At 38.5% G+C, this 1,084,755-nt stretch overlaps 2 protein-coding genes and 4 pseudogenes across 8 annotated transcripts; 2 read left to right on the forward strand and 4 right to left on the reverse strand.

Moving 5' to 3' along the window:
* Positions 1 to 6,505: 6,505 nt before the first annotated feature.
* On the reverse strand, positions 6,506 to 9,275 carry LOC132430522 (serine/arginine-rich splicing factor 3 pseudogene; annotated as a pseudogene).
* Positions 9,276 to 9,283: 8 nt separating this feature from the next.
* LOC132430616 (thimet oligopeptidase-like) lies at positions 9,284 to 10,639 on the forward strand (annotated as a pseudogene).
* A 110,860-nt stretch (positions 10,640 to 121,499) lies between these two features.
* LOC132424678 (UDP-N-acetylglucosamine--peptide N-acetylglucosaminyltransferase 110 kDa subunit pseudogene) lies at positions 121,500 to 124,791 on the forward strand (annotated as a pseudogene).
* A 4,584-nt stretch (positions 124,792 to 129,375) lies between these two features.
* Positions 129,376 to 130,656, reverse strand: LOC132430866 (ferritin light chain pseudogene; annotated as a pseudogene).
* Positions 130,657 to 254,915: 124,259 nt separating this feature from the next.
* LOC132414158 (centrosomal protein of 78 kDa-like) lies at positions 254,916 to 277,259 on the reverse strand. 5 transcript variants are annotated; one of them, XM_059996534.1, is made up of 5 exons: positions 277,102 to 277,259; positions 269,330 to 269,468; positions 258,477 to 258,652; positions 257,481 to 257,652; positions 254,916 to 256,572 (listed from the first exon to the last, which is right to left on the reverse strand). In XM_059996534.1, the coding sequence occupies exons 3-5, from the start codon at positions 258,572 to 258,574 to the stop codon at positions 256,309 to 256,311; spliced, it is 534 nt and encodes a 177-aa protein (XP_059852517.1). In that variant the 5' UTR covers positions 258,575 to 258,652; positions 269,330 to 269,468; positions 277,102 to 277,259; the 3' UTR covers positions 254,916 to 256,308. The 5 variants fall into 5 exon arrangements, 4 of the variants coding, with proteins under 4 accessions (XP_059852517.1, XP_059852500.1, XP_059852526.1 ...); XM_059996517.1 differs by having other exon boundaries at positions 276,748 to 277,259; XM_059996543.1 differs by lacking the exon at positions 269,330 to 269,468.
* Positions 277,260 to 332,643: 55,384 nt separating this feature from the next.
* Positions 332,644 to 936,356, reverse strand: RGS7 (regulator of G protein signaling 7). Of its 3 annotated transcripts, none has more exons than XM_059996714.1 (18): positions 936,102 to 936,355; positions 934,798 to 934,924; positions 639,394 to 639,490; positions 509,285 to 509,335; positions 466,673 to 466,779; positions 461,942 to 461,993; positions 417,748 to 417,812; positions 416,810 to 416,886; positions 416,622 to 416,703; positions 368,867 to 368,941; positions 363,523 to 363,621; positions 362,262 to 362,323; positions 361,156 to 361,266; positions 359,790 to 359,915; positions 354,519 to 354,705; positions 352,504 to 352,593; positions 350,098 to 350,178; positions 332,644 to 333,331 (listed from the first exon to the last, which is right to left on the reverse strand). In XM_059996714.1, the coding sequence occupies exons 2-17, from the start codon at positions 934,873 to 934,875 to the stop codon at positions 350,104 to 350,106; spliced, it is 1,434 nt and encodes a 477-aa protein (XP_059852697.1). In that variant the 5' UTR covers positions 934,876 to 934,924; positions 936,102 to 936,355; the 3' UTR covers positions 332,644 to 333,331; positions 350,098 to 350,103. The 3 variants fall into 3 exon arrangements, with proteins under 3 accessions (XP_059852697.1, XP_059852688.1, XP_059852704.1); XM_059996705.1 differs by lacking the exon at positions 350,098 to 350,178 and adding an exon at positions 931,456 to 931,533; XM_059996721.1 differs by lacking the exon at positions 509,285 to 509,335 and having other exon boundaries at positions 936,102 to 936,356.
* Between the last annotated feature and the right edge of the window lie 148,399 nt (positions 936,357 to 1,084,755).

The raw sequence follows: 1,084,755 nt of genomic DNA on the forward strand, positions 1-1,084,755 counted from the left end.
ACATACAGTGACACACACCCTTCCCCCTAATAAAACTATAATTCCTCATTAAATATGACAGCTGGAATCCCGGCTTCTGTTCACAAAAATGCTGTGTATTTAGCCTATGCTAGGCACCAGACCACAGACGCTCAGTACTGGCAAAAAAGGAAATGCCCTGCCCTCATAGCACTGCCATTTTAATTGGAATAGTAGTGACAATGGTCAAGGGAGAAAATAAAGTGTCATCATCGTCACGGGGGTGGTTAATCTCATGTGCGCACTGCGTGGGGTCCTGGTAACCACAAACAATATTCCAGATGTGGCCAGGAAGGTATTTTTCAGAAGAGATTAACACTGAATTTGGTTCACTTTGCGTAAAGGAGATTGTCAATGCTGTGGCATGGGTGGGCCTCATCCATCAGTTGAAGGACTGGAGAGAAAAATGAGGTTCCCTAGAAAGAGGGAACTGTTCCTCCAATGGCCTTGGGACATCAGCTCTTCCCTGTGTCTCCTGCCCAGAGTCCTGCCCTGACTTGCCTGCCTCATGGTCACATGAGTCAACTCCTTAAAACAAAATTATATATGTAAAAATATTGAATATATACAAACCTATTAATTTGTATATGTGTGTATACATATTACATATATGTATACACATATGTTTATATGCGTTTGTAGTATATGTGTAAGTTTGTAGTAAGTTTGTAGCGTTTGTAGTATATGTGTAAGTACTATATACAGTATACATACAAGCCTATATATTTGTGTGTATATATTGTATACATGTATGTATGTGTATATAAATAGTATACATATTATAAATGTGAACATGCTGTATATATACACACACCCATGTATTGATATATGGGTGTGTATATATACAGTATATGTACACTGTATGTATGTATGTATACAGTGTATATTTATATATAGGTGTGTATATATGTTGTATACCTGTATGTGTATATGTTGTATAGGTATTATATGTAAATATGTATATACTATATATTACACACTTGCATATGTATTTATATGTGTATGTACATGCACATATTCACATATAGGTGTGTATGTGTACATTGCATATATGTATGTGTATATATCACATATATGATATGTGTATGTATATATATGATGAATTTATATATACAGTACATATATTTTTTATGGTACATGCTTTTATATGTAGGTTTATATGTGTGTCTATATGTATGTACGTGTATGTATTGCATATATTATATGTGTATGTATTATACTGTATATATACACATCTAAATATCTTTGTATGTGTGTATATATGTATGATATAGACGTACCTAGGTGTGTATATTGCATATGTTATACGTATGTGTACATACTATGTGTACATACGAACTATGCATTTCATATGTGTGTATGTATAGTGTATATGTATGTGTCTATTGTATATATTATGTGTATATGTGTGTATACATACTGTATATATACAAACCATGCATTTTATATATATGTGTGTATATGTGTGTGTATTGTATATACTATATGTGTATATGTCTGTATGCATAGTGCATATATACACAGCTGTATATTTTTGTATGCGTGTACATATGTACGTGTGTGTGTATATACACACACACTCTATGGATTCTGTTTGTCTGGAGAATGCTCACTGATACGGACACTTATGACAATTGAGCACCTGCTCTTTGCCAGCCAGGGAGCCAAACTCTTGTCCTTTCTGTGTCTCCCTTAAGTGTCACAAGTCCCGGGAGGGAAGGTGATGCCACTCCTACCAGTTGAGGTGCCTCAGGGTCAGAGAGGTGCACAGGGCGGGGGGCTGGAACCTGGTGGAGCCCAGGTGGAGTTGTAGCAGCAGTACAGCCTAGCAGTCCCACTTCCCTGGGTGCTTCTCACAAAGATGCTGAGGGAGAGATGGGGTCTGAAGGAGGGGATGAGGAAGCTTCTGTGGGTCCACAAGCCCAGACCAAGGCTGACTCGTCAAGGGTGTTAGAGGTCAGGACTGTGGTTACCCTGGGGGTGGGGTTACACAGAGACATTCCCATTCTGAAAATGTATCCATTCTGCTCGTTTGTATGTTTACCCCCCTCCCCCAAATCTTTTAAAAACTGATTCTCTTGGTTTCTGGGAGCACACAACAGGAAGTTGTGTGTGAGGGGGTGTGATCCAGGGGACAGGGAGGATAAGCCCCCCCACTCATAGGGCCAGGAGTGGCTCAGCTTTGTGAGCTAAGGATGGCCCGCGAGGTCCCAGAGAGAAGGGTCCCTGCTCCATCCCTTCTCCGTGCACCCCATTCCCAGCCTGAGAAGTCCAGAGCCCCCCCACCCAACCACACACACCAGGGAGGAGAGCCAGTCACCCTGGCTCCCAGGCTCTGGCTCCAAGGCTCCCGGCACTAGGAGCTATTTTCAGCTTTCTTGCCCTAGGACACAGCCAGAGCTATTGTCTCCGGAAACTCTCTGTCTGTCTCTCACCCACCCACCATCCCTCCCTCCCTCATCCACCTCTTCCCCTCCGGCTCCAGCTGTCCTGCCCACCACCCTGCATTTCTACACAGGATGGCTCACAGACAGCTGCTCCCTGTGCCCACCCGCCACCATTCGATGGATGTCAAAGCAAGCCCTGGGGACTTCCCTGGAGGTCCAGCGATTAAAACTCCAAGCTTCTACTGCAAGGGGTGTGGGTTCGATCCCTGGTCAGGGAAATAAGATCCCGCATGCTGCCTGGCATGGCCAAAGAAATAAGTCAATAAAAAATAAAGTTATAGTGATGAAACAGCCCTAGTGGTGCAGGGATGGGACGTACAGCTCTATGATAGAGAATAAAGGTCCAGAAACAGATATATGAGAACTTGATATGACAGAAAGTGGGGAAATTAAGGAGTTTTCAGTAAATGACATTAGGACAATTGCATATCCATGTGGGAAAAAGTAAATTAGAAAAAAAGAAAAAAGCAAGCCCTGGTCAGGTGTGACCTTGGGCCCAGGGCCACTGGCACACGTTGTCATGTGGGATGTTCTTCCTTAGACTCCTCCCTCCCTCCTGTGTCACTGTCATTTCCTCCAGAACCTTCCTGGACTCCCCTACACAAGCCCGGGTTGTGCCCTCACCTGCCCACCCTGGATAGCCGGAATTCCAATCCCGGCCCACCCTTCCCTGCCAGGTAAAGAACTGCCTGGTCAATAAGACCGTAGAGGTCCTTGGCCATTGCTATTGCAGTTGGAATTGTTACTGTGTTTACATAGGGTGACCAACACCTGCCCCCAGTTTGCCCAGGACTGCTCAGGTTTGAGCGCTGGAACTGTGGGGAAACCCTCATTTCCGGGGAACCCCAGAAGGCTGGTCAGCCTATTTAGGATGGATCTTTCACTTGATATCCCAACCACTGAGAGCCAGAAAGGGAATCTCCCCCTCCTTCCATGGTAACCTTCATTCATTCATCCACTCATCCCTTTATTCAACTCCTTTAATCAGCAAGTATTTATGAAGTGTCTACTACACAGCAGACACTCTTCTAGGTGCTGGGGACAGTAAACTGAGAAGGTGTGATTTATTACATGGGGATGATGTCTCGGAGACCACTGCAGGGCAGGGGAGGTGGGAGAGGGAACGGGCAGTTCTAAATTCAGGCTCTGACGGGATTAGGGCAGACCTTGCCCTAAGCCAGGTTGGTTGCTTCAACACAGCTGTCCTCACCCAGGGCCATCCTATCCCTGCCTCACCCAGTTCTTCGGTAATGTCTGGGGAAAATCTGTGGTTGTCACACCTGGGGGGGAGGGGCCCCTGGAATCAAATGGGTGGGGCCAGGGATGCTGCTGGACCCCACACAGTGCCCAGGAGGGGCCCCCAGCAGAGGATGACCCACCCCAAATAACCCCGTGCCATGCCGTGGGGGAGACCCTGCACTAATATTATTCAGACCCGCTGGTGCCCCTAGATTCCTGCACAGGCAGGGACTCTAACCGGGTCACCTCTGTATCCCGAGGTGACCTAGAGTGGGGCAGCCAGGAGGGCTGAGTATTGGGAATGAAATAACAAATCTCTGTGCCCACTCTCCCTGCCGCACCCCAGGGTCGATGGCCTCTATCTCCTCCCTGTGCAGGTAGCTTTTCCCTGAGCCATTTCTTCTTGTCAAGGTCCCTGTTGCAGGTTGGGTTCCCCAAAGATGACATTGAGAGCAAGGACTGGAGTGCAGGTGGTTGATGTGAGATGTGCAGAGAACAGATACAGCTGCCATAGGGTCCCGCAATTCCACTCCTGGGCATAGATCCGGAGGAAACTCTAATTCAAAAATATACATACACCCCTGGGATTTCCCTGATGGTCTAGTGGTTAAGACTCTGTGCTTCCAGTGCAGGGAGCATGGGTTCCATTTCTGGCCAGGGAACTAAGATCCCACATGCTGTGTGACAAAAAAATAAAGAAAGAAAGAGAGAAAGAAAGAAAAAGAAAGAAAGAAGAAAGAAAAAAGAAAGAAAGAAAGAAAGAAAAGATACACGCACCCCAATGTTCATTGCAGCAGTATTTATAATAGACAAGATGTGGAAGCTACCTAAATATCGACTGATGGATGAATGGATAAAGAAGATGTGGTACATATATACAATGGAATATTATTCAGCCATAAAAAGAATGAAATAATGCTATTTGCAGCAACATCGTGGATGGACCTAGAGATTATCATACTAAGTGAAGTAAGTCAGAAGAGAAAGAGAAATATATGATCTCACTTATATGTGAAATCTAAATATGACACAAATGAACTTGTCTACGAAATAAAAACAGACTCACAGACATAGAGAACAGACTTGTGGTTGCCAAGGGGGAGAAAGAGTGAGGGAGGGTTGGATTGGGAGTTTGGGGTTAGCAGACACAAACTATTAAATATAGGATGGATAAACTACAAGGTCCTACTGTCTAGCACAGGGGACTATATTCAATATCCTGTGATAAGCCATAATGGAAAAGAAAAAGAGTTTTATTTATAGGTTCCATCCCTAACTGAGCTGGCCCATCCCCTCCCATGGCTCTAAGTGCAGCCCGAGGCTGCAGACTTCCCACCATGTTCTTCAGCTCCAGAGCAAGCCACCTGCAAATCAGCTGCATCTTCCCAGGGGCTGGCAACTCTCCTTTGCTACTGATTCCAAGACAAATCCAGATAGCACAAATGTGACCATGAAAACAAACTCAGGCATGTTCAAATCAGGGAAATAACATTCTTATCTCTGTTTAGTAGTCGCTTAATTTTAGAATAGCTTAGAGTTACAAAAAAGTTGCAAAGATCTGTACAGAGTGCCGTGGACCCCCGACCCAGTACCCCTATTTCCAACACGTTAGTACGACATGTTTATCCAACTAAGGAACCAAGATGGATACATTATTATTAACTAAAGTCCACACTTTATTAGAATTTCCCTAGTTTTCCCCTAACATCCTTTTTCTGTCCCAGTCTCCTCTGGGCTGTGACATTTCTCAGATGTCCCTGGGCTTTGATACCTTGAAAGTTTTGAAGAGGACTGGTCAGGTATTTTGTCCCTCAATTTGTTTTTCTGTTGGTTTTCTGATGTTTTTCTTATGGTTGGTCTGGAGTTATGGGGTTTGGGACGGAAGATCTAGACAGAGATAAAAATGCCATTCTCCTCAGGTCACATCAAGGATACACACCATCAACGGGACTTGTGACAAACAATTTTACCCTTGATCACCTGGCCAGTATCGTCTTTTTTTTTTTTTGCTGTGTTGGGTCTTCGTTGCTGCACACGGGCTTTCTCTAGTTGCAGTGAGCAGGGACTCCTCTTCGTTGTGGGTACATGCTTCTCATTACGGTGACTTCTTTTGTTTCAGAGCACGGGCTCTAGATGTGCGGGTTTCTGTAGTTGTGGCATGGGGGCTCAGTAGTTGTGGCTCCCAGGATCTAGAGCGCAGGCTCAGTAGTTGTGGCCCATGGGCTTAGTTGATCTGCAGCACATGGGATCTTCCCGGACCAGGGCTCGAACCGGTGTCCCCTGCATTGGCAGGTGGATCCTTTTTTTCTTTTTTCCTTTTGGAACCAGAACTTTAATCCCAAGGATTCTCACAAAACATATTACAAATGACAGCATGAAAAAAAAATTGCACAGTAACTCAAAGTTCAGCTCTACAATATACTCTTAATATGGCAGGACATTGGTATCTTGATAATCTCAACTTCCAAAAAACATTACAAAGAGTTATGTATTCATGTACAGCAACCACAGAGGGGACTTATGACCTAACTCAAAGGTAAACTAACTTCCTTGAAACTTCTTAGATTCTAAACTCACTGGACCACCTCTTGTCCAGTGTGAAGACTAGTGGAATTCTTAAACCTCTAATCTAGGGTAAGGGTGCGGCTTTCATTTCTACCTGCTGGCTTGTGTTCACAGCACCTTTTAAAGACTGCTTGCTTAACTACAGCTGCATACCATATCCCAGCTACAGAAAGTCTTTTCAACGTTTGCCAGTGTTGTTTCCATAATAATAAACATCACACTTTAGGTGGGCAGGAGTTAGAGTTTTATTATCAGTCTAGGCAAGACCAAAAATTCAAAGCAAATTCAATTTTGCTTAAGGGAACATTGTAAAGTAACAATTCTTCATATTACATGCCTCATATGACCCATTTCAAACCATAGAGAATGACACCTTTATGTGTCACTGTCCCAAGAGACAAACAAATTTGAACAGCTAAAACATTTAAAAAGTGCATCAAGCTTCAGAAGTCTCAAACAAAACTTGAATTTTCTGTACATACTCCTGTCAAATGAAGTTATTTCCTGTGCACCACTCCTCTTGCAAAGTGGTCTTCTACTTCCTTTCATTTGACCTGGATCGGCTAGGAGACATAGAGAAAGATCGGGACGGCTTGTGATTTCTCTCCTGGGACAGTGATCTCTCTCTTCTCCTATATCTAGAAAGGGACCTGCTCCAGCTGCGGGAGAAGCTTCTCCATCTTGGAGATCTGTGACAAGGGGGAGGACTCCTCCTCCAATAATCGTCTTGAGGGCAACGAGCCCAAGAAGGAGCTGGCCATGATTTCGACTTCTCTTTTCCCCATTCGAAAGGTCCACTCTTACTCGGCAGCCACAGAGTGTTCTCCCGTCTAGTTCTCAGACAGCATCCACTGCATCTCGGGGATCTTCATTTTCAACAAGAGCGAAGCCGGGAGGGTTTTTAGCAACCCACACACTTTGGAGTGGTCCATAATAGCCTAAAGCTCGTTCGAATTCAGTCTTGTTACCACTGTTTCCAGGATTCCCTACATAAACGTTACAATCCAACGGACAGGAATCCCGATGCAAGACCCTCGTGGCTCCTGGGTTTCACGGGCCACAGGGTGATCCCGGGCCTCTAGAATCTGGCAGCTGAATCTGCTCGCACAAGCTGTCCTGTGGGGATTCTTTTCCCCCTATGTGCCCAGCCCAGGGCCCTGCTGTCTAGGCCCAACCTCCAGGGTGACAGGGTGAACCCCAGGTCCCTGGAGCAAACACTCAGAGCCCTGGTGACCGGGCTAATGGGGCTGGGGCGGCAGGTGGACATGTGTGGCAACCCTGGTGGTGTTTGGCCCCATCTGCAGTTCCAGTTCCAGCTGAGAAAGAGCCTCGCTGTGTTATTTTCTCCTGGTTGTGTAAGGATCCCTGGTGTCATTTGACAGAAATGTAGATGGTGTGTTCTTTCTCTCTTTTCTCCCTGCTTCCTCTCGTCCCTCTCTCCCTCCCTCTCTCCCTCTTTCCCTCTCTCTCCCCTTCCTCTCCCTCCTCCCTCTCCCCCTCCCTCTCTGCAGAGGGAAGGAGGTATAGGGAGGAGGGAGAGAGAGCAGGAGAGGGAGAGAGGGATAGAGGGAGTGAAAGACGTCTCTCCCTCCCTCCCTCTATCCCTCTCTCTCTCTCCCCTCTCCCTCTCCTGCTCTCTCTCTCTCTCCCTCTACTTCCTTCCCCCTCTGGAGAGGGAAGGAGGTGGAGGGAGAGGGAGAGAGGAATATGGAAACAGGGACAGGGAGAGAGGAAGGGAGAGAAGGAGAGGGAGAGAGGGAGGAGGAAAGGGGGAGAGGGGGAGGGATAGAGGGAGAGGGAAAGAGGGAGAGAGAGAGAGGGACAGGGAAAGAGGGACAGAGAGAGAGGGAGGGAGAGAGGCAGAGGGAGAGATGGAGGGAGAGGGAGAGGGAGAGGCAGTGAGGTAGAGGGAGGGAGGGAGAGAGGTAGAAGTGCTGAGGAGGGGGGTTCCCTACCCCTCCCACTCCCATCCTGTCCCCACTGCTTTCTCTTTTTTCTGCTTCAACAAACTCCAGGCGTCTTTTAGATCAGCCCTGAAGTCAACGTTGATGCTAGGACAGCCTGACCTCCCCGCTGACTTCCAGCCCAGGACCACCACTGGGAGATGAAGTCTGCAGGGCCCTGGGCAGCGGGCTGCACAGGCACCTCTTCTGATGCCCAATCTCTCCTCGTTTATGAGGCAGCCGCCAACTCCCCTCCCTGACTCCCCAAGATTTGGGGCCTTTTTAATATGTGTCAATAATGCCATGAGCTACTACTTAACTTTTCCATGAGGACCCATCTCCCAAAATGCAGTGGTTTTCAGCCTTGGCTGCACTAGAGAACCCCCAGGGAAGGGAGAGACGTCTCTCCCTCCCTCTCTCTCCCTCTCCCTCTGTACTTCTGTCTACCTCTCTCCCTCACCCTCTCCCTCTGGGGTGATGCCCAATGAGCTCAGAATCGCAGATGGCCCCCCATCCCCTCTCTGTGGCTTGCATGGGGGATGGGCCTTCTCACTGTGGCCTGGGCACAGCCTTGACATTCAGACATCGGGTCCTGCATGGACACTTGTGCTTGTTGCATACCGCATGTGGCTGCAGTCTGTGCTTCTGTAGATGGGGGCTGTGCATGAGCCCTTCATCTTCCCCACAGACAACACTGGTGGTCGCTTGGCCTCGCGGGCGATGCAGGGGGCATGGGGGACAGTCCTGTGTCCCCACCTTCTTGGGCTACAGACAGGCCACACTGGTTCTGTGGTGACTGGGGGCTCCCAGGAGAAACCCCCGCAGACCGGAGAGGTGGCCCCAGAGAAGGTGTCGTACGCCTGGGGCCGGGCCTCATTAGCAAGCCACGGGCCACCTGCAGCAACAGGCGTCTCACCGTCCAGGCGCTGGGTGTTCGGGCGCCGTGGGGATGAGCTGCTGTCTGCACGGCAGCCGTGTTTGCCTTGTTGAGCCCGGGGAGGCCCCTTGGTGGCTCCTGGAGATCCTGGCCACATTTCTTCCTGCCCTTGTCCTTAGAGCCCATCACGGTTCATGCCATTTCTGGTTCCAAAAGGACCTGTGTTAATAAAGACCATGTGTTAGGACAGCACCAATGTGTCTAGAAATCCGGGCCAGGAGGAGGAGGGAGGGGGATTGGCTGTGCCTGCCAGTGGCCTGAGAGCCCTGCCCGCCTGCAGAGACCTGGCCCGGGGCCCGCGGGGAGGGCATGGCCTATGGTCCCCAGCACCTTCCATCTCTGGGTTCCAGGAGAACTGCGTGATCCTCAGGGAGCTGGTGAGGCTGCAGGCCCAGAAGTCCCGCCTGCTGGAGTTCCGCACACATGCTGACTCTGTGCTGGAGATGAACTTGGACAAAACCAGGCAGGTGGTGGCCACTGTCCTAGGTAACCCCGCCTCCCCCTGAGTTCCAGTGGGGACGGGGTCAGGCAGACCTTGACTGGACGTGGTGCTGCCTGAGACCCCACTATGTCAGCCCTTGGGGGTCAGCTTCCTGGACCCTTCATTCTGCCTCGAGGGGCACGGGAATGGGGGCGGCTGGGGGCCACCCCAGGGACGTAGCCGAGCCTCTCCCTTCCACCCGCAGGTGAGCTGGCCAAGAAGCTGAAGCCCCTTGGGGAGCAGGAGCGGCCGTGATCCTGGAGCTAAAGAAGGCTGAGTGCCAGAGGTGGGGCCTGCACTTTGATGGCCCCATCAACACCTTGATCCTGCATTACTACATGAACCAGGGAGAGGAGACGCGCTACCATGTGGACCAGTACCTGCTTAATGAGTCCTTCCCCATGCAGTTGGTCACGCATGGGCTGCTGGGCATCTCCCAGGAGATGCTGGGGCTGACCTTTGACCTGGAAGAGGGCACCAACATGTGTCACGAAGACATGAGGCTCTACATGGTCCGGGATGCGGCCTCAAGCAAGGTCGTCCATCGGCAAGTTCTACCTGGACTTCTATCCTCGGTGCCTGCGTGGGGGAACCTGTTGGCCGTGGGCCGGGGCTCCTCTGTGGAAGCGGAGCCTCACCTGCATCCCTCCCCAGGGAGGGGAAGTCCAGGCATGTGGCCTGCTTCAGCCTGCAGCCGGGCTGCCTGCAGCACGATGGGAGCTGTCAGTTTGCCATTGCGGCATGGTGGCCAACTTCACCAAGGCTACGCACAACCTGCCTTCCCTGCTGCAGCATGATAAGCAGGAGACCTACTTCCATGACTTCAGGCACGTGATGCACCAGCTCCGCTCCCAGGTGCAGGGCTGCAGGCAGGGGGCAGGGAGGTCCCAGGTGCACGTGGTCCTCAGGCAGTCCCTCGCCATGGGATTTTTTCCCTGACGTCACCCCACACATGGTGATGCCCTCGGTGTCAGTTTCCATCATCAAACCCCAGGCACTGGGTGCAAAAACAAAGGATATGGATGCCTTCGAGGCTCTAAAGGCTAGAAGACACAGACCAAGGAGTCAGGGCTGGTTCCCTGCATATTAAATACACGTACGCAAGAGTTGCCTTTAAAAAACACAAAAGAAAAGAAAAGAACGTGACCTGCAAATCTGCGGACAGCTGATTATGAGAACAGAGGGAAGGCTCTGGTGCCGGGGGCGCAGTGCCCTGTGAGATTCTGGGGCTGCTGCCCGTCTCCGTGGAGGCTCAGCAAGTCCCAGTGACTTCACCACATGGGGGACGCCAGCTGAGCATCTGGGTCCAGGACCCACTGCACGTTCAGTCTTCCTGCAGTCAGCCCTTCGTCCTAAGTGCGATGCTCTCACAGGCTGCACCAGGCAGCAAGGGGATAGTTTACTGAGCTGTGCATCCATCACTACTGCCGTGCTTTGGACCACTCCCATCACCCCCAAAATGTCACTCACACACATAGCTATCACTCCGCCCCCTCGTCAGCCCCTGAGAACAAGGAACCCACTCTGTGACTCTGTGGATCTACCTGCTCTGGACGTTTCTCCTCAGTGGGGTCACACCCTGTGCATCCTTCTGTGCCTGACTTCTCTCGCTGAACATCGTGCTCTCAGGGTGCATCCACATGACAGCGAGTGTCAGGGATTCACCCCCTTGCATGGCTGAGGGACTGAAAAAACAAAAAAGAAAACAAAGGAAAGTTGAATGCACCTCTGGTGACAGCCGGTGATGAGAAACAGAGGTGAGGCTCTGGGGCCGGGGGCACCATGCCCTGCGAGGCCCTGGGGTTGGTGCCAGTCTCCGTGGAGGCTCAGCAAGTCCCACTAACTTACCCAAGTCGGGGGCTGCCAGCTAAGTGTCTGGGCCCAGGATCCACGGCTCGTTCAGTCCTCCTAAGGTCAGCCCTTCGTCCTGAGAGCAATGCTCGCAGAGGCTGCAATGTGAAGCATGGGGACAGTTTACTGAGCTGTGCAGCCGTCACTACTGCCGTGCTTTGGACCACTGCAATCAACCCCAAAATGTCCCTCATGCCCTTAGCTATCACTCCGTCCCCTCACCAGCTCCTGACCACCAGGAACTGACTCTCTGACTATGTGGATCTACCTGTTCTGGACATTTCTCCTCAGTGGTGTCACACCCTGTGTGTCCTTCTGTGTCTGAATTCTCTCACTGAGCATCGTGTTTTCAGAGTGCATCCACGTGGCAGCGAGTGTCAGGGGTTCACCACTTTGTGTGCTGAGGGACTGAGAAAAGAAAAAAGAAAAGAAAGGAATGTTGCAAGAAGTCTGGTGACAGCTGGTGATGAGAACCAGAGGGAAGGCTCTGGGCCCGGGAGCGCCGTGACCTGTGAGGCCCTGGGGCTGCTTCCAGGCTCCATGGAGGCTCAGGAATTCCCAGTTACTTCCCCAAGTAGGGGACAGGCAACTTACCATCTGGGCCCAGGACCCACTGCTCATTCAGTCTTCCTGCGGTCAGCCCTTCGTACTGAGAGCGATGCTCTCACAGGCTGCAACAGTGAGCATGGGGACAGTTTAGTGAGCTGTGTAGCCGTCCCTACTGCTGTGCTTTGGACCACTTCCATCACACCAAAAATGTCCCTCACAATCTAAGCTACCACTCCTTCACCTCGCCACACCCTGAAAAGCAGGAACCCACTCTGACTATGTGGATATACTTGTTCTGGACGTTTCTCCTCAGTGGTGTCACACCATGTGTGTCCTTCTGTGTCTGACTTCTCTCACTGAGCATCGTGCTCTCAGGGTGCATGCACAAGGCAGCAAGTGTCAGGACTTCACCGCTTTGCATGCAGAGGGACTGAGAAAAGAAAAAGAAAAGAAAGGAACATTGCATGCAAGTCTGGTAAGAGCCGGTGATTACAACTAGAGGGAAGGTTATAGGGGTGGGGGCTCCATGCCGTGTGAGGCCTTGGGGCTGCTGCCAATCTCCGTGGAGGCTCGGAAACTCCCAGTCACTTCCCTAAGTGGGGGACCGCCAACCGAGCGTCTCCGCCCAGGACCCACTGTTCGTTCAGTCTTCCTGCAGTCAGCCCTTCGTCCTAAGTGCGATGCTCTCACAGGCTGCACCAGGAAGCAAGGGGATAGTTTACTGAGCTGTGCATCCATCACTACTGCCGTGCTTTGGACCACTTCCATCACCCCCAAAATGTCACTCACACACATAGCTATCACTCCGCCCCCTCGTCAGCCCCTGAGAACAAGGAACCCACTCTGTGACTCTGTGGATCTACCTGTTCTGAAATGTTTCTCCTCAGTGGGGTCACACCCTGTGTGTCCTTCTTTGTCTGACTTCTCTCCTGTAGCGTAGAGATCTCAGGGGGCATCCATGTGGCAGCGAGTGTCACGGCTTCAATCCTTTGCATGCTGAGAGACGGAAAAAAGATAAAAGAAAAGAATGGAACATTGCATGAAAGTCTGGTGACAGCTGGTGATGAGAATCAGATGCAAGGCTCTGGGGCGCCGTGCCCTCTGAGGCCCTGGGGCTGCTGCAAGTCTCCGTGGAAGCTCAGCAACTCCCAGTCAGTACTCCAAGTAGGGGGGCCGCCAACTGAGTGTCTGGGTCCAGGACCCACTGCTCGTTCTGTCTTCCTGCAGTCAGCCCTTCGTCCTGAGAGTGATGTTCTCACAGGCTACAACGGGGAGCATGTGGACAGTTTACTGAGCTGTTCAGCCGTCCCTACTGCCATGCTTTGAACCACTTCCATCACCCGAAAAATGTCCCTCATCCACTTAGCTATCACTCCGTCCCCTCCTCAGCCCCTGATAACCAGGAACCTAATCTCTGACTCTGTGAATCTGCCTGTTCTGGACGTTTCTCCTCAGTGGTGTCACACCCTGTATGTCCTTCGGTGTCTGACTTCTTTTGCTGAGCATCGTGTCCTCAGGGTGCATCCACATGGCAGCGAGTGTCACGTATTCACCCCTTTGCATGCTGAGGGACTGAGAAAAGAAAAGAAAGGAATATTGCATGCAAGTCTGTTGACAGCCATTGATGAGAACCAGAGGGAAGGCTCTGGGGCCAGGGGTGCCGTGCCCTGTGAGTCCCTGGGGCTGATGCCAGTCACCGTGGAGGCTCAGGAACTCCCAGTGACTTCCGCTTGTGGGGGGCGCCAGCTGAGCGTCTGGGCACAGGACACACTGTTGTTCAGTCTTCCTGCGGTCAGCCGTTCGTCCTGAGAGCAATGCTCTCACAGGCTGCACAGGAGCACGGGGGACAGTTTAGTAAGCTGTGTAGCCGTCACTACTGCCATGTTCTGGACCATTTCCATCACCGCACCCTTCAGGCTAAAATGGGGAGCATGGGGACAGTTTACAGAGCTGTGCAGCCGTCCCTACTTCCGTGCTTTGGACCACCTCCATCAACCCAAAATTGTCCCTCACGCCCTTACCAATCACTCCGTCCCTCACCAGCCCCTGACAACCAGGAACCCACTCTCTGACTATGTGGATCTAGCTGTTCTGGACGTTTCTCCTCAGTGCGGTCACACCCTGTGTGTCCTTCTGTGTCTGACTTCTCTCGCTGAGCATCATGTTCTCAGGGTGCATCCACATGGCAGCGAGTGTCAGGGCTTCACCGCTTTGTGTGGCCTAGTGACGTAAAGAAGAGAAGATAAAAGCAAGGAACATTGAATGCAAATCTGGTCACAGCTGGTGATGAGAAACAGAGGGGAGGCCCTGGGGCCCAGGGCACTGTTCCCTGTGTGGCCCTGGGGCTGCTGTCATTCTCTGTGGAGGCTCAGTACCTCCCAGTCACTACCCCAAGTGGGGGGCCGCCAAATGAGCATCTTTGCCAAGGACCCACTGCTCGTTCAGTCTTCCTGCGGTCAGCACTTAGTCCTGCTGGCTATGCTCTCACAGGATGCACCAGAGCACAGGGGACAGTTTACTAAGCTGTGAAGCCATCACTACTGCCATTTGTTGGATCATTTCCGTCACCTGAAAAATGTCCCTCACGCCCTTTGCTATCACTCCGTCTCCTAGGCAGCCCGTGACAAACAGGGAGTTACTCTCTGCATCTGTGGATCTACCTGTTCTGGACGTTTCTCCTCAGTGGTGTCACACCCTTTGTGTCCCTCTGTGTCTGACTTCTCTCACTGTGCATCGTGTTCTCATGGTGCATCCACATGGCAGCGAGTGTCAGGGCTTCACCGCTTTGCATGCTGAGGGACTGAGAAAAAAAAAGAAAGGAAAGGAAAATTGCATGCAACTCTGGCGACAGCCGGTGATGAGAACAAGAGGGAAAGCTCTGGGTCAGGGGTGCCGTGCCCTGTGAGGCACTGGGGCTGCTGCCAGTCTCCGTGGAGGCTCAGCAACTCCCAGTCACTTCCCAAAGTGGGGGTCGCCAACTGAGCCTCTGGCCCAAGACCCAATGCACGTTCAGTCTTTCTGCGGTCAGCCCTCTGTCCTAAGAGCAATGATCTCACAGGTGGCACCACGGAGCATGAAGACAGTTTACTGAGCTGTGCAGCCATCACTAGTGCCGTGTTTTGAACCACTTCCGTCACCCAAAAAATGTCCCTCAAACACTTAGCTATCACTCCGCAACCTTGTCAGCCCCTGAAAACTAGGACCTCACTCTCTGACTCTGTGGATCTACCTGTTCTGGAAGTATCTCCTCAGTGGCGTCATATCCTGTGTGTCCTTCTTTGTCTGATTTCTCTCACATAGTGTAGTGGTCTCAGGGTGCATCCACGTGGCAGCGACTGCCAGGGTTTCACCTGTTTGTGTGGCCTAGTGAAGTAAAGAAGACAAGAGAAAAGAAAGGATCATGACATGTAGGTATGGTGACAGCTGGTGATGAGAAACAGAGGGGAGGCTCTGGGGCCACGGGCACCATGACTTGTGAGGCCCTGGGGCTGCTGACAGTGTCTGTGGAGGCTCAGGAAGTCCAAGTGACTTCTTCACGTTCGGGGTACCAGCTCACTGTCTGGGGCCAGGACCCACTGCTCGTTCAGTCTTCCTGCGATCAGCCCTTTGCCCTGAGAGCGATGCTCTCACAGCCTGCACAGGATCACGGGGGAGTTTAGTTAGCTGTGAATCTACCACTACTGCCATGTTTTGGACCATTTCCGTCACCCCAAAAATGTCCCTCACACCCTAAGCTATCACTCTGTCCACTCGGCAGCCCCTGTCAACCAGGGACTTCCTCTCTGATTCTGTGGATCTACCTGTGCTTGACGTTTCACCTCAGTGGGGTCAGACCCTGTATGTCCTGTGCCTGACTTCTCCCGCTGAGCATCGTGTCCTCAGGGTGCATCCAGGTGGCAGCGAGTGTCAGGGATTCACCCTTTGTGCGCTGATGGACGGAAAAAAGATAAAAGAAAAGAATGGAACATTTCATGTAAGTCTGGTGACAGCTGGTGATGAGAACCAGAGGGAAGGCTCTGGGGCAGGGGGCGCCATGCCCTGTGAGGCCCTGGGGCTGCTGCGAGACTCTGTGGAGGCTCAGCAACTCCCAGTCACTACCCCATGTGGGGAGCCATCAACTGAGAGACTGGGCCCAGGACCCACTGCTCGTTCAGTCTTCCTGCAGTCAGCCCTTCGTTCTGAGAGCGATGTTCTCACAGGCTACAACGGGGAACATATGCACAGTTTACTAAGCTGTGCAGCCCTCACTACTGCCGTGTTTCGAACCACTTCCGTCACCCAAAAAATGTCCCTCACGCCCTTATCAATCACTCCATCCCCTCGCCAGCCTCTGACATCCAGGAACCCAATCTCTGACTCTGTGGTTCTACCTGTTCTGGACGTTTCTCCTCAGTGGGGTCACACCCTGTGTGTCCTTCTGTGTCTGACTTCTCTCGCTGAGCATCATGTTCTCAGGATTCATCCATGTGGCAGCGCGTGTCAGGGTTTCACACCTTTGCATGCAGAGGGAATGAGAAAAGACAAAAGAAAAGAAAGGAATATTGCATGCAAGTATGGTAACAGCCAGTGATGAGAACCAGAGGGAAGGCTCTGGGACTGGTGGCACCGTGACCTGTGAGGGCCTGGGACAGCTGCCAGTCTCCGTGAAGGATCAGCAACTCCCAGTCACTTCCCCAAGTGGGGGGCCGCCAACTGATTGTCTGCGCCCAGGACCCACTGCTCGTTCAGTCTTCCTTCAGTCAGCCCTTTGTACTGAGAGAGGTGTTCTCACAGGCTACAATGGGGATCAAGGGGACAGTTTACTGAGCTGTTAAGCCGTCCCTACTGCCGTGCTTTGGACCACTTCCATCACCCCAAAAATGTCCCTCATGCCATTACCTGTCACTCCGTCACCTTGCGAGACCCTGACAACCAGGAACCCACTCTCAGACTATGTGGATCTACCTGTTCTGGACGTTTCTCTTCAGTGGGGTCAGATGCAGGGTGTCCTTCTGTGTCTGAGTTGTCTCACCGACCATCGTGTCAGGGTGCATCCACGTGGCGTCGAGTGTCAGGGGTTCACCTCTTTGCATGCAGAAGGACTGATAAAAGAAAAAAAAGAAAAGACAGGAACATTGCGTGCAAGTCTGCTGACAACTGGTGATGAGAATCCGAGGGAAGCCACTGTGACTGGGGGCGCCAGGCCCTGTGAGGCCCTGGGGTTGCTGCCAGTCTCCTTGGAGGCTCACCAACTCCCAGTCACTACCCCAAGTGGGGGGCCGCCAAATGAGCGTCTTTGCCAGGGACCCACTGCTCGTTCAGTCTTCCTGTGGTCAGCCCTTCGTCCTGAGAGCGATGCTCTCACGGGCCGCATGGGAGCGCGGGGGACAGTTTACTAAGCTGTGAAGCCATCACAACTGCCACTTGTTCGACCATTTCCGTCACCCCAAAAATATCCCTCACGCCCTTGGCTATTAATCCGTCTCCTCGGCAGCCGCTGACAACCAGGAACTTACTCTCTGCCTCTGTGAATCTACCTTTTCTGGACGTTTCTCCTCAGTGTGGTCAGACCCTGTGTGTCCTTCTGTGTCTGACTGGTCTCGCCAACCATCGTGTCCTCAGGGTGCATCCAGGTGGCAGCGAGTGTCAGGGGTTCACCCTTTTCATGCTTAGGAAAGGAAAAAAGATAAAAGAAACGAATGGAACATTGCATGTAAGTCTGGTGACAGCTGGTGATGAGAACCAGAGGGAAGGCTCTGGGGCAGGGGGCGCCATGCCCTGTGAGGCCCTGGGGCTGCTGCGAGTCTCTGAGGAGGCTCAGCAACTCCCAGTCACTACCGCAAGTGGGGAGCCATCAACTGAGAGTCTGGGCCCAGGACCCACTGCACGTTCAGTCTTCCTGCAGTCAGCCCTTCGTTCTGAGAGCGATGTTCTCACAGGCTACAACGGGAAGCATGGGGACAGTTTACTGAGCTGTGCAGCCCTCCCTACTGCCGTGCTTTGGATCATTTCCATCACCCCCAAAATATCCCTCAGGCCCTTAGCTATCACTGCATCCTGTCGCCAGCCCCTGACAACCAGGAAACCACTCTCTGCCTATGTGGATCTACCTGTTCTGGACGTTTCTCCTCAGTGGGGTCACACCCTGTGTGTCCTTCTGTGTCTGACTTCTCTCCCATAGCGTAGAAGTCTCAGGGTGCATCCAAGTGGCAGCGAGTGTCAGGGCTTCACCACTTTGCATGGCCTAGTGACGTAAAGCAGAGAAGATAAAAGAAAAGAACGTTGCATGCAAGTCTGTTGACAGCCGGTGATGAGAAACAGAGGGGAGGCTCTGGGGATGGGTGCACCGTGCTCTGTGAGGTCCTGGGGCTGCTGCCAGTCTCCGGGGAGGCTCAGAAAGCCCCAGTGACTTCCCCACGTGGGGGGTGCCAGCTGAGTGTCTGGGCCCAGGAGCCACTGCTCATTCAGTCTTCGTGTGGTCAGCCCTTCTTCCTGAGAGCGATGCTCTCAAAGGCTGCACCGGTGTGTGGGGGACAGTTTACCAAGCTGTGCAGCCATCACTACTGCCATGTTTTGGACCATTTACGTCACCCCAAAAATGTCCCTCACGCCCTTAGCTATCACCCCACCCCCACGGCAGCCCCTGACAACGAGGAACTTACTCTCTGACTCTGTGGATCTACCTGCTCTGTACGTTTCTCCTCAGTGGAGTCAGACCCTGCATGTCCTTTTGTTTCTGACGGCTCTCGCTGAGCATCGTGTCCTCAGGGTGCATACACGTGGCAGCAAGTGTCAGGGCATCACCCCTTTGCGTGCTGAGGGACAGAGAAAAGATAAAAAAAAAGAATGGAACATTGCATGCGAGTCTGGTGACAGCTGGTGATGACAACCAGTGGGAAGGCCCTTGGGCCGGGTGCGCCATGAACTGTGAGGCCCTGGGGGTGCTGCCGGTCTCTGTGGAGGCTCTGCAAGTACCAGTGACTTCCCCAAATGGGCAGCACCAGCTCAGGGTCTGGGCCCAGGACTCACTGCGCGTTCAGTTTTCCTGCAGTCAGCCTTCATTCTGAGAGCGATGCTATCACAGGCTGCAATGGGGAGCATGGGGACAGTTTACTGAGCTGTGCAGCCATCTTTACTGCCGTGCTTTGGATCACTTCTGTCACCCAAAAATGTACCTCACACCCTTAGCTATCACTCCGTCCTCTCGGCAGCCCCTGACAACCAGGAACCCACTGACTATGTGCATCTACCTGTTCTTGACGTTTCTCCTCAGTGGTGTCACACCCAGTGTGCCCTTGTGTGTCTGACGTCTCTCGCTCAGCATCATGTTCGCAGGGTACATCCACGTGGCAGCGAGTGTCAGGGCTTCACCCATTTGCATGGCCCAGTGGCGAAAGGAAGAAAAGAGAAAAGAAAGGAACACTGCATGCAAGTCTGCTGACAGCCGATGATGACGATAGGTGCCACGGACGGATTGGAAGAGGGCAATGGCATAACCCAAGAGCCTTGGGAGGTGTAAGAGAGGTTGCAGGGATGAAGATAGAAAGACATGCTATTCTCCGAAGCAATCCTCGTAATCCAGGTGTAAAATAATAAATGGTAGACCCGGAGTAATGGCAATACAGATGGAAGAGAGGAGTATGAGAGACACTAGAAAGAAAAACTGTCAGGGCTTCACCATTGACTGGATACATTCATTTCTCCATTTAACAAAGGTTATCAGTAACTGTGCTAGTCGCTGGGAACTAAGAGTAAGCAAAACAGTCATGATCTCTTTCTCACGAACCATATGGTAAACACCTATCTAAAACTGGATGTGAAATGTGATGAAGGCTATAAGCGAGAGGTACATGGTGTTATGTGAGCTACGGTAGGGGGATGTGATGAGTTGAGTAGGTAAGGGGATACTTTCTTGACAAAGTGACACCTGAGAAAACATGACAAGGATGAGGAGGCATCAATCAGTTGCAAACTAAACGAAGGATATTTCATGCAGAGGGGCAGCATGGGCAAGGTGCCATTGTAAGTATGTAGGCCTGAAAGGAGGCCTCTGTGGGCTGGAAGACTGAGAATGAAAGGAAGGAGGAGAAAGACGAGGCTGCAGAGATCACGCTCCACCCTGCCAGGGGATGCCCTGCCCTGCGGACTAGCACACCCAGAGAGAGAGTTCCAGTGCACAGCCACATGAGAAGCCTGCTCGAGGACGCAAGCCAACGCTGCTTCTTTCACCAAGAAAGTCTTGCCTGGTAAACTAAACAGCGTATCGATAGCGCGGACACGTGATTTACATTCTGAAGCAGGCGCCCCGCCTTACGGAACGGCGACGGTTCTCAGGGGGGCCGGGCAGGAGCCGCTGCGCGCGTCTGTCCCAGGGACCCACCCGCCTGCGGGACCTCCGGCCGCCTCGCAGGAAGCTACGACGCCCAGTCCCACGGCTACCTGTGCAGCGAGGTGTACTCCGCGGACGCGTGCCACACACACTTCAAGTGGGAGGGCGGCCTGAGTGGCAAGGCGAGAGGCCGGCCTGCCGCGCAGACCAGGAAGGCGCTCTTCGGCCCGGGCCTAGGTGCTTGCGCCACCCCCCTGGGCCTACCGGGCTCTGAGGGCCCTGCCCTGGACCCCCTGCCCCCCTGCCCCCCTGCCCTTGGTTCAGTCACAGAAGAGGTGGCCACACCCACACCCTCTGTGACCTCGGCGTTCCACCCTCCTGCAGCCCCGCCCGCCCCCCTCCGCCGGTTGCCCTGGGCTACGGAAGCTGCATCCTGGGGCCAGGGGGTTCCCGGGAGGCCAAGGGAAGACACGATGGCCTTAAATGAGTCGCAGAGGCCTTACGTGGCCTTGTGTGGTTGGGCTCACCTCTTAGGTTTCAGTGAACTCTGCGAGAAGACAGGGACCTGCAGCCTCACAGTTGGGCTCCACGGTAAGTTGTGCGGGACAGACCTCAAGCTGGCCCGCGGCATGGAGCGACACCCGCCATCGAGAGGTCTGCAAGAGAGCCGCTGCAGCTAGCCCACAGGTCCGAGAAAACTAGACTCTTCTTCACGTAAGTGAGTTTGGGGAGATTTGTTGCAAAGCATGATCACAGCAAGAGCCGACTAGTACAACATTCTCCAAATCACTGCCATGTCCACGGCTGCCACCGTGCCTACGTGTAAGGCAACTGTGATCTCGAACTTTGAGAACTCCTGAATGAATTCTCGGAGCCTCTCCAACACAGTGTACGTGGCGAAGGTGTCCCCAGATAACTTCACTAACGTACCACCGAGACCGCCCTAAGCTTTTCTTAAACGCAATGCAACGCTCTTTCTATTCGTTTTCTGTTTCTACGTAGGTCAAATGCTCTCCGTCAATCTAAAAGGATGGAAAATTGGCACAAAACACTCTGTGCATAGTTGTTTTTCACAAAGGAAAATCACAAACGAAACAGGCATTTCACCGGGTGTAGAGCACTAACGCCCCCTAGTGCCTCTAAATGCCAAGTGAACAGAGGCACTTCATTAAATATCCAATCCCAGCTCTCTCCGCTTGAGAGGGAGAGCAAGCCATTCTCAAGTGGAGGAGGGATGTTTTCAGCAGCTATCTGCAACATTCTGTGGACCTGGCCACTGTGTAGCTACAGAGAAACCTTTTGTCTGAGGAAACTAACTAAAGAAACTTGAAAGTGGAAAAAGAGAGAAAGAATGAGACAATACCCTTATCTTGGTGACTCATTCACTTATTCGTTCACTTACCAAATCAAATACCCACTACGAGTAGAGAGTACTGTGCTGAAAACCGCACAGAACACGGAGACGTACCCCCATTCGCAGGGAGGTTAGATACCAGAGAGGGAGACAAGATGTAGATTACCTTACGGCAGTTCCGCACATGTCCTGTTCAACTGTTTACAGCTTCAGGGGAGAGAAGGGATCCAGAAATCGCTCGGATTCTCAGTGAAGTCTTCGCAGAGAAGGAGGTGCAAAATAGGTGGACTGGAAGAAACAAAAAAATTAACCTCGTGGGTAGATATGAAACGGAGCAGAGGTGCACAGATATTTAGACCCCGTTCTTCCTTGAAACGTCTAGAAAGTGAAACTGAAGCCAAATTACGGAGGGCCTTGAGTGTCAGTCTTAGGAGCCTGGCCGTATGGGGTTGACAGCGGGTGCCACGGACGGCTCGGAAGAGGGCAAGGGCATAACCCAAGAGCCCTGGGAGGTGTAGGAGAGGTCGCAGCGAGGGAGGTAGAAAGGCATGCGATTCTCCGAAGCAGTCACCGTAACCCAGGTGTAAACTCATAAACGGTAGACGCGGAGTAAGGGCGACACAGATGGCAGGGAGGAGTACGAGGGACACTAGAAAGGAAAACGGTCAGGGCTTCACCAGGGATTGGGTGCATTCCTTTCTCCCTCTAACAGAGGTTATCAGTAACCGGGCTAGTCGCTGGGAATCAAGAGCAAGCAAAACAGGCGTGATCTCTTCTTCCTCACGGACCACGGGGTAAACTTACCTACCTGAGACTGGATGGGAAAGGCGATGACGGCCATAAGCGAGAGGTGCGTGGTGTCACGTGAGCTACGGTAGGGGGACGTGATGAGTTGAGTAGGTAAGGGGACGCTTTCTTGACCAAGTGACCCCTGAGAAGAGATGAGAAGGGCGAGGCGGCATCAGTCAGCTGCAAACTAAACAGAGGGACACTTCCTGCAGAGGGGCAGCACGGGCAATGCGCCGTTGTAAGTATGCAGGCCTGAGAGGAGGCCACTGTGGGCAGGATGATCGAGAATGAAAGGAAGGAGCTGCAAGACGAGGCCGCAGAGATCACGCTCCACCCTGCCCAGGGGATGCCCTGCCCTGCGGACTAGCACACCCAGAGAGAGAGTTCCAGTGCACAGCCACATGAGAAGCCTGCTCAAGGACGCAAGCCAACGCTGCTTCTTTCACCAAGAAAGTCTTGCCTGGTAAACTAAACAGCGTATCGATAGTGCGGACACGTGATTTACATTCTGAAGCAGGCGCCCCGCCTTACGGAACGGCGACGGTTCTCAGGGGGGCCGGGCAGGAGCCGCTGCGCGCGTCTGTCCCAGGGACCCACCCGCCTGCGGGACCTCCGGCCGCCTCGCAGGAAGCTACGACGCCCAGTCCCACGGCTACCTGTGCAGCGAGGTGTACTCCGCGGACGCGTGCCACACACACTTCGAGTGGGAGGGCGGCCTGAGTGGCAAGGCGAGAGGCCGGCCTGCCGCGCAGACCAAGGAGGCGCTCTTCGGCCCGGGCCTAGGTGCTTGCGCCACCCCCCTGGGCCTACCGGGCTCTGAGGGCCCTGCCCTGGACCCCCTGCCCCCCTGCCCCCCTGCCCTTGGTTCAGTCACAGAAGAGGTGGCCACACCCACACCCTCTGTGACCTCGGCGTTCCACCCTCCTGCAGCCCCGCCCGCCCCCCTCCGCCGGTTGCCCTGGGCTACGGAAGCTGCATCCTGGGGCCAGGGGGTTCCCGGGAGGCCAAGGGAAGACACGATGGCCTTAAATGAGTCGCAGAGGCCTTACGTGGCCTTGTGTGGTTGGGCTCACCTCTTAGGTTTCAGTGAACTCTGCGAGAAGACAGGGACCTGCAGCCTCACAGTTGGGCTCCACGGTAAGGTGTGCGGGACAGACCTCAAGCTGGCCCGCGGCATGGAGCGACACCCGCCATCGAGAGGTCTGCAAGAGAGCCGCTGCAGCTAGCCCACAGGTCCGAGAAAACTAGACTCTTCTTCACGTAAGTGAGTTTGGGGAGATTTGTTGCAAAGCATGATCACAGCAAGAGCCGACTAGTACAACATTCTCCAAATCACTGCCATGTCCATGGCTGCCACCGTGCCTACGTGTAAGGCAACTGTGATCTCGAACTTTGAGAACTCCTGAATGAATTCTCGGAGCCTCTCCAACACAATGTACGTGGCGAAGGTGTCCCCAGATAACTTCACTAACGTACCACCGAGACCGCCCTAAGCTTTTCTTAAACGCAATGCAACGCTCTTTCTATTCGTTTTCTGTTTCTACGTAGGTCAAATGCTCTCCGTCAATCTAAAAGGATGGAAAATTGGCACAAAACACTCTGTGCATAGTTGTTTTTCACAAAGGAAAATCACAAACGAAACAGGCATTTCACCGGGTGTAGAGCACTAACGCCCCCTAGTGCCTCTAAATGCCAAGTGAACAGAGGCACTTCATTAAATATCCAATCCCAGCTCTCTCCGCTTGAGAGGGAGAGCAAGCCATTCTCAAGTGGAGGAGGGATGTTTTCAGCAGCTATCTGCAACATTCTGTGGACCTGGCCACTGTGTAGCTACAGAGAAACCTTTTGTCTGAGGAAACTAACTAAAGAAACTTGAAAGTGGAAAAAGAGAGAAAGAATGAGACAATACCCTTATCTTGGTGACTCATTCACTTATTCGTTCACTTACCAAATCAAATACCCACTACGAGTAGAGAGTACTGTGCTGAAAACCGCACAGAACACGGAGACGTACCCCCATTCGCAGGGAGGTTAGATACCAGAGAGGGAGACAAGATGTAGATTACCTTACGGCAGTTCCGCACATGTCCTGTTCAACTGTTTACAGCTTCAGGGGAGAGAAGGGATCCAGAAATCGCTCGGATTCTCAGTGAAGTCTTCGCAGAGAAGGAGGTGCAAAATAGGTGGACTGGAAGAAACAAAAAAATTAACCTCGTGGGTAGATATGAAACGGAGCAGAGGTGCACAGATATTTAGACCCCGTTCTTCCTTGAAACGTCTAGAAAGTGAAACTGAAGCCAAATTACGGAGGGCCTTGTGTGTCAGTCTTGGGAGCCTGGCCGTATGGGGTTGACAGCGGGTGCCACGGACGGCTCGGAAGAGGGCAAGGGCATAACCCAAGAGCCCTGGGAGGTGTAGGAGAGGTCGCAGCGAGGGAGGTAGAAAGGCATGCGATTCTCCGAAGCAGTCACCGTAACCCAGGTGTAAACTCATAAACGGTAGACGCGGAGTAAGGGCGACACAGATGGCAGGGAGGAGTACGAGGGACACTAGAAAGGAAAACGGTCAGGGCTTCACCAGGGATTGGGTGCATTCCTTTCTCCCTCTAACAGAGGTTATCAGTAACCGGGCTAGTCGCTGGGAATCAAGAGCAAGCAAAACAGGCGTGATCTCTTCTTCCTCACGGACCACGGGGTAAACTTACCTACCTGAGACTGGATGGGAAAGGCGATGACGGCCATAAGCGAGAGGTGCGTGGTGTCACGTGAGCTACGGTAGGGGGACGTGATGAGTTGAGTAGGTAAGGGGACGCTTTCTTGACCAAGTGACCCCTGAGAAGAGATGAGAAGGGTGAGGCGGCATCAGTCAGCTGCAAACTAAACAGAGGGACACTTCCTGCAGAGGGGCAGCACGGGCAATGCGCCGTTGTAAGTATGCAGGCCTGGGAGGAGGCCACTGTGGGCAGGATGATCGAGAATGAAAGGAAGGAGCTGCAAGACGAGGCCGCAGAGATCACGCTCCACCCTGCCCAGGGGATGCCCTGCCCTGCGGACTAGCACACCCAGAGAGAGAGTTCCAGTGCACAGCCACATGAGAAGCCTGCTCGAGGACGCAAGCCAACGCTGCTTCTTTCACCAAGAAAGTCTTGCCTGGTAAACTAAACAGCGTATCGATAGAGCGGACACGTGATTTACATTCTGAAGCAGGTGCCCCGCCTTACGGAACGGCGACGGTTCTCAGGGGGGCCGGCAGGAGCCGCTCCGCGCGTCTGTCCCAGGGACCCACCCGCCTGCGGGACCTCCGGCCGCCTCGCAGGAAGCTACGACGCCCAGTCCCACGGCTACCTGTGCAGCGAGGTGTACTCCGCGGACGCGTGCCACACACACTTCAAGTGGGAGGGCGGCCTGAGTGGCAAGGCGAGAGGCCGGCCTGCCGCGCAGACCAGGAAGGCGCTCTTCGGCCCAGGCCTAGGTGCTTGCGCCACCCCCCTGGGCCTACCGGGCTCTGAGGGCCCTGCCCTGGACCCCCTGCCCCCCTGCCCCCCTGCCCTTGGTTCAGTCACAGAAGAGGTGGCCACACCCACACCCTCTGTGACCTCGGCGTTCCACCCTCCTGCAGCCCCGCCCGCCCCCCTCCGCCGGTTGCCCTGGGCTACGGAAGCTGCATCCTGGGGCCAGGGGGTTCCCGGGAGGCCAAGGGAAGACACGATGGCCTTAAATGAGTCGCAGAGGCCTTACGTGGCCTTGTGTGGTTGGGCTCACCTCTTAGGTTTCAGTGAACTCTGTGAGAAGACAGGGACCTGCAGCCTCACAGTTGGGCTCCACGGTAAGGTGTGCGGGACAGACCTCAAGCTGGCCCGCGGCATGGAGCGACACCCGCCATCGAGAGGTCTGCAAGAGAGCCGCTGCAGCTAGCCCACAGGTCCGAGAAAACTAGACTCTTCTTCACGTAAGTGAGTTTGGGGAGATTTGTTGCAAAGCATGATCACAGCAAGAGCCGACTAGTACAACATTCTCCAAATCACTGCCATGTCCACGGCTGCCACCGTGCCTACGTGTAAGGCAACTGTGATCTCGAACTTTGAGAACTCCTGAATGAATTCTCGGAGCCTCTCCAACACAATGTACGTGGCGAAGGTGTCCCCAGATAACCTCACTAACGTACCACCGAGACCGCCCTAAGCTTTTCTTAAACGCAATGCAACGCTCTTTCTATTCGTTTTCTGTTTCTACGTAGGTCAAATGGTCTCCGTCAATCTAAAAGGATGGAAAATTGGCACAAAACACTCTGTGCATAGTTGTTTTTCACAAAGGAAAATCACAAACGAAACAGGCATTTCACCGGGTGTAGAGCACTAACGCCCCCTAGTGCCTCTAAATGCCAAGTGAACAGAGGCACTTCATTAAATATCCAATCCCAGCTCTCTCCGCTTGAGAGGGAGAGCAAGCCATTCTCAAGTGGAGGAGGGATGTTTTCAGCAGCTATCTGCAACATTCTGTGGACCTGGCCACTGTGTAGCTACAGAGAAACCTTTTGTCTGAGGAAACTAACTAAAGAAACTTGAAAGTGGAAAAAGAGAGAAAGAATGAGACAATACCCTTATCTTGGTGACTCATTCACTTATTCGTTCACTTACCAAATCAAATACCCACTACGAGTAGAGAGTACTGTGCTGAAAACCGCACAGAACACGGAGACGTACCCCCATTCGCAGGGAGGTTAGATACCAGAGAGGGAGACAAGATGTAGATTACCTTACGGCAGTTCCGCACATGTCCTGTTCAACTGTTTACAGCTTCAGGGGAGAGAAGGGATCCAGAAATCGCTCGGATTCTCAGTGAAGTCTTCGCAGAGAAGGAGGTGCAAAATAGGTGGACTGGAAGAAACAAAAAAATTAACCTCGTGGGTAGATATGAAACGGAGCAGAGGTGCACAGATATTTAGACCCCGTTCTTCCTTGAAACGTCTAGAAAGTGAAACTGAAGCCAAATTACGGAGGGCCTTGAGTGTCAGTCTTAGGAGCCTGGCCGTATGGGGTTGACAGCGGGTGCCACGGACGGCTCGGAAGAGGGCAAGGGCATAACCCAAGAGCCCTGGGAGGTGTAGGAGAGGTCGCAGCGAGGGAGGTAGAAAGGCATGCGATTCTCCGAAGCAGTCACCGTAACCCAGGTGTAAACTCATAAACGGTAGACGCGGAGTAAGGGCGACACAGATGGCAGGGAGGAGTACGAGGGACACTAGAAAGGAAAACGGTCAGGGCTTCACCAGGGATTGGGTGCATTCCTTTCTCCCTCTAACAGAGGTTATCAGTAACCGGGCTAGTCGCTGGGAATCAAGAGCAAGCAAAACAGGCGTGATCTCTTCTTCCTCACGGACCACGGGGTAAACTTACCTACCTGAGACTGGATGGGAAAGGCGATGACGGCCATAAGCGAGAGGTGCGTGGTGTCACGTGAGCTACGGTAGGGGGACGTGATGAGTTGAGTAGGTAAGGGGACGCTTTCTTGACCAAGTGACCCCTGAGAAGAGATGAGAAGGGTGTGGCGGCATCAGTCAGCTGCAAACTAAACAGAGGGACACTTCCTGCAGAGGGGCAGCACGGGCAATGCGCCGTTGTAAGTATGCAGGCCTGGGAGGAGGCCACTGTGGGCAGGATGATCGAGAATGAAAGGAAGGAGCTGCAAGACGAGGCCGCAGAGATCACGCTCCACCCTGCCCAGGGGATGCCCTGCCCTGCGGACTAGCACACCCAGAGAGAGAGTTCCAGTGCACAGCCACATGAGAAGCCTGCTCGAGGACGCAAGCCAACGCTGCTTCTTTCACCAAGAAAGTCTTGCCTGGTAAACTAAACAGCGTATCGATAGTGCGGACACGTGATTTACATTCTGAAGCAGGCGCCCCGCCTTACGGAACGGCGACGGTTCTCAGGGGGGCCGGGCAGGAGCCGCTGCGCGCGTCTGTCCCAGGGACCCACCCGCCTGCGGGACCTCCGGCCGCCTCGCAGGAAGCTACGACGCCCAGTCCCACGGCTACCTGTGCAGCGAGGTGTACTCCGCGGACGCGTGCCACACACACTTCAAGTGGGAGGGCGGCCTGAGTGGCAAGGCGAGAGGCCGGCCTGCCGCGCAGACCAGGAAGGCGCTCTTCGGCCCGGGCCTAGGTGCTTGCGCCACCCCCCTGGGCCTACCGGGCTCTGAGGGCCCTGCCCTGGACCCCCTGCCCCCCTGCCCCCCTGCCCTTGGTTCAGTCACAGAAGAGGTGGCCACACCCACACCCTCTGTGACCTCGGCGTTCCACCCTCCTGCAGCCCCGCCCGCCCCCCTCCGCCGGTTGCCCTGGGCTACGGAAGCTGCATCCTGGGGCCAGGGGGTTCCCGGGAGGCCAAGGGAAGACACGATGGCCTTAAATGAGTCGCAGAGGCCTTACGTGGCCTTGTGTGGTTGGGCTCACCTCTTAGGTTTCAGTGAACTCTGCGAGAAGACAGGGACCTGCAGCCTCACAGTTGGGCTCCACGGTAAGGTGTGCGGGACAGACCTCAAGCTGGCCCGCGGCATGGAGCGACACCCGCCATCGAGAGGTCTGCAAGAGAGCCGCTGCAGCTAGCCCACAGGTCCGAGAAAACTAGACTCTTCTTCACGTAAGTGAGTTTTGGGGAGATTTGTTGCAAAGCATGATCACAGCAAGAGCCGACTAGTACAACATTCTCCAAATCACTGCCATGTCCACGGCTGCCACCGTGCCTACGTGTAAGGCAACTGTGATCTCGAACTTTGAGAACTCCTGAATGAATTCTCGGAGCCTCTCCAACACAATGTACGTGGCGAAGGTGTCCCCAGATAACCTCACTAACGTACCACCGAGACCGCCCTAAGCTTTTCTTAAACGCAATGCAACGCTCTTTCTATTCGTTTTCTGTTTCTACGTAGGTCAAATGCTCTCCGTCAATCTAAAAGGATGGAAAATTGGCACAAAACACTCTGTGCATAGTTGTTTTTCACAAAGGAAAATCACAAACGAAACAGGCATTTCACCGGGTGTAGAGCACTAACGCCCCCTAGTGCCTCTAAATGCCAAGTGAACAGAGGCACTTCATTAAATATCCAATCCCAGCTCTCTCCGCTTGAGAGGGAGAGCAAGCCATTCTCAAGTGGAGGAGGGATGTTTTCAGCAGCTATCTGCAACATTCTGTGGACCTGGCCACTGTGTAGCTACAGAGAAACCTTTTGTCTGAGGAAACTAACTAAAGAAACTTGAAAGTGGAAAAAGAGAGAAAGAATGAGACAATACCCTTATCTTGGTGACTCATTCACTTATTCGTTCACTTACCAAATCAAATACCCACTACGAGTAGAGAGTACTGTGCTGAAAACCGCACAGAACACGGAGACGTACCCCCATTCGCAGGGAGGTTAGATACCAGAGAGGGAGACAAGATGTAGATTACCTTACGGCAGTTCCGCACATGTCCTGTTCAACTGTTTACAGCTTCAGGGGAGAGAAGGGATCCAGAAATCGCTCGGATTCTCAGTGAAGTCTTCGCAGAGAAGGAGGTGCAAAATAGGTGGACTGGAAGAAACAAAAAAATTAACCTCGTGGGTAGATATGAAACGGAGCAGAGGTGCACAGATATTTAGACCCCGTTCTTCCTTGAAACGTCTAGAAAGTGAAACTGAAGCCAAATTACGGAGGGCCTTGAGTGTCAGTCTTAGGAGCCTGGCCGTATGGGGTTGACAGCGGGTGCCACGGACGGCTCGGAAGAGGGCAAGGGCATAACCCAAGAGCCCTGGGAGGTGTAGGAGAGGTCGCAGCGAGGGAGGTAGAAAGGCATGCGATTCTCCGAAGCAGTCACCGTAACCCAGGTGTAAACTCATAAACGGTAGACGCGGAGTAAGGGCGACACAGATGGCAGGGAGGAGTACGAGGGACACTAGAAAGGAAAACGGTCAGGGCTTCACCAGGGATTGGGTGCATTCCATTCTCCCTCTAACAGAGGTTATCAGTAACCGGGCTAGTCGCTGGGAATCAAGAGTAAGCAAAACAGGCGTGATCTCTTCTTCCTCACGGACCACGGGGTAAACTTACCTACCTGAGACTGGATGGGAAGGGCGATGACGGCCATAAGCGAGAGGTGCGTGGTGTCACGTGAGCTACGGTAGGGGGACGTGATGAGTTGAGTAGGTAAGGGGACGCTTTCTTGACCAAGTGACCCCTGAGAAGAGATGAGAAGGGCGAGGCGGCATCAGTCAGCTGCAAACTAAACAGAGGGACACTTCCTGCAGAGGGGCAGCACGGGCAATGCGCCGTTGTAAGTATGCAGGCCTGAGAGGAGGCCACTGTGGGCAGGATGATCGAGAATGAAAGGAAGGAGCTGCAAGACGAGGCCGCAGAGATCACGCTCCACCCTGCCCAGGGGATGCCCTGCCCTGCGGACTAGCACACCCAGAGAGAGAGTTCCAGTGCACAGCCACATGAGAAGCCTGCTCGAGGACGCAAGCCAACGCTGCTTCTTTCACCAAGAAAGTCTTGCCTGGTAAACTAAACAGCGTATCGATAGCGCGGACACGTGATTTACATTCTGAAGCAGGCGCCCCGCCTTACGGAACGGCGACGGTTCTCAGGGGGGCCGGGCAGGAGCCGCTGCGCGCGTCTGTCCCAGGGACCCACCCGCCTGCGGGACCTCCGGCCGCCTCGCAGGAAGCTACGACGCCCAGTCCCACGGCTACCTGTGCAGCGAGGTGTACTCCGCGGACGCGTGCCACACACACTTCAAGTGGGAGGGCGGCCTGAGTGGCAAGGCGAGAGGCCGGCCTGCCGCGCAGACCAAGGAGGCGCTCTTCGGCCCAGGCCTAGGTGCTTGCGCCACCCCCCTGGGCCTACCGGGCTCTGAGGGCCCTGCCCTGGACCCCCTGCCCCCCTGCCCTTGGTTCAGTCACAGAAGAGGTGGCCACACCCACACCCTCTGTGACCTCGGCCTTCCACCCTCCTGCAGCCCCGCCCGCCCCCCTCCGCCGGTTGCCCTGGGCTACGGAAGCTGCATCCTGGGGCCAGGGGGTTCCCGGGAGGCCAAGGGAAGACACGATGGCCTTAAATGAGTCGCAGAGGCCTTACGTGGCCTTGTGTGGTTGGGCTCACCTCTTAGGTTTCAGTGAACTCTGCGAGAAGACAGGGACCTGCAGCCTCACAGTTGGGCTCCACGGTAAGGTGTGCGGGACAGACCTCAAGCTGGCCCGCGGCATGGAGCGACACCCGCCATCGAGAGGTCTGCAAGAGAGCCGCTGCAGCTAGCCCACAGGTCCGAGAAAACTAGACTCTTCTTCACGTAAGTGAGTTTGGGGAGATTTGTTGCAAAGCATGATCACAGCAAGAGCCGACTAGTACAACATTCTCCAAATCACTGCCATGTCCATGGCTGCCACCGTGCCTACGTGTAAGGCAACTGTGATCTCGAACTTTGAGAACTCCTGAATGAATTCTCGGAGCCTCTCCAACACAATGTACGTGGCGAAGGTGTCCCCAGATAACTTCACTAACGTACCACCGAGACCGCCCTAAGCTTTTCTTAAACGCAATGCAACGCTCTTTCTATTCGTTTTCTGTTTCTACGTAGGTCAAATGCTCTCCGTCAATCTAAAAGGATGGAAAATTGGCACAAAACACTCTGTGCATAGTTGTTTTTCACAAAGGAAAATCACAAACGAAACAGGCATTTCACCGGGTGTAGAGCACTAACGCCCCCTAGTGCCTCTAAATGCCAAGTGAACAGAGGCACTTCATTAAATATCCAATCCCAGCTCTCTCCGCTTGAGAGGGAGAGCACGCCATTCTCAAGTGGAGGAGGGATGTTTTCAGCAGCTATCTGCAACATTCTGTGGACCTGGCCACTGTGTAGCTACAGAGAAACCTTTTGTCTGAGGAAACTAACTAAAGAAACTTGAAAGTGGAAAAAGAGAGAAAGAATGAGACAATACCCTTATCTTGGTGACTCATTCACTTATTCGTTCACTTACCAAATCAAATACCCACTACGAGTAGAGAGTACTGTGCTGAAAACCGCACAGAACACGGAGACGTACCCCCATTCGCAGGGAGGTTAGATACCAGAGAGGCAGACAAGAGGTAGATTACCTTACGGCAGATCCGCACATGTCCTGTTCAACTGTTTACAGCTTCAGGGGAGAGAAGGGATCCAGAAATCGCTCGGATTCTCAGTGAAGTCTTCGCAGAGAAGGAGGTGCAAAATAGGTGGACTGGAAGAAACAAAAAAATTAACCTCGTGGGTAGATATGAAACGGAGCAGAGGTGCACAGATATTTAGACCCCGTTCTTCCTTGAAACGTCTAGAAAGTGAAACTGAAGCCAAATTACGGAGGGCCTCGAGTGTCAGTCTTAGGAGCCTGGCCGTATGGGGTTGACAGCGGGTGCCACGGACGGCTCGGAAGAGGGCAAGGGCATAACCCAAGAGCCCTGGGAGGTGTAGGAGAGGTCGCAGCGAGGGAGGTAGAAAGGCATGCGATTCTCCGAAGCAGTCACCGTAACCCAGGTGTAAACTCATAAACGGTAGACGCGGAGTAAGGGCGACACAGATGGCAGGGAGGAGTACGAGGGACACTAGAAAGGAAAACGGTCAGGGCTTCACCAGGGATTGGGTGCATTCCTTTCTCCCTCTAACAGAGGTTATCAGTAACCGGGCTAGTCGCTGGGAATCAAGAGCAAGCAAAACAGGCGTGATCTCTTCTTCCTCACGGACCACGGGGTAAACTTACCTACCTGAGACTGGATGGGAAAGGCGATGACGGCCATAAGCGAGAGGTGCGTGGTGTCACGTGAGCTACGGTAGGGGGACGTGATGAGTTGAGTAGGTAAGGGGACGCTTTCTTGACCAAGTGACCCCTGAGAAGAGATGAGAAGGGTGAGGCGGCATCAGTCAGCTGCAAACTAAACAGAGGGACACTTCCTGCAGAGGGGCAGCACGGGCAATGCGCCGTTGTAAGTATGCAGGCCTGGGAGGAGGCCACTGTGGGCAGGATGATCGAGAATGAAAGGAAGGAGCTGCAAGACGAGGCCGCAGAGATCACGCTCCACCCTGCCCAGGGGATGCCCTGCCCTGCGGACTAGCACACCCAGAGAGAGAGTTCCAGTGCACAGCCACATGAGAAGCCTGCTCGAGGACGCAAGCCAACGCTGCTTCTTTCACCAAGAAAGTCTTGCCTGGTAAACTAAACAGCGTATCGATAGCGCGGACACGTGATTTACATTCTGAAGCAGGCGCCCCGCCTTACGGAACGGCGACGGTTCTCAGGGGGGCCGGGCAGGAGCCGCTGCGCGCGTCTGTCCCAGGGACCCACCCGCCTGCGGGACCTCCGGCCGCCTCGCAGGAAGCTACCACGCCCAGTCCCACGGCTACCTGTGCAGCGAGGTGTACTCCGCGGACGCGTGCCACACACACTTCAAGTGGGAGGGCGGCCTGAGTGGCAAGGCGAGAGGCCGGCCTGCCGCGCAGACCAGGAAGGCGCTCTTCGGCCCGGGCCTAGGTGCTTGCGCCACCCCCCTGGGCCTACCGGGCTCTGAGGGCCCTGCCCTGGACCCCCTGCCCCCCCTGCCCCCCTGCCCTTGGTTCAGTCACAGAAGAGGTGGCCACACCCACACCCTCTGTGACCTCGGCGTTCCACCCTCCTGCAGCCCCGCCCGCCCCCCTCCGCCGGTTGCCCTGGGCTACGGAAGCTGCATCCTGGGGCCAGGGGGTTCCCGGGAGGCCAAGGGAAGACACGATGGCCTTAAATGAGTCGCAGAGGCCTTACGTGGCCTTGTGTGGTTGGGCTCACCTCTTAGGTTTCAGTGAACTCTGCGAGAAGACAGGGACCTGCAGCCTCACAGTTGGGCTCCACGGTAAGGTGTGCGGGACAGACCTCAAGCTGGCCCGCGGCATGGAGCGACACCCGCCATCGAGAGGTCTGCAAGAGAGCCGCTGCAGCTAGCCCACAGGTCCGAGAAAACTAGACTCTTCTTCACGTAAGTGAGTTTGGGGAGATTTGTTGCAAAGCATGATCACAGCAAGAGCCGACTAGTACAACATTCTCCAAATCACTGCCATGTCCATGGCTGCCACCGTGCCTACGTGTAAGGCAACTGTGATCTCGAACTTTGAGAACTCCTGAATGAATTCTCGGAGCCTCTCCAACACAATGTACGTGGCGAAGGTGTCCCCAGATAACTTCACTAACGTACCACCGAGACCGCCCTAAGCTTTTCTTAAACGCAATGCAACGCTCTTTCTATTCGTTTTCTGTTTCTACGTAGGTCAAATGCTCTCCGTCAATCTAAAAGGATGGAAAATTGGCACAAAACACTCTGTGCATAGTTGTTTTTCACAAAGGAAAATCACAAACGAAACAGGCATTTCACCGGGTGTAGAGCACTAACGCCCCCTAGTGCCTCTAAATGCCAAGTGAACAGAGGCACTTCATTAAATATCCAATCCCAGCTCTCTCCGCTTGAGAGGGAGAGCAAGCCATTCTCAAGTGGAGGAGGGATGTTTTCAGCAGCTATCTGCAACATTCTGTGGACCTGGCCACTGTGTAGCTACAGAGAAACCTTTTGTCTGAGGAAACTAACTAAAGAAACTTGAAAGTGGAAAAAGAGAGAAAGAATGAGACAATACCCTTATCTTGGTGACTCATTCACTTATTCGTTCACTTACCAAATCAAATACCCACTACGAGTAGAGAGTACTGTGCTGAAAACCGCACAGAACACGGAGACATACCCCCATTCGCAGGGAGGTTAGATACCAGAGAGGCAGACAAGATGTAGATTACCTTACGGCAGTTCCACACATGTCCTGTTCAACTGTTTACAGCTTCAGGGGAGAGAAGGGATCCAGAAATCGCTCGGATTCTCAGTGAAGTCTTCGCAGAGAAGGAGGTGCAAAATAGGTGGACTGGAAGAAACAAAAAAATTAACCTCGTGGGTAGATATGAAACGGAGCAGAGGTGCACAGATATTTAGACCCCGTTCTTCCTTGAAACGTCTAGAAAGTGAAACTGAAGCCAAATTACGGAGGGCCTTGAGTGTCAGTCTTAGGAGCCTGGCCGTATGGGGTTGACAGCGGGTGCCACGGACGGCTCGGAAGAGGGCAAGGGCATAACCCAAGAGCCCTGGGAGGTGTAGGAGAGGTCGCAGCGAGGGAGGTAGAAAGGCATGCGATTCTCCGAAGCAGTCACCGTAACCCAGGTGTAAACTCATAAACGGTAGACGCGGAGTAAGGGCGACACAGATGGCAGGGAGGAGTACGAGGGACACTAGAAAGGAAAACGGTCAGGGCTTCACCAGGGATTGGGTGCATTCCTTTCTCCCTCTAACAGAGGTTATCAGTAACCGGGCTAGTCGCTGGGAATCAAGAGCAAGCAAAACAGGCGTGATCTCTTCTTCCTCACGGACCACGGGGTAAACTTACCTACCTGAGACTGGATGGGAAAGGCGATGACGGCCATAAGCGAGAGGTGCGTGGTGTCACGTGAGCTACGGTAGGGGGACGTGATGAGTTGAGTAGGTAAGGGGACGCTTTCTTGACCAAGTGACCCCTGAGAAGAGATGAGAAGGGCGACGCGGCATCAGTCAGCTGCAAACTAAACAGAGGGACACTTCCTGCAGAGGGGCAGCACGGGCAATGCGCCGTTGTAAGTATGCAGGCCTGGGAGGAGGCCACTGTGGGCAGGATGATCGAGAATGAAAGGAAGGAGCTGCAAGACGAGGCCGCAGAGATCACGCTCCACCCTGCCCAGGGGATGCCCTGCCCTGCGGACTAGCACACCCAGAGAGAGAGTTCCAGTGCACAGCCACATGAGAAGCCTGCTCGAGGACGCAAGCCAACGCTGCTTCTTTCACCAAGAAAATCTTGCCTGGTAAACTAAACAGCGTATCGATAGCGCGGACACGTGATTTACATTCTGAAGCAGGCGCCCCGCCTTACGGAACGGCGACGGTTCTCAGGGGGGCCGGGCAGGAGCTGCTGCGCGCGTCTGTCCCAGGGACCCACCCGCCTGCGGGACCTCCGGCCGCCTCGCAGGAAGCTACGACGCCCAGTCCCACGGCTACCTGTGCAGCGAGGTGTACTCCGCGGACGCGTGCCACACACACTTCAAGTGGGAGGGCGGCCTGAGTGGCAAGGCGAGAGGCCGGCCTGCCGCGCAGACCAAGGAGGCGCTCTTCGGCCCGGGCCTAGGTGCTTGCGCCACCCCCCTGGGCCTACCGGGCTCTGAGGGCCCTGCCCTGGACCCCCTGCCCCCCTGCCCCCCTGCCCTTGGTTCAGTCACAGAAGAGGTGGCCACACCCACACCCTCTGTGACCTCGGCGTTCCACCCTCCTGCAGCCCCGCCCGCCCCCCTCCGCCGGTTGCCCTGGGCTACGGAAGCTGCATCCTGGGGCCAGGGGGTTCCCGGGAGGCCAAGGGAAGACACGATGGCCTTAAATGAGTCGCAGAGGCCTTACGTGGCCTTGTGTGGTTGGGCTCACCTCTTAGGTTTCAGTGAACTCTGCGAGAAGACAGGGACCTGCAGCCTCACAGTTGGGCTCCACGGTAAGGTGTGCGGGACAGACCTCAAGCTGGCCCGCGGCATGGAGCGACACCCGCCATCGAGAGGTCTGCAAGAGAGCCGCTGCAGCTAGCCCACAGGTCCGAGAAAACTAGACTCTTCTTCACGTAAGTGAGTTTGGGGAGATTTGTTGCAAAGCATGATCACAGCAAGAGCCGACTAGTACAACATTCTCCAAATCACTGCCATGTCCATGGCTGCCACCGTGCCTACGTGTAAGGCAACTGTGATCTCGAACTTTGAGAACTCCTGAATGAATTCTCGGAGCCTCTCCAACACAATGTACGTGGCGAAGGTGTCCCCAGATAACTTCACTAACGTACCACCGAGACCGCCCTAAGCTTTTCTTAAACGCAATGCAACGCTCTTTCTATTCGTTTTCTGTTTCTACGTAGGTCAAATGCTCTCCGTCAATCTAAAAGGATGGAAAATTGGCACAAAACACTCTGTGCATAGTTGTTTTTCACAAAGGAAAATCACAAACGAAACAGGCATTTCACCGGGTGTAGAGCACTAACGCCCCCTAGTGCCTCTAAATGCCAAGTGAACAGAGGCACTTCATTAAATATCCAATCCCAGCTCTCTCCGCTTGAGAGGGAGAGCACGCCATTCTCAAGTGGAGGAGGGATGTTTTCAGCAGCTATCTGCAACATTCTGTGGACCTGGCCACTGTGTAGCTACAGAGAAACCTTTTGTCTGAGGAAACTAACTAAAGAAACTTGAAAGTGGAAAAAGAGAGAAAGAATGAGACAATACCCTTATCTTGGTGACTCATTCACTTATTCGTTCACTTACCAAATCAAATACCCACTACGAGTAGAGAGTACTGTGCTGAAAACCGCACAGAACACGGAGACATACCCCCATTCGCAGGGAGGTTAGATACCAGAGAGGCAGACAAGATGTAGATTACCTTACGGCAGTTCCACACATGTCCTGTTCAACTGTTTACAGCTTCAGGGGAGAGAAGGGATCCAGAAATCGCTCGGATTCTCAGCGAAGTCTTCGCAGAGAAGGAGGTGCAAAATAGGTGGACTGGAAGAAACAAAAAAATTAACCTCGTTGGGTAGATATGAAACGGAGCAGAGGTGCACAGATATTTAGACCCCGTTCTTCCTTGAAACGTCTAGAAAGTGAAACTGAAGCCAAATTACGGAGGGCCTTGAGTGTCAGTCTTAGGAGCCTGGCCGTATGGGGTTGACAGCGGGTGCCACGGACGGCTCGGAAGAGGGCAAGGGCATAACCCAAGAGCCCTGGGAGGTGTAGGAGAGGTCGCAGCGAGGGAGGTAGAAAGGCATGCGATTCTCCGAAGCAGTCACCGTAACCCAGGTGTAAACTCATAAACGGTAGACGCGGAGTAAGGGCGACACAGATGGCAGGGAGGAGTACGAGGGACACTAGAAAGGAAAACGGTCAGGGCTTCACCAGGGATTGGGTGCATTCCTTTCTCCCTCTAACAGAGGTTATCAGTAACCGGGCTAGTCGCTGGGAATCAAGAGCAAGCAAAACAGGCGAGATCTCTTCTTCCTCACGGACCACGGGGTAAACTTACCTACCTGAGACTGGATGGGAAAGGCGATGACGGCCATAAGCGAGAGGTCCGTGGTGTCACGTGAGCTACGGTAGGGGGACGTGATGAGTTGAGTAGGTAAGGGGACGCTTTCTTGACCAAGTGACCCCTGAGAAGAGATGAGAAGGGCGAGGCGGCATCAGTCAGCTGCAAACTAAACAGAGGGACACTTCCTGCAGAGGGGCAGCACGGGCAATGCGCCGTTGTAAGTATGCAGGCCTGGGAGGAGGCCACTGTGGGCAGGATGATCGAGAATGAAAGGAAGGAGCTGCAAGACGAGGCTGCAGAGATCACGCTCCACCCTGCCCAGGGGATGCCCTGCCCTGCGGACTAGCACACCCAGAGAGAGAGTTCCAGTGCACAGCCACATGAGAAGCCTGCTCGAGGACGCAAGCCAACGCTGCTTCTTTCACCAAGAAAGTCTTGCCTGGTAAACTAAACAGCGTATCGATAGCGCGGACACGTGATTTACATTCTGAAGCAGGCGCCCCGCCTTACGGAACGGCGACGGTTCTCAGGGGGGCCGGGCAGGAGCTGCTGCGCGCGTCTGTCCCAGGGACCCACCCGCCTGCGGGACCTCCGGCCGCCTCGCAGGAAGCTACGACGCCCAGTCCCACGGCTACCTGTGCAGCGAGGTGTACTCCGCGGACGCGTGCCACACACACTTCAAGTGGGAGGGCGGCCTGAGTGGCAAGGCGAGAGGCCGGCCTGCCGCGCAGACCAAGGAGGCGCTCTTCGGCCCGGGCCTAGGTGCTTGCGCCACCCCCCTGGGCCTACCGGGCTCTGAGGGCCCTGCCCTGGACCCCCTGCCCCCCTGCCCCCCTGCCCTTGGTTCAGTCACAGAAGAGGTGGCCACACCCACACCCTCTGTGACCTCGGCGTTCCACCCTCCTGCAGCCCCGCCCGCCCCCCTCCGCCGGTTGCCCTGGGCTACGGAAGCTGCATCCTGGGGCCAGGGGGTTCCCGGGAGGCCAAGGGAAGACACGATGGCCTTAAATGAGTCGCAGAGGCCTTACGTGGCCTTGTGTGGTTGGGCTCACCTCTTAGGTTTCAGTGAACTCTGCGAGAAGACAGGGACCTGCAGCCTCACAGTTGGGCTCCACGGTAAGGTGTGCGGGACAGACCTCAAGCTGGCCCGCGGCATGGAGCGACACCCGCCATCGAGAGGTCTACAAGAGAGCCGCTGCAGCTAGCCCACAGGTCCGAGAAAACTAGACTCTTCTTCACGTAAGTGAGTTTTGGGGAGATTTGTTGCAAAGCATTATCACAGCAAGAGCCGACTAGTACAACATTCTCCAAATCACTGCCATGTCCACGGCTGCCACCGTGCCTACGTGTAAGGCAACTGTGATCTCGAACTTTGAGAACTCCTGAATGAATTCTCGGAGCCTCTCCAACACAATGTACGTGGCGAAGGTGTCCCCAGATAACTTCACTAACGTACCACCGAGACCGCCCTAAGCTTTTCTTAAACGCAATGCAACGCTCTTTCTATTCGTTTTCTGTTTCTACGTAGGTCAAATGCTCTCCGTCAATCTAAAAGGATGGAAAATTGGCACAAAACACTCTGTGCATAGTTGTTTTTCACAAAGGAAAATCACAAACGAAACAGGCATTTCACCGGGTGTAGAGCACTAACGCCCCCTAGTGCCTCTAAATGCCAAGTGAACAGAGGCACTTCATTAAATATCCAATCCCAGCTCTCTCTGCTTGAGAGGGAGAGCAAGCCATTCTCAAGTGGAGGAGGGATGTTTTCAGCAGCTATCTGCAACATTCTGTGGACCTGGCCACTGTGTAGCTACAGAGAAACCTTTTGTCTGAGGAAACTAACTAAAGAAACTTGAAAGTGGAAAAAGAGAGAAAGAATGAGACAATACCCTTATCTTGGTGACTCATTCACTTATTCGTTCACTTACCAAATCAAATACCCACTACGAGTAGAGAGTACTGTGCTGAAAACCGCACAGAACACGGAGACGTACCCCCATTCGCAGGGAGGTTAGATACCAGAGAGGGAGACAAGATGTAGATTACCTTACGGCAGTTCCGCACATGTCCTGTTCAACTGTTTACAGCTTCAGGGGAGAGAAGGGATCCAGAAATCGCTTGGATTCTCAGTGAAGTCCTCCCAGAGAAGGAGGTGTAAAGTAATTTGACCAAAAAAAAAATTAACGTTATAGATAGATATGAAACAGAGCAAAGATGCACAGATATTTACACCCAGTTCCTTTTTAAAAGTCTTGAAGTGAAATTAAAGCCAAATTATGGAGTGTCTTGAATGTCTCTCTTAAGAGTTTGGCTGTATTGGGTTGACAATGGGTGCCATGGATGGATTAGAAGAGGGCACTGGCATAACCCAAGAGCCTTGGGAGGTGTAAGAGAGGTTGTAGTGAGGAAGATAGAAAGACATGCTATTCTCCGAAGCAATCGTCGTAATCCAGGTGTAAAATAATAAATGATAGAAGCAGAGTAACGGCAACACAGATGAAAGGGGGGAGTATGAGAGACACTAGAAAGAAAAACGGTCAGGGCTTCACCATTGATTGGATACATTCATTTCTCCATTTAACACAGGTTATCAGTAACTGTGCTAGTCGCTGGGAACTAAGAGTACGCAAAACAGTCATGATCTCCTACTCACGGACCATATGGTAAACACCTATCTAAAACTGGATGTGAAATGTGATGAAGGCTATAAGCGAGAGGTACATGGTGTTATGTGAGCTACGGTAGGGGTATGTGATGAGTTGAGTAGGTAAGGGGAAACTCTCTTGACAAAGTGACACCTGCGAGGACATAAGAAGGATGAGGAGGCATCAATCAGTTGCAAACTAAACAGAAGGACATTTCCTGCAGAGGGGCAGCATGGGCAATGTGCCGTTGTAAGTATGCAGGCCTGAAAGGAGGCCACTGTGGGCTGGAAGATTGAGAATGAAAGGAAGGAGGGGCAAGACGAGGCTGCAGAAATCATGCTCCACCCTGCCCAGGGGATGCCCTGCCCTGCGGACTAGCACACCCAGAGTTCCAGTGCACAGCCAGATGAGAAGCCTGCTCTAGAATGCAAGTCAACACTGCTTCTTTCACCAAGAAAGTATTGCCTGTTAAACTAAACAGCATATCTAGTGGACATATCATTTACATTCTGAAACAAGCTCCTTAACTTACGGAACGGCAACAGTTCTCAGGGGCCGGTCAGGAGCCTCCCGGCGTGTGTCCCAGGGACCCACCTGCCTGCGACCTTCAGCTGCCTGGCAGGAAGCTACACGCCGACTCCTATGGCTATCTGTGCAGCGAGGTGTATTCCGCAGACACGTTCCGCACACACTTCAATTCGGAGGGCGGACTCAGTGGCAAGGTGAGAGGCCGGCCTGCCATGCAGACCAAGAAGGCGCTCTTTGTCCTGGGCCGAGATGCTCGTGCCACCTCCCTGGGCCTGCCGGGCTCTGAGGGCCCTGCCCTGGACCCCCTGCTCCCCTGCACTTTGTTCAGTCACAGCAGAGGTGGCCACACCCACACCCTCTGTGAGGTCAGTGTTCCACCCTCCTGCAGCCCCGCCCCCTCTCCGCAGTTTGCCATGAACTACAGAAGCTGCATCCTGAGGCCAGGGGGTTCCCAGGATGCCAAGGGCAGACATATGGCCTTAAATGAGTCGCAGAGGCCTTAAGTGGGCTTGTGTGGTTGGGCTCACCTCTTATGTTTCAGTGAACTTTGTGAGAAGACAGGGCCTGGGAGCTGCATCCTCACAGTTGGGCTCCACAGTAAGATGTGTGCGACACACCTCAAACTGACCCAAAACATGGAGCAATACCAGCCATCTAGAGGTCTAAAAGAGAGCCGCTGCAGCTAGCCCACAGGTCCAAGAAAAATAAATTCTTATTTATGTAACTGAGTTTTGGGGAGATTTGTTCCAAAGCATTATCACAGCAAGAGCTGACTAATAGAACATCCTCCAAATCACTGCTATGTACATGGCTGCCACCATGCCTACATATAAGGCAATTGTGTCCTCAAACTTTGAGAATTCTTGAATTCTTGGTGCCTCTCCAACACAATGTACATGACTAAACTTTCCCCAAATAACTTCACTAATGTACCACAAAGATCTCCCTAAACTTTTATTAAATGTAATGCAAAGTTCTTTCTATTCATTTTTTGTTTCTACGTAGTTAAAATGACTTTTATCAATCTAAAAGGATGGAAAATTGGAACAAAACATTTTGTGGATAGTTGTTATCCACAAAGGAAAATCACAAACAAAACAGGCATTACACTGAGTGTAGAACACTAATGCCCCTGGTGTCTGTAAATGCCAAGTGAACAAAGGTTTGATCGCAGAAAGACTGAACGAACAGTGAGTCCTGTGCGCAGATGCTCAGCTGGCACCCCGTACGTGGGGAAGTCACTGGGGCTTCCAGAGCCTCCATGGAGACTGGCAGCAGCCCCAGGTCCTCACAGTGAACGGCATCATAGGCCCCAAAGCCTCCCCTCTGGATCTACCTGTTCTTGACGTTTCTCCTCAGTGGGGTGAGACCGTATATGCCCTTCTGTGTCTGACTTGTCTCGCCGACCGTCGTGTCCTCGGTGCATCCACGTGGCATCAAGTGTCAGGGGTTCACCTCTTTGCATGCAGAAGGACTGAGAAAAGAATAAAGAAAAGAGAGGAACGTTGCGTGCAAGTCTGGTGACAACTGGTGATGAGAACCCGAGGGAAGGCACTGTGACCAGGGGCGCCGGGCCCTGTGAGGCCCTGGGGTTGCTGCCAGTCTCCTTGGAGGCTCACCAACTCCCAGTCACTACCCCAAGTGGGGGGCCGCCAAATGGGCGTCTTTGCCAGGGACCCACTGCTCGTTCAGTCTTCCTGTGGCCAGCCCTTCGTCCTGAGAGCGATGCTCTCACAGGCCGCACGGGAGCGCGGGCAACAGTTTACTAAGCTGTGAAGCCATCACAACTGCCATTTGTTCGACCATTTCCGTCACCCCGAAAATGTCCCTCATGCCCTTGGCTATTAATCCGTCTCCTCGGCAGCCCCTGACAACCAGGGACTTACTCTCTGCCTCTGTGGATCTACCTTTTCTGGACGTTTCTCCTCAGTGTGGTCAGACCCTGTGTGTCCTTCTGTGTCTGACTTGTCTCGCCGACCATCGTGTCCTCAGGGTGCATCCAGGTGGCAGCGAGTGTCAGGGGTTCACCCTTTTCATGCTGAGGAACAGAAAAAAGATAAAAGAAAAGAATGGAACATTGCATGTAAGTCTGGTGACAGCTGGTGATGAGAACCAGAGGGAAGGCTCTGGGGCAGGGGGCGCCGTGCCCTGTGAGGCCCTGGGGCTGCTGCGAGTCTCTGAGGAGGCTCAGCAACTCCCAGTCACTACCTCAAGTGGGGAGCCATCAACTGAGAGTCTGGGCCCAGGACCCACTGCACGTTCAGTCTTCCTGCAGTCAGCCCTTCGTTCTGAGAGCGATGTTCTCACAGGCTACAACGGGAAGCATGGGGACAGTTTACTGAGTTGTGCAGCCCTCCCTACTGCCGTGCTTTGGATCATTTCCATCACCCCCAAAATATCCCTCAGGCCCTTACCAATCACTGCATCCTCTCGCCAGCCCCTGACAACCAGGAAACCACTCTCTGCCTATGTGGATCTACCTGTTCTGGACGTTTCTCCTCAGTGGGGTCACACCCTGTGTGTCCTTCTGTGTCTGACTTCTCTCCCATAGCATAGAAGTCTCAGGGTGCATCCAAGTGGCAGCGAGTGTCAGGGCTTCACCACTTTGCATGGCCTAGTGACGTAAAGCAGAGAAGATAAAAGAAAAGAACGTTGCATGCAAGTCTGTTGACAGCCGGTGATGAGAAACAGAGGGGAGGCTCTGGGGACGGGCACGCCGTGCTCTGTGAGGCCCTGGGCCTGCTGCCAGTCTCCGGGGAGGCTCAGAAAGCCCCAGTGACTTCCCCACGTGGGGGGTGCCAGCTGAGTGTCTGGGCCCAGGAGCCACTGTTCAATCAGTCTTCGTGTGGTCAGCCCTTCTTCCTGAGAGCGATGCTCTCAAAGGCTGCACCGGTGTGTGGGGGACAGTTTACCAAGCTGTGCAGCCATCACTACTGCCATGTTTTGGACCATTTACGTCACCCCAAAAACGTCCCTCACGCCCTTAGCTATCACTCCGCCCCCACGGCAGCCCCTGACAACGAGGGACTTACTCTCTGACTCTGTGGATCTACCTGCTCTGTACGTTTCTCCTCAGTGGAGTCAGACCCTGCGTGTTCTTTTGTTTCTGACGGCTCTCGCTGAGCATCGTGTCCTCAGGGTGCATACACATGGCAGCAAGTGTCAGAGCATCACCCCTTTGCGTGCTGAGGGACAGAGAAAAGATAAAAAAAAAGAATGGAACATTGCATGCGAGTCTGGTGACAGCCGGTGATGACAACCAGTGGGAAGGCCCTTGGGCCGGGTGCGCCATGAACTGCGAGGCCCTGGGGGTGCTGCCGGTCTCTGTGGAGGCTCCGCAAGTACCAGTGACTTCCCCATGTGGGCAGCACCAGCTCAGGGTCTGGGTCCAGGACTCACTGTGCATTCAGTCTTCCTGTAGTCAGCCCTTCATCCTGAGAGCGATGCTATTACAGGCTGCAACGGGGAGCATGGGGACAGTTTACTGAGCTGTGCAGCCATCTTTACTGCCGTGCTTTGGATCACTTCTGTCACCCCAAAATGTACCTCACACCCTTAGCTATCACTCCGTCCCCTCGCCAGCCCCTGACAACCAGGAACCCACTGACTATGTGGATCTACCTGTTCTTGAAGTTTCTCCTCAGTGGTGTCACATCCTGTGTGTCCTTTTGTGTCTGACTTCTCTCGCTCAGCATCGTGTTCGCAGGGCACATCCACGTGGCAGCGAGTGTCAGTGCTTCACGCCTTTCCACGGCCCAGTGACGTAAGGAAAAAAAGAGAAAAGAAAGGAACATTGCATGCAAGTCTGCTGACAGCCGATGATGCCACGGACGGATTGGAAGCGGGCAATGGCAAAACCCAAGAGCCTTGGGACGTGTAAGAGAGGTTGTAGGGTGGAAGATAGAAAGACATGCTATTCTCCGAAGCAATCATCGTAATCCAGGTGTAAAATAATAAATGGTAGACCCAGAGTAATGGCAACACAGATGGAAGGGAGGAGTATGAGAGACACTAGAAAGAAAAACGGTCAGGGCTTCACCATTGATTGGATACATTCATTTCTCCATTTAACACAGGTTATCAGTAACTGTGCTAGTCGCTGGGAACCAAGGGTAAGCAAAACAGTCATGATCCCTTCCTGACGGACCATATGGTAAACACCTATCTAAAACTGGATGTGAAATGTGATGAAGTCTATAAGCGAGAGGTACATGGTGTTATGTGAGCTATGGTAGGGGGATGTGATGAGTTGAGTAGGTAAGGGGATACTTTCTTGACAAAGTGACACCTGAGAAGACATGAGAAGGAGGAGGAGGCATCAATCAGTTGCAAACTAAACAGAAGGACATTTCCTGCAGAGGGGCAGCATGGGCAATGTGCTGTTGTAAGTATGTAGGCCTGAAAGGAGGCCACTGTGGGCTGGAAGATTGAGAATGAAAGGAAGGAGGGGCAAGACGAGGCTGCAGATATCATGCTCCATCCTGCCCAGGGGATGCCCTGCCCTGCACACTAGCACACCCAGAGTGCCAGTGCACAGCCAGATGAGCTCTAGAATGCAAGTCAATGCTGCTTCTTTCACCAAGAAAGTCTTGCCTGGTAAACTAAACAGCATATCTAGTGGACATATGATTTACATTCTGAAGCAAGCTCCCCATCTTACGGAACGGCGACGGTTCTCAGGGGGCCGGTCAAGAGCCTCTCCGCGTGTATCCCAGGGACCCACCCGCCTGCGACCTTCGGCCGCCTCGCAGGAAGCTACGACGCCCAGTCCTATGGCTACCTGTGCAGCGAGGTGTACTCTGCGGACGCGTTCCACACACACTTCAAGTAGGAGGGTGGCCTGAGTGGCAAGGTGAGAGGCCGGCCTGCCGCGAAGACCAAGAAGGTGCTCTTTGGCCTGGGCCTAGATGCTTGTGCCGCCCCCCTGGGCCTACCGGGCTCTGAGGGCCCTGCCTGGACCCCCTGCCCCCCTGCCCTTGGTTCAGTCACAGCAGAGGTGGCCACACGCACACCCTCTGTGACCTCAGCGTTCCACGCTCCTGCAGCCCCGCCCCCTCTCCACCGGTTGCCATGGACTACAGAAGCTGCATCCTGAGGCCAGGGGGTTCCCAGGATGCCAAGGGAAGACACCATGGCCTTAAATGAGTTGCAGAGGCCTTAAGTGGGCTTGTGTGGTTGGGCTCACCTCTTATGTTTCAGTGAACTTGTGAGAAGACAGGGACCTGCAGCCTCACAATTGGGCTCCACAGTATGATGTGTGGGACAGACCTCAAACTGACCCACAACATGGAGCAATACCAGCCATCGAGAGGTCTACAAGAGAGTCGCTGCAGCTAGCCCACAGGTCCAAGAAAAATAAATTCTTATTTATGTAACTGAGTTTTGGGGAGATTTGTTCCAAAGCATTATCACAGCAAGAGCTGACTAATACAACATTCTCCAAATCACTGCTATGTCCATGGCTGCCACCATGCCTACATGTAAGGCAACTGTGTCCTCGAACTTTGAGAATTCTTGAATTCTCGGTGCCTCTCCAACACAATGTACGTAGCTAAGGTTTCCCCAGATAACTTCACTAATGTACCACAAAGATCCCCCTAAGCTTTTTTAAATGTAATGCAAAGTTCTTTCTATTCGTTTTCTGTTTCTACGTAGTTAAAATTATTTTCATCAATCTAAAAGGATGGAAAATTGGAACAAAACACTTTGTGGATAGTTGTTTTTCACAAAGGAAAATCACAAACAAAACAGGCATTTCACTGAGTGTAGAACACTAATGCCCCTAGTGCCTCTAAATGCCAAGTGAACAGAGGCACTTAATTAAATATCGAATCCCAGCTCTCTCCGCTTGAGAGGGAGAGCAAGCCATTCTCAAGTGGAGGAGGGATGTTTTTAGCAGCTATCTGCAACATTCTGTGGACCTGGCCACTGTGTAGCTACAAAGAAACCTTTTGTCTGAGGAAACTAACTAAAGAAACTTGAAAGTGGAAAAAGAGAGAAAGAATGAGACAATACCCTTATCTTGGTGGCTCATTCACTTATTCGTTCATTTACCAAATATTCACTACGTGTAGAGTACTGTGCTGAAAACTGCACAGAACACAGAGATGTACCCCCATTCTCAGGGAGGTTAGATACCAGAGAGGGAGATAAGATGTAGATTACCTTACGGCAGTTCCGCATATGTCTTGTTAAACTCTTTACAAGTTCAGGGGAGAGAAGGGATCCAGAAATTGCTTGGATTCTCAGTGAAGTTTTCCCAGAGAAGGAGGTGTAAAATAGCTGGACTAGAAAAAAAAAAAATTAACGTCATGGGTAGATTTGAAACGGAGCAGAGATGCACAGATAATTAGACCCAGTTCTTTCTTAAAAAGTCTAGAAAGTGAAATTGAAGCCAAAATATGGAGGGTCTTGAGTGTCAATCTTAAGAGTTTGGCTGTATTGGGTTGACAGTGGGTGCCACGGATGGCTCGGAAGAGGGCAATGGCATAACCCAAGAGCCTTGGGAGGTGTAGGAGAGGTTGCAGGGAGGAAGATAGAAAGACATGCGAATCTCCGAAGCAGTCATCGTAACCCAGGTGTAAACTCATAAACGGTAGACGCGGAGTAACAGTGACACAGATGGCAGGGAGGAGTACGAGAGACACTAGAAAGAAAAACGGTCAGGGCTTCACCAGGGATTGGATAGATTCATTTCTCCATCTAACAAAGATTATCAGTAACTGTGCTAGTCGCTGGGAATCAAGAGTAAGCAAAAACAGGCATGATCTCTTCCTCACGGACCATATGGTAAACACCTACCTAAAACTGGATGTGAAATGTGATTAAGGCTGTAAGCAAGAGGTACGTGGTGTTATGTGAGCTACGGTAGGGGGATGTGATGAGTTGAGTACGTAAGGGGACACTTTCTTAGCAAAGTGACACATGAGAAGAGATGCGAACGGTGAGGAGGCATCAATCAGCTGCAAACTAAACAGAAGGACATTTCCTGCAGAGGGGCAGCATGGGCAATGCGCCCTTGTAAGTATGCAGGCCTGAAAGGAGGCCACTGTGGGCTGGATGACTGAGAATGAAAGGAAGGAGCTGCAAGACGAGGCCGCAGAGATCGCGCTCCATCCTGCCCAGGGGATGCCCTGCCCTGCAGACTAGCACCCCCAGAGAGAGAGTACCAGTGCACAGCCAGATGAGAAGCCTGCTCTAGAATGCAAGTCAACGCTGCTTCTTTCACCAAGAAAGTCTTGCCTGGTAAACTAAACAGTATATGTAGTGGACATATGATTTACCTTCTGAAGCAAGCTCCTTATCTTACAGAACGGCACCAGTTGTCCACCGGAAGCCATCCTTTGACTCCACATTTTAGACCATGGTGAGGAGGTTAGTCTTTATCCTAAGAGCAATGGAAAGTCACAGACGGATTTGAAGTGGAGATGGTGGTGTCTGCATCATGGAACATGTATTGGAAGGCAGCCAGAGTCAGCAGAAAGAAGATGAGGAAGTTTGTGTCTGAAACACTTACTTTCTTGTTGAAGTAAGAGGTATCCCCTTCAGGTGAGAGAGCAAGGACACACAACAGAGTCTAGTGGGACATGAAAAGAGTGGAGAAAGAGTCATTGTTAACGGCCATAAGTAAGGGAGTAGAAAAAAGAAATGGGGACCACATGTCAGTTAAAATAAGACAGCCTATGTTGTTTCCATAGCTCTGTGACTGGATCTAACAAAACACATTGCTCTGAAAGCAGGTCCAGAGAAGATAAATGTTAGAGATGCGCAGAATGCATCTGCAGTGAGGTTCCATGGGACGGTAAAATGGCTTGGCAGTCTGGGTATAATGTTCTCATGATGGACCAGCAGTCAACTACAGGGAATCAGCGGTAAAATGATAAACTGTATTCTAGTCAAACTTACACTCACCAGAGCCCGGAAGGAGGAGAGCCCGTGTCTTGTGCTGCCCAGTATCCATGTCCCTCCCAGCTCAGGTATTGGCAGGGAAGCCCAGGCATCTTGTCTTGGGCCAGGCACGCACCTGGCTTGTCAGAGGGTCCCAGAGGTGCTGTGGGGAGGCAGCTTTTGCTCACCATGTTCAGGGAAGCTACAACACACCAGATACTGAAAGGAGAACCAAAGCCACTATTAAGACATAATTCAACTGTCTCCCAGTCCAGCAAGGCGTCCTGTTAGCACCGTATCAGTGCAACTGGCGTCACCCCACCCCAGGACCAAGCCAAACGAACGCCTCTCCAGGGGCCTCGAGACCCCACGACCTGGGCCACACACACGGGAGCATCACTCAGCTATGCAAAGGGGTGAAGCCCTGACACTCACAACAACGTGGACGGACCCTGAGAACACGATGCTCAGTGAGAGAAGCCAGACACAGAAGGACACACAGTGTGTGATTCCATTGATGGGAAACGTCCAGAACAGGCAGATCCACAGACACAGAGTGTCAGGGGCTGGAGCAGGGGACTGCCGGCCCTTTGCGCTGATGGAATGTTCTGGAATTAGAGGTGAAGGCTGCACAGCTCTGTGAATATAGTAAAAGCCATTAAATTGTACACTTCATATGGGTGAGTTCAGTGGTGTGTGAATGCTATCTCGGCAAAGCTGTCATTTAAAAAGACACAAAACCCACAACACCCAGCGTGGCTCCTTCTCCCCTTGTCCCACCCCTTCACCTGGTGTCTGTCCCAGACCAGGTGTGGGCCCAGCGTGTCCTGTGGCCCCAGCACCTGCTCTCCGGTGGGACCCTCACTCAGCCTGCAGGTGAGCACAGAGCAGACGCCAGGGAGGCACCTGCACACCAGGGGAAACGTGAGCCACCACCACCATGGGACATGCAAATCCTTCCCTAGAGCTCCCCGCCCCAAGCCCCATGACTCCTGCCATCCCCGTGGGCACCACCCCGTGGCGGTCCCCCCCCCCCCCCAGGGACACAGCCTGCAAAAACCCCTTCCCCACCCAGGAAAAGACGTGTCAGGTTTTTAAAGGACCAGCGTTCTCAGAGGTAACCTCTCTCACACCGGCTGCCCGTGCACCTGGTGTGAGCCTGACGTGCTTTCCCGACATCGGCCGCGTACCCCATGACTAACTGAGGGGATTCAAACGGAAGCCCCTCAGAGATGAGGAGGCGTCGTCATCCAAGGTCAATACTCAGTGAAGCACGCAGCCTCCGACCTCCCAACTGCAGCTCACGGGAACCTGTGACTCGGGAGCCCTGCCAGGCGCCCTGGACAGGAAGAGGGCCCGGTCCGACACAGGGGCGCTGAGGAACAGAGCCCCGGGCTAGGCACCGCGACAGCGGCCGTGGGTGGGGAGAGAGAGTCTGGGAAGGAACAAGAAAGGCAGGCAGTGAGGGAGGCACTACAGAGCCACGCATGAGCTGCGGAGGACCATGGACAGGCACCCGGCATGTCCTCTGTTAACACCCTTGGGACCGCTTGACGCCATGGGCGTGACAGGAGACCCGGCTGGTGGGAACGGCAGGGACAGCTTGAGGGGACAGAGAAGACGTCAAAGAGGCCTCCAGGCAGCACCCTGAGTGGGAGGAAGGAAACAGGACTGTCACCCCACAGCCAGGGAGAGAAGGCGCACGCACTGGGGAAGAGTGCCAGGACCACGAGAGGAGGACACAGCAGAAAGAAAGAGGGAGGAGAGGGGTTTCCTGGGAGACATGCGCCGGGCCCGGGGCCCAGGGATGCGCAGACACAGTCAGTCACACCCTACAGGTCCCCAAATCCAAAAGGGACACCAAACACTCTGTATCTTGATTGTATCAATGACAATGAAATCATTACATCGGTGCATAGCTTTGTAAGATGCCACCATCGGGAGAAACTGAGTAAAGAGAACGTGGGATGTGTCCGACCTATTTCTGACAGCTGTGCAAGAATCTACGATAATCCCAAAATAAAAAGTTTAATTTAATTAAGGAAAAAAGGACGCAGCTCTTAGAGGTAGACTGGGGGCCGGTCCCCTGCAGCTCCCAGCCGCCTCCTGCCTAGTGAATATCCAAAGGGCCGGCTGGCTGCCTCTGGCCCCTCCCACCAGGAACAGAGTATACAGGCAGCATTTGGATGTTAGGGACCAAAGTATGAAAGCTAACAGGCACGTACATACGGAATACCAGGCATTTCCCGGTGATCCCTTCCTCTTCAAAGGGGCTACTTCACCCACGGAAAGTCCTCAAAGGGTTAACCTGCCTTCCACCTGAGCTCAGATTAGGCAGGACTCACACCAGCAGAGGTCAGATCAGAAAATGTTTTCTGAGTCACAGGGAGGGATGGCTCACTCACCCTCCCACTTCAGCTACTACCCACTGTGGAGTGAAGGGTGTGACTGCTCAGCAGGCATTCATCAGGGCTCGTGGGCTCTCAGGAGGAAGCCAGAAGCAGGCGGGGACACTCACGCTGGGGCCGCTCCACGCCCACAGCCTCAGTGAGTCACGGAGGGGAAGGACCACTGCACGCCCTTGCTGGCTCCTGCCCTGCCATCAGGCAGCCGAAGATACCACCTGCTTCCTCCTGAGCTGAGACCCGGTTTTCCCACCAAAAGAAGGACCATCCTGCTTTAGAAATGCCACCGTGAGCTATAAGTAGATATCTGGGAACTCTCAGTCACAGAAGGAACAAAACTCGCCCTGCACCCCACCCTCCTATTTGTCAATTGCGCAAAAGCCCATCTTGGAGGCTGGACATTTCGGAGTACAGGCGGTTGTGGCTGTTTACACTTCCTCCTGTGGGTGCCCCCACCTCAGAGAAACCACCCACACCTCCCCCAGGGCAAATCTGGCAGCCCCACTCTCTGGGACCTCAGTTGATCCCATATACGGGGCACTACACTTCAGCTAACTTCTGTGTTTATAGATCACCTACCGTCCTTAGTTCATAAGTTTTGAGAATAAGAATACTGTCACCCTCAGAATGGGAGAAAATATTTGCAAACGAACTAACGGACAAAGAATTAATCTCCAAAATATATAAACAGATCATGCAGCTCAATACTAAAGAAACAAACAACCCAATCCAAAAATGGACAGATGACCTAAATAACCATTTCTCCAAAGAAGACATACAGATGGCCAAGAAGCACGTGAAAAGCTGCTCAACATCACTAATTATTAGAGAAATGCAAATCAAAACTACAATGAGGTATCACCTCACACCAGTTAGAATGGGCACCATCAGAAAATCTACAAACAACAAATGCTGGAGAGGGTGTGGAGAAAAGGGAACTCTTTTGCACTGCTGGTGGGAATGTTAATTGATACAGCCACTATGGAGAACAGTATGGAGGTTCCTCAAAAAACTAAAAATAGAATTACCATTTGATCCAGCAATCCCACTACTGGGCATATACCCAGAGAAAACCATAATTTAAAAAGACACATGCACCCCAATGTTCACTGCAGCACTATTTACAACAGCCAGGTCATGGAAGCAACCTAAATGCCCATCGACAGATGAACAGATAAAGAAGTTGTGGTACATATACACAATGGAATATTACTCAGCCATAAAAAGGAAAGAAATTGAGTCATTTGTTGAGACGTGGATGGATCTAGAGACTGTCATACAGAGTGAAGTCAGAAAGAGAAAAACAAATATCGTATGTAAACGCATGTATGTGGAACTTAGAAAAATGGTACAGATGAACTGGTCTGCAGGGCAGAAGTTGAGACACAGATGTAGAGAACAAACGTATGGATACCAAGGGGGGAAAGCCACGGGGGGGTGGGGATGGTGGTGTGTTGAACTGGGCGAGTCGGATTGACATGTATACACTGATGTGTATAAAACTGATGACTAATAAGAACGTGCTATATAAAAAAATAAATTAAATAAAATTCAAAAATCAAAAAAAAAAAGAATACTGTCTACTGTCCTCCGCGCCCCCTGGAACACTCACTCTAAATATCCAGGAGGTGCTTGCAGAATGAATGAATCAATGAACAAACAAGCTCACTCATTTCAAACGTGCGGTCACGTGAATAACCTGACCTTCTAAGAAGTTAAGCTTCTGGAAGGAGCCCATTTTCTTAATGTATTCAGCATCGAGTCATCACAAAATATGAACTCTTATAAAGTACTGCCCCCTCACTTCCCATGAGAAAGCAAAATTCCTCAGCAGTGAAATGGGAGGGTAGCAGACATTACCCGCAAAGCTTTAGGAAGGCTGCAGCTCGCTGAGCACTTCACTAGGGCCCCTGACCGCCTGCCTGATAGTAGGACAGACACACCAGGAATGGCTGCTGACCGGCAGAAAGAGCACCCGGCCAGGCAGGCAGCACACCCTGCACCCTGCCAAGCGAGGTCCAGCCAGCAAGGGAAAGATGCTCTCTCCACTTCAGAACCGCCCACCACTAGAAAGCCAGGTCCTGCCAGGGCCTGGACACACAAGGCCTTCCTTACAAGGGTTATAAATCTGTGGCCTTGCTCTGCCTCGAATAAAAGACAGAGACGGGGACAACATGACCATCTCCAGATGAACCTTCAACTTCGTTTCAAGTGCCTGGGTGCTGGGTCACAGTGCATTTCTAAACTCTTCCAATACTCAAAAATACCAATTTCTAAGATGCAGAAGGGTTGTTAAACATACACTTAGCACAGATCCCAGTCCCACTCCTGAGTATTTTCTCAAGTGAGGTAAAAACCCAAGTTCACATGGAAACCTGCCCTGGGATGTTTACAGCAGCTTTATTCCTGATCCCCTCAAAACTGGAAACATCCCACAAGTCCTGCCACCCGCAGGCGAATGGACAAACGCATCATGGAATACAACACAGCCAGAAAAAGGAGTGGCTTCTCATACCCGCAACAACAGGGATGACGGACTTCCCTGGTGGTCCAGTGGCTAAGACTCCGCACTCCCAATGCAGGGGGCCCGGGGTCCATCTCTGCTCAGGGAACTAGATCCCGCACGCTGCAACTAAAACATACTGCATGCGCCAATGAAGATCCCATGTGCCGCAACTAAGACCCAGCACAGCCAAGTAAATAACTAACTAAATCAATGTTTAAAACAACAACAACAACAAAAAACAAACCTGGGATGAATCTCGCATAGGTTTTGCTGAGCCAAAGCAGCCAGAATCGAAAAGCTACATGCTGTTGTTCCGTTCATCTGGCTTTCTGGAAAAGCCAAAACCTTAGGGACAGAGAGGAGATTAGTGGCCAAGAGGCTAGAGGCGCGCTGGCGCCAAAGGGCAGCAAGTGGGATGACAGGATTGCTCTGCCGCCTGACGGCGATCATCTGTCAAAACTCCTACAACTGTGCACTACAAGTGAACTATGCTTCACGGCTACTAAGGATAAACAAATTAATACATTTTGAAAAATGCGCCGGCCAGCCAACCGGTGCATGACAAGTGCAGTAAGAGGGGCGGGGAGGCGAGGCAAGTGGATCAGCTGGAGTTCTGAAGGCTCTCCCCACTTTCAGTTTCCCTCCCCTGGGATGTCTCCCCGCCCTGCCCACTGCTCAGGCCGCCCACCCGGGCCACCCGGAGTTACCCAACCGGAAAAGCCAGAGCCCAGGCTCAGCCGCGCCTCCGGGCACAGGAAGGGCAAAAATAGAAAGCGCCAGTGCGCGGTGGCGGGCTGGAAACCCTCGGACCTCAGATAACTGCGGAGAACCGGGGCCCGGGAGTCAACATCGGCTCCCAGGCGGTCCCAGCGTCCCGACCCCGACCCCGGCCGCGACACACTTTCCACGAACTGACACACACGGAGCCCGCGCGAGGGCCGGGTCGCCTGGAGGCCGGTCCCCCGCAAGCCGAGCGCACGAAAGAGCGCCCCAAAGGCGCCGGTCCAAGGCGCCCGCTGCGCTTTCCCTCCGGAAGGTGGGCTGCAGGGCCCAAGCGTAAACCCTGAGACAAGGAACACGCGCACCACGCCGCCACGGGGTACAAGAGGCCGGGCGTCCACCTAGCCGGACACCCTGCATTTCTGGACTCACCGGACGCCTGTGTAAATTTACGTCTGGCGTGTCATTTTCCAAAGGCCACTCAAGATCAGGGGACAGAATGCCTCCTCTCCAAGTGTCCTGCCAGCCCACCCACTCAAGATCAGAGGGACAAACTGCCTAACTAAAACAAAACAGAAACGCAAAAAAACTGGAGTGAGGGAGGAAAGGGTGCCCTGAAAAATAAAAAAAGAACTAAGCACGTTGACAGCGCTAAGAATAAACTACCAGGAAAAAGAAACCCTACATGTCAGATCCTAAAGTACAGAAGGGCAAGCCCCGGCATTCCAGGCCCGGGGGGACCGGGGTCCCCAGCCCTGCAAAGCCAACCGCAGACCGGCTCAGGCGCTCCTCGGAAGCACGGGGTCCCCGCGGCTGAGTCTGCGCCCCCGGCCGGCGCCGGCTCCCCTCTGCCCACCCTGCGCGCGGGGGCTAGAAACTGCCGCGGAGAACCACGGCGGGGCGGGAAGGGGGCCTCCAAACAGGGTCTGGCGACTCGAGTCGCTCCGTTTCTCGGTGGGCTCAGCGCGCGCCGTGGGGGAAGAGGGGCGGGGGCCCGGGAGGAGGAGACGGGCGGCACTTACGTAGACCGGCAGCGGCCACGGGTAGACGGCGGGCTCGGCCCCCACGAACGACTCCAGCCTCAGCTCCAGCTTCTCCCCCATGTCTTCGCGCGCGGCCCCCGCACCGTGCTAGTTTGGCGGTTGGCGGAGGGGCGCGGCGCCGCCGGCGGGGGCGGGGCAGACGGGCAGACCGGAGGCTGAGCGGAGGGTGCCTGGCCTGGGCCTCAGCTGCCGCCGCCGCGCTCCCATCCGGCCCCCGGCTCCCTCTTTGCGGTCACAGGCGCGGGGCCTCCAGCGCTGTCGCCAACCCGGGCCGGCGTGAGGCGAGCACAACAGCCGGGGCCCGGGCTGAACCACTCGCGGCACGCGCGGACCGCCCCGTGGACTCGCACGCTCTCACGCACGGACGCACGCACGCACAGACGCACGTCTTCGGCTGCCCCTGGCCACCCCCACCGGCCCGAAGCGGGGACCCGGGAAGACTCCTCAGGGCCAGTGGTGGCGGGTTCGACTCCCGCACTTGACACACCGTGACACACACCCTCCCCCCCAATAATAAGACTATAATTCCTATTAAATATGACAGCCAGAATCCCGGCTTCTGTTCACAAAAATGCCGTGTATTTAGCCTATGCTAGGCACCAGACCACAGACGCTCAGTACTGGCAAAAAAGGAAATGCCCTGCCCTCATAGCGCTGCCATTTTAATTGGAATAGTAGTGACAATGGTCAAGGGAGAAAATAAAGTGTCATCATCGCCACGGGGATGGTTAATCTCATGTGCGCACTGCGTGGGGCCCCGGCAACCACAAACATTATTCCAGATGTGGCCAGGAAGGTATTTTTCAAGAGAGGTTAACACTGAAATGGGTCCACTTTGCATAAAGGAGATTGTCAATGCCACGGTGTGGGTGGGCCTCGTCCATCACTTGAAGGACTGGAGAGAAAAATGAGGTTCCCTAGAAAGAGGGAACTGTTCCTCCAATGGCCTTGGGACATCAGCTCTTCCCTGTGTCTCCAGCCCAGAGTCCTGCCCTGACTTGCCTGCCTCACGGTCACATGAGTCAACTCCTTAAAACAAAACTATATATGTAAAAATACTGAATATATACAAGCCTATTAATTTGTATATGTGTGTATACATATTATATATATGTATACACGTTTATATGTGCGTGCGTTTGTAGTATATGTGTAAGTACTATATACAGTATACATACAAGCCTATATATTTGTGTGTACATATTGTATACATGTATGTATGTGTATATATATAGTATACATATTATAAACGTGAACATGCTGTATATATATATTGATATACGGGTGTGTATATATATAGTATATGTACACTGTATGTATGTATACAGTGTATATTTATATATAGGTGTGTCTCGGTTTTTTTTTAACTATGGACATCCAGTTGTTTCAGTACTATTTGATGAAAAGACTATATTTGCTCCATTGTATTGTCTTTGTTCTTTTGCCAAAGACCAGTTGATTGTATTTATGTGGGTCTATTTTGGGGCTCTTTATTGTTCCATTGATCTACTTCTTGTTTCACCAATACCACCCTGTCTTGATTACTGTACCTTCATAATAAGTCTTCAAGCTGGGTAGTGTCATTCCTTCAACTGTGTCCTTCAATGAGGTGATAGCTATTCTGGGTCTCTTGCCTCTTCATATGGACTTTAGAATCAGTTTGCCAATATCCATAAAATAACTTGCTGGGATTTTGATTGGGATCACACTGAATTTCTATAGATTAACTTAGAAAGAACTGATATTTTGAGAATACCGAGTCTTCCTATTCATGAACATGCAATATCTCTCCATTTATTTAGTTATTCTTTGACTTCATTCATCACGGTTTTGTAGTTTTCCTCCTATAGATGTTGTACATATTTTATTAGATTTATATAGAAGTATTACAGTTTTGGCAATGCTAATGTAAATAGTGTCAGGTTTTTTTTAAATCTATTCCACTTGTTCATTTTTGGGATATAGGAAAGCAATTGCCTTTTGTATATTAACCCTGGATCCTGCAACCTTGCTATAATCACTTACTCATTACAGGAGTTTTGGGTCAACACTTTAAGATTTTCTACATAGATGATCATGTCACCTGTGAACAAAGACAGGTTTATGTCTTCATTCTCAATCTGTACACCTTTTATTTCCTTTTCTTGCCTTATTGCATTAGCAAGGACTCGCAGCACAATATTGAAAAGTTATAATAAAGGAGGACATCCTTGCCTTGTGCTTAATCTTAGTGGGAAAGCATTGAGTTTCTCTCCAGTAAGTATGTCAGCTATTGGTTTTTTTGTAGATCGTATTTATCAAGTTAAGAAAGTCCCTCTCTATTCCTAGTTTACTGAGAGTTTTTCTCATGAGTGCACACTGGATTTTGTCAAATGCTTCTTCCGCATGTATTTATATGGTTTTTTTCCTTTATTTGTCTTGGTTGGATTATATTAATTAATTTTCAAATGTTGAACCAGCCTTATGTACCTGACACAAATCCCGTTTGGTCATGGTATATAATTGTTTTTATACTTTTTTGGCTTCAATTCGCTAACATTTTGTTGAGAATCTCTGACACAATTTTTATCACATTTCTACTATAAAAGGTTTGGGATTCTAACGAATTTAAGCTATTAATTAGTCTTATCAAATTGTGCTCAAAGATACACCATAGCAGAACCCTGAGGGAATGGATAGTGAATGGTAAGGCCTGAATTTACACTTCTTTTAATCCTGAATCCTGAATCCGTCTCTCAACAAGAGTTCACGGTTGATGTTTATTTTTTTGGAAATTAGACATAGCTCACTCCATTCATTCATTCAACAGATTCTACAGCAGAAGGGAGGCTCCTAAGGAGGTAGGGTGTATTAGTGGGGCTTCAGGTTATTACAGGGAATGCAAGCAAGGACTCATAATGGAGACGGTGATATTTGAGGAAAGACCTAAAAAAGTGAGTGGATGAGTACTGTAGATAGTAAAGACAACAGCAATTCAGGTAAAGGGAACAGCAAGTGAAAATGTCTTCCTACTATACTTGTTGAACATCAAGGACTAAAGAGTATAAGGTGTTTGGAAAAGAGTGAGCAAGGAGTAGAGGTGGAGGAGATGAGATCAAACATATAATGTGGAGGATAATCATGGTGCAACTTTCCAGCATTTTAAGAACTTCAGCTTCAACTATGATGAAGGGGAAGACACTGAAGTCACGTAATTCTTCTGACTTAGATTCTCAAAGTGTTCTCCAGCCACTGTGTTAAGGACACAGTTCAGAGGGATAATAATTAAGATGACAGACAACGAAATCTTAATCCTGAGTGGTAACAGTGGAAAAATCGAGAAACTGTCAAATTCTGGTTCTATCTCAAAGATAGGGCTGACACATTTTGCTTGTGTATTGGATGTGAAAGGAGAGAGAAAGAAAAACATTAAAGATGAATCACATTTTGTAACTGAGCACCAGGAAGAATGGAGCTGCGCTTTTCTGTTTTGGAAAGTCTACAGAAAAAGCATGAGTGACTATGTGTGTATTTGATTGCAAGGTATATTAAGTTTGGGATGTCAATTAAATGACAAAACAGAGATATTCTGTTAGTAACCAGTCTTGTTAGGTGGACCCAGTCCGTAAATGACAACCATCAACCTACCTAATCTGCTCAGTTTGAAGCCCCATAAAGGATTTGGGGGCATTAGTGTGAAGAGGGCTTCCTTTTGCGTTTGTGTGTATGTGTGTCATTTGCTTTGACACTGTGGTTAGGCTAAAGTAGCACTATTCTGGGCTTTCATCTTTGGCAACTTTTTTCTCACCAAGAAGATTTTTTATTGGGTTGACGCCAAATGAGTATTTGCCTGATTCTTTAACTATTTTCCTAGTTTGGACAGCCACAAATTTGGTTAGTATTTGTTAATTTCACCCTTCAACTTGGACACACTTGAAGCGAAGTGAAGTCCCACCACACTGATGGTAGACTCCATCTGAGCATGCTCAAAAGAGCACAGAAGGTTGTCCACGGGGAGGGTACTATCAGAGGCTGATTGACAGCATGTGTGTTGTAGACCAACTTAAGGGCAAACACATACGGTTCTTACGCTTTCCTGCTCCTAATAATAGGCAATGGCAGGCTCTGGATCACAATGTTTGAACCCAGCAGGAATAGTGTTGCATTATATGTGGCATGACTAAGATAAGGGGTATATATGTTATCTAGCATATATCTTCTTTTTTATGCTACACAAATACAAGGCTGTCACTTTCTGAGACATTAAACTTTCTCTGGCTGTGACAGATTAAAAGCAGATGCCAAGTTAGAAACATTTCTGAATTAGGTGATTTGGGTTCCTTGACCAGGTTAAAAAAAACAAAACAAAACTGGTTTTCTTCTTGGTTTCACATTTAAACAATATGAGTTAGTCTAAACTATATGACCAAAAAATCGAACTACTAAAGTAACAGGCTCTTATCATTATTATTTTGATATAATAAATAATAGAGGGATATTGTTTTACTAATAATTACCAGCATTTAGTAACGACAAGCCAAACATTAAGCCTTTAGGAAATTTGTGAACTCCTTCATTTCTTACAATAACTCTGTCAGATTGGTACCAGTATTTATCCCCATTGATGAAGAAACTCAGTTTCAGAGGAAGACACTGGGGCACAGAGAGGTTAAATGTAACTTGTCTATAATTGCCCTAGCTGCTATGCTAGTCGGCTTCATCAACCACTATCACCACTATCACATTTTTTTAATTGGACTTCAGATTCAGATAAACAATTTTTCCTGGTTGCAAGGAAATCATTTAACAGGCCCACATTGCAATGCTTGAAATGCAAGTCTGAGCCCAAATCTGAGAACCCTAAACCATGTGATCACTAAAAATACTGAGTATCAATTCTGAGCCTTATAATACGAGTTTGCATTTAAAATAACAGGCCCTATTAGGAATAAGTGTACAAATGGCATTCTAGGAGGGAATATATCCAACAGGTGTTTTAAATTCCTTTAGTGGCAGTGAAAAAGTATGAAGGCATTTCCTGCAACACTAAATGAGCTGATTTGCTTTTGGTGGGTAAACACTGAACTTAGTTTACAAAACTTAACCTGAAAGTATTTTCTAAGTATCCTGCTATTACTCAAAGTTAGCCTTGTTATCTCCTTTAACAAACAAGAATGGTAAGACACAGTCTCAGTTAGTATAGTATGGATAAATCATTTGCAGTCTTGGGTAAACTTGTACCTTAACGAATGTTTTCAATTTGGGGAAGACATGATTTCACAATTGCCATTCTCTATGCGTATTATTGCCATATAAACTAATTCCAGCAAAAGAATGCTATAGTTAGGTAGAACCTTTCATAAAGTGATGCAGTCATTCAGGAATACTTTATAACCTAAACCGACTGGACAGTCAGTAACCAATGAATTATCCTAATGCTGATTCATCTCAGAGGTCCTTTATTCCAATGACTTTCGCTGCTATCCTTCTCTTTTCCTTTTGGGATTAAGAACTACGCATAAAGTCTTAGTTACTAAGGTTCACCTTGTACCTCTCCTGTCATACAACTCGTCACTTTCCCCATCATCTGCCGCCAAATGCCAAAAAGAAATCTGAGTACTCTGCGGTCATGGCACAGGTATTTCTAAAGAGAGAAACACCTGTTCAAAAATCACTAATCCGAGAATAAATATATGGGGAAATGAACTGGGGACATGAGTGGAATCAACTGAAACCGTGAGAGGCCAGCAGGGCAGATATGTGTGTCTCTATGTGCCTTAAAGAATAATGCTCTCTATGAGAAAAAATGCTTTAATGCCCCAAACTTTAATCCAATTAATATCTGGGAATATATTTCAAGACCACTTGTATATATGTGTATGTACATAATGTTAGCATTGTATATTATTTGTGTTATGTTCTCCCTTATATTCATGGGAATATGTTGCCTTTAAAGTTTAAACTTTCTTGTTGATTTTTTACATGGATGAAGGTTCACACAGTAAGATAAGTTCAAGGATTTCTTTCTCCAATACCATTGATATGAATTCCTATTACTTAATTTCTTTTTGATAGATTTTCAGATGACAGTCCAAGATAGTTCTGCCAATGGAAATCACAGGACTACCAAATATGGAAAAGACTTTGGAACACTTACAGTGTGTTTTCATGGTCTGCATCAGAATTCTACAGAAGGCGTTTGGCTGAATTGGCAGTGAAATGAGAATGGAAAGTTAGTGTGTCGGTTACTTTTCAGTGCGGTATGTTTTCTTTTCTACTATTCTACTATGTATTAGAAATTACGTAAAAATCAGGAGAAGAGAAATGGTTAAGAAAAAACATAATCTGTCATGTTAAAGACATTCGGCACTTACCTAGACTCACAGGTAACATGAGAGAACATGAGAGCTGGCTTGTGAGAGCTAACCTTGTTCCATTTCCCTCAGTGTCTTCATGAAAAGCTTTGAGGCTCAAAGAAGGAAGTGACCCTGCCAGGTGCATACCATGAATCAGTGATGAAAGGGAGACTCCTTGGCTTCTGTAGAGCCATGCCTCTGTGCACACGGTATTAAAGAAGCATTAATTAAATGCCCCTTTATCTAACAACGTGGAGCTTAATCATAGGGTTTGGGCTTCTTGTCTCTTCTTTTCTTTTGCTTTCTCTTTTACATCCTTGGAGGCCTTAGGTTTTAGTTGCTCTCTTGAACTGGATTTACAAGACATTTATTTTCACTAGCCCTTATTTTTTTGGATTGTAGGCTGAATTTTTAAGAAGTTGGGGAAGGATACTGAACTGCCAAAAGTTAACAGATTATTGGCAAAGATATAAAAATAATTAGAATGCCAATTTCCCTGGGTATTCCCTGTGTACTTTAGGGGTAAAAATAGTATTTGTAAAGTGATTTCAAAATGTGCAAATATTACCTGTGGGATATAACCTACGGGTGAAGAGCACTAACTCTAAAATTAATTTGCCTGGATCTTTTTTCCCCAGCTCCACCACTTATTAGTGGTGGGAGTTCAGGAGTGGTACTTCTTTGTGTTTCACTTCCTCTTTGAAAATCAAGGGCTTAATAACCTCACCCATTTTACAGGGCTGTGGCGTGGAGTTAATACATGTAGAGTGGTTCAGAATCCATGCCACTCTTAAGTCTTTTAAAATCAATCTTACTATTGTTGTTACTACTATTATTAATTTGTTAGCTGTCCTTGAAAAAGTTTGCCAGCAGTACTCACTTGCTTTTCTTTTTGCTGTATATTCTCTACATCCCACTTAAGCGTTCTACCAAACCTTAAGAGGCTCTTTTCAGATATTTTACACCTCTTTACTTGTTTGTCACAGCAAAAGTAAAAGGAGTGTGGCTCCCCTTGATCAAACAAACCAGAACTTTGGTTTTCTCCCATTCATACACATTGGTGAACAGATGTGAAAAAACGACTCCTTGGGGCTTTCAGTCTGGAGCCAAACATCCAGGCTCTGTGTAACTCGACACTATTATGCACACATGTTGGTCCCTTAGGACTCAAAAGAATCTCAACTAAGCCCATCATTATTTCAGGAATATGACGAATGCTTTTTGTGAAGTAGTTGAATGTAACAGAAATACAAGAAAAAGCAGAGGTGTTTTGTATCACAACTTTTTGAGAAATGCTCAGAGCTCTAAGATGCAGCTGACAATTCCCCCATCAGCTAATGCTTTCAAAGTGACCATAAATTTCACTATAAATACATTTTTTCAGCAATGGCACTAACGCAGTGACTATACTGCTCAATTCCTCACAGTGTCAGCATTAAATACATTAAAAGGGTAAGTTAAAATATCTGTCTGATTGCTTCTGACATAACCCCGAGATCTCTTTTATTTCTGTACTCCATCAATTATAATGTGGAACATTAAGACAAATTATTTCTAAACACTAACGAGGAATGTAGCAACAAGTGGCAGACAATCAAGGGGAATTTTGCCATTGCGTGGTGTTTATTTTGTTACAAGCAGGAGTGCAAACCCAAAGGATGTAATTTAGAGGAAACTCTGTCCCGTCTATTCTCTAGGAACTAGAACAAGGAGACTGAGAGAAGATGATTCTGGGTAAATCAAACCGTTTTCTCCGAATTACAGCTGACTAATAGGGAGCAAACTCCCATGGAAGGCTGTGATCTGCTTGAAGAAAGCTACGAGGTTGCCCTGGTTAGGGTCTTTCATATACGGTTATTCAAGCTCAGACTTGATCATCTGTCAGGGATGCTACAGTAGGGAGAGTTTTGCCATAGTTCTGAGACTCAGCAAGATCACTTCCAACTCTAAAACCTACAATGTTAATTTAATCACCAACACCAGCCATCATTAAGAGCGACCTTAAATAACTCCAAATCTGTTCATCTACTCACATATTCTTTACACAGTCAACAGACCTCGAGTGATTACTACATGCCAGACACAGTTCTAAGACACAGAATAAGGGATAAGAAAGGTAACAACCTCTGTCACTGTGGGGCTTGAGTTCTTTGGGAAGAAGTTCATCTAACTACAAAGAGACACCAAAGATAATATTTGTTTTTATTATTATTCTGTGAAAGAAGTAAGGTAATATGATAAATTGGGACTAAGTTAGGCTGGTAGGACAATCACGGAAAAATATCTTTAAAAGATGAGTGCCAAAGAATAGAAAGGAATCATTTATGGATAATTTTTCTGGAAATAATATTTCCAAAACATGGTAAAAGCAAATACAAAGGCGCTGAGGCAAGATGAAGCTTAACTACAATCAAGAAACAAAAAGAAGCTAAAAGGTTAGGTCAGGAGATAACCACACAAATTTACACCAGCTGGTCCCTAACTTCAAGTCTACGTGGATATATTCTTGAGGTGAGTTAGACATATATATCATCCAAAAAACAAAAAGAAGTTGACTCCACAATTACTCTGGAAATTCTGAGACTCTTTACAAAGGCACCACCGTATTAAAGTTCACAGACATCATTCTCCAAACTCCACTCTGGCCATCACTTGCAGGCATTTAACAGGGGTGTTTAATATCCTCTCTAAAATATTGGGCAGGAAGAACAAACATCCTAGCATGTCTGCACCGTGCACCTAGTGTCCCACAATTGAAAAGTAGCTGGAGCTCACCCTGCTGATGGCTTTGCCGGGTTTTTTTTTTTTTTTTTTTTTACCTTTTATTAAGAATCCCATCTCTTTTAAGAACTGGGATATATTTTTTGAGGGAAATAAACTATAGGAAAATTCAACTGACAGAGATCATACTGTACTTAACTTTTCTGTTCTTTGCTACATTTATTTGTTGAGACAAACATCTGTTCTTAGCCTTTTTTTAATGGCTCTGTTAAATAGAACAAACACACAGTACACTGCACATACTTAAAGAACACAATTTAAGTTCTGAAATATGCGTATACCCATGGACCTGCCAACACAATCAAGAGAAGGAACATATCCTCACTTGCAAGTGTTTTTATGCCTCATTCATAAAGCCCCTTTTTCCCCTCACATTCCACCCCTCCACATCCCCAAGTGACCACTGATACGCTATCATATCACTCTATCATTAGACACGTGTTTGCAATTTTCTAGAAATTTACATAAATGGATTCACACAGTGAGGACTCTTTTATCTGGCTTCTTTCACACAATGTAATGATTTTGAGAGTAATTCATATTTTTGTAGGTATCAATAGTCAATCACTTTGCTTTGCTGAGTAGTGTTTCACTGTATGAGTATACCACGGTATGTTTATTCATTCGCCTGTTGATGGGTGCTCGAGGTTGTTACAATTCTATTAAAAATAAAGATGCTGTGATGATCCATGTACAAGTCTTTGTATGAACATATGCTTTGATTTTCCTTGCATAAATATCTAGGTGCAGAAAGCCTGGATCATACGGTAGGTGTATGTTCGACTTATAAGGAAACAGCCAAACTGTTGACTGAAGTGACTGTACCATTTTCCTTCCCACTAGCAGTGTAAAAGACTTGCAGTTCCTACACTGCCTCACCAATACTTGGTGTGGTTGGACTTTTCTAATTTTAGCCATTCAATATGTGTGTAGTGGTATCTCCTGGGGCTTTCATTTTCATATAGCTAATAATTGATTACATTGAGCAACTTCATGTGCTTATTTGCATCCGTATACCTCCTTGGCAGGATCTCTTTTTAAATATTTTTACCCATGTTGTTAATTAAAACAATTTTTTCTAATTACTGAGTTTTGAGAGTTCTATACGTGTTAGAGACACAAGTCTTTTCAGGTATATAATTTGTAAATATTTTCTTCCAACCTGTGGCTTTTCTTTTATTAATAATGGCTTCCAAAGATGAAACCCAATTTATCACTTTTTTTCTTTTATGGATCTTGTTTTTGGTGTCATCTCTAGGAAATCTTTGCTTAACCCAAGGTCAAAAAGATTTTGTCCACGTTTTAGAGATTTATGTTTTGATCTACATTTAGTTAATTCTTCATGTGGTGTGAAGTAGGGATCAAAGGTCATACTTTTGCATATGGCTATCCATGCACAGTATCCGTGTGCTATATGCTTCTGGCACCATTGGTCAAGAAGACTATCCTTTCTCCTCAAAATTCGCTTTGCAGCTCTGTTGAATAATCAATTGTCCTTATATGTGTGGATATGTTTCTGGGATCTACATTCTATTTGATTGATGTATTATATGTGACCCTTGGTTGTAATATATTCTTTCACGGATGTCTTTCCACTTGCTCATGTAAATAGTCTCCCAGTAATATAGCCTTACCATTTTACTGGACATACCTAGGTATACCTGAGATGCATTTGATAAATCGACGGAACTTGCACTCAAACTAGGGTTACTTTCCAAAAACACTTAAAATGTTCAGGTGTAAAAACTATGTACTCTACAGCCTTCCTGCCTCAACCCAGAGTATGTTAACGCAGACCCACAAGCTATTTTGCACGTGTATGGGGCTGTAGAGTCTGGGGAGTATGAGAGTGGTGTGTGCTGTCTATCCCAAAAGATCATCATAGGACGCAAAGGAAACATTAAGGAAATAGACAGGAATAGTCAAATGCCAAACGTTAAAATATTTCTCATGTGTTTTTAATATTTACATTGAGATAAATAAGCAAATTATTATAAAATACAAACATTTAGAGAATATTTCAAAATGCTCTTTTTTGCCAGATGCAACCAGATACTAGGAATAAATAGAGGAATTTTCTGGAACCAGCTTGTCTTTCCTTTTTTTATCACCACTGAGTGATGGGGTTGTATTTTATTCAGTCTATTGTACATGTGGGTGTGAATAAGATGGAACTTCTCTCAAAAAGAGATATGAGCAAAGAATATATGTTGTCAACTTGTCTAAAACATTTTTTCATGTTCTGACTCATTTTTCTTTGTATTGGCATTTCAAGAGATTTTGTTTTTTAATTTGACTATTAAGAAACCTTGATAACTTCAGTGATATCCCATGAAGATAATATAAACAACTGTAATGGAAAATGAAAAGATGATAATAGCAACCAGCACTGTGACATTTCTTGCCATTGTTCTTTACTATTTAGAATAGTAACAAACCCCATATTAATCTGACTTTTTGAACTTTGGCCTTTATTTTTGTGGAAGAAGTTCCTTTCACTTTGCTTATTATCTGTTTGCAATTAAAAACAATGAATGGGAGCTTCCCTGGTGGTGCAGTGGTTGAGAGTCTGCCTGCCGATGCAGGGGACACGGGTTCGTGCCCCGGTCCGGGAAGATCCCACACACCGCGGAGCTGCTGGGCCCGTGAGCCATGGCCACTGAGCCTGAGCGTCCGGAGCCTGTGCTCCACAACGGGAGAGGCCACAACAGTGAGAGGCCCGCGTACCGCAAAAACAAACAAAAAAAACAATTAATGACCATACTTTGATATGATCATCTTAGAGTTGTATAGAGGGAGGATAGTTATGCAACTATTTATATATCTGTGGGTTCAAGAAAGTTTAAAGGCTTGATATTTGAATCCTGTGGAATGTAGCCTCCTTTCCCAGAGGGAAATGAACATATACATGTACTAACTGTAGTTTATAGTAAAGCAACACCTGTTCTTAGTGCCACCTTCTATTCCAGGCATGTTTAGGTATAGGGAAGGGGAACAAGAGCTATAAAACATAAGTCTTGTCTATAAGGAGTTTACAGTTTAGGGGGGTTGAGGGCACTCAATGACTCAACGAGGATGAGCCTGATGCAGGTGGCTACAAGGTCACTCTTGGATAAAGTCTGCTTTAGGAAAGACCAGCTTACTCTTATTCTGTTAAACTCTTTAATGCGGTGTCCAATAAACCTGAATATCAAGCTCAAATGCCACTTTTTCCAGGGGGGTAACAGCCAACAAGTTAATATGATTCCTACACACTTGACACAACTCACCAGAGGTCTTGAATTCGGTGAGCACATTGACCTCCTTTAAGAAAGATCACCATTTAAACTTCGAATGCTAAGTTCTAAGAGAATGAAGTAAGGAATAAGTGATATTCAGGTTCAGAGATGGAAGAGAAAAGAGGGCTCCCCTTGAGTAGAACATTTTGTTGGATTCTCCAAAGTGGCAAACAATAAGGAGAACACTAACCAGCTAAGACTCTGAAGAAGTTGAGAATTAAGATGAAAGCCTAAGATGAAGGTCAAAATGTCCCCTAGATTTAAGGATACACTTAGGCTGAAAGGGAAACTATTGAAAAAAGATGTAGAAAATGCTAAATATTTCACAAAAAATTTATTAGAACTAATAAAACAACTTAGCAAAGTTTGTTTGCAGAATATGAAATCAACATATACACATCACTTGCATTTCTGCACATTAACAATAAACAATCCGGAAAAGAAATTAGGAGAACAATTCCATTTACAATAGCATCAAAAAGAATAAAATACTTAGGAATAAGCTTAACCAAAGACATGACAGACTTGTACACTAAAAACTACAGCATTATTGAAAGAAACTAAGGAAAACATAAATAAATGGGAAGACATCCCACGCTCATAAACTATTGTTAAAATGTCCATATTACACAAAGCTACCTACAGATTTAAAGCAATGCCTATCAAAATCCACTATTTTTGCAGAAATAGAAGAAACGACTCCAAAATTGATATGTAACCACAAAGGACGCTCAACAACCAAAGCAAACATGAAGACCTCACACTCTCTTTTGAAATGAAGTTTTCTTGTTATTGTGGGTTATAAATCCAAAGTCCTAAAAGTCCATAAATTATCCTCCTAAATTTACATTTTGGTTAATTCTCAGTGACAGGCCTTTCCGTGCCTGAGTGGCAGTGAGGGCTGCTTCAATATCTGTAGCTTGGACTTCTGTCACTGACATGGTGTGGGTATCTCAGAGCCTGGCTCTTTTATCAGTCGATCAAATCCTGCATGAACCATGCTCAGAAGGGCCCCATGCTTGCTTGGTTTCATGCTGTGCTATTGCTGTCTTGAAATTCTTAATGATTTTATCTTTGAACTTACGTTCTGTAAGTAAAATTTATAGGACAATAAAATATACACATGAGCAGAGGAGACATGTGCAATATGTGTGTCTCCACCATTCCTGCTGCCCCATTCACATCTAGTTTTCACCCTGCTTATGGTGTGCTTTCCATGACACACTTATTTGGTACCCATTTGGAGTCTTACTGAGTTCCACCAGAATTCTGTGCTACTGCTCACATCCAAGACTAAGTGAAGGTGTTAACAGCTCCAGGAGGCCATGCTTTCCATTTGAATCTGAACTTACTTCTAACACAGAAAGAAAGCAGTTGTTTTTTAAAAAACAAGAATGTCCAAGGAATCTTATCATATCCTTTCTTACTCGTGTTACTTCCCAATATTAGCCAAACACTTCTGCTGAAAAAGATGACATATATGAAAAAGAGAAGAGAGAACAACCCATAGAACCCATTTAGGGCTCACCCTAATCTAGTGTGATGTCATCTTATCTCGATTCTATCTGAAAAAAGAATTTACTTGGGCACATTCACAGGTTCCAGGTGAACGTGAATTTGGGGAGGACACTATGCACCCCAGTGCAAATACTTTCAACAACACTTTTTCTTTGCAGTTTGAACAAGAGGCACTATATTTTCATTTTGCACTGGAGCCCACACATTATGTCACTTTTTACTTTTAGAGCCCATGTTGGAAAATGGGGTTTCATGAGACAGCCAAGTGAGTCTGTCAAGTGAATTCTAGAATTATCCAGACTTACCCACTTTGTTGCAGCAAGTTGGTTCCAGGCAAACCCATGTGAAAGGGGCATGTCCACGATGGAGCAGAGAACTTTTGTCTCTCTATCACCAGACTCACTCCCAAGATGAAGGAAAGAAGAGCTTAGCAAAGCATGGCCAGTTATTCTTCCCAACTTTGCCAGTCAAGTAGGTCACCTCACCTAGCCAGTGTCAGTGAATATAAGAGCAGGGAGGTTAAAAGTTATACTACTCAAATTCCCTTCACATGCTGGTACCATTAGGAACGAGAAGGGAAATTGTCACTAATGCTTTCCTGTTTCACTAATGTTTCCCTGTTTTTTTCAATCTCTTAACACACTCAACTATGCCTTTAAGCCTGTAATTAACGGAATATGGCTCTCCCTTCAGGACAAAGAAAAGACCTTTATCAGGACAGTCCTGCTCGCACTTTTATGGGGCTACTCATTTGAGTGGCCTCTGGGAACTGCTGGTGGACAACTTAGAGTTTCATCCCAGAAGTCTCTGATATGGGTGAGAAATTGCTTTAATTTAAATTAACTCCAGGGCTACTCATATCCAATGATCAGAAACAACTTTTTGTTTACCAGCCATCCACAGCACAGCTAACCATAGAAAGTTGATGAGGTTAAATGACAAACTAAGATTAAATACATAAAAGCATCCAGTAATACAATTCAGAAATCATAGAAATGTTGCAAATTTGAAAGTACACCTCCGCCAGTATCAAATTCTTCACAGAGAAATTAAAAGGGTACACATTAAACGCTCTTATGAATTAAGGTCCCAAAGTATTAAAGCCCAATTTTGAAATCAAGTTTCCTTGTTACTGTGGGTTAAAAATCCAAAGTCCTAAATGTCCATAAACCATCCTCCCAGCTGTACATTTGGTTCATTCTCAGTCACAGGGCTTTCATTTCCTGAATGCGACTGAGGGCTCCTTCAGTATCTGTAGCTTGGACTTCTGTCACTGACACGGGTGTGGGTCTCTCAGGGCCTTGGCTGTTTTATCAGTTTATCAAGTTTCTCATGAACCGTGTTTTAAAGAGTCTAAAGAGTTACTAAGATACAATTTGATTTTACAGCACTATCCCCACAATTTAAAAACAATCTCAAAAGCAAGCCAATGCCCAACTCCTAGAAGACAGAAACTAGGCACATTTTTGTGCCCAGAATCCAGTACAGAATTTGACCAAAGAACAAAGCAGAAACTCAATGGCATTTGAGAGAAAGATAAAGTCTCTTTTGTTTTAGCCTCACTAGGATGTCCATTAGTCTATGCCATTTCACTGAAATTTCTGACCTGCAAACTTCGAACCAGGAGGAATCTTTGAAGCCTGATGTTGATTTGTCACTATGAATTTGCGACGTGCAGTGCACAGCCCTGAGCATCTGTCACACATGGACTCTTGAGTTATCCTTCCTCTTTGATGACCTTGTGGTTCACACTGCAGTACTGAACTGATTACGGGTTCTGTCAAGTGACATTACACCTCCAGTTCTGATGCGTAGATTTGACAGTCCTATGCCGTCATGGCCATTTTCACTGCCTCCTGCTATGGAACTGCACAGACCAAAGGCGGCTGCCTTTAAGAGAACATTTCTTTCTCCAGCATAATTGACAAATCCAGTGTCAGCTTGGGTCCACATGTAAAGGGAGTCACTTCAGCCTATGGTAGACCATATGTGTCAATGCCGACAAGTTCTACAAGACATGTTTTCCTTACAACTGAGTCTTTTTCTCAGTCAAGCCTGCTTGGGAAAAACTGTACCTGAAGAGTAAGGCAAGGTGGACGGCTGCCTGAGACTTTCCTGCCCTGTAAACTCCTGCACACTCTCAAGTCAAGTGCCAGGTAAAGGTCTCTGTATACTAAAGACCGTTCAGGTGCCTTATTCATTCCGCTCCAGGTATTGCTCAGTCACCTGCAACTCCCTAATGCCCCTTTTCTTTATGTCAGACCTTTACTTAAGTGGCTCGAAAGAAACAGCCACTCTCCCACACCATAAGCTGCAGCCATCAGCCAAAATCAAAGTGTCTTACAGCTGGTTGGATGGTGGCCCCCAAAAGGATATATCCATGTCCTAATCCTTGACTGTTACCTCATTTGAAAAAAAAAAAGTTTTGCAAATGTCATTAAGGATCTTGAGATGGGATTTCCATCCTATATTATGTGGATGGGTCCTAAATATAATGACAATTGTCCTTATTATACAAGAAGGGCAGAGGGACATTTGAGACAGACAAAAGAGAAGATACAGACACAGAAAGGGGGTGATGTGAAGACAGAGACAAAAACTGAGTGATGTGGCTTCAAGCCAAGGAAGAGGGCGACCACCAGAAGCTGAGAGAGGCAAGGGATAGAATCTCCCCTAGAGCATCTGTAGGGAGAGCAGCCTTGCTGACACCTTGATATCACACTTCTGGCCTCTACAACTGTGAGATAGCAAATTTCTCTTGTGTTAAGCCTCCAAGTTTATTAGTCTCCCAGCAAGCACGGGACACTTATACAGCATGCACTAAACCTTTTCTAGGCTTCAGCAGTTTACTGCACAAACCTAAATATTTTCAAACAGTCAAAGGTCTCAACATCCCACCATACATTAAAAACCAAGGCACTAGACTACCTTCCTTGGCAGTAACAAAATATCTTCCACAAGGACAGTTTGCTCTCTAAGATGTCTGCTCCTTTCTTTTTATTTCTCAGTGTTCCCAGGTAATGCACCAAGTGTTAGGGTCTTTTAATTACCTTCCAGCAAGTACAATGCCTTAATTCCATTTGGTTTGGAATAAATTAGGAAACAAGATAAAAGCAAAAAGATGGAGGGCCGAATATTCCTGTTACTGAACAGTCACGTGAAGAAACAGTAAGGGAATTTAACACAGATTTTTAGTTTAACAGCATAACTGAAAAACAAAAACAAAAACCAACCAACCAACCAACTGTTCTTCTACCCACTGAAAGGAAAGTAAAAGTGATTCAGGGAGCTTCCAAATCTTGTGAAGCAGCTTAAAAAGGGAGAGGGGAGGCACACAACTGTTGAGAACGTAACACTCTAATGCACAAGGTCAGGGATCCTAACAAATTCTCAAAGTCTCAACATATACCAACAAGAACCGTATTATTGGAAATATAAAGGCACAGAGATATAAATGCATAGAGATATAAACTATTTGGTATTAAAAACAGACCTTGCTATATAAACATATAGTATGTCACTTTTATCGCTTTATGAGAATAACCATATAAAGAAAGTCCAGAAGACCCCACTGCTGTCATCTTGCAAAGGATCAAAATTCAGCACCTACAGGGCCCCACCCACCCTCCACGCTGTGTGTCTGTGTGTCTCTAAAAACAACAACCTGCAATTGGCATATAATTAAACCCATAGGCAGCTTTGAATATGAGATCTAGGCAGAAAAAGTAGCAGCAAAGACAACAGTAGCTGGAATTTGGTAGAAAAGCAAGAGAAGACTTTTTAAAAGCTTCCAGTTCAAGTCAGAATTAAGGTTAAGTTTCAGCAGCTTGGGATAGCTGTGGATGTTTTGCTGTTCTCTGAAAAAAGAAGAAAATCTATCATAAGTATGTTCATTCGAGAAAAATACTGTGTTTGTTTAGTTTTTTTAGCCATGCCCAAACGACTCTCAATTTTGTACACTGTTCAAGGGCAGAATGTATATTGGTTAGGATGTGCTCATGGCTGGTGCATCTCCAAAAAATGCTTCATGAAGACTGCCAGCTTCTGACATCTTCGATGGTGACAGCATTATGCAGAGAGGCCCGAATGCCTCCCACGGACCCAGAAGAACCACCGATGCAGCCGTTAAGAACAGGAGCATCTGGTTGAGCATCAGGACGACCCTCCTTCCCGTCACCAGCTCCTGCGAGAGTCACGGCACCTGAAGCCATCGTGTCCAACCTCCCACCTGAAAGCCCCCGCAGGTGGCCAGGAGCATCACACATCTCAGTCATTAGAAAATTCCTTTCAAACGCAGTGAAGGACCATCACGCTCACAGGTAACCTAGGTTAGCTCAACTCTTCGATGAGCCTGCCGTGCAGGGGGCAGGCAGCTATTCTCATGCGTGAGAACATAGGTTTTTCATGGAGCTGACAGAATTAACTACTCTCTCTGACGTTCAGGGGAGCAGCAGTGTCTGTTCTTACACTGAACAGGCTGTGCAAGCTGCACCAGAGATGGGATGGCACCCTCTGTGCTGTCAGAGCAGAGATTGTCAAAGGAAATTTTGACCAAAGCTCCTAGAAGGTGTGGCCCCCGCCATGCTCCCGGCCATGGAATCATGCTAAGGGGCCTGTAAGCAGCAGCAGGAGCACCCCCGTAACAAACGGTCTTTCCCAACTAGTTACAATAACTGCTACTCCAGGATGGGCAGGCTCCTAGATGTGTCTCCTTCAGCGTCTGAAAACTAAACCAATTCTCTGACAAGCTTCTGAATGGGACATGTACTCACCTATGCCTTTTCGGGGAGATCATATTGAGTTCAAGAGCTTTGTCGAGAAATCTTTTTTCTAAAGCATCATCTTCTTTGGTGTTGCCAATGTGGAATTGAATATTCATCTTGCTTTTATTCTGGGGCTCCACTGGACATCTGAAAAACATGTTTTTTGTTCCAGCTATTTTTCTACAATGTGCAACTACCATTAACAAAGCAACAGAAAAGTTTTAAAAACCATTTTCCAGATGCAAACAAGAGATTAAAAAAAAGATCTGTGCCAGGACATTTATAATTTACTTAGGGAGACCACTCTTGCATATGGAACAGTGAGTTAACATTCTCTTATACGACTCATACTTAATTTCCAAGAGCCTCAGTTTCCTCATCTGAATATTAGGAATGATAGTAATATCTCCATTTCATACTAGTTATGACAGTTCAGTGGTACAACATATATGAGGCTTCCAACCCATGGCAGCCACACAGCAATGTGAACGACCCTTTCTCTACAAGGCTGCAGAGAAAAAAAATGAGTTGGTCTGAATAGTGGCGGTAAGATTTAAAAATAATGAGCAGCAGCTTTCAAAGCACTTAAAACACTGTATTGTCCCAAGCTGTGTGATCTTGAACAAGTTACTAAATCTCTCTGTTGTGCCTCTCTGATGTGAGGACTAAATGGCCACAAATTCTCTGCAGCCCTCCCAGCAAGAGGTGGGGTCTTGTGCTCCACACCTTTTGAATCTGGGCTGGCCTTGTGGACTTGCTTTGACCAAGAGACTGCAACAGGAGTGACGCTGTGCAACTTCCAAGCTGAGGCCTCAAGGGGCATGCGGCTTCTATACCTGCCCTCTTAAAACATCACTGCCATGTAAGCAAGCCCGAGCTAGCCTGCTGGAAATAACAGGCCCAGCCAACAGCCAGCCAGCAACAGCTGCCAGACAGATGAGGGGGGCCATTTAGACTCTAGGTGGATCACCAGATGACTTTGGTTGAATAAGTGATCTCAGATGAGACCAGAAGAAATCACCCCACTGAGCCCGGCCCCACCTGCTGACTGAAAAGAATCCTGAGCAAAAGAAATGGCTGTGGTTTTAAGTCACTGTCTTGAAGTGTTCTATGATGCAAAAGTAGATAACTGATAGAATTCAGAACAGCATCTGGAACACATTCAATGCTATGTAAATATCTATTGAAGTCAATAAATTTGTCTTTTCATTCTCTGCACCTTGCACAGGGCTCATACAGACTCTCAAAAATGAATGAGTCAAGTTTCATCTAGGATACGTTAGTTAGTATTGGACTTCAGTTTCTGATTTGGAAAGTAAGCAAGCCAAAATTATCTTCCACTGACAAACAAAGGAGACAAACAGAAGAAGAGCTGACATGTTATTCTGGATTACAAGGAAAATATGTAATAACTCTCTCCATTTTCTCAAGCACATCCTGTCTTATTATTCCACTTCTACTGGATGGGATTCATTAAAAGTAATCAGCAAAGAAAAGCAGGGTGAGGAAGCCCCCATTAAAAGCTATGCTCGCCTCTCAGGGCACACACATAATTCCTGTTAAAGTTAATAGGAGTCAAGTGCACGTCGACAGACAGAAGAGACACAAGCAGGGAAACCAAGTATCTGGTAATAGGCTTTGAGCCTGAATTCTGGGACCCCCTTTTCACAGCTAGTAGGTATCCTGGTTGACATTTACATTAAAAACTTAATGTCTACCCTCTTTGATATTCTGCTGCCTCAGGTTCCCCAGGCGACAGTCCAATTATACAGCTGGAAGCAGCAAAAAGGACATGTGATTTAAGGGGAAAAATATTAAAAGGGGGAAGAATTAGAAACCTGGATTTACAAAGAATCTGTATTTACAGTCGTCCCCCACACATTCATCCATCCTACTGTGAACGTAGGTGATATCATCACAGCAACAATGTCATAACAACTAGAAACTGAAGATTAAATTTGCACGGTGCCCAAGAGTGTCCCTGCTGTGGGGCTGAGGGAAGAAAGAAAAAGATGAAGGGGAATCAGCTGCTCCCAACCTAGCAAGACAGCTGTGGAGGGAATTCAAATTCCACAGGACAAGGGCTGTGGAAGCACAGAGCTGAGCAAGTAACTCTGCCCGAGGGAAGGTTGAAGGTTTCAGAAGAAGGGAGGTGGGAGGGGTCAGGACAGGGGGAGACGAAGGAAGGGCATCTGGCAGAGAGCTGTCTCTGCCAAGGCACAGGGGACCCCAGCAAGTTCTCTGCAGCACCTGGGGTGCTGGGTGCCTGGTTGGGGGCAGGACTGCAGATCGCAGAGGGCCCTGCAGACACGCTCTCCCAGGAACTGGATCGATCGGATCCTGGAGCAACGAGGAGCAATCAGGTCTGCACAACAAGGAGTTCTGCATTGTAAAAGAAGCACTAGGACATAGGGGCTTGAGGGTAGGGACACTGCGGGAGAGCCCTGATAGAAAGCTCCCACAAAGAACTTTCTAGGTCAACAGAATTAGGGCTCGTGACCAAGACAGGGACACTGGGGTGTTTCAAGCATGGGCAGTAAATGCAAATGCCAATAGGGACCCAATGGTCATATAAATGAGTATAACAGGCCCAACGTGGCAGACTCAGCACAAACTCCCTACGTTACCTGTTAACTGTGAGGGCCTGTTCTTTACTTCCACAGAGAAACAGTCTCCCTTTTGCTTGAAACATACGGCCCTCCCAGTCTGTTTCTCCCATTTTCAGAGACACGGGGATTATGAAATAAGACATCTGGCTTTAAATCATCTTCCCATGCTCCAGTAAGGGCTCAAATTGCGTGTTTTAAACCCTGTGAGCCACACTGAGCACTGCCGTGGGCTGTGCTGGGCCACCGCTCCCAGGCGTTATCACTGAATCCCACAGCGAGGGCAGGACCTGTGGCCTGAATGAGTTGGGGGGCAGGGAGAAGGTGCCAGGCTGACAGAGTGCTAGCAGGGGGCCGGGAGGGTGTGGAAGCAGCGGGTAATCCTGGGACTGCAAAGCTTCCAGGACAGAGTCTGAGCAGCGCTCCCCAGGGAGTCTATGACAGAAGCTGATAAGGATGGTTGTGACTGGAAAAGCGGTGCCACAGTCAGTCATAGAAATTTAGGAAATCCTGAATTAACAGGGCTACAAGGGTTTCTTGACTCAACTTCCTAGAGCGTCTCAAGAGCTCCGGTGAATCGTGAACTCCCAAGAAGATAATTCATACAGGAACAGAGTTTTCCCCAAATGCATGTGGCTGAAAAACAAACCCACTGCATCTCTGGGATGAGTATTCTAGAACGCCCACTGAGAAACCCCGGGACTTCCCAAGGTATAAGAGGGGTGTGTGTGAGGGGAAAGGCACCACCTCAGCGCGAAACAGCATCTCACAAAGGTGGTGAGGGTTAGGAGGGCGCAAGAAAACCGCAGGCAGTTGGCAAGCGATGACAAGATGCTCGTTTCAGTGGTGTCTGCTCCAAAAGACAAACCAGAAACAACAAGGGCGCGACGAGTGCATCCTGAGGTGAGAGAAGCCCACAAAAGAGTCACTAGGCCTCTCCTGACTGCCTAACTTTTAAATAAAAAATTAACTCTAAATTTGCACATGATTAGGAAAACTAGAGTAAAAATATAAAGATCTATTCCCTTCCATACAGGTGGTTGCCATTAACGTTTTTTTGTGCATTTTCAGGATCAGATACACAAATGTGTATAAGTGTATATATGCGTGTTTCCATATGTACATATATACATATATACTATTTACAAGTACAAACACTGTGGGTTTCTAAGTGCAATAACAGAAATGTCCTTTTCTACACCTGCTCTTTTTCCTTTTGACCTGATGATGTATCAGGTCATCTTCCCAGTTTGCTCACAGACCTTCCCCGTTCTCCACACACACGTTACTCCATACCACGGATGGATCCTAATTTCCTTCATCAGACCCCTCCTGAAGGATATCCGGGTTGTCTCTAGATTTTCTCCATTACGTAAGTATCCCTCATTGGACTTGGGGGTGCCTGATTTTATGCACACTTCTGTGCAAGGCAGAGTACTGGCAGAGGGCAGGTGCCTAGAAGTAAAAGTCTTTGGTCAAAGAGCAAGAGAGTTTTGAACTTTGATGGACGCTGCAAACCTCGCTCCATGATTGAACACATTTATTATACTTAACATAGGCAAAGTGTGCTTGTTCCCTCGTCTACACCAGATGTTATCAGTCTTAAGAATTTCTGCCCATCAGAGGGGAAGAAAATCCCATGGTTTTCATCTGCATTTCCTAAAGAAGTTGGCCCCTCTTCATTTGTCTAGTAGCCAGCTGTGTTTCTTCTGAGTTGTTTGCTCATACGGGTAGAAACCATCCCCTGCCTTTTTAAAATTTGGTTATCTTGTTTCATTTATTTGTGGGTTCTCCTCTATATCAACAGTAACCTTTATATGTTAATACACTACCAAACTTTTGTGTCTGTCATTTTGTTTTGTTTATGTCTTGAACTGTAGAAAAGTTTTAAATTTTCATGTAATTAAATATCTTTTACTTTATGGCTTCTGAGTTTTATGGCTTACTTAGGAAGGCTTCTGTACTCCCTACACTTACACAGAAATTCTGTCCTGTATTTTATATTTGCTTCTTGCATTTTAGTTGCATTTGCATCTTTTCGACTGACTAGAATTTGTGTATGCTGTGATGCAAATATATAACTTCTGTTTAAATGAATTATCAATGCTTCAATCAGTCAATTAGACAAAAAGTCAAGTTAGACTTTAAAATTGTCTAAGTTAAAATACAATTCTCAAGTAAACAGGGACCAGTTTCTGGACTTTTCCACCAATCTGTGTTTCCCTCTGCCAGTGGCTTTACATGTTAATAGATCATATGTTAACATTACATTTTATTAATGTTAACATATATGTTTAATATGTTTCACCTATCCTTTTGCACTAACTTTTTCAGGTGAACACTGAACTGACTTCTAGATATTTACTAATTTTTGTGACTATTGCAAATGGGATCTTTCCTTGTTTTTTATTGTTATTTCTGGCTTACGGGAAAGTAACTGACTTTTACATACTTGGACATAACTGATCACAATTCTGAACATGATCATTTCTAGTTTTTCCACTGATTCCTGCATTTTGAAAAAACAGTCATTATCATCTGTGATTTTTGTTGTTTCCTTAGTAAAGACTCTGGAACCAGCCCCCCTCCCCGACTCTCCCCATGTCCTTCTCCTGCCTGATCCCACTTCCCCGCTGCACCTGACCCTAACCTGTCTGCGCTGCTGTAAAACACTGTTCACAGGGTGGTGATGACAATAAAAGGTATTCATATCTGTAAAGCGCCAAGGGCTCTGCCTACTTTATTTTATCTTGGGGTTGTCACTAGACACATCACATGCTTCCCTCTCTTTCCTAAGGCATGGACCCCACATGAAAGGGAGAAAAGGTGACCTCATATCTGGATATGGATTTTGTCACTTCAAGAGCTTTATCACATTAAAATTAATATCTAATACATATTAAACACTATGTGTCAGGAACATCCTAGGTGCGTTCCATAAGAACCACAAATAATATTGACAGCTAACCGTTAAGGAAGTAATTAACCATTAAGGAATAACCATTAATGCTGTTTTAATTTTAGCACACCGGAAAATATAAGGGGTATAAATTCTAGTAGCATTAAAAAAAAGAAAGAGTTACCAATTCTAATAGTAGCTTTTGCTTTTCAACCACTTTCCAAAATTATAGTTCTCCTTTTCTGTCTAGCAGCTTTGTATGGTTCCTTCACCGATGGAGAAGTTATCCACTGGTACTGAGAGAGAAATGATAAATATGCCATTTAAGTTACAGGTAATTTAGGAGGGTTTGATCTTCATTGGAAATTAAGATATTTTAAGTTAATACAAGGTCTTCAATCTGCATTTCTGGGAAGCTAAATTAAAGCATCACACAACATTTTCAAAAACAGAAAAGCCATTTCATTTGACTAAAAACTTAGTTTTAAGATGGCAGAAAGTACCTTGATAATTTTCTTTTAAAAAGGAAAGAAAAACAAGCCATTAAAGAGAAATTCTTCCGAGAGAATTAAAACATGTTATACGCCTCTAACTTGGCACTCTTTCCATTCTGGAGACTTTTGGTAACTGCTTTCATCACAGAATGATTTAAAGTAAAATAAATTGAAATTAGAGTAATTATTTCCCAATGAGTGGCTATTTCCATTTAAAACCAAAAGCCAACTAATTATTGCTTTTCCCATAAAATTAAATATGAAGTCTACATTATGTAATTATACACTTATTTCCCCCTTTGTGTATTCTAATTTCTTCCTCAAAAACCTAAGATGCCATCTTGCAGACTGCCCCCAGTGGCTACTATTTTGGCAGCAGCAAAGGTCAGCTTTAAACAGTTTGCATCTAAAGTGGCTTTAGATACCTTTGGATAGAAAGTACAGTCTAAGCACCGTCCAGACACTTAGATACCTAAAGGGCATCCAAGATAAGAAACCAAAGTCCTGATATTCCCTCAAAAGCTGCTCCTCCCATCAGCCCCCTTCTAAGTGATACCACCCAGTTGCACACATAATCATCAACAACTTGTCTCCTTGTTACTGTCTCCTTCATACCCCACATCTAATCTATCGGCAAGCCTTGTTAGCTACACCCTCAAAACACAACCTGAATTCAACCACTTTTCACTTGCTGCAAACTTCCAACCTAACCTAGGCCATAAACATCTCTTATTTGGAACCCTGTGATAGTCTCCTAACTGGCCTCCCTGTTTCTCTTCTTTATCCCCCCAAGTCTATTCTCTATACCAGGTCATCTTATTCAGATACTATTTGGATCATGCCTTGTCCCACTTCAAAACCCTCTACTCGTTTAGAAGAATCCACATCTTTACTCTGGCCTTCAAGACTTTACAAGAGCAGACCCCTGGCTAGCTCCTTGACCTCATGTCATACCACACTCTTCTTCACTCAGTACTCTGGCCATGTTGGCCTCCTTGCTTTTCCTTAAATACTCCACCCACCTACATACCTGCATACTCATTGCCTCCTTGTCCTGGAATGTGCTTACTCCAGTTCTTCCATGGCTTGCTCCTCTCTTCATTCAGGTGCCACTTCTCCAGTAAAGCCATCCCCTAACAAACCTGTCCAATGGAGTCCTACCCGCCCCCCCCTCACTCTCCTTACATTAAGATATTTTTGCACTTCCTACTACCTAAAATTATATGACTTATCTGTTTACTCATTTCTATCTGAACTCCTTCACTAGACTGTAAGCTCCATGAGGGCAAGACTTTTGTCTGTCTGGTTCACTGCTTTATCCCTAGTGCCTAAACCCATATCTGGCACACAGAAGATAGTAAAAAAATTACTTGTGAATCTGACAAATGAATAAAGTACTGCTGGCAAGAATTCAGAGGTTGCACAGGAAAGAAATAATGCTCTTCGTGGAAGCAGGCTTAGTATCTAGGTTCACCTCTATTTAGAGTAGAGATAAGAACAATTTACAAGTATAATTCACTTTAATTAGTACATTATCTGCTAAAGACATAAGGGAAGTGCAACACTAGAAAAGTACAGTTGCAGCTTGAACAACATGGGTTTGAACCTCGCGGGTCCATTGACACACGGATATTTTTCAATAAATATGTACTATCATCCTACACGATCCAAGGTTGGTTGAATCCACAGATGCGGAACCACTGACTATAAACTTATACCCAGATTTTCAACTGCGTAGGGGTCGGCACCCCTAGCCCCACATTGTTCAAGGGCCAGCTGTATATGATGAGGAAAGTTAAACACATTAAGTTTTAAAAACTGTCAATACGTGAACAAATTCTTTTTGTTTTCCTATGTGTTTATCAATTAAAAAAAAGTGAGCACATACCAATAAGGGATTTTTTCTTATATCCAGAACGAGCAGAGTTCTGTTGGTTTCAAGGGCCTTTAGTAAAGCCTTTGCTCCCTCACTGGTGAGGCCACACTGTTGCAGGTTCAGTGTTTTCGATGAAAGACAAAAGGTCATTTGCGAAGTCTATACAGATTTAACATATAGACAGCTCCCATTTTCTCACGTGTGGAAGAGTCCTGCACAAGAGAAGTCATGGCAGGTCTGTAATTTTGGATATGGAAAAAAACAGAAATGTATACGCACACACATAATGCATAATCCAATTTAAAAACCTCTTCTTGGATGTGCAATGATAACCCTGCCTTTAGTCCCAATAAATCATCCAACATATTTTACAATTACAGAACTGAAGAATAACTGTATATAACCTATGAGCAAAAAGCATCACAAAATGAATCTCAGTTCATAATTAGCAAGGGCGGCAGTGGCATGTAAACCTCACAAGCAAAACCTGGTGGAGCTCAGAAATGCACTGCATTCTTTTGATCATGATCTTCAGCTCCAAATCACACATGAAACTAGTTAAAAGGGGAAAACAAAATAGAAGAAATGTAATAACTGTTAGTTTTAGAGGGAAAAAAGACAAGTCTAAGAGGTTACAAATAATAACAAATTCAAACAATGTGTGAATAGAGAATACATACTAAAAACCTATCATGAAATATGATGGTCAAGAACTCTCTCCATAAAAAGTCAGACAAAAACCAGAAAAACTGATCATGAATTCTAGTAGTTGTGGGGCTGAACAACCTACTCATTTAAACCAAAGGGATCATCACCAAAGCACAGGTATTAAAAAATATAACTATCATGAGTCATTTATTTAAGTGTTGAGTGGACCATCACATTAAAATAAGTGGAGTCTTTCAACACCCCCATGACACATAGAAATAGCAAGTCAGACATATGGATCTGACAGGATATCATACAACCCTTACAAACTCTCACTACAGAAGAATGGACACAGGGTATAATTAACCAAATAGCCAAATTAATACAAACAGCCAGTAAACCTCACCAGTAAATCAAATGAATACAAAATAAAACAAAATGTGGTTATTCTCCTATCAGATTCAGGCAAGATTCTGTAAGAAAAGCCTTTAAATAATGTCTATACCCTTTTGATCCAACAACTCTCTTTCTAAGAATTTAACCAAAATAGTCAGAGATATAGGTAAGGATATATATCAGAGGACTATTTGTAACTGAAAAACTGGACAAAGCTTATACACAAGAATGGATAAGCTATGTGCACTGTGGCATATTCATATAATGGAATACTGAACAATTCCAAAAAATGATGCAGGAGATGGAAATTTACTGACTTGCTAAAATGCTCATACTAAATTAATTGAAAAATGTTATAGAATTTGGAGTAATCCCACTTGCATAGAAAATGGAGAGGTACTCATTTTTGTAGTTTTACATTTTTTTACAAGTGCTACAAGCCAGTGTTTGTGAGAGGCAGGCTTCACATCTACTGTTGGGGTGGACTACAAACTGGCATAGCATTTCTGGGTGGTAATTTGGCCATGTGTATCAAAAGTCTTAAAAATATGTCACACTTAGTCATTCCACTTGTAGTACCTTATTCTACAGAAGTAAGCCCGATGGACACAGAGATGTATATATAACGTATTCACATTGTTTGTGACAGGGAAAAGCAAACTGTCTAAATCTAATGGCAAAGAATTGATTAAACTATGGGACATCAATACGATGCAATACTACATGATACATCATTAAGTGAAAAAAGCAGGAATATGAAATAGCAAGTATACTACAATTCTACTTTTGTAATCCCTAAGTGTACAAATATATTTATAGAAAAAAAAAGACTGAAAGTATATACACCAAAATGAACAGTGATTATATCTGGGTATTAAAATTATAGGTAATTGTTCTCTTGTTACTCTGTATTTTCTATAAAGGATATATGCAACACTTAGAGAAAGTTTAAAAGCAAAATAAAAGCTATCAGTAAAATGAGGCTTTAAAAAACATCCTATCACAACAGTATCATGCCAAAAGCTAAGCATATATCATATTAAAAATTCAGTATTTTCAATTTTAGAATTTACCTCTAAGACATAAATCCTCACTAAGAGATTCTGCCAAAGCACTTGCACCCAGGTCACCAATGAGCGTGTTGCAGTTCAGAGTGATGCGCCTCAAACCAGCCATACAGTCAAGATCAGGTCTCCTGGAACGAAGACTCTCAGCCCAGGTTTCTTCATGCCTTCTGATAGTCTGATACTTCAAAGATTTAATGGGATGAAATTAAGATGCTTGAATAAGGAAACAGTGTGTGCCTACTGAGTACGGCTTATTATGTCAGAGATTTACACACACACATATCAAGTATATATGCCAGGAGCATCAACCTGAGAAATGAAACAGTCACTTCTGGTTTATGAGTCCAGTGACCCAGATTCTAGTCAGTCAGTGATTAGATTCTAGCCACTGGATTTCCTGTTTCTGAACACTTATGTAAAGTTGGACAACTCAATTACAGTCTATGAATTATTTTCCTTATCTTCTAAGTCAGGGAATTGGTTCTAAATTCTATCTTTGCTGAGGCTCTATATTTCATCATTCTGTCCTCCAATGGCCTCCAAACACCTGACTGGGAAAACCATAAGAAAACTTTTTAACAAGCATCTTATTTATTAACAAATTATATACACAAAGTTCCATACATATAATTTAGGTACATGATAAACTACACAGATTTTTTAAAATAATACAAAGGTAAAAACGTTCTAATATTTTCTTTTCCTAACTCCTAAGGCATTATTTTGTTTTACTTATTTTTAAAAAATATTTATTTATTTATTTGTTTGTTTGGCTGTGCCGGGTCTTAAGTTGCAACATGCCAGATCTTTTAGTTGTGGCATGTGGGCTCTTAGTTACGGCAGGCACGTGGGATCTAGTTCCTTGAGCAGGGATCGAATCCAAGCCCCCTGCATTGGGAGCGCATAGTCTTAACTGCTGGACCGCCAGGGAAGTTCCAAGCATTATTTTAAAAACTATATTTACAAAATGGATCTCACATGCTACCTAGGGTGTGCACACAAACTTCAGAGGCCTGGACTATGCAGAGCCAGTTGGATGTGCCTTGGGAAGATAATGGTTTGACATCTAAGCACAAGTACTGTCTTAAAGACATTCAATTCTTTATATTCATAAAGTAAATTTTGGTAACAGGGAACACTGACTGTAAATGAAAAAAGTCATATTACATTCTTGAAAAAATAAAAGACTCAAAGTGCCTTTGATACTCTAAAAGGAAAATCATTAGTGTCATTTTTCTATTAACAATAACTTATAAAAGCTCCAAGCAGAAACAACAGCAATCACTTGCACAGTGCTTAGTATGCGCCAGGCACTATTTATACAAATGAGTTCAGTTAAACCTCATAATGAGGCATAGAGGTTAAGTGATTTGCCCATGGTCACTAGCTATGAAATGGGAGAAAGGGAATTTGAACCTAGGCCATTTGGCTTTGGCACCAAAGTTCTTGGCTGTTTTCTACCTCAGGGGTCAATGGACTTGCCCTGTATAGGTTCAAAGAATTTTTCAATTTTTAAAACCTAAATTTAAACATTTCCAGATTTGTGGGATATACAGTTTCTGTTGCAACTACTCTGCCCCACTGGCGTAGGGTGAAAGTAGCCATAATTACCATGTAAACAATGGGTGCGATTATGTTCCAAAAAAACTTCCTTTACAAAACCAGGCGACGGGCTGGATCTGGCCCACCAGCCATAGATTACCTATCCCTGATCTGCACCATCAAACTATTAAAAAGGCTTCATGTCAAATTATTAAATAACTTTAGGCCTAAATACAGTCATTATAACCACTGTAAAGTTGTTAAGGCATTATTTTAAAAACTGTATTTACAAATTGCTGATGTACTGATTTTTATTAGTTTAAAAACTACAGCAGCTAATAAACACTTGATTCATTTAAGTCTTGAAGACTATAACGGCATAGTTTCTTCACAGTATTACAATAAATATTTTCAGTAACTAAAATACATAAAAGTATTATTAGGTATTATATATTAAATCTCTTATTTCTAAAATTAAGTGGAGTATCTTTACTAAATGGTAGAATCCCAAACTGAAAACTGGTCATATTCTTTCAGCAAAATGAAAGCTGCACTCACATGTATCAAAAAGACAAAATTAAAAGACAAAAATTAGGGTTTCCCTGGTGGCGCAGTGGTTGAGAGTCCACCTGCCGATGCAGAGGACACGGGTTCGTGCCCCGGTCCAGGAAGATCCCACATGCCGCGGAGCGGCTAGGCCCGTGAGCCATGGCCGCTGAGCCTGCGCATCTGGAGCCTGTGCTCCGCAACGGGAGAGAGGCCACAAGAGTCGGAGGGAACCGTACCGCAAAAAAAAAAAAAGACAAAAATGAACTGCCATCTGTATCAATATATTAATGTGCTTCAATCACATATGTTTTCATGAAAGTTTAAACATAAAATCACCTTTAAGATCTAGGCCATGTGATCTGCTCCCTGCCATGTCAGATTACACCCCATGAAGTTTACTTAACTTGTCTTAAGTGTGATAGAATTCTTTATACCTTGAAAAATAACTAAAAGGAAAAAAACACACACACACAATAAGATGAAGAGCCTATACATTTGTCAATCTTGACTTATTTGCTTTTCTTGAGTCAATTGGAGGTTTATAGCCACATTCTCAAAATCATTAACTACAATCTTCCCAAACAGGTAATTGACAAACAGATGCATTCTAAAACTTGTCAGTAACAAAGTGTTATTCCAGTTTATTGCAACAGTTTAATTCTATTTAGATACTAAAACTGAATACACTGAATACTGCAAACTTTATTCCCAACCACTCAGCAAAGTACTACATATCTTTTCAGATATAGGAAAAAAAGGAAAAAAATAAAAAGCATAAGATTCTTCCTATTTTCATTTCCAAAGATACATCCCAATGTTTATCAATCAGTGACTTAAAAGTCAACTATAAACCCAGTATTTTATTAGGTGCTATGCAGTATACTAGAGCAATATAAGAGAGAGGACCTCAAACTCTCTGTTCCCTCAAATTGAAAGGCAGGCTTCCTGACCCCTCCAGACCACTACTGGACACAGGGAACACACACTAATGTTTCAGGACACCAACCAACAGTCACGTGCTTTTTGATTACTTCCATGACACACCCCCACTAACACCACTGAGTTTGCTGCTCCTATGGGACATTACATGTATTTCCTCTTTTAACACATACCACAGTGCATCATAATTATGATTGCAGCTAGATGTTCTAACAATTTAAAGAGAATGATGACTTTTTTGCTCTTTACATCTTGCTATTTCCCTTCCCATAATATTTCTTGACGAAAACCATAAAAATATAGACAAACAAAAAAAAACAGAAAATATACAAAATGTGTGGTTTGTGGCTTAACACAAAGTAAAATTAGTTCTGACAGTATCCAGCATGACAAAATTTCATGGTACAAATGAGAACGGACCAAGGTTTGAGCAGGTACAGGAGACAATCCAGGCATGAACAACACCAAGAAAAGGTAGACAGGAAGTAACATGGTGTGTAGGAAATCACAAAACCAGTCTGATGGGAAGAGACTTAAACAAGACTGAAACTCACTTTCTAAACCTCCATCTCTAATTGGACAATTCGCAGGACACAGGTGCACCAAAGTGGCCAATTTATTCAATCCCTTTAAAATGGAGGAAGAGTTTAAAATTTTACTGGTTTAGTTTGCCCCAACAGCAACTATCAAATGTCGGCAGGACACAATGAAGGCTTACCATTGTTAACACAGTTAAGTCTCTCTCTCTCACAACTAGCCCACTTAGCTTCAGGTTCCTTAGCGCACCCGATGCACTTACACAGCATTTAAGAGCTTTACACAGCTGGAGGTCACATCTTTATTTCTTATCGCAGGAACACGACTTCTGTAAACTTTATTTCTGCCAGAATCTAAAGCAAAATTATTGTAAAATAAGTGGTTTAAACCATACATTTTATCATCATTAAAAAGCATTAAAAAAAAAAGCACCTGCTCTGTGCTAAGGATTAGAAACGACTCCTGCCCTTAAAGCCTTCATTAAGGAGGGAGATGTGTAAACTCAAAATTTCAATCACATGAGATAAAGAACCATAACCTTTATGCACAGAGGTTCCTTTGGAGGCAGAATGTTATATCCAAGTGATGGCTTCATGATAACCCCGAAGCAGAATCTAGAAAGATGAGGCTATGCAGAGTTGGAGGAGGAGGTGCATTAACTGCAGAGGGAGCACCTGTGCAATGACACTCAAGGCTGACACCGGCTGGGCACAGTAAATACTGCATGTGGCGATGACTAAAGGGCAGGGGTCCAAGTGTGAGAAGAGACAGAAATGAAAATAGAGATGTTGGCCCAAGCAAGCCTGGGAGAGAGCATGGCTTGTATCCCACAGGTGATGAGGCCTGGGGCTACCACTGGCTGAGTAAGGGTGCCTCCGCTGATTAGAAAAAGGAGCCACGCTGCTGAAGGACCAATTAGATAAAGGGAGTGACCACAGAAAGCTCCGCTTCCTCAGGGCCAAAGAGCCCCATGAGGCTTGGCCAAGCACAGTTCAGACCACACGCCTCTGTGCAGAGCACAGGCTGGGCGGCTAGTATGCACTAACTCTGTGTGGGCAAGCCATTAGCAGCATTATTTTAGGCATATGTTTTTATGGTAGAAGATCATTCGATCCATGCAGGCAGAGGAACTTAGAGGAACTGAGCCTAGCGGCCGCGAAATCACCCAAAAACTTCTGCCATAGTCCAGGCAAAATGTAATATGGATGAAGAAGCAAATTTAGGAGGAGGCCAAAATCTACAAGCTGGACCCACTGGATTGAAGACATAAAGAAAGTTCAGTGAAGAAACTCTGAAGAGAATGGGCTCTGCAATAAATTTTTCTTAAATTCAATGTAAAATATTCGGCAAAATTAAGTACAGTAGCCTTTAAGTCCCTTCCAGCTCTAATTTCTTTTGATTTCTACATTATTACTTTGGTTAAGTAAAGTCCCATCAGAGGTACAGAACAGTTCCTACACCTCAATGGGATGCAAAGAATAATCTGACTTCTCTTCACCAGGGGATGAGTTGAACTGTCCTTGCAGGAGAGATAACAGATGGTGTGAACCCCAGATCCTAAAAAAGGGGCCAGGCACACAATAAGTATTCAGCTTTTTGAAAACAAATGAACAATCATTTCCTCTCCTAGATCTTCACACCCTTTCTCTGTTGCCTACTTTCTCTCAGCTTATTAACGCCCTCAAATATACCCACATAAAAAACTCTCAGACCTATGATTCTCTGTATCATCTTGTGGGTAACCTAAGTATCTCCCATGCCTTCAAACACCTGTCCTCCCACAAAGCCCAGATCTGTACCTTAGGCCCAGACCCATCTACCAGGCCCCTCCAAAGCACTGAAGATGAAGTAAGATCCTCTCACCACCCCCAATCCCTTCCTACTGTGCTCTGTATCTCACAAAAAGATGCAGCTGTAAACTGTCACCCACGCTTGCTGCCCTCCCTTTTCTAACTGGTCACCAGGCCCCACCAATTCTGTCTCTGATCTCCAAAACCCAGTCCAACCTTTTATAACTTAAGTGGGACCCTTAGATTACAATTCACCCTGCACCCAATCAACTGCCTTCCACATGGAGGTCCGAGAGAGCCTCAAAACCAGAAGTGCATCTCACTGTTCTTCAGTGTTTCCCACAGCCTTCAGGATAAACATCTAAACTTCTGACAGGACAAACAAGGCCCCGTTCTGTCGGGCCCCTTCCTACGTAGGAAACCAGTAGGTTTCCAATATCAACTCTCATTTCTTGCCCAAACCCTGAGTTCCAGTCCTGTACTTTAGTTTTTCCATATTTTCTTATATTTCTCAAACTCTGACACACACTGCTCCCTCCTGCTACCCCAGGAGTTTCTACATATCCTTAGAAAGGATGGCACCTCCTCCAAGAAGCCTACCTTGAACTTTCCCTTCCAAGTTTCTGTGCTCTGCAAAGGGGAAAGATGGGGGTGGGGAGGGATAAATTTGGAATTTGGGATTAACATATACACACAACTATATATAAAATAGGTAATCAACAAGGACCTACTGCATCGCACAGGGAACTCTACTCCATATCCTATAACAAACTGTATGGGAAAAGAATCTGAAAAGGAATGGATATATGTAAAACTGAATCAATTTGCTGTATACCTGAAACTAACACAATGTTGTAAATCAACTATCCTCCAATATAAAATAATAATTAAATTTAAAAAAAAAGATTTTGCGCTCTGTAGCACCAGAACTCACTTCTTCCAGAGCACTGACTACTGTGCTTGTGTTTACCTGCCGCCCAGCAGAAGAGAAGATTACCTAGGGCAGAAGCATCGTCTCCAGCAGCCCTTGGTTCTGACAACTCATTCAAGTGCCAGGATACTTTACACACATAACCTGCTTAATTAATTCTACGAACCCACAGAAAGAGTGGTTTTTAAAGTCATTTTACAAGTGTGGGGATTGCAGTTCAAAAGTAACCTGCCCAGGCCACAGAGAGCATAAACCCTGGAATTCAAACCCTAAGCTGCCTTCACACCGGTGCTCTTTCCACTACATGATACGACTATTGAAAAAAGATTTTTTTTTTCCTGAGCCCTGTTTTAATGGAAAGGAAATGAAGTGGGGATATACGCATTTCCTAATCGCTTTGGTGTGTACCAGGCAAAGTCATTCAACAGACCAGGTAACATCTGTGCAACAATTAACGATGCTCCAAACTGTGCTCAGTGTACTATATTGTAGAACCTACAAGCATGAACACAGTACATCCTTGTAACCGCCACAGAGACTGGGTCCTATTAAGCCCATGCTACAGATGAGAACACTGAGACCTTGAAGCCTTAAGGCACTCGGCCGGGGTCACCGAGCTGGCAGGAGTCCTAGGCCGCACGCCCCGCCTACTGCACGCACACCCGGGCACTGGGCACCGGTTCTAGTGCCCACCCTCCACCTTGTACCATCTAAAACTCCACTTCGTAGCGCCCACACGACAGCCCCTGGAAGCGGGAAGTACAAACCTGTCTCGCCAAGCCGTGGCTGGAAGCAGCTTTGGATACAGATTAGGGGCAGAGGGTGCTCAGGAGCGGCGCCCAGTCCACCCCGTGGAGGCTGCCGGCATTAACTCCAGCAGGCCCTCCTGCAGGGAAGCGGCAAGGCGGGCAGAGGCACCGAACCCTGCAGCGCGCACAGGTCCTCAGAGCGCGAGAAGAAGTCGGCCGCGCTCTCCCGGCACAGCTTCACCGAGTGATCATGGCCTGAGCGCGGCCTCGGGGACGCTGGCTGCGGACACGATGCCCACACCCGCCTGGGGCCCCGGCTCGCCTCCCGGCCCCTCGGGCGCTCACCGCCCGGCGGCTGCGGCCCCGCAGCGTGCGCAGGACCGGAGTCGCAGCCAGAAGACATAGGGCCACGGGCTCCAGTTAGGCCGGCCCCTCCATGCCGCGCTCCGGAGCTCACGCACGGCCTGGTGTTGGCGCGGGCATCAACGCCCTCCAGAGCCGCGGGGTTGCGGTTTAAGCCTCCGGGCGGGCCCGTGGGGGCGGGGCTCGAGGACTTCTGCGCGCTCGCCGTGCGTCCGCACGCAGACCCGCCTCCCATGACGACGCGGCTTGAGGAGCAGCACGCAGCCCCGCCTCCCATGACGACGCGGCCTGAGGAACAGTCGCGGGAGCTTTGAGACTAGGGCGGCGCGAAAGGTAGGAGCTGTGGAGGATTTGGGGTTTACAAAAAACGTTTGCTGACTGATCCAAACAAAAGTGAGACATGGTTGTATCAAGGAATTTTAAAAGTAGTTAAACTCCGGCTGTCTGTGCTCGCCCCGCCCAGGAGAGAGCGGGCACTCTGTGAGGGACACAGGAAAGGCTGAATGAACGTCCGCCTGTGGTCCGTTACATGGTGCACGGGTGGGTGAATTTCTGCGGAGAGCTCTTAATTTCTGTAGTTTCTGCTGACTTGACACGGTGGTTGGCAAATGCTGACGTGTTCCATGCATTCAGGACCTGATCGTGGTTACTAATAATCACTTTGTTTTGCACTGACACCTCCACAGAGAATTTCCTACTGAATATCCACTTTACAGAAGAGAAACTGAGGCGTAGGAAGTGAAGTGACTGAGTGAGAGGAAGGATTCAGACAATTGGTGTTAGTCAATTAACCTTGCAAGGAGGCCGTTAGACGGCGGTGGCTCTAGTGATGCGGCTGCCTATGTAAACCAACCAAAATCTAAGCCTGTCAATGCCTCAGGGTGACGAAAACCGCTGAGGACAACCAGTTACAAACCACCAACTAGGCGTTAAAGCCATAGCAAATCAGTCGTTTCCTTGCTTTGCTTCTGCCCTTTTAAAATAAACATCTCTGCAGCTCCTGTGGCTGGAGTGCTCCTCACCTCTTCCGCTTTGTGGTGCCTGAATTAAATCTATTTTTGCTCACATAAAGTGTTAAAATTTTAAATATGCCTCAGTTTGTCTTCTAAGATTGGCCGTAGAAGTTGGATTTGTGTCCAGTTTCTAGAACAGTGGTCGTCCTCTGGTCAGGCCTTAGGCGTTACGTGTACAACGTTCCTCTTCTACCACCACCTTCTGGATGCCTCCACCCACTACCAGCTACCGCGCATCAGATCCCCTAGATGTGGTCAGCAATGGCTTTCACATGCAGCGTGCTCACATTATAACATCGCAGACACTCCTCCGTCCTCCAGCCAGTGTGTGAAGTGAAACATTACCATTCCTGTTAAAGAGTCTGGTGTGACCACTTTCCCAAACACAGCCACTCCCCAGCTGACCCTGGGTAACCACTCTTCTGAACTTGGTCTCCATCACTGGCATGGATGTCTTTCTATGTAGGCTACATTTTTAAGTATTCTTAAACTGCATATAGTATTCTGTTTTGTTTTCTCTTGTTACTTGCTTTATTTAGTGTTATCTTTTCTAGATTCATCCATGCTGACACGTAAAGATCTGTCTAGTTCATGTACTTTCCTTGCTATGTAGGATTCCCATGTAGGGAAATACAATAATTTATATGTGCATTTTCCTGTTGATGGACATTTAAATTGTTTCGGATTTTAAGTATGATTTCTTTTTTAAAAAAGTTTTATATACTTTTTAAAGGTTACTTTACATTTACAGTTGTTACAAAATATTGGCTATATTCCCTGTGTTGTACAATACATCCTTGAGCCTGTCGTACACCCAGTAGTTTAGATCTCTCACTTCCCCACCCCTGTATTGCCCCCTCCTCCCCCTCCGCACTGGCAACCATTAGTTTGTTCTCTATATTGGTGACTCTCCTTCTTTTTTGTTATATTCGGTCGATTGTTGTATGTTTTAGATTCCATATATAGGTGATATCCTACAGTGTTTCAGAGTTCAAAAGACTCTCACGACAGAAGCCAAAAGGCAAGAGCCGTTTTACATTGATAAAAAGCATTTTAACTATGTAGAAGCAGAAAATGAAAAGAAAGAACTTTGCATTAAATTTAATAAAAGTTCAGGGAGATCTTTGTGGTATATTAGTGAACTTATTTGTGGAAATTTAGCCATGTACCTTGTGTTGAAGAGGTACCAAGAGTTCAAGAACTCTCACAATTTGAGTACACTATTGCCTTACATGTAGGTATGGTGGCAGCCATTCACATAACAATGATTTGGAGGATGTTGTGTTAGTCAGCTCTTGCTCTGATAATGCTTTGGAACAAATCAACCCAAAACTCAGTTACATAAACAAGAATTTATTTTTCTTGGACCTATGGGCTAGCTGCAGTGGCTCTCTTTTAGACCTCTAGATGGCTGGTTTTGCTCCGTGTTTTGGATCAGTTTGAGGTCTGTAACACACATCTTCCTCTGGAGCCCAACTGTAAGGCCGCAGCTCCCAGGCCTGTCTTCTCACAAAGTTCACTGAAACATAAGAGGTGAGCCCAACTGCACAAGCCCATTTAAGCCCTCTGCTGCTCATTGAAGGCCATCATGTCTGCTCACACTTCATTGGCCAAAACATGTCACAGATCTAAGCTGTATTTAGAATATGTGTATTTGTTTGAATTTGGGTGCCCTCACAGAAGAATATTGCATTTTGGACAGTGTTACCTTAGCATTTTCATTGGCATTTGCAAACGTGATAAACGCCATGTGCACTTTTTCACCTTTGAGAACTTTTTGAAATTATGGGACCATTTCTATTGGAAAAGAGGAAGGTACACTTTAGAACTCAACTCTAGTTATGGCATTGCTGGGAGAAGAATTAATGAGATAAAGTCAGTACAAGTGAAAGATTTGGGATTCACATATTCATCATTAACATAAGCATTCTACAGAACATTCCTGAAGAATTGTGATGCTTGCTTTATGTGATTTCTATCATAAATCATTAGAATTTGACCAAGACACTTCAGTAAAACATACATCATACAGCACATCACATTTTAGTTTTTCCTACCACTCCACAACTTATCATCAATACTTTACCATAACTCAGAAACAGAAACAGAAACTGAGTGAATTCATTGTTAGCAGATGGGCTTCACAAGCAATACTAGTGGAAGTTCTTCAAATGATAGCAGACAGTAACTCAAGCCATAAAAACAAAACAAAGAATGCTGACTAGAGCTGTTGTGTAGGGAATTATAAAAGATACTGTAATTTCAAATTTCTTCTCCTTTCTTCTATTAACTAATTTAAAAAGTAAGTGCCTAAAAATATGACTATATTTGGATTTTTCTCTATATAACATAAAGAAATATATTTGATGATATGGCACAAAGAAGGCAGTGAGAGCAAAGCTGTATTAGAATAAAAATTACAGTAGATCATAAGCTGAATCCGCAGGAAGAAAGGAAGAGAACCAGAAATGGTAAATAGATTAACCCAACAAACTCAAAAATATTTATTTGCTTTACTTTCTTCTCTAAGCTCCTTGAAAAGATAAGCTTGTGAGAAGTAATAATTATAATAATATGTTGTTATGTATGTAACATATATAAATGTAATAAAAACAAAAAAGAGGGGAAGGAATACAGCTCTATAAAAGTACAGTTTCTCTTTCTCACTGGAATGAAGCTAGTAAAAATCTGAAGAGATTCTGAGAAGATGTATTACATAAGCCCTAGTGCAGCCATTACTCAAACAATGTGGTTAAAAATCATTAAAGGAATTACATGTTACAGTAGAAAATATCTACTTACTATAAAAGGAAAATGGAGGAACAACAACAATAACAATAAAACAAAAATATGAGACATGTAGAAAACCAAAGGTAAAATGATAGACATAAATTAATCCTACCATATCAATAATAAAAACTAAATGTAAATGAATTAAACAATACAATCAAAAGGCAGATATTGTCAAACTGGGTTTTAAAAAATGTTTTCTATAGGAGACACTCCTTGGATTCAAAAGTCTAATGTGTACAAAGTAAAAGGATGAAAAAATATACATCATGCAGATAGCAACCGTAAGCATTGCTGAAGTGGCTATACTAATACCAGAAAAAATAGACTTTAAAACAAAGAAAAAAGTTACTAGATATGAAAAGGGACATTTTATGATAAAGAAAGGGAAGATACAAAAATTTTTAACATATTTGCCCTGAATAAGGTAAAACCAAAATACATGAAGAAGAAAATACCAAAATCCATGAAGAATTGAAGGAAGAAATAGATAATTGCACAACATTACATACGGGCTTCAGTACTCCACAGTCAATAATGGATAGAACAGTTAGGTAGAAGATCAACAACGATATAGAAGACTTGGACAAGACTATGAATTAACAAGACCTAATAATGTTTACAGAACACTCAACCAAACAGTAAAATACTCATCCTGCTCAACTACATGTGAAACGTTTTCCAGCATAGATGACATGTTAGGCTGTAAGAGAAGAGATTGAAACCCATGTACATTGCTGGTGGGAATGTAAAATGGTGCGGCCATTTTACAAAACAGCTTGAGAGTTCCTGTAAGTGTTAAATATAGAGTTACCCTATGACCCAGCAGTTCCACTACTAAATATATACCTAAGAGAAATAAAAACTTATGTCTGCACAAAAGCTTGTATGTGAATGTTCATAGAAGCATATTTCTAAAAACAAAAGGTAGAAATAATTCAAATGTCAATCAGATAAATGAATAAACAAAATGTGGAATATCCGTACAATAGAATAGCATTAAGCTATAGAAAGGAATAATATATTGATCCATGTTACAACATGGATGAACCATGAAAGCATTATGTAAAGTAAAAGCAGCCACTCACAGAAGATCACATATTGTATGGTCCCATTTATATGAAATGCCCAGAATAGCAAATCTGTGGAGACAGGAAGTAGATGAGTGGTTGCCTAGGGCTGAGAAGGTTGAGGAGATTGAAAAAAGCTTGTTAATGTGTAATGGATTTTTTGTGGGGGGACAGAAATCTACAATTGGATTGTTGTGATGGTTACACAAGTCTTTTAGTGGTTACACTGAGAACCACTGAATTGTATACATTAAAGTGTTAAAATTATGCTATGTAAATTACATCCCAATAAAGCTGTTAAAATTATGATAATTTTATATTTATAAGTTTTAAAATTCATCCAATGACAAATTCTTTAAAAATGCAAGCTAACAAGAGTAACCCAAGAAAGAAAAAATATCTAAAAAACCTATATCTACTGCAAAAGTTGTTTGTATAATTAAGTACCTTTACAGAAAATGATTTCCAGGGATAAATGGCTTTCCAAGTAAATTCTTCCAAATATTTAGGGAAGAAATGTTGGTAACCTTACATAAAAATCTTCCAGGAAACAGAAAAGTATATATTGCTTAAAATATTTATAAGGCCAACATAAGCTTCAGATCAAAACTAAAAAGAATATTACAAGAATAGAATCACAGGCCAGTTTCTCTTTTAAACATGCATGCAAAATGTGTAAACAGAAGCACAAACTGTATCCATGGTATGTAAAACAATCATATATCACAGTCAAAGTAGCTTTATTCTAGTAATGCAAGGTTGGTTTAATGTTCAAACATGAAACTGATCCCAGGAATGAATTAGAGTGGGAAAAAAAGTCATTTAAAGCAGAAGTCTTGGGACTTCCCTGGTGGTCCAGTGGTTAGAACTTGGCGCTTTCACTGCTGGGGCCCTGGGGTCCAATTCCCGGTCAGGGAACTAAGATCCTGCAAGCCATGAGGCAGGGCCCCCCCCCCCAAAAAAAAGGAAAAAAAGAAGACTTAACCAGGAGAAGCACAAGATCGAATAAACATAACAGATAACACCTTATGAGAAGTAGGTGAAGATTATGGAATATTCTAAAATTTTAAAACAAAATGAAAAATTTAAAGATTCAAGAGGATGTGACAAATATTGTACATAGGCAAAAAATAAAATAAAATATACAGATGATGGGAGCCCAAAAATCCAGATGCCCATGTCCTGTTTCTGAAGATTCTCATTCAATGGGTTATGGATTTCCTCTATGTTTAGAAACCTACAGGTGTTCTAAAACAGAAACTAACACACCATTGTAAAGCAATTATACTCCAATAAAGATGTTAAAAAAACACACCCAAACAAACCTACAGGTGATTCTGATGCGATTCACAGACAATGTAAAGATCCTGCTTTACAGGAAATAATACCAGATTATTTTGTTATTTTATAGTTATATTAATAGGTTGTACTATTGACCGATAAGTCTGATGTCAAAATGCACTCCCCACTAGGGATACAAAAGGACTAATAGTCTCTATTGCTACTTGGTGGCAGCATGCATGTATTGCAACGGCAATTATTGTAGGAATCCAAATGAGTGGAACATTTTAGAATTGGAAGACTACATACAGATCATCTAGTCAAGCTTCCAACTATTATAGTTGTGAAAACTAAGGCCCATATAAAAGAAATGATTTATCTCCAAAGAGCGTTAGTGAAAGAGTATGAAATTAAAAATATCTCTAAACTTTTAATTTAGTGCTGTTTTTATTAATCTCAAGTATTAGCTTAAACTTAAGTGTGACAGATTTGGGATTGAATTCTTGCTCAAATTTACTGATTGTGTGCCTTTTAGTAAGTTACTAAAACACTTTTTAAATTTTTTAAAAATAGATTTATTTATTTATTTTTGGCTGCATTGGCTCTTCCTTGCTATGCACGGGCTTTCTCTAGTTGCAGTGAGCGGGGGCTACTCTTTGTTACAGTGCGTGGGCTTCTCATTGTGGTGGCTTCTCTTTGTTGCTGAGCGCGGGGTCTAGGTGTGTGGGCTTCAGTGGTTGTGGTTCACGGGCTCTGGAGTGCAGACTCAGTAGTTGTTGCGCATGGTCTTAGTTGCTCCGTGGCATGTGGGAGCTTCGCGGACCAGGGCTCAAACCCGCGTCCCCTGCACTGGCCACCAGGGAAGCCCTACTAAAACACTTTTAACTTCCCTTTTCACATATGTAAAATGGTGAGCCTTGGCTGATATAGAATATGAGATAATCTAGCACTGTTCTTAACACATACACATAGTTAATATTTTTTGGCTTCTCATCCCTCTTAAACAGCCTCTATCCTCTTAACAATGAAAGTGTCTTTCAGCTAGCAAAGCACCCCAGAGCTGACCACATTCTGGCAAAAGATATAGGATTCTTTTTCTTACTGGGCATTCTTTATACCTGATACTTGAACTGCACTGAAACATGAACATCTCTTCTTTATACTGTATTAATGGATTTGATAGATGAATTTTAAAAAGTAATATGCAGAAAAAAAAGTAATATGCAGGAATTGAGCTGCCTTACTCTCAAGAAATATAATTCTATAGTGGTGCCTAAAACGATAAACAGTGTTTGGACAGGGAGTCCATATTGGATGTGAACTACCTGTACTCCCATTCGTCTATTAAGAATAAATAGAATCCTTTCAAAATCTGTTTTAAAGGGCAGTTATTTCCTTCTGACTCATTTAAGTTACCTGCAAGAAAAAGGCAGTCTCCTGAATCCTTGCTTAAAAGGCTTTAAATATAAAGCAGATAATTTTTTGCAACATTTCCCAAACTTTTCATTATCAAATTGGCTGAGGCTTCTCAATGATTATCATTTCACAACAATATCTCCATTTTCACCTGCTTTAAAAGAATTGGCCTCGTAGATGTGCCATTAAAACAGAGCTTCACTCTCAACATACTTTAAATTTTGTATTCAAACAGTATGAAGAAAACAGGATCAGGGAATTCAGCCATAAAAGTGAATGGATTACTGATACATGCTACATCATGGATGCAACTAAGTGAAAGAAGTCAGGCACAAAAGGCTACATATTGTATGGTTCCATTTATATGAAATGTCCAGCAGTGGCAAATCCATACACATGGAAAATATTATACATTAGTGGTTTCCAGGGGTTTGGAAGCGAGGGAAATAGGGAATGACTCCTCAGAATGGGTGTATGTTTCCTCTTGGGGTGATGAAAATGTTTTGTAGCTGGACAGTGGTGATAGTGTGTCACAATGCACAACATTGTGACAGTAGTAAATTCCACTGAATGGTACAGTGAATTGTAAAATGATCAAAATGGTGAATTTTGTGTTATGTTCATTTTACTACAATACAAAGGAGTAAGAATTAGGGAAAGACTTAGAGTTTGGGAAACTAAGGTGAACTGGTCAAGAAAAAGACAGCTCTACTGTTCAGTGTTCTCTCAGCTCTCCCAGTGCATTAATCCTCAGCAAAAAGTAGCCTGAACTTGAAGATGATAGTCATTCAACGCAGTCCAGGGAAAAGTAAATAAAATAAAACCCAACTCTTCTTTAGCACATCTATGAAAGGTTAACTTGCTGCTCAGCCACATGGACATTCATGAAGACGTTTCACTTTAGGTGTCCTCTACTTCAGTACTTTACTCACAGCTCATTCACACATGTAGGCAACAGCATTCCTTAATTCGATGGACTCTGCAGTGCCGGTTGTGATCGGTCTCATGAAAAGAAAAGGGAAGGAGGAAAAAGCTTCCACATTGACTTGGTGGTCTTGACGAAATGGATGCAGAAGACAGCTTGAGTGTCAAACTGGAAACTGTTGTTTTCCTTTTCCTTTTCTTTTTATCTTTCCTATCAGGTCTTCTGCCCACTTCCCACCCCCTTCTTTCAAACAGGAAAGACACTAATTAGCTGCTTTTTTTTGTTTTTGGTTAAACAAATATTGTTTTGGGTTTCTTGTTGTTTGGTGAACATTATTGTTTCTACTGCCAAATGAGCTTCGGTGGTTGATGTAGGGGGTCTGTTGGGAACTTAACTTTTTCCAGTTTAAGTGGAAAAGCTTTTTCGTTTGAATTGGCTTTTACTGGGTGCTTCAAGGCTTGCTCTTGGCTCTTTGAAGGGGAACTGAATAGCACTGTGTTTCCTTTGAGGTTCCAATGAATAAAGGATCCTATGTCCTTCTGGGCACTTTTTGTTGATTTTGCTGTGTGTCCTCTCTAATAGCCGGATGCAGATTCCAGGAAAATGACATATAAATGAATATAAGTAATCTAATATTTTTACAATTTGCTTTGGCCATACTCCTGGTCTTATTTTACTTGTAGCAGATGGCTTTAAAGTGCATTAGCTATGTATATATTAAATATAACATAAATATACCAATGTTAAATATTATATTGATGTATAAGTGTAATATACTAATATTTATATTAATGTATAACAATTATGTATTATATTAATATATATTTTTGCCTAGCATATATTATATACAACATATATGAGTAATGAAATGTATTTATATGGTTAATATGTTCATAATATTAATATGATATATCCTGTAATATTGATTATAAAACAATTATATCATAATATATAAATATATAATTATTATTATCTGATATAATACACTATAGTTAATATATTTATATAACACAATATATAATGTATTAGTATAACACAATTGTATTATATAATATAAATATAATACATATCTAAAACTATATATCTTTTAATTATACATTACACATACGAGTATGTATAGCTATTTATAATTTTATTTACATAGGAATCTGGTCATCATAACAATTGATGTAAAAATATGCAATATTTTCAATCAAATGGGCCTTAACCTCACTACCTACACATAACTACTTTTAAAATCTTGAACCCTGTCTAACTCATGCTTCCATATCTCTCAACCTGCTTTTCTACAAATGCACGTAGACACACATTTATACATGATATATATGTATACTACCAGTTTTCAGTTCAATGCATATAAATATATAATATATATAATTATATTCCTGTGTATGTATACAAATATAAATCAAAGGTATGTGTATAGGTATGTATTTCATGTTTATATAAATATATCATACAAATAATGTATGTGTATATAAATACATGATTATATACATACATACACAGAAGTATACTTATTTAAACAAAAGGGACCTAAATAAACACAGTTCTCTAAGAATAAAACTAGCTATGTCTCACTGTTTCAATAACAGTTTATAGTTTTCTACTGTATGTGCTTCTATAATTGTTATGAACAATTCCCATTTTTGTTGAATATTAAGTTGTTTTAATTTTTTGCCATTATTAATGAAGTTCTGAAGAATACAGTGGGCAAGATTACTTGAAAAACTCTCCTAAAAGAAAAGGGTTAGGTATGCTAGGTTAAATGTACACAACTTATTTTTAAGTGCGTGGTTGATTTTGGAAGTGTGCCGTCGAAATTTCCAGGACCCATGAAGGAAGGGTGGTACATGTGTGAGAGTTATAGCTATATTCAGAGTGGATTGAAGATCTTGATAGCTTAGAACAGAAGCTGGAAATCCTGTTTTTATGGAGCCAAATGGCAAATATTTTAGGCTTTGTAGACCAAAGAGGCAAAATTGAGGATATTATTTAGGTACTTAGGTAACTATTTAAAATGTTACCAGTTAAAATGTGAAAATTATTCATAGCTCATAGGCCATAAAAAATAGGCAGCTGTCTGGATTTGGAATACAGGCCGTAGTTGAATGACACACCTGGTATAGAGACTTGTTTTTAAATGGCCATGACCACATGGGAGGCGGGAGGTAAGACTCCATCCCTACTAGATGGGAAGTTAGAACTAAACCTATCTATCCCTAGCTTCACCTTTTTTTTTTTTTTTTTTGTGCAGTATGCGGGCCTATCACTGTTGTGGCCTCTCCCGTTACAGAGCACAGGCTCCGGACGCACAGGTTCAGCGGCCATGGCTCAAGGGCCCAGACGCTCCGCGGCACGTGGGATCCTCCCGGACCGGGGCACGAACCCATGTCCCCCGCATCGGCAGGCAGACTCTCAACCACTGCGCCACCAGGGAAGCCCTAGCTTCACCTTTAATGAAAGGGTGTGTCAGGAGAAAAAATATCTGCTGGCAAAGGGAGACTAAGACCAAATTCTCTTGGTCTCTGCTCTGGGTAGGAAACAGGTAGGAAATCTTGAGAATTCCGAACCGCAGATCTGTGTTCACAGTGTTTGGGTTGCAAATTTATTTGTGGTCTTGCAAACAGAAGGTAAGAAATTACCTTAAAATGCTCCCAAATCGGTGGTATTCCAAACACAAAACTAAACCCTTTCTGGAGAGGTAGACCTTCAACCCAGGCCTATAGCGTTCCCACAGATAAAGTTTAGCTAAACGTGAGCTCATGATCTAAATTTACACAATAATGAAGAAATCAGCTACAAGTGGAGAGAATCAGCAAAAACAATCAATACCAGAATTAGATTCCCAAGGCCATCCATCAGATGTTGGAATAATCAGGTGCCAGGCAGAAAATATACATAAAACTAGAACTGAAACAAGGAGCAAGGATGTTTTAAAAGACTGGGTAGGATTTTTAAAACATTTTTAAAGTACATGTCATTGATAAAGCTAAAAACTCGAAGGTCGTGTAATACAGCAGATTAATCGTGGAGAAGAGTGAAATTATGCTGTTTTTAAAAATATGACAGATCAGATTTCCTGCCTAATTATATAAGTTGTTTTATCTTTAAAAAATACACAGTATTTTAAAGACTTATTGGCTGTAAAATAAGTTAAGGGTATTTCAAAAGGCTTCTCTGCAAAGAAAAGTGAGAAGTGGCAAAACACAGAAAGTCGAGGGGAAAAAATATCAATATATACATTGCTATAGGGTGAACTAAGCCTTAGGCCAGCAACTATGAGGAGGAGCTGACCCTTAGATACTTACAACTAAGCTGGAATCTTAAAAAGTTCAACTATTTATAACTAAAAAGATTTATTAAAATTAATAACCAAGAGTTTTAATTGACATCAGAAGAGTAAAACAATAAACCCTGAGAACATAGAAAAATAGATAATAAAGATATGAGCAGACCTTAATAAAACAGAAAAAAGTATAAAATTGAGGTAATCTAGTAAGTCAAAAGAATATTCTTTGAAAAGATTTAAAAAACACACTTTGATTAAGCAAAACGAAAACCTAAGTAAATAATATATAGAAAGAATCAGGACAATGTTATAGCAGAGAGTACAAACAGAGAGTATATGAAATGCCAGTAAATTTGAACATTTCTGTAAAGTGGACAATTTCCTAGCTCCTAAAGTTTACCAAAACTGACACAAGAGGAAATTTGTAGCTGGAGTTCTTGCACCAGTAAAGGAATGAAGTCAATAGTTTACAAGCTTTCACCAAGAAAATACCAGACCCGGCCAGATCATTTGGGAGGTGAATTCTATCCAACTTCTATTAAACAGATAACATCAATATTAACAAAGAAAAATTTCTAGAGAGTAGCAAAGGAAGAATGCTCCTTTATTCATCTTATGAAGTCTATATAATCCTAATACTGAAAATACATTAGGACTGTAAGGAAAAAGAAATTTACAGGTCAAATTTACTTGTAAATATAAAAGGAAAAATTTTCAACTATGATATTAGCTACCCAAGTTCACTAGAGTAAGAAAAAGCATGAGCAAGTTAGGTCATCCAATGAATGAAAAGGTAGTTTAATGTCAAGAATATATATCAATAGATTGAAATCACCACATTTTATTTCTTTCATCTGTCTCTTTAAAAAATGGATAAGTACTTATATTGATCTCTCTTGTACTAGGCACTGTGCTAGGTCACTTACATATTTACTCCTTTAAACCGTCTATCATCCCTGGGGGAAAGTTCTATTTTGCTTCCATTTCTTAGCTAAGACTCTAACCCCCAGGAAAGTAAAGCAACATTTGTAAGTTTTTGTGGATGGTCAGTGATGGGACCAGTACAGGAACATCCAAAGTCTGTGCTTGGAAACAGTGCCCCATGTTGACACTCACATTACAGATGAAAGGAAAGGAACTATGCACTTATATTACAGATTAATACCCACATAACAGGTTAAAGGAAAAAGAAACATGTGCTTCTCTCAAAAGTTGTAAAGAAAGCATATCCATTTCTAAATATATTTCCCAATTTCTTTTGCTTGTTTTCTGACCTTTGTAGTGCATTTTGCCGTGAGGAAAATTTTAATTCTTATATAATTAAATGTATCCTTTTTTTTTGTATCTTAGAAAGGTATTCCTCACGAATAATTTATTTCAAGTCTCCCAGGTTTCTGATATTTTTACAGTTTAATTATTTTTTAACTTTTAACTAGTTGCTGTATCTACAATTTAGTAATGATAGCCATATTTTCCTACTTTTGTTGAATAATTTTTGCTACTGATCCAAAACGTGAATTTTATTTTAATCTCAATTCCCTTATGCTCTTGCATCTAATTTTAAGATGCTTCCTATTCCACTGCTTGTTTTGTCTATCTAAAACAAAATGCTACCTTAAAAATAATGTAATAATAATATAATAAATGTAATTAGTAAACATAATACAATATATAATAAATAGCATAATATAAAATAACAAAATACAATTTACCATATAACAAGGTCAAAGGAGAGCAAAACTATACAATCACTTGAAATATCCCCCAAAAGATATTTTATAAAATTCAATATTCATTTGTAATTTAAAAGAAAGAATAAAATAGGGATTGATGAATGCTTCCAAAATAAGAAGAAATTATATGTCTGAAAGAGAAAGAGGTAAGTGATAGACTTTAGTAACACTGGCAATAAATGCAGGACAAGAGGAGGATGCCTGATATAATGTTAAAGAAAAAGTATTATGTAACATTGTTTTTGCAGCACTGATGAGTTCAGCGAAAAGAGAATCTCATAGAAAAGAGAGTCTCGTTCTTCTTAATGTATGTACACTTGTCCACTGCATGAACATAACAGCTTATTTAACCAATATGTTACTGATCTGCATCTGGATTTCTAGGTTTTCATGGAATTTTATTATGCACAATTGTTTCTAACACTAGGACTTCCTCTTATGTTTATATCTTTTGAAAGAAACAATATCTCCACAGATGATTTATCTATACTGGCTGCTAGCTGATTTTGGGTACTTCTCAGTTCTTCCCTTTACCTTCCTAGTCAATATGAAAACGGAAGGCAAGAAGGTCTTCTGTTTGGAGACTGTAAAGATAGATCTTGGTGATAAAGTCTTGGTCGTAAAAGCTAAAAGTATTAACCCAGAACAAAAGATTTTCCAGCTGTAACTGTGTGTGATTCCCTTGGCTTGATTCCGTAGAGGATGTAAGACAAGACTGTAGAATCTGCCCTCAAAGTGCTTCCAGTAGGATGAGCTAAGTCAAGTACGGTGGCATATCTAATTCAAGACAAAATATAATGTCTCCTTTTCTCTCCTGGCAAAACTTGGTGGAGTGAATGTAGAAGTCACTGTATGCTTTAAATTAAAGCAACACACTAAATCTTGTATTGGAAGCTGATTATTCTGGTCTCTTTGTGGAGATGAATTGGAAATTGTCTAGAAGAAGGAAAATTAGGTTAACCAAAGTTAAACTCATAAATAATTGAGCATTAATTAAATATCTGTGGTCTATGTTTCTCTTTGATCATAATTCTCCCAATTTATAGACCTCTTTGATACCTGATTAATCCTTGTCAAAGATGCAGTTAACAATGATTATTACTGTGTATTAGGTTTTGCCTGGGCCCTGAAGAAACTATCCTAAATCACTAGCTATGATTGTCACTTGATTTCCTCACAGAGAACAATCAGAACTCCTTGTCTTAAGTGGCTTGGAATGTGAAACTAGTTAGTCTCTTAGATACTGTTAGAGGACCCTACAGAGCCCATTGGTGAAAGTTTGGAAAACATTGGGCTTCTTAAAATTGATTCTTGTAGTGCTTCAGGAAAGATCACTGAACCAAAAGGATAACGGTATTTCTGGTTCTGTTGTTAGCGTTCTCCATGGAAACATTGCTGAAGCTTCTGGACTCAATTTCCTTCCCCATGTGTGAATGTCACTGGAAATATCCAACTCCATTCTATCCCCATATAACTTCAGAAACTAAGTAAAATGAAGACTCAAAATTCATTTCAAATAATGAAATGAATATATAACGTACAATGGAACTGGGAAAATACCTGGTTAAAATTCTGGAAAGTACCAACTATGCAATTCTGGAAAAGTTGCTTAATCTTTCTTAGTCTAATTTAATGCCCATCTCACAGGATGTTATGATGATTAATTTAATATCTTTGTATAATGTACAGTGTTATGTAATTTCTTCTTGTTTTTTCTTGAGTAAATTCAAATCCTTAAGCAACTCACTGTAAACAATAGTTACTTACTTGCTTAAATTACTCTTATCTTCTATTATCAGCTGAATTGTGTCCTGCTCAAGTTAATATGTGGAAGTCTTAACCCCCAATACCTCATAATATGACTGTATTTGGAGATAAGGCCCTTAAATAGGTAACTGAGGTCAAATGAGGTCAAATGGGTGGGCTCTAATCCAATATGACTGGTGTCCTTATAAAAAGAAAATATTAGGACACAGACATGCACAGAGAGAAGACCATGTGAAGACAAAAGGAAAACATGGCACCTACAAACCAAGAAGAGATACTTGAGAAGAAATCAATCCTGCTGACACCTTACCTCAGATTTCTATCCTCTAGACCTGTGAATGAGTAAATTTCTGTTGTTTAACCTCCTCAGTCTCTGGTACTTTGTCATGGCAGCTCTAGGAAACTAATACAACTTTTTATGGCCTCCTTGTCTCAAGTTGAAAGTTCAATATTTGGCATCACAGCTAGGAAACAAAAATATCATCTACATTCCTTGTTGTAGTCTTTCTTCCCCATTCTCATTGCTAGTAATTTCCATATTTGGGTCTGTTTTCTGTGCCTTGTAAACAGAGCATTACGCTCAGTTCTAGTCTTACTGCTAACATACAATAAATGTGTAGATACTGAATAGATTTTGGAGAAGTGCAACATATAGGTGGTACATGTGTGTATGTGTGTGTATTCATATAATTTATACTTTTTCTCTATTTTCTTCCTTTGTTGTGAGCTAAGATTCTCTGCTTTTGTGACTAGTACTCCTGAATACCAATCCCTGAATTTAATTCACCAAAAATTGCCAAAAATAATAATAATATGGGGAAAGAGAGCGTGATAGAGGGAGAAGAACAAACAATCAGGCAAGGGCAGTACTGTGAATTATTAGGGTCTTACTAATAAGATTATGTTAGTCTAGAGGAAATGACCGTAAATATCATCCGTGAGCCCAGTTGGTCTTTACTGACTGCTAGACACATCCCTGAGTTCTGTTCTTAGTCTTAGTATGATTACTACTGTCTGGAAGTATTATCTGAACAACTAAAGTCACTTAATGGAAAAGGAATATGTCTTTAGAGAATCAACAGTAATTTTTCTATCTGATTACAAAGGACTGTTGACTGGAAACCTCAGTCATATTTGTAAGCAGGAAGGCATTGGCTATTAAAAGTGGATGATGTAAAGAGACAAGCAGAAACTTTGGCGATAGGTATACCTGGATTTAATTCTCACTTCTACTGCTTTACAGCTGGATAGCCTTAGGCAAGTTTCATACCTCCCTGAAATTCACTTAATTCAGTCTGTAAAATGGCATAATAACTTATTATAGCATCCTTTTAGGAATTTTAAATCAGTTATTGAAATAAAAGTACACAATATATAGACAAGTATGGATTCCTCAATAGGTGTTTGACCTTTCATTTCTCCAGTATCCCACCCCCATCAAATAAAGAAAAATACTTTTTAAAATTTACGAATATTTCATTGTTCTAAAGCTAAAGCCATAAAAATAGAAATAATCAAATGGCCTACTATCATACCATTAGAAGAAAAAAAACATAGGTGTTCATGAGAGTTCCAAATTAGAATACAAGTTTTCCCTAGGCATCTGTTTATGTATGCTATTCTGCTCTTTACAATAAATAATTAAATTTTAAAAGACTTAATTCCTCACTTTTAAGACTTTATTAGTTTACAAATTACATATCGACCTATGCTAAATTTTATACCGACCCATGCTAATGAATTCAGTACAGAAAACAAAAAACACTGCATTCAAGCAAACGACACACACACACACACACACACACACACACACACATATATATATATATTACTTAAATGCATTTATATCCTACCATGTCTCATAAAGCATTGTGGTAACTCACCGGAATACAGACAATCAAATATAATGGCAAAAGCACTTAATATAAACAGGGCCAAGGAAACATAGACGGAAGGTGAAGAAAAGATGAGGGAAATGTGAACAGGAGGAAGTGTAGTTAATCGAGTTGTATGTTTTGACCTTAAGATTCTCTGTGGGGGAATTCCCTGGTGGCACAGTGGTTGGGAATCTGCCTGCCAGTGCAGGGGACATGGGTTCGAGCCCTGGTCTGGGAAGATCCCACGTGCTGCGGAGCAACTAAGCCTGTGTGCCACAACTACTGAGCCTGTGCTCTAGGGCCCATGGGCCACAACTACTGAAGCCCACGAGCCACAACTACTGAAGCCCCAGCGCCTAGAGCCCGTGCTCCATAACGAGAGAAGCCACAGCAATGAGGAGCCCACACACCACAATGTAGAGTAGTACCTGCTCGCCCCAACTAGAGAAAGCCCACGTGCAGCAACAAAGACCCAACACAGCCAAAAATAAATAATAAATAAATTTATTTAAAAAAAAGATTCTCTGTGGATAAAACAACATGTAAATAATTGGTTACAAAGCCACATTATTTGAAGGTGCCAGACTGCACATTAACAGTCTGACACAAAGGGACAGCACAGGAAAACTATTCAAAGATAAAGATGTTTAAATCTTTGCAGTTTGAAACCTTTTAGAGCAAGTATAATGAGCTCGACACACATTTCAACACTCAACATGTTAATCACATGTTCAAAGCATGTCTCAAAGTCATAGGAAATAGTTGCTGTCTCTGTCTCTGATATGTAAAACAGATCTGTGATGTGTAAAACTCAGGAGGTATTGATATCCACTTTTTGGCATCTGAACAGGAAACAAAGTTGTTTCGCAATGATAATAAAGAATGAAGTAAATGCAACAGTGAAATAAAAGACAAAGTACTGAGGGAATGTATTAACAAAACGAATCCAACTAAATTCTGGTGACCTGGGTCCTACGATTGTACACACTGCATGGAAATACCCCAGCCTAAATACTGGCGTAGGAGGAAGGGTACTGCTAAGCCCATCACAGTATAATCCTTTTAAATGTCCCTTTCAAGGTTGTCTCCACTCAACACTGAGTATAGGAAATCTTCCCATCAGGCAGAAACACTGGCTGCCCAATGATTGACCAAGAAATTAACACACTAATGAATAAATGATGCTAATTTATTTCTATCCCTGACAACGGGAAACAGCACACACTCTGTGTCAATGGTATGTCCTCTTTCCCACTTTTCTAAATGGTCAATTATGTTTTTCCCTTCATTGCTTTATATCATGTTTGGCAGGCATGATGGGAAATGGCTACCAATGGTTCTGTTATTGATTTCTACCTTCATTTCACTGTGGCTAAAGAAGATACTTTGTATGATTTCAGTTTCTTAAAAATGTATCGGTACTTGTATTGTGGTGTAACATATGGTCTTTCCTGGAGAATGTTCCATGTGTACTTGAGAAAAATGTGTATTCTGCTGTTGTTGAGTGGAGTGATCTATATATGGCTGTTAGGTTTAGTTGGTTAAATGTGTTATTCAGTCCCCCTACCTCTCTACTGATCTTCTGTCTAGATGTGTTATCCATTATTGAAAGCAAGGTATTGATCTCCAACTATTATTTTAGAACTATCTATTTCTTCCTTCAATTCTGTCAATGTCTGCTTCACATATTTGGGGGATGTTTGGTACATATATGTTTATAGTTGTTATATCTTCTTGATAGATTGAACTTGTTATCAACATATAGTGGCCTCCTTTTCCTCTTGTGATAGGTATTGATTTAAAGTTTATTTTGTGTGATATTAATGTAGCCATCCCAGATCTATCTTCCTTCATTCCTTCCTTCCTTCCTTCCTTCCTTTCTTTTTCTCTCTCTCTCTTTCTTTCTTTTTGTTACTATTTGCATGGGATATTTTATTCTGTGCTTTAACTTTCAACCAACTTGTGTCTCTTGAAATCAAGTGAGTTTTTTGCGGACAGCATATACTTGGATTATGGATGTTTTTAAAGTCCATTCTGCCAATATTTATCTTTTTATTGGAGAGCTTAATCCACTTACTTTTTCAAAAATTACTGATGAGGAAGAACTTAATTCTGTCTGTTTCCTGGTTGTTTTCTGTATGTCTTATGCATTTTTTCCCCTCATTTACTCCATTACTGACTTCTTCTGTGCTTAGCCGATCTTGTTGTAGTGAACTCTTGATTCCTTTTTCATTTCTTTTTGCATATAGTCTATTGATATTTTCTTTGTGGTTATCAAGAAGATTACATTTACCCTTCTAAAGTTCAACCAATATCATTTGAATTGAAACCAACTTCAATAGCACACAGAAACTCTGTTCCTCTACAGTTCCATTCCTCCTCCTTACATTATTGTTGTCACAAATTACACCTTTATACTTTGTGAGCCCAATAACATGGATTTATGATTATTTTATGCATTTGTTTTTTCAATCATGTAAGAAGTACAAAGTAGAGTTACAAGCCAGTAGCACAATACTGGCTTTAGTATCTGCCCATGTATTTACTGGAGATTTCTATTTCTTTATACAGCTTTGAGTTGCTGTCTAGTGTCCTTTCATTTCAACCTGAAGGTTCAATTTAGCATTTGTCATAGGGCAGTGTTAGGAAGTTGTAAAACAAACGCCCTCAGCCTTTGTTCATCTGGGAATGTGTTAATTTCTCCCTAAGTTTTGAAGCCAGTTTGGCCAAATATAGAATTCTTGGTGGACAATTTTTTTCTTTCAGCACTTTAAATATGTCTGGCCTCTTGCTTCCGTGGTTTCAGATAGGAAATTAGCTATGAATCTTTTTGAGGATCCCTGCTTTGTAACAAATTTGTTTTTTCTTTCTCCTTTGGGAGAAAAGATTCTTTCTCTGTCTTTTGGCATCTGAGAGTTTGAGTATACTGTTTCTTGTTGTGGCGTTCCTTGAGTTTCTCTTAGTCCTGAAATCAGGCAAAGATTTACAGCAACCAAACACATACTGAACCAGGGAAGAGGCAATTTGAAAATGGCAGGAAAGCTTTGTGGCATTTTTACTTGTCCTTGCCCCACCTATTGTTAGTGTAGTGATGGTCTTAAAGTGGTGGGGTCTTAATGCAGTGATAGTCTTAAAATAGCAGACCATTCCTAGTATGGGACCCTCAATCCTGCTTCAGGAGGGAGGAAAAGAAACCATACTCTCGGATTATTATGTGTATCTGTTCTAACCTGTCTGGGAGCTACCTGAAGGACTGACACAAGATGCTTATCTCTGTCTTAGCTAACCTGGAACACAATCTGGAAAAGCAGTGGTCATTGCTCAAAAAAAGTGCAAGGTGAACTAACAAAGCACAGATGGCTGGGGCAGAAGACTGTGCATTGAAATACAATAGACCACATAAGATGCAGGAGCAAAAGTTGGAGGAGATTCTTTGGGAACTTAGAACATACAAAAAGTACATATGTGTCCAGAGAAATTAAGAAAACCACATGCATACTCAAGATAAGATGCATGTTCTGAAAACACCAGAGGAGTCTCTAAGCTTTTACCATGGGCTGAGCCCTGAACTCAGTGCAGATCAGCTAAATGTTGAAGGAGTGATCCAGCAATCTGCACAATGGGGAGAGGTGTGTGGTTTTGAGTGTGCATGTGGATGTGCTTGTGTATATTTGTTTTTGTTTGTCTTAGGTGCAGGAATTCAAGGACATCTCTGTCAAAACATTAGCTAAACATGAACTAAAGGAACAGAGACTTCAGTGCCTACATACAATAAGGAGTACAGTCATTGCAAAACTAGTTTGGAAAGGTCCCTAAACAGACTACTACAGCCTTCAACAATCAAAAGCCCAGAAAACCCTGGGGAAGTGGGAGAATCTGATTTCCATAGACACCACATTATAATATTTGAAAGCCCAATGTTCAACCAAAAAACTCACAAGGTATACAAACACATGGAAAAGTATGGTCCATTTAAGAAAACAAATTAATTGATGAAACCATCCCTAAGGAAGCCCAGACTTTTCTCCATTGCATATTCTTGCCTCCTTTGTCATAGATTCATTGACCATAAGTGCATGGGTTTCTTTCTGGGCTCTCTATTCTGTTCCAGTGATGGATGTTTTTGTGCCGGTACCATACTGTTTTGATTACTGTAGGTTTGTAGCACAGTCTGAAGCCAGGGAGCATGATTCCTCCAGTTGTGTTCTTCTTTCTCAAGACTGTTTTAGCTATTCAGGATCTTTTGTGTTTCCATACAAACTTTAAAATTATTTGTTCTAGGTCTGTGGAAAATGCCCTTGATATGTTGATACGGACTGCATTGAATCTGTAGATTTCCTTGGGTATGATGGTCATTTTAACAATATTAATTCTTCCAATCTGTGACCATGGTATATCTTTCCAGCTGTTTGTGTCATCTTTCTTTTATGAGTGTCATATAGTTTCCTGGGTACAGGTCTTTTACCTCCTTAGGCAGGTTTATTCTTATGTATTTTATTCTTTTTTATGCGATTGTAAATGGGATTGTTTCCTTAATTTCTCTTTCTGATAGTTCACTGTTAGTGTATAGAAATACAAATTTTATATATAGAAATCTATTGTATCCTTCAAATTTACCAAGTTCATGTTTGAGCTCGAATAGTTTTTTGATGGTGTCTTTCAGATTTTCTATGTATCATGCCATCTGCAAACAGTGACAGTTTTACTTTTTCCTTTCCATTTTGGAGTCCTTTTATTTATTTATTTTTTATTGTCTGATTGCTGTGGCTAGGAATTCCAAAACTCTGTTCAATAAAAGTGGTGAGAGTGGACATCCTTGTCTTGTTCCTGATCTTAGGGAAAATGCTTTCAGCTTTTCACCATTGAGTATGTTAGCTATGGGCTTGTCATATATGGCCTTTATTATGTTGAGGTATGTTACCTCTATGCCCACTTCCTGGAGAGTTTTTACCATGAATGGATATTGAATTTTTTCAAAAGCTTTTTCTGCATCTATTGAGATGATCGTATGGTTTTTAGTCTTCAATTTGTTACTGTGATGATAAGAGACCTAAGACAGCTACAGAGGCTAAGTGACCTTTCCTTCCCTGAATGGGTAGGTATCCTTGTTCTGCCTTCTAATTGAGTTAGTATCTGAGTAAAGAACTGCCAGGTGTCATTTAGTTCACAATACACTGCTGTGGCAATATAGAAATGAATTTGCCTAAGTCATTTGGCTTTTCTCAATTATAGTAAATGAATATACTGAATGAATACTTCAACTTAAGGAAATGTTCTTAAAAATATATTAATGTAGGCAACTTCAGTGGAGAACTGAAAACAAAACAAAACATTCAGGTAAAGGGTTGAAATAAAAGTACACTCAGTTGTATCCAGTTTCCTCTTGTAAATCTCTCTTTTTAATTTAAGTGGACAGTCACTTGAGAATATCTGACTTGGGGCTAAGGAAATCTAAGCCTTCTTGGCCACACTGTATTCTCTTATGTCATTTAATAAAGACACCAGTTGGGTTGCTGAAAACAGAGTGGGAAAAATCAGTCCCTCACATCCAAAGTGCGGCTCTTGAAAATATGTGGGTTGTTGTAGTTATTTTGCTCTTCTGGCCTCAGAAGTTCTAATCTTAACCTTAGCCCCTCATGGAGAGAGACTTTGTAAACCAATTCCCACATTACTCATTATGTGACTGTTGAAAAAGAGAAACCCAGCTCTTTTCCTGTGCTTTCAACCAGTTGTCGTCTTCAAAAATCTGTTTGGATTGTTATACCGTAATCTTGCCTGGCAAGGGACTTATGGGAAGTTTCTTATTGTTTGAAAGTTTGGTGCCAGTATCTGCAAAGAAAGAAGAAAGATGTGTTTATCAAACATCCCAATAGTGAAGGTGTGTGAAAGCAACTTTTGAAAAAGTTAATCTGTCAGAGTTTAGCCGTATTATTACATTTTATTTTATTCATTGAAAATAAATAATTATCAATGAATCCTTTCTAGATTTTCTAGTTTCCCAAAGTTCCCTGTATTCACATTCTAAGAGGAAAAATGGTATTTTAAGTCACTGCTCTCCACCTTATAGTATTTATAATCACTCCTCGTTACCTCTTCCTTCCAAGAAACGTGATCCTGAGAAGTGTCCTTTGTCTGTCTTTGTGGAATAAGTGATGAGGATGCATCCTGGAGACCTGTGAGATGTTTAACTTGTGGCATAATGAAACTAGGATGGAGAGTTCTGGAAAGATCTGGAAAGGTGGCTGGTAGAGTGTGGCCAGATGTGGGAGAAGAGAGACGTACAGAGAGAGGGAGAGGAAATTTTCAGAGGGAGAAAATGAAACAAATAATTAAATAAGTTTTGTTGTGTGGTGTGGGATGCAAGCCTTTCTCTCCCCCTTTCCTTCACAATGTCTTTGTTAAAGACTGTGTTTTTCATTAGTTTTACTAAGATAGGATTTGCCATTTTGTTTGGATACTGAGAATGGACCCATGGAAACAGTTACATTTGGGTTATCTCTGACTATCTTTAAGGAAGAACATAAATATTGGCCACACTATCTATGCACATGCTATCACCATGCCTTTTTTGTTCTCTGTTCATATATCTAAGTCCTCTTCTTTCTTTAAGGTCAATCTCAAATCTCATCTGAAATGTACATTTATTGATAGATTCAACCCATAATGAACTGTCCCTTCTTTGTCCTCCTTAGGCTCTGATTATTTATAAAAACTCATTTTTGAACTTAGAAACTGTCCAATATGATATATTAGTTATTTCACCAGCATATGTTATATCCTCAACACAATTATATGCTTTTGTGGGGCTGGGATCATACATTCTGTAATTTTTCTCAGCACTTACACTTACTTTGATAAAAAGCAAATTCATTCATCTAAACATCATTTATTGGGTGTTAATTAAATATCTCAACTCAGTAAATATTGTTTGAATGAATGCATGCATGAATGAGGAAGTATGCAATAGGTAGCCTAATGTACCGCCCAATGTGAGAAAACCAAAAACATAAACAAAAAAGCAAGCCAAAAAGTGGACCAGGACTTTCTGTAAAATATCCTGCTTTTTGTTGGACGATGCCATGAAAATCAAGATGCTCCTGAAAGGTCTTAATAGCTGACCAAGAATAGTAAACAATTGAAATTCTCTCAGGCTTCTTCAACCCTATCACTGGACACATTTATACCTCTCAGGAATGGTATTAAAAGAAGAGATTAATAAAGCTTTTATAGATGAGTTGATAAATCTCTAAAGATTTAAGTCTTCATTGCCTCCTAGGTTTTCTCTATTTTGGGTTTCCAAAAGATTTCAATAAACCACAGGATAATTAAAAATTAGACATTATCTTTCTTACCTTCACGTTTTTTGATGGTAAACACCTTTTTATTGTCTCCATAGTGCTGCCCAGTTTCCACCAGTACAGTACTTAAGTGAATTTTGCTCTGGATGGTGGGATATATAAGATGTAAACGAATTGTTTGTATATGTTTTAGAATTCTTCAAAAGGGCCTGGCCATTGCATTGAATATTACTTAAATAAAGTAACTTCCTCAGAATTATTATTCTATTCTGGTTAGGATACTATCTGCTCTGGTTTGTTAAAATTTCCCTTTAGAGTGGTTTTAATTTTGTTTCTGATAGGGTCCTAGGATTTATTGCCAAACCCATCCTGCATCTGTTTTTCTTTGAATTACTCTCCTTGCAGTTTCTGATTCATACAGGGCCTTAAAGGTTAGTGACAACCTGGCCATCACAACGCTGGGAAGGACAGGCCTACTTTTCAGAGGTGCTGATGTTTTCTGTACCTGAAGGTTTTCAAGAGATATCAATCTTCCTCACCACCGCCCTTGGCCCTCTTAATGGACTAAGCAGTTCCTCATGAAATTTCTGTAGGATATCTGTACCAACTTCTCAATATTGTTCCATCCTGGGTCTAAATTCCTGGCCTCAAGGTAATGTTAGATTTCTAGCTCCAGCTCCTATTTACATAAGGCCTATACTAAGGAACGGAACCCACAGACATCAGTGCACTCTTCTTTCTCTGGATTTAATTTCTCTGTTACTTTCTGAAACATGCAGGCGTTCCTTTCTTTCTTTTAATCTCAGCTATGTGCTTTTAACTTTTTCAAAATTGACCCAGAATTTACATGTGTCTCCAGTAAGAGTACATTAAATTGAGCTTAGTCTGCTATTCTACTGGCATATTTGAGATCCAGATAATTTGCTACTTAACTGGATTCAATGACCTGTATATTTCAGGCATCTAAAACTCACCATGTTCCAAATTTCCCTCCTTATAGTTAGTAATTTTCTTGGGAATCTGGATGACATTAAATGGAATAAAGTTAGTGAGTGGCCCAGGAATGCCTGAAAGTTCGTTTGTCAGAGTGGCCAGGGAAAGTTAATCAAGGAAGAAAAGCAAATGAAAAACAGAATCACATTATTATGGCTGAGTTTACTCCCAGGATTCCATGCAGAGCTCTCTGTAGAGTTGGGCTGGGTTATAACTTATGCCAGAGCTCTATGTGGGGCTGACACCATCTCATGCCAAGCTCTCAGTTCTAGGCTAATGTCATCTCTGGTCCACTCTGTGGAGTGGAAACTTTGGAGGAATGGCCAATGTGTTCTGCGGGGTAGGAAGAGGGAAATTGTGAATGTGACTTTCTAAATTGTGGAGGAACTAACCACTGTAAATGTGCCTTGAACTATGTTGTTTAATTTGACCAGTCAGATCAATGACTTTCCCCTTGAATGAAATGCTGCTACGTATATGAGCAGAAAAACAAAACTGGTATGAGGAATAGATAGCTAGTGGGAAGCAGCTGCATAGCACAGGGAGATGTGCTTGGTGCTTTGTGACCACCTAGAGGGGTGGGATAGGGAGGGTGGGAGGGAGGGAGATGCAAGAGGGAAGAGATATGGGGACATATGTATAACTGATTTACTTTGTTATAAAGCAGGAACTAACACACCATTGTAAAGCAATTATACTCCAATAAAGATGTTAAAAAAAAAAACTGGTATAAGGAGATGGAGAGACTGGGAGTCTTATTTTCCCACCAATTAACTTTGCCTCTGACCATGACCTTCCCTTTGAGTCTCCTAGATCTTGGGGATGATCGCAGCCCCTTGGGTTGGGTGACGGCAACCCCATCTTTACTAGAACCTCCATAGTTAACTTTGATTTTTCCCACTCCGTCTATCCATCCCATGTATGCAGTCAGACATTTGATCTTGAACTTTTCCTGACAAAATATGCTTGAATATAACCATTTCTTTTCGCTCCCACTGCTACTGCTATTGTCACTGCCTTAACTAGGGCTTTATCTTTAAGTTCTTTATATAAATATATAAATATCTATATATAAATATAATACACAAATAAATAAAATATAATATTAATTCTGATGATTTTAAAGTCTTTTCTTGATAAAGACTTTTCCTGATAAAGATACACAATATCTTATATAAATATTTTTGTATTATCTGTTCTTTTCTTAGAATTTTAGTCATATGATTCTATCTCTTGGTTTGTCTAGAACTTTTTGATTGAATGCTGGCTATTTTATTTGGCTTTTTTTGTTTTTCTCAGTGTAAACATTGTTTTGCTTCAAAATATTTTATTCTACCTGGAAGTAGCAAATCTTCAAATTACAATTTTTTAAATGCTTTCAAATATCAATACTATAGGTGTTACAAAATCTAGAAAAATGACATTTAAAAATTAACTACTGCCACATGTGTCTCTATAAAACTTTTCCCCCACTCTTTTAGCTATATATTCTTTAACTGCCTCCTCATACGACAGTTTATGTATTTTCGAAATAAAATTTTAAGAAATAAACTTTGTAGTTTTTAGACATAGATTTCTTGTAACATTGATTAGAATTTGCTTCTAGTTATTAATAGTTTAGAAAAGTTTATTTCAGCTTCACAATTTATTATTGATAATGTCACATTAATTTTCATTGTTAACTTTGAGAAAACCTCTATGGATTACTTCCTCATAAATATTTACTATTATAAATGCATTACTGATTTCAGTACTGCTATAGGTTTGTGCATTACAGGAATTCTGATAAAATACTCATTCACACCATTCCATTACACACATTGTTGATGGAGTATATTCTTTTATTTATTTATTTATTTATTTATTTTTGGCTGTGTTGGGTCTTCGTTGCTGTGCGCAGGCTCTCTCTACTTGTAGGGAGTGGGGGCTACTCTTCGTTGCGGTGCACAGGCTTCTCATTGCGGTGGCTTCTCTTTTTGCAGAGCACGGGCACTAGGCATGCAGGCTTCAGTAGTTGTGGCTCGCAGGCTCAGTAGTCGTGGCTCACGGGCTCTAGAGCGCAGGTTCCGTAGTTGTGGCACACCGGCTTAGTTGCTCCGTGGCATGTGGGATCTTCCTGGACCAGGGCTCAAACCCTTGTCCCCTGCATTGGCAGGTGGCTTCTTAACCACTGTGCCATCAGGGAAGCCCCTGGAGTATATTCTTGACAGAAGAAAATTTCCGTTTTGACTAAGCATTGATGAGAACTGAATCTTTGACTTATCTTTCACATGCCTGATGATTGAAATAATTTTCCACAGAATAGCTTCTGGTTTTGTACTTTTCAGTTCTTTTTATCTTCTTCAAACACACATGCTTTGAGAGCTGTGAAGTGCAAGACATGGCAATATTGTAAGGTGGTTTTTGTCCTTATGCTTCTGTGTCTTGTGCTAGTTAAGTCAGTAGAGTAGTCAGTATGAGTACTGGAAGTTATTCCTGTAATGGGATAGTATATAGTCAATTACATATGGCGTTGTCTGAAAATCACATAATAGCCTCACTTAAAACATCTCCTTAGGGCTTCCCTAGTGACACAGTGCTTGAGAGTCCACCTGCCGACGCAGGGGACACAGGTTCATGTCCCGGTCCGGGAAGATCCCACATGCCGCGGAGCGGCTAGCCCCGTGAGCCACGGCCGCTGAGCCTGTGCGTCCAGAGCCTGTGCTCCACAACGGGAGAGGCCACAACAGTGAGGGGCCCGCGTACCACAGAAAAAATAAAACCTCCTTAGCCAGATTTCAAAAAAGCCTGTGGTCATTCCAGTATGATCCAACATAGCGGAATATGATAGAAGGAAAATTGGCAAAGAAAGAGATGCTGGTCTTACCTGATGGAAGTTAAAATATCTCACTTTTGACAATTTTGCAAAAACCCATAATTCCATGAACTAATTTCTAGGGTTCTTCATAGGACCTAAAAAGGAACCCATAGAGTTGTGGAACAACAATAGAAGCTGCTGTGATGAGAAGCCCGGGCACCGCAACAGAGTAGCCCCCGCTCGCCGCAACTAGAGAAAGTCTGCACGCAGCATTGAAGACCCAACGCAGCCAAAATAAAAATAAATAAATAAAGATAAATAAATTTATTTTAAAAAAAGTAATACTCAGGTTTGAGGCATGAGAAATATGATGAGGAGAAATTAGCTAATCCTTTCAGAACTTTTAAAATATCAAACTCAGTCTCTAAGATTTTAGCATTATATACAACATCGGTTACTTATTAGTGGTTTGGGAAGGCCAATTTAAAATTTTCTGATCTTACTGTATTGAAATTCACAGCCCTGTTTTCCACATTGACTATATGAATGATGAAGTAAAGTCAATCATGTATTTCCTTTCCAACTGGACAGAAAACAAAATTTTAAAAAGTGTTTGGACTACTGACTTTTGATTTCTTCTAAGGCAAGTATATAGGTAATTTTTATTCCCTGATTAGGAGAAAAATGGTGGAAGAGGGCAGGGTTAAGAATTAAGATTTCAAGAGCATGAGAGGTAGATGGCCAACCAGAGTTCCTAAGTTTCGGTGCCTGTAACTGTTGCCGCTGCTTAAGCCTGCCAAAGCAGTGGTACGTCTGCTGCCCTCATATTTCCTACCTCTAGAAACATTCTTGCCAGTAGTGGCGGCAGGGGGACTCAATTACCCCCTTTTCTCACTCTCTCCAGAAGCTCCAGATGGCGTCTTCTGTGGGCAATGTGGCCGACAGCACAGAACCAACGAAACGTATGCTTTCCTTCCAAGGGTTAGCTGAGTTGGCACATCGAGAATATCAGGCAGGAGATTTTGAGGCAGCTGAGAGACACTGCATGCAGCTGTGGAGACAAGAGCCAGACAATACTGGAGTACTTTTATTACTTTCATCTCTACACTTCCAGTGTCGAAGGCTGGACAAATCTGCCCACTTTAGTACTCTGGCAATTAAACAGAACCCTCTTCTGGCAGAAGCCTATTCGAATTTGGGGAATGTGTACAAGGAAAGAGGGCAGTTGCAGGAAGCAACTGAGCATTACCGGCATGCATTGCATCTCAAACCAGATTTCATCAGTGGTTATATTAACCTGGCAGCTGCTTTGGTAGCAGCAGGCGACATGGAAGGGGCAGTACAAGCTTATGTCTCTGCTATTCAGTGCAATCCTGATTTGTACTGTGTTCGCAGTGACCTGGGGAACCTGCTCAAAGCCCTGGGTCGCTTGGAAGGAGCCAAGGCATGTTATTTGAAAGCAATGGAGATGCAACCAAACTTTGCGGTAGCTTGGAGTAATCTTGGCTGTGTTTTCAATGCACAAGGGGAGATTTGCCTTGCAATTCATCACTTTGAAAAGGCTGTCACCCTTGACCCCAATTTTCTGGATGCTTATATCAACTTAGGAAATGTCTTGAAAGAGGCACGGATTTTTCACAGAGCTGTGGCAGCTTACCTTTGTGCCCTAAGCTTGAGCCCAAATCATGCAGTGGTACATGCCAACCTGGCTTGTGTATACTATGAGCATAGGCCTGATAGATCTGGCAATAGACACCTACAGGCGAGCTATTGAATTGCAACCACATTTCCCTGATGCTTACTGCAACCTAGCCAACGCTCTGGAAGAGAAGGGCAGTGTTGCCGAAGCAGAAGATTGTTATAATACAGCTCTGCGGCTGTGTCCCACCCATGCAGACTCTCTGAATAACCTAGCCAATACCAAAGGAGACCAGGGAAACATTGAAGAGGCAGTTCGCTTGTATTGTAAAGCATTAGAAGTCTTCCCAGAGTTTGCTGTTGCCCATTCAAATTTAGCAAGTGTATTGCAGAAGCAGGGAAAACTGCAGGAAGTTCTGATGCATTATTAGGAGGCTGTTCGAATCAGTCCTACCTTTGCTGATGCCTACTGTAACGTGGGAAACACTCTAAAGGAGATGCAAGATGTTCAGGGAGCCTTGCAGTGTTATACTCGTGCCATTCAGATTAACCCTGCATTTGCAGATGCCCACAGCAATCTGGCTTCCATTCACAAGTATTCAGGGAATATTCCAGAAGCAATTGCTTCTTATCACACTGCTCTGAAGCTTGAACCTGATTTTCCCGACGCTTATTGTGATTTGGCTCATTGCCTGCAGATTGTCTGTGATTGGACAGACTATGATGAGCGAATGAAGAAGTTGGTCAGCATTGTGGCTGACCAGCTGGAGAAGAATAGGTTGCCTTCTGTGCAGCCTCATCATAGTATGCTGTATCCTCTTTCTCATGGCTTCAGGAAGGCTATTGCTGAGAGCCATGGGAACCTCTGCTTGGATGAGATCAGTGTCCTTCATAAACCACCGTATGAACATCCAAAAGACTTGAAGCTCAGTGATGGTCGACTGCGTGTAGGATACGTGAGTTCTGACTTTGGGAATCATCCTACTTCTCATCTTATGCAGTCTATTCCAGGCATGCACAATCCTGATAAATTTGAGGTATTCTGTTATGCCCTGAGCCCAGATGATGGCACAAACTTCCGAGCGAAGGTGATGGCAGAAGCCCATCATTTCATTGATCTTTCTCAGATTCCATGCAATGGGAAAGCAGCTGATCGCATCCATCAAGATGGTATACACATCCTTGTAAATATGAATGGTTATACCAGGGGTGCTCGAAATGAACTCTTTGCTCTCAGGCCAGCTCCTATTCAGGCAATGTGGCTGGGCTACCCTGGGACCAGTGGCGTGCTTTTCATGGATTATATCATCACTGATCAGGAAACTTCACCTGCTGAAGTTGCTGAGCAGTATTCTGAGAAACTGGCTTATATGCCCCATACTTTCTTTATTGGTGATCATGCTAATATGTTCCCTCACCTGAAGAAGAAAGCAGTCATCGATTTTAAGTCCAATGGGCACATTTATGACAATCGGATTGTGCTGAATGGCATCGACCTCAAAGCATTTCTTGATAGTCTCCCAGATGTGCAAATTGTCAAGATGAAATGTCCTGATGGAGGAGACAATGCAGACAGCAGTAATACAGCTCTTAATATGCCTGTCATTCCTATGAATACTATTGCAGAGGCAGTTATTGAAATGATTAACAGAGGACAAATTCAGATAACAATTAATGGATTCAGTCTTAGCAATGGACTGGCAACTACCCAGATCAACATTAAGGCTGCCACTGGAGAGGAGGTTCCCTGTACCATTATTGTAACCACACGTTCTCAGTATGGGTTACCGGAAGATGCCATTGTGTACTGTAACATCAATCAGTTATATAAAATTGACCCATCTACTTTGCAGATGTGGGCAAATATTCTGAAGCGTGTTCCCAATAGTGTACTGTGGCTGTTGCGTTTTCCAGCAGTAGGAGAACCTAATATTCAACAGTACGCACAAAATATGGGCCTTCCCCAGAACCGTATCATTTTTTCACCTGTTGCTCCTAAAGGGGAACATGTTCGGAGAGGCCAGCTGGCTGATGTCTGCTTGGACACTCCACTCTGTAATGGACACACCACAGGGATGGATGTCCTTTGGTCAGGGACACCCATGGTGACTATGCCAGGAGAGACTCTTGCTTCCCGAGTTGCAGCTTCCCAGCTCACTTGTTTAGGCTGTCTTGAGCTTATTGCTAAAAATAGACAAGAATATGAAGACATAGCTGTGAAACTGGGAACTGATCTAGAATACCTGAAGAAAATTCGTGGCAAAGTCTGGAAGCAGAGAACATCTAGCCCTCTATTCAACACCAAACAATACACAATGGAACTAGAGCAGCTCTATCTACAGATGTGGGAGCATTATGCAGCTGGCAACAAACCTGATCACATGATTAAGCCTGTTGAAGTCACTGAGTCGGCCTAAATAATGACTGTGTGCACAGGAGAATTACCCCTGTACCTGAGCCTCAACCTTCTGGGGGAAAGGGAACTACTTTTTCCCTATCTGTACAATACCATGCTGCAGATGGGTGACAGACAATGATAAGAAATAGCACAGCCAGACTTGCTTCCTGCATGATCATGATAGGGAGAGACACAAGAGATGGGAAACTGCTGCTCCACAAGGAGTCTCCATAGAATTTTGCAGCAGCCAGGTGTCTGGAAGGTCTGGAAGGTAAGTCTGGAAGGTCTGATCTCCCTTGGTCTTCCATGGGGTGGATGGTTAGTGAGGAAGGGAGATAGAGATTGCCCAGCCGTTCTGTGATGGATTGATTGAGTCTTCTGAATTAATATTTTTCTTTATATTTTGGGTATTGGAGCTTTTTAAAACGTTTGGTTTCAGGTATTTTTATTCATGTGAAGTGTATATGATTCTCTTGAGATAAGGTTTTAAGCTAAAATATTCCCTGTTTTAGTTTCTGAACTCTACAGATAAATGGGGACTTTGCTGGTGTAGTCTTTTTATAGGTTTTATAAACCACTTGAGCCTATATCAGTCATTTTAGTGTCTGACATAATGTTTGGAACTATTATTGCTTTGTTGGTTTATAGATGATGGCTTAAATTCTTTTCCTGGTCCATTTCCTTCTTCCCTTCCCCCCACTTTAAAAATTCTCCTGTAACTTGGCTAACAAAAAACCAAGTCTGATTCAAAACCTCCCAGACTGTTTCTCTTAAACACATCATCTGGTGCCAAATGAAGATTCTTAGGAGTGATTATTAATTACGAAGGGCACAGTTGTGGTACTGTCACTGATGATAATAATAATGGATTTTTGGCCTAGAGTTTTGACCTATTTCACCAGTGTTTTACCGTTGACTGCCCCTCTATGCTGCTTCCAAAAGTGATAGTGTGGGGTAAGATTTTTACTTTCATTTCTAAAGTTTTTTTTTTAAGTGAGTCCTGTTCTTCCTTTTTCTTTCAGCAGAAATAAAATCCCAGGTAAGTATAAGTATTCAAATATTTGATCAGTAAGTCACAGTTATCTCCAGTACATTAAATAAAATTCATCAAAAAACATGCTATAGGTAAAAAGCTCTGAAGGACCAGCTATGTATATGATAATTATGTTTCAGACCTTCTAGGGTGTTATATATAATAACTTGTCTTCTGGACGTGGTCTTGAAGTCTTTATGGATTCAGCCTCAGTAGTAGCGAACTGCACTGCTACTTGGTTTGGAGTACAAATTAGACTTTAGCCCTCCTGGAAGTTGAGTTTCTGGTATTGAAAACCATAGGAATGAAATTATTGTATTTCAACAAAGGATCGAGGGCTTGAGGCTTAAACAAGGCAACATATGTGTGGGAAGCAGTCAGCCTTGAGAGCAGGCTACGGACATGCCAGGCATGCGGCCGCTGCTCGAAGAGACTGTCCCTACTTGTTCCCCTCCTTGTTCCATTCCATGGGAGATAAATCACCAGGGCCCAGAAATCAGAAAGAATGTAAAATGAGACAAGCAAAGCTGTCTACCCCCTGCACATGCAGGTTATTTTTGATGATTCTGGGTTTATGGGTTTCCTCCCAGGGAAGTTAACCTTGAGCCGAGACAGTCTGTAGATAATGTAAACCACCATCTGGCAACCTTCCTTTTTCTAGTCTATATAATCTGCCACTGTAGCATAATAAAATTTGCCTTGCAACCCTCAGTTGTCTTGGTCCTTCTGACCCCATTCATCGGTGCTACTTCAGTTCCTTACCCCTTCCCTTCTGACCCTGGGCGGTGAAATCCTGTTTCTCCGGCTGGTCTGCGGCACACATGAATATATGTTTTTGTCTTGCTGTACTGCACATATGCTGTCTAGTAACAGATATATTGTCTGCTAGTAGTGTTCTAGATTATGTCTTTCCAAAGCGCTGAGGCAGTGCACCTATTCTGTAGTTGCAGCTGATGCCTGAATGTATCCTAGCTGACAAATTATTGATTAATAAGAACTTGAATTTCTGAAAGATTTGTACTGTTAACCAAAATCTGAGCAAGGAGTCTCAAATGTAATTCTTAGCCAGAATTACATGTTAATGAACCATTTAACAGTGTAAATCAAGGAACATCAGTGTAAGGATTTCTTTTAATTTATTTTTTACCTGCTTGAAATATCAGTTAAAGTTTGCCAGCTTGGTTGCAGATGAACGGACGTTTGAAGTTCACCAAACTACTTAATGTGGAATAGGATAATAGACTTCCAGCGCCCTCAAGGCTGTGACCTTGCAGCCATTTTACATAGCACATCCTCCTCCTATAGGGATGAACCTTTCCCTGGCCCGAAAAGTAGCAGCTCTGTTGAAGCTTTGCTTATTGTAACAGGCTTTTGTTTCCAGGTTACAAAAGCCTTAAGAAGACTTAATTCTAGAATTAAGACTTAATTCTGAATAGAGATATAGATATTACTGGAAACTAATTGTTTTTTCTATTATACTCTGCTTTATCAAAGAAGTAAAACATTTAAATTGTGCTACAGAAATTAAAATGTTGTCTTGCAATCTTTAAACAATAAATGAATGAATTGCCCTTAAAAAAAAAGAATTAAGCAGTTAAGCTGTTGGTCCCACATCAGACAAATTATCCTTATACCTCCTGTCAATATTGTTAAGAGAGACTGTTATTTTATTAATCCTTATGATCCCGTGATTCTTTCTTTCATGTTTCAGGGCACAGCAGGTGAGAGAGTGGATTTGTTAAGCTGGGTGGGTTTATCCTTCTTTTATGCGTTCATTCAATTTTATGTACACTTACTTATTGTACACACAGGGCAATAGAAGCCGCTAAAGCAATCATTGCTATTCTGCAAAACAACAAGGCACAGAAGCAGATGTCTTATTTCTGAGATTTCTCCCCCCAGGATTATTATGATTAGCTCAAATATCCCCCCATTATAGTAATCCACCCCAGGGGCAAACCACACAAGAATATTATGTATTTTATTTTTCTATCCTTGCAAAGGTAATACTCAGCTCATTAGAATATGAAAACTATACTGTCAAATTTCAGAATTACATGGATGAAGAAAATCACCAAAGTGGCATCATATCATGTGTGTTATAGTTGTATTTACTATATTGACTATATTAACTATGTTGTGTTAACAATATATTGTATAACTATATATTGAAAAGGCAAAATGCTGTAACTTATTTCAGAGAAAATAATTATGTTGGCAAACCCCAAATTGTACATTGTAGACAGGTCCTAGGAAAAGAAGATTTAATTCATAGTGGACAAGAGGTTAGCTTCTGTTTTCAGCCATGTGCTATTTCAAGAATTAAACGTCATGAATAATACAGGATATAAGAGGAATAGTCTAAAGACGGAAAAGCACATTTTGATTAGGAAAGAGAATTTAAGGCTTAAGTCATTTTTTTTAAGGAAAACTGCCTTATTACTATGAGATAAGAAAATTGTTTCCTTCTTTTCTTCCTTGCTTTCTTCTTCTTTTTTTTAACCTTTTTAATTTTGGATATTTGACCTCTAAGCTGAGATGACTGAAAATGCCTCCTCTGGGCGTCAACCTTTTTGAAAGACTTTTTCCCCCTCCCTAAGGGCTGTTTGTCTCTTGGAGGCATTGTCTACATTACTCACCAAGAGGCAAGCATTGGTCCTTGCGCTAAATGCTGACATCTCCTGATAAGAGGGAAGCTGCAAAGTAGAAGAAGGTCAATATGTTGATATTGGTCTCAAGCACATTGATGTACATTTGTGTATTGGGGAAGGGGAGTGAAGCTTGACAGTGGGCCAGTGGGGAGGGGTAAATATTTTGTGATGCTGTCTACCTATGGGCTTATAAAGTTTACAGCTGCATTAGGAGGACAAGCATTACCATTAGCATGAAAAGTAGGGCAGACCTCAGTTGCAAAAGCTTCTAGCCATACACATAGGGCAATACGTAAATGATACACCTTATTGCATTCACCTATTCACCCTCCCCTGTTCACACTAATTGGAAATTTCAATCCATTTCAGAGAAGTAACACAACTATCAGTCATTTTCCCTGGCACGAATCTTCCAGGAGGAAGAAAATGGAATACACCTAGCAACAGAGCTCACGCACTAGTCCATGTGTCTTAGATTTAATATCTCATCACTAGCTGGATTGAAGCCAAGAGGTGGTTCACAAAGTTGCTGCACATTAGAATCACCTGGGGAACTCTGCGACCTCCCCGTGCCCAGGCTCCTCCCTAGACCTACTGAATCAAAATCTCTGGGGCTGGGACCCAGACAACAATGTTTCTCTTAAAAGCTCTTTAGGTAATTCAAATGAGCAGCAAAGCTTGAGAACCAGCCCAATAACGGGAACAAACTTATTTCACACAGATAAAGTGGGGCAATTCATATGTTAAAAGAACATGAATATATATATATATGTATGTATATATATACATATATATATATTTCTTTTTTTCTTTTTATTCTGTTTGTGTTTCAAATAGGCTTTTTGTTTTTCTTCTGCAAAAAGCGTTATTGTTTCCATTTGGTCCAAGGCTTGGGAGAGGGTTCCAGGGCAGTTACAAAGCTGCCTAGTGGCTGCAGAGCGGGGCATCAGGCAGAAGCTCTGACGCCAGAGGGGCTCCTCAGAGGCCGCTGGACTTCAGAGACTCCTGTTTGTGCTCGAGGGTGAGCCTTTCAAAGAGATACTCGCCCAGCACAGCCTGCGGACCAGCCAGCCTGCAGAGGTTGGTCAGGTGGTCACCCATCTTCTTGATGAGTTTTACCTGCTCCTCCAGGAAGTGGCTCTCCAGGAAGTCACAGAGGTGGGAGTCTCCGCGGGCGGAACCCAGGGTGCGCAGATCCGGTAGTGCCTGGTTCAGGTCTTTCTCCCTAAGAATGGCGGCTTCCACAGCGTCCTGGGTTTTTACCCCACTCATCTTGAGAAGGCTTCCGCGCATCCTGGAAGAGGGCGCGGCCACAGCACTGGTTTTGCATTTTCAAGAGACGCTGGGCGCCCTCACACTTCTCCTCAGCCAGTTGGCGAAAAATGTGGCCCACACTGTCCAGAGTCCCATTGTTGCTGTCGAAATAGAAGCTCAGAGAGAGTTAAGTGTCCCCAGATGCATGTTAAACAGGCGGTGGATGGCGGCCTCCACCTCGATGGAATAATTCTGAAGAACCTGGGAACTCGTGGTTGATCAGTGATAAGGAACTAAGCTCAAAAACCGGTGTTGGCCTGTCCTGGAGGCTGAGGATAGCTGAGTGGCTGATTCCAAAGGTTGCGACAGGAAGAAAGGTTGGAGGGTGGTCGGGGGCTGGAGCAAGGAGTGTCCCTGGGTCTGTTCATTCCAAACACTGTTGAAGCAAAGACAGAACTGCAGGACTGCTGAGCGCACTGCCTCAAATAGGCTTTGATATAAATGAACAAGAAGTCCAAGCAAGGACAAAACTTACCCTTCCCCCCACCAAAATAGCTGGCGATACTAGAATCTAGACCTGGGAAGGGATTCTTCCATTACTTTCTTAACATTCCAAGCCACTAGAGCAGTGGTTCTCAACGTATGGTCACCTTGTAACCGAACCCTATGGGGCCTTCCTAGGACAGACCCATCGCCCATATCCTCTGCTGTAGTTCCTCTCTGAAGTACTCAGATAATAGTATCTCAGGGATGTTTCTTGAGTTTTAAGATGCTAAAAACCACCACCCAATGGAAGAAATTAACTCCTTGATGATCGTGAGCACATAGCGCCCAGACCTTCTGGCACCTAAGGATGGATAATGTTACCTGCCCTGTGGCCTCAACATCAACCAATCAGAGGATTGTGCATGAGCTGATCACATTCCCTGGGACGTCCCTCCCTCACCTGGCCTTTAAAAATGCTTTGCTGAAATCCTTTGGAGATTTCAGGGTGTTTTGGAACATGGGCCACCCCTCTCCTTGCTCGATCCTGCAATAAACCTTTCTCTGCTCCAGACTCCAACCTTTAGGTTTGTTTGGCCTCACTGTGCTTCAGACACATGAACCTGCATTCGGTAACAACCTGACCAGCTTTACCAGCATCCCCTGATAATGTGTCAGATATTCAAGTTTTAGGGCCCTGTCCCAGCCCTATGGAATCAGCAACTCTGGTGGGGCTCAGTGATCTCTGTTATAACAGGCCCTCCAGATGATTTTTATTCACCTTAAAGTTTGAAAATATCTGCATTGTCAGCTGGCCAAAGCATCCACCAGCAGGTGAAGGGGAGTGGCGCCTGGAAAAGATAGGGACCAGCCAAGGCAAGTACAGCAGCATTTGCCGTGGTAGTAATGGAGAATGCCTTTTCTCCACTGGTTGGCACAGACTAGGATCTGGGAGCAGTGGCAGGGTTATTTAGGATGCTTTACATTTCAATGTAGACTGACCGCTGTCCTGGTTTGCCAGGGGCTTCCCCTGTGTGAGCACTTAAAATCTCATCCTGGCAAACCCCTTAGCCCTGGGTTTGAAAAACTTAGGGAATAACATGAAATGTAGGGGAAACATGATCTAGGTTTTGGGCAAGTCACAAGTGCTAATTAAAGCTAAGCAAGTATGGACAACATCTAGCGTTCTTTAGCCCTTTGCGGGGAGGTAAATCTGATTGGGTGAAAGGACTTATTGTTAAGAGATCTTTGTAGAAACATCCCCTTCTGCTTAGTCCACTGGTTCTCAGTTCTGGCTAGACATTGGCATCGTCTGAGGAGATTTAAAATGATTTTATTGGTCTAGGATGACCAACCGTCAGTGTGAGGGTTTTTTAAAAGTGCTTCAGATGATTCTAATGCGCAACCAAATTTAGGTGCCACTGCTTAAGCTTTTGAACCGCTGCTACATATTTTCACCTCATCTTCCTATGAGAATATCCAACTGTAGTTGAGGTTTGTTTTTTTTTCTTTTTCTTTTTTTAACTGTCTTATTATAAGATTAACTGTCTTAAATAAGGTTGAAGGTACAGAAAATCTTGCTAGTCCATCTGGTATAGCTGGATACTTAGAATAATATCGTTAAGATATATACCATTTAAATATTGTGACTGGCCTTTTTTTTTGAAATTAACATATGCATTGAATTAGTATGATCTCTTTTGAGGTCGTCATGTTGGGGAGCTATACCTCTAATCTGCTGCCATTGCTAAATATCTGGACACCTCTTATTAGGAATTGCTTTTAAAAATCTTTAGGGATTAAAACCAAGATTGCTGTATTATTTTTACTGGGACCACAAAAACCTCACAGAGTTCCCCCGCTGTACCTTCTACCCCCCTCTAACCCTTGCAACTTCTAATCTGTTCTCCATCTCCACAGTTTTGTTATTTTAAGAATAATATGTAAACATAATCATGAATTACTTAATCTTCGGAGATTGGCTTTTCAAAATTTTTCCCTCGGCATCATTCCCCTGAAGTTCATTTCAATTTTTGCATATATTAATAATTTGTTCCTTTTTGTTGCTCGGTAGTATTCTATCATAAGATTTTATCACAATTTGTTTCAACATTCATCCACTGAAAGACATTTGGGTAGTTGCCAGTTTTTGGCTATTATAAATAAAACTGCTATGAACATTTATGTGTAAGTTTCTGTGGGAACTTAATTAAGTTTTTGTTTCTTTTGGATAAATGCTCAAGAGTACAATTACTGCATTGTAGGGTGAATCTACTTTTAGGATTAAAAGAGACTGTCAAGCTGTTTCTCAGAGTGGCTAAACCATTTTATTTTCCCACCAGTGATGTGATATAATTTTTCTACGTACTCACCAGCATTTGATGTTGTCACTATACTTTAATTTTAGTTGTTCTCTGACATCTCATTATGGTCTTAATTTGCATTTCCCTAATGGCTAATGATGTTGAGCATCTTTTCATGTGCTTCTTTGCCATGTGTATATTCTCTTCCATGAAATGTCTGTTCCTGTCTTCTGCCTATTTTCTAGTTGGATTTTTTTAAGTTGTTTGGAGAGTTCTTTGTATATTATAGATACAAGTCATTTGTCTCATATGGGATTTTCAAATATGTTTTCTCACTGTGTAATTTGAGTTTTCATCCACTTAAAAGGATCTTCTATGAAGCATTTTTGACTCATTTTGATGAGATCCAATTTATCAGTTTTTGCTTTTATTGATCATACTTTTGGTGTCAAGTCTAAGAATTATTCCCCTAGTTCTAGATGCCAAACATTTTCTCCTATTTGTTTTTCTAAAAATGTCCTGCTTTTATATTTAAGATTATGATCCACTTTGATTTAATTTTTGTGTAAGGTGTGGAGGTTAAGGTTCATTTTTTGTTTGTTTTTGTCGAGGGATGTCCAACTGTTTCAGTACCATTTTTTGAAAAGTCTATTCTTCCTTGATAGCTTTTGCACTGCTGTCAAAAACAAGTTAAATGTATTTATGTCAGTCTATTTCTGGGTTCTCTATTCCATTCCATTGATCTATGTATCTACCCTCCGTCATTACTGCAAAATCTTGAAGGGTAGATTAATTCCTCCCATTTTAATCTTCCTTTACAAATTGTTTTAGCTATTCTTCAGCCTCTTCTTACCACATAAATCTTAGAATAAGCTTGTCTATATCCACAAAAACCTTGAGGGCATTTTAAGAGTAATTGTGTTAAGCTTCTTGTCTTGGGGAGAATTGACATCTTTATTATGTTGTGTTTTCTAATCCATGAACAAGGTATGTCTCCCTATTTGTTTGGGACTTTTTAATTTTTCTTCATCAGCATTTTGTAATTTTCAGTATAGAGGTCCTATAAATGTCTTATTGGGCTTATATTTAAGTATTTATTTAAGTCAGTTGTAAATGGCATCACATATTTTTATTTAAGCTTCTACACATTTGTTATTAATATATAATTTGATAAAATTGTGTTGATCTTGTACTCTAAATCATTTACAAACTAATATTATTTCTCAAGCTTTTTGTGGATTCCTTGGTATTTTCTCCATTTAGATTATCATCTCATCTTCAGATACAACTTTACTTCTCCTTATGCAATATAATAGGATATATTACTATTCAACATTCAGTAGGATATGTTCCTTCCTATTCAACATAGTAGGAATAGTCCTTTTATCTTTTAAATAAACTTTTTAAAACTTTAACTTTTAAATTTATGTATTTATTTATTTTTGCTTTATTTTCTTACTAGAACCTCCAGTAATATATTTAATAAAAGTGGTGAGAGCAGATATCGGTGCCTTGTTTCTGATCTTACAGAGAAAGCATCCAGTCTTTCACAGTTAAATATAATGTCGGTATAGGTTGTTTGTAGATCATCTTTATGAGTTTCAGTATGTTCCTTTTCTATTCCTAGTTTGCTTGAAGTTTTTTTTCTTCTTTTTTTAAAATCATGAATGGGATTGGATTTGGTCAAATGCTTTCTCTGCATTAATGGATAGGATCACATGACTTTTCCCCCTTAATCTATTAGATATGGTGGATTACATTGTTTAATTTTCAAATATTTAACCAACTTTGCATAACTGGAATAAATACCACTTGGTCATGGTATACTATTCTTTTTATATATTTCTGGATTTAATTTGCTAATATCTGGCTGAGGATTTTTACAGCCAATTTCATAAAAAATATTGGTCTGTAGTTTTCTTCTTTCTATACTATCCCTGTCTGGTTTTGGTATCAAGGTAATACTGGCTTCATAAAATTAATTAGGAACTGTTCCCTCTACTTCTGTTTTTTATCAAATCATGTAAAGTTGGTGTTAATTCTTTAAGTCTTGGGTAAAAGTGAAACATCTAAGCCTGAATATTTCTTTTGGGAGTTTTTAAATGAAAAATCCGTGTTTCTAATAGTTACAGGAAAATTGAGATTATCTATTTCATCTTGGCTGAGTTTTGGTAGTTTTGGGTGTAGAAGCATTGGCCCATTTCATCTACATTTTTGAATTTGTAGTGTAGACTTGTTCATAATAACTTGTCCCTCATTAACCTGCAGGATATGTCATGGTATCCCTGGTTGCATTTCTGATATCTGTGATTTGTACCATCTCTCTTTTTATCTTTATCAGTCTTGCTAGATCTTTATTGATTAGATTGTTTATTTCAAAGAACCAGCCTTTTGTTTCATTGATTTCCCCCCCATTTTCCTGTTTTCAGTTTCATGGATTTCTGTTTCATCTTTATTATTTCCTTCTTTCTGCTTGTTTAGTGTTTTTCCCTCTTCCTTTTTTACTATTTTAATATAGAAAATTAGATTATTGCTTTGAATTATTTTCTTTCCCAATTTAGTGCTATAAACTTCCCTTTCAGCATTGCTTTCACTTCATTCTGCAAACTTTGATCTGTTATATCTCCATTTTCTTTTATTATATGCATTTAAAAATATTTCCTTGATGCTGTCTTTTTTACCCATGAGTTATTTGGAATTGTGATGTTTAGTTTTCATGTGATTGAAGATTTTCCTGTTGTCTTTCTCTTATTGATTTCTAGTCTGATTCCATTATGGCTAGAGAACATACTCTCTATGATTTTAATTCTTTTAAATCTGCTAATGTTTTTTTATCACCCAGTATATGGTATATGAGTGAATGTTCCATGGACACTTGAATATGTATTCTGTTCTTATTGAGGGTGTTCTTTAAATGTCAGTTATATCCTGCTGATTGATGATGTTTTCAGTTCTTGCATATCCTTGCTGATTTTTCTCTCTGGTAGTTCTATAAATTGCTGTGTTGAAGTCTCAAATAATAATTGTGGATTTAAAGCTTTCTCCTTTAACCTTTTTCAGTGTTTGCTTCATGTATTTTGAAGTTCTGTTGTTTGGTGCACACACATTTACTATCACTAGGTCATCTAGGTGGATTATTCCTGTTATCTTTATGTAATGACCCTCTTTGCCCCTAATTATTTCCTTTGCTCTGAATTCTACTTTATCTGATGTTAATATAGCCATTCCTGCTTTTTCTGATTAATGTTCACATGATATATCATTTTCATCCTTTTACGTTGAACTACCTATATCATGATGTTTAAAGTAAGCTTCTTATAGACAGTATATAGTTGGACCATGCTTGCGATTTTTTAATCTACTCTTCCAATCTCTGTCTTTGACTTGGTTATTTAGATCATTTACAGTTAATGTAATTATTGCCATGTCAAAGATTTGGTCTACCATGTTATTTTTTGTTTTGTCTTTTACCTTAGTTTCTCAATCCTGTGTTTCTCTTATTTTGCCTTCTTGTGGGTTTTACTTAAACATTTTTTAATAAGTCCATTTTAATTTAATTTATTTAGAATCATTTGTGTATACTGTTTGTATAGTTTTCTTAGTGGTTGCTTTTGGCATTACACTATACATATGTAACTTATCATAGCCTACTGGAATCAGTGTTTTATTACTTCAAGTGAAGTTTCAAAATTTTACTTCCATTTAGGTCTCTTAATATTTCCCAGTTTTAAAGTATGATTTTTTGTAGTATTTCCTTTCTCTACATTGAGAACCACATCAGGTGGTGTCATCATTTTTGCTTTGACAATCATATAGAATTTAAGAAACTCATGAGGCTAATGATAGTCTCTTATATTTACCCCATTTGTTTTCACCCATCCCATTGTTCCCCTTTTCTTTCTGAAGTTCCCAGTCTTCTGTTATTGTTTATGTTTTCATAACAGTAGGTGATACCTTGGATTTCCAGTGCCATTGGATATGAGTTTCAGGAAACACTGAGCCTGGCTCACTTAATGCTACTGAGTTGGAGGGTTTGTATATGTTGGGCCTGTTGGCACAGCACATGCTAGCAGATTAGACTAATGTTGATGGGACTAGTGCCACAGGAGGATGGGTTCCCATTCAGGCTATGCTGCTGCTATAGTAGATCAAGTCCCACTCTACCCCAAGTGTGGGGCAGTGACCTGCTGCTGTCACTGCTTTGTATTAGGCTGCTTTTGCCTCTGGTGTGTGGTGGATCCCTTGGAAGCTACTGCTGCTGCTGTCAATCACAAGGTTAAATTCATTTCAGAAATACTTAAGTATAAATATATAGCCTGGCTCTTGTAGGACCTCTGTATTTTTTTTATGGCTTTCATACAAATTACCCCAAATTTAGTGACTCAAAACAATGTAAATTTATTACAAGTCTGACATTGGTCTCAATTGAGTAAAGTAAAAGTGTTGGCAGGATCGACAGATGAATGGATAAAGATGTGGCACATATATACAAAGGAATATTACTCAGCCATAAAAAGAAATGAAATTGAGTTATTTGTAGTGAGGTGGATTGACCTAGAGACTGTCATACAGAGTGAAGTAAGTCAGGAAAAGAAAAACAAATACCGTATGCTAACACATATATATGGAATCTAAAAAAAAAGAAAAATTGGTTATGAAGAACCTAGGGGCAGGGCAGGAATAAAGACACAGCCATAGAGAGTGGACTTGAGGACACAGGGAGGGGGAAGGGTAATCTGGGATGAAGTGAGAGAGTGGCATGGACATATATACACTACCAAATGTAAAATAGATAGCTAGTGAGAAGCAGCCACAAAGCACAGGGAGATCAGCTCTGTGCTTTGTGTCCACCTAGAGGGGTGGGATAGGGAAGGGAGGGTGGTAGGGAGATGCAAGAGGGAGGAGATATGGGGATATATGTATATGTATAGCTGATTCACTTTGTTATGAAGCAGAAACTAACACACCATTGTAAGGCAATTATACTCCAATAAAGATGGTTAAAAAAGAAAAAAGAAGTGTTGGCAGAGCTACATTCTTTTCTGGAGCTCTTATGGGTGTTTCTGTTCCCTGGACTTTATCTGCTTCCAGTGGTCACTTGTAGTCCTTGACTCAGAGTCCCCTTTCTCCACCTACAAAACCCAAAATGCTGCATCTCTCTGATTCTGCTTCTATTAGGACATCTCTCTCTTTCTCTTTCTACAGTTGGGAATGGTTTTCTGCTTTTAAGGACTCATGCAAATAGATTTGTTCCATGAGGTAATCCAGGATAATCTTTCTATCTCAAGGTCTATAACTTCAGTCATATCTGCAAAGTCCTCTTTACCATGTAAGGTAAGATATTAATAGGTTCTAGGGATTAGGGTGAAGGCATTTTTAGGAGCCATTATGCTGCCTCCCACACCCTTAACAAGTGACCTTGAGAAAATTACTGAGATTTTTAAAGCCTTACTTTCCTCAAACATAAAATGAAAAGAAAGATAACTAGTTAATACCATGAAAGTGAAATAGTATATATGAAATGAACTAATTCAAAAATAAGATTTCTTCTTTTTCTTTATGATTTACATTATTCTCAGAGTTCAGTTACTTGAAGAGTTACTTTTTTTTAAACAGAACTAAGGACTTTCAGGGTTCAGTGCTGTAAGATTGTCTGAATTATCTGAGTAGCAATTAGCTAAGCACAGGTGTAAAGCATCTGATTTACTCCCTGGTGTTCTTTATCTTCTCATCCCACTAAATCCATATCCCTTGTCTAGCTCCAGCCAGTAGAGTCGGAGCTTGTTTTACTGTTTAACTAAAGTTCAATTTAAATTCTCTCTACATCTCCAGTTTCTCAGCCCTGGTTGCATATTATAATCACCTGGGGAGACTTCAAGCCCTACTGATGCCAAAGTTTTACCCATCATGGATATTTGAGGAGGGACCTGGAATGAAATGCCCTAGCTTATGGTTTTTGGAGCCAAATCATAGTCTACATTGAGCCAAATCATTTGCGAGATCACCTCTAAAAAGGAATTTATCTGTGGTGACTAATGCTCTTCCTTTGTCAGTATGCTTGTCCCTCTTTGGGGGAAAAAAGAAGGGGAAAAAAACCCCAGGAGTTGGGCTCCTTGAATTACAACCTGATGCTGTGGAATTAGTGTTGGCTCAGAGCGCACATCTTCGGATACCCATTCTCTCTCCTGCTTCCTTGCATGAGCTTATATCCTTGGGCAGTTTTTCATCCACCACCCTGTTTTGATTCTAATCTTAGCAAGTAAAGTCTCCCCTTAATGAAACAGCATTTCATGAGACTTACTGGGAGCATAGGTCTGTTCCAGACCTATCCTATGTTAGCTAAAGCAGATATAAGTGATGTATTTTTGGCATTCATCCTTGTGGGTTGGAGAGAAAAGACAGAATTTTATCCTTTAGGTGTCATCTGACTGGGCAAATGGACTCTTTCCCTCTACTGCCTACCGTGTAAAAAACTGAGGGTGTTACCTCTAGAAGGTATCTTCTAGGTATCAAAATAGTTCAGATAAGTCATATTTCTCAGTAAAAGGTGACAAAACTATGGCTTAGGTGGTGAATTTTCCATGTCAATTTGTCTGGGCCACCATGCCCAGTTATTTGGTCAAATATTATTCTGGATATTTCTGTGATGGTGTTTTTGTGTTTTTTTAAATTTTTATGTTTTATTTATATTTTTGGCTGCATTGGGTCTTCGTTGCTGCACGTGGGCTTTCTCTATTTGCAGCAAGCGAGGACTACTCTTTGTTGTGGTGCACGGGCTTCTCATTGCGGTGGCTTCTCGTTGCAGAGCATGGGCTCTAGGTGCACGGGCTCAGCAGCTGTGGTGCACAGGCTTAGTTGCTCCATGGCGTGTGAGATCTTCCCAGACTAGGGCTCAAACCTGTGTCCCCTGCATTGACAGGCGGATTCTTAACCACTGTGCCACCAGGGTAGTCCCTGTGATGGTGTTTTTGGATGAAATTCATATTTAAATTGGTGGCGGACTTTGAGTAAAGCAGATTATCCTCCATAATATGCATGGGCCTCATCCAATCAGTTGAAGCTCTTAATAAAACAAAGACTGACCTCCCTGTCGCAAAAAGGAATTCTGCCAGAAGACTTACAGAAATTGAACTGCAAGTCTTCCTAGAGTCTCTAGACAGGCTAACCTGCAGATTTTGAATTTACCAAGCCTCTATTATTGTGTGAACCAATTGTTTAAAATCTCTCTCTCTCTTTCTCTATCTTTATATAGATATGGATATAAATCTAGGCATCAATATCGATATCTATATCTATATCTATCAGTATATATGGGCACATTGTATACACATGCTGTTGGTTCTGTTTTTCTGGAGAACCTTGACTAATACAGTGGCCCATATAAATAAAAGGATGAACCCAAGTTCACCCAGGTAGAAAGTAGTACAATGAGAACTGGAACTTAAGGCCTCATGACTCATTCAGCTGTGAACACTGACCCAGAACTGGAGTCCACACACTCTGGCCCACTGATCAGATCTCGCTTGACTCCTGGTTTTGTACATAACGTTTTGCTTGAACACAGCCGCACTCATTCATTAACGTATTGTGCATGGCTGTTTCTGTGCTACAGCAGCAGATGGGCAGTTGCAACGGAGACGTATGGTACAGAAAATCCAAAATATTTACTATCTGACCCTATCTGACCCTGATCTGCTGACGCTTGCTCTAGGATGCCATCTGATTTCTGATAGCACCGAGGAGAATAATTCATGCACATTGGGATAGATTGTTAATCTCATGTCCTCCTTAGGTCAAAGATCTCTTAAATGCTCACCCTTGCAATAGCCAGCTTGGGGAGCACTGTCTGAGGATGCAGAAATATTTCTTGCCAGATCTTTCCAATCCACACTGCTCCCTGACTATGGTTCTTAAATCCTAATTTTTAAAAAATTTTTTATTGGAGTATAGTTGATTTACAGTGTTGTGTTAGTTTCAGGTGTACAGCAAAGTGAATCAGTTATACATATACATATATCCACTTTTTTTTTTCTTTTTTCGGTACGCGGGCCTCTCACTGTTGTGGCCTCTCCTGTTGTGGAGCACAGGCTCTGGACGCGCAGGCTCAGTGGCCATGGCTCACGGGCCCAGCCGCTCCGCGGCATGTGGGATCTTCCCAGACCAGGGCACAAACCCGTGTCCCCTGCATCGGCAGGCAGACTCTCAACCACTGCACCACCAGGGAAGCCCCAATTTTATTTTTTTTAGAGTCTTTTCCAAATAGCCCATTACAGAGTATTGAGTGGAGTTCCCTGTGCTAATAAGAAGAGCAGGTTCTTATTAGTTATCTGTTTTATGTGTAGTAGTGTGTATATTTCAGTCCCAATCTCCCAAGTTAGCCTCCCCGCCACAATCTCCTGGTAACCCTAAATTTGTTTTCTACGTCCGTGCCTCTACTTCTAAAACCTGTCTATTTTAACCAACTACCACTCATTGCTTACTGTCTCTGGCTTCATGTACTTGATAATAAATCTACTTCTTTTTCTGTCCTGGATGACATGGTCCAAGGACTGAGATAATATCTTATTCTACATAATTTGTCCTTGATATTGTCTATCTTGGGGTCTTCATCTATGTCCCAAAGAAGACAGTCACTCTGTCTTCTAGTACTACTACTAATACCACATTTTATGGCATGAATTTGACCCAATGCACTGAACTATATCCCTTTAGAAGCTGTATGCAACCTGTCACTGGGTTTTAGCACAGGGGTAGAACTCCGATTAGTGTTCATATTTAAACAAATCTACTTGACCAGAAACTTTTTGTCTCACCATTTATTACACAAGTAACTTCTGTCTTTGCATCTATGATGTAAATATTTTTAATTTCCTAAATTATCTGAAAAATTATTTAGAGGGCTTCCCTGGTGGCGCAGTGGTTGAGAGTCCGCCCGCCGATGCAGGGGACGCGGGTTTGTGCCCCGGTCCAGGAGGATCCCACGTGCCGCGGAGCGGCTGGGCCCGTGAGCCATGGCCGCTGGGCCTGTGAGTCCGGAGCCTGTGCTCCGCAACGGGAGAGGCCACAACAGCGAGAGGCCCGTGTACCGCAAAAAAAAAAAAAAAAAAAAAAAAAAAAACTTTAAAAAAAAATTATTTAGAGCTTCCGTTTCAGTACGCATTGGAATTGCTGTGTTATGACTATTTCATTATTTTATTTCCAAGTGTTAAATTAGGCTTCAAGCTTTGGCCAAGAGTAGACAGGAAAGGGTTTCAAAAGAAAAGAATAGTGGGAAAGACTTCTGATGCAAGGGAGACTTAATAAAGATTTGATTTTGAATCAACAATTTATAATAATGGTTTGATTTTGAATCAATAATTTATGTCGGGCTTCCCTGGTGGCGCAGTGGTTGAGAGTCCGCCTGTCGATGCAGGGAACACGGGTTCGTGCCCCAGTCCGGGAAGATCCCACATGCCGCGGAGCAGCTGGGTCCATGAGCCGTGGCCGCTGAGCCTGCGCGTCCGGAGCCTGTGCTCCGCAACGGGAGAGGCCACAACAGCGAGAGGCCCGCATACCGCAAAAACAAAAACAAAAACAAACCAAAAAAATAAAATAGTTTATGTCATTGCAAAATAGCTCCCTGGTGAAATTCCATTCTTTGGTAATCATTAAGTACAGAAATTAACAATCAAAATATGCAGTGATCTTCTTCATTTTCTAAAAACAAACCTATATCTAGATGAGAGGAGAATTCATCTCATAACTCAGGCTCTGGACTTATGACTCCAAGTCCTGTCTTCTTTCAAATATACCTGTTAAGTTTCTGTTTAACTTCTTGAGCATGAGGTAATGGCTTCAGCTTTCATCCTCTTCCTCAGTATATAGCTTGGTGAGTATGAGTAAGGGATCTAAAACTTGAGAACTTGGGTTCAAATCTTGACTCTAAAATTTACTTGCTGAGTACTCTTGAGCATGTTATCTGTTTTACCTCAGTTTTCTCACCTATAAAATAGAGATAACATTACTTCTCTTAGGGAGTTGCTATGACGGTTAAAAGAGAAGATTCATACAATGCAAGAATTTATCAGTTCTTGGAACACAATAAATACCGAAAAATAATGTTAGCCATTATCAAGGCCCCCTCATTTTATGGATAATATAGATTAGTTTATATAGGTCTAATATTTACATATACATAAACAGTTTGTACCTATGTGTGTGTATACGTTCTTCTTAGAAATTGAGCAGTCAACATTCACATCTAAAAGTATGTGCTCTGTGAAATGTAGATCTGTGTACAGACACAGTGCTATAGTTATCTATTGCTACATAATAAAGAAGTCCAAACTTAGTGGTGAAATAAACAAAAATTTTAATATGTGCCCAGATTCTGTGGGTCAGCAATTCAAACAGTACACAGAGGAGATGGCTTGTCTCTACTCCATGACTGATGTCTGAAACCTCAGCTCATGAGGATTCAGATGGCTGGGGCTGGAATCATCTAGATAATTTTAATTCACATGTCTGGCCCTTGAAGACTGGGCCCAACAAGGACTGTTGACTGGAGTGCCTATAGATGGCTGCCCATGTGGCTTGGACTTCTCATAACGTGGTAGTTAGGATTCAAGATAGAGTATCCCAAGAGAATGAGTGTCCAGGGTTGAAGCATTCCACGAGAATCATGCAAAAGCTGCATGACCTTTTATGACCTAGTCTTAGATGTTACATAAGATGTACATCACTTTCATTATATACTATTGCAGGCTTTGGAGACCTTTTTCCATAAAGTGTCAGACAGTCAATATTTTAGGCTTTACAAGCCATACAGTCTCTTTTGCAACTACTTAGCTCTGCTTCTGTGATGTGAAAACAGACACAAACAATACATATACTAAGGAACATGGCTGTGTTCCAATAAAGCTTCATTTATAAAAGCCGGTAGAGGCCTAGACTTGGCCCACCAGCCATAATTTACTGACCCCTGCTCTATTGTTTGAAGCCATGGAAAGCCTGCCCAAATTCAAGGGAAAATGCCCACATCTGGATGCAAAGAATGGCAATGAATCTGAGACCCTGTATTAAAACCACTACATATGGGATATTTATAAGAGGATCTGTCTGCATACCTTGTTTCTCCCATGTATGGTGGATATGAGGTATTGGGACATCTTACATCTCTGTAAGCCTGGGTCAGGGTCAAAGTTGGAATCTGAACTCAATGACCTTGATTTCTGGAATAATTGGTAACTCTAATTATGATATGCTTACACTCCTTACCCCAATAAATATACCACAAAAGATAGATTTCAAGTAAACAATTGCTTTATGGCAGATTTTTATTAAGTCTCCATTGACTGAATTATTCCATTTTGGTTGGAAAGCATGAGTTTTGTTTCTTTCCTAAAGAGATCTGCAACTTTTCAGATGTGGCATTTCATTCTACTGAGAGGATGATGTAGGTTTTTATAAACAGAAAAAGCAAGGCAGGCTGAGTTCACTCAGATCATACTAATGCTTACAGGAAAAACCGAAACTGGAACACAGGCTTCCAGGTTTTCCTGTCCTGTGCTCCTTCCGGTAGGTGCCATTGTCTGCTGGGTCTGGCAGTAATAATTTCTGACCTTTACCTCTCTACGCTGTTGTGAAGTGGTTTGGGGCTTTGTTAGCTTTCTTATGAGTTTGTACTAAATTGTGTCCATAAAGTAGGCTGAATTCCTCAGGGAAGGATGATAGCTGTTACTGTGTTATTACTGCTAATGTTGTGTTGGTTACCTTTTTTTCTTTTCTTTTGTCCAGTTGTATTCTGAACTTAAAAGTTATATTATCTGAAATGAAAATGTGCATTTGGTGGAAAACACTAATTTAAGGGATGAAAATTCCTGATGATTGCTTCAGTCAACCCTTAATACACACTGAGCTTCATTAGTACATAGACAACTCTCAGACCATTCCCTTGGAAGAGGTCACATAATAAGGCTTTGTGTTGATTTCACATTCTGTTCGGTAGAGACAGAACAAATTAGAATAATTAGCTGGTACAGGAAAGCACAAAGAACTTTCTTCTGTTTTTGTGATGCATCCCGTTATAAGGGTTGAAAATGAGACTGGAGGTAAGAACGTGAAACTCAGAAGAGCAAAGGAGAGAGGATATTGTTTCTTTGAAAATATTCTTTCAGTGTTGGCCCAGAAGAAATATGAAGCTGAGGATATTTTTTTTAAATGATGATTTTTGTGTTGATGATGTGAGTGTGGAATTAGTAAGAATCAGGAAGCAAGTATCCTTTTCCACAAAGGACTTGGGAGCAAATGAAACCGTAAATACTCCCTGCTCTTGGAAACCCTTTTGGAGCTATAATCAGAGAAGGGTAAAGGCAAAGCCTCAGGGCAGAGGTGTTCAGAGCAAAGGGATAGGAGGAAAACAAAAGGAGAGTGGATATGTTTAGAGCTGTCATTTTGAAATTTACCTGTTTCTGACTCAGTGCTGCTTTGCTGCTGTGTTGGTCCAGTAGAAATCCTCAAAGCAGGAGCAGCCGTATTTTAAAATAATAAGGTTAGAGCAAGTGACTTTAATCCAGGACTCTTTAGCTCAAGAGCACAGAGGAGAGTGTGAGGAAAGAGTGAGGCCACAAGGAAATGTTCACTGGGTACATTTTCCCCAAACCTCACTAACTGGGAGAAATTGACCACTGGATTATGTGCTTGAAGGAAAGCAAAAATGTTGAAAGCAAAGAGTGTGGAACTTGTTTAGAAAGCAAGCTGTATCATTTGGTCACACACTGATGATAATAGCATTGGCTGAGACCTGAGACATTTACAATGAAGGCACTTCTGTAGGTAATAAGTTCCAGGAGGGCCAGAACTATGTCTCTTTCAGCATTTAGCATGGTTTAGCGTCTGAGAGGCCGGTACATTATTGGCATATAGTAGACTTAAAAATGAATATTTGTGGGTTGTCTGAATGAGTGGATGTGTGTGATTCATATCCTATTTGCAGGTCCTATGCCCTACAGTGGATTTTCAGTGTCAGGTTGTGAAAGTATTTATGACGGGGATTGGCATTGTTCCCTATCTAATGGATAAAGATTACACATGAAAGGACTTTACATTAACATCCCAAAAGCCTCATAGGAATTACTTAACAAAAAAATAAAATTGGATTCTGTATAATTTCTAATTTGTAAGGTGGCCACAAAACTGGTATTTCAGCCAGTCCTCTGGTAGTTCCGATGACGTCCCCATGATCACCCAGGCATAATCAGAATGGCTTTAGGATTTGGGAGCCAAAGTGTCCCTCAGTATTTACTGCTTTGCTCATCCATTTAAGAAAATGGACTATTGAAAAAATAGCTTCAGACACAATACGGCATTTTATGATTTAGCATGAAATCTGAGAAATATAGAGGTTATCTGAAGCCTGCAATGGTAAAGTTCCCTCTGCTATTGAAGTTATTGTCTTTAAACAAAGATTCTACATCAGTAATGCTATATATATATATATATATATATATATATATATATATATATATATATAATGATATTCAGGTTAATTTCCTGTTCTCTCTAAGGAAGTAATTGGTTGGTTGGTATGAGAGATGCTGTGGCTTCCAAGGGTGAAAAGTATTATTTTGTTGTAATTTCCATCTACCTAAGGATGGGAGAGGCCCAGTACACTGCAGTCAGTATATTATGTGGAGCAGGTTATATTGTGGTTTCTTTATGAACTTTTACATGTTTATTTTCTATGCAAGTTTGTGTGCTCCTTTTTGAGTTTTGGTAGATAAGTGTTTTGTAACTTTGGAATACTTGGAGTTATATATATATATATAACTTATATATATATATATATATTTTAACGTAATAGTTAAAGCCGTGGAGAATGTACTAGTCTACCTAGGTTCAAATTCTGGCTTTACCCTATGACTTCCCTGTGGCTTCCTCTGCTCACCTATTAAAAAGGAGGATAATAAGACTGCTGTGGTGAGTTATATACTAAGTGCTATTTAAGCATTTGCTATAATGATTATGTATACTCGAAGGCAAGGAACTTGCCCCTTGATCGTCTCTGTATTCCTAGTGCTTAAGAAGTCCTAGTGCTTTTCTAGTGCATTGTCTTAGGATAGAGATAGCTCAGTATAGTTCTTCTCACTATAAAGTACTGTTACGTTGAAAGTCTTTGCTTGTGTACTAATAATCTATGACATATCTGCTGAGGACAAGGAAAGGAATAGTTTTAAAACTGCAATGGATAACAAAAGATTGTATGATGTAATGCCTTTACTAATTAATTATAAAACTAACAAATGATCATGGTAGAAAATTTGAAAAACTCCTAGACAAAAGAGAGATCAACAAAATTTGGAGTAATTTTCAGAGTGTAGAGTTGTTCATGAATATTAGTGCTTTCATATTTTCCAGGACTTTAAGTAGACTCTGCTTCTTAAGAGTCTATTCATGATATTTTACTTTAATGATGTTTTCATCATGGGGACACACAGACACAGAAATCTGTTTAAAAAAAAGAAAGAAAGAAAGACATGTAAATCACTGATGTTTCAGATAGCCACATGAAATAAAGTGAGAAGGGTCAACAAGCTGAAAGAATGTGGAGTAGCATCTCCTTAATTGCTTACATAACTCTGATAATTACCTCTTTGTGGATAAAGTAATCAATGGAGAATCTAATTCAAGAAAAATGTATGAACTTCAAGCCTTCTCGAGGCCAAGTATTTCTTTCCACAAATGGTTACTTTCCACGGCCATTCTTCCCTATTATCAGACAGGGAAAGAGTATTGTATGGCAAAGGATCTTCCCGAAGGAGGGTGTTTCCCACACTGATTGTCATAAATGACTTCGGAATTACTGTTGCTGTATTACCAAAATCTTAAACTAGGATATTTTTGACAAATGCGGTCCTTAGTTAATTTTTAGAGCTACAAACTGTCAGATGGCTCTGAAATAACAATTGTCTGAGTATTCTTCAGGGTGATCATAATATGGTAATGACGTTCAAGTATCACTAAAAAGGAGGAAGGTGTGAGTCTTCCTTTGGTTCCAGAGTGAAATGCGAGTTGGAGTTGGAGTTGGAAAAGAGGTCCACAACCAAGTGTTAGAGAAGGAAATGTGAGGTCATTAGTGAAAAACCAGGTTTAAGTTAAGGTGAAGAGGCATGAGGAAATGGTCAACTGTTACAGTATTACAAAGATCATCAAAAAGCATATCCATGAATGTGGTTCGTATTGCAATCTGCTGAAAAAGAGACAAATATCCTGGCCTGGCCTTCATGGAGATTATATTTTATTGATTCTGATAATAGATTATTGTTGAAAAGGGCCTCCTATAAATTATAACCATGCAAAGGCAGCAAGATAATTTTTTTTCTTTATGTATGTGTTTCTCATTCCTACTCCTCTTTTAGGGGAAGAGAAAATCACAAAAAACAAAAATGTCAAGTCTCAGCTATTCATTTTCAAAATAATTTTTTTATAAATTCCAGTGGAGGCAATAGGTTAACTGTTAAGATTTGTAAGTCTCAAAAAGCTAGATTTTTACAAAGTGTAGCCAAATTTTATTCCATAAATAATAGCTTTGGAAAGAATATGCGATGATGCAAAGTTGGAAAAAGCTGGTTTTTCTTCCGTGAATGGCTTCACTGTGTTGGGAGAAGAGGCAGAGAAGAAATCAAAATAATTAAACATGGGGTGAGTTTTCCTGAGAGGGGACTCTAGTGCTTTAAAATAGACTAGATAATCCTAGGGATAATCTGAGGGTAGAACAGACCAATGCCTCATTTCCAGTCTGGTACCCTGGAAGAAAACAGTGTATTTCCTTTGAGGTCTTGAGAGCTTTTTCTTCTGCTTTGTTTTGGTTTTGGTTCATTTTGTAATCAACCTTATTAAGGTATCATTTACATACAATAAAATGCAGACATTTTTAGTCAACGGTTCAGTGACTTGTAATTAATGTATACATTTGTATAACTACCACCCCCATAAAGATAGATAACAATTCTAAAACCCTAGAAAGTTTCCTCCTAGGCTTTTGCAAAAGTATCCCCATCTCCCACCCGAAGGCAACCATGGATCTGTTTTTTATCTTTAGAGATGACTTTTGCCCAGTTCAGAATTTCATGTAAGTTGAATAATACAGTAGGTGCCCTTTTGATCTGGCTTCACTTGCTCAGCACATGGTTTTTGAGATTCATTCATGTTGGGATGTTTTAAACCAGAACTTTAGCCTGGGTGGCTGATGTTGTCTGAAGGCACCTATAGGTACATCTGAGTCTCTGGCATTGTCACTGTCTGTTCTTGGCTCAGTATTTTCAACTTTACTAAGAAGCACAAGGTTGAAGTAACGAAGATCATTGTCAGTATAATGGAGGTGAAGTGGGTTCTGTTATATAATATTCTCAGCATAAATTGACCTGCTTGGAATCATTGTGTTGATAATCGACAAGGATACTCTTCCTCCAAAAACCTTGATACTATAAAACTTCTAAAGGACGCTGTCCTAGGACTCTTTTAATTTTCATGTTTTGGGAAACATTTCTGGAAAATTCAAATGCTCACAACCTGAGAGAAGCAATTATTAATCTGAAGGCTAACTCTGCTAAAGTTGAGTTGTCCAACCTTTACATGCTGATAGAACCCAAATAGCCTTGCGAAACAATGCTCTTTTATTGGATATAAGCGTATAGATTGTTTAAGATGGACGTGTATATGCAGTAAAGTGAAAAAACAAAGAATCTTTGAGTTTCCCTTGCTGGGTTTTTTATTTTTTCATTTAAGTTTCTATAGCGTATGCTAATAGCTCAGGGTAACCTCAGGTTAGTTTTAGGTCCACTCTTTACATAAATCTTGAAGTATTCCATACCCACCTTTTTTCTACCTTCCTTCTTCTCTTCCATCTTTCCTTTCTAAATTCTTATAATCCATTATACTTAATCCTGCATTTGCTGAGGTGGCAATTAGTGTAGGAAAATTGAAAGCACTGTGAAATTTTGCTGTTCAGAATGCATGTTGACCAAATTCTATATTGAGAAAAGGTCTGAATTTACCCAGAGTAACCCTTTCTCAGCGTCTTTGAATAAAGGCCATAGAAACTGGTCTATATATAATATCCTGACAGGTATGTAGAATTCATAGCACTTGCCCTCAAAGAGCTTACCTAGCATAGATGCATATGAATGCATTTAATAATTGCTTAATTGGCAGCAGTGCCAACATACACAGTCTGTTTGGTTTTATATCATTCTCATTACCTGCTGATTACCACTGTATACATCGCTAATGGCGTGGTTTCTATGGCTTGTGAATTTCACGGCCAAATAATATGTAATTTATTGCACACTTTAGTGTAGAAGATGGAGACTCCATAACTTTTCGTGTGCTCTTTGCCACTTTGGAATGCATTACACTGAGATCAGGCAAAGTAACAAATTTATTTCAAATGTGCGTGATAGCTAAACATCAATTAGGACTGATGGGCAATATTTCTTCTTCCAGTAACATAACAGTTTTTAAAGACTAAGCCATTGAACGTGGAGTTACTGAACATGGGACTCAGTTCACTGGGATCCCTTCTTAGAAAAATAAAGGACAACTTGAATTGGATTTGTGTGGCTTATTCAAGTAGTAACTAATCAACTACATCTTGGTGAACTTAATTTGTCACAATCGTTTGGTATTTTATTAACTCTCTTCCCCTTCTTCCCCCAACTCTCACGAGAATGGATCATGAGTATCTTAAAACATACTAAGTCGTCTTCCATCCCTGTTAATCTAAATACAAAAGCACACTTTCCTTATCCAATGTAACTTACTGTCTTTTAGAGTAGCTGGGGTTTTAATTCTCTACAAAATTAAAACCAGCAAAGAGAAACATTTTCAAGGAGCCATCACATTGTAGAGCTTTAGAAATAAGACTTTAGAATTAAGGGCAACTATATCATTTTGTAGCTAAAGCACCTGAGGCCTAAAGTAGGAAGGTAACCAACGAGGTCAGGGAAAGGGGTGGAAGATCAGGTTTCAAGCTAAGGAAGAGTCTACAGGGACTCAATCTGAGCAGGTCAAAAACTGAAAGGAGACCACGAATGTTCTGGGAAGGCTGGCATTGGGCCTCCAGTGTGGGATTCAGACAGGGAGTGGGCCTGGGGGGAAACTGAGCTTCTGCAGTAGGCAGAGAAGTCCACCTCACCTCCAGAAAGTGCCACTGACATCAGGGAGTTGAGGGGAAAGAGCAATGAGTTCCAGTCCACCTGAGAAAGCAGGCCAGTCTGATTAACTGTGAATTTAGGCTTATTTCAGATACTTCTTGAGAAAGAACTTGGACAAGAGCAAGTCCCACGCAGCCTCTTTTAAATCCATGCCCAGTATTTTCTGGTGGAGCTGCTAAACCCTCCAAGTGACTCCAGTATTTTAATTTCACTCTATATTTAATTCCGACAGTTCTATGATTGATTATTTAATGGGCAAATAAGTAGGGTCACAAAGGAGTATGAATGTATTTTACAGAATGAGGATGGGCGGAGTGGAGCAGTCTGGAATGGGACACCAATGAAAAGGGATCTTGGTAAATAAGAACGTCTATTAGAAATGGAGAGGAAATCGCAAGGAAATTAGTGCCTGACACCACGCCCTTCTCTCTGCATGTTTAGAAGCTAGTCTCTAATTTTATTTTCATAGGAGATGTCCCTGTGATGAATTGTCTTTTACCTACACACCATTTATCACATGGACATATTGTGAAGTTTGTGTGAGAGAAAGCAAGTATTAGAATTTGTCTTGCAAGGAGCTATAAACACTTCCTGGAACAATCTAGGATAGAAGGAAAAGGAAAGGAAGGTGGAACAAAGGAGAAAGACAGCTAATGATGCTGGAGTCTCTCGCTGGGATTTGTGGTATTTCGTTTTGAAACTAAGTACAGAAAGTCAGAACTTGACTGATTGTTTCTTGATCACAGTTTGTTTTCATTTTTGTTTTTTTTCTTGCTCTCTCATTAGTTACTCCAGCCAGTGCCGTGTCATTTTCAGTTTCAGTAAGCATGCCTGTCTTGTTTCCATTCACATTATTCATGCAAACGTTGATGGAACTGATGACCCCGAGTTATCAAGGAAACATTAGATACACCAGTAGATACATTTCTTAATTTTAGAAAAAAATTACCGAGTGAAGGTTAAAATAACTCCTCTTAAATTTGTCATTTAAAAAAAACTTCTCCTAACATACAATACCTCATTGCCTAATAATGCCAGATAAATGAAGAATTCCTATGTATTCATGAATGCAGGCTAGTCTGTATATTTCTTGGCAGGTATGACCGTTACCGAGGGTAATGGCCTAGTTTGCTGGCCATGTCCTGTCTCCTACAAAGTTGTAGTTTCTGTTGTCTTTCAGTTGGTCCATTGGATATCAGAGGTGAATTTATAAAACTATACTTCCCTTTACACTTACTTTTTTGTTTTGTTTTGTTTTACTTGAAGTCTAGTTGATTGACAATGTTGTGTTTCAGGTGTACAGCCAAGTGATTCAGATATATATATATTTTTCAGATCCTTTTCCATTATAGGTTATTACAAGGTATTGAATATAGTTGCCTGTGCTATACAGTAGGACCTCGTAATTTATCTACTTTATATATAGTATACACTTACTTTGTGTGATCCACGCTGGTCAGACCACATGACTATTTTCACTTCTGATATCTTTTCAGGTCCAACCTCAAATCTTTGATAAGAAGATATTTTAAAATAAGTTTAGCATGTGTGTGCTCTAAATCCAACAGTAGTTATTAGAGATATGGTTTTGCACTAGGTATTCTTCGCTTTTCTGTTCTTGGCCAACCAACTGAAAATTAGCTTTTATTTTCTGGTTGGTTTGCTAAATGTTTATGACTACAGTAAAAGTCTTAAATTTTGTCTCATATCTTAAAACACAATCTGAATTAGCAATGGATATTGTGCTTTACATAGGCGCTGTGATATAAATATTGTTTCTCACTTCAAAAACATATAAACAAGAAGGGAACACAGACACATATGCAGCAATTATGGCAACTGCATTTGTTTACTAAGTGAAATAGTACTGAGATGGATAAAGTGCTAGCAAGCCTTGAACAGCCAAATCAGCTTCAAAAATAGATGTGCAGTTCTTTAAAAATCTTTTTAACATTTTTCCAGCTACATGTAGAATATAACTTAGCATAAAAACGGTACGGGTTTTATTTTAAGTAATTTAGCATTTTGACATCCTCATAATGAAATTAAACCCAGAAGGAGGTTTCTCTCCATGATCTCTTGAAATGGTCCTTGATCATCCACAATATTTCCCATCATCACAAAGGCGGTACCAAGGGCAGGAAACTCCAACATTATTAAAGTTTCATAAAGCAAAGTCAATTTTAAGAATATAATGTCCCCAAACTGACAAAGGTCTTGAGAGATAATTTCAAGGGAAGCATAAATTATTTTCTGTTTGTCAGAGGGCAAAAATATTTAGGTTGAGTTAATGAATGGTAGAGTTTTTGAGTGGAGAGTGTCCTTAAAATATTATGTAGATCTGTACTGTCAACAGATGCTAGCCACATGGCATTATTTATATTTAAACAAATTTAAAAATAAGATTAAAATATCAGTTCCTCAGTTGCATTTGCCATATTTCAAAGATGTTTATTAGCTCCATGTAGCTACTGAATTCTGCAATGCATGGTACAGATATAGAATATTTTCATTATCACCAAAAATTCTATTGAGCAATACTAAAATTATACCCAGATATTCACAGAGAAGGCAACCAAGTCTCAAGGAAATAATATAACTTCCCCAAGATCACACAGCTATGTGTTTAAAGAAAAACAAAATGACACAAAGGAAATAGTAACAGAGGCATTAAAGAAACCCAGTAAATTTCTGGAGCAGTCAAAGTAAGGTTTGAGCATACTTAATTGTTAGCCGGGTTGAAGCTCTTGATGGTTGGTAAGATCTACCTGCCTGAATTTGGACATTAGCATTTTATGCAATGAATTAAAAGCAAAAAATCACTTCAGCGAATGGCTGCCAGCTCCATATTTTTAGCCACTGCCGTGCTTCCAGGTTATGTTTATCACTTTCATATACAGGGCACCACTGTGAAATGTGATGGTTTATCTGACCCAGAGAAATCAAGAAATCTTGTGGGGGTTATGGCTATATTTGAAAAGGTTGATTTTTAAATGCATCATGCAGACTGGCCCTGTTTTAAAAGGGATTCCTGCCATCAAATAATCAAAATGTAAACTCCCTTCTCACCTTGCAAAAGTCAAAGATAGTCCCTGCATCTTTATTATTTCGTTGAAATCCAAATATTATTTTTCCATTCTCTAACTTGTTTTCCTCACAGTGTGATCAACTATTGCCAAGGAAGGAAAGGATTTATCAATCAAAGTTTGTTAAAGGCCCCCTAGGTAACTGAACCCTCAGGAGAAACAATCGTCATGTATTCATTTTCTGTTGTTTCAGTATCTTCGTAAAGAATCATTTCAATATGTTTGGTTCTGTAGCAGAGGTTCTGTGAAGTGCTTATCTTCCTCAGAGGTGCAGAAAGCCTGCGAGTCTGTGGGTAAAGATGGGTAAGGAGAGAGAGGGAAGGAGGCTAGAGAGAGGTTCAGTGCTGAGATAAGGACAGTGTTCTAAAGCCTCCTGGGGGTGAGGCTGGGGTGCACAAACAACCACGACTAATCTAGACAGAAACTGAATAATCAACGGGACGACCACTGTGAAGTCATGTGGCCACCTCTCCCTCTAGAAATAAACATTGCCCTCAGTAAGTCTCCTCCCGCCCCATTAGGAAGGTCTGGAGAGGGGGATTATTGGCAGAAATGGAAAAAGCAGGTTGAAGGGATTAGCCTGGAGCAGAGAGACCAAGAAACCCAAGCCAGTAGATGGAAGGCAGACATTTCATGGAAGTCTCCAAGCCCACGTCAAGTTCTGGGACCACCAAGTACAAGTCCCCCACAGGAGTGGAGAAAGACCGGACAGAGAGGGAGAAGGGGCCATTGAAGGTACAGTATTTACTATGGGATTTAACTCCTCAAAAGCCTCCCAGTAGCTTCAGATCTGATCAAGAATCCTTCATGTCCTGCTGGTTTGCAGTGAGTGGCTCACAGCTTCAAGGCCTCCTCTGCCAGATGGAGAACTATTTCAAACATCCTACCTCTATTTTGTACTGTAGCAATACAGACAGGAAAGCTGACCCCATTTTCAGGTTCTAAAGAGAAATTCTAAGTACCTGAAAGACTGAGGAACACGGTGGCTTTTATTTAAGATGTGGAGATAGAGAGCACATACCTGGACTTGGGCCTGCAGCAGCACCAAATTGCACCAAGAGTTCCATTTATTTTCTCTCGCATCTCTGTTTCTCCTTTTCTCTCTACTGGATTAGCCATGGGGACTCCAAGTTCTTCATTGTGTGGTCCTGGTACCAAGATTCTCCTGAGAATTATAAAGCTATTCACCTTCTACATCGAGCACTTCTTATTTTTTCCCCAGCAACGTAAGTCATCCTTAAGAGGGGTCAGGGTGCTAGCTCTTAAATATATTTTAGTCATCCCTTTGTACATTAAATTCTCTTTCTTGGAGACTGCTCCTGACATGGTGTTCACCGTGCTCTCAGCTGGCCTCCTGAAGTTCTGCCCTGCCTTCCCCACCAGGTACAGTTCAGGAGTTGCCTACCTCAGGGTGACAGGTTATCTTCTAGCTGCTTTATTCCTTTCTGTTTTACATTTAGAGAGTATAATTGGAATACATAAACTTCTCTGTGACCACAGCTTTATTTGCAACCCACAGGTTTTGTTATGGCATATTTTCATTATCACTGAATTAATAAAATTCTAATTCCCATTGCAACTTTATCTTTGACCTACATAATGATCAGAAGTATGTTTTTAATATCCAAGTATTTGGTAAAATATTGGTTATATATTTTTAAATTTCTTGCTTATTCAGAGTCTTGTTTTATAACCAGAATATAGTCAATTTTATAAATGTGCCATGTGCACCTAAAAATTTCTGCGTAATATATATATTCCATCATTGTTGGTGCAGTGTTTTATGTAAATTTAGGCCAAAGTTTTTGGTGATGGTATTCAGATCTTCTATAATCTGCTGATTTGTTGTTGTGATTCTATGTTACTGATCTAGGTAATTTAGATTTTTCTATTTCTACTTAGATTTTTGGAATTTCCCTTCATATATTGCATTGAAGTTTAGATTTATAATGTATTCCTTGTAAAGTAACAGTGGGTTTTATTATCCTGCCTTATCAACAGTGATACTTTTTGCTTTCAAATCTATGTTAACCTTAAAAAATCTTCTTCAATTTTACTTATTGTTGTTATGACATAATTTTTGAATCCTTTCATTTTCAATCTGACTCTTGTCTCTTGTAGGTGGCATAGAATTAGGTTTTTTGTTTGTTTCAATAATCCTTGTCCTTTAATTTGAGTATTTAGTTAATGTATTTTCTTATAGACCGGTTACTCCTTGTTTACTATTTGTCCCACCTTGTATGTTCCTTTTGCTCTTCTTTCTTCCTTTGAGATTTCTTCAAATTCCATTTTCCCTTGTATTAGCTTGTTATTTTTACTTAAGTAGCAGTTACACATGTACCATGACTTATTAGGTCTTTTACTGCTTCTCAAGCAATGCTGAGATCTTAAATTTCTTTTACTACTTTTTCCTCTTCCATTTGTTTTAATGCATTCTAATTTTTGATATATTTTATTATTACCCTTCTGTGTTGTTAGATTTTATTTAGGTTTATCCACTTATTTATCCTTTCTGTTATACATAATTCTTTATAAAGTCCTTATTTTCATCTGTGATAATCTTCCTTCTGCCTGCAGGTCTCCCTTTAGAATTTAATTCAGTCAGTTCTGATGAGAAAATATTTTCTAAATTTTGTTTGTCTGCAAATTTCCTTATTTCATCTTTCCTTCCAAACATTTTCTCTGCCTCTAGAATTCCCAATGGGCAGTTATTTTCTTTAGCACTTAAAAATGTTATTCCATTATTTTCTAGTATCCAGTCAGTTTCGCTGAGAAGTAAGCTGTAATCTTAATCCTATTGTTCCATTGAAAGTAATCTCTCTCTTTTTCCGCTGCTTTTAAGATGTCATGTTTTTCTTTGCTATTCATGAATTGTACTGTGGTGATCTTAGGTGTGGTTTTCTTTGTATTTGTTGCATTTTTTTAGTGCTTATTGAATTTATGGCTCCATATATTCTTTTTAGTTTTAGAGAACTCTCAGCTGTTAATATTTCTGAAATATTGTTTTCATCCCAATCTCTCTCTCTTTTTTTCTTTGGATTCCAGTTTACACATATGATAAAAATGTTTACTGTGGCCCATATGTCTCAAATGCGCTTTTGTGTACTTTTTATTCTTTTTGTTTCCCGTGCTTTAGTCTTAATATTGTTACTACTCTATCTTCCAGTTCACTTACCTCTCTTTACCTGTGTCCAATCCACTACCGAGTTTTAAATTTCGTATAATTTTTAATTCTATCAGTTCAACTTCAATCAGTTTATAGTTTCTAGTTGTCAAGTTAATTTCTTCACCTTGTCATCTATTTTCTTGAACTTGATAATATTTACCAAAATATGTATGAACTTTAATGTTTAGGTCATCTATGACTCTGATTCTGTTTTGTTTTTTATTCTAATTCTCCTTTTCTTGGTAATTCTTCAGTGAATACCAGACTTGGGATATGACAAGTTGTAGAGAATCTGAATGACATTACAGTTGCCCTTTGAACAACCTGGGTTTGAACTGCACAGATCCACTTATACATGGATTTTTTTTTCAATAAGTAATACAGTACTACATGATCTGTTGTTGGTTGAAACCTCAGATTCAGAACCACAGAAAAGAAGGGCCGACCATAAAGTTATATGTAGATTTTTGACTGCACAGGGAGTCAGCATCTCTAACCCCTACATTGTTCCAGGGTCAACTGTATTTTCTTGAGGAGAGAATTTCCTATTCTTAGGTAGGGAGCAGAGGGGAAGATCACCTCAGTCACTGGACCAACTTCATACTCATTTTCCTTCTTTATAAGGTTCAGTGTAGATGTTGCATCAACCTTCCTAACTCACAGACAGACACAGACACACACACACACAGACACACAGACACACAGACACACAGACACACAGACACACACACACACACGTAGAGACTTCCAATGTCCTAATTCATATCATTAGTTTTCCATTGGGCCACAAATCTTTCATAGGTTCTGAACCCCAATTTTGTCTCTTCAGCATTATGAGCCAACTAAGTCTTTGCTTTGACTTCAGTTAGCTTTTGTTTGACTTCTTAGCATCTTGTCTTGTCTACCTTTTATACATGGAAAATACTGCAAGGGAACACTGTTGCTGAATCCAGCTCCGTTCTCTGAATCTTTACTCTCTCTCTGATTTTGGTCCTTAAAATTCTAGCTGCCTTGTTATTTCTCAATTCCAACTCTGGTTTCCTTAGTCCTATGACATTGTCCTAAGATCTACTGGCTTTTCTACCTCTTAGGAGCCACATTTGGTTTCTCAGACTTTTGCTCTTCATCAGTAGTTTCTAAATGACTGGGCTAGAAACGCATGTGCAGAATATTGTTCTCACTTCAGTGAGTCTCTTTCTCTATTTTACTTTTCTAGGTCATGGCTACCTCAGCAGCTTTCTAACGCTCACAGTCAAATGTTGCTTATGATTTATCTGGCCTTTCTAGTATGTTTTCCTAAGGTAAACTGATAGAGTTGGAAATAGAAGTTCGTACCCACCATTTAAAAAATTCTGTTTTGTCTTTCTATGAATTCTCTTTTTGTCCCATCTTCTGTCACTTTTTCCTACCCAAAATTCCCATTCTCACAGATAGATTATTTTAAGATTAAAAATTATTATTAAGCTAATATGTTAATTTTGAAAGGAAGTAATTTTGCCTTGAACAAGAACACAGATTGGTGAATGGAATACGGAAGATTCCTTAAGACCTTTTTCATCTCTAAGAGTAGTATCCAACCATCGGTACCATCATAAGTTTGTCAACTATGGAAGAAAGCAGTCTTTATAAAATCAGCATTGTTCAGTAATCTCAAAAACTGCTTCACTTTCCTGCTCATGCCACCAATTTCCAAATGTTCAGTAGGAGCAGAGAATCATGGGATGGGACATGGAGAAATGGCCTCTCATAGTAACTATAAATATTGGAAGAATGAAATTATAAATAAAGAGGGTTTTCTATGAATATATTTGAAGTGTTTGTTCCTAAAGAACTTCTAGAAAAAGACTTAAAAGTTTAACATATAAACAAGTATGAAACTTGTTTTGATAAGTATGAAACTCAGTAAAATTTATCTCATAATAGTTTTTTCTTTTGTGTTATGTGATTGTCAGAGTCACATAAAACTATGTTTTTCTGGACTTCACAGATCTTCTTATTTTTACTATGGGATCAGTGACCCTACATTTTTGAAACGTGGCAAAATAGTTGAAATTGGAACATTTCCCCCAAATCCAGGGCATATGACTTACATTTCTGTAGAAGGAAATATTATATTTCTGTCTAGTTCTGGGGTAAACATATTCATACCTTCCAATCCAATTTGACTAATGTATTGTTTTTACAGTGCATTAAGTGGAAATTAAATGGTAAATTCAGTCAAACAGTCATTTCATACATCAAAAAGGAAAATCAGTCAACACAACTGTCTGACAGAAATGAATGAAGAAAACAATTCAAGGCAAACAACTGTCCCAGTAGACTTGTATAAATACAGTAATGGTGTCATGTGCAGAATTAATCTTTCCTCACCTTTAACTGGAGAACATTCTGCCAGCCAATTCAGTCACTCAAATGATACTGAATTATAATATTCCAGTTTTATTTGCTCTCAGTTACTGGTGACTGCCCTTTCTTCTCCTTCATCTGTCCATCAGTGGAGAATGTCAGAGCAGGAGAATAGTAATATTGGCATATTGTAATGTACTGTCTTGAATTCTACAGTTTCAAAATTCTTAGGCTAACTCAATAATCTTAAAGAGCCTGGTGCAGAAAGGATATGTGAATTAAATCGCAGACCACTGGCTGACCCTTCCAGCACTAACATCCCTTATTCCTGGTTCTAATATATCACAGAATACTCAAGAGGAAGGTTTTGAGTGGTCAGCAGAAATATGGCTCCAAAGCAGGCACATGGAAAAGAAATGTTGTCATCTGTGAACCACTTTAAAGTTGACTTTTCTTTTACTCATAAACCAGATTCAGTGTGAATTCTGTTCTGCTAAATGTTACAGAGTCTGTTGGAGGAGTGTGGGCAATTCTTTTGAATTTTTTACTCTCTAACTTTTTGGCTTTTTTAACATCTTTATTAGAGTATAATTGCTTTACAATGCTGTGTTAGCTTCTGCTTATAACAAAGTGAATCAGCTATACATATACATATATCCCCATATCTCTTCCCTCTTGCGTCTCCCTCCCTCCCACCCACCCTACCCCACCCCTCTAGGTGGTCACAGAGCACGGAGCTGATCACCCTGTGCTATGTGGCTGCTTCCAACTAGTATCTATTTTACACTTGGTAGTGTATATATGTCCAAGCCACTCTGTCACTTCATCCCAGCTTACCCTTCCCCCACCCCATGTCCTCAAGTCCATTCTCTACGTCTTTATTCCTGTCCTGCCCCTAGGTTCTTCAGAACAAATTTTTTTTTTTTAGATTCCATATATCTGTGTTAGCATACGGTATTTGTTTTTCTCTTTCTGACTTATTTCACTCTGTATGACAGTCTCTAGGTCCATCCACCTCACTGCAAATAACTCAATTTCATTTCTTTTTATGGCTGAGTAATATTCCATTGTATATATGTGCCACATCTTCTTTATCATTAATCTGTCGATGGACACTTAGGTTGCTTCCATGTCCTGGCGATTGTAAATAGTGCTGCAATGAACATGGTGGTACATGTCTCTTTTTGAATTATGGTTTTTTTAGGGTATATGCCCAGTAGTGGGATTGCTGGGTCATACGGTAGTTTTATTTTTAGTTTTTTAGGGAACCTCCATACTGTACTCCATAGTGGCTGTATCAATGTACATTCCCACCAACAGTGCAAGAGGGTTCCCTTTTCTCCACACCCTCTCCAGCATTTATTGTTTGTAGATTTTTTTAATGATGGCCATTCTGACTGGTCACACAAAGAACTTTGGCATGGTATTCATCATCTAGCTAATCCTAACATGCAGACATTTATGAGAGTAAAGTCAGGTCTTTGCCAGAGTGGGTTGCTTATTTGGGCAACTGGGTTAAATCAAGAAGGGCAAATGTAGGCTGCCAGAGTAAATAAGGAGAGGAAAAACAAAAAGAGCGAGACATATCATTCATCAGTGATTTTCCCCCCAATATTCTTAGCCTCCACCTATCTCCATCTTACTGGTAACACAGGAACTAGACTGAAGAATCAGGTAAAAGGTCTCTACAGAAACTGAGGTAATATAGAAAATAAAATAATAAAACATAAAATTGTAAATTTTCTTCCTAGGGATAAATGAGATGATACTTCAATAATAACATAAGATCAGGTGAAGTCTAAAGAAATTTTAGAAAACCCGGATAAAGTAAGAAAACATCTCTTCGCCAGCATCCGAATGTTAGAGAGACACCGAGACATGTGGGCCAAGTTCTGGAGAGAAGGGAAACACAGACGCAAGCTTGACATTTGGTGCAGCTTTTCTCCTTGGGGCATTTGCTGATTCAACTCCTACAGCCTAGGAGCTGAAAAGCCAAGGAGTTCAGAAGACTCTAACCACAGAAGCCAAACGGCAAGAGCTCAAGCTAAAGGCAACAACTAATGGAATGACAAGCTACACGTATCCTTAGTCTCACAGGGCTGGGGGAACCATTACATTTAAAGCCTAACAAATACAAGGGTAGTTGGGAATAGGGAGAATCTAAACGTTCACATGGTAATCCCAAAGGGCAACACCCGTAGAGGAAGGTCAAGACAGACATAGAGCAACCTTCACACAGAGTGAAAAACGGCTTTGAATGAGCTCAAACTGAGAATGGACTAAGGTTTCCAGTCCCTATAGTAACTGTCTGCCATGGGCAAAAGGAAATCTTTTCAAGGGAACGATAACAACATCCTGAATGTGGATATCTTTATAGTTTCCTAAAATAAGTTAAGCCCAATTTTAAAATAAAAATAATTGGACATACCAGGAAAAAGACTAAATGATCAAAAGCTCAAAAAAAAAAAAAAAAAAGAAGGAAAAAGGACAATATAAATAGACACAGGAGGACAAGAGTTAGTAGGCTTTGGTTAAAAAACAACTATGATTAAACAAAGAAAATAGACACACGGCAAATAAGCGTATGAAAAGATGCTACACATTCCATGTCATCAGGGAATTTTAAATTAGAACAATGAGATACCACTACACACCTATTCAAATGTCTAAAATCCAAATACTGAAATACCAAAGTTGTTGATGATGCAGAACAACTGGGATTCTCATTTGTTACTAGGAGGATACTTGGCAGTTTCTTACAAAACTAAACATACTTTTACCATACAGTGATCTAGTAATCATGCTATTTGGTATTTACCCATTGGAACTGAAAAGTTACATCCACATAAAAACCTGCACATGGATGTTTATAACATTTTCTTTCATAATTGCCAAAACTTGAAATCAACCAAGATGTTTTTCAATAGGTGAATGGATAAACAAACTATGGTATATTGGTACAAAGGAATAGCATTCAGCAATAAAGAGAAAAGGCTATGTAGCCATGAAAAGACATGGAAGAAGCTTAAATGCATATTGCTAAGTGAAAAAAAGCCAATCTGCAAAGGCTACATGCACATTATATGATTGCAGCTATATGAAATTTAGGAAAAGGCAAAAGTGTGGAGACAGTCAAAAGATCAGTGGTTGCCAGAGGTTGTGGGGAGGGAGAAAAGGATGGGTGAAGCCGGAATTTTAAAGGCAGAGAAACTCCTGTGTATGGTTCTGTAATGGTGGATACAGGTTATTGCACATTTGTCAAAAATCATATAATGTACAAAACAAAGAGTGAAGTCTAAAGTAAACCATGGACATTAGTTAGTAATAATGTATCAATATTGGTTCATTAACTATAACAAATGTATTACGTTAATGTAAGATGTTAATAATAGGGGAAACTGGGTAGAGAGGTAAGGAGGTATGAGAATTCTGTCCTTTCTACTTAATTTTTCTGTAAACCACAAACTGCTCTGAAATAGTCTGTCAATTTAAAAAAACGAATCTAGACCTGCATACAAAACTTGCACGTAAATCCAACCACAGCAGCATTATTCATAAGAGCCCCAAAGTGGAAATACCCCAAATGGCTATTTACTGTGAATGGATAAATGAAACCTAGTAATATCTACACCATGGAATATTATTCAGCCATAAAAAGAAATCAAGTACTGATGCATGCTACAACATGGATGAACCTTGAAAACATGCTAAGTAATTGTATGATTCCATTTGTATGCAATGTCCAGTCTAGACAAATCTGTAGAGACAAAGTATATTAGTGGCTGCCTAGGGTTTGGAGAAATGGGGGAGTGAGTGACCTATAATAGATTCTTTTTCTTTTGGGGGGTGGATGAAAGTTCTAAAATTGATTGTGGTGGTAGATGCATAACACATTAAATTGTACACGTTAAATAATATGGAAAGCAAATTATATCTCAATGAAACTATTATTTAAAATTATGATTAATGTATTAAAAAAAGGACAACATGTACAATTTAAGCAAAAATTATCTGTGAAATGCAACCAAAAGAAACTTCTAGAATTAAAAATGCTTAAATTAAGCACTCAGAAGATCGGTTGAACAGTACCTTAGTCAAACAAAAAAAAGGATTACAAATGTCAATTAAAAAATAACTACACTAAAATTTGGAGGGAAAAGGATGGAAAACAGAGAAATAAGTACTTAAGACATATAGAGTATATATAAAACAATGTGTCTAGCCAGCCCCAAGTCACACAGCCTAGGGAGGAGACACACAGCCTACCTGAATCACAAGGACTTCTCCAAAGGAAAAATGAGGTTCTGATGCCAGAAGTGGATGGAATGAATTGCAAAGAAAAAGAACAATGGTAAACTATAATCTAGATATACATTGGTAAATACATAGGTTCCCTGGGGTTGTGATCTGGTACAAACAATAAAAAAAAAAGATAAGACTCATAGTAGAGGCTGCTAGATTCTACTGAGGAAAATGTACAGGGAGGGAAGAGTTGATTTATTTCATTATTTTTTTAGAGTCCACATTATAAGTGACATCATGCACTATTTGTCTTTGTCTTATTTCACTTAGCATAGTGTCCTCCAGTTTTATCCATGTTGACTTAAATGATAGGATTTTCTTCTTTTTTAAGGTTGAATAATATTCCATTGTATATATATACCATATTTCCTTTATCCATTAATCTACTATGGACACTTAGGTTGTTTCCATACTCTGGCTCTTGTGAATAATGCTACAATGAACATGGGAGTACAGATATCTTCAAATAATGATAAGTTTCCTTTGGATATATACTCAGAAGTGGGAGTGAGGAAGAACTTATGACACAAATCAACCATGTGTAAAAGATGTTGTAGGAATGAAAATGTCTGAACACCTAGGAAGAGTGTGGAGTATTTGGAAAGGTCATTGTTCAAGGTCATACACAGTTTGAAATTATGACATTTCAATGAGCCTGTGTGCATGAAGGCTTGCTTATATTTTGGGATTTGAATATAGTGCAAAGAAGTGTTGCTAAATTTTCGATCAACATCAAAAACAGTGTGGAAATTTTTCTTTTATTATGAAACTGCAGGAAAGGCAAGACTAGAATTCTAGGCCCACTAGAATTTTCCATGATGATAGTGCTAATTTAGGAGAAGAAGAAGAATCCAAGGCCATAGAACAATTGTGAAAGCAAAATAAGATTGCTGAGTCTTCACCCAGTGTATGAGATTAAGTTTTAATGGCATATGACGAAGTGGCCATGACACAGCCGGCAGAGCTCGTTGAGTTGTTGAAAATGGCTCTTGAAGCTACAGGAAATGGACAGTAGACATAGAAAAAGAACAAGGTAAATCCCAAAGAGTGGAAGGACAAAATTAATCAAGAGAAAAGTCAAAAATCGAGAAGAAAAGCAGTAAACTTGACAAATAAAACCAAAAGCTTTTTCTTTAGAAAGACCAATAAAATAAGCAATACTTGGCAAATATGATAGTGATGGGACTAGCTATAAAACAGAGAGAATTGTTTTTTAATTACAAAAGAATACTGTGGTAGCTTTATACCAACACATTTGAAAATATGGACAAAATGGCTGATTATTGATTAGTTATGTGCAGCCATTATTTACTTCACAGATGGTGGTACAATTTACTGAACAAAGGAATACTGACAAAGGACCACATTTGAAAAAGAAGGTCGAGAATTGAGACTCAAAACTTGGCAAATTTAAGGTACCTTTGAACTATATACTCATCTCCTGGGAAGGGACCAAAAGGTGCCCCAACTCTCTTCCTTCAAAGATTCATTACTGTGTGTATTCCAACCTCTTATGCTGTTCCATCAGTCAGAAGTCCTGATAGTATGTCCCAGCAAGGCCACTTCTAAATTTTTACCAAGAGGAAATGAAAGTATATCATCCACACAAAGACTTGTAGACAAATATTCCTAACAGATTTAGTTATAAAAGACAAGACGGGAAACAACCCAAATGCCCATCAGGAAGTGCAAAGTTAAATTGTGGTATATTCTTGTAGTGGAATACTATTCATCCATAAATAAGTAAATGAATAAATGGAGTAAGCTATTGATATGTTCAATGACATGAATGAATCTCAAAATTATTATGCTGAGTAAAATAACCCAGACCAAGAAAAAAAAAGCATAATGCCATTTTTGTAAAATTCTAGAAAATGTAAACTAATATATAGTGAGAAGAAAGCATTGCAAAGCTGCACAAGAAAACACTGGGAATTATAACATATTTGGTATTTTGATTGGGATGCTGGGTTTGTGGGTCTATGCATATATTAAAACTCACAGTATTTAGTATACTTTAAATATGAACAATGTATTGTGTGTAAATTGTACCTCAATAAAGTTATTAAAAAGTCAAACCCCTGATCACCTTCTTCCAACCAGGTGAGCTCTCATTCCCTGTTCTGTGTCTCATCATAACAACCTATTTTATAATTAGCAGCATACCTGTTTGCTCCTTCTCTCCCTATGGATTTCCAGCTGGGCGCCAAAAGAGATTAAGTGTCTCTTACAAACCTAACACAGTGAATGAAAGGATGAAGCATTGGTAGTCTCACTCATGCTGGTAAATATCTGAGAATGAACATCTTTTCCTATCAAATCAAGTCCTATGAGGACAGGGCAATAGGGGATGGATCAATGGTGGATACTAGGAAAGGTGTCTGCTTACTGTGCTCTGGTATGCAAGTGAGGGACAGGAGGGTAAACAGGAGAGGGAGTGAGATAGTTAGGAAACAGTGCTTTAACTTGAGACACATGTAGAAACCAGTAAAGAAAAATCTACATGGAGGTGGAACACAATATAAAGAATATCCCATTTAATTTATGCTACCTATGAGACACCAAAGAACAATGCTTACATTTTAGGAATGGTGTTGGAAGTGCAAATCGAGAGGGAGATTTTGTGCATATGTTAGATGCAGCCGTCAGGGAACACCCATTCTGGAATGAAGCGATGTCACATCACTTTGGGGTTTCACTGTCATTCAGCTTCACTCTGAGCTCATTGCCCTCAGGAAGCTAGCAGGTTAGATGCTTTAATTGAGACGGGAAAGCTTTGAGTCCTGGGAGATATTCCTGTAGCTGAGAGTTTAATTTTAACTAAATGGAAACGGCTTATGAAATAAAAGCAAGATTGAGCCTTTATGGAACATTTTAGGATTGTACATGGCGGCAGTCCCAAGATGAAAAACCAGGGTCCAAAGGTAATCTTAAAAAGATGCCTGTAGGGTCACTTAAAGCATCTGAAATGACCTACCATGGAAAATAAAATCCTAATGGGCAAATCCTTGTGCTTTATCTATACATACAATTGGAAAGTTAAATAGTTATCTAGCTGTTTTTAGATATTCAGTTTTATGCAAACGATGTTATTCTTAACGGCATTTTTGTATGGCCCTCATTGCATACCATTTTAATTAAACTTTTATTTATTTAGCCACTGTATTCACTGCCACGGAGCTGTAAATTATAATTTAAGATATAATTATTTCCTGATTTCAAGGATTAGCCTCTCCCTGTGCTACTTAAATAATACTTAAATAATATGATAGAAATTCTGTGATTCAACACTCAACTGAAAGATAAGAACAGTGTTTCAAGGGGGTTGGAAGAGAGAGATCTATGTAAGCAATATGGAACAAGTAACTTTGCAAAGAAGAGATGGGCTTTGAGGCTACTCTTGAAGGATTCTTGAACTGGGGAAGTGATATAAGATAGAGAAGGGCATCCACATAGGAGAACAGGAGGAGTACAAGAGAGATACCACAGAAAGCTCTCAGGTTTCCCTCCTTGTTAAAAAAAAACAATCTTATGGTGTCTGAGTTTGTTCAAAGTCTAAGAAAAATATTAGCATAGCAGGGCTTCTCTATAATGCTGTAATGATCGAACCTGAATTAGAAACCACCTCAGGACAGAGGGAGGGTAAAAAGGCGTCAATTTCTCATTGTTTCCCATCAACACCCACTGTAGACATAGTTCATAGATTAAAATCTTTTTTGACTGTGGACCTCAGATTGGACTGCCTGGGAATATGGTGTTCCGCAGCACAGGCTAGTTTTATCTGTTTCTGGATTTATTTTTATGCTTATTTTAAACTTCTGTAGTGAGAGATACTCTAGCAGGGTACTAAATATCAAAATGGAATTCGTCTTTACTAATGGCTTTAAAGTTAATCTGGGTTAGGGATTATAAAATTATAGATATTAGTATTTCCCTACTGTGTGATGAAAGCAACCCATGCTATACCATGCATTTAAGAAATTGTCACCACACAAATCCCAAGATGGTCTTCCTCCACAATTCCAATGGCCAAATCCTTCAGGAACAGAATGCCATCCTCTTCTTAAATAATAATGTTAGATATAGTACTATTTTTAGAGTTGCTTGAGGGTTTGTTTTCTTGTTTTTTTTTTTTTTTTTTTTTTTTGCGGTACGCAGGCCTCTCACTGTCGTGGCCTCTCCCGTTGTGGAGCACAGGCTCCGGATGCACAGGCTCAGCGGCCATGGCTCACGGGCCCAGCCGCTCCACGGCATGTGGGATCTTCCTGGACCGGGGCACGAACCCGTGTCCCCTGCATTGGCAGGCAGACTCTCAACCACTGCGCCACCAGGGAAACCCTGTTTTTTTTTTTTTTGATGTTAACTATAACAGGCCAAGTAGGAGGCATAACCAATATGAGAGGCAGATCAACTTGCCTAGGGCCACAGATACCGCAAATAAAAGAAAATAATTTTAACACGTATTTAATATTTTACAGGTTCTAGGCAAGATTCTATGAACTTTCACATACGTTAAAATCACCATAACAACCGTGTGAAGAGAATATTATTAGCCCCATTTTATGGATGAGGAGACTGAGGCTCAGTAAGATTAAAAGCAACAGAACACAGATACAAACTCAGGTCATCTGACCCCAATCCCAATATTCTGTGTAATCATCATGATTAAAGTAACATGTATTAGGTACTTGCTCTATGCCATCTTCTCTGCTAAGTGTTTTATATAAGTCATCTCATTCCCAGCATAATGTCCCTAGAAAGGAATATCACTGGCTAACATTCACAGATTCAGAAACAGGTTGATCAAGGTCACACAGCTGATAAGTAACCCAGCTAGAACTTGAAATCTGAGTTTAGAACTAACACTCTTTATTAATATATTTTGCTGCCTCTTAAAGGATAGTGCAATCCTAAAAGTGAATTCAGTTACAGGTATTAGGACCTTATTCAGGCAATATCTATGTGATAAGGTGAGGGAGAAAATCCATTCTCTTGGGGAATCAGACAGCAAGCACACATTGAAATCTCATTAGAAATTAGTTACAGGAAATAATACGTTTAAATGTTTCAGTATATCATCCTCCTCCACAAAAAGGACATTTCCATTTTCGCTTAATATCCTATCCTTAATTAGCAATGACAAGAGCCTCAATTATGGATTGCTTTCTATATGTGCCTAAAGCCATGCTTAGCAATTTATATAAAATATCTCATTTAATCCTCACAACCAGACTATTAAGTCTATGATTTCTTCCTGTGAATCAAGGGAACAGTATACAAAGCTCAAAGAACTGGAACAGGTACTAACCTACCTAGTTAAGGGAAGCAGAGCAATTCTGGCCCACAAACACCTTGGAAGCTAATCATCTCTGCCTTTCACATGGAAGCCACAGTTGTGAGATTATTCAGCAGTCACCTGGTGAGATGTAATGCATTTTATCTGATACGACTGTGGGAAATGTGCTATAAAAATAAACCCAGCGTGCCTTGCTTGTTGTGCCGAAGAAACCTCCCTGGACAGTGTGAGTGGATAAAATATTGAAGAAATATTGCTGCTCATGATTAGAGTTAGAGAGATGGAAAAAAATGAAGCATATATTTGAGAAGGGGATAAACAGCCACAGACTTCCTTACTTTTGTCCAGAGAATGTGAGCAATTCAGCAAAGAGCTCCTAGCCTTCCTCTGTGTAAAACTTTTGCTAGATGTTAACTTGCCGGGGCTGCAGGACCCAGCACCTCCTGCATGTATACCCTGTCAATGGAATGTGAGCAAAGGTAATGAATGTCACTTCTGGGATGGAGTGATTAAGAGCAGAGCCTCTACACCCTTTTCTCCTCTGTCTTCCAACTACATTCCAAAGGCTTTGAGGCCCTAGGAAATAGAGTCAGGACATAGAAGAAGCCTGGGCTCCTAATTCACTTCATGGAGAAAAGGTCTCAGCAAATAAAAAATATCATGTTGGATTATGTCCTTAAAAGCACAAACTCTATTAGATAGATTTCTGTCTTGGGCAGGTGAATACTCAAATACATAATAAGACTAAATAAAATATTTTTCTCCTGATATTCTGTTCATAAGACTATAATGATACTTGTCCAACTGTACAATAATTATGTGTTAACCTCTATGACTCCCCTCAAGACTGGGAGACCCTCCAAGGTAATAATAATGACTTTTTCACCTTTCCAGCTCGGCACCTAGATCAATACCAGGTATAGTATCCACAGTAACAAATATTTTGTGAATATATGAATGATGTTTAACTAGATGAATACAAGTATGAATAAATGAGTGGAGAGACTGGAGTATACAGAGAATAAAACAATTATTTTCATAACAAGACCACACAAATTACTTTCCATTTGATTTTAGAATGCATTTTTGAACTTATATTTAAATGTGGGTGTGTCCAAATCAATTCAAAATCATTCAAATAATAGAATTAAGTCAAACCGTCAGAGGTTAAAAAAAAGAAAAGAAAAAAGCTTGTCTCTTTTGTTCTTCATCCTCAATTTCGCTCCCTAAACCTTTCTGGCTTAGGCAAAGCACCAACCTAACTTGAATTGTCCTTTTTCATTCAAAGTGTGTTACCTTCCTGCTGAGTGTCTTAAGTAAAAGATAAAGAATAAATATGTTCTCAGCTCCTGTGAGGCTGCACGTTTAGTCTAGGTAAAGAAAGGGTAAAATAGAGAAGTTTGCCATTTTTTATATTACTTTCAAAGTTCTTCAAGGCTGTTTTAAGTCACATACCTGAATCAGAGGGTACCAAGCAGTCTGCTTAGGTATACAGTTCTGAATCTAATGTTTGTAAGTGGGACATGAGATAATGATCCCCTCAACCCTTGGGGCTGCCTGGTACAGCCTGGGTTACCCGGAACCCTGGAACTATTCACATTCAGCCACAAATAGCCTCTCTAGGGTCTCCCAGGAAGGTTACCCGAGAGAGTGAGTCAGACAAAAGGTCAAAAGTGGTCTCGGATGGCAGACACAGTGAGAAATGCCACACCCATGGGTGCATCAAAGTTCTCTCGCCATTCAACCAGTGGGCATCAACTTGTGCAACAGCCAGCGGCAAGTATGCCAATGCTCATGGTGAACAAGAGATTGCTAGGATTGCTACAAGAACTAATGATCCAGAGCAAAGATACAGCAGGTCAGGGGCGGGAGTCCCAGGAGACCTTGTCAGTGTGCGTTTAGGTGGTTACCCGCCCATCTCTGTCTTCATGTAAAGATGATATGACCGCCTAGTGGATGTGAAGGCTCTACCACAGTCTATGCCTTCTACCATCATTATTGGGACATACCTTATAAAAGCAACCACCAACTTGGAACGAAATCAGTCTCATACGCATCATCAGATGATACTGCAATGAGTTTTTGTGTGCCAAAGAAAGAAGAAACTAGATTCTTTTAAAAACACTGGCTTGAAAAATTTTGAATGATCGTAAAAATGATTAAAATTTTCTTGTCTAATGTGATGATCAAAAATAGAGAGATGTTATTAAAACATTGATTAGAATTACAGTCACAACTTCAAGAGTAAGATCTGGTAAATGAAACAAAACAAACAAACAAAAAAACCAAAAAACACTTATGTTTGTGGAAGCAACTACAAGTTTCTCATTAAAAATCCTGAAAAGCATTACTTGAAAATTATGTAAATTAAGTATTTGATATCTTCCCCAATACTTTATACTTTATTATGGCTTGTTATTTTAAATTTTTATTTATATTAGTTGTTTTACTTTATCATTGTTTAATATAAAGGCTATACAATTTTTACCAAGCTCCATTTAGATCCCTTCTAGTTTATTCTAGTATAGCATACAAGTATCATTTAATAAGTGTGCCATGAAGTGAAAACAGTAAGCAGTAGTACCCAACTATATAAGCAGCATATTAATATTCACAACTAGACAATGTGTTCTAGAGTTGAAGGGGGCAGAACCCAGAAGATACCCTTAGCCTATTGATTAGGTAAATATTCAATTTAAGATTATATATTCCCTAGACCACACAAAAAATAGATACCAGTGTAATAATAAGATTTGAGGTCTGTAATTTTATCTAGCAATGTAGCCCTTAAGGCAGCAATCACTGGTGTTTCATGAATTAATTGCCTACCGTGGAGCTTTTCAACATAGAATACAAATTAATCCCACACACCTTACTATTATAAAATTTACTTACATTTTTCATGACACATGCGGAATCTAAAGATTTATAAATATGGAGTAGATAATGCTTTCCATTTAAATTTGGCATCAAGCTATCGCTCTGAGCCCAAAATAACAATGCAGACAACGCTGGTTTAAAAAAAAATCCCAGATTTACTTAATTTTGGCTGTTTGTTCCTTTGCCTAAGTGTTTGGTTTTTTCTTTTTTTTTAATCTTACTCTATAAAGCCAAGCCAAAGTTCTTTATTCGAAGAATCAGATTTTTTGACTGATGGTGAAGCAGATGGATCACAAAATTAGGAGGTAGGACAACTGGATATTTCTGATTACAACTCTTTTACAGATTTGTTTGCTTGAGTATGGTTTTTTGCTTCTTATTTGAGCTAGAGTTTCCTCATCACTAGAATGAAGGTTTTCATTAAATATTTCTGAGTGTTCTTTTGAGCATCATGTGAATTTGTGATCCTGTCTAACTTGTTGCAGAAAAAATTTAAATGTATATAATCTTAGAAGTATTTATACTAGTTATAAATTCAAACAAAGGGATTTTAAACGCTGAATTATCCTGATTTTATGCCATGCTGCCACTAATAAACAAACAGCAAGTTCCCTGATAGTGATTCTCTATTATGGGATATTGACATATTTTGGGATTTGGAGGTTGGATTGACCTCCCCCTGTTTACAAGACACAACTTTCTGATTTGCCACCTGCTATGTCTCCCATTCATCTTTGTGTAAGACTTTTAAACATTAAGAAAAACCCTCATGGTACAGAATTTCCCACAAGTGGCCCACATTTGAACAGTAGAATTCAACTGAGACTTGAAGATGGGCCACGCGCAGCACACCCTGCTGACATGTTCCTCTACCCACGGCCCTCCTTTTCTCACTGCCTGGTAATTGAAGTGTTTTTTTGTCAGTGGTGTCAAAGCCTGTCTCCTAGGCTGTCTTATTATTTTTAAATCCCCGACAAGTCCACCACAGTGATCCAGCTCCTTGCACTTTATAGGTGCTCAAGATCTATTGGCCAAGCCAACACGTCTCTCTCAGTTTCTCTAGACTTGCAAGTCCTTAACTGCAGACCCTAGGGTGACTGGGAGACACAGCAGCTGGCCTGGAAGAAACTGTGCATAAACCAGATTTTTACTTATGCAGCTTTGTGCATTAATTCTGGATAAGCACATGATAGAATGTCATATGTGTGAATTTTATTTGTCAGGTGTAGTAATGGTGGGAAAGAGGCTGGTAATAGCTATTGTAGACCCCACTGCATTATAAAAAATCTGATAAATCCAAGCAATTCAGTTCAAAATGGTCAATTAAGGGGAAAAATGCAGTCATTTAACTTGATAATTCTACATGATACATTAAGTCTCTCACAGACTCCACCAAAATGAAAGCGAAAAGAGTTGAACGAAGGTAGAGGAAGATTTTCTTTAAGGTCCACTACTTGATTTCTTTTAGCTCCTAAATATTTGGGAAGCAGTAAAGCATGGTGCTCAGGCCATTGTACTCACCTGATCTTGGAGTTGGGCAGTGTAATTTGTGCACTGGCTGAACAGATGGATAACTGATCATAGGCAAATTCTTAACTTTTCTCTTCCTCAGTGTCTTCATCTGTAAAATGGGGATATTATTGGTACTTACTTCTTAAGAGCTTTGTGAGGATTAACTACACTAATCCATGGACAAGAGACATGTTGTCTGCATAACAGATGCCCAATAAGTTACAGTGATTGTGTTGTGTTGTTGATAATGCCCATGACAATAATGATGGCATGTGTCTATTTTTATCATTATAGTGTGATTACACGTCATATATGTTGTATCTCCTTGTTCTGAGATTAACATAGCCTCTTTTAGAGACCACCAAAAGGCTCAACAGTGTTGGTGAGAAACATCTGTGAGCAACAAACATTCAGAAACAAACATTCAATTAAGATGACTGCTTCCAGAAGCAGTCTCTGAAGCATGTCTGATCTAGAAGGGATGCCCCCATGCACTTCCTGCTGGGAGAGAATCTTCTATTGTTGCCAGTCAGGATCATTCCCTGTTGGTTTAAATTAACCTGAAAGATCCTCAGCAGTTTAGATATGTTTAGCTCAACATCGCAGATTGTTTATACCTGTGATGCAGGCACGTCAAAAAAACAACCACTGAGCCACTGGCTTAGGGTTTCCAGCTGAAGCTACAGCGGTTCTTTTCTGTAAGCACAGGAAATCAGCCAAGCTCAGTTTGCTTAAGACATTCAGGTAAACCGTTTGCTTTGTCAGAGCGCTCTCCCAGGAACGACCAAGATATTCCGAATCATTTACTTCTTTCCCATTTGCCATTCTTTTCATGAGGTGGATTCCCCAATCGTAAACACAAAGAAAGTGTTTAATCAGAAGCAGCCAGAAGTGATTGGTGATAACTGGGATTTAATGGCTCAATCTCAAATCTAGTTTCAGTTGTGTTTCACCAGAGATTTTTCAGATTCTTGCTATGAGAGTTTGGCAGAAGACAATAAAAATCATGATTTCCTCACTTTTTTCTGATGTTTTGCTATGGCACTAAATAATATGTTCAGTATTCCCCTGAAAATATATAAAGCACTTTACGTGGTGTGTTCATCATTTGCCTCTGACTAAAATGTCCAAATGACTGAGAATTAATGAAAATCATTACGGATAGGAGCAAAGGATGTGTACCAAGATGTTCACTAAAGCATTGTCTACAATTGTGAAAATGAAAACATATATTATAAACTATATAACAATAGGCATGAAGTATTTACTACTACATGGACTACTATGAAACCATTAAAATAATGATGTAGAAACAAAAAAATGTGAAAAACGGGTTTTAAAATAAAACAATAACACACTAATATTAGATTATTTAGTTATTATTCTGGGTCCAACCAGAAGAAAAACAAACAGTAATTTGAGCATGGAAAGTGTAATGAAAAAACTATTAATTATGAAAGAGGATTAGAGTAAGGAAGGAATGGCCAGCGACAAGTAAAGAGAACGCCAAAACACACAGCAGAAATAAGGAGAGCCGCTAACCGTCCAGTTGAAAAGAAGACTTCCTCCTCCCTGCCCACAGGACTGAGGTCCAGACCCGGTTGAAAAGGGCATGACTGTGGCTCACTGGATGGTAAAGAAGCTGCTGTGGTGTCTCACGGTGGAACTTTCTGGAAATATGCCCTCTGTAAGTTGCTGGAAATCCACATTCTAGGGTTCCAGTAAAGCTATGCACGGGGAGATTTCTCACCTGAGGCGCTACTCCAAAACTGCTTGATAGAAGATGCTGACGGAAGCTGTCGTCCACTGCTCTCTCTGCGCACTGCTGAAGCCGACTACTGGAGAAGTTGTGAGCCCCGGGAGCAGGGCTGAGGACGCCCTCGGTGCTGCAGGAGTGAGTGGGTGCTGAAGATGCCACCAAGAGCCTTCCCAGCAAGCACCGGGGCATCACGAAGCAACACCTTCCTCAGGTGCCATCAATTAGGAAAGCCTAACATCACACGAGCTGGCCAAGCAAAAACTATTTAAAGGACCCATAGCACTTTTCACAGAGCAAGTAACAAAAGAGTGAATTTCGAGCTGAGAGGCGGTAACCAATGTTACCTCAAGAAAAATTAAATTAAAACGGAGGTTTTTTTTTTGTTTTTTTTTTGCGGTACGCGGGCCTCTCACTGCTGTGGCCTCTCCCGTTGCGGAGCACAGGCTCCGGACGTGCAGGCTCAGCGGCCATGGCTCACGGGCCCAGCCGCTCCGCGGCATGTGGCATGTGGGATCTTCCCGGACCGGGGCACGAACCCGCGTCCCCTGCATCGGCAAGCAGACTCTCAACCACTGCGCCACTAGGGAAGCCCTAAAAAGGAGTTTTTATCACATAATCAGTGAAATGCAAATTCAAGCAATAAGATGACATTTTTGACTAAAAAACAAACTGACACACAGAGTATATAATATTAAAACGTTAACAATGGCTCTCTTTGGGTGGGAAATTCTCAGTGAATTTCTCATTTTTCTTGGAGCATTGCCATATTCCTACAATATAAATGTACATAGATTTCCAATGCACAAAAATAAAATACAATTATCAGCTACCCAATAAACTTAATATTCACTCAATAACTTTTACTCTATTTAATTACAGCATAAAATGTAAGAACAAATGCAATATGGATGCTGCATATTAAAGGGGCTCGATCAGTCTTACTCATTTTGTGGAATCAAGGAAAGGATCATTCAAGCATTTCCATGAGTTTCTCTTCCATTCTACCTAAAACTCCCTCTTGCTGGAGGAATTCTGTCGATCAAATTCTAGTTATCCAAATCAACACATTTAATATATCTTACAGGGGTATTAGTGCTTTGTGTGTGTGTGTGTGGGGGGGTGGTGGGTACAGGTGAAATAAGTTTAGGAAATGATCAATGTACCAAAGGGGAACAGGTTTACATATTATTGTTTCTATCTGTACATACCACACAGGTTTGTACAGAACTGCAATAGTGTTTGGATCCAGCTAGAGCCTGGATATGATTCTGCTTTACCAACCCAACAAGGAACTTCTTCTGTGCATCTGATTGAATCAAGGTGAATTAACATGTTTGGGGGAAGTTTTAAAGGCCTACACAAAGCACTACAGCTCTGTCAAGTGATGTAATATAATTATAAAAGCTCTTTAAAAAAAATTTACTGTTGCCTTCCAGTCTACCTTCCTGTATTTTACTACACTCTACCTTATTTTAAATGTGATTTAAGGAAATGTTTTGCTCCATACTTCCTTAGTCTATCCCTGTCTTTCTTCCTCTCTGCCTTATAAAAGAATAAATATATAATCGAGCCAAAAAAAAACCCCCCAGCTTATTTGTAAAAAAAGCTTCAACTAGCAACCTAAGTGTCCATCGACGGATGAATGGATAAAGATATGGCACATATATGCAATGGAATATTACTCAGCCATAAAAAGAAATGAAATTGCGTTACTTGTAGTGAGGTGGATGGACCTAGAGTCTGTCATACAGAGTGAAGTAAGTCAGAGAGAGAAAAACAAATACTGTATGCTAACACATATATATGGAATCTAAAAAAAAAAGAAAAAAGGCTCTGAAGAACCTAGGGGCAGGACAGGAATAAAGATGCAGGTGTAGAGAATGGACTTGAGGACATGGGAAGGGGGAAGGGTAAGCTGGGACGTAGTGAGAGAGTGGCGTGGACATATATACACTACCAAATGTAAAATAGATAGCTAGTGGGAAGCAGCTGCATAGCACAAGGAGATCAGCTCGGTGCTTTGTGACCACTTAGAGGAGTGGGATAGGGAGGGTGGGAGGGAGGAAGATGCAAGAGGGAAGAGATATGGGGATATATGTATGTGTATAGCTGATTCACTTTGTTATAAAGCAGAAACTAACACACCATTGTAAAGCAATTATACTCCAATAAAGATGTTAAAAAATAAAAATAAGCTTTAAAAAAAGCTTCAACTACAAAGGGACATGTTACCGCCTGCTACCATCAATATAATACCTAACAATTTATCATTGACGCTGTAAGAAAGTTAGTGGTGTACCTAAAACCATCTTTTATTTTAAATATCCCTTGTTGTGCTAGTAATGATTTTCCTTTATTATCCCCAAGTCATATATTTAAACCTAAAGAGACAAACCCAATTTCACTTCTCTAAATTATTCTACTGTAACCACATGTACCCTAACTGTAGGAGATGCGTGAGCCATTTTCTACTTAAAATTCTGAAAGACCCGTGCTCACATAATCCCCACTGACACTTTTGCAAATGACGAAAAATTTCATCAAGGCCACTGGATCAGAACAATTAGTGGGTACATCAAGTAAAAAGCAATAAAAAGGGTTAACACTAAGAATACCTTGAGGGAAAAGCCTAATTGTGTGCCTCTGTAGGTAAGACATCCATATTTCTTTTAAAATGCTTTTAGGGCAATACTACAGTTGCATGTTAATATACCCTGCTTGATTTAAAAAAAAACTTTAATGATGGAACATATCAAATTCAAATCGCACAAGTTGCAGCACTTGATTTTTCTTAAAAGGTCCATTTTTACTCCTTACTCTTCAATCTTGACATCACTTTTAGAATGCGTCCCCAACACCTGTCCCCTGATCCAGGCAGGCAGTGATATTTCCTTACATCTATGTTTCTTTTATCACATTGCATCATAATCATTTACTTAATCAACTTTCTGCTTCACGACAATATGAGTTCTGTGAAGCCAGGATCCATGTTTTATTAAGTTTGAATCTCCAAAGTTTAGTGGATTTGCTGTTTCAACAAATATTTATTAAATGTCTACTCTTTCCCAGATGTGTGTGCTGGGTATAAATAAGGTGGCTTGTCAAAAAGAGAGATGCGGTTCTTGGGCTCATGGAATTTAGAGTTCAGTGAGGGAAACAGTAAATTAACAAGAAAACATTCTAACAAATAATTACAAATTCATACAAGTTCTATAGAATAAAAGAGAAAGACATTGAGACACATATTAACCTGGGGGAGTTTCTCGGGATAAACAGGACAAGGCCACCCTTGGAGGCCACTTGGAAGCCACTTGTAAGTATGTGAGGCTCAACATAAGGGAATAGAGTGTGTGAAGTTTCTGAGTCCAGGAGAACTCAGCAGGAATAAATGGAGGAGTGAAGAAATAAATGATTTGGAAATGAACACTGTGGCAACATGATGGAAAGTTGAAACATTACCTGTGTCTCTAAGAAGCTTATAAACAGAAAGGAAATTGAGCCCAAGAATCCCCATCCTTTCCGTCCTGCAAGTCACTCAACCTATTTCTATTCTTTTTTCTTTTAACCAAGGCAGACACTGCTAATCAATCACGGCTTTCTTCCCCCCTAAGGCTGGACAGAGCTTAAATTTTTTTCTTAATTCAGTACTTCTGCCAACCATTACCACTCATTCAAAATGGGCACTCAAGATGATACCCTTTTGCCCTTCCTGATGTAAGTGGTTAATACCATTTTTACCTAATTAATAAACATTTGATATTGGCTTGAGGGGGACAAGAGGTAGCAAACTGAGCTAATATATATAAAGCAGTGAAGGTTGTAAATGGATCAGCAGCCTGGCTCATTACCGGTGTTGAATTGATAGGAGTGATTATAATGATGCTGGGAAAATATGGGGCATCCAGTAATTGATGGAAGCTAGCATTTGAGGCTACTCCTGAGGGTGAGAGAAATTACCAAGTGGGAAGCACTGAGTCACTGAAGTCACTCTTTCATAACGTCATAGTTTTTAGCTAACATAACGTCATATGTTATCTTGGGACAGCCAAGCTAATATTTTCTCAAAAATACAGAGAAAAGAATATCTTTACACTCAAGCAAGAAAAAACAAAAAAAAAAAAGATCATCATCAGAAAGGATATATGCAGTTGGAAACTAGCATCTTGACCTAGTCCTAGTACATTTAGGAATGAAACCTCATCAGCTTTACTGACTTCACCACTTAGTCCGTGTACCAGAACTTCAGCAGCCCAGAGTTAGCCAGTCTAAAACATTCAGTTTTCCCCCACCTGCACTGAGTGAACCATGCATCTTAGGTATAAAATGATAGCATTTATAATTTAGTAAGAGCTAAACCCAGAAATACTCTAACGTATTATTAAGGTTGAACATTTCTTAGAAACCAAAGAAATACAAAGGTTTAGTTCTTATGATGACATTAATTGGAAATACGTTGCATCTACTACATGTTGAGAATCTCCTTGGATATGAATTGATGCACTGAGACCTAGCCATAGGATATAGCTACCCAATCCACTGCCTACTTGTAAGTTCTTCTGAATAAGATTTTATTATATATTGTTTCACTTTAGAACTGCCTACGTTGGGCAGAGTAGTTTTCCTGAGTTATAGTAATAGTTACCACTTCGAGTGTCTGTTTTATGTCAGTGCCGTGCTAGGCCTTTTATATATATTATTTATAATGCATACAATAACCCAGTAAAGACTGACATGATTTCTACCTCACAGACAAGGCAACTGCAGTTCAGAGAATTTAAGGAACTTGTTCAATTTACGTAACTAAATCAAGGATAGGGATGGGATTTGGATGCAGTTCTGTCTCACTCCAGAGCTCATGTCATTTTCACTACCCTTTGTTGCACTTTGTTTGCACGTTACCCATTCCACAGCCACACACAGATTAGGGAAAATTAGAGGACCACCCCAGACACCACATTTGTAAGGGCCTGCCTTTAGGAAGGGGGAAAGCGGGCTAGCTTGTGGGGGAGAGAGTTGTTCCCATCTGATGCTAGGGCTTGTATAGCCTCCATCAGCCCCGGAATCTCTCTGACAGCACCTGAGCAATGTATGTGATCAACACTTTCCACCTTCCTTATGGTTACATATGCTGATTAATTTTTCCTGGTGTAGATGCTCATTTTAACAAGTCACTCGTAAACAGGGCCAGGTGTAGGGCCCATTTCCTGCTCCACCCACCTTATTGAAGCCAAATACTCCATCTATATCCTTCCCGAGTTGTATCTCACAGTTATAGACAGTAGGCACTGCGAGTCTTAAGCATGAATAGATTGACATAAAAGCATTCTCTCTTCACTAAAAGGAAAAAAAAAGTACACTTACTGGGTGATAATATGGCAGGAAGCCTGCTATATATCTTTATAAACAGGGTACCGAGGTATAATTATTCCACTTTAGCTCACAGATGCTTTCACTCGTTTCCTGATTTTCGTTTTGTTTTGTGCGGCTCATGACAGACCAATCCATTTTTGCAGAGATCAGGCCCTGCAGCTCAGGGCCGACTCTCATAGATACTCTGAATCAAGTACAGATATGAGCAGCTGGGAAGATGAGGGAGGCGGTCAGGGAGGCAGGGAAACCTGAACAGATGAGTAACGGGGACCAGGAAGGAGGACAGAGGCTCCATACATGATTAAACATGAATATGGGCCCTCTTGCCAACCAGATGCATCATCTTTATGCAACTGGAATGACCCCTCTTCCCACACCTCCCTAGGCTACATAGAATGCTTTGACTGATTTTTAATGACAGCTCAGCATGTGCTATAACAGCAGTAGCACACCGAGTAGAACAGGTTGACAGTGTGGCAGATATCGCCATCCCTTTCCAATGTTTGTAGGCTTTCTGAGCAGGCCGTGGGCATCCTGTGCACCTCACTCCTTTTCTAGCAGAGGCCAAGCGATGCAGACATTAACTATGCACCTAAATGAGACTCCTAATGAGACAGAGCAGGACCCTATGATCCTTTCCCCTAACCATGTCCTCTGCCTGCTTTTTGTCTGTGGAAAAACTTTAGCCAAAAATTAAGTTTAACCAGAGAAGTGAGAAAATGCAGAAGCAAAAAATAAAAGCAGTCAAACAGGACAAAACAATAATAATTTATCAGTAAGCAAAGTTAAGGACCTTTAGTTCCTCCTCAGTGGCTATAGATAATATTCTGAGCCATATCCTGTGAGCTGTGTGAAACCCCACTAGGTGAAGAAGTTAAGTACCTGATGACCAGACTGTAGGCATGACATAAGCTGCCACAATTCACAATTCTGAGAACTGGCCTCAAAGAAATGAGAACCAACCGACCCTGGAACTGAAGACTAACTGTACTTAAAACAATCAAGATGACACTGGTCAGACCACCGATGACCAATTTCAAGATGACGGTCAGAGCTGACTGTGCTGTTTCTGCATGTAGCCCCCCTCCCTCCGCCTATAAAAGCTCTTGCCCCCTGATTGGGTGGGTGTGGGGAGTTGGCCTTCGGACAGGCGTCCTCCCTCCCACACCCCCTGGTCGCTGGCACCCAAAACAAAGTAAACTTTCCTTTCCACCAACCTTGCCTCTTTACTTGCTTTTGAGCGGCGAGCAGCTAGACCCCACTTCCGGTTACACTAACAGGAAAGGCAGAGAGAAAAAATCATTTAAAAACATGATGTAGAGAACAAATGTATGGACACCGAGGGGGGAAAGTGGCGAGGGGAGGGTGGTGGTGGGATGAATTGGGAGATTGGGATTGACGTATATACACTACTATGTATAAAATGGATAACTAATGAGAACCTGCTGTATAAAATAATAAATTAAATAAATTTTAAAAAATTAAAAAAAAACCGTAAGTGGCATTTTATGCACCAGTTCAAATAAGGGGGAACCTAATCATTGTGAATGATAAACAAGTTTGTGAAAAACCCACTGCTTATTAGAACAGCACGCTCCATGTAAAATGAAATTTTCTAATGGTAAATATAGCAGAAGGCTACAATTAAAACCTTTCAAAGATTGCAATCCATAGAAAAGCCATTTAGTGATAAATTGGAGAGCAAGAGGAGACTATCACCTGTTTAAGCTTCCACTGATTCTATCAAGTTGTTTGCCTGGCAGTATCTAGGCTATGATGGAAAAGCTGAGAAAAACTCATTTTTCCCCTATCTAAATATTATTAATTGCAAGCATTCATTTTGAAAGATTTGTGGCTCTTTGGGAGAAAAGGATCTGCTTGACAACTACTAATTATACTTAATAATAAATAATATTTATCATTTACATAATTATTTTCATATTTAAATCCTTTCACAGATTTTGTTTCCTCATATGGAATATCAGTGCAACTTGACTGCATATAATGTTATGATATTTCTGTGAAACCAGCCCCAAGTAGTAAGCTTTCATAAGAAAATTGGGGCCTTAATCTTATCTATATTTACAAGTGTTAACAAATCATTAGAATTTCCTTTTTCAGCACCTGAGGAGGCGGGCAGTATTGAACAACTATCTGAGGAGCACTGAACTGACTTTTTGGCAAAACACCCAGTTAACGCCAAAACTGTGCAAAAATATTTAGAAGAGGCAGAGACATGAGGCAACAAGGTCAATGAGAGACGTATTAAATTAAAAGAAATGCCTATCTCTCTCTCTCTATCTGCCTACCTATCAATCAACAGGGTGAAAACAAAAGAGCAAAACAAATGAAATCAATATACTTAATAGAGTTGTGAATGTAAAGGTCTGAATATAGTTTTAAAAAATTGTCTGTACGAGTTGGATATTTGACCTAGCGAGTACATGTGTAGAGATTTATTCTAAGGATTTCACAGAAATCTAGGTACCATGGCATTAATTGGAATACTATTTGTAAAAAAGAAAAACTTGGAAATAATTTGTTTCCAACAATAGGGCATTGTTTAAATAAGTGATATCATATGTTGAAATATTAAATAATTTTTAAATTTTCTAAATGAGGAATATTAGATCATGTGGGAAATTGTCATAACATTAGGTGAAAAGGTACTAGAAATGAAAATTATATAAACAGTATATCTTAGCCTTATTAAATAATGTATGTATAAAATATATGTAAATATATATGTTTATATAAATATATATGCATATATAAGTGGGAAAATGCAAAAATGGAAAAGATAATATTTATCTCAAAGTTCTGCAAGTGTATTTATATTTTTCCTTTACATTTTTCTGTATTTTATAATTTTTCTACCCTAAAATATTAATTTAATTACTATATATTTTTGAACAACTCTATTTTTTAAAATTGTTTTTACATATAGAGTGGTCACGTGTTTGCTTAACAGAGTGCAGGTGAAAAATAAAGGCTGTTTTTGTGGTTCTCATGATGTTTAAAAGACTAAAACAAGTTCTGAGACCTCGAAGTCTACTTTGGCCACACAATTCCACATCTAGTCTGGGAGCTCATCATAAGACTATCAAGCAACTGGGTGAAAAAGATATTTGCTGCAACACTATTTATAATAGGAGAAACATGGAACCAACATTAAGGTCTACCGAAAGGGGGTTTATGAAATGAATGGTGGTACAGCCACTGCCTAGAGCTACAGCTATTAAAATGATCATGTTCCGGGAACACAAATTCACCCAGGAGGGGCTGTTCTTGAAGGCTGTTTGCATGGAACAGGAAACGCTGATGATGAAGCTCTCGTTGGAGAACACCTCCCAGGGCATCAGATGTACCTGAGCTTCAACTTCCCCCACACCCAGGTAAGGCTGCACACCAAGTATCACCAGACTGTCCACTTTTCAGGAGAAGCTGCAACATGCGTAGGCTTTTCAGATGTTGTGCAGGCCCAGGGGTGGGACTGGGGGGTGGGAAATAAAATGTCTACGGGCTGAATTTAACTAGTCAGCCAAGAGTTTGCAAACTTTGATGCAGAATTAAATTTATAACTATGTAATAATGTCCAATGCTTACATTAAATTTTAAAATGGGTTTAAAACATTATGTTTTTATTTAGGTTAAACTACGTGTATATGTTAGTATGTTTGTGTGATGTTCACACAAACGAACATACACACAATATAGTGAGAGAAAAAGCAGAGATGAATGGATCTGAAAGTACTTTTCTTTGGGTAATGGGTTATTTTGAATGACTTCAGGGCTTTTTTTCCATACTACTCTATATCTATATTCTATTATATAAAATATTGTATATTTATACTATTCTGTATTTTTATTTTTGAAACAAACACATGCAGATTTTATGATATAAGAATTAGACAATTATACTTAGTAGAAATATAGATTTCCTTTTTTGCATATGTTGTCTCATTCTGTCTCAAAAGGACAATGTCAGAAGCACTAGATCCAGTTCTGAGCATTGCCTTTTTGGGAGTATTTTAGAAAACAAAAGCAAGTACAAACATCAATAAACAAGATGGGAAAGGGCCTAGACATACTTTCACAGGATTTTTAGGAAAAACATTAGATGTTTTCCTGAAGAAAAGTAGACTTCCGTTGTGTGATAATGGACTACAAAGATGTGAAGTGCAAACATGGGTATTCGAAACTCAAATATTTTTCTCTGTAGTTCCATCAGGTCAAGCTAAGACCAATGGGTGACATGCTTCAGGAAGGCAACTATAAGAAAGTACTTTGTAGAAATTATAGCTGTTCGTATGCTGCATGACTTAACTCACCAAGTAGAGCATTCCAGATACGAGGAGTGCTCAAACAGAGGCCAGATTACCAGTACTTTTATAGCATGAATTCTTACATTGGATGAGGTGATAAAACAGATGACATCAACTTCTAAAATCGAGATCATATTTCCCTTTGAGTCCTAACACTATGATAATATAATCTCAGTTATGGTATAAAGCAGGTAACTGATTTGAGAAGGATACTGAGTTTGAGGACATATTGACTGATTCATTCCACAAATACTTTACTAAGGGACTAGGCTAAGGGCCTGGGATCCCATGAAACAAAATGCCAGCAGAAGTGGATCTCTTTAATGAAACAAAGTATGTGGAGGACAAATCATTAAATGCTTACTTACAGTAAAGCATGCAATGTATCCTGAAATAGGATATATAAATGACTATATGTCCAGGGCTTGCCCCAAGAGCAAGTCTTCTCTAAGTGGATTATTTTCTTTTCTCTTTCTTTACCTTGTCTTCCTCACTTACACCTCTACTCTCTGCTTCAGTGAAAGATATTTCTCCTTTCCACTTCTAGCTGAAAAAAAAACAAGTCTCAGGTGTCAATTTACTATGTAACTGTGGGTCCCTCTCTGTATTACAAAAAAAGACTCAGGGGCCACTGAGTCCTGATATCATGACCCGCAAAAGGGTCACAAGGGATCTCTGCAAATTTCAATAGTTTTAGAGTCTTTTCTACATCTTTTCCAATGATTCAGGTATGGAGGTTTCTATATCTTGGGCCTAGAATTCCTTCTGAGTGGCGAGTCGATGTAGTTTTAGTGCTTATATCCTATAAGTTCTTTTAATTAGTGTCTTATAGCCTCCCAAAGTGTTTATATATATATGACTGGCCACTGTTTAAAATGAAAAAAATAATTTACCTTGCTACTTATCCTCACTGAGTTGCCCATTTAAGAAGCAGAACTACACTGTCAGACCATCCACTTTTGTAATACCTTAGCCATAGTATTTTAACATATATAGTAGTTCTCAATATTTACAGTGTATTGGAAGCACCATATTAGTCAGGATACTCCAGAGAAACAGAACCAATAGGAGATATATAATAAATATAATGTAATATATGTAATTGATGTAACATATGTAATTGATATTAAACATATTAAATATATTGTATATTAAATATAAGCTGGAAACTAGGAAATCCAGGGGTGTAGTTTTCAGAACTGACGTAAGCCACAGTCAGAGGGCAGGGGATCAGATCAAACACTCAGGCAGAGAGAGCAAATTCTCCTTTCCTCTGACTTTTTATTCTTTTGGGGCCCTCAAGAGATTGGATGAGGCCCACCTACACTGGAGAGGAAAATCTGCTTTACTCCATCTACCAATTCAAATGCTAATCTCATCTGGGAACACCCTCACAGACCCATCCAGAAATAATGTTTAGCAAAATATCTGTGTATTTCAGGATATAGTTGAGTTGACAGTTAAAATTAACCATTACATTCTGCATACCTTAAAATATACCAATGCCTCAGTCCAACCCCCAGAAATTTATATTTAATTGGTATAAATTACAGGCTGGGCTTTAAGATTATCAAAAGCTCCCCAGGAGATTTTAATGAATCACCAAAAGTTAAGAACCATTAACATCATAGAACATTTCTTTCCTGATGAGAAATCAAAATGCTTCTCACTTTTAGTGTTGATGCCCTGGGAGAGATATTATCTACCTCTGTAAGATGCCTTCAGAGTATCACACTGTACCCCATGTAGTCAGTATTTTCAAACAGGCCACTGCAAACATATGCCTCCAAGTCTGGTAAAAGTCAATCCAAATATTTTTCCCCAGTATGGTAGTAGACGGGTAGAATTTCTTTTATGATCACCACGTTGTATGGTAGGCATAATTATTCCCATGTAGAGGGTGAACTGAGATTCAGAGAAAAATAGGGGTGCATATTGCCAAAAAGCTAGCAAATGTAAAAAATTAGGAAAAGGTCAAGTTTTCTGATCCGATTTAAATAAGTAGTAGGTATCATTATTTTATTTATTCCACAGATACTACTGTCAGGGGTGAGTAGAAAAAAAGCAAATGAATAAAAATGTAGTCAGCCTATGAACGGGAAGATTAGCTAGCATCCTTCACACAAAAGACCTGATATGTATTCGGCCACTAGAGAGGTTTAGTCAGCTGTATTTACAGTCCCATAAATGGAAAGAAGCATCATGACAAAAGGAAATTCTATGAATCCAGGAAAAAACACATCAAATTAAATAAATAATTCACAGGCAGAGCAAAGATTACAGAGTTGGCTCTGATAACAAAGTATCTAAAATAAGTGGTGATGTGTTTCTCCAACCACACAGGCTGCCAGTCCAGGTGCAAAGGAAAATAAATAAAACTATTATAGATCTAGTAAAAGTTAAACAGACAATAAAAACCAACAATGGAGATGAATTTTAAGTTGGTGATTCTTTGAGCAATCCTTAAAAGATTTCATTTGCTCTGTTAACGCAATGTCAAGTCCATTTTAGAAATAAAAGAACATTTTTCTGCTTGCTAGAGTTTTAGACATAAATCGTCAAACTGTATTAAATCAAGATGCTTCTAGAATCATAGAGCTAAAGATCATCAAGGATTATTAAATAACTATAGTCACTCCCTCCTTTTACAGGTGAGAAAACCAAGGTGGTAAATGACTGTGTGATGGGCTTAAAGTCCACATGATTCCCATCAGTGGCCAAAACAAGATTAGAATGCAGGTCTCCCATTTCCTCTTCACTTAATTATTCATCATTCTTTAGTCATTTTGAGCACAACTAGTGCACTGCTGTTTGAAACCTGACCTTTCCAATGGCAGTCAAAAAGCAATAGTGCTTCCATTGTCTTTGACCAGAATATTAAATAACTGGCAATCATGTTCTGAGCTTCTTTCCAGATGAATTATATGTTAAGCTCTATTTCAATATTGATTTGTAATATACTTTAAAGCATGTTGATCTTCCTCTGGTCTCTTCTTACAGTTCTGAGCTACATGAATGCTAGAGTTCCTAAAATGTGTGATTTTCTGAATGGCCATCTCTACTATGTCCACCAACCCAACAACAGTCACTGCTTGTTGCTAGACAGAAAAAAGAAGTTAATAAATTTACAAGTGAAATCCTGTGTTCATTTTTTTTAATGAAAAACAGAAACATATTTGATTTAGAATCTAAACCCTAGAAGCATACATAGGGCTTAAAGAAATGTGTGATTCTTCTATGGAATATTGGAGAATTCTTGTTTAATCAATGGAAGCACATCGTTAGTTTACTCAGGTCCCTAAAAAGGTGGAGGACCTCACTTAAAAGAAACAAGTGACTATCTTAGTTAATGTAAATAGAAATGCATTTCCAGCTTATTTATGGTTGTTCATTTCTATACCATACAGTGGTCTCTCTCAGGACATCAGTATAAAAGGCAAATTGATAGGTGAGAAGGATAAGTGGTATAATAAAAAAGTTAAAAGCATGGGCTACATGACATGGACAAGTTACTCAGCCTTTCTAATCTTCCATATGCACATCTATAAAACAGGGAATAAAACATATTACAAAGAGATATGCTTCTCCTCCCACCATGCTTTGGCCTTCACATGTTTGGGAGGCATAGGAGATCCAGTGCCTTTCCCCTCCATCCTATTCTTGGAAGAGGAATTGTTAATGTTATTGGTCAGTAACCAGAACACCTATGGAGCAATGGGTAGAATTATTACATTTGAAAGTGACAAACATGTCACAAGGTTCTGTCCCAGTAGCTCAGCTTATGATTCACAGAACAAGGCATGTTAGCTTAAGCTTGTCCCATGACCTAGTCATCTGTGATTTGGGGGCAAGAGAGAGAGAGAAGGAAAGCCTCAATTAGAAATCCAAAATGAAGTAACAGCGGCTAGCTCACTAGTAATAAATAATACTTTGGTCTTTTCTGATTATTGTTTCTTGTGTATGGATCCCTTGGCAGGAAACTTAACCACCCACTTCAGAGGTCTGTTATGAAGTCTGATATGGTATAAAAAGTGCACAGTGCAGTGCCTCATATGCAATAAGCTGTCAAAGAATGTTATCTAGATGACCTTGGATTTGCACTTAAATGTTTGTTATTAAATCAGTTTGCATGGGACTAGTATCCAGAGCCTCAGGATAAAGTAGATTCATGTGAGTTAATAAATGAAAAGCTCTCTGAAATTCTAGATGGCAGGTCATGGTAACTCAGGTAAGTGGAAGCTGGTGGCTGGGCGTTCCCTCAGGACACGTGTTTTGATGGAATGAGGACTCAGGGTGTAGAAACCAGCTTGGCAATGGATGGTAAACCATTGCCCAGCACATGCTGCCTCCTGTTAAGCAGAAGGCTCTCATGCAAATTGCTTTCTGAGTCGTTAGCTGTCGGCAACCCTCATCTCTCCTCCTGCAGCTGTTCTTTCTGATTTTGCCTGCAAACTTTTCATATTGGGCAGGCTCCCAAGCCAAACAAGTTGCCCCTCTGCAGGCTTTGTTCCTGGGGGCGAGAAGTGAACCTCACAGATAAGTCAAAGTAAGGATGCACCATGGACTAATACACACTGAAGGAACAGACTCCTTTAAGCTAAGGTGAATGCCTTTGAAAGTAATTTTCATGCGGCTTCCTATGAGAATGTCAGCCAGGCTCCAGAAGTTATATGCTGCAATTTTAAAATTATCTGCCTCTGTAGACTTCTAAAGCTTCTATCAGCTAAGAAGTATCTTTTTTTTAAAAAAAATATTTTTATACAATTTTAAAGACTACTTTCCATTTATTACAAAATATTGGCTATATTCCCCCTGTTGTATAATACATCCTGGAGCCTACTTTACACCCAATAGTTTGTACTTCCCACTCCCCAATTCCAACTCTTAAATTGCCTTTCCCCCCTCCCCCACTGGCAATTACTAGTTTGTTCTCTATATCTGTGAGTCTGCTTCTTTTATGTTATATTCACTAGTTTATTTCTTAGATTCCACATATAAGTGATATCATACAGTATTTATCTTTCTCTGTCTGACTTGTTTCTCTTAGAATAATGCCCTCCAAGTCCATCCATGTTGCTGCAAATGGCAAAATTAATTTCATTCTTTTTTATGGCTGAGTAGTATTTATATATATATGTATGTAAATATATATATATAAATTTAAATTATATATATATATATATATAATCTTCTTTATCCATTGATCTGTTGATGGACACTCAGGTTGTTTCCACGTCTTGGCAATAGTAAATAACGCCGCTATGATGCTACAAACATTGGGGTGCATGTATCTTTTTGAATTATAGTTTTGTCTGGATATATGCCCAGGAGTGGGATTACAGGATCATATGGTAATTCTATTTTTAGCTTTTGAGGGACCTCCGTACTGTTTTCCACAGTGGCTGTACCAATTTATTGCATTCCCACAAGAGGAATATGTGGGAAATCTCTGTACCTTGTGCTCAATTTTACTGTGAACCTAAAACTTAGTTAATTAATTAATTCCCAGCAGCATCAGCAAATAAGACCATGCATTTTTTTAAAAATCTTTTTTTAAGGCATAGTAAATATTTGCTGAATAAAATGAGAAACTCTATCTCGATTGGGTGGATTAAATCAGCAGAAGCTAAGCTTCACCTGTGATTTTAGCAGCTGAAGTGGTTGAGAAATTTAAAGCAGAACAGGCACAAGTCCTCTCTGAACAAGGTAAGGTACAAGAAAAGGAAGGATGGATGTTGTAGGCAAATCATAACACTCTATCATGGCTAAATATAATATCAGGAATTAAATAATTTGAAATCATATAAAAATTTCCTTTATTCGTATGCCCCCCTCCCACATAAAGTGGAAGGTGAGCACAAATGTAAATCAAGCAGGCAGAGGCTCCCACTATCTTATATATGAAATCAAAATTTTAAAGTGTTTTCTTCAGAATCCCTTTTGCCTGAGTGCAGAAGAAAAAGTAGCTGGTCCAAAGGTAAAATGAAAAATAAAGAAAAAAGAATAAAAAGAATTGAGGACAGTCTCAGAGACCTCTGGGACAACATTAAACACACCAACATTCGAATTATAGGGGTCGCAGAAGACGAAGAGAAAAAGAAAGGGGCTGAGAAAATATTTGAGGAGAATACAGTTGAAAACTTCCCTTATATGGGAAAGGAAATAGGCAATCAAGTCCAGGAAGTGCAGACAGTGCCATACAGGAAATATCCAAGGAGAAACATGCCAAGACACATATTAATCAAACTATCAAAAATTAAATACAAAGAAAAAATATTAAAAGCAGCAACGGAAAACAACAAATAACATACAAGGGAATCCCCATAAGGTTAACAACTGACCTTTCAGCAGAAACTCTGCAAACCAGAAGGGAGTGGCAAGACATATTTAAAATGATGAAAGGGAAAAACCTACAACCAAGATAATTCTACCCAGCAAGGATCTCATTCAGATTTGACAGAGTAATTAAAACCTTTACAGACATGCCAAACTTACGAGAATTCAGCACCACAAAAACAGCTTTACTACAAATGCTAAAGGAAATTCTCTAGATAGGAAACACAAGAGAAGGAAAAAACCTCCAATAACAAACCCAAAAGAATTAAGAAAATGGGAATAGGAACATACATATCAATAACTACCTTAAATGTAAATGAATTAAATACTCCAACCAAAGGACATAGACTGGCTGAATGGATACAAAAACAAGACCCCTATATATGCTGTCTACAAAGGAACCACTTCAGACACATACTAGGGACACATACAGACTGAAAGTGAGGGGATGGAAAAAGATATTCCATGCAAATGGATATCAAAAGAAAGCTGGAACAGCAATTCTCATATCAGACAAAATAGACTTTAAAATAAAGACTATTACAAGAGACAAAGAAGGACACTACATAATGATCAAGGGATCGATCCAAGAAGAGATATAACAATTGTAAATATTTATGCACCTAAAATAGGAGCACCTCAATACATAAGGCAAATGCTAACAGCCATAGAAGGGGAAATCAACAGTAACACAATCATAGGAGGGGACTTTAACACCCCACTTTCACCAAAGGACAGATCATCCAGAATGAAAATAAATAAGGAAACACAAGCTTTAAATGACACATTAAACAAGATGGACTTAATTCATATTTATAGAACATTCCACCCATAAAGAATAGAATACACTTTCTTCTCAAGTGCTCATGGAACATTCTCCAGGACAGGTCATATATTGACCTGTCACAAGTCAAGCCTTGGGAAATGTAAGAAAATTAAAATCGCATCAAGTATCTATTCTGACCATAATGCTACAAGACTAGATATCAATTACAGGAAAAAAAACTGTAAAAAATACAAAAACATGGAGGCTAAACAATATGTTACTAGATAACCAAGAGATCACTGAAGGAATCAAAGAGGAAATCAAAAAATACCTAGAAACGAATGACAATGAAAACACGATGACGCAAAACCTACGGGATGCTGCAAAAGCAGTTGTAAGAGGGAAGTTTATAGCAATACAAGCCTACCTCAAGAAGGAAGAAACAACTCAAATAAACAATCTAACCTTACACTTGAAGCGAATAGGGAAAGAAGAACCAAAAAAACCCCAAAGTTAGCAGAAGGAAAGAAATCATAAAAATCAGATCAGAAATAAATGAAAAACAAATGAAGGAAATGAGAGCAAAAATCAATAAAACTAAAAGCTGGTTCTTTGAGAAGATAAACAAAATTGATAAACCATTAGCCAGACTCATCAACAAAAAAAGGAAGAAGACTCAAATCAATACAATTAGGAATGAAAAAGGAGAAGTAACAACAGACACTGCAGAAATACAATGGATCATGAGAGATCACTACAAGCAACTCTATGCCAATAAAATGGACAACCTGGAAGAAACACACAAATTCTTAGAAATGCACAACCTTCTGAGACTGAACCAGGAAGAAATATAAAATATAAAGGCACCAATCAGAAGCACTGAAATAGAGACCGTGATTAAAAATCTTCCAACAAACAAAAGCCCAGGACCAGATGGTTTCACAGGCGAGTTCTATCAAACATTTAGAGAAGAGATAACACCTATCCTGCTCAAACTCTTCCAAAATATAGCAGAGGGAGAAACATTCCCAAACATTCTACGAGGCCACCATCACCCTGATACCAAAACCAGACAAAGATGTCACAAAGAAAGAAAACTACAGGCCAATATCACTGATGAACATAGATGAGAAAATCCTCAACAAAATACTAGCAAACAGAATCCAACAGCACATTAAAAGGATCATACACCATAATCAAGTGGGGTTTATCCCAGGAATGAAAGCATTCTTCAATATATGCAAATCAATCAATGTGATAAACCATATTAACAAATAGAAGGAGAAAAACCATATGATCATCTCAATAGATGCAGGAAAAGCTTTCCACAAAACTCAACGCCCATTTACGATAAAAACCCTCCAGAAAGTAGGCTTAGAGGGAACTTGCCTCAACATAATAAAGGCCATATATGACAAACCCACAGCCAACACCGTTTTCAATGGTGAAAAACTGAAACCATTTCCTCTAAGATGAGGAACAAGACAAGGTTGTTCACTCTCACCACTATTATTCAACATAGTTTTGGAAATTCTAACCACAGAAATCAGAGAAGAAAAAGAAATAAAAGGAATCCGAATTGGAAAAGAAGAAGTAAAGCTGTCACTATTTGCAGATGACATGATACTATACATAGAGAATCCTAAAGATGCTACCAGAACACTACTAGAGCTAATCAATGAATTTGGTTATATAGCAGGACACAAAATAAATGAACAGAAATCTCTTGCATTCCTATACACTAATAATGAAAAATCTGAAACACAAATTAAGGAAACACTCCCATTTACCACTGCAACAAAAAGAACAAAATACCTAGGAAAAAATCTACCTAAGGAGACAAAAGACCTTTATGCAGAAAACTGTAAGACACTGATGAAAGAAATTAAACATGAGACAAACAGATGGAGACATATACCATGTTCTTGGATTGGAAGAATCAACATTGTGAAAATGACACTACTACCCACAGCAATCTACAGACTCAATGCAATACCTATCCAACTACCAACGGCATTTTTCACAGAATTAGAACAAAAAATTTCACAATTTGTATGGAAACACATAAGACCCTGAATAGCCAAAGCAATCTTGAGAAAGAAAAACAGAGCTAGAGGAATTACGCTCCCAGGCCTCAGACTATATTACAAAGGTACAGTAACCAAGACAGTATGGTACTGGCACAAAAACAGAAATATACATCAATGGAACAGGATAGAAAGCCCAGAGAGAAACCCACACACATATGGTCACCTTATTTTTCATAAAGGAGGCAAGAATATACAATGGAGAAAAGACAGCCTCTTCAATAATGGTGCTGGGAAAACTAGACAGCTACATTTAAAAGAATGAAATTAGAATACTCCCTAACACCATACACAAAAATAAACTCAAAATCGATTAAAGACCTAAATGTAAGACCAGATGCTATAAAACTCTTAGAGGAAAACATAGGCAGAATACTCTATGACATACATCACAGCAATATCCTTTTTGACCCACCTCCTAGAGAAATGGAAATAAAAACAAAAATAAACAAATGGGACTTAATGAAACTTAACAGCTTTTGCACAGCAAAGGAAACCATAAACAAGATGAAAAGACAATCCTGAGAATGGGGGAAAATATTTGCAAATGAAGAAACTGACAAAGGATTAATCTCAAAATATACAAGCAGCTCATGCAGCTCAATATCAAAAAAACAAACAAGCCAATCCCAAAATGGGCAGAAGCCCTAAATAGACATTTCTCCAAAGAAAATATACAGATTGACCACAAACCCATGAAAGAATGCTCAACATCACTAATCATTAGAGAAATGTAAATCAAAAGTGCAATGAGGTATCACCTCACATGGGTCAGAATGTCCATCATCAAAAAAATCTACAAACAATAAATGCTGGAGAGGGTGTGGAGAAAAGGGAACACTCTTGTACTGTTGGTGGGAATGTAAATTGATACAGTCACTATGGAGAACAGTATGTAGGGTCCTTAAAAAACTAAAAATAGAACTACCATACGACCCAGCAATCCCACTGCTGGGCATATACCCTGAGAAAATCACCATTCAAAAAGAGACATGTACCACAATGTTCTTTGAAGCTCTATTTACAATAGCCAGGACATGGAAGCATCCTAAGTGTCCAGCGACAGATGAATGGGTAATGAAGATGTGACACATATACACAATGGAATATTACTCAGCTGTAAAGAGAAACGAAATTGAGTTATTCATAGTGAGGTGGATGGACCTAGAGTCTGTCATACAAAGTGAAGTAAGTCAGAAAGAGAAAAACAAATCCCATATACTAACACATATATATGGAATCTAAAAAAAAAAAAAAAGAAAGAAAGAAAAAATGGTTCTGAAGAACCTGGGGCAGGACAGGAATAAATACGCAGACATAGAGAATGGACTTGAGGACACGCGGAGGGGGAAGGGTAAGCTGAGACAAAGAGAGAGTGGCATGGACATATATACACTACCAAATGTAAAATACACAGCTAGTGGGAAGTAGCCACATAGCACAGGGAGATCAGCTCAGTGTTTTGTGACCACCTAGAGGGGTGGGATAGGGAGGGTGGGAGGGAGATGCAAGAGAGAGGAGATATAGGGATATATGTATATGTATAGCTGATTCACTTTGTTATAAAGCAGAAACTAACACACCATTGTAAAGCAATTATACTCCAATAAAGATATTTAAAAATAATAAAAAATAAATAAATAAAATGTGAATGACTGTTTTACATGTGATTCATCACAAAATCATAAAAGTGCAATTCTCCATTTTATATGTTTAAGAATATATTCATGATGCTGACTAAGGTCCTCATATGACCGTGGCTTTGGTCTTGAAACACGTAGAAATTTTTTCTTGAATTTCTATCAAACACAACTACCCAGCTGCCATTAACAAGTGATGTGCAAAGTCAGACAGGGTCAACGCTTGTAGGATTAGGGAAAATTTTCTCCATTCTGTGAAGTGTCGAAGTCATTTATTGAACACCCACTAAGTGTAAAACAGGGCAGGATATTAAAATACTGGAAAAATGGACAACATATACTTTAAGTCTTCAAAGAGGTGATACTGACATTAGAACATGTGAAAATAACCAACAAAATGAAGAGTGCTATACTATCATTTTAGATAACAAATATGTGAGTTAAAATACATTTCTATGTGATCAAATATAAGCTGTTATTATTAAGGATTGACAACTATATTTGTATTGAGGAGAACTGTATTGAAGCAGCCTATGAACTTATTAATGGTTTATTGATTGATTGACTTATAGATCTTGGAAAGCAAAAATTTTCTTAAGGTCAAGTTGTAAAGGTAGGAAAGTAAAGACCATGTAGGATTTAGGATTGTGAAGAATTTGAAAGACTTCCTAGGCAGATGAAATAGGGATATATTGGAATATAAGGAAAAGAACTTGTACTCCAGATAAGTGAATGCAGTTGGGTGAATGGATATTTGCTGTATGAAAGAAGTGGGGAGAACTACTGGAAGTGGATTTTGGTGGATTAGAGTATGAGTATCTTGAATGCCAAGCTAGGGGATTGAGATTCCATCTGGCAGGCTGTTTTTGAAGGATGGCATGCCCAGGAAGCCAGGGCTGAGTAGTTCATTGCTAGTCATGGTCAGGGACTCAATCATTCAGCCTGGTTGTCTAATTTTTCTACTGCAGGAAATTCATCTGAAGAAAGGTTGGGTGGAAGACTGTGATGGGCTGAAGACCACTTATCCTTACCCTTACTACTAAAATCACTAAAATGCTAAACCTTTAATGGAACAGCCTTCTGGCTTGACTAGGAACACTACTTCACAAAGAAAGGATGAAACCAAAAGGTTTATCAAACTCAGACCTAGAAGTGGGGAGAATGGTGCGAAGCCTGCAAATAGTCAATACTTTATTACTGAATGGAGAACTAAGGACTCTAGAACTAACCTTTGGAGAAAAGTAAGAGCAGAAAAGATAAGATTTGGAACACTCATTATTATTCCTGTTTTCATATAACAGGGTTTCTTGTCATCCAACTATTCGTTATCTACATCCTAATTTTAAGGTGTCTATAGATTCCAGCCCTTCTAAGTCAGCAAACTGCTCATCCTGTTTCAGAAAACTACTCACTGATGGATTCATAACATAAACATAATACCGTATAATAGAAATAAAATTCAAATCAACTTTAAAGTGAAATTCTGAATTTTAAAGATATAATATCATGAAGCCATTGTAAATAATACCAGAGATCTGCTGGGTTAAACATACAAAGCCACTGATAAATGAGGATGTGTAGTTAACAATGTAAAAAAGAGATACAATAGAAGTAAAAGAAAAAACAGTTGAGTATCAAATAATTAAGAGAAGGCCTTGGAAAACTGTTGAATTTTTACCAGAATTAGCCTGTTTGAGCTGCTAACATTGCACATGCAGTGAAGGACAGTTTACTGTCCCATAAACCAGTTTTGCTGAAATAATCACTCGAAACAGAATGTAATTCTTTTTTTTAATTGTAGCACTTGTGCTTAATTAAAATTTAACCTAAATTTTACTGGCTATAAGAGAAAATATACTGGATTCGTTTATATAATAACATATTTTGACATAAATTTCAAATGAAAATTATTTTCAAACGTATTTTCAATTACTCTTCAGTCACTATTTACAGATGATTTTAAGTATATGGATTTTTTTTTTTCATGTACAAATCATCCTTGAAAAATAAGGATTCTTTTACTTGAGTAGGACGTATCTTAATCCAGAGATCAGATCTAGGTCCAATAAACAAAATTTTAAAACTTAAAATTTTCTAATAGTAAAAGGCACTTAAAAAGTTAAAACCTCCTAACAGACCAGCATTCTGACTATAGAATCAGCCGATTTATGGGTAGTGAGCATTTTATTATCAAAATACTCATCCACAGCTGAGTGAGCCTATAGCATGGATACATGGTAGATTTCTGTACCAGAAATTGGATGAGCTTCCAAATGCTAAGATTTCAAGGGCTTAACTGAGACCAGAACAGCATTTTCCAAAGTTGCTAGAAACAGAGAGTCCTTTAAAATGTTCCACTGACAAAGGGTTGTAGAGCCAAATAAAGTTGAAAAACACTTCAGACCAAACTCTACTTAACAGTGAAATTCACAGAGCACATTATAGCTCATTCCACATCTCAAAAGTCCTGCAGTCACGAAACATGTTTAAATTTACTGAACCCAGGATTTCTCAAGTTTATTTTACTACAAAATCCTTTTTCTTACTTTTTTTTCTTTTTTGTTGACTTCACATTCACTAATGTCCCATGGGAGCATAGGTGATATTCAAAATATTTAACAAACTTCAAGTGAAGGCACTAAACAATCAGAAGGCTGTCTGACTAATTAGACTGACCCTAAAACTAGTGTTCTTTGGATCACTATTTAGAGGAAAAATCTGGTTTAAAACTGAGATTTTAATTGATAATCTAATGCCATCAATCTGCAAAGTTGCCTTAATTAGTAGGGGTTTTTTTTTCTTTTTTTTTGGTTACAGTTGCTGGACTTAAAATGTAGCTGATATAATGTAAATCATTTCAAAAAGGTCAAATGTATGATGTCACATGTTCTCTAGCATCAAATCCATTTCACTAAGTCTAAAATAATCTCTTTCAAGAGACACAATATTTTTTTAACCCTGGAAGGTTCGGCTCTAACCTTAAAATAACTTAAAGACACTTTTCAAAACTAAACTAAAAATTAAAAAAGTAAATAATAAGTAGAAAAAGGCAAGAGCTAAAGTAAGAGACATTTTCACTGGCCATTAAAAAAATTCTCTTCTTAAATCTGATTTTTAAAAATTAATAGAAAAGACTGGCAATTAACTTATTTTCCCTGGTGACTACTGCCTGTTTGGGGTGATACAAACATTCACCTAGATAACTGTGATTTAGGAGTAATAAGAATTATATTTTTGGTCTCTGTCCCAGTTTCTGCCACAGAGTTTCTAAAACCCTTGGGATTTCCTAAGTGATGAGATGATAATGGTGTCTTTTGTTATGTTAACAAGGTGATCTTTGGAAAGCACCTAAGGATGGGAGCAGGCAGCCTGTGGAGCCAACCTTGTGATTAGAGGTTGGAACTTTCAGTCCCACCCCCTTGCCCTCAGGGCAGGGAAGAGCCACTCAAGATTGAGCTCAATCGCCCATGGCCAATGAGTTATTCAGTCACACGTGTGTACTGAAGCCTCCATAAACCCCCAAGGACAGGGTTCAGGGAGCCTCCCAGTTGGTGAGCACATGGAGATTTGGGGAGAGTGGGCTCCATGCTTTCTCCCCATACCTCGTCCTATACATGTTCTCTATCTGGCTGTTGCTTTTATCATTTTATAATACACCGGTTAATCTAGTTAATAGAATATTTCTGTGAGTTCTATGAGTCACTTGGACAAATTAATTAAAGCTAAGAAGGGGGTTGTTGGAACCTCTGACCTGTGGTACAAGGGTCAGAAGCACAGGTGACAACATATACTTGGTGACTGGCACCTGAAGTGTATGTGTGCATTCCTGCTGGACTGAGCCCTCAACATGTGAGATCTGATGCTATCTACAGGTAGATAGTGCCAGAATTGAGTTGAATTATAGGACACCCAGCCGTTTGAGCACTGCTACGCTCTCTCATTGGAAATGGGGTGCTCAGGACCACTTAATGCTTTCCAGGCTCTGGCTTCTGTGAATTCATGACAACAGTAACCTCTGAAACATACACATGTACCTTTGCCACAAAACACTTCTGATAGACACATAAGAAATTAATAAAAGTTGCTAAAAAGGGGGGTAAGGGACCTAACGTTGTTTGGATGAGGGGCAAAAATATTCCAGAAGGAATTACTACTACTATTTATCTTTTGATAGTATGTGATTTTTAAATATGTGATCTCATTAGATTTTCCAAATACAAATAAACAAGATAATTATCATTTTTTAAAAAAAGGCTGAAGAAAATGTAGTTTTATATACTTCAGGAAAAAGAAAATCGAGGGAGGATTTGATTATAGTGTTCAGTAGGCCAAGAAATGTGAATAAATAAAGAATTACCATAAAGGGGCCAGAAAAATGATTTAGGAGACAAGACTTTAGGAGACACTTTCTGATAAGCAGAGCAGTAACTCTTCCCATTTCCTTTGTTTTTGGCCACGAATGGTTAAAGGCTCCTGTGAGAGGGCTACAAGGGGACTAGTGTCCACATCAAGTGGATAGCTTAGATCCTGACACCAACTACTGGAAATTATCCAGGGCCCAGGAAAGAAGTACTGGTAAGCTGCAGTTGCCAGCACGGTGCTTGGTAGATGTAAATATTTGTGGGTCTGCTAAATTAACGGTAAGACTATAATTCATAATATCTTGCACACTAACTAGATTGGTAAGTTTTCAGTGGATGACTTTATTACCATTCCGAACTCAGTTAGATGGAACAGTACTCCTCAATGATTGAGAAATCAATCTTCCTCAATCTTCATGTGTCACCATCTGCAAACATTGCTCTCTCTCACAGATTACCTGCCTTCAGCTATGGATGAGACAGTGAGATGCATTTCATTCTCCTCTTCCTGGACACACAGAACAATGACCTTTTCTAACATCCCTTGGAGGATTTCAACATATGAATTTTGGGGGAGGCAAATGTTAAATCTATAACAGAGGTACTTTCCCCATAGGATGGGGGAGAGGGAAAGTATGTAAGCACCTGTCATAGGGCCTGGTGTGGAGCAGGTGCCCCATACAGATGTTATTACAAAATATTGAGTATAGTTCCCTGTGCCATAGAGGAGATCCTTCTATCTATTCTATGCCTTCTTTGAATGACCGCAGCACTTGTTGTCTGTATCATTTTTATGTCTGTTGTTGCTTTGTGACTGAAAATGAAAAATTTCTATTTGTCCATTTCCTGGCCCTTACATAAAAATGTGTTCATTTATCTATTTCATATTTATTGACTACATCTTAGACACCGTGTTAACTGCTGGTTCTAGATGTTAGTAAAATATAGACCTTCCTGCTCAAAGGGTCACAGTATTTGTGGGAAAACAAAAAAATGAACAACCTATGTCTCTAAGAGCTTTGTACTTCCCAAAGAGAACACACCTCGTAGGTACAATAAATCCATGTATCGTACATAAATGTATAAATAGTTAATAGGATTATACACCTGAGATAACTGCTTTTCGATTCTGAGGAAATGATGATTATATTTCACCAGGAGCTCAATACCACTCTGAGAATGAGGGCTTAACCCCCGACTTGACTCACTGCATCGCTTTCCTATATAAAAATACACAAGTCTGTACATACGCTCTAGAAAAAGGCTTACCTGGCATGAATTTCAGAGAGCAAGAAGAAAACTTCAAGAGGTTCAGAGAAGCATCCAGAAGCTCAGATGACTCTCTGGCACTAATACAACTTGCTTGACAGGAAAATAGAGCTGTAAATCTCACAAAATCAGATGATCTTTTAAGCATTTCAAAACCTCCTGCTATTAATTGGAAATCCTAGAAGAATAGCTTCTTTTAAAATGTACTGATAATATGCTTTACAGCTTAATATTCAGAAGCCTATGTTTTGGCTAAGTGAGCTTCAGGAAGGAAGGAAATTTGTGGTTTACCTCCACTTACTTTGGAACCGCTGGTTCCAAACATCTACTTCTATGCACAGTCATCTTATCATCTGTAAAATGGAGGCAACTCTAAGACAACAGAGTAACAGAGATGTTGCACAGCTCCATGTGTCACTGTCTTCATTTGTTTCAGAATACCAATAACATCTAAGCTACTACTGAAAGAGTGCTATATTATTTGGGGTCATCTAGTGCAGCTCTGTCAAAGTAAAGAAAAGGGACCTAGAATGACTATAATTTTCCCAAGAGGACACAATTATTTTATGGTAAATCTGGGACAAGAACCCTGATCTCTTTGATCCCATTCCACTGTTCTTTCATTGGGTTCTGAACAACCCAGAGAAATAAAGAGAAATAAAACTCCTGTGTGCTGTGTCACTGGTACAGGACATGGCAAGATTGGAATTGGAGCACTACATATTAAGAGGTATCTGAGAAATTCTTCAAACTAATTGAGATATATACTAGGTACATAGAAAACAGTATGTTTTATGAAGATGATTCTGTGCAATGAACAGAACTGGTAACACACACTGCAAGGTGAATTCTCATTTTCTGGCACCTTGAAAACTCCACCTCAACATACACGTTAAAATAAACATTTGAACTGGGTCATATTTAATTCTGCATGCTCTTGTAAGTCAGCAAAATATTCCATATATCATTTAAGTTGTCACTCACTTTTTAACTTGACTTTCAATTTCTAAAAGTCTTTCCAAACATAAAACAGAGGTGGGAAAATGGTACATGGGAAGCTGCAGAGATGAAATAAGCTTATTTCATTAGGCATAAAGATGAATATCCAAACAACTTCTTCATGGCTGAAAGTGTCCAAATCTACTGTCTTCATTTTGTAGTCAAGGCTTCCAGAAAAATATGCTAATGGATTCCTTATTACCCAAATGCCCCATATCAGTTTCAGTAGGTATCATTATATATTATGGAAATTTTTCTCAGTGACAGTGAAAGACATCCTGACTGAACATCCCCCTGCCCATGACACAGAGATGATGGTCTCAAGCTATCTTGAAGGCATTGGAGCCCACACTATCCGTTACTAATATTAATGGAGGATAAAACTTCATATTCTGTTTGCTCTATATTTGTTCAATCACTTCTTCCCTTCATTAAACTGGGTCGCCCATAATTGAGTCTGTAGTGTGTCTATCATTAGAAACTGAACAAAGTTTTGTTGGTTTTATTAATGTCATACGTTTCTAGGGAGGGTCTATTCAATAACTAAGTCTAGTTTCACAGTTACAAATAAATTATGATGTAACTTTGAATAAATTAAGCTCATCATAAAGGAAGGATACTGAGAGTTGCTACTACCCCTTCCTTGAGGGGCTCTCATAAAGCACTAAGTAAAGTAACAGAGGTGTATATGTATGCATATATTTTCAATGATATTTGTACAGACTTAAAAAGAACTCTATGGAATGCATTATAAAAACCTTAATGCTGTGTGTCCCTAGTTCCCAGCTCTCTCATTAAAACTACTTAAATGAACACAATCTTATCTGTTAGGATAGCTATCAGAGTACTCCAAATACGACTTCTTGCAGTACCCTGTCCCAACCATTTGCCATCCTCTTCCCATTAGTCCTCAAGTCAGAAGCCCCGAAGATCTGTTCATTAATTTATGAACACATTTCTTCATCCAGCCAAGAAAATTGATTGATCCCTTACCAAATTTCAGGCACCATTCTTCAGTATGATTTATAGGCATGTTCAGGAAACACAGCAGTGATTAACACAGATGAATATAGTCTCTCTTGAGCTGAGGGGGGAGACAAAAGTAAATAAGCAAATATAAAATCATAAGTATAGGGCTTCCCTGGTGGCGCAGTGGTTGAAAGTCCCCCTGCCGATGCAGGGGACACCGGTTCGTGTCCCAGTCCGGGAAGATGCCACATGCCGCGGAGCGGCTGGGCCTGTGAGCCATGGCCGGCCGCTGAGCCTGCGCGTCCAGAGCCTGTGCTCCGCGTCGGGAGAGGCCACAACAGTGAGAGGCCCGCATATCGCCAAAAAAAAAAAAGCTATGAAAACAAAACCTATGGATGGAGACCTACATGAAAGATGGAAGAGTATAATAATGGCCAGAGTACATTATTGTGGCAGAAGCAGCAGCCCTTAAGGAGGACAACTTTACAAATTACAAATTGCATTTAAATAGACAGGGAATTGAAAGTGGAGACATTATTTTCTGCAGAAGATGATGGACAGGGGAGAACAAAGAAAATAAAACTGAGGTGGTTAACAAAATACAATGCTAAGCATATAAGTTAGGACTGAGTCCTTAACTTTCATTTTTATTAATGACAGGGTGAGTATAGATTACTGACTACACAGAACCAAGGCTGGGAACACATTTTATATTTATGATCTTTGTGCCTAAAACTAGATTCTCCTGCAATTTAATATGACACTAGGACAATGACTGGCCAAGTTTTAGATTAATCACTCTTACACAAAGATTTTTCATTCATATAATCTCAAACAAATACTGCGTCACCAATTAAGTTCCAGATCCTATGCACTCTGGCTGAAGATATAAATATCTTGCAAGCCCAGCATCACTTTCCTCTTTCTCTGGTAACAAATCACACTTTCTATTATGACAATGGCCCCAGTTATTGGCCCAGGAATAAACACTTGACTCAGGAAGAGCCAATTAAAGCCCTCCTTTAGAGTTGATCGAGAGCTTTAAGGTTAGAGTATTTCAATCTTATGAAATTTTTGTAAAACAAAATTATTTCAAAATCTACTAATTATTCTTTAAGTTCTAGAAACTGCATTCTGTGACTAAGAGGACAATTTATTTGCCGTCGTTTCTGCTCTGCCCACTTTATGTTTCTGTTATTGTGAGATAAAGGCAGTGGGGAATGGCAAACCAATTCTGATTCATTCAACACATGAGTGCTTCTTAGGTACAAAACACCATTCTGAACATTGTCCAAGGTAAAAAGATAAATAATACCTAGCCCCTTATAATACCTAGCCCCTTACCCTCAAGGATCTTCCAGCTTAGCAAGGGAAATAAAACATGCACACAGATGACTGCAACAAAAAGAAGATAATGATTGCTGCCAGATGTTTGGGGAGAATGAGTAGAGCAAAGAGAGAACACAGAATAAGGCAACATTCAACAGTCAGCCAAGAACTATTTGTTGAGCAATTGCAAGATGTGACCTGGAAATGGAAGAGGAGAACATAGATCTTCACATGGGCAGGTGAAAAATCAAGTGTTATTACTTGTAACACAGCTCTTCAAATATATTTTTTGGCACCAAGTGCCTACTAAATAGCCTTAAATTAAAAACTAAATAAGGATACAGTCTCTATCAAATATAGCCTGAGGTACTGATGCCTAAATACTAGGATCACAGTATTTGTGTTCCCAAGGATGCCTTTCTATTGCTTTGCTTCTTTCCCCCTTTCCAAATTAGCTAATGCTGCCTTAACAGGATATCTATTTCACTTGTTCCAGCCTTTTTGATCCAATGTATTGAATAGCAGAATAGGTGAGTTACAAGAGGATATTTTGACTTCAAACAACAGAAATAAAATACTATATAATTGAAAAAAAAGAGGCACTCTTTCAGGCACATGTGGATCCAGGAGTTCACATGTTTTAACCAGGTCCCTTTCTCTCTTCCCCACCCCTTCTCTCTGCCTTTTCTCCTCTCTGGTATCTCTCATTAAGGGATTCAAATATTTCCCTGTTTATGTGGGAGTTTCTGGCACAGCTGCGGGCTATACGCTCGCAGCTCCAGGGCTGGCTGGAAGGGGCGGGCGCATCACAGCATAAGGTTGCACAAGGTGTGCACTTATATAGCAGGGCATCACATCTATGAGTGACGGATGATCACATTGTATACAGGGGTAGCTTCGCATAGTTTTTACATCACTTTTCTTGAACATGGCAGTAAAATGGTATGTTTTTACAAAATCAAATAGTGTAACATTGTCCAAAAGATATACATAAAGCATTTAGAGGAAGGAGGCTCCTTTTTCTTTTAACTCCGGCACGGATTGTCTATTGGACAGTGGTAACCCTATGTCATCACCCTCGTTACTCCAGCAGAAGTCCAGGGATTAGCCCGGCATAACTCTTGTTAGCCTCTATTCCCTTCCCTGAACACTGTAGCCAGAAGGTTTTTTTCCTCCTCAAACCTCAAGTATTGAAACCTGGAGGAGGGGCATGTCTGAAAAGAAAATGATGGACTGGACTCTCCCTAGAAGGAAGATAAATGGGTGGTCAACAAGAAAAAAAATAAAATCCTCTGTACCAGGAAATGTTTGAAGTGTTGTTTGGGTATCAAAAAACGGGTGCCCTACACATAAAGCAACAAAGGATATTGGTCTAAAAAGAACACCATGGCCAAAGGTGCATGGCCTATTTCAACAGAGGATTTGAAAGTTAAAAGTTAACCTGTAAAACATTCAATTCAATGTCATCATTTTACAGATGGGCAAAGTAAAACTCAGGCACAGGAACAGAAGTGCCAAGGTCATACAGGTGGTTGGTGGAAGAGACAACCAACTTCCCAACTTCTGACTTTTTAGGTGTGTGTGTGTGTGTGTTGTTTTGTTTATGTGCAAGGACATTTTTCTTTAGTACACTAACATTACAACAGAAAGTATAGTCTTGTTTTGGTTTTCTCTGCGCCCTCAATTCTGTATAAGACAGTTTTGCTGCACTCCAACAGAAAGGCTCAGCAAGAGTAGAGACCGCCATAAGCAGTACACGTGGGCACCAAGGGCAGATACATTGCCCTTCCTTGTGTAGGAACTAGGGCCACTTGTTGCTTTAATGGGCCAAGTTTGGGCTGGACCTGCAGGAGGGGACACCTTTGAAAAACAGCTTCCTAACTGCACTACAACCTGCTCTGGCATCCTGATTCCACTCTCCAAACCCCCCAAATCTTCAGCCAGAAAAAAACAAAAAAGAATGGATCACTGGATCACTGGATCGATGGGGAGATTTCTGTCTGCTCCTCCTACTGTCACCTCTTTCTTGCTATTTCCTGCCCGAGGAAACCTGACATCAGCCCAAAAGCATCTCTGGAAATGGGTAGGAGGGAGCCTTACACGTGTCAGCGCCAGAGAAGAAAGTGCGCTCTGCAGAGTTCTCAGTTGTTTCATCTCTTGCGATGAAAGGAAGAAAAGGAGCGAATCCGCCACAGATTTACTGGAGACCAGGGTTACTTCATCCGGCTCCGCCCACAGTAACCCCTGAAGACCAAAGATGCATTTCCATTCCCAGCATTTCTTGTTGGCGTCTTTCCCTACAGGCTAGCCCAGTGCCTGGCCCCGGAGAAGTCTCTGCGTAAAGGTTCTTTAGGTCATAAATCAGGCCCCTGTGTGTATGTGTGTTTTTCTTAGGAAAAACTGGCACAGACGAATTAGCAGTAGAGACTGGAGTCTCCCTACTACCCTTCATGCTTGGCGGCATCACCTTCGACTACCTCGCATTCTCCCGGCGCTGACAGCCCCGGCTCCGGACCTCAGGGTTGGAAGCAGTCAGCCCCAGCTAGAACCGCCCTGTCCGGGGCTGATGCCACCCTGTGCCTAGAATGTGCGTGTGGGTGCAGGCGGGCGAGCGAGCGGCTTCTACAGTGAGACCGAAGCAGGAGCTCAGCCTTCGCCTGCGACCTGCAATCCCCAGATTCCCTGGGGACCTCGAAACTCCCAATCGGAGGTACTCCCCCCCCACAGCCGCCCACCCATTCCCTCCCCCCTTACCTCAGCACGCAGCCCCTCCCTGCGTGATGATGCAAAACCGTGGGGAGGGTGGGCGCTGGGAAGGGTGGGGAGAGCCTGAGAGCGAGCGAGGGTGGGAGGGAGTGGGCGGAGGAGGAGAGGGAGCCGAACGCGCATTTAAAGCGATAGCCATCCTCGCTCTCTCCCCAGTGCTGGGCTGTTGGAGAGCTCGAGCTGCAAGCCACCGAGCGCGAGCTCGAGCGCGGCGCGCTGGCCGGGGAACCCAAGAGCGCACTGCGCCCCAAGCTGGCAGGCGCCGCGGGACCCCCCACCCTCGCCGGCTGCCCTTCCCCGGGCGCCCCTACCCTCCTCGCCCGCAGGAGACCCTGGGCTTCCCCGGAGGAGCTCACCCCAAGGGGCCAGGACTCCGGCGAGCCCGCCACCGTCCCCTCGAGTGCCGCCGCCACCACCGCAGCCGCGGGAGCAGCATGGTCCAGTTGGGGAAGCTGCTCCGCGCCCTGACTTTGATGAAGTTTCCCTGCTGCGTGCTGGAGGTGCTCCTGTGCGTGCTGGCGGCGGCGGCGCGCGGCCAGGAGATGTACGCCCCGCACTCCATTCGGATCGAGGGGGACGTCACCCTCGGGGGGCTGTTCCCGGTGCACGCGAAGGGTCCCAGCGGAGTGCCCTGCGGCGACATCAAGAGGGAGAACGGGATCCACAGGCTGGAAGCGATGCTCTACGCCCTGGACCAGATCAACAGCGATCCCAACCCGCTGCCCAACGTGACGCTGGGAGCGCGGATCCTGGACACTTGTTCCAGGGACACTTATGCGCTCGAACAGTCGCTCACTTTCGTCCAGGCGCTCATCCAGAAGGACACCTCCGAAGTGCGCTGCACCAACGGCGAGCCTCCGGTTTTCGTCAAGCCCGAGAAAGTAGTTGGAGTGATTGGGGCTTCGGGGAGTTCGGTCTCCATCATGGTAGCCAACATCCTGAGGCTTTTCCAGGTAGGGGGCGCTCCCTCCGGGGCAGAGCGCGCCGTAGCTCCCCGCGCTCTTTATCCTGAAGGCTGGCTTGGACTCCAGGGGTGCGGGGTCTGGTCGGCCTTCGCTCATTTCCACCCTGGAGATCCTGCCGAATCCCTCCCACCTCACCCGAGGAGGTACTTTCCCTGCTTGATTCATTTCCCTTCCATCTCTCGCCTGTCCGCGCTCCACTCCATCCGGCTTGACATTCTGGATTTATGGCCCCATTGACAAGAAACAGTCTCCGAAAAACAAGGCGATGATTTAAATGGGTTTGCATTCGAGTGAAATATGGTTCCAAAACAGGCTTGTAAAAGTGCCGGGCTCCTGTGAGAGCCACTTAGGCGCAAGGAATATGAAAGATGAGAAGACGCCTAGAAACTAGGCATTTCTCAACTCCCCAGCTTCCCTGCCCCAAGCCGCCCGACAAGCTGCAGCTCCCTTGGAAAATTTCGAGAAGAGCTTAGGGAGGCAGTTCTTAAACCGAAGGCTAGGTCTTCACCTACATTTGGACGTGAATTGCCCATTTCGCTCGGGTTGGATTTCCCGACCTGTAACCTGTCTCTGCGAGGGCATGGGGCGGAAGGCGTGGGGACTGTCCTCAAGCGGGGAGAAGCCACCGGCAGACGTGCCCCCAGGTGATTTGCTCTGGGCAGTTGTTTGCACCGTCTAAACTGCCTTTGCGATCCGGCCACTGGCAGGAGCCGGGCGATCAGCTTTCTACTCCTGCCAGCTCAGAGCCCGGAGGTGAGCTCATGCTAACTGCGAAACAGAGTCGCTTTTTCTGCACCCACCCTGTGCCCATCCTTTCCCACGACCTCCCTAACGCAGCCCCCAACCCCAGTCCTGGGTTTTGAGGACGATTCTCAGAGCCAGACAAGAAGGCGCCTGGAGGGAGGCAGTAGGGTGCGCTGAGCAAGGCCGGGCGGTCCTCTAGCTCCGGGTGCAGGCGGGCAACGGCGGAAGATGCGAGGACGGCGGATCGGGCCCGCTGAGCGGTGGGCGGTGCTGCAGTGCTCTCTCACAGCCTGCTCCCGCAGCCTCGGCGCCACGGCTCCCGTGCCGCCCTGGGTATAGATGGATGGCTTCTGGATGAAGAAATTGAGTTTCAGGGTCTGCGTGACTATGGGTTCTCTTGTTTCTCTGTCTTTCTTCCTGTGTGTCTCTCTCCTTGTGTCTTTCTCCCTGCTTTTTTTTTTTTTGTCTCTCTGTTTTTATGTTCTCCCTTTCAATTTCTGCCTCTCTTTTCCTTCTCTACTCCTATCTCCAAGTTTTTTGTTCATCTCTGTCTTGAAGTGATCCTTTCCTAATGCACAGCTCTCTCCCTGCCTGGTAGGACCCAAGCTCAGTTAGTCCCTTCTCCAGATGTTCTGGCTGACCCTTATGCTCCCCGTAGCTAAAAAGTTGGCTCCCTCTCAAGTGCCTTTCCTGAAGCATGTTGGGTTTCTGGAGGGGACTCCTTGTGAGATTCAAGCTGTCACTACATCAGCACCCAGGGGTATGAAGTTTGTGTTTGTGCCAGAAGGAGGGGTGCCTGTCTAAAGCTGCAGCCTGGTATGGCCCCTCTGAGCCTCTGAGCGTCCCTAGCACCTGTTGAGTATGCCACCTCTAGATGTTTGCAAGGCCAAAAGTGCTTCTGGGCAGCCTTCACTTTGAGGTAATGCTTTCAGGAAGAGCCTGGGTTGTTGTAAGCAAAACCCAGAAGCACTTCCTTTACCTCTGAGCTTAAACTAGAGAACCTGAGGAGGCAGCGCTGCAGGGAGGATGAGGCCAGAGGTCACCTGAGAACCACAGGGGCAACTCACAGTATTTTTACTGGACCTCTGGGGGTTGAAGGCACATTTGCCGTTTGACATTTTTAAAATTATTTTGGTGCCTTCACTTGGAGCTTGGGAGCTTGCAGATGGGCCTGCCTGTCGAAAAAAGAGTGAAATCTTAAAGTCAAGAGAGAGCTTGCAGACTAGGCTGAAGGTTGTGTTTGCTGAAAAAGATTCCAGGGGGAGCTGATTCCTTCTCTGGTGTGTGGATCTGAGGCACTTGCAAGAAAAGAGAACGCTTGCCTTATGCTTAGTTCCCCCGTTCCCTGGGCTGGGAAGGAAAGGAACTGAATGCCAGCATTAGCAGTGTGCGTTGGGACCAAAACCATTCAGAGAAAACACTGTCATTTTCCTCTAATTTGCAAATTGCCGCTATTAATGTTGGATTGAACAGCTGAGGGAAAAGAGTCCCCAGTTTTCACCTGCATTTATTGAGAAGAGGCTGGTAGTAGGAGGGATGCACCAACTTGTAGCTTGTGCTGCAAGCTGGATATAAGCTTGGTGTGAGCATCCTGGTTAACCACTGCCCATGTTCAAATATACAGAGATAGATTCCCACAATCTCTTCCAGTAGCCTTATTTTTGCGTGTGATCTTAGAAGCTCCTGGCATGTAAGTCCAGTCCCCAGTTTCCCAGCCTCTGTAAACCTGCAAAATGAATAGAGAGAATAGTGGGACACAGACCCATTGTTCAAAGACACAGTCACTTTAGGGAAAGAGGAAAAGAACGGGTAGGTGAATCTTCTCTGGGATTGCAGGGTTCAGCTCAATGAAGACTGTCTTGTATAAAAGAAACTCCTCTAAATGGTTGAATTCTTAGCTCTCCAGAGATTTGAGTTTTCTTTTCCCCAGTCCCTGTGGGTTGCTGTGGGGAATGTGCCAAACCTATCATTTGAGATAAAAATTTATGGTGAGGTAAGCTTCTAGGCTGGGGGAAGGAAGACTTAGTGACTGAAATGGGGGATGCTAAGCACTGGGGGGCAGGAAGGAACAAGGAGCTAGTAATGGATGTAACAAATGTTGCAGCTGCCAGCAAAGCCTGGATTGAACTTCCTTCCTGAAAATGAGGACCCGGGCAAGAATGACCACTCAGATGTAAACAGTGTCTCTGACTGGGAATTCTCATCTGCCTGCCGGTGGGCCAGAGCTGAGCAAGTCCTTTCTCTCCTCTGTATGCACACTGAATTGGTTAGTAAGTGACATGTCAGAGGGCAGGAATCATATTCAGTGGATCTTTCAAATCCAGGAGTTTGAGGCTAATGAAATTAGTGTGTGGCCAGGGCTCTGCCAACTAGAATTAAGTCACTGCAGCCACCCTGCAATGCATTTTCAGCCTGAAGGGAGCATCAGGGAGGAATTTCGGGAGATTTGTTTCTGAGCCTGTACAAAATAATACTCTCCTAATGCTAAGAAAGATTAAATGTAAATTAATATTGACTACGAGTAACATATTTAAAAAATAATCGCCGAGTGGGGGATGGCTTAAAGTGGAGAGATTATATAATATGGTGTCCAAAGAATAAATCTCCTCTGACCACTGTTTCATCGGCTATAAGTAAGATATATTACAATGGAAAGTAATGGGAACGTTTTTATTCAAGGCTTCTCTGCTATTGACTTGAGAGCAAACACTCTGAGAGTATAAATTACTCTTGCTATGTACTGACTCTGAATGAACAATATTTCATGTGCAGTGACATGGTCTAAGCTATAGACTTGGAATTGAATGGCATCTGTTTCAATTGTTTTGTTCTCTCAAGAGCAACTAGATAGAAAAAAGTGGTCAATTTGACCCTTGTGGGAGTGTGTTGCAAATCTAAACCTGTGTCCCTCATACCATAAATGAAATACATTTGTAAATTTGTAAGTGTTTTCCTTCTGTTCATTGATGCTTGAGTATAATCTCAAACTTTGGGAGCAACATTTTATACCTAAGTACTTGGTTTTCTTCCTTTCTTCTTTCTCTTTCTCCTCTCTCTCTCTCTCTCTCTCTCTCTCTGTTTCTATCTCTCGCTCTCTCTCTCTTTCTCCATCTTATGTAATTGGATAGAACTGGGCACCTAGGATGATGTGGTGTTACTATAGTGGGATATTTTTTTAAAAAAAAACAACTCTAACTTACCCTTTTAAAAATTTCATAAATACAGGTGTCAGTGCCATTTGGAATAGTCTCTATAACAATTTCTGTCTCCACATTTACTGTGTTTCAGCAAATTTACCTAACAGATGGTGAGTGGGCAATTTTTAAAGGGGCATTTTTTAAAAGAGCGGAGAGGGAAGGAATAGAGACAGGCACATACTATATTTGAAGTTACCTCCACGTGTATTTTATGTATGTATACCCATACAATTAAGAAGTCTTTGGATGTTTTATCTTCAAGAATAATTCAGATAATGGATTACTTGAATATCATAAACATTTAGGGTTTAACAGATTTGTTACATATAGACGTTGTATCATGGATTTAAAAGACCATAGCCAGCGGGCAGCGGCGGGCGGAGCGACCGAGGGGCGGCGCGGGCTGGGCGGCAGGTGCGGGGGGTCGGTGCTTCCTCGTGGTGGAGCGCTGGGGTTCGCCGGAGACGCCGGGTTGCTCCGCGTTGCCAGGTTACCGAGCGCGTGCCCCGCGCCCGCTCTTCCGCCCGGGCCGCCCTCGGCGCCGCCTGAGCCGCGGTGCGGGCTGCGCGGGGCGCCGGTTCCGCGGAAGCCTGGGTCGGGCGCTGCGTGCGGGACTCTCGTCGCTCGTGGACGGGGCGCGAGCGCGCGGGGGACGTAGGGCGCCGACCTGGGCCTACCCGGCGCTCCGGCTCCGCTCAGGGCGCCCGCTCAGGGGCCTCCGGCGCGAGGCCCCCTTTGTGGTCAAGATGGCGGCGCCCCGGCGGGCCGCGCCGAGGTGAGCTGGAGCCGGGCCCGGAGAGGGGCGAGTCTGCCACGCCCAGGACTTGGACCCCGGGCTGGTCTCCCGTCTCCCGGGGAGCGGCGGGTGAGTGGGCGCGGCCGCGCGTAGGTCCCTCTCGTGGGGTTGTCAGCTCTCCGTGCGTCCGCAGACTTCTGTCGTCTGATAGTCAGATCTGGGGTGGCCCAGGTTGGAGGCGAGGGTGCTTGACTGGGGAAACCTGAGGGGTTTAAGGACTCCATTGGGATCGTTTCAGACCCCAGCAAGAAGCTAAGCAAGTTTTCTCCTCTCTTCCCAGCTAAGTTTTCTCCCTTCTCTGAAGGCGCTAGCTTTTCTGAATCACCTTGTTACCCGGGGGGATACAGTTGGTGGTTCTGACCGTGGAACGTAGGACCCGGCGCGGGGAAGCCTGAGCTGGTTCTAGTTACTTTGTTGGCAAAGCACTTGCCTTGTCTTTGGAATCTTTGTGTATGTAACCGACGTTGGGAAGAGCCAGCGTTTTCTCCTCCAAAACACTGCGAAGGGTAACTTTATACGTAAGAAACAAGTGGGCGTTCACATCCATCTCTTTTCCAACCACTGAGTTTTGGTTGTGTTTCCTTTCTTTAAGTTTGTCTCGTTCTGAAGTGATAACAAAAACAAAACAAAACAAAAAAAAGACTATAGCCAATTACACAAAGTATACTCTAGTCTCAGTCCTGCCATTAATTAGCTTAAGTCATTTAATTTTTCTAGGCCTCATTTTTCTCATGTGATGTTTTTTCTTTGAAAAAGTATAGTTTCTAGAAGTCTCTAATCTCTGTGTCATAGTTCAGCTTGGAGAAAACCTGTTCTTACCCAAACTCCATGACATTGTATTTCCAGCTCCAACTTTGGACTTTGAGTGAGTTGGGGGCAACTTTTTAAGGATATTTTCACACAGCTTTTTTAGTTAATATCAGTCTAGCTGACTTGTCATACTCAGACTTTCTCCCATATTCTTTTACCAGTGTGTTCCTTAGTCATATATATAAAGACTGTTGTGGGAAAAATGACCTCCTGGGTCAGCTTACTGCATGGTCATCGACACAGGGCAGGGAGTAAGATTCTGTGGATTTTACAGAAGCAGATACAGGTTTCATTATCCATGTCCTCTCCTCTTTCATCTTACAAAAACAGCAGGCTTTTCTTGGAGAACTGCCAGATAATGCCATCCTGCCTCCTCACGGGCCCGGGGATGAGTCGCCCAGGGACTGAACTCCAGTAAAGCAGGTGATTGGCTCATGGGTAGGCATCTGACCTCGGCTAAGGCTATCAGACTCCTCCCCAGGACTTTTGTCTCAGAGAAAAATGGAAGAATTGTCTTTTCTCTCTGGAATTTCTAAGCTGGGGAGATATGACTCTGGGACTCCCAGTGACCATCCAGCACAAGAAGAGACTTTCTGTAAAATAAAGTCTTGCAGAGGTAAGCAGGGCTGAGCGATGGAGAGAGAGCTGGAACCCTGCTGATACTCTGGAACTTCCAGATCCAACTGTATCTGAATATGGCTGCATCCCTGAATTTCTAGTACTTGTTTGTTGAGGTTGTTGTTGTTTGGTTTTTGTTTTTAAATTTCCTTTGACTATTTTGAATTTGTTTTCAGTAATGTGCATTTGAAAGCATCATAGCTGAAAGAGCTAATTTCCTACATTAATGTCAGGTTTGCTGACTGGCATTCCTTAAGTGAAAAGTAATATCCTCTATTTTCTTTAAATAAAATCCTTCTAGCTCAGGTTTGAGATATTCAAAACTCTGCCTCCTACCCGCCTCTTTCCAACATTTACTGTATCACCTTGAAGCATTTGTGACCGCATCTTTCCCATCTAGACGCAGTTGAGAGAGAGAGCAAATACTTCTGATATAAACTGCAACCTCTACGCCTCCTACCTGGACGCTTTAGAACATACTTGATTCTTGTCATTAAAGCAAATCTTGTGTTGTTGTCTCCAGGGCACAGAAGCATTTTCATGGCATAATGGAGTACAAAGTACATTAAGCCTAACTCTACTTCTCACCCTCTTTTACTTTAAATAGGCAGAAAAGAACAATCTCAAACACATTTTCCCAACAAATAAAATACATATACGATTATGTTTAGAAGACATTTATGCAACATATAGTTAGACTGATTAATTAATGGACCTCTCGCCAATTGGCACAGTAAATATATATGTTCAATGTGCTTAATTAAAAAGAAGACAATAACATATTTTTACAGGTTAATTATCTGAGAAGAGTATTGTGCCAGCACACTTGATACTACAGTATTTCATGTTTGACAGGTAATCTTCTTTCAATTATATTTACTGCTAAATGTTTCTTGGATCAAGCTATTAAATTATAAGGTCAAAAGTAAAATGATATGAAATTACAATGATAAAGGGACACATATCCCACTTTATGAGAATAGAAGTTATAATTTCTTTTCAATACTACTAGTAGTGACCACAGTACTAATTTGAGCCCTTACTATGAGCCACTGTGCCCATATACATTTAGTTCTTACAGTAGTTCTGCAAAGGGCATATAATAATCCACACTGTAAAGCTGAAGAAAGTGCTTCTCATAGCTGAAAGTCACATAGCTGGTGAGTGGCAAAGTCTAGATTCAAACTTAGAGTCGTCTGACAATGCCCAGGTTGTTGACCACTATGTACACTGCTCAATTGTTGCACCAGTAAAGAAGTGCTTGAAATAATTATAGATTTGCCTACCCTGAAACTGCAGTGATTTAAAGACATCAAAGTTGCCAGTTGCTTAACCACATCTACTTACTGTAAGAAATTACATTTTATTTCATTTCTAAAACAAGATTAATTCTGCAGGCCCATCGAAACTTGAGCACACAAATCCTACCTGCAAATGAAAGATGCTTGTTTTCCATTATTCAACAGATGGCCCTGTACAGAGGCAATAAATATATAGTAGAATTTTCATTCAAATAAATGAGAAGAGAGGTTTCTTCTTGTCCTGATTCAGTGCCCATCATTATGGATTATGATGGCTCTTCCCAAACTTTACTTCAGTCACTCCACTCTTTCTACAAAACTCCAGTAATGGAATCCATCATTCAGATATATGTGCAAAGCGAAAGGACTGTATTAATACAGTTGCTGAAAGTCAAGTTGATAGAGCACAGGAAATACATCCTAATAAATGCAGCATTAATGTGTGTGGGCCTTGGAGTGAGGGGTAGAAGAATTTTCAGTTTAATGGAATATTTTGCCTCTTGCTATGAAAGTGTGGCTTAATAGTCTTGTAATTGGTCATTTACAGAATCCTCCATCTCTGGGTTTCATGCTTTCTTTACTCTGCAGCTGTTGATTCCTTCTCTTGTTCTGGATGGAGGATAGCAACGAAGCCACTTCAAAGGGCTCAGCCTGCCTTTTTGTGTTATTGTTTAGATGAAGATATTTCCATTTATTAAAGCACACTATTTAAACATTTTTATCATGTTTCAAACTTGACTGTGTTCTGAAGGTATGAGCACAGGCAGACATAATGGGGGATGTTTTCCAGGAGAGAACATACCCTTATCAAAGGAATTATCAGAATTTTCATGTATGGATTGAGAATCAAATTCTGGAGTTAGACCTGAATTTAAATTCATACTCACAACTTATTACCAGTCTCATCTTGATCAAATGGTTACCACACTTCTCATCAATTTCCTTATCTTTGAAAGCGGAATAAGAGAAGTATGCCTGGTGGAGTTACACATAAAGCTCATCTGATAGAATATTCATAAGGATTTTGCACAAACTATACATGGAAATATTTTAGCACCGAGTTTAGCATGCGATTCGTCTTCAATACATTTAAGAGCTATTATTTTATTATTATTATGCTATCATTAAATATCACTATTACCTAAATGTCATTATTGCTAAAATTGCTGTAAAACTACCGCAATAACCCATGATGAATTCCCCTCTTCTGTTTCCTTTGTTTAAATGGAGAATATATATATAAATCTAGACAGAGAACAGAGTGAGAATTTCCATGGCACTGATTAAAACAAATCCTGAATTGCATGGACTTAAGATAGCAGAGAAGGGCTTCCCTAGTGGCGCAGTGGTTGAGAGTCCACCTGCCGATGCAGGGGACATGGGTTCGTGACCCAGTCCGGGAAGATCCCATATGCCGCGGAGCGGCTGGGCCTGTGAGCCATGGCTGCTGAGTCTGCGCGTCCGGAGCCTGTGCTCCGCAACGGGAGAGGCCGCAGCAGTGAGAGACCCGCGTACCGCAAAGAAAAAAAAAAAAAAAAAAAGATAGCAGAGAGGCTAAGAGATTTGAAGTTAGACATCCCCAAGTGTGAATTCTACTGTGACCCTCTTCTAGCTCTAGAACCTTGAAGAAGTTGCTTAAACTTTCTGAGCTTTACTACTAGTTTCCTCATCTGTATCTTTTTCAGGATTGTTTATCAAGCATCTTCCTGTTCTCTATGCTTGGACGTATCAATGAATAAATTAGACAAGAGCCTTTGCCTGCGTGCTCCTTCTTGCATGCTTTCTCCCTCCTTACACTCTCGTGTGGAAACGGATGTTATAAATAAATTCTATGCTTTGTCACAGGTTGATGGGCGCTACGGGATAAGGAAAAGGATGTGAAGCTCACTGAAGAGGCTTGGGTTGGGAGTGCTGGAGGAGTGTACAGGTAGGTTCTGATTTTAAATAGGGTAGTCAGGGTGGATTTTATAAGTTGACATTTGAGCAAAGACTTGAAGTGAGGGAGTTGTCAGAATGTATGATGGGGAGACCACTCCCTGGGAGCAAGAATAACCAGTCCCAAAACTCTAAGGCAGAAATATGCCGGGCAGCTTGGAGGAATATCAAGGAGGCCACCCTGGCTGACTTAGTCAGTGGAGAGGAAGAGACAGCAGGAGGGCTGGAGATCAGATATGTGATGGGATGGATTGTGTAAGTCCTGGGAGGCCATCACATGCATTGTGTCTTTTACTCTAAATGTAGGCAGCCAGGGGCAGGATTTTAGCCGAGGTGTGGCATGAACTGTCTCTTGTTTGAAAAGCATAACTCTATCTGTGGTCTTGAGGATGTGGGGAGAGAGTGGAGTCAGGGAGAATCTTGGGAGGCGACTACAGGATCCTCGAGGTCTATGTTGGTGGCCTGCACCAGGCTGCTAGCGGCTGGTAATTCTCAGAAGTGGCACATTGGGAAGGTTGTGACAGCATTTCGTGGTAGATTGAAAGCAAGAATGGAAAGGAAGAGGGGGTCAAGGGTGAATTCGAGATTTAGGGCCTGGGGAATGGGAAAGGTGTGGTTACTGTCACCTAAGATGGAAAAAGTTTGGGGTAGAGCATGTTTGCGGGATTAAAGACCAGTTTTGGAGGTATAAGATTTGAGATGTTTTCGTGATGTCCAAGTAGAGATGCTGAGTACACAGTTGGATACACAAGTCTGCAGTTCTGAAGAAAGGTCTAAACTAGAGATACACTTTAATACAATGGAGATATTAAGAATAATTACATGGAAGCGCTGTTTTAAAGATAAAATGAAGTAATGCAGTTAGCACTCTGTCTTCTCAAAACATTTAATAACTGTTAGCTAAAATAATTACCTGAAATGAAAAAATACCTATAGTTTGTTTTGTTGTTTGCAGTAAAAGTGAATAAAATGTCACAATTATTTTAATAGTATTTGTGACACAGTAGTTTTAGTTAAGACACCATGACTACAAACATTTACAATAAACATTTCAGTCTCCTACTTTTCACTCTGATAGGGTACTTGGAACCATATTTTGTAAGGTTTAAGTTAGTTGTCATAGGGTACCTCTTTAATTAGAAGTAATTCTGAACTGTCTAGTTCCATGCAGTTTTATATACATATATGTATAATTATTATTTTATGATTTATCAAACTCAGTTGAAAATTTGCATCACTGATATACATTAGAATTTAAGCGTTTACCCAGGTATTCAAGGAAAAAAATGTACTTGTCTTGTAATTTCCATAGGGGTACTTACTTTCACATCTTCCCTTCACTTTGCAATTGAAAACATGGCAGGGGAAATATTATCTTACTGGTCTTTGAGTTCCCCTTAGCTATCTGCAAGTCCTTAAACAGCCTTTGTGGCTTAACCAAAATTCTCTTCCATCTTCATTCCGCTAACAGATATTGGTCTAAGCATGTACTTATACTAAAAAATGCATGACCACGTTGTCTCTACACATCTGTAATTTTATGTTAACACTATCATTATGTAAGCTATACTTTAATTGTAATTATAACAGATTTTATGTCAACACACATCCATTTCTAGTGTTCATCTGGTGTTCAAGGGGAGAGCAGCATGTCGTAAATTTTATCAAAATATAACATCTGAAGAATAGAACAGAGGGTAATTGTGTAATTCTGTATTCACTCTAATTAAGTTCAGTGGAGTTGGCATAATAGAATTAAGATGAAAAAAAAAAAGACTTTGAGGTACCTTGGCTCCCTCTCCTAACACACCCTTTTCGTATCCGAGAGCAGAGACTCAGCACCTTTCTGTACAGAAATGGAGACAGGAAGAGGCCAGAGGATGAATGACAGGCACGAATGAGGTGGAACTTTGAAGAGCAACATGGAAATGAAATACTTCTTTTGTATTTGGTAGGTGGGGAAAATGTACCAGCGTGTATGCCTACTGGGACCATGTTTTCCAGAACAGTTAAGCCCAGTGTCAACTATGCTGTCCCACCTTCCTCGTAAGTAGGAACATACTGTTACTTGAATCTTTGCTGCCTGTTTCTTGATACCTGGTTGAGAAGATTATCACAGGAACTGCATCTTGTTAGCAAATACACTGTTTTGAAATGATTGACACTCACTGAAGTGTGGCAACTCCAAGCTTGCTCCCTCTTGATCTTGGACTATTTAAGTCTGGAGTGCAGGAGTGGGTTATGGGGAAAGACCATTGGAATTCTTATGTCTTCAGCATAATGGTTATAGCATAATGGTTAGGAGTGTAGGTGCTGGTTCAAATCTCTGCTTTCCACTTGCTAACCATATGAGCTTGGGCAATTTACCTGATTACCTGAACCTCAATACTCCTGCCTATAAAATGATGTTAATAATATTTCATCCCCATAGACTTGTTTTCAATGTTAAAATGAAGTCACTTACACCAAGCACTTAATACAATGCCTAGAGCATAGTAAAGTCTATTATTATTACTATTACTACTACTACTACTATTATTATTATTACTGTCACGATGCCAGGTGCTATTTTTCCTATGCCTTATTCCATTATCTTCTGCCCTGTCCCCCCATTTCTGTCTTGTTTCTGTACAAGGGTAGGTTTGTCACAGAGCATTTTCTTTCCCTAGTGTCTGACTCTTAGTCATCAAGGTGACTGGTCCACGACCCGGCATTCATTGCTACTCGTTGAAGCAACCCATTTTGAGAAGGGGAGTTGGATATTGATGCCAAGTTGGGTCAAGGAGAGAGAATTTTCTCTCTTCTGCACTCAGCTAAGTGAAATATTCAGGCCTCAGAAGGAGAATCAGGCAAAGGGCAACATGCTTAATTTCATACCTTAGTGATTAAGAACAAGTCAGACAGGCTAGATTTGAACTCATTTCCGTCATGTACTGACAACGGGATCTTAGGTGCTTTTGTAACCCGTCCTGTTACATACAGGAATTCCATAATTCCTGTTATGGAATGGGGCTTGGTGATAGAAGCCTGGTTTGTCCTCCACTGATAAAACTAAGACATACTCATATGAGTTTATAGGCATCTTGAAGCCGTGGGATAGTAACACACATGAATCTTACCATTTTTGCCTGGGATTAATGATATAAAGGCTTTGGATTTGGGTATGGAAAATGGGTACAATTATGGGTGTGTTGGTTCTACATATATATGGACATCATGTGTCATCAGCCTGCAGCTACCTGCCATTCCTCACTACTCCTTCTTTTCACAAACCAAACAAGTACCTTCTTATCTCTCCTGTGGATAAGCTCTTGACAGTGGCACTAGGGCCTCCCTCAATAAGTACATCATTGGCTAAACCAGTGGTTTCTCAGATATGCTCATTGAACAACCCTTAAGGTGGATTGACATTCCACTGCCTAGAATAGAATATGGTGTTCTTTAGGAATCGGGGGGAAAAAATAGGCCACCAGATGTACTTTCTTTAATTTAAATTGTATATCTATCTATCTATCTATCTGTCTATCTATCTATATATATATGAACAATTGTTATATATGTGTATGTATACTTGTTCATATATATGAATGATTTAAAATTGAAGAGATATATATATATATACACACATATATATATATATATGTATATTTAAATTTTGGCTTCTGTTAGCAAGTAGTAAATTAAATTATTAGCAGATCCATACTGCAGGGAAATAACCAATCAGATTTCGTTCAGTTGCTCGCTTTTTTGTAGATTTATGGTTGTGATTTTATATCTGCAGGTATGTTTGCTGAAGAAAATATTTCTACCACTTTACACAAAATTAAATTCATTTAATACCAATGCGGCATGTCTCAAATGTCTTAATACAGTTTTAATCTTTAATCGCATCAGAAGTATGAAATTAGAAACATACCCCAAAATCATTTGAAGATATAATTACTTTCATTTCCCTTATACTTTTGAGACTTTTGAAAAATAAGTATTTAGTTGTACTTATCTGTTTCTGTCTCTCTAAGGATAGCAAACACTGAAACACAATTCTTTTTAAAAGTCAGTATTAAAAATATATTGTCCAAGATGATCAAAACTAAGGAAGTGGCAAAGAAATTCAAAAATTTAAACTTTCAAAGGGTGCTTTTTTTGTGAATGTGTAGTACTTGTTCTTCTGAAGGAATTAATCTTTTTAAAAATTTAATTAACTTATTTTTTATTGAAGTATACTTGGTTTACAGCGTTGTGTTAATTACTGCTGTACAGCAAAGTGACTCTGTTATACATATGTATATACATTCTTTTTCATATTCTTTTCCATTATGGTTTATCACAGGATATTGAATATAGTTCCCTGTGCTATATAGTAGGACCTTGTTGTTGAGCCAATCTATATATACCAGTTTGCATCTGCTAATCCCAAACTCCCAGTTCATCCCTCTCCCACCTGCTTCCCCCTTGGCAGCCACCAGTCTATTCTCTATGTCTCTGATTCTGTTTCATAGATAGGTTCATTTGTGTCATATTTTAGATTCCACATATAAGTGGTATCATGGTATTTGTCTTTCTCTTTCTGACTTACTTTGCTTAGTATGATAATCTCTAGTTGCATCCATGTTGCTGCTGCAAATGGCATTATTTCATTCTTTTTTTATGGCTGAGTAGTATTTCATTGTATATACGTACCACATCGTCTTTATCCATTCATCTGTTGATGGACATTTAGGTTGTTTCCATATCTTGGCTATTGTGAATATTGCTGCTGTGAAGATCAGGGTGAATGTGTCTTTTTGAATTATAGTTTGGTCTGGATATACGCCCAGGAGTGGGATTGCTGGATCATATGGTAGGTCTATTTTTAGTTTTCTGAGGAACCTCCATACTGTTTTCCACAGTGGCTGCACCAACTTACATTCCCACCAACAGTGTTGTAGGAGGGTTCCCTTTTCTGCACACCCTCTCCAGCATATGTTATTTGTAGACTTTTTAATGATGGCCATTCTGACTGGTGTGAGGTGGTACCTCATGGTAGTTTTGATTTGCATTTCTTTTAATAATTGGCAGTGTTGAGCATCTTTTCATGTGCCTATTGGCCATCTGTATTTCTTCTTTGGAGAAATGTCTCTTTAAGTCTTCTGCCTATTTTTTTGATTGGGTTGTTTGCTTTTATTGTCATCAAGTTGTATGAGCTGTTTGTATATTTTGGAAATTAAGCCCTTGCTGGTCGCATCATTTGCAAATATTTTCTCCCATTCTGTAGGTTGTCTTTTCATTTTGTTTATGGTTTCCTTTGCTGTGCAAAAGCTTGTAAGTTTGATTCGGTCCCCTTTGTTTATTTTCATTTTTATTTCTATTGTCTTGGGAGACTGACCTAAGAAAACATTGGTATGATTTATGTCAGAGAATATTTTGCCTGTGTTCTCTTCTAGGAGTTTTATGGTGTCATGTCTTATGTTTAAGTCTTTAAGACATTTTGAGTTTATTTTCGTGTATGGTGAAAGGATGTGTTCTAACTTCACTGGTTTATATAAGGCTGTCCAACTTTACCAACACCACTTGCGGAAGAGACTGTCTCTTTCCTATTATATATTCTTGCCTCCTTTGTCAAAGATTAATTGTCAAAGATTAACTGAGGTGTGTGGGTTTATTTCTGGGCTCTGTATTCTGTTCCATTGATCCATATGTCTGTTTTTGTGCCAATACCACGCTGTTTTGATTACTGTGACTTTGGAGTACTGTCTGAGTCTGGGGTGGCTATGCCTCCAACGTTGTTCTTTTTCTTCAGGATTGCTTTGGCAATTCTGGGTCTTTTATGGTTCTGTATGAATTTTAGGATTATTTGTTCTAATTGCGTGAAAAATGTCATGGGTAATTTGATAGGGATCGCATTAAATCTGTAGATTGCTTTGGGTGGTATGAGCATTTTAACAATACTAATTCCTCCAACCCAAGAACATGAGATGTCTTTCCATTTCTTTGAATCATCTTCACTTTCCTTTATTAATGTCTTACAGTTCTCAGCGTATAAGTCTTTTGCCTTCTTGGTGAGGTTTATTCCTAAGTATTTTATTTTGAGGGTTGTGATTTTAAAAGGCATTGTTTTTTTACATTCCCTTTCCGATATTTCATTGTTGGTATAAAGAAATGCAACCAATTTCTGTATGTTAATCTTGTATTCTGCTACCTTGCTGAATTCGTTTATCAGTTGTAGTAGTTTTCATGTAGAGTCTTTAGGGTTTTCTGTGTATAGTATCATATCATCTGCATCTAATGACAATTTTACCTCTTCCTGAAGGAATTAATCTTGAAGTTCTACTAGGACTTTTGGGATACCTGTTTTAATGAGCCACTACTTCCTGCCTGAGAGTGCACTATGCACCAGAGATTCTAGAATTAGCATAATAAAACTAATAATGCAAACAACAGCAACAAATCTTCACAAACCTTCCTTGCAAGGAAGTAAAGTCCACTGGAAAAACAGACAAGTGAAACACACATTCAAAATGGCAGTGATTCTCAAACATTTATGTGCTGAAAAATCATGACAAGCATGATAACCAGGGCAATTACTAGAGCCCTTCTCCAGCTGGTCAGGTGTAAGGTCCTGTAACTCTATTTTTGGTGAATGCCTCCAGGAGAGTCTGAGACAGATGTTCTCAGTTGTCGTCAACCTTTAGTGTGCATCAGATTTGCCTGGGAATATTGTTAAAACACAGATTGCTGGGCTCCAGTGCCAGAGTTCTAACCAGTTCCCAGGTGTGGCTGATATTGCTGGCCCAGGGACCACATTTTGAGAACCACCTTTCAAAACTCTGCAGTATGCGGTTGTGTGTGTTGTGAATGAGATGGGCCCAGAGAACCAAAGGAGGGCAAAGGGACTCTGCCCTAAATTAGTCAAAGGTAACAATAGCAGCTAGAATTGATTGACCCAAGAAAAAATTATAAGAACTTTACCTGCATTTGCTCATTTAATCCTTTCAGTAAGGTACATAGGCGCTACTTAGTGTTTCTCTTTTACAGGGGTGTCCAGAGAAGGTAACTACTTTGCCCACGTCCTAAACTGGTAAGTAACAGATTAAGAATTCAAGTCTAGGAAGTCTGATTCCAGAGCCCACACCTCTACCCTTTCTGCATGTAGAGAGGAGTAAAGGGTTGTCAGTGAAGCCGTCCTGGGGGCCCTGGCCTCTGAGTGTAGATAGAAGGATGAGTGAACATAAAGATCATTATTTGTGTGTGGTGGGGGTAGGGGAGGAACTATCAGGGCTTCCAGAAGAACCCGCCCTCCCCATACATCTGCTATAAGCAAGTCTGATGATCAGGAGTCCGGAACATGAGTATGACTATGGGATACTGAGAAGGGTTCTAGAACCCTGAGGTTAGAGTTCTGGATCAGTTAGTAGGTAACAGAAAGTGAATGAGTGATTTACCTTACTTTCCACGGGTAGCAGGAAGTTTGGAGATAGTCCCTCTAGCGTTAGTCCAGCTGCTGAAGGGCATCACCAGGGGACTGGGTTGCTTCGCTCTTCCAGCTTCCACATCTCTAGCATGTCCACATAGCTTCAAAGTGACCCCAGAATCTCCAATAGTGTTCCAACAATTTGGGCAGGAAGAAAGAAGAGGAAAAAAAAAAAGAAATTAAGTAAGAAAAAAAAGGCAGTGTCTAACTCAGAGAGCAAATTTTTTACCACAGATGGTCAGCAGACTTGCACTTAGATCTCATCAGCTCGGATTTTAAACTGGCCACCTTAGCCTTAAGGATAATGGGGTCTCCTAAACCAGGGCTCTGATAGTAAGGAATAAGGAGAGAGTGGTACTGATTAGCAGTGCCTGCTGTCCCAAACAAATATTATCCCCAAACTATTTTTTTTATCCTATATTTTACTTTAAAGAATGGAGGGGAAACATTATGTATCTGTAAATAGCCTTTTAGAAAGGGTACAATTATATAGTTATACAACCCCCTAGAGGGCTCCTTTCTTCTAAAATCTCTTTAAAAACTGTTCAAGGTTAAGGACATTTTTATCTTAATTTAGTAACTTGCAGTCGATTATCTTGGAATGACATCCTCTCTCTGCAGATGTTCTGTCAGGCTTTAGAAAATTCTAGAAGTGGACAGAGAAGTGTTATGGTACATGTATTTGCAATATGCACGTCTTTGAAATGAAATCCATTTAGGGACCAAAAGGCATTTCATGTCTTTGCTATACATTTTCACATATTTGCCTTTCCAGAATTCCTTTGAGCAAATCTGTTAGATGTAACCCATCCGTTTCTCCCATCTGAATTCTTTATTACTAAACATTCTTCAGTAAGCTCTCACTCCCCTCTGTCAAAGGCGTTTCTCTGGGTCCTCACCCTTCTCATCTCATATGTGAATGCGTATCTTAAACTGAAGCAACAGTCTGCTATGACTTCTCCATAACTTGAAGAACCCGTCTTTGTGGGAAAAAAAGTAGACTTACTAACTTAAAAGGTAAAATGCGCGCAATGTTTCTGAGAATTAAAAACTAAGATAAAAACATAAGCAATGGAAAAAACTTACAGTGGATCCTTTTCAAAGACTATTTTACAGAGAAGGCAACTGAGGTTTAAAGAAAAAATGCGTTAGTTAAACACTAAATAATAAACCTTAAACCTCAGTGGAGCAACACATGGACAGTTCATTTCTCACTCACTCAGGAGTGTAGTATGGACTTTGGTGGTCTGAGGGTCAGTTTTCTGCTCAGTTATTCAGGGACCCACTACCTTCATCAAGTGGCTCTACGTTTGTCCTAAAAAGGAAAGGAGAGAGGAAGCTGCAAGCTACAATTATCAACTCGTTATCCTTCAGACGTAAACTCTTCAGGTCACCTCTGGTCACATTCTTTGGGATAGAACCATACCCAGATGCAAGCGGAGATGGAGAATGTTGTTCCTATCTTGGTCCTAGTGATGCCTCTACAGGCTGGAGGAGCTAATTAAAGTGTAGTCAACAGCTCGTTGTTTCTGCCACAATGAGTGATTAGCCTAAGACTGTGGATTAATTATGTGTGTGTGTCACATATACATATAATACACACAAACATATATATGTGTGTCTATATATACATTTTTTAGCATGAGTTGACACATGGGGCTTCTGCCGTATCAAAAGAGTACAAACTGCCTCTTGTTGCTTTTTCTTAATTGAAGTTGACTACTACTATCTATTTCCCTTCACTTTGCTACCTCCCCCCCCGCCTTTCAGTATTATATGAAAATTCTGAAAGAAATAATTTCCAAGTTTCCAGTGCTTTTAAAGGTAATAGAATACTCAGACCTTAACAATTTTCCTGTGTGAAACTTTTGCCAGACTAAAATAGTTAACTTATGAAAAGTAAATTTAGATTGATACAAAAGAGAAAATAAGCTGATTTTTTTGTTTTTTTTTTTTTACAGAAATACCCTGAGCCAAGGTGGAAAATAAATGGAAAACTGGAGAAATTTAGATTCCTTTGTTGTAAATTTAAATATTTTTAATTGTAAAAATAATACAGGTTCATTGCAGAAACTCCAAAATTGAAAGAATTTAAAGAAAAAAGGAAAAATAACTCAAAATCCCATTTCTGATAAGTCATCTCTGTAACATTTTTGAGGGTGTCTTTTGAAACTTTTTTGTGATGAGGTGCATATAAATACAATGCAAGTATAAAATACCTTTAATTATTATATCAAACTACAAAACAGTTCTATAACATTTTTATTTAGTAATATAAGTATGATTACTCATCACCTAATAAAAATCTGCAGCATCATTTTTAATGGTTGAACAGCATTCTATTATTTATTTAACCAGTCCCTACTGTTCAACATTTAGATTATTCCTGTTTTGCTTTGCTAAACAATGAGACAAGCATCCTTGTTCATATGTCTTTGAGCATTTGTTTATTTCCTTAGAATGGACTTCTAGAACTTGAATGGCTGGTTGTCAGTTCTGGTACACACTGACATATTGTCTTCCAGAAAGGTTACCGTGCTTTTTATTTCTACCAAGAATTTAACATCCAGTGTGGTTTCTTACACACACTCATCAGTACCAGCATTATCAATATCAATACCAGTATTACTAAGTTTTTTAGAACTTTGTCATTCTAGTCAGTAAAATATGACACCTGAATTATTTTATTTGTATTTCTTTGATAATAATAGCAAGGTTGAACATATTTTCATATCTTTATTGGCTGTTAATACTTTTTAGTTTGTGACTTTATGACATCCATTTTTCATCGATGTATAACAACCTTTTATATATCAGTGTGTTTATTTTGTTTGTTGTCAATGCAATTTTTTTCTCTTCATTTATTAATTTTTATTTTGTGTGTGTTGAACTTCTTTAATACTGTCAAGTCTATTCAAAAACCCTTTAATGAACACAACAAATGTGGAAAATCAGTCATTCTCCTGCATTTTGTAATCAATTTATTTCCTTTTGGGCAGTATGGAAATGTAAGTTCTTATTTCATCTTATGGTTGGAAAGAATCTATTCCCTCGGAAAGGGATCATAGTCTCCATGATGCAGTAATGGGAGATTTTATAGGGTAGGCAGGGTCTACAGAAGAAAAAACCCTAAATCACACTCCATTGGTGGTTGCCTTATTTATTAAAATGGCATTTGAGGTTGTGTGACTGCCATCAGGTAAGCAAAATTGATTTTTAGCATGAAGTACTCCTATCAGCAAGAACAGCCTAGGATAGGCTAGCAGTAAGAAGTGAGGGGTTATGGGATTGGGGCATAGCCTCTGTTTCCTCCAATGCAGCTGGAAATTTAAACTCTGGGGCTCCTGCTTGATCCAATCAGCCCAGCTAGTATGTGTTGCCAGGTAGGGTGAATAGACTCAGAAGTACAAGAGCTCATCCTTGGTCCCCTCTGGAAATGAGCAGAGAATACTGTGTCAAGCAGAGGTGATCAGTCCATGGTCTGGAGACTTGGATCTCCTCACATAGTCCTTAAAGTCAGGGTGAGACAAAATGCCAATACAAATTATATTGATGACAGTATCAATGAGGTGACATTCAATCCTTTGACCCAGCGTGTGTCTGCAGTGTGCCTGCCATCCATTAGTAAATGGGCAAAGCCATTTGACAGATCTATCTGATACAATGAATGAATCTGACAGTCACATTTTGAAAAACTGAAACTGTATCCATTTGTCAAGAACAGTGGCTACTTGTTTTGCTTTATTCCCCCTGGTAGAACTAGGTAACATTGCAGGCAGTAAGACGTTCCGGCATTTCACCCTGGAGTAGCCCCAAAACTGAAGAAGCTGTCTTATCAGTAGTTAGCTCCTTGTCACCAAGAATATTAAAGTAGATTTGTATGATTAGCAAATTAAAGAGACTGTAGTGCCTACCACTACTGTATTCACTAAGGCACCCAAGTTATTCTGAAGAAATCCTAATAATACATTAGGACCGTTTTGAATATTTTTATTTGATTAGCCGTACTCTTCTAGTTATAACATCCATCACCATTTTGACCACTGAAACTTGGCCTTCTTTTCTTACAGCCTAGCCCTGTGGTCTTGGGCTAATCAGTAACCTGCTTAGATACAATTTTCTTCTCTATGAAATAGAAACAATATTATATGCTTTGAAGGACTGCAGGAAGATGAGCTGTAATGTTTATCAAGTGCCTAGTAAGTAGCCTGGCCCATAATAAATACTTGGCTAATTGTAGATGTTAGTTTCATTTTTAGTTTTATTTCCAAACATTGCTCTTTACTTTTGGAACTCTAAAATTTGTTTTGAGAGTGGAGGACTTGTTGTTTGGATTCCTCCAACACTCTCTGTATATTCTGTACTTCTATCCCTACATCATTTATATTAATGGAATAAATGATCTTTGGTCTGGTGATTCCAAGGTGACAAGGAGCTAAGTGGAGGTTCAGTATACACCTGGAAGTATGGATTTTCATGCCCAGTGCAAATGTGGGAGGGGCATTATTCCCACATTATAAAGGGGGTAAAGACCTCCAACTTGAGGAGACTCTGGGTTGAGAGATTTACAGGTACTGTGTTTATCCTACAGGGTACCACAGGGGCTTTTATGTTCTGTAGCAAGAATTTGCACCTTATACCCTTGTAGTTAGAAGTAAAGCATACCACATAACTAATATCTAGTAAGCATTAGAGTTAGAATAAATACCATTTATTTAACGTTTCCTTTGTGTTAAGCATTTTACAGTTACAACATATGGATGGATACTATATTGTAATGGTTAAGAGTGTAGTTTTTTGAGCTGGATAATCCTGTATTGGAGTCTCTTTATTACCTCTTTTTTTTTCTGTTTTATTGAGGTATAATTGACAAAATTGTAAGATAGTCAAAGAGTATATCATGATGATTTGACATACATATGCGTTGTAAAAGGATCCTTCCCATCACGTTAATTAATACATCTAACAGCTCATGACACCTTTTTCCTTTTTTTCTTTTTGTGGTGAGAACACTTAAGTTCTATTCTCTCAGAAAATGTTTGTTATACAATAGAGTATTATTGACTGTAGTAACTATGTTATACAGTAGATCCTCAGACCTTATTCATCCTGCAGCTGAAAGTTTGTACCCTTTTACCAGTCTTCCCCTCTTTTCCCCACCCACACCCCAGCCCCTGGCAACCAGTTTTCTACTCTGTTTCTATGAGTGTGGCTTTTTTTCTTTTTAGATTCCATATATAAATGATATCATTCGTATTTATCCTGTCTGGCTTATTTCATCAGCATAATGCACTCCTGTTTCATCTATATTGTCACAAATGAAAGGATCTCCTTCATTTTTTAAGGCTGAATAATATTCCATTACCTCTTAAATGAGTGACTTTTGGTACATTGTTTACACTTTCTAAGCCTCAGGGTTTCTTTTCTTCTGTAAAAAAAAATATATATATATATATATATATATATATGTATATACTAACAGGTTATTTTCTGATATGTGGAATGTTTGTTGAATCAACAGATAATTAGTTGAGATCATAAATGTGACACTTAGCACTGTATTAACATTTATTAATACTCTCCCTGTTAATTTCTACAATAAATTGTATAATAAGTAACAATAGTAATAGTACTACTAGTAGTTTTAGAAAATGCATAGGATGTGCCCGGCATCATATACTGTACTACCCTCCTTCATGTGTACCACAAGTTACATGTGGATATCATCTTCCACGTTGTTTCCTTTAAAGAAAATTGAAGCTCAGCAAGATTGAGTAGCTTGCTCCAGATGTGAACTCAGGTCTGAATCACTCCATATATAGGTTCTTAATGACTCCATGTCTTTAATTCCACATCTGCATTTGTTTGTTGTTGTTGTTTTTAACTTTCCAAGCATCTGATCTGAAATTCCTTTCTCTTTGGGGAATTTTCCACTTTGTGGGTCTTGGTGAGAAACAGAGCCTTCCTCTCATTATACAAGCTGAACATGTCAGATACACTGTTTACTCACATGCTCAGTCTCCCTTACAGATGGAAAACAGTCGGGCGACCTTGGGTTGGCCAACTGCACCCCTCTCTTGGATTTTGAATGACAAATAAACGATGTAAAGAAGCAAGGCCAGCAGTGCTGGGTCAACCTCCTGTTTCCTGTTCCTGCTTGGTAGCAAGGCCAACTAGGACTTATAACATCACTTTGGCCTGATCCTATAATTGCAATAGCATAGCCTTGGCTTTCGGTTGTTTAGTCTGCTTCTAGTTACTGAGACCTAACCATAAACTTCCAAAAGTTTCCTTTTCTGCTCAAATTAGCCGTATCTGGTTCCTGATGATTACAAATAAGACCTTTCCTGATATACAATGGTGACCTACTTATCCAGGCAGATGTAACATCGTCCTGGCAGGGACAGAGGGCAGGCAAGTTCCTTGAACAGCTGAACAAGAAGAAAAAGACCTAAGAAGGAAGAATTGAAGCCAGTTCTGCTTGTGTTATAATTCTACCCGCAGCTGCCTCTGTTTCACAGACCACATGCTAAGGACCGTGTCCCTTCCGCTGTAACAGACGAGCAAAGTAGACCCAGGCCTTCCAACCCAGAGACCAGCTGAGCTGTACCGTGGACAATCTAGGATGTGAAAGACTTCACTCAATGTCTTTGTCACTTGACACATTGTTCCTCTCTTTGGGAAGTAGCTTCTTTGTGTGACAAGAATATGGTAAACCAACACTTAAGTGGACAGAGGTGAAAGATGCCAAAATTAGCTACAGAAAAAAAGGCCTAAAGACTTGTATTTTCTGTTATTTGAAGGCGTTAAGACCCCACATAGAATATGAGTCCTTTAAAGGAAAGTTGTGAATGGCCCAGGGAATGTTGAATTTCCATGTGGCAATATGTTCTTGATCGGTCATGATGATGATGATGGTAGCTTTTATCAGGAATTTACCCTAGATCACAGTTGGGTGGTAGGACGACCAGAACTGGACACTAGCCTTTCCTGAATTCCCAGAGTGTGATCTTAGCAGTTGTATTGCCTGATGCAGAGCCATGTAAATGTTGCCAAAGCAATGAAACGTGTACCTATTTCTAACAGATTCTAACTCAGAAGCTCTGGGGTTAAGTGCAGAGCAGTTGAGTGTGATTGTCTTTACAGACAGTAGATAACTTAAGAGAAGTTGTTTAAAAGTATATTTGCATATTGCACTACACTGTCATATCTGTGATTGGTTAGCTATTGAGTAACTAACACAAATCCCAATCCCATCTCTAATCTCATTCATCTCTTGTATGATATTTGACCTAATTGAGGCAGTTTTTTTTTGTTCTTTCCCACAAACACGCATCGAACATCCAAAACATGCTTACCATTTGTGAGCATATTCTCTTAGTTATTTAGGAGTTGAGTAAGAGTGAGAGAGAAGGGCTTCCCTGGTGGCGCAGTGGTTGAGTGTTCTGCCTGCTGATGCAGGGGGCGCGGGTTCGTGCCCCGGTCCGGGAAGATCCCACATGCCGCGGAGTGGCTGGGCCTGTGAGCCATGGCCGCTGAGCTTGCGCGTCCGGAGCCTGTGCTCCGCAACGGGAGAGTCCACAACAGTGAGAGGCCCGCGTACCGCAAAAAAAAAAAAAAAAAAAAGAGTGAGAGAGAAAAAGACACATAAATATGAAATACGGTCATCATTTTTTTAATATCCTTTATGTTGTTAATCCCTCTTAGCAATTACTGCCATTCACTCATTTGTATTATTTGGGGTATAGCAGTTTATTCACACAGCATTTTTACATATGGCTTATCATTTGTATTCTATTTTAATAACACTAATAATTATAGACTATTGGCAGACTCATCAGACCCTACATATTCATTTCAAAATCATGAAAATAAGGTGGAAAATGAGGTGTAAAGTGGAAAATCTATGTGTATGTTTTCATTGGTGGAATGAGGAGCTACCTGAATATCACTCCTTTAGCTTTTCCTTCAAATGGTGCACTTTTTCCTGCATGCATAGGAGTCACTTCCATTAGGTAAACAGTAGTCTTGAGGGCAAACCTCAGAAGTAGAAACAGGAGAACTTTTCAGTTACGGTAAAATCAAACATATTTTTCTTCAGTAGTGAAAAAAAAAATTCGTCATGAGAAGTTCAACCACCATGAGTTCCACTTTCCACTTATAGATGCAACTTCTCCCAGAATTCTGAGAAATGTCGGTAGTAGAGAGGGGTGTTGCATACACCTGTTTCATTTCCCTCTGACTTTTCCTTCTCCTTTCTCTATTGACATTAAAATCTATAGTGAAAGCACATAGTAAGCAGTCTAGGACAATTGATATGACATTTGATCTAAATCTCCAAAGTCTATTTTAGATGGGGATGCTGTGAGAGTCACAGGAGGGGAAAAAATCTAGAATTATTCTTATGTGATCAAATGTGCTGAAATAACAAAAGCAAATCTTATTTCTAGCTAATAAAATAGCATTCCTTATATGATGTCATATTATGGCAGAAAAGAAATATATGCGTCTATTTTCTTCTATATTAAAACTGCTAAGGAGTGGGGACCGATGAACTAAATCAATTGTTTTGGGTTCAAGTTGTAGTTTTTAGTAGCCATCCTTCTTAGCAAGTTTTCAGAAGCAAATGTAGTTCGTTTACTATCACCACTAAATGTGCAATTGTGTAGATTTGTGGAAAAAAGTATTATCAAATATATATACTTTAAAATGACTTGTGTAAATTTATCTATTCATATTATTATTCTCCCCAAGTAAATCAAAATCTACTATATACTGTGTTTTTCTTCTATAGCTTAAAAGGGGAATGTATGTTGAAACTTATTCAAATATTTATTAGGTGTCTACTAAGTGCCAGGCACTCTACTAGTCAGTAGAGATGTTGTATTAGAGGTGGAAAATGTCCTTGACCTCCAGAACTGATACTCTTGTAAGAGAAATACTGGGTCAAACTAAGTCAACAGTTTCTTTGCTACAGAGCTTTTTACGAGTCTTGTGAATTATGAGTCTCTGATAAGGAGATGTAGTGGACAACAGATCCCAAATTTATTTGAAATCTTTTCCTTCATGGACTGTCTCATAGGATTTATGATCCACTGAACACACCTTGAGAGACACTAGTATTCTGCAGTGGTTAGTTAATTGTTTTCTATTAAACAACTATATACTGAATCCATGATATTATTATCTGGATTTTTTGGAGGATACAATGATGTACATGGCCACTGTGATGATAAGGGGGTCCAGTTTAGTTAAGAAGAGAAACCACAGAAGTTATAACTTAATGTAACAAAGAAACACACACACATATACATATATTTATATGTAAATTACTATTTATATAGTATACAATGTCTTCTGAAGAAGATAGAGTTGTTTGTAACTTGGGATCTCGCAGGAGGTTTCACAGAGAAGGTAGACCCTGAGCTGGGCAGAATTTCAGTAAGTTAATTTGGTTCTGACCGTACGATAAAATCAGTATTTGCACTGGTCAATCTGACCTTGATGGAACAGCATTCCATTTGCAGGGAACAGTGTGATCAAACATGCAGTGGTGGAGATGGCCAGATTGTAATATTCCAGTACCTGGAAAGTGTTGGAACATCTGCTTTCTCCACGGTCTAGAAAAGTGAATCTCAAGTGAAATGCACGTATAATGGAGGCCAGTGCTCTTTGCTTTGTACACTGCTTTGATTCTACAACATGCAACAATGTAGTGATCTGTTTCAGATTGTCATTATTCGAGAGGGTTCTTAGTAACAGGAGTGGAAAAGGAAGACCTCTCTTCATGTGTTTCTGCCCTATGCTCTTAAGCCAGAAAAGGTACCAACACCACTGACCTGACCTTGTCTCAGGTATCTATCAGGATCTACTAGAATCATTCTAGTAAAAGATAACTAGACGTCCAAAGGACTTAAAAGATATACTATAACCTTTGTATACTTTATATACCTGGTGAAACAAAAATGTCACCTGAGTGGTCCCCGTCCCGAGAAATACCAGTATGTTTTTCCAGTGCATGGCAGAACTTTGCAGGTAAAACTGGGATAAAGGTGAAGAACAGTCTTAAAATTCTAGTCCTTGAACAGCACCTAACACACAACAGGTTTTCAATAATCTTAGCAACAGTATTCACAAATAATGACCATCAGCGTAACTGCTCTTTTGTGCCAAAATACATTACCATATTACTTTTTTTCCTTCAGCTTTACAACTTGGGTTCTATTATTGTTTCCATTTTACAGATTAGGAAAGTGAGGCTCAGAAATGCTAAGTCACTTGGGCAAGGTCACAGAGCTTGTAGGAGATAAACCTGCACCCTTACTGTTGGATCCTACAAACCAGACCATAATTTAAGTCCTTCAAAATATACCTCAGAACATTTGAGTAAATTAATGAATAAATCCTCCAATCAGACTGACCAGATCATTATATTAGGTTCAGCTATAAGTGGAGGAAAGTCATAATCATAGTTGGACAGTTAATACAGTAATTTACTTGCTTTGAATTTTCTAAATGATGTTTAGCTGGTAGTTTCATGATGATAACCATTGAATAAAAACAGGCATATTTTGGTATTTGGAATAAGATCTCATATTGAGTAAAATACATATTGATTCCTAGACCTATATGATGTAACAGATGACATTGAGATGTCATCTCGAAGTACTCCTGTGTAGTTCATCATGTCAACCCAGCTAATAATTTTAGAATGTTCAGAGTGAATAATATATGCGGCCATAAAGCATATTTCTAATCAATGCAAATAATATTTTTCCTATGCTAAACCCAGAGTTAAGTTATAACACGCATCATAAGATTAATGGGCCATTTTTTCTTCATCACTTTGCTAAATTACTTAGTCTGGAAACCATTCAGAAGGTTGCGAATTGGAGCTGAGCAGTAGTAGTGAGACTGTGCCTCTGATGATGAAACTATTTCCACCCCGACCCCTACTGCTCCCTTCTTCGGAAAGAAGGCAACATTTCTCCTAGAAAAAGTCACAGGTTTATAAGCTGGCTTGTATAATACGTTTGGAGGAATAGTGTGTCTTTTAAGCAGAGCCTATCTCGGCATATAAAATAATTTTTACCTGCCATTTAATGAAATTAACACTCACTTTGAGGCTAGGTCTTTTGCCATTTGACTCCTGGATCACGTCTATGGATATATTTTTTTCTTGAGACGAAGTGTGAACCCAATATAGTATCCATCATTCGGTGTATCTAGCTGATGTACATCATCTGAAGCACAAGCTCCCTGAGGCCAGGCACTTTATCTGCTCTATCAGTGTAGCCCTGATGCCTAGTGTCTAGCTTTTGGAGATTCTTAATAAACATTTGTACTGAATAAGGTATGTATATGGTGAGCAAAAGTTGGCTTCCCATTTTACAGTCAAGAGTATCCCACTCATGTTCTGTGAACACTGGATAGCAGAATCTTACTATGTTATTTTTCTGTTCCCTTTGCAAGTTTCCTGAAAGGGCATTCCTGTCCTTAGAATGTCCATCTCCTCCCATCTTCCTGGAGAATAACTCTTCTTTCTTAAATACTTAGCCCCATTATTGACTCTTTAAGATTGAATGTATTACCTCCTTACAAACAGGAAAATGCAGTGCTTTTTTTTTTTTTTTTTCCGACAATCTATCACCAGAAAATTATTCTAACACCTGAAATTCTGGACCTAAAATGCCTGGACTAGTGGTTCTCAAAGTCTGGTACCCAGATCAGCACATCAGCTGCACGTAGGAATTTTTAGAAGTGAAAGTCTTGGGCCCTGCTCCAGACCTACAGACTCGGACACTCTGGGGGTGGGGCCCACTACCTGTTTCAGCAAGCTGTCTTGGTGATGCTGATGCATACTCAAGTTTGCGACCCACTGCTTAGACCTAGAACTTAAGGTTTAGGCTTTGGACAGATCTGAGTCCTAAACACTACTGAGACACTGGAGTGACCATGAGCAAGTTACTTCTGGGAACCTCTTAGCATCTGTGTGCCTTGCTTAGCTAATAGTGATTTTAATTAATTAGAATAATGCACACAGTGTACTCAAGAGAGTAACCAAAGCATACTTTATGTTCCATAAATTCTAGCTGTTTACCATTATCATCAATCAGAGCTTACTGCCACATCCTGAAGACATTCTTCTAATAAGTGTAATAATGTGGTTTGTAAAATTAACAGCTTAGAAGAGCATATTACGAAGTTCATCAGACAGGGTCTCAGCAGGAAATCAGGGGTACATCAATATGGATAAGTTGAGCCCAAGGTAGAGAACCAAGAGATAGTGTAGTGCCCTGGGTTCAGTAAAAGTGTGGCTATTTTATAGGAGATGAAAGAGAAAGGAAGCCTTGCTGGAGAGAGAGTCCTCCCCAAAGATGCTGTGATGCCCCACAGAGAAGCACTATACGTTAGTTGGGGGATGCAGCCAACTCCCAGCAATTTGGCAAGAATTAATACCCTAACTTCACTCCCCTCCTTCGTTCCCTACAATCTTCTATTGGTACTCTTCATTGGTGAGCCAAACAGAAGCCAGAGCAAGGACACTTACTAAGATAGGCCATGCAAGCCATCCATATAGAGTTGGGTGGAGAAAGGATGTGGAAGGGCAAATAGGACATATTTCCCGCAGGTGGTGAGCGAGCTGTAAAATCACTCACCCTTCTAACATCATTGCCATTGCAGGAGCACGGAGGAGCAAGTGGTTAGTTCTGACTTGGCAGATCCAGGAGACTGCAGGACAGAACTGGTATATGAGTTGGGCTTTAAAGGTAGATTTGAATTTTAATGGAGAGTATGGAGTAAGAAATGGTGAAGAACCAAGGGAAAGGGAGATTCATTGCAAATGGAGAAAAGAAAAGTGGCATAAAGACAAGAAAAGTCAAGACTTATGGAAGAGATAGCAAATACTCTGCGTGTGACTGGAGCAGAGAATGGGTAGACGAAGGCTGGAAGTTAAGATGAAGTCATCCTTGAATAACATTAAAGTTTCCTCCTTTAACCTCAATTTCCACCTTCTACTCCCTTCACTAACATTGGAAAATTAAAAGTGAATTTGACTGGGTTGGTGACAATGGCAGTATGAAGCAAAGAGAGGAGAATAAGAGTGAAAAATTTAGTAGTACCTTGGTGAAGCTGGGTAAATGATGGGTGATGGTGTCACGTCAAAGCATGGGCAAGTGATTGTGACAAATATAGGCTTATTTCTTGACTATATGAATTCACTTAAGGTACTTAAGCCCTCTAGGCTGCAGTCTCCCAACCTGTAAAATGGGGATAAAACCTCGCTTCCTCCAGGGTTTCTGTGAGGATCTAATGAGAAATGGAAGTAAGAGTTGAGTCCAGTAATCAGTTTTTAATACATATAAACTAATGTGAGGATAAGGGTAAGAATACTTGCTATCATTTATTGAATACTTATTATGTGTCCAATATTGTGCTAGTCTATTTACATATCTTTTCTCACTTAGCTTTCTTTTCTCTTATCTGCCTTTCTATAGGCAAGAGATAACTGATGGTTCAGTTATGAGGAAACCCAGTTGTGAGGAAAATGTCAGAGGGAAAATGTACCAGAAAGTTAATTCCTAATGGATCTGTCAGCCTTAAACAGAGCATGTCTGTGCTAAAATGTGTAAAATATCTGTGCTAAAACTACTCAGTTGGACAAGTTTTGATAAAGTATTAACTTAATGAATAGGCATAAACAGCTTGGAGCTTTTTGGAGGGTATGTGGTAATATTAGTATTGGTGTGATGACTTTGGAAAGTTCTATGGCGTATAGAAGTCAAAAAGAAGACCCGGAAAGGGGGAAAACGCTCTCTGAAAGTTATTGGGGAAGTCTGACTAGTAAGACTCCAAAAGGGAGAATCAGTAAGAGGCCAGGTTATTCATAGGCCTTCTAAGAATGTGTCCACGAGAAATATTTACAATGATTGGATGCCGGAATAAAGGAGAACACTGGCTCCATAAATGGTAACTTATTTTACACAAACAGGCTAATGATAAAAATAATGAAAATCTGATGGATTTTTGAGAGTTTCATTGACCAAACTGAGACAGAAGTGCATAACAGCTAGATGCTCATAGTTTTAATCAGTTCCCTTTGGAGTCAAGCAAAGATAGCACCTGAAATGGTAAGGGACGTTTATGCAAGGTCACAAAGATTTTTGGTGGTGCATTTGGGATATAAACCCATTTCCATAACAATTCTTTCAGAAGTCAAATGTTTGCTTGTCAAAAATAGCATGAACTTACTTCCAGGAAAAGTTCTTAAGAAAAAATAATTTGAGTAATGAAGAACACTGATGTAACAGTTAATTTAAGAACCCAGAAATAGAGGTAAAGAGTAAAGCAATTATGGGTTAAGAGTCTGCATAAATTCCCCTGGAAGGGGGATATGGTCAGAGATGGCAATTTGAAAACAGTGAGTCACCAAGAGTAAAAGTTTAAATTACAAGCTGTTTTGGGGGTCTTCAAGAGAGATTTTATAGATTGAACAACAACAGCAGCAAGGATAAGGTATAACGCTGTCATGTAGACTGCAGCCTGAAAAGAAAGCATTGCAGAAAAGCCACATCATCCTGAATTTATATTTCCGTGCATTTGAACAGATTGGAGAGCAGTAAAGTTGCTTTAAGAGAGAGTGATTTAAGTCAGCCAGCTTGTGAATAATACGAGATATTTTTGCATTTACATTAACTTATGTCCATAAATAACAAACTTTAACAATGAACAAAATCCATAATCCTGATAATGCTAAGAAAACTGGAAAGATACCTTTACCTTGAAAAGACAGGATAAAGAAGACAGCATAGAAATTTAGGGAGACGGCAGTTTTGGAAAAATTATATTAACATTTATTAGCTGCTACAGCTTTGAAATGTGATGATTTAAAGAAAGAAGTAGACTGTTGATTTCTAAAAGGTAATGTGTTGGCTGAAAGAGAAGAGAATCTTGTTGAGACCTAAAGTGTTCTTTTAAGGATATATTTCAATGTCATTTCAAAAAATAAACACATTTCCCATAACAAAACAGTGAGGTTAATGGAATAATGCAGGTGAAAGCTTTTTGGCCCGAAGGAGTTCCATTCTTTGGAACAAAGTTTTATTGTTGAACACACCATGACCCAGGCCTGTGAGTGCCAGCACAGTGGCTGTTTTTACAAGATCTGGTACAATATTCACAGTAGTTCTGGCCTTAGCACTAGGCAAGGATCATTCTTTTTGTATCTTCCTGATTGCTTCCTCTACAGAAATGGGATAATCCCTCCTCTTCTAAACTGGAAAGTAGTTTCTTCCCTCAATAAAACTAGTTTCTTCTCCAGGTTGAGCTTTTCCAACTCTTAGAGGTCTAAAATGAATGATATGAAACATACTATATTTGCATCTATTTTTATTTAAGAGTTATCTAAGGAGATTTATCTAATTAAATAGGAATTTCCTAACAGATGCCAAAATAAACAATCAACAAGTTTTCTTTAAAGATCATATATATTATATAACAAGATCCACCTAAGAGTTAAAATGTAAGTAGGTATACAATTTAACTATTTGAAGATAATTTTTCTTCTTACCACTGAAGCAATAAGCAGGTAGTAGTACAATTTGGGGAAAACAATATTTCTGGCTTTTGTTTGTTTTATTTTAATTTGTGATATTCATGAGATCTTTTGTGAAGCCTTTGGGTATATAGTAAAATTCATGGGTTTTTAACTTTGTATTGACTCGTATTTTTGTAGGTTTTAAATTTTTCTTCTGGCTTTAATTTATTCTATCTCCTTTTACTTTTTCATTTAGAAATAATGTATTTTTCTCAGGATTGCAATCTCAGTGCAGTCCTCTACTTTTCTATTTGTTGGACGTTCTCTTAGACGTCTACATTTTTGTCTAGTTAGTACATTTCTAGTTTTTTATACAATTGATAAGAACTCTTTAATCTTATGAATTCTTTATATTTTCTCTTTGGAGACAAGATTTATGGGGATTTCCTTGGGCTTAAACTAGAAAGAAAAACGAATTTGCATATGAAATGTTGAAGACTTTGTTACAAAGTGGGTTAACATTATATGTATGTTTGAAATAAACTACTTCAACCAGAGCACCTAGCTGTTAACCTCCAGATTAATATCTATCATAAAATATGTGCGTGCTTCCAACACATGGCATTGCCTCCTATTACTGTATGTCCAGGAGAAATTGTTTTGTCTTGTAGCAAAAGGCATTAGCTCTTTGCACATTTTTTTTTTTTTTTAATGACAGCTATCCAAAAATCAAGCTGAACCCTTGTATGTGAGGACAGAAAAGGACAATTTTTAGACAGGTCTAATATCCAGTTGTACCTTTCAGTCACTTAGAGAGAAGGCTTAGACCCCAGAAGCCCAAAGTCACAGGTTTTTTAGGATTATGGTGGTATATACCTCCAGTTTATAGAAAAAAAAATGCGTTGTAGAAAATCCAAGTTAAATTAGGACTAAAATCCAAGTTAAATCTAGAACTAAAGTTTTACTGCCCCAAATACTTGTAAACTCTAGGTTACTGCTCTGTTGTCCATTTCATCAGTTGCAGAATATTCAAGTTAGTCTTTCAATGCTAACAAGAACTTAAAAATGCATTATGTCTAAAAGCAGAACGTGATTGCCAAGCCAGATCTGCGCATTACCTGAGAGTTTGGGGGGCCACCCAAGCGGCATCTACTTGTTTGCTACTGACCTTCAGTTAGACTTGCTCAAGAATTGTTACAATGTAATAACATACACCCTTAATGTACTCTTGAGTTTATTGAAAACACACAGCAAATGTGCACACACACACACATACACACCAGCACACCTGCACGCACCTACTCTAGAATTTTAAGAGTCAGAACTTTTTATTTGCTTCTTCATTAAGATGGACCCTGTATTTCCTCAGCATGCTAATTAGAAACTCTATAAACAATTCAAAACCAGCTTCTTAAAATTCTGTTTTACAAAAATTGATGTTAAATATTGTCCTCAGAGAGTTCTACTCTGACTTTTCAAATTGTTTTTTTCTCCCTTCATGGGATAAACAGTTAGGGTTTCTTTTTGTTTGTTTTTTATCTCTCATTGTAAAAAATTCTATCTTAAAAGCTGATTTATTATTTCTTCCTTAGCATGGATGACATGGGAACAAAGATGATATTTCATCAGTCTTGTTTTTATTTAAGTTGAAAGGTTATATATTTCTACTATCTACTGCAATAATGCTAAATATTTTTATAGTGCTTGTAAATCTTATGACATTATTTTTTTAGTTTGTATTTAAGGCATTTACTCAAAAGGGACCATATGCCTCAGTTCATGTCACTCTATCATCAGTGTGTATGGTCACTCTATTTTCTAATACTTTTAAGATTGGTTTTGACCCCGACGTTCCTCTGCCAGATTTATTTCCTTTATTTTCCCCTATATAGCACCATTTGGGCCATTTAATATGTAATTTCCCAACTCACCTTTCATAGTTATTTTAAACATATGTATATATTTGAAATACTGAATTGTTTTGTATTTTCTAATTTTTGCAAAAGTAGTATCGACTAAAAATCACATCCTATTCTTTTATTTTTTCTACACAAAAGTATTGTTTTAAAATGTGTCTGTGTTGCTCCATAGAAATTATTGCTTCTGGCCACTGTCTAATAGTCCACCATATGTTAATACCATGTTTTGCTTATCCATTACCCTGGTGATACATACTTAGGCTATTTTCAACACTTTATGTCCGCCATAAAGCATTAATACACTCTTTCCACATGTCCCCTTGAGTAACAGTGCAGAGTAACAGTGCAGCCGTGGAATGGCTGAGGTAGAAGTCATATATATGCCTTATTTCACAGATTCCTCCCCAGAATAGCTGTACCATTTTCCCCTCACCAGCAATATTTGGAATTTCTCTCTTGCCATATCCTTTGTCACCACATGCTGTTAATCTGCATTTTTAAAAATTAAGTTATTTATTTTTGGCTGCATTGGGTCTTCGTTGCTACACTCAGGCTCTCTCTAGTTGCAGCGAGCGGGGTCTACTCTTCGTTGCGGTGCGCAGGCTTCTCATTGCAGTGGCTTCTCTTGTTGCGGAGCACAGGCTCTAGGCGCGCGGGCTCAGTAGTTGTGGCTCCCAGGCTCTAGAGCGCAGGCTCAGTAGTTGTGGTGCGCAGGCGTAGTTGCTCCACAGCATAATTTGCATTTTAACTTCTGGAAATTTGACATGTGTGGATTCATATGAAGTAAGGTGTTTTAATTCTGCATTGCTCTGATTCTAGAAAAGTTAGGTCTTCATATACTTTCTTGCTATTCATGTTTTCCATTCTATGAATTGCCTATCATGACCTTCGCTCATTTTTCTATTGAGTATTCTGTGTCTTTAGAGATGTAGAAGTTTTTGTATTCAGATGTTGAGTCCTTTATTGGGTTTTAGATAATGTATATGTCTTCTACCCATCAACTGTTTTTCAGTCTGACTTTGGTATCCTTTATTGTACATAAAATTCTAATTTTTTATTAAAGTATAATTGATTTACAATATTATGTTAATTTCAGGTGTACAACATGGTGATTCAATATTTTTATGGATTATGCTCCATTGAAAGTTATTATAAAATATTGGCTATATTCCCCATGCCCTACAATATATCCTTGTATCTCATTTATTTTATACATAAGTTGTCTGCACTTCCTAATTCCCAGTCTGTCTCTTGCCCCTCTCGCTTCCCTCTCCCCACTGGTAACCACTAGATTGTTTTCTATATCTGTGAATCTGTTTCTGTTTTGTTATATCCATTCATTTGTCTTATTTTTTAGATTCTACTTATAAGTGATATCATTACAGTATTTGTCTTTGTCTGACTTATTTCACTAAGCATAATACCCTCCAGGTCCACCTATGTTGTTGCAAATGGCACAATTTAATCATTTTTTATGGCTGAGCAGTGTTCCATTGTGTATATATGGCACGTATTCTTTATTCATTCATCTGTTGATGGACACTTAGGTTGCTTCCATATCTTGGCTATTGTAACCAATGCTGTTATAAACACTGGATGTGGGTGCATGCATCTTTTCAAATCAGTGTTTCTGTTTTCTTCAGATATATATGCAGGAGTGGAATTACTGGATTATATGGTTGTTCTGTTTTGTTTTTGTTTTTATTAACATCTTTATTGGAGTATAGTTGCTTTACAATGGTGTGTTAGTTTCTGCTTTATAACAAAGTGAGTCAGCTATACATATACATATGTCCCCATATCTTCTTCCTCTTGTGTCTCCCTCCCACCCTCCCTATCCCACCCCTCTAGTGGCTACATCAGTTAACATTCCCACCAACAGTGTACCAGGGTTCCCTTTTCTCCACATCCTCGCCAAGGCTTGTTTGTTTTGTTCTTTTTTATGATAGCCATTCTGACATGTGTGAGGTGATCTCTCATTGTGGTTTTGATTTGCATTTCCCTGATGGCTAGTGATGTTGAGCATCTTTTCATGTGCCTGTTGGCCATCTGTATGTTTTCTTTGGAAAAATGTCTATTCAGCTCTTCTGCCCATTTTTTTAAATCAGATTTTTTATATTAATAAATTTATAATTTTAATATAGTTAAATTCATCACTTTTGCTTCATACAATGTATGCTTCTTTATTTTTCAAAGATCTATTTCATCTCTTACCCTGAAATCACAAATATATTACCTTGCAATTTCTTTTATTCTCTCTAGATTTTATTTTTCACATTTAGATATTAAAACTATTGTATTTTAGTTTTGTACATTAGGTGGAATTATATAACATAATGGTTAATAGAATGATTTCTGTGGGGTTTAAGTTCCAGCTCCACCATGTACTTCTTAGGCTAGTCATTTTATCTCTCATACCTCAGTTTTTCCACCTGTAAAATGAGGATAATAGTTTATGCCTTGTGGATTTTTTTGTGAAGATTAGGTGAGCTATATAGGACTGGGTACAACATAAGTGATATCACTAGGTTAAGATCCAGTCTCATATCTCTTTTTAAAATGAGACTGTTTCCCCAAGACCTGTAATTCAACTTCCTCCATTGGACTATGATTCCATCTCTTTCATGTGCCAACTTCCTATCTGTATATAGCTCTATTTCTAGGCCACCTGTTTGATTTGTTTTCTTGTTTGCCGTTTCTTCCAAGGGCATCACACAGTTCTTATCTATCATGACTTCCCAATATATCTTAATGTATAGGGCACATTCTCCATTTTGAGCTTAATTTTTCAAAACTACCTTAGCTGTATGGAGAACTTTATTCTTCCAGATACATTTATTTTATTTTAATGTTTTTATAGGAGATAGAGCAATCTGCTCTTTTTTTTTCTTTTCGTTTTTTTTTGGCTGCGTTGGGTCTTCATTGCTGCGTGTGAGCTTTGTCTAGTTGCAGCGAGGCGTGGCGCAGGAGGCTACTCTTTGTTGTGGTGCACAGGCTTCTCATTGCAGTGGCTTCCCTTGTTGCGGAGCACAGGCTCCAGGCTCGTGGGCTTCAGTAGTTGTGGCTCGTGGGCTCTAGAGTGCAGGCTCAGCAGTTGTGGTGCACCAGCTTAGTTGCTCCGTGGCATGTGGGATCTTCCTGGACCAGGGATTGAACCCATGTTCCCTCCATTGGCAGGTGGATTTTCAACCACTGCACCACCAGGGAATTCCCCCAGATACATTTTAGAATCACTTTTTTATGCTGTCCCTCAAAAAAAAAGAGCTTGGCCTTTTATTACAGTTGCATTTAATTTTATAGATTAATATAAGAACATTTATATTATTATAGTAAGTCATCTCATCCATACCTGTGATATATATTTCTTTTACTCATGTGTCCTCTAGTAAAGTTTTCATTATGAAGATTTTCTGCATAATTTATTAGGTGAAACCCCATACTCTCTATAGGTTTTGTTACTATGGTAAATTCATCTTGTATTGTATCTAGATATTGATGCTATGGAGGAACACAATTGATTTTGGTGTATTAATTTTTTTCCAGCCCCTATGTTGAGCTCTTTTCTTAGATTTAATAGCTTATTGATTTCCCTTTGTTTCCAATGAAATACATAATCAAAACAATCTATAAATATGACATTTTTATCTATATTCTTCTAAACCTTCTCTCTCTTTCTATTTCTCTCAATACACAGCTCCAAAAAGGTTGGTTCCAATAGACCAGTAATGTTAGAAATCTTTATCTCAATTCTCTCCTTAAAGGAAATGCTAATTTTTAAAAAAAATTAGTAGTATAATAATTTTTGTTAGTATATACATGTGCCATGTATTTTTGGTATATAGCCTTTATCAAGGAAAGATAGTTATTATTTGGATCTAGTTTTATAAAATTTACCCTACCCAATAGATTTTGAACCTCATGGGATGCTTTTTATCTCTTCTATCTAAAAAGAATGATGATATGATTTTCTCCTTTTATGTAACTAATACAGTGAATCACATTATTTGACTGGCTGATACTGAACCAACCTTGCATTCTCAAGGATAAACCCACTTGACCAAATTGTATTATAGTATAGATTAGCTTTTGCTGTATTACAAACCACCTCAAAACTTAGTGGCTTAGGGAGATCAGCTTGGTGCTTTGTGACCACCTAGAGGGGTGGGATAGGGAGGGTGGGAGGGAGGGAGACACAAGAGGGAAGAGATATGGGAACATATGTATATGTATAACTGATTCACTTTGTTATAAAGCAGAAACTAACACACCATTGTAAAGAAATTATACTCCAATAAAGATATAAAAAACAAAACAACAACAACAAAAAACTTAGTGGCTTAAAATAGCAATTACTTGGCCATTTGGGACTGGATTCATCTGGGTAGTGTTTTACTTTTGGTTTTATCTGGGCTCCTTCATGCAGTTTTAGTCAACTGATGGATCAGCTGAGTGAGAGCTGGTCTGAGACAGCCTCACTCACAGGTTTGGTGGTTGGCATGGACAGTGGGAGCACCTGGTCCACTTGTCTTCAGAACCTAGTGGGCTAGTCCTCGGCAACTGAGCCATCAAGCTCTTTTGCTATTGTCTCATCATGTGGGTTGAGTATGCCAAACCCAGTCCTGCTGAAGTGGTGACTCAGGAATGAGGGTGTCAGAAGGGGATTGTACCATAATTTTTGAAACATCCTATCACAATGTTTTTAATATACCTTAAAACTCTGTGGAATAATATTGTATTTAGGTTTTTGACTTATATTTTTAATAAGGAAAATTTGATTGTAATGTTTTTTTATATTGCCCCTGTTTGGTATAATATTCTTCTTGCACCTGTAGCCCCATTATTCTAGCTTGGGGTACTTAAAATGTATTGAAGGGGATAGAAATGAGTATTGCATCTTAAATAAAATAGTCTTGGACAAGTGGTTCCCACTTATCACTGAGGTTGTTCAAAAGGCTGCACTCTCGCAGTGGACTATTGAACCCTTATGCACACCAAGCATTACATCTCACTTATATCTTACTAGCATTCTTGTGCTGGTTCCTTGATTTTAATTTAAAAAGTAATAAGTCCTTGAAAAAATAGAAAGTAAGAAGCAAAAACCCTCCATCACCCTAGTCTCTTTCCCTCACAGGGGAAGCAACTATAAAGTTAAGATGTCAATTAAAAAATATTTACAAGATGAAAATGATTCTTAAAAGGCATTTAATCATTGAAGGGTATGCTGAAGAAGGTAAGTAACAGTTTGACCTCCAATCCAGAGACTATTGGCAATAAGTGTAAACAGTGCTCTAACAACATGGCCTGATAGAACTATAGAACTAAAGGAAAAGCTAGGATTAGGATTATTGGGCCCAAATTCACATTTTTCATAATGAAGAACCTTAAAATCATGAAATATTGACTGATCTCTAATTCTAAGTCATTCCAGAATGCTATTTTCTATGTCGAGGAGTGGAGTTTGAGAGAGAAATAAGAAGGAATAAAGTCCAATTTGGTTTTAAAGAATCATGGAGAAATGAAGATTATTTCTTTCATAATTTCCCTGTAGATAGAGCTCTTCTATGACTGACTGTTTCACTAAAGCAGGGAAATACAGGGTGTTATCCAGAAAATCTTATCAGTTTACTTCAAGTCAGTCCTCTTCTGGGCAAACACATCTTTAACTTCATTTGTATTATATAGTATTTTAAATTATGAATTGTTTTGTCTTCTCAGGTCAGTTTCTTTTAGCCACGTGGGTTTGTTCTCTGTTTATTCCTTCCTCCTTCCCTCTCTTCCTTCTTCTCTCCTGTACTCCCTTTTTTATTAGTGAATTGGAAAGACGATTTCCTTATATATGCTAAACTATGCAATAGCAAAACCCCAAAATATAACTAACGTTTTATGAAGAAGACAATAACGAAAAAAAATTATAGTGGAAAAATCTTAGGAAACTGGAAGGAATTTGGGGGTCTTTCTGTCTCAAAGTAGATTTGGAATGTGAATTTCAGGTTCTCTTTTTTAATGCAGGGTTGCTAGTTGAGCCTTTATTTTGTTTCCAGAAAAACAGTCAGCTTACATATTTTTTTAACAAGGTTTTCTTCACCTTTGGAAATTAGTAATGATTAAAAAGAATATTATACAGTTAAGTGATGTCTAATTTTTTTCCTCATGAGTTCACCGTACTTCAGGTTATAGCCCTGATCTGTTTAATCCTCCAACAATCCTGAGAGGGAGCAAAGGGGCAGACGTTCTTTCCTCATTTCACAGATGAGAAAACTGAGGTTCAAAGATTCAAAGTGAGGTTAAGTGCTTCTGCCAAGGTCATTCTCTGAGGTGAAGCCGGAGCCGAGAATAGCACCTCATCCTCTTGTTTTCTCTCATGTGATTCTCCATCCACTGACCCACTCTGACTATAAAAACGCACTGTACCAGGCCTCACACAGTCCCTGAAATGTCCTTTTAGTAGGACACAATGGTAGTGACAAGATTGAACAGATATAAAGAATGCTGTAAAAAAGGACCTGTCTTTTTTGTTGACTCCATCCCATAAAATTCCACAGCCACGCTGCATGAGAAACATGAGACATCCATTAAGATCATGTTCCCATTAGTTCCCAAAATCTAACTAGAACTAGATTTTGCAGAAATTGAAGACACATCTTGTGGCCTGACTGCTGAAAATGAGTGTCTCAGGAATCAGAGAGGCATTGCTGCTCAACGAAGTCAAGAATGCCCTTTGCTAATTGTTTCTCCTCCATTTCTGAGGGAATTTAAATTCATGATCGGCACCATATATTATACTTCAATACTATTCACCATCCATCTTGTACGTATTTGCAGGAAAGAATGTTGCCCAAGTCATTATATCCCGCCATGATTCACAGTCGTATGACCTTAGGTGGCAGCTCAGCAGGAGCTTACCGGTGCCTTAAATCATCCCTGTTGTGGACATACAAGAGCGTGACCTCTGACTTCCCAAGCTGTCTCTTCATGAAATGAAAATGGAACTGAGAGTTTAGGGGAAAGTTTTGAAAGTGTCTGGCTCTTGTAGTCATCTAATGAGGTCCTCATTTCTAGCTGCTAAGCATGCCCTTTAATTGGTGGTCACTCGAAAATCAATGATAATATAACTGTCCAACTCTTTGGAGCTATTTTTCTCTCTGCTTTCTATCCTGCAAGTACACGATAAAAGACACCACCCATTCAGCCATTATCTTGTGTTACTTACTATTCAGAGATCAGTCTTCCTTTATGTGCTCCTTCAGGAAAGACCTGGGTTGTATTTTTCACTTGCCTTTCAGGCAGAGCGTAGAGTCCTTGGCACAGATTAAGTCCTCAGAAATGTTAGATGGGTGGATGGGTGGGCAGTGGATTGCAGCACATGAGCAACTACAGTAGCATTGTGATTTTTTACTGTACATGACAAGGAAATGACCTCAGTTGGGGAAATAAATGCCTAGCACATATGCCACCACTTTCCCCTTCCATCTTCATTACAGTCCTTACTAATCTATTATGACATTTTTTCCCATTGGGTCTAGACATGACCTCAGGATCCTTGTAGAATATAAACAGTCCTGTGCAATGTAAACCTTGTATAATGTAAACAATGCTTTACTGTTTGATTTGAGTTGGGACACGAGAATAGTCCTATTTTCCGTCCATAACATAGACGTTGGGAATAATAGCTAATGCTCATGTAAACATACAGATTCATAGGATAGAAAAAATAATTTTTAAGAAATGACCTAGTACAGACTCAGGGGGAAAATATATGATAACTTGATTATAGAAATTTGGTTCAGCCACTCAGCTTCAACCTTCAAAAATCATGTCACTTTTTATTTTAAACCAACATATGAATCCAAGGTATAGCAAAATAAACCATTAACCTTGCAGAACAGGGCCCTTCTAGATACGATCTCGTTAGGACCTGATCCTCCATGGTTGTATCTACACAGAGGGGTAATGCCAGGTCCCCTACTGGGAAGTTGAATTGGAGGAAGAGATAGACATAGAGGTACTATGGATAATTCTAGACTGACATGGTCATCAAGAAGTCCTATGAAAAATAATTTCTGGTGAGTATAGAGTAAATCAGCAATGAGAAATGGAGAGGATTGGAATTAAGTAGACTCATCACTAGTCCATGGTTATTACCAGTGTACCAGTTTAGCAATGAATTACTCAAGGTAATTGATGCTAGGTAGTCTAACAAACACTCCTGAAAGCCAAGTGTCTTAACTTAATAAATGTTTATTTCTCTTGTCAGAGACCAGTGTGAATTAGGTGGTTCATTCTTAGCAGATTGCTTTCAAGTAGTGAATCAGGAACCCATGCCCCCTCCACCTTGAGGTGTTGTCTTAAATGCATGACTACCTAAACTACAGCAGAAGGGAACATGGGCAATCATGCATAATATCTCCTGGCCAGGCCTGAAAGTGGTAGACCCATACCCTTTCAACAAGAATGCAAAAACTTGACCTCTGCCTGGCTCCAAGGGAGGTGAGAAAAGGTCATTGTTCTGTGTGTCCAGGAAGAGGAGAATGAAATGCATCTCACTGTGTCATCCATAGCTGAAGGCAGGTAATCTGTGACAGAGAGCAATGTTTGCAGATGGTGATACATGAAGTTTGAGGAAGATTGATTTCTCAATCATTGAGGAGTACTGTTCCATCTAACTGAGTTCGGAATGGTAATAAAGTCATCCACTGAAAACTTACCAATCTAGTTTGTGTGCAAGATATTATGAATTATAGTCTTACCATTAATTTAGCGGACCCACAAATATTTACATCTACCAAGCACCGTGCTGGCAACTGCAGCTTACCAGTACTTCTTTCCTGGGCCCTGGATAATTTCCAGTAGTTGGTATCAGGATCTAAGCTATCCACTTGATGTGGACACTAGTCCCCTTGTAGCCCTCTCACAGGAGCCTTTAACCATTCGTGGCCAAAAACAAAGGAAATGGGAAGAGTTACTGCTCTGCTTATCAGAAAGTGTCTCCTAAAGTCTTGTCTCCTAAATCATTTTTCTGGCCCTTTATAGTAATTCTTTATTTATTCACATTTCTTGGCCTACTGAACACTATAATCAAATCCTCCCTCGATTTTCTTTTTCCTGAAGTATATAAAACTACATTTTCTTCAGCCTTTTTTTTTAAAAATGATAATTATCTTGTTTATTTGTATTTGGAAAATCTAATGAGATCACATATTTAAAAATCACATACTATCAAAAGATAGGTAGTAGTAGTAATTCCTTCTGGAATATTTTTCCCCCTCATCCAACCAATGTTAGGTCCCTTACCCCCTTTCTTAGCAACTTTTATTAATTTCTTATGTGTCTATCAGAAGTGTTTTGTGGCAAAGGTACATGTGTATGTTTCAGAGGTTACTGTTGTCATGAATTCACAGAAGCCAGAGCCTGGAAAGCATTAAGTGGTCCTGAGCACCCCATTTCCAATGAGAGAGCGTAGCAGTGCTCAAACGGCTGGGTGTCCTATAATTCAACTCAATTCTGGCACTATCTACCTGTAGATAGCATCAGATCTCACATGTTAAGGGCTCAGTCCAGCAGGAATGCACACACACACTTCAGGTGCCAGTCACCAAGTATATGTTGTTATCTGTGCTTCTGACCCTTGTACCACAGATCAGAGGCTCCAACGACCCCCTTCTTAGCTTTAATTAATTTGTCCAAGTGACTCATAGAACTCACAGAAATATTCTATTAACTAGATTAACCGGTGTATTATAAAATGATAAAAGCAACAGCCAGATAGAGAACATGTATAGGACGAGGTATGGGGAGAAAGCATGGAGCCCACTCTCCCCAAATCTCCATGTGCTCACCAACTGGGAGGCTCCCTGAACCCTGTCCTTGGGGGTTTATGGAGGCTTCAGTACACACGTGTGACTGAATAACTCATTGGCCATGGGCGATTGAGCTCAATCTTGAGTGGCTCTTCCCTGCCCTGAGGGCAAGGGGGTGGGACTGAAAGTTCCAACCTCTAATCACAAGGTTGGCTCCACAGGCTGCCTGCTCCCATCCTTAGGTGCTTTCCAAAGATCACCTTGTTAACATAACAAAAGACACCATTATCATCTCATCACTTAGGAAATCCCACTTAGGGTTTTAGAAACTCTGTGGCAGAAACTGGGACAGAGACCAAAAATATAATTCTTATTACTCCTAAATCACAGTTATCTAGGTGAATGTTTGTATCACCCCAAACAGGCAGTAGTCACCAGGGAAAATAAGTTAATTGCCAGTCTTTTCTATTAATTTTTAAAAATCAGATTTAAGAAGAGAATTTTTTTAATGGCCAGTGAAAATGTCTCTTACTTTAGCTCTTGCCTTTTTCTACTTATTATTTACTTTTTTAATTTTTAGTTTAGTTTTGAAAAGTGTCTTTAAGTTATTTTAAGGTTAGAGCCGAACCTTCCAGGGTTAAAAAAATATTGTGTCTCTTGAAAGAGATTATTTTAGACTTAGTGAAATGGATTTGATGCTAGAGAACATGTGACATCATACATTTGACCTTTTTGAAATGATTTACATTATATCAGCTACATTTTAAGTCCAGCAACTGTAACCAAAAAAAAAGAAAAAAAAACCCCTACTAATTAAGGCAACTTTGCAGATTGATGGCATTAGATTATCAATTAAAATCTCAGTTTTAAACCAGATTTTTCCTCTAAATAGTGATCCAAAGAACACTAGTTTTAGGGTCAGTCTAATTAGTCAGACAGCCTTCTGATTGTTTAGTGCCTTCACTTGAAGTTTGTTAAATATTTTGAATATCACCTATGCTCCCATGGGACATTAGTGAATGTGAAGTCAACAAAAAAGAAAAAAAAGTAAGAAAAAGGATTTTGTAGTAAAATAAACTTGAGAAATCCTGGGTTCAGTAAATTTAAACATGTTTCGTGACTGCAGGACTTTTGAGATGTGGAATGAGCTATAATGTGCTCTGTGAATTTCACTGTTAAGTAGAGTTTGGTCTGAAGTGTTTTTCAACTTTATTTGGCTCTACAACCCTTTGTCAGTGGAACATTTTAAAGGACTCTCTGTTTCTAGCAACTTTGGAAAATGCTGTTCTGGTCTCAGTTAAGCCCTTGAAATCTTAGCATTTGGAAGCTCATCCAATTTCTGGTACAGAAATCTACCATGTATCCATGCTATAGGCTCACTCAGCTGTGGGTGAGTATTTTGATAACAAAATGTTCACTACCCATAAATCGGCTGATTCTATAGTCGGAATGCTGGTCTGTTAGGAGGTTTTAACCTTTTAAGTGCCTTTTACTATTAGAAAATTTTAAGTTTTAAAATTTTGTCTATTGGACCTAGATCTGATCTCCGGATTAAGATACGTCCTACTCAAGTAAAAGAATCCTTATTTTTCAAGGATGATTTGTACATGAAAAAAAAAATCCATATACTTAAAATCATCTGTAAATAGTGACTGAAGAGTAATTGAAAATACGTTTGAAAATAATTTTCATTTGAAATTTATGTCAAAATATGTTATTATATAAACGAATCCAGTATATTTTCTCTTATAGCCAGTAAAATTTAGGTTAAATTTTAATTAAGCACAAGTGCCACAATTAAAAAAAAGAATTACATTTTGTTTTGAGTGATTATTTCAGCAAAACTGGTTTATGGGACAGTAAACTGTCCTTCACTGCATGTTCAATGTTAGCAGCTCAAACAGGCTAATTCTGGTAAAAATTCAACTATTTTCCAAGGCCTTCTCTTAATTATTTGATACTCAATTGTTTTTTCTTTTACTTCTATTGTATCTTTTTAAATTGTTAACTACACATCCTCATTTATCAATGGCTTTGTATGTTTAACCAAGCAGATCTCTGGTATTATTTACAATGGCTTCATGATATTATATCTTTAAAATTCAGAATTTCACTTTAAAGTTGAATTTTATTTCTATTATACGGTATTATGTTTATGTTATGAATCCATCAGTGAGCAATTTGCTGAAACAGGATGAGCAATTTGCTGACTTAGAAGGGCTGGAATCTATAGACACCTTAGGATGTAGATAACGAATAGTTGGATGACAAGAAACCCTGTTATATGAAAACAGGAATAATGAGTGTTCCAAATCTTATCTTTTCGGTTCTTACTTTTCTCCAAAGGTTAGCTCTAGAGTCCTTAATTCTCCATTCAGTATTAAATTATTGACTATTTTGCCACAACTACTGAGCCTGCGCTCTAGAGCCTGCAAGTCACAACTACTGAAGCCTGTGTGCCACAACTACTGAACTCCATGCACCTAGAGCCTGTGCTCTGCAACGAGAAGCCACCACAATGAGAAGCCTGCACACCGCATAGAAGAGTAGCCCCCGCTCACCGCAACTACAGAAAGCCCGCGTGTAGCAATGAAGACCCAACACAGCCAAAAATAAAATAAATACATTTATTTTTTTAAAAAGTGGATGTATTTAAAAAAACCCAAAAAGGTCCTACTGTATAGCACAGGGAACTATATTCAATATCCTGTGATAAACCATAATGGAAAAGAATATGAAAAAGAATGTATATAAATGTATAACTGAGTCACTTTTCTGTGCAGCAGTAATTAACACAACACTGTAATTCTACTATACGTCAATAAAAAATAAAATTTTAAAAAACTGCCATAAAAATCACCACAGAAGGGGGACTTCCCTAGTGGTCCGGTGGTTAAGACTTTGCCTTCCAATGGAGGGGGTGAGGGTTTGATCCCTGGTTGGGGAGCTAAGATCCCACATGCCTTGTGGCCAAAAAACCAAAACATAAAACAGAAGCAATACTGTAACAAATTCCATAAAGACTTTAAAAATAGTCGACATCAAAAAAAATCTTTAAAAAAATCACATAAATCAGAAACAAATGAAACATAATAAAGTCCATACATAAAAAAAAAGAGCATGGGTTCTGGTCACATCCCAGCTTCCCACTTACTTACAGCTGTGTAATTCTGGGCAACTCACAAAATGTCTCCTCAGACTCCTCATCTATAAGTGGGGATGGTAATAGTTCCCTACCTCATAGTGTTGCTGTAATCCATAAACACGGTTAAGCGCCTTGGTAAATTGTTTGATGCTCTCTGGTTATTGTGAATTAAAATATGTCAATGGCTTCTGGCCATACGATTTATAATAGTTTGACAGTTAACCAAATGGTAAAACTATTCCATTTATTATTCCCATCTCTTTTTACCCCTTACCCTGTTTTGTTGTTTATGTTTTCTCCCACCACAGAGTGTTAGTTCCAGGAGAGTAAAAGCTTTATTTTGTTCACTGCTGAAAGCAATAGCACCCAGAAAAGGACTGTACATATGAAGCCCTCAGTAAACACTAGCTGAATGAATGGTGCAAACTGTCACAAGGAAAAATACACCAAAACTTCCATTATAATAAAAAAGTATAGACAAATCTTTCTCTAATGGCTTCCAGTCAAGTATTTTAAAACACCATATGCTATAATAAAAACATAAGTAATTTATTAAAATTTGAAGGCAAAAACATAATTTTAAAAGATTTTAAAAGATTTAGACCTATGTTAGGCGTGATGGAATATGGATGCTTTCTGGAAATTCACAATCAGATCCAAGAGTATCACTTTCAGAATGTTCTAGTAGACTGAGTTTACTTTTAGTTGTCTTTGAAGAAACAGTCACTATTGTACTCTCTTTCTTAACAGAAATGTGTTTTTTCGAAGACTCACTTCTAATTGGTTCATTAAGCAAAGAATTATTTTGCCCAATTCCTTTGCTTTTCTGCTTTACAGGTGAGTCAGAGCAAGAATGCAGGTCCTTCCCAGGTTGTTTCTTAGCAGAGTAGTTTTTGGTATATTATGCTCTGGTCATTTTCTCTGAAGAAGACCTGCTATTTCTAAGTAATTCCTCTTCTTTTCTTTGACTTCCAGTTCCAGAAATGACATCTGCTGAAGGAGAATATGTTCTAGCAATGAAATCTTCAAAAGACTCCTGCCGCTGCTCTGTGACTGCGACCCCCAGGTTGTCTTTGGAAGTTTCTAAGGCCTCCTGAGTAGAGACTGGGACATGGAAGGAGTCGACAGGCAAAGGAATCCCAGCATCACCTGTAATTTTCTGAAACTGGAGGGAAAAACAAAAGACAAGACAAAAATTCGGTGATGAACAAAGCCAACCATTAAAAAGTAGAGTTCAAAACTTCAATGTTACTCTGTGATCTTATTATTAACACAGTCAATTGATTATTCAGAAGATTTCAGAGCCAGTTTTTCTCTAATTATATCCTGCCAAGTGATTCTCAGCTTAACCTAGCTATATCCAAGGCTATGTCCGCTACATTTTCAGACTTTGGTGACTGGGGTAGTTATTATCCATTTCCTTTCCCTCACTAAAAATAAAACCCTACTCTGTAAGAAAATTAATTTCTTTGCTATCCTCCAGGCACATGTAAACAGTATATAATATAGTTTGTGACCAGACTGTCAGTTCCCAAGACCAGTCTGAGATTGGCTGAGCTGGGCGAAGGGGGCTCCAAGTGAGGCTGGAGGAAAAGCTGACAGGTTTCCCCTCCCATTCCCATGACCAGGTGAGTCACTGTAATATCTTACGTATCAGCTATGTCAAGATTACTTACTTTAAAAATTGTATCAGTACGTGTACCTCCATTAGTGTTCCTTCATTGTTAAGCTGACTGCATACAAATAGAAACCTAGATAAAATATGAATAGAACAGACATTTATACAATTTAAAATTTGGGATATTTTCTGTAATGTTTTCTTTCTTCATTAAGGAGAGTTTGCTTTAACTCATACATTTTCTAAAGAACTTCCAGTTTTCTTATGTACAACAATACAGTATCATGAAACGGGTCCACATTTACTAATCTCAGATTTGGAGAGGACTCCAGAGTCTTCTAGCTCCCGAGCATGTGAACTATTAGAGACTGACCATTATTATTTTCTCTCTGACTTGGTCATTTCCTTTTTGCTAATCACTCTTAGAATCCTTAAGTGCTGTCCTCTCCACTTACTTGGAGATTTTGCGTTGGTCCTGGGGCACTCTGCTTTGATTCTGATTTTTCTTCTTCAAGTGCCTTCTTTTCTTCTTTAGGTGGGCTACTAACAGTAGAATTCATCTGGGGACGACCTAGTAAATGAAAATCTGACTGATCTATACCAGCCATTGTGGCCAGCTGCCCAAGCCTGGACCAGAGGAGGAAAGGAGAAAAGACAAAGGTTATTATAATTACAGAAGAGCAGTTTAGATTTCCCCAGACCTACAATCATGAAATACTTCTAAAATCTTAAAAGCCAACATCCTACTCCAGACTACAAGCCTCTGTCTCCCCCAAATTCTCAGCCCTTTCCAGATTCATCCTCTAGGAGACATCCCACTGTCTCACTAGCAGCTTCAACATGTACCATGCACCCCGTCCACTGCCAGTCACACCTCCATTCCCACACTTCTTTACCACCTTTCCTCCAGTTTCCAAGAATGTGTTTGTTCCTTCCTTTCCCAACACCAACTCATTCACTGACAAAACACCACTCCATCAACTATCAATCTCCACTCCCCTCTTTCAGCAAAATTGCTCACGGTTGAGAACCACTGACCTATATCTTCCCTGCAGATTAATAATAATTTTTATGTCTAAGACAAAAATAACTTTAATTCAAACTTATCAAACAAGCAAAGTAAATGAAAGATAGGAAAATTCTTATCCATTCCCGAATATTTTCAATGAAAACTGCCTTCAATTTAGTCTGTACAAAAAACTGTACCTACTAATTACTCTGTCTACAGGTTACTCTTTTATAATAGGCTCCCCACTCTACCAAAGCAGGCTCCCCTATTTGCATTTCTTAAAAAATTTAATTCCTCCTTTTAAAACGTCAACTATATTACCTATAATTACACTAAATTTGGCTAAATAAGGCCATGTAAGTGATGAAAATTGCTCCAGTTCCTCAGCAAACTACCATTATAGTTGGAAAGAGAAGAACGCCATGAAGAGAAATGAACTAACCCAGCATATTTAAGGAGATCCAAGAAATTCTTCTGAAAAGAATTCTTCTGAAAAGAATTCTCAATGCTGCCCAAAACACCTTCATCATCCAGGATCATGCTTGTCAATGAGTGGACATGAAGGGCTTCAGACAAAGAGAAATTTATATTTCTTAACTGGGCATTTTCATGTTCCAGCTATAAAAGAAGACGGAAAATGTCTGACATGATTTTTTCTCATTGTCATCAAAAGTAGTCTTGCCTAGTTTCAAGGAACAAAACTAAAACACTCAAAATGTAATTAATCTGTAATTAAGCTAACTCTCCACCAGTAAAGACAGAGACCATATCACATAATAACCAAAACCCCCAGGCACCCAACAAAGTTTCCTATATAACGCTTAGGTGGTATATAAATAAACCAAAGTTATCGTTTTATTAACGATCTTTCACAAAAGATCACATTTCTAACTGGTTCAATTCATAATGGAGCCTCATTCCACATTAGAAAATTACCTGCTTTAAGTTTCCCTTAAATTAGAAAGTAAATTATAGAATCTGATCTGAACAAAACATATTACAACTCTGCTGGATGTTAAGAATTAACTTTAGCGAGCAAAATATCTAATGCTTACGTTTAAAAGTCCTAAATCATACCAAACCCAATTTATTAAATGTACGATCACCAATGTTTTCTTTGGCTCCTTCAAAATGTTCACTCCCGTGCACTCTTCCCCTTCCGCTCATCACCTATGCACTTAAAGCCCCCTATAAGCTCAACTCCAGTACTTCTCAGAAAGGCTGTTATGTTCATGATGCCCCTTTTGCCTTATATAAGCAGGTGCTCACCATTTATTGAATGAGTGTCCGCCAATCCAGTGGATGCACTTTGAAAAATTCCTCCCTACGCTCAACCTCTGATAAAGTATATTTAGATAGAACTTTTTAGATTATGCCCTGCTTTCATGCACATTACCTGATGTAATTCTTATAGTATATAATTTTATCTTTCATTACATTCTTAGAAGTTTTCCAATATCTTAAATTTATTTAAATGATTCACTTTCCTAATTCATTGCCAGGAGAGTCTCATTATGTCTTTTATGCTACTGTATATATAGTATATGCACAAAAAGTGCTTTCTTGAATCAAAGAATCATGAACATAAGCTAATGTCATAAGAAAGCGCGCGCGCACTTAAGCTAATGTCATAAGAAACATAAGCTAATGTCATAAGAAAGCGCGCGCGCACACACACACACACACACACACACACAAAACGAGATTTTCACATTTTTAAAAACATGCTTTCTGGAATATAGATCATATGATCACTAAATACCAGTAAATGCAAAAGTCCATATGATACAACCAATTTGCAACATATTACAGTTTTAAAGTTTACAAACTATGTGTATATGGATTAAAATCAAATCGAAATAAAACCAAAACACTCCCAAAAGTATAAGAAATTGTTTACTTTATTGACTCATTTATCAGCCTTAAGTCTTATTAGTCTTTCCTCCTTTAACTGCTTTAGGCACTCCTCCAGTTTTTCCTAAACAAACAGAGTAAATGTTATAACTAATTCGTAGTATAATATCCAAAAGCCTTTCCAGCTATAGGACTCATCAGGATTTAGGGGCAGAACCAGAAGTGAACTCAGATTTTAGTCTGCTACTGGTAATATCATACCATGCTAGTGAAATGAATTATCAAAATCTATCAAATTAACATAGTAAAGATTTATTTAAATTCCACTTTTTCCAACATAAATTTGTGGCAGCCCATCATAAAAGGCATATATGTGTATAACATAGCAAGTCAGAAATAAATAGTTAAGGACAAGAAAGAAAACTTCTATTTTTATTTGTGGGTCTCTTTATAGTAGGAAGTCCTATTAATGAACATGCTTAACACACCTGAATTGCATTAACTGCAGATTCAAAAGAATTTTTTTAAAAAGTAATCACTTTTTTTTTTTTTTATTGCGGTACACGGGCCTCTCACTGTTGTGGCCTCTCCCGTTGCGGAGCACAGGCTCCGGACGCGCAAGCTCAGCGGCCATGGCTGACGGGCCCAGCCACTCCACGGCAAGTGGGATCTTCCCCAGATCGGGCATGAACCCGTGTCCCCTGCATCGGCAGGCAGGCGGACTGTCAACCACTGCACCACCAGGGAAGCTCCAAAAGTAATCACTTTTAAAGCAATTTACAGTCAAGCACTGTTCCTGGAGTTCCCTGGGCATTAAATCTAATTATCAAAACCCTAAGAGGGGGCTTCCCTGATGGAGCAGTGGTTAAGAATCCGCCTGCCAGTGCAGAGGACACGGGTTTGAGCCCTGGTCCGGAGAGATCCCACGTGCCTCGGAGCAACTAAGCCCATGTGCCACGACTACTGAACCTACGCTCTAGAGCCCCCGAGTCACAACTACTGAGCCCGCGTGCCACAACTACTGAAGCCTGCGCGCCTAGAGCCCGTGCTCCGCAACAAGAGAAACCACCGCGATGAGAAGCCCGCACACCACTACGAAGAGTAGCCCCCACTCGACGCAAGTAGAGAAAGCCCGACAGCAGTATCAAACACCCAGCGCAGCCAAAAATAGATAAATAAAATTAATTTATTTAAAAAAAAAACAAACCGTACGAGGAAAGAACAATCACTAACTCCATGTTATTTTACAGATGAGGGAAACAGAGGCAGAGAAGTAGAGTAAGTAGAGCAGCACAGCCAAGGTCACACCACTAAGTAGCAGAGCCACACTGTGGACTCAGGACGCTGGGTGCCATTCCTGCTCACGGAGGTGGTAGTCTTCCCATTCACCAAGGTCACTGAAATAAAATGAACACTGATAAACTCCCTTAGGAGTTTCAGGAAATAAGACACTTCGGTCCGTGAAGTGGGGACACTGCTTGCAATAGGCAGAATTCTAACAGAGCCCCTAAGACTCCTACTTACTGAAGTACACAAACCTTCCACTTATCCAATCAACCTCTAAATCTAGGTGCTGCAGTGAAGGGATTTTGCAGACGGAATTAAGGTTCAAAATCAGTTGATTTTTTTAAGATAGGGAGATTATTCTAGGTGGATATGGCCTACTCAGGCACCCCATGAAAAGGACCTGAACTCTTCCTGAATTGAAGTACAAAAGGGACAAGAGGGAGACTCTCCATTGCTGGCTCTGAAGAAGTCTAATGCTGCAGCAGGGAAGGCAAGCGAGAGGCCTCTAGGAGCTGAGGCTGTCCCCCGACTGACAGCCAGCAAGGAAATGGGGACCTCTGTCCTGCAACTGCAGAATCTGAATTATGCCAACAAGCCGAAGAAGCCTGGAGGCATTCTTTCCCAGAGACTCTGGATGCTAACACAGCCTGACTGACATCTTGATTTCAGCTCTGTGACCCACACAAACTATGGTGAACATCCAACGTTTGGGGCTCAATGTCTTACACTTAAATTTCACGTGCTTTAACACTCTCAGGAGGGAACCCACATGTTCCCGTGTGTATCTGAGCAGGAAACCCAGTCACGCTGTGCCTGGACTTCTGACCTGCAGAACTGTGAGCTAGTCAAATAGGTATTGTTTTCAGTCAGTAAGAGTGTAGTAAAAGAATCAATATCCTACTCAACCTCCAGGTTCGTGAACAAAATAAATGACTAGTCATTGTTTTAGGCCACTGTTTCGGGGTGGTTTCTTATGCAGCGATAAACAACCAGAATTCCTATACTTATGAAAACAGTACGGTATATTTATACCTTTTAACTGCTTTGAACAATCACTTAAAGAATGAGGAACTCTATTATATGCCATCATTGGGAGAGGAACTGGTATCACTTTCTGGAGAGTAGCTCTTGGTACCTAACAACAATCCTACATCAGGAGTTTACCCTAAGGAAATCAGAGATGTGGGCAAAGATTTATCTACCAACATGATATCATAAGATTGTTTATAACCAAACCCTAGAAGAAAGCTAAGAGCCTCCAAATTGGGACTGGCTTAAAGAAAAACAGCTCACCGTCTGAAGGAATGTGCTATGAAGCCACTAAGAAAAGAATGACAAGAGGTCTCAACCAGAGTTAATGAATGGGCTTCAGGAGTTCTACATTCGTAATATATCTGTGCGTTTTTCCTGGGAGATGATGCATAAGCTTAATCAAATTCTCTGATGTAGAAGAGTATTTAGTGACATGGCAAAATATTTTTGATACTTTTTTAAGACAAAAGAGCAGATTAGGTGTGTGTACATGCAGAGGTGGCTTCTATTTCCTTCAAGAAGCTGTTCATTGTTTACAAACATTTGCTCAATGAACATATATTTTTATATTCAGAACATGTTTAAAAAATTGAGAGTCTAAGAACTTCAAATTCTTTAATGTTTCATTACTAAAGCCAGTAAAGTTTTCAATGGGGAAAAAGGAAAAAAAATTGCAAAATTCCTCTACTTTTAATATGATGGTTTAATCAATCTTCTAAAACTGATTTCAAAGAAATCCTAAACAAATAAGCAAACAAACAAAAAACCCTCACCACAGTCAGAGAAAAGTAGACTAAAATTCCTGACTGGTTCTAAATAGCACATCAAAGTGCAATTACATGCAACAGTTTCTCCCTCTAATGGAGGGAATTAGAACACAGTGTTAAATTTTTGTGAAAAAGTGTACCGTCCTCCTACAAAGTATTCATAATTCATGTCCCTTACATGGAAATTTGGAATGAAAAAGTTAGAAAGTAAAATTGCTTGATATTCTATTACTTAAGTAAGACTAATGATAAGGCTTTGGAATAATTTTCCTTCCTGTCATCTGCTCTCCTTCCTCCCTTCTGTACAACGGCTAGGGTGATTTTTCTGGGACAAAGCTCCCATCATATTGGATATCAAATTTTATGTTCAACTTTTCTCCATTTAACATTGAAATCAATCATTTCTCATATAATCAGGAGATTCATAACCTTGATTTTTTTTGTGTGGGCTACAAAATATTCCACTGAGTGGGTTTACTGGTTAACCATTTTACACATTTAAATTCTTTCCAACTTTTCAATATTATCAGACAATAACCGTTTTTATGCATGAAAGCTTTTTTCCGTATTGAGAATACGTTCTTACAATAAATCCATAAAAATGAGTTTGAGATCAAAGCAAATGAACATTTTTAAGGCTCTGAGGTAGCTATCTCCAAACTTCTTTCCAAAAGATTTGAGATTTTATACTGCCATCAGCGATGTATCACTTGGTATATAACCTCTACTACAACTGTTGGCTTACTTCCTCACGTAGAGTGCAAGTTATTTGAAGATAGGGGGTGTATTTTATTAAGTGTTTATCCCCAGCACCTGTGCCTAGCACAACGTAGACGGTCAATAAATAATTGCTTAATAAGGAAAATCCCTGCCAATACAAGATGTACGTGTGTGAAAGACAGACTGTGTGTTTTTCTCTAACTGGATAGATGAAAACTTGTCATCTTCTTTAATGTGCAATTTTTTTTCTTATAATTAGCAATTAAATTTCTCTTTTAGATTATATTGTAAAAATTCAGATTCTCTGAGGCAAATGGGCCTGGCACTACCCATTAGCTATATAACCTTGGACAAGTTCTATAACTCTAGGTCTCAACTTCCTTATCTATAAAATGGAGATAAGCTCCCATATCACAGAGCTCTTGTGAGGATTACATGAGTTAAAACACATATAAAATTAGAAGAGTGCTTGGTACACAGCATATGTTCAATTAATGCTGAATGAATAACATGTGAACGCAAACAGTAGTGAAGGGCTTAAAATGAAATAGTCTCATCCCACTCCCACATCCAGCACTCAAGAAGCGACCAATTCTTTACTCAGGTTTTTAATTATAAAATAAGATATGCGTACTGAGAAGTGCACAGAACAAAACTGTCAATGTGACAAATAAAAAGAGAATACTTACATAAACACTACTCGAATCTGAAAGTATTGATACTTGTCAGCATCTCAAACCCCCCCCCATATCCTTTTCCCATCACAATCTCCTTCTCTCTTCCCAGTTAAACACCATCCTCATTTCTTGACAATCCTTTCCTTTAACCTGCATGCATCCCTAACAAAAGAGTTTAGTTTCGTCAACATCTAACTTTATGTAGATGATCATAGTATATGAAATCTTTTCTATCTTATTTCTTTCACTCAACATTGGTTTAAAAAATTCATCCACATTGCAGCCTGTAGCTCTAGTTCATTCAATTTTATTGCTTGATAGTTTTCCCACTGTACGAATACACATAATTTATTAAATTTTTGACTCTTAATGGACATTTGGTTTGTTTTCAGTTTGTGCTAATGCAAATCATGGACAGGAATCCTGCTGTACCGGTTACTCTGGTGCATTTACACAGGGCGGGGGTGAGGGCTGCTGGCTCACAGGCTATTTATATACCTTCAGTTAATGGAGAGTGCTAAATGCTTTCCAAAGTAGTTGTGTTGATTTATACTCCAGTGTAAGCAGGGTAGAGGATTCCCATAGTACTCCAGGTCTACAATACCTGATAGTACCACACTTTATTTATGTATTTGTCAAACTGATTGGCATGTAGTTTCATTGGTTTTGACTCACTTTTCTCTTATTACTTAATGAAGTCGTACACTTTTCTGTGTTTACTGGCTGTTTGGATTTCCTTTTTTATGAGGTTTACATCAACTATTGTTATTTTATTATTATTTATTTTTTTTTGGCTGAGTTGGGTCTTCGTTGCTGCGTGCTGGCTTTCCCTAGTTGCGGTGAGCGGGGGCTACTCTTCATTGCAGTGGCTTCTCTTGTCGTGAAGCACAGGATCTAGGCGGGCGGGCTTCAGTAGTTGTGGCACGTGGGCTCAGTAGTTCTGGCTTACAGGCTCTAGAGCGCAGGCTCCGTAGTTGTGGCACACAGGCTTCGTTGCTCTGCGGCCTGTGGGATCTTCCCGGACCAGGGCTCAAACCCGTGTCCCCTGCCTTGGAAGGCAGATTATTAACCACTGCGACACCAGGGAGGTCCAACTGTTGTTATTTTGAATTCTTCTCCATTTCCAAGTAATACTCTTACATGACCATTTTCTGACTAAATTGGTGGCATTATCTGTTCACTTTCTATTTTACTAAGTAAGGGTTTAGTTCCTCTACACTCTTCCTATGTCCACACTGCTCAGTAAAGTTATGTCATCATTAGTTATTCCACTGTTCATGATCTCTTTGACTTGTAGTGATATACTTAAAAACCTACATTGTTGATCAACTATAAACTCTCTCAACGTCACGCTTTGTAAAATGAGGACATTCATACCATCTTCCCTTTTTTCTACCTCCTGTCTACCTTCCAAACCTAGCTTTTACGTTGTCAAAGTTGAAATTTATATTCTGTTCTATGTGCAGTTAAGTCTTCTGTTATTTGAGAGCCAGTAGGCAGTAAGGTTTAAGACAACAGGCAGAGAACCTAAACTCAAAGCCTCGATCCAACCCTAATTTAGGTACAGCCTGGGCAAGTTCCTACCCTGTCTTAGCTTCCTTTTCACAAAAGTGGGAATGATATTAGCATCAACATCATAAGGCTATACAGCGGATTAAATGAGTTAATATATGCAAAAACACTTAGAGCCTAATATATACTAAGTACATACTAGTACATTTCAGTACATACCAAGTTAATGCAAATACATACTAAGTATAATTTAGGTTAGTTATTTGTTATTACATGCAAGTTGACAATAAAAGCTGCAAGCCAAGACAGTATTGCCATTATTACAATGAAATTAATATTGCCCACTGCAGATGTACTGTCTCTGTGTACAGACTACACCTCGTTCCATACTGTGTCAGTGTCACTGCCCTTGTGCAGGGTGACCACATACCCCAAGCCTCCTTGGGCTGTTCCAGTTTATACCTGTTGTCCTGATGTTACAATATGTTACAATATTAGAGCGCCTCCTTACACTATTGAAGTGTAAGGAGTTTGGACAAGTTCTGGTTTGGACAACAAATTAGATAGGTGGTCATTACCCCTGTGTGTCACTGAAAAGGGGGACATCTATAGTGTCAAGTTTAAGTGGATTCTTCTCTTCCTCACCAATAGTACGTTAAAAATCAACCATAGCTTATTTTGCTTCATGTTTACGTCAGTATAGCCTTTTGTCCTCTGGAGTTCAAGTTCCTTCTCCTCTTCCTCTCCCTCCTCCCTTCCAACAGTGCCTAATACCTAGTAAGTACAATATGCCTCAAGGTGTTTCTAAGCTCTCAATCACACAATCAATAGAAGCCTATCCAATCTAGACTAGTTGCTCTCTGCGCTGAATCGCCTATTACCTTCCTTCTTGGTTTATTGCCTCATTTTGCTGGATTATTTCTATAAATAGCTTAAGATGTAGCACAGGAGGTCAATTTTTCAAATTTCTTTGTGTACAAAATATCTTCTTCAGTCTCCACTTATGACTGATAGTTTGGCTGGATACAAACCCCTAGGGTGAAAATTATGTGTCTGAGAAACTTTGGAGGTATCTTTCTAATGCTTTCCAGGATCCATGGTGCTGAGGACAAGTATGATAAAGTCAGATTTTTACTTTTTTTTTTTTAGGTGACCAGTATTTTTCTCTCTGGAATGGATGTATCCTGTCAGTATTTTATTCTATGTTAATTTATTTTTTCAGTATTTTAAAGTTTCACAATGAAGGGTGCCTAGGTGTGAGTCTATTCTTGTTCATCTCGCTCAAAACATGAGTAACTATTTTCAATCTGAGGTCTGATGTCTACTTTCAGCTGTGGGGAATTTTGTTGCCCTTTGACAGCTTTCCTCCATTTTTTTTCTGGGTCTGGAGTTTCTAATAGTAACATGTTGCATCTCCCAGATGCAGCCTCTCTAACTTATTGCTATTACATTTTCCATTGTGTCTTTCTTTTTTATATAATGAGAAATTTTTTAGATTCCTACTGAATTTATTTCAGCAACCATATTTTCATTTCCAAGAGACCTCTCTTGCTTTCTGACCATTCTCTTTTTAATTAACACCCTAATCTTATTTTATAGTTGCTAGCTCTTTTTAAACCTCTCTCAGGATACTAATTAGGGTTTTTTCTTAAATTATTTTGTTCCCTAAATTGTCCCTGGTCCTACTAGGATATGTTTTCACTCTTTTTCCCCCTCTCATGTTGGAAGCTTTACTCAACTATCAGGCAAATGACAGTTATTTTCTATTTAAGAATGAGTGCAGAAAGCTCCCTGAAGTCAACGATTGATTGGTTTCTTGTGCAGGAAAAAGCGGGGAGTAACTGTAATAGGATCCCCCCCAAACACAATTTTCTAGGGTGTAAAAACTCACACTAGCTGCCCTAGTTCTCGCCAGTTTCACTGTTTTCAAAATGAAAGCATCTCATTTCAGGAGCGTGAGGGCGGGGCTGGGAGTCTGCTCCTCCAAACACAACCCTTCAATGAGCTCCCCTATTTCAGTCACACTTTTAACTAACTCCACCCTCTCTCCTACATGCGCATCTGAGCATGGGGCTACTTCTGCAGGTGGGGTCAGAATCCTCCTCAGTTGCAGGTGGTCCCTGTGCATATTCTAGATGATGCTTTTCCTCTGTTCTACTGCTTCGGTTTCACACTCTTCCACTTGTCTTCTGTCTTTCAAAACTATGTTGAAATCTCTTGATTGTTGTGGGCTTATATAATTAAACACTTTGATACCATCCTTGTAGTGTCTTGTCAAAACGGAGAAGAGCTGAAAGGGTTCTCAGTGCATTCTGAATCTGCTATTCTGTGGTCCCAGTGTGTAAACTTCTTGGTCTTCCCCAGTATCTATCATTGCTATTAGAAATACAATCTCCTGGTCGACTCGTGAAGGAAATGAATACAACACATCTAAAATGACAAGGAATGCGGGTTAGATGCTCTAGGGTCTTGTCGTACTCTGCCATTTACTAATAAACCACTTACGTGCTACAAATTGTAGGTGCTCATTTATAAAATGAAAGGGGGTAACTCTACATGAACTATAAATTTCTCCTACTCTAACATTTCATAATTTTCTAAGTTTTTTTCTTAAAATTTCTCTATATTATCATTAATTTTAATTAAAAAAATAAAATCTAACTTTCTCTTTTGAAAATCAAAGAGTTAATTCCCATAGTCCTACAATAATGGGATAATTAGTTCTGAAACCGGACAAGTTCCATACGAAAAGAAAATCATATTAAATAATTTAAAAAAATTAAACATGGGACTTTGTAGCACAAAGACAAGGTCCCCCCCAAATGGTGTTCCTTTATTTACTAGAAATGTTCAGCTCTTCATTAAAGTTGAAATAAAATAAATGTATTATTTTTTAGGTGCAAAAATTTCTTATGAAAATCCATTTTTCTTTTCTGTCCATACAAACAATAGTATGGAATGACATTAGAGGTCAGGTTTGTTTGGTAATGGAATGTAGCTTCTTGATATTTTTTTAGTTTAGGAAAGGAGAATATCAACATCAAAACTTTTTTCAACTTTACTTTTATTTAAAATGAGGCCATATTTTCCTCTTGTAAAAAGAGAGTTCAACTAGAACTGTCAATTTTCTCATCTGTAAAACAAGAGCACTGAATCAGCTGACTATATTCATTCAGAACTCAATTTCTTTATCGTATGATTACTAAGGTTCTCCCTAAATCTAATATACTAAGGTTCTAAGGAAAGAAAAATATATTGCTAACGACATGTTTTGATTTTTATTTCTTAGAGTTCAAATGTCCACCATTCACCTTGGTCTAAGCTTAACCATTCAAGGGGATACAATGCAGATGGGAGGAGAAAACAGAACCCTCACACAAGCTGTGCCGTGTTGCAATTAGCCTTCCGTTTGAAAAATAATCTTCTCTATAGCTTTAAAGTGATACCTTTGTACCGGCAATGCTTCTTGTTTCAAACAAATTTTCTCTGGCTCTTCCTAAACACTTTCTGAGGAATCATCGACCTCTTCAGTTTCTGAGGAGGAAGGACTCTCTACTGTCACAGTCACAGGAAATTCTGATGAACCTGAGTGTCACAAGAAGAAGATAGGAAACCACAGAGTTGTTAAACTACAGTGCAAAGAAAGAAGACAAGATTGTGTAAAAGACAACACAAGCCAGATACCAAATATGCAAATATTAGAGGACATTTAACAAAAGTGATCTGAGGTATCATTATTTATAAACGTCTCTCACTGCTCCTTAGTCTAAAACAGGCAATGACTAAGTAAAAGTACAGTAACTTATTTTTGCTATGTTACTGTACAGACCTCTGTTGTACATGGTTAAGATAAGTAATGGGAATTGCCCATATTATTTTATTAAGTTTCTTTCACAGAAGCCAAGGGAAGATCCAAGGTAACCATTTTTTCTCAGATCAACTTTAGACTGCAAATGAAAAATTTATTTTTCACTATCAGACAAAAACAGTCTGGAAGAAAATGTAGTTTTTTGGAGGAAAATACATCAGTAAAGGGACTGATAAACAATCAGAAGAATAATCAGAAAGTCAACATATCTAAGCTGTGTACAATAGATGTTAGAATTTTAAAAAGTAAATCACATACACATACATAACTAAAACTGACCCATCAAAATTTCATCTTCTCATCACCCTTAAGCCAAAACTAGGGTAACAGTAATACAATTCTCCCGTCAAGCTTCACTGCCACTGCAATGTTGTTCAATTGGACATTTCCAAACATTTAAAACCTGACTTGGCCACAACCCCACAAAATTCTACAGATCATAAAGAAGTGTGCTGGGATTATGTAACTATGCAGAAGACAAGTCACTAGGACATCATTTTGACAACAAGCAGCAAACCTGCAGCATAGGAAAACCCTAACAGGAGAACGAGGTGCACACCTCTCTCTCTGGGCATGCAAGGGCAGCACTGACACCCAAGATGCTCTTCTCTCAACCTCAGCAGTGATGTCTTTCACAGAGCAACTATGCAGTCTCCTAGAACCACTGGGAAGGAGAATCTGATACTGACAGTATTAGCTTGCCATGAGGCCAGAAGCGAGGGAATGTGTGTGGCCTTGGTGAGAGAGCAGAGGTTTGGGAGATGTTGCTTTATATTGGCTTTTCGATCAGGAATTTGTACATATAGCCCTCAAACAACGTTTCTTGAAAACATATGAACATTCTTGAGTATGACAGCTCCATGTGAGGGGTCAGAAATGGCAGTCAAGTTCATTTCACTGGGTAACAGCTGATGTGCGGACTGGAGAACAGGCTTCCTTGTTTACAGACAACCACAAGGCTGCCAGTTGTGTGCCAAATCCACACAACTACACAGTTGCATTGGGAGAGCGACCAAACATGTTTTACATGGATTTATTTCAGAGAGGGAAATGCTTCTTGTAAGGCTCTGTCAGTTTAAAAAGCAATAAGAATGACCATCCACCTCTCCCAATTCAAGCCCTACATATCATAAATATGATAGCTACACACCAGCAACTGATTACATACATCACGAGCTTTGATGAATGGCAAGCCCCTAAAAAGATATCAACAAAACGAAGTTAGATCTTGATGTAAATACATCACCAGTTAAACCCAGTTAATACAACTATTTAGTATTATGTACAGTAACCACACAGAATTGTGTATAAAAATAAATAAGCTCAAAAGAAGGACCTGGAAGGCTCTGCTACAGAGAAAACTGAGCAGAATTCAGCCGACTGGCTTGGTAATAACTCTCTGAACTGCTGAGAGGCCCCTTCAGTTCCTATGTTCAGGATGCTTGAGATTTCAGTCTCACTTCTGTAAATGGTGATATTAATCGTTCTCTAATTTACCACTCTGTGTGACAAGGATGGACCTGAGATAGTGTCTCAGGAAGAAGATAGAAAACCACAGAGTTGTTAAACTCAAGTGCAAAGACTGGGGATTCAACACTATACTTTATGCAACAGCAATTCACATTACCATTTGGTCAGATTCTTTCAACAAAACAGAAGCTGCACTCACATGTATTAAAAGACAAAAATTAACTGCCATCTGTATTAATATGTTAATCTGCTTCAATCACATGTTTTCATGAAAGTTTAAACATAAAATCACCTTTAAGATCTAGGCCATGTGATCTGCTCCCTGCCATGTCAGATTATACCCCGTGAAGTTTACTGTCTTAAGAGTGATAGAGTTCTTTATACCTTGACAAATAACTAAAAGGAAAATAAAAACACACACACACAATAAGATGAAGAGCCTATACATTTGTCAATCTTGATTTATTTGCTTTTCTTGAGTCAACTGGAAGTTTATAGCCACATTCTTTTTTTTTTTTTTTTTTTTCTTTGGTACACGTGCCTCTCCCGTTGCGGAGCACAGGCTCCGGACGCGCAGGCTCAGCAGCCATGGCTCACAGGCCCAGCTGCTCCGTGGCATGTGGGATCTTCCCAGACCGGGGCACGAACCCACATCCCCTGCATTGGCAGGCGGACTCTCAACCACTGCGCCACAAGGGAAGCCCTATAGCCACATTCTTAAAATCATTAACTGCAATCTTCCCAAACAGGTAATTGATGAACTGATGCATTCTAAAACTTGTCAGTAACAAAGTGTTATTCCAGTTTACAGCAACAGTTTAATTCTATTTAGGTACTAAAACTGAATACACTGCATACTGCAAACTTTCTTCCCAACCACTCAGTAAAGTACTACATACTTTTGAGACAAAGGAAAAAAAAGAAAAACCTAAAGAGCATAAGACTCTTCCGATTTTCATTTCCAATGATACATGCCAATCTTGATGATCAATCAGCGATTTAAATGTCAACTATAAACCCAGTATTTTATTAGCTGCTATGCAGTATACTAGAGCAATAGAAGAGGGAGGACCTCAAACCCTCTGTTCCCCCAAATTGAAAGGCAGGCTTCCTGACCCCTCCAGACCACTACTGGACACAGGGAACACACACTAATGTTTCAGGACCCCAACCAACAGTCACCTGCTTTGTGATTACTTCCATGACACACCCTCACCAACACCACTGAGTTTGCTGCTCCTACGGGACGTTACATATATTTCCTATTTGAACACATACCACAGTGCATTATAATTATGATTGCAGATACATATTCTAACAATTTAAAGATCATGATGACTTTTTTGCTCTTTACATCTTGCTATTTCCCTTCCCATAATATTTCTTGAAGAGAAACCATAAAAATATAGACAAACACAAAAAACAGAAAATATACAAAACATGTGGTTTGTGGCTTAACACAAACTTAAGTAAGATTAATTCTGACAGTATCCAGCATGACAAACTTCCATGGTACATGTGATCCAGGCATGAACAACACCAAGAAAAGGCAGACAGGAAGTAACATGGTGTGTAGGAAATCACGAGACCAGTCTGATGGGAAGAGACTTAAACAAGACTGAAACTCACTTTCTAAACCACCATCTCCAATTGGACAATTCGCAAGACACTGGTGCCCCAAAGTGGCCGATTTATTCAATCCCTTTAATGGGGAGGAACAGTTTAAAATTTTACCCCTTTAGTTTGCCCCAAAAGCAACTATCAAATGTTGGCAGGACACAATGAAGGCTTACCACCTTTGTTAACATAGTTACGTCTCTCTCTCTCACAACTAGCCCACTTAGCTCCAGGTTCCTTAGCACACCTGACGCACTTACACAGCATCTAAGAGCTTTACACAACTGGAAGGTCACATCTTTATTTCTTATTGCAGGAACACAACTTCTGGAAACTATTTCTGTCAAAACCTAAAGCAAAATTATTGTAAAATGAGTGATTTAAACCATACATTTTATCACCGTTAAAAAGCAGCTAAAAAGAAAAAACACATCTGCTCTGTGCTAAGGATTAGAAACGACTCCTGCCCTTAACGCCTCATTAAGGAGGGACATGTATAAACTCAAAATTTCAATCACATGATATAAAGAACCATAACCTTTATGAACAGAGGTTCCTATGGAGGCAAAAAGTTATGTCTAAGTGACGGCTTCATGATAAACCTGAAGTACAATCAAGAAAGATGAGGCTATGCAGAGTTGCAGGAGGAGGTGCATTAACTGCAGAGGGAGCACCTGTGCAAAGACACTCAAGCCTGACTCCTGCTGGTCACTGTAAATACTGCAGGTGGCGATGACTAAAGGCCAGGGGTCCAAGTGTGAGAAGGGACAGAAAATAGAGATGTCGGTCGAATCAAGCCTGGGAGAGAGCATGGCTTGTATCCCACAGGTGATGAGGCCCGGGGCTACCACTGGCTGAGTAAGGGTGCCTCCGCTGATTAGAGAAAGGCACCCTGCTGCTGAAGGACCAATTAGATAAAGGGAGTGATCACAAAAAGCTCCCCTTCCTCAGGGCCAAAGAGCCCCAGGAGGCTCGGTAGAGCACAGTTCAGACTACACGCCTCTGGGCAGAGCACAGACTGGGCGGCTAGTATGCACTAACTCTGTGTGGGCAAGCCATTAGCAGCATTATTTTAGGCGTATCTTTTCATGTTAGAAGATCACTCAACCCCAGTAGGCAGATGAACTTAGAGGAACTGAGTCCAGGGGCCGCGAAACCACCCAGGAGCTTCTGCCATAGTCCGGGCAAAATGCAATGTGGATGAAGAAGCAAATTTAGGAAGAGGCCAAAATCTACAAGCTGGACCCACTGGATGCAAGACATAAAGAAAGTTCAGTGAAGGAACTCTGAAGAGAATGGGCTCTGCAATAAATTTTTCTTACAATCAATGTAAAATATTAGGCAAAATTAAGTACTGTGGTCTTTAAGGTCCCTTCCAGCTCTAATTTCTTTTGATTTCTAACTTATTACTCTGGTTAAGTAAAGTCCCTTCAGAGATATGGAACAGTTCCTACACCTGAATGGGATGCAAAGAAAAATCTGATTTCTCTTCACTAGGGGATGAGTTGAACTGTCCTTGCAGAAGAGATAACACATGGTGTGAACCCCAGATCCTAGAAAAAGGCCAGGCACACGATAAGTATTCAGCTTTTTGAAAACAAATGAACAATCATTTCCTCTCCTAAATCTTCACACCCTTCCTCTGCTGGCTACTTTCTCTCAGCTTATAAACATCCTTAAATATACTCACTTAAGAGAGGCCCGCGCACTGCGATAAAGAGTGGCCCACACTTGCCACAACTAGAGAAAGCCGTCGCATAGAAATGAAGACCCAACACAGCCATAAATAAATAAATAAAATTTAAAAATGTATATATATATATATATATATACTCACTTAAAAAACTCTCAGACCTATGATTCTTTGTATCGTCTTGTGGGTAACCTAAGTATCTCACATGCCTTCAAACACCTGTCCTCCCAAAAAGCCCAGATCTGAACCTTGGGCCCAGACCCGTCTACCAGGCTCCTCTAAAGCACTGAAGATGAAGTAAGATCCTCTCGCCACCCCCAATCCCTTCCTACTGTGCTCTGTATCTCACAAAAAGATGCAGCTGTAAACTGTCACCCACGCTTGCTGCCCTCCCTTTTCTAACTGGTCACCAGGCCCCACCCATTCTCTCTCGGATCTCCAAAATGCAGTCCAACCTTTTATAACTTAAGTGGAACCTTTAGATTACAATTCACGCTGCACCCAATCAACTGCCTTCCACATGGAGGTCCGAGTGAGCCTCTAAACCAGAAGTCCATCTTATTGTTTATTAGGGTTTCCCACAGCCTTCAGGATAAACATCCAATCTTCTGACAGGACAAACAAGGCGCCTTTCTGTTGGGCCCCACTAAGTTCTCAGTATCAACTCTCATTTCTTTCCCAAACCCTGAGTTCCAGTCCTGTACATTAGTTTTGCCATATTTTCTTATATTTCTCAAACTTTAACACACTGCTTTCTCCTGCCACCCCAGGAGCTTCTACATATCCTTAGAAAGGATGGCACTTCCTCCAAGAAGCCTACCGTGAACTTTCCCTTCCAAGTTTCTGTGTTCTGCAAAGGGGAAAGATGGCGGGGAGGGATACATTAGGAGTTTGGCATTAACATATACACACGACTATATATAAAATAATCAACAAGGACCTACTGCATAGCACAGGGACCTCTACTCCATATCCCGTAACAAACTGTATGGGAAAAGAATCTGAAAAGGAATGGATATATGTATAACTGAATCACTTTACTGTACACCTGAAACTAACACAATATTGTAAATCAACTATCCTCCAATATAGAATAAAAATTAAATTAAAAAACAAAAAGATTTTGCACTCTGTAGCACCAGAACTCACTTCTTCCAGAGCACTGACTACTGTGCTTGTGTTTACCTGCTGCCCAGTAGAAGGGGAGATTACCTAGGGCAGAAGCATCGTCTCCAGCAGCCCCTGGTTCTGACAACTCATTCAAGTGCCAGGATACTTTACACACATAAGGTGCTTAATTAATTGTAAGAACCCTCAGAAAGAGTGGTTTTTAATGTCATTTTACAAGTGTGGGGATTGCAGTTCAAAAGTAACCGGCGCAGGCCACAGACAGCATAAGCCCTGGAATTCAAACCCTAAGCTGCCTTCACACCGGTGCTCTTTCCACTATATGATACGACTATTGAAAAAAAGACTTTTTTGGGCTTCCCGGGTGGTGCAGTGGTTGAGAATCTGCCTGCCAATGCAGGGGACACCGGTTCGAGCCCTGGTCTGGGAAGATCCCACATGCCGCGGAGCAACTGGGCCCATTGAGCCTGCGCATCTGGAGCCTGTGCTCCGCAACAGGAGAGGCCGCGACAGTGAGAGGCCCGCGCACCGCGATGAAGAGTGGCCCCTGCTCGCCGCAACCAGAGAAAGCCCTCGCACAGAAACGAAGACCCAACACAGCCAAATAAATAAATTAATTAATTAAACGAATTTATTTTTTAAAAAAATATTTTTTTATCCTGAGCCCTGTTTTAATGGAAAGGAAATGAAGCTGGGATATATCAATTTCCTAATCGCTTTGGTCTGTACCAGGCAAAGTCATTCAACAGACCAGGTTACATCTGTGGAACAATTAACGATGCTCCAAACTGTGCTAAGTGTTCTACATTGCAGAGTCTACAAGCATTAACAGAGTGAGTCCTTGTAACCGCCACAGAGAGTGGGTCCTGTTAAGCCCATGCTACAGATGAGAACACTGAGACCTAGAAGCCTTAAGGCACTCGGCCGGGGTCACCGAGCTGGCAGGAGTCCTAAGCCGCACGCCCTGTCTAGTGCACGCACACCCGGGCACTGGGCACCGATTCTACTGCCCACCCTCCACCTTGCACCATCTAAAACCCCGCTTCGCAGCGCCCACACGAGAGCCCCTGGAAGCGGGAACTACAAACCTGTCTCACCCAGCCGTGGCTGGAAGAAGCTCTGGATACAGATCAGGGGCAGAGGGTGCTCAGGAGCGGCGCCCAGTCCACCCTGCGGAGGCGGTCGGCGTTAAGTCCAGCAGGCCCTCCCGCAGGGAAGGGCGCAAGGCGGGCAGAGGCACTGAGTCCTGCAGCGCGCACAGGTCCTCACAGCGCGGGAAGAAGTCGGCTGCGGTGTCGCCGCGCAGCTTCACCGAGTGATCATGGCCCGAGCGCGGCTTAGGGGACGCAAGCTGTGGACACGATGCCCACACCCGCCTGGGGGTCCACGGCTCGCCATGAGGTTAGCCTCATGGCTCGCCTCCCGGCCCCTCGGGCGCTCACCGCCCTGCAGCGTGCGCAGGATCCGCGTCGCAGCTAGACGACGTAGGGCCACGGGCCCCAGCTAGGCCAGCACCTCCATGCCGCGCTCCCGCGCCACCTCCCACGGCGAATCGCCGGCCCTTGGCGCCAGCCCCATCGTTCTCCGCGCGCGGGGATGCGGTTCAAACCGGCAGGCGACTCCGTGGGGGCGGGGCTCGAGGACGACTGCGCGCTCGCCGTGCGTCCGCACGCAGCCTCGCCTCACATGGGGGCGCGGCCTGAGGAGCAGGGGCGGGAGCTTTGAGACTAGGGCCGCGCCAAAGGTAGGAGGTGTGGAGAATTTGGGGTTTACAAAAAGCGTTTGCTGACTCATCCAGTGAGACATGGTTGTATCAATGCATTTTAAAAGTAGTACAACTCCCGATAAGTGTCTGTGCTCGCCCTGCCCAAGAGAGAGCGTGTACTCCCTGAGGGACTCCCTGAAAGGCTGAGTGAACTTCTGCCTGTGGTCCCTTACCTGGTGCACGGGTGTGTGAATTTCTGCGGTGAGCTCTTAATTTCTGTAGTTTCTGCTGACTTGACACGGTGGTTGGCAAATGGTGACGTATTCCATGCATTCACGACATGATCGTGGTTACTAATAATTACTTTGTTCTCTCTGCATGTCTGTGTCCTAATATTTTCTTTTTATAAGGACACCAGTCATATTGGAATAGAGCCCACCCATCTGACCTCATTTTACGTCAATTACCTATTTAAGGGCCTTATCTCTAAATACAGTCATATTACGAGGTATTGGGGGTTAAGACTTCCACATATTAACTTGAGCAGGACACAATTCAGCTGATAATAGAAGGTAAGAGTAATTTAAGCAAGTAAGTAACTATTTCTAAAGTGAGTTGCTTAAAGATATGAATTTACTCAAGAAGAACAGGAAGAAATTACATAACACTGTATGTTATACAAAGATATTAAATTAATCATCATAACATCCTGTGAGATGGGCATTAAATTAGACTAAGCAAGATTAAGCAACTTATCCAGAATTGCATAGTTGGTACTTTTCAGAATTTAAACCAGGTTTTTTCCCAGTTACATTCTACATTATATCTTCATTTCATTATTTGAAATGAATTTTGAGTCTTCATTTTGCTTAGTTTCTGAAGTTATATGGGGATAGAATGGAGTTGGATATTTTCAGTGACATTCACACATGGGGAAGGAAATTGAGTCCAGAAGCTTCAGCAATGTTTCCATGGAGAACGCTAACAACAGAACCAGAAACACTGTTATCCTTTTGGTTCAGTCATCTTTCGTAACACACTACAAGAATCAATTTTAAGAAGCCCAATGTTTTCCAAACTTTCACCAATGGGTTCTGTGGGGTCCTCTAATAATATCTAAGAGACTTCTTAGTTTCACATTCCAAGCCAGTTAAGACCAGGAGTTCTGATTGTTCTTTGTGAGAAAATCAAGTGACAATCATAGCTCGTAATTTAGGATGGTTTCTTCAGGGCCCAGGCAAAACCTAATACACAGTAATAATCATTGTTAATTGCATCTTTGACAATGATTAATCGGGTATCAAAGAGGTGTATAAATTGGGAGAAATTATGATCAAAGAGAAACATAGGCCACAGATGCTCAATTATTTATGAGTTTAACTTTGGTTAAGCTAATTTTCCTTCTTCTAGACAATTTCCAATTCATCTCTGCAAAGAGACCAGAATAACCACCTTCCAATACAAGATTTATTGTGTTCCTTTAATTAAGAGCCTACAGTGACTTCGATATCACTCCACGAAGTTTTGCTATGAGAGAAAAGGAGCCATTATATTTTGTCTTGAATTAGATATGCCACCATACTTGGCTTACCTCATCTTACTGGAAGCACTTTGAGGGCAGACCCTACAGTCTTGTCTTATTACATCCTCTACAGTAATAAAGCCAAGGGAATCACACATAGTTACAGCTGGAAAAACACTTGTTCTGGGTTGATATTTTTAGACTTTACCACCAAGACTTTATCACCAAGACCTGTATTTAGAGTCTCTAAACAGAAGACCTTCTTGCCTTCCGTTTTCATATTGACTAGGAATGTAAAGGGAAGAACTGAGAAGTAGCCATAGTCTGCTAGCAGCCAGCACAGATAAATCATCTGCGGAGGTATTGTTTCTTTCAAAAGATATAAACATAAGAGGAAGTCCTAGAGTTTGTAACAATTGTGCATAATAAAATTCCATGGAAACCTAGAAATCCAGTTGCAGATCAGTAACATATTGGTTAAATAAGCTATTATGTTCATGCAGTGGACAAGTGTACATACATTAAGAAGAACGAGATACTCTTTTCTATGAGATTCTCTTTTCACTGAACTCATCAGTGCTGCAAAGACAATGTTACATAATTCTTTTTCTTTAACATTATATCAGGCATCTTCATCTTGTCCTGTATTTATTGCCAGTGTTACTAAAGTTTATCATTTACCTCTTTCTCTTTTAGATATATAATTTCGTCTTACTGTAGAAGCATTCATCAATCCCTATTTTACTCTTTCTTTTAAATTAGAAATGAATATTTAATTTTATAAAATATCTTTGGAGGATATTTCAAGTGATTGTATAGTTTTGTTCTCTTTTGACCTTGTTATATGGTAAATTATATTTTGTTATTTTATATTATGCTATTTATTATATATGGTATTATGTTTACTAATTACATTTATTATATTATAATTACATTATAATTAAGGTAGCATTTTGTTTCAGATAGACAAAACAACCAGTGGGATAGGAAACATCTTAAAATTAGATGCAAGAGCATAAGAGATTTGAGATTAAAATAAAATTCACATTTTGGGTCAGTAGCAAAACTTATTCAACAAAAGTGGGAGAATATGGCTATCATTACTAAATTCTAGATACAGCAACTAGTTAAAAGTAAAAAAATAATGAAACTGTAAAAGTATCAGAAACCTGGGAGACTTGAAATAAATTATTCATGAGGAACACCTTTCTAAGATTCAAAGAAAAAAAAGATACATTTAATTATATAAGAATTAAAATTTTCCTCATGGCAGAATGCACTACAAAGGTCAGAAAACAAGCAAAAGAAATTGGGAAATGTATTTAGAAATGGATATGCTTTCTTTACAACTTTTGAGAGAAGCACATGTTTCTTTTTCCTTTAACCTGTTATGTGGGTATTAATCTATAATGTAAGTGCGTGGTTCCCTTCCTTTAACGTGTAATGTGACATTTAATCTATATGGTAAGTGCATGGTTCCTTTCCTTTCATCTGTAATGTGAGTGTCAACATGGGGCACTGTTTCCAAGCACAGACTTTGGATGTTCCTGTACTGGTTCCATCACTTACCATCCACAAAAACTTACAAATGTTGCTTTACTTTCCTGGGGGTTAGAGTCTTAGCTAAGAAATGGAAGCAAAATAGAACTTTCCCCCAGGGATGATAGAAGGTTTAAAGGAGTAAATATGTAAGTGACTTAGCACAGTGCCTAGTACAAGAGAGATCAATATAAGTACTTATCCATTTTTTAAAGAGACAGATGAAAGAAATAAAATGTGGTGACTTCAATCTATTGATATATATTCTTGACATTAAACTACCTTTTCATTCATTGGATGACCTAACTTACTCATGCTTTTTCTTACTCTAGTGAACTTGGGTAGCTAATATCGTAGATCAAAATTTTTGCTTTTATACTTACAAGTAAATTTGATGTGTAAATTTCTTTTTCCTTACAGTCCTAATGTATTTTCAGTATTAGGATTATATAGACTTCATAAGATGAATAAAGGAGCATTCTTCCTTTGCTACTCTCTAGAAGTTTTTCTTTATTAATACTGATGTTATCTGTTTAATAGAAGTTTGATAGAATTCCCCACCCAAAAGATCTGGGTGGGTCTGGTATTTTCTTGGTGAAAGATTGTAAACTATTGACTTAATTCCTTTACTGGTGCAAGAACTCCAGCTGCAAATTTCCTCTTGTGTCAGTTTTGGTAAACTCTAGGAGCTAGGAAACTGTCCACTTTACATAAATGTTCAAATTTACTGGCATTTCATATATTCTCTGTTTTTACTCTCTACTATGACATTGTCCTGATTCTTTCTGTGTATTATTTACTTTTGTTTTTGTTTTGCTTAATCAAAGTGTGTTTTTAAAATATTTTCAAAGAATATTTTTTGACTTACTAAATCACCTCAATTTTATACTTTTTTCTGTTTTATTAAGTTCTGCTCATATCTTTATTATCTAATTTTTCTATGTTCTGAGGGTTTATTGTTTTGCTCTTCTGATGTCAATTAAAACACTTGGTTATTAATTTTAAGAAATCTTTTTAGTTATAAATAGTTGAACTTTTTGAAGATTCCAGCTTAGTTGTAAGTATCTAAGGGTCAGCTCCTCCTCATAGTTGCTGGCCTAAGGCTTAGTTCACCCTATAGCAATGTATATATTGACATTTTTTCCCCTCCACTTTCTGTGTTTTGCTACTTCACACTTTTCTTTGGCGAGAAGCCCTCTGAAATATCCTTTGGTTATTTTACAGCCAATAAGTCTTTAAAATATGTGTATTTTTTAAGAGAAATCTACTTATATAATTAGGCAGAAAATCTGATTTGCCATATTTTTAAAAACAGCATAATTTCACTCTTCTCCATGATTAATCTGCTGTTTACACAACCTTTGAGTTTTTAGCTTTATCAATGACATGTACTTTAAAAATGTTTTAAAGATCCTACCCAGTCTTTTAAAACATCCTTGCTCCTTGTTTCAGTTCTAGTTTTATGTATATTTTCTGCCTTGCACCTGATCATTCCAACATTCAATGGATGGCCTTGGGAATCTAATTCTGGTATTGATTGTTTTTGCTGATTCTCTCCCATTGTAGCTGATTTCTTCATTATTGTGTAAATTTAGATCATGAGCTCATGTTTAGCTAAACTTTATCTGTGGGAACGCTATAGGCCTGGGTTGAAGGTCTACCTCTCCAGAGAGTGTTTAGTTCTGTGTTTGGAATACCACCAATCTGGGAGCATTTTAAGGTAATTTCTTACCTTCTATTTGCAAGACCACAAATAAATTTGCAACCCAAACACTGTGAACACAGATCTGGGGTTCAGAATTCTCAAGATTTCCTACCTGTTTCCTACCCAGAGCAGAGGCCAAGAGAATTTGGTCTTAGTCTCCCTTTGCCAGCAGATATTTTTTTTTACTGACACACCCTTTCATTAAAGGTGAAGCTAGGGATAGATAGGTTTAGTTCTAACTTCCCATCTAGTAGGGATGGAGTCTTACCTCCTGCCTCCCATGTGGTCATGGCCATTTAAAAACAAGTCTCTATACCAGGTGTGTCATTCAACTACGGCCTGTATTCCAAATCCAGAGAGCTGCCTACTTTTTATGGCCTATGAGCTATGAATAATTTTCACATTTTAACTGGTAATATTTTAAATGGTTACCTAAGTACCTAAATAATATCCTCAATTTTGCCTCTTTGGTCCACAAAGCCTAAAATATTTGCTATTTCGCTCCATAAAAACAGGATTGCCAGCTTCTGTTCTAAGCTATCAAGATCTTCAATCCACTCTGAATATAGCTATAACTCTCACACATGTACCACCCTTCCTTCATGGGTCCTGGAAATTTCGACTGCACACTTCAAAAATCAGACTTGCACTTAAAAATAAGTTGTTTACATTTAACCTAGCATACCTAACTCTTTTCTTTCAGGAGAGTTTTTCAAGTAATCTTGCCCACCATATTCTTCAGAGCTTCATTAATAATGGCAAAAAATTAAAACAACTTAACATTCAACAAATGGGAATTGTTCATAACAATTACAGAAGCACATACAGTAGAAAACTATAATCTGTTATTGAAACAGTGAGGCATAACTAGTTTTATTTTTCGAGAACTATGTTTATTTAGGTCTCTTTTGTTTAAATAAGTCTATTTGTGTGTGTGTATGTATATAATCATGTATTTATATACACATACATTATTTATATGATATATTTATATAAATATGTGAAATACATATCTATACACATACTTTTTTTTTTTTTTTTTTGCTGTACACGGGCCTCTCACTGTTGTGGCCTCTCCCGTTGCGGAGCACAGACTCCAGACGCGCAGGCTCAGTGGCCATGTCTCACGGGCCCAGCCGCTCCGTGGCATGTGGGATCTTCTGGACCGGCGCACGATCCTGTGTCCCCTGCATCGGCAGGCGGACTTTCAACCACTGCGCCACCAGGGAAGCCCTTTGATTTATATTTGTATACATACACAGGAATATAATTATATATATCATATATTTATATACATTGAACTGAAAACTGGTAGTATACATATATATTGTGTATAAATGTGTGTATATGTGCATGTGTAGAAAAACAGGTTGAGAGATATGTAAGCATGATTTAGACAGGGTTCAAGATTTTAAAAGTAGTTATGTGTAGGTAGTGAGATTATGGCCCACTTGATTTAAAATATTGCATATTTTTACATCAATTGTTATGAACAGATTCCTACACAAATAAAATGATAGTTATACATACTTGTATGTGTAATATATAATTTAAAAATATATACTATTTATATTGTATAATATACTTGTCTTATAATAATACATTATGTATTGTGTTATATAGAATACTTTAAATATAATGTATTATATCAGATAATAATAATTATATATTTATATATTATGATGTAATTGTTTTATAATCAATATTAATGATATATTAGTATTGTGAACATATTAAAAATATAAATACATTGCATTAGTCATATATTTTGTGTACAATATATGCTATGCAAAAATACATGTTAATATAAAACATAATTGTTATACATTAATTTAAACAGTAATATATTACATTTATACACCAATATAATATTTAATATTGGTTATATGTATATTATATTTAATATATACATAGCTAATGCTCTTTAAAGCCAACTGCTACAAGAAGTAGAATGAGACCAGGAGTATGGCCAAAGCAAATTCTAAAACTATTAGATTATTTATATTCATTTATATGTCATTTTCCTGGAATCTGCATCTGGCTATTAGAGAGCACACACAGCAAAATCACGATAAAGTGCCCAGGAGGACATGGGATAAAAAGAAGAGGAAAAGGAAAATAAAAGTTTCCAGTTTGACACTCAAGCTGTCTTCTGCATCCATTTCATTCCAAGACCACCAAGCCAATGTGGAGGCTTTTTCCTCCTTCCCTTTTCTTTTCATGAGACTGATCACAACCAGCACTGCAGAGTCCATTAAATTAAGAAATACTGTTGTATACATGTGTGAATGAGCTGTGAGTAAAGTGCTGAACTAGAGGACACCTAAAGTGAAACGTCCTCATGAATGTCCATGTGGCTGAGCAGGAAGTTAACCTGTCATAGATGTGCTAAATAAGAATAGTTGGGTTTTATTTTATTACTTTTCCCTGGACTGTGTTGAATGACTGTCATCTACAAGTTCAGGCTACTTTTTGCTGAGGATTAATGCACTGGGAGACCTGAGAGAAAACTGAACAGTAGAGCTGTCTTTTCCTTGACCAGTTCACCTTACTTTCTCAAACTCAAAGTCTTTCCCTATTTCTTTCTCCTTTTTTATTGTAATAAAATGAACATAACATAAAATTCACCATTTTGATCATTTTACAATTCACTGTACCATTCAGTGGAAATTAGTACTGTCACAGTGCTGTGAAACTGTCACCACTGCCTAGTTGCAAAACATTTTCATAACCTCAAAAGGAAACCTACACCCATTTTAAGCAGTCATTCCCTATTTCCGTCTCATCCAAATCCCTGGCAACCACAAATGTATAATATTTTCCGTGTGTATGGATTTGCCATTGCTGGACATTTCGTATAAATGGAACCATACAATATGTGGCCTTTCGTGTCTGATTTCTTTCACTTAGTTGCATCCATGATGTAGCATGTATCAGTAATCCATTCACTTTTATGGCTGAATTCCCTGATCCTGTTTTCTTCATACTGTTTGAATACAAACTTTAAAATATGTTGAGGGTGCAGCTCTGTTTTAATGGCACATCTATGAGGCCAATTCATTTAAAGAAGGTGAAAATAGAGATATTGTGAAATGATCATCGTTGAGAAGCCTCAGCTAATTTGATAATGAAAAGTTTGGGAAATGTTGCAAAACATTATTTGCTTTATATTAAAAGCCTTTTAAACAAGGATTCAGGAGATTGTCTTTTTCTTGAGGTAACTTAAATGAGGCAGAAGAAAATAACTGCCCTTTAAAACAGGTTTTGAAAGGATTCTATTTATTCTTAATAGACGAATGGGAGTACAGGTAGTTCACATCCAATATGGACTCCAAACACTGTTTATCATTCTAGCCACCACTATCGAATAATATTTCTTGAGAGTAATGCAGCTTAATTCCTGCATATTACTTTTTAAAATTCATCTATCAAGTCCATTAATACAGTATAAACAAGAGAAGTTCATGTTTCAGTGCAGTTCAAATATCACATATAAAGAACCACCAGTAAGAAAAATAATCCTATATCTCTTGCCAGAATGTGGTCAGATCTGGGGTGCTTTGCTAGCTGAAAGACACTTTTATTGTTAAGAGAATAGAGGTTGTCCAAGAGGGATGAGAGGCAAAAAATTTTAAGTACTTGTTTGTGTTGAAAACAGTGCTAGGCTATCTCATACTCTATATCAGTCAAGGCTCACCATTTTACATATGTGAGAAGCGAAGTTAAAAGTGTTTTAGTAACTTACTAAAAGGCACGCAACCACTAAATTCAAGCAAGACTTCAATCCCAGATGTGTCACACTGAAGTTTGAGCTAATATTGAGATTAATAAAAATAGCACTAAATTAAAAGTTCTGAGGTATATTTTATTTTGTACTCTTTCACTAACCCTCTTTGGAGATAAATCATTTCATTTATATGGGCTTTAGTTTTCACAACTATAATAGTTGGAAGTTTGACTAGGTGACCTCTATGTAGCCTTCCAATTCTAAAATCTTCCATTAATTTGGATTCCTACAATAATTGCCCTTGCAATACATGCATGCTGCCACCAAGTAGCAGTAGAGAGCACTAGTTCCTTTTTTAACCCTAGTGGGGAGTGCATTTTGACATCAGACTTATCTGTGAATAGTACAGCCTGTTAATATAACTATAAAATAACAAAATAATATGGTATTATTCCCTGTAAAGCAGAAGCTTTACATTGTGTCTGTGAATCCTATCAGAATCACCTGTAGATTTTGAAACATAGAGGAAATCCGGAACCCATTGAATGAGGATTTTCAGAGATGGGATTTGGGTATCTGGATTTTTGGGCTCCCATCATTTGTATATTTTATTTTATTTTATTTTATTTTTTGCCTATGTACAACATTTGTCACATCCTCTTGAATCTTTAGCAATTTCTGTTTGTTTTAAAAGTTTCAAGTATTCCATAATCTTCACCCACTTTTCATAAGGTGTTATCTGTTATTTTTATTCACTCTTGTGCTTCTCCTGGTTGAAACTTCTTTTTTTCTTTTGTTTTTGGGGGGGCCCTGCCTCATGCCTTGCAGAATCTTAGTTCCCTGACCAGGGATTGAATCCCAGGCCCCCAGCAGTGAAAGCTCCAAGTCCTAACCACTGGGCCACCAGGGAATTCCCAAGACTTCTTTTTTAAATGACTTTTTTTCCCACTCTAATTCATTTCTGGGATCAGTTTCATGTGGGAACATTAAACCAACCTTGCATTACTAGAATAAAGCCACTTTGATTGTGATATATTACTGTTTTACATACCATGGATACAGTTTGTGCTTTTGTTTACAAATTTTGCATACATGTTCAAAAGAGAAACTGGCCTATGATTCTATTCTTGTAATATTCTTTTTAGTTTTGATCTGAAGCTTATGTTGGCCTTATAAAATTTTTGAGCAATATATTATTTTCTGTTTCCTGGAAGGATTTATGTAAGATTACCAATATTTCTTCCCTGAGTATTTGGAAGAATTTACTTGGAAAGCCATTTATCCCTGGAAATCATTTTCTGTAAAGGTACTTCATTATACAAACAACTTTTTAAGTAGATATAGATTTTTTAGATATTTCTTTTCTTGGGTTATTCTTGTTAGGTTGCATGTTTTAAGAATTTGTCATTTTGGATGAATTTTCAAATTTATAAATATAAAATTATAATTTTAACAGCTTTATTAGGATGTAATTTACATACCATAATTTAACCCTTTAATGTATACAATTCAATGGTTCTTAGTGTAACCGCTAAAAGACGTGTGTAACCATCACAACAATCCAACTTTAGATTTCTGTCCCCCCACAAAGAAACCCATTACACATTAACAATGTTTTTTGATTCTCTCAACACTCTCAGCTCTAGGCAACCACTAATCTCCTTTCTGTCTCTACAGATTTGCTATTATGGGCATTTCATATAAATGGGACCATGCAATATGTGATCTTTTGAGAGTGGCTGCTTTTCTTTATATAATGCTTTCATGGTTCATCCATGTTGTAACATGGATCAATAGATCATTCCTTTCTATAGCTGAATGCTATTCTATTGTACGGATATTCCACATTTTGTTTATTCATTTGTCAGATTGACATTTGAATTTTTTCTACCTTTTGTTTTCAGAAATATACTTCTATGAACATTCACGTGCAAGCTTTTGTGCAGACATAAGTTTTTATTTCCCTTAGGTATATATTTAGTAGTGGAACTGCTGGGTCATAGGGTAACTCTATGTTTAACACTTGCAGGAACTGTCAAGCTGTTTTGTAAAATGGCCACACATTTTGTAAAATGGCTCAGACTGTACTTTCTATCCAAAGGTATCCAAAGCCACTTTAGATGCAAAATGTTTAAAGTTGCCCTTTGCTGCTGCCAAAATCGTAGCCACTGTGGGCAGTCTGCAAGATGGCATCTTAGGTTTCTGAGGAAGAAATTAGAATACACAAAGGGGGAAATAAGTGTACAATTACATAATGTAGATTTCATATTTAATTTTATGGGAAAAGCAATAATTAGTTGGCTTTTGGTTTTAAATGGAAATAGCCACTCATTGGGAAATAATTACTCTAATTTCAATTTATTTTACTTTAAATCATTCTGTGATGAAAGCAGTTATCAAAAAAGGTCTCCAGAATGGAAAGAGTGCCAAGTCAGAGGTATATAACATGTTTTAATTCTCTCGGAAGAATTTCTCTTTAATGGCTTTTCTTTCCTTCTTAAAAGAAAATTATCAAGGTACTTTCTGCCATCTTAAAACTAAGTTTTTAGTCAAATGAAATGGCTTTTCTGTTTTTGAAAATGTTGTGTGATGCTTTAATTTAGTTTCCCAGAAATGCAGATTGAAGACCTTTTATTAACTTAAAATATCTTAATTTCCAATGAAGATCAAACCCTCCTAAATTACCTGTAACTTAAATGGCATATTTATCATTTCTCTCTCAGTACCAGTGGATAACTTCTCCATCGGTGAAGGAACCATACAAAGCTGCTAGACAGAAAAGGAGAACTATAATTTTGGAAAGTGGTTGAAAAGGAAAAGCTACTATTAGAATTGGTAACTCTTTCTTTTTTTTAATGCTACTAGAACTTATACCCCTTATATATCCGGTGTGCTAAAATTAAAACAGCATTAATGGTTATTCCTTAACGGTTAGCTGTCAATATTATTTGTGGTTCTTATGGAACACACCTAGGATGTTCCTAACACATAGTGTTTAATATGTATTAGATATTAATTTTAATATGATAAAGCTCTTGAAGTGACAAAATCCATATCCAGATACAAGGACACCCTTTCATGTGGGGTCCATGCCTTAGGAAAGAGAGGGACGCATGTGATGTGTCTAGTGACAACCCCAAGATAAAATAAAGTAGGCAGAGCCCTTGGCACTTTACAGATATGAATACATTTTATTGTCATCACAATCCTGTGAACAGACAGTGTTTTACAGCAGCGCAGACAGGTTAGAGTCAGGTGCAGCGGGGAAGTGGGATCAGGCAGGAGAAGAACATGGGGAGAGTCGGGGGGGTGGTGGGCCGGTTCTGGAGCCTTTACTAAGGAAAGAACAAAAATCACAGATGATAATGACTGCTTTTTCCAAATGCAGGAATCAGTGGAAAAACTAGAAATGATCATGTTCAGAATTGTGATCAGGTATGTCTAAGTATGTAAAAGTCAGTTACTTTCCCATAAGGCAGATATAACACTAAAAAACAAGGAAAGATCCCATTCGCAACAGTCACAAAAATTAGTAAATATCTAGATGTCAGTTCATTGTTCACCTGAAAAAGTTATTGCAAAAGGATAGATGAAACGTTTTGAACATATATGTTAACATTAATAAAATGTAATGTTAACATATGATCTATTAACATATAAAGCTACTGACAGAGGGAATGACAGATCGGTGGAAAAGTCCAGAAACTGGTCCCTGTTTACTTGAGAATTGTATTTTAACTTAGACAATTTTAAAGTCTAACTTGACTTTTTGTCTAATTGACTGATTGAAGCATTGATAATTCATTTAAACAGAAATTATATATTTGCATCACAGCATACACAAATTCTAGTCAGTCGAAAAGATGTAAATGCAACTAAATGCAAGAAGCAGATATAAAATACAGGAAAGAATTTCTGTGTAAATGTAGGGAGTACAGAAGCCTTCCTAAGTAAGCCATAAAACTCAGAAGCCATAAAGTAAAAGATATTTAATTACATGAAAATTTAAAACTTTCCTACAGTTCAAGACATAAAGAAAACAAAATGACAGACACAAAAGTTTGGTAGTGTATTAACATATAAAGGTTACTGTTGATATAGAGAATAACCCACAAATAAATGAAACAGGATAACCAAATTTTAAAAAGGCAGGGGATGGTTTCTACCTGTATGAGCAAACAACTCAGAAGAAACACAGCTGGCTACTAGACAAATGAAGAGGGGCCAACTTCTTTAGGAAATGCAGATGAAAACCATGGGATTTTCTTCCCCTCTGATGAGCAGAAATTCTTAAGACTGATAACATCTGGTGTAGATGAGGGAACAAGCACACTTTGCCTATGTTAAGTATAATAAATGTGTTCAATCATGGAGCGAGGTTTGCAGCGTCCATCAAAGTTCAAAACTCTCTTGCTCTTTGACCAAAGACTTTTACTTCTAGGCACCTGCCCTCTGCCAGTACTCTGCCTTGCACAGAAGTGTGCATAAAGTCAGGCACCCGCAAGTCCAATGAGGGATACTTACGTAATGGGGAAAATCTAGAGACAACCCGGATATCCTTCAGGAGGGGTCTGATGAAGGAAATTAGGATCCATCTGTGGTATGGAGTAACGTGTGTGGAGAACGGGGAAGGTCTGTGAGCAAACTGGGAAGATGACCTGATACGTCATCAGGTCAAAAGGAAAAAGAGCAGGTGTAGAAAAGGACATGTCTATTATTCCACTTAGAAACCCACAGTGTTTGTATTTGTAAATACTATATATGTATATATGTACATATGGAAACACGCATATATACACTTATACACATTTGTGTGTCTGATCCTGAAAATGCACAAAAGACTGTTAATGGCAACCACCTGTATGGAAGGGAATAGATCTTTATATTTTTACTCTAGTTTTCCTAATCATGTGCAAATTTAGAGTTAATTTTTTATTTAAAAGTTAGGCAGTCAGGAGAGGCCTAGTGACTCTTTTGTGGGCTTCTCTCACCTCAGGATGCACTCGTCGCGCCCTTGTTGTTTCTGGTTTGTCTTTTGGAGCAGACACCACTGAAACGAGCGTCTTGTCATCGCTTGCCAACTGCCTGCGGTTTTCTTGTGCCCTCCTAACCCTCACCACCTTTGTGAGATGCTGTTTCGCGCTGAGGTGGTGCCTTTCCCCTCACACACACCCCTCTTATACCTTGGGAAGTCCCGGGGTTTCTCAGTGGGCATTCTAGAATACTCATCCCAGAGATGCAGTGGGTTTTTCAGCCACATGCATTTGGGGAAAACTCTGTTCCTGTATGAATTATCCTCTTGGGAGTTCACGATTCACCAGAGCTCTTGAGACGCTCTAGGAAGTTGAGTCAAGAAACCCTTGTAGCCCTGTTAATTCAGGATTTCCTAAATTTCTATGACTGACTGTGGCACCGCTTTTCCAGTCACAACCATCCTTATCAGCTTCTGTCATAGACTCCCTGGGGAGCGCTGCTCAGACTCTGTCCTGGAAGCTTTGCAGTCCCAGGATTACCCGCTGCTTCCACACCCTCCCGGCCCCCTGCTAGCGCTCTGTCAGCCTGGCACCTTCTCCCTGCCCCCCAACTCATTCAGGCCACAGGCCCTGCCCTCGCTGTGGGATTTAGTGATAACGCCTGGGAGCGGTGGCCCAGCACAGCCCACGGCAGTGCTCGGTGTGGCTCACAGGGTTTAAAACACACAATTTGAGCCCTTACTGGAGCATGGGAAGATGATTTAAAGCCAGATGTCTTATTTCATAATCCCCGTGTCTCTGAAAGTGGGAGAAACAGACTGGGAGGGCCGTATGTTTCAAGCAAAAGGGAGACTGTTTCTCTGTGGAAGTAAAGAACAGGCCCTCACAGTTAACAGGTAACGTAGGGAGTTTGTGCTGAGTCTGTCATGTTGGGCCTGTTATACTCATTTATATGACCATTGGGTCCCTATTGGCATTTGCATTTACTGCCCATGCTTGTAACTCCCCAGTGTCCCTGTCTTGGTCACGAGCCCTAATTCTGTTGACCTAGAAAGTTCTTTGTGGGAGCTTTCTAGCAGGGCTCTCCCGCAGTGTCCCCACCCTCCAGCCCCTATGTCCTAGTGCTTCTTTTACAATGCAGAACTCCTTGTTGTGCAGACCTGATTGCTCCTCGTTGCTCCAGGATCCGATCGATCCAGTTCCCAGGAGAGCGTATCTGCAGGGCCCTCTGCGGTCTGCAGTCCTGCCCCCAACCAGGCACCCAGCATCCCAGGTGCTGCCCACAAACACATGGAAGAATTCTCAACATCACTAATCATTAGAGAAATGCAAATCAAAACTACAATGAGGTATCACCTCACACTAGTCAGAATGGCCATCACCAAAAAGTCTACAAACAATAAATGCTGGAGAGGGTGTGGAGAATAGGGAACCCTCTTGTACTGTTGTTGGGAATGTAAACTGATACAACCACTATGGAGAACAGTAAGGAGGTTCCTTAAAAAACCAAAAATAGAACTACCACACGACACAGGTGTTCCACTACTGGGCATATACCCTGAAAAAACCATAATTCAAAAAGAGTCATGTACCACAATGTTCATTGCAGCTCTATTTACAATAGCCAGGACATGGAGGCAACCTAAGTGTCCATCGACAGATGAATGAGTAAAGAAGATGTGGCACATATATACAATCAAATATTACTCAGCCATAAAAAGAAATGAAACTGAGTTATTTGTAGTGAGGTGGATGGACCTAGAGTCTGTCATACAGAGTGAAGTAAGTCAGAAAGAGAAAAACAAATATCATATGCCAACACATATATATGGAATCTTAAAAAAAAATGGTTATGAAGAACCTAGGGACAGGACAGGAATAATGATGCAGACGTAGAGAATGGACTTGGGGATGGGGGAAGGGGAAGGGGAAGTTGGGACGAAGTGAGGGAGTGGCATGGACATATATACACTACGAAATGTAAAATAGATAGCTAGTGGGAAGCAGCCGCATAGCACAGGGAGATCAGCTCAGGGCTTTCTGACCACCTAGAGGGGTGGGATAGAGCGGGTGGGAGGGAGATGCAAGAGAGAGGAGATATAGGGATATATGTATATGTATAGCTGATTCACTTTGTTATAAAGCAGAAACTAACACACCATTGTAAAGCAATTATACTCCAATAAAGTTGTTAAAAAAAAGTTTCACACAGATAATTTCATATAATCCCATAATAACCCCTTTTCTTCCCCTACCCCTTATATTGACCCTCCCCTTTCCCTCTCCCCACTTGTAACCACTATTTTTTTCTCTGTATCTGTGAGTCTGCTTCATTTTTGTTGTATTAACTAGTTTGTTGGCAACAGGCTGGCTTCGACACTCATGGTTTCAGATCACACACCTCTTTGAACATACAGCCTTCACAGTCAGCCACAAGGAACCACCCCAAGTCAGGTAGTTGACCAGAGCCCAGAGTCAGCCTCTCTCATGAAGAAACACCTTGGCTTGAGATGAGAGAAAATTTTTCCTTCTCCTGATCCCAGGCCTGCCAGTTTCCTGCCTTGACATTTCTTTCCACAGCAAGCAGCCCACCATTAAACAACAAATAACTTGTGAGCAGTGGCAGTGCCAGCTTAATGAGTCTGGGCATCCACCCCCAGCCCCTTTCTGCACATCACCACCTACCCCTCCTTTGTTACACACTTATGAACATGTTCTAAGTTATTTGCTCGGTGTCTTTTTGAATCACGTTGCCCCTAGAAGCCTCACTCTAGCTCATTTAGACTAGGGTTTTCTGACTCAGACAAGGGCTCTATGCCATGGTTAGGGTTCTTAGATGTCATGGGATTCAGAGGAGTTCTTCTAGAAATTATGAGCTGGAAACTGAATAATGTCATAAGTCTTTTAGAATGACTAAAAAATCAGCCTGCAAAGCAATTTAAGGCCCAACCATACTTACTGACTAGGCCTCGTAATTTTTTAATTTAAACCTTCGGGGTTCACTGAGCTTCCTGAGTGCTGGGCTTAGGTCAGAAAAATATCTAGAGTACCGTCCTATTTGGCAACCGTATTGCATGGCAAGAAGCCACCCAAGTCTTCTAAAAGGGTGAAGCGTTGGTGATACTCAAAGGCCAAGCAGTCATGTCATGTTGAAAGTTGCTCTCTGGTCAGAAAACTGGAGATGTGGAGCGAGTAAGGATTTCTTTGCTTGTCTTTTCTCTTCTAACATAGTCTCCAGCTGCAAATTATGACACCCTAAAGGAAAACACATGTGGTGATTATTTCGCTGTATATTTACATCAAAGCATCATGTTGTACAACTAAAACTAATCCAATGTTATACGTCATTCATATCTCACAAAAAATAAAACTGGGGAAAAAAGGTTCAAATCTTAAAAATAATTCACACAAATGTGCTAATTGATTATAAATAAAATTTAAAACTCTGTATTAAGGCAGAGGTTTATTTTTTCTTTTACTTGTCTTCAACTTATGGATAATAATAGTTTATTATTATTTATTTTAACAATATTAATTAACAGTATTATTTATATTTAGTAATAGTATGATAGTATTACCCCATAATTACCCCTTAATCTCCTCTGCCTGTTATGTTGTGCTGGGCTATTATAGCCTAGCTGGAAATCCTAGAGATAAATTCTAGACAAAGGATTTATCTCTACTAACTTTTGTTATAAGAATTTGGGCAACTCAGCAAGTCACTGAACCTCTCAATTTCATCTGCCATAAGTATCATATTACTTATTTTTCAAGGTTTCCGGGAAGACAGTGATGTTTGCAGCAGTTTGTATAAGACTTGTCATATGGTATCATGTAAAGTAGTTATTATTTTTATCAATAAACACATACAATCCCATGCACATTTTCCTTTCTCTGTCCCTCTTTTCCTTGTGAAGTGATTGCCTGGACTCATGTCTCTGAGTCCATAGTCACTTAAGTTATCTGATCATAGACAGGTATAACAAATATCTGAGTAACCTTCATAATTTTCCATTCCTTACCTTTTAACTTTATTGCACTGACTCCATCAGTCTGTAGGCTTACCATATCTGTACAACAGTTCCATCACAATTCACTTGAACAGAGCTGGCTCCTTTAGCTAGCTTAGAAATATCAATTGACCACTAGGTGTCAGACTTGCTCAGAAACCACATTTATTTCTTCACAACCGGTTCTTCACAAACGGTTCTTAACAACCGTTTCATGAAGGTCACATTTCCATCAGGAATCAATTTTATTTGAGTTTGCAAGTCTATGTTTCTTGCCAGTATAATTTGTTTTCTTCAAAGATAAAACTTAAGCACAGATTCTGCTATCTTTGCACCCCACGTGATGGAGTGGCTGACACACACTTGTCCATGGACCCAAGTTACACTGAGGAATAAAGACAACTGCAAAGCCCTAAATAAATCAAATGGCAATGAAAGACCAGATTCAGAGAGCGGTCTGATGACAGTGACAGTTAGAACCTACATCTAAAAGAAAATATCTATTATGATACGAAAGAAAACAGTCATCAAAAAACGTCATCAAAAGACATCAAGCCTTTTGGAATAAAAGGTCTCTTCTTTTTCTTTAATTGCACTGGGATCCTGAACCAGAGCAGTGGGCATGTGAGTTTGCAATCTTGGAGGGGCTGTTTAAAGAACTGGCTCACAGGATAGCCTACATAAGTGCTTAGCGACATTAGTGCTTAGTTCAAAAAGTCATCTAAATGTGGTCTGAACATAACAATAGACATAAGCTATAACAAGACTGATGAGAGAGAAAAAGGAGAGTGAACTATAGAGGAGAGACCTCTGTGGCAAGAATAAATGTACCAAGGCACACAGAACATTATTTTTTATAAATTAAGTTCCTAGGGTCTAAAAGAGTATATAGCAAGACAAAAAAAATAAATTTGATGTGAAATTTATTCATTTTACTTCATTTTCTTCCCTACATAGGTTTATAATCTGTGAATTAAAAATATAACTTACTTTTATTTTTGGACAGTCATACCCAAATTAATAGTCCAGAGCTAACCATTACGCTATGAACCCTCCATAGTACATTTCAAAGCAGCTATACTGTTGTCTCTTAAAAGGCAATATTATTCTGATGATTCTATCTTCATATTTGACCCTTGTTCTCAAAACTCCAGAAAGTAATCCTAGGAAACACTTTTCTTGTGTTCTGATGAAAGAATCTTAAAAAGTATCTATTTCAATTACCTACATTTTCAGGAGAAGGAAATACATACTTGTAGGTAATTAACTGCGCAAGATCCTATGTCTAGTCAGGGCAAGATAATTTTGGGGGTCCCTTTATGTCTTATGAACAGTTTGATCAGACAAGACAAGCATTCTTCAATGTTTTGCAAAGCAGGCAGGAGAGGGAGACTTTCCTGGTATGATATAGCACAATATATCTTAATCACAATGGCCATGGGGACATCCTCAGAATTTGAAGACAGTTGGCAGACTCAGTTCCCCAAGACCATGCTCTCACTCAAAGGTTAATACCTTCACTGGTGACAAAGGAGGCTCTTAACTTTATACCTTCTCAAAGTCACTCAAGCAAAACTTTGTAGGTTAGTGGAATAAACACAGGGCTTGGGATAGATGGCTTGGGTTAAAATCCTACCTGACTTGTCAATTAGCCTTGAGCTAATTCTCTGAGTGTCAGGCAAGTCAATTGTTAAGGTCAAAACTGCCCATTTAACCTCCTATTATAATGGTCAGAATTAAAGGTAGTTTCCTGAGAATCTGGAAGGGAAAAATAGACCTGAACACAACTCATGCAGTATAAAACGTGGCAGCATAGATAATTTGGGGAATCACGTTCTGTTTTTTCCAGGACAGTCTCACATTTCACGTAACAAAATGTATTAAATGAGTAACTTTATGTAAAGTATTATTACACCTCTGTAAGATTTCTTTTGTATGTAGATTAATTTTTATTTATACAAACCTCATTTCCTAAGGGATTTGAAATGGCTTATAGGAGCAAGTCAGTCACAAGTAAAATAAAATTAACTGTATTAGTCAGCATGTATTTGCATATAAACACATTTATATGCTGGAAAAATTTCTGGGTTATGTTTTATTTCTAAAAATATACTCATGATATGTCTAAGAGTAGAAGAACAAAAATGTGCTTTAGTGTTCTGAGGAGGAAATGATTATTTCAGTGAAGATAATCAAGAAGGGCTCCATGGAGCCAGCAGAGCTGGGCCTGCACTAAAAGATGTCAATGGGTGAGTCTTTCAGGGAGCCTGGAGGCATCCTCATAAACACCTGTGGGCCACTTCCTACCACCACCCGCCCCCGCCAGATGGCTCCCTATGGAAAAGGTCTGGGAGCTGCCCTATGTGGATACTATTGTGATTCTTGCTTGTCCTACTTAGATTCTTCCTTAGGGGAGCAGCAATATTAGGATTCCTACATGGCATCTTCATAATGTCAGTGATATAAATGCAGTTATATAAATCCCCCTGCTCTCCTGCCCTTCCTGCCTTTTCCTCCTCTCCCCTTTCCACTTCTCTCTTTCCCTCTCCTCCCCTGCTCTTTCCTTTCATTTTCTTATTTGCTTTTCAGTTTTCAATTTTTTCTTTTCCTTCTTTTACCCCCATACCTACCTCCCCCACACTTTGAGGTTTGATTTGCTAATGACCAACGAAAACAGCAAATACCGGAGAAAGTATAAATGGATCAAAAGTCCTCAAACTAATTATCCATTACTTGAACTAATTACCCTAATGATATATTGAAACATAAAGTGTGTTCAACTCAGCCACTCATAACCTCTTCCCCAAATCTCTGTAAAAGGCTTGTGGAAGATCTGTTTTGCCCATTGGTGGATAAAAATATCATCTCTGATGAGCTTCAAACTGATGCTAAAATGCAAGTTCTCTCCTTGTTTCTTGTTGGAAATGAAGTTACACAGATTTTTACTTTTTTGTGCACTAAGCACTGTTACTGAAAATCCACTAGATTTAGATAATCATATTGGTAGAGTTGAGAGTTTTGTTTATATTTACCTCTTGGCAATCCTACAAACCTCTGCTTCACTATGCACCATTTCCTATGAGACCCTGCAATATTCAGGACAAAGATATGGTTTATCAGTGTCCCAGTCACTTTTGGCTTTTTGTTATTCTTTTATTAATTTCATAATTATTAATTTAGTTAATTTCATCATTACTAATTTAGTTTGGAATGTGCTCTTCATTAACCCTATGCATAATAATGCACATTTAGATCTACAAGATTTCTGACCCTAATTGTCTAATAAATAAACTTTAAACTGGTATACATTGCAGCTCAAAGAGACACCAACCATGATATACCCAAATACTAGGTTGTTGATACAGCTAGTATTTTTAATTCCATTCCCCTACCCATTTACTTAAACAATGACATTTCAATGCTTATATGCTGCTTATGAATTTGAGTTATATAAATAAATTTCAATATTCTGTTAAAGTAACTATAGTCAAATCACGGTATTTTTATTTATTGATTTGCCATCTGTGATGGTTAATTTTAGGTGTCAATTTGATTGGACCACGGAGTGCCCAGATATTTGGTCAAACATTATTTGGGGTGTTTCTGAAAGGATGTTTTTGGATGAGATTAACATTTTAATTGGTAGACTAAGTAAATCAGAAGACCACTCCCTAATATGCCCTCAACCAATCTGTTGAAGGCCTGAATAGAACAAAAAATCTGACCCTTCCCCAAGTAAGAGAATTCTTTCCTGACTGAATACCAGCCACCAGCACACCATATTCCCCCTGTCTTCAAACTTGAACTGAAACATCAACTGAAACATTTGTTATTCTTGAGTCTCGAGCCTGCTGGCCTTCACACTGGAACTAAACCATCACCTCTTCTGGGTCTCCAGCTTGCTGATGTACCCTGTAGGTCTTGGGATTAGCTACTACCCTCCACCAATTCCTTATAATCTCTCTCTCTCTCTCTTCCCATATATATGTGTATATATATATATATGTACACATAAGATGATAGATAGATAGATAGATGATAGATAGATAGATAGATCTCCTATTGGTTCTATTTCTCTGGAGAACTAATACACCATCCAACATTTAGTTTTCCTTCTTAACAGCATCCCAGTCTCCCTCCTTGGGAATTATTTCCCTCACAATGCATACACATTACATACACAATGTTTCACAGTGGGACTTTAGGTGCCTGCAATTCTATTAACAAGAATAAGCTGGATACCTTATTCACTAGACAATAATAAAGATAAAAATTGACAAGATGATAAAGATAATATTGACAAGATTAATAATCATGCCTACAAAGCCCTTACTCTGTGCCAGATCCTGCTCTGATTGTATTATGTGTATAAACTCTTTTAATCACACAGCAACTCTTATGTCCATTTCACAGACAATGAAAGTGAGGTACAGAAATTGAGATGGAAACTGGTGGAACCTGGATTTGAACCATAGACATTCCGACTCCAGAGACTATGAAGAGCCAGATAAAAGGTTTGGATTTTTACTCAGGAGGCAACTAAAAGCCAGCAAGAGGTTTTTCTTAGTAAAGTCATATAGTCAGATCAGGTGTTTCAAGTCTCCCATCCACACTTATTCGGCTATGTCAATCAGAGGAGATGACCCAGAAGCAGTATGGGGAGCCCAGCTGGGGAAGAGTTGGGGAAGCCTTGACTGATTGGTACAAGAGCTTCAACTGCGCCACTCACTCCAGGGGATTTATCTCTTTATTTCCAAAAAACACTAATCCGAGCCTATTATACCAAATAAGTACTTCTTCTCAGTAGCCCCCAAATTGTCACCCAGAAATCTTGTGACTTCCACTCAAGTAATTGGAAATTTTCCACCAGGATCATGACTCAGAGAGGCAGAGATTTGGAAAATGCCTAGAGTTCTCTCCTTGTCCTGTGGGCCCAAGCAGCATGGCCAATGTTCCCACTTCCAGGTATTTCATTTCCAAGCCTGATGCTCCAGCTTCCAACCAGCTTGTGTAAGTCCCAACAGGCCTCCAGAACCTCCTTTTTTAGCTAGTTAACTAAACTGGCTTTCTGTTGTTTGCAAATGAAGAATCTGAACTGATGTTCTAAGTTACTTGAAATTTTAGGACATTGTTTAAATATAACAATGAATGTTAGTTCATATTATTTCATGCACATTACTAAGTGATTCATATATATATATATATATATATATATATATATATTGCTGTGTTTTATCTGTTTTAGACAGAAAATTACTCTATCAACCTCGATTTCAGCTAGCATAATGGGGAAGATGTTCCCTCCCAATACTCCCCAATATTCCAAAATTCCTGTCTACTGAAGTGAACAGAAATTAAATTTTATTGTCAAAGTATATTTAAATTGTGTTTCCTCCATCAGTTTAGAAAGTAAAACTCTCAAAAGTCTGGATCATCTAATGAAGAGATATATCATTAACATGGGTAAGTAATGATAATAATATAACTACCCATTCCTTACAGCATTTTAATGTGTCCTGATATTCTAACACTAGTATAGTGTAAAAAGGGACAGAAAGAATTTCCATATTCTAACTTTTCAATATTCCATAATAGGCTGTATTTTAACATTCAAGTGGATGAGATTAAGATGTACTTTTTTTTTTTTTTTTTTGCGATACGCGGGCCTCTCACTGCTGTGGCCTCTCCCGTTGCGGAGCACAGGCTCCGGACGCACAGGCTCAGCGGCCATGGCTCACGGGCCCAGCCGCTCCGCGGCATGTGGGATCTTCCCGGACCGGGATACGAACCCGTGTCCCTCGCATCGGCAGGCGGACTCTCAACCACTGCACCACCAGGGAAGCCCTAGGATGTACTTTTAAAGATGAAACTGTTCTAGTACAATGTTTTGCTAAGAACACTCAAAATCCTGGGCTCTAAACATTTTTCCTGTTGCCCAAGATGCCACAAATAGCAAGTGACAGATCCAAAGACTCTAAGACATACTTTTTTTTGCACATTTTACTTCTCTGAAACTGGGATATATCTTATAATCAACAGCATCCCGCAGTCACTGTCTCATGTCTTAGCTCTTACTACCTATGTATGCAGCCCTTGGTTGCTATTTCTGGTGCAGGACTGGGCAACTATAGCCTTCAATACTTTCGCCAACAGACCATTTAAGGACCATTTGAGGAAGGAATAATCGATTTGGTTGTTGTCTGAAAAAACTTCCACTGACATCTTCTGGTAAGATCAAGAAAAGGCCAGCATCAAAATGTACGGCAGGTTGCTCCTGATGTAGTCCTCTCCTAAGAAGTCCTACACCACTGTTCTCTTGATGACACAGATGAAAATACTTTGTGGAAGGATGAGGGTATCAATAACTGGGATGCAAAGTCATTCTGAATAACCAGATTCTGAATGAGAAGAAACTTTTGGAATCCTTTAACAATATATTTATCTCATATTTTTTCTCTTTATGGATATACAAGAGTGATATATGACTGAATGTTTGAATAAGTTCTTAAAAAACTCTTTCAATAAGTTTAAAATAAAATTCTTAGTGGTACAAAAGCATTGTGTTGGTTTAATTGACAGTGGTTTGTGGGCTATTTTTTCCCCTTTTATAGTGATACATAATATAATTGTTCATTTTATAATTGGTGAATCTTTAAAGTAATGAAATATAGTAGTGTTCCAACAAGTCAATCTATTCTTCATCATACCAAACTGCTGCACCCTATTTTTATATTTTACATTTTATATGTATGTATTTTTATTTTATATATTTTTTGCCTTAAAAGAAAACTGGGGATCAGAATACAAGATCCAGATTAGCATATTAAACAAATGACTAAAGTATATATTATGAACCCATGAACAATTAATCTTACACATTTAAATGCAGATCAAGATTACTTAGAGATTTTTTTACTTATTAGCCAGGGCCAGGTTTCAGCAAGCCACTGAGTCTGGCAGACATGAATGAGTATGTAGGATTGCTTTCAATGGATGTAAAGAAGGCTTGTATACTTGGAAGTTACAGTTCGCTTTAGATCCTAAGAAGAAGGGAGCACAGACATACTCTCAACACTTGACTGTTTCATTTTAAAGGCATATAGGACTTCTGCAGCTCATCAGTAGGTTTAAGATACTTCCATCCAACTTTTCTATATTCCAGGTACTCTGCTTATTGTTGGATGGATAAGGGCAGTTTATAAGCACTCCAAATAGAGAGACAGGTACTCAAAATAAATAACACTGATATAATCTGTCTCTGGTGCTAAGATGAAAGAATGCACAGGATTCATGGGGAAGGATCCCCAAGGGCAAAAATATGTGGGAACTTGCTTAGTTTAAAACAAACAAGAAAAACCAGTTTGGGAAGGCTTATATTATTCTCTGCTTCCCCTTAATGGGTCTTACAGATTCTAACAAAAACATTGGAATAATTAATGTTAACTAAGTTGATTAACAGGAAAAAAACTGTGAGGAAAGTCTAGAGATTTTTCCCAACAAGGTAGAAATTTTAAAGGGACTTATCCCAAATGGATAAAGAAATCTTTAGATGGTTATTTAAAATGGGATAAGCAAAACAGACATTTATGAGATTAAAACACAAGGTTTTGATATAACACTACCTAAGGTTAAATGGACCAGAAGGGATCCCCTACTGGTCCCCAACATTAAAGGTCGAACAAATCCACTCTATTTACCCCAGTTTAAAACCTATATATCTATCTATCTATTTATTTATCTATATCAATTGATCAATAGATAGATAGATAGATAGATAGATTTAAAGGGCTGAAAAAATTACACTGAGATACTTGACCAATAATTACTAATTACTAATAAAAAAATAACTAATAAAAAACAACAGGCCAATTAATCAAGATTGACAAAAGGACCTGAGTTCCTTGGCTCAGCCCCTCTCTGGGGATCCCAGAGCCTTTTATTTAAAAATAGATAAACTGGACAGGGAATAAAAAGAAAAACTTCTAGGACTCCTCCTGTAAGATCAAAACTTGTTGACTGAGTCCTAATGAAAACTAAAGTCAAAGGTATAAAAGTTGATAGGATCAAGATAAAGTTTACAAAAATTTATGTGTGTGTGTGTGTGTGTGTGTGTGTATATATGTATATGGGCTTTTTATGAGATGGTTACATCTCTTTTGATTATTTATATTGTGAGATAAGCATGTTTCATGGGGAAATGCTTGCCTTACATGGTATTATAAGATAAGGCATATAAATATGTCCCTCAGAAAATATTAATTACCCATACCAAAGAAAACCAATAGGGTTACCTGAACCGTGACAATATAAAGTAAAACTGGAAACTAATATTCAGGGGTTAATAACAATAAAATTAGTGATTTTGCTTCAGGTTTAACTTGTGAACTCAGAAAGAGGTTCTTTGTTGAATGCCTTATACAAATTTTGAAGGCATGATAAGTTAAACCCTGAAGTTCTAGAACACTTAAATTTCAGTTTAGTTAGAAATATTCTCACCAATATAGAAAATATAGTTGGGCAAATCAATCTTTTAATATCATTTAGGTGACAGACCAGTTCTTTGGGAGAGCTAAAAACAACTGTTTTTGTCTTGCATATCTCTACAAATCAGAAATACAAACTAGTTACAAGGATCTGAGACTGAGCCTAATTTCTTAATCAGGTAAAACCTGAAACCAAGGGGGGAAAAAGTGGCAGCTTTAAACTCAAACTGCTGGGAAGCCTCCCTCAGCTGAAAATCTAGTGTCCTTAGAATTTTATCAAGGACAAATACAAATCTTAAAAGTCTTTTCCACAAATACTAAAGCCTTAGTCAGCTTTAATTTATCCCAACGGTTATATATAAACTAGTAAGTTTATATTGTAATACCTGATTCATAACTTTTTTTTTAAGAGAAGCCTTGAGATCTCTAGTTTTCTCTGTTTATATGTCTGTGTATACTTTATACATATGAGATGTCTCTATCTCTGGAAAATATTATCAAAATTAAATTTATAAAAGAGCTCTATTTAATTGACTTAACAGTAAGTGCTTACAAACTGAATATTTCTAAATATAAAAAAACCCAACCCAAATGACTTTCAGGTTCACTTGAACTGGGAAATATTCAATATTAAATTGACATCTGGTATTAAGGTTAGTTCAAGTTTGTTGAACTAATTTATACACGTCTTTAGAGTCATCAACATTAAGTATAATACTTTTATTGTACCTCAGTTTAATAGAAGTCAAATAAGATCTTGTTACATCTGTTGCAAATTTGTCAGCAAGAAAAATAAATAACTTGGTATGATGAAATTCTTATAAGTAAATGGAATGCAAATGAGATAAGAGCTTTTGGGTGAACTCCTTAAAAACAATTATATTTTTTAAAATGTCTACTTAAAATTACCTCTCCAGTTATGTTAACTGGAAATTCTAGAGTTGTGCTAAATTAAGTTAAATGATGGAAGTTTATTGAATAGCTAGGTCATTTCCAAAGAAAATAAGATGCTAGAACATTAAATTGCTAAACAGGTCTAAATTTACTTACTTATGAGAGGGAAACTAAAGATGTTTCCGTTTATTAGACCTGTCTTGTACCACATTGAATCAATTGTTATATGTTTCATGAGGCTATGGGATATTCCAATCAGGAAATTCTGGTATGACAGACAGTTCACAATCACTTACTGATTGTCAGTTTTTGCTAGGGATTAAGTTGTTTTCTTTTTTAATAATTTTATTTATTTTTGGCTGTGTTGGGTCTTCGTTGCTGGGCACAGGCTTTCTCTAGTTGCAGTGAGCAGGGGCTACTCTTCATTGTGGTACATGAGCTTTTCATTGCGGTGGCTTCTCTTGTTGCTGAGCAGGGGCTCTAGGCACACGGGCTTCAGCAGTTGCAGCACACAGGCTCAGTAGTTGTGGTGCATGGGCTTAGTTGCTCCACAGCATGTGGGATCCTCCTAGACCAGGGATCGAACCCATGTCCCCTGCATTGGCAGGCAGATTCTTAACCACTGCGCACCATGGAAGTCCCGGGATTAAGTTTTTTAAAGGTTAAATTTGTAATATGTAATTAAAGCTACTAGGAATAATAAAGGAAATCTTTCAGTACGCAAGAAAAGTAGAATGTGTGTTTTCAGCAAAAGAACGTATGAGGAGTAGCAATATATTTTGTTAAGGGGAAAAGATTAATTTTGTCTTAGAGCTGGTTGTTTTTGGATGGAAACATAAGGCACAAACTAATATGGAGACATATTATGAGAGGTTGCAGAAAAGGATGAGATGAGATGAGAGGTTGCAGAAAAGGAACCCCAAGAAAAGAGTTTGATGCATGATCAGGATTAGCTAAATTTAGATTGAATTTAATTAAGTAAATGAATTTTGTTGTTAAAAGTAAGCTAGTACAAGACTGGAGTTTGATTTTCTCTCTGTTAAGAGAACAAATTTTCTTGGAGGTCTGCTTTTTTTTTGTTTTGTTTTTGTGGTACGCGGGCCTCTCACTGTTGTGGCCTCTCCCGTTGCAGAGCACAGGCTCTGGACATGCAGGCTCAGCGGCCATGGCTCACGGGCCTAGCCACTCCACAGCATGTAGGATCTTCCCGGACCGGGCCATGAACCCGCGTCCCCTGCATCGGCAGGCGGACTCTCAACCACTGCGCCACCAGGGAAGCCCTCAGAGAGTAATATTAAACCAAGTAGGCTTATTTGGTAGGTTAAATTACTAAAGAAACATTATTAAGCGGTTGGACATAAACCTTAGGTCGTATTGTATGAATAAATGTCATGAATATAGATATTCCAAACTTTATATAGAATTCCTGAAAGTCTGATATGTCCTGGTATAATGTTATTGGTTCTAATTCTAGTTATTATCTTAAAGTGTTATATGTCACAGAAAAGTCCAAGTTTCTTGCCAACTGCATTGTAATCAAATCTTTAACCATGCCATTTTAAGTTTTGTCCTTTATAGACAATCATTATTTTGCACTGATGCTTTTATAAAATGGAGATCTTCAACAAAATTCATAAAAGGACTTTTTTGACAGATACAAGTTTCTGATAATTTTTAGATCATATCACTTAAATAGGGAAAGTGATGACTTCATCCAAATCAACAGGAATTAATTAATTATGTGGAATGAGGAACTGATAAATATGATTTATAACTTTATGACTTCTTTTGAAATATACTGGCTTTTAATCTTTGTTTTCCAGAAACCTTTCTTCTTATGCTATGAACTGCAACAAGTTGATAAAGTATACCTTTGTAAACAAAGATGAAACATGCATCTTTTCTCTCTATCTGATCCTTTCAGAATTTGGCTTCTCCAGCTGGCTGTCTGGTGTACTTGATGATTTATTGCAACTAGATTACAACTAGTTATACTAATCATTGTTTTAATTTGTTCTTTATTTCCAAATTACTTATACTTTGTGTCTCCCTGCTACACTGTGACTTTGTCAATGTTATTAGTTGTATTACTTATATCCTGTCTATTTTATAGGATCCTTTTTTTTTTTTTTTTTTTTTTGCGGTACATGGGCCTCTCATTGTTGTGGCCTCTCCCGTTGTGGAGCACAGGCTCCGGACGCGCAGGCTCAGCAGCCATGGCTCACGGGCCCAGCCGCTCCGTGGCATGTGGGATCTTCCCGGACCGGGGCACAAACCTGTGTCCCCTGCATCAGCAGGCAGACTCTCAACCACTGTGCCACCAAGGAAGCCCTATTTTATAGGATTCTTGTCTCTTACATTACCCAAAGTGTAACCTGGCCTCCAACAAAATTAATGATAGCTAAACATCTTGAGGAAATAGATTAAATTCATAACTACACATAGAATAATTGTAATAGTGTGATAGGTATGGGAAGAAGCAACAAGGGAAAACATTTTCTGGATCATAAAAAAGTAGTAAGACAGGGGATTCACAGAATTTTAAATTATCAACAGGGCTTATCCAGAAATTAGCATGCTGAGTGGCATATCAACAGAATCTTTGCCTGATTTAGGAATGAGCCTTCCTAGCAACATGGTACAAAATTGGTCATGAAATGTCTCCCAAACGTTGGTTGAATTTATGACCAAAGGGAGGGACTATCAATGAAAAAAAATGTTGCCTGCCATATCAGTAAACAAAGGATGTTGCAGCCATCAAGTCATCACATTACAGCTGCCCTGACAATAAGACTTGAGGGAACTCAGGATAGAAACAGGATGCCAGCTATCTAGCAGTCAACCACTGCAGCCACCCCCAACAGTGCACCCTGAGGAGCCTCACCATGAGAAAGCATAGGATACTGGCCTCAGATAGCTGAGGTACATATCAAAGGAATGATTCCAGTGAGCCCAGACTCTTGCATCTTCCCATATACAGAAAGTGCTAAATTCCTTAACTTGAGATATCTGATTTTCTTTAATTAACAGTAATCTTTTAAAGTCCTGACTACCTGGTCTTCGTTGCAAAAACTCCTATGTATCCTGGCTCCTCTACCTCTTCAGAGCCATCTCTCAGAGTTATCTGAGATGCTGTGTCTTGGGCTTAAGTCCTCAGTTTTGTTCACCGAATAAAAACATAGTTCTCAGCTTATAGGTTGTGAATTTTTTTCATTTAACAATACACATACAAGTGAGTTCCCACCTACTTAATTGGTATCATTCATGCAACAATTATCTACTAAGCGTATACCATGGGCCAGATACAGTGTTACTGCTGTAGGAGGAGACCTATCTGATTTGGTGAAGAACATGGGCTTTGCAGTCAGACACTCTTGACTTTGAATTCCAGATTCTACCAACTGCTAGCTGTGAAGATGGATTTACCAAGTAGCTAATAAAACTAACAATATTTTCTCCCAATCTGTGACTTTTCATTCTCTTAACAGTTTCTTCTGAAGAACAAAACTTTAAAATTTTGATGAGATCTAATTTATTAATTAATTTCTCTTTTTATGGATCATGTTTTTGGTGTCATATCTTAGAAATCTTTGACTAACTCAAAGTCACAAAAATTTTCCCATATGTTTAGTTATAGAAGTTTTATTGTGTTAGTTTTATATTTAGGTTTATGACCACTTTGAGTTAATTTTTGTGTATGGAATGAAGTTCAATTTTTTCCCTATGGATATCTAATTGTACCAGCATCATTTGTTGAAAAGATGATCTTTTCTCCACTGAATTATCTTGTTACCTTTGTCAAAAATCACTTGTCAATATATGTGAGTTGATTTTTTCCAATCCATGGACAGAATGTACTTCATCATTAAATTAGGTCTTCCTTAACTTCCCTCAGTAATGCTTGAAGTTTCAATGTACTGATCTTTCAAACATCTTGTTAAATTTATCCCTAAGTATTTCATGTTTATGATACCATTGCAAATAGTATTTTTTAAGTTTAATTTCTGATTGTTTGTTGCTACTATATAGAAACACAATTGATTTATTATTACATCTTTATTGAGATATAATTCACACATCATAACATTTATCCTTTTAAATTGTACAAATTAGTGGTTTTTAGAATATTAACAGAGTTGTACACCCATTACTACTATCTAATTTTAAAACATTTCATCACTCAGAAAAGAAACAAATTACTGGTCACTCAATATTCCCCCTTTCCTCTAGCCCATGGCAACCAGTAATCTAATTTCTGTCTCTATGTATTTTTTAATTTTGGATATTTCTTCCTCTATTTGGTGAGATAATATCTCATATTCTCCTCTAATTGTTTAGACCTGATCTCCTTTCATTGTTGGCCATATTTATAATAGCTGATTTAAAATCTTTGTTCAGTAAATTCAACATCTGGGCTTCTGCAGGAACAGTTTTTATTGATTGCTTTTTTCCCCCTGAGTATGGGCCATACTTTCCTGCCTGGGTGCACTTCTTGTAATTTGTTGGTGAAAACTGTACATTTTAGATAATACAATGTGGTAATTCTAGAAATTAGATTGGTGCCACCCTCCCTTCCCCAAATGTTTGTTATTGTTTGTTCTTGTCATTGTTTCTGCTCTTTGTTTCAAGACTTCCCTGGACTAATCCTGTTAAGTCTAATTTTTGTCATGTGCAGTCACTTAATTGTCTGCTCAGGTACATTAGTGGTCAGCTAAAAATTAGACAGATTTCTTTAAATACCTTGAATCAATAAACTTCCAAACATTCACTGAGAGGCTCTGTATGTAAATTGCTCATATTTTCAATACTCCAGCAGGGAGTTTACAATTCTTCCTTAGCCTTCACTTCCTGTTTTCACAGAGGCTTAAGATTAGTCAAAGGTGAAAGAGTAGGGCCTTCTCAGGGTTTTCTTGGTCATATGTCCAGAACTGTACCTGTGTGTGACCTTCTAGATTCCTTGGAATATATCATAGCTTTATCATTCCTCAGTTTTTCCTTTTATGTTTTTAAGTCAGCCTCCTATAATCCCCAACTGGTATCATTGCCTCAGGTAGCTGTGATGTTAAATAATTGCTACTGATTGTTTTTTCAGCCAACACCCTAGTGATAGGGCTCTTCTCACAGTGCAAGTTCTAAGTCAGGTCAAATGAAGAGAAGACCTGAGAATAGAGCTTTTCAGGAAGCTGCCAGACAGATCCAAGAGTGATGAATCTTTTGGGGTGGGGCTGTTGTGGAGATCTAAACACACTTTCTTCTGTCTGCTGGCTGTAAGGTTGATAGCTTTCACTGTAGTTGTGAGGCTTTTGGCTTTCAAAGTGACCATGAAGCTAGGGAAAGGGGGATGGGAAAAAGATGAGTTAAAACACCAAAGACTCACTGTTCTTACCAAAATTCATCTGGCTTTCTTGAATAAATGCTTTTCCAATTATTACAAGCCTTTAGTTAATTTCTAGATTTCTGAAAAAAATTGATTTTGATGATTTTTGCTCGCATTCTCATTGCTTTTATGGAGGATCAGACTTCTGGAAGTCTTTACCATTCTGAAAATGCTTTCAATTCAATTGGTTTTTATGTATAGATCTTTTATCTATAAATTCACTTACCAGTACCAGTCAATTTTTTTGTAGATTCAATTGCTCCAAAAGGACCAATTAATTTCAGCTTCTGACAGATCTTGTTAGCTTCTTCTTGTCCTCTGGGAAGAAAAGTTTCAGGGTAATGAGAGAGACTGGAAGTCTTGGCAGACATTACTTTGGCTCAAAAACAAGGACCAGGGCTCCTCCTCTCCTTTCTATATACCTGTGATAAGCTCATATGGGCATATCCTCTTCTCAGGAAATAAGAGCTTCGTTGTTTCTGTTTTATCTACTGTGGGAAGTAATCTGAGGTCTTAGAGCCTGGCTAGAGAAGAAATCCCAGAGTCTGCTTTGCAGACCCAACTCTCCCTATAGCCATGTGGAGTATGTAAGTCCCATGGTTTGGGTTTGGACTTAGATTGTCTGTACTCTAACTTGGGACTTTAGCCATTTTCTCTACTCTATCATTCTTCTGAAAACTGTGATTCTAGAGAGTTGATAGGAGCTTCTTCTTGTATTAGTCATTAATTCTTAACAGAAAGCTTTCCATTTGCATATATGCAATCTATGTTTTTCAAAGCTCTGGAGGGGAGAATGAGTCTTGTGATGAAACTTCTTTGGGAGCTTAGGAAGCTAAGGTGAAAAAAATCCAGTTATTAATATTTCTCTGAATCAATTGTGTCACATTTAATCTTACAGTGGCCTGAATGATAGAGAGGCATGTAGTCAGGTTTTAAATTTGCGATACCCTCATGTGTGGTCACAGAAGAAAATTTTGGACCTAGGAGTTAAAGGCTGAACTTCCACTTCATCTTTAAATAGTTGAGCCTTTCCACTTGTACTTGCTTCAGGTCAGAACCTCAAAAGAACCTATGTAATGAAAACAGTCAGTGAACTTGAGATGGGAATAAGCCTCTCTGAGACAGACAAGACCAAGTAAGCCACAGATTGGTTAGTATGGATGATGCAGCTTGTCTTTCTCCTTGAGGCATCTTTGATAGTGGAGACTATGGATCAGAGCTTTGAATCTTGAAGTCATCTTAAAGTCAGCAAATTGATAAAGTTCTGTTCATGCCGAGGGCATGCAGCAATTCATGTGCATCAGGCGATTTAATGGTCTTCATTTTCTGACAAGATTAGAAACCTGTTCTTAAATAAATGGTGGGTGTTAATGATAGATACAAGGGGAAAATGAAGTCTTTCTAAATACAGTATAGAAAGAATATGTATTTTTTCTCCCTTGTAGATTTCACATTAGTAAGACCTAAGAAGCCCATAAGATAATTTCCAGCACATATTCTCCCAGCAAGCATCACACCTTCTAGTCTCTGTTCAATTTATTTTGTTGCCTGGATATCATATATTATATACACTTCTGGCCTTTATTTTTCTCAAGTTTTGAAAAAGTACACAAGTTATATATGAACATATGATCATTTCTTTAAAAATTACAATGTTATGTTTAGAAATAAACTTCCATTTTGACCTTGACCTCTATCATGACCCATATTGACTAAATCTCCAAGAAGACAATTATTTTTATCGGAGTTCTCTTACGTACATTTAGACACACGCACACACACAAATATTATTGTTCTGAGCATTTTTTTTGTTTTTTTTTTTTTTGCGGTACGCGAGCCTCTCACCGCCGCAGCCTCTCCCGCTGTGGAGCACAAGCTCCGGATGCGCAGGCTCAGCGGTCATGGCTCATGGGCTCAGCCGCTCCGTGACACACGGGACCCTCCAGGACCGGGGCACGAACCTGCGTCCCCCGCATCGGCAGGCGGACCCCCAACCACTGCGCCACCAGGGAAGCCCCTGAGTTTTTAAAACATTAAATAGTTGTACATATTATTTAAGAGCTTACTTGTTTATTCAACCATATTTTTGAGAGCTATCTATATTGATAAATACAAATATAATTCATGCTCATAACAACTAAATAATAATCCATGATATTTCATTTCACTTCATTTCATTCCCCTATTGCATCATGTGCATACTTTTTTTTTTTTTAACATCTTTATTGGAGTATAATTGCTTTACAATGGTATGTTAGTTTCAGCTTCACAACAAAATGATTCAGTTATATATATACATATATTCCCATATCTCTTCCCGCTTGCGTCTCCCTCCCTCCCACCCTCCCTATCCCACCCCTCCAGGCGGTCACAAAGCACCGAGCTGATCTCCCTGTGCTATGCGGCTGCTTCCCACTAGCTATCTACCTTACATTTGGTAGTGTATATATGTCCATGCCTCTTTATCGCTTTGTCACCGTTTACCCTTCCCCCTCCCCATAGCCTCAAGTCCATTCTCTAGTACGTCTGTGTCTTTATTCCTGTTTCACCCCTAGGTTTTTCATGACATTTTTTTTTTTAATTCCATATATATGTGTTAGCATACGGTATTTGTCTCTCTCTTTCTGACTTACTTCACTCTGTATGACAGACTCTAGGTCTATCCACCTCATTACAAATAGCATACTTTCTTTTACTTTTCTATAACTAAGCGGGTGCAGTACTTACCTTTGTATCTATCTCCTTGTCCATATATATTTATTTAACCCAGAGACCTGAAAGTAGAATTGTGGAGAAATTGGGTATGTACATTTTCATATTTAATAGATGCATCAAATTCCCTTCCAGAATGGTTGTAATTATTTTTACTCTCATCAGTGATGTGTCTGAGAACTTGTTTTTCATACAGTCATCAATATGCAATACTGTTAGATCCTAAAATTTTGGCCTGATAGATGAAAAATAATGTCATGATTTTAATTTACACTTTCCTAATAATGGGTGATTTTTACCATCTTTTCATATGTTTGTTGTCTATTTGGATTCCACAAATTGTCTATTGATGCATTTTGCACACATTTTCTGTTGTCTTCTTAAATTTTGGAGTTCTCTTGGTTACATAGCTTTAAAAATAATTCTTGGTTTTATGTGTTCTACTTATATGTTGTTTGTCTTATCCTTGTAAATGTTATTTCTCATTAAGAAGAAGTTTAAAATTCTGATTATAGCCACATTTGTTAATGTTTTTCTGTTCTATGTGTGTTATTGGGATAATTTAATTAATATCTTTCTAACCTAAGGTCATAAAGTTAGTCTTCTTTTTGACTCAAATAGTTCAGTTTTAAAAATATTTATGTTTCTGATCCAACTGGACTTTATTTTGTATTTCACGATTTTATTATTTACACAGAGATATGTAATTGTTTCAGCAAGATGTGTTAAATAGTCCAAATTCTCCCCCACTGATTCATGATGCCTCCCCATCATACAATTATTCTGTGTATGCTTCTAAGGGGGCTCTTTTCTATTGCATTTATCTATAGATTTATTCCTGGGCCAATTTCACTATTCTAAAATTACTATAACTTTATAGAATTTCTTGCTAAATTGTAGATTAAGTGGTCTTACCTTGTTCATTTTATTTTTTGCCTCATTTATTCTTGCTCATTTATGCTTCTGTATAAATTTATAATTAATTTGAAAAGTTCCACAAATAGTTCTATTTACATTTGATTGAGACTGCACTGAAATTCTAAATTATTTGAAAAAATCGATATGTGTGTAATATTATTGAAAATTCTCATTCTCCATTTTTTAGATGTTTTATGTTCTTCAACAAAATGTATTATTTTCTTTATGAGGTTCATTCACTTTGTTAAAATTATTCTTAACTGCTTTTTATTTAAAAATCATTTTGAATGGAGTATTTCACCTAATTTTTTCTTATTAGTCATTACTCTTATTTAGAATATGTTGTGTTTCACATGTGGATCCTTCCATCAGCAATGTATCTAACATACATATGAGAAACTTGCTGAAATCTATTATGATAGTTTGTTCATCGACATTTTTGAATGTTCTTATGCTTACAATCTTATGCTAACCCTATATTGTATTTCTACTTTCTTTTTTCTCTGAGGATAATCCACCTTCTTGTGAACTTAGTTATGCATTTAAAATAATTTTTTAAAATGTTGTCCAGTATTTTTAGGTGCTCCATTATAGGAGAGTTTGGTATTATATGGCCTACCTGAATGCTCTAAATTATATTCTAGAAATTTATCCACTTCATCCAGGTATTAGAGTAAAGTTACTCAGGCATTTCCCATATTTTTCTAAAAGTGAAATAAAACATTTATCTCTATTTGAAACAATTATCTTTAAACTTTTTCTTTTTGAAGCAAACTTCAAACTGTTGCAAATAAGTACAAAATATTTTCCCCCACAAGAATAATTTGATAGTAAGGTACTGACATAAGGCCCCAACACCGCCAAATCCTTATTTATTTATTTTTTATTGGAGTTAATAATTTCTGCTGTACAACGAAGTGAATCAGTTATATGTATACCTATATCCCCTCCCTCTTGGACCTCCCTTCCATGCCCTGCCCCCATCCCATGCATCTAGGTCATCACAGAGCACCGAGCTGTGCTTCCTGTGCTTTATAACATGTTCCCTCTAGCTGTTTTATGCGTGGTAGTGTATATATGTCAGTCTTAATCTCCCAATTCGTCCGACCCTCCCCTTCCCCCACTGTGTCCACACGTCCATTGTCTACATCTACGTCTCTATTCCTGCCCTGCAAATAGGTTCATCTGTATCATTTTTCTAGATTCCACATATATACATTAATATACGATATTTGTTTTTCTCTTTCTGGCTTCACTCAGTATGACAGACTCTAGGTCCACCCACATCTCTACAAATGACCCAATTTCATTCTTTTTATGGCTGAGTAATATTCCATTGTATATATGTACCACATCTTCTTTATCCATTCATCTGTCAATGGACATTTAGGTTGTTTCCATGTCCTGGCTATTGTAAATAGTGCTGCAATGAACATTGGGGTACATGTGTCCTTTTGAATTATGCTTTTCTCAGGGTATATGCCCAGCAGTGGGATTGCTAGGTCATACGGTAGTTCTAATTTTAGTTTTTCAAGGAACCTCCATACTATTCTCCACAGTGGCTGTAGCAATTTACATTCCCACCAACAGTGCAAGAGGGTTTCCTTTTCTCCAAACCCTCTCCAGCATTTACTGTTTGTAGATTTTTTGATGATGGCCATTCTAACCAGTGCGAGGTAATAGCTCACTGTAGTTTTGATTTGCATTTCTCTAATAATTAGTGATGTTGAGCATCTTTTCATGTGCCTCTTGACCATCTGTATGTCTTCTTTGGTGAAATGTCTATTTAGGTCTTCTGCCCATTTTTAATTCGGTTGTTTGTTTTTTTGATATTGAGCTCCATGAGCTGTTTGCATATTTTGGAGATTAATACTTTGTTGCTTCATTTGCAAATATTTTCTCCCATTCTGAGGGTTGTCTTTTCATATTGTTTATGGTTTCCTTTGCTGTGTAAAAGCTTTTAAGTTTCATTAGGTGCCATTTGTTTATTTTTGTTTTTATTTTCATTACTCTAGCAGGTGGGTCAAAAAACGTCTTGCTGTGATTTATGTCGAAAAATGTTCTGCCTATGTTTTTCTCTAAAAGTTTTATAGTGTCTGGCCTTACATTTAGGTCTTTAATCCATTTTGACTGTATTTTTATTTATGGTGTCAGGGAGTGTTCTAATTGCATTCTTTTACATGTAGCTGTCCAGTTTTCCCAGCACCACTTATTGAAGGAAGAGGCTGTCTTTGCTCCACTGTGTGTTCTTGTCTCCTTGTCATAAATTAGGTGACCATATGTGCATGGGTTTATCTCTGCGCTTTCTAACCTCTACCATTTATCTATATTGCTGTTTTTGTGCCAGTACCATACTGTTTTGATTACTGTAGCTTTGTAATATAGTTTGAAGTCAGGGAGCCTGATTCCACCAGCTCTATTTTTCTTTCTCACGATATCTTTAGCTATTCAGGGCCCTTTGTGTTTCCATACAAATTGTAAAATTTTTTGTTCTAATTCTGTGAAGAATGTCACTGGTAATTTGATAGGGATTGCATTGAATCTGTAGATTGCTTTGGGTAGTAGAGTCATTTTCACAATATTGATTCTTCCAGTCCAAGAACATGGGATATCTTTCCATCTGTTTTTGTCACCTTTGATTTCTTTCATCAGTATCTTATAGTTTTCTGGGTTCAGGTCTTTTGCCTCCTTGCGTAGGTTTATTTCTAGGTATTTTATTCTTTTTGATGGGATGATAAATGGGATTGTTTCCTTAATTTCTGTTTCTGATCTTTTTTTTTAGTGAATAGGAATGCAAGAGATTTCTGTGTGTTAATTTTGTATCTTGCAACTTTACCAAATTAATTGATGAGCTCTAGTAGTTTCTGGTAATATCTTTACGATTTTCTTTTTATAGAATCATGTAATCTGCAAACAGTGACAGTTTTATATCTTCTTTTCCAATTTGGATTCCATTTATTTCTTTTCTTCACTGATTGCCTTGGCTAGGACTTCCAAATCCATGTTAAATAAAACTGGTGAGAGTGGACCTCCTTGTTTTGTTCCTGATCTTAGAGGAAATGCTTTCAGTTTTTCACCATTGAGAATGATGTTAGCTGTGGGTTTGTCATATATGGCCTTTATTATGTTGAAGTATGTTTCCTCTACACTCACTTTCTGAAGAGTTTTTATCATAAATTGGTGTTGAATTTTGTCAAAAGCTTTTTCTGCATCTATTGAGATGATCATATGGTTTTTATTCCTTAATTCTTTTGTTAATATAGTGTATCACATTGATTGATTTGCATATATTGAAGAATCCTGGGACTTCCCTAGTGGTGCAGTTGTTAAGAATCCACCTGCTAATGCACAGGACACAGGTTCAAGCCCTGGTTCAGGAAGATCCCACATGCTGTGAAGCAACTACCCCATGTGCCACAACTACTGAGCCTGTACTCTAGAGCCTGTGAGCCACAACTACTGAGCCTGCGTGCCACAACTACTGAGGCCCATGCACCTAGAGCCCATGCTCCACAACAAGAGAAGCCACTACAGTGAGAAGCCTGCACACTGCAATGAAGAGTAACTCCCTCTCGCCTCAACTAGAGAAAGCCCGTGCACAGCAACAAATGCCCAATGCAGCCATAAATAAATAAATAAACTTAAAAAAAAAAGAATCCTTGCATAAATCTCACTTCATCATGGTGTATGATCCTTTTAATGTGTTATTGGATTCTGTTTGCTAGTATTTTGTTGAGGTTTTTTGCTTCTATGTTCATCAGTGATATTGGTCTGTAATTTTCCTTTTTGGTGATATATTTGTCTGGTTTTCATATCAGGGTGATGGTGGCCTTGTAGAACGAATTTGGGAGAGTTCCTCCCTCTGCAATTTTTGGGAAGAGTTTGAAAAGGATAATTATTAGCTCTTTTCTAAATGTTTGATAGAATTCACCTGTGAAGCCATCTGGTCCTGGACTTTTGTTTGTTGGAAGATTTATAATTACAGTTTCAATTTCATTATTTATGATTGGTCTGTTTATATTTTCTAATTCTTCTTGGTTCAGTCTTGGAAAGTTGTAACTTTCCAAGAATTTGTCCCTTTCTTCCAGGTTGTCCATTTTGTTGGCATATAGTTGCTTGTAGTCGTCACTTATGATCCTATGTATTTCTGTGGAGTCAGTTGTAATTTCTCCATTTTCATTCCTAATTTTAGTGATTTGAGTTCTCTGCCTTTTTTTCTTCATGAGTCTTTCTAAAGGTTTATCAGTTTTGTTTATCTTCTCAGAGAACCAGCTTTTAGTTGTATTGATGTTTGCTACTGTTGTTTTCATTTCTATTTCATTTATTTTTGCTCTGATCTTTATGATTTCTTTCCTTCTACTAACTTTGGGTTCTGTTTGTTTTTCTCTCTCTAGTTGCTTTACACGTAAGGTTAGATTGTTTATTTGATATTTTTCTTGTTTCTTGAGGTGAGATTGAATTGCTATAAACTTCCCTCATGAAACTGCTGTTGCTGCATCCCATAGGTTTTGTGTCATTTTGTTTTCATTGTCATTTGTTTCTATGTATTTCTTTTTCCTCTTTGATATCTTCAGTGATCTCTTGTTTATTTAGTAGCACACTGTTTAGCCTCCATGTATTTGTGTTTTTTATAGTTTTTTTCCTGTAATTGATTTCTAATCTCATAACATTGTGGTGAGAAAAGATGCTTGATATGATTTCAATTTTCTTTAATTTTCTGAGGCTTGATTTGCGACCCAAGATGTGATCTGCCCTGGAGAATGTTCTGTGTGCACTTGAAAAGAAAGTGTATTCTGCCACTTTCAGGTGGCATGTCCTATAAATATCAATTAAATACATCTGGTTTATTGTGTCATTTAAAGATTGTGTTTATTTATTTTCTGTTTGGATGATCTGTCCATTGGTGTAAGTGTGGTGTTAAATTCCCCCACTTTTACTGTGTTACTGTCAATTTCCCCTTTTATGGTTGTTAGCATTTTTCTTATGTATTGAGGTGCTCCTATGTTGGATGCATAAATATTTATAATTGTTATATCTTCTTCTTGGATTGATCCCTTGATCATTATGTAGTGTCCTTCTTTGTCTCTTGTAACAGTCTTTATTTTAAAGCCTCTTTTATCTGATACAAGTATTGCTACTTCAGCTTTCTTTTGATTTCTGTTCTCACGGAATATCTTTTTCCATCCCTTCACTTTCAGTCTGTATGTATCCCTAGGTCTGAAGTGGGTCTCTTGTAAGTGGGTCTCTTGTCGACAGCACATATATGGGTCTTGTTTTTGTATCCATTCAGCCAGTCTGTGTCATTTGGTTGGAACATTTAATCCATTTATATTCAAGGTAATTATCAATATGCATGTTCCTATTACCATTTTCTTAATTGTTTTGGTTTTGTGGGTCTTTTTCTTCTGTTGTGTTTCCTGCCTAGAGAAGTTCCTTTAGCATTTGTTGTCAAGTTGGTTTGGTGGTCCTGAATTCTGTTAGCTTTTGCTTGTCTATAAAGCTTTTGATTTCTCTGTTAAATATGGATGAGATCCTTGCGGGGTAATCTTGGTTGTAGTTTTTTCCCTTTCATCACTTTAAGTATGTCCTGCAAGAGGAATCAACTTCCCTTGTATGTTATTTTTTGTTTTTCTCTTGCTGCTTTTATTTTTTTTCTCTGAATTTAATTTTTGTTAGTTTGATTAATATGTGTCTTGGTGTGTTTCTCCTAGGGTTTATCCTGTATGGGACTTTCTGTGCTTCCTGGGCTTGGGTGGCTATTTCCTGTCCCATGTTAGGGAAGTTTTTTACTCTAATCTCTTTGAATATTTTCTCATACCCTTTCTTTTTCTCATCTTCTTCTGGGACCCCTATAATTCGAATGTGGGTGCATTTAGTGTTGTCCCAGAGGTCTCTGAAATTGTCTTCAATTCTTTTCATTCTTCTTTCTTTATTCTGCTCTTTGACAGTTATTTCCACCATTCTGTCTAGCTCACTTATTCATTCTTCTGCCTCAGTTATTCTGTTATTGATTCCTTCTAGTGTATTATTCATTCCAGTTATTGTGTAGTTCATCTCTGTTTGTTCTTTACTTCTTCGAGATCTTTGTTAAACATTTCTTGTAATTTTGCAATCCATGTCTCCATTCTATTTCCAAGATTTTAGATCAACTTTACTATCATTACTCTTAGTTCCTTTTTAGGTAGATTGCCTATTTCCTCTTCATTTATTTGGTCTTGTAGGTTTTTACCCCATATCCCTTCCCTCTTGCGCCTCCCTTCCACACTCCCTATCATACCCCTTTAGGTGGTCAAAAAGCACCAAACTGATTTCCCTGTGCTATGCAGCTGCTTCCCACTACCTATGTATTTTACATTTAGTAGTGTATATATGTCAGTGTTATTCTCTCACTTTGTCCCAGCTTACCCTTCCCCCTCCCCGTCTCCTCAAGTCCATTCTCTACATCTGCGTCTTTACTCTTGTCCTGCCCTTACTTCATCAGAACCATATATTTTTAGATTCCATATATATGTGTTAGCATACGGTTGTGTTCCTATCTTCCTGTCTGGCCTGAGGCTTCTAGCACTGGAGTTTGTAGGCTATTAGGTAGAGCCGGTTCTTGGTGCTGAGATGAGCACCTCCGGGAGACCTCACACCGATGAATATTCCCTGGTGTCTGAGGTTCTCTGTTAGTCCAGTGGTTCGGTCTTGGATCTCCCATCAAAGGAACTCAGGCCCAACCTCTGGTTCATGAACCAAAATCCCACAAGCTGCATGGGGCGGCAAAAAAACAAAAAAGAAAGAAAAAGAAAAAAAGGAGCAGGACAATAAGATAGAGTAAAAAGTAAAATAAGATTAGAAAACTAACAGATATATTAGAAAAAATAAAATATATAAGTGAAACTATAACTGTAAGGTATAACAGAACTACAATAGCAAAAAAGAGGAAAAAAAAAACTGGAAAAGGCCTTGGCTGTAGGAAGTGGGGCTTAGGCAGGGACATGGTTTGGGTGGGGTCCAGGACCTAGGCTTAGGACCCATGCAGCTGGAAAGGGCCCACAGTCGGGGGTGGGCAGCGGGGGGCTTAGACTCAGTGCAGCTGGTGGGGCCCAGGAGTGCCTGTGGCCTCAGAGGTTGGAGGACCAGGCCCGGGACCCCAGCAGGCTCCCCAGGGCCTGAGTTGTCAGGAGAAATATTAGGGGCATTCTTCCTGAACCCCTGATCCTAGAGGTTCCTTCCCTGTTCACCTCTCCTCTTCTTCCCCCCCACTAGGCCCCTAGGACCCATATGGACAGAGGGGGCCCCAGAAGGCAGGGGACAAGGCCTGGAAGCCCAGCAGGCTTCCTGGGGCTTGAGCAGGTGGGAAACTAGCCATATCTCCCCTGATACGCCGATCCCGGAGTCTCCTCCCGCCATTGTCTGCCTCTCCTCCTCTTCCCCTCTCCTCCCTCCTTCCCATGCCTTTAGTACCCATGCGTCTGGAGGGGGCCTTGGAGGGTGGAGGCCCCAGCCTGGGACTCACCATGCTTCCCAGAGCCTGAGTAGGTGGTGGAAACCCCAGTCGCACCTCCCCTTATCCTCTGGCCTCAGAGGGTCCCCCCCTCTGTCTGTCTCTCCTACTCTTCCCCCTCCTCCCACCCTCCTATGCCCCTATGACCTATGCAGCCAGAGGGGGCCTTGGAGGGCAGAAGACCAGGCCTGGGAGCCCAGCAGGCTCCCTGGGGCCCAGGTGGGCAGGGGAAATGGTAGGCACATTCCCCCGATCCTCCGATCCCAGAGGGCCCCTCCCCATCCACTTCTCCTCTTCTCCCCCTCATCCCTCCCTCCTACGCCCCTAGGACCCACACGACCAGAGGAGGCCTTGGAAGGTGGAGGACCTGGTCTGGAAGTCCAACAGGCTTCCCAGGGCTCAAGTGGGTGGGGGAAATGCCAGCTGCACTTCTCCTGATCTTCTGGTCCTGGAAGGTCACCCTGTCTGCCTCTCCTCCTCTTCCTCTCTCCTTCCTATACCCCTAGGACCCATGCAGCCGTAGGGGCCCTCAGAGGGCAGAGGACCAGCCCCTGGGAGCCCAACAGGCTCTCCAGGGCTGAGTGGGCAGTGGAAACACTAGGCACGCTCCCCCCTGATCCTCTGATCCTGGAGGGCCCTTCCTCATCCACCTCTCCTCTTCTTGCTCCCCTTCCCTCCTAAGCCCCTAGGACCAATGTGGTCAAAGCGGGTCTTGGGAGGCCAAGGATCCAGCCTGGGACCCCAGCAGGCTCCTCAGGGCCAAGTGGGGAGGGGAAACACTAGGCGTGTTCCCCCTTGATCCTCTAAGCCCCCGAGGGTCCCTCCAGGTGTGGAAACCCCTCCGCTCTCCCAGCCACCCCTTAGGGGCACTGGTCCTGTCTGGCCTCCACTTCTTTTCCCCGCTCACTCCCTACCATGTCCTACCTGGTTGCTCGGGGGTTCCTCCCGTCTCCTTGGGTGTCGAGGTCTCCCACCAGCATCTGGTAGGTACCCTAGTCATGGGGAGACATGAACTCCGTGTCCTCCCACTCCACCATCTTGACACCCCCCAAATCCTTAGTGTGTATTTCCTACAAACAAGGACATTCTTCTATATATCAACAATCCAACTATCAACATTAGGAAATTATCACTGACTTATTACTGCAGTCTATTCAACAAAGCCAGTTCAAGCTTTGCCCATTGCCCATAAATATGCTTTATAGCAAAAGGATCCAGTCCAGAGCCATGCATTGCGTTTAGTTGCTATGTTGCTTTAGTCTTCTTCCATTTGGAATACTTTCTCAGTCCCAACTTGACTTTTTTTTTTTTTTGCGGTACGCGGGCCTCTCACTGTTGTGGCCTCTCCTGTTGCGGAGCACAGGCTCCGGACGCGCAGGCTCAGCGGCCATGGCCCACGGGCCCAGCCACTCCGCGGCATGTGGGATCTTCCCTGACTGGGGCACGAACCCGTGTCCCCTGCATCGGCAGGCGGACTCCCAACCACTGCGCCACCAGGGAAGCCCCCACCTTGACTTATTTTTTGATGCTGACAGTTTCGAACATTGTCAGTAATTTGCAGAGTGTTCCTCAATTTGAGTTTGATGTTTCCACATGGTTAAAGTTGTGCATCTTTGGCAGGAATATCACTGAAATGATGCTTATTCTTCTCATTGCATCCTTGAAAGTGGGTGCTTAATTTGGATTTGTCCCGTTACTGGGACTTGATTAACGTGGTGCCTTCCAGGCTTCTCCCTTGTAAAGTTACTCATTCCTCTTTTGTAATTGATATGATTTATGGGGAGCTACTCTGAAACTGTGTAAATACCCCATCCTAATCAAATATTCAGTTCATTCATTCATTCATTTGTATTAATAATTTAGATTCAGTGATTACTATTTTATTCACTAGATTATTATTTAATCATTAGATAATCTGTTAATTTCATTACTTATTTTGATACTCAAACTGGCCAGTGAGAGCTCCTTCAAGTTGACTTCTATGTCCTTTAGACATTTCCCCATCAGTCTCTGTGTACTTCCTTAGTTTCGGGTGTTTTATCTAGACATTTTATCCTCATATATTGCCATCCCTGCCCCAGTCCTGGAATTTTCTGTTTTCTCCAAGAAGCTATAGTTCCTTTTTCCCAGGAGCATCACTTAGAAGCTGTGATCTGGGAGCTTGGATTGCTTCTAGTCATTGAGATGCAGCTGCTCCTAGGCTCTCTCAGTGGACACAGGGAATTTGTTTGACCTATGTGTATGTATGTACACATTACATCTATTTATTTGACCTATGTGTATGTATGTATGTACACATTATATCTATATCCATTGCTATATAATAAAAACAAGTTCACAGTGGCATCTCTAATGCTAATCAAACATCTTAGGGTTCTTTCTAGTTGTTTCCCTTTTCATATTTCTAAACCCCTTCTCCAACAGTTAGAAGGCTGGCTGCCATTATTCCTCTCTTGACTGCCATTGCCTTTTTCCTCCTTACCTCCTCTCCCATACTTGGTACTGTGTAAGAATGCCTTCTTTACCTCTTTTGGGCTCCAACATTGCACCTACCTCTCCCCATTCCAATTGAATGCCCTATTCATCCTCCTTGGGCTGAGTCACTCCCCGCATGGTAGCCTTCTTCTATCCTTTTGGGCTCTGACATGCTGTACCAGTCCACTCACCATGTGGACTATAATATGCTTAAGCCTCTGGATGCTGTGCTGAGCCTTCCTTCTAGATAGACACATTCTCAACTTTTTCTGGCTCTGACATCTTGTGCTGGCCTCCTGTGAACATCCTCCTTACCCTGCTCAGGTTCCAATGCCCTGCTCTTAGCTGCTGCTGCCACTGCCCTCTCTATGCAAGGATTCCTTCCTCAGCATATGGCAGATCTAACATCCCATGCTGCTGGGCCAACTACCCTCTACCCCCCCAGGTGGATGCCCTCTGGCCTCCTGTGGGCCCCACTCTGGATAGCCCCTATATAGAGGTCCTCTTCCCTCTTCTCAATCTCCAAAAACCTATACCCTCAGGCCTGGGGATGCCCCCCTCACTTTGCTTGGTTTCTGATACCCTGGTTGTCCCTGGGCTGTTGCTTTGTGTGCTTTCTTATGAACACTCTCTTCACCCTGCCCAGTCTTTCATAGGCCATATTAGGTTGCCTTCCCTGTGAGGACCACCTCATCTCCCTGCTTGGTCTCTGTCGCCTTATGTTGAGCCTCTATGACTCTCCCCAAGCACCCACATTGCATAGCCACTCACCTTGCTAAGCCCCACCTAATGATGTGGGCTTTGAATAGTTGGAGAAGGAAAGGAAAAAGAAGAGGGAGAAGAAAAGAATATTGAAGACGTTAATTTGAATATTATTAATTTTGCTACATCTTTTATTTTCATGGTTAATCTGGAGATCTTACCATTTTATTTGTTTTTTTAGAGTGAGTAACAGCTTTAGTTTCTTGATCAGATAGATCTATTTTCCCAGTATTATTTAGATTTCCTTTTTAATTCAAGAATATTGTAGTTTGCTTTTTATATTCTACTTGTATTAAAGAAAGTTTATCATTTTATTGTTGATTTCTATTTTTATTGTATCTTAGCAAATAATACAAATCATTTATTTAGCCTATTTCAATAATTTATTGAGCCTATTTTGCACATAATATCTGGTCAGTATTTCTAAATGTTTTGAGAGTGTTGGAAAACCAAGTCAGTACCCTCTCTGTTGTGTGTGTTTGTCTGTGTGTGCAAATGCATGTGTGTTAGTTATATTACTCAAATATTCTATATCTTTAATAACTGTTACACTTAGTTTTTGCAAGCAGTATTTTAGTTTCCCACTGTGATTATGTATTTGTCCAATTTGGCAGTTCTGTTTAAAGTTTGAGGCTGTATTATTAGGTGAATGTAGGTTTATGATTGTTTTAAATTCTTTATGGATTATTGATTATTTATCCATATGAATGTGCCTCTTGATTTCAGTTAATGCTTTTCACATTGAATTGTTTTTTTGGATAGATATATATTCTCAAAATTTTTATGTTCCATTTTTTGGGGTAGTATTTTTTTCACTGACACATAATTGACATAATATATTAGTTTCAGATGTACAACATAGTGATTTGATATTTTTATACATTAGTTATCACCACAAAAAGTCTAGTAATCATACAAAGTTATTAAAATATTATTGACTATATTCCCTATGCTACACATTACATCCCCATGACATATATTTTACAATTGGAAGTTTGCAACTCTTAAAGCCCTTCACCTATTTTAACCATCCCTCCTTGAAGGGGACCATACTCCTCCCCTCTGGTAAACACTAGTTTGTTCTCTGTATCTATTGGTCTGTTTCTGTTTTGTTTGTTCATTTGTTTTGTTTTTTAGATTTCACACATATAAGTGAAATCACATGGTATTTGTCTTTCTCTGACTTGCTGCACTTAGTATAATATCCTTTAGATCTATCTATGTTGTTACAGATGGCAATATTTAATTCTTTGTATCACTGAGTAATATTCCATTATAAATATATACCACATCTTCTCTATCCATTCATATATTGATAGACAGGTTGCTTCCATTTCTTGGCTATTTTAAATAATGCTGCAATAAACATTGGGGTGCATATATCTTTTCAAATTAGTGTTTTCATTTTCTTCAGGTAAATACCCAGTGTGGAACTGCTGGATCATATAGTAGTTCTATTATTAATTTTTTGAGGAAACTCCATACTATTTTTCATAGTGGCTGTAACAGTTCCCACAGCAGTGCACAGGGGTTCCCTTTTCTCTACATCCTTGTCAACACTTGATATTTGTTATCTTTTTGATATAGCCTGACAGATGTGAGGTGATATCTCACTGTTGTTTTAATTTGCATTTCCCTGGTGATTAGAGATGTTGAGTATCTTTTCATGTGCCTGTTGGCCATCTCTACGTCTTCTTTGGAAAAATGTCTATTCAGGTTCTCTATTTTTAAAAGATCAGTTTGTTTTTGTTTTGTTTTTTTGATACAGTTGTGTGAGCTGTTTAAATGTTTTGGATATTAACCCATTATTTGTCGTACCATTTGCAAATAGTTTCTGTATATATCTATTAATTCTATCTGATCTAATATGTTGTTTAAGGCCAATATTTCCTTATTGACTTTCTGTCTGGATGATCTGTCCCTTGATGTAAGTGGGTGTTAGTCCCCTCCTATTTTATATTGCTGTCAATTTCTCCCTTTATGTCTGTTTATATTTGCTTTATATATTTATGTGTTTCTATTGTTGGGTGCTAAATATTTATGAATGTTATGTCCTCTTCTTGCATTATGTAATGGCCAACTTTTTCTTTTGTTAGAGTTTTTATTTTAAAGTCTATTTTGTCTAATATACACATTGCTACCCTTGCTTTCTGTTTCCATTTGCATATAATATCTTTTTTCCATCCCTTTACTTTCAGTCTGTGTGTCTTTAGATATGTCTTTTTATTGGAGCATTTAGTCCATTCACATTTAGAGCAAATATTAATAAGTATGTACTTATTGCCATTTTGTTACTTGTTTTCTGTTTTTTTTTTTTTTTGGTAGTTCTTTTCTGTTCCTTTCTTCTTTTCTTGAACCCTTCTCTTGTGGTTTGATGATTTTCTTTATTGCCATGCTTGAGTGCTTTCTCCTTTTTTCCTGTATCTAATGTAGGTTTTTGGTTTGTGATTACCATAAGGTTCATATATATTGTCCTATATGTATAGTGGCTTATTTAAAGCTAATAGTTGCTTAGGTTCAAGCACATTTTAAAAGCACTACAGTTTCAATCCCTTACTGTCTACAATTTATGTTTTTGATGTCATATTTTACATTTAAAAATTTTGTGTATCCCTTACCTACTTTTTGTAGCTATAGTTATTTTTGCCTTTTAGCCTTCCTACTAGCCTTTAAAGTGGCTTATCGACTGCCTTTACCAATGAGACTTTTCTCCTATATATTTTCTTATCTCTAGTCATGGCCTTTTCTTTTCTCCTTAGAGAAGACACTTTAACTTTTATTATAAGGCTGGTTTAGTGGTGATGAAGTCCTTTAGCTTTTGCTTGTCTGAGAAACTATCTCTCCTTCAATTCTAAATAACCTTACTGGGTAGAGTATTCTTGGGTGTAAGTTTTTTATTTTTCGTACTTTAAATATATCATGCCACTCTCTTCTGGCCTGCAAAGTTTCTGCTGAAAACTTAGCTGATAGTCTTATGGAGGTTTCCTTGTATGTGACTAATTGTTTTTCTCTTGCTTACTTTAAGATTTTCTTTTTATCTTTCACTTTTTCCATTTTAATTATGATATGTCTTTGTGTGGATCTCTTTGGGTTCATCTTGTGTGGGACTCTTTGTGTTTCCTGGACCTAGATATGTTTCCTTTTCCAGGTTGGGGAATTTTTCAGCTATTATTTCTTCAAATATTTTTTCTGCCTCCTTTTATCTCTCTTCTCCTTCTGGGACTGCTATAATGCAAATGTTAGTATGTTTAGTGTTGTCCTAAAGATTCCTTAAACTGTTTTCATTTTTTAAATTTGTTTTTCTTTTTGCTGTTCTGATTTCATGATTTCCACTATTCTGTCCTCCAGATCACTGGTTTTCTGCTGTATCATCTAATCCACTGTTTATTCCCTCTAGTATATTTTTCATCTTAGTTCTTGTGTTCTTCAGCTCTGATTGTTCTTCTCATATTTTCTCTTTGTTGACGTTCTCACTCTCACTGTGATTCTGCATTCTTCTCCTGAGTTCAGTGAGCATCTTCATGACTATTACTTTTCACTCTTTATGTGGTAAATTGCCTATTTTGTTCCATTAGGTTTTTTTTTTTTTCCCCTGGGGTTTTATCTTGTTCTTTTGTTTGGAACATATTCCTCTGGATCTCCTGTGTAGACTTCATGTACTGAGTGGCTTTGGCAGGCCATCTGCAGCTGAAGTGGGCATGGGCCAGGGGGGTGGAGGCACTGGGGCATGCCATGCAGGAGCTGCCTTGGCAGACAACTGGAGCAGGCATGGGCCAGGGGGGTTCCTGGGGCTGCACCAAGACCACTTTGGTGGGACAGCTGGAGCTGGAGTGCATACAGTCAGGGGAACCTGAGATGCAGTGCACCAGCACTGCCTTGGGGGGATGGCTTGAGATAGTGTGGACTGGGATCTGAGGCACACTGAGCTGGCCTTGGCAGGCTGACTTAGAGCCCTGGATCACATTCCCACCTGTGATATCAAGGTAAAAAGGGAATACAAAAAATCTTGCTGTCTTGCACCTCTGACCTTGGAGAGAGTTTCAGCAGTGTCCTTCCCGTTTGGCAGAAGTTCTAGGGTTGGTAAGTGAATTTCCCTCACATATAGTCTAGGTGCCCTTTAAACCAGTGTTTCTCCATTGTGCCCCAGGGCAAGCAAGTCTATGCGCCTGCCCTTCAGTGATATGCTTCCCTACTGCATGTCACAGTGTTGGGGGTGGGGATCCTGTCAATACTGTGTTAGGAGGTTTGAAATGGAAGCAGACTTGTTCAGGCTTCAGAGGCAACATTAGGCCTCTAACTGATTAGTGACCTTGCCTGGACTATGTGCCTGCTTGTGAGCTGCCGCCAGCAAGTCCAGAGGCACTTAAGATAAAGAAGGGGGACTTCCCTGGTGGTGCAGTGGTTGGGAATCTGCCTGCCAATGCAGGAGACATGAGTTCAATCCCTTGTTTGGGAATATCCCACATGCCTCAGAGCAACTGAGCCCATGTGCCTCAACTACTGAGCCTGCGTGCCACAACTACTGAAGCCCGCATGCCTAGAGCCCATGCTCTGCAACAAGAGAAGCCACCACAATGAGAAGCACACACTCTGCAATGAAGAGTAGCCCCAACTCTCCACAACTAGAGAAAGCCCGCACAGCAATGAAGACCCAAAGCAGCCAAAAATAAATAAAAATAAATAAAATTAAAAAAAAAAAAAGATGGGAGTGGATCATGGAATTTCTTGAGCCTTGGGGACCTGGCAAGTTCCCGGGGGTCTAGAACTTCTTATAATACACAAAATGAGATAAACAGCATTGCTGAAGAAACTCAGAGCTGCATATTTGCATGCAAACTGATGATATCACTTTGCAGCCTGGTATTATAAGCGGGACTCCTCTAAACTGCAATTTGAAGTCTCACCTGCAGAGTGGACACACTGCCTGGGACTTTTCCCAGCTGGGACTCCAGATTACTCTTTTTGGGACTTCCCAGCTCTGTTGGAGTCTGGGTGTAGGTGTTGGCCCAATTTGGTGGTGTACATGCTTTTACTTTTCTTTCCCTTTTCATTTCTGTTTCTTTATTTTTAATGATTTTCTATTAAAATTAAGTTGAAATTGTCATTTGTGTGACGAGTGGTGTCTTCTTGTAAACGAATCCTTCGAACCTAAAACGAAAGTAAAACTTTTGGCAAAACATACTGTGTCTCCATTTCTCTTACCCATCTCTATGGGTACACCCCTCCTACAAACGTCTCTATCATTTTTGTTGTACAGATGCTGTTCAATTAGCTGTCAGTTCTTCTTCAGGAGGAATTTCTTTACATGCAGATGTTGATATGTTGCATCCATGAGAAAAGGTGAGTTCAGAATCTTCCCACACTGCCACCTTGGATTAGAACTTTGGGTAGTATTGTTTTAGGTGTCTCTTATAAACTATGCCCAGATGCACTTTTAGTCTAATCTGAGAATTTCTAAAAGATGATTTTAAATCATCTCCTGCATTTTAATTACTAAAATATTTGAATTTATTTCTTCCACGTTATTTTGTGTTTGCCATTTAATACGCTCTTACTTCCCTTCCCCTTTTGTATTTCCAACTGTATAGATCTAATATTCTTTTTTCATCATTTCCCTATCATATATTTTAGAAGTGGTATTTTTCATTTCAATATTCATATTGTATATTGTATAAGTACATAGTTAAAATTTTAAATGTATTTTTTCTAGCTAAATATAAAGCTATTCTGTACTTCAGTTCTCAAAAATAAGACAAAGTTAAAATATTTTGTTTCCTTCTACTCCCTTCTACTTTTCAACTTCCAAGTTTACTTCTTGATAGAGAATGGTCTCTGTCAAGAGAAAAAGAAGAAGTGTGAAGAATATATGCAAAAAAGAAGAATGGTAAGCAAAGAAATTATTAAAAATTAGTTAACTAAATGTGTATTTTCTATAAAATAATAATAACAAAACTGAATATTTTAGTTACTAAATACCCACTTCCTTGTGTTATCCCAGGAGACCTCTGGAAATTTAGAGTGTGAGAGAGGGAGAAGTTTTTATTCTTGTACTTTGGGGCCAAAGATTCCTTTGAATACCCTGAACTGGGAAAGATAGGTAATTTCATCTCTGCTACATTATAATAACCATCAACCACCTCTAGCTCATACTGGCTAGGTTCCCGCAAAAGTTTCTTTTCTATACACAGGTGAGGCTATTGATGCTCTCTGAAAAGTCCCATTTCTATATTGCAGAGCTATAATTTCCAGAATCCACTTGTTCAAGACATAGTTTCCTTGACTTATCAATTTCAGTTTTTGGTCACCCATTTGGTCCTAATTCTTCATTGACTTTATCTGGTTGGTTCTCAACCCACCATCACACCTCACTGTTCTCTATACCTTTCCCTTGGTCTCTGGTATCCTGATTCAGCACCTGGCTTTGGTCTCCTGTCCAGCTAGGAGAGATAGTGATGGGGAATAGTAAAACCATGGAATATTTCAATGTGCTCTTTCAAGTATGTATCTAAGAACACAAAAATCATATGTGAGATGATCAGTGCATGTAGCTGGACTAAATTCATGCTGGTAGCCAAGAGTTGCCTTTCCCCATAGACCAAAATTATTAATAAACCATCGTATATCTACAAAGAGAATTGAGAACTTTACTCCTAAGTCGCAAGATCAACTCACACACTTGCAATAATGAAGAGGGAAGGTTTCTGCCTTCATTTATTTTCCTGGCATCTGACAGGAGACGGCTTAGTTAAGGTTGCTGACTACCTTTCTATTACTCTGATTCAAGCAGAAATTCCTTTGGAGATCCACCAAAAACATTACTGTAACATACACAGCAAAGGAAAGAAGCAGTTGATGCGATTTAGAGGCTATATTACATAGTTTTGCGGTGTAAGTGTAGGAACTCTGGGTCACTGCTTTGGTGAATAACTTTTTAAATTGCTTTAAGGTAGAAAAAGACTTCTTAGAAACCATTTTATTCATTAGAAACTAGAGAGATTTTTATTCTATGCCTTATAGATAAAATTGTCCCAAGGTGGGGTGGGAGACAGTTGCCCCATGCTTATTTGAGTTAGGTGCAAGGAATTCCATAACTTTTCCAAGTGCTTTTCCTGAAATACCACTGTTTTGTAACCTGAGTCTTGTCTAAACCACAGTAAAATGAGTCATTAGGCCACTTAAAACTTTTATGTACTTGAACCTAGAAACTGACTCACAATTTTACTGGGAGCTCCTGACTTAGAGATACTTGCCTGAGGGTTTCACTTCTTTGCCCTCTATTGTCATTCATATGCCTTTCATTTCTGTATAAATCCAATTCTATGATTTGGAATTAGTAAGAATGGTTTTTGAAAAATAGTCTCCAAAATGACCAATCATATTTGTGCAAGGCTTATTGTTTATGCATCATGTTCTTCTAAAAGGATTACTGTTTTCTTTCAAACAATGTTTCCTTTAGATAGGGTTTCAATTTAGCTTCAGTGCTCAAAGCTGTCCTGACTTAAGTGTTTTTAAGGGAGAACATCTATAAACTTAGGTTTATTTGCATTTTATGTATTGTTCTTAAAAAGCCATATGGGCATATAATTAAATCTTTCTTAAATTATTCACAGTGTTCAGATTATAGCCTATATATAAGTCTCTTCCATCTTGCGGCAGTTTATAAAGTAGCCAACAAGCTCCACTATTGATTTTGCATCAATATTGGTAAACTTTTTGGAATTTAAATTTACTCACAGTAATTAATAGCCATTAATAACTCGATCTCTTTTGCTTTTTTAAATAACCAGATTCTGCAATCCTTTGGTGGACGCAAAAGCAAACAGATTAGGCCTGTCTCTTGGCTGGGTGACCTTCTGTGTCACTGATCCAACCCTTAAAGGCAGTCAGGTTTCTTACCTGGGGTCCTTGGATGAATTTCAGAGGGTATTCTATGAATGTCTTAAAATTCAGTGCAAATATTTCCTATGTGAGAGTGTGTATGGATTTTCACTTAACTTTTACCAAAAGAATTTGTGTGGTATAGTGGATCAGCGTAGTACAGTGGGCTCTAGAGTCCTTCATCTGGATTTGTATCCCAACCCACCACTAGGCTGTGTGACTCTGAACAAGTTACTTAACCTTTCTCTGCTTCAATATTCTCAAAATTGCAGAAATAATCTTATAGGCCTGCTGTGTGGATTAAATGTGAGGATTTTATGGGCATGTGAAGCCCATAATACAGTGGTAGGTACTTAGTAAGCACTCACTAAATGTTAGCAATTACCATCATGTTCTCAAAGGAATTTGTAAGCACCAGAGTTAAGAGCCACCAATCTAGGCAGTTTAGAATTATACTTAAAGAAAAGAATCTGTTCCTGAGTTGAAAAGTTACACTAAAACATAATTCTAATAAAATATGCATTTGTAAAACACAGAGATGCATATTCATAATTAGAAAGACCTCATAAATAGCTCTGAAAATGTGGAAGGCCAATTTGTGTTGTTTTCCAGGGGAGCAAAAGCATCTACCTGATCCTGGGTGAGCTCCCAGATGAATCACTTTCAGTCTGCTCCTGGCTGCTGCACCATCCAAGCTTGTCTTGAAACCCTGAAATAAACTTCCAGGGTGAGAGCTTACATTGTGACTACATTTGTTGATGCTTTCTCAGCATTTTCATTTTCAATTAGCACAGAAGTCAAAAGTTACAAAAGCAACGAGATTATGCATCTTTTAATGAAAGATAAAACAACAATATAAACATTCACAAATTTACAGAGAAGGGATCAACTTTAATACATTTCGAGTAAAAGGTGTTTCATTTAAATATGGTATAAAAATAAATGCGAGAAACATTAACCAAGAATATACAGACAACAGACAAAGACATAAGCTTGTTTCTGACTGTGATATATTGGTGAAATGAAACTTTCTGTGCTAATTTATTTAATAAATGTGAAGCTGTATGTATACTTATTGATATATGCTTTTTTTCCTTTTACAATTCTTCCAGTTTGTGACTGAATTTTTAGTGAACTGTGTGTCTAGAAGAAGCTTTAAGATAGAGAGAAAGGGGGGGTGGAAAGATTTACTTCACTTGAATCGTTAAAAAAGGAAAAGACACAGATCCAGCTTAGTACAAGGAGGAAGTTAGCAGACATTTTGAAATGGAGGCATTGAGATGGTAGAGTCCCTTGGAGATGGCAGTGCCTTAATGTACACAAAGAAAGAACAATTCAGGTCCTTTGCTCATGCAACATCTTGGTCTAATGTCCTCTGCTGCAGGTAACAACAAAGAACTACAAAGTATATGCAGTGACTCCAGTTCACTTTCATGCTACAAGATGATCCTTTTAATAAGACTGAACGAGGCTTGTTAACCTCTTTGACGTGAGAGATTTCCCCTGAGAAAAAAATATAAACAAGAAAAAAAAACAATATGATCACTGAAAACCTGCTTATGAGTAGCATCTATTTATTGCAGCTGATTTTGTGCAAGGGTCAAAATGGAACCTTTTAGGTGCATCTTAGTTCAAACTTCATGACCAAGTTCCCTCCCTCCCTCCACCAACACATCAAACAAAATGATCCTCCCTTCTTCCATCCTCCCACCCCTCCCACCCACTTCCTCCCCACTGCAAACAGACTGATGGGTTCACAGCACAAATCAGCAAATCATAAAACATGTCCAAAATGTTCCACTGAGGCTTAGCGATGATGCAACACCTAGGTTTGCAACTGGTTATAAACATGTTACAACAAACCTTAGGAAGCTGCTCTGCAATGTGAATGCATTCTTGTTCCACTGCTGAAATTAGTGTTGCATTTATAAATATCTAGGTATGCAGAGGGTATGATTTAATTAAATAAAATGATTTTTGAGGGTGAGATTGCTGGAAACTCAAGATTGAGTCTATCTCCTAACCTATATGGTAATGGAAAAACAAACAACCAGTGCCAATTATACATCTAAAGATAAAAGTCTATTTGTTCTGTACTTCAAACTGTATACACCTTCCTTTTCCACTTGATTTCTTCCAACCCCAATCCCAGAAAAATCCCATATATTCTGATTCTACATTTTATGTTAATACCTACTATACATATTCGTTTTCTGAAAACCTTGATAATCAAAACTGTCCCTGTAAATTACAAATACTCTAGAGAGGTAAGAAATTTTAAATTTCTGATCAGAATAGCAGATCATTAATTGGTTATTTCTGTTTTATCCCTCATTGTATGTTCTAGTATAAAAATAGATGGAATTTGTACTTCTCAGAGGATAAAATAATAATGGAAAAATCAAAAGATTTTTTAAGAAATATAATATTTAGTAATAACTTAGTCATAGCAATAGTCTTGATTTACCACCTAATGTGGCTCAGAGTTTGATAAATGGGTGGTATGGTTTGGGGAGAGGAATCAGCATTCATGACGATATTTTGGGAAAAGAATGATATATTTAAGAAATTGTTAATAATTCCAAAATCAAGCTTTCTTTACATACTGTACAGTAACTGAAAAGGCCTTTTTGTATACTTGAACAGCAGTGATGAAAACGAAACATCATCTCTTTTAATTGGAGAAAGGGTTCAAAACTTAGTTTTTAGCAACTGATAGTAAAAGAGCCAAAGTTTGGCAAAGATCTTTCCCACTTAGCTATGCTCTAATCACTCTATGGGAAGAAAAATATGAAAGAAAGCAAAGATTTTTAATAGGACACCCTACTTTACATTGGCCTTATAAACAAAATATGCTTTGTTTCTTCTTGCCACCACTTCTGTGCCTGTTTCCTCATTCATATAATGGGGATAATAGTAGTACCTATTTTTAAAGCTTGTTGTGAAGAATAATACAAGTAAATTACTTAAAACTGTTCTCAGAACATTCTGTATACTCAGTTTATGTTACCTATTACCTTATTATATTATTACTATTATTATTATTCTTTCTCATTAGGACACTGAGACCCAAAGTCACAATTCTGACTCTGAGAAGAGCAGAAAATTTCTCATGCATTGGAAGCTGAAATTATACTACTTTTAACACTCCAAACCTGAGCAATAGGTTAATCAAATAATGTTGGAATAGAAAAACTACTTTTCTATACTTGGAGACTATATTATTTCATATATTTACTACTGTTTTATGTTATTAACATGTGTGCATATATATTCATTCTGAGGCTAACGTATTTTTAAAAAGTGCTTACTGTTTCTAGTGCCATTTGTGAGATGGCGAGAACCATATACTGGTTGAAGCATAAGAGTGAATTCTTATACAGTTGAGGAGGAGGATAAAGATGTTAATATAAAACTATTTATTTTAAAACTACAGATTAATGTAATTTGGTTCAAACTATTGAGAAGATGAATAGCATAGTTACATTGAAATAGGAAGCCATTTGCAACTCAGAGTCATTTTTCATTTGGATGGGTGGAAACTGTGTCATCTTTGTAAATGTAACAAATAGTAACATTGTTCTCTTTCTACTTTTTCCCCCCAAATATCCTTGAAGCTATTAGTATTTGTCCTGGTATAGGCTTCATTAAAAGGGGGGGAGGTAAAAGTTTAGCTTGATAAGCTGTTGTCCCAGGAGATAATTTAAAAACACTCATTCATGGAATGAGGCCTACAGTAAACCTCGGGTTTGTGATAATAGGAAAACAGATGAACAGAAATGGGAGAACACATGTATACATCTTAACATAGCCACATAATGAAACACTTGTGAGATATGGACTCACCAAATATGTAATAAGGGTATTTGTTCTGTGTATTGAGACAATTAAAAGGCAAATTTGGGTGTAACTAATAGTAAAAAGAACTTAAGTGCCCCACTCAGGGGTCAAAGTAAATAGCATGGACACCCAAGTGAGTCATCTAGATTTGAAGACCTAGATTACTTGGATCTATCTGTAAGCCCTGTGCAAATCTTGCCTTTTTCACATACTGGAAAGAAAAATACCTAGGTGCTCTCTAGTGCACAAAGAAATACCAGTTGCTCACTCTACTGGAAAATCTTAAAAAGAACACTAATCCTTTCTTGAGGGTAGGAAATAATATAATTGCACATCAGACATTTTGTAACAATCTTTTTCAGTGAGGTTCCTTGGAGGCTGTATGAAATCACCTTAAAAGATAATTCTGCTAATTATCTTTTCATAATTTTTCTAAGTTGAAGAATCTGGGAAATTTTCTGGTTTGTTTTTTTTTTTTTTGGAAATTTTCATAGTTAAGTTCTAAAATCTTAATTCTAGAAACTAAAAGGGCTAAAAATCCCTTACCAATAGCAGCTTTTACCAAATTGCTTACAACTGAATTCCATATGAATAATAATTATTTTTAACCAAATGACTACATTTGTGTTATATGATTTATACCCTTTTTTTTCTAAAGGAAAAGAATTTGAAAAAGAATAGATACATATAATGTATAACTGAATCACTTTGCTGTACACCTGAGACTAACAGAACATTGTTAATCAACTATACTCCAATATAAAATAAAAATTAAAAAAAAAAGGAAATAGATTATATTGTAAATGGAAATCCATAGAGAAAGACAAAGACAGAAACTCAAAACAAAACAAAATAAAAACTCAAGATCCTATGAGATTTTGTAATATCTAGTTAATGGACAGTATGCTAGCAAAAGAAGCACATGATCAATTTCAGGACAAAATTAACCTGACTTTAACTGGCACTTAAGTGAAGACAGAGCCTCTGGCTAATCTACAATACAGCTACCACATAAACAAAGAAGGTTTTCTAGTGTCTCAATAAAATTTCATCTCCACCAAACCAATTCCTTCCTATCTTAAATGTTGCATAGAGATTTTGTTATAATTAGGAAAATAAAACTCCCCCAAACAAAACTACCTATTGCTGGTTCTTCGCCTTCTCAAGTTAACTATCAAAAGTTATGAATTTCACCTGATTTTTAACATCTTTCTTGGTCTTAAAGTGATAACATAAAGTTGACAAAGAGCTGTGAGCCAGTAGAAATGGACATAAAGGTCAGGCTCTTAGCTCCAGTCTGAGAGCCTTGAGATGGAGGCAAATCTCCACACTCCTTTCCTGCAGACACTAATCCATAAAGGAAGTAGAGAGAAGCTATATTTGCTTGAGTGACCAACTATTTGTTTTATTACTGTCATAAAGACATACAGCAGTCTTTCTGAGTCTACAGGACACTAAACAAACCAACGATAAATGAAGGGATGGATTTTTAGAAGATAGGCATGAAAGAGCTTAAAGAGAAGAATAGGAAATTATCAGCATCTTTTGGATTAAAAAAGATGTTAACATCTTAACTCTTATAATTCCTACTTGTGTGTTTCTTATCATTGCCTCCTAGTCTTTCCCACATGTTGCTGTAGACTTAGAAGTATATTCTAGAATGCCATGTAGGCTCCAGAGGCCACAGTGAGAGGCTGAGACCAAGAGAGGGCAAATCTTGTCATTGACTTTCTACTGGTGTATATGACCCAGTTGTCTAACCTGTGCTCAGCCCCACAGCTGTGTAATAAAAAGAGCTGACTGTTTGGTGGTAATGAGATGCTGTTGGACTAGAGATAGGACATGTATGCTCTTAAAACAGGTTGAACTAACGGATGTTACCTGTTTACTCTTTTACTCTCATACTGAAAATTGCCCTGGTTTCACTTAAAAAATATAAATGTCTTTGCCTGGGTTTCAAAATCCTTCATAACCTGGTTTCCCTGGCCTTTCAAACTACCTACTGTCACTTCACAGAATGGTTCTTTGGCTGGCTTTTGCACTTGTTACTCTCTCAGCTCAGGTTCTACTCAGTCTTCAGTGAAACTTCTTACTCAGGTTTTGGCTGAAGTCTTCTAATTGCCCCTTAAGTTCTTCTGCAGTTTCCCTCTCTGGACTCTTTGCCAGTACTTGTACATTTTTTGTACATGCTATTTTGTACAATTCTCTAAGTTACCTGGCTTGGTGAAGCAATTGATACCTGTTAAACAATATTAATATTATAGAAGTCCCCAAATATGTGCTTGCTTTGCATGAGCTGAGTTCCTTGGCTGGAAATCACATTTTAAGAATAAGCTTCTAGAAACCAGGGCAACGAGACTCAAATGTATTGGGACAAGTAACTTTTATCTTGGGGGAGGAGAGGCAAGGTAGGATGAGAAATGGGAGCACTTGGTCACACCCTATTAAATAATTAAGTGGCGGAATTTGGGTCTTTTCAACTCTTATTTTGCCCTGGTTGTTCATATCAATGAAACTAACTGGGAATGTGTTAAGAAGGAAATGAACTAGGCTAGGGGTTTGGAAAGACCTTCACTGCTTTAAATGAAACCAAGCCTCCTAGGTTAATTTGCAGGTGAGTTTACTGAATCACCGTGAATAATTTTAGCAAAACTGAAAAGTGTGAGTTTCAATACAATTAAAGAAAGCTCAATTATTGAGATTTAAGAAAGAAAGGAAGGAAAGGAGGAAGAAAGAAAGGAAGGGGATTCTGTAGCTAGTTTGGAGGCTGGTATATTTAATGTTGAACGCTGGAAAAAATTCTGTTATTATGTACTTAAAAGAGATGATTTATGAATACATTTATATGTAAGCACTTATTACTAGCTCCCTGTGTGGTTTGAGATAGAAAAAGTAAAGCCAAATACTTTCATTTCCTTAGTTAAGAATAGTTTCCTGGAATAAAAAGTGTATATCCATTAGAGAAAATGAGGAAAACATAGAAAAATAGAAAGAGAAATAAACTTTACCCAAAATACAGTTATTTACATGCTAATATATCATTTTACTTTTTATACAAAAATGTTATTTTATTTTATTTTTTTTACAAAACTGATATTATATTGTGCATAGTATTATGGCTTATTATGAGTAACATGCTTATTAAAATGATCTTATTTTGATCAATTACCCATGTAACATATATTTCTTCTAAAACAATGTTTTGTTGAAATTCATGACATTAGTGGAAAAGGAAATCAATTTAGAAAGATGCTACCAACATTAAGGAAAAAATTACATACCATAGAATAAATCAAAATATATCAGGGTGCGTTGCACATAATAAGGGAATGTATTGTTTCTGAAATGTTATTTTAGTCCTACACACATATAAATGTACACAAGTACAGTTTGTATAGGGTTTCCCTGGTGGTGCAGTGGTTGAGAGTCTGCCTGCCAATGCAGGGGACGCGGGTTCGAGCCCCAGTTGGGGAAGATCCCACATGCCGCGGAGCGGCTGGGCCCGTGAGCCATGGCCGCTGAGCCTGCACGTCTGGAGCCTGTGCTCCGCAGCGGGAGAGGCCACAACAGTGAGAGGACCGCATACCGAAAAAAGAAAAAAAAACTGTTGAAGACCTTTGCTCATTTTTCTAATGACGTAGTGCTCTTCTGATTATTTTTTGGATAAGAACTCCCCATATAAACCATATTAGATCTTTGTCATGTACACGCTCGTTTACTCATTTTTAAAAAGAGTTTACCAGACTTGAGGACAGGAAGTTGCTTTAAACAAAGGTTCTTGGACTAAGGAAGGCATTTAGCAGTCTTTCATGGTATCTCTGTGGATGACACAGAAAAAGGTGAGGTTCATAACTAAATAAACAACTACCTTCAAGGTGTGCTAAGTTTTGGAGTAGTGGAACTCTGTCTTCCTCTCTGTACTTTATGGCATTTTAATCAATAATTTGCATTATTAAACTGATGGAATTCTGCTAAAATGAATGTATGATGCCAATTTGCTAATCTTAGTTAAAAGACAGGGTAACAAAGAGATACTCCAAAAAATTATGTAAGGCTATAACTTACAAGATAAAACCTAATGGAAAGAAGGATAAAGAACCAAACTTACATGACAACTAATAAACAAACAATAAACCAATCTAGCAGTAAAAGAGAAGATTGGGGAGACGTAATCTGAGCTCACAAGAAAAAAAATTCTAGATTAAAGAAAAATTTTAAGCCCCAAATGACACTACAATTTGATATGGCTGCTGTGACTGGGAGCTGGGGTGGGGAAGCTGATACAATGCTCGGACTGGATTGTAAAAGTTATATATGTTCTTTCTTTCCTGTTGGGCAGATAATATTTCCAATCTATGCTGGTTCGGTTACTTCTCAAGTATTGTGTTCAGTTATCAGTTTTGGAGGACTACTGATGAACTGGGGTGGACATAGGAGGTGAGCAATTAAGGTGGTAAAAGAACATGAGATTATTGAATGAGAAAACATTAGAAGCCCACTTTCCCAATGCAAGGCTCACTCAGATTTAATTTGATTGCAATTTTAAGGCAAGTTTATTAAGTCTTGTTAAGTGTTCAGCTTAGTTTTCATTGAAATATCTTTTTCTTTTCATACTCAAATTTCAGCAGCTTATATGACATTTACATAAATTATGTAATTACTATAAGTTCAATTATGGTAAACAGCTATGGGAACAAACACAATTGACTCATCCATGTAATTCAAATGCTGCTTGCAAAAATGTGTCAGCATAACTGGAGAGTAGCCTCTCAGATGTGACACTAGATGTGGCCTTGGCACCTATCAGTGGGGAGAGTGGAGGGAATCTGTTAGACTAGGGCAGTGGTTTTCAAAGTGTGGTCTCCAAAATGGTAGTATCAGTATCACTTGAGAATTATTAAAAAATTAAAATTCTTGGATCTTACCAGAAAACTACTTAATTAGCCTTTCTGAGAGGTGAGGTCTAGCTGTCTGTGTTATGAGAAGTTCTCCAAATGATTCTGCTGCAGCTAAAGTGAAGAAGTGAGAACCACTGATCTTTGGTAAGGAGAAGTCCGGCTGCTACCTAGATCATGGTTCTTAAACTGAATTCTGAAACAGCTTGTCAACAGTGAGAGAGAGAGAGAGATTCTAACACAGTTTATCTGGGATAAGGTCAAGGAATCTGCATTTTCCAAGCCCCTGGTTATTTTGAGATATGGGATATGGATAGTTGAACCATACAGAAAAACGGTGAACTAGATTTTAACTAATGGAAATAAAAACAAAACTTGAGAGGAGATATAATTACACCTTCAAGTAATTCAACAGATGTCTAGATCTACTGGAATGTTTGTATTATTCTGCCTAGCTCCAGGAGACAGAACTAGGATCAACTCCGAAGTTACCAAAAAGTAGATTATTCTAAAAACAAGGAATGAAATTCTAAAAAATGGAATTGACTACCCCTGCGTTCTAAAGGTACCACGTCTCTGGAACCTACAGGCCAGCAAATGCTGGAGGCATACTTGTCATTGAGTCTACAGAGGAGATTCATGCAATGGCTGGGGATTGGACCTGGGGAAATTGATGCCTCTAAATCCCTTTTCAATTTTGAGACTCCAAAAATTCATCATTTTCAATGTCTCCCAAAAGTCCTTTGAAGACTTCTAGAATTAGAAAAGATAAAGACTTCCCAATAGTCTTTTCTTCCTGGTGTTGGAAGTATGTTCCTCCTAGATATTAATATGTATATTTCAAGTGAACAGTCTTGAAAACGGGTGCTTGCTATCCCTGTTTACATCAGCCGTGTCTATCGAGTAATTTTTCTATTGCTGATGAAATAGAAAGAAAAATCTTTAACACCAAAATAAGTAAATAGGAATGAATTGATGAACCAAAAAAATGACGGCTGATCTTTTATTCTCCAGAAATAATACTCAGTGCAATTTAGAAATGGTGTTTTAAACTTCCAGTAATGACCACAAGCTTATTTTAATAATGGTAACTTCTGGACGTTGGAAAACAACAGTGACAAAAACAGCAATCAAAATGTGATGCACAATGCAGAGGATATGGGATTTTGCCCAGTCTGGGCTTGCCTTATGGTACCTGCCAAACACTTAAGAAAACACAGCAGGGTGTTTGTTTATAAACAAAATATATCTAAGTCTATAAACATGTATGCAATTCAGATAAAGATGTCTATTGTCTAGCTATTTTAAATCACTCATTTTAGAGTTATTGCCTCCAAGTACTAGCATAAATTATGGAAAAGTAAAATTCACACCCATGGCTGGTCATAAATATAAAAATGGCTTTCTTTTCTGAAAAGTGTTTCATAAAGGAATGCTAATGAACACATACAATGGGACATGTGGCTTTAGAATGGATAACAGCGAATGAGATGGCTTGATGATGATATGGGGCTGCTTAGTAAGTGATTTCATATCTAGATATAATTAAACATATGAATGTATTTTTAGTGGAAATTAAATTTAGACATAATCCCAATCTTTATCAATTTAAGTTCCATTTATATTTTTCCTAGCTATGTAAAACATATTTATAAAAAGAATATGCAAACGTATTGTCCTCAGGCTATTGATGAAATTCTATTTAACTGTATGTAATACTATTAAATTCTATTTAACTCAGGGAGGTAATTAAGATCAATACTGAGATTGATAGTTGACTGTCTTCAAGTACTTGACAAGTACTTGTATTGTAACGTAACTTGTAACTTTGACAAGTATTGTAACGTACACAAGCATACACAAATATTCCCCATCTTCTTGCTTTACTCAGCAACAATTTTTTGTCATAGTTGAGTAAAACTTCCATTTCATATACTGTCAAATAAAATAGAAGTGATAATGTAAAATAATTTATTAACTATTATATAACTTTCAATTCCTAATTGAGACAGTCTGAAGTTTATTTTTCTACTATCAACTCTTCCAGTAAACTTAGCTCAAAAATACTGTAGCCTATATGTAAATATACTGGTGCTAAAAGTTGTACTCTTCCTCCTTTACTTCCTCTATCTCATTAACCAAGTTCTTGGCATTATCATCAAATATGAATTAATATAGTAGCTACTGATCCTATCATGTCCTCTTATCTTTAGGTTCTCTTAGCTTGCCTTCCACCTTCATCTTCTGCATATATAAAATGGCCCATTGTTTGGATCCAGATTATGAGCTATCTTTTTGATTACCTTATTCTGTACTATATTCCTCTAACTGGAAATCTCCATGGCAGTCTTGCCTGGAACACAACTTGTCAAGTCCTTAGACCCTCTTTCTGGTTCTACCTTTGTTCTCTCCCTCCTTTAGGGCTGTTTACCCCAACTATTTAATAAGCAGATCTCTTGCTTAAGCTTAACTCTTCTTCCTGCCTACTCTGTGTTGCTTTAAGGAAAACTTTCATGATGTACGTGAAGTAAGCTAATGGGAAGCTGGTAGGAAACTAGTTCTGTTCGTTGAACAGTTAACTTTCATGAGAAGAATGAACCGACTAAGGTATACATGTTAGTGACTATTATTTCTTCTTATTATTAACTATTATTATTATTTATATTTGTCATTACTACTATTATTAGCTTATTATTATTACCTACTAGCTTCCTATTTTTATTATGTATGTATTCTTAACTAGGAAGAAGGTGCCTGACCCACAATAGGTGCTCAATAAGTATTTTTTTTGTTGTTGGATAAAAGAATCCAATAATCCTTGGACACATGGGTACTACTGGGTTATAAAATTGTTAAACAGAGCCCCCAGGGTGGTCTCCAATTATGCAGGTAGCTGGGGCCTCATGATCACTGGCTTCAACCCAAGTCCTTAGGTATATGAGAGCAGTGCTTTGGGAAATACTATTGAAACTTCTGCCTCTGGCACATATAGCAGCGAAGGGGGAAGTTTACCACTGGGGGTTGTCCACTCAGCAGCCTCAAAACATTCCTTAGGAGCCTCCAGAGTTGTACTGGATGCTCTTTGGCCAAAAACCACTATACAATTTATAGTTTATAGAACTTGAGTGGCAACTTAAGAACTAATGATGCCACTAGGGGAAAATAAAGATATATTGGCCAAACTAAACAGCCTACATAGTTTGATACATTTCACACCAATCAATTTACATCATGCTGCAGGGAACCTAAAACTGCTTTCTCAGGCAAGTTATCACCATAAAACAGTTTCAATAAAAGAAGATGGATAGCCATATATGTCAACTACAAAATGATAAATGAGATGAGTTTCAGGTCCACTAGAGAAGAAAGAGGAGAATGTAGTTCATTCTTGACCAGACTCACTTTATGTGTTTAATATCTATGGTAGGGAAACCCAATGCCAAGTTTATAAATTATATTTACTTAGGGTGCTCTAGGAGTTTTCTAACATAGTTTTCTATATGAATATACCTATAACCTCAAGCAATAACTATAGCACTCAATCAGAAAAGAATATGCACAAAGTTCTCCTTAGGGTAAATTCACAGGTGCACAAATATAAAATCAAAACCTTCCCTCTCACAGTTTCTAAACTGCTTTTATATCATGATGGATATTTATGTGAAGCAGATGATCTGCTTCATTATGAGGGATGTTTATGTGAATCGAGGATCTCATTAACTCCATGGAGGTCTAACTATAGTGTAACTTCATTAGTATAAATACAATCTAGAGAATGCCCTTTCTGACTTCATTGTGGTAGAAATTGGTATCAAGGGAAGTGAAAGTAAGAACAGGATGTCTTTTTTTGCGGTATGCGGGCCTCTCACTGTTGTGGACTCTCGCGCTGGGGAGCACAGGATCCAGACGCGCAGGCTCAGCGGCCATGGCTCACGGGCCCAGCTGCTCCGCGGCATGTGGGATCTTCCCGGATCGGGGCACAAACCCGCGTCCCCTGCATCGGTAGGCGGACTCTCAACCACTGCGTAGCACATAACCTGTGTATGGAGCACATAACCTGCGTAGCACATAACCTGTGTATGGGAGCAAGATTTGCCACCCCAAAATGTCTCTTTGGCATGTGGATTATTTCAAACTGAAAATAACCAAGGCCCAAAACACTCAGGAAGAAATTTTGACCTTCCCCCTGACTGCCTAAAGAATGTAGATAGAGAACCTGTTCCAGGAAGGGAGTAATCACCATAGATAACTATAATATGAACTAGGCAAGGAGATCGGGAGAAACCTAGGAAAGTCTGTTAAAATTCCTCTTTGTGTCCCATTGTTTCTGCATGTCCTACCAAACATTTGCTTTCCCCTCTCCATGTCAGTTGCCTTCTTCACATTTGAGGTCCCAAACCACTACCCCCAACATCCTCTTTTGTCTTTAGCTGAAGATATTTAAGTTAAAAGTTTCAGACGTTTTGATGAGTTAGTTTTCCTGGGTCTCTCCCATGTATACATATTATTAAACTTTTGATTTTTCTCTTATTAATCTGTCTCATGTCAATTTAATTCTTAGACCAGCCAGAAGAACCTAGAAGGGTAGAAGAAAGTTTCTTCTTCCCTGACACCTGTCATATAGTCAAAACTCAATATATGTTGAATTAATGAATAATCTAGGAACTAGTAACATAATATATGAAAACAATGATAAAAATGTAGCATATGAGTGGAACATAGATCACCAGGTCAATCAATTTTCTATATTGGTATTATTCATGGTGAGCAAACCCAGTGACAAGTTTATAAATTTTATTTTTAGGGGCTCTAGGATCCTTTTCCAACAGCTTATCTACACTAATGTGCCCATACAGCAAAGTCTAGAGCACTCAACCAGGAATGCCATGTTTCAATCTTAAGGAGAACCAATGTCCAGCTCAACTGCACAGTTGAGGGGTCTGCATGAGTAGATTTGACACGGCATTGCACTCTTGCAGTATTGCTCCATAGCTGGTGTGAGGCTGTATTTCCAAAACTTGGAATCTGTATTATTCATAGGGTTATACTGGGTGGAGAGGGCAGTCTCAGTGTACAATCACAGTGATTGTTAAGGTATGCAGAGGAAGTTTCATGCTAGATTTCACATTTAATAAAACCAAGTTAAAAATCATTTGACCAGGGACTAGAAATAATCCATAGTGTTTTTGACAGCGTCTTGAAAAAAAGTGTAAGGCTCCCAGAAAACACTATAATTCTTCAGAGATTGAGGACCAGTTGATAAGGAAGCCCGTTATTAATGTGTAACACAAGTGGTTTTGGAAATCAAGAATATGAACTCTGATTTCTGTCTTCTGTGATAAGTTATTTTTCCCTCTAGTGTATCTCTTGCATTAGGGCAAAAGTAAAGATAAGAGAGAAAAAAATAAATAGACATCTCTTCTTTCATAATTTTGCATTCCATTTAACCAAGCAACTCAATTTTTTATGAGTATGAGAAAAAAAATCAATATTTAACTTGAAGAATGTTTACCACACTTTGAGCTGCAATGACAATGAATAAAGAAATAAATAAATAAGGAACAACATAAATGTCCACCAATAGAGGAATGGAAAAATGCATTATAGGTATATCCATTCAGAAGAATTTCATGCAGTCAATAAATATAATCATGTAGAAGAATATGAAATGACCTGGAAGATATTTCTGATGCAATTTAAGTAAATAAAGCATGTTTCAAAAGCATAATTAAAGTATTTCTTAAATTTATTTTATTTATTTATTTATTTATCTATCTATCTATTTATTTATTTATTTTGCACAAGTACTGATTAGAGCTATTTCTGGCTAGAGAAATTGTAGATGAAGAAATTAAGGTTCAGCAGTTTAACTGATTTCTAAAAATTCATACAGCAAGAGAAGTGTAAGACTGGGTTTCAAACCTAACATTAACATGTCAGGCTTCCAGGTCTGGGCTTTTTTTTAAACCACATTTTGCTGCTTGTATAAAATCTGCATAAGGTGTATTAACTAGGAACTCCATGATGGGCTTAGAAAAATAGTTTACCTAGATTTAAACAAAAAGAACATTCTAAAAGAACTAAGCATATTGTATCTTTCTCACTTTTAACACTCCAAACAAGTTATAGGATTTATATTTACATTTGTTCTTATCAATACATATACTAATGATTTATAGAGTTAAATACAGATTTGATTGCAAAAAATCAACTGATTTCAGCGCCAACTCAGTCCTTTTGTTGAAATTCTCTCACACAGTTTCCAAAACTTCTGGTAATTTCAGTCTTGAGAGGGTACCTTACAAGCCCAATGCACTAGCATCAGTACACTGGAGGAGAGGGGGTGGGAGAGCAAAGTGGTCATTATATCTTGTATGTTGATTCTTTTAAGGCTCTGCAGTAAATTGTCTTCATTGAGATAGGGTAAAATTTTTCTCCAAAAGAGGTTAGATTAGGTGAGTTTCTGGAAGTTCAACATTAACATTCTTTAATTCTCATTTCTACTTCTGTAGCCCAAAGGCAAATTAAGGAGAAGAGGTAATAAGTAATACAGTTGGCATTTGGCACTTGATTTATGAATTTTGATTGAAGGTGTAGATGATCAATCCTCCTACTTTGTTTCTCCCCTTATTTCCTATCTGTTCTCCCTTAAGGTTTATATGGCAGACAGATACTTTGATAATTTAATGGTTGGAAAGAAAACAACCGTTACATGAACTTTGTCAAAAGAGAATGAAATCAACTTAATAACATTTAAAGGCATGAGAGGACACAGCAACCCTTGAAAGACCTGAAGAAAATTCTCTGATGGCAAGGAAAATAATAAAAAAGTAAATGATAAGAAATGAGATTTCTTGGACAACAAGCCAAGGTGAAGGTATTACACAAATGTGAGTTATTTTTATCCCTCCAGTGTTGGGTATAATGAGAAGAAAAGGAGTAGTCTATAAAGTAATGAATTTAAAGTCAGAAAACATTGCTTCTAGGTCTGGCCCTAACACTCAACAATTGATTAATATTGGTGAAATGACTTCACCCCATTAGTCCTCAGTTTGCTTATCTGTGAAATGATGGTAACACCTGACCACCTCCCACGATAGTTGTGTTTGTAAAGAACAACAACAAAAATACAAACAAAAAGTAATGAGTGTCCTTGGAACACTGTAAAATGCTATGCAGCTGTTAGCTGTTTACTATAATTATTCTCTAAAGTGCCTGCAAGAATTTATTAACCTCAGTAACCAATGGGATTTCCAATGGTATTAGGAAGAGCTGTCAAGCAAAACGTTTTTGACTCTTGTGTGAAACAAAACAGTGATGCCATTTTTATAAGCCAGGTTATAAAAATAACTGTGCTGAAGTGTAAATAAACTTCTACAAATAAACACTAATGGAAATGGACTCAGATTCCAGAGGAGGTTATCATCAAGTGGATTTATCTGTCTTCTACCGTTGGAAGAGCAAGGTGATCCGTGTAGAAAGAAAGAATTTGGGAACAAAATAAATTTGGGGTTAGTGCTAGCTCCTTAACTAACTGTATGATTCTGGGAAAATTAAGTAACTCCTCTGACCTTTCAGTGTTCTCACCTGTAAAATGGGTAAAATAATGAGTATTATATTACCTAACTTGTAGGTTCAGATTAAATTAAATTAGATAATATAAAGTGCCTAGTACAGAGCCTGGCACATGGCAGGCACTCAGTGAATGTGAGTTATTATCATTATCTCACTTTTCCTAGTTCCCTTTAAAGTCTACACACTTATTTACCTGTAATTCCCCAAGTCCATTTCTTTCTTGGATACTCTATGTTGTAGCCTCCCCGTATTTACTGGAGCAACCTGCACATAGAACTCTTTTAAAATGTTTATTTAAACTGTGTCCTTCCTCCATTATGTCTATCTGATAATAAAATCACTCATTCTTTATCTTGTGTTAAAATCATTTTATTGATCCTATAAAGGTATTCCATAAAATGTATTATGTTAAGTACTTAGGATGGCTAACACAACTTCTGACCCTAAAAGTAATCATATTATGGAGGAACACTGAACCAAGGGGAAATAAAAAAATAAATGAAAATAGAAAGTTAAAGGGAACTTTAAATAGAAATTAACCATCATAAGACAATGATATACAGTTAATATTTAAAATTTTTGTATATAAATAATTTTCAGGATGGAAATTTATTTCTCATAACTAATTAAATAAATGTTATCATTCATAATCTACTGAGGAAATCAGAGAGTCTTTCTAATTTTCTTACTCCATTTCTTTAGAGTACTACCAAAATAAAATATTCAATAAAAACATTACTTTTTATTTTCCTGGATGGAAAAGGATTAACCCTAAACAATTGTGTCTGAAGGTTATCTGAAATTTATCAGTATGTTGTGTGTATATATGTGTTATGGTATGAATGTTACTCAACTTCTCTTTTCAGTAATCCCAGCCTTTTTTCCCCTTCTTCTTAAAAGGATGGTTGCCTTTCTTGGCCTAATGAAATCCTATTTATCCAGTTAAATGTAACTTCTTCTGGGAATTCTCACATTACCCATGGACCCTCCCTATCCACCCTAATACAAGTTGAAATAGTTTATCTTTCTCCTGCACAACATAACATTTTGTCTATATCATTATGTACCTTAGCAATTGAGGTCTTTTTCCTAAGACATAGCAATGTCTGCAGTATAGTTGGCACTTGGCATATAAATTTTGGTTGAAGGTGTAGATGATTAATTCTCTCTTTCCTTATTTCCTACTTATCCTTTCTTAAAGTTTGCAATGAGTTACAATGTGGTACTACTTTAAGAATTGGGGAAGTTGGTGAGATTTGGGGATGGTGTTGGAGGAAAGACAACCATTTTGCTTCCCCTGTCCATATTCCTTAATTTGCATTATATGTTTTTAATTATATTACAGAAATTTCCAATCCAATCTCAAGAACAATATTCTGTCAGCGTTATGTTAGAAAAGAATGAATTTGAAACAATTCTTAAACAATACACAGAACACTGTGCAACATCCTGTGGCGACTTCCTCCAGCAAAATCTTGAGGCATTTCTTTAGCATTGTCTTTATCTTCCCATGGTGACTTATGAGGCATGCTTAAGAAAATTTTATATTAAAGGTCAGAGACTCCAAAAGATCCAGCCAAAATTTTGGGAAGTTTATAGTGTGATTAATTCCTGGAGTCCTTCATTTTCCAGCCCTTTAATTTGTGCAATCACATTGAGTGTTCAAAGTATACACTGCTTTTTAAAATCTTTCAAATACTCTGGGCACAGCCACAACTAGGAATTCATAAAAAGAACTGATTAACATTCCCCACCGAAAGGATCCTTGAAGGAAACTAAAAACAAAAAACATATTTTTGCTGAATCCAATTTGCTTACATTTCAACACACATAACTCCACTTAACTGGCCATCACAGCAAAAGCCACAACACACACCCACAGCAGCAGCAGCATGGAGCTGACCACACAACTCAACAGACAATGCAGACAAACTTGAGTATAAACCAAGATTTTTCTACCTCTTTTCATAACAGGTTAGTGCTGGCCCTCAGTGTTGGTGTACAGTTTTTATGGCATGGGAAAATAGGGATGTTTCTGCCCTATAAAAATAAATGTGTTGAAGGCTTTAGTTTGAGCTTACACAATGTTAGAAAGTTCCAAAGGCACTGGCACAATATCAAAAAAAGAAAAAAAAAAAAGAATCCCACAAACAAATATATCACTTATGCACATGGAAAGATGCTAAGAAAACACTGGTAGGGAAACTACTGGTTTCCTGGATGATTTATGCAATAGTTTTCAATACCTTCCTGAAAAATAAAGAATAAGAAAGGCATGCTAGTGGGTCTTTGGTGGGGCATATATTGTTGCCGACCCCCATTCATACTGAGTCTGGCTTTAAACTGTTCAATAAGTCATTTTCTCCCTGCAAAAGTAGAAAGCACAGAACCCTCATTGTTCTTAACCTTTTAAGCCTTAGGAAGAGCTAAGGGAAAGAGTATAGAAATGCATGCACTATCTTTAATGAAGAAAGAGATACATAGAATAAAAATTAAAATATAAAGAACAGTTTCTTCATTTTATGTATCATAATACACATTTCTTTCCAAGCCTTAGTTTGATACATATAGATTTTCACGTGTGATATCTTATCTACTCCAGAAAGTGCTGGGACAGAAAGATAAGTAGGAAGCAGGAAATTCTGAATTTGAATAAAGGCAATAAATACCTTTGCTGTTACATCAAAGGATGCAAGGTGGAAGATGGGGCTTGAAACTGGGAATGTTTCCCAATTGGACTTAATGATTTGTAATTCCTTAAAAATTAAAACTTACCACATTCTGTGCAAAGTTTTCAAAAGATGTTCTGCGATCCATTGAGTATTCCGACTTACATGTGTGGGGTTGGGTGGGGCAAAGGAACAAAGAGAGAGAGAGAAGAAAGAAAGGAAAGAAAGAAAGAAAGAAAGAAGGAAAGAAAGGAAGGAAGGAAGGAAGGAAGGAAGAAAGAAAAGAACAAAAGAAATAATGAGAAGAAGGAAGGAAGGAAGAAAGAAAGAAAGAAATAAAGAAAGAAAAAGAAAGAAAGAAAAACAGCAGAAAAAGACAGGATGATGAAATGATGCAACACCAAATTCATGTTCTAAATCATAGGGATCAGGAAGACAGGAGAGTTGCCGCAGAAGGCCATGTCACAGGACATGGGCTCTGTTTGCATTAGTGCTTTTAATTTTAACACCAAAATTCTTCTTGTGCAAACAAAATAGTGTGATTTCAAGCAAAATCAAATTACACTAAAATGAAGTAGATATGTTAAGGTTTTATGCCAACATTTTCAAAGCCTAAATGTTTGAAAATCTAGTGGCTTAACTTCAGAATTTCCTCATAATTTTCTACTGGAACTAAATTTCTGTTGATAACATCATTAATTCTGTAGAGCATTGCTGTCCAGTAGAACTTTCTGAAAGCATGGAAATTTCATTCTATACTAACTAATATTTCAGAAGTCTTTAGCTGTGGCCGTTGAGTATTAGAAATTTGAGTAGAATTTTATGTAACCTTAACTAATTTAAATTTAAACAGCTCCATGTGGCTAGTGGTTGCTGTACTGGACAGTGCAACTACAGAGTATCTATTTCCCATTGCAAAGTCAATGGACTCTGAAAAATACCATTAGCTTAAATGATGATCATGAATTACACAATTATAATTTCATCTCAGAATTTCAAGAAGCTATGGACTATTTTAACATTACAAAATAATGAATGATGTTGATGTTTACATCCAGATTTTCCATTCCCTGTTATACTGGTTATAGAAGGTGTTATTTACAGTGAGACTTTGATTATAAACATTAATTGAACAATGTAGCCTATTGCAGCTCTTCGAAAATGTGCTTGGCTATCATCTTAGGTATGAAACCTCATCGTAGGGATACTAAGTGACTCAGAATAAATGCCAAATGAAAATATGTGGAAGCAAACATTACTGCATTTTGGCAAGTATCATTGAAAACAATGAGTTATGGAGCATATGGCCCAAAACATACATTCTAGCTTACTGGACAAGGAAAACCCTCTTTAAAAGTTTTTGATCTGATGACATTGTTCTTTTCCTTTCTTTATTGTAATTTTTTATTTCCTTAAACTGGCATACAGAAGACTAACATGAAACATGAAAACGGTGTCTAAACAACTTTGTAAAGCATGAACATCTGCAGAAACAAACAAACAAAGAAGAAAATAAGCAATCAACAAACAGAAACCCATACAACTTAAATGGCCCTTATAAAATGCGAAGGTTTGGGGGAGGGTCTTGGAGTATATTCACTTACCATTTGTCCAATACTGTGGGCCCAGCAGAGGTAACTACTCCAAATAACTACAACTGAGAACTAGGTCAAAAGAATTCACAAAGAACCAATACCTTTTTCTTTGCCTGTAGAAGCTCTTGATAGGCACTGGATCTTATAAAACGTGGGTATGAATCACTTTTCATCAGTTTGTAAATGTGCTCCTAAAAAGAAATAATGGTTGAGGTGCTTCCTTATTATTTCTCAGGAAAAATCAAGTACTGTGATAAGAATACAACATTTGGTTCAAAAACAAATCTGGAAGCAGCTAAAAATAATAATGATAATGCTGATGAGAATACCTTATATGCTTATAGAACATTTAGACTTTCAAATTTATTATTTTATTCAAGGATCAATGTTTAAACTGGTTTGGGAGCTAAACCACAACCAGTCCTTAAAAAAAAAATGGAATTTAGTTAGCAGATTGTCATGAAGTAATTTCAAATCAAGTTTTTGATTTACATAGATCATTTAAGAATATAAATAAATCTGCTGTCTCTTAAGATTACTCCAGGCCAAAAGACAATGATGTGAAGTCAAGATTCAATAATCATTCTAGAAGCCTTTGGCATTTATATGTAGTTGGAGGGTGCAGACTTCCCAAATGAATCATTTGTTTGGTGAAAACTGTCATCTACATCCACTTTAGGCCAGAGCACAAGTCCAAAAATAAATTTTGTGATATTTAATTGCTAAACCTCCCAATTTGTGTGCATGTTTTGACTTATTCATAGATAGATTAGGTAAATATTTGATAATCCTAATCAGTCTGCAATGTTCTGTTTTGATGATGAATATTGGTAGATAAAGAAGAAAAAAATGTATCCATCCAATTCAGTGTTGGCCCAATCTAGGGAGATTCTGCTTTGGCTAATTGCACTCTAGGGGAGCATAAATGCTCCTTGTTCATTCCAGTCTGTTAGACACGGAGTTTTGAACAACTTGAGAGTATCCGGAATGTCCCAGTCTCTTCTTGTTTGGAGAAAATATATATTTTAAGAAATGACTCAGTTTCCCTGGTCTTAAACACACCAGCGATAATTTGTAGTTACTGTGAATCCACTTAAAGACGTTCTGGATTAAGTCTCAATATCTAGTCTAAGGTTCATCTCCAAAAATATGGTACATTTGGAACTGCATCAGAATTTGTTGTTGGAAAAGTGAGGCAATGTCTTATTTAGAAGTCAATCATTTTGGGATTCAGATGTTATGTTGCTCAAGATCTACCACTTATAAAATGTAAATTTTGACCACTTTATTCATTTCTCATAAATAAAATGAATTTATTCATTCATTTTATTTCATTTCTCTCAAGCTAACATTCTTCTCTAAAAGAGGTTTTAAGAAATTATGAAGCATGCATGTTCTGGTTTAAAAGCTAATTTCAACATATCATTAGGAAATAATATCCTCTCATTTCATGTTTATTTTTCCTATTGAGCACAATACTTTTTTAGAAAAAGTAGAAATTCAAATTGCTTCTAAGGAGGCAATTACACCCAGTTTGAGAAAAAAAGAAAAAACACATAAAAATTTGTCTTAGGATGTTAATAGTAATATCAATTTCCTTTTCTCTTCTTTTTGCAGACTAAAAAAGTAACTTGGAAAAATAATAAATGCCTAAATTTACTATTTCATTTTATCATCAGAGACAAAAGTGGTTTGAATTTTACATAACTTCAAGCTAATTTAGTTTAGTTCTGACTATCCATAATAATAAATTATTTAGGAATGTCAGAATCTTAGAATCTCCTCATTGGAAGACAAGTTAAAGAGTTCAAATACATGTTACTGAGGTGACAAAGTAGAAAATAAAGTAAAAAGTTTTCAAATATTTAAAGTATTTCCCTTCAAGAAATTTTCTTGTAAAAACATTCAAATTTACAAAAATTCCCAGGCTTTAAAAACTCATTTTAAAGCATCTCTGTTTTCTTTTAGATCAATTAGTTATTTTACATACAGTTACCTAAATTGAAAATATTAGATATAGCCACCAATTATAATGAAAATAAAACAAAAGTATTCCAACTTTCAACTTCTCAGGAGAACATTTGTGACGCAATGTGAGGCCCATCCATGTACCAACCTGAGCATCTTCGAATGTGTATCGCCCGGGCTCCTTCACATTCTGTGTGGTTTTGTCATAGCTCTTAGAATCCAAGTTAATAGCACTGGGGGCTCCTGGAGCCAGAAATTCTTGCCATATTTCCTGAACTCGAGAGGGGACTTCTCTAATAGGCCTTTTCTTCAAGTCCTCCACTGCTAGCCAGAATCTATGCAAAATGTGACACCAAGCATTTACTCCAATGCCTCATAATCCGAAAATTCTTAAATTATTGACCTATCATTCAATTCACAATGAAGCATAATAATGAACTCATTTTCTCTGAAGGCTTCCAGAAACAGGTCTTTACCGATTTTTTTAATTAGTCGTATTCAAAGATATAACATTTGGGGAAAGGAAATCTTGAAAACGATCTCTTTTAGATGATCTCTGTTAGAAACAGATCTGCCAGGGTCCTGATTCTGTACAACCTTAAATTTTACTGAAACAAAGGAGCATTGCTAAAGAACCATTTATTAGAAAGGAAGAGGAGTTTGAAGGGCATTAAGGGGAGTGACGTGGATCATCTGATTGCGGGGGATAAAGTATGCCACATATTCTATCTTTTGGATCTTTTGTCCATTTGAGCAATGAGGGTTAGTATGGAGAGGATTTTCTGCTCTACCAGGTAAGGGAATTACAGTGAAGCTTTACTGGGATTAAAAGAGGCCTGGACACAGATTAGAAAATGCCCTAGCTGGAGAAATCAGGGCAAATAACTAATTTTAGGCGATTTAATTCAGGGAGTTATGAAATGACAGAAGCAGCAAGCTTTCACATGTAATTGTTCAAAAGGCTTAAATTTGCAGAGACATTATAACAATTCAGAAGTTCTGGAAAAAATAATACTGACTCACTGCTAAATATAAAAATATATTTGATATGCTTCTGTATAGAATATAGTATATTCTGAAAGGAAAGAACACCAGAACATGTTTTGCTTGATAAAAGCAAATAGCAAAGTCTAATAAGAAGTCACATTCTATTAATGGGTTTCATTTTTTAAAATTTTGCTCTATATTATGTCTTTTTGGTTAGACCTAGAAATGATGACAAAATGAATATGTATATAACACATCATATAGTGTTTTTAAATTAAAAAAAGATACCTGAAAAAGGAAGTACTAGATCTATGTTATCCTCAACAGGGGCCAGATGTGATCATGAAATGGAAAAGATGACAACAGAGGTGAAGGTCACTACAGGCTACAGAGTCTTAAGAAAGGTAGAAGGGGATAAGCAGTACCTTCATAACTATTACGTTTTAACTTGCGGATTAATGAAAGTTCAAAAATAAGTAATAAAGTAGTTGAGCTACAATTAGAATATCAAATATTACTCAACCTAGTAATTTTCCAGTTTCTAGATACCATTTTCCTGTAGATAGATAACAGTAGATAATCCAACATGAACAATGCTTTAAACATAAAACTACCATGGGTTGCTTTCAGAAGTGAAAGGTCAAGACCATTTCCTTTTAAAATACAGGTTCTGACACTGTGCAATCTAATAGGAAGGCTAGGTGCAATCTGAGGGAGCATAAGTGTTATAATTCATGCTCATTCAGGTTCATTTCAGCACTCTTTGAACACACAGATAAAAAGAATGTCTTTGTCCTTGAACTAGCAAAGATACACCATTCAAATGGCCATAATACAAGGAAGCACATGAGAGATTCTCAAGGAATAGCACAAACCAGATAGTCTGGGAATGCAGAGCAGGAAGGAGCCCCTCTGCTGGGGCAAGTACTGGGTTGGAAAAGGGAGTTCTAGGAAGGCTGTACAGGTGCAGTGACATCTTAAATAGACTTGAAATTACGGGTGAAATATCAAAGGGTAGAGGAGTAATACTAAGAGCATCTACACTGACAAGTAAGTGCAGGCAATATTCTAAGTGATTTAGCTATATTAATTCATGCAATCCCTACAACTTTATAGAGTATGTGTTAATATTTCCCCCACTTTAGAGAAAACTGAAGATATGAAGGATAAGTCACTTATTTAAGTTACCCACTGTGAGTGCCACAGCTATGGTTTGCCCCCAGATCTGCAGCAGATGACATGCTCAAAACCACTCTCTTGAATGCCTCCTTAAAAGTATCACTGCCTTTCTTATCCTCAGCATAGTCATTGTAATAATTTAGTAGAATGTAAAGGGCACTGGCTATTTATTATAGCCCCTTATTATATGGTAGCTGGACTATGAGGAATTATCTTAATGTCTTCGAGCCTTGATTTTGTCATCAGTAAAATGGAATGCTAATGCCTATCTCACTGGGTTTCCATTAGATTAAATGAGATAAATTATGTAAAGGGCACTTTTGAAGTGCTTGACATATTTTTAGGCACTCATATAACATTCATATTATTACATTTACTTAGTACTTACTCTGCTTTACCTGAAAAAGGAATGAGCAAAAATACACCAAGCGAGAGCAGAAGTTATATTTGAGGAATAAGTACTTATCAATAAGCAGTTTTTCTTGACTATTGTTTCTGTCTCAATACTAGAAGAAAATGCTCATATGAGTGTCACACTTCCCTAAATAGCAGATGCTAAATAAGATGCATTGAGACTTAGTTAGGTGTAATTAGCCCTGCTGGCTAACTTGACTGTTTTGTCTCCCTCGGTCTGTGACACCAGATACCTAGGCAGAAGCAGGGGGTTCAGGTTGGGGGAGCAGTGGACAGTAGCTTGGTATTGGATTATAGAAAGCCTAGGATGCCAATGATTGTAATCTGATTCTGAAAGATGCTTAACTTCTTCCAGTCATATTTTGCTTGCCTGTAAAATGGGGCAAGAATATTTACATTTCATTTCTGAAGTTATGATTAGATGAATGATAATCAGAAATAATAAATACAAAATACAGCATGGCATACTTATAAAAGTAGTGAATATGAAGCATATTATGGCATATAGAAGGTATTCAAGAATTATATCTATATTTATCAATCCTTAGTATGGAAACATATAACAAGCTTATGGTATATACTCAAGAAATATATATGTGACTATATATGAAATATATAATATTTCATTTTTAATTTTACTTTGTTTTTATTTCAACATAACATGCAGTAAAAAAAATTAACAGGATTTATTAGCATTTACAATGCTTACAAAGAAAAAGGACTCTAAAAGCAATTTAGTTCAGATTTAAGAAATTGCTCTAATTAAACACTTATAATAAATCTATTTCCAAATGATCAGTTTAGCCCAAAATTTAAGATAGCATTTGGTAGATATTTATGTCTGCTATGTGCAATATTTTTATATAACCTCTGATTCTTGGGATATCCAGCCCCTGTTTTCCTAACACAGCAGGAAAAGACATATACATGTGGCCATTTAAATTGAAGAAATGGAGTAAGGGAGATCCTAGACTGCAAAAACATATGCAAGCATTTACCTTTTCCAGAACTAAACGCTTCTTCCATAAAAATATTAAATATCTAAGCCCTATAGAACTAGGGCCGGGACTGCTTCAAATTAACTATTCTGTATTTTTAAAATTTAGGACAGAAAGCCTTTTGGATGATATTTATACATTTTCACACAATGAAATATGTAATCTTTCTTATATGCAATTACTTATCAGGCAATCTAGTGTGGCATAGAATTACTGAGATAAGAAATAGTTAAGGCACGGATTAAGAAAACAGCAGTGATTCAATTTCATTCATGAAACAGAGTTTGCACACGCTATTCCTTTTGCCCCAAACTTCTTCCCTCTTCCTTTTTTGCCTGGTTATCTCCTTATCATCCAAGCCTAGAAGCTGTTTCTCTCAGGATGCCTTTACTGATCTCTACCTCTGGGTTTGCCATTCCTCTGTATTTCTCTGATCTAATACCCATGATTTTGTGTTGTGATCTGTTTTCTTCTCTGTATTCACCACTAGGCTGTACTTTTATTAAGAGCAGGAAGGATGTTTATTTGATTAGGTGATACTGGTGGGGCACTGCTTATTTATTTCTTCATCATGAAACCCATGATGTCAGCATTTTTTCAAAAACTTAGAGAATTAAAGGAAACTCCACCTCCCCATCCACTAAAAGGCTAAAAATAGACTTTATCTCTGCTTTATTTTTATTCATTCTTGTACTCAATAATTGATAATGTGACCTCAGGATAGAAAATATTATTTAGTAGGTCCAATAAAAATCCTTAGCAACTGAAGACCTTGTGAAAGCCCTGTCAAACAAGTGTTCTCATAAACTTGAAAGAGAATAGGAAGCTGCATCCCAACCATCCATGACAGGCATGCACATATAATTAAATTCCTCCAGACTCTGTCTGTGGTCAACTTGCTTAATCCATGGGACATCTGTCAAAATTTTATGTATTTCTGAATGGTTTGGTATTGGTATCTGTTAAATCTCCTGTAAAGAATGTGACATTTCTGGAGCTGCTTAGTTCCAGTGAAAACAAATGAATGCTGATGCCTTTCTGTAAATGAATTTCCCAGGACTGCACAAGTCATGAGAAAGTAAATTAGGATGTTAAGTTTCAAAAGAATAATGAATGAAAGAGCTTGTAGAAAAACCATTTTATGTAGTGGAAAGTTATCACTCACTTCAGTGATCTTAGAGCCATTAAAATCTATTCCAATGTCTCACATTTAAAATTTCAATTTCCAGGTGCCTCAAGTCAGAAAAGTTTCAAAAATATGTAAGGATGCTGTTTACAACAGATGGGAAGGATGCACACCCCTCCAGCAGGGCTCAGTGAGGTGCTGCTCTCAACTGCCCTGAGGCTGTATTTAAGTGACAAAGTAAATGCACTCCATAGTCTTGTTTCAAGTTTTACAGAAGCACTCAATCTCTTTTTCTAGATCTTACTTGAGATGCAATCTACAAAGAAGACCAATATTGATAAATAGGTGATATTTTAATTAAACTGCATAAATATTATCAATGATTCCACACTTTGCCAAATACTAGTCTAAGTGTTACACTTCTTTATGCAGGCCATTTCAAATGCATCAGATTTACATAGGTAAAAGATCAGGAGACAGTGTAAAATAAACCTTTATGAGGAAGTGATAATGTTGGACAAAGTGCTTTGCCTTCATTACTTCTTCCATTACTTCTTCATTTTCTTCTTCCATCAGGAGGCAGAAATTCAATGGGCCCGTATCATCATCATGATGTTGGTGGGATAGTAACTGGTCTATCAAGTGCAAAATAACCAGACTCATCACAGGTAGGTCTCTCTTGCATATAGTATAAGAGTCAAACAACATTGTTTACCTTAAGTTTTCTGAGCTGAATTCTGACTCTAGAAATTTAAGGAACTGTTCTCTCCCAACTGGATCTTTCAATGCTTCATCCATGCCAAAACCCCATCGTTTTACCCTCTGCTGGCTTGGTTCTTTGCTATAGGAGATAAAACAAAGCCAAATATATTCCCTTTCATTACAAATTCTATCTTCTGCTATATTTCCCCTCAAAATCATATATGATTTTAATTTCCCATCTTTAGCATATTTTTCAGAAAAAAAAATCTGATTGATGGATCTGCATGAAATTATCATGAGATGAAATTTAGGCATTAATAATAAAGTTTAATGTTTATTAAGCATTAGATATAAAGAGATGGATTTTCTCTTCTAGATTTTTTCAGCAACTTTATGAGACAGATCCTATTATAATTCTTATTTTAGAAATGAAGAAATTGAGGCAGGAAGAGGGTTATAACTTGCCAATGTTGAACAGGTAATATTCCAGACATTCTGACCCCAGAGCTCAATTTCTTAACCACTACACAATGAAGTCTCATGGTGGCAGGTTGTATTGGAGGAAAATACATTGAGACTCTAAAGACTTAAATCCTGGTTTATGACTCTGCTGTTGATTAAATGTGTGACCTAGTCCTGGTTGAGTCACAACATTTTGGGGTTCCAACTTTCACATGTATAAAATCTAGAATTCAACGGATGAAGAAATCTGTACTTGTCAAGCATTTAAGAACCACTGGATGGAAGAGAAGGTCCATAAATGCATTCTAGAGGAGTACTACAGAATACTAAATCCTCACTCTGTAAAGGGGTATGCAATGATCTTTTTATGACTCCATCAAGGTTGATGATATAATTCTTCCCTTATATAGCTGATGAAAGAAACCAGGGAGTCTTAAACTGTGCTTTGGTTTTCTTAAGAAGTCAGTCTCTTGTCAGTTTCTCTTAGAGTGTTTATGGTAAATTCATTTTGTTTTAAAATTGAATTTATAAAGGCATACTTGTATTGGGCTTAAGTAACTATGGATGTAGCATTCATTTTACTTGAGTAGATGGGCTTTTGTGGCTATGCAGATTTTCAAGGAAGCTAAAAACAATGAGCTAAATTTTAAGAACTAAAGACCCTAACTCTGACTAGTCTTCCTTGAAGCGCTTGCACCTCTAATTTTTTGTGCCATTCTTTCTGGAAATGCAAATCTAATATAAATGCAAATATCTAATGTTCAAAAACCATTACCTTGAACAAGAGCTTTATATCATGGCTAATGTAGGCACAGAGTAAAATTACTTTTACAATTAGTCAGCCATAAGATTCTTCCTATTTCAATCAAACCCTGAAATAAGTGAAATATTTGGAAGGAAGAGAAAATGTCACTTACCTTGCTTCAAGTTCCCAGAAGGTAGTATCATCAGACAACCATGGGTTAGAAGGGTCAGGTGGCACAAGAAATGGGTCATATTCTACATACTGTTCCGTGTAACTTAGCAGACTCGAGAGAAAGAAACATTTTCATTTTCCTTAGTTTTCTGTCTGAGGTTTTATCTGATCTTTGTAAGGGACACAATACAAAAACATCTGGCCAAGGAATCCTTGCTTGCTTATAGAATGAAATCCAATAGCAGTTTTCATGTTTCAATAACTTTAATGCATCAACTTATTGTGCTTCTTGGAAGACAAATATGGCTAAGGATTCCATCTCTCCCCATGCCTAAGCAATATGAATTAATATCCCTCCATTAAAATGAGGCAAAATGGAAGAGGTCACTGTGTAAAAGGAAGTGCTAAAGGTCAGTTCCAATCCTTGGTCAACTAGCCCACCCACAGCACAACAGAGAAGTTTAGCTCAACTTGGAGAAGGGGTTAAATGGAAATTTTTTGTCAAAAGTATTTACAGGAATTAGGTAAAGGGGGAATCACTGACAACAAGTTTTTGAAAAAAAATCTGTATCTAAAAAAAACCTAAAGGGAAAAAGGAGAGGAAAAAAGTTGGAGAGGTAAGATCTGGCAATGCCCCAAAGTGAAGAACATGAATGCCTTAAAAACAGACTTAAATGAAAAATAGGAAAATATATAAAATCTGAGTTTCATTCAAATTCTGAAGTCATAAAATAACTGAGTAGTGTGAATGTTAAGATGAATTTACAAAGAGCTTCTAAGTTGCCAAAAGGTAACTTAATAAATTGAAAGTTTCATTTCTCCTAGCAGGAGTGAAAAGATTCAACTCCTTGGAATTATCTTCTGTATTTGATTCTGGTTGCACAAAGACTGGACCTCTAGAGACCTAAGATAATAATGATTATTCTGCCATTCGAAGTACAACAAAAGAGCTCTTTGAAAGTTTTCCATGTTCAAAAAGGAAAAGGAAAATAATATTTCTTACAGGGCTCCAATTATTTATAACTTCTCCTCCCACCAGTTCTCTTACCATATTGAGCACATTTAATTGTCATATGAAAATTTTTTTATTTATATTGCAATACTTACCTATCAGCAACTTTTGACATTTTTAACCGATGTCTATCTAACTGTATTTGCCAATACTTTATCTGAAAAAAGAGATAAAGAAGTAGTTACATTCTCACAATTTTCAGCTCTAAATTCTGATAGACTGAGCAATTCTTAACATGAATGTGTTCTCAACCAGTAAAATTTCAAAGTCTGTAGAAAAAATCAGACATGAGGGCTTTAAAAGAGTTAACAAAAAATTAAACTCTGAATGTAAACATAACCAGTATTGCTTTGGAACAGCAGTGAATTTGAACATTCTGCCTGCTTTAACAAAATGTGACTTTATTTTAAAAGTGTTGTAGAAATTTTAGCATTTATCCAAATCAGAATCATTTCTCCCTCAAACATTAAATTCAGAAAATAAATGTGTTTGTTATTCGTTACTATAATTTCAAAATAAACCCTACTTCCTAATACTAACCCAACAAAAGCATCAGTTATATTTGTTTTAAGAATAATTGTATCAACATTTCAGGACAAATTCTCACATGGACATAATAACACGTGGAAAATTTAAAACTCTCTGAATTACTTTTCCTTCATGGTGACTATAAATATAGTAGAAAAAGTATGTATTACACAACTGATAAACCATGTTACAATAAAATATTAGGGGAAAATAAGCAAAAGGAGAAAAAGTCCCATGACTTAACTAACCAAGATATTTAACTATGATTTGATATGAGACCCTTGGTGTTCGCTTTGAAATATTACTTGGAGCCAACGCTATTGATCAATGTGTGAAACAAGAAACAATACATACCATGACTGTTCGTCAGTGCTAATGAGGGAAAACTTCAAGAGGCTTATAGATATCAGTACTGCAGAAACAAGATTAAGCACTCTTTTGTGAAGATCATGCCACATGACTGGAGGTGGAAAACACATGACCTAATGTCACCAACCTCTTGTCTTCTCATTCTTTAAGACAGAGTTCTGGAGTATAAAATAACTCTTAATAATGGAGGCACCGATAAATCAGTGTGTGTAATTTTAAAAATTGGTTAGAGGAAAAAGGATTTGGGGAATTAAAGAGTAATGAGTTTTGAAAACTATCTCCATATACTGATACATTTTCAAGTGACTACGTATCTTAAAATCACCTTTTCACTACAAATCTATATGAAACAGTCAATCCTAAAAATCAGTTTTAAAAATACCTACTATTAACATCAACATCTGGTCTTCATACCTGCTACTCTGTAACCCTGTAAACCATTACTATAGGTTGACTCACCTGTTGTTGTAACTCATCTTCTGTTGGAGGTTTAGTTTCTGGTGTGGGTGTGTGGGTAGGACTGTGACTTCTAATATCATTTTGAAGACCATAGACAGACTATATTAAAATAAAAACAAAATATGTTAGGACAAAATACCATTTATAGTCACAGACTTTCTAAAAGGTAGTTTCGTGTTATATATCCAGTAAGATAACTCAAAGCTTTGCTGCATATTGGATTAAGCTTCTTATCAAAATTCAAAAGGCACTGCTATCGTAAATGCTATCACAAATATGGATGTAAAATAGAAGCACAGCTTTTTGGAAAAAATACGTGGTTAGATTAACTGACAGAATAATTGATTATATGAAAAATAACTAGCTTAGTGTGATAAAGTGTGGGGGTGGGCTGAGAGTACTAAGTTGGGGAATGACAACACAACACAACACAACATCTAATACATATTGATTTCAGAATAAAATAGAGGTGGATATAGAATAGAATAAAAATGTAATAAGCCAGCGTAAAAATAATCTGAGTTGTTTTACATAGGAAAGGAATGGAGTACTAAGGAGAGAAACTAAGTTAAGAATTCCATTGCTGATTTGGTCTCTGATGGTATGATAAAGACACTCCAGGGTGCTCCTACTTTCCCATCTCAAAACTGGGTTATTTACCTTACAATACTGGCCTTGTCACTTGGTTCCATTGGATGCCATTTTCAAACATCAGTGACCCCTAAGGTTTTGCACATCTTTGAAATTCTTAATGTCCCAGTGCTTCTTTACTATTTTGTCAAAAGATCAAACCCACTATTTAGGAATGCTCTATTTTGAGAAAGACCCATAGTATATATAAATAAAGATCTGGGGACTTAAAGGGACAAAAATTCATTCCCAGCTGAAGGTGAGACATCTCACATGTCAACTCAAGGGAGAGGCCAAATTAATTTTTGTTTAAATTCAAAGTATTATTACTTTAAAATAAAGAACTTAATGTAGCTACTGAGCACTTTTTCTTTGGACATGAGGATGAAGGATGAGGACAAGATAAAGTTTCATGAGGCCCACAGAATTAAAGTTACCAAATAGTGGAAAGAAACTGTTGAAATCAGCAGAGGGTAGATGCTTAACCAAGCCAGTTTTCAGGCACATCACCAACCTTACCAGTAACTCTAAATTCAAATGTGTTTTGTTAACTGACCTGTTTTCACTTGGACTCCACCTCTTCTTAATGTTAACCTTTTGGCTCTATACCTGGGCCCCTTTTCCTTGTGACTCCCTGTTATTTGGCTCTTAGCCCATCTTTAACATATTTGACTTGGTTTTCAGACTATCTTTGGTAGGTCCTTCAATCTTCCCTCCTTTGCCATAGCCCCAGTCTATTGAAACTCAATTCTTGTTACTGGGCATACATTTCAACCCAAGGAGTAGCATATACGCTGTGAATTAATTATTAACAGGACTGAACTAAATGGATTGGACTGTTTCTTTTTCTTTCCTTTTGGCATTTATTCAACGTTTATTGAACACCTACTATATGCTGGATATAATGCTAAGCATTAGGGATATAGAGATAAACAAAAATAGGTATGCTTCCTCTTTCATTGGAACTCACAACCTAAAGGTTACACAAGAATCACACAAATAAACATGATTAAAACTGTGATAAGTATCATGAAAGAAAAGAATGACAAAAGCATAGTGCCTAGAGCAAAAGGAGACTTAATTTCCACTGAAGAAACAGAAAAGCCCTGCATGAACTACTACTACTTGCTTTTGAGGGTGATTAAATACCATAACCCTCTGAACTCTGAAATAACGGCTGACGTGGCTATTTAAAAATTAGGCAAGTGGGGCTTCCCTGGTGGCGCAGTGGTTGAGAGTCCACCTGCCGATGCAGGGGACGCGGGTTTGTGTCCTGGTCCAGGAGGATCCCACATGCCGCAGAGCGGCTGGGCCCGTGAGCCATGCCCGCTGAGCCTGTGCGTCCGGAGCCTGTGCTCCGCAATGGGAGAAGCCACAGCAGTGAGAGGCCCGCATACCGCAAACAAACAAACAAACAAACAAAATTAGGCAAGTGAAAGATCACTAATAATGAAACAATCGTACTTTCCAATGTCTGCTATTTTTTCAGTTGTCTCACGCTAATTTTTGATAAAGAAAATAAAAAAGATTCTAAGGTGTGACCTTTCCATTCTTGCTTACATTGGTTTAACTACTTAAAGTTCTTTAATAAGAATCTCTAGTTCATGTAAAAAAATGTTTTTAAGACAAGATAGCTGACAGTTCTAACAGTAAGTTTTTTGGTTAAGATTTAAAATAATGTAAAAGATTTCTAGGGCTTCCCTGGTGGCGCAGTGGTTCAGAGTCCGCCTGCCAATGCAGGGGACACGGGTTCATGCCCCAGTCCGGGAAGATCCCACATGCCACGGAGCGGCTAGGCCCGTGAGCCACGGCCGCTGAGCCTGCGCGTCCGGAGCCTGTGCTCCGCAACAGGAGAGGCCAAGATTTATAGAAAAATTCTAGAAAATTTCTAGAAAAAAACACAATTTATGGTGTCATAGAAGTAAAATGATCCATAAATTATCTTCTAGCTCTACATTTCTAAGATTATTTCAATATGCATGCATTTCATGTCGTCTTCATGCAGTTCTATATAAGACCCAAGCCATTGGGCAGTGTTGTTTCAAGTAGTCTTCCAGCAGCCTGGCCACTGGCTCTGAGGTTACTGGGAAGTTTCCTTTTTAGCCTTACATGTAAGTAAACATCATGAATTCTCCCTTTCATGATTCAGGGACCAGTGATAGCTGGACCCAGATAGCTTCATTTTCTGGGGATCAGTGATAGCTTTTAACTTTGATTCTTGGCTAGAGTGAAAATAGCCACGAATAATGCAATTTTATGTTCAGGGCTTAATTTATGGGTAAAGGAGGTAAGAAAATTGATCCTATTTTGGCTGACAAGTTATGAGGATCATTTACAATGTAAAAGGATTTGCATTTTTTAGAAAAATTAAATGTATTAGAAATCTTGGCACAGGGTGGGTAAGGCTAGAGAGAAAGATAAATAAAATTTTCTCAGTGTCTTAATATTTGCAGATGCGGGGAAATCAAATTAACTAATTGGGATCCATTTTGAATTTTAATAGCAAAGATAATTACTAAACCAAGATGCTTTGACTTGATTAACACAGCTTTTATTCCCCAGGGTGCCTGGATGAGCACTTTTCATATGTAGTATCATCCAAATGAATACTGAATAGGTTATTCATTAAATGAAACAGATTTGACTTTCTACTTAAATCTGTTCATATGTGATTTCACTTTACATTTCAGAAGAGATCTAAGAAAATTCTCTCCTACTTTTTTTTTTTTTGTCAAGGGGAGGGGACTTTAAAATAAGAACTAAAGTGTGCAGGAAGCTTCTATGCCTTTCTATGTGGAGTGGAATTTCTGGGATTTTTCTAACTGGTGATGAGGGAGGGAATACTTCTCTTTCCTTTGGATTCTCAGCTCAACTGGAGAATGATTGTGACCATGTCTGATGCCATGTGGAGGAAGCCAGTGCAGACGGAGGGCAGAGAAAGGAGACTGGAGAAGAATGAGAGAGAGAGCTCTGCCTGTGTCTGAGTCCCTGCGTCCAGTAATATCCAGGGCTAACTCTGCCCTGGCCTACTCCCAAGGTTTTAGACTATTCCACTCTTTTATCTATTTTGAGCAGAGTTTCTCTTGCCTGCAAGTTTATTGTACTTCTTACTTAAAACACTTTTGTGCTGCTCTAAGATATGAATAATTTATCCCATTTTATAACACATTAAAATTTAAATTTCCACATTTTGCATATGGAAGTAAAGAAATACCAATATTTTCATGTATAAACAGCTATAAACACTGCAAACTAATGCTTCCCAAATTTTCAAAAAGAATGATGCAATGTGATGCACTGGTAAGATATCATCACTGAGTATAGTGCTAAAGGGAGAGTGTAAACAATTACTTTATTAATCTTTAAGTTCTAGCTCATCAATCCATATACTTTTTCTTCTGAATCAGAGCATAGCTCACTTGGTGTCTGTTGGGGGAAACTTGACACAACGTAATGTATTCTGAACTCTTCAAAATTCATAAAGTGGAGAGAAGTGGCTTAATGTACTTTGGGAGAGCTGATAGATTTTTGAATTTGGTTCCACAAAGCTCGTCCCGGTACACTCAGGCCATGCTGTGAGCAGAGGATGAGAGGAACTGAGTAGGGCTGATCATAAGAGAGAGGGGCCAATAGGCTTGCTTTGGTCTGGCTTTGCCTCTTTTTCTGAGATATGCTAGGGGCAAAAGCTTTTGAGCACCTCATCTGAATGGATTTTATGGCACTTTTCCTGTGGCTTCTTTATCCTAACACCAAGATAAACTGTCTTACAAGAAAGAAAAGGTACTTGGACGGTACTGGGGCCTTTGAACATAATGCTATGTTTATAGGGATGGAAGAAGAAGACATTAAGAAATAAGACTACAAAAAAAATGTTTAGTACCTGCTGCTGGGACACATATCCTGGAAAATGCTGCATAAGTAAAAAGCTACAGAAGAGAAGGTCTTGAAGTTTGTGGGATGTTTGATCTAGTGGCACTGACCTTTGGCTGTGTCCTCAGAGTGATTGCTCTAGGCCAGACATTCTTATGTGCATCAACCATCTTTTAATGGAATAAATAAAAATGTCTTCTACATGTATGTGTTACTTTAAAAAAATGTAGATACTTCTGCTATGTGTTTTCAAGCAATTATATTAAATGTCATTGAATTCAGAATAGCACTTTGTTTTTGTTACATACTTCCTCACATAAGAGATCCTGAACCTATAACCACTATTCTATAGTTGTGTCACTATAAATTAAATTCTGATGTTAAAACATGGTCCTCATACGATATCTATAATTAAACATCTTTATGATGATGTCTTTTTTTCTTCATGTTTTTCTCTAACAAGGCCCTTCTCTCATGAGTACCACTTTTTCTCAGATAATCTCTACCTACTTTTCCTCATTTCCTGGGCTCCAAAAGAGATACCTTTTTCTGTTAATGGCTCTTCTCTCAGCATCCTTTTCCTTTCACAGCCACCCCCCAACACACACTTTGGGACCTTGACACACTTGAGAATCAGGACGGGGGCTATTTCCTGGGGACAGAGGAACCGACAGAAGTCCAGGGCTTGAATTTCCAGATTTTCTTCCAGTCAAGCAACAAGGAAGAGCAGGGAAGATACTAGAAGGTACTCATGAAATGGAATAAAAGGGTTTTTTTGTGTGTTTGACATCCTCTAAACAGTCCAACACATTACCAAGATCAGCCCAACAAACGTCAATTTTACCTTTCGTGTTTTGTGTGGATTTCTCATTCTGGATGACTTCTTAATGTCCACTTCAGTGGTATTTACGCATCCAGGCTAGAAATGGAAAACAGAGACAAAGGAATCTTTGGGTGTAAAGTTTTTGATCAGTGCACTCACTCTCCAGAACCTGAGCAAATGCTGTGATGACACAAGTCCCTGGCCGCCCTTTTCAAATGGCCACAGCCACTTCTCTCAGCAGTAGCCAGTGATGAAATGCTTTGCACTCTTTTACTCCTCAAGTTTAAAAGCCTTCAGATACCATTCTAGAATAACTCCCAGAGAAACAGGAAAAAGAAATACAAGAGATTTGCATGTGAAAGTGGGTGTTAGTATTATTAGTAGCTGCTAACCCAACAGATTTAGAGCAAGGGTGTCCAGAGACTAAATGGGGTGATACCCCCAGCTGATACCTGCATTCAACTTCACTCAGAGTGTACCCTCTCTGATGACAAAGACACTGATAGTTGCTTGCTTCTCCTAAGTTAGAAATCCAATGGCATTCAGTTGAACCAGCTCATATCCCAGAGTAATTTTTCTACAATGATTCATGAAATCCAGTGACTTGGAATATTTGTTTTCTATAGACAGAATGTGCAATGGAGTTAATGGTTAAAATGAGGAAGATGAAGAAAGCAACTGGGAATAAATATACCATGCTTCTTCTCAGGAATTCCTGACTTTCTTTTTTGTTTCCCACAGGCAGGTGAACCCCTTTAAAACAGGGTGGATTGGAGGAAAAGGGTGGACAGCCTGCTCCTTGTTTTTTGACAACCACAGAAGTGTCATTTTGCCAGATTTATCATTCTGTTGCAAAGAAACAAAGAGCTGTAGCTCTTCTTTTTTATTTGGAGAAGAAGAGAGGAAGAGGGAGGGAGGAAGAAAAGAGAAAGAGAGAGAAAAAGGAAGAGGGAGGAGGAGAAAGGGAAGAGGAATAGAAAGAGAGAGGAGGTAGGGGAGAGAAAATATGAATCAGGAAACAGAAGAAAGGAGACTTAAAAATACTTGGGATCTTAAATCTAGAAAGGTCCTCAAACATCACTTATCCTTTAGAAGTGATTGGAAGTTATCAGTTATATGGTTGTGTTTCCTTTACTTTCAAGTTTTGATACAAGATGTAGGGATCTCCGGTACTAGTAAAACTTATTACATTGCACATCTCTGCTCAATTTCTCTATTTTCCCCCCACAGATTGAAAGATCATTAGAACATCAGTTATCCTTGAAAGTGACTCCAGAGAAAATATGAACGTGGAAACAATCCTTTTGAGGAGTTGGGATGGGGTGGTGGGAAAGGCAAAAGGCAGCACTGATGTGATTAGGGAAATAAGAAGTTCTCCACAAGTGCTGGTAAGCAATAGGGATTAGCTCTTTGTATAATGAGGACATAGGACATTTTCCTTAAAGAACCCTCCCCTGATAGTACAACTATTGTGACAAAACTCCACCATAATGTTGTAAGTGATAAAGAAGTAAATCATTTTTTTCTTTGTAGGTTATATGTGAAATATATATATATATACTGTAATACACTGCCCTATAAACATTAAATAAACTATAAGTTTTGTTTGCATATCTATTTAAGAATAGAAATAGCTGGTTTAGCACCGTGTTCTGCTTGGAAGTGTAGGAGGAAGGAAGAGCACCCTCCTGGGTGAGACTTATTACTAACTGACACTGAGCATTCACTTAAACTTTATCAGCATGAGGCTGATCAATATATGATATTCTGATTTAATTTTCTGTGGCTGGTCTAGGCATAAGTATGTTTTAGCCTCCCCACCAACTGCTCCCCACCTGGTGATTTTAATATGCAGCCAGGAGTCATAACCATTGATCTAGAAGTAACAAAGATAATGTTTTAAAACATGAACAATGTGTGTTCAATTCCTATACAATTTCCATTTCCTTGCAGCCTTCCACCCCTAAGCTCATTAGGGAAGTGTAGGCAGTGAAATTCTTTAAGCTTTCATCGATATATCAAGAGCCAAGCATGGCAAGATAGATCATAGGAGATTTTCTTCTATATGTTAAGGAGTGGGATAAATGAGGATATGATATACAGGAAAAGGAAGGCATGTCCCTCTTTGACCAGGGGAAAAAGAAAAATAAAGGTAAGAGGCAGCACTCAACAGGTGTCCTCGTTTTCCTCCTCTAGAGAAGAAACCCTAGGGGGAAAGAAAAGAGTGATAGAAATGGTCAGACAATTATGAGGGAGCCTGTAATGTGTGGGTGGTATAGCTAGTCCCATTTATATACCTAGAAGAATCACCACATGCCATCACAGCCAACATGAATCTTTACAATTGGAGTTGGCAAGAGAGATGAGCCTGAAATAGTGTTTCCCGAGGCTTGTATACAGCAAGCAAGAGACCCAGAGTTTGTTGCATGCCTCAGTAGTAAAGGAGGTAGAAGTTCTGACAAGATTAACAGATGGATGGGAGCCTAAGGTTGAGACCAAGGCCGAGGTGTGCAGGGGTTTTACACTGGGAGCAAATGTCTGGAACACAAACTCCAGCAGTGAGTGCCCAGATATGAGATGGTACCCCCATGATAGCAGTCCTAGGAATAGACTCCACTGACCTAGCTAAAGCAGAAATCAGAAAGAAGCCAGAAGATCATATAAAAATAAAACATTTGTACTCCAAACTGCTATCAAAAACAACCTTGCATAGCAGCAGGGAGAGGTGGAAAAAAAATTCAAAGTGTGATCACTTATCCAAAAGTTTCCTAGCAGATGATTTAAATGATTGTATCATGCAGAGCACACACATTGAAAACTATCTTTCAAATGGGTTTCTGAGAAAAATTGGCCAATTATAAAAAATACAGAAAATATATTTTCTTTATGCACATGAGAAGTCTGAACTAATAGAACTTGAAAACTCCTTCTGTTATAAGCTAGAATTCTAAATCAATCATACTTCATACCAAGTCATACCATATGGGTATTGACAAATGGCCCCAGAAATTGTGTCAACCACTGAAGGCAAGAAGAGGAAAGATTTTTTTCCCTTGCATAAGAATGTATCTGACTGCAGTCTCAAAATGAATTAGAATTTTCATTTTCAGAGTTAAAAGAGCATGGCCTTTCAAATTTAGTTAATGAGCCATTAGCAGACATCTAAAATTCTATTTGAACCAATTCTTAACACCATTAATCAGCAAATTAATAAGAAGGCATTGATCCTAAAAGTAAACATTATTAGAAGACTGAACCCTGAGGTAATGTCCCATAACTCTGCTCCCATTCCAGGCTAATGAAATATGCCAGTTCAAAATTTTTTGCTAATGGCAAAATGGTTAAAATAATAAACTGGACCTGGGATGCATGTCTCAGTGAACTTCCAGCTTCCTTTCATTTCTAAAGAGCCTCTTAGGACAGCTAATGCTTAGACAGATCTCTGGTACCTAAGTTAAATAGGGGATTCTTGAATATTAAAAAAGCTTAGATGCCCAAAGTCATCTAGTACATTTCTGAATAATTAAGGTCATGACCTAGTGTTGATACTTGCAAAATAACTGCTTTCAGACATCAGGCACTGTGGTGAATGAAACACAGCAATACATTTTTTGGGGGAATTTTAAAATAATTTTAAGAAAATTTATTTCTGTATCTAATTGTCAGATCTAGTGATAAATGGTAAGATATAAAAATGAAGGTATGAGGCTTCCCTGCTGGCGCAGTGGTTGGGAGTCTGCCTGCCGATGCAGGGGACACGGGTTCGTGCCCCGGTCCGGGAAGATCCCACATGCTGTGGAGTGGCTGGGCCCGTGAGCCATGGCCGCTAAGCCTGCGCGTCCGGAGCCTGTGCTCCACAGCGGGAGAGGCCACAACAGTGAGAGGCCCGCGTACAGCAAAAAAAAATTAAAAATAAAAAAAAAGGAAGGTATGGCCATACTTCAATATTCTGTTAATATAATAAGGATGCCAGACAGATGAATCATTGCAATGTAGGAGCATAAGGACTGGACAGAAGTTGGCAGAGGGCATTACACAACAACAGAACATTTCAGACATCCATTCTTATGTACATTCTGTTTCTCCTCACCAATATGGCAGACAAATATTTTTTAAAATTTTGCTTTTAAGCAATTTTAATCCCAATAAGACCTTGTTGGCCTTGGTATTTTAAAAAGGCAGTTATCTTTTTGAAGCATATATAATATATACCACTAGCCGCCAGCAGATCTGCTTGAAATGTTATGCATAAATTGTTTTTCTGAACTACAAAACATATCTTCCCAATAAGGTATAAATAACGTTACCATTATCAAGTAGGCACTCAGTAAAAATGTTCAAATATGTACTATTTTACATATATAATATTAAGTACACAGTATTATTGGATTTAAGGAATAATAAAGTTGTATTTACATTGGCCTAGAAAAGAAGCATACATTATTTCTAGTAATTCAAGGATGAATTTATTTTAAACAGAACTAAGCTGTGCTGTAATATTACTATACTACTATTTATTAAAAGTAGAATTTAATGTCTTGGAATCCATTCTTGAAGGGGCAAAATGATCATAATATTGAGAAATATTACTGCCATAGCATTCATTTAAGTGTCTTAATGAGTTGCAAAACAGAAGCTGGGATTCTTGCTTTCATTATTATAATTATTATTTATTTTTTACATCTTTATTGGAGTATAATTGCTTTACAATGGTATGTTAGTTTCTGCTTCATAACAAAGTGGATCAGTTATACATATACATATGTCCCCATATCTCTTCCCTCTTGCGTCTCCCTCCCTCCCACCCTCCCTTGCTTTCATTATTGATATTTTATTTAAAAGCATCTAAAAATCATTTATTTCCTCTCATGACATAATGCATTTTTATTAGTTGTAGTGGAAGGCACACTTGTTTTCAGGATAACTTAGGATATCTTCAGGATCCTTGGTGAAGAGCAGCACTATTAATAGTAATGGAGAACAACTATCTTTAAATTCAATCAACTGTAGCTGATGTGTAACTGGGCAAAACAATGTCCTAAGTGACAAATAAGCGGAGATTTAAGAATGAGGTGGCATATAGAGCTGACAGTAAGGGATACACATATTCCTGGAAATTTAAAAATCAGACATGACTCTGGGAAGATTAAAATTTTGAATATATTTAATTATTGGTTCAAACACAATTAAATTATTGAAAATGATTTGTCCTTCTGTAACACTGTACCAGTTTTAAAAACACAATTTGCAGTATATTGTACCTCAATTAAAATGATCCCTTACTCTTATACAAAGTAATTCTAGATTTTTGAAGTGTTCAACCTCAGGATATTTTTTTAAAGAGCCAATTCAAGCTTTTCTTTCTGTTTTGGCACTTGCCAATTGATTTAGCTTCTGATTCTTTCAGCCTTGCTGACCCACCAATTTACTAAACGTTAAACACAGACTGAAAGAAGTTGTTTGTGGCAATTACCCTGGAATTCCTTCCATTCACATTCCTCTATAATACTTACTCATTTGATTCCTACTCAATCTTATTTGTTGGCTATAGATTCTTAATTAAGTAATCCTACTTCAATGTATTTTATGAATGAATTCCACATGTCAAGAGGCACGAGGAAGTCTGCTGTAGCAGAGGGGAGGGAAATGTACCATGACACTTTGGAGTCGTGGAAAGTGGCTAAGTTAGGTAGAAATTATAGACCATGGTAAAATCTTTGGTTCAGTTCTAAACACAAGTGGAAGTCATTGGAGGGTTTTAAACATGAAAGTGACTTGGTATGCTTTAGATTTTTAAAAGCTCACTCAAGCTTTATGTCTTTCACAAAAATGGACCTAAATGTAAAATGCTAAACTATAAAACTCCTAGAAGATAACATAGAAGAAAATCTAGGTGACGTTGGGTTTGGTGATGACTTTATAAATACAACAGCAAAGGCACAATCCATGAAAGAAATAATTGATCAATTGAACTTCAATAAAATTAAAAATTTCTGGGGGTGCAGTTAAGATGGCAGAGTAGGAGTACGTGGAGTTTGCATCTCCTCACCACTAGGGCACATAACAGGCACTGGTTGGGGACCTCAGACACCTAAGAGAACACGAGGAACCCCCAAGTGACCAGGTAGGACATGGGGGAGAGCAAGGGGGAAGGAGAAGTGGAGGAGGAATGGGACCGGTACCCTGAGGGGTGGCTGGGGAAGGGGAGGGGTTTCCACACTTGGAGGGGCCCACTCACCATGAGGGAATCAACAGGGATGGGGAGAAAACCTTGGGGGATCAGAGGATTGGAAGGGAACATGGCCAGTGTTTCCCCTGCCCAATCGGGCCCCATGGAGCCTGCTTGGGTACTGGGCCTGATCCTCCACACTCTGAGGCCCTTCTGGCCAAGCAGAGCCTAAAATTTACCACCCAACACCCCCAGGGCATTTTCGGGATCCTGAGCCTAGGCCTGCCGCCTCCCCCAGACTAAGCCCCTCCCTGCCCCAGCCCCACCCCCAGGGCATTTTCCAACTGTGAGTGTCCTGAGCCTAGGCCCCTCCCCTGCCTAAGCCCCATCCCCACAGCCAAGGCCTTTTCTGGTTTCTTTTTTTCTATTGTGGTTCTGTTTTACCTTGCTGTTGTTTCATTTATATATTTTTTTCTAATATATTTTTTACTTATTAATTTTATTTTTTATTCTTTGTTACTGTTATGCTCCTTTTTTTTTTTGGCTGCACCATGTGGCTTGTGGGATCGTGGTTCAGAAGCTGGGGGTCAAGCCTGAGCTCCTGTGGTGGGAGCACCAAGTCCAAACCACTGGATTAACAAAGAACCTCAGACCCCAGGGAATATTAATCAAAGTGAGGTCTCTTGGAAGTCACCATCTCAGCACCAAGACCTGGCTCTACCCAACTGCCGGTAAACTCCAGTGCTGGAAGCCTCAGGCCAAGCAACCAGTAAGACAGGAACACAGCCCCACCCAGAAAAGAAAATGAGATGACAAAAACATATGTTACAGATGAAGGAGCAAGGTAAAAACCCAAAAGACCAAATAAATGAAGAGGAAATAGACAAGCTACCTGAAAAAGAATTCAGAGTAATGATAGTAAAGATGATCCAAAATCGTGGAAATAGAATGCAGGCACGGATCGAGAAAATATAAGAAATGTTGACAAAGATCTAGAAGAACTAAATAACAAACAAACAGAGATGAACAACACAATAACTGAAATGAAAAGTACACTAGAAGGAATCAATAGTAGAATAACTGAGGCAGAAGAACGAATAAGTGAGCCAGAAGATACATTGCTGAAATAACTGCTGAGGAACAGAATAAAGAAAAAAGAATGAAAAGAATTGAGGACAGCCTCAGAGACATGTGGGACAACATAAAACATCAACATTCAAATTATAGGGGTCCCAGAAGAAGAGAAAGAGAATGGGCATGAAAAAAATTTGAAGAAGTCATAGTTGAAAAATTCCCTAACTTGGGAAAGGAAATAGCCACCCAAGTCCAAGGAGTGCAGAGAGTCCCATATAGGATAAACCCGAGGAGAACCACACCAAGACACACAGTAATCAAACTAACAAAAATTAAATTCAAAGAAAAAATATTAAAAGCAGCAAGGGAAAAGCAACAAATAACAAACAAGGGAAATCCCCATAAGGTTATCAGCCGATCTTTCAGCAGAAACTCTGCAGGCCAGAGGGAGTGGCAGGGTATATTTAAAGTGTTGAAAGGGAAAAACCTACAACAAAGATTACCCAGCAAGGGTCTCATTCATATACAACAGAAAGATCAAAAGCTTCACAGAGAAGCAAAAGCTAAGAGAATTCAGCACCAACAAACCAGCTTTACAACAAATGCTAAAGGAACTTCTCTAGGCAGGAAACACAGGAGAAGGGAAAAGACCTACAATAACAAACACAAAACAATTAAGAAAATGGTAATAGGAACATACATATTGATAATTACCCTGAATGTAAATGGATTAAATGCTCCAACCAAAAGACACAGACTAGCTGAATGGATACAAAAACAAGGCCCATATATATGCTGTCTACAAGAGACCCACTTCAGACCTAGGGACACATAAGACTGAAAGTAAAGGGATATAAAAAGATATTTCATGAAAATGGAAATCAAAAGAAAGCTGGAGTAGCAATACTCATATCAGATAAAGTACACTTTAAAATAAAATCTGTTACAAGATATAAGGAAGGACACTATGTAATGATCAAGGGATCAATCCCAGAAGAAGATATAACAGTTATAAATGTTTATGCACCCAAAATAGGAGCACCTCAATACATAAGGCAAATGCTAACAACCATAAAAGGGAAAATCAACAGTAACACAATAATAGTGGGGGACTTTAATACCCCAATTACACCAATGGACAGTTCATCTAGATGGTAAATAAATAAGGAAACACAAGCTTTAAATGACACAATAGAGACTTCCCTCATGGCACAGTGGTTAAGAATCCACAGGTTTGAGCCCTGGTCTGGGAAGATCCCACATGCCACGGAGCAACTAAGCTTGTGCGCCACAACTACTGAGCCTCCACTCTAGATCCCACGAGCCACAACTACTGAGACCATATGCCACAACTACTGAAGTATGTGTGGCTAGAGCCCATGCTCTGCCACAAGAGAAGCCACCTAGAGCCTGTGTACCGCATGAAGAGTAGCCCCAACTTGCCGCAACTAGAGAAAGCCCACACGCAGCAATGCAGCCAAAAAAATAAATAAATAAATTTATTAAAACAAATAAATAAATGATGAAATAAACCAGACAGATTTAATTGATAGTCATAGGACATAGCACCGGAAAGCAGAAGAATACACTTTCCTCTCAAATGCATACAGAACATTCTCCAGGACAGATCACATCTTGGGTCACAAATCAAGCCTCAGAAAATTTAAGAAATTTGAAATCATATCAAGCATCTTTTCTGAACACATGCTATGGAATTAGAAATCAATTACAGGAAAAAAAAACTATAAAAAACACAAACACATGGAGGTTAAACAGTGCACTGCTAAATAACCAAGAGATCACTGAAGAAATCAAAGAGGAAATTAAAATATACATAGAAACAAATAATAATAAAATATTGTGACCCAAAACCTATGGGATGCAGCAAGAGCAGTTCTAAGAGGGAAGTTTACAGCAATACAATATCACCTCAAGAAAAATCTCAAACAATCTAACCTTACATGTAAAGCAACTAGAGAAAGAAGAAAGAAAACACAAAGTTAGTAAAAGGAAAGAAACAATAAAGATCAGAGCAGAAATAAATGAGATAGAAATGAAGAAAACAGTAGCAAAGATCAATAAAACTAAAAGTTGGTTCTTTGAGAAGAAAAACAAAATTGATAAACCTTTTGCCAGACTCATCAAGAAAAAAAAGGGAGAGGACTCAAATCGATAAAATTAGAAATGAAAAAGGAGAAATTACAACTGACTTCACAGAAATACAAAGGATCAAAAGAGACTACTACAAGCAACTATATGCCAATAAAATGCACAACCTGGTAGAAATGGACAAATTCTTGGAAAGGTACAACATTCCAAGACTGAACCAGGAAGAATTAGAAATATAAACAGACCAATCATAAGTAGTTAAATTGAAACTGTAATTAAAAATCTTCCAACAAACAAAAGTCCAGGACCAGATGGCTTCACAGGTGAATTCTATCAAACATTTAGAGAAGAGCTAATACCTATCCTTCTCAAATTCTTCCAAAAACTTGCAGATGGAGGAATGCTCCCAAACTCGTTCTACAAGGCCACCATCACCCTGATATGAAAACCAAAGATATCACACAAAAAAATTACAGACCAATATCCCTGATGAACATAGAAGCAAATATCCTCAACAAAATACTAGCAAACTGAATCCAACAACACATTAAAAGGATCATACAACATGATCAAGTGGGATTTGTCCCAGGAATGCAAGGATTCTTCAATATATGCAAATCCATCAATGTAATACACCATATTAACAAATTAAAGAATAAAAACCATATGATCATCTAAATAGATGCAGAAAAAGCTTTTGACAAAATTCAACACCGATTTATGATAATAACTCTCCAGAAAGTGGGCATAAAGGGAACCTACATCAACATAAGAAAGTCTGTAAATGACAAACCCACAGCAAACATCATACTCAATGGTGAAAAACTGAAAGCATTTCCTCTAAGATCAGGAACAAGACAAGGATGTCCACTCTCACCACTGTTATGCAACATAGTTTTGGAAGTCCTAGTCATGGCAATCAGAGAAGAAACAGAAATAAAAGGAATCCAAATTGGAAAAGAAGAAGTAAAACTGTCACTATTTGCAGATGACATGATACTATACATAGAAAATTCTAAAGATGCCACCAGAAAAATACTAGAGCTAATCAATGAATTTGGAAAGTTGCAGGATACTAAATTAATGCTGAGAAATCTCTTGCATTCCCATTCACTAACAACAAAAGATCAGAAACAGAAATTAAGGAAACAGCCCCATTTCCTATTGCAACAATAATAACAAAAAGACATAGGAATAAACCTACCTAATGGAGAAAAGACAGCCTCTTCAATAAGTGGTGCTGGAAGATCTGGACAGCTACATGTAAAAGAATGAAATTAGAACACTTCCTAACACCATACACAAAAATAAACTCAAAATGGATTAAAGACCTAAATGTAAGGCCAGACATTATAAAACTCTTAGAGGAAAACAGGCAGAATGCTCTTTGCCGTAAACCACAGCATAAGATCTTTCTTGACCCATTTCCTAGAGTAATGAGACTAAAACCAAAAATATACAAATGGGACCTAATTAAACTTAAAAGCTTTTGCACAGCAAAGGAAACCATAAACAAGATGAAAAGACAACCCTCAGAATGGGAGAAAATATATGCAAATGAATCAACGGAGAAAGAATTAATCTCCAAAATATACAAACAGCTCATGCAGCTCAATATCAAAAAAACAAACAACCCAATCAAAAAAATGGGCAGAAGACTTAAATAGACATTTCTCCAAAGAAGACATACAGATGGCCCAAAAGCACATGAAAAGATGCTCAACATCACTAATTATTAGAGAAATACAAATCAAAACTACAATGAGGTATCACCTTACACAGGTCAGAATGGCCATCATCACAAAATCTACAAATAATAAATGCTGGAGGGGGTGTGGAGAAAAGGGAACCTTCTTGCACTGTTGGTGGGAATTTAGATTGATACAGCCACTATGGAGAACAGTATGAAGGCTCCTTAAAAAACTAAAAGTAGAACTACCATGTGACCCAGCAATCCCACTACCTAGAGAAAACCATAATTCAAAAATACACATGCACCCCAGTGTTCATTGCAGCAATGTTTACAATAGCCAGGACACGGAAACAACCTAAATGTCCATCAACAGAGGAATGGATAAAGAAGATGTGGTACATATATACAATGGAATATTAGTCAGCCATAAAAGGGAATGAAATTGGGTCATTTGTAGAGACGTGGATGGACCCAGAGACTGTCATACAGAGTGAAGTAAGTCAGAAAGAGAAAAACAAATATCATATATTAATGTATATATGTGGAATCTGAAAAAAATTGGTATAGATGATCTTAGTTACAAAGCAGAAATAGAGACACAGACGTAGAGAACAAACATGTGGATGCCAAGGAGGGGGGTGGCATAAATTGGGAGATTGGGACTGATATATATATATATATATATATATATATATACACTATTGATACTAAGTATAAAATAGATAACTAATGAGAAACTACTGTATAGCACAGGGAACTCTACTCAGTGCTCTGTGGTGACCTAAGTGGGAAGGAAATCCAAAAAAAGAGGGGATATATGTATATGTATATCTGATTCACTTTGCTGTACAGTAGAAACTAACACAATATTGTAAAGCAACTATACTCCAATAAAAATTTTAAAAACAAGATGTCCTTCAGTAGCTGAATGTGGTACAGGTATGCAATGGAATATTTTTTAGCACTAAAAAGAAATGAGCTATTAAACATAAAAAGCCATGAAGAAACTGATATGCATCTTACTTAGTGAAAGAAGCCAATCTGAAAAGTCTACATATTGTACGATTCCAACTATATGACATTCTGGAAAAGGCATAACTAAGGAGAGAATAAAAAAATCAGTGGTTGCCAGGGGTTGGGGAGAGGGAGGGAAGAATTGGTGGAGCACAGAGGATTTTGGGGAGCAGTGAAACTACTCTGTATCATACTATAATGGTGGATACATGTCATTATACATTTATTCAAACCCATAAAATGTACAATACCAAGAGTGAACCCTAGTGTAAACTATGGATTCTGGGTGACAATGATATTTCAATGTAGGTTCATCAATTATAACAAATGTACCACTCTGGTGATGTTGATAATGGGGGTGGCTGTGTGTGTGGGGAGCAGGGGGGATATGGGAACTATCTATACTTTCTGCTCAATTTTTCTGTGGACGTAGAACTGCTCTAAGAAACAAAGTTTATTTAAAAAAAAAACTCACTCAGGAGTCGTGATTAGTTTGGGAATGGTTTATTGGGATGAGGTCAGGGCAAATAAAGAAAAACATAAAACCCCCAAAATAATTGAAATCAGAATCTCAAAGAGATATTAACAATCCTATGTTCACTGTAGCAATGTTCATAATAGCCAAAGTGTGAAAACAACCTAAGTATCCATTGACAAAAGAATACATAAATAAATTGTGGTGTCCACTGGCAGAAGAAGAGATAAATAAAACATGGTATACTCATACAATGGAATATTATTCAGCTTAAAAAAAGAAGGGAATCCTGCAACATGTGACAACCCAGATGAACCCTGAGAACATTACGCTATGTGAAGTAAACCTGTCACAGGGAGACAAATACTACATGATTCCACTTTTATGAGGTATCTAAAAATTGTCCAATTCACGGAATCAAAAGGTTGTTTCCAGGAGCTGGGGGGAAGGAGAAATAGGAAGTTGCTAATCAACGAACATAACACTTGAGTTAAGGAAGATGAATAAGCTCTAGAAAGCTGCTGTACAACATTATACCTGTGGTCAACAATAACGTATTGTACACTTAAATATTTTTATGAGGCTAGATCTCAGGTTAAGGGTTTTTTACTACAATAAAAAATACATAAAAAGTGAGTTGTAGACCTAGAGTAAAAGAGCTAAATTTCCAAAAGACTCACTGTGGTATCATTGTTCCCCATTGCTCTTTATTAAGAAATTAAAGATTAAGACCCCCAATGAAAAGAATCATTCATTGTAGAATGTAGAAAATCTTTGAATAAGTCACTTATTTAAAGGGTTATGCCACTTTTAAAAATGATACTAATATATAAAAAGAACAAAACAACACAACTACAAAAGAGTTAACATCATGGGGTATATAGTCTCAAAAGAGTTAAGCAACTGCTCCAAGTCTTGGAGTCTCCACCTACACAGAGAGGGCAATAGTAACAGCACCAAATTCAATGCTGCATGAAATAGTGTGGAACGGGTTCATCATGGCTCCTGACACAGAGCACAGGAAACACATTAGCTGTTATTATTATTAGCAGTATATCTTGACATAAAGAAAACAATCATATAGCAAAGGATTGAGTCCTTCTCCCATGCTTTCAGATGGTTTATTAGGATCTGAGAAAACTGCTAATTAAAAACAAACCAGTTGAACTCTACTGAAAAGCAACAAACTTTAGCAAATTTAAGGCCAGATATCATATTTAATAAATAGATGAGTAAGTACTATTGGGGGACTTATTATATGGTGGGGATGGAGACAAGGGTGTAGAACTACGTTCAGTTCAAAATTCTTCAGATACATCAAGTCAGGCACCAGATTAATATCTTTGAATTTCATTTCATTAATGGTAGCTTCAATTTTTCATTTCCCAAGGGCTAACTGCTACATTTGAAAATATGCAATGATAAATGTCTTTATGTTGGAGTTTCTGATAATGAAATTTAATTGGTTTTGAAAATCCAGTTTTTGACTGTGAGGAAGCATATACAATTGTAAAAAGGGAAAACAGCAGAGTAGAGGAGAAATTTTCTAGAACTTTCTGGGTTTTAAAGGGGATTTACTTTTTTTCCTATGAATTTAGATTGTTTTAAATTTTAATTTAATTATTTTTCTCAAGAAAAAGTTCATTTGAAACAGATACTTGGTGTCAGTTTAAGAGAACACAGCCTTTCTTTTCTTTTTTTTCAGTACAATTTGTGTATCTGGGGAAAAGTAAATGAAAAGAACAAAACAGAGCCTAAATAATAACTTCTCTCTCTGACATCAGAACTCATACTGGCTCTGTCAGGATACTGGCAGGTTGAGCCCATTTGTTTGCCCAGTCATCCCCTTACAGACTGTGTACACGCGTGTGTGTGTGTATGTGTGTGTGTCTGTATGCACATTTTAACTTTCATATGATTTTAAACCTACTGAAAGAATTTCAAGAGTGGTTCAAAGGACTATATCGACTCTTTTTTTTTTATATTCTTCAGTTGTTAACATCTTGCCTGATTTATTGTCTTTCTCGCTATATACTTAAAAGATTACCTATTGACCTTTTCCCACTGGCAAACTGAATTTTAGTTCAGCTATAGTAGGAATAGTCCAAGAGGCTGGCTTCCCAGTAGCTCATTGGAGCTAGAGGTTGTCCTTCCCTCCTGACACTTGCCAAGGATACATACTATCAGTACTTGAGATCAATACTATACTCTTCCCACCTCTTTGAGTGTTGGCTGTTGGTCCACAGGGCTTTGCTCTAAGCGTCACCCCAACAATTATCCACATTCTCACCATTTCAGAAGACATAGGTCAGAAATCTAGGCACAATATTTTGAAGAGTTGTCAACCCACTGGCTATAGAAGGACTGACTTAATAATAGGGAAAGCAGTTTTTATTCTATACTTGGCTCATGTAAAAAGCATCAGATATTACATAATAATAGGACACTGTATCTCCAAGTCTATTTAAGGATGGAAAGAGCAAACAGAGGATAAAAGATATAACCAGGGAGCAAAAAAGAGTAATTTCATTCATAGAGGCTCATGATAGCCACATTGTCAAAATATTTTTCAATCCAAAGATACAGGTTAGAGTAAGAGAGAGAAACACTATTATTTTTTCATAGCACAAAGTAAGAGTTAAATTTGGATTAACACAATTTGGATTTTCTAAAACAGTTAAAAGAATCAGTAACAAGATCACAGACTATTGATAGAGAAGGCAGCATCAGGAACATGGGCTGATTTGAGGATTAAGGACAGAAAATTGCATCATTCTTACTGACTCTGATATAATTTGTTTCTCATGGACACCACAAAACTGACAATGCCAAAAGTTGCAATAGGATTATCACTGATACCTTTCAAGGGAGATATTAGGAAATATATTAAAGTTCTGCTACTGTTTAAGTATCAAATGAACACATTAAATTATGCATGTAAATTATATGTGGTACAAAATTAAAAGTCATCTCCCTTACAATCTATAGAATACTATACCTGCTGGTTCCAGCCCAGAATCAGACCTGGGGGGTTCTAGGTTTTATACCTGTTGTACTTATAAGGCACATTCCATGTTGTGGCTTTTTCCCCAGCAGCATAGCATGGCTGATAATATTTATCTTCCTCTCAGAGATGCTGTGACAATGGACATATACTGTCCTATGCCTTCCTCAGAGAGCAAGCAGACATGCAAGACACATTAGACCACCAAACGAATGAACAGCTCAATTAATCATTTCAGTAATATAAAATAAAAACTAGTTAATGTGCACAAAGCTGACCCTCATGCAATAAAATATCCTGATATACACTATGAATTGACAAAGAAAGATTACATACTATTTAATAGTGATTACATGGAGTTTTGGAGCAAATGCCCATCTTTTAGTCATAAGTAAAGATTGAGACTTAGCTGTATGATCGTCAACAAAACTCCTCAGAGTTTTGCTTCTCTTGTTTGTAAATTAAGGACAATAATTACCCACCCTACAAGGTCCCTGTAAAGTATGAGTGACATAATGAATGCAAAAAGCTTTTGTAATCAGATACTTCCATAAAGGTACTACTCAATATTCTTATCATCATCAACAGAAATCCACATGTATTATTATACTCTTATGTCCATGTGGTACACATTAAACATGTGTTTCAGTTGAAAAACGTACATCTGAACAGAGGCACAGCTTGAACAGCTAAGTACCTTTAGTGCATGGCCAATGCCAGAAATCATTGAGGTTTGTGATAGCTGATAAAGTTCTATTGATTTGAACCTGACCATCGATCCCTTGATTGGCTCAAATAGAGCCCAGTGACAGAAAAAACCTGTGTGCCTTTTAAACTACGCCAATGAGTTGTCATTCAAAAGATGTGTGCAGGGGAGAGAGCAGGTATTATTAATTCACTGGTGAATCCAAAATACATCTATGATACAACATTAGGTTGCTATATGCCTGGCACTGGCTGAATATAGTTAGGGGCAAGCAGACTATATGTGTTAGGACTCTATCTTCTTATAAGGGGATGATTACCACCTCATGCCTGTCACTCGACTTTCAAAGCTTGCTTTGCTCAATATTGTGAGAGAGATTATAGCTCTGCTTAGAGAATGTGGAAATTAAAGTTGAGAACATATACATAACTTGCCTAAAGGTTAATATGGGTAGCAAGAGGCATTCTTTAGTTTAGGAATTACTCTTTCATGTTCTTCCTCTGGTGGTTTGGCAAGGAAATCACCTTGTTCAACTGGGAGAAGTGTGTAGGGTTAGCCCTTCTCCATTGATCCAGGGCTCTGTTGTCTCCACCTCCTGCTTAGAGGTTACCATAAGATAGCTCCATCAGCATCTGCATGGGTCACCCATGTCAAGGACAGGGATGTTCATGCTAGGGTCTGACCTAGTTTTCTCTTTTCCTCCCAGTTTTGTTTCTTTCCATTGCCCAAATTCTACTGTGATACTCACCCTCCAAGATGGTTCCTAATGACCTCCTCCTCCTGGTATCTACACCCTGTATAGTCCCCATGTTGTACCAGAGTTAGTCTGTGTGAACAAATAGACCATTGTGCAAGTGACGGTATGATACTTCTGAGATTAGTTCAGATGAAGTTTCTGACTTTGGGCTCTTTCTATCTTGGGGTGTCATGGGGAAGCCATGTCTTGAGTATCCTTATGTAGAGGTCTATGTTGTAAGGAACTGAAGCATCTCCTCCCGCCCACCATTTGAGTGAAGCAGATTCTCCAGTCCCTTCAGATGACTGCAGCCCAGGCCGACACCTTGATTGCAATCTCATGAGACACCCTAAGTCAGAACTACCCAGGAAAACAACTCCCAGATTCCTGACCCTCAGAACAAACAAAAAAACAAACAATTTGTTATTTTATGCTGTGAAGTTTGGGGGCAATTTGTTATGCGACAATAGATACTAATACATTTACTCAAGCTTCAAACCTTAATTCAAGCTTTTCTGATCCCCAAAAGTCTTCCCTGATTAAACCAGGTCAAAGGTATAATGCCAACTATTCTACACTCATTTACTCCTGCATTTTTTGTCTCCCTTTAAAAGCATGGTTACTAAAAAAACTTCAACCACCAATTATTAAACAATGACTATGTGCCAGGTACATAAAAGCAATTTACACATATTATTTCAATGTGTTCTCACTGGACCTATGAGGTAGGTATTATTATCCACATTTAACAAATGAGGACCCTGAGACTTGAAGACATTTAGTAAAATCACACACTTAAGCAGTAAGCTGGTATTTGAGCTACGTCTTTTTTAGCTGCTGTTACTCTTTTGATGCACTACATCGAACTTTGTGGCTGCATTAGCTTCCCCCTAGTCCTTAGCATTTGAGAGAGGGGAAAATATAAATGAAGAGAAGCCACAGTGTGTAGAGCTTATGCATGGTTGGAGGATTGGGAATAGAAGTGAGCAAAATGTTTCTCTCTGTCAAGCTTTGTGTAATCCATCATTTGGGCTCATGATAAAATGTTGCTTTACCCTACCTCACATCATAGATATCTACATTAGAGAAATTACATAATTATGTATTAGGCTTTTCTGAAACATGGAAATATTAATGCCAAAATTAATACCATTGTGATACTTTACAGTAAATATTTCATTACAGAAATAAAAAATAAATCTAATACTAGCCAATTTTACTTTTGAATGTCCATGAAAAAGTCCTAAATAGATAAAAACAAAAAAATTCAATATCACATTAAGAAAACAACACATTAAGAAAATTCACATATTATTAATAGATATAAGGAGAAAAAAGAATCCGCCTGCCAATGCAGGGGACACGGGTTTGAGCCCTGGCCCGGAAAGATCCCACATGCCGCAGAGCACCTAAGCCCATGCGCCACAACTACTGAGCCGGCGCCCTAGAGCCCACCAGCCACAGCTACTGAGCTCATGTGCCACAACTGCTGAAGCCCACATGCCTAGAGCCTGTGCTCTGCAACAAAAGAAGCCACTGCAATGAGAAGCCCGTGCACCGCAATGAAGAGTAGACCCCACTCACCACAAACAGAGAAAAGCTCACGCTCAGCAACGAAGACCCAACACAGCCAAAAATTTTAAAAAATAAATAAATTTATAAAAAAACAAAAACAACAACACTCTACACCAGCAGTCTTCTTTCAAGGGTGTTGCAAGGTCAAAATTATTATCATAAAAATACTATGACATTATGTGGTTTTCTCACTGTCATTCTCTCAATAGTGTACAGTAGAGTGTCCCAGAGATTATATGATATGTGACATAGCAATGGATTGACTGAAGAAGCAGACATGAGAATACAGCTGTCTTCTATTTAGCTAAAGATGAAAATGATTTGCAAAAGTGTAAAATAGTGCCACTCTTCTCACTAATTTTCCCTTTGGTATTTAAAATATGCCAATTTTTTTCATTAAAATTGTGCTAATAGTTTATTATGCAATTGGCTTCTTCTTTTTTAAATGAGTCAACAAATACATATTTTAAAAATTCCTCAGTTTTAATTTTTAATGTAGTAAATACCAATAGATAAAAATCATATAAACAAAAACTCTTTGGGATACACAATAGTTTTTAGGAGTGAAAAGGAGTAATAAGACAAAAATGTTTGAAAATCTCACCTATATAAGATACCAGTTAATGCACACTTTCTTAATTATATACATAGTTTTTTTTTAAAAAAAGAACAATAGAAAAGAAAACTCCATTTATAACAACAACAAAAAAATTTAAAAAAATAAAAAGCTCATTTTGGTGATATCAGCATCATGGTGGCATGAAATGTTCCCTTTGACTCTCCCCTTCAATCTACAACCAGCAAAACATGCATAGCACAACAAATGTTCCTCTGCCCAACATATCAAGACACCAGAGAATTCATACATCTGTACATCAAAAGGTGGGTAGACTGGAACACATAGAGGAGGCAGAACGTGAGGAAGAGCAGAAGAGGTGCTGATCCAGGCCCCCTGACCACAGAGGCTGACCTGCAACTCCAGAGAACCTAATAGTAGCAGGGGAGATGGTGCACAGCTTCCTGCACAACCTAGCCACAGCTGCACAGGTAATCAAGAAGCAGCAGCAGGAGGGCCTGAGACCCCATCCCTCTAGCCGTGGAGGTGCCTGTGACTCTGACCCCCACCCTCCCTGCAGCAGCAGAGCTGACAACCCAGGCGACACTGGACATGGTGGAGGTGCCTGCCATTCGAAAGCCCCAGGCAGCAACACCAGTGACAGTAGCAACAACAGCAGCAGCAAGGTGCCAGTGACCCTGGAGGCACAAGCAGTGACAACAAGGCCACCAGAGAACACTTCTGGCAGAGACTGTATAGGGTGGAAAGTGCCTACTCCATAACCAGAGGTAGTTCAGGCAACAGAAACTTAAACTTTGTTCTATAGTGCCACCTACTGAAAAACCAAAGAAAGGCCTCCAATTACTGACCTGTTAAGTTAAAATCATGTTTAAAAAAAAAAAAGCTTTACCTAAAGAAGAAAGGTTTCACTAGTTCAAATATGCTAACAGAGGAACAACTCATTGAGCACCATGAAGAACCATGGTAACACAGTATCATAAAAAGAAAATGACAATTCTCCAGAAACCAAACTTAAAGTAACTGATAGAGAATTCAACTAGCTGTCATGCTCCATGCTCTCACTGCCGGGAGCCCAGGTTCAGTCCCTGGTCGGGAACTAAGATCCTACAAGCTGCACAGTGTGGTCAAAAAAAAAATAGCTGTCATGAAGAAACTCAGTGAGCTACAAGAACACTCAGAAAGGCAGGGCAATGTGCTCATGAATAAAATGAATGAACTGAAGCAACACTTTACCAAAGAGATTGAAACTCTAAAAAAGAACCAAACAGAAATTCTGTAGCTGAAGAAATCAATAAATGAGATAAAAATGCATTAGAAAGCATTGGAAACAGAACAAAACATATGTAAGAGAGAATTAGTAAGCTCTAAGAAAGAAATCTACAAAAGATACAGGTAGAAAAGAAGAGAGAACTACGATCTAAAAAAAAAATGAAGAAATTCTATGAGAGCTATCCGATTCCATTAGGAAGGGCAACATAAGGATAATGGGTACCCCAGAAGGAGAAGGGAGGAGTAGGGAATGGGGAGTTTATTTAAAGAAATAATAGCTGAGAACTTCCCAAATGTGGGAAAGGAACTGGATATACAAGTCCATAAAGCTAAGAGAATACCTAACTACCTCACCACAAAAAGACGTTCTCCAATACTAAATTGCCAAGTCAATGACAAAAAAGAATTTTAAAGGCAACCAGGGAAAAAGGACAGTAACCTACAAAGGAACCCTGAATAGGTTATTAGCAGATTTCTCAGCAGAAACTCTACAGGTCAGGAGACAGTGAAATAACATACTCAAAATATTGAAAGATTAGGGCTTCCCTGGTGGTGCAGTGGTTGAGAGTCCGACTGCCGATGCAGGGGACACGGGTTCATGCCCTGGTCTGGGAAGATCCCACATGCCGCGGAGCAGCTGGGCCCATGAGCCATGGCCACTGAGCCTGCACGTCCAGAGCCTGTGCTCCGCAACGGGAGAGGCCACAACAGTGAGAGGCCCGCATACAGCAAAAAAAAAAAAAAAAAAAAAAAAAAAAAAATTGAAAGATTAAAAGCTGTCATCCAAAAATCTGGCAAATTCACCCTTCAGATATGAAGCAAAACTAAAAGCTTTCCCAGATAAACAAAAGCTGAGGGAGTTAACTACCACTAGACCTGGCTTACAAGAAATGCTGAAAACAGCTGCAGTCTACCTGAAATGAAAGGTAAAAGTACACAAAACATTGAGTAAGGTGAAAAATAAAATCAGAAAATTGCAACTCTATACAGGAATAGAGTTTATGCTTAATTAAAGCATAAATGTTAAAGGGAAAAAAAGCAGTAAAAATAACTATAACTACTTCAATTTGGTAATGAACTTGCAACATAAAAAGGGATAATTTGAGACAACAAAAACATAAAAGAGGAAGGTGAAAAGAATGGAACCCATATAGGCAAATGAAGATAAGATGTTATCAGCAGAGAAAGGGTTATTTTATTTATGAGATGTTTTATACAAACATCATGACAACCACAAAACATAAATCCAGAGCAGAAACATGACACATAAAAAAAGAGGAAACTGAGAAAAATATCATAGAAAACTACCAAACCAAAATGACAGATAGAAACACAAGGAAAAAGAAATAATGGAGATATAGAGCAACCAGAAAACAAAAGCTAAAATAGCAGTCCTAAGTCCTCATATATCAATAATCACCCAAAATGTAAACAGATTGAATTCACCAATCAAAAAATAGAGTGGCTGGATGGATTAAAAAATAAGACTCAACTATATGCTGCCTCCAGGAGACTCATCTCAGCTCTACAGGCAAATATAGGCTCAAAGTGAAGGATGGATAATAAGACAAGCAAATGGCAGCCAAAAGAAAGTGGGTGTAGCCATACTCATATCAGACAAAATAGGTTTCAAGTCAGAAAAGGTAACAAGAGACAAAACTGAACGGTATATAATAATAAAGGAGACAATTCATCAAGAAGACATAATAGTTATTAATATATATGAACCTATCAAAAGAACACCAAAATATATAAAGCACTTATTAACAGACCTCACGGGGGAAACTGACAGCAACACAATAATATTAGGGGACTTTTAAACCTCACTTATACCAGTGGATAGGTCATCCAGACAGAAAGTCAACAAAGAAACAGCAGCTTTAAATGGAACGTTAGATCAAAAGAACTTTTATAGATTTATACAGAGGATTCCATCCAAGTGTAGCAGAATACACATTCTTCTCAAATGCACATGGATATTCTCAAGGATAGACCATATGTTGGGACATAAAACAAATCTCGATAAATTTAAGAAGACTGAAATCCTATCAAGCCTCTTTTCTGACCACAGTGGTATGAAACTAGAAATCAACCAAAAGAAGAAAGCTGGGAAAGTCACAAATATGTGGAGACAAAACAACATACTACTGAATAACTATTGGGTCAATGAAGAAATCAAAAAAGAAATTTAAAAAATATGTGAAGACAAATGAAAATGAAAATACAACATACCAATATGTATGTGATGCAGCAAAAGCAATACTAAGAGGGAAGTGTATAGCAATACATGCCAACCTCAAGAAAAAAGAAAGATCTCAAACAATCTAATTTTATATCTAAAGAAGCTGTTAAAAAGAAGAATAAATGAAGCCCAAATGAAGCCTCAGTAGGATGAAGGAAATAAAAAAAGAATCAGAGTAGAAATAAATTTAAAAGAGACTAAAAAGACAATAGAAAAAGATCAATGAAACAAAGCTGGTTCTTTGAAAAGATAAACTGACCAACTTTTAGTTAGACTCACTAAAAAGAGAGAGAGAGAGAGAGAGAAAGTTCAGATGAATAAAATCAGAAATGAAAGAGGAGGGACTTCCCTGGTGCACAGTGGTTAAGAATCCACCTGCCAATACAGGGGACATGGGTTCGATCCCTGATCCTAGAAGATACCATGGATCTACTAATAAGCCTGCATGCCACAGCTGCTGAGCCTGCATTCTAGAGCCATACACCATGACTACTGAGCCCATGTGCCACAACTACTGAAGACCACGCACCTGGAGCCCGTGCTCTGCAACAAGAAGCCCACGTACTGCAATGAAGAGTAGCTCCCACTTGCCACAACTAGAGAAAGCCCACACACAGCAATGAAGACCCAATACAGCCAAAAAAAAAAAAAAAAAAAAAAAGAAATGAAAGAGGAGAATTAACAGATACCAAAGAAATACACAGGATTATAAGAAACTATTAGATTAGCCAAAAAGTTCGTTCAGGTAAGATGTTATGGAAAAACCCAAATGAATTTTTTGGCCAACACAATACTATGGACAGCTATATGTCAACAAATTAGACAACCTAGAAGAAATAGAAAATTTTAGCCTCATACAACCTTCCAAGACTGAATCATGAGGAAAGAGAAAATCTGAGTAAACTGATCACTAGTAAGGAGATTGAATCAGTAATCAAAGATCTCCCAAAAAACAAAAGCCCAGGACCAGATGGCTTCACAGGTGAATTCTAGCAAATATTCAAAGATTTAATGCCTATCCTTCTAAAATTCTTCCAAAAAAACTGAAGAGGAAGGAATACTTCATAATATTTTACAAGGCCAATATTACCCTGATACCAAACCCAGGCAAAGGACAACACAAAGAAAGAAAATTACAGGCCAATATGTCTGATGAACACAGATGCAAAAGTCCTCAATATATTAGCAAAGAAATACAACAGTAAATTAAAAAGATCACATACCATGATCAAGTGGGATTTATCCCAGCAATGAAAGAATGAATCAATATCTGCAAATCAATCAATGTTAAACACCACATTAACAAAATGAAAGATAAAAAAAAATTTGATCATCTCAATAGATGTAGAAAAATCATTTGACAACCATTTATGATAAAAACTCTCAAAAAAATGGGGATAGAAGGAACTTTCCTAGACATAATAAAGACCGTATATGATGAACCCACAGCTAACTTTATACTCAGTGGTGAAAAACTGAAAACTATCCCTCTAAGATCAGGAAAAAGACAAGGATGCCCACTCCTACCACTCTTATTCAACACAGTAATATAAGTCCTAGCCAGAGCACTTAGGCACAAAAATAAATAAATCAATTGATGATAGATAGATAGATAGATAGATAGATAGCATCCAAACTGGAAAGGAAGAAGTAAACTGTCACTATTTGTGGATGACATGATTTTAGATACAGAAAACCCTAGAGACTCTACCACAAGCCTATTAGAAACAATAAACAAGTATTTCTGGGTACAAAATCAATATACAAAGTCTGCTGCACTTCTATACACTAACAACTAACAAGCAGAAAAAGAAATTAAGAAAACAATCTTATTCACAGTAGCAGCAAAAAGAACAAAATACCTAGGAATAAATTTAATCAAGGAGACCTCTACACTGAAAACAATAAAACCATTGCTGAAAGAAATTTAAGACACAAAGAAATGGAAAAATATTCCATGCTTATGGGTTAGAAGAATTAGCATTGTTAAAATGTCCATATTACCTAAAGCAATCTACAGATTCAATGTAAATGCTATCAAAATCTCAATGACAATTTTTCACAGAAAAAGAACCAAAAAGTTATTTAAATTTACATGGAATTTCAAAAGCTTCCCAATAGCCAGAGCAATCCTGAGTAAAGCTACAAGTATCACACACCTTGATTTCAAATTATACTGCAAAGCCATAGTGATCAAAACAGCATTGTATTGGCAGAAAAATGGACACACAAATCAATGAGACAGAATCAAGAACCCAGAAATAAACCCACACATATATGAACAGTTAATTCATATATGAAGGAGCAAAGAACATACAATGGAGAAAGGCCAGCCTCTTTAGTAATGGTGTTGGGAAAACTGGACAGCCACAGGCAAGAGAATGAAAGTAGACTATTCTCTTACACTATACACAAAACTCAACTGAAAATTGATGAAATACTTGAAAGTGAGACATGAAAGTATAAAACTCCTGGAAGAAAACATTTGACTTAGAAACTTTCTACATATGTCCCCTCAGGTAAAGTAAACAATAGCAAAAATAAAAAATGAAACTACATCAAATTAAAAAGTTTCTGTACAGCAAAGTAAACCATCAACCAAACAAGAAGACAACCTACCAAATGGGAGATATTTGCAAATTATATATCCAATAAGAAGTTAATATTCAAAATATACAGAGTTCATACAATTCAACATCAAAAAAAAAAACCTAACAACTTGATTAAAAAATGGACAGAGGATTTGAATAGACATTTTTTCCAAAGAAGACATACAGATGGCCAACAGGTTCATGAAAGGATATTCAACATAACTCATTATTAGGGAAATGCAAATCAAAACCACAATAGGATATCACCTCACACTCATTAGAATATTTATTATAGAGAACGCAAAAAATAACAAGTGTTGAAGAGCATGTGGAGAAAATAGAACCCTCATACATTATTGGTGGGAATGTAAATTGGTGCAGCCACTATGGAAACCATCATGGAGATTCCTCAAAAAATTCAGAATAGAACTGCCATATGGTCTAGTTATTCTACCTCTGTGTATTTACCCAAAGAACACGAAAACAGTAATTCGAAAAGAAATTTGCCCCCCAGTGCTTATTGCAGCATTATTTAAAATAGCTAAGATATGGAAATAAGCCAAGTACCCATGAATGAATGAATGAAGAAGCCATGAAAAAGATTAAAAATCTTGCCGTTAGAGACAACATGGATTGACCTTGAAAGTATTATGCTAAGTGAAATAAGTCCAACAGAGAAAAACAAATACCATATGACTTCATTCATATGTAGAATCTAAAACACAAAACAGAAAAAAACAAAATAAATGAACAAACCAAACCAAATAAAAACAAACATGTAGCTACAGTGAACAGAATAGCAGGTATTAGAGGGGAAGGGGCGGGGGGAGGGCAAAATTGTAAAGGGGGTCAACTGTACAGTGACAGATGAAAACTAAACTTTGGGGGGTGGTGAGTACTATAATGTATACAGAAGTTGAAATATAATGTACACATGAAACATATAATGTTATAATAATGTTACATCAATAAAAAATTAAAAACAAAATAAAAAGAAACCTAACAAGAAATGTGTAAAAGGTTGCATGAGGAAAATTAAAGATGTTCCTGAAAGACACAAAAGTAAATATGTCAAATGGATAGGATAACTTAACTTCATAAAGAAGTCAGTTCTCCCAAGTTTTACATAAATTTAGCAAATCCAATTAAAACGCCAAAAAGTTTTTTGTTTTTCTGATGTTAGAAAATTGGTTCCAAAATTCAAATGGAAAAATAACTAGGAAAAACCTAAAATGAAGAGCATTGAGTGAGGAGCACAATGGGGATTGGGGAGATGAGACTTACTAGATATTAAAACATACTAAAGTCAAAACATCCTGGTGTAGAAGGTGAGATCTCCAACCTGGATGATGCCTTCGTCCCATTTTTAAAATCTGTGTTATCTCATCATCCATTTTCTTGCTGTGCTGGGACTCTCTAGTATCCAAAGATAATACTCCTTCTTTTCTCTCCTCTCCTTCACTCTAAATTTTGCCAGTATAATTATACTCGGTGGTGTGAGATTTCTAGACAGGCATGTCTGTTTAAAAAATTTAATCTACTTTGCCTTTAATTAAGATTGTTTCATTGAAAAGGTTATACCTTTCCTTTTCCTTGGTTTATTATAAGTCCTAACTCACCCTAATTGCTTTCCTTCAGGAACTGTCATGTTAGCCTCAGGGCCTGGCTTTGACAGGCAGCCGAGTTAGGGGAAGAAGCAATGGAATGTAATTCAGAAGACCAAGGTTCATTCCTGGCTCCTCCTAAAGGAGAACATGTCCCAGGGGAAAACAAAAGAAAACTCAGTATCTGAACTTCAGTTGCCTTATCTATGAAATGGGGCTAAAAATTAATGCAAACCTAAAGGAGTGAAGGATAGTAGAACAGCCCACCCCAAAATATCTTGCTTTGGCATATTGATTATTTTGAGATATAGCATTTAAAGCAGCTTTCTCTCAACTCGCCTTATTTGTCTAAAGACAGATCCTCCAAAAGAAACTCAATTGCCGCTAATCCCCTCCCTGGGATTCAACTGAGGAAGACTGATTCTTATGAGAGAAGAGACTAGAAGTCAACATCAAAGCCAGACAAACTCTGTCATACCTCCCCCAACTGTTCTTCTAAGGGACCAGTCATCTTTCCTAAAAACCATTGATTCTTCTCTCACAGGCCTACATCCCTCTCCCCTTTCCCTATTAAGATGGTATTTAACCCTGAATTCTAAGCCACCGCTGTGTAACTCATGGGAGCTACACATTTTTCCTGGGTATCTTCCACGTATATATGAGGTACACATGTTAATAGATTTCTCTTTGTTTTTTTCTTCTTGTTAATCCGTCTTTTATCAGAGGGTTCAGCTAGGAACTCAGAGAGTAGGGAGAAAATTATTCTTCCTCCCGTACAAGAGTAATATAAGGATTAAAAAGAAAATTTATAAGCAATCATATTACATGCCAATACTAGCTTTGTAGAGGGGCCCTTTGTAAGGTGTCGTGATGAAGAGGATGAGCCCTGGAGCAAATCACCTGTTCAATACTGGCTCCCCACTTACCACTTGTGGGACTTTGTGCAACTTAAGCGTTTTGTGCCTGAGAGTCCTCATTGGCAAAGAGAAAATAACAATGCTTCCTGTGGTTGTTGTGAAGGCTGGGTGAACAAATTTATATAAAGTACTGAGAACAGTGCCTGACACCCAGTGAATGCTCTCTGGGTGCTGTTGTTATCTATAGCCATCTTCTTTCCCAACATTGGAAGACTGAGGTATTTGTTCTCCCAGTGCTGCCTGTGTGTGTGTTGGGTGGTGACGGGGACGGTGCCTAAGTACGCAGGACCTCACTCTCCTTCCTCACAATCAAAGGAAGCTAAAGAACCAACCAAGACAAAAAAGGGTATCATCAATGTAAACATCACCATCCCCTGTCTCTAAGGCACACAAAAAATCATTCGGTCTTAGGGATCTCTGGGGGTTTTTATTGCTTTCAGTGACACTTTTCAGGAACTTGAGATTTGATGAAGAAAAAAAGACCAATTTTAGGTTACCTAGATTATAAGTAGTTACCCTTGTAAGTGTGCTTAAATATCGAACATTAATGAAGGTTGCTGAGAGTAACCTCACAATCACATAATTTTTTTTCTAGCACGTTTTTAGGTATTTTAAAAAGAAGAGATAAAATGTAAGACATCATATGAATAAATAAGATAATATAACAACTTGTATGTTTTAAGAGGTTTCTAGACCAGGATTTCTCAGAAAAATGATACTAAATATATTTTCTCTGGAGAAAATATTGTCTGCCTTGGAGAATGTATCTGTATCGAATTTGCCATCACTTCTCTTAATGTAGCAAATAAAAAATAGTCTCATCAGAAATTATCATGGTGGAATAGAGACACTTTTAGAGGATTGTTTTCCTCAAGATAGCCAAACATGAAATAATTATAACAAAAACTGTATTATTTTTATGATGAAAACACTCTCTCAAACACAAGATGCAACTTCTTGGTCCACATTAATACTAAAACTATCAACATCCCCACTATCTAAGTTAATGAAGCCAATGATGGGAATTATTTGAAAATTTAACAGCACTCCTCACAGCCAGAAAACAGTATGTTTGCAAAAATCAATTCCATTTTTAAACTGATAGGAAAAGGGAGCAGTCTCTTAATGTACAACAAATTTCAAAGCACTTTATCTATTTTAGAAATGGAAAATATGTGACAATCCATGCTCATTATGGAGCATATTAAAAAATTCAATCATATTCTCTGTGGGAATGCATCTAACCTTCTTTCTGGAGTTACTTCAGAGAAACATCACATCTCTGTCTTTGAGGTTAAACAGAATAGAGACATTTTAGATGACTGCTTTCACAAGGGTGAAAACCACACCCTGGTCTTACTAAACTCCAAATCATTGGCTAAAAGAATATCAGATACTAATTTCACATGCAAAATAACAGCCTTTGGTCATGGGCGAAATGTGCAATCAATTGTCAATCACTGTTGATAATACAACAACAAGAATTTAAACCTCAAGCTCTTTTCCTCTCTCCTGCTCCTTTATTCTTAGTGAGCTTACTATCATATATAATCTAATATATGCCAAATTTAAAATCTGAATTGATGAAAGGACTTTATGTTCTGTCTCTTTTCATTAAGTTTGTTGGAATGTGACGCTTTCCAATTTCAGTCTGAAGTCCTTTCATCAATAACTCTCCCATTGCACCTTCTTCTAATGAGGAGCACTGAATCTTAGGCATGGAGGCCCAAGCAGTGACCCAGGAGGGGTGACCCTTATGCCACAACCCTGGACTATTCAAAAGACAGAGACCTCTCTGCTCTGTGATGTCATCATGGGACAATTAAATGGATGGGAACATTCTTCATTCCGACAAAATCTGCCTCCTTTATCCAAATCACAGTAAGACAATGCCACACATTTTTCTGATAACAGCTGCTCAAACACTTGAAAACAGATGAGTAATAGCATTTAGCTTCTCTGTCCTAAGCTAAAGTTCTCAGATCCTCTCACTTATTCTCATACAGCTTATCACCGCGCCTTACCCCCACCCTCATTTTTCTGCTCACCCTGTTCAAAAGATAGCCAGCATTTCTACACATTACCCTTGAGAATGCAGTATCTGGGACGGGATACCATACTCCAGGTGTGTCTTGGCCATTTCAGAGCATGGCAGAAACATGCCTTCCTTTCACCTGGATGATAGGGGTCAGTTAACAGGGTCTAAGAATATTTTATCTTTTATAATTTTTCAGAGTATAAATGTGACACACTCCCTGTAGAAATTAAAATTACCTATGATATCAAATATCCCAGAATAACTACAATCAATATTTGGAATATTCTTTCTCTACCTGTTTCTCTAGGTGTCTATTTTTTAACAAAATTGGGATCATATTACATATAATTTTATATACAGAGAATTTCATTTCATATTTCAGCATAGGCTTTTCCCACATCTTTAAAACTCTTTGAAACTCTCATTGTGAACAGTTATGTATCTCACCTTGTGGGCACATCTTATTTAACCATCCCTTCTTGTTAAATATTTATTATAACATAAGTGTAATATTTATAGTTTTGATTTTTATCTATCCTTGTATGTTTAACCACTCCACTTTCTCTGCATGACTTCAGATAACTTACTTGTGCAAAATATTTTAACTTTGTATTCATATTGTTGAATTATTTTCAGAAGGTAATACCAATGCACCCATCTACCACAGCTTTAGGAGCACTTATCTCACTACTACTTTTGCCAGGATTACATATGATTTATTTTAAAAATTTTAAATGAAATGGATTGAAGACAAGTGGCACCTCTTTGTTTTAATTTGCATTTTTATGACTAGAAAGGTTAAACTTAAAAAAAAATTTTTTTTAATAGCCAGTTATATATTTTCTATTGTAAATTGTCAAGTTAAGCCTGAATTGTATAGTTATTTTATACATTGCTAATACTGATAGTTTTCAAAGATTGTCTATTTTCCTTTTAATTATATTTTTAAACATAAAAACTAATTTTTAAGTTAAATTTATTTGACATTTATCTTCATGATTTCTTCTGCTGTCTTTAGGCATGAAAAGTTTCCCCTATCCTAACATTAGCTAAATGTAAACCTCTATTTTTGCTCTTTCTTTTGTTTGTTTGTTTGTTTTGGCTGTGTTGGGTCTTCATTGCTGTGCACGGGCTTTCTCTCTAGTTGCGGTGAGCGGGGGCTACTCTTCATTGTGGTGCGTGGGCTTCTCATTGTGGTGGCTTCTCTTGTGGTGGAGCATGGGCTCTAGGCATGTGGGCTTCAGTAGTTTCAGCGCAAGGGCTTAGTAGTTGTGGCACATGGGCTCTAGAGCACAAGGGCTCAGTAGTTGTGGTGCACAGGCTTAGGTGCACAGCGGTATGTGGGATCTTCCTGTACCAGGGATTGAACTGGCATCTCCTGCAGTGGCAGGCAGGTTCTCAACCACTGTGCCACCATGGAAGTCCCTAAACCTCTATTTTTGAATAGGATTTTTTCTTTTTTTCTATAGATTTCTTTCTTTGCTTCTTTTTCCTTTCTAAAAAAGAATTGCTTTTAAATCAATTTTCAATGTGTTTTCATGTGGAGAATAGGGCAAGAAATTGTTTTTTCCTCAGAATAACTTCTTTTGAGAGCATTTGTTGACTAATCTATCTCATCCTCACTAATGTGTGATGTTTTCTACCAAAAGCTTTTATTATATACCAAGAACATAAATATATCTCTATTCATTTCAGAGCTATCTATTCTACCACTATCATGAGGTTTTATTTATTGCATACTTAATAAAAATGTAAATGATTTCCATTATTTACCACCAGTCTTTTGGATTATGACTTTCACATATTTTAATTATTTATTGGATTTACCTTTGGTCAGTTGGAGGAAGTTCTCAAGTAAGATTCTTTTTCCTTAATAAAATGATTTGGGTAATAGAGTAATAGTTTAAATTATACCTGAGAGTTTCTATATTTCCACTGTACATGGAAGACAAGTTGCCTAAGTACATTCTCTACTTCCTTAAATTATATACATGCTGTTTCACTGTCTTGTGGCATAGACTAAATTTTGATTGCATGTAGCTAACCTTTTTTTTCCTGCCTGGATAATACACATGATATACTTTTTTTGTATTTATAGAATATAGCTATAGTTTACTTTTTTAATTTGCAGAATTAATGAAAGCAAAATTTTAACTTGATCTAAATAGATAGATATGCTGTCAGTAACTTCCAAATGTAGTAGGATTTTGAAAGTGGAAGTTTCAGCTAAGTCACATTTTATGCAAGTGATAGAAAATTCAAATAGAAGGCCAAGAAGCAGACAATCCTTAACCCTCTCACTGATCTGTGAAAATCCTTCTGCCAGCATCATAGTTGATGGTAGAACAGTAAATAAACCCTTTACTCTTGAGAATAAGAATAAGGCAAGCTTGTCTGTTCTCATCAGTTCTATCAACATTGGACTGGAGGTACTAAGTAGTGCAATAGATGATTCTTAAATCCCTTGCTGACTCTGGGGTTGAGTGGGCAGAATCAGGAGTCAGAGATGAGGAGGGGACTCTAGGAGAGAAGTCTTCTGTAAGTTTTGCTTCCTCTCTGTCCAAGCCAGGAGAGGGCTTTTAATGATGTGTCTCCTTCACTGTGAGGGACACAGTTGATTGGTGATGGCACCATATCAAGACAACGAACGCAAGCGGCTGATGAATGAGCCTGTAGCAGCAAAATAGAGAGCGAAGTTTGGGAAGTGAATTACTCCTAGGGTTCGCTGGGACAACGAATATAGGCTTCTAGAGGGCCAGTTGTAATCCAGATGAGAGTTAGCTGGCATGGGTCTTCTCAGGTTCCTTTCCAAGAGGGCTTCCTGGAGGGGTGAAGCGACAGCAAAGAAAAGCAATAGATATTACTGGATCCCTAGGGGATGAGGAAAAATTATGTAACTAGCCAAACTAGAGATCCATTCTCCCTAATCAAAGACAGCTGCAAGGGAGATATTCCCAGAGACAGGGATGTGGTCAGCCAAGGGCCTACAAAAGCAACCACAAGAGAATGGTGGCTTCCACTTCTGCCCAACCCAGGGAGCACCAAAGTTCAATTATCATAGCAGGCAAGAAGACTGCTGGTCCCAACTTCTCCAGCCCCTTCCATTCTATCTCTGGACATATCAGAAACCATGGTTAGTGAGATGGGAACAAGGAGTAAATATGCTAGATGGGAAAAGACAGAAGAAACCAACAACTGCCCACTTTTCCATGTGTGGAACCTTGGAAAAAAGAAGCCTCACTCTTAAATTAGGTGTGCAGTTTGATTATGCCTTGCAACTGCATATTTAATCAATACTATGTTTGGGGATTTACTGTCATTATAGAATGTTTCACAGGAGAGTGACCAAAGAAATCATGGGCCCATAGAGGTTTGTGACCAGGTCCGTGGGAAGAACTAGCATCATAGAGTGAATTTGAAGCAGAAAATGGGAGCCTAAAATAAAGTTACTTTATAATCACTGGCATATACCATACCGTTTTCATTCAGCATATTTAGGTCACCCCCGCCCCCTGTATTTGACAGCGTTTCATATATAAGAAAAAGATTCCTGTTCCCTTAAGTCTTTTTTTTTTCTAGGGATAATCATAACTAATTACTCCAGTCATTCCTGTACTTTCCAGGCCACTGTATTCATAGCTCTATTATAAATCTCATCATAGTATCTACATGATAATTGTCCATCTAAGTCTCCATTCATTCATCCCCAGGCTAGAGTTCCTCAATCACACTGACAGTGTTTTATTCATCTTTGTGTTTTTAGCTTTTAGTGCAGCACACTTCTATAAATGTTGATTGAAAGATATACTAAATTAATGAGTCAATAAAGAAACGCATATATTTTTTCAATGAAAATCAAAGAAATTTAATGCTTTTATTTTATTACATTTTTTCTTGCTAAACAACTCTCCTATTACTAGTATATTTAGAAAAATGTATTCCACAGGGGCAATGAAATCTTATGGTGTACTTGTTTGTTTAAGGTGCACACTTAATGTATGGTCATGCCTCAAAATAACATGTGAGGTGTACCTATTACAGTAGTACATCTAATCCTTGAGAAACAGAATTCTGAATTTTTCTCAGTCTCTGAAGTAGTATTTTGAATGTATTTATTCCCATCCAGGAGAAACCATGGGCAGAATTTCCCAACAAATAGTATTGGGAGAAAAATATGTCTCATATGCAGCATTAGCTTGACACTTCAAAGAGATTAAAAAAAATGTCTGCAAGTCATTTTTGGGGACTCTGTTTTTTACCACTCTGTGTCAATAATGTATCTACCACAAAAGGAAAATAAAAACCAAGCACACTGAATAGAACAGAAGACCAATAAGTAGGCTTCATTATATTCTATTTCAAGGTCATGACTATAGAATGCACAAAGACACACAGTGAAAGGACCCACAAATTTTCTGCAAGGATGGACCTGGTTGATATTATGCAAATAAAATTTATTTTTGTCTGCTGATACCGTACGACACTGGTGTGTCCTTGTGGTCAGAGATTTTGTTGGGCTCATTACTCCTCCTGTGATATGCTCTCTGTTTCACTTTTTAAAAAATCTAAACTTTTTAAAAAAATAGACTTCTTTGAGCCATTTTAGGTTTACAGAAAAATTGGACAGAAAGTACAGAGAATTGCCCCATCTCTAGTTTCCCCTATTAGTAACATCTTACATCAGTGTAGCACATTTGTTATAATTGATGAGCCATTATTGATACATTATTATTAACTAAAGTACATAGCTAACATTAGGGTTCACTTTTTGTGTTGTAAATTCTATGAGCTTTGACATATATATAATGATATGTATCTACCATTACAGTATCCTATAGAATAGTTTCACTGCCCCTAAAATGTCCTATGCTCTACCTTGCCTCTCTCAAAATCTAAAAACCACTGATATTTTTTTCCTGTCTCTATAATTTTGCCTTTTCTGGGATGTCATAGAGTTGGAATTGTATAGCCTTTTCAGATTGGCTTCTTTAGCTTTGCACTATGAATTTAAGGTTCCTCCACGTCTTTTTGTGGCTTGATAGCTCATTTCTTTTTATTGCTGAAAAAATATTTAACTGTATAAATGTAGCGCAGTTTCCTATTGAAGAACATCTTGGTTGCTTCTAAGTCTTGACAATTATGAATGAAGATTCTATAAGCATTAATGTGCAGGTTTGTGTATAGACAATAGTTTTCAACTCATTTGGGTAAATATCATGGAGTATGAATGCTGTATCACATGGTAAGAGTATGTTTAGTTTTGTAGGAAACTGCTAAACTGTCTTCCAAAGTGGCTGTACCATTTTGCATTCCCACCAGCAATGAATGAGAGTTCCTTTTGCTCCACATTCTCACCAGCATTTGGTGTTGTCTGTGTTTTGGATTTTGACTGTTCTAATAGGCGGTTGTGGTGTCTTCATTGTTTTACTTTGAAATGTCCTAATGATATATGATGTTGAACATCTTTTCATATACTTATTTGTCATCTGTATATCTTATTTGGTGAGGTGTCTATTCAGATCTTTTGTCCATTCTTAATTGGTTGTTTCTCATTTTTGAGCTTTAAGAATTCTTTGTGTATTCTGGATACTAGTCCATTTTCAGTTATTTGTTTGTTTTGATATTATGCTCCCAGTCTGTGGTTTGTCTTCTCATTTTCTTAACAGTGTCTTTCACAGAGCCAAAAGTTTTAATTTTAATAAACTGACATCACTTTTTTCTTTCATGCCTGTGGTGTTGAATCTAAAAACATATCACCAAACCAAAAGTCATCTAGATTTTCTCCTATGTTATTTTCTAAGAATTTTTAGTTTAACATTTTACATTTGGGTGAATGATCCATTTTGAGGTAATATTTTTAAAAGGTATAAGGTCTGTGTCTAGGTTCATTTTCTTCCTCTTTTTTTGAATGTGGATCTTCAGTTGTTCCAGCACTATTTGTTGGGAAGACTATCCTTTCTCCATTGAGCTGTTTTGCTCCTTTGTCAAATATAAGTTGACTATATTTGTGTGGGTCTATTTCTGGGCTCTCTATTCTATTCAACTGATGTATTTGCCTATTTTCTTAACAGTACTATACTGTTTTGATTACAGTAGCTTTTATAGTAAGTCTTGAAGTCAGATGGTATTAGTCCTCTTTGTTATTCTGTTTCAGTATTGTGTTATTCTGTGTCATTTGTCCTTTCCATAAACTTTAGAATAAGTTTGTCAATATCCACAAAATAATTTGCTGGGATTTTGATTTGGATTGTGTTAAATCTATAGATCTAATATTGAAGAACTAACATCTTGACAATATTAAGTCTTCCTATCTCCATTCATGGAATATCCCTCCGTTTATTTTGATTTAAAAAATTTTTTTCAGCAAATATTGAAATTCTTTCAGTATTTTCCCCCATATAAATCTTGTGCATATTTTGTTAGCCTTATATCTATATCTAACAGCATTTAACATTTTTGTTAAACACTAATGAAATGGTATTGTGTTTTAAAATTCAAATTCCAATTGTTCATTGCTAATATATAAGAAATCAGTTGACTTTTGTGTATTAACCTTATATCCTGCAACTTTATTATTATTACTTATTAATTCTAGGAGTTTTGTTGCTGTGGTTGTTGATTCCTTGGGATTTTCTACATAGACCATCATGTCATCTGTGAACAAAGACAGTTTTATTTCTTCCTTCGCAATCTATGTATGTTCAGTTTCCTTTTCTTGTCATTATATTAGCTAGGACCTTCAGTAAGATGTTGAATAGGAGTGGTGAGAGGGAACATCTTGCCTTGTTCCTAAACTCAGAGGGAAATCATCTAGTATTTCACAATTAAGTATGATGTTAGCTGTAGGGTTTTGGTAAATGTGCTTTATCAAGTTGAGGAAGTTCCCCTCTATTGCTAATTTGCTGAAAATTTTAATCATTGAATGGGTGTTGGATTTTGTCAAATTGATATGAGCATATGATTTTTAGCCTGTTGCCTATGGAATGTTGAACTAGCCTTGTGTATCTGGAATAAATCCCACTTGGTTGTGGCATATACTTCTTTTTATACATTGTTGGATGTGATATACTCATACTTCATTGAAAAATTTTGCACCTATGTTCATGAAAGAAATTGTTTGCCTTTCTTGCAATGACTTTGTTAGGTTTGAGTATTAAGGTAATGCTGGATTCCTAGATTGAGTTAGGAAGTAGCCCCTCTGCTATTTTCACGAAAAATTGTAAAGAATTGGTATAATTTCTCCTGTAAATGTTTGCTAGAATTCATCAGTGAACTAATCTGGGCTGTTGCTTTCTATTTTGGAAGGTTATTTCTTATAGATTCAATTTATTTAGTTGAATAGACTGCTATCTTTAATAATAGATACAGGCTTATTCATTTATACATGTAGGCATATTTATATTAACTGTTTTCTTGGTGAGTTTTGGTAGATTGTGCCTTTCAAAGAGTTTGTCCATTTCATGTAGGTTTTCATATTTGTGGGCATAGAGTTGTTTACAATATTCCTTTCTTATTTTAATGTCCATGGGATCAGTAGTAATTGTCCCTCTTTTTTTTCTGATATTAGTAACTTGTGTCCGCTCTCTGACTAGAGGCTCATCAACTTTACTGATTTTTTCCAACAACCAGCTCTCTATCAGATTGTATTTCTCTATCAGTTTTCTGTTTTCAATTTCATTAATGTCTGCTCTAATTCTTATTTCTTTTCTTCTGCTTAATTGGATTTAATTTGCCCTTGTTTATCTAGTTTTCTAACGTAAAAGTTTAGATTATTGATTTTAGAGTTTTCTAACATATGCATCAATGCATATATGTATAAATTTCCAAGCACAGCTTTCACTGCATCCACAAATTTATATAACATGTATTTTTATTTAGTTTGAAATATTTTAAAATTATTCTTGAAACTTCTTTTTGACCCATACGTTATTTAGAAGTGTGTTGCTTAACTCTAAGTATTTTGTGGTTTTCCATCTATGTTTCTGTTATTGATATCTAGTTTAATTCCACTGTGGTCTGGGAATACCTCATAAAATTTCTATTAAAACCTTTTAAATTTAGTAAGGTGTGTTTTGTGGCCCAGAATGTGGTCTCTCTTAGTGTGTTCCATGGGAATTTGAGGAGAAGGTGTATTCTGCTGTATTGGATGAAGTATTTTATGATATCAATTAAATCCAGTTGATTGATGGTGCTCTTCAGTTCAATTATGTCCTTACTGATTTTCTGCTTGCTAGACTGGTCAACTGCTGACAGAGGTGTGTTGAAGACTACAGCTATAATGGTGTATTCATCTATGTCTCCTTGCAGTTCTTATCAGTTTTTGTCTCATATTTTGATGTTCTGTTGTGCACACACATTACGTCATAATTTGACACATTATGTCTTCATGAATAATTGATCTCTTTATCATTACATAATGTTGCTCCTCATCTCTGATAATTCTCCTTGCTCTGGAGCTGGCTTCATCTGAAATTAATATAGCTACTCCACCTATCTTTTGACTAGTGTTAGCATCCCTTTACTTTCTCCATTGCTTTACTTTACTTTTAGTTCTTATCTCTGTCTTTATATTTAAGGTGAGTTTCTTAATATACAATTAGGTCTTTTTTATTCACTCTGACAATCTCTGCCTTTTAATTGGTATATTTAGGCCACTGCTGTTTAAAGTGATAGTTTTTATAGCTGGATTAATATCTACCATATTTTTTATTGTTTTCTATTGATATTTGTCACCATTGCTCAGTTTCTTTTTCTTTTCTTTATTTTTCTGCCCTCTATGTTTTCAACTGAGAATTTTTACAATTCCATTTTTTTCCTCCTCTCTTAACATACCAATTCTACTTCATTTTAAACTTTTCTAAGTGGTTGCCCTTGGGTTTGCAATATACATTTACATCTAATCCAACTACTCTTTCAAATCACACAATACTACTCCATTCAAGAACCTTATAATAGATTATTCCCAATTCCTTCTCCCTTCTGTACCTTATAACACTGCTTTCATTCATTCCACTTACCCTTAATCTATAATCACAGAATACACTGTTGCTATTGTTATTTGAACTATTTTAAATTAAGAATAAAAACTAGATCTGAGTTTCTGACCTATGCCATTTCTTTCTTTCTGAAGACATTCTTTCTGCATTTCTTGCAAGATAAGTCTCCTGATGACAAATTCCCTCATTTTTTGTTTGTCTGAGAAAGACTTCATTTCTCTTGCACTTACAGAGAATAATTTTGCTGGATATAGAATTCTAAGGTGTTTTTTTTTTCTTTCTTTCAACACAAAATATTTCACTCTTCTCTCTTGCTTGCATGATTTCTAAAGAGAAGTCTGATGCAATTGTTAATCTTGCTCCTCTGGCTTCTTTCAAGATTTTCACTCTGTCTTCATCTTCTGCAGTTTGAATGTGATATGCTTAGGTTTAGATTTTTTGATATTTACTCTGGTTGATATTCTCTGAGCTTCCGGTTCTCAGTTTGGTATTAATTTTTGGAAACTATTGGTCATCACTGCTTCAGATATTTCTTCTCTTCCTTTCTCTTTCTGGTATTCCTATTACATGTATGTTACACCTTTAGTAATTATTTCACAGCTCTTGGATATTCTGTCTTTTTCAATCTCTTTTTCCTCTTTGCACTTGAGTTTTTGAAATTTCTATTGACATTTCTTCAAGCTCACTGACCATCTGCTTGGCCATGTCCAGTCTATTGATGAGCACATCAAAAGCATTCTTCATTTATGTTATGGTATTTTTTTATTCTAACATTTCCTTTTGATTCTTTCTTAGAGTTTCTGTGCTTCTGCTTATATTGTACCTCTATTCTTTATTCTTTTATGCTGTTCACTTCTTCCATTAGCACATTCATCATACTTACTTGTTTCAAGTCCTTGGTTTGATAATTTCAACATTTCTTCCATATTTGAGTCTGATTCTGATGCTTAATGTGTCTCTGAGCTGTTTTTATTTTCGTTTACTGTATGTGCAGTTTTTAATTGAAAGCCAGACATGACGTACTGGGTAAAAGAAACTGAGATAAATAGGTGTTTATTGTGTGGTTTTATGTATATCTGGCTAGGGGTAGGCTGTATTTATTGTTTTCTTTTGCTGTATCAGAGGCTAAACTTTCATCTGGTTTCCTTGTTTTTGTCTTCCCAGTTGTCTTTGGGTTTCCCTGAGGCTTCTTAAATAAGGCCTGAGATGTGCAGTTCTTTCCTTTGCAATTCCCTCTTGCTATTTAGGCTCTGTTAATGTTGTGGTAAGGTGTAGGGAGAGGGGAAGCATCCTATAGTCCTGTGATTAGGTCTCAATCTTTTAGAAAGCGTGTGCCCCAGGGCTGTGACCTTTACAAATTCCTCTCAGATTTTTTTCCCCTCATTTTGGTAAGACCAGGGTTGAAGTTGGGTATTTCCCTTCCTTCATGTTGTGGCTTTGGTACAACCCTGATCAGTTTCTCTTAAAGACAGGTCTTGTTAAGAAGAAGAGAATATCCTGAGTGTATTTCAAAATAGTTTCTCTTCCCCTTCCCCTGAGAGATGTACAAAGGGATTTTTCTTCAAACTTCACTGTGAGAATCTGGTAGGGTTCCTGGAGGTAAAACTCACAAAACTGTGTGGTGTCCCCTTAAGACTCAGCTCAAGTCTGTCTACTCTGAACTTCCAGCAATTTGTCGATTACAGTTTAGGATTTCTTACCCCAGCATTGATTCCTCAGAGGTTTCTGCTCTTGGGCTTCTGTTCTGGTAAGTTGTATTTGCCTGTCTGTCTCTCCAGTTTTGGGGACTAAGTATTTTGCCCAGTGACCTCATTCTGAGACGAATCTAAGAAAAATTGTTGATTTTCAGCTTATTCAGCTTTTTTTCTTATTGTGAGAATGGGAGTGACAACTTCCAAGTTCTTTATATGCTGGACTGGAAGTCCTTATTCACTTTTTAAAACTATTATTGATTTTTCTTGCTGTATATCTAAACATTCATTAAATTTTAATTTTAAAACAGATTAGCAAAAGGAAGAAAATCAACAGAATTTCAACATTCATAAATAACTATTGTTGATATTTGTGTATATATCTTTTCAGTCTTTTTTCTACACATGTCTGCCTGTTCCTCTTTCTATCATCTATCTATCTATCTATCTATCATCTAACATCTATCTATCTTCCTATCTATCCAGCTACCTACCTATCTACTTACTTATGCCTCTCCCAACAAACAAAGAATTAAAATGGGCCTTTGGACCTAAGATGGTAAGATTGTATGCAAATATATGGTTATGATATTACCTTTTAAAAATTCTTTGCAAACTTAATAGGTAAAAATATAAATGTTTTCCATTACATTTTTTACTTCTTTGACATTTTCTCATTGATGTATGAGTTCTATATATAACAAAAGATTACTCTTTTATTATATATAATACCATATGATACACTATCATTCACCTTGTTTTTCTATTTTATTTTGAGGTCTGCTTTGCTTTTGAACCTAAATTAAAGAGATTGAGTTGATGGTTTTGTGTGATAAACAAAAGTCTGGAGTAACTTAAGTTGAATCATGAACATAACAAGTTAGTGAAAATAATAAATTGAATATCAAAATTATGGATAAAATAATGGAGTAGTAACATTGTAGAAGTTAATTTAACATCAGTATATAATAAAATCCTCTACTCTCACATAATAGAATACTAATACAGTAATGAGAATAAACAAACTACAACTACATGCAATAATATGAAAGAATCTCAAAAGATGTTGAATATAAAAAGAGTGATATTAATAATTCCATTTATATAAAGATTAAAAGTAGGCAAATTTATCTATGGTATGAGAAGTTACCATTGACCTAGGGAGTAGTGACTGGAATGGTCACTAGTAGGGCTCTGGGATCCTGGTGATTTGGCTGTGTTCATTTCATGAAAATTCATTGTGCACTTATGCTTTGTGTAGTTTTCTGTATGTATGTTATACTTTAAAAAATTATTGTTGAGCAGGACTTCCCTGGTGGTGCAGTGGTTAAGAATCCACCTGCCAGTGCAGGGGACACAGGTTTGATCCCTGGTCCGGGAAGATCCCATATACCTGTGAGTAACTAAGCCCATGTGCCACAACTACTGAAGCCCGTGTGCCACAACTACTGAAGCCTGTGTGCTGCAACTATTGAAGCCCGCATGCCTAGATCCTGTGCTCTGCAACAAGAGAAGCCACTGCAATGAGAAGCCCATGCACCACAATGACAAGTAGTCCCCGCTCACCACAACTAGAGAGAAAAAGCCCGTGCACAGCAACAAAGACCCAAAATAAAATCTAAAAATTAAAAAAATTATTATTGAGATATAATTGACATATAACATTATATTCATTTCAGGTGTACAATATAATGATTCAATATTTGTATATATTGTAAAATGATCACCACAATAAGTCTAGATAACATCCATCACCACACAGTTATAAATTTTTTTCCTTGTGATGCATATTTTTTAAATCGACTGTCTTAGCAACTTTCCAATATACACTTCAGTATTATTAACTATAGTCAACATGCTGTACATTACATCCCCAGGACTTACTTCTTTTATAACTGGAAGTCTGTACCTTTTCACCCCTTTCACACCATTTCTCCCACCCTCCCAACCCCGTGGCTCTCTATAAGTGACCTCATATGGTATTTGTCATCCTCTGTCTAACTTATTTCACTTAGCATAATGTCCTCAAGTTCCACCTACATTGTCACAAATGGCAAGATTTCATTCACTTTATAGCTGAATAATATTCCATTATATATGTGTATATGTATGTACAAATATATACACAAACACACACATACATACATACAGGCACACCTCATTTTATCGCACTTCTCTTTATTGTGCTTTGCAGATATTGCATCATTTTACAAATCGAAGGGATTTGTGGCAACCCAAGTAAATCTGTCAGCGCCATTCTTCCAGCAGCATTTGCTCCCTCTGTGTCTCTGAGTCACAGTTTGGTAATTCTCACAATATTTCAAACTTTTTCGTTATTATTATATTTGTTATGGTGAACTGTGATCTTTGATGTTATTACTATGACTTGCTGAAGGTTCTAATGATGGTTAGCATTTTTTAGCAACAAAGTATTTTAAAATTAAGGCATTGTTTTTTAGATGTAATGCTACTGAACACTTAATAGACTACAGTATCATGTAAACACAACTTTTATATACACCACCAAAATTTTGTAGGTGGTTGGGAACTGAACCTACAATATCGCTGAGGTATGCCTGTGTCCCACATTTTTTTAATTCACTCATCCATCAATGGACACTTAGGTCACATCTATGTCTTGGCTATTGTAAATAATGCTGCATTGAACATGAGGGTGCATATATCTTTTGAAGTTTGTGTTTTTATTTACTTCGGATAAATACCCAGAAGTGGAATTCTATTTTTAATTTTTTGAGAAACCTCCATACTGTTTCCATAGTGGTTGTACCAATTTACATTCCCACCAAGAATTCCCAGTGCACAAGAATTACTTTTGCTTCACATCCTCACCAACACTTGTTACTTCTTCTCTTTTTAGAACAGCCATTCTAACCAGTGTGAGGTGTTATTTCATTGTGATTTTGGTTTGCATTTCTAGTATGTATGTTATACTTCAATAAAAAATTTAAAAAGACCTGTACCTTGACCAAATACCAGGTTCCTTCCAACCCCCAATAAAAATGTGTCAAGGCCTTCCCTGGTGGCGCAGTGGTTGAGAATCTGCCTGCTAATGCAGGGGACACGGGTTCCAGCCCTGGTCTGGGAGGATCCCACATGCCGCGGAGCAACTAGGCCTGTGAGCCACAACTACTGAGCCTGTGCATCTGGAACCTGTGCTCCGCAACAAGAGAGGCCGTGATAGTGAGAGGCCCGTGCACCGCGATGAAGAGTGGCCCCCGCTTGTCACAACTAGAGAAAGCCCTCGCACAGAAACAAAGACCCAACCCAGCAAAAATAAATAAATTAATTAATAAACTCCTACCCCCAACATCTTCCTTGAAAAAAAAAAATGTGTCAAGGTGGTGCCTGTCATAGTGTATCTGCAAGAATATTTATAATTGTGGTCTTATACTTTATAGTTTGTGGTATAAATAATGTACCCCCACAGTACTCTCTCAAAGTACTGTCTCAGTGCTCCCACCAGGTCACTGTGGATTTCCAAGGTAAGAGGAAAGGTGATTCATTCTATATTGACTCCACCTTGCAATGCACACATCTGAATGTGCCCAGAATTAAATTGGCCTAAATTCCCTACACTACATCTCTTTAGATCAACTCTCAGTCAGTGTTAACTCAATGGTGGGAAACCTTTCACAATGAATATGTATAAAAAATCACCATATTGTACAATTTAAATATCTTACAATTTAGTTTGTCAATTACACCTCAATAAAGCCAAAAAAAAAAATGTAACAGACAAACAAAACAAAAACGAAGTCTGTGCAAAGGATATAAACTGGCTCCACAGCAGGGCTGTGTGGAACAAGTTTGGTTGCTCTTCACCCCTCGGACCCAGAGCATCAGCACCATTATATTTTGAAAGGCCAGTCCACTGGACTTCTTTATTTTGCTCCATGATGATTGTATTTTAAGAATCTCACTGCTTCTTTCTGTTATTGGGCCTCAGAATCACTCTGATATAACTCAATAGGTTACAAAAACTTTGAATCTTATGGAACTCCTTAAACTTCTTATGCAAATCTATAACCTCTTCTTCAGAAACTTTTAAACTCCAAATTTTAATGTATTTTTGTGTGCATGTGCACACACACAACACACACACACACTTCACCAGACTGCTCCAAACTAATTTATTCAAAGAAAAATTTACAAAAATGTATATAAAATTTCAGACAAACTCCTGCTCTTCAAAAGACCATGATCTGATAATATTAAAACAAGTACTAGGAAGTTAGTATCAATGAAACCCTTCAGCAGTGTGGCAAACAGAATTTTTATTTCAATTTAACTAGTTGCTCAAATTCAATTAATATAGACTAAGAATTCATTAGCCCTTGAAGAGGCTTCATAAAAGTATCAAAACACTAAATACACAAGTTAACCCAAATCCCAAATTATCTTTGACATTTGCTACAATTTGGTGTATTTCCCCTACTATCATCTTGAGTAGTTAGTGTGTGGCAATTCCGTCTGGAGTCCTTGATAACTGAAGAGTCCTTTTCAGTGTTAAGACCTTAATTTTTTTTCTGGAGTAAACACGGACATGCTTAAAGAAGCTAAATTTATTTCATAAAGGTATTAAATGCAATAAAATGAGTATACTGCGTTAAGTGACGGCATTTAAAAAAACTAAATCACACTGCATATATTTTCTACATCTCTAAGTTCATGTAATATAATATTTTACATTAAATTTAAGTATACTTTAAAGATTCTGAGCTTCTTTTTGAGATTTCCTCTTCCCTACTACACTTTTGGCTAATGGTTTCCAACCTATTTTAACTAAATAAATGGCAGCATCAAGCCAGATCAAATCAAAGCAAACCAAACAAAATGCAATGTAGCACATCACCTTTACTTGAATTAGTAAAAGCTTTATAAGGATTAATTGCTCTCTGCTACATTTTTTGGAAAGGTTTAACAGTAGGATTATGCAAGAAGAAATAAAATGAAAAAAATTCAACAAATAGTACTGATAGGATAACTTCATTTCTGTTTTTTGAAAATAAAGATACTTTATATAGTAATAAAGCTAAAGCAGTTCAGGAAAATATAAATTGTGTTATGAATCTATTAAATCTGAGTAGAGATTTTTATTCTAATGAGAATACTAATTTCTACAGTTTAAAAACTTGTAGTAGTGTGTTCATATTTTCGTAATAAGACTTTTTCAAAACTAAAATAAAAATAAGGACACTTTTTGGAGGTATGGTTATCTTAGAAAGCTCTTCTTATCATTGTTTAGTTAACACTACAGCCAATGAATAGAGATATAGCTTATGCATTGTGCTGGGGAAATAGCCATTAAAAGCTCTTATAGGAGCGTCTTGCTGCTAATGTCCCTGCCAGCAGCATCTCTGTATTAACTCTCACTAAGGACCCAGAACTCTAAAAACCAGATACGAGGCAGGACCTGTGTGTCTGACATGGCCTCCAGACAAGTGTCATCACTTCACATGCACCTGGGACCACTGCAAAAAAATTTTTTTCTTTTTAAATGGGATACAGAGTTGTAATGTAAAAAATAAATAGTTGAAGGTAGGGTTGGATTAGGTGCATTCCATTCTCAGAGGCATACAGATAACCCAAAACTCTATTTTTTTCCCTCTAGAAAATAAACAATAACCAAGTATTGCATAACATGTTCATTTTAAGTGTTATAAAGCCCCTCATAAGCATCCACAAATTGAATAAGGGACATGGAACGAATGGCTTCAGGGTGGTTTCTGCCTCCAGGTGCTCCTTTGGATGACTTTCTAATTGAAAGCCTAATGAGGGGTATAGCAGGTGACCCCTTGGAGAGCACTCATATGTGCTTCTTGCTCTGTGGAGCCACAGAGGACTGGAGCCTGACTTACACTGGTTAGAGCAAAGAACAACTGTGAACAGGTTCTGCTTCCAACAGGGCACGTAGAAGGCAAGGGATTGGCTGAGTAATTCTTGGGGGATGGAGCAGGGGAGTGTGTTGAGGTGAGATCAATCGACATGCTGGGAGAACATGAGTTTTTGCTATAGAATGGATGTGGGCAGTGTAGGGGAACCGGCATGGAGTGAGTCCTCTTGGGTTGCCAGGAGGATATAGGCCATCAAAGTTAAACTAGGCTAGAGATGGGCCACCAGATGTCCAGGGGTATAAAGTGGAGAAACATGAGAACATAATGTATTAACCAGTTTCTAGAGATGGCTTAAAACAAACAAACAAGCGAGGAAAAATCCTACTTCATATCCTTGCAATACTTATGCATGTGGCCTCACAATCCTTTATAGCATGAGTAATAAAACTCAAGCTGAATTTTGAGTAGGAAAGACAGTTAAAGCTCAGTTCTAATTTTTTTGAATTCAAAAAATTCCATACGAAATTTAACAACTGCATTACTATCTAAAATTTAAATATATATCAATATATATCCATAACTATATGTATATAGGTATAGATACAGATATATATACAAACCTTTGGAAAACAGACCTATTTTGGTCAGTTTCTAAAGGTAGTTGAGAAGAAAATTTTAAGATATTCTCAAAGAATCTTGATTTGTCTCATGCTGTGATCCTGTTATTTAATAATAGTATGTAAATATTATTCTCTAGGTCTGTGCTTAAAGAAATATATAGAAAACAAAGACCTAGCATCAAAATATGCTATATGAGAGTAGACATGCTTTCTTATGAATACTCATAACCACTGTTTAATTCCTTACACAAAGTTTTCTGGTATTAATCAAGGACATTTGTTATTTGTTACTCTGACTCACATGGTTTAACATTACTATTTAAGAAAACCAGCTAAGTTACTGTATGTAGATTCAATGACCAGTTACATCATTAGAAGTATGAGCTGAACTGAAACTGAGCCACCTAAAATGTTTCCATGAAAGTTGACATTCAAAGCATGTTGTTAGTAAGTTTTAAAAAGAAAAATTAGTGGAGGAACAACATTTTGACTAATACTTTTACTATCAATCCAGAAAAATGTAGATCATAAGCCATGCAAAACTGCTTTGTTGCAGTCTTCTTTCTTTCAAGTGTATGAAAGTATCAAGCACCTCAAAAGCAAAGAATGAGCAAGCAAGTAATGTCATGTTAGAAAAATGCATAGTTTTAAAAAATATTATACTATTGAACTCTAGTCATCTTACACAAAAGTGGCAATCTTTTCTTAAATAATTCACCAAGACTTTGGGACAAGTGATGGAGTTACTGCATTCTGCATTCTTCCTTTACTTTCCAAAGGCTGAGATTATGAAGTTAGACAACGTTGGTGCGCTTGCTTACCACGGGTCTGTGTACGTCCCAGAATGCTCTCTCCTGACTATCAAGGATCTTTCTTTCAATCTTGTCTCTCTTCTTGTCCACTCTGTTAATATCATAATAATGAATAATAAGTAGTGTTAATTATAGTGCCTCTCTGGACAAAAGGCCACAACTTGGACAAATCTTCCAAAAGACTCACAAGGACTCACTTTGCTTGTGCTTCTGCTTGCATAAAAATGAACTCCCACTTCCGAGCAAATGCCCTCTGCAGCCTGGCCAAGCTCTCCTGAAAAATATACCACAGTGAAGACATTCTGGTCCTCAGCTTTACGACTCCCTTCTAGTTTATCTACCATATGTACTTACCAAAAAAACAAATCAGAATTTCTAAAGGAGTAAGTGTACTTGGAATGATAAGTCATGCTCACTGAACGCAGCTAATACTCATATTAACAGTCATAGAGGACACAGGAAAACCTATTATGAATATTAATGTTGGAGAATATAACTAAAAATCAAAAATACTAAACTTACCTTATATAAAAAAAGTGCTCAAGACTAATCCATTGGATTTTCCTGTGCTCATTTTACTGAGGAACAGGAAAGCAATACTCTCTACTACTGATTCAACCAGTCTATCCAGTTCCTGAGAAAAATTTAAACCTTCAGCCCCCTACTACCCAGTTGTAGACAGTGCTTCAAGTTTAGTAAATCAGAACATAGCAACCATCTGAACAAACTACATGAGATTAATTTAATCTGCGGATGGTGACCAACATAAAGGTTTTGCAAAAACCATTTTCCCAGTGTAAATGCTCTATAATTCTCTAAGTTTGGATATCTTCATTATATATAGTATATATATATACATATATATAAGTTTTTACATTTAAGTCAATTTTAGCAAATAAGATATGCTTCCTCCTTCTTCTCTGAGTTTGTGTATTTAGAATTTCACCATCCTCATTGTGAATGATGAGAGGAAATAAGCAAGTAAGGGATATGTTAAATCATTATGCTGCCCTTCCCTGGAAATCTGATCCCTAAGATCCATGAATGTAGAAAGTTAAGAGTGCCCAGAAATGACCGTAGGCCTTATTCTTGCTCATTTTATACCTTTCTTTGTCAGGAAGTCCTTGGTACTTACAGCTTCATAGTCAGCTAGTTCCAGCCTTGCTTTGTTTTGCATTGTTCTTTTGCAGAGGTAAACCGCTGTAAAGGAAAAAAAATCAATCATCTCTCACCTGCTTATTTACATTGAGACACTAAAAATAAAAATAGAGCATTATAAACGAAGACATGTTGGTCTTTGTCATTTTTCCCCAAGTTGTAATTTTCTCTTTTTATCTTTTTTTGGACAAAATAAGTAATCTGTAACATCATTACTGAAATTCAAACATAGCGGTAATATAAAAAGGTGTTATAAGAAAATAGATATGTTTGGAAACTTGGTAACCATTTACTTTATTTCATTAAATAGTTGTCACAATTTTAGCTTCCTCAAAATATAAGGGGAAAAAAATAAAGCCTTTTCAATAAAAGATCAAATGAATGTTAAAATCTGGATATACAAATAAAACGATTTTTAAAAAAAGAATTGCATGAAGAGGGAATCACTATTTGCACATTTAATTATTTCCGTATTCTACTGTCAACTGAAATAATTTATTAATGTAAACCGAAGGCTTCTTAGAATCTTCTTTGCTGCAATCCACAAGGATCAATCATCAATCAGTCATTTTGTCACTAGGAGAGAGGAGAGTATACATCTGACCTAACTATAATCAAATAACCTTTTAATTCTATTTTCCTTGAGGACTCTGTCTTCTCCATTACCAGGCAAAGTCCATCTGGGCAGAAGATTTACAGGATAAATGACAGATAGAAAGAGGATGTTGACAGCAGCATTGCCATCGAACAATCAAATTTCTTCAGTGATTTCAGGAATATTAGTGACTCTCATGTTAATATCAAGACATTCAGAAGGGAGGAGACAGGATGTTGAAGTAGAAGGAATGGAGCTCTCTCACAAAATACCAAAATCACAACTATCTTCAGAACAACCACTGACAAAAAAGACTGTAACCTACCAAAGAAGATATTCTACATCCAAAGACAAACAGGAAGCCACAATGAGAAGGGGCATTTTCACAATATAATCAAATCTCATACCCACCAGGTGGGCAACCCACAAACTGGAAAACAATTATATCTCAGAAGTTCTCCCACAGTAGTGAGACTTCTGAGCCAGACGTCAGGCTCCCCAGTCTGAGGGTCTGGCATCGGGAGGAGGAACCACCAGAGAATTGGGCTTTGAAGGCCAGGGGACTTGAGTGCAGGAGTTCCACAGGACTGGGGGAAACAGACACGCCACTCTTGAAGTGTGCACACAAGGTTTCACGTGCCCTGGCATCCAGGACAAAGCAGTGACTCCACAGGAGCCTGGGCCAGATCTACCTGCAAGTCTTAGAGGGTCTCCTGGGGAGGCACGGGTGGGCTGTGGCACATGGTGAGGGCAAGGACACTGGTAGTAGAGGGCCAGGGAATATTCATCAGTGTGAGCTCTCCAGGAGGCTGCCATTTTGGCACTGAGACCCAACCCCACCCAACAGCCTGCAGACTCCAGTACTGGGATGCCTCAGGCCAAACAACCAACAAGGTGAGAACACAGCCCCACCCATCAGCAGACAGGCTGCCAAAAGTTGTCCTGAGCTCACAGCCTCCTCTGAACACACCTGTTGACATGGCCCTGCCCACCAGAGGGACAACATCCAGCTCCCCCCACCAGTGGGCAGGCACCAGTCTCTCCTACCAGGAAGCCTGCACAAGTTCCTGGAAGAACCTAACGACCAGGGGGCAAACACCAGGAGCAAGAGGAAGTACGATCCTGCAGCCTACAGAACAGAGACCACAAACAGAAAGTTAGACAAAATGAGATGGCAGAGAAATATGTTCCAGATGGAGGAACAAGATAAAACCCCAGAAGAACAAGTAGGTGAAGTGTAGAGAGGCAATCTACCTGAAAAAGAATTTGGAGTAATGATCATAAAGATGATCCAAGATCTCAGAAAAAGAATGAAGGCACAGACCAAGAAGATAAAAGAAATGTTTAACAAAGCGGTAGATAATTCAAAGAACAAAAAACAGAGATGAACAATAAAATAACTGAAATGAAAAATATACTAGAAGGAATAATTTTCAGAATAAATGAGGCATAAGAACAGACAAGTGAGCTGGAAGGCAGATTGGTGGAAATCACTGCCATGGAAAAGAATAAAGAAAAAAGAATGAAAATGAATGAAGACAGTCACAGAGAGCTCTGGGACAACATTAAATGTACCAACATTTGCATTATAGGGGTCTCAGAAGGAGAAGAGAGAGAGGAAAGGACCTGGGAAAATATTTGAACAGATAATAGGAGAAAACTTCCTTAACATGGAAAAGGAAACACTCACTCAAGTCCAGGAAGCACAGAGAGTCCCATACAGGATAAAACCAAGGAGGAATATGCAGAGACACATATTAACCAAACTAACAAAAATTAAAAGCAACGAGAAAATACTAAAAGCAACAAGGGAAAAGCAACAAATAACATACAATGGAATCCCAATAAGGCTATCAGCTGATTTTTCAGCAGAAACTCTGCAGGTCAGAAGGGAATGACATGATATATTTAAATGATGAAAGGAAAAAAAATATAACTAAGAATACTCTACTTAGCAAGGCGCTCATTCAGACTTGAGGAGAAATGAAAAGCTTTACTGACAAGCAAAAGCTAAGAGAATTCAGCACCACCAAACCAGCTTTACAACAAATGCTAAAGGAATTTCTCTAGGCAGAAAAGAAGAGGCAACAACTAGAAAGAAAGAAACAAACAAAATTACGAATGGGAAAGTTCACCAGTAAAGGCAAACATACAGTAAAGGTTGTAAATCATCCACATGCAAATATGATATTAAAACCAGCAATCATGAGGAGAGCACAAATCCAGGATGTTGGAAATGCATTTGAAGAGACCAGCAACTTGAAAAAAATCATATATATATATATATATATATATACACACATATACACATATATATGTGTATATATATATGAATATATATATATATATAGCTAAATAAAAACCACATGGGAACCTCACATAAAAATCTACAATAGATACATACACAAAAGAAAAAACATAATAAAACACAACACTAAAGATACTCATCAAATCACAAGAGAAGAGAATAAAATAGGAAGGGAAGAAAAAAACCTACCTAAAGAAATCAAAACCAATTAACAAAATGCCAATAAGAACATACATATTGATAATTACCTTAAATGTAAATGGATTAAATACTACAAAGAAAGGCATAGACTGGCTGAATGGATACAAAAACAAGACCTGTATATATGCTGTGTAAAAGTGACCCACTTCAGATCTAGGGACACATACAGACTGAAAGTGAGGGGATGGAAAAAGATATTCCATGCAAATGGAATTAAAAAAAAAAAGCTGGAGTAGCAATACTCATATCAGACAAAATAGATGTAAAAATAAAGACTGTTACAAGAGGCAAAGAAGGACACCACATAATGATCAAGAGATGAATCCAAGAAGGTGACAAAACAATTGCAAATTTATGTTCACCCAACATAGGAGGATCTCAATATGGAAGGCAAATGCTAACAGCATTAAAGAAAAAATCAACAGTAACAGAATAACAGTGGGGGACTTTAACACCTCACTTACATCAATGGAGAGAACACGCAGACAGAAAATCAATAAGGAAACACAATAAGGCCTTAAATGACACATTAGACTAGATGGCCTTAATTGATATTTATAAAACATTCCATCCAAAAGCAGCAGAATACACATTCTTCTCAAGTACACATGGAACATTCTCTAAGATAGAACACATGCTGGACCACAAAGCAAGCCTCTATAAATTTAAGAAAATTGAAATCATATCAAATATCTTTTCTGACCACATGGCTATGACATTAGAAATCAACCACAAGAAAAAAAACAGAAACACGTGGAGGTGAAATATTATGTCACTAAACAATCAATGGATCACTGAAGAAATCAAAGAGAAAATTAAAAAATACCTAGAGACAAATGACAAGGAAAACATGACGATCAAAATCCTATGGGGTGCAGCAAAAGCAGTTCTAAAAGGGAAGTTTATAACAATACAATCTTACCTCAGGAAACAAGGGAAATCTTAAATAAACAACCTAAACCTATACCAAATCAACTAGAGAAAGAAGAACTAAAAAATCCCAAAGTTAGTAGAAGAAAGAAAACAAAAAGATGAGAGCAGAAATAAATTAAATACAGACTAAGAAAACATCTATGAAACTAAAAGATGGTTCTTTGAAAAGATAAACAAAACTGATAAACCTTTAGCCAGACTCATCAAGAAAAAATGGGAGAGGACTGAAATCAGTAACATTAGAAATGAAAAAGGAGAAGTTACAACAGACACCACAGAAATACAAAGGACCATAAGACACTACTACAAGCAACTATACACCAATAAAATGGACAACCTAGAAGAAAAGGACAATTTTGTAGAAAGTACAATCTCCCAAGACTGAATCAGGAAGAAATAGAAAATACGAATAGACAAATCACAAGCACTGAAATTGAAACTGTGAATCACAACAAACAAAAGGCCAGGAACAAATGGCTTCACAGGCAAATTCTATCAAACATTTAGAGAGGGGTTAACATCTATCCTTCTGAAACTATTCCAAAAAATTGCAGAGGAAGGAAAACACCCAAACTCATTCTATGAGGCCACCATCACCCTGATACCAACACCAGAAAACGATATCACAAAAAAAGAAAACTACAGGTCAATATCACTGATGAACATATACACAAAAATCCTCAACAAAATACTAGCCATCTGAATCCAACAATACCTTATAAGGATCAAAATGGGATTTTGATCAAATGGGATTTATTTCAGGCGTGCAAGTGTTTTTTAATATCCACAAATCAATCAGTGTGATACAGTACATTAACAATTTGAAGAACAAAAACCATATGATCATCTCAATAGATGCAGAAAAAGCTTTTGACAAAATTCAACAGCCATTTATGATAAAAACTCTCCAGAAAGTGGGCATAGAGGGAACATACCTCAACATAATAAAGGCCATATATGACAAACCTACAGGTAACATCATATTCAATGGTGAAAAGCTGAAAGCATTTCCTCTAAGATCAGGAACAAGACAAGGATTTCCACTCTCACCACTTTTCTTCAACATAGTTTTGGAAGTCCTAGCCATGGCAATCAGAGAAGAAAAAGAAATGAAAGTAATCCAAATTGGAAAAGAAAAAGGAAAATTGTCACTGTTTGCAGGTGACATGATACTATACATAGAAAATCCTAAAGATGCTACCAGAAAACTGCTAGAGGTAATCAATGAATTCAGTAAAGTTGCAGGGTACAAAATTAATACACAGAAATCTGTTCCACTTTTATACAACAACAACAAAAGATCAGAAAGAGAAATTAAAGAAACAATCACATTTACTATTGCATGAAAAATAATCAAATACTTAGGAATAAACCTACCTAAGAAGACAAAATACCTGTACTCCCCAAACTATGAGATGCTGATGAAAGAAACTGAAGATGACACAAACAGATGTAAAGATATACCATGTTCTTGAATTAGAAGAATCAGTATTGTCAAAATGACTGTACTACACAAGGCAATCTACAGATTCAATCAATCCCTGTCAAATTACCAATGGCATTTTCCACAGAACTAGAACAAAAATCTTAAAATTTGTATTGAAACACAAAAGACCCTGAATAGCCAAAGCAATCTTGAGAAAGAAAAGTGGAGCTGGAGGAATCAGGCTCCCTGACTTCCGACTATACTGCAAAGCTACAGCAATCAAAACAGTATGGTACTGGCACAAAAACAGAAATATAGATCAATGAAACATGACAGCAAGCCCAGAAATAAACCCATGCACCTATGGTCAATTAATCTATGACAAAGGAAGCAAGAACATACAATGGAGAAAAGACAGTCTCTTCAATAAGTGGTGCTGGGAAAACTAGACGGCTACATGTAAAAAAAGAAATTAGAAATTTCTTTAACACCATACAAAAAACAAACTCAAAATGGATTAAAGACCTAAATGTAAGACTGAATGCTATAAAACTATTAGAGGAAAACATAGGTAGAACACTCTTTGATATAAATCACAGCAATATCTTTTTCGAGCCATATCCTAGAGTAATGGCAATAAAACCAAAAATAAACAAATGATCATCTCAATAGATGCAGAAAATTCTTTTGACAAAATTCAACACCCATTTATGATTAAAAACTCTCCAGAAAGTGGGCATAGAGGGAATGTACCTCAACATAATAAAGGCCATATATGACAAACCAACAGGTAACATCATAGTCAATGGTGAAAAACTGAAAGCATTTCCTCTAAGATCAGGAACAAGACAAAGATTTCCACACTTTTATTCAACATAGTTTTGGAAGCCTGAGCCACAGCAATCAGAGAAGAAAAAGAAATAAAAGGAATCCAAGACACCAATCCATTAGAGATCTAAATGGAATACTGAATACTATAAAACTCCTAGAGGAAGTAATAGGTAGGACAATTTTTGACATAAATCACAGCAATATCTTTTTGGATTCACCTCTTAAAGTAATGAAAATAAAAACAAAAATAAACAAATGAGACCTAATAATCTTACAAGCTTTTGCACAGCACAGGAAACCACAAACAAAACAAAAAGACAACCCAGAGGATGGGAAACAATATTTGCAAATGAAGTGACTGACAATGGGTTAATCTCCAAAATATACAAACAGCTCACGCAGCTCAACATCAAAAAAACAAAGAACCCAATCAAAAAATGGGCAGAAGACCTAAATAGACATTTCTCCAAAGAAGACATACAGATGGCCAAAAAACACATGAAAAAATGCTCAACATCACTAATTATTAGAGAAGTGCAAATCAAAACTATAACAAGGTATCACCTCACACTATTCAGAATAGCCATCATCAAAAAATCTACAAAGAATAAATGCTGGAGATGGTGTAGAGTAAAGGGAACCCTCTTGCACTGTTGGTGGTAATGTAAATTGATACAGCCACTATGTAGAACAGTATGAAGGTTCCTTAAAAAACTAAAAATAGAACTACCATATGACCCAGCAATCCCACTACTGGCATATACCCTGAAAAAATCATAATTCAAAAAGACACATGCTCCTCAATATTCACTGCAGCACTATTTACAATAGCCAGGACATGGAAGCAACATAAATGTCCATCAACAGAGGAATGGATATAGAAGATGTGGTACATATATACAATGGAATATTAGCCATAAAAAGGAACAAAACTGTGTCATTTGCAGAGACATTAATGGACCTAGAGACTGTCATACAGAGTGAAGTCAGAAAGAGAAAAACAAATATCATATATTAACACATATATGTGGTATCAAGAAAAATGGTAATGATGATCTTACTTGCAAAGCAGAAATTAGAGACACAAACATATGGATACCAAGGGTGAAGGGGGGGGGATGAATTGGGAGATTAGGATTGACATATATACACTACTAAGTATAAAATAGGTGACTAATGAGAACCTATGGTGTAGCACAAGGAACTCTACTTGGTGCTCTGTGGTGACCTAAATGGGAAGGAAATCCAAACAATAGGGGATATATGTATATGTATGGCTGAGTCGCTTTGCTGTACAGCAGAAACTGACACAGCAGTGTAAAAAAAGTATACTCCAATTAAAAAAACAACAAACAAACAAACAAAATGGGCAGAAGACCTAAATAGACATTTCTCCAAAGAAGACATACAGATGGCCAAAAAGCACATGAAAAGATGCTCCACATAGCTAATTATTAAAGAAATGCAAATCAAAACTACAATGTGGTAATATCTCACAACAGTCAGAATGGCCATCATCAAAAAGTCTAAAAACAATAAATGCTGGAGAGGGTATGAAGAAAACAGAACCTTCCTACACTGTTGGCAGGAATGTAAATTGGGACACTCCCTATGGAGAACAGTATGGTGGTTCCTTAAAAAACTAAAAATTGAACTACCATATGATCCAGCAATCCCACTTCTGGGCATATACCCAGAGAAAACCATAATTCGAAAAGATACATGCACCCCAATGTTCACTGCAGCACTATTTACAATAGTCAAGACATGCAAGCAACCTAAATGCCCATCGAAGGCAGAATGGATAAAAAAGATTTTGTACATATATACAATGGAATACTACTCAGCCATAATAAAGAATGAAATAATGCCATCTGCATCAACATGGATGGACCTAGAGATTATCATACTAAGTGAAATAAGTCATACAGAGGAAGACAAATATCACATGATACCACTTATATGTGGAATCAAAAAAAATGATACAAATGAACTTATTTACAAAACAGACTCACAGACTTTGAAAACAAACTTATGGTTACCAGGGGGAAAGGTGGTGGGGAGGGATAAATTAGGAGTTTGGGATTAACATACACACACTACTATATATAAAATAGATAATCAACAAGGGCCTACTGTATAGCCAGGGAACTCTACTCAATATTCTGTAATAACCTATATGGAAAAGAATCTGAAAAAGAATGGATATTTGTATGTGTATAACTGAATCACTTTGCTGTACATCTGAAACTAAGACAATATTGTAAATCAACTGTACTCCAATATACAATAAAAATTAAATTAAAATAAACAAAATATGACCAACCAAAAACAAAAAAGTTATTCAGAGCCCTCTGGAAAGTCTCATTTTCAGAATATTTTTGTAATTTTCCATAACATATGGTATTTGAGTCTCATAAAATTCAAGATAAACTCTATCAATTCTAGATGCCAAATAAATCCATTGGATAAAGAGTGTCAAATATCACTTTTTGTAAGGCTAGCCCTGGGGGATCTCTTATAAATACAACTTTTGCACTAATCTGTACCACCTTCAGTTTTTGATAATGAAATCCAGCTGATATCAGTGAGGAAATAACTTATACAAAAAATCTGAGGCCACTGAAAACACTGATGCTATTTATTCAATTTCTGCCCTCTAAGATTTCCTGTATGAAAGTCATGGGAAAGGAGAGACCAACCTTGGAATGATGCTAATATTACTACAAACACTAAAAACCTAGGATAGATTTTAGAACACTTCTCTCTATAATCTACTATGGTAATTTTATTTTTCTATTAATATTAGTAATTTTCATATGTAGATTACAAAATAACTGATTTTAAAAATTATTAATTTTCAAAATTTACAAAATTGAAAATTGAAAAACAAAATTGATATGATGTAATTTCCTAATTGGATATAATTTACACTCTCTCCTGAAGAAACTCTTAATGTACAGGCCACCGTGATTTTAACAAAATATCTAAAATGTTTTCAGCAGTTGGTGAAAGAGATTGTAATGTATATGCAACATTCCTGAGGGTATCTCTTCATGAGAGAAAGATTGAATTTTCTTAAATACCTAATTAAATAATTTCAGATTTCCTATGGAATCACCTTTAATCAAATTTCAAGCCCCATCAGTCAGCCCTCCTCTATATATATGCAGAAGGCTGCATCAGCCTCTACTTGTTTTATTGATTGTGGTCATCTAAACTTTGTTCTTTTCAAAATAAGACCCCTTTTGGGAAACATATTTATAACCTCATTAGGTAAACTAATGAATAAAGCAGGAGCAGAGTGATATTTTTAAGATGAATGTTCACTAAGAATTTATGCATCCTTTATTATAGGTAAATGCAATTTTCTTTAACTGTCTAGGAAACAAAATGAAGGTATGGACAGGCAGTGCCAGTTATAGAGCAGATGTTTCATATGTATTTGTTGAATGAGTGAATGAATGAATAAATGAATGTACAGGATATTTTCAGAAGAAGCTACTGAGAAGTTGAATTAATTCAAGTAATTTCTACTAGACTCTTTGGTAAAGAGAAAGAAGGGAAAAGGTGAAGGCTGTATTAGCAGAGTAGGGAACACTCTGAAATTCTGTTGAAAATAGACCAAATACGGTCATGACTGGAATGGCCCAAACCTCACCAATCTAGTCTAGACATGGTACAGCATGTTGACAGGAACAGATGATACTTTTATTCTTCATCAGCAGAGAGTATCAGCATTGGGCTGATATGGATGAGGGAGGAGGATCAAGCAGATGAAAAAGAGTTTCAAATTAATTCAATTTATCAAAGATTGAAAAAATGGGAGTACTTGGGCATAGTCAAAACTATGGCTCAGTTCAATTCTTTTTGTACTGATCTCTAATTATTTAGGCACTAAAAGTGCCCTATGATGTTGTGTATGGACCTAGGCCCTGGTACAAAGTATGAATACTTTTTAATATAATGCTTGAATTTTTTTCTGTACTGCCAAATTATTGAAAATACAATGAAAAAACCCATTTCTGTAGTTCTATTTAAGATATTTCCCATTATCAAGGTTTAACTTCAATTTAAAATGTAAATATATCTCTTTGCAGTAGTTTTCTGGGAGACTATAATGAGATAGTTTTGAGGACTTAAAGGGTCAACAAACAAGTAGTTTAATAGGAAGCTCTGCCACTAAGTGGAAGAAAGTTTGAGAAACCCTGAAGTGTTACTCTGGCTTAAATAGTTGTGCAGTAAAGGCATAGAATTTGGCTTAAATACAACTTAGAATTTAGATGGAAAAGTCGAAGTTTCTGGATCACATGTCTAATTGAGTAGAAAGTAAAATCTGACATCAGTTTTTCCATTTAATTTCATAAAGCTCTAAATGTAGAGTAGCCTGTTGAGCAAACACTGATACTCATGACAAAAAGGTACAGAATTGTATCACAGAGGTCGGTGAGAAAATCACTGAGATCCTAATATCTAAATATGGACAGGACATAAATATAATTCATAAAGACTAGAAATACAATTGCCAAGTAAATACTGGAAAAATATCCAACTTTCAACCAAAGTAATACAAATGTAACACAGAGTCATAATGCAACTCTTTTTTATCTTTTAAAGTTTACTTTGTGGTATAATAATAAAAATTCAGGCAAGTTTCACAGTCTTGTTTGTCACTCTTGGGTAATTCAAAAAGTCCCAGTTTATGAATAAGAATGTGCATCCAAGTAATAGTCGAAACTCCAAGCTTGGTTTAAGGTCTTGAAGGCTTCCCTTTTCCCCCAGCTTCTGTGAAATAAGTGTGAGTGCCTTCTTTCTCCACCTTGTTTTTCTGTGTCCGCCTCAAAGTATTGTAACCAAGGCTTCTCGTCTTCTGGGATTGGAGTACAGCAAGGAAAGAGCGGAAAGGTGAGTGCTGATATTCTTACCCTACTGGTACCACCGTGATGATCTAGTGTTGCCATTATCTGGACTTGGCAGGGGTTTAAAGTTTACTGTATTTCTCAGGTACTTTTGTGGATGCTTTGGAGAATCTCTCCCCTGCGAGATCTCCTGTGGGGATCTCTCACCTGCAGCACCCTTTTGCTGGGGCTGGCAAATGCCATAGCCCTTGATTTGTACCTTTAGCTTCTCTTTGCAATGCTGTTTGTCCCTCCAGGCTGCCTTCTAAGACAGGACTACCTCTCACACATGGCTTAGAAACATTCATGCACTCTTTGCCCTGAAAGTAGGCCACAGAACATAGCCACCTCCCTTTCAATGCCCCATCCATAGCTAGACGGCCTGTCTCTTGCCCTTTGTAATTCTGAGGCCTGGAAGTTCATGGTCCAGTGTGTCCCCCGGGGTAGGTGACTGCTGTCAAGCACTCTCAGAAGCCCATTGAACTGTCTCTGGGCTTGAAGTGGAGGCACTCCCCATCCACTCCTCCCACTTGGGCTGGTGGGGGCAATGACTCCCAGCACCTAACAGCCACGAAATGAGCCTCAAGCCAATGTCTTAGCCTTAAATAATCTCAATGTGAGTTGATGGCAACTACTATGGTACTCTGTGTGTCAGTGTTGCATGGTGCGTTCATGTCTACTCTTTTTTTTTTTTTTTTTTTTTTTTGGTACGCGGGCCTCTCACTGCTGTGGCCTTTCCCATTGCGGAGCACAGGCTCCGGATGCGCAAGCTCAGCGGCCATGCCCAGCCTCTCCGCGGCATGTGGGATCTTCCCGGACCGGGGCACCAACCCGTGTCCCCTGCATTGGCAGGCGGACTCTCAACCACTGCACCACCAGGGAAGCCCTTGGAAAGGGTTTTGACAATGAGTAATAAAGCCTTAAAACATTCATGGCCATTGTTCCAGTACTTGCTCTTCTGAGACCATAACCCAAGGAAATAACACAAGAGGCACCAGAGACTTAAGCATCCACGATGTGGATACAGGAATGACAATGGGGAACAGGCAAAGAAAGCATGCATATTTGTTCAATGAGATATTATATTGCCATTCAAAGTGTGTGCAAATTGTTTTACCTCAAAGTTGAAGTAGTTTAAAATTTAAAATCCTTAATCCCTCATTGTAAAAGTTCAGACAATGTAGAAAATATATAAATATTAAAGTAAAAAATCATTGTCAAGTATAATCTCACTGCCACTATTTTGGTATATATTCTGGGTTTTCTCCTTCTATATACATCCACTACTATACACATGAATATGTATATTTATATAAAAATCTAACTGCATATATTTATTTACAATGTACTCAAACTGTACTACAAATGCTGTCTTTGAAACTTTTTTCTTTAATATTATATTGTGGCTAAATTTTCATATCAATAAGTGTTGCTCTTTATATTTAAAAAATTATTTCACGACAGTCCTGTGTTGAGATGTACTATAATTTTTTTTAAAGATTGTTTTGATGTGGACCATTTTTAAAGTCTTTATTGAATTCGTTACAATAATGCTTCTGTTTTATGTTTTGGTTTTTTGGCCTTGAGGCATGTGGGATCTTAGCTCCCCAACCAGGGATTGAACCCACACCCCCTGCACTGAAAGGCGAAGTCTTAACCACTGCACCACCAGGGAAGTCCCAAGATGTACTATAATTTATTTAAATGATCCCTTATTGCTGGGCACTTGGGTTATATCCATAGTTTTGCTATTATATACTAATATTTCTGCATGTATGTATACATGCATGTGTTTTACTTTTTAGAAATTGTTTATTTCCTGAAAGTGTTATTGCTGATTAGGGACTAAGCACCTTTCAAACATTTTGATCCTTAAAAACAAATTCTGTAAAGTTTAGACATGAGTGTGACTCATACCCTCTCCAACTCTGGAGAGTCTATTTTCAGCAAAGCAATCAGAATTATTCTGTTAAAATAAATCAGATTGCCACTGTGTTGAAACTCTCCATTTTTCCAACTGCTTCCCATCTCATCTCACTCTAAAAGCCAAAGTCCTTGCTTCCCCATTAAGTTGTCCTCTGACCTCCTTTCCTGCTGCTCTCTGGCTGTGCTTGAGCTGCATAACAGACGTTCTGCTTCTGGCCTTTGCTCCTTTACCTATTTCTGGAAAGCTTGGGCTCTGCCCTCAGGGCTGAACTGGTATTCTCTCAGCAACATCTCCCCTCCCCACCCCTTACTAGCCCCTTTCCCATTGCCTTCCTCCGTTCAACATTTTACCTCCTAATATACAATTTATGTATTCATTTATGTAGTTTGCTTATTAGCTTAATTTCCCCCCCTACTGCCCTCACTAGAATGTCAGCTCCAAGAGGACAGAGATTTTTGCTTGTTTTGTTTTCCCAAGTATCCCCCTGCCTACAATAGTACTTGGCACATAGTAGATGTTCAAAACAGATTTGTTGAGTGAAAACATCAATGAATGTTTACTGACTATTTGAGTACTTTTTCCTTCTGTGAGTTAGCTATTCATGACTTTGCTAGTTTTTCTATTGGGGGATTTGAAGTTTTATTTATTAGACCTATGACATATATATATATATATATATATATATATATATATATATATATATATATATATATATTCCACCCCCGCCCCAGGCTTTTGGAGAGAAATTTAATAATGATACAGACATATGGCATCTGCAGTACACGTTCAGAAACCTGCTTTTTTTTTTTAACTCAGCATAACATCATTGCGATTTACTCAGGCTGTTTTCTATAGATATAGCTTGTTTCTCTTGACTGCTGTAGTCTATCCTATGACTGAATCACATATTATTTAGCCATATCCGTATATTTAAATACTTAGATGTTTTCTAGTTTTTTTCTTTCTTTCTTTTTTCTAAAGCTATTACAGGGGACTTCCCTGGTGGTCCAGTGGTTAAGACTTTGCCTTCCAATGCAGCAGGTGAGGTTTCAATCCCTGGTTGGGGATCTAAGATCCTACATGCCTCATGGCCAAAAAACCAAAACAGAAGCAATATAGTAACAAATTCAATAAAGACTTTAAAATTGGTCCACATCATAAAAAATCTTTTAAAAAATAAAGCTATTATAAATAATTATCCAGTGAATTATTATAGCATATACTCCTGGAATTGGTATCAGGGGTTTGAGGGACAGGCACATTCTGAATTTTATAAGACACTGCCAAATTTCTACTCATTATACCTTTTCAGCAATATGCTAATATCCTCTCCTAAATGCCAGACTTGAATTTTTGCCATTGTGGCTTGAAAGAGGTATGTTAAGTGCAACATTTTCATCATGTTTCTTTATGTGTTTTCTTATATTTCCAATAGTTTTCATATCATAGATTTTAATATAAAAATTTTTATGGATTGTTTTCTTCACTGATTTGGCTCCATTTAATACTTTGTACCTTGAACTATTTTTCATCTGGTGTATATTGCAACCCCTAATTTCATTTTCCACTGTTATTTTCACCATTTATGCTAACTGAAAGAGTCAGTTTGTTTCACTTGTCTTCCTTGTAGAAAGATATTGTTGAATTTTATTCATGACCTAACATAAAGATATTGTTCTTTTAATAGACAGATATTTATATTCATTTGTGTAAGTTAATGTTTGTTATTCCTTTTCTTATGTCATCATGTCCCTCTCTCTCTCTCTGATTGAAATTCTGTTTTCTGCCTTTTGTTACATGGAGTGTTCTCTAACTCCTACTTTAATAATTTAGAAGTAATAAAACTTGTTACTGTTCCTTTAGTGGCACTCATATATTTAAATAAATGCTTAAATACATATTTCTTGAAAGTTAACCTCAGAAATTAAACACTGTCTAATGCTTACCTTCATAAATGATGAATAACTTAACCTATCTTCACTTCCTCCTATCTTCCTAATTCTTTTAGTGACCAGAATTTATCCTATGCTCTGTCATAGTTTTTAAAAATTACTTACAGTATTCACATTCCATTTGTAAACTATTTTTAATCACAGTTATTGAATCCTGGAGGCCAGGAAGAGAAAGTTATTGTCTTGGATAATTAAAGAAAGGAAGTTTTGTTTTTGCACAACTTTTAAAAAATCTAAATTTGATGGGATGTATATTTACCCAGGAAAGGAGAGATATCACCCGTTATGGTGACCCTTCTTATTTCTGGTTTCTTTTGGTGTTTGCTCACTCATTTTGGAGTGAGGCCACTACACTGATGAAGGTGAGCTGGAAAAGATGTTGATAATCCTGGGTTCTCTGTGGTAGCTGTTGGCCAGCAGCAACTACCCTTCTAGGTACTTCATTGCTCTTCTCTCAGTCTCTCCCCTCTACTCTTAAGCTTGCTTCCCAAATGTCTGAGAGAACCTGAGATGCTTTATGAAATCTAGGTCAGGGACAAAACATTAGGCAATGCTGTCTTTTCCAATGCTGTGTTTAAGCCTAAGAAACCTTGATCCAAGATGGAGCAAGTCTTTCTCTGCCATCCAAGACTTACATCTCTAGCTCTCATGTATAGATATTGGAAATCATTAATGGGTTGGTCAGAATTTCATCCAATTTCATTCTATAAAGCTGCCCTAATTTCTTGAGAAAAGAAATGATATCACCATCTTCCTGTCTTGACTAAATTCCATTGATTCCAGAAAAGAGATACATCTTTCAAGTGAGTGATGTGTGGCATCACTCTCGAATTTTCACTGTTCTAATGATACATTCTAGTCTAGATTTTCTATCTTTGTTTTTTATTCCATTCAGTGGTGAGGGGGAGCAATATGGGAAAATTTCTGGGAAGTATGCTGTGTCAGTCAGTTCTTCTTACACCTACCCAAAGATGCAAATATATTTTGTAATTATATCTATGCTGAATGGACATATATTTAAAACCTCAATAATTTTTGGACCTTTTAAAAACAAAGTGAAATTAATCTTAATTTCACTCTGAAAAAAGAGATAATTATCTTCTTTAAAAACATAGTTTCCAAAGTAATTCCTTGGAAGTACTTTAAATTTGCTGTTAATACAGTACTATAAAATCTAAGAATCATTTAACTATTTAGTCATTAGGAATGCACTTAGAGGAATGAAAAGGTAAGAAATAACAGTAATTAAGGTAATTTTATTTTTTTAAATTTATGACTCTACAGCAACTCAAACATTAACAGCAAGATAAATTAAATCTTAAAAGAAAACTAACTAGGAGAATATATTATACAAATTATTTTTAAATTATTTAATTTTCTGACTATGTTAATAATGAAGACTATGTTATTATAAAATAGGAGTATGAATTTGTTACTGTATGGGATCAAATGCCTTTATTAGAGAAGATTTATCAAGATAAAAACCCAGAAGAAAAACTAAGTGAAGTGAAGATAGGCAGTCTACTTGAGAAAGAGTTCAGAATAATGATCTTAAAGATGATCAAAAACTCAGGAAAATAATGGATGCACAAAACACAGGAAAATAATGGATGCACAGAGCGAGAAGTTAGAAGTTTTTAACAAAGAGTTAGAAAATTTAAAGAACAACCAAACAGAGATGAAGAATACACTAGAAGGAATCAATAGTAGACTAAATGATTCAGAAGAAGAGATCAGTGAGCTGGAAGACAGGGTAATGGAAATCACCACTGCTACAGAAAAAAGAAAAAAGAATTAAAAGAAATGAGGACAGTTTAAGAGACCTCTGGGACAACATCAGTTGCACTAATACTCACATTATAGGGGTCCTAGAAGGAGATGAGAGAGAGAAAGGGACCTGGAAAATATTTGAAGAATAATAGCTGAAAACCTCCTTAACTAGGGAAACGAGACAGTCACCCAAGTCCAGGAAGCCCAGAGAGTCCCATATAGGATTGACCCAAAGAGGAACACACCAAAACACATTGTAATCAAAATGACAAAAATTAAAGATAGAGAATATTAAAAGCAGCAAGGGGAAAGCAGCAAATAACATAAAAAGGAGCTCCCATGAGGCTGTCAGGTGATTTTCAGCAGAAACTCTGCAGGCCAGAAAGGAGTGGTATGATACATTTAAAGTGATGAAAGGGAAAAACTTACAACCAAGATACTCTACTCAACATGGTTCTCATTCAGATTTGATGGAAAAATCAAAAGCTTTACAAACAAGCAGAAGATAAAATAATTCAGCACCACAAAACCAGCTTTACAGCAATCTTAAAGGAACTTCTCTAGGCAAAAAAGAAAAGGCCAGAACTAGAAACAAACAAACAAAAAAATATGGCATGAAAAAGCTCACTGGTAAAGGCAAACATAGATTAAAGGTATGAAATCATCCACAAACAAAGCTAGTAGGGAGGTTAAAAGACAAAAGTAATGAAATCATCCACCTCAGCAATAAGCAGTTAAGGGGTACACAAAACAATTAGATATAAAATATGCTATCAAAAACTAATTGTGGGGGGCTTCCCTGGTGGCTCAGTGGTTAAGAGTCCTCCTGCTGATGCAGGGGACATGGGTTCGTGCCCTGGTCCGGAAGGATCCCACATGCCATGGAGTGGCTAGGCCCGTGAGCCATGGCCACTGAGCCTGCACGTCCGGAGCCTGTGCTCCACAACCGGGAGAGGCGACAACAGTGAGAGGCCCGCGTACCGCAAAAAGAAAAAAAAAATTGTAGGGGAGAAGCAATCAAGGTCGTGGAGGAGTAGGATGTGAAGCTCACTTCCTCCCACAAATACATCAAAAATACGTCCACAGGTGGAACGATTCTCACAGAGTATCTGAACTCTGTCAGAAGAACTCAGACTTCTGAAAGGGCAAGAAAATCTCCATGTAACTGGGTAGGACAAAAGAAAAAAAAAAAGAAAATGAGAAAGGAATCTGGACAGGACCTGTGCCCCTGGGAGGAAGCAACCTGGGAAGTCCCCTCACTGGCAGGGAAATCAGGCAGGACAGAAGGGGGAGCTTCATAGCCTTGGAGGAGATTGCAGTAACCGGTTTGCAGCAGGTAGAACAGAGAGAGACCTGCACAGATGGTCAGTGCCACTGCCCTGCACTCCACAGACTGAGATCAGTGTCTGCTGGTGTGGGCATGGGCTGGGTGCTGGAGCTGGGCTTTGGAGATCAAACCCAGGGAGAAGACTGGTATGGGATTAGTGGAAACAGACTGAAGAGGCTGGAGTCTGGTGCAACTGCCACTGAGGGTGTATGCAGGGGAAGCCTGGCCCACCTTAGAGGCCAGGTGCCATTGTTTGGGGTGTGCATGAGGGCAGTGGGGAGACCTGCCATTGCAGGCTTTTCCCTTGCATGTACTCTCAGGTGGCAGGACACCACCTACATGAGGTACAAATCGCTAGCCACTGCTGCCACACCCCCTCAGGCTACAGCAGTGGTTGCAAGCCAGCACTGCCACCCTTACAGAATCCAGGAGCAGTTGCAAGCTGCCACCACCACCCCATCACCCCCCACTCTGGGCTTAAGGAACAGTCACAAGCCCCTACCACCACACCCCTGGGCTTCAGGATCAGTCAGAAGCCATCACCAGTGCCCTTTAGGGCTCTGGGAATGGTCGTGAGCCATCTCTGCTCCCATCGTGTGCTCCAGGGGTGCACATGAGCTGCCACCACCGCTGAGAATCCCAGGACTGGGCTCCAGCCACTGCATCTGCACATCCCCTTACAAGGGGATAATGGCCAGCATACAGTGAGGAAAGAGGTGACAGGCATCCATTCTAAAAACATCCCTTGCACCAAAAATATTAAACCCACACCAAGCTACACAGGGATGCTCCCACATCTAAATAGCCCTCCAAGACAACAGTAGATAATTGTTTCTCCTAAACTCACAGAATAAGAGAAATATGAGTAAAATGAAGAAGCAGAGGAACCACTCCCAATTAAAAGACCAAGAGAATTCTCCCGAAAGAACAAACAATGAAATAGACCTCTTCAATCTAATAGACACCAGTTTCAAAAAGGAGACAATGAAAATACTGAAGGAATTAAGAAAGGCTATTGAAAGAAATGCAGAGTAATGTAAAACTGAATTAGAAACTATAAAGAGGAACCAAGAAAAAATAGAAAACTCATTTGCTGAGATGAAAGCTGAGCAATGAATAGCAGAATGAATAATGCAGAAGAGTGAATAAGTGATCTGGAAGATAGAATAATGGAAATTACCCAATCAGGACAGCAGACAGAAAGCCAAATGAAAAAATTGAAAGCAATATAAGAGACCTATGGGATAATATAAAGCATGCCAATCTATGCATAATAGAGATTCCAGAAGGGGAAGAAAGAGAGAAGGGGATCAAAAACGTATTTGAAGAAATTATGGCTGAAAATTTCCCAAACCTAAAGAAGTAAAAAGATATCCAGGTACAGGAAGCACAGAGAGTCCCAAACAAGATAAACCCAACAGACCTATACCAAGATGTATTATAATAAAAATGGCAAAAGTTAAAGGTAAAGAGAGGATTCTAAAGGCAGCAAGCGAAAAACAAAGAGTAAATAACAAGGGAACCCCCATAAGGCTATCATCTGGTTTCTCTACAGAAATGTTGCAGCTAGAAGGGGTGGTGAGATATATTCAAAGTCCTGAAAGGGAAAAATCTGCAACCTAGGATATTCTACCCAGCAAGATCATCATTTAGAATAGAGGGAGAGGTAAAGAATACCTCAGACAAGCAAAAATTAAAAGAATACAGCAATACTAAACCTATCCTAAAGGAAATATTGAAAGGTCTTCTCTAAATAGAAAAGAGGTAAGAATCTATAGGAAAGAGAAAATCACAATTGGAAAGGAAGTCACCTAAATAAGCCAGTACGCATATTAAAAAAAATTTTTTTTTTGATAACCACAATGAAGAGCAGAAGGATGAACATGAAGCTGTAAAAGAGGACATAAAAATCATAAAATGTGGGGAACCAGAGTAAGAAAATGTAGATTTTTTTTCATTTCCTAGAATGTGTTTGAGCTTATATGACTACCAGTCTAAGGCAAGTAGATATAGGAAGGGGTTAACATACTTGAAAAACAGGGTAACCACAGATCAAAAATATACAATAGTTTCACCAAAAATAAAAAGAAGAGAACATAAGGATAATACAAAAGAAAATCATCAAACCACAGAAGGAAAAACAGAAAGAAAAAGAAAGGGACAAAGAAGGAATATAAAATCAAGAGGAAAACAAGGCTTAAAATGGCAATAAATACATACCTATCAATAATTACCTTAAATGTCAATGGACTAAATGCACCAGTCAAAAGACAGAGTGGTAGATTGGATAGAAAAACAAGAGCCTACAATATGCTGCCTACAAGGGACCCATTTTAGGGCAAAGGACACACATAGATTAAAAGTGAGGGGATGGAAAAAGATGTTTCATACAAATAGAAATGATAGGAAAACAGGGGTCGAAATACTCCTATCAGGCAAAACAGACTTTAGAACAAAGGCCATAAAGAAAGATAAAGGACACTGTACGATGGTAAAAGTAACAATACAAGAAGAGGGTTTCACACTCATCAACATATAAGCACCTAATATACAGCACCCAAATACATAAAACAAATACTAACAGACATAAAAGGAGAAACTGACAGAAAAACAATAATAGTAGGAGACTTTAACACCCCACTCACATCAATGGACGGATCATACAAATAGAAAATTAATAAGGCAACAGTGATTTTAAATGATACAGTAGACCAGTTGGACTTAATAGATATCTAAAGGACACTCCATCCAAAAACAGCAAAATACACATTCTTTTCAAGTGAACAAGGAAGATTCTCCAGAATAGATCACATGTTTGGTCACAAAACAAGTCTCAACACATTTAAGAGATAGGCATTATATCAAGCACTTTTATCCAACCACAACAGTATGAAACTAGAAATTAATTACAGGGAAAAAAATGGGAAAAGCAGAAAGATGTGTACACTAAACAACATTCTACTAAAAAAACAAATGGGTCAACAATGAAATCAAAGAGGAAATTTAAAAATACCTTAAGACAAATGACAATAAAAACACAACTATACAAAATCTGTGGGATACAGTGAAAGCTGTTCTCAGAGGGAAGTTCATAGCAATACAGATTTCCTCAAAAAAACAAGAAAAGCCTTAAATAAACAACCTAACCTATCACCAAAAAGAATTAGGAAAAGAATAAGCAAAACTTAAAGTCAGCAGAAGGAAGGAAATAATAAAGATCAGAGAGGAATTAATAAAAGAGAACTTAAAAAACAATAGAAAAGATCAATAAAACCAAGAGCTGGTTCTTTGAAAGGGTAAAGAAGATTGACAAACCTCTGGTCAGGCTTACCAAAAAGAAAACAGAGAGAACCCAAATAAACAAAATAAGAGATGAAAAAGGAGACGTAACAACTGATACCACAGAAATCCCAAAAAAAACCCCAACAAGGGAATACTATGAAAAATTATATGCCAACAAATTCAACAACCTTGAAGGAATGGACAAGTTTTTAGAAACATACAGCCCACCAAAATGAATCAAGAAGAAATAGATAATTTGAACAAACCAATCACTAAAAGTGAAATAGAATCTGTAATTTAAAAACTCCCTACAAACAAAAGTCTAGGACCACATGGCTTCACAGGCAAAACATATAAAGAAGAACTTATACTGATCCTTCTCAAACTCTTCCAAAAAACTGAATAGGAGGCAACACTCCCAAATACATTCTATTAAGCCAATATCACTGATGAACATAGACACAAAAATCTTCAAACATAATAACCAACAATATATTAAAAGGATCATACACCATGATCAAGTGGGATCTGTCCCAGGGATACAAAGATTTTTCAATATCTACAAATCAATCAGTGTGATACACCACATTACCAATCGAAGAATAAAAACCATATGATCATCTTAACAGATGCATAAATCTTTTGAAAAAATTCAACACACATTTATGATAAAACTCTCCAAAATGTGGGCTTAGAGGAAACTTACATCAACATGATAAAGGCTATATATAACAAACCTACAGCTAACATTATACTCTATGGTGAAAAGCTGAAAGCATTTCCTCTAAGATCAGGAAGAAGACAAGGAGGCCCACTCTTGCCACTTTTTTTTTTTTTTTTTGTGGTACGCGGGCCTCTCACAGTTGTGGCCTCTCCCGTTGCAGAGCACAGGCTCCGGATACGCAGGCTTAGCAGCCATGGCTCACGGGCCCAGCTGCTCCGCGGCATGTGGGATCTTCCCGGACCGGGGCACAAACCCGTGTCCCCTGCATCGGCAGGCGGACTCTCAGCCACTGCACCACCAGGGAAGCCCTCTTGCCACTTTTATTCAACATAGTTCTGGAGGTCTTAGCCACAGCAATCAGGCAAGAAAAAGAAATAAAAGGAATCCAAATTGGATAGGAAGAACTAAAACTGTCACTGTTTGCAGATGACATGATACTATACAGAGAAAATCCTAAAGATGTCACCAAAAGCTACTAGAGTTCATCAATGAATTCGGCAAAGTTTCAGGGTACAAGATTAATATGCAGAAATCTGTTGCATTTCTATACACTAACATATCAGAAAGAGAAATTAGGGAAACAATCCCATTTACCATTGCATCAAAAAGAATAAAATACCTAGGTTAAACTTACCTAAGGAGGCAAAAGACCTCTACTCGGAAAACTTTAAGATCTGATGAAAGAAATTGAAGATGACATAAACTGATTGAAAGATATACCATGTTCTTGGATTGGAAGAATCAATATTGACAAAATGACTATACTACCCAAGGCAAGCTACAGAATCAATGCAATCCCTATTAAATTACCCATGACATTTTTCACAGAACTAAACAATTAATCCAAAAATTTAAATGGAACCATGAAAGACCCAGAATTGCCAAAGCAATCCTGAGGAAAAAGAACAAAGCTGGAGGCATAACCCTCCCTGCCTTCAGACTAAACTACAAAGCTACAGTCATCAAAACAGTATTGTACTGGAAGAAAAACAGAAATATAGATCAATGGAACAGAATAGAAAGCCCAGAAATAAACCCGCGCACCTATGGTCAATTTATCTATGACAAAGGAGGCAAGAATATACAATGGCGAATAGACAGTTTCTTCAATAAGTGCTGCTGGGAAAACTGGAAAGTCCCATGTAAAAGAATAAAATTAGAACATTCTCAAAATGGATCAAAGACCTAAATGGAAGACCGGATACTATAAAAATCCTAGAGGAAAACATAGGCAGGACACTCTTTGACATAAATTGCAGCAATATCTTTTTGGATCCATCTCCTAGAATAATGGAAATAAAAACAAAAATAAACAAATGGGACCTAATTAAACTTAAAAGTTTTTGCATAGCAAAGGAACCATCAACAAAACTTAAAGAAAACCCACAGAATGGGAGAAAACATTTGCAAACGAAGCGACTGACAAGGGATTAATCTCCAAAGTACACAAACAGCTCATGCAGCTCAATATCAAAAAAACAAACAATCCAATTAAAAAATGGGTGGAAGCCCTAAACAGACATTTCTCCAAAGAAGACATACAGATGGCCAAGAGGCACATGAAAAGAAGCTCAACATCACTCATTATTAGAGAAATGCAAATCAAAACTACAATGAGATATCACCTCTCACCAGTCAGAATGGCCATCATCAAAAAGTCTACAAGCAATAAATGCTGGAGAGGGTGTGAGGAAAAGGGAAACCGCCTACACTGTTGGTGGGAATGTAAACTGGTACAGCCACTATGGAGAACAATATGGAGGTTCCTCAAAAAAACTGAAAATACAGCTACCATATGATCCTGCAGTCCCACTCCTGGGCTTATACCTGGAGAAAACCATAATTCGAAAGGACACATGCACCCCCATGTTCTTTGTAGCACTATTTACAGTAGCTAGGACATGGAAGCAACCTAAATGTCCATTGTCAGGTGAGTGTATAAAAAAGATGTGGTGTATATATATATATATATATATATATATATATATATATATATACAGACAATGGAATGTTAGCCATAAAAAGAATGAAATAATGTCAATAATATCAACATGGATGGACCTAGAGATTACCATACTAAGTGAAGTAAGTCAGACAGAGAAAGACAAATATCATATGATATCACTTATATGCAGAGTCTAAAAAAATGATGCAAATGAACTTATTTACAAAACAGAAACAGACTCACCGACATAGATAACAACTTATGGTTACCAAAGGGGAAAGGAGGGGGTAGATAAATTAGGCATTTGAGATGAAAAGATACACACTACCATATGTAAAATAGGTAAATAACAAGGACCTACTGTATAGCACATGTAACTATATTCAATATCTTGTAATAACCTATAATGGAAAAGAATGTGAAAAAGAATATATATATATATATATATATATATTTGAATCACTTTGCCATACACATGAAACACTGTAAATCAACTATACTTCTATTTAAAATAGGGAGATCTGCTATGGTAATTGAACACTTGGACTTTTAAAATCTTCAAATACTTACCTTGAAGGTCTAGTTTTAAGGAGACAGAATTCCTTTAGGACATCTCTGGAATAAAAGCCAAGAACTATAAATATGAAAATAATTAAAGCTGTGGACTTCTGTCTCCTCCTTAAGGAAAAGGAAATGTCATCTGATCATGCTTCCATGAGCCTTGCTCTATCTTAAGGCATTTACATGTATTATCTTATCCAGACCCTTAAATCAACTGTCTCAGAAAGGAGGTACTGATGCTGATAGTGAAACCCAAAGAGCTTAAGTCCACTCCCAGGGCCATACAAATTATAAGTAGGTGAGTCAGAGTGTTCTTGGGCCATCTGACACTTAGTAACCAGAGAGTATGCTCTGGTTACTCATATTGTGACACAGGTTTCAGTAGGGAAGTCATCTATGTCTATGTTAACTACAGTGGCCTAAGGCATAGAAGTGCTAGATGGAGACCAGGATCTCTAAGCAAATTTTTATAAAGTTCACCCAAGGCTGTGCCAGTCACTTTGGAAAGAGGCTGTGGAACTATTCACTTTGATAACTTCTCATGTAACTGTGCCCTAGACAGGCTGCCAGGTATAACATTAAAAGTCCTCTCAGGGTACTGCACCGCCTTTGGACAGGATTTAACCTTCAAAAAGCACTCAGCAATTGCTAAGTCATGTCCCAATGATTCCATTTTGTGAAGTCACTCTTGACACATTTTAACTCCAAGGTATTTCATTTGGTGGTTTGAATTGAATAGTCAGTCAGCTGGGCAGAAGAATTCTAGTTCCTTCCTATAAATTAAGCAGAGATATTGTTTTTCCCCAGCTCGTAAACTATATCTAAAACGGAAATATGTTTAAGATGGCTTTGCAGTTCTTGCCCTTTGCCTCTCCCTCCAGGAAATCAGCCTGATGAATAGTACAAGAACTTGACAAATAGCACGGTAATCTGGGAGTACAGTGTGTTATCACTGTTACTTTTATTATAATAGCTGGAAGCTGGCCAACAATTTACAAAGAAACCAGGAAGCAACAGTAGGAGACTGGGCAGCCTTAGGATAATATTTCTAGGCTTGCAGAGAAACTTAACAAGAACCTGACACCTCAAACTTAGCATGAAAGCATAGCCCAGGTCAGTCACAGAAAACTTATCTTGCCAGAATTTGTTCCATAACAATGATAGAAATGCAAAGGCATAGCACATTTGGTATATGTCCTTAATAGCCTGAGAAAAGTAGCAACTATTCAATAAGTTATTGAAAGTCTTTATTGAATGCTCTGCTAAGTAAGAATTCAGCAGTCTTCTACTTATCTAACTTTTAGTGTGTTCTAAACTCGGCCAATAACTTGTGACCTTGGCTTGGCAAATCCTATCACTCTCTGGAACTCAGCTGCCTCCTCTTTAGCTGAAATGGTCGAATTGGATGATCTCAGGTTCCCTGCAGCTCTGAAATTCCATTACTGGGGAAAGTCATGTTTTAACCCTGACATTGACATTCTGAGGCAAGAAGAGTTGTAGCACATGCAATTGCTATGCCAACAGAAAATTCAGAACCTAGCCAGGTGCTCAAGTTTACTCTCTTGCTTCACTTTCTCCATGGTTCCCATGAGGACCTTTTTCTAGTGTGATTTAAAATAATCTAAATCTCCCTTCTATTAAGAGAATGTAGAAACAAAATATTAAGTCCCCTACCCTCTCCTTGCTCAAGGAAAATATGAAATCAGATATGCAAATTTCCCTTTAAGCAGGTTTTAATTAAAGAAAACAAAAATTATTTTTTGAAAATCACTTGGATTTAGAAGTAGTCTTATTTCAGCTTTATGCCACAAAAATTTCTGTTACCTAACCAGAGAGTCATAGGATATAGAATATTTACCATCCAGGGTGTGAAGGTTCTACCTCTAACTTCCCAGGCTGAGAAAATTTCAAGGACCAAAAACTGAGTGAACAGTAGTCTGCACGCCCCCAGCCACTCTATATTAAAACAATGAAAAAATAATGCCGCTTTAATTGCTAGACTTGAGAAAACTGAGTCTTCATAAAATAGTATTGCTAATTTGTAAAATGCATTGCCTATTAGTATTTACTTAAATTATAAATGATCTTACCAATGATCTTTGTTATTTTTAAATTTTCCCTTCCATTCTTTGATCTTCAAAAAAGTCTCCATAAGGAGTGTGAATGTGTTTTTTTTTTCTCATGGTTACCATGATTAACTATTTTTCTTTAGTAAAACTTTAAATGAAATAATGTGCTTCCTGTAATTATTAAGCCTAAGCAAAATGGGAAGTTTTGCTTGTACACTGATACTGTCAAAGCCCCTTACCCCCTTTTTATTCCAACCCCACCAGGTAAAAAAAAAAGCTCCACCTAAGCCAGAATATTTCTATCCTGATCCAGGTCCCAAATAAACCACAGTTACAATTTTTAATACATGAAATTGTAATTACAAAATTGTAATTACAAAATTGTAATGAAAATAGCCAAATAACAAGTGAATAACCACAACTACAGTTTTCTAAGTACTTCTACTGTATTGTCACTTGAAGAAAGGCACCTGATTATGTGATTCAATTAATTCACAACAAAGCTAGAAGGCGTACTTGGTATATCCAAGGAATTGGTACTGGGAGAGCTTGTTAATCCAAACAAATACCCAAATCCATGATTCTCAGAACTAGGCCCACAGCCCACTGCTCTAAGGCTCTTTCTGCAGGGCTGTGAAATGACCCAATGCTGCAAGTGTTTCCTTCAGTCTGCATCAGGATATGACAACCAAAAAGGTTACACTAAAATTTGAAATTCATAAACTTAAATTAGTCCGTTAATAGAATTTACTGTGGTCTCTAAGTAAGATTTTCCTGGGAAGTCTTACTGTCACATGACACTTGGCAATGTCACAGTTTTGAACACATGTATCCATGGATCATTGGGATTCCAGTAATTTTTGAAGAGGATATTATAGCATCTGCAGTGTTGTTCTGAGTTGGTCATAATTTTCAATGACTTTAAATTGAAAATTAATGCTTATTTTATATTATCACCACTATTCAGATTGCTATAAATTATTTAGTTAATCCCACAGTGTGTCATGATGCATATTTACATCAAGGCATTCCAAGACAATAGGTTTCCAATAATTTCACAAAAAACATGCATACATTACAGTTCACATATGAGTTATCCATATTCCTTTGTTTGAAACAAACATATCTATTCCACAGTTTTTCCTATACAGTGCCACTTTATTGTTATTGAGGTTTTTTTTTCTACCTAAAACTTACTTAGGGTAAGATAATGGAGCCATACAGTCTTTTACCCTACTAAAATGTGCCATAATCAGTTTGAAATTCAGTTCTAAATGATAGCACGGATGGATGGGAAATTATTATTCCAAAGGGTATTGCCTGTTAAGAATCAGCACACTAGAGAGAGAAAGAAGTGCTAGATTCTGGACTGAATTAGGAATCCTCTGCTCTTTCTTACTGTATCCTGGGCAAACATCTGTAGAAGATGCATTGTTCATCCTACTTTTTCTAGTCTCTATCCCTTCATTAAAACGTCCCTTTATTTTCCAAATAAATCCATCTTTCTTCCATATTGAACGACATACCACTAACCCTGCATCATCGTTTCCATCTACTGAGCAAGCTTGCTTTTTCCATTTTTTTCTTTCTATCCCATTCATTCATTCATCCATCCACCCATCCATCCTTTTCTATCTTCTCACTTCATTGTCAAATAGTTGGGAAAACAGTCTGAGCTTATCAGCTTATTACTGCCTTTGTTTCCTAACTTCCCATCCCTTCACTGAAATCTGATCTCCACATCTCTTACTCATTCTCTTTTGCTGGTTCCTCTTCTGGTAATTTGTCTGTAAATGTTGATATAATCTAGGTTTCAACCTGGGTCCTCTATTTGACTCACTGTGCAGGTCCTTCCTGAATTATCTTGTGCATAACAATGCCTTTAACTATAATATCATTGCATAGGCAGCTGCATATTGGCCACATGTAGCTAAACACCCAGCTAGCTATGTCTTATAAATGCCACCATGGTATGGCGTAACTGAGAAACACCCATGCCCAGTGGACCATGAAAGAAAGGCAAGTATAGTAGAATGGGAATAGCATAAAACTCAGTCAGAAGTCCTGAGTTCCAATCCTGGCTCTGTCATTTTTAGCAGCAGGGTAGATCCTTTACCTCTCTAGTCCTTTGTTTTTTCTTGGTTTTGTTTTTTTTTTTTTCATCTGTAGAGTATGGCTAATAATACTCTGAAGACTTCCTGAGAGGGATTAAAGCAAATAATGTATGTAAAGTTATAATATAAGCTGTTAAGTGTTATTCAAATTTCTGATATACCATTATTTAAAATGTAGTTGAACAAACAGGAATGATCATTCAAAATGAGAGAAAATGTAGAGACACCAGAAATACAAATATCAAGTTAATCAGACTTGGTAAACTAAATAAATAATGACTGCCTGTTTTTCAAACTATAGTGTACATCTGGAAGAGTTAATTAATAATGCTAATTCTCAGGTTGAAGTCTCAGATTCAATTGGTCAGGAAAGAGACCAGGAATCTGCATTTTAAAATCATCAGAGCTGATGCAGACAAATCAGGGCCTCACTTCAAGAAACAGTGAAATATAAAGCACTTGAGAGATAGCAGGTCCTAAAAATTCCATTCTCGTGACTTGCAAAGACACAGAATTAGTTCCTTGTTGGGAAGCATGTTGCTGATTTTGCTTATTTAAAATTGTAATGTATTTCAATCCTTCCAAAATTGGTCTTTCCATACAAAAAAATCATCCCTCATCCACCTCCAATACACATACACAAACATGAACACAATATATTTACATATGTATATCATACATAGCACAGTTAATGGAAAACTTTTCCCTGCTTAATATATGAATAAATAATAATGTAAAGATACAAAATAACAATGCTGACATTAGGCAGTTAAGAATTGAATATCTTTGGCTATAAAATATCAAATATGTCAAATATGTTTCTCTTTTTTCATATCATTATTGGTAGCTGACAGGAAGAAAAGACTCATAAGGAAATGTAAGGATGGAGCCAAACCAGAAACCAATAAGTAGCACAAATCATTAGGTATGAATCTTCTCAATAGGCTTGTTTCACCACTTGGAGAGATAAGCGACATGATACTTCCAAGCTGGTGGCTTGGTTAACTGCAGTTATTTTCAGTATAACAGACAGCATTTCTAGAGACTGAGGTTATAAACTAGGCTGGTATTTCAAAAATATTAATATAGCCTTAATTTTATTTTGTAGATACTATGTTTAGGACTTATTTTAATTTTCTATCTGGATAACTATATGTGTATTTTATGTAGGCGTGATGCAAGTATACATTTGTAAACAAAAAGAACAAAGAGTGTCATTCATTATCCCCTTACACAAAGGGTTAAGTGGCAACCCACTGCAGTTGCCCACAGACAGTGTGCCCTGAGGGGAATTCAAGATGGAAAAATAGGATGAAGCATTCTGTGCTTTGAACATACAGGCTCCTGGATGGTTAAGATGCATGTCTAAGGAAGAATTTCAATGACCCCAGATTCTTGCATCTTCCTATACATAAAAAAGCACTAAAATAATTAACTTGAGATATCTGCTCTTTGTGATTAGCAGTAATCATTTTATGCTTGACTACATGCATTTCCCAGCCAGAAATTCATATATATATTGGCTCCTCCCCTACCTCAGAGTAGTTTCTCAGAGCTATCTGAGAGGCTGTCTCCTGGGCTCTAGTCCTCAGTAAGGTCCCTGGATAAAACTGAAACTCACTGCTCTTACATTGTGTGTTTTTTATTTCAGTCGACACACACAATACATTTAAATGTTTGTGCAGGATAGAAAGCCCAGAGATAAACCCACAAACATATGGTCACCTTACCTTTGATAAAGGAGGCAAGAATATACAATGGAGAAAAGACAGCCTCTTCAATAAGTGGTGCTGGGGAAACTGGACAGCTACATGTAAAAGAATGAAATTAGAACACTTCCTAACACCATACACAAAAATAAACTCAAAATGGATTAAAGACCTAAATGTAAGACCAGACACTATAAAACTCTTAGAGGAAAACATAGGAAGAACACTCTGACATAAAACACAGCAAGATCCTTTTTGATCTACCTCCTAGAGATATGGAAATAAAAACAAAAATACACAAATGGGACCTAATGAAACTTCAAGGCTTTTGCACAGCAAAGGAAACCATAAACAATACAAAAAGACAACCTTCAGAATGGGAGAAATATTTGCAAAAGAAGCAACTGACAAAGGATTAATCTCCAAAATATACAAGCAGCTCAATATCAAAAAACAAACAACCCAATCCAAAAGTTAGCAGAAGATCTAAATAGACATTTCTCCAAAGAAGATATACAGATTGCCAACAAACACATGAAAGGATGCTCAACATCACTAATCATTAGAGAAATGCAAATCAAAACTACAATGAGGTATCACCTCATACCTGTCAGAATGGCGATCATCAAAAAATCTACAAACAATAAATGCTGGAGAGGGTGCGGAGAAAAGGGAGCTCTCTTGCACTGTTGGTGGGAATGTAAATTGATACAGCCACTATGGAGAACAGTATGGAGGTTCCTTAAAAAACTAAAAATAGAACTACCATACGACCCAAAACCTAAAAAAAAAAAAAAAAAAAATCGTTCTGATGAACCCAGGGGCAGGACAGGAATAAAGATGCAGGCGTAGAGAATGGACTTGAGGACACCAGTAGGGGGAAGAGTAAGCTGCGACGAAGTGAGAGAATAGCATTGACATATATACACAACCAAATGTAAAATAGATAGCTAGTGGGAAGCAGCTGTATCACATGGGGAGATCAGCTCTGTGCTTTGTGATCACCTAGAGGGGTGGGATAGGGAGAGTGGGAGGGAGAAGCAAGGAGGAGATATGGGTATATATGTATAGCTGATTCACTTTGTTATAAAGCAGAAACTAACACAACATTGTAAAACAATTATACTCCAATGAAGATGTTAAAAAAAAAAGTTCAAATTTAGAGAGGGATGTAACAAGTCATAACTAAATCATTGCAATATTATATTTTCTAACTCACTAAAATATGTATCATCCTTAAATAAAAATTCTAAGTTTATGTGTAAAGTCCATGGAATGATGTTAGCAAACTCTCAAACCAAAGTGCATTATTAATATGTATTTACAAATGGCATTTGAAGAAAGCACTGCTTCAATCAATCACACATAACTATGGATACTGGAACTATTTAACTATTAGAGATGATCTATTTATCTTAAATAAATAAATAAATGTGTGTGCAATATTCATATGCATATGTAAAAGCATATAATATTTGGGAAAGAGAGTAAATAAGGTGTCTTAATCTTTGCATAAGTCAGGTAAAAACCAAGCCATTTAATGGTTTATTCCTTTTGTAAGCAGCTCTTGCAGAAAACTGCCCTCAGGAGGAAGCCTCTTTTCTTGTCACTTTAGGAAAGCTATATTTTAATTAACTTTTAAACCAGGCACCCCCATGCTCTACTCATCTCTGGCACAAGCACACCTTTCAAATCTTTTTTTTTTAATTGGAATATAGTTGATTAACAGTGTGTTAGTTTCTGCTGTATGGCAAAGTGAGTCAGTTATACATACACATATATCCACTCATTTTTTAGGTTCTATTCCCATATAGGTCATTACAGAGTATTGAATATAGTTCCCTGTGCTACTCAGTAGGTACTTAATTAGTTATTTATTCTATATATAGTAGTGTGTATATGTCAACAACAATCTCCCAATTTATCCCTCCCTCCCCTTTCCCCTGGTAAAATTTTCTTTTCTACATCTGTGACTAAACTTCTGTTTTATAAATAGGTTCATTTGTACCATTTCTTTAGATTCCACATACAAGTGATACCATACGACATTTGTCTTTCTCTGTCTGACTTACTTCACTTAGTATGATCATCTCTAGGTCCATCAATCTATGTTGCTGTGAATGACATTATTTCATTCATTTTAATGGCTGAGTAATATTCCACTGTATATATGTATCACATATTCTTTATCCATTCCTCTTTTGATGGCCATTTAGGTTGCTTCCATGTCCTGGCTGTTGTAAATAGTACTGCAATGAACATTGGGGTGCATGTATCCTTTCAAATATGGTTTTCTCCAGATACATGCCCAGAAGTGGGATTGCAGGATCATATGGCAGCTCTATTTTTAGTTTTTTAAGGAATCTCCATACTGTTCTTCATAGTGGCTGTACCAATTTACATTCCCACAAACAGTATAGGAGGGTTCCCTTTTCCCCATGCCCTCTCCAGCATTTATTGCTTGTAGATTTTTTGATGATGGCCATTCTGACCAGTGTGAGGTGATTTCTCTAATAATTAGTGATGTTGAGCATCTTTTCATGTGACACTTGGCCATCTGTATGTCTTCTTTGGAGAATGTCTATTTAGATCTTCTGCCCATTTTTTGATTGGGTTGTTTGTTTCTTTTGATATTGAGCTGCATGAGCTATGTGTATATTTTGGAGATTAATCCCTTGTTGGTTGCTTTGTTTGCAAATATTTTCTCCCATTCTGTAGGTCTTCTTTTCATTTTGTTGCTGGTTTCCTTTGCTGTGCAAAAATTTTTAAGATTAATTAGGTCTCATTTGTTTATTTATTTATTTATTTTCATTATGCTCAGAGGTGGATCAAAAAGGTTCTTGATGTGATTTATGTCAGAGAGCCTATGTTTTCCTCTAAGAGTTTTATAGCATCCGATGTTACATTTAGGTCTTTAATCCATTTTGAGTTTATTTTTGTTTATGGGGTTAGGGAGTGTTCTAATTTCATTCTTTTACATGTAGCTGTTCAGTTTCCCCAGCACCACTTATTGAAGAGACTGTGTTTTCTCCATTGTACATTCTTGCCTCCTTTGTCATAGATTAGGTGACCATAAGTGTGTGGGTTTATCTCTGAATTTTCTATCTTGTTCCATTGATCTACATGTGTTTTGTGCCAGTACCATACTGTTTTGATGACTGTAGCTTTGTAGGATAGACGGAAGTCAGGGATCCTGACCCCTCCAAGTCATTTTTTCTTTTTCAAGATTGCCTTGGCTATTTGGTGTCTTCTGTGTTTCCATACAAGTTGTAAATTCTTTTGTTCTAATTCTGTGAAAAATGCTATTGGTAATTTGATAGAGATTGCATTGAATCTGTATATTACTTTGGGTAGTATAGTCATTTTGACAATATTGATTCTCCCAATCAAAGAACATGGTATATCTCTCCATCTGTTTATGTCGTTTTTGATTTCTTTCATCAGTATGTTATAGTTTTCTGAGTATAGGTCTTTTGCTTCCTTAGTTAGGTTTATTTCTAGGTATTTAATTAATTAATTAATTAAATTGATGTGATGGTAAATGGGATTGTTTCTTTAATTTCTCTTTCTGATCTTTTGTTGTTAGTGTATAGAAGTGAAACAGATTTCTGTGTATTAATTTTGTATCCTGCAACTTTAATCACACAATACCTTGCCTAACTTGTCAGTTCCATAGATCAAAGAAGTAGAAGTGAAGAATACATAATTAACAGATGACCATATCTCTTCCCTGAAATGCTTTAGCTCTAAAATTAAAAAGTCTTAAACAATAAAGTAGTTCTGTTTATTGAGTAAATGCATTTTGTTTTTAAGACATAATTTGTTGTTGTTTTTGCTAAAACATGGTGAATATTTAGTTTATAAAATAGATTATATTACCAATACTACCCTTTATAACTACAGTAATAAAATATTAAATATAGATTTTCATTTTTATTAAAAGAGATGTATGGGAGTCCATCATTTCCACAAATTAGATTACTGCAAAGTGGCTGGATCAGTGAAGATTTTCATTTTATTCATTTTGTGGTTTAAACTTTTAACTATTCCAGATAATCTGTAATTTTGAATCATGATGGGACATTTCTGGTAAGATGTGACATTTTATTCTTCTTTCTGAATCCACCTCTGATTTTGATCCAGGGCACATCAATTTAGAAATGACCACTGATCATGATAGCTTTTGGGAAAAAATGTTGGAACATAACATGTAAATTATGTTCTTTACAGGTTTATAGTAGAACATATATAAAATTTAAGAACATGAAAGGCTTACTAGAATTCTGCTTAAACACACTTTTATCTTGTTTCTCTGCCCTTATATCATGCTTTTCCAATCGAGAGTGCCACATTTCTCTCCCTTTCCATTCTAGAGCAGCTCCAAAGCTGCCTACAGGGAAATCAAGGGGAAAACAACAACCTCAAAAGACACTAATGGTTGCTTTTCAGATACTCTCCAAAGCCCAGTGGGAAGGGAGAACACATAGAGCAGAAAGAGGCAACTTTATGTTTTCCATTTCTCTTAGATGTTGGCTCAGAGACCATCCCAGGATTCAATACTGAAGAAAAAAAAAATGAAAGAAAAGCAGATACAAAGTAAACAAAAACAACAAGCTTGGTCATGATCTGTTCATTTTTCCCCCTATAAAAATATGCTCTCTGGGGGCTTCCCTGGTGGCGCAGTGGTTGAGAATCTGCCTACCAATGCAGGGGACACGGGTTCGAGCCCTGGCCTGGGAAGATCTTACATGCCACGAAGCAACTAGGCCCGTGAGCCACAATTACTGAGCCTGCACGTCTGGAGCCTGTGCTCTGCAACAAGAGAGGCCATGATAGTGAGAGGCCTGCGCACTGCGATGAAGAGTGGTCCCCGCTTGCCGCAACTAGAGAAAGTCCTTGCATAGAAACAAAGACGCAACACAGCCAAAAATAAATAAATAAAATATAAAAATAAAGGAGTTCCCTTAAAAAAAATGCTCTCTGACTGTTGGTCCATCCTATAAGTAGCTTGGAAATTGTTACTGCTGAACAAAATAAAAACCAACAATTCTTCCAGAACTGTGAGAAAAAAAAATTTTTGTTGTTGTTTAAGCCACGTAGTCAGTGGTATTTTGTTATGGCAGCCCTAGGAAACCAATAGACATTAAAACCACAGATCCAGGAAACTCATATATAACACCAAGCATGATTAATACCAAAAATACTATACCTATATATATCATATTCTAAATGCAGAAAACCAAAGACAAAGTGAAAACCTTGAACAAAGCTGGGGTGGGAGTAGGAGGGAACACCTTACATATAGAGGACAAAGGCTAAGAATTACATCAAATTTTCATTTAAAACTCTAGGGCAATCTTAAAAATTTAAAAAGAAGTATAATTGATATACTTAGATACAAGAGAAAATTGAATCATATAAAATGCTCAATTAAAATCAGGGAAGGCAGAAAAAGGGTGGAAGAAAAAAGAAAAATAAAGCAAGACAAAGAAAAAGGGAAATGAATAGAAAACAGTTACAAATATGATATATATTAATCCAACAATACTAATAATCACTTCTAGTGGGAATGGTCTAAATATAATAATTAAAAGACAAAGATTGTCAGAGTGTACTAAAAACTGGATCTAATTATGTGCTGTCTATAATAAACCCACTTTAAATATAAAGACACAGATAGATTACAAATAAAGGGGAGGAAAGACATGCCATGTTAACACTAATAAAGAGAAAACAAGAGTAGATAAATTAATTTCAGACAAAGTAGACTGCAGAAAAAAATTATTAGGAATAAATAGGGGCATTACATGATAAAGGAGTTAATTCTCATGAAGACATAAAAATCCTTAATGTTTATGCTCTTAACAACAGAGCATTAAAATACTGGAGGCAAAAACTGAGAGACTTAAGGAAAAATAGACAAGTATTATAACTGAAGACTTCAACACACATCTATCTGTAGTTGACAGATCCACTGGGCAGAAAAATCAGTGAAGACATAGTTGAACAGAATAGCACCATCAATCAACTGGATCTAATTGAAATTTATAAAATACTTCATCCAACAAAAGCTGAATATACAACTTTCTCAAGTTCCCAGGTAATGCACCAAAATGGACCACATTCTAGGCCATAAAACACACTTTAACAAATTATTAAAAGTAGAAATCATACAAAGGGTACTCTCAGACATCAATGGAATTAAGTCAGAAATTAATAACAGAAACACAGCTAGAAAGCCCTCAAATGCCTGTTATTAAACAACACACTTGTAAATAACACATAGTCAAAGAAATCCCAAGAGAAATTGAAAAATAGTTTTGACTAAATGAAAATAAAAATACAACTTAATCAAAATCTGTGATGTAGTGAAAGCTGTGCTTAGAGGGAAACTTATAGCATTGAATACATATATTAGAAAACAATAAAGATCTAAAATCAATAACCTAAGCTTCCAGCATAGAAAACAAAAAAAGGAAAAGAAAATATTAAATCCAAGGTAAGCTGAAGAAAAGAAATACTAAAATTTTAGAGCAGAAATCAATGAACTAAAAAAAAAAAGAAGTCATGAACTTGAAAACAGGAAACCAATAAAGTAATTCAACAAAACCAAAAGCTGGTTCTTTGAAGAGATCAATATTAATAAACCTCTAGCCAAACTAAAAGAAACAAGATAAGACACAAATTACTGACATAAGAAATAAAAGAGGGGCTCTCACTACCGATTCCATTGATTTAAAAAAGATAATAAAGGGATATTATAAACAACTCTAGCTCACAGGTTTGATAAACAGATAAACCTAGATAAAACAGACCAATTTTTTGAAAGACAAAATCTACCGATACTGACACAAGGAGAAAAAGATAATATGAATAGGCTTACATCAGTTAAAGAAATTTAATCAGTAATTGATAACCTACCAAAACAGAAAGCACAAAGCTAATATGGTTTCACTGGTGAATTCTACCAAACATTAAAATGGAAGAAATAATACCAGTTCTCCACAATTGCTCCCAGAAAATAGAAGGAGAAGGAATACTTCCTAACTTACTCTTTGAGGCCAGTATTATCCTAATACCAAAACCTAAAAAGGCATTACAAGAATGGAAAACTACAGGGCTTCCCTGGTGGCGCAGTGGTTGAGAGTCTGCCTGCCGATGCAGGGGACACGGGTTCGTGCCCCGGTCTGGGAAGATCCCACATGCCGCGGAGCGGCTAGGCCTGTGAGCCACGGCCGCTGAGCCTGTGCGTCCGGAGCCTGTGCTCCGCAACGGGAGAGGCCACAACAGTGAGAGGCCCGCGTACCGAAAAAAAAAAAAAAAAGAATGGAAAACTACATATCAATGTTCTCATGAACATAAATGCAAATATCTCCAATGGGGGGGGGGATAAATTAGGAATTGAGGATTAACAGATGCACACTACTATATATAAAACAGATAAACAACAAGTGTTACTGTATAGTACTGGGAACCACATTCAATATCTTATAATAACCTAATATGGAAAACAATCTGAAAAAGAATATATGTGTATATATTTATGTGTATGTAATTGAATCACTTTGCTGTACACATGAAAACACTGTAAATCATCTATACTTCAATTTTAAAAAGACCCCCAATAAAATATTAGCAAATCACATCCAACAATGTATAAAAAGAATTATACATCATAGCCAAGTGAGATTTATTCTTGTTATGAAAGACTGGCTGACTAAAAGTCAATTAAGGTAATCTGTCATATCAACAGAATAAAGAAGAAAAATCATATGAACATGTCAATAAATGCAAAGAAAGTATTTGATGAAATATAGTACTGATTATAAACAAACAAAAACAAATAAGTAAATAAAACTCTTGAAAAACTAGGATTGGACAGGAAACTTCCTCAACTTGATAAAGAACATCTACAAAAAACCTAGAGCTAACATGATAACAAATGGTTAGAAACTAGATGCATTACTGTTAAGGTGAGGAAAAAAGCAAGGATGTCCCCTTGCACCACTCCTATTCAACATCTTACAAGACATGCTAGCTAATACCATAAGACAAGAAAAAAGGAATTAAAAGTATATAGTTTGAAAAGGAAAATAGAAAACTGTCTTTGTTCACAGATGACAGATATTTGTCTGTATAGAAAATCCAAAGAAACAACTAAAAAACTCTTAGAACTAAAAAGTGATTATAGCAAGTTAATGTTATAAAATTTGCTTTTCTATAAATCAGTAATGAGTAATTGGAAATTTGAAATTAAAAATATGATGCCATTTACATTAGCACACAACTGTAAATAGTGTGCTAAATAAAAAGTACTTAGGTATAAATTTAACAAAATGAGTACTAGAGCTTTATTAAAAGTCCAAATTCTGATGAAAAATATCAAAGAAGAAATAAATGGAAAGATAATCCATGTTCTATGGATAGGAAGACTCAATATTGTCAAGATATCAGTTATTTCTAATTTGATCTGCAATCCCAAATTCCAGCAGGTTATTTTGTGGGTATTGAAAAACTGATCCTACAGTTTTTGGAAAGCAAAATACCCAGAATATATAACATAATACTGAAGGAGAAGTACAAATTTAGAGGACTGACAGTATCCAATTTCAAGACACTGTATAAATCTATAGTAATCAGGAAAGTGCTATATTAGAGAAAGAACAGACAAATAGATCAATGGAACAGAACAGAAATAGCACCACATAAATATAGTCAACCAATATTTGACAAAGGATCAAAGGCAATTCAATGGAGAAAGGATAGTGCTTTCAACAAATGGTGCTGGAACAAATGGACATCCAAGATGTTCTTCAACTTCATTCAAAGACTCAGAAGGAACTAAAGTGAATAAAGCTAATCTGAAAAGGCTCCATTCTGTGTGATTCCAACTATATAACATTCTGAAAAAGGGAAAGCTAAGGAGATAGTAAAAATAGCAGTGGTTGACAGGGGTTCAGGAGGAGAGAGGGAGAGATGAACAGGTAGAACTCTGGGAAATTTTAGGGCAGTGGTAGATACATGTCATTATACATTTGTCAAAACCCACAGAATGCACAATACAAAGAGTGAACTCTCATGTAAACTATGAACTTTAGTTAATAATAATGTTTCAATATTAGATCATCAATTGTAGCAAATTTACTACACTAATGTGACATATTAATAATAGGAAAGAGTGTGGGTGGTATTGAGGTGGTTTAGGGGAATTCTCCTACTTTCTGTTCAATTTTTTGTATACTTAAAACTGTACCAAAAATAGAAATTTAAAAAATTCTTCTCTAAAACATGGTTTTAGGAACCACTAACATGTAGTTCAAAAATAGACATAGCAGGGACAGAGTCATCAAAAGTGAACGGCAAAGGTTTTAGGTGTTCTATGTAGGACTATTACATAGAACTGTAGAGGCTCTATTAAAGGTCTTATGAAACAAACAATTTAAAACTTAAGTGCCAAAGAGAATGAAGTAGGAACCGCACTACACCACACAATTTTATTAACGGGATGAATATTTTGGAAAGCATTTCAGTGTCTTAGGTCAAGAAACAAACTAATTTTTAGAAAAGTGAAGTTCTTCTATTTTCCCCCAAATCTTGAATTCTAAGTTTTTCAATATTATATATCATGGAATTATTAATATACAAAGATTTAAGGCATTGGTATTTTGTCAACTAAGATTTAAGACACAGACATGAAGTTATATATGCTATTAATTTGATTTTGCTCATGCATTTATTTTAAAGTTCACTGATTTATTGTGTATTCAATCTCTCTAATCATAAATTCCTTGTCATCCATCCCCAAAATGCAGTATTTGGTTATAGCAATCTTTATACCAATGTTAACTAACCAACTTAAAATCTGTCCCTGAAGGAAAAAATTACTATTTATCTCAAAGCTGCTGTGATTATTTTATGTCAGCATACAATTGCTATGATTGGCCAACCAGAACTCTAATATTATTTCAGCATGGTTTTCACAGGTGGAACTTAGTGATGTCTAGTTCTTAGGGTCAGTAAGTGGAGTCTCTCTCCCTAGGCCTGAAAGACCTCACAACATCCTGGAGAAAATACATGCCTTTGGTTGAATGTTTTCTGAGGCACAACCATCATCCTACAAGATAATGCAAGTTCCGGACAATTTTCATTGTTAAAAGGTCCTTATGTTGAGAACACCTCTGCCTTTCTGCAATTGTCATATGTTGGTCTCAGTTGGCCCTAGGATGAGATGAGTATGGCACTTGCCTAGGGGGCGAAAGTCAAGGGAGTGCCAAAAAACTCACTAATCAAGAAAAATAATACTTTAATGTAATATATGAAAAAATAAAACTGCAAAAAAATCTACAATGAACAAAATATAAAAGTATTCAATAAAGATATGCTCCAACAGGGCTAGGATTTGGGTGAAGTGAGTGACGTAAGTCATACAAGTATAGGGTCAGCTCCTGTCTTTATTGGAAATTTTGATTTCTTGGGGTTCAAGTCCTATATGAACATTGGAGATTTAACCCTCAAAAGGAGCCAGACGAAAGATATTGGTCAATGTGTGATCATCTGTAGGAACTGCAATGTGCAATGTGTGTGCTTAGAGATATCAGTGAACTTCCTGTCTCTCGCTTCTGTTTTAGTTTGCTACCACCACTACTGTCTCTACTTCTTATCACAGTTCTCTTAAACTTCCTGGTGTCTTGGCCTCCAGCCCTCATTGCAATCCTTTTATACTAGATGATTCTTATGCAAATACACCTGGGAAGTCCATTCCAGACTCCATTTTAATTGGCTTGGATTGGAATAATTTTGTACTTGGGTGAAAAAATACCAGAAATCTTACACAACTTGATTTTCAAAGTACTGTGTTTTTTCATAGCCCTTTAGTCCATATTGCCTTGTCTTAGCCATTAAACATGATCAACATATTCTATTTTTCTACAAAACCAAGGTAACCATGGAAAAGTGTTTCTCCACATAAACTGACCTAAGAGGTTTATGTTTTGCAGAGGCTTCCTAGTAAGTTTGAATTGGTGATGGAAATAGACATTAGATACTAATAGAATATAAGAAACCATTCTTTAAACCTGCTTTAAGCAATAAACTCCTGTCTGCCCCAAGCTGTCTCAGAATAAACAGCCTAACTAATCACTATTATTTCTATTGGGCCTCACACCCAACTACATCACAGTATCAACATCCTCTTTATAAGCAAGTGTTCATACTTTATAAATGTTCTTTAAATAAATGGTGGTAGAAAATTCGAAGTTGGATAATTTGAATTGCTTCTATACTTGTACCTAAAAAGAAAAATCATAGAAGACAAAGCATCATTGCCTGTAGGAGTGGAACAGTGTCTGAGATCATTATCATCTCACTTCCTCTAATTTTTTCTATAACTTTTTATTGAATAATTATTTTATTCTTCACTTGTATATAATCCAAGCAAATGAGACTTAAACAGGTATATGTTTATTCAGGGGGGGAAACAAATAGAATAATAAAGACTATGCTTATTTTTAGTTAAAAATTGCAGGCTCTCCAGGTTTCGGGAGAAAGTTTAGAAGATGATTCCCTTTGAAATGGACACCAATAAGAGCTAATGTTAAACTGAATGACATTAATAATTTTGAGATGACTGACTTTGAGGAATGTTCTGTAAATGATTTTCTGTGTAAGCCATGCCATTTCCTTGGCCTTACCACAGAAACATTAATCTACTGTGAAGTGCTGAAACACGAACTGCAATTGGGAACACTAACATATTTATGAAAAACACAAAATATGGACTGAGAGAACATTAAGAATAAGAATTTGCTTTTCTGTAAGGAACAGAGGCAGTTTATCTGTCAGGCAATAACGATGACGACAGAAAACAATTTTGATTTATTAAGTATCATAGGAGCAATACCAGTTTTTTAGGCATATTAATTTGGGTTATTTCAACAACTTTAGAAAGTCAATATTATTATTTCTGCTTGAATAGTGAGCAGACTGAGGCTCAAAGATGTTACATGCTTGCCCAAGTCACACAGTTAGTATGTGGTACATCGTTGTGGCAGTATCTGTGGTCAGGTCTGTCTGCCTCCAACACCTGGGTTTTTCTCCATGACCTCCTTCTCAGGTGTGCAGGTATTTTCTCCACTAGAACTTCATACTCTTTGGTGAAATAATTCCCAGGTATCATCCCAGGTTGGAGAAAATACATCACAAAGTTCTCCAACTCAGATCCACAAATCGGCAGGTTTTTTTTTTTGTTTGTTTTTTGTTTTTTTTAATTAACTTCTTTCTCCAAGTGCGTCAGTTTTGAAGAATGTGTACCCTGGATGAAAAAAAATCAACATTCCCACTACTGGAAAGGAATCATCTATTCTCTCTATTAATGGTTCAGTATTCTGGTTTTCAGATTGTCTTCCATAAATTATGTTAGTTTGAATCTTTGGTTGGCACCTGACCACCCTTGGATGAACTATGAAATTCAACTTTCTGAAATGACAAAAATGAGGGATGACTCCATGGGCTTTCCTATGGTTTTCTTACAAAACGTCTCTCCAGGAGCCAACAAAAGCCAGATTGCTGTGAAGTTTCTGTCTTTGAACATGCTGGCACTCTGCCTCAAATGCCTTCTCTGCCTTGTTTCCTGAAAAATCTCCCCTCCTTTAAAATCCAACTCAGATGCCCTCAGTTCTTTTGTGAAATCACTCTAGAAACCCTCAAAGTCACTCTCTTATTCTTTTAAACTTCCATATATTTTACACATACCACTATTATATTCCCTCAGCACTTCCCAGCAACTCCTTCTGTATAATTCCCTTTTCTCGTCTAGCCTATGAGTTACTCAACAGTGTAGATAAAGTCAGAGTCTCCTTGTTACCCTAGCACCTACTATAACACTTTGCATTGGAACAAATCCTCAATGAATACTTGTAGAAATGACATTTAAAAACCATACATACAATATTATTTTTGAAAACTGTAGCCTTCAGGAAGATGTAAGAAGATGAGCACTTATTAGGGGCCTATTTCCTTGAAGAGCTTAACTAAGATCATGGTTGTTGAACTGAGTTCATTCTAAGTTGACTGAAGTTGATTCACTATGATTAAATTTCCTATTGTATCTTTTCTTTTGCTTGCATTTGGCCTTTCATGTTTAACAAAACCTTCTGCTTGTAGAATCATAGGATGCCTCAAATAATAGTGAGAAAAATGGAGTCTGGGAAAGGCAAGGGATTTACCACAAATCATAGCTAAATAGGAGACGTGAACTAAAACTCTGGCTCTCTGAGCCCCTTTGTTACTCTTTCTAGTAGACCAAGGTGGTACAGAAAAAAAAAAACAAAAAACCCTTTTAAGCTTGTTTATAGCTCTTTCATCTATTCAGAAGAAAGTATTTTTTTTTAATAGTCACAGGGGGCACTATAACATGGAATAAGCTGCCACCAGGTTTGGTGACTTTCCAAACAAGGCCATTCATAAATTCAATGTTAGAAATATTAGTCCCATACTGAAAACTGTGCTTTTCTTTTCTCAGTGACAAATAATAAAATGCAAGCATGGGTTCATCCATACACACTAGTTGTCAATAATAAAATGAGGAGATATTGCACTGACCATAGTCTGTGTTTTCTGGCTCCCAACAATTTGATGGCCAAAAATAGGGTGTCTGTGGAATGAAAAGAAGTGGAACTTAGGTTAGGCACATAAAGAATTAGTGGGGTTCCTGGTTTATGAGCTGTGTTTATCTTCAGCAATTACCTAGAATTTTGCTAACAATGTATGTTTTATTACCCAGAAAAAGTACTCAGAGAGGCATTGTAAGGTTTTTCTTTTACATTTACTTTGCTAAGCAATTGTTCAGCTTCCAAATAGGTGCAGCACCAGCAGGTATTTAAGACAGTGTTCATTTGCTACAATTGTATGTCATCTGACAAAAAGGTAAAAGGACTGATTGCATTATTCAAATAAAAAGTGTTAATACACAAAGACTGAAAGCAAAGTATTATATTCAGGAAGACTCATGATGAGCTATGTTTAAATTTAGCAAATTGTTTTTTATGATTTATGTATTTCATCATTGCCCTCAGTAGATCCAAAAGTTCAACCGTCAGAATCTTTCCTTAAGATCTGGCAATCATTTGCTTGGTTCTATTAATTATATAATGCAGCTCTCAACATTATCCAGCTAGATTAAAACAACTTTTCCCCCTCACTTTAAAAAATATTTCTGGATAGAGACACTTATTACTCTAAATTTTTAAACTGCACAAGTCAGAGATGATTTTTTTTAACTAATAACTTAGTTGATTGCTTAACAATAGACAGATACATGATTCTGTGAAATTCTGGAAACTGATGAAACTACAAAGAAAATATCTGATTGAGAAAACCCAATTATTATCATCAGCATGTTATATTTTCTGATAGGGCTTTTCTAGCCCTCATGGCTGGACATGCTTGGCTCCAGACCCCGAGGATACTCCATCACCACCAGTCTACTCTTTCAAACTGTTTCCTTGGATGATGATGGCTCTGGAATTCAATGGAACAGTGACTACAGACGTCAGCCTTGTGGGCTTAATTATATTTATTAGTCAATTATATTAACAATCTGTGTGTAACAAGCATATTTAGGGTAATCTCTGATTACCTGTTTGATAATTCTGCCTTCTAGAAGAGGGACTCTCAAGGGGGGAAAAGGGTAATTGGGAGAACTGTTTGAATCTCTGGGAGAGAGCCCTTCCAAACAGTTTAGGACTCCCAGGGGATTTGATTTACCCTCTATGCTTTCTTGGGAATTGCTCCAGTATCATAAAGAAGGATACTAATACTAATTTTGTATATATATGAACAAAGTGACAGAATACATTTAGAGGGTAAAAAAGCTGAAGCACTAGATAAAGGGGGATATCAAGGCTTTATACAGCACCCCCTCCTTGGCAAATGAATCCACTTAACCTAGTCTGAGAGTAAAACTGGGTCACTACTCTAGGAGAACCATAGAGAAACAAAGTAGTTAAAAAATCTTCCTTTCATGTGGGCTGCTAGCTTTTGAGATACTTCTCATAGAATGCATTATTCCCTTTGGGTTGCTTCTTTATTTTGGGAGGGGTGTGTGTGTGTGTGTGTGTGTGTGTGTATGTGTGTGTGTGTGTGTGTGTACGTGCACGCATGCGTATGCATACCTATTTATCTAACTAAAAATATATACTCTAGTCAGACTGGTCAGACACATACTTTTTTTCTCAAAACCACAAGGAATGTTTTCAATAGCATTCTTATAATTTTTCTTTATTTTTCTATCATTTACTTTAGTGAAAATTTCCTGACTGTAAAAATAAATGAATGAAGCTATTTTATCCTGTGATATTATGTGGAAAAGGCACAAAACCAACACTCTTCACTAATATTGCAAGATTTTTTTTCTAGGAAAAATATTTTGATTTGTAGTAAAAGAAAATTTAAATAACAAACTCCTATAGTTTGTTGGAATTTAAAAATTTACTTTCACAGTCAAACTAGGCTTTAGGACATTTTAATGTATGAGTTTCTCTGCTTTTCAGAGTTTGCTTCTTTAGCCATAATAAAACAGATCCAAAACTGTCTAGCCATTGCTCAGTAATCTTTGGCACCTATACTAATGTGATGAAAGTCATGAAAGTGACCTGGATAATCATGTCAGAACTCAATTTCAGTTAGCTAAGGAGGATAAATTAGACAATTGCAAGTTTACAGTAAATACAAAAATCATATGATTGAAAAATTGAGACACATTTACTGCGGCATACCAGTGAAATTAAAGTAAGAGTTCTGTTTGCCTCAAACTCATGCCCCAAAGCTTTTTCATATTCCTAATGATGGTTAGAATCTCAATCATTCACTGGAGTAATTGTAAACACAATATTGCAAGTTTCCTATTTTAACCCATGATTTTTAAAATCCTTCCATGGAGTTGAATTTCAATTCAATGTAATAAAGAACTTAATGCTGCTTGGAACCAACACAAAAATGGAAGTAAACACTTTGAACAATAATGTATTTTCTGTTATTAGAGCTGTTCAAATATAAACTAATTAATGCCTTGGTAGACACTGTAGCAGGAATTAAATAATCCCTGATTTTTCTGGGGTTTCTTTTGTTTGTTTTTAAACCCTTGGTTTTTAGATTGTATGGTTATTAGATTTACAAATATGTCATGTTTCTATCCTATTTTGAATGTGGATGTGTCATTAAAATCTTTAACATTTAATATTTAACATTAATTCATGTAATTTAAAAGATTATCTATCATCTATTTAGGCATATTGAACTTGATAATCTTCTGCCTATACCTAGTAGTGATGTAATTAGTTTATCATTTGTACTCATTCCCTTGCTTTGTTGTAAAGTTCTTTAAAAACAGTCTCTCCTTTTCTGCAGAATGCAGGGTGATCCATTCCCAGCTTTGCTCATCTTTGACCCATGAGCATGACAATAAAACCTTGTCTGGGGCCTCCCTGGTGGCGCAGTGGTTGAGAGTCCGCCTGCCGATGCAGGGGACACGGGTTCATGCTTGGTCTGGGAGGATCCCACATGCCGTGGAGCGGCTAGGCCCGTGAGCCATGGCCGCTGAGCCTGCGCGTCCGGAGCCTGCGCTCCGCGACGGGAGAGGCCACAGCAGTGAGAGGCCCGCATACCGCAAAAAAGAAAAGAACACCTTGTCTGCCTACTAACTTCAGTCTGGAAATGACAACAGCAGAGTTAAAGGTTGTAAATTATACTAATTCAAGACATCACCACTAATTTTAGGCCATGTCTCAGCTAGTTTGTTTTGAGGGAAATTTTTGAATTAGATAATTGTTAACAGATAGACTATATTCAATGTTTCCCTTATAAATATATTATATTATACACAGATGATTTTACTTGTAATATTGATAGCGAAGATGGATAAAAGTTGGTATTTTTGTTAAAAAAATACATTTCATTTAGAATTTGTAAGAAATTTTTAGGCCTAATGTTTACTTAGAGTCTGCATATGAAAAACTTGTATAAGAAAATAAAATTTTATGGAAAATGTGATCCTGCAATAGCAAAGTAACTCCTTTTAAAAAATCAAAAAGTGTTAGTAACACATACATAATTTGTTTGCTAATCACTAATAATTTCTATTTATTAAATTGCTAACTTTAGGACCACAAGTTACTCTAACTTAATAATAAGCTGTTTTAAGCTACCATTACCTTAAATTTAACTCTATAAAGGATAAAGCTTCATTATTTTAAAGCCTTTTAAAATTAAGTGATTCAACTAATTTAAACTGCTTGAATACTTAGGTCAGTATCACAGTTTCAGGAGACTGCTTTATTTACTAGCCATTCAGTGCAGAAAGTCCTATGATTATTTGCCTTCGATAGACGTGCCCTAAGGAAGTGGTAGTGAGAGTTTTCTAGGAGGACAATGATCTTTGAGAACAATTTTTTAAAACATATTCCCTCTGTTTTCAACTGCAAAGTCCAAGCAAGTCCTTAGGCATCCAAGTCACTTTATTTAGATATAGAACATCTAATCATTCAGAGCTAGTGAGAAGAATGCTCCAATGTCTAAAAGTTGGACGATGGGGAGAATCCTCTGAAAATACCTAGAGCTAGAGTTTGAACTCTGGCATATATGCCTTAATTTTTTTAGGCTGGAATCTTCCAGTCAGTTACTAATGAACCATAATGTCTAATGAAATGTAGAATACACTTCAGGTAAACCACTGTAAACTCAAGTGTCAACTGAATGCTCAATAACTGAAATTAGAGTCCACAATCATTTCCTGAAAGATTATTCTTTATAGGTATCTCATTTGAAAAATGACCTAGAACGACTCTTGTCAGTTTATAAGTTATCTAAGGTGGCTTCCTGTCTCAGATAAGTATATGCACGCAAAGCATCATGCATGTCAGTCTTCATAGACTTGTAGGTCTCAGACATGCAGAAGATATGTATTTATTAGCTAAATTCTATCCTGGAGCTTCAAGCATTCCCATGACTATTTGCTTGGACTGTAGATGGCTCTGGATCACGCAGGGTCTAGAGTATAACAAATTTAGTTAATCTCTCAACTTCCTTCCTAGCAAATAAATGTTACTTACAGATGAACTCTCTCATCTTCGTGAATTCCATTGTCACTCTCTGAATTTTTCTCAAACATTTTATATAAAATATAATTTAAATCATCACACAATTTAGCTTTCACAAATCATTAGATTCTAACTAGCTTAAGTCAAAGTAAAATAAGTCATAATTTTCAAAATTTTTATAAAACAATGAAAATGCAGACTTGTTTTTACTGTTAAAGAATATTTTTATTAAACTTACTTGGAACCGGTAAAAGGTGCCATCATCCTTGAGTGTGAGGACATGATCCGAGATTGGAAAGAAGTAGCCATGGGCAGCCATTAGTGTTCCCAAATGGAGTGCCTCAACTGTTTCATGAAAATAAACAAACCAAAAAACACATATAAAAGCTCTCTTTAAAACTGTTGACTTATAGCCATGTAGAATTTTATCTTGTTCCATTTGAACACATTCTTGCATTGGAATTCTCAGCATTCTGAAAAGCCTGTCTTTGTACTTCTTCTTTCAGCTCTTCCACATAAGGTACTAAGATGGCTCTGCTTCCTGGTAGTGACTGTGCAATGACCAACACTGCATGGCGACCAGTCCATGAGAACATAAAGTTATGGAACATTGAAACTGAAGGTTTTTCCTGAAATCACAGAATCTGGTTCCTTCATTTTATAGATGGGACATATTTTGCTATATGTTAATAACCTTCCACAAACAATTCTATTTGGCATTTATATAGCACTTTAAACTTTAAAAAGTGTTCTTGCTTGCATCACACCCTGCCCTGTAATATGAATTTCCAATACTATCAGCAATTTTTCTAATGATATGGACCATTACTAGAGGCAATGTTAACAGGCAATGTTAAGGCATCTAGAAAAATTTATGCTGCACTAAGTGAGCCTGCAGTCTGTGGTTGGCCAGACTGTTCTAGCTTTTACTACTCTGTATACAGTATTCTACATACGAACTATGTAGAGGTTTATATGACAATGAAAACATTATATTTTCCCAGTAGTCTGGGAAATAGTTGGAACATAATACTTTAATTTATGCAGTAAATTACTCTCCTCACTTCCATGCCTATATTGGCTAATAATAAGATAATTGTTAAATTTTACCTGTAATGGGCTACTACAGTGCCCCTTTTAATTATTATCTAACATCTTGCAAATATTTTAATTGGTAACTTCTTCTACCTCTGGCCTCCACTCCACTGATTTTGTCAATAATAAAGAACAACTGCCAATCATCCTCTTTGTCATGTGTCCAGAGACTGTTATTAAGTGTCCCAGTCATCTTGTTCACACTACCAATCAAGTCTCTCCCTGCATAGAATGTTCTTTTTCTACAAAGGAGGATTTTTTCATCACTTACGCATCCCTTTAGTTCAAAGTCAAGGTCTTCTCAAAGTCTAAGCTGCTTGTCAGTATATACCCACATATTCTGTGATTCTTATTAAAGCTCAGGAGGTAGTGTGATATTGTGGGAAGAACAAAACCTTTGGAGATACTCACTAGCTTTCGTTACTTAAATTCTCTGTAACTCTCCTTAATAGAGGTAATAATAGAGGTAATAAACCCACCTTGCAGAGCTGGTATGAAAATCAAATAAGAATATATATAAAGAAGAAGATGGAATAGTACCCTGTGCATAGTAGATACTCAACAGGTGGTAGCTATTGTGCTTCATTATTTACACACTGAATGATTTTTACTTTTCTTTAAAGTACTTTCAGGAAATCCACTTCCATAAATTTGCCTTCAACTCGGCTGAGTGGGGGAGCTGGCAGTCCTAAATAGCATCAGCCAGTTATGTCTTCTTTTTGTGGATTATTTATAAAATTAAAATGGCAAGAGGATCTGTGAAGAATGCTGGCCTATAATAATGAGCAGGTGCTTACAGCCTTGGTCATGTTCAGAATCCCTGGGTGTTCCTGTCTGGTAGCCCTGGGCAGAGCAATATATTACATCTGTTTGGGGATTTCAAAGTCAGGTGGTCCACCTATCTTGTTACAATCATCTTATTCATTTTATTCCAGGAGTCTGTGGCCTAGGAAAATATTATTAGCACTGCTTTCCAGAAAGGTAAATTGAATTATGGCACATGGGGAAATTTTCAGAGTATAGATACAAGAAAGGAGAACAGATGCCCAGAAAGATTAATAGTAAAGTTTCTAAACTCTAAGCACAGGGAAGAGTGTGACTAAAATAAAACAAAGAAACATCAAAAAACAGGTGCTAATGTGTTGATGAGGATTAGAAAAACATAGTGTAAGTAAATATAGGGACGCTGCAGAAAAGAAAATCAGAAGCAAATGAACATAAGCAAGTTCTTACATTTCTGTATTCAATAGATACTAATTATATGATAAATCATACATTTCTAGAGGGCAAGATGAATGTCTGCAGGTTTTCTTCACATAACACTACCATAATTAGGCCTGCATAAATGTTTGCTGAAGAGAATAATAGTGAATTAGCAAGTAATCTCAACCTCTTTTTTCAAGGTACAATACTCCGTTTTTGTTTGGTTTAATGATATATATTCTCATTTTGCAACCCTCCAACAGATTCTCATGCTCCATAATTTTATTAATAAGGAAAATTGGTTTTGATAGGTTTTTTAAATGCCTTGAATTCAATAGATGTACATTTGTGGCGGTATCAATAAGATCAAAATTTAGTTTCTGCATGGCCCACACATAGTTCTATGTAGAGGTCAAATCAAACTATTTAACTTAATATATAAGAGGACTGAACTTCTAACAAACCTTATAAAATGATTTCAAGGTCATTGGTCAAACAGTAACCTAGAGAGATTGAGATTGGACAAGTTACATGCTCTATCACAGGACCTCCAGAGAACATGACCAAGACAGGATGAATGGTTAGATGAAAATCAGGGCAGCGGGGTGAATTTTCTGTCTCATTTAAGGCTATAAGCTTGACATGTAGCATAGCAATAGCAAAAGTAGCTATTGAATCAGTATTTACTGAATGAGTGAATAAGTAAATTTATGAATAAATGACATATGGAATATGAAAAACATATACTGCACAAAAAATACTAGTTATCTTGTGTCGTGATGATGAGCATCTTACGCTTTGCCAAGATAATTTAGATGTTCATAATATCTTTTCAAAATACTTTTAAAGCTTTTGAGGTGGGACTGTTCTAAGTGTTTTATATGGGAAAAGATAATAGTGATATAAATGGCATAAACACCACTAAGAGATCTTAGGGTGGGCTTGGGATAGTTTATTGTGAGTAATAAGCATGGAGCTACATTTCCCCATGATCCAGCTGCCCCTGAATCTCAGCACAGCCTTAATCTAATAAGAAGCTGGAGGACCACTGGCAGTCTTGGAACTAAGTGTTGAAAGAATCTAATGGGTAGTCTATCAAGATCACCCTCCCAATAATGGCGCACCAGATAGGCCCACAACATTATGCTTCTTAGCAAAATAATTACTAATAAATCGTCTTGCACATGTGTTATCCACGTCACCCACACAACTGGATAAACTTCAACAATAAACTTACCATTAAGATTCCAGTTTATTTTCCATTTGGATGTTCAAGCCACGAACAAACCGAGAAGTAAAAATGCATCTCTAAACAACTGTTACTATGTGAACAACGTAGTGTAGCTTTGTTAAGCCTGATGCTCTCATTGCATTACTTCGCCTTAAATGCTTAAACAACAGAATTATCAAAATCCTTTAAAAGTAAAAGGAATTCTGCATGATGTAATTTGCTTTTGAATCACAACGACTTCAGAAAGTTAATAGGATAAAAAGCATACTATAAAAGAGACTTGTGTGTTCAGTTCTATATTTCCATATGTAGAAATACATATTTCTATATTCAGTTCTGTATTTATAACATATTTTCAGAACTCAGTAATATCTTCTTTATCCAGGGATCCCACAGCGGGTGATCTCAGCATCTCCCAAATATATCCTATAATTTCACAGCGATGGAACAATGCCTCTGAGTGAAGAAATAATAATACAAAATTTCACTAAATCTTCTATTTTTATTCCTGTCATGCATTTTTACTTTTATGTGTATATATTAGCAAATGTGATCGTTTCATTATCAACACAGCATACGTGATGTAGCAAATATGATTAGTGTTATGGGGAGTAGTATTTTAGAAGGAAATCCACTCAAAATAGAAAAAAAATGACAGCCGATGATACGACATCAAGGAAAGAAAAACTAAAAAGTAGACAGAGGTAAGTTATTAAATAGTAAAATAACAGACATTTATCATGATGATTCTGAGTCATAAAGGAAAGATTTTGTTAAACTTGTTATTCTCTAAGAAGACAGGGAAGTGGTCATTAGAGAAATATTTCAAAATATTATACTTTTTTTAGAATAGGCATTTGCAAGGTAAGATTAATCATGTAGAAAAATCACATACGCAGAAGATTTTTTTTCTCCGACAAGGCCAAATAAAAGTGAACTATTACTACAGTTAGGGATTTCTGAGGTAGGTCTATCTTCTCGATAGTAAGAGTTAGTGAAAGAAGTAAGTATTAGGGCTTTTCTCCTTTTTTTTAAAAAAAAAAAAATCATTTCTACATAGAAAAATGAAGTGCCACTTGCCTTTTAGCAATCAAAAATCAGGATTTAGAAGCGTACAATATGGTAAAATAGATTAAATAAGATAAAATAGATTCTATTTGGGAGAAATAAAAACAGAAGCATAATTTATACCAACTTTGAAGCTTACACTAGGTAATTAATGCAAGCGAATAATATTTCCAAACAAAGGAGCACAGTGTTGGGTGAAGCAGCTAGGATGTACAAGCCAGCCACTTGGGTTCAAACTCTGACTCCCTCATGTGCTAGCTGTATGACTGGGGCAGAAGGCTCACATTCTCTGGGCCTGTGTCCTCATCTGTAAAACAAAGATAATAAAATGCTGATGTTAAAAGTCTGTTGTGAGGAACAATTGAGATAAATGTGCAAGGCACGTAAAATAAGGCCAGCCACATAGAAGTGCTCCAAAAATGTGTTATTATCGGTTAGTTGATATTATGAAAGGACACATTCAGTAGCACTTAGTCTAGTGCAAAAGGCAGTGGGGAAACTAGTAGCTGGTATTGATCCAGGCTTCAAGATCATGTTAAACACTTCCAACTGAACACTATTTAAAGTCTTCCAGGTGATCAGACTGGGATCTTTAGTGTACAGATGATGAATCTGCTCTGGAATACACTTACACTTATTCCTAGGCAGCAAAGAACACTACCCAAATCCCAAAGATTTGGTATCATAGTTATAGGAAGAGATTTCCAAAGGTAACATATTCTGCACACCAGGTTTACAATCTGAAACACGAAAATGCAACAGATCAGTGAGAACTCCCACAGTTCAGGAGCTGGGGGCGGGGAAGAATGATATGAGGACACACCAAGAATGGCAATGCTGAAAAACAACAGTGACAGAGGAAGCACAGGAACAGCAGTCAGAATGGAGAGGATTTCTTAAGGAAGCATAATATTTTCCCAGGACTCAAAAAAATTAACTTATTAAAAAATTGGTACTGAAAGTAACAGGATCAAACATCAATGGCCCTTATCACACACTTAGGGTAGAAAAGTCTAGTTGCCTAGTATCAGTAAGTATGACACCTTAAGAGATTATTTCAATATGAAGAATAATGCTGAAATTTTTAAAAAGAGAGAGAAAGACCTATGTGATATTGGTGTGGAGAATTGGTTTAAGATCTATGTTATCTGGTAACTATAGGATATCAGCACGTTCATTTCACTGATATAGTATATCCTTCTGTATAAATGGTAGTTCCATCATTGTGTAAAATCAGCTGCACTTCAACAAGATTCTATTTTATTTATATGCGTGATTAGGTGCTAGAATAGTATTCAGATGAGAGAAAACTCACACTGAGTTTATTCAAGAATATTGTAAGCAATCTACAACAATCACAAAAGCAAGGCAATAATAAATGACAGTGGAAAGCAACATTCCCTCTAAAATTCAGTACATATTCTGCAAAGTTTCCACCAGTTAGTCTGGTTGAATCAGTTGGAAGGAAAGTAAGACACAGGGACTACTATATATAAAAAAAGATAACCAGAAAGGACCTACTGTATAGCACAGAAAACTATACTCAATACTTTGTGATAACCTATAAGGGAAAAGAATCTGAAAAAGTATATATATAAAATGGAATCACCTTGCTGTACACCTGAAACTAATAAAACATTGTAAATCCACTACAGTTCAATTTTTAAAAAGACAGGGAGCTTCTGCAGCTTATGTTGCTTCAAATCAAAGACAGCACATGCTACTTAACAAGAATGCGTGCATATCATGGAAAAACACGCTCAACTGCAAGTCATGGGATTTGAATTCCAATCATAGTCTAGTTTCTGTGACTGCGTACCTTAAGTTATCTCATTTCTCTGGACCTTAAAGTAGGCATCTGGAAATGCAGGGGTGGATCACTAAACTGTTTCCAACTCTGATTCTATGACGTGGTGTGCAATCAACACCCATGCTGGAAGTTGTGGCAGAGATGCTGCCACATTTATTTTGCCTCATTGTATCAAATGGAAATAGATATTTTTCTTTCTTCCTCAGATACTCTTGCCATTGTGCCTGCCCCAATAAAACAAACAATAAATTTAAATGTACAATATGAAATACAATAGCAGATTTGAATTTCAGTTGCTTAAAACTCAATCCTATGGTAAATTAAGAGTGATTTGTGCACAGAGCAAATGTAATACTTATTCCAAATAGATAAAAACTGGATTGATGTATGTTCTATTTATATATTTTCAAAAGCTAGTTGTAAAAATGCACACAAATACCCAGTAACTCATGCCATGTGACAGAATGCCCTAAATGCATTTGGTTTGAAAATCACATGTCACTCCTAAAGAATAAGCCACATAGTGGGATTGCTGGGTGGTATGGTAGGTCTATTTTTAGTTTTTTAAGGAATCTCCATACTGTTCTCCATAGTGGCTGTATCAGTTTACATTCCCACCAACCCTGAGAAAACCATACTTCAAAAAGAGTCATGTACCACAATGTTCGTTGCAGCTCTATTTACAATAGCCAGGACATGGAAGCAACCTAAGTGTCCATCAACAGATGAATGGATAAAGAAGATGTGGCACATATATACAACGGAATATTACTCAGCCATAAAAAGAAATGAAATTGAGTTATTTGTAGTGTGGTGGATGGACCTAGAGCCTGTCATACAGAGTGAAGTAAGTCAGAAAGAGAAAAACAAATACTGTATGCTAACACATATATATGGAATCTTAAAAAAAAAAAAAGGTCTGAAGAACCTAAGGGCAGGACATGAATAAAGATGCAGATGTAGAGAATGGACTTGAGGACACGGGGAGGGAGAAGGGTAAGCTGGGACAAAGTGAGAGAGTGGAATGGACATACATATACTACCAAATGTAAAATAGATAGCTAGTGGGAAGCAGCCGCATAGCACAGGGAGATCAGCTTGGTGCTTTGTGTCCACCTAAAGGGGTGGGATAGGGAGGGTGGGAGGGAGATGCAAGAGGGAGGAAATATGGGGATATATGTATATGTATAGACAATTCACTTTGTTATCAAGCAGAAACTAACACACACACACATACAAAAAGAATAAGCCACATAGTCTTCTGATATTACCTGCTCATGGTACTACGTTTTTTTTTTTTTGTTTGTTTGTTTTTTTGCGGTACGTGGGCCTCTCACTGTTGCGGCCCCTCCCGCTGCGGAGCACAGGCTCCAGACGCGCAGGCCCAGCGGCCACGGCTCCCGGGCCCAGCCGCTCTGCGGCACGTGGGATCTTCCCGGACCGGGGCACGAACCCGCGCCCCCTGCATCAGCAGGCGGACTCCCAACCACTGCGCCACCAGGGAAGCCCGGTACTACGTTTTTAAAATCACTATTCCTTAATGATATTTAAACCATAATGAAGTATAAAGCTAATTTCAAAGCTATACCCTTGGATCATGGAAATAGTCAGTTTTTATGAAATTTCTAAGCAAAACAAGATAAAATTTCCTTTTATCTCTATTTTGCAGAAATCATTGCTTCAACTGGGGGTGTAGTGTGGGATATCAGGACTGATGTCAGCAACTGTTTAAATAATCATTACAACATTCAAAGTGAAAAAATTCCAGTTTGCATAAGTACATGTACTTATCAGTTTTCTTTTCTTCTCTCTGTGTTTATATACTGGCTTATGTGTGTGTTGGAAATCTGCAAACAAGTGACGTCTAGAATTCTAATACACAATATATCCCATGGATCTAATCAATAGAGATACTCTTTTGCAAAGAAAAAGTTTGGAGACTAGAGGAAGTAAATTTATTAAAATGAGATGTATTAAAATAATTTTTATTTTTGCTGTTTTAAAATCAGCACAAACTTCCATCAACAATTTTCATTTTAAATATTGAAACTATGATTATTGTATAATACTACAATAAGGCAGGTTCAGAAACCTAAAGAAGAAATATGGATGAGCTAATAAAAGGATTAACACCCCTCCACAAAATTATTTTCTATTTTTGCACAATAAGCCAGAATTTATAAACACCAGATATTTTTAAAGGATTAAAATCAATCAGCCTCTAAAAAGTATATGGTTTCATAAGATTCTTCTAATAAAATACATAGAGTAGAAGACTCTATTGCCAGAATTCAAATCAAGAAATTCTAGAGGAGTGGCCAAGATGGTAGGAGTAGAAGGACCCTGAGCTCACGTCCTCCCATTACAATTACAACTATTTACAGAGAAACTACAACTATTTACAGAGAAACTAATTACAACTATTTACAGAGAAATTACAACTATTTACAGAGAAACTATTGATGAGAAAAAACTGGAAGCTAGCAGAAAACATCTTTTATAACTAAAGATATAAAGAAGGAACAACAACAGATGGGTAGGAGGGGCAGAGACCTAGTGTAGTCAAGACCCACACCCCTGGGTGGGCTACTCACAAATGGCATGATAATTACAGTTGCAGAGGTTCTCCCCAAGGAGCTAGTGGTCTGAGTCCCACATTGGGTTCCCCAGTGCAGGGGTTCTGCACCAGGAAGACAAGCCCCCAGAGCATTTGGCTTTGAAGGCCAGTGGGGCTTAATTTTGGGAGAGCCAGAGGACTGTGGGAAATAGGGAATCACTCTTAAAGGGTACACACAAAATCTCACATGCTCTAGACCCAGGGCAGAAGCAGTAATTTGACAGGAGCCTGGGGCAGACCCACCTGCTGATCTTGGAGAGCTTCCTGGAGAGGCAGGAGGCAACTAGAACTCACCCTGGGGACACAGACAATGGTGGCAGCCATTGTGGGGAACTTGTTTTATCATATGGACACTGGTGCTGGTAAGCCCCATTTTAGAATCTTCCCTCTAGCTAATTAGTACCAGCCCCAACCCCTCCCACCAGCCTGTCTGCACCAGAACTGGGACAACTCAGTCCAAGCAACTAGCTAGGCAGAGACACAGCCCCATCAAACAAGCAGGCTTGCTTCCTTAAGACCTCCGAAGTCCACAACTGCCCTGAGACCCAGCAATGTTGACCAGAGGTCCCAGGACCAGGCCTCTCACACCAATGCACTAGCACTAGCCCCGGAACCCCCAGGGCCCTGCAGCCAGAGACCTTGGGACCTGGCTCTGTCCACCAGTGGGCTGGCACTAGTCCTAGGACCACCATCATTCACAGTGGGTAGGCACCAGACCCAGGACCCCCTGGGGCCCAGCCCCACCAACCAGTGGGCCCAAAATCTCCAGGACCCCAGCGTCCTACAGTCCAAGACCCCAGGACCCAGCATCACCCCCTAGTGGGCTGGCACTATCCCAAGGACCTGATTTTACCTACCAGTGGGAGGGCATCAGCCTCGAGACTCCTTGGGTCCTGGCTGTGGTCAACAGCAGGCCAAGACCAGTTCCAAGACATCTTGGAACCCCAGCCATATTGGGATCCAGACCCTCTCACCAATGGGCCAACACCAGCTTTGGGACACCCTGAACCCCACAGCCAGCTGTATCAGGAACTGGCCCCACCCTCAAGCAGATCAGCACTAGATCCAGGACCCCCAGCCATGCAACTATCAACTCTAGAACCTGGTTCCACCTACCAGTTGGCCAACACTAGCCCTGGTACACAACTGGGGCCCCAGAGCCAGCAGCCTTGTGACCTCTCCCCTCCAACCAGTGGCTGGCAGCCTGTGCACAAGGCAGGCCCTGGCAACCAACCAGACCAGTGCCAGCCATGCTCACCAACAACAGTAGTCAGCCCATTACAACAGAAGAACCCATGCAGCCCAAATAGGGGGCACCCCTAGAGCATATAGAGCTGGTGATAAGAGAGGAGTGCATTGCTGGGATGCACAGGATGTCTCCTACAAAACGTGACTTCTATGAGGTTGGCAAATGTAACCAACCTACCAAATACACAAAAATAATAAATTAGGCAAAATGAGGTGACAGAGGAATATGCTCCAAATGAAGGAACAAGATAAAACCCCAGAAGAACTAAGTGACGTGGAAATAGGCAATCTACCAGATAAAAAGTTCAAGGTAGTGATTGTAAAGACTTTCAAAGAACTTGAGAAAAGATTAAATGAATAGAGTGAGAAGTCAAAACTTTTTAACAGAGTTAGAAAATATGAAGAAGAACCAGAGATGAAGAATACAATAACTGCAATGCAAAATACACTAGAAGGAATCAACAGTAGATAAATAACATGGAAGAACGGATCAGCAAGCTGGAAGACAGATATTCAAGCTGAACAGAAAAAAGAAAAAAAAAATAGAAATGAGGTCAGTTTAAAAGACCTCTGAGAACATCTAGCATACTGACATTCTCATTATAGGGGTCTCAAGGGGGAGAAGAGAGAGAGAAAGGAGCAGAGAATAGATTTAAAGTCATAATAGCTGAAAACTTCCCTAACCTGTAAAAGGAAACAGACATCCATGTCCAGAAGCACAGAGACTCCCAATAGGATCAAGCCAAAGAGGATCACACTAAGGCACACTGTAATTAAAATGGCAAAAATTAAAGATAAAGAGAGAATAATTAAAAGTAGCAAGGGAAAAACAACAAGTTACATACAAGGGAACTCCCACAAGGGGAATTCCTGCAAGGCTATCAGCTGAATTTGTAGCAGAAATTCTGCAGGCCAGAAGGGAATGGCACCCCCAACATCAAAACAATGAACAAAATGGCAATAAAAACATACATATCAATAATTACTTTAAATGTAAGTGGACTAAATGCTGTAATCAAAAGACACAGAGTGGCTGAATGAATACATGTGCATATATATGCTATCTACAAGCAAACTCACTTCAGATCTAAACTCACTTCAGACACACAGTCAGAAAGTGAAGGGATGGAAAAAGTTACCCCATGCAAATGCGTATCAAAAGCTAGGGTAGCAATAGTTATTTCAGACAAAATAGTCTTTAAAATAAAGACTGTAACAAGAGACAAAGAAGGATGTTACATAATGATCAAGGGAGTGATCCAAGAAAATGTAACAATTGGAAATATATATGTACCCAACGTAGGAGAACCTAAATACATAAAACAAATATTAACAGACACAAAAGGAGAAATTAACAGGAGCACAATAAAATTAGGGGACTTTAACACCCCACGCACATCAATGGACAGATAATCCAGACAGAACATCAATAAGGCCTAAAATGACACATTAGAATAAAAGGAATTAATAGATCTATATAGAACATTCCATGCAAAAGCAGCAGAATACACACTCTTTTCAAGTGCACATGGAACATTCTCCAAGGTAGATAACATGCTAGGCCATCAAACAAGTCTCAGTAAATTTAAGAAAATTGAAATCATATCAAGCATCTTTTGCGACCATAACACTATGAGAGTAGAAGTCAGCTATAAGAGAAAAACTGCATAAAACAGAAACATGGATGCTAAAAAATATGCTATTTAACAACCAATGGATCACTGAAGAAATCAAAGAAGAAATAAGAAAAATACCTGGAGATAAATGAAATAAAAAACACAATGATCCAAAATCTATGGAACACAGCAAAAGCAGTTATAAGAGGGAAGTGTATAGTAATACAAACCTACCTCATGAAACAAGAAAAATTTCAAACAACCTAACCTTACACCTAAAGAACTAGAAAAAACAAACAAAAAACCCCCTACATTAGTAGAAGGAAATAACTCATAAAGATCAGAGCAGAAATAAATGAAATAGAGACCACAACAATAGAAAAGTTTAATGATTCTTTGAAAAGATAAACAAAATTGATAAACATTTAGCAGACTCATCAAGAAAAAAAGAGGGCCCGAATCAATAAAATCAGAAATGGTGAAAAAGAAGTTACACTCAACACCACAAAAATACAAAACATCCTCAAAATGTAAAATCTCCCAAGACTTATCAGGAAGAAACAGAACATATGAACAGACTAATTACCAGTAATGAAATTAAATCAGGAAAACAAAACAAAACGAACAAACAAAAACTCCCCCAAAACAAAAGTTCCAGACCAGACAGCTTTACAGGTGAATTCTACCAAACACGTAGAGAAGAGTTAACCCCTATCCTTCTCAAACTATTTCCAAAAATTTCAGAGGCAGGAATGCTTCAAAACTCATCCTATAAGGCAAGCACCATCCTGATACCAAAACCAGACAAAGACATCACAATGGAATAAAAGAACAAACTTAACAAAACAGAAACAGAGTTACAGATACAGAGAACAAACAGGTGATTGCCAGAGGGGAGGTGGGCAGAGAAGGAGAGAAATAGGTGAGGGAGATTTTTTCATCTCTCTTCATCAATGATATTGGCCTGTAATTTTCAGTATTTGATACCTGTCTTTCTCCCATTCATCACATCCAGTCCGTGAGAACATTCTTATGATTCTACCTGATGAGCTCAGAATCTACCTATTTAATACCCACTTCTGCCATCACCACCTCAGTCCAATCTGGTATCATCTTTTGGCTGAATCACTGAAACAACATTGCAATGAGTTTCCATTCATGCCCTACTCTTTTCCACAGTGATTATTTAAAAATGTAAATCTGGTCATGTCACTCTTACTAAAATCCTCCAATAATTTTTCATATTTCTCAGGATAGAGTTCAAAGTGCTTGCTTTGACCTTAAAAAGAATCCTACATGATCTAGCCACTAGTTACTTCTCTGTCTTCCTCCCCTTCACATATCCTGCTCTAGCACACAGAGCTCCTCACTCTTCCTCAAACTTACCACGCATATTCATGCCTTGAGGTTTTGCAATTGCTGCTCTCTCTGCCTGAGACGCTCAGCACTCTTCCTCCAGAGAGCTGAACATCCTCCTTTCTTCCCCCAGTTGATGTCTGGTGAAATCTACCACATCAGGGTACTATAACCTGACTACACAGAATAACATAGGATTTACTCACTACATACCATTTTACTTTGCTTTAATTATATGCATATCACTCATTACCACTTATAATTTTACATGTTTATCTATTTGTTACTTAGTATTAACCTTTTCCAATAAACATTTAAGTTCTATGTGAGTTGGAACTTTTTTATTTTTGGTTTATTTTTTTGGCCTGCTCTCTTATTAGTGCCTTAACTTTCCAGAATATTACAAACAACTAAAAGGTATACTAGTAAAAACAGATAAATGAATCCTACATTATTTCATAGAACAAATTCTTAGAAATAAGTAATGAAGTCAAAAGTTACACACATTTTTTTTTTTTCTTTTCAGTACGCGGGCCTCTCACTGTTGTGGCCTCTCCCGTTGCAAAGCACAGGCTCCGGATGCGCAGGCTCAGCGGTCATGGCTCACGGGCCTAGCCGCTCTGTGGCATGTGGGATCCTCCCGGACGGGGGCACGAACCCGTGTCTCCTGCCTCGGCAGGCAGACTCTCAACCACTGCGCCACCAGGGAAGCCCATTTTTTCTTTTTTAGTTACACATATTTTTAAAGTGTTTCTGTACACTACAAAATTAATCTCCAGAAATGCATACAATTTAAATTCTCACCAGGAGGTTGTAAATGTGTTGGTGTCCCTGCAAACTTGTGAACCACTTGGCATTACTATTTATTTCCTCATTCTTCATTTGATGGAATAAATGGTGTCTTGCTTTAATTTGCATCAATTTGAGTTGTGCTGCATTATATTGAATTTTAGATAAAATGAATAGTCTTATTATATAGAGCATGAGTGAAAAAAAAAAGACATCCACCAGTTTCCAATGAAAGCTTTGAGAAAGCCTGGTGTAGACTAGACATGGAATGATATTAGACTCATGGTGAAGAGAAAGGTCCTTTAATTTATCTCCAATTCGCCTAAATGTGCTCTCCCTTCTAATTCTTGTCACTATTCATTCTGGATTTGTTTCCTAGGCTTATCTTATATAATTAATTAATAAAATTATATCTCCTTCTTATTTCCTTTAAACTTTTTCTCCATTATTGATTCATACCAGGTTTTAGCAATTTATGAGTCTTCATTTCTTCACCCATCTATACGTCCATATATCCATCCTGTTATCCATACAATTATTCACTGTATGCTTAGTTTCATCCCATGGATACAAAAGTGAATATGATGTTGTCTCTAGGTCCATCCTCAAGAGACTCACAATGCAGTGGAATATGCTGTGCTTAAAAATTCAAACAGTGACTTCTGGTTTCAGCTGAGACAAGTAAAGTGCTTAGAAGTTGTTACTCTCATCCTTACAACAAGGAAAAGCTGGACAAGCTGAAAATCAACTAATTTTTTTGGACCAATCAAAGAACTGAAGTTGAAGGACAAACCTCCACCCCAAAGTCTGCAGAGACAGACTCATCCAGGGACACAGCCAAGATTTACTTACTTTGAGGAGAGTTGTTAGATCCATTAGCTAGTAAAACACTAAAATAACAATTTTGACAAAGACCTTGGGGCTAAGTATAGACTAGCAGAAGAGTGAGAAACACCAGGGCCTTGTCCTGGGGAGGCACCACACTTTCATGGGCTATAATTCTAGGATCCCACTAGATCCCTATAATGAAGACCCAAGAAAGACCCCTCATGGCTCTCAAAGGAGGAGAGAAAGAATAGTCATTGTGAAATATGCTCAGAGCTTTCTCCACAACACAGGACTATACTGCAGGGGAAAAAACTTTTCCAGACCTATTCCCACTGGAGAAAGGGCATTTCTTCCATGCCAGCCCTCCCTAGACTTCCTATCTCACCTACCCAAGAGGAATGAAAACATAGCTGATAGGAAAGTATTTCAAGAAAATAGTTTAGGAAAGCTACAGCCAGGGAATAAAGGTAGTTGTAAACAGATGGAAGATCTATACAACTGGAGAATATTTGTGAAGGTTACAGCTCCAAGACACAGGCATATAAACACACTGGGATTTAGTTGGAGATTATAGAATTCCCCCACTCCTCAATACCTAACCATAACACCTGAAGGATCCAGTATAATATCAGGACATTACACCTCAAAGCTGAAATAAACAGATGTTCTCTGAGGTGGAGTGCTTAGAGAAGCCCAAAGTCAAGCGCAGGGACAAAAATGAAAGCATTAGAGGAATTTGAAGCCTCTGTCATTGATCACTATAGCAAACATTAAACACAGCCCAACTACTTGCCAGATTACTAAAAATCAGTACATTAAAGGCCTTAGTTCCTATTATAAGGAAGAGGATGCCCAGCTTTCAATGAAATTACAAGGCGTGCAAAATGCAAGACAAATACAGTGTAAAGAAACAAAACAATCATCAGAACCAAATCAGATATGACATAGAAGTTGAAATTATCAGAGAGGAAATTAAAAATAACTATGATTATTCTGGTAAGGGCTCTAATGGAAAAAGTGGAAAATATGCAAAAATAGATGGGCAATGTAAGCAGAGAGATGCTAAGAAAGAGTCAAAAGGAAATGCTAGAAATCAAAAACATTGTAACAGAAATGAAAAATGTCTTACTGGACTCATTAGTAGACTTCATAAGACTGAGAAAAGAATCAGTGAGCTCGGAGATAGAAATCCACCAAACTGAAATTCAGAGAAAAAAAAATAATAAAAAAGAACAAAACAGAGTATCCAAGAATTGTGAGACAATATAAAAAGGTTTAGTATGTGTATATGTATGTTTAGTATGTGTATATGTGTTTAGTATGTGTATATAGAAAATACCAGGAGAAAATAATTCAGCAGAAGAAATATTGAAATAATAATGGTGAGGAACTTCGCAAAATTAATGTCAGACACCAAATCTAAACCCAGGAAGCTCAGAGAACACCAAAAAGAATAAATACCAAATAATCTAAACCTCTGTTAGTAAATTAGGCATATTTACTAAATTTAGGCGGCCAGTTGGGAGCTAGAAGGCATTAATAAAACTAAGGGTGCATGTTTGTAAAAAAGTGAGGTGATGGGAATTTGCCTATTGTACAGGGACAAGATGTTCTCCTTCCTTAATAGCTGTTCACTACACACCAGATCGAGTAGAAAGTTCCCAGAAGAGTAATTCAGTAGTCGTGTGATCCAACCCACAATATCATCTTATCTCCTGATACTTGTTGGTATAAATGTGTCATTCCAGAAGTGCTGTTCTACTTACTCACTCTCCTGAACTGTATGAAAAGAAATGTCTACAACTGCTACTTTTCTAAGCTGGAAGCAAGTGGAGAGCCCTTGAATCATGTTTAAAAAAGAATTCCTGCTGGGTTTCAGGATACTTTCTAATAGCTTTATATTTTTTGAAAAATTCTCAAAAAAATAATCAAAGTATAACCTAAAGCAGCAATTTCACTTAATATGATATTATTTGAGGACTAAAGATAAACTTCCAAACTATGTTGTCTTTTTATGATTTTTATGAGACTCTCATTATGTCATTGCTATGCCTTTGCTTGGGTTTTCAGAGTGCTGCAATATTTCAACACGTAAATCATGTTTTATTTCTAACAGGAGCTACTATTTTCTCATAAAACTCATTTTCCATGCAATAAAAACTACTTCCTTAGCCTGTTTCAGAAAAGTTTCCTGCAGTTGGATAACATTTATCCTTGCCTTTACTTAGAGAAAAATAGATTATATGAAACCTATGGATTGATAACCCCAGGATGTTTCATTTTCTGTTCTATAACTAAACGCTTTCTGTGTGATGTAGGGTAATGGGAACCTAGGGCTTTTCACTTCGAGATAAACCTCTATCTAGAGCTTGAGCCATAAATATGAAAATGCCCTCAATATAACGTTAAGTGAAATATGAAAGATAAAAAACAGTCTATTTTTTATGTTAATATTCTCTTTGTTAAAAATATTCAATTAAATAATATTTAAATGCCCAATAGGTATGCCAGGCATAGTAAAGATGCTAGATATGGAGCAAAGAACAAAACAAAGTCCTTCTACTTACAAAGTTCACAGTCTAGTGAATATCTGCCCCAGACTTTGGAAAATGTCCTGAAATCAGACCATCATGTGACAACAGAAGGACAATCCAGGCCTGTCAACAGGGGTGGTGTTATGTCAACAAGCCCTTGGAAGAGGTCAATCCAAAAACATATCCTTAGAAAAGGTCAGCCCTCAGATGTCCTTGGAAAAGTCCAATCCTAGAGTCAGCTATGAGAATTTAGAAACTGTGGCTAAGAGTAGGATGAAGGCAAATTTCATCTTTTCTCATTGGCTAGGAGTTAATTTAGCCCAGATGCTGGGCCTGAATATGCCTGGAAGATTGTCAGTGTTGGGGATGTTGGCCACTGTCACTAGACATGAGGAGGGCAAGAGGCAATCTGCTTCTAAAGGACTCAAAGACAGATCTGGACTGTGAAGGGGTAATAGTTACGCTTCCTGATGTATTTTCCTTCTACTCTCCATAAGGCTCAAACAAATCTTGTGTAGAGTCAGAGTCTGGGAGATGAAGGTAGAAGTCTGGGAAGAAGCGCAGGCTTCGTAGCTTCCAGGAAGGAATGGTGCCTGCAGCTGGGGTCAAGTGATGGTGGCAGGGCGTCATCATGCTGGGACACAGCAAACTTATAAGGGCAATTGAAGCTGTGGCAAGGATGTGGGTATCACAAACAGATGAGGGCAAAGGAACATGAGATACTGGTTCCTGAGTGGCCCAGGAAAACTCCCAGATGTGGGGAGGGAAAGACACTGAGTGAGACAAATTCCAATGAAAAAACTCAGGCCTTCAAAGAAGACTAAAAAAATATGCCAGAATTTTAGTGGTTATCTGACTGCTTTTTATGAGAACTTTTTATTCTCCTCTTTATATTTTTCCACATTTCCCAAATTACATATGGTGGACTTATATTGCTTTTTAATAATCCAAAATGTTTTAAGAATAATGTGCGCATTATAGGGTACTATGTGTGACATCTGACATCTATCCCCCCAAAAGATATATTGAACCACCTACCAAGCAGAAGGCGCACTTGAGGAAATACCCAAGGAAAACCTGGCAGATCATTAAATGAAGGCCAAGGCTTCACTGGTGAAATAGTCAGAAGAAGATTAAAGAAGTGGTATGTTTATCATTGCTTACACAGCAGCTCCCAATTACCCAAACCACAGATATTTTAATGGATGAAACTCAGCAAAGGAAGAATCAAATGTCAGGTTTGCTGAAACAGACAAGTAACCCTCCAGAGTCTGAAAATCTGACACTTCCTTTTGGCCATTCAAAAGGATCAAAGTGCTAGTGACACCCGGAAGATCCCCTTCCAAAAATTTAGATTAAATCAAAAGAGCCGTTATTTATAGAAAAATGACACAAACCATATTCTGAGTGTGTGCCTCAGGTGAAATGTAGTTAACCAGAATTCTACAGTATGTATTCTAATGGGCCTTGGTGCCCAGGTATTAGGAAGGAGGAATTCTGGATAATTCAAGAGGTCCAATCACTTACATTTAAATATAACTGCAAAATTTAAAAAAGTATTTTAGTTTTATTAGACCCACGACTTTCTCATTTACATGGGAATTTTCAAAATTTAAAAATCATATTATATGTTACATTGAATTTCTGAGACTCATTATTTTATAAAGCATAATCTTTTTACTGTGAAAGAAGTAATCTTTATGTATGGTTTGTGACCAAGTGATAGTGAACAGACCAGTATATTCATGCCATAGTAGGATCGTATTTAGGTTACAAAGCTTCTATCAGCACTCATCATGTTTTCTGTACTACTGTAGCTAGCATTTCCTAGCATTCTTAGTTGTAATAAAAGGAAAAGCTTCACAATTATGACATAGGAATAGAGCAAGTAGTATTGCCCTCAACTCAAATACAGAGGGGGAAAAAACCTAACTCATTCTTCAGCTAGGAGATAAAAAATACTGTTATATTTAATAAAAGATAAAGGAGCCTGACTTTTTAGATAGCTTTTACACAACTGTCTATGGCTCCTTCTGGATAACAGATATAATCACTTACATTTCCCTTCTTTTTCTGAGTAGCCTACCTTGATGAATAGATATATTTTCAATATCTTGTGCTCTAGGCCTTATTAGCTTTACCAATTCTTTCTACTTTTCTTTCCTTCTTTCTAATTTTTTTCTATTTTCCTTAATTTTTCCTACTTTCCTTCCTTTCTTTAATTTAATTTAATTTATTTATTTATTTTTGCGGTACGTGGGCCTCTCACTGCTGTGGCCTCTCCCGCTGGGGAGCACAGGCTCCGGACGTGCAGGCTCAGCGGCCATGGCTCACAGGCCTAGCCGCTCTGTGGCATGTGGGATCTTCCCGGACCGGGGCACAAACCTGTGTCCCCTGCATCCACAGGCGGACTCTCAACCACTGCGCCACCAGGGAAGCCCTCCTTTTTTTTTTAAAAGGTTGTACATGCCCTATTTCTTCTTCAAAACAAAAATATTCAACTTGGCTTATAAAAGGAACATGTGTACATAAAAAGGTTAATAATAAATAAAGTGAAGACCTAAAAAGAAGAAGACAGCAAATAGGCCAACCAGCTCCTAGAAGAATTTAGACAACACCACAGGGCAGTTTGGTCTGTGGAGTAATCTTTATTTTTGGTTATTCTAGTGGATAAGATAGAAATATCAAGCTCTGCTGAGACAGAAAATGCTCCTAAGTGGAATTAATAACCTAGTTAAAAGCACACTGAATGATGCTATCATTATGCTTGTTCAAGTTTTACAAACGAAAAGACTGCAATTCTGATTACATTCCCAGCTACTTTTAGTATATTTCTTAATAAATAGTTGGCAACTATAAATAAAATACAGAAAATCATCCACTCAGGTAAACTTGAGAGAGGTTACAAGACTCTGGGACTGACATTTATAGATGCATGTGCTAGCCAGTACAAATCAAATGATGGAACTAGCATAGCTAGAGGGTACCTGCTGAATCTCTGACAAATGCATTGTGTTGGCATCATGTCTGACACAGCAGGTGTGAATCCCAGCTCCACATCTCAGGTCTGTTCTGAGTCTTAGGAACCTCATCTGTAAAGTGAAATTGATATTCCTTGTCTGGACCTGAAAGAGTTCATTTTTTGATATCAAATGTATCTGGATTTGAATACTGGTTCTCTCTCTCTTAGTTTCATGATCTGAGACTTAGTATTCTGGTCTACCACCTACTTTATGAAGTTTCTCTCTCTTTTTTCTTTAAGATTGAATAACATACAGTTGACCCTTGCACAGTGCCGACCCTCTACACAGTTGAAAATCTGAGTATAATTTTACAGTCAGTCCCCTCCATATCCAGGGTTCTGCATGTTCAGATTCAAAAACTTCAGATTGTGTAGTACTGTAGTATTTACAATTGAAAAAATCTGCAAATAAGTGGGCCTGTGCAGTTCAAACCTGTGTTTTTCAAGGGTCAACTGTATACCAAGTTTTCAACAGGTGCTTGGCATACAGTTGGTGTTCAATACATGTGAACTTTTTTGTCTCCTTCCTATTTATAATGATTTAAATAGGAAGAAAACATACAGTATGGTACCTGGGGACACCCAATTCATTAATGCTAATGTATTATAATTTTTTTCTACTGTTATTGCAATATAGTAATCAAGGTGGGAGATGAAGACAGCCAGAGCCCAAACCAGAAAAAGCATCTATCAGCAGGAAAAATGGCCTGTCTGTGGCTAAAACCATGGCAGACAAGCTGGGAGTAATAGCCTCCATTCTGGAAATCAAAACTTTGATTTATGGACTTCATGAACATTTTGCAGTACATTCTGGGTTTTGAGTTTTAATTATGTACAGCAACTGCATTATTATATTAATAAAATGACAATAGCACTCATTTTCTCCATTATGAAATATGGTATTTAAATGCAAATGCAAAACATAAATAAATAGATAGAAAAATGGGGGAGAGGAGGAGAAGGAAGTGTGGCTAGGATATAAGTTAAATGAAAGAGTTGATGCCAATAGGCTAGATATGACTGGGCTTTACTTGTTGGTATGGATTACTTTGATTGGAAGATATCATAGAGTAAACATTTGCAGACTTTTTTACTTTCTGCCTTGCTAGAGTATTCCCAAGGGGCAAAGGCCACCAAAAGACAGGCTCCTGATTATATTCCATATAAAGATACCGTGATTTGTATTTTAAAGAACTGGGATACCAATAGAATATATGCAAAAAGGAATTACTGCTCTCTTCTCAGGAGAAGCTAATAAGTCACTAAAATGAATACATATAGGAAACTATGGCTCTTGCTCATCTCACATGAAAATAATTAGAACAACGTATAGTATTCCCTATGTACATATGAATAACTATGAAGCTCTGGCTGCAGTAGCAGGGACATGGGTTGGGAGCAGGTACTCAAAGATATGAGGAATTTATTAGTGTTTTCTTTAAGCATTATTTAAAACAAAAAATGCACATTTGCAAGATGTATGCGTGGGTAATATCTATCATTCTGAACACGGTCAAAGTAATCAATCTTGTTAGAGGTGTGTGTGATGGCTCCAATCTATGATTTCTTGCATATTATCACCAGAATTTAAAATTATGCCATAGAAAGAAAGAATATTTTCCTCTACTGGTTCATTAGCACTGGAACAATAAATAATAAAGGGGTCACTTTTATCTATTTAATATTGACATGATAACTTGTAGACTGGACAATAAAATATGTATTTTTATAGGTACAGAGTGTTTTAAATTCTTCTTTCCTCCCACTACCCAAGTAAGACTATTGTTTGAAACAAGAGCATACAGAAAAGATCTCTTTTTATTTTGCCTATAATACATATGAGTTGAAATATATAGGAAATAGCTCTAACAAAGGGTTTGGCCAGGATGCAATAGGTAAGTACAACAACAAATCTGAGAAAATCAATTTCTTTATTCCAAAAGACACTATATAATGAAACATCTGGTCAGGTGGATCTATGCACCTCTCATGGTTGCCAACCATTTAAGGAAAAGTAGAATCTAGGTCTGAAATAATTGTGCAAAAAGGAGCATACACACAGGGTAGAGATTGGAAGACATGTTTCTATGTATTTAAACAGGTTTTTGTCATAATTTCCTCTCAGTTGATTCTCCAATTGTAAAATTGGAGATTCTCCAATTGGACTCTCCAATTGTAAAATAACTATGTCTGAATGACTACTTCTTGATATTTTTGTGGTATTCAAATGAAATGATCTATTTAAAAACTATATGGAAAAAGTGTGAAATGCTTTGCAAGTAAACGTTATCAAGGATAACAGAGATACTATATACTTTCTCAATTCTGATACATTCTGATTTCACTGGCAAGCTAACCAAATCCATAGAATACTAAGGCCACTTGTAACAGAGTTTTATTATATTTAACAGAATTTATATCACTTTTTCTAGAGAACTTGTGGCAGGATTTAGAGGCAGATGACAGACTCTGTATAATGGTGAACATAATAGGTTGATTCAATTAATTCAGTGACAAGATATTCAATCCAGTTTGATAATATGTAAGCAAAACATCTGGTTGAATATCAATTTTGTCTGAATCTCAATCTTCACAGGTTTTTTTTTTTTTTTTTACAACAGATGATACTTCTAAAGGAAGAAATTTTGCAACTATTCAAAATTAAGTTTTTATCCTGGATAAATCTATATTTATCCTTAAACTTATTCTTCTGTCTGCATTTTAAACCATTTCTTTTTTTTTTTTTTTTGGCGGTACGCGGGCCTCTCACCATTGTGGCCTCTCCCGCTGCAGAGCACAGGCTCTGGAGGCACAGGCTCAGTGGCCATGGCCCACGGGCCCAGCCACTCCGCAGCATGTGGGATCCTCCCAGACCGGGGCATGAACCCGTGTCCCCTGCATCGGCAGGTGGACTCTCAACCACCGTGCCACCAGGGAAGCCCCCAAACCATTTCTTTTACATTGGGTTTGGTTTAGATGAAGAAAAGTTCATTTGAAATTTCTTCCTCCTCACTTCTCATCTATTTAGGAGATCACAAACTAAATCAGTAGTTACCATGAACTTGATATCACTTCAGTGGATTCCCATTAGTAAAAAAATATCAAGTGATAATTGGGAACTGATTGATCTTGGCATTTCAGTCAATGATTGGAGGGGATATATGTTCTCTGCCATTATGTTCTCTAGATTTGAATGAAGCGACAAGACCAACATGTAAAATAAAAAATAAAAGCTAATAAAATTAAGCAAAAAATTGAGTGCTATCAAATGTAAATATGCTCAGAAAATATTCATTGTAAAGGAAAGCCAATGGGAGCTGAATGATGATGAGAAGGAATAGGTTGTGTTTGAAGGCTAGTATAAAAATTGCATACGTTTTTAAAGAATTCAATTTAGTTAAATGTGCTTGCAAATGTTCAGAGTTTAAAAGAATCTGGCCTATTTAAAAATAAAATCAGAATTTTGGCACACTTGTATGTTGACTCATTTGAGCTTCACAAAACATTGTAATAAAAGCATCTTACTGAAGAAGAAAATAAAAAAATAAAGACAGAAATTAAGTAACTTGACCAATGCTCCATAGACAGTAAGTACAGATACAGATTCAAGCTCAAGCATGTCTGCAAAGCCCATTACCCATCTTCATTTCTAGGACGCCTCTCAAGGAATACTGGGATCTCAAGAAGCATGGGCTGACAAAGAGAAGGAGAAAGGTAGAGCAAGCAGGTTGCCACTCAGGGAACATAGAAATATTTAATGTTCTTTGATATCCACGGGTCAGAGTGAGACTCATGTCAAATCCTAGCTACTCATTAGTCTGAAGTACTACTCACCTTGGTCATTATCACTTCAAGAGTTTGGTAAGAGTGACCCTTCCAGGGAGAGGCAGCAAGGATCACAAATGAGCAAGGTGATATCAAGAAGTTATTGATGTCTGTCAATCATTTTGTGAAGGATGCAAACTTCACCAAAGCTTTGTTTTTGATAAATTCACTCAAATCACATCTATAATTAGTATGATATGATATTGGACATAAAGCATATTTACTAAGAAAAAATGAACAGGTTCTAGAGGATGAATTTTGCAACTCCAAGTCAAAAGCTAGTAGGACATACCATAGGAGGGCAGACCTGAAAGGCAGAAGAAATACAGATGTGGAAGATTTTTGTAGTAATTGCCCCAATTTGCTTGCACCCTTCTGCATCCATGTTTTTGAATGTACCTTCCTACACTGGCTCTGTTCTTGGCCATGGCACTTGCTTGGCAAATGAGCAATAGAAAATGTGACACTAGCAGAAGCTTGTGTTGTATCTGGAACCCAGAAAACACCATGGCAAAAAGCCAGTGCTAGCAGGTTAAAGGATGAGAGAATGAGATGCACCTGGCTGACAGCCTACCAAGTACCAAATATGCCCCAAATCCTAGATCATCCATCCACCAGCTAGCTACAGTCCATCAGAAAGTCCAGCAGGAATCAACCAAGTAAACTCTGGTCCAGCCAATCCACAGAATCATGAGCTAAATAAAATAGCTGTTTGTTCTAAGCCACTAAATTTTGGGGTGGTTTGATACACAGCAAAACCTAATTGATATGACAGAATACTATTTCAAACAATGGGGAAAAGAACAAGCACAAGGTTAATACCTTTAGCCAAGAGCAGGGACCACCTGTTTCTTTTCCTAAATAGAGACCTGGTGACCCAGAAGGATCATAGTGCAAGGACTGTATGGTTTGTCCAGGCAGAGAGGACCTCAGACAACTCAAAGAACCCCATACTTCAGAATGGTAGGAGAGCAGCAGAATTATTCTCATGCAGCTGGCAGTAAAACAGAAATATGCCACAGGGCCTTAGGAAGCACAACACACTTTCCCAGTTTGAGGCAGGATCACTTCTTGTGATCCCGAACTAAGCCTGGTAAAGCAAATATTGTCAAAGAAAGGAAGAGACCTTGTCAATGGGAATAAGAAACAACATGCAAGCCACTGACTGAATCACCAACTGAAGACATTGGTAGTGTACAACATGCTTTCCAGTGGATGCCAGTGAGAAAAGATGTTCACCAAGGGCTAAATTCTTCCTCTCACACTCCTACCCTATCAATTTCTCTTTCTATGAAACCAAAGTACCATTTCATTTAGTCTATCAGCTAAGCTCTAACTCTAAGGCTAATGCAATTTATTCTGTGCTTTGCATTTGCATATATATTCTATGTTCTAAGAAATAGAGTTGAAAAGTATTAATAAAATCATTAACTTCCAGCACCATGGCAACATAAGCAAAGTTTATAACTATCAACTCAGCAGCAACAAACTACAAAAATAGAAACCTGCATCAGCATTAAAAATTAGGGAAGCGTGGCAAAACATACACCCCCAAAGTCTAAGAATATAATATATATTGGACCAGATTGCAACACCTCCTAAGAAAGCACCACAGCACTGAGAAGACTTTGGAAGACTTTGGAATAAAACCCCAAAATCTGCATGGGAAGGGCAGAACACAGAAGAGAACAGAGCACACTATTTTGGATCCTGTTCATTCAAGTAGATCAACAGCACCCAAAAGCAGCCGAAGGAGGGCTATAACAACAGTAAAATGTTTGGACTGCTTTTCTCTACCACAGTGGAGAATAAATACCACAGAAATCTGGAAAGGCCACAGCTTGCAGGCAGCTGGGCAATTGACAAAGCAGGATATAGGGAGAGAATGTAACCCCATGAAATGGGTTCATCACACTCAGAGACAGTTATAATATCATGATGAAGTCCTGATATAAGGGTTTCCACAGTTCCAGCTCCTTCACCACATGACTCAGTCTATCAAAAGAAAGCTAACCTATTAAGGCAAATTAATATTACCAGCACTGAAGCTCCAGCTGAAAAAAAGGGAAACTATGGCACTGAGTTTTCTAAGGACAATCCATCCACCCTATCAATAACTAAATGTCAGTCCTATGTAGAATATTTTATGTTTGAGGAGAATAAATGGGAAAACAATTCAAAAAACAAACCCACAAACACTTCTAAGACATAAAATGACAAGAAGTAAAATTATGACAGTATTTTCTATGTGCAATTATAATGTAAAAAGTGAACAGCACTGATGTAATATAAGAAGAGATAAAAGATAACTAATAAGACAGCACACTGTGATTAGTAGGGAACTTGCAAAAGGGCAGGTAAAAATAAATAAAGAACTGGAGAAAATAAGAAAAATAATAAAAATTTAAAGTACCATAATATATTTATTTTCTATTAGCAGCAATAAAGAGCTGAATTGCCAATGAAGAAAATTAAAAGAAATCGTGTAATGTACAAAATAAGTTAAGCTAGATGGAGAAGAAAGGTGAAAAGCTAGGAAAATAATGAAAAAAATTGCAGTATAGAATGGAGTGAAATATACCAGTAAATGTTTCAAAAGAATAAACCAGGGCAAATAAACAGGAAAATAATTAGATATAACAACAACAATGAATATAAAACTAACTATAATTGTTAACATGTTCTGAGCAACTAGATGCAGTATTAACTGCTTAATTTATTTATATGTATATATTTCAATTCTCAGAAAAGCACAAAATAGTAGTCACATTTTAAAAATGAAAAATATGAAGTTCAATAACAGAAAAGGAAAAAACAATTTTCTTCATTTAAGAAAACCTAAATCAACTTAAATGATTCAGCACATAATATAAATACACCAAAAAAAAAAAAAAACAAAGAAAAGTATAAACAACTAGGAACTGTGTACCTATATTTTGAATTTCAAAGAGAGGGAAGACATTATGGTAAGAATACTGGCAGGGGAAAAACAGCATATTGAATGCATAACAGCAATGAATTAATATCTACAATGTTTTAAAAATGAAAGTTTATCTCGTGTACTCTATATCTAGCCATGTTGTCAGCATACACACAGGCAACAAAAGTTACTGACACATATGCAAGGGCTCAGGTACTCAACTGTAACCACATATAATCCGGAAAACCTGCTGGAAGAAGTATTCTAGTTTTAAAATAAATGACAAATACAAAAATATTAACAAAAGTAAAAGTTAGTAATGTACTGATATATACAATTATCATATATAAATTAATAATTTTCATATGTACAAACAATAATCAGTTAGTAAATATAATGGAAGGGAGAACCCACATATAATAGTTACACAAATAAAATAACTAGGAATATGCCTAATATGAAGCATTCAGAGAAATGTGGGTTCAAGATGGCAGTACTGAAGACCCTGAACTCACATCCTCCCATGGACACAACAAAACTACAACTACATATGAAATAATTCTTTTGGAAAAGGACCTGAAAACTGAATGAACAGAACCTCCTCAACAAAGGAAAAGGAGAGCTTCAAGACAGGAAGAAAAGGCAGAGATACTGGCTTGTCAAGGAAAAACCCACATCTCAGCCACAGCAATCCACAATTAGGAGGGATCACAAAGGTATGGAATTCTCTCTGAGGAGAAAGGGATTCAAGTTACACATCAGGCACTCTAACCCTTTGATCCTGAACAGAAGAGACAAGTCCCCAAAATGCTTAGCTTTGAAAACCAATGGGAAATATGCCCAGGAAAACTACATAACTGCAGGGGGCATAAAACCTGTTCTTAAACATCTTATGTACAGACTCATTCAACCCAAAACCAGCACAAAAAGAACAGAACAAAAAGTACACAGGGAGACTGGCCAAGACAGCAGACTAGAAAGACCCTGAGCTCACTCCTCTCATGAGCACAACAAAATCACAACTATCTGTAGAACAGCCATCAATGAAGAACACTGGAACCTACCAGAAAAGATCTTCTACAACTAAGACATAAAGAAGGAACCACAATGATACAGGTAGGAGGGGTGGACTCACAATATAATTAAATCCCATATCCCCCAGGGAGGGGGGAGACCCACAAACTGTAGAATAATTATATTGCTGAGGCTCTCCCACAGGAGTGAGAGTACTAAACCTCACATGAGACTCCCCAGCCTGGGGTTCCAGAACCAAGAAGAAGAGACCACACAGTATTTGGCTCTGAAGGCCAGCAGGGCTTAATTACAGAGCCCCACATGACTAGGGGAAATAGAGTCTTCACTCTTAAAAGGGAGCACACAAAACCCTACCCACACCGGGACCAAGGGCAAAAGCAGTAATTTGGTAGGAGCCTGGGCCAGACTTACCTTCTGGACTCGGAGAGTCTCTTGGAGAGGTGGGGAATCTTGGGAACAAAGACACTAGTGGCAGGCATATTGAGAAACATCCAAATATGTGAACACTGCTGGATCATTAGCACGAAGACCTGGCCCCACCCAAACCCTGTAGGCTCCAATGCTGGGATGCCTCAGGCCAAACAACTAACCTGGTACGGACCCATCAGCAGACAGGCTGCCTAAAGACTTCCTGAGCCCAGAGTCACCTCTAGGCATGCGCCTAGACACAGCCCTACCCACTAGAAGGCCAAGACCCACCTCCACACAATAGCGAGTAGGCACCGGCCCTGCCCTCCAGGAAGCTTGCACTAGCCTCTAGACCAGCCTCACTCACTAGGGGGCAGATGCCAGAACCAGGACAACCAGTATCCCACAGTCTGCGGAATAAGACCGCCAACAGCAAGCCAGACCCTACACTGTGGCCAGCTGGGCCCTGGCCCTGCCCACTAGTAGGCCAACACAATTTTCAGGACACCTTGCACCACATACATAACTGTGTCAGGAACTAGCCTTCCCTCACCAACAATCTAAAACGAGCTATGGGATCCATGGGCCATGCAGCCAGGCTCCAAGAAACAACTCTGCCTGCTAGTAGTCCTGCACTAACCCCAGGATCTGGCTTCACATGCCAGTGTGTGGGCAACAGCCCCTGCACAACCTAGACTCCACCCACCAGTGAGCCAGCACTAGCCCCGGGGTGCCTTAGGGTTCTGCAACCAGCTGCCTCATGACAAGGCACCATTAAACAGCAGCCAGCAACATCCACACAAGGTAGGACCTTCCAACCAACTGGACTAGGGGCCAGTAAAGCCTACCAGACCACCCATATAAGTCAGACCACCACAACAGAAGAACCCATGCAGCCCTCTTTGGGGGAAGCCCTAGAGCATACAGCTGGAGTGACAAGAGGGAAGTGCACTGCTGCGACACATAGGATGTCTCCTAGAGAAGGCCACTTCTCCAAGGTTGAGAAACAGAAATAACCTAAAACATAAAAATACAAATAGGGAGTTAGACAAAATGAGGCAGCAGAGGAATATGTTCCAGACAAAGGAACAAGATAAAACCCCAGAAGAACTAAGTGAAGTGAAGACAGGCAATCTATCTGAGAAAGACTTGAGAGTCATGATTGTAAGATGAGCAAAAAACTAGGGAGGAGAATGGATGCACAGAGCAAGGAGTCAGAATTTTTAACAAAGCGTTATAAAATTTAAAGAAGAGCCAAACAGAGATGAAGAATACAATAACTGAAATGAAAAATATGCTAGAAGGAATCAATAGTAGACTAAATGATATAAAAGCACAGATCAGTAACCTGGAAGACAGAGTAGTTGAAATCACTGCCATTGAACAGAAAAAAAGAATTAAGAATGAAAACAAACAAGGACAGTTTAAGAGACCTCTGGGACAACATCAAGCACACTTATATTCACATTATAGGGGTCTCAGAGGGAGAAGAGAGAAAGGACACTAGAAAACATTTGAAGAGATAATAGCTGAAAACCTCCCCAACATGGGAAAGGAAACAGTCACCCAAGTACAGGAAGTGCATAGAGTCCCATACAGAATTCATCCAAAAAGGAACACATAAAGACACATTGTAATCAAAATGACAAAAATTAAAGATAAAGAGAGCATATTAAAGGTAACAAGAGAAAAGCAACAAATAACATAATAGGGAACTCACATAAAGCTATGTGCTGATTTTTCAACAGAAACTCTGCAGGCCAGGAGGGAGTTGTATGATATATTTAATGTGGTGAAAGGAAAAAAACTATAACCAAGAATACTCTACCAAGCAAGGCTCTCATTCAGATTTGAGGGAGAAATCAAAGCATTACAAATAAGCAGAAGCTAAAAGAATTCAGCACCACCAAACTGGCATTACAACAAATGTTAAAGGAACTTCTCTAGGTGAAAAAGAAAAGGCCACAACTAGAAACAAAAAAATTACAAAATGAAAGAGCTCACTGACAAAGGCAAACATACAGGAAAAGTAATAAATCATCCACAAAAAAAACTAGTAGGGAAGTTAACAGATGAAAGTAGTAAAATCATCTGTAACCACAATAAGCAGTTAAGGGATACAGAAAACAATTAGAGGTAAAATATGATATTAAAAACAGAAATCGTGAGGGGAAGAGAGGACAAATGCAGGCTTTTAAAAATGCATTTGAAATTAAGAGATCAGCAACTTAAAACAATAATTCATATATATATATAATATAATATATGTATATACACACATATACATATATATATATATATATAGAGAGAGAGAGAGAGAGAGAGAGAGAGAGAGAGAGGGAGAGAGAGGGAGAAAGAGGGAGACTGCTATACAAAAACCTCACAGTAACTGCAAACCAAAAAATCTATAACAGATATATACACAAAAAAGAAAAATGAATCCAAACGTAACACTAAGATAGTCATCACATCATAAGAGAAGAAAAAAAAGGGGGAGGGAATACCAGTAATTACCATAAATGTAAATTAAATAAATGTTCCAACCAAAAGACATAGAGTGGTTGAATGAAGAAAAAAGACCCATATATATGCTGCCTCCAAAAGACTTACTTCAGAACTAGAGATACATACAGACTGAAAGTGAGGATATGGAAAAAGGTATTCCACACAAGTGGAAATGAAAAGAAAGCCAGAGTAGCAATATTTATTTTGAATAAAATAGACTTTAAAATAAAGACTGTTACAAGAGACAAATAAGGATACTATATAATGATCAAGTGATCAATGCAAGAAGGAGATATAAAAATTGTAAATATATATGCACCCAACATGGGAGCATCTCAATATATAAGGCAAAAATTAACAGACATAAAAGGATAAATCAACAGTAAAGCTTATTGTTTTAGGGGACTTTAACATCCCACTTACAACAATGGACTGGAAATCCAGGTGGAAAATCAATAAGGAAATACAGGCTGTAAATGACACATTAGACCAAATGAACTTAATTGATATATAGAGAGATTTTCACCCAAGAGCAGAGAATACACATTGTTTTCAAGTGCACATGGAACATTCTCTAGAGTAGATTAAATGCTAGGCCACAAAACAAGCCTTAGAAAATTGAAATTATATCAATCATATTTTCTGACCAAAATGCTATGAGACTAAAAATCAACCACAAGGAAAAAAAGGCAGAAAACACAAACGTGTGGAGGCTAAACAATGTGCTACTAACCAACCAAGGAATCACTGGAGAAATCAAAGAGGAAATCAAAAAATACCTAGAGACAAATGGAAACAAAAACACGACGATCTAAAACCTATGGGACATAGCAAAGGCAGTTCTAAAAGGGAATTTTAGATCAATACAGTCTTACATCAGGTAACAAGAAAAATCTCAAACAACTTAACCTTACACCTAAAGCAAGCAGAGAAAGGAGAACAAACATAACCCAAAGTTAGTAGAAGGAAAGAAATAAAGATCAGAGCAGAAATAAATGAAATAGAGACGAAGAAAACAATAGAAAAGATCAATGAAACTAAAAGCTTTAGTTCTTTAACCAGATAAACAAAATTGATAATCCTTTAGCCAGACTCAACAAGAAAAAATAGAAGAGGGTGCAAATCAATAAAATCAGAAATAAAAAAGAAGTTACAAGTGACATCACAGAAATATAAAGGATCATGAGACTACTATGAGCAACTATATGCCAATAAAATGGACAACCAAGAAGAAATGGACAAATTCTTAAAAAGGGACAATCTCTTAAGACTGAACCAGGAAGAAATAGAAAATATTAACTGACAAATTACCAGTACTAAAATTGAATCAGTAATTTAAAAATTTTCAACAAGCAGAAGTCCAGGACCAGATGGCTTCACAGGTGAATTCTACAAAACATTTAAAGAAGAGTTAACACCTATCCTTATGAAAGTATTCCAAAAAATTACAGAGGAGAGAACACTTCCAAACTCATTCTATGAAGCCAGCATAACCCTGATAGCAAAACCAGACAAAGATATCGCAAAAAAAGGAAAATTACAGGCCAATATCACTGACGAACATAGATGCAAAAATCCTTAACAAAATACTAGCAAGCTCAATCCAACAACACATTAAAATGGTCATACAACATGGTCAAGTGGGATTTATACCAAAGATGTAAGGATTTTTCAATATCTGCAAATCAGTCAATGAGATACATCACATTAACAAATTGAAGAATTAAAACTGTATGGTCATCTCTATAGGTGCAGGAAAAGCTTCTGACAAAATTCAACAGCATCTATGATAAAAACTTTCCAGAAAGTGGGCATAGAAGGAATGCACCTCAACATAATAAAGGCCATATATGACAACCCATACCTAACATCATACTCAATGGTGAAAATCTGAAAGCATTTCTTCTAAGGTCAGGTACAAGACAAGGATGCCTGCTTCCACCACTTTTACTCAACATAATTTTGGAAGTCCTAGCCACAGCAAGCAGACAAGAAAAAGAAATAAAAGGAATCCAAATTTGAAAGGAAGAAGTTAAACTGTCACTGTTTGCGATGACATGATACTATACATTGAAAAGCCTAAAGATGCCACCAAAACTACTAGAGCTCATCAATGAATTCAATAAAGTTGCACGATACAAAATCAATATACAGAAATCTCTTCCATTTCTATACACCAACAATGAAATAGGAGAAAGAGAAATTAGGGAAACAATCCCATTTATCATCACATCCAAAAGAATAAAATACATAGGAATAAACCTATCTAAGGAGGAAAAAGACTTGTACTCTGAAAACTAGAAGATGCTGATGAAAGAAACTGAAAACAACACAAACAGGTGGAATGATATATGGTGGTATTCTTGGAGTGGGAGAATCGATATTGTTAAAATGACCATACTACTCAAGGCAATCTACAAATTCAAGGCAATCCCTATCAAGTTACCAATGGGATTTTTCACAGAACTAGAAAAATAATTTTAAAATTTGTATGGAAACACAAAAGACCTCAGATAGCCAAAAATCTTGAGAAAGCAGAATGGAAATGGAGGAATCATGTTCCCTGACTTCAGAATCTACTATAAAGCTACAGTATTCAAGAGTATGGTACTGACACAAAAACAGACACACAGATCAATGGAACAGGATAGAAAGCCCAGAAATAAACCCGTGCAGCTATGGTCAATTAATCTACGAAAAAGGAGGCAAGAACAAACAATGGAAAAAAGTCTCTTGAATATGTGGTGCTGGGAAAACTGGGAAGCTGGATGTAAAAGAATGAAATTAGAACATTAGCTAACACCATATACAAAAATAAACTAAAAATGGATTAAAGACCTAAATGTAAGTTTGGATGCTATAAAATTCCTGGAGGAAAACACAGAACACTCTTTGACATAAAGCAGCAATATTTTTTTTGATCCATCTCCTCGAGTAATGGAAATAAAAGCAAAAATAAACAAACGGAATCTAATTAAACTTAAAAGCTTTTGCACAGCCAAGAAACCATACACAAAATGAAAAGAGAACCTATGGAATGGGAGAAAATATCTGTAAATGATGCAACTGGCAAGGGATTAATTTCCAAAATATACAAATAGCTCATATAGCTCAATATTAAAAAATAGAACAATCCAATCAAAAAATGAGCAGAAGATCTAAATAGACATTTCTCTAAAGAGGACATACAGATGGCCAGCAGGCACATGTAAAGATGTTCAACGTCTCTAGTTATTAGAGAAATGCAAATCAAAACTACAATGATGATCAAACTACAATGATCAAAATTACCTCACACCAGTCACAATGGTCAACATCAAAAGTCTACAAACAAATGCTAGAGGGGGGTTGTAGATAAGGGAATCCTCCTACACTCTTTGGGGGAATGTAAACTGGTGCATCCACTATGGAGAACAGTATGGAGGTTCCTTAAAATAACTAAAAATAGAGCTACCATATGAGCCAGCAATCTGACTCCTGGGGATATATCCGGAAAAGATGAAAACTCTAATTTGAAAAGATATAAGCACTCTAATGTTCATAGAAGTACTATTTACAACAGCCAAGACATGGAGCAACCTAAGTGTCCATTGACAAATAAATGGATAAAGAATAGGTGGTATTTATACAATGGAATATTAGTCATAAAAATGAATAAAATGTCATTTGCAGTAACTTGGATGGAACTAGAGATTATCCCAATAAGTTAGACAGAGAAAGACAAATATCATAGGATATCACTTATACATGGAATCTAAAAAAATGATACAAATGAACTTATTTACAAAACAGGAAAAGACTCACAGACATAGAAAATAAACTTATGGTTACCAAAGGGGAAGGCAGGGGGAGGAAGGGATAAATTAGGTGTTTGGGCTTAACAGATGTACATTACTATATATAAAATTGATAAACAACAAGGACCTACTGTATTGCACAGGGAACTATATTTGATATCTTGTAATAATCTATAATGAAAACGAATCTGCAGAAGAATATTTGTGTATATATATATAACTCAATCACTTTGCTGTATACCTGAAACTAACTCAACATTGTAAATCAACTATACTTCAATTTAAAAAAAAGTACACAGATCATAGGTATAGGATACCCACTTACTAACCTTGAAGCATCTGCCAGAGAGACAGGAACCAGGTGGAATACCCCCCTGGAAATGAATCACTGATTTGAGCCATTTATGTGATCGCTGGTTACCTTGCTAATACTGGCACTAGAGGGTGCCATTTTGGAATTGTCCATCTCTTAGCACCAGTGGGCATGCCTCACTAAGAGCCCTGCTGGATTAGCAATAGCCCCATCTACCAGTGCCCTTTGGCAGCTGCTCCCAGCAGCTAACCTGGGATCCAGACTCATCCACCAGTGCCACACAGCAGTCAGGATTCCACCACAACAGTAGGGTGCATGCAGCACACATAGGGGAGACCCCTTGAACTCCTGGATCTAGTGGCCAGGCAGAATTGTACTTCTGAGTCCCAGGAGACATCACCTAAATAAGGCCACTCCTTCAAGACTGGGAGAGATAGCTAATACACCTATTAGTTAGAAACAAATAAAGAAAACTAGGCAAAATAAAGAGATATTGGAGTATGTCCCAATTGAAAGAGCAAGATAAAGATGCTCACTGAACCTGGAAGTAGAATAAATACACACAGTGAGAAGTTCAACAAAGAGACAGAAAATATTAAAAAGTACCAAATAGAAGTTATGACATAATTAAAAATACACTAGATGGGATCAACAGCAGACTGCATGATGTAGAAGAATTTGGTAAGCTGAAAGACAAAACAATGGAACTAACACAGACAAGAGTAGAAAAATGAAAAAAGAATTTTAAAAAGTGAAGACATCTTAATAGAGCTTTGGAACAACATCAAATGAAATATATGCATTATAGGGGTCCTAGAATGAGAAGAGAGAAAGAGCCAGAAAAATTATTTGAAGAAACAGTAGCTGAAAACTTCCCTAATCTGGGAAAAGAAATAGACATCCAGGTCCAGGAAGCCCAGAGAATTCCAAATAAGATGAACTCAAAGAGACACATATTAAGACACATTATAATTAAAATTGTAAAGTTTAAGGATAAAAAGAGTATCCTAAAAGCAGCAAGAGAATAACAACTTGTTACATATGAAAAGAAACCACATAAGGCTATCACAGATTTTTCAGCAGAAACTACAGGTCAGAAGGGGGTGGATGACATATTCAGAGTGCTTACGGGAAAATACTTCCAACCAAGAATATCACACAGAATTGAAAAAGAAGTCAAGATTTTCCCAGATAGACAAAAACAAAAGGAGTTCATCACCACTAAACCATCCCTACAAGAAATATTATGAAGACTTATTTAAGGTGAAAAGAAAACGCACTAATTAATAATAAGAAACATATGAAAATAAAAATTTCACTGGTATAGATAAATATATACTACAGGAAGTGGATCAAGCGTTTATAAAGCAAGCATAGTGGTTAAAAGACAAGTAAAAATAACTAAAATTATAATAATTAATTAAAGGATGCATAAAATAAATAATGTAAAATGTGTTATCATGAGTAAAACGTTTGTCCAGGGTAGGGGGGTGGGAGAGTAAAAAGATAAAAGTTTGGAATGTGTTCACATTTAAGTTGCTACCAACTTAAAACAGTCTACCATTTAAACAGGCTGTCATATGTGAAGCTCATAATAACCATAAGAAAAAAACTTGTAGTAAATACATAAAAGAAAATGAGAGAAAGAATCTCAACATAATACTAAAGAAAATCAACAAAACACAAGGGAAGAGATAAAGAGGAAAAGAAAAGAACTGAGAGTAACTATAAGAACAGCCAGTAAACAATAAACAAAATGGCAAAATACATGATTATCACTACTTACTTTAATGTAAATGGACTAAATTCAATAATCAAAAGACACAGACTAGCTGAATGGATTAAAACACAAGACCCATCTATATGTTGCCTACAAGAGACTCACTTCAGAAGAAAGGACACACATGGACTTACAGTGAAGGGATGGAAAAAGATATTCCATGCATATGGAAATGAAAAGAAAGCAAGAGTAGTTATACTCATATCAGACAAAATAGGCTTTAAACAAAAACTATAATAAAAGACAAAGAAGAACACTACATAATGATAAATAGGTCAATTCAGCAAGAAGATATAACCTTTATAAACGTATATGAACCCAACAGAGGAGCACCAAGATATATAAAGCAAATATTAATGGACTTAAGTTGAAAAATTGAAAGCAATACAACAATAGTAGGGGACTGTAACACCCTACTTAAATCAATGCATAGATCATCTAGACAAAATAAGGAAACAGTGGATGTAAATGACACATTTACATCATATACTTAAGAGATATATACATTCTGATACATATGTTTCATCTCAAAGCAACAGAATACATATTCTTCTCAAGTGCATACGGAACAATATCCAGGATAGATCACATGTTAGATTGCAAAGCAAGTCTCAAGTAGTTCAAGAAGATTGAAATTATGTCAAGTATTTTCTTTTACCATAATTGTATGAAACTAGAAAACAATCACAAGGAAATAAAGAGAAAAAACACAAAAAATGGTGATTAAATAAAATCTATAATTAAATCTAATTAAATAAAATTGATACCAAAGTATCAATGGATAATCAAAGAAATCAAAAGAAGAAAAAAAAATACCTAAAGAGAAATGAGAACATAAATATGACATAGCAAAGTCTATGGGATGCAGAAAATCAGTTCAAAGAGAGAATTTCATAGCAATACACTCCTACCTCATAACAATAATATCTCAAATAAACAATCTGACTTTACACCTAAAGGAATTATAAAAAGAACAAAGGTAAAATTAGTAGAATACATGAAATAATAAAGATCAGAGTGGAAATAAGTGAAGTAGAGATTAAAAAAACCCATAGAAAACACCAATGAAACAAGGAGCTGGTTTTTGAAAAGATAAAATCAACAAAGTAGCTAGACTAACCACGAAAAAAAGAGAGAGGACTCAAACAAATAAAATCAGAGATTAAAAAGGAGAATTTAAAACTGATACCACAGAAAAATAAAGAATCATAAGGACTGCTACAAACAAGTATATGTAAACAAATTGGACAGTCTAGAAGAAATGGATAAATTTTTAGAAATATACAATCTTCTAAGACTGAATCATGAAGAAATAGAAAATCTTAATAGACTGATTACTAGTAGGGAAATTAAAACAGTAATTTAAAAATGTCCCAACAAACAAAAGCCCATGACCAGTAGATTTTACTGGTGAATTCTACAAAACATTCAAAAATTTAATATCGATTCTTCTTAAATTCTTCCAAAAAATTGAAGAGAAAGGAAACCTTCCAAACACATTTCAAAAAGCTGGCATTACCCTGATACCAAAATCAGACAAGGTCATCACAAGAAAGAAAGTTACAATCCAAAATCCTTGGTGAACATAGAAAATCATATGATCATCCTGATAGTTGCAGAAAAACATTTGACAAAATTCAACATCAATTTATGCAAAAATGCTCAAGTAAGGGCATATTGAGGGAATGTACCTCAACATAATAAAGGTCATATATGACAAACCCACAATTAACATCATACTGAACAGAGAAAAGCTGAAAACTTTTCCTCTAAGATCAGGAACAAGACAAGGATGTCTACTCTTGCCACTTTTATTCAACATTGTATTGAAGTCCTAGCCACAGCAGTTAGGCAAGAAAAATAAATAAAAGGCATCCAAATTGGATAGGAAGAAGTAAAACTGTCACTGTTTTCAGTTTACATGATACTATATATAGAAAATCCTAAGACTACACCAAAAAACTATTAGAACTAATAAATGAATTCTGTAAAGTTTCAGGATAAAGAATTAATATACAGAAATCTGTTGTGTTTCTATACACTACTAACAAACTATCAGAAAGATAAATGAAGAAAACAATCCCATTTTCAATTGCATCAAAAAAATTAAAATACGTAGGAATAAATTTAACAAGGAAGTGAAATACCTGTACACTGAGAACTATAAGACACTGAGGAAAGAAACTGAAGACACAAATAAATGGAAAGATATTCCATGCTCATGAATTGGAAGAATTAATATTGTTAAAATGCCCCTAATAGCCAAAGCAATCTACAGATTCAATGAAATCCTTATAAAAATTCCAAAGACATATTTTGTAGAACTAGAACAAATACTTCTAAAATTTGTATGGAAACACAAGGGATCCCAAATAGCAAAAACAAGCTTGAGAACAATGAACAAAACCTGAGGTATCGAGTGTCCTAATTTCAAACTATACCACAAAGCCATATTAATCAAAACAGTATGGTATTGACACAAAAACAGACACACAGATCAATGGAACAGAATTGACAGTCCATAAATAAACCCACAAATATATGGTCAATTAATTTACTACCAAGGAGCCAAACACATAAAAGAAAGAAATGACATTATTTTGGTGTCATGAAATGTCATTAAATGGTGTTGGAGAAACTAGACAGCCACATGTGAAAGGGCAAAACTAGATTACTATCTAATATCATACATAAAAACTAATTCAAAATGGATTAAAGACTTGAGTGTAAGACCAGAAATCATAAAATTCCTAGAAGAAAACATAGGTGGTAAACTCACTGACATAGATCTCAGTGATGTTTTGGTGGACCTGACCCCAAAGGTAAGGGACACAAAAGCAAAAATAAACAAATGGGACTAGATCAAACTAAAAATCTTTTGCTCAGTGAAGGAAACCATCATCAAAATGAAAAGGCAACCTACTGAATGGGAGAAGATATTTGCAAATCATATATCTGGTAAGTGTTAATATTCAAAATATATAAAGGATTCAATAACAAAAAAATCTGATTAAAAATGGGCAGATGATCTGAATAGTCATTTTTCCAAGAAGACATACAGATGTCCACAACAGGTACTTGAAAAAGATGCTCAACATCACCAATCATCAGGGAAATGTAAATCAAAAACACAATGAGATATCACCTCACACCTGTCAGAATGGCTATTAGCAAAAAGATAATAAATAACAAATGTTGGCAAGGTTGTGGAGAAAAGGAAACCATTGTGCACTGTTGGTGTTAACTGATGCAGACACTATGAAAAACATTATGGAAGTTCCTCAAAAAATTAAAAATACGGCTTCCCTGGTGGCACAGTGGTTGAGAGTCCGCCTGCCGATGCAGGGGACACGGGTTCGTGCCCCAGTCCGGGAAGATCCCACATGCCGCGGAGTGGCTGGGCCCGTGAGCCATGGCTGCTGAGCCTGCGCGTCTGGAGGCTGTGCTCCGCAACGGGAGAGGCCACAACAGTGAGAGGCCCGCGTACCGCAAAAAAAAAAAAAAAAAAAAAAAAAAAAATTAAAAATGGAACTACCATATGATTCAGCAATTCCCCTTGTGGGAATTTATCCAAAGGAAACAAAAACACTAACTCAAAAAGATATTTGCACCCCAATGTTCATTGCAGCATCATTTACAATAGCCAGGATATGGAAGCAACCTAACTGTCCATCGTTGAATGAATGTAAAAGGAAAATTTGGTATGTATATGTAAATATATACTGGTGTTGGATTATGCAACCCCTTTCCCTCAGAAGTCCCTGAAGATCATGCAATCCTCTCCCCGTCTCTAAATGGATCACCAGAACCTGCTCCCATACCAAAGCATTAGTCTTTTCTTCCAACTTGCCACAAAATTCTCTTTCAACAAATTATTGATCTAGAACTTCAAATGACCCCTAGAGTTCTTCAAACAACCACTTGATCACCAAATAAGCACAACACAGAAGCCTGGCATGGGTTTCTCTTTTATATTTAAATATCTTCAGATAATTTATGAAGTTAAAATTAGACCTAGCTTTATAATAACTACTTATCTCTTCATGAGCAGTTCTAAAATGGTATGATTAAATTAATCATGCAACCACCAAAGTAGATGCCAGCTACATTCTTGATCATATTTAACTAGAATCATCTCCCAGATTGATTCATTTTCTGTGTGCAAAATCTGTTATATCTTCAGAACAATCATCAATGCTTCTTAAAATCCAGCACAGAATTTTTCACTCCATGCCAACCAACCAAAAACTAATTTTTCAGCCTGTCATAAATATGACTGAAAATCATGAATGTTCTTTCCCAGATATAATTGATTTTATCTTTTTATATACCTTCTAATGAAGCTTTACAACTTCCTTAAACGGTTGAACAAGCAAATAAAATCAGTTTTTCATATACATTATAGCTAAAATGATATTTCTTATATAAATTATAAACAACGAGTGTTTCTTACTAGCATATTATACCTGTATATTTTCCCTGTTTCTCAGACTATTACTGAAGTACACTTTCAGTCTTAATTTGCAAAAGAACTACTCTTTTGTATCTACTTCACCTTTTGAGAAATGATATTCTTTGCAAATCAGTAGTTCCCTGGTTTTCTGTGACTGTGCCAGTGTTTTCTTAGCACTGGAGTCTTTTGTCTGGTGCTACAGTTTATAAAGTCAGGAATGGCACTGAGCTGAGGCTGAAAGGTAAAACTGTCAAGACCGTGGCTTCCTTTCTCAATAATTATCTCCTTTTTTCACCTAGTAATAATTTGATGCTGGCAGTAGCTGCTTCATCTTTACTTACTTGTTTTATTCCTGTTTAACTTGATAGCATAAGTATTTTAAAAGATCATATACCAAGTGATCAAGGGATGTACACAGACATTTTTTACAGAATTAGAAGTATATTTTCTGGTGGCACGGCCTTATAAAGTTAGCTCAAAATGAGTAAAAATAAAAACTTTGCATCTCCATGTACTATTATTTCTAAATCATTCTAAGGTGGTAATCACCAGAAGCAGGAGTAAAAGCCGTAACAATTTTTTTTTTAAATTGAAGGAATAGTGTCTGTATAGCTAGTGTATTGCCATCTTTCTCTATTATGTCATTCTGTCACTGTAATCCCAATTTTTATGTTATTTTCTTTTGTTTTTTTTCAGCATTTCTCTAAACAAAATAATCTCACTTTTATTTCAGTGATGTGAAATATTTGCCACACATGAAGGCTTTTACATGATATTTCTTTAAAGTCATTAAATTCCTCACAATTCAGAATATGTTCTAGGCAATGAAGAAGTGTGCTGGCAGAAACTGTTCTCAAATTGTGGACATTGGTTTTGCGTTGCAGAATACAGAAAATGTCCACCACAATAAATGAGTCCATGGCTGCAATAAGGGTATTAAAAACATAATGTAAGCATGATAAAAAATTGGAATTACAAATAACATTGTTTTCAAACCTCATGCAAAAATGGAGTTAAGGCAAAATTATAAATTAATGAGATTTAGTTCTATGTGTTTTCAGAAGAGAAATTTCATTATTTCATAATCACTTGCTATAAATTATATGTATAATTATTTATGGACATGTATACTGCTCATCCATTCTAACAGTCGCTAATCACCTGAATCAAATGTTATAAAATAGGACATTATATATTGAAAAAATTTTAAAGTAAACTAAATAAAATTTAGTTAAATATACATTGACTACCATAAAATCTGTATAAATGGGAAAAACATAGTTAAAATGTAATTATAATTTTTCAGCTTTGCTTGTTTGTCATGTTAGCCCTGAAAAAACATATTTCTTAAAACCACAAAGAAAATACTTTTATCGATGGGAAAATTATTTATTTACCTGGATCTTCTATGGTTAAGTTCTTTATTAACCATTGAACAATGTCTGACCCTGAAAAAAGAGAAAAAGAAACACACATATATATATACATATATATGAACATCTATTTATATATGTTAACCTTAAGAACTCAACATTTAGCACTCATAAGAGTAGGAATGTTTCTAGTTGTTACAATAACAGATTAAAGATCAGCCACATATGAAGTATTGAAAACAGAGCGTGAATACATTGTTTTTCTTCAGTGAGCCAAGGTGCAATCTAGTCAATTATTAAATATGAAATGTTTAAACATAAAGATTTAATATACTAGTAGTGGATAAAGTGATTCATTGATTTATTCATTTAATGAATGTTTATTGAGTGCCCACTATGTTTCAAGCACAATTCTTAGCATGGCATAACCAATACTTTATAAGATGATACCTGTCTCATTTCTGGTTTTCCCCATCCAGTCCCTGTATCTACTCTCAAGCCAACCCAAATTGGTTGTCAGTTTTTGGCAACAAATTTGTGTTGTTATAGTATTGTGTCTTTATAATACTATTTTCTTTGACTGAAAGGTCTTTCCACTATTTTCAAGACACTCAAGATTCATTTACACAACAGAACTTCCCTTGACCCTCACCTTTGGCAATGTGTGTAGAGAGCCGTAGGCTGGTCAAAAGGAAAGTAGGGCAGCCAACATTTCTAGTGGGTTGTGATCCAAGATTGAAAGGATAAGGCCTTGAGCTAGTTCAGTGTACATGTGAATTAGAACAAAATTAGACTTGTTCTAGGACCTTGTGACTAGGTCTGGGGTTGGCAAGTGGGAAAATTAAGAGGACTCAAAGTTTACAGTCCAGGAGCATTAGGAATGAACGGAATGGTGAAAATATAAGCAGAAATGGGAGATTCAGGAAGAGGCGCTGATTTACCTGAGATGTTCATTTCTGTTTAATTTGGCTCTCAGCATAATTCATTTCTACATAAAACTGCAAAAAATATGTCATGTAAATAGTTACATATACTTAGTAAGCTGTATCAGGGCTGCATGAATGAAATTTTGTGTGAACTGAAATTCCATTTCTACCTCTCTTGGAGACTGGGTACAGTTGTAGCCTACCCAACTGAGACCTGGCAAATGAGTGATATTAACAATGGCCAAATAATTCTAGTTGCTTAAAGCAGAATAGTTCAAAATTTTTATTGAATAGTTCAAATTAATTTCAAAATAAACTTGATCACCAAGCTTGACAATAAAGTCCTAAAACTTATGAAAACAGTTACACCCAACATCAATTTCAATATGCATGCATTTAAAAAATATTAACTTCAAGTATTGAATCTAACTTGTATTCTTTTATAACTGTTCCTTGACAACTGCCGTTGATTTAACTGCATTTGAGAGGATGACTTCAACTAGATCCTAAGGAAGCTCTGAGGGAAGGAAGGAGGGGAAACCATTCATAAGAACACAGATGTTGCAGAATGTTGTGCTTAACTTATTACTTACAGCCTAAGTTATCTTGAGGCATGGTCTTCCCTTTTATAAAAGGGGAAACTCAGTTTTTCAAATGTGTTACTTGACCAATGTAGAATTCCAGGTACCTAAGTATTATTAGCTATCCCCAGGCGCCCTGCTCGTTTTTCACATTTGAGCATCTATTTGGGGAAAATATATGAGCAGCCACTGGAAAATTTCTACTCTTGAAGAGAGCCAAATATTGGTTCTAGGACTATAATTTTTTCTTAATGTGAAAAGTGATTTTAAAATACCTTCAGAAAAGTGTTATTTAAAAAAAATTTTCTTCTGTCTCCCTCTCTCTTTCTCCCTCTCCCCCTACCCTTTCCCGAACAGAAAGAAATACAAAGCAGTCTAATTTGAAATTACATTTAATTCAGGAAACAAGAAATTTATTTTCCTGGCCTAGTTTTGGGTATTTCTGTCACAGTGGTGGTCTCAGTTCACTGTAAAAGAGCCAATGTGATTACCTGTCAGTATCATTATAGTGGTTTTATTGTTGTGTGATCACCCAATATATGTATGGTTTTAACACATTATGAATTATTTTATTGTCAAATGTACATCCAGTTCACCATACTCATCTATTATGCATCTATGACAGCAAGACCTTAACTCCCAGTTGAGAGAGGCAGAGACAGAGAAAGGGAGAAAAAAAATTCCAGCATCTTATGGAACCAAAAGATTGAAAGAGAAATGCTATCATAGTAATGTTAAAAACTGATTCAAATGGCTTTATGGCCAGGAGGGGTGTAGAAAGGAATTGCCCCTTTCTCCCAATTTCTCAGCTTTATCTTTAAAAAATAAGTGGAAGATCTGCTAAAATTTTTGTGTACAAATGTACATATCCAGGACACTTTAGAGTTCCATTTATCTTTTTTTTTAACATCTTTATTGGGGTATAATTGCTTTACAATGGTGGTTAGTTTCTGCTTTATAACAAAGTGAATCAGTTATACATATACATATATCCCCATATCTCTTCCCTCTTGCATCTCCTTCCCTCCCACCCTCCCTATCCCAGCACTCTAGGTGGTCACAAAGCACTGAGCTGATCTCCCTGTGCTATGCGGCTGCTTCCCACTAGCTATCTATTTTACATTTGGTAGTGTATATATATGTTCATGCCACTCTCTCACTTTGCCCCAGCTTACCCTTCCCCCTCCTCATATCCTCAACTCCATTCTCTAGTACGTCTGCGTCTTTATTCCCGTCTTGCCCTTAGGTTCTTCATAACCATTTTTTCACCTTAGATTCCATATATATGTGTTAGCATACGGTATTTGTTTTTCTCTTTCTGACTTACTTCACTCTGTATGACAGACTCTAGGTTCATCCACCTCACTACAAAAAACTCATTTCTTTTTATGGCTGAGTAATATTCCATTGTATATATGTGCCACATCTTCTTTATCCATTCATCTGTTGATGGTCACTTAGGTTGCTTCCATGTCCTGGCTATTGTAAATAGAGCTGCAGTGAACATTGTGGTACATGACTCTTTTTGAATTATGGTTTTCTCAGGGTATATGCCCAGTAGTGGAATTCATGGGTCGTATGGTAGTTCTATTTTTAGTTTTTTAAGGAACCTCCATACTGTTCTCCATAGTGGCTGTATCAATTTACATTCCCACCAACAGTGCAAGAGCGTTCCCTTTTCTCCACACCCTCTCCAGCATTTATTGTTTGTAGATTTTTTGATGATGGCCATTCTGACCGGTGTGAGATGATATCTCATTGTAGTTTTGATTTGTATTTCTCTAATGATTATGATGTTGAGCATTCTTTCATGTGTTTGTTGGCAATCTGTATATCTTCTTTGGAGAAATGTCTATTTAGGTCTTCTGCCCATTTTTGGATTGGGTTGTTTGTTTTTCTGATATCGAGCTGCATGAGCTCCTTGTAAATTTTGGAGATTAATCCTTTGTCAGTTGCTTCATTTGAAAATATTTTCTCCCTTTCTGAGGGTTGTCTTTTCATCTTGTTTATGGTCTCCTTTGCTGTGCAAAAGCTTTTAGGTTTCATTAGGTCCCATTTGTTTACTTTTGTTTTTATTTCCATTTCTCTAGGAGGTGAGTCAAAAAGGATCTTGCTGTGATTTATATCATGGAGTTTTCTGCCTATGTTTTCCTCTAAGAGTTTAATAGTGTCTGGCTTTACATTTAGGTCTTTAATCCATTTTGAGTTTATTTTTGTGTATGGTGTTATGGTGTGTTCTAATTTCATTTATCTTTATACTGAGGACATCAGAGTAACAAGCAGGATGTTTTGTTTGGTTTTGTTTATTTCTTTAAAAAAATGTGAAACTAGTTAAGAGATGCAACAGTATCTTATACCCTAAGACAGGGATCCCCAAACCCTGGGCCACAGACCAATACCGGTCCATGGCCTGTTAGGAACTGCGCCACACAGCAGGAGGTGAGCAGCGGGCGAGCAAAGCTTCATCGTTATTTACAGCCGCTTCCCATCGCTCGCATTACTGCCTGAGCTCCGCCTCCTGTCAGATCAGCGGTGGCATTAGATTCTCATAGGAGCGTGAACCCTACTGTGAACTGCGCATGCCAGGGATCTAGGTTGTGCACTCATTATGAGAATCTAATGCCTGATGATCTGAGGTAGAGCTGAAGTGGTGGTGCTAGCGCTGGGGAGTGGCTGCAAATACAGATTATCATTAGCAGAGAGGTTTGACTGTACAGAGACCATAATAAATCAGTTGCTTGCAGACTCATGTCAAAACCCTATCTGTGGGACTTCCCTGGTGGTGCAGTGGTTAAGAATCTGCCTGCCAATGCAGGGGACACGTGTTTGAACCCTGGTGTGGGAAGATCTCACGTGCCACGGAGCAACAAAGCCCATGCACCACAACTACTGAGCCTGCGCTCTAGAGAGTCCATGAGCCACAACTACTGAAGCCTGCACGCCTAGAGCCCATGCTCCACAACAAGAGAAGCCTCCACAATGAGAAGCCCGTGCACCACAATGAAGAGTAGCCCCTGCTCACCGCAACTAGAGAAAGCCTGCACACAGCAATGAAGACCCAACATAGCCAAAAAAAAAAAAAAAAACCCTATCAGTGAGTGGCAAGTGACAATTAAGCTGCATCTGGTGGCAGGCTTTATAGTGGCAAGTGACTTGATGTACTTCAATTGTACAGCTGCATCTGGTGGCAGGGTATAAGTCAGAATCCGACACTTACTTTAGTCTGCGCGTGGCCCTCCCATTATTTTATTTACCAGTTCTCTCTGCCTCTCTTTCCCTCACTGCACACCTGTCTCAGTCACAGTTTTGGTAAGCCCACAAGCTAACCCTAGCCAAAAAGAGTAAAAAACAAACGTCGTTAGAGAGCTTCTTTGGAAAGGGGAAAGACCCAATGGTGAAAGAGTAGAAGACTCTAAGACTGCCAACAAAAAGAAAGCTGCATTTAAAAGAAAATATCAAGAGTCCTACTTAATTTACGGGTTCATTGCAACAGGTGATTCACATTCTCCAAGCCCACTTTGTATAATATGCAGCAACCGGCTATCCAACAAAGCCATGAAACCTTGAAAACTGCTTCACCACATGGAGACCAAGCACCCTGCATTAAAAGACAAGGCTTTGGAATTTTTCAAAAGAAAAAAACGCGAACAGGAAGAACAGAAGCAATTGCTGAAGGCCACCACTTCCTCTAATGTGTCTGCACTGAGAGCATCATTCTTAGTGGCTAATCACATTGCTAAAGCTAAGAAGTCCTTTACTATTGGTGAAGAGTTGATCCTGCCTGCTGCTAAGGACATTTGTCGTGAACTTTTAGGAGAGGTTGCAGTTCAAAAGGTGGCACAATTGGTGCTCTTTCAGCTAGCACCATAACTAAATGAATTAATGAAACAGCAGAGAATATTGAGGCACAATTGTTAGAGAGGATTAATGAGTCACCATGATATGCAATCTAAGTTGATGAGTCTACCGATGTTGACAACAAGGCAACAATGCTTGCTTTTGTGTGATATATTTTTCAGGAGGATGAGCATGAGGATGTGTTTCATGCACTTTTGTTGCCAACTAACACCACAGGTGCAGAGCTATTCAAGTCTTTGAATGGTTACATATCAGGAAAACTGAATTGGTCATTTTGTGTCGGTATATGCACGGATGGAGCGGCTGCCATGACTGGATAGCTTTCTGGTTTCACTACTCGGGTCAAAGAGGTTGTTTCTGAATGTGAGTCTATGCACTGTGTCATCGATAGAGAAATGTTGGCTAGTCAAAAAATGTCACCTGAACTTAACAGCATTTCGCAGGATGTGATTAAAATTATCAACCACATTAAGGTACATGCCCTTAACTCATGTCTGTTTGTGCAGCTCTGTGAGGAGATAGACGCAGAGCAACACATCTTCTCTTACACACAGAAGTGAGATGGCTTTCTAAAGGAAGATCACTGGCCAGAGTTTTTGAGTTACAAGAGCCACTGCAGAGATTTCTTTAGAAAAACAGTCACCACTGGCAGCACATTTCAGTGACACAGAATGGGTCACAAAACTTGCTTACTTGTGTGACATATTCAACCTGCTCAACAAACTCAATCTGTCACTTCAGGGGAGAAGAACAACGGTGTTCAAGTCAACAGATAAAGTGGCTGCATTCAATCCAAACTGGAATTATGGGGGTGACAAGAGAACATTGGGATTTTTGACGTGTTTCAAACATTAGCAAAGGTTTTGAAAGAGGCTGAGCCAGGGCCTTCTTTCTCCCAGCTGGTGCATGATCACCTATCTTAGCTTTCAGAAGAGTTTGAGCATTACTTCCTAACCACAAAAGACCCCCGAACTGGGAAGGAATGGATACACAACCCATTTGTGAATAAGCCAGGTGAAATCGACTTTGTCTGTGCTAGAAGAGGATCAACTGCTTGAGATCACAAATGACGGTGGCCTTAAAAGTATGTTTGAGACAACTTCAAATCTCCATACGTTCTGGATTAAAGTCAAGGTGGAATATCCTGAGATTGCCACAAAAGCACTGAAAAGCCTGCTTCCATTCCCAACGCCCTATCTCTGTGAAGCAGGGTTTTCTGCAGTGACAGCGACCAAAATGAGGTTGGGGAGTAGACTGAACATAAGCAACACACTTTGAGTGTCACTGTCTCCCATCACCCCCAGGTGGGACTATCTAGTTGCAGGAAAACAAGCTCAGGGCTCCCACTGATTCTGCATTATGGTGAGTTGTATAATTATTTCATTATATATTACAATGTAATAATAATAGAAATAAAGTGCACAATAAATGTAATGCTCTTGAATCGTCCCGAAACCATCCCCCTGCACCCTGGTCCATGGAAAAACTGTCTTCCATGAAACCGGTCCCTGATGCCAGAAAGGTTGGGGACCACGGCCCTAAGAGGTAAATTTGTCTCTGTGATTGCAACTTCTGGAAAGTTTAGCCCTGATCAGTGCCCATACTCTTGTCTTGAAATCTTAGAGACATCTAACACTTTTAGAGTTACAAAATTATGTGTTCTCTCTACTTAGCAGGAGCAGTGGAAGCTTTATTATTGTATAATCCCATAATCTATGATTTGCAATGAAAACAAGCAAAACAAGCAAAGCAAAAATGTTCCTTATGTACTGCTCATAGTTCTGCACATGCCATATTGTTTCTTATTTCCATGACTTTGCTCACGCTATTCTGTCTCTGCCTCTTTTTCCTTTGGTTAATCCCAACTGATTTCATAAAGTTCAGTTCATATATTAACTACTCCAGGAAGCCTACTCTGCTCATCCCTATCTCACCTTGCCAGGTAAAGTCTTTCTCCGCTAAGACCTATTAATATCCTCATCATTCATTACACTTGTCAATGGTTTTATCATCTTTTGTTAATTTTTGTCTGTCTTTCCCATTGCATCATGAGTTCCTTGGAGGTAAGGGTGTGTGTTATTCATCTTTGGATCTCAAGCACCCAGACCAGTGCCTGGCATATAAAAGGTGATGAGTAAATGTTAAAAGACTAGATGAACAAACAGCAAGATTCCCCTCCTCATATGCTACTCTAAGAGAATTTACAAAACGATGGCATTGGTCATATAAAGAACATTTGACTGGCCTGTAATTTTCAGCTACCGTAATCACCCTTCACGGTAATAATTTTCCCTTTTCAAGGCTATCAATTCACCACTCCATCCATAATTAAACCAAAGGAATCAAAGACATTTAGACATCAATATTATTTCCTCACCCATGCCATGGACCTGAGTAGTAAAGTGGCTTCCCCAAGTCTGGTCTGATGCCGAGTGACAAGGCTTGGACTATGCTCCGGGCAGAGCCTACTATACTTCCATTGCAGGCCATATACCCTCTACAAGTTAGAGCACATCCTCACCTACAAGTGACAACTATAGCTATCCACACTCTGAACCTGAAACTGAGGTTCACCAAAAGAAAAATATTGTGAAATGTTTGCAAATATGATATATGAGGACTTTGTAAGCAACCAAAATGTTACAATTTTGATTTGTATCTTTAACAAAAATCCTTCTTTTTGTAATTTCTGTTAGAGCTTTTAATGAAAACATTTAGCTCTTAATCACAATGGAAGGGTTCCAAATATTCCTGAGGCAAAGACATTGACCTTTGTAATATTTCTCTTTCAGGAAAATGAGTAGTAGGCTCTTTGCACTGCCTAAATACTTTGCTGAACCCTCAGAACCACATAGACATGGTCCTGGCAATATGAATGTATTTTATTTAACAAATACCATAAATAGTCCCTGTTTTTTATGGGTTAAGTATTCTCAGGATCTCTCACGAAATATAACATCCTGTATATCTGGAAAATATTTTTCCAACATTATTCTTGGTTCCTTGAAATAGGAACAATAAATGTTTATCATCATCATCATTAAATAGTATATAATGCACATTTATTGAGTTTCTATGAAAATCTTGCTGTAGACCTATAGTTTTAGGGACAAGTAGGAAAGAATGTGGAGTGAAGCACATTTACTCTTCTGTGAGTCCTTTGAGGGAAGAAATGATGTCTTACTAATCACATTTCCCTCATTCTCTTCAAAGTGCTCTAACACAGATCACTATTAAACATTTACTGTAGGTATAGCTTCAATGTTTATAGACATGTACTTTATGCACAAAGGACCCCAAACACTGAAAAATCAGCCCTAACAGTCATTCCCATCCAACATTTAATGACACTCTTGTGTATCGCTGTCATAATTTTTAAAATTCTTGGTGCAAAAATAATTTAATTCAGTTTAATTTTTACTGCAGTATTTCTTTAAGATTTAAAAAAATAAAGGTTTTTTTTTGTAAGCTGATATATTACCCATTTGTAAAGCTGAAAGAATGAACTGAATCTTTCCTTAATCTTTAGAATAAGTAATTGCTAATATCTGAAAACAACGTTTTGTTTCTGATGATTACTTGTGTTCCTGCTTGCTGATGTATCCTGTCCCATCTTAAATGCAACTGCACAACCATCGTCAGGTCTGAGGATCCAATAGGACATCCAAAGTCTAAATCCTGTAATAGATTATTTCTAACACTTTGTTACTGAGACATCCTTTGGCTTCCCTAGGGTGTGTGTTCTCTCTCGCTTAAGAGTAATAAACTCAACTTGTTCAATCATAGGTGTGTTCCTGGTGGTCTTTGGCTGGAGGGCATTGATTCTTTTTTTTAACTGACATATAACATTATATTAGTTTCAGGTGTACAACATAATGATTCAGTATTTGTATATACCATGAAATGATCACCACAATAAGTCCAATTAACAACCATCACCTCATATACCTGCAAAGTTGTTTTTTTTTTTTCTTGTGGCAAGGACCTTTACAATCTACTCCCTTAGCAACTTTTAATTATACAATACAGTATTATTAACTATATTCAATATATTGTACATTACATCCCCTGGACTTACTTCTTTTATAACTGAAGTCTGTACCTTTCACCCACTTCACACCATTTCTCCCACCCTCCCAAACCCCGCCTCTGGCAACCACCCATTTGTTCTCTGAATCTATGAGTTCAGGTTTTTGTTGCTGTTGTTTTAGATTCCACTTGTAAGTGACATTATCTGGTGTTTCTCTTTTTCTGTCTGACTTATTTCCCTTAGCAGAATACCCTCAAGGTCCATCCATGTTGTTGCAAATGGCAAGATTTCCTTCTTTTTTATGGTTGAATAATATCTCATACCACATTTTCTCTATCCATTCATCCATCTATGGACACTTAGGTTGTTTCCATACCTTGGCTATTATAAATAATGCTGCAGTGAACTTGAGGGTGCAGATATCTTTTCAAGTAAGTGTTTTTGTTTCCTTCAAATAAATACCCAGAAGTGGAATCGCTGGATCATGTGGTACTTCTATTCTCAGTGTTTTGAAGAGTCTCCATTGACACTTTCTTGCTAATATCTCAGATTAATATATCAATAACAATAAAATTTGAGTTCTTTCATTAGGACACTTATGATTACAAAGCACAGTCTTTGAGGGAAGTATAAAAAATAAACAAATTAATTAAGGAATTTGCTAAAAGGTATCCTGGACCAAAGGGAAAGGATACATTTGGGCCTCAAGGAAAAATGGAAACAGGACTCTGATGACATGAGAGTTCCTTGTGGTTCCTCTCTGGATGTATTTCTCTCTAAAAAACAGTCTCTGCTGTTTCTCATCCACAAAGTGGGTCCTAAGGGCTCATACTTCCTGGGTTTACATCTCCTTCACTGAAGGAAGCAGGTAGTTTGAGGCTAAAATTTTGTAGTCACAGCTCCTAATTTCTGATGGAGGGCCTTAGTTTGGGGAAGGTACTCATTCCTGTATCAGTCAACTGTGGTAAGAAAGGTGGGATCATAAACACAGCTGTGCTGGTGGGAGGCATAGATGGAAAGAGTTTCCAGAAAGAATGATTACTTGGCAGACAAACCAACAGGTTAAACCACAGTTTCCTTGAGTTCTTTAGCTTTTATATTTCTATCAGAAAAAAAAGCAGAAAAGAGAGAGGAGGTGGAGCTCAAAAGCATGTCAAATTGTGAATGAAATAAGCATGCTATTCTGCTTTGTTATAAATATAAATATTTTGTTCTATGAAATTATTATATTCCTGAAAGACTGAATACATTTTTGTGTGTGTGAATAAAGACACACTTCATGTGTAGTAAAAGAGCTATGCAAAAGAACCTCATGGTGTATATGCAATTGGGTGTTTTTATATGAGTGTGTATCTTTTTAAGGAAAGAATTTATTTTCTAAAATGAATAACATCCAATTGATTATTGTTATGCCTGGATTTTTATATATCAGCTTTATTTAGAAAAGATTATCCAGTTTTCATAGAATTAAAATTATCTTCTGGTCACAGATTGAAACTGGGTCAAAGTTATAATGTAAAAGCATGTCTTACAGTCTTCCATAGCTAATAACATCCCTGAAATCCAGAGTAATAATTAAAACAGATATTATTCCTTTTGCTAAACATGGAACACATTTTAAGTCTTGGTCTACAACACTTTAAAGAAAAGAGGACATTTAAATGCATTTGTAGATATGATGGCAAAAGCAAATTATGTGGTTGATTACATTTTCTTTCCAGGTTCTTACCCAGAGTGCTATGGCCCTGAACCAAAAGTAGAATCACAGAAAATACGGGCCTTTGTAAACATAACCTGAATCTGAAAATTAAAGAGATGGGAGGGACCTTCAAGACGGTGGAGGAGTAAGACATGGAAATCACTTTCCTCCCCACAAATACATCAAAAATACACCTACATGTGGAACAACGCCTACAGAACACCTATTGAATGCTGGCAGAAGACCAAAAAGGCAAGGAACTCCCCACATACCTGGGTGGGACAAAAGAAAAAAGAAAAAAAACAGAGATAAAAGAATAGGACAGGACCTGCACCTCTGGGAGGGAGCTGTGAAGGAGGAAAAGTTTCCACACACTAGGAAGCCCCTTCACTGGTGGAGACCGGGGTTGGGTGGGGGAAGAAGCTTCAGAGCCATGGAGGAGAGCGCAGCACCAGGGGTGCAGAGGGCAAAGTGGAGAGATTCCCACACAGAGGATGGTTGCCGACCAGCACTCACCAGCCTGAGAGGCTTGTCTGTTCACCCGCTGGGTTGTGTGGGGGCTGGGAGCTGAGGCTTGGGCTTCGGAGGTCAGATCCCAGGGAGAGGACTGGGGTTGGTTGCGTGAACACAGCCTGAAGGGGGCTAGTGAGCCACAGCTAGCCAGGAGGGAGTCCGGGAAATGGTCTGGACCTGCCTAAGAGGTAAGAGACCATTGTTTTGGGGTGCACGAGGAGAGGGGATTCAGAGCACCACCTAAACGAGCTCCAGAGATGGGGGCGGGCCGTGGCTATCAGCGTGGACACCAGAGATGGGCATGAAACGCTAAGGCTGCTGCTGCAGCTACCAAGAAGCCTGTGTGTAAGCACAGGGCACTATCTACACCTCCCCACCAGGGAGCCTGTGCGGCCCACCACTGTCAGGGTCCTGTGATCCAGGGACAACTTCCCCAGGAGAACACACAGCACGCCTCAGCTGTTGCAACATCATGCCAGCCTCTGCCACTGCGGGCTCGACCTACATTCTGTACTGCTCCCTCCCCCTGGCCTGAGTGAGCCAGAGCCCCTAATCAGCTCATACTTTAACCCTGTCCTGTCTGGGCAGGGAACAGATGGCCTCAGGTGACCTACACGCAGAGGCGGGGCCAAATCCAAAGCTGAGCCCCAGGAGCTGTGCGAACAAAGAAGAGAAAGGGAAATCTCTCCCATCAGCCTCAGGAGCAGCGGATTAAAGCTCCACAATCAACTTGATGTACCCTGCATCTGTGGAATACCTGAATAGACAAGGAATCATCCTGAAACTGAGGCAGTGGAGGCTGGAACCAATTGTAGACTTGGAGTTTGCTTTCTGCATCTAATTTGTTTCTGGTTTTATCTTTACCTTAGTTTAGTATTTAGAACTTATGATCATTGGTAGATTTGTTTATTGATTTGGTTGCTCTCTTCCTTTTTCTCTTTTATATATATATATATATATATATATATATTTCCTTTTTCTCCTTTTGTGAGTGTGTATGTGTATGCTTCTTTGTGTGATTTTCTCTGCATAGATTTGCTTTTACTATTTGTCGTAGGGTTCTGTGTGTCCTTTTTTTACTTTTTAGTATAGTTTTTAGCCCTTGTTAGAATTGGTGGATTTGTTTTTGGTTTGGTTGCTCTCTTCTTTCTGGCTTGCTTTTTGTTTTTATTACTTTCTTATTTTAATAATTTAAAAAAGTTTTTTATTTTAATAACTTTAAATAATTAATTTTTTCTTTCTTTTTTTCCCTCCCTTTTCTTCTGAGCCGTGTAGCTGACAGGGTCTTGGTGGTCCAATCAGGTGTCAGGCCTAAGCTTCTGAGGTGGGAGAGCCGAGTTCAGGACATTGGTCCACCAGAGACCTCCTGGCTCGACATAATATCAAATGGTGAAAGCTCTCTCAGAGATCCCCATCTCAATGCAAAGACACAGCTCCACTCAACAACCAGCAAGCTATAGTGCTGGACACCCTATGCCACACAACTGGCAAGACAGGAACACAACCACACCCATAAGCAGAGAAGCTGCCTAAAATCATAGAAAGTTCACAGACACCCCCAAACACACCACAAGACATGGTCCTGCCCACCAAAGACAAGATCGAGCCTCATCCACCAGAACACAGGCACCACTCCCCTCCACAAGGAAACCTCCACAACCCAGTGAAAGAACCTTACCCACTGGGGGCAAACACCAAAAGCAATGGGAACTACAAACCTGCAGCCAGCAAAAAGGAGACCCCAAACACAGTAAGTTAAGCAAAATGAGAAGACAGAGAAATACACAGCAGATGAAGGAGCAAGGTAAAACCCACAAGACCAAATAAATGAAGAGGAAATAGGCAGTATACCTGAAAAAGACGTCAGAGTAATGATAGTAAAGATGATACAAAATCATGGAAATAGAATGGGGAAGATACAAGAAATGTTTAACAAGAATCTAGAAGAACTAAAGAGCAAACAAACAATGATGAACAACACAATAAATGAAATCAAACATTCTCCAGAAGGAATCAATAGCAGAATAACTGAGGCAGAACAGATGATTGACCTGGAAGATAAAATAGTGCAAATAACTACCACAGAGCAGAATAAAGAAAAAATAATGAAAAGAATTGAGGACAGTCTCAGAGACCTCTTGGACAGCATTAAACGTACCAACGTTTGAATAATATGGGTCCCAGAAGAAGAAGAGAAAAAGAAAGGGACTGAGAAAATATTTGAAGAGATTATAGTTGAAAACTTCCCTGATATAGGAAAGGAAATAGTTAATCAAGTCCAGGAAGCACAGAGAGGCCCATACAGGATAAACCCAAGGAGAAACACGCCAAGACACATATTAATCAAACTATAAAAATTAAATACAAAGAAACAATATTAAAAGCAGCAAGGGAAAAGCAACAAATAACATACAAGGGAATCCTCATAAGGTTAACAGCTGAACTTTCAGCAGAAACACTACAAGCCAGAAGGGAGTGGCAGGACATATTTAAAGTGATGAAAGAGAAAAACCTAAAACTAAGATTATACCCAGAAAGGATCTCATTCAGATTTGACCAGACAAAGATGTCACTAAGAAAGAAATCTAAAGGCCAATATCACTGATGAACATAGATGCAAAAATCCTCAACAACATACTAGCAAAGAGAATCCAACAGCACATTAAAAGGATCATACAACATGATCAAGTGGGGTTTATCCCAGGAATGCAAGGTTTCTTCAATATATGCAAATCAATCAATGTGCTAAACCAAATTAACAAATGGAAAGAGAAAAACCATATAATCATCTAAATAGATGCAGAAAAAGCTTTTGACAAAAGTCAACACCGATTTACGATAAAAACCCTCCAGAAAGAGGCATAAAGGGAGCTTAACAAAATAAAGGCCATGTATGACAAACCCACAGCCAACATTGTTCTCAATGGTGAAAAAGTGAAATCATTTCCACTAAGATCAGGAACAAGACAAGGTTGCCCACTCTCACCACTATTATTCAACTTAGTGTTTGAAGTTTTAGCCACAGCAATCAGAGACGAAAAAGAAATAAAAGGAATCCAAATCAGAAAGAATAAGTAAAATTGTCACTGTTTGCAGATGACATGATACTATACATAGAGAATCCTAAAGATGCTATCAGAAAACTACTAGAGCTAATCAATGAATTTGGTAAAGTTGCATGATACAAAATTAATGCACTGAAATCTCATGCCTTCCTATACACTAATGATGAAAAATCTGAAAGAGAAATTAAAGAAACACTCCCATTTACTACTGCAAAAAAAAGAATAAAATACCGAGGAATAAACCTACCTAGGGAGACAAAAGACCTGTGTGCAGAAAACTATAAGACACTAACGAAGGGAATTAAAGGTGATACAAACAGATGGGGAGATGCACCGTGTTCTTGGATTGGAAGAATCAACATTGTGAAAATGAATATATTACCTAAAGCAATCTACATATTCAAGACAATCCTTATCAAACTACCACTAGCATTTTTCACTGAACTAGAACAAAAAATTTCACAATTTGTATGGAAACACAAGACACCCCAAATAGCAAAAGCAATCTTGAGAAAGAAAAATGGAACTTGAAGAATCAGGCTCCCTGACTTCAGAGTATACTACAAACTACAGTAAAAAAGACAGGATAGTACTGGCACAAAAACAGAAATACAGATCAATGGACAGGATAGAATGCCCAGAGATAAACCTACAAACAGATGGTCACATTTTCTTTGATAAAGGAGGCAAGAATACATAATGGAGAAAAGACAGCCTCTTCAACAGTGGTTCCGGGAAAACTGGACAGCTACATGTAAAAGAATGAAATTACAACACTCCCTAACACCAAACACAAAAATTAACTCAAACTGGATTAAAGACCTAAATGTAAGGCCAGAGACTATAAAACTCTTAGAGGAAAACATAGGCAGAACACTCTATGACATAAATCACAGCAAGATCCTTTTTGACTCACCTCCTAGAGAAATGGAAGTTAAAACAAAAATAAACAAATGGGACCTAATGAAACTTAAAAGCTTTTGCACAGCAAAGGAAACCATAAACAAGATGAAAAGCTAACCTGTAGAATGGGAGAATATATTTGCAAAAGAAACAACTGATATAGGATTAATCTCCAAAATATACAAGCAACTCATGCAGCTCAATATCAAAAAAACAAACAATCCAATCCAAAAATGGGCAGAAGACTTAAATAGACATTTCTCCAAAGAAGATATACAGATTGCCAACAAACATATGAAAGGATACTCAACATCACTAGTCATTAGAGAAATGCAAATCAAAACTACAATGAGGTATCACCTCACACCATTCAGCATGGCCATCATCAAAAAATCTACAAACAATAAATGCTGGAGAGGGTGTGGAGAAAAGGGAACCCTCTTTCACTGTTGGTGGGAATGTAAATTGATACAGCCACTATGGAGAACAGTATGGAGGTTCTTTAAAAAACTAAAAATAGAACTACCATACGAACCACGAATTCCACTACTGGGCATATACCCTGAGAAAACCATAATTCAAAAAGAGTCATGTACCAAAATGTTCATTGCAGCTCTATTTATGATAGCCAGGATATGGAAGCAACCTAAGTGTCCATCGACAGATAATGGATAAAGAAGATGTGGCACATATATACAATTGAATATTACTCAGCCATAAAAAGAAACAAAACTGAGTTATTTGTAGTGAGGTTGGTGGACATAGATATGGTCATATAGAGTGAAGTAAGTCAGAAAGAGAAAAACAAATACCATATGCTAACACATATATATGATATCTAAAAAAAAAAAGGTTCTGAAGAACGTAGGGGCAGGACAGCAAATAAAGACAGAGACATGGAGAATGGACTTGAGGACATGGGGAGGGGAAGGGTAAACTGGGACGAAGTGAGAGAGTGGCATGGACATATATACACTACTAAATGTAAAACTGATAGCTAGTGGGAAACAGCCACATAGCACAGGGAGATCAGCTTGGTGTTTTGGGACCACCTAGAGAGGTGGGGTAGGGAGGGTCGGAGGGTGACACAAGAGGGAGGAGATATGGGTAAATATGTATATATATATAGCTGATTCACTTTGTTATAAAGCAGAAACTAACACAACAGTGTATATCAATTATACTCCAATAAAAATGTTAATAAATAAATAAATAAAGTATCCAACAACTCAAATAAGACTTCAAAGAATGTCACTTTTTCAAGGGGCCTATTATAAAAAGTTAAATCTATATAAATTACAATAATATAGAACTTAATAATATGAATGGAATTTTGGTTTTATAATTATAGTAGCTGTTTCTAATGTTCACATAGAAAACTAGACATGCAAAATACCCAGAATATTTTTTTAATTTTAATAATATATTTCTAAAATATTATCAATTAACTTGTAATCAATATAAAACTGAGATTGTACTTTTTTTTTTTAGTGGTTATGTACATTCTTTTTTATTGAAGTATAGTTGATTTATAGTATTGTGTTAGGTCCAGGTATATAGCATAGTGACTCAGTATTTTTGTATATTTTATTCCACTCTAGGTTATTATAAGATAATGGGTATAATTTCCTGTGCTATACAGTATATCCTTGTTGCTTAGCTATGTTATATATAGCAACTTGTATCTGTTAATCCCATAACCCTAATTTGTCCCTTCCAACTTCCTTCTCCCCTTTGGTAACCACAAGTTTTACTTTCTATTATCTGTGGATTCTGAAAAATAATACAAATGATTGTAGATACATTTTTTGTTGTTGTTTATTGTTTTTCTGGTTTCATTTTCATTGATTTTTGTCTTATCTTTTTTTTTGTAAGTTTATTTTTTACTTTTCTTATTAGTCATCCATTTTATACACATCAGTGTATACATGTCAATCCCAATCTCCCAATCATCCCACCACCACAACCCGCACCCCCTGCCACTTTCCCCCACCTTGGTGTCCATACGTTTTTTCCCTACTTCTGTGTCTCAATTTCTGCTCTGCATACCGGTTCATCTGTACCATTTTCTAGGTTCCACATATATGCGTTAATATACAATATTTCTTTTTCTCTTTCTGACTAACTTCACTCTGTATGACAGTCTCTAGATGCATCCACGTCTCTACAAATGACCCAGTTTCGTTCCCTTTTATGGCTGAGTAATATTCCATTGTATATATATGCACCACATCTTCTTTACCCATTTGACTGTTGATGGGCATTTAGGTTGCTTCCATGACCTGGCTATTGTAAATAGTGCTGCAATGAACATTGGGGTGCATGTGTCTTTTGAACTATGGATTTCTCTGGGTATATGCCCAGGAGTGGGATTGCTGGGTCATATGGTAATTCTATTTTTAGGTTTTTAAGGAACCTCCATACTGTTCTCCATAGTGGCTTGTATCAATTTACATTCCCACCAATGGTGCAAGAGGGTTACCTTTTCTCCACATCCTCTCCAGCATTTGTTGTTTGTAGATTTTCTGATGATGCCCATTCTAACTGCTGTGAGGTGATACCTCACTGTAGTTTTGATTTGCATTTCCCTAATAATTAGTGATATTGAGCAGCTTTTCATGTACTTCTTGGCCATCTGTATGGCTTCTTGGCCACGTGTATGTCATCTTTGGAGAAATGTCTATTTAGGTCTTCTGCCCATTTTTGGATTGGGTTGTTTGTTTCTTTAATATTGAGCTGCATGAGTTGTTTATGTATTTTGGAGATTAATCCTTTGTCCATTGATTCATTTGCAAGTATTTTCTCCCATTCTGAGGGCTGTCTTTTCGTCTTGTTTATGGTTTCCTTTGCTGTGCAAAAGCTTTTAAGTTTCATTAGGTACCATTTGTTTATTTTTATTTCCATTACTCTAGGAGGTGGATCAAAAAATATCTTGCTGTGATTTATGTCAAAGATTGTTCTTCCTATGTTTTCCTCTAAGAGTTTTTACAGTGCCCAGTCTTACATTTAGGTTTCTAATCCATTTTGAGTTTATTTCTGTGTATGGTGTTAGGGAGTATTCTAATTTCATTCTTTTACATGTAGCTGTCCAATTTTCTCAGCACCACTTACTGAAGAGACTGCCTTTTCTCCATTGTATATCCTTGCCTCCTTTGTCATAGATCAGTTGACCATAGGTGTGTGGGTTTACCTCTGGGCTTTCTATCTTGTTCCATTGATGTATATTTCTGTTTTTGTGTCAGTACCATATTGTCTTGATTACGGTAGCTTTATGCTATATTCTGAAGTTAGGGAGTCTGTTTCCTCCAGCTCCGTTTTTTCCCCTTAAGACTGCTTTGGCTATTCTGAGTCTTTTGTGTCTCCATACAAATTTTAAGATATTTTTTCTAGTCCTGTAAAAAATGCCATTGGTAATTTGATAGGGCTTGCACTGAATCTGTAGATTGCTTTGGGTAGTGTAGTCATTTTCACAATATTGATTTTTCCAATCCAAGAACATGGTATATCTCTCCATCTGTTGGTATCATCTTTAATTTCTTTCATCAGTGTGTTATAGTTTTCTGCATACAGGTCTTTGTATCCCTAGGTAGGTTTATTCCTAGGTATTTCATTCTTTATGTTGCAATGGTAAATGGGAGTTTTTCCTTAATTTCTCTTTCAGATTTTTGATCATTAGCGTACAGGAAGGCAAGAGATTTCCATGCATTAATTTTGTATCCTGCAACTTTACCAAATTCATTGATTAGTTCTAGTAGTTTTCTGGTGGCATCTTTAGGATTCTCTATGTATAGTATCATGTCATCTGCAAACAATGACACTTTTACTTTTTCTTTTCCAATTTGGATTCCTTTTATTTCTTTTTCTTCTCTGATTGCCATGGTTAGGACTTCCAAAACTATGTTGAATAATAGTAGTGACAGAAGATATCCTTGTCTTGTTCCTGGTCTTAGAGGAAATGCTTTCAGTTTTTCACCATCGAGAATGATGTTTGCTCTGGTTTTGTCATATATGGCCTTTATTATGTTGAAATAGGTTCCCTCTGTGCCCACTTTCTGGAGAGTTTTTATCATAAATGGGTGTTGAATTTTGTCAAAAGCTTTTTCTGCATCTATTGAGATGATCATATGGTTTTTATTCTTCAAATTGTTAATATGGTGTATCACCTTGACTGATTTGTGTATATTGAATTCTTGCATCTCTGGGATAAATCCCTCTTGATCATGGTGTATGATCCTTTTAATGTGTTGCTGGATTCTGTTTGCTAGTATTTTGTTGATTTTTGCATCTATATTCATCACTAATTTGGTCTGTAATTTTCTTTTTTTGTAGTATCCTTGTCTGGTTTTGGTATCAGGGTGATTGTGGCCTCATAGAATGAGTTTGGGAGTTTTCCTTCCTCTGCAATTTTTTCGAAGTTTGAGAATGACTGGTTTTCTAAATGCTTGATAGAATTCACCTGTGAAGCTATTTGCTCCTGGACTTTTGTTTGTTGGAAGGTTTTTTTTTTTTTTTTTTTTTGCAGTACGCAGGCCTCTCACTGTTGTGGCCTCTCCTGTTGCGCAGCACAGGCTCCGGACCCACAGGCTCAGCGGCCATGGCTCACGGGCCCAGCCGCTCCACGGCATGTGGGATTTTCCCAGACCAGGCATGAACCCGTGTCCCCTGCATCGGCAGGTGGACTCTCAACAACTGCGCCACCAGGGAAGCCCTGTTGGAAGGTTTTTAATCACAGTTTCAATTTCATTATTTGCAATTGGTCTGTTCATATTTTATATTTCTTCCTGGTTCAGTATTGGAAGGTTATACCTTTCTAAGAATTTGTGCATTTCTTTCAGTTTGTCCATTTTATTGGCATAAAGTTGCTTGTAGTAGTCTCTTAGGATACCTTGTATTTCTGCGGTGTCTGTTGTAACTTCTTTTTCATTTTTAATTTTCTTGATTTGAGTCCTCTCTTTTTCTTGATGAATCTGGCTAATGGTTTATCAATTTTGTTTATCTTCTCAAAGACCCATCTTTTAGTTTTATTGATCTTTGCTACTGTTTTCTTTGTTTCTATTTCATTTATTTCTGCTCTGATCTTTATGATTTCTTTCCTTCTCCTAACTTTGGGTTTTGTTTGTTCTTCTTTCTCTAGTTCCTTTAGGTGTAAGGTTAGATTGTTTGTTAGAGATTTTTTTTTTTTTGAGGTAGACCTGTATAGCTATAAACGTCCCTCTTGTAACTGCTTTTGCTGCATCGCATAGGTTTTGGATTGTCATGTTTCCATTGTCATTTGTCTCTAGGTATTTTTTGATTTCCTCTTTGATTTCTTCAGTGATCTCTTGGTTATTTAGTAACGTATTGTTTAGCCTCCGTGTGTTTGTGTTTTTTACGTGTTTTTCCCTGTAATTCATTTCTAATCTCATAGCGTTGTGGTTAGAAAAGGTGCTTGATATGATTTCAATTTTCTGAGGCTTGATTTGTGACCCAAGATGTGATCTATCCTGGAGAATGTTCCATGCGCACTTGAGAAGAAAGTGTAATCTGCTGTTTTTGGATGGAATGTCCTATAAATATCAATTAAATCTATCTGGTCTATTGTGTCATTTAAAGCTTGTGTTTCCTTATTAATTTTCTGTTTCAATGATCTGTCGATTTGTGTAAATGAGGTGTTAAAGTCCCCCACTATTACTGTGCTACTGTTGATTTCCTGTTTTAGAGCTGTTAGCTGTTGCCTTAGGTATTGAGGCGCTCCTGTGTTCGGTGCATATATATTTATAATTGTTATATTTTCTTCTTGGATTGATCCCTTGATCATTATATATTGTCCTTCCTTGTCTCTTGTAACATTTTTTATTTTAAAGTCTATTTTACCTGATATGAATCTTGCTACTCCAGCTTTCTTTTGATTTCCATTTGCATGGAATATCTTTTCCATTCCCTCACTTTCAGTCTGTATGTGTCCCTCTGTCTGAAGTGGGTCTCTTGTAGACAGCATATATATGGGTCTTGTTTTTGTATCCATTCAGCAAGCCTGTATCTTTTGGTTGGAGCATTTAATACATTCATGTTTAAGGTAATTATCGATATGTATGTTCCTATTACCATTTTCTTAATTGTTTTGGGTTTGTTTTTGTAAGTCCTTTTCTTCTCTTGTGTTTCCCACTTAGAGGAGGTGCTTTAGCATTTGTTGTAGAGCTGGTTTGGTGGTGCTGAATTCTCTTAGCTTTTGCTTGTCTAAAGCTTTTGATTTCTCCATCGAATCAGAATGAGATCCTTACGGGGTAAAGTAACCTTGGTTGTATGTTCTTCCTTTTCATGACTTTAAGTATATCATGCCACTCCCTTCTGGCTTGTAGAATTTCTGCTGAGAAATCAGTTGTTAACCTTATGGGAGTTCCCTTGTATATTATTTGTTGTTTTTTCCTTGCTGCTTTCAATAATTTTTCTTTGTCTTTAATTTTTGTTAATTTGATTACTATGTGTCTTGGCATGCTTCTCCTTGGGTTTATCCTGTATGGGACTCTCTGCACTTCCTGGTTGGGTGGCCATTTCCTTTCCCATGTTAGGGAAGTTTTCGACTGTAATCTCTTCAAATATTTTCTCTGGTCCTTTCTCTCTTTCTTGTCCTTCTGGGACCCCTATAATGTGAATGTTGTTGCATTTAATGTTGTCCCAGAGGTCTCTTAGGTTGTCTTCATTTCTTTTCATTCTTTTTTCTTTATTCTGTTCCACAGCAGTGAATTCCACCATTCTGTCTTCCAAGTCACTTATCTGTTCTTTTGCCTCGGTTGTTCTGCTATTAATTCCTTCTAGTGTATCAGTTTTCATTTCAGTTATTGTATTGTTCATGTCTGTTTGTTTTTTTCTTTAATTCTTCTAGATCTTTGTTAAACATTTCTTGCATCTTCTCGATCTTTGCCTCCATTCCTTTTCTGAGGTCCTGGATCATCTTCACTATGATTATTCTGAATTCTTTTTCTGGAAGATTGCCTATCTCCACTTCATTTAGCTGTTTTTCTGGGGTTTTATCTTGTTTCTTCATCTGGTACACAGCCCTCTGCCTTTTTGTCTTGTCTATCTTTCTGTGAATGGTTTTTGTTCCACAGGCTGCAGGATTGTAGTCCTTCTTGCTTCTGCTGTCTGCCCTCTGGTGGATGAGGCTAACTAAGAGGCTGTGTAAGTTACCTGATGGGAGGGACTGGTGGTGGGTAGAACTGGCTGTTGCCCTGTTGTGCAGAGCTCTGTAAAACTTTAATCCGCTTGTCTGCTGATGGGTGGGGCTGGGTTCCCTCCCTGTTGGTTGTTTGGCCTGAGGCGACCCAACACTGGAGCCTCCCCGGGCTCTTTGGTGGGGCTAATGGCGGACTCTGGGATGGCTCATGCCAAGGAGTACTTCCCAGAATTTCTGCTGACAGTGTCCTTGTCCCTTGGTGAGACACAGCTGCCCCCCCCCCCGCCTCTGCAGGAGACCCTCCAACACTAGCAGGTAGGTCTGGTTCAGTCTCCTATAGGGTCACTGCTCCTTCCCTTGGGTCCTGATGTGCACACTACTTTGTGTGTGCCCTCCAAGAGTGGAGTCTCTGTTTCCCCCAGTCCTGCTGAAGTCCTGCAATCAAATCCTGCTAGTTTTCAAAGTCTGATTCTCTAGAAATTCCTCCTCTCGTTGCTGGACCCCCAGTTTGGGAAGCCTGACGTGGGACTCAGAACCTTCCCTCCAGTGGGTGGACTTCTGTGGTATAAGTGTTCTCCAGTTTGTGAGTCACCCACCTAGCAGTTATGGTATTTGATTTTATTGTGATAGTGCCCCTCCTACCATCTCATTGTGGCTTCTTCTTTGTTTTTGCATGTGGGATATCTTTTTTGGTGAGTTCCAGTGTCTTCCTGTTGATGATTGTTCAGCATTTAGTTGTGATTCTGGTGTTCTTGAAAGAGGGAGTGAGAGCGTGTCCTTCTACTCTGCCATCTTGAACGAATCTCTTGGAAGTACAAGGAGGCAGGCATCTGAAGGCACTGCTTCATCCTACAGGCAAGATGGCCCAACACAGCTGCCAGTGCCCATGGTCATGTAGGGTAAAGCTCAACAGGCTCTGTGACTAGCCCTGTTTGTCAGCATCTTGAAGTGGACTGAGCTGAGTCATGCACCGAGGCCGAAAACCACAGGATATTTTTGAAAGAGTAGAGAAATGAGAGGTAATACTACCATATATGAAGTGTATTATGACAATAAAATCATTTAAAATGTATATTAAAGTGTAAAAATAAAGGTGACATCCTACCTCACCTTCTACACTAAAATATATTACCTAAATGTAAATGAAAAAAAAGAAAAAATACAGAGACAAAAGCCCAAATATTCACAGCAATTACTACTAATGTGCACTGAAGATAGAGTAAAAATACATTTCCATACCTTTTAGTGAAGCACAGTGAAAATAAGTTAGATTTATTGGGTAGAGCTCCTAGTTGTTTTTTAAGCAGATATTTAATGAAGACCATGGGAATTTATCTGGATTTTTAAAGTTTGCTGTGTAAATTCAATAAACCATAAAAAGATCTCTTTAGACACAAAGCAAGGATTTTGTGTCTTTTCAAAGCCTAAGAATCTTTAAAGATAGGCTGCAGAAACAAGAAGGCAGTAAAAATGACTATAATGAAGGGATAAAAGGAAATTGAGATGACCCTAAGGATTGTTTCTCACCCTCTCCCAGAGCTCAAGATGATTACTGACCAATCAGAGCAGCTTTTTCCAAATCGTGTTCTGAGAAAACCATAGTGTCTCTTGTTTGGGACGGTGAGAGTAAGTGTGGGAAATGCTGCTTGATTTATCAGTTAGAAGAGTTTCAAAATCTCCAATCGTAATAATGGAGATGTCTATTTCTATTTTCAGTTCTACCCATTTTTGGTTTGTGTATTTTTATGTTCTCTTTTTAGGTATATACACATTTAAGTTTGTTATGTCTTCTTAGAGAATTAAACTCTCTATTTACTATCTTTCTTTGTTTCTTATGTGTTTCCTTGTAAGGAAGTCTGTTTTATGTGAAATTTATATACCTACTCCAGCTTTCCATTGATTAAAGTTTGCATAATGTATCTTTTCCTACCCTTTTACTATATACCTGCCTATATCACTATGTTTAAAGTTAGTTTCTGGTAGAGAGTATGTAGTTGGGTCATGTTTTTTTGTCCACTGTGCCAACTTTTGTCTTTTAATTGGTGTGTTATCAAGTTTACGTTTAATGTAACTATTGATATGTTAAGGCTTAAGCATGCCATTTATTTTTTGTTTTCTGGTTTTTCTACATGTTTTTCTTCTCTCCATGTTCTTTTTCTCTGCCATCCTATGGATTGTATTAACATTTTTTAATAATTTCATTTTGAGAGATAGAGAGAAAAAGTGGAAGTGAGAGAACTTTTGTGTGTTGGGAAAGAAGGCATAGATTTATTTGTCCTTTCCAAAAATGATTTAATACTCACAGAAACCCATAAGATAGGGATTTTCATCCTCATTGAACAAATGAGGAAACTTAAGATCTGAGAAATTGTTAATTGATGGAAGTTATACAAATAGAATATAATGGAACTAAGATTGAACCCAGTGGTAACAAACTCAAACTTAATTCTTGTAAGTTTTTTGTTTTTTTAATTCTTGTAAGTTTAACCAAAGTATTGAATTTCAGAGAAAGTTATATCAGTGCTGAATTCTAAAGAAAGAAGTAAGCCTGTTTTAAGAAGAGGTGAACATTGGAGAAAGAATATTTTAGGCAAAGGGTGAGTAATCAAAATAACAGCTATCATTTAAAGCATTTATTATGTGTTAGATATTTGATGCAAAAGTATATAACTATCAAATTAACAAAACTTATATGGCTCTCATAACAATCTAATGAAGTAGGTGATATTACATTCATCTTAGAGAAGACAAGATGGAGCTCAGGAAAGTTTTGAGTAACCTACAAAATGTCTGACATGTCGAAGCCTGGTTTGAAACTAAGTCCAAAGCATCACTAAAGTCTCTGTTTTTTCCAAAGTCTTAAGATCACTAGTGCAGCTGGATCTGAGTTGGGGTGGTGTGGAAGGAAAGTGGTGGGATTGAGCCTGGTGAGTTGAACAGACACAGGTCACAAAAAGCTGTGTAAGCCAAAAGCTGTGTACCCCTTATTCTTAGTTGACAAGAAGCCTTTGAAAGATATTAAATGAGGAAATGACATGATCGTATTGGAGCTTTAAGGTCATTCTGAGTAAGGGGTAAATTGCAGAGACTCACTTAAATTGAAAAGCAGAGAGACCAGTTAGTGAAAAAAAAAAAGAATTTCATTTTGAGTTATCTAAGTGTTTTTGAGGGTATCACTTTGTATAGCATTTCATAGTTGATGCCAAAATTACAGTATATATACATAACATCACAACTTACTGGTGTTACCACTTTACCAGTTTGAGTAAAGGATAGAAACCTTATTTTCCTTTATGTCTCTTTAATCTCCAGTTTGTTATATTTATTAAGTAATTATTCTATCTACATTTAGAAGCATATCAGACTCTGTTATGTTTTTTCTTTAACAATGAAACAATTTAGAAAATTAAAGAGTAGAAGGAAAACCTATTGCATTTACCTACTTATTTGTTTACCATGTTTTTCTTTTTTTTTTTTTCTGTTGTTTCAAGTTTCCTTCCTTTATTGTTTCCTTTTAATTTAGAAAACTTCCTTTAGCCATTCTGTTAGAGTAGGTCAGCTAGTGACAAATTCTCTTAGTTTTCATTCATCTGAGAATGTTTTATTTTCACTTTATTCCTCAAGGAAATGCTTGCTGGGTATAGGATTCTGTGTTGACAATTCTTTTCTTACAGCATCTGAAAAATGTCATGCCATTTTTGTTTTTGTTTTCTGATGAGAAATCTGTTCTCATTTGAATTATTTTTCTATTATAGTTAAAGTGTCATTTTTCCTTGACAGCTTTCAAAAATTCTTTTTGTTGTCTGTAGTTTAATTATTATATGTCTTAGTGTGGATTTCATTGATTTTTATGTATCCTATTTTAGACTAAGTTTGTGTCTTGTCCTATGTTTGGGAAATTTTCAGCCTATTTCTTTGAGTGCTTTTTTAATCCTCACCTTGTTTTTCCTCTACTTTCAGGACTCTGATGACACAAGTGTTAGATCTTTTGTTATAGTCTCACAAGTCCCAGAGGCTGTGTTCATTTTTGTCAGTCTACTGTCTATCTGCTGTCCAGATTAGGTAATTTCTATTGTTCTACCTTCCATTTTACTGATTCTTTCCTCTGTTTCATCCATTCTTTAGTCAAGCCCATCCACTGAGCTTTTTCATTTGGTTATTGTATTTTTCAGTTTTAAAATTTCTACTTGGTGGTTCTTCATATCTTACACTTCTTTGCTGAGAATTTCTATTTGTTTTCTGAGTCTTTCCAGTGTTTTGTTTTAAAAATGTTCAAGGTTATTTATTGAAAAATTTTTATCATAGCTGCTTCAAAATCTTTGTAAGATAATCTAACATCTCTGTCATCTCAGTGTTGGCATTACTGACTGTTTTTCATTAAGCTTGAGATATTTCTGGCTCTAGGTATAATAAGTGATTTTTAATTGAAATCTGAACCTTTTTATACTATGTTATGAGACTCTGGATTTTATTTAAACCTTCTGTTGCTTTCTCTGGCAGTTCTTCTTCAAGGGAAGAGGGGTTGTTTCATTAATGCCAGGTGGAGGTAGAAATATGACACTGCAATGGGGGTGGCCTGGTTGCCACTGGGTGATGGTCAAAGTCCTGGCCCTCCACTAGGTTTCTTCTGATACCACTCCAGTGAGGAGATGTAGGATGCCTTGTTACTACCAGGTGGGTGTGGCTAACCAGTGACATCAGGGCTGGAGGAAGGGACATCTTTACTGGCCAGTGGAGACGAAATTCCTGGTTCCCTGCTTGGCCTTCTCTGACACCACTCCAGTGTCAGTATGAGATTACTTCATTATAAATGGATAGAAATCTAGGCTCCCCACCTGGCCTTTGATGGTGTGGTTGGGATGGGGGCTATAGCTTTTTCTGTGGTGTTTGGCTGGAGCGCAGCAATTATTATATAAAAGTTATCTACTTGCTAGGCTGTCTTTTCCTAATCCTTTGGTTTGAGAGCATGAGCTTAATTGGGGGTTTTCTCTTTTTTTGTCTACACCCATTAACATTTCTGGGTTGTTGGCCTTTTTTGCTTCAAGTCTGGGATATATGAAGCAAATATATAACTGCCAGGGAACTCATAACTATGCCATTCTTTGGTTTCTCAGGTCTTGTAGCCTCACTTGTTCTATCTACCTTTCAGAGTCTAACATTTTTTTCATATATAGTGACAAGGGTTTTAAGTTGTCTTTACCAGGAAGAATAAGTAGAAATAAATGTAGCCCATCTTCCTGAAAGTAAACACTTCAACATCTATTTTTAATAGATACACGTGTTGAATGGTTACATTATGAATGGAACTTTCCTAGAATGCAGGCACTTTTAATTTTACCATTCTCACCAAAGCATTCTCTTGACGAAAAAAACCAACTGTCAAACCTTAGCTCGCCATAGTTTACTATATAGCATTCTTTATTATAGTGTTCATCTAAATTTAAGCAATAATATTAAAGCACTTTACCCCATGAAATAGTTATAAAAATAAGAATTTTTCATTATCCTTATTTTTGAACATAATATTTTGTATTTGAATCATGGGAAAATAAGTGCTCCTCAACCTATCTCCTGTTTTATTATAGTTCAGTTTCACATTTCACAACTTGTTGTGATGTAGGCTAGTAAGTTGTGATACAGGCTAGATATAAATTTTTTAAAAGACATATAATAACATAATTTTTTGGCAAGTTCACGTATTTCAATGAAAAATCTGTTCATAGATATATTAATTATACTCATCTTGAAGATCCTTTTTTTTTTTTTTTTTTTTTTTTTGCGGTACGTGGGCCTCTCACTGTTGTGGCCTCTCCCGTTGCGGAGCACAGGCTCCGGACGCGCAGGCTCAGCGGCCATGGCTCACCGGCCCAGCCGCTCTGCGGCATGTGGGATCCTCCCGGACCGGGGCACGAACCCGTGTCCCCTGCATCGGCAGGCGGACTCCCAACCACTGCGCCACCAGGGAAGCCCTTGAAGATCCTTTTTAACTTAGAATTTCTATTACGAGCCCTCAGATGGTCAGAGTGTTATTGGTTTTCTGCTTCATTTTCTTGACATAAAATCATATTATGAAGCAAAACAAAGGAAAGGGAAGTGATACCTAATTGGCAAATGAATCCTTGTCTACTCTTCCTATTTCAGCTTTTCACTGATACTCACTTTACCAACTTTGTCATAACAAATTTTCTATGTTCATTTAATAGGTTTACTCATGATTCATTCCTTTAGAAGACTGTCTTTCACCTTTCTAAATAGGTCCATTCATCTCTTCTCTTGCAGTTTAAAATTTGGCTGCATATTATTCAAACACTGCTACTTAATTTGTATGTATCATGCCTACAGTCCAATTGTTTACTTCTGTTAAAAAAAAATAGTTCTCTCTCAAAGTCTCAGTATGATGTAAAGAGAAAATACATTTTAAGCATCTTGCACAGTCCAGCCATGATGGCCACTCCATAAATGGTAGTTTCTGAAAGACTGTAGTGCCTACAGTGGGCTAGGTCCTGTTTTAGGAACAGGGAAAATAGCAGTGAACAACATTCCTGGCTCTTATACTCTGAAGAGGATAGACAGAAAATAAGCAAATAAACATGTAAATATGTCAGGTGGTGATAACTGCAGTGGAAAAAAATAAGAGTAATGAGGCAAGAAGCCTGGAGTTGGGGGTGGGTGGCATGTTACTATCTTTTATAGAGTGGTCAGTGAAGACATCTCTGGTAAAGTAAGATTTTAGCATAGATTTGGAGGAACTAATGGGATAAATTATGTAGATATCTGGGGCAAAATATTCCAGGCAGAGAAAACTAATTCCAAGGCCCAAAGTTAGAATCCTGCTTGGCATATAAGAGAAGCAGCAAGGAGGTAAGTAGAGCTGAACAGAGTCAGTAAAGTTAAAAGCAAGAGGATATGAAGACAAAGAGGTCGTGGGTTAATTTCTAGAAACATTAAATCTTCTAAGACTGAATGACAGAGAAATAAACAATCTGAACAGACTAATCAGTAGTAGTAAAATTTAATTAGCAATCAAAAAAATCCCAGCAAACAAAAGTCTGGGACTTGGGAATTCTACCAAACATATAAAGAAGTATTAACATGCATCCTTCTCAAGCTATTCCAGAAAATTGACGAGAAGGGACTACTCCCGAATGCACTCTACAAGGCCACCATTACCCTGATACCAAAACCAGACAAAGACCCTAAAAAAAAGAAAATTTCAGGCCAACATATCTGATGAATATACATGAAAAAATCCTCAACAAAATATTAGCATATCAAATTCAACAATATATAAAAAGGATCATACACCATGATCAAGTGGTTTTTTTCCAGGGATGTAAGTATAGTCTAATATCCACTAATCAATCCATGTGATATAACATATTAACAAAAGGAAGGGTAAAAATCACATAATAATCTCAATAGACATAGAAAGATCATTTGACAAAATTTAACATCCATTCATAATAAAAACTCTCATCAAAATTGGTATAGAGGGAACATATCTCAACATAATAAAGGCCATTTATGACAAGCTCACGAGTAATATCATACTCAACAGTGAAAAGCTGAAAGCTTTTCCTCTAAAATCAGGAACAGGACAAGGATGTCCACTCTCACCACTTCTATTTAACATAGTTTTGGAAGTCTTAGTCACAACACTCAGACAACAAAAGGAAATAAAAGGCATCCATATTGGAAAGGAAGAAATAAAACTGTCAGTATTTGCAGATGAAATGATACTATACATAGAAAACCCTAAAGTCTCCACCAAAAGACTATTAGAACTAATACATGAATTCGGTAAAGTTGCAGGATACAAAATTAACATACTGAAATCTTCCTTTTCTGTACACTAATAATGAACTATCAGAAAGAGAAAGCAAGAAAACAGTCCGATTTAAAATCACATCAAAAAGAGTTAAATACCTAGGAATAAACTTAACCAAGGAGGTTAAAGACCAATACACTGAAAACTATAATACATAGATAAAGGAAATTGCAAATGACACAAAGAAATGGAAACATACTCTGTGTTCATGGGTTGGAGAATTAATATTGTTAAAATGTGCATATTACCAAAGCAAAGTACAGATTTAATGCAATCCTTATCAAAACACCCATAACATTTTTCACAGAACTAGAACAAATAATCCTAAAATTTATATGAAACTAAATAAGGCCCTGAATAGCTAAAGCAATCTTGAGAAAAATGAACAAAATGGAGATAACATGGCACAGTACTACAAAGCTACAGTAATTGAAACTGGCACAAAAACAGACACGTAGAGCACTGGAACAGAATACAGAGCCCAGAAATAAACCCACCAACACACTTATAGTCAATCAATCTACAGCAAAGGAGGCAAGAAATTACAATGGGTAAAAGACAGTTTCTTCAATAAACGGTGCTAGAAAAACTGAACAACTACAGGTGAAAGAATGAGTTAGAATATTTTTCTCATACCATATACACAAATAAGCTCAAAATGAATTAAATACCTAAATATAAGGGCTGAAACCATAAAACTCCTAGAAGAAAATATAGACAGAATTCTCTTTGACATAAACTGCAGCAATATTTTTTATGGATCTGTCTTCTAAGGCAAAAGAAACAAAAGCAAAAAGAAACAAATGGGACCTGTTTGAACTTAAAAGGTTTTTTCACAGCAAAGGAAACCATCAACAAAACAAAAAGACAACCTATTAAATGGGAGAAAATATTTCCAAATGATATGTCCAATAAGGGGTTAATATCCAAAATACATAGAAAGCTCATAGAACTCAAAAAAGCAAACAACCTGATTTAAAAATTGGCAGAAGACCTGAGAGATTGTTTTCCAAAGAAGATATACAGATGGCCAACAGGCACATGAAAAGATGCAACATCACTAATCATCAGAGAAATGAAAATCAAAACCACAGTGAGATATCCCCTCACACCTGTTAGAATGGTTATCATCAAAAAGACCACAAATAACAAATGTTGGACAGGATGTGGAGAAAAGGGAGCCACAGTATGCTGTAGATGGGAATGTATATTGGTGCAGCCATTTTGGAAAACAGTACGGAGGTTCCCCGAAAACTAAAAATAGAACTACAAATATGATCCAGTGATTCCACTCCTCGGTATACATTTGATGAAAACAAAAACACGAATTCAAAAAGATACATACACCCCAATGGTCATAGCAGCATTATTTATAATAACCAAGAAAGATATGGAAGCAACATAAACACCCATCAACAGAGGAGTGGACAAAGAAGATATGGTATATATATACATATACAATGGAATACTACTCAGCCATAAAAAGAATAAAGTCTTGCCATTTGCATCAACATGGATGGACCTGCAGGGTATTATGCTTAGTGAAATAAGTCAGACAAAGACAAGTACTCTATGTTGTTACATACTGAATCTAAAAAACTGAAAGAAGTAAATGAACATAACAAAACAGAAACAGACTTACAGATATAGAAAACAAACTAGTGGTAACCAGTGGGGAGGGGCAAGATAGGCATAGAGGATTAAGAGGTACAAATTACTAGGTATAGAATAAATAAGCTACAAGGATATATTGTATATTACAGGAAACATAGCCAACATTTTATAATAGTTTTAAATGGAGTATAATCTGTAAAACTATTGAGTCACTATTGTACACCTGAAACTAATATATTGTAAATCACTATACTTCAATAAAAAATAAAATAAAATAAAATCTCTAGACATCAAAAAAAAAGAGTGCATGGGTGCAGATCACATAGACGGTTGAAAGCCATTTAAGGACTTTGGAATTTACTCTGAATGAGTTGAGAAGAGGCAGTATTTGCGTACTCAATCTGACTGTGTCAAAGGTAGACTATAGGTGCCACAGGTGGTATAAAATATAAAATAATAATAATATGATAATGAAATAGACTTTTTAAAAACATTTTGGAATTTCTAGCTCTTTAGATCACTTCTCCCCTGACTCCTCTTTTTTTTCCCCAAACTACTGTCCTCTCTGGTTGATCATAAGCTTTCTTATTAAGCCCATTGTGTTTACAGCAGAAAGTGAATTGTAGAAAAATGTTAATGACACAAACTAACCTTTGGTGTGAATTTAGGATGCTCAAAATCACCAGGAGATGGAGTATAGGAGGCAGAGTTCTAAGGGAAGGAATAAAAGTGTAAATATCTGGGCTTCCCTGTGGCGCAGTGGTTGAGAGTCCGCCTGCCAATTCAGGGGACACGGGTTCCTGCCCCGGTCCAGGAAGATCCCACATGCCCGGAGCGGCTGGGCCCGTGAGCCAAGGCCGCTGAGCCTGCGCGTCCGGAGCCTGTGCTTTGCAACGGGAGAGGCCACAACACTGAGAGGCCCGCATACCACAGAAAAAAAAAAAAAAAAAAGTATAAATCTCTGTCTTCTGTTGACAGTGGTACTTTTCCTCTTTACATGGCTTTACCTGTGTGAACCATGCCTGAGGTGTGGACCCAGGCCCACGTCCTCTGTGTGAAGAGCATGCTTTCTTTGTCCTTGAGAGAGCAAAGCAGGTGATAGGATGTGGCCTGGGAAATGAAGAGGTTTCAGCTAGAGAATAAAAGGAAGTCAGACCAGTTGACCACCATAACAGATTGTGTAGTGATAGATGCCAAATCCTAGGGAGTAATAAGGTGTTCCTCTTCCTTGCCATAAGTACCCCAAGGAGACCTGCTTCTGCAGCAGATGGTGGTACATGATTCACAGATTTGGAACCTGATATAAAATGCTTCCTTGAAACCAGCACTAGAAGTTACCATCACATAAATATTGATATTTGTTAAGTATTTCTTAAATGAATGATTAACAGAATGCTTCTCCTAAGCAAAGACCTACACAATTAAGAGTATTCTAATTTACTTTTATGTATGGTATATTGATCATTCAAATGTTTGGGTATTGGAGGTTGAGTTATGCAATTATCTGCTACTGGATATGAAGTCCTAGCTCTACCCCTCAAACCCAGTTGCTTCCCTTTCAAAATGAAGAAACTCTACTGAAAGTGTCCTTGCTCTTTTTATTAAGGGTCTCTTTATCTCTCACTTGCATTTTCTCTTTCTATATGTTAATACTTTCAATTAGCAGGTATGCTTTAAGGAATAGGTTACTGGCTTACTGATTATACTAGTAAAGATAAAATGCAGAATGTGGAATTTTCTCTGTTGAATGGTCTAATCCCAATGATTCTCAACCCTTATTGCTCTTTATAATCACTTTGGGATAATTTTAAACTATGAATGCCTAGGCACAACCCACAACAAATCTGATTCAACATGTCAGGAGAAGGGTCTGTGCATAGGCATTGTGAAAACTCTTCCCAAGTGAATTTAATGTGTTATCAAGTTTGAAAATGAATGTTCTAACACAAACATATTTGCTAACTTTGATTAAATGGCCTCATAGAAGCTTTTATTTTTACTAATAAGGAGACAAAGACAGCCTTACCTCAAAAAACTCATCTAGAGATTTCAATAAAAAATGGTAGTGTTTTCCATCAAATAACCCAAGTGATCATAATTCAGGCTCCTACTTTGCTCTTTCTCTTTTTGGGAACTGTTTCACTAATTATGTCCACATGTTGTTAAAATCACTTTCAGAAAATTTATTTTGTTTTGTAATGGAAAAACAAAAAAATTACTGAAATTTTAATTTCAATTATATTTTAATATGTTAGAAGGCAGACATTTTATTTATAAAATAATTATACTGAATGAAAATAGAAAATAAGAGTTCATATTGTATGATTCTATTTACATAAAATTATATGAAATGCAAATTACTCTAGATTGACAAAAACCAGAGCAGTGGTGACTGGGTCTGGGGTAGGTAGGGCTGGGGAGATAAGGAGGGTGGATTTCAAAGGGGAACAAGGGAACTTTTGGGGGTTATGGAAATGTTTATTATCTTGATTGTGGTGATGGTTTTAGGAAGGTATTCATATGTCAGAATTCATCAAATTTTATACTCTAAAACTATCCAGGTTACTATAATTATATCTCACCACATATAAAGCTCAATAAAACTGGAAAGAAAGAATGGAAGAAAGGAAGAAAGGAAGAAAGAAAGAAAGAAAGAAAGAAAGAAAGAAAGAAAAAGAAAGAAAGAAAAAAGAAAGAAAGAAAGAAAGAAAGAAAAAGAAAGAAAGAAAAAAGAAAGAAAGAAAAGAACGAAAGAGAAAGAAAAAAGAAGAGAAAGAAAGGGGCAACGAAGGAAGGAAGAAAGGAAATAAGGAAGGAGGGAGGGAAGGAAGGAAGGAAGGAGAGGGAGGGAGGGAGGAAGAAAAGGAGGGAAGGGAGGGAGAAATTTTAAACGGCCCTACTCATGTCTTTAATGTGATTCAAGTGGTAAGATGAAAATATTTTCTTTTTTTTACCATCAAATGGTCCAGAACTCTGCTGTCCAATATGTTATCCCCTAGCCACACGTAGCTATTAAAATTAAATTAAATTAAAAATTCAGCCAACAACACATTAAAAGGATCATACACCATGATCAAGTGGGGTTTATCCCAGGAATGCAAGGATTCTTCAATATACGCAAATCAATCAATGTGATTCACCACATTAACAAACTGAAGAATAAAAACCATATGAGTATCTCAATAGATGCAGAAAAAGCTTCTGACAAAATTCAACACTCATTAATGATAAAAGGTCACCAGAAAGTGGGCATAAAGAGAACCTACCTCAACATAATAAAGACTATATACGATTAACCCACAGCTAACAATATTCTCAATGGTGAAAAACACTTCCTCTAAGATCAGGTACAAGAAAAAGATGTCCAATCTCACCATTTTTATTCAACATAGTTTTGGAAGTCCTAGCCATAGCAATCAGAGAAGAAAAAGAAATAAAAGAAATCCAAGTTGGAAAAGAAGAAGTAAAACTATCATTGTTTGGAGATGACATGATAATATGCATAGAAAATCCTAAAGATGCTACCAGAAAACTACTAGAGTTTATCAATGAATTTGGCAAGGTTACAGGTTACAAAATTAATACACAGAAATCTCTTGCAACCCTATTCACCAACAATGAAAGGTTAGAAAGAGAAATTAAGGAAACAATCCCATTTACGAACATTCAAAAAGAATAAAACACCTAGGCGTAAATCTACCTAAGGAGACAAAAGACCTGTACTTAGAAAACTATATAAGGTGCTGATGAAAGAAATCAAAGATGACACAAACAGATGGAAAGATACCCCATTGTTTTGGATTGGAAGAATCAATACTGTCAAAATGACTACACTACCCAAAGCAATCTACAAATTCAATGCAATAACAATCAAATTATTAATGGCATTTTCCACAGAACTAGAACAAAAAATTTTACAATTTGTATGGAAACACAAAGGACCCTGAATAGCCAAAGCAATCTTGAGAAAGAAAAATGGAGCTGGAAAACTCAGCATCCCCAACTTCATACTAAATGACGAAGCTACAGTAATCAAAACAGTTTGGTATTGGCACAAAAACAGAAATATAGATCAATGGAACAGGACAGAAAGTCCAGAGATAAACCCACACACCTATGTTCACCTAATCTATGACAAAGGAGGCAAAAATATACAGTGGAGAAAACACAAGCCCTTCAATAAGTGATGCTGGGAAAACTGGACAGCTACATGTAAATGAATGAAATAAGAACATTCTTTTAACACCATACACAAAAATAAACTCAAAACTGGATTAAAGACCTAAATGTAAGATTATAAAACTCTTAGAGGAAAACATAGGCTAAACACTCTGACATAAATCACAGCAAGATCTTGTTTGATCCACCTCCTAGAGTAATGAAAATAAAAATAAAAAATAAACAAATGGAACCTAATTAAACTTAAAAGTTTTTGCATAGCAAAGGAAACCATAAACCAAATGAAAAGACAACCCTCAGAATGGGAGAAAATATTTGTAAAAGAAGTGACTGACAAGGGATTAATCTCTAAAATATATAAACAGAGCATGCAACTCAATATCAAAAAGAAACAAACAACCATTCAAAAATGGGCTGAAGATCTAAATAGACATTTCTCCAAATAAGACATACAGATGGCCAAAAAGCATATGAAAGAGGGAGACTTTCAAGATGCCAGAAAAATAAGACGTGGAGATCACCTTCCTCCCCACAAATACATCAAAAATACATCTACATATGGAACAACTCCTAGAGAACACCTACTAACTGCTAACAGAAGACCTCAGACCTCCCAAAAAGCAAGAAACTCCCCACGTAACTGGGTAGGACAAAAGAAAAAAAAAAAAAACAGAGACAAAAGAAAAGGGACAGAACCTGCACCATGGGGCGGGAGCTGTGAAGGAGGAAAAGTTTCCACACACTAGGAAGCCCCTTTACTGGTGGAGACAGGGCTGGTGGGGGGGAAGCTTTGGAGCCACGGAGGAGAGAGCAGCGTGTGCAGAGGGCAAAGTGGAGAGATTCCCGCACATAGGATAGGTGCCAACCAGCACTCACCAGCCCGAGACGCTTGTCTGCTCACCTGCCAGGGTGGGTGGGAGATGAGAGTTGAGGCTCAGATCCCAGGGAGAGGATGGGGGTTGGCTGCATAAACACAGCCTGAAGGGGGCTAGTGTGCCACAGCTAGCCAGGAGGGAGTCCGGGAAAAAATATGGAACTGCCGAAGAGACTTCTTGCCTCTTTGTTTTGCAGTGCATGAGGAGAGGGGATTAAGAGCACCATCTAAACGAGCTCCAGAGACTGGTGCGTGCCGCAGCTATCTGTGTGGACCTGAGAGATGGGCATGAGACTCTAAGGCTGCTGCTGCAGCCACAAAGAAGCCTGTGTGCAAGCACAGGTCACTATCCACACCTCCCTTCCCAGGAACCTGTGCAGCATGCCACTGCCAGGGTCCCATGATCCAGGGACAACGTCCCCGGGAGAACACACGGCGTGCCTCAGGGTGTTGCAACGTCATGATGGCCTCTTCCGCCACAGGCTTGCCCCATATTCCATACCCCACCCTCCCCCCAGCCTGAGTGAGCCAGAGCCCCCTAATCAGCTGCTCCTTTAACCCCGTCCCGTCTGAACAAAGAACATATGCTCTCAGGCAACCTACATGCAAAGGCGGGGCCAAATTCAAAGCTGAACCCTGGGAGCTGTGCGAACAAAGAAGAGAAAGGGAAATCTCTCCCAGCAACCTCAGGAGCAGTGGATTAAATCTCCACAATTAACTTGATGTACCCTGCATCTGTGGAATACCTGAATAGAAAACGAATCATCCGAAATTGAGGCAGTGGACTTTGGGAGCAACAGTATATATATATTTTTCCTTTTTCTCTTTTTGTGAGTGTGTATGTGTATGCTTCTGTGTGTAATTTTGCCTGTATAGCTTTGCTTTTACCATTTGTCCTAGGGTTCTGTCTCCCTGTTTTTTTTTTTTTTTTTTTTTTTTTTTTAGTATAGTTTTTAGCACTTCTTATCATTGGTGGATATGTTTTTTGGTTTGGTTGCTCTCTTCTTCCTTCCTTGTTTTTAATTACTTTTCATTTTTTTTTACTTGTAATAATTATTTCTTATTTTTTATTTTAATAACTTTATTTTATTATTATTATATTTTTCTTTCTTTCTTATTTTCTCCCTTTTATTCTGAGCCGTGTGGATGACAGGATCTTGGTGCTTTGGCCGGGTGTCAGGTCTGTGCCTCTGAGGTGGGAGAGCCGAGTTCAGGACACTGGTAAACCAGAGACCTCCTAGCTCCATGTAATATCAAATGGCAAAAATCTCCCAGAGATCTCCAACTCAACACCAGGACCCAGCTCCACTCAATGACCAGCAAGCTACAGTGCTAGACACCCTATGCCAAACAACTAGAGAGACAGGAACACAACCCTACCCACTAGCGGAAAGGCTGCCTAAAATCATAATAACGTCACCCCAAAAGACACCACTGGATGCGGACCTGCCCACCAGCAAGACAAGATCCAGCCTTATCCACCAGAACACAGGCACTAGTCCTCTCCACTAGGAAGCCTACACAACCCACTGAACCAACATTAGCCACTTGGTGCAGACACCAGAAACAATGGGAACTACGAACCTGCAGTCTGCGAAAAGGAGACCCCAAACACAGTAAGTTAAGCAAAATGAGAAGAGAGAGAAACACACAGCAGATGAAGGAGCAAGGTAAAAACCCACCAGATGAAACAAATGAAGAGGAAATAGGCAGTCTACCTGAAAAAGAGTAATGAGAAACATGAAAAAGAGTACCTGAAAAAAGAGTAAGGAGAAACATGCCAAGACACATATTAATCAAACTATCAAAAATTAAATACAAAGAAACAATATTAAAAGGAGCAAGGGAAAAATAACATACAAGGGAATCCCCATAAGGTTAACAGCTGACCTTTCAGCAGGAACTCTGTAAGTCAGAAGAGTGTTGCAGGACATATTTAAAGTGATGAAAAGGAAAAACCTACAACCAAGATTACTCTACCCAGCAAGGATCTCATTCAGAATCGATGGTGAAATTAAAACCTTTACAGAAAAACAAAACCTAAGAGAATTCGACACCACCAAACCAGCTTTACAAGAAATGCTAAAGGAATTTCTCTAGGCAGGAAACACAAGAGACAGAAAAGACCTAAAATAACAAACCCCAAACAATAAAGAAAATGGTAATAGGAACACACATATCAATAATTACCTTAAATGTAAATGGATTAAATGCTCCAACCAGAAGACATAGACTGGCTGAATGGATACAAAAACAAGACCTGTACATATGCTGTCTACAAGAGACCCACTTCAGACCTAGGGACACATACAGACTGAAAGTGAGGGGATGGAAAAAATTATTCCATGCAAATGGAATTCAAAAGAAAGCTGGAGTAGCAATTCTCATATCAGACAAAATAGTTTTTAAAATATACTACTATTACAAGAGACAAAGAAGGACACTACATAATAATCAAGGGATCAATCCAAGAAGAATATATAAAAATGGTAAATATTTATGCACACAACAGAGGAGTACCTCAGTACATAAGGGAAATGCTAACAGCCATAAAAGGGGAAATGGACAGTAACACAATCATAGTAGGGGACTTTAGCACCCCACTTTCACCAATGGACAGATCATCCAAAATGAAAATAAATAAGGAAACACAAGCTTTAAATGATAAATTAAACAAGATGGACTTAATAGATATTTATAGTACAATCCATTCAAAAACAAAAGAATACACTTTCTTCTCAAGTGCTCATGGAACATTCTCCATGACAGATCATATCTTGGGTCACAAATCAAGCCTTGGTAAATTTAAAGAAATTGAAATCGTATCAAATATCTTTTCCGACCACAACGCTATGAGACTAGATATCAATTACAGGAAAAAATGTGTAAAAAATACAAACACATGGAGGCTAAACAATACATTACTTCATAACCAAGCAATCACTGAAGAAATCAAAAAGGAAATAAAAAAATACCTAGAATCAAATGACAATGAAAACATGACAACAGAAAACCTATAGGATGCAGCAAAAGCAGTTCTAAGAGGGAGGTTTATAGCAATGCAATCCTACATTAAGAAAGAAGAAACAACTCAAATAAACACCTAAAACAATTGCAGAAAAACAAAAAAAACCCAAAGTTAGCAGAAGGAAAGAAATCATAAAGATCAGATCAGAAATAAATGAAAAAAAAAATGAAGGAAACAATAGCAACGATCAATAAAACTAAAAGCTTGTTCTTTGAGAAGATAAAATTGATAAACCATTGGCCAGACTCATCAAGAAAAAGAGGGAGAGGACTCGAATCAATAGAATTAGAAATGAAAAGAGAGAAGTAACAACTGACACTGCAGAAATACAAAGGCTCATGAGAGATTACTACAAGAAATTATATGCCAATAAAATGGATAACCTGAAAGAAATGGACAAACTCTTAGAAAAGTACAACCTTTGGAGACTGACCAGAAAGAAATAGAAAATATAAACAGACCAATCACAAGCACTGAAATTGAAACTGTGATTAAAAATCTTCCAAGAAACAATAGCCCAGGATCAGATGGCTTCACAGGTGAATTCTATCTAAAATTTAGAGAAGAACACCTATCCTTTTCAAACTCTTCCAAAATATACCAGAGGGAGGAATACTCCCAAACTCATTCTACAAGGCCACCATTCACCCTGATACCAAAACCAGACAAAGATGTCACAAAGAAAGAAAACTACAGGCCAATATCACTGATGAACAAAGATGCAAAAAGCCTCAACAAAATACTAGCAAACAGAATCCAACAGCACATTAAAAGCATCATACAACATGATCAAGTGGGGTTTATCCCAGGAATGAAAGGATTCTTCAATATATGCAAATCAATCAATGTGATAAACCATATTAACAACTGAAGAATAAAAATCATATGATCATCCAATATATACAGAAAAATCTTTTGACAAAATTCAACACCCATTTATGATAAAAACCCTCCAGAAAGTGGCATAGAGGGAACTTTCCTCAACATAATAAAGGCCATATATGACAAACCCATAGCCAACATTGTTTTCAGTGGTGAAAAACTGAAATCATTTCCACTAAGAACAAGACAAGGTTGCTCACTCTCACCACTATTATTCAACATTGTATTGGAAGTTTTAGCCACAGCAAACAGAGAAGAAGAAAAAAAAAAAGGAATCCAAATCAGATAAGAAATAAAGCTGTCACTGTTTGCAGATGACATGACACTATACGTAGCGAATCCTAAAGATGCTACCAGAAAACTACTAGAGCTAATCAATGAATTTGGTAAAGTAGCAGGATACAAAATTAATGCACAGAAATCTCTTGTGTTCGTATACACTAATGATGAAAAATGTGGAAGAGAAATTAAGGAAACACACCCATTTATCATTGCAACAAAAAAGAATGAAATACCTAGGAATAAACCTACCTAAGGAGTCAAAAGACCTGTATGTAGACAATTATAAGACACTGATGAAAGAAATTAAAGATGATACAAACAGATGGAGAGATATACCATGTTCTTGGATTGGAAGAATCAACATTCAAGAATCAACAATCAAGAATCAAGTGAAAATGACTATATCACCCAAAGCAATCTACAGATTCAATGCAATCCCTATGAAACTACCACTGGCATTTTTCACAGAACTAGAACAAAAATGTTCACAGTTTGAATGGAGACACAAAAGACCATGAATAGCCAAAGCAATCTTGAGAAAGAAAACGGAGCTGGAAGAACCAGGCTCTGTGACTTCAGACTCTACTACAAAGCTACAGTAATCAAGACAGTATGGTACTGGCACAAAAACAGAAATATAGATCAATGGAACAGGATAGAAAGCCCAGAGATAAACTCACATACATATGGTCACCTTAGTTTTGATAAAGGAGGCAAGACTATACAATGGAGAAAAGACAGCTTCTTCAATAAGTGGTGCTGGGAAAACTGGACAGCTACATGTAAAAGAATGAAATTAGAACACTCCCTAACACCATACACAAAAGTAAGCTCAAAATGGATTAGAGACCTAAATGTAAGACCGGGCACTGTAAAAACTCTTAGAGTGAAATATAGGAAGAACAATCTTTGACATAAATCACAGCAAGATCATTTTTGACCCACCTCCTAGACAAATGGGACCTAATGAAGGTTAAAAGGTTTTACACAGCAAAGGAAAACATAAACAAGAGAAAAAGACAACCTTCAGAATGGGAGAAAATATTTGCAAATGAAGCAACTGACAAAGGATTAACTTCCTAAATTTACAAGCAGCTCATGCAGCTCAATATCAAAAAAACTAAAAACCCAATCTAAGAATGGGCAGAAGACCTAAATAGACATTTCTCCAAAGAAGATATACAGATTGCCAACAAACACATGAAAGGATGCTCAACATCACTAATCATTAGAGAAATGCAAATCAAAACTACAATGAGATATCATCTCACACCAGTCAGAATGGCCATCATCAAAAAATCTACAAACAATAAATGCTGGAGAGGGTGTGGAGAAAAGGGAACCCTCTTGCACTGTTAGTGGGAATGTAAATTGATACAGCTACTATGGAGAACAGTATGGAGGTTCCTTAAAAAACTAAAAATAGAACTACCATACGACCCAGCAATCCCACTACTGGGCATATACCCTGAGAAAACCATCATTCAAAAAGAGTTATGTACCACAATGTTCATTGCAGCTCTATTTACAATAGCCAAGACATGGAAGCAACCTAAGTGTCCATTAACAGATGAATGGATAGAGAAGATGTGGCACATAGATACAATTGAATATTACTCAGCCATAAAAGGAAACAAAATTGAGTTATCTGTAGTGAGGTGGATGGACCTAGAGTCTGTCATACAGAGTGAAGTAAGACAGAAAGAGAAAACAAATACCATATGCTAACACATATATATGGAATCTAAAAAAAATAAAAATGGTTATGAAGAACATAGGGGCAGGATGGGAATAAAGACACAGACCTACTAGAGAATGGACTTGAGGACATCGGGAGAGGGTAGGGGAAGTTGGGACAAAGTGAGAGAGTGGCATGGACATATAAACACTACCAAATATAAAATTGATAGCTAGTGGGTAGCAGCCACATAGCATAGGGAGATCAGCTCGGTGCTTTGTGACCACCTAGAGGGGTCGAATAGGGAGGGTGGAAGGGAGAGAGATGCAAGAGGGAAGATATATGGGGATATATGTATATGTATAACTGATTCACTTCATTATAAAGCAGAAACTAACACACCATTTTAAAGCAATTATACTCCAATAAAGATGTTAAAAAAAAATCACTTGAAAGATGCTCCACAATGCTAATTATTAGAGAAATGCAAATCAAAACTACAGTGAGGTATCACCTCATATTAATCAGAATGGCCATCATCAAAAAGTTGACAAACAGTAAATCCTGGAGAGGGTGTGGAGAAAAGGGAACCCTCCTACACTGTTGGTGGGAATGTAAATTGGGAGAACCCTTATGGAGAACAGTATGGAGGTTCCTTAAAAAACTAAAAATAGAATTACCATATAATCCAGCAATCCCACTCCTGGGCATATATTTGGACAAAACCATAATTCAAAAAGGTACATGCACTCCAATATTCATTGCAGTGGTATTTGCAATAGCCAAAACATGTAAGCAAGCTAAATGTGCATCAACAGAGGAGTGGATAAAGAAGATGAAGTACATATATACAGTGGAATATTACTCAACCATAAAAAAGAATGAAATAATGCCATATGCAGCAACTTGGATAGACCTAGAGATTGTAATACTGAGGAAAGTAAGTCAGGCAGAGAAAGACAAATATCATATGTTATCCCTTATACATGGAATCTAAAAAAAAAATTGGTACAAATGAGCTTATTTACAAAACAGAAATAGAGTCACAGATGTAGCAAACAAATGATTACCATGGGGAAAAAAGGGGGAGGGATAAAATGGGAGATTGGGATTGCCATATACACACTACTATATATGAAATAGATAACTAATACAGACTTATTTGATAGCACAGGGAGATCTACTCAATATTCTGTAATGGCCTGTATGGGAAAATAATCTAAAAAAAGAGTGTATATGTGTATATGTATAACTGATTCACTTTACTCTATACCTGAAACTAACACAACATTGTAAATCAACTATATTCCAATAAAAATTAAAAAAAAATTCAGTTGCAGTCACACTAGCCACACTTCAAGTGCTTAATACCCTCATTTGGCTAGTGGCTACTGTATTGGAACTGCAGATACAGAACATTTACATCATTGCAGAAAAGTCTAATGGACAGCACTTGTCCACATACTACAGTACTACAAGAACAATTCTCTGAATATGTATGTGTTTTCACAGGCTAATCTTTACTTTTTCAAAATGAAATTAACATGTAAAAGTAAATAGCACAGGACCTAACACAATATAGACATACAGCAACAACAAAAACGTGTTAGTATCTCTTCCACTCAACTTGGAAGGAACATTTCCATGAAGTAAGAGTAAGAAGAAAATCAAGGGAATTAAAAAAAGTGCTCCAAACTGAAAACAAGAGACAGAAGTTCAAATTAGCTTAGAGCAGAAGAAGAAAATTAGAAAATTTTAAAGGTAGATGAGTAAGGATGAAAGTTTTCTAAATAAGATACAAAAGCAAGAAGCTAAAAAAAATTAATAAATGACTGATATGAAGTTTTAAAATTAAAAAATTCTATACAGAAGAAAGGAAAGGCATATAAACAAAGTTTAAAAAAAAGAACAATTGTGAAGTTTTTGTAATGAATTTGGAAAAGGAAGTATTTCTTCCATTTCTTCTTCTCAGCACTCATCATCTTGATGTTACATTTTATATTTACTAACACTAGATTTTATGGGTATTTGTTTTCATCCCCCATGAAGACAAGCATGTGATCTGCCTTGTTCATGACTGTATCTTCAGTGTCTCCAGTGGTTTGGGCATATGATAAGAATTCAATAAATGGTTGATGAATGGATGAATATAAATTTAAAACTTTGAGAAAATAACAATTAGAGACCAGTAACCCAACAGCAAAGCAGGCAGATATATGAATAAGACATTCATTAAATATTAAATGGAAATAGTCCATACTAAATAATAAAACAATATATACATAAAATTTATACTCAATACATTGGCAAAATGAAAAAAATGTTTCATAATACACCATTTTGATGAAAGGATAGGGAACCAGAACTTTTATACACTAGTTACAGTTCAGTCCTTTTGCAGGATAATTTTGTAAAATTTATTAAATTATAGCTAGCTATCACCTTAATAGCTCAGAAAATCTGCTATTTAAAAAATGTGCCCTATTACTATACAAGGGCATAAAGATATAAACACACATAAAGATATTCACACACAAATATACTCATTTCAGCATTGTTTTCAATTACCCCCACCTCCCCAAATAAAATGTCTCTACAACCTGATATTCTGGTGTTTTGAGCAAGTAAGTCCACTTTCCTGAGTGTCAACCTCACTCTTATAAAAGAACTTTAGTGACGAGGATAACAGAATCCCATAAAGTGTTTTGTTTTAACAAGGGATTCTGAGTTTGCATCAAAACATAATTACTACAAAAACCCAATTCTAATTCATGAAGGCATTCTCCCTCCTACCCCTGCACCTGTCTCCATCAAAGCATCACAAGAATCCACACACCTGGTCATTAAGCCAAATTCACTTAGCACTCTCTTGGGCACTGAAAGGAAACACAAGAGAAGCATGACTTCTACCTAGAGGAACTTACTGCCTAGTCAGGGAAGGTAGTGGCATAAAGAGGAGAAAGTTGGACCCTTCTGACCCTGTGCCCTTACTCCAATACCAAGACTGAAAATCCTGAAGAATCTGCACAACTCATAGACCTCCATTAGGAACTTAGTCTCCTACCTCAGCCTTTCTCACTGGTACTCAGTAATTTATTTTCCACCCATTCACACCACAGTCATGAATACATGCTGTGTAATTATGGGGACACTGGCACACTGGAGAGGAAAGGCTAAAAGAGTATGATGATCATTCTCAAAGAACTCACTGAATGGCAGCTGAAGCAAGGAAACAGATGTGGTAGGTGCTAGGACAGACCTAAGAACAGTCCACTATAGGAGCGAGTACACAGGGTGCCTAACATAGAGTGAGAGAAGGAAGGAGACGGGACATCAGGAACTGGCATTCATAGTTAGCTTCTCTCCTGTTCTTTACGGTGACTGTTCCAATCTTCCACTACTGGCTCAAATTTCTCAACTGCTATGAGGTTGCTAAAATGAATGTAAAACAGAGACGCTTAAGTTAACTAAAACTTATAGCCCTACTTTACTGAGGTACAATTTATATATACCAAAATGCACATATTTCAAGTATAAAATTTGCTAAGTCCTGACAGATGTCTGTACTACTTCAATTAAGATACAGAACATTTTCATCATCATAGTAATTGAAATGCCCTCATGATCACTTTTGGACAAGATAACCCCTTCCCCAGAGAAAACTAGGATTCTCATTTCTATCACGATGTTTTAGTTTTGCCTGTCCCAGAACTTTATAAAACAAAATTTTACAATATGCACTTACTTGTGCCTGGCTTCTTTTGCTCAACATACTGTTTTGATAATCATTCATATTATTGCATGTATCAGTGTTCCTTCTAACTGCTGAGTTCTTTTCGTTGTATGAATATATTACAGTTTGTTTATAGACCTTTGGGTGTTTCTAGTTTATGGTCATTATAAATAAAACTGCTATGAATATTCCTGTCATTTCTTATTATGGACTTATGTTTTTGTTATTTTATGTAAATACCTTCCACCTGCTTTTGACAAACAGAATGTAGTATTTCTGAACCTTAAAAGTTAGAAGGTGGGGATAAAAAAACCCCCAGTGGTATCAGTGGGTCAATAAATCTCAACCTAATATTCAAATGACCCCCCTTGCCTCTCACTTCAATTTAAAAATGGAGGTTAACAAAGATTAACTCCCATCAACTTACTACATCCACATGCATAAATCTGTTTGTCTTTATATCTCCTCCCTCCTATTTTCCCCAGTTTCTGAAGAAGATGGTTCTATTTTCCTGTCCAGAGCAAATCCCTTTTTATCTCATTTTATTCCATCTCCTCAAGGGCTTAACTGTACTTTACCCTCAAGTTTTTTTTAATATTAAGAAAAAAAAATGAAGCTTCATAGACAACAGTATGGCACTCAGACTCTAGCAAGAGAGAAAATACTGTACATATAATCCCAAATTAAATATATAACTAGAGTGGCAAATACTGTGACCAAAACTAAAGGGAACAATGAAAGATTAAAACAAATGATCCTGGTTTAGTTTGGAAGCTTGAGAGCCTTCTCTAAACACTTGGATGGAAAAGATTGAACCTATGTATGAGAGAGAATTATAGAAAAGGAAGGTCCTAGAAGAGATAGGATAGAATTAAAATCAAAGTACAGGACAAAGTACATGCAGGATATGAATCAAAACCCTTTTTCTGAGATGGAAAGAAAGATGGGACTAGAAATTGAAAGTACTCTCAAAGTATGGAAACTGGTATGTTTATATCTCAAATTTTCCTATGAACCAGGCGCATGGCAATCTTTTGAGTCAGTTGTGGTTATTATTTAAGAATTTGAAGGAAGAAGTGAGGAATTGTAAGTGCTGCTATGAAAAGTGGGAGAGGCTGCTGACAAAGGTTTGACAAGAGGCCCTAAGGGTCCAAGTGAGGCTGGGAAGCATGGTGTTCTGGGCAGAGAGGCTTCCACCAGCAGCAGTCAGCTGTACAGGTACAAGCTCACAGAGGAAGCAGGAGGTTTTCAAGGTGTGTCTAGCGCAAGGATAGGCCCTGGAGGACATTCAATGATCTAGGGGGTTTAGAAAAATTATTGAAAGAATTAGAAAGTATTCGAGAGTCTTAAAGTGACAATAAAGTTTAAAAACCTATCTTTTCTCCTGCTCCACATCAAACACATGGATATGTGGTGCATGTTCAACCACTGCTATACATGGCTGCAAAGAAAGCAGTGTCTTACAGGAAAGACCAAGTTTTTATTAAGGTCAGGAATCTAAAATAATCTCTATAAAGAGACCTATAAGGGAGTTTCTATATATAAGTAAGACTTAGTAACTGAAATAAAACTCTTTAGTTTTTCTCCTCTTGAATGACAGAGATGCCAGAAAGACCAGCACTTCTCAAATATGAATCACATTGTTTAAATCTTGTTAAAATGCAGACTGTGATTCAGTAAAACTGGATTGGGGCCTGATAGTCTCCATTTCTAACAAGCTCCCAGGTGATGTTGCTGCTGCCGGCCCTGAGGAATGTAAATCAATTCTGAGTGACTTAGTGTTGGAGAATATACGAAAAGAAGTTGCCAGACCTCAGAGAAAGAGCAAAAGAAACACAGAAGGACCCTTGGGTCTCTATGGTGAAGAAGTCTACACTGATCTGAATTCCAAGACTATTCAATAGCTTTGGAGGTTATAGTTCCAATAGGAGGTGCCATTCACATATTTCCCCAGTCGCTGAGTTGAGAACTGGCAGGATCATTTGGCATCATCTGGCATCCTGGCAGCATATTTGGCATCCAACGGTATATCCAGAAATGGAAGTGAATACCTCTGTCACCTTTGTCATTGAATAGCGATGTTGGAAGGCATACTGCAAACTGTTGAAAGGAGAGCCAGCAATGAGGTACAAACTGTAAAGCAGAAGGATTAAGTCAGGTGAAAGTGTAACACTGTAGAGTCAAGTGAATGTTATAGGCTGAGTTGTGTCCCCCAAATTCCTATGTTGAATTCCTAACTCCCAGTATCCTAGAATGTGACTATATTTGGACACAGAGTATTTTAAAATGTAATTAAGGTTAAATAAGGTTATATTAGACTAGGCCCTAATCCAATATGATGGGTGTACTTATAAGAAGAGAAAATTAGGACATAGATACACAGAGGGAAGACCATATGAAGATATGGAGAAGATGGCTATCTATAAGCTAAGGAGAGAGGCCTCACCTGAAACCAACCTTGCTGTTACCTTGATCTCAGACACACATCTCCAGAACAGTGAGACAATAAATTTCTTTTGTTTAAACCAGCCAATCTGTGATACTTTGTTATGGCAGCCCTAGCCAAGTAGTAGATTAAATGAGATGGCATTTGGGTAGTGCCTAGAATAAAAAGATAAGAGACTTGGTATGACTATCTGGGTTTGAGTATCTGAAGGGCACTTTGCTCTAAAGTGATTACCCTGTTGGTGCTGTGAATGAATATCTAATGATGTTAATAGTTCAAAGTCTGGGTGCTTGTAAAGCCAAAGAAATTGGATCCCTCTATGGATTAATATTAGCAACAGAATATACATAGATGTAAACACTTAAAGTGAAACATTTGGCAACATGTGTTTTCCTGTTCCTAACCAAACACATCAGTAGAAAGTCCCAAAAGGATTAAGAACTGTGCTCTGTGATGATCTCTCACTGGCAGGTTCAACACCCAGAAAGGAACAACTGCTGATCATTTGTAATATGCCAAGAATGAAACTGCATTTTTGGATATTTTATTCTGCTCTCCAATCTAGCAGAGAAGGCCAAGAGGAAGAAATGAAATTAAAACTCATAGATCGAAAGCTTAACTTCTCTTCTAGAAATGCATTTACACATTACTTAACATTCATAACTAATTTTGTGACTTTCAAGTTAACATCTTTCATGGCCAATGTTCCAATTTCTTGCTGATCCTATCAACGGGTCTCATCTGAGAATATGAGCATCTAGGATGGCATAATGGGGAGAATATGCTGACTGGCTCCTGTGCAAGAGGTGATGAACTCCATCAGATGTTTGATCCTCTCATCAGAAATGCTGCACACAGACTGTTTTGGTATGTAACAAGAACTATATGTATTTTTACATGTATTTTATTTTAACTAAAACTAAATACATAACTCTAGTGATATAAAAGGAAATTTTATTTTGTCTCAAGCAGAGAAAAGCCTATAAAAGAGGTCTGGGGGAGTATGCTCCCTGGGAGTGCTAATCCTTTTGGATTAGTCTAAGAAACATACAAAGATTTTGTTTTTTCATTTATATGTTTTGAGTTCTTTTAATGCAACATTCAGCAGAAAGTACTGGTTGACTGCCACAGAAGGACAGAACCTATCAGATAGGTTTGGTGATCCAAAGGCAGAATGATTCATACGCCACTTCCTTCCTAGCACCATGGGAGGGGCCGGCCTCATTGAATGGCTGATAGCACAGTGGAGGAGACTCAGGAGAGAAACAGTGGAATCTGGCCCTGTTTGCTCAAGAAGGACCTGTGAGAGGTAGAAGAGATCCAAAAATTCTTGAGGCCCTTGAGTGCTGGGCATGGAAGCCAGATGAGAATTAAGAAATATGTTGCCTACTGAGGTTCTCTACAGTGTGGAACGAGGAACCTGTAGATAAGGGTAGCCAGTTATAGACAACAGTGCTGATGGTGGTGGTGGGGAAGGGAGTCTCTAACATTGACAAGAACAGACCATGGGCTGCATCAACGCTGGAAAATTGAACATTGGATACAGCCAGGCCAGAGGGCAAGACTCAAAGACATTAGTATGGCAAGACACCTCAGTGAAGGTCAGTGAGAGCCCAAGGAGCAAATAAGGACCTGAAGCCAGCAAGTGGTCCAAGGCTCCTCTTGCAAAACACGACGTCATATTAACCTACCCCTCTGCACTGGAATGTTGTCCAAGAAAAGGAAAGGAGAAGGTAAGGGGACTTGGGAAGAAACTTTACCTAAATGCCAGGAAGTCACTGGGAAGTGACAGGATAAACAGAAAGTGATTCGGTTATATGTAATAGGAAAAATTAAGCCATATTTCAAGAAACTGGAAATGAATGAATAGAAATAGGGCTCATGAGGAAGTTCAGGTCAGTTAGTGAGAAATAAAAAGGATGTATATATATGTATGTATATGTATATGTATGTGCCTATTGATGTCGTGTTGTGGTGGTTAATTTTAAAAAGCTGAACTAGGGGTTCGAAAGGGAAATTCCTTTCCATTTCATAGCTTAGAAGGCTTGACTATTGCTTTCTCCCTGATGGTGAGAAATCCAGCTCAATAAGTGTGCATCTTTCCACTCATGCAGAGCAAAAGGAAATGAACCTAGTCAATGGATTTAAGAACTATACCTTAAATGGAAAATAGAGATGTTACCTAGTGCTACAGTGCATAATTAAAGTGTCTCTACCATATCATATTAGTGAAAGACATAGGGCAGGAGAGGACAAAGAGACGTGATGCCACTCTTGAGAGTCAGCATATTAATGGGAACTTTCAGCCTAATAATGTAAATGAATCTTGTTAAATCCTACTCTCAGTAAAATTCCAGGGAATGAAAGCTACAAAGAGAACACCCTTCTCAGGGAACCTCACTAAGCATTAGGACGTTAACTTGAGAAATGATGGTGATGGTCTATTCTAGATGAAAGACTTAAAAACACTATTTCTAAAAAGGTCTTAGCTGTCAAATATGAGATTCACATCACCAAGCCTACATCTCCTTGCTTCCTTTTTTTGTGAAATGAGATCTCTTTTTTCCCCACAATCTTCCATTTTCTACATTTATTGAGATTTTTGTCTCAAAATGCAAAAACTAGATGGCATGACAGTACCTAACACAGAAAATCAAAATTATTTCACTCTGTGCATACCCTCCGTTTACATCCACCCCTCAGTATAAAATTTGAATCTATCCAATAATCAGATAGCATTGTCTAGATAGTATTTATATATATTTATGATATTAGCCTTTTATGCAATCTTACATAAGGATAAAATTTTAAACATTAATGGGTCACACAGCACTTTAATTTTAAATTCATTGAACAGATGCACTCTATATTACTTGTCTACAGGTATCTTCAGAATTAAACTTTTACAAGCTTTCTCCAGTTGTTTTTGGCTATAGCCCAAAGGATATCATAGGACTGTTAAGATAGCAGAAATTACTGGGCCAACCATGTAACTGTATCATCATTTCCTAAACATGGAGACTGCTCAACTCATTTGTTTATTCATTAGTATTCTTCGAATATTTATCACGTTCCAGGAAGCACCATGATACTATGATGCCTAAAATCATATGAAGAAAGTAAAACATTCCCACAAATAACTACAGTATGAAAGTTTCCATATGAGTGTTAGAAATAACTGAAAATCTTGGAAAGAAAGAAGTCATTCCAGGCTCTAGTGAGTAGAAAAGGCATTTCAGCCGACACATTGAAGAATACAATGAAGAATGGGTAAGTCTTCACCAGACTGAAAGATGAGATCCTCATGTGGAGATAAACAGGCTCCACAGCTTATACAAAAGGCAGGAATTTTAATGGAAACAACATTGCAGTCTAGTTCAGATGGGACATAGGTGAATACAGTAAGATAAAACTAAAAGAGTCACCAGATCTCAGAAGACCCCTTCACTCTTCTGCATGCTTATGAGCACTGAAGCATGAATTGAAAAATTCTCCCATGTTCATAACTCATGATTAAGATATCTATAAATTTAAAGAACCACAGTTTCAAAAAGCTGCATTTTTCATCTCCAGGCTCTCAGAGGAAGTGCAAGATCTTCTAAATCAATCTCTTGGGAGATTGATGGAAAAGTCATGACTTTTAATGTTACATTTTCATTTTATCTAAAATTTTAAGTTTCATTATGCTCATCTGCCCCATACTTTCTAGGCTCATTGTTCTGCTACAGCTTAGAAGACAAAATATGATGCAAAAACCATCCAATAAAACTTCTCATTTTCAGAGTTAGGATTTTCACCACTTTTTCTTGGTTGCTAATGAAGTAAACTATATTCAATTAGCTTAATGTTAACTTGAACAATTAAAAATATCCAATGTATAAGACTTTAACAAATAGACCGTTATGGCTTGATTTCATAGAGATATTTCAAACCAAAGCACATGCTTTGAGATGAATGTGCTTCCCAGAAGGTTATTATGGCCTTGTAAATTATAGATTAATTGATTAATCTTATACTGATTGACAGCACTAAGTAAAGTCAACCTCTATTCTTTTTATGTTAGTGTCCTCAAATTTTTGGTAGATTACCATCACCATCAACTGAATTTATTTCAATTAATTTAATTAAATAAATGGCAATTACATATTTGGGATAATTTCACTTAGATCCTTCATCCTTTTAAAAACAAGCATTTTCTTTCTTTCCAATCTGTTATAAGTATCAAGTCAGATCAGAATAAGACATGGACGTGTCCTGATTCTCCATGTTTTACTTGTCTCTCCAAGTTAAAAAATAACCGAGTTCTGTGGCTTGTACTATACGAACTCCCATATAAACAAATTCACAAAATTTTAAAACCCAGTATGCAATTTTGTCAAGCTGTTTGTTCAGTCCATAACTGGGTCTGAATTTATTATTTAATTTATAAGGTCACTAGAAAAATGTTCATCTAAAAATGATTAACCTGGATTTTGGCAGACCTACCTCATAAGACTATAGCAGAAATCACTTACAGGGTACAAGGCAGGACAGGATAACATGGTGCATAGAAAATGATGAAAAGTTGGAGCCTATATCATACCAAAGAAGGTTTAAACTCCTTAGCAAAAGTTTTACATGAAAACTCATAACAACATGAAAACAAATACAGATAAGGAAATGAGGTCCAGAAAGTTTAAGTGACTTTGTAATACATATCAATGGATTGGGACTAGAATCTCCTTTTTCCATCTATGTAGCATTTATCTGAGTCTTTATATTCAAAGTGGGCTTTTTATACACAACATACTCTTGGGTATTTTTTTTTTAATCGAATCTGACGATCTCTGTCTTTACTTGGTACTTTTTTTTTTTCTGTACGCGGGCCTCCCTCTGTTGTGGCCTCTCCCGTTGCGGAGCACAGGCTCCGGACGCACAGGCTCAGCGGCCATGGCTCACGGGTCTAGCCGCTCCGCGGCACGTGGGATCCTCCCGGACCGGGGCACGAACCCGTGTCCCCTGCATCGGCAGGTGGACTCTCAACCACTGCGCCACCGGGGAAGCCCTACCTGGTACTTTTATACTATTCACATTTAAAGTGATTATTTATATATTTGGATTAAAATCTACCATCTTTGTACCTGTTTTCTACCCACTGCATGTGTTCTTTTTTCTTTTCACCTCTTTTACTGCTTTCTCTGAGTATTTTATGTCATTCTATTTTATCTCCCCTTTTTATGCTTATTTTTTAATTAAAAAATTTCTATTTAATCTAAAAACTATTTAAAAGTTGCCCTGGGATAAACAATATATATCTTAAAAAAAATTAAGTCCACTTTCAAATAACACTACACTACTTCATCAGAAGTGCAGGTACCTTATAACAGAGAATTCCTAATTTCTCTCATCCCTGATGACATTGCTATCATTTAGATCATTTATCCATGTGCTCTAATTCCCTAATGTTATTAATACTATTGCTTTAAAAAGTTGTATTTTAGATCAGTTAAGAATAAGAAAATAAAAGATTTTGTTTTACTTTCATTTATTTCTTCTCTGATGCTCACTCTTTCTTTGTCTACACGCAAGTTTCTGACTCATGTCATTTTACTTCTGCCTGAAGAATTTCTTTCAGGGAGAGTCTGCTGGTGGTGAGCTCTTTCAGTTTTTGTCTGAAAAAGGCTTTATTTCTATGTCACCTTTCAAGGAAAAGTTAGCTAAACACAGAATTCTAGGAAGGCAGATTTTCTTTCAATATTTCAAGTTCACTCCTTTCTCTTCTTGATTGCATAGTTTCTGATGAGAAGTCTGCTCTGATCCTTGTGCATTTTCCTACAGATGATTTTTATCCTTGTCTGTCTTCTGTCAAGATTTTCTCTTTGTCTTTAGTTTTCTACAGTTTGAGTATAATATGTTAGGTTTTTGTTAGTTTTCCTTTAAAAAAATCCTACTTCACCTTCTTTTATGTTTTCTATATTTTCCTATTAGGGTCCTTTATATTTTAATTACTGCTATGCTAAATTCTCTGTCTGATAATTCCAGTATCTGTGTTATGTCTTAGTCTGGTTCTGATGATTACTTTGTCTGTCCTGATGACTACTGCATTTTTTTCTTGCCTTTTTGCATGCCTTGTAATTTTTGTTGAAATTTTTTGTTGAAAGCCAGAAATGTTGTATCAGGTAATAGAGACTAAGGTAAATTAGGCTTTAATGTGAGAACTTCTATTAATATGTCTAGGAGTTCAGCTGTGTTTAATGTTAGTTGCAGCTATAGGATCAGAGGCTTCCAATTCCTCTAGGGTCCATTTCGTTTGTTTATTTTTGCTTTTGTGTTTTGTCTTCTCTCTTGATTTGAGGGCTACTCTTGGTACGAGTTTCAAGAAGATTTGTGCCTTACTGGTCTTCAAACTGTAATACAGTGTTATTATACTGGAGGCTTATTGGTGTGGTGGTAGGGAATAGTAGATAGGAACATTCTATAATTTTCTGATTACTTCTCAGTCATTTAGTGGGGCTGTGGCCTTCATGTGTGTTTCTGCCCCACCCTCCTCAAGGGATATAGATTTGTGGGGTTTTTCCCACTTTCCCTGCTCCCTTCTCTGGGTGTTTCTATTTCCTTGAAGGGCTGCCCCTGATGACCATGGTTTTTCTTTTTTCCTCAGGGTAGGTAGTGCTTGAGTGGGGCATAATTCCCTTATCCTAGCTATGATAAAGTTCCAGAATTCCCTCTGAAAAATTCCTTTCCCCTGGAGAGAAGGCCTTTGTTGCAGAAAAGAGACTGGGACAGTTACCCTTCCATTCCCCCTGCCAAGGCTCTGAGGAGATTTTTCTTAGAACCTAACCCTGAGAACCTGGTGTGCTTTCTGAAGTGAAAGCCCACAATGTATGAGGGCCTTACTATGACTATGAGTCTCTCACTCTCATGCTACTCTGCCCTCAGTCTCCAGCAATTCATCATTGTTACTATTTAAGAGTTCCTACTAATTGACAATATCTAGCATCTTCCGTTCCCCATAAGCAATTCTGCCCATCCCTTCCTGCTCTCATGTGGTATATCCCTGTGAGTCTATCTCTATAGGTTTCAGGGTGGCAAGTAGACCTATGACCTCAGTTCTCTAATGGGTCTAAGACAGGTCATTGATTTTCAGTTTGTCCAGGCTTTTCTTATTGTAAGGATGGGAGTGATGAATCACAAACTCTTTGTATATTGGAGGTGAAAGTGGAAGTCACACTTCTTCTTATCTGTGAGAATCTTACCAAATTACTAAATCTATTTTTGAGGTTTTTTTTTTATCTGGTGCTCAGTCAATGCTGATTCCATCTCTCATATGCCAAGTGACAAGTCTGACTCAATTAAAAGGAATGAATACTTGATTTGCTCACTTGATATAGAGTTATATAAACATGGCATATTTTTATAGTTAAGTGGGTTTTGTTTTATAATAGTTCATCTACTAGTTGTCTCACAAGCTGTATCTAAACAAAACAAAATAATCCAATGAATTGCTCATTCCATGGACGTGGCCTCTCTAATCAAGAAAATATGCTTGTATGCTTTCCTAGAGCTGCCATCGAAATTACCACAATCTTGGTGGCTTAAATAAACAGGAATTTATTCTTATAGTTCTGGGGGCCATAAGCACAAAATCAGGGTGTTGGTATGGCCATGCTCCCTCTGAAGGGCCTTGGGAAAAATGCTTCTTTGCTTCTTACTGCTTCTGGTGGCTCCAGGCATTCCTTGTAGTGGCATCACTCCAGTCTCTGCCTCCATCTTCACTTGGCCTTCTCTATTTCTTCACCTTTCTTGTCTCTTATGAGAACACTCATCGTCAGATTTATGGCCCACCTAGATAAACCAGGGTGATCTAATCTCAAGATTTTTAACTTTAGCACATCTGCAAAGGCCTTTATTTTTTCCAAATAAGTTGACATTCACAGGTTCTGGAAGTTAGGGTGTGGACATATTTTTGAGGGGTCACCATTCAACCCACTAAAATGCATTAGCTAAACTGGCCATTGCACTGAAACAATCCATCAGTTTGGTCAAAGGATCAATCTTAACTTTTTCTGTAAAGTTCTAGATTTCTCTAGAAGAGCATAGTGGAATATTTTTATTTCCTTGTCCAATATAATAGATTCCACAATACAATCAGGGCTAAATACTCAAGGAAACATGATCAACCATATCAAATTATAGTTTTTTCCCCAAAGTGGATCACAATATTTTATCTTCAGAAGCAATTTTGGATCATTCCTTTGAATAGAGAAGAAGCAAATAATATGGTTCTTATGTTGTAAATGGGAAATTTAGACAGAAGGGTAATTCAGTTAATGTTTACAGTTTAATTAGAAATGCTGACAGAAAGACTTGCAGTGTTGGTAGACCTCCCTATTAGTACTGTGAAATAGCTGCATTGCCTCATCTTATTTTCTTTCTCAAGTTTCAATCTGGGCTCCAGAACCAAAGAAGTTCTATTATGCATGCATCAGTAGCAATAAACAATTTACACTTATCTATCCTCCTCTGTAACACTACAGCAGCTGCTTGGAAGTCCTCATTCTACTGTGATAAGCAGGTTTGCTATTTTATTTCTCATTGGTTCAGTGCACATGCCAGGGGTGAGGCACAGAGCTGAGTAAATAGGAGAGCAAAGACACAATAACATTCCATTTCTAAATAAACAAAAAAGGTTATTTCAAAATACAGTGTATTATCTTAATTTTCAAGGTCTGCAATTTGTTTTCAAAATGTTTAAATATACTCTTGGATATAATGCTTTAGCCTCGCTTCTGAGCATATACATATCATTTGGACAGCAAACATACCTCTGACTGGTGCAGAGTAATGCAAAACTGCACAGCTTACTGGCAGGATGGATTCCAAGACCATTTACCCAATTGCAAAATACGAACTAGGTATTAGCTGACTCAGTGATGTGTGGACAGTTTTAGATTCTCTATCTGTAAATTTTAAAATTATATAGAGAAAAAAAGGGATGGAAGGTAGACTATTAACTGGGATTGAATGTCTTTTTCTTTACTGTTAAAAATCTATGTGGAAACATTCCTAATGGATATGATAATGTTCCAGTTTTGTGTCTTAGAAAAATCTAATTAGTTTCCATTATCAAATAATCATTAACCACTTGGTGTCCCACCTCCATTACCCTAGTTTACTTTTCGATACACAAGCATATGCTCTGTTCAACCTGAGAAAAATAGTGGGAAAGGATAAGCAACTGCACACCTGGCATTCCTAAGGTAGGGATGGGTGACAGTCAGTGATGATAAATGTGGCCAGTTACCTCTTGGGTTCTCTCTGAACACTGCATGTTACACTGTGCTGTTTAAGACAGCAGTTTTTGATGCAGAACAGGGACCTAAGAGAACTATATTAGCTATCATTTATTGAGAACTGACTATATGCAAGGCTTGTAATACTCAACTTCATTAATCCTCACAATAGCCCTATTAGATACACGTTTTCAACCTCATACAATATACGGTAAAAGTGAGGTTTAAAAGGTTAAGTAACTTGCCCATGCCCTCATTAAGTAGGAATTTATGGGCAGGTCTGTTGGACTCCAAATCCTATTCTCTAAACCATGGATGTCCTACCTATCGTGAATAATAACTAATACTCTTTGAGCACTTATGGCATTGTTTTTAGTACTTTACATTTTACTCATTTGGTTTTACTTAGTTAATGATTGTAACAACCTAAAAGGATGTAGGTGATGATCAAGATGGCCGTAACATTCTCCTCAGCTTGAATAAACTGTAGACAGGCTTTTTCCTGACTCTTGGCCCCTGACCTCCCTTTTCTTAAAGCATTTCCTTTAGAAAATTTGTAATTGAAATTCCTTTTCTGCTCCTCTGAGGTGCATTTTAAAAACACCTCTTGCCTGTTTTACAACCTAGGACTCTTTTTCAAGGAGCTGGGAGCCATCCCCATGAAAAGAAATCATCATGAAGGATAGCACCCCTAAATCCCAGTATCTGTAGGAGGAGAGGAGCCTAACCTCAGTGGGTACCTTGCTACAAGTTGTAAAATTACCTCCTGTCACAAAGATACAGGAAAGATTACTTGCTCTTTGAGTAAGGCCAACTGGAAAACACAGATGGCCTATGATCTCCCCCACCCATGTCTCAAAAAAATTCTCCCACCCTTTGTTTCAGTGAAGTTGAGTTCAGATTGCTTTCTGGTTTATCTCCCCTACTGCAATAGCCTTGAAAAATGTCTTCTTTGCCTGTTTGAGTTTGTCCAGTGCAATTTTTGCTTTGACAATGCTTTCTATCTCCATTTTAAAGATGAGAATACTAATGTACAAACACGAAGTGATTTACCCAAGGCTACACTATTGGTGGACAGGACTAGAAGCCTGGGTTTCTAGTTTTAGAGGCCATGTCTGAATCATTATACTACAAAGGGAAATAGAATATTCACAGGGCTATGGGGAAGTTTGTGAAGCCCGGCACCTGTACGTAATAGATGCTCAAAAGCTGAAAGCTGTGCTTATAGAGGGGAAGAAGGAAAATACGGCTCAAGTCAAGCAAATCTGGTTCGGATCCAGGAAGTACTTCTTAGCAACCTTGCAGACTTGGGTGATCACAGTAAATAGTTCCAGAGTTTTGTGCTTATTCTGATGCCTTATGGCTGAATACCACGGTGCTCTCATTGCTTAAACTGGTTTTACTGCCACTCTTGACCATCCAGTGGGAAGCACAAACACCACTGAAGAATGATGGGCTAGGGTGTCTGTGACATTTTTGAGTGATATCTCACTATATTACTACTAAGGTCAAGAAAGAAATGCGAATTGACCGTTTTAAAGACAATCTAATCAAATCTCAGTGTCAATCTAATCAAATCTCAATGTCATTTGATAGGTTGAACAATGCCACATGGAAGCCTAAATTATGAAGTGCAAGGTCAAATTTAGTCAAGAAACTAACACATGTACACAAAGAACAAAAGAAATTGTGGAGAGAGATGTGTATTTATTACTCTCAAAGAGAGCAGGGAGCAATCAAGATGGTGGAGGAGTAGGATGTGGAGCCCACCTCCTCCCACAAATACATCAAAAATACATCTACAAGTAGAACGATTCATAAAGAACATCTACTAAATGCTGGCAGAAGACCTCAGATTTCCAAAAGGGCAAGAAAACCTCCACGTAGCTGGGTAGGACAAAAGAAAAATGAAAAAAAAAAAGAGGGAGAGAGAGAAAGGAATCAGGATGGGACTTGTGCCCCAGGGAGGGAGCCGTGAATGAGGAAATATTCCTGCACCAGCAGGGAGATCAGCCTGGACAGAGGGGGAGCATTGGAGCCTCGGAGGAGAGTGCCGCACCTGGTTTGCAGTAGGCAAGTGGAAGGTGATGTGCACAGACAGTCAGTACTGCCGCCATGCGCTCCCCAGCCTGAGACATTTATCCCCCGGTGTGGGCAGCAGCTGGGTGCTGGCTTCAGAGGTCAGACCAAGGGAAAGGACCAGGTTTGGCTGTGTGGAGACAGCCTGAAGAGGCTGGAGTGTAGCAACTGAGTGCATACTTGGAAGAAGCCTGGGCCTGCCAGACGGGCAAGGTGCCATCATTGGTGGGGGCGGGGTGCACGAGGAGAGGGGTGGAGTCGCCATTAAAGCTTCTTTACCTGTGCATGCTCTCAGGCAATACGACACCACCTACATGAGCTCTGGGGGTGGGCGTGAGCTGTTGCCACCATACTGGGCTCCAGAGGTGGACATGGGCCACTGCCACCATTAACAGACCATGAGCAGGGGCCAAGCACTTCCCCTGCCATCCTGGGACTGTGCAGGCTGCTGCTGCCAGTATGAGACCCAGGAGCAGGTGCCAATCACTGCCTATACTGTCCCGGGGATATGCGAGCTACCATTGCCACTGTGAGATGCGTGAGTGGGCACTGATGGCTGCCCTCTCTGTCCCGGGAGTGCACACAGACTGCCGCACCTGCACACTCCATACCAAGGGGATAACAGGCAACACACACTAAGAAAAGAGGCTGGAAGCATCCAAACTAAAAACATCCCCTCAATTCCAGACAAGATGGCAGAGTAGAAGGACTTGAGCTCTCCTCCTGTCATGAAAACACCAAAATCACAACTATCTGCAGAATGATCATCAATGAAGAAGACTGGAACCCACCAGAAAAGATATTCTACATCCAAAGACAAAGAAGAAGCCACAACAAGACGGTAGGAGGGGCGTTTTTGCGATATAATGAAATCCCATACATGCAAACTTAAAAATAATTATGTCACAGAGGTTCTCCCACAGGAGTGAGAGCTCTGAGCTCCATGCTAGTCTCCCCAGCCTGTCCAGAGGACTGGAAGAAACAGAGACTTCACTCTTGGAGGGCACAAACAAGGTTTCACCTTCACTGGAACCAAACACAAAGCAGTGACTCCATAGGAGCCTGTGCTAGACCTACTGGTGGGTTTGGAGGGCCTCCTAGGGAGATGGGGCTCAGCGGTGGCTCACTGTGAGGGCAAGGGCACTGGTGGCAGAGGCTCCAGGAAATATTGACCAGTGTGAGCTCTCCTGGAGGTAGCCCTTTTGGCACCGAGATGTGGCCAGACCCAACAGCCTGCAGGCTCTAGTGCTGGGATGCCTCAGACCAAACAACAGGCAAGGTGGGAACACAGCTCCACCCATGTGCAAACAGGCTGCCTAAAGTTGTATTGAGCTCACAGCCACCACTAAACACACCCCTTGACACAGCCCTGTCCACCAGAGGGAAAGGACCTAGCTCCATCCACAAGTGGGCAGGCACCAGTCTCTCCCACAAGGAAGCCTACATAAGTCCCTGTACCAACCTCACCCACCAGTGGCAAGACACCAGAAGCAAGAGGAACTATGACCCAGTAGCCTGCAGAAAGTAGACCACAAACAAGACAAAATGAGATGGTGAAGAAATATGTTCAAGACGAAAGAACAAGATAAAACCCCAGAAGAACAACTAAGTGGAGTGGAGATAGGCAATCTTCCTGAAAAAGAATTCAGAATAATGATAGTAAAGATGATCCAAGATCTTGGGAAAAGGATGGAGGCACAGATCCAGAAGACACGAAAAAAGTTTAACAAGGATCTAGAAGAACTAAAGAACAGAGATGAACAAAACAATAACTGCAAGAGAAGAAATCAATAGCAGAATAAATGAGGCAGAAGAACGAATGAGTGAGCAGGAAGACAGAGTGGTGTATATCACTGCTGTGAAACAGATAAAGAAAAAAGCATGAAGGAAATAAGCATGGTCTCAGAGACTTCTGGGAGAACATCAAATGCATCAAAATTCTCATTATATGGGTCCCAGAAGGAGAAGAGAGAGAGAAAGGGACTGATAAAATATTTGAGGAGATTATAGTCAAAAACTTCCCTAATGGGAAAGGAAACACTCACTCAAGTCCAGGAAGCACAGAGAGTGCTATATAGGACAAACACAAGGAGGGATATGCCCAGACACATATTAATCAAACTGACAAAAATTAAAGGAAAAAAGAGAAAATATTAAAAGCAACAAAGGAAAAGCAACAAATAACATACAAGTGAATCTCTATAAGGATGTCAGCTGATTTTTCAGCACAAACTCTGCAGGCCAGAAGGGAGTGGCATGATATATTTAAAGTGATGAAAGGGGTCTCGCAAGATAGCAGAGGAGTAGGAGGATGTGGAGTTCATCTCTCTCTATAAACACATCAAGAATACCCTTAAAGGGCTTCCCTGGTGGTGCAGTGGTTGAGAGTCTGCCTGCCGATGCAGGGGACACGGGTTCATGCCCCAGTCTGGGAAGATCCCACATGCTGCAGAACGGCTGGGGACCTGTGAGCCATGGCCGCTGAGCCTGCGCGTCCAGAGCCTGTGCTCTGCAACGGGAGAGGCCACAACAGTGAGAAGCCCGCATACCACAAAAAAAAAAAAAAAAAGAATACCCTTAAAAATGGAACAATTCTCACAGAGCACCTGCTGAAATATCAGAGGACCTTGGACACCTAAAAGGACAAAAAGATCCCCACATAACTGGGTAGGATGAAACAAAGAAAGGGAAAAGAAAGAGGAGAGGAAGCAAGATGGGACCTGTGCCCCTAGGGGGTGAGCTGAAGGTGAGAAGAGGTTCCTGCATCTGGGGAAACCCCTCACCACAGGGAGATCAGGTGGGACAGAAGGGGAGATTCAGGGGCTCAGAGGAGAGTGCAGCAACCAGTCTGTGGCAGGCAGGACAGAGTGAGAACTCCAAAGATGGTTTGTGCCACGGCCCTGTATGCACCATCCTGAGACACAGTGCACACAGGGACTGGGTGCTGGAACGTGGAGCTTGGAGAGCAGACCCAGGGAGGGGACTACTGTTGGCTGAGAGGAGACAGCCTGAGGGGACAGGAGTGAGGAGGTCCACAACCAGGAATGCTTGTGGAGGAAGCCCAGACTACCACAGAAGCAAAGTGCCATTTTGAGTGACAAGCAAATGGCAGGGCTGCCATTGCAGCATCTCTCCTCACTTACCATTCCCTGCCTCCATGGGCACTACGGAGGGCTTCTGCCAGAGCTGGTTCATGCACTCATGGCAATAGCTTCCTCCACCCCCTCCCTGTCTGGGTGGCATGCTCACCCTGATCAATTGTTTCCTCAGCACCCTCCAGCTTGGGCCACCTGCTTTCCTTGATCGTCACCTTGGCTCCCGCCCACCTCATGGGCTCATGTGCTCCAGCAGCCTCAGGAGCAGACGTGCAGAGGTGGGGCTCTGCATGTGAGAGGAACACACGTAGAGCTGGGGCTGAAACTACAGTTGAGCCCCTAAGGAAGAAGAGCTAAAATCTCTCCTCGTGGCTTCATGAACAATGGAGTTACACCTCTGCTGATGGCTTCCTAAGTTCAGCGCCTGTGGAACATCCAAACGGACAATAAGTGCTCCTGCAGCTGAGACGGGTCTAGCTTTAGGAGCTGTGGGCTTTCTGGGCACATACATGTGGGGTTGGGCCAGGTCAGAGTCTGAGCTGCCTCCATAACTCTCACAGCAGGTCCAAGTACACGATTACTGCAGTCCTGGGGCCTGAACTCAGTGGATCTGCACCGGTGGCCCGGTGAAAACAATGCCTGAGGGACACCAGGGCTAACTGCCAGCATACCCACGATTAAGGTGGGACTGAGAGCAGTGCAACCAACAGTGTACTTTGTGATCCAGCACAGCGGGCGAAAGGGGACACAACAGAGCACATTCACAGGTGAACAGCTAGAGGGGAGGAACAGTGGTTTCTCCCAGTAGGAGTGCTCCAATACTGCCTCCCTCACAACTCAGATCAGAAACACAGCTAGGAAACAGATCTTGGGCCTCTACTCCAACAACTATGGAGCAGATCCCACCCCTGACAGGGCAGTGACAAGCACAGATCAGAGGGGAGGCCCCACTCAATATCCAGGGCAGGCTCTGGTCACCACAACACCAGTCAAACCCACTATCAAGGGGAAAACAGACAGCATGCACTGAAGAAAGTTGTGGCAGTCATTCATACTATAAACAGTCCTTGCACCAAAAAAAAAAAAAAAAAAAAAAAAAAAAAAAAATTAAAACCACGCAGGCTACAAAGGGATGTTCTCACACAAACAAAAGCCCTCCAAAAAATTCTGAGAGTCTGGCATTGAGAGGAAGAACCCCAGAGCACTTAGCCTTGAAGGCAAGTGGAGCTTAAGTGCAGGAGCTCCACAAGGCTGGGGGAAATAGAGACTCCACTCTTGGAGGGAGCACACAAGGTCTCTCATGCACAAAACAAAAGGGGCAGACACAAGAAGCAATAGAATCTATGATCCCGCAGACTATGGAAAGGAAAACACAAACACAGTAAGGTAGACAAATGAGATGACAAAGAAATATGTTGCAGACAAAGGAGAAAGATAAAAGCCTACAAGAACAACTAAATGAAGAGGAGATAGGCAATCTACCTGAAAAAGAATTCAGAGCAAGCACAGTAAAGATGATCCAAGATCTCAGAAAAAGAATGGAGGTGTGGATCAAGAAGATACAAGAAATGTTTAACAAAGACCTAGAAGAACTAAAGAACAAACAAACAGATGAACAATACAATAACTAAAATGAAAAATACACTAGAAGGAATCAATAGCAGAATAACTGAAGCAGGAGAACAGATAAGTGAGCTGGAAGACAGAATGGTGGAAATCACTGCTGTGGAACAGAATAAACAACAAAGAATTAAAAGAAATGAGGTCAATATTAAAGACCTCTGGGACAACACTAAATGCATGAACATTTGAATTATAGGGGTCCCAGAAAAAGAAGAGGAAGAGAAAGGGCCTTAGAATATATTTGAAGAGATCATAATTGAAAACTTCCCTAACATGGGAAAGGAAATAGTCACCCAAGTCCAAGAAGTGAAGAATCTCATACAGGATAAACCCAAGGAGGAAAACACTGAGATACATATTAATCAAACTAAAAACATTAAAAAAATATTAAAAGCAACAAGGAAAAAGCAACAAATAACATACAAAGGAATCCCCATAAGGTTATCAGCTGATTTTTTCAGCAGAAACTCTGAAGGCCAGAAGGGAGTGGCATGATATATTTAAAGTGATGAAAGGAAAAAATTACAACCAAGAATACTCTACCCGGCAAGGCTCTCATCAGATTCAATGGAGAAATAAAAAGCTTTACAGACAAACAAAAGCTAAGAGAATTCAGCACCAACAAACCAGCTTTACAACAATAACTAAAGAAACTTCTCTAGGCAGGGAAAAAAAGGAGGTCACCATGAGAAACAAGAAAATCACAAATGGAAAAGCTTGGTGGTAAAGGCAGATGGTACAATCAGGAACTCATCAATACACAAATATGATAACAAAACCAGCAACCATGAGAAGAAAAGAGTACGAATGCAGGAAATGGGAATTGCATTTGAAATTAAGAGACAAGCAACTTAAAAAAACATTATATATATACACACACACACAGACACACACACACACACACACAGACACACACACACACACACACACATACTGCTATATCAAAACTTCATGGGAAATGCAAACCAAAAAACTACAATAGATGTACACAAAAAGAAAAAGCTTCCTAGACAGAACACTAAAGATGGTCATCAAACCACAAGAGAAGAAAACAAAAGAGGAAGGGAAGAAAAAAGACCTACCAAAACAAACCCAAAATAATTAAGAAAATGGCAATAGGAACACACATATGGTAATTATATTAAACATAAATGAATTAAATGCTTCAAGTAAAAGACTAAGACTGGCTGAATGGATACAAAAATAAGACCCATATATATGCTGCCTACAAGAGACCCATTTCAGACCTAGGGAAACATAAAGACTGAAAGTGAGGGGATGGAAAAAGATATCATATGCAAATGAAAGTCAAAAGAAAGAAGGAGTAGTAATACTCATATCAGACAAAGTAGACTTTAAAATAAAGACTGTCACAAGAGACATGGAAGGACACTACATAATGATCAAGGGATCAATCCAAGAAGAAGATATAACATATGTAAATATATATGCACCCAACACAGGAGCACCTCAATATATAAGGCAAATGATATCAGCCATAAAAGGGGAAATCAACAGTAACACAATAATAGTGGGGGACTTTAAGACCCTACTTACACCAATGGACAGATCATCCAGACAGAAAATTAATAAGGAAACACAAGCCTTAAATGACACATTAGACCAGATAGACTTTATTGATATTTATAGGACATTCCATCCAAAAGCAGCAGAATACACTTTCTTCTCAAGTGCACACGGAACATTCTCCAGGATACATCACATCTGGGGTCACAAATCAAGCCTTGGAAAATTTGAGAAAATTGAAATTGTATCAAGCATCTTTTCCAAACACAATACTATGAAATTAGAAATCAATTACAGGAAAAAGACTGTAAAAACCACAGACATATGGAGGCTAAACAGTGCTGCTAAATAACCAAGAGATCACTAAAGAAATAAAAGGGGAAATAAAAAAATACATAGAAACAAATGACAATGAAAACATGATGACCCTAAATCTGTTAGATTAAGCAATAGCAGTTCTAAGAGGGAAGTTTATAGTAATTTGATCTCACCTCAAGAAACAAGAAAAATCTCAAATAAAAAATCTAACCTTACACCTAAAACAATGAAAGAATAATGTTAGTAAAAAAGTTAGTAAAATGAAAGAAATCATAAGGATCAGAGAAGAAATAAATGAAACAGAAATGAAGAAAACAATAGCAACGATCAATAAAACTAAAAGTTTATTCTTTGAGAAGATAAACAAAATTCATAAACCCTTAGCCAGACTCATCAAGAAAAAAAGGGAGAGGACTCAAATCAATAAAATTAGAAATGAAAAAGAAGTTACAATTCAAAACATAGAAATTCAGGGGATCATAAGAGACTACTACAAGCAATTATATGCCAATAAAATGGACAACCTAGAAGAAATGGACAAAGTTTTAGAGAGGTACAACCTTCCAAGACTGAACCAGGAAGAAATAGAAAATATGAACAGACCAATCACAAGTACTGAAATTGAAACCATGATGAAAAATCTTCCAATAAACAGAAGTCCAGGACTAGATGGCTGCACAGGCGACTTCTATCAAACATTTAGAACAGCTAGTGCCTATCCTTCTCAAACTCTCCCAAACAACTGCAGAAGGAGGAACACTCCCAAAAGTGTTCTATGAGGCCACCATCACCCTGATACCAAAACCAGATAATGATATCACAGAAAAAGAAAATTATAGGCCAATATCACTAATGAACTAGACACAAAAATCCTTAACAAAATACTAGCAAACTGAATCCAACAACACATTAAAAGGATCATACACCACGATCAAGTGGGATTTATCCCAGGGCTGCAAGGATTTTTCAATATCCGCAAATCAATCAGTGTGATACACCACATCAACAAATCAAAGAATGAAAACCACATGATTATCTCAATAGATGCAGAAAAAGCTTTTGACAAAAATTCAATACCCATTTATGATAAAAACTCTCCAGAAAGTGGGCATAGAGGGAACATACTTCAATATAATAAAGGCCATATATGACAAACCCACAGCTAACATCATTCTCAAAGGTGAAAAACTGAAAGCATTTCCTCTAAGATCAGGAAGAAGACAAGGATGTCCACTCTCACCACTTTTATTGAACATAGTTTTGGAAATTCTAGCCATGGCAATCAGAGAAGAAAAAGAAATAAACGGAATCCAAACTGGTAAAGGAGAAATAAAACTGTCACTGTTTGCAGATGACATGATACTATACATAGAAAATGCTACCAGAAACTACTAGAGCTCATCAATGAATTTGGTAAAGTTGCAGGATACAAAATTAATGCACAGAAATCTCTTGAGTTCCTATACACTAACAATGGAACATCAGAAAGAAAAATTAAGGAAACAATCCCATTTATCATCACATCAAAAAGAATAAAATACCTAGTAATAAACTTACCCAAGGAAGCAAAAGACCTGAAGCCAGAAAACTATAAGATACTGATGAAACAAATCAAAGATGACACAAACAGATGGAGAGATATCACATGTTCTTGGGTTGGAAGAGTCAGTATTTTCAAATTGACAATACTACCCAAAGCAATCTACAAATTCAATGCAATTCCTATTAAATTACCAATGCCATTTTTCACAGAATTAGAACAAAATATTTTACAATTTGCATGGAAACACCAAGGACCCTGAATAGTCAAAACAATCTTGAGAATGAAAAACGGAGCTGGAGGAATAAGCCTCCCTGACTACAGACTATACTACAAAACTACAGTCATCAAAACACTATGGTACTGGCACAAAAACAGAAATATAGATCAATGGAACAGGATAGAAAGTCCAGAGGTAATCCCACACATCTGTGGTCACCTAATCTATGACAAAGGAGGAAAGAATATACAATGGAGAAAACACAGTCTCTTCAGTAAGTGGTGCTCGGAAAACTGGACAGTTACATGTAAAAAAAAATTGAATTAGATCATTCTCTAACACCATACACAAAAATAAATTCATAATGGATTAAAGACCTAAATGTAAGACTGCACACTATAAAACTCTTAGAGGAAAACATAGGTCGGACACTCTTTTACATAAATCACAGCAAGATCTTTTTTGATCCACCTCCCAGAGTAATGAAAATAAAAACAAAAATAAAAAAATGGATCCAATTAAACTTAAAAGCTTTTGCAGAGCAAAGGAAACAAAAAACAAAACAAAAAGACAACCCTCAGAATAGGAGAAAATATTTACAAATGAAACAACCAACAAGGGATTAATCTCCAAAATATACAAATAGCTCATGTAGCTCACTATCAAAAAACAAACAACCCAATCAAAAAACGGGCAGAAGATCTAAATAGACATTTATCCAAAGAAGACATACAGATGGCCAACAGGCACATGAAAAGATGATCAACATCACTATTTATTAGAGAAATGTAAATCAAAACTACAATGAGGTATCACCTCACACCAGTCAGAATGGCCATCATCAAAAAATCTAGAAACAATAAATCCTGGTGAGGGTGTGGAGAAAACGGAACCCTCCCACACTGTTGGTGGGAATGTAAATTAGTACAGCCACTATGGAGAACAGTATGGAGGTTCTTTAAAAAAACTAAGAATAAAGTTACAATATGATCCAGCATTCCCAATCCTTGTCATATATCTGGAGAAAACCATACTTCAAAAAGATACGTGCACCCCAACGTTCACTGCAGCAGTATTTACAATAGCCTCAACATGGAAGCAACCTAAATGTCTATCAACAGAGGAATGGATAAAGAAGATGTGGTACATATATGCAATGGAATATTAGCCAGAAAAAAGAACGAAATAATGCCACTTGCAGCAACATGGATGGACCTAGAGATTGTCACATTGAATGAAGTAAGTCAGACACCAAAAGACAAATATGACAACACTTACATGTGTAATCTAAAAAACGGTATAAGTAAACTTATTTACAAAACAGAAATAGAGTCACAGATGTAGCAAACAAACTTATGGTTACAGGGGGCAAAGCAGAGGAGGGATAAATTGGGAGATTGGGATTGACATATACACACTACTATATATAAAATAGATAAATAATAAGGACCTATTTTATAGCACAGGGAACTCTACTCAATACTCTGTAATTGCCTCTATGGGAAAAAATGAGTGGATATTTGTATATGTATAAATGATTCGCTTTACTCTACAGCTGAAACTAACACATTATAAATCAACTATATTCCAATAAAATTTTTTTAAAAATTAAAAGAAAATAAAGTGATTAAAGGGAAAATCCTACAAACGAAGAATACCTAGCGAGGCTCCCATTCAAATTCTACAGCGAAATCGAAAGCTTTACAGAAAAGCAAAAGCTAAGGGAATTCATCACCACCAAACCAGCTTACAACAAATCCTAAAGGAACTTTTCTGGGTGGAAAAGAAAAGGACACAACTAGAAACATGAAAATTATGGATGGGAAAGCTCACCAGTAAAGGCAAACATACAGTAAAGGTAGGAAATCATCCACACACAAATATGATATCAAAACCAGCGATCATGAGAAGAGAAGTGTACATCACTTATATGTGGAATCTCAAACAGTGATGCAGGGATATATTAGGACTTTGGAATTAACCTATACACACTACTATATATAAAATATATATTCAACAAGGCCCTACTATATATCACAGGGAACTCTACTCAGTATTCTTTAATATCCTATATGGGAGAAGAATATGAAAAAGAATGGATATATGTATATGTATAACTGAATCACTTTGCTGTATATCTGCAAGTAATACAAAACTGTAAATCAACTATACTCCAATATAAAATAAAATTGAAATAAAAAAAACCCCTTGCAGCTCACTAATTTGAAAAGATTATGTGTTAATTAGGTGGGTAATTTAGGCCAGCTTTCTATTGTGCTCATATTAAAAAAGCAAATGTGATGCTCTCATCCCTATATCAAGAATAGAGTAGGTCAAAGCAACTGCTGATTGCAAATTAAAATGTTACTTTCTACCCATGTTACTTTTTGATAAATTCCTATTGAGTGCTACTGATGATTTTAGAAACTTTGAAGGGCTGCAATAGCTTTCATTCTATTGAGTACCCAGAAATCAGCCTCAGGGGGCAACTGGTTTCAGGCTCTATTGTGAGGAAGTCTATAAAGTATTCTCAGGAAGAGTGAATGTCATCTCTTGGTATCAGAGAAAAAATATTTCAACCCATGAAATGCCAAGTATTTGAAGGCAAGTGATGTACTCGCAAATGCACACAAATAGTTGAGGATATGGGCTTTCAAGGAAAGTTAAAATACACAATATTTGAAGAAGAGAGGTCAGTGGTTAATAGGTAGTAGTGCTATCTATGCTTTATTGAACACTTACAAAGTGCCTATGACTGATTCAAAGCCCTTCTATGTATTAGGCACTTTAATCCTCACAACAACCCTTTAGATGCTATCTTTATCCAGGTTCACAGCTAATAAAAGTAAAACAGAGAAGTTCAGATATTTTCCCAAGGTTACACAGCTAGTAATCTGAGGTTCAAACCCTCAGTCCAATACCAGGTTCATGCTCTTAACCACTTAGAGTGCCCAGGGCTCTTGAGGCTGTGGCAGGGAGCTTTTCATATTCTGCATTGCTGAAAATCACTAAAACCAAACTTCTGCGAGGGAGCATTGTCTTTTTCCTTTATCTGTGCCTGGAGAACCACAGAGATGAAGCATGTATAAAAAAGAGAAATTATAATTCAAAAGCTTTTATTTGAATGGAGGCTACTACACTTCATAATAAGAACATAACTATCACAGGGATCATTTTCAATGAATTCAGTTACCTGATGGAGCTACTAAAATACAGAACCCAGGGCTTCCCTGGTGACGCAGTGGTTGGGAGTCCGCCTGCCGATGCAGGGGACATGGGTTCGTGCCCTGGTCCGCGAGGATCCCGCATGCCGCGGAGCTGCTGGGCCCGTGAGCCATGGCCGCTGAGCCTGCGCGTCCGGAGCCTGTGCTCCGCAGCGGGAGAGGCCACAACAGTGAGAGGCCCGCGTACCGCAAAAAAAAAAAAAAAAAAAAAAAAAAGTATCCTTATTATATTTCAGAACCTTAAAAATGCTAATGAACATTGCATAGCTCCAAAAAGAAGTTATAGTATATAGCACATCCCACAATTATTTGATCAAGTACTTCTCTCATAAAGAATCACCTTGAGAGACTTATCCTGGGAACCGCTGCTAGTCTAGAAACTCATGAAACACTTCACCATATATGTGATGTTGGCTGGTAAATATAAATGCATCATTACACTTTTCACAGAAAGAGGAAACCAAGGGACACAAATGAAATGAAGATGTAAATTCTAACATTGTGTCATGTCATTCTTGACTACAATCTCATTATTTTTAAAATATTATTCTCTTAGCTTGGTCTGCACATCTATGAAAAATAATCCCCATACTTATACTTTCCCAAATGAAATGTCAAGCCATTGTATGATTTGAAATGCATCTTTAGACCTTTACTAAAGTTGTATTACTGTTGCCAGAATAACTATCAAATACCACCAGGCATGGGATGACAGAATAATATCTCTTCAGGTATCAAGTACTGAATAAAGCAAGAGGCTTTGAAACATGATGAAACTGGATGTTACAAAGCTATTGCTCATGTACCTGTATATTAATGAGCTAACAAGGTCCAACTGGTGACAGAAAGTCATGATAAAGTCACACAGTTCCTCTCCAAAAGGAAACAATAAATAAATACTTTTAAAAATACCAAGTAACATTACGCTTCTTTCTGTAAAATTATGCTGGTTGAATAACAGAAAGCAAGCAGTTTTATAATTAACATTTGTTTATAGATGTCTTATTCTGTGTCATGCAAGGGTTGGTAAAAGGGATTCTTATTTATTCATTCAGATAGAATTTATTGAGGCTCTAAGGAGAGGGAGCCAATAAACTAACGTTAAATATATTGAACAAGGGGCAAAGAACTAAAACCAGCACAGAGATGGATCAGTTAATAGACATTTATACTATCAATACAAAATATTTTAGAGGTTAGGGATATCCATCCTATTTCCTTCTTCTAGCTCTCCAGTTCTTCTCGCGCTTAATATTAATAGATACTCAGGGTAGAATGAACCCTCTTTTCAGAGGAATTGGGGGATATGTAGTGGACTAAAGATGCTAGAGTTGCTGAAGATCTGAAGATAAAAGGAGGAAAGGCATCATTTCTTTGGGGCATAGTGTTTGGTGGCAGGGAGCTAGAACATCAAGACTAGGTCACAGCATAGTCAGGTAATGTGCAGCTCAGTACTCGCTCTCAAATCAAGTGAGGTGATGGAAAGGAAATGTCTAACTTCACCCCTAGAATTTCCAAGCCAGACAGTCCTTTGAAATATTTCTACAGAAATCAGATAGAGGATATTTAAAAACAAAACTGTAAGATCATTTCAAAGAAGCATCCAAAGAAATTTAGAGTACATCATTTAGGTACATTTAGTTACATCATTTCTGGTAGGAATGATTAGGAAAAACTTCAGGAACTGGGACACAGTTCAATATACACTCAAAATAATTTTTTAATCTGCTTTCTCAATGACATGTATCAGTGACTGAAAGTTCTAAGGATTAGTAACATTGTTTTTTTTACCAAAAGCTATACCCAAATCAACTCATACAACCACATATAGCAACATCACCACCACCACCACCGCCAGCACTATCAGCACCCGCATCAATATAACCATCAGCATTTTCACCATATTACCACCACCATCACCATCACCATCATTATAGCTATATTTATAGACTACTTACTGTGTACTTATCATTATTATTCTAAACCTTTAACATAAATTAATTCTTTAAATGTAATCTTTCGTCAAAATTACAGGTGAAATGCCATTTCCCCCTGAATATGACCCTTTTCTCTTCCTCTGTAAACTCAGTTCTTTACTGGAAAAGAATATTATTCTGCATTGTAATATAGATGTAAGAGGTCAATTTATTACCTTCATGCATCTATATCAAACTGTATGTCTCTAAAATTCCCAGAAAATGAAGGATAAGTTACATATAAACTTTAATTTAATGGTAATACCAAAGTATGAGCTGATTATTGGCACACTGAATGAAACACAAGTATGGAGAAGTGAGTATAGGTACATAGAACATCGAAACACAGGATAATTGTGCTATTGGATATTTGTATGATATATTCTTGATTTGCAACAAAGTTTTATACATAAGTTATGCCATTGAAGGTGTAAAGGGCAGAGAAATGTCATATAGAAGATAGTTTTGCTGTAGTTGTTTGGTGGTTGCTGTGTTGTTGCATTTAGCAACATTTATTACATTGAAAATCTGTCTTACTCTAAAACCCATACTTACAAAGTTAGTACACTTTCATTCCAAAAATGCCTTTGCTCAGTGCAATGCGAGCAATCAACAGAGTTTCCCTAAGAAGGTTGTTAAGTTACTTGGTAAGTTATTTACTGCTTCCATTAAAAAAATATGAATATTTGGGAACAGGATGAAATAATTTGCCCAAGTACACTGTAGTAGAGACTAGCTAACCAAATCATCCTGGACACATAGCACACACGCCCAGCTTCTCTTGTAGTTCTGGCCATGTGTAATGTGAGCAGAAATTTCCAGGTCTGGCCCATAAAAACCTTACATGTATGAATCTCCAGACATTTTCCTGTTTCAAGCCACTGACAGGCATGGTGGTCATGAGGAGGCAGGCCTGAAATCTGAGCAGTGTCCCAGTGGCTGTGTGATCCACAGATTTATGCCACCACCAGAAGCTTTGTAAGCTCAGTGCCTGCAGGATATCCGAGCAGATTACTCATGGCTCAGCGCCTCCAGAATTAATGGCTGTAGACATTGCCAGTGTGCGCACATGGAGGAGTCCCTGTGGTCTGAGCTGTTACTGTAGCTCCTACAGCAGGTCCAGGCGTGCAACTATGGCAGTGCTGGTGCCTGACTTCAGCAGATCTGCACCAAAGGATCTGTGCTAGTGGCTTTCTGAGCACAGTGCCTGAGGGACACCCAGGCCAATTGCCTGCATTCCCACAGGTGTGGTGGTGCCGAGGGCAATGCCAACAGTATACTTTGTGAGACACACATGGGTGACAGGCAACACCATAGAGTGCACTTCCCAGTGGACAGCTCCCATGGAGGAATACTCAGTGGCTCCTCTTCCAGTGGAAGCGCTCCACTCTCACCTACCTCACACTGCAGCTTGGAAACGGATCTGGGGGTTTCTACTCCAACAACTGGGGAACAAACCCTGCCTCCGACAGGGCTGTGACAACTGCAGAGCAAAGAGGAGGCCCTGCTCAACATCCAGGGCAGGCTCTGATAACCACAACACCAATCACACCTCTTATCAAGAAGTTAACAGCCAGCACACGCTAAGGAAAGATCTGGCAGGCACCCACACACTAAAAACAGACCTTGCACCCAAAATATCAGAGTCACACAGGCTACACAGGGACTCTCCCACATAAAAATAGCCCTTCAAGCACAGTAGATAACTTTCTCCTAAACTCAAAGACTCAGAGAAATATAAGTAAAATGAAGAAGCAGAGGAACCACTCCCAATTAAAAGATGAAGAGAATTGCCCTGAAAGAATAAACAATGAAACAGACCCCTCCAAACTACTAGACCCTGAGTTCAAAAAGGAGGTAATAAAAATCCTGAATTAAGAAAGGCTATCAATAAAAAGGCAGATTACTATAAAAAGGAACTAGAAACTGTAAAAAGGAGCAAAATAAAATTAGAAAACTTATTTACTGAGACAAAAGCTGAGCTAAAGGTAATAAACAGCAAACTGAATAATGCAGAAGAATGAATAAATAAGTGATCTGGACTGGGAGAAAATATTTGTAATTGATGTGACCAACAAGGGCTTAATTTCCAAAATATACAAACAGCTCATACAACTCAATAACACAAAAACATACAGCTCAATCAAAAAATGGGCAGAAGACCTAAATAGACACTTCTCCAAAGAAGACATACAGATGGCCATTAGGCACATGAAAAGATGATCAATTTTGCTTATTGTTAAGAGAAATGCAAATCAAAACTACAATGAGGTATCACCTCACAACAGTAAGAATGGCCATCATTAAACAGTATAAAAATAACAAATGCTGCAGAGGGTTTGGAGAAAAGAGACCTCTCCTACACTTGGTGGAAATGTAAATTGCTTCAGTCACTATGGAAAACAGTAGGGAGGTTCCTTAAAAAACTAAAAATAGCCTTACCATATGATCCAGCATCCCAATCCTAGGCGTATATCAGGAGAAAACTCTAATTCAAAAAGATGCATGCACGCTGATGTTCATAGCAGTACTATTTACAATAGCCAAGATATGGAAGCAACATAAATGTCTATTGACAGATGAAAGGATAAAGAAGATGTGCTGTGTGTGTATACACACAAGCACACACACACACAATGGAATACAACTCAGCCATAAAAACGTATGAAATAATACCATTTGCAGCAACATAGATGGACCTAGAGATTATCATACTAAGTGAACTAAGTCAGAAAGAGAATCTAATATGATATCATATCTCTTATATGATATCCCATATACAGAATCTAAAATATGATACAAATGAACTTGTTTACAAAACAGACAGACACAGAAAACAAACTCATGGCAAAGGTAAAGAGGGTGGGGGAGGGATAAATTAGGAGTTTGGGATTAGCAGATACAACAAGGTCCTACTGTATAGCACAGGGAATTATATTCAATGTCCTGTAATAAACCGTAATGGAAAAGAACATGGAAAAGAATATATATAACTGAATCACTTTGTTGTACAGCAGAAACTAACATAGTATTGTAAATCAACTATACCTCAATAAAAGGTTTTAAAAAGAGATTTTTGTTGAGATTCAGATTAAGATGGTGGAAGTAGGAAGGCGTGGATATCCCCAAAGAACATACCAAAAACACATACATGTATCTATTCTTTTTCAAATTCTTTTTCCCGTTTAGGTTATTACAGAATATTGAGCAGAGTTCCCTGTGCTATACAGTTGGTGATTGTTGCTTATCTATTTTAAATATAGCAGTGTGTACATGTCAATCCCAAACTCCCAATCTATCCCCCCCTCCTTACTTCCCCCCTGGTAACCATAAGTTCATTCTCTAAGTCTGTGAGTCTGTTTCTCTTTCATAAATAAGTTCATTTATAGATACATGTATATGTATACTGAATCATTTTGCTGTACATATGAAACTAACACATTTTTAATCAACTATACTCCAATATAAAATAAAATTTTTTAAAAAATAAATAAAAGGGAGAAAAACACATCTACATGTGGTTCATTTATCACAGAAAACTAACTGGAGACTGACAGAAAGACTCTTGTACAACCAAGGCTTTAAGAAAGATTCACACATACTCAGGTAGTAAGGGAAGTGAGGTGCTCAAATTGGGACCTGTGTCCCTGGGAGAGGACATAAAAAAGAAGGGGAATTACACAGGCAAAGAGCCTAACTGTAGAGTGAGTGGTTTGAGCCACATATTGGGCACCACACCCTGGAGTTGGACACTGAGAAGATGACTCCCCTTAGCTAGTTAGAAAACCACTGGGACTAACAGAAGGGCTGTAAGAAACCCAGACTCCACTCTCTTGAAACAAGGTGGAGAAAGCAGAAAAAAAACTGCATGAGACTCTGGCCAGTTTCCTGCCACCACTCTTACATACATCCCAACCTGAGATAAGTGCCAGCTGTGGCTGGGTATGCCTCATGCCTGTAGCTCCACAATAGCACCCTATTGCTTCCATGGCCAAAGGGGTTCTCATCTGTGAGGGACAGAGCAAGCCCAGCCCAGAAGGGCATCTGAAAGAGGTAGGGATGCCGTTACTGGTGCTTATGGAGGCAATGCATCAGAAGTGGTGTGGGATGCTAACTGGGGCTGGGATCATCACCACAACCTGTACCTAGACTCATGCCGAGTGTCTGCTCCAGCACTGCTCCAACTGGGGGCAAAGGTGCCAGAGTGGACAGAGCATACTTAGACAGAAAGGAGCCAGCTTGCACCCAAATCTCAAGGCTTCTACTTCAGCAATTTGGGTTTGAACCCTAATGCCAATAGGGTAATATTGGTCACTCAGCATGGAAGAAGCCTGGCTCACACCTGGCTCTGGCTGAAGGACTCCCATATCCAGCCTCAACACCTACTAAGTGATAGCTGACAGCACACCCAGGGGGAAGATGTGACTCATGCTCATGTCAGATCAAGCTCTCCTACAAAAGACACTGGGCACACACAGACTGTATAGGGATGCTCCCACAAAAGGACACCCCTTCAATATTGGAATAGGTAATGGTTTCACCTAATTTCAAAGAGACAGAGAAAGATCATCAAAATGAGAAGACAGATGAATTTGTTTCAGTTGAAAAAACAAGAGAAACCAACTACTGAAACAGAAATAAATAATCTACCAGATAAAGAGTTCAAAGCATTAGTAATAAGAATGCTAACTGAATTACAGAAAAGAATAGAGGAACACAGTGAGAATTTTAACAAGGAACTAGAAAATATAGAAGAGACCCAGTTGGAAATAAAGAATACAGTAACTGAAATGGAAAACATACTAAAGGGAATGAACAGCAGACTAGGTGGTGCAAAAAAACAAATAAGTGAAATGGAAGAAAGAATAATGGGAATCACCCAATCAGAACAGCAAAAAGGAAAACATATTTTTAAAAAATACGAACCATTTAAGGTCCTCTGGGACAACATAAAGCATATCAACATTCACATTATAGGGGTCTCAGAATTAGAGGAGAGAGACAAAAGGATCGATAATGGATGTGATGAACTTATGGCCAAAAACTTCCAGAACATTAAGAAGGAAACAGATATCCAGGTACAGGAAGCACAGAGATGAACTGAAACAGACCAAAACCAAGACATATCATAATTAAAATGGTAAAAATTAAAGATAAAGAGAGAATTCTAAAGGAAGCAAAAAACAAACAAACAAAGAGTGATATACAAGGTAACCCCCATAAGGCTATCAACTGATTTTTCTACAGAAAATTTGCAGGCCAGAAGGGAGTGGCATCATATATTTAAAGTGCTCAAAGGGAAATATGTGCAGCCTAGGATACTCTACCCAGTAAGATTATCATTCCGAATTGAAGGAGAGATGAAGAACTTTTCAGACAAGCAACAACTAAGTGTTCATCAATACTAAACCTACATTTAAAGAATTTTCAAAGGGTCTTCTCTATGAGGAAAAAAAAAGCTACAACAAGAAGTATCTATAGGAAAAGAAAAGTCCCACTAGAAAGACAAACATATAGATAAAGCCTGAGGATCCACCACTTAAATAAGCTAGTATGAAGATTAAAAGACAAAAATTGTAAGGTCAAATATAACTACAATAAACAGTGAAGGGATGAACATTGAGATATAAAATATGACATCAAAAACATAAAATATGGGGAGGGGTGTTAAAATGTAGATATTTTAGAATGTGTTTGAATTTAAATGACTACTAGTTTCAAAGAAATAGATATAGTTATAAGTCAACACATATGAGCCCCATGGAAACCACAAATTGAAAACTTACACAAAAACTAGAGAGAAAACAAGATACACAAAAACTAGAGAGAAAGGAAACCAAGCATACCACTAAAGAAAACCACAAAGGAAGAAACTGAAAGAAGAAGAAAAGAACAGAGGAGAACTACAAAAATGATAAGAAAATAAGTAGCAAATTGAGAGTAAGTACATACTTGTCAGTAATCACTTTAAAGGTCAATGGACTAAATGCTCTAATCAAAAGACAAAGTGTGGATGATTGGGTAAAAAACAAGACCCATCTATATGCTTCTTATGAGGGACTCACTTCAGAGGAAAAGACACACACAGACTGAAAGTGAGGGTAGAGAAAAAGATATTCACTGCAAATGGAAATGAAAAGAAAGCCAGCGTAGCAATAATCATGTCAGACAACATAGTCTTTAAAACAAAGTCTACAACAAAAGACAAAGAAAGGTATGAAATAATGATAAAATGGTCAATACAAGAAGGGCATATAACGCTCATTAACATATATGCACCTAATGTAGGAGCACAGAAATATATAAATCAAATATTAACAGATGTAAAATGAGAAATTGACAATGATGCAATTATAGTAGGGGATTTTAACACCCACTTACACCAATGGACAGATCATGCAAACAGAAAATCAATAAGGAAACTGTGGTCTTAAATGACACATTAGACCTACTGAACTTAATAGATATATACAAGATATTCCATCAAAAAACAGCAGAATAAACATTCTTTTCTAGTGCACTTGAAGCATTCTCCAGGATAGATCACATGCTAGGCTACTAAACAAGTGTCAACAACCTTAATATGATAGAAATTATCTGAAGCATTTTTTCCAACCAGAATGATGTGAAAATAGAACTCAATTACAGGAAGAAAAATGGGAAAATCACAAACATGCAGAGACTAAAGAACATGCTACTAAAAAACCAATGGGTCACAAAGCACCGAGCGGCTCGGTGCTTTGTGACCACCTGGAGGGGTGGGATAGGGAGGGTGGGAGGGAGGGAGATGCAAGAGGGAAGAGATATGGGAACATATATATATGTATAACTGATTCACTTTGTTATAAAGCAGAAACTAACACACCATTGTAAAGTAATTATACCCCAATAAAGATGTTAAAAAAAAAAACAAAAACCAATGGGTCAGTGAAGAAATCCAAGAGGAAATCAGAAAATACCTTGAGGCAAATGAAACACAACTTTCCAAAATCTATGGAATGCAGCAAAAGCAGTTCTAAGTGGGAAGTTAGAGGTATACACACCTACCTCAGGAAACAAGAAAAATCTCCAATAAGCACCCTAAATTATAACCTAAAGGAATTAGAAACAGAAGAACAAACAAAACCCAAAGTCAGCAGAAGGAAGTTAATAATAAAGAATGGAAAGGACATCAATAAAATAGACATTCTCCCTCAAAAAACTAATAAAAAACATAAGTGAAATCAAAAACTGTTGTTTGAAAAGATAAACAAAACTGATAAGCCAGGTTCATTAAGAAAAAAAGAGACAGGACCCAAACAAACCAAATAAGAAATGAAACAGGAGAAACAACAACCAATATCATAGAGACACACACACAAAAATAATAAAAGAATACTACAAACAGTTATAGGCCAACAAATTGGACAACTTAGCAGGAATGGACAAAGTTTTAGAAACATATGACATTCCAAGACTGAATCAAGGAAGAAACAGACCATCTGAACAAACTGATCACTAATAGTGCAATAGAATTTGTAATTTTAAAACTCCCAGCAAACTAAAGGCCAGGACCAGACAGCTTCACAGGGGAAATCTACCAAACATATAAAGAAGAGCTAATACTAATCCTACTGAAACTATTCCAAAAAATTGAAGAGGAAGAAATACTCCCAAATTCATTCTACAAGGCCACAATTACCCTGATACCAAAATGAGAGAAACACCCCACTAAAAAAAAAAAAAAAAAAAAAAGAAGAAAGAAAATTACAGGGCAATATATCTCATGAATATATTGTAGTAGATGCAAAAATCCTCAAGAAAAGATTAGCAAACTGAATTCAAGGGTATATAAAAAGGATCATACACCATGATCAAGTGGGATTTACTCCAGGAATCCAAGGATGTTTCAATATCCACAAATCAATCAATGTGATATACCACATTAAAGGAAGAGTAAAAATCACATGATCATCTCAATAGATGCAGAAAGTGCATTAGACAAAATTCAACACCCATTCATGATAAAAACTCTTCAAAGTTTGTATAGAGGGAACATATATCAACATAATAAAGACCACTTATGACAAACCCACAGCTAACATCACATTCAACAGTGAAAAACTCTTCCTCTAAAATTAGGAACAAGAAAAGGTTGGCCATTCTCAGCAGTACTATTTAACATAGTATTGGAAGGCCTAGCCATGGAACTCAGACAAGAAAAAGAAATAAAAGGCATCCACGCTGGAAAGGAAGAAGTAAAATTCTCAGTATTTGCAGATGACATGAAACTATATATAGAAAATCCTAAAGTCTCCACCAAAAAACTACGAGAACTAATAAATGAATTCATAAAGTTGTAGGATACAAGATTAATATCTAGAAATCTGCTTTTCTGTACATTCTTAAAGAACTATCAGAAAGAGAAAGCAAGAAAATAGTCCCTTTTAAAATCACATCAAAAAGAATAAAATACCTAGAAATAAACTTAACTGAGAAGGTGAAAGATCTATTTTCTGAAAACTGTAATACATAGATGAAGGAAATTAAAGATGATACAAAGAAATGGAATGGTATCCTGTGTTCACGGATTAGAAGAATTAATTTTGTTAAAATGTCTATACTAACAAAAGCAATCTACAGATTTAATGCAATCCCTATCAAAATACCCTTGACATTTTCACAGAACTAGAACAAATAATCCTAAAATTTCTACAGATCTACAAAATTCCCCCAATTGTCAAAGCAATCTTGAGAAAAAAGAATGAAGCTGGAGGTATCACACTCCCTGACTTCAGACTACATCACAAAGCTACTGTAATCATAAAGGCATGGTACAGGCACAAAAACAAAAACAAAACCAAAAAAACCAACAAAACAAACAAACACATAAAAAAGTGGAACAAAATAGAGAGCCCAGAAATTAACCCATGCACTTATGGTCATTAATCTATGACAAAGGAAGCAAGACAGTACATGGTGAAAAAGTCTCTTCAATAAGTGGTGCTGGAAAAACTGGACAGCCACATGTAAAAGAATGAAATTAGAACATTTTCTCACACCATATACAAAAATAAGCTCAAAATGGATTAAAGACCTAAATGTAAGAGCTGAAACTATACTCCCAGAAGAAAACATAGGCAGAACACACTTTGACATAAACCACAGCAATATGTTTTTATGGATCCCTCTCCTAAGACAAAAGAAACAAAAGCAAAAATAAACAAATGGGACCTATTTCAACTTAAAAGCTTTTGCAAAGCAAAGGAAACCATTGACAAAAGAAAAAGACAACCTACTAAATGGAAGAAAATATTTCCAAATGATATTACAGATAAGGAGTTAATATCCAAAGTATTTAGACAGCTCATGGAACTCAATATCAAAACAAAAAGACAAAAAACAAACAACCCAATTAAAAAGTAGGCAGCAGACCTGAATAGACATTTTTCCAAAGAAGGTATATAGATGGCTAACAGGCACATGAAAAGATGTTCACCGTCACTAACAATCAGAGAAATGAAAATCAAAACCATAATGAGATATTTCCTCACACCTGTCAAAATGGTTATCATCAAAAAGTCTACAAAAAAACAAACGTTGGTGAAAGTGTGGAGAAAAGGGAACCCTAGTACACTGTTGGTAGAAATGTAAATTGGTACAACCACTATGGAAAACTGTATGGAGGTTCTGCAAAATACTAAAAATAGAACTACCATATGGTCCAGCAATTCCACTCCTGGGTATATATACAAACAAAATGAAAACACTAATTCATTAAAAAGATACATGCACCTCAATGTTCATTATTTACAACAGCCAAGATATGGAAGCAACCTGTGTCCATCAACACATAAATGGATAAAGAAGATGTGAAATACATATATATATATCTCCATACACAAAATGGAATATTACTCAGCCATAAAAAACAAAATTCTGCCATTTGCAACAACATGGATGGACCTAGAGAGAATTATGCTTAGTGAAATAAGTCAGAAAAAGACAAATACTCTATGTTACATTTGGAGTCTAAAAAATAAAAAGAAAAATGAATGAATACAACAAAATAGAAACAGACTCACAGATATAGAGAACAAACTAGTGCTTACCATTGGTGTGGGGAAAGGGAGGAGGGACTAGATAGGAGTAGGGGATTAAGAGATACAAACTACTATGTATAAAATAAATAAGCAGCTATGATATATTGTACAGCACAGGGAAATATAGCCATTATTTTTTAACAATTTAAATTGAGTATAATCTATAAAAATATGGAATTACTATGATTTATACCTGAAACTAATATAAATCAACTCTACTTCAATTAAAAAATGATAATCTATAAAAATATGGAATTACTATGATGTACACCTGAAACTAATATAAATCAACTCTACTTCAATTAAAAAATGATTTTTTTCAGTTCTTATATAATCTTCAGGTATTCTAAAAATTCATGGGTTTGGTATTCATTTGGTATTTGGTATTCATTTCTTGCCTCCATATCTATAATCCTCTCTCTAAATAAGTTAACACACGTAAAGAATTTAGAGCAGTTTCTTTCACAGAGTAAATGCTCAAAATATTAATAATTAATATAATTAATTGTTTTAACCTCTTCTTTTTCTCTAAATTCAGGCAGCTTGATCACTGCCTCAGCTTTGAAGTGTTGATTCTTTGAGTTTTAATGAGTTTTTAATTTCTGCAATGGTAATTACTTTCTCTTTAGTTTCTTTCCTTAACGTGGCTAGTTCCCTTTACATCAAATTCTCTTGTGTGTTCATCTCATCTTTGATTTTTTTCATTCAGAACATTAGATGATATGTTTTAAATTTTATTAAATTCCTTCATGTTGTAAAATACTTGTCTAAATTTTCTTCTACTTCCTTGAGTGTGCTTTCTTCTCAAATGTGTTCTTAAATCAGTATTTTGCATGGTAGACTCCTTTTTTTACTTTTTGGCCACATTTTGCATAAATTTAGAACAGGTAAGTTATGTTACTCTAGGTAGGTTTGAATAATAAGGGTATTCCATGCAGGCCTGCTTTGCCCAAAACTAGAATGGATGCCTTCCCCTTGAAACTCATCCTTGTTTTCCTGTTTATTGTTAGAAAAATATCTTTGGAACATGACCAAGAAGGCTAGAATCCATGTTTCTACTTTTTAAAAAGTCCTTCAAGAGGGATATAGTCAAAGAAGAAAAAGGGACCCTTGGGAGTCAAGGGATTCTGTATTTTCTATCTCCTCCAACAATTCATCTGAACACCCAGCAACCTGGGCCAGCTCTACAAAATTGAAAATGTGCTCTGGTGTGTAAAAGGTACCTTTGGGATTTTAACTTGTTTCATTACTTGGGGAAGGGCAGGCAAACATTTTTTGAGATCCTTGTGGTTTATGAGTTTAGAATTTTTCAGTTTCCCTCAACATTTCATTTTCTGTTGTTATTTTAGGCAGAGCCATTTGATCTTCAAATATTTGTCTCTTTCCTTAACTGGCCGAAGGAAGGAATCATCAATTTTGTGGTGTCATTCAAATGAAAACCTTGAAAAACCATGTATCTTTAATGGAGAGAAAGAACTTCAAGTAAATTACTTCATGTCTTCCTTGAACTGTCTACACCCATATTCTTGATCTGTCAAAATCTGAGACTACCTGTGACACCATTTTTAGAATTCTTTCCTGAAAGATCTTGCTGCAGTGATCTCTCACAATGGAAACTCCCTCTCAAATGCTCAGGCCTTTCTTTTAGTTTGATACAAAGTGTTGTATAGCTTAGGATAATGAAAGCAAGTGATATGTTATTGAGAACTTTCTTTAGGAGGAATGTGCATTTTAAAAAATGTATTGCATTACTTCTTTCTATCCTTTCTCATGTCATATTAAGAGAGGGACAACATGAGGTCAGGTATAAAATCATAATTTTTTTCTGGAAGCTTTTCTTAGGTTTCTTAATACTCAGAAAGTTTTACAAATGAGAGGGAGACAATTAGGTATATCAGAAGAGGATAAGCTTCACTGAAGCCTAAAGTTTTCAAGAGTTGTTCTTGGAGTTGTAAGAAGTTGAACTACTTCTAGCATATTCTATCCCCAACCCCCAGTAAGTCTATTTATGGACTTACTACCCTTCCTCCCCTGAACTGTCTCATCAGACTTCAACTGTCCATGCTGATAGGCCTTTTCATAAACTTGGTATCATTCTTAAAATGAGTAGCCTACAAGCCACAGCACTTCCTCTGGCAAATTCTTTCTTCCAGACCCTAAGTTTGCCACACCCTATCCACAAGCACCAATATCCACGGGGTCACAGTTAGAGCCTGATGATTGTGGAATAATTACTAATCAGGGTTCTTAGCGCCGCATTTAAGCTACCTTATATCATTTTGTGGACTGGCCTAAAAAATAAAATTTTGTTAATAACACTGTCATTATAGGAAAATGCATTATATCCAAAAGACTGATTTTAAAAAACCTTTTGAAATAAAATATATTTACAATTGGGCACTTTTGTGTATTATGCTCATTTTCTTTATGTTCTTTTATCTCTTACAAATTGCAGGCCTTATGGATGGAGACAACATCTTATCTTGTTTTATTATCCACAAATACTTTGCAGGACATTTGCTTCTCTAAAGAGCAGCGCCTATCTTTTAAAGTACTCATCTCACCATTCTCAGTTTATTAATTTAATAATAATTTTACCATCACAGGAAAGGTCAGGTCATGTAAGGGCCATGTAGTGGTTTCCAATCTCCAAAATAGACTTGTAACATATTTTAGTGAATATTTAAAATTCACTGCAAGAAGATGCTTAAGGAGCTTTGGGCTTTAAAAAGGGAAAGATGTACAAATATTTTCCAGAAACAGTAATTACTGAGTAAATAAGAAGAAGGAGGAGAGCGGGAGGAGGAAGAAGAAGGAGAAAAAGTAGTAGTAGTAGTAGTAATAGTAGTAGTAGTAGTAGTAGCAGCAGCAGCCGTAGCAGTACTAAAATACTGAGTAGAAATATAAAATACCGAGCTCCTTGAAGACTTAGCTGAGAGGTCATTTCCTATAAGAAACTTTTCCTGAGGCTTCAGGTACCCATAGCATCCTCAGCATAATTTGTCTCAGCACTCACTAATTATTTGAAATTATTTGAATATATGTCTGTCTGTCACTAAACTGTAACTCTTACTCATGATAGGACCACACTCTACTGATTTTCCAGGAGCTATGTGTGAAGATTAGTTCTCCCTTGCAGAGTAACTCGAATGAGCTCTTCCCCAAATCTGTAGACAGAAGGTTTTCATGCTTCTCCCTAGCCAGTAGGCTTGTCACTTCCTATTTATCCTCCTCAATCTAGCAATTACCTATAAAATGGATGAGCAGTAGCCAGCAGTGTGATTGAAACTCACACAAGTTTAAATTTCACTGCCCCCAGATCCCCACACATGCTCAGAAGGAATAGGATGAAAGGAAACGCTAGAGTTCCTCCAATGGCTTGTTCCAGCAGCAGCAATTTTCTGAGCAGCCAATGGGCCCACGTCTGAGGGTCAGTCTCACATCTGCCAAGTTGCAGAGGACTGCAGGAACTTAAAGCCTGTATTTATGGTCTTGATTACCTTTAGGTCAGGGCAAAGAGAAATGTTATAGAGAGAACAAGTCACTTTGAGGTTTGCACTGAGGCCACACCTCTCCCAGGTTGCTACCAATCAATGATTGAGCACAATAAGTTTACTAAAATGGCCCATTCCTGACGGACACAGGACACTGCTTGTGATTTTAGCTTGAGAACTTCCAAATGGCACTGCTGAACTTTTCCTAGAACTGCACTGGAGACTAAGACACTTTCAGTCAACCTCCTTTCCCTCGCCCATCCTTTTACTTTCTTTCCCTTCCTTCCTTTCCTTCCTTTCCTTCCTTCCCTTCCTTTCCCTCCTTCCCTTTCCTTCCTTCCTTCCTCCCTCCACTTCTCTTTTCCCTTCTCTTTCTTTCTTCTCTTCCTTCCTCTGACAAACATATTTTTACAACAATAGAATTCAAATCGTTCAAATGTTTAAATTATTTCCTTTTTAAAATTAATTAATTAATTAATTTTTGGCTGCATTGGGTCTTCGTTGCTGTGCACGGTCTTTCTCTAGTTGCAATGAGTGCAGGTTACTCTTTGTTGCAGTGCGCAGGCTTCTCTTGTTGTGGAGCATGGGCTCTAGGTGTGCGGGCTTCAGTAGTTGTGGTGTGTGGGCTCAGTAGTTGTGGCTCATGGGCTAAGTTGCTCCTCAGTGTGTGGGATCTTCCCGGACCAGGGCTCGAACCCATGTCCCCTGCGTTGGAAGGTGGATTCTTAACCACTGCACCATCAGGGAAGCCCTAAATTATTTCCTTTATTAAACTTTTTAATGTACTTCAAACAGGGAACTCTTTACTCAAACATCACTATTAGTACTTACCACTTAATAGAAGACAAGAAACACTTTCAAATGGGCAAATTAACTCATTACACTTGAATATTCAGGCAAATGAGAAATACACACCATTCAAATCTTCTCAATGAAATAATTGTTCACAATTCTCAATGGCCTGCTAATGGCCTCTATAAACCATCATGGTATATGTGTGTGCATGTGGGGGAGTCACTACCAAATTTGAGGAGAAAGTCTAAGGGTGTTCCCTTGTCTCACGACAAAGTGTTCCCATGGTATTACCATGTCTCTGCTTTAGATCCATCTCTGTTCATAACCCCAGGACAGGGTCAGTCATCTGGAAACCTGGCTTAGCCTCCTTAAAACAAAACATAAAGTTCAGCATCAACAATTATACTCTCATAAAAATTATTAAGCCTTTTAAAAAACTTTTAGAGAATTTTCTTGAGGAACGGATGAATCTGCTTTCCTCATACTCTCCCCTTTACCTCCAGTTGATGCCTGCATAAATCCAAGGAGAGAAGCCCACCAGTAGGGCATGGCCACCCAGCCTGTCACTCACAGTTCATGGTGTCACTGTGACAGTATTATTATTAATACCACGTGGTACCTTTTTCGATTTAAACTCTCTGGAAGATATTAAATAAATGTGCTGAAATTTTATTTTCTAAATTTGCCAAATAACGATACATTGTGCATAATATCCTGGATGCAACTAGAAAGTTTGCTACTAAATATATGCCTAATTTCATTGGGAAAAAAATCACATCCATGTCAAATAACATTTGTCAAATCTCTGCACCTGCGTAACTCCATACTTGTCACTCAAGATTATTTAATAACATTAAGTGGAGAGGCCACTTGTCCAAGTGTAAAAGTACACAACAGTTGTGGGTCAGGACACCTGAATTCCAGCATTCTGTCTGATACACTGAGCTCATCACCTGGATGAGCCACCTACTCTCTTGGGGCTACAATGTCCTCAAAAATCAATCAAGAAGCCTGGGGAAATTATTGATACTCTCCCTCTGATATAATGTCTTATGCCTCTAAGATAATTGCATGTACAAAGTGCTCTGTTTCTCTGGTCTTTTCACCCAATTCTTAGGCACTGTGTCTGCTTTATCGGGCTGCCATAACAAAGGACCACAAACCTGGTGGCTTCCAACAAGAGAAATGTATTGTCTCACAGTTCAGAGACTAAAAGTTTGAAATCAAAACGTCAGAAGGGCCAAGCTCCCTCTGAAATATGTAGGAGAATCCTATTACCCTTTCCATTGACATTGTTCTGACTTTCGGGGGAATTAATGGGATTCTTTCTCCTCGTTGCGTTCACATTGTCTCCTCAACTTCATGGTACTGCTAGTCATTGTTTATATTAGAAAACAGCTGCTGTTAATAATATTCACATATATAGTGTCCCTTTCATAACAAGTTTTATTAAATTACTTTGGAAAAATGATTGTCACTTCCATTTATCTTAACCACCACACAATTCACACAAACCAGTCGGACTGCCACGGAGCTGCAACTATTCCCTTTTCACTGACAGTGTTCTGACTTTTGAGGGAAGTCCTGACAGGACCATCCAGAGACACCACCACCCCAGCATGCCTCCCAAGCTGCCATGAGACAAGGACTTCCACAGATGCCTTTGCCCCAGAGCAGCTGCACCCTCTAAGGGCAGTGTGTGCTTTAGATACCTACTTTTTTACTGGAGCCTTTGCTTTGAATTTGAATTGGTTGGGATCACAAAGAAAACAGGCATTTTAAGAAAGACAAAACTTGGTTTTTCTTATCTGGTTGCTTGCATTGAATCCCTTTATTCTTTTTTTCCTATTTTTATTTTGATGATGCTTTTTTTTGTACTAGTGACAGATTAAGACTGAGAGGTTAAATGTTATAAGATCCAAATTCATCTAGATAGAGTGATGCCCTTTCATGTTGAGGTAATTTAAATACCTCCAGCCAACATTCACTAACATGTGTACAAATGTGACATTAATGGAAAATACAAAAAAGAAAGAAAATTATTTTTAGAGTCTAGAAAGCACTGTTAGATTTTGAAACATTGGGAAAAATACAGTAAACCTAAGAAATATATTCATATATTGAATCTCCTTTTTTGTCTATTACCAGAAACTTGGAAATGTTTTGCCAAAGAGGTTTTAGAATTAATCCAGCTAACATATTTTCAAATAAAGCTGCTAGTCCTCAAAAACTAGGATTTTTAAATTATTATTATTCATTAGGAAATGTGGCCCCTCTACTAAAAAAAAGCCTGGTATTGACAAATCAGCCACACTTGAGTGGGAGAGAAGAAAAAAAAATGCAACTACTATGTGTAGAACAGGAAGGAGAGGATACTCTTTTTTAGTTGGAAAGTTTACTTAGCCCCAATTTTCACTGAGTTCTGGTGAACCACCTCACTGTATGACATCAATCTTCATTTTATTCTTGAGAGTATAAGTATTTTTCAAGAGGTGTTTTCAGTGTTATTGCTTTATGATAATGAATTTCTCTTCCAAATAAACATGCCTTTAGGAAGAAAGAGTATATGTTTTGGAGACACCTGGAATTTAGTCAAATATGTGCAGGTATCTTTCAAGAGATTAGATTTTCACCCTAATTAGTGAAAAAATTATCTTGTTCTGGCAGACTAATGACATGATTAGGCTATATTTAAGCTCAGCTGTATAGATGCTTTCTACTTATTTTCAGGAATCAGTGTTCTATCAAAAAAAAAAAAAAGTCCACACTATGCACACCCCACAGAACAGGCAGACTCCTGCTCAGTGACCAGCAGGACACTTCCCATCATGGCTTTGTAGATCTCTGCTTAATTTGCTTTACTGAATATTGCCCACACTGGCCCTAAATGTTGGAGACTTTTCCTAGGTTTCCCCCGGGAAGTAGAAAAGTTATAGTTAATTTTGGGAATTTAAAAACAAAATTTCCATCACTATTTGTCAACAAAGAATACAGCAAATTCCAATGTACTCTTTGGTCACCTATTATTTCTAGATTGACTGTGAATACATTTAAATAATTCTGCATTTGGGGATTCTCCCTAACAATAATATTCTCGATGCTGACTCACTATTGTCATCATGAGTTTTTTTTTGCATGCAAAAAGCATCTACTCTTCTGTGCTCAGAAATGTTCTATGACCTATGGCTGTCATGCTCAATAAATATGCATTGAATCAATGGATTTGACAGACATAAAAGAGGTATAAGAGAGTCCTTGATCTTATTAGACCTACAATAAAGTTAGGAAGAGAATATATAAAACTAAAGATTAATAAATAAATAGTCCAGGACAATATCAAATGCAACTAAGTGCTAAACTGTGATTTGATGATGTAGTCCAGCAACGGGAGACCAGGGCACAGCAGAAGAATCAGTGAGAGCTACACAAAGGAATAAGTTTGTTTAAGATGCACAAAGCTGCCAAACTCCTGGGCAACTCCTTCCTTTAAATACTGGTGATTCCCTGGGTTTAGTCTTTATCCTTCTTTTCACCTCCATCTGCGTTGTTTCCCTAGATGAAAACATCCAATTCCATGGAGCACATACCAGTGAGTTCCACTCAATATCTCTGACACCAACCTCCCCTTTGAATACCTGATTTGAAGATCCAACCATCTACTTGACAGCTCCACTTGCATGTCTAACAGGCAGTCCAAATGTACAACGTGTTTAAAACAGAACTTTTAAATTACACTTCCTGACCTGCTACTTCCCCAATAGCCCCAAAATTCATTAAGAATGTCAACATCCTGCCAGTTACATGGACCAAAACCTACAAATCATCCTTGATTGTTCTCTTTTCTTTACTGCCCATATCCAATTCATCAGCAGATTCATTAGCACTCATATCAAATTCATCCAATCACTCTCACCCTCTTCACCATCACTTCGTCCAAGCCATCATCCAATCTTTTGTTTAACTGGTCCCCACTTTTGCATGTCTACTGTTCAACAAGTAGAGTTGCTTTTTAATTCCTAGTCAGTACTCTACTTAAAATGCTCCAATGGTTTTCCATTACTAATGAAATTAGTAATTTCATTACAAATTTTCTTACTATGCTTTACAAGATCCCATGCCAGTATATCATGAACCATTAATCATATCAGTTTGGCAGATTATGACCTACATTAGAAAAAAATACAGCAGAATAAATACCACAGTGAATCATATGTAGTGGGATAAGTCTTTTTTGTTTTGTTTTGTTTTTCAGTTTTATCTATATAGGCTGTGTATTTGTTTGCAATGCAAAACGTATGTCTTAATACAAGTTATGCTTTTAAAAAATGTTTGCAAACCTCTGATCTACAGACTGTGTAGGTCACCTCTCCAATCTTTTCTCACACCATACTCTACCTTGTTTACTGTGCTGCAGCCTTACTGACCTTCATTCTAGCTCTCAATCATGCAAGCCATCCCTGCTTCAGGATCTTTGCACATACTATTCAATATTATCTCTGCTTGGAATGATTTATCTTTAGATTTTTAAGTGGCTGATTCTTTCTTATTATTGCTCTCAATTCAAGTGTCACCTCCTAACAGGCATTGTATCTAAAGCAGTATCTTCCTTCCTGTGTTGCCTCCTATGGCTATACCATCACCCTATTTAACATTCCTCTTAACACTGTAACCATCTCATCCCATTCATTTACTTGTTTGTCTTTCTTTCTTTCTTTCTTTTTTTTTTTTGCGGTACACAGGCCTCTCACTGTTGTGGCCTCTCCCGTTGTGGAGCACAGACTCTGGATGCGCAGGCTCAGCGGCCATAGCTCACGGGCCCAGCCGCTCCGCGGCATGTGGGATCTTCCCGGACCGGGGCACGAACCCGTGTCCCCTGCATCGGCAGGCGGACTCTCAACCACTGCACCACCAGGGAAGCCTGTTTGTCTTTATTTTCTCCATCTCTTTTTTAGAATGTAAACCTCTATGAGTTCAGGGATCACATCTGTCTGATTTACTACTTTAACAGTGCAAAGAATACTGTTTATCACACAATAGTTTTTCAATACATACTTGTTGAACAAATAAAGGAACTCGAAGACAATTATCCTGTGGAGGCATAGCTGGGGAGATCTGTGGTCTCTCTTGGGCTTCTCAGGGCTCCATTTAGAGAAGATGATGCAGTGGGATTAGTACTCACAACTCCTCCCTTTGGCTTTGTATTCAGTCCAAGAACCACTTAATATTCATTTCAGCATATTACTGTTAATTGTGGGGTCTGGCTTCTCCTTTCTTTATGTGTACAGGATAAATGGTTATTATTAGTCATTTAACAGGTTGAGACTTCTTTCAGGGCAATCATTATTAAAATTGTACAAATACATACATAAAGACATTTATTTAAAATTAAGACAGACTGACTTAATAGTTTCCATTTATCTTCTATTCACTATCATGTGTACTGCTTCTTGGAATAAGAAGAGTCCTTTTTTGCTCTTCCTCCCAATTGATTTCCTAGCCCATGCAAACATGCGCACCATTGCTATGATCAAAGTAACTTTAATCTATTTATAGAAATTCACTTTCAAGACAGTGAATTTCGCTGGCATTACTGATTTAGTTAACATTATTTTAGACACTAAGTAATTTTTTAACTAATTGTGGAGATTTAACCAAATTGATTATCTTATATAATATGTACTCTGTAAGTATTGTTTTCTCTGAATTTTCATTGCAAGTAGATGGAACATGGTTTATTAAAAACATAGAAACCTAGACGAGACTTCAGTTATTTGGTGTCTTGGTTCTAGCTCTAACCTTAACTAGCTGATATATTTGGATAAGCCATTTAAATTCCTTGAGCCTCAGTATTCTCATTTGTACAATAAGAGGGCTAGTTTAGGTAAAAATCCCCACTATTTATTGGTATTTACTATATTATATTAAAGCCATACTTTAAATTAATCATTAGTTAATCCTCACAAAAACCTTATGAAATAGTTATATTATTTATCCCATTTTTACATATGAGGAGGAGGCAGAGAGAGAGGAAAAAAAACACAGTTAAATAGTGTAGATGGTCTGAATTTAGTTAGACTGACTTCAAAATTCATACACTTATTCACCTATCTTACTATAGGATCTGTGTTCTTGTCCCTCTCTAAGAATTAAATTTACAAGTTTTGAATCCTTGGATCTTATGTTAGCTTATCTGTATACTTAGTCTCTTTCTAGCAGATTGTAAACTACTTAGGACAATTAGCTTAGTGTCTTGCATGTAGTAGTTATTCAATATTTACTTTTAAAGTGGGTGGGAGTCAAGATGGATTCATGTGACAGTTCTTTGATAAACAAGATGAAATCTAAGGTCCACTCTAGAGTCTACGATTCAGTTATTAAACATTCTTCTTGAAGGACTTGGCTGTGTCTGCATGAATTCACATCTGACTTATTCCTCAACCTACTGCAATCTGGTTTTCACCCCATCATGCCATTGAAACTGCTCTTGCCAAAGTCAGCAGCAAACTTCAAAAGACATCTGAGAACATCTGATACTGTTGCTACTTTGTCACCTCCCTTGAATTGAGTGACAAATCATTATCCTGGCTTCTCTCCCAACTCTCAGGGTGCTATCTTTATTTCAGGATCTGCATGCTTGGCCTATACCTACAATGTTGGTATCTCCCAAAGCTGGCAGAGACCCTTCTCTTATCACTTTACACACTATCCTCTGAATATCACATTTGCTCCCTTGGCTTTGCTCTACCATCTACATGCTGATGATTTTTAAATCTATACCTCTAGCCCCTATCTCTCTCATGAGCTTCAGACCCAGTAAAATGGTCAAAAGTCATAATTCATTTTTAAAATATTTCAATATGAATAGTGTGATGTATGTGTGGAGTAGGTTAGTTAGCATTTGAAGCAGCCAAATAAGGAATCCACACTCCAGGGATGGACAGCTAACATATGGAGCTGATCAGGGATCTACACTCCAGAGGCGGCTTCAAAACTGCTTCATATAATGTTATCACAGTGTCTCCCAGAGGATTTAATTAAATAATAGTGTTAGAAATAAATTTTTATTTTTGAAATGAGTGATGTATACAAAAAAGGGGTCAAGATCCAGTAAGCCGAGCAGACCATTCCTTTGAAGCATCACTAAGGGAGACTAGCCTTGATGGATCTATACCTTCTCAATTTACAAAGAACTCTGTTATCATCTAACTAACTCGACCCTATAAGCTGACTGTTTCCCACATTCAATCAGTTACCAAGCTCCCTTAACTCTATCACCTAAATAATTTTCAAATCCATCTGTTTCTCTCCATCTCCACTGGCACATCCAAAATCTAGGCTGCCAGCACCCTCCCACCTTCCCTAGGTCACTACAATGACTTTCTCACTGTTTTTCTGTCTCTAGTCTTGACCCTTCTACTTTACGTTCTACCCATCAGCCAAAGGAACTCTTATAAAATGGAAATCTGTATTCTAATTACATTGTAGCTACTTACTGTAAAAAAAGGGTGATATTCAAAATATGTAACTGTTAATAGTATACGCACCAACCAGTCAGAGCAAATACCAAGCTATTTACAATGAGAAACTATTATAAACACCATTTTGGACAAGCTAGGTTACTCATGCAGTTATAACCCCTGCTAGTCTGCAAACTCTGTTATGCTGTAGATTAGGTATGTCAGTGTTAACCCTGGTATCCTTAGCACCTAACTTGACATACAGTAGCCTGTTGCTGAACAAATGAAAAAATATCAATGAAGAGATACTTCAATAAATCAAATAAGGCAATATTTTCAACATGGTGTCCAGCATCTTGGTTTCTAGAACCAATTCTTAACCTACCCTGAGGGTAGGAAGTAGTGTGGATTTAAGAAATAGTGATCCAAGACTTTAAGCTCACTAAAATTAAATCACTCTTGCTGCTTTTCTAGCCCTGATATTGAATCCCACATTCACATCTTACTCTATCATTCTCTTGTCTCTTTAGGAAAGGGAGTGATTCCCTTTCCTCCCCTCCCTCTTCACTTCCACCCCCCAGGTTTGCTTCTTAAGGACTGGAGTATGCCCCAAACCTAGAGACTGAGAAGTTTCACTAACGCATGTTGACTGATATCCTGGACTTAGTACAGCCAAATTCTCTATTGTCTACCAAGGTTCAGTTAAGTCCAGTTCAACAAATATTTATTGACAAACTCTTATAATACGATAATAAATGAATCACACTTTCTTTCCCTTTAAGAGCGCACTGTATATTGGTGAAAATAAACACAAAAATGGGTCATTTAATTAAAAAAATTATCCAACAGAAGGACTAAACTCATACTTAGGATACTAGCATAACAGGGAACAAAGGATGTTGAGAAAAAATTTAGAGGAGTTTGATATAGTTGGTATAAAAAAGAAACAGAACAAGCACCAGTGGACAAATTCAGAGCTTTGTGGACTTCATTAACCTTACATTATCATTTAATATTACCTTAATTTTATTACATTGTTGGGTTATACAATAGTTTTGTCTTCTCAGTACAAGGGCCTCTAAAATTCTTAATCCATTCCTAATCAGTGCTAAGATAGAGACATAAACAGGATGTTATGGGAGCATACAGGAAGACAATTAAATCAGTTAAGAAAGGGGAGGGTAGCAGACAGGACTTTAGAAGAAGTGATGCTTGAACTAGGTATTGAGAAACAAACTCACCAGGTGAAGGCTTGGGAAGCAAGGTGAAACATACAATCCCTTTGGCGGGATTCTTTCATCACCCTGAGTTACAGCTTTCAATATTTCCTGTGGGCCTAGATCATCATCTGTTTCTCTCTGTAACCTATTAAATCTGCCACACTGAATCTTCACTATCTACCACCTAAAAGGTATATCTACCTTCAAGACCCATGCTTGGCTGCATCCCAACAGTCAAGAATCACAGATCATTTATTCCATCCCAGTAAGGCTAGCTTGCTCACAGTTTCTATTTTTGTTTTTCCTTCAGTGATCACCTGCATTTCTTAATCATTAAAAAAATGTCAGGTAGCCGGTCCGGGAAGATCCCACATGCCGCGGAGCAGCTGGGCCCGTGAGCCATGGCCGCTGAGCCTGTGCGTCCGGAGCCTGTGCTCCGCAATGGGAGAGGCCACAACAGTGAGAGGCCCACACACCGCAAAAAAAAAAAAAAAAAAAAAAAATGTCAGTTAGCATAATCACTACCCTTCAAAGCCTTATTAGAAATTATCTTTCATAGGAAGTCTTTCACAGTGAATAGAGAAGTATGCATATAAAGGGCTACCTTCTAATGAAAAGTGACCAATTGTTTAGAATTCAGTATTTATACTTACATATCCAAAGTACAGAAATCTGTATGGCTAAGCATAACTAATGACATTTAGCCAAGACTGTAAGTTTTTCAGCTGAATGTATCCAATCCCTCCTTGCTTCACATTGTCCTGTCATCATCTCAAATGCCTAGTGGAACAATACCAACACTGTAGAGCCACAACGGTTCATTGAATTCTCACCTAGCTGTTGTTGTCTTTTTTTTTTAAGCATCTTTATTGGAGTATAATTGCTTTACAATGTTGTGTTAGTTTCTGCTTTCTAAGAAAGTGAATCAGCTATATGTATACATATATCCCAATATCTCCTCCCTCTTGTGTTTCCCTCCCACCCTCCCTATCCCACCCCACTAGGTGGTCACAAAGCACTGAGCTGATCTCCCTGTGCTATGTGGCTGCTTCCCACTAGCTATCTAATTAACATTTGGTAGTGTGTATATGTCCATGCCTCTCTCTCACTTCGTCCCAGCTTACCCTTCCCCCTCCCCGTGTCCTCAAGTATATTCTCTACGTTTTCATCTTTATTCCTGTCCTGCTCCTAGGTTCATCAGAACCATTTTTTTCTGGATTCCATATATATGTGTTAGCATACAGTATTTGCTTTTCTCTTCCTGACTTACTTCACTCTGTATGACAGACTCTAGGTCCATCCACCTCACTACAAATAATTCAATTTCGTTTATTTTTATGGCTGAGTAATATTCCATTGTATGTATGTGCCACTTCTTCTTTATCCATTCATCTGTTGATGAAAGAACACTTATGTTGCTTCCATGTCCTGGCTATTGTAAATAGTGCAGCAATGAATATTGTGGTACATGTGTCCTTTTGAATTATGGTTTTCTCAGGATATATACCCAGTAGTGGGATTACTGGGTCATATAGTAGTTCTATTTGTAGTTTTTTAAGGAACCTCCATACTGTTCTCAATAGTGGCTATATCAATTTACATTCCCAACAACAATAGAAGAGGGTTCCCTTTTCTCCACACCCTCTCCAGCATTTATTGTTTGTAGATTTTTTGATGATGGCCATTCTAACGGGTGTGAGATGATACCTCGTAGTTTTGATTTGCATTTCTCTAATGATTAGCGATGTTAAGCATCCTTTCATGTGTTTGTTGGCAATCTGTATATCTTCTTTGGAGAAATGTCTATTTAGGTCTTCTGCCCATTTTTGGATTGGGTTGTTTGTTTTTTTGATAGTGAGCTGTATGACCTGCTTGTATATTTTGGAGATTGATCCTTTGTCAGTTGCTTCGTTTGAAAATATTTTCTCCCATTTTGAGGGTTGTCTTTTCATCTTGTTTACGGTTTCCTTTGCTGTGCAAAAGCTTTGAAGTTTCATTAGGTCCCATTTGTTTATTTTGGTTTTTATTTCCATTACTCTAGGAGGTGGGTCAAAAATGATCTTGCTGTGATTTATGTCATAGAGTGTTCTGCCTGTTTTCCTCTAAGAATTTTATACTATCTGCCTTACACTTAGGTTTTTAATCCATTTTGAGTTTATTTTTGTAGACAGAGTTAGGGAGTGTTTTAATTTCATTCTTTTACATGTAGCTGTCCAGTTTTCCCAGAACCACTTATTGAAGAGGCTGTCTTTTCTCCATTGTATATTCTTGCCTTTTTTATCAAAGATAAGGCGAACATGTGTGCATGGGTTTATCTAGGGGCTTTCTATCCTGTTCCATTGATCAATATTTCTATTTCTGAGCCAGTACCATACTGTCTTGATTACTGTAGTTTTGTAGTATAGTCTGAAGTCAGGGAGCCTGATTCCTCCAGCTCTGTTTTTGTTTCTCAAGATCGCTTTGGCTATTCAGGGTCTTTTATGTTTCCATACAAATTTTGAAATTTTTTGTTCTACTTCTGTGAAAAATGCCATTGGTAGTTTGATAGGGATTGCAATGAATCTGTAGATTGCTTTGGGTAGTATAGTCATTTTCACAATGTTGATTCTTCCAATCCAAGAACATGGCATATCTCTCCATCTGTCTCTATTGTCTGTAATTTCTTTCATTAGTGTCTTATGCTTTTCTACATACAGGTCTTTTGTCTCCTTAGGTAGATTTAATCCTAGGTATTTCATTCTTTTTGTTGCAATGGTAAATGGGAATGTTTCCTTAATTTCTCTTTCTGATTTTTCATCATTAGTGTATAGGAATGCAAGAGTTTTCTGTGCATTAATTTTGCATCCTGCTACTTTACCAAATTCATTGATTAGCTCTAGTAGGTATCTGCTAGCATCTTTGGGATTCTCTATGCATGGTATCATGTTATCTGCAAACAGTGATAGTTTACTTCTTCTTTTCCAATTTGGATTCCTTTTATTTCAAGATTTCTTCTCTGATTGTTGTGCCTAAAACTTCCAAAACTATGTTGAATAATAGTGGTGAAAGTTGTCAACCTTGTCTTGTTCTTGATATCAGAGGAAAAGGTTTCAGCTTTTCACCATTGAGAACGTTGTTGACTGTGGGTTTGTCATGTATGGCCTTTATTATGTTGAGGTAGGTTCTCTCTATACCTACTTTCTTGAGAGTTTTCTTCATAAATGGGTGTTGAATTTTGTCGAAAGCTTTTTCTGTATCTATTCAGATTATCAAATGTTTTTTAATCCCTCAGTTTGTTAATATGGTGTATCACATTGACTGATTTGTGTATATTGTAGAATCCTTGCATTCCTGGGATTAACCCCACTTAATCATGGTGTATGATCCTTTTAATGTGCTGTTGGATTCTGTTTACTAGTATTTTGCTGAGGATATTTGCATCTATGTTCATCAGTGATGTTGGACTATAGTTTTCTTTTTTTGTGACACCTTTGTCTGGTTTTGGAATCAGGGTGATGATGGCCTCGTAGAACGAGCTTGGGAGTGTTCCTCTCTCTGCTATATTTCGGATGAGTTTGAGAAGGATAGGTGTTAGCTCTTCTCTAAATGTTTGATAGAATAAGCCTGTGAAGCCATGTGCTCCTGGGCTTTTGTTTGTTGGAAGATTTTAAATCACAGTCTCAATTTCAGTGCTTGTGATTGGTCTGTTTACATTTTCTATTTCTTCCTGGTTCAGTCGCAGAAGGTTGTGCTTTTCTAAGAATTTGTTGATTTCTTCCAGGTTGTCCATTTTATTAGCATCTAGCTGCTTGTAGTAATCTCTCATGATCCTTTGTATTTCTGCAGTGTCAGTTGTTACTTCTTTTTCTTTTCTTATTCTGTTGATTTGAGTCTTTTCCCTGTTTTTCTTGAGGAGTCTGGCTAATGGTTTATCAGTTTTGTTTATCTTCTCAAAGAACCAGCTTTTAGTTTTATTGATCTTTGTTATTATTTCCTTCATTTCTTTTTCATTTATTTCTGATCTGATCTTTATGATTTCTTTCCTTTTGCTACCTTTGGGATTTTGGGGGATTTTTTTTGGTCTTCTTTCTCTAATTGATTAGGTGTAAGGTTGGTTGTTTATTTGAGATGTTTCTTGTTTCTTGAGGTAGGATTGTATTGCTATAAATTTCCCTCTTAGAACTGCTTTTGCTGCATCCCATAGGTTTTCTGTCATCGTGTTTTCATTGTCATTTGTTTCTAGGAATTTTTTGATTTCCTCTTTGATTTCTTCAGTTATCTCTTGGTTATTTAGTAGTGTACTGTTTAGCCTCTGTGTGTTTGTATTGTTTACAGTTTTTTCCTTGTAATTGATATCTAGTCTCAAAGCATTGTGGAAGATACTTGATATGATTTCAATTTTCTTAAATTTACCAAGGCTTGATTTTTGACCCAACATAGGATCTATCCTGGAGAATGTTCCATGAGCACTAGAAAAGAAAATGTACCCTGGTTTTCTTGGATGAAATGTCCTATAAATATCAATTAAGTCCATCTTGTTTAATGTATCATTTAAAGCTTGTGTTTCCTTATTTATTTTTATTTTAGATGATCTGTCCATTGGCGAAAGTGGGCTGTTAAATTCCTCTACTATGATTGTGTTACTGTCAATTTCCCCTTTTATGGCTGTTAGCATTTGCCTTACATGTTGAGGTGCTCCTATGTTGGGTGCATAAATACTTACAATTGTTATATCTTCTTCTTGAATTGATCCTTCAATCATTATGTAGTGTCCTTCTTCTCTCTTGTAATAGTCTTTATTTTAAAGTCAATTTTGTCTGATATGAGAATTGCTATGCCAGCTTTCTTTTGAGTTCCATTTGCATGGAATATCTTTTTCCATCCCCTCACTCTCAGTCTGTATGTGTCCTTAGGTCTGAAGTGGGTCTCTTGTAGACAGCATATATATGGGTCTTATTTTTGTATCAATTCAGCCAGTCTATGTCTTTTGGTTGGAGCATTTAATCCATTTACATTTAAGGTAGTTATCAATATGCATGTCCTTATTACCATTTTCTAAATTGTTTTGGATTTGTTATTGTAGGTCTTTTCCTTCTCTTGTGTTTCCTGCCTAGAGAAGTTCCTTTAGCATTTGTTTAAAGCTTGTGTGGTGGTGCTGAATTCTCTTAACTTTTGCTTGTCTGTAAAAGTTTTAATTTCTCTGTCAAATCTGAATGAGATCCTTGCTGGGTAGAGTATTCTTGGTTGTAGGTTTTCCCCTTTCATCACTTTAAATATGTCCTGCCACTCCCTTCTGGCTTACAGAGCTTCTGCTGAAAGATAAGCTGTTAACCTTATATTTTACTTTTTTTTTTTTTTTTTTTGCGGTACGCGGGCCTCTCACTGTTGTGGCCTCTCCTGTTGCAGAGCACAGGCTCCGGACGTGCAGGCTCAGCAGCCATGGCTCACAGGCCCAGCCGCTTCGCGGCATGTGGGATCTTCCCAGACCAGGGCACGAACCTGCATCCCCTGCATCAGCAGGCGGACTCTCAACCACTGCGCCACCAGGGAAGCCCCTGTATTTTACTTTTGATAGTTTGATTAATAGGTGTCTTGGCTTGTTTCTCCTTGGATTTATCCTGTATGGGACTTTGCACTTCCTGGACTTGATTGTCTATTTCTTTTCCCATGTTAGGGAAGTTTTCAACTATAATCTCTTCAAATATTTTCTCAGACCCTATCTTTTTCTCTTCTTCTTCTAGGACCCGGATAATTCGAATGTTCGTGCATTTAATGCACAAACCCAGAGGTCTCTGAGACTGTCCTCAATTCTTTTTTCTTTTTTCTGCTCTGTGGTAGTTATTTCCACTATTTTATCTTCCAGGTCACTTATCCACTCTTCTGCCTCAGTTATTCTGGTACTGATTCCTTCTAGAAAAAGTTTCGTTTCATTTATTGTGTTGCTCATCACTTTGTTTGCTTTTTACTTCTTCTAGGTCCTTGTTAAACGTTTCTTGTATTTTCTCCATTCTATGTCCTAGATTTTGGATCATCTTTACTATCATTATTCTGAATTCTTTTTCAGGTAGACTGCCTATTTCCCCTTCATTTGTTTGGTCTGGTGGGATTTTACCCTGCTCCTTCATCTCCTGCATATTTCTCTGTCTTCTCATTTTGTTTAACTTATTGTGTTTGGGTTCTCCTTTTCACAGGCTGCAATAGGCTCTAGTTCCCGTTGTTTTTGGTGTCTGCCCCCAGTTGCTAAGGTTGGTTCAGTGGCTTGTGTAGGGTTCCTGATAGAGGGGACTGGTGCCTGTGTTCTGGTGGGTGGGGCTGGATCTTGTCTTTCTGGTGGGCAGAACCATGTCCAGTGGTGTGTTTTGGGGTGTTTGTGAACTTAGTATGATTTTAGGCAGCCTCTCTGCTAATGGGTGAGGGTGTGTTCCTGTCTTGCTAGCTGTTTGGTATGGGGCGTCCAGCACTGGAGGTTGCTGGCTGTTGGGTGGAGCTGGGCCTTAGAATTGAGATAGAGATTTCGGGGAGAGCTCTCGCTGATTGATATTACATGGGGCTGGGAGGTCTCTGGTGGTCCAATGTCCTGAACTCGGCTCTCCCACCTCAGAGGCTCAGGCCTGACACCAGGCTGGAGCCCCAAAACCCTGTCAGCCACATGGCTCAGAAGAAAAGGGAGAAAAAAAGAAAGAAAAAAATTATTAAAATAAAAAATAATAATAAAAAATGAAGAAGACAGCAACCCTACCAATAAACAAATGCACCAATGATAACATGTGCTAACAACTATACTAAGATAAACTTAAAAACCAGAAACAAGGGGCTTCCCTGGTGGTGCAGTGGTTGAGAGTCCGCCTGCCGATGCAGGGGACGCGGGTTCGTGCCCCGGTGCGGGAAGATCCCACATGCCGCGGAGCGGCTGGGCCCGTGAGCCATGGCCGCTGAGCTTGCGCGTCTGGAGCCTATGCTCTGCAACAGGAAAGGCCACAACAGTGAGAGGCCCGCGTACCACAAAAAAAAAAAGAAAAAAACCAGAAACAAATCAGTCGCAGACAGCAGACCCCAAGTCTACACCTGCTCCCAAAGTCCACCGCCTGAATTTTGGGACGATTCATTGTCTATTCAGGCATTCCACAGATGCAGCGTTCATGAAGTTGATTGTAGGGATTTAATCCATTGCTCCTGAGGCTGCACAGAGAAATTTCCCTTTCTCTTCTTTGTTCACACAGCTCCTGGGGTTCAGCTTTGGTGTTGGCCCCACCTCTGCGTGTAGGTCGCCCTCAGGCATCTGTTCCCACCCAGACAGGAGGGAGGTTAAAGCATCTGCTCACTCATGCCAGGGGGAGGGAGGGGTACGGTAGTTAAATTTGGAATGCTGGGCAAGCCTATGGCAGCAGAGGCCAGTGTGACTTGCAACAGCCTAAGGCGCACAATGTGTTCTCCTGGGGAACTTGTCCCTGGATCACAGGACCCTGGCAGTGGCGGGCTGCACAGGCTCCCGGGGGGGGGGTGTGTGTGTGTGGATAGTGACCTGTGCTTGCACAGAGGATTCTTGGTGGCTGCAGCAGCAGCGTTAGCATTTCATGCCCATCTCTGGGGTCCGAGCTGATAGCTGTGGTTCACACCCATCTCTGGAGCTTGTTTTGGCAGTCCTCTGCCTTCTCTGGGCAGACAGGGAAGGAATCCCCTTTCCTCGTGCACCCCAAAACAACGGTCTCTTGCCTCTTCTGCAGGTCCAGAATTTTTCCCGTACTCCCTCCTGGCTCACTGTGGTGCATTAGCCCCCTTCAGGCTGTGTTCACACAGCCAACCCCAGTCCTCTCCCTGGGGTCTGACCTCCGAAGCCGGAGCCTTAGCTCCCAGCCCCCACCTGCCCTGGTGGGTGAGTAGACAAGCCTCTCAGGCTGGTGAGTGCTGGTCGGCAGTGATCCTCTTTGCGGGAATCTCTCTGCTTTGCCCTCTGCAACCCTGTTGCTGTGCTCTCCTCTGTGGCTCCAAAGCTTCCCCCCTCCGCCGCCTGCAGTCTCCGCCCGCAAAGGGGCTTCCTAGTGTGTGGAAACCTTTCCTCCTTCACGGCTCCCTCCCACTGGTGCAGGTCCCCTCCCTATTCTCCTGTCTCTGTTTTTTCTTTTTTCTTTTGCCCTACCCAGGTACGTGGGGATTTTCTTGCCTTTTGGGAGGTCTGAGGTCTTCTGCCAGCATTCAGTAGGTGTTTTGTAGGAGTTGTTCCACATGTAGATGTATTTTTGATGCATTTGTGGGGAGGAAGGTGATCTCCAAGTCTTACTCCTCTGCCATCTTGAAGGTTTCCCCTACCCCACCTAGTTTTTAGTTAGCCTTATTCCTTCACAATTCCTCACTAACATTAGATTATTGGTGAAAATCTGATCAGAGTGAGTGATGTAGGAAAGCCACAGATTACTAAATCTTTTAGTGGACGTTAATAGTTTTGAAGAATTCGAGTATTTCATATGGGATCACTCCATATTCTCCTCTTAAAAAAGGCAGTGAGAGTTTTATTTCTGGCTTGGATTAGGGCCTGATCAATTGCCAAAGAACTGCAGGCTCTCACACAGAGATTCAGAGCAGAATTACAGCTTCTCAGCATGGAAATCTCAGAAAGCAAGTAATTTAGGCCCCCAAACAGACATTTTAAACAGAGGACCTGTTCTCTTTAAAAGTATGGGATTTATCTAATTGATAGTCATTTAAAACTTTCTGCTGTCACCTGCCTTTCTTTCTTTAGATGCCATCCTCTATTACCAGAAGATGCTCTGAAGTAACAAATATCTAGAGAATTAATAGGATTCTAATTTAGTGCTTTACTGGGTTTCTGTAAAGCTGGTTAATTTTTCTGTAAATTAATGCAAATTATTCAAAATAGAAAAACAATCACTAAGAAGAAATCATTGGCATAAAAACTCAGATGCTGATCCATGACACCATTATTTTTCATAACAATTATTTTACTCAACTCAATTAAATTATCTTTTTGCACTGGACTGATATACTGTGTCTCTTCCTACTTCCCAACTTGGAGCAATTCTTGAAATTACATTATTCATTCATTCATCTATTCATTAATTTGGCAAATATTATTGACAATCCATTGTGTGTCAGTCACTGCTCTTTTTCTATTACATTTACAAATGATGGTATTATTATAATGTATGAAATCAGCATTTACTTTTACAATCCAAGTAAATTTACCAAATTTAAGAATCTTAGAGATCTTGTCCAAAAACCTAGGCACGTGATACTTGAGAGAAATCAGATAAGGGGCAGGCTGTGCATTTCGCAGGTCAATGTTTTTCTAAGACATCTGTATTAGAAACACTTGAAGTGCTTATTTAAAATGCAGATTCATAGCCCCAAATCAGATTATCTGGGGCCATGGCCCAGGAATCTGCATTTTTAAACCAGTGCTCCAGGTATTCCTTGTGCACCTAAAGTGCCATAGGAATCTTATGGAAGAAGGAGAAGAAAGGAGCTCTGCACACAGTCCCTTCGACAGGAACATCTTCACTTTTAAGTTTTTAACTTACTGGGGTCCCTGTGTGGTGTATCCAGAAAAAAAAATAGATTCCAGTGCTAGAGTTTCTTTGAAAATCCCTTCCTTTAAGTGTAACTTCACTGTAAAGTCATATATATGAGACTCTAGCTGGAACCATCATTATATTTTAAACATGGTGTAGTGAAGAAGCATGGATTTTGGAATTAGAAAGATAAACCTTCACCACCTCTAGTTGCATAAGCTTGACAAGATAGTTAATCTGTGTGAGTCTTGGTTTTTTCTTCTATAAAACTGGGACAATACCAAGGAATAATCACAAGGTAGTTGTTCAGATTGAAAGATTCACAGATAAAACACCTGACAAAAGAGTTGGCTCAGATGGGTGCTCTCCGAGTTTTAAACATCCTCCCCACTCCCCAATTTTGTCAGTTTTTACAGAGTAGCCACACAAAAACTCTTTGCTGAAATGCTGTTCCTGAAGACATTAACCTTTCTGTTGTACAAGATGTCAGATGTTAAATTCCCTTTAGAATGTGGCACCAGGATCAAGTTCACTGTTTTTTGGTTAAAATATTATGTTTCTATTTAATATCAATGGGAATTATACACACCACCATAGTTTAGTTTAAGTTACTGGTAATGTTATTAATGTTCAATAACAGAAACATTTATTACTCTCTATATATTGCTTATATTTATTTTTTAAAGTATCTCTTTCTTATTTATTCACCAATTTTTCTTATCCATCCAATTGGTTTATTGGGAGCATACACTGTCAAGTGGAAGAGCTAGAATCTGACTACCTGGGTATAAATAAACTTCATTTACTAATTAGCTGAGTGATGTTAGATGAACTATTTCTTAGCCTCAAACTTCCCAGGTGTTAAACTAGGCTAATACTTCTTTCATAGAATTGTTGTGGGAGTTAAATAAGATAAATCGTATGTAGCTCTTAGAACAATATCTGGCATTTGGTATGCACTCTAATGATGCTATTTAGTATTATTTACCACACAGAGAGTAGTTACTGACAATAAAACAGCATGTAAGTGCATGCAAAGCATACATTATAAATGAATAATGTAGTAAATGATATTCTCATTTATCTCATGCAAGAAAAATTAACTACTACCTTTATGAAATTTTGATCTTTATTTCACTCCTAACTCTAACCTATTACCCATAAAGGCATTCCTCATTTACCCTCAAGATTATCTATATGAGTGAATGGATGAGCAATCAGAAATGTACATGCATTGATCCAAGTTCCATTGATCCGTGTTATGAAGAGCAGTATAACTTTGAAGCACCTAGTCCCTTCTAGGATGGCCCACTCAAACAATCATGCTGACAAAAAAAGATACTTTCAGCTCTGCTCTGCTCTGGTCTCCTTAAGTATAAACACTGCAAATGAAGGAACTACACTCGCAGGACTCCTGCGAGTTGAACAAATCACTTCTGTTTCCTTCTCTCTACCCATGCGCCAAGTTCATTACTATTAAAAATAAAACTGTGAGATGTTGATTAAATATTTACAGTGGGCAACACTGTGACCTCAACACATAGTTCTTATAGCCCTCTTTCTTTATTTCCTAAGAGCCTCATCTCTTTAGATGAGCCCAGTTGTCTACCTCTCATCTCTAGTTCCTCATATAATAATTACCATCACTTCTAAGACCCACTCAGAGATACTCACTGAAGCTTTTAAATTATGGTACTTGATTGACTTAGGAACAAGAACAGCAAAACTGAAATCTATCAGAGGCATTATGTGGACCATTATTGTAAGACTTCTTGGTGTTAAGGTGGAACTGAACTGCTTGCCCTTTACCTTGCTGTAGGAAGAAATAAGAAAGAATCTTCAGGCAAACTTGGTTGTTACAGAGCTTCTGAGATCATTGGCACAAATAAGCAACTAATGTGTTGATTTGGTGGAAAGACAAGAAATGTTTCCTTCCTGCACTAAAATACAGTGTGTCCTACTTTACATTGTTTAGCATCAGGAGGTTTGAATTTCCCAAAGGGCTTAACTGCTAATTAGCTATGTGAAGTTGCCAGATGAATGCTGTTAAGCCTTAATGTACCCATTCTGGTGAAATACCACAATAGTTAAATGAAGCTAAAGTAATGATCTCTATTACGTGTTGCAGCTTGACTTAGCTGTGCCCTCCGTTGTATTATAATATTTACAACGTGGTGTTATGAAGATCATTGTGTATGTATCTTCCTCTCCCACTAGGCTGGAAACTCCTTAAGTATAAGGATTGTCCCTGATTTAACTCTGTATTCCATGATACTAGCTTGACACTTAGCAGACACTTATCAATGTTAAGTAAGCAGGGACTGAGTGAGGACCACTGAGAACTCTCCCTCCAGGACTTTGGATACCTATACATACAGTTAGTAAACATTCATGAAAAACCAGAAACCTACTCAGAAATGTGAACCTTTTCTAAGTACACGATCTGAAAATATATTAATAATTACAGAAATCATTATAATCAGAACAATAAATTATTATGTTTCCTAGGTTGGTTTCTTACCTAATAGTTAAGATGCATAGGTAACTGCTCCCCTCTAAATGATCTGGACAGAGAGTAGAGTTGATAGGCTGAGTCCAAAATGGAATATAAAGTAAAGCCATACATTGAGGTTTTTAAAAAAGCAACAATGTAGAATGGAGCAGAATTGACAGCAACTTATATGAGCTTTGTATTTGTTGACCATAAGCTACCCCACCAGCCAACAGTGGGATGAAGCTAATAAGCTATACAGAATGCATTGTATTAATTCAATGGGTAGGTATTTAGACCAGAGAAAATAAAGTTTACTTTCAGCTTTTGGGTTCTTTATCTTCCTTCCTCCCTCCCTCCCTCCCCTTCCCTCCCTCCCTCTTTCTTTCTTTCTTCCTTTCTCCCTCCCTTCTTTCCTTCCTTCCTTCCTTCCTCCCCCCCTCCCTTCATTTCTTTTTTTCTGTCCATCTATCTAAAATACTATTGGTAAATCTAATTTTGGAAAGACCCATACTGTAACCAAAGCTAAAGATATATGGACATTCTGGATTTCCTTTAGCTTTTCTTCCTTATTCTGCTCTATGACAGCTAACAACCATAGCTAAAAAATTCCTGAGCATTTACCAGCACCCAGCTACTATAGCAATGTATTACATATATTAACTCATTTAATTTTCACAACAACCACTATCACTCTTTTTCCACAGATGAAGAAACAGAAGCACAATAGAGTCTAAGGTCACAAAGTTCATGAATGGAAGGGCTGGTTTTAACTGGGGAGTGTGGCTTCAGGGTCATTCATAATCATTACCTCACAGTGCCTCTCCTCTGAGGATGTTGTAAATGGAAGGTGCAGGAAAGCAGTATAGTTGTGACATCAGGGAGAAAGATGTTTGAAACACAAGAAGCAAAATAGGAGTATATATTTTTCCAACTTTGCTCAATATCACAATCTTTATATTACCAGAGATATATATAGATATTTTAAAATTAGTAGTGTACTTTTGTATAGTTAATACAATGATAACTCTGATTCCTCCATGTTCCGTCTCTCCAGAGAAATGGAGAAATTTGACTATGCCTAATTTAAAAGCTTTAGCACCTAGTAGTAAAATTCCAATACCTCAGAGCAATAAAGAATAACAGGTACAAATCTGCTAACACAATTTCTATATAAGTCAGTAAGAGAAAAATTTAAACATTGCATGAATGACAATCCTAATGAGGAGAAGAAATTATGCAATGATATCAGACCACTTTGGGGAGGAAGGGATAGTATAACACCTTTCGCCTTTATTCAAGTTTTCAAGTATGGCTTTTTGTACTACTGAAATGGTGAGAGATTCATGAAAATGTAAAAGAAACACAGTTTACTTTATTGCTGACTTATTTCTGACCCATATGAAAATGTACTAATGTAATAATCAAAAGTGCCCTTGACAGCAACATGCTATTGGAAAAAATTACATTGAAACAAAATTAAATGACAGAAGGAAAAAATAAACAGAACCTGTACTAGGAGGAATTCATATATCATAAATGCCTTATATTTACTGGGTGTGTGCATATATGCATGTATAGATATGAGATATATATGCATATAAATTACGTTTAATGTTCCAACACTCTTAAGAAAAAGGAAGGCATGGTTACTCATTTTACTGAGAAAATGGAGTCTCAAATACACTACACTAAGCACTTTGCCCAGTGGCACACAGAAGTTAGGCAGGTTCATAGAGGATCAGATGACAAAGCCTCTGTCTATGATAATACAGGGCCATCCAAAGAAGGGCAGCATTCTTTCTCCTGACAAGGAGACTATATGCACATCTGCTCCCTGAACCAAGGTGAGGGAGAAAGTGGACAGATGTGGAAAGGACACATGAAGAGGGACTGTAAATGTAACATCTGGAAAGGTAAGTAGGGGAAGAAAGGAAGCAGCTGAACTGGTCACTTTTATGACACATAAGTTGATCAGTTCATTGATAATTTGCCATTCTACTCCATACAGCTCAGTAATTCAAATAAACTTGTGGGATTCTCCACAGCTTGGTAGAAATGTAAAGAAGCCTCCAGCCAAGAAGTCATTAGGGTAGGCTAAAGAAAATCAATTTATTTATGATCTGTCACTTCTATAAGCTGGGGAATTAGAGGTTTTCCAATGTTAGTCAAGCAACTGTTTTCTAGCCTCTTTGTAAAACTATTTTTAAAGTTCACCTTGACCGAAAGATGACCTTAAAAAAAGCTTTACCAAGATGAGAAAATGTTTTCCACACAGCCATCTGTGAGTGCCATAAGGAGATGCCTCTTCAGGGCTTGATTAGGGACAAAGCAAGCCTCCATAGGAGGATGTCCACACTGTGAGCAGAGCTGCCCCACTGCGAAGCAGGCACAAGGACAAACCCAGAGGATGTGCGGGCATGCCTGGAATGGGTAATAATTTTCTTAGGCATGGAATTTAGCAAGCCATTACAAGAAAATATTGTGAGAACAAACCAACAGGAGGCCATGTTTGGGTAATCAGCTATCGGGTACAATGTGGGATGTTCCCTGTTTAGAAGAGAAAATGAGACAAAATTCATTATATTCACATAACTCAGAGGGATGAATGATGGGGATAAAAAAAATGCCCATTTCTCCTCAAAAAGCTGGACAAGAACATTGGGTTTCCATTATGTGCACATTTTATAAAAACTGAATCAGAAAAGGTTGACTGTCTTCCTTTTTCTGATATTTACTAAACATATATTCTCTAGTTATCTTGGTGGCATGCGGCATTTTCTATAAAAACTTTGTATTTCATGACTACTTTAATTTTTTCCTATTTCTGTAGGTGTTTCACTTTAGTTTATAGCTGGAGGAGCATACTCTGCAATTTTAGTTTTCTAACTCACTTTCTAGGTAGGAGGTTTTGGACTGGACTGATTATATCTTAGGTAATAGGGTATTTCCCAGAGCCAGCATGCCTTGCCAGATATTTTAAACATCACCAAATAAAAAGATATCCATTCACCTTTCACAGCACTAGTTTAGTAGACATTCCATGGTTTCTGCTAAGAACTGCTCCTGAACAGAAGGCTGGTTTGGTTTAAGAATGTGGTTTAATTAATGAATTCCTCAGTTTCTGTTTTGTCCCTATGCTAGTTTGCTAGGGCTGCCATAACAAAATACTATAGACTGGATGGCTGAAACAACAGAAGTTCATTTTCTCACAGCTCTGGAGGCTGGAAGGCTAAGATCAAGGTGTCAGCAGGTTTGGTTTTTCCTGAGGCCTCTGTCTTTAGCTTACAGATGGCCGCCTTTCTCACTGTGTCCTCATGTGGCTTTTTCTCTGTATACACCCAACCATGGTGTCTCTCTGTGTGCCCTAATCTCCTCTTTTTATAAGGATACCGGTCAGATTAGATTGGGACCCACCCCAAGGGCCTCATTTTAACTTAACTACTGCTTTAAAGGCCCTATACCTCAAAACAGTCACATTCTGAAGTACAAGGGGTTAGGGCTTTAACATATGAATTTGGACGGGACAAAATTCAGGACATAACAGTGCCTTAGAGAACATGCATGAGATTAAAGACAATTATTACTATGTAAAAGTATGCCAGGCCTGGGTTCAAATCTTAGATATCTTATTTATTAGCAGTGTGATTCTGGTCAAGACATTTTTGCTCTCTGATCTTCAGTTACTTTGCTATAAATGGTGAAAAAGCAGTTGTGCTTACCTCACAGGGTACAGAGAGGCTCAAATAAAATGTCCTGTAAAAGCTTTGCTAATCCTTAGATGCTAAATTACTTTTAAGGTAAATTTTTACTAAGAATATTATATATGAAAGTATGCTGTGCTAAATTTTTATACATTCCTTAATTTAGTTATATGATTAATCTCACTAGACAAATACAGAGAACAATTAACAATCAAAGGTCCAATCAAGAAATCTAGATGAATGTTCAGGTCTACATCCTGACTTTCACTCACTCTCTAATATTAATTAAATCACATTTCCAATCACCTCCATCCATAGATGAACATGGGACTACACTACCTACCCCAATTAAGGCAAAAATGAAAGAGGGAGGGAAGAATAGAAAGGAGAAAGAAAAGGGGAAGGAAGGAGGATCTTCACTTTAAACATGAAGTGCTATGTGACACTTAGTCTTTTCCTTTTACTGAAAGATGTTTTACCACTTTCAAATTACATAAAAAGCGTAGAAGTTGAAATAATTAAAGAAATGGATAGAACTAGATGGCAATATTTCTGACATCTCTCAGAATAGATCCACAATCTAGTAATCTAAGTGGTAAAGATATTTTGAAAGACATCTGATACACATACAGCACATCTGATGAGTTAAGCTGGGTAGACTTAAAAACTAAAGCTTTCATTAAACTATCACAGTGCTAGAAATACCAGAAGACCTTGAGAAGTGACAAATGTAGGGGACAGTTCTGCCAGAGTGCCCTGTAACCTTGCATATGCCCACAGAGACCATGCAGGCAAGGCTCAACTGCAGTCTGACCATGTCTGTGCAGAATGTTCTCTGCCATCCTTCCTGGAGCATGGCAAGACAGATATTCTGTGAGGAGCTGTTGCACAGACTATCTTGAAGGAGGCTCTCCATTTTGCAGAAGGCTGCCATGAGGCTGTTTCCCATCAACCTTCCTGGTTCCAGGGAAGCATGGAATTTTCCACTTTGTCCTTCTTTGGGCATAGCTGCAGACCATAATGCCGCTTAACTACAGTGTGGAATTGACTTCTCAGCTACAGAGTGACCCACCACTTGTGTGATGTGTCATCTGGTCCCTTTGGGTTTGGTGGTATCCTGTGCGAACAGGGACATGGCGAACTAACACCATGCTGATGTTAGTGTGTAAGTGAATACACTGAATACATTTGGGCACAGCAATGTTTCCTTACCAGCCAAGTCTATGAATAAGTCAACTGTTTTAAAATGTATCCAGGATTTCTCTTAAGCATGTATGGTAAGACATACAGACACAGAAATGATAGTCATGAAGGAAGAAGGTTTATTTACAGTTTCCTATAGCAGGAGGAATGGCATGACATGTGGGGCCACATGGGGAAGCACCAGGGTCAGTCAGGAGGCAGAGAGAGATGGGGAAAAGCATGGACAAGAGCCTCATTGTCATTTTCACGGGAAAGGCAACGTAAGACAGGGTAAGCAGAATTAGGATTGCCTAGTTTGAATAATTTCAGAAGGCTCTGAGGAATAGGGGCTGTCCTGAGTTGTCTGGTACCTAGCCATGGGGTGAGTAAGATGGGATCAGTGGTCCAGAAGTGTAAGAGCCCTGTGACAGCCAGAGAGAGGAGGTGGTGGGGACGTGGGCTTTGGATTTTTTGGCTTGCATATGAAAGGCGCACTTGCATGCCAATCCTTTACCTTCTCTAGAAATTGGCCAGCCCTGGAAGTGGCAGTATCTCATGGGTAAGCAAGGACCCAAGATGTCAAAGCATCAGAAAATATATAAAATAAAATTATGACTGATACATTGTTCAAGGAGATGACACTGCGCTGTTGCTTAAGGACTGCTGTACTACTCAACAATGACACACAAAAAAGATAACAAGCATTTATTTAGCATCTCTGTGTGTGGGGATATAGAAGTGGGTGAGACAGAGTCCTGATCTCAAGGAACTTACAGACCAAAACTAATGAAATAGAAATGAGGCACCAGACCAAACAAACAAAAAATCTTAGAAAAGATGATCATTAATGTAAGAAACTGACCATGATTTCCAAAACTATTAAGAAAAATGTAATGCATAAAAAACGTTTTAGAGACAGGAAAAAGTATACAAATCTTAAGTTACCTTTGAATTATGTTAACACAGAACCTTTTCTTTCAATGAAAACTTTAGTGTCTATAAATTAAAAGCCCAGAATAAAAACTGTAAGTTTAAAATTACTGGGAATACACAGGTAAACAGATTTTAAGTTCCATCACTTGCTCTGTAAATTCAGAAAGAGTATACCCCTCTCACTAGCCAGTCTTGGAAACTCTCTTACTTACTGATACACTTGATTACACAGGGCCTTGGCTGTTGTCAACTTAAAGAAATATTTGCTGAATTACTGAAGCTGAATCAACGCCTTTCTCCAGGTGTGTGTATGTTTGCACCTGTCTTCCTGTATAATGTCATTACTTTACACTTCAAAAGAAATTTAGGATGGAAACAAATGTCAGTACATCATGGCCATTCTCTGGGGCCAGTGACTTCCTCCAGAGGGGAATTCGCTAAGCTCGCAGCTAGGCAGTAGGTTGGCACCCTGCAGGCAGACTGGGGAAAGAAGAACAAAGTCAGTAATTCAGATTTTCACTTATTTACCTTTTCCACCCCAGCTCTCCCTGCTGCATTTGGGATTCTCAAATTAGGAGCTGCACAATATTTCCAGAAAATAAAACTCTGTGACTTTTCTGGAAGGTTGCATGGAGTGGGGGAGGGTCCTGGGGATCCAGCTGCTCTAGATCTATTGTTTCAATAAATCTCTTTCCAGCCTTGTTTCTCAACTAAGTCTTTCACAGAACTGAGTTCTGTGGGGCAAACTGGCTCATTTCTCACTGGGTTGGAAGTTGGGTTATATAGTTCTGTCCATTCTGCTAAGTGTGAACACTTACTTCTCCTCCATCACTTTCCTTATTCAAAAAAAAAAAAAATTGCATCTTTCATCCGTTGCTTCATTCTCTCATTGTCCCTGTGGGTTAATACCTTTCAAACAGTCCTTTATTGTCACTTCTGTGGGTTTGGGGAAGAATAGGAGATGATAAACTCTGTTGGTCATTCTTCCATGTTGATGAAAAACTCCCAGTGCAATTGGGTAGAATATGCCTTCTCATTTTTGTATCATCAATGTATTTCACAAAATCTGACTGTAGAAGATACTCAATGAGAAAACATTACTGAAGAGGTGACTATGTAGAATTAATATACACTTGGACTACAAAGTTAGATAAACTAGTTGGTTGAGCAAATATTTTCTGATCATGTATTCCATACCAGGGCCACTGATACAAGATCTGAGAGTAAAAAAAACACAGCTTTTACTTCTTGTGGTCCATATTGTGGTAAAACTCCCTCAGAAAGGGGTGAGTCTGAAAAATTGCAGTGGGCACAAGAGTATGCATTACCAGGCTTCTTTCTAGTGTTAAGCATCTAGGAGGAAGAAAAAGCCACAGAAACTTGATTATAGTAATATAATTAAGAAGTTAATGGGCAATACCTGGTAAAATTAATTCATCATTTATAAATGCCATCTTCTTTCTTTGAATCTCTGTAACTGTGGCAAGTCAAGTCTAGGCCGTAGACCTCAGTGATAAAAGTAGACAAAAATTAACTGTCTTTGGTCTTAGACTGCTCTATCTTTAAGCAGGAAAAATGATGCATTATTTTAGTTTTGCAACTCAAAGAAATAAAAACAGGCGACTTTAAAATTACCCAACCCCCCCCAAAAAAAATCAAAATAACTAAGTTTGGTGTCAGATGCAAAGAATCCCTTGGGAAAAAATGAGGATTGAAGATAATTAAGAGGATAATTATTATTAAGATAATAATTCAGAACTCATTACCAGAAGACAAGGTTAAGCTAACTTAAGTAAAATGGAAATTTATTGGCACAGTAGCTGAAAAGCTTCAAGTATAGCCGGATATAGGTGCTCAAAAGTTGTTCTCAAGACCAAATTTCATTCTAATCTATGGCTCTGCTCTCCTCTGTACTAGTTTCACTTTCAGACAAATTTTACCTTAGGTTTATACCTACTAGCTTAACAACATGCAGAAAGAAAGGGTCTCTTTCCTCAACTGATCCAGCAAAAGTACTGGCCATGATTATCTGATTGGCCAAGGCTGAGTCACATTCCTTCCCCAGCCTTGATCCAGAGATTGGGTGGCCCCACTCAAACCACTTGGACTGAGAGTGGGATGAGAGAGTTACCCAAAGGAAATCCAAGGAGACAGTGCCAGGAAAAGGGAGGATGGCTTTGAAGCCATCAAATACTACAAATAGCTACAAATTGGTGTAATCTAATACTGGCCTTGGAGTTTTGGCTGTATCACCGTTTTCCAAAACTATTTAAGTTGTGAAACAAGCCAGACTGCTTGGCACTGAAAGGTGGTTTTGAGTGCAGTTATCTTGAATTATTTACTGATCTTCCAACACATTTGCCCCCAGCAACCATTAAAATCCATCTCTTGCCACCTGACCAGAAAGGTTAAGAGAAATAAATATTCAGTAACCTCTAGAGAAAGGGTAGAATACTTATTTTTAGCTTTCTGGTATTTGATCATAAATGCTTTCAGCCTGGAATGACTTCAGTGAGATTTGTACATGTGAAGGCTGCCAAAAAAGAGAAGGGGGAAAAAGTCAAACATTAAAAGAAACCTCCTTGCTCTCAACTGAAAGAGGAAGATCCTTAAATTTTTAAAGAAAATGTTAGTTCTATTTTGAACTTCCTTTTTGGGTTCTCTAAGGCTTAGTCTAACAAAGAGGTCAGGTAGCAAAAAGCTTTAAAAACCAAAGATTTTATACGCAGAACTCATTAACCCTTTATTAACATGTCTTTGATAAGGGAGAGAAAGAGAGAAAGCAGATCTTCCCAGGCAATCCAGTCCTCTATATTCTCAGTATCTTCCACAGATGGGCCCTGGAAAATTTCTAACATGAAATTTGTTCTGAGGAAGAAAGATCACTAAAAAGCACATGATCTCATGAAGATGTATGGGTCCCAAAAACTGTCCTTCTGAAAAGAACTACCAAATTAGTTTGTCACCTTAAGATACCACTATTTGTGGGGTGAAAATGACCAAGTGACCAATGATTTTTCACATGAAGCTTACATCAGGCTTTGCTTTTCAAACATTTTACATCATCAGTGCAACTCCATTGATTGTATCTTCTAGACTGACGCTTGGAATGATGCATCCATCATCAAACTCTGTTCCAAAATCATTTGAAATTGGCAGTTTTCAGGTATCAACTTGCAATGGCTTAACACTCAAAGCCACCCTAAGGTTATACTGAGCAGCCCACCTGGAGGACCCCCCAGAGGGTGATCCATATCTGCCATGATGTGTGGAAAAGATGACGCTATTTGATTCGAGTGCCATGTTTCTCAGACTGAGCCTCTTCTACAATGTCCTTCATCTGCCTCCATATCCCTCTCCCTTTAACTGATGAGCTTTCCCTGACCAGCCCCCAGACCTCCCGATGGCTTCCTTCCACCAGGAACCCCCACAGACACGGAACACTCAGCACTCAGCAGTAAACAATGGGGGAAATTTTGCTCAGTGAAGAACTCCAATGCTGCAAAAGAAAGGGTGTAGTTTCCAAAACTGTCATTTTGTTCACATGTGAAATTTGACCGTGTGTAAATAATTCCCCAAATCTCCAGCTAATGACAGAAATCACACTCTAAATTAATTCCACATCACAGGCTGGAGACAAACCTAAAGGTCTAATCTCACAACTTTTCTGACTCTCCCTGCTTCAAACAAACCCTCTTAAGTCAACCTTCTCCTTTCTCAATAGAGTCCTGCATATAGCAAAAGGGATAAGTAATTTTGTACATGATTTCCACAAGAAATTGTTTCAAAGAGAAATTTAAGAATAAACAACTACCCAAAATGTCTCTTTGTAACAAAATGTGACAGAGGGGAGTTAGGACAAATATCTTATATTTACACGGAAAGTAAAACCGTTTCCCTGGAAACAGATCTGAGCAGTTATGCAAATGACATGAGTTAGCAGAAATATGACCCAAAGAATAAATGAAAGGGACAAAATGGCTAACTGGGACACAAGTCTGTTCTGCGGTCATCAAAAATAAGAACAAATGTGAAAATTACGTAATGTGACAGTCCTGGTATTTGGATAAAAGTGATGGACATAGTGCTGTGGAATTCTGGATGTGCCCCAGTTCTGGGAACATTCATGGTTTGTTCCAGGGAAGTTTACATAAGCATGGTCCCTTGTTTAGCCCTCCAGCTATTGTTCTGTTTTTGCTCTGCTTTGTTCTGTTTCTTTCCACTACACGTTCTCAGCATGTTGTTTTCTTCTCCTTCATTGACTGTGCCTATCTCCTAAATAAACATGGCACTTTTTCACTGGATAAGATACCCAAGTACTATGGTGAATGGACTGATGCTTGTAAAGTAATCAAGTCTCAAAAGAAAAGCCCCTTGATTACTACCCATGTCACCTTATCCTGAGAAGTCTCTTACTTGACTGATTTCTTTGTAAAAGAGAAAAGGGCATTTACAAGCTGAATGCAGAATGAAACAGGAAGGATTCAAATTATTTAATGGGATCAGATTATGATATATATATATTATAATATTTATCACACTATATGATAATGTATTATCATAATTTGTATATATGTACACACACACACACACACACACACACACACACACACACACACACACTAGATTATCCTAGATTTAAATGTCAGCTCTACAGCTTACCTAACATGTGTCCACTGTGTTCCTATAAATACCTTCCCTGCAAGCAGTTTCGCCTACAACTAACTGGCCGTGAGGCCATTTTGCTGTAAAAGACAAAATATATGGTTGACATCACACTAGAAAATGATAACATATCAGTTTTTGCAAATCCTTTGGTGAGCTAACCTAAGCCATATTCTGTTAAAATTTTCAACGTTTTCAAGAGACTTATACTCATCAGGAATCATGTAACCATTTGGGGGCCAGGAGGATAGGAGGAGGTTGATTCTCCTTTTGCCTCCAACTTCTAGTATTATGTCATAAATTTGGAAAACACAGCAAGAGAGAACAAGCCCTTGTAACTAAATTAGCTAAAGAATCGATCATTAATGCCTTCAAAAGCTGTTGGGAATTACTAGCCGCCTCTTCTATTTGCTTAACTCTGAAAACTTCTGATTCTGACAGGTGGGAGGGATGACTGCTCACCAAAGGATTTGCAGAAACTGGTATTTTATTATTTTCTACTGTAATCAAAACAAAACTGTCAATCAACCAGTTATTTTTTTCTTTTATAGCAAAATGGCTTTACAGCCAGTTAGTTGTGCTGTGAAACTACTTGTGGCAAAGGTGTTTATGATGAAAATACCTAGAACCTTTCTAACAGTCTCTCCTTAGCCAAGTTATTTAACTTCTCTGAACTTTATTTATCTTTGTGAGGACAATAATATATAAAAGAATACACCTAAAAAGTAAATATTTACTGAATATCAAGTATATTGTAAGCACTCAATAAATGCCGGTAGTTCCTATGATAGTAGTTATGACCAAAACATTGATATTCTTATAAGCATTGGAGCTGGAGCTGTCACTTAACACATAATGTTCTCCTTTGCAACATGAGATACAGGACTAAAATCCAGGTCTCTTTACTACCAGAATATATATACTTTTTGCACTATTCTAGACAGGGTTGAAGAATATTTACATTTAAATATGGGAATGTCTGATGTTGTAAATATTCACTTTAAACAAAATATAATTTAAATTGAGAGTGTCTTGGACTCTGGAATCCATGCTGAGTCTCCATGCTGAAACCCATCTAAGCTAGTAAATGATAGCAAAGTAATTACACTGAGTGTTCTTTCCACTGCCAATGAATCGAAAAGTGGAATTTGTTGTGGATGTACCTGAATGCCTGGGACATCAGCTGTCCTATGAGAAGTCATTACATTTGCTGAGTATCTACTATCTGCCAGACACTGAATCTACAGAGGATTCAAATTGAAATGAGAAATTATTCTTGTTCTCCAAGTGCTTACAGCCACTAGTAAGAATCATAGCACATGCTCACTGAGGACAAAATGTCAGGTAAAATAAACTCCATGAAGACGAACATAGTGCTAGAAAAACTCAAAGAAAGGAATGATTAATACAGGCTGGCTTGGGGATGCCAATAGGGTAGGATGAGGGTAAGGACAGGATAGCTCTCTATACTAGAATTTCTAGGAGGTGAAAAATGGAAGCCCTTCAAAATATGTTCAGAGAGAGAGGGAAATGAAGACAAACCCAGATGGTATCATCAGGATAAAAAGGCAGAGCAAAATGGTATACCTCGAACATTGTGCACTGATTCATCATTTCACAAAACACATACAGACCAGCAATTCAGTCATCAAGATTTATTCATTCTTGGAGATAATGAAGGCTTTAGTATCATCCCAAATAAACGTCTATCTCTACACTCAATTTTGATCTCCTCCCAAAAGAAAGCAATGCTAATTCATTAATTTAAAGAAGTAAAGCTCCACTTTGATAGGCTTTTCTTTAGCAACCTATAATTTCTATGATTTTAGGAAAAAACTCACCAATGAGCAAAATTAAGCTTTTCAGGCCTGTTGCTTTAAAGAGAAGTCAACATTTGTGAAAATTTTCAGAGTAGGTAACTAATAAATGAAAAGTTAATATGTCTGCATCATTTAAATCTCCCAAAACAAATTTGCAAGATTGCCTCTATCACTATTTTATTCATTCACTAAGAGTCCAGATGACACAATTAGCTGGGTATTGACATTATGATAATAAAGAAGCTAGTTAAGAAAGTCAAAACGTGATTTATTAAAGGAAAAAAATCAATATCAATGTGTAATGATCTTAAGTTCCAATGGTATTATATGAAAAGAACAATTAACATGCATCCATCTCCCTAGAAGATTTCAATTTCATATGTTTAGTTACTTGTGAGGAATGAAAGACAGGACACATTAAAGCGTGTTAAAATCTATAAGGCACCTTGAGAATGTGGGAAATGATCATCAACTAATGAAAGTAATAGGTATTCAACAAATACCTTTTAAGGAGATACTAAAATAACCTTGTGCCAGATGCTACAGAGCCTCCAGCACAGGTAATTACCCCTGGTCTTGCAACAGATTAACTATCTAGGAGGAAAGAGAACGTATAAACCTGGGCCTAATCCAGGCCTCTGAAGGTGGTAATAAAAGTAATAATATTATTGGTATTAACTACAGTAATTTTTCCATTTATTGCTAATTTCCTGTGTGCCACACACAGATATATTGAATTTCCCAGTAACATCAACATCAAAAAATAAGAATAAACCCCAAGTATCCCATTTTTTCTTGCTCATCTCTTGTGCATGCATTATCTATATTTATCTAACCCTTTTGAACTGTTTATATTTTTAACACATGACCAGTAACAACTTCTACTTTTCATTACCTAGGCTTCCTTTTCAATCAGTCAAATTTTCAATCGAAATTTTTCAAACTGTTAAATCTGCCTTGAGGTTAGATTAAAAAATGGCAAGAAATAGCTCTAATTCTGAGGAGCTGATATTCATACGGTTCTAAATATGGGTAGGATAGTTTCCTATTTCTGTCCAATTTCCTCCTATGTTATACTCAACACCTTATTCAAGACCTCAGTGGGATCTTGTTGATCACAGGAGCACAACGGAGCAGCAACTTTAGGGACTAGGCTATTGGTGACCCTCTAGTTCCTTTCATGGGTCTTAAATATTAGTGCTGAACCTGCCCCAGACTTGACTTTGCATTATTTTTTATAAATGTATTATTTTCTATTTGGCTAAATTTTCTCTCTCTTGATAACTTTCCAGAAAGTTCTTCACATATCCTGGTGTTCTCATCTTTGATTTTTGTTTTCTTTCATGGTTTCGGTTTTTACTTTTTGGAAAAATTTGTCATCATCTGTAAATCTGAAGAGTCCAGATGCCTAAAGATAATATTTAAATTCTAAGATAAAATTCAACACAAGTTGGGATTCCCCAGACTTACAGACAGTTGTTTGTTTATGACTGCACTCTGTTTTCTGCCTTTTATCAATATATTGTTCCTTAACCATGCCAAAATACTCTCAACACTGCCATGTACAGTTCTTCTTTGTAAAAATGTAGTAGTGGTTTTTGGAAATTCTAAAAAAAGTACATCAATTGCCCTTTTTCCCCAAGTCCAAAAAATAAGCTACAATATTAGTGAGCCTCAATATTTCTCCATAGAACCTTGGCTACATGTTTGTGCATTCACCCTGTGTTTATCTATGAACCCTGTCAGATTCCCAGGTAGGAATGAGAGAACTAGAAGTTCATCATAGTTCTTAGAGTCTTTTCCAGAGAGCTCCTGAAGGATAGAAATCTGCTATTCTGTGGGCACAATGATTTTTGTCAAGTAAATTACATATTTTGGCTATTGATAATGATTTACTCTTGAGTTGTGTTCATAATTTTAAGTAAAAAGGTCCATATCCAGAGATTTATTTACAGCTGTTGGTCATACAACAATAAAATGATTCAGTTGTGTTGGAAAGAGTCTTTGCCCTAGCAAGAACATATAGGGAGAAGCCATGTTCTGAGTAAAGGATAAGGTAACAGAACTACTCCAGAAAACCAACACAGTTGGTAGTCAGAGAGGACTCTTATCTGTAGAATTTTGACAGACATATTTATGTATTTGAACAGACCTTCCCTCTCTGGAATGAAGTTATTTGGAGGACAAAATCCAATCCAATCCCAATAATATTCACTTAAAATACAAAATAGCAAATTCAGATGTCCAAAAAGCACTCCAGAGAAACAGCACCACCATCTACAGTTACCCTGAAAGAGAAAAATAGTTCCTGGGTCTCATTGGCATGGCTACAAAGAAAACTAAAGGTGAAATCAAAGCATTAAGGTATTACTGAATTTTTACCATTTCTTCTAACATTCTGGTGAAAACAAGAGCTTGCTTTTTATCTTGGTCAAATCAAACTGATTCAACCACATTTTAAAATAAGTCATTTATCTACAAATACAGTGAAAGCCCAATACATAGCTAACCTTATCATTTTCCCAGTAGTATTTAGCTATAGAAAAAGAATTATCTAGAACAAATGCCAGAGAGTCCAAGTAGCTGAGATTAGAATTCTTTACTATTTCTAATCACTTCATGGTGCTATTTTACAATAAGAGTGACAACCAAAATGGGGTGAAGAATCTTTCACAGCAGAGATAATTTAAATACCTGTTTGATTATGTGACAGTTCAGCTTCCCCTCTGTTCCTCAGTTTGGCTGATTGTGTAGTTACCATGTGCCAGTTGTTTTGTGACTTTGTCAGAGAGGTATGTCAAGAAGATGACAAAGAAAGGACTGGCTTTTGGCAAATGTTTATGTTTCTTGCAAATCTAGTTAAAATTTTTTGTTTTCTCCAAGAATTTATTTTTTCAGAATTGAACTTTAAGAACTGCCAATATTTTTAGATATTTTTTCTTTCTTATTTATTGCTTATAAATTTCCTCTTTAGATTCTTGAATTACCAATGGGATATTATAAAAGCAAAATATTACAAGCATGATTCATGCCAAAATATTTTACAATTGTTTTAAAAGCAATCTATTTCGCTCTGAATTTCTGTAGAACCCATGCTAGCCATTCCAATGACAGATGAAAAATATTTCACAGTAAGATGTCAGTTTCAGAAAAGAGCATCTTAGACTCTTAGAAATATCTTAGAATTACTTAGACAGTCTTACAGTCTCCAGAGAAAAATATTCCATAATATTTATTTCTAATTTTATTGTCCTTTAGTTAACTCCAGATGTAATCAGGTTTAAGTCATAAGGCACCCTGAAAGCTGTTCTCAAAAACTTTAGATGCAAAATATGTACTTATTAAACTTGCATTCAGCCAGTCCATATCACCAAGCTTTCTCCTTTTCTTTCTTACCGGTGCAGCTACCCACAAGATAAGTTTAAGCCTATATAGATCATTTCTCCATGACACTAATAAACATTCATACAACCTTTGGAAGAATAAAAGATAAGAGGCAGGACATATTCAAATTATTTCCTTTAAAAGCAACTTAATTTTTAAGCTCATATATACTGCTGAGTTTCACATACATGCCTGAAAAGAACAAGGCCTCACAAAGAACTGTATACCCTGTTAGAGGACCAAAATAATAATAAAATATGAATAATGATTCATTATCCAGTAATATGAAATATAATAATTCCTATTTCCATGTAATTGGAGTAGCTCAGCATGTTACTGGTTAGGGCTTCCTTTGTTATCAAACTTGCTGAGAGTAAGAATAGAACACAGAGGGAAAAAATGGCCTGAGTGGATTCTAGAGAATTAAAGATGCTTTCTTGAGCCTAAGACTTGAGGCTAAAGTCTCAATAGAGTACTATTTAGCCTTAAAAAAGAAGGAAATCCTGCCTTTTGTGACAACATGGATGAATCTGGAGGACATTATGCCAACTAAAATAAGCCAGACACAGAAGGACAAATACTGCATGACACCATATATATGAGGAATATAAAACAGTCAACCTCATAAAAGCAGAGAGTAGAATAGTGGTTGCCAAGCGCTGGGAGACGGGGAAGTAGGGACATATTAGTCAAAGGGTACAACTTTCAGTTACACAAGATGTAAAAGTTATAGAGATCTCCTGTACAGCATAGTGCCTATAGTTAACAAACTGTATTGCATACTTTAAAATCTGCTAAAATGGTAGCTCTTATGTTAAATGTTCTTACCCAAAATTAATTAATTAAGGCAGAAGCAAATTTTACGGGATGATGGATATGCTTATGGCATGGATAGTGGTGATGATTTCACCTGTTTATACTTATCTCCAAACTCGTTGAGTTGAATACATTAAATGTATAGAGGTTTTTATTTTAATCATACCTTAATAAAGTAGTTTTAGAAAAAAAGACTTAAGGCTAGCCAAACCCACACATCATAAGGACTATTAAATAACTCTTCTGACTATAAATTTTGCTCTTGCCAATTGGTGGCAAGCCATTTTTATGAGAGCATGTTAAAAGTGATCCATTCAGATGAAGAATGGAAATAAGTTGCAAAAGAACAGTAACAAAAAGATGCAACTCCTTAAGTATCGATGTGCTCGTGATGGAGAATGTCCTCAAGCTATCAAGACAAAAGACAGAAATATATGAAATGCAGGAATGGCTGACTTACAACCCCCAATTTATTTCTGACCATTTTAATGAAAACCTACACCATTTATAAAGAACTGAGAAGAGCGGTCAGATTTATTTCCTGCGGTGGGTTATCTGGAAACACAGTAACTTCCCAGTCAATCCATTGAAGAAAATTAAACTCATACAATGGGTAAGGGCTTATTTCACCATGATCTAGAATAAGTGAAATACTGAATGTCCAGAATATGAAAACATTCAAATGCCCATCACTGATTTCATTTCTTGAACTTGAGGGGGTCCAGTCATATAACACCAATGGAACTGCCTAAGCTATCTCCCAAGTTGAGAAGGCAATTCTGGGGGTAAACAAGGTTGTGATTGGACATTGTCCTACCCAAGGACATCTCCTATCCCATAGCTCAAGAGATCAACATGGAGTGTTCATCCAAAGATTTTTCATCTGATGTTGGGACCATGGAAACCAGGAGGCTGAAATTAACAACTCCAAAACCAAAATAATTAGAGAAGTCTTGGATGTTTAGCTGGAAGAAAGCATTTATCAGGAGGTGGGGAAAAATAAACAAACAAAAAATTTCCAAAGCCCAAACCACTGTTATATTATCTATGTAATAGCCATGATACTGGGTTTGGATCTCAGATGTTGTGAGAGGATGGAATTGCATCATCATGTTCTTAATACAGCTGTTTTCCCCTGAGGTAGATATGAACATTACTTGGCCACCATGACATGTGTATTATATATGGGTGCTGCCTGGTAGAGCTGGATAGTTTCCATCCCTCCACATAACTGTTAACATCCCTCAATCTTAGAGGTTGAAGAGGCTCTTGGCTTGGAGTAAAGGAGCTAGAAGGAACTAGATTCTTCTTTATAATCCCTTCTCCCTCCCACAAGAGAAACAAACAAATCAAAACAAAACCAAAACAAGAAAAAACCATTAGACAAACTGGGGTGGGCTTGATTGAGGCCAGACTGCAGAAGGAATAATCAGGGCCCTTGAAGGGAAACAGAAAGCTCTGCACAAACACGTTGGCCACTGCACCCAGTAAAAACTGAGTGCTGGCCTGGAACCCAGTCTGGCCCTGCTGCCCTACTTAAGGCAGTACCTCTTAAACTTTAGAGTTAAAATTGTGATTCAGATTCAGTAGGTCTGGAGTGGGCCCAGATACTGTATTTCTAATAAATTCCCAGGTGATGTTGATATTCTTGGTTCATGGACCATGCTTTGTTCATCAAGCCTTTAGGGAGCATAAATGGGTAACCTGAAAGAGCTAGATCAACAGTATTTGAGACAGTTTTTCCCTTGTGCAATGGTCCATAACAAAATAGACTCCTTTCCCCAACAATCACACTACCTTCCTCTCACACATTACATCACTCATCACAGTTGGTTTCTGATTGAAGTAAGGGCCTAAAGTTAGTAGATCCCTTGTTTCATTAGCGGCTCTGAAGTAGAACATGAAAAAGAGAAAGAAGAAGCAGAAAGAGGCAGGAAAGTAAGCAGTGGGTAGCAAGTCAGGCCACAAAAGAATACAGGGATTAATCGCAAATCACCATAAGAAATAGCAGGATAAGAAAATTACTAAAAAAGACCAAAAACTGCTAGTAAAGTAGATGGAGATTCAGACCATTATAATTTGGGAATATTAATACAAAGAGGTTGGTAAAATACTAGACATAATACTAGACATACAAATTAAATCTACAGCAAAGCATCTAATTGAACCTGTGAGGCAGAGAGCTCCTAAAAGTTTCTAGGAAACACTGAATGATAATTAGAAACTAATTACAGTAATATGAAAATTGTCATTGATATTCTCTTTATTTCACAGCTAACATTGTTGGTTTATGTTAATGAACATTAAAATAATAACAGGCACTTCATGGTTCAATCTCATTCTTACTTTTTAATTAAGACCTTAATATTGTCAATCAAGAGTTCTTCCAATACAATGCTATATTGGAATTGTATTGGAGGTATTATTACTTGAAGAACTCAACCAAAATTTTAGATTTACCATTAGAGCAGGTAACTCTAACTTGAAGCTCAGCTTAAACTGATGGGCAATCCTTTTGCATTCAGCCATTAAATTCCTGAATTAAAACGCCTCTGGATGGGCTATGCACTATTTAATTGACCACAGCTCCCAGTTCAGAAGGGCAACTTAGTGAATTTATTTGCCTGGATTGTGAATGCATTTCAGTTTACAACCCCAGTATTGAAGTATTTTAAAGAGATAAGTTCTCTTTTTCATTGGTTGACAAAATACAAGTAGTTTTCATACTTGTGTTTAGAGGTAAAGTTAACTCTCTGAGTTACTGATGGCAAGGAGCTTAATACTTACTCGAGGATACAGGACATATAAAAAAATAACTATAAGGCAAGGTGGGGCATAATAACTACTAACAGGGAGGCAAAACAATAACAACAAGTCTTTTGAGAGAACAGAGAACAAAACTCAGGATAGTTTTCTCCAAAGAGCTCTCTGAGCTAGCTGCTGAAGAATGGACAGAATTTAATGGTCAGAATGACCTCGAAGTCTGGAAGTAGAATACTGAGGAAGGAAGAGATAAAGTCCCAGATATAGGAAAATATAGGGCATCATCAAGGAAGGACAAGAAACTGGAACAAAGTGGGACTGAAAGGCAGTAACAGGAAAAAGAATACGTTTTATTAGAGCAAAATGTCATGCTACTTCAGCTCTTATCTGCTCTATTGCTTTCTCTCTTTCATCTGAGAGCAATGCAGCTATTAAACATCAACATCTGGGCCTACTTATTTGTGTTCTGGCCCTAATTATTACCATTGTACCAAGGCTGAAGGATTCCTGGTCATTGGTCTTCTTTTGATCCTTGTTCACAAGAAAGCATCACACAACTCTTGTTCATGAATTCCATCAAGCACCCTCCCCTCCACATGCTCAGCACCAGCCTCCTTACTCTCCTTACTGGCTGCGAAGGTTTTGGTCTTTCTGATTCTGTCTCTTCTCTAAGTCATGCCATCCAAGGACAGAGCACACCCGAGTCCCCAGAGCTTGGCCACTCACTGTCTCCTGGAGCCAGAGCACCTATTTCTAACTTATTATTATCCATTTTCTCTAGGGCTTCTCTAGTCACTTTCAACAAAATCTGTGGTGTTTCCCTATTTCTAATAATAATTCCTATATCTCACAATCACCCAATTAAAAAACAAAAACCATTGGTTCATGTCATCTTATATCCTATATACCTAGTTATTCACCAAATCCTCATGCTTCTTCCTCTCTATTCCTCCACTCCCTGGCTATCAGATCCTTAGCATTCAAACTATTCCTACAAGAGCCTTATACCTATCACAGTGACAAGGACCCTTACTGAATATCAATTCACCCCAAGCACTTTCATCATAACATTCTCTGCAAAAATTGTAGGTATCTCCATATTTTCTGTTATATCAGAATTAGATTCTTTGGTTGGCTTTCAAAGACCCTAGACCCTCCTTATTTGACCCAACTCTACTTGTTCCCATCTATCCACCCTGTTCTTAGCAGTTTGGTCACTCCCAGTTTTGCATGCAGAATTGGTTGAGGTAGTAGTCTTGAGGCTGATATAATTCCTCATTTTTCAAACTCAGCTTATCACTGCTCTTCAGGAACCCTTTCTTGCCTCTTCATTGATTTTTGTCACCTTCCTAACTTTTGTATATAATCTACAGCACACTGTTTCATACATCTATATTTTAATATATATATATATTTTCTGTTATTTCACATTTGTTCATTATGTCTTTGCAACTACTTTTGGGTAAGGTCATGATTTTTTCTTTTTTTTGCTGTTTTGATTTGTTTTACTATCAAGTCAAGTATCCAACATGATGTTGAACATGACATAAATTTTTATAAGTAATTATTGAATAATGAGTTAGAGAGAGCGTCAATAGTAAATGACTAGAATAGATTTCACATAGTTATATGAAAAGTGCTGGAGAAAATAGTGTTACATTGAATGCAAACTTACCAGAGAAGACACTAGGTATCTTGGAAAGAAAGCTTTTGACGGTACGAATAGGAATTCCATTTTTTTCATCTTGCATGCGTGCTATGACGTCTTCCATCTAAATAACAATAATAAAATAATTAAAACGTTTTAAAAATTGAACTTTTTGAGAAAAATCAGTCCTCATAAGAATTTTGTATACCTGTTTTCCCTAAGAATAATGCCATATTCTTGTCTTTCTATACTTTGTCACATTAATATTTTCAGTTTGGTTAAAAGATGATTGAGAAAACAGAAAGAAAGGTGGCTATTTCAGAGTTCATTAAGCTTAAGAAGAATTTTGTGCTTGGAATATTGCCTCTCTCCTGGTTTCACATTCTTTGGTTATAAATGATCAGAAAACATTGTGATAACAAGATCCACATTTCATTAATGCTATCTCTACTGAAGTCAGTGCAAAAGAAAATAGAAGACTTAAAAGCATCAATTTGGGGTTTCCCTGGTGGCGCAGTGGTTGAGAGTCCGCCTGCCGATGCAGGGGACACGGGTTCGCGCCCCAGTCCAGGGGGATCCCACATGCCACGGAGCAGCTGGGCCCATGAGCCATGGCTGCTGAGCCTGCACGTCCGGAGCCTGTGCTCCGCAACGGGAGAGGCCACAACAGTGAGAGGCCCACGTACCACAAAAAAAAAAAAAAAAAGCATCAATCTGGATTTTCTCTTCAAACAAGAGAGTTTATATGATTTGGTTTAACATAAATCCACAACCTGACTAGAAATACAGGACCGTCAGCAACTGCTTCTTCTCTTGCCCAGGCATTTACTAAACTGACATATGAAATCTACATGCATGCACACACATGTACAAAAGTAATAAAATGAATGTCACACCATACCTTTTGCTAATTTAGTACCTTCCAATGTATGTATCTTTCTTTCAATCTGATTAGTACATTCTCTTTTGTTTTTGATAAGTTTTCAGTTTTACATGGCTTTGCTTTACCAAGTCTAATGTGGAACTTAGTTCTGAATAACATTCATTCAAATCACAGCTTCAGACTTTTGTATGTGCTTCTAAGCCTGTGGCACATATATACACACAAATATACACAAGTTGTACTGATAGTATGAAACTCAAAATCTATTATTTACTCATCTCACAAGCAGTTACTTATGACTGATTCTAGATCAGACTTACAGAGGGCACTACGGATGTGAATATGAATATAATACACTTGCTGCCTTCAAAAAATTCAGTCAATATTGAAAACAATGGGTGAGTAGTGAAATTTGAGTAAGGTTTGTAGTTTAGTTAATAGTGTAGTATCAATTTCCCATTTTTGAAAATTATGTTATCATTATATAAGATGATGAAATTAGAGGAAGCTGAATAAAGGGCATACAGGGACTTCTCTGTAAGATTGTTGCATCTTTTCTGTAAATCTGAAATTATTTCAAAATAAAAAGTTTAAAAAAATCACAGTCTAAATGTTGTATCAAGTAATCATCAATCAACACGGCTTCAGAACAGTTTTCAATGAAGAGATCTTATTTGCCTGGATAAGTATTTTCAGATTTATTAACATGAGAAACTAAGATGTGGGAAAATGGGTTTCAGATCTTCTCATTATCATTCATGACACTTTGAGCAAGCTAAGCAACTTCTCTAAGGTTTCGTTTCCTCATGTGTAAAATGTATATAATAATATTTATAACAACTATTCCACAACCTTTGTAGGGTTGGGTTGGGTGGGAGGAGTACAGTATTTTATTAAATGATACAGCATATATAAAACACCACACACAGACAATAAATATTGGACTTCAGATGTCTACACACACCACACCCCTGATACTTTGAGCTGCATATTCTCCACTCCTTATGTTCCTTTTCCATGTGGAGGGAGCACCATTAGCCTAATTCTCCTGCCTCTCTCTGTTCCCTAACTCACTCCACTCTGGGGAGCTGCGCTGACTTATCAGGTAAAAGAGTTGGGAATGAGAAATTGGCCTACAGACCCCATCCCTTTCCTGTAGGGAAGCCCATATCCAAATCTGCTGATGTGGAGAGGCCTACCCCATTGGGTGAGTAGTCTGTTAAGGACTGGGTTTTAGGATTAAGTCTCCTGTGTTCACAAACCCTCTTCAATATAATAGCTTTGTCAGCGATCAAGGTGATACTGTGACCTCTAACTGCTTTACTCTTTGGTTGTGATATTCAGTGGGTTCAGAATTCAGCTAGGAAAGGAAGTCTGTTTTTTTTTTTAATCAGACCCCCCCAAAGACCGCAACAATATTCAGTTCTTCACATGTAATAAAATATTTCATCCAATTATAGAAACATGAAAAAATATACACTTTTATGGCTTTTGTTTGTCCTTCATTTACTTGACACAATGCTGAGAAATGAGGAATAAGCTGCTTTGCCTTGCCTAGTATCAGCCTGTAAACCCTTTTATCATCAGCTTAATGGTTTAAACTAGGCCAGCTTAGATGGACATGGAAACCTCTCTGACTCCCACTTTAATCACCTAAGATCCCTGGATGTGACAATCATCACCTCTGGCTGGGTGCTGAATTAAGGTCCATCTCTCAGTTCGCTGGATCCCAAAGTAGCAAGGTTAGGAATCTGGGAATTAAAAGTGACCTCTGTGGTTGTATTTTAAAATCTTCAATGTTCCTGAGCCATAAGTTCCACAGCAGAAAAAAATTTTAAACTCCATGTAAAAATAGGATTTGTGTTCTAGATTGAAAATGTGATCATCAAAATGTATTCAGCTGTTTTTATCTTAATTCAGATATGATTTACACATGAACCTTATCATGACATAGAATAAGCAAACAAACAAAACAAAACAAAAACAAAGACCCAATATAATCTAGTTTTTAAAAGCTAAAATCAGTCACAAAGGCCACATATAAAAAACACATCATTCTAAACTCATTTAAGCATTCACTCAGAGACTATTTTTATAATAAGCAGGTTTTAACATGCTTTATCATCTGCTTTCCGACTATAAGCAATGGAAAATGGATGAGGAGAATGCTAAAAGCAGACAAACAAAAAAGCAAGCTACACAGCAAGATACTAAAAAAGTAACTCTAATAAATATTAAAACTCTTTAGGGCGATTTAATTTAAGGCCAAAAGACTCAGATATCACGAGCATCCCAAAAGAAGATTATCTATCTACCTACCTATCTATCTACATATCTATCTCTAACTATCTATCTATCTATCTATCTATCTATCTATCTATCTATCTATCTATCTTCATAAGGATGATATTGAGTTATACAGGGTCAGAATGTGTTTTCACACTCATGAGCCTGTTTCTGAAGGTGAGGAGATTTTGAGCATGGGATGACATAACAGTAGACTATGGGCAGTAAAACGGGGCATGCCTTTGGTCACGGAGGCTCTCTCTCAGTCTTATTTAATTAACCCTTAAAATAAAAAGTTAGAAGCAGGTGATCTGTAAGATTTCTTCTAGCTACAAAATTACTTAATCTGGAAATAATCATCAGTGTTAGGAACTGGGTAAGTTTTCTTACTTAAGTCAAAGAGTCAAATCTCAGTCAAAAACCGATGAGCTGATTAAATTGACCAGACCTTTTACAAATGCATTTGCTTCCAGCTGTCAACACATTTCAGTTTCAATCCAAACAGCAGAGTGATTATGAACATGCACTTAGGACTGTCAGATCTAAGTTTGGTCCTGGCTGCGCTACCTGCAAGCTGTATGAACAGGTAAGTTACTTTGTTACTCTAAGACTTAGCTTTCTCATTTTTTAATGGAAAAAAAGATAGTAGTATACATATTATCAGGGGTGAAGATTAATGAAACAATACTACTTAAATGTTTATCATAATGCTGCCATGAGACACCATGGAGGCTTGCTAATGCTCAAACATCCATTTATTATTTTTAGAGATTTTAGTTTGGAGCTCTACAAATCACCATTTCACAAGCCAGCCATGAATACTATAGGATGGCAGGCAATATGTAGGAGAACTAGTTACTCAATCAAAAGTCAGTACTGACTGCCTAAAAAGTGTGGCCAAGATGGAGGAGTAGGAAGACGCTGAGCCCACCTCCTCCAATGGGCACACCAAAATTACAACTATTTACAGAGCAGCTATTGATGAGAACAACCTGAAGACTAGCAGAAAAGATCTTCCACAGCTATCGATATAAAGAAGGAATCACAATGAGAATGGTAGGAGAGGCGGAGGTGTAGTATAGTCAAGACCCATACTCTCAGGTAAGCTACCAAAACTCCCAAGGAAGAGAACCTCAAATGAGAGGATACTTAAAATTGCACAGGTTCTCCTCAAGAAGCTAGGGGTCCAAGCCCCATATCAGGCTCCCTGGCCAGGGGTCCTGCACCAGGAAGATGAGCTCCCAGAATTCATATTTCAAGGCCAATGGGGCTTGTTTTCAGGAGAGCCAAAGGGCTGTGGGAAATACAGACCCCACTCTTAAAGGTCACACACAAAATCTCACATGTTCTGAGACTCAGAGCAGAAGCAGTAATTTGAAAGTAGCCTGGGTCAGACCCACTTGCTGATCTTAGAGAGCCTCCCAGAGAGGCAGGAGGAAAGTAGGACTCATCCTGGGGAAATAGACACCAGCGGCAGCTATTTTGGAGAACTTACTCTACCACAAGGACACTGGAGCTGGCAAGTGCCATTTTGGAGTCCTCCCTCTACCTTATTAGCACCAGGACCAGACCCTCCAGCCAGCTGGTCGGCACTAGTCCTGGGACTGCCCCAGGCCCAGCAGGGAACACAGCATCACCCACCAGAAGGCAGGCAGCAGCCATAGGCCCCCATGAACAACCCCTGCAGACACAGGAACTGGTCCCACTCCTGAGGAGGCTCAATACTTGGCCCTGCCCACCAGTGGACTGGGCACTAGCCCCAGGAGCCGACCTTACCCACCAGTGAGACAGCACCAGTCTCTAGACACCCTGGGCCCCAGCCCAGCCCCAAGTGAACACCAGCTCTAAGACACAATAAGCCATGCAGCCAGCAGTCCAGGGATCTGGCCCCAACCCCAGGGGCCAACAGCAACCTCTGACTCCCAGGACCACAAAGTCAGCCACCTTATATCCTGGCCCCACCCAGCAGCAGTTGATAGTCTCTGGGCTATGCAGGGCCTGGCAACCAACTAGCCTGGAGCCAGTCATGCCTACAAGTATGCCCACACTAGTTGGCCCTGCCACAACAGAAGGGCCCATGAAGCCCACATACAAGGCACCTCTACAGCATACAGTTCTGGTGAACAAAGGAGAGTGTGCTGCTGGACCCCATATGACATCTCAAGCATAAGGCCACATTTCCAAGATTGAGAAATGTAACTAACCTTCCTAATACACAGAAATAAAAACTGGGAATCAGGCAAAATGAAATGACAGACAGAAGAATATTTTTGAAACAAAAAAACAACATAAAGCCCAGAAGGAGAGTTAAGCAAAGTGGAGATAAGTAATCTACCCAATAAACAGTTCATGATAATAATCATAAAGATGCTCAGAGAACTTGGGAGAAAAATGGGTAAACACAGTGAGAAGTTTAACAAAGATTTAGAAAATATAAAGAAGAACAAAACAAAGCTAAAGAATACAATAACTAAAGTAAAAAATACACTAGAAGGAATCAAAAGTAGACCAGATGACACAGAGGAATGGGTCAGTGAACTGGAAGAGAGTAGTGCAAATCACCTAAGCTGAAAGGAAAAAAAAAAAAATTAGCACAGCTTAAGAAACCACTGGCAAAAATCAAGCATACTGATATTATCATTATAGGGATCACAGAAGGAGAAAAAAGAGAAAGGAGCAGAGAACATATTTGAAGACATGATAGCTGAAAATTCATTAACCTGGGAAAGAAAACAGAAATCCATTACCAGGAAACACAGAGTCTAAAACAAAACCAACCCAAAGAGGACCATACCAAGACACACAGTAATTAAAAGAGCAAAAATTAAAGAGAGAATATTAAAAACAGCAAGGAAAAAACAACCAGTTACATACAAGGGAACTGCCATAAGACAATCAGCTGATTTTGCAGTGGAAACTCTGCAGGCCAGAAGTGATGACATGATATTTTTAAAGTGATGAAAGGAAAAGACCTATAACAGAAACATCTACCCAGAAAGGCTATCATTCTGATTTTAAGGAGAAATAAAGAGTTTTACAGACAAGCAAAAGCTAAATGAGTTTAGCCCCACTAAACCGACTGGAAAAGAAATGTTAAAGGAATACATCTAAGCAGGAAATAAAAGACTACAACTAAAAGCATGAAAATTATGAAAAGAAAAATCTCATTGGTAAAAGGAAATATTCAATAAAGATGGTAGATCAACCATTATAAAGCCAGCAGGAAGGTGAAAAGGCAAAAGCAGTAAAATCATCTATGTCCACAATAAGTAGTTAAAGGATACATAAAACAAAAATATTGTAAAATAGGATCTCAAAAATCATTAAATGTGTAAAAACTCAAGGTTGGTAAAATGTGTTTGACCTTAAGAGATCATCAACTCAATCACATATATGAACAGATTGCTATAAACAAATGATCTGGTAAAGACAAATCAAAAATCTATAATAGATACACAGGTACAATAAAAGAAAGGATTCCAAACGTAACACTAAACATAGTAATTAAATCAGAAGGGAAGACAGCAAAAGAAGAAAGGGAAAAAAAGACTATAAAAACAACCCAATAACAATTGACAAATGGCAATAAGTACACCTCTAAAAATAATTACTTTAAATGTAAATGAACTAAATACTCCATTCAAAAGACATAGAGTGGCTGAATGGATACAAAACAAGACCCATATACATATGTACATATACACTGCCTATAAGAAACACATCAGATCTAAAGACATAGACAGAGTGAAAGTGGGAGGATGGAAAAAGGTATTCCACGAAAACTGAAAAGTAAAGAAAGTTGGGGTAGCAGTGCTTATATTAGACAAAATAGACTTTAAAACAAACACTGTAACAAGAGACAAAGAAGGACATTGCATAATGATAAAGGCATCAGTCCAAGAAGATATAACAACTGTAAATGTGTATGTTCCCAACATAGGACCTCCTAAATACATAAAGCAAATAGTAACAGACATAAAGGAAGAAATTGACAGTAACACAATAATATTAGGGGACTTTAAACCCCACTTATATCAATGGACAGTTTATCCAGACAGAAAATCAAGAAGGAAACACTGGCCTTAAATGGCACCTTAGACAAAATAGAGTTAATAGATAAATAAAGAAAATTTCATCCAGAGGCAGCATAATGCACAATTTTTCAAGTGTATATGAAACATTCTCCAGGACAGATCACATGCTGGGCCACAGAACAAGTCTCAGTAAGTTTACGAATATTAAAATCATACCAAGCATTTTTTTTTGACCACACCATTATGATACTAGATATCAACTACAAAAAACCAATCAAATAAAAAAGTTAAGACTGCAAAAAAAAAAAGAATACATAGAGGCTAAACAATATGCTACTGAAAAACCAATGAGTCACTTAAGAAATCAAAGGGGAAATTTTAAAAATACCTGGAGACAAAAAAATAAAATAAAAATAAAAACACAATGATCCAAAATCTATGGTTAGGAGAAGTTCTAAGATGGAAATTTATAGTAATAAAAGCCTACCTCAGGAAACAAGAAAAATCTGAAATAAACAACATAACCTTATACCTAAAGGAACTGGAAAAAGAAGAAAACAAAACCCAAAGTTAATAACAGAAAAGAAATAACAAAGTTCAGAGTGGAAATAAATGAAATAGAGACTAAGAAAATAAAAGGTAGAGAAAAGATTGATGAAACTAAGCACTGGTCCTTTGAAAAGAGAAACAAAATCAATAAAACTTTAGCCAGACTCATGAGAAAAAAAAGAGGGACCAAATAAATAAAATCATAAATGAAAAAGAAGTTATTACAACTGACACCACAGGGAAATAAAATGATCATAAGAGAAAACTATGAAAAATTATATGCCAATAAATGGACAACCTAGAAGGAATGGACAAATTCCTAGAAGTGTGCAATCTCACAAGGCTGAGTCTGGAATAAATAGAAAATATAAGCTGACCAAATACTAGTAATGAAATTGAATCAGTAATCTAAAAAATCCCAAAAAACAAAAGTTCAGGACAAGATGGCTTCAAAAGTGAATTCTACCAAACATTTAAACAAGAGTTAACACCTATCCTTCTCCAACTACTCCAAAAAACTGCAGAGGAAGAAATGCTTCAAAAATCATTTTCTGAGACCACCATCACTCTGATAACAAAACCAGAAAAAGATACCACAAAAAAATAAAATTACAGGCCAATATCACTGATAAAACACAGATGCAAAAATCCACAATATATTAAGAAACAGAATTCAATAATACATTAACAACATCATAAATCATGATCAAGTGAAATATATCCCACGGTATCAAGAATGGTACAAAATCTGCAAATTAATCGATGTGATATATCACATTAACAAATTAAAGAATAAAAATTATATGGTTATCTCAACAGATGCAGAAAAAGCTTTTGACAAAATTCAATATTCTTTTATGATAAAAAAAAAACACTCAACAAAGTGGGTATAGAGGGAACAAACCTCAACATAATAAAAACCATATATGACAAACCCACAGCTAACATCATACTCAAGGGTGAAAACATGAACTTCTTTCCTGTAAGATCACAAAGAAGAAAAGAATGCGAACTCTCACCAATTTTATTCACCATAGTATTGGAAGTCCTAGCCACAGCAGTCAGACAAGAAAAAAGAGGAATTCTAATTGGAAAAGAAGTAAAACTGTTATTGTTTTCAGAGAACAGGATACTATATATAGAAAATCCTAAAGATGCCACCAAAAACCAATTAGAACTCATCAATGAATTGAGTAAAATTGCAGAATTTAAAATAAATATATAGAAATCTATTGCATCCCTATAAATTTACAACAAACTATCAGAGAGAGAAATTAAGAAAACTATCCCATTTATAATTGCAGCAGAATAAAAAAATACCTCACAATAAATCTAAGAATGTAAAAGACCTGTAATCGTAAAACTGTAACATGCTGATGAAAGAAAATAAAACACAAACAGATGGAAAGATATACCATGGTCTTAGATTGGAAGAACTAATATTGCTAAAATGACTATACTATCTAATCAATCTACAGCTTCAATGCAACCCCTATCAAAATACATATTGCATTTTTTCCCCAAGATCTTTGTTCTGATGCAGTCTCTGCCTAGAGGTCTGAATGTTTTCATCTGCTTGTTTTTTTTTTTTTTTGTCATCAATTTTATACACATCAGGGTATACATGTCAATCCCAAACTCCCAATTCATCCCACCCCCACCCCCACCCCCACCACTTTCACCCCTTGGTGTCCATAAGTTTGTTCTCTACATCTGTGTCTCAATTTCTGCCCTGCAAACTGGTTCATCTCTACCATTTTTCTAGGTTCCACATATATGTGTTAATACACGATATTTGTTTTTCTCTTTCTGACTTACTTCACTCTGTATGACAGTCTCTAAATCCATCCACTTGTCTCAACAAATGACCCAATTTCGTTCCTAATTATGGCTGAGTAATATTCCATTGTATACATGTACCACATCTTCTTTATCCATTCGTCTGTCGACGAGCATTTAGGTTGCTTCCATGACCTGGCTATTGTAAAAAGTGCTGCAGTGAACACTGGGGTGCATGTGTCTTTTTGAATTATGGTTTTCTCTGGGTATATGCCCAGTAGTGGGATTGCTGGGTCATATGGTAATTCTATTTTTAGTTTTTTAAAGAACCCCCACACGGTTCTCCATAGTGGCTGTATCAATTTACATTCCCACCAACAGTGCAACAGGGTTCCCTTTTCTCAACACCCTCTCCACCATTTGATGTATGTAGATTTTCTGATGATGGCCATTCTAATGGGTGTGAGGTGATATCTCATTGTAGTTTTGATTTGCATTTCTCTAATAATTAGTGATGTTGAGCAGCTTTTCATATGCTTCTTGGCCATTTGTATGTCTTCTTTGGAGAAATGTCTATTTAGGTCTTCTGCCAATTTTTGGATTGGATTGTTTGTTTTTTTAATATTGAGCAGCATGAGCTCTTTATATACTTTGGAGATTAATCCTTTGTCCATTGACTCGTTTGCAAATATTTTCTCCCATTCTGAGGGTTGTCTTTTCATCTTTTTTATGGTTTCCCTTGCTGTGCAAAAGCTTTTAAGTTTCATTAGGTCCCATTTGTTTATTTTGTTTTTTATTTCCATTATTTTAGGAGGTGGATCAAAAAAGATCTTGCTGTGATTTATGTCAAAGAGTGTTCTTCCTATGTTTTCCTCTAAGAGTTTTATAGTGTCTGGTCTTACATTTAGGTATTTAATCCATTTTGAGTTTATTTTTGTGTATGGTGTTAGGGAGTGCTCTAATTTCATTCTTTTACATGTAGCTGTCCAGTTTTCCCAGCACCACTTATTGAAGAGACTGTCTTTTCTCCATTGTATAACCCTACCTACTTTGTCATAGATTAGTTGACCATAGGTGCATGGGTTTATCTCTGGGCTTTCTATCTTGTTTCATTGATGTGTATTTCTATTTTTGTGCCAGTACCATATTGTCTTGATGACTGTAGTTTTGTAGCATAGTCTGAAGTCAGGGATTCTGATTCCTCCAGCTCCGCTTTTTTCCCTCCAGACTGCTTTGGCTATTTTGGGTCTTCTGTGTCTCCACACAAATTTTAAGATTTTTTGTTCTAGTTCCGTAAGAAATGCCATTGGTAATTTGACAGTGATTGCATTGAATCTGTAGATTACTTTGGGTAGTATAGTCATTTTCACAATATTGATTCTTCCAATCCAAGAACATGGTATATATTTCTCCATCTTTCAGTATCATCTTTAATTTCTTTCATCAGGGTCTTATAGTTTTCTGCATACAGATCTTTTGTCTCCCTAGGCAGGTTTATTCCAAGGTATTTTTTTTTTTTTTGCGGTATGCGGGCCTCTCACTGTTGTGGCCTCTCCCATTGCGGAGCACAGGCTCCGTACGCGCAGGCTCAGCGGCCATGGCTCACAGGCCCAGCCCCTCCACGGCATGTGGGATCTTCCTGGACCGGGGCACGAACCCGTGTCCCCTGCATCAGCAGGTGGACTCTCAACCACTGCACCACCAGGGAAGCCCTACTTCAAGGTATTTTATTCTCTTTGTTTCAATGGTAAATGGAAGTGTTTCCTTAATTTCTCTTTCAGAGTTTTCATCACTAGTATATCGGAATGCAAGAGATTTCTGTGCATTAATTTTGTATCCTGCAACTGTACCAAATTCATTGACGAGCTCTAGTAGTTTTCTGGTGGCATCTTTAGGATTCTCTAAGTATAGTATCATGTCATCTGCAAACAATGACAGTTTTACTTCTTTTCCAATTTGTATTCCTTTTATTTCTTTTTCTTCTCTGATTGCCGTGGCTAGGACTTCCAAAACTATGTTGAATAATAGTGGTGACAGTGGATATCCTTGTCTTTTTCCTGATCTTAGAGGAAATGCTTTCAGTTTTTCACCATTGAGAATGATGTTTGCTGTGGGATTGTCGTATATGACCTTTATTATATTGAGGTAGGTTCGCTCTATCCCCACTTTCTGGAGAGCTTTTATCATAAATGGGTGTTGAATTTTTGTCAAAAGCTTTTTCTGCATCTATTGAGATGATCATATGGTTTTTATTCTTCAATTTGTTAATATGGTTTATCACATTGATTGATTTGCATATATTGAAGAATCCTTGCATCCCTGGGATAAATCCCACGTGATCGTGGTGTATGATACTCTTAATGTGTTGTTGAATTCTGTTTGCTAGTATTTTGTTGAGGATTTTTGCATCTATATTCATCAGAGAGTAATTTTCTTTTCTTGTAGTATCTTTGTCTGGTTCTGGTATCAGGGTGATGGTGGCCTCATAGAATGAGTTTGGGAGTGTTCCTTCCTCTGCAATTTTTTGGAAGACTTTGAGATGGATGGATGTTAGCTCTTCTTGAAATGTTTGATAGAATTCATCTGTGAAGTCATCTGGTCCTGGACTTTTCTTTGTTGGAAGATTTTTAATCACAGTTTCAATTTCATTACTTGTGATTGGTCTGTTCACATTTTTTATTTCTTCCTGGTTCAGTCTTGGACAGTTACACCTTTCTAAGAATTTGTCCATTTCTTCCAGGTTGTCTATTTTATTAGCGTAGAGTTGCTTGTAGTAGTCTCTTAGGATGCTTTGTATTTCTGCAATGTCTGTTGTAACTTCTCCTTTTTCATTTCTAATTTTCTTGATTTGAGTCCTCTCCCTCTTTTTCTTGATGAGTCTGGCTAATGGTTTATCAATTTTGTTTATCTTCTCAAAGAACCAGCTTTTAGTATTATTGATCTTTGCTATTGTTTCTTTTGTTTCTATTTCATTTATTTCTGCTCTGATCTTTATGATTTCTTTCCTTCTCCTAACTTTGCGTTTTGTTTGTTCTTCTTTCTCTAGCTCCTTTAGGTGTAAAGTTAGATTGTTTACTTGAGATTTTTCTTGTTTCTTGAGGTAGGCTTGTATAGCTATAAACTTCCCTCTTAGAACTGCTTTTGCTGCATCCCACAGGTTTTGGATTGTTGTGTTTTCATTGTCATTTGTGTATAGGTATTTTTTTGATTTCCTCTTTGATTTCTTCAGTGATCTTTTGGTTATTTAGTAACATATGGTTTAGCCTCCATTTGTTTTTGTTTTTTACATTTATTTCCCTGTAATTCATTTCTAATCTCACAGCATAGTGGTCAGAAAAGATGCTTGATATGATTTCAATTTTCTTAAATTTACTAAGTTTTGATTTGTGACCCAAGATGTGATCTATCCTGGAGAATGTTCCATGCACACTTGAGAAGAAAGTGTAATCTGCTGTTTTTGGATGGAATGTCCTGTAAATTTCAATGAAATCTTACTGGTCTATTGTGTCATTTATAGCTTGTGTTTCCTTATTAATTTTCTGTTTGGATGATCTGTCCATTGGTGTAAGTGAGGTGTTAAAGTCCCCCACTATTATTGTGTTACTGTCGATTTCCTCTTTTAGAGCTGTTAGCTGTTGCCTTATGTATTGAGGTGCTCCTATATTGGGTGCATATATATTTAGAATTGTTATATCTTCTTCTTGGATTGATCCCTTGATCATTATGTAGTGTCCTTCCTTGTCTCTTGTAACATTCTTTAAAATCTATTTTACCTGATATCAGTATTGCTACTCCACCTTTCCTTTGATTTCCGTTTGCATGGAATATATTTTTCCATCCCCTCACTTTCAGTCTGTATGTGTCCCTAGGTCTGAAGTGGGTCTCTTGTAGACAGCATATATATGGGACTTGTTTTTGTATTCATTCAGGAAGTCTGTGTCTTTTGGTTGGAGGATTTAATCCATTCACGTTTAAGGTAATTATCGATATGTATATTCCTATTACCAATTTCTTAATTGTTTTGGGTTTGTTTTTGTAGGTCCTTTTCTTCTCTTGTGTTTCCCACTTAGAGAAGTTCCTTTAGCATTTGTTGTAGAGCTGGTTCGGTGGTGTGAATTCTCTTAGCTTTTGCTTGTCTGTAAAGCTTTTGATTTCTCCATCGAATCTGAATGAGATCCTTGCTGGGTTGAGTAATCTTGGTTGTAGCTTCTTCCCTTTCATCACTTTAAGTATATCATGCCATTCCCTTCTGGCTTGTGGAGTTTCTGCTGAGACATCAGCTGCTAACCTTACGGGAGTTCCCTTGTATGTTACTTGCTGCTTTTCCCTTGCTGCTTTCTATAATTTTTCTCTGTCTTTAATTTTTGCCAATATGATTACTATGTGTCTCAGCGTGTTTCTCCTTGGGTTTATCCTGTATGGGACTCTCTGCGCTTCTTGGACTTGGATGGCTATTTCCTTTCCCATGTTAGGGAAGTTTTCGACTATAATCTCCTCAAATATTTTTTTGAGTCCTTTCTCTCTCTCCTCTCCTTCTGGGACTCCCATAATGCAAATGTTGCATTTAATGTTGTCCCAGAGGTCTCTTAGGCTGTTTTCATTTCTTTTCATTCTTTTTTCTTTATTCTGTTCCACAACAGTGAATTCCACCGTTCTGTCTTCCAGGTCACTTATCTGTTCTTCTGCCTCAGTTATTCTGCTATTGATTCCTTCTAGTGTAATTTTCATTTCAGTTATTGTATTGTTCATCTCTGTTTGTTTGTTCTTTAATTCTTCTAGGTCTTTCTTAGACATTTCTTGCATCTTCTCAATATTTGCCTCCATGCTTTTTCTGAGGTCCTGGATCATCTTCACTGTCATTATTTTGAATTCTTTTTCTGGAACGTTGCCTATCTCCACTTCATTTAGTTGTTTTTCTGGTGTTTTATATTGTTCCTGCATGTGGTACATTGCCCTCTGCCTTTTCATCTTGTGTACCTTTCTGTGAATGTGGTTTTTGTTCCACAGGCTGCAGGACTGTAATTCTTGCTTCTGCTGTCTGCCCTCTGGTGGATAGATTGCATTTTTCACAGAACTAGAAAAAATAATTCTCACATTTGTATGGAAACACAAAAGACCCCCAAAAGCCAAAACAAGTTTTAGAAAGGAGAACAAAGCTGAAGGTAGCACATTTCCTGATTTCAAACTATACTACATAATTACAGGCATCGAAACAGTATGGTGCTGGCACAAAACCAGTCACATAGATCACTAGAACAGAATAGAGAGCATAGAAATGAACCCTAACTTATATGGGCAATTAATCTATGGAAAAGGATGCAAGAATATACAGTGGGGAAAAGGCAGCCTCTTTAACAAATGGTGTTTGGAAAACTGGACAGTTAAATGCAAAAGAATCAAACTGGATTACTCTCTCACATGAAGCACAAAAATAAATTCAAAATGGATTAAAAATTTAAATGAAACGCCTAAAACCATAGTAGTTCTAAAGGAAAACACAGGCAATAAGCTCTTTGCCATCAGTCTTAGTTATATTTTTATTAAATATGTCTTATCTGGCAAGGGAAACAAAAGCAAAAATAAACAAATGGGACTACATCAAAGTAAACACCTTTTGCACAGCAAAGAAATTATTAACAAAACAAAAAGTCCACCTACTTAATGGGAGAATGCATTTGAAATGATATATCTGATAAGGAGTTAATATAAAAAATATAAAAAGAACTCATACATTTCAACATCAAAAAAATAAACAACCCACTTGGGACTTCCTTGGCAGCACAGTGGATAAGAGTCTGCGCTGCCAATGCAGGGGGCCTGGATCCCTGGTCAGGGAACTAGTTCCCACACGCATGCTGCAACTAAAAGTTTGTGTCCCACAACTAAGGAGCCCAAGTGCCACAACTAAGGAGCTGGCAAGCCACAACTAAGGAGCCCTGGAGTCGCAACTAAGGAGCCCATGCGCTGCAACTAAGGAGCTGGAGAGCTGCAACAGAGGAGCCTGTAAACTGCAATTAAAGAGCCTGCCTGCTGCAGCTAAGACCTGGTGCTAATTAATAAAAATAAAATAAACAACCCATTTTAAAAAATGGGTAGAGAACCTGAATAGACATTTTTCCAAAGCAGACATACAGGTGGCATATGAAAAGATGCTCAACATAGTTAATCATCAGAGAAATGCAAATTAAAACAATGATGATAATATCACCTTACACTTTTAGAATGGATATCATCAAAAAGACTACAAATAACAAATGTTGGCCAGGATGTAAAGAAAAGGGAATCCTTGTACACTGTTGGTGGGATTGTAAATGAGGCAGTCACTATGCATAAAAGTCTGGAGGTGCTTCGAAACACTAAAAATAGAGCTACCATATGATCCAGCATATCCACTCCTGGGTGTACATCAAAAAAACACAAAAACACTAATTTAAAAAGATACACACACTGCAATACACATAGCAGCCTTATTTATAAAACGAAGAAATTGAAGCCATCTAAGAGTCCATCAAAAAACGAGTAATTAAAGAAGATGTGAGATACACACACACGCACACACACACCAAAAAAAAAAAAAATCAACACAATGGAATACTACTCAGCCATAAAAAAGAATGAAATTCCGCCATTTGCAACAACATGGATAGACCTGGAAGGTATTATGCTTAGTGAAATGATTCAGACAGACAGGGACAAATAGTGTTATATTATCACTTATATGTGGAATCTACATATTAAAACAAACAAATGAATATAGTAAAACAGAAACAGGCTCACTGGTATAGAAAAAAGACTGTCCGTTACTATTTGGGAGAGGTAGGAAGGAAGAGGCAGGTTGGGGTAGGGGCAAGGAAGTAAAAACTGCTATGTTTAAAATGGATAGTCTACAAGGAAATATAGTCATTATTTTGTGGTGAATTTAAATAGAGTATAATCTATAAAAATTTTGAAGTGCCATGTTGTGCACCTGAAACTAATATGATGTAAATGAACTACACTTCCGTTAAAAAAAGATCTGGATGAATTTATGAATGACAGAGATAAAAATGGCTACAGAGGGAAGATGGAATATAATTCAGGAGACATCAGATTCATTTTGGAGTGCATGTTAAAATATAAATGTTATTTAAGTTATAATTTACTTTCACCACAAAGTTACTTAAAAACTATAAAATGCACTTAAGTCTATCCATCCACATCTCATAAACAGCTGTATTTGTGACCAAGAATGTCATTAATATATTGTACTGAAGTTTAACATTCATGTTTAAATAGAAAAAAAGACAATAAAATCCTGAATTTATTTTACTCCTTCCTTCCTTCCTTCCTCTCAGCCTAATTAAAAATTTCTTATATCATCAAGACTAGATAAGTCATATCTTTGACTAGGGATTAAGGTGGGTAGCAGTACAGAAATCCACCTAATAAAAGTAAACACAGGAAAACTGATGCCATGTTTTATCATTTAATGAAAGATATCATCATGCATTCATTATTTCTACTTTAAGAATTTACACAGATTCTTAAAGAATGTTCTAAAAGTTCTTCTTAAAAGGTTTCATCATTACAAAATTTCCATAACAACGTTTGGCATAATGTGGAAACAAAGTCAGGAACAGTGGAACTGAACAAAGGAGGCAAAAAGTCAGGCAACACTATCCCAATTAATTTGAACATATAAAGATCCAGAGTTAGCAAAGTGTCTAGAGGTAAGAGAGGATGCTATTCAGCCTGGGCCAAGTGCGAAATAACAAAACGGGGCTAAGTTTAATACTCAGCTAGGTGGAATATTAGTTAAATAATCCTGAGCAAGTCACCTATTTTTAAGCCTTTGTGTCCTTATTCATTAAATGGAGATAATGTTACTTACCTCTCATATTCAATGAGATATACATGTAAAACAATGTTTCAAAAACTATTAAGTACTATTATGAATATGGCCCTTAAGTCATACTTCCCAGGGTCTTCTTAAGTGAAGTTGAATCTGATTTCAGAATATTAAGCATTATGTGGTAAAGGAACAAGTAGTTAAGATAACAAGAGCTGGTCCTTTTGATCAATCTCACACTAACTTTCTTTGTTCTTTCTGTCCCCTTAGCCTGGCTAGAGCTAATAAATATAAGGTTAAGTTCTCTGAGTCCCATCACTATCAGGAAGGCTTCAGATACAGAAAACAGTCAAGAGATTTAAGACCAGAAGGGAAGGTGCACTGAGTAAGAAATTTAAGAGACAAGTGTCCTTGCAGTATTGATCAAGGTAGAAAAACTTTCTGAGTTAGGGAGATAAGAAAAGATCTGTGTTCACCCTGTGTTGCACTGTTTCCCAACCTGAAAGCACCAGGCAGCTCTTTGCCCATCTGTATGCTTGAAGACCTAGAATCTGAACATTCTTGCCAGGGTCCAGGAGTCAGAGGTGTGAGATCCCTTCCAAGGACTAGAAAAAGAGGTTTGTCCAGTGGTTTCATTGATGTATAGGTTCCCCTAGGTTGGACTATTCTTTCATAAAAATGCAAAGGACAATGCCAAATGAAGTAATACCCTGCCCAGCCTCCTTTCCCATAAGGGATTCCATTAGAGAATTAAGCCCTTCAGAATATGATGTTAGTGATTATCTTCTCAATTCTCTCGAAGTTGGTAGTGGACTAGTGGTATTCTGAAGTTAATTTATCACATAAAATGGAACCCTCAGTCAATTAGGGTTTAATATTCTCAGAAAATCCTGGTTGAGAGTGCTGGTCCAGACAGGACCTAATTGTCAGTGCATGGAGTGTTACTTTTGGGCCACAAGCCCAAGCAATAGCTGTATTCTGCTTCCACTGAGAGGAAACATGAGGGCTTTGGATTAAGTGTGGGCAGAAGGGCTAAAAACTCCTATTTTAATGATGTGGTATCGATATATATTACTTAAGTAATTTACTTTATGACAACTTCTTTTGTAAAATGGATGCTCAGAGATATCTCTGGAGTGATTTCAATATTGTTTTAACAAGTGTAATCAAAATAATGACTTGTGGTCATCACCACCGTATATATGATTACTGCTTAGCCTAGGTTAATCCAGCCTGCTTAGTGTAAGAATTAATACCCTGTCTGTGGCTCCCATTTAAAACAATTTTTTAAAGGATTATAACCTGAAGACAAGGCAAAAGCACTTTAAAAGGACAAAAGTATAATCATGCCAATGATGAAGGTTTACCTACTTCAGATACACACACTAAAAATAAAGATACGATGATTTGGCTATCTGCCTTATGCTTCATGTTTTTCAGAGTTATAAATTGGTTTTTGCTGCTGCTGATTCTGACCTTTTTCTCTATGGGAAGTTCCTTGGTTTCCTTATTTCACGGCTTGATTTTTAAATTTCAATTTCTTAGAATTCTTTTGAGATCAATGAGTAAATTGTAGAAGGCAAAAGGGAAAAAAGAAACTCCTCCTTTAACTCTACCTTTCCTGGTGCTGACAATTCAAGGCACTACAAAGCTAATATCTATTTTATTTTTTCAAAAGCATTTGAACAGCCATATTGATCTTTCCAACCTACTGAACAGTTAGCTCTAAATAAGGAAAAATTCATTGTGACTTTTCTGATTCACCCTTTACATGCAGAAGGCTGGAGATGGGGATTTGGCAAAAATCACCTCCCTCTTATTGATCTGCCTACAAAAAAGTTCTCTGCACCAAGTTTAGTGCAACTATTCACTCATTCTCTAAGTGAAAAGAGAAATTAGGATGCATAATGATTGAGTTTATACAAAATCCCTAAGCAAAGTAGGTCCAAACCTAGACATACAAATGTATAATGTCTCATCCAATAACTGTGCCTTTTTTCTCCCCCACAATTTTGTTTTCCTCATGAAAACAAAATTCTCATGCCAAGGAAATCAGAACCCTTGGCTGCCTTCTTCTTGACAACAATACTCAATAATTTTATGAGAAAAAAATAAAGTCAAATAAGGAGTTTGCCTTACTTACTGCTAGAACACCTATATCTATTATTTTACAGTTAAAACATGGATGTCAGGTATAATTTCACTTATATGTGGAATTTAAAAAAACAAAACAAATCAACAAACATAACAAAACAGAAATAGAATTGTAGATACAGAGAACAAATAGGTGGTTGCTAGAGTGGAGGGGGGTAGAGGGAAAAAAGAAATAGGTGAGAGGATAAAGACTTAAAAACTTCCAGTTGTAAAACAAATGAGTCATGGGTATGAAATGTACAGTGTGGGACATATAGTCAATAACTATATAATATTTTTGCACAGTGACATATCATAACTAGGCTTACCATGGTGATCATTTTGAAATGTATAGTAATATTGAATCATTATGTTGTGTAACAGGAATTAAAAGTGTTCTAGGGCAATTTTATTGCAAAAACAAACAGAAAAACTCATAGAAACAGAGATCAGATTTGTGGTTACCAAAGCGGGTTAGGGAGAGGGGGTACTGAATGGAGGCAGTCAAAAGGCACAAACTTCCAGTTATAAGAAAAATAAGAGCTACGAATGTGATGTACAACACAATAAATATAATTAAAACTCCTGTAATGAAGTTGTTAAGTGAGTAAATCCTAAGAGCTTTCATCAAGAAGACATTTTTTTTGTCTTTAATTTTGTATCTATATGAGATGATAGATGTTTAATAAACCGATTGTGACAATCGTTTCATATGTATATATGTCAAAAAAATGATGTTGTAGGAGATCAACCAAGATGGCCTAGTAAGAGGACATGGAGCTCACTTCTCCCCCAAAATATATCAAAAATACACCTACATGTGGAACAATTCTCACTAACCAGAAAAGTAGCAGAAGGACTCCACTACAATCAAGGCTGTAAGAAAGATACATAATCAGGCAGAAAGGGAAGAAAAGTGATCAGGTTGGGACCTGTGCTCATGGGAGGGGGCTCAGAGGAAAAGGGAGAATACACAGACATTCACCTTGGGGAGTGAGCAGTGAGAGCTACAGATTAGACACCCTTGTCCTGGGGTCCTATGTGGGGGAGATGAGCCCCACTGGCTGTATGGAGGACTGCTGGGACAATGGGGCATTAGGAAGCCTGGACTCTGCTCATAAAGAGCATGTAATATTTTGGGGGGTCTGCTCTAGCAACTGCCAAAGTATCCTGCCACTGCCTCGGTTTGCACTTCAGCCCCAGGCAAGTAAACACTCCTGCCTTACTTACTGTATCTTACAACATGGCCCTGAATCTGGAGACGAGAAGACTCAACCCCAGGATGCACAAGCAACCCAGTCCAGGAGCAGAGACTGGGCAGGGCTGTGGCACCCATTTGGGGCGCTTGCTCAAGCAGCACATCAGAAGCAGCCCAGACCTCTGACAGCACTGCTCAACCACAGCTCACATCCCGATGCATGCCAAAAGTCCACGCTGACCCTGCCAGCTCTGTGGTGTGACCCCACAACAAGCTGGGGGAGGCAGAGGCTTGGGGGGCAGTGATCAGTTGTGAGGGATAAAGGAGATATATATATATATATATATAGATATATATATATATATAAAGGGATATATATATATATATATATATATCTCAAAACCTAAACATGTTCATCAATACTAAGCCTACCCTAAAATAAATGTTAAAAGGTCTTCTCTAAGTGGAAAAGATAGAAGAAGTTATGGGAAAGGGAAAATCCAATTATGAAAGACAAATATATAGCAAGGGCTAAGGACCAACCACTTAAATAAGCCAGTAGGAAGATGAACAGAAAAAAATTATAAAAGCAACTATAACTACAATAAATAGTTTAGGGATAAACATGAAGATATAAAATATGACATTAAAAACACAAAATGTGTGGGGGGGAATGTAGAACTTTTAGAATGTGTCTGAACTTAAAAAACTATCAGTTTAAAACTTGTAGATTTAGGTGTAGGTCAACATATATGAACCTCATGGTAACCACAAATCAAAAATCTACAATAGATACACAAAAACTAAAAAGAAAATACACAAAAATACTATTAGAGAAAAATCATCAAATCGAAGGGAAGAAACAAAAAGAAAAAGAACAAAAAAGAACTATAAAACAAACAGAAATCAAGTAAGAAAATGGCAATAAGTATATACTTATCAATAATTACTTAAAATGCCAATGAACTAAATGTTGCAATCAAAAGACATAAGGTGGCTGACTGGATAATAAAACAAGATCCACCTATATACTGCCTACAGAAGACTCACTTCAGAGCTAGAGACACAGACTGAAAGTAAGGGGATGGAAAAAGATATTGCATGCAAACAGAAAAAACAAACAAGCAGAGGTAGCAATTCTCATATTAGACTTGACTTTAAAACAAAGGCTATAAACAAAAGACAAAGAGGGGCATTATACATAATGAAAAAGGATCAATACAAAAAGAGGATATTATGCTCATTAACATATAAGCACCCCATATAGGAGTACCCAAATATATTAAAAACAAATATTAACAGACAGTAATACAATAATAGTAGGGGACTTTAACACCCCACTTACATCAGTGGACAGAAAATCACAAGTCAACTGTGATCTTAAATGACACAGTATAACAGTTGGACTTAACAGCTATCTATATGACCCTGATCCAAAAAACAGCATACTACACATTATTTTAGAGTGCACATGTAAAAATTCTGCAAGATAGATCACATGATAGGCCACAAAACAGGCATCAACAAATTTAAGAGATTAGAAATTACATCAAGCATTTTTTCCAACCACAATAGTATGAAACTAGAAATCAATCACAGGAAGAAAAATGGGGAAAACACAAACACATGGAGACTAAACAACACGCTACTAAAACCCAATGGGTCAATGTAGAAATCAAAGAGGAAATCAGAAAACACCTTGAGACTAACTAAAATAGAAACACAACACACCAAAATCTATGAGATGCAGCAAAAGCAGTTCTAAGAGGGAAGTGTGTAGCAACACAGGCCTTACTCAAGAAACAAGAAAAATCTCATATAAATAACCTAAACTATCACCTCAAGGAATTAGAATAAGGATAAACAAAGCCCAAAGTCAGCAGAAGAAAGGAAATAACAGAGATAAGACAGGAAATAAATAAAATAAAGACGAAAAATGCAATAGAAAAGATCAGTGAAACCAAGACTTGGTTTTTTGAATAGATAAATGAAACTTATAAGCCTTTAGCCAGGTTTATCAGGGAAAAAAAAAAGGACCCAAATAAACCAAATAAGAAATGAAAGAGGAGAAATAACAACGAATATCACAGACATACAAAAAAAATCACAAAAGAATACTACAAACAATTATATACCAACTGGGACATCCCTGGTTGCACAGTGGTTAAGAATCCGCCTGCCAATGCAGGGGACATGGGTCCGAGCCCTGGTCTGGGAAGATCCCACATGCCGCGGAAAAACTAAGCCCGTGTGCCGCAACTACTGAGCCTGCACTCTAGAGCCCGTGAGCCACAATTACTGAGCCCATGTGCCACAACTACTGAAGCCCGCACACCTAGAGCCCATGCTCTGCAATGAGAAGCCACCACAATGAGAAGCCTACACACCACAATGAAGAGTAGCCCCTGCTCACCGCAACTAGAGAAAGCTGCGTACCACAACTAAAGCCCGCATGCAGCAATGAAGACCCAATGCAGCCAAAAATAAATAAATAAATAAATAAAATAAAATAAATTATATACCAACAAATTGGACACCGTAAAAGAAAGGGACAGAGTTTTAGAAACATAGAGACTTCCAAGACTGAATCAGAAGGAAACACAATTTGAGCAGACCAATCACTAGTAGTGAAATTGAATTTGTAATTTAAAAAAAACTACCAGCAAACAAAAGTCCGGGACTGATGGCTTCACAGGGGAATTCTACCAAATATGTAAAGAAGAGATAATACCTATCCTTCTCAAACTATTCCAAAGAATTAAAGAGGATGGAACACTACCAAACTCATTCTTTGAGGCCCCCATTACCCTAATACCAAAACCAGACAAAGACACTACAAAACAAGAAAATTGCAGGCCCATATCTTTGATGAAAATAGATGCAAAAATCCTCAACAAAATATTAGCAAAGTGAATCCAATAGTATATAAAAAAGAATCATACACCAGGATCAAGTTGGATTTATTCCAGGATCACAAGAATATTTCAATATTTGCAAATCAATCAATGTGATACACCACATTAACAAAAGGAAAAATAAAAATTACATGATCATGTCAGTAGACATAGAAAAAACCCTTGACAAAATTCAACATCCAGTCATGATAAAAACTCTTATCACAGTTGGTATAGAGAGAACATATCGCAATGTAATAAATGCCATTTACGACAAACCCATAGTTAACATCATACACAACTGTGAAAAACTGAAAGCCTTTACTCTAAAATCAGGAATAGACAAGGATGTCCATTTTTGCCATTTCTATTTGACACAGTATTAGAAGTATGCCAATTATATCTCAATAAAACGGGAAGAAAAAAAATAAAACCATGGACATCAGAAGGTCATGGGAGACTCAGTACCATAATCAAGATTGGCTTGGGCTAGTCACTGCCCTAGCTAGAAATACTAATCTGAAATCCTAATTTTGTTCTGCTGTTGCACAGAGCTCAGGCACTGCCCTAAAAATAGTTCAAATATAGTAATGTTATAACAATATATTATTATGTTATATTTATGTGCCTGTGTGTGTGCATCTAACATAATTATGAGATGTAATCACTTTTTTTTTTTTTTTTTTTTGTGGTACGCAGGCCTCTCACTGTTGTGGCCTCTCCTGTTGCGGAGCACAGACTCCGGACGCGCAGGCTCAGCGGCCATGGCTCATGGGCCCAGCTGCTCCGCGGCATGTGGGATCTTCCCAGACCGGGGCACGAACCCGTGTCCCCTGCATTGGCAGGCGGACTCTCAACCACTGCGCCACCAGGGAAGCCCTGTAATCACTTTTTAATACTGGTTTGAAGGAATAGTCCTTACATCAACTATATTTCCCCTCCAGGTTCTCTAAGAGTCATGAGTTTTACAACTATTAGGTCTCAGAGGTCTAACTGGACCTGCCATATGTGCACTTATGTGCAAAAAGGAATCACATTATAATAGTGTCTCAAAAGCAAAAATTGTCTGTATTCTATTATCTATAAAGTGCTTCCTTGAATGTTATGCAAATATGTAATGTAACACTGTGTGATGCAAAAACCTAAGTTGTATCCCTAGGGAAACATGATTGATTGAATGTAACATGATTTATTGAATATAAAATTTGTAATTAAATCATTCTTTTTTTCCATTCATGTCTACTAACTTATTCAGTTTCTAAATGTACTCCATTCCTTCCAGTGAGTGTGCTAAAGTGTAGATAGAAAATACTGAGGAAACAGACATAAATGCTAAAAGCATCCATTCACCTAAAAGGCTGGGATACATCTCAGCATCATTTATGCGTGTTTAAACCCTTGCCAGGATACATCTTGCATTAAACAGCACTTTTCTCCTGTAGGCCAAATTTCCTTATTACAAAGTATAATATCACATGCTATATAATACATATGTTATCAAGGCAACAGCAGAGATATACCCCAAGCATTAAAAATAGAGATTAACCACAGACAATTACCTAGCATTACAAAGAAGGAAGGTAAAATATGACACAGCATAACTTATCTAACACACAGTGGCTGAATGGAAAAAAGAATCCAGGTGAAGGAAATCATAGTGAAGGTGTCATTAAGCATACAGAGAGGTAGCTAGGATGAACTGGGAATTACATTTATGCTGGAGAAAAAGAACTTACTCCACATTTTATATATATAGGAATTTGTATGAATCCCTTTGCAGGGGGAGGGATTAATGGAATATGCAGTATGTTTGTAAAGCATAAGTGCAAAATAATAGAAAATGTATATATATTGGTCTCTGCCCCTGATTCCTGGTATAGAACTCTTAAAATCCTTGTAATTTCCTAAGTGATAAGGGTACCAGGACCATTTTTCATTCTGATATTTGATCTTTGATCCTGGTTCCTGACAGTGTTCCTAAATCCCTTGGAATTCCTTGGGTGATAAGAGCGTCTTTTGTTCTAATGAGGTAACTCTTAATAGGCTCCGTGATGGGGGCTGGTCACCAGACAAACCAAACCATGTTTAGAAGCTTGGGATTGTCAGCCCCCACACCGACCCCAATTCACCAGAGAGGGGAGAGGAGCTAGAAATGGAGTAAATTTTCAATCCTGCATAGTTGATGAAGCCTCCATAAAAATATCTCAATAATATGGGGTTCAGGGAGCTTCTAGATTGGTGAACAGATCAACATGCAGGGAGTCTGACACATCCTAACTTCATGGGGACAGAAGCTCCAGCACTTAGTACCCTCCCAGGGCCTCATCCCATGTATTTCTTCATCTGGATATTCATCTGTAGACTTTACCACATAACATAATTTATCATAAAAGTAAGCCAGTAAACATAAGTGTTTCCCTGTTCTAGCAAATAGTCAAACTCCCTTAGTCTGTGAGTTTAGGAGAAATAATTATCTCTTGTAGACTTGGAGGGCTATTTATAAGTGGGATTGTCCCTGTGTGGCTTGTGTGGGTTTAATATTTTTTTGGCGTGAGAGCAGTTTTTGGTTTGGATGCTTTCCATCTCTTTTCTCAGCGTGTGCTGACTGTTATCCCCTTGATACGGAGTGTGCAGGTGTGCAGGTGCATGGCTTGCACAGGTTCCCAGGATGGCATGGGCAGAGGTTGGCTCCTGGTTGCAGGTCCCTCCGCGACAGAGCTGGCAGGTCACGTGCCCCTAGGGAAGTTGGCCCCGGATCGTGGGACCCTAGGTGGCAGTGGGTCGTGCACCCCCGTGGAGGTGGGGGCAGTGGTTGGCACTGGGTCTCAGGACCCTCAGCAGAGGCGGGCCTCACATGCTTCCGGGGAACTTTTCCCCGGATCGCGGGGCCCTCAGCAGTGGCCATGGTGGGTTGTGCACACTGAGGGTGGTGGGGGAAGTGGTCGGCACCAGGTTGCAGAGTCCTCGGCAGTGGTGGCAGGCCACACATGCCCCCGGGAAGTGGGCCCCAGATCGCAGGACCCTCAGCAGTGGCAGGCCATGCAGGCTCCTGGGAAGGTGGGGGCAATGTCCTGCACCCACTGACAGAACCCGCAGCAGTGGCGGCAGCACTCCACGCCTACCTCTGGAGTCCAAGATGGCAGCCGAGGCTTGCACCTGCCCCTGGAGCTCATGGAGGCAGTGCCTTGTCACCTGCGAGTGCACAGAGAAAGAAGCTCCTATGGCAGGCCCACCTCCTCCTCTCACGCCCCCCCAGCAGTGGTCCCTTGCCTCTCTGGCAGGCCCAGGCTTCTTCCTGGACTCCCTCCATTGTGGTGCACTATACCCTAGCCCCCTCAGGCTGTCTTCACACAGTCAACCCCAGTCCTCTCCCTGGCGTCTGACCTCTGAAGCCTGAGCCTCAGTACCCAGCCCCCACCTCCCCCAGCGTCTCAGGCTACGGAGCGCCAGTTGGTACCAACCCTCTGTGCAGGTCTCTCTCTGCTTTGCCCTCTGCACACCTGTTGCTGTGCTCTCCTCTGAGGCTCTGAAGCGCCCCCTCTGTCCCTGCCAGTGAGAGGACTTCCCAGTATGCAGAAACCTTTACTCTTTCACAGCCCTCACAGAGGTGCAGGTCCCATCCACATTCCTTCCTCTCTCTCTCTCGTTGTTTTCTTTTTTCTTTTTTCTTTTGCCCTACACAGTTACTTGGAGATATTCCTGCCCTTTTGGGAGTCTGAGTTCTACTGTCAGTGTTAGGTAGATGTTTTGTGAGAGTCGTTCCACAGGTAGATTTATTGTTGATGTATCTGTGGAGAGAAGGTGAGCTCCACATGCTACTCTTCTGTCATCTTGATCTGATCTCTAAATTCGCAGAGAGAGAGAGGAAGGAATGTGGATGGGACCTGCACCTCTGTGAGGGCTGTGAAAGAGGAAAGGCAGGCTTCCGCACACTGGGAAGTCCTCTCACTGGCAGGGACAGAGGGGGCACTTCAGAGCCTCAGAGGAGAGCACAGCAACAGGTGTGCAGAGGGCAAAGCAGAGAGAGACCTGCACAGAGGGTTGGTGCCAACTGGCACTCTCTAGCCTGAGAAGCTTGTTCACTCGCCCGCTGGGGGAGGTGGGGGCTGGGTACTGAGGCTCGGGCTTCAGAGGTCAGACGCTGGGGAGGGGTCTGGGGTTGGCTGTGTGAAGACAGCCTGAGGGGGCTAGGGTGCAGTGCGCCACAATGGAGGGAGTCCAGGAAGAAGCCTGGGCCTGCCAGAGAGGCAAGGGACCACTGCTGGGGGGGCGTGAGAGGAGGAGGTGGGCCTGCCATAGGAGCTTCTTTCTCTGTGCACTCGCAGGTGACAAGGCACTGCCTCCATGAGCTCCAGGGGCAGTTGCAAGCCTCGGCTGCCATCCTGGACTCCAGAGGTAGGCGTGGAGTGCTGCCGCCACTGCTGCGGGTTCTGTCAGTGGGTGCAGGTCATTGCCCCCACCTTCCCAGGAGCCTGCATGGCCTGCCACTGCTGAGGGTCCTGCGATCTGGGGCCCACTTCCCGGGGGCATGTGTGGCCTGCCACCACTGCCGAGGACTCTGCAACCTGGTGCCGACCACTTCCCCCACCACCCTCAGTGTGCACAACCCACCATGGCCACTGCTGAGGGCCCCGCGATCCGGGGAAAAGTTCCCCGGAAGCATGTGAGGCCCGCCTCTGCTGAGGGTCCTGAGACCCAGTGCCAACCACTGCCCCCACCTCCACGGGGGTGCACGACCCACTGCCACCTAGGGTCCCACGATCCGGGGCCAACTTCCCTAGGGGCACGTGACCTGCCAGCTCTGTCGCGGAGGGACCTGCAACCAGGAGCCAACCTCTGCCCATGCCATCCTGGGAGCCTGTGCAAGCCATGCACCTGCACACCTGCACACTCCGTATCAAGGGGATAACAGTCAGCACACGCTGAGAAAAGAGATGGAAAGCATCCAAACCAAAAACTGCTCTCATGCCAAAAAAATATTAAACCCACACAAGCCACACAGGGACAATCCCACTTATAAATAGCCCTCCAAGTCTACAAGAGATAATTATTTCTCCTAAACTCACAGACTAAGAGAAATAGAAGCAAAATGAAGAAGCATAGGAACCACTCTCAGTTTAAAAAACCAAGAAAATTCCTCTGAAAGAACAATCAATGAAACATACCTCTTCTGTCTAACAGACACCAAGTTCAAAAAGGAGGTAATGAGAATACTGAGGGAATTAAGAAAGGCTATTGACAGAAATTCAGATTACTGTTAAAGGAACTAGAAACTATAAGGATGAGCCAAGAAAAATTAGAAAATTCATTTGCCGAGATGAAAGCTGAGCTCAAGGCAATGAACAGCAGAATGAATAATGCAGAAGAAAGAATAAGTGACCTGGAAGATAGACTAATGGAAATTACCCTATCAAAAGAGAAGAGAGAAAGCCAAATTAAAAAAAAAACAAACTGAAAGCAATATGAGACCTATGGCATAATATAAAGTGGAACAATCTATGCATAATAGTATCCCAGAAGGAGAAGAAAGAGAAAGGGGGAATGAAAACGTATTTTCAAAAATTATGGCTGAAAACTTCCCAAACCTAAAGAAGGAAACAGATATCCAGATACAGAAAGCACAGAGGGTCCCAAACAAGATGAACCCAAACAGACCTACACCAAGACATATTATAATAAAAATGGCAAAAGTCAAAGATAAAGAGAGGATTCTAAAGGCAGCAAGAGAAAAACAAAGATTTCTTTACAAGGGAACCCCCATAAGAATATCAGCTGATTTCTCTACAGAAACACTGCAGGCCAGAAAGGAGTGGCAAAATATACCCAAAGTCTTGAAAGAGAAAAATCTGCAACCTAGAATACTCTACCCAGCAAGATTATCATTTAGAATAAGAGCAGAAATAATTTCTCAGACCAGCAAAAATTAAGAGAATACAGCAATATGAATCCTATTCTAAAAGAAATATTGAAAGGTCATCTCTAAAGAAAAAAAGCAAGAAGAAACAGGAAGGAGGAAATCACCGTTGGAAAATAAATCACTTAAATTAGCCAGTATACAAATCAAAAAGAAAATAAAAACCTATTTCTGAAAGCAATGATAAACATAAGGAACAGCAGAAGGATAAAGATGAAGATGTAAAAAGGGACATCAAAATCATAAAATGTGGGGAAGCTGAGTAAGAAAATGCAGATTCTTTTTCTTTTTTTAAGAATGTGTCTGAGTCTATATCATGATCAGTCTAAAGCAAGAGGATATAGAAAGGGGTTAACATAACTGAAAAATGGGGCAACAACAAATCAAAAACATACAATAGATTCACAAAAACACAAAAGAAGAGAACACAAGGATAAAGTAAGAGGAAATCATCAAACTACAAACAAAAAAAAAAAAAGAAAGAAAAAGAAAGGAACAAAGAACAAAGAACCAACTGGAAAACAAGGTTTGAAATGGCAATAAATACATATGTATCAATAATTACCTTAAATGTCAATGGACTAAACGCTCCAATCAAAAGACACAGAGTGGCAGACTGGATATAAAAAACAAGAGCCTACAATATGCTGCCTACAAGAGACCAACCTTAGGGCAAAGGACACACATAGATTAAAAGTGAGGGGATAGAAAAAGATATTTCATGCAAACAGAAATGACAAGAAAGAGCAGGAGTTGTAGTACTCATATCAAGAAAATAGAATTTAAAGCAAAGTCTATAAAGAAAGATAAAGAATGACACTATATAATGATAAAAGGATCAATACAAGAAAAGGATTTTACATCATCAACATATATGCACCTAATATAGGAGTACCCAAATACATAAAACACATACTAACAGACATAAAGGGAGAAATTGATAGGAATATAATAATATTGGAGACTTTAACACTCCACTCACATAAATGGACAGATCTTCCACACAGAGAATCAATAAGGCAACAGAGGTCCTAAATGATACAATAGAACAGGTAGACTTAGTTGATATTTTCAGGACACTACATCCAAAAAAACCCAGAATATACATTCTTTTTAAGCTCACACAGAACATTCTCTAGGATTGACCACACTCTAGGGCAAAAAATTAACCTCAACAAATTTAAGAGTATAGAAATTATTTCAAGCATCTTCAATGACCACAATGGCATGAAATTAGAAACCAACAACAGGAAAAGAAATGAGAAAAAAACGATTACATGGAGACTAAATAACATGCTACTAAGAAACCAATGGGTCAACACAGAAATCAAAAATGAAATTAAAAAATACCTTGAGACAAATGACAATTAAAAATACAACCATACAAAATCTATGGGATGCATCAAAGGCAGTTCTTAGAGGGAAGTTCATAGCGATACAGGCTTTCATCAAAAAACAAGAAAATCTCAAGTAAACAACCTAACCTATCACCTAAAAGAATTAGAAAAAGAAGAAGAAACTAAACCTGAAGTCAGCAGAAGGAAGGAAATAAATAAAATAGAGACTAAAAACATAGGAAAAAAATCAACAAAACCAAGAGCTGGTTCTTTGAAAGGGTAAACAAAATTGACAAACCTCTGGCCAGGCTCACCAAGAAGAAAAGAAAACCAAAAAAAAAAAAAAAAAGAGAAAGAAATAAAAAAGGAGAAATTTCAACTGACAGCAGAATTACAAAATACCATAAGAGAATACTAGAACAATTATATGCCAACAAATTTGACAACCTAGAAGAAATGGATAACTTTCTAGAAACATAGTATTGGAAGTCCTAGCCACAGCAATCAGACAAGAAAAAGAAATAAAAGGTATCCAAACTGGAAGGGAAGAGGTGAAACTGTCATTATATGCAGATGACATGATACAAAATATAGAAAACCCTAAGGACTCCACACAAAAGCTACTAGATCTAATAAATGAATTCAGCAAAGTAGCAGGATACAAGATTAACATTCAGAAATCAGTTGGATTCCTTTACACTAACAATGAAATATCAGAAAGGGAATGCAAAAAGACAATATCTTTTAAAATCATACCAAAAAAACACACCTAGGAATAAACCCAACCAAGGAGGGGAAAGACTTATATGCTGAGAACTACAAAACATTAATAAAGGAAATAAAAGAGGATTAAAAGAAATGGAAAGATATTCCATGCTCTTGGATTGGAAGAATTAATACTGTTAAAATGGCAATACTACCCGAAGCTAGATTTAATGCAATCCCTATCAAATTACCCATGACATTTTTCACAGAACTAGAATAAATAATCCAAAACTTTATACGGAACCACAAAAGACCCAGAATTGCCAGAGCAATCCTGAGGAAAAAAAAAAAAAAAAAAGCAGGAGGCATAACTCTCCCAACCTTCAGATAATACTACAAACCTACAGTAATCAAAACAGTGTGGTACTGGAACAAAAACAGACATATGGATCAATGGAACAGAATACAGAGCCCAGAGATAAACCCACACACCTATGGTCAATTAATCTTCGACAAAGGAGGCAAGAATATAAAATGGGAAAAAGACAGTCTCTTCAGCAAGTGGTGCTGGGAAAGTTGGACAGCTGCATGTAAATCAAGGAAGTTAGAACACACCCTCACACCATGCACAAAAATAAACTCAAAATGGCCTAAAGACTTAAACATAAGACATGTCACCACAAAACTCCTAGAAGAGAGCATAGGCAAAACATTCTCTGACATAAATCATACCAATGTTTTCTTAGGTCAGTCTCCCAAGGCAATAGAAATAAAAACAAAAATAAACAAATGGGACCTAACCAAATTTACAAGCTTTTGCACTGCAAAGGAAACCATAAAAATAAAAAAATGAAAAGACAACCTACGGAATGGGAGAAAACATTTGAAAATGATGCAACAGACAAGAGCTTAATCTCCAAAATATACAAACAGCTCATACAACTCAACAATGACAAAACAAACAACCCAATCGAAAAATGGGCAGAAGACCTTAATAGACATTTCTCCAAAGAAGACATACAGATAGCCAGGAGGCACATGAAAAGATGCTCAACATCAAAAATTATTAGAGAAATGCAAATCAAAACTACAATGAGGTATCACTCACACCAGTCATAGTGGCCATCATTAGAAAGTCTACAAATAACAAATGGAGAGGGTGTGAACAAAAGGGAACCTCCTACATTGTTGGTGGGAACGTAAGTTGGTACAGCCACTGTGGAAAACAGTATGGAGGTTCCTCAGAAAACTAAAAATAGAATTACCATATGATCAGCAATCCCACTCCTGGGACTATACCCGGACAAAACTATAATTCAAAAAGATACATGTACCCCTATGTTCATAGCAGTGCTGTTCACAATAGCCAAAATGTGGAAACAACCTAAATGTCCATTGACAGATGAATGGATAAAGAAGATATGGTACATATATACAATAAAATACTACTCAGCCATAAAAAAGAACAAAATAATGACTTTTTGCAGCAACATGGATGCAACTAGAGATTATCATACTAAGTGAAGTAAGTCAGAAAGAGGAAGACAAATACCATATGATATCACTTATATGTGGAACCTAAAATATGGCACAAATGAACCTACAAACAAGAAACAGATTCATAGACACAGAGAACAGACTTGTGGTTGCCAAGGGCGATGGGGGGAAGGGAGGGAAGGATTGGGAGTTTGGGGTTAGTAGATGCAAACTATTACATTTAGAATGGATAAACAACAAGGTCCTAATGTATAGCACAGGGAACTATATTCAATATCCTGTGATAAACCATAATGGAAAAGAATATAAAAAAGAATGTATGTGTATAACTGAGTCACTTTGCTGTACAGCGGAGATTGACACAATATTGTAAATCAACTATACTTCAATAAAAAAAATGTGATAAGTAAAAAAAAAATCAGCAAATTTAGTTCTACATAATTACACTAAAGTGCAGTGACGTTGAATCATTAAAACTATTTCCCCTTTGACAAATGCAAATTCCACAGACTCCTAGACAATTTGAAACACCTCCATTGACAGTCATCAATTTCTGCAGGTCTCCACCAGTCAAGAGAAACTTGTGGAGATTTATTTTCTGTAGCTCGAATAATGAAAACAATAGCTTTTTTTTTATGGTCTTAAAGAAAAAATTAAAATATTAAATATATTTTTATAACTGCATCTGCTCCCTTAACATTTTGATACCCTCGTAAGTATACACTTTTGGGAACTAGAAGTGAAGTAAATGACCTTTCTTGTCCAAGAGAACCAGGTGGAAATCTCAGCTCTGTCATTTGCTGAATGATTTTAGGAAAGTAATTTAACGTCTCTGAACCTTAGTCTTTTTCTCTATAAAACGAGAATGCTACTTCTTTGATGGAACATGTGCTTGTCAACATTTGTTCCCCTTCCCAGACCCTGGGATGACAGTATTTCCAAAAATGCACTACTATGAAGTGAAACTGCCTTATTTTCAGAGTGACTATTATGACTTTCTTTATTCCCTTCTTAATGACACACTCTGTATTACTATAATCATCTATGTACAATATTTTTTCTGCCCTCTTTTACTGCAAGTTTCTTGAGAAGAAGTACTCGTTTAATTACACCTGTATGTATATCCTGAACAGTACCCTCTGAGAGGCTGAATACACAAAGAGACAACAGCCAGACCACAAATGACAAGAGAACTCTGACCCACAAACTCTGCAACCAGCCCAAGAAGCCAAATCACAAGCTCTGCAGCAGTGAGCCTAGAACAGTAAGGACCTGGGCAATGAACAGTAGCTTCCCTAATTTTTGCCCTGCTTCCAACTCAGGACCAACCAGAGAAAGCTAAATATGGTCCCCAAGCCAATAAGATATCCACCTCCAACTTCCCCATGCCAACAACCTGCAATCAGGGCCGATCTGAAGCCTTCTCTTTTTCAATATAAAGCTTTCCCACTCCCTTGCCTGCTTTTGAATATCTGCCAAATGCTAGTGATGGTGGCTGACTCCATAGCTATGCAAGCTCTGAATATGTTTTGTTCTCATTTGGGTGGTCTATATTTCCACACTTTTAAACATATACAATTATATGTAGTAGAATTCCAGAGAAAAATTTGGAGTAAATTCTTGTCCAAACAATGCCTTTTATAGAACCAAAATCCCTCTCCAGTTCTAACATTCTATGACTAATAGAGAAGTGTTGAGGTCAAATAAAACACTGATTTAGTAGATAGTTGAGCAACTGATCAGAAATAGATTATTCTTATGTGAAAGAATGATTTGCTCTGAATCTTTGGACAGTTGTTGGTTTAAATGTTTATACCTTAAAAGTTCTAAAAGACCAAAGTAAATCCCAACCACTCCAACCCCAGCAATGCTGTACTGCTCAGTTAAGAGCCATGGGTATAAACCTAAATGATTTCTTCCAGGAGACATTTATTCTTCTATTAAATACTTATCAATTAACTTTTTCAAAATTCTGCTTATGTACCCTTGAGGGTCACGCACACTAAGAATTCTCAAATGGAGGATCATTGGATTCAGGCCCTAGTGGGGAATCATCTTTCCTCAGTGCATTTGTGGAATGTGACAGGCTGGCTTCTCCTTTCTTCTTGCCAGCTCTGTCATTTGGATTAGTTTCATTTTGGGGAGTATAAACGTTCTTTACCCTGCTTTCTAAAGGGCCACGCTGTGTCCTTCCATTGGTGCTAGGTATTGACTGACATGGAAGACAATGAATATATCCAGCCTAGGAAATCTGTGCCTAGAAAGGGGGGAGTCATGTGAGACCAAATCTTATGTGATCTATAATTAGACCTCTCTAAAATTTGCATTATATGTGTAATTTTTAAACTTTTATTGTAGAAAAATTTAAATAGACACAGATAAACAGAATACATTGGGCCCCTATGTACTCATCACTCAGCTATAAAAACCATCAAGTTATTATGCCAACTTACTTTTTAAAAGGAATATAAATTCCTTCTACAAAAGGTATTATTTTAAGAAAACATATACTAATTTTTCAATTCGTGTGAATTTCTCACATAAAAAGTGACTGGGCTCATCTAGTAGGCTTTGGGTGCTAGCCTCCTGCGACTATGGATACTTTTGGCACTAGATCTGACCTTTTTTCATGAGCAAAATAGTTCATATACTAAAAATTTGCACTGTACTTTTATATACTTTTTTAATTTGCTCCTAATAACCATGTAATATAGATAATGTTATTACTATTAACATCTTTTTACAGATGACAGAATTAAGGGTCTAAAAATTAAAGTGATAGATTCAAGGTTACACAGTTGGTAAGACGTGAACACTCTAGTGAGCCCACGTGCAAAGCATGGCAATGGAGAATAATATTCCAAAAAACATACTGCCATCAAAAAAAGACATCAATTTTCCTCTTAAAATACAATATAAATGTCCCTAGAACACAGTCTAGTCTCCTATTAGGGGAAATTTGAGGAAAAGACTTATACCACCTTGAAAATTTTCCATTTGATTGCATACAGTACTAACAATCCTTTGAATTTCAACCAAGACTTTGAAATACTCTCACTTCAAGTTCTGCTTGTCTTCATGCATTCCCTGGGAATAGCTGCTAAGATTTATAGAATTTTTGAAACTATACAGAAACTATGTCATTCAGTCCATATGTCAGTGGTTGAACCAACTGTTTAATAATTCTCTCTAAATGCTTCACTAAAGTTGCTAGTATTATAGTTACTGTGAAATCTATAACGTAGAAATGTCAAATGCCTACACTGTACTCTGGGGTTTGTGACAGGAAAGGAGGTGAGGAATGACTTCCCAGAGGAGAGATCTTTTGGGTTGTGCTTTGAACACTGAGTACAAATCAGATAAACTGAGTGGAGGGATGTAAACAAAACTAAGGCAGTAAGAAAGCTTTGGATTAATTTGACTAGAACAGATAGTTTGTGGAGCAGGTATTTGTAAGAGAAAGTGAGAAAGTGTTATGCACAGGCCTGAGTAGAAGTAGGACAGGGGCAACAAAGAGGAAATAATCAGAGGAAAAAGAAAAGCTGCAATATAATTCAATCCTAAGTTTGTTATGGGGAAGCCAACAAAGACAAAAAGGACCTTGGGTAAGAAATCAAGGAATGGCTTTGGGAACCAGAGCCAGTGCTGCAAAGAATCAAAACAGCATGAGCTCCGAGCTGATCTCCCTCTGCTTTGTGGCTGCTTCCCACCAGCTGGGTGTTTTGTATCCACCTAGAGGGGTGGGATTAGGAGGGTGGGAGTGAGATGCAAGAGGGAGGGGATATGGGGATATATGTATATGTATAGCTGATTCATTTTGTTATGCAGTAGAAACTAACACACCATTGTAAAGCAATTATACTCCAATAAAGATGTTAAAAAAAAAACAGCATGAGGTCAACCCAAGCAGAGGCTGGGTTAATACAACCACTTGTAAGAGCATTGTAAGATCTCTCTTGCAAAGGCTTTAAGAATTTTTACAGCAATGTACAGTGACATAAACATTTTCCATGATGACCCAGTTCAAACATGCATATTCCTATATACATATATAGATTTAATTGAAAAAAAATAGTTTCATGAAACAATAGTTGCACTTAGTCTGGGTAGTGAAGTCTGGCATTTTCCATTATATCCCCATTATATTATAATAAAAACACTAGTTACAACCTTCTCAATTGCTTCCATACCTAATAGGACATAATTAACTAGAGTTTGTAAAATACTACTCTATTGGGTGCATTCCATGAGGAAATAAATGTAAGCAAGTAGTTCCAATCCTTAAGATCCACCCAAACAATTAAACAAACAACGAAAAAAACCTCATTTCATTTAAAGCCAAAGTTCTGGTCTCTAGAAAGAGACATCTAACCCAGCTCCTCAAATTTTTTGATCTCAGAACCCCTTCACGTTGTTAAAAGTTATTGGGAACCCTAAAGAGTTTCTGTTCAAATGGGTTATACCTATTAATATTTACCATTTTTGAAATCAAAAGTAAGCAATATAAATATACATATACACATTTCATTAAAATTATAATAAATCCATTACATGTTAACATAATTTTTATTACAAAATAACTATATTTCCCAAGTCATACTTAGTAAGAAGTGTCATTATTGTACAGTTTTGCAAATCTCTTCAATGTTTGGCTTAGGAGAAGACAGCTGGATTCTTATATCTATTGTGCATTCAATCTGTTGCAGTATGTTCTTTGGTTGAAAAGGAAGAGGTATTTTAATAGCTATTTCAGACAGCTGAGGATATTCCTCTTCGATACTACACTAAAACACTATAGGTTATCAATGGTTAGTTGAGCTGTAGAATCTGACACCTTATCAATGAACTTTTCATCCTCTATTAACATTAAAATCTATTGGTCTGTTTTTCACTTTGAATGAATCTTTTACCCAGGGATATTGTGCATTGGTCATCTGAAAACTGAGTCACTGAATTATGTAGATCTCTCAAATCCTGACACATTTCATTATATAAGAGCAAACATGACATTTGTTAATATCACCACCAATCTAATGATAAACGTCTTTAACTATTAGGAAGCTGCCAGGTCCACTATGACAATTACAAGTTTTCCGAAATTCTAACTTTTACTCCGAAGACAGAACTTTGTTATTGGCAATTAATACTGTCAGGTTTTTTTTCCTTGAAGTGACAGGATCATTTTGTTCAAACAAATAAATAAGTCTGCCAAACACCCATGTCTGAAACAACAGTTTCATCGTTCTTTCAACTAACAATGGTGTTCCATGCAAAGGAAGACTAGCTCTGCTTGCAACTCAAAGGATCGCATAGGACTTATCCTGGAGACAACCACTACACTCTGGTGTGCAGTCCCGATCTCTAAAGGCTACCCTCCACCCTGTGGTCAGAGTAGTGTGTTGTGAGTCAATCTAATTATTTTGCTCTCTTGTTGAAGATACTTTGGTGTTTCTTATTTGTCTTTAGGATAAAGTTCAAAGAGCTTGGCTTTGCATAAGAGGCCCTCCCCCATCCACAACACAATCCTCATCCCCTCGTTTCCTTCCCACATTGAAGTTTTGAGTCATTTCTCTCAAGAGAGCTGTCATGCCTCTGAGCCTTGGCCTGACCAGCCGACCTGGTAAAATTCAGCTTATCCTGCAAGATTCTACTCAGAGTCCATGGCTGTGAGTCACCTTCTCTCACACATCCTGCTCTCTGCATACCTCTAACATAGTCCTTATTGCCTGATATTGTATTTGTATTTTATTTATCTGTCTCTTCCTTTATACTGTCAACTTATGGGTAGAAACCATGTCTTGCACAGAAATGTTTTTACCTGGCACATATATATGTCCAAAATATTGATATACTTGTTGAATTAATGAGCAAGTGGGCCGGACATCCCCTGAGTTTCCTTATGTTTCCTGCTCATGGACAGAGCTGGTCTCAGACCTAGAAATACCTGGGCCTAGAGATAGAGGCAAAAAAAGAAAGTGGACCAAGCAAGAAAGGGGCTATTCATGGTACCACAGCAGCCAGTAATGAAGTTTGCCCATAGTTCAGGAAATAGGGAATGGAGGATTAGAGTAAAGGTAAATGTTAGGCACATTTTAAATAGATTAAGTAAGCCTGTTTCACACCACATTTTGGATTGTGAAGAAAGACTAGAGGCAAGGATTTTATACACATACTAAGGTCCCAGTAGAAGGCTTTGATCCCAGGAAAATGTGTTCCCATGAACACTGCTCTCTCAATTACCATTCCACTGTAGATGGTATTTCTTATTCCATTAAATACCCTTGCCGAGGCCCCTGTGTGTTTCTTGGGACTGTGAAGGATACCCAGAGAGCAGAACACTAGTAATTTGGACAGTTTATAGATGATATCAGGAAAAGGGATTCAGTGACCAAATTGTGCAATATTGGTGGGAAAAAAAGTTTTAAACATATGTCTCCGATATAAGGCTTCCAGAGGTCTTACTCTTCTAACTTGCACCAAAGATTTCTAAAACAGGACTGTGGTATGCAGTACTTCCAAACAGTGGAGCTGTAGAACCTTATATTGTAGGGAGATTTCAGAGGCTAATGCTCAGTACAAGACACTTGGAAGGTATGTATGGGTCTAGGTTAAGGTAATGAAAGAACAACAACAAAAAGAGGAACAAAGAAAACAAGTCCATAAAAAGCAGCAACAATAAAACTGTCATTCGAAAATCTGTTTGGAAATAAACACTATAACTGATGCAGCCATACATAAAATGTAACCAACTAGTTTGACTTTCCAGCATAAAAATCGGGGTGGTGGGCTTCCCTGGTGGTGCAGTGGTTGAGAGTCCACCTGCCAATGCAGGGGATGCGGGTTCGTGCCCCGGTCCGGGAAGATCCCACATGCCGTGGAGAGGCTGGGCCCGTGAGCCATGACCACTGAGCCTGCGCTCCGCAACCGGAGAGGCCACAACAGTGAGAGGCCCGCGTACCGCAAAAAAAAAAAAAAAAAAAAAGAATATGCCTCTTAATAAGAGCCAAAAGGAGCCTTCTACCACCAAGCTTTATAAAATCATTAGTTAGCAGATGGGGAGGCAGGTTTTGAGGACATCTGTTTTTCTCTTTAGATTTTTGTCTTATTACTACGGAAGGCAGAGGTGGGGGGTGGGTAGGAGTAGCACTCAAAGGAAAACAAAATAATAAAAAGCTGTTCCATTAAAAGAGTAACACTAGGTGGGAACCAGTACTAATGCTTTAGAACCAATCTCAGCTTCCTGGAGTGAAGTGTCCCAAACTGTGGGAGCTAGACTGTGCCTAGTGGACAGGGCAGAGCCATGTGACCCCCAACTAAACCACCAATGGTCCCTGGGAGCTGACCTGATCATGTGGACATATGAAACACACTTTGGGCCCTCCTAGGGATGCTTGGGGAAAATTGATGGGAAACAGCAAGCAGCTGCAGATAGAGGCAAGAACCAGTGAAACTGGATTGCTACTGATCAACTGATTCTCTCTGTACCATCAGACTGGTAAGGCCTAAAGAAACTTGCTTATATAAAGACGTGGGAGGTCTTCTTCAGAGACTAAAGCATTTGTCTTCTCCCAAGACATTAGGCAGAAAATGCTTCTTGGTATCTTAAATATTTTTGGCATTGTCTTGCCTTTTTGCTTCAGAACCACAACCTAGATATCAGCTGGGATTCTATGTCCTTGGAGTTTATGTAGAATTTCTTTGACCCTCCAATGAACAATATGAGGAAATCTTAAGCTGTCCTGAGATTTCTGCTAATACCTTTCCTGGCTCAGCTTTATCCAGACACAAGGTCATTATTCTGTGCCTGCATATAGTGAGCTCAAAATCAGCTCTTACATAGCTCTCCACAAGAATGCTACTCACTTCAATTCAAGGTTTTCTAGAATTCACTCAATATTTGAGGGGATAACAAGGAGAGGGCTACATCTCACTGCAATGTTCGAATTTCTCTAGGTCTCTGTCCTCCCTTCTCCCTCACCCAGATACTTCCGATGCACACACACATACACTGACTTCAGCCTCCCCTTCCTCTGCAGAAAAGCCACGGGTTCCTCCTCTGCTCTCCTGCACATCAGCATCCTCCCCCACACTCAGCCTTCAGTTTCTATTCCAAGTATGCTTTCCCAACAAAGCCAGTTCTCTATTTAAGAAAAGTTCTCATGCCGGCTGTTAAAAGGATAAAGCAATCTTCCTACTTTTCAGAAGTAGGACACATAGTAGGTGGGTTTAGAATGTAATAGGTACATACATATTTATTGCTCTGAGTAGGGAGGTCCTCTTCACTGTGACCTGGCATGGAAACAGCCTGAGCTGATGGAGAGTTTTACATTCCCCATCTAATTTATGGCATATATTAACTCCCCTTTACTACATAGATCTTATTCCCTCTTAGGAATGTGCATTTCAGACATTATCTCACAGCTGCCCTCTAACAAAGGAAAAATGCTCTTATTTCCAACGTGCAGAGGGAACAGAGGGAGATAGATGTAAGCTGTTTAAATAACTCCAGAACTGACCCTCAGGCAGCAGAGGACAGAACCACAGCTGGGACCTGGAGTTTTGGAAAGCCCATTCAAGGGTCAGAAGACAACTCCATTCAAGAGGACCTCCACAAAAAAAGTTTTCAAATTTTGCTCCTTCTCTCAAAATTGCTGAAATCTGAGGTTCTTCCCATTTGTACTTATTAAGGTAGTATGTATGGCATGAGGTTCAAACCACAGGCTCTAGAGCAATAATGCTTGGATAAAAACCACAGTTCTGCTTTCTCCATCTTCTGATCTTGGGAAAGTTAGTCAACATTTTAGTGCCTCAATCTCAGCATCTGAAAAATAGAATTGATAAATAATAGTATCCACCTCACAGAGCTGTTGTGAGGATTAAATGAGTTTACACCCTCCTACCCCCAGCCCCCACACACCTACTGCAGAGCTTAGGAAATTTTTTGGTACAGAAAAACACCACGTAAGTGTTGGCTATAATTGCGTCTTCTCTTCAAATTGCTCATTCTTTATTTAGCAACCCTGAGTTGATATTTTTTTTTGTCTTGGTGACAGCATTATCTAAATACAGAAACCAACCTTGAAGAATCCTAAGCATATGATTAAGTTCAACATATTACCATTCTATTGTTCACTTCCCTCCTTTATTTCTTTCTTCTTTTCTTCCTTTCTTCCTTTTTCTTTCTTTCCTCCCTTATTTCCTTCTTTATTTCCTTCCTTCCTTCCTTCCCTCCAGAAATATTTCCTGAGTGCCTACTATGTGTACTATGGTACAGTATTAAATTAGGTACAGTAGTAAAGATCAGTTAGAAGTTTCTTTTGACCTAGGATCTTATGGTCTAAGGTGGATATGCCCATAAATGTATAAATTTCAATGTCAAAGTAATATTATTGGGGGAAACCAGATGAAGGATCTACCTTAAGCTATCAGAAGAGCCTCCCTGAGGAGGTGACACTATATTGGAATCTTTGAAGGATAATTAGGGATTTATCAAATAAAGAATATTTGTAATATTTGGGAAACATCTTTTCAAAATACATAATAGTTTTTTAAACTTACATGTGACAGTTATAAAAAAATGACCATATACTAGATCATAAAGTATGTCTCAACATATTTCAAGGACTGAATCATACAGAGAGTACAATTCTATTAAGCTAGAAAAAAAAATAAATTTCCATACTACTTTATCAATTAAAATTAAAATAGAGGTAAATATTTAAACAGGGTAGACTATAAACAGTGGTACTAACATGTATCTAGGTGTATATACTTAGATGTAAAAACATAGTTTTAGAGATTGTTCTCTGCAAAAAGTTTAACATATTTCATAAATATAGAAGGATAAACAAATTTTAACTGAAAATAACAAAACTGAACTTTCAAAAATGTAGCTAAATAGAGTTAAAGGGGAAATATAGAGAGATATGTTACATAAAAGTTCAGAAAAGATTTCACTATATCAAAAAGTTTAAACTATAGAATATATGTATATATGTAAGTATACATGAATGATCGACAGCTCTACAAAATATTTCAAAATTATTTTGCAGGGCTTCCCTGGTGGCGCAGTGGTTGGGAGTCCGCTTGCCGATGCAGGGGACACGGGTTCGTGCCCCGGTCCAGGAGGATCCCACATGCCGCGGAGCGGCTGGGCCCGTGAGCCATGGCCGCTGAGCCTGCGCGTCCGGAGCCTGTGCTCTGCAACGGGAGAGGCCACAACAGTGAGAAGCCCGCGTACCACAAAAATAAAAAAAAAATAAAAAAAATTGGGGGTGTACCAAGATGTAGGGGGAATGACTCTTACACAGTCAACCTAAGTTCATCTCAGATCTCTTATATTATTAAAACTGTTTTTCAAGTAATTACTTTTATATCAAATTAATGATGTAACTGAATTTCTTCCGGGTATTTTAGAATTGCAAGCTTTTGATTAGTATAATCACTGATCCATCTCTTTGAATCTAGGGCAAGAATATAAGTCAGAAAGTTGCTATCACTGCTCAGCAAACAGTCTTCAAATTGTCAGTGTTACTATAGACTATAGATGGAGCTATTACTTCTATTGAGAATGAGCATTGTTTGGCTGACTTTCAAAAGGAGAAAAAAAACAGGTTAAGGTTACAATTTTTCTAGCCCAGCAATCACTCACTTGGTAACCACTTCTTTGTAAAATAATCCAAAATAATACACTTCACCAGATATTCCTTTAATTTTCCAGGGATTAATTTGAGAATTAATTACCCATTTTAAGTGATTAACAATGACAAAGAAAATAAAAAGAACTAAGCTCTGTACTTATGCTTTTAATTGTACTATGGACCATTGTTCATTCTCATTTTTAAAAACTAGAATCATTTTGACACACAAAAAAAGTCCGGGAATGAATCTCCTGTCTGCTCGGCAACATTTGAGCAAGTAATTACTTCTATAAATCCTGCAGGAAGCTTTCAAGTATTCATGTCTATTAATAAGAAGGGAGACAATAAGAAGAAGGCAAAGATGAAATCAGTAATGACTTCATGCCAAAAAATACATATTTCTTAGTCAGTAAGTCTAAAATCTTTTTCCTAACTATACCGAATTGCTAACAACAAACAGTTATAAACATTCTCTGCTAAAGCAAGAGAGATCCTAAATTTGCAAGCCACTTAACTTTCTTGAATATCATTTCCTTTCCTGAACCATTAAGGGTTTGGATTGAGTGTTTTTGCTTTTTAATATTCCTTTCAGATGTAAGCTAAATATGACAACTCCTTACTCTGTCCCATTCATCTTTGGAGATAAGTGTTAATAGCAATTAAATGCAAATTAATAGGAAAAAAGATTTAATTACAAAGTGAAAGAAAACAAGAGGCCAGCATAATTCTGCTCTGAAAGGAGAGGTGGTGGTAACATGATATTGATGGCAGCAATTTAGGAAATAATATTAACTGAATTAATGCCAGTCTGAAGAATGATGTGTTTATGCCGATGACATGATTCACTTTTTTAAAAAAATTAAGCAATATATGTTTTTCTCCTTTAGACTTTACTCTCTGTACCTTATAAATAAAAACACCTTTCCAGAGTCACGCATGAATCATACTCATTCTTGAATTAAACTAAACACTCAGCACACAGGGAAAGAAACCAAATGTTTATTTGGAAAAGTAAAGGAATTTGCATCTCTGCTCATTCGCAAGAATCTAATCACCAAAATAAAGACATTATCTCACTCTTTCTAAAATAGAAGTTCTCAAACTTGAGCCTGCATCAGAATCAAAGTGAAGGCTTACAGAGATTTCTGGGTCCCACCCCCAGAGTTTATTAGTCAGTAGATCTGAAGTAGGGCCTGAAATTTTGCATTTTTAACATTTTTCCTGGATAAACTGGCTGGTGTTGATGATATTGGGACCACTGTTCAGAATTATTGTTCTAGAAGATGGGTTGAAGTTGGTGAGAGTGAGGAAGAGACTGTCTCTTTAGACATATGTGTGGGAATTGGGCAAAGAATAGGAATATATTTTAAAAGAAAAAAAGACACCTAAACTGTTAAGGATCTACCAGAATTTCCCTCATAACATCACCGATCTCATTTTTCTGTATCTTACTTATGATTCCAAATCTAAGCAGTACAAATGTGCAAGCTAGAGCTGATTAAACCCAACATCCAATGCTACTTCACTGATGTTTTTTCTTTTAAAGAAACAAAAAACTTTGGCTTCTTTGCTAGCTATCCCATAATAAAATGCAGAAGAAATATTTGTTAACCAAGCAGAGAATGAAGGACATTTGTTTTCTCTTGTCTGGCTCATTAAACCAGCTTGAAACACATTACATACCCTGTTAATAGATGATGCTTTAAAATACAGCAAACTAAATGCATCAGCAGCATCCATCCTAACTGGAAAATGTGATGTATTAGGTTTAATAAAAGGAAAGAAAGAAGTGGCAGTCTATTAGTGATGGACCTCTTGAAGGATTGTCAGTATTCACAAGCCAGGGATTCTGCTCCTTTTTTCACTAATAAGAAACTCCCATGAATACAATGTAAACCTTTTTGAAAGCCTGAAGACAATGGAAAATATTCTACTTGTTATGTGTCATACACAAAAATAATTAAAAAGTAGGATAATTTGGGGGGACTAATATTTTTCAGACAGAAATCCATAAATATTTTGTTACAATATCACAAGGACTTCGTTGAATGGTTCCCGCATCTCCACAGGTAGAGTGAAGCCCAGAGAAGTGTTCATTATGTATCTGTTCAATAATCGTTTATGGAAAACACAGGGTCAAGTCTGTGTTTTGGGTAGGGAAAAAGATCCCTGTCTTCATTAATTTTGACAGCCTATCAGCTATGAACAAAAATACAACACCTAGCAAAGAGAAAAGTCTCAAGCAATGTTATTTTTAATCAAAGTAAAAAATAATCAAGCAACTAAATAATAAGTATAACTGTCATGAGTATAGGACTATGGGATCCACTGGCACAAATTTATATGAGATACTTGCATTTCCTGGGGGGGGGTACATTAGCTCAAAATTTTACAGAATACAAGGAATCTCAAAGTTAAAAATCAGATTTATTTTTAAAATTTTTCAATAACAAAACTTACAAGAATGGATTTTCTATTTAAAAAGGGCTCTGAAAAATGTAAGTGAAACACTGTAAATGCATCGTAATACACTGCAGAAATGTAATAGATTGTAAAAATTGTAATACAGAGGAGGAGTGGTCAAGATGGTGGAGTAGGGAGACCCTGAGCTCACCTCCTCCCACAGGCCCACCAAAATTGCAACTACTTACACAGCAACTATTGATAAGCACAACATGAAGATTAACAGAACAGAATTGCCACAATGAAAGGTGCAATGAAGGAAGCACAATAGGATAGGTAGGAGGGGTGAAGATACAGTATAGTCAAGACTCAGACACCATGAATAGGCAACCCACAAACAGGAGGATAATCACAATTGCAGTGGTTCTCCCCAAGGAGTGAAGAGTCCAAGCCCCATGTCAAGCTCTACAGCCTGGGGTCCTGCACCAAGAAGACAAGCCACCAGAATATCCAGCTCTGAAGGCCAGTGGGGCTTGCACACAGGAGAATGGGAGGGTTACAGGAAACAGATTGCTCTAAAAGGATGCACACAAAAATCACAGATATGTTGAATCCCAGCACAGAGGCAGTAAATTAAAAGGAGCCTCTGTCAGACCCATGTGAGGCTCTTAGAGGGCCTCCTTGAGAGGCAGGAGGCAACTGGGAATGCCCCTGAGGATATAGGTGCTGGTAGCAGCCATTTGGGGAGCTCCTTCTACCACAAGGACACAGGTGCTGGCAAGCACCATTAGGAGTCCTCCCACTAATCTATTAGTGCCAGGGGGGTTACCCACCTACCAGTGGGCCAGCATCAGCTCCATGATCCCTCAGGCCATGCAGCCAGCTGCCCCAGGACCAGCCTCTTCCACTAGCAGGCCAGCAACAGACCTGGCCCCCAGGCTCTGCATCCAACTGCCCTGGGACCTGGACCTGCCCACCAGCAGGTCAGCACCAGCCCTGGGCCCCTGCATGCACTGCATCCAGCCACCCCAGGATCCAAACTCACCCACCAGCAGGCTAACAGCCACCACTAGAGGCAGGGGTTGGCAGCCAACCAGGCTGGGGGCAAGCACCACCTACTAGTGTGCACAAAGTAGTTCACCATGCCACAGCAGAAGGGCTCACACACTCACATATTGGGCAACCCTAGAGCATATAGCTCTGGTGACCAGAGGACAGTGTGCTGCTGAGCCCTATAGGAGGCTTCCTATGTAAGGCCACTTCTCCAAGTACAGGAAATGTAACCATCCTATATAATACATAGAAACAGTCACAGAGAATTAGGCAAAACGAGGAGACAGGGGAATACATTCCAAATAAAGAGGACAAAACTTCAGAGGAAAAACTAAACAAAGTGGAGATAAGGAATCTACCCAATAAAGAGTTCAAATGATGATCATAAAGATGCTCAACGAACTTGAGAGAAGAATACATGAAAACAGTGAAGTTTAACAAACAGCTAGAAAATATAAAGAAGAAAAAAGGAGCTGAAGAATAAAATAACTGAAATTAAAAAGTCATTATAAGGAATGAACAGTGGATTAGATGATACAGAATAATGAATCAGTGAACTGAAAAACAGAGTAGTGGAAATAGTCCAAACTGAAGGGAATAAAAGTAAAAACAATATTAAAAAATTAGGATAGTTTAAGAGGCCTCTGGAACAACATGAAGTGTACTACATTTGCACTATAAGTGTCCCATAAGGAGAAGAAAGAGAGAAAGGGGCAGGGAACTTATTTGAAGAAATAATAGCTGAAAACGTCCCTAACCTGGGAAAGGAAATAGGCATCCAGATACAGGAAGCACAGGGTCTGGAACAACACAAAGAGTTCCACTTCAAGACACATTATAAGTAAAATGTAAGAAATAAAGGATAAAGACAGAATTTTAAAAGCAGCAAGAGAAAAGCAACTAGTTACATACATAGGAACTCGCATAAGACCATCAGCTGACTTTTCTGCAGAAACTTTGCAGGTCAAGAAGGGAGTGGCACAATATATTCAAGGGGAAGAAAGAAAAAAATCTACAACCAAGAATACTTTACTTGGAAGGCTACTATTCAGATTTGAAGGAGAGATAAAGACTTTTACAGGCAAGCAAAAGCTACAAGAGTAAAAGGACTACTAAACTGGCTCTATAAGAAATCTTAAAGGGACTTTTCTAAGAGGAAAAGAAAAGACAACTACTAGAAATGTGAAAATTATGAAAGGAAAGATCTCATTGGTAAAGGCAAACATTCAGTAAAGGTAGGAGATGTACCATTTGTAAAGCTAGTAGAAAGGTTAAAAGACAAAAGTACTAAAATCATCTATATCAACAATAAGTTGCTAAGAGATACATGAAAAAAAGACATGTAAAAGATGATGTCAAAACCACTGAATGGCAGGGGTGTGATGGGGGGAAGTACAGGGTTGTTAGAATGCATTTGAACTTAAGTGATAAGCAATGTAAAAATGTATGTTTTTTAATATACTCCTGTCATAAATGCAAAAAATATGTATAATAGATACAGCACAAAAAAGAGAAAGAAGGGACTTCCCTGGTGGTTCAGTGGTTAAGACCCCACGCTTCCACTGCAGGGGCTGTGGGTTAGACCCCTGGTTGGGGAAACTAAGACCCCACATGCCGCGAGCCTTGGCTTAAAAAAAAAAAGATATCAAAACATTACACTAAAGATAAAGTCATCAAATCAAAATGGAAGAGAACAAAAGAAGAAGAGAAGAAAAAAAAAGAACTACAAAAACAATTAAGAAAATGGCAATAAGTGCAAACCTATTGGTAATTACTTAAATGTAAATGGACTAAATGCTCCAATAGAAAAGAGACAGGGTGGCTGACTGGATTAAAAACAAGACCCATACATATGCTGCCTACATTTCAGATCTAATGACACACACAGAGAAAAAGTGAAGGGATAGAAAAAGGTATTCCATGCAAATGGAAAGAAAAAGAAAGCTGGGTTAGCAATACATATATCAGAGAAAACAAACTTTAAAACAAAGACTGTAACAATAGACAAAGAAGGACATTACATAATGATAAAGGGATCAATCCAAGAAGACATAAAACTGTAAATATATATGCACCTACCACAGGAGCACCTAAATACATAAAGCAAATATTAACAGGCAAAAAGGGAGAAATTTACAGTAATAAAATAATAGTAGAGGATCTTAACACCCCCTGCTTACATCAATGGACAGTTTACCCAGACAGAAAAATCAATAAAGAAACACTGGCCTTAAATGACACCTTAGATGAGACAGAGTTAATAGAAAAATAAAGAATATTTCATCCAAAAGCAGAATACACATTGTTTTCAAGTACATATGGAACATTCTTCAGGAGAGATCACATGTTAGGCCATAAAACAATTCTCAATAAATTTAAGAAGGTTGAAATCATATCAAGCACCTTTTCTGAACACAATGATGTGAAAGTAAAAATCAACTACAAGAAAAAAAATGTGAAAACAATAATATGCTACTAAACAAAACATGGGTCATTGGAGATATCAAAGAGGAAATTAAAAATACCTGAAGACTGTGAAAATGAAAACACGATGATCCAAAATCTATGGGATGCACCAAAAGCAGTTCTAGGAGTGAAGTTGATACTGATACAAGTCTACCACACGAAATAAGAAAAATCTCAAATAAACCATCTAACTTGTACCTAAAGGAACTAGAAAAAGAACCACCAAAACTCAAAGTCAGTAGAAGAAAAGGAACAGTAATTGTCAGAGGAGAAATAAATAAAATAGTCTAAAAAATAATAAAAAAGAACAATGAAAATAAGAATTGGTTCCTTGAAAAGATAAACAAAATTGATTAATATTTAGCTAGATTTATCAAAAAAAAAAAAAAGAGAAAGAGAGAGAGAGAGTGTCCAGATAAAACCAGAAGTGAAAGAGGACACAACTGACATCACAGAAATACACTGAATCATAAATGATTACTATGAACAATGACATGTACATAAAATGGACAACTTAGAAAAAAATGGATTATTTCCTAGAAATGTACAATCTCTCAACATTGAACCAGGAAGGAACAGAATATATGAACAGATCTACAACAAATAATGAAAGTTAATCAGTCATTAAAAAACTCCCAAAAAACAAACGTCTTGGACCATATGGCTTCATAGGTAAATTCAACTAAATATTTAAAGAAAAGTTAACACTTATCCTTCTCAAGGAATTCCAAAAAATTGCAGAGGAGGGAACACTTCCAAACTCATTTCATGAGGCTAGCCATCGTCCTGATAACAGCATCAGACAAAGTTACCACAAACAAGAAAATTATAGGTCAATATTACTAGTGAACATAGCTGCAAAATCCTCACCAAAATTTTAATAAACTTAATTCAACAATACATTAAAAGGATTATACATCATGATCAAGTGGATTTATCCTGGGGATACAAGGATGGTTAAAACCCTTCAATCAATCACTGTGACACATGATATTAACAAATTGAAGAATAAAACTCATATGATCATCTCAATACAGAAAAAGTTTTTGACAAAATTCCACATCCATTTACGATAAAAAAAAAGCTATCACAGTCACTGTTTGCAGATGACATGATACTATACATAGAGAATCCTAAAAATGCCACCAGAAAACTACAAGCGCTAATCAATGAATTTGGTAAAGTTGAAGGATACAAAATTAATGCACAGAAACCTCTTGCATTCCTATATGCTAATGATGAAAAATCTGAAAGAGAAACTAAGGAAACACACCCATTTACCATAGCAACAAAAAGAATAAAATACCTAGGAATAAACCTACCTAGGGAGATAAAAGACCTGTATGCAGAAAACTATAAGACACTGATGAAAGAAATTCAAGATGATACCAACAGATGGAGAGATATACCATGTTCTTGGATTGGAAGAATCAATATTGTGAAAATGAATATACTATCCAAAGCAATCTACAGATTCAATGGAATCCCTATCAAATTACCAACGGCATTTTTTACGGAACTAGAACAAACAATCTTAAAATTTGTATGGAGACACAAAAGACCACAAATAGCCAAAACAGTCTTGAGGTAAAAAAATGGAGCTGGAGAAATCAGACTCCCTGACTTCAGACTATTTTACAAAGCTACAGTAATCAAGACAATATGGTACTGGCACAAAAACAGAACCATAGATCAATGGAACAAGACAGAAAGCCCAGAGATAAACCCACGCACCTATGGTCAACGAATCTATGACAAAGGAGGCAAGGATATACAATGGAGAAAAGACAGTCTCTTCAATAAGTGGCGCTGGGAAAACTGGACAACTACATGTAAAAGAATGAAATTAGAGCACTCCCTAACACCATACACAAAAATAAACTCAAAATGGATTTGAGACCTAAATGCATGACAGGACACTATAAAACTCTTAAGAGGAAAACATAGGAAGAACACTCTTTGACATAAATCACAGCAAGATCTTTTTTGATCCACCTTCTAGAGTAATGGAAACAAAAACAAAAATAAACAAATGGGACCTAATGAAACTTAAAAGCTTTTGCACAGCAAAGGAAACCATAAACAAGATGAACAGACAATCCTCAGAATGGGAAAAAATATTTGCAAACAAATCAACAGACAAAGGATTAATCTCCAAAATATATAAACAGCTCATGCAGCTCAATATTATAGAAACAAACAACCCAATCCAAAAATGGGCAGAAGACCTAAATAGACATTTCTCCAAAGAAGACATACAGATGGCCAGGAAGCACACAAAAAGCTGCTCAACATCACTAATTATTAGAGAAATGCAAATCAAAACTACAATGAGGTATCACCTCACACCAGTTAGAATGGGCATCATCAGAAAATCTACAAACAACAAATGCTGGAGAGGGTGTGGAGAAAGGGAACCTTCTTGTACTGTTGGTGGGAATATAAATTGATACAGCCACTATGGAGAACAGTATGAGGGTTCCTTTAAAAACTAAATATAGAATTACCATATGATCCAGCAATCCCACTACTGGGCATATACCCAGAGAAAACCATAATTCAAAAAGACACATGCACCCCAATGTTCACTGCAGCACTATTTACAATAGCCAGGTCATGGAAGCAACCTAAATGCCCATTGACAGATGAATGGATAAAGAAGATATGGTACATATATACAATGGAATATTACTCAGCCATAAAAAGGAACGAAATTGAGTCATTTGTTGAGACGTGGATGGATCTAGAAACTGTCATACGGAGTGAAGTAAGTCAGAAAGAGAAAAACAAATACAGTATATTAACGCATGTATGTGGAACCTAGAAAAATGGTACAGATGAACCAGTTTGCAGGGCAGAAGTTGAGACACAGATGTCGAGAACAAACGTATGGACACCAAGTGGGGATAGCTATGGTGGGGGGTGGGATGGTGGTCTGCTGAATTGGGCAATTGGGATTGACATGTATACACTGATGTGTATAAAACTGATAACTAATAAGAACCTGCTGTATAAAAAAATAAATAAAATAAAATTTAAAAAAAATAGCTATCAAAACAAAGTGGGTACAGAGGGAACCTACCTCAACATATGAAAAACATATATGACAAACCTATAGCTAGCATAATATTCAACAGGGAAACTCTGAAACCACTTGTTCTAAGATCAAGGACAAGAAAAGAATGCCCATTCTCGACAATTTTTACTCATCATAGTACTAGACATCCTAGCCACAGCAATCAGACAAGAAAAAAAAAATACATGGAAGCCAAATTGGAAAGGAACAACTGAAACTGTCACTGTTTGCAGGTGACCTGATACCATATATAGAAAGGCCTAAAGAAGCCACAAAACTAAAACTATTAGAAACAATAAATGAATTCAATAAGTTACAGATACAAAATTAATATACAGAAATCTGTATGTTTCTGTATACTAAAAGTAAACTATCAGAAAGAGAAATTAAAAAAACAATCCGATTTACCTTTGCAGCAAAAATAATAGAAATAAATTTAATCAAGGAGATAAAAGTCCTGTACTTGGTAAACTATAAGACATTTATGAAAGAAACAGATGTCACAAGAAAATGCAAAAATATGCCTTGCTAATGGATTATAAGAATTAATAGCGTACAATGACTATATTCAACAAGGCAATCTACAGAATCATTGCAATTCCTATCAAAATACCAATCGTATTTTTCACAGGACTAGAACAACTAAGTCTAAAATTTGTTTGGAGACAAAAGAGGCCCCACACATCCAAAACAATCTTGAGGAAGAAAAACAATGCTTTAGGCATCATGCTCCCTGACTCCAAACTATACTACAAAGCTACAGTAATCCATATATTACTCACAAAACAGTAAAACCAGTAAACCAGTAAAAACAGTAAAACCAGTAAAACCAGTACTTTATTACAGTAAAAACAGTAAAAACAGTAAAAACCAGTACTTTATTACAGTAAAACCATATATTACTCACAAAAACAGACACAAAGATCAATGGAACAGAATAGAAAACCCAGAAATAAACCCATGATTATATGGTCAATTAATCTATGATAAAGGAGACAAGAATATACAATGGGGAAAAAACATCCTCTTCAATAATTTGTGCTAGGAAAACTGGACACCTACATGCAAAAGAATCAAGCTGAACTATACTTTCTCAAACCATATCCAAAAGTAAACTCAGAATGGATTGCAGCCTTAAATGTAAGACCTGAAACCATAAAACTTCTAGAGGAAAACATAGGCAGTATGCTCTTTGGCATCAGTCTTAGCAATGTTTATTTGAATATGTCTCCACAGGAAAAGGCAAACCAAAGCATAATAAACAAATGGGATTGCATAAACTAAAAAGGGTTTGTACAGTAAAGGAAACTACCAGCTAAACTAAAGACAGCTTATGGAATAAGATGTTTGCAAATGACCTACTCAAAAAGGGGTTAATATCTAAAATATACAAAGAACTCATACTACTCAAATTTTTTTTGGTAAATCTGATTAAAAAATGGGCAGAAGACTTGAAAAGACATTTTTCTAGAGAAGACAGATGGCCAACAGGAACATGAAATGATGCTAAACATCACTAGTTATCAGGGAAATGCAAATCAAAACAACAATGAGATTTTACCTCATACCTGTGAGAATGCCTGCTAATAAAAAGATAACAAACAAAAAGTGTTGGCAAGTATGTGGAGAAAAGGGAACACTTGGGCAGTATTGGTAGGATTGTAAGTTAGTCCTGCCACTATGGAAAACAGTATGGAGTTTCCCCCCAAAATTAAGAATAGAACGACCATATGATCCAGAATTCCACTTCCGGGTATTTTTTTGAAGAAAACAAAAACACTCATTCAAAAAGATACACACACCCACATGTTCATTGCAGTGTTATTTGTAACAGCAAATATATGGAAGCAACCTAAGTGTCCATCGATGGATAAATGGATAGAGAAGATGTAGTGTGTGTGTGTGTGTGTGTGTGTGTGTGTGTGTGTGTGTGTGTGTGTGTATATATATATATATATATATATATACACTCAGCCATGAAAAAGAATGAAATCTTACCTTTGTGACAAAAATGGGTGGACCTAGAGGGTATTATGTTAAGTGAAATAAGTCTAACAAAGAAAGACAAATACTGTATGATTTCACCTATACGGGGAATCTAAAAAAAATAAACAAATATTGATGTAACAAAAGGGAAACAGACTTATAAACACACATAACAAAATAATGGTTGTCATAAGGGAGGTAAGTCAGGGAATGAGTGACATGGGTAAGGGAGATTAAGAGGCATAAACTTTCAGTTATAAAATAAATAAGTCACAGTATGTAATATACAGCATATGGAATATAGTCAATAATATTATAATAACAGCATGATGGCAGATGGTAACTACACTTACCATGATGATCATTTTGTAATGTATAAAAGTATCAAATTACTATGTTGTACACCTGAAACTAATATAATATTGTAAATCAATTATACTTCAATAAAACAATGGTAATACAAATGGAAATACTGTTTATTTACATTGGTAAAGTGAAGGAATACAGTTATGAAAGTAATTATAAAAGAAAAAAGAAAACCCCTTTTTATATAAAACTAAATAGAAATAAATGAGATTAAGTATATTTCAAATTGATAACCACACAGAATAAAATTATTTCAGATAACATTTGTAATTAGCTGTCCAGTTTTAGTGATATATGAGTTTAAGAGCAAAAAAAAAAGTCTGAAAACATATCCTATATTTTATTAGTGTGTTTACTGTTTGTAGTAGTGTTGGTATTCTAGTTTTGAGACTGTTTGGTGCATTTTATTGTACAATAGAGAAAATAAGTAGATGTATTGATGATATTAGGAACCATGATGTTTACTTTAAGGGAGAAGAGATACAAATATAAAAGAAAAGTAGAAGTAGAACATCTTTTCATGTGCCAATTGGCCATCTTTTCTTCACCAAGAAGAAAAGAGAGAGGATCCAAATAAACAAAATAAGAAATGAAAGAGGAAAAATAACAACCAGTACCACAGAAATACAAAAAACCCATAAAAGAAAACTGTGAACAATTCTATGCTAACAAATTCGACAACCTAGAAGAAATGGACAAGTTTCTCAAAACATACACCCTGTCAAAACTGAATCAAGAAGAAAGAGATAATTTGAACAGACTGATCACTAGATGTGAAATGGAATCTGTAATTTAAAAACTCCCTACAAACAAAAGTCCAGGACCAGATGGCTTCACAGGCGAATTATACCTAACATATAAAGAATTATACTGATCCTTCTTAAAATCTTCCAAAAAACTGGAGAGGAGGGAACACTCCCAAGACATTCTATGAAGCCTTCATCAACCTGATACCAAAACCAGACAAAGACACCACCAGAAAATTACAGGCCAATAGCTTTGATGAATACGAATGTAAAATGTCTCAACAAAATATTAGCAAACCAAATCCAACAACACATAAAAAAGATCATACACCATGACCAAGTGGGGTTCATCCCAGGTTCACAAGGATGGTTCAACATGCACAAATCAATCAATGTGATACACCACATCAACAAAAGAAAAGACAAAAAACATATGATCATCTCAATAGATGCAGAAAAAGCATTTAACAAAATTCAACATCCATTCATGATAAAAACTCTTACCAAAGTGGGTATAAAGGGAAAACATCTCTACATAATAAAAGCTATTTATTACGAACCTACAGCCAACATAATACTCAATGGCGAAAATCTGAAAGCCTTCCTGCTAAAGTCTGGAATAAAACAAGGATGCCCATTCTCACCACTTCTATTCAACATAGTATTGGAAGCGCTAGCCACAGCAATCAGACAAGAAAAAGAAATAAAACGTATCCAAATTGGAAGGGAAGAGGTAAAACTGTCATTATATGAAGATGACATGATATTATACAGAAAATTGTAAAGACTCTACACAAAAACTACTAGAACTGATAAAAGAATTCAGCAAGGCAGCAGGATACAAGATTAACATAGAGAAATTGGTTGCATTTCTTTACAGTAGCAATAAAATCTCAGAAAGGGAAAGTAAAAAAAAAAAAATCCCATTTAAAATCACATCATAAAAAATAAAACACTTAAGAATAAACCTGGTCAAGGAAGTGAAAGACATACACATTGAGAACTATAAAACACTGATAAAGGACACTAAAGATGATTTAAAGATATGAAAATATATCCCATGCTCTTAGATAGGAAGAATTAATATTGTTAAAATGGCCATACTACCCAAAGCAATCTACAGATTTAATGTGATCCCCATCTAATTACCCATGACATTTTTCACAGAAACAGGGCAAATAATCCTAAAATGTACACGGAACCATAAATGACCCAGAATTGCCACAGAAATCCTGAGAGAAAAGGACAAAGCTGGAATCATAACTCTCCCACACTTCAGACAATACTACAAAGCTACAGTAATCAAAACAGCATGGTATTGGCACAAACACAGATATATGGATCAATGGAACAGAATAGAGAGCCCCAAAATAAAGCCACACACATGTTCAATTAATCAATGACAAAGAAGGTAAGAATATACAATAGAGAAAAGACAGTATCTTTGGCAAGTGGTGTTGGGAAAGCTGCACAGTTGCATGTAAATCAATAAAGTTAGAACACTCCCTCACACCATATGCAAAACTACTGTAAACTCAAAATGGGTTAAAGACTTAAATATAAAATGGACACCATAAAACTCCTAGAAGAGGATATTCTCTGACATAAATCATAGCAATGTTTTCTTAGGTCAGTCTCCAAAGGCAAAAGAAATAAAAGCAAAAATAAACAAATGGGACCTAATCAAAAGCTTAAAAACTTTTGTACGGTAAAGGAAACCATAAACAAAATGAAAAGACAACTTACAGAATGGGAGGAAATATTTGCAAATGATGCAACCAACAGGGCTTAATTTCCAAAATACACAAACAGCTCATGTAACTCAATAATACAAAACACAAACAAGCCAATCAAAAAACGAACAGAAGCCCTAAAAAGACATTTCTCCAAAGAACATACAGATGGCCAATAGGAACATGAAAAGCTGCTCAACATCACCAACTATTAGAGAAATATAAATCAAAATCACAATGAGGTACCACCTCACACTGGTCAGGAAGGCCATAATAAAAAAGTCTACAAATAATTAATGTTTGAGAGGGTGTGGAGAAAAGGGAACACTCCTACACTATTGGTGGGAATGTAAGTTGCTGCAGCCACTATGGAAAACAGTATGGACATTCTGCAAAAAACTAAAAGTAGAGTTGCCATATGATCCAGCAATCGCACTCCTGGGTATATATCCAGAGAAACCCATAGTTCGAAAGGATACATGCACCCTAATATTCATTGCAGCACTATTTACAATAACTAAGACATGAAATCAATCACTATGTCCATCGTCAGATGAATGCATAAAAAATATGTGGTATACAATGGAACGCTAATTAGCCATAAGGAGAATGAAAGAATGCCATTTGCAGCAGTGTGGATGGACCTAGAGTTTATCATACTAAGTGAAGTATGGCAGACAGAGAAAGACAAACATCATATGATATCACTTATATATGGAATCTAAAATATGATACAAATGAACTTATTTACAAAACAGAAACAAACTCACAGACACAGCAAACAAACTTATGGTTACCAAAGGGGAAAAGAGTGGGGAAGGATAAATTAGGAGTTAGGGATTAGCGGATACAAGCTACTATATAGAAAATAGATAAAAAGGACAAACTTTCAAGATGGCAGAGGAGTAAGACGTGGAGATCACCTTCCTCCCCACAAATACATCAGAAATACATCTACATGTGGAACAACTCCTACAGAACATCTACTGAATGCTAGCAGAAGACCTCAGACTTCCCAAATGGCAAGAAATTCCCCATGTACCTGGGTAGGGCAAAAGAAAAAAGAAAAAACAGAGACAAGAGAATAGGGAGAGGACCTGCACCTCTGGGAGGGAGCTGTGAAGGAGGAAAAGTTTCCACACACTAGGAAGCCCCCTCACTGGAGGAGACGGGTGTGGCGGAGGGGAAGCTTCAGAGCCACAGAGGAGAGTGCAGTAATAGGGGTGCAGAGGGCAAAGAGGAAAGATTCCCGCACAGAGGATTGGTGCCGACCACACTCACCAGCCTGAGAGGCTTGTCTGCTCACCTGCCGGGGCAGGTGGGGGATGGGAGCTGAGGCTCCAGCTTTGGAGGTCAGGTCCCAGAGAGACGACTAGGGTTAGCTGCATGAACACAGCCTGAAAGGGGCTAGTGCCCCACAGCTAGCTGGGAGGGAGTCCGGGAAAAAGTCTGGAACTGCTGAAGAGGGAAGAGACCACTGTTTCGGGGTGCACGAGGAGAGGGGATTCAGAACACCACCTAAACGAGATCCAGAGATGGGCGCAAGCTGCAGCTATCAGCGTGGACACAAGAGATGGGCATAAAATGCTAAGGCTGCTGCTGCAGCCACCAAGAAGCCTGTGTGCAAGCACAGGTCACTATCCATTACCTCTGTTCCCAGGGAGCCTGTGCAGCCCACCACTGCCAGGGTCCCATGATCCAGGGACAACTTCCCCAGGAGAACACATGGCGCGCCTCAGGCTGTTGCAACATCACATTGGCCTCTGCCGCCCTAGGATCTCCCCGCATTTTGTACCCCTCCCATCACCCAGCCTCAATGAGCCAGAGCACCCTAAGCAGCTGCTCCTTTAACCCCCTCCTGTATGACCAAAGAACAGATGTGCTCAGGCAACCTATACACATAGGCTGGGCCAAATCTAAAGCTGACCCCCAGGAGCTGTGTAAACAAAGAAGAGAAAGGGAAATTTCTCCCAGCAGCCTCAGGAGCAGTGGGTTAAATTCCCACAATCAACTTGATGCACCCTGCATCTCTGGAATACCTGAATAGACAACAAATCATCCCAAAATTGAGGTGGTGCACTTTGGGAGCAACGATAGACTTGGGGATTGCTTTCTGCTTCTAATTTGCTTTTGGTTTTAGGTTTATTTAGTTTAGTATTTAGAGTTTATTATCTTTGGTAGATTTGTTTACTGATTTGGCTGCTCACCTCCTTTTCTAATATATATAGATATAGACATATAGATATATAGATATTTTTCTCTATTTGTGAGTGTCTATGTGCATGCTTCTGTGTGATTTTGTCTGTATAGCTTTGCTTTTACCATTTATCCTAGGGTTCTGTCTGTCCATTTTTCTTTTCTTTCTTTTTTTTTTTTTAGTATAGTTTTTAGCACTGGTTATCATTGGTGGGTTAGTCTGTTCGTTTGGTTGCTCTCTTCTTTCTTTCTTTCCTTTTTCTTTTTTTATTACTTTTTAATTTTTTTAATTTTAATAACTTTATTTTCTTTTATTTTTTCTTTCTCTCTTTCTTTTTTTCTCCCTCTTCTTCTAAGCCATGTGGCTGACAGGGTCTTGGTACTCCGGCTGGGTGTGAGGCCTGTGCCTGTGAGGAGGGAGAGCTGAGTTCAGAAAATTGGTCCACCAGAGACCTCCTGGTTTCATGTAATATCAAACAGCAAAACCTCTCCTGGAGACCTTCATCTCAATGCTAAGACCCACCTCCACTAAACGACCAGCAAGCTACAGTGCTGGACACCCTATGCCAAACAACTACCAAGACAGGTAGACAACCGCACCCATTAGCACAGAGGCTGCCTAAAATCATAATAAGGTCACAGAGACCCCAAAACACACCACCAGATGTGATTCTGCCCACCAGAAACACAAGATCCAGCCTCAGCCACCAGAACATAGGGACCAGTCCCCTCCACCAGGAAGCCTACACAACTCACTGAACCAACTTTAGTCACTGGGGTCAGACACCAAAAACAAGGGGGACTATGAACTTGCAGCCTGCGAAAAGGAGATGCCAAACACACTAAGTTAAGCAAAAACTAATCCAAAACAATTAACAAAATGGCAATAAAAACATATCCGTCAAAAATTACATTAAATGTAAATAGATTAAATGGTTCAACAAAAAGGCACAGACTGGCTGAATGGATACAAAAACAAGACCCGTATATATGTTGTCTACAAGACACCCACTTCAGACCTAGGGACATGTACACACTGCAAGTGAGGGGATAGAAAAAGGTATTCCATGTAAACGGAAATCAAAAGAAAGCTGGAGTAGCAATTTTCATATCAGACAATATAGACTTTAAAATAAAGACTATTACAAGAGACAAAGAAGGACACTACATAATGATCAAGGGATCAAACCAAGAAGAAGATATAACAATTGTAAATATTTATGCACCCAACATAGGAGCACCTCAATACATAAGGCAAATACTAATAGCCATAAAAGGGGAAATCTACAGGAAGGTAACCATAGTAGGGGACTTTAACATCCCACTTTCATCAATGAACAGATCATCCAAAATGAAAATAAATAAGGAAACACAAGCTTTAAATGATACATTAAACAAGATGGACTTAATTGATATTTACGGGACATTCCATCCAAAAACAACAGAATACACTTTCTTCTCAAGTGCTCATGGATCATTCTACAGGATAGAGCATATCTTGGGTCAAAAATCAAGCCTTGGTAAATTTAGGAAAACTGAAATTGTATCAAGTATCTTTTCCAACCACAACACTATGAGACTAGATTATCAATTACAGGAAAAAACCTGTAAAAAATACCAACACATTGAGGCTGAGCAATACACGACTAAATAACCAAGAGATGACTGAAGAAATCAAAGAGGAAATCAAAAAATACCTAGAAACAAATGACAATGTAAACAAGACGACCAAAAACCTATGGGATGCAGCAAAACCAGTTCTAAGAGGGAAATTTATAGCAATACAATCATAAATCATGAAACATCTCAAGTAAACAACTTAACCTTACACCTAAAGCAATTAGAGAAGGAAGAACAAAAAAACCCAAGTTAGCAGAAGGAAAGAAATCATAAAGATCAGATCAGAAATAAATGAAAAAGAAATGAAGGAAACAATAGCAAAGATCAATAAAAGTAAAAGCTGGTACTTTGAGAAGATAAACAAAATTGATAAACCATTAGCCAGACTCATCAAGAATAAAAGGGAGAAGATGCAAATCAATAATATTAGAAATGAAAAAGGAGAAGTAACAACTGACACTGCAGAAATACAAAGGATCATGAGAGATTACTACAAGCAACTATATGCCAATAAAATGGACAACCTGGAAGAAATGGACAAATTCTTAGAAAAGCACAACCTTCCAAGACTGAACCAGGAAGAAATAGGAAATATAAACAGACCACTCACAAGCATGGAAATTGAGACTGTGATTTAAAATCTTCCAACAAACAAAAGCCCAGGACCAGATGGCTTCACAGGTGAATTCTATCAAACATTTAGAGAAGAACTAACACCTATCCTTCTCAAACTCTTCCAAAATATAGCAGAGGAAGGAACACTCCCAAATTCATTCTATGAGGCCACCATCACCATGATACCAAAACCAGACAAAGATCTCACAAAGAAAGAAAACTACAAGCCAATATCACTGATGAACATACATGCAAAAATCCTCAACCAAATACTAGCAAACATAATCCAACCACACATTAAAAGGATCATACACTATGATCAAGTGGGGGTTATCCCAGGAATGCAAAGATTCTTCAATACACGCAAATCAGTCACTGTGATAAACCATATTAACAAATTGGAGAAAAACCAAATGATCGTCCAAATCGATGCAGAAAAAGCTTTTGACAAAATTCAACACCCATTTATAATAAAAGCCCTCCAGAATGTAGGCATTGAGGGAACTTACCTCAACATAATAAAGGCCATATATGACAAACACACAGCCAACATCATTCTCAATGGTGAAAAACTGAAACCATTTCCTCTAAGATTAGGAACAAGAGAAGGTTGTCCACTCTCACCACCATTATTCAACATAGTTTTGGAAGTTTTAGCCACAGTAATCAGAGTAGAAAAAGAAATAAAAGGAATCCTAATCGGAAAAGAAGAAGTAAAGCTGTCACTGTTTGTAGATGACATGATACTATACATAGAGAATCCTAAAGATGCGACTAGAAAACTATTAGAACTATTCAAACAATTTGGTAAAGTAGCAGGAACCAAAATTAATACACAGAAATCTCTTGCATTCCTATACACTGATGATGAAAAATCTGAAAATTAAGGAAAGACTCACATTTACCATTGCAACAAAAAGTATAAAATAACTACGAATAAACCTACCTACAGTGACAAAGACCCGTATGCAGAAAATTATAAGACATGATGAAGGAAGTTAAAGATGATACAAACAGATGGAGAGATATTTCATGTTCTTGGATTGGAAGAATCAAACTGTGAAAGTGACTATATTACCCAAAGCCATCTACAGGTTAAACGCAATCCCTATCAAACTACCAGTGGCATTTTTCACAGAATTAGAACAAAAAATTTCACAATTTGTATGGAAACACAAAAGACCCCGAATAGCAAAGCAATCTTGAGAAAGCAAAATGGAACTGGAAGAATCAGGCTCCCTGACTTCAGAGTATACTACAAAGCTACAGTAATCAAGACACTAAGGTACTGGCACAAAAACAGAAATACAGATCAATGGAACAGGATAGAAAGCCCAGAGATAAACCCACGGACATATGGTCACATTATCTTTGATAAAGGAGGCAAGAATGTACAATGGAGAAAGGATAGCCTCTTCAACAGTGGTGCCGGGAAAACTGGACAGCTACATGTAAAAGAATGAAATTAGAGCACTCCCTAATACCATACAGAGAAATAAACTCAAAATGGATTAAAGACCTGAATGTAAGGCCAGACACTATAAAATTCTCAGAGGAAAACATAGGCAGAACACTCTATGACATAACTCACAGCAAGATCCTTTTTGACCCACCTCCTAGACTAATGGAAATAAAAACAAAAATAAACAAATGGGACCTAATGAAACTTAATAGCTTTTGCACAGCAAAGGAAACCATAAAAAAGATGAAAAGACAGCCCTCAGAATGGGAGAAAATATTTGCAAATGAAGCAACTGACAAACGATTAATCTCCAAAATTGACAAGCAGCTCATACAGCTCAATATCAAAAAACAAAGAACCCAATCCAAAAATGGGCAGAAGACCTAAATAGACATTTCTGTAAAGAATATATACAGATTGCCAACAAATACATGAAAGGATGTTCAACATCACTAATCATTAGAGAAATGCAAATCAAAACTATAATGAGGTATCACATCACACCAGTCAGAATGGCCATCACCAAAAAATCCACAAAGAATAAATGCTGGAGAGGGTGTGGAGAAAAGGGAACCTTCTTGCACTATTGGTGGGAATGTAAACTGATACAGCCACTATGGAGAACAGTATGGAGGTTCCTTAAAAAACTAAAAATAGAACTACCATATGACACAGCAATCCTACTGCTGGGCATATACACTGATAAAACCATCATTCAAAAAGAGTCATGTACCACAATGTTCATTGCAGCTCTATTTACAATAGCCAGGACATGGAAGCAACCTAAGTGTCCATTATCAGATGAATGAATAAGGATGATGTCACACATATATATAATGGTATATTACTCAGCCATAAAAAGAAATGAAATTGAGTTATTTGTAGTGAGGTGGATGGACCTAAAGTCTGTCATACAGAGTCATAAAGAGTGAAGTCAGAAAGAGAAAAACAAATACCGTATGCTAACACATATATATGGAATCTAAAAAAAGAGAAAGAAAAATCGTTCTGAAAAACCTAGGGGCAGGACAGGAATAAAGACGCAGACATAGAGAATGGACTTGTGGACACGGGGAGGGCGAAGGTAAGCTGCGACGAAGTGAGAGTGGCATGGACATATATACACTACCAAATGTAAAATAGATAGCTAGTGGGAAGCAGCTGCATAGCACAGGGAGATCAGCTAGGTGCTTGGTGACCACCTAGAGGCGTGGGATAGAGGGTGGGAGGGAGGGAGACTCAAGAGGGAAGAGATATGGGGATATATGTATATGTATAGCTGACTCACTTTGTTATAAAGCAGAAACTAACGCACCATTGTAAAGCAATTATACTCCAATAAAGATGTTAACAAAGAAAAGAAATCAGGAAAAAAATAGATAGACAAGGTACTACTGTGTAGCACAGGAAACTACATTGAGAATCTTGTAATAACGTATAATGGAAAATAATATGGAAAATAATATACACATATATATACGTGTATATATATACATATATATATATAAGGGAATCACTTTGCTCTACACGGGAAACTAACAAAACATTGTAAATCAAATATACTTCAATTAAAAAAAAATGAGTAGAAAAAGTCAAAAAAATAAAAAGTAAACACAAGTTTCCACTGTCTCCACAGGTAGTCATGATGGAGAGTTTTCTTGGATAGCACCTTGTGAAACCTTTCCTAATGGTTTAGAGGTGAGTGGAGACATCCACAGTATAAAGGTGTGTGTCACCCCCAGAGTTCTCTCCTGCTCACACAGCTGCCAAGAAATCATACAGTGAGTGGCCATGCGGAGCATTGGGCATCTGGTAAGGAGCTCCAGGCACAAAGCCCCTAGGCAGGAACTGGGAAACTTGGGGTGAAGAAGCAACAAAACTACCTGACTACCTGAAAATGGTTATACTCTTTATTTTTAAAGAGCACCCCAAAATAGCTAATTTGTTCTACCTTATTTTCATTTTCAATTGGTTTGGGGACTGCTCATGGTCTCAGCTCAAGTGCATTTGTAAATTCATCGGTTTAAAAATTACAAATGGGAATTATACCATTCTTATTTTGTTTTCACAACAATTTGTCATCTATTTTCTCCTCCTTTGTATTAAAAACATGTAATTTTCATATGTTAGAGTTAGGAGGGGCCCAAAGAAGCCATGAAGATGTGCCTTCTGTTAATCTGTTAGTTTCCTAGATCATCTTGATGTCCATTTAAGCAAATGTAAAATTCTATTATAAACTTCATTATTAAAACAATGTTTATTATATTTAAATATTATATTTAAATATTATATTTAAATATTATATTATATTTAAACAATGTTTATTATATACACTCCTCCCTTCAAGTCTGGTATAGATGTTCCTTGACTTCCACCAGCAAAAACTATATTTTATAGGCATCTCTTTTTACTTTTCTCCCTTTCCTACTGTGAACTGCTTGAGGGGAGTAGTTATGTTTCTTTGGTCTTCAAGTATCTGGGGCTTAAGTCAGAGAGTGGCACAGAGTCTATGTCAAATAAGTAACTTTAATGAATTATATCTGAATTAAAAACACTGAGTCTTTTTAATATATGTATGTTACTGGTATCTTTTTTTACTGTTTTTTCTTTCTTGTTGTTTTAGGGAGTATGAATATACAACGGCTTACAAAGGGGTCTTTTATGACTTTGAACTCCCAAATTTAATATTCATTATAAGAACCTAAAAATTCAACTTCCATAACTTCCATTGTGAGCCAATTCAGACTGTCCAAGCAGGCTGCTGAACATCATTAGTCTCTACACTGGTTGCAGTGTGAGCTGGAATTGTCACACACCTGTTTGCAGGACCCAGTGGTTAAATTTTCAGGAATTGTGTGAGAGATTGTTAAACAATAGCTAGCTTGAAATTGGCCATGGCAAGAATGTTTAAACCACAGAATTTAGCAAATGTTACAAATCAGGGCCTTTATTTCCCCAGAGAGCTGGTTTACCAGTATTATCACTATTTTTACAGAATCACAAAGTGTATTTATATGCTACCTAAGAGGAACTTGAATGCTATCATTTGAGAAGATGATATGAATCAACACAAAGCTATTAGAGAATAACAAAATAAAATATATAAACAATTCCTAAATTTAATTTAATTGAGAGCCAAAATTTGTAACACTAGTAATAAATGCTATGGGCAACCAAAAAGGGAGGTATCACAGTGAACCAAAATTAAGAGAGAGGCATTAGAGAACAAGTGGAGAGAGAGGAGGAGAGAGTAGGAAGAGGAGAGATTTAAGGATACTGAACAGGCTGAGCACAATTGGGCAACTGGAGCTAAATACCCCACATGTGAATAGGAGGCCAACAAGAAGCACAGCATGCCCGCTGTGAGGGACAGCCCCCATCAGGCACACCTGGCTTCTGTAGAATTTGTTGTTAAAAGTATCTCATCTATTGTCTTGATTCAGTGATAGCCACAGATGCTTAGAATTTGATAATTAATATAATTTCGTACCCTGTGCCTCTTTATTTCACTTATCTATATCCCCCATTTTAAAAGATCATGTCCAAAAAAACTCATCTCCATCCTTTCCACTTACTACTTGAAGTTCTCTGCATAAATATTTCTTTTATATTTCTTCAAAAGCTTTGAGAATTATTTCCATTTCTCTTAAACAGCTTAGTGGAGGTCTTCCCCCCATAATATGCTTTTAAAAAAATAACATCTTCATAATCCAGATTAGGGCTGAACGAATGCCCCTGACATTAAGCTAAGTACCAACTCTAGGCCTTTTTGTAATATTTTATACAAAATCATCAATCAATAACACTCAGCTCCAAGGAATGAAGAGAAGTAAAATATCGGCAAAGATTAAAAATGCTCCAAAACTCTTGTCTCCACAGATTCATCTTTGCTGGATATTTCATATAAATGGAATCATACAAAGTATGTCTGACTTATTTTATTTAGCAAAATGTTTTTTTAGGTTCATCCTTGATGCTTCATTTATTAGTAGATTGTGTCCTTCCTTCTTTCCTTCCTACCTTCCTTTCTTCCTTCTTTTTTTCCAGATAGCATTCCACTGTATGAATGTACTATATTTTGTTTATCCATCCACCAGTTGTGATGACCGTTTGGGTTGCTTCCACTTTGGGTCTATTATGAATAATGCTGCAATTAACATTAATGTACCATCTTTGGATGAAAATACGTTTTTCTTTCCCTTGGGTAGGTAATGGATACTTAGGAGGTGAATTGCTGGGTTAGATGATTAGCTTATGTGTAGCTTTTTAAGGGAATGCCAAACTGTTTCCCAAAGTGGCTGCACCATTTTTCATTCCCACCAACAAGTCTGAAGGCTCCCATTTCTCCACATCCTAACCAGCATATTATTGTCTGTCTTTTTTGATGACAGCCACTGTACCGGGTGTGTAGTTGGACCTCATAGTGCTTTTAATTTGCATTTCCCTAATGACTATTGATGTTCAGCATCTTTTCATGTGCTTATGCCATGCTTTCTTATAAAGTGTTCATTTCAAAATACTTTCATTTGACTCTTCTCAACTAATTTTTTTCTTGTCATTATAATTCCCCAATTTAGAAGTAACTCTCCTTAAAAGCTTTGCCTCAACTAATATTTACAGTCATAATCTTGATTCTACCCCAAGATTACGACTGTAATTTACTTCTAGCCCCCGTAGATTCTTTTAGAGAACTATACCCAATAACCATCCTGTTTCTGAGTACTGCTCCTTACCTGAACTACCCTGCAGGGAGAGACCCTGCTGGGTATTCTTGTTGGCTCTCCACATGTGCTCTGCTCTTTTCCCTCCTCTACTCTCTGCCCTGCAGGCTGTCCTCCACACCAAGCTGCTTGTGTCTGGCTTATGACTGGGACACAGGCAGGAGGAGAGCATGATTGGAGAACATTCTTCCTCTGCCCTCTCCCTGCGGGCTGCAGTTTGGCAGTGGATAATGCCTTTCCTTTCCTATTGAATAGTCCTGCCAGGCAGGCAGGACTGGATACTCTTGACAACTCCCACCAAGACCTGTGGCTGGACACTCTTGACAACTCCCACCAAGACCCCCCTCCCCTTGTACCATCAGCCCAGAGGTGTGAAGGGCTCCTTGCCGTAACTGGTCCCTTATTTTTCTCCATTCTCTGATGGTTTCCTTAACCTTGCCCACCCTCTGGACAGAGTATCTTTCATTCTCTTCAAATAGCTCCTTTCAAGTGTGCATCCTCCTTCCTGTTGGCTCACTGACTGACACAGAGAATAAGCAAAACTCCTTATTTAAAACCAAGACCAATACTTATATGCACAAAATGGAAGGATAATACTAATAGTTATCTTGAAGTCATGGATTCAGACATATTTTGACACAATTTACCCATTAGTGTCCATTCCCCCCTGATTTCACAGCATTTGGGTTTCTTGTGAGCACTGTCATCTCCCTATCTTGCTTTGTAGTCACTCACAGTAGAAGACATTCCCACCACCTCCACCCTACTCAGCATAAAAATAGGAAAGGCATACTTCTTCAGTTTCCCTAAAGTTACCAGAGCAGCTTTCTCCAACCCAAAGGTATGTAATTACCCTAAGAGCCAGTGTGCTTTTATAATACATATTCTCTACCCAAATTGGAGATATGGATTGCTGACTACTGAACTTCTCTACTGATGCGGAGTGCGTGCAAGAGAAGAGCAAAGCCCCAGCCAAAGCCTCCAGGAGGAGCAGCCCAGGAAGGAGCAGCTATGAGGCCTGGTCAAGGGGCTGAGAATCCCCAGTGCCTCAAATGCCGGTCCCTGGCGTCCCAGATACACTGAGCTGGACTCTCTGTGGGCAGGACTGGAAATCTGCATTCTTGACAGCCCTCAGGGAGATGGCTATTCCCTCTAGAGGTAAGAACTACTGCTATACGCAGGCAGCTCTGAATGGAATATTTAAGGCAAGGGAGGGATGTATTTTCCAAAGAATTAAACCACTTACTTAGCTGAAATAATAATGTACAGATTTTACTGACTTTCCAAATTTGTTCCAATAATACACAGAAAAATAAAAGCATGTTTCAGATGGACTGCTTCAGGAAGATAGACAAATTCTCATTCAAACTGATACCCATGTGCCGGGGCATATGCTATTTATTTCACTGGTCTTTATACCAAACCTTTCTTGTAAATGCATCGACCACACACACTTGCGCAAGTGTGCACACACACAGACAGTAGGTATGGCCCAATACCCTCTGTGGGTCTCACAGGATGTTTGGCAAAAGGTCTTATCAATAAGAACTTCTAGACACTATTATCATTTACTGAGGCACAGAGGATTAATCACAGAAGCAGCTTTGTAAACCTTCAAAATACCCCACCTTCCCTGGGAAGCCATAAATGTAATCTTTCACTGATCTGCACTGAGGCAGAATATTAACCCGCCAGGCAAGTGCTTTCAAAGTGCTGGCACTCCTCAGCAGAAACCTAATCATCTCTGTCATTGTGCTGTCCTGGGCCTGCCTAGATAAGTGCTGCCAGATAAGTATCTGGCTGCATTTGCAAGACAGAAGCGGAGGGACACTAAACCTGGTATTTGGAATCTTCCATCCCCCATAGCAGCAACAAACCTACAGCACAGGGTTGACATCCAGCCAGTCAACCCCAGAGCAGCCAGTGGGGCAGGAAACCCTTGAACTAGTCAATGTTGTAGGACAGCATGAGAAGCACTATCATTTTTCCTCTTCTGTTAGCTCACCTGCCTCTTCTTCTTCCTTAAAATCTCACCCTCCCAAGAAGGGGCAGCTTAGTGAGTCGGGAGGAGTTGTCCCTTTCTTCCTTTCTGCTCCTGCTTCCCCACCTCAGGCTTTGGTGTCATTTATAAAATGTTTTAGATGCCTGCTTGCTCCAGGAAGAATCTCACACCAATTAGAGCTCAATAAAAAGGGAGTATGTTGTCCTGAGAGAAAGCATCAAGCAGGATTTTTGACAAGAGATTTGTACTTTGGATTCAAGGTTGAATTAGATAGACTTCAAGGTCCTCTGCTCTTTTTAAATTCTATATTCCATGGTCTTATCCCCAGTTTAATTAGCAGTTCTAGTGGTGATAATTAGAGTGAAATTTGCATTTTCTTTGAGTGTTTTTTAACCTTGCAAATTTCCTGATACTTCTCATTGTTTTGTGGAAGACGCAAGTTATACGATTTTTATCACTTAAGTTTACCCTCAAAGGGAAAAGTCACAGTTTGGAAAGGATAAGGTGTTTTTGTCTGTTGGCTGAGGACAAAGAGGTAACCACAGCTCTGCTCTGTTGTGGGTGGGGTTGGCAGATAAAGAAGGCTGAGGAAGGGAAGGCAAGTATGCTCTGGGCTGAAGCACTTCCAGAAGCCACTGATGCAGCAAAAGAGTCACACAATTGCTCCCTTATTCTTACTCAGTAAAATGTCAGCATCAGAAGACACATCTGGAAAACCTGATCCTATCACAATAGCTGAGCTCTGAACATAAATAATTTAGGGACAAGATTCCCAACCTAAACTATACACCAAAGCAAGAAAATAAGATATTCTCTTCTTTCTCCCCAGAGGTCACTCATTGCCTTTCCCAAGAAGGTTGGTTTTTTTTGTTTCTTTGTTTGTTTTGCTTCATTGATAGCTAAGTTTTGTGACTCTACTTGCACATCTATTTCATACTTGAAGCATCCCTTGGGTTGACAATCACCACCTCCATCCAGCCTGCCTCATGGAACTAATAACACATGCACACAAGATTCCATTTTCCAGCAAAGTCAACCTCCAGAAAGAAATTACTCTCTGGCTAGTCAGAGAAAGGTGTAGAGATTATTATAAAAAACAGGGGGACACACTGACTAATGCAAAGAAATTCAATGTCCTGGGTTCTTTTCCTTCCCCACTCATTTGCATCCAATATGATCATTCCCTATATGCCAAAAGTGCAAAATCTAAGTTAATTTCAGTCTGTTGTAAGGTTACACGACCATTACTGTTTGCTCTGGTTAGCAAACCTTAACCTAGAGCCTTAACCTAGAAGTAGGATTCTCTTCTCAGTTTTGGATGAATTTACTTGCTATATGACCTTGGGTAAGCCACATTACCTGTCTTGGTCTTCTACTGTCTGTAAAATATAAATTATAATGAATTTTACTTCTCTATATTTTATGATTAAGGAAAAAACAAAAAAAAAAGATTCAATAATGACAGGCATAAATGACTCAGACAATAATTCCAATACTACCAGTAAATCACACAGTTTTAACATGTAATTTCTATGCAGGGTACCAGTAAAATGCATCTTTAAAGCATTTTGAGAATCAGTCCACAAAGTAATTAAATTTTTATTTTTTAAATTTTTTTGGCAGGTTAAATATTCCATCTAGATTAAGTATTACATATGTAAGGAATCAACACAATACCATAAAGCGACTCAAAAAAATATGCTGTTTTCTTATTTCTTTACTTTCTTCTCATTCATTCGTTTGTTCAACAAATATTCATTGAATGACTACTATTTTCCAGGAAGTATGTTAAGCCTCAGAGGCTGGAACTGCATCTATATGCCCAGTGACAAGACAACTTTACTGGTACTACGTGGTAGTTTCAAATGTTCTATTCACTTCACGTCATTTAGCCAGATGGTAATGAACAGGGTCTGCTGGTAATATTGGTCAGTATAAGTTAGAAACCCTTTTGTTTTCTACGTATGTCTTAACTTCTCATGGACTATGTCTCAATACTTTATTCCCAGCACTTAGCCCAGTACAACTATGAGTGTCAGTTGAAATATAATAAATCATAATACTAAATGACAACACTCCTTCCACTCTGTGTGGCCTAAAGCAGGTCACTTCACCTGCTGTTTTCCTCACCCATAAAATAATACAGATAGTTATAGACAGGTGGTTCCCAATTCCCAAGTCGGGAATTACTATAAGGATCTGAAAACCCACATATAGTCTAAGGCTACGTAAAGACTGAACACACATGCATACACACACAATAACAAAATAACAGTTTCACATATATGTAGTTTTTTGTGCCTAAGAAAACCAGTATCATTCAAAAGCATTACTGAAATTATAGTAGCTTTGGTCCGTAAATATTTTTTTAAAAAAGACTTTTTATTTTATCTTTAGACCTTTCTTAAGGTTGTCCTAATTAAAAAAAATTTTTTTAAATGATTCTTTTTGTGTGTGATAGGAATACAACCTAAGGTCTACCTTCTTAGCAACTTCTTAAGTATACAATAAAGTTTTGTTAATTATGGGCTCTACACTGTTTAATAGATTTCTCTAGGACTTATGCATCTTGTATAACTAAAACTTTGTGCCCTCTGGAAAAGAATCAAAAAAAAAGAAAAAAAAAGAAAAAAAAGAAAAAGAGTGGATATATGTATAACTGATTCACTTTGCTGTACACCTGAAACTAACACAACACTGTAAATCAACTATTTACATTGTAAATCAATTCCAATAAAAATTGTTAAAAAATAAAATTCAAGTATGACGTATAAAAATAAATAAATAAAATAAAACTTTGTGCCCTCTGACTAATACCTTCCCATTTCCCGCTTCCCACAGCCCCTCACAACCATCATTCTACTCTCCACTTCTGTGAACTTGACTATTTTAGATTCCTCATGTAAGTGGTACCATGTAGTATTTGACCATGGCCAGGTACCATGATCTTCTGTGTCTGGCTTATTTCGTTTAGCATAATATCCTTCCAGCTTCATCCTTGTTGTCACAAATGGCAGAAATTCCTTCTTTTTTAAGACTGTTTAATATTTCTTTGTATACATATATGTACACACACACACACACACACAACTACATTTTCTTTATCTATTCATCTGTTGATGGACGTTTAGACTGTTTCCAGGTCTTGCCTATTGTGAATAATGATGCAGTAAACATGGGAGTTCAGATATCTCTGCAAGATCTTGATTTCAATTTTTCAGATATATACTCAAAAGTGGGATTGCTGGATCATATGGTATCTCTACTTTTAGTTTTTTGAGAAACCTTCATACTGTTTCCCATAGTGACTGTACCATTTACATTCCCATCTAGATTGTACTAGGGTGCTCTTTTCTCCACATCCTCACTAACATTTATCTTATTTGTTGTTAAATAGCCATCCCTTGGAGCCATTCTTTGGAGAAATGTTTATTCAGCTTCTTTGCCCATTTTTAAATCAGTTTATTTGGTTTTTGCTATTTATTTGTAGGAGTTCCTTATATATTTTGGATATTAACTCTTTATCAGATATATGGTTTGCAAATATTTTCTCCCATTCTGTAGGTTACCTTTTCAATCTGTTGATTGTTTCCTTTGCTGTGCAGTAGCTTTTTAGTTTGATGTAATCCTAATTGCTTATTTTTAATTTTGTTGCACATACAAAAAATACAGTAGCAACTATGTTGACATTTAAAAAGGTCTTCATGCTTCAACAGGGCATCACTGGATTGATGATCTTTAGTATACAGTCTAGCACAAATATCTGTGGTTCTAACTGAACAAAAAGCAGAAAATACTCCTCAGGTGCTTACTTTGGCTATACACACAGCAAACAAACAGCAAACAGCCAAGTGAAAAGTGGAAAATGTAACCAATTAACTTCATAAGTAGCTAATGTGAGCATTTCCTTTTTTACAAAACTACTGACATGACTTGCTGTTTTGTTGTGTCATCCTACCAGTACTATACTCACATGGCCCTGTTCTCCAGAATAAGTTCTATAGACAAACAGACTGGCTAGGCCTTATCTTATTAACCAGCAGTAGTTGTTAACTATCAGTTAACCATATCCATACCTATATCCATACCATAGTATAATAGCAATAAATGTGTTGGGGGATGAACAAAGAGACCAGCGTGGACATCTGCTGTATGTCCAATAGAGATTGACAGTGGGGGAGGGAATGATGGGCATTTCTTCTAAACCACTCTACTCGTCTTCCCTGCACATGGGGAATGTACAGACCAAGGGTACAATGCTCATGTGTTAAAGGGAGGCTGCCATCCCTTGTCACTGAATTACATATATATCAGTATGGATGAGCCAAAAAAAAATAATGTGGATCATAAAATGAAGACAGGTGGTAACATGATTGCAACTTGTTTGGGAATATGAGCAACTGTAGTAACCAATAAAATTACACTTAGTGCAATATGTAACCCATTTATAGAGATGCATGTTTTCACTCTATGTTCAGTTTCACTCTATGTTCACTTGTAGACAGATTTGAGAATAAATGTCAGCACAGTAAAGATATCAAAATGTAATTATTTCAGTCTCAGTTTTGTCTGAAGCCTTAATTCCTTACCTTCCAGGATAAGAAAACAAGACCATGGGGAAAAATGATGACTTGGTCCCTCAGTCATACTGAAGATATAAAATTGATTCCCATACTGAGGTTCAAAATGGTAGGTTTGGAGATTAACAAAGGGTTTTTTGGATAAACTGTGCCATATGCCCCACTCCATAGGGAATGCTGAAGAGTTTGCCCCTCACCTCCATCCTAGAGAAAGGATTTAGAAGCTTGATCTATATCCCCTGGGGCTTGGCCCTTGATGTCATGCCTGAAAATCTGTAGGAAGAGAGATGGTGCTGGCAAGCATTTGTGCCCATGCCCTGAAGAGCAGGTACTACAACTTGTGCCCCCAAAGTGTCAGAGCAAAGAAAGCCTGAGCTCCTTAGACCATGTCCATGAAGGCAGCCCAGACATGTGTAGAGACTCCAGCAGAAGGAAACGGAAGCATTCACTTGGCATGTGGGATTGAGGAAGGGATTGTAAACAATGACCAGAGGAGAAACACCCAGTCTGTCACAGGCAGTACAGATGGGAGTTATCAAGTGTATAGAGGGAATAGTGGACTAGGAACTCTTTTAGGTCTGGACTCCAGGCTGACAAAACACTTGGGTTACATCTAATAAGATGACTCCATTTCCATTGGCTTGCTATTATGGTAAGAAAAAGCACTATAACATAACATATTTGTTAGAAGAACCAGAAAAATATCAAGTAGAATTTCTCTTAAATTATATTAAAGAACTTTATCTCAGAGGGAGAGACATTTTCATGTTAGCATCTTTAGGTATTGTGAATGTGATACCAACTCTTCTTGCCATGTGGCTGTCTATAAAAACATTTACTCTACCTTGGGCTGTGAAGTGATCCATCTTTGCAAACTATGCTCATGGTACATTCACTTTATCAACAAAGCTAGTCTAGAATATTCCACTTACTTCTTATTTGCCTTCATAACCTAAGGTTTGCCCCTGTAAGTAGCATTCTTATTGATTCAAATGAGAAATTTAATGAGTGACTTAATGGAAAATGAGGAAGAAAGGTGACTCTGTCTCACTGAGATTCAAGAAAATGGAATTTTAGGACATGCCTAAGTCCTAAGGAGTCCTAAGGGGAATGGAAAATGTAGCGCTGGATATCAGTGCCATATATGTTTTGATAGTTTTCTTGATAATTTAACTCTAACTCTGGAACAAAAAACCTCCCAGTTTAAAAATATCAATAAAATATGCCTTAATTGCAGAATGTATGTTACTTAAAAATAGGTAAATACAGGTCCCAGGTAGTTGTCTTTTTGCATCATTATTGAAAATATTATTATTCATTGAAGATAGAGCAGCGGTTCCCTAGTAAAAGCTCTTTTAAGTTATTCAGACATATTGAGAACTTTACCCAATAGCAATTGCTATTTTTTTTGTTATTGAATGAAACTCTTTCATTAAGCTTGGTAAACGGTCCAGATGCTTTTAGCCACAACATAGTCTGCTTTAGTCTCTGATTCAATGTAGCTATATGCTTCACATGCTACATATGCTACAATGCTGATGTAGTCCCTAATGCCCTTTACCAAGTATTTCTAGCTGTCCACTACCTGGGGACATGTTAGGAGGATGCGAGTTGGACCCCTGTGTTGAGTAGAGCTATGTGGCTAGCTCTGGCACTATGCTGTGAGTGGAAGGTATGACAAGCATTTTGCACGTTTGCTGCTAGGAGATCACTTTCTTCCTCCTATCACAGGAGCCAGCAGTGTTTCAGTGGGTGAGGACAAAAGTGAGAAAGAAAACTTTGTTTTAAGCCACTGAGATTTGGAGGTTATTAGTTTCCATACCCTAACTGATTCTGACTGAAACAAATGTCTTATTCCCTATCTCTTTACTGATATTTGCTAATCAGATCACTTACTAAATATGCCTGGACTGCAAATCAGTGCATATTTTTATTTATGAAGATCTATGAGTTGTGTAATTGGAACTCAGAGTAATTTAGGTAATACATTCCCCATTTGTGTCACTCAGAATAAACATCAACTGATAATGAGTAGTCATTGTGGATTTACACATAAACCCACAAACGGATTATGTTCATTTTTCAAGACAAAAATGAGATACATCTGTCAGGCTGATAACAGAGTGGTAGTATTGTAAAGAATACTATCAGAACTGCTGACAACTGCAATGACAGCATAGCATCCCTGCAGGTACCAGAAGACCCAACCATTGCCTTCAAGCTGTATGCAATTCAGCTCAATCCACTTTAAAAGTAAAAATATGGGCTTATATGGAAAAATATGTTAAGGGAGATATTCTCCATTGTGCCGCCAAGGTAAGCTGTTCACAACAGAGGAGGGGTCTGGCCCAGTCAAGTGCTGCCTATGGCCACGCAGGTGAGCGTGTCTACTTTGAGTGCTCCGCACTGGGTAGCACATTTGCCTGCAGATCTAAACCCCATCTTCCAGCATAGCCTTCACCAGTAATAATGGTGGTAATGTGGTCTCAGCAGTCTGACTGCTATGTTTTGTGTCTCCACCTGCCCAGAATATGGGCAGGGAAGCAGGCACTATTTATTGGGCTCCTAAAATACAGCAACAGAAAGGTCTAATGGAGAACAGCCTAGCCTTAGGCTGAGCTTGGAAGGAAAGAAGATACATGGCTTGGAAGTGAGGAGAGTGAGAAGTATTCCAGGGTACAGTACTACTGCACAAAATCAAGGACTAATATTCTTTTTTGGGTATACTTTAAATGCTCTAAAGTGCTTTTACATACATTATTAAAATGTTTAACTTTATGCGAATCAAAAATACAATGGGGTAACACCTCACACTGGTCAGAATGGCCAATATTAAAAAGTCTGCAAATAACAAATGCTGGAGAGGGTGTGGAGAAAAGGGAACCCTCCTACACTGTTGGTGGGAATGTAAATTGCTGCAGCCACTATGAAAAATAGTATGGGGTTCCTAAAAAACTGAAAACAGAGTTGCCATATGATCTGGCAATCCCACTCCCGGGCATATACCCAGAGAAAACTATAATTTTAAAAGACACATGCCCCCCCTCATGTTCATAGCAACACTATTTACACAATAGCCAAACATGGAAGCAACCCAAATGTCCATCATCAGAGGAATGGGTAAAGAAGATGTGGTACATATATACAATGGAATATTACTCAGCCATAAAAAGAATGAAATAATGCCATTTGCAGCAACATGGATGGACCTAGACATTATCACACTAAGTGAAGTAAGTCACAGAGAGAAAGACAAATACCATATGATATCACTTATATGTGGAATCTAAAATATGACACAAATGAACTTATTTACAAAACAGAACAGACTCACAGACATAGAAAACAAACATGATTACCAAAGGGGAAGGAGCTGGCAGAGGGATAAGTTAGGGGTCTGTGATTAGCAGATACAATCTTACTATATATAAAAAGATAACAAGGTCCTACTGTATAGCACAAGGAACTATATTCAATATCTTGTAATAAACCATAAGGCAAAAGAATATGATAAAAAAATATATATATATATATAAACCAAATCATTTTGCTGTACACCAGGAACTAACACTGTAAATCAAATATACTTCAATAAAAAATTTTAATGTATAATTTTATCAAAATGTATAATTTCCTAGAGGGTCAGTGTAAGGATCTTTGCCCTTTTGATCTTTGACCTTTGTCAGTGCAAGGACACAGGATAAACAGCGAAGGAGATAGACAAAGGTCCTGTTTTTGTGGGTGACATTGTAATGTGGGAAGATGAAAAAAATCAAGTGATAAGTATATAAAATATTTTTAGATACTAATAAATACCACGGAGAAAAATAAGGAAGGGTAAGAGAATAGAGAAGAATGTGTCTGGGCTTCCCTGGTGGCGCGATGGTTGAGAATCTGCCTGCCAATGCAGGGGACACAGGTTGGAGCACTGGTCTGAGAAGATCCCACATGCAGCGGAGCAACTAAGCCCGTGCACCACAACTACTGAGCCTGTGCGTCTGGAGCCTGTACTCTGCAACAAGAGAGGCCACGACAGTGAGAGGCCCGAGCACCGCGATGAAGAGTGGCCCCCGCTCGCTGCAACTAGAGAAAGCCCTTGCACAGAAACAAAGACCCAACACAGCCAAAAATAAATAAAATTAATTAATTAATTAAAAAAAAAATGGGTCTGGCTTCTTTGGGCAGATGGTTAACGCTGGTCTGTGAAAATGGAATTTTATCAGAGTCCTAAGTGTAGGGAGGGAAAGAGCCCCGCGGAGATACAGGGAGAGCAGAATCTCAAACCGAGGGAACAGCAACTGTACAGAACTCAAGGGAAAACCAGTGTGTCTTCCTAGGAGGCCAGTATGGCTCTGGCTGAAGAGAAGGGGTGAGCCCAGGACATAAGAATAACAGGCAGCAGTGACAGGAGGGGGACCTTAAGAAAAGGCCAGTGAGAGCCAGGGCAGCACCCAGAGAAAGTAAAACTATTAGAACCTCTTGAAAATGAATCTGTTGCTGGATGTAAGGTGTCTCCACAAATGCCAAGAAAACAAGCCAGAGGCCATTAAAATATTTTAAGTGTAAGATAAGTAGAACCTAGCCTTAGGCAGATATTGCAGATGCCAAAATCTGAAAACTCATACTAAGGTAAAGTTGGCAGAGCCTGGAGACATATTGGATGACAAGGGCAAAGAGGAGAGCGAAATAATAGACAATTTAGGGTCAGCTACCTGGTTTCATTGTCAGTGATAGCAGAGGTGGGACACGAGGGCATCTAATAAATGATCACTCCAAGCGAAGATGTAGTCAACAATGACAGTAACTTGTAAACAAACAAAAAAAATTGTCAAAACAGCCATGTTTGTTTCAAAAAAATAGTGTAGTCCAGATATGAAAAAGAAAATCAATAAAGGCAATAAAAAAGAACTTTATCACAAACTCACTAATCTCAAGATAAACTGCCCAAAGATAAATTTCATGCTAAGTAGTAAAAACAAAACAAATACTTATAACTAGCTATGATGCCTCGTCAGACATTAATTATAGTTAGTCCTTCCAGCAAATTATTTCAAGAGCTAGGCACTATGCTAGGACACACACACACGCACACAGTAGACTGATCGATATATAGATAAATGAATGGATGGATTGATGGACAGATGGACAGAGAGTTAAGGGATAGAGAAACAGAATTCTTCATTAAAGGACTTGTAGCCTAGTCTGTGAGTAGTCAGTAGAGAGCCTTCAGCTGTCAGCCAACTGCAGAGAACAGCCTCACATAAGGTCATACCCCTTCCTGGGTGGCTCTCAATCTAATGACATAATTAGTATGAGAGCATAAAGATGTGCCTATCCTGTATCGTATAGCCCACAAAGCCCAATATGTATAGCATCTGGCCCTTTTTAGAAAAATTGCCAACTCTTGAGCTATATGATTTAAGGTTCGATGGGCAAAATATCATACATTTGATTACTGATGAATACCCCAATTTTGGTATTCACATAGATAGACTTGCTACATATACACCTGTCTATAATTATCTCACCTCTCACAAAACACTAAACACCTTATACAGAAATGCATAATGACTTATAGACCCCAATTCAGACTCAATCCTTTCTTCACATAATTTTAGGTCAAAATATCTGTATTAAATATGGAGCTGGAAAAATAGTATTTGTCAAATAAATGGGAGCCATTTTAATGTTGCCTAGATAAATGAATGGATACATCTTCAAACATGTAAACAATAGGGAAATGTACCAGCAATGATGATACCTGTTTAAGTGTAAAGAATATTTATGATCTGCCTCCCAAACTAAGGTAGAAAATGTTTTCCCTGGACTATTCCTAAAAGTTCCAGAATTTTAATTTATCCCTGGGAGTCAGTGGCTTTGATACAATAGCACTTAGTCTCCAGATGCCTGAAACTTTATTGTCAAAGATATCAGAAGATTAGAAACAAAAATTTTAATCCCAAAGGGCACATTAATGGCCAATTGAATACTAACACGTCTGGGGTTCCCATATGCACATGCAAATCATAAAAATTTTGCCACAAATCTACCCATGAACCTTCTATCTTTCTCTCCATCCATCAATTTATTTATGCAATGTTTCTCAAAAGAGTACCCAAGAGCTTATGCCTATTCTTACTTTTCAAAGTATACTGAGCTTTATGGAGTCAGAGTTCACAAAGAAATGATACATGTGTTTATCTTTTCTATTGTTTGTAAACACATAATCCATTTCAATTACATCTGTTGCTTACCTAAGAAGTAACAATGATTTCTTTTCTGCTTACTCCAGCTTCAAAAGCCTTTCATAATTTAATCTCACCTGACCTGTCCAACACTGTTCTATTACCCACCTGATTCCACTTTATCTCATCCACTTGTCTCACTATACAGCAAAACATTAACTCCTCCCTCTACTCGCCAAGTGTTTTCATTTCTTGTCTTTGTCATGCACAGTTCTTTCTACCTACAATCCCCTTCTTTGTTCCTCTATTGACAAACACCTACCCATCCTTCTAGACAATCCAAATGTAGGAACTTTCCAACTGCCCCAGGCAAAAATAAACATTTCTTCCATTCATCCCTTCATTTATTCCTTATTAAACAAACATATAGGGTATCTACTATACACTAAAAAAAATGGACAAGAAAATGAGATATTTCTACTTAGTTAATAAGAGCATTGAGGTATGAGCAGAGTGCTATGGGATCAAAGAAGAATACAGAAGAACAACACCTAAGTCAGAGTGGAAGGAGGCCAGTGTAGACAGCATCTTTAAGAGGAGGTGATGTTGAGTTAAGTCCATGCAGGACAAGCAGCATGAAGCCAGATGGATGAAGGGTGGGAAGGGCAGAAGGTGTTCTGGGCCAAAGGCAAAGCAGGTGATGAGAAACTGGAGCACCTCTGGAAAAGGTTAAGTCAATATGGCAGGAAGAAAACCTTTTCCTAGGGCCATTTTGTCATATTTTTGATAGAACATGTAGAACTTCTTATTATCATTAAGTAATATGGACCTGAGATTCCTATGTTAGCTCTTCCTTTTACAACATGTCAGATGTATGATTTCAATGTGGAAAAATTGGGGGCTAGTCATTATCATGGAAGGGAATTTGAAAAAGCAATGTTCCATCATCCTTGACTTCTTATGATACAGACAATGACTCAGCCCTCAAGATCAAGAGAGGGTATTCCTTTCTTCTAAACAGTGCAAAGAGTTCTGGGTAAGATCTCACCCTCTTTATAAAATTCAAGACAGACATTAAAATGAAAGATATTACTTTGTTCCTCTTCCAAGTAAGAGAGACTGAGTGACTCATCACCTGAATGATATGTGGACACATGAGATACGTAGCAATGAAGAACTGGGATGTGGAATGTATATTTGAATTTAAAATAGAGCGTTGTTATAGCTTTCATGCTCACAAAATTCAATGTGAGTTTTATGTATTGGCTCTTTATTTGTATTATCAATTATACCTGCAAAATAAGAGCTGTTTCATAATAATAACAAATCAACTCAGAATTAAAATGGTGATGAGTCAATTTGATATTCAAACTGTCCTGGAATTATGGAGGAGTTGCATATTTTGTTGCACCATTCCAGCTTATTAAATATTTTAATTGAAATTTGATTTCTCTTTTCCTGACCTATCAAACCATCCAGGCCATGTTATCTATAGCAGGACTTTTCAAAGTGCATTCATTTTGTCTACCACATTTTGCTGGTTTGAAATCAGAAGGAATATGGTAGCTAATGCATTTTGAATTTGGTTAGACATCCAAATCATCTGTAGAAATGACTAAGAAATCTTCATAAAATAAAACACCCTCTTTGAGAAGTTCCAAAATAGAAACTACATCATTCCCAGGTTGTATCTGCATATGCAGAGGTACTGGAGTAACTGAAATATAATTTTTGATGGGATTTAGTCATGAGAAGGGACTATAGCTTTCAATGTATCCAAAAGTAGCAGTTAGAAGGATCTTGGAAGTTTTGCCATTGACACAGAGAACTCATTGCACCAAGAGAATCAAAATCTCCATTCAAACCTGATCAGCCCACTTCACCTGATTGGTGTTTTTAAGGCATGATTAAAAAGAGCATGTATTATAATACTATAAATAGTAATAACTAACATTCAACTTAATGCTTACTTCAATAAATGCCTGGAAATTTGCTTAACCTTATGTATATATCATGTCATTTAATCCTCACTATTCTATGAAGCAGGCAATATTATTATTCCCATTTTACAGATGGGAAAACTGAGACTTAAAGTTGTAAGTTTCTTTGCCAAGTCTACATAGCCAGTAAGTAGCAGAGCGCTTATTAGAATTAAGGCAGTCTGCAACTGTTTTTAAACCATAGTTTCCAGTCCTTTGACAGTCGTTGCCTTCATTAAGCCTGTTATACCTTTAGAATGTAGACCTAGGGATTTCCCTGGTGGTCCATGGTAAAGAATCCACTTTCCAATGCAGGGGACACGGGTTCAAGCCCTGGTCAGGGGAACTAAGATCCCACATGCCGTGGGGCAAGTAAGCCGCATGCCACAACTACTGAGCTTGCGTGCCTCAACTAGAGAGCCCACGTGTCACAACTACAGAGCCCAAGTGCTCTGAAAGCCCACACGCCACAACTATAGAGGAGTCCGTGTACCCGCAACAAGTGCCACAACGAAGACCCCACATGCCGCACGGAAGACCCAATACAGCCAAATAAATAAATATATATTTTTTAAGTGTAGAATGTAGACCTATAGTTAGTATATTGGAAATGACAGCATTATGTTCCAAGAAATTGTAAAAGATGTAAGTTAAGTTGTCCTGCCTTTACCACTTTAAAAACTATATGATAGGAACAGTTATATGCAACATCTCCTTAAAGAAAGACTAGCTCCATGGGTAGGAAAGCATGATCACTTCTGGCTGAACTCAGCCAATGGGATGAATAGGGGCTTAATCAGAAGCCACGAAAAGAAGGTGCCTGAAGCAAGCAACTCTAGTGACCTTTCAATCCTTTCAGTGAAAACAGGGTGATTTAGCTCAACTCGTTCAGTACTAGGGCTATATGTGGCTTTGCGGAGATAACAGTGTAACATCCCTCTTTTCAAATAAATGTTCACAACTAGCTTTCCATTTTTATTTGGCTTCTTATGTATTTTGACTGTGGAGAGCATTTGGGTTGACTAGAGGACACAAGATTTCAGCACTCTGGCCAATTTTACTGGAAATTAATAAATTCTGCTCTGCTTTATGTCCAACTTTATGAACGGGGATGATATGTAATTGCATGCTGAGGGACAGGTTGACTTCAGTTGTGTTAACCAGTCAGATCTCTGAGTTTGTAGGTCCAGGCCAACCTCTGGATCACAGTGGGTTGACCTTATCAAAACCACGCTCAGGGACTTCTTGGGAACAGGACAAAGGCAGGCCTGGGCAACACCAAAGGCTTCCCTCTTGCCTCCAATTCACAACTTCTAAAGCCAAATCAAATCAAATTATAACCTTTATTCCAACACACTAGAATAGTTACCTTGAGGGTCAATGGTTTTCACTAACTACTTTCTATTATCTTTCTAGAGTTTGCCTGAGGCTTCCTACTCTCTAAATAAAATGTCCTTTTGGTCAGGAACAAGTAACACATAGATTGGCCAGAAGAAAATCAGAGAAAACTGGCTCAGTTGGAAATTTAAACATGGTAGTCAATTCTAGTCATAACAATGTGCTGACCCTCAAGCCAGGACCAAGGAAAGGTAAAAAAATGAAAAGCACAGCAGGGTTTTTAACCACACACTCAGTAGGATATCCTAATCAGACTGACACAACTCCAAGTTTTCAGTGCAGCCAGACACACCAGATGACACTAACTTTAAAAGAAATCTTTCACACCATATGAATTCACACTGTTCTAAAGATGTTAAGCACAAAACAATGCTCAGGACTCTTCATGTTTCAGGACCTAGACTCTCAAGAAATACTTGCCATACTTCAGTGAAATTTTAAGGATGATTTTTATTTGTTTGCAACAACCTGATAACAATATGTATTTAATTCTTTCCTAGATTTTATCAGGTTAATTCTTATTACCTTTTAACATAAGAGACAAAAATATTTGTTTTTATATTAAAAAGAAGAGACATAAAGCAAAGATAACTTAACATCCTTGGCCAAGACAATACACTGGAAGAAAGTAGAAGTACTGAGTAGGACTGTAGGGAAAAAGAGAGAGAGTAGAAGAGAGGCATTAGTATAGGAGGGATGGAACACACGTAATAAAAAAATAAGACTCATAGAAAGTCAAATGATTTGCACTGACTGTCACATTAAGAACACTTTGAAATTCTTAATGGATCTAGCATTACACTTAATATCTCACTATCATTTTGGCGAAAATTCTTTGTTGGTAGACCTTATTATATTGTTCAAGATAGTTTCATGTACAAAAATCTTTGGACTTTAAGCCTGAGAACCTCTTTTCTCTAGGTGATCCTGGTGCTTCATTCCTTTTCCACCAGTAATTAACACAGATAATCAGGTGCATATTCCTGGGAGTAATAAAAATTCTTTTAGGCAGAGGTCACAAGCAGAAACAAGCATGATGCCATTACAAATTATAAGGAGGAATTTCTCCAAGTGTTCCTATGCTAAATCCTACATGAAATCATATTGGGTTGGCCAAAAAGTTCATTTGGGTTTTTTCTGCAACATTGTACAGAAAAACTCGAACAAATTTTTTGTCCAACCCTATACTTCTGTCATAATTACCCAGGCAATTATCATGCTTCATACATCCAGGTTAAAAATGATGATTCTGATGAAAAGTAAAACAAGTCATTGATGAAAAGTGTCTTATACGCCAGAGTTAGCTAAAACCAAAACAGTATTGGCCAAATACAAAACATATTGGTGGCGATGGTTGGTAGTACTTTGTTTACTTAATTATTTTTATTATCATTTGTTTCTGGTGACACTGAAAAAGCAGTAATCTGAAATGAAATATTTTATCATGTGCATGACAGCATGAAGAAAGAAAAAGACAAAATCAATAAACTTGTTACCATATCGCTATCCTCAGTAGCAAAGATAAGAGAAGCACAAACTAAATGTTTTCAATAAACAAAATAGTTACATATAAAAAGGGAAAAAAGCAAAGGACAAGCCCAGTGGAAATCATGCACTTTGCCAAGAATCATTCTGCATTTTTAAAAAATCTTCCCCACATCTATGGCATTTCATCTGTGAAAGAACAAAAAACTTGGATCTTTTTTCCCTCTCTCTCGCTTCTTTGCAATAATTAGTAGTAATTCCTCTAATACTTTAGGAAAACCTCCATTATAGCTATCACTTTCACCATTATAATTATTTGCTTCAGTGCCTATCTCTCCCAATAGACCATGTGTGCTTGGAGGCCGAGGGCTGTCTTAATCATCTCTTCACATCCAATTTCAGTTCCTTATACACAGCACATGTTCTAACGTTTGTTATATAACACGACAGGTTGAAAACTCATGTGTCTACAGGAAGGCTAAGGAAGTAACGGAATGAAAGTCAGGTGTAAGATAAGCAGTGGGGTACTGTCTCTCTGAGGAGCCCCTGACCCATCTAAATGTGGTAGCTTCTAATTAGATCTGGCAGACTGTTGCTTTAAGGGCTTTTATCAAGAAGGCAGATATCTAAATATGTATGTGAAGTTTCCCACATTTAAAAAATACTGTGCAAACCAAACAAAACACATCAACTAGGCAGATTTTGCCCATGGGCCACCAGTTTGCAACCGACATATGCTAATATGTACTTGGGGTCAATAAATCCCAATATTGAGGAAACGTTTTTCCTCAGTAGTCTGAATGCAAGGAACTATTCTCAGAGTTGCCAATAAGGTTTTATATAATCTGAACATCACTGGAAAAAATTTAACTCAAATGTCTATAACCATAACCATAGTACTGAACAGTAATATTCACATACAATCATATAGGTCAAATTTCCATTCCATTGTATTCAAATCCTCAGCTGCCTCTTTGTAAAGGGTTCACTCCTTCTGTATATGAAGTCTCACCATTTGATGGACTTATTTTGGTGAACAGCCAGGATACTTAGCTATTAACACCACAGAAGGAGGTAGGTACTAAATTTGTATACAACTTTATTGTTGGGCACAGCAGTTTATATTTGTAATCAGCATTCATGCTAGGTCTAGAATATGTTGAATGAGTAACCTATACAAATATGAGTTTCTTAACCTACCAACTTAATAATTCACTTAACAAATATGTAATGATCGCACACCATGTGTCAGACTCCATGCCAGGGCTCTAGTGTACAATGTTGAAAATGGCAAATCTGGTCCCAAACCTCAGAAGTTTATACCTGAGAGCAGTGGTCCTCAAAGTTTGACCCCACAGTCCAGAAGCATCATCATGAGCTGAAAAACTGTTAGGAATGTAAATTCTTAGGCCTCATCTTAGAACCTCAGACCTACTGAATCTGAAATGTTGGGGCTGGAGCCCAGCAAGTCTGTTTTAACAATCCTTCATGGTGACTCTGATGCAGGTTCATATCTGAGAAGCAGCATTCTACAGAACAGTCAGGAAAAAATCAAATAAAAATAAAAGTATATTAGTTTCCTAGGGCTGCCATAACAAATTATCACAAACTGCATAGCATAAAACAAAAAAAATTATTCTCTCTCATTTCCAGAGTCCAGAAGTCTGAAATCAAGGTATTAACAGGGCCATGTTCCCTCCAAAGGCTCAAGAGGAATATTCTTTGCCTATTCCACTCCTGGTGGCCTCTCACATTCCTTGGCTTGTGACAATATCACTCCCATTTCTGTCTCCTTCTTCACATGGCATTCTTCCCCATGTGTCTTTCTGTGTCCTCTCCTCTTCTTGCAAAGACACCAGTCATTGGGTCTGGGGCCCATCCTAAATCCAGGATAATTCTATCTCAAGATCCTTAACTGATATATCTGCAAAGATTCAATTTCCAAACAAGGTCATATTATGAGATTCTAGGTGGACATTAATGGGGGGGGGGGGGACACTACTCAACCCATTACAGAAAGCAAATTTTAAAATCATCCATTGGGTAAACATCATGAAGGAAACATGAAGACAAAATAGAGAATAAAAATGGGGGACTTTATGTACATATAGTGGTCAGAAAAGTCTCTCTTAATAGGTGACATTTGAACTTGGGAACTGGGCATGCAATGGAGTTAGTCAGTCATTGAAGGATAGGAGGAAGAATAAGAGGCTATGTGGGGAAAAACATTTCAAGGAGAAGCAGCATATGGCAATGGCCCTGAGCAGGAAAAAAAGTTCAGCTACCTGAAGAACTGAAAGAAGACACTGTAGTTGGAGCCTAACAAATGGGAAGACATAGAATATAAAATGAGATTAAATCAGCTAGTCTAGAATAGCTCCAAGGTGCAGCCACAACAGGAATGAAATGATAATCCTGTCTTACAAAAGCCCTGAAACTGAGGACAGGGAAAAGCTTAAGCTATTATTTTAGAAGATCGCAAGGAAGTCACCCTGTAGTTGACATAGGCTGCGATGAGTAGAGCCAGAGATTTTGGATTGAAAAATTTCCTAGACAGTGCCTTTGGCTATAGTTATTTGCAGATGAGACTATTATGAATAAACAGATCAGAAGTCTTTTAAGTTTTTGAAAGACTATTGCCAAATAATCCACACTCCCAGCCTGAAAAAGCCCATCAATGTTCAGACTCCATGAGAACCCTGGCCCCAAAACTAACACCAACTGAGCAACCTCAAGCATGGCATGCTCCCCAATACCCTCCCATAGAAAGGTCATGTATGATAATGCACTAAGAACAGTCTTTTGGAAGGCTGAGCCAGAGGGCACAAAGACAGTGAACAATGGAGGGCAGAACCAGGGCCTGCAGGACAAGTTCAGCAAGAAAAATGCTCTACGACCAGGGAAGGAAATCTTTGCTATTCCTAACCAGTCAGATTGGTAATTATTGGGTTGGTCAAAAAGTTCGTTCAGCTTTTTTCCATAAGATGGCTCTAGTATCGCTTAGTTGTCTTCAACTTCATTTGAAACAATTTTGTTAGACTGTATTGTGACAACTGCCATATCAGCGTGCATTAAAAAAAAAACAAACAACAAAATAGATGAATTTTTGTGTAGCCATTTTAACATTGAAGATGAAGAAAAGAAGCAACATTTTTGGCATATTATGCTTTATTATTTCAAGAAAGGTAAAAACGCAACTGAAACGCAAAAAAGATTTGTGCAGTGTATGCAGAAGGTGCTGTAAGTGATCAAACGTCAAGAGTGGTTTGCGAAGGTTCGTGCTGGAGATTTCTAACTGGAGTATGTTCCACGGTCGAGTAGACCAGTTGAGGTTGATAGTGATCAAATCAAGACGTTAACTGAGAACAATCAACATTATACCATACGAGAGATAGCTGACATACTCAAAATATCCAAATCAAACACTGAAAATCATTTGCACCAGCTTGGGTATGTGAATCGCTTTGATGTTTGGGTTCTACATAAGTTAAGTGAAAAACACCTTCTTGATCATATTTCCGCATGTGATTCTCTACTTACCATAATGAAAATGTTCCATTTTTAAAACAAATTGTGATGGGAAATGAAAAGTGGATACTGTACAATAATGTGGAATGGAAGAGATCGTGGGGCAAGAGAAATGAACCACCACCAACCACACCAAAGGCCGGTCTTCATCCAAAGAAGGTGATGTTGTGAATATGGTGGGACTGGAAGGGAGTCCTCTATTACGAGCTCCTCCAGAAAACCAAATGATTAATTCCAACAAGCACTGCTCCCAATTAGACCAACTGAAAGCAGCACTCAATGAAAAGTGTCCAGAATTAGTCAACAGAAAATGCATAATCTTCCATCAGGATAATGCAAAACCGCATGGTTTTTGATGACCAGGCAAAAACTGTTACAGCTTGGCTGGGAAGTTCTGATTCATCCACTGTATTCACCAGACATTGCACCCTTGGATTTCTATTTATTTTGGTCTTTACAAAATTCTCTTAATGGAAAAAATTTCAATTCCCTAGAAGACTGTAAAAGGCACCTGGAACAGTTCTTTGCTCAAAAAGATTAAAAGTTTTAGGAATATGGAATTATGAAGTTGCCTGGAAAATGGCAGAAGGTAGTGGAACACAACAATGATTATGTTGCTGTGTTGTTACATTGTTCAATAAAGTTCTTGATGAAAATGAAAAATGTTTCTTTTTACTGAAAAACCGAAGGAACTTTTTGGCCAACCCAATGCTATGGAACAGTGCCTATGTCCCCCATTCTCCTCTTGTCTGAATGAGAGTTTCTATTAGTGTTTCTTATGCCATTGGTCCACTGAAATGGGATAAGCTGGGAGGGGCAAATAACATGTCATTTAGTTTATAGGTCACCAAAATAAGAAAAATACTATCCATACATGGGAGAAAGCAGGAGATTGAAGCAGATATCTTGGACTTTGGTTCAGATACAGTAAGTGGTTAGAACATTGGGCTTGCCTCCTTTGGGAAGGAGGAATTATGTCAGAGGTGTGGAGTAAAGAACACATACAAATAGTTGGGTGGCTAGGGGCACACCAAAGCAAAGATGGTAAGATTTCTTTCAGTATCCGTTCTCCCTGTCTTTCAATGTAATAAAGACACCAACCTTGGTAATAAGACCATATAACTGGATTCTATCGATTATGACATAAATGAAAATGCTGTGTGACAGCAGCAAACGCTCTCTCTCCATTTCTCCATTGTTAAGTTGGAAGAAGAAAACCACCATGAATTCTACAGCCAAAAGGAAATGAATTGTGCAAATAACCTGAGGAAACATAGAAGTGGATTCCTCCCTAGTTGAGCCCTCGGATAAGAATGTAGCCTGGTTGACATCTTGATTTCAGTCTTTTGAGCCCCTGAACAGAGGACCCAGTTAGGCTGTCTCCAGACTCCTGACCTTTGATCCACATATACTCTGAGTTCATAAATGGGTGCTGTTTTAAGTCACTAGGAAGTTTATGGTAATTTTTTCTGCAGCTATAAGAAACTATAAATATATACACACATATATATGTTATGTATGGTCATATATAAATAGATATAGAAAAGCATATATATATATATATGAATATGCTCCTTAAGTTTATGGTCCTTAAGAAAATCAAGAGTCGTCTTCATCCAAATGTGTATGTGACAATGTGTGTATGCATATATGTATGTGTGCTTCTTTAGCCATTAATTGAAAACAACATATTGTTAACTTGAGTCTAGTAAATACACTTTACTGATGGCTAATGCAAGATGACTTGATCACTTTTTAGTTAGTAAATGAGGAATTTACCTATTAAACAGAAGCAAATTTGAATGAAATTCTTATATGTAGTTTATAAGAAATTGGTTTGGTTTTTTTCTTATATATGTTCATATGCATGTGTGTTAGTGTGTTTATAATTGATATCCTCAATTGTTAGGATGGTTCTCAACCAGCCTATTTCCCACATTAACTCAGCTGAGGATAGGTAGTTGCAGCAATAAAGAACATATCCAAATCTCAACTGATCTCCTAGTGACATCCCTAATGGAATCCTAAAATGACTCTGTTAGACCGTTACCATGTGGCTCTCCTTTCAGTTACTATCAGCATGGTGGGTAACCACTATGGCAGCTGAGTCATGCAGATAATAGTAGTATTCTCATATACAAGTGTGCTGGAATTTCCTTGACATGCCAATTGTTCATCACAAAGTGTGTTGGGGCACCATTTAGAGTTTCTACGCAAGGCATTCCAATAACCATACAGGTTTTTGCTTTCAATTAATTTCCAAAGGTTTGAAATAATGAATAAACTTAATTTTCATTTATATTCTTTCCCTCACACCTCCCTCACTTTTATTTATCGAGTGGATAATATCTTTTTTAAAATGTCATTTAAAAAATTTTTAAATGCCATAGACATAAATCACTGCAATCAGCTAGGTAAACCCCACATCTATGGAATATCTGAATGGACAACGAGTGTTCCCACTAATGAAACTGCTCTAGCTCTAGCAGCTGTGGACATTGGGGACTAGTACCCACAGGAGTCTGCCCAAGTCAGAGTCTAAGCTGCTGCCACAGTGCCCACAGGGGGACCAAAGACCTATCTAGAGGTTTTGGAGGGCCTCTTGGGGAGGAAGAGGTTGGCTGTGACTCATGGTGGGGGCAAGGACACTGAGAGATGAGACCCCAGGAAAATACAATTTTTACTATTTTTTTAAGTTTTGATTTTTCTGTTGTTGTCTTCTTACTTGCTTTATTTTTATTATACTTTAGTTTTTTATACATATTTTTATTGTTTTTTTATATTTCTATTTCTACGTTACTTTTTTGTTGTTGTTGTTTTCTTTTTTCTTTCCTTTGTTCTATTTTGTTTACATATTTTTTCCTTTGTTCTTATCTTTTTAAAACCATTTTTGTGTGTTTGTTTTGTTCTACTTGCTTTTTCATTCAGTTCGCATTCTGCTTTTATTTTGTTTTTTATTTTTTGTTTTTGTCAATTTTGTTTTAATTGTTTGATAACATTTTGGGGTTCTTTTCTTTGTCTGGTTGTTCTCTTGCTTTTTATTTTCCCCGTTTTTCTTTTTATCCTTTTTTTGTATGTGTATATGTTCTTAGTTTTTGTTTTTGTTTTTGTTTGGTTCTGCTTTAACCACCCATCTGGGGTTTTGTCTGTCTGTTCATTTGTTTGTTTGTTCTTAATTGTTGTTGTTGCTGTTTGCTTGTTTTTGTCTTTGTTATCTGTCTTGGGTTTTTTTGCCTCTTTGTTTTCATCTGTTTTCTATCTGCTTTTTTTTTTTTTGCTTTGCTTTTTCCTTTTATTGCCAAGCTGTGTGGCTTGCAGGGTCTTGGTTCCCAAGCTGGGGGGTCAGGCCTGAGCCTCTGGGGTGCGAGTGCCAAGTCCAGGATGCTGGAACTCCAGAGAATTCCTGGTCCCTGGGAATATTAAACAGCAAGAGCTCTCACGGAGGTCTCCATCTCAATTCAAAGACCTGGCTGTACCCAACTGACCACATGCTCCAGTGCTGAATGTCCCACACCAAACAAGCAAGACAGGAACACAAACCCACCCATCTGCAGATAGGCTGCCTAAAGTCATACTAAGCCCACAGACACTCCAAAACACACCACCTGATGCAGCACAACCCATCAGAGGGACTAAATCCAGCTCCAAACCCCAGAATGCAGGCATCAGTCCCTCCTATCAGGAAGCGTACATAGCCACTGGACCAACCTCGCCCACTGGGGGCAGACACCAGAAGCAAGAGGAACTACAACCCTGCAGCCAGCCTGCAGGAAGGAGACCTCAAACACAGAAAGTTAGACAAAATGAGAAGACCAAGAAATATGTTGCAGACAAAGGAGAAAGATAAAAATCCACAAAACCAAGTAAATGAAGAGGAAATAGGCAATCTACCTGAAAAATAATTCAGAGTAATGATAGTAAAGATATCCAAAATCTCGGAAATACAATGGACAAAATATAAGAAACGTTTAACAAGGACCTAGAAGAACTAAAGAACAGTGATGAACAACACAATAACTGAAATTAAAAATACAGTAGAAAGAATCAATAGCAGAATAACTGAGGCAGAACAACATATAAGTGAGCTGAAAGACAGAATGGTGGAAATAACTGCCACGGACCAGAATAAAGAAAAAAGAATGAAAAGAATTGAGGACGGTCTCAGAGGTCTCGGGACAACATTAAACATTCCAACATTTGAATTATAGGGGTACCAGGAGAAGAAGAGAAAGAGAAAGGGTCTGAAAAAATATTTGAAAAGAATATAGGCGAAAATTTCCCTAACATGGGAAAGGAAATAGTCAATCAAGTCCAGGAAGTGCTGACATTCCAATAAAGGATAAACCCAAGGAGAAACACACCAAGACATGTATTAATCATACTAACAAAAATTAAATACAAAGAAAAACTATTAAAAGCAGCAAGGGAAAAGTAACAAATAATATACAAGGGAATCCCCATAAGGTTATCAGCCAATCTTTCAGCAGAAACTCCTCAGGCCAGAAGGGAGTGGCATAATATATTTAAAGTGATGAAAGGGAAGAGCCTACAACCAAGAATACTCTACCCAGCAAGGATCTCATTCAGATTCAACAGAGAAATCAAAAGCTTTACAGACAAGCAAAAGCTAAGAGAATTCAGCACCACCAGACCATATTTACAACAAATTCTGAAAGAACTTCTCTAGGCAGGAAACACAAGAGAAGAAAAAGACCTATAAAAACAAACCCAACACAATTAAAAAATGGTAATAGAAACATACATATCGATAATTACCTTAAATGTAAATGGATTAAACGCTCCAACCAAAAGACAGAGACTGGCTGAATGGTTACAAAAACAAGAGCCATATATATGTTGTCTACAAGAGACCCACTTCAGACCCAGGGACATATACGGACTAAAAGTGAGGGGAAGGAAAAAGATATCCCATGCAAATGGAAATCAAAGGAAAGAGGGAGTAGCAATACTCTTAACAGACAAAATAGACTTTAAATAAAATAAGACTGTCACAAGAGACAAGGAAGGACACTACATAATGATCAAGGGATTGATCCAAGAAGAAGCTATAACAACTGTAAACATTTATGCACCCAACATAAGAGCACTTCAATACATAAGGCAAATGCTAACAGCCATAAAAGGGGAAATCAACAGTAACACAATAATAGTGGGGGACTTTAACATTCCACTTACACCAATGGATAGATCACCCAGACAGAAAATTAATAAGGAAACAGAAGCCTTAAATGACACATTAGACTAGATAGACTTAATTGATATTTATAGGACATTCCATCCAAAAGTAGCAGAATACACAATGGAGCAAAGATAGCCTCTTCAAAAGTGGTGCTGGGAAAATTGGACAGCTACATGTAAAAGAATGAAATTAGAGCACTCCCTAACACCATACACAAAAATAAACTCAGAATGGATTAAAGACCTAAATGTAAGGCCAGACACTATAAAACTCTTAGAGGAAAACATAGGCAGAACACTATATGACATAAATCACAGAAAGATCCTTTTTGACCCACCTCCTAGAACAAATGGAAATAAAAACAAAAATAAACAAATGGGACCTAATGAAACCTAAAAGCTTTTGCATGGCAAAGGAAACCATAAACAAGATGAAAAGACAACCCTCAGAATGGGACAAAATATTTGCAAATGAAGCAACTGACAAACGATTAATCTCCAAAATTTACAAGCAGCTCATGCAGCTCAATATCAAAAAAACAAACAACCCAATCCAAAAATGGGCAGAAGACCTAAATAGACATTTCTCCAAAGAAGATATACAGATTGCCAACAAACACATGAAAGGATGCTCACATAACTAATCATTAGAGAAATGCAAATCAAAACTACAATGAGGTATCATCTCACACCGGTCATAATGGCCATCATCAAAAAATCTACAAACAATAAATGCTCGGACAGTGTGTGGAGAAAGGAGAACCCACATGCATTGTTGGTGGGAATGTAAACTGATACTCCCACTATGGAGAACAGTATGGAAATTCCTTAAAAAACTAAAAATAGGACTACCGTATGACACAGCAATCCCACTACTGGGCATATACCCAGAGAAAACCATAATTCAAAAAAGACACATGTACCCCAATGTTCACTGCAGCACTATTTACAATAGCCAGGACATGGAAGCAACCTAAATGTCCATCAACAGATGAATGGATAAAGAAGATGTTTGTACATATATACAAACATATATATATATATATATATATATATATATATATTTATATGTTTGTAAATATATATATTTATGTTTGTACATATATACAAACATATATATATATTCCATATATATGGAATATTACTCAGCCATAAAAGGGAACAAAATTAGGTCATTTGTAGAGACATGGATGGACCTAGAGACTGTCATACAGAGTGAAGTAAGTCAGAAAAACAAATATTGTATATTAACATATATATGTGGAATCTGAAAAAATTGGTATAGATGATCTTATTTACAAAGCAGAAACAGAGACACAAACATAGAACAAACATAAGGATACCATGGGAGGGGGTGGGTGGGATGAATTAGGAGATTGGGATTGCCATATATACACTATTGATACTATGTATAAAATAGATAACTAATGAGGACCTACTGTATAGCACAGGGACCTGTACTCAATGCCCTGTGGTGACCTAAATGAAAAGGAAATCCAACAAAGAGGGGATATATATATATAAGTATAGCTCATTCACTTTGCTATACAGTATAAACTAACAGAATATTGTAAAGCAACTATACTCCAATAAAAAAATTAAAATTAAAAAATTTTTTAAAAGAAGTGAAAACAATGAATTATCCCTGGATATTATAATCAGAAACAATTATCCTTTAATATGTTTTGATTCTAGACAACTTTGCAAGCAGCCTGAAAAGACACACAACAGCCCTATTTGGAGAGACAGAGACAAAGAGAGCTGGTAAATCTCTTATGCGTTTATTTCTACAAATATTTATTATAAACTTACTATGTATGTCAGGTATAATGATAGGAGGTGTACAATTGATGATTTCTGCCCAAGTTTACCAGGCTGTCAAGGAATAGGCAGGCTGGCAGAGCAATTGGCAATTACAAATATGGGTCAATGTGCAAAGGGTAGATGGAAATCAGAGCAGAGAGCAGAAAGTGACTTTGCCTGTGCAACAGGGAAGATTTCACTCTGCTACTGTAGCACAGAAAGAGAATCCAGTTCCAGGGTGAAAATTACTTGCTTTGCATTAGATCCCCATTTTCTCCTGTCAATCCTACCTCATCCAGGCCTACAGAAAACTAAAGACTAGAAGCAATAAAGTCATCTTCTTAGGATCGTCAGAAGTGACAGATGATAGGAATAAGCTAATTAGACAAGCAAAGCAGTCAGGGGCCATTTGATGTAGGAGCCATCAGTCCTACAAACTTAATAATCAAGAAAAAATTATTACTTTGCAGCCCACTTTGTAACGATGAGTATGAGTCATTAGAGCAAGGTTAAATTATGTTCATTATGTTCTGTTTAATAAAGGAAAGAAATATATACCATATTTTAGAAAATTTCTGTCAAACTGGTTATTTTAATACTACCTAAATTGGTGAATGCCTAGAAGTTTCATTCATCAAACATGTCATTTTCTCATAATGTTGGAAAAATTAAATGTTACCATACTAAATAAAGCATCATATTACATTTAAATAGTTATTTAAATGGTTTCCAAAGTTTTCTTTTTTTTCATTTCTCACTATAATCCCATAAATCAGACAGCGGTCCCATTGTGCTGATGATTCAGCTGAGACATAGCCACACAATCTTAGTCAACAACTCAGTTCTTTTAACTCCTATAAATGTTCTTTCACTTATCCATTTATTCATTCATTTAACACATACTTATAGATCATTTATATGACCCACAGTTCCATGAAATAAAATGTCAGAAATTTAAACATCTATGTAACTCTACTCTTACATAGTACTCTATTATACAAAAATCTTCTGAAGTTCAATTTTATAATCATAAGTGAGTTCTAGAGGTTTTTACATCACTTTATAGTACCTGTCATTGAGTTAACACATGGGAATATCTTAGGTATTTTGAGAAACGGATTATTTCTGTACCTAATCCATGAGTGACATAGGTACATTAAATGGAAAGAATTCCAGCTTTCTCTACATTCATCAGATAATTTGTTAATTTAAACAACTCTGTAATGTTTTCTTAATCATTCAGTTCAGTAGATGAAAAAAAATCAGTCAAAGTTAATGCATCTGTAGCAAATGGATTGACTAGATGGTTTTTTTTCAGTTGATTCCTTTTGATATTGTGTAAATTTAGTGTTTGTGCTACTCTTGAAATATCCCGTTTATCAACCCAGAAAAAACTGCATTATCTTCACAATTTAACAAGTGGAAAATTATGAGATAGAAAGGTTAACTGAACTCATTATGCTCAGATCAACCTTTAGCAAACTAGTATTTCTCTACCGGGACTCAGCATGTTCTAAAAACTGCTTTTCAATTGATCCTATTGTTTATACAATCACTTCTGTGCTGTCAAGATACTTGTTGGTTATGTCTTCTGCTTTCTGATTCTGCTAAGTTATTTTTTAAGAAGCACAGCTTATGTGGCAATCTGGATACCAAGGTCTTTCCTGGCATCACTGGCTATTATTTTGGGTGAATGAGCACACTGACTTTGATAAGGAAACTGCAAAATATAAAGTTAAAATGGTAAAATAAAAACAGGTATTACATCCAGGATTTGAAATAATTACATTCACTCACAGAAAAAAAAAAAAAAAGCAGTATCTTAAAATCCAATACTTAATCAGAAGAATATGGCAAAGAATAGGATATGGTTATTGGACTTTGTACGTTTATAAATCACTGAATAAAATTAAGGTACTATCCATAGTTTAATGCTTTGTGGACAGCAAGTTGGACTCACATTAGACAGAATTCACCAGATTTTGAACTGACAACCCAAGGAAAAAATAAACCTGGTTTTGGGCTTCCCTAGTGGCACAGTGGTTGAGAGTTTGCCTGCTAATGCAGGGGACACAGGTTCGAGCCCTGGTCTGGGAAGATCCCACATGCCACGGAGCGACTGGGCCCGTGAGCCACAACTACTGAGCCTGCGCGTCTGGAGCCTGTGCTCCACAACAGGAGAGGCCACGACAGTGAGAGGCCCACGCACCGCGATGAAGAGTGGCCCCCGCTTGCCACAATTAGAGAAAGCCCTCGCACAGAAACGAAGACCCAACACAACAAAAATAAATAAATTAATTAATAAACTCCTACCCCCAACATCTTAAAAAATAAATAAATAAATCTGGTTTTGTGTCTAAACTCAGCCTGAAGTCAGTTTATTTGCTGGTGACTTTGAAAACTTTAAATTGTTGCCATCTTCAAACCTTGAGAAATGAGTCATCAGTTTGTCAAGTGGAAATGAGCAGAATGAGCAGGAAAGGAAATTTTACTTTCAAAGTTCAGAAAGAATGCAATAAACAGTGAAGATTATTTACCCGTAACTGCATTACGTTTTTTTCAAGAATTCGCAATGCTCTTTTAAAGAGCAAAAGGCAAGTAACTTTAAGTATACATGTCAATCGGGCCTTCTTTCTGTCAAAGTTTTGCAGTAAAAGGGAGCCAAGGAATTTTCTTGGCATAACTTTTTGGTCCTAGAAAGAGAAGCATAAATAGGCCATTGCAAATTTTTCCTTAGAGATTATTAGACCATCTTCATATCTTACCTACAGTTTCCAAATTATGTCCCTTGTAATAAATCCTACATAATGACTATTACAATCTTCATTTTTCAAATTCATAAGCTGAGGCTCAGAGGTTTTAAATCCCTTGGCAAAGTCACCATTATATGGGGCAGGTCTAGGATTTGAACCACAGCCTCTGGCCTCCACAATTGGGCCTCTATTCCAGCTTACTTCTTCCAGTGGATTTTTATACTTTGATTGCCTGACTCTTCTTTTCCTTTTTTGTACAGATAAATAAAGATGCCTGAGTTACCTAGGTCACAGGGTTGTTATGAATATCAAATATCATAATGTATATAAACATATTTTAGGAATTTAATAGCCAGAAGTTTTTATTTCAAAGCATATAGAAAGTATGGTTGATTAGTCTGAGAGAAAAGTAGTTATCTGGATTTAGGTTAGCTACTTTTATGGTAATCTGATAATTACCAGTTTTTGCCTCCCAACCCCGCATCCATCCAACCACCACCACTGCTCTCCTACTGGTCAAGCCAGATGATACCGCAGTTTTACAGTAAGCCATGCAGTTTGAGGCAGTACTGAGAAACAGGGGTCCACAGTCCCATCCTTCCGGGTTACTCAGAACACACTTATTCATACTTACCCTGGAGGGAGGACAAGTGAGGAAATATTGTTCATGTTTCTGAATCAGTTTACCCTAACACCATGGCATACAGAGAGTTTAACTGTTTAAAGATACAAATTATTTCCAAGTGCACTGACTTCATATGTTCACTTGCTACCCACCTTGAGGTCTGCTGAAGGGAAAGCAAAAAAAAATTGGAGCTCATAACCCTTGTTCATTAATCCTGAGGATTTTAGGATCCCAACAATTTTAGTGATCCTAAGAAATTAATACGACACGACCCAATTTTTAAATAAAATGGTTAACTTGGGGCATTGCTTGAAGCACCATGTTGAGAAAATTGAAAATCAGACATGGAAGCATTCCACCACTTTAATTATAGTCCACAAAAGCAGTTTCTATGTGTTAAAACCAGAGTCAGAAAGGACGAAGCAACTTTATAAATCTAAATCTTTACTTTGCCCGACAAATTTTTAAGCGGTTAATTCTTCTGTTCCCAATACCAGATAAGAAATGGATTTGTTCAGGTCCACAGAATTAAAGTGAGCCATTAATGCTAATGAAAATTCAATGTATTGCATGGCACACCCAAGGGAAACTTTTATTTTTAAGATCCCAATCATCCTCCTCACCAGGCACTGGGCTGAGAGCTTTATATGAATTATTTTAATTAATCCTTAAAACTCTATTGGGTGAGACTCTTTTTTTTTTTTATACATATATCCCCATATCTCCTCCCTCTTTTTTTTTCTTCACACACACTGTATTTTATTTTTACAAGAGATAAATAGACTGACACCAAGCATTGTAAATGGATGACCACAACAAAAGCAACAACGATTGCAATGACCAAACACGAAACACACTCATACTATGTCATAATATTGACATTCAGTCCAGTAATGGGTGAGGCTATTACTAATTCCCATTTTACACATCAGGAAACAGCTAGTTTGGGAACTTTGTGTTCCCAAAGCCAGAACACATTACAATCTTGAGCTATTTTCAAAAATTAAGTGAAAAACTGGTTATACTGGGACAACTCCTTCCTTCTCCTCCATACTTTGTGATTAGTAGGAAGAGCACTCCTGTCTGTGGTAGTTCTGTGAACACTGAAAAGCAAATAATGGAGTTCTTTTTTAGTGTATTTGAAAGGGAAAATATCTCCCATGTGTTTCTAGACTCCAATTCACAGAAAATACCAGAAGATACATGAGAAGAAGAAGGCATCCTTGTCTCCTGTTACACATGAGTGGCATGTAAGATTCTTTTATACCATCACTACTTTTATACTATCACTACAAGCAGGAGAGAGGAGAGAGGGGTGGGAGATTAGTTGTCACAGCAGTCACTTCAGTCATCACCAGTTTGGTGGGGACTCATCTAGCTCTCTGTCACTTTCTCACTCACTGCTCCATGAATAACCCCCAGGATGCCACATGTGTGGAAGAGGTCTTCTCCAGAGGGAAGACCAGGCTTTGGTCCAAGGTTTACAAGTTTTCACAGACCTGCAAGACTGCAAGGTGCTTGTAGACTAGGAAAGGACGTGGATGTCTGCATCAATGCCAGAACGCTAGCCAGAATGTGGTAAGTATAATACCGTAAGAGGGCAGTTGAGAAATATGAGAATTCAAAGAGAGAGGTGGGTCAGGCTGTATGGTGGGAGGAGTCCATGACAGAGGAGGAAAAGAGGATTGAGCTGTCAATAAATTTAAACAAGGAAAGATCAGATGCCTAATCACTAGAAAGTAACAAGAGCTGAGGCAAAGCAGAAACCCAGGCAGCCTTACCCCAGCTCCCCTTTGTTATTCTGCCATCCTTTGAAGTAAAGACATGAGAGATAAGGTTGTGAAGGGGAGTCATAGGCTGAAATCAGGAGCCCTTGAGCATTATCCTAAAATAGGATATGTAAGCAATAGAAAGCTTTGAAAGGTTTTTATCAGGGTTAGTTCAGAGTTGAGCTTTGGAAAGACCAAAGCTGCCCGGGATACTGTTTTAAGATCTGGGTTATTAGTTTGTTTACTTGTTTGCACACTCATCTGAAGGACGGAGGAAAAAGTGCTTAGCTATCTCTGAGTCGGTATTTTTCAAGTGCTCATTTTACCCTCTACCACCTCCAGGAGAACATCAGTTACCTAGAAGCCAGATGAACTTTTCTAATTGGCTAAACCCAGGAGTAGTAAATGAGGGTCTGAGATTTATACGCAACCAATGGGACAGAAAACAAGGGACTGGGGCTTATATTTTAGATAAAGGCACAAAGCAGCTGCATTTTGGGTAATCAAGAGTCACACACTCTGCAGTCTCCCTGTTATAGGCCATTGTGAGCTTTGGATATGACTAACAATAATACTAACCTTATGAGGAAAAACAGACTCTACTCTGAATACTTACTACTTGAGGGAAACCCAAGAGAGTGAAGTCCCATGGCAGGATCCTCTGGTAGTCCAGTGTGCTCATTCCCTCCTCTGAGAAATGCTGAATTAGGCATGAGGCACTCTCCAGCAACAGGACTCTATGCAACTCGGCCTTTCAAGTTCTAAAATGGTGATGTGTAAAGTTGACACGGTACCGTCTCACCAAACTGAAAAGGATTTTGAGGCTATGCACAGAGCTAAGTGATTTATGCAAGCAGTATTTCCTGAGTGCCTGATAGGTACCCTGTTTGGCTGACTAGGAGAGAACAATGAATATGGAAAAGCACATGCCTTCAAGGAGCCTACATTCTTGTGTAGGGATAAAGATGCCTGTAACAGTCAGTAAAGAGATCATGAAAAAGGCTGTGAAAGAAATAAAATCAGATCATGTCACAAAGTGAGTGAAAAGCTACTTCATAGAGCTGGCCAAAGAAGACCTGTCTGAAGAAGCAGACACCAGAGTGGTAAGAAGTCAGGGGCCAGACAAGGGCATCCAATGCAGAGGGAATAGCAGATATGATGGTCTTCAGACAGGAACGCATTTGGCATGTTCAAAACAAAGAATGCCAGTGATCCTACAGCACAGAAAGGGATGGGGAACACACTGGAAAATGGGGTCAGAGAGGTTCATACTGGCCATATTTATGAATTTGAGTTTTATTGTAAATACAGAAAGCCACTAAAAAGGTTTAAACAGGAGAATGTCTTTATAGGACTAATAGTATTAAAGTTATTCAAGTAACTTTATGCACTCTGAATGCTGAGTGCAGAATGGACTGCAGGAAAGCAAACTGAGACAGAATAGTTAAGAGGTTACTGCAGAAGTTCAGGTGAAAATTAATAATAGCTTGGACTGAGGGTGGCAGTGGGGAGGTAGAGGAATGAACAGAGTTAAGACATATTTTGGAGATAGAGGCAACAGGACTTCCTGTGGGAATGGGGTAGGAATGGAGAGAAAAAGAGAGTAATCAAAGCCAATTCCTAGGTCTTATTCTTAAGAGCCTAAGCAACTGACTGGATGGATGTGTCATTTACTGAGACTGGGAAAACTGGGGAGGAAGGGAAGGGTGGGGGAAACCCAGAGGTTCAATTTAGTTGCAGTATGCTTGAGATACCTACTGGTAATAAGATGGAGATGTGAAAAAGGTAGTTGTATATGTAAGTCAGGAGTCTAGGATATTATTGAGAGTAAGAGATATAAATTTGGGAATCATCAGCATTTGGATGGATTTAAAGCCATAGGACTAGTTGTGATCACTTAGGGAGAGACTAAGCATAGAGACAAGAAGAGTGCCCAAGATCAAACCCTGGGAGTTGACCATTTGGAGGTTGGTAGAAGGTGAATAGCCATCAAGGGCCACTTCAATAGGAGGAAAACCAAAAGAGAGGAAAACCAAAAGAAGCCAACAGAAGAGAGTGTTCCAAGGAGGATGTGGTCAACAGTGTATAATGAGGTTGATATGTTGCATTAGATTCAAACCCCTCCAAACATATCATTTTCCTTGTGGATATAGTTTCTAAGTACTACATACTAGGTTTTACTGATATGATACCAGAATCCAGTTAAAATTTAATCCATTTATTCATACCAGATGTTTGGAATAAAGAAATAAACTTTTTATTCATTATCATTTCCATTTATCTCTTGTGCATCAGTTTTAGATTCTACTGTAAGATTGATATATATCAATCTGTGCTATATACCAAGATATATACCAAACTGTGCTATATATCTTTAGTGCTCACTGTGTAGAATTCTAAAGATGCCTACTATGTTGTAGCTCAGCCTAAAGACACATGCTAACTACCTTCCATCATGGTGCATCACTGGCTACATTTCTACTGAACCATAAGCTCTGTTGAGGGTGGGAAAATGCCTGATATGTTGACAGTTGAAGTTCTAGAATTTAACAAGTGTCTAATATTTGGTAGATTCTCAAAAACTCTGGTTGATGGGGTATCTTAATCATCAATCAATTATCATTCTGAGTCACTGCAGCACCAAATCAGAGCTACTAAAAGACAGTCAGCACTCCCATTTGACATACTGGAATGAGGGAGCCACAACTAAGCAAAGTCCTGTAGGCAGGTAAATCCCAATCTAGCTCTAAAGGCCTTTCATTATTCATAATATTGGTGCACAATAAATCTCCACAAGCACATGATTCATTGCCACACAGATTCAGATGGACAACATGTGACCCACAGTTTCCCTCAACACAATAATTACAGAAAGAAAGTCTAATGATTTACAGTTGATCTAAAAAGCATGTTAGTCCAATTCTGCACCAAATTCCAGAAGAATATAACATCACAGTCTGTGGACGCCCAAGAAAAAATTCACCAAGAGTTTCTGTTAATATGGTGTGATTACCAGAGTTTGGTTTTAGTGACAGGTTAATTGGCAAATCAATATTAAATCATACTCACATGAGGCACTCTGATAGGCACTATGAGGGACACAAAGGAATACAGAATACACTTCCTACCCTTTAGGGGTCCTAAAATCTAGTTGGGTAGATGCCTTTCCCTTTATGAAATGTTAAATTAAAATCTAATATTGCAATAATAAAAAAAATTTTAAATGTTGTGATGTCCTATATAATTAACAGTCATCCATCCATCGGTGTGATTCAGATATAAGGTGGACAAGAATCTTTAGTGGAATTTTTGGTAAACAGAGGGACACAACAATATAAGGGGTGTGTGTGTGTGTGTGATGTTCTCCCTTAAGATAAAAATGATCAGTCTAGAGCATCATGTATAAGAAACACACCTTGACACATATTTCTTATTGCATGGCAACCATGAGGAAGTGTAATATTGAGAAACAGATCTCTAGGACATGGCTTACATGGGGGACAATGTTTCCAAGCAGAGAATAAGGTTTCTATCCCTATAATTACTCTTCTATTATAGCAGGACCTTATTTGAGAAGCAAAATGGCATTGTAGAAAGAGCAACAGATCAGGAGTCAAGGGGCTTGAAGGTTCCTGACTCTGCTACCAACAAAGGTCAGCGGGAGGAGGGGAGTCTGGAGCTCTCTCCAGCTCTGAAGTCAGACACATCTGCCACTCACTCTTTTTTTTTTTTTTTTTTTTTTGCGGTACGCGGGCCTCTCGCTGTTGTGGCCTCTCCCGTTGTGGAGCACAGGCTCCGGACGCGCAGGCTCAGCGGCCACGGCTCATGGGCCCAGCCACTCCACGGCATGTGGGATCTTCCCGGACCGGGGCACGAACCCGCGTCCCCTGCATCGGCAGGCGGACTCTCAACCACTGCACCACCAGGGAAGCCCTGCCACTCACTCTCTGTGTAATCCTAGGCAAGTCATTCAGCTTTCACAGACTGTATTTTTCTCATCTGTAAATTGGGAAGACTAGTACCTCTGGAACCTTAAATGCTTGTTACTAAGTGAAAAAAGCCAATCTGAAAAGGATACATACAGTATGATTCCAACTCTATGACATTCTGGAAAAGGGAAAACTATGGAAAAGAGGAAAATGATCAGTGGTTTCCAGAGGTTAGAGGGGTGAGGGAAGAATAAGCAGAGCACAGAGGATTTTTTAGGGCAATGAAATTATTCTATATGATGCTATAATGGTAGATACATGTCATCATACATTTGTCCAAACTCATGGAACGCAGAGCAGCAAGAGTGAACTCTACTGTTAACTATGGACTTTGGGTGATAATGATATGTCAATGTAGGTTTATCAGCTATAACAGATGTACCATTCTAGTGGGGGATGTTGACAGTTGGGGAGGCTATGCATGTGTAAGGGCAGGGAATATATGAGAAATCTCTGTACTTCCTCTGAATTTGGCTGTGGCATTTACAACTGCTCTAAAATTAGTCTATTTAAAACAAAGAATAGTATTTCTACCGTAGAGTAGTAAGAATTAAATGAGATAAAACTTGTAAAGGATTTAGCACAGAACCTGCCAGACAGACAAGGTTCAATAAATGGCAGGTATTTACACAGCTCCTAGCATATAATAGGTGCTACATCAATATTAGTATGGTTGTGAATGCTTTCTAAATGATAGCTCACACTTTCAGGTGTCAACAAAGAGCTACATCTGCTAATTATTTGGAACCTTGGTATTGTGTCTCTGTTCTGAAATTTGAGTTTGCATCCCATTCCTGAGCCTTAGTTTCTCCAGGTCTTATTTGTTTCTTAGCCTACAACAGATCAAAAGCTGCTGATTGGAATGAAAAGCCAGAACTGTGACAAGAAGCCCTACTGATGGTGGCAAGATGCATAGGGGAATACAGAAGAAAAATAGGAAGGAAGCGTAAGAATTCTGAAAGAGTTTTTGTTCTGAGACCATACAGTGGGGGAACAAATAATGTTCTGTATCTTAACAGACCAGAAAGACTAGTATATTACAGTATTACAATCGATGGCACTGTGATGCAAGAAAAGCAGGGTTGGAAATTCTGACTCTCCTTCAGTCCCGTAATTTTGGTACCTTGCCTAAGTCCTTTCATTTTCCTGAACTGGGTCTCTACCATCAGCACCTGCAACAGATTCAGCTCAGCTACTATCTGCTCCATCTCAGCAGACAGGATTAGGACCTTACTGGCCTGAGCCATCTTGTTGTAAATAACTAAGCAGGCCCCACAGAAACCCAAAGAACAATAAATCATACTCCATTTGTCACAGCTGTGATTAATGATCAATTTCTTCACCTCTAAAAATGGAGACAATGTGTACCTTACAAGGCATTTGAGAGAACTGAATGAAATGATGCAAATAAAGCATTTAGCACACACAACTCTCAGCATATAATAGGTGCTACATCAATGTTAGTATGGCTATGAATGCTTTCTAAATGATAGCTCATACTTTCAGGTGTCAGCACAGAGCAACATTTGCTGCTCTTCTGACCTTGGTATTGTATCTCTGTTCTGAAAATTGCGTTTGCATCCCATTCCTGAGCTTTAGTTTCTCTAGGTCTTATGAACAAGCTTCTTTCTAACATAGCACCAGGCACATTTAGGTTTCCATAAATGTCTTTTAAAAGAAAGAATGAATAAATGCATTCATACATGCTCCAACCCCCATTTATTTGTTTCATTTTGATAACCCTCTCCTGGTACTGGGTCCCTGCCATGTACTCACTAATCCCTTATCTAAAACCTGAAGCCTAGACTCAGAACTGAGTCTGATGGCTGGGCCCTTCTCCGTATTAGTGATCACCCAAATACCACTTGCCTTCCTGCTTGGACATAGAAGTAGACCATGTCTCAGCTTCTCAGTCCTTGGACTTCATACATGTGCCTATTACACTACCTTTTCTGGAAACCTCTATTGCTAATTGTTTCTCTGCAACAATAACTACAGTATGATTTGGGTGTGTGCCTATCTGTGGTACTTGATTTCTACTATTAGGACATGCAAAAGGCTCAGCTCAGCCGACAGCTATCTGCTCCATCTCACCAGGCCAGGTGTAGGACCTTTCTAGTCTGGCCCATCCTGTTGTAAATAGCTAAATAGGCCCTGTAGATACTCAAAGCACAATAAATCATCCTTCATTTATCACAACTGTGATGACACCTGGACTTAAGCAATCTAGGTATGTGTGGTAGATAGATGGGTCAGGCCTGTAGGTAGTCTATCTACCTATGGTACTGAAAAGTTTCCTGGGGAAAAAAATTCACTCTCAGGAAGAAGTCAAGCTGGGTCAAGTGCAAAGATAATTTGTAAAGAAGAAGAATAATTCTACAAGTTCAAATCTGTCCTCCAGCCCAGTCTTCCCATATATTCCTGTCTGAATTCTAGTAAGGTACTGGGAAAGACAGGTTTTATATATAGAAAAACATTTGTGAACCACATGGGAACCATGTGGAAAAAATGGAACAGTAATGAGAGAGGAGCATTCTCCCTACTTCTATATGGCCTTGGCACAAGAAGGATATCAGAGAACCCGACATCCCTTAGGCATCTTCAGACCAAAACACATCTGTGACATCATTGTCAGGAAAAAGCAGTAGCTAAAAGAAGTGATAGTGTTATCTGGTAGAAGCCAGATGGACAGAGCAGAAGAGGGTCGGACTAGAGAGCTACAAATTGACAGCAGCTCACCTCTGGGTATTACAAGTAAGGATGAGGCACCTCCATGCAACTTTGCATCAATCAACAGACAAAGAGGGTTACATTAGAAAAAGCAAAGTCACTTAGTAGCTAACTAGATTATTTGTGCACTCCATGATCATAAACGGCTCTGGTTAATCAAAAAATGTATTGACTAAAAAAAAAATGTATTGAGTGAAGTAGTCTACTAAGGATCATGAGTCCACAATTATTACGTGAGGTCAGGAGCCAATAAAAACATAAATTACCTAGTTGAAGATGACAGAAAATTTACACTCATTTTTATACCTATTTATTTTAAAATAACCCCTAATGGCCTAACCACATGTCAGGTTGCTATGACAAGCACTGGATAAGCAGATGGCTAAGTTATTCTTGGAAGGCAGCTCATAGATATATCAAATATAATGGAATTTCAACTGCCATGATACAGACATAATTGAAGAGATATGGAAGCTCAAATTAGTCTACTAAGGAAAAAAGTAGTTCATAGAATTTAGCTGAGACTGTAACCTTTGATTTGAACATTCTCAGTAGAATAAAGGAGAAAAAATATTGTGGAGGTGCACTTTTATAGGAAGTTGGGCTCTAAAGTAAGTATATTAGGAAAAATCAGATAAAGTTAAATTTATCTTTGTACATTCCTGAAATTATCCATGAAGTACACAGGGATTTTGGTCTACAATCATGTAGGATTTTTAACTTTAAAGTCTGAGAACCACTAAGTAGTCTAAGGGACAGAACAAAAGAAGCTGTGCCCACATGGTCTATGCATGAAGATGATTCTCCTTTTAAAGTAACTTCTTAAAGAGAAATACAGAATTCTATTGTTTCTACTTGTCTATCCTATTTTAATATGAAGTCCCTATGATCACTTAAAAACAGACCTTCACAACATCACTAATCATTAGAGAAATGCAAATCAAAACTACAATGAGGTATCACCTCACACCAGTCAGAATGGCCATAGTCAAAAAATCTACAACCAATAAATGCTGGAGAGGGTGTGGAGAAAAGTGAACCTTCTTGTACTGTTGGTGGAAATGTAAATTGATAAGCCACTATGGAGAACAGTAAGGAGGTTCCTTAAAAAACTACAAATAGAACTACCATACGACCCAGCAATCCCACTACTGGGCATATACCCTGAGAAAACCATATTTCAAAAAGAGTCATGTACTACAATGTTCATTGCAGCTCTATTTACAATAGCCAGGACATGGAAGCAACCTAAGTGTCCATCGACAGATGAATGGATAAAGAAGATGTGGCACATAGATACAATGGACTATTACTCAGCCATAAAAAGAAACGAAATTGAGTTATTTGTAGTGAGGTGGATGGACCTAAAGACTGTCATACAGAGTGAAGTAAATCAGAAAGAGAAAAACAAATACTGTATGCTAACACATATATATGGAATCTAAAAAAAAAAAACAGATGGTCCTGAAGAATCTAGGGGCAGGGCAGGAATAAAGATGCATACGTAGAGAACTGATTTGAGGACACAGGGAGGGGGAGGGGTAAGCTGGGACGAAGTGAGAGAGTGGCATGGACATATATACACCAAATGTAAAATAGATAGCTAGTGGGAAGCAGCCACATAGCACAGGGAGATCAGCTCTGTGCTTTTTGTCCACCTCGGGGGGTGGGATAGGGAGGGCGGGAGGGAAATGCAAGAGGGAGGAGATATGGGGATATATGTATACATACAGCTGATTCACTTTGTTATACACCAGAAACAAACACACCATTGTAAAGCAATTATACTCCAATAAAGATGTTAAAAAAATAAAATACAATAAAATATGGATTAATCACAATAAATAAATAAAAACAGAGCTTCAAAATTCATGAAGCAAAAACTGATAGAACTGAACGAAGAAAAATTCACAATTATAGCCGAATATTTCAGTACTTTTCTCTTTGTAATCAATAGAACAAATAGAAAATAGGTAAAGATACAGAAGACCTGAGAATGGTACCAACCAACTTTACCAACTGACATTTATAGGACATTCCACCCAACAGCAGAATACACATTCTTTAAAGTGCATTTGGGACAGCCACCAAGCTGAACCATAATCTAAGCCATAAAATAAACCTTAAGAAATCATAAAAATTAAAATCATATAAATTCTCTGATCATAATAGAATTAAACTAGAGCTTAACAACAAGATAACTGGAAAATCCCCAAATGTTTTGAAACTTAAAAACATGCCTCTAAATAACCATGGACCAAAAAAAGAAGACACAAGGAAAATTAGAAAATATTTTGAATTGAATGAAAATGAAAACACAACATATCAAACATGGTGGGATGAATTCAAAACTGCTTAGAGGAAAATTCATAGCATTAAACACTAAAATTTAAACAGAATAACTAAGTTTCCATCTTAAAAAATTAGGGAAAGGAGAGCAAACTAAACCCAAAATAAACAGAGGAAGAAAACAGCAGTTATGAAAAGAAATCAATGGAATTGAAAGCAGAAAAACATAGATAAAATCAAAGGCTGGTTCATGAAAAAAAATCTAAGAAATTGATATACCTTTAGCCAGTTTCATTAAGAGAAAAAGAGAGAAGGTTACCAGTATCAGGGATAAAAAAAGCAACCATCATTATAAACCTTACAAATATTAAAAACTGTTACAAATCAGATATTAAACCACTCCTACCTACCCCCCAAATTTTTATGCTCACCCAAAAACCTGTTCATGAAGTTCATAGAGGATTTATTCATAATTTCAACCCAAATACCCTTCATCTGGTGAATAAACAATGATACATCCATGAAATAGAATATGACTTGGCAATAAAAATGGACAGAATACTGATACCTGGCAACACCACAGCTGAATTTCAAATGTTATATTAAGTGTAATAAGCCAGATTCAAAAGTCTTCATACTATATTATTCTATGTATAAAACATTCTGGAAAAGGTAAAAATATAGGCACAGAAAACAGTAAAAGGTTTCCAGGGATTGGAAGCAAGGAAAAGTATTGACTATAACATGATAGCGTGAGGGAGTCTGGGGGAGGGAGGGTAGTGATGGAACAGTTCTTGATTGGTGGTTATATGACTGTAAATGTTTGACAAAACTCATAGGATTGTAATGCAAAAAAAAGTGAATTTTACTGTTTATTTTTAAAAAGAATAGAACAATTTCTATGACCTTAGTGTATGTTTTGTGATTTGTCTCTGCTTTGAGATTAAATAAAATGATGGAGTTACATCATAGCAAAGGTCAGGTTCCAAAGTCAGTCATAAGTTCAATGCAGGTGTTAGGCAATTCTACAATGTAAGGGAAAGGGAAGATGATCAACAGAAATAATTGCATGCATTTCAGACAGACATTAAAAACTGTTAAATTTTAAAAAGTTGACAGCATATTTTTAAAAATTTTAGTGTTGAAATGTAATTTAAAATTCACCTCATAAAAATGTACAATTCAATTATTTTAAGAAAATATATAGTGTGTTAGTCACCATCACCACAATCTACTTTTAGAGCATTTCCATCACCCCAAAAGATTGCCTTGTGCTTATTTGCAATCAATCACTGCTCCTCACCCAGTCCCTGGCCACTGCTGATGTGCCTTCTGTGTCTATAAAATTTGCCTTTTATAGATGTTTCATGCAAATGAAATCATACATTATATGATCTGCTATGTCTGATTTCTTCCATTTTGCATAACTTTTCTGAGGTTTGCCCATGTTGTAACAAATATCAGCAGACTGTTTCCTTTTTCTTTTCTTTTTTTTTCAAATAGCATGCTTTTGCATCAATATACCACATTTTGTTTATCTATTACCAACTGATGGACATCCAAATTGTTTCCAAATTTTGACTCTCTCATGAATAATGCTGCTGTGAATATTCACATATAATCTTTGTGTAGGTATAGTTTCTTCATTTCTCTTCTACTGAGTAAATACTTAGGAGTAGAATTACTGCATCACATGGTTAGTTATTGTGAACTTTTAAAGTGCCAAACTGTTCTCCACAGTGTCTATATATTTTACATTTCCACCCAGCAAAGAATGAAAGTTACAGCTTCTCCGCATTCTCATCAACATTTACTATTGTCATTATTTTTCGTTATAGCCAAAAATATGCAAAAATTCTAGTGCGTGTACAGTGGTATCTCACTGTACTTTTAATTCAATCTCCCTAATGACTAATCACTTTAAACATCCTTTCAGGAGCATATTTGCCATTTGTATATCTTCCCTGTGAAAATGTCTACTCAAAGCTTTTGTACATTTTATGGGGCTGTTTTTCTTTCATTTATTAAGTTGTAAGAATGTTTTAAATATTCTAGATACAAGTCAGTTATCAGATATATATGTTTTGTGTCCATTTTCTCCCAATCCGCAGCTTGACTTTTAATTTTCTTAACGATTTCTTTTGAAATGGAAAAGGTTTCAACTTTGATTAAGTCTAATTTATCAACTGATGCAGAAGATCACAAGATCCCTCATTTAAGATGGTTTTCCCTAGCATTTTTTTTTTTTTTTCGGTAAGCGGGCCTCTCACTGTTGTGGCCTCTCCGGTTGCGGAACACAGGCTCTGGATGCGCAGGCTCAGCAGCCATGGCTCACGGGCCCAGCCACTCTACAGCATGTGGGATCTTCCTGGACTGGGGCACGAACCCGCATCCCCTGCATCGGCAGGCGGACTCTCAACCACTGCGCCACCAGGGAAGCCCTTCCAAGCATTTTTATCTGACTCTTACAGCTCTTCTCAAACCTCTTTTCCCTGAAATTCTGTTTCCTGATCATGCTTCTTATCTAACATTAGCATATGTCTACGACAAGGAACTCCACACTGAACGAAATAGAAATGTAGACAGGTGAAGAACCCTGTGGTCTTTTGTGTCAACTCCTTTGCCAAGAATGATACAGGCATATTATCTTCATATAAACTTAAGTTCCTTTAATATTGAATCCCACAGACTTCTCAGCATGCTGAAGGAGAAGAGATTGCCTATTGTAGAGATGAGAAAATTGTGATAAACTTGTTTTTCAAGTATGGAAAGGTTATAGCAGAGGGGAAAGGACCCAATACAAACCTCTGTGATTATTTTTTTAATAAAGACAAAAAGAAAGGGTAGATGTTGTGAAGGAGTGAAGGAAAAATAAAGAATAAACAGGGGAGTTTACAGTATTACATAAGATCTCAATTTAGGTTCCGCATCTACTAAGATCCTACTGGACAGCAGTCACAGTACTGTCACCTCATTTCATCCTCCTGACAATCCTGTGAGGTGGATAACAGCTCCCTATGCATAGATGAAGAGAACTAAGTTTGGACTGATAAATGAATTGTCCAAGGCTATACTGTTAGTAAGTGAAGTAGCTAAGATTTGAACTCAAATTCGAGATTTTATACTTTTTTTCAACTGTCACTTTCAGGAGGAAAAAAATCATTAAATACCAGTATAAAATTATTATTTCAGGGAGAGAAGATTTTTAGAGAAGGCAATTCTATTGTTCGGAATACTAACTGAAGGCTCTTTTCATCATCAGTTCTCTATGTCATACAGCTCAATAAAACTGGAATGCCAAAGATCAAATTTTTAGGCTCACAGGGTTGCCCCACTTCTAGGACTGAGAATCTTTTTATAAAGAAATTAACATTAACCTAGTGCATACTGCCATTTACCTTACTTCATTTCTAAAAAAGGCAAACTATAAGTTACTCCCTATAGCTATCTTCACCTTTAAGTATCTGTTTGTTTCTCTTCATCTAGCAAGGGGATTGCTTATTTCAATTCCATTATTCAATTTGGTGTTCGATCAAATGATATGAACTAACAAACATCCACTACACTGACTGCATTACAACATCATCTAAAGGTAAAAGGAGAATTAGACTCTTCTCTAACTGCCATTATAGTCCTTTCATTCCACTCTCCCAAAAGCACAGGCAGGCCTTGAGCAATCATACAGAAAGTTTTTCACAAGTGAATATGTTAATTACTTATATAACCAATCTACTTTTTAAATAGTTGAGTAGGTCTTCAGAAAAAAAGAACTTTATAATAAATACGAAATATGTATAAGAATCAAAAGAGCACCTCAATTATAAGATATTTTTCTTTATAGCAAACTGTTATAATGTGGTAACAAAAAATATGGTCTTCATCTTTCAATCCATGGAAATTTTATTTGAGGAATTTTAAGATTATAGGCTCTTAACCCTCCTCACAAGTTTTACAAAGAAACCATACTTAAAATTACAAATCAGTAACAGAAATAGTAAGAATCACCTTGGAAAACCAAGGAAAAGCCCTAGGACTAATATTGACTGCCTTCTATGTTTCTGTGACATTATTTTGTGATCTTGGGTAGTAAATTAACCCCTCCATAAATTTGTTTACTTATTTAGAAAGAGAAGTACTAAGAGACCCTTCCTATCATTACCTCAAAGAAATGTTTTAAAAGTATATGAGGAAATACAAAAAATACTTCTAATGTTTGGCAATTCAGCAGAAATTCAAACTATCAACCAAAAAATACAAAATGTACCTGCTATACAAATCTTATGCTTATCTATTTCGTATGTCTTCTTGAGGGTAAAGAAACAAAACAAAAATACCGTTTTATTCTTCATTTTACATTTCCAACTCAATGAAGTAACAGGGTTTTGTGATAACACCACTTATCTCAGTTATTTACCCAACTGCCAAACACATTAAGTGAGGTTCACTTCCACATGCTCAGTATTGGTGCAGGAATTGTGGAGCATGTGGAAAAAGGGCATATGAAAGACATATCTCTGTGCCCAAGTGGCCCACAGTCTACCTGAGGAGGCTAAAACAACACACATAAAGAAAAAGAAATGGTCTGTGATAATGAAACAGGAATCAGATAAAATCAAGGAATTAGGTCAGCAAGTGGTAGTCTCAGTCAAGGTATTCATGGGTTTAATTTTTTTCCTCCTATGATTATTACATTTTAATAAGAATTTTTACCAAAGATATACAGATGGCAAATAAGCACATGAAAATATGTATGTTATTACCCATTAGGTTAAAACCACAATTAAACACATCTATCAGAATGGTAAAATAAAAAATAGTGCCAACACTAATTGCTGGTGAGAATGTGGAGGAACTGAAATGTTCGTATATTGCTTGTGGTTATTTAAATGATTTAGCCATTTCGGAAAGCAGTTTGGCAGTTTCTTAAAAACTAAACATGCAACTACCATACGACACAATACTTGCACTCCTGGACATTTATTGCAGAGAAATGATAACTTATGTTCACATAAAAACCTATATACAAATATTTAGAAGCTTTATTCATAATAGTCCCAAATGGGAACAGTTCAGATGTTCTTCAATGGGTGACTGGTTAAGCAAACTTAAGCAATATTACATGGTATGGTATATCCATACCATGGAACACTACTCAGCAATAAAATGAAACAAATGATTGATACATGCAACAACATGTATGACTCTCCAGAAAATTATGTGGAGTGAAGAAAGCCAATTTCAAAAGGTTATATATGATTGCATTTACATAACATTCTTAAAATGACAAAATTATACAGTTGGAGAACAAATCAGTGGTTGCCAGAAGTTAAGGAGGGCATGTGGTGGAAGGGGAAGTAAGTTCGGCTGTAAAAGGACAGCATGTGGGATCCTTGCAGTGATGAAGATGACTGTATCAATGTCAATACTCTGGTTATGAGATTATAGTATAGTTTTGCAAGATGTTACCATTGGGGGAAACTGAGTAAAGAGCACGTGGGATCTTTCTGTATCATTTCTTACAGCTGCATATGATTCTATAATTATTTCAAAATAAAAATTCTTATTAAAATGTAATAATCATAGGAGGAAAAAAATTAAACCCACAAATACCTTGATTGAGACTACCACTTGCTGACCTATCTTTGCCCATGTTCTAATTGTATTGTTTTCTTGTTTCACTGTTGAATTTCGAAAATTCCTTCTAGATACTAGGCCTTTTTCATATATAGGGTTTGTAATTACTTTCTCCCAGTCTATAGCTTGTCTTTTTATCCTCTTAACAAGGTCTTTCACAGAACAAAAGTTTTTAACTTTGATAAAGTCTAATTTATCAATTTTTTGTTTTATAAATCATGCTTTTGGTATCAAGTCTTAGAGCTATTTGCCCTGGCATAGATACTGCAAAGTTTCTTCTCTTTTCTCTTAACTTATATGCTTTTACATTTTATATTTAAGTCTGTGATCCATTCTGTGTTAATATACGTGGTAGTTTTGTATAAGCTGTGAGACTGATTGAGGTTCAATTTTTTGCCCTTTGGACATCCTACTACTGCATCAACACCATTTATTGAAAAGGCTAAAGGCTATCTTTTCTCCACTGACTTGCTTTTGAAGCTTTATCAAAACTCAATTGGCGATATTTGTGCAGGTATATTTCCAATTTTCTATTCTGTTCCATTGATCTATGCATTTATTCCACTGTTAATTCCACAGTCTTGATAGCAAAATCAGGTAGACTGATTCTTCCCGCTTTATTCTTCTTTTTCAAATTGTTTTAGCTCTTCTAGTTCCTCTGAATTCCATGTGAATTTTAGAATAATCTTCTCTATATCTACAAAAATCTTGCTGGAATTTTGCGAGAAATTGTGTTGAATCAGTGAGTCGGTTTTGAAGGGAATTGACATCTTTACTACACTGAGTCTTCCAATCCACAAAAATATAATTTAAAATAAGGCATATTGCTATAGGGTGAATTGTGTCCCTCAAAAAATATATATTGAGGCCCAACCCTGGGACCTGTGAATGTGACTTATTTGGAAATAGGGTCTTTGCAGATATAAATAATCAAGTTAAAATTAGGTCATAGTGGATTAGGAAGAGTGGGTCCTAACCCAGTGACTGGTCTGGTGTCTTTATAAAATAAAGAAAATTTGGATACAGGAATGCCATGTGAAGATAGAGACACACAAGTAGAATGCCATGTGACAACAGAAGCATAGACTGGAGTACTGAGTCTACAAGCCAAAGATGCCAAGGATTGCCAGTAAGGACCAGAAGCTAGGAAGAGGAAAAGGAATAGATTCTCCCTCAGAACCAACAAAAAGGAATCAACAGTGTTGACATGTTGATCTCAGATTCGAGCCTCTGAAACAGCGTGAGAATAAATTTCTATTGTTTTCAGTAATAAAAAAGATATTTCTCTCCATTTCTTTAGATTTTCTTTGATCAGCATTGTGTAGTTTTTAGCATAAGAAGTCCTGTACATTTTGTCCTGTACTTACTTTTTTATTTTGAATGATTATAAATGGTAATATCTTTTTAGTTCTGATATCCATGTGTTCACTACTCTGATAGAGAAATACAATAGGTTTTTGTATGTTTATATTAGATCTTATGACTTTGCTGAACTCACTAATTAGTTCTAAGAATTTTTTGTAGATGCATTAGGATTTTCTATGTAGACAGTCATTCCATCTGACAATAGTGGCAGTTTTATTTCTTTCTTCTTTGTCTGTATACTTTTTATATCCTTTTCTTGACATACTGCATCTGTGAGGACTTCAAGCATGATGTTAAATGAAGGTGTTGAGAGCAGCCATCTTTGCCTTGTTTTTAATTGTAGAGACACAAATGTTTGTATTGGGAACCGCAAGTTTTTCTTTTTCTATGGATTTCGCATTCCTTATAGCCAAATCTATCACCTACAAAATCAGACTTAAGTCAGTTCTGAAGCCAATTCTGACTGAGGCTGGAAGTATACCAAGTGAGAAATAATTCATCCTCTTTAAGCCCCAAATCAGATAGCTAATCCAAGAATGCTAGCCACTTCCCTCAGAACCTCCTTCATCCCTTGCTGCCCCAGAGGATGGTCCTGGGTAGCCCTGTGGATCTGAGTCTCAGACACTCTCTACCACCCTCCTATACTGGAAGAAGGTCTTGGCTCCTGCCGTCTTTAGTCAGGTCTCCTACGATGATAACTCCTAACATCCTGGATCCTGAAAATTAACTAATGTGATTTCTAACCATCATGTCTCTCTAGCTGGTGAGTTTCAGAAAATGGGTAGTATAATAAAACTTCAAAGACAAGGTTTTTGTTCTTCAAAAATGAAGCGGACTTCTGCTCTGGCAATGGAGGTCATTTTGCTTCTCACCAATTTCCTGCAGAAAATAATATAAAAGCTGAAAAAAAATTATAAAACCCTTATGTTTGAACTCATCAGAGTCATGAAGATAAAGAGGATTTTCAAAGCCAAAATTCTGAGATAAGGGAAGCCAAGAGGCAGTATACCTCCAAAGCAGGTGCTAAAAGGCTCAGAGACTGAATGAGACTGAATGAAGTATTTAAAAGTTCCACAAGGAAGGGCAAAAAAAATTTGACTTCACAGCCATTAAGGGATGAATAGCCTTGGGTGAAGATATAAGATGCCATTAGGGACCCCAGAGGGCTTCAGACTGAAAGTAAGGTAAAGAGAAAACAGATCAGCCCTCATAAAAACTTAAGAAAAGCTTCAGTTCAGCTCAACCCCTTAAAGGGTTAAGGGGATTGCCATTTCACCAAGCTGCTTTCAAGAAATAAATCTGACTCCTACCTGGAAAAAGAACATTCATTCAAGCTTCAAAATATCTTACAAGTTTTCATCTACAACATATGATATTCAATTAAAAATAACCACATTAAAAGATGTGGCCAGAGCTTCCCTGGTACAGTGGTTAAGAATCCACCTGCCAATGCAGGGGACATGGGTTCAAGCCCTGGTCCGGGAAGTTCCCACACGCCGTGGAGCAATGAAGCCCATGTGCCACAACTACTGAACCTGCGCTCTAGAGCCCAAAAGCCACAACTACTGAGTCCTCATGCCCCAACTACTGAAGCCCGCGCTCCTAGAGCCCGTGCTCTGCAACAAGAGAAGCCACCACAATGAGAAGCCCATGCACCGCAACGAAGAGTAGCCCCCCGCTCACCGCAACTGGAGAAAGCATGCACGCAGCAGGGAAGACCCAATGCAGCCAAAAATAAATAAATAAAATAAATTAAAAAAAAAAAAAAAAAGATGTGGCCAAATAGCAAGAGGGAAAAAAAACAGACAGTACTCAAAGACCCATGAGAAATCCAGTTATTGTATTCATCTGATAGGAACTTCAAAATAACTGTGATTAAAGAATAAAATAAGGTGAAAAATCTTAGCAAAGAGCCAAAAACTCTGAAAACAAAGAAAATTTAAATTCTAGAACTGAAATTTAAAACTTTGTGGATAGACAGAACAGTAGGCTATACAGAACCAAAGAAAAGAAATCAGTGAATTGGAAGATGAGTCAGAAGAAAAAATTAAGGCCAGAAGAATAAGAAAATAATGATAGAAAATTAAGAAAAGACCATGAAGAGAGCAGCCAAGATGGTGAAGCAGAATGACCCTGAGCTCACCTCCTCTCACTAGCACACCAAACTCACAACTATCTGCAGAACAACCATCAATGAAAAAGACTAGAACCTACCAGGAAAGACCTTCTACAAATAAAGGCATAAAGAAGGAACCATGAGACTGATAGTAGGGGCAGACTCATGATACAATCAAACCCTATATCCCCCTGGGTAGGTGACCCACAAACTGGAGAATATTTATATTGCAGAGGTTCTCCCACAGAAGTGAGAGTTCTGAGCTCCACATCAGGTACTCCAGCCTGGGGGTCCAGTACCAGGAAGACAAGCCCCTAGACAGTTGGCTTTGAAGGCCAGTGGGACATACTTACAAGTGCCCCATAGGACTGCAGAAAGGCCAAGAACCAGCTCCACCCACCATTGAGTGGGCACCAGCTCTTCCCAACAGGAAGCCTCCATTAGCCTCTAGACTAGCCTAACCCATCAGGGGCAGTCATCAGAAGGAGGTAAACTATGATCCCCAACCGGCAGACCAAATTCATGAACAGGATGCCAGAAAGTACCCCAGGAACAACTGGGCCCTAGCCCTGTCCACTTGCAGGCCAACACAACCTTCAGGACACCCTGGACCCCATATGCAACTGTGTCAGGAACAAGCACCCCCTCCATGATCTGAAACAAGCTCTGGGAACCCCAGGTCCTGCAGCCAGACTCCAGGAAACAGCTGTGCCTGTCAGTAGTGTGGAACTAACCCCAGGATCTGGCTTCACACGCCAGTGGTGGGCAACAGCCCCAGAGTTTTTAGGACCCTGACTCTACCCATTAGTGAGCCAGCACTACTCCTGGGGCCCCCTAGGGTTCTGCAACCAGGCCTTGTGACCAGGCCCTGCTAAACAGCAGCTAACAGCATCCATACAAGGCAGGGTCTGGCAACCAACAGGACTAGGGGCCAATCAGGCCTACCAGACCACCCACATAATCAGGCTTCTACAACAGAAGGACCCACACAGCCATCTTAAGGGGAAACCCTAAAGCATAAAGCTTGGGTGATGAGAAGGGAGTGCACTACTGGAACACATAGGATGTCTTCTATAGAAGGCCACTACTCCAAGCTCAAGAAACATAACTAACTTACCACATACATAAAAATACAAATAGCAATTTAGACAAAATGAGGAGGCAGAGGAATATGCTCCAGATGAAGGAAAAAAGATAAAACCCCACAAGTAGAACTAACTGAAGTGGAGATTGGCAAGCTACCTGAGAAAGTGTTCAGAGTAATGATGCTAAAGATGTTCAAAGAACTCAGGAGGAGAAGGGATGCACAGAGTGAGAAGTTAGAAGTTTTTAACACAGTTAGAAAATTTAAAGAACAACCAAACAGAGATAGAGAATACAATAACTGAAATGAAAAATATACTAGAAGGAATCAATAGTAGACTCAGTGATACAGAAGAGCGAATCACTAAGCTGGAAGACAGAGTAGTGGAAATCACTGCCACTAGACAGAAAAAAGAAAAAAGAATGAAAAGAAATGAGGATAATTTAAGAGACCTCTGAGACAACATCATGCACACTAATATTCACATTACAGTGGTCCCAAAAAGAGAAGAGAGAGAGAGAAAGGGCCTGAGAAAAAATTTGAAGATGTAATAGCAGAAAACTTCCCTAAACTGGGAAAGAAAACAGTCACCCAAGTCCAAGAAGCATAGAGAGTCCAATACAGGATTAACCCAAAGAGGAACACATCAATACAAATTGTAATCAAAATCACAAAAATTAAATATAAAGAGAAAATATTAAAAGCAGCAAGGGAAAGGCAACAAATAAAATAAAAAGGGAACTCCCATAAGGATATCAGCTGATTTTTCAGCAGAAACTCTGCAGGCCAGAAGGGAGTGGCATGATATAAAGTGATGAATGGGAAAAACCTACAACCAAGAATACTCTACCCAGCAAGTCTGTCATTCACATTTGATGGAGAAAGCAAAAGCTTTACAGACAAGCAGAATCTAAAAGAATTCAGTACCAGCAAACCAGTTTTACAAAAAATGTAAAAGGAACTTAGAAAAAGAAACACAAAACAAAAAGGCAGTAACTAGAAACAAGAAAGTTACAAAGTAAAAACTCACTGCTAAAGGCAAACATAGATAAATGTAGGATATCATTCCCACACAAAGGCAGTAGAGAAATTAAAAGATAAAAGTAGTAAAATCATGAATCTGCCTGGGGGAGAGGGATCTGGAATCTACATGGTTGTGGGGGCCCCCCTTGATTTTGGATATTCTTTTGACCTTACACCACTCAAAAGGTAAAGTGAGATGAACCATTTGCAGCACGCAACAGCTATTAGAGGTTACTATTGATAGATCCTTCACACGGGTTTGTGTGAGTGTGAATGTGCGCCTGCTTTTGCGAGAAAGAGAAAGTGTGTCCCCGCAAGTGTGCTTGTTTGTATGACAACCAAAGCGGGTATATAGTACTGTAGATTTCAACAGCATGAAAATATTCTCTGGCTACTTGGGCTCCCAGTCCAAAGACCCCCAGCTTTCACCGTCCCCTTCCTTCTCCACTCCTCCCTTCTTTGTTTTACCTTTGATGAGTTTTTGGCTTACTTTTTGGCAGAATCACTTGGACACATTTTTGCTGGTGCAGGGAGATCAGATCAATGGAACTTTGAAAACTGATTATTTTTCTCCTGTGTGACTTTAAAAATAGAAGAAGAGAAAATAGAGTAGTGCAAGATAAGCTAGAGGATTTTTAAATTTTCTGATGAACTTTGAGGATCCATAAAGAAGAAACCAAATGAAGTGTTTACTGTCATTATCCCTATTTGATGAAGAGAATACTGAGGCTCACAGAGAATTAATAACTTGTCCAAGATCATCTAATGTCAAGTAATCAAGAGTGAATGACCTGAAAGCACACACACCAACTGGGACCAGCCGTTGATTGAGGGGAAAACTTATAGAGACAGAGCAGTAGCAGGCCTGTGGACAGGCTCTGTCCCTGTAGGAGAGAATATCTTAAACAAACTTATGAGAAGAACACAAGGCCACTTGGATGAAAACTCACTGTACTCAGCTACAAGGGCCATGTCCTTTTTATTAATCTCTTCATCAGTACTGCAAGAAAAAGCTTCTCAGGCTCCATGTTAAGTCAGCCAACTACTTGGCTGTAGTTTCGAGTTGCTGGTGGTAATGCAAACTAGCAGCTGTGTGGTTAATGAGGGGCCTTTCCATTTGTACCAACCATTTGCTGAGTGTCCTCCTGGCCGTCACCTTCAGCCCCAGAAGCTACTGTTTGGCAAAGTTCACATAAATCTCTGGAGGAAAAAAAGATGGCAGAATAGAAGTACCATGGGCTCACCTCCTCCCACGAATACACCAAAAACACAACCAACTGCTGAACAGCCATTAATAAAAAAGACTGGAACCTGCAAAAAAAGATATTCTATATCCAAGAATATAAAGAAGAAACCACGGCAAGACAGTAGGAGGGGTGCACTCGCAATATAATCAAATACCACACCCCAAAGGTGGGCCATCTACAAACTGGAGAATAATTATACTGAAGAAGTTCTTCCACAGGCATGACAGTTCTGAGCCCCACATCAGGCTCCCCAGCCTGAGTATCTGGCATCAGGGGGAGGAGCTCCCAAAGCATTTAGTTTTGAAAGCCAGCAGGGCTTGATTGCAGGAGCTCACAGGACTGGGAAAAACAGAGACTTCACTCTTTGAGGAGACACACAAGGTCTCACACGTACCAGAGCCCAGGTCAAAGGCAGTGTCTTCACAGGAGCCTAGGCCCAAACTACCCACTAGTCTTGGAGGGGTTCGTGGGGAGGTGAGGTATGGCTGTGGTGCTCCCTGGAAATGTGGACACTGGTGGTGGAAATTTAGGGTACTGTTCAGACACATGAACCCTCGAGAAGGCAGACATCTTGCTTGGGTCATCAGCACCAAAACAGGGCCCCACCCAACAGCCTGTAGGCTTCAGTACTGAGATTCCTCAGGCCAAACAACAAAAAGGGCATAAGCACAACCCCACCAATCAACAGATGGGCAGCCTGAAGAGCTCCTGAGCCCACAACTACCTCTACACACAACCCTTGACATGGCACTGCCCACCAGAGGGCCAAGACCAAGCTTCACTCAGCAGTGGGCAGGAACTGACCCCTCGCATCAAGAAGACTGCACAAGCCTCTAGACCAGCTTCACCTACTAGGGGGCAGACAACAGAAGCAAGAAAACTATGTATGATCCAGCAGCCTGTGGAACCAACTGGGAAAACACAGAAATTTAAATAAAATAAGACATCAGAGGAATATGTTCCAGATGAAGAAAAAAGATAAAACCCCAAAAGAACAACTAGTGGAGTGGAGATTGGCAATCTAACAGAGAAAGACTTCAGAGTAATGATCATAAAGATGATCCAAGATGAATGGATAAAGAAGATGTGGCACATATATACAATGGAATATTACTCAACTATAAAAAGAAACGAAATTGAGCTATTTGTAATGAGGTGGATAGACCTAGAGTCTGTCATACAGAGTGAAGTAAGTCAGAAAGAAAAAGACAAATACCGTATGCTAACACATATATATGGAATTTAAGAAGAAAAAAAAATTTCATGAAGAACCTAGGGGTAAGACAGGAATAAAAACACAGACCTACTGGAGAACGGACTTGAGGATATGGGGAGGGGGAAGGGTGAGCTGTGACAGGGCGAGAGAGAGTCATGGACATATACACACTAACAAACATAAGGAAGATAGCTAGTGGGAAGCAGCCGCATGGCACAAAGATATCGGCTCAGTGCTTTGTGACTGCCTGGAGGGGTGGGATAGGGAGGGTGGGAGAGAGGGAGACGCAAGAGGGAAGAGATATGGGAACATATGTATATGTATAACTGATTCACTTTGTTATAAAGCAGAAACTAACGCACCATTGTAAAGCAATTATACCCCAATAAAGATGTTAAAAAAAAAACCCTGATGTGGTTTACAAACTTCATCCTGAAATGAAGTTAGAGAGGCAGGCAAGGCCAGATCATAAAAAAAAAAAAAAAAAAAAGATGATCCAAGATTTCAGAAAAAGAATGAATGCACAGTGCAAGAAGTTAAAACAAAATTTTAACAAAGAATTAGAAAATATAAAGAACAACCAGAGGTGAAGAATACAATAACTGAAATGCAAAACATACTAGAAGAAATCAATGGCAGAATACATGAGGTGCAAGAACAGATAAGTGAGCAGGAAGACAGAATAGGGGAAATCACTGCTATGGATTAGAATAAAGAAAAAAGAATGTAAACAAATGAGGACAGTTTAAGAGACCTATTAAATATTAAATGCACCAGCATTCACATTATAGGGGTCCCAGAAGGAGAAAAGAGTGAGAAAGGGCCTGAGAACATATATGAAGGGATAATAGCTGAAAACTTCCCTAACATGAGAAACGAAATAGTCACCCAAGTCCAGGAAGCACAGAGTCCCAGGCAGGATTAACACAGGGAGGAACACGCTGATACACATATAAATTGAATTGAAAAAAATTAAAGACATACAGAAAATATTAAAAGCAACAAATAACATAAAAGGGAATGCCCCTGAGATTACTGGGTGATTTTTCAGCTGAAACTCTGCAGGCCAGAAGGGAGTGGCATGATATATTTAAAGTGATGAAAGGGTAAAACCTACAACCAAGAATACTCCACCCAGCAAGTCTCTCATTCAAATTTGACAGAGAAATAAAAAGCTTTACAGACAAGCAAAGGCTAAGAGAATTCAGCACCACCAAACCAGCTTTACAACAAAAGCTAAAGGAAATCCTCTAGGCATAAAAGAAAAAGCCACCAGCAGAAACAAAAACAATTACAAAATGGGAAAGCTCACCAGTAAAGACAAACATACAGTAAAGGTAGGAACTCATGCACACACAAATATAATATCTAAACCGGTAATCTTGAGAGAAAGAGAGTACAAATGCAAGATATTTGAAATGAATTTTAAATTATGAGAACAGCAACTTAAAACAATCTTGTACATATATAGACTGCTATATCAAAACCTAATGGGAAAATCTACAATACACATACACACAAAAAAGGAAAAGGAATCCAAACACAACACTAAAGACAGTCATCACATAGCAAGAGAAGAGAACAAAACAGGAAGGGAAGAGAAAACACCTACAAAAATAAATCCAAAACAATTAACAAAATGCCAATAAGAACATACATATAGACAATTACCTTAAATGTAAATGGATTAAATGCTCCAACCAAAAGGCATAGAGTGGCTTAATGGATACAAAAACAAGACTCATATATATGCTGTCTACAAGAGACCCACTTCAGATCTAGGGACACATACAAAATGAAAGTGAAGAGATGGAAATAAGTATTCCATGCAAATGAAATCAAAAGAACGCTGGATTACCAATACTCATATCAGACAAAATAGACTTTAAAATGAAGACTGTTACAAGAGACAAAGAAGGATACTACATAATGATCAAGGGATCAATCCAAGAAGACATAACAATTGTAAATATGTATGCACCCAACAGAGGAGCACCTCTATATATATGGCAAATGCTAACAGCCATAAAAGGGGAAATCAACAGTAACACAATAATACTGGGGGACTTTAACATCCCACTTACATCAATGGACAGATCATCCAGAAAAAAAATCAACACAGAAACACAGGCCTTAAATAAAACATTAGAACAAAGGGACTTAATTGATAGTTATAGAACATTCCATCCAAAAGCAGTAGAATATACATTTTCTTCAAGTGCACGTGGGACATTCTCCAGGATAGATCACATGCTGGGCCACAAAGCAAGCCTCGGTAAATTAAAGAAAACTGAAATCATATCAAGCATCTTCTCCGAGCACAATGTTATGAGATTAGAAATCAACTACAGTAAAAAAATCTGTGAAAAGCACAGACATGTGCAGGCTAAACAATATGCTGCTAAATAACCAATGGCTCACTGATGAAATCAAAGAGAAAATCCAAAAATACCTAGAGACAAATGACAATGGAAACACGATGATCCAAAGCCTATGGGGTGCAGCAAAAGCAGTTCTAAGAAGGAAGTTTATAGCAACACAAGCTTACCTCAGGAAACACCACAAAACAATCTCAAATAAACAAGCTAAACTTATACCTAAAGGAACTAGAGAAAGAAGAAAAACAAAACCAAATTTAGTAGAAGGAAAGAAGTCATAAAGATCAGAGCAGACATAAATGAGATAGAGACAAAGAAAACAATAGAAAAGATCTATGAAACTAAAAGCTGGTTCTTTGAAAAGATAAACAAAATTGATAAACCTTTAGCCAGACTCATCAAGAAAAAAAGGGAGAGGGCTGAAATCAATTAAATTAGAAATTAAAAAGGAGAAGTTACAACTGACATTACAGAAATACAAGGGATCATAAGAGACTACTACAAGAAACCATATGCCAATAAAATGGATAACCTAGAAGAAATGGACAAATTCTTAGAAGGTACAAACTCCCAAGACTGAATCAGGAAGAGATGGAAAATATGAACAGACCAATCACATGTACTGAAATTGAAACTGTGGGTAAAAAACTCCCAACAAACAAAAGTCCAGGAACAAATGGCTTCACAGGCAAATTCTATCAAACATTTAGAGAGGAGTTAACACCTATCTTTCTAAAACTATTCCAAAAAATTAGAGCGGAAGAAATACTCCCGAAATTATTCTATGAGGCCACTATCACCCCAATGCCAAAACCATACAAGATACTACAAAAAAGAAAACTAGAGGCCAACATCACTGCAAAAGTCCTCAACAAATACTAGCAAACTGAATTTCAAAATACATTACAAAGATCATAAACCATTATCAAATGGGAATTATCCCAGGGATGCAACAATTTTTCAATATCTGCAGATCAATCAGTGTGATATTCCACATTAACAAACTGAAGAAGAAAAAACATATGATCATTTCAATAGATGCAGAAAAAGCTTTTGACAAAATTCAACATCCATTTATTATAAAAATTCTCCAGAAATTGTGTAATGAGGTAACATACCTCAACATAATAAAGGCCATCTATGACAAACCCACATCTAACACCATATTCAATGGTGAAAAGCTGAGAGCATTTCCTCTAAGATCAGGAACAAAACAAGGATGTCCCCTATAGCCACTTTTATTCAACATACTGTTGAAGTCCTAACCACAGCAATCAGACAAGAAAAAGAAAAGGAATCCAAACAGGAAAAGAAGAAGTAAAACTGTCACTGTTTGCAGATGACATGATACTATACATAGAAATTCCTAAAGATACTCCCAGAAAACTACTAGAGCTCATCAATGAATTCGGTAAAGTTGCAGTATAAAAACTTGATACACAGAAGTCTCTTCCATTCCTAAATAGTAATTATGAAAGATCAGAAAGAGAAATTAAGGACACAATCTCATTTATCATCACATCAAAAAGAATGAAATATCTAGGAATAAACCTACCACAGGAGCCAAAAGATCTGTACTCCAAAGACTATAAGAAGCTGATGAAAGAAAGAGAAGATGACACAAAAAGCTGGGAAGATATGCCATGTTCTTGGATTGGAAAAATCAATATTGTCAAAATGACTATACTACCCATGGCAATCTACAGATTCAATGCAATCCCTATCAAATTACCAATGGCATTTTTTACAGATCTAGAACAAAAAAAATCTTAAAATTTGTAAGGAAACACAAAAGACTGTGAATAGCTAAAGCAATCTTGAGAAAGATAAATGTAGCTGGAGGAATCAGGTTCCCTGACTTCAGACTATACTATAAAGCTACAGTTATCAAAACAGTATGGTACTGGCACAAATACAGACTTATAAATCAATGGAACATGATAGAAAGCCCAGAAATAAATCCATGTACCTATGGTCAATCTACGACAAAGGAAGCAAGAATATATAATGGAGAAAAGATAGTCTCTTCAATATGTGGTGCTGGGGAAACTGGACAGCTACATGGAACAGAATGAAATTAGAACATTCTCTAACATCATACACAAAAATAAACTCAAACTGGATTAAAGATCTAAATGTAAGACCGGATACTATAAATCTCAGAGGAAAACATAGGCAGAAAACTATGACATAAATCGCAGCAAGATCTTTTCTGATCCACCTCTGAGAGTAATGAAAATAAAAACAAAAGTAAACAAATGGGACATAATTAAAATTAAAAGCTTTTCCGCAGCAAAGGAAACCAGCAACAAAACTAAAAGAAAACCCACAGAATGGGAGAAAATATTTGCAAATGAAGCGACTGACAAGGGCTTAATTTCCAAAATATACAAACAGCTCGTGCTGCTCAATATCAAAAAACAAACAATCCAATCAAAAGATGGGTGGAAGATCTAAATAGACATTTCTCCAAAGAAGTCATACAGATGGCCAAGAGGCACATGAAAAGATGCTCAACATCACTCATTATTAGAGAAAAGCAAATCAAAACTACAATGAGGTATCACTTCACACCAGTTAGAATGGCCATCATCAACCAAATCTACAAACAATAAATGCTGGAGAGGGTGTGGAGAAAAGGGAACCCTTCTACACTGTTGACAGGAATGTAAACTGATACAGCCACTATGGAGAACAGTATGGAGGTTCCTGTTGTATAGGCACTATGGAGAACAGTATGGAGATTCCTTAAAAAAACTAAAAATTGAGCTACCATATGATGCAGCAATCCTACTGCTGGGTGTATATCTGGAGAAAACCATAATTCAAAAGGATACATGCACCCCAATGTCCATTGCAACATTATTTACAATAGCCAGGACCGGAAGCAACCTAAATGTCCATCAATGGAGGAACAGATAAAGAAGATGTGGTACATGTATACAATGGAACAATACTCAGCCATAAAAAAGAATGAAATAATGCCATCTGCAGCAACATGGATGAACCTAGAGACTGTCATATTGAGTGAAGTAAGTCAGACAGAAAGACAAATATCATATGATACTGCTTATATGTGAAATGTAAAGAAATGGTACAAATGAACTTATTTACAAAACAAAAGTTGAGTCACAGATGTAGAAAACAAAGTTGTAGTTACCAGGGGGTAATGGGGACGGGGGGGATAAACTGGAAGATGAGGATTGACACATACACACTACTATATATAGAATAGGTAACTAATAAGAACCTACTGAATAGCACAGGGAACTCCAGTCAACCCTCTGTAATGACCTGTGTGGGACTAGAATCTAAAACAATGGATAAAATTTTTAAATTAGAAAAATAAAAATTTAAAAAAATTTAAAACAGATTAAGAGGAGGCTATTTTGAACAACTGTGTGCCAATGCATTTAAAAATTTAGATAAAATGCACAAATTCCTAAAAATCAAAAAGCTAACCAAACTAACGTAAGGAAACATTTAAAAAACATTAAAATTTTAGGTAATCCCATAATTATAACTTTCATAGCAGCTTTCTCTCTCTCCCCTTTTTCTGTTTCTATGTCTTTACACGGTTCTCTTCCACCATTATGGACACTCATCCTATAGGTGAGGGCAGGAGAAGTCTGGCCATGGCTATAGAGATTTTCGGCTTACATCATCCCAGGTAGTGAGGCTCCCAAAATGAGAGAACTTGTCTCTTCTGGCATCAGAATAGGAAACCCCAAAGGGATAGGTGTTAAAACCACAAAATTCACATCCTACATTATCAAGATTCATTCATAAATATCTACTCAGTTCTTATGATAGATATTCATGATATCTGTTTCCCCATGCCTGTGGAACTTACAAACATAGTAAACAACAATAAAATATCATCAGCTGGCATAGTTTATTAGTCTAGAAGTAGCTCATCTATGAGGCAAACATACTTTTCCCGTAATAAGAAAAAGGCCTCTTTATAAGAATAATAAGGACAATTAATTTGGGCCACAGCACCAAAACTGGAAGGAATCTAACAAAGAGAGGGATACATCCTGAAATGCTTTGTCCTCAACACTTAGCATGTAATCTTGCTGCTTGGCAGATCCTGGGCAGATTCTGTACCTTTCAGCTGTGACTTTTCTCATTCAAACCCGGACCATGTATCCATTCTGCTCTACTTTCCTGTCTTTAGAAGGCATCTGCATTTTTGGCTGCCATGACCATCTAGAGGTATCTTGGTTCCTGCTCCTTTTCAAGCTGGGTCCTCCAGTTTCTCATTGACTCTGTGAGCACTGAATACCCCAAACAATATCCTTTCACCAAATTTCTTTCTGCTTAAATCAATCAAAGGAAGGTTCTATGACTTGAAAGCAACAATCCGGCCTGATATAATCCCAATCTCTTGATTGACACATTGAGGGCAATCACAAAACAAGTACACTAACCCCTGCAATGCTCTTTTTTTCTGTTAAAATATAATAAATTCCCTTTGTTATTTTTCATTCATTCATGGAAGGTACATTTCTAAACAATTAAGGTACAGTAGTGGCAGGATAAAAATAGTACTAACCTTCATGAAATTTACAATTCCTTTGATATTTTTGTTGTTGGCAACCAGAAGATATGACACATGCAGTCCAGATGATGACATTATTTGAAAACAGAATTTATCTTCCTGAAGCCATCATCTGAGGGTCAAACCTAATAGGAACTCTATTGCCCTTTCAAATGGCCAACAATCTAGATACACAGACTAAATGTCAAATATTACCAAATTTGTATTTTTTGGAAAAAAATGCCTCTTTGCCATTAAGCTACTAGCTCTTTACTTACTGATGCTTGTTATGATTTATTTTATTTTATTTTTAATAAATGGGGGGGGGGTGGGAATAATGGGTGAAGGGAGTATGAATTTACCAAAAGTAAATTAAGGGGGGAAGTTCATTTGACCAAAGTTCAAGAAAAACTTTAGAAAGAATGAGCCTAAAATGATGAAAAGAACTTAGATATGTGTGAAGTGGGAGGGACAGAACCATATGTGGTGAAATACTCTTAGAAACCACACAAAAAAGGGAGCTCAAGAATCAGAGTCAACACACAGCAAAGAGGATAATTGGTTGAAATGAAAAGGATCCCAGAGGAACAGAAAGTTGAAGAACAAAAGGTCAAGCATTGTGACTGCCTGCCAAGCTCCAGAGTGTTCTCTATCCTGTAGGACATGGGGAGAGGTTGGGATGGGTGAGGTGTGATGTGCAAGGTCTTAAAACACATAGCACACATAATAAATTTGAGGTGGGGGCTGTACAATTTTCTTAGTGAATAAAGTAGAAATTCATTTGGCAAAAAAATAAAATTAAGGTAATTATAGCACTCTTTTTCTTTCTCTGTAAAAAGCTAATAATCGTGGTGTCTGCCAATTTAGAATAGAAATATTTAAAAATGAAAGAATCCAATTTAGAGCACTCACTTTAAAAGTCAGCTAGATTGGGCTTCCCTGGTGGCACAGTGGTTGAGAGTCCGCCTGCCGATGCAGGGGACACGGGTTTGTGCCGCGGTCTGGGAAGATCCCACATACCACGGAGCGGCTGGGCCTGTGAGCCGTGGCCACTGAGCCTGCGCGTCCGGAGCCTGTGCTCCGCAACGGGAGAGGCCACAACAGTGAGAGGCCCGCGTACAAAAAAAAAAAAAAAAAAGTCAGCTAGATTTATCAACAAAAGAGAAAAGACTATTGTCTCAACTGCCTTTTTGTTTTGTTTTTGTTCTTCTTCCTACCCCGACAAAAAACAAACAAAAAAAGAATGAGTATATTGAAAGAAATGTTAATGGTGGAAAACTCTGGAGTTTTCATTAATGATTTAAACTGGCTTTTCACAGAGTGACAATACATAAGCTATAATATAGATAATACAGTTAAATTGTATCAATAATGAAATACTCCATTCGAGGGCTTTTAAGTGCCTTATACTAAAAATTCATATTTGAACATCTTGCTATCAGAACTGTTGAGTTTAAAATAATATTCACATACATATATATGCATACATTATGTATATATATAGATACACAAAAGTAAAATTATTTATTAATAGATTTATCTCTTTTTATCCATGGTCATGAAATTCAAGAATCAATAACAGAATCTGCAGATAGGCCCCTAAATTTATGTTAATCACTATTTTTGAACTTTTTTGCTAATTCATAAAATAATTAACTAATGGAGAAAAAAATCAATTAGTATTCATAGAATGTCCTATCTTGAATATTTCCTGACTCTAACTTAGAAGAAACTCCTTAAAAAAGCATTATAAGGTACCAGTAATGATTGCAAGAGGTAATGGGTCTTGATAATTCATAGCCTGGATGAATAGAACTGCAGAGGAAGTTATCAAGACACCTGACTTTTCTCACAGCTTTGAAGCTCTTTGCTCAAGCCAAAAATCTAAGCAGTAATGTCCCTTTTTTGCATTTAAGCCCCATGTCTACCTATTAGCAAATTCAATTGACTCACCCTTCAAAAGGCATCTGTTATACATCTATTTCTCCCCATCCTCATTACAACCACCTTGGTGCCACACATCATTACTAGTCATGAACTAATACAATAGCTTCTAAACTGGTCTCCTGAGGCCACTCTTACCGAGTTACAATCCATTTGCCTCATGACCAAAAGAGTGAACTTTAAAAAACCTAATCAGATGGTTCCACTCCTCTTCTAAAAATTTCTCATTGGCTTCCCATACTCTCAGCATAAATTAGAACTTCTTAACCACGACTTACAAATCTTTGTTTTATGGAGCTCCCATCAATGTGACTAACCTTATTCCTCGTCACCATCTTTTCACCTACCATGCTCACCCCACTGGCATTCAGTTCTTCAAACACCGTGAGCCATTTCCTCCTCAGAACCATTGGACTACCTACCGCTCCGCTTGGAACTCTCTTCTTGCTCACCTTTACATATCAATCTTAAATAAATGTCACCTCTTTGAAGAGGCCATGTGACCACCAAATTTAACATAATTCTCCAGTCACATTACATGGCTCAGTCTTATTTTTCTCCATAGCACTTAATGCTTTCTCAAATTACCTCTTTCCTTCCTTCCTTCATATTCTCTCTCCCTTTCCTCCTTTTTCTTTCTTTCCTTCCTTCCTTCCTTCCTTTGTGAGCTGAATGCGTCCCTCACCCCCAATTTATATGCTGCAGCCCAAACCCCTAATATGATGGTACTTGGAAATAAGACTTTTGAGAGGTAATTAAGGTTATATAAGGTCAAAAGGGTGCGGTCCCTATGATGGGATTAGTGGTTTTATAAGAAAAGGAAGAGTGAGAGAGACAGACAGAGATCTCCACATGCACACTGCAAGAAAAGGCAATGTGAGAACTCAGGGAGAAGGAAGCCATTTGCAAGCCAGGAAGAAAGCTCTCACCATGAAACAAATTGGCTGGCATCTTGATCTTGCACTTCTGAGCCTCCAGAACTGTCATAGTCATTCCTTTCTTCCTTCTTTCCCTCCTTCTTCCTTCTTATTTTCTTTCTTTCTTTTTCCTTTCCTTTCCCTTTCTTTCCTTCATCCTTCCTCCCTCCCTCCATCTCTCCATCTTTCCATCTCTCTCTCTCTCTTCCTTCCTTCGTTCCTTTTCCTTCCTTCCTTTTCTGCTTTTCCCTTCTAGAAATTAAGAATCACATAGGGCTCTTTTGTTTACCACTATGCCAGGAATAGAGAATGCACTTAAAAAATGTGTTTGCATAGTTTACATGTTGATGTAATAGAGATGGCTAGAAAATCTGATTGTTCATTCAGTGAATATTTATTAAGCAACTACCTATTCCAGGCATTGGAATATGAGACAGACAATACCATTGTCTTCATGCAGCCCACATTTAGCTGGAGGAGACAGAGAACAAACAAGCAAGAAAATTTCAGGCTGTGATAACTGCTGGGGATGAAATAAAAGGTACTAGCAAAGAGAATCACAATGGGCTTGTTCAAAAGGGTTCATTAACCAAACCCACCAAAAAAATCAAGTGAAGGGCTTCCCTGGTGGTGCAGTGGTTGAGAGTCCGCCTGCCGATGCAGGGGGGACACGGGTTCATGCCCCGGTCTGGGAGGATCCCACATGACACGGAGCGGCTGGGCCCGTGAGCCATGGCCGCTGAGCCTGCATGTCCGGAGCCTGTGCTCCGCAGCGGGAGAGGCCACAACAGTGAGAGGCCTGTGTACCGCCAAAAAAAAAAAAAAATCAAGTGAAGTGTTCAAGTAAAACTGTTGTGCAATTTTTTTATATCTCTTTCCCCTAGATCAATTAACAGAAGCAGTTAATTGTCCATAAAACTACACTCAAATGGAAGGTTCACTGAATTGCTGCCACTGGAAAATAAAATAATGGCTCAATACTCAAGATTAAAGAGTAGACTGATTCTTTCTGCTTTACTTGTTGTGGGATTTTGAGTAGAAACACTGATATCTTTGCCATCTGTTTTTTCTCCAAAATGAAAATAGTAGTAATTCTTACATTTGTTTAGGACACAATTCTTCTCACTTGGTCTTTGTCCCACACTATGCATCTCATGCTCATGTCTGAGCCAATCACTGATCACAGGAATGGGGTTACTGTGACAGGCTTAGTGATGTCCACAGACCAGGAGGCATTTCCAGAACCACACCAGGATTCTCCTTTTGGAAGATGGAGGGAAGGCAGTGATAATGAGCCCCTCAATGAACTGATCTAATTTCAATCCTTAGCCCTTCCCAGTTAGCCCTGCCCCTATGTAATTTCCTCTGCCATAGCAAAGAGGAATATCCCAGGCGAAAAGTATACTACAGTTTCCCTATTTCACCCATCTGTCCCACCCCAGCCCTACACCAGAATGAGAAACAAGGTCCCAAACATGCTCACAACACTGCAGAAGCTGTGTGTTCAAGCAATAGTTTTGTTCTTTCCAATCTGCCTATGTGGTCTGGGAAACAGGGGAGGAAACCCTGAGAGATTTAAAAACACAATTAACAGAGAAATATTCAGGTGAGGTAAGAGGATCTTTGTTGTTCTGACTACATTATCAGGTACTGAAAGAACTTGCCAAAGAGATCACAGAGCCACAGTTGAAAATCTGTGAGCACTCAGGCAGAAGCGGAGCTCCTCTGAAGGCAGGGGCTCTTCCTTCATCAACACCATGTTCCTGGATGAAGGATCTATTGTGCATGGAATACAGGCTGAATGGTATAAATTCCAGTCAGCTCTTTACTGATTGGGCATCTATCTCCAAAGAAAACTAATTATTAAATCAGTGTCAACCTGGAGCAACATCTCTAGTGGTCCACTGCAGGGACCAATCTGACACTTTTAACAATGATTTAACATCCTGGGACACACAGATGATGCACTTATCACATGTGAAATAATGCACAGCCTAGAAGAACTGTGAATTGGATAAGAGTATCCTGATTTAGATAACATGGCATAATGGAATTTTAACAAGATTATATTTAGTAAATCCAAATCTTTCCCTTAAAGATAAAAACAAAAACCCCATTAGAATGGATGAGAAGAATGTGATTGAACATCAATATGATTAAGACTTAGGAATTTTAACTGACCATTAGTAAGAATAATAATAAAAATCATAAAATAATAGCAGCTAACATATATGAAGGGTCTACCATGTACTGGGCACTGCTCTAATCATTTAAAGTATCTAATCATTTAAAAGCATTAACTCATTCACTCTGGACAAAACCCTTAAAGTAAATTTATTGGCATTCCCACTCTACAGGTGAAGAAACTGAGGCACAAAGATATACAGTAACTTAAAATAAATCAATAATGTAATGTGCTTGTCAAAAATATTAATGTGATCTTAGGTGCTGTTAAAGAATAGTGCCCAGAATGAGAGAATTAATAATGCTTCTATAGTTTGTCCATATCAGACTGCACTGAAAATACTGTATTCTGTTCTAGGAAAAATGGGGCCTTGAAGAGAGAGGCTATGCCACCACTTAAAAAAAAGAAGAATGGAAAATATTGGTGAATTTACACCTAAATAACAGAAAGAGGAGAAGAACATGACAGCTTGCAGGGGTCCTCAAGCCTCTCTGTCCGCCTGCTGTCTGCACTGCTGCAGAGGGTAGTCATGAAAATCATAGCAGGCACATTCCACAGTGTTTAAGTTTCCCAAATTACAAACAACAAGGATTAGATGTGAAGGAGAATAAGCATGGACTCAATAAATAGATTTCTAGTGGGAATCAAACCTTGTGGAGGATGAATCAAGCTTTGGACACGAGATGACAAGGACCAAGTGATTGCTAAGGATCTTTACCCTGTGATTATAAAAGGAATAAATTATAGACACTATTTTGGTAACATAGCAACATAAGTAAATTCAAGGCTAACAGTATATTATGGTCACCAAACCAAAAGTCCTCTGAGAAGGCCTCTACCTGTACCTCTACATGTTTCAATTAAATTCAATAAATATTTATTGACTTTTATATGCCTGACCACCCAGAGGCAGGGATCATACCTTATTCATAAGCTTATAGCTTACTTTCTCCTGAACTAAATAACTATTTTAAGAGAATTGTCATCTACTATTTTGCAACATGCTACAAATAGATATTTTAAGAGTGCACTGGCATAAAGCAAAACTGTAACCATACAAATTTGAACTTGGCTACAAATTACCTTAACCTTAATTGTTTTCAACAGTTTCTAAACCCATTTTACATTAGTTTTAATCTGCCTTTCAGTATAATGCATATTCTGGGTAAATAAAGTAATTGAATTAAAGGTTGTATTTTTTATTGTCTTATATAATCTGATTTGGCTAATTTTACTTTTCTGAAGCTTAGTTCAGATATTTTTTGTTTTGATTGAGCTTTTTGTTTTTGTGTGCTTGTTGTTTCTTGTTAGTTCCCTTACTATTAACATTTTCCCCTAAATTCTGTTTTTATCATTTTCATTCCATTTTTGCCATCTCACTATAACCCCATTTTGCATACTGTTCATGCTAGTTCCTGGAGTGTGTCACCAAGTTGCTAATAAAATCACTCATAAAACACTGTTCTATCAACTCTTCACTTTACTTCCTAAAATAATAAATTGTTATTATCTAATTTTTATGGAGCAAACTATGTGGTTTATATTTCTTTTACTCAGCACAATAATCCTTTTTTGTTGGTACAAATATTTTCCAGTATTTTAGTGGCACAGGATGATTAAGTAAGTTGCCAAAGATCACACAGTTAGTAAGTATGGAGCTAGAATTTGAACTCCTAACCCCGTGTATTAATTCATCAGTCTATCCTCCTCTACCTACCCCAACCCCCAACATAAAATGAGAGACAGGCAGAGTATAGTATCAAGCAGATAACAGTTTCAATATTATTTGGGAAAAATGCATTCTTGAAACAGCAATTTTATTGTAAGGTTTAGAAACCCCTGATTTTCATAACTAAAGACCCCATTACTCTAGTTCAATAGCAAGAAATGCAAAGTGGGGGGGTGAAAGCCATTCACAGCAGAGGTAAGTGTCCTCTGTACTCAAGAAAAGAAAAAAAGAAATCACAAAAGACCTTGCAGCCAAGGCTATTCTAGCATATGGTTGGTATTCATAAAGGTTCTTTTGAATGGTATCTGCTGTACCAGTTCTATTTATACAAAACAGCCAAATCAATCTTCCATAAGGAATTGCACCCAGAGCCGTTTGAACTTTCTAAATAAAAGTGTCTTTGTGTTCCATCAAGTTTTATTTCAGGGAGATGATGTAGTGGGATATCATGGTCTCAAAGAAAGAAAACTGGACCAAGAGTAAAAAGAGATGGCTCTGAATCATTGTTCTGTCTCAGTGCCTCATTTTCTTAACCTGGAAAATAACTGTATTTTTCATTGGATTCTAAGAATCCAATATAATTGTGTTAGGTGAGAAGCACTGTGTGTATGGTGACAAGTTATACAGGTTAAAAGAAAGCCAGTATCACTATAAAACTCCTAGAAGAAAAAACAGGAGAAAATCTAGATGACCTTCAGTCTGGCAATGACACTTTTTAGATACAAGACCAAAGGCACAATCCACAAACAAAAGAATTGATCAGCTGAACTTCATTAAAATGAAAATTTTCTGCTCTGCAAGAAACAAGTCAAGAGAATTTGAAGACAAGCCACAGACTGGGAGAAAATATTTGGAAAAAAAAAATCTCATAAAGGATTGTTACCCCAAATATACAAATAACTCTTAAAACTCAACAATAAGAAAATAACCTGATTTTTAAAATGGGCCAAAGAGCTGAACAAACACCTCATCAAAGAATATAGGCAAATAGCAAATAAGCATTTGAAAAGATGTACCACTACACCCCTTTTAAAATGACCAAAGTTCAGAAAACTGACAGCTCCTAATGTTGGTGAGGATGTGAAGCAACAGGAACTCTCATTCATTGCTAGTGAGAATAAAAAAATGGTACAGCCACTTTGGAAGACAGTTTGGCAGTTTCTTACAAAATTAAACATACTCTTACTATACAAGCCAGCAACTGTATACCTGGGAATTTATACAAAAGAATTTAAAACTATGTTCACACAAAACTTACACACTGATGTATACAGCAGCTTTATTCATAGTTGCCAAAACTTGGAAGCAACCAAGATGCCCTCAGTAGGTGAATGGATAAATAAACTGTGGTGCATCCAGACAATGGAGTATTATTCAGCACTAAAAAGAAATGAGCTATCAAGTCATAAAAAGACCTGGAGAAAATTAAATGCATATTACTAAATGAAAGAAGCCAATCTGAAAAGGTTGCATATTGTATGATTCCAACTATATGACATTCTGGAAAAGGCAAAACTACGAGACAGTAGAAAGATCAGTAGTTGCCAGGGGTTAAGGGGAAGGGAAGGACAAGTAAGTGGGGCACAAAGAATTTTTAGGTCAATGAAACTACTCTATATGATACATGTCATTAAATTTGTCTAAACCCATAAAATATACGACACCAAGAGTGAACCCTAATGTACACTGTGGACTTTGGGTGACAATGATATGTCAATGTAGGCTCATCAGTTGTAACAAATGTACCACTCTGGTAAGTGATGTTGATAATAGTGGAGGCTATGCATGTGTGTGGTGGTGGGTGAGTGGTATACAGGATACATATAATACGTATTCCATATATATATCTGTACTTTCCACTCAGTTTCACTATGTACCTAAAACAGCTCTAAAAAATAAGGTCTATTAGAAAATAAATATCATTACTAGTAATTAAATTAACTCAGTCAGTAAAATTATGGTTAACCATTATCACCATTTCTCTACCATGTCAGATGTCAAATTTGTACTATGAGGAGGCAGGTTTATACAATTATGGTTTATAAATATTCCACCATCAATATGTAATATTTGCATATTTGTCATTTGGGATAATCTGTGTCACTACTAAGTTTCCATATTCAAAGTCCAGGGAGCAGAGGTGGCTTCATAGACATGTGACCTGGGCAGTCACACAGGGTACCACATTTAGAAGGCCCTGTGCTTCTAAGACATGCTCTGCTCTCTCCATCCTGAATTCTAATTAGTATCTGAACAAGGTGCCTTGCATTTTCATTTTGCACTAGACCTCACAAATTATGTAGCTGGTCCTGCCAGTGAGGATAAAAACTGAATCTGAAGGTACCAGGGTTGGGGGGGTAGGAGAAGGAGGGCTTAGTGGAGGATGCTCTTGGTTGTGCTGGAAAGGGCCTCAATTGTATCTGACTGCAGCACTGAATCAGAATCTTAGGGACCTCAGATCTCATTCAGTCCCACCCTCTCATTTCAGTTGAAAAAATTGAGGCCTCCAGAATTTTGGTGACTTTCCCAAGGTCCCCAGCTCATCAGTGGTATGCTCTCTGCATTCTGTCTAATGAATGACTTGCCCAGGAACATAAGCAGATGTTGCAGGACCAGCTTTGTGCCCCAGGTCACAGATGTCGCTTCCATAATCAACACCTCTCCTACTGCTCCTTGGTCCGAGCTGCATTTATTTGGTAACTCTCTCACATTTTCCCAAAGCCCCTGAAATCAGTTCCTGTGAAAATGGGCCAATCCTTATATTAATCCAAGTGTTTTTTTTTCTTTTTCCTATTTACCCTCAATTGTTGTCAGCCTCCTGGTGAAATATACCTGAGGATGACCTTCAGCCACATACTGTGGGCTCTGCTTTGATGCTGCTGACTTGGAACGCATTCGGGATTCTGGGTTATATATCTTTTAATTAAACTGCTTCTGAAGGATGAGGACTCATTGATAGATAATGTCTTGTTTGTAAGCATGCCCTTGGGTATCAGACACTGCACTTTTATTACCGACCGTAAATCTCACTTGCAGTGGCAAAGCACTGAAATATCTCTGTTCCAATCATTACTTTATGTTCATCGCATACAAATCAGAATGAATCCTGAATGCAAATCAAGTTATCTGACTGAGGCTGTCACAACTCACGTGAAAATGGACCATATATGACAGGAGGTGAAAGTTAGCCATAGTAATGGAAACAGGAAAACTTACTTGAAGTCTGTATAAAGACTAGTCAAGGGCTTCCCTGGTGGCGCAGTGGTTGAGAATCTGCCTGCTAATGCAGGGGACACGGGTTCGAGCCCTTGTCTGGGAAGATCCCACATGCCGCAGAGCAACTAGGCCCATGAGCCACAACTACTGAGCCTGCGCGTCTGGAGCCTGTGCTCCGCAAAAAGAGAGGCCGCGATAGTGAGAGGCCCACGCACCGCGATGAAGAGTGGCCCCCGCTTGCCGCAACTGGAGAAAGCCCTCGCACAGAAACGAAGACCCAACACAGCCAAAAATAAATAAAAATCACATTACAGAAGAGTATAAAAAAAAAGACTAGTCAACATCCACCTCCCTCCTCATGGTCACACTCAACATCATTACTGAATTTTTGGGTACTCCTCTTTGTAGTAATCTTTTAGTTGCTACCATCATGATTAGGACATGCATTCTGAACTTAGCACAGTTTACCTTGAATATTAATAATATTAATATAGTATTAATATTACACCACGATACATAATGTATGTATAAATCCATTACAGACCTCCCAATCCTTTTGCTATTGTTTAAAGTACCCTTACCCATATTATAAACTCAATAAATACACTGTCATTAGTTTAGGTATAAACATTCAGTTGACTTTAAATAATTTTAGAAAGAAACTAAAATATTCATTATATTTATCTACATATCAATAATGTCCTTTGCTTTTCTTTCCTGTTTTAAGTTTCCATCTTGGATCATTTTCCTTCAGCCTGAAGAAATCTATTTTAGCATACCTAGGACTGCAGATCTGCCAGCAACAATTTCTCTCAGTTGTTATTTACCTGAAAATGTCTTTATTGTGCCTTCATTTTAAAAAATATGATTTTGTTTTAATACAGAATTCTAGATTAACAAGTTTTTTCCCAGAACTTAAAAGATATCATTCCATTTTTGTCTGGCCTCAATTATTTCCAATGACATGTCAGCTATCTTTAAAAATTCTTAGCATTTTTATCTAATATATAATGTTCCTTTTTTCTCTGGTTGATCTTAAGATTTTTTTTTTAATCTTAAGACCTCAGCAGATGTGCCTAGGTACAGTTTTCTTTATATTCATTGACTGAGATGCTTGGATCTGTGAATTACTGTTTTAGACCATATTTAGAAATTTTTTAGCCAAAGTTTCTTCAACTATTTTTCCTTCTTCATTTTCTCTTCTCTCTGCCAAGGACTACAATTAAAAGTGTATTGTACTATTTGATACTGTCCCTCAGATCATTGTGTTTGCTCATTTTTAAAATCTTTTCATTTTGTGTCTCCTTTTAGATGACTTCTATTGATTTATCGCCAAATATATTGCTTCTACTGTTGTGTCTAGTCTGCTATTAATCTCATCTCATTTCAGCTTTCATATTTTTCAGTTCTTGCATTTCTATTCAGTTTGTTTTGTTTTACATTTTTCTTATTTTTCCTCAAATTCCTCATGCCTTTTTTAATATACCTATTTTTCCTGTAGACTATATATTTATGATAAAGTACTTGTCTGCTTATTCCATATAAGTATTCTTCGTGGGTCTATTTCTATAACATTATTTTTTCCAGTGGGTCTAGTGATTTTTTATTGTATAGTGATATTGTGGATATTTCATTGTAAAATTTTAGAATCTGTTGTCTTCCTTTGAAGAGTATTGAGATTTGTACTAGCAGGCAGTTAAATCACTGGTGAATCGCCTTGACCAAGTTGAGATTTAATGTCATGTTTCATGAGGATATGCCCTGTATTGGTTATGCTTTTAGTCTGGATACATAGTATTTATTCCTAAACAGTGGCCCTTCTAGGTTTTCAATGAAAAGTCCAACAACATGTTTACCAACATTCTCTTAACTTGACCGGATTCAAATTTCAAACTCTATCTCCTAGTAATAGGTAGTGGCTGACATCCCTGCTAAGCTCTTTCAAGCCTCCAGCTACTATTTTTCTCCTTAGATCCTTTGGAGATTTTCCAAGCACATGTGTAACACATGTGCAGTTCACGGGTCAAGCAAGGATTTGAGGAGAGTTTACATTATATTTTGCAGCCCCTTCTATCTCTCTCTCTTTTCTGGTATTACTTCCCTCAATTTCCAGCTACTCTGGCTATTCCAAACTCTTTCTTTTTACGACTCCTCAGGCTGATAGGACTTCAACTTTCTGCCTCAGTTCTAGCCCCCCATAAGATGTCATTTAGGAGGTGTTCTTGGGGGAAAAGACTTACAAATGTGAATCTTAACCAGTGTAGTTTTCTTGTTGGAGGGTTGGATGCCCTCTAACTTCTGTCTGCTTTTGATTGCTTTCCAATAACTTGAGAATTTAAAAATTTTTTCCCCCAAATTTATCATTCTTATAAGCAGAAGGGTTAGTTTTACACAACTTCTTCTGATATTACCAAGACCAGAGTGTCTCCCTCAGTTGAATTTCCAACTATGTGTTATAGTATGTTCAACAAAATTATCTTAAAATAAACAGATAAAAATAGGCCATGTGCCTGTATTTACTCTCTACCCAGTTTCTTTTTATAAATGTTTAACATATCTTAACTTTTCAAATTCTCCTAACAACCCTGTGAGATAGAGTCTATTATGTTTAGTTTACAAATAAGAAAACTAAGGCCCAGAAATTTTAGGTAACTTGTGTAAGTTCACAGAGCTAATAATTAATGGAATTACTTCAGGGTTCATGATTTCAGCACTAGCCTCCCCTTTCTTTCCAGAAAATTGAGATGGCTTTGCATTTCTGTTGAGTGGACTGTCTCCCAGATTGGACTGTAAACTCCTTCATGGGGATACCTTACTTATGTCTTTTATTCACCAGCATACATAGTACAGTCATAACCACTGTTATGCCTTTCATATCAGCTGGCAAACATCCAATGCCTCAGCCTTTTATAACCCATATGAGTGAGGAAGATAATGTCTTTAAAATCCCCAACAGAAAAAAGTACATTCCAAAAATTGGCATTATTAAATACCTCATCTTTCAGCTCATCTACCTGCAAGGATAAATCACTATATAATTTATAAATTAAGTGAAGATAATACAAGGAAAATAAAATTCATAAAATAACTGAACTTCACTTCTATCTAAAATTACTCAAAAGGAAAAACACTGCTGTTTATACATCATACACATATAGAAATTTTGAAAAGAATATTAGAAAATTATACTAATTAAAAGTAGCAATGACCCATGTCATTTGAAGAGCAGGAACTTCACTGAGTTTTTAAAAAGGAGAAAGAAAGGACTTCCCTGGCGTCCAGTGGTTAAGACTTCACCTTCCACTGCAGGGGGTGAGGGTTCGATCCCTGGTTGGGGAGCTAAGATCACACATGCCTTGGGGCCAAAAAACCAAACTATAAAAAAAAACAAGCAATACTGTAACAAATTCAATAAAGACTTGAAAAATGGTCCACATCAAAAAAAAAAAAAAAAGGAGAAGAAAGAAAAAAAGCATGGCCAGCTTATATTTAAAATATACCTGGTTAGATTATGACTTTTTACACTTAAACCTTCAAATGGTGTTCATGAAGTCACTCTAAATCCAGCTCACTCTTAGAAAAAATATATACCAACTAAGACAGGATCCTATCGATACCAGCCATATTTGTAGGAAGATAAATGCAGTTTTCTGAAGGAAGGTCCACTCTGCTTAGGAAGTATGGTGCCTATGTTACTTCTGCCTGCCAAGAATGGGTTCTCCTTTCATCAACAGCATTTATAGTTTCCTTTGTGTAACTTCTCCTCCTTTATTCCTGATCCATATTTTTGGACATATCTGCCCCAATCCTTGATCTGGACACATAACCCAGGTCTGACCAATTGGCCTCCTGATCAATGTAATTGATTTAGGAATGAATTTATGGCTCAAATAAACTAAAAGAGGTACAGTCATAGCAATCTGAACAAAACAGTTGGTAAATTGAAGCTTTCTTTCACTGAGTTAGATGACAGAATATAAACTTGGAATTTGGTAGTGGTCATCTTGCCATCTCTTGGAGAGAGTCTGGCCGAGAATAAAAATCAATGCTAAGAAATATAGAAGAACAGAGTCCCAACAACTTCATTTAAGCCTGCATCCAGCAACTCTGATAGATAACCTGAACTTTCAGTTATATGAACATTTTAATTGCCCTTAAGACATTTTCAGTTAAGTTGGTGTTATAGACTGAATGTGTCATTCCAAAATTTATATGTTGAAGCCTTAATCCCCTAGTGTGACTGTATTTGGAAATGGAGCCTCTAAGGAAGTAATCAAGGTTAAATGAGGTCATAAGGGTGGAACCCTGATCCAACAGGATTAGTATCCTTATAAGAAGAAACATCAGAAAGCTCTTTCTCTTTCTCCTACTCATCCAATCCCATGAGCACACTGAGGAAAAGCCATGTGAGAACACAGTGAGAAGGTGGCTGTCTACCAGCCAGGAAGGGAGTTCTTCACCAGAAACCAAATCTTCTGGAACCTAAATAATGGACTACCAGCCTCCAGAACTGTGAGAAAATAAATGTCTGTTGTTTAAGCCACCCAGTCTGTGGTATTTTGTCATGGTAGCCTGAGTAGACTAATACAGTTGGAGTCACTTAAAACTATGAGTACTGTGTAATACAGCAAGTTAGGGTTCCATAGGCAGATTTGCGTTACAACCTATTATGCCCATTTACTCCACTGATGAAACTTCCCTTCAGGTAAAACCAATACGCAATCAGCAAGAGACCCCACTAAAACTAAAAATCCACTGTACCAACAAAAGCCTTTTAAATACACTTTAAAAATTTTTCTTTTACCTTCCCAAGTGGTCCACTGGCAAAGATCAAGGTTCCACTTAAACTAAAAGAGCTTTCCAATCACAAGACTGCCACCAATTATTCACTTAACCAAGTATGTGTTAAGCCTAGACTAATTACATTTTCCTCAAACAAGAGCCATTTCACATAAGCCATTCAGGATTATCTCAACTTGACACAAGAGGATAATACTGAAAATGGTAATAAAGAATTCTCTACTACAGGATATGCTTTCAGATGGTTTTTAATCACTTTTGAAAGTTCCAAAACTCAAAAGAACAAAGCTAACCATTTAACTGGTATATTCCTTTCTATCTTTTGAGGCATTAATAAAAAGAAAGATTTATAAGAGAATTAAATAGTTGGTGAAAAAAGAAAATAATTTAAAAATGAAGAGGGAGGGAGGAAAGGGAAGGGAAGGGAAGGGAAGGGAAGAAAAAGAAACAGGGAGGGAAATTTGTGTGTATGTGTGTGCATGTGTGTGGGTGTGTGTATGTGTCCTTGAATGACACGTTTCCTCGTCCTCAAATTTCGTTAACTCTAATGAGGAAGGGCACAAATGTGTTTCTTGCAAAAGACTCAAATATCCTTTCACCCTCCCTCCCTATCCCTTGTTCAGGTGAGAACTTTTGCTTTAGGGGAAATGGAATTTAATAGGTGAAATTGACTCTTGGTGAGTTTCACCACAAATAGGAACTTTATCTTATGTTATGATCCACAAAATATATGTCAAACTATCCTCATTAAATGCTAAAACCAATTCTAACTCATTGGGAAAACACGTGCATTTCCCTGACACATTTTTGAACATAGTTAATGCACTATGCACACCAGAGAAGATCACTGTCATAGGTTCAATTAAACACTCAGACACACAAGACTACCATAGGCCACACTTGGCATCAAGATCACTCAGAGCAATGGTTCTCAATCTTGAGTATGTGTCAGAATTGCCTCAAGGGACTGTTAAGACACAGACTGCTGCTCCCCAACCCTCGCTTTCCACCTGGCTTTCTGATTCAGTGGTCCTGAGATGAGGCCCCAGAATCTGAACTTTCAAGAAGTTTCCTGGAGATAATGATGATACTGGACTGAAGAACCATCCTTTGATAACCACTAATAAGACTCTATAGGACAGTAGATACAGCATGCCAGCAGGAAAGCACCAAGTGTTCCTCTTTCTGGGGGAGTCCTTATAGTAGCTTACCCAGTTGTCAGGAGCTACCAGATTCACATCTGGCAGGTATGAGGGGCATCTTGGTTTAGAAAACACATGCCTCACATCTTTTTCGAATAACTCCATAGACATACCTTTCAGGAACCCCAAAAGGGACATGTTGATTATTCAAGTCACAGTCTGGGGCCAAAATTATGGCTTCCTATCAGGCATTTATAGGTCTCCCAGTCCAGGTACAGTACCAATCAAGGGTCAATTTCACAACGCAGCCTCGTAACAAAGTTGACCCAAGCCATCTTTATATGTTTACAGGAAAACAGAACTAGGAAGATAAGTGAAAGCCAAAGAGGAAAGGATTATTTTGCTCACTCTTTGCACACTACGTACATATCTTAATTCATATTATACTCCTATATTAAAAGGTGAATAAAAATAAAAACTAAATTATGTCCAAAATTTCCTCATTTTTTCATCCTCGGTTTAACTGAATCTCAAAACCTAGAGTTGGAATGATCATGCCAACAGAAGAAGAGGTGGTTTGCTTTGGGCTTCCTCATAAAAATCATCTGGATTCTAAATTGCCATTCATATGACAATGCACATTTTTTTAATCTGTTGTATGTGATATCACAAAACTTCCACATAAGGGCAGTCTTTAAATTCCATACCAAGAATACTTGCTAATCTCTAATCTGATTTATAAATAAGAAGTAAATTTCTACTTTCGGCTCTTCTGTCATATATATTTGATGTCATATATATTTAATATGATTGCTATTATGGTCTGCTTCATTCTGTTATGTTGCCTGCTTGAAAAAGTTTTATACATAAAACTATACATGTATATATACACACACATACATACATATATATATACAACTTTATATTATTTAGTATTTAAATAAATATCCAATTTTGCAATTCTAGATTTTTTTTTTTTTTTTTTTTTTTTTTTTTTGCGGTACACGGGCCTCTCACTGTTGTGGACTCTCCCGTTGTGGAGCACAGGCTCCGACGCGCAGGCTCAGCGGCCATGGCTCACGGGCCCAGCCGCTCCGTGGCATGTGGGATCTTCCCAGACCGGGGTACGAACCCGTGTCCCCTACATCGGCAGGTGGACTCTCAACCATTGCACCACCAGGGAAGCCCTAATTCTAGATTTTAACACTGCCAATAAAAGTAATTTTGGAAGTAATTCTTACCCCTGGTCATATTCACCTAGGAACCTCTTTAGAAATATCAATGCCTGCGCCATACTGCAGATCAATTAATTTAAAATGTCTGGAGACAGGGTCCAACACAGAATATACTTGAAACTCCCCAGGTATTTCTAATGTGTAGCCAGGGTTAAGAACCTTTGAAAGTAGAGTCTATTCCTGAGAGAAAATTATTTTTCTTTCCTCTCATACTCCCTTATCCTCCCCCCCTTTTTTTTAAAGTAGGAAAGAGGGCAAATTCCTCTCAAATAAGGGAGAGAAAGTACTAGAAGACAGATGTTCAAATTATGTGGGGTGGTTATAGTTTTTCATGAACCCTATTGGGTTCTCATAAAAATCATTCTAATCTTAGGGCAGGAAGACTCTTCCTGTAGTGACAGTGTAAGTGTTAATATTATTAATATTGCTAATACTCTACAAGTATATTAAGGATTTAGATTCTACTGAAATAAAAAGAAGGAATGAAGCAAAGCTTAAAAATAGAGGGAGACAAAAATAAGGTTCTTCACTTCGGTTAAATAAGAAGAAACAAGAACAAAACCCTCTATTAGTTGATAAGAGCTAATATTTATTTCTCTGCTTTTTAAATGCAGATGTGGCATATACTGGCTAGATGTTCACCCATTTCCTCTCTTCTTGAGTGCACACCTAAACTATATTTTCCAGCTTCTCTTGTGCTTGGTTGTAGTGATGTGACTGAGTTCTAGCCAGTGAAACATGAACAGATGTAATAAATGCCACATCCAGACCTGGTTAATGAAAACTATTCAGGCTTAACTGTGATGGCTAATTTTATGTGTTAACTTGGCTGGACCATGGGGTGCCTAGATAGATGGTCAAACATTACTCTGGATGTTTCTGTGAGGATGTTTTGGGAATAAATCACATTTAGTGCACTCTGCATAAAGCAGATTGCCCTCCAAAATGTGCTGAGCCTCATCTGAGCCTCATCCAATCAGTTGAAAGTCTGACTAGAACAAAAGGGTGATGTCGCCTGAGCAGGAGAGAATTCTGCAGTAGAGTGCCTTCGGATTTGCACTACTGCATCAGCTCCTCTCAGGGTCAGCCTACTAGCCCAACCTGCAGATTTTAGACTTGACACCCTTCACTATTGTGTAAGCAAATTCCTTAAAACAAATTTTTAAATAAATATAGTTATATTCATGTATATACCTGAATGTGTACATATATGTGTGTATGTGTGTATGTGTGTGTGTGTACATATCCTATTGGCTCTGTTTCTCTGGAGAGCCCTGATCAAGACAATGACTTTTTAGGAAAAACTCTAAGAATTAGAGATCAGAGACAAAATGGAAGGAGTTCAGGTTTCTGCATCAGAAGTCTGTATGGATGACTAGGATCATCCATATTGGACATAGTGTGAGAAATGAACTTTCACGGTGCTCAGCTACTAAGATTTGTGGATTTATTATACCTGTGAGCATTACTTAATCTGAATAACATGGTAAATGTTGAATTAGATAGTATTTAAGCTATCTTTATTCTCAGCATTCTACAGCAGTGGTTCTCAAAGTTAGCTGCGTATGAAAAATTGTAAGACCTTAAAAAATACTGGTGCTTGGTCTTTACTCCCAGAAAGTATTATTTAATTGGTTTCTGAAGTACAGCCTGGGCACTGGAATTTCTAACTGTTCTCCACGTGATAAGTTGGAGAACCACAGGTCTACAGGATGACAGAAACCAGATTTTAAAAGTAATGTGGGGCTTCCCTGGTGGCGCAGTGGTTGAGAGTCCGCCTGCCGATGCTGGGGACGCGGGTTCGTGCCCCGGTCTGGGAGGATCCCACATGCCGTGGAGTGGCTGGGCCCGTGAGCCATGGCCGCTGAGCCTGCGCATCCGGAGCCTGTGCTCCGCAATGGGAGAGGCCACAACAGTGAGAGGCCCGCGTACCAAAAATAATAATAATAATAAAAGTAATGTGTAAGAGAAACCAAGAGTCTGTTAGTGAAAAGCTTAATATAAATGAACAGGGTGATGCACTTGCCTCACATCCAAGTTTTGAGCTATATTATTATTGTTATTAATAGTAACAAGAAGATTACACACATATCTTACAACAAAACTGCTTTGTAAATATTACGCTTTGCATGTTTTAGCTGAGGAAACCAAAGCTCAAACTGAGAGGCTAGGTAAACTGCTCAAGGTCTTACAGCCACAGGCAGACAGCCACAATTTAACCAATGGCCTTGCTGACTCCACAGTCCACACTCTGAACTCTACGCTATGACACCTCCCATTCACCTGAAGAAAATGCCTTGATCAAGATAAGAAGATAAGAATCTCACTGTGCCACACACAGTCAGGTATCTGCATTCTATTCCCAGCACCCCAGTTTAAAGATGATAGTAAATTTGTGTCCAGAGAGGGGTGACCAGGTTGTTGGAGAGTCTGCAAGCATTTCCACAAGGATTAGGTTTAAATAGTATGGCAGAGTTTGACCCCAAAAAAGGCAAAATTAAGTTGATGAGTGGAGAGAAAAGATGATTGGAAAAAGAGAACATTGGTAGTACCTTCAAATATTGTTAAAGTTGTCATCTAAAAGAGGTTATTATGTTCACCCAGATAAAATAAGCATGTTCTACTTAACTCTAGAAAGTTAAATCAGGATCATAAGTTAGAGTTTGCAAAACAGAAAGTTCTGGTTGATATAAAGAAGACTTTCCAAAAATTAGTGCTGTTCTAAAAATAACAAGCAAAGCTGCTAGGAGAATTTAATAAGAAAATATGTTTTGTAAAAGCATATAAAACACTGGATATTTTTGTTTCTATTATCACATTGTGAGGTCCCATCCATTGAAATGTTCAAGTTGATACTAAAATTGTCACTCTGCACTAGAAGGGAATAAGAAGACATGGCCCAGGACAGTCCTAAGACTCATATCTTTACATATTGTGAGTTTCCAAGAAAAGATGTTTTGTGAAATGCCTTGTCTAATGACTGGTAAACAAAATACACACTCTATATTTATATAGTATATTGATTCCAAATTTATTTATCAGAATACACAGTCTCTTTCTTCCCATCACTAAAATTAGACAAAAATTCATGACAATAATTTGGTCAGATGTAGCTTGATGAAGACTTAATAGGAGACTAACTGTGAAATGTTCACTGTATTTAAATATAAACACCACCAAATACATCAGTGGATAACATACTTCCTGAGAAAGAATGGAGGGCCATGTTTCTCCTCTTTAGCAACTACCATGGGCAATCAATCCATTTAGTTTCTTGAGTCTGTGCCTTGTCTCATCTTCTCCACAGCAAGCTTTTCTAAACAGGCCCACTACAATTTTGGTTCCCCAACAGTGTATAGAAGAGTGATTGCAGCATAGAATGTTTTCAACAAAAGTTTGATTTGGAAATGACCTAGACCAAAAAAAAACGTTGTTTGTGGTGCTTCACTCAGAGCATAGTGGAGAACTGAGGAAAATGTGCAATTTAGGAAATATGCATTTTTGACAGGTCCCTATAATTCAAGGAAAAGTAAAAGAATTTGGCTTAAATTACCTAAATAATTCATGCAATCTCCAAGAAAGACATATATAGTAAATCTACTGTCTTAAGGTATAATATATCTGACTTCATTGCTGATACCATAAGAACTGCAATAAATCTTCATATTCTATGCTCAACTTCCTCTCTTATAAAATCGGGTAGGACACCTGAAGGCAGAAAGGATTCTTCTCACATTCACTGCTGTATCCCCAGCACCAGGCACATAGTGTCTGCTCCACAAATATTGGCTGAATGAGCAGGCTTTGGATGCGAAATGTTTAATGTGCCTTTTAGAGAGATATTACAAGGCCTTTGAGTGACTGTGATATTTCCACCAAGCTTCTCTTTGAGCATATGACTTATTTAGCATCTTAAAGTTCATGTTGACGGAGAGGGTGAAAGTATGAATACTTTCTCGAGCTCAGTTATTTCTGACTTGTTAGGTACAGAAATCAACAGTGATAACAGTCCAGCCTGAGCGAGACATAAACAGGAGCTGTATGCCAACTTCCCAACTGCAGTTTTCATGTTAAGTTGCCTTTTCTTTGCTGCCACTGAGAAAAGAGTGCCATTTAGCAGTGGTAGGAGTGAGGAAAAATTGATTTATTGGACTAAATATTTGAAACCTCTTCAAGGGTGCTGACGTTTGCAATACCACTCGAACCTTGGGCTAGAAGCCAGGAGAAATTCATGTGATCAAGAGGGTACTGTTTCATCCACAAGGGCAGTTCAGCAGCTACATCTCAAACTAAGAGTGCTAGAGGTGAGAGCACCCCAAGTCCCTTAAAATTCCCTAACACACTCATCTGTTAAAGAAGACAATGGCATTAGCCAAATAAAGACGCTCCCTGAGTAAAGAAGAGAAAACGAGAAAATCTATTTTACCCTCTAGGTGAGGAAAACAAAATGTTTTATTAAATATTAAATGCTCCTATAAAATGTAAGGAACAATAAGCTGGCTACCATCACAGTATGCAAGTACCCTTGAGAGGGGGCTGGAGGAAGGCTAGCATCCTTTTCTGTGACCACTTGCTCCAGTCATGTTCAGGATGAGCAAGTCGCACAGAGTCTGGTGGTTAAGATGATTAGATGATCTCTTTCAATATACAGGATTGAGAGTATATCCTATTCTTCATTCCTGCATACAGTGAAACTCTGCTGAGCACCTATTAATGACCAAGCAGTGGGGGAAATAATGAGTTAGACCACCATGGAGCTTATACAAAAGTGGAGGCAAAAAATAACAGATTCTAAATGTAAATACAGTCTAAAGAACTGACACAAATGAACTTATTTACAAAACAGAAACAGACTCACAGACTTTGAAAACAAAGGGGAAAGGTGAGGGGAGGAATAAATTGGGAGTTTGGGATTAACATATACACAATGCTATGTATAAAGTAGATAATCAACAAGGACCTACTCAGCACAGGGAACTCTACTCAATAGTCTGTAATAACCTATATGGGAAAAGAATCTGAAAAAGAATAGATATATGTATATGTATAACTGAATCACTTTGCTGTACACCTGAAACTAACACAACATTGTAAATCAACTATACTCCAATATAAAATATAAAAAAAGAATAAAGACAATGGGAAAAAACAATATATCATTCATTGCATAATAATTATTCAATTACATAACACTTGTGACAAGTGTTATGAAGGAGATAAATAAGATATTAGGAATTTATATAATAGGGAAAATTGACTGATTACTTCCAGATGACATTTCAGCTGAACACTAAAGGATAAGCAGGAATTGATCAGAGAAAGCCACCATCACCCTTGATAAGAATAGCAAATAATTATTTTTCAAAACTCAATATATTAACAATTAATTCTGCATGTAGTTTTTGTTTTGTTTGCTTTTTTAAATTCTGAAGTTTCAAAAGTTTAAAAAACCACACTGTAATACAAAATAGGTTTTACTTTCCCAGATGACTTCATGAAAAATGGTCATGATCTTCTTAGGTGAAACGTTCAAATGTATAAGAACGTGTGTCGGGCTTCCCTGGTGGTGCAGTGGTTGAGAGTCTGCCTGCCGATGCAGGGGATCGTGCTCCAGTCCTGGAAGATCCCAAATGCCACTGAGCGGCTAGGCCCGTGAGCCATGGCCGCTGAGCCTGCGTGTCTGGAGTCTGTGCTCCGCAATGGGAGAGGCCACAACAGTGAGAGGCCCGGGTACCGCAAAAAAAAAAAAAAAAAAGGTGTGTCACCTTTGCTTTCAGAAGGCAAGCTGGGATCTGATGCAGTAAAGACTGTGAACTGCCAATACAAAGGTCAGCTCTGGTGAGGAATTCCAAGGTCGTTAAAATTCACTTATGTCAGCTAGGGAAAAGTTTTCTAAGGTGGGATCTACTATAGCAAAATAAAACCCATGTATAGGGCTATATCCATGTGCACACATGCAATGAGAGAACATGACAGCTGTAGGGGAATGTAGGAACCATATATCCTGAACCCCTCACACCTCAAATTCGGGGCTCATAGAGATGAAAGAAACTGCTCAGGTTGCCCAGCCAGCAAGTGACAATGGTTGAGGATGCATTTGACTGTGATGAAATCCAACTGAGGGCAAAATAAATTCTGTGGCAAAAATTGTTCATAGAGGGAAAAGGTAAGCTGTATCAGGTAGCAGGTAACTGGTATGGAGCCTGAAAGCTCAGGACAGTTTTATTTGGTTTCAGTATGCAAAAGGCCAGATTTCAGGGTCAATAAATGACATTTGTCAAATTAAAGATACTCAGAGCTTTAACAAGCAATAGTGATTTGATTAACTAGATACCCTGAGGGTACTTCTACTTAGCTTAGAACTCTTTATTAACATTACTTTATTTAATGTGGTGGCATACTGTGTTTTCCAAAGATGTTCCCCACACATCTCTCAGCCCACGTGTTCTTCTCCAGTATGACCTTGTCATTTCTCTATTAAGGGGTGATGTCTAGAATAAATGCTGGAGAGGGTGTGGAGAAAAGGGAACCCTCTTGCACTGTTGGTGGGAATGTAAATTGATACAGACACTATGGAGAACAGTCTGGAGGTTCCTTAAAAAACTAAAAATAGAATTACCATATGACCCAGCAATCCCACTACTGGGCATACACTCAGAGAAAAATGCCATTCTTGGTAATTAGAAAGTATTCAATTTCCGTTTGCTACCCCCATCATAACTTGCTAATAAAGCAAGAACAGATGGTCTACTGACTCGCAGTTCAGGCCTTGCTTTCCGAGGCAGTATCCTAATATACTGTAGCTATACTCAAGCATGTTGCAAAGCATTTTTGAGAAAATTGACTTAGGAAGTAGATGATAGGAGACTTCCTACAGTAGTGAAATCTTTAAACCTCTTCTCTGGTCTTTGAATTCTTGGCAGCCACACGCTCTATTCTAGCCAAGAGTCCTCATGCCTGCAGCTTCCACTTCTCCTTGCCCTCATTTACAGGTGAGACATCCTCCACACTAGTCATCTGATGCCATCTGTCTGTGGCCAAAAGCTAGCTGAAAGCTCTCTGTAACTGCCTTCCAAAGCTAACTGAGCTGCTCTAAATATATGAAGAGACAGAAATGCGGTTGCACCAAAGAACGCTGAGTAAAATATTTAAAGAGCTTTTTACAAATGGTGTAGTAGGCCACTTCCTTCTTTCCTCCTCCTCAAGAAAACATTCATTTTATCAGTTTACACTCAGAATTGAACTTGATTGGTCTGGGAACCCTGCCATACGATAAAGGGGAGAGTGAAGGATACATTTGGGGGAAATTATCAGAATCATTTAAAAATAATTTTGCCAACACCGATCTTCAAATCCTGGGAACATTCATAAAATTTATCTATGAACATAAAGATACCAAACAGAATAGCAATGGGCTTGGCCTCTGATCTCAAAACCAAAGGAATTGATTGTTCTAAAACATATGGTTGTAGATCTATAACAGAAAACAGATAACCTCTACAGTTCAGCGTAAAGGGCTACTGCCCAACATTCAGAATTTTGGCTACAGGATGATAAATCTTCATCAGTTCCTAAAACCAATAACCTCCACCATCCATATTCAAGGTTCTTTTTACTGTACTATACTGTCTCTCTAACATCAGGCTGACTTTCTACCTGAAGTCCTTGCCTTATCATTCTTGGAAATTCCTACTCGATGTGTGTCAATGGAGTAAGAAAACACATTTAATTTGGGGGCACAGAGACTGATTTTTCTGGGAAGAATTGCGGAGCATGTCACAGAGACAAACTATGGGCCATCTTTGACTCTTACAGTCTGGTACTCACTTAGTGAGCAATAATATTGACCCCAAAGCCTGTACAATGCCTGAGAGCATTTTCTGAATCATTAAGTAAAGTTAAATTATGCTTAATAAAGCCATAGGGTCAAATATGGTTTGTTTTATTATGATTCCTTGAAAATTAGTTGTCCTTAGGTTTGTACAGAAAACTCTGTCAGAATCATACAAAACTAGAATGCACTGTTCTCCAACCAGACTAGATAAAGTAGCTCATTATACAAACATTATCTACTCCTGCTCATTTTTACTTCTTTATATTCAGGGAGAAATTACTTCTCTTTCTTCCTTCTTCAATTACTTCACTATTTATGAAATTAGATCACATCTTATTATCTCCATAAGATGTCAAATAACTCCTAGAAGCCTAGTTCTTGATCTGTACTACAAACAGTCACTTGATCAGGCTGCTTTGTTCTCATCCCCAACTCTCTCCCAGAGTTAGTATGAAGCAAAATATGATTCTACCACTGGAGTTCTAGGAAATCATTAAGAGGAAGACACTTCATATCTATAAAGATATTATGGTAATAAAGGAATTTTTATTAGAACTAAAGAGGGTACTATTAATTTTCATCAAATAGCCTGTTATGTTTTCATCAAATAGCCTGTTATGTTTTACATCTTCAAAAGGGATAAATAAATAGATGCTCTTTGGCTTTGTAAAATGCACAAATATTGGCAGAATCTTCCCTGTCTGGCCTCAAAGGGCATTTACGTCACCCTCCTGCCCAGTCATACATTTATTTTATGAACAAAGCAATAAAATAGAAGCCATTTCAGACCTAGTTTCATCAAAGCCAACATGAGAAAGTTTTGACCTAAGGATAAAGACAACAGTGTAGCGAACTTAAGGAGCAGAAACTCCTAGAAGGTTTACTGAGGGAAACAGGAGAGGGTACTAAGAGCTAGTAAAAGTATTAAGGCTCAGAGGTAAAATTTGAAAAGATGAGGAAACAAGAATGTATGGGGCACTATGTTGCTTCTCCAGGTCCACAACTATGGCCCTCTCAGCCGACAAACTTGCTTTCTTCTACCTAGAGCACAGCGAGGTGTCAGCCCCAATGTAGGCAGAACTAAAGTGCCTGTTTCCAAGCTCAGCTCCCCATCTCCTCCCCACTTGCAAGTGCCCCTACCACCACATCCATACTCGTGTTCCCCCTGTCACAGAGGGTGAGGTATGTCCAGTCCCACCCCCTGCTTGCCCACTTCTTTCCTGTGTCATCTTGATTCCTTGTCCTGTTGAATTTTCCTTCTCTTATAGAGTCAGTATTACCATGTTCACCTGATCATCCAAATCTACATTCCTGATTCTCAGACATGTCCCAAGCTGCTGCTAGTGATAATAATCATAATAGTAATTGCAAATATTCATATAATGCTCTGTGCCAGGAGCTGTTCTAAGCACATTACACATATAAACTCATTTAATCCTCACAACAACTCTATGAAGTAAGGTCTAATAAAATGAGTCTATTATCCCCATTTTATAGATAAGGAAACAGGTGCTTTAGCTTACCTCAGTTTGGGTCCTTATCTTTTTTTCCCTGAACAAGTACAATAAGCTCCTAACATATCTCTGCCTTACAGTCAAATTATCTTCAAACCCACCCTCCTCTAAATTGTCATTGTTCTATATCTAACGGATAAATGTAACCCTAGGCCTCTCCTGATTACAAGCCTTCAAGTGCCTCCCTCTTACAGTATCATCTAAAGGTACACATCAAAATCACCTGGGAGGGCTTCCCTGGTGGCGCAGTGGTTGAGAGTCTGCCTGCCGATGCAGGGAACACGGGTTCGTGCCTCAGTCCAGGAAGATCCCACATGCCGCGGAGCAGCTGGGCCCGTGAGCCATGGCTGCTGAGCCTGCGCGTCCAGAGCCTGTGCTCCGCAACGGCAGAGGCCACAGCAGTGAGAGGCCCGCGTACCGCAAAAAAAAAAAAAAAAAAAAAAAAATCACCTGGGATCATTTCCATAAAATAAATGCCTAAGCCCACTCCAAACCTAGAAGTTCAGAATAGCCTTGGGGCGGGAGGGTGGGGGGACTCTGAACATGTATATACTTATAAGTCTTCTCAGGATTTCTGCCATATGTCTCTAATTCAGAACATAGACCACTCTAATTCAGATCATTGTGTTTTGTTTTGAGAGTGCTATCGAGGTATAACTTACATACTACAAAATTCACCCATTTTTAAGTGTATAATTCAATGAGTTTTAGTAAATTTACTAAGTTTGGCAACCCCAACCACAATTCAGTTTTTGAACATTTCTATAACCCCTAAAAGATTTTTTGTCCATGTGCAGCAAAGCCTGCTTCCAACCCAGCCCCAAGGAAACCACTATCTGCTTTTTGTATCTATAGATTTGCCTGTACTACCCATTTCACATAAATGTAATCTGTTAAGTCTGGGTTCTTTCACTTGGCATAATGTTTTGGAGGTTCCTACATGTTACAACTTGTATCAGTAGTTCGTTCCTTTTAATTGCTATAAATATCCTACTATATGCATATACTCATTTTTTTAGTCATTCACCATTTGATGTATATTTGAATTGTGTGCATCTTTGGCTACTATGAATAGTTCTGCTATGAACATGTGGGTACATATTATTGTGTGACATATATTTTCAATTCCCTTGGGTAAATAGCGAAGTGTAAAATTGTTGAGTTGTATTGTAAGTTCATATTTAACTTTTCAAAAAACTGCCAAACTGTTTTCCAAAGTGGTTGAATTACTTGACATTCCCACTAGTAATGCATGAGAGTTTCATTTTCTCCACATCCTCACCAACATTGGTAATTGCCTTTTTGATAATAGACATTTTCTACTGGGTGAGAAGTGGTACTCCATTGTGGTTTTAATTTGTAATTCCCTAATGACAAAAGCTGTTGAGCATCTTTTCATGTGCTTAAGGGCTATTAATATGATATATCTTCTTTGATGAAATAGCTATTCAGCTTTTTTCCCATTTTTAAGTGAATTGTCTTATTACTGATTTGTAAGATTTCTCTTCATATTCTATAGCACATATCTTTATCAAATAAATTATTTGCAAATATTTTCTCTCAGGCTAAGGCTTGTCTTTTCAGTTTCTTAATGGTGTCTTTAAAAGAACAAAAGGTTTTAATTTTGACAAAATCCAATTTATTAATTTTTCTTTCATGATTGTGCTGTTGGTGTCATATCTAAAAACATGGGTTGACTAACCCATGATCACAAAGATTTTCTACTATGTTTTTTCTTTTAGAAGTTTAAAAATTTTAGCTCATATTTAGCCCTATGATATATCTTATGTTGATTTTGTGTGTGATAGAAGGTAAGGATCTAAATTCACCACTTTACCTGTGGATATCTAATTGTCCCACTACTACTATACAAAAAAGCTGTCCTTACCCCCTTTTAATCATCTTGACACCTTCGTTGAAAATTAGTTGACCATAAATACAGGATTTATTTTTGGATCTCATAATTCTGTTCCACTGATCTATATGTGTATTCTTAAACCAATACCACACTGTCTAACTTACGTAAGCTCATAATAAGTTTTGAATTGAGTGGTCTAACTAGTGGTCTAATTTCTTCTTTCAATTGCTTTGGATATTCTGAGTCTTTTACATTTCCATATAAATTTTAGAACTATCTCATCAGTTTCTAGAAAAAACAAAAGCCTATGGGGACTTAGCGATTGTGTTGAATACACAGATCAACTAGAGTATTACCATCTTGACTATATTAAGTCTTCCAATCCATGAACATGTAATTTCTCTCACTCACGTTTTGTAATTTTCAATGTCCATGGCTTGCACTTCTTTTGTTACATGTAATCCTAAGTGCTTTGGCCTTTTTGGTGCTATTATGAATGAAATTGTGCTTTTATTTTCATTGTTAAATTGGTCACTGCCAGTATACATAAATAAAATTAGTCTTGTAGACCACTGGTTTTTATAAAATAAAATCTTATAATCTTTTTACAGAATTCATATGATGGTATGAGAAGATTTCCATGACACAATCTCTGCCTGCTACTTAACATCATTTCCCATCATCCATAACTCAGAGTGTTTGTTTCTTTAGCACTGAACTTTTGGTAGCACCCTGCAATCCTATGTTTCTTGCTTAAATTTTAATTTATATCTCATGTCTAGTTTATACATTACCCTATCCTAGGAACCTCTCTTGATTTCTCTCCACCTGCCTTATCTTCCACTGTGAAATGCATGTACACAGTGCACACACACACATACACACATACACATGGAGCTCCTCTTACGCGCTTCCAAAATGCTAAAACTGGAGGTCTATCATTGCTTTTTCTATATTTCATTTTTTTTTTTTTTTTCCGGTACGCGGGCCTCTCACTGTTGTGGCCTCTCCCGTTGCGGAGCACAGGCTCCAGACGCACAGGCTCAGCGGCCATGGCTCACGGGTCCAGCCACTCCGCGGCACGTGTGATCCTCCCAGACCGGGGCACGAACCCGTGTCCTCTGCATCGGCAGGCGGACTCTCAACCACTGCGCCACCAGGGAAGCCCTTCTATATTTCATTTTAACTAAATACTTATATACTCATCTCAAAAAACTGAATCACCATGTATAAGAAAGTCTGCTAGTTGTTCATCAGTATTCATCTTCTCCTTCCAAAGTAATAGAGCCCTTAAGTTTTCAGTAAGCACAGCAAAAACTTAAAGACTATATCTCCCAACCTCCCAGCAGTTACATGTAGCAGCATGAGTATGTTGTGGTCAGTGAGCAGGAGTTCATGAGGCAGCTTCCAGAAATCTTCCCCCCAAAACAGCCAGTGTATATCTTTTCCTTCTTTATATTTATATATATTTATAATTAGTCTTTAAATATAATTTTTTCTCCTTCTTGATAGCTAGAATCTGACCTGACCAGCAGGTCAGGAGCAGCCATTCTGACCATGAGGTGATCTTAGGAATGGGAGATCACACATAGCAAAGCAACAGTATGAGAAGAGCCTGCATCTCCATATACCACTCTGGTCACCTACTTCTGGGCTTTCCATGAGAAAGACATACAGTGTTCCCTGATTTAAGCTGTTGTGTCTCTAGGTCTCTGTTCCCTATTGTCAAACTTAATCCAAACATATACACCACACTTCACTGCATCCTCAGTAACTGGAGTAGTGTCAACACATTGTAGGTGCTTAGTTGATATTAGCTGGTTTCCTGCAAAGGAGTAGCAAAAGTAGAAAAAAAAAAACTTCATGGAATATCAACTTTGAATTCCATGCTATTTCCAGAGTACTAAATCTAAATCCCTAATATTTTAGGTATACAATTTGGCCTTCAGAAGCCTCTCATATTTTTTTTTTTTCTTTGCGGTACGCGGGCCTCTCACTGTTGGGGCCTCTCCCGTTGCGGAGCACAGGCTCCGGACGCGCAGGCTCAGCGGCCATGGCTCACGGGCCCAGCCACTCCGCGGCATGTGGGATCTTCCCGGACCAGGGCACGAACCCATGTCCTCTACATCGGCAGGTGCACTCTCAACCACTGTGCCACCAGGAAAGCCCCCTCTCAGATTTTTAAATCTAATTTTTATTTTAATGTATTCATCATGATACTAATAAGCTTTGTTTTTTTGATGTAGCAGAAAAAAAGCAAATTTATTCAACCATTCTGGGAATATTCAAGAGAGAGAAGGCCTGTAATTGAATATAATAATAGATCTTACAAAATCATAGGTGTTAGTGACAATAACATGCAAAGCCGTTAAACAATTCGATTCCATAGATGAGAAGCTGAAGTTCAGAGAGGTAGCATGATTAATTTCAGAAGGTCCCACAAACACTGAATGGCAGAGCTGATGTCAGAACCCTGGCTTCTTAGTCTCTGAAAAAGTTAGTGTTCCTTTGGTAAAGAGCAAACTGGCAACATAAGCAAAAAGGGAAACATTTTTTAAATCTGGGGATGTATAAGATCAAAACTTGGAACAAACAAATCAGGCAGCTCTATAAGATTTCCATCGCAATATTAGCTCCACGGCTCATGCGGAAGTGGCCAATGGAATGAATTTATAAACTCCAGCAATACTTACTGTTTGGATTTTCATCCTGATTGTGGGAGTTTTTTTTTGTTTTGTTTTGTTTTTGTGCCCATTCCTCCCTTCCTTTCTTCCCTGCTGACTGAAACCTGCTTCCCAGGTATCCATTTTCCCTGTTTCCCTTAACTAGGCATAGGGAAATGAAACATAAGAGGAAGTCTCTTGAAGGTGACCTGGGAAGTGTTTGTTTTCTGAAAGAAAGAGAGTGTATGTGTTTTCTGGCTTCCTGATTACCCCTCAGTTCTGTTTTTATATGCTCCTGTGTGCCTGTGTGAATATATAACATCTGTAGTTTGGGACCATGATATGACAAATGTGAGAATGAAAAACCAGCCCTCTGAGGAAAGGGAAGCTGTTGAGTCTTATATGCTGTTTCTAAGCTTATGAACCCTCGCGCTACCAAATGTTTCCCTCCAGATCTCTTGCTATATGAGATCATACAATTATTGCTTAAGCCACTGTAAGCTGGCTCATCTCATGCTTTCAGCCACAAAGCATTCCAACTTATCTGTCACTCGGGATTTTAAGTACATGGACAAAGGGTCTGACTAGTCAACTTTGGATTTTGTGTCTGCCTCTGAGTGGAAATGCGGCAGTGAGAGGAACAATCCAGTGGAAGGAACCTCTGGGACCCTCCAGTTTTACTGGTATGAAGCCAAGCACCTTGATTTGCTTCCTACCGAGATACTGTCAGAAAGAGGAAGAGGAGGCAGAACACCCAAGATGACAAATGTCCCTAATATATATATTCTATATCGCTGACATTTTAGAAACATAATTGAATGCATGACTAGCACAAAGCAAACTGTCTAGTGCATGAATGTACATATTTAAACACTTAGAAAGGAACCACTCACCTGTTTTTTTAATCTGGAAACTAATAAAAAGTGAAATGTATTCAGGATATTATATTATGTAACATGGAATTTGGAGTTCAAGGTTTTTATTTTTCCTCAGTGTATAGAGTTAGTCATGAAGCAAATTTACAGACACCAAATGACCCAGTTAAACCTCCCACAGATGCTAATTTCTCTTAACACCTTGTCATTTGACCCAAAATAAGGACTTCTGAACATCCATCACATATAGAAAATGGTGTTAATTTTTTGATATTATGCTTCTAGTTAACACATTATTTACAGATAAGGAAGACCTATGTTATTAAACTGTGTACATTATCTGCCAATAAGCCACAACCTCAGTCAGACTTATGCTGAGCTTGTTTAGATTTGAGAGAATATGAACAGTATAGGACTAAGAAAATTCAAGTGGAAGGTCCCAGCATTATTATCATGCCCACGTTACATTCACTAAAGAAGCAATATGATTTTGGTCATAGAGCTGCCACATGATCCAGCAATCCCACTCCTGGGCATATATCCGGAGAAAACCATAATCCAAAAGGATACATGCACCCCTATGTTCATTGCAGCACTATTTACAGTAGCCAAGTCACCACAGAGCAAAACAGCCAAGACATGCAAGCAATCTAAATGTCCATCAACAGAGCAGTGAATAAAGAAGATGTGGTACATATCGATATATACAATTGAATATTACTCAGCCATAAAAAAGAATAAAATAATGCCATTTACAGCAACATGGGTGGACCTAGAGATTATCATACTAAGTGAATTAAGTCAGACAAAGAAAGACAAATATCATATGATATCACTCATATGTGGAATCTAATTAAAAATGGAAACAGGGCTTCCCTGGTGGCGCAGTGGTTGAGAGTCCGCCTGCCGATGCAGGGGACACGGGTTCGTGCCCCAGTCCGGGAAGATCCCACATGCTGTGGAGCGGCTGGGCCCGTGGGCCATGGCCGCTGGGCCTGCGCGTCCGGAGCCTGTGCTCTGCAACGGGAGAGGCCACAACAGTGAGAGGCCCACGTACCGCAAAAAAAGAAAAAAAAAAAAAAAATGGAAACAAATGAACCTATTTACAAAACAGAAAGAGACTCACAGATATCGCAAACAAACTTATGGTTACCAAAGGGGAAATGTGGGGGGAGGGATGAAGCTTGGAATGAACACACACACACCACTATATATGAGATAGAAAACCAACAAGGACCTACTGTATACTACAGGGAACCCCACTCAATATTCTGCGATAACCTATATAAGAAAAGAATCTAAAAAAGAATGAATATATGTATATATATATAACTGAATCACTTTGCTGTACACCTGAAACTAACACAACATTGTAAATCAACTATACTCCAATAAAATTTAAAAAATAAAATTAATAATAAATTTACAAAAGGAAACAACTGGTTAGATGGTAGATTTTAATTCAACCATGTCAATAATCACATTAAATGTAAACCACACTAATTCAAATATAGACTGTTAGATTAGATAAAAGCAAGACCCCACTATATACTGCCTATAAGAATACCACTTTAAATATAAAGGCATAAATGGATTAAAAGTAAAAGAATGAAAAAAGATATTCCATTCAGATACTACTCAAAAGAAAGCTAAAGTGGTTTTACTAATCTCAAAGTAGGCTTCAGACAAGTAATATTACTAGTGATAGACAGGCTTATTACATTATGAAAAGGGATTCAATTCTCCAAGAAAACAAAAACATTAACAATTTTATGCCTATAACTTCAACAGCTTAGAGTAAGTGGAAGAATTCCTTGAAAAGCACATCTTACCAAAATTAGCACAAGAAGAAACAGAAAAATTCAAAGAGCTTTATATCCATTTTCAAAATTGAATTCATAATTTAAAACTTTTTAACAAAGAAAACCCCAGGCCCATATATCTTTACTCACAAATTCTATCAAAGGTTTAAGGACAAAACGAATACCAGTGTTATTCAAACTCTTTGAGAAAATAGAAGGAAATACTTTTCAGGTAGTTTAATGAAGCCAGCATAACCCTGTTACCAAAACCTCACAAAGACATTATAAAAAAAGAAAATTATAGACCAATAACCTACATGAATAAATATACAAAGTCCTCAATAAAATATTAACAAATCAAATTCAGCACTATACAAAAAGGATAAATTTCATTAATACATGGAGCTTATGCCAGAATTAAAGGTTGGTTTTACATTATGAAATCAACGGTGGTAATTCATCACATTAACAGAATCAAAGAGAAATAAAAATTTCAATTGATTCAAAAACATTTTTGACAAAATGTCACACCCATTCATGAAAAAAGAAAAACTCTCAAAACACTAGGAAAAGAAAGGAATTTCATCAACCTGATAGTGGGCATATATGAAGAAACAGTTAATGTCATACTTAATGGTGAATATTGAATGCTTCTTAGTTCAGGAACAAGATTTCCACTGTCTCCACATCTATTCAAAAATATACTGGAAGTTCTATGTAAGACAACAATGTAAGAAAAAAATAAAGGTATAAAAATTAAAAAGAAAGAAGCAAAACAGTCTTTTTTGAGGTTGACATGATTGTACATACAAAACATTCTAAGGAATCTACCCCCCCCCAACTACTGGAACTGAAAAGTGAATTTAGCAAAGTCACAGGAATTAAGATCAATATACAAAATATACAAAATTTAATTATATTTCAATATTTTATCAGTGAACTATTAGAAAATGAAACTAAAAAGCAATTCATTTACAATTGTAGGAAAAACATAAAATACTCAAAAATGAATTTAAGATAGGTAAGACTTGTATTCTGAAAACTACTACATATTGCAGAAAGTTATTAAATAAAAAGTTAGACCATATAACATGCTTAGGAATTGGAAACATTAATATTGCTAAAGTGTCAGTTCTCCCCTAATTGATCTATAAATTTAGTGCAACCCAATCAAAATTCCTTGAGGCTTGTAGTAGAAATTAACAAGCTGATTGTATATGTGTATGAAAATGCAAAAGATGAAGAATAGTAAAAATAACCTTAAAAAGAGGAACAAATTTGGAAGACTTATACTACCTGCTTTTAAGACTTACCATAAAACCACAATAATTAAGACACTTGCATAAAGGGAGATAAACAAGTCAGTGAAACAGAATAAAGTCCTGAAATACACACACACACACACACACACACACACGGAGCCAATAGGGAAAGGAAAGTTTTTGCAACAAATGATGCTAGATCAATTGTATATCCATATTAAAAAAAAAAGAACCTCGACCCCTACCTCACACCATACACAAGAATTAGATTTAGATAGGAAGCCTTCATGCAAAATCTGAAACTAGAAAGCCTCAATGTTTTCTAAAAGGAAACACAGGAGAATGATCCTGTTGTTGGCAAAGAGTTCTTTGACAGGATACAAAAAGCACTAGGCATAAAAAAAATCATAAAACGAACATAATCAAAATTTTAAATTTCTGCTCATCAAATGACACCATTAAGAAGATGAAAAGATAAAACACAGACTGGGAGAGATATCTGCAAAGCCAACTTCTAGCAAAGAACTTGTTATCTAGAATATATAAAACTTCTATGAATCAATAATAAATAGACAACCCAATAATCCCAAAATGGAAACAACTGAGCATTAACAAGTAAATATATAAACAGTAGTATCTTCATACAGTGGAACACTACTTGGTACTTGAAAGGAATAAATTTCTTCATGAATCTCAAAGACATTTTAATCAAGTCAGGAACAAAAACAGTACCTACTGTATGATACCATATAGAAAGTTCTAGAGCAGGTAGATATGACCTATGATGAAAGAAGTAAGAAAAGAGATTGTTTCACGAAAGGGACTGATGGCAAAGGTGTACAAGTGAACTTTCCAGGGTGATGGAAATGTTCGACAGTTTGGTGCACAGTTACGTGGGTATAATTCATTTGTTAAAAATTATTGAACTGTACATTGAAAATCTGTGCATTTGTTGTATATAAATTATACCTTGGTTTTAAAAAAGAGTAATTAAAAGAAAATCCACTTTCATGGTAAGTGGGGGGAAAAAAAGAAATTCTGGGAATGGGGCCAGAAATCTGTAAATAAGTACAGTATACCTGACACCTGCATCTGTTGTGCTTTTATCAGACAAGACAGAAAATACACAAGCAACCAGCATGTCATCAATTACTACACTGTCCGCAATTTAGCACACATATGGCAGGAGTGAAGCCCACCAAGGCCACTTATTGAAGCTAAAACAGAAGTGGCTCAAGTAAAGTAAATGAATAATGATCCAGGGCCCCATGGCTTGAGGAGTCAGATAAACATAGAAACAGAGACTTTCTATACTTCAGACTTTCAGACTTTCCCCCTGCAATACTTTCAACACTGAACCGAAAGTGTTGCAGGGGGAAAAGGCTGCATGGCGAAACAGTTGAGTCATCTAATTGCCACTGACACAGGCAAGTGCCTGAGTGAACACCCCGGCAGAATGGGAAGAGTGTCATCTGCTACTCTTAATGATTCAGTGCACTGATCCTGCAGTTTAGACACCTGCCACCACAGAAGTGATGCCTCATCAGGCTTACATGATTCTGACTAATATCAGACTCAAGGAATAAGCCTGATGGAGCTGGAGAATTTGCTCTTTAAACATGGTCACAAATACTACACACGTGTGTGTGTCTGTAAACACTGCCTGTAAGAAAACAAAACGTATTAAATTCAAACTGGGTTGCCACTTTTAAGGTAGTAACCATATAAAAGAGTAGATCTCACTGAAACATGGGTCTGCTAAACGTGTGTTTATATAAATAATGAGTATAAATATATAATATACATATATGAGAAACATATCAATATAACCATAAATAAGTCTGTAACTATATATTTTAGATATAGTTAAGTTATATATATAGTTTTATATATAACTTCACATACATATTATATTCCTATTATATATAGTTAAGCATTTTATATATTAATGGTTAGGAATTATATATATATATAATTAGAAATATAATTATTCAAAATATGAAATTATGATATGTTAATTATAACATTAAAACATTAAATTATAATGCTTTAATAACATTTAAAATTATAACATGAAAAACAAAGATAAATACTGTATTATTGGGGGACATAGATTAAGGTAAACAAATCACTGCCCTGCTCCCTGAGCCACTTCTGTTCATATTAAGCACTCTTCTGACAACACATGCTGGTCTACTGGGCTTCAGGAAAACCTGGCATCCAAATGCCTTTAAGTTCCTTCCAACAGATGCCATCACTTCTTCATCTTCATCACATGTAGTCCATCTGCCCTCCTGAGGAGGTCAGCAATAATTAGGAGGATAACCTCAGCTCACCTTCCAGCATTCCTCATCAGCTGGAACAGTCTGTTTGCTTCCCTCTTGGTCCTCTCCAGGAAGAGCCCTCTGCTTCTCTCCAGTGAGAGAGAAAGTAGGAGACTTGGGACCTCAAGACAGCCTTATGGGCCTTACAGAGGAAACGCCTTCCACTTGACAATTCAAGTAAAGGAAACAGTCCTCTGACACCTTGCCCCACATCTGATTCTGAGTCATTTTACTTTTCTATAAAACCGATTAGCAATGCCTTAGCAAATAAATTTGGCTCAATATTTCTTGAGGCATAAATTTTCCAGAGCTGTTTTCTATTTTCATCTCAATATTCCATGGGCTTAAAGGCCACAGAGAAGGGGGAGCACATGTCTGTGGAACTGCTTGCTTTCAAAGGGGGCTACTTTGACCTTCACCCCTCTGCCTCCTAGAAGTGATTGGCAACCTCATGGAAAAGCAGACAAAATAATGCAACACTTAGAAAAATACCTTGGAGAGCCTGGTGAGCTTAAAGAACCCTCTTCACCTTTCAGGGTGCATGAGATACGTAAGACCCCTACAGCCCCTACTCTGCTAACGGTGACTCAGATACCAGAGCAAACTCATACACATCTGTGAACCTAAACAGACCCCTACTGTCCATGTTTCTTAGAAGCCTATTCTTTCACGTGGTTATCACCTGAGAAGCAGCAACCTAGAGTGAAGCTATTTTCTTTTTTCACAGGTAACAAACAACACGTTTGCTTTTTGAAATTTCTTTTTTAAACATTTGTAATATCTTTTGTCACTCTTTCATTCTCCTTTGTGTCTTCTGTGTCTCCCATTCCCATTCTCTAACCCAATCCTGTTTTCTCTCTTTATCCTAGAGAAGGTGATTTAATCAGAAACCTATGCCAAGCATTTGCACTGAAGAAGCAAAGCTGATATCGCTCCCACTGCCTTCATAGCCAATAAGCCACCAAGAATCAAGGATTCTTACTTCATCACATAGGATTTCGTAAGTCATGGAAAGAAATCTGAATATTATTTTAAGTGCAGTAGGGAAATATAGTTGAGTCTTTTAGCAGGAAAGTGGCATTTGGTTTTCACTTTATTTTTTTTTAGGTTGCAAAATTATATTCTTTATTTTTTTAATTGAAGTATAGTTGATTTACAGTATTATATTAGTTTCAGGTATACAGCATAGTGATTCAATATTTTTATAGGTTACACTCCATTTAAAGTTATTACAAAATAATGGCTATATTCCCTGTGTTGTAAAAAATATCCTTGTTTCTTATGTATTTTATAAATAGTAATTTGTATCTCTTAATCCCTTATCCCATCTTGTCCCTTCCCCCTTCCCTCTCCCCGCTGGTAGCCACTAGTTTGTTTCCTATATCTGTGAGCCTGTTTCTGTTTTGCTACATACATTCATTCGCTTTATTTTTCAGATTCCACATATAAGTGATAACATAGAGTATATGTCTTTCTCTCATTTATTTCACTAAGCATAATACCTTCTAGGTCCATCCATGTTGTTGCAAATAATAGAGTTTCATTCTGTTTTTATGGCTGAGTAATATTCCACTGTATATATACCACAACTTTTTTTTTAACATCTTTATTGGAGTATAACTGCTTTACAATGGTATGTTAGTTCCTGCTGTATAACAAAGTGAATCAGCTATACATAAACATATATCCCCATCATCTCCTCCCTCTTGCGTCGCCCTCCCACCCTCCATATCCCACCCCTCTAGGTGGACACAAAGCAACAAGCTGATCTCCCCGTGCTATGTGGCTGCTTCCCACTAGCTATCTATTTTACACTTGGTAGTGTATATATGTCCATGCCACTCTCTCACTTCGTCCCAGCTTACCCTTACCCTTCCCCGTTTCCTCAAGTCCATTCTCTACATCTGCGTTTTTATTCTTGTCCTGCCCCTAGGTTCTTCAGAACCCTTTTTTTTTTTTAGATTCCATGTACATGTGTTAGCATACAGTATTTATTTTTCTCTTTCTGACTTACTTCACTCTATATGATAGTCTCTAGGTCCATCCACCTCGCTACAAAAAAACTCAATTTCATTTCTTTATATGGCTGAGTAATATTCCATTGTATATATGTGCCACATCTTCTTTATCCATTCATCTGTCGATGGACACTTAGGTTGCTTCCATATCCTGGCTATTGTAAATAGAGCTGCAACATTGTGGTACATGACTCTTTTTGAATTATGGTTTTTTCAGGGTATATGCCCAGTAGTGGGATTGCTGTGCCATATGGTAGTTCTATTTTTAGATTTTTAAGGAACCTCCATACTGTTCTCCATAGTGGCTGTATCAATTTACGTTTCCACCAGCAGTGCAAGAGGGTTCCCTTTTCTCCACACCCTCTCCAGCATTTATTGTTTTATACCACATCTTCTTTATCCATTCATCTGTTGATGGACATTTAGGTTACTTCCCTATCTTGGCTCCTGCAACTAATGCTGCTATGAGTATGGAGGTGCTTGTATCTTTTCAAATTAGTGTTTTCATTTCTTTTCAGATATATACCCAGGAATGGAGTGGTCGAATCCTATGGTAGTTCTATTTTTAGTATGTGAGGAATTTCCATACTGTTTCTCATAGTGTCTGCACCAATTTACTTTCCCACAAACTGTGTATAAGGGTTCCCTTTTCTCCACATCCTTGCCAACATTTGCCATTTGTATAGCCAGAGCTATATCTTTTTGATGATAGCCATTCTGACAGACGCGAGGTGGTATCTCACTGAAGTTTTAATTTGCATTTTGCTAGTAATTAGCGATGCTTAGCATCTTTTCATGTGTCTATCAGCCATTTCTATGTCTTCTTTGGAAAAATGTCTATTCAGGTCTTTTGCCAATTTTTTGACTGGGTTGTTTGATTTTTTAATAGTTGTATGAGCTATTTATATATCTTGGAAATTAATCTCATCAGTCATATCATTTGCAAATATTTTCTCTCCCACTTGGTTTTCACTTCAAAAAAATCACTAGCTCCCAGAATATATAAGAATAGAAGCAGAAAGACCAGTTGTTTACTACAATAATCACAGGGTCACTTGACCAGAAGGGAGAGAAATAGATGAATTTGGAATATATTTTATGCAGTGCCAACAAGACTATAGTTAACAGCTTGGAAGAAAGAGAGAATGAGGAAGATGAGGAAAAGGGATGAATCCAAAAAAAATGTAGGTTTTTACTTCAGCAACCAAATTGCTGGAGTTGGCCTTTATGAAATGGGGTACAGAGGGACAGGAGAAATTTGGGGGGAGGAGGAAATCAAGAGTTCTGTTTTCACTACATCATGCTCCAGGTGCCTATTAAACATGCAAAGAGAAATGAAGAAAGTCACCTGTTTCGTTGGAAAGGCAAAAACCTGAAAACACCATGCTATTGGAGCATCCAGCAAAGACATCTTCTATGACAAGAGGTAAACAGTTGACTTTGTTTTGGAGGCAGCAATATCATCATTCAGAGAACTTTTTTTTCAGAAGGACCATGAGATATACAAATGTACAGCAGAGATTTTTCTGGATACAGAGTGTTAGAAGCCAAAAATAATACAGCATAATGATGTAAAAGTGCCCCTTTGTGGTAGGCAGAGTTGAATGTCTCCAGATTATTTCCTTTAGAGCAATTTCCTTTCCCAAGTATGGATTAAGACTGACCTATGCAATTGTACATTATTTTCTTTAAAAATGTTTGAATGTCTTTGGTGATTGGGTACGGATTAAGACTGGGGTGGCTATCTCAGAGATCAGAAATGAATACCCCAAAAATTAGCAGGAAGGATATGCAGGTCACGGGTCTGCTTGAAAGTGAGACATGACTATAAAAAGGAATGGAACCTGGCTCACTTAAATTTGACTATATTTTTCAACTTGTGTATTTCTAGACAATAATTCAAACTTAGGAAAATATACTGATTCTTCACTATTGTGGTCTAGCATGACAGTGTGCTTTTAACTCTAGGAACAGACTATGTCCCTACAGAAGTAGAAGGTGAAATGTCTTTTGAAGGAAGCAGATATTTTCACTGTCCATGTTCCAATGCAGAGATTAATTCCAGTACCAATACAAGGTTTAGGAAGGCAAGTTTTAAACTAAAAGGAATGGATATGAGAAGAACAAATCTCCCTCTTGCTCAGACTTGAAGGATGCATGGCTCTGGGTTTTGAGCAGTCCTTTACGGGTAGATAAACTAGCTTCTGCAACATGGTACTAGGCTAGAATCTGAGGGGTCTGGGCCTGTGAGCTTTAAAAGGGCCTTTCTAGTAGCCATTCTAAATTGTTCTCTTTGTTGTTATTTTCTTCTGTTATTCCTGAACATATTGTAAATCTCATAAAATTAAGCACCCATGCTTGGAGAAGCAACACAAAGGAGAGCAGCAGTGGCCCAAAGGGAGCCATTTCCAGGAAGTGGGGGCACAGAAGGAACCCAGCAGTGGCCCTAGGGCAGAACTGACATGACTGGCTGACTGGTGAAAACACAGCAACAACCAGAATAAATTCATGTATTAGTAACCATCCCCTTGGGACTCCCAGAAATACATGAAAAGAGACATGGCAAAAGACTAGAATTACTGCACTAAAGCAGGAGGGAGGCTGAAGTAATCATACACCTGGTCTTTAAAAGAGAATATATCCTCATTTTGTCTACAAAATGAGACACACTTGGAACATTTCACTGTATCTTTTTCTAAGTTGTAAGCTCTCTCAAAACAAGGCCCATCTTGTAAGAAAGATTCAATAATTATTTCTGAATGAAAGAATAAAGCTATACTTGAATTAAATCTTTTAATTCAAATAGTTCAGTTTATTTTAAAGTACCACCAAGTCGTATTTCTTGAATTTGGTTATCATGAATTCCACTGTTATTAATATTACAAGGTAAGTACTTTTGCATGAATCTGAAATTGCAATAATAGGAAGAAAGAGAATCTATGTGCATAAATCATTTAGTTGAAAGAAAAATCCCCATGCTATTGTTCTTTACCAATAGTGCCAGGGACAGCCAGCCTAGGAGGCCCAGAGGGCAAGGCTTTGTGATAGCTTTCTTAAATAATACAATCATGTAATTGGTCTGTGTGGCCACCAAGAGCAAGAATCAAACTGGATTTAATTAGAGTAAGTTGGGAGTAAATGAGCTTCCTTTTCCCAATTGAAAAAAATAGGGATTGTGATTTTAGATTAATAAAATAATTTTAAAATATTTGTCTTTTGGAAGAAATAGAGACAGAATTAATGTCTTGTATCAATACATTTGTTTTATGACCCAAAATACAATTTCTTGATAAATATTACAGGTACACTTGTAATGAATGTGTAGCCTACATTAACTGATTATGGTGTAACTGTCAATATGGTCAAGTTGATGGATGGTGTTGATCAAGTCTTCTGTATCCTCACTGATTTTCCAACTCCTTTTTCTGTCAATTAAAGAGAGAGGAATGTTAAAATGTCTAAATATGTTTCTCTCTTTATTTCTGACAATTTTTGCTTTATATATATTGAAGTTACATTTTTAGGTACATGAACATTTAGAATTGTTATGAATTTTTTATGAATTGACCTTTTAATCCTTATTTTACCTTATCTATGGTATTATTCCTTACCTTGAAATTTACTTTGATAGTAATAAAACCAACCAAGTCTTATAATATGTTTGCAATGGTATATATTTTTCTATCCATCTACTTTCAATTGATGTGTGTCTTTCTATTTAAAGTATATACATGTAGACATCATATACTTAGGTCCTGGGTTTTTTTCAATATTCAAAAAATCTGTCTTTTAGATAAAGAGTCTATCCCATCTAAATTTAATGTAAATAATGACATGGTTGTGTTTCAGTCTCCCACCGTACTGCGTTTGTTGCTTTGTCCCTCATTTCCTAAACATTTCATGTATTCTTTTGGGGTGAGTGCTATTTTTTGAAATGTGTTCCTAGAGCTGGAGACAACGTGGTGGTTTAGGAGGACTTGAGCTCACCTCCTCTCATGAAAACACCAAAATCATGACTAACTGCTGAACAACCATTGACAAAAAAACCCAGAAGCTACTAAAAAAGATATTCTACATCCGATGACAAAGAAGAAACAATGAGATGGTAGGAGTGGCACATTCGTGATAAAATCAAACCCTATACCCACTGGGTGGGTAACCCACAAAATGGAAAATTGTATCGCAGACGTTCCCCCAGAGGAGTGAGAGTTCTGAGCCCCATGTCAGGCTCCCCAGTCCACGGGTCTTGCATCAGGAGGAGGAGCCCCAGAGCATTTGGCCAGGGCTTGATCGCAGGAACTCTACACGACTGGGAGAACCAGAAACTCCACTCTTGGAGGTTGCACACAAGTTCTCCTGCACACCAGAAACCAGGAAAAAAGCAGTGAGTTCACAGAAGCCTGGGCCAGACATATCTGCTAGTTTGAGAGGTCTTCTGGGGATGCAGGGGAAATGTGCCTCACTGCAGGGACAAGAACACTGGTGGTGGAGGTACCAGAGAGTACTCACTGGCTTAAGCTCTCCTGGAGACCACCCTTTAGACACTAAGACCTGGCCCCACCCAACAGCATGTAGGCTCCAGTGCTGTAATGTCTCAGACCAAACAACCAACAGGGCAGGAACACAACACCAACCATTAGCAAACAGGCTGCCGAAAATCTTCCTCAGCCCAGAGCCACCTCTAAACACACCCCTTGATATGGCCCTGCCCACCAGAGGGACAAGGCCCAGCTCCACCCAACAGTGAGCAGGCACCAGTCCCTCCCACCAGAAAGCCTGCACAAGTGTCTAGACCAGTGTCACCCACGAGGCGGCAGACACCAGTAGCAAAACAAATTATAATCCTGCAGCCTATAGAATGTAAACCACAACACAGAAAGTTAGACAAAATGAGACGGTAGAGGAATATGTTCCAGAGGAAGGAACAAGATAAAACCCCAGAAGAACAACTAAGTGAAGTGGAGATTAAGCAATGTACTTGAAAAAGAATTCGGAGGAACAACAGCATAGATGATACAAGATATAGGAAAAGGAATGGAGGCAGAGACTGAGAAGTTACAAAAAAGGTTTAACAAAAAGCTGGAAGATATAAAGAACAGAGATGAGCAATACAGATGAAAAATACACTGGAAAGAATCAAGAGCAGAATAAATCAGGCAGAAGAACAAATAAGTGAGCAGGAAGAGAGAATGGTAGAAATCACTGCTGCAGAACAGAATAAAGATAAAAGAATGAAAAGAAATGAGGACAGTCTAAGAGACCTATAGGACAATATTACATGCACCACCATTCACAATATAGGGGTCCAAGAAGGAGAAGAGAGAGAGAAAGGGCCTGAGAAAATACATGAAGAGATAATAGCTGAAAACTTTCTTAACGTTAGAAAGGAACCAGTCACCCAAGTCCACAAAGTGCAGAGTCCCATACAGGATAAACCCAAGGATAAACACACCAAGACACATGTTAATCAAATTGACAAAAATTAAAGACAAAGGGGAAACATTGAATGTAACAAGAGAAAAGCAACAAGTAACATACAAGGGAATCCCCATAAGGTTATCAGCTGATTTTTCAGCAGAAACTCTGCAGGCCAAAAGGGAATGGCATGATATATTTAAAGTGATGAAAGGGAAAAATCTACAACCAAGAATACAGTAAGTCCCCGAAGTATGAACGAGTTCCATCCCAAGAATGGGTTTGTAAGTCCAATTTGTCTGTATGTCCAACAAAGTTGGATACCTAGTCTAGGTATCCAACGAACAAAATAGGCTATATAGTACTGTATTGTAATAGGTTTATAATATTTTTCACACAAATAATACATAAAAAACAAACACACAAAAATTTAAAAAAACATTTTAAATCTTACAATACAGTACCTTGAAAAGTACAGCAGTACAGTACAACAGCTGTCATACAGGGGCTAGCATCGAGTGAACAGGCAAGAATAGTTACTGACTGGAGAAGGAAGAGGCGGTGGGAGATGATAAAGCTGAAGGATCCTCAGCAACAGAAGACAAAGGGAAAGCTGCAATTTCACTCACACCTGATGTTGATAGAACACACGTTTGCATCTATGAATGTTCACAACTTGAAGGTTCGTATGTAGGGGCCTTACTGTTCTCTACCTATCAAGGCTCTCATCCAGATTTGATGGAGAAATCTAAAGTTTTACAGACAAGCAGAAGCTAAGAGAGTTCAATACCACCAAACCAGCTTTACAAGATAAGCTAAAGAAAATTTTCTAGGCAGAAAAGAAAAGGCCTCCACCAGAAAGAAGAAAATTACAAAATGTGAAAGTTCACTGGTAAAGGCAAACATACAGTAAATGTAGAAACACATACAAACACAAATATAATATCAAAACCAGTAACCTTGAGAGGACAGTACGAATGCAGGATATTTGAAATGAATTTTAAATTAAGAAACCAGCAACTTAAAACAATCTTGTACATATATAAACTGCTCAATCAAAACCTTACGGGAACCACAAATTGAAAATCAACAATAGATACACACAAAGAAAAGAAATCCAAACACAACACTAAAGTTAGTTATCAAATCACAAGAGAAGAAAACATAAGAGGAAGGAAAGAAAAAACAGTACAAAAACTAATCCAAAACAATTAACAAAATGACAATAAAAACATACCCATCAAAAATTACATTAAATGTAAAAAGATTAAATGGTTCAACCAAAAGGCACAGACTGGCTGAATGGATACAAAAACAAGACCCGTATATATGCTGTCTACAAGAGACCCACTTCAGATCTAGGGACACATACAGACTGAAAGTGAGGGTATAGGAAAAGGTATTCCATGCTAATGAAAATGAAAAGAAAGCTGGAGTAGCAGTACTCATATCAGACAAAATAGACTTTAAAATAAAGACTGTTATAACAGATAAAGAAGGACTCTACATTATGATCAAGGGATCTATTCAAGAAGAAGATATAACATTGTAAATATATATGCACCCAAAATAGGTACACTGGAATATATAAGGCAACTATAACAGCCATAAAAGGAGAAATTGACAGTAACACCACGATAGTGGGAGACAATAACACCCCACTTACATCAGAGGACAGATCATCCAGACAGAAAATCAATAAGGAAACACAGGCTTTAAATGACACATTACACCAAATGGACTTAATTGATAACTACAGAGCATTCCATCCAAAACCAGCAGAATACACATTCTTTTCAAGAGCACATGGAACATTCTTCAGGATAGATCACACCTTGGGTCACAAATCAAGCCTCAGTAAATTTAAGAAAATTGAAATCATATCAAGCATCTTTGCTGACCAAAACACTATGAGATTATAAATCAACAACAACAAAAAAAACCTGTAAAAAACACAAACACGAGGAGGCTAAACGATATGCTACTACACAACCAATGGACCACTGAAGAAATCAAAAAATATCTAGAGAAAAATAAAATGAAACATAAAAATCCAAAGCCTATGGGATGCAGCAAAAGAAGTTCTAAGAGGGAAGTTTATAGCAATACAAACTTCCCTCAAAAAGCATGAAACATCACAAATAAACAACCTAACCTTACACCTAAAGGAACTAGAGAAACAAGAACACACAAAACCCAAACTTAGTAAAAGGAGAGAAATCATAAAGATTGGAGGAGAAATAACTGATATAGGGATGAAGAAAACAATAGAAAAGATCAATGAAACTGAAAGCTGAAGCTTTGAAAACATAAACAAAATTGATAAACCTTTTGCCAGACTCATCAAGAAAAAAAGGGAGAGAGTTCAAATCAATTAAATTAGAAATGAAAAAGAAGTTACAGTTGATACCACAGAACTACAAATAATCATAAGAGATTACTACAAGCAACTATACGCCAATAAAGAGGACAACCTAGAAAAAATGAACAAATTCATAGAAAGGTACAATCTCCCAAGACTAAACCAGGAAGAAATAAAAAATATGAACAGATCAGTCACAAATACTGAAATTGAAACTGTGATTAAAGAAAAACTCCCAACAAACAAAGTTCAGAACCAGGTGGCTTCACAGGCAAATTCTATCAACCATTTAGAGAAGAGTTGACACCTACCCTTCTGAAACTATTCCAAAAAATTGCAGAGGAAGGAACACTCCCAAACTCATTCTATAAGGCCACAATCACTCTGATACCAAAACCAGAGAACATACCACAAAAAAAGAAAACTACAGACCAATATCACTGATGAACACAGACGCAAAAACACAAGCAAACCAAAACCAACAAAACATTAAAAGGATCAAACACCATGATCAAGTGGGATTTATCCCAGGAATGCAAGGATTTTTCAATATCTGCAAATTAATCAGTGTGATATACTACACTAACAAATTGAAGAATAAAAACCATATGATCATCTCAATAGATGCAGAAAGAGCTTTTGACAAAATTCAACACCAATTTATGATAAAAAACTCTCCAGAAAGTAGGCATAGAGGAAACATACCTCAACATACTAAAGTCCATATGTGACAAACCCACAGTTAACATCACACTCAATGGTGAAAAGCTGAAAGCATTTCCTCTAAGAACAGGAATAAGACAAGAATGTCCACTCCCACCACTTTTATTCAACATAGTTTTGGAAGACCTAGCCATAGAAATCAGAGAAGAAAAAGTAATAAAAGGAATCCAAACTGGAAAAGTAGTAAAACTATCATTGTTTGCAGATGACATGGTACTACACATAGAAAATCCTAAAGATGCCACCAGAAAACTACTAGAGTTCATCAATGAATTCGGTAAAGCAGCAGAATACAAAATTAACACACAGAAATCTGTTGTGTTTCTATACACTAACAATGGAAGATCAAAAAGAGAAATTAAGGAAACAATCCCATTTACCATCACATCAAAAAAATAAAATACCTAGGAATAAACCTACCTAAGGAGGTGAAAGACCTGTATTCCAAAAACTGTCATATGCTGTTGAAAGAAATCAAAATTGACACAAACAGATGGAAAGATATACCATGTTTTTAGACTAGCAGAAACAATATTGTCAAAATGACTATACTACCCAAGGCAATCTACAGATTCAATGCAATCCCTATCAAATTACCAATGCATTTTTCACAGAATTTGAACAAAAAAATTTTCAATTTGTATGGAAACATAAAAGACCCTGAACAGCCAAAGGAATCTTGAGAAAGAATAGCGGCACTGGTGGAATCAGGCTCCACAACTTCAGACTATACTACAAAGCAATGGTAATCAAAACAGTATGGTATTGGCACAAAAACAGCAATATAGAGCAGTGGAACAGGATAGAAAGCCAGAAATAAACCCATGCAACTATGGTCAATTAATCTATGAAAAAGGAAGCAAGAATATACAATGCAGAAAACGGTCTCTACAATAAGTGGGGCTGGGAAAACTGGATAGCTACATGTAAAAGAATGTAATTATAACATTCTCTAGCACCATACACAAAAATAAACCTAAATGTAATATCGGATACTCTAAAACTCTTAGAGGAAAACACAGGGAGAACATTCTTTGACATAAACTGCAGCAATGTCTTTTTGGATCCACCTCTGAGAGTAATGAAAATAAACACAAAAATTAAAAAATGGAACCTAATTAAACTTAAATCCTTTGCACAGCAAAGGAAACTATAAACAAAATGAAAGGACAACCAACAGAATGGCAGAAAATATTTACAAATGATGCAACCAACGAGATTAATCTCCAAAATATACAAAACATCACATGCAGCTCAATTTGAAAAAAATAAACATGCCAAAAATGGGCAGAAGATCTAAATAGACATTTCTCCAAAGAAGACCTACAGATAGCCAAAAAGCACATGAAAACATGCTCAACATTGCTATTTAAGAAATAAAAATCAAAACTATAATGAGGTATCACTTCTCACCAGTCAGAATGGCCATCATCAAAAAGTCTACAAACAATAAATGCTGGAGAGAGTGTGGAGACAAGGGAACCCTTCACACTGTTAGTGAGAATCTAAATTGGTACACCTACTGTGGAGAACAGTTTGGAGGTTCCTTAAAAACCTTAAAGAAAAAAAAAACTTAAAAAAATAGAGCTACCGTATAATCCAGTAATCCCACTCCTGGGCATACATCCACAGAAAACCATAATTCAAAAAGATACATGCACCCCAAGTTTCGCTACAGAACTATTTACAATAGCCAAGACATGCAAACAACCTAAATGTCCATCAACAGAGAAATGGATAAAGGTGTGGTATGTATATACAAGGGAATATTACTCATCCATAAAAAGAATGAAATAATGCCATTTGCAGCAACATGGATGTACCTAGAGATTATCATACTAAGTGAAGAAAGTCAGACAGAGAAATATCATATGATATCACTTATATGTGGAATCTAAAAAAATGATACAAATGAACTTAATTACAAAACAGAAACAGACTGGCAGACTTAGAAAACAAACTTAGGATTACCAAAGGGGAAATGTTGGGGGGGGGGGAGGGATAAATGAGGAGTTTGGGATTAACATATACATACGACTCTATGTAAAATAGATAATCGGACTTCCCTGGTGTCACAATGGTTAAGAATCCACCTGCCATTGCAGGGGACATGGATTCAATCACTGGTCTGGGAAGATCCCACACGCTGCAGAGCAACTAAGCCTATGCGCCACAACTACTGAGCCTGCACTCTAGAGACCACGAGCCACAACTATTGAGCCCACGCACCACAACTACTGAAGCCCGCATGCTCTAGGGCCCACCTGCTGCAACTACTGAAACCCGCATGCCTACAACCCATGCTCCGCAACAAGAGAAGCCACTGCAATGAGAAGCCTATGCACCACAACAGAGTAGTCCCTGCCTGCCACAACTAGAGAAAGCCTGCACACAGCAATAAAGACCCAATGTGGCCAAAAAATAAAAAAAAATTTTTTTTAAATAATCAACAAGGTCCTACTGTATAGCACAGGGGACTCTTCAATATTCTGTAGTAACCTAAATGGGAAAAGAATCTGAAAAAGATTAGATGTATGTATACATATAACTTAATCACTTTGCTGTACACCTGAAATTAACACAACATTGTAAATCAACTATACTCCAATATAAATTTAAAAAATTTTAATGTATTTCTATCTCCTGTATTACCTTTTCCAGCTTTATTAAGATAAAATTAACTAACCCTATTGTGATAGGCATTTTGCAATTATATATGTGTATCAAATCACCAGACTGTACTACTTAAACTTAGACAATATTTCTTATAGAAACAAGTGTATTTTACAAAGGTAACAACTTAATTTGGTAGCACACAAAAACTCTACCCTTTTACTCTCCCTCTTTTATGGTTCTGATGTCACAGTTTACCACTTTTTATATTGAGTATTCATTACCAAATTATTGTAGCTATAGTTTTTGTTTGTTTGTTTGTTTTTTTGAGATATGCGGGCCTCTCACTGTTGTAGCCTCTCCCGTTGCAGAGCACAGGCTCCAGACGTGCAGGCTCAGTGGCCTGAAGGAAAATTTTATTGGATTAAGTATTCAGTTTTTCTCATATAACACTATGAATATATCATCCCACTCTCTCCTGGCCTGTAAGGTTTCTGTTGAGAAATCTACTGATAACCTTATGGGGATTCCCTTGCAAGTACAAACGTTTTTTCTCTTGTTTCTTTTTAGATTCTCTCTGTTTTAGATTTTTGACAGTTTTATTATAATGTGTCTTGCAGAAGATCTCTTTTGATTAAATTTGTTTCAGGAACTATATGCTTCATGAATTTGGGTGTCCAAATTTCTCCCCAGATTTGGGAAGTTTTAGTTATTATTCCTTTTTTTTTTTTTTTTTTTTTTTAGGCCTCACTGTTGAGGCCTATCCCATTGTGGGGTACAGGCTCCGGACACACAGGCTCAGTGGCCACGGCTCACGGGCCCAGCTGCTCCGCGGCATGTGGGATCCTCCTGGACCGGGGCACAAACCCGTGTCCCCTGCATCAGCAGGCGGACTCTCAACCACCGCACCACTAGGGAAGCCCCTATTATTTCTTTAAATAAGCTTTCTGTCCCCTTCTCCCTCTCTTCTCCTTCTGGAATCCAATAATTTGCAGATTGCTTCTCTTCAAGATATCCCATAGTTAACACAGGCTCTCTTCACTCTTTATTTTCATTCTTCTCTGACTGGACAATTACAAAAGTACTGTCTTCTACATCACAAATTCTTTCTTTTGCTTGATCTGTTCTACTATTGATGCTCTTTATTGCATTTTTCATTTCATTAACTCTATTCTTCAACTCTAGAATTTCTGTTTGGTTCTTTGTAATGATTTTACCTCTTCGTTAACGTTTGATTTTACTAATGTATGGTTTTCCTAGTTTCATTCAATTGTCTTTCTGTGTTTTCTTGTAGCTCATTAGGCTTCCTTGAAGCAACTATTTTGAATTTTTAACAGGTAAATTGTAGACCTCCATGTATTAGGGATCTGTTACTGAAAAAAATATTTGATTTCTTCGTTGATGTTATGTTTCCTTGATTTTTCACGTTCCTTCATGTCTTGCACTGCTGTCTTCACATCTGAAGTAGCAGTCACCTCCACCATCTTTTAGTGACTAATTTCAGGAGAGAAATGCCTTCTGTTAGCCCTACTAGGGATCCTAAGGCTCACTCAGACCTTCTACGGATTTGCCTGCTCCACATTTCTTACTCTCTCGTGGCAGAATTCTTAAGCCTGTATGCCTTCTCTCCATCCTGCCAAGCCAGGCTGGATGCTGACAGCTTCCCTTTTGCTTTCACAAGGGCGGTGCTAAATGCTCAACTTTGTGGTCTCTCCCAGGCCTGCAGATCCTGGTTGGCTTTCTGCATGTACTCACTCGCCATCTACAACAGCTTGCTCTCGCTGCCATCAGGAGCATACCGATGAGCCAGGCATGGAGTGGGGGATATGTGAGTGAGGCCCATGGAGCACTAGGGGTGCCCATGGGTCAACTGGAGTTATCTGCAGGCAAGGCATCCCCAGCAGCTCATGGGCAGGCCTCCCAGTAGAGTCCATGACATGGTTAGTAGAATCCATGTTCTGATACATTCCATTCTGAGCTCTGGCTGCTCTTCTCCAAGCCACTCACTGCCACCACCACCACCCCCGCCAAATCATGCCTCTCACAATCAGTACTCTGGATGGGGAAAGAGAGAAATGAGCCTCTTTGACAGTGTCCATCATAGCTAGGGAAGTGCTCACTAACATAGTTTCACTTTCCTCCACAGCAGAAATTATGGCCCAAGATGTGTTCTCTTGGCACTGAGCTGAGGGAAGCATGACAGGGGTGAAAGTCAAAATATTCTTCTTACCCTCTCCAGTGTATCCAACAGTGTGCTACAATTTCTTTGCTGGACACTTGGACTTCCACAAAGGCTTCACTGAATATAGAATTCTAGGTTGACAGGGTTTTTTCCTTTAGCACTAAAAAATGCTGTTCCTTTTTTTTTTTTTCTTTTTCATTTTTTGTCTATGGTTGTTATTAGGGAGTAGTTAGCTGCCATTCTTATCAACATTCCCATTTACTTAATATGTCTCTTTTTGGTCTCTGTGTTTAGATTTCTGTTTTTCTTTACTTTTGTTTTCCAGAAGTTTTATAATGATGTTCATAGGTGTGCTTTTCTTTTCTTCATTATTAATCTGGCTTGGGATTTTCTCAGATTCCTGAATCTTTCTTTGGCTTGTTTTAATCATACATGCACTCACTTTCACAGCCAAAATGATGACCCTGGGCTGCTAGTAAAAAGTAAATTAAGGTAAGACACTCTGATTGGCCTAGATCACAGAGTAATTTATTGGCCTGGAAGAAACGAAGTTTCTGATTGGCCAAAAATGCCTGTAATAGGCCAAATAGTACAGGCAGAAAATGGTAGAAGAAAAAAAATAAAATATAAAGAAAAAAATACTTCTGAAGCTCTGAGGGGAAGAGATATGTGGGGGCTAAAAATCAACCTGAACTTCAGTATTGCAGTATCTGAAGAAAATAAAGTAGAAAAAAATTGTTATATATATTTGTTGTGAGATAGGTAACAATTTCTGCAGGAAACTCTGGCCAAAAGCTACCAGCAATCCAGTAGTACTTTGCGTGTCAGTGTTTGATGCTACAAGGGTTACAACCTCTAAAGTCCATCTCAGGATGTGGGTAGGGTGGGGTATGTGGGATATGTGCATCTGTTGTGTAGCGTAGTAAACATTTTTATGTACCACAACTGCATTTATATTTACAGCTGTATTTTGGCATAGAAAATGCAAGAATATTCATAATGACTTCCTTAAATTATGTGCATATAATATACATAGAAAATAAAAGCCTAGATGATAATCCAGTGTATTCTATTTATATTAAGGAAAAATCTGATACATTAGTCATCTATACTCATAGGCCACTCTAATGCATAAAGTTTTTTCATATATTATCTCATGTGACTCTCATACTAATCTTATTAAATAGAGCAAGTCCTACTCTTACATCCATTTAATAAATGAAAACCTCAAGGCCCAGGGTGTGTGTGGATTACCTAGTTGCTCCAATATTATAGGGCAATTCTGAAGTGCAAATCTAACCAGGTATCATACACCATATCTTATTCAATTTTTAATCTGAAACAATTGGAATGCTAGCATCTAATCCATCCCTACCTACTTTAAATCCCCAGCAATTAATGACTACTAATTCCCTGTGAGTTCAGGATAAGTAAATCTTATTCTAATGTTGTCTACAATTTTAGAACACTTACCAAAGAAGTCAATGAGGTCAGTTTTATTTATAGTTTACAGATGACCAAAATGGAAATAGGAAAATTTAAATGACTGGTTTAAGAATACACGGTGAGTTTTAGAAGATTAGGAGTTGAGCTCTAGAACAACGTACCTCATCTCAGGAGTATTATATTCTGATGAGTTTAAGACTGTAGCATCAGAGAACCTATTCTGATTTATTTTGTTTTAGATAACAAATACTTACAAAGACTTTTCACAATAACTAATCACAGTATTACAAAAACTTAAGTCAACTTAATGGGAAGATTATGTTCCCCGAAACAGAGGCCCACACAGTCATAGCCTAAGCTCTCCGGGGCCAGGAAGCTGACCTTATTATTCTTTGATTTTCCTCTACTTATACCAAGGAGCCCCCTTACTGGATGTCAGACCAGGAGAATAATTTATTAAGGCAGTGTTTTCAAACTATACTATATCTGAGATATAATTATATATATAATATATTGGGTTGGCCAGAAAGTGCCTTCAGTTTTTAAGTAAAAATGAAAGACACATTTTTCATTTTCACCAAGAACTTTATTGAACAATGTATTCACCCTTTTGTTCTACTACCTTCTGCCATTTTTCAGGCAACTTCATAATTCCATCTTCCTAGAACTTTTCATCTTTTTGAGCAAAGAACTGTTCCAGGTGCCTTTTGCAGGCTTCCAGGAAATTGTAACTTTTTCCATTAAGAGAATTTTGTAAAGACCAAAATCAATGGAAATTGAAGGTGCAATGTCTAGTGAATACAGTGGATGAATCAGAACTTCCCAGCCAAACCGTAACAGTTTTTGCCTGGTCATCAAAGAAACATGAGGTCTTACGTTATCCTGATGGAAGATTATGCATTTTCTGTTGACTAATTCCAGACGCTTTTCACCAAGGGCTGCTTTCAGTTGGTCTAACTAGGAGCAGCACTTGGAATTTATCATTTGGTCTTCCGGAAGGAGCTCATAATAGAGGGCTCCCTTCCAATCCCACTATATATATACACATCACCTTCTTTGGATGAAGACCAGCCTTCGGTGTGGTTGGTGGGGGTTCATTTTGCTTGCCCCACGAACTCTTCTGTTCCATATTATTGTACATTATCCCCTTTTCATTGTCCATCACAATTTGTTTTAAAAATGGAACGTTTTCGTTAGGCTTAATTAGAGAATCACATGCGGAAATACGGTCAAGAAGGTTTTTTTCACTTATCTTACGTGGAACCCAAACATCAAAGTGATTCATATAACCAAGTTGGTGCAAACGATTTTCAATGCTCGATTTGGATATTTTGAGTATGTTGGCTATCTCCCACGTGGTGTAACATTGATTGTTCTCAAATAATGTCTCGATTTGATCGCTATCAACTTCAACTGGTCTACCCAACCATGGAGCATCATCCAGTGAGAAATCTCCAGCATGAAACTTCACAAACTACTTTTGAAACGTTTGATCAGTCACAGCACCTTCTTCATACACTGCACAAATCTTTTTTCTTTGCGTTTCAGTTGAGTTTTTACCTTTCTTGAAATAATAAAGTATAATATGCCAAAAATGTTGCTTTTTTCTTCCATCTTCAATATTAAAATACACAAAAATTCAGCCTTTTTTTTTTAAGTTAACCATTTTATTTATTTATTTTTGCCACGTTGGGTCTTTGTTGAGGTGCGCAGGCTTCTCATTGCGGTGGCTTCTCTTGTTGCGGAGCACGGGCTCTAGGCGCGTGGGCTTCAGTAGTTGTGGCTCACAGGCTCAGTAGTTGTGGTTCACAGGCTTAGTTGCTCCGCGACGTGGTATCTTCCTGGACCAGGGATCGAACCCATGTCCCCTGCATTGGCAGGCAGATTCTTAACCACTGCACCACCAGGGAAGTCCCCCAAATTCACCAATTTTGATAAGTCTTTTTTTAAAATGCATGCTGATATGACAGCTGTCACATACAACCCATTAAAATTGCTTTGAATGAAGCTAAAGACAACTAAGTTTACTAGAGCCATCTTATGGAAAAAAATGAATGAATCTTTTGGCCAGCCCAATATATACATATGTATATATTATGAGAAGTACTTTAAATTGTTTGCCAGAGTGAGTGTTATTATACGGACTCTACTACAAAATTTATTCCAAGATATTCTTTAAGTAGATTAAAAACTACTGTTTGGCCATATCTGCTCTAATCTCTGAGCTCATAAGAGGAATTTTTATAAAACACACACCACCTTCAGAAATCCTGGTAACTCTGCTGAACTTACTTATGACAATCTGTAGAGAGGTGAAAATTAAATAGAAAAGGCATAAGAACAAAAGAGGGACTCTTGAAAATATACAGGTTATCTTCAAAATTATAACATTCCTAAGTCAAAGAAAGAGGAATTTTCTTTACAGAGTTCAATGTTTTAATTTTTACAGGAACTTTGTACAGGAATATCTGTAGGTAGATGAAAACATTTTCAAAGTTCAAAAATTAATTAAACATATTTAAAATTAGTCAGCTTCATTTCGCTAATGAAATGATCACATGCAAAATTTAATGGCATTTTATTTAAATAATCTTTTGGATTTTGTAAAAATAATACTTGGTTGTTTGGAAAAGATCGAACAACATAAAAAAGTTAGAAGAAGAAAGTTATAGTCAGTAGAAATCTCACTACCCAAAGATGAGCACCATAAGCTTTTAAGTGACTGTATTCAAGACATCTCTTCTTATAAGCATACACTGATGTACAATAATAGGTGTGTTTTGCTTCAGCAGTTAGGGAATTAAATGATATTACATTTCTTTTAATATTCAAGTTAGGTATTAACTTTGAATCTGAATCTCATCCTGCATAAAAAGCTTTCTTCTCTCCCTAAGTTCTTTCTCTGGAGATAATAACATCATTGGAGGGAGGCTAATTCAGTCCATGGGGCAAATGTAGACATTACCACAAGGAGTATAGTCTTCTTGAGCAGTGCAAAATATTCTATCATGATTTAGAGCCACCATCTCATTATTTTCACTTGTCCATATGTATTTTCTCAGCTTTTCCTAGACTCATCCCTCTCTCCTAAACTCCCTACCGCATCAAGCAGGGGAAGCACTTTTCTCTCCGATTGAAAAACTCTCATTTTCTGCCTCAGAACATGTAACATTTAATTCAGGAGTAACTTCACCTAGTTACACACACACATACGTGCACACACACACACACACACACACACACACACGAAGAGATAAATATGTGGATGGATAAAAGGATGGATGGAAATGGGAAAAACTGGTCAATCATCACTTTTTATAGCTATATATTCCATACTATGCATATATTATAATTTATGTAACTACTCCTCTGCTAATGAGCATTTAGGTTGTTTCTATAATTTTACTAATATAAATAGTGCTACAGTAAATATATATTTAAAAATATACAATTATTTTCTAAGTGTGTGATTGCCCAGTCCACAAGAATGAAGTTGGGATACTCAGACACACTTAGCACAATGCCCTCCAAAAAAATTCTGTGAATATACACCATCAGAAGTACTTGAAATTGCCTGTTTTGCTTTACACCTGATTTGTTTAGATTTTTTTTAATTTCTGAAATCTTGGTAAATGAAAAATATTGAGTTACTTTTATTTGCATATTTAATTATTAATGGGGTTAAATTAGTATTTTTGTTGTTTTGTTTACTGTCTATTCACATACCATCCACATTTTTCTATCACGGTATACTTTTTCTTATTGAAAAGCATTTTCTTATTATAAGCACTCCTTCTTTTAGGGATATTAACATTGGATATTAACATTTCTCCCTGTTTTTAGTTGGACTATATTGAGTTGTAAGAGTTCTTAATATAGCCTAGGTACAAGTTCTTTATTGAACATGTGCTTTGTCTGTAGCTTGTCTATTCATCCCTGTTTTTAACTTTCATTAAGTCTAACTTACTGACCTTCCTTTTATAGCTCTGTATCGCACATAAGAAAACTCTGTCAAATTTAAGGACACTAAGATTTTCTTCTAGAAGTTTTAGATTTTGATATTTTAGTATATGATTCATTTCGAGTCAACTTTTGCACATGGTACAAGGTAAAAGTCAAGGTTCATTTTTTTTCTCATATGACTATATAACTGTTATTGCACAGTTTGTTGTAGAGATTATTTTACCCATAGAATTATCCTAGCATTTTTATCAAAACCCTTCGACCATATGCGTGTGGTCTATTTATAGACTACTATTCTGTTCTGTTGTTCTAATTGTCTATCTTTACACAAATAGGATGATTATTTTGCTTACTTTCCTATAGTAAGTCCTGAAATCAGTAGTGTAAAATTTTCAGTTTTGACCTCCTTTTCCCAATTGTTTTGGCAGTTCTAGGCTTTTGGCATTTCCATATAAGTTTGGAATCAACTTGTCAGTTTCTGCCTAAAACGCTTGCTGGGATTTTGACTGACATTACATTAAATCTATAAATCTTTTGTGGGAGAACTGACATACTAATAACATTGTGTCTTCTGAACATATGCAGACCTTATGACCCAGCAATCTCTTCCTAGGTATACATCTTAGAAACTCTTAGACAATTCGCCAGGAGGCATATGCAAGGATGCCTCTAGTACCACTGCTTGTACCACAGAAAGACACTGAAAATTTCCTTCAGCAGTTTAAAGGATAAATAAATGGTAGTGTATTTGTACATAAATAAATTATGCGATATTATATGGCAGTTAACAATGAATTGACTCATAATGGTTAAATTTTTAAAGAATATATACAATATGATTCTATTAATATTATATTAAGAATATGAAAAGCCAGAGATGTTGTTTCAGAATGCAAACATATACGGGAAAACTGTAAAGAATTAGAGAATGATAAATAGAAGAATCAGGATAAGGGTAATTTTTCTGTGGAAGGAAAATGATGAGTACATTACACATTTAAGTGTTATTCTCTATGGCATACATTATATTTTACACTACCTTTTTATATTTCATATTTAATAAAAATTCATTTTTTAAAAGAAAGAGCAAACAATTTTGTTGGAGGAGGGAATAAGGGTAAATTAAATCTTACGTTAGTGAAACAGGTCAAAAGCACCATCTTAGTTTGTTCAGGCTGCTATAACAGATTACCATACACTGGTGGACTTATAAACAATGGAAACTTATTTCTCATAGTTCTGCAAGTTGGGAGTCCAAGATCAAGGCACTGGGATATTCATGAGTCCACTTCCTAGTACACTGATGTCACACTGCAGCCTCACGTGGCAAAAGGGGGGAGGGAACTCTCTGGGATCTCTTTTACAAGGGTACTAATACCATTCGTGAGAGCTCTAGCTTTATGACCTAATCACCTCCCAAAGTTCTAGCCTCCAAATACTATCACATTGAGGGTTAGGATTTCAACATACAAATTTGGGGGGTACACAAACATTCAGTCTATAACAAGCACTTATGGTTCTTTTTCTTTTAAAATTGTGTAACTGATTATCCCTACCTTTCTACTTTTGACCTATGAACTACAAAATGATGCTCTAAATAATATCTGGAGTCACCATTGTTAACATTTTAGTGCTGTGGTTTTTGACATTCACCTCCTACAAAGTAACTTAAAGCACTTTAAAATGCGAGAATTAATGTTTGGATAAAAACACCAAACACCACAGAAGATAAAGCAAGCAATGCCTTTCTCTCTGCCTCTCTGTTGTCTTTCAGGTCTCTCTAGTGCACAAACCGTCTGTACTTAGGGGTAAGCACTGTGCCTTTAAAGCACTAGTCACTTTGATAAATGGCTGTTACAGGAGTGTTTGGACATTTGTCAGATGATGTCTGTCATTTGTCAAGTAACAAATATAAAACTCTATAACTCCAGAGGAAATAATAACTCATTCAAACCAAGATATATTGGTAGCATCAGGAAGTTCAATAAACAAGGAGGCTGAGCCCAGTGGATTTCTGAAAGGCCCTTTGAATAGTGAGTTGTTCTGCTGTATTTGTTATTTTCATGTCTGCCTCCTCTGCTCAGCTCAAAGGCAGGGCTCAGCCTTGCTCATCTTTGAATCCCTTATACTTAGTATTGGCTTTCAATAAGTGTCCTTGACTGATACTCTGATATTTACCTATTGATCTCTCTTTAAAATAATAACATGCTAAAGCCTCTTTCATTGTATATTTTCAAATCTTGGTTTTTGCACCAAATACCGAATCCTCTGAAAATGTAAACACACTTTTACAACATTTTGGAGACATTATTCAAGTAACTATTTGATACTGAGAAGATACTACCAGTGACACAGATTTAAAATTAATCCCTGGCTGCTTTTAATTAATTTTTGTGTTTGGTGCTAATAAAAAAGTACCTGAAGCCTTCAACAACCACCTTGGGCTTCAAAGACACTAATTATTACTCAGATATCTTACCTTTATCATTGTAGCTTAGCAAGACAAGAACCTCTGCTGAAATGTTTTACTATCATGCTCTCACTGTAGAGAGTATATGACTGTGAGGAAGAAAGAAAAGAAATAGTCTAAGGAATAAAGCACATGAAGTTTGACTGGAGTGAAGGTCTTTCCAGTCAAAGGGCTCTCCAATTCACAGGAAGCCCTGAATTTTTCAAGAATGTATGTTCAAGTTCCAAATACTAAGCTAAACATTTAAATCATAGTAGGGCAATACTTTTGCCACTGGAAGAAGCAAATTATTTGGGAGCTCTGTTAAGAGCAAAAGAACCCTCACCAGCCACACCCAGATTTACATGGCAAGGCTGCAGAGAATGGCACTGCAGGCGTGATGTAGTCCTTCATAAGCACAGGTCAAGAAAAGGTTAGCTCTTGTCCTTCTTTCTTGATGACTCTGAAAGCAAATGGAACTGAAAGGTGAGCTTATTACCAGGAGATGAAGACCAAGTTCTCATCATATCCCTGAGCAGACACCCACCCTGAAACCACTCTGTGGTTTTCTTTCTTTGGGAAACATCACAAAGTCAAGTCTCAATACTTGGGGAACATGTTACACACAGTTCAGTGCTTTCTCAGTTCATTTAGTAGCTATTTCCCAAGAGATCTTATAGAGAAATTCTGTAATATGATGCCTCTTTTCCGTGAGGATCAAAGAATTTAGAGGGACAGGAGGCCTTGAGACCATACTTGGTCGCCTCTCACCTGAGTTTTGCTAAGCCTCACAACTCTCCCCCACCCACACACATCCACTTAGTTAGTTCTACAAATTATTAGTTCTACAAATAAATATATTTTAAATCCTTCAAGGGTAGATGTTACGGCATTTTCACCTTCTCTAGCAGATGTTTGACATGGTGCATTCCTTTTTTCTTTTTTTTTTAGCATCTTAGAACAACATATATTTAATACCTCACAGTTTCCATAGGTCATGAATCTGGGCACAATTTACATCAGTCCTCTGTGTTCAGGGTCTAACAAGGCTGCAGTCAAGGCGCTGGCTAAATCTGCATCCTGTTTGAGGCTCAGGGTCTTCTTCCAACCTCACCGTTTGTTGACAAAATTTATTTCTTGTGGTTGTAGGAGCAAGGCCCTCAGCCCCTAGAGTGTGCCTATCATTTCCTGCACATAGCTATCTCCACAACACGGCCTCCAGACTAACAAGAGCTATCTTCACAACACGACCTCCAGACTAACAAGAGCCCATCTGCCGCTACTTCTTTTCTCCTACCTCTACACCAACATTGTGCATTCTCAAGGAAGATAAAGGTTATTCTGCATGGGCCTTGAGGCAGAACATCAAGTCCACTATGCCTTGCCCTAAGCACACTGTCTTTTGTTCCTCAGGATTCACTGTCTTTGTTAGAAATAAGCAGTATTCATTCCCTGAAATTCCAGAGTTTCACAGAAACTTGAGGAAAACCTATGTCATGTGTAGTAACCTAAGTCAGAAATAAGCCTTCACACAGAATTCTATAGTGGTTACTTATTTTCTTCCGAATCTGAGTTGGTTTTTGACCTATTCTCATCTCTATGGTAACTCAATTTAACTCCCAAATTTATGAAGACAAACAATATTGTTGATAAAAACTCTGGATGAGAACTATTATCGTTTGCTAGGTTTATCTACATGTAACACACTATTAGTAAGAAATAAACAATAGATTCTGGTGTTATTCTCTTTAAATTTCTTCTCACTACGAGACAGGTTAAGAAATGCAAGCGTGCAAGTTAGGAGAGTGGTTTTGGTCTGGCAGGACATGGGAGTCATTCAAGGAGGTAATAAGATCATGTTTGTAGGAAATGAAATCCAAAGAGAGAGAGTTTTGTTTTGTGTTTTTTTTTTTGAGATGTGTCTTAGTCTGTTCAAGATGCTATTAACAGAATTCCATAGCGTAAGTGGTTTAAACAGCAAAAATTTATTTCTCACAGTTCTGAAGGCTGGGAAGGCTGAACTCAGGGTGCCAGCATGACTGGGTTCTGGTGAGGGCCCTCTTCTTCTTCCTGGTTTACAGACAGCCTTTTTACTGTGCCCTCACATGGTAGAGAGAGAAAACTCCGGCCTGTTCATCCTCTCATAAGGGTACCAATTCCATCATGAAGCCTCCACCATCAACCAAACCGAATTACTTCACCAAATCTTCACCTCCAGATACCATCACATTACAAATTAAGGACTTCAACATAGGTATCTGGGGAACACAAACATTTAGTCCACAGGATGCTGGGTTTTCAGGATTTAGTTGTATGTTTATAAATTAGTTGTAAGATGCTGACTATTCTCAAAATAATATTGACTAATCTCCGAATGTTCTCAGAAAAATAACTGAATAAATTGCAAAGCAATAATTATATACTAAGAATTATATTGCCTGGCACTTTAACACCTGGAGAGTACTAGCAACCAACATTTCTGATATTCCCCCCAAAATGTTCAATTTATTCCTGAGACTGATCCTGATTCACCAACTCAAGTGCTGAAATACCCACAACATAGTATCACAGAATTTCACAGCTGGTAGATCATCTTGTCTAATTATTCTGTCTTCATTCCTTTTGAAGATGAAGAAACTAGGCCACACAGAGGACTGAAGGTGACTGTTGAGATCTTTTCTAACCCTGAGGATATATAATCTTAGGAACTAGTTTGCTAAAGTTCTCACAATTCTAAATAAGTGAACAATACCTTACACTGATCCTGTTTATATAATTATTAGTTAGCAACTACTGATTTTCAATTTATTTGGGTGATAAACATGAAACACAGCAAGCAGAGATCACTAGTTCTGAATCAGTCATGTCCAATTTTATGAGGCATAAATAAAGGTATTCTAAGCTTCTACTGGGAATGAGAAATAACTCTATTATTTTACTCCTGAAGCCAGGTTTTGTAGAGAGACTGGCATTAATCACCACCTAAAAACCTGCTTTCCACCATGTCATTGACAGATGCAGTTAGTAATGCCCATAACTTGAACAGAGTGTCATTCAACCTGAATCAAAGAAATTCCAGGAACTAACTGCCTATGACAGGAAACACTAACACAAAAAGCACTCTAAGGACAGACAGAAAAATGAGCAGACACTGAATCTGAGGGAACAGCAACAAAAATATTCCCTGTGCTTAAACTGGATGAGGGAGGTGAAGAGTAACTGTCAACAGCATTTAGGGGGCCTACTGTCCAAATGTAAGTAGACAGGGCTCGATTCCTGGAGGATTTGCAATGTGCTTCTTTCTTCAGTTAGATATGGAGCAGAAAGGGCTCTGAATTTGGGTTTGACTGGAAGGAAGGCATTCCCTAGCTTTATGCCCTTCACTAAAACTCTCAAGTGGGTGCTTAACGACATAAGCACTCACTGCAAAACAGAATGTGGGAAATTCCATTAATGAGAGAAACCAGAAGTTATGGCTGGAATTCAAAAATATTTTTATGAAAATAATCTACTTTGTATTTCTTGAAATTTTGAGATACCAGAGGTGGAAAAAGAAATAGACTGAGAAGTCCCTGAACAACAACAGAAACTAAAAGTGGAGAAGTTGGAAACAATACTATTGAATATAAGTAGACATGGATCAGGTGAAGTTTTTTTTTTAATTTATTTTTGGCTGCATTGGGTCTTCGTTGCTGCACGTGGGCTTTCTCTAGTTGTGTCGAGCAGGGGCTACTCTTTGTTGCGGTGCATGGGATTCTCATTGCAGTGGCTTCTCTTGTTGTGAAGCACAGGCTCTAGGCACACGGGCTTCAGTAGTTGTGGCACACAGGCTCAGTAGTTGTGGCTCGCAGGCTCTAGAGTGCAGGCTAAGTAGTTATGGCACACGGGTTTAGATGCTCCGCGGCATGTGGGATCTTCCTGGACTAGGGATCGAACCCGTGTCCCCTGCATTCTTAACCACTACACCACCAGAGAAGTCCCAGGTAAAGTTTAAAGATCTTTGAAGATCTTCATCAGTTGGTAACCCCTGTTCTGTAATCCTATAGCCCACCCCCAAAAAATTTACTGCAGCAAGTCTGAACCATCACTCCATGTGGTTTGTGTAAGATGACTTAGGAAATTAGGGTGTCAAGATCTTAAAAGTTATACATCTCTAGAATGGCTCCAGGTGTTTGGAAAAATTTAGATTCATTCTCCAAAGAGACAGAAATTATTAAAAATGACTTTATGCTCTGAACAAAATGTCTGTCCAACACCTGACATAATTTCAAAAAGTCTTCCGGCACAGAGAAGTATTAAACAACTGGTATCTGCTGAAACACATAATGGTCAACAGTTGCCGATGAGGATACATTGTAATTGTGAGGTAGTCTTGCTGTCACTTATTTACATTTTGCACTATTTCCTCAAAGGACTATCTTAGCTCAGGCTGCTATAACAAAAATACCATAGATTAGGTGGCTTATACAACACAAATTTACTTTTCACAGTTACAGAGGCTGGAAATCCAAGATCAAGGTGCTGGCATATTCAGTGTCTGGTGAAAGCCTGCTTCTTGGTTTGTAGATGGACCTCTTCTTGTTGTATCTTCATATGGCAGAGAGCAGAAAGTGCTAGAGCAAGCTCTCTCGTCTCTCCTTACAATCTCAATCATGAACTATAACCTGATGACCTAAGATAAGACCTCCCAAAGCCCCACCTCCAAATACCATCACTTTGGGGGTTAAGATTTCAACATGTGACTTTGGGGAATAGAAGCATTCAGTCCACAGCAAGGACTTTCTCAAACTTCTCCCATAGGCCAAGATGCCGATTATTTTTAAACTGCTATTAGAATAATATATGTATACATTACTGTACTGAAAACTTTGGAAGACTTTGCAAAAAAAAGTTAAAACAACCAAGATTGTGCCTAAAGGCACAATCTATGAAATAAAAATTTGCAATATTTGGGTCTGCCCTGTACAGCCTAAATTAATATGGAGAAGGCACAAGTTCCTGTCTTTAAAATGCTTATATTCTAATTTAAGAGAAAACAATACATTTCCCTCTGGGAATTAAAATTCTGTCTAAAGTGTGAGGAAAACATCATTTTTAATTCAGTAGGACAACAGTATTGAGACTTTCCCCACTTTCTTTCTCCCCACCTCTCATTCTCTAACTCCCCTTGCAGGCTCACACAAAGGAAAGAAAAGAAAAACTATGCCTTGCCTCACAGATAAGGAACCAGAGATGCAGAGAATTGAAATGGCTTGCCAAATTTCACGCAGAAAGTGTTTGCTAGAATTAGAATCAGCTTTTACTCTATTAGACCAATCCTTAAATAAGTAGAGAGAAAATTAATTAAATTATTTTCACCATTGAAAATTAACAGTCTATAACACCACGCAGGTAGGAGGACTTAAACAGTGAATTAAAGACATATATCATGGCCTCTTAAAAACTTAGATCTGGAATCGTTGGATATAATTGATCTAATGAGATCTCATATACTGTGTTGGCAAGAGGTTTAATCCTTTTTTTTTCATTTCATCCTATTCATTTTGATTTATGGAAGGGAGAAAGACTTCCCCTTTCTTCCAGAAAAGGAATTAACTGTAGCGCTTCAATAATCACACAGTGAACCCCATTTCCCCTGCAAGAATGAGGGAAAAGCCTGAACTCAAAGTAGAGAAAACAAATTGACAGGGAATGTGGGTGGGAAAGAAATGAGAAAACTATTCTAGACTAAAAGTCTTATATGTTTCAGACACAAGAAAAGAAGAATTTGAGTGGCAGAATTTAGTTTCATTGAATCACATAATTTATAACATCTAAAGATTTTGATGACCTTTTCTAAGGCAATTAATTTACTTAAATATTTAGTGAGAGCTACAGCAGCCCTTCAGTACTCATTCATGCATGCCATGTCTTTTAAGGAACAAAATTAAGTAGATGAAATGAGGAAATCATAAAACGCCATGTTTTTATTTTCCCCAGCAACCACAGGTTCTTCTCAGTCCATGCCTACATTAGGAAAGGCCAAGGTCATGCAAGTCAAACAACTTACAGTCCTAACAAGGAACAGACAACCCTAGGGAGGTTCTAATTGAACTGATTTAGGCTAGAAATTCTGTGAACATCACCAAAGTCTGAATTTTAACAAGCAAAAATTCAGGGGGAAAGTAGGGAGAGGATTACTCAAATGATCTATCAGAGGCAAGATACACAGACAATTTTCTACACCAATTAACTTTGCCTAGCAACATGATAATTCACATTTCCATACTACTATCCTACAGTACCTCAAAGAAAACAATTAGTCTAAATCTACACCATCATTCTTTTATTTCTACATCTAAATAGAAATGATGATTCTCCAGTAATACAGGTAATGTCAATTGCATCAGGGGAGCAGGCTCCACAGCAGGAAATTATACAAAGATAGAGATATTAGCCCCAATTCCATTTTTTTTTTTTTGGCCCACATAACCAAGGCCACTTCTCCCTTCTTTTCCCACTCTCCCTCATCTCAGTTTCTAGCACAATTCTAAGGACCAATGAAACTTCTCTCATGTTACAAAAAGTTGAAAAGCACTTTAAATGTTCTATTTAACTCTATCTGGCAAATATTTAGCAGCAAATATGTGGCATACATTGTACTAGGCAAGTATTAATTAGGTATGCTGCACTCTAGAACCTGTGAGCCACAACTACTGAGCCCACGCACCCTAGAGCCCATGTGCCGCAACTACTGAGCCCACGTGCAGCAACTACTGAAGCCTGCACACTCTAGGGTCTGTGTGCCGCAACTACTAGGCCCATGTGCTGCAACTACTGAAGCCTGCGCACCTAGAGCCTGTGCTCCACAAGAGAAGCCACCGCAATGAGAAGGCTGTACACCAGAACGAAGAGTAGCCCCCACTCACCACTAGAGAAAGCCCATGCACAGCAACAAACACCCAACGCAGCCAAAAAAAAAAAATTAGGCATGGCCCTGTTTTCAAGGAGCTTATCACAATGTACTCACTAGGATGACATATAAAGGTGTTATAAGTATAAAGACTAAAAAGAAACCACAAAGAATGAAGTCAGGAACAAATTATATACCACTAAAATACTAATCTAATAGCAACAACAATTGTTTATGAGACCCAAGAATGAAAGGGTCTAGGACAAAGCAGGCAGGACGCTTTTGCCATCCCCACTTGTAGGCATCATTGGGCCTCATGACATAGTACTCAAACCTCAACTAATACCACTCTATTTAATGTGTACCATTTAAAATTATAAAATATTAGCACTAGAAGGGACCTTAGAGATCATGTAGTCTTATTCTCTCATTTTAAGACTTAGTCTAGAGATTAAAATCATAATCATAATCCTATAATCAATTTGTTGAATAGCAAAGACCAAAATGAACACAAAGTCATCTGACTCCCTATGTTTGCTCAGCTGCACCATACTGCCTCCTATTCATATGAGATTTGTCCTATATCCGCCCAAATTCTCACTGCTTGTCCACTAAAAGCTCCACCTTCACTGTGGAGCTCCTCTAACCACCGTGGCTCTACTAGCCTCAGTCTTCTTTGAGCACCTAAAACACTAGCAGGCTAAGCCACACAGCTGTCCTAACAGACATTCAATAGTTTCTCCTAGGAAACTCTCACAAGCACGCTACAGATGACTGGAGGGTAGGCACTGATTACTTGGTACTGCTCTTCTGTTCCTGGCTTCTACTGGGCACAGACAAAGCGGCTCTAAATACCTGTTCAGAGGTTGAATCATCATTAAATGTAACCTAATTGTTTCTGTCCACCTATGTTGAGTATATCAATTACCTATATTGCCTGAAAAAGCCAGACTTCAAAGTAACACCTGATTTTTCACAGGGTAAACAATCCAAGCATTCATGTTTCTAAAGTCAAAAGACATTCAACTTAGATAAGGCGAAAGAATAAAGTGTTATATCGTTTATTTTGGGAGGATTTGTTTTTGTTCCATAGGTAGACCTAAAACACTTAACGTCTCTGAATCTTGGGCCCCTCATCTCTAATATGGGGATAATATTATCTACCTTATATGTAGACAATATTGTCATGAAAGTCAGTAACAAAGCATTGGAATGCCCTTTCCCTCCATATCCCACTGTTCCCTAACTCCAGATCAACGCTGTGTCTCATTCTGCTAATTCCTTGTACAGTTCCAGCAAATATCCAAAGGTTTGGCTAAAATGGGCTTAATGTGGGACTCTTCCCTAAGACATCTGGTTTCAACAGAAGACTTCTAATGTAAAACTTCTTCAAGCCTCAATGGCTCCAATGTCCTCATGGATGACAGACAGTGGAGCAGGCACTTAGCAAGGGAGCCCTGCTGGCACTCCTCAAGTCACGCCACACAAGCAGCAGCCTCAAACTGTCTGGTTTCTCATGCACTATATTCCAGTTCCAGCTCTACCTGGCTTTCAAGGTGCTCCTCTCAAAAATGAGGGCAACAGCAGGTGTCCACTCCTCTGGTGAGACGGGGCTGGGAGACGCTCTCATCTCCTTGCCTCGGTGGGCAAATCAGGCACTAGGGGCGGCAGAAATCCTCGTCTGAGGGTCCCACCAAGTTCCCCGGTAAGAGTGTTGCAGCTGAGCAGAGCAGCTGCTTGGGACTACAGCTCAGGTGCTGCAGAAAGCGTTCTTGGAATCTGACATGTTATCACTTTGGGACCATTGGCCAGCTGCTCCTGACTTGGCCACATGAAGGCTCAGACTGTTCCAGTCTCTGAACAAAAGAGAACCAACACTATTAGCATATCTCTCACTACCATGAGTGAAAGGTATTTCAATCAAGAGAATTAGGAGGACATCTAAAAATCCTAGACTGCCATATGCAAGTTCTGAGGAATGGTGGAATAACCCAATGTATCTGGGTGACCTTTGGAGACAGCTAAGACAGAGCTACAACAGGGCAGTGGCTGACACCCAACTCATAGCTGATCTTCTCCAGCCGTGGAGCTGACAGGGTCTTGGTGCTCCGGCCGGCTGTCAGGCCTGAGCTTCTGAGGTGGAAGAGCCAAATTCAGGACTTTGGTACACCAGAGACCTCCCGGCCCCGCATAATATCAATCAGTGGGAGCTCTTCCAGAGATACCCATCTCAATACAAAGACCCAGCTCCACTCAACAACCAGCAAGATCCAGGGATAAACACCCCATGCCAAACAACTAGCAAGACAGGAACACAACCCCACCCATTAGCAGAGAGGTTGTCTAAAATCATACTAAGGTCACAGACAGCCCAAAACACACCACCGGACACAGTCTTGCCCACCAGGAAGACAAGATCCAGCCTCATCAACCAGAACAAAGGCACTAGTCCCCTCTACCAGGAAGCCTACACAACCCACTAAACCAACCTTACTCACTGGGGGAAGACACCAAAAACAATGGGAACGATGAACCTGCAGCCTGAGACAAGGAGACTCCAAACACAGTAAGTTAAGCAAAATGAGAAGACAGAGAAATACACACCAGATGAAGGAGCAAGGTAAAAATGCACCAGATCAAACAAATGAAGAGGAAATAGGTAATCTACCTGAAAATGAATTCAGAGTAATGATAGTAAAGATGATCCAAAACCTTGGAAACAGAATGGAGAAAATATAAGAAATGTTTAACAAGGACCTACAAGAACAAGAGCAAACAAACAATGATGAACAACACAATAAATTATATTAAAATTTCTCTAGAAGGAATCAATAGTGGAATAACTGAGGCACAAGAACAGGTAAGTGACCTGGAAGATAAAACACTGGAAATAACTACCACAGACCAGAATACAGAAAAAAGAATGAAAAGAATTGAGGACGGACTCAGAGACCTCTGGGACAAAATTAAATGCAGCAACATTCGAATTATAGGGGTCTCAGAAGAAGAAGAGAAAAAGAAAGGGACTGAGAAAATATTTGAAGAGATTAAATTTGACAAATTCCCTAATATGGGAAAGGAAATAGTCAATCAACTTCAGGAGGCACAGAGAGTCCCATATAGGAGAAATCCAAGTAGAAACGTGCCAAGACACATATTAATCAAACTATCAAAAATTAAATACAAAGAACAAATATTAAAAGCAGCAAGGGAGAAGCAAAAAATAACATACAAGGGAATCCCCATAAGGTTAACAGCTGATCTTTCAGCAGAAACTCTGCAAGCCAGAAGGGTGTGGCAGGATATATTTAAAGTGATGAAAGGGAAAAACCTAAAACCAAGATTACGCTACCCAGCAAGGATCTCATTCAGATTCAACGGAGAAATTAAAATCTTTACAGAGAAGCAAAAGTTAAGAGAATTCAGCACCACCAAACCAGCTTTACAACAAATGCTAAAGAAACTACTCTAGGCAGGAAACACAAGAGAAGGAAAAGACCTACAAAACCCAACCCAAAACAATTAAGAAAATGGTAATAGGAACATAAATATCGATAATTACCTTACAGGCAAATGTATTAAATGCTACAACCAAAAGATGTAGACTGACTGAATGGATACAAAAACAAGACCCGTACATATGCTGTCTACAAAAGATCCACTTCAGACTTAGGGACACATATAAACTGAAAGTGAGAGGATAGAAAAAGATATTCCCTGCAAATGGATATCAAAAGAAAGCTGGAGTAGCAATTTTCATATCAGACAATATAGACTTTAAAAGAAAGACTATTACAAGAGACAAATAAGGACACTACCTGATGATCAAGGGATCAATCCAAGAAGAAGATATAACAATTGTAAATATTTATGCACCCAACATAGCAGCACCTCCAAATATAAGGCAAATGCTAACAGCCATAAAAGGGGAAATCAAAAGTAACACAATCATAGTAGGGGACTTTAACACCCCACTTTCACCAATGGACAGATCATCCAAAATGAAAATAAATAAGGAAACACAGCTTTAAGTGACACATTAAACAAGATGGACTTGATTGATGTTTATAGGACATTCCATCCAAAAACAACAGAATACACTTTCTTCTTAAGTGCTCATGGAACATTCTCCCGGATAAATCATATCTTGGGTCAGAAATCAAGCCTTGGTAAATTTAAAAAAACTGTAATCGCATCTAGGATCTTTTCCAACAACAACGCTATAAGACTAGATATCAATTACAGAGAAAAAACTGTAAACAATACAAACACACGGAGGCTAAACAATATGCTATTAAATAACCAAGAGATCACTAAAGAAATCAAAGAGGAAATAAAAAAATACCTAGAAACAAATGACAATGAAAACATGACTACCCAAAACCTATGGGATGCAGCAAAAGCAGTTCTAAGAGGGAAGTTTAGAGCAAAAAAATCCTACCTCAAGAAACAGGAAAAATCTCAAATAAACAACCTAACCTTACACCTAAAGCAATTAGAGAAAGACGAACAAAGGAAACCCAAAGTTAGCATAAGGAAAGAAATCATGAAGCTCAGATCAGAAATAAATGAAACAGATATGAAGAAAAAGATAACAAAGATCAATAAAACTAAAAGTTTGTTCTTTGAGAAGATAAACAAACTTGATAAACCATTAGCCAGACTCATCAAGAAAAACAGGGAGAAGACTCAAATCAATAGAAGTAGAAATAAAAAAGAAAAGTAAGAAATGACACTACAGAAATACCAAGGATCATGAGAGATTACTACAAGCAACTATATGCCAATAAAATGGACAACCTGGAAGAAATGGACAAATTCTTAGAAAAGCACAACCTTCTGAGACTGAACCAGGAAGAAATAGGAAATATAAACAGACCAATCACAAGCACTGATATTGAGACTGTGATTAAAAATCTTCCAACAAACAAAAGCCGAGGACAAGATGACTTCACAGACGAATTCTGTCAAACATTTACAGAAGAACTAAAACCTATCCTTCTCAAACTCTTCCAAAATATAGCAGAGGGAGGAACACTCCCAAACTCTTTCTACTAGGCCACCATCACCCTGATACCAAAACCAGGCAAAGATGTAACAAAAAATGAAAACTACAGGCCAATATCAATGATGAACATAGAAGCAAAAACCCTCAACAAAATGCTAGCAAAAAGAATCCAACAGCAGGTTAAAAGGATCATACACCCTGATCAAGTGGGGTTTATCCTAGGAATGCAAGGATTCTTCAATATACGCAAATCAGTGTGATAAACCATATTAACAAACCGAAGGAGAAAAACAATATGATCATCTCAATAGACACAGAAAAAACTTTCGACAAAATTCAACACCAATTTATGATAAAAACCCTCCGGAAAATAGGAATAGAGGGAACTTTCCTCAACATAATAAAGGCCATATATGACAAACCCACAGCCAACATTGTTCTCAATGGTGAAAAACTCAAACCATTTCCACTAAGATCAGGAATAAGACAATGTGGCCCACTCTCACCACTATTATACAACATAGTTTTGGAAATTTTAGCCACAGCAATCAGAAAAGAAAAATAAATAAAAGGAATCCTAATTGGAAAAGAAGAAGTAAAACTGTCACTGTTTGCAGATGACATGATACTATACATAGAGAATCCTAAATATGTTACCAGAAAACTACTAGAGCTAAGCAATGAATGTGGTAAAGTAGCAGGATACAAAATTAGTGCACAAAAATCTCTTCCATTCTTATACATTAATGATGAAAAATCTGAAAGAGAAATTAAGGAAACACTCCCATTTACCACTGCAACAACAAAAAATAAATACCTAGGAATAAACCTACCTAAGGAGACAGAAGACCTGTATGCAGAAAACTATAAGGAACTGATGAAAGAAATTAAAGATGACACAAACAGATGGAGAGATATACCATGTTCTTGGACTGAAAGAATCAACATTGTGAAAATCACTATACTACCCAAGGCAATCTATAGATTCATTGCAACCCCTATCAAGCTACCAATGGCTTTTTTCACAGAACTAGAACAAAAAAATTCACAATTTGTATGGAAACGCTAAATACCCTGAAGAGCCAAAGCAATCTTGAGAAAGAAAAACGGAGCTGGAGGAATCAGGCTCTTGGACTTCATACTATACTACAAAGCTACAGTCATCAAGACAGTATGGTACTGGCACAAAAAGAGAAATATAGATCAATGTAACAGGATAAAAAGCCCAGAGGTAAACCCATGCGCATATGGTCACCTTATCTTTGATAAAGGAGGCAAGAATATACAATGGAGAAAAGACAGCCTCTTCAATAAGTGGTGCTGGGAAAACTAGACAGCTACATCTAAAAGAATTAAATTAGACTACTTCTTAATACCATACAGAAAAATAAACTCAAAATGCATTAAAGACCTAAATGTAAGATCAGATACTATAAAACTCTTAGAGGGAAACATAGGCAGAAAACTCTATGACATAAATCACAGCAAGATCCCTTTTGACCCACCTCCTAGAGAAATGGAAATAAAAGCAAAAATAAACAAATGGGACCTAATGAAACTTCAAAGGTTTTGCACAGCAAAGGAAACCATAAAAACAAAAAGACAACCTTCAGAATGGGAGAAAATATTTGCCAATGAAGCAACTGACAAAGGATTAATCTCCAAAATTTATAAGCAGTTCATGAAGCTCAATATCAAAAAAACAAACAACCCAACCCAAAAATGGGCAGAAGACCTAAATAGACATTTCTCCGAAGAAGATATACAGATTTCCAACAAACATATGAAAGGATGCTCAACATCACAAATCATTAGACAAATACAAATCCAAACTACAATGAGGTATCACCTCACACTGGTCAGGATGGGCATTATCAAAAAGTCTACAAACAATAAATACTGGAGAGGGTGTGGAGAAAACACAACCCTCTTGCACTGTTGGTGGGAATGTAAATTGATACAGCCACTAAGGAGAACACTACGGAGGTTCCTTAAAAAACTAAAAATAGAACTACCATATGACCCAGCAATTCCACTACCAGGCATATACCCTGAGAAAACCATAATTCAAAAAGAGTCATGTACCACAATGTTCACTGCAGTTCTATTTACAATAGCCAGGATATGGAAGCAACCTAAGTGTCCATCAACAGATGAATGGATAAAGAAGATTTGGCACATATATACAGTGGAATATTACTCAGCCATAAAAAGAAACAAAGTTGAGTTATTTGTAGTGAGGTGGATGGACCTAGAGTCTGTCATACAGAGTGAAGTTAGAAAGATAAAAATAAATACCATATGCTAACACATATATATGGAATCTGAAAAAAAAAAAAGTTTCTGAAGAACCTAGGGACAGGACAGGAATAAAGAGGCAGATGTGGAAGTGGACTTGAGGACACAAGGAGGGGAAGGAGTGGGCTGTGACGAGGTGAGAGAGTGGCATGGACATATATACACTACCAAATGTATAATGGATGGCTAGTGGGAAGCAGCTGCATAGCACAGGGAGATCAGCTCGGTGTTTTGTGACCACCTAGAAGGGTGGGATAGCGAGGGTGGAAGGGAGCTGCAAGAGGGAGGGGATATGGGGATACGTGTATACATATGGTTGATTCACTTTGTTATACAGCAGAAGCTAACACATCATTGTAGAGCAATTATACTCCAATAAAAATGTTGGATAATAAAAAATAAGGGCAACAATTGAGGTGGTCACAAAAATCCTTTCCAGCTCCAGAATTCTATTCTACCCTTTATACCGGGAAGACAGCTGCTAAATAAGGACCAGCAGTCATGATGTTAATTGTAACCAAGGAGAGAAAAATAACCATTTAGTAATACTAGACCTATAGAAAAGTATGATAGTTGAGAGCAGAAAATAAAAAATGCTGTTTTCCCTGATTTTTACAGTGTTTGCACACTAAAAAAGAAAAAAATGAAGGTAATTTTCAGATTGAAATAAAAATAGTACATATTGCATATATACTATGTGAATGGGCCAGGGAAAATAACAGTTATTTTCAAAGGACAGGTGGAAAAAGGAATTTTCAAGTGAGATAAATTTAGCAACGCTAGGGCACATTTATATATCCTCAAAGTCTGAATTTCAGCCCTTCATATACAGGGTTACAGCCCACTTCCCTACTCCATTCATCATTCCCCCTTGCAATGCCTTGGTCATTCACACTATGCTAGGGAAGAAAAAGAGAAGGAAGCCTCCCTGGATGGATCCCAAGTACTGTAGACGCCACAGGAGAGATGCGTGTGTCTATGGCTAATGACCCATTGCTATAATTCTTAAAATATTTAAGGTCCCTGTTCAGCTGATGAGGACCCAGGCATTCTATGGCTCCTGGATGGAAACTCCAAAGCATCTCACTGTCAATCAAATAAACGAATAATTTATCTTAATAACTTCATGCCCTGGCAGCAATACTAACTGTGGGATTATGATCAAGGCATGCCATAGCCTCCATTCCCTCAGCTACGAAATGAAGTTATCCAGGCAGACAATCTTGAAGTTTCCACCAAGCTATTTTATCTCATAATACTAAGTAGATCAATGCAGTGGGTGTGGATTGACTTTCTCCCATGATGTCGCAAGAGATGGAAAGGTAAATGCAGTGTTTGGGGCAGGAAAGGATTAAGTAGACATAAACACACAAATAGAGCAGGAGATAAAGGAAAGACCCTAAGGTTATCAAGGCTTAATATTATACATGTCTTGACAGTCTGCAGCAAACCAGGAGGGGCCTGGAATGGTCCAACTGCAAGTTCCCACAGGTAATGTCCCCTAGCTAAACAAACAGCCCTCCTTATCAAGGAGAGCAGACACAGTACCTGCTTATCCCTGAATAGTGTGCTTCAGTTCCTTGCCAGCCCCTGGAATTATTCAAACAAGCCAATCACATCCTCCCATAGGAACCAGATATCACCCCAACCTCTTATTACAAAGGCTATCAACCACATTGCCTTCTTGTTCACTCTGTTCCAAAGTGCAGCCTTCACATGTTCTGTGTGGTAGTCTGTTCTCCTCTGCCAGGCTGTGAGTGTATATGCTTAATAAACTGCTTTTGATCTCATCTGTCCAGTTTCAGGTGCCATGTGTTCGGCCATCCCATAATCTTAGGATGGTAATCCCTCCCTCACCAATAGGTGAAGAGAAGGTAATCAGAACAGACCCATGGGCAAAGTTAAAGCATACAGTTGATTCTGAGTACCCAGAAGGTGGTTTGCTATAGGGTATCCAGGAAGCCAGCAGAGGCCAAGAAGATGCAGAGAAATTTTCCATAGGCAGGTGGAGAACAGCCATGGGTGGTGTTCCCAGAGGCAGTCCTACAAGATCAATATCTATCCTCAGGATGCAGAGTCAGGGCAAGAGGATGGGGTAGGGGGCAGGGCTCCAAGAAGAGCCTGAATCGGTTGGACAAGTGAAAGAAAGGAAGGATTTGGATGAGTTACAAGGACCGAAGCATAGGGTAACAAATATAAAAGAGTCAACAGCACACATGAGATGGACATTTAGTCTCAGGAAAAAAAACAGAACTGTGACTACTCAGATTGAATTATGGGGTAAAATGATTCAACATTCAATTAATGTGTGACATTAGCATCCAGGTCACACAAATCCTGAGTCATCTGAGTACTAGACAAGAGCAATTTATATTCACCTCCCTCTTGATCCTCCCTGCCTTTCAATGTACAAGACAGCCTGGTTTCCAGGGGCTGGAATAGAGGTGATCTGTAGAGGGTGTTTGTGGAGAGCTCAAGGTTTTGTGAACCACAAAATTCAGAATTCTCTACCTAGGATTCCAGAGTCTCAGAGCCGCTTGCCATTCTTCTGCCTTTATCTCATTTAAATCATTGTTGTTCTGAGGATTAACACCAAATTTTTAAGACTGTTATTCACCTATTTTAGAAACTATTATGCGACTTCTATGCATAGATCTGGTTTCATGCCAGGTCTCCACGATTTCAGAATAATTGGAAGTGCCTCATTAAGTTTGTTAGCTAAACCCCAAGGACTGGGGAATTGCATGTTGTCAAGATCACACACTGACTCCATTATCTGATTTTTGAAAGTGGTTTTTATCGGGATTATCTTGGCTCCATAATTGGCTAAATGTCTCCATTCCTTTTCCTTTATTTAAAAACTCTCTCCAGTTCTTAGTCACTGATGAACACCCCATTTCTCGAGCCTTCTAATTTGGAGTCAGGCCTCTTTCACCTGAATGTTACCTTCCCTCAAGACAGAATAGAGAACTTCTGTGCAGTCTTCTGTACTCTTCCACAATTTGTGGAACCAAGGTCCATATCTGAAACATTCATTCAACTAATATTTATTGATGGAACTCCTAACATTTTTTAAACATTGGGTAGAAACTTCAGGGACATAGTGAAAAACAGAGTTTTATTTTAAGGAGTGTAAGCAAGTCTTTTGGATATATCGGGTTGGCCAAAAAGTTCATTTGGGTTTTTGGTACCACCTTATGGAAAAACCCGAGTGAACTTTTTGGCCAATCCAATAAAATGTGACAACAAAATCAGACAAATTCTTTCTTCCTTTTCCTCAAACCTCCTCAGATCTCAGATATAGCATTGTATTTATGGGAACAGCCCAATAATTCAGACCTCTGCTCTCTGTATGTGCCATGATTAAGTCAAGTCTGTGCTCCACTAATCCAACAAAACAGGAAATCATTGTTTCATTTTTCTTTACCTGGAGACTCTGCCCAAGAGCTTCTGCCTGTCTCCAGGCTGGACTGGGTGCTCACCAGACCACCTGCACAGCTGTTCTGCACCTGTCTTCAGACACTCTCTGAGGTTGGGACCTTGCTTCCAGGATCCCAGGTTCACCCCTTGTACCTTCCCCCGCTTTCCAGTATCTTCCTCAAAAAAGGATGCATAAAAGGTAGATTTGGGGCCTCTTGCCTGTCTGAAAATGCCTTTATTCCTTCCTCAACCTTTCACGGAGGGTGTGACTGGGATTAGAATTCTAGTTAGATGACTGTGACCAGGTCACACCATTGTTCTTCATAACTCTGAAGGGATTGTTCCATTAACTTCTAGAGGATCAGGTTGCTGCTAAGAAGACTGATGCAATTCCTATTCCCAGTCCTTTGTTTGGACCTATTTTTTCTCTTTGGTGTTCTACAAATTCACAATGATTTGCCTTGATTTTTCTCTTTCAATTTCTGGTGCTGGCTGCTTGGCAGTTCTTCCCCTCTGGAGACTCATATTCCTTGGTTTGGGGAATTATTCTCACATTTCTTTGCCTATTATTCTCTCTCTATAGAACTTCTGGTAGACACATGTCAAAGCCCCAGCTTTCATATCTTTTCTCTCCAATTGTCAATTTGCTTCTTATTTTACTTCCTAGCAAAGTTCAACTTTCATTTAACTCTTCTATTTTTTTAGCCCCACATATTTTTAATTTCAAAAAGCTCTTTCCTGCTCTCTGATTTCTCTTTTTAGTATAGAATACATTGAAACTTCATATTATCTCTCTGAGGATATTATGAGATTTTTTTGAAGTGTTCTTTTTTCTACACTTTTTTTTTTTGGTTTTCTCTGTTTACACTTTTTACAATTTTAATTTCAGTTTAAGTGTGTGCTTTTTTTTCTGAGTCTGAAATATTTCTAAGATTATTTCCTGTCATTCATATTTAAAGATAAAATGTTAACACGTTGATTGGACCTGTGTATTGGTGGTCTTGCCAGTTGGTGGTTGGACAATCTGGCAGTGAGAGGCATTTTTATTGGCACCTCCCCTCCCCAAAAGTCACTGCCTGGTGGCCTTTTCTTCTCTCTTGCAGAAGAGACTCATCAGAGTTCCTGCCTGCCATTTGGCATTCCAAGACCAGAGTAAGGAAAGGAGCTGGGATTCCCAATGTTCAATGTGCAGACTCTGGCTTAATTCCCCTCAAGCCCTGTGCCTCTCCTTACCCCAGAGCAGGGTTTCTCAACCTCAGCACTGAGGACATCTGGGGCTAGACAATCCTTTGGTATGGAAGGCCATGCCGTGCATTGCTAGACTGTTTAGCCTCTAACCACTAGATGCCAGAAGCCTCAAGTTGTGACAACTAAAAATGTCTCTTGATATTGACAAACATCCCCAAGAGGGTGGGGAGCAAAACTCCCTGCTTGAGAACACAGGCCTGCAATGTGCCTGAGCTCCCTGAGGTAACAGTTTCTCTAGTCTGTTTTTCCAGCTGTAGACTTCTAGACTTCTATAGAAGCAAGGGTAGGAGTCGTTTCCTGACACTGTGGGGTATAGGAAGGAAAGTGAAGGTTTAAATGCTACACATGGATGGATTTTCCTGTAGTCTTGCCCTGTACTTTATCCTTGCTGTCTGTGGTACCTGAAGCCTCCAATCATGTTGCCTTTCTGGGAATCTGTGGTGTTGCTTGATGACATCTACAGGCATAAGTTACTAACAGCTTTATCTCACTGCTAAATCAGTCTCCACTCCTCCAACCTCTTTACATATTCCAAAAATGTGTGGACACCTCTAGCCCACTCCTGATTTCCCTCCTTCCTCTTCACTGTTGAACTTGATTTTTATGCCTTACACTAGCATTTAAGTGGACTTTTAAAAGGGAGCTGAGGTAAAACAGGTGTTCAAAGCTCCATGCTCATCTAGAAACCTGTACTATTATTTTAAAACTTTAATTCTTTGTTTAGATAAATATATAAGAAATTTCTTCAGTAGTTATTCTAGAGATTATATAGACTAATTATATAGAGTGATATTTACCATCCCTGTCATTTTTGTTCCTAACTCAAATCAACTATCTCATGTTTCCAGGAGATTAGCTTTAATACTTTAAGGAAAATGGAAGAGTTAACAGAATCTCGGGCCTCTTTTTAAAAAATTCTCTTTTGCAACAAGCCTAAAAGCCTCAGCTGAACATGGTAGGAGGATTATGGAGGTGACACTCTAGTCCAATGATGCTTTTTGTGGAAACATGGGTAGACACCTCCTAGTGGACAAACACAATGACTGAGGATGCCAGCAAGTAAAAATAAACCTGAAAGAAGACTGGGTTCAACCACACATTTCATTCCCAGGGGTCCTCAAGCAAGGGCTCCTGCCGAGTCATGTATTTTTATCTTGATAGATTCTACTAGGTGGGAATGGTAATACAACAGTCACATAATTTTCCAAAGTTTTTTCCAAGAATAATTGCCAGAAATATGTATTCAGCTTGTCTGTTTATATGCCTCTGGTCAGATTTAGAAAGCAAGGAAAAGGGAAAAGAAAAGATTGAGTGAGACTAATTGAAAAAGAAAGAAAAATAAAAGGGAAAGAAATTTAAAAAGAACAAAAAGTGATTCTGACAACAAAGGGGAGATCTGCTATTCTTTGAACCATAAGTACACTTCCTCTATCTAAATGCATCATAGGTATCCCAAATGAGACCCGTCCCATTTTCAACACTTAATCTATGGATTTTCCAGTAGAAATTTACACTACTGCCTGAACAATACAAGAACAAATCCTGCATTGTAAATCATTCTAGCCATTTAGGGCCATGGACTCAAAAGTAGTTGGCAAACTTAGGTCGTTATGAAGCTGAATTAAAAACAGCTCATTCTTTCTGAACATCTTTACTTTCGGCAGTGCATTTATCAGCAAGCGAAATGACTTGGATAGCACATAGGAACAGATATGTTGTTTTTTAAATAAACTTGAAGACCTTGAATGTTATGAAATCTTAGTTAATTCATCTCAATTCCTTCAGAACTGGTTTAAGCCTCACCTTCTCTGGGAGGCCTACTGTGCCAGCCCTGCCTGACTCCACTGATGAATGCCTGCCCCTGTCTGCTCGAGTACTCTCAAGGGTCCTAGCTTTAAAATGGCAGTCCCTCTCCCACAGGGCCAATTCCCATTGAAATTCTCCATTTCGGTGGGCAGAGTAGAATAAGGCTGAGGACACTCCTATGGCACAAGCAAATTTGTGTCCTTGGCCTAACTAGCACCATATTTAAAACTGGACACATGGTACAACAGAACTGCATTCCTTCCATCTATCTCAGGGTGCAGAAATATTCCTCTTTTAATGATCTTGGGGTTGTTTTTTGTACTGCAAGTCTTACAAGGATAAAACTTAATCCTAAATCTACTTAAACTTCTTTATTTTAACAGACAAAATTTAAGCCATGTTCTCATGGCTTACATGAAACCTAAAGCAATTTTTTCCAACCTGGTAGCCTTGGAAAGTGTACTGATAGCTCAAAGATCAAGTACCTGTCTGAGTAAAGAAAACTTTCAAGTTTTAACGTAGTTTAAAGAAACTTTAACACAGTTTAAAGAAAACTCCAATTGAAGCTATAGTGAATCTGCTTTTCACTCGTCAGGTAGGTTACTGGCCTAGGTCATGAGAACTACAGAAGACCTGACATTCAGAAGTAACATTCAGTTCAGAAGTAACATTCATAGAAATAAAACTCCCTGTTCAGACATTTAATGTCCCTTTTGAATTCTGCATGGCTCCTATTTTAAATATCACTACAGTGGCTGAAACATTCATCATTTCACTTCTGACCTATGTGGAAAATTAACCTGTATCTTTTCTGCTGGTGGAAAATAACCTGGCTAAAATGTTTCTTTTAAAATGTAAATTTAAAAGTCCAAAATTGTAAATAGATTTTATAACCTTTAAAATTATTTTGATCCTTACCCAAAGATGACCTCAGAGCTTCCTGATGAGCTTGATTAGAGAGACAAGTAAAGAATCTTCCCTGAATTAACATTTTTGTATCTCAAAATGTTAAAAAAAAAAAAAAGGAAATCAGATGTAGAAATCTGTTTGGGTATTCCCATAGTCCAAACAATTCCCATCAAATGCATTAAGACTTGCCAATATCTTCCCATAGCAGAATTTGCCCATCACCTCTTGCAATGGCCTACTCAAGGTCATGTGATCTCACTCCTGCTGACCTCTACACATTATTTCCCACAGCTTTCCCCTCACTGGCTTCCTGCCACCCTCAAACACACCAGGATTATTTTGTTTGTTTTTTCACCCTAGAATGCTCTCAACTGTATTTTACCATGCCTAACGATTTCTGCTCAAATTACACTAATCTCATATAAGCATTCCTTGAATACCCAATCTGAAAAGAAGTTCCTAACCCCATCCACATAACCAGTCTTTCTCCAGATCTTTCGTCAAGGTTGAGGCCTTTAATCAATTTTGAAAAATTCTCACCTACTCTCTCTTCAGATATTTCTTTTCTCTCTGCTCTTCTCCTCTTTTTCCATAGGTTCTAATTACCTATGATTAGACCACTTTGAAAATGTCCCCATGTTTCAAGTAGCTTGTTTCAATTTTTTTCCTCTTTTTTTCTCTTTATTTTACAGTTTGGATCATTTGTTCACTTTTCACGTGTTCAGGTTTCCTGATCCTTTCCTCTATCTATTAAGTTCATCAAGAAATTTTTTTTATTTTTTATTTTTGTAGTTTTCATTTCTAGCATATTCTTTGGCTCTTTTTTTTATAGTTTCTATCTCTCTGCTGAAATTTCCTGTATGTTTACATATTTTGTCCACTTTTCCACTGATCCTTTAACATATCATGGGCTTTTTAAAGTCTGCCTGATAATTCCAGTCCAACCCTTAGTCCGCTTTTATTGACTACATCCTCTCTCTTGACTTCGAGCCATATTCCTTACATCTTTGCATACTTCATGTATTTTTACTGTGGTTGAGATATTGTTAGTAAAGTAATATTAGAGACTAAAGTAAATAATAGTACTTCCCAAGAAAGGATACACTCCTACTTCTGTCAGTGCTTAGTTAGGATAATCTGTAGTTGAGATGTGTCTGGGCTAAAGTTTTGCTTTAGTCAGATTTAGTTATGCACTGGCTTCAAAAGTTCAAAGACATGATCAGGACCTTCCCTTCAGCAAGACTGGGCCATTGGCAAGTCTCTAGAAATACTGTTCTTCTTTGGCACTCAGCCACCAAATTTTCAAGCTCTGAGAAATCTCTACCTACTTTTCAGTGCATCTTCCAGTTTGTTTTTTTGGTCTCTAGGGAGTTATCTTTCTTCTCCAGTCCCACTTATAGCTTTCTGCACCTCAAGATATCCCTCTTAGCACTAATACCTGACCCCTAGCCTTCAGAAGGCTTTTACAGTACATTCTGTGAAGTCCCTAATTACTCTAGTGAGACAATCTCAGCTTTCCTGCCCCACTCCCAGCCATTAGGGGGCTACTATAGTATACTTGACGATGGTCTAAAATGCATGAGAGAAATTTGTCTTATCTCCTGCCCTATCCCTAGCCTTCAATAGTCTTCCACCTTGTATTTAAGAAAGACCTCTCATATCTCAGGGATAAATTAGTTCAGTAAACTTGTTCTGATGCCACTATTTGGCACTGTACCTCTGCACATTTGGTGAAGGTCCCTGGAAAAGAGTTGGCAGATGGCAGCAGATATGCTGTGTCTGGAGCTCTTTGGAATTCTAATCCTTCATGCCTACTCACATGCAACTGTCAAAAGTTAAGCTGGTTTCTCTTTATCCTTCTGTCTATGGTAGATTTTTCCTCTCCTATTAATCAACCAAGAATGAAAGCAACTATGGGTCTCCCCTCTCACAGAAACAGCTTGTCATTTTCTGAAATTTAGTTAATTTGGCTTTCTCTTCATACTCAGCTCTGATGGATTTGGAAGGTTATAATACTATAGAGTATCAACTTTGACTTGATGTCAAAGTTAGTGTGGGAGTGATAATGTCAAAGTTAGTGTGGGAGTGATAGTCTCTTGTAACTTCCTACATGCATCCAGAAATCTCCTTCATCTTTATATTTTCAGCATCTGGACTGGTGCTGATACTTGGTAGCCACTCAAACTTTTATTGAATGTGTAAAATGAGGAGAGTGGTATTAGACACCAAATTGGTTGTATTAACCAGACACCTAACTGGACAAAGATTAATTAAACTAAACTTCCGCTGAATTTTTTGAAGAGGCAAAGACTACACAAATAACAGAACTATTTAAATAATTTTTAGTAATGATGCCATTCTAAGGCAACTTTGCACCCAGAACTAATATTATTTATTACGATTTTGTAACATGGACATCTGAAGAAATTTTACAGATGAAGAAACATCAATGTAATCTATGCAGATATGATTATGACATTAACTGAGAAGGCTCAAGAAACTCTAATGTATTTAAGTGGAAAATATAGAAATTAAGTTAGAAATTTTTTAATGGATGGTTTGAACTTTTCCAGGTTTAAAATGAATACAATTATATTACTAATAAAACCTCATTACTGCCCATGGAAATGCCCTGTGGTTACATTCAGTATCTCCTCCCAATCTCATGACTGACAATGGAAAATTGCAAGCCTAGGTTTCCCCTGGTTTATATTAAGCTGAGAAATTATACTAAATTATCTGTATCATTGACTTTCTAAATATGTTCTTTCAGATCATATCACAACCAGAGCACTGAGAAGACCTTACCTTATACAGGATGGATTGATTATTCAAGTTAACTCTGGCAAAGTAGATGTGCTCCTATTTTATCTGGATAGCAACTTCATTTTACCGACACAAGTGAGAAGTAAGGGTAAGAACAGTATACTATGAGTGTACTTATGGTATCTGATTACCATAGGCAAGGCAGAGCTGGCTCAGCAGAACAGTTTTTCAGACCTCCCTCACCATAAAGACTGAGTATAGCTGAAAATTCAGCTCTGGGTGAAGAAACAGAATGGATTATTAGAAAGACATTTCAGAAGTGGCCACAGTCATACATTAAAGCCACAGTCCTGGACTGTGCTTTGACCCAGGACAGACAAGACTTTGCTCAGTACCTACTAATTCATATGATGACCCAAGGAAGTTGTCTATTTTTTCAATTTGAGGAAAGGTGATATTCAGTAGGAAGAGTTTATGCAATTAGTTATTTGCTTCCTTAAAAACACGTTATAACTAACCCCTAACAGGATACTTGTTTATACATTCTTAGGCTCGGTCACCTTGGGAGTATGCTAGCTTCCTATTTGCAACTTATTTTTTTTTTTTTTTTTTTTGCGGTACATGGGCCTCTCACTGTTGCGGCTTCTCCTGTTGCAGAGCACAGGCTCCGGACGCACAGGCTCAGCGGCCATGGTTCACGGGCCCAGCCGCTCCACGGCATGTGGGATCCTCCCGGACTGGGGCACGAACTCGTGTCCCCTGCATCGGCAGGCGGACTCTCAACCACTGCGCCACCAGGGAAGCCCGCAACTTAATTTCTTGAGGATAATTTTTTTAATTTTTATTTTACATTGGAGTATAGTTGATTAACAATGTTGTGTTAGTCTCAGGTGGACAGCAAAGTGATTCAGTTATACATATACATGTATCTATTCTTTTACAAATTCGTTTCCCAATGTAGGTTATTACAGAATGTTGAGCAGAGTTCTCTGTGCCATACAATAGGCCCTTGTTGGTTTTCTATTTTAAATATAGCAGTGCATGCATGTCAATCCCAAACACCCAATCTATCCCTCCCCACCACCCTTACACCCTGGTAACCAGAAGTTCATTCTCTAGGTCTGAGTCTGTTTCTGTTTTGTATATAAGTTCATTTATATCATTTTTTTAGATTCTGCATATAGGCGATATCATATATTTGCCTTTCTTTGTCTACTTACTTCACTTAGTATGATAATATCCAGGTACATCCATGTTGCTGCAAATGGTATTACTTCATTCTTTTAATGGCTAAGTAATATTCCATTGTATGTGTACCACATCTTCTTTATCCATTCATCTGTCGATGAACATTTAGGTTGCTTCCACGTCTCAACTATCATAAACAGTGCTTCAATGAACATTGGGGTGAAAGTATATTTTCAAACCAAGTTTTTCTCTGGATATATGCCCAGGACTGGGACTGCTGTATCATATGATAGCTCTATTTTTAGTTTTTTAAGGAACCTCCATACCATTCTCCATAGTGGCTGTACCAACTTTCATTGCCACCAACCGTGTAGGTGAGTTCCCTTTCTCCACATCCTCTCCAGCATTTGTTTATAGATTTTTTGACCATGGTCATCCTGCCTGGTGTGAGGTGATATCTCATTGTAGTTTTGATTTGCATTTCTCTAATAATTAGCAATGCTGAACATCTTTTTATGTACCTATTGCCCATCTGTATGTCTTCTTTGGAGAAATGTCAGTTTAGGTCTTCTGCCCATTTTTTGATTGGGTTGTTTGTTTTTAAGGTATTGAGCCACATGAGCTGTTTGTAAACTTTGGAGACTACTTCTTTGTCAGTCACATCATTTGCAAATATTTTCTCCCATTTTCTGGGTTGTCTTTTCATTTTGTTTATGGTTTCCTTTACTGTACAAAAGCTTCTGAGTTTAATTAGGTCTCATTTGTTTACTTTTGTTTTTGTTTCCATTACTCTGAGAGACTGATCAGAAAAGATATTGCTGCAATTTATGTCAGTGTTCTATGTTTTCCTCTAAGACTTTTATAGTATCTGATCTTACATTTAGGTCTTTAGTCCATTTTGAGTTTATTTTTGTCTGTGGTATTGAAGAGTGTTCTAATTTCACTTTTTGACATGTAGCTGTCCAGTTTTCCCAGAACCATTTATTGAAGAGACTGTCTTTTCTCCATTGTATAGTCTTGCCTCTTTTGTTGTAGATAAATTGACCATAGGTGAGTGGGTTCATTCCTGGGCTTTCTATCCTGTTTCACTGATCTATATTACTGTTTTTGTGCCAGTACCATATTGTTTTGATTACTGTTGCTTTGTAGTATAGTCTGAAGTCAGGGAGCCTGATTCCTCCAGCTCCACTATTCTTTCTCAAGATTGCCTTGGGACTTCCCTGGCAGTACAGTGGTTAAGACTTCACCTTCCAATGCAGGGGGTGTGGGTTCAATCCCTGGTCAGGGAGTTAATATCCCACATGCCTTGTGGCCAAAAACCAAAACATAAAACAGAAGCAATACTGTAAGAAATTCAATAAAGAGTTTTAAAATGGTCCACATCAAAAAATCTAAAAAAAATTTAAAAAGAAAAAAAAAGGTCCCTTTGGCTACTCAGGTTCTTTTGTGTCTCCATACAAATTGCAAGATTTTTGGTTCTAGTTCTATGAAAAATGCCACTGGTGATTTGATAGGGATTGCATTGAATCTGTAGATTGTCTTCTGTAGTACAGTCAATTTGACAATACTGATTCTGCCAATCCAAGAACATGATATATCTTTCCATCCTTTTGTGTCATCTGTGATTTCTTTCATCAGCATCTTATAGTATTCAGAGTATAGGTGTTTTGTATTCTTAGGTAGGTTTATTCCTAGGTATTTTATTCTTTTTGATGCAGCAGTAAATGAGATTGTTTCTTTAATTTCTCTTTCTAATCTCTTGTTGTTAGTGTATAGAAATGAAACAGACTTCTGTATATTAATTTTGTATCCCACCAATTTACCGAATTCACTGATGAGCTCTAACAGTTTTCCAGTAGCATCTTCAGGATTTTCTATGTATAGTATCATGTTGTCTACAAACAGTGATAGTTTTACTTCTTCCTTTCCAATATGGACTCTTTTTATTTCTTTTTCTTCTCTGATTGCCATGGCTAGCACTTCCAAAACTATGTTGAATAAAAGTGGCGAGAGTAGACATCTTTGTCTTTTTCCTGACCTCAGAGGAAATGCTTTCCGCTTTTCACTGTTAAGAATGATGTTAGCTGTAGGTCTGTCATATGTGGACTTTATTATGTTATGTTCCTTCCATGCCCACTTTCTGGAGGGTTTTTACAATAAATGGTGTTGAATTTTGTCAAAAGCTTTTTCTGCATCTATTGATATGATCATATGGTTTTTATTCTTCAGTTTGTTGATGGGGTGTATCACAGTGATTGATTTGCGGATACTGAAAAATCCTTGCATCCCTGGGATAAAGCCCACTTGATCACTGTTTAAGATCCTTTCAATGTATTGTTGGGTATGGTCTGCTAGTATTTTGTTGAGAATTTTTGCATCTATGTTCATCAGTGATATTGGCCTGTAATTTTCTCTTTTGTGGTATCTTTGTCCGGTTTTGGTATCAGGGTAATGGTGGCCTCATAGAATGAGTTTGGGAGTATTCCTCTGCAATTTTTTGGAATAGTTTCAGAAGGATGGGTGTTAACCCTTCTCTAAATGTTTGATAGAATTTGCCTGTGAAGCCACCTGGTCCTGGACTTTTGTTTGTTGGAAGTTTTTTAATCACACTTTCGATTTCAGTACTTGTGATTGGTCTGTTCATATTTTCCAGTTCTTCCTGGTTGAGTCTTGAGAGATTGTACCTTTGTAAGAATTTGTCCATTTCTTCTAGGTTGTCCATTTTATTGGCATATAGTTGATTGTAGTAGTCTCTTATGATTCTTTGTATTTCTGTGGTGTCCACTGTAACTTCTTTTTCATTTCTAATTTTACTGATTTGAGCCCTCTCCCTTTTTTTCTTTATGAGTCTGGCTAAAGGTTTGTCAATTTTATTTTTTCAAAGAACCAGCTTTTAGTTTCCTTGATCTTTTCTATTGTTTTCTTTGTTTCTATTTCATTTATTTCTGCTCTGATCTTTATGATTCCTTTCCTTCTGCTAATTTTGGGTTTTGTTTGTTCTTCTTTCTCTAGTTGCTTTAGGTGTAAAGTTAGGTCATTTATTTGTGATTTTTTGTTTGCTTGTTTCCTGAGGTAAGATTGTATTCTATAAAAGTCCTTCTTAGAACTGCTTTTGCTGCATCCCATAGGTTTTGGATCGTTATGCTCTCATTTTCATTTGTCTCTAAGTATTTCTTGATTTCCTCTTTCATTTCTTCAGTGATCCATTGGTTATTTAGTAGCATATTGTTTAGCCTCCACGTGTTTGTGATGTTTTACAGTTTTTTTTCCTGTAATTGATTTCTAATCTCACAGCATTGTGGTCCAAAAAGATGCTTGATATGATTTTAATTTTCTTAAATTTACTGAGGCTTGATTTGTGGCCCAGCACGAATCCTGGAGAATGTTCCATGTGCACTTGAGGAGAATGTGTATTCTGATGCTTTTGGATGGAATGCTCTATAAATATCAGTTAAGTCCATCTGGTCTAATGGACTGGTCTAATGTGACATTTAAGGCCTGTGTTTCCTTATTGATTTTCTGTCTGGATGATCCATACATTGATGAAAGTGGGGTGTTATTTCGATTTCTCCCTTTATGACTGTTAGTATTTGCCTTATATATTGAGGTGTTCCTATTTTGGGTCCATATATATTTACAATGTTATATCTTCTTTGATTGATCCCTTGATTATTACGTAGTGTCCTTCTTTGTGTCTTGTAAGAGTCTTTATTTTAAAGTATATCTTGCCTGATTTGAGTATTCCTACTCCAGCTTTCTTCTGATTTCCATTTGCATGGAATACCTTTTTCCATCCCCTCACTTTCAGTCTATATGTGTCCCTAGGTCTGAAGTTGGGTCTCTTGTAGACAGTGTATATTCAGGTTTTGTTTTTGTATCCATTCAGCCAGCCTGTGTCTTTTGGTTGGATCATTTAATCCATTTATGTTTAAGGTAATTATTGATACAGTATGTTCTTATTACCATTTTGTTAATTGTTTTGGATTTGTTTTTGTAGGTCTTTTTTCTTCCCTTTGTCTTTTGTTCTCTTCTCTTATGATTTGATGACTAAGTTTAGTGTTGTGTTTTGATTCCTTTTTCTTTTGTGTGTGTGTACCCATTGTAGATTTTCAGTTTGCAGTTACCATGAGGTTTTGATATAGCAGTCTATATACAAACAAGATTGTTTTAAGTTACTGGTCTTTTAATTAAAAATGCATTTCCAATATCCTGCCTTGTGTTCTCCCCTTCTCACAATTGCTGGTTTTGATATCATATTTGTGTGTGGATGATTTCGTACCTTTACTGTGTGTTTACCTTTACTGGTGATCTTGCTTCTAGCTGTGGCCTTTTCTTTTCCACTTAGAGAAGTTCCTTTAGCATTTGCTGCAAAGATAGTCTGATAGTGCCAAATTCTCTTAGCTTTTGCTTGCCTGTAAAGCTTTTGATTTCTCTGTCAAATCTGAATTAGAGCCTTGCTGGGTAGAGTATTCTTGGATGTAGATTCTTCCCTTTCATCACCTTAAATATATTGTGCCACTCCCTTCAGGCCTGCACAGTTTCTGCTGAGAAATCAGCTGATAACCTTATGGGAGTTCTCTTATATGCTATTGTTGCTTTTCCCTTCTTTTTAATATTATTTCTTTGTTTTTAATTTTTACCTATTTGATTTCTATGTGTCTCAGCATTTTCCTCCTTGGGTTTATCCTGCCTGGGACTCTCTGTGCTTCCTGGGCTTGGGTGACTGGTTCCTTTCTAATGTAAGGGAAGTTTTCAGCTATTATCTCTTCATGTATTTTCTCAGGACCTTTCTCTCTCTTTTCTCCTTCTGGGACCCTTATAATACGAATGTTGGTGCATTTAATGTTGTCCCAGAGGTCTCTTAGACTGTCTTCATTTCTTTTCATTCTTTTTTCTTTATTCTGTTCTGCTGCAGTGATTACCATCATTCTGTCTTCCAGATAACTTATCCATTCTTTTGCCTCAGTTATTCTACTATTGATTCCTTCTAGTGTATTTTTCACGTTAGATATTGTACTGTTCATCTCTGTTTGTTTATTCTTTAGTTCTTCTAGGTCTTTGCTAAACATTTCTTGCATCTTCTTGATCATTACCTCCATTCTTATTCCAACATCCTGGATCATCTTCACTATCATTATTCTGAATTCCTTTTCCAGAAGGTTGCCTATCTCCACTTCACATAGTTGTTCTGGGCTTTTATCTTGTTCCTTCTTCTGCGACATATTCTGCCATTTCATTTTGTCCAACTTTCTGTGATTGTGGTTTCCATTCCACAGGCTGCAGGACTGTAGTTCTTCTTGCTTTTTCTGTCTACCCTCTGGTGGATGAAGGCTATCTAAGAGGTTTATGCTGGCTTCCTGATGGGTGGGATTGGTGGTGGGTGGAGCTGGGTCTTGTTCCTCTGGTGGGCAGGGCCATGTTCAGGAAGGTTGTGCTTTTCTGCTGACCAGTGGGGCTGTGTTCCCACCCTGTTGGTTGTTTGGCCTGAGGCTTCCCAGCACTGAAGCCTATAGGCTGTTGGGTGGGGCTAATGGCGGCCTCCAGGAGGGCTCACACTAATGAGTACTCCCAGAATTCTGCTGCCAGTGTCTTTGTCCCCGCATGAGTCACAACCACCCCCACCTCTGCAGGAGACCCTTCAATACCAGCACGTAGGTCTGGACCAGTCTCTTACAGGGTCACTGCTCTTTTCCCCTGGGTCTTGGTGCACATGGGTCCTTGTGCATGGCCTCCAAGGTTGGAGTTTCTGTTTCCCCCAGTCCTGTGTAATTCCTGTGATCAAACCCCACTGGCATTCAAAGCCAGATTCTTTGGCGGCTCTTCCTCCCTTTGCCAGACCCCCAGGCTGGGAATCCTGACGTGGGGCTCAAAACTTTCACTCCAGTGGGAGAACTTCTGTGGTATAACTGTTTTCCAGTTTATAGGTTGCCTACCTGGTAGGTATGGGATTTGATTTTATCATGATTGCGCCCCTCCTGCCATCTTGTTGTGGCTTCTTCTTTGTCTTTGGATGCAGGGTATCTTTTTTGGTAGGTTCCAGTGTTTTCTTTGTCAGTGGTTGTTCAGCACTTAGTTGTGATTTTGTTGTTCTCGTAAGATGGAGTGCACTTCCTATTCCGCCATCTTGAGCTTTGTGTTTCCCTATTTGCATCTTACAGTAGCTTAAGGCATTTTCTTGATTCTTTAAAACCCTCTGTGGTAGGAAATGTTAGCCAACATTGAGAGCATCTTTCTCTCCCTTGTAGCAATTAAGATCAGCTGGTAGATTTTTATTAATGGCCCAGATAGAAAAACAGAGTTAAGAGTAGGCAGGGTATTCATCTATAAAAGCTTTCCAGGGACTTCCTTCTCCCAGGGATCTCAAAGAGCCCTACATGAGGACAAAAGGGAAAGAATCAAGCTTGTATGCTTTAAACTAGCCAGGGCCCAAGCACTGCCATTCCAGATAGCATTTCAGCTACTTTTCACTCAATTACTTTTCACTCAGCTCTTTTCACTCAGTTCTGTCGTTGAATATACATTTCTCAAAAAGTTACAGTAGGAAACAAAATCGAATCAGTAAAAGAAAAACCTATTTGTTTAGTAGGGGTAGCAACAACTCAAATGGAGACTTAATCATTTGAAGCTTTTAATGAATCTAGATAGGTGCCTTATACAGGCTTGTGTGGGTTAAATCATGACCAAAATGAGCCATGCTAATGGCTGAGAAATATTGATGTGGTTGTATGTGAGATATGGAGATAATCCAATTATTTTATCACCTTCCCCTATTTAAAGCCTTTGTCTGTCATAACTCTTGTGTCAGTAGTGGGAACCACAGGGGTTACAGTGAGATTTGTCCTACAGAACTTGGAAATGAAGTAGGTGACTTTAAGATCAGCTCAGAATGGATCAGAGCACAGAATACTCTAGGGACTTCAAAAATATTCTATAAACAGTTTAGACTAAACACAATTAACTTGGGGCAACTCTTGCCATTAGTACATTTAGCTCTTGATAAAGCCTGAAAGGTAATACGATTCTACTGACAGGTCAAAAAGGAAAAATACAGTTCTTAAAGCAGAGTAAAAAATGGCTTCAAAGTGCTAATTTTATTTCTAATTCTCAATTCCATGTTTCATTTGGATAAATGGGTTTAAGGAGCAATGCTGACAATTTGGTAATACTTTCATATTCAAGCAACAATATGAATCATCTTAAGGATCCTATTTTGTTGCTTCATTTTAGCTTAGTGAATGTCCAGACAATCAGTGTTTGTTGAGCATCTTCTCTGATAAAAGTGTTCTGAAGAAAAACAAAGGAATTGTAATGGTCCATTTCTCCCAAGGGAATCACAATGTGCTATCTGACCTATGAATATCTGCACCTTAAAATGGAAATCAATGAATAAAACGGAAAGGTGACTCTAATGGTCAATTTTCAGGCGCTAGTAGAGAAGATATTTTGAATAAACAAGTCCATTTCTTTTTGTTTCAGTTTTTTATCTTAATAGCATGTGCACAGAGGAAGAAAAAAGGGACAGAGAAAGGTATCCCTCTTACCTCTGCTCAATGACAATCTCTATTATCAGTTTTTAAACATATACCTTAAAATAATATAGAGTAGCATGTCACTGGGTTTTCTGCTTAAAATATACCTTGGAAATCATTCCAAATATTATTATTAGAGATGCTATATTCTTTTAATAGCTATATAATCTTCCATTGCATGCATATACTATAATTTAATATTATAATTCATTTAAATTGTTCTCTAATGATTGACATTTACAGATTGCTTTGATTCTTTTGCTGTTAAAAACACTGCTTCAATTTGTGGGGGGTGTACAGAAGAGTGCAGGGCCTTGCTCCAATTTCCTCTATTTCTGCTCTAGATAATTTTGTGGAAGAGTCTGGGCTCAGTTTTTTCATCTTATTATACCCCAATTATTTTTACAATTCTGAGGTCTAGTAAAGTTACTAGAATATATATCTATTTTGATTATTATGTGTCAACATTTCTTGGCCCTTGAATCCTGGTCTCAAGGCTTCTTTTGGTTATGAAAAGTTTTCTTAAATTGAATCTTTAGATTTTTTTCCATTTCATTAATTCATTCTTTTCTTCAGGAATAGTAAATATATGTATGTTGATTCACTTTCTCTTCCATATTTATCATTTTTTAAAATCATTTTACCCTTTGCTCATGTCATCATTTTGTTTGCTTTCCTCAATGCTGTCACACTCATATTTGTAACCATAGTTTTCAAATGACATTATTAATGTATGACTGACATACAAAAGTTGTACACATTTAAGTATTCAGCTCATGAGTCTGGAGATAAGTATACACTCATGGAACCATCACCACAATCTATGCCATAAACATTCATCACCTCCAAAAGTCTTTTACTGCCCTCTCTATTTATTATTTTTTATGATAAAAAACACTTAAGATCTACCCTCTTAATAAAATTTGAAGTATACAATAGAGTATTGTTAACTATAGATACAATGCTGTAAAGTGGATCTCCAGGACTTATTCATCTTGTATAATGAGAATTTGCATCCTTTGCCTAATACCTCCCCATTTCGCCTGCTTTATTTTCAATAATCTCTAAATTTTCTTTGTGTTGCTTCCAAGCAGGACTTCATATTTGATGAATTTTTTTTCTTTCACGTTATTTCTTGACCTCAAGCAGCTCATGTTTCACATTCTTCTGTTGCCTCACCACATCTTCCATGACCTCATATGCATGGTTGAAATGTTTATTCTATGGAACTTATTGCTTTAATTTTTAAAAAACACAAATATTCTGTTCAGAGAACAGTTTTAGAGTGCACATTCTCCATCTGCCATTTGTATTTGTTTTTTCTAATCTTTTCTACATTACTTTTGTACAAAATTTATTCTTGGCTCTTCTCCTTACCCACCCCACTTATTAATTTATCACTTGTTTTCGAAAAATGTGAGCTCTTCCTGGAGCAGGTATGTACAAGTTGTTGGAGAGGTTCTCTCTGACACAGGGTGGGTGAGGGTTCTTCAGTAGCTGTAGGCTGCCCAGTGCAGACCCTCCATTGCTGCCCGCAGCTCACAACTATAGCACGTCAGTGTCATTTCTCATTCACCCACAACTACTCATCCTTCCCTTACCAGCCCATGCACCTTGTTATCACCGTTCTCAACAGTGGATGGTTGTCTTGCCCCTCAGGTTGTTCCACCCACTTTGAAGACTTGTACTCTGTTGGCTTTGTCTATAAACTGTCACTTTGAGCATGCTGACTCAATGTCTCTGCACACTTCTCCTTGACCTCTAGTGTACTTGTCCACCCTTCCTCATACATTGTGGTTTAGGGTAGCAGATGTTTTCTAAATCCATTGAAAATGGATTGTATGTTTCCTGTTTCCATTATCCATTCTCATTTTCAGAGAGAAAGTGGGAGAAGCACTCTCTTCACTCCACCACAAAAGGAACACATACCAACAGCTATTCACATGGGGGCCTCCATCAACATACACATCTTCCCCATAGTGGGACACAATCAGTACATGCTCTGGTTGGTTCCTTCCCCAATGAAGACCACAAGAAATCATGGGCAACGTGGAAGGCAGCAATATCCCAGAACTTCTTTATAACATAGCTGAACAAAGAAATACACTGGAGTACATGGAAGATAATTAGGACAAAGATGTTACTTCCTTCAGTACCCAGTACCCAAGAAAGCTCAAGAGAGCTCCATTTAGGACTCAAGAGGAAAGACAGAGTCCAGTTACTGTGAAGAATGGGTGTTGGTACCAACTGATTTTCTTATTATTTCTACATTTGTTCTTTGAGGGAAGGTAAAAGCTAAATGTATTATGTGTAGACACACTCAGTGCTGAAGTTATATGAAAAAAATGGTCTTTTATCAAAGATAATAACAGCATTTAGTGCTAATTTATTCATTTACTGAGTCAAATGCTCATTTACTGAACAATTAGCTATGTACCACACACTTACGTCTTAGCTATTTTTGGTATTACAAATTTATTTCGAGATAACTGCAGATTGACATGCAGTTGCAGGAAATAATACAGAGAGACCACTTGAAACCTTTAGTCAATATCTGCCAATGGTAACATCTTGCAAAAATATAGTACAGTATCATAACCAGGATATTGATATCAGTAAAAAAAACAGACCCTGTCCATTACCACAGGAATCTCTCATATTGCCTGCCACACCCACATCCCTCTACTCCACCCCCTCCGTTACACCTGGCAACCACTAATCAGTTATTTATTTCTATACTTTGTCATTTCAGGAATATTATATAAATGGAATTATACCACATGTAAACTTTGGGGATTGGCTTTCTTCACTCATTATAATTTTCTAGAGATTCATCCAGGTTATTGCACGTTATCAATAGTTTGTCCCTCTTTTATTGCTGGGTAGTTTTCTACAGTATATGTCACAGTTGACCCATTCACCTGTTGAAAGATTTCTAGGTTGTTTCCAGTTTGGGGTTTGTTGATTCATATGCTGAGGTCCTAACCCCCAGTATCTCAGAATATGATCTTATTTAGAAACAGGGTTCTTGCAGATAAATAATAAGATGATGTCATACTGGAGTAGGGTGGGCCCCCTAATCCATGTGACTTATGTCAGCATTAAAAGAGGAAATTTGTACCCAGGCATAAACACAGGGAGAACTCTGTGTGAACGTGAAGGCAGAGATCAGACCAAGGAACACCAGTGACTGCCAGAAAACCACCAGAAGATAGGAGAGAGGCTTAGAACAGATTCTCCCTCAGAGCCCTTAGAAAGACCCAATGCTGACTATACCTTGATCTCAGATGTCTAGTCTCCAGAAATGTGAGTCAACAATTATCTGTTGTTTAAGCCACCAAAGTTTCAGTGCTTTGTTATGACAGCCCTAGCAAATGAAGTCAGGGCTACTATCAATAAAACTGCTGCAATCATTCATATACAGGTTTTTGTGTGAATATAAATCTTCAATTATCTGGGATAAAAATGTCCAGGATTGCAAACTCTGGGAAAATAGAATAGTAGTTGCAGGTTTACTTTTTTAAGAAACTGCCAAATTATTTTCCAGAGTGCCTACTGCACTTTACACTCCCACCAGCAATGCATGAGTGATCCAGTTTCTTTGAATTTCCCCAGTTTTTGCTGTTGTCACTATTTTCTTATTTTAGCCATTCTGATAGCTGTGTAGTTATTTCTTATTGTTGGTTTTAAATTTCATTTCCCTTATAGGTAATGATGTTGAACATATTTTTACATACTTATTTGTCATCTGTCCTCTTTTGTGAAATGTCTCTTCGTTTCTTTTGCCATTTTTTAATTGGATTGTTTGGTTTTTTACAGATGGGTCATGAGAGCTCTTTATACACGCTCAATATTAGCCCTTTGTCAAATACATGGTTTGCAAATATTCTTTTCCAGTCTATAGCTTGTCTTTTCATCCTCTTAACAGGGTATTTCAGAGAGCAAAAGTTTTTAATCTTGATGATGTCCACTTTATTGATTTTTTTCCTTTTATGGATTATGCTTTTAGTATCATATATTCAAACTCTTTCCCTAACTCTTCATTTCAAAGGTTTTCTCCTATGTTTTTCATCAAAGCTTTATCAGTTTGACTTTATATTTAAGTCCATAATCTAGTTTCAGTTAATTTTAGTATAAAATGTGAAACATAAGAGGTTGAGGTTCATTTTTCCCCATGAGTGTCCAATTATCCCATTACCTTTTGTGGAAAATGCTACCTTTCCTCCTTCAAACTGTGCAACTTTGCCAAAAATCAGTTGGTCATATTTGTGTGGATCTGTTTCTGGTTACTCTATTCTGTTCCATTAATCTATGTATATGTCCCTCTTACCAATACCACACAGTCTTGATTACTGTAGCTATATAATAAGTTTTGAAAATTGAAAAGACTGATTCTTCCAACTTTATTCTTCTTTTCCGAGTTTGTTTTACCTAATCTAGTTCTTCTGCTTTTCATTATAAATTTTAGAGTATTCTTGCCTATATTTACAAAAAAAATCTTGCTGGAATTTTGATAGGTATTATGTTAGACCTATATATCAATTTGGGGAGAATTGACATTATTAATATTTTGAGTTTTCTAATCCATGAACATGGTATGTCTCTCCATTTATTTAAATCTTTGATTTATTAGCTCAGCACTGCACAGTTTTCAGCATATGTATTGTTTCACAAGGTTTACACATAATATTTCAATTTTATCTTTAGCAATTGTAAATGGTATTATATTTTTAATTTTGGTGCCAAAATTTTCATTGCTATGATATAGAAATACAATTGATTTTAAGATCAATTGTATCTTATGTATCCAATTGTATCTTACGTATCATACGTATCCTATGATCTTACTGAACTCAATAGTTCTAGGAGTTTTTTCATAGATTCCTCGGAATTTTCTACATAGTCAGTCATGTCATCTGCAAAGAGAGACCTCTTCCTTTCTAATCTGAATGTCCTTTCCTTTTCATAAGTTACTGTACTGGCTAAAACTTTAAGCACTGTGTTGAATGAGAGTGGAGAGGGTAAATATCCCCACATTGTTCACAGTTTTAGGGAGAAAGCACTCAGTTTTTCACCATTAAGAATAACACTGGCTGTAGGTTTTTTGTAGATGTTCTTAAATTGAAGAAGTTCTCTTCTATTCCTAGGTTTCCGAGAGTTTTTACCATAAAAGGCTGTTGGATTTTGTCAAATGGTTTTTCTGCACTGATTGATACGATCATGAGAATTTTCTTCTTTAGACTTCTAATACGGAGATTTATGATTGATTTTCAACTACTATATCAGTCTTGGATCACTGAAATCAACTCCAGGTAGGCATAGTGTATAATTCTTTTTATCCTACTGAATTCTACTTGTGATTGTTTTGTTAAGAATTTTTGCACTATATTAATGAGATACTGATGTGAGCTTTTCTCTTTTTGTACAGTCTTTGTTTGGTTATGGTATAAGGGTAATATGAGGCTCCTAAAATGATTGGGGAAGTGTTGTCTCCTACTCTATTTTCTGGAAGGAATTGTGTAGAATTGGTATCAACTCTTTAAACATTTGTTATAGGGCTATTCAAATTATCAAGTTTATATTGAGTAGACTGTAGTAATTTGTGTTTTTTGAAAAAGTGGTCCTTTCATCTAAGTTATCGAATTTATGTGTGTAGAGTATTTCCTTATTATCCTTATTATCTGCAGTCTATAGTGATAGCTCCTGCTACATTCTTGAGATTGGTAATATATGTCTTCTTTCTTTTTTTGTTTGCTGGTCTTGCCAGAGGTTTGCTACTTTATTTGATCTTTTCAAAGAACCAGCTTGTTGCTTCATTGCTTTCTCTATTTTTTTATTTTCAATTTCATTTCTATATGTTCTTATCTTTATTACTTCCTTATTTCTTCCTGCTTTGCTCCTCTTATTGATTTGATGCTTTTCTTATTTTCTAATATATGTTTTTAATGCTCTAAATTTCTCAGTTCTACTTAACTAGGCCCCACAAATTTTGATATATTCTATTTTCATTTTCATTCAGTTCAATATTTTTAAACTATTTCCTGCTTGTCTTCCCCTTTGACTCATGATTTATTTGGAAATGTGTTGTTTAGTGGCAAGCGTTTGGAGATTTTCCTGTTACCTTTCTGTTATTAATTTCTAATTTGTTTCCTCTGTGGTCAATGAACATATTATTTACGTGTTCGATTCTTTTAAGTTTACTGAGGTGAGTTTTATGTCCCAGGATGTGGTCTATCTGGCATGTGTTCCATAACCATTTGGGGGATATATATATATATATATATATATATATATATATATCTTACTTCTAGAGTGTTCTTTAAATATTGATTAGATCCTGGTGGTTGAAGATGTTGCTGAGTTCTTCTATATCCTTGCTGTCTTTCTGGCCAGTTGTTCTAATCTATTTTTGAGAGAGGAGTGCTGAAGTCTCCAGCTAAACTGTCGATCTGTCTACTTCTTTCAATTCTATGAGCTGTGCTTCAAATATTTTGCAACTATTTTTTGATGTATACACATTTCAGACTTCTATGTCTTTTTGCTGGATTGACATTTTTAGCATTATATAATGTCCTTCTTTGTTTCTAGTAATTTTTTTGACCTTGAAGCCTAATTTATGTGATATTAATATAGTCACTCATTGTTTCCTTTAATTAGTATTTGTATAAATTTATTTTTCTTTCACTTTCTGTTAATTATTATGTTTGAAGTCAGTTCCTTATAGACAGCATATGGCTCAGTCATGTTTTTAAATCCACTCTGCCAAGCTCTCTAATTTTATTGGTGTACTATGCCATTTATTTTTAATGTAATGATTGATATGTTAGGTCTTAAGTCTGCCTTTGTAATTTTTTCTATTCCCTCTGTTTTTCATGTTTTCTTTTTCCTGCCTTCCTGTGGATTATTTGAACATTTTACAGAATTTCATTTTGATATCTTTTTAAGTGAATATCCATGTATAACTTTTTTATTTGTTGCTTTAAGGTTTTACATTATAGATACGTAACTTATCAAAACCTACTTGGGTGGTTGTTGACACTTGCGTGTCATTATTTTACCAATTGAGTGATATATAGAAAACTTAACTCCCTTTATGTACCTTTACCCTCTCTTCTTTATAATATAATTGCCTTAAATACTTCATTCACATACATTTAAAGTCACATCAGACAGTGTTGTAGTTTTCCCTTCAACTGCCAAACATAATGTAGAAAGCTCAAAAGGAGAAGAAAAAACTACATATTTACCCATACTTTCACTTACCATGTTCTTTGTTCCTTCCTGATGTTCTAAGATTCCTTCTTTTATAATTTATTTTCTGTTTAGAGATCTTCCTTTAGCCATTCTTTTAGGGTAGGTCTGCTGGCAATAAATTCTGTTTTCCTTCAACTGAGAATGACTTGACTTCCCCTTCATTCCTGAAGGATATTTTTGCTGGATAGTGGGTTCTGGGTTGAAAATTATTTTCTTTCAGCACTTGAAAAATAATATGTCACTTCCTTCTAGCTTCCAATGTTTCTGATGAAAATTTTATTTTATTTTTTTTTTGCCCCATAGATTAAAATGACATTTTTTCTGGCAGCTTTTAAGATTTTTTTATTTTAGTTTAATTTGCAGAAGTTTAATTATGGTGTGTCCTTGCATGAATTTCTTTGGGTTTATTCTGGGTGTTCATTCATTCACAGTTTCTTGAATCTATAGGTGTATATCTTTTGCCAAATTTGGGAAGTTCTCATCTAGTATTTCTTTGATCACCTTTTCAGCCCACCTTCGTTCTCCTCTCCTTTCAGAACTTTGATGACCCACATATTAAATCTTTTGGTATAATTCTACAGGTCCTGAGTCTGTTCATTCTGTTTCAGTCTATTTTCTGTTTTTCAGATTGTGTCATTTCTGTTGTTCTATCTTCCAGTTCATTGACTCTTTCATCTATCACCTGCATTCTGCTGTTGAGCCCATTCACTGAGCTTTCTATTTTAGTTATTACATTATTCAGTTCTAAATTTTCCAGTTAGTTTTTTTCTTTAATATCTTCGATTTCTCTGCTGAGGCTTTTCATTTTTTCATTTGTTTCAAGTGTGCTCATATTGCTCACGGAAGTATTCTTATCATTCTTATGGCTGCTTTAAAATCTTTGTCAGATAATTCTAACATTTCTGTCATCTTGATGATGGTAGCTATTGATTTTTTTCTTTTTGTTTAGTTTGGGATCTTCCTGGTCCTCTGTATGGTTCGTGATTTTCAACTGAAACACAGCATTTTTGTCACATGTTAGGAGACTCTGGATCTTATGTTCTCTGACACTGCTCTGGCAGGGTATTGGGGAGGGTGCTACCTCATTATTGCCAGATGAAGTTCAGTTTTGTCACTTGGCTTCCACTGACACCTGGGAGTGGAGGGCGCTCCCTGTCACTCTTTGTCATGGGTGGTATTTCTAGCTCTGACACCACAATGAGGATATTCTCATTACCCCTGGGTAATGGTGAAAGTCCTGACTCTCCATTAAGCCTCCTCTGACACCACCTCAGAGGAAAAGAGAGGGTTTACCTCGTTACTGTCCAGGCTACCCATATTGTTTCCACTGACCATGGTGTGGGATGGGGGAGACAGTCTTGATACTAACAACAAGGAATGAAAGTCCCAACCCCTACTTGATCTTCTCTGGCACCACCGTGATGAAGGTGTTGGGTACCTCATTACAGCTTTGTGAGAGAAAATGTCTAGTCTCCCCACCAAGACTTTGCTGGTATGGGTGGTGGTGGGGCCACAGTTTTTTCTGTGGTGTTTGGCTAGAGTGGAGCTGTTATTACCTAAAAGTATCTGTCTTTCTGAGTTGCCCTTTTCCTGGTCCCTCAACTAGAGAGATCAGGTTTTTGTGGCGTTTTTTTCTCGTCTGTGCCCATTGGAATTTCTGGGTTGCTGCCTTCTTCTACTCCAAGTCTGGGATATGAAGCAAAAAGATTACCCAGAGAACTCATTAGCGGTATCATTCCTCATGTTCCAAAGTCCCTAGCTAGTCTAACTTCTTATCTCCTCCTTTCATAGTCTTCTTACATTTGTTTGTATATAGTGTCCAGGACTTTTCATTGTACTTAGAGGATCTAGTAGGGAAAGGTATGTCTACTTCACCTTCTTGGAGACAGAAGTCTGTCCTAGGTATTTTACATCTAATCTTCATAATATCCTCTAAAGTAAAGTTATTATCATCTCCATTTTACACACAAAGAAACTGATTCAAAAAGATATTAAGTAGCCTGTCTAAGGTCACACAGCTAAAAGTGGCAGAGCCAGGTTTCACACCCAAGAAGTGTGTCTCCAGAGTCAGTGCTTTCAAACAGTGTACTAAAACTCCTCTCAGGTAATAAATTTTCTTACCAATAAGGAAGCTCCTTATTGGTCTTGATTGACCTCTTCCTGCCGGGCTGGACTCCTGACTATTTCACAGTAGCTAGGAGTGCCCTCTGTGGAATGTGGTCCTCAAGGTTACAGCCCCAACCTTTCCCCAGCCCTCACCCACAAACATACACCAAATCTAAAAGGTTCAAGTCTCTTAGAATAAAGATTATCAATCATATTCCTTATTTTTGAAACTCTATCATAAGAGTTAATAATAACCTGAAAATGATAATTGTAAATGTAATCATAATCCTTTTGTTTATTGATCATATCCTTTTGAATTCAAAACTTTTTGTTTTCTACCAACTTTTTATTGCATTATCTTCAAGGAAATCATTCTTTCCAAGTCCCTTTTTGAGGTCACTTCCATTCTCTCTACCTTCATCTCCAGTCATACCCATTCCATCCCAGAAAACCTCAACAATTCTATTACCTTCTCCCATACCTAAGGTCATGGCAGTGCTGAGACAGAAAGAGCCTTAGGGATCTTTTCATAGGTGATAAGGCAATGAAGTGACTTGGACAATGTTATGCTACTTCTTAGTGGTAAAACTAAGATCAGAATACAGATCCTCCGTTCAGTCCAGTTTGTTTTACACTGACTCCCTTCATCAGCTCTAATACAGGAGAATGAAATTGTTTCCTATTATTTTATATATGATGCTTCCTTTCCTTCCATCCAAACCTAATTCCGAAACACCATCAGGAAGAATTCCCACTGTAATTTTAAAAGGGGGGATGAAGAGACGATGGTATTATCCTATTAGCAAGTCTGAATATACAGCCTATCTGCTGGTTCAATCGAATAGAGAGTATATCAAACCTGCCTCACCAGGAATCAGTCTGATTCAACCTCTGAGTTTCTTCTCCTTCTCTCCATCTAGTCCAAACAGAGATCCTTCTATCAGGTCTTTTCAGCTTCCTGAATAAAAGCCAGCCCCCTGCGGCTTGCTGCTACCAGCCTGACTATTGCTATCTTCCAGAAGTCTCTAGTTATGCCACATTGTTCAAGAAAGAGTAATATCATTAAAGTGACTTCACAGTCCCATAAACATGCCACTTGAAGCCCTCTTCTTCTGTTTGGTAACCTATACACCACCCACCACAATTGACAAATGGCATCTAGATTTCAGTGCTTAATTCCTGCAAAGACTCCAACCATTGGAGAGCCTTCAAAATATAGATCCCTGTATGTCATGATAAAATAACCTGACCTTAAAGCTCAAAATACATCTGACTACAGTATTTTTTTAAAGCCACTGGATGGTGACACACACGGTTGACATCACTAAATTATTCTAAACAAAATTATTCTGATCAATGCTAAGAGAAGTCATGATGTGTCCAGGGACTTATCACAAAAGGAGTGGTTTCCGCCCATTAACATAAAGATTACAGTGAAGACAGAACCCTTTCTCTCTGGGCACAAAGGATACATGGCAATGAGGTCACTAGTACAGTGTATGACCTGTAAGTCGCTGGCTCTAGTTTCTCCGATTCTATTTTTCTGTAATACAGAAGTGTTCTGCATCATATAATGATCTTAGGCAAAGGAAGATTCTTCTGGTTCTCCTCATTTCTATAGATACCTATAAACATCTACTATACATATGACAGATGAACTTCTCCCATATAAACATCACATGCATTGCCAGAAATCAGGTTTCTGCCCTGTTCTAAAGGAAGTAACAGTCAGGCTTGGACATCTGTGGTGGCCAGATTTTCTGATTGAAAAAAAATCAAGATACATGACATAGGACAAGTCATTTGAAAGTCGAACTCTTCTAGAAAACTAGGGGCACCTCGTTGCAGATCAATTAACATTTTACTTGATGTAGAAACTTATGAGAAATAATGAAAATTTCCACAGCACAGAAACTGTGAAGTTTTGGCAATGAGAAAAAATGAACATCAACAGATCATACAATTTATGTGACCAAGCACCTGATATTTTATTACCCGTGAAGTTTTCACACATGTGAAAACTGGGCTAAGAGAGGTAAAGCAACATGCTTGAGATCACATGGCTAGAGATGAGAAGATTCAGGATTTGAGTCCAGGTTTGTTCTGCTCCAAAGCTCCTGTTCTCGTTCATGTATCTAGTTCAGGCTTCATCTCTGAGCACGTGAGGAGACCAGCATGCCAGTTACTTGTCCTCTGAGAAGGCTTTTCAGGAAGCCTTACGAAGTGTACAGTGGATCCTCCTTCCAACTCCATTTGAATCTGTTATGAATGTGCTGAAGTGCCTGTGGGGCAGTGATGTAAAGGAAGGGAAACTTCTCTCTGATCTGTAGACTCCTCAGATGGGAAACTGCATTGCTGCAGACATCAAGGTTATCTGCCATCAAGAGGAGTAAGATAAGTAAAAAGGCCTACTTCCATTTTCAAACTGAGGGCTCCTGACAATTACAATATCCTGTAAAGGAATAAATCCATTTCTGGAAAGTCCTGAAAATTCTCTTCATGGCACCCTGCCCAAAGCCTCTCTCAAGAAATTGAGGACCTGCAGGATAGGATTCCTCCCCAACCTCTGGAACTCAGGTTCCACGTCTGATTGGTGGTTCTGGCCCCTGTAGCCTCTCCATCCTAACCTCTAGCTACTCAGCAGGAAATACGCCTTTCTGGAGCACAATTACCACTACCACAAGGATGCCTTCCAGTGACTGCACTGTTCTGATATTAGACGCCAGCCAAAACCAAAGCAACCTGCCTGCTTTAGTAACTGTATAAATCCACTCAACTTCTGCAAATGCCCAGACCATTCTTTGTTGTTGTTTTTGTTGTATAAGGCTTAATATGCAAGGCAAGTAATGACACCAATTCTTCCCTCAGTAAGGGGTGCTGGTCTCAGAGCAGCCCCATATCCAAGACAATGCAAGTCAAACTTTCCATGAGATACTAAGCACATAAGCCCTTCATGGTCTAGCTCCTGCCCCTCTGTCAGCCTCAGCATCTAAGTCTCCTTCTCCAGTCAATTCAAACTAATTGCAGGTCCCTAAATACATCATCCTTTCCTTAACTCTGCAGTATTCTTTGCATAAATTTTTTCCTCTTTCTGCCCTGTGGACCTTCTTCATCTAGTAAATGTCCACTCATACTTCAAAATTTAGTCCCATTGTCTAGTTGTCAGGAAATACTCCCTGATTTACAAGCTTGATTTATTTGTCCTCTATATTCCCCTAATAGCCTTTCCAGGCTTCCATCATAATACTCACCATGTTGCATAGTAACATCTAGTAACCCTCCTCAACAATTAGATTCTATGCAACAACTCATTCAGTTTTTCTCATTCAATTTTATAGTTCCAGATTCCACGACACAGTAGTTGTTAAGTGCCTAGTAAAAGGTACACTTATCTCATTCATTGACTGAACAAATATTTATGGAGTAACCACAAAGCATATTTAAAAAGCACCTGGGTTCCTGAGCACTTATTCTAAATTAAGGAAGCTTTCATCACACCTCACTGTCTCAGGTGCATCAGAGATCAAACAGACTCTCAAACAATCTGCCTGGGGGTAGACGGGGAATGGTGTCCGGAGGAGGACGGAGTTGGGTCATGACTGTGCCTGCTGCTATTGAAGTGAGAAGAGGAGCAATGGAGGCAAGGTAGAGCACAGGGGCGCTCTCCACGGCTCTGCCCAGTGCACTCACATTGAAAGTAGGTGGTGCTATCACTTATTCAAGCTCAGCAGGAATCCTCTGTGGAGAAATTTCTTATCTCACCAAGGGAGATATCATTAGAATATATGCAAAAGTTAAAACAGCCCTGTATTTTCCATCTCAGTGTTTTTATGTTCTAGTTAGTTGCATACATATGTGAAAATCTCCCTTTAAAATCAAATGCCACAGCAGAAAGTAGGGTTCACATGTACAAGTGTTTGTAAATGAGAAGTATGTATTTTAGGGAGTGCATATGTAATAATGTCTCACCCAGAGCTGCTACAGGCAAGATGATCAAAAGGAAAATAGCACTAGCTGATGCCAAATGTGCGATTTACATGATTTGAAAATAAAGTGGCATTCCAAAGAACGTGTGCAAATTTCCCTCAGACACAATCCACTAGCCAACAGATTAAAATTTTAAGATACATGAATAACTTCTCTAACAAAAGCTTACTAAAAGGTAGCACTGACTTAGAAAATTAGCATGGTTACGTGAACTCCAAATATCCAAATATCTCTCTAATCATCCGCTATCTCAGGGTGCAAAATAAAAACTCTTTGTTTCATTTTTTTATTTATGCAAAGTAGAAAAGAAATTTTGGTCTATTCTCATTTCAAGTTAGGTTGATTGATTGATTAAAAAAAAAACAGAATGAACTCTGTACTCAATTGCACATTAACTAAACACCTCAGCATACGTTTATAAAAAGTAGGGGGTGTGGAAGGGTGACAAAGAGGCTTTACAATTGATTTGATCTGGATTTGGATACCAGTTTTGTCACTTTATAGTTGTGTGAGTCTGGATAAATTATATAAATTCTCCAAAGCTCGGTTTTCTCAACTGTCAATGGAGAATGAGTGTAGACATTTCATGGGTTGACTAGATGGATTATAAACTTACTTACAAACACATGTATATGTGAACACTACTTTCTAATGTGACATTGGCACTTAAAGGATATCTGCATGTATGCGTGCAATTAATCAGTATAATGGAAGTATAAAATGGCACAGGTGAAGTATCATGCGCCTGACTTAGTGAGCCACAAGCACTCATGTTTGGTTTCCACTCACCCCACCTCCTTCCCAGATTTCTATTGAGAACATGGCAAGGTAAAATAAAGCGCCTCTCTGTCCTTAACGAATTTAGACTGGTAAAGGGGATTAAATGTACACAGATTATGCCAAATGAGATATACACTTTGAGAGCAGAATAATCCAAGTATTATGAGAACACAAGGGAGGAAGACAGTGAGTCAAGGTCCCCTGGACATCAGGATCAGTTCATGTAAAGGCCATTTTAGATGGGCCTCGTAGAATTGTGGGTGCTTATAGTTCGTAAATCTAGCAACTGAAATAACGTTAACACAGAAGAAGAAGCTTAAGCAGATGGTTGTCTGATAAAGAACCCTGAGGAATTTCCACTGGTCACTAACTTGTAGAGCTGACCTGAGGATTGCTACTAGCCAGAACATGGTTTACCACCTAAAATGGGACAGTGCTACCAGCCTAAGGGGAGATCAGACATTCCTTATTCTTCTAATTCCAGCCCAGAGAATACTCAGTGTCCCAACCAAAGCACAAGGAGCACTCCTTCTACAGTGCAATCAGTGAGAGAAATTATGTCTTGGCCTCTACTTTAATCCGTACTATTTTTTCCACAGCTTTCTATACAAACCAATTCCTTAAAACAAGAAGAGAGGGTGTAAAAGGGATCATTTAAGAAATAGGGCTTCCCTGGTGGCGCAGTGGTTGAGATTCTGCCTGCCGATGCAGGGGACATGGGTTCGTGCCCTGGTCCGGGAAGATCCCACATGCCGCGGAGTGGCTGGGCCCGTGAGTCATGGCCACTGAGCCTGCGTGTCCGGAGCCTGTGCTCCACAACGGGAGAGGCCACAACAGTGAGAGGCCCGGGTACAGCAAAAAAGAAAAGAAAAAAAAAAAAGAAAGAAATAAAGCACTCCCTGGAAACGGGTATGACCCCAAAAAGTAAAATGCTACAGGATGGTGAAGTGCCACTTCACCATCCTGGTAAAATGCTACTTGTATAGTGAAGTTTGAAGAGCCCTAGTAGCAAAGGGACAACAGGGCTGTGGATTTTCATGTACTTTGTCCATTTATTAGTCCATCAGAGAGACAAATAGTGAGGATAGAAGAGGATCCCATTAATCCAACGGAACAGTACAGGACTTAGAAACTCCTCATAGCACAACCAGTCCAGGTTATGGGTCTGAGAAGATGCTATCAGCAATCAAGCCAAGAGTGGGTGGATTATGTACAAGCCATTGCCCCTGCTTACAGCCAAATGCTTAATCTACCCTGAACACTCCTCACCCCAGGGAAAATAAAGGGCAACAGAGAGAAGAAAGGGAGGGCAGAAGGAAATAAACCATGTGTCCTAAAGAAACAGTATAGGGATAATCATCTTAAAAATTCAACAGAAAACTATGCCTCTTTAAAGTTATTTACTACACAAACCAGTAGATTTTGAATAAGTTACAGTACATCCATATGATAAAATATTTTGCAGACATTACACGTTCTCAAATAACATTTAATGCACCAGAAAATGCTTACAATGTAATTCGAAGTAAAAAGAGCTGATGTAAAACCTGTACATACAGTGTTTATCAATATCCCTAAACTAAATGTGTGGTAAATGTATATCAATGAAAATAAAGTTAAATAATATAATAGTTCTTACATCTGAGTGATGTGACTATGCAAGAATTTTAATTCCTTTCTAATATTTTCCTACTGTCTTCCAAAATTTCTGTGAGGTTACTTTCATGATTTAAAATTTGTTATATAAGAAAAATAGTTACATTTACAAATGTAAAGGTAACAAAGGTTGAGGGAAAGAGTCTTCAAAGCAAAGGGGAAATGTCAGCAAGGACAAGTCAGTAAGAAAACATAACCCATTTCCTACGCAGCCAGAGCAGTGGTGTGTGGGTGCAAACAGCCGTGTTGAGGCAGAAAACAGGGAATAGGGTCAGACGACCACACTTATGAACAGAGATTTTCTTCTGTCCACAGGGCATATTTTGAATATCAGGAAAGGCTAAGTTGGAGCTGTGTTTGTGGAACTCCAGCAAGTAGCATCCTGAATCAATCAGAGGTGAAAGACTATGCTAGGAGTCCAAGTGTCAGGCAGTGACAGCTGTGGCCTCAGTGACAAAGGTGAGGATGAGGTAGATCCAAGTGTCGGGTTATAAAACTACTCAACCAATGCTTGGATACAAATGGCCTGGGAGAGGAGAGGATTGAAGATAGCCTCAAAGACTCAATTCTGGGTGGTTAGTTAGAGATCCATATTATTCACAAAAATTGAGGTAGGAGTATGAGTTTATTTTGAACAAGTTGAGTTTAAAGTGTCCACAGAGTATCTTGAGAAGATTCTAACTGGGAGTTAGAAATGTGAATTTGCAACTGGAGAGAGAATCCTGGGCTGGTAATGAGGGTTCAGGAATCATCTGTATAGACATGAGAGGTGGTCGGATAATAGAGGAGGAGACAGGGAGATGAAGAGCAGAAGGAGAGAGAGGAGAAGGGCGAAGGGACACATAAAGAGTCAGACAGAGGAGATAGGCAACACGTTGGAGGATCACACTTCGGAAGCTAAGAGGAGAAGGAGGCACTGACTGAGCCAGGAAAAACAAACAGAAAGGTGATCCCTTATTTCAGTACCACGGGAAAGGAGCTGAGAATGCTGAGTCACCCTAAATGGTAAGCGCTGTACAAAGTTCCATCAGACTGAACTCTGAGAAATGGCTGCTGGAAATGGTGATTAGGGGGTCAAGTGACATAAAAATGTTTTCAAGTGAAAAATTAAAAATAAAGGCAACTTGTCTCAGAATAGACATTTCTCCGCAGTAACTGTCATGTTAAAAACACACCTGGAGTGCCATACCCTAAGCATCACGTCATTTCTGCCTCATGCAAATGAGCTGGAGACATTCATCTCTGAAGTGCTACCAGCTTGAGGCCATCACCACAGCAACCAACAGAATAACTGTTGTTTTTTAACTCTGCCCATCACTAACTACATGCCAGCTTTTGAAATGCATAGAAATGAAGTTGTTCTTTCAGACACTGTTGCATGGGACTTAGCCTGGTTGCAGGTGTCTGTGAACACTGCCTGACTTAGGATATTTTCTATAATAACTGTAATGATAAAATCTGCCATGCAGTTTGGTAGCAGTCAGGAGAGACAAATTAACTCCTAGCTTTGTGGACTAAAATATATATATATTTATCAATTCAAATTGGCTTTATTTTAATTAGTTGTTTCTTAAGATACAGTTTTAGCAGTTCCTTAATCAAACTGACACTTTTCCTTAATATTAAAGAGGAAATTTTTTACACCTAATACATCCCTGTAAAAGCAAACCAAAAGCTGAGTCTTGCTTATGTCTCTCCTTGCCCCCAAGGGCCAGCCTGGGAAAAGGACAAGAATCAGCTGTTCAGTCTATTCTCTTTTTCACATAAATTGATTCTTCTTTTGTTCATTTCTATGAGCCAAGGTAGATAATATTTAAAACTGTTTGAATCTATGTTACCTATCTAATTATTGTTAATAATAGTACTAAAATAACAAACAAAACATGCTTGAGAAGCAGCCCAGGGTAACTGAGAGTTGAAGATCCATGTACTAAATTTCTTACAATTATTAGACAGATTCAGAAGAAAAGTATCATTAATGCAGTGGAGAACTCCCATAAATCCCAACTGTCTGAATATGACCTTATAGCATGCAAAATCTCCAGTCTTCAACATACACAGTGATAGGCTGAATGACCACTGAGCAGAGCTACGGAAGAATACTTCCAAGTATCAACTGGTTGTTTAGATTAGACCTGTGTTTCCCAAGCTTATATTTGCATCCCAACCTTCACAATTTTTTCTATAACTATGACCCTCTTGTACTATTACTTAAGTTTTCCTTAAATCAACACTTTTTAGGTGAGCGTCTTTCAAAGTAATAACACAATTGGCCTTGGCCTTATAGTATAAACTGTAAACACTACCAGATAAAATACAGTTTACCAAAAAACTGACATGCTAATACCTCTGAGAATTCTGAATCTCAAAGATTTATTCCATTTTCAGCTTTAAAATTTTGTAGCACATTATTTCTTTGCTATCATTCAAATAGCTTATGTACCCGTATCTCAATGAACCCCTTCCCAATGAAGCCCAATCTCAATGTGAAACATTTATGTAAAGGAAAATCAATTACAAATAATAGGATGATCTGTTATAACCAAAGAGCTTTTTAAGGCACAAGTCACACCATAGAGCTGAATGCCATTCATTCAACAAATTCAGCTGTGAAGAAGCAAATATGGACCCTACCCAACAGGCTGGGAGCAAGACCTAAAACAGGCAGGAGGGGCCCAGGAGGTGAAGGATGGCGTGAGGGAATTAAAAAATGTGAATCCCAGAGGAATGGCTTCTAGCTTGAGGTCTCAACTCTGACATGAAAGAGGAAAATACATACCAGCGTATCAGAACAGCTACAACCAAAGTTCTTTATTTCACTCCTTGTGAGATTATGTTACTTTAAAATGAAACATGAATTCTAGCATAATTTGTATTTTTCTTCAAGTCCCTGGCCCTCCAGGACTCCATCCAAAATTCAGATGTTAAAAAGGCAACTGTCTCTACACATATCCTCTCCCCTCCCTCAGACCCATTGTTCAGCACTAAATGAGACTCTAGCTCCCAGGAACCTGTCAACCACCTTCAGTGGGGAATGAGTGAGTGTGTATGTGTCAGGACTGAGGAAGGCCTGAGAATAGCCATGGGTCTTGAGAAAGGGAGGAACGAGGAGGCCTTCTGTCAAACTTCCCATCTTCTACCAAATCTGCGCTCCTCCAGTCTTCCCCATCTCTCTCTTTTTTTTTTTCTTTTTTTGCGGTACGCGGGCCTCTCACTGTTGTGGCCTCTCCCATTGCGGAGCACGGGCTCCAGATGCGCAGGCCCAGCGGCCATGGCTCACGGGCCCAGCCACTCCGCGGCATGTGGGATCTTCCCGGACTGGGGCACGAACCCGTGTCCCCTGCATCGACAGGCAGACTCTCAACCACTGCGCCACCAGGGAAGCCCCCCCCCCCCATCTCTCTTAATAGCAACTACACACCTCCAGTTGCTTGGGCCAAAAAACTCTGAGTCATCCTTGACTTGTTGCTTTCCTTCACATGCCCATCTATCAACAAACTCTCTTAGATCTACCTTACAAATATAGCCAGAATCCTTCTCCTTCTCACCACCTCCACAGCCACCACTATGATCCAAAGCACCTTTACCTCCTGCATGGATTATTGCAACAACCTCCTAACTGGTCTCCCTGCTTCCAACTGTATCCCTTTCAGCCTATTACACAACAGCCAGAGTAAATCTGCTTATGTGTAAATCAGATCATGTCATTCCTTTCCTCAAAACTCCAGGGTCTTTCCATCTCCCTCGCAGTAACTAAGCCACAGTGTCCTTGAGGTAGCCCACACAGCCCCACACGGCCTGATCCCTGTCACATATTTGACCTTATCTCCTTTCCTCTCCCTACTGGTCCTACCCCTCCGGTCTACTCATCCTTCCCTGACCATTCCAGGCATCTTTTCTCTTCTAGGATCTTCCCTCTTGCTGCTCTTCCTGTTTGGACATTCTTCCCCCAATAGTGCCATCTCATTTCCTTTACATCTGTTCTCAAAGGTTAGCTTCTCAGCTAGGTTTTCCCGTGGCCACCTGATTTAAATGTTCAATTTGCCCACCAACACTCCATCTCTCTCCCTTATTTCTTCTACGGCACTCATCACCAACTAAAATGCTATATTTTACTTATTTCTCTTACTCATTGTCTCATGCCTTTAGAATGTGAACTCCATTAAGAAAGTGATTTTTGTGTCTTTAATGGACTGCACTAGCCCCAGAACCTAGAAAACTGTCTGGCCCATAGAATGTGTTCAATGAATATTTATGGAATTAATTTGTAAAGAGAAGGATGGAAAGGACAGATAGATTATGAGAATCAATCCTTAGAAGGATAGCAGCACCATTTCAGAACCAGATTAAAATGAGTGGATTAAATTCAGAAAGAACACAACAAGAATGCCCTACCAATATAAGGTGTGAATTTTTGTAATGAGGTATAGGAATAGATAGTCAGCTTTCTTCATATCTGGTTTGAATGTGGCTTTGATTATTCAGCTCTACCAGGAGAAAAGTCAGTAACAAACTCTGTGATCCTAAAAACCTCATTTCAGAAATTTAGGAATTCATTAGCAAGTAAGAATGATCCTGTCATCAGGGGCATCACCACCAGGTGAAAATTCAACAGTAGAATTGGCCAATACTAGGAAGAACTACATGGTAAAGCTTGAGCTGCTGTGAAGTCTATAAAAGGCATGGCTGAATTCTTGACATGTAAATAATTACAGTACTAAGCCACAGACAGCTTTTGACCTCATAAATCCTTAAATCCCCCATTAATCTGGACTTCAATAATGGGTTGATTTAAGGAGTTGCAGATTTTCAGTGTCCTAATCCTGAGATATAAGTGTACGAGGTAATGAGAATCCTTTTCTTTTTTTATAATTATATATATATATATATATATATATATATATATATATATTTTTTTTTTTTTGGCTGCATCTGGTCTTAGTTGCAGCACGCAGGATCTTTGTTGCAGCATGCGGGATCTTTTCGTTGTGGCACGTGGGCTTCTCTCCAGTTGTGGCGCAGGATCCAGGGCTCTATAATTGTTGCACGCAGGCTCCAGAGGACTCTCTGTAGTTTGTGGCATGCAGGCTCTCCAGTTGAGGTGCGCAGGCTCTGTTGTCTGTGGCATGCGGGATCTCTAGTTGAGGCACGCAAGCTCAGTAGTTGTGGCGTGCAGGCTTTGTTGCCCTGCGGCACGTGGGATCTTAGTTCCCTGACCAGGGATCTAACCCACATCCTCTGCATTGGAGGGCGGATTCTTTACCACTGGACCACCAGGGAAGTCCTCAAGAATCCTTTTCTAATGAACAGTATCAAAGAAAGTAAAATCAAGCGACTCGAAGTAGCATCTACTTCCATCTGAAGGTGTCCAATGAAATGGTGAAGGAACAACTGTAATATGTCGCAAAGTTTAAGTACTACAAGACCTAAATCAAACACTGAAACACAAGTGTGCTATTACTATAAATGGTAAAGCAATATATTAAAGATAGTCAACCAGAAAACCACCAAAATTATTTTATTAAAGGGAACTTGGGCAGCACAGAAAAATATTCAAGCCAAATCTCATTCATTTGCCATTGGATCTGCTACCAGTACATTAACTCACTCCCTTCAAAGGAGATGTTGGATGGACAGTGACTAATGGGACAAAGAAGAGGAATCACAAAGTAATTCAATATTACTCAAATCCAGATGATAAAGAAAGAAATATGACTCCTGATTGCAGATTACTAGGGAAGGCTAATATTAAATGGATAATTACAAAAATAATCACAAACCAGGAGAGGACCAGCATTTCAAGCCAATGTTAAGTAGCCTGTGTGAATACCCTGATCAGGGAGCTTGCTTTATGTTTGAAAAGTTGAAATAAGGTCAGTTAATCCAAGTAGAGTTGTTTGCCTTACTGACACCTACTCGTTCTTTTGGTCCCAGCTTAAATGTTACCACTTCAGGAAGATCTTGGCTCATCTCACCCCTCCGACTAAATCAGGTTTTTCCATATTCCCTAATGGCACCTTCTATTGTTTCTTCATAGCACTCAGCACAGTCATCTACACCCTTGTGTATTATTATGCTTAGGCTAAGTGGAAACCAAGACCCAACTTTAGAGAAAATTCTGGTAGACCAGAAGAAGTATCTCACAAATAGTTTTCCCCAAATAAGGCTTGTTCTCTTCTATGTATGTTAAACACTAAGCAAATACTTGGTTGCACCAGTCAACAGGGAAACCATGTTAATTGGTAGTAGCAATACTGGTAAAGGTCAGTTCTCTCAAAGTCTCCAGGACTTCCATCATCTAATCTTCTGAGGAGATCACATAGCCATGGAGAAAGAATTTAGTGTCCATTGTTTTGATTCCGTTCACAACATTCTGGTGACCTTAGGATAACCTTCTAGAAAAGAAAAACAAATGTAATAAGGTCAACTGAGCTGTGCCCAAGGCTGGGGCATGTTTACCATCACATAAATCAGCAGATAAAGAACAAGAGGCTACAAAATTGCATCTCCAGGGGAGTCCAGAGCTGGTTCAGTGATCTCTGCAGACATAACAAGTACTTCTCACCCTTTAATTTTAATTCTAGTGTGTACAACCTTTTTTTTTTTTTTTTTTTTTTTTGCCTGTGTTGGGTCTTCATTGCTGTGTGTGGGCTTTCTATAGCTGTGGCGAGCGGGGGCTACTCTTCATTGCGGTGTGCGGGCTTCTCATTGCAGTGGCTTCTCTTGTTGCAGAGCCCAGGCTCTAGGCACACAGGCTTCAGTAGTTGTAGCACAACTCAATACTGTAGCTCGCGGGCTCTAGAGTGCAGGCTCAGTAGCTGTGGCACACAGGCTTAGCTGCGCCGTGGCATGTGGGATCTTCCCAGACCAGGGCTTGAACCCGTGTCCCCTGCACTGGCAGGCGGATTCTTAACCACTGCACCACCAGGGAAGTCCCTAGTGTGTACAACCTTAAATCTAGGATTAGTCCCCAAGAAATGATAATATGTTTAAAGAGAAAGAAGGGCTAACTAACATGAGCTAATACAGTTCTGAAGACTCTTGGAGCTTCCCTTTCTAAACTCTGACACTCCTAGGCTTGTTAATAGTCTCCATATTTTCCAGGAAAGTCAGTGTTTCAATTATTCTGTCTAGTTACTACACTGACCATTTCATGTATGTCACTTAGATGATAGGTACATATTTTTAGCTCAAAAAAAAAAATACTACTATCTTAAGTTACTAGAATAAATGCTGAAAACTTATAAGCAAAGAAATGTTCTGAAGATGAGATATGAAAAAGCCAACTATCTTGAGCAACTCCAAAGAATTTTTTGGCAAATCTCTTTTCTGAGGACTTTGTATATAAATTCCATCATCAGCTTTGGCTGCTATGGCAACTGGAATATTTAGGAAATGATCTGAAACCAGCATCACTACACATACTGCATCTTTTGCAGGAAAACAGAAAAGACTATGAGATCTAATCCACTCTAATTTCGAAACACAGCTTTGATTTTCATTCCTAAAATCTATGCTCATATTTGCAAATCAATAAATAACAATCTAGTTCATTATGGAGCAGCCTTTCATTTTATTCCTTAACTAGTCACATTAAGGCATCACTTAGGTACTCTCCTCTCAGTTTTATTAGGCCTATCTTTTTTTTAAACAGACTTAATTTTTTACAGCAAAACGGAGCTAAAGATACAGAGTTCTCATATCCTGCTGCCCCCGTAACACACACAGAGCCTCCCCTATTATCAATCCCCCACCAGAGTGGTACATTTGTCACAATCCAATAAACTACACGGACACATCATAATCACCCAAAGTCCATAGTTTACATTAGGGTTACACTTTTGGTATTGTATATTCTATGAGTCCTGACAAATGTATAGTGACATGTAAATACCATTATAGGATCATATAGAGTAATTTCACTGCCCTAAGTATCCACTGTGCTCCACCTATTTATCCCTTCCTCACTGCTAATCCCCGCCAACCACTTGTCTTTTTACTGTTTCCATAGTTTTGCTTTTCCCAGAACGTCATATAGTTGGAATCATACAGTACGTAGCCTTTGCAGATTGGCTTCCTTCACTTTATAACATGCATTTAAGGTTCTTCCATGTCTTTTTATGTTTGACATCTCATTTCTTTTCAGTGCTGAATAATACTGCACTATCTGGTTATACCACAGTTTATCTATTCGCCTACTGGAGGATACCGTGGTTGCTTCCAACTTTTGACAATTTTAAATAATGTTGCTATAAATATCCATGCGAAGGTTTTTGTGTGGACACAGTTCCAATGTATTTGGATTAATAACAAAGAGTGACTGCTGGATTGTAGGAAAGAGTACGTTTAATTTCTTGAGAAACTGCCTAACTGTCTTCCAAAGTGACTACACCATTTTGCATTCCCACCAGCAATGAATGAGAGTTCCTGTTACTCCACATCCCCACCACCATTTGGTGTTGTCAGTGTTCTGGATTTCAATCATTCTGACAGGCCTGTAGTAGTATCTCATTGTTGTTTTAATTTGCATTTCCCCATCTTTTCATATGCTTATTTTCTAATAAGCCTTTCTCCTTTTACTCAATACCTGAGTGTCCCACTGAACGCTGTGCAACAGAATGAAAACCAAGCCCTCTAGTCATTAGTTGGCTGTGATTTAAGCAAAAAACCAACCACGGTTCTCACATTCTATACTGGAGTGCTCCTATTCCTGGGTCACTGAAATAGCTAATTTTGTTTGCTAGAGCAAAGAAATCGGTGCAGAAACGAAGAGTACTAAAAGGACTACACAATTCAATATAGCATTTAGATCCATGTACCCTAACTACATGTACGAAAAAAACATCAGACAAGTTTTTGAGCTCTCTGTTTGGACCATGCCATTAGGAAGTTCATCTAGAATTAACAGTGTTTGCTTGAAAGTCCAAAAAGTGAGGAGATTTCTTCTTCCTTGAAGTTCTTACAAGATGTTCCCCTGAATATTTGGGGATGATGGTTAAGGAGTGTCAAAGTTAATCTACCTAGATGAACAAGTACTGAAAAAAGCATATATCTAAGTATATGCTGCAAGATAATGGGGGAATAGTGGAGGTGGGGGAATTCTGGTTCAAGCAAATATTCTAGAATCTAAAAGATTCTAACTAAAAATTGTTTCAGCTCCTAACTAAAAATTGTAAACTCCCTAAAACAATGGCCAAGACATTTTGGAAGTAAACTAATCAAACTGTCATTCTTTTTCCTCTGGAAGCTTACTGATTCTGTTTTTAAGATACTTATTATAGTCTCTTAAAAGGTTTCTACCTCTGCACTTCTGGTGTAGAAACAAATTTATATTGAGCTTTTGAAGAGAATCTAAGATAATTTGTACTATTTTTATCAATATTAAAAAGTGTTTCCAGCAGTACCATCTTCCAAAAATATAATTTAAATGTTGTAGTCAGTGCAGGTAATATAATCAGAAGTGTCAAACAAGAGAAGAAAAATTCTGTGACATTCACAGATGTCACCTGCATCCACTCATTTTGTTCAATAAAAAATTATTTTGAGTAACCACTACATTCCAGGCACTATTCTAACTACTTAAATATGTAGTTTATATTGATTTAAATATGTAAATAATATTATGTGTTAGAAGATGATAAGTACTAGGCATCACAAGTACTAGGCTGGGGCTGTGGGCAGAATGGAGCATTCAATGGGGCCCTTATTAAGAAGATGGCATCTAAGCAAAGGCTTGAAGAAAGTGAAGGTGTGAGTTCTGTGGTCATCTGGGAGAAAGTATTCTGGGCAGAGACAGCAGCCAGTACAAAGGCCCAAAGGAGAAAGCAGGCTTAGCATACTGAAAGGCCAGCAGGGAGATCAACACCAGTGGAGCAGAGTGAAAGGAGAAGGTCAAGTGTAGGCCTCTCATGTTATAGTCAGGACTTTGGCATCTACTCAGAAAGGTAGTCCCTGGAGGGTTTTCAGTAGAAGATGTGACTTACTTTTTAAAATCTTTCTATTTTAGAAAACGTAAATCATATGTAAAGTAGAGAAAAATGTATAAGAAACCCCAGTATATTTATGACTAAAATACTTTTTCATTTATACTCCCTACACACCCCCACCCCAGATCATTTTGAGGAAAACCTCAGACAACATGTCGTTTCAACTATATATATTTTAGTAGGCACTTCCAAAATATAGGCACTTTTTTTTTTTTTAACACCACTGCAATATAATTATCACCCCCAGTGTGGGCTGGAGCAGTTCATATATTGGCTTAGCCTGAAAGCATTGGCTTAGCCTGTGTGCATCTCTTCTCATTCAGGGATCTCTGACCTTGAAATCGGCCATAGGGGGAGTATATACTTCACGGAAATCAACAAACATGAAAATCAGGGCTTTTATTTCTGGAGATCCAACTGTTAAATATTTACCATCACACCTCTGATTCAAACTTGAAAAATTAACAATGCTTTTTTAATATCATCAGATGTCCAGTGAGTAGTCATAGTTCCTTGGTAAACTTACAATTTTTTTAGTTTGTGTGTTTGAATAAGAATCAAAATAAGATCCACACTTTGTAATTGTTGCTATCTCTTAAGTCTCTTTTAATCTATAGGGTCTCCAATATCCCTTTTTTTTTTTTTTTTTTTTTTGCAGTACGTGGGCCTCTCACTGTTGTGGCCTCTCCCGTTGCGGTGCACAGGCTCTGGACGCGCAGGCTCAGCGGCCATGGCTCACGGGCCCAGCCACTCCGCGGCATGTGGGATCTTCCCGGACCGGGGCACGAACCCGTGTCCGCTGCATCGGCAGGCAGACTCTCAACCACTGCGCCACCAGGGAAGCCCTCCAACATCTCTTTTTTTTCTTGCATTTATTTTTGCTGTTATTGAAAAAACTGGGTTGTTTATTCTGCAGAATTTGCCACAGTATGGATTTTGTTGATTGCAGGCCTATGGCTTCATGTAACATGTTCCTCTGTCTCCTATAAATTGGCAGTAAGATCAAGTGGCTTGTTCAGACTCAGGTTCTATTTTTTGTACAAAACTCCTTCATAGGTGAAGGAAGAATACTTTTATCAGGAGGAACAGTAATGCACGTTAAATTTTATTTTGTGGTGGTAACAGCCTACTGATAATCCTTTCAAAATGATAACAGTTTGCATTCTGTCACTTATCCTTCATTTATCATTTGAATATACCTATAAGAGAAATTTCCATTTGTCAACCATTTGGTGAATTTACATTTTAACAAGGTCACTCTGATTGCTGTGCAGAGAAAAGACCATAGAGGCAAGTGTGGAAGCAGAGATATGAGTTAGGTGTTTCACCCACCCAGGAGAGCCACAGTCATGGTTAAGGCCAGGGTGTAACCCTGGAAGTGATGAGAAGCATCAGATCCTAGATCTGTCTTGAAGTACATCCAACAAAAGTTCTCAATGGATTGGAGTTGTTGTTTTTGCTATTTGCACGTGGCCCAGGAGGTGCCTGATGATTAAAAGTTTGTAATCCGGCTGAGGCAGGAATTTGAGTTCTAGGTGCTACAAGCTGGATAGAAAAGCAAATGACTCAACAAGGGGTTGAGAGGGGATTGGGAGAAGTGCACATGGAGAAAAGAACTGACCATTCAGTTTTCCTGTATTAACAAAGTTCGGGTTGTATACATACTGCTAAATAAGGAGTTACTTTAAAATATATAGTTATTTACTTTTGAAAGATGGTAGGGGACATCAAAGATAGTTACAGTGCTGGCTTGAAAATAAAGTAAGAAATCATGTATCTGCCATGTGTGAGGTTTGAGAAGGTCCTGGGAATGTAGTGTCAAAGATTTATTTAACTGCACATTGTTATCAGTATCTTTTATTATTACCTGTATTTAGCTATGTCACGAATTAAAACACAGTGACTAATTGTAATATGTTGTAACCCTCTTGATCTGTCAAAAAAAAGTTGTCCCAATATCTAACAACCAAACTTTACAATAAACCTGATCTACTATATTATTTAAAGGTTTAAATTTTTCAGATCTTCTGTTTATGAGTGGTACAACTGCCTAATTTCTCTAAAGGTATTCTGTGTTTTCTCTGGTAGATTCTTTTTAGGAATTTTAAACTATTTTCGCTGGCTCATATCCTTTTCCAAGTTTTAATGAAGTAATTTACAAACATATTTTTTCCCCAGCATTTCTACCTCAGTGGCTAGCTTTTTCTTATTAAAAAAAAAAAAAACAAACACATAACTAGAGAAACAGGCAGTAATATGAAGCTGATGCTCAATCCTACAACATTTTCGATCTCAGTTTTTCTAGATCGAGTTCCACCAAAGTGATTGCCATGCTCTCACAGGCTCAGATAACAGCCATTCTTGCTAATGAGTGTGTCAGGATATTAGAGAGTGTGTTCAAAGAACCCAGAGTGGGCACTGTCCTCAAAGACATTTATTAAAAGAACAGAGTAATCTTATAACTGGATGGACTTCAAAGGCCTTCTCAAAAACTTCACTCTCCCCACTCTCTTCTTTATAGAAGGAAAAAGATGTAAAGGGGTGAAGTAACTTCCTCCAAGGTCTAACTAACCTGTAACTAACCAGTAGAAATGAAGTTGGAATAGTTTATGGTCTTGGAGCATGGAATTCAGATCAGAATAAAGAAAAGACATATTAGTATATTTTCTAAGTAACTACATGAAGACCTCCTACTCATTCTCTCTCTCTTCTGTCTCTCTCTCTCTCTCTCTCTCATACACACACACACACACACACACACACACACCTACCTCTAGAAGTCTACTTTGGAACAGAAGAGGTTAACTGGCAAAATAGTGTCATATGACTGATTATCCAGTGTTTCCTTTCATAGCACACTAACAACAAGGTAAGAAGGTAATGAGATGGTTTGTAAGGGAGAAAGGCTGTAAAAATGAAATCAAAGCCCTTGGCAGGCAAATTAGTATTTGGTCACCTGTTGAGTGTTTTTTGCTAAAACAGATTTTTATTGAAAGATTCTACTGTGTTTCTTGGGGTTTAGGTATTATTTTTTCATCTTCACTATAAATGTGACCATAGAAAAATGCTCTTCTTCCTGTCCAATCTCTATATGCAATCTATTGGATGAGTCATTTATAGGAACATTTTGAGAACATCCCAAACACTATGAGTGGACCCTGGAAGTGCATACTCTCCACTCCATCCTAATGAATTTAAACGTGGTTAAAGGAAAACTTACTAAATTCACTGACCTGCTAATAAGGCCACACTGAGAAAGATTCTAATGGAAACTGGCGTAACCAACTGCCAAAAGAGATAAATAACAAACGCACATTATATAAAAATAAACAAGACATTTGAGTACATCAATTATCTTGGTACTTCCCATTGAGTAAAGGCAGTGATCAGGGCTTTCAAATACATTTCTATTAACTCACCAATAGATCTCAACAAACTGCTAAGAGATTTAGTTATTCATTCAAACCAACTAAAAGAAATAGGTTTCCTTTAGAAAAGTAAAGTTCAGGTAAGGAGAAGATAAGAAGAGGATGCTGGTCATTGATTACTCATAATGTGGCAGGCCTTTTTCCAGGCCCTTTTCATAAGTCATATCAAGACATGAATGAATGTACACTGGAATAGAAATTCCCTAAGAGCAGGAGTCTTACTTGTTTTGTGTTTCTGTTGCGTCTCCCAGCATCTGCAGTGTCTGACACACATAGATGCTCAGTTAATATTCTTAAATGAATCACTGAATGAATGGGATGTCTTACCAAAGAAGTTGCTGACGCAAAGCTCCAGAGCATTCAGCGGGGGTCCCTGGTGAAAGTCTTATCTTCCCTTGACCTCAGGGTACAGATATAGATGGCAATAAGAATATGTGTTCAGTGAGAATTCCAGCTGTATGTTGATACTCAGCTTTTCACCTCACTCCAGTAATTTTTTTCACTCTTGTGATTTTCTGCTTAAAATGTGCAGATGGATGCACACACATCTTTATCTCTGCAAAATTAGGAATAACTTTCAACACAATGATCTTTATCCTTTTTCAAGGGCTGTTTCAGGCACTGATGCCATTGCAGTTGCTAGGGAGATGAGAATAATGAGGTGGGGAGGCACTGAGTGCTTTCTTTAGCCTGCAGCCCAGGGCACACTGACCAGAATAGAAAAACAATTCCAGTCCAGCCTCCCAATCAAATCCCTTACAGTCTACTGAATATAGAAGGAACTGTGATCCCATTTTGGTATTTAAAATAGGACCATCAAAATAACAGCTTAAAACTTAGCTATATTCTAATATTCCAGTTCTGTTTAACCGAAAACAAACCAACTTTGTATTTTTACACTGATGTGGATCAAGCAACTGGATAAAGTATCACACTTTAAACATTTGCCCTGTAAGATAACAGCAACAAGCCTGTTAGGGGGTCAGAGCAAATTATTTTTATCAGCTGGTCTATTTCCTGAGAGACCTAGAAAGGATTGTGCTCATCTGTGTAAGTACTTCTAAGGGCTTGGGCTAGACAGTTGCTAAGTATTTTTAAAGTTTCTAACATAGCCTGGATATAAGTATCCGTAATCTAGTAGATTTGACCATGACTCTTGGCTGCTTTTTACAGCATGCTCTCCAGACTTATACATTGGTTCACACCACGGATACTTACAATGAGCACACTGTGTGGGTGTCCTCCGAGCTTAATGAACACGGAAATAGTCAGCAAAAGAGAGAAAGCCGGATTTATTAAAAGAAAACTAGCTAATGCAGATTTTTAAACTAAAAGTGTTTGGAATTACTTATATACTGGTTCTTATAACATCAGGTCTCCTTTGTTTTACTCTCCATCATCCTCTCTAAACTGAGGACAGCCATCACCTATGTCAGAGTGGCATTAATGAGTACATGGACAAACAGTGGGCTCAAAACTGTTCATTTTATTTCACTTGCTTATCTTTCAATAATCTCTCCTATAAAATTCAAGGCATGAAAGCACCGAAATGAAAATGAAAAGAATAAACAACCCAAGGAGTCCATAAGGAACAGGAATCACCCAATCATCTTAGTCATATTGCAGACTGTTGTAATTAAAGTTCATTATCGGGCTTCCCTGGTGGTGCAGTGGTTGAGAGTCCGCCTGCTGATGAAGGGGATGCAGGTTCGTGCCCCGGTCTGGGAAGATCCCACATGCCGTGGAGCGGCTGGGCCCGTGAGCCATGGCTGCTGAGCCTGCGCTCGGAGCCTGTGCTCCGCAACGGGAGAGGCCACAACAGTGAGAGGCCCGCGAACCGCAAAAAAAAAAAAAAAGAAAACGGAAGTTCATTATCAAAAGAAATTATTCAAAAGTCATGGCATGTGGCATTAAAATTATAGACATCTGACATTTGCCACTGGAAACATAAGATTTCAGCAATAAACTCATACTTAGAAGCATTACTAGAATGCAAAAGTGACAAGGTCAGTATAACACCAAAGATCTGAGGAACGCTGTATTACAATGTTATACGTTACAGTGTCTTTTCCTATAGAAGATTCCTGATTCACTGAAAACTTAGGAAAACAATACAGATTGTGACATTTGATTGTCTGGCATAGGAGGCAAGGCAAAATGCAAATGTTAGAATTAATCTCAAATTACAATATTGTGCTTAATGTGATAATTAAAATAGCACGATTCATGAGTCTCCATGATTGCATCAGTCTGACAGCTCACCATACAGTGCTCAGATTCTTATTTATTTTTTATTTTAAACATCTTTATTGGAGTATAATTGCTTTACAATGGTGTGTTAGTTTCTGCTTTATAACAAAGTGAATCAGTTATACATATACATATGTTCCCATATCTCTTGCGTCTCCCTCCCTCCCACTCTCCCTATCCCACCCCTCTAGGTGGTCACAAACCACCGAGCTGATCTCCCTGTGCTATGCGGCTGCTTCCCACTAGCTATCTATTTTACGTTTGGTAGTGTATAAAATAATCCATTTGTCACACTGGCACAAGTATCCTTGAGAATCCTAGTGAGAGGGGTTTTAATGCCACAGTCTCTGCTACTCACAAAAATATGCTAGCATTCCAGAGAAAGATAAGAGATGCATCAGCCCAAAAATGCCATTAATGCTGTCTTGTGAGTAATTCCATTACAAGTTAATAAGTCATATTTCCAAGGCACACAACATGTTTGCTTCTTCCTGAAGGTGGATTTTTTTCAAAGAACTTTCATCTTAAGGGGACAAGAAACCAATACTTGCAGTCATTCTTTTCTTTATGAAAAACGTCAAGAACTTGAGAAATTGACTCGTGGCAGCAAATACATCTTCTAATTTAGTCAAGTCAACCATTTTCCATTAAGTATATCTATCTTAAGAAACAGTGTAAATTAAGACCTGGATGAAGAAGCCGTGTGTGTGTGTATGTGTGTTGTGTGTGTGCATGTGTGTGTGTGATGAAAGACAAAGAGACAGTCAACACAGGAAGACAGGAATATGTTCTTTTCACCGATATACCGTCCCCTACAGTCAAGAAAACCCAGGACAAAATCATGACATCATAAAATTCCCAGGGAGCTAATGACTATCCATGAAAAGGAGCTTATAGGAGCAAATGATGGGTGAATCATCCTCCCTTAGCCTTTAAATGCCTCCCTCACTCAATTCAGATTTGCTCTCTTTCCTATTCTGCTGTTATGTGAAATTTTAAAATTCTTAACTTAATATTCTTGTATTGCTTTTTAAAATTCACTGCTCAATCAAAGGTATTCGGGCTTCCCTGGTGGCACAGTGGTTGAGAGTCCGCCTGCCGATGCAGGAGACACGGATTTGTGCCCCGGTCCAGGAAGATCCCACATGCCGCTGAGTGGCTGGGCCCGTGAGCCATGGCCGCTGAGCCTGCGCGTCCGGAGCCTGTGCTCCGCAGCAGGAGAGGCCACAGCAGTGAGAGACCCGCGTACCACAAAAATAAATAAATAAAGGTATTCATTTGACTATCAGAAATATTTTTCCCACAGAGGGATATGGAATGCATATCTGCAAGACAGTGATCAAAGAAATGAGCCAGTATCCTCTCATCTTGGTCCTTGTAGTTGCTGAGGCAGAGAACTGCACTTATAGACAGAGGCTTGGATTTGACTATAGTTCTGACATTGATTTTTGACCTCTGACAAGGTTCTCAACCCTCTCTCATGTTTTGATTCTTCATTTATAAAGTATCTTACTCAAAGAATCATTATTAAAATAAAAAATTGGATAACAAAAATGGAACCTATAGACTGCAAAGTGTAACACAATTTTAAGGTATTATTATTACTAGACATTTTGCTAGTCCCTTTTGAAAACACAGCTAGTTCAGCTATAACACAACATAGGTGTTCCTAAAAATTATGCACTACAAAAAATTGGGCAATAGGGGCTTCCCTGGTGGCGCAGTGGTTAAGAATCCTCCTGCCAATGCAGGGGACACGAGTTCAAGCCTTGCTCTGGGAAGATCCCACATGCTGCAGACCAACTAAGCCCATGCGCCACAACGACGGAGTCTGCACTCTAGAGCCCGCGAGCCACAACTACTGAATCCCGCATGCCTACAGCCCATGCTCCACAACAAGAGAAGCCCAAACACCGCAGCGAAGAGTAGCCCCCACTCACTGCAACTAGAGAAAGCCTGCACGCAGCAAGGAAGACCCAACGCAGCCAAAAATAAAATTAATTTAAAAATTAAATTAAAATAAATAAATAAATAATAAATCACAGAGCTTATGGAGGGAAAATGTAGTTAGAGACACAACACTCAAAACTTCATCTGTGGGAATGTAAATTGATACAGCCACTATGGAGAACAGTATGGAGGTTCCTTAAAAAACTGAAAAGAGAACTACCATACGACCCAGCAATCCCACTACTGGGCATATACCCGGAGAAAACCATAATTCAAAAAGATACATGCCTCTCAATTTCACTGCAGCACTATTTACAATAGCCAGGACATGGAAGCAACCTAAATGTCCATCAGGAGAAGAATGGATAAAGAAGATGTGGTACATATATACAGTGGAATAATGCTCAGCCATAAAAAGGAATGAAATTTGCAGAGACGTGGATGGACCAAGAGTTTGTCATACAGAGTAAAGTCAGAAAGAGTAAAATAAATATAGTATAGTATCGCTTATATGTGGAATCTAGAAAAATGATACAAATGAACTTATCTGCAAAGCAGAAACAGAGACACAGACGAAGAGAATGGATTTATAGATACTGGGGGTGAAGGGGGGATGCGATGAACTAGGAGATTGGGCTTGACATATATACACTACTATGTATAAAATAGATAACTAATGAGAACCTACTGTATAGCACAGGGAACTCTACTCAGTGCTCTGTGGTGACCTAAACGGGAAGGAAATCCAAAAAAGAGGGGATGTATTTATACATATAGCTGATTTACTTTGCTGTACAGCAGAACCTAACACAACATTGTAAAGCAACTATACTCCAATAAAAATTAATTAAAAAAAAACTTCATCTCTGACACATGAAAAAAAGACGCAAACCTATTAAAAAGGGCAGCAGTTTTTCACATGTTAATTGGTTAATAAATACATAACTTCTACAGTATTTAAGTTTTTTCAAGATAATGCATAATCTTCATCTTGAAAAGACCTGATGTTGGCTAACAGATGTGGGCATGGCAAGGGTTACAACTTGTGTTACTGTGAAGTGATAGAAAAAGGGTTGTCTGAAATTGCAAAGTGGTGACACCATATGAAGGTGGGTGTGGCTCATAGCATAGGTCTAAACTGTGAGGTAGTTGGTAGATGTTTGAGAAATGTGCGTTTTGTGTATTTCTATTGTATGTGGCTCAATTCAGTTGGGTGCAGTTTTCTTCATTCACTCACAAGTGAATTTGCATTACATGCAAATTGCTCCCTAATATATCAATTGCGATGAAACAAACTTGTGATTTCAAATGAGTGTTATAGCAGAACTGACTGTATCGTGGAATGTGTTCCCCAAATGGAAAATAAAGCCCCAAAATAATTTAAGCTGATTCTCTCTGCCCCTGATACTTAAGAGACGAGTACATACACAGGAAGAGCAACAGGGCATTGCTCTGAGCTTCTCTTTTCATCAGTAAATAGATGAACATTTGATACTTTGAAAAATTAAAGCTTTCAAAAGTGAACTTCACCACAACTGGGATTTTCTTAGCATATTACTAACTTTGAGCCTCCCAAAGGACATTTGATTAGGGAATTAATATCACTAGGTTACAAACCATAGGGAGCTTTTCCTTACTTTTTCCAATCACTCAACAAATTTTTCATTCCTCACCTTTATTCACTCAGTTACTATTTATTGAGCACCTACTATTCTAGGCATTGGGGATGCACCAGTGAACAAAACCTACAAAGGTACCTACTCTCATGGAGCTTACATTCTAGTGAGGGAAATACACTAGGAACAATAGCATAATATTACATACAATGTTAGAAAGTGATAAATGCAATGTATTAGTAGAGGGTAAAGGGAATTAGGAATATCAGGGAAACAGACTGAGCATTATTAAATTATGTGGTCAAGGAAGTCCTCATTGAAAAGCAGACAATAAACACTAAAAATCATATGTAATCATATGTAATATAATATCATGTAATGATTAATGCTAAGAAGAATGAAGCAGGGTGAAAACAAAGAGAGTAATGCAGGGAGTTCAAGAAAGTTGATGTATGAGCTAAGAGAAATCGTGACTCGTGAATATCTGAGGAAGGAGAATTTCAGACAGAAGAACAGCAGCTGTAAACTGCTTGAGGTAGGATGAGCTTGGTGCCTTCAGAACCCATCCAGAGACCAAAGCAGTTGTAGCAAAGGGCCAGAGAGAGACCCTTGCGGGAGATTTGGTGAGAGAAGCAGTCAGAGCAATGGCCAGGCCCAAGCCCCATAGGGATTTGTAGACTAAGGCAAGGACCTACAGTGCACTGAGTTTTTGAGTACGCTGTGGCATAAGCTAACTGAAATGTTTAATAGACCATTTTGTCTGTACTGTTGAGAAAAAAATAGCAGTAGTCTATGTAAGAGATGATAGTGGTAACTATGAAATGATTTAATGTGGATGAAGTCATGATGTATTTTAAAGGTAGAGCCAAGGAAACGTGTTGATGGATAGAATACAATGTGAGAAAAAGGACAGAATCAAGAATAGCTTCTAAATTTCTTTACTTAAATAATGGAATGAATGGTAGTACCATTTTTTGAGGTACAGATGATGGCAGAAATAAGTTTGGCCCCGGGGAGTGGAGGAGTGCCAGAAATGAAGATCTACTTAACAGTAGCGAGTTCAACCTAAGAAAAAGAGAAGCCTCATACAGAATTATTTTAAATTGAATAGTGATCAATCTCACAATCAACCACTTCATTTTGTTTACCAGGGGTATTTTAATGTTTTGACTTCATATTTTTTTAATAATTAACTTAAAGTGTTTCTCTTGACTCCTGTATTTCCTCCAGCATAGTTATCCTGTTAACTCTCTGTTGTCTGAAAATTGCTATGCCTTATTGCCTTAAAATTTCAGACTAGGAGAAAATAAATTTCAGGAATTTAATGGCTTAAAAAATGTATCAATAACCGAGTCACTTTCTGGTTGTACCAAAGATTTGAATGCATTCTCTAGTATGATTTCTTTTTGATAATTTCGACTAAATTATGTTTTGAACAATACCAACAATTCTCCCTTATTAACTTTCCTGCCCCTGAGCTGTGGAATGTCACATAGCGCCAGCTGACCAGAAAAGACCCTGATAAAAGAAGCAAACAAACTATTTAAACCCCACAATGGATGTTAAACTCTCCTGTGACCAATATTCATAAATAATTCTAATTCTAAACTCCTTGCTGCCATTGAACAAAATAATGAAGTATGTAAAATTCCTCTTTGATTTCTGACTCTCCATTCTGAGCTTTTTAACTTCCACAATATCCCTGGCTCTCTAATCAATGAATCAATATAACAAATTCAAGCATACTATGATACAAATGATTAATAAAGAATAATGTGCCACTTCTCCCAAGAATGTTAACATTTTAAACAAACAGGAAGCCTTGAGTCTATGAAATAAATTTCTACTCATCAAAGGAAGGAGGAGAAAGGGCTTTTCCACAGCCTCATAATCATAGCCCCATAAACAGGCCCAAACTTTTAAGGTTAAGGGGTAGGTGGTATTGCTGTCAGCTTCTAGTTTGGCAGCACTATGCTAATGAATGACAGCACCTGGCCCTCCAAAACTGTAAGTATAAACATAAGTTTATTATAAATTATACTGATAGAATGAGTACCACACAGTTTACCAAGAATACAATATATATACTTCTTATTGTAAATTCTACACAGCCAATTGATTCTCACAGGATGCTTTCATTGGTTTCTACCCAACTGTTTTATCCATAGCCAACTGTGGTTGCAATTCAACCATAATTTGACAAATGGAGTTGCATCTCAATCCATAACTCCTTTCCAAATAGTTTTTGTTATAATTTTATATGTGGCATGAATGCTGGTTGATATTTTTATCTTAACGAGTAAAACAGTGAAGATGAATGTCAAAACTTTTCTTGTTTATCAATGACGTGAGCAACTTTGTTGAGTCAGATTACAGTTTTCAAATATCAGGAGAACATTTTCTTTTTCTTTTTTTTCTTGGCTGTTCACAATGTAACAGCTCTAAACACGATGTATTTTAAGTTTATATCTGCATTGTCAATGTTTTTGCCATCACTTTCTCAGATCTTGAGTTCAATAAAACAATCAAGTAAGCAATTCATTTGTAATGTTAGCTGATTTCTGTGCTGTAACTATCCCAATGTGGCTGATTTCAAGCTTCCAATGTATGATATGGGACCTAGAGTTGGGAAGAGATAAGCAGTTTATTTACAAGATGTAAACAGTTTTAAAAGCACAGAAAATAATAAAATTTGGAAAAAATAATTAGGAAGTGATGAGTTTTGAGTAGTTATTACCTCCTTTTAATACAATTTACTGAATTGTAAGTTTATGTTACTTAATACTAAATCATGGCTGTGTTTAAAAACCAACACAGAGACTTCCTGAGAATTTAACAGTTGGCTCTTCTTTTTAAATTTATTTTATTCAAGTATAGTTGATTTACAATATTGTGTTAATTTCTGCTGTACAGCAAAGTGATTCAGTTATACATACACAAATTATTTTTCATATTCTTTTCCATTACGGTTTATTACAGGATATTGAATACAGTTCCCTGTGCTATACAGTAGAACCTTGTTCTTTACCCATTCTATATATAATAGTTTACATCTGCTAATCCCAAACTCCCAATCCATCCCTCCCCCATCACCCCCCTTGGCAACCACAAGCCTGTTCCCTATGTCTGTGAGTCTGTTTCTGTTTTGTAGATAAGTTCATTTGTGTCATATTTTAGATTCCACATATATGTGATATCACATGGCATTTGTCTTTGTCTTCTGACTTACTTCACTTAGTATGGTAATCTCTAGGTCCATCCATGTTACTACAAATGGCATTATTTCATTCTTTTTTATGGCTGAGTAATATCCCACTGGGTATATATACCACATCTTCTTTATCCATTCATCTGTCAATGGACATTTAGGTTGCTTCCATGTCTTGGCTATTGTAAATAGTGCTGCTATCAACATAGGGGTGCATGGATCTTTTCAACTTAGAGTTTTGTCTGGATATATGCTCAGGAGTGAGACTGCTGGTTGGCAACTCTCTTTTTAGTTTTGTGAAGGGCCTCCATACTGTTCTCCATATTGCCTGCACCAATTTACATTCCCACCAACAGTGTAGGCAGGTTCCCTTTTCTCCACACCCTCTCCATCCAGCATTTGTTAGTTGTAGACTTTTTTGATGATGGCCATTCTGATCTGTGTGAGGTGGTACCTCACAGTAGTTTTGATTTTCATTTCTCTAATAATTAGCGATGTTCAGCTTCTTTTCACATGCCTATTGGTCATCTGTATGTTTAACAACTGACTACTGTGAAACAACACAAGTCAGCTCTAGAACTTCAGCTTCGTCTCCAGTAAGCAAGCTGTTAAGATGACCTGGGGCCGAATATGGGGAAAAGACCTTTGCCTTGCTTTCTGCATTTACCTTTTCGTGGGTCTCTCAATGTGCCTGAGAGAAGCTGCTATCAACCCTTCAGCTGAATCAAACCCTGAACCTCGAGCCAGGCTTTTTAAGACCTCACCCAAGAACCCACTATACTAAGGACCACACGCCCAGCCACCCAGGATTCTGATGACGAGTTTTGAGAGGAGAGACCAATGTGGTCCCCACATAACAAAGTATGCGCCCTTTACAAAACATCATGGAATAAACATCTCAATTGTTTACATTATAGATGTATCTCTTTGGATTATCGAGATTTCATACATCTGCTTCGAAGCCATTCCTCAGCTGCTGTTGTTGGATATATTTTGGGTTCTGAATATATCTTCCAAGGACAATAATATCATCATCTCCTTTGCCAAAGCAGAAGATAACATTGGGCAGTAAACAGTGATTCATATGCCATACAAGTTATTCTGAGATTCCTTTTCAAGGCCTTGGCTTCCTTACATAAACCAAATCCTTTCTTGTGTATTCCATAGGAAAGCCATCTCCTGCGATCTTGATGCTCCTGACCCACTTCACCTTCTCAATGGAGAGTCTGAGCATAATATTTATTCCTTGTTTAATATATTTGTCTATGTATCACAGACATATCCCCTGCTACCCAGGAGTTTATAACCAAAGAGTAAACATTCTGATAGAAAAGCGAAAATAATAAATACATATGTATGGACAGTAAGTTAAAGTTATTAAGTCAATATGGGAATCCAAACATCAAACACTAATGGAAGTATCTCAGTTTTAATAATAAAATAACAATAAAATTGTACACATCTACAGTATTTCACATTAACTATAAAATAAGACTTGGCTGAAATGTAGCAAGTAGGTGGTCTCAAAGAGCTTGCCACTTTTTCTTTTTTTTTTTTTTTGCAGTACGCAGGCCTCTCACTGCTGTGGCCTCTCCCGTTGTGAAGCACAGGCTCCAGACGCACAAGCTCAGTGGCCATGGCTCACGGGCCCAGCTGCACCACGGCATGCGGGACCCTCCCGGACTGGGTTACGAACCCGTGTCCCCTGCATCGGCAGGCAGACTCTCAACCACTGCGCCACCAGGGAAGCCCAAGAGCTCGCCACCTTTAAAAGTCAGTTCTTATATGTGATAGTATTTTAAAGTGTTCTTAGGTACATGTATGGAATTGCCAGCATTTAAGTGCTTCTACTGTGAGGACTTTCAACATAGGAGTGTTGTTTTACAAGTAAAAGTAGTCAACATTCATACTATATTTTAATCATTATAAAGCAATAAAAAATTATTCAATTTTTATTACTGAATAAAATAATAATTCAACTCTCTGATTCATTTAGAAAAGGCTGCATAGACTTAACCCTTTAAACAGGCATGGCATTTGACTTTTCTTAAAAAACAGAGGGTAGAAAGAGAAGATCAAATGAAGGGCACTGATCCATAAATTACTCCTCAAGTAAGACATTTGGGTTATCTGTGATTTTTCAAGTGATTCATCAGACTGTTTAAATGATTAAGTGAACAACCAGAACTGTAGCAGGAAATCCATGCAGACATGGTAGCATCCCATAGGCACTTCTTATCTTCTAGAGATTAGAGTCTGAATTCCTTTGGCAATGTTAACTTGGTTGACTGATAATATTTAATATGAAAAACCTAACATTTTGTCTATAAATGTTAATTTTCTTCTCCCTTTCTAAAATAAAGGCCATTTAATGATTTATTGCTTGACTTTCATTTTTCCCATGTTCTACATCTATGGAATTAGATATGGAATACTGATATAAAAGAAAAAACCTACAAAAACACATCAATTATTACTGTTAATGGTATCTGTAAAATGTTGATATTTTAGAAATCAGTAAGATAATACACCAAAATATTAATGGCAGTAGTATCTCTGAATGGAGGGATTAAAGGAGGAGTTTTATTTTATCTTTTCCATGTAGTCCAAGTTACCATAATAATCATGTATTACTATTGGGTTGAAGAAAGTTTTATTTATTTATTTATTTTTTGCGGTACGCGGGCCTCTCACTGCTGTGGCCTCTCCTGTTGCGGAGCACAGGCTCCAGACGCGCAGGCTCAGCGGCCATGGCTCACAGGCCCAGCCGCTCCGCGGCATGTGGGATCTTCCCGGACCAGGGCACATACCCGTGCATGTCCCCTGCATCGATCGGCAGGTGGACTCTCAACCACTGCACCACCAGGGAAGCCCCAAAAGTTTTATTTTTAATAAGGATAAATGAAAAGAGAAAGAACATTACCATCTCATTTCACTTATTAAATATCTTTAAGAAAATATTTTATAATTTCTGTTTTAAAGTTTTAAAATGTCCAAAAGAAGCTAACTACTCTCCCAGGCTTTTTCCCATCCATGCTGAAGTACTTGTAGTTCACTGAAGCATCATGCTGACTCCAACTCTGCGCCCTTAGAGATGCTTTTCCTGATATCGTAAGTACCGTTCCCTGTGTTCTTAAAGTAATTAACTCCTGGTTTTCCTTCAAAACTCAGCATCACCTTCCCCAGGAATCCTTTTCAGGCTCTCTAGTGCAACATAAATGTTTATCCTTTGGACAGAACCCTCCATGAATTCATCCACAGTAAGCACTTATCACACTGAAATAACTGCAGAAAGTGTGTTATTCCCAAATGACTTAGCACAGCACCTACTGAATAAAGAGATGAGTGAACTGATAACTTTGACATTTCCATAAGTTAAACAAATGGTTGACCTTTGTTCTTTCTCTCACTTAAGCGATTGGACCTTTGACTAGAGTAGTTAAACCAAACTAGGTGATGTGATGCCTTAGAAAAGGTTACAATTATTTATGTAAACAATCCATTAATTTAATTAATAGTATTTATTGAGTAAACATTAACTGATGGCACTGTGTTAGGCACTGGAACTAGAAAGGAGAGACAATGCCTCTTCTCTCAACAGAGACTAGTGGAGATACAAGGTAAATATACAGTTATGGTAGGGGGTGCTGAGTGTTGCAGTGAGGCAAGCACTTTCTGTAGCAGTAGCAAAAAAGGGGTGGTTGGGATGTGGGCACAAGCCTTCTCTGTTCCAATAACATATAAAATTAAAATGCAGCTGCGTCTACAATACAAAGCAAAATAGAAATTGGACTGGACAACTACCTAATATATCAGTGTAAACACTCTATGTTATATAACTTGAATGGACAGAGGAAACAGCAAAACCCACTGTTATAAGCACTGGCCCACAGTGAATGACTGGAAGACATGCAGACTGCCACTCAGTACAGGAAGTCTAGATCTGAAAAAGGGAGTTTCATAAAGATTTTATAAATATTTAAACCTGGTGTCAATTTATTCTTTCCCAAATCCAATTCCTAGGTCCAAATTTGGGAAGCGTGGTGGGGAGGAGATAATAAATTTCTCCTTAAACTGTACCGCCACAGGAAGAAATTCTTTCAGATCAAATTGTTGCAGAATAACAGAGTCACTTTTGGCCATCTCATCTTTGAGCATTATTGCCCTTTCTATCTCCCAAAGAAATGAAGCTGTTTCTATATTAAAAACGTAGTAAGCATGAGTAGTCTTTTTCTCTCCAATGCTTTCTGCTTCTAAGCAATTCAGAGTCTCCAGCTGGATGTGAACCCTATCTCCCTTTCAGCTCAGCCAACATGCTTCCATGACATTCCAAATATGAAGTTGGGTGGACACATCAGATTCACTTTCCAAAAGCATAGTGAAAACTATTCCACTTGATTCAGAATCACAAGTCAGATTTTTAACTACTTCAATGTCAGACTCTTCCAAACTTCTTCCTAAAATTATTACTTCAAACCAAAGAATATTGTCATTTATACCTAACAACATGAGGCTAGGAGGTTGTGGTTGCTTCAGTTCTGTCAGAATTACCACATATATCAGATATTTACTGCCCAATTTAAAGAATAAAATATACCTAGAACTAATAACCATAATCCTAAATAATCTTCTCTAGTATATCCCACACATAGTAGACAGATTAGACTTCTTAAAACACAGCTCAAAAATGTGTATATGTGTATGTGTATGTGTCCTGATTTAAACTGTATAATTCTTATAATTCTTATAATTTAAACTGATTTAAACTGTATAATTCTTGCTTGTTATTTGTAGAATAAAGTACAAACCTCTGGTCTGGAATTCAAGCTCTTCACAAGCTGGCTCCAACCTGCCTCCTTCACTGGTAAGCCACATATCCTTTGTAAAATCTATACTTCATCTCCAAAAGACCTTGTGCTATTCTCTTAGCATTCAGAGAACTCACCCCTGCTCCATGTCTGTTCTCTCCTCTCTTTTTCAACTGGACTAACATACCTCCCATTCCACGTATTCAAACTCAACTCATCCAAACCCCTCCTCTATTAATCTGCCCAAATTATGCCATATGAGGGTAACATCTCTGTCCTCTACACTCTCAGTCTCCTGGTTTATATCTCTCTTGCCACCTCTAACACATCTTATTCATTTTTATAGCCTCCCACAGCAGTGAGGACATAGTAGGTATACAACTGCAGAACTAAAAGTGAATGACTGGATCTTTTAAAATAATTATTCAGAAGACATTCCAGGATTATTTTATTTCTCCACTTAATCCACACATATCTGCTACCATTATTTAATAGGTTCAGGTGTTGTAAGATATTAATGACTCTATGTTCACCCTATAACTGACATCAGAAGTTGTTTTAACAAATATACATATAGCAGCTTATCTGCCACTTGTTTCTCATATAAAGAAAATTAATGAAAAAAATCTGATGGTTGAATAACCTACATGTAAAAAATTCAAGTTAAAAAACGGTTTACCCTGAATTGAATTATCAGCTGCATGAATTGCCCTTTAAGGGTGAACTGAGCCTTGATGCCAGGCAGCCCCTCAGGTGTTCTTTAAGTTCCAACCTCAGAAAACCTGAAGACCTTTATGGCATTAAATAATAAATACCAACATGATTACTACTGAAGGTGCTAGTTTCAGAAATCCTATTGGGCTGTAGAGTAGCAAGTATCAGTTCCATATAGTCACAGTGTCAATGGCCCTACCTTTTCCTAGCAAATAGTCTATGAAATGTAAGATAAAGATATCATAATTCATGAATTCCCAAATGAGGAACAAATGAAAACAGAATCACACAAATATTGCCCAGACCTTGAATTTTATGCTGCAGTCTTAGACTACTCCAAAGGACAGAAATCAATTTGATAGAGCTGGGAAATAAAATGATTTCTAAATTCTTCTGACAGTAAGAAACAAACATGTAAATTTTATCAAAGTAGAAAACAAAAACCAAAGGATTTTGATTAACTGATTTAATCATTTAAATATCATAGTTATTCTCATACACTACAAACTACTGTGATATTTTTATTTGGAAATTAAAAAAAAATAAAAGGTGAAGTGTTTGATTCTGTGATAATAGAAAATTTCCTGATAATAAGTTTCTGTGGCTATATTAAGTGCCAATGAACACACCAAGTTCTGGCTAATACACAGTGTTTACCAATAGATGATGTGACAATTTATTTTACTTAAATAGTGATGCATTTGTAACATATACCATCTACTTCTTCTAAACCAAAGAGGTACCTGTCAGAGCCTATGTCACTCATCACTCTCGCTGAAGGGGCAGGCCTAGGGGAGTACAGTCTTCTCCTTCCCCCAAATCCAGTTTTAAGAAGAGAAACTGGGTTCTCATTGAAGGACAGCCAATGCACACACTAGGCAGTGGCAAACCTATGCCCAAGTATCAGAAGATAAACGAGGCAATGAGATTCTAATCTCAAAATTTTGGAATTAGAAATCAGAAGAGTGAGCCAACATAATTTAATGTTATGAGGGAGGACAAAAGGTGAAGTATAGGATGAAGGCTAACTAGTAGAAAATAGGACAAATGAAAATGCCAGACAGAAGCAGTTCCCATTAGAGAACAAGCCTGAGAGCTGTCTGAGGTCCTGACACCCTGAGAATCTGATTCCAGTCAACCCAACCCGCTGGGTTACAACTGTTCTGAAATATACCCCAAACCCCAATATGACAGATTCGTAACATACTCAAATAATTAGGGTAAATTCTGGAAGTTCATAGTAAAAGAATTTAATCTGTTCTTGATATACTGCTGTAGCAAAGCGGCATAGGCAAACAGTATCATTTTTTAAAGCCCAGGCTGCCTGAGCCCAAAGCCCAGCTCTGCCATTTACTACCTATGTGGCCCTAGGCAAGCTATTTAATCTCTCTAAGCCTCATCTATCTCATGTGTAAAATGGGTATAGTAAGAGTGCCTCAAGGGGTTATTATGAGCAATAAGTGAGATTATGAACAATAGCGGTTAGCACAGATAGCCTTCGGTGTTGTTAGATGATAGTCCTGATCACGATGATGACAATAATGATGATGATTTTCTTTTCTACTCAATAGAGGAAGGAATAAATGAGCTTTAAATTTAAACTAACTCTCTAGCTACTTATCACTAGCTTGTTCACTTAAAACAGACTATTATAGTGAATATTTTAAACACAGGATGCATTGCCCTGGAGACAATTTGGAATGGAAAAGAATAGATATGGAAGCAGAAACCCAGAACATTTTTTGCCTTATGACACAGATGATGGTTGCTTTTCTATTACCACCTAGTGATGCTACGTCTCATATATAACCAATGCCCTTTTTTCCATTTTCTCTGCAAATAGTATAACTTACGCCCTCACTACCCTCCTGGGGATTTTATGAGGGCCTTATTATTGAGCCTTCTGCCTTCTCACGTGTGCAATCTTTGTATTGCTTCAGAAGACCTCCTAATTCATAGTCATCCCCAATTAAAAACTCTTCTATAGAGCACCACTGTCTGCTGAATAAATGCTAAATTCTTTTATCATGATCATCACGACCTTTCAGAATCTGATCTCACTTCTTGGCATCATTCCCTACTGTTGCCCACCAACTTTCCATGGCTTATTCTCATATCTATTAATTTTCTCTGGCTATTTTTCCCCGGCTAGACGCCTCTTCTAACTTATATGTTTAAGTCAAAATCTGACCTATTTCATAAGGCTCAGCTCATTGCTCTTTCTTTAAGAAATATATTTAATACTCATATTCAGAATGAAAACTGTTCTGTGGTCAGAGTAATCTATAACACTTCACATTCTACTATAAAGTTATGACTTTATAGTCAAAGCTACATTTTAAATGAAGAGGAATAAAAAAATGGATGTAAAGTTCATAAACAAGGTAATCTTGATATGAGAAAAATACTGGTAAACACATCTGAAACTAGTCAACGTCAGACATATTTCAATGCCCACTCGTCCCCATCAACAACCTGACTCTAAGGAGATTTAAAGGATTCTAGTAACTAAGAAACAACAATTATTTACACAACAAAGATTTTCTCTATTTCAATGTGACAAACTTTTTACTCACTACAATGGCAGGCCTTCCTGGTGCTGTTAAGCACAACAATGTGAAACTAGATGCAAGGGACCTATGCGGCCTTTTTCAATCAATTCTTAGTGAGTGATCACTGTGATCCAAACTAGCAGGGGATCCTTGTACCTACTAGTTACACAGAAGCCATACAATACTGAATGGATCTTCTTCCAAAGAAGATATTCAGGTGTCCAGCAAGTGTATGGAATTATTAAGAAGGTCAGAGCAGGGCTACGGTGAGGTGTCACCTCACAACTGTTGGAATGGCTGTTATCAGGGGGATGAGGGATGGTTAGTGCTGGCAGGGATGAGGGTGGGCCTCATTCACTGTTGGTGAGAGTATGGACTGATGCAGCCACTGAGGAGAACAGAACAGAGGTTCCTCAAAAAACTAGGAATGGATCTTCCATATGGTCAAGCGGTTCCACTTCTGGATATGTCTGAAGGAAACAGGATCACTATCCCCAGAGGATGTCTGCACCTCCACGTTCATTGTGGTGTGTGTTGTCTATGGTGCCGAGGACATAGAGGCAGCCTGGGTATCCATCAGCAGATGTATGGATGGAGAGGGTGTGGTGTGTGTATGTGGTGGAATACTGTTTAGTCATAAAGGGAGGAAAGTCCTGCCATTTGCAATGACATTGGTAGACCATGAGGGCATTGTGCTAGGTGAAGCGGGTCAGACAGAGAAAGACAAATACTGTATGATCTCACGTATATGTGGAATCTAAAAGAAAAAAACTCATAGAAACAGAAATCACATTTACAGTTTCCAGGGGCCAGAGAGGGGGATGGAGTAGGTGAAGGTGGTCAAAAGGTACAAACTTCTAGTTATAAGATAAGTAAGTTCTGGGGATATAATATACAGCATGATAATTAAAGTTAACAATATTGGATATCTGAGAGTTGCCAAAAAGTACATCTTAAAAGTTCTCATCAAAAGGAAAAAAATGTGTAACTATGTGATGTGATGCATGTTAACTCGACTTACTGTGGTGATCATCTCACAATATATAGAAATACCAAATCCTTATGTTATACACTTGAAACAATGTAATATGTCAATTATAGCTCAATAAAACTGGAAAAAATAAAAGGGGAAAAAGTCATACAATAAGTACTACCATGCTCACTCTCCAGTTACTCACACAAAGCTGTAAATACAAAATTGCAAAATGATCACACAACAGTAAAACGGGTATTTATGTTGTTAACATGAGTGTTGGAAGTAGGAGAAAATTAAAGGATCTGAACAGCTTCAAGGCATGTTTCATGTATGCATAATCCACTGTCAGACACAGGTGCACATACTTGCCTCCCAAATAAATCTTTTTTGACATTCACTTCATTACTATAGGAAAGTTACAGGATATGCCTATTGACAAGAGAAATGGTGATCCATTTGGGTCACTCCAACCTTTATGTAGAGACCATTTTTCAAACTCCAAGGCATCAAGCACAGATTTTAGATCTGATATCTGCTGTGCATGTGTCTGTTGTGTTGTAGGATAACATTATGCTCAGAAGTTATTAACTTGCTTTTTCTTAAGTCCAAATCAAGTATTGAGACACAGAGGGAGGGAAAGAAAGAGGGAGAAAGGTGGGGGGACAGAGAGAGAGAAAGAGAGAATATCTGTACGCTGATTAGAGGAAAATGTAATTTTTCTCACTTCTCCAGGTAAACAGGATGACTTCGAACAACCATTAGTTTTTTATTCTTTTTTTACTATGTCACATGTAGCCTCTACTCTAGAGACTACACTGTTAAACTTAAGTACACGGTAACAGGATCTACCCATAAAACAGTGTAATCCCTTTGCCAAATCCCCCAGCAAAGGTCAGCTTCCCCAGGGCTATTAGCTTCCTTAGGAAAGTCATAAGCTGTTCAAACACCACCGGTAACTTTGGTTTTCCTCCCTAGGATTCCTATGCAGACAGAGGTACCTCCAGGAGCTTCATCTCCAGTCACCTCTAATGGGAAAAGACTGAGGGAAAGAAGCAATCCCTCAACATCCAACTTATGGGACCCCAGCTGTGTTATTACATCAACTCCTGAGTGAGGGGCAAAGAAACTCCACTCTTAGTCTGTCTTTCTCTCAGGACACTCCAGGAAGTAAGGCTTATCACCATAGACTGTCTGCTGGGCATATCTGGCCTCCTCATTTGCACCTTCGCTTATTAAATGTAGAGAATCCTTCTGCTATCACCTCCCCTTCTTCACTTCCCTATGAGAAGTGAAGATATGACATAAATAATAAGATATGACATAAATAATAAGTCATCATCATAATAATAAAAATAATAATAATAATAGTAAGTGAAGTCCCTTCACTTCCCTTCACTATGTATATGTTGGAAGAGGGCATGGAAAGGACGTGACCGCAGGTTGACCCCTGAGCTGCACTGGGCAGTCAGAGGCTCTTCATCCCTCTCCAGTCCTTGGATTACACATTTCAGGCATGGTTCTCCCAGCAGAAGCCGTTCTGAAGAACGCAGACTTCCGAGAGCAATGTGGTGTTGAGACCATCTGAACTGAATATGTGACTGAACCCAGTTAAAGGCCTCTAGATAAACTTTTTTTTTTTTCCAGGGTTTCTCAACCTTAGCACTATTACTATTTTTCATTGAGGTATATAGTTGATGTAACTAGATAACCTTTTTAAGTTTCTGGCGGGCAGATGTGGAGACCTATTTTAGCTGCCCAAGGCAAGTCTCATACATGAGTTTCCTGCTTATTCCACCTGCCACCTACCAAACTGGAGTGTCTGCCTCTTCCATCTCCCCTTGCCTTCCATGTATGGAGCGGATTTCAGGTTTCACCCAGGAAGCTCCTGAGGTTTCGAACCAACAGTATCAACAGGCCTGCCCGCAACAGCTCTTACCAAATTTTGTATATGTTTATTGTCTGTACTTCATCTTGTTCTTTAAAAAACGTATTTGAAGCTTATCTATATTATTATTTATGTCATATCTTATTTTCAAAATATATTTAAGGTCAAAAATATATATATATATATTTAAGGTCAATTATAAAGATACATTAAATTTCAATGATTAGAAATTAGAATTGAAAATGATGTTTTCAAATTAGATTTTACAGAAAATACTGGTTAATAAGTCAATGAAAATTTCGTGGCAAGTTTTTAACTGAAGTGAGGGCTCATGGCTCTGTCTTCTCATGCGATCAGCTTTAAGTGGCCCATGTCACACATCTGAGAGTAAAATGGAATAGAACGTATGATCTGTCAGACAAAAAAACCCAACATGATGAAAAACTGAATGAAATTCAGTAAAATGTAATTAGAAAGATTTCAACATAAAGCCAGTGTTTAGGTTTAAATAATCTATCACGAAAGTATCAACAGAACTTGAAGAGGGCCTTGCTATACAGTAGCTTCTCTGAAAAATACTTCCTTTGATTGCAAGCTCAATGTGATCTGAAGTGTAAGAGGGTTGATAAAACAAAAAGCTATTGAGGGCTTCCCTGGTGGCGCAGTGGTTGAGAGTCCGCCTGCCGATGCAGGGGACACGGGTTCGTGCCCCGGTCCAGGAAGATCCCACATGCCGCGGAGCCGTTGGGCCCATGAGCCATGGCCGCTGAGCCTGCGCATCCGGAGCCTGTGCTCCGCAACAGGAGAGGCCACAACAGTGAGAGGCCCGCGTACGGCAAAGGAAAAAAGAAAGCTATTGAAACCATTTATGCAAAAACAGAATTATAATGTCCAGAAAATAGGTGGTAGAAGTTCCACTATACTAGTCAAGCCACTCTGTGGTTGAATTTTCTAATGGAAACTATTTATACACCCTAGAATCTAAAGGCATAATCTTCCACACTACAAAGCAAAATAAAACCCTGTTTCTATTTGGATGCAACAAATGTTTTCATCAGTCATCATTTCATCTCTATTTAGTACAGCTTTTTCATAATTCCTATATTAAATGCATTCTTCTTCAGTGGATTTTTCCTTCTATTTTTTTTAACTGTTTGCTCCAGCAGATGTCAAAAACCAACTAAAGAGACATTTAAAATATACATACTATTTTATTGCCAACTCCTAATCCTGTCTATCAAAAATGAGAAAAAACAGTCTAATTTTAGAAAGAGGGTATTATCACTTACCCATTGTGCTGTTGTTTATTGAACTGAAGTCACCACTAAGATTGCAAAACCTCTTAGCTTCACTTTGAGGGTGAAAAACTGTTAATGAAACCCGATTGAGAATCTATTGCATTATAATATAATGGTGGAGAGAACAAGCTTTAAAAAAAAATCTGGGTTTGAATCCTGGCTCTGTCAATGCAGCTTAGCCTTGGCATCCTCCCTAAGTTCTCCAAATCTGTAACTAGTTTAAGGATTAAATTATATAACATATGTAAAGTGCTTAGCACAATGCCTCACATATGGTAAAGAAATAATATATTTTAACTATTATACTGTTGTTTTTGATATTCTTATTAGAGTCACTATTATTACTATTACTTATTCACTTTTACATACTGTGAGACTGTTTTAGACCTGGAATCTAGCAATCATTTTTGCTATTTTATTTCTGCATTTACTTACTAGTTTCACTCAATTCATAGACTCTCTAAAACAGCAGTGATTTAAATCTACTCATGGGTAGAACTCTGGGCAATTTTACTAGCCAGCTAGTAGTTTGCCCAGGAATGTTTTATAGAAATACGAAATGAGAAATACAGCTTATATTCAGATATTCCCAGTTAGGGGATCACAAGGTAATTATTCATTCATACACACACAATACAAAGACATATGGTAAGGCAGAGATGAAAAGTGATTCGTATCATAAAAGAAACATCAATCAAGTGTTGGGAGAGTTCGACAGACAGAGGAGGAATTTTGTTGGTCCAGGAAGGTTAAAATTGTAATAGATTGTAATAGACTGAGAGCACAGTCTAGTTTCCAAAATTGTTCTTGGGGTACTTTCACACTGAATCTCCCTCTCACCCACTGTATCCTCAGCCTCCACTCCAGTCCTTTCATTTAAACATTTATTCCAAATAGTACCATTCAATTTTAAAAAGTAATTTTTTACTTCATACACTGCCAATGAAATATCAAAAACAACGAAACACTTCCCTTTTAGATAAAGCCTAATTAACTGTGCAAACTGTTTTGAAAACCTGATTGTGGTGTTTCTCCTGGTTGCATACCTGTAAACAAATGAGAAGCAGAAACTTATTGGCAGCTTGACCCTCCCTGGAGAATTTAGTTGGCATACTAATAAAATAAAGCCTCTGAACCCTCCCCACAAATTGACACAAACAGGAGGAAGAAAAAAATTAAAATTTCAACTTCTGAACCATATAATACAGGTTCTGACATTATAGGAATGCAACAGACAGTCCTATTTCCCCACCAGCCTTTGTTTTCACTGCCGCCTGCAAGGGATGGAGAGTTTTTTTCCAAAATGGTGAACAGTCATAACTGAGTTGGTCTCAATTCACTGCCGCCTGGGGGGAGAAAGGTAACAAATACAAGGTTTTATTTTGTTTTGAAGAGTCTCTCACAGAGAGGAAATTCAGTAGGTGGAGTTTAGAAAAAATCTCCAAACAGACCAACAGAGAGGCAGACCTAGGCTCTCCTTAAAGGCATCAACCACTACAATATTGTCATTTGCCTCGCCTAGCTTTCTCCACCACTTACTCCTCAAGGCCTGCTGGGCTACTGGTATTGATAGAAAAACACTCAGTTGGTGAGATGAGGTTACTGAGGTGACAGCAACTTCACAAAGTTTGTTTAGTCACATGTGAGAATTTGCCATGAGTAATCCAGTAGTGACTGGATATATCTCAACTGGATCATTCCAGTCTTTACTTTGAGGCCATTATAACAGGTGTATTCAAAATGGTATCTAGACAACTAAGGAAAGACTTAGGTTGGAAGAATGAGAACTACTTTGTGAGTTAGAAAACCTGGGTTTGTGTCCTCAGATCTATAATCTTGGCTAAGTCTACGACTGAGGTTTCTCATCTGCCGTACTCAATAAGGATAATAACTCCCACAGGATAACTATGAGGGCTAAAAAGAAATAGCATCTCTAAAAGCACTCTGTAAAGGTCAAAATACTGCTTAAATGTTAGGCTATGGCAATCTTTTACTGAGCCTGACAGTCATGATTTGACTCCTTAAATCTCAATAATTTAACAATGATTTAAAGGAATACACTGTATTTTCTTATTTTTTGTAAGAATATCAAAACTATTTGTATAGGCATTATGATCTATTAGCAAGATCAAAAGGCCATTTTGAGTTTTATTAGACCTCTTTATTAATACAAAAATGTTCTATTTATTTTGCATCTTAGTTTTCTCATCGTTTTCATAGAAAAAATAGTCCTTTGTATTTCTCTGTTTTAATAAGTTTCTGTGAAAGTTCTACATAAATAGCAAGTATAATATTATAGTTTCATGAACATTGTTTGGTTCTATAATGTTTAAGTAAAACAAAACCATAACCACAAAGGAACTTGCTCAGAAATCTATTAGTAGAATAAGTCAATGTAATATATATCAAAAAATGTTTTAGGGCTTCCCTGGTGGCGCAGTGGTTGAGAGTCCGCCTGCCGATGCAGGGGACACGGGTTCGTGCCCCGGTCCGGGAAGATCCCACATGCCGTGAAGCGGCTGGGCCTGTGAGCCATGGCCACTGGGCCTGCGCTTCCGGAGCCTGTGCTCCGCAACGGGAGAGGCCACAACAGTGAGAGGTCCGCGTACCACAAAAAAAAAAAAAAAAAAAAAAAAAAGTGTCTTATTCCCTTCCAATAAAAACGAGGTAAACCAGAAATACAACCATCTAGAATAAGCAGGTGAGTGGATGAGAAAAGTAAAAGCTTTTCAGAATTCTCAGCTTCTAGACTGACATTATGAAGATGGTGGTTAATTGGTGGTTTAAAATCTTTTTCCCTTGAAAGAATAATTAAGGTTTCCACTAAAAACAAGGGCAATGGTTGAAACAGCAGAATCTGTTCTCAGTCAGAGGTTATATGGGTCATATAGATCATTAAGATCATTCTAGGCCATGGAATGCTTTAATAAGCTCAATGACACTCGGTCTCACTGAACTGATGCACCTCTTAAAAAAAGAAACTTCCTATCCTGAAGGGACTCATTCTACAGTTGAATGGCTGTTAGAAAGTTCTTTTGTATATCATAGGGCAATACAGTGAGGAGGGGCAAACAGAGCATTCCTCCCAAACAGCAATAGCCACTCAACTGATAAAAGTTTCCTTCTCTAATGTAGTTTTTAAAAAGTAGCATTAAGAAAGTCCATGGATTTTTCAGTTTCCTTTGAATACTATGACCATTTTGTATTTTTATAAAAAGAGGGAACTGCAATGAAAAAGGCCATGTCTTGGCAAAAATCCATATCAGTAGTTCTAGCTATACAATCACTTCCAGAAACATCAGTTGATTTATGCAAAAGCTCTAATATATGCAAATACAAAAGAAAGCAAACATTTATTTCCAGAAGCATTATTAAATTACGACACATTAGGAGTCATTAACAACTAGCAGGAAGGGGCACTGGGCTTTGCTAGTCAAATGTTCCAAACAATCAAAAATAATATCCACGAGACAATTTCCTGCACATTGATTATTCCAATCTCCACACTAATAAGAAGGGCTAAACCAAATAAAATGAAACAGCACAGCAAGAAACTAAAGACTGAGCCCACTTGTAATGGGGTGGTCTATAACCTTGAGAGATGGATTATATCTCTCAGGTTACCGGGGGAGTATGGGAAGTTATTCCAGCACCTTGAATCATACTTTGAAACCTTAGCACTGCTTGGAAAGCATCTTTACATCAACTATGCCCTTCCCACATGCACAAACACACACACGTTTCACAAAGCAAAGAATTAAGACCCAGACAGATTGTCCAAACCAACCAGTTAGTAATGATAAGAAAAGTCGGAACCGGGGACTTCAGATTAGTCCAATGTACTTTTACTCTGTAAGGGCTTAAGTGGCTATTTAAACACTCTTGAGATTGCAGCAAATGCCACTGCTTTTAACAACTTACAAAGCAAACTGAGAAACTGTCATTTTTGTCTTAGTTTTTGGAACTACTTTTTAATAAAATAGTAGAAACAAATATTTTGAATCTGTTGTAAAAATTTTAACCACAATTCTCTTTCTTCCTTCACACAGTCCTAAATCTGTCAGTTATTAAATATCCACTAAATCTGCCAAGTGATACGTTAGTTTCTCTAGGGACACAAGGGAAACCAGAACCAGATCTTCTTACAGAGCCAAAAAGATTAAAAAAAAAAAAAAATAAGCACACATGCAAGCAGTATCTGCAGCTGGAATCAATGGTTCCCTCCTTCAGTTTACTTAACATACAGAAGCGTTTTGCTTTGGAACCAAACTTCCCAGGGACTTTCCTCTTTCTGCTTTTTAACTTGTGACTATATAAACTACTAAGCCTGTCATCTTAAAAAAAACATTTATAATCATTTTTAATGTAAAGAGCTGGAAGTTTCGTGGAGAGAAAATAAGATGCTTTATTGCTTGCATAATGTTTACACATTTGTAAAACACTTCTACGTGTGTAATCATATACAATTGTCACAATAATCCTCTGAAGTGGCTATTCCTAGCACCTCCATATGTGAGGTAAAAAAGGCTCAGGGAGTTTAAAAGATTCCCTAAGTTCACAAAGCCACAGAACTGTGGCCCACTGCCTTGAAGACTCGGGCTACAGGGCCCATATTCCAACCCAGTAGGGAAGTCACCTTCTATAGTTTGTAAAACACAGGATTTGGGGTTACACAGACTTGATTTCAAATCCTGACACCACCATTTTCTATCTGTGCGATCTTGGGCCAAGTCTTTACCCTCTCTGGGCCTCATTCCCCTAATATGTAGAATGAGGGAACAGTACCCCCTCATAGGACTGTTACGAAAATCAAATAAAATCACACATGGGAAACTGTGTTCTCAAAGCATTCACCTTCCCTTGTCTGCCTTTATCTACCCATTGTTCACCTCCTCTGCCTTCTTTCCTTGCACCACCCTTAGTTCAAACACACTTGCTTTTTTTCTTGCCTGGACTGGGCAGGTCTCCCTTGCTCAACGGTGAGGAGTTGAACAATCATTTGATGTAGTGTGTTTCACACAGAGTGTATTTCCATAGCAAGAATTAGTCCATAGGTAAATGAGGGAATTATGTCAGACCAACATAGAAGCCCCATAGGTTCATGCACAATATTTCTTAGCACGCTACGTTTTGTGCCACCACAATACAACAGCCAAACACAAAGTGTACACATAGTGGATGCAGCAAGCACTGGAGGAATGTAGCACTGCTCACATGACCCATTCTTCCTCTTGGCTCAGTCTGGCTAAATGCTAGGTTTCAAAAGGGTTTATTGCACATTTCTCTCATATATTTTTACAAAACAAACAAGCAAACACTAGATAAGGAGCCAGAACCATTTCATGGTAAGCCTGTCACTGCTCCTCTACCTGCAAATTCTGCTGCTAACGTCCCTCTGTCCTTGTTTTCATAATTCAGCAGACAATACTTCCTTATATACTCTTCCATCAAGCCACCCTCGCCTGTATTTTCTAAAGGTAAAGTCTTGTATTACTGTGTTATTTCTTTACTTATAGGGAAGTTAGCATGTTTTTATAGACATGCTAGAAGTTTTAATAAGATTTTTTTGGTTATTGCTTAATTATAACATTAAATGATTTGGTGGTTAAAACATTTTGAGTGATCTATTCCAATTCTATTTCCTTCAAAATGCCAGTTATTTTTAGTGTGTGATTTTGCAGAGTGTGGGGCTTTTTTAGTGGAACTTATTATGCCACAGCAGAAATGTCTATATTTTGCTTTGTTGTGTGGGTATTTCTGATATACTCAGGCACCACAGATTGATGGAATAGATGGTATAAATAAATTGTTTTCATTGCACTTACTTGACTCTCTTTGTTAAAATTCAACTCAGCACCTCATCTGCATGGTTAAGAATGTACAATTTCCCACGAAGACGCTACCAAGAAGGGTAATTCTTTTTCATAAATATGCTCAACAAAATGCTTATAAAATTTTTTATAAGCATAAAATAAGGCTCATATATAGTGTTCAAATAAACGTAGGCAGTACTGGCCTAGCTCCACAACTTTAAGTAGCTTGTGTTTTAGTATGTAAAGTGATTCAATTTTCAAATCAGCTAAAAAGACATTGCAAGAAGAGCATCTTCAGCTATAAAATCTGTCATATGAGTAATTTCTAAGGTAAAGAAATAAATTCAAAAATTTTAAAAGTGTTTACTCTTATACCTAGCATACTTAATTGGCAATAAAATGAAACATATGGGGTTTTTTGTTTGTTTTTTTAATTTTATTGTATTTATTTATTTTTGGTTGCATTGGGTCTTCGTTGCTGTGCGTGGGCTTTCTCTAGTTGCTGCGAGTGGGGGCTACTCTTCATTGCGGTGCAGGGGCTTCTCACTGTGGTGACTTCTCTTGTTGCAGAGCACAAGTTCTAGGTGCGCAGGCTTCAGTAGTTGTGGTTCGCGGGCTTTGTTGCTCCGCAGCATGTGGAATCTTCCCGGACCAGGGATCGAACCCCTGTCTCCTGCATTGGCAGGCGAATTCTTAACCACTGCACCACCAGGGAAGCCCAAACATATGGTTTTAATGTGCATTTATTTTTTGACATGGGAAAATAACCTTTCCAGGCCTTGGTTTCCTCATAGGAAAACAAGAATTTTTTTAAAATTGAGTAAGGGACCTCACTGGTGATCCTGTGTTAAAGAATCAACCTTACAATGCAGGGTATACGGGTTGGATCCCTGGTCAGGGAACTAAGATCTCACATGCCGCAGGGCAACTAAGCCCGCACGCCACAACTACTGAGCTAGAGAGCCTGAGTGCTGCAAACTACAGAGCCCACACGCTCTGGAACCACAACTACAAGAGCCCATGTGCCCTGGAGCCTGCACGCTGTAACTAGAGAGGAGAAAACCCGCACGCCACAACTAGAGAAGAGAAAAACCTGCACACCACAACTAAGGAGAAGCTCGCCTGCCACAACGAAAGATTCTGCATGCCTCAATGAAGATCTGGTGTGCCCCAACTAAGACCCAATGCGACCCAAAATAAATTAAATAAATAATAAACAAATATTTAAAAATAATAAATAATAAAAAATTTAATAAGTGCACCATCAATTTTATGAGGTTTTACACATACACATATATATATACAAGAAATTCACTGTAAAACTGTTGATCCTCCAATCTTGGAATTGTAAAGTGCTCTGATAAAGAATATATGATTGTCATCACTGATTCTTTACCCCCAACACTTCTAGCAAAATTACCTAGCACAAGACAATTGTTCAGTAAATATTTACTAAATTAAATTGAACTATTTACATAATTAATGCGGCAGAATTTCTCAATTATATTATTTAAAAGAAACTAGATTTATTCCTAGAAAGCAAATAGGCTGCTTTTAAAATAAAACAAGAAACGTATATTTCAAAAGAAAAAAAAAAACTTTTTCCCTATTACTATCTTACAGATTAAAAATAAAAGGTTTTGGATGTCGTTGTTAAGTTGGTTAGAATTTGATTTGGTCGCAAGTAACAGAAAATCCAAATCATAGTATCTTAAAGAAGACATAAAGATGGCAATAAAACTACTCTGTATGATATTATAATGATGGATACATGTCGTTATGTATTTGTTCAAACCACAGAAGGTACAACGTCAACAGTGAACCCTAAGGTAACCTATGAACTTTGGTTGATTATGATGCATCAGTATAGGTTTATCTTTTGTAAAAATCTACCACTCTGATGAGTAATGTTGATAATAAGGTTGGTTATGTAGGGTAGGGATTATATGGGAAATCTCTGTACCTTCCTCTCAATTTTGTTGTAAACCTAAAACTGCTCTAAAAAAATCTTTAAAAAATATAGAAGAAGAATTCTTAATTTTTAATTTTTCTCTAACATAGAATTATGTAGGCAGGTCAGGTTTGTATGCTGACTCTATAATCATCAGGGACCCAGGTTCATTCCCTTTTGTTGTTCTGCCATCCATAATTCCCAGCTTCTACCTCCTGGCCAAGATGACTGCATTCTAGCCAGGAAGAGTAAGAAAAGGAAAAAAGAAAGGTATACTCCCTTTCTTTAAGGGCACTTCCCAGATATACACCTCTTCTGTTTACATCTCATTGGCCAGAATATATCAAATGGCCATGCCTAGCTGCCTGGGAGCCTGAGAAATGCAATCTTTATTCTAGTGGCCATGTGCCTAGATGAAAATGCAGAGTGCTATTACTACAGAAGAAGAGGAAAAGAAATATCAAGGACAGAGGGGTTTACCACAGTTTTATAAAGTGATAATGAGCTTTGAGTCAAACAAATCAATACGGTACAAGTCAAACAAATCATAGTGTACAAGTAAGTTAATTAGTTTCTAGTAAACTTTCAGAGTAAGACAGCAATGAGGAATGCTAGAACACATTTCCAAAAGATAAAGTCCTTTTGATTGAAGCCATTGAAAGTCTCATCCCAAATGACCTATACTAAGACATCTTCAAATCAGTTAATCAGTTCAAATCAGTTAAAAGAAATGTTATGAAAAGAATATACAACTGCATAAAAACAAGATTTAAGATGAAAAGAGAAATTCATTTTAAATTATCTTTTTATACTAATCTAAATGAATAGTAACTTTTCTGGTTAAAATCAATTATATCTCTATTCTTACCTTAAGAATAGAATGAGTGCTCTATATTCACTAACATTTTCCAAACATAAATGTACTAAAAATAAAAGAATGGAAAGACTAAATAAAAGTCAAGGAAAGACAATAAATATTCTAATTTGAGAGAGTCTGGAATATTCTTTAAAACATTTACAAGATTCTTTAAGAGATGTGGACTGCCTGTCCCATCCCAGTAGCCCCAAAAGCAGTTACTTTATAGATTCAAAACAAATAAAACTGAAGTCATTTTTAAATGTGCTATTATTTTTAATTTTTTTATTCATTAAGCTTCATCACTACCATCACCCAAAAGAGTCAATTATGGAGGTTTCACTTTAACTGTAAACTTGGAAGCTAAGGATAGAAAGGACTTTAAAGACCTCCCCATTATTAAAAAGGTAGCTCAGAAATCCAAACAAAAATAACAGAATTTTGGTTAGACATAAATCTAAGTGGTCATGTAGTTCATAGGTCAAACCATTCCTAACTGCAATCAAATCTCTTTAAAAGTTCACAAAATCTCCAAAGAAGATATGAAAATAGCCAATAAGCAAAAGATGCTCAATCATTTGGGAAATGCAAATCAAAACCACAAAGAGATGTCACTTCATACCCATTAGTATAACTACTATCAAAAATAACAAGTGTTGGTGAGAATGTGAAGAAGTTGTAACCTTTCTGCACTGCTGGTATGAATGTAAAATAGTGTAGCCACTATGAAAAACAACATGGTGGTTCCTCAAAAAATTAGAAATACGATAACCATATGATCCAGCAATTCCGATTCTGGGAATTAAAAGCATGGACTTGAACAGATATTTATACACCAATGTTCATTGCAGCATTAGCACAACAGTCAAAGGTGGAAGTAACCGAAATGCCCATCCATGTATGAAAGGATAAACAAAATGTGGTATATACATCCAATGGAGTATTTTTCAGCCTTAAAAAGGAAGAAAATTCTGACACATGCTATAACATGGGTGCACCTTGAGGAAATTATACTAAGTGAAATAAGCCAGCCACAAAAGAACAAATACTGTATAATTCCACTTATATGAGGTACAAAGAGTACTGAAATTCACAGAGACAGAGAGTAGAAGGGTGATTGTCAGGGGTTGAGGGAGAGGAGAATGGGGAACTGCTGTTTAATGGGTATAGAGTTTCAGCTTGGGAAGATGATAAAAGTTCTGGAGATGGATGGTGGTGAGAGTTGCAGAACATTGTGAATGTACTTTATGCCACTGAACTATACATGTAAAAATGTTTAAAATGGTGAATTTTATGTTAGATGTATTTTACCACAAAGAAAAAAGAAAAAGAAAGAATGATAGACCCATTTGAGCAATATGAAAAAAATGATAAAGCTCATGGAGTAAAATATGCCATTATTTTAAGGACCTAGGACAAATTATCATTTTATTTACCTTTATTTTACCTTTATCTTCCTTAAAAGTACTTATACACACTAAAGAATTTATATCTTAAATGATATATTTTCTGAGATTTGCTTCAAAATAACCAACTGGGGGAAATCTGAAGTGAGGAAGCATAAATGAAACCAGATCTACCAGCAGTTAAGAATTGTTGACACGATGTGATGGGTACATGAAGATTCTTTATATTATTTTTCTCTACTTTTGTATTTGTTTGAATTGTGTATGATGAAAAATTTTTAATATTTATTGTACATTTACCATATGAAACAGTTTTAAACAAAATCATCAAGAACCAATGAAGAGCAGCAAATTCTAAATTCTAAAATATGTATAAGAAAGACAAATTTTAAAGGGAAATCCTCCTTATATGTCATCACTTCCACTTACAGAGAAATCCTTTGGGGGCAGCATTTATAGGTAATAGTTAACATATATTAAATGTTTCCTACTTATCCAAGCTTTACATGCACTATTTATAATAACTTATCATTATTATTATTACTATCTCCATTTTTCAGAGGAGGAAACTGGGACTCAAAGAGGCAAAGTAATTTCATTCAAGTTCACAAGTATTAAGTAAATTTTAAGTCTATGGAAGGAGACATTTGGTTTTCTAAGGGATAAGATCAACACTCTTGCCTCCTCTGTCTCCATAAATCTCTGAAGACTTTCAACATTAGCTTAGCTCAATTTAGTTCATTTATTGAGTACTTACTAAGTGTCAGAAGCTGGGCACTTTGGGCACTGTGCTAAGCACTCAGAACTGCAAACAGAAGATACATATCAACATAATATTTATTTCAGAAACCAGATGACCCAATATAAATAAATTTTCCTAACACCCAGTTCTTCCCTTTTCACAGCAGTAATCACTCTATGATAAGTTGTCTGACATCTGTCCTCACCACTGTAATATAAGCTCAGTGAGGGCTCAAACCCTATCTATCTAGACCACAACTCTATCCCCAATGCCCACACAAGGCTCAATCAGAGCTGAGGCTCAATGTATGTATGGCGTACAGAACTGAATTTTGAGTGCGCTGTCAATTCACTAACTTAAATGGAAGCAACACAGTGAAGAGGCAAGAATACGGTCTTCGGATCAAGCATTCATTCATTTATTCACCCACTGATTCATGTGCTTAGGCACTCAATATTCAGAAACAGCTATTATGTGCCATTTTTCTAGGTGCTGGGAACACAGCACTGAAAAATAGGAGTCTCCACCCTCGTGGAGCTCACCAGCTCTGTTACTAATTCCTGAGCAATCTTGGGCAGTCACTTAGTCTGCATAAGTCACTTTCAGCTTTCTTATTAGAAAAACAGGATGCTAATAATCAACGTGCAACATATTTTAAGGAAATCAGGTAATACAGATAAAAGCCTTGACACTCAATAAATAACAACTATTCTAATTAACAATAAACCAAAAGTCAAAACCCAAAATACTAAATATAAAACAGAGTGACAAATGGCAAAGTGACAAATGGCATTAATTTCCAGAGGAAATGCAACTAAAAAAAGTTCAGCAAGAGAAATATTATTAATAATATGTTCTATGTGTACTTTTCTTCAAAATGCTTTGGTATACATCATTTTAAATATTAAAGGTGAAAATTTTCCCTAGATTTCTGTACTAGAGAAAAACTTTCTACTGAACCAGTTTGCCAAACGTTCAAAAGCTTCTGTGTGGCCAAAGATGGTTATGTAGATTTATATTGGTCTTGACATCTTCCAGCAATGACCAAATGGGGGAAAGCATGTTAGCTGGACCTCTACATGACCTACAGCCATGGGGACACTCAGCAAGCAGGGAAGACTTGGCAAGGAGAGTTTTGCAAAGTTTATTCTTGCAAGGAACCTCAGTAACTTCCACAATTCCCAAAAAGAGTCTGTATTACCTGTCAATCACTCTCAGTCAAACATTCTCACTTATACTTCATCTTTCCAATGATTCTGTAAAGTAGTCTCCAGGAGAAGTTAACACACTTGCCCAAACTTACACAGCCAGTTGGGGGCAGAGCAGGAATTCACATCTAGCCCTTCTGACTTGGAGACTCTGTCACTCCGTCATGAACTACTACTTTCCCTAGACTACTGCCTTCCTTTCAACATTCTGAGACATATGAAAGAGAAGTGAGCTTAAAAACAATGGATTTCTTTATAACCCAATTTTAAACTCTGAACAAGGATTCCAACCACTTTAAATCCCTTTTACCCAGGGCTTCTGGTTTTCCCTCAGTCTTATTAGGAATTGGAATGGCTATGATGTATGTTTGAGACACCATAAGATAGAAATTAATTGGAATACTTTCAACATCAGCAAATCATCTGAGATGCTGCGAGTGCACTTCCTGGAATATTCATGGCATATGCAGACTTTAGTCTTACTGAAAGACAGCCCCTATCATCTGACCTCTGGAGGGCCAGCCTCTGCAGACAACTTAAAGTCTCCATAGGATGAAAAATAACAAAACATCAACCCTTGGTGTCATTGATTATAATATCTCCTAATATCTCCTTAGCAGACCATGGTCCTCCTTTAAAACCTTACATCTGTATTATTATTTTAAAAAATTGTTTGTTGGGCCCTACTTTGTTGCAAGCACTGCATGCCAAGTCTCAAGCTAAGTCTAGCATTTTCTTTTATCTCTTCTCTTGGGTTTGATGCTGTTTTTCCAAAGGTCTTTATTCCATAATCACTATGCTATCAAATATAATAGCCACCAGCCACAGGGGGCTATTTAAATTTAAATTATAATTAATTAAAATTAAATATAATTTATAATTCAAGTCCTTGGTCACATCAGCCACATTTCAAGCGTTCAACTACCCTCTGTGGCTAGTAGCTACTATACTGGACAGTACACAGAATATTTCCATCAAGATAGAAAGCTCTATTGGACAGTGTTGCCACAGAGCATCAAATTCTGGGTTTTCATCAGCCTAGAACTTCCAGTCAGGATCAAATCAAAGACAGAACTACTACCAGGGTAGGTCAGTCAGTCTAGTTCCCAATCTTATCATTCCTGGGGCTCCAAATGCTAAACTATAGTTGAAGGGAAAAGGGAATCTAGTAATCTATTTATAATGGGTGATTAAATACCCTGGAATAACCCATAGATGCCACAGAGTAACCAGGATGCTGATTTCTTACTGAAACTGAACTACAAACACAAGACTTACTGCATTTATTTTAAGAGAGAGACACACACACACCACAGAAAGACAAATAAAGACCTGAATTCAACCTGTGTGACCTTAGACAAATCATGTTACTTACTTCTCTGATCTTAAATTTCATAATCTGCAAAATTAAAAAGTAGATAAATTCTTAGTTTCCTTTTACCTCTGAAATTCCAGAATGCAAAGGCTTTATTGAGTTTACATAATACCTAAGTAACTATGCAGACTTCAAAGATATATTAGATAATAATTCAAAGGGCTTATTAAAAATAGAAGCTAGCTATATTGAACTAATAACATAAGACAGGACACTCATTGTGTCATAAAATGGTATTACCAAATCATCTTACAGAATCTGCCTTTTCAACTACCAGAAAGACATGACTGGAAGTGGTTAAAATGTTCACATTTTCACCTTTATCAAAAAATATAGCAACATACTGGACCCCATGGAACATACAAGGTGTTTCATTAAATAAATAGTAATAATAAAAGAATAGTTATTAGAATTATATAATGTAACTATTATATATTATAAATTATGTTATAATTATATAATTATTATTATAGCATTTTTGAGACATTCATTGAGGGTCTAACATAGGCTACCTCATTTTATCATCAAACAGCTCTATGAAGGAAATGTTTCCTTATTTTTTGTCATTTTATACATAAGGAAACTGAAATGAAAGGAGTTAGGTTGCTAAACCACAACTGCAGAGCTAAACAATGGCAGAGCCATGACTTAGAACCAAAACCGCCCAACTACAATGCACATGCTTCTACTTCAGCACACTGACTCCTTAAGAAAATTTTACTTGCTAATCACCAGAAAGGACCTAACATAAGAAGGCTTCTAGACTATTCTTAAGAACGCAGCTAGAACAAAGCTGCCATTTTCCTACATATTTTTCCGGAAGACAGAACAACTTCTCTCCCTGGATAGGCCCCTCAGTCAAAATTTTTTCTAGCCTAGGCCAGGTGGCAATTTTAATGGAGCTGAAATAACCTTCATGATTGTCTATTAGAGTTCCAATGTCCTGAGACCTTTGTTAATTGAATTAGACACAAGACAAAGGGAATTAAAAAGAGGGAAAGTTAAATTTTCCTATTGCCTTGGGCAAATGGCAGAGAAGTGGGTCTTTTTTTCCCTAAGGAACTGCATACCCACATTCACATTTACAATTATTTTATAATTAGATTGATATATTGTAAGATAGAAGCCTCTGTAACTCTGACATTCAAATGCCTCCTTTTCACAGCTATGAAAGGCGGAGCAAGGGCCAACTACTTGTGTTGCTTGTTTTCCACAATATCGTTTTCAAGGAGACTTAATATTTATTAAGTCACTAAACTATCCAAACCCAAAATATTTTCATATTCTCTGCAGTGATCACATTCCATCAACCATACTACTGAAATATACCCTGCTTTCCATCACTCAATAGAGCCACAAAGGCTATTATAAGGCAATAAAATTCCTTCACAGCTTCTCCTTTCTACATCTGCACTTTCCTCTGATCCATTAGATTTGGGGAGGTTGGAGGTGAGAAACGGAAATAAAATTCAGGCCACAAATTCTTATCTTAATCCCACAAATAGTACTGATAAGCAACAACTGGTGAGGAAAAAGCTCCACCATGAAAGGCTTTCTTGCTCCGAACTCAAGTTAATTATTACCCAAAATTCAACATTAAATTATTACTCATAAAATGTCTCTATCTACTTCTCAGAAGTATCATAGATGGTGGTCCTATCCTATCTCAGGACGCATTTGTGTCACTGAGGGAAAAACAGGTCTGCATTTGATTCAAACAGATTAAATTCATATTTATAGTAGACAACATCCTTTAGTCTAGGAAGGTGCTTTCAAATAATGCATAGAGAAGACACTCCATTTTGGAATTTTTTAGAAATGGAATCTTTCTGATGCCCGCCTCCCATCTGAGCCCCTAATTTAGAAATCTGAGGGGCCTAAATACCTTTTGTGATTATCCATTTGCAAACATTCCTTCCTTTTCTAACAGGCCTTTCTCTGGTTATCACTTAGAAATATTCTTTACTGTACTAACATGTAGCTGCACCCTATACCCAGACAGATCAAGATAACTAAGGTTCAAAAATGTCAAAGGCTATTTTTGATAATGGAGTTCGAGGAGGGAGGAATGTGACACCTTCAAGGTTGACCACACTGGACAATCCTGAAGTGACAAATGCACTGAGTTAGTGCCAAAAATGTCAGCTAACTCACCCCTAAGAAACTAGTGATGTCTGTGACTAAATCTTTTCCAAAGAAGAAAACTAGTCACTCCCCTCTCTTGCAAATATATCTGTTTTCACAGAACAGACTTACTTCAGAAAAAGCTTTCAAAGGCAATGTCTAGGTCAAGCCAATCAGCAGAGGTCATCTGCCTACTGGGCTGATAGCTCCCATTACACCTTTATGTAAGAAAGGCCAGTGGTCCCATCTTACTCTGCAAAAAACAGAGCAGTCTTAATCTTTCAAGACTAACCTTCTGCCACTACCACAATATAATACCGAGTTTAAAAGCACCTGAATGTCTGTGTATAACAGGTACTCAAACAAGATGGTACCTGCTCTCATATCCAAAAGACATCATTTTCTCTTTCACAACTAAAATGAGCAGCATCTCAGGGAAAATTACATCTTCACCCTAGGTCTTTTTTTAAAATATTTATTTGGCTGCATGGGGTCTCAGTTGTGGCACACGGGATCTTTAGTTGCGGCATGCGGTACCTAGTTCTCTGACCAGGGATCAAACCTGGGCCCTCTGCATTGGGAGTACAGAGTCTTAACCGCTGGGCCACCAGGGAAGTCCCCACTTAAGTCGTTTTTGAAAAGTGAAAAGGAAGAAGCAAACGGAATGAGAGTGACTAGATGGAAAATGAAGAGAGAGGAGGGGAAGAGAGAATGGGTAAGGGAAAAGGTGGGGGGGAGGGGAGAGGCATAGTGAACTTTATAGGTTTGCTATTTCCAAAATATGTGTTCATTCCACTAAAACAGTGAATGAGGAAAATATTTTCATTTTCTTTTCTGACAACCGGAAGATAAACTGTTGCTGCAATAATAACAGAAATTATTGGTCATTTTGAGCATTCTTGCTAGTAAGAAGCCAGCATTCCAGCCAATATGAAATATTGGCCCCAAGGTGCCCTAGAAATTTTGTTTTTCAAATGCAGGAACGTCAGCTTCTGGACAAAAAGTGATGTATACTGTCTAGTGGGCAGCATGCTGGCCAGACACCAAATTTACAATGTGTCTCCTTGTAACCCTGGGTTCTAGCTCAGCGATCCTTTACAGCCAGTACCAACCCCAGGAATGAGAGTTTTACCCAAAGCAGACCAAGAATGACAGTAGTGTTTGAGTTCTGAATTTTCACCTCTACATACTTTTCACCTCACTACATTTCAAGAAGCTAGTCTGAATCCAAGGTGAGTTGGAGCTAGGTGGGTCTCTTCTTAAAGAAGTTGATTATTTCTATTCCCTTCTAGTTAAGGTCTATCTGAAGGGAGCTTAGGAAACCCCAGAAATAAAAGTGGTTAAGCTTCACATTTTATAAACTTTTGAATGTTTTCAAATACATAAAATGACATAACCACACTAACTTAATCACTTGCTTATAAAAAAAAAGCAGCATTATAAATTGAAAAATTTGTAAGGAAAATATTTTGTCCATATGGATTTTTTTAATGTACCTCTTATATCAAATGAAGCCTACAGAGAGCCCTCACATTAAGCCAAAAAGGTACTGGCAAATATCCGAGACTGATTTGCAGGTACCAACCCTGATTGTGAGGCAGTGTTGAGACAGGCTGGGACCTGGGACCCTTTGCTGCAGTGCTTGCACCTGGATGAACGTCTCCTGCAGCAACAGAATACAAAGAAACTATAAGGGACTAAAAATAACTGTGTGCATGTGCAGCTGGGGCAAATTATGAACAAGATACAAAAAGACCAAAAACCCAACTGCCACTTATGAGGCGTTCAGAGCAAAAGCAGGGTGCTGTGCATGATCCCTGCACCCAGCATCACCAAGGGAGTGGGCAGACCACCCAAGCCATACCTCCAGTCCAGTCTCCTGGACCCGCCCCTACCCTCACCCCATTTAAGGGACCAGCTCACCCTCCACTCAGGCAGCAAGCAAGGGGAACTGTTCCTTGTTTTCACCCCACTGTGCTGCAGTGGGCATCCCAATAAACCCTTGCCTGAATTTCTCATCTGGCCTCTTTTATCAATTTCTATTGATTAAGGAGTCCAAGAACCCTGGTCGGTAACAGTGTTACTAATGCCTGTAGCTCTCACTATGGCAGCACTCACTCTGCCTGGAGGATCATAGTTCTACCCACTGAAAATACATTTTTCCCGAACATCGCTAAGGAATTCTCCATGGAAAAAAGATCCCTGGAACTTTCCCATTATTTTGAGGAATTCCAATAATCCATATGAGGATAATCATAATGGAGAGACATCAGATGAACACAAGAAATTCACAAATCCCAGCTCTTTTCTGTGCATCACACTTTGACAACCATTCACTGTTTTCTCTGCCGCACAAGAATATTCCTAAACCTCATTCATAATCTACCGAGAAAAAATGGAAACAGCACATGCATATCTTTAGTAGGTATAAACCATCAGAATCCTGGGCAGTAAACAAGAGGTGGCTTGCAGGGAGGGGAAGTGGTGAGAACACAGAACCCACTTTAAGAACTGTGTTTCAACAGTGAACTAGAAGTGGAAAACAGCAATTTCTCTAACTATTCTCTTCACTGATACTAAGCAATGCACTGTGAGGCTGAAGCTCTTTCCTAACCTTTGACTGACTTCATGATTAATAAGCATTTGTAACAAGTCGCTTATTCTTTCATGCAGGTTGAGCAGTTGACATATGGAGTCAACCTACTCCTTTCCTTTTTACCCCTCTCCAACTATTCTGCTGTTCTTCACATTAAAATCTGGCCTCTACTGAGAAGATATTAAATGTCAAAGCCCACATAAGATACAAAAAACAGAGGTAAAATGGTCATATAACATCATGTTGTATGTCTGTCTACAGACATGGACCATTTGACTTGGTAACCAGCAAATGCTAACCAAGAACAACTGTGTTTCTTTATACAAATTATCTGGTATTTCTTTATATATTATTATTTATATCACAAACAAAAAGATATATGTTCAGAGAATAAAAGGATAGACAGGAAATGCATAAGTAAGCATTATGAGTAAAATTTACTGGTGTCAACTTTTTTCCAACAATGATTTATCAGGAAAATCTTTTCTAGAAATAAATTGTATGTGTCATTACCCTAAACAAAAAGCTAGGAAAAGGAGGGCAAAGAAGTAGCACAAGCAGTTCCAACCTTACCCAACAGAATACAAATGCTTAAAAGAAATGAGGCATTACATTCTCTCCCTGAAGTTATCATAACCTGTTAATTTATAAGTAGCCCTAACGGCAATTTGATGCTAAACAACAATTTATAGAGTGTTTCAAAATTAGCAATATGAAGCTTAGGTACACTAAATAATCCAATAACTATCTATAAAACTCCTAGCCTCATTTTTCACATATTCTCATGATAACTGACTAAATGAGACACAGACTGATGTCATATTAAGTTTATTTCTAATCAAGATTAACTGTTAGGTGTCCAATCAATTCAGTCCCTGATCTTTTAATAGGGAAACAGAGAATATAGTGTTTGACCTAACAAAAATAGCTAACTACTGATAATTTTACAGAAGTCCAACTCTCGACATTGCACAAACCTATAAGGTAGAATTTACAATTCTCACATCTTGCATATTACAATATTCAGTCATACAAAACAATAAAGAATATTATAACTTCTTTAAAAAAACACATAACTGCCCCTAAGATAGTTCTTCTCAGAACCACATCTATACAGAATGGGCAAATATCCAGTAATTTCAATCAATGTAGGAAAATAACAGTAATAACTTAGGCTCAAGTGGATTATTTTCTTGATTTATCCAGTTGGGATGCTTTAAGACTAAAATAGGCAATTTTTTTTCCCTGTGGGAAAAAAGTTTTACTGTGCTATCCCAGACCCACAAAAGTGCATTCATAGGTACACAATACACTACGGTCTACAAGGCTAGCATTGACAGGATGTCCATGCATATTCACATCAAAGCAATAACAAGATTTCCTCAAACACATATCATCACCACCTCTTAATCATCCTGGCTCACATAGAAGGAGAGTTTTCATTTAGTATAGGTCAAGGTGGAAAGCTTTTCATCTTTATTCATAACCAGTTCTGATCCTCTAGCAAACTCATCCTAGACTCTTCAATGTGCTCACACTAATCAAAATCTTTAACAATTTCCTTCATTTCGAGGTCTGGTTTCCTTTTTACCATTGCTAGTGTTAACTAAAGAAATCTTGCCCCATAAGCACTACAGATAATATGCTAAAGAAAAATAATCCCAGCATAAAAAGCAACAGAAACAAATGGTACAGAAGTTAAATAAAAAATACTGCTTCCTGAATTTTAGGAAGATTGTTGACTATAACCAGAATGAACTTACCTAAGCAACCACTCTGAAGCATACACAATATTCAAATACACCTTTATTATGGTGGCTTTAAAGCTAAGATTTAACTTAAAAAAAACTGGAATTGTTTAATTAAAATTATTAAACCACCCATACATTCACAGCCACATTCACTCTTGCCCCAGAATTGCAAAGTAGTCTATTTTCATTTCTAAAATGTTATACATTTATATAATCATTATAACCTAAATGCTTAGAAGGAGTATAAGAAAAAGCTTCTAAAATCTATTACAGATGCTATAAAATCATGTATGTAACAAACAAAATATGTGGGATGTCCAAACTTGCTGCTATTGCTGACTGCGGATTAATCTATGTAAGATCACCAGGGAAAGTGTGAGAACACAGTATGAGTAGCCTCATTTACTTCACTGTGTCTCTACACATATGCATTACTTGAGAATGTCAGATCATCCTCAAGTATAATGTGCAGTCACTGGGGATTTGGAGAATCCATAAGGCCACAAAATTGATCTGAGGGAAAAAAAATTCAAGGAAGCCAGAAGTTTCCCTTTTTCCACGAAAGTGAAGAAATCCTTACCTTTCTGTACACCAGCATGTTGGGTGATTCATCTGCCACCCCATTGCTGGTCTGCCCATAATTATTCCCCTGGGCCATGTCACCACACACGTGGTCCACTCTTAGATACAAGAATTATCACTCCTCCCTGCAAGAGTCAGAGAGACATCAGTGAGATCCTAATGGTAGTACTTAAGAAGGTTGACTTTTTTTTTTTTTTTGCGATACGCGGGCCTCTCACTGTTGTGGCCTCTCCCGTTGAGGGGCACAGGCTCCGGACGCGCAGGCTCAATGGCCATGGCTCACGGACCCAGCCGCTCCGCGGCATGTGGGATCTTCCCGGACTGGGGCACGAACCCGTGTCCCGTACATCGGCAGGCGGACTCTCAACCACTGCGCCACCAGGGAAGCCCTTAAGAAGGTTGGCTCTTGATTCATCTCCCCCATCCACAGCACCCATCCCACAATGGAGCATGCTTAAATGCTGGGGCTGGCTTGCAAGAAATAGCACAGAAATAGATTTAAAAAAAAAAAAAAAAACTGAATTTACACCTACAGTACTCCCAGGGAATTATAAGTAAGAAATGAATGACAATCTTTTAGTTAAAATAGTCATTTGACTATGGTTTTAATTGACTTGATTTTCTGGGTACTCATTTTTTAAAGTGTTTAAGGCTCACTGAAAAAAAAAAAAAACACCGTTACCATTTCCATCCTATGAGTTCTCTTCTCTCCCAATACTGCATCTCCACAGTATCTTCGGTGTTTTCCCCGAATGGGCAGAAAGGCAACACCCTGTGGCAGCACACTTTCTCCCAGGTGTCTGGCTAGTTTCCCGCATGCAGGCGCATCAGAGAGGCCCATTCCCCGAGCCATTCTCCAGTCATGTGTTTCGTCTTCATTCCCCTAGGTCTCCCGCACAGAGTCAGGGAGCTTCTCCGACTTTCACCTGCCTGCACTGCCGGCCAGTGGCTCCTCTCCCCTCGGCCCACTCGGCTTCGGAAGTCACGGCGTAACCCTGCCCAACCTTTGCAAGAAGGCATCAGAAGGTGTCCCGGAAACAAGACCAGGTGGGAGGTCGGCCCTTTAGGCAATTACCTGGGTCACTGTGAGCAGCACCTAACTGCGGAAGCCTCAGAGTGACCAGGCACTGAGGGGAAAACAAGCAAGCCCAGCTCGCCTGCTTGGCTCTCACGGCGGCAGCAAATGGCAGGCGAGCCCAAGCCGCGCGCGGGAGCCGGGCCAGCGGCAGTGTCAGCCCCGAAGACCGGGTCGCGGGGCTCCGGGGCGCCGCCTCCCCCCAACCCCCACCCCCAGCCACGTACCTTCTCCTGAAGGTCGCGGCCCGAGGCGCCTTCTTCCCGGCGGCTGGGTGCGGCGGTGTCAGCGCGCGGCCAGCTTCATCACCTCCGCGCGGGCACAGGGCTCTGACGGCCCGCGCTCCGCCGCTCCCTCCTTCGCTTCGCTTTGCTCCCGGGCTCTCGGACCACGAGCGCGCGCGGGACCGAGACGCCCGGCCCGTGCGCGCGACTGGGGAGGGAGGAGGGGACTGTCACGTGGGACCCGGCGTCCGTAGGTGCTGGCTAGGGGGCGGGGCTCGGCTCCGCGCGGCCTCGCGGCCCCTCCGGCCCCGCCGCCCCACAGTCTCCTCTGTGGGAAGCTGCCGCCCTGCCCCCAGCGCGCGCAGCCCGGGCCCTTGCACACCCAGGCCGGCGGTGTGCGCGCCGCTGAAGGCCTGGCGATGGGAGTGTAAGCCGGAGAACAGGAAGGGCGATGGGTAGGTGGGTGGATGGATGGAGGCATGCAGGAATGGATGGAGCCCCTTGCAGCCGGCAGTTTCGTCACGTGTCTGATGACTTCGCTGACTGTGCGAGCGAAGCAGATGATTGTTCATCGTTATGCTTAAATAACGAGAGTAGAGAGATATTGAGACATCCTAGGAGTGAAGGAAATGTCCAGGATCAAATGAGTCATTCAGCCCGTTTGCCTGCGACTTTCACAGCTTCCTCCTAAGTTAGAGAAACGGGAAATGATCTGGAGGCTGCCAACTCGAGGGGAACATCTTGCCACCTGTTAAAATGAAGGCACATCCCCAATATCTGGTTTCTCTCTCTGACAGATGGTGCTCAGAGGAACTTTCACCCACTTACTCTCAACCTCCAGCAGTTTTCAAAGAAGGTGTGGGGTGCTGATCCCCCATAATTATTCTTCAGGTTGCTGTCACTAATTCTTCTGTAAGGATTAGAGCCACATTAAGAAGAAAAATCACTTGTGTCCCAGTTATAGTAAAAGGAATTTGTGTGTCTGGCTTTCAGGGGCAGGGTTGTGAAGTTATAAATACCTGAAGTTTTCCTTCCACAGCTGGGCCAGGTGTGGTGGAGAGACAGAAAATAATCAAGCCAGCCCCTCCTAACATCCTAGGTAAGAATAGAACTTACCCCTGGTCAGGACAACTGTTCAAAGCAAACCCAGGGACCATGTGCACCAGTGCATTTCCCCCGTCCCACCCAGGTCCTGTCAGGTTTCACTCAGGGAACAAATATTTATTCAACCTATCCTCTGTTCTAAATACTACAGGGCAAAGATTACTAGCCCAAACTACATTTACACACACCCTAGACTGACCCATCTCCCACTCTTCCCCAATTCCCAAACTGTTTCCATGGTGTGCTCTGGAAATTGTGATCCTTTTCAGCAAAATTGCCATTTTTTCAAATTCTCTATATATGTCCTTAACCTTCTTACCATAGCCAAAAACTACCTCTTCCCCTTCGGCCCCTCTCTCTTCCCCTTCACTCCGTCAACTCCGGGAAGTTGTCATGAACTGGATTAATAAGTTTGGAAAGAATAACTGGACATATTCACTCAGCTTGAACATTTTTCTCTTAAGGAGGAACTGCCTGAAACAAGCAGTCATTCTCCTTCACATCTCGAGGTAGAGGTTCTGTCCCTATAGGGGACACCCAAGCTCAGCATTGATGGAACATTCCCATCAATCAACAAACTAACAGAATAGAGCTAACATTTCATATTTTATGAATGAGGTGTAAAATATACCCCATCAATCTATCTACCCATCATATAGATATGATATCTATATCTATGTGTAGATTATCTTAGGTAAGATATGTACATAAGATATCTATATGTAGATACAGTTATAGATAACATGTACAATCTCCCTTGACACACTTCCCACTTACTCCTGTCCTATTTTTCTGCTTCCTTTTACACCAAAAACTTCCTCACCCGAATTCTGTCTTGAACCCATTCTATTCTGACAATGACTTCCTTGTTACTAAATCAATGATCAGTTCTCAATTATCATGTGAATCAACTTTTCAGAAGTTAAAGTTGATCCCTCTCACCTTCTCAAAAACTTTCTACATTTGATTATCAGGACACCGCTGTTATTTCTTTTTTTTTCTTCTAGTTTTATTGAGACATAATGGACATACAGCACTATATAAGTTAAGGGTGTACACCATAATGATTTGACTTACATATATCATAAAATGATTACCACAATAAATTTAGTGAATGAAGATCCACCATCTCATATAGATACAAAAGAAAAGAAAAACATGTGTTTTTTCCTTGTGATGGGAACTCTTAGGATTTCCTCTTAACAACTTTCATAGGTAACATGCCACAGTGTTCATTATATTTAATTATACTTATCATGTTGTACAGTACATTCCCTAGTACTTATTTAACTTGTGACTGGCAGTTTGCACCTTTTGGCTACCTTCATCCAATTCTACCTCCCCCCCACCCCTACTTCTGGTAACCGCAAATCTGATCAGTTTTTCTTTGAATTTGTTTGTTTTTGAGGTTTAATTGACCTGTGAGGCTATGTTAGTTCCTGTTGCGCAGCATAGTGATTCAATATTTCTGTACATTTCAAAATGATCACCACAGTCAGTCTAGTTACTGTCACCATATGAAGATAGTACATAATTATTGACTATATGCCCCACACTGTACATTTCATACCTGTGACTCATATATTTTGTGTCTGTAAGTATGTACCTCTTAATCTCCCTCACCTATTTCTCTCATCCGCTCACCCCTTTTATTTCTTTTCTACATTTCTGGCTGCTGTTTCTCAGCCTCATTGCTTGTTCCTCTTTATCTTTTTCACTTCTAAATTTTGGTATGCCTCATATCTCAGTCATTGGGCTTCTACTTCTCTCAATTTACGAGCACTCCCTAGGTGAGCTAAATCAGACTCAGACCTTCAAATGCTTCCTAAATAATAATAACTCCCAAATATATACCTTTAATGTAGACCCATGCTCCGAAATCCAGTCTTTCATCTGCTTGCTTAACACCTCTATTTGAATATCTAATTGGTGTCTGATCAGCTTCATGATAACAGGGATAATGTCTGTTTATCTCACTGCTATATAACATCTCAGGCATAGTACAGTTTCTGGCACACAGTAGATGCGCATTAGCTAAATGAATAGATGTATCTAATAATAATAATATGATAAGAAATTTTTATACTTAGTAATACATTCTTTACATTATTATCTCATTTAATCCTCACTAAAACCCTGCAGAGGTAGTTATAATTGTCATGTCTTTTACACTGATACACCAGTGGGAAAGGGGAAAATTAGAAAGCTTACATAAACTGTCCAGATACAGCCCACATAACCAATAAGTGGCTGTGCTGGTTGTTACTGTGTCAACTTGGTTAGCCAAAACTACATTTCCCAAGATCCCCTTCCCTGTGTGCACGTGAGCAGAGTTTGCCAAAGGAGGACTTTGTGCAAAATAAGGAAAACAGAGTGAGATAGCACCTATTCCTCTCTGAAGGACTTTGTAGTTTGACACTGTGACACACACAGAGTCCCAGAGCGTTCTAGCATGTCCTTCCTCTCCCTCACTTCATATTTAGACATTCCTAATTCCCAACCCTTATGAGCAACCACACACATACCAAGAGTCTGAATGTGGACCTAAAGGAGCAGTAGCCATGCAAAGACCATAGCTTTCCGCTGACTTTCTACCAGCTTCCTGTAATGGTCCCCTCCAGCACGCGGCTATGTCTGGCTTCTGAGATATCCCTGTAAGCTTCAACTTGCCCACTGACACAAAGGCCTCAGAGGGTCTGGTAGTGACTTTTCTCAGATATTTCAATTGTGTAAACTATTGTTCCTAAAATACACTTCTTATTCCATTATACTAATAGTGGTTCTACTTTCCTGACTGAGTGGCTGGCAGAGTTCATATCCAAGTCTTCCTGGTGCTTTTCACTATTCTACGAGAAATCCAAGTTAGGGAGCTAAAACCTTGAAACCAATAACTACATGAAAATGCAAAACTGAATGATAGAAAGTATGTGAACTGACTGAAGGGAAGGGGTTGACATTCAAACTGAACTCTTCAAGGACTGATAGGATATCTCCATGTAGAGATGATGACAAAAAGGGTTTTCAGTAAGACACAAAGGCAAGAAATTCTGAAATGCATTAGGAAATTAATAAGACCACCATTTACAGGATTCCTACCATATCTATATTTATATATAGACATAATTTATATCTATATTCGTCCTATACATTTTTTTTAATTCTCACAATTTCTGACAAAATTTACCCCAAAAGCTATGTAAAGAAACTGAGGTTCAAGTTAGGAAACTTGACCATGGTCATATACCTTCTAACTATCAGAGCCTGGAGTCAAACATGCCTCTGTGTGTCTCCAAAGCCCTATGAAAAAAAATGTGCAAAAGTGCCTCTAGCAACAGCATGAGTTTAAAAAAATCCAGGGGTCTCCCACCAAGATGCCTTTCATTCTATTGTCTGTCTCATCTCTCATCCCACTGTCATCCCTCCACATACCTAACTTACACCTTTCTCTCTGTGCATTTATGACTCAAGAATGCTTCTGACTACTTACCCTTGCAAGGCAAATATCAAGGAGGAAGATTCAAGGAATAACACATTTCACCATTTCTTCTATTGTTATTATTAAGCCTCATTAAACAATTCATAATTTGTGTTACAGAATATTGGAAAAAAAATTATGTCCATCACCTTAACATTTCTAGGACTCACATTTTTCATATATAAACTGTGGAAATTAGACTAGATCACCTCTCAAAGCCTGTCTGGATCTTAGAACATAAAGCTTTAATATGTTCTTTTTTGTATTTTTGGCCTCTGTAATGACTTTTTATGTTGCAAACAGCAAAACAACATGGATATTTTGGGATTTTTTTCTGTTTCTTTCTTTCCAAAACCATGTAAATATGTGAGTCTCAGATATCATCGCTCAAAATCACTTATCATTTTCCTCATGGACCCTATATTTTGAGATATTTTTGTCAAACAAATTAAATTGTAAAATGTAATAATGCATCCATTTTTTCATGCTATATAGAACTCCTGAGCATCAGGTAAAAGTCCTGTTACTTCACCAAATAAATGTAATTCCACCCCAAACAATGACATTAAAGTTTTTGTTGTCGTTGTCTTTGTCTTTAGCTTCAGTCTTACCTTAGAAAAAAATAGAATTTGATTAATATTTTTGAAATATTGGAAATAGTTTATTTGTTTGCTGACTGTTGTAACAAAGCATCACAAACTGAGTGGCTTAAACAACAGAAATGTATTCTTTCACAGCTCTGGAGGTTCGATGTCCAAAATCAGGGTGTCGGCCAGCGTGTCTGCCCTGACAGCTCTTCCCTCAGATATTGCTGAGGCACCCTCTCAGTGAAGCCTACTCTAAATAACTTATTTGAAGTTATGCCCCCTCCTGTCACTCCCCTTCCTTTTTACACTGATTTGTTTTCTTTTTCAGAGCATTTATCACCTTCAAACATACAATACAATTTACTTATTGACGATGTTTGTTGTCTGTCTCCCTCTGAAAGAATTTAAGTTCTGCGAGGTCAAGCATTTTTCCTCTCCTGTTCACTGCTATATCCCCAGGGTCTAGAACAGGACTTGACATATAGAGAGCACCCAGTAATTATTTGCTGATTTATTGAGTGAATAAATCAATGAACATGATTCTGTTTGAAAAGAACATGGTCTATGACTTTGAACAAAACTGAATTAACATCACGTTCCACAATAGATGGAAATGATATGCTCTTCAAACCTATTTCCTGTGTGTCATAAAGGGAAAGAATAATTCCTTTTCCTACTACATGCCCACTCCACAGAGAAATGCTTTGAGAATTAATTAAACATTAACATAGAGAAAGCACTTTGAATTTCTAGAAGAAAGCACTTTACTGATTTGAGGCTTTTATTGTGTGAAAGAACTGCAAGTGACACAGGGGCAAGTACAAAGATGAGGACATGTTAAATGGATAATGCTGGTCACAATATTACATTGGCATTTTATGGGATAATTGATTTGAGATTGATATAGGCAGGGTGAAAAAAGCAGAGTGGTTTAAGAAATCTTAACCCAAATGACAGACTTTTAAGAAATACTTTCTTCTTTGTAGTCAACTCTCAATTATTTATGGCACAATACTCACGTTAATGAATTATTCTCCACTTTTACCATCCTTTTGTCTATTTTATGGCCACTTTCTTGCTAATTAGAACTCCCATACCAATGTCAGGGGGCTGGCAAAGAGGAAAAAAATAAAAACTAAACTTTGTCCTTATCAGGAGTTTATTTCTCTCTCCTTGTTTGTCAGGGCCCAGCGGTGAGGCCAGGTTAAAGATCACAGAATTAGAGAGACCTTCAAGATGGCGGAGGAGTAAGACATACAGATCACCTTCCTCCCAACAAATACATCAGAAACACACCTACATGTGGAACAACTCCTACAGAACACCTGCTGAACGCTGGCAGAAAACCTCAGATATCCCAAAAGGCAAGAAACTCCCCAGGTACCTGGGTAGGGCAAAAGAAAAAAGAAAAAACAGACAAAAGAATAGGGACAGGACCTGCACCTCTGGGAGGGAGCTGTGAAGGAGGAAGTTTCCACACACTAGGAAGCCCCTTCACTGGTGGAGATGGGTGTGGCAGGGGAGAAGCTTCAGAGCCACAGAGGAGAACACAGCAACAGGGGTGCAGAAGACAAAGCGGAGAGATTCCCGCACAGAGGATCAGGGCCAACCGGCACTCACCAGCCTGAGAGGCTTGTCTGCTCACCCGCCGGGATGGGTGGGGGCTGGGAGCTGAGGCTCGGGCTTCAGAGGTCAGACCACAGGGAGAGGACTGGGGTTGGCTGCATGAACATAGCCTGAAAGGGGCTAGTGTGCCACAACTAGCCGGGAGGGAGTCCAGGAAAAAGTCTGGAACTACCTAAAAGGCAAGAGACCATTGTTTCTGGGTGCACAAGGAGAGGGGATTCAGACCACCACTTAAACGAGCTCCAGAGACAGGCGTGAGCCGCAGCTACCAGTGTGGACACAAGAGATGGGCATGAAACACTAAGGCTACTGCTGCAGCCACCAAGAAGCCTGTATGCAAGCACAGGTCACTATCCACACCTCCCCTCCCTGGAGCCTGTGCAGCCTGCCACTGCCAGGGTCCTGTGATTAAGGGACAACTTCCTCAGTAGAACACACGGCGTGCCTCATGCTGTTGCAATGTCATGTCCGCCTCTGCCACCACAGTCTCACCCTGTATTCCGTACCCTCCCCTCCCCCCAGTCTGAGTGAGCCAGAGCCCCCTAATCATCTGCTACTTTAACCCCGTCCTGTCTGAGGGAAGAACAGACACCCTCAGGTGACCTACATGCAGGGGAGGGGCCAAATCCAAAGCTGAACCCTGAGGGCTGTGCGAACAAAGAATACAAAGGGAAATTTCTCCCAGCAGCCTCAGGAGCAGCAGATTAAATCCCCATAATCAACGTGATGTACCCTGCTTCTCTGGAATACCTGAATAGACAACAAATCACCCCAAAATTGAGGCAGTGGGCTTTGGGAGCAACTGTAGACTTGGGGTTTGCTTTCTGCATCTAATTTGTTTTTGGTTTTATGTTCATCATAGTTTAGTATTTAAAGTTTATTATCATTGGTAGATTTGTTTATTGATTTGGTTGCTCTCTTTCTTTTATTTTATATAGAGATATATATTTTTTTCTTTTTCTCCTTTTGTGAGTGTGTATGTGTATGCTTCTTTGTGTGATTTTGTCTGCATAGCTTTCCTTTTACCATTTGTCCTAGCATTCTGGCTGTCTGTTTTTTTGTTTTGTTTTGTTTTAGTATAATTTTTAGTGCTGGTTATCACTAGTGGATTTGCTGTTTTGCTAGGTTGCTCTCTTCTTTCTTATTACTTTTTAATTTTTTATTTTAAATAATTTTTATTACTTTTTATTTTAATAACTTTATGTTATTTATTTTTTCTTTCTTTCTTTTTTTCTCCTTTTCGTTCTGAGCTGTGTGGCTAAGAGGGTCTTCATGCTCTGGCCAGATATCAAGCCTGTGCTTCTGAGATGGGAGAACTGAGTTCAGGACATTGGTCCACCAGAGACCTCCCAGCTCCAAATGATATCAAACGGCAAAAGCTCTCCCAGATATCTCCATCTTAACGCTAAGACACAGCTCCACTAAACGACCAGCAAGCTTCAGTGCTGGACACCCTATGCGAAACAACTAGCAAGACAGAAACACAGCACCACACATTAGCAGAGAGGCTGCCTAAAATCATAATAAGGTCAGAGACACCCCAAAACACACCAACGGACACAGTCTTGCCCACCAGAAAGACAAGATCCAGCCTCATCAACCAGAACACAGACACCAGTCCCCTTCTACAGGAAGCCTACAAAACCCATTGAACAAACCTTAGCCACTGGGGGCAGACACCGAAAACAATGGAAACTATGAACCTGCAGCCTGCAAAAAGGAGATCCCAAACACAGTAAATTAAGCAAAATGAGAAGACAGAGAAACACACAGCAGATGAAGGAGCAAGGTAAAAACCCAACAGACCAAACAAATGAAAAGGAAATAGGCAGTCTCCCTGAAAAAGAATTCAGAGTAATGATAGTAAAGATGGTCCAAAATCTTGGATATAGAATGGAGAAAATAAAAGAAACGTTTAACAAGGACCAAGAAGAACTAAAGAGCAAACAAACAATGATGAACAACGCAATAAATGAAATTAAAAATTATCTAGAAGGAATCAATAGCAGATTGACTGGGGGAGAAGAGTGGATAAGTGACATGGAAGATAAAATAGTGGAAATAACTACCGCAGTGCAGAATAAAGAGAAAAGAATGAAAGAATTAAGGACAGTCTCAAAGACTTCTGGGAAAACACTAAACAAACCAACATTTGAATTATAGGGGTCCCAGAAGAAGAGGAGACAAAGAAAGGGACTGAGAAAATATTTCAAGAGATTATAGTTGAAAACTTCACTAATATGGGAAAGGAAATAATCAAGTCCAGCAAGTGCAGAGGCTCCCATATAGGTTAAATCCAAGGAGAAACATGCAAAGACACATATTAATCAAACTATATAAAATTGAATACAAAGAAAAAATATTAAAAGCAGGAAGTGAAAAACAACAATAACATACAAAGGAATCACCATAAGATTAACAGCTGATATCTCAGCAGAAACTCTGAAAGCCAGAAGGGTGTGGCAGGACATATTTAAAGTGATGAAAGGGAAAAACCTAAAACCAAGATTACTCTGCCAAGCAAGGATCTCATTCAGATTCAATGGAGAAATTAAAACCTTTACAGACAAGCAAAACCTAAGAGAATTTAGCACCACCAAAATAGCTTTACAACAAATGTTAAAGGAACTTCTCTAGGCAGGAAACACAAGGGAAGGAAAAGACCTACAATAACGAACCCAAAACAATTAAGAAAATGGTCACAGGAACATACATATTGATAACTACCTTAAATGTAAATGGATTAAATGTTCCAACCAAAAGACAAAGACTGGCTGAATGGATACAAAAACAAGACCTGTATATATGCTGTCCACAAGAGACCCACTTCAGACCTAGGGACACATACAGACTGAAAGTGAGGGGATGGAAAAAGATATTCCATGCAAATGGAAATCAAAAGAAAGCTGGTGTAGCAATTCTCATATCAGACAAAATAGACTTTAAAATAAAGACTATTACAAGAGACAAAGAAGGACACTACATAATTATCAAGTGATAAATCCAAGAAGAAGATATAACAATTGTAAATATTTATGCACCCAACATAAGAGCACCTCAATACATAAGGCAAATGCTAACAGCCATAAAAGCGGAAATCGACAGGAACAAAATCATAGTAGGGGACTTTAACCCCCCACATTCACCAATGGATATATCATCCAAAATGAAAATAAATAAGGAAACACAAGCCTTAAATGATACATTAAACAAGATGGACTTAATTGATATTTATAGGACATTCCATCTAAAAACAACAGAATACACTTTCTTCTCAAGTGTTCATGGAACATTCTCCCAGATAGACCATATCTTGGGTCACAAATCAAGATTTCATAAATTTAAGAAAATTGAAATCATATCAAGTATCTTTTCTAACCACATTACTATGAGACTAGATATCAATTACAGGAAGAAATCTGTAAAAAATACAAACACATTGAGGTTAAGCAATAAAATGTTAAATAACCAAGAGATCACTGAAGAAATCAAAGGGGAAATCAAAAAATACCTAGAAACAAATGACAATGAAAACACGACTACCCAAAACCTATGGGATGCAGCAAGAGCAGTTCTAAGAGAGAAGTTTATAGGAATAAAAGCCTACCTCAAGAAACAAGAAACATCTCATAAACAACCTAACCTCACACCTAAAGCAATTAGAGAAAGAAGAACAAAAAAAACCCAATGTTAGCAGAAGGAAAGAAATCATAAAGATCAGATCAGAAATAAGTGAAAAAGAAATGAAGGAAACAATAGCGAAGATGAATAAAAATGAAAACTGGTTCTTTGAGAAGATAAACAAAACTGATAAACCATTAGGCAGAGTCATCAAGAAAAAAAGGGAGAAGACCCAAATCAATAGAATTAGAAATGAAAAAGGAGAAGTAACAACTGACACTGCAGAAATACAAAGGATCATGAGAGATTACTACAAGCAACTATATGCCAATAAAATGGACAACCTGGAAGAAATGGACACATTCTTAGAAAAGCACAACCTTCTGAAACTGAACCAGGAAGAAATAGAAAATATAAACAGACCAATCACAAGCACTGAAATTGAAACTGTGATTAAAAATCTTCCAACAAACAAAAGCCCAGGACCAGATGGCTTCACAGACGAATTCTGTCAAACATTTAGAGAAGAGCTAACAACTATCCTTCTCAAATTCTTCCAAAATATAGAAGGGGGAGGAACATTCCCAAATTCATTCTACGAGGCCACTATCACCCTGATACCAAAACTAGACAAAGATGTCACAAAGAAAGAAAACTACAGGCCAATATCACTGATGAACATAGATGCAAAAATCCTCAACAAAATACTAGCAAACAGACTCAAACAGCACATTAAAAGGATCATACAGCGTGATCAAGTAGGGTTTATCCCAGGAATGCAAGGATTCTTCAATGTATGCAAATCAATCAATGTGATAAACCATATGAACAAACTGAAGGAGAAAAACCATATGGTCATCTCAATACATGCAGAAAAAGATTTTGAAAAATTCAACACGCATTTATGATAAAAACCCTCCTGAAAGTAGGCATAGAGAGAACTTACCTCAACATAAAAAAAGACCATATATGACAAACCAATGGACAACGTCATTCTCCATGGTGAAAAATTGAAAACATTTCCTGTAAGATCAGGAACAAGACAAGGTTGTCCACTCTCATGACTATTATTGAACATAGTTTTGGAAGTTTTAGCCACCTCAATCAGAGAAGAAAAAGAAATAAAAGAAATCAAATCAGAAAAGAAGAAGTAAAGCTGTCACTGTTTGCAAATGACATGATAATATACCTAGGTAAACCTAAAGATGCTACCAGAAAACTACTAGAGCTAATCAATGAATTCGGTAAAGTAGCAGGATACAAAATTAATGCACAGAAATCTCTTGTATTCCTATACACTAATCATGAAAAATCTGAAAGAGAAATTAAGGAAACACTCCCAATTACCATTGCAACAAAAAGAATAAAATACCTAGGAATAAACCCACCTAAGGAGACAAAAGACCTGTATGCAGAAAACTAAAAGACACTGAAGAAAGAAATTAATGATGATACAAACAAATGGAGAGATATACCATGTTCTTGGATCAGAAGAATCAACACTGTGCGAATGACTGTACTACCTAAAGCAATCTACAGATTCAGTGCAATCCTTGTCAAACTACAAAGGGCATTTTTCACAGAACTAGAACAAAAACTTTCACAATTTATATGCAAACACAAAAGACCCCAAATAGCCAAAACAATCTGGAGAAAGAAAAATGGAGCGGGAGGAATCAGGCTCCCAGACTTCAGACTATACTACAAAGCTACAGTAATCAAGACAGTATGGTACTGGCACAAAAACAGAAATATAGATCAATGGAACAGGATAGAAAGCACAGAGATAAACTCATGCACCTATGGTCACCTTATCTTTGATAAAGGAAACAAGAATATACAATGGAGAAAAGATATCCTCTTCAATAAGTGGTGCTGGGAAAACCAGACAGCTACATGTAAAATAATGAAATTAGAACACTCCCTAACACCATACACAAAAATAAGCTCAAAATGGATTAAAGACCTAAATGTAAGATCAGATACTATAAAACTCTTAGAGGAAAACATAGGCAGAACACTCTGACATAAATCACAGCAAGATCCTTTTTGACCCACCTCCTAGAGAAATGGAAAAAAAAACCAAAAATAAACAAATGGGACCTAATGAAACTTAAAAGCTTTTGCACAACAAAGGAAAACATAAACAAGACAAAAAGGCAACCCTCAGAATGGGAGAAAATATTTGAAAATGAAGCAGCTGACAAAGGATTAATCTCCAAAATTTACAAGCAGCTCATGCAGTTCAATATCAAAACAACAAAAACCTAATCCAAAAATGGGTTGAAAATCTAAATAGACATTTCTCCAAAGAGGGTATACAGATGGCCAAGAAAAAACATGAAAGAATGCTCAACATCACTAATCAAATGCAAATCAAAACTACAATGAGGTATCACTGCACACCTGTCAGAATGGCCATCATCAAAAAATCTGCAAACAATAAATGCTGGAGAGGCTGTGGATAAAAGGGAACCCTCTTGCATTGATGGTGGGAATGTAAATTGATACGGCCACTATGGAGAACAGTATGGAGGTTCCTTAAAAAACTAAAAATAGAACTACCATACAACCCAGCAATCCCACTACTGGGCATATACCTTGAGAAAACCATAATTCAAAAAGAGTCATTTCCACAATGTTCATTGCAGCTCTATTTACAATAGCTAGGACATGGAAGCAACCTAAGTGTCCATCAACAGATGAATGGATAAAGAATATGTGGCACATATATACAATGGAATATTACTCAGTCATAAAAAGAAATGAAATTGAGTTATTTGTAGTGAGGTGGATGGACCTAGAGCCTGTCATACAGAGTGAAATAAGTCAGAAAGAGAAAAACAAATACTATATGCTAACGCATATATATGGAATCTAAAACAAACAAAAAAAGTTTCTGAAAAACATAGGGACAGGACAGGAATAATGCTGAGGACGTAGAGAATGGACTTGAGGACATGAGGAAGGGGAAGGGTAACTTGGGACGAAGTGAGAGAGTGGCATGGACATATATACACTACCAAATGTAAAATAGATAGCTAGTGGGAAGCAGCCGCATAGCACAGGGAGATCAGCTCGGTGCTTTGTGACCACCTAGAGAAGTGGGATGGGGAGGGCGGGAGGGAGATGCAAGAAGGAGGAGATATGGGTATATATGTATATGTGTAGCTGATTCACTTTGTTATAAAGCAGAAACTAACACAACATTGTAAAGCAATTATACTCCAATAAAGTTTTAAAAAAGAGAAAAGAATCACAGAATTATAGACTTATGAAATGTAGCCAATTCAATTCACAAATCACTAGGTACACTGCACACAATTAGCACACAACATGAGTTAGTCAAAGTGGGGAAATAGCAAGGGGGTAACAAGACGCTCCAAGGAAAAGCATGGGAAGGAGGCATCTCAGGTCCAGCAGCAGGGCTCATGAAAAGCGACAAGTATGTGTGGGAAGACATCTGTTGTTCTGAGGGAGCCCCCAGCAGTTTCCTGGAATAGCTCTCAGCAGCTCAGAGTTGGCTCCTCCAGCAAAGATCCTTCCAGTCATGCAGCTCAGTGGTCTCATTTTAAGAAGTCTGTCTGTCATCAGTAGGAGCAACAGTTATACCCCAGGGGATCTTGTCTCTATCAGTTACTCCTCTAGTTCCAGTGACATAAATCCTAATTTGCCTAATAAATCCGTTATCAAAATTAACACTCTCAGTTTTTTACTCAAAGACACTTGCAATCTTACAGCAGACATTTCAAAACAACTAATATGAAAGTTCACATTGGCCACTGTGACCCCATTTGAACTACTTAGCATAGCTTAACATAGCATAAATCCTATAACTTTCACACAAGATGACTAGATATCATAACACAAAAGAAGTCACATCATAACACTCCTTCCTGTTAAAATGTTTAAATTCTGATATAGATTACTTCCAAAGTGACACAATTTTTTTTTTTTTGGTACGTGGGCCTCTCACGCACAGGCTCAGCTGCCATGGCTCACAAGTCCAACCGCTCCGCGGCATGTGGGATCTTCCCGGACCGGGGCACGAACCTGTGTCCCCTGCATCGGCAGGCGGACTCTCAACCACTGCGCCACCAGGGAAGCCCCAAAGTGACACAATTTTTAAATATTATATACACTCTTCAATTAGTTTGCAAATTCGTTGAACACATATTATGAGTGAGATGCTGTATAATGTTTGGGAAGGAATACAGAAAGTGTTGCGACCTTGTTCCTGCCCTTTTGGAATGTTGGAGTAGGACTAGAGAGGGCATCAGAACATCTGAGTTTTAGCTGACTTCACTGCTTAAAATCTAGGTCACAGTGGGCAAGTGACTGTGCATTAATTTTGTATACTACTACTGTATCAAATTCATTGATTAGCTCTAGTAGTTTTCTGGTAGCATCTTTAGGGTTATCTAGGTATAGTATCATGTCATTTGCAAACAGTGACAGCTTTACTTCTTCTTTTTTGATTTGAATCCTTTTTCTTCTCTGATTGCTGTGACTAAAACTTCCAAAACTATGTTGAATAATAATGGTGAGAGTGGACAACCTTGTCGTGTTCCTGATCTAACAGGAAATGGTTTCAGGTTTTCACCATGGAGAATGATGTTGGCTGTGGGTTTGTCATATATGGCCTTTATTATGTTGACGAAAGTTCCCTCTATGCCTACTTTCTGCAGGGTTTTTATCATAAATTGGTGTTGAATTTTGTCAAAAGCTTTCTCTGCATGTATTGAGATGACCATATGGCTTTTCTCCTTCAATTTGTTAACATGGTTTATCACATTGAGTGACTTGCGAATATTGAAGAATCTTTGGATTCCTGGGATAAACCCCACTTGATCATGGTGTATGATGCTTTTGATGTGCTGTTGATTTCTGTTTGCTAGTATTTTGTTGAGGGTTTTTACATCTATGTTCATCAGTGATATTGGTCTGTAGTTTACTTCTTCTGTGACACCTTTGTCTGGTTTTGGTGTCAGGGTGATGGTGGCCTCGTAGAATGAATTTGGCAGTGTTCCTCCCTCTGCTATGTTTTGTAAGAGCTTGAGAAGGTTAGGTGTTAGTGCTTCCCTAAATGTTTGATAGTATTCACCTGTGAAGCCATCTGACCTGGGCTTTTTTTTGTTGGAAGATTTTTTTTTTTTTTTTTTTTGTGGTACGTGGGCCTCTCACTGTTTTGGCCTCTCCCGTTGTGGAGCACAGGCTCCGGACGTGCAGGCTCAGTGGCCATGGCTCATGCACCCAGCCGCTCCGCAGCATGTGGGACCTTCCCGGACCGGGGCTTAAACCCGTGCACCATGCATCGGCAGGCGGACTCCCAACCATTGTGCCACCAGGGAAGCCCCGTTTGAAGATTTTAAATCACAGTTTCAATGTCAGTGCTTGTGATTGGTCTGTTTATATTTTCCATTTCTTCCTGGTTCAGTCTCAGAAGGTTGTGCTTTTCTAAGAATGTGTTCATTTCTTCCAGGTTGTCCATTTTATTGGCATATAGTTGCTTGTAGTAATTTCTCATGATCCTTTGTATTTCTGCAGTGTCAGTTGTTCCTTCTCCATTTTCATTTCTAATTCTATTGATTTGAGTCTTTTCCCTTTTTTCTTGATGAGTCTGGCTAATGTTTTATCTATTTTGTTTATCTTCTCACAGAACCAACTTTTAGTTTTGTTGATCTTTTCTACCGTTTCCTTCATTCCTTTTTATTTATCTCTGATCTGATCCTTATGATTTCCTTCCTTCTGCTAACTTTGGGGTGTTTTATTTTCTTCTTTCTCTAATTGCTTTAGGTGTAAGGTTAGGTTGTTTATTTGAGATGTTTCTTGTTTCTTGAGGTAGGGTTGTATTTCTATAAACTTCCCTGTTAAAACTGCTTTTGCTACATCGCATAGTTTTGGGTAGTCATGTTTTCATTGTCATTTGTTTCTAAGTATTTTTTGATTTCTTCTTTGATTTCTTCAGTGATCTCTTGGTTATTTAGTAGTGTATTGTTTAGCCTCCATGTGCTTGTATTTGTTACAGTTTTTTTCCAGTAATTGATATTATAGCATTGTGGACGGAAAAGATACTTGATATGTTTTCAATTTTCTTAAATTTAGCAAGGCTTGATTTGTGACCCAAGATGTGATCTATCCTGGAGAATGTTCCGTAAGCACTTGAGAAGAAAGTGTATTCTGTTTTTTTGGATGGAATGTTGTACAAATATCAATTAAATCCAACTTGTTTAATGTGTTTAATATGTGTGTCATTTAAAACTGGTGTTTCCTTATTTATTTTCGTTTTGCATGATATGTCCATTGGTGAAAGTGGGGTGTTAAAGTCCCCTACTATGATTGTGTTACTGTCAATTTCCCATATTATGGCTGTTATCGTTTGCCTTATATATTGAGATGCTCCTATGTTGGGTGCATAAATATTTATGATTGTCATATCTTCTTCTTGGATTGATCCCTTGATCATTATGTAGTGTCCTTCTTTGTCTATTGTAATAGTCTTTATTTTAAAGTCTATTTTGTTTGATATGAGAATTGCTGCTCCAGCTTTCTTTTGATTTCTGTTTGCATGGAATATCTTTTTCCAACCCCTCACTTTCAGTCTGTATTTGTCCGTAGGTCTGAAGTGGGTCTCTTGTAGGCAGCATATGTACAGGTCTTGTTTTTGTATCCACTCAGCCAGTCCATATCTTTTGGTTGGAGCATTAATCCATTTACATTTAAGGTAATTGTCGATATGTATGTTCCTATTACCATTTTCTTAATTTGGGGGGTTTGTTATTGTAGGTCTTTTCCTTCTGTTGTGATTCCTGCCAAGAGAAGTTCCTTTAGCATTTGTCGTAAAGCTATTTTGGTGGTGCTGAATTCTTTTTGCTTTTGTTTTTCTGTAAAGGTTTTAATTTCTCTGTCGAATCTGAGTGAGATCCTTGCTGGGTAGAGTAATCTTGGTTATACGTTTTTCCGTTTCATCACTTTAAATATGTTCTGCCACACCCTTCTGGCTTACAGAGTTTCTGCTGAAAGATCAGCTGTTAACCTTATGGGGATTCCCTCGTATGTTATTTTTCCCATGCTGCTTTTAATATTCTTTCTTTGTATTTAATTTTTGATAGTTTGATTAATATGTGTCTTGGCATGTTTCTCCTTGGATTTATCCTGTATGGGACTCTCTGTTCTTCCTGGACTTGAATGACTCTTTCCTTTCCCATATTAGGGAGGTTTTCTACTATAATCTCTTGAAATATTTTCTCAGTCCCTTTCTTTTTCTCTTCTTCTGGGACCCTATAATTCACATGTTGGTTCGTTTAAGGTTGTCCCAATGGTCTCTGAGACTGTCCTCATTTGTTTTCATTCTTCTTTTCTTTATTCTGCTCTGTGGTAGTTATTTTCACTATTTTATCTTCCAGGTCACTTATCCGTTCTTCTGCCTCAGTTATTCCACTATTGATTCCTTCTAGAGAATTTTTAATTCCATGATTGTGTTGTTCATCATTTTTTGTTTGCTCTTTCATTCTTCTAGGCCCTTGTTAAACGTTTCTTGTATTTTCTCCATCTATTTCCACAATTTTGGATCATCTTTTCTATCGTTACTCTGAATTCTTTTTTAGGTACACTCCCTATTTCCTCTTCATTTGTTTGTTCTGGTGGGTTTTTACTTTGCTCCTTCATCTGCTGTGTATTTCTCTGTCTTCTCATTTTGCTTAACTTACTGTGTTTGGGGTCTCCTTTTCACAGGCTGTATGTTCGTAGTTCCTGCTGTTTTTGGTGTGTGCCCCCAGTGGGTAAGGTTGCTTCAGTGGATTGTGTAGGCTTCCTGGTGGAGGGGACTGGTACTTGTCTTCTGGTGGATGAGGCTGCATCTTGTCTTCTGGTGGGCAGGACCATGTACGGTGGTGTATTTTGAGGTGTCTGTGACCTTATGATTATAGGTAGCCTCTCTGCTTACGGGTGGGGTTGTGTTCCTGTCTTGCTAGTTGTTTGGCATGGGGTGTCCAGCACTGGTCGTTGAGTGGAGCTGGGTCTTAGCATTGAAATGGAAATCTCTGGGAGATCTCTCACAGATTGATATTATGAGGAGCCAGGTGGTCTATGGTGGACCAATGTCCTGAACTTGGCTGTCCTACCCTAGAGGCTCAGGCCTGACACCCGGCCAGAGCACCAAGACCAGACATATAGCATCTTGATGTTGCAATGATAAGTGTAGTTCCAGGGGAAGGAGCTTGGTGGTGGTGCTGTTGCTGCTCTAGGTGACCACTGCCTCTGCAGCAGCTCCAATAATCCTGAGGGTCTACAAGCTGCAGGAAGATGAGGCCACACGGGGAAGTCTGCAAGCTATGATTCTTGCCATGAACCTGCTGCTGCAGTTGTGGAATCCGGCTTCCCCCGCCGCTGCCACATGTGGCTCACTGTTTTCATCTGAAAAAATGGGTCGATTAGACTTTATGATCTTTGAGCTTTCTTACAGCTCTGACACCTCTGAGAGATCAGCCTTAGCACCAACAGTGGACCTGACATGATATGGCCATGTATTTCCAGGCACACTTAGTTTATTTATTTATTCTATTTTGATCTAAGCTACTTCCATATTCCTTTTCTTCCCATTTTCTGGCCACATGTACATAGTAGCAGAAAGCATGGCTTCTCCACAAGTGAACCTTCTTTTTTTTCTTTTAATTGAAGTATAGTTGATTTACAATATTATATTAGTTTCAGGTGTATAACATAGTCATTCAATATTTTTATAGGTTATACTACATTTAAAGTTATTACAAAATAATGGTTATATTTCTCTGTACCATACAGTACATACTTGTTGCTTCCATAAGTGAACATTCTGATTTTGAATTCATTTGTAAAGAGTGAAGTGGCCCAAAAATGCCATTCATAAATGATCCTTGATAAAGCTGACTTGCAATAAGCTTCTGTCATGCTTAGCCTCTTCTGACAAAAGTCCCATTTTCAGTGAACTTGGCTGGGAGTGTGAGGTATAGCCCCTATCCTAGAAAAAAATCAAGAAATTGAAAATATTTTCTAAAACTTTATATGAAAAAACACACACTTTGGAATTTAACGGAAATGTAATTGTAGGCCAAGGAAACCCAAGTCTACTTCTTTTGCATCCTGAGCACAGGACTCTCATGCAATCTCCTTGGGGGTGGGATAGTGAATATGGAAGAGGAAGTTCAGGCTTTGGAGTTAGACTAGGATTCAGAGCTCTCTTCTGCAATGTGAGAACCCTCAGTTTCCTCATCTGAAATAGGTGGAGATAATAAAACTACCTCATAAGCCTGCCATAGGATCAAATGTGATAACACCTTTGGTCTTTTAGCATGGCCTCTGGCACATGAAGACCTACATAGAAGTTAGTCCCTTTCTTTCAACAATTTCTTGATAAAATAGCTTTAGCCATACCCGAAGAAAATCTTGTCCTCTGAAACAACTAGAGTGAAAAAACCTAGAGAACATGGTTAACCGAAACTGGCAAATATCAGTGTTTTCTGCTAACACTAGTGCCATGAAAAATCCTGTGAATTTGGCACCACTTGCAAGTAATGCAAAGGTGATTCACAGCCACATTTATAAAGTTCTTTGACCTCCTTAGGAGAAATATGTTAAATAAATACAAGCAAAATTCTGTTCATATCATTCTTCAGTGGAAATGCCACACTTAACCACATTCAAACTCTATAACATATTCTTTTTCTTTCCATGCTATGTACCCAAGTCAATATTTCAAAAATCTATGTCTGTCACCAAGAAGAATGATGAAATAGCATACAGGACAATTTAAAATAAAGAAGTGAGAGAGACTGGACAGATAGAGAACATTAGCTGCTCCCAGAAAGAAGTTTGAAAAGAGACAGCACTGAACCCTTAGAGAAAACTTGCTTAAAATGCATGGTCATCTTACTTTGCTCATGATTTGAAATTAATTATGTTATAATTTCACTGCCTTATTCGTTTCTCTAATGTGTTATCAAGAACAGGCAGAGCCATTTAGGTATTCACACAGCCCTTTAGTGATCTAGAATTGATTAATACCCATTGGCACTGACAGTCTGTTTGGAGTGAATGAAAATGCACACTTTCAGTACTCCAGGGGAATAGAATAAGAGGTCTTCATATTTGAAACAAAAGCTGTCAAACACCTGTACTTATAAGTTAATTCTTAGCATAGTGGAGAGAACAGCAAAACTATCCATCACTGACCCTTGATCAGTATGGAGGTTGAAGTTCCCTATCCCTCTGTCACTGTGCACCTCATGGTGACACTGGGTATCTGACCTTGACACATCTGGGAGCTATTTTTCTCACTAACCAAGACATAGCTATATACCTAAGCCTTTTTCTTCCAAGGAGCATGACTAGGCTAAATTTAATTTAATATAAATTGTAGTTAGAAAACTGAAAAATACAAGAGAAACATAAATAATTGTTAGCCCATACCAGGTAAGGAAGGATAAGAGAGAAATAACATAACTAAGGGGAAATTCCTTCAAAACAGAAAGAGGGCAAGAATTCTATAAATTCTCCCCATGGAGAACAAAGAAAAAAAACATGTGAAGAAAAAGAAACTGATTTAAAAAAATTAATAATAAATTGATGTGTCTTGTGAAACAACTTTCTTCCAAGTATGAGTTGTCTGGCTATTTTGATGAAAGTCATTTTGGAATTTTCAATCCATGGACATAATAATAAATATACTTTGTCTTCTGAGGAAAGAGGAAAAAAGAACAAGTTTTTCCCTTGTTGAATTTAAATGTGAGTCTGGTTATTTTAATCAGAAATATCCTATACCACAATACAAGTGGAGCATGAAGAGTATATATGAGTCCATATTCTAGTGTAACTATGAAACATGTCCATCCCTCTAGTCTTGTTCTCAAACATAATTTGAGTGTTATAAGAATAGAACTGGAACAGATACCCAAACAAGAAAAGAGTCAAAGACATGAGTTCTTATTTCAGAAAAAGAAACGCAAATGGGCTTTAAAATATGAAAAATATGTTCTTCTGATTCATAAGATAAATGTAATTTTAAACTATACTGACAGTGCATTCAATGCAAACCCTATTGAAATATCTGCCTTTTTTTGAGAAATGTATAAGCTGATCCTAAAAATCATATAAAAATTCAAGATATCCAGAATATCCAAAACAATCTTGAAAAAGGAGAATAAAATTGGAGAATCACACTTCCCTGCTTCCAAACTTACTACAAACCTATGGAAATCAAGACAGTTTGGCACTGGCATAAAGATAGACACATAGATCAAAGAAATATAATTAAGAGTCCAAAATAAAATCCATATATCTATGGATATCTATGGCCAATTGATCTTTGTTAAGGGTGCCAAGGTCATTCAATGGGGAAAGTATAGCTTCTCCACAAATGTGCTGGGACAACTAGCACCCACACACAAAAGAAAGAAAGTGGATCTCTACTCACACCACTTACCCAAAATAACTCAAAATGGATCATAGACCTAAATGTCAGAACTCTAAAACGCTAAGAATAACTTACGAGTATATCTACATGTCCTTGGCTTAGGGAACAATTTCAGGTATGACAGCAAAAGCACAAAAAACAAAAGGAAAAAAATGATATAATAGACTTCATTAAAGTTAAAAACCTTTGTGCTTCAAAGGACACCATCAAGAAAGTGAAAAGACAACCTATAGAAGGCAAGAAATTATTTTGATATCATATATCTGATAAAGAGCTTGTATCCAGAATTTATAAACAACTCTTAAAATTCAACAATAAAAAGGCAAAAACCCAGTTTAAAAGTGGACAAAAGATTTTTGCCAAGAAGATATATCTATGACTGATAAGCACATGAAAAATGCTCAACATCATTAGTCATCAGGGGAATGCAACTTGAAAGCACAATGGTAGCTACTTTGTTACTGAGAGCAATTATCATTTCCAGTTCCAAGGCAAGAGGCTGATAATTTGGGCTTTTCCCAGGCAGGGGGCCATAGCTGGAGGACAGAAACCAGAAGAGACTATGTAAATCTCACAAGGCTAGAGAGACAACATTGGAAGTGAGGAGGCAACATTCCAGTGAGTAAAGAGTGAAACTGAATCTGGTGGGGAAACATTTTGCCCTCTAGGAATTTGCCTATTTCTATAGCCGAATGTCTTTGGAAGATATAAACCTGAGCGGAAATCTCCTGAAATTCAGAGCCGTGCTTTATTGCAGTCTCACTGTGATATTGACATAAAAATTAGAGCTCAGGATTTGCTAGGGGAAGGGCTCCCAGTGATCATATCAGGCTATCAGAAATGTGAAAAATTAATAGAGCTTGAAGACCAGAAAGAGGAGCTCTCATGTCCTGGGACGAAGGCAGAGCTCAACGGGAAAAGATTCTTCTTCTTCCCTGGCAAGGACTAAGCCAATGAAAAGCCATGTACTCTTTGCTTACTGTAGCCCTTCCAACTTCTTTACTGTCTCCATAAAAGCATTCTCATTACCTTGCCACGTGGGGACTTGCACATGGTTTGCCATTGCAAATTGCAATTCTTTGCTGATCCTGAATAAACCCATCTTGGCTGGAGAAATATCTAGCAGTCTATTTGTTTCTGATCAACATTTTGGTGGCATGTATGGGGACCAGAGAAGACCCCTGCAGCTCTGTGGCTGGTGAGCAAATAGGTGGGGCATCCACAGTGGAGGCCATTGTCACTCACTGCTTTTCTGCCTGACCCTGGCGTTTGAAGGTACATCTTTCTCCTGGATCCAGGTTCACACTCTCTGCATTTGAAGCTCTCTAGTTTTTACTTGGGATCTATATAAAGGTTTCATCCTTGTGATTAAGGCCTTGTTCTGTATGAAGTACTTGTTTGGCACTTTGATCTGATCTTGAGATCAGACTGTTTCAACTGAAGCTGGCTAAGAATGCCTTCAGCCCAATTCTATTGGGAAGAGGCTGCTTTAAATGAAACTGTAGGGTTTTTATCATAAATGGATGTTGAAATTTGTCAAAAGCTTTTTCTGCATCTATTGAGATGATCATATGGTTTCATCCTTCAATTTGTTAATATGGTGTATCACATTGATTGATTTGCATATATTGAAGAATCCTTGCATTTCTGGGGTAAACCTCACTTCATCATGGTGTATGATCCTTTTAATGTGCTGTTGGATTCTGCTTGCTAGTATTTTGTTGAGGATTTTTGCATCTATATTCATCAGTGATATTGCCCTGTAATTTTCTATTTTTATGACATCTTTTTCTGATTTTGGTATCAGGGTGATGGTGGTCTCATAGAATGAGTTTGGGAGTGTTCCTCCCTCTGCTCTAGTTTGGAAGAGTTTGAGAAGGATATGTGTTAGTTCTTCTCTAAATATTTGATAGAATTCGTCAGTGAGACCATCTGGTCCTGGGCTTTTGTTTGTTGGAAGATTTTTAATCACAGTTTCAATTTCAGTGCTTGTGATTGGTCTGTTTATATTTTCTATTTCTTCCTGGTTCACTCTCGGAAGGTTGTTCTTTTCTAAGAATGTGTCCATTTCTTCCAGGTTGTCCATTTTATTGGCATATAGTTGCTTGTAGTAATCGCTCATGATCCTTTGTATTCTGCAGTGTCAGGAGTTACTTCTCCTTTTTCATTTCTAATTCTATTGATTTGAGTCTTCTCCCTTTTTTTGTTGATGAGTCTGGTTAGTGGTTTATCAATTATGTTTATCTTTTCAAAGAACGAGCTTTTAGTTTTACTGATCTTTGCTATAGTTTTCTTCATTCCTTTTTCATTTGTTTCTGATCTGATCTTTGTGATTTCTTTCCTTCCACTAACTTTGGGGGTTTTTTGTTCTTCTTTCTCTAATTGCTTTAGGTGTAAGATTAGGTTGTTTATTTGAGAGTTTTCTTGTTTCTTGATACAGGATTGTATTGCTAGAAACTTCCCTCTTAATGGAGGCATAGAGGGAACTTACCTCAACATAATAAAGGTCATCATATATGACAAACCCACAGCCAACATTGTTCTCAGTGGTGAAAAACTGAAACCATTTCCTCTAAGATCAGGAACAAGACAAGGTTGCCCACTCTCACCACTCTTATTCAACATAGTTTTGGAAGTTTTAGCCACAGCAATCAGATAATAAAATGAAATAAAAGGAATCCAAATCAGAAAAGAAGAATTAAGGTGTCACTGTTTGCAGATGACCTGATACTAGACATAGAGAATCCTAAATATGCTACCAGAAAACTACTAGAACTAATCAATGAGTTGGTAAAGCAGCAGGATACAAGATTAATGCACAGAAATCTCTTACATTCCTATACCCTAATGATGAAAAATCTGAAAGAGAAATTAAGGAAACACTCTCATTTACCATTGCAAAAAAAAAAAAAAAACCAAATAAAATACCTAGGAATAAACCTACCTAAGGAGACAAAAGACCTGTATGCAGAAAACTATAAGGCATGGATGAAAGAAATTAAAGATGATACAAGAGATGGAGAGATATACCATATTCTTGGATTGGAAGAATCAACGCTGTGCAAATGACTATACTACCCAAAGCAATCTACAGATTCAATGCAATCCCTATCAAACTACCACTGGCATCTTTCACAGAACTAGAACAAAAAATTTCACAATTTGTATGGAAACACAAAAGACCCCAAATAGCCAAAGCAATCTTGAGAAAGAAAAACAGAGCTGGAGGAACCAGGCTCCTGGATTTCAGACTATACTACAAAGCTACAATAATCAAGATAGTATGGTACTGGCACAAAAACAGAAATATAGATCAATGGAACAGGATAGAAAGCACAGAGATAAACCCACGCACCTATGGTCACCTTAACTTTGATAAAGGAGGCAAGAATATACAATGGAGAAAAGACAGCCTCTTCAATAAGTGGTGCTTGGAAAACTGGACAGCTACATGTAAAAGAATGAAATTAGAACACTCCCTAACCCCATACACAAAATAAGCTCAAAATTGATTAAAGACCTAAATGTAAGGCTAGACATGATAAAACTCTTAGAGGAAAACATAGGCAGAACATTCTATGACATAAATCACAGCAAGATTCTTTTTGACACACCTCCTAGAGAAATGGATATAAAAACAAAAATAAACAAATGGGACCTAATGAAACTTAAAAGCTTTTGCACAGCAAAGGAAAATGTAAATAAGATGAAAAGACAACCCTCAGAATGGGGGGAAATATTTGCAAATGAAGCAACTGAAAAAAGATTAATCTGCAAAATTTACCAGCAGCTCATGTAGTTCAATATCAAGAAAACAAACAACCCAATCCAAAAATGGGCAGAAGATGTAAATAGACATTTCTCCAAAGCAGATATACAGATTGCCAAGAAAAACGTGAAAGAATGCTCATCACTAATCATTAGAGAAATGCAAATCAAAACTACAATGAGGTATCACCTCACACCAGTCAGACTGGCCATCATCAAAAAGTCTACAAACAGTAAATGCTGGAGAGGCTGTGGAAAAAAGGGAACCCTCTTGCACTGTTGGTAGGAATGTAAATTGATACAGCTACTATGGAGAACAGTATGGAGGTTCCTTAAAAAACTAAAAATAAAACTACCATACAACCCAGCAATCCCACTACTGGGTATATACCCTGAGAAAAACATAATTCAAAAAGAGTCATGTACTACAATGTTCATTGCAGCTCTGTTTACAATCGCTAGGACATAGAAGCAACCTAAGTGTCCATTGACAGATGAATGGATAAAGAAGATGTGGCACATATATACAATGGAATATTACTCAGCCATAAAAAGAAATGAAATTGAGTTATTTTTTGTGAGGTGGGTGGACGTAGAGACTGTCATACAGAGTGAAGTAAGTCAGAGAGAGAAAAACAAATACCATATGCCAACACATATATATGAAATCCAAAGAAAAAAGGATTCTGAAAAACCTAGGGGCAGGACAGGAATAAAGACGCAGACATAGAGAATGGACTTGAGGACACGGGGAGGGGGAAGGGTAAACTGGGATGAAGTGAGAGAGTGGCACGGACATATATACACTACCAAATGTAAAACCGATAGCTAGTGGGAAGCAACAGCATAGCACAGGGAAGTCAGCTCCGTGTTTTGTGACCACCTAGAAGGGTGGGATAGGGAGAGTGGGAGGGATATGCAAGAGGGAGGACATAGGGTTATATATGTATATGTATAGCTGATTCACTTTTTTATACAGCAGAAACTAACACACTATTTTAAAGCAATTATACTCCAGTAAAGATGATTAAGAAAAAATAAATGAAACTGTGCTGGTTTTTCAGCCCATAGCCCATTCCTTTAGAAGAGCTGTCTTCTGGAGACCTGGCTCCTCCCAGACAAAGTTATCTTTTTAGTATTGGCTGGGATTAGCTTGCAAGCTGTTCGAATTGAGCCGTTTGTTCTGTAAGCTCTTTAAGTTGTTTGAAAATTGTTCTTTATTCTAGAGGATAAAAGACCTGTAGGAAATGGGATCCCAGTTATCTAAGTATTTTGAGGGTGCTCCCCTCACAGGAACTCCAGCTGATTTTATTTTTAAAAATCATAACCTGGGAATTCCTTGGTGGTCCAGTGGTTAATATGTGGTGCTTACGCTGCCGTGGCCCAGGTTCAATCCTTGGTCAAGGAACTAAGATCCCGCAAGCTGGACAGCACAGCAACAAAACACAGTCTTTCCTCCTGTGCATTTCTAATTAAATAGACTGACCTGACCAAAAGCAATTTAGAAGATCAATGGCCTTTATGGGGAATTTTGGAATCCCTAAACTTAATTCCCTTGAAACAGAATTGGACTACAATAGCTCAGAATTTTTCAGAACTGTGTGGAATGCTTATTCCGATTGGTATTTTGTAGCTTCCCAATGCTGTTAGGAATCTAAAATTGCCTCACTAAAGAATAAGATTTTAAGATTAACTGAGGCAAACAAATTACCAAAGAGAGATAAAAAGGTGGCTCCCGGCACCTCAGGCTCTTCTTTCTTGGTTTCTCTGTCTCAGACTCTGCCTCCAGCAGAGCCTTGTCTTGTCTCTCTCAACTCCTTGTGGTCAGACTTTGCCTCCTTGCCTTCTGTGCTGCCTATGCCTCCACTACAGCCTCAGTTCCCCCAAGTGTCTCTCCAAACTTCTCCCTTTCTCTGAAAATCTTTTCACTCTCTTTTCCTCTGAACTTGTCAGAACCTGTCCCTTTAAAGTTAAGCCATCTGAGGATCCAGAGGTTAAACCCTTAATTTCTTATACTCCCTGGACTAAAGCTGAACTGCAAGCCATAGTCAAAAAGTTTCCCAAAGTAACTGAATTCCTCAGATTTGCTAAGGAATTTAATATAGTCGTTCAGACTTATCAACCTAACAGTTCCTAGGACTTTTCTGAAGACTGTTGATTGAAACAAAATTCAGTCTTGCACACAAAAATCTGAAGAACCTGTTCTTGATTATTACAATCGACTTCAGGTTGTCTTTAAAGAAAATTCTAGTCTTCAGATATTGATTCCACCTGGGTAGCTTTTAACTCTATGTTTATTAATTTGCTGAACTGGGACCTTTTCCTTCTAGTAAGAAAGACCAGGATGGAATGGAAACTATGTCCACTCCTGATTTCGTTAATCTGGCAATCAGCTCTTAATCTTAAACTCCACCAAATGAAAGTTCCTAAACAAAACCAAAACCTTCCTGATTCCTGCTGTTATTGCAAAGAGCCAGGACATTGGAAAAGAGATCATTACAAATTGAAGTGCTTTAGGTGCCTACAGCCCTCCAACCAGCCTTTCCAACTTTCTCCCAATTCTCAATGATGGGGCTCCAAGGAACTGCAGGGGCTCTTCCCACTCTTCCCTTTCAATTGGCTTTCAGAAACATTTCTCCAGCCTGGGGATGACTTGCTTCCAATCCTAACTGACACCAGAGCCACACTCTTCGTGCTCAACCCCAATACCATAAAGCAGCCCCTACCTCGGAGTACTAAAACAGTTCAAATAGTAGACATCTCTAATAAACCTCAAAAGGTTCCTCTCTCTAAACTTATTCTCTTTTGTTTAGGCTCTTTGAGAGGTACTGACACTTTTCTCCTTAGTTCCTCCATCCCCATCTATTTATTAGGTTGAGACTTCTTCTTAGAGTAGTATCATACCAGTATGTCTTTCTTCCCAAAGACAGAAATGATTCTAAAAATTAACAGTAGTAATCAAAGGAACCCACCAAGTGAATTAAATGACCCTTGACATCTTTTATTTGTTCCATCTCTGATGGTACTAGAGGTGATTCTGGAAACACTAATAATTTATCCTTATTGAATCAGCTACCACTTTCCTTATGGGCAAAACCTCCAACTGATGTTGGCAAAATTCACAGCACAACTCCTATCAAGATGCAAATAGACCTCTCAAAACGTCTTCTCAGAATTAATCAATACCCTATAAGAAGCCCTCCAAAGCATAAAGCCCATAATAGAAGATTACAACACTCAAGGTGTCATTATTCCTTGTACTAACCCCTATAACACTTCCATATTATTGGTGAGAAAACCTAAAGGCTGAGAGTGGAGGTTTGTCCCGGACCTCTGAGCAATAAACAGCATTGTTATCCTTCAACGCCTGTTGTTTCTAACTCCCATACACTACTAACATCCATTCCCATTGGAAGTAAACTCTTTACTGTAATTGATTTATGCAGTGCATTCTTTAGTATTCCATTTAATGAAGCTTTTTGCCTTAACCTTTTTGCCTTCACTTGGGAAGAATAATTCACCTGGACAGCAATGTCTCAGGGTAATAGTAAGAGTCCTTCTTATTTCTCTCAAATCCTAAAGGCTGGTCTGGATGTCATAAAGTTCCCTAGAGGTTCTACTTTGTTGGAATATGTGGACCATTTGCTTCTTTGCTCTACTTCTGAAACCTCCTCATGAGAAGACAGCATCTAAAAACTTTTAGCCTTAAAGGGACACAAGGTCGTCAAAGAAAAATTACTGTTTTCCCAAATCCGGGTTCGGTATTTAGAGCATCTGATATTAGAACAAGGGTTACACCTAGTTCCAGATAGACTTCATGGTGTCCTATGTTTCCCAAAATCCAAAACAAAGCACCAGCTGTGAGGTTTTCTTGGGCTACTTGGTTATTGCTGAAATTGAATTCCAAATTTCTCTTACGCGCAAACCACTATAGGTTTTACTCAACATTAACAACCCCAGTCCAATTTTATGGGGCAATGTAGCCTTTAAAGCCTTAAAGGAGAATTTGATGAACTCATCTCCCCTTGGGCTCCCTAATTATCATATCCCCCCTTATATATATGAAAAGGGAATGCCCTTGGTGTACTCACCCCAAAACACAGGGACTACCATGGACCTATGGAGAATTATAGTCAGCAACTGGACCCTGTGGCATGGGGATAACACTCTGGTCTTAGAGCCATTATGGCAACTTCCCTTTTGGCTAAGGCCAAAGAGAAAATTATTGTTGGAATCCCCTTTAACTATTTTTGTACTTCATGCAGTAGAAGCTCTCCTGAATTGTCATCACACTCAGTATTTCTCAGCCAGCTGCCTCACCTCCTATGAAGTCCATTTGTTAACTGCCATGCACATAACTCTTTATATTGCAATAAACTTAACCCAGCTACTCTTCTTCCCTCCATCACTGACAAAGTCCCTCATGACTGCTTAACACTGATGGACCACTTCCTGACTCCTCATGATGATCTACAGAAAATCCCATTGGATAATATTTACTTCTCATCGTTCACTGATGGTTCTTATTTTAAAGGTGACAGTGGTAAATATTGTGCTGAGTATGCTATTATAACTACTTTTGATGTCGAGGCAGCATTTTTACCCATTTTCAGCCTGGACTGAAGCCTTCCCTTGTAGACAGTCTACTACCTTTTCTGTGGCTAAAGTACTTTTGGGAACGATTATTCAAACTTCATAGTGACCAAGGAACCTGTTTTCTTGGCCAGGTGTTTTAACAAGTCTGTGCTGTGTGTCTGGTTTTACAACACTTTCACTGTGCTCAATCTTCTAATGCACTAACAGCATTATTAACACTCAATTGACAAAATTTGTAGAGGCCCTCCAAATACCTTGGTCAAAAGCATTGCTGTTGGTCCTTCTAAATCTCAGACTTATCCCTCTTGGAGCTATAAACCCTCACCCTTTGAAATGGTCACAGGACATCCAATACAATTGGCACCTGCTTCTTTTGATCCACAACTGATAGAAGGAGAGATACTCTAATATTGCAAAGGCCTAATTGCTTCTATTAAAATAATCATGTTTTGGTAGAGCCATCTTTTCACAGTGTACTCTCTAGAGATGAAGACCTTAAGCATCACATTTTGCAACCTGGAAATTTTATCTATTGGAAAAGACACCACCACAAGAACTCTCTTCAACCTTGCTGGAAAAGCCCCTATCAAGTACTGCTAACCAACCCTTGTGCCATCAAACTCTAAGGAGTAGACTTTTGGATTCATGTTACACACCTAAAGAAAACACTGAGCTCTGACTGGACATACACTTCATCTGGTGACTTGAAAGTAAAGATTTCCCAGAATTGAAGCAGATGACATCTGATGAGACAGCTTTCCTAAGATATCTGGACCAGGTCTATTGGAAGTTTATTGCCAAACCTTTGATGATGCAATGTTTCACATGATCTCCAATGTCTATGAACTTGATAACATATGGACTTTAGATAAAAAGTGCCTGACAGTTCTCCCTCCTACCCTTAACTTGTTACTTCACTGTGACCTTAATAGGTTTTCAATCTGTGAACTTTCCTGTTGATAAGACACATGACGCCCAGGAAAGGTCCTTCCTGATGTTGAGGGACAAAAAGCTGCTGAAAATAGAAAACCTGATACTTGATCAGAGATGCTTTCAGAGAATGGTCTTGATCAAAAGGGGAAAATGTAAAAAATTAATCAACAGAAACCTCAATTAAATAGAGTGGGAGACCAGAATAGGGAGTTCTCACACCCTGTAATGATAACAGTCCAACAGGAAAAAGGAAGACTCCTTTTCTTTTCTGGCAAGGACTCAACCAATGAAAAGCCATGGACTCTCTAATGTAACCCTCCCTATTTCCTTTTCCTCTCCTTCCCTTGCCATGGGGGAAGTTGCCTGGGACTCACCATGGTTGCAGACCCCAAATTTCAATTCTCAGCAGGTCCTGAATAAACCCATCTTTTCTGGAGGAATATTTGGCAGTCTACTTGTTTAGGTTAACACAAAAAGACAGTGAAAATTTACAACCTAGGATTTAAATTAACCAGAACTAGACAAAGCCTTTCCAAAAACAAAATATAGCCTTGACTCAACAGTCTCTGACTGAAATAAAGTTATAAGCCCTTTCTCTATATGCCCAGCAGAGGAAAAGGTAAAATCTCTATGGAGAAATATAAACTGAAGCCTCTATCATTATTTTTTTCTATTCAATATCTACCTTTCAATTAAAAATTACTAATCATGCCAAGAAACAGGAACATATGATTGTAAGCCAAGAGGGAAGAAGACAAGAAACAGACTCAAAGGTAATCAAGATAATAAGTTGAAAATTAAGAATTTCAAAGTAACTATGATTGGCATGTTCAAGAACATAGAGGCAAAGATGGAGAAAATAGATTAAAAGATAAAGACCTTCACCAAAGTGTTGTAATTCATTTAATATTTAAATTCTATAACATAAAAATATAGTAACTGAAATTAAGAATCAAACAGGTCTTTGGCAGCAGTTTTGACACAGCTGAAGACAGGATTAGTGAACTGGAAGAAATGTTAACAGAAAATAATCAAACAGCAGCACTGAGATTAAAAAACAGAACCATTGAGAATAGGAAATACAGAAAAAAAGTGGAAGATATTGTGGGGTAAAATGAAGAGTTGTAATGTACAGATGAAAGAAAGAAAAGAGTAAAAACAATATTTGGAGGAAAACTATATGAGAAATTTTCAAAACTAATCAAAGCCATCAACCCACAGATCAACCACCAACCTAGAATTCTGATCCACCAAAATTATCCTATAAAAGTGAAGGAGAAATACATTCTCAGATAAATGATAATTGGAGAAATTTCTCACCAATAGACCTGACTTGCAAGAAATGTTGAAATAAGTTCTTTAGAGAGAAGCAAAATGATATAGAAGAAGCACTGCAAACCACAAGCTAAATAAGTCAAGTAAGATGTAAGCAAATAATAGTAAAGCCTTTCAGCACCAATATAATGAAAAACTTTAAAATGAATAAAAGAGAAAAATGACACATGACTTTAAAATGACAACTGAATTCTCAACAAAAATGATGGAGGTCAAGAGATAACAGAATGATATTTTTAAGGTGTTTAAAAAAATAACTGCCAACTTAGAATTCTTTAACAAGTGAAAATATCCATACCAAAAAAAAATCATAAAAGTCATTTCCAGAAAGAAAAAAAAAACTAAGAAATTTGTTGGCAGGAAAGATAGAAATGAATGAAGAAATAAAGTGCACTAGAAAGGGCAAATATGTGTGTAAAAATAAATAAATATTGACTTTAATAAAAACACAATATTATGTGAGAGTTAAAATATAAATAAAATTCATGGTAAGAGTAACAAAATAAGGGAACTAAAATATTCCTAACTTCTAACATTATTGGGAAGTAATAAAAATAATAGTTATTATTGAACTATAATAAGTCAAGGGTACATATTGTAATCTCTGGGGTAACCATTAAAAGAATAGTAAAAGAATAAATATATGTCAAATAAATACAGAGGGAAATGGAACAAGAAAAATATCTCACTAAGATATTAATGGTATTAATTTATTTATAATTAATAAAAGACACCAGAAAGGGATAAAAACAAAGAGAGGTGCTAAATAGGAAAAATATAATATAAAGATATAAATAAGTCTATATACATCAATAATAACAAAAACATAAATGTGCTAAATAGTAAGACTATGGATGAGTTAAAAAGAAAATATAACTACATGTTATTTATTAGAGACACACTTTAAATATAAACACACAAAATGTTAAAAATAAAGGGGTAGAAAAGTATATCCCAGTAACCCTCTCCCGCAAAAAAGGTGGAATACCTATATTAACCCCAAAAATGTACACTTTAAGCAAAAGGCATTACTAGAGATAAAGATGTACATTTCATAATCAATATTAATAATATAAAAATTAACTAAATAAAATAATTATGTTAGACTTCTTTTAGAAACCATGCAAGGAAAAAGAGAATGGAGTGAAATATTTAAAGTGTTGAAAGAACAAAAACAAACAAACCAATCAACGTAGAATTCTGTACCCAGTAAAATTATTCTTCAAATGTGAAAGAGAAACAAAGACTTTCTCAGGTAAACAACAATGAAGGAATTGCCCACCAATAAATCTGGCTAGCAAGAAATGCTAAAAAGAAGTTCTTCAGAGAGAAGGAAAATGATATAGGTCAGAAAATCAGATTTATATGAATAAAGGAATATTAGAGAAAGAGCTAATGAACTTAAAATAACATCTTTTACTTTTCTTATTTTTAGCTGATCTAACAAATAGCAGTTTGTTAAAAAAATAGTAACAATGATGATTATAGCTTACAGATAAGTGAAATATACGACAGTAATGTTATAAAGTAGGGGAGGGAGAAATTGGTAATACTCTGTTATGTTACCTGCACTACCCATAAAGCAGTATAGTATTATTTGAAAGTGGACTGAGATAGTGGAAAAATCTAGGTCTGCCACTTAAACATATTTTTAAAGAATTATAATTGATATGCTAAGAGAGAAGAGGAAATGGAATCCTATAAAATGTTCAATTAAAACCAAAAGGCAGAAAAAGATGTGGAAGACAAATAAAAGGGAAAAAGACAAGGGCAATGAATAGGACCTAGTTACAGAAGTGGTGGATACTAATCCAGCAATATAAACAATTGCTTTAAATTAGAATGGTCTAAATACAATTAAAAGACTATCAGAATGGGTTAAAAAAACCACCACCAACAACAAGACCCAGCACAATGTTTTCTATAGGAAACCCATTTTAAATATAAAAACACAAATAGATTAAAAGTAAAGGAATACTGCATGTTAAGATGGTGGTGGGGGAAGACACGGAGTTCATGTCTCCCCACAACGAGGGTGCCTGCTGGATGCTGGTGGGGGACTTTGACGCCCAAGGAGACAGGAGGAACTCCCGAGCAACCGGGTAGGATGAGGGGAGAGTGAGGGGGGAAAAGTAGTGAAGGCTGGACAGGACCAGCACCCCTAGGGTGTATCTGGGAAGAGGGAGGGTTTCCCATGCCTGGAGGGACCCTCGGGGGCTTGGAGGATCGGGAGGAGTGCACTTAGCATCTCCCCTGCCCAGCTGGGGCCCAGGAAGCCTGCAGGACACCTGGGCCGGGTCCTCTGCCCTCTGAGGCCCCTTCCAGGCTGCTTTAGTCCTAGGGGCATAGGAGGGAGATGGGGAGAGAAGAGGAGAGGTGGGAAGGAGGGGACCTCCAGGACCGGAGGATGAGGGGAGGCTCAGCAGGCGTTTCCCCCACCCATTCAGGCCCTGGGAAGCCTGCTGGACTCCTGGGCCTGGTCCTCTGCCCTCTGAGGCTCCCTCTGGATGCAGTGGTCCTAGGGAAGTAGGAGGAAGGGAGGAAGGGAGAAGAGGAGGAGAGGCAGATGGGAGGAATATCCAGGGCTGGGGGATCAGAGGTGGCACTGTAGGTGTTTCCCCCATGCACTAGGCCCTGGGGAGCCTGTTGGGTTTCTGGGTCTTTTCCCCTGCCTTCCAGGGTCCCCACTGGCTGAATGGGTCCGAGGGTCATAGGAGGGAGGAGGCAGAAGAAAAAGAGAGACCATGGGGAGGGGCTCTCTGGGATTGGAAGATCGGGGGGAACATGCTTAACATTTCCCCTGCCCACTTGGGCCCAGTGAGTCTGTTGGGGTCCTGGACCTGGTCCTCCACCCTCCAAGGCCAGAGGCATGCCTGGGCCCCTCCGGCTGCATTGAGCCTAAGCCCCCTCCCAGCCTCCTGAGGGCCTTTACTGGCCCTCTGGGGCCTAAACATAGACCCTGCCCACCACCTAAACCCCGCCCCAGCCTAAGTGCCGCCCTCCACAACCAAGACCTTTTCCAGCTTTTTTTGTTTTCCTTTTCTTCTCTTTTTTACTACTGTGGTTCTGTTTTACCTTCTGGTTGTTGTTTCATCTATATTTTTATTTTTTTATTCTTTCTAACATATCTTTTAGTTTTCTAGCTTAATTTTATTTTTTACCCTTTCTTATTGTTCTGCTTTTCTTTTTCTTTTTTTGGCTCCATTGGGTCTTCATTGCTGTGCGTGGACTTTCTCTAGTTGCAACGAGTGGGTGTTACTCTTTGTTGCACTGTGCGAGCTTCTCATTGCAGTGGCTTCTCTTGTTGCAGAACACAGGCTCTAGGCATGCAGGCTTCAGTAGTTGTAGCACACAGGCTCAGCAGTTGTGGCTTCGCAGGCTCTAGAGAGCAGGGTCAGACATTGTGGTGCATGGGCTTAGTTGCTCTGCGGGATGTGGGATCTTCCTGGACCATGGCTCGAACCCATGTCCCTGGCATTGGCAGGCTGATTCTTAACCACTCTGCCAACAGGGAAGTCCCTCTTTTTTTGCTTTTCTTCTTTTTGCTGCCCCATGCTGCTTACAGGGTCTTGGTTCATGAGCTGGGAGTTGGGCCAGAGCTCCTGCAATGAGACCTCTGACTCTGAACCACTGGACAAACAGAGAACCTCAGACACCAGGGAATATTCATTGGAGTGAGGTCTCCCAGAGGTTGTCACCTCAGCAGAAAGACCCAGCTCTACCCAACTCCAGTGCTGGAATCCTCAGGCCAAACAACCAGTAAGACAGGAACACAATCCCACACACCAAAAAAAAAAAAAAAAAAAAAAAGAAAAAAAGAGACAACAAAAAAATATGTCACAGATGAAGGAGCAAAGTAAAAACCTACAAGACCAAATAAATAGAGAAAATAGGCATCTTACCTGAAAAAGTATTAAGGGTAATGATAGTAAAGATGATCCATAATCTCAGAAATAGAATGGAGGCATGGATTGAGAAAATACAAGAAATGTTTGACAAAGATCTAGAAGAACTGAAGAAAAAACAGAGGTGAACAACACAATAACTGAAATGAAAAATACACTAAAAGGAATCAATAACAGAATAACTGAAGCAGAAGAACGAATAAATGAGCTGAAAGACAGAATGGTGGAAATAACTGCTGAGGAGCAGAATAAAGAAAAAAGAATGAAAAGAATTGAAGACAATCTCAGAGACCTCTGGGACAACACTAAATGTACGAACAGTCGAATTACAGGGGTCCCAGAAGAAGAAGAGAAAAAGAGTTTCTGAGAAAATATTCAAAGAGATTATAGTGGAAAACTTCCCTAACATGGGAAAGGAAATAGTCATGCAAGTCCAAGAAGCACTGAGAGTCACATACAGGATAAACCCTAGGAGAAACACACCAAGACACATATTAATTAAACTAACAAAAATTTAATTCAAAGAAAAAATATTAAGAGCAGCAAGGGAAAAGCAAAAAATAACATACAAAGGAATCCCCATAAGGTTATCAGCTGATTTTTCAGCAGAAACTCTGCAGGACAGAAGGGAGTGGCAGGATATACTTAAAGTGATAAAAGAGAAAAACCTACAACCAAGACTACTCTACCCAGCAAGGATCTCATTCAGATTCAACAGAGAAATCAAAAGCTTTACAGACAAGCAAAAGCTAAGACAATTCAGTATCACCAAACCAGTTTTACCTTTATGCTAAAGGAACTTCTCTAGGTGGGAAACACAAAAGATGACAAAGACCCACAAAACCAAACCCAAAACAATTAAGAAAATGGTAATAGGGACATACATATTGATAATAACCTTGAATTTAAATGGATTAAATGCTCCAACCAAAAGACACAGACTGGCTGAATGGATAAAAAAAAAAGACCCATATATATGTTCTCTACAAGAGACCCACTTCAGACCTAGGGACACATAAGACTGAAAGTAAAGGAATGGAAAAAGATATTCCATGCAAATGGAAATCAAAGGAAATCTGGAGTAACAATACTCATATCAGAAAAAATAGACTGTAAAATAAAGATTTTTACAAGAGATAAGGAAGGAGACTATGTAATGATCAAGGGATCCCTCTAAGAAGAAGATATAACAGTGATAAATATTTATGCACCCTCAATACATCAGACAAATGCTAATAGCCATAAAAGGGGAAATTGACAGCAATACAATAATAGTAGGGCACTTCAACACCCTACTCACACCAATGGACGGATCATCCAAACAGAAAACAAATAAGGAAACACAAACTTTAAATGACACCATAGACCAGATAGATTTAATTGATAATTATAGGATATTCCATCTGAAAGTGGCAAAATACACTTTCTTCTCAAGTGCACGTGGAACATTCCCCAGGATAGATCACATCTTGGGTCACAAATCAAGACTTGGTAAATTTAAGAAAATTGAAATTGTATCAAGTATCTTTTCCGACCACAATGCTGTGAGACTATATATCAATTACAGGAAAAAAACTGTAAAAAATACAAACACGTGGAAGCTAAACAATACACTACTAAGTAACCAAGATATCATTGAAGAAATAAAAAAGCAAATCAAAAAATACCTAGAAACAAATGACAATGAAAACATGATGACCCAAAGCCTACAGGATGCTGCAAAAACAGTTCCAAGAGGGCAGCTTATAGAAATAAAATCCTACCTCAGGAAACAAGAAACATCTCAAATAAACAGCCTAAACTTACACCTAAAGCAATTAGAGAAAGAAGAACAAAAAAACCCAAAGTTAGCAGAAGGAAAGAAATCAGAAAGATCAGATCAGAAATAAATAAAAAAGAAATAAAGGAAATAATAGCAAAGATCAATAAAACTAAAAGGTGGTTCTTTGAGAGGATAAACAAAATTGATAAACCATTAACCAGACTCATCAAGAAAAAAAGGGAGAAGACTCAAATCAACAGAATTAGAAATGAAAAAGAAGTAACAACTGACACTGCAGAAAGCAACATAAGAGACTACTACAAGCAACTCTATGCCAATAAAATTGACAATCTGGAAGAAATTGACAAATTGTTAGAAAAGTACAACCCTCTAAGACTGAACCAGGAAAAAATAGAAAATATGAACAAATACAAGCACTGAAATCGAAACTGTGATTAAAAATCTTCCAACAAACAAAAGTCCAGGACCAGATGGCATCACCAGTGAATTCTATCAAACATTTAGAGAAGAGCTAACACCTATCCTTCTCAAACTCTTCCAAAATATAGCAGAGGGAGGAACACTCCCAAACGCATTCTATGAGGCCACCATTAGCCTGATACCAAAACCAGATAAAGACGCCAAAAAAGGAAATTACAGGCCAATATCACTGATGAACATAGATGCAAAAACCCTCAACAAAATACTAGTAGGCAGAATCCAACAGCACATTAAAAGGATCATACACCATGATCAAGTGGGGTTTATCCCAGGAATGCAAGGATTCTTCAATATATGCAAATCAATCAATGTGATAAACCATATTAAGGAATTGAAGGATGAAAAACATATGATCATCTCAGTAGATGCAGAAAAAGCTTTTGATAAAATTCAACACCAATTTATGATAAAAATTCTCCAGAAAGTGGGCATAGAGGGATCCTACCTCATCCTTATAAAGGCCATATATGACAAATCCACAGCCAACATCATTCTCAGTGGTGAAAAACTGAAACCATTTCCTCTAAGATCAGGAAAAAGACAAGGTTGCCCATTCTCAGCACTATTATTCAACATAGTTTTGGAAGACTTAGCACCAGCAATCAGAGAAGACAAAGAAATAAAAGAAATCCAAATCAGAAAAGAAGAAGTAAAACTGTCACTATTTACAGATAACATGATATTATACATAAAGAATCCTAAAGATGCTACCAGACAACTACTAGAGTTAATCAATGAATTTGGCAAAGTAACAGGATACAAAATTAATGCACAGAAATCTCTTGCATTCCTATATACTAATGATGAAAATTATGAAAGAGAAATTAAGGAAACACTCCCATTTACCATTGCAACAAAAAAAGAATAAAATACCTAGGAATAAACCTACCAAAGGAGACAAAATTCCTGTATGCAGAAAGCTATAAGACACTGATCAAAGAAATCAAAGATGATACAAACAGATGGAGAGATACACCATGTTATTGGATTGGAAGAATAAACACTGTGAAGATGACTGTACTACACAAAGCAATCTACAGGTTCAGTGCAATCCCTATCAAACTACCTAAGGCATTTTTCACAGAACTAGAACAAAAAATTTTATAATTTGTGTGGAAGCACACAAGACTCCCAAGAGCCAAAGCAATTTTGAGAAAGAAAAACAGAGCTGGAGGAATAAGTTTACCAGACTTCAAACTATACTGTAAAGCTAGAATACTCAAGACAGTATGGTATTGGCAGACAAACAGAAATATAGATCAATGGTAAAGGATAGAAAACCAGAGATAAACCCATACACATATGGTCACCAATTTATGACAAGGGAGGTAAGAACATACAATGGAGAAAAGATAATCTCTTCCATAAGTGGTCCTTGGAAAACTGGACATCTACATGTAAAAGAATGAAGTTAGAACACTCCCTAACACCATACACAAAAATAAACTCAAAATGGATTGAAGACCTAAATGTAAGACCAGACACTATAAAACTCTTAAAGGAAAACATAGGAAAACACTCTTTGACATAAACCACAGGAAGAGCCTTTTTGACCCATCTCCTAGAGTAATGAGAATAAAAACAAAAATAAATGGTACCTAATGAAACTTCAAAGGTTTTGCACAGCAAAGGAAACCATAAACAAGACAAAAACACAACCCTCAGAATGGGAGAAATTATTTGCAAATGAAGCAACTGACAAAGGGTTAATCTCCAAAATATACAAACAGCTCATGGAGCTCAATATCAAAAAAACAAACAACCCAATTAAAAAATGATTGGAACACGTAAATAGACATTTCACCAAAGAAGACTTACAGGTGGCCAAGAGGCACATGAAAGGTGCTCAGCAACACTAATTATTAGAGAAATGCAAATCAAAAGGACAATGAGGTATCACCTCACACTGGTCAGAATGGCCACCATCAAAAAATCTACAAACAATAAATACTGGGGAGAGTGTGGAGAAAAGGGAACCCTCTTGCACTGTTGGTGGGAATGTAAATTGATACAGCCACTATGGACTACAGTATGGACGTTCCTTAAAAAACGAAAAATAGAACTACCATATGACCCAGCAATCCCACTACTGGGTATATACCCTGAGAAAACCATCATTCAAAAGGACACATGCACTCCAATGTTCATTTTAGCACTATTTACAATAGCCAGGGTATGGAAACACCCTAATGTCCATCAACAGAGGCATGGATAAAGAAGATGTGGTACATATACACAATGGAATATTACTCTGCCATAAAAAGGAACAAAATTGGGTCATTTGTTGAGATGTGGATGGACACAGAGTCTGTCATACAGAATGAAGTAAGCCAGAATGAGAAAAACAAATATCGTATATTATCGCATATATGTGGACTCTGGAAAAATGGTACAGATTAACCTATTTGTAGGGCAGGAATAGACATGTAGACATAGAGAATGGACATGTCGACCCCAGGGTGGGGGGGATGGGGAGGGTGGGACGAACTGGGAGATTAGGTTTGATATAAATACACTACCATGTGTAAAATAGATAGCTAGTGGGAACCTGCTGTGGAACACAGGGAGCTCAGCTTGGTGCTGTGTGATGACCTAGATGGGTTGGATGGGAATTGGGGGGGTGGGAGGGAGCTCCAGGAGGAAGGGGATATAAATATACATATAACTGATTCATTTCATTGTACAGCAGAAACTAACACAACTTTGTAAAGCAATTTTACTCCAATAAAAAAAATAAGAGAAAAGAAAGGGATGGTGAAAGGTATACTACACTAACGCACACAAAAAGAAAGGAGAATGGCTGTATTAATTGTAGACCAGTAGAAACAAGAGCAAGGAAAAGTATCAGTGATTAAGAGGATATTATGTAATATTAAAGAGGTCACGTCTCCAAGAAATTACAACAATTCTTAACATGCATAAACCTAGCAAGACAGCATCAAGATACATGAAAGAAAAATTGGCAGAATTGCAAGGAGAAATAGAAAATTCCACTATTATAGTTGGAGACCTCAGCACCCCTCTATCAGTACTTAACAGGTCCAGCAGGCAAAAAGAATCAATAAGGATATAGTTGAATCAAACAACACCATCAATCGACTGGATCTGACTGACATTTATAGAATATTTCATCCAACAATAATAAAATACACATACTTCTCATGCCCACGTGGAACATTCACCAAGATAGACTGCATCCTGGGGCAGAAAACACACCTCAGCAAATTTTTTAAAGTAGAAATCATACAAAGTATGCTTTCAGACTACAACAGAATCAAATTGGAAATCAATGACAGAAAGAGAGCTAGAAAATACAAAAATATTTGAAGATTAAACAACACACTTCTAAGTAACACTTGGTCAAAGAATAAGTCTCAAGAGAAGCTAAAAATATTTTGGACTAAATGAAAATGAAAATAAAACTTAATAAAATTTGTAGAATGCAGTAAAAACCATGCTAAAATATTAATTTATAATATTAAATGCATACATTGGAAAAAAAGATCTAAAATCAATTATCTAAACTTCCATTCTAAGAAACAAGAAAACAAAGGAGAAAATTAAATCCAAAGTAAATAAGAGAAGATGAAAATGGTGGACTAGAAGGACATGGAGCTCACCTCCTCCCACAAATACATCAAAAATGCATCTACAGGTGGAACAATTCTTACAGAATACTTACAGAACACTGGCAGAATATCTCATATAACCAAAGTTGCAAGAAAGATCACTAGATAACCAGGTAGGACAAAAGAAAAAAAACAAAAAAAGAGGAATCTGGATGGGATTGGTGCCCATGGGATGGAGCTGTGAAAGAGGAATGGGACTCTCAGCCTGGGAAAGCTTTTTACTGATGGGAGATCAGCCAGGACACAAAGGGAGCTTCAGAGACTCAGAGGAGAATGCAGCAGCTGGATTCTGTCAGGCAGAACAGAAAGAAACCAGCACAGGCAGTCCTGGCCACCTCCCTAAACTTCCCAGACCAAGACACACAACTGTTGGTGCTTACAAGGGCTGAGAGCTGAAACTCGGGCTTCAGTAGACAGACCTGGCGAGAAGACTGGGGTTGGCTGCAAGGAGACAGCCTGAAGGGGCTGGAGTGTGGTCTGAGGTGCAACTGGGTGTGTGTAGAGGATGGAGCCCATGTCCACCATAGAAGGCCCATTGTAAACAAAGGGAGGGGCAGGATGCAGCCATAGCAGCTTCATTCTTGGTATGCTCACAGCAGGTCCAGCTCCACCTCTATGAACTCTGGGAGTATGCAAGCATGAACAGGTTGCCCACACAAAGAGGCTGGGCTGAAATCTGAGCTGATCCCCAGGGGACATGTGACTTCATAACCAGGGCTGAAATCTAAGCAGTGTTCCAGGGCTGTTGATCCATGGATTTACTCCATGAGCAGCACCAGCTGGACATCTGAGTAGATTACTGGTGCTCCCACTGCTGGGGCGGGTCCAGTTTTAGTGGCTGTGGGTTTTGCTGGTGAACACACCTGGAGGCAGGTCAGGGTCTGTGCTGATTCCAAACCTCCCTTGGTGGACCCAGGTGCATGGCTACTGCAGTCCCAGTGCCAGACTTCAGCAGATCTGCACCAAGAGACCTGTGCTGTTGGCTTTGTGAGCACAGAGCCTGGGACACCCAGGCCAATTGCCTGCATCCCCACACTTGAGCTGGGGCCAAGGGCATGCCATCAACAGTGTACTGTGTGAACCTGCACAATAGGTGACAAGCAACACCACAGAGCACAATTCCCAGTGGACAGCTCCTATGAGGAATACTCAATGGCTCCTCTCCCAGAAGAAGTTCTCCATTCCCACCCACCTCACACCACAGCTCAGAAATGGATCTGGGGGCTTCTACTACAACAACTGGGGAAGACTCCTGACCTGACGTGACTGTGACAACGATAGAGCAAACTCATTTGCCAAGACGAAAGGTGAGCTAAAGGCAATAATAGCAAACTGAATATTGCAAAATAATGAATAAGTGATCTGCAAGATAGAATAATGGAAATCACCCAATCCGAATAGCAGACAGAAAAACAAAAGCAAAAAAATGAAAGCAATATATGAGACCTATGGGACCTATACAGCATCCATATCTACACATAATAGGGATCCCAGAAGGAGAAGAAAAAGAAAAGGGGATTGAAAATGCATTTGAATAAATTATGGCTGAAAATTTCCCAAACTTAGAGAGGAATCAGACATCCAGGTACAGTAAGTACAGAGGATCCCAAAGAAGATGAACCCAAACTGACATACACCAAGACATATTATAAATATAATGAAAAAAGTTAAAGGTAAAGAGAGGATTCTAAAGGTAGCAAGAGAAAAACAAAAAGTTAATTACAAGGGAACCCCCCCATACAGCTATCAGCTTACTTCTCTACAGAAAGGTTGCAGGCCAGAGGGGAGTAGCAAGGTATATTCAAAGTCCTGCAAGGGAAAAAACTGCAAACTAGAATTCTCTATGCAGCAAGATTATCATTTAGAATCAAAGGAGAGATAAAGAATTTCACAGAAAAGCAAAAACTCAAAGAAATATTGAAAGGTCTTCTCCAAATAGAAAAGAAGCAAGAAACTATAGGAAAGAGAACATCACAATTGGGAAGTAAATCACTTACTCCAGTACACAGATTAAAAAATACAACAAAAGCAAAAAAAAAAGAAAAAATCTTGTGAAAGCAATGATACCTAGAATGAACAGCAGAAGAATAAGCATGAAGATGTAAAAGAGGACATCAAAATCATAAAATGTGGGGGAGGGGAATAAGAAAATGTAGGGGTATTTTTTAGAATGTGTTTGCACTTATATGACTACCAGTCTAAAGCAAGTAGGTATAGTAAGGGGATAAAATACTTGAAAAGCAGGGTAACCACAAATGAAAAACATACAATAGATTTACAAACACGAAAAAGAAGAGAACACAAGAATAAAACAAAGAAAACCATCAAATCACAAAAGGAAAACAAAAGGAAAAAGAAAGGAAAAATGAAAAAATACAAAATCAAATAGAAAACATTTAAAATGGCTATAAATACATATCAATAATTGCCTTAAATTGTCAATGTACTAAATGTGCCAATCAAAAGACATAGAGTGGTGTATTGGATAATAAAGAACCTACAATACACTGCCTACAAGAGACCCAATTTAGGATGAAGGACACACAAAGATTAAAATGGAGGGGAAGGAAAAAGATATTTCATGTGAGAGTAAATGACAAGAAAGAGGAGGTAGCAATACTCATATCAGAAAAAGTATACTTTAAAACAAAGGCCATAAAGAAAGATAAAGAACAACACTTTAATTCAATATCCCATGATAAACCATAAGGGAAATGCATATGAAAAAGAATATATATGTGTATAACTGAATCACTTTGCTGTACAGCAGAAATTAACACAACAGTGTAAGTCAACTATACTTCAATAAAATAAATTTTAAAAAACTACCCATAAAAAGGACAATATATAATGATAAAAGGATCAATACAAGAAGAGGTTATTTCACCTGTTAACATATGTAAATCCAATATAGGAGCACCTAAATACATAAAACAAATCCTAACAGACAGAAAAAGAGAAATTGATGGAAATACAATAATAATAGGAGACTTTAACACCTCACTGATAACAATGGACAAATCTTTCTGGAAAAAAATCAGTAAGGCAACAGAAATCCTAAATGATAAAATAGAGCAGTTAGACTTTTGATATTTTCAGGACGTTATATCCAAAAATACAGAATACACATTCTTTTCAAGTGCACATTCTCTAGGATAGACCACATACTAGGACATAAAATAAGCCTCAACAACTTTAAGAGGATAGAAATTATTTCAAGCACCATTTCTGACCACAACAACAAGAAACTAGAAATCAGCCACAGAAAGAGAAATGAAAAAAAAGAAAAGAAACAAAAAACAATTACATGGAGACTAAACAACATGCTATTAAAAAACCAATGGTTCAATGATAAAATCAAAGAGGAAATTTAAAAATACCTTGAGACAAGTGACAATGAAAACACAACCATACAAAATCTATTGGATGTACCAAAAGAAGTCCTTAGAGGGAAGATCATAGTGATACAGGCCTTCTTCAAAAAACAAGAAAAATCTCAAATAAACGTCCCAACCTACCACCTAAATGAATTATAAAGGGAAGAAACAAAAACCTAAATTCAGCAGAAGGAAGGAAATAATAAAGATCAGAGAGGACATAAATAAAATAGAGATAAAAATCAATAGAAAAAAACAATAAATCCAAGAGCTGGTTCCTTGAAAGGGTTAATGAAATAGACAACCTCTGGCCAGGCTCAACAAGAAGAAAAGAGACGACCCAATTAAACAAAATAAGAAATGAAAGAGGAGAAATAACAACTGATACCACAGAAATACACAAAAAAGTGAATACTATGAACAATTATATGCCAAAAAATTTTACAACCTAGAAGAAATGGACAAGTTTCTAGAAACATACAGCCCACCAAAACTGAATCAAGAGGAAACAGATAATTTGAACAGACTGATCACTACAAGTGAAATAGAATATGTAATTTAAAAAACTCCCTGCAAACAAAAGTCCAGGACCATACAGTTTCACTGGAGAATTCTACCAAACATAAAAAGAAGAACTTAAACCAATTCTTCTCAAACTCTTCCCAAAGATTGAAGAGGAGGAAACACTCCCAAAGTCATTCTATGAAGCCAGCATCACCCTGGTACTAAAACCAGACAAGACACTACCAAAAAAGAAAATTACAGACCAATAAGTTTGATGAATATAGGTGCAAAAGTCCTCAACAAAATATTAGCAAACTGAATCCAACAACACATGAAAAAGATCATACACCATGATCAAGTTGGGTTCATTCTAGGGTCACAAGGTTGAATATGCAAATCAATCAACATGATATACCACATCAACAAAAGAAAAGACAAAAAGCACATGATGTCTTAACAGATGCAGGAAAAGCATTTAATAAAATTCAACATCCATTAATGATTAAAAACTCTTGCCAAAGTGGATTTAGAGGGAAAATATCTCAACATAATAAAAGCTATTTATGACAAACCCACAGCCAACAAATACTCAACAGGGAAAAGCTGAAAGCCTTTCCACTAAAATCTGGAACAAGACAAGAATACTCACTCTCACCACTTCTACTCAACATTGTTTTGGAAGTCTTAGCCACAGCAATCAGACAAGAAAAAGAAAGAAAGTGTATCCAAATTGGAAGGGAAGAGGTAAAACTGTCATTATATGCAGATGACATGATACTATATATAGAAAATCTTAAAGATTCCACATAAAAACTACTAGAACTGACAAAATTATTAAGTAAGTTAGCAAGGTACAAAATTAACATACAGAAATCCATTGCATTTCTTTATACTAACAATGAAACATCAGAAACAGAATGTAAAAAAAAAAACCCTTTTAAAATCACATAAAGGGAGACTTCCCTGGTGGCACAGTGGTTAAGAATCCACCTGCCAATGCAGGGGACACGTGTTTGATCCCTGCTCTGGGAAGATCCCACATGCCATGAAGCGACTAAGCCCAAGTGCCACAAATACTGAACCTGTGCTCTAGAGCCCATGAACCACAACTACTGAGCCTGCGCACCACTTGTAAAGTACTGAAGCCCACACACTCTAGGGCCCACGTACCGCAACAAGAGAAGCCACCATAGTGAGAAGCCAGTGTACTGCAATGAAGAGTAGCCCCAGCTCACCACAGCTAGAGAAAGCCCACACACAGCAACGAAGACCCAACACAGCCAAAAAAAGAATTAAGGAAATTCCCTGATGGTCCAGTGCTTAGGACACAGTGATTTCACTCCCAGGGCCTGGATTCAATCCCTGGTCAGGGAACTAAGATCCCACAAGCCATGCAGCATGGCCAAAAATAAATACATAAGTAAATAAAGATTTAAAAATCACATAAAAAATACTTAGGAATAAACCTGACCAAGGAGCTGAAAGACTTATATACTGATAACAATAAAACATTGATAAAGAAAACTGAAGATGATTCAAAATAATTTAAATATATCCCATGCTCTTGGATTGCAAGAATTAATATTGTTAAAATGGTCATACTATCCAAAGCAATCTACAGGTTTAATGGACCCCAATCAAATTACCCATGACATTTTTCACAGAACTAGAACAAATAATCCTAAATTTTATATTGAACCTTAAAAGGCCCAGAATTGCCAAAGATATCTTGAAGAAAAAGAACAAAGCTGGAAGAATAACCCTCTCAGACTTCAGACAATACTACAAAGCTACAGTAAACAAAACAGCATGGTAGTGGCACAAAAACAGACATATAGGCCAATGCAACAGAATAGAGAGTCCCCCAATAAACCCACACATCTACAGTCAATTAATCTATGACAGAGGAGGCAAGAATATACAATGGAGAAAAGACCATATCTTTAACAAGTGGTGCTGGGAAACCTGGGCAGCTGCATGTAAATCAATGGAGTTAGAACACTACCTCACACTATACCCAAAAATAAATTCAAAATGGCTTAAAGACTTAAATATAAGACAGGACACCATAAAACTCCTAGAAGAGAATATAGGCAAAACATTATCTGACACACATTGTAGCAATGTTTTCTTTGGTTGTTGTCCTAAGGCAACAGAAATAAAAGCAAAACTAAACAAACAGGACCAAATCAAACTTAAAAGACTTTGCCCAGCAAGGGAAACCATCAACAAAATGAAAAGACAACGTATGGAATATGAGAAAAGTATTTGCAAATGATGCAACTGACAAGGGCTTAAAATCCAAAATACACAAACAGCTCATACAACTCAATAACAACAAAAACAGCAACAACAAAACAATCCAATCAAAAACTGGACAGAAGACCTAAATAAACGTTTATCCAAAGAAAACATACACATGGCCAATAGGCATATGAAAAATGCTCAACATTGCTAACTTTCAGAGAAATGCAAATCAAATCTACAATGAGGTATCACCTCACGCTGCTCAGAATGGCCATCATTAAAAAGTCTATAAATAATAAATGCTGGAGAGGGTGTAGAGTAAAGGGGACCTGCCTATGCTATTAATGGGATTGTAAATTGGTGCAACCGCTATGGAGAACAGTATGGTTGGTTGTTTCCCAAAGGGGAAAGCGTGTGGGAGAAAGGATAAATTAGTGATTTGAGATGAACAGATACACAGTAATATGTATAAATTAGACACATATAACAAGATTCTACTGTATAATAAAGGGAACTATATTCAATATTCTATAATAAACTATAATGGAAAAAATATCCATAAGAATATATATATATATATATATATATATATATATATATACTGAATCACTATGCTGTAAATCAGAAACAAACACAACATTGTAAATCAACTATACTTCAATATAAATAGATAAATAAATTCGAAGTAGAAAGAAGAAAAGAAATTGTGAAAATCAGAGCAGAAATAAATACAATCAAAACCAAGATATTAATAGAGAAAATCAACAAATCCAAAAGCTAATTCCTTGAAAAGTTCAATAAAATTGTTATATCTCTAGCCACTATAATCAAGATAACAAAGGAGACACAAATGACTGTGAAAATTAATAAATTAAACCTCAATTAAAGTTGGTCAGGAAAGTCTGTTGAAGGAGTTCTCATGTTCTACCTCTTCTGTTTGGTGTCAATTTCCTCAAACAGGAAGAGACGCACCTTGCACCTTTAACATGACGGTGCTTCTACTTCTCTAGGAAGAGGAAGGAAGATTTTCATCTCTCCCAGCAACAAGTTCAGCCAATGAAAAATGACACAACTCAGCCAATGGGAAGCCATGGCCACCCTGAATTCTTACATTCCTCTAATGAACTTTCATTTTGAACAGACCTTCGCATCTCCTTCTTTTCCCTATAAAAGCAAGCTCCCCTCCTTTTTTCTCTGTATTTGCCCATGGCTTGCCATAGCTAGTGCTTCACAAATTGCAATTTCTCTGGCTGTTCCTGAATAAACTAACTTTGCTGGTGAGATAACTGGATGTTTTATTTTAAAGTAGACATTATTAATTTTTGAAATGAAAAGGGGTCATCACTACTGATGCCATAGACATTGAAAGGGAAAAGAATAATAAAAAAATATTATGAACGTCTTCAAATATATGAAATCTTATATCCACAATTTTAATAACTTAAAAGAAGAACCAATTCCTTGAAAGATACAATCTACCAAACTCACACAAGAAGAAATAGATAATTTGAATTGGCTGATGTTTATTAACAAAATTGAATCTACAATTAATAATCTTCCAAAATAGAAAGTAACAGGCACAGATGGTTCCACTAGTGAATTCTACCTAACATTTAAGGAAGAAATTATACCAATTTTCTACAATCTCTTCCAAAAATAAAAACAGAGGGAACACCTCATAACTCATTCTATGAGACCAGCATTATCCTAATACCAAAACCAGACAAAGAGATTACAAGAAAGGAAGAATAAAATAAATACATAAATCTTAATCAATTTGGGGGATTTTAACACATATCTTACAAAAGGTGCAAGAACCAAGAGATAGAATAATAGTAACAATATATAAAATGTGAACATTACATACTTTGCCTAAAGATAACACTATGGTCAAGAATCACAGAATGCACATGAGCATTTGCCAAAACTCTTCATATGTTGCATTAGAAAGCAAGCCTCAATACATATCCAAGAATTAAAATAACTGAAAGTGCATTCTTAAATTGTAGTGCAATTAAACTTAAATTCATCAACAAAAATACAACCAGAAAATTTACAAATGTTAGGAATATTAATCAGTAAGCTTTTAAGTAACAAATAATTCAAAAGAAGAATTGAAATAAATATTTGAAAGTATTTTTAACTTAATTTCAATGAAAATATATCATGCCAAAATATGGCATAAAGCAGAAACAGTGTTTAGAAATGAAGAATTTATAGATGTAAATACATATATTAGTGAAGAAAAAAGGCATAAAATAAATGATCCAACATTTCGTCAAAATAAATAGAAAGATAATATCAAATCAAAGAAAAATAAATAATAAATATATGTCAAAATCAATTAAGTGAAATAAAATGTTCAACAGAAAAAATTCAAAATCAGGGTCTACAAAATGAGTAATGCAATTAAACAGCCTTGAGCAAGACTGATCAAGAAAAAAAAGAGAATGCATAAACTACCAATCTCAGGAATAAAAAGGAGAAATCACTACAGTCCCCACAGACAATAAAAAATAATAATATATTATCAAAAACGTAATGCTAAAACTTTTCACTATGAATTGGAAATATCCATTGAAAAAGGATCTAGCCACAGTCATAAAACAATGATCAAAACTGAACCCACTATTAGAGTTTTGTCATGAAGAAACATCCAGATCTAGATGGTCTCATTGATGAATTGTTCCAAATATTTAAAGAGGAAGTAATACCAATGTCACACAAAATTTTTCAGAGATTAGAAAGGGAAAGAGTTTGCTTCTTTTTGATGTTTTTTTTTTTTTGCTATTGATTATTTTTTAAATTGAAGTATAGTTGATTCAGGCATACCACACAATGTTTCAGCTGTACAGCAAAGTGATTCAGTTACACATATACATATATATATAGAGAGAGAATATATGTAAAAGAATATATATCTTTATGCATATTTTTCCATTATGTTTTATTACAGGATATTGTATATAGTTCTCTGTGCTATACAGTGAACCTTGTTGTTTATCTATTTTATATATAGTAGTGTGTATCTGTTAATCTCAAATCCCTAACTTATCCCTCCCCCTTTTCCCCTTTGGAAACCATAAGTTTGTTTTCTATGTCTGTGAGTCTTTTCTGTTTTATAAATAAGTTCATTTGCATCATTATTTTAGATTCCACATGTAATATATTACTTATAAGTAATATATTACTTATAAGTAATATATTACTTATATGTAATAAATTACTTATATTACATATAAGTAATATATGTGGAGTCTAAAATAATGTCTTTGTCTGACTCACTTCACTTAGTATGATAATCTCTAGGTCCATCCGTGTTGCTGCAAAAGGCGTTATTTCATTCTTTCTATGGCTGAGAAATAGTTCATTGCATATATATACCACATCTTCTTTATCCATTCATCTGTCGATGAACATTTAGGTTGCTTCCATGTCTTGGCTACTGTAAGTAGTGCTGCTGTGAACATTAGGGTGCCTGTATCTTTTCAAATTAGAGTTTTTTTCTTTTCCAGATATATGCCCAAGAGTGGGATTGCTGAATCATATGGCAACTCTATTTTTAGTTTATTAAGGAACCTCCATAATGTTCTCCATAGTGGCTGCACCAATTTACAGTCCCATTAATAGCATAGGCAGACTCCTTTTTCTCTACACCCTCTCCAGCATTTATTATTTATAGACATTTTAATCATGACCATTCTGAGCAGTGTGAGGTGATATTTCATTGTAGGTTTGATTTGCATTTCTCTGAAAGTTAGCAGTGTTGAGCATCTTTTCATGTGCCTATTGGCCATGTGTATGTTTTCTTTGGATAAACGTCTATTTAGGTCTTCTGTCCATTTTTTGATTCAATTGTTTTTTTTTATTGAGCTGTATAAGCTGTTCATATATTTTGGAAATTAATCTCTTTGTTGTATCATTTGAAGATATTTTCTCCCATTCCATAGGTTGTCTTTTCATTTTGTTGATGGTTTCCTTTGCTGTGCAAAACTTTTAAATTTAATTAGGTCACCTTTTTTTGTTTTTTGTTTTTGTTTTGCTTTTGTTTCCATTACTCTAGGAGATGGATTAAAAAAAAAAGTTGCTGTGATTTTTTTCAAAGAGTGTTCTGCCTATATTTTCCTCTGGAATTTTTCTAGTATCTTGTCTTACATTTAGGTCTTTAATCTATTTAATTTAATTTGTTTATTTATTTTTGCAGTACGCGGGCCTCTCACTGTTGTGGCCTCTCCCGTTGCGGAGCACAGGCTCTGGACGTGCAGGCTCAGCGGCCATGGCTCACGGGCCCAGCCACTCCGCGGCATGTGGGATCCTCCTGGACTGGGGCACGAACCTGCGTCCCCTGCATCGGCAGGCGGACTCTCAACCACTGCGCCACCAGGGAAGCCCTTTAATCTATTTTGAGTTTATTTTTGTATATGGTGTTAGAGAATGTTCTAATTTCATTCCTTTACAGGTAGGTGTCCAGTTTTCCCAGCACCACTTTTTGAAGCTGTCCAGTTTTCCCAGCACCACTTTTTCCCTCACCACTTTTTGAAGAGTTTGTATTTTCTCCATTGTATATTCTTGCTTTTTTTGTTGCCCGTAAGAATGTAGTTTTATTTCTGGGCCTTCTATCCTGTGCCATTAATCTACATGTCTGTTTTTGTGCCAGAACCATACTGTTTTGATGGCTGTAGCTTTATAGTATAGTCTGGAGTCAAGGAGCACAATTCCTCCAGCTCCTTCTTCTTTCTGAAGACTGTTTTGGCTATTTGGGGTCTTTTGTGTTTCTATACAAATTAAAATTTTTTTGTTCTGTGGAAAATGCCATTGGTAATTTGATAGGGATTGCATTGAATATGTAGATTGCCTTGGGTAGTATGGTCATTTTAACAATATTGATTCTTCTACCCAATTTGTTTTGAGGCCAGTATTAACACAATACCAAAATGTGACAAAGACAGTACTAGAAAGAAAAATTAAGGTCAGTGTTTCTCATGGAAAGGTGTCAAATCTTAAACTAAAAAAGCAAATAAAACCCAGAGGTACAAAACAGAAATACATCACAAAAATACTGATTTTAACCCAAGAATGTAAAGATATTTTAACATTTAAGAACAATGAAGGTAATTCACCACATTAACAGAAGGTGAAAAATCATTGTGATAAATTCAGAAAAAAGATTTAAAATTTAACATTGATTAATAATAATGATAATAATAATAAGAAAAACTCTTAGCAAACTTGGGAGACTTTCTTAACCTAGATATAGATATCTACAAAAAATCAACAGCAAACATCACATTTAATTGTGAAACACTGAAATATTTTCCCCCATGCTCAAGGACGAGATAAAGATGTTAGCATTGTAAGAAAGGTAAAGTTTCAAGCCTAAGCAATAGGGCAACAAAAGGAAATAAAAGATAATGAGGACTGGAAAGGAAGTAATTATGACTCTCATTTTGTACAGAAAAGATTATTTTATATATAGAATCTGAAGATAAACTGTTAGAATTAATAAATGCACTTAGCAATATATAAATAACACATATGTCTACTTGCCTTCTGAGATTTAATATTACTTCTGGCCTCTGACTTTCCAGAAACCCAACATACTCATTGTTAAAAGGAAGTCCAGTTCCATGGCAGAATTACCCTTTTGTCAAACCTCACTAAGAGAAGAGAATGCTACCAAGCCTTTTAAAGATTCTTGTCCTTCCTTCATTTTTAAAAAATATTTATTTATTTATTCAGTTAGTTAGTTGTTATTTGGCTGTGCTGGATCTTAGTTGCAGCACATGGCGTCTTCATTACAGCATGTGGAATCTTTTTTAGTTGTGGCATCCTGGATCTTTTAGTTGCAGCATGCACCCTCTTAGTTGTGGTATGCAGGATCTAGTTCCCTGACCAGGGATTGAACCCAGGCCCCCTGTATTGGGAGTGTGGAGTGTTAACCACTGGACCACCAGGGAAGTCCTATGATTCTGGTCCTTCTTGATTGCCTTGGTGAAGCAACCATCTTCTGACTACTCCTGTGGCAACACTGTCAAGTGATGGATTTGGGATTTTTCATGCAAACCCATCCTCATACTCTATACCCCTGAGTGTTCTGACTCCTTCCTCAATCTTGGGTCAAGGAGATTCTGTCATCTCTATTTCATCTATTGAAGGTCATTGTCATGCCTAGCTTCAAGGAGTCATCCCAACAAAATATAAGAACCAGCTTTAAGCAAATGTCTTTGCTTGAAAACTTCACCAACATGCCAGCCCCATGAAATTGGCACACTTGGCACACGTGTATCTTTCCAGGAAAGAATATTAAATCCCAAGTCATGAGAGAATTCTCCCCATGTCAATAAATTCTTTTCTATTCATCCTGCTCCAGCTTTCTCCATACCACGATATAATACCCTAAATATCTCCTTTCAGAAATATTCTCCCCTTTCCTACTGGTACATAGTAGTCATGCCACTTGATTATTTTGTCATGTTTTGGCTATCTTTCCTGAAACAGAGGCTATGTTTCCCTTCTCAGGCTGTGCTGACATAAGGCCCTGTTTATTGGCCTGAAGCCAAAGAGGAGTAGAGAGGTGAAACTTGGAAGCTAACATTATATTACAGGTAACCTCATTCAGATGATGTTTTCTACAGTTTCCAGAAAAGTAAAATTTATTCTTCTCTGGCAAGGAAAAGAAGGCTGTATTCCTTGCTAGAAGGATCTTGGGGAATTTACAAGTATAAGATGCTCAGATTAGTCCAACCCAAATGTTGTCATCCCATGTCTCAAGGTATACTGTTTCCCTGTGAGGGCCTTGACTTTGACATAGAAAACCTGTCAATCTATGCATTAAGCCTTGTTTGTAACACAGCCAAACTTATAGTTTGATCCTAGACTTGATATTTCAGCAGAGCATGCCCTGAGGCTGCAGTTGACAAGCATCCCCTTTAAAATTGCCACAAAGGTACCCTAACATTCACAGTATTCCTTAAGATGGAAATTAACTACTCTGGACTTATTGTTTATATTTTTTGCAAGATCTTCAGTGCTCTCAGAAGTACTTACTTCAAAGTCAGAAATAAAAAAACAAGTACTGTATGCTAACACATAAATATGGAATTAAAAAAGAAAAGGTTCTGAAAAACCTAGGGACAGGACAGGAATAAAGATGCAGACATAGAGAATGGACTTGAGGACACGGGGAGGGAGAAGAGTAAGCTGGGACGAAGTGAGAGAGTGGCATGGACTTATATATACTACCAAACATAAAATAGATAGCTAGTGGGAAGCAGCTGCACAGCACAGGGAGATAAGCTCGGTGCTTTGTGACCACCTAGAGGGATGGGATAGGGAGGGTGGGAGGGAGATGCAAGAGGGAGGAGATATGGGGATATATGTATATGTATAGCTGATTCACTTTGTTATACAGCAGAAACTGACACACCATTGTAAAGCAATTATACTTCAATTAAGATGTTAAAATAAAATTCAAAAAAAAAAATATAAAGCCCTGGAAGTTAGGGGGAAAAAAGTACTTACTTCACAGCACAACTTGTAATTATTCTTGCCCTTATACCAACATAGTGTAGCATGCACTTGATCTCTTTTCTCCTTCCCTGCCATGTGCATCTTGTCCCAATTAAATACATGTGAAAGCTTTAGTATTTGTTATGTTCTACATGCCAGAGGAGTTTTGCCATCACACTTACTCCAGCAGTAACTTCTTACTGACTTTATAGAGGTGGAAAGAACATTTTCAAAACCTCATGCTAAGTGTCTGCTTTCCAGAGCCACTTCTTGTACCAATTGTTATAACCAAAGCTCCCTGGAAAACAGAGGCAAAGACAAAGCTTACAAGCTAATACTTTATTCAGGGAGGAGGTACAATCCAGGAAATCAAGAATGAGGGGAAAAGAAAAAAAGGGAAAACAAATACAATTTGTAACATGGCCAGGTTGGTACAGCTTCCAAAAAAGCACTGTTCTTTTGCTTGTTCTCCAGGGGATGTCTCCAGATAAGATGTTGGAACCATTGTGCCATGAAACAGTTGTCATGGGAAAGCAGAAAGAATAAGGTATCTGATGGCTCTCTCCATTTTTTGTCTTTTATTAGTCAAATTTCGCCACCTGGACCATTTACTTCCTATACTTCCAGGTTATGGGAAGCTGTTGGGGAAGCCAATCTCCCAGGGTAGTACTTCATCTGAGTCCAGAGTGGTAGAGAAACCATCACCTCCAGATGCATTCAGGCCAGGTTTGGAGGCCAGAGCTGCAGTGGCTCCCACTGTTCTGGGGACAATGGAGACTGCCAGAGCCTGGCCTTCACTAACAGTGACTGGAACTGCCAGCAGTGTTGAGAGACAGGGTAGCAAGCAGTTCAGGTTCTCCGCTGAGAAAGTGGCCAAGTGCTTGGGAAGCAGGAGAAGCCAAGAAAATCTGGAGACATGTAAAAATTGGGAGTAAGATATATACCATTTAGACATCTACTGAACATCTCCACAGGAATGGAGATACAATTGGTGTGTCCAAAACTGAACACATTGTCTGTACTCAAGCTTATCTCTTCTCCTCTTGTGCTCCCTACCTAAGTGAATAACACCACCATTTATTCACTTACCAAGAAGCAAACCAGGATGTCATATATCTCAACCCTCTCTCTCCTGCAAATCAGTCTATCTAACTTCTACTTCCTTAATGTTGCAATCTACTCCCTCTACAGTATTACTTCTATTTTAATTCAAGTGTGTAACACTTCTTGCCTGGAAAATTACATCAGTCTCTTAACTGGTCTCATTTTCTTCATTCTTGATTCCATCAAATCCATTCTCCAAATCATAGTATGGGGATGTTGTGGAAGTACAGTAGGGATTAAGCGCACACACTCTGGAGTCAGACTGTCTTAACTTTGAATCTGGTTCCTTTACTTATTGACTGGGTGACCTTGGACAAGTTAATTAACTTTTCTTTTCTTCAGCTCCCTGTTGCTTTTAGCATTCAGCCAATGGCATGTAAACAGGATCTCTAAAGTGAAGGAGTATGATCCATATCTAGATTTAGTTGTGGGGCCACTGAGAAGCAAAATGTTTTAGGGGTAGAAATCTACTTTTGCATTGTTTTAGTTTTGCTGCCCCCGTAATGAGGAGGTGTTGGTCACAGTCTTATCTTGCAGAAGTTTAAGTAAGGAAGAACATTTACATGGGCATTATCTGTACTGTGAAAAGTCCTGCATTTCATAGTCTTCAGCCTTTTGTAGGTTATTGGTGTGATTACTTCTGAGAGTCAATTTCTCTCTAGAAGCTAATCATTACTGACATAGCCCATTGAAAAGCAACAAACTCAGGCAAATTCAAACGCTTGCATTAATTTTTGATGCTGTCATCTGTGCTATAAGTGCCTGTATTAGGAAGTGAAGAGATGGCAAGAACAAATGAAGAGTATTTTCAAAACTGAAGTCATTTTAGATTACATTTTACTTAAGAGATTTGTAGAAGAAACACCATTTTAAAAGGTGTATTGAAGGATCTGAGTAACTGTGATATTAAATGGCTGGTGCAAAGATTATTTTGGGGAAGGGCATGATTTAGGATCATACACTGACAAAGATGAGGGGGATTTTAGAGGTCATTTAAACCAAACTCCTCATTTTACAGAAGAACAAGAATGGTTTCCAGTTTAGGTCTGTTTCTATTATACCACGTGTCAGTTTCCTAGGGCTGGCATAACAAATTACATAAATTTGCTGGTTGAAGACCACAGTAATTTATTTTGCACAGCTCTGGAGCATAGATATCTGAAATCAAAGTATCAGCAGAGCCATGTTTTCTCTGGAGACTTTAGGGAAGAATCCTTCCTTGCTTCTTCTGGCTTCTGGTGGCCCCGAGCATTCCTTGGCTTGTGATCACATCAATCCAATCTCTGCCTCTGTTTTCACATGGACTTTCCTTCTGTGTGTCTCTCTGTGTCCTCTGCTCATCTTCTAATGACACCAGTCATTGGATTTGGGGCCCACCCTAAATCCAGGATTATTTTATCTTAGATCCTTAGCTAATTTTAACCCTGTTTCCAAATAAGATTACATTCTGAAGTTTTGGCTAGACTTGAATCTTGGTGGGGACACTATTCAACCCACTATATACCATGTGTTCCTCCTTGACACAAAGAGATCATTCCTGGATCTGAGGGAGCAGCTACTGGACTCTGCACCTCTCCTATTGTTTTAGGCCATAATTCCCACATAGATGTTAAGAGTCAGACTACCTCGATTCAAATCTCATTGACCCTAGAAAACTAAATTCATTCTAAGCCTCAATTTCCTCAGGTACAAAATGGAGAAACTAGTATTCCCCTCCTCACAGGAACCCCACCCAGTTACAGTGAGGAGAAAATGAGATAACCCACAGGACCCATGGGAAGGGCTTGATAAATATTAACTGTCACTAATCAAACCAGCACTGATGCTTTGGAAGGGTTCACATAATATACAAAATAATACTCATTCAGCCCTGGGGCCATGTGAGAAGTGTACCATCTGTCAGCTAGCTAGCTATTCCCAGCCAGTTCTCTTATTCTTCTGACTCTATTATGGGAAATGGCCTGACCTCCGTGCAGATACATTCAGTGGGGCTTGTTTTGTTGATTTTTACCTGATTTTCTGGCTATTGGCAGTTTTTTTGTGCTGTCTGACTTGTGCCAGGTTCATGTTTGGAAATTGAACTCTAGTATCTGAAGTAAAGAAGAGATGAGCAGAAATGTTCAAAGACTCTCAAGATAAACAGCTCCAGGATGTAGGCTTTAAAAGGTGGTAGCTCTCAGGAACTTCTCAAAGATAGTCTCTGAATTGAGTGACTGGGTCTTGCCTCAAAGGCATGCTGTCACCTCAGGAAAAGAAGCTGGGAATGGGGCCAGGAAGATGGACGATCCCTAGGGTAGACGCCAACGGTGGCAGCTCAAATTTCAATTACAGTGTCTTAAGGAAAAGCACAGTGAGACTCTGGGAAGGAGAGTTAGGGTGAAGAGGCAGCTACTGAGTCATGGGATTGGGGCTTTACCTACTCTAGTGGATACTGTGGGCCACTACTTAGACCCCCCTTCACAACGGAAGCACTCATTTGGCCATCCCTTGAGAGTGTCAGCTCTTGGGTAATCTGCTTAAGCTAAAGAGAGCCACCTAGCCCAAGGTCAGAAACTCCCCACTGGACACAACCCACATCCAACTTCTGGTCCACAGGGAGAGGTGGGGTATAAAAACCTGACCTTTTGCCTCAGGCAGGGCAACTCTTAAGGGTCATCTCAGCTCTAGAGCTCCTACAGGATCAGCTGAGGTTTGTGTTGCAACTGCCCAGGCCATCAGCTTCTTGCTCAGCCCAAACTTGCTTCCCTTGCTCCCCTACAGGTGGTGATCCTGAAAACAGCCCAATAAAACTCTTGCATGCAAATTATCATTTCATTATGTTTGCCAAGGAAACAATTCCAGACACCTACCTCCGCAAAATCCCAGCAAAGCCAGGCTTTTATTAGTTTCATTTTTCAGATGAGAAAATTGAGCCATAGAGACATCAAGCAGCTTCCGCAAAGACATACAGCTGGTAAGTGGCCAAGTCCGGGTATTAAACCCAAGTATGTGCAGCCCCAAAGTCTTTGGTCCTTTCACTCCAATCTCTGTCTTCAGTGAGCCAACAGTAGTAAAATAGAGATTAAACATTCTCAGGATGGGCAAATGGGAAACTAACCATGTTGCTATAGGATAAGATTCCCTTTATGTTCTCCCTGGCTTGCCCAAAGCCCTATGATTATGGCTGCAGTTTTTTTTCCTGTTATCTCATTCAACACTGGTTAGCAAATGTTTGTTTTCTTTATTAGCCCACTGTATGCTTAGAAAAGGCTCCAGTTTCCTAGCTGTGTTTGCGTAGCTCCTTGTAAGCTTGAGCCATCTGTTCCTCTTGAGGTGAATGAGATTTTCCCCCAGAGATTTCCCTACTTTTTCTTTTATAAGGGATATCAGACTAAGTGATTCATTGTCATCATCCTCATCTTTATCCTTCTCCTCCTCCTCTTTAACATATGAAAATAATGAGAAGAAGCCTTAGGGAACACACTGAAAACTATGTCATGTGATATCAGCAGCAAATTTATCATGTTTGGATGTAGAACTACAATCAAAGTAAAGCAGCAGAACATTGTAATTAATCAAACAGGATTTTATTTTCAAAAGCTTTATTTTAAAAAAATATTTACTTATTTGTTTATTTGGATGCATCGGGTCCCAGACACAGCATGCGAAATTTTTTGTTGCAGCCCACAGGCCTCTCTCCAGTTGTGGCACTCGGGCTGTCTCGTGGCATGTGGGGTCCTAGTTCCCCAACCAGGGACCGAAACTGCATTCCCTGCATTGGAAGGTGGACTCTCAACCACTGGACTACCAGGGAAGTCCCTCAAACAGGAGTTTTGAAAAAAGATCTGAGTTTGGTTTCCTGTTTCAGTTCATACTAGCTACACAACCTTGAGTAAGTTACTAAACTGCTACGTACAAAGTTCTTATCTGTAAAATAGAGCTAATAACAGTAATTATTTTGTGTGTGTGTGAGAATTTGCGGATATACATGTAAAGGGCTGAGCACAGTGCTGTAAATATAGCAAATGCATTTTCAAACATATCTATTGCTGTGTGGAAGTTAAGGGTGAATAAATTTGAACTGTTCATTAAAAAAATACTATGTGATATTTAAAGAAATTCAACAAAAGGATAAATTGTCTGAGGGGAGGCAGCTCTTAAAAAAGTCTTGGAAGAATGCTTTTGATATTGGAGTTTAAGGGTAAATTATTGACTTGGCCTCTGATGCAGACAACTGGTGTCTCAATTCCATGGGACTGACTAAGACTATACAGCATGCTTTCAGGATGCTTGTCCAAGTAAGATAAAAAGGGAATACATTAACCTATCAACTCTTGTCCCCTGATGGTCAAAATTTTTACCCTAAAAGGTGGTATAACACCCTGTACATCCAGGATGCTTATGTATGGACTCATTGTGGTACTGAGAGAGATGTCCTGGGTCTGGATGCAAATACAAAATGTATAGAGAACTCCTACAAATGAATAAGCAAACATCAAACAACCCAGAGACATCAAACTAGCCCAGAAAATTGGAGGAGATGCTTGAGAATGTACTTCACAAAAAAGGATATTTAAGGGCTGGTAAGAATATGAAAACATGTTTATAATCATTAGTCATCATGAAAATGGAAATCAAAAACACAAAGAGATATGACTACACAACCACCAGAATGGCCAAAATTAAAAAGACTGAAAAAAACGTGTTCATGTGGATGTAAAGCAACTGGAGCTCTCCTACACTGGTGATGGGAATATAAATTGGTAAATCCCTTTGGATAAATTGTAAATAAAATAAATTATAAATCCCTTCAGAAAACTGGTCATACATTCTAAAGCTGAACATGTGCCTACCCTATTAGCCAAGATTTCATTTTCCAAGTGTTTACCCAAGAGAAATGCAATGTAAATTTACCAAAACACCCACACAATAGAGTTCATTGTTATGCTACTGTGATAATCCTATGAGCTCTCTGGGCTCTCTTTCATATGAAGGTACTAATCCCATTCATGAGGGCTCCACTGTCATGACCTAATCACCTCCCAAAGGTCCCACATCCTAGGACCATCCCTTCAGGCATTAGGTTTCAGGGGGACACAGACATCCAGTTTATAACTTATTGTTTTTTTCTTTTTTCAAGTGGTTCAATACTTGGGCAGGGGGGAAAAATAGATGTGTACAACATCTATTGGATTGGGCCAGAAATCTGAGAACCAGACCAAAATAAGACATGGTGAGTCTTTAGCTGAGGCCAAGGCATGGGAATTTAGGTGTGGGCTTCAGTAAGTACACAGCTTGGACCCTGAAAACCTAGGGAGGTCATTCAGAGCCATGTGGCTGTGTCTTAACAACTGCGCCTTTATTTAGTTTTTAGCTGTCATCACCAAGGTACGCAGCTTTCGGTGTCAGGCTCAGCCATGTTGGATTTTTCACCTTAGTGGTTCACATGAGTTTATGGCAACTTTGCCACAGTAAACTGCTGTTTCTATGGAGACAAAGCTGAAGGTACCAGCGTTCTGGAAAACAGTGCAAAGTATCAGCATGCAATATCTCCACAGCCTGACCTTGGACTAGAAGGCATAATTTCTCTAAGTACTTGTAGCTGAGGTAAGGATTCAACTTTAAGACAAAGAGAATTTCTCCATATATAGGCCTTTTAGGCATTGTTGAGCAGAAATTTTTGCTTTTAAATTTCAAGGCAACGAACAACATTCAGGTATTGGAATGTTGACACTAGGGAGAATTTACCTTTAAATTATTAATTTAAAGCTTAGGTGGAAAGTGCTAGAGTCACTGCCCAAATTTCATTCTGTTCTCAGGGTGAAGGAGCAAACTGTGAATGGATAGCCTTGAATAGAGGTAGCTTATCCAAAGGCTGAATTTTTGCATGTGGGACCTTCCTGGGCACGAACCCGTGTCTCCTGCATCGGCAGGCGGACTCTCAACCACTGCGCCACCAGGGAAGCCCAGGCTGAATGTTTTTAAACACTTGAAGAGTAGCTGAATGAACTTCAGGGACATGTAGGTATCTCAGCCTGTGCCAGGGTGGTCCTGCAGTTTTAAAGAAAGAAAGGAATGAATAAAATCAGCAAATTAAACACAACTTAGAAATTCTAAAAAGAAAAGTGTAATGGCAGAGCTGTATCCCACACCTGCAGAAAAGATGGAGCAGAGGAATTGTGCTTAGAGTCTAAAAGATTGAGGCAACATGAGACAAATTCAGTCCTCACTGGGCTCCAAAGCTTCAAAAACATCCACAGAAGCTGCTGAGTGACTCTTCAGTGGAGACAAAAGTGGGGAAGAGTAACAGCTGTTCCACAGGAGGTGGGTTTCACAGGCTTAAATAGTTCCATAGAAAGAGGAGTGGCAGTAGCCATGTGACATGACGAAAAGACACCCCAAAGTGACAATGGAGGCCACTGGGCAGAGCCCACCCCCAGGTTAGCATTCTGTCCAGAAACAAGGACTTCCAAGATTAAATTAAAATGAAGACATATGGAGTATGCTGAATAGTTAAAAGCACTTTAGATAAGATCTGCCACTTGGCAGTCACCCTGACAAACTACTCAACTTTGCATAAATGTAGCAATGCCCTCAAATGCTACTCTCTCTGAGAGAAAAACATGGCATTCATGAGGGACTTCTTGCCACAACCCCATCAGAGTATACGCATTGTGCCAAAATTAACCACTTGGTAGGTAATTTCTCTAATAAATTGATATGTATAAAAAAGTCTGCCAGGGCTTCCCTGGTGGCGCAGTGGTTGGGAGTCCACCTGCCGATGCAGGGGACACGGGTTAGTGCCCCGGTCCGGGAGGATCCCACGTGCCGCGGAGCGGCTGGGCCCGTGAGCCATGGCCGCTGAGCCTGCGCGTCCGGAGCCTGTGCTCCGCGACGGGAGAGGCCACAACAGTGAGAGGCCCGCGTACCGCAAAAAAAAAAGCCTGCCAGCTAAAAATTGTTGCTTGCCATTTGGTTATGGAAGAAAGAAGTCGCCACTGCAATCGCTGACCTTCAACACACCCTGAAAGAAGTTCAAGGCTGAGATCAGGAATGAGACACTCTGTGCTCTGGGAAAACCAGCTGAATAGGTCTTCAGATAGGTATTTTCAGAAGACAATTTTATGACCCCAGTTTCTTGCATCTTCTCATATCTAGAAAAGCACTAAAATCATTAATGGTAACGTCTGCTCCTCATGACTAGCAGCAACCTTTTGCCAAAATGGGTGCTTGATTGCACTTATCCCCCTTCACCAAAATCACGTATATACTGACCTCTCCGCTACTCTTTTTTTTTGTGGTATGCGGGCCTCTCACTGCTGTGGCCTTTCCCGTTGCGGAGCACAGGCTCCGGACGCGCAGGCTCAGCGGCCATGGCTCACGGGCCCAGCCGCTCCACGGCATGGCATGTGGGATCTTCCCGGGCCGGGGCACGAACCCGCGTCCCCTGCATCGGCAGGCGGACTCTCAACTACTGCACCACCAGGGAAACCCCCTGTTGTCTTATTGACTAGCCCTAGCTGCAAGGAAAGCTGGGACATATAGTCTTTTAGCTGAGCACAGTGACACCCAAAATAAAATTGGGTTCTGTCATTGAGGACTATGGGAGTTCAAATGTTGGGTAAGCAGCTAGCATTCTCTGCCAGGGAGCAGAAGTCCCTGAGGGAGATTTTTCTTTTCTGATATAATAGAAAAGTCACAGCCTGCATAACCTCCTGCCCTTCCTTCCTTTCCTAGCCTTGAATGTGCATTGGTGCCAGGAAGAGGAGTGCTTATCTTACAACATAAGGTGTTGAGCGTGGGATGAAAAAACAAAAGGCAAAGCAAGTGAATCATGAGGTTTCTTATCAAGTCATTGAACCAACACTAACAGCTACTTCGATGGTCATATTACATAAGCGATTCCTATTTGCTAAGTCAGTGAAGTCATATTTTCTGCTGCCTATAGACAAACATATTCATAACTAATAAAAATCCCAAATATTGTTTTTTTGTTTTAGGTTTAGCTCCCTTTCTCCATGTGTGCGTGTGCGTGTGCGTGTGTGTGTGTGTGTGTGTGTGTGTGTGTGTGTGTGTGTGTTGAGGGAATGTTTTGGAGTGAGAGCTCTGTCTTATTATTTCCTTTCAGAAATGACAGGAACTTTATGGGGCTTATTCAATATAAAAGTTTTCCCAAGGATCAAAAAGTTCCCTAGAAGTCATTTACTCCCTTTCTATATCTATTTTCTCTATATTTTCTAAAAAGAATATCCTCTTCAAACATATTTTTCATCATCTCAAAGCCATTCATATGACCAGAGAAATTCCTTGACACCCCTGGGCCCTGGAGGACAAGTACTTCAACTTTGTTATTCTTTTGTGCTTCTCTGGACCTCTTTCATGGCCTCCATATCTTATTTCTGTAACTTGTCAGATGCCAGAAAAAAAATAAAGTCCTGATTAGTGCCTAGAATTGAGAGAGGATCATCTCAAACTCCCTTCATGATGTTCTAGCCTTGGAAATATTCCTCACCCTTTAACACTTTGATGAGTTTGGATACGTCTTATTTGTTTTAGGAAATGCTGACTATATGTTGAAGTTATCTGCAAAGCTATTAAAAAGTATCCATTCCCTGGCCCCAGTCTCGGAAATTCAGAACAGGGTCTCAGCATTGGCATCGCATTCGAGCTTTCCAGTGAACTTAAGGCACAGACAAGTTTGAAAGCCAGTGAGCTAATCCCTCTGGCTCTTCTTTAAATTTCATCATCTCCTGCCTCCAGTATGTTCTTGCTCCATGAATCCTCTCACAACCCCGTAGGAACTTATTCTCCATGACTGTACCTTGTCTATAAGTAAATATACTCAGTTCTTTCCCACCTGGAATAAAATAAACAATAATTAAGCAAACAAACAAAAGTTAACCTCTGCTCTGAGAATTCCTCTAGCTATCATTCTTTTCTCCTTAATAGCCAAACTTTTGGAAAAAGCAACATACATCAACTATTTCTTCATCTTCCATTCTTTCCTCCACCCTCCTGGCTTTTTATACTTATCTCCTCACCTATACCCAAAACTATTACAGACATTAAGTTGCCAAATCTAAAATCTACTCCTCGTTTTTATTTTACTTCACTTCTGCAACAATTGGCATTATTGTCTACACTTTCCTTTCAGAAATACTTTCTTTCCTTTCTTTAAAAAAATCTTTTACCTGTCTTTTTACCTGTCACTCTGCTTCCATGGGTTCTCTTTGCTCAACTACATTCCAAATTTGCCCAGGCATCAACCTAGTCTTCCTCTAAAATTTCTAAACATTCTCCCTGAGTAATCCTAACTTCTTGTCTTCCATTCCCTGGTTGATGTGTTCTAAATAAATCTATATATCTTAGTTCCTGTTTCCTGAGTTGCAGACCCAGTCATTCAATTGCTTTCTGGCATTTATAATATCAGGCCACTACTTCAAACTTAATATCTTCAAAGTGGAATTCATTATCTTCCCCTCCTCACACCATCCACCAATCTTCTGCTCCTTCCATTGCCTTTGTTAATATCACCACTAATCACCAAGATGCCTAAGGCAAAAGTCCAAGAGTCGTCTTCAGCCTTCATTTGTGGACTGTTCCTATATTTTGGTCACAAAATCTCATTAATTCTACTTCTAGACTGTCTCTTAAAATTTCCCTCCACTGCACATCCTTTAATCCAAATCCTCAGCTCAAAAGTTAACATATATCTCTAATTGGTCTCCTTCCTCCTATCTCAGCTTTCTCTAATCCAGGGGTCCCCAACCCCCGGGCTGCAGACCCATATCGGTCTGCAGCCTGTTAGGAACTGGACCGCACAGCAGGAGGTGAGTGGCGGGCGAGTGAGAGAAGCTTCATCTGCCGCTCCCCATCGCTCCCCATCACTCACATTGCCGCCTGAACCATCTCTGCTCCCCACCCCACCCCGTCCATGGAAAAATTGTCTTCCATGAAACCTATCCCTGGTGCCAAAAAGGTTGGGGCCACTGCTCTAATCCATTTCCACACCAATGCTAGAATTATCTTCATAAGATAGGAATTTGATTACATTACTACCCCAAGGAAAAGACTTCAAATGCTCCTCATTTTTACAATGTACAATTCATTCATTCAGGATTTTTTGTGATTTAGTTTTTCTTTCTCTTCATTTTGACTTTCTGCCCCTCTTCCAGGCACACTGAACTTCTTGGAGTTCTCTAAACAAGTCATGTCTTAGCACTAATTATTTATTATTCCATTAATGAGAAATTAAGGCTATTATCATTAAACTGATTAAGTAGGAGCAGGCTTGTGAGGCTAGTTAGCAGGCTATGGGCAGTAGCATTAATTCAAATTATATTACTTTTTGATAGCCAAGTCAGGGGTATTAATATAATCATAGGAACAATAAATTTTAGCATTGGAGAAGGTTAAGATTTTGTACGTAGTCGGTGCCGTATATGTTTGATACTATCACTAGTAAGGATAGTCTGAGTGCGGCCTCTCAGAATGTGAGCACTAATAGGATGATTGGTATTATGCTGGCCAAGGTGAAGTGTGAATTTAGGATCATTAGGGTTGCCAATAATGAAATTAGCAGCAGGGCTATGGTGAGTATTGTTTTTAGTTTATTTGAGTTGCTCGGGGGAGGGGCAGTAGAAGGACAACTTCTAGGTCAAAGAGAATGTCACTAACATTGTTAGGAATGTCACTAACAATCTTCCATCTGACAAATTCCTCCTCCTCTTTTAAGGATGGTAAGACCTGTGAGGGCTTTCTTATCTCCATTGTAACCCCATCCCTCAGCATACTATCTGAACATGGTAAGTGATCAAGGGGTATTTATTGTATGCAAGCTTCCCTGACCACCCACTCCCTACTCAGGCAGAGTTGGATCTGATAGCTATGGTCACTTAGCACCATGTACATATGGGTATAATAGCATTCATCCCATTAGATTGTGATTATTTGCCCATTTGTCTGAATCCCTTAATGAACCATGAGCTCTTTGAACGAAGGAAATGTGTTATGTTTGCCTTTGCATTCCTATCACTCAGCAGTGTCTGGCATAGAGCATACAGTACTGATTTTTTTTATTAAGTTTGTTAATTTATTCACCGAAGGGATGAAATGGAATAATCGAATTGAGAACTTAAAAAAAATGAATGCGCAGCTTTCAAAAAGAGAAGAGAGTCAAACATTAAACTATATTTGTATAGTTTAATATATATTTGCCATTTTCATGCAGAGCTTGAGAAGGAAGCCAACAAAAGAAGACCAGATGAGAAATGGAAAAGACTCTAAAAAGATGTAAATAGATGGCTCTATTTATGTGCCTAGATCAAGCAGTATGGACAAATATTCCCCTTGCCTTTTTAGTTATGTGAGTCAATAAATTATTTTTGTTTAAGCCACTCTGAGTGAGATTATTCTGTCACTTGTATTCAAGAGTCCTACTGATGGACAAATTACAAGTATCCTATGGGATTTACCTTGAAAGATGTGTTCTAGCTTACTACCTTTAAAATCCAACATAAATCAGCCGAGTCATTTAGAGACTCATCAATCAGTTGAAATGTAATATATGCTTTGAGGATTTCATTTTATTTTCCTAAAATAATATAGACCAAAATTTAATGCATAGAGATTTAGTTAAATGATGGTAAATACTTTCATTTTAATAACTGTGAAGAAAGTTTGAGAATTAAACATTTTCAATAACTGAAAAGACGTAGGCCATTGCAAAACAGAGGTTAGCTAATTATCTAGACCAGAGGTTTAAAATGCACACGTCTATAAAGGTCAGGAAAATAACATGAAAGAATAAAGTATGCCTGTTAGCAAACAATAAGTGGGTGGAGACTGTGGCAAACTGGAGATAAAATAGCCAATTAGTGTCACCTGGAAATAAAAGCCCAGCATTTTCCAATATTTCCATTTTTTTCCCCAAAGAGACAAATTCAGATTAGGTGAAAATCTCTTGATTTTTAAGATGTTCATAATGAGAAGGTAAAAAAATGGCCCTACTGACAACCAGACCACAATGTTACCCCCAAATTATAATACTCAAAGCAAGACAAATAAGGTCACTCCATGACCATGTTCAGAACAAGACATAGATGAGGTCACCCCATGACACAAAAATGGCTAAAACTCCTCTTCTGGCTAACATCTCTTATTTCTGAGTGGATACTGCTTCTTTAACAATTGTATATCTAGACTCATATAATGCTCCCACCTTGTAGGTACAAATTATTAAGATACTCAATGTCTGAATTTTCCTAGTTTCTTGGTAGTCTGAAATCCAGAACTGGTATCTGCTTCCCAATTCCTCCTCAAAATCGAACACAAGCCCAACCTCTAAAAGAAGACCCTTTCAACAACACTTTACCAGAAACTTCCCCAGAGTGAGATCACCCCTATGGCAACAATATAAAGAAACCTAATGTCCTTAACTACAGATGTGTTCTTAATAGTCTCTGATCCATTGGCTTAACAACAAGTACTTAGAAAATCTCTTAAAACACTGGGCCAAACATAGCTGGCCTATGAGCCAGTTCTGATGGGCAAACCACTATGACCTTATAATCTCTGTTAAAACTAATAATGGAAGCAAAAGCAGGGATGGACAGATTTCCTCATTGTTTTATTCCATTTCTTGTTTTCTTTATCAGTATGTTAAAAGGAGAGGCATAATCACGACATCTATGTAGTACATGCTACTTGAAGATTATGATTGTTTTTATTCATGCCAGGAGGGACGACTTTATTCTGCTTGATTTGAGCAAATCCATTACCAGTGCTTTCAATTTCAGGCCTTCCAAGTTGAGGTCTGCTTGAAGCTTGGAAGCCTGCTGTATCTTAGAGGGCCTTTTCCTTTGTATTTTCTTAAAATGCAGGAACAGAAATCAGGAAAAATCAGAGAGACCACTGAAATTATTCAGATGTTTATTATACAGGTAACTAAGATGTAATCACTTTTCTTGACTAGAATTCTGTTATATATTCACTAGACAAGGAGACTCTATGCCTAATATCACATCTCATGGAATTAGTAGGTAAAAAATATATTAAAGGCAAATAAATGTCTTCCCAGGCTATTACGAGTCAAAAGGATTAACTGAGGGTGATTTGAAGGCCTAAATGATAGCTCGCCTTGCCTATCTATCCCCAACTTCCCTCAGGCATATCAGATGCTAGAAAGCAGCATACCCAGACAACTCCCCTGAACAGCCAGCACAAAACCTAAACCCAGCCTTTTTAGTCCCCTGAATGACTGCCCTCATTCAGAAGAAAACGACAGAAGAGCAGAAGACCCATGTTACAACCCAAACATGACTCTTCATAGAATGTCCAGAAGATGGGGAGATCATTCTGCTGATTCTTCCACCTCTGAGTCCCAACATGTACTAGCGAAGCTTGCTACTATGTTCCTGGGCCCAAGGCAGGGTAACTCTGTTTGACACGGGCCTTCATCTGTCCCAAGGTCTTTTACCTAAGAGAGTACCACTGCCCCCTCTTGGCCTCACCTCTCCTTTTGGCCTCTGGCACAGTCACACTCTTCTGCCTCCTCAACTTCCTTAGGTACAATCACCCTCACTATATAAAGCTCACAGTTGCCTCCTTCACAACCCCATTGCCATTTACATCATTTCAGGTATTGCTTCTATGGACTTCCCAAAACTAAGAATGTTTGACCTTCCTCTCTTTTCCATGATCTCTTATTTCTCTTGGCAACCAAGCCACAGTTTATTAAAATGTGGCCGTATACATGTATTTACACGAAAACTCAACTGCAGGGATTTAAACAAGTAAGGGACTTTTTAACATAAGAAGGAATCTAGAAATTGACAGTCAATCCATAGATGGTGCAACTGCTCAAGGAAGTCACCAGGAGCTAGTTTCCTGCTAGCTACCTGCTCCACCATTCTCAGCATGCAGCTTCTGTCTTAATGGTCTCAAGGTGACTCCTCCACCTTCAGGCTCTGAGTCTTAATTCCAGCCAGAAGTAAAAGAAGAGAGGAAGATGAGGGGCAAATAGTAAATGCTAAACAGCTTTATTCTTTTTTAATCAGGAAAATTAAAACTCTGGAGGCCTAGCCAATAGATTTCTGCTTGTACCTCATTAGTCCAAGTGGGTCAGATGACTATTCAAGGAAGTCTGTGGAGGTTATAGGTAAGTGGAAGGTGATTGCTAAGTGGGTGATTGATTGGTAAGTGGGATTGTTTGTTTGCCACTTCAAATAAAATTAGAGTTTCTTTAGTAAGTAAGGGGAGAATGGCTCTTGAGACAATTAGTTATATCTGTCATAGTCAACTCCTTCGGATACCCAACATTCACACACACCCTTCCTTCCAAGGCAGAATATGTTAGCATTGCTCCTCAAAGGCATCAACCTCAAAGCCTAATTTATTTGCTTCATTTAGCTCTTCAAAGTCTCTGGGTGCAACCTTTCCATCAGATCTATATGGGACTTCACATAGTCTAATGACTGGTAAACTGAAAGACAAGCTATCTTTCCACAGAACACTCAATATTTAATGGTTAAAAAAAGGAACAGGTTAAGGGCGATATTAACTCCTATTTGGGAAAGAGAACCATGGAAAGCACATAGCAGAGATATTACCAGAGTAAATACCAAACTTTGCCAGGCAGGAAAGCTCAGAACTTCTGTGCTCTATCACTAGGATACATTCCTGGGTTTACTCAATGCAACAGCCTCACATTCTACTCCCTGGGAGACCATCTCTTGACCACTGTCATACAAGACTACATATGAAACAGGCTTTGTAGAGGATAACTTCCCTTAGGGGGCCACAGATTTTTTGGGCCCACTTCCTTTGGTTTGAATTTGGGATACAGGAATGGACTTAGAGGTTTAGTAATTATGGCCTTTGGCAGTATAGTTCCATCAAAAATTTAGATTTCCAATCTTTTTGCTCTTGGTCAGTTAATTCCATGTGTGAATAACCACAGACAAATATTTCATCTAGACATGATATTTAGCTTGAAGATTCCTTTCCCTCACCTGCTGATCTCTGGGCTCTTCCAAGTCCTCTATTCCATAGCTTAATGGCCATGTTTCGAGGTAGTTTAAAATATAATAGGCATTAGTGGGGACATATCAAGCATAATATGATCTTAGTTAATTGGCATTTGTCTAAAGAACACTTAGGAGACTGTGTATAAGAAACTCAGGTACTGAGTTTGGTAAGAATACATTTATTTTTAAAATTCTGCATGTATGCAAAATATAGGCTTCGCAGTGAATTTAGAATGCAGGCCACAGGTAAAGAATACCTCTCCCATCCCTGCTTACAGATTAGCAAACTCTAGGCTGAGTACAGAGCTCTCCTTCAGAAAAAAAAATCTATAACCTCATGCTGGGGTTCTGGATTTTTCCTACTACTTATGCTAATAGCAAAGCTGCCATAGCACATGGTCTGTATTCCAAAGAACAGCGGGTGGCAATATGACCAAATGTTTTTCCATCACATAATAAGGGTCACCAGATTTGTAGCCTGAAATATCTGAGTCCTAACTGTCCAAAGTCCCACCTCTTTCACTCAGCCAATTCCAGATTTTAGAATCTTACTTGCAGCATCCCCTTCCAGATAGAAAATTTTATTTCAGGTGGACTGAATTCAACTGCAGCTACTGAATAAATCAGCAGGAATACGGTCGCCTACCACCCAGTTCACAGAAGCAGCTTTGGAGACAGATTTGCCGATAGTAATAAATAGTGTTTCTTACACTCTAGTCATGCCAATTTCCTTGAAGAGCAGCTTAAATACATCATCTAATTTATTCCTCAAAGTAAGGCAGTGAGTGGTATGCTAATATCCCCATTTCACTGATGAGTAAACTGAGCCTCAGAGCCTAGATGACTTGCTCAGTTTCACCCATTTGCTAACTAGTGGAAAGAGGATTTGAATCCAGATTTGAGTGATGAAAAAACTGGTGCTTCTTATCATTTGATCATTTTAATCACCGAATCTGTGTTTAGGGTAAAAATGCATCACAGAAGAAGAAGAGGAGAACTCCAGTGCGAGTCAGTGTGCCTGTAGCCACATGAGGCTGTAGCTCAGCAGGCACTTTGTGAAAGCTCAGGACAGTGCCTGCACTCCTGTGCTTAGCTGTAGTCACACACGGACATCACCGCACAATGGACAGTAGTTTTAATCTGAGGACACTGATCAGGATGTAAACATTATCAGAAAATAATGAGTCATGAGTCTGCCAAGCATACGCTTCATTCCTGAGCCAAGTGTATGTAATCACTGCCAAAACTCCTTCAGGCCACTAAATCACCAAGATAAGACCCCAGCTTCAGAGTACAGTACCCAGGCACATGAATCACACGCTTGCCTGAGGCAGTCTCCAGGAGTAGACCCTGTGTGTTTGCTCACTTTCCTCACCACCTTTGGGGGCCATCCGGCAATGCTTTCTGTGGGGACCTGAAAGAAAGAGTCCTCTCAAGCTGTGACTCTTTCTCCCTTGGGAAATGGGATATGTTTTTCTTGGTTTGAATTGTTACTGCTTCTCTCCTACAGCTCCCTTTGATCAAAAGGTAGTGTATGGCAGCCCCTTCCTTCCCAGCCTCCAGGAGCAGTTGTGAGCCGCACTCAAGGGCTACAGGGGAGCTCAAAACCTGCCATTGCTGCCAAGAACCAGCAGCTGCATCTACATAGCCCCTACCAAGGGGATAATGGCCAGTCCATGCTGAGGAAAGAGGCAGCAGGCATCCATACTAAAAACAGCCCTTGCACCAAAAATATTAAACCCACACAAGCTACACAGGGACAGTCCCACCTATAAATAGCCCCCTAAGACCACAGTCAATAATTGTTTCTCCTAAACTCACAGAGTAAGAGAAATATAAATAGAATGAAGAAGCAGAGGAACCACTCCTAGTTAAAAGACCAGGAGAATTCCCCTTAAAGAACAAACAATGAAACAGACCTCTCCAGTCTATTAGATCCCGAGTTCAAAAAGGAGGTAATAAAAATACTGAAGGAATTAAGAAAGGCTATTGACAGAAATGCAAAGTTATTGTAAAAAGGATCTAGAAACTATAAAGAAGAGCCAAGAAAAATTAGAAAACACATTTGCAGAGAGAAAGTTGAGCTAAAGGCAATGAATTGCAGAATGAATAATGCAGAACAATGCATAAGCAATCTGGAAGATAGAATAACGGAAATCACCCAATCAGAACAGCAAGAAAAAGTCAAATGAAAAAAAATAAAAGCAATATAAGAGACCTATGGGATAATATAAAACATGCCAATCTACACATAATAGCAATCCCAGAAGGGGAAGAAAGAGAAAAGGGGATCAAAAATGTATCTGAAGAAATTATGGCTGAAAACTTCCCAAACCTAAAGAAAGAAACAGAAATCCAGGTACAGGAAGCACATATACAATGGAATACTACTCAGCCATAAAAAAATCATGAAATAATGCCATTTGTAACAATATAGATGCAACTAGAGATTATAGTACTAAGTGAAGTAAGTCAGAAAGAGTAAGACAAAACACCATATCACTTATAGGTGAAATCTAAAACATGGCACAAATGAACCTATCTATGATGCAGAAACAGACTCACAGACATAGAGAACAGACTTGTGGTTGCCAAGGGGGAGGGAGGGTCGGAGAGAGATGGATTGAGAGTTTGGGGTTAGTAGATGCAAACTATTATACATAGGATGGATAAAAAACAAGGTCCTACTGTACAGCACAGGGAATTATATTCAACATCCTGTGATAAACCATAATGGAAAAGAATATTTTAAAAAAATGTATATATATGTTTAACTGAATCACTTTGGTGTACAGCAGAAATTAACAGAACATTGTAAATCAGCTGTACTTCAATTTTTTTTAAAAGGTAGTGTATGGCACACATTGGATGAATTCCATTGACATACTGTGAACATTTCATGGCCTCCCACAACCTGGCAATGGGAAGGACATTTGGTCATGAGCTATACTGGTTACCAGTGGCCTGGAGCCAAGTGTGCTAAAGAGTCAGACTGTGAGGGACACAAGCCCCCTGCAAACTGGGCCTGACCACAGCTCTTTCAAAAGAGAACTAGGCAGGGCTGTTTTCTTCAAAATGAAGTAAAAACATGAAAAAGAGTGAGGAATGTTCACATCTTGACTCTACTGAATAAATGATTTTGGGGTGTGCTCCTCAGCTTGCATGTAAAGAATGCAGAATCTTCTAGGCACAAGCTCCCCTGCCTGCCCTGGGTTCTCTGTTGCTGGTAGCAGAAGCTGATTTTCAGCGGTTGGATCACATGTTGGGTTTCTGTCTCTTCAGTAGTTGATAAACTCTAAGAAGACAGGGGTATGTGTATGCATGTGTGTTGTTGTTCTCCATAGCTTCTAAGGTAGCAATGACTACTTTGTCATTTGATTTATTGAATGCCCTGAAATGTGATATTTTGAAGAGAGGAAAAGTCTCACAATAATCTTTCCCTCTTGAAACTATTTTTTGTCACTCTAGATTCCAGAGTGGCTAGAATTAGAAATGGAAAGATTTTCTTGTAAAATGTAGTTATCTTGAGCAGAGATTTTTATGCTGGATGAGTAGAAGGATAGATGGCTATATAAATAGGTGATAGGTAGGTAAATGATAGATAGATAGATGATAGATAGATCTGGTAAATGTGATAGATAGAATATAGTAGTACAATATATATTACATAGTGATATTTACCAAAATTATGAGTTTTTAAAATATACATATACAACATGAACACAAACAGAAAATAGAAAAGGCATTTAAAAAATAAAATATCATCTAAAAGCTTTCCCTGTGTTAGTAGGGAACTGGAAAAGTACATCTCCTTTTTCTTCTACTTGGTCTGTCCTTGAGGAAATGACAAATGAATTCCTCCCTCCCTCCTTCCTTCCCTTTCTCCCATTGGTATAAGTAACTGCCTTCAGTTTCTGTGATACAGATTTTTATCTTCAGGGAATCTCCAGTTCCAATACTGTTATCTTTTCACTTCACAGAATTAATAGGAGTTATTACTGCTACCAAGGTACAACTATACCTCTCTCTCTATTTAATACTTGTACCCCTAAAGAGTAATATGTCAACTGTGAATATTTAACGGATTTTATCAAAGTTTTAAATACATAAGAGGAGCTTGCTTCTTAAAGGAATTAGCTATGAATCTTTTGGTAAAATGAATAATCAGTAATTGGCCTATTGTTTAAATCTAGATCTGTGCATACTGGATTTATTTACAAATCTTTCAGATAGATAAGGTACTCCTGCAACTCTGAATCCCAATAGTGATTTTACAAGACCAGAATGAGCAGAGAAAGTCACCAAGAGTGTAAGTTGACTGGGCTATAATGTGGCTAGCAAGAATTTCTAACATCTCGTGTGACCCATTCCTTAATAGTGCAGGCAGGAGAGTTGTTCATGGCCTCAGTCACAATAATTTAATTCTGCATGGCCATGCAGAAATATTAGATGATGCTTTTAATAATGGTCCCATAACAAAGTTCCCACTGGAATGAAAGCCACTACCTTTTGAGCTCCTGGAGCTCAGAGGGTTTGCCTGTCCATGTTCATATTTCAATTTCCAGCCTGGTACTTTGAATTTTTCTTCTTTTTTATATTCGTTTCTATTATGGTTTATCCCAGGACATTGAATATAGTTCCCTGTGCTATAGAGTAGGACCTTGTTGTCCATCCATTCTATATGTAATAGTTTGCATCTATTAACCCCAAACTCTCAGCCCAAACTCTCAGTCCATCTCTCTCCCACCCTCCCTCCCCCTTGGCAACCACGAGTTTGTTCTCTATGTCTGTGCGTCTGTTTCTGCAACATAGATAGGTTCATTTGTGTCATATTTTAGATTCCATATATAAGTGATGTCATATGGCATTTGTCTTTTCCTCTTTCTGACTTACTTCACTTAGTATGATAATCTCTAGTTGCTTCCATGTTGCTGCAAATGGCATTATTTCATTCTTTTTTTATGGCTGAGTAGTATTCCATTGTATATACGCACCACATCTTCTTTATCCATCTGTTTGTCAATGGACAGTTACGTTGCTTCCATGTCTTGGCTATTGTGAATAGTGCTGCTATGAACATAGGGGTGCATGTATCTTTTTGAATTATAGTTTTGTCTGGATATATGCCCAGGAGTGAATTGCTGGATCATATCATAATTTGATTTTTAGTTTTCTAAGGAACCTCCATACAGTTTTCCGTACTGGCTGCACCAATTTACATTCCCATCAACAATGTAGGAGGGTTCCCTTTCTCCACACCATCTCCAGCATTTGTTACTTGTAGACTTTTTAACGATGGCCATTCTGACTGGTGTGAAGTGGTACTTCATTGTAGTTTTGATTTGTATTTCTCTAATAATTAGTGATGTTGAGCATCTTTTCATGTGCCTATTTTCCATCTGTATGTTTTCTTTGGAGAAATGTCTATTTAGGCCTTCTGACCATTATTTGATTGGATTGTTTGTTTTTTGTTGTTGAGTTGTATGAGCTGTTTGTATATTTTGGAAATTAAGCCCTTGTTGGTTGCATCATTTGCAAATATTTGCTCTCATTCTGTAGGTTGTCTTTTCATTTTGCTTATGGTTTCCTTTGCTGTGTAAAAGCCTGTAAGTTTGATTAGGTCCCATTTGTTTACTTTTAAATTTTATTTCTATTGTCTTTGGAGACTGACCTAAGAAAACACTGGTACCATTTATGTCCAAGAATGTTTTGCCTATGTTATCTTCTAGGAATTTTATGGTGTCATGTCTTATATTTAAGTCTTTAAGCCATTTTTAGTTTATTTTTGTCTATAGTGTGAGGGTGTGTTCCAACTTCATTGATTTATATGCAGCTGTCCAACTTTCCCAGTACCACTTGCTGAGAGACTGTCTTTCTCCCATTGTATATTCTTGCCTCCCTTGTCAAAGAATAATTGACCATAGTTGCGTGGGTTTATTTCTAGACTCTCTATTCTTTGCCATTGATCAATATGTCTGTTTTTGTGCCAGTACCACGCTGTTTTGATTACTATAGCTTTGTAGTATTGTCTGAATTCTTTGAGGGTTACTGGTGCTTTGAATTTAAATGGTGCTTGGTAAATGTTTTTTAACTTATATTTAATACATATAAATATTATTCATGTTTCAGACGAGAGGGAAAAGAGTATCAAAGAAATACAAATTGCTATTTGAGAGTAGGAACATCTGTTTCACATTCTAAATTCTAAGTTGGGTAAGAGAGAACTCATAAAAACAAAAGAGGATGAGAGAGAAGATTCTCACATTTATTTGGAAAGCTCTTCTATTCATCTTATCTTGGATTCTTTTTTAATTAATTAATTAATTTTTGGCTGCACTGGGTCTTCGTTGCTGCATGCAGGTTTTTCTGTAGGTGAGGCAAACGGGATAGTCTTCAGTGTGGTGCAAAGGCTTCTTATTGTGGTGTCTTCTCTTGTTGCGGAGCACAGGCTCTAGGCGCACGGGCTTCAGTAGTTGTGGCACATGGGCTCAGTAGTTGTGGCTCGCGGGCTGTAGAGCAGGCTCAGTAGTTGTGGCACACGGGCTTAGTTTCTCCGCGGCATGTGGGATATTCCTGCACCAGGGCTCAAACCCGTGTCCCCTGCATTGGCAGGTGGATTCTTAACCCCTATGCCACCAAGGAAGTCCCTTGTCTTGGATTCTTTAAGGGAATTATGTAGGTAAAAAAGGAAGAAAAACAGAGAATATAAAAGAATCAATTAACAGGTATTAAAAGAATTTCATGTAGCTACTGGCATATGCTCAAAAAATACAAAGAAAAAGAATTGTGCCCAAAGTCTTGTGTTTTCTTTGTCACATACATTGAAATTTAAAGTTTTATGTATAACTGAAAATAGGATCGTTCAGGGAAAATTCAATTATGAAACTGAAATCTTTTCACAAAACGGAGAAAAGAAAGATGAACATCAAAGAGATCAATCCCGGAAGTAAGCCTGGGGTTATAAATCGAGATTCTTAAATCAGAGACCACACTTTCCTTTTCTGGTTATTACTTGCCCCCATGTTTCCTACACTTCATTACTGTTAACATTCTAGGCTTGACTACAGCCACCTCTTCTCAGCTGCTCATCTTAGTCTAATGAAATGAACATTTGCCATGATTTTGTTCTTGTTAAGATCCAGTCTTAACCTACATGAGACATAGTAAATGCACAATGATAAATTAGACATTTAAGCTATCTCAGCCTATTCTCAACACAGCACTCTTTTAAACTTAATCAATCACTTTTTTACTCAAACACCCTCAAGGGGTCCCTATTTCAAAAAAGGTAAAAGAAAAGCCCTTCCAAAATCCTTTGTGTGCAAGTGTCTCTGTATTCCTCTCCTTCCCTCCCCTCTCCCTGACTCCCAATACTGCTCACTCTGCTTCAGTCACATCAGAGCCTTTGGAAAGTCTTCTACCACCCAGTTGCTCTCTTGACTCCTTCATGTCTTAGCTCAAATGTCATCTTCTCAATCACCACTCCATTTCAAAATGTAAACCTCCCTCTAAACCACATACAGTGTGATTCCCCTATCTTGTTCTATTTCTTTTCTCCTGTTTATTTACACTTTTGAATATACTATACAATTTACTTATTTATTATTGTACTTATTGGTTATTTTCTATCCCTGACCCACTAGAATGTGAACTGTACAAGAAGCAAGGATTTTTGTCATTTTATTTCATTGATGTATCCCAAATGCTTAGAACAGTGCCTGATATAGAACTTATTCAATAAATGTTTTTGAATAAATGGAGGAATATGTTCAATATTCATTATCATTTATTAAGTGGTATTGGAAAAATAATGTGAAACTCAAATTTCATTATATCTGATTCTCTACACATTGGGCTATATGTCCATAAATAGATGTTCAAGTGAGGCACTGATACTGAGAGGAAAGAAAAAGGCATAGGGATCAAATCATAATTCTGCCCTTTACCAGCTATGGAAAAGTTAAGTAAATTTCTGTGAACTTTAGTTATCCCCTTTGTGAAATGGCAGTGATGTAGATATTAAGTGAACAACTAGCACAGTTCCTGGTGTAGGAGGCACATGGTAAATGTGAGTTTCTCCATTTTTCTCCCTCTAACTTCACAGGAGACCCCACATGGTAGGGGGTAAAAGAGAAATCTAAGGCACTAGCAGAGATACACAGTGTGTCCCCAAACCTCCCATCATAAGCAATTGTGCAGGAGATTGGGAGAATGGTGAAAAGGCAGCTTTCAGATCTTTTCTAGTCCTTCTTTAATGGAGGGCCTGGCCAATGGGGATACTGAGAATGAAGATAGACAAGATCACATCTTACCCGTGACTGTGGTGGAAGGAACTGGAGACCTAATGTGGACAAAATTGTGGTTGAAAGTGCTGGCCATGCAGAGCCAAAAAAACCTGACCAAACATATAATCAAAGCAAAATAGTCACAGACCAAGTGCTAAGCCAAGGGATTAGAGAGGTAAAGAGGTCAAGAATACGAAAGTTGAATAGACATTTCTCCAAAGAAGACACACAGATAGCCAATAGGCCCATGAAAAGATTCTCATCATCGCTAATTATTAGGGAAATGCAAATAAAAACTACAATGAGGTATCTCCTCACACCAGTCATCATTAAAAAGTCTACAAATAACAAATGCTGGAGATGGTGTGGAGAAAATGGAACCCTCCTACACTGTTGATGGGAATGTAAGTTGGTGCAGCCAGTATGGAAAACAGTATGGAGGTTCCTCAAAAAACTAAAAATAGAGCTGTCATATGATCCAGCAATCGCACTCCTAGGCATATACCCAGACAAAACTATAATTCAGAAAAACTATAATTCAAAAAATTCAAAACTATAATTCAAGTATAATTCAAAACTATAATTCAAATATATTTCAAAAACTATAATTCAAAACTGCTATACAGCCCTGTGTTCATAGCAGCACTATCCACAATAGCCAAGACATGGAAGCAACCTAAATGTCCATCAACAGATGAGTGGATAGAGAGGATGTGGTACATGTATACAACGGAATACTACTCAACCATTAAAAAGAATAAGATAATGCTGTTTGCAGCAACATGGATGGGCTTAGAGATTATCATACTAAGTAAAGTAAGTCAGAAAGAGAAAGACAAATACAATATGATATCACATATATGTGGAATCTAAAATATGACACAAATAAACATATCTAGAAACAAAAACAGACTTACAGATATAGAGTACAGGCTTGTGGTTTCCAAGGGTAGGGGGTGGGTGAGGGAAGGACTGCAAATTTTGGATTAGCAGATGCAAACTATTATATATGTTGATAGGATGGATAAACAACAAGGTCCTACTGTATAGCACAGGGAACTATATTCAATGTCCTGTGATAAACCATAATGGAGAAGAATATGAAAAAGAGTATATATATGTGTAACTGAGTCACTTTGCTGTACAGCAGAAATTAAACACGACATGGTAAATCAACTATACTTCAATAAAATACAAAAAAATAATAAGAAGGTTGAAATTGTCTATAGGGAATATGGACTCAGTGAAGTCATTGCAAATGGCCATGTCCTGCAGCTAGATTGAGAGACCTGGATGCATAAGGATGTGTGATGCCACAAGTCCTTTAGAAAGTCCTGCACAGAAAGGACAGCAATGTTTATTTGACAGTCTGGGGATCTGTCTTCACTGATACTCATCTGACATTTCTAAAGAAGGATTTCACCTTCAGGAAATTGGAAAAAGAGGCAGTACTGGGGAATACCATTCCCCTTCCTCAGGTCAGAGGGAGTAGTACTTCATACTCTGAAGTCAGAAGGAAAATTAAAGTGAAAATATGTTTTTAAAAAAATAGAATACACTTTAACCAACGCTCATGGACTCAATGAACAATCAATGGCAAGTCAATAAATGAGGATGTCCAGTTGTTCTAGCAGATTGAGCACTTTTCTAGGACTTTCATTCTGAGGGAGACAATTGGGAAAATGCTCACCTAATCTCATGTTATATTGTATAAGTGAAGAAAATGAAACACAGAAAAGTAAATTGATTTTCTGACGGTCACACAATTAATACTAGCTACATTAAGACTAAACACTGATTTACAAAACAAAATTCCAGTTTCCACTGGAAGCTATTTTTTCAAGGGCCAAGATACTTGTATTTGTTGCCTGATGCCTTTCAAGTTGGAAAGTGTTTCCAGAGTAAATAATCAGATGGTTGAAACAGTAAAAACATTTCATTTAGATTGTGGTGTAATCTGAACATTTTTTCCTATTTTATTTTGTAGTCACCTTTTGTAGTGACAGAAATTCTTGTATCTCTCAGAGATGGTGTCTTTTTTTCTTAGTCACAATATATACACGTTAAAAAAATTAAAATTAAAAGAGTATATATATGTGTGCATGTATACTTTATATATGAGTATATATATAATGTTATAGAGTATACATATATCTTTAATTTTTTTTGTCCTTGAGTATATATACCACAATATGTATATATTGTTACCACTTGAGGCATAACATCATTAATAGTTTTACAATTTATCTTACATTAGTCATTGTCAATGCTGATAAATAACATTCAGTTCAGTTCTTTTTTACTGAGCTCCTGCTTTTTACAGGCCCAATAACAGGTGTGGAGATTTCAGAAAACCTGAGATTTTTTTTGATAAATGTTTTAGACATTCTCCCATGTCTTTGATAAGCTTTTGAAACCTTCCGTAATCTTATCTCTTATGTTTGCTACACAAAGTTACCTCTATGCAGAGTTAGTCTGTTTAATTTGTGTTGACTTTCCTGACATTGTACCCAAATTCTAGAAGTTAAGACAGTTCAGGGCCTGATCATACCTAGGGACATCAATCTTCCTTTGGCTCTAACAATTGCCCCAAAATAAATATGTTAATAAGGTTTGTGAATGCAATATCTCAATTGTCCCATTATAGGTGATTCTGTTTTAAGAGGAAGCAGGGAATGAAAAACATTCTAAAACTGTTCTTCATTCTCTCTCTTCCTTCTGAGATTTTTCAAATAGGTAAAGCTAGAATTATGGACTGGCTACTTCAGCTGAGTACATTACCCTTTGATGGGAGGAATTCACCCATTTCATCTCTATATGAAGTAAATCAGTTTTACAAAGTGAGACCTTGTTGTCACTCGGAGCATGGCATTGAATTACAGTCTCTGCTGGACGTCATCTGAGGGGGTAAATTACTTTTTCCAAAACCTAATTATCTTACCACATTGCAAAGTATTTTGCTTCTATGATTACATGTTTTGAATTGTGAGGGTAAAAACTCCATTATCTATAAGAAACCTCTATTATCTATAGATAAAATATGGGAAAGGAAGGCAATCTAGGGAGAGATATAGAACAGAATGTTTCTAAGTTCATACTCTTGACAATAATAAAAATTCAGTGAAAAGGAACAGAAAACACCAAATTTAAAAACAATGACATGACTATCTGCTTCAATCAATCAGGAACTGGCGGGGAGAAAAAAAAAATGCCGTAAGCATCAACATGAAATCCTGCATACAACTGATGTACAATCAAAATTTGTTAAATTAAATTGGCTTAAGTTAATTTGTGGTTTAATTATCTGGTGAGACACTTGAAGATTGATACTGTTCTTAATATTTATTTTCTTTTTTTTTTTTTTTTGCTGCGTTGGGTCTTAGTTGCAGCATATGGGATCTTTCATTGTGGTGCAGGCTCTTTATTGTGGTGCATGGGCTTCTCTCTGGTTGTGGCATGCGGATTTTCTCTCTCTAGTTGTGGCGCATGGACTCCAGGGTACATGGGCTCTGTAGTTGCAGCACACTGGCTCTCTCCTTGAGGCACACTAGCTCAGTAGTTGTGGCACATGGGCTTAGTTGCTCTGTGGCATGTGGAATCTTAGTTCCCTGACCAGGGATCAAACCTGTGTCCCCTGCATTGGAAGGTAGATTCTTTACCACTGGACCACCGGGGAAGTCCCAGATTGATACTGTTTAAAAGAGATAGATATACTTTAGACACCAGAGGAGTGGGAAAGCAAGTGTTTGTTTTGTTAATTTTGATTTAATATTAACTTTCAAAATACTTTTTATTTTAAAAATATACAAGCATATATAAAAGTAGAAGAAATAGTATAATGAGACCCATTATGAATCAACTAGCTTCATCAATTGTAAACACATTGTCAATCTTCTTTCATCTCTACTTGTCCAACAACTACTCCTTGCTGCTTATGATTTTTCACAGCTTCATTGAGATATAATTTACATAGCATAAAATTCACCCATCATACTGCACACTACAATGATTTTTAGTAAATTTATAAAGTTGTGCACCGTTACACAAAACTAGTTTGAGAACATTTCTATCACCTCCCAAAAGTTCCCTTGTGTTCATTTGGAGTCAATCTCCCTTCCAACTCAGACCTAGGCAAACACTGATCTGGCTTCTATCTCTGTAGATTTGCCTTTTCTAGACATTTTATAGAAATGGAATCATATAATATGTAGTATGTGACATCTGGCTTTTCTCACTTAGCATAATATTTTTGAGGTTCATCTATTGTGCACATTTGATTGTTTCCAGTTTGGAACTGTTATGAATAGTGGCTGTATAAAAATTCATGTATAAGTCTTATTATGGGCATAGGCTTTTATTTCTCTTCTAAACACCTAAAGTGAATTGCTAGGTCATATGGTAAGATTACATTTAACTTTTTAAGAAATGACCAAATTGTTTTCCAAAGTAGTTGTACCATTTTATGGCCACTCATGGCCATAAATGTTTACATTCAGTTTAAATATTTCATAACTACCCTTGTGAATTTTTCTTCAACCAATGGGTTATTTAAAAGTGTTTTTTTTAATATCCAAATATTTGAGGATTTCTCAAATTTCATCCTACTGTTAATTTCTAATTTACATACTTTACATGATTCTAATCCTTTAAAATCTATTGAAATTTGTTTTACGACCTGGCATATGATCTATTCTGAATAATGTTGCATGTGCTTCTGAAAAGACTGTATATTCTGCTATCATTTGAAGTATTCTATAAATATTGATTAGTACAAGTTGGTTGACAGTTTTGTTCAAGTCTTGTGACTCCTTGCTGTTTTTCTGCACTCTATCAATTATTGAGTGTGGAATATTCAAGTCTCCAACTATTATTGTTAAATTGTATACTTCTCCTTTTAATCTTTAAAATTTTTGCTTCATGGATTTTTGAATTCTATTGTTATTTGCATATATATTTTTGAAGCTTACACTTGTACATGTATCCAGACAGGGCCAGCTCACTACTTGCATGTACTTGGGTACTTGTTAACTTCCTCTTACAAATATATAACAATAAACGCTTTGACTGTTCTCTTGTAATTTCTGTGCCTCAGTTTTCACACCTTTCAATGAGAGCTGGGAGCTAATAAATGTGAAACCTCACAGAGTTTTTGCAAGGATTAAATGAAATAATTTCAATGTTCTAATAAAAGTTTTTGTTGCATTTAAAAGAAAGGAGCTGCCATGAAAATATCTTTTTTTTTTTATGATTTGACATGGGTTAAGATGAAATACAATGCATCAACAAATTCCCAAAATGTTAAGAGGATATTTCCTTCCAGAATCAATCAAGATATGTCTGCCACATAGAAAACTAATCATCAATTGTCATTCATACATTAGAGGTTGCTGATGAAGTTCTTGGCTCCAAAATGAGAGAAGCCATAGGAAGTGTTCACTATCACATTCTCCTCAAAGTGTCAAAATGCGACTCAGCACTAACCCAAACTTAAAATACATCAAAGATTCTTCCCATGTTAGCATTTGTTTCTATAGTCCCTCAACTCTCACCTTTACAGCAGAGGAAATGTGCAGTTGTAGAATTGGTATTTGGGATTAAACATTTTCTTTTAAAGGGCTTGTATCTTCTGTTTATTCTATTTTATCAAGAGCCTGATCTATGATCAACCAAATTCATATTCTGACTGAAGTCAGATATCTGATACCCCAAAACTAGTCACCTCAGTGACTAAAAGTTAGTGAAATTCATCATTTAGAATATTATATACCAAAGTCTACTCTTCTTACTTTTTAGAAAATCAGTTGTATTGGTCTCATTTAGGGATCTAGAAATTAACTTTAAGATCCTTCAACTTAGTGAACAGCAGTGATTTGCCCTCATAACTTTAAAGATAGTAGAGCCAAGCATCTGTATTCCCTGACAACTATGCATCTATGAAAATTCTGTCCAAGCTTTTAATAGTCAGGATATTTTCTTCAAATCACTTATTCTGTCTAGTATTATTTTCAAAATAACTTTATTGAGGAATGATTGACAAATATAATTGTATATATTTAAAGTGCACAACTTGTGATATACATATACATTGTAGAATCTTTACCAAGATCGAAATAATTAACACATCCATCACCTCACATACTTAAGTCTTTTTCTTCTTGTGCTAAGATTGTTCAAAATCTGTTCTCAACAACTTTGTTATACAACACCATATTATTAACTATAGTTATCTTGTTGTACGTTAGATCCTCACTATTTATTCTCATAACTAGAAATTTGTGCCTTTGGCCTACATCACCATTATGGAAAACTGGATGGGGGTTCCTCAAAAATTTAAAAATTGAACTACCTTATGATCCAGCAATCCTACTTCTGGGTATACATCCAAAGTAATTGAAATCAGTATCTCGAAGAGATACCTGCATACCCATGTTCATTACAGCATTTTTCATAATAGCCAAGATATGGAAACAACCTAAATGTCCTTCCATGGATGGATAGATTTTAAAAATGTGATCTATATAAACAATGGAATATTATTCAACCATAAAAAACCAAAGGAAGTTCTGCCATCTACAACAACATGGATAAATCTAGAGAGCATTATTCTAAGTGAAAGAAGTCAGATAAAGAAAAGCAAATACTTACATGTGGAATCTAAAAAACCCCTATGTCTAACAGTAGTATTAATTCAAGTTTAGTCCAAACCCATTTAACACAGTATGCAGTTGTTCACTAATCTAATAAGCTCTAAGGTAGTTTTCCTCCATCTCAATACACCTTCCGAGCTGAAAATAATAGGAACAAAAGTCTTCTGGTTCATTTTATCTGGCTTTAGGTATTTTTTAAAATGCAAAGCAGAAAGGACTTACCCAAAAGCAATAGTATGTGAGGCCTACTTGTTGGATTATTTTAATAATAGTTTATAACTTTTATATCTCAAGTGGCATTTTCAAAATCTTTTTATTGTAAAAAAAAAACCTTTGAAGTCAGATGATAAAACATTATTATCTTCATTTTAAACATCAGCAACTGAATGAAGCTCAAAATGGTTAAGAGAGATGTCCAATGTCAGATAGCTAGTAAGTGGCAGAATGATAATTCAGATTAAGGCCTCTGAATCATCACATAAGTGTTATTTTATTTTATTTTATTTTATTTTTTTTTTTGCGGTACGCGGGCCTCTCACTGTTGTGGCCTCTCCCGTTGCGGAGCACAAGCTCCGGATGCGCAGGCTCAACGGCCATGGCTCACGGGCCCAGCCGCTCTGTGGCATATGGGATCTTCCCGAACTGGGGCACGAACCTGTGTCTCCTGCATCGGCAGGTGGACTCTCAACCACTGCGCCACCAGGGAAGCCCTGAAGTGTTATTTTAATAAATGAATGATTCTGGATGTTTGCTGTTACTTATACTTGTTCCTAAAATATAACTTTACTTTCTAATCCTAATGAAATATATACTTTATAGACTATTCATTAAGGACATTCAGGGCCACCTCAACAGAATCCTGGATTTGATTATGACCTAAAAACAAGTTCAAGGAAGAATGGTCTAAGAGTAACGTAAAGCCAAAGATTAAAGACATTAACATATCTTATTGCTTTTGCCTAATAGGTCTGCAGAAGGCAGGTTGGCTTTCTTGACAGAGTAATTACAGTTTTCCCATGATCTCCAGACTGACCATTTTAGGTTCTTAGGTATCAGTTTTCAGGGAACTAGAAACATGTCTGTCTACACAGGGTACTGGTTTTCTTCCCTGTAAATATTAAAGAAAATAAATTCCATTTAGATGACTTTTCATGATTGACACCAATAATTTGGCTCATGTAGTTAATAAGACAAAATCATAAAAATAGAAGTCAAACAACCAGTTGGAAGAGTAAGAAAGGGCTAGAGTTGGTGAGGTCGTCAGTTGGAAATTAGAAAATCTGGTAAAATGCACACAATGTAGATGTTGGTGATATGACCAGAACTGAGAATGTTCCATATTCTTCATTACTTTTTTTGAAATTGAAAACATAAACAACCATTTAGCTGATATCCCAACAAGACACAGTATTTTATGTCCTTATTGCCTCATTACTGAAATTTTCTTCATGAAGAAGAAATGTGGTGAGATCTTTGATTCTTCCTCTAATGACATTACCTTGGCATTAACCCTGCTGCCCTTGGGAATTATCAGTGGGCCATGTAACATTTGTAACAGAGTATGAATCCCTAGGGCTACAAATTCATCATATTCCTCAAGCTACTGAGGAACCTCATGATCCATTTAATATAAGGTGCTTGAGAACTTGGAGCTTGACTTGATGTACTGGCTGATGAATGTCTCACTGGGAAGCAGTGTTTTTTAAAGCTAATTCTCCTGATTGCATGAAAAATCACTAACTTCTGCTGGTTAGGGTGTCCTCCAAACTCAGCTGCATCTGTGGGAATAGCTATTTATATGCATTTTAGTTAACTTACTTCTTAAAGAGGGTAAAAACTGTCCTTCTGACATGTGCAATTCTAATCCTTGGGCCTGACAACCAAAAGATTCTTCATGGGAAGAATCACTTTCAGGCACACATGTACGACAAGAACGTTCTCTTGGGAGACATCAGATGTTTAACATGAAAATTATGGCTTTGACAGTAGAAGGTTTTCACCCAGTCATCTTTTCTCCACTTTCCTCTCACTAGAACTAGGAAGTGGGAGATGGCATCTGAATGTTAGGTGTACCAGAGTCTCCAGATAGGGAAAAGGTAAAGCTGATATCCTAGAACCATCTAGATGATGGGAAGTATTCTAGAACCAGCCCCTCCCTGGCCTCAGAGAACAGGGAAGAGAGCAGTTCTATAAATGGCTCTAATGTGGTGCTTGTCACTGTTTTCCTTGTATTCTTGTTCTTGGTGATGTATCTGGACTTCTTTTGCAAAGCAAAAGTATGTCTAATAAATCTCTGTATTCCCCCAAGCATATGGGACAGCAGCACTGTAGAATATGCTCATGCCTGTGGAAATGGAAGAAAGGGAGAGAAGGAGGGCAGAAGGAAAAAAATCTCCAGCTAAGAGAGAGTCTGACTAGAGAGATATGGTACCTCTTTGATGCCCAACAAACAAACATTTCCTAGAATTTTGCCAACTTGTCACAGCACTTAGGTTCATTACTAAGAAGTCCACATATTCTGATGCCTTAGGTTTTTCACTACATTTTGACTATGTTTAAGGTAGGGAAAACAGGAGGATGGGAAACTGCATTTTATTTCTACAAATATACATGAAATGGCACTGTCTGCTGGATGTTATAAAGATTCATTCAATCACAAAAAAGTCCAAGAAGTATTGTTGTGCCCTTAATATGTGTTAGGGACTGCTCCCAGTGCAGGGTACACAGCAGTTAACAAAACAAAGTACTGGTCCTTTTGGCTGGGCCATGTGACTAGTCCATGAATGTAGACCAATGCAGTATTTATAGAAGTGAAGTATATTGAAGTGGATAAGATGCAGAAGTGCCTTCTACACCCTGCCTTTTCTCTCTTCTGGATGCCAATGAGACATCAGAGGTTGTGTGCTGAAAATGTCAGAGCCTCTGTCAACCTCGATCCCTGAATGACTTTAGGGACTGAGCCCCATCCACATCCACACCCACCCCCAACAGGAACATCTGCATTAGACCGAAATGTGAATAAGAAACTAACCTTTATTGTATTAGGCTACTGAAATTTGGGGGTTTATTCATTCCAGCAGTTACTATCCCCTTAACTAATAATGGGCCTACCCACTCCCACCCCTAGCCATGTGGACTCCTCTGAGACTTAGATATCATCTCCTTTAAGAAATTCACCCTGACCACTCCACCTCTCCAGCCCCCAGACTCACAAGTGTGCAATGTAACGCTCTTACATTTCATTTACTAGATTGTTTTATAATTATGTGTGTATTTATTGCCTTCACTAGAATTTGAGCTTCTTGAGAGAATGGATTATGTTTTACTCTTTCTTACCTCTCCAGAGCCTAGGGCAAAGACTGACACATAAAAGTGCATAATAGGGGCTTCCCTGGTGGTGCAGTGGTTGAGAGTCCGCCGGCCGATGCAGGGGATGTGGGTTCGTGCCCCGGTCCGGGAAGATCCCACATGCCGCGGAGCGGCTGGGCCCGTGAGCCATGGCCGCTGAGCCTGCGCGTCCAGAGCCTGTGCTCCGCAATGGGAGAGGCCACAACAGTGAGAAGCCCGCGTACTGAAAAAAAAAAATGTGCATAATAAACATTTGTATTGAATATAAAATATATATTATGCCTGAGGAGATGTTTTAGATGACAGATGACTGGAAGGGTTTATTTTAAAGTTTAGAGGTGTATCTCCTACTCTGAAAATTGGGAAATTCTTTTCTAAACTGAAACATGGAAATAACAATTGCTTGAAAATTTCTTGCAAATCTGAGCTATATATAAGCCATGGAGGCCAACATTGAAAGGGTGATAAATAGGGTCCACAGATTCATCCAGTTATACTTACACTGTTATGAAAGATACATATTGCATTGAGAAGCCCTGCATTTCCAATTTCCAATTAACTACTTAAAGAAAATTCCTAGGCTTGCAGGAGGTACCTGATTATAGCATCTTTTTTTTTTTGGCTGCACTGCATGGCTTGCGGGATCTTAGCTGCCTGGCCAGGGATCAAACCTGGGCCCTCGGCAGAGAAAGGGTGAAGTCCTAACCACTGGACCCTCAGGGAATTCCCTGATTATAGCATCTTTGAAGTCAGGAAAACTAATCTTCAAATCCATCTGCTAATCAACTCACCATGGGCAAGTTACATTCCCTCTCTGAGCATTAAGGGTTTTTTTCTCTTGTAAAAATAAATACAGTGCATTAACTATGTAATTGTGAGGATTAATGAGATAGTAAATATGAAAGGTCCCAACACATGGAAGGCACTCAATAAATGTTAAGAATCTTTTCCTTCATTGTACTGTATAAATTGCCTACCCAAAATGTAAATTACTGATAACTACAACATTTACCTGTCTAAATTTCAAGAAAGTCATTAATTTAAAAAGATATTTTTGCAACATATATATTTGTGTCTTTATATTTTTATATGCATATATCATGCCATATGCATTTGTAGGGCTGCGATTTGAACCTAAAACAGCAAAAATGTATAAATAAATATGAGCCATCATAGTTTATGACATTGTATCAGTAGTATTTGCTATAAAATAAACAAAATTTAATGGTTTAAAATAATAAACATTTATTTAGTTTATGATTCTGTGCATCAGCAATTTGGGTTGTGTGGTTCTACTGCTGATCTCAGCTGGGATCACTCATGTATCTAAGGTACAATTCTGGTTAGCTAGGCAGCTTTGCTTCTGGGAAAATGTGGGTAACTGAGACACATGCATTTCATCACCAAGCAGGTTGGCCTGGGCTCACTCACATAGTAGCCCAGGGATCCAAGAACAGCAAACTAGCAAGCCCAATATGCATATACTTTTCTAGTCTTTGCATCAAGTTTGCTAATATCCTGTTAGCCAAAACAAACCACATGGCCAAACAGATTCAGGGATTAGGCAAAGAGATTCCACTGCTTGAAGTGAGGGGGGAAAGTGCTGGTCATTTTTGTAATCTACCACATATAGCCATTAAGATGATGATGAAACCACAGCTACACAGAGGCTTGGATGTTGTGATATCACTGACCAGCCATGAACTGCCCAACAGACCACTTCATCACCCTACTTACACCATGGCAAATGTCTTATTTGGGTCTCCCAGAAGTCTCAGAAGGTGAGTCTTGCACAGTGATTTTTTTTGTGGGAGTACTCTCAAAAGGAGCCCGTAAAAAGAAAAAAAAAGAAAGAAAGAGCCTGTTAAAAAAAAATGAAGGGTGGGGAGGGAAGCTTCAAAATGGCAGAGGAGTAAGATGTGGAGATCACCTTCCTCCCCACAAATACATCAAAAATACATCTACATGTGGAACAACTCCTACAGAACACCTACTGAATGCTAGCAGAAGACGTCAGACTGCCCAAAAGGCAAGAAAATCCCCATGTTCCTGAGTAGGGCAAAACAAAAAAGAAAAAACAGAGACAAAAGAACAGGGACAAGACCTGCACCTCTGGGAGGGAGCTGTGAAGGAGGAAAAGTTTCCACGTACTAGGAAGCCCCTTCAGTGGCAGAGATGGGCGGTGGGGGTGGGGGGAATCTTCAGAGCCACACAGGAGAGCACAGCAACAGGGGTGCAGAGGGCAAAGTGGAGAGATTCCCGCACAGAGGATCAGTGCCAACCAGCACTCGCCAGCCTGAGAGGCTTGTCTGCTCACCTGCCAGGGCGGGTGGGGCCTGGGAGTTGACGCTTGGGCTTTGGAAGTCAGACCACAGGGAGAGGACTGGGGTTGGCAGTGTGAAGACAGCCTGAAGGGGGCTAGTGCACCACAGCTAGCCGGGAAGGAGTCCAGGAAAAAGTCTGGACCTGTAGAAGAGGCAAGGGACCATTGTTTGGGGGTGCACAAGGAGAGAGGATTCCTTTCCCATGTGCCCACAGAAGGCAGAGCACTGCCTAAGCAAGGTCCAGAGATGGGCATGAGCTGCAGCTAGCAGCCCAGACCCCAGAGATGGGCATGAAATGCTAACGCTGCTGCTGCCACCAAGAATCCTGTGTGCAAGCACAGATCACTATCCACACACCACCCGCCGCGGGAGCCTGTTCATTCCACCACTACCATGGTCCTGTGATCCAGAGACAACTTCCCTGGGAGAACACACAGCACTCCTAAGGCTGTTGCAATGTCACAGCGGCCTCTGCCACTGCAAGCTTGCCTCATATTCCAATTATGACAACCGTACCCCTCCCTATCCCCGGCCTCAGTGAGCCAAAGCACCCTAATCAGCTGCTGCTTTAACCCTCTCCTGTCTGAGCAGGAACAGATGGCTGAGGGCGATCTACACGCTGAGGTGAGACCAAAACCAAAGCTGAACCCAGGAGTTGTGTGAACTAAGAAGAAAAAGGGAAATTTCTCTGTGCAGCCACAGGAGTAGCGGATTAAATCCCCACAATCAACGTGATGTAACCTGCATCTATGGAATACCTGAATAGACAATGAAGCATCCGAAAATTGAGGTGGTGGACTTTGGGAGCAATGGTAGACTTGGGCTTTGTTGTCTGTGACTGATTTGTTTCTGATTTTTATGTTTATCTAGTTCAGGTTTTAGCGCTAGTTATCATTAGTGGATTTATTTATTGGTTTGGTTGCTCTCTTATTTTATTTATTTTTATATTTTAATAATGATTTATTTTAATTAATTAATTATTTCTTTCCTTTTTCTCTTTTCTTTAGAGCCATGGGACTGACAGGGTCTTGGTGCTGTGGCCTGATGTCAGGCCTGACCTCCAATGTGGGAGAGCCGAGTTCAGGACATTGGAGCACCAGAGACCTCCCAGCCCCATGTAATATCAGTCAGCAAGAGCTCTCCCAGAGATCTCTGTCTTAATGCTAAGACCCAACTCCACTCAACGTCCAGCAAGCTCCAGTGCTGGACACCCCCTCCCAAACAACTAGCAAGACAGGAGCACAACCCTACCCATTAGCAGAGAGGCTGCCTAAAATCATAATAAGGTCAGACACACCCCAAAAACATCACCAGACATGGTCCTTCCACCAGAAAGACAAGATCCAACCTCATCCACCAGAACACAGGCACCAGTCCCCTCCACAAGGAAGCCTACAAAACCCACTGAACCAACCTTACCCATTTGGGGCAGACACCAAAAACAATGGGAAATATGAACCTGCAGCCTGTGAAAAGGAGACCCCAAACACAGTAATTTAACAAAATAAGACAGAGAAATATGCAGCAGATGAAGGAGCAACGTAAAAACCCACTAAACCAAACAAATGAAGAGGAAATAGGCAGTCTACCTGAAAAAGAATTCAGAGTAATGATAGTAAGGATGATCCAAAATTTTGGAAATAGAATAGAGAAAATACAAGAAATGTTTAACAAGGACCTAGAAGAACTAAAGAGCAAACAAACAATGATGAACAACACAATAAATGAAATTAAAAATTCTCTAGAAGCAGTCAATAGCAGAAAAACTGAGGCAGAAGAACAGATAAGTGACCTGGATGATAAAATAGTGGAAATAACTACCTCAGAGCAGGATAAAGGAAAAAGAATGAAAAGAATTGAGGACAGTCTCAGAGACTTCTGGGACAACATTAAACGCACCAATATTTGAATTATAGAGGCCTCAGAAGAAGAGAAAAAGAAAGGGACTGAGAAAATACTTGAAGAGATTATAGTTGAAAACTTCCTTAATATAGGAAAGGAAATAGTCAATCAAACCAGGAAGTGCAGAGAGTTCCATACTGGATAAATCCAAGGAGAAACATGCCAAGATACATATTAATCAAACTATAAAAAATTAAATACAAAGAAAAAATATTAAAAGCAGCAAGAGAAAAGCAATGAATAACATACAAAGGAATCCCCATAAGGTTAACAGCTGATCTTTCAGCAGAAACTCTGCAAGCCAGAAGGGAGTGGCAGGACATATTTAAAGTGATGAAAGAGAAAAAGCTACAGCCAAGATTACTCTATTCAGCAAGGATCTCATTCAGATTCTATGGAGAAATTAAAACCTTTACAGACAAGCAAAAGTTAAGAGAATTCACCACCAAATCAGCTTTACAAAAAATGCTAAAGGACTAATCTAGGCAGGAAACACAAGAGAAGGAAAAGACTTACAAAAACAAACCCAAAACAATTAATAACATGGTAATGGGAACATACATATTGATAATTACCTTAAAGGTAAATGCTCCAACCAAAAGACACAGACTGGCTGAATGGATACAAAAAGAATACCCATATACCTGTTGTCTACAAGAGGCCAAGTTCAGACCCAGGGGCACATACAGACTGAAAGTAAAGGAATGGAAGAAGATATTCCATGCAAATGGAAATCAAAAGAAAGCTGGAATAGCAATACTCACATCAGAGAAATAGACTTTAAAGACTATCACAAGAGACAAAGAAGGACAATACCTAATGATCAAGGGATTAATCCAAGAAGAAGATATTACAATTGTCAATATATATGCATCCAACATAGGAGCAACTCAATACATAAGGCAAATGCTAACAGCCATAAAATGGGAAATCGACAGTAACACAATAATAGTAGGGGATTTTAACACCTCACTTTCACCAATGGACAGGTCATCCAAAATAAAAATAAATAAGGAAAAACAAGGTTTAAATGATACATTAGACAAGATGGACTTAATTGATAGGACATTCCATCCAAAAACAACAAAATACACTTGCTTCTCAAGTACTCATGGAAAATTCTCCTGGATAGATCATATCTTGGGTCAGAAATCAAGCCTTGGTAAATTTAAGAAAATTCAAATCATATCAAGTATCTTATCAGACCACAACGTTATAAGACTAGATATCAATTACTGGAAAAAATGTAAAAAACACAAACATATGGAGGCTAAAAAATGCACTACTAAATAACCAAGATAACACTGAAGAAATCAAAGAGGAAATAAAAAAATACCTAAAAACAAATGATAATGAAAACATGATGACCCAAAACCTATGGGATGCAGCAAAAGCAGTTCTAAGAGGGAAGTTTATAACAATACAATCCTACCTCAAGAAACATCTCAAATAAACAGCCTAACCTTACACCTAAAGCAATTACAGAAAGAAAAACAAAAGAACCCCTAAAGTTAACAGAAGGAAAGAAATCATAAAGATCAGATCAGAAATAATGAAAAAGAAATGAAGGAAACAATAGCAAAGATCAATAAAACTAAAAGCTGTTTCTTTGAGAAGATAATCAAAATTGATAAACCATTAGCCAGACTCATCAAGAAAAAAAGACAGAAGACTCAAATCAATAGAATTAGAAATGAAACAGAAGTAACAACTGACACTGCAGAAATACAAAGGATCATGAGAGATAACTACACACAACTATATGCCAGTAAAATGGACAACCACATAGAAATGGACAAATTCTTAGAAAAACACAACCTTCCAAGACTGAACCAGGAAGAAATAGAAGATATAAACAGACCTATCACAAGCACTGAAATTGAGACTGTGATTAAAAATCTTCAAACAAACAAAAGCCCAGGACCAAATGGACTGGCAGGAGAATTCTATCAAACATTTAGAGAAGAGGTAACACTTATTCTTCTCAAACTCTTCCAAATATAGCAGAGGGAGGAACACTCCCAAACTCATTCTACAAGACCACCATCACCCTAATACCAAAACCAGAAAAAGATTTCAGAAAAAAATAAACAAAACTACAGACCAGTATCACTGATGAACATGGATTCAAAAATGCTCAACAAAATAGTAGCAAACAGAATCCAACAGCACATTAAAAGGATCATACACCATGATCAAATTGGGTTTATGCCAGGAATGCAAGGATTCTTCAATATATGCAAACTAATCAATGTGATACACCATATTAACAAATTGAGGAGAAAAACCATATGATAATCTCAATAGATGTAGAAAAAACTTTTGACAAAATTCATATATTCATTTATGATAAAAACTCTCCAGAAAGTAGACATAGAGGGAACCTACCTCAACCTAATAAGGGTCATATATGACAAACCCACAGTGAACATCGTTCTCAATGGGGAAATATTGAAACAATTTCCTCTAAGATCAGGAACAAGACAAGGTTGCCCAATCTCACCACTATTATTCAACATAGTTTTGAAACTTTAAGCCACAGCAATCAGAGAAGAAAATGAAATAAAAGGAATTCAAATTGGAAAAGAAGAACAAAAACTGTCTCTGTTTGCAGATGACATGATACTATGCATAGAGAATGCTAAAGATGTTACTAGAAAACTACTAGAGCTAATTAATGAATTGAGTAAACTAGCAGGATACAAAATTAATGCACCAAAATCTCTTGCATTCCTATACACTAATGATGAAAAATCCAAAAGAGAAATTAAGGAAACACTCTCATTTACCATTGCAACAAAAAGAATAAAACACCTAGGAATAAACCTAGCTAAGGAGACAAAAGATCTGTATGCAGAAAATTATAAGACGGTGATGAAAAAAATTAAAGGTGATACAAACAGATGGAGAAATATACTATGTTCTTGGATTGGAAGAATCAACATTGTGAAAATGACTATACTATGCAAAGCAATCTACAGATTCAATGCAATCCCTATCAAACTACCACTGGCATTTTTCACAGAACTAGAAAAAAAATTTCACAATTTGTATGGAATCACAAAAGACCCCAAATAGCCAAAGCAATCTTGAGAAAGAAAAACAGAGCTGGAGGACTCAGGCTCCCAGACTTCAGAGCTACAGTAATCAAGACAGTATGGTACTGGCACAAAAACAGAAATATAGATCAATGGGACAGGATAGAAAGCACAGAGATAAACCCACGCACATATGTTCACCTTATCTTTGATAAAGGAAGCAAGAATATACAATGGAGAAAAGACAGCCTCTTCAATAAGTGATGTTGGGAAAACTGGACAGCTACATGTAAAAGAATGAAATTAGAACACTCCCTAAAACACTCCCTAGAACACACAAAAATAAACTCAAAATGCATTAAAGACCTAAATGTAAGGCCAGAAACTATCAAACTCTCAGAGGAAAAGATAGACAGAACACTCTATGACATAAATCACAGCAAGATCCTTTTTGACTCACCTCCTAGAGAAATGGGAATAAAAAAGAAAGAAACAAATGAGATCTAATTAAACTTAAGACCTTTTGCACAGCAAAGGAAACCATACACAAGATGAAAAGACAACTCTCAGAATGGGAGAAAATATTTGCAAGTGAAGCAACTTACAAAGGATTAATCTTCAAAATATACAAGCAGCTCATGCAGCTCAATATCAAAAAAACAAACAACCCATCCAAAAATGGGTGGATGACCTAAAAAGACATTTCTCCAAAGAAGATATACAGATTGCCAACAAATACATGAAAGGATGCTCAACATCACCAATCATTAGAGAAATGCAAATCAAAACTACAATGAGGTATCACCTCACACCAGTCAGAATGGCCATCACTAAAAAATCTACAAACAATGAATGCCGGAGAGGGTGTGGAGAAAACAGAACCCTCCTGCACTGTTGGTGGGAATGTAAACTGATACAACCACTATGGAGAACAATATGGAGGTTCCTTAAAAAACTAAAAGTAGAACTACCATATGACCCAGCAATCCCACTGCTGGGCATATACCCTGAGAAAACCATAACTCAAATAGAGTCATGTACCAAAATGTTCATGGCAGCACCATTTACAATAGCCAGGACTTGGAAGCAACCTAAGTGTCCATCAACAGATGAATTGGTAAAGAAGATGTGGCACATATAAACCATGGAATATTATTCAGCCATTAAAAGAAATGAAATTGAGTTATTTGTAGTGATGTGGATGGACATAGAGTCTGTCATACAGAGTGAAGTAATTCAGAAAGAAAAAACAAATACTGTATGCTAACACATATATATGGAATCTAAAAAAAAAAAAAATGAGAAATGGTTCTCAAAAACCTAGGGGCAGGACAGGAATAAAGACACAGACGTAGAGCATGGACTTGAGGACACCAGGAGGGGGAAGGGTAAGCTGCAACGAAGTGAGAGAGTAGCATTGACATATGTACACGACCAAATGTAAAATAGATAACTAGTGGGAAGAAGCTGCATAGCACAGGGAGATAAGCTCAGTGCTTTGTGACCACCTAGAGGGGTGGGATAGGGAGGGTTGGAGGGAGACACAAGTGGGCAGGGATATTGGGATATATGTATACATATAGCTTATTCACTTTGTTATACACCATAAAATAACACAACATTGTAAAGCAATTATACTCCAATAAGGACATTTAAAACAAAGAGACACTGGAGTGGGCAGAGGAAGAAGCTAAGAAAAGACATAGCTTCATCTGGTCCCTCAGGGAGCTCAGGAGCATGAATGGCAGCAGTGGTGTCCTGACTTGAAGCAGCAGTGCCAATCTTCTATTCCCCAACATCACTGTCTCAGTCAGTGACTGCAGGCTTTCCCTAGGTGGGGTGGGCATAAGCTTTTAGGTATCTCCAGGTAAGGCTGCCATCTCCAGGCTTGGCACCTCTCCCATGCTGAAGAAAATGCTCTGGAGAAATAACAAATGTGACACGATAGCATCTCAGTCTTTGTTATGGACTAAATGTTTGTGTCCCTCCCAAATTTATCTGTTGAAACCTTACCTCCAACGTGATGGTATGAGGAGGTGGGACCTTTGGTAAGTGATTAGGATTAGATGAAGTGATGGGGGCTCCACTCTCATCAATGGGATTAGTGCCCTTACAAGTATCTCCAAAGAGCTTGCTTCTCCTCTCTGCTGTCCTCCCTGTGAGGTCACAGAGAGAAGCTGGCAGTCTGCAGCCTGGAAGAGTGCTCTCTCCAGAACCAGACCATGTTAGCACCCTGATCTCAGACTTCCAGCCTCCAGAGCTGTAAGAAGTAAATTTCTGTTGTTTATAAGCCACCCAGTCTGTGGTACTTTGTTAAAGGAGCCCCAGCTGAGGGTCTTGGAAGTTAAAAATGTATCCATGCCTTAGCCTTAGGTTTAGGTTTCTCCTCACTTGGATAGTTTCATCCAAAGACCCAGCTCTAGAAATCTTCAGCTCTGATCCTTCACTGAGAAATGGTCCCTTTATAGAACTGCATTTGTCACTCATGCCTCCTTAGGTAAGTTTATTCCTAAACACTTATTCCTAAGTGTTTTATTTTTTTTGATGTGATGGTAAATGGGATTGTTTCCTTAATCTCTCTTTCTGGTCTTTCATTGTTAGTGTATAAGCATGCAAGGGATTTTTGTGTATTAATTTTGTATCCTGCAACTTTACCAAATTCACTGATGAGTTCTACTAATTTTCTGGTAGCATGTTTAGGATTTTCTATGTATAGGATCATGTCATTTGCAAACGTGACAGTTTTACTTCTTTTCCAATTTGTATTCCTTTTATTTCTTTTTCTTCTCTGACTGCCATGGCTAGGACTTCCAAAACTATGTTCAACAAAAGTGGAGAGAGTGGACATCCTTGTTTTGTCTTGATCTTAGAGGAAATCCTTTCAGGTTTTCACCATTGAGTATGATGTTAGTTGTAGTTTTGTCATATATGGCCTTTATTATGTTGAGGTAGGTACCCTCTTGTAGGGCGCGGTCAGCTAACTGCCACGCAGCAGGAAGCTGAAGTAAGCTGAATCATCCTTCCTGTGGCCACTGCGCTTGCGCTAAGTATACTAATGAGGTTTTAAAGTAGCGACCTATCCGATGCTGGCTCACAAGTCGCACCATCGGCAAAAGCCAATCACAGAGCGACACATGTTCTTAATCCCTATATAAGCAGACTGCTATAGGATTGCGGTGTCTTCCTTCCATCTTTCTTCAACCAAGCTGTGCTCCAATAAAGTGTGATACGAGAAGAATCTTGCGTGTGGCGGCTCGTTATTCTGCTGGTCGGAAACGGCCCGCCGCAAGTGGTGCCGAAACCCGGGAACTTCGCGCCCTGCATGGAGGACCGATTCAGAACTCGACACACGGAGTGAACCGTCGGTGAGTAGTCCAGTCAGGTATGAGTTTAAGGAATTATATTTGTTTTAAGATGAATTATGTTTTCAAGATAGCGCATCAGAGAATGAACAAACAGGGACTACGGTAGATAGGCCTGAAATTATGAAAAGAGAAAAAAGAAAACAAAAGGAAAAGCAAGAAACGGTGCCAGGATTATATCCAATCCTAGATGAGTTTAAGGAATTATATTTGTTTCAAGATGAATTAAATCCTAGAGAGGAGGAAGATTTAGAAGGAGCGGCCGCGGCATATGAACAAGAGCGGTATGGGCATTGGTACATGCCGCCACTCGCTAGCCCACCATATTTTAATCCTGCGGAGGCTAGAGCTTCCGCCCCTGATACCTAATAGAGGGATAAGACGTAAGTTATAAGGCATGACCGCCCCTATAGAAGCCCGCGGAAATTTAAACCGCCGAGACTTGGGTTTTTCTCAAGGGTCACTGAATTTATGATTCCTATTACATGGAGGACCACAACACCTGTGTGGGTACCTCAGTGGCCTTTGTCAAAGGAAAAGCTGGAGGCGGCATCCAAACTAGTGGATGAGCAGCTACAATTAGGGCATTTAGAACCCTCCCAGTCACCCTGGAATAATTAAGAAAAAATTAGGGAAATGGCGTAAAGATTGTTTCTTTTCTATTCCTTTGAATAGTCGAGATAAAGCCCCTTGTATGGAGTTGCTTGAACAGGCCTTAGGCGTTTTGATCAAATATTTAGGGAATAGGGGATTATTTCTTGCTCCCGAAAAAATACAGAAGGGAGATGTTGTAAATTTTTTAGGAGCTACTGTACATAGGAATAAGATAGTACCTCAAAAAATTGAGATTAGGACTAATTGCTTAAAAACATTAAATGATTTTCAAAGGTTACTTGGAGATGTGAATTGGATTCGGCCATATTTAAGTTTAACCCGCTTGGATCTAAAACCTTTGTTTAGTGTATTAGAGGGAAATCCTGATCTTAATTCCCCACGCCAATTGACCCCAGAAGCCCATCAGGCACTTCAAAAGGTAGAACAAGCTATTACAAATGCACAATTAGAACGCTGTGATGATTCTCAACCTGTTTGGATGTGTATTCTTCCTACCTTGGGGTTTCCAACTGGTGTTCTTTGGCAAAGTGGACCTTTATTGTGGATTCACACCAAATCTATGGGAATGAGAACTTTGTCACATTACCCATCTATGGTTGCCGAGGTCGCCTTATTGGGTATTAAGCAATGTGTTTATCAAGTAGAAGTGCTAGCAGCAGCTACTTCCGAGTGGTCCATACTTATCTGGTATTATTGATAATCATTTGCCAAAGAGTGCACTTAGAAGTTATTTTTTTTGTTAAAACATCTAGCACTGTAGCTTCCTTGTTGACAGGAATAAGATGTCAAATATTACATCGTCAACATCCCTTTTATATTACCCATATTCGGGCTCATTCTTTGTTACCCGGCCCCATGGCTAAAGCTAATGAACAAGTTGATCTGGCCACACGCGCTCTAACAGCGCTAGACTCTACGACACAGGCTCAAGAGTTTCATAAGCTAGGAATATTGTGAAGAGTTGTTCTGCTTGCGCCCAATTTTTGCCTACCCAAAAGACTGGGGTTAACCCCAGAGGCATTCTTCCATGTTTCCTCCTTTGGAACGCTCCAATATGTACATGTTTCAGTGGATACCTGTTCTGGAGTGGTACATGCCACGTCTCTTTTTGGAGAAAAGGTTCAAAATGTTATTACCCACTGCCTTGAAGCTTGGGCAGCGTGGGGCAAACCCGCTAAGATTAAGACTGATAATGGCCCAGCCTATACTTCCAAAAGCTTTGCTCTTTTTTGTATAATCCACAAGGACAAGGAATTATAGAACGCACAAATCGCACACTTAAAGAACTCTTAATAAAACAAAAAGGGGGAATCGCAGAGAACTGTACCCCTAGACAGAGACTTTCACTTGCCTTATTTACCATAAATTTTTTACATTTAAATGATGATAAAGAAACCTCTGCTGAACGCCATGTGGCAACAAACCATAAAAATTATGGCAAAGTGATGTGGAAAGATGTGTTGTCCAATCAATGGAAGGGCCCGGATCGTGTTATTACTCGATCCAGGGGATCTCTTTGTGTCTCCCCACAGGATCAAGATCCGATCTGGGTGCCATCAAGACTGACGAGAATTGTTGAAGAAAACTTCAGAGAAGATGCTGAGCTGGATGTTCCTGATGATTCTTAATCGAAGTCTTTGTATTAGTTGGAATTCCACAAAGGATTATTCAAATTGTGCTTAATCGAAGTCTTTGTATTAGTTGGAATTCCACAAAGGATTATTCAAATTGTGCAACTGAGTGCTGCCGGGCTGGAGCCCGTTGCCTTTGGAGATTTTGCCTCTTGGCTCTCTTCTGCCTTTTCCTCCTTTGGGGAGTGGGTGGGGGTAGGAATCTTTGGAGTCTGCTGTGTATTTGGGATTATGCTGTGTCTCTGGTTGGTCTGTCGTGTGCGCATCAGGGCACATCGAGATAGGGTCCTGCTCACTCAGGCACTTCTGGCTATTAAGGAAGGAGATTCTCCCGCAGCCTGGCTCTCCGCCCTGAATAATTCGAAATGATTGCCCTTGCACAGAGAGGCCTTGTTGCCATTGCACCTCTATAGGGAGTCATCCATTGTCCTGATTGCCCTTGCACAGAGAGGCCTTGTTGCCATTGCACCTCTATAGGGAGTCATCCATTGTCCTGATTGCCCTTGCACAGAGAGGCCTTGTCGCCATCGCACCTCTATAGGGAATCAGCTATTATTCTGAGGCAGCCCTTGCACCCTGCAGCCCTTGTTGGCATTGCACGCAGGAGGGTGTCTCAGACATGCCAACAGAAAACTGCCCTCGAACAGTGAGCACATCATGAGGTGAACACTTGTACGGGCTACATTCTGCTTGGTGTTCTAATAAATAAAAAAGGGGGAGATGTAGGGCGCGGTCAGCTAACTGCCACGCAGCAGGAAGCTGAAGTAAGCTGAATCATCCTTCCTGTGGCCACTGCGCTTGCGCTAAGTATACTAATGAGGTTTTAAAGTAGCGACCTATCCGATGCTGGCTCACAAGTCGCACCATCGGCAAAAGCCAATCACAGAGCGACACATGTTCTTAATCCCTATATAAGCAGACTGCTATAGGATTGCGGTGTCTTCCTTCCATCTTTCTTCAACCAAGCTGTGCTCCAATAAAGTGTGATACGAGAAGAATCTTGCGTGTGGCGGCTCGTTATTCTGCTGGTCGGAAACGGCCCGCCGCACCCTCTAAGTCTACTTTTGGAGAGTTTTTATCATAAATGGTGTTGAACTTTGTCAAAAGCTTTTCCTGCATCTATTGAGATCATATGGTTTTTATTCTTCAGTTTGTTAATGTGGTATATCACGTTTATTGATTTGCACATATTGAAGAATCCTTGCATCCCTGGGATAAATCCCACTTGGTCAAGGTGTATGATCCTTTTAATGTGTTGTTGATTTGGTTTGTGAGTATTTTGTTGAGGATTTTTGTGTCTGTGTTCATCAGTGATATTGGCCTGTACTTTTCTTTTTTTGTGATATCTTTTTCTGGTTTTGGTATCAGGGTGGTGGAGGCCTCATAGAATGAGCTTGGGAGTGTTCTTTCCTCTGAAATTTTTTGGAAGAGTTTGAGAAGGATAGGTGTTAACTCTTCTCTAAATTTTTGATAGAATTCACCTGTGAAGCCATCTGGTCCTGGACTTTTGTTTGTTGAAAGATTTTTAATCAGAGTTTGAATTTCAGTACTTGTGATTGGTCAGTTCACATTTTGTATTTCTTCCTGGTTCAGCCTTGGAAGGTTTTATCTTTCTACGAATCTGTCCATTTCTTCTAGGTCATCCAATTTACTGGCTTATAGTTGCTTGTAGTAATCTCTTATGGTCCTTTGTATTTCTCCTTTTTCATTTCTAATTTTATTGATTTGAGTCCTCTCCCTTTTTTTCTTGATGAGTGTGGCTAAAGGTTTAACAGTTTTGTTTTTCTCAAAGAATCAGGATTTAGTTTCATTGATCTTTGCTATTTTTTTGTCTCTATTTCATTTATTTCTGCTCTGATGTTTATGATTTCTTTCCTTCCACTAACTTTGGGTTTTGTTTGTTTTTCTTTCTCTAATTGCTTTAGGTATAAGAATAGGTTGTTTATTTGAGATTTTTCTTGTTTCTTGATTTTAGGATTTTATTGCTATAAACTTCCCTCTCAGAACTGCTTTTGCTGTGTCCCATACGTTTTGGACTGTTGTGTTTTCATTGTCATTTATCTCTAGGAATTTTCTGATTTCCTCTTTGATTTCTTCAGTGATCCTTGATAATTTAATAATGCATTGTTTAGCCTCCATGTGTTTGTGTTTTTACAGGGTTTTTTCCCCCTGTAATTGATTTCTAATCTCATAGTGTTGTGGTTGGAAAAGATGCTTGTTATGATATTAAATTTACCAAGGCTGGATTTTTGACACAAGATGTGATCTGTTCTGGAGAATGTTCTGTCTGCACTTGAGAAGAAAATGTATTCTGCTGCTTTGGGGTCGTATTTCCTATAAATTAAGTCTTAATTAATAATTTAAGTCTTAACTAATAAATTAAGTCTATTGGTCTAATGTGCTATTTAAGGCTTGTGTTTCCTTATTAATTTTCTGTCTGGATGATCTCTCCATTGGTAAAAGTGCAGTGTTAAAATCCCCCACTACTCTTGTGTTACTGTCAATTTCCCATTTTATGGCTGTTAGCACTTTCCTTATATTTGAGGTGCTCCTATGTTGGATGCATATATATTTACAATTGCTATGTCTTCTTCTTGGACTCATCCCTTGATCATTATGTAGTGTCCTTCCTTGTCTCTTGTAACAGTCTTTATTTTAGAGTCTATTTGTCTGATATGAGAATTGCTACTCCAGTTTTCTTTTGATTTCCATTTGCATGGAATATATTTTTCCATCCTCTCACTTTCAGTTTGTTTGTGTCCCTAGGTCTGAAGTGGGTCTCTTGTAGACAGTGTATATATGCGTTTTGTTTTTGTATCCATTCATCCAGTCTGTGTCTTTTGGTTGGAACATTTAATCCATTTACATTTAAGGTAATTATCAATATGTATATTCCTATTGCCATTTTCTTAATTGTTTTGGGTTTGTTTTTGTAAGTTTTTTTCTTCTCTTGTGTTTCCCACCTAGAAAAATTCCTTTAGCATTTGTTGTAAAGCTGGTTTGGTGGTGCTGAATTCTCTTAACTTTTGCTTGTCTGTAAAGGTTTTAATTTCTCCATTGAATCTGAATGAGATCCTTGCTGGGTAGAGTAATCTTTGTTGTAGGTTTTTCCCTTTCATCACTTTAAATATATCCTGCCACTCCCTTCTGGCCTGCAGAGTTTCTGTTGAAAAACCAGCTGATAACCTTATGGGGATTCCCCTGTATGTTATTTGTTGCTTTTCTCTTGCTGCTTTTAATATTTTTCTTTGTCTTTAATGTTTGTTAGTTGGATTAATATGTGTTTCAGCATATTTCTCCTTGTGTTTATCCAGTATGGGACTCTCTGTGCTTCCTGGGCTTGGGTGACTATTTCCTTTCCCATGTTCTGGAAATTTTCAACTATAGTCTCTGCAAATATTTTCTCAGTCCCTTTCTCTGTCTCTTCTTCTTCTGAGACCCCTATAATTCGAATGTTGGTGCATTTAACATTGTCCCAGAAGTCTCTGAAACTGTCCTCATTTCTTTCCATTCTCTTCTTTATTTGGCTCCACGGCAGTTATTTCCACCATTCTATCTTCCAGCTCACTTATTCGTTCTTCTGCCTCAGTTATTCTGCTATTGATTCCTTCTAGTGTATTTTTCATTCAGTTATTGTGTTGTTCATCACTGTTTATTTGTTCTTTAGTTCTTCTAGGTCCTTGTTAAATATTTCTTGTATCTTCTCAATCGGTGCCTCCATTCTATTTCCGAGATCTTGGATCATATCTGAATTCTTTTTCAGGTAGATTGCCTATTTCCTCTTCATGTATTTGGTTTTGTGAGTTTTTATCTTCCTCTTTCATCTGCAACATATATTTCTGTCATCTCATTTTGTCTAACTTACTGTGTTTATGGTCTCCTTTCCACAGGGTGCAGGGTCGTAGTTCCTCTTGCTTCTGGTGTCTTCCCCTGTTGGTCCAAACACTTGTGTAGGCTTCCTGGTGGGAGGGACTGGTGCTTGTGCTCTGGTGGGTGGAGCTGAGTCTTGTCCCTCTGATGGGCAGGGCTGTGCCAGGTGGTGTGTTTTGGGGTGTCTGTGAGCTTAATACAACTTTAGGCAGCCTTTCTGTTGATGGTTGGGGATGTGTTCCTGTCTTGCTGGTTGCTTGGCCTGAGGCATCCAGCACAGAAACTTGCAGGCAGTTGGGTGGAGCTGGGTCTTGGTGCTGGGATGGGAACCTCCAGGTGAGATCACACTGATTAATATTCCTTCAGGCCAGGAATTCTCTGGTGGTCCAGCATCCTGAATTCAGTGCTTCTCCCTGCTGTGGGCACAGGCCTGACCCCTGGCTGGGGGACCAAGACCCTGCAAGCCACGTGGTGCAGCCAAAAAAAACACAAAAGACAAGGAAACAAACAGTGAAACAAAACCGAAGAAAAATAACAAAAATAAAAACAAAAGAAAATGAAAAGAAACAGACAAACAAAACCCAAGACAAGTAATAAAAACAAAACCAAACAAACAAACCAAAAAGAAACAAACAAAAAAGGAAAAGAAAATAAACAGTCAAACAAAACCCAAGGCAAATAACAAAACTAACAAGAAACAATGAAAAAGAAAAGAAAACAAACAAAACCCAAGACAAGTAATAAAAACAAAAACAAACAAAAAACTAACTAAAGAAACAAACACTATGAGAAGAAACAAGAAACCAACCAAAGAAAGGAACCCCAAAACAAACAAGAAAAGAACAAACAAATAAAAAAAAAAACAAAAACAGAAAGCAAAGTAAAAAAAGCAAAGAAAACAAAAAACAAACACACAAAAACGACCAAAAAAAAAGATAAAATCAGAAAAAAATTTAAAAAACAAAAATCAAAAAACCAAAAGTAAACAAAAACAAACAAAAATAAATGGACCCTCAAAAAAGTAAAATAAAAGTAGAAAAATAAAAAATGTATTTAAAAATTTCAAAAAATAAGTTAAAAGTTTTGAAAATTTGAAAAATAAAAAAATAAAAAAAATAAAACAACCACAAAACAAAACAAAACAAAATTTTCCTGGGGTCTTTGCTATCAGTGTGCTTGCAGCTACCGTGAGCCACAGCCAACCCCCACTTCCCCAGGAGGCCCTCCAAGACCTCTGGGTAGGTATCTTGTACCCACTGTGGGCACTGTGGGGGTAGCTCAGACTCTGACCTGGCCCAGTTCCCACATGTTCTTGCCCCCAAATTCCACAGCTGGTAAAGCTAGACTGGTCTCAATTGTGAGAGCACTTTTTGTCCATTCAGATATTCCACAGATGCAGGGTTTACCAAACCAATCATAGGAGTTTGATCTGTGGCTTGTGCAGCTCCACAGAGAGATTTCAGTTACTCTTCCTTAGTCCTATAGTCCCTGGGGCTCAACTTTGGTTTTGGCTCCACCTCTGTGTGTGGGCCACCCTCAGGCATCTGTTCCTTACCCAGGCAAAAGGGGGAGATGGCAAGATTTCTCACTCAGGCAGGAGAGGGATAAGGTGGCCATGACTGGGGCTCACATGCTCATTCTGATGGGATCCCCCTCTAGAGCCTGTGGAGGCAGGGGCTGGCAGGAAGCTGTGACAGATTAGGGCATGCTCACTCTGGTGGGAGTTCCTCCCACTGCCTGTGGAGGCAGGGACTGGAATGTATGGAGAGAGTCCGTTATGGTGGCCTTGCCCTTTGCATGCCACTTAACGATGGTGTCTCATTTCCAAGGCAGAACCCACTTAGTCCAGGAGCATTCCTGGCAGCGGAGCTCCTCAATCCCATCCACTCAGGTCATCTCTGCACAGCCAACAGCAGTCCTCTCCCCAGGTCTGCTCTCCTAACCCCATACTTTAACACCCAGCCCCCACCAGCATTGGCGGACACCCATCTTAGGCTGGGGTGCCCAGAGCTGACTCCCAAGGAGGATTTGGCAGGTGTGGCGTGTGGGTCCCCGGAGTCTGTGCAGGTCGCGGAGTCCTTGGCTTGAGGGGTGGGTGAGCCTGCTCAGATGGGCACCCCTCCCAGTGCCCGTGGAGGCAGGGACCAGCAGTTGGAGAAGGGGGGTGCAATGGCAGCCCCACCCCTTGCACACTACTCAACAATGGTGCCTTGCTTCTATGGTGGCCCAGGCTTCTTCCACAAACTTTCCTGGTCATGGAATTCCTTACTCCTCTCCCTTCAGGCTGTCTCTTCACAGCCAACAGCTGCCCACTTCCTGGGCCCAGTCTCCAAACCCCACTTTCCAGCACCCAGACCCCCTCCACACCAGGAGACACACAACTCAGGCTGGGGCGCTCAGGGCTGCAGCATGGACCATGCACGCAGATCTTACTCTGTCCTGCCTTCCACTGACCAGTTGCTGCATTCCCCTTTGATACCATGAAGTTCCCTCTCTGTCCTAGCTGAGTTCCCTGCTGTGAGGGGGCTTCTCTGAGTGTGGGAAACTCTCCTCTCTTTCAGCTCCCTGCCAGGGATGCTTGTCCCTTCCTATTTTCCCTTTTCTTTTGTTCTTTCTTTAGTCTTACCCAGTTGCATGGAGATTTTTCTTGTACTTTTAGGTTTAAGGTCCTCCACTAGTGTTCTGCAGGTGCTCTGTGTGATTTGTTCCATTTATAGATGTATTCTTGATCTACTTGTGAGGAGAAGTGAACTCCACGTCCTCCTATTCTGCCATCTTGACTCCAGAAATAAATTTTAATACATGTACCTGGAGGTCGCATAGAAATAGGACCTCAGAAGTGGCCAAAGCAAGCAGCTTTTATACTTTTTAGACAAAGAAACAATAAATTTGTGAGGAATTGATAGGACAAAGAAACTTAGGTTTTGGGTGCTCAGTTAGTGAAGAATCTAAGCAGAGTTTGGACTTGGGGTAGTAATTTAAAGAAGTAACAAGTTTTGTTTATACAGTCTTCTGAGCCTGAACTTCATATCTTTAGTGATAAGCATGCCCTTCTACCTCCAGATGCAAGGAATGCATCTTTCACTTGGGATATTTATTTCATGCTTTACAGGGAAACAGAAAGGAGACTCAGAGTGTCCCCATTGCATTGGCCATTTCTTAAGTAAGTTTAATTCAGAATACTCAATATGCCATTGAGTTTCATTTTGGTGTGGCCTACTCTGAGCCCCAACAATATATTATGGTATTTGGTGTTATTTTGTTTTTGTTTTAAACCAATCTGAAAGTTTTTCACTTTAATAAGGGAATTTAGTCCATTTACATTGTCCGACATATTGATATGTTTAACTCATGTCAAATTTCTTTCTTTCTTTCTTTCTTTCTTTCTTTCTTTCTTTCTTTCTTTCTTTCTTTCTTTCTTTCTTTCTTTCTTTCTTTCCTTCTTTCTTTCCTTCTTTCTTTCCTTCTTTCTTTCTTTCTTTCTTTCTTTCTTTCTTTCTTTCTTTCTTTCTTTCTTTCTTTCTTTCTTTCTTTCTTTCTTTCCTTCCTTCTTTCAAATCCATTCTCCTCTTGCTTTTTCCTATTCTGCTGTATGGACTGTGTTTGGAAAATTACCTTTCTCTCAAGTGTTCTATAGTTTTCTCTAATTCTCGCATCAGGGAGTAAAAGACTAACTTTTGATTTCTCCCAACCATCCTTTCATTTATAATTATTAATTAGTAACTTTTACTTTCCCTATGTCCTCTCCTAACCATTATTTGTTTTCAAAAAATACGTTTTTCATCTCCATGTAATCTTTCTGTCCTAAAATTATGTTCATTTCACAAATACTTATTATAAAATCATATGTATACAATGGACTAACGATTTTGCTAGAAGTTAGAATTTCCTTCTTAATCAGGCAGAAAATCCATTTCTGAAGAAGGCAATAGAAGTAATTATTTTTGAGTGATCCATTTTATGTGTACTGCAGTATATTTTCATACATCCTACAATATTTCAGTTAACTCATCTCATAGTGAACTTTTTTTTTAACAGAGATTTCTCCTTCCTTTCTTCCTTTCTTTCTTTCTTTCTTTCTTTCTTTCTTTCTTTCTTTCTTTCTTTCTTTCTTTCTTTCTTTCTTTCTTTCTTTCTTTCTTTCTTTCTTTCTTTCTTTTGGCTGTGTTGGGTCTTTGTTGCTGTGTGTGGGCTTTCTCTAGTTGCAGTGAGTGAGGGCTACTCTTTGTTGTGGTGTGCTGGCTTCTCATTGCAATGGCTTCTCTTGTTGCAGAGCATGGGCTCTAGGCATGCGGGCTTCAGTAGTTGCAGCACACAGGCTCAGTAGTTGTGGCTCACGGGCTCTAGATTGCAGGCTCAGTAGTTGTGGTACATGGGTTTAGTTGCTCTGTGGCATGTTGGATCTTCCCAGACCAGGACTCAAACCCATGTCCCCTGCATTGGCAGGTGGATTCTTAACCACTGTGTTACCAGGGAAGTCCTCTCATGGTGAACTTTTGAGGCAAGCAAGAAATAGGTTGAATACCTTTGATCTCAGTCCACACATTTTAAAGAAATGTTTACAGTTATAAACCACTGTCATGATCTAACAGTCTGGGGCATGGAGACGGAACATAAATCATAGATTTTCACTTAATGAATATTCATCTATGCCACTAATACTGTCAGTTCACTAGAGAGAAGTCTCCAGCCACTTTTCTCCTCAGTCTCACAAGAGTAAAGAGCAAACCTTAGCTGAACTCTAATTCTCTACTTTCTAGACTGAAACAAGAATGAACACAGGGACCTATGAGTTTACTAGTGGAACACAAATCCTATTGGTGGGAAAAGGCAGGTGGGAGTTTTAGCTCCAGGGCCTATTTTTGCTTCAGTTCTTGAAATTTATAGCTTGTCAGAAGAGCTCTTCTAGGGTTTTGTATTCACTTCCTCTAATGTGTGGATAATATTCATGTCTAGTTTTTAGTTATTTAAAAATATATTTGTATATTTTACTGTTCATTTAAATAGGAATTTGGGAGCAAGAATAAAAATGCCTTCTTCTCATGCCACCATCTTGCTCAAAAGCATTTTCTTTGTATTTACTTAGTAGCAAGCATGCTAGGAAAAGTCTGAGAAACAGTTCTGGTAGCCAGCTTACTAGATGGTCAGCTTATTTATTTATTTATTTATTCATATATTTTTTAAATAAAACTTTATTGGAGTACAATTGCTTCACAACACTGTGTTAGTTTCTGTTGCACAACAAAGTGAATCTGCCATATGCATACACATGTCCCCATGTCCCCTACCTCTTGAGCTTCCATCCCATGACCCTCTAGGTCATCACAAAGCACCGAGCCGATCTACCTGTGCTATGCTGCTGCTTCCTATCAGCGAACTATTTTACATTTGGTAGTATATATATGTCAATGCTACTCTCACTTCACCCAGCTTTGCCCTCCCACCCCATGTCCTCAAGTCCATTTTCTATGTATACCTCTTTATTCCTGCCCTGCAACTAGGTTCATCAGTACCATTTATTTTTTTAGATTCCATATATATGTGTTAGCATATGGTATTTGTTTTTCTCTTTCTGACTTACTTCACTCTGTATGACAGACTCTAGGTCCATCCACCTCACTACAAATAACTCAATTTCGTTCCTTTTCATGGCTGAGTAATATTCCATTGTATATATGTGTCACATCTTCTTTATCCATTCACCTGTCAGTGGACCTTTAGGTTGGTTCCATATCCTGGCTATTATAAATAGTGCTGCAATGAACATTGTACATGTCTCTTTTTGAATTATGCTTTTCTCAGGGTATATGCCCAGTAGTGGGAGTGCTGGGTCATATGGTAGTTCTATTTTTAGTTTTTTAAGGAACTTCCATACAGTTTTCCATAGTGGTTTTATCAATTTATGTTCCCACCAAAAGTGCAGGAGGGTTCCCTTTTCACCACACCCTTTCCAGCATTTATTGTTTCTAGATTTTTTGATAATGGCCATTCTGACTGGCATGAGGTGATATCTCATTGCAGTACTGATTTGTATTTCTCTAATAATTAGTGATGTTGAGCATCTTTTCATGTGCCTCTTGGTCATCTGTATGTCTTCTTGGTGAAACATCTATTTAGGTCTTCTGCCCACTTTTTAACTGGATTGTTTGTTTTTTGATATTAAGCTCCATGAGCTGTTTGTATTATTTTGGAGATTAATCCTTTGTCTGTTGTTTCATTTTCAAATTTTTTTTTCCCATTCTGAGGGTTGCCTTTTTGTTTTGTTTATGGTTTCCTTAGCTGTGCAAAAGCTTTTAAGTTTAATTAAGTCCCATTTGTTTATTTTTGTTTTTATTTCCGTTACTTTAGGGGGTGGGTCAAAAAAGATCTTGCTGTGGTTTATGTCAAAGAGTGTTTTTCCTAAGTTTTTCTTTAAGAGTTTTATAGTATCTGGTCTTACAATTAAGTCTTTAATTCATTTTGAGTTTATTTTTGTGTATGGTGTTAGGTAGTGTTCTAATTTCATTCTTTTACATGTGGCTGTCCAGTCTTGCCAGCACCACTTATTGAAGAGGCTGTTTTTTCTCCATTTGTATGTTCTTGCCTCTTTTGTCATAAATTAGGTGCCCAAATGTGCGTGGGTTTATCTCTGAGCATTCTATCCTGTACCACTGATCTATATTTCTGTTTTTGTGCCAGTAACATACTGTCTTGATTACTGGAGATTTGTGGTATAGTTTGAAGTCTGGGAGCTTTATTTCTCCAACTACATTTTTCTTTCTCAAAGTTGCATTGGCTATTTAGGGTATTTTGTGTTTCCATATGAATTGTAAAATTTTTTATTCTAATTCTGTGAAGAATGCCATTGGTAGTTTGACAGGGATTGCACTGAATCTGCAGATTGCTTTAGGTGGTATAGTCATTTTCACAATATTGATTCTTCCAATCCAAGAACATGGTATATTTCATCTGTTTATGTCATCTTTGATTTCTTTCATCAGTATTTTATAGTTTTCTGAGTACAAGTATTTTGCCTCCTTAGGCAGGTTTATTCCTAGGTATTTTATTCTTTTTGTTGCAGTGATAAATAGGAGTGTTTCCTTAATTTCTCTTTCTGATTTTTCATTGTTGGTGTATAGGAATGCCAGAGATTTCTGTGCATTAATTTTGTATCCTGCAACCTTACCAAATTCATTGATTAATTCTAGTATTTTTCTGGTGGCATCTTTAGGATTTTCTGTGTATGGTATCATGTCATTGGCAAACAGTGACAGTTTTAATTCTTTTCCAGTTTGTATTATTTTATTTCCTTTTCTTCTCTGATTGTTGTGGCTAGGGCTTCCAAAACTATGTTGAATAAAAGTGGTGAGAGTGGACATCCTTGTCTTGTTCCTTATCTTAGGGTAAATGCTTCCATTTTTTCACCATTGAGTATGATGCTTGCTGTGGGTTTGTCATATATGGCCTTTATTATGTTGAGGTAGGTTCCCTCTATGCCCACTTTCTGTAGAGTTTTTATCATAAATGGTGTTGAATTTTGTCAAAAGCTTTTTCTGCATCTATTGAGATGATCATATGGTTTTTATTCCTTAACTTGTTCATGTGGTGTATCATATTGATTGATTTGTGTATATTGAAGAATCCTTGCATCCCTGGGATAAATCCCACTTGATCATGGTGTATGATCCTCTTAATGTGCTGTTGGATTCTGTTTACTAGTATTTTGTTCAGGATTTTTGCATCTATGTTCATCTGTGATATTGGTCTATAATTTTCTTTTCTTGTGATATATTTTTCTGGTTTTGGTATCAGGATGATGGTGGCTTTGTAGAATGAATTTGGGAGTGTTTCTCCCTCTGCGATTTTTGGGAAGACTTTGAGAAGGATGGGTGTTAGTTCTTCTCTAAATGTCTGTTAGAATTCACCTGTGAAGCCATCTGGTCCTGGACTTTTGTTTATTGGAAGATTTAAAATTATGGTTTCAATTTCATTACTTGTGATAGATCTGTTTATATTTTCTAATTCTTCCTAGTTCAGTTTTGGAAAATTGTACCTTTCCAAGAATTTGTCCATTTCTTTGTGGTTGTCCATTTTATTGACATATCATTTGTAGGAGTCTCTTACAATCCTTTGTATTTCCTCACTGTCTGTTGTGATTTCCTCTTTTTCATTTCTAATTTTATTGATTTGAGTCTTCTCCCTTTTTTTTTCATGGTGAGTCTGTCTAAGGGTTTATCAGTTTTGTCTATCTTCTCAAAGAACCAGCTTTTAGCTTTATTGATCTTTGCTGTTGTTTTCTTCATTTCTATTTCATTTATTTCTTCTCTGATCTTTATGGTTTCTTTCCTTCTACTGACTTTGGATTTTCTTTGTCCTTCTTTCTCTAGTTGTTTTGAGTGTAGGGTTAGATTGTTTATTTGAGATTTTTCTTGTTTCTTGAGGTGAGATTGTATAGCTATAAACTTCCCTCTTAGAACTGTTTTTGCCGCATCTCATAGGTTTTGGGTCATTATGTTTTCATTGTCATTTGTTTCTATGTATTTTTAAAATTTTTTCTTTGATTTCTTCAATGATCTCTTGGTTATTTAGCAGTGCACTGTTTAGCCTCCATGTATTTGTGTATTTTAGTTTTTTTTTTCCCTGCAATTGATTTCCAATCTCATAGCATCATGTTCAGAAAAGATGCTTGATATGATTTCAATTTTTTAAAATTTTCCGAGGCTTGATTTGTGACCCAAAATGTGATCTATCCTGGAGAATGTTCCATGTGCACTTGAGAAGGAAGTGTATTCTGCCACTTTTGGGTGGAATGTTCTATAAATGTCAATTAGATCTATCTGGTCTATTGTGTCATTTAAAGCTTGTGTTTCCTTATTTATTTTCTGTTTGGATGATCTGTCTACTGATGTAAGTGGGGTGTTAAAGTCCCCTAGTATTATTGTGTTACTGTCGATTTCTCCTTTCATGGTTGTTACCATTTGACTTATGTATTGAGGTGTTCCTATGTTGGGTGCAAAAGTATTTATAATTGTTATATCTTCTTCTTGGATTGATCCTTTGATCATTATGTAGTCTCCCTCCTTGTCTCTTGTAACATTCTTTATTTTAAAGTCTATTTTATCTGATACGAGTACTGCTACTCTAGCTTTCTTTTGATTTCCATTTGCATGGAATATCTTTTTCCATTCCCTCACTTTCAGTCTGTATGTGTCCCTAGGTCTGAAATGGGTCTCTTGTAGACAACATATATATGGATCTTCTTTTTGCATCCATTCAGCCCGCCTGTGTCTTTTTGTTGGGGCATTTAATCCATTTACATTCAAGGTATTATTAATATGTATGTTCCTATTACCATTTTCTTAATTGATTTGGGTTTGTTTTTGTGAGTCTTTTTCTTCTCTTGTGTTTCCCGCCTAGAGAAGTTTCTTTAGCATTTGTTGTAAAGCTGGTTTGGTGGTGCTGAATTCTCTTAGCTTTTGCTTGTCTGAAAAGCTTTTGACTTCTCCATTGAATCTGAATGAGATCCTTGCTGGGTAGAGTAATCTTGGTTATAGGTTTTTCTCTTTCATCACTTTAAGTATATCCTGCCACTCCCTTCTGGCCTGCAGAGTTTCCACTGAAAATCAGCTGATAACCTTATGGGGATTCCTTTGTATGTTATTTTTTGTTTTTCTCTTGCTGCTTTTAATATTTTTCTTAGAATTTAATTTTTGTTAGTTTGTTTAATATGTGTCTTGGTATGTTTTTCCTAGGGTTTAACCTGTATGGGACTCTACATTTCCTGGATTTGAGTAACTATTTCCTTTCCCATGTTAGGGAAGTTTTCAGCTTCCTTCTTCTCCTTCCTCCTATCTCTTCAAATGTTTTCTCAGACCCTTTCTTTTTCTCTTCTTCTTCTGGGACCCCTATAATTAGAATGTTGCTGTGTTTAGTCTTGTCCCAGGGATCTCTGAGATTGTCTTCAATTCCTTTCATTCTTTTTTCTTTATTCTGCTCCTCAGCAGTTATTTCCACCATTTTGTCTTCCAGCTCACTTATTCATTCTTCTGCCTCCATTATTCTGTTATTGATAGGTTCTAGTGCATTTTTCATTTCAGTTATTGTGTTGTTCATTTCTGTTTGTTTGTTCTTTTGTTCTTCTAGATCTTTGTTAAACATTTCTTGTATTTTCTCAATCAGTGCCTCCATTCTATTTCCGAGATTCTGGATCATCTTTAATATCATTACTCTGAATTCTTTTTCAGGTAGACTGCCTATATCCACTTCACTTATTTGGCCTTGTAGGTTTTAACCTTGTTCTTTCATCTGTGACTTTTTTGCCATCTCTCTTTTTTTTTTTTATGATTGGGATTGTGTTCCTGTCTCACTGGTTGTTTGGCCTGAGGCTTCCAACACTGGGGTTTGTAGGCTATTGGTAGAGCTGGGTCTTCGTGCTGAGATGAGGAATTCTGTGAGACCTCACTCTGATGAATATTCCCTGGGGTATGAGGTTCTCTGTTAGTCCAGTGGTTTGGACTCAGAGCTCCCACTGCAGGAGCTTCAGGCTGACCCTGGGCTCATGAACCAAGATCTTGCAAGCCACTGGTTCACTTTGGGGTTCCTTCCATCTCCTTGGGCATCAGAGTTCCCCATCAGTGGCTGGCAGGTGCCCTAGCTGTGGGGAGATGCTAACTCCACGTCTTCCCACACCACCATCTTGACTCCCTCTACTGGTCAGCTTATTTATTGAATGCTGTTATCAAATCAATTTTGATTGTGTGAACTCACATATATCACAATCTCTATAATTACCCAAATCTAGGAAGTAATTATTGATATACACTAGGTGATGAAGAAGAAAGAAGGAAAATTAGGGAGACGTGAGTGACCATTTTTTTATTTCACTTAAACTGTGAAGGGAGGTTGGGAGATGTGAAAAGAGAAATAATGGCTTTTCTCAATATTTATTATCCTCCCAAAACCAAGATACCAATAAGTATGAGATGTATGAAAATAATAAATATCAATAAGCTGAAGAAGAAGACAAATTTGTATATCTAATCTCAAGTTCTGATTAAAAAGCAAATAGTAGGATTTCATGTCTCCTGTATTTAAAATCATGTATTAATTTTTCTATCACATTTTATGTGGGCAATTCAGCAAAACAGAAATGATTTAATGTTAATTGCCCTAAACTTTCCCTTCTGATGTCTATTCATTACATTACTCATCTTACTTTCTTACCAAAACTGTCAGGAGACAGATTCTCAAGGAAGTGATCAGCAGTTCTGTGTCACATAAACAGCTGTCAGGTTTCAGTGGTGAATGCAGTGGTAGATTTACATAGATACCTCTGGCCATTTAATTAATAGATTTAAGCAAGACTAAAGGCTAAACTAATGCCACTGTGGGGTTAATTTGAAAGAACAATAGTTCATTACCATAATAAAACATTATCATTAACATATAATATAATTATGTTATTAACACCATGTTCATGCAGGCAAGTAGCAGATATTAGCAGCTTTTCTGGGTTTGTTAATTTGCTCTCAAATCACAACTATAATAAACATAAAATCCACGGTTTCATAATCAACCTAAAAGAGGCTCTCTAGCTTTTGATATTAGCTAAGACATTTGAAGTATTATTCATGGACTTGCTGGGAAAAGTTTGGAAGGATAAAGTCCACAATCTAGAGTGGCCTTAGGTAGTGAAGGTAGATTGCAGAGTATAGGCTTATATGCAGAAAGTAGAGCCTTGGGAGATGCCTGGAGAAGTGGTCATGGGAACAATACTTGGTGGCACTAGGAGTGGTGGGCTAGGAGTGCAGAAGGATGTTGGGAATGCATGGGGTGAGCAGACAGATGGAGAGTTGGAGGGTTCCTTATAGATTTAGCTAATTTCCCCTTACTTCTAAGTATAATTCAGAGGCAAATCAAATCTGAAACATTTTATTTTCAAAAACTAAAAACTTCTTCATTTTTATTCATATGAAAGTCCAAGGTGGTGCCAAATATATAAAATGTGTGATCACATACTCCAAGTCCTGTGATTCTGCTGCTATTTCCTCACTAAGCTTGGCTAAGACATTTCTTGCTCACAACTATTACTAAGCTGCATTTTCTATTTGGAAACAACCCAGGTGCTTCACAGGGAGAGAAGAACAATTCAATTTCATTTGTATTACCTTGCAATTTGTCCTGTTCTACTGGTTTCGGAATGACAGCAGTGAGCAGTCGCTGGAAGCAAGACTGGGATTAAACCCTGGTTGCAGCAGTGAGAGTGCCAAGTCCTAGCCACTAGACCACGAGGGCCAGTGGCTAAAGTCTGGGCCTCAGTTCTTGTCTGCCTTGAAAAAAAATTTTTTTGACAAGGAGATAGAAGGTAGAAAGTCTAAGGTGTGTATTTTAAAAGCAGAGTACATGCCGACAGACACACGGTGAACTCAGACAAAAGTCATGCCTTTGGGAAGTCTAAATCATTTATAAGGGGGTAGTCTTATGAATCTTTGTTTTCCTCTGGTCAATCGTCTTACTTTGTTCTTTGACTCAGGACCATTCCTTTTTGACCTCTGAGGAGTCTTTCTGTGCATGTGCAGTCGAGGTCTCCCTGACCCCAAGGATGAGAAATATGTGACCTCTTGATCTTTTACCCAAGCAGGGTTTAGTCCCTTTCTGCCCCTGCCATTACTGTTACCTTAGCATGTCCACTGGACACAAAGGCCAGCTATTTACTTTGTTCCTGTTGTTATTTCTATCTGGAAGTATAAAGAGGAGGCTGGCTGTAAATGTCTAACCTGGAGTCCCTCTATTTCCTGCCTCAGGAAATATAAACAGGAGGCTAGTTGTAAATGTTTAGCCTGGAGCCCATGTATCTCCTGCCTTACTACAAAGTGACCTAGTTTCAAATGTTGAGCTAGCAGGAACCTTAAGGATCTTTTAACTTCTACCATTTCATAGATGATGAAACCAGGGATCAGAAAAATTAATGGACATACTAGAACCTGCTCTCCTAGAACTTTGAATTAGCTCCTTTAAATTTAGAGAGAAAGTAAGAAAGTAAGTTAAGAGACTACAAAGGAGCAGCTACCATATTTTATTGAATTCCAAGCTCTCATAAATTTTATGTTTCACTAAGAAAAAGAAAAGTTAACCAATTATAAAATGCCAATTATAAAATGCATCTCTAAAACTTTTTTTAAAGCATCTTAGAATTATTAAAATATGGTAATATAAATCTCTGGTGTTTCCTCCAAATTGGAAGCTTATCAAGGTAGCATATTCTACTCTTACTTCTCAGATGAAAACCAACCATAGTGCCACACTCAATAGTTTCGACTAGTTTAGTTAGTTGCTTAGTCTATTGTAAGTCCTCTATGGTAAGCTTATTCTATAGTTGGTGATTCTATAGTATTTGTTTTGTAAAAATCCATTTATATTCTGTACACTTTTGCATATTCTTAATTAATTGAGCAGAAAGTATACTTGTTACAATTGATAAACCAATATGGATGCATTATTATAAACTGAAATCCATATTTTGCATTGGGGTTTATTAGTTGTGTTGTATAGTTCTGCAGGTTTTGACAAATGCATAATGCCATGTATATATCATTACAGTTTCACACAGAGTAGTTTCACTGCTCTAAAAATGCTTGTTACCTCTTGTAACCACAACTTTTTTTTACTGTCTCCATAGTTTTATCTTTTCCAGAATGTCATATAGTTGAATTCATATGGTATGTAGTCTTTTTAGACTGGCTTCTTTCACTTTCATTTAGCACCTTTCACTAAAGGTGGATTTAAGTTTCTTCCATGTCTTGTCATGGCTTGATAGGTCATTTCTTTTTATCACCAAATAGTATTCCACTGTATAGATATACCAGAGTTTGTTTGTTCATTCACTCATTGAGAGAATTTTTTTTTCCTAATTTTTGGAAACTATAAGTAAAGTAGTGCATGTTTTTGTGTGGACATAAGTTTTCAACTCATTTGTATAAACACCATAAAACCAGAACAATTTCTGGTTTTATGGTAAGTGTATGTTAGATTTGTAAGAAACTGTCAAATTGCCTTCCAAAGTGGCTTTACCATTTTGCATTCTCACCAGCAATGAATGAGAGTTCCTGGTGCTCCACATCCTCAATTGTATTTGGTGTTGTCAGTGTTTGGGATTTTCACCATTCTAATAGGTGGTAATGGTATGTCATCATTGTTGTAATTGCAATTACCTAATGAAAATAATGTTGAGCATCTTTTCATATACTCATTTTCCATTTGTATATCCTTTTTGTTAAGGTGTCTGCTCAGATCCTTTGCCCACTTTTTAATTGGGTTGTTTGTTTATTGTTAAATTTTAAGAGTTCTTTGTATATTTTACTTTTTAAATTTTTCAAAATGAAACATTTTACATAATTCACAAGTAAAAGGATTTAAATAATTTACAAATAAAATAGTGTAAGTAATTTTCATGAGAATCAGAAATTTCAATTAGCAATAAAACTAAAAGTAACCTCTAAGTAAGACAATAAATTTCAGTTCTATCCACATAAAATATGTTGTTTTGATAAGATTTTTTTAAGCACCAAAAAACTTCTTATAATGTTAAGTCACTAAAGTCAGATAAATAATTTTCCTCCTTCCAACTTTGATGAATAGTGAAAGATTGACTATTGGTTAATAGTCAGAACCAAGTAAAATAATTTTCACTCATTCAGCAATCAATTTACACAAAGGAAGGAATTACAGAAGTACATACAGATAAGCAGTTAGAAAGTCTCATTTTATATATCATCATTGTATTTACAAAAGGCCAAAACAATTTGCAGGTTTGGTCAATTTCTTGAAAAACAATTAAACATTAGTTCTGATTGTCAGAAAGAACTGTTAAACTGGATCAAATGGTCCATTCTTTCTAGATATCCCATGTTTAGGGATCTTTTTCAATCTCTTTGTATGAAATTTATGTAAAATAAGATTAACAGTATTTTTAATGGAGCTTCTATGAGAACTTATTTTGTTTCTAAAACTCTTTAGCAATTTAAAGTGTTAGTTAATTATGATGAAATAGAAAAACCAAAGTAAATCAATTCCTGAAGAACAGAGACCATACTTCTTAATCCACTTCCTAAAATGTACCCAAAATAAGATTATTTCAAATATAATGTTCCCCGAGTGATCTGGCCTAACCAATCTGGAGATATGAAGTTGGGGAAGTCAACTTTCTATTTTATGGAGAAAACTGAACCCGTATGGTACATATATCTTCTCCCTCCGGCTGTCATACCTGTAGATGTGGATGGAGGTAAGGGATGAGGTAAGGTTTAGTTTTACACATATTTTTTGGTTATAAAATGAAACTAAAGGCATTCATTTCCCCTCAAAACCTGAAAGGCTCAATAGTGTGTTGTATTTTGATGTGTTATAACATAACTAGGAAAGCTGTCAGTTTTAATTCTTACAGAACTATTTGATCTATTTATCATGTATGAAAACAGCTCTTCTGTTTAGATTTTTCAATAGTATGCCATGCTTTGCTAATCAACCAACATTTGGTGTTCATCTCCTCTGTATGAAAGTTTATCAGAGCTTTGTTACTATGAGTTTCATACTTAATAAGGAACTGAAGCAGATAATCTGTAGGTGTGTTCCAGCTTTATGCATAGGTGATATAACAGGACACATCATGGCTTACATTCTATTTAATAACTGAATGTCGTCTTTCTGTAGGATTATCTGCCCAAACTCCATTCATCATGCTGGTGAAAAGAAAATTGAATTATGAACTATAGCATCCAAACGGCATACCTTTGAAACCCAAGACTTCATGCAGCTGGTGATAGCATGATAATAGGGCAGCTAGCTGAGCAATTGTAGGCTTGGAAATCTACTTTAAAATAAATTTGCTTTTAAAATGTGGGTAATAACTCCAACTTTAAGATTAAAACAGATTATTCTCATTGTGTAGATTTCTTCCCATAACCTACCACCCCACCTCCACAATGGTAATGGATTTATGACTAAGACTGGTGTCACCATAATGTTCTTGGGACAGAATGATAGTCCAATGACTCATCAGGCACTAGAAAGGGAAAATATTCAAGAAATCTAACATCATTGGCATTTGAAATATTTCAACACTGTGAATATCTTCCTAAAAATAAGGACAACAAAATAACTTTATACACTGATAAAAGCCACAAATCAAAACAACTGTGACAAAGTACAGAACAAATTATAATTACTTTAAAAATCACCATGATTACTCATAAAAACCTTAACATTTGCCAACCAATTTTTCTGGTCAAAATACATTGTTTCTTCTGGGGTTTATACCCTCAACTTGCCCAATTACTCTCCATAAATGTTCTTTTTGGTGGCTGAGATACAAAATAGTACTCAGAGTCTAAAGACTTCTTTCTGTAGGAACATTTGAGAAGCAGATGAATACCTTTCAAAGGCAACTGTAGTTGAAATTGTGGGTGAGAATGATAGAAAAAAGTTATCTGAGGGCTCTGGCCTATGCCAAGAAATGGTTGAGTAGAGCAGGAACTCTGAAACACAGCTCAGGTAACTAATGGCAGGCAGCTCTCAGACTGTTAGCATCTCATTTTTCCTTTCTAGCCCTTATTTTTTCCTGCTTCTTCCTTCCTTCACTCAATCCATGCTCCTGTCACTTCTCTTCTCCTACTCCCTCTCCTCTGTCCTCCTTTTCCTGTGGTTCTCTCTGTGCATATTGGCCTTATGAGATCTATACTTCAGAGATAACTGGGTTGTGGGACCTGCAAAAATGGGTGTCTATCCCTTTCTGATTTCTTCTAGGAAATACTAACCATATTCAAGATATGATTAATTCCATAATGTCTTATCCCCAGTAAGATAGAGACTCAAACTCATTAAAATTTGTATAGGCACAGAACTTATTCCCAGGAAGTTTTTCACATTTGCTTTAAGTGTCTGTTTTTGGAAACCTTCTCTTAATTTTGAGTGTTCCTCTTTCAATGCATTTAACTTCCTCTAGCTCCCTACTGCTCAGCAACCACCTGCCCCAACACCATAGTTTTACCTTCCTTACTCAATAATATCCCATGGTCTAGACCTCATTTGTGAAAACTATGTTCCATTCCCCAAGGGTATTACTACATGGCTGAAGTTAATTTGATTGATTAAGCCAATGTTAATGATTTAATAATGTTTGGTTTATCAGGGATTGTTGCCTAGAGTCAAGGTTTTCTCAAAGAAGGAGTTTGAATAATGCCCTTATTTGATCAACAAATATTTATGAAGTACTTACTATGTGTCAAGTACTGTGTAAGATGTTGGATATTCAGAGGTAGACAAAATACACATGGTCACTATATTCATGGAGCCCTATACTGTAGTGAGTCTTCAAGCCAGCATTGAGAGGGACTGTTTCCAGACCATTTAAATAATATCTGGTATGGCGACCACCTACTCTGTCACCACAGGCCAGACAACGTTTAGAAGGTCATCCTTGGTAGTAGTTACATTCTGGGACTTATGGCAGCACAAAAAACAACCATGTGAATTAGAAAGTTCTACTCCTGTTTTGCAAAGAAAGTTGGTTTTACAAAGCTAAGTCCTCTACTTAGGGTATCAGGACAAGCAAGTAGCAATCTCAAGATCTGGAGAGGACTTTGACATCCAAGTCCAGAATTGTCCACTCCACCACAGAAGTCACTTCAAATCCTTCCCAAGGCCCCCTTGGATATGTGGTAAGTAGATAATCAGGAATCACATGCCATCTTCAGCTTCTCATTGAATATATACCATTTTCTCCCACCAGAGAGACAGAGCTGTAATGCAGGTTTTAAACTACTGCTATTGCAACAGTCCCATGCTAATAACGCTCTTGCTGCATAAAGTATGCTGACAAGAGTCATCCAGCTAGCACCCTCTTTGCCCTTTACTTCATTAATTTTTATATGTATGAACTCACTCTATTCATATGTTTTCCCCCAAAGTGTTAGTATGGCATTGGAGGTTGAGTCCAATTGATCTTTTTCTGTCTGGTATTGAATATTTTATCTCTAGGCACAAACTGTTATCCATTACTCACCCTCCTCTTCTGTCAGATGATTGACAATGGCTTAGCCCTCCAACTCACCCTCAATAATCATTCATTATATTGATGGCACTGAGAGTTGATGCAGCATGAGAAAAGTGTGGTACAACTTTATGTTTATTATATAAATGAGTCAAAGATGGCTTCTTTGTAATGGACCCTAGCTTATTTATTTCTTCACTGCTTCAAAGACCTCTTAGCTCAAAAACCTACCAGAGACAAACAAATTTTTACACATCCAGCTATTTTAAACATGGTCCAAAAAAGCAGATTTTTAACCATTAGAGCTTGCCTGTTTTGTGTACCTCATGAAAAACTGCACCCAACATATGCTAACTATAGATAGGATAAGATCCAGGCCATAAAGACCCCAAGATACTGTTTCCTTTTGGCACTGTCTGACTGAAAGACTCCCACCATGCTGCTAGGTGACTTCACTCTTGTGTCCACATAAATCCCATCTCTGATGCACCTCTACCCTAAGAGTTCCCTTGCCTTCCTACCCTTCTGAGTGATGATCCCCTAATCTTTAGACTCTAGGAGGTCAAATACTATGAGAGATTTTGCCCTCATTCACATCTATCAAAGTGCCACCCAATAAAGCTTGGATGTACTACTTCCATCTTATGGTCATGCCTTACCTTGGACAACCCCCAAATCCCTTGAAACCCCTACAATAATATGAAGTATACTTAGGTTCATTTGGAGGTATGCACATCAACAATTTTGTAAGTTAGATGTGATTTCAGTTTATTATTTTTCATTTATGTGTGGTATTTGGTAATACTCATCTACCCACTTTATGTGACATTGGTATCACTGAGGTGCAGGCAATTCTCAATTTTACAATTGTGTTGGTTATAACATAAAAATTAATGGAGAAGATGTTTACCAGTCACATTAACTCATCAGTTTTCTACTTCAAAGTGAACACTTTGCACAGGTAAGATCATCATAGAAATGTTTGAAGATCATGTAGTTACAAAGGATGAAAATCTTTTAGTACCAGGAAAGTTAAAATGCACTTGAAATAAGAGAGCTTGTCAAAAGAACATAAGGGGTAGCCTAACCTGAATAACCAAATTTAGAGCAAATTGAGTCACAAAATTAATAATGTTTTTATTGGTTTTAACATAGAGAATAAAAGTAATTTTCCACAGTTTCATACTGATATAAATAAATAACAAAATAAGTAATAAATGATGAAAAGTACAGCTCTTCTTTAAGGAAAGAAAAAAAAGAGAATCACCACTGTTAAGCAAATACTACAATAATAATTGATGCAGAAAAGATCTACACGCGGATGCAAAAATTTGTGAGAGAAATAGGACTTGCATACTTTCAACTTACTTCCTTGAGATATTTATTAACTACAAAGGGAGAGATAGTAACTTTACATTAGAGAAACATGGAAGGCACCAGCTTAACCAAGACATCAAGGTAAACAACATTGGTAATAAGGTAAAGATAGAGACCTTCAAGATGGCAGAGGAGTAAGACATGGAGACCACCTTCCTCCCAACAAATACATCAGAAATACATGTACATGTGGAACAGCTCCTACAGAACACCTACTGAATGCTGGCAGAAGACCTCAGACTTCCCAAAAGGCAAGAAACTCCCCATGTATGTGGGTAGGGAAGAAGAAAAAGGAAAAAACAGAGACAAAAGAATAGGGACAGGACCTGAAATGCTTGGATGGAGATGTGAAGGAGGAAAAGTTGCCACACACTAGGAAGTCACTTCACTGGCAAAGACGACGGGTGGCGGTGGGGGAGGGGAAGCTTCGGAGCCACAGAGGAGAGTGCAGCAACAGGGGTGCAGAGGGCAAAGCAGAGAGATTTCTGCACAGAGGATCGGTGCCGACCAGCACTCACCAGCCCATGAGGCTTGTCTGCTCACCCACCAGGGCAGGCAGGGACTGGAGCTGAGGCTCCTGCTTTGGAGGTCAGATCCCAGGGAGAGGACTGGGGTTGGATGCTTGAACACAGCCTGAAGGGGACTAGTGCACCACAGCTAGCCAGGAGAGAGTCTGGGGAAAAGTCTGGAACTGCCTAAGAGGCAAGAGACCATTGTTTCAGGATGCCTGAGGAGAGGGGATTCAGAGTACCGCCTAACAGAGCTCCAGAGACCGGTGCAAACTGTGGTTATCAGTGCAGACATCAGAGTCGGGCATGAAATGTTAAGGCTGCTGCAGCCACCAAGAAGCCTGTGTGCAAGCACAGGTCACTATCCACAACTCACCTCCCAGGAGCCTGTGCAACCCACCACTGCCAGGATACCGTGTTCCAGGGACCACTTCCCTGGGAGAACACACAGCATGCCTCAGGCTGTTGCAACATCAAAGCGGCCTCTGCCGCCTCAGGCTACCCCCACATTCCATACCACTCTCTCCCCCAGGCCTGAGTGGACCAGACCCCCCTAATCAGCTGCTACTTTAACCCTGTCCTGTCTGAGTGAAGAACAGACACCCTCAGGCGACCTACACACAGAGGCAGGGCCAAATCCAAAGCTGAACCCCAGGAGCTGTGCAAACAAAGAAGAGAAAGGGAAATTTCTCCCAGTAGCCTCAGGAGCAATGGATTAAATCTCCACAATCAACTTGATGTACCAAGCATCTCTGGAATACCTGAATAGACAATGAATCATCCCAAAATTGAGGCGGCGGACTTTAGGAGCAACTGCAGACTTGGGGTTTGCTTTCTGCATCTAATTTGTTTTTGGTTTTATGTTTATCTTAGTTTAGTATTTAGAGTTTATTACCATTAGTAGATTTGTTTATTGATTTGGTTGCTCTCTTTCTTTTATATATATATATTTCTTTTTCTCTTTTTGTGAGTGTGTATGTGTATGCTTCTTTGTGATTTTGTCTGATTTTGCTTTTACCATTTGTCCTAGGGTTCTGGCTGCCTGTTTATTTATTTATTTATTTTTTAAGTATAGTTTTTAGCACTGGTTATACTTGATGGGTTTGCTTTTTGTTAGGTTGCTCTCTTCTTTCTTTCTTTTTTATTACTTTTTAATTTTTTTACTTCTAATAATTTTTAATTATTTTTTATTTTAATAATTTCTTTTTATTTTCTTCTTTCTTTCTTTCTGTTTTTCTCCTTTTTCTTCTGAGCTGTGTGGCTGACAGGGTTTTTGTGCTCTGGTTGGGTGTCAGGCCTCTGAGGTGGGAGGGCCAAGTTTAGGACATTGATTCACCAGAGACCTCCTGGCTCCACATAATACCAAATGGCAAAAGCTGTCCCAGAGATCTCCATCTCAATGCTAAGGCCCAGTTACACTCAAAGACCAGCAAGCTACAGTGCTGGACACCCTATGCCACACAGCTAGCAAGACAGGAACACCACCCCACCCATTAGCAGAGAGGCTGCCTAAAATCATAATAAGGTCACAGACACCCCAAAACACACCAACAGATGTGGTCCTGCCCACCAGAAAGACAAGATCGAGCCTTATCAAGCAGAATATAAGCACCAGTCCCCTCCACCAGGAATCCCACACAACCCACTGAACCAACGTTAGCCACGGGAGACAGACACCAAAAACAATGGGGACTATGAACCTGCAGCCTGCAAAAAGGAGACCACAAACACAGTAAGTTAAGCAAAATGGTAAGGCAGAGAAATACACAGCAGATAAAGGAAAAAGATAAAAAACCACCAGAAGAAACAAATGAAGAGGAAATAGGCAGTAGACCTGAAAAGGAATTCAGAGTAATGATAGTAAAGATGTTCCAATATCTAGGAAGTAGAATGAAGAAAATACAAGAAACATTTAATAAGGACCTAGAAAAACTAAAGAGTAAAGAAACAATGATGAACAACAAAATAAATAAAATTAAAAATTCTCTAAAAAGAATCAGTAGCAGAATAACTGAGGCAGAAGAAAGGATAAGTGATCTGGACAATAAAATAGTGGAAATAACTACAGCAGTGCAGAATAAAGAAAAAAGAATGAAAAGAACTGAGGACAGTCTCAGAGACCTCTGGGACAATATTAAATGCACCAACATTCGAATTATAGGGGTCCCAGAGGAAGAAGAGAAAAAGAAAGGGACTGAGAAAATATTTGAAGAGATTATAGTTGAAAACTTCCCTAATATGGGAAAGGAAATAATCAGTCAAGTCCAGGAAGTCCAGAGAGTCCCATAGGGGATAAATCCAAGGAGAAACATGTCAAGACACATATGAATAAAGCTATCAAAAATTAAACACATACAAAAAATATTAAAAGCAGCAAGGGAAAAGCAACAAATAACATACAAGGGAATCCCCATACGGTTAACAGCTGATCTTTCAGCAGAAACTCTGCAAGACAGAAGGGAGTGGCATGACATATTTAAAGACATGAAAGGGAAAAACCTACAGTCAAGATTACTATACCCAGCAGGGATCTCATTCAGATTCAATGGAGAAATTAAAACCTTTACAGACAAGCAAAAGTTAAGAACAAGCAAAAACTAAGAGAATTCAGCACCACCAACCAGCTTTACAACAAATGCTAAAGGAACTTCTCTAGGCAGGAAACACAAGAGAAGGAAAAGACCTACAATAAAAACTCAAAACAATTAAGAAAATGGTAATAGGAACATACCTATTAATAATTACCTTAAATGTAAATGAATTAAAGGCTCTCACCAAAATACATAGACTGGCTGAATGGATACAAAAACAAGACCCATATATATGCTGTCTACAAAAGACCCGCTTCAGACCTAGGGACACATACAGAATGAAAGTGAGGGGAAGGAAAAAGATACTCCATGCAAATTGAAATCAAAAGAAGGCTGGAGTAGCAATTCTCATATCAGACAAAATAGACTTTAAAATAAAGATTGTCACAAGAGGCAAAGAAGGACACTAAATATGATCAAGAGATCAATTCAAGAAGAAGATATAACAATTGTAAGTATTTATGCACCCAACATAGGAGCACCTCAATGCATAAGGCAAATGCTAAAGCCATAAAAGGGGAAATTGACAGGAACACAATCATAGTAGGGAGGTTTAACACCACACTTTACTAATGGACACATCATCCAAAATGAAAATAAAAAGGAAACACAAGCTTTAAATGATACATTAAACAAGATGAACTTAATTGATATTTATAGGACATTCCATCCAAAAACAACAAAATACACTTTCTTCTCAAGTGCTCATGGAACATTCTCCAGGATAGATCATATCTTGGGCCACCAATCAAGCCTTGGTAAATTTAAGAAAATTGAAATCGTATCAAGTATCTTTTCTGACCACAATGCTATAAGACTAGATATCACTTACAGGAAACAATCTGTAAAAATTACAAACACACAGAGGCTAAACAATACACTATTAAATAACCAAGAGATCACTGAAGAAATCAAGTGGAAATCAAAAAATACCTAGAAACATATGACAATAAAAACATGATGACCCAAAACCTATGGGATGGAGCAAAAGCAGTTCTAAGAGGGAAGTTTATAGCAATACAATCCTACCTCAAGAAACAAGAAACATCTCAAATAAACAACCTAATCTTACACCTAAAGCAATTAGAGAAAGAACAAAAAACCCCCAAAGTTAAGAGAAAGAAAGAAATCATAGAGATCTATCAGAAATAAATGAAAAAGAGATGAAGGAAACAATAGCAAATATGAATAAGACTAAAAACTGGTTCTTGGGCTTCCCTGGTGGTGCAGTGGTTGAGAATCAGCCTGCCAATGCAGGGGACACAGGTTCAATCCCTGGTCTGGGAAGATCCCACATGCTGCGTAGCAACTAGGCCCATGAGCCACAACTACTGAGCCTGTGCATCTAGAGCTTGTGCTCCACAGCAAGAGAGGCCGTGATAGTGAGAGGCTCCTGCACCGTGATGAAGAGTGGCCCCCACTCGCTTCAACTAGAGGAAGCCCTTGCACAGAAACGAAGACTCAACACAGCCAAAAATAAATAAATAAATAAATAAATAAATTTTTAAAAAACCAAAAAACAAACAAACAGAAAAACCGGTCTTTGAGAAGATAAACAAAATTAGCTGGACTAATCAAGAAAAAAAGGGAGAAGACTCAAATCAATAGAATTAGAAATGAAATGGAGAAGTAAAAACTGACACTGCAGAAATACAAAGGATCATGAGAGATTACTACAAGCAACTATATACCAATAGAATGGACAATATTGAAGACATGGACAAATTCTTAGAAAAGCTCAACCTTCCGGTACTGAACCAGGAAGAAATAGAAAATATGAACAGACCAATCACAAGCACTGACATTGAAACTGTGATTAAAAATCTTCCAAGAAACAAAAGCCCAGGACGAGATGGCTTCACAGCCGAATTCTATCAAACATTTAGAGAAGAGATAACACCTATCCTTCTTAAACTCTTCCAAAATAAAGCAGAGGGAGGAACACTCCCAATCTCATTCTGTGAGGCCACCATCACCCTGATACCAAAACCACACAAAGATGTCACAAAGAAAGAAAACTACAGGCCAATATCACTGATGAACATAGATGCAAAAATCCTCAACAAAATACTAGCAAACAGAATCCAAAAGTACATTAAAAGGATCATAGACAATGATCAAGTGGAGTTTACTCCAGGAATGTAAGGATTCTTCAATATACGCAAATAAATCAATGTGATACACCATATTAATAAATTGAAGGAGAGAAACCATATGATCATCTCAATAGATGCTGGGAAAGTTTTTGACAAAATTCAACACCCATTTATGATAAAAACCCTCCAGAAAGCAGGCATAGAGGGAACTTACCTCAACATAATAAAGGCCATATATGACAAACCCACAGCCAGGGTTTGTCCTCAATGGTGAAAAACTGAAACCATTTCCACTAAGATCAGAAACAAGACAAGGTAGCCCACTCTCACCACTATTATCCAACATAGTTTTGGAAGTATTAGCGACAACAATCAGAGAAGAAAAAGAAATAAAAGGAATCCAAATCGGAAAAGAAGAAGTAAATCTGTCACTGTTTGCAGATGACATGATACTATACATAGAGAATCCTAAAGATGCCACCAGAAAACTACTAGACCTAATCAATGAATTTGGTAATGTAGCAGGATACAAAATTAATGCACAATCTCTTGCATTCCTATACATTAATGATGAAAACTCTGAAAGTGAAATTAAGAAAAAACTCCCATTTACCATTGCAACAAAAAGAATAAAATATCTAGGAATAAAACTACCTAAGAAGACTAAAGACCTGTATGCAGAAAATTATTAAGACTGATGAAAGAAATTAAAGGCAATACAAACAGATGGAGAAATATATCATGTTCTTGGATTGGAAGAATCAACATTGTGAAAATGACTCTACTACCCAAAGCAATCTACAGATTCAATGCAATCCTTATCACACTACCACTGGCATTTTTCACAGAGCTAGAACAAAAAAATCTCAGTTTGTATGGAAACACAAAAGACCCCGAATAGCCAAAGCAATCTTGAGAAAGAAAAACGGAGCTGGAGGGATCAGGCTCCCTGACTTCAGACTATACTACAATGCTACAGTAATCAAGACAGTATGATACTGGCACAAAAACAGAAATATAGATGAATGGAACAGGATAGAAAGTCCAGAGATAAACCCACACACATATGGTCACCTTATTTTTCATAAAGAGGCAAGGATATACAGTGGAGAAAAGACAGCCTCTTCAATAAGTGGTGCTTGGAAAACTGGAAAGCTACATGTAAAAGAATGAAATTAGAACACTCTGTAACACCATACACAAAAATAAACTCAAAATACATTAAAGACCTAAATATAAGGCTAGACACTATCAAACTCTTAGAGGAAAACATAGGCAGAACACTCTATGACATAAATAACAGCAAGACCCTTTTTGCCCCACCTCCTAAAGATTTGGAAATAAGAACAAAAATAAACAAATGGGACCTAATGAAACTTAAAAGCTTTTGCACAGCGAAGGAAACCATAAACAAGATGAAAAGACAACCCTCAAAGTGACGAAAATATTTGCAAATGAAGCAACTGACAAAGGATTAATCTCCAAAATTTACAAGTAGCTCATGCAGCTTGATATCATAAAAACAAGCAACCCAATTAAAAAATAGGAAGAAGACCTAAATAGACATTTCTCCAAAGAAGATACACAGATTGCCAGCAAACACATGAAAAGATGGTCAACATTACTAATCATTAGAGAAATGCAAATCAAAACCACAATTGAGGTATCACCTCACAACAGTTAGAATGACCATCATCAAAAAATCTGCAAACAATAAATGCTGGAGAAGGTGTGGAGAAAAGGGTACCCTGTTGCACTGTTGGTGGGAATGTATATTGATACAGCCACTGTGGAGAACAGTATAGAGGTTCTTTAAAAACTAAAAATAGAATTACCATATGACCCAGCAATCCCACTACTGGGCATATACCCTGAGAAAACCATCACTCAAAAACAGTCATGTACCACAATATTCATTGCAGCTCTATTTACAATAAATAGCCAGGGCTGGAAGCAATCTAAGTGTCCATTGACAGATGAATAGATAAAGAAGAATTGACACATATATACAATGGAATATTACTCAGCCTTAAACAGAAACGAAATTGAGTTATTTGTAGTGAGGTGGATAGACAGAGTCTGTCATATAGAGTGAAGTAAGTCAGAAAGAGAAAAACAAATACCGTATGCTAACACATATATATGGCATCTAAAAAAAAAAAACTTTCTGAGGAACCTAGGAGCAGGACAGGAATAAAGACACAGACATAGAGAATGCACTTGAGGACATGGGGAGGGGAAAGGTAAGCTGAGTCGAAGTAAAGGTAAGCTGGCATTGACATATATATGCTACAAAATGTAAAATAGGTAGCTAGTGGGAAGCATCTGCATAGCACAGGGAGATCAGCTCGGTGCTTTGTGACCACCTAGATGGGTAGGATAGGGAGGGTGGGAGGGAGACACAAGAGGGAGGAGATATCGGGGTATATGTATATATATATAGCTGATTCACTTTGTTATAAAGCAGAAACAAACACACCATTGTAAAGTAATTATACTCCAATAAGGATGTTAAAAAAAATAAGTAAAGACACCATGAAACTCTTGATATGATGTTACTGAGAAGAACACCATATCATTCTTTGTTACTCTTGTAAAATTGTATAATTTCATCCCCCAAATGAGAAAATATTAGAGGAATACAAATTGAGGAATATTCTATAATTTAAATAGTCAATACACTTTAAAAGTGGCAAGGTCATAAAAGATAAGGAAAGACTGAGAAACTGATAAAGACTGGAAGCAACTAAAGGGAATTAACAACTAAGTGCAGTTTGGGACATCAGATAGAATCCTGGAACAGAGAAGGAATAATAATGGGAAAATTGCTGAAATTTGTGAGAAAGGTTATAGTTTAGTTAATAATACTGTATGAATGCTTATTTCCTGTTCTTGATCATTGTACTACTATGTAAGATGATAATATTAGGGGAAGGAGGATGAGAGCTATAAAGGAACTTTTTGTATTATTTTTTCAACTTTTCTGTAAGTCTAAAATAGTTCTAAATGAATAGCTCAATAAAATAAGGTAAAATAAAAATAGTGGGTAGTCAGTGAGGAAAACACTAGGATGCCATTCAAACAGCTGGAAAAATTAGATGATGGGAAGATTTTGATCCAATTTTTTCAGTTTAAATAATTGAGAAATAGAGAAGTTCCATGACTTAAGCACAGCAAACTAGACACAAATACCTTGGTCTTCAGCTCAGGTTTGACTATTACTATCCTATGACAAGTAGAGTTATATAGAATGAGAAAATGTTATGTGATATACTTATTGTATTCACAAAGTTAGGATGATTTTTTGGAATACATGTTCATTTATGATTGGGGAGTATTGAAATGGGCAGTGAGGAATCTCAATAAAATTACATCTAACAATTATGAAAATATAAAGTCACATATTGCTTATGTTAAAATAAGAATAGCAGTAGACAATATGTGCTATGTGTGTGTGTGCATGTGTGTGTGTGGGTGGGCAGGGGGAATTTTTATTTTGGGAAAGTATCACAACATTCCAAGAAACTATGACTTTACTATTCTCTCCAAAAGGCTGTTAGTAATACAGAAAAATTACTTTTGAAAAATGTTTGATTATAAAATAAAATGACAATGAAAAATTTCTCCCATATAATCAAGGCCCTTTAAGACTTCAAGGAAATAAAGGAGAAATAACTAGAGAATTTAAAATAACATAAGTAATTGATAATGTGAAATCCTGCCCAGATGATTTAAACAGTGTCATAACAAGAACCGCACAATATGCATTCATTAGACATACTAAAAATGACTACATTTTATCTGGGATGTAGTGAATTGCTTATTTATATATGGAAAAAATTACCATTGTGTTATATAGGTTGGTGGTTACCTATCCTGGCTAGACATAAAAATCACCTGGGAAGCTTTCTACAAAAATGGCAATGCCTGGGGCCCTCCCTCAGAAACTGATTTAATACATGAGGATGGAGTAAGACATTGATTTACTTCTTAAACTTCCCCCAAAGATTCTAATGTGTCACTCCCACTACCAACTGGGGTAAGAATCACTGTTACTGTTGCTTTTTGCTCAAATATGTCTGTAATTTGATATACAAGATAAATACTATAGTCAAAAATTACATTTTGGCAAATATACAATAATTTACTCCTAGAAGCAATGTAATAGAAAATGAGGCAGAAATATGCTAAATAAATTGAATCTAAATAATTATAAGTATAAACATGACCAAAAGATAATTAAAATCAGAATTTAGTTAATTATCATCTCATCCCAGTAGAATGGAAATTCATCCTATTTCATTTAAGATTATTTTGGTATAAAAAATGTGGTTAGTTTAATGATACTTTATATAGAGACCCCTAAAATCTCCACACAGAAATTATTAAAACTAGTAAATGAATTCAGCAATGTAGCAGAATACAAGATTAACATACAGAAATCCATTTCTTTACACTAACAATGAAATATCAGAAAGAGAATGTAAAAGAAACTCCCGTTTAAAATTGAGTCAGGGCTTCCCTGGTGGCGCAGTGGTTGAGAGTCCACCTGCCAATGCAGGGGACATGGGTTTCTGCCCCGGTCTGGGAAGATCCCACATGCCGCGGAGCGGCTAGGCCCGTGAGCCATTGTCGCTGAGCCTGCGTGTCTGGAGCCTGTGCTCCACAACAGGAGAGGCCACAACAGTGAGAGGCCCGCGTACTGCAAATAATAAATAAATAAATAAATAAAATAAAATTGAGTCAAAAAATAAAATACCTAGAAATAAACTTAACCAATGAAGTGAAAAACCTATATGCTGAGAACTATAAAACTTTGATAAAGGAACTTGAAGATAGTTCAAAGAAATGGAAAGATAACCCATGCTTTTGGATTGTAATGGCCATACTACCAACAGCAATTTATAGATTTAATGCAATCCCTATCAAAATACTCATGACATTTTTCACAGAACAAATAATTCTAAAATTTATATGGAACCAGAAAAGACCCAGAATTGCCAAAGCAATCCTGAGGGAAAAGAACAAAGCTGGAGACATAATCTTCCCAGACTTCAGACAATACTACAAAGCTACAGTAATCAAAAGAGCATGGTATTGGCACAAAAACAGACATATTGATCAATGGAACAGAATAGAGACCCCAGAAATAAACCCACACTTATATGGGCAACCAATCTGTGACAAAGGAGACAAGAATATACAATGGAGAAAAGACTGTCTCTTTAACAAGTGGTGTTGGAAAAGCTGGACAGCTGCATGTAAATCAACGAAGTTAGCACACTTCCTCACATCATTTTCAAAAATAAACTCAAAATGGTTTAAAGACCTAAATATAAGACACGACACCATAAAACTCCTAGAAATGAACATAGGTATAACATTCTCTGATGTAAATCACAGCAATATTTTCTTAGATCAGTCTCCCAAGGCAAAATAAATAAAAGCAAAAATAAACAAATGGGACTTAAAAGCTTTTGCACAGCAAAGGAAACCATCAACAAAAACAAAAACACAATCTACTGAATGGGATAAAATATTTGCAAAAATGTGACTGACAAGGAATTAATATCCAAAATATACAAATGACACATACAATTCAGTATCAAAAAAACAAATAACCCAATCAAAAAATAGGCAGACCTAAATAGACACTTCTCCAAAGAAGACATAACAGATTGTCAATAGGCACATGAAAAGATATTCAACATCACTAATTAGAGAAATGCAAATCAAAACCACAATGAAGTATCACCTCACACGGGTCAGAGAGGCTATCAGCAAAATGTCTACAAATAATAAATGCTAGAGAGGGTGTGGAGAAAAGGGAACTCTCCTACACTGTTGGTGAGAAAGTAAATTGGTGCAGTCACTGTGGAAAACAGTAGGTATGTTGCTTAAAAAAACTAAAAATAGAACTACCATATGACCCAGCAATCCCACTCCTGGGTATATGTCCAGAAAAGAAGAAAATTCTAATTTGAAAAGACACATGCACCCCAATGTTCACAGCAGCACTATTTACAATAGCCAAGACATGGAAACAACCCAAGTGCCCATCAACAGATGACTGGCTTAAGAAGACGTGGCATATATATATAATATGGCATATAAATATATATAATGGAATATTAGCCATAAAGAATGAAGTATTGTCATTTGTAGCAACAGAGAGGGACCTAAATAATATTATACTTAGTGCAGTAAGACAGAGAAAGACAAATATTATATGATGTCATTTATATGTGGAATCTAAAAATAATACAAAACAGAAACAGACCCCCAGACATAGAAAACAAACTTATGGTTAACAAAGGGGAAAGGGAGAGGAGCAGATAAATTGGGAGTATGAGATTACAGATATAAACTGTTACACATAAAAATAGATAAGCAACAAGGATTTATTGTATAGCAAAGGGAACTATATTTAATATCTTATAATAACCTATAATGCAAAATAATCTGAAAAAATATATATAAATGAATCCCTTTTCTTACACTTGAAACTAACACAATATAGTAAATCAAGTACACTTCAATTAAAAATAAAAAGTGGTCAGTTTAAATTCCAGCCCCCCTCCCAAAAAATAACTACAGAGTATAAATCTAAATCCATAGTTTTTTTTGTGTGTTTATTCATACATCAAATAGAACCATATATAGATACATAATCCAAAATTCATAAGTTATATTGATAATTTTCATGATTAATGATTAAAAAAAGACAAAGTGCAAAGCACTTCTCATCTTGTCAAAACTGTGAAATACATTAGGAATAGCTTAAATTAAAATGAAAATTAACACATCTTTTGCTACTGTTGTGAGGAAGTGACTATTTTCATCATCTTTTCTGGTTGGTTTGACAATTGCAAGGACATACACGTTTTATTTAAACTAGCCTTTGCCATCCTCCTTGCACACTGTACAGGACATGGTTGATGTGATAAATCAATCTGGCTTGATCCACAGAATTCTGGGTGATGGTTTTCTCAGCAATTCAGTCTGCAGGACAGTAGTAAAGTCCTATAAGTGAGGTTTTTTGACTGGAAAGGCAGTTATCCATCTGCTATTGAGCAGGAACAGACTAAATAGCAGTCTTTTCCTTTCATTCTTGGTTTCTAAAGAAAATTTTAGGGGATAGTGATTGAGACTTTCGATCTCAATGAGCTAAGGATGCACCCATCCTTAGCTGTATTGCTTCAGTCAATAAAATACTCTTTCAAATATTTACTTGGCAGGCATGGTATTCAAAGAAACAAAAGACTCATTGTAGTACAAAAAAATTGTGTTATACCTCAGTAAAGCTGCAATCCTTTTATAAATGTGGTTTAGGAGAGAGTCCTTGATTATAACCCAGCTACACATTAAACCTTCAACCCCTGAAGGATTTGTTGAGCACCCACCAACCATGTGCCAGGCCCTCTGAAGAATAGAGACACCAGAAAAGAATAAGATCCCTTTCCTTGGGTCCCCTTAATTGCTCCTCACTTCTGTATCCCCAGTTGAAAATATAAACTCTGTCCTATTTCTTGCCAAATCTAAACTATCCATGACACTCATTCTGGTTTCTTCTGGGACTTTACTCCATCCAACACTTTTTCTCTTGTATCTTTGTTGTCTTTTCAAATCTACTTCTATGTCAATAAAAAGTTTAAGTTTTAGCATTTAAAAAAAAAGGAAAGGAAGGAGGGAAGGAAGGAAGGAAGAAAGGAAGGAATGGAGGGAGAGAGGGATGGAGGGAGGGAGAAATGGAGGGAGGGAGGGCAAGAGAGAAGGAGAGAAAGAAGAAGAGCAAAGACACTGGAATAAAACTTCCCTGGATTCTCCTTGTCCCTCAAATTATATCCCTGTCTCTTTCTTTTGCTTCCAAATATCTTGAAACAGCCAAAGGGAAAAGTTGACAGATTTGAGTGCTCCATAAAAAATGAAAAATCCCTGCATGTCAAAATATACTACAAATTCAGCTATCAGGCAAACAGAAAAATTGGAAAAAATATTTACATTCATTATATCAAAGCTTGATAAACTAGATACATACAAAGCTCATTCAAATTGGTACAAAAGCACTAAAACCCATTAGAAAAATTAACAAAGTTCAGGAACAAAAAACCAAATTAATAAATGGGTTAAAAAATTGACTACAGTAGTAACAGAAGAAATTTAAACTAATGATGAGATACCGTCAAAAAACGAAACTGTTAGTTGGGCAATTTTTTGAAATGAAAACCCTCATTGTTTGCTGAAAGATTATCCCCATACAATTATTACTAGTTGTAAAAATTTGTACAATTTTTGTAGAAAAGTGTTTTGTAATACAGTCAACCTTAATTATTTACATATTCCATAGAATAGTAGTAGTTCAAATAGTAATAGTGAGTAGTTCACCTACTCACTAAAATTTATTTGTAACCCCAAATTAATACTGATAGTGCTTTTGTGGTTCATTTGTGAACATGTTCAGAGTGGTGAAAACTTTGGGTTGCTTGACACACATGCTCCTAGCTGAGTTCAAATAAGGTAAGCTTGGCCTTCTTGTTTTAGCTCTCATTCTGTAAACAAGTGTCCTTTTCTTGTCTAGTTAGTGCTATGTTTTTCTCATTTTTGTGCTTTTTGTTGGTCACTTTGCTGTTTAAAATGCCCCCCAAATGCAGTGCTGTCCAGTACTCCCAAGCACAAGAAGGCTGTGACTTGGCTTCCTGAGAAAGCATGTGCATGAGATAAGCTTGGTTCAGGCATGAGTTACAGCGCTGTTGGCATGAGTTCAATGTTAATGAATCAACCATAGATACACATATATATTCATATGTATATATACATATATTCATATATATATGAATCAAACTTATATACATTAAATAAGAGATTTTAAAACAGAAACACACATAAAACAAGGTTATATATTAATTAGTTGATGAAAATATGTTGCCCAAGGGCTTGTGAGATCCTAACTTTCTATTTCTCATGGGAGCAGTGCTTTAGTATTCACTAAATCAGTCTTTGCTGTGACTTTTGTAGAACATAACTGCCACAAATAATGAGAATCAACTGTATATATCTATAAGTTCATGCCCTTTTGCCTCCAAATTCTCCCCTACTGCTTTATGTAAGAAAAAAAGTAAAAGAGTGGCCAAAATTTAGAGTATGCAGTAGTTCATGACAGTGTTGTAATAATAATTTAAAATACTCAGTGGTAGAGGGAAGATGTGTTTGATGTAGTCATTCCTGCCCGAATGAGTAGTAGAAAATGTGAGGACAGAAGCAAGACAATGGAGCATTGCAAGGAAGAGCCAGTGAGCCAAGAAATGCAAGGCAGCCTCTGAAGCTGGAAAAGGCAAGGCAACAGGTGCTTCCTTAGGGCCCCCCAGAAGGAATCAGTCCTGCAGAAGAGCAATAACGAACCCAAAACAATTAAGAAAATGGGAATAGGAACATACATATCGATAATTACCTTAAATGTAAATGGACTAAATGCTCCCACCAAAAGACACAGATTGGCTGAATGGATACAAAAACAAGACCCATATATATGCTGTCTACAAGAGACCCACCTCAGACCTAGGGACACATACAGACTGAAAGTAAGGGGATGGAAAAAGATATTCCATGCAAATGGAAACCAAAAGAAAGCTGGAGTAGCCATTCTCATATCAGACAAAATAGACTTTAAAATAAAGATTGTCACAAGAGTTAAAGAAGGACACTACCTAATGATCAAGGGATCAATCCAAGAAGAAGATATAACAATTGTAAATCTTTATGCACCCAACGTAGGAGCACCTCAAAACATAAGGCAAATACTAACAACCATAAAAGGGGAAATCAACAGTAACACAATAATAGTAGGGGACTTTAACACCCCACTTTCACCAATGGACAGATCATCCAAAATGAAAATAAATAAGTAAGTACAAGCTTTAAATGATACATTAAACAAGATGGACTTAATTGATATTTATAGGACATTCCATCCAAAAACAACAGAATACACTTTCTTCTCAAGTGCTCATGGAACATTCTCTGGGATAGATCATATCTTGGGTAACAAATCAAGCCTTGGTAAATTTAAGAAAATTGAAATCATATCAAGTATCTTTTCCAACCACAACACTATGAGACTAGATATCAATTACAGGAAAAAATGTGTAAAAAATACAAGCACATGGATGCTAAACAATATACTGCTTAATAACCAAGAGATCACTGAAGAAATCAAAAAGGAAATCAAAAATTTCCTAGAAACAAATGACAATGAAATCACGATGACCCAAAACCTGTGGGTTGCAGCAAAAGCAGTTCTAAGAGGGAAGTTTAGAGCAATACAATCCTACCTTTAGAAACAAGAAACATCTCAAATAAACAACCTAACCTTACACCTAAAACAATTAGAGAAAGAAGAACAAAAAAAAAAAAAAAAAAACCCCAAAGGTAGCATAAGGAAAGAAATCATAAGGATCAGATTAGATATAAATGAAAAAGAAATGAAGGAAACGATAGCAAAGATCAATAAAACTAAAAGCTGGTACTTTGAGAAGATAAACAACCCAATCCAAAAATGGGCAGGAGATCTAAATAGGCATTTCTCCAAAGAAGATATACAGATTGCCAACAAACACATGAAAGAATGCTCAACATCATTAATCATTAGAGAAATGCAAATCCAAAGTACAATGAGATATCTCACACCGCTCAGAATGGCCATCATCAAAAATTCTACAAACAATAAATGCTGGAGAGAGTGTGGAGAAAAGGGAACACTCTTGCACTGTTGGTGGGAGTGTAAATTGATACAGCCACTATGGAGAACAGTATGGAGGTTCCTTAAAAAACTAAAAATAGAACTACCGTATGACCCAGCAATCCCACTACTGGGCATATATCCTGAGAAAACCATAATTCAAAAAGAGTCATGTACCACAATGTTCATTGCAGCTCTATTTACAATAGCCAGGACATGGAAACAACCTAAGTGTCCTTCAACAGATGAATGAATAAAGAAGATGTGGCACATATATACAATGGAATATTACTCAGCCATAAAAAGAAACGAAATTGAGTTATTTGTATTGAGGTGGATGGACCTAGAGTCTGTCATACAGAGTGAAGTAAGTCAGAAAGAGAAAAACAAATACTGTATGTTAACACATATATATGGAATCTAAAAAACAAAAAAGAAATGGTCATGAAGAACCTAGGGGCAAGATGGGAATAAAGATGCAGACCTACTAGAGAATGGACTTGAGGATATGGGGAGGGGGAAGGGTAAGCTGGGACAAAGTGAGACAGTGGCATGGACATATATACACTACCAAATGTAAAATAGATAGCTAGTGGGAAGCAGCTGCATAGCACAGGGACATCAGCTCCGTGCTTTGTGACCACCTAGACGGGTGGGATAGGGAGGGCGGGAGGGAGGGAGACACAAGAGGGAATATATGTATATGTATAACTGATTCACTTTGTTATAAAGCAGAAACTAACACACCATTGTAAAACAATTATACTCCAATAAAGATGTTTAAGAAAAAAGCAAAAACAAACAAAATATAGTACTTAAAGTATCTTTCATTTAGAATTTGCTCTGAGCTTATCAAGTACATCAGCAGCTATAGAGTGACTAGTTGCTCAATTAAAAATATTGTAGTCTACAAAGAGTCAATTGAAAATGTAAAAGATTTATAATTATTCACCACAAATGTAGCTTTAAAGATTATAGCCAATTTTGTGGAAAAATTCAAAATAATAAGACCCTATTGGAAAAAAGTACATTCTTTAGAAAACACAAGTGATGCTTTATTAGAGACAGATAATAAGACACTGATCAAATTACTTTAATATGTACCATGAATAATAGTTCTGCTTCTGTTATTTTAAAAATTTGTTATTGAAGTAACTGGTTTATAATATTATATGTTTCATGTATGTAACATTATATTTCTACTTCTGTATACTGTACAGAATGTTCACCAAAAATTTAGTTTCCATCCATCACCATTTCACCCTTCCCCTGACCCTTTCCCTCTGGGTACCTCTAATGTGTTCTCTGTATCTACATGTTTGTTTTAGTTTGTTTTGGTTTGTTCATTTATTTTATTTATTATTATTTTTTAATATTCAACATATGAGGGAAATCACACAGTATTTGCCTTTCTCTGTCTGATTTATTTCATTTAGCATTAGTGAAGCATTCACTTAGTATTAATCTTCAAGGTCCATCCATGTTGATGTAAATGGCAAGATTTCATCTTTGTTTATGCTGAGTAATATTTCATCATATATTTATGTATTACTCCTTTTTTATCCATTCATTTGTTGATGGACACATAGGTTGTTTCCATAGCTTAGCTATTGTAAATAATGCTGCAATTTATTTCTAATCTCATAGCTTTGTGGTTGGAAAAGATGCTTGATATGATTTCAATTTTCTTAAGTTTACTGAGGCTTGATTTGTGGGCCATGATGTGATCTATCCTGGAGAATATTCTGTGTGCACTTGAGAAGAAAGTGTATTCCACTGCTTTTGGATGGAATATCCTATAGATATCAGTTTAGTCTATCTGGTCTAATGTGTCATTTAAGGATTTGTTTCCTTATTAACTTTCTGTCTGGATGATCTGTCCATTGGTGTAAGTGGTGTATTAAAGTCCCCCACTATTATTGTGTTACTGTCAATTTCCCCTTTTATGGCTGTTAGCATTTGCCTCATATATTGAGCTGCTCCTATGTTGGGTGCATATATATTTACAATTGTTATATCTTCTTCTTGGATTGATCCCTTGATCATTATGTAGTGTCTTTCCTTGTCTCTTGTAACAGTCTTTATTTTAAAGTCTATTTTGTCTGATATGAGAATGGCTACTCTAGCTTTCTTTTGATTTTCATTTGCATGGAATATATTTTTCCATTCCCTCACTGTCAGTCTGTATGTGTCCCTAGGTCTGAGGTGGGTCTCTTGTAGACAGCATATATATGGGTCTTGTTTTTGTATCCATTCAGCCAGTCTGTGTCTTTTGGTTGGAGCAAACCATTTACATTTAAGGTAATTATCAATATGTGTGTTCTTATCGCCATTTTCTTAATTGTTTTGTGTTTGTTTTTGTAGGTCTTTTTTCTTCCCTTCCTCTTTTGTTCTCTTCTCTTGTGGTTTAATGACCATCTTTAGTGTTGTGTTTGGGTTGCTTTTCCTTTCTTTGTGTGTATCTATTGTAGTTTTTGGGTTTGCATTTCTCATGAGGTTTTGATTTAGCAGTCTATGTATGTACAATGTTTTTTACGTTGCTGGTCTCTTTCCCATCTAGAGAAGTTCTTTTAGCATTTGTTGTAAATCTGGTTTGGTGGTGCTGCATTCTTTTAGCTTTTGCTTCTCTGTAAAGCTTTCAGTTTCTCCTTCGAATCTGAATGAGAACCTTGCTGGGTAGAGTATTCTTGGTTGTACGTTTTTCCATTTCATCACTTGAAATACATTGTGCCACTCCCTTCTGTCCTGCTGAAAAATCAGCTGATAACCTTATGGAGATTCCCTTTTATTTTATTTGTTGTTTTTCCCTTGTTGCTTTTACTATTTTTTCCTTTGTCTTTAATTTTTGTCAGTTTGATTAATATGTGTCTCAGTGTGTTCCTCCTTGGGTTCATCCTGCATTGGATTCTCTGCACTTCCTGGACTTGAGTGAATGTTTCTTTTCTCATTTTGGTAAAGGTTTTGGCTATAATATCTTCAAATATTTTCTCAGGCCCTTTCTCTTTCTCTTCTCCTTTGGGAACCCCTATAATGCAAACGTTGGTGCATTTAATATTGTCCCAAATTCTCCGAGACTCTCATTTCTTTTTCTTTATTCTGTTGTGGCAGTGATTTGCACCACTCTGTCTTCCAGCTCACTTATTCCTTTTTCTGCCTCAGCTATTCTGTTACTGATCCCTTCTAGTGTATTTTTCATTTCAGTTATTGTATTGTTCATCTCTATTTGTTTGTTCTTTAAATCTTCTAGGTCCTTGTTAAACATTTCTTGTATCTTCTCCATCTGTGCCTCCACTCTTTTTCTGAGATTTTGGATCATCTTTACTATCATTACTCTGAATTCTTTTTCAGATAGATTGTCTATGTCTTCTTCATTTAGTTGTTCTTGTGGGTTTTTATCTTGTTTCTTCATTTACAACATATTTCTCTGTCATCTCATTTTGTCTAACTTTCTGTATTTGTGGTCTCCTTTCCACAGGCTGCAGGATCATAATTCCTCTTGTTTCTGGTGTCTGTCTCCTGGTAGGTGAGGTTGGTCCAGGGGCTTGTGCAGGCTCCTGGTGGGAGGGACTGGTGCCTGCCGTCTCTTGGGTGGAGCTGGGTCTTGTCCCTCTGATGGGCAGGGCCATGTCAAAGGGTGTGTTTTGAGGTGGCTGTGAGCTCAGTATCACTTTAGGCAGCCTGTCTTCTGATGGGTGGGCCTGTGTTCCTATCTTGGTGGTTGTCTGGACTGAGGCATTCCAGCTCTGGAGCCTGCAGTTTGTTGGGTGGGGCTGGGTCTTGGTGGAGAAGTGTGGACCTCCAGGAGATCTCACTCTGATCAATATTCCCTGGGACTTCTGCTACCAGTGTCCTTGTGCTCACAGTGAGCAACAGTCGACCTTCACCTTCCCAGGAGACACTTTAAGACCCCTAGGTAAGTGTAGCCCAGGTTCCTATGGCACTATTGCTTTGTGCCAGATCCCAGTGCACATGAGACCTTATGTGTGCCCTCCAAGAGTGGAGTCTCTGTTTCTCCTGCCCTGTGGAGCTCATGCACTCAAGCCCTGATGGCCTTCAAGGCTAAATGCTCTGGGGGTTCTTCTGCCCAATGCCAGACCCTCAGACTGTCTTGGAGGGCTATTTTATGTGGGAATTTCCCTGTGTAGCCTGTTTGGGTTTAATAGGTTTTGGTGTGAGCGTTGTTTTTACCATAGATGTCTGCCACCTCTTTCCTCAGTGTATGCTGGCCATTATCTCCTTTATAGGAGGTGTGACTGATGTTGTGGTAAACAGAGCCAGCACTGGATATTGAGCAGGGCCTCCCCTTTGCTCTGTGGTTGTTGCTGCCCTGTCAGAGGTAGGATCTGTTCCTTATTTGTTGGAGTAGGCCCCCAGATCTGTTTCTTAGCTGTGTATCTGATCTGCGGTATGAGGTAGGTGGGATTGGAGCACCCCCACTGGGAGGGAAGCCACTGAGTATTCCTTCTCTGGACCTGTTCACCTGTGGCTGTGCTCTGTTGCGTCACCTTTCACCCGTTGTGTGAGCTCTCAGATTACACTGTTGTTGGCACTGCTCTAGGTCCCACCTTAACTGTGGGTATGCTGGCAATTGACTCTGGTGTCTCTCAGATGTTGTTTTCACCAGGCCACCAGCATAGATCCACCTAAGTCAGGTCCCAGGACTGCAGTAATCATGGATCTGGACCTGCTGTGCATGCTATGGGGCAGCTTCAACTCTAGCCTGGCCCAACCCCCATGTGTATGTGCTCACAAAGTCTATAGCTGCTAAAGCTAAGCCTGTCTTGGCTGCAGGAGCACTTGTCGTCTGTTTAGGTGTTCTGTAGGTGCTAAGTTTACAAGGCCGGTTGAACAGGTGCCAATTTGCAGTTTGTGCAGCTGTGAGGAAAGATTCCAAACTTTCTTCCTTAGTTGCATGGTCCCTGGGGCTAGGCTGTGTTTTCAGTCCCACCTCCACGTGTGGGCCACCCACAGGGGTTTGCTCCTGAGGCTTCCCTGGAGCACAGGAGTCTACCCCAGTGAGGAGGGGGTGCAGAGGCACCATGGTGGCTGGGGTCGTTGGAGCCCTGGCAGTGACAGGTGTGTGGTGGAGCCAGTGGCCACTGGCATGAGAGAGTTGTCCTCAGCAGGAGCCCTTCCTAGCACCCAGTTGTGGGTGTGAGAGAGAGGCCCCAGCAGGGGCCCTTCCTAGCGTCAGGTCACAGGCGCGAGAGAGCCACCTTGGTGGGGGCCCCTCCTAGTGGCCAGGGAGGCAGGGGCCAGTGCATGGGGAGAAAGGATGTAATGGCAGCTCTGCCCCTTGCGTGTCACTAATGGCGCTTCACTTCCATGGCAGTCGGGTTTCTTCCACACTCTCCGGTTGCGGATTTCCTCACTCCTATCCCCTCAGGCTGTCTCCTCGAAACCAAGAGCAGTCCTCTCCCTGGGCTTGCTCCCCAAACCCCTCGTTCCAGCACCCAGCCCCCGTCTGCACTGGGGACACACATCTCAGGCTGGGGCACGGACTGTCTGTGTAGGTCTCATTCTGTCCTGCCACAGACCTGGTGCTGCACTGTCTTGCAAGAGCCCCCAAAGCTCCCCTTCTGTCCCATCTGATCTCGCCGCCGGTGAGGGGTCTCCCCGGTTGCAGGAACCTCTCCTTTCCTTCTGCTGCCCTCCAAAGGGCTGCCGTTCCCGTCCCACTTCCTCTCCTCTTTTTCCCTTCTTTCTCTCATCCTACCCAGTTATGCGGGGATCTTTCTTCTCCGTTTAGGTGTCTGAGGTCCTCTGCTAGTGTTCAGCCAGTGCTCTATGAGACTTGTTCCATTTGCAGATGTATTCTTTTTTTTTTTTTTTGTGGTACGCGGGCCTCTCACTGTTGTGGCCTCTCCCGTTGCGGAGCACAGGCTCCGGACGCGCAGGCTCAGCGGCCATGGCTCACGGGCCCAGCTGTTCCGGGGCACGTGGGATCTTCCCGGACCGGGGCACGAACCCGTGTTCCCTGCATCGGCAGGCGGACTCTCAACCACTGCGCCATCAGGGAAGCCCTGTAGATGTATTCTTGATGCATCTGTGGGGAGTGATGAACTCCATGTCCTCCTACTCCTCCGCCATCTTGCCCCCCCCCCCAGGCACATTTGAAGTAGTGAACACCTTTACACAAAGCTTTTTAAAACTTGAGTCTAGGGTTTCCCTGGTGGCGCAGTGGTTGAGAGTCCGCCTACCAATGCAGGCAAAGCGGGTTCGTGTCCCGGTCTGGGAAGATCCCACATGCCACGGAGCGGCTGGG

This window comes from Delphinus delphis, chromosome 1, assembly GCF_949987515.2.
Source record: "Delphinus delphis chromosome 1, mDelDel1.2, whole genome shotgun sequence".
NCBI lineage: Eukaryota > Metazoa > Chordata > Mammalia > Artiodactyla > Delphinidae > Delphinus > Delphinus delphis.

Excerpts from the sequence above, each read along its gene's own strand:
- LOC132414158 (XM_059996543.1), bottom strand. The coding sequence starts at position 258,574 with ATGATCCTGGATGATGAAGGTGTTTTGGGCAGCATTGAGAATTCTTTT. Across the intron at positions 257,653-258,476 it reads GATCTCCTTAAATATGCTGG|GCTTGGGCAGCTGGCCACAA; the intron begins GTTAGTTCATTT and ends CCTCTGGTCCAG. Across the intron at positions 256,573-257,480 it reads GACCAACGCAAAATCTCCAA|TTTCAGAAAATTACAGGTGA; the intron begins GTAAGTGGAGAG and ends TTTTCCCTCCAG.
- RGS7 (XM_059996705.1), bottom strand. The coding sequence starts at position 934,875 with ATGGCCCAGGGGAATAATTATGGGCAGACCAGCAATGGGGTGGCAGAT. Across the intron at positions 461,994-466,672 it reads GCACCTTTTACCGGTTCCAA|ACACCCTATTTTTGGCCATC; the intron begins GTAAGTTTAATA and ends TTCATTCCACAG. Across the intron at positions 352,594-354,518 it reads ACACATTCGAAGATGCTCAG|GAGCACATTTACAAACTGAT; the intron begins GTTGGTACATGG and ends ATTTCTTTTTAG.